The 1,003,024-nt window shown below is 46.5% G+C and overlaps 2 protein-coding genes, 3 long non-coding RNA genes and 1 pseudogene across 12 annotated transcripts in view; 5 read left to right on the top strand and 1 right to left on the bottom strand.

Annotated features, from left to right (window-relative positions):
* Positions 1-11,048: 11,048 nt before the first annotated feature.
* LOC141146450 (U2 spliceosomal RNA) lies at positions 11,049-11,198 on the bottom strand (annotated as a pseudogene).
* Positions 11,199-68,928: 57,730 nt separating this feature from the next.
* LOC141145678 (uncharacterized) lies at positions 68,929-772,091 on the top strand. The gene is made up of 34 exons (XM_073632527.1): positions 68,929-69,129; positions 73,429-73,527; positions 364,546-364,611; positions 372,996-373,112; positions 387,709-387,771; positions 677,590-677,706; positions 680,811-680,870; positions 690,371-690,487; positions 698,411-698,473; positions 700,081-700,197; positions 700,949-701,008; positions 704,176-704,289; positions 705,041-705,106; positions 714,375-714,491; positions 718,987-719,046; positions 721,669-721,785; positions 722,537-722,596; positions 726,259-726,375; positions 727,130-727,189; positions 729,876-729,992; positions 730,744-730,803; positions 733,470-733,586; positions 734,341-734,400; positions 737,038-737,154; positions 737,905-737,964; positions 741,590-741,706; positions 742,458-742,520; positions 746,663-746,779; positions 747,533-747,595; positions 752,487-752,603; positions 753,350-753,412; positions 768,416-768,532; positions 768,828-768,894; positions 771,926-772,091. Exons 1-33 carry the CDS (start codon positions 69,019-69,021, stop codon positions 768,888-768,890), a joined length of 2,952 nt encoding a protein of 983 aa, XP_073488628.1. The 5' UTR covers positions 68,929-69,018; the 3' UTR covers positions 768,891-768,894; positions 771,926-772,091.
* LOC141146198 (uncharacterized) lies at positions 391,526-418,646 on the top strand. The gene is made up of 5 exons (XR_012244759.1): positions 391,526-391,587; positions 401,396-401,512; positions 402,801-402,867; positions 411,425-411,672; positions 418,481-418,646. It is a non-coding gene; the product is annotated as an uncharacterized lncRNA (long non-coding RNA).
* A 77,741-nt stretch (positions 772,092-849,832) lies between the features above and the next one.
* On the top strand, positions 849,833-869,859 carry LOC141146199 (uncharacterized). The gene is made up of 4 exons (XR_012244760.1): positions 849,833-850,063; positions 866,438-866,548; positions 866,695-866,762; positions 869,036-869,859. It is a non-coding gene; the product is annotated as an uncharacterized lncRNA (long non-coding RNA).
* A 17,582-nt stretch (positions 869,860-887,441) lies between these two features.
* LOC141145680 (uncharacterized) lies at positions 887,442-953,175 on the top strand. Its single transcript, XR_012244586.1, has 4 exons — positions 887,442-887,653; positions 935,917-936,027; positions 936,140-936,205; positions 951,843-953,175. It is a non-coding gene; the product is annotated as an uncharacterized lncRNA (long non-coding RNA).
* A 13,947-nt stretch (positions 953,176-967,122) lies between these two features.
* The window catches only part of LOC141145681 (uncharacterized), a gene marked incomplete in the record, with an annotated part of 80,908 nt that continues 45,006 nt past the window's right edge, over positions 967,123-1,003,024 (top strand). Inside the window, 6 exon segments of one of the 8 annotated variants that reach the window (XM_073632536.1) lie at positions 967,123-967,348; positions 975,637-975,753; positions 984,829-984,903; positions 986,156-986,200; positions 992,655-992,729; positions 994,284-994,337. In XM_073632536.1, the coding sequence (XP_073488637.1) occupies positions 967,250-967,348; positions 975,637-975,753; positions 984,829-984,903; positions 986,156-986,200; positions 992,655-992,729; positions 994,284-994,337 (465 nt within the window). 8 annotated transcript variants of the gene reach the window in all.

Below are 1,003,024 nucleotides of genomic sequence, written 5' to 3' on the forward strand. Positions count from 1 at the left end.
CAAAAAAAAGTTTTACAAATGGCTGTTTTTTCGGGAGCAGTGATTTTAATAATGCTTAAAGTGAAAAAATAAAAGTGTAATATTCCTTTAAATTTCATACCTGGGGGGTGTCTATAGTATGCCTGTAAAGGGGCGCATGTTTCCCGTGTTTAGAACAGTCTGACAGCAAAATTACATTTCAAAGGAAAATAAGTCATTTAAAACTACTCGTGGCTGTTAATGAATTGCCGGTCCGACAATACACATAACAGTTCATTGATAAAAACAGCATGGGAATTCCCCACAGGGGAACCCCGAACCAAAATTTAAAAAAAAATGGCGTGGGGTCCCCCTCAAAATCTATACCACACCCTTCAGGTCTGGTATGGATTTTAAGGGGAACCCCGCGCCAAAATAAAAAAAAAAAATGGCGTGGGGTCCCCCTAAAAATCCATACCAGACCCTTATCCGAGCACGCAACCTGGAAGGCCGCAGGAAAAGAGGGGGGACGAGAGAGCGCCCCCTCCTCCTGAACCGTACCAGGCCACATGCCCTCAACATTGGGAGGGTGCTTTGGGGTAGGCCCCCAAAAAACCCTGTCCCCATGTTGATGGGGACAAGGGCCTCATCCCCACAACCCTTGCCCGGTGGTTGTGGGGGTCTGCGGGCAGGGGGCTTATCGGAATCTGGAAGCCCCCTTTAACAAGGGGAACCCAAGATCCCGGCCCTCCCCCCTGTGTGAAATGGTAAGCCTACCATTTCACAAAAAAACTGTCAAAAATGTTAAAAATGACAAGAGACAGTTTTTGACAATTCCTTTATTTAAATGCTTCTTCTTTCTTCTATCTTCTATCTTCCTTCAGTTTCTTCCTCCATCTTCTTCTTCTGGTTCTTCTGGTTCTTCCTCCGGTGTTCTCCTCTGGCATCTTCCTCTGTGGCATCTTCTTCCCTTCTTCTCCTCGGGCCGCTCCACATCCATGATGGCATGGAGGGAGGCTCCCGCTGTGTGACGCTTCTCCTCTTCTGACGGTTCTTAAATAACGGGGGACGGGGCCACCCGGTGACCCTGCCCCCCTCTGACGCAGGGGGATTTGACGAGGACTTCCCTGTGGCATTCCCCGTGATGTCAGAGGGGGCGGGGTCACCCGTTATGTAACCCCGCCCCCTCTGACATCACAGGGCATGCCACAGGGAAGTCCCCGTCAAGTCCCCGTGTGAGTCAGAGGGGGCGGGGTCACTGAGTGGCCCCACCCCCCGTTATTTAAGAACCGTCAGAAGAGGAGAAGCGTCACACAGCGGAAGCCTCCCTCCATGCCATCATGGATGCGGAGCGGCCCGAGGAGAAGAAGGGAAGAAGACGCCGCAGAGGAAGATGCCGGACGAGAACACCAGAGGAAGAACCAGAAGAACCAGAAGAAGAAGAAGATGGAGGAAGAAACCGAAGGAAGATAGAACCGGGCAAGGGTTGTGGGGATGAGGCCCTTGTCCCCATCAACATGGGGACAAGGTGTTTTGGGGGGCTACCCCAAAGCACCCTCCCAATGTTGAGGGCATGTGGCCTGGTACGGTTCAGGAGGGGGGCACTCTCTTGTCCCCCCCTCTTTTCCTGCGACCTGCCAGGTTGCGTGCTCGGATAAGGGTCTGGTATGGATTTTTGGGGGGACCCCACGCCATTTAAAAAAAAAAAATTTTGGCGCGGGGTTCCCCTTAAAACCCATACTAGACCTGAAGGGTGTGGTATAGATTTTGAATGGGACCCACGCCATTTATTTTTTTTAATTTTGGCCGGGGTTCCCCTTAATATCCATACCAGACCTGAAGGGCCTGGTATGGAATTTAGGGGGACCCCCCCACGTCATTTTTAAAAAAAATTTTGGTTCGGGGTTCCCCTTGGGGAATTCCCATGCCGTTTTTATCAATGTACTTTTATGTGTATTGTCGGACCGGCAATTCATTAATAGCCGCGAGTAGTTTTAAATGACTTTTTTTCCTTTGAAATGTCATTTTGCTGTCAGTCTGTTCTAAACACGGGAAACATGCGCCCCTTTACAGGCATACTATAGACACCCCCCAGGTAAGAAATTTAAATTAATATTACACTTTTATTGTTTAATTGTAAGCATTATTAAAATCACTGCTCCCGAAAAAACGGCTGTTTTTAAAACTTTTTTTTGCATTGATCCATGTCCCCTGGGGCAGGACCCAGGTCCCCAAACACTTTTTATGACAATAACTTGCATATAAGCCTTTAAAATTAGCACTTTTGATTTCTCCCATAGACTTTTAAAGGGTGTTCTGCGGCTTTCGAATTTGCAGTGAAGACCCCAAATTGTTCGCTGTTTGGCAAACTGGCGAACAGCCGATGTTCGACTCGAACTTGAAGCTCATCCCTATTGCCAAGTATGAGGCAGCTGCTTTGGGCCCCACAACATTCATGGGGCCCTGGGAAGCTGTCACTTTTGCCCTGCCTTAAAGACGGCCTTGGCCACTACCATGTTTCACGGTGGGGATAGTGTGTTCAGGGTGATGTGCAGTGTTACTTTTCCACCACACATAGCGTTTTGCTTTTAGGCCAAAAAGTTGAATTTTGTTCTCATCTGACCAGATCACCTTCTTCCACATGTTTGCTGTGTCCTCCACATGGCTTCTCACAAACTACAAACAGGACTTCTTATGACTTTCTTTCACCAATGTCTTTCTTCTTGTCACTCTTCCATAAAGGGCAGATTTGTGGAGAACACGACTAATAGTTGTCCTGTGGACAGATTCTTCCACCTGAGCTGTGGATCTCTGCAGCTCCTCCAGAGTTACCATGGACCTCTTGGCTCTTCTCTGATGAATGCTCTCCTTGCCCGGCCGGTCAGTTTAGGTGGACGGCCATGTCTTGGTAGGTTTGCAGTTGTGCCATACTCTTTCCATTTTCCGATGATGGATTGAACAGAGCTCCGTGAGATGATCAAAGCTTGGGAGATTTTTTTTATAACCTAACCCTGCTTTATACTTCTCCACAACTTTATCCCTGACCTGTCTGGTGTGTTCCTTGGCCTTCATGATGCTGTTTCTTCACTAAGGTTCTCTAAAAAACCTCTGAAGGCTTCACAGAACAGCTGTATTTATACTGAGATTAAATGACACACAGGTGGACTCTATTTACTAATTAGGTGACTTCTGAAAGCAATTGGATCCACTAGATTTTAGTTAGGGGTATCAGAGTAAAGTGGGCTGAATACAAATGCCCCCCCCCACACACTTTCACATATTTATTTGTAACATTTATCATTTTCCTCCCACTTCACAATTATGTGACACTTTGTGTTGGTCTATCACATAAAATCCCAATAAAATACATTTAGGTTTTTGGTTGTAACATGACAAAATGTGGGGAATTTCAAGGGGTATGAATACTTTTTCAAGACACTGTTTTTTGTCTTCATTTTAGGCTGCAAAGCAACAAAATGTAATTACTTTAAAGGGAGCTGATTCTTTTCTATAGCCACTGTAAATCCGGGCTAGACAAATGGAACATTATTGTTATTGGTACAATGTGATGATAGACGGGGGATTTCGGGCAATGCTTCCAAATACGGTAACTATTACTTCATTCTGGTGGATTGCAACATCACGGCCAAAACATTTCACAATGTATCTGCCTTGGGCTACAACTTTCTTACAATATGGAAACATCTCACTATCCAATTGGTTTACCAGCAAAGAAATGTTATAACATGTTTGCTTCAGATTTGAATGTCCTGATAAGTCTTGAGAGTTGATGGTTACCTATGACGGGAACAGGAGTCTCTACATTCTCCTCTATGATGGATCTCTGGAAAAAAACTTTTCAACGTTAGACTGATACAAGGGGGGGCCGGGGAGTCATTGGGGGATTATTTTCTGCTAATGTGCAATATTTGTGACATTACTTGTAGAGTTTTGTCTTTTCTCAATGTGAAGGTAGACGTGGTGTATCTAGATAAAGGAAGGCCCGTAGACGTGGTGTATCTGGATTTTACAAAATCATTTGACACAGTTCCCCATAAATGTTTACTGTACAAAATAAGGTGCGTTGGCATGGACCATAGGGTGAGTACATGGATTGAAAACTGGCTACAAGGGCGAGTTCAGAGGGTGGTGATAAATGGGGAGTACTCGGAATGGTCAGGGGTGGGTAGTGGGGTTCCCCAGGGTTCTGTGCTGGGACCAATCCTATTTAATTTGTTCATAAACGATCTGGAGGATGGGATAAACAGTTCAATCTCTGTATTTGCAGACTATACTAAGCTAAGCAGGGCAATAACTTCTCCGCAGGATGTGGAAATCTTGCAAAAAGACCTGAACAAATTAATGGGGGAGGGGCGACTACATGGCAAATGAGGTTCAATGTGGAAAATGTAAAATAATGCATATGGGTGGTAAAAATCTGAATGCAATAGACTGGGGGGAGAACCTCTTGGGGGATCTAGGATGGAAAAGGACCTGGGGGTCCTAGTAGATGCAATGCCAAGCTGCTGCTAACAAAGCAAACAGAATATTGGCATTAAAAAGGGGATCAACTCCAGAGATAAAACGATAATTCTCCCGCTCTACAAGACTCTGGTCCGGCCGCACCTGGAGTATGCTGTCCAGTTCTGGGCACCAGTCCTCAGGAAGGATGTACTGGAAATGGAGCGAGTACAAAGAAGGGCAACAAAGCTAATAAAGGGTCTGGAGGATCTTAGTTATGAGGAAAGGTTGTGAGCTCTGAACTTATTCTCTCTGGAGAAGAGACGCTTGAGAGGGGATATGATTTCAATATACAAATACCGGACTGGTGACCCCACAATATATAAATACCGGACTGGTGACCCCACAATATATAAATACCGGACTGGTGACCCCACAATATATAAATACCGGACTGGTGACCCCACAATATATAAATACCGGACTGGTGACCCCACAATATATAAATACCGGACTGGTGACCCCACAATATATAAATACCGGACTGGTGACCCCACAATATATAAATACCGGACTGGTGACCCCACAATATATAAATACCGGACTGGTGACCCCACAATATATAAATACCGGACTGGTGACCCCACAATATATAAATACCGGACTGGTGACCCCACAATAGGGATAAAACTTTTTCGCAGAAGAGAGTTTACCAAGACTCGTGGCCACTCATTAAAATTAGAAGAAAAGAGGTTTAACCTTAAACTACGTAGAGGGTTCTTTACTGTTATGCCCTGTACACACAGTCAGATTTTCCGATGGAAAAAGTGCGATCGGATTGTGTTGTCAGAAATTCCGATCGTGTGTGGGCTCCATCTGACTTTTTCCGTCGGAATTTCCGACACACAAAGTTTGAGAGCAGGATATAAAATTCTCCGACAACAAAATCCGATCGTTTAAATTCCAACCGTGTGTACACAAATCCGACGCACAAAGTGCCACGCATGCTCAGAATAAATTAAGAGACGAAAGCTATTGGCTACTGCCCCGTTTATAGTCCCGACGTACGTGTTTAACGTCACCGCGTTCAGAACGATCGGATTTTCCGACAACTTTGTGCGACCGTGTGTATGCAAGACAAGTTTGGCCCAAAATCTGTTGGAAAAATCTGATGGATTTTGTTGTCGGAATGTCCGATCGTGTGTACAGGGCATAAGAGCGGCAAGGATGTGGAATTCCCTTCCACAGGCGGTGGTCTCAGCGGGGAGCATTGATAGCTTCAAGAAACTATTATATAATCACCTGAATGACCGCAACATACAGGGATATATAATGTAATACTGACACATAATCACACACAGAGGTTGGACTTGATGGACGTGTGTCTTTTTTCAACCTCACCTACTATGTAACTATGTAACTATGTAACTATGAGATTTATTTGCCTCTATTTATGTTTTGCATATAACAATTAATTTTTTCATATTTCCATCTTCTTAGGAATTATTATTAGGAAGTAATTCTGCATCAGAAGCAAAGATGATGATGTGGCATTCCGGGAACAGAAATCAAGAATCAAGAAGAAAACAATGACTTGTTCAGTTCAGATTAATAATCACCTCCCCAACATTGCCCTTATCTGTCCCCTGTTCAGGGTCTATTTCTGATTATTTATTGATTATTGACAGCCCCTCCCCCACACTCCAGCACTATTATATCCAGCTGTGATATCTGCAATGTAAGGGGGGGCTGTGATATGGGGGGGGGGGGTAGCTGTGATGTGAAGGGTGACTGTGATGTAAGGGGGTCGGGGTGCTGTGAAAAAAGTGGGGACTGAGGATACTGATGTAAAAGGGTGGGGACCATGATGAGGGGCTGTGATCTGAAGATGGGGCTGAGGATAATGCTATAAAGGGGGGCTGTGATGTAAATAGGGGGAATGAGGACTGATGTAAAAGGGAGGGGGGCTGTGATGTGAAGTGGAATGTGATGTAAGAAGAGAGGGCTGTGATGTATGGGGGGGGGGCTGTGATGTGAAGTGGAATGTGATGTAAGAAGGAAGGGCTGTGATATGGGGGGGGTAGCTGTGATGTGAAAGGTGACTGTGATGTAAGGGGGTCAAGGGACTGTGAAATAAGTGGGACTGAGGATACTGATGTAAGTGGGGTGGCTGTGATGTAAATGAGGGGGACTGTGACACAGGTGTGGACAGAGGACACTGATGTAAAAAGGGGTGGGGACCAGGATGTAAAGGGGGGGGGCTGTAATCTGAAGACAGGGCTGAGGATAATGCTGTAAAAGGGGGCTGTGATGTAAATAGGGGGAATGAGAACTGATGTAAAAGGGAGGAGGGCTGTTATGTGGGGGGGGGGGGAGCTGTGATGTGAAAGGTGACTGTGATGTAAGGGGGTCAAGGGACTGTGAAATAGGTGGGGACAGAGGATACTGATGTAAGTGGGGTGGCTGTGATGTAAATGAGGGGGGCTGTGACACAGGTGTGGACAGGGGACACTGATGTAAAAAGGGGTGGGGACCAGAATGTAAAGGGGGGGGCTGTAATCTTAAGACAAGGCTGAGGATAATGCTGTAAAGGGGGGCTGTGATGTAAATAGGGGGAATGAGAACTAATGTAAAAGGGAGGAGGGCTGTGATGTACAGGGGGGGCTGTGATGTGAAGGGGAATGTGATGTAAGAAGGGAGGGCTGTTATGTGGATGGGGAAGCTGTGATGTGAAGGGTGACTATGGTGTAAGGGGGTTGGGGGACTGTGAGATAAGTGGGGACTGAGGACACTGATGTAAAAGGGAGGGGGGGGCTGTGGTGTAAGGGGGGGCTGTGGTGTAAGGGGGGGCTTTGATGTAAGGGGAATGTGATGTGAAGGGTCACTGTGATGTAAGGGGTCAGGGGACGATGACATAAGTGGGAACAGAGGACATTGATGTAAAAGGGATAGGGACCATTATTTAAAGGGGTAGCTGTGATGTGAAGGGTGACTGTGATGTAAGGGGGTCGGGTGCTGTGAAAAAAGTGGGGACTGAGGATACTGATGTAAAAGGGGGGGGGACCATGATGTAAAGAGGGGCTGTGATCTGAAGATGGGGCTGAGGATAGTGCTATAAAGGGGGGATGTGATGTAAATAGGGGGAATGAGGACTGATGTAAAAGGGAGGGGGGCTGTGATGTGAAGGTGAATGTGATGTAAGAAGGGAGGGCTGTGATATGGGGGGGGGGGTAGCTGTGATGTGAAGGGTGACTGTGATGTAAGGGGGTCAAGGGACTGTGAAATAAGTGGGGACTGAGGATACTGATGTAAGTGGGGTGGCTGTGATGTAAAGTAGGGGGACTGTGACACAGGTGTGGACAGAGGACACTGATGTAAAAAGGGGTGGGGACCAGGATGTAAAGGGGGGGCTGTAATCTGAAGACAGGGCTGAGGATAATGCTGTAAAGGGGGGCTGTGATGTAAATAGGGGGAATGAGAACTGATGTAAAAGGGAGGAGGGCTGTGATGTACAGGGGGGCTGTGATGTACAGGGGAATGATATGTAAGAAGGGAGGGCTGTTATGTGGGGGGGGGGAGCTGTAATGTGAAGGGTGACTATGGTGTAAGGGGGTTGGGGGACTGTGAGATAAGTGGGGACTGAGGACACTGATGTAAAAGGGAGAGGGGGCTGTGGTGTAAGGGGGGCTGTGATGTAAGGGGAATGTGATGTGAAGGGTGATGTAAGGGGTCAGGGGACGATGACATAAGTGGGAACAGAGGACATTGATGTAAAAGGGATAGGGACCATGATGTAAGGGGGGGGGACTGTGATCTGAAGATGGGGAATAGGATGAACCTTGGAGTCGAATTCTGAACAGAGGACACTGTCTAGTAAGGGTGAACTTCCTCAGTATAGGTCTCTGTGACAGACATAAACAGGACAGGGGCTTTTGGAGAGGGGAGAGCCTCCTACCCACTGATTATGGCCCATGGAGAGAGCAGATCATTCTATAATGATGGACAACGTGATGAACGTTGAGAACGAGGCTTCGATTACTTCTCCAAATAAGCACAATAAAGCTTCCCTTCTGGAGTGGATGGAAAAGTGTAATATTATGTCTTGTACAGGGTAATGGTCAGAGGGAATATGGTGGCCGTCCTGCATACTGGCTTGGAGAGGCTCCTTCTCTTGGGACAGAAATATTTATCAATTATGTAGCGCCCTTGAGTTTAGTCAGGGAGCTCCTCACCAAATTCCTTGTCAGGAGTAGCTACTGTAGTTAATTAATAGGGATCCATTGACTTCTCCCTGTTTGGCCTGGTTGTACTTTCCTCTTCTACCACCAGGTGGCCGGGCACTATTGTTTCTGTCTGTCAGCTAGTGTTGTGTCCACTCCACCTTCTTACCAAACTATTTAATTAAGATCACTGTTAGTTGTTAATTGGATGGGTGTTTGAAGATTGCATTGTCATGCTAATATCCTCAAGAAGTAATGTCCTCCTGTGGGGTACAAATTATGTGTCTGACGTTTAATAAAGAGTCATTCCTTCGGTTCTTATCCCAACATCTTGTCTTTGTATGATGCTTGGGGGTAAAAGGGCTGGTATTACCTCTCGGTATGCTGGAACGGACAGGAGGCACTATTTGTCGGAGGCACCTAATCGGGGTGCCAAGCGGTTCAATCACAGCCTCTAGGGTAAAAAGGATGTGAACATACAGCTCAGGGGGATCCAGCACTGCAAACAGCCCAGAGCCAGCAAGACAGGAACAGTCACTCACTAGAACCATCAGGGTCCCGGTGCAAGAAAACATGAAGGGCCCCCCTAACCCCCGGCCTGGGCCTTTCCCTCCAGGCCTGAGGCCCCTCCCACTGATCCTGGGGCCCTTTACCCCCGTCGCAGGGCCCTTTATTATGGTCCATACATATGTTCTGCAGCGAGCCCCCTTCCTGCCGTCTTGGGGCACCGCCCCCCATGGTGGCAGAACACTAGGACCCAGATGCAAGTCCAACCTTTGCAACACTGGTAGTTCCGCCACTGGTGTCAGTATTTTTTTTATTGTTTTTGTTATTTTATTTTTTACAATTCTAATACATTTTTTTTTCAATGTTATTTTTTCTTATTTTTATATATATTTTTTTAGGTGCCCCGTTGGGGGGGTTAGGTGAGATATCAGGGGTCTAAACAGGCCTCTGATGTTCCATCAGATTCTAATTTTTTTTTTCTTTTTTTAGCCCATGGCACGTGAAACACACTCAAACTTCACCCGGTGCCAAAAAAATGTGCACACACATAAAGAGTGAAACACAAAAACGTGCAATGGGTGTACGCAAGCCCTCTAAAATCAGAGGGCCTTGCCTTGATCCCCCGGGGTGTGAGGCTCCAGACGGGGACTGGGGTACTTTACGCTTGGTCCATCTGGCCGAAACCAGACGGACCCATTTCTCTGGAGGGTCTGCCGAAACAGACCCACCCATGTGGGTGAGGCCCCCCCAAAGGGCGACCCCATGAGGGCGAACCAAGCCAGAAGGCCATGTCCACCCCCATCCAAGACTTTCAGGGCAGGCCCGAGGACCTACACCCTACCAGTCACACGTGCAAAAAACGTGACACACAAGGGTTAAATAAAAGAAAGGGGGGGGACGGAAGTAGCGAGGAGAGGAGAGTGAAACGTGGCCGTTGTGTAATACAATGGCCAGGAATAAAAAATTCCTCCGGTCCCAGCCAAAAGGCCTGGCCCAGGAGACAGGTAAGCAAAAAGCCTGTGGTATGGTGCACTGACCGTGGTGCCACAAATCAAAGTGACCCTCACTCACAGTGATTCTATGGCACCCCTGGACTGGCACTCCAGGGGCACATACACCATAGGCTTTCTTTCCAACCCTGGCCCACAGCCAGACCGGCGCAGCCCCCACCCCAACCAGGAAGGCCTGGAGTACTGAGAGCTTAAGGAGAGCCTCTGACCCCAAGGCTCAACCACCGCTCCCGTCACTCCTACCTAATTACATTCGGAAAAATACTAACCGCCCCCCCTGGTGGGAAAGGGGGACCAGTGTTCTCTCCCGAAAAACTGACCGGAGCAAGGACTGCACCAATCTAGGGCAGACGGCCAGGGACCTGACCAAAAGGATTCTTAGTAAAATTTCTCAGCAGAATCGCCAGGCACCAAAAAAGATAAAAAATGGAACTAATAGTGAAAGTACCGTTTTAAAAGGATTCATTCCACATACAAATGGGTACTTACAAAATATCTGATTAAAACAGGCATGTAAAATGGGGCTGTAGATGTGTCAGGACGCTGCTCACGGCGTGCGTTCCACAGACCAGGACGTGCTTTCCACGAAGCAGGAAATGACGTCAACGCGTTTCGCCCTCCCACAGGGCGTCATCAAAGACTATTAGTTACATTTTTTATCTTTTTTGCTGCCTGGCGATTCTGCTGTGAAATTTGACTAAGAATCCTTTCGATCAGATGTGTACATCACCACTCCTGAACTTCTCTGGATACCATCATTAAGCCTGAAGCGACCCCCAGGGACCCGACCGTTCGGCCAGACCCGATGCAGCACACATCTTCACCAGGAGCACCCTTCCAGGCGGCTCAGACTCGACCATCGATTGGCCCCCACTATCTGTCGGGTGGCCTGATTTAGTCCCTGCTGAAACCGCCCTTCCAGGTGCAAATTACACCATCAGATTTGCACCGCTCTCCCCGTTGGGAGTAGCACAGCGCCTCCTCTGGTAGCTGATAAGAACAGATACTACACTTGATCTTAACCAAAAGGCAGAGAAGTGACGCCGCTTCTAATTTTGACTGTCCTCTCATCCTGGACCACAAACCTTCCTCTCTGTGCTCCATGTTTTCTCCTGCACCATTGGCATGGTTATATCTTCTTAATCCTCTCCATACAATTATCAGAAATTTGTGCTTAAAGTAGAACTACAGGCAACACTTTTTCTTTTTTCATTTTGGATAGAGTAAGGGAGGGTTATAGCCCTTGTCAGTTTATTTTTTACCATCCCTGTCCCATTGCAGAGATTTCCCTTCACTTCCTGCCCCATAGCCAAACAGGAAGTGAGAGGAAATCTATGCAAAATAAGGGAATCCATTGCCCCCCAACCCCCCCCCCCCCCCCAGGTCCTCAGAACTAGTGTCCCCACGCTAAAATGTCAGGGTCTTAAACAGCAAGGGGTGTGGCCTTCACAGGAAGGTGGGTCATATTTAAATTAGGACGTGCACGAGTTTAGTCAGGCCTAGGGCAGCAGCAAACCTGAATACAGTACTGAGTGGAGGCACGCCTCTCACTGCAGTGTCAAAAAAGGGACAATATTTTTAAAAGACTAATGAAAAAACATTTTAGTTGGTCTACCTGACCGTGGTTTGGTTTCACCAGAACCCCTCATTTTCCACTTCTTGATTAGAGTTTGAACACTGCTGATTGGTATTCTCAATTCCTTGGATATCTTTTTATATCCCTTTCCTGTTTTATACAGTTCAACTACCTTTTCCCTGCAGATCCTTTGACAATTCTTTTTACTTTCCCCAAGACTCAGATTCCAGAAACATCAGTGCAGCACTGGATGGAAGATGTAAGGGTCTGTCCAGAAACTCATTGACCTTTTATACACACACACTAATTACAAGCAAACAGATCACAGGTGAGGATGGTTACCTTTAATAGCCAATGAAACCCCCTTTGTGTCACCTTGTGTGCATGTTATCAGGCCAAAATCACCGGGGTATGTAAACTTTTGATCAGGGTCATTTAGGTAGTTTCTGTTGCCATTATGATATGATATAGGTGATTGATAATAAAGCCAAACACTAACCATGAGTGAAAGAAATGTTTTCGTGTTATCATTCATATTCTCTAAAAAAAATAGCCAAGAAATCCTAAGTTCTGCCGGGGTATGTAAACTTATGAGCACAACTGTATATAATAATTATTTGTATATTACTTATGGTAATTAACCCCTTGCCACCTGGGCCAATTCTGACACTTCTCTCCTACATGTAAAAATGTAATTATTTTTTTGCTAGAAAATTACTCAGAACCCCCAAACATATATATATTGTTTTAGCAGACACCCTGGGGAATAAAATGGTGGTATTTGCAACTTTCTATGTTACATGGTATTTGCGCAGCAATTTTTCAATTGTAGCGATAGTTGGGGGGTATTAATGCTAGGAGTGGAATTTTTTTTGGGGTGGTGGTGGTGGTGGTGGGGGGGGATTTGTGCTAGTAGGGACGATTAGGAGGTATTTATGCTAGGAGGGGAAATTTTTTTTGGGGGGGGGGTGGATTTGTGCTAGTAGGGACGATTGGGGGGTATTAATGCTAGGAGTGGAAATTTTTTTCGGGGGGGGGGGGGATTTGTGCTAGTAGGGATGATTAGGGGCTATTTATGCTAGGAGGGGAAATATTTGGGGGGGGGGTAGAATTTGTGCTAAGTGGGGAGGGGGATTGGGGGGGGGAGAATTAGTGCTGGGAGGGGGGGATTCATAGTGGGGGGGGGATTTGTCCTTGCAGGGGAAATTTGAGGGGTAGAAGATTTGTGCTCAGAGGGGGGATTTTTTTTATTGGGGGGGAGATTTGTGCTAGGTGGGGGGATTGGGGGAGGAAATTGTGCTGGGGGGGAGAATTAGTGCTGGGGGGGGTTCATAGTGGGGGGGAGAGAATTTGTCCTTGCAGGTGAAAATTGATGGGTAGAATATTTGTGCTCAGAGGGGGGATTTTTTTTATTGGGGGGGGAGATTTGTGCTAGGTGGGGGGATTGGGGGAGGAATTTGTGGTAGGGGGGATTGGGGGGGGGGAGAATTAGTGCTTGGAGGGGGGGGATTCATAGTGGGGGGGAGAATTTGTCCTTGCAGGGGAAATTTGAGGGGTAGCAGATTTGTACTCGGAGGGGTGATTTTTTCTTGGGGGGGAGATTTGTGCGGGGGGGGATTTGGAGAGAGAGGATTTGAGCTTGGAGGGGATGTTTGGGGGCAGATTCGTACTGGGGGAAGGGGAATTTATGCTCAAGTGCTTGATTTTTTTTTTGGGGGGGGGGATTTTTTTTTTGCTGACATCTGCTCAAACATCTGGAAGGGGGGGGTTTGGTATGCTTGCCGTGGGCTGTAGATAACCATATCCTGGCACATTGCCTACATCTAGAGGACCAGACTAGTAGCGTGCCACATATAGAAATTCCTGGAATAAATACATCATTAAATAACACAGAAGATGATGATGTTACAGTAAAATGGGGAAGGGTCTTGACTCATCTGTAGGTTTAGATCTGGCAGCCGGCCAGCCCTGGAAAGCGGGGAGGAGGGGGAGGGGAAAAGTGGTATATAAGAAGTTCTATGAGCACTGAGAGGTATACGGACGGTGGGGGTCACACATTGGACGTCTTTCTGTCTTGTTGCTGTAGTGAGGATCGGGGTGAGGATCAGTTATGAGGACTCTGCTGATCTTGGGGGTTCTCGTTGTCTGCGTTCTGCTGGTGACCCCATCTAATGGTTATCGGACGGGGTCTGTAAAGGATGGAGGAGAGGTGAGTTCCTGGGGGGGGGGTTGTATGATGTGGGGGCTCCAGGAACATTCCATCCACATCATAAGACCTTCTATAGACACAACTCGAGCAATGTTCTGCAGATCTATAGTGAGGACAATGTATCAATACATATCTGTCATGTATATATAATAATTACCATGTTATGTGTATGTGTGATTGCCGCATGTAATTGCCGTAATCTGTCTAATATGTGTATTTCCTTTGATCATCAGCTCCATCTAGTGGCCAAATGGGGATATTTTCCTGATTGAGGCGTTTCAGGAAAAATGCTGCATTTTGGCCACTAGAGGGAGCTGACTTATGATATTGTTTTCCAGCAGATCCTCCGGTGTGCGGTCATTGACTGACTCTGGTGGGTGTAAGCCGTCTTCTCCAGGCATTTAAAGCTGACTGTATGACCCATACATCCGCACTAATCGAGTGCGTCCCGTGTGTCTAGACTGCAGTGTTATGTACCCCTCCCCCCCCCATGTACAGTGCAGTCAGTTCTAAACATTCGGTGGTGAGCGCTCTGATTCCAGTACTCGGGTCACTCGCACTCCGGCTCCTCCATTCAGTAAACATCTTGAATTATTTTCAGCAAAGGCAAGGCATTCTGTGATTGGAGGAGGGGAGATTGTGATGTTCATCCACCCCCTCCTCCAATCGCAGGATTTGTATTCGTTGAAAGTAATACAGGATGCTTACTGAATGGAGGATCCGGAGTGCGAGTGACCCACTGTGATCCGAGTATTCTCACCGGAATCAGAATAGTCAGCACAGGACTGGAGAACCAGACGGCTCCAGATCCGGGCTTTAGGTACTCGGTACCCCTGGGGTATTATTTACATGAAGTTGGGGGTAAGTTGTAACTTCCATAAAAATTGAGTGTAAGGTTTCTTCCTCTGGAGGCGTTCAATGATGTTGGGAGATTGAAGGGTTCATTGTGAATGGAAGAGGGGGGGGCTTTTTTTGGATATAAAGTTGACAAGATGACAGTGCAGGAAGTCGCTCCTGAGGAAGACGTATTCTGGAGGAATGTGTTGGGGGGGAGGGGGCAGTTCGTCATGACGTCATATCCGGCTGGCAATGATGGTGAACCAGCTCACGATGTCTGGAGGTCAGGTGATCGTCCTGTATATATCATTGCAGCAGATTTGATGAGGTTTAATGTTGATAAATGTAAAGTTCTACACTTGGGGGCTAAGAATTTGCATCATAAATACTAAGGGTAGTACAACTGGGGAAATCTATAGTGGAGAAGGATCTGGGGGGATCCGTAGTGGCGAAGGATCTGGGGGGATCCGTAGTGGAGAAGGATCTGGGGGGATCCGTAGTGGAGAAGGATCTGGGGGGATCCATAGTGGAGAAGGATCTGGGGGATCCGTAGTGGAGAAGGATCTGGGGGGATCCGTAGTGGAGAAGGATCTGGGGGGATCCGTAGTGGAGAAGGATCTGGGGGGATCCGTAGTGGAGAAGGATCTGGGGGAATTCATAGTGGAGAAGGATCTGGGGGGATCCATAGTGGAGAAGGATCTGGGGGGATCCATAGTGGAGAAGGATCTGGGGGGATCTGTAGTAGAGAAGGATCTGGGGGGATCTGTAGTAGAGAAGGACCTGGGGGGATCCGTAGTGGAGAAGGATCTGGGGGGATCCGTAGTGGAGAAGGATCTGGGGGGATTCGTAGTGGAGAAGGATCTGGGGGGATCCGTAGTGGAGAAGGATCTGGGGGATCCGTAGTGGAGAAGGATCTGGGGGGATCTGTATTGGAGAAGGATCTGGGGGGATCCATAGTGGAGAAGGATCTGTGGGGATCCATAGTGGAGAAGGATCTGGGGGGATCTGTAGTAGAGAAGGATCTGGGGGGATCCGTAGTGGAGAAGGATCTGGGGGGATCCGTAGTGGAGAAGGATCTGGGGGGATCCATAGTGGAGAAGGATCTGGGGGGATCTGTAGTGGAGAAGGATCTGGGGGGATCCATAGTGGAGAAGGATCTGGGGGGATTCATAGTGGAGAAGGTTCTGGGGGATCCGTAATGGAGAAGGATCTGGGGGATCTGTATTGGAGAAGGATCTGGGGGGATCCATAGTGGAGAAGGATCTGGGGGGATCCGTAGTGGAGAAGGATCTGGGGGGATCCGTAGTGGAGAAAGATCTGGGGGGATCTGTAGTAGAGAAGGATCTGGGGGGATCCGTAGTGGAGAAGGATCTGGGGGGATCCGTAGTGGAGAAGGATCTGGGGGGATCCATAGTGGAGAAGGATCTGGGGGGATCTGTAGTAGAGAAGGATCTGGGGGGATCCGTAGTGGTGAAGGATCTGGGGGATCCATAGTGGAGAAGGATCTGGGGGGCTCTGTAGTAGAGAAGGATCTGGGGGGATCCGTAGTGGAGAAGGATCTGGGGATCCCTAGTGGAGAAAGATCTGGGGGGATCCATAGTGGAGAAGGATCTGGGGGGGATCCGTAGTGGAGAAGGATCTGGGGATCCGTAGTGGAGAAAGATCTGGGGGGATCCATAGTGGAGAAGGATCTGGGGGGATCCGTAGTGGTGAAGGATCTGGGGGGATCCGTAGTGGAGAAGGATCTGGGGAGATCCATAGTGGAGAAGGATCTGGGGGGATCTGTAGTAGAGAAGGATATGGGGGGTCCGTAGTGGAGAAGGATCTGGGGGGATCCATAGTGGAGAAGGATCTAGGGGGATCTGTAGTAGAGAAGGATCTGGGGGGATCCGTAGTGGAGAAGGATCTGGGGGGACCCGTAGTGGAGAAGGATCTGGGGAGATCCATAGTGGAGAAGGATCTGGGGGGATCTGTAGTAGAGAAGGATATGGGGGGTCCGTAGTGGAGAAGGATCTGGGGGGATCCGTACTGGAGAAGGATCTGGGGGTTTTGGTAGATCATAAGCTCAATAATAACATGCAATGCCAAGCTGCAGTTTCCAAAGTGAGCAAAGTCTGGAATATGCAGTTCAGTTTTGGGCTCCAGTTCTCAAAAAGGATATCGGGGACCTGGAGAAAGTGCAGAGAAGGGCAACCAAACTGATAAGAGGTATGGAGGAGCTCAGCTATGAGGAAAGATTAGAGGAACTGAATTTATTCTCTCATGAGAAGAGGAGATTAAGGGGGATATGATGTCCATGTATAAATACATAAGGGGGAGATATGATCTCCATGTATAAATACATAAGTGGTCCATATAGTGAACTTGGTGTTGAGTTATTCTCTTTAAGGTCATCACAACTGTGGGTATAGAATTGTGTATATGGGATTGTATTTTTTTTTTTTTTTGGGCTGAACTTGATGGACTTGTGTCTTTTTTCAACCTATGTAACTATTTACTGTGTAACTGTTTTGGTGAGAAGGTATAATGGATCAGCCAAGGGTGGGTGGAGGCACCACATCCCAAATTATTTAGAAAAGGTAAAGATTGGAGTGAGGGGACTTTTAAGGTGCCTGAAACAATAAAAAAGCGATATCATATATAGTGAATGTAACAAATTTTTATTTAATACATTTATTTAAAAGATATAACAATCTTTGATTAAAAATTGATTGTTCAGACCAAAACAATAATCATTGAGATATACAGTGCCTTGCAAAAGTATTCACCCCCCTTGGCATTTTTTGTGTTTTTGTTGCCTCACAACGTGGAATTAACGTGGATTGTTTGAGGATTTGCATCATTTAATTTACAGAACACGCCCACAACTTTGAAGATGTTTTTTTTTTTTATTGTGAACAAACAACAAATAGGACAAAATAACAGAAAAAGTCGATGTGCATAACTATTCACCCCCCTAAAGTCAATACTTTGTAGAGTCACCTTTTGTGGCTATCACAGCTCCAAGTCACTTTGGATACGTCTCTATGACTTGCCACATCTTACCACGGGGATTTTTGCCCCATTCCTCCTTGCAAAATGGCTCCATCTCCTTCAAGTTGGATGGTTTGCGCTTGTGAACAGCAATCTTTAAGTCTGACCACAGATTTTCTATTGGATTGAGGTCTGGGCTTTGACTAGGCCATTCCAATACATTTACATGTTTACCCTTAAACCACTCAAGTGTTGCTTTAGCAGTGTGTTTGGGGTCATTGTCCTGCTGGAAGGTGAACCTCCGTCCTAGCCTCAAATCACACACAGAGTGCTACAGGTTTTGCTAAAGAATATCCCTGTATTTAGCACCATCCATCTTTCCCTCAACTCTGACCAGTTTCCCAGTCCTGACTGCTGAAAAACATCCCCACGGCATGATGCTGCCACCACCATGTTTCACAGTGGGGATGGTGTTCTTTGGGTGATGTGATGTGTTGAGTTTGCGCCAGACATAGCGTTTTCTTTGATGGCCAAAAAGTTCAGTTTTAGTCTCCTCAGACCAGAGCACCTTCCTCCATACATTTTGGGAGTCTCCCACATGCCTTTTCCCAAACTCAAAACGTTCTATTTTGTTTTTTGGTGAAAGTAATGTCTTTCTTCTGGCCACTCTGCCATAAAGCCCAACTCTATGGAGCGTACGGCTTATTGTGGTCCTATGTACAGATACTCCAGTCTCTGCTGTGGAACTCTGCAGCTCCTCCAGGGTTACCTTAGGTCTCTGTGCTCCTCTCTGATTAATGCCCTCCTTGCCCGCTCCGTGAGTTTTGGTGTGCGGCCGTCTCTTGGCAGGTTTTCTGTTGTGCCATGTTCTTTACATTTGGTTATGATAGATTTGATGGGGCTCCTAGGGATCATCAAAGATTTGGAGATTGTTTTATAACCTAACCCTGACTTGTACTTCTCAACAACATTGTCCCTTACTTGTTTGGAGAGTTCCTTGGTCTTCATGGCAGTGTTTGGTTAGTGGTGCCTCTTGCTTAGATGTTGCCGCCTCTGGGGCCTTTCACAAAGGTGTGTCTATGTAATGACTGATCATGTGACACTTAGATTGCACACAGGTGGACATCACTTCACTAATTATGTGACTTCTGAAGGTAATTGGTGGCACCAAAGAATTTATCGGTGGCGGCAAAGGGGACCCCCCTCCCTCCCACTGCACTCCGGTCGTCTCCGTCGCTTGTTGGAGCCGTCGGTAGCGGTGGAGCCGAACGGTTCCCCTACCCTCACTGTCTGGATGCCGACTGAGGGAAAGATGGCCCCCGCTCGGCTCCATAGAATTGGAGCGTGGAAGTCACATCAAACGTCTCTTACACCCAATGCTTTTAAAGGGGATTTTTTTTTTCAAATGACATTTAATAAATATATATTTTTTATTGTATTTTAGTGTAAATATGAGATGTGAGGTCTTTTTGACCCCCCAGATCTCACATTAAAGAGGACCTGTCATGCTTTTTTTCTATTACAAGGAATGTTTACATTCCTTGTAATAGGAATAAAAGTGACCCCATTTTTTTTTTTTTAAAGACAGTGTAAAAAAAAAAAAAAGTAAAATAAATAAGAAAATAGAAATAAAAAATGAAAGCCCACCGTCCCGCCGAGCTCGCACGCAGAAGCGCCCGCATATGAAAACGGTGTTCAAACCACACATGCGAGGTATCGCCGCGATCGTTAGAGCGAGAGCAACAATTCTAGCCCTAGACCTCCTTTGTAACTCAAAATTGGTAACCTGCAGACATTTTTAAACATCACCTATGGAGATTATTAAGGGTAAAAGTTTGTCGCCATTCCACGAGCGGGCGCAATTTTGAAGCATGACATGTTAGGTATCAATTTACTCGGGGGAAACATTATCTTTCACAATAAAAATTGGACTAACTTTACTGTTGTCTTAGTTTTTAGGTAAAAAAAAAAAAAAACGTGTATTTTTTCCAAAAGCTAATGCACTTGTAAGACCGCTGTGCGAACACGATGTGACAGAAAGTATTGCAACAACCGCCATTTTATTCCCTAGGGCGTTAGAAAAAATATATACAGTATATAATGTTTGGGGGTTCTAAGTGATTTTTCTAGCAAAAAAAAAAAAGATTTTAACTGGTAAACACAGAATCTGAAAAATAGACCCGGTCCTTAAGTGGTTACACAAAAAAAGAGAAAAGAAAAATAAAATTGCACAAGATCGACTGAAAATGTTCCTACCCCCGAAACTAATTTCAGGTCAGTAGGCAAACACATCCGGGTCAGAGGAATGCCGATTTTAGGGATATCGGTGTGTCATAGGAGAACCAAGCTATAAAGATCTATGGAATGTCAAAATATATCCTATAATGTATACATCTATAGCTATCTGTGAGAAAAACAAAGTGAACCCCAATACTGACTTCTGCCTATGTAATAACGGTCATTACCTATTGTGTGTAAAAGGCTTAAAGCGGAGTTCCACCCACATCTTTGTTTTTTATTACAAATAGTACTCTTGCAAAATGCATATCGATCAAATATAACTCATGTCATTAGCGCTGCCTTTAGAAGATAATTATCGTAAAAAATACCTTTGATTTTCCATTTTTTGTGGATTCTCATCTTACTTTGTGGGCAGGAGAAGCCCACAAGCAGATTCTTCCAGGATCCGTCGCTGCTGTATTCCCAGCATGCACTGCCCGTTCTCGCACATGCGCAGTAATAGCACAGAAATTATACAGGCTGCCATCACAACGGGCGGCCGAAGTGCCCACCCCCTTGTTTTGGCAACCTAGCCCCCCCGGTGCTGCCCACTGACTCCTGGGAAATCATGACATACATCTCCCAGGAGCAGTAGTGCGCAGAGGAGCCGAGGGAAGTGACATCAGGAGCCGCGGGGAGGAAGGGGAAGATTAGAAGGGACCACATAACAACAGGGATTAAAAAGGTAAGTAAAAAAAAAAAAATTCTCCAAAAGTCATTTGTTATGTTATTTGCTGCACGTTTATGTAAAATAGTTTTTTTTTTTGGGTGGAACTCCGCTTTAATTCAAAAGTTAGGAAGCTGCAATTTCTTTTATCAACCACTGGAGGGAGCCAAAGAGAAAGCTGAGAATACAACAAAAGGGGAAAAAGATCTATAATAAAACTTCAGTACATCACAATATACAATATAATAAAACTTCAATACACCACAATATACAATATAATAAAACTTCAGTACATCACAATATACAATATAATAAAACTTCAATACATCACAATCAGAAACTGGGCTATCCAACATCTTTTGATCTGAGAACTGTAGTGGGGACTTTTAATGGCAACTATAACCCCCCTCCCCCTCTCTTTTCTCTCTCCCTATCCATTTCCTCTATCCTCTCCCTCCCTTTTACCCTCCCCTTCTTTATTTATCCCCTCTCCCCCTATTCCCTTCTTTTCCCTCTTCCACTTTTCCTCTTCCTTCCCCGTCCTTCTCTATCTTCCTTCACTCCCCCTACCCCTTCCCTCTTTTCCTCCCCTCCCCCTTCTATATTTTTATAGATGCATTATCAATACAATATTTTATCAGATGTCATCTTATGATATAGCTAATTTTGCAATTTTGTATCTCTAGGATATTCTTAGTATTTATATGCTGTTTGTGCTGTTCTGAAAGGCCCTGACGAAGCGGGGTTTCACTGCGAAACGCGTAGGCCACATTCCTGACATCCTATAGCAGGACTCGCACAACCTGGATTAACAAAACAGTAAACTGTACTCTCTTCCGGATTGTAACATGTTTTAAAACATTTCCATCCAAGGATGGTAAATAAAGTATCTTTACTTTTCTTTTTAAAAATCGTGTTATAAATCATTATTTACACTCCTCTGAGACGCATGTAAAGTCCCACTCCATGTTTTTTTTCAAATTTTATAATCACAGCTAGTGTTACTCACTGCGTCTCCGGCTTCGTGGTGTCTCGCAGCAGTGACACCTGTGCCGAAATCAGGAGATGGGGTCTCTTCCAGCCCCTCCCCCACTTCACCTCACCAGTCAGCTGACCTCTAGTCTCTGCCCCCCCGCCGTGAACTGAGTTGGCGGCTGGCGGCTGCGAAGAGGCTGAGTGGGCGGTCGCGGGCTCCAGGAACGGCCCAGCTCAGGAGTTGGGACATCACTACATATCCGCCCTGCTGGTTCATTCCATGGTCAGTCTTACCTTTTACCGCTTGTTTATACCTTTTAAAGCCGGAGGCTCTAATTGGCTTCAAAAAAGGGTGGGCTCGGGGAGCAGAGCGCTGCACTCCAAGCCCACACATAATCTGAAAATGGCGAAACATGTTGAGCATAAAGTGTTTTTAAAATCTTCAGGACCTATGAACACCCTATCAATGCATGCCATACCCTAGTGGAGGCTTCCTTGACTTGGTTATCAATACCCTACAGAAAGTATACTAGTGGCATCCATCTTTTGGGTTGATCAATGGGTCCTTTCTTGTATTTTCTAACTAATTTGTATCACTCAATGTGCATTTGTATATAATATATGTGAACTATTAAAATTATATAGTTATAATATTTTCTATGTGCCGTTAAAAGTCCATTTTTTTTCTCTATCCTTCAAATTATTCTGTAGAAGAAGTCGATTGATTCTGGAGATCTGACAGTCCCAGCAAGACCCAGCGAAATCCCCTTAAAGAGGAACAAGAGACGAAGCATCCCGTGCTGCCGAGTGACAAGAAGGCCCCCTTGCAGGGTAAGGGAATGGAGGTGACACTTTGGGCTCTATTTATAAAAGAATCTCCAGAACTATTCGTCCAGCACTACTCCATGTACATTCGTTCTGTACGAGGGATCCAGCGGGTGGGAGGAAGGGGAAAAATCAAATGTTCTTCAGGTGTTTTCTCTTTGGGACTAATTTTTTTATGAATATAAATTACATAAATCAGCGGGCGCCGCCTCTCACTAATAGATTATGAATAGTCAGCTCTGATAACAATGTATTACTAGTAGATGAGCCACAGAAGTGCTGGAAATAATAATCCCATAGACTAGTGAGGATGATGATGATGATAAACATCATTACCATTCTATGGGTATATTACCATCATCATCACCAGTCTAAGGGATTATTATTACCATCATCATCACCAGTCTAAGGGATTATTATTACCATCATCATCACCAGTCTAAGGGATTATTATTACCATCATCATCACCAGTCTATGGGATTATCACCATCATCATCACCAGTCTATGGGATTATCACCATCATCATCACCAGTCTATGTAATTATCACCATCATCATCACCAGTCTATGGGATTATCACCATCATCATCACCAGTCTATGTAATTATCACCATCATCATCACCAGTCTATGGGATTATCACCATCATCATCACCAGTCTATGGGATTGATTGGCAATGATGAAAATAATCCCATAGACTGGTGATGATGATGGTGATAATAAACCCTTATGCCCTGTACACACCATAGGATTTTCCGTAGGAAAATGTGTGATAGGACCTTGTTGTCAGAAATTCTGACCGTGTGTACACAAATCCGACGCAGTGCCAAGCATGCTCAGAATAAATTAGGAGACGAAAGCTATTGGCTACTGCCCCGTTTATAGTCCCGACGTACATGTTTTACGTCACCACGTTCAGAACGATCGGATTTTCCGACAACTTTGTGTGACCGTGTGTATGCAAGACAAGTTTAAGCCAACATTAATCGGAAAAAATCCATGGATTTTGTTGTCGGAATGTCCGATCGTGTGTACAGGGCATTAGACTGGTGATGATGATGATCCTATAGACTGGTGATGGTGATAATGATGATCCCATAGACTGGTGATGATGATGATGATCCCATAGACTGGTGATGATGATGATGATCCCATAGACTGGTGATGATGATGATCCCATAGACTGGTGATGATGATGGTGATAATAATCCCTTAGACTGGTGATGATGATGATGATGATACTATAGACTGGTGATGATGATGATCCCATAGACTGGTGATGATGATCCCATAGACTGGTGATGATGATCCCATAGACTGGTGATGATGATGATCCCATAGACTGGTGATGATGATGATCCCATAGACTGGTGATGATGATCCCATAGACTGGTGATGATAACGATGATGATAATCCCATAGACTGGTGATGATCCCATAGACTGGTGATGATGATGATCCCATAGACTGGTGATGATGATGATGATGATCCCATAGACTGGTGATGATGATGATGATCCTATAGACTGGTGATAAAGATAATAATCCCTTAGACTGGTGATGGTGGCTGCTGTCTTTGGTGTGAACATTGGTTGGTTCAGACAGAACTTTGCTTGTCCAGGCATTCACTCTTACCCTTTTGGCGGGACCCGAATGTGTACTGTGTATGACGGCTTCCTTCCTGTCAATGCTGTTGAAGGAAGCCTGAGGAGGTAGCAGAGTCTCTCTATGAGCAACCACAGTGATCCCAAGGTACATCTCCTGTCAGATCGGCTCTGTACACAGTGTCTGAGGATGGCTCGATTCACAGACATTGATGGGACCCGACTGTCTGAGGGCTATTTCTGAAGTCATATTTATACACGGCACTCCAGAAATAGACATCCACCACCCCAACCTTTTATTTTTACTATGGCGGTAGTAAGGTTGTTAAAAACTATCGACCAGAAGAGAAATGACCAGATTTTGCCCCATTTTCTCAACAAGTGGTTAACTCAGAACGAATGTACACGAGATTTTGCTGGACGAATATCTGTACACATTTTCTATAAATAGACCCGTCATGTCTGTGGGGTCGTCTGTCGCCATCTTCTGACGTCGCTTTACTAATTCCGGTCATCTCTTCCCTCTCCACAGCCCTGTCCAAATTCAAATTCACCTATCTGTACCCCTAGCCGATCCCCGCCGATGATCAGGTAATTGGGGTTCTATGTGTTATTCCCGGGGGGGATATCAGGAAATTCTGCCTCCTCCCCCTCAGAGTGATATTTCATTAAATTCTTTATACATCCCTATCTACTACTTCCTGTACAACACTGAGGGGGGGTGGGGGTGTGACCCCTGGCAGGAGATTTCCCTTCACTTCCTTTCCCAGATCCACAACAGGAAGTCACAGGATGCCGGAAATATGCAGTTGGTGTAGGACATGCTATCCGTAAGCTGAAAAAATTAAGTTTAGAAAAATAAATGAATAACCCCACATCAGAAAATAACTTCACATCAGAGCCCTCCTGATCAGGGTCCCAATGTTCTTATATCAGAGTCCTCATCAGAGTCCCTCCTATATAAGGGTCCCCCTCATAGAGTACCGTCTTACATCAGGGACCCCATCTGAGTCCTCCTTACATCAGTAAGCCCCCTGAGTTCCACCCCCTAAATCCAGGCCCTCATCAGAGTCCCCCCTCACATCAGGTTCCTTGTCAGAGTCCCCCCTCACATCAGGGTCCCCATCAGAGTCCCCTTTACATGAGGGTCCTCGTCAGAGTCCCCCTTACATCAGGGTCCCCATCATAGTTCCCCTTACATCAGGGTCCCCATCATAGTTCCCCTTACATCAGGGTCCCCATCAAAGTCCCCCATACATCATGGTCTCCATTAGAGTCCCCCTTACATAAGATTTCCCATCAGAATCCCCCCTTACATCAGGGTCCCCATCAAAGCCCCCCTCTTACATCAGGGTCCCCCTTACATCAGAGTCCTCATCAGAGTCCCCCTTACATCAGGGTCCCCATCAGAGCCACCCCTTACATCAGGGCCCCCATCAGAGTCCCCCTTACATCAGGGTCCCCATCAGAGTCCTCCCTTACATCAGGGTCCCCATAAGAGCTCCCCCTTTGCATCAAGGTCCTCATCAAAGCCCCCCTTACATCAGGGTTCCCATCAGAGTCCCCCCTTACATCAGGTTTCCCATCAGAGTCCCCCCTTACATAAGGTTTCCCATCAGAGTCCCCCCTTATATCAGGGTCACCATTAGAGCCCTCCTTGCATCAAGGTCCTTATTAGAGTCCCCCTTACATCAGGGTCCCCTTCAGAGCCCCTCTTACAATAAGGTCCCCATCAGAGTCCCCCTTATATGCCAGGGTCCCTGGCAGAGTGCTCATTTACATAAGGTTCCTCATCAGAGTCCCCCTTACATCAGAGTCCCCCATCACATCAGGGTCCCCATCAGCTGTACATTGCATACACTGGGCTTCCTTTGGCCACACATCCCCCGAGGAGTCTATTTATAAATCATGAATGTCAGAAACATTCCGACAAGTTGAACAAAACGTCACCGTAAATGTAAGAAATGAATGTCGGTATCACCAGTGCCATCTAGTGGTCAAAATGTGGCTTTGTTTTCTCACTCATTTTTGGTGAGAAACTCCCAAAGGGAAATCACGTCTAAAGGGATGCAGACCCTGCCACTTTCCTCATTAGAGCCCTGCAGGTGCAGCAGCTGATTGATAATAAATCACTCCCATTCACATTCACTCTGTACATGGACACAAACAGCTATTTCTTCAAAGTAACAAAAAGTCAGAATCTGCAACAAAGTTTATTACAATCTCTGCAATGTACAGAGATCACCCAGAGGGGGAGTGGTTTGTTTCCTCAACAAAAGTGGAGTTACTCTTTAAAAATGTGAAGTGTGTGCTGATGTGCAACATCTGTACATGCACAGCAACCTGAGACCCGGGACCTCCATACCTGTGGTGCCTTCGTGCTTAGATGTGCCGCATGTCTCCACGGGGTCCTGAAGCCCTGTGGCACATCTACGCATGCATGGAAAGCACCAGGAGCCCGAAGTCATTCTCTCATAGGCACAAAAAAAGTCAGAAACACTTCAGAAAAAACTTTTTTTGACTAGTTGCAGACGTTGGGTGTGCTACACACGTCCAAAAAATGTCATCATTGTACACAGGACATATGTAGCACACCCAGTCTCTCTGCTCTGCTGCTGGGTCCCCTCCCAGTACAGTGCATCCGGAAAATATTCACAGCGCTTTACTTTTTCCACATTTTATTATGTTACAGCATTGTTCCAAAAAGGATTAAATTCATTATTTTCCTCAAAAATTCTACAAACAATCCCCCATAATGACAACATGAAAGAAGTTTGTTTGAAATCTTTGCAAATTTATTAAAAATATAGAATGAAAAAATCCCATGTACATAGGTATCACAGGCTCCTCCCATGTACATAAATATCACAGGCTCCTCCCATGTACATAAGTATCACAGGCTCCTCCCATGTACATAAGTATCACAGGCTCCTCCCATGTACATAAGTATCACAGGCTCCTCCTATGTACATAAGTATCACAGGCTCCTCCCATGTACATAAGTATCACAGGCTCCTCCCATGTACATAAGTATCACAGCCTTTGCATGACACTCAAAATTGAGCTCAAGTGCCTCCTGTTTCCACTGATCATCCTAGATAGGTTACTACAACTTGATTGGAGTCCACCTGTGATAAATTCAGTTGATTGGACATAATTTGGAAAGGCACACTTTTGTCTACATAAAGGTCCCACAGTTAACAGTGCATGTCAGAGCACAAACCAAGCCATCAAGTTCAAGGAATTGTCTGTAGACCTCCCAGACAGGATTGTATGGAGGCACAGATCTGGGGAAGGGTACAGAAACATTTCTGCAGTATTGAAGGTCCCAATGAGCACAGTGGTCTCCATCATCTGTAAATGGAAGAAGTTTGGAACCACCAGGACTCTTCCTAGAGCGGGCTGCCTGGCCAAACTGAACAATTGGAGGAGAAGGGCCTTAGTCAGGGAGGTGACCAAGAACCCCATGGTCACTCTGACAGAGCTCCAGCATTTCTCTGTGGAGAGAGGAGAACCTTCCAGAAGAACAACCATCTCTGCAGCACTCCACCAATCAGGCATGTACGGTAGAGTGGCCGGACGGAAGTCACTCCTCAGTAAAAGACACATGACAGCCTGCCTGGAGTTTGCCAAAAGGCACCTGAAGGACTTTCAGACCATGAGAGACAAAATTCTCTGGTCTGATGAAACAAAGATTGAACTCTTTGGCCTGAATGGCAAGTGTCATGTCTGGAGGAAACCAGGCACAGCCCATCACCTGGCCAATACCATCCCTACAGTGAAGCATGGTGGTTGCAGCATCATGCTGCGGGGATGTTTTTCAGCGGCAGGAACTGGGAGACTAGTCAGGATTGAGGGAAAGATGAATGCAGCAATGTACAGAGACATCCTTGATGAAAACCTGCTTCGGAGCGCTCTGGATCTCAGACTGGGCCGAAGATTCATCTTCCAACAGGACAACGACCCTAAGCACACAGCCAAGATAACAAAGGAGTGGCTATGGGACAACTCTGTCAATGTCCTTGAGTGGCCCAGCCAGAGCCCAGACTTGAACCCGATTGAAATTCTCTGGAGAGATATGAAAATCTCTGTGCACCGACGCTCCCATCCAATCTGATGGAGCTTGAGAGGTCCTGCAAAGAAGAATGGGAGAAACTGCCCAAAAAAATAGGTGTGTCAAGCTTTGTTTTGCTTGCTTCTATCTAGCAAGGTTACTTTGTAGTATAAGCAAGGAAGCTGAGACCTCTGCAGTGTGTAAATGTGCTTTTACTATTCAAAGATGCTGTACATACAAAACTATTACGATATTAGGAATACAATACAAGACTGACAGATATCTATAACAAGCAAAATGCCAAGCATATAAACAGCCTATGGTCTATAACAGTAGAAATACACTTAAAAGTTACTTAACTCAGGTTACTGTATGTTCATGATCTCCATTGACAACAATTCTCCTGGAGATCAGGCATCTTCTTGCATGATGAGTGGTTTCTGGTGTTAAAGCATGATGAAGTGGGCTGGTGTTTAAGGCATCATAAGTCCTTTTATATGTCAGCTTGTTACAAACTCCGTTACTTTAACAACCGAAAAACCTACATCTCGGTAGCTTCAGTTTGAAAGGCACTCTCTTACCTGTTTACTGTAGCTATAGAGACAATAGACTGTTCTCAAACCGCCAGCGGAATACAACAATGATATCTACATTCCTCTTGTATCCAACAACATTTGTTTGAGAAAGCCTGTCTCTGTGACACCAGAATGCTATGAGTCTTATAGAAAAATTATATTTTATATCAAACGCAACACATTCCGCCCTTGATTTTTCTCTCAGACTACACACAGAAAATCTCTTCATTACTAAACTCATTCTAAACATCCATTTTCCTTGAACGCAACCCCTCCCATATTTTTGTCACTGAGAAAGTGTTTCAATCTTTGGCTAAAAGTTCATTAGAAAGTCCATTCTAAAGTTCTTTAGAAACAAGTCCAGGCTTGTAGTACATCAAAGGCCTTGCTCTCCACAGCTCTTGCGGTCTTCCATTATTCTGTCCATTGTGTAATCACTTTTCTCTGGTCTTCCTATGGATCAAATCGGAGACAGCCTGTGGAGTGGAAAACAAAGCGGATTATCTGTTCCTTCTAATAATACATAAACAGTAGATCCCGACCCTTCAGTTACAATCTCTCCTCTAAATGGCTTCTTGTCTGGATATCTGACCAATACTTTGCCAACTGCCATGAATTTAATCCATTTTGGAATAAGGCCGTAACATGACAAAATGTGGAAAAAGTGAAGCGCTGTGAATACTTTCCGGATGCACTATACACAGCAATTGTCAGCTGTGTTTAATCAAAGCCGCATTACTGTATACTCAGAGAAGGTGTGGCGGGGGTAGCTGTCAAAGAAGCCGTCTGACTCTGTGTTTATAAACAACACAGCGCCAGATGCCATTATACAAAAATACAATGTTGCATATTGTTACTTTTGTATCTTTTTGTTCATTCATCTGCCAATCAAAGGGATGAACTTAGATCTGCAAAGGATGTCAGTCAAAGCAACCTGACAAGTTTTTTTTTAAATATATATAAAAACTGTTCCTCTCTTTAACCCCTTATAAACCCTTACTCGAATCAGCCCTAATTAACTCCTTAGTCTCCTTCTCTCCTCAACTATTATTTCCAGTTGATTTTGTTGTTTGTTTCTATTTTATTAACATTTAAACTTTTTTTGTTTTGGTTTGTTAATATTTTTACACCTTTCCCATTTAAAAAAGTGCAAAATTGAAAAATAAATTTTATTTCATTTGTAAATAATTTTGCAGTGCTTTGTACCAGAATCCTAACTTTAGTGACATTTTAAACTGGACAAATTACAGAATGAAACTCATGCACTTTATCTGCAGAAACACTATTTGTTTTTAAACAAACATTGCTAAAACAAAAAAAAACAAAAAAAGATGTGTTTTGTTTAGTTTTGTTCCATTTTATTGTGTAAGTATTACGGAAAAAAACCCAAACAAACAAAAAAAACCCATAATTGTCGCAAGGCAAAAATCACAAAAAGAAAGCCTTGTTTGTCCCTGAAAAAAAATATGTATTTCCTTGTTATCTTTAGTAATGAAATAGATTTTGAAATAGATTTTGCTGATCGATCAGGTCCATAGCAGAAATGTAAAAAATGTCTCTGCTTCATAGGGGGCGAACAAAGGGGTTAAAAATAATTGTGTAGGAAGAAGGGGGAGGAGCCAGGTACAAATAACGTCTCCTATAGGGTGAAGGACCGCTGTAGGTAAACCTTCTTCTTTCAGAGAAAAAAATGGAGGGACTTTTTGGACTTTGTAGGCACAGTAACACCAATTTTCTTATAAAAATAGTTTATTGAAAAAACATAATTATACATTAATTATTAAAAAACCACAATGTTGAAGTACAACAAATATTTCATATGATCGTTGCTATACAGAACCACCTCTACATACATCAAACCTCGGATATATAAGGATAACTTATCCAAAAAATGAGTAGATATCCAAGGACGTGGCTGGACAGCAATTCATCAACAGGTAGCTTCATATCAAAAAATGCTCTACATGTTCCTGTGTCTAGACGCTTCTTCAGGAGCAGAATCAATTGTGGCTAACAAATTGGATAAAATTAATGTGAATTAATATACAGTAGTTAATAATAATGCATGAATGTGAAAATATACAAGTGATATGAATGGTTCAAGAGCCTCAAAACGCCCAACAGGGGGCGATGAAAAGACACCACGGGGGCGTGCAAAATATAATATTATCGTATGAATGGGGAAGTAAGAGAAAGAGGTTATCATAGGTAAAGATCCAATTGGAAAATGAACATACGTGTATCTGAAGAAGGGAGAGGAAGGGGGGGGAAGAGTGAGGGAAGGGGGGAGGGGAAAACATAGAATACTTACTATGCCTTGATTTTCACAGTCAGCTTAAAAGGAGGGGGTAAACATTGCTGTCCAGCCCCGTCCTTGGATATCTACTCATTTTTTGGATAAGTTATCCTTATATATCCGTGGTTTGATGTATGTAGAGGTGGTTCTGTATAGCAACGATCATATGAAATATTTGTTGTACTTCAACATTGTGGTTTTTTAATAATGAATGTATAATTATGTTTTTTCAATAAACTATTTTTATAAGAAAATTGGTGTTACTGTGCCTACAAAGTCCAAAAAGTCCCTCCATTTTTTTCTCTGAATTATCATTTTTAGGACGTGGCACATTTATATTTTTCATGTATCCACAGTACCACTCTGTGTTATGATACATTTTCTTGAGAATGATTCAATTGGGTGGAAGCACCCGGGCCTGTGGTCCCCCAACTGTTTGGGCTGACCACTAGTGGTTTAGACTATTTATTAGACGTTTACTAGTTACAGGTTTTGACTTATTAATAGTTGCTCGCTTTCTTTGGAATTTCTCATTATCATGGACTTTGTGGGCACAGCTTGGGCTGGCTATATGTCAGAAATTCAGACCAACTGTAATGTAGACACAGAACAAGAGATTGGGATCAACCAGTATATGGAAAAAATGAAACGCCTACTTAAGAAAAAATCCAATCTATACTGGCACATAGAATTCCTTAATAAATACATCCGAGAAAACATAAGCCCTTTGGGTCTTAGGATACAGATATATCCTTCTTTCCAAATTATCAGCCCCGAGTTTAAAGTAGCATGGGAAAATACACTTACTACCTGTAGTACAAATCTGATGAAAATCCTTGTCACCCAATACCAATCAGAACTTGTAACATTGGATCAGGAGATTGTAACATTACAGTCCTCTAATGAGAATATTAAAACCCATGCCCTGTACACAAAACGTTGGCAAGATATCAAGGATTTCGTTACAAAGATTACTAGAGACATCGTTTGTAAAAAGCAAAATAAACTGTCAAAAGATAGGTTGGCCTTCATGGAAGGCTTTGCCTATCATTGGCAGGTACCCTCTCAGAATAAAGGGTCTAGGACAAGACATCGTACATCTAAAAACCATGGAAATGTTCCTTATACTACTGATGATGATACAGAATCTGACTCCTCTTTGTTTCCTTCACAGCCTGTTTCCAGAAAAAAAAGTCAGCCAGGTCATCTCACTCATCAAGGAGCGCGTAAGCGGGATCTTGCAGGTGGGTCTTTTACACCTTATTTCAAGAAACGCCCCCCTTCTGACAACACTTTTCCTCACTCTAGATCCTTTCACGATAACTCTCAATCACATGACATCGAAGGCCACCCACCAGGCAAATACCTGGGTGCCACAACCCTACAGGCAATTCAGCTACTTAACCCACAATCACAGACACCCATCTTGCCCTCCAATGGGACACCCACACTTATGGCTAGAGACACTGGCAGACCCAACACACAGGGGGCCTCTGCCATCGATCCCTCACAACCACCAGTGTTACATCCTTCTGGTATTAATACACCTGTCACACAACTACAAACATTCACACGCCAAAGCACGTTAGATTCACATGTTTCTCAAGTTAGAATTCCTTCATCAAATTTTCAGATATCAGCCCACACACCACTCCCCACTTAAACTCGAATTTGGATATCATTAATCTGACTCCTTACTCTTTCACGGTTCATGAATTGGAGGTTCTCCGTCTTGGTCTAAGTTTTTGCCCATCCATGGCGATCGATAAATACGAAGCATTAAAAGATTTATATTTATTTTCACGTAATCTTACATACAAGTTTTTGTTCGACAGTGACCGTTGTCGATCTATACAAGACAAACAAATCTCTGAATAAGTTAAAAATTACACAATGGAGGAGTTTAGAGCCCTCGAGATCTAATTATACTATTGGATGAAAACGATCATTCCGACCAAACTGACCATTCGGCGGCCTCCACTTCCTGCCAAGCCAAGGCTGCACCTGCAGCGACTTTCAAATGTAAGTCTCAACGTTTCCCAGACCTTACGACCCACCCCAACATTTGGGCCTTCCTGATGGGGACAGTCAATGATCTTAAACATATGCAGATTACTCCTAAGTCTAATAATCTTACTCCGGCACAGATACGGGCCATTTCACAGTTGCATCCTGACCTTGAAATCAAACCTGCCGATAAGGGCGGGAATATTGTTCTGATCACTAAGACCAACTATGAAACTATGGTCATGGACATACTCTGCAACCAAGAATGGTATGTACAAATTAATGCCACTCAAATGGATCAATACAAAAGGGAGTTTCTGTCGATCATTGGCTCTGCCCACCAGGGGGGTCTTATTGATCAAGACCTTTTCTGAATGTTCGCCATCCAAGACTGTCCACATTCCACATTGTACTCCCGAAAGTACACAAACACTCTACCAAACCCTCAGGGAGACCTATAGTGTCCGGTATTGGCTCCCTCACGGAAAATGCCAGCCGCCTGGTTGATTCTATACTTATGCCACACGTGCTATCACTGCCATCCTATATTAGGGATACGTCAGACCTGCTCAAACATATTGAGGGAATGGTCGTGCCTCCTGATGCCCTGCTCGTGACTTTAGATGTCAAGGCTCTTTACTTGAGCATCCCTCACGAGCGGGGCATCAGGACAGCACGTACCTTCCTCCGAGAACAAACTCATCATTGTTGGGAATACTGTGAATTCATACTGGATCTTTTACAATTTATACTTACACACAACTGTCTTATCTTCAAAGAGTCCCACTTCCTCCAGGTGCAGGGTGTGGCTATGGGCACATCCTGTGCGCCCACATACGCCAACCTATACCTGGGGGGGTGGCAACGCAGCATCTTCTCCGGCGACACTTTGTCACAATACATGAGCCAGGCGCTATGCTGGCTGCGTTATATTGATGACATATATCCTTCATTGCTCTTGCAGTGATCCCTCAGAATCCAGGAGGTGGAAATTGGGACAAGCAAATACTCCAAAGAGAGACACTTTGGATAGAGCGGTTGAATGCTATCCATGCTCCCGGAATAAATGAAGCCCAATCATATAAACGGTTTTCACATTCATGCATTATTATTAACTACTGTGTATTCATTCACATTAATTTTATCCAATTTGTTAGCCACAATTGATTCTGCTCCTGAAGAAGCATCTAGACACGCGGAACATGTAGAGCATTTTTTGATATGAAGCTACCTGTTGATGAATTGCTGTCCAGCCACGTCCTTGGATATCTACTCATTTTTTGGATAAGTTATCCTTATATATCCGAGGTTTGATGTATGTAGAGGTGGTTCTGTATAGCAACGATCATATGAAATATTTGTTGTACTTCAACGTTGTGGTTTTTTTTTAATAATTAATGTATAATTATGTTTTTTCAATAAACTATTTTTATAAGAAAATTGGCGTTACTGTGCCTACAAAGTCCAAAAAGTCCCTCCATTTTTTTTCTCTGAATTATCATTTTTAGGACGTGGCACGTTTATATTTTTCATGTATCCACAGTACCACTCTGTGTTAAGATACATTTTCTTGAGAAACCTTCTTCTTTCTTTCCTACCAGGGGTTGAAGCCGTGACTCCGCCTTCTCCAGGCCGCTACCATCCTCTGATTGGCTCTTCATAGATCTGCAAAGCTCTTCAGGGGCCAATATCCGGAAATGACGTGTTTACTAAAAATGTATTATTTTTTTACATAATAAAGTTTTTTTTTTTTTTATCTGATGAATACCGATCGACATTCATTGTGTCCTTTCTATCTGTGTGAGACAAAAGTGCAGCGCTATAGCTATATACAGTACCCAGAGGGAATGGGGTAACAAGAAAATACACAATAGATAGATAGTGTAAAAATAAAATGAACTGTGCTGGTGAATTATTAATGAAACAATAAAATCAGCGCATAATAAATCTGATGGTTATGATACCAAAGAATAAAAAACACAAAAAACAGTATATTAGCAAATTGCTTTGTGAATGACTTGAATGCGCACACTCTTAATACAAAGTCCATCGAACACGGAATGTCCTAATAAAATCTTCCACGTGCAGGTCAAAAAATCATAGTAGTGATGCTGCCATGTTATTCAAACACCCGGGATTGTGCTTCAACCACCAGGGGAGAGAGATAGGTACTCTTACCAGAGGACGTGGACAAACACGCCAGCGGCGGGGAGTCAAACAGGCATGTAAGGATGTCCAAGATCTCCGATGGTAGCACAATGCAGGCACGCGATCACAGCAGAGGAGTGGGCAGGCAAGCCGGGAGGCAACCACAATTTCCTGATCTAAGGTGGTGCCTGTGAAGATTTTTTTCTCCAGCCGTGGATCAAAGTAATCAAAGAAAACAAAAGGAAGGCTTCCACATGGTGTCGATCAAAAATGTCATATGGGTTTATTGATAAAAAATTTACAAACATCGTTTAAGATGTACGCTGATAAAAAGTGATCACGAATAAATTCATAAGGTTTGGCGCAATACGCATGGCTCAGCAGACAGAGACCCGACGCGTTTCGTCCTACGGGACTTCAACTGGGGTACGTCCTTTCCATCTGCCCGGAGTTCAGGATGTTATGTGACACAAATGTGAAATGTTTCCATGCTGATTGTACAAAGAAAAGGAAATAATAGCACAAGGGATACAATGGAGCGAAGGTGATTACATATCATCACATGAAGAATAGATAATGGAGGCATCTCCCGCTATTGTGCAGGTTGAACAATCATCCACCAAGATATGGGGGTCTATTTATAAAAGAATTCTCTGTGCCAGTACCTTAGACACAAATAATTCCTGTAATTTGCTCCATCTAGTGGTCATAATGTGATATTTTCCTGATTGGGGTATTTCAGTAAAATACAGCAATATGGCCACTAGATGGGGCTGACGATCACAGAAAATAAATGTAGAACTTGGTTTAGGTTAATAACTGAGATGTCAGTGTTTTTTCTTAGGAGTGATAAAAATGCTTGTAGGGTGAGATAAATCTTGTTAAAATATCACTTTCTGTATTAGGGGGTCTATTTATAAAGAATTTGACATGCAAACATCTCAGCATTCGCACAGCTGTCATAAACCATCCCCATAATGTATCTAATATGTGTATTTCCTATGATTGTTAGCTCCATCTAGTGGCCATAATGAGGTATTTTCCTGACTGTAGAATTTTAGGAAAATACTGCAACATGGTCACTAGATGGAGCTGCTGATCAAAGGAAATAAATGTATCAGGCACAATACCTTTTATAATTTGTTTTTATAAACAGACCCCTCAGTCTTTCTGTGTCTTTATAGTGCTTTATAATGTAGGAAGAAGAGAAAGAAATCATTGACCTGGAACGGACGTGATTGGTAAAATCGCTCTGACTTTCCTGTTGCTGGCCACTAACACAGAAGATAATAAAGCAGGGGCGCCCAACCGCTGGCCCACGGCGCCCTCTGATGTGGCTTGCCACCTCCTGCTCTGGGATGGCGGGTCGGCAAGCCCAGATCGTGGGTTCCCGACCTCATTTCCCAGAGCATCAGTGTGAGGAATGGAGCCGGAACTAGAGGAAGCAGAGCCGATGCTTCCTGTATATACCAAATGTGACAGGAGCATCGGCTCTGCTCTCTACTGCAGCCGCGTGCTTCCTCCAGTGGTGGCTCCTGTCACACTGATGCTTGGGATGGCTGGTCGGGAACCAGCTAGCAATACCCACCAACAGCACCCGCCAGCAGCATCAACCACCAGTATCCGACAGCAGTACCAGCCAGCAGTACCCACCCGCAGTACCAAACAGCAGTACCCACCAGCAGTACCCCAGCTAGCAGTACCCACCAGCAGTACCCCCCAGTAGTACCCGCCAGCAGTACCCACCAGCAGTACCCACCAGCAGTACCCCCCAGTAGTACCCGCCAGCAGTACCCACCAGCAGTACCAGCCAGCAATACCCACCAGCAGTACACACCAGCAGTACCCGCCTGTAATACTAGCCAGCAGTACCCACCAGCAGCACCAACAAGCAGTACCCACCAGCAGTACCAACAAGCAGTACCAGCCAAACAGTACCCACCAGCAGTACCCGCCAGCTGTACCCACCAGCAGTACACACCAGCAGTACCAGCCAGCAGTACCAACCAGCAGTACCCACCAGCAGTATCAACTGCAGTATCCAGCAGCAGTACTCCAGCCAGCAGTACCCCCCAGCAGTACCAGCCAGTAGTACACACCGGCAGTACCTGCCTGTAGTACCAGCCAGCAGTAACCACCAGCAGTACCAACAAGCAGTACCAGCCAACAGTACCCACCAGCAGTACCCACCAGCAGTACCTGCCAGCAGTACCAGCCAGCAGTACCCACCAGCAGAACCCACCAGCAGTACCAGCCAGCAGTACCTACCAGCAGTACTCACCAGCAGAACCCACCAGCAGTACCAGCCAGCAGTACCCACCAGCAGTACCCACCAGCAGAACCCACCAGCAGTAACAGCCAGCAGTACCCACCAGCAGTACCCACCAGCAGAACCCACCAGCAGAACCCACCAGCAGTACCAGCCAGCAGTACCCACCAGCAGTACCCACCAGCAGAACCCACCAGCAGAACCCACCAGCAGTACCAGCCAGCAGTACCCACCAGCAGTACTCACCAGCAGAACCCACCAGCAGTACCAGCCCTGGAGGACAGCCAGCAGCCATACCCACCTAAGGGACAGCAGCAGCCAGCGATAGCTGCAGGAATCCTGAGGAAGAAGTGAAGATTGAGGTCAGTTGAGGTGCAGGTACCGCAATGCATCAGTGTGAAAGCAGCCTTAGGCCCCTCTCACACAAGCGGTCCGATCGGGTCCACCTGTCTGATTTTCAGGCGGACCCAATCAGACCCCCCCCCATTCACCTGTATAGAACGGCAGATGTAAACGGACACGTGTCCTTTTACACCCGCCTATCTCCAATGTGATTGACTTAAAAAACTGAAGTTGATCCATCCCCTTCTGTCTGGGCGGATCGGAGGGCCCATAGAGTAGAGTGGGCTGTGTCTGTGTCTGCTCTGCATATGCAAAGTGGGCACAGACCTGTCACCCGCCCGCTCCGCTCATTGTGGCCCGCAACCAGTAACCAAGTCGCTAAAGTGGTCCTCACTCTTCAAAAGGTTGGGCACCCCTGTAATAAAGCCAGAGGATCAGAAACAAGTATCCGTAGATTAGACTTTGGTTTGGAGGAATGAGGGAGATGTCGGCCTCTTCTTAGGGGTGAGGGAAATCTTTGTAGGGTGACGTAACAAGTCAGGGAGGTTTGCCAATAGCTGAGATTTAGGGTGATCTGTAGAAGTGTGTGACTGAAGATGGAGTTTAACCATTTCCCAACCGCGCTGTAGCCAAAAGACGGCTACATTGTGGTCATCCAGTTCTGGGAGAGCGTCCATGGACGTCCTTCCAGAACCACGCCCCCCACGCTCCCCCTGTGGCGTGTTTCTGGCGCAGTCTGTGATTGTGGTAAAGGGCTAATCACAGCTGATCACATGTAAACCGACTTGCTGATTATCGGCATTTCTTTCCTCATTCGTTGTTACAGCGCGAGGAGAGGAGAGCCGGTAACTGGCAAGTGTGACAAGGGACATCTACACTGATCATCAGTGCAGACCCAACAGTTCCCATCAGTGCCACCTATCAGTGTCCATCAGTGCCACCTATCAGTGTACATCAGTGCTTCCTCATCAGTGATGCCTATTAGTGCCCACCAGTGCTGCCTAACCGTGCTGCCAATCAGTGTCCATCAGTGCCACCTATCAGTGCCCAACAGTGCATCCTCATCAGTGCCGTCTATCAGTGCTGCCAATCAGTGTCCATCAGTGCCACCTTCAGTGCCGCCTATCAGTGCCCATCAGTGCCTCCTCATCAGTGCTGCCTATCAGTGCCCATCAATGCCTCCTATCAGTGCCCATCAGTGCTGCCTTCAGTGCTGCCTATCAGTGTCCATCAGTGCCTCCTCATCAGTGCTGCCTATCAGTGCCCATCAATGCCTCCTATCAGTGCCCATCAGTGCCGCCTTCAGTGCTGCCTATCAGTGTCCATCAGTGCCATCTATCAGCAGGGCTGCTGATAGAACCACGGGGGCCCCGTACAGTCTACCCGACAGGGCCCCCCCTCCTCCGAAATTATCAAATTCCTTTTTTACTATAATTCATGCTTTGCAGCCGTGCCAGAAATGATTCCCCCGTTGAACAAGAACTATTCAAGTGAATAGCAGCATGGAGACAATATCTGCACTCCCACAGGGAAGGGGGCGTAGATACTAGAACCGATCCTTCCGCAGTGCAGCCAGAGGAAGAAAGGAAAAGTAGAAGCCAGGAGCACTGCACAAGAGTCACAAGTGTCAGCAATAAGGCAGTGCTGCTAAGGCCCCGGTAGGTGCCCAGGCCCCCCTTTTGAACTAATGAGGCCTGGGCCCAGTACAGGAGGGCTGGTTGTTGTACTGCCTTATCAGCGGCCCTGTCTATCAGTGCCCATTAGTGCCTCCTTATCAGCGATCATGGGCGTCCGCACCATAGGGCAAGGGGGGTCATTTGCCCCCCCCTGGAATCTGTGTGTTGAAATCCCTGTCTTGCAACGGCCGCCGCGGCCGCCTCCGCGGCAGCCGTGGTGTTTTTTCTCAAAGCCTGGCTGCTGCTGGGGCTGTCTTTTCCGACTACATGCACCTGCTGTGCCGTGTGTGACCGTCCCTCCCTCCTCACCCCTGGCCGAGCAACAGATTGGCTCTGCCGCTCAAGCCTCTGCGCTCGCCGCTCTGCTTATTGTCACAGTGATGGCACACTGGCAGCGTTTCATGGCACAGTGGCTGCGTTTGATGGCACAGTGGCAGCGTTTGATGGTACAGTGGCTGCGTTTGATGGCACAGTGGCTGCGTTTGATGGCACAGTGGCAGCGTTTGATGGTACAGTGGCTGCGTTTGATGGTACAGTGGCTGCGTTTGATGGCACAGTGGCTGCGTTTGATGGCACAGTGGCAGCGTTTGATGGTACAGTGGCTGCGTTTGATGGCACAGTGGCAGCGTTTGATGGCACAGTGGCAGCGTTTGATGGCACAGTGGCAGCGTTTGATGGCACAGTGGCTGCGTTTGATGGTACAGTGGCTGCGTTTGATGGCACAGTGGCTGCGTTTGATGGCACAGTGGCAGCGTTTGATGGTACAGTGGCTGCGTTTGATGGCACAGTGGCAGTGTTTGATGGCACAGTGGCAGCGTTTGATGGTACAGTGGCTGCGTTTGATGGCACAGTGGCAGTGTTTGATGGCACAGTGGCAGCGTTTGATGGCACAGTGGCAGCGTTTGATGGCACAGTGGCTGCGTTTGATGGCACAGTGGCTGCGTTTGATGACACAGTGGCAGCGTTTGATGGTACAGTGGCTGCATTTGATGGGCACAGTGGCTGCGTTTGATGGCACAGTGGCTGCGTTTGATGGCACAGTGGCTGCGTTTGATGGTACAGTGGCTGCGTTTGATGGGCACAGTGGCTGCGTTTGATGGCACAGTGGCTGCGTTTGATGGCACAGTGGCTGTGTTTGATGGCACAGTGGCTGCGTTTGATGGCACAGTGGCTGCGTTTGATGGCACAGTGGCTGTGTTTGATGGCACAGTGGCAGCGTTTGATGGTACAGTGGCTGCGTTTGATGGCACAGTGGCTGCGTTTGATGGCACAGTGGCTGCGTTTGATGTCATAGTGGCAGCGTTTCATGGCACAGTGGCAGCGTTTGGCACAGTGGCAGCGTTTGGCACACTGGCAGCGTTTGACACAGTGGCAGCGTTTGATGGGCACAGTGGCAGCGTTTGATGGCCACAGTGGCTGCAATTGATGATTTTTTTTCAACATTTTTTGCGCCCCCCCAAAAACTTTGAGCACCAGCCGCCACTGCCATAACAGATGTTTTGCAATATAAAAAGATGTACATTCTCTAGGCTTGAAAGATATATGTGTTATATAAAAGATCATTCAGCTCCACATTGTATTGGAAGTTGCTCAGGCCAGGCGTACCAGTCCATATAAATATAGCCTAGAGAATGTACATCTTTTTATGTTGCAAATTTGCAATGTATAGCAATACATGACGATCTGTTATGACCATATTTTGATCATGATGAAAACAGCCTTTACTTGAAATTTTTTTGTGGTTTTTAAAAAGTCTTGTTATTGTTATTACAGCCCATTCTACAGGTTTCCTCCACAAGACTGAAAATGTCCACCTGTCCAACGGGTTTCTCCATGGGTGGCTCCACCACGCCATCTATGTCACGGTCTCTCTCGCCCTCCCGCCTCTATCCTCCTCCACCACTGCCATCAGTGAACAGCGGAGACCGGGAGGAAGCACAGCTCAGGACGGAGGGCGGGAAGAGGAGCTGGCGAAACAAACTTTTTATGTTAAACCGCTGGTGATTGGTTGCTAGCACACAGGGTGGTTCTAAGCAACCAATCACCAGCTTGCTAATATGAAAAGTCACTCTGCCAGCTCCCGCCCTCTGTCCATAACTGTGCTGCCTCCCAGTCTCTGCTGTGGAAACAGGTAGGGGGGAGGTTACTGCTATAGGGTAAAGGAGGGACAGAAGACACCACTGTGTGTGTGTGGGGGGGGAGGTGATGTGAACGGGGCAGAGGACACTGTTATGGGCAGGGTCACCCCCCTAGCAGTGTCCTGTAGCATCCTTCATATCACCCCCCCCCCCCCGATCCCTGCATTCTTGAGCGCAACCCACTCCTAAACTCTGCATTCTGAGCATATCACACCCCTAAACCCTGCATTCTGAGTGCAACGCACTCCTGATCCCTGCATTCTATAAGCAATTCACTCCTGATCCCTGCATTCTGAGCACAATGCAGACTGATTCCTGCATTCTGAGCGCAATGCACTCCTGATCCCTGCATTCTGAGCGCAATGCAGTCCTGATTCCTGCAATCTGAGCGCAATGCAGTCCTGATTCCTGCATTCTGAGCACAACGCACTCCTGATCCCTGCATTCTGAGCACAATGCACTCCTGATCCCTGCATTCTGAGCACAATGCAGTCCTGATTCCTGCATTCTGAGCACAACGCACTCCTGATCCCTGCATTCTGAGCACAATGCACTCCTGATCCCTGCATTCTGAGCGCAATGCACTCCTGATCCCTGCATTCTGAGCACAACGCACTCCTGATCCCTGCATTCTGAGCACAATGCACTCCTGATCCCTGCAATCTGAGCGCAATGCACTCCTGATCCCTGCAATCTGAGCGCAATGCACTCCTGATCCCTGCATTCTGAGCGCAATGCACTCCTGATCCCTGCATTCTGAGCGCAATGCACTCCTGATCCCTGCATTCTGAGCGCAATGCACTCCTGATCCCTGCATTCTGAGCGCAATGCAGTCCTGATTCCTGCATTCTGAGCGCAACGCACTCCTGATCCCTGCATTCTGAGCACAATGCACTCCTGATCCCTGCATTCTGAGCGCAATGCACTCCTGATCCCTGCATTCTATACGCAATTCACTCCTGATCCCTGCATTCTGAGCACAATGCAGACTGATTCCTGCATTCTGAGCGCAATGCAGTTCTGATCCCTGCATTCTGAGCGCAATGCAGTCCTGATCCCTGCATTCTGAGCGCAATGCACTCCTGATCCCTGCATTCTGAGCGCAATGCACTCCTGATCCCTGCATTCTGAGCGCAATGCAGTCCTGATTCCTGCATTCTGAGCGCAACGCACTCCTGATCCCTGCATTCTATACGCAATGCACTCCTGATCCCTGCATTCTGAGCACAATGCAGTCCTGATTCCTGCATTCTGAGCGCAATGCACTCCTGATCCCTGCATTCTGAGCGCAATGCAGTCCTGATTCCTGCATTCTGAGCACAACGCACTCCTGATCCCTGCATTCTGAGCACAATGCACTCCTGATCCCTGCATTCTGAGCGCAATGCACTCCTGATCCCTGCATTCTGAGCACAACGCACTCCTGATCCCTGCATTCTGAGCACAATGCACTCCTGATCCCTGCATTCTGAGCGCAATGCACTCCTGATCCCTGCAATCTGAGCGCAATGCACTCCTGATCCCTGCATTCTGAGCGCAATGCACTCCTGATCCCTGCATTCTGAGCGCAATGCACTCCTGATCCCTGCATTCTGAGTGCAATGCACTCCTGATCCCTGCATTCTGAGCGCAATGCAGTCCTGATTCCTGCATTCTGAGCGCAACGCACTCCTGATCCCTGCATTCTGAGCACAATGCACTCCTGATCCCTGCATTCTGAGCGCAATGCACTCCTGATCCCTGCATTCTATACGCAATTCACTCCTGATCCCTGCATTCTGAGCGCAATGCAGTCCTGATTCCTGCATTCTGAGCGCAACGCACTCCTGATCCCTGCATTCTGAGCACAATGCACTCCTGATCCCTGCATTCTGAGCGCAATGCACTCCTGATCCCTGCATTCTATACGCAATTCACTCCTGATCCCTGCATTCTGAGCACAATGCAGACTGATTCCTGCATTCTGAGCGCAATGCAGTTCTGATCCCTGCATTCTGAGCGCAATGCAGTCCTGATCCCTGCATTCTGAGCGCAATGCACTCCTGATCCCTGCATTCTGAGCGCAATGCACTCCTGATCCCTGCATTCTGAGCGCAATGCAGTCCTGATTCCTGCATTCTGAGCGCAACGCACTCCTGATCCCTGCATTCTATACGCAATGCACTCCTGATCCCTGCATTCTGAGCACAATGCAGTCCTGATTCCTGCATTCTGAGCGCAATGCACTCCTGATCCCTGCATTCTGAGCGCAATGCAGTCCTGATTCCTGCATTCTGAGCACAACGCACTCCTGATCCCTGCATTCTGAGCACAATGCACTCCTGATCCCTGCATTCTGAGCGCAATGCACTCCTGATCCCTGCATTCTGAGCACAACGCACTCCTGATCCCTGCATTCTGAGCACAATGCACTCCTGATCCCTGCATTCTGAGCGCAATGCACTCCTGATCCCTGCAATCTGAGCGCAATGCACTCCTGATCCCTGCATTCTGAGCGCAATGCACTCCTGATCCCTGCATTCTGAGCGCAATGCACTCCTGATCCCTGCATTCTGAGTGCAATGCACTCCTGATCCCTGCATTCTGAGCGCAATGCAGTCCTGATTCCTGCATTCTGAGCGCAACGCACTCCTGATCCCTGCATTCTGAGCACAATGCACTCCTGATCCCTGCATTCTGAGCGCAATGCACTCCTGATCCCTGCATTCTATACGCAATTCACTCCTGATCCCTGCATTCTGAGCACAATGCAGACTGATTCTTGCATTCTGAGCGCAATGCAGTCCTGATCCCTGCATTCTGAGCGCAATGCAGTCCTGATTCCTGCAATCTGTGCACAATGCACTCCTGATCCCTGCATTCTGAGCGCAATGCAGTCCTGATCCCTGCATTCTGAGCGCAATGCACTCCTGATCCCTGCATTCTGAGCGCAATGCACTCCTGATCCCTGCATTCTGAGCGCAATGCAGTCCTGATTCCTGCATTCTGAGCGCAACGCACTCCTGATCCCTGCATTCTATACGCAATGCACTCCTGATCCCTGCATTCTGAGCACAATGCAGTCCTGATTCCTGCAATCTGTGCACAATGCACTCCTGATCCCTGCATTCTGAGCGCAATGCAGTCCTGATCCCTGCATTCTGAGCGCAATGCACTCCTGATCCCTGCATTCTGAGCGCAATGCAGTCCTGGTTCCTGCATTCTGAGCGCAATGCACTCCTGATCCCTGCATTCTGAGCGCAATGCAGTCCTGATCCCTGCATTCTATACGCAATTCACTCCTGATCCCTGCATTCTATAGGCAATTCACTTCTGATCCCTGCATTCTATACGCAATTCACTCCTGATCCCTGCATTCTGAGCACAATGCAGACTGATTCCTGCATTCTGAGCACAATGTACTCCTGATCCCTGCATTCTGAGCGCAATGCACTCCTGATTCCTGCATTCTGAGCGCAATTCACTCCTGATCCCTGCATTCTGAGTTTATATCTTGTGCTGTGGGTTTATATCTTGTGCTGTGGGTTTATATCTTGTGCTGTGGTTTTATAGCTGGTGGTGCTGTTTTTCTAGTGCTCTGGATCTTTATCTTGTGCAGTGAATCTATATCTGGTGCTGTGGGGTTATTTCAAGTGCTGTGGATCTGGTGCCGTGGGGTTATATCTATAGTGCTGGTGCTGTGGCAAGTCTTTTGGGTGCAATCTAGTGATGTAGCCAGGTGATAAGTAGAGCACTTAATGATCCCCATTTCTTTTTAGAAATGGATATCCGCAAATTTTTTTCAAAACGCAAATTGGATGATGTAGAATCTGATAAGGGAGCAACACAAGAATCTAGACATGGCGAACAAGAGGCAGAATGAAGTACAAGCAGTTCTGCAGGTCCAGTTCCAGCTACAACAGAATGTAGCCATGTTGATGCTCTTGTTGATGCTCCTGTAAATGACATTGGATTTTATTTTAATTCATCCACAAAACTAACGGATGACCTTAAATACAATCTGCTAATAAATACATATAATCCACCAGAAAATTATGACTTCAAGAAAGATTCAACCGGACCACGCTTTTTCCGTCAGGTGTGGATTAATCAATATTCACCTTGGCTTAGCTACTCTCCACAACTGAAAGGTGCGATTTGCAAGTATTGTACAGTTTTTCCACAGCCAGTTCATCGTGGGATACAAAGAGCATTCATAACTAGGCCTTTCACGAAATATAAAGATTTCCATGAAGGTGCACGGAACCATGTTTCAACGTTTTGGCATAAAAATGCACAAGTGGATGCAACAAATTTTTTGGAGATCAGGAAGAAACCTGAAACAAGTATTGTTTGTCAAATAGACAGCGCTGTGAAAAGGCAAGTTGAAGAAAATCGGAAAAAGTTATTTCCAATTTTGTCTACTATCTTATTTTGTGGAACACATGACATTGCTTTACGTGGGAAACAAAGTACAACTGGAAACGTGCAAAGTCTGTACCAATTTCGCATTGAAGCAGGAGATGTGATCCTAAAGAACCATCTTGAAAATGCACCAGTTAATGCACGTTGTACATCAGTTCGTGTTGAAAATGAATTGATTAGATTATGTGAAGAAACGTTACGAGAAGATCTGGTATCCTTAGTCAACATGTCAAATGGGTTTTCAATAATTGCTGATGAAAGTGCTGACATTTCTGGAAAAGAACAGATGTCACTTGGAGTACGTTTTGTAGACACAAGCAGCACCGTAGCTGTCATCAGAGACGAATTCCTTGGATTTGCATCCTTAAAAGAAATGGATGCCATCTCAATTGCAAATATGATTATAGAAACATGTTCTAAATTTGGATTAAACTTAGAAAAACTCTATGGCCAAGGATATGATGGATGCTCTACAATGGCAGGAAAAGAAGGTGGCATTCAAGCCATAATAAAGAGAAAATATCCTAAAGCTGCTTTTGCTCACTGTGCTGCACATAAACTCAATTTGGTTGTTAATGACCTGAATGCTGTTCCTGATATACGGAATTCTATTGGCACAGTGAAAGCCATCATTAAGTTTTTCCGTGAGAGTCCAAAAAGAAGATCTCTTATTCCTAATGTGCCATTGCTGAGTGAAACAAGGTGGACAGCCAAATATAAAAGCATTCGAATTTTTAGCTCAAACTTTGAAGATATTTTTAATCAATTAAGCTTACTGGTCACTACAGCATCAGGGAAAACACGTCAGGATGCATATGAATTGCAATGTTCTTCAAGCACAGCGAGCTTCCTCTTTTGCTTGACCATCATTTCAAATTACTCATCAAGATTGGAATCAGTAAGCCAGGCTCTCCAAGCTGTTCAGCTTGATATTCTCAACGTGTGTAATCACGTGCAAGACCTTCTGACTGTGTTCCGCGATCACAGAGAAAATGCAGAAGAACAATTTAAGGAAATTTTTTCAAATGTTCAAACAATGGCAGAAAAATTGAACATCGAACTTTGTGTTCCCAGAGAGTGTGGCAGGCAAGTATTTCGTTCTAATTTTGGTTCCTCTTCTGTGGAAGAATACTATCGCCAGTCTATCTATGTGCCATGCATGGACTCAATCATTGCATCATTAGAAAGCCGGTTTGGCAATGAAAACAAGAAAAATTTCAGTCTGTTCTCACTTTACCCAAAACAAATGGCAAAAATGACACTTGAGCAATACAAATGCCATATTGCAGACGTCAAAGAAATTTACGGCATTGAAAACCTGGAAGCCGAAGCAGTCACATGGTTTGAGATCTGGTCAACGAAGGATTTAGGATTTGCTAAACCACACAGATTTTTTTCCGTCAGTCCAGCAAGCAATTCTCATTGCTCTCACATTACCAGTGACCACTTGTACAGTGGGAAGGTCTTTCAGCACAATGAGAAGGGTGAAAACCTGGCTGAGATCGACAATGGCAGATGATCGCTTATCTGGTTTGTGCATGATGAGCATACATAGAGCAAAAATTGCTGAAAACAAACAACAGTTGATTGACAAAGTAATTGATAAATTTGCACAGGACCACAGATGTTTACAGTTTCTTTTTCGAGATCACTAACCAGTGAACAAAAATTCTACAAAAAAAAAAATACTCTTTGAAAAATGTGATTGTTAAATTTAAGCAAGAGTGCAGATGTTTGCAGTTAAAGTTTATATGTTTTATTTTCCAATTTGGATGATAACAGTTATTTATTTCTAAATATATATATATGTGTGTATATATTTAAGTTAATACATTCCAAAATAAATACATTTATCATATATTTTATTTGTACTTTGTTAACACCAAATGCAGATTCTACATGTGTTTTCTTTTTATAACTCACTTGTAGTGCCTTGATCATGTGTGTATGAATAATTTGGTGCATTTAATAGTGTAAATATAAAAATTATGCCCCCCCCTGAAAAAAGTTCTGCGGACGCCCATGTCAGCGATGCCTATTAGTGACCATCAGTGCTGCCTTCAGTGCTGCCTATCAGTGCCCATCAGTGCCCCCTATCAGTTCCCATCAGTGCCTCCTCATCAGTGCCCCCTATCAGTGCCTCCTCATCAGTGATGCCTATCAGTGCCTATACGTGCCGCCTATCAGTGCCTCCTCATCAGTGCTGCCTATCAGTGCCCATCAGTGCCCCCTATCAGTGCCCATCAGTGCCTCCTCATCAGTGCCCCCTATCAGTGCCTCCTCATCAGTGATGCCTATCAGTGCCTATACGTGCCACCTATCAGTGCCTCCTCATCAGTGCTGCCTATCAGTGCCCATCAGTGCCCCCTATCAGTGCCCATCAGTGCCTCCTCATCAGTGCCCCCTATCAGTGCCTCCTCATCAGTGATGCCTATCAGTGCCTATCCGTGCCGCCTATCAGTGCCTCCTCACAGAGGCGGCTCTCTAATTAGGCAAATTAGGCGGTCGCCTAAGGCCTCACACTCACAGGGGCCTCGTGGCCGCCTAATTTGCCTGTTCTCAATCACTGAAGTTGACGCCGGCGGCTCCGCCTACCCCCACTGGGACTCTCTGGCTTAGGAGCTGACAGACAAATCAGATACTGCCCGCAGCCTGAGGAATAGCGGCCTCATCACGGAGCGTCCCAGTCCGTGGGGCCTCATGTGTAAGTTTTGCCTAAGGCCTCACAAAGCCTAGAGCCGCCTCTGCCTCCTCATCAGTGCTGCCTATCAGTGCCCATCAGTGCCCCCTATCAGTGCCCATCAGTGCCTCCTCATCAGTGCCCCCTATCAGTGCCTCCTCATCAGTGATGTCTATCAGTGCCTATCCGTGCCGCCTATCAGTGCCTCCTCATCAGTGCCCCCTATCAGTGCCCATCAGTGCCCCCTATCAGTGCCCATCAGTGCCTCCTCATCAGTGCCCCCTATCAGTGCCTCCTCATCAGTGATGCCTATCAGTGCCTATCCGTGCCGCCTATCAGTGCCTCCTCATCAGTGCTGCCTATCAGTGGCCATCAGTGCCACAAATAAGTGCCCATTAGTGCTGCCTCATCAGTTCCTCTCATTGCAGCCTATCAGTACTCATCAGTGAAGGAGAAAAATTACTTATTTGCAAAATGTTATTACAGAAACTAAGAAAACTTTTTTTTTTTCAAAATGTTTGGTCTTTTCTTTTTGGTTTGTTGAAAAATTGCAACATATTATAATTAGTGCTGTTTGTATGTCTGCACTTATTGCATGCTGCTATTTTTACCATTAAGCGCAGACATAATTTTTTGAACTTTGACATTTTATTGTTTAAAAAAATAAATAAATAAAGAACCCCAGTGGTAATTAAATACCACCAAAGCTCTATTTGTGTGAAAACAATGATAAAAACATCACATGGGTACAGTGTTGTATGACCGCGCAATTGTCATTCAAAGTGTGACAGCGCTGAAAGCTGAAAATTGGCCTGGGCAGGGGGGGGGGGTTGAAGCTAATTTAATGGAATTAAAGATGCCGTATTCTCTTAATAAATAATGGACATAAGTCAGAGCGATTTCACCAATCATGTCTGTTCCAGGTCAATGATTTCTTTCTCTTCTTCCTTTACTATGAAACCAGTCCAAAAGAAGTCCCCAAAACGGTTATATGGAGCCGGGTCGTTATGGCCGAGCGGTGATTGGTCTTGTTGGAATCGGACTGACGCCCTGATGTCGAAAGTCCTATCCTTGACCCGTCCATCAGAACCATTCATGGCCCATGTCACTCTATTCACTTTGACCCACAGAACCGTCCTCCGGGCTGGGAAGGGAACGTCCCCCTCAGGGTTGATTGGCCAAGGGCTAAAGTCCCGCCCACATATCATAAATTATGGATCTGAGAGATGGACGGTGTGAGTCTGGTGAATGGCGGGCGTTCTGACACAGGAGAAACCTCGGTAAAAGTTTATTTCTGTTTTTTAACCCCTTTTATTTTCATAGCTAATATTTTTTTATTTTATGTAATTCTTTTTCTTTGTACATATTTTATGCATTGCCCACTTTTGGGATATTACATTATAAAATTAATAAGTGTCGCCTGTGTATTAAACTAGGACTCATATAATTAGAGAGATTGTTGCACTGTAGTGTATACAATTGTACTGTGTGTTGGCCGATTGCATGCAGATTGTGGACTAGCAGATCTACCAGATGGGAGATCTGAGTGTCTGTGGTTGCCCAGCAGGCCAATCAGCGGACAAACTTCAAGGTGATGGCAAGTTACCCTGAGTCATGTGTCTGGTGTGGGGGTGTACGTGTGGATAGTGGGAAGCGGTTTGACCCACTTTTGAGAGGTGGTCTTAAATGAAAGACCACCTCTTCACCGCTCGCTCGTTTTTGGCTAGTTAAAACATTTTTCTTTCTTCTAACTTACGTTTTTATGAAGTACAGCCTGTAGTTCTGGTCCGCGGCGCAGGACATCATATCCTCTTCTTTGGCGAGCCCCCCGGTGTCTTCTGGGACCTGTGTGTGTCCCAGAAGACAGCCGGCCATTCAAAAAGTGCTGCACGACTCACGCATGCGCAGTAGGAAACGGGCAGTGAAGCCGCAAGGCTCCACTGCCTGTTTCCCTTAATTAGAATGGCGGCGCCTGCACCTGATCCGATGGACGGATCGGCCCCGGGGGGCCGACATCGCGGGCTCCCTGAACGGGTAAGTTTCCATATTAAAAGTCAGCAGCTACAGTGTTTGTATCTGCTGACTTTTAAAAAAAAACTAATTTGCGAGTGGAACACCGCTTTAAGCTGCACAGGGGGTTCTTGACTGTCAGGGAGGTAAGTATGTGGAACTCCCTTCCACAATCGGTGGTGCCAGCAGGAACTATTGATAGTTTTAAAAGACTCTTGGACGTGCATGTTAGCGAACACAATATACAGGGATATAGGAAATGATCATCAACATGAACACACACACCAATTACACAGGTTGGACTCAGGGGCGTAAGTAAAGGGGTAGCAGAGGTCGCAATTGTGACCCGGCCCCATACTCCGGGGAGCCCGTGCGGCCCCCATTCACCTGGATAGGAGGGGTGGCATGTGGGGAAACCGATCTCCTCCATTTTCCTCCTGCAGCCGCTAAAAGCCTGCTCCTCCTCCTGTCCCTCCCGCAGGCATTCAGCAGCTGCAGGAGGAAAATGGAGGGGATCGGTTTGCCCACATGCCGCACCTCCTATACAACTCCTGCTGCCAGGCCTGTGTGATGAGTCCACCAGCTAATTGTGCCCGTGCCCCAGGACTCCAACACCACCTCTTAGAGATTGGTGACTCCACCCCCCTGTCACTGAGCCCGCCCCACCTTCCTGTTCCTGAGCCATACACTGGTCAGTGGAAGAGGAAAAGAGGACCTGTCACGGGGGAAGGGGATCCAGAGAAGGGTTAACTACAAATCCCAGAAGAGGGGGGAGGGGCAGAAGAGCCCATGAGGGGCAAGGAAGTATTCATTCCTCTTTCCCTATCCCACTGAGCAGCGTATGGCTCAGGAACAGAAGAATGGGGCAGGCTCAGTGACGGGGGGTAGGGTTACCGATCTGGAATGCCCTCCCCCATGACAAAAAGAAATATATATTATGACCCCCCACAATCTATGACTGAACCTGGGGGGTATTAATACTCCATAATACTCTGTATATGACTCCTCCATATTACAATAGAGTATTATTTGGAACCAGTGTAAATGTAATGGTTGCAATTGTGACCCAGCCCTATGCTCCAGGGGACCCATGTGGTTCCCCTGTACACCTGGATAGGAGGGTGGCATATAGAAGAACTGATGCCCTCCATTTTTCTCCTGCAGCTGCTGAAAGCCCACTTCTCCTCCTCTCCCTCCCACAGACATTCAGCAGCTGCAGGAGGTAAATGGACGGCATAAGCTCCTCTTTTTGCCATCCCCACCACCCCCCCCTTTCCAGGTCTAGCTACCCCTGAGTTCCTGTGTGCTTTCCTGCATTTTGTTGCAGATGAGACCTTTGCTCTGGGGGGAACATCTGATGAAGCCATTTCCTATGAGGAACCTCACCCCAGGGCTGAGAATATTCAATTAGAGGCTCTCTCGTGCCAGAAGGGTGGTCGAAAATGCCTTGGGCATCCTATCGAGTCGTTTCAATCTGTTTTTGACTCCAATCAACCTAGCACTCTACAAGATCAACCATGTGGTACTGTGCTGCAGTATTTTACATCATTTTTTTAAGGAGGAATGCTGCCAGCTACCTTGCCTCACTGCCAAGTGACGTGGACCCTGCAGTGGCAGGCCCAGCTAAAGAGGCTGCAGCTCGTCCGTCTGTGGGCATGCTGACACCTACTGAAAATGCCCGTGTTGGATTGCCCTCACAATTTGCCTGCGATTTACAGCAGAAATACATGGAATATTTTGTGGGTAGAGGGGCAGTGGGTTGGCAGCAAATTGTAGCTGATCATGTCTAATTTTTTTGAGATCACAAATGGGCTTTATTTTGACCACTTGCTACAATAGTGCAGATGTACCTTATTTGCTACATGAGGTGACAATATGTTCTTCAGCTAAATATTATGGTGTGCTGTGGGTCTGCTACACACACGCAATGTTTTTGTTCTTAACCACTTCAATACCAGGCACTTAGACACCTTCCCGCCCAGGCCAATTTTCAGCTTTCAGCGCTGTCGCAATTTGAATGACAATTGCGCGGTCATGCTACACTGTACCTAAACAAATTTTTTATCATTTTGTTCCCACAAATAGAGCTTTCTTTTGGTGGTATTTGATCACCTCTGCGGTTTTTATTTTTTGCGCAACAAATAAAAAAAGACCGAAAATTTTGAAAAAAAACAAGTTTTTCTTTGTTTCTGTTAAAACTTTTTGTAAATAAGTACGTTTTCTTCTTCATTGACAGGCACTGATATGGCTAACTGACGGGCACTGATACGGCGGCACTGATGGGCACCGATGAGGTGGCACCAATGAGGTGACACTGATGAGGTGGCACTGACGGGCACTGATGATGGGCACTGATAGGCGGCACTGATGGGCACTGATAGGTGGCACTGATGGGCACTGATAGGTGGCACTGGTATGCGGCACTGATGGGCACTCATAGGTGGCATGGATGGGCACTTATAGGCGGCACTGATGGGCACTCATAGGTGGCATTGATGGGCACTCGTAGGTGGCATTGATGGTTACTTATGGGTGGCACTGATAGTTGGCACAGATGGGCACGGATGGGCACTGATAGATGGGCACTGATGGGCACAGATGGGCACTGACAGGTGGCATGAATAGACACTGATGGGTGGCACTGATGGCACTGCTTGTTTGCAGTGATGCCCCTAAGGGTGGCATTGCTGGGCATCACTGCAACATAATGGTGCCAATCAGTGCCCATTTGTGGGCACTGATTGGCACAGATTTGGCACACTGGGCACATGTGAATGGCCATGGGGTACATACCTGGCCTTCCACATGTTGCCCCTTCCTTGGTGGTCCTAGTGGCGATCCCTGGTGGTCCAGTGTGGTGATCTGCGGGGGGGCTGCGCTGATAAACAATCAGCGCAGACCCCCCCTGCCAGGAGAGCCGCCGATCGGCTCTCCTCTACTCGCGTCTGTCAGACGCGATTGAGGAAGAGCCGATCAACGGCTCTTCCTATTGACATTGTGATCAGCCATGATTGGACACGGCTGATCACGTGGTAAAGAGCCTCCGCCGGAGGCTCTTTACCAAGATCGGTGGAGCGGCGTGTCAGACTGACACACCGCTCCACTGATCGCCGCGATGCGCGCCCCCGGGGGCGCGCTGCGGCATGTTATCCTGCTGGACGTCATATGACGCCCAGTCAGGATAACAGAACCACTTCCCGGACGTCAATCCAACATAGGGCGGGCAGGAAGTGGTTAATGGATCTAATGCATGAAGTTCTAAAACATTATGCCTTTTCAACAACTTTAATTTTTTTGAGGCCTAAAAATTGCAGGAGTTGGCCACATTTAAGAGCCCATTGTCACTGTAACTACAACAACTTACCAAATACACTGGTATTGAAATAATAAGCCACACATTGTTTAGTACAAAACATTTTACTCAAAGCACATTCACATGTGCGTTTTAAGGTTTTAAAATAAACCAACATCTTGGTGTATAACATGTATGTTTTGCATTATTTCTCCTTTTTTGTGTCTAAACAGGCACAAAACATTAGATACACATCCCAAACTCAGGAACTTACAAAGTTCGAGTCTGGTAAAGTGAAGGCCAAATGAGACATTAGTATCCCAGGACTGTGTGGATGTTGCCTTCCTCAGATGGGATGATATCACCCCTCTAAAAGCCAAAATTTGAAGCCACGTACACGTAGAGGCATGATATTTAAATGTCCCTTATGATCCCATGCCGAAAATGTGTGTACTTACAAACATCTTTTTTTCTAAACCCACAAAACACACAGTGTGTCAACATGTGCTATCTCCCATCATGGGGTATCAATGGATGTGTTTCAGGGGGTGCAACCACTTGCTCTTAGCTGCTTTAGTTATTAGGAAGGGGTTGCACCCCCAAAACGCGTCCATTGATACCCAGTGATGGTAGATAGCACATGTTGACACATTGTGTGTTTTGGGGCTTTAGCAAACTAGATGTATGGAAATACACACATTTTAGGCATGGGATCTTGAGGGAAATAAGAATGTTAAGGCCCAATTTGGGGACACCTTCAAATTCGGGGTTTTATATTCTTAAAAACAACAGAAACATTACAATTCACATTAGTTAGGGCAGTGTTTCCCAACTCTCCTCCTCAAGATGCAAATCCAGGTCATGTTTTCCATATTTGTAGAATTTGGCACAGGTGATGTTGTCATTTTCACTGTTACTAATTCGCACCGTCGTTTTAAGACTGAGGAAAATACAGAAAACAGGACCTGGTGGTGCAACTAGAGGAGTGGAATGGAGAAACACTGAGTTCTGCCCCAAAACTTTCACATTTCAAAGTCAGAGAAACATGGTAAATATTAATGGGGCAAATAGGAGCCAACAAGTGGAACAATAAACTTCAGACCAGGCAAGAGGAAATTAAAATTTGGCAAGCATGTCCACAAAATATCTGATTCTTCGCTGTAAAGCACTGGCAGCCTCCTTGATTTGCTCCAGATCCTTCAAACAATGCAACATATCTGCACTCATTCCGCCAATAGTGCATCGCGGAAGATCATGATCTAGTGAGAAGAGTAAAAAGTATTAAGGGAACGATGGTCAAGTGGCTGAGGCCCTACATAGTGAGTTATGGTCAAGTTACTGGTCAAATTCAGGAAATACTTGCCTACCCAGTCTATTGTTGCTTGCAACCTGATTGCCCTTCAGACACCTACACTACTAGGAATGTACACACTGCAACTACTCTGTAATCTTGGCCCTGGTGCCTGGGTCTCCAAAACTCGGGTACCTAGCAACACTGCCAGCTATTTTCACCTCTTCCTTATCCATGCTAATGTTAAGGCACTACATACTTTGCTAATGTGTGGAGTGGGTGTTTGGTTTGGACATCTAAACACTCGACATGTATACACATTTGAAACAAGATTCCAAGAACCTTCCTCTTCTGGGTCGCTTTGGCCCTCACTGTGACTCGCGTCAGGGGATTTGACGTCCACAATGGCAATGTCTGTGCTGGGTCCAGGAGTCAGATCCCATGGCTCCAAACAAACATCCTGGGTGAGCTGACCACACTCACTTTCCTCTAAAAAGAAACAATACACCATTCATTAAGCCACCCCAAGTCCCATCTGTTTCTAGCATCCATTTTGCTACATTAGTTGACCAACCTTGCACTTGGTCTGATGTCAATGTTTGCTCCTGACTAGTGGACTCCACCATGCTGCACCCTGGTTCTTTTCTGTGAAAAATGCATAGAAATGGGAAGGTGATGTCATTTTACAGAGGGCAAACACTTGACAAGTGCCAACATTGAAAAAGTCCAGCAGTTGCCCCCCACCCCTCTTGTCTCCTATGGCATAAGGGATATATGATGATCATCCTAGCAGGTGTGACTCTGTGTGACTGTGAGCCCCGGGGCCTCTCCTCTACCCATGTCTACACTGGCAAGGCTGCAATAATGGGCACTGATGAGCCAGGCAGCAACCAGAAAGTGTTCTTTACCCCTTAAGTTCTGCTCTAAGCTCATGGCCTTTGGCCCACCTAAACACACCCCTGTCAGTGGCTAAAGGAGAGTGTTTTAAGTTGTCACTTATGTTTTTTGGGGGAAAGATGGCCTTGTTGCCTCCCCTGTTGGGGCCTGAGAGAGGGTAGCCTCCCTTCGTCCCTTGTGGTGGCTTGGCTGGAGCCTCCTTTTTTGGTGCCTCCCTGTTGAAAGAAGAGAAAAAAATTTGTTCCAAATGTAGCGGTACCCCTGTAAGGGCTGCTGATTTGGTTATAGCAATCCGCCAATCACCCCACTGCCATACTCCCCACAACCCATTAAAGCGGGAAAAAAGTCATTTTTAGGTTTTCTGTTGTATTTATTTGCAGAATTGAACTTGGATGGGGAAAGGATAACATGAGATGCCCTTCTCTTTTGATGCATTGCATGTGATAAATAGTTCTTTAGTGGCCGTGGCCTTGTAAGAACACTAGATATACTCCTTTCTTCCCATTCTCTTTGGGTTTTAATTACTCTTCTTCTATGCAATTCCTTACTGCAATAACATACTAATGTCCTTTTTCTTTCCCCTACAATTGGACAATAAAGAGTCACTCTGAATAACTCTCTAAATGTAGACCTTGATGGGATTGTCCCTGAAAATCAAAAGGCCAGAAACTGTACCCGCTTCTTCCTAATGTTCCAGAGAGTTAAACACCCATGATGACCTGACATATGACCGTGAACGGACTATTGCTTTAAATCAGTTCTGGACGATTAATGCCGTGTTCCCCGGCCACAGCATTCTACACTGCTCTGAGCAGTTTCTCTTCTTCTGTTACACTGACCTTCTCCTCCAGAACAGTTCTGTGTCCCCAGTCACGGTATGCTGCTCTACCTCCTCTGCTTGACTGCTATATCCTCGGCTTGATCCTCTTTACATCCAAGTCCTGTGTTCCCCGGTCACAGTAGCTTGATGCTTCCTTAGAGATTTATTTTATTTATTTATTTATTTCAAGTACTTATATAGCGCTGTCAATTTACGCAGCACTTTACATATACATTGTACATTCACATCAGTCCCTACACCCTCAAGGAGCTTACAATCTAAGGTCCCTAACTCACATTCATACATACTAGGGACAATTTTAAACAGGATCCAATTAACCTACCAGCATGTCTTTGGAGTGTGGGAGGAAACTGGAGTACCCGGAGGAAACCCACGCAGACACAGGGAGAACATGCAAACTCCAGGCAGGTAGTGCCGTGGTTGGGATTCGAACCAGCGACCCTTCTTACTGCTAGGTGAGAGTGCTACCCACTACACCACTGTGCCGCCCGATGAAGATCCTTATCTTTAGTTCCTTTCCAGATGGTTCCTCCATCTCTCCTCTGCGCATGGCGCATTCCCGCATGGGGATGCCCAGAACAGCACCTACTACTCCATGCTGTCTTTCCTGGAACTCCCAACTCCCCCCTGGAAGCTTGCGACCCCAGCTTATATGAGAGGCCTGCCCCCTGCCAATGCAAGTTAATTATTGGTCAGGGCTCCTCACATGAGCTGCCTGCCACTCAGGTCTCAAGTCCAACCTCTCTTCCAGAACAATACCTCTGAAAGCAGGGGAGGCATCTCTGAGTCAGAGTGTAGGTGGCCACACCTCCCACTACACTAATCACTGCCACTCCCAAATCACAACAACCAGGCCCAGCCTAAAGCACGGGCCTGGCTAAATTTACCTTCACTTAGGTTCTGCACTAGAAAAACACTACTCTAGCACCTACCCTTAGGTAGAGGGTGCTACACAAAAATAAAGAAATGTCCAAAAACATGACCAAATAAGAATGTTCATATCTGCTTCATATTTACCTTCATCTTTATAATACCAAGTCATACAAAGATTTTAGAAAACCTTATATATTATTCTCTAGAGCTGCTTGGAGAAAGAACATATACAGATGGGTATTATATTGGTTATATACAAATATTGCTTAATTTTATTGCCTACTTTTTTTTATGATCTGATGTATGTACTCCACCTGGTCTTGTTCACGGTGTTTAGATCAGACCATCGTTTTCTGATTTGGTTCTTTGATCGTTCCAGCGAAAATTCGCAATGCAAAACAGCGATGACCTTCTCCAAAATGAGGTCCTTTCGGCTGTTGGGCCTTTCGTAATTGTGCAGCTTGCACTCGTAATCATGCTTCTCTAGGATGTGCACCATCTCCGCCATCTCACCCTTGCTCATTGGGATTGCTTTGTGCCTCCTATGAGCTCCACCACCGCGGGGCTGCCTGGAATCTGTCGAATCCACCATGTTGTCCCTCCCGAACGTTCCACTGTGTGTGTCGCATACAGAAGAGAGAAAGTCACGTCCCAGTGTCATGATGCGCTAAGAGCGGAGTTTCACACATGCGCAGTGTATATAAAGCCAGAATCCACGGTCGATGGAATGGCCGTAGGAATGATCTTGGAGTGGAGGACGAACAATCGCCAACGCAAGAAAGGAGCCATAAAAGGGACAATTGGAAATTGGGGCATAGGTGGTTAGTGGCCTATACTGCTTAGATTGAGGCCTATGAGTTAAGCCAGACATTATGGTTTGTCTTGTGTTCTGTCTTGCAGGCATCATATAATTTATCATGACAGATAAATTTACTGCCCCTGATTTTCTACCCCAAACCATTGACCTGTATCGGGAGCTGCCCTGTCTCTGGAAGGTCAAGAGTAGAGACTACTCCAATAAAATATTGAGGAAGGCAGCTTTGGAGAAACTGCTCGAGTTGGTGAAGCCTGGTCAAGTTCAGACATCAACTATGTGAAGACATAAATTTCAAAGCTGAGGAGTACTTTTAAAAGGGAGCTGAGCAAGGTAATGGACTCAGAGAGATCTGAAGCAGCAGCGGATGACCTATATGTCCCCAGGCTGCGGTATTACAACAGCCTGCAGTTTTTGACTGACCAGACTGAACCCAGGCTATCGCTGTCTACACTCTCTTCGACATCTGCTGAGGCCACAGCTCCTGAGTTCCACACAGGTCCTGCTGCACAGGATGAAGATGTGGAGGAGCCCAGCTTGACCCAGGTATAGCATTGTTGAACATATTTGTATCCAAAAATACAATGATGATAACTACGTTATTGTTAAAATATTTCTGCCTTAAAGTGGTTTCCATATCAATGGACAGTAGTGACCAAAAATGATTTGAACAAGAATGAAAAATGCTGGGGTCAGAATGATAGCCTTTTCTATTTCTCCACATTCAATTTGCAACAGTGAGTAGATCAAAATTGTGTGTGATTGATGACCAAACCCTAAAAAAGATTATAATTATGTCCCATTTTCATACACAGGAAAGTGTCAGTCTGGAGGAGACAGCGGCCAGCAGCTGGAAGGAGTCGCAGATCTCTCCCCTACGCCCTCCTGCTAAAAGGGCCAGGAAGAGCAGGAATCTGGAGGAGGCCACAGCTGCCTTCCTCAGCCAGGCCACTACTGCCATCCGTACAGACCCAGATGAGGCTTTGCCATGGTGGCCAATACATTAAGGCAGATGTCCGTTGAGCAAAGGAGCAGGTGTGAAGAACTCATCCTGCAGCTCCTCAACAAGGGGGTGAGGGGCCAAATTTCAGAAAACACACACACCTGTGTGATTTTGTGGCCCCACATCCACCACCTCCACAGCCAACCCACCCACCACAGCCACATGGCGGTCAGTGGCAATACCAGCCACAAGACCCCCAACAAGCCCACTGGTCTGGGGATATTCACCCCTTCCCCACTTACTAATTTCTTTTTTTTTTCAATAATGATTTAATTTGATATATTTTCTATATTTTTGGATACATAGAATGCATAGGCGTGCGCAAGGGGTGTGCCAGGTGTGCCTGGGCACACCCTAATCCTGGGGTTGGCAACCCGTCAATCGCAGGCAAGTGACAGGTCAACCGTGATCCTTCCTTGCCAACCCCCAGAACCTGCACAGAAGAGCCGGCGGGGGTGGAATTTAGTGGAACTGATCTGTATTTTCCTTCTGCAACAGCTGAAAGTAGGCTTCTCCTCCTCTCCCTCTCTATGGCATTCAGCTGCCACAGCAGGAAAATACAAGGGATCGGTACCAATATATGCCACCCCTCCTGTCCCTGTTCCTCTTCTTTCTGCTGCCCCATTGTTTCAGGATGGAGAGTGGGGAAAAGGCCAGTAAATATGTCACAAACGCATATGTGTTGGAGCTTTGAGGTGCAAACCCTAATGCAACAGGCTGCGCACACCTATGATAGAATACACCTTTTGGTTAAGTTCTATTGGCAGATAACATGTCTAATTTTTTTGTTTTCTTTTTTTAATGCACGATAAAATAATTGTGTAGAATAATACTTGGCTATGTGTTTTACGTCAAATGACAGTTTGGGAGTCGGCCGTTACATTTAAAAAAAAATACAATGTAAAATTAACAAGGGACACCAACATAGTTGTATGTTGGATCTTAAACATTCTGGGATAATGGTGTTGTGGTTTTTGGTTACCCAAAAAAAACAAAAAAACAAACAAACATAATAATACTATTCTTGATATCACTAGAAAAAAAAAGCCTTTCAAAATACATTTGCAATAACTCCATCAGTATCACCAGCAAAGCAGCTTCATTATTATCCCATTAAAGGAGAAGAGAATTGTGCGCTGCATTTCCAGATTTCACAATTTGTCACGTCACAAATGTTAATTCTCCATTACGAACGCGAGTTTACAAGACCGACCGCTTCCGGCTCGTTCCTTGCTTTCCGAACATGCGTGTTTGTACTTTGGAGTTTTGTGTGACGGACTTGTGTACTGACAAAACGAAAATTAGACAACAGACCGTTGTCCTCCGAAAATTTACTAGCCTGCCATCCAATCTGACAGAGCTTGAGATATTTTACAAAGAAGAATGGGCAGAAATGTCCTCTCTAGATGTGCAAAGCTGGTAGAGACATCCCCAAAAAGACTTGTAGAGAAAGGGGGTTCTACAAAGTATTGACTCCGGGGGGGCGCCATACAAATGCCCCCCCCCCCACACTTTTCACATATTTATTTGTATCGTTTATCATTTTCCTTCCACTTCACAATTATGTGACACTCTGTGTTGGTCCATCACATAAAATCCCAATAAAATACATTTACGTTTTTGGTTGTAACATGACGAAATGTGGGAAATTTCAAGGGGTATGAATACTTTTTCAAGGCACTGTGCGGGGGATTTCGGGCAATGCTTCCAAATGACTATTGCTCTATTCTGTGGGTTGGAACATCCACAACAAAGACATTTCACATTCTGTCTGCTTTGGGTTACAATTTTATTATCTCACCGTCCAATAGGATTACAACATATATACAACATATATACAGTATATATATTTTTTAATTAAATAATTTTTTATTAAAATGTTTTGTTAAAAAAACAACAATAAAGGAGTCTTCACATATTCATATAGTTACACATAATAAGCATTGTAGTTATAACATAATTGACATTCAGTATTAAAAGAATTGAAGAGTTAAGACATAATACAGAATCTGCTAGCAAAGCGTTTGCTGCTCACATAAGACATTGGATCTGTACATATTGGTACGTTTAGCATGGAATGTACATAAAACACAAAACTTTTTGTTCCCCAAAAAAAGAAAAAACAAAATCAGCGAGAACAAGAAAATATCACATACACCATTTAATACTACAGTGAGAAAAACAAACAATAAGCCTTGGTATGACAAGCAGGGCCGGCGCTAGCCTATACTGCACCCTAGGCAAGACCAGCTAATTGCACCCAACCCCCCCACAGAGAGAGGGGGTAGAGAAAGGGCTTAGATAGGGCTGAGAAAGAGGGGGGCTGAGAGGGGAGTTGAGAGAGGAGGTTTGAGAGAGAGAGGGGGGCTGAGAGACAGAGAGAGGGGAGAGCTGAGAGATGGAGGGGAGAAGGGGCTGAGAGAGAGAGAGGAGAGGGAGGGCTTGGAGAGGGAGGGGGGTTGAGAGAGGGAGGCTGAGAGAGAAGGGGGGTTGAGAGAGTGGGGGGTGAGAGAGAAGAAAGGGCTGAGAGAGAATGGTGGGCTGAGAGAGTGAGGAGGGCTGAGAGAATAGGGAGGGCCGAAAAAGAAGGGAGGGCTGAGGGGGGGGCTGAAAGAGGGGGTTTGAGAGAGAGGGGGCTGAGAGGGAGGGGGGCTGAGAGAGGGGGGCCTGAGAGAGATGGGGGCTGAGAGAGAGAGGGTGGGCTGAGAGAGAGGGGGGTGTGGTTGAGAGAGAGTGGAGGGCTGAGAGGGAAGGAGGGCTGAGAGAGAAGTGGGGCTTAGAGGGGGAGGGCTTAGAGGGGGAGGGCTGAGAGAATAGAGAGGGCTGAGAGGGGGGCAGAGACAGAAGGGAAGGGGATGAGAGAGAGGGGGTGAGAGTGGAGGGTCTGAGAGAGAGGGGGCTTAGAGAGAGGGGGGCTGAGAGATAAGGGAGGAGGGCTTAGAGAGAGGGGAGGGCTAAGGGGGGGCTGAGAGAGAGGGGCTGAGAAAGAGGGGGCTGAGAGAGGGGGGCTGAGAGAGAAGGGTGGGCTGAGAGAGAAGGGTGGGCTGAGAGAGAAGGGTTGGCTGAGAGAGAAGTGGAGGCTTAGAGAAAAGTGGAGGCTTAGAGAGGCGGGCTGAGAGAATAGGGAGGGCTGAGAGGGGGGCTGAGGGGAGGTGGCTGAGAGAGAAGGGAGGGCTGAGAGAGGAGGGAGGGGGGCTGAGAGAGAGGGGGGCTGAGGGGGTGGGTCTGAGAGAGGGGGCCTGAGAGAGGGGGGCTGAAAGAGAGGGGGATTGAGAGGGGGAAGGGGGGAGTTGGGGGGATGAGAAAGACCCCTAGCCCTGTTCCTGCTGTCCCTCCTCTGTCCCAGTCTCTGTCTGCAGATCTGCCGGCAAGGTGTGTGTATGATGAAGGACGGTACCTTCCATACCATGATGCCAGTCTCCTGCTGCAATCCATCCAATTCCAGCAGCTCCCGCAGCAGCCTACGCCTCCCGCCTGTCCTCTGTGACAGCTCTGTGCCCCCAGTGAGCCTGTCCTCTGGCTGCGCTCCTCCCATTGGAACACAGAGAGGAAGTTGGAGCAGTCCGTGCACTGGAAACGCGGGGTATGCTGCGCCCGCTGCTTCTTGCCTCCTGGGGGGGGAGGGGCAGGGTCAGGGGGGTGAGGTCAAGGAAGAGGCAAAGGAAGAGGAAATTGTGGGGGGCATTTGTATTCAGGCCCCTTTACTCTGATACCCCTAACTAAAATCTAGTGGAACCGATTGCCTTCAGAAGTCACCTAATTAGTAAATAGAGTCCACCTGTGTGTCATTTAATCTCCATATAAATACAGCTGTCCAGTGAGGCCCTCAGAGGTTTGTTAGAGAACCTTAGTGAACAAACAGCATCATGAAGGCCAAGGAACACACCAGACAGGTCAGGGATGAAGTTGAGGAAAAGTATAAAGCAGGGTTAGGTTATAAAAAAATCTCCCAAGCTTTGAACATCTCACGGAGTTCTGTTCAATCCATCATCGGAAAATGGAAAATGGAAAAGAGTATGGCACAACCGCAAGCCTACCAAGACATGGCCGTCCACCTAAACTGACCGGCAAGGAGAACATTCATCAGAGAAGAGCCAAGAGGTCCATGGTAACTCTGGAGGAGCTGCAGAGATCTACAGCTCAGGTGGGAGAATCTGTCCACAGGACAACTATTAGTCGTGTTCTCCACAAATCTGCCCTTTATGGAAGAGTGACAAGAAGAAAGACATTGGTGAAAGAAAGTCATAAGAAGTCCTGTTTGTAGTTTGTGAGAAGCCATGTGGAGGACACAGCAAACATGTGGAAGAAGGTGATCTGGTCAGATGAGACCAAAATTCAACTTTTTGGCCTAAAAGCAAAACGCTATGTGTGGGGAAAACTAACACTGCACATCACCCTGAACACACCATCCCCACCGTGAAACATGGTGGTGGCAGCATCATGTGGTGGGGATGGTTTTCTTCAGCAGGGACAGGGAAGCTGGTCAGAGTTGATGGGAAGATGGATGGAGACAAATACAGGACAATCTTAGAAGAAAACCTGTTAGAGTCTGCAAAAGACTTGAGACTGGGGCGGAGGTTCACCTTCCAGCAGGACAACGACCCAAAACATCCAGCCAGAGCTACAATGGAATGGTTTAGATCAAAGCAACCTAAATCCAATTGAGAATCTGCGGCTTGAAAATTGCTGTTCACAGACACTCTCTATCCAATCTGAAAGAGCTTGAGATATTTTGCAAAGAAGAATGGGCAGAAATGTCCCTCTCTAGATGTGCAAAGCTGGTAGAGACATCCCCAAAAAGACTTGCAGCTGTAATTGCAGAGAAAGGGGGTTCTACAAAGTATTGACTCCGGGGGGCGCTATACAAATGCACTCAGGGTGAGATTTAATGAAGAAAGTTTTTGTCCTGTTTTATACACATAGTTGGGTGGGTGACTATATAAGTCTTCCATAGTAGTGAATTCCTCGGTATACATTGTAACATTTCTCAACCTTCCTGAACTCTTCCTGTATTCTGATTTCATTTCTCAGTTCCCTCCGCCTCCATCATGTCTCAGCTCCCCCGTCTCCATCATGTCTCAGCTCCCCCCACCTCCATCATGTCTCAGCTCCCCCCGCCTCCATCATGTCTCAGCTCCCCCCGCCTCCATCATGTCTCAGCTCCCCCCGCATCCATCATGTCTCAGCTCCCCCCGCCTCCATCATGTCTCAGCTCCCCCCGCATCCATCATGTCTCAGCTCCCCCCACCTCCATCATGTCTCAGCTCCCCCCGCCTCCATCATGTCTCAGCTCCCCCCGCCTCCATCATGTCTCAGCTCCCCCCGCCTCCATCATGTCTCAGCTCCCCCCGCATCCATCATATCTCAGCTCCCCCCACCTCCATCATGTCTCAGCTCCCCCCGCCTCCATCATGTCTCAGCTCCCCCCGCCTCCATCATGTCTCAGCTCCCCCCGCATCCATCATGTCTCAGTTCCCCCCGCCTCCATCATGTCTCAGCTCCCCCCGCCTCCATCATGTCTCAGCTCCCCCCGCATCCATCATGTCTCAGCTCCCCCCTGCCTCCATCATGTCTCAGCTCCCCCCCGCATCCATCATGTCTCCGCTCCCCCCTGTCTCCATCATGTCTCAGCTCCCCCGCCTCCATCATGTCTCAGCTCCCCCCCGCCTCCATCATGTCTCAGCTCCCTCCGCATCCATCATGTCTCAGTTCCCCCTGCCTCCATCATGTCTCAGCTCCCCCCGCCTCCATCATGTCTCAGCTCCCCCCGCATCCATCACGTCTTAGCTCCCCCCGCCTCCATCATGTCTCTGCTCCCCCGCCTCCATCATGTCTCTGCTCCCCCACCTCCATCATGTCTCAGCTCCCCCTGCCTCCATCATGTCTCTGCTCCCCCGCCTCCATCATGTCTCAGCTCCCCCCGCCTCCATCATGTCTGAGCTCCCCCCCGCCTCCATCATGTCTCAGCTCCCCCCACATCCATCAATTCTCAGCTCCCCCCGCATGTTTAAGCTCCCCCCGCCTTCATCATGTCTCAGCTCCCTCTGCCCTATCATGTCTCAGCTCCCCCTGCCTCATTCATGTCTCAGCTCCCCGCATGTGTTAGAATGGCCCAGTCAAAGTCCAGACCTAAATCCTGTGATAGACTCATCTGAGACAGAGGCTTTTGGAGGGGACTGAAGGCTAGCCTTTTGCCTACTAACTATGGGCCCTGGCATCAGAGTTCCCATGGCTGGTGCAGATCGTCCTTTCAGCATACTCCAGGACTGTCTGTGGATGAATACCTGGAGCTCAGGCAGCAGATTTGGGTAGGACTCTGGATTGGAGCCTTCCAGGTCGCTGGTATACCACAGGGCAAGTGCTTTCCAACCCCAGAGCAACGGGCCAGTGACCAATGGGCGTTGCGGATGGCATTCCTGGGAGTAGAAGCTTAACTACATCAGCTTGTCGCTGGAGAGAGGGGCCGACTGCCACAGCTCCCTGGAACTCTGCAGTTGTTGCCGGTGCTGGGTAGAGGTTGGTAGCATGCTGTCCTGTTGCCGGCACTTCTGCTGGGGACTCCACATCATCTGCTCCGGCAGGAGCAGATGGGGCGGGAGGCCGGCTTCATCCACTCCCAGACTGTGGATCTGCTGCTGGGGAGGAAGGATGACCTCCGTCTTTCCCAAACTGTGTAGCTGATATTAGGGAGGTGAGCCGGCTGCTTCCTCTTCTATTCCCTCATCTGGTGGCTGGGATAACAGTTCTCTGTCACTGTCTCCCAGGTGCATGGATCCTGGCTGTGGAGTGAAGACAATTTCCTCCACTCTGTCTGACTGTTGGGAAGGGAGGATGACAACCTCCTCTCCCTTCTCCCCCTGGATCCCGATCTGCTGCTGGGAAGTGACCATCTCCTTCTCACCCTGGACCTCCGGAACTGCCGCGGGTGTGGGGCAGAGATCTTAGACCCTCTGTCCGGTTGCCAGCGCTTCAGCTGGAGAAGTTTCTTGTAACTCCACAGATGCTGCTGGCAGGAAATCCCATGTCTCTGTCAGTGTTGTGGCAGAAAGGTTGACTGCCTCTTCTCTCAGGAAGGCTGAATCTGTTGTTGGTGCTGGGCAGAGCTCAGTGATGTTTGGCCCTGATGCCATCTCTTCTGCTGAAGGCTCACCAGGTTGTTCTTCCTCAGTGGAAAAAATCTATTAAATACCAAGTCTCTGGAACTGGTGTCTGGGGATAGAGGTTCACCATCTCCTATCCGTAGAACGAAGAAGATGTTACCGGTGCTGGGCAGAGGTTAGCAGAGCTCTGCCTTGTTGTTAGCTTTGGGGACAGTCATCTCCGGAATTTCCGCAGCCGATTCTGGGGCATGCTGCTTAACGTGTTCTAGCAGTTTACTGTATGCCCTTTCAAGACGCTGTTCTTTCCTTAGCAAATATTCCAGATCAGATTTAAGCTCTGAGACCCCTACAAGACTGAGCATTGCCTCTCTGTATTCTTGCAGGTCCTCAAGGGTAGGTTCCCCTTCATCGCCAAACAAAACGATCTGTAAGGCTCTCCCACAGAAGTCCAGGGCCGCCAAAGTCATATCCCCCTGGAGAGCATTGTGTTGTCTCCCCTAAATATTCCTGCTCTGTGTGCCATTGCAGAGCCCGATAACAATTGTCCAGCTCTATCTCCTGCTGGATCAGCCCGTCCAACTCAGCCACTCGTTGCTCCTGGGGCCGCTCTCCCAGGCATGCCATCCGCAATGCCCGTTGGTCACTGGCCCGTTGCTCTAGGGTTGGAAAGCACTTGCCCTGTTGTATACCAGCGACCTGGAGGGCTCCAATCCAGAGTCCTACCCGAATCTGCTGTCTGAGCTCCAGGTATTCATCCACAGACACAGTGCTGGAAAATGCTAAAAGGACAATCTGCAGCAGCCCCCGGAACTGCCAGGTCCATATCTCCTCTGGGATGGCTGAAGTCTGCTATCCTGATCTTGGATCCTGGGGGAGGTTTGGATGTCCCAGACTTCAGGAAGCATCCCACTGCTTGTCACCAAATGTGACGAAATCTGAACACCCTGACTGGGTATCTCTGCCAAGAAGCTTCTTCCCAATGCTCTGGAACACGAGTTACCCTAAGAACTAGACAACACCGGTTTTGGAGTAAACCAGAATAAGAACTGTTTAATTTGAAATCTCACACAAATATATACACCAGAATGACACCCCCCCTCCTGATCATATTACCCTAACAATACAACTGTAACCAGAAACATAATTAACTGGTCATTCAGACCAGCCTAAGTGCCTAGACTATTCGGCTTCAAGCTCACAACTTACAATACATATTATTACAAGTATAAACACATCCCCCAATAGTTTGCTAGGAAACAAAGGTATGTTAATGAGCACAATTACCAGTGAGTGAAAGACCCTTCAGACTAGTAGACAACAGGAGACCCAGGGCTTTCCAGATCTCATTAATCAGCACTCCTTTCACATACATTTGTCTACCGAGTCCCATTATGGCCTTTTTAATTATGTCCTTTTGCATTACATAACAGAACATCTTCCTAAATGCTTGTAGGTAGCTCCCTCAAATGCCAGGGCCCATACTTGGAAGGCAGGAGGTTAGCATTCAGTCCCCTCCAAAAGCCTCTGTCCTGGGTAAGTCTATCACATAATTGAGAATCTGTGGCAAGACTTGAAAATTGCTGGTCACAGACGCTCGCCATCCAATCTGACAGAGCTTGAGATATTTTGCAAAGAAGAATGGGCAAAAATGTCCCTCTCTAGATGTGCAAAGCTGGTAGAGACATCCCGAAAAAGACTTGTAGCTGTAATTGCAGAGAAAGGGGGTTCTACAAAGTATTGCCCCCCACACTTTTCACATATTTATTTGTATCATTTATCATTTTCCATCCACTTCAAAATTATGTGCCACTTTGTGTTGGTCTATCACATAAAATCCTAATAATATACATTCATGTTTTTGGTTGTAACATGACAAACTGTGGGAAATTACAAAGGGTATGAATACTTTTTCAAGGCACTGTAACTAGGAGGATGCTACATAGAGAGATACCTGGAAAAATACATTTATAGAAAATAATTAAATATCATCAGTAAAAAAACAGAAGAAGAAGATGTGGAAGTAGAATAGGGAAGGGTGTGTTGCCTCATCTGAAGGTTTGGATCCGTAGTCGGCCAGTCCCAAGAAGGAGGGGGGGGGGTGGTATATAAGAACTGCTATCAGAAGTGTGAGGTATACAGAAGGTGGGGGTCAAAGATTGTACTACGTCTTCCTGTCTTGTTGCTGTATCGGGGTGAGGGTCCATTATGAGGACTCTGCTTATCTTGGGGGGTCTCATTGTCTGTGTGCTGCTGGTGACCCCATCTAATGGTGATCGGAATGCAAAGCCTGGAAAGAAGCAGCAGAATGGAGGAGAGGTGAGTTCCCGGGGGGTAGGGGTTGTATGGTGTGAGGGCTTGAGGGCTCCACACATCCAAGAACATTCCGGCCACATCATAAGACCTTCTGTAGACAAAACTGTACAACCAGAAATGTCCATATATATCAATTCCTAGTTATCACCGAGCAATGTTCTGCAGATCTCTAAGGAGGACAATACATATCTGTCATGTACACTGCTCAAAATAATTAAAGGAGCACTTTGAAAACACATCAGATCCCAATAGGGAAAATTCTCATGATGGATATCTATACTGGTATGGACTGGGTAATGTGTTAGGATCTATACTGGTATGGACTGGGTAATGTATTAGGATCTATACTGGTATGGACTGGGTAATGTGTTAGGATCTATACTGGTATGGACTGGGTAATGTGTTAGGATCTATACTGGTATGGATGGGTAATGTGTTAGGATCTATACTGGTATGGATTGGGTAATGTGTTAGCATCTATACTGGTATGGACTGGGTAATGCCTTGGGATCTATACTGATATGGACTGGATAATGTATTAGGATCTATACTGGTATGGACTGGGTAATGCGTTGGGATCTATACTGGTATGGACTTGATAATGTATTAGGATCTATACTGGTATGGACTGGGTAATGCGTTGGGATCTATACTGGTATGGACTGGGTAATGCATTGGGATCTATACTGGTATGGACTGGGTAATGTGTTAGGATCTATACTGGTATGGATTGGGTAATGTGTTAGCATCTATACTGGTATGGACTGGGTAATGCGTTGGGATCTATACTGGTATGGACTGGATAATGTATTAGGATCTATACTGGTATGGACTGGGTAATGTGTTAGGATCTATACTGGTATGGACTGGGTAATGTGTTAGGATCTATACTGGTATGGATGGGTAATGTGTTAGGATCTATACTGGTATGGATTGGGTAATGTGTTAGCATCTCTACTGGTATGGACTGGGTAATGCGGTGGGATCTATACTGATATGGACTGGATAATGTATTAGGATCTATACTGGTATGGACTGGGTAATGCGTTGGGATCTATACTGGTATGGACTTGATAATGTATTAGGATCTATACTGGTATGGACTGGGTAATGCATTGGGATCTATACTGGTATGGACTGGGTAATGTGTTAGGATCTATACTGGTATGGACTGGGTAATGTGTTAGCATCTATACTGGTATGGACTGGGTAATGCGTTGGGATCTATACTGGTATGGACTGGATAATGTATTAGGATCTATACTGGTATGGACTGGGTAATGCATTGGGATCTGTACTGGTATGGACTGGGTAATGTGTTAGGATCTATACTGGTATGGATTGGGTAATGTGTTAGCATCTATACTGGTATGGACTGGATAATGTATTAGGATCTATACTGGTATGGACTGGGTAATGTGTTAGGAATGGAAACATGTCACATCGCTTTATGGAAATGAAAACTATCACCCTACAGAGGGCTGAATTCAAAGACAACCCGAAAGTCAAAGTGAAAAAATGATGCAGCAGGCGATTCCGGTATGCTAAAATTTCATTGCAGCAACTCAACATTGTCCCCAGTAGTTTGTGTGGCCCCCACATACTTGTATGCATGCCTGACAACGTCGGGGCATGCTTCTAATGAGATGGTGTCCTGGGTTATTTACTCCCAGATCTGGACCAGGGCACCACTGAGCTCCTGAACAGACTGAGGTACAACCTGGTGACATCGGATAGACCGACACATAATGTCCCAGAGGTGTTCTATTGGATTTAGGTCAGGCGAGCGTGGGGGCCATTCAATTATATCAATTCCTTCATCCTCCAGGAACTGGCTGCTAACTCTCGCCACACGAGGCCGGGCATTGTTGTGCACCAGAAAGAACCCAGGACCTACTGCACAATTGTAGGGTCTGAAAAGAGGTCCAAGGATTTCATCCCGATACCTAATGACAGCCAGGGTGCCATTGTCCAGCCTGTAGAGGTCTGTGTGTCCCTTCATGGATATGCATCCAGACTATCACTGACCCACCACCAAACCGGTCATGCTGAACGATGTTACAGGCAGCATAACGTTCTCCACGGCTTGTCCAGACCCTTTCCTGTCTGTCACATGTGCTCAGGGTGAACCTGCTCCGATCTGTGAAAAGCACAGGGGGCCAGTGGCAGACTTGCCAATTCTGGTGTTCAATTACGAATGCCAACCGAGCTCCCAGGGCCCACTAGAGGACGTCGGGCCCTCAGGCCACCCTCATGAAGTCTGTTTCTGGTTGTTTGGTCAGGGACATTCACACCAGTGGCCTGCTGGAGGTCATTTTGTAGGGCTCTGGCAGTGCTCATCCTGTCCCTCCTTGCACAAAGGAGCAGATACCGGTCCTGTGGATGGGTTCAACGACCTTCTACGGCCATGTCCAGCTCTCCTAGAGTAACTGCCTGTCTCTTGGAATCTCCTCCATGCTTTGGAGACTGTTCTGGGAGACACAGCAAACCTTCTGACAATGCCAGGTATTGATGTGCCATCCTGGAGGAGCTGGACTGCCTGTGCAACCTCACGCTCCCAGTAGTGACACCAACCTCTATATGGTCCAGGTATGGCCTCACGCTCCCAGTAGTGACACCAACCTCTATAGGGTCCAGGTATGGCCTCACGCTCCCAGTAGTGACACCAACCTCTATATGGTCCAGGTATGGCCTCACGCTCCCAGTAGTGACACCAACCTCTATATGGTCCAGGTATGGCCTCACGCTCCCAGTAGTGATACCAATGTCTATAGGGTCAAGGTATGGCCTCACACACCCAGTAGTGACACCAACCTCTATATGGTCCAGGTATGGCCTCACGCTCCCAGTAGTGACACCAACCTCTATAAGGTCCAGGTATGGCCTCACGCTCCCAGTAGTGATACCAATGTCTATAGGGTCAAGGTATGGCCTCACGCTCCCAGTAGTGACACCAACCTCTATAGGGTCCAGGTATGGCCTCACGCTCCCAGTAGTGACACCAACCTCTATAGGGTCCAGGTATGGCCTCACGCTCCCAGTAGTGACACCAATCTCTATAGGGTCCAGGTTTGGCCTCACGCTCCCAATAGTGACACTGACCCTAGGCACATGCAAAACTAGTGAAAAACAGTCAGAAAAGCAGGGAAAGAAATGTCAGTGGCTTCCACCTGTAAAACCATTCCTGTTTTGGAGGTTGTCTCATTGTTGCCCACCTGTTGTTAATCAGTTTCAGCTGCTTTGGTGTTAATGAAATTAACAACCCCCTCTGCTACTTACCTGACCAGATTAATATCCCAGAAGTTTCACTGACTTGATGCTATACTCTGATTAAAAAGTGTTCCTTTCATTTTTTTGAGAAGTGTATATATAATAATTACCATGTTGCATGTTTGTGTTATTGTCTCAAGCATTCGCACCGCCATCGCACATAATTGCTGCAATCTGTCTAATATGTGTATTTTTCTATGATCGTCAGCTCCCTCTAGTGGCCAAAATGGGGTATTTTCCTGATTGAGGCATTTTAAGAAAAAACACTGCATTCTGGTCACTAGAGGGAGCTGACTTATGATGTTGTTTTCCATCAGATCCTCCTGTGTGCCGTCATTGACTGACTCTGGTGGGTGTAAGCCGTCTTCTCCAGGTGTTTAAAGCTGATCGTTTGACCCATTTACTGTTAAATTACATCCACATTAATTGAGTGCGTCCCGTGTGTCTAGACTGCGGCATTATGACGACGTCATATCCAGCTGGCAATGTCGGTAAACTGTCTCCCAATGTCCGGAGGTCAGGTCAGATCGTCTTGTATATATGATTGCAGCAGATTCCAATTGTTACAATTTTATTGTATCCTTTGTGATGTCTTTGATGGATCGGATACTTTTTACACTTCTTTAGATTGATAATAATGGGAGCGCCGGGCTGATTGGTTGCTCCAGATTTTGGCTTCTCTGGTCTTAGTAAATTCCCCTCAATGTGTCCATTGCGCCCCCTGGAGGCGGGTAGAGGAGCCAAACTGGAGGCGGGTACATGGGCCATACTGGAGGCGGGGTCTTGGCATACCGGCCATTACTCCCTATGACTCTGAGCCCTCCCGTCCTGTCATCAGACCTGCCCATGTGTGTGCGGTGATCTCCGTGCCACGCAGGTGACAGGGACATCATTGGATATAAGATAATGATATATCTATGGAGGGGGGGAGGGGATGGAGGGTTCGTTATGGTGATTCCTATTGTAGAAGAAAAGCCGGTCCTGCCCGGTCCTTGTTATCACCAAATGATAAATCTGTGTTTTATTCTGTAGAAGTTGATGGATTCCAGAAATCTGAAAGTCCCAGCAGGACCCAGAGAGGGGAACGTGAAACTCCGGTGCTGCGAATGGCCAATAATTGAGGATTGCATGGTACGTTAATGGAGGTGACACTTTGGGGTCTATTTATAAAAGAATCTCCAGAACTATTCGTCCAGCACTACTCCATGTACATTCGTTCTGTACGAGGGATCCAGCGGGTGGGAGGATGGGGAAAAATCGAATGTTCTTCAGGTGTTGTCTCTTTGGGACGCATAGTTTTCTGAATATAAATGATATAATTCAGCGGGCGCCGCCTCTCACCTGTAGATGTAATGAGCACGAATAGATTATCAATAGTCAGCGCTGATAACAGTGTGATAATATGACCGTAGATGGATCGAAATTCAAGAGAGACTGGATACATTTTGATCCATCTATGGCCGGCTTTACTGGATTACAAGTAGAGTAACAGTCACAGAATAATAATCCCATAGACTGGTGATGATGATGATGATCCCATAGACTGGTGATGATGATGATCCCATAGACTGGTGATGATGATGATGATCCCATAGACTGGTGATGATGATGATGATGATCCCATAGACTGGTGATGATGATGAAGATCCCATAGACTGGTGATGATGATGATCACATAGACTGGTGATGATGATGATGATCCCATAGACTGGTGATGATGGTGATGATGATCCCATAGACTGGTGATGATGATGATGATCCCATAGACTGGTGATGATGATGATAATCCCATAGACTGGTGATGATCCCATAGACTGGTGATGATGATGATGATCCCATAGACTGGTGATGATGATGATGATCCCATAGACTGGTTATGATGATGATGATCCCATAGACTGGTGATGATGATGATGATCCCATAGACTGGTGATGATGATGAAGATCCCATAGACTGGTGATGATGATGATCACATAGACTGGTGATGATGATGATCACATAGACTGGTGATGATGATGATGATCCGATAGACTGGTGATGATGATGATGATCCCATAGACTGGTGATGATGATGATGATCCCATAGACTGGTGATGATGATGATGATCCCATAGACTGGTGATGATGATGATGATCCCATAGACTGGTTATGATGATGATGATCCCATAGACTGGTGATGATGATGATGATCCCATAGACTGGTGATGATGATGAAGATCCCATAGACTGGTGATTATGATGAAGATCCCATAGACTGGTGATGATGATGATCACATAGACTGGTGATGATGATGATGATCCGATAGACTGGTGATGATGATGATGATCCCATAGACTGGTGATGATGATGATGATCCCATAGACTGGTGATGATGATGATGATCCCATAGACTGGTGATGATGATGATGATCCCATAGACTGGTGATGATAATGATGAAGATCCCATAGACTGGTGATGATGATGATAATGATGAAGATCCCATAGACTGGTAATGATGATGATAATGATGATGATCCCATAGACTGGTGATGATGATGATAATCCCATAGACTGGTGATGATGGTGATCCCATAGACTGGTGATGATGATGATGATCCCATAGACTGGTGATGATGGTGATCCCATAGACTGGTGATGATGATGATGATCCCATAGACTGGTGATGATGATGAAGATCCCACAGACTGGTGATGATGATGAAGATCCCATAGACTGGTGATGATGATGGTGATCCCATAGACTGGTGATGATGATGAAGATCTCATAGACTGGTGATGATGATGATCCCCTACCTTACATCAGGGTCACCAGAGAGAGGGCAGGCAGTGAGAGATGATGTCATCTCTCTGCTCTCTCGCCCGCCCAGCTCTCCCGTGCTGCCTGCCCACCGCACTTGTGTCCCGGCTGCAGAGAGGCCATGGCCATCTCTCAGAGACTCGGGGCTATAGCCCCAAAAGCCACCCCCTAGCAACGCCACTGGGCAGTACAGCGGTGCTCAAATTAATGGCCGTGTGAGCCGCGCAGCCATTACTTTGACAGGCTGTCAATGAAACCAGCCCAGTGAGCCATCGGCCCACCTGGAAAGTCCCGGATGTCCCGATGGCGAGTACATGCTTGACCATAGGTGGATTGAAACTTGTCCGATGATGATGATCCCATAGACTGGTGATGATGATGATGATCCTATAGGATTATCAGCATCATCTTTATTATCATCATCAGTCTATGGGATTATTGTCATCATCATCATCAATCCATCAACATTTGGTTAATTCTCACAGAGCGAATGTACATGAAGTTTCTCAGGACGAATATCTGTACACATTTTCTATAAATAGACCCGTCATGTCTGTGGGGTCGTCTGCCGCCATCTTCTGACAGATCCGTCACTTTACTAATACCGATCATCTCTTCCCTCTCCACAGAACTGTCCAGGAATGGGTTCAATGTCCCGGCCTTCAATGAACGACGTTAAAAAGGTATTCAGGATTGTATGTGTTATTCCCGGGGTGGGGGGGACATCAGGAAATTCTGCCCCCTCCCCCTCAGAGTGATATTTCATTGTCTAGTAGACTGACCCCTTTATACATCCCTACCTACTACTTCCTGTACAACACTGAGGGGAGTGTGACCCCTGGCAAGAGATTTCCCTTCACTTCCTGTCCCAGATCCGCAACAGGAAGTCACAGGATGTCCAAATCGTGTATTTACCAAAAATTACCAGCCGGAAAATATTCAGTTTTATAAATGAATGAATAAACCGCACCAGGAAATAACTTCACAACAGAGCCCCCCTTATCAGGGTCCCAATGTTCTCTTTATATCAGAGTTCCTCTTACACCAGTACCCCCCCCAAAGCCCCCCTTACATCAGGGTCCCTATCATGTAGTAATTACACTATGAGGAGTGTAGTAATTACACTATGAGGAGGTGTAGTAATTACACTATGAGGAGGTGTAGTAATTACACTATGAGGAGGTGTAGTAATTACACTATGAGGAGGTGTAGTAATTACACTATTAGGGGGTGGAGTAATTACACTATGAGGAGGTATAGTAATTACACTATGAGGAGGTGTAATAATTACACTATGAGTGGTGTAGTAATTACACTATGAGGAGGTGTAGTAATTACACTATGAGGAGGTGTAGTAATTACACTATGAGAGGATGGAGTAATTACACTATGAGGAGGTGTAGTAATTATTCTATGAGAAGGTGTAGTAATTACACTATGAGGAGGTGCAGTAATTACACTATGAGGGGTGTAGTAATTACACTATGAGGGGTGTAGTAATTACACTATGAGGAGGTGTAGTAATTACACTATTAGGGGGTGGAGTAATTACACCATGAGGAGGTGTAGTAATTACACTATGAGGAGGTGCAGTGATTACACTATGAGGAGGTGTAGTAATTACACTATGAGGGGTGTAGTAATTACACTATGAGGAGGTGTAGTAATCATACTATGAGGAGGTGTATTAATTACACTATGATGGGTGTAGTAATTACACTATGAGGAGGTGTAGTAATTACACTATGAGGAGGTGTAGTAATTACACTATGAGGAGGTGTAGTAATTACACTATGAGGAGGTGTAGTAATTATACTACGAGGGGGTGTAGTAATTACACTATGAGGGGTGTAGTAATTGCACTGTGAGGAGGTGTAGTAATTAAACTATGAGGAGGTGTAGTAATTACACTATGAGGAGGTGCAGTAATTACACTATGAGGAGGTGCAGTAATTACACTATGAGGAGGTGTAGTAATTACACTATGAGGGGTGTAGTAATTACACTATGAGGAGGTGTAGTAATTACACTATGAGGAGGTGTAGTAATTACACTATGAAGAGGTGTAGTAATTACACTATGAGGAGGTGTAGTAATTACACTATGAGGAGGTGTAGTAATCATACTATGAGGAGGTGTAGTAATTACACTATGAGGAGGTGTAGTAATTACACTATGAGGAGGTGTAGTAATTACACTATGAGGAGGTGTAGTAATTAGTAATTACACTATGAGGAGGTGTAGTAATTAGTAATTACACTATGAGGAGGTGTAGTAATTAGTAATTACACTATAAGGAGGTGTAGTAATTACACTATGAGGAGGTGTAGTAATTACACTATGAGGAGGTGTAGTAATTACACTATGAGGAGGTGTAGTAATTACACTATGAGGGGTGTAGTAATTACACAATGAGGAGGTGTAGTAATTACACTATGAGGAGGTGTAGTAATTACACAATGAGGAGGTGTAGTAATTACACTATGAGGGGTGTAGTAATTACACTATGAGGAGGTGTAGTAATTACACTATGAGGAGGTGTAGTAATTACACTATGAGGAGGTGTAGTAATTACACTATGAGGAGGTGTAGTAATTACACTATGAGGAGGTGTAGTAATTACACTATGAGGAGGTATAGTAATTACACTATGAGGAGGTGTAGTAATTACACTATGAGGAGGTATAGTAATTACACTATGAGGAGGTGTAGTAATTACACTATGAGGAGGTGTAGTAATTACACTATGAGGAGGTGTAGTAATTACACTATGAGGAGGTGTAGTAATTACACTATGAGGAGGTGTAGTAATTACTCTATGAGGAGGTGTAGTAATTACACTATGAGGAGGTATAGTAATTACACTATGAGGAGGTGTAGTAATTACACTATGAGGAGGTGTAGTAATTACACTATGAGGAGGTGTAGTAATTAGTAATTACACTATGAGGAGGTGTAGTAATTAGTAATTACACTATGAGGAGGTGTAGTAATTACACTATGAGGAGGTGTAGTAATTACACTATGAGGGGTGTAGTAATTACACTATGAGGAGGTGTAGTAATTACACTATGAGGAGGTGTAGTAATTACACTATGAGGGGTGTAGTAATTACACTATGAGGAGGTGTAGTAATTACACTATGAGGAGGTGTAGTAATTACACTATGAGGAGGTGTAGTAATTACACTATGAGGAGGTGTAGTAATTACACTATGAGGAGGTGTAGTAATTACACTATGAGGAGGTGTAGTAATCATACTATGAGGAGGTGTAGTAATTACACTATGAGGAGGTGTAGTAATTACACTATGAGGAGGTGTAGTAATTACACTATGAGGAGGTGTAGTAATTACACTATGAGGAGGTGTAGTGATTACAGTATGAGGAGGTGTAGTAATTACACTATGAGGAGGTGTAGTAATTACACTATGAGGAGGTGTAGTAATTACACTATTAGGGGGTGGAGTAATTACACTATGAGGAGGTGTAGTAATTACACTATGAGGAGGTGTAGTAATTACACTATGAGGAGGTGTAGTAATTATACTATGAGGAGGTGTAGTAATTACACTATGAGGAGGTGTAGTAATTACACTATGAGGAGGTGTAGTAATCATACTATGAGGAGGTGTAGTAATTACACTATGAGGAGGTGTAGTAATTACACTATGAGGAGGTGTAGTACATACACTATGAGGAGGTGTAGTAATTACACTATGAGGAGGTGTAGTAATCATACTATGAGGAGGTGTAGTAATTACACTATGAGGGGTGTAGTAATTATACTATGAGGAGGTGTAGTAATTACACTATGAGGAGGTGTAGTAATTACACTATGAGGGGTGTAGTAATTATACTATGAGGAGGTGTAGTAATTACACTATGAGGAGGTGTAGTAATTACACTATGAGGAGGTGTAGTAATTACACTATGAGGAGGTGTAGTAATTACACTATGAGGGGTGTAGTAATTATACTATGAGGAGGTGTAGTAATTACACTATGAGGAGGTGTAGTAATTACACTATGAGGGGTGTAGTAATTATACTATGAGGAGGTGTAGTAATTACACTATGAGGGAGGTGTAGTAATTACACTATGAGGGAGGTGTAGTAATTACACTATGAGGAGGTGTAGTAATTACACTATGAGGAGGTGTAGTAATTACACTATGAGGAGGAAGCGCGGCCTCTTTGTAATGCTACAATCCAGGCACGGGGTGTGAGTACAGGCCATTCCCATATAGCATTAGGCAGCCCATTCATTGGTCGGTCAAAGCGTGAAGACGTAGGCGTGGTGCGGTGTGGCGCGGTGCAATGCCGGAGAAATCCGTGTGTTGCGATGAGGAATGACGGAGGCACAGCGTACTATAGGTGTACATTAATGTCAATGCACCACAATGGACACTGGATGGCACCACCCAGCAGAGCTTTTCTGATGTCTCCACCAGGGAGGATCTCACAGGGAAATTCCATGAATAAAATCCATATAGAAATCACATTGTTGGTGAAATGAATGATCCGGTGACGGGGTCTCTTTAGGGAACAGCACGATTTCCATGGACAGCCTCAGCGACACTTCACCTCTCACTTCCTGTTGTGTCTCCAGGACAGGAAGTGAAGTGAAATCTCCCCAATCACCTGATAGCGGTTCTCCGCTCCCTACTCCATCCCAAACTAAAAGACACACCCTTTGGCCACACATCCCCCCCCCCCCCGAGGGGGCTATTTATAAAACGAGAAGGTCAGAAACAATCTTAGAAGTTGAATGAAATGTCCCCGTAATTTTTGTAAGAGATGAATGCCGGTATCATCAGCTCCACCTAGTGGCCAAAATGTGGCTTTGCTTTCTCATTGAGGCATTTCAGAAAGCTAAGCTGCATTGTGGCCACTAGATGGAGCTGATGGACACATGCATTCCTAGTTATAGAGTTAGTCTGGTTGAATTCCTTCCTGATTCCTCAACAATTGGATTTTCCCTGGATCAACTTTACAATAAATGTTAATATCCAGTTATATTCTGTACATTGAGGACAGGATCCAGGCCTTTCTGTCCAGGCCGATCTCTTGAGCTGGCCGGAAACACATATGGAGGTCAGTGGGCGAACCGTCCATAGGGGGCGCCTCCACCCCAAAGCTGGTCACTCAAAAAAAGTTCCTGCAAGTTCACTGTGTACGGGCGCCGGACGCAGCGCACTATGGGCAGCATGACGTCTATGCAATCACGTGATTGCAGGCGACGCGTTTCATTGGCCTGGATTTGGGAGACCTTGTGGCGTACAGCAATGCGCCACAACACTCCCATCCTTCAGCCATTGTCCTTGTTGTGGGGTTTTCTATTGGCACTGCCGTAAGACATGGGCGGTGCTTTCCCCCCGAGGCGCGTCATCACTTCCTGTTTCCTCTGGACCAGTGTCCGCAATGTAGACGAGAGTGTAGACACAGGAGGATCCACAGCCCAGTAAGTGCTGGACCTCCCACGATGGGAGGGGTCTTGTTATCAGTGCTGCGAGCCCAGCGCTGGGGGGGATGGGGTGGATCTGAGTCTGTGGTGCTGTCCATCCTGTGAGCCCTGCCCCGGGGGTGGGGTGCTGTCGGTGAGGGGAGGCCGCCTGGTTACCATTTGGTGATTACTTCCTAATCAGTTTAATGGTGACAGACTTAAAGTTTTGTATTGATAAGGGCTCCTATGGACACAATTCCCAGGCCACCCACCTGTGGCACCTCCCTTTTACACACATATCATGAGGGTTCGTGCATCTGGGCTCTACTGAACCATTGCTTTTTTTTTTGCAGTGATTTTAAAGCTTTGAAGGACTGTCTGCATGTCTAGCCTGGAGATGCAAGTGTCAAAAGGTACTCTTTTCCCCACATTGCATGCTGACCTATATACCCTATCTGTAATGCGATCTATATACCCTATCTGTAATGCGATCTATATACCCTATCTGTAATGCGATCTATATACCCTATCTGTAATGCGATCTATATACCCTATCTGTAATGCGATCTATATACCCTATCTGTAATGTGATCTATATACCCTATCTGTAATGTGATCTATATACCCTATCTGTAAGACTGACCTATATACCCTATCTGTAATGTGACCTATATACCCTATCTGTAATGCTGAGCTATATACCCTGATCTGTGAGGCTGAGCTATATACCCTGATCTGTGATGCTGAGCTATATACCCTGATCTGTGATGTTGAGCTGTATACTCTGTCCTGTGATGTTGAGCTGTTTACTCTGTCCTGTGATGCTGGGGCTGTATACTCTCTCCTGTGATTCTGAGCTGTATAATATGACCTGTGATGCTGAGCTGTATACTCTGTCCTGTGATGCTGAGCTGTATACTCTGTCCTGTGATGCTGGGGCTGTATACTCTGTCATGTGATGCTGAGCTGTATACTCTGTCCTGTGATGCTGAGCTGTATACTCTGTCATGTGATGCTGAGCTGTATACTCTGTCCTGTGATGCTGAGCTGTATACTCTGTCCTGTGATGCTGGGGCTGTATACTCTGTCCTGTGATGCTGAGCTGTATACTCTGTCCTGTGATGTTGAGCTGTATACTCTGTCCTGTGATGCTGAGCTGTATACTCTGTCCTGTGATGCTGGGGCTGTATACTTTGTCCTGTGATGCTGAGCTGTATACTCTGTCCTGTGATGCTGAGCTGTATACTCTGTCATGTGATGCTGAGCTGTATATTCTGTCCTGTGATGCTGAGCTGTATACTCTGTCCTGTGATGTTGAGCTGTATACTCTGTCCTGTGATGCTGGGGCTGTATACTCTCTCCTGTGATTCTGAGCTGTATAATATGACCTGTGATGCTGAGCTGTATACTCTGTCCTGTGATGCTGAGCTGTATACTCTGTCCTGTGATGCTGGGGCTGTATACTCTGTCATGTGATGCTGAGCTGTATACTCTGTCCTGTGATGCTGAGCTGTATACTCTGTCATGTGATGCTGAGCTGTATACTCTGTCCTGTGATGCTGAGCTGTATACTCTGTCCTGTGATGCTGGGGCTGTATACTCTGTCCTGTGATGCTGAGCTGTATACTCTGTCCTGTGATGTTGAGCTGTATACTCTGTCCTGTGATGCTGAGCTGTATACTCTGTCCTGTGATGCTGGGGCTGTATACTTTGTCCTGTGATGCTGAGCTGTATACTCTGTCCTGTGATGCTGAGCTGTATACTCTGTCATGTGATGCTGAGCTGTATATTCTGTCCTGTGATGCTGAGCTGTATACTCTGTCCTGTGATGCTGAGCTGTATACTTTGTCCTGTGATGCTGAGCTGTATACTCCTGACACTATGAGTGGAAGCAAGTGGAATACAGGGGACGGAGCGGGTGGATATGGGGTGTGGCTTAGAAGTGGGAGGGGTCAAAACGTCACCAGCCGCCACTGCTGGAGAGAATCTCTTCCACATTTTTACATCTCTTACTGTGAAGAAACCTTTTTATATTTGTAAATGAAATGTCTTTTTCCTTTATATGTAAAGAGCGCCCCCTTGTCCTCTGTGATGACCTTAAAGTTAATATCTCAACACCAAGTTTACTATATTGAACACTTATGTATTTATACATGGAGATCATATCCCCCCTTATGTATTTATACATGGAGATCATATCCCCCTTATGTATTTATACATGGAGATCATATCCCCCTTATGTATTTATACATGGAGATCATATCCCCCTTATGTATTTATACATGGAGATCATATCCCACTTATGTATTATACATGGTGATCATATCCCCCTTATGTATTTATACATGGAGATCATATCCCCCCCTTATGTATTTATACATGGAGATCATATCCCCCCTTATGTATTTATACATGGAGATCATATCCCCCCTTATGTATTTATACATGGAGATCATATCCCCCCCTTATGTATTTATACATGGAGATCATATCCCCCTTATGTATTATACATGGTGATCATATCCCCCCTTATGTATTTATACATGGAGATTATATCCCCCTTATGTATTTATACATGGAGATCATATCCCCCCTTATATATTTATACATGGAGATCATATCCCCCTTATGTATTTATACATGGAGATCATATTCCCCCTTATGTATTTATACATGGAGATCATATCCCCCCTTATGTATTATACATGGTGATCATATCTCCCTTATGTATTTATACATGGTGATCATATCCCCCCTTATATATTTATACATGGAGATCATATCCCCCTTATGTATTTATACATGGAGATCATATCCCCCTTATGTATTTATACATGGAGATCATATCCCCCCTTATGTATTTATACATGGAGATCATATCCCCCTTATGTATTTATACATGGAGATCATATCCCCCCTTATGTATTTATACATGGAGATCATATCCCCCTTATGTATTTATACATGGAGATCATATCCCCCCTTATGTATTTATACATGGAGATCATATCCCCCCCTTTTGTATTTATACATGGAGATCATATCCCCCCTTATATATTTATACATTATGTATTTAAACAACCCTACACCATAATCTCCCCAGCACCAAATGATTTGGACTCTGTGCAGGCCAGTCAAGTTCCTCCACCCCAAACTCACTCATCCGTGTCTTTATGAACCTTGCTTTGTGCACTGGTCCAAACCATTTGGTAGAGGGGGGGTTATGGTGTGGGGGGAGGGAAGGGGGATTATGGTGTGGGGGGAGGGAAGGGGAATTATGGTGGGGGGTTGTTTTTCAGGGGTTGGGCTTGGCCCCTTAGGTCCAGTGAAGGGAACTCTTAAGGCGTCAGCATATCAAGACATTTTGGACAATTTCATGCTCCCAAGGTCCATAAAGACATGGATGAGCGAGTTTGGGGTGGAGGAACTTGACTGGCCTGCACAGAGTCCTGACCTCAACCTGACAGAACAACTTTGGGATGAATTAGAGCAGAGACTGCGAGCCAGGCCTTCTCATCCAACATCAATGCCTGACCTCACAAATGCTCTTCTGGAAGGATGGTCAAACATTCCCATAGACACCCTCCTAAACCTTGTGGACGGCCTTCATAGAAGAGTTGAAGCTGTTATAGCTGCAAAGGGCGGAGCCAACTCAATATTGAACCCTACGGACTAGTGCCACGTACACACGATCGGACATTGATCGGACATTCCGACAACAAAATCCATGGATTTTTTCCGACGGATGTTGGCTCAAACTTGTCTTGCATACACACGGTCGCACAAAGTTGTCGGAAAATCCGATCGTTCTAAATGCGGTGACGTAAATCACGTACGTCGGGGACTATAAACGGGGCAGTAGCCAATTGCTTTCATCTCCTAATTTATTCTGAGTATGCGTGGCACTTTGTGCGTCGGATTTGTGCACACACGATCGGAATTTAAACGATCGGATTTTGTTGTCGGAAAATTTTATATCCTGCTCTCAAACTTTGTGTGTCGGAAATTCCGACGGAAGAAGCCTGATGGAGCCCACACACGATTGGAAATTTCCGACAACACAATCCGATCGCACTTTTTCCGTCGGAAAATCCGACCGTGTGTACGCGGCATAAGACCGGGATGTCATTAAAGTTCATGTGCGTGTAAAGGCAGGCGTCCCAATACTTTTGACAATATAGTGTATGTATTTCCTTGTTATGTTTAGTAATGAAATAGATTTTGCTGATCAATCAGGTCTATAGCAGAAATGTAAAAAATGTCTCTGCTCCATAGGGGGGTAAACGGGGGTGAGAGGGGGAGGGGTTTAATATATTTGTGGGAAGGGGAGGAGTCAGGTCCAAATAACTTCTCCTATTGGGTGAAGGTCCGCTGTAGGTAACCTTCTTCTTCCTTTCCTACCAGGACTTGAAGCCGTGACTCCGCCCTCTCCAGGGCGCTACCATCCTCTGATTGGCTCTTAATAGATCAGCAAAGCTCTTCAGGGACCGACATCCGGAAATGACGAGTTGGCGGTTTACTAACATTTCTTTTTTTCCATAATAAAATTTGTATCTGATGAATACAGATCGGCGTTCTTTGTGTCCTTTCTATCTGCCCGGAGTTCAGGATGTTATTTAATATAAATGTGAAATGTTTCCATTCTGATTATACAAAGAAAAGGAAATAATAGCACAAGGGACAGAATGGAATGAAGGTGATCAGACATCATCACATGAAGAATACATAAATCCACAGGGGGGGGCATCTCCCGCTATTCTGCAGGTTGAATAATCATCCACTGAGATATGAGGGTCTATTTATAAAAATAAAATTCTCAAGCGTTGGCACAGCTTTCACAATTAGCTCCCTGTAATTTGCTCCATCTAGTGGCCACGATGCGGTATTATCCTGATTGGGGTATTTCAGTAAAATGCCGCAATATGGCCACTAGATGGAGCTGACAGAGAATAAATGTAGACTTTGGTTTGGGGCAGGGGTCTCCAAACTTTCCAAACAAAGGGCCAGTTTACTGTCCTTCAGGCTGGGGGGGGGGGGGGGGGGCAGACTAACTGACACCAGTGGGACTAGAAAATACCCCAGTGTCAGTGGGAGCAAACAATGCCTCGGATTTGTTGGTCAGTGGGAGTAAAATTGTTAATTGGGCCCCATCATTAGTGCCAGTGGGAGGAATAGTTCCCTGTCATTGGTGTCAATGGAGAGAATCTTGCCCTATGGTTGGTGACAGTGGGAGGAATAATGTTCCATCATTTATATCAGTGAAAAGAATAATATCCCATCATTGGGAGGAATTGGGAGGAATTGCACCCCATTGTTGGGTGTCAGTGGAGGGAATAGAGCCCCAAGCGCCGGATAAATGCAAATAAGGGCCGCATCCGGCCCTCGGGCCACAGTTTGGAGACCACTGGTTTAGGGGAATTGAGACGTCGGCTTTTTTTTTCTTAGGAGTGATGAAAATGCTTGTAGGGTGAGATAAATCTCGTTATAATATCACATTCTGTATTAGGGATCTATTTATAAAGAATTTGCCATCTCAGCATTCACACAGACTTTATAAACAATCCCCATAATGGGTCCAATACGGGTATTTCCTATGATTGTCAGCTCCATCTAGTGGCCATAATGAGGTATTTTTCTGGGGAACAAAAAGAAAAAGGATACTTACTAAGTATCCCTAGGTCAGACTTTAAAGGCATAAGAAACAATAGCGCAGTATGAAAAAAATAACAATGTTTATTGAGAAAATACAATACATGAATAGAGCATTAAAGAGTTAAAAATCATATATAATGATACTGTTAGGTACCTGGTAGGAGAGCCTGACTGTAGGAGAAGACCTCTCATACAAGGCTGGTTCAGGAGCCACTGAAGTGGGGACAGTGGTCTCCTGAGCGCAGTGGGGTAGGAGTGCCTGTTGGAGTATAGTCTCTGATGTAGAGGCAGAGATCCCTCCTGGGATGGCAGGACTGCAGGTGAGTGGAGACTGGAACAGCAGCAGACTTGACACACTGGAGGTGAGGGATCACAGGAGCTGAAGCTGAAGGTGCAACAGCAAGTAGAGCGGCAGGCACAAGCAGAGTCAGACAGTCCGGGTAGGCAGGTAACTGGCACAGGTAATCACAGCAGGCAAAGGCAGAGTCGGTGAACAGGCAGAGGTTGGCAACGGTAGCAGATACAAACAGCAGAGTGGTCAGGCAGGCCGGGTCGGGATTGGAGCAGGTCGGATGGTCAAACAAGCCGGGTCAAATCAGGTAGCAGACAATTAGATACAGGTTCAAGCAGAATCACAGAGCTGAGACGAAGCAGCGATGTTCCCATGGAACAGGGGAACTTTTATGTGCTAAATGGCGCCAAACTGGCGCTAACGCGAACGTGCGCGCGTCTGTCAGCCTCCGGATGCCGAACAACCTCTTTTTCTCAGGATGAGCAGAAAAATAGGCGCGTACTAAACGCCTAGCATGCACATTACTGTCCGGTTCCCACGAGTTACTTTCTGGGCCGTAGCCTTTCCACTTGATTAAGAATTGGTTTTGCCCTTGCCTTCTTCTACAATCAAGGATAGCCTCAACCTCAAATTCCTCGCTGCCATTAATTACAACAGGTTCAGGAGGTCTTGTCCCCCTAGCAGGAAAGGGATCAGGTACAGCAGGTTTGAGCAGAGATACATGGAATACCGGATGAATTTTAAATGAATCAGGTAAAGTCAGTTCATAAGATACTTCATTGATTTTCCTTCTAACTGGAAAGGGTCCCATGAATCTAGGTGCCAACTTCTTAGAAGGACATGCTAATTTGATATTAACGGTAGAAAGCCATACCTGGTCGCCAATTTGTAGGTTCAGCTCCCTCCTTCTTTTCCGGTCGAAGATTCTCTTACCATCTGCCTGAGCCTTGGACACTGTTTCCTGCAACAACCGGCTGTTGTGACTGAGGAACTCCACTGTACTTTGTACTGCTGGAACCGAAGACTCTGAAAGGAAATCAGGTAGAAAGGTTAGGTGAAAGCCATAATTGGCGAAAAAAGGAGATTGACCGGTGGCAGAGTGTTTGGCATTATTGTAGGCAAATTCTGCTAGGGGTAGTAGAGATACCCAATCATCTTGTGTAAACGATGTGAAACATCTGATGTATTGTTCCAGGGTCTGATTAGTCCTTTCTGTCTGACCGTTCGTTTGAGGATGATAGGCCGAGGACAAGGCCAATTCAATCTTTAGGGTTTCACACAGGGATCTCCAAAAACGTGAGGTGAATTGAACCCCTCTATCAGAAACTATGTTTACAGGTACTCCATGAAGTCTGATGATCTCCTTGACAAATATGCGAACAGTTTCGGTGGCAGACGGGGTTCCCCTTAAAGGTAGAAAATGAGCCATTTTGGTTAGACGGTCCACTACTACAAAGATGGCTGAGCATCCTTCAGAACATGGAAGCTCCACAATAAAATCCATAGAAATCATTTTCCATGGTCTGTCGGGTACAGGCAACGGCTTCAATAGGCCCCAAGCTCGATTCCTGGATGACTTATTCTGAATGCAGATGGGACAGGAACTGACATACTTTTCACAAAAGTCTTTCAGATTGGGCCACCAGAATGTACGCTGCACTAGTTCCAGGGTCTTGCGAACTCCAAAGTGGCCCGCCAATGGATGATCGTGGAGAAGTGTCAAAACCCTGACCCGAACATCTTCAGGAACGAAAATTTGGCTTCCCTTCCAGAACAGACCATCTCTACTTACTAAAGAAATCCCAGTAGGCCTGGCTGACTCAGAGGATGCTTCCTTAATCTGGGAGAGTAAATCTGTTTGTAGAAGTAAGAAACTGTTTGCGGGTAAGATGGTGTCAGGAGTAGATAAGTCCTTAGGATTGTCGTGCATACGTGATAATGCATCCGGTTTAATATTTTTTGAGCCTGGACGGAAAGTGATATGGAAGGAGAAACGTGAGAAAAACAGAGCCCAGCGGGCTTGTCGAGGCTTCAGCCGTTTGGCAGATCGTAAGTATTCCAGGTTCTTATGGTCAGTATAAATTAGTACTGGATGCATAGCCCCCTCCAACAGGTACCTCCACTCTTCCAGTGCAGTCTTAATGGCGAGAAGCTCTCGGTCACCAACGTCATAATTCCTCTCCGCAGGGGAGAGTTTACGGGAGAAGAACCCTACAGGATGCATTATCTCTTTGCTACCTTTACGTTGTGAAAGAATCGCACCTACCGCAATCTCGGAGGCATCAACCTCTAAAATAAACGGTAGAGATGGTTCAGGGTGACTGAGGATAGGTGCTGAAGTAAACAATCTTTTGAGATTTTCGAAGGCGTTTTGGGCAAGTTGGTTCCAGGAAAAACGGGTATTCTGTTTGGTTAACTGCGTGATGGGTGCAATTATGGCTGAGAACCCCCTGATGAACTTTCTGTAGAAGTTCGCAAACCCCACAAACCGTTGAATTCCCTTCTTGTCCAAGGGTACCGGCCAGTCCAGAACAGCGGAAACCTTTTGTGGGTCCATCTTGATGCCTGTTGCAGAGATTATTAACCCCAGAAATTGAATGCTCTGTTGTTCGAACTCACATTTCTCCGCTTTCGCGTACAGACTGTGTAAGACGACCCAACACCCTGCGGACATGTTCTTGATGCAACTCACGGGATTCTGAAAAAATCAAGATATCGTCCAAGTATGCGATTACAAACACATCTAGAAAGTCCCTGAGGACATTGTTAATCGGGTGTTGAAAGGTCGCAGGGGCATTGCAGAGTCCAAAGGGCATGACCAGGTATTCATAATGCCCGAATCGGGTTCGGAATGCTGTCTTCCACTCGTGCCCAGCCCGGATACGGATCAAATTATATGCCCCTCTCAGGTCAAGTTTAGTGAAAATTACGGCAGTCCTTAATTTTTGGAAAAGTTCAGGTATCAAGGGTAGAGGATACCGATTTTTGACCGTGATTTTGTTTAGTTCACGATAGTCTATACACGGACGGAGAGACTTGTCCTTCTTGGTGACGAAAAATATCCCAGCACCAGCTGGAAAGGTAGAGTGGCGTATAAAACCCTTGGCCAGGTTCTCATCTATATATGTCTTTAGTACTTCCTGTTCTTTCTCTGATAATGGAAAAATGCGTCCGAATGGAATTTCGGATCCTGGCAGCAATTCAATGGGGCAATCGTAGGGGAGATGAGGTGGAAGAGAGTCTGCCCCCTTTTTACTGAAAACATCAATGAATTCATGATACTGTTTAGGTATGACCTGACAGAGTTTCTGGTCGGTGTCCAAACAAAGTAGGGTGGATGAGGAATCCGAATCTTTCTTAAAACAGTGTTCATGACAGTAAGAAGATGAGAATTTCACTTCTCCAGATGTCCAATGAATGTATGGATTGTGGGCCTGCAGCCAAGGAATGCCCAGGATGATGGGAAACATAGGAGAGGAGATGGCATCAAGAACCAGCAGTTCCTTGTGTTGGGAGGAAGTAGAAGCAGGCAGAGGCAAGGTTTCCTAGGTTACTTGTCCCGATCTGATGCGGGATCCATCAGCTAGAAATACAGCGAGTCCATGGGTCTTGTTTCGTAATGGGATGTTATGCTGGCTGAATCAATAAAGCAACTGCATGCTCTGGAATCAATGATGGTGTTGATCGTTATCGTCCCTTCTTGCAGCTGCAAAGACAGAGGAAGGGCAATGTGGGTAGAATTCGCAGACAGAGCAGAGAGACTGGTATACATGGAAGACGGGCACTTACTTCTTTTGACTGGACAGTTCAGGACATAGTGCCCAGTCCCACCGCAGTAGAGGCACAGATTGAGTTGCCGGCGTCGGGCCCGTTCTTCAGGCGATAAGGCAGGTCGCATCAGTCCTAATTGCATAGGTTCTGCAGAGTCAGGCGTGGCATTAGCTGGATTTGAACTGGATGGGGGTACATAGTGTGTTGCCGGAAGTGGTGCTCTGGCTGTCATCCAAATCGGGCGGGATTGTAAAGCAGATCGTTCAGATCGACGTTCCCGGATACGTCGGTCGATTTGAATAGTCAAGTTAATCAAAGCCTCAAGAGTATCTGGTACACCCACTCGGGCAAGTTCGTCCTTTAATCCTTCAGATAGACCCAAGCGGAACTGGTGACGCAGGGCCGCATCATTCCACTGAGTGTCCGCACTCCAACGTCTAAAGTCCATGATATAGTCCTCCGCAGATCTGCGGCCTTGCTGGAGCATGAACAGAGCTGATTCAGCTGTAGCAGTCTGTTGAGGGTCTTCGTATATTTGCGCCATGGCTTCAAAGAAAGAAGATAAGGACTGGGTTAGTGCTGAGTCCCCCTCAAGTAGACGATGAGCCCAGGTCTGAGGTTCCCCTTGTAGGAGGGAGATCACGAACCCCAACTTAGTGGCCTCCAGTGAGAAAGTTCGGGGCTGTAATGTGAAGAAGAGCTTGCAGGCGTTGCGAAAGGCCCGGAACTTGGTCCGGTCTCCAGAGAATCTATCAGGAGTGGGAACCTTTGGTTCAGGTGGAAGCATTACAACGGAAGGACCAGGAGCCATCTGTGCCGGTGTTGCGGCTGAGGAGGAGGCCAGGGGGTTAGGTCCTGCAAGGTTCTGGATTTGTCCCTCCAATCTGTTGTAGTTATCCTGGAGGGATTGTACGGCTTGAGTGAGGGCCGCAAGGTGGGTGCATATTTCTTTCAATGGAGAGGTATCTCCTGCAGGCTCAGTCATGGCTGCTTCGTACTGTTAGGTACCTGGTAGGAGAGCCTGACTGTAGGAGAAGACCTCTCATACAAGGCTGGTTCAGGAGCCACTGAAGTGGGGACAGTGGTCTCCTGAGCGCAGTAGGGTAGGAGTGCCTGTTGAAGTATAGGCTCTGATGTAGAGGCAGAGATCCCTCCTGGGATGGCAGGACTGCAGGTGAGTGGAGACTGGAACAGCAGCAGACTTGACACACTGGAGGTGAGGGATCACAGGAGCTGAAGCTGAAGGTGCAACAGCAAGTAGAGCGGCAGGCACAAGCAGAGTCAGACAGTCCGGGTCAGCAGGTAACTGGCACAGGTAATCACAGCAGGCAAAGGCAGAGTCGGTGAACAGGCAGAGGTTGGCAACGGTAGCAGATACACACAGCAGAGTGGTCAGGCAGGCCGGGTCGGGATTGGAGCAGGTCGGATGGTCAAACAAGCCGGGTCAAATAAGGTAGCAGACAATCAGATACAGGTTCAAGCAGAATCACAGAGCTGAGAGGAAGCAGCGATGTTCCCATGGAACAGGGGAACTTTTATGTGCTAAATGGCGCCAAACCGGCGCTAACGCGCACGCGCAAACGCGTGCACGCACCCGCGCCGCGCACCCGCGCGCGCCCGAGCACCGCGCTGATGCACAGCAACAGTAGCAGCTTGATGCCATGTCTGAACAGGGGCGCGCCGGCGCATAGGCGCATGCAAGCGCCCCGGTCTGGTGCTGGTAGATCCCTGACAGATACAAAGTATACAGTGCAGCCCTTGTGCGTCAACGCGTTTCACCGGTAGGCTTCTTCAGGACACATTCAAGGTTTCAAAGATAGCAGAAAAGAGAACGGATCTCACTGTCCGGAACAGAACATACTCATTTAAAAAAAAAAAAAAAAAAAAAAAAACAGGAAATTTTAACAATCATGACATACATATTAAAATGCACCCCATCTGTCCAAAAAGGGAAATCAAGAAAATCACTGTATACTTTGTATCATTATATATGATTTTTAACCCTTTAATGCTCTATTCATGTATTGTATTTTCTCAATAAACAAATAAAAGTCCGACCTAGGGATTCTTAGTAAGTATCCTTTTTCTTTTTGTTCCCCTCTAATTTACGGATGTGGCTATGTGAGTGCCTTCTTTCATATTATGGGGTATTTTTCTGAGGGAAATTTTCAGGGAAAATACTGCAACATGGTCACTAGGTGGAGCTGCTGCTCATAAAGGAGGTCTGGAGGCTCCCAAATGTTTACCGATTTATGTCAGAGATCAGAGGAATCGATTTTCTCTCTCATGAAAGCTAAAATATTAGTTGCAGAAAATGAAAATCATTCGTACACATTTTGGGGTTCATGTAAAACTGTATTTGTAGTGTATGTAGAATCCAAAAGAAATCCCCCAAACCGGTTATATGGATCCGGATCGTGATGGCCGAGCGGTGATTGGTCTGGTTGGAATCGGACTGACGCCCTGATGTTGAAAATCCTCGTCCCGTCGCATCAGAACCATTCATGGTCCATGGAACTCTATTCACCTTACCGTCCTCCGGGCTGGGAAGGGAACGCCCCCTCGGGGTTGATTGGCCAAGGGCTAAAGTCCCGCCCACATTCCATAAATTGAGGATCTGAGAGATGGACGGTGTGATTCTGGTGAATGGCGGACGTTCTGACACAGGAGAAACCTCGGTAAAAGTTTATTTCTGTTTTTTTTTTTTTTTTTTTTAATCCCGTTATTTTTATAGCTAATATCCAACAGTGTACATAGTTTTTGTGCTTTTTTAAAAATTTTTTTTACATTTTTTGTAATTCTTTTCTTTGTACACATTCTATGCACTGCCCACTTCTTGGGATATTAAATTATAAAAGTAATAAGTGTCTTCTATGTAATACTGTAAGATAGGACTCACATCCCTAGAGAGATTGTTGCACTGTAGTGTATACAATTGTACTGTTGTGTTACATAGTTACATAGTTAGTCAGGTTGAAAAAAGACACAAGTCCATCCAGTTCAACCTTAAAAACAATAAATAATAAAATAAAAAAGTATCGCACAATCCAATATACCCGATTTTATACCCTCAGTTGATCCAGAGGAAGGCAAAAAAACCCCAGCAGAGCATGATCCAATGTGCTACAGCAGGGGAAAAAATTCCTTCCTGGTCCCCCAAGAGGCAATCAGATTTTCCCTGGATCAACTTTACCTATAAATGTCAGTACCCAGTTATATTGTATATATTGTATATTATATATATGTGTTGGCAGATTGCATGCAGATTGTGGACTAGCAGATCTACCAGGTCTTAGTGTGTGTGGTTGCCCAGCAGGCCAGTCAGGTGGTGACAGGATACCATCAGTCGTGTGTCTGGTGTGCCGGGACAGTGGGAAGAGCGATTAACCCCTTCAATACTGGGCACTCTCACCCCCTTCCTGCTCAGACCAATTATCAGCTGTCAGTGCTGATATGACAATTGCGCGGTCATGTGACACCGTACACAAACTACTTTTTCTTTTTACCATTTTTTTGAGACAGATAAAACTTTTCTTTTGGTGGTATTTAATCACCACCGGGGTTTTTTTTTTAAATTGTTTGCTAAACAAATAAAAAAAGACAAACAAATAAAAAAAAGACTGAAAATTAAAAAAAAAAAAAAAAAGTATTTCTTTGTTTATCTTATAAAATAAGTAAATAAGTAATTTTTCTCCTTCACTTAAGGTCCTTTCACACTGGGGCAGCGTCGGCGGTAAAGCGCCGCTATTGTTAGCGGCGCTTTACCGTCGTATTCAGCCGCTAGCAAGGCGGTTTTACCCCCGCTAGCGGGCGAGAAAGGGTTAAATACCACCGCAAAGCGCCTCTGCAGAGGCGCTTTGCCGGCGGTATAGCCGCGCTGTCCCATTGATTGCAATGGGCAGGAGCGGGGAAGGAGCGGTGTATACACTCCGCTCCTTCCCTGCCCTGAAGATGCTGCTAGCAGGACTTTTTTTCCCGTCCTGCCAGCGCACCGCTCCAGTGTGAAAGCCCTCGGGACTTTCACACTGGAGAGACAGCATCGGCTGTTTCGGGACGGTTTGCAGGCTACCGCCCCAGTGTGAAAGGGGCCTAATGAGGAGGCACTGATATGCAGGACTGATGGGCACTATTGGGCACCCTTTATGGGCACTGATTGGAATCACTGGTGGGCATTGCTGAGGGGGCTGTACTGATTATCAGTGCAGATCCCCCTTTCAGGAGAGACACTGATTGGCTCTCCTCTACTCATACCCTGTCAGTGTGAATAAAGGAATGCCAATAACCTGCACTTCCTAGTTATGCTGTGATTGGACACAGCTGATCACATGGTAGAGTGCCTTTATCAAAGGCTCTATACCGTGATCAGCGATGCAGGGTATTGGGGCGACACAACGCACTACCGATCACCACGCTGCATACCCCGGGGGTGGGGGGTGGGGCGCGCACAAGCGGCTCGTTCTGAAGCACGTCACGGGATGTCCACTCAGAACGGGAGAGCCACCGCCCGGCCATCATTTTGCTATAGGCCGGGCGGGATGTGGTTAAAGTGATTGTAAGGGTTCATTTTTCTTTCTTAAATAACAAACACGTCATACTTACCTCCACTGTGCAGCTCGTCTTGCACAGAGTGGCCCCCGAACTTTAACTTCTGGGGTCCCCCGGCAGCTCACGTGGCTCCTCCCCACATCAGATAACCCCCTTAGGAGAAGATCTCTCCTGGGGGGGGGTTACCTTGCGGGCGCACTCCCGATTCCAGCATGTGGCGTCCATAGCCACCGAATATATGACTCGGCCCCGCCCCCCCCCGGCGCCCTCGTCATTGGATTTGATTGACAGCAGCGGGAGCCAATGGCTGCGCTGCTATCAATCTATCCAATCAAGAACCGAGAACCCCGGGCAGAGGGACTGCGCGTCCCCGACAGGTGAAGTTCCAGGGCTCAGGGAAGTAAAACAAGGGGGGGGGGGGGCTGGTCACAGCATGGTGTGTTTTCATCTTAATGCATAGGATGCACAGGGGTTGTACAATCCCTTTAACTCCGGGATTCTAATATAAGAAAAACAAGGGAGGTAAATTATAATTGTTATTAATCAATACAATGTCTCTACCACCGTTAGGTGTTCAGTCCTCCAACCAAAATGCATATAAAGAAAAGAATTTGCACCCCGAGGGGGTAAAGCTCCCAACCAGGGCAATGAAGCTTTTAATTGGACACAAAGAGAGAGAGAACGTAGGGCGGGACTTTGAGTGAGGCACACAGAAGCAACTGATATGGGACAAGAGACAAATTTAATTGTAAAAAAATAATGCATTTCCACATGGTATTACACAAGGTCAGTATAAATACTTAGTAGTGTATCATAATAAGCGGTCCAACATGGACTCATATGCGAGTATGTAAATATAGCTGAAACGGCACAATAACATATAACATATAATGTACAAGGATACCAATGTTACAGAGTCGAATTGGAAAAATTCTGTGAGCCACAATGATCTTATGCCTTGCTTGTGCTACCTCCAGCTGCATGCGCTAATCACGCTTCATATAACGTGCATAGGATACATTTACAAGTTATGCGCTGCGCTTGGGTGACCCCAAAAACAAAATTAATAATAACCAACTCTGTGCTTACTAGTGCGATAATATTAAATACAAATAATATGAATGTTGAATAAATAAACAAGGTGTGAAAAAACAAGTGCTTGTTACACCATAAATTAGTGCTTAATAGTGCTTGTTACACCATACATAGTGTCTTAATCAACATAAAAAAAAAATGCTTAGTGCTCAATATAAAGTATCCTGCTTTTTTTAAAAGAAAAAAATAATAAATAATGAAAAAAAGTTCTCTTTGGCACTCTAAATAGTGCGTGCAAATAATGTCTAGCATGTCCAGCAACAATGCGTGCAGGTGGTGTTCAGCTGTGACAACAATCCAGCATCATGCCGAAGATATCCTGAGTGCTGCAAAACATGCTCCTGTGCTCCTTCGTGACCCCCTTAAGCTAATGTGCTCACCTCAGAGCGTGTGACTCTACCCTGAGTCCAAATACGCTTTGGAGCCACCCCTGGGCTCAGTCTCAGTGTCTGCTGCACTCCTCCAGCTGGAAACAATGTGGCTCCATACATATAAATGAAAAGGAAACTATATAGTGTAATATAGTCAAAATACTTTTATTAAAAGAAAACGCTCCCCACACCGGGGTACTCACATGGCACTGGTGAGTCAGTGCACCATACTATAACGGCTTTCTATGCAAAATCACTGGATGTTTGGTGCGGTATGCTGTGCTGGGACAGCGCTGGTGTAAAGTCCGTGTCAGTCTCTCCATCCTGGCCCCTCCCCTACGCGTCTTCGACACAGGGATCACGTGTCATCATGATCGTGTGTACGAGGCTTTTACTCCATAATGAACGCAGCTCTGACACTTGCAGGCCCCCCCCAAAGTCTAAATAATGAGGGGCTCGCTCACAGCTGTGGACTACAAAGCATGTAGGTACTGAGTTCTACAGAGTTCTCTGATAATGAACCAAACGATAACTCTTCAGCATGCCAAAAAATTCAAGACAGAACTCCCACAGAGGTATATTCCTTCCAAAAAAATGGAAATGTTAACAAATTGAATGGAAGAGCTGGGAGCCGTATGAAGTCGGTGCTCATGGACGGAGGCGTGATGGAAAGTTTTACTCCAGAGGCACAGGCAGGGTGAAAGTTCAGGGGAGAAATTACCCTTCAGGTGCAGACTGACTTTTCCAGTGCAAACAGGGGGTCTGCGAATAGTCCTTCACTGAATGGTAGAGGTAAGGGGAGGATCAGAGACCCCCGCAGATAAGGAATTCCCACAAGGCTCCTCCCACTCGTAGATGCTGACTGCGCTGTTCCTAGCTGGCTAGTTAGACCCCCCATACACACTATTGGATTTTCTGCAGATTTTTGTCTTCAAATTTACCAAAACCATGTAGTGTGAGGGCCTGCCTGATTGCATACAAATTTAACCACTTGCCTACTGGACACTCACGCCCCCTCCTTGCCCAGGCCATTTTTCAGCTTTCAGCGCTGTCGCACTTTGAATGACAATTGCGTGGTCATGCTACACTGTAACCAAACTAATTTTTTATCATTTTCTTCACACAAATAGAGCTTTCTTTTGGTGGTATTTAATCACTGCTGGGTTTTTTACTTTTTACCAAAAAAAAAAAAAAAAAATTCGAAAAAAAAAATTTTTTTACTTAGTTTCTGTCAGTAAATTTTGTAACCAAGTAATTTTTCTCCTTCACTGATGTGCGCTGATGAGGCAGCACTGATGGCCACTGATAGGCTGAACTGGTGGGCATTGATGAGGTGGCACTTATGGGCACTGATTAGGTGGCACTGATGAGGAGGCACTAATATGCCGCACTTATGGGCACTGATAGGTGGCACTGTTAGGTGGCACTGATGGGCACTGATAGGCAGCACGGATAGGTGGTACTGATGGGCATTGAGGGGTGGCACTGATGGGCAACACTGATGGGCATTGATCAATAGCAGTGATGGGTATTGATGGGCAGCACTGGTAGGTGGCACTGATAGCCAGCACTGACTGGCATCACTAATGGGCACTGATTGGTGGCACTTGTGGGCAGTGGTGGGCACTGATTGCTGGCATTGGTGGGCAATGGTGGGCACTGATTGGTGACACTGTTGGCACTATATTGTAATCAGGGCACTTAAAAAACGTAGTAATGATTATTCCCCTCCTCTCAGGAGAAAGTGATGACTAATATTTAATAAACTTAAATATAAAGACCCCAATAAACATTAATATGGGCATGTTATTTCATCTACTGATAAACTCCTGGTAATGGATATGAAACTCAGACCTAAGAAAGTGATGGTGAATCTATAGCCTTGGATTTAGTTTTCTAAGAAAACCTGGCAATTCAATTCTGTGTTTAGCCCTTGCGGTATTAAAGCTCCAAGTTTAAAAATCCACCACTTCTCTTTCTTAAGGGGGACTTTATTAAAGTCCCCTCTTGTAGGGGGTAATTTCAAAGCATATATACCTCTGATTTTCATACCTTCATAACTTCCTTTTTGGAATGTGTTTTGCTAAGGGTTCTTCTGATTCTTTATCCTCCATCTCTCTCATATGCTCACCAATCCTCATACACAGCTGTCTTTTGTTTTCCAATATAACATTTATTGCAGGGACAGGTGAGCATATAAATGACCCTGGTGGTGGAACAATTTATTAGGTCTGTTAATTTTGTATTGCTTTTTGTTTTTTGAGTCCATGAAAGAGGCCGTCCGGTCCACAAATGGACAAATTTGGCATTTGCCACAAGAAAACAAAATGATCCCTTTGGATCTAGGGTAACTAGACAGCCAATCATCTGAGGGAGACTTTACAAATTCCCAAATTCACCCAGATTACATGCTCTACGGGGCATCAATTTTGGGGCATTGCCCACAAATTTAGCTATTTTGGGATTATTTCCCAACGTTTTTGGAGTACCCCCCCCCCTCCCCGTACATTGTCCCACCAGTGCACTAAACTGGGTTATTAGAGGAACCTGATCTTTGGTCTCTTCCCTGACAATTTTTTGGTCCTTTTTTGAGTAGAGAAGTTCATGTCTATTACGGGCAGCAATTTTCTCTCTAGCCCTACGTAATTGTCTATGAGAATATCCACGTTCACAGAACCTGGTGTATAGTTCTCTTCCTTCCTGTCTATAGTCCTGCTTTTTAGAACAGTTTCTTTTAACACATAGGAACTGTCCAATGGGAATGCCATTTTTTTAGCCGTTCTGGATGATGACTGTCAGCACGGAGAAGGGTGTTGGCAGCTGTCACTTTACAATAGATACTTGTAACTAAAGTTTGATTTTCTATAGAGATCATCAGATCCAAGAAGGGGATCTGTTTCTGATCAAATGAATAGGTAAGTCGTATGTTATGATTGTTACATTTTAAACCTTAGAGCCAGGTGTGAACATGGCCCAGGTACAAAATTAATGTATAGACATCGGTCTCCTCCCACAGACCCAGATGTAGGCACGCGTAGGCAGGGGCCCATGGAGCCCCCATCGAGGTGCCTCTTATTTGATGTACAAAGAGATATTCACATTCACGTTTAGTTAGTAAGCCTACTTCCTGTGCCCATTTAAGTTTTTCATTGAGTTTCACTACCAGTGTAGGGAATGGGTTATTTTCAATTCGTACATATTTTGGTCTCTAAGCTGTCTTCTGACTTCTCCCTCATAGTCATTTTCATTAAGAAGGACCGGATTGCCCCCTTTGTCGCTTCTCTTTATTATTAAATTCTCTGCTTCCCTGAGTTCATTAAGGGCCTGTCGCTCATCTCTAGTCAGGTTGCCCTTTTTATTTTTTGACCATTCAATGCTTTTGAAATCCTTCTGGACCATGTCAAGAAAGAGGCTTAGCCATTTGTTTTTAGGAAACTGAGGCATTTTAGTGGACTTGATTTTCTAATCGGCTTTTCTCTTAGAGGGGTTATCCCCCCCCCCCCTCATTCTCCTCTAGCAAGGATATAAGGATATTAAGTGCTATTTCATTATCTTCGTCAGGTTGGGACGTATGAGTTAGGGAGTTTTCCTTATGACTATATAGTGTTTTGAAAAAGACCTTACGCAGGAATAGAACCACATCTTTATATACCATTAATTCATCCATGCTATCTGTAGGAGAGAAGGACATACCCTTCCTTAGTAATTGTATATGTCTAATCTCCAAGGGAATGCTGGAGAGGTTAATAACCTTCTGATCTTCCCCAGTAGACATCACTTCATCTACTTCTTTTGATTCTGTGCTCTTGTCCTTCTGTCTGTGGTCCCTCTGACTTTCCATTTCCCTTTTCCACTTTTTAGCATCCCTATAGACAGGAAGGAAGAGAACTATACACCAGGTTCCCGTGAACGTGGATATTCTCATAGACAGTTACGTAGGGCTAAACAGAAAATTGCTGCCCATTATAGACATGAACTTCTCTACTCAAAAAAGGACCAAAAAATTGTCAGGGAAGAGACCAGTGATCATGTTCTTCTAATCACCCAGTTTGGTGCACTGGTGGGACAATGTACGGGGGATACTCCAAAAACATTGGGGAATCCTTCAGAATAATCCCAAAATAGCTAAATTTGTGGGCAATGCACCAAAAATGGTGGCCCGTAGAGCACGTAATCTGGGTGATATCTTAATACACTCAGAATTTGTAAATTCTCCTTCAGATGATTGGCTGTCTAGTTATCCTAGATCCAAATGGATGTTTTCTTGTGGCAAATGCCAAATTTGTCCATTTGTGGACTGGACGGCCTCTTTCATGGACTCAGAAAAGCAATACAAAATTAAAGACCTAATAGATTGTTCCACCACCAGGGTCATTCATATTCTCACCTGTCCCTGCAATAAATTTTATATTAGAAAAACCAAGAGACAGCTGCATATGAGGATTGGTGAGCATATGAGAGATGAAGGATAAAGAATCAGAAGAACCCTTAGCAAAAAAGTACATAAAGGAAGTTATGAAGGTATGAAAATCAAAGGTATATATACTTTGAAATTACCCCCTACAAGAGGGGACTTTAATAAAGTCCTCCTTAAGAAAGAGAAGTGGTGGATTTTTAAACTTGGAGCTTTAATACCGCAAGGGTTGAACACAAAATTGAATTGCCAGGTTTTCTTAGAAAACTAAATCCAAGGCTATAGATTCACCATCACTTTCTTAGGTCTGAGTTTCATATCCTTTACTGGGAGTTTATCAGTAGATGAAATAACATGCCCATATTAATGTTTATTAGGATCTTTATATTTAAGTTTTATAAATATTAGTCATCACTTTCTTCTGAGGGGAGGGGAAGGGAATAATCATTACTATGTTTTTTAAATCTATGTCACTTTAAAAAAAAGTGAAGGCGGTCCTGTACATAAGAGGGTCCCCTACTTAAGGATACGATGGAACAGAACATGCTATCCTGACGAAGCTACGCTAGTACGTAGTGAAACTAGTTGAGGTCACAGACACGTCATGGACATTCTGTGCACCAAGCCCCACATGAAGGAGCATCGAGCACCGAGCAGATTTCCAAACCATGTTTTGCGTTCCGCACTGCAGTATACATGCACCAGAGGGCGCTGCATCTGTTTGCTTCAGCTGACTGAACATATGTCAAGTTTCACACGAGGCACAAACCTCTAACTCTCCAGCTAGGAACAGCATTTCAACGCAGTCAGCATCTACAAGTGGGAGGAGCCCTGTGGGAATTCCTTATCTGCAGAAGTCTCTGATCCTCCCCTTACCTCTACCATTCAGTGAAGGACTCTTCATAGACTCCCTGTTTTCCCTGGAAAAGTCAGTCTGCACCTGAAGGGTAATTTCTCACCTGAACTTTCACCCTGCCTGTGCCTCTGGAGTAAAACTTTCCATCCTGCATAGTCACGCCTCCGTCCATGAGCACCGACTTCATATGGCTCCCAGCTCTTCCATTCAATTTGTTGACATTTCCATTTTTGGAAGGAGTATACCTCTGTGGGAGTTCTGTCTTGAATTTTTTGGCATGCTGAAGATTTATCATTTGGTTCATTATCAGAGAACTCTGAAGAACCCAGTACCTACATGCTTTGTAGTCAACAGTAGAGATGAGCCGAACACCCCCTGGTTCGGTTTGCACCAGAACACACCGAACAGGCAAAAAATTTGGCAGAACACACAAACACCGTTAAAGTCTATGGGACACGGACAGGAATAATCAAAAGTGCTCATTTTAAAGGCTTATATGCAAGTTATTGTCATAAAAAGTGTTTGGGGACCTGGGTCCTGCCCCAGGGGACATGGATCAATACAATTTTTTTTTTTTTTAAACGGCCGTTTTTATAGGAGCAGTGATTTTTTTAAATGCCTAAATGGAAACAATAAAAATGAAATATTCCTTTAAATATCGTGCCTGGGGAGTGTCTATAGTATGTCTGTAAAGTGGTGCATTTTTCCCATGTTTAGAACAGTACCACAGCAAAATGACATTGCTAAAGGAAAAATTGTCATTGAAAACTGATCACGGCTGTAATGACTTGTCGGGTCTCGGCAATATAGATTAAAATCATTGAAATAAAGAGCATGGGATCCCCCCCAGTCCATTACCAGGCGCTTTGGGTCTGCTATGAATATTAAGGGGAAAAAAAAATGGCATAGGGGTCCCCCTCAAAGTCCATACCAGACCTTCGGGTCTGGTATGGATTTTAAGGGGAACCCTGTGCCAACATTAAAAACAAATGGCGTAGGGGTTCCCCTCAAAATCCATACCAGACCCTTATCTGGGCATGCAACCTGACAGGCCACAGGAAAAAAGGGGGAATGAGAGAGACCCCCCTCTCCTGAACCGTACCAGGCCACATGACCTTAACATGGGGAGGGTGCTTTGGGGTAGCCCCCCAAAGCACCTTGTCCCCATGTTGATGGGGACAAGGACCTCATCCCCACAACCCTTGCCCAGGGTTGTGGGGGTATGCAGGTGGGGGGCTTATCAGAATCTGGATGCCCCCTTTAACAAGGGGACCCCCAGATCCCGCCCCCTGTGTGAATTGGTAATGGGGTATGATGTATCCCTATCATTTCACAAAAAAAGTGTCAAAATGGTACAAAAGACAATAGCCGGTTTTTGACAATTCCTTTATTAATAATGTTTTCTTCTTTCCCCGCTTCTTCCTGCATCTTCTTCTGGTCTTCCTTCAGTTTTCTCCTTCTTCCTCCATCTTCTCCTTCCCCCGCTTCTTCCTCCATTTTCCTCTGCTTCTTCTTTTGGTCTTCTCCATCTTCCTCTGACTTCTTCTTCCCCGCTTCATCCTCCGGACGATCCGCCTCAATGGGAGGCTCCTGCTGTGTGATGCTTCTGTGCTTGTGACAGTTCTTATATAACTGAGGGCGGAGTCAACAAGTGACCCCTGCCCCCTCTGATGCCACGGGGTCTTCCCTATGGCTTTCCCATGGCATCAGAGGGGGCAGGGTCACCCGTTTAAGTAAATGGGTGATCCCGTGTTGTTTTAAGTAAAGCCAACTCAAATTTTTTCAGTTTATAGACCATAGTGTTTTAAGTTAGGAATACATACCTTAACTTGTCTGAAACTATCGTTTTAGGTAAAGCCAACTCAAATTTTTCCAAATGGTTTATAGACCATAGGTTTAAGTAAAGCCAACTCAATTCTTCCAGTTTATAGACCAAAGGTTTAGGTAAAGCCAACTCAATTTTTCCAGTTTATAGGCCATAGGTTTAGGTAAAGCCAACTCAATTTTTCAGATTTATAGACCATAGGTTTAAGTAAAGCCAACTACATTTTTCCAGTTTATAGACCATAGGTTCAAGTAAAGAAAACTCAATTTTTCCAGTTTATAGACCATAGGTTTAGGTAAAGCCAACTCAATTTTTCCAGTTTATAGACCATAGGTTTAGGTAAAGCCAACTCAATTTTTCCAGTTTATAGACCATAGGTTTAAGTAAAGCCAAGTACATTTTTACGGTTTATAGACCATAGGTTCAAGTAAAGCCAACTCAATTTTTCCAGTTTATAGACCATAGGTTTAGGTAAAACAACCTAATTTTTCCAGTTTCTAGTTTAAGTTAGGAACACATACATTAAGTTATTTATTTCAGGAAGGGATTAGCCAAACACCCCCGGTTCAGTTCGCATCAAGAACATGCAACAGGCAAAAAATTTGTTCGAACACACGAACACCGTTAAAGTCTATGGGACACCAACATAAATAATCAAAAGTGCTAATTTTAAAGGCTTATATGCAATTTATTGTCATAAAAAGTGTTTGGGGACCCGGGTCCTGCCCCAGGGGACATGGATCAATGCAAAAAAAAGTTTTAAAAACAACCATTTTTTCAGGAGCAGTGATTTTAATAATGCTTAAAATGAAACAATAAAAGTGTAATATTCCTTTAAATTTCGTGCCTGGGGGGTGTCTATAGTATGCCTGTAACGGGGCGCATGTTTCCCGTGTTTAGAACAGTCTGACAGCAAAATGACATTTCAAAGGAAAAAAAGTCATTTAAAACTACTCGCGGCTATTAATGAATTGTCGGTCCGGCAATACGCATAAGAGTTCATTGATAAAAATGGCATGGGATTTTCCCACAGGGGAACCCCGAACCAAAATTTAAAAAAAAAAATGCGTGTTGGTCCCCCTAAATTTCATACCAGGCCCTTCAGGTCTGGTATGGATTTTAAGGGGAACCCCGCGCCAAAATTATAAAAAATGGTTTTGGGGCCCCCCTCAAAATCCATACCAGACCCTTATCCAAGCATGCAACCTGGCAGGCCGCAGGAAAAGAGGGGGGGCGAGAGAGTGCCCCCCCTCCTGAACCATACCAGGCCACATGCCCTCAACATTGGGAGGGTGCTTTGAGGTAGCCCCCCAAAGCACCTTGTCCCCATGTTGATTGGGAGAAGGGCCTCATCCCCACAACCCTTGCCCGGTGGTTGTGGGGGTCTGCAGGCGGGGGGCTTATCGGAATCTGGAAGCCCCCTTTAACAAGGGGACACCCGGTGACCCCGCCCTCCTCTGATGCATGGGGAATTCACAGGACTTCCCTGCGTCTTTCCCCGTGTTGTCAGAGGGGGGGGTCACCCAGTTACGTAAAGTAATCAAAAAGTTTTCATACCTTCAAAATTGAAATATCGTGCATAAAAACATATAGGCGGGGCAGATTGCAGGTGGTAATCTGTCCAAGGCGTATGGAATGGCCCCACACCAACCCATGGAAAAGTCACACAGACTTAATGTGAGACAGAGGGAAAGGGAGCGCAGACGTACCTGCGACACAGACAGTGTGGTTGAATGGAGATGGTTGTGTGTTCAATTGAAAAATAAAAAATGTATCTCTGTATATCCCATGTTTATGGCTTACCTATAAGTGGTCTTAGATGGTAAATAACATTCAAATAACAGCAAGTAAATAAAAAAAAACCAAAGCAACAGTGTAAAAATAAATAAATAATTAATAATAAAAAATAAAGTTTCCTCCCCCCATGCTCAAATTAAACAACAGAAGAAGATGTGTTGGTAGAATAGGGAAGGATGTGTTGCCTCATCTGTAGGTTTGGATCCGTCGGCCAGTCCCAGGAAGAGGGGAGGGGGAGGGGAAAGGTGGTATATAAGAACTGCTCTCAGCACTGAGAGGTATACGGACGGTGGGGGTCACTCATTGGACGTCTTTCTGTCTTGTTGCTGTAGTGAGGATCGGGGTGAGGATCAGTTATGAGGACTCTGTTGATCTTGGGGGTTCTCATCGTCTGCGTTCTGCTGGTGACCTCATCTAATGGCGATCGAACAGAGTTTGGAAAGGATGGAGGAGGGGAGGTGAGTTGGGGGGGGGGGGTTGTACGGTGTGATGGCTGCACACATCAAGGAACATTCCGTCCACATCATAAGACCTTCTATAGACACAACTAGAAATGTCCATATACATTCTATTGTCAAAAGTATTGGGACACCTGCCTTTACATGCACATGAACTTTAACGACATCCCAGTTTTAGTCCGGAGGGTTCAATATTGGGTTGCCCCGCCCTTTGCAGCTATAACAGCTTCAACTCTTCTGGAAAGGCCGTCCACAAGGTTTAGGGGTGTGTCTATGGGAATGTTTGACCATTCTGTCCATAAAGACATGGATGAGCGAGTTTGGGGTGGAGGAACTTGCCTGGCCTGCACAGAGCCCTGACCTCAACCCGATAGAACACCTTTGGGACAAATTAAGGCAGAGACTGCGAGCCAGGCCTTCTCGTCCAACATCAGTGCCTGACCTCACAAATGCTCTTCTGGAAGAATGGTCAAACATTCCCATAGACACACTCCTAAACCTTGTGGACGGCCTTCCCAGAAGAGGTGAAGCTGTTATAGCCGCAAAGGGCGGAGCCAACTCAATATTGAACCCTCCGGACTAAGACTGGGATGCCATTAAAACTCGTGTGTGTAAAGGAAGGGTCCCAATACTTTTGGTAATCACGGTTATATCATTTCCCTGACAACAATAACAATGTTACGTGTTTGTGTGAACGCCTCAAGCATTCGCACTGCCATCGCACATAATCTGTCTAATATGTGTATTTCCTATCACTGTCAGCTCCATCTAGCGGCCAAAATGGGATATTTTCCTAATTGAGACATTTTAAGGAAAATACTCTATTATGTCCACTAGAGGGAGCTGACTTATGATGTTCTTTCCAGCAGATCCTCCTGTGTGCCGTCACTGACTGACTCTGGTGGGTGTAAGCCGTCTTCTCCAGGCGTTTAAAGCTGATTGTATGACCCATACATCTGTACTAATTGAGTGCGTCCCGTGAGTAGAGACCGCAGTGTTATGTACCCCTCCCCCCCCGTACAGTGCAGTCAGTTGTAAACGTCCAGTGCTGAGCTTTCTGAGACTCGCTGGGTCACTCGCCCTCCAGCTCGTCCGTTCAGTAAACATCTTGACTTATTTTCAGCGAAGGCAAAGCGTTCTGTGATTGGAGGAGGGGAGATTGCGATGTTCAGCCACCCCTCCTCCAATCACAGGGAGCCTTGGATTTGTTGAAAATAATGCAAGATGGTTACTGAATGGAGGAGCCGGAGTGCGAGTGACCCCTTGTGATCATCGGAATCAGAACATCCGGCACCGGACTGGACGACCGTACGTATCCAGAAGCTTTTGGTGCTCGGTACCCCCCCCAAAGGTATTATTTACATGAAGTTGGGGGTAACTTGCAATTGTCATACACATTGAATGTAAGCTTTCTTCCTCTGGAGGTGTTTGATAATGTTGGGAGATTGAAGGGTTAATTGTGAATGGAAGGGGGAGGGGGCACAGACATCGTTTTGTGTATATGATTACAGCAGATTCTGATTGTTACAATTTTCACTTTCAATCATTTTTTATTATGTTTTTTTATAAGTAAGAACAAAGTATACATTAGCATTAGATCCTTCTGTTATACAGGAATTTAAAACATAGAATATTTTACACCCATAAATTGACTAGGTTTGGAATTATTTAAACCGTTAGACATTGATTGTTATGTCTGAAGTGAGGACCCTCTCGCCCCGACACCCCTACTGGGATGAAACGGCATAGCTCCCAACTGTCCTGGATTTCGAGGGACTGTCCCGGATTTTGAGGGACTGTCCCGGATTTGGAGCAACGTCCCTCTGTCCCCCTTTCCTCCTCATTTCTCTCTCATTTTGGTCTGATCCATATAGTTGTATATAAAATGCATTTTTTATTCATCAAAAACTGTTTCTCAGTGCTAAACCTTTCATCCAATTTCTAAATTGCTGCTTCTGTAAATGCCAAAAGACAGAAGAAACGAATAGTAGTGGTAAAAAAAAAAGTACTTGTGGGTTTAACCATTTATTTTTTTGTTCAATTCTCCTTTAAGAGGGCGTGACAGGGGGTGTGTCCTATGCCTACATCATTTTGCTAATAGGTGTCCCTCATTCCCATCTCAAAAAGTTGGGAGGTGTGTCAAACGGTGTCATGGGCTGTGAGGACAACTACCGCTCCACAGAACAGTTCTGGCCATCAATGTTTACAGATTATGGTTGAGGATAGGGTTGCCACCTGGCCAGGATTCGACCGGACGGTCCGGGTTTTCAACCATGTGTCCGGGTTTCAGACTGAATGAAACCCGAACACATTTATTCACACCGAACTGTGGCTAACTGTCCCGGGCAGAAGGAGCTCTACTACCCCCCCACCCCCTCCACAGAGTCAGGCGATCTGTTGATTCGCCACACAGAGCACTAATCAGAAATGGACAGATCCTCTGGCCCCCTCCTCCTAAAGAGGGAGGGAATATCTCCATCCACCTAATTTGCGTGGATAGAGGAATTAGTTTTTTTTCCATTCAGTCCACAAATCATATGTATTGGAAGAGTTATTGTGCTGAGGTTTATACATGTCTGTGAGAGTCTTACTTGTGGCACAGCATTCTAAGCATATTTTATGTGTAGAAGAATGTTCGGGATTGGCTTGTGGATAAGGTGGCAACCCTAGTTGAGGAGTATAATCCAATCTGAAACATATACGGGTGATTGCTGGTGATATAAAAAAAAATAAAGATTGAGGTGTCGGGAGGACGCTGCTTGCACACACCCTGCGGCGCGTGGGCAGCATGCTCTGTGATCGCAACTTTGGACTCAGCTGATCACAGAAGAGGGTAAAGGGCCAATCACAGCGGCCCTTTACTACGTGATCAGCTCTCAGCCAATGACAGCTGATTACGTAAATAAAACAGAAGCCAGTTATCATTTTTTTTTCTCCTCAATCAGCTTGAGGAGAACAGAAGAAAGCCGGTAATCAGCTTGTGTTACAGGGACATCGGTTCCAAACTGTGCCCACCTTTGCTGCTAATCAGTGCCCGCTAGTGCCATCTCATCACTGCCCACCAGTGTCATCTCATCCCTCCCCACCAGTGCCATCTCATAACTGCCCACCAATGCTGCTAATCAGTGCCCACCAGTGCCATCTCATCAGTGCCCACCAGTGCCATCTCATTACTGCCCAGCAGTGCCATCTCATCACTGCCCACCAATGCTGCTAATCAGTGCCCACCAGTGCCATCTCATTAGTGCCCACCAGTTCCATCTCATCAGTGCCCCCCCAGTGCTGCTAATCAGTCCCCACCAGTGCCTTATCAGTGTCACCTATCAGCGCCATCTATCAGTGCCCATCAGTGCCATCCATCAGTGACCATCAGTGCCTCCTCATCAGTGCCCACCAGTACCACTTTGATGGCCACAGTGCGGACCTGCATTCCCGGGAGGCCGTCATATGACGGCCTCCCCTGTGCACGCTCCCTGCGCGCGCCCTATAGGGCGCGCGCCCGGCGCGCTGTGATCACCGAGTCACTGAGACTCGGCTGATCACCGATCTAAGTAAGGGGCCGGTCCTGGCCCCTTACCATGTGATCAGCTGTCAGCCAATGACAGCTGATCACATGATGTAAACAAAAGATCGGTAACAGCGTGAGTAGAAAAAAAGGCCGATCACTGGCTAGGATGTGAGGGACATGGGTCCCCAAGTGGAAGAGGCACATCTGCCTCATCAGTGCCAACTATAAGTGCCACCTAACACTGCCCACAGTGCCACCTAATAGTGCCCACAGTGCCACCTAACAGTGTCCACAGTGCCACCTAACAGTGCCCACAGTGCCACCTAACAGTGCCAACAAGTGTCACCTATCAATGCCCACCTGTAGTGCCAATCAGTGCCACCCGGCAGTGCTGCCCATCACTGCCACCCATCAGTGCCCATCACTGCCACCCATCAGTGCCCATCACTGCCGCCTATCAGTGCCCATCACTGCCGCCTATCAGTGCCCATCACTGCCGCCTCATAAGCGTACATCAATAAAGGAGAAAAATTACCCGTTTAAAATTTTTTATAACAAAATATAAAAAAATAAAAATTAAAAAAAAAAAAAAATTCAGTTTTTTACATTTTTTTAACAAAAAGTAAAAACTGCAGAGGTGATCAAATACCACCAAAAGAAAGCTCTATTTGTGGTGAAAAAATGGTAAAAATTTCATTTGGGTACAGTGTTGCATGACCGCGTAATTGTCATTCAAAGTGCGTCAGCGCTGAAAGCTGAAAATTGGTCTGGATAGGAAGGGGGTTCAAGTGCCTGGTAAGCAAGTGGTTAAATACCAACAGAAATTTCTATCTGTTTCGAAAATGATAAAAATTCTACAGTGTGTTGCATGACCGTGCAATTGTCCTTCAAAGAATGAGAGCGCTGAAAGCTGATATTTGGCCTGGGCAGGAGGGGGAAGTGCCCGGTAATCAATGGGTTAACCTTTGAGTGCCGATTCATGCTGGTGCGGTGCGGGATTCACTACGGTTCCTGTGCGTTTCCCGAACCACATCACAATCACACTCCGTTCAAGCGAATGGGTGGCTATGTTCACTTAACAACACCCCCCCAACAAATAAAAAAAGCGGTTCGCAAAAACGCAGTGCGATTGGCTCAATCGGATTACATGAGTGTGAACACCCGTGCGATCTGATTCCAGTGCTGAAAAAAAAAGTGCCTGCACCTTTGCCGCGGGTGCGCTGTGATTCGAGCCGTACAAAAGGAATGGGCTCAAATCGCACTGAAAAGAATCGCATGTGATTTGAACAGGAATGAGATGCGATTCATGTCTGGATCACATGTGGTTCCCCACACCGCAATAGTGAAAGTGAAAGCTAGAAGCTGATTGGTTGTCATTGACTTGGACAATTTGTTGATAGGCAACTCCTATCCTCATATTGATTAGTGGTTCCAAATTAATAATAACTACTGCAGTAGGGAACAGATAGAAAAGATACGCTCCGCATCTTTCCAAATAACTGTTCTGTTTTATTATGACGCAATTGAAGGTTTTTATACACATGATTACGTAGTTATCACATTAATATTACAATTGTACGTTTATGGTAACAAGGGGCGTAACATAGGCAGGATAATTCTAATCAGGACTCAAAAGAATGTAAACATTTACTGAAAACATTATTAGCTGGAGGGAAAAGAGTGTCTGGCAGACATAAATGATCACCTTTTCCAAAGTCCTGTTTCATAAGAAGTTGCCCCTTGCGGACCACTTGTTCTTCTCGTTCTGGGGTCCTTAAAGTTGAATTATTAATCCCAGCTATACTGGGCCAGAACCAGGGTGGAATCTGTGAGTTGCACAGACCCATCAAGTGTCCGGGGCTGTAAATGCAGCATCCTTAGTCACCTGGTCTGCTTCCATGTGTGAAAGTTAATATGGCTACCTCAGCAAGAACCTGGAGGGCTGAAAATAGCCAATCAAATTAACTTGGCATGCTTGATTGGTTTACCTGCCGAAGTAAAAACAAACTTCTGGCCCTTCAAATGGAACCAAAAGCTCTCTATATCTCGACTATCTATATAAATATACACTCTTTTTATAGCTCACAGGCTCTGCTAAAACATGGAGCTCTGCTTCTTGAGCTGGGGAAAAAGGATCCAATGACTCTGAATACATATATCCTCCTGGGTGATAAACTGCATACTCAGTATAAAACCGGGAATAACTCTACAAAAAATGATATATCTGGGTCTTCAGGGAGTCTGTCCTGCACGGGGCTCACAGCAGCTGATTCCTACATCATCATTGTAACTCATGTGTCTTCCTTTGTCTCCAGCCTCCTCCAATAGAGGCAATAAGATGGCTGGATTCAATGTACGCATTTTTCATTGTTAGATTTGCTCATAAACAAACTCATATTTTAAACCTTTCATTAGATAAACATTTAGTTAGCTGTATATTTGCTGCACAGAATGTCGGACCATTAAAAATTAAATGTTAGACCAAAACAATATCTAACTTTGTCTAATAGCACCTTTGCATAAAAGCTGCAGCTCTGATATATCGGGGTGAACCCTTCATTACTGGGTCCAGCTTCCATAAATATATTACAATGGCTTGTTTTCTATCATGATGTTTGTGTAAGAACTCCAGTTTCATGTTTCAAAAAGACAACTTCTTCCTGGCAATATTATAATAAATGATAACAATACCCTGCGGTCATGGAGAGATGCCCATAAATCCAAAATATTCTTCTGCTTATACCACGGCACTTACAAGGAAAAGGGGCACATCATTTCACAATCCACACATTCTGCTTTGGATTTCAAAAATAAAAATAAATAAAAACAAAAAGGACCAACAATCTGTATGATGGACCAGAAAAACTGGCTGCAGGTGGCATCTATCCTAACAGGGTGTGTGGACTTGATGTGATGGGTCTATAACTCTCACATCATGGACCGCACATCAAGTTATTATCAGACCTTTAGATTTCATTTTTGTAGAAGAACTTCTTATGTATCCCATCCATCTTGGCTTTGTTAAATATTATGGCAGCTTTATTCCAAATAACAACCTCATCTTAATCTTTTTTCTCTCAATAAGGGCTTATTGAATAAATGTAAAATTACAAAATTGTTATCTTAATCTAAACTAATCTCATTTTACGAATTTCCCCAATAACCTGAATTTCTTTTCCAACCAAAGGTTGTCTAAACCAGTTTCAATATATCTATATTATTAATAAAATTGTTAAACTCATATTAGAAATGAATACTCATTATTACTTAATTTTACTTAATTCCCCTTTTTTAAATGTTTCCACTATCAAAGGATATTCAATTTGTGTAATACTCAGTTAAATGTAACCTTCATTTTACCATGTCTGGAAAACAGATTCAAAAAATAATTGTGATCACATTGTTTACCATTAGATGCACATTTTGTTATAAATGTTTTGTCTAAAAAACTGGAAATTGGCATGGTGTCCTTCCAGCTTATCACTGACCTCTCATCTCAGCCACATTCTTTCATGAGAGCACAAAGGAGGGGGTCACATCTACGTACATGACACACACAAGAGATAGAACTAAAGGTCCCAGCATTCACACACACACACCAATATCTCTCTTAAATCACTTACATTTTTCCCATTTGTACACAACACATGCATATCCTTCCCTCACTTTCTTTTAACTCTTTAATATTTCCCTGCCTAAATTTTGCTTTCCTTATTTTGTTCAGATATCCTTTATATCTAGCTTCTATGATCAGACGGGCAGCCACAGTGCTCATCCCATCTTCCCTCTCTGACAACATATAAAGTATTCTGTTTTACCTCTCATTTCTCTGTTTCTGACTTTACTAGTTGTAGTGCCTGATCCCAAATTCATCCCACAACTTAACATGAATAATGTCCCTTTCTGTCTAGTGTTAATGTCACCCTTGATCCATCCTGCTCACATAGCTGTTTCTCTAGCCTTTTACTCTGCATGATTCTTAGTCCCTGTGGACTTTGGTAACCCAGTTACCCATTGTGGATCCCTGTCCACTTTAACCATTAATCTAGGGGCTCAGTATAGGCGGAACCGCACCTTCGGCTCATATATATCGCTCCTCTTCGCTGGGCATTTTTGAGGGTCTCTTACCCTTCATTCCCTTACTTAATTCAATGCCCATAATGACTGGCCAGTCTTCTCTCTTCTCTATGTGTGCCTATACCCTCTTGCCTCTAGACTACTTTATCTAGCAGATGTACTACATATACCTGTGAACAGCACTATTCTTCCCTTTCTTATCTATAACACTCAGATGGACAATAGACAGTGACAACATAACATATAACCACCAATCAATACAGTTCTTTTAAGGGGAGTAAAATAGGTACCCTTTGTCCCGAAAATGGCTTACCGATCAAGGAAGTCTGATAACTCAAATGTAAGCAAAAGGCTTACCTCAGCCGGCTGATTATCAGAAATTCCCGGATCGTCTCAAGCTCCTCGTTTTGGATACTCAGGGTCACCTGTAAAGCCCCTCCTAAGCAAAGCTCGCCACGTGACTTGGACAATTTGTTGATAGGCAACTCCTATCCTTATATTGATTAGTGGTTCCAAATTAATAATAACTACTGCAGTAGGGAACAGACACAAAAGATACGCTCAGCATCTTTCCAAATTACTGTTCTGCTTTATTATGACCCAATTGAAGGTTTTTATACACATGATTACGTAGGTATCACATTAATATTACAATTGCACGTTTATGGTAAGAAGGGGCGTAACATAGGCAGGCTAATTCTAATCAGGACTCGAAAGAATGCAAACATGTAATGAAAACATTATTAGTGCTGTGTGCACTTACAAATTTCCATTACATCATGCACAGCTGCTCTAGATTTTGACTTCTCCACTCTTAGTAAATTCCCCTCAATGTGTCCATTGCGCCCCCAGGAGGCGGGTACAGGAGCTAAACTGGAGGCGGGGTCTTGGTATCTTGGCCATTACTCCCTATGACTCTGAGCCCTCCCGTCCTGTCATCAGACCCGCCCATATGTGTGCGGTGATCACCGTGCCGCGCAGGTGACAGGGACATCATTGGATATAAGATAACGATATATCTGTGGAGGGGGGAGGGGAAGGAGATTCCCATTGTAGAAGAAAAGCCAGTCTTGTCCGGTCCTTGTCATCACCAAATGATAAATCTGTGTTTTATTCTGTAGAAAAAGTCGATGGATTCCGGAGATCTGACAGTCCCAGCAGAACCCAGCGAGAGCCTCGTAAGGAGGAACGTGAAACAACTCCCGTGCTGCCGAGGGCGGAGAAGGGACTCTTGCAGGGTACGGGAATAGAGGTGACACTTTGGGGTCTATTTATAAAAGAATCTCCAGAACTATTCATCTAGCACTACTCCATGTACATTCGTAGCAGCAGGCGCCGCCTCTCACCTGCAGATTAAATGAGTGATAATAGATTATGAATAGTCAGCGCTGATAACAGTGTGATAAGATGACCATAGATGGATCGGCATTCAGCAAGGACAAGTTACGATCCATCTATGGCCATTCCTATACAAGGGGAGTCAATCTAGTTATCAGATCCTCCCAAATGGGACTGCTGGTAGATTCTCCCTCCATCAATGATTGTAGCCAATTGGCTGCAGCGCAGATCGGAGGAGCCCCGTTGTCAGCCCGCTGATCAAAAAGAACCCAATCCATCTATGGCCAGCTTTACCAGATTCCAAGTAGACAGATGAGCCACAGAATAATAATCTCATAGGCTATTGATGATGACAATGACGACCCCATAGGCTAGTGATGATGACGAACCCATAGACTGGTGAGGAGAAGATGCTGATGATGATGACGACCCCGTAGACTGGTGAAGAGAAGATGATGATGATGATGACCCTATCGACTGGTGAGGAGAAGATGATGATGATGACGACCCGATAGACTGGTGAGGAGAAGATGATGATGATGATGACGACCCGATAGACTGGTGAGGAGAAGATGATGATGATGACGACCCGATAGACTGGTGAGGAGAAGATGATGATGTGATGATGAAGACCCCATAGTCTGGTGAGCAGAAGATGATGATGATGATGACGACCCCATAGACTGGTGAGGAGAAGATGATGACGATGACGATGATGATCCCATAGACTGGTGAGATGATGACCCCATAGACTGGTGAGATGATTATGATGGATGATGATGATGATCCCATAGACTGGTGATGATGATGGTCCCATTGATTGATGATGATGATAATCCCATAGACTGATGACGATGTAGCACCCTGTAGTTTAGGCAGGGAGCTCCTCACAAATTTACTCGCCAGGAGTAGCTATCTTGGTCGATTGATAGAGATCTATTGATTTCTCCCTAAGCTTGACCTTGTTGTACTTTTCTCTTCTATCACTAGGTGGCTGGGTACTTGGTGGTACTAGATACGAGAAGGGCAACCCAAGGTCAGATTATGGGTATATGTGGTATCTCAGCCAATGAGCACGGTTTTCTTGAATCCCTTGGCCTACTGGGAGAACCATTATATTCGAGTGAGGTCAGGTGATTAGTGTTCTGTGTCACCTGGATGGCTGTCTGGGTGTATGTGTGTCGTACGCTCCGGGCTGCTAGGCTGGAGATTGGGCCTATCCAGGGCACATCTGGCTGCTAGGCTGTCTGAGGGCCTATCCAGAAGCAAAAGAGCAGCGCAGGGTTGGGATTGTGGCTTGCAGTCCAACCAAAAGTGACGGTTCTGCCGGCCAGAGAACCTGTCGTGGTTGGAGGTAGAAGGGAAGCTGTCGCCACTAAGGGACCATCCACCTTATTACCAGGGACCACAGTGAGTAACTGAAGCAAGTCCCGGAACCACATTCTCACCGAGAGGGCACAGTGGAGAATCGGAAACTTCAGGCGGTGATCAAGTCAGGGACCCAACCAGCAGAGGTGACGCTTGCAGAGCAGCCTTGTGTGTAAAGCCAGGGACCGAGCCCCTAGTAGGGGTAAAGCTTGAGAGGTATCTGGAGTGCCAAGCTAGGGACCCAGCAGGGAATGATGCTTGAAGAAGATACCACCAGGGATTTAGAGTCAGTGAATCAGAACCTCTAACGAGAGACCGGGAACTAAAAGAGGCAGTCGTAGTGAAGCTGAAAAGACTGTTACGTTTGATTTAGGAACTGTTAAAGACTGTTGCCATAGGAGACAGCATTCCTGCAAGTGCAGATGTGGCTTCTTGCTGGAGGCCTTTCCCTGCACGGCTGTCCTTCTATTGACGTCTCGGAGTTTGCCAATTGAATTTGCAACTACCTAAGGGTGTCGTGGCCCTAACTCTCTTTGCCCCCAAAATACAAAAAAGGACTGTTGAAAGAAATAAAACCTCTTTTACACACAAGAAGTGTCTGGCGCCCATTGACTTTCACCATCTTTGCACCCACTATGCCTCACAACCCACCACATATTGAAGGATTGAAGGATGTCAGCTATCTTTGGCCTTGGAGGTCCGCATTAGACTGGATAAGACCAGAGACCTTCCTACAATGATAATCCCATAGACTGGTAATGATGATGATGATCCCATAGACTGGTGATGATGATGATGATCCCATAGACTGGTGATGATGATGATGATCCCATAGACTGGTGATGATGATGATGATGATGATCCCATAGACTGGTGATGATGATGATGATCCCATAGACTGGTGATGATGATGATGATGATGATCCCATAGACTGGTGATGGTGATCCTTTATGATTGTCATCATCATCAATCCATCAACAGTTGGTTAATTCTCCCAGAACGAATGTACATGAAGTTTCTCAGGACGAATATCTGTACACATTTTCTATAAATAGACCCGTCATGTCTGTGGGGTCGTCTGCCGCCATCTTCTGACAGATCCGTCACTTTACTAATACCGATCATCTCTTCCCTCTCCACAGCGCTGTACAGGAGGGGGTAGTCCAATTGTCAGGACTTCATCCAATGATGTCACCGCCCCTTATCAGGTATTCGGTGTTCTATGTGTTATTCCCGGGGGAGACATCAGGAAATTCTGCCCCTCCCCCTCAGAGTGATATTTCATTGTCTAGTAAACTGACCCCTTTATACATCCCTACCTACTACTTCCTGTACAACACTGAGGGGGGGGGGTGACCCCTGGCAAGAGATTTCCCTTCACTTCCTGTCCCATATCCAAAACAGGAAGTCACAGGATGCCAGGAATATGCGGTTGTCGTAGAACACGCCCTCCAAACCGTTCAGTGATGTCCAAATCGTGTATTTACCAAAAATTACCAGCCGGAAAATATTCAGTTTTATAAATGAATGAATAAACCGCACCAGGAAATAACTTCACATCAGAGCCCCCCTTATCAAGGTCCCAATGTTCTCCTTATATCAGAGTCCCTCATATAAGGGTCCCCCTCATAAAGTCCCTTCTTAAGTAACCCCCCCTACATCCAGGTCCCCATCAGAGTCCCCCTCTTGCATCAGGGTCCCCATCAGAGTCCCCCCCTTGCATCAGGTTCCCCTCAGAGTCCCCCCTTTGCATCAGGATCCCCATCAGAGTCCCCTCTTTCATCAGGGTCCCTGGCAGAGTCGCCCCTTACATCAGAGTCCCTCCTTACATCAGGGGCCCCCATCAGAGTCCCCCCTTACCTCAGGGTCCCCATCAGAGTTCCCCCTTACCTCAGGGTCCCCATTAGAGTCCCCCCTTACCTCAGGGTCCCCATCAGAGTCCCCCCTTACCTCAGGGTCCCCATCAAAGTCCCCCCTTACCTCAGGGTCCCCATCAGAGTTCCCCCTTACCTCAGGGTCCCCATTAGAGTCCCCCCTTACCTCAGGGTCCCCATCAGAGTCCCCCCTTACCTCAGGGTCCCCATCAGAGTCCCCTCTTACCTCAGAGTCCCCCTTACATCATGGTCCCCATCAGAGTCCCCCCTTACATCATGGTCCCTATCAGAGCCCCCCCTTACCTCAGAGTCCCCATCAGAGTCCCCCCTTACCTCAGAGTCCCCCCTTACATCATGGTCCCCATCAGAGTCCCCCCTTACATTATGGTCCCTATCAGAGTCCCCCCTTACATCAGGGTACCCATCAGAATCCCCCCATATAAGGGTCCCCCTAATAGAGTCCCTTCTTTATTAACCCCCGAGTCTCCCCCTACATCCAGGCCCCCATAAGACCCCCCTTATATCCAGTCCCCCCTTACATCAGGGTCCCCATCAGAGTCCCCCCTTACATCAGGGTCCCCATCAGAGTCCCCCCTTACATCAGAGTCCCCCCTCACTTTAGGGTCCCCATCAGAGTCCCCCCTTACATCAGGGTCCCCATCAGAGTCCCCCTTTACATCAGAGTCTCCCCTCACTTTGGGTTCCCCATCAGAGTCCCCCATTACATCAGGGTCCCCATCAGAGTCCCCCCTCACTTTGGGGTCCCCATCAGAGTCCCCCCTTACATCTGGGTCCCCATCAGATGCCGTGTTAAATCAAAGCTGCATTACTGTATATTTAGAGAAGGTGTCAGCAGCTCTAGTTGATAAAAAGGCAATAAACAACACAGCTCCAGACTCCATTATACAAAGATACAATGTTACATATATTATTACTTTGTATCTTTCTGTTCATTCATCTGCAGATCAAAGGGATGAACTTAGATCTGCAAAGGATGTCGGTTAAAGCAAGTTTATTATTTTTTTATTTTTTACTCTTTTCAAATATTATTTTCTTGCTGATATTTTTAGTTATTTTTTCCTGTTTTATTAACTGTTCATTTTCAAACCTCTTTGCTTTGTTTTTGTTTTTTTCGTTAATATTTTTACATATTTTGCATTTAAGCCTAGGTTCACACTGGGAACCGCATGTGAATCGGGCAGGAAACGCACCGCATTCCTGTGCAAATCAAATGCGATTCTGTGCGGTGATGGCTCAAATTGCACCGCATCCACATCAAAAAGGTGCAGTCACCCTTTTTTCTTTAGCCACACGGGAATCGGATGGCGTGGGTGTTTATACCCATGTGATTCGTTTCATACAAACGCACTGTGCTTGTGACCTGCTTTTGGGGTGTTGTTAACTTTTAATTGAACATAGTGTGATGCGGTGCAGGAAAAGCACGGGGGGGGGGGGTTGCTGCATTTCCCACATCAATGTGAACCTGGGCTAAAAAAAGCACATTTTAAAAAAAGAAACATTTTATTTCATTTATAAATATCTTGCGATACTTTGTACCAGAATCCTAATTTTAACGTCATTTTAAACGGGACAAATTACAGAATAAAATTCACACATTTATTGTTTAGTAACAATATTTATTTTATAATAACGCTGCTCAAAAAAAAGAAAGTGTGTTTTGTTTAGTGTTGTTGCGTTTTATTGTGTAACTAAAAAAAAATTGTAATAATAATATATAAAGGGGTGAGAGGGGGAGGGGTTAAATATAATTGTGTAGGAGCAAAGGGGAGGAGCCAGGTCCAAATAACTTCTCCTATTGGGTGAAGGTCCGCTGTAGGTAACCTTCTTCTTCCTTTTCTACCAGGAGTTGAAGCCGTGACTCCGCCCTCTCCAGGGCGCTACCATCCTCTGATTGGCTCTTCATAGATCAGCGAAGCTCTTCAGGGACCGACTTCCGGAAATGACGAGTTGGCTGTTTACTAACATTTCTTTTATTACATAATAAAATTTGTATCTGATGAATACAGATCGGTGTTCATTGTGTCTTTGCTATCTGCCCGGAGTTCAGGATGTTATTGGAAATAAATGTTTCCATGCTGATTGTACAGAGAAAAGGAAATAATAGGGATACAATGGAATGAAGGTGATCAGATATCATCACATGAAGAATACATAAATCCACAGGGGGGGGGGGATCTCCCACTATTGTGCAGGTTAAACAATCATCTGTCAAGATACAGTATCTCACAAAAGTAAGTACACCCCTCACATTTTTGTAAATATCACCAGTCGAAGTAGGCGGGGAGAACGAGTTCGAAGTGGAGTCCATTTTGAATTGCAGAAAGAGGGGCAGGCAACTTCAGTACCTAATCCATTGGAAAGGATACCCTCCTGAGGATAATTCTTGGGAGCCCGCTAGGAACCTGCATGCCCCACGGTTAATTCCAGCCTTCCCCCGGGAACATCCAGAACTGATGACCAGTTTGGGCGTCCAGTGTCCGCCCCTAGGGGGAGCACTGTCAGAGAAGGACTTTTTCTACCCTTGCTCGCCATGCTCCTGCGCGCATGCGCGGCAGATTGGCGCTCCGGCGCACACACGTGCGCGGCCCGATGGTGCGGCGCGTGCACAACAGTTCCCGTGTGCGCACAGTGACCCGCGAGTGTGCACGGTAGCACACGCCAGGGTGCACGCTATGGCGGGGCTATTTCAGACGGCTCTGGCACCCGGACGGGTTGCTGGTTTGTCGTCAGCTTCCTGTTTGTGCCTGTTTCCAGTTTGCCATACCTGACTACCTGCTGTGACCCGGACTGTTCCTGACTACGCAGCTGCTCTCCTTGATCTGACCCTCAGCTTGCTTAATGGACTTTGCTTGATCTGCCCACCAGTGTTTGACCCTCGGCCTGCCTAACGGACTTTGCTTGATCTGCCCACCAGTGTTTGACCCTCGGCCTGCCTAACGGACTTGCTTACCTGCCTTACCTGGATTTGACCTCTGGCCTGTTTCACGGACTTGTTTACTTCCTCTGGTACCTGATTCCTCTGTCCTGCACCAGACCCTCAGCCAGTTCGTGAATCTCAGCTAATCCTCCATACAGCTCTCCAGTCTTTCCAAGGAACTCATCCCTGCTGGTGGCCTGAGCCTCCACGTGCCACCTGTTCCCTGTATCACCTTCGGGGGACGGGGTGTGCGTGGTCGCAAGGGCGAGCCGCTCTCGGCATCTCGGCCTCGATAAGTACTACCCGTGACACCGTTTTATATTTTGTTATAAAATTTTGCAAACAGGTAATTTTTCTCCTTCATTGATGTATGCTGATGAGGCTGCACTGAAGGGTACTGATAGGCTGCATTGATGGACACTGATAAGGCGACACTGATGGGCCCTTATAGGTGGCACTGGTGGGCACTGATGAGGTGGCACTGGTGGGCACTGATGAGGTGGCACTGGTGGGCACTGATAAGTGGCACTGATGTGCACTGAGAGGTGGCACTGATGAGCACTGATGGGTGGCACTGAAGGGCGGCACTGAAGGGCATTGATAGGTGGCACTGAAGGGCATTAATAGGTGGTACTGATAGCTGGAACTGATGGGCACTGATAGGTGGCAGTGATGGGCACTGATGGGTGGCAGCGATGGGCAGTGATGGGCATTGGTAGGTGACACTGATAGCAGCACTGCTAGGTGGCACTGATGAGGCATTGATTGGCACCACTGGTGGGCATTGATAGGTAGCACTCGTGGGCATTGATAGGTGGCACTGATATACACTGGTGGGCACTGATTTGTTGGCATTGATATGCACTGTGGGCACTGGCAGGCGGCACTGGTGGGCACTACATCACTTCCGGGTAATCGAGAGGGTGGAACGCAGCTGGAGCACATCGGGCCGCTGCTGTCCCCTATCTCGGAGGTTTACCCCTACATTTGTCTATGGACTGCTTATCATCAGATACTGTAGCTGGCTGTTAGACACACATGCTGTTTGGACTTTCTGTATGCTGGTTTTATTTTTTTTTAATATCTTTTATTAAACGGACGAATTTATATTTTACTACACTATGGGAGCTAATCTCTTTCTTACATGAGGAATATATCTATGGTTATATCCATCTCCTCTATGACCAAAGGGACGCTTCTGGGACCCATATAGCAGATACCTGGCTGAACCTGCATAAACAGAGAGCAACTATATGTGCATTACCCCCATAGGGGTGACCGGATCCGGTGAGTGGGGACCCTTGTGGGGGAGCACACAAGTCACCCGGGGATATTACAAGCACTCAAGTCACCTGTTTATGGTTTCTGCTATACCTATGTGTACAGCCTGAATACTACCTGTTGATATATATATATTTTTCACTTATTTATACAGACTTACACATGCTTTTTTCTAGTGGCGTTCTGTTTTTGGCTTTTTTGCCACATTTTTTGCACTTTACGCTCACTGTTTTTTGAAAATCTGTCACACTTCAAATTCTTTTGGTTTCTATAATATATATCTTTCTGCGTGTTGAAAGTAACATTATTGCATTTTTTCACTTGTAAGATTGGTATGATTGTACATATGCACGCTTTGGTACCTTTTGTAACTGGCGGACACTCTCATCTACACATGTATTTATTTTAAGGTGATATTTCATGTTTATTTATATTTTAAGTTGATATCTCACGTTTATGTATATACATTTAGTAATTAGGAATCACTAGGTCACATCTCGGACAACCCCATTAAGGAGTTACTGTGTAAAAGTATCTCACCGACATGTTACTCTAAAGGGTGTATGCCATTTGTAATTAGACATCTGTACACACGCTCAAAAAACACCCCCATTGTTGGGTGTCAGTAGAAAGAATAGAGCCCCAAGGGCCGGATAAATGCAAATGAGGGCCGCATCTGGCCCTCGGGCCACAGTTTGAAGACCACTGGGGAATAAGTTTAGGGGAATAAGTGAGACGTCGGCTTTTTTTCTTAGGAGTGATAAAAATGCTTGTAGGGTGAGATAAATCTCGTTATAATATCACATTCTGTATTAGGGATCTATTTATAAAGAATTTGCCATCTCAGCATTCACACAGACTTTATAAACAATCCCCATAATGGGCCCAATATGGGTATTTCCTATGGTTGTCAGCTCCATCTAGGTCTGTTAATTTTGTATTGCTTTTTGTTTTCTGAGTACATGAAAGAGGCCATCCGGTCCACAAATTTGGCATTTGCCGAAAGAAAACAAAAAACATCCCTTTGGATCTAGGGTAACTAGACAGCCAATCATCTGAGGGAGACTTTACAAATTCCGAATGTAATCACCCAGATTCCGTGCTCTACGGGGCATCAATTTTGGGGCATTGCCAACAAATTTAGCTATTTTGGACTTATTCCCCAATGTTTTTGGAGTACCACCCCCCGTACATTGTCCCACCAGTGCACTAAACTGGGTGATTAGAGGAACCTGATCTTTGGTCTCTTCCCTGACAATTTTTTGGTCCTATTTTGAGTAGAGAAGTTCATGTCTATTACGGGCAGCAATTTTCTGTTTAGCCCTACGTAATTGTCTATGAGAATATCCACGTTCACGGAACCTGGTGTATAGTTCTCTTCCTTCCTGTCTATAGTCCTGCTTTTTAGAACAGTTTCTTTTAACACGTAGGAACTGTCCAATGGGAATGCCATTTTTTTAGCCATTCAGGATGATGACTGTCGGCACGGAGAAGGGTGTTGGCAGCTGTCACTTTACAATAGATACGTGTAACTAAAGTGTGATTTTCTATAGAGATCATCAGATCCAAGAAGGGGATCTGTTTCTGATCAAATGAATAGGTAAGTCGTATGTTATGATTGTTACATTTTAAACCTTAAATAAACTAATGTAACATCCCTTCTCCATAGTAGCAGGACATCATCAATGTACCTGAGTCAGGTGTGAACATGGCCCAGGTACAAAGGCAATGTATAGACATCGATCTCCTCCCACAGACCCAGATGTAGGCACGCGTAGGCAGGGGCCCATGGAGCCCCCATTGAGGTGCCTCTTATTTGTTGGAAGTAGCGACTAGCAAATTGAAAAAAGGTTATTTTCAAGTGCAAAGGATACAAGGTCCACAATGAATTCATTCTGTGGGCCCACCTCAGAGAAGTGACAATCCAGGAGGGACTCTATTGCCTGTATGCCTATTATGTGTGGGATTAGACGTGTATAATGATTACACGTCTATCCCCACTAGCCACATATCCTCATCTACAATGATCATGTTCCTCTAAACACCCAGTTTGGTGCACTGGTGGGACAATGTATGGGGGATACTCCAAAAACATTGGGGAATCCTACAGAATAATCCCAAAATAGCTAAATTTGTGGGCAATACCCCAAAAATGGTGGCCCGTAGAGCACGTAATCTGGGTGATATCTTAATACACTCGGAATTTGTAAATTCTCCCTCAGATGATTGGCTGTCTAGTTATCCTAGATCCAAAGGGATGTTTTCTTGTGGCAAATGCCAAATTTGTCCATTTGTGGACCGGACGGCCTCTTTCATGGACTCAGAAAAGCAATACAAAATTAAAGACCTAATAGATTGTTCCACCAGGGTCATTTATATGCTCACCTGTCCCTGCAATAAATTTTATATTAGAAAAAACAAGAGACAGCTGCGTGTGAGGGTTGGTGAGCATTTGAGAGATGAAGGCTCAAGAATCAGAAGAACCCTTAGCAAAAAAGTACATAAAGGAAGTTATGAAGGTATGAAAATCAAAGGCATATATGCTTTGAAATGACCCCCTAGAAGAGGGAACTTTAATAAAGTCCCCCTTAAGAAAGAGAAGTGGTGAATTTTTAAACTTGGAGCTTTAATACCGCAAGGGTTGAACACAGAATTGAATTGCCAGGTTTTCTTAGAAAAGTAAATCCAAGGCTATAAATTCACCATCACTTTCTTAGGTCTGAGTTTCATATCCTTTACCGGGAGTCTATCAGTAGATGAAATAACATGCCCATATCAATGTTTATTAGGATCTTGTTTAAACGAGTAGTTTTAAATGACTTTTTTCCTTTGAAATGTCATTTTGCTGTCAGACTGTTCTAAACACGGGAAACATGCGCCCCTTTACAGGCATACTATAGACACCCCCCAGGTACGAAATTTAAAGGAATATTACACTTTTATTATTTCACTTTAAGCATTATTAAAATCACTGCTCCCGGAAAAACGTCCGTTTTTAAAACTTTTTTTTGCATTGATCCATGTCCCCTGGGGCAGGACCCAGGTCCCCAAACACTTTTTATGACAATAACTTGCATATAAGCCTTTAAAATTAGCACTTTTGATTATTCATGTTCGTGTCTCATAGACTTTAAGGGTGTTTGCGTGTTTGATCAAATTTTTTACCTGTTCGCATGTTCTGGTGCGAACCGAACAGGGGGGTGTTCGGCTCATCCCTACTGCCTTTTAAGAGCTTTCAATCTAAGATCCCTAACTCACATTCATACATACACATACTAGGGCAAATTTCCCTACCAGCAAGTCTCAGTGTGGGAGAAAACCTACGCAGGCACAGTGTAGAACATGCAAACTGCAGGCAGGTAGTGTTGCGTTTGGGATTCGAACAAGCGACCCTTTTGCTGCTAGGCGAAAGTGCTAACCACTTCACCACTGTGCTGCCCTATTATGTAGTTTTAAGTGATATTACCTTGTAACTTACTCAATTTTTTTTTAAGTTGGTAAAACTTATTTTCCAAACGTATTTGATATATGTTTGAAGGTTTTTATATAAAAATAATACAATAATATGTTTTTTAAAAACAGGAATAGTCTCATGAAACAGGCTTTCAAAACAAATTAACTTCATTTATTATTTATAAGGTGTTACAAATGTAATATTATTAAAGCAGCTTCAAATGTAAATGTAAACATTTAAAAAAGATTGGAAAAAAATGCCTCTTTCTCAGCTAACAAATCAAACTGAAACACACACATGTATATATCTGTAAAGAACACAGAATACAGAATGTATTAACTTTTTTTTTAAACCTTTTAGGAAAGTAATTTGCACTTTAACCACCTCAGCCCCAGAAGGATTTGCCCTCTTAAAACAGAGTTCCACCCAAAAATGGAACTTCCACTCATTTGTTTACTCCCCCCCTCTGGTGCCAAAATTGTCACCTTTCGGGGGGGGGGGGGGGGCAGGATACCTGTCTTTGACAAGTATCCTGTTCCCACTTCCGGGAGCCAGAGCCGTGATATTGACGTCACCCCGGAAGGCTCCGTCCTCCTCCCCCTGTCGCTGGGCCAGTAGGAGAGAGGAACGGAGCCTCGCGCATGCGCAGCAGGGTTCCCGACGTGAAGCTGTAAGGCTACACTGCAGGGTTCCCTTACCCACAATGGCGGCGACAGCCCCTGACAGCTGATGGAAACATCAGCTGCGGTGCCGACATCGCTGGACTCCAGGACAGGTAGGTGTCCTATTATTAAAAGCCAGCAGCTGCAGTGTGTGTGCAGTGTGTGTGCAGTGTGTGTGCAGTGTGTGTGCAGTATGTGTACAGTGTGTGTGCAGTGTGTGTGCAGTATGTGTACAGTGTGTGTGCAGTATGTGTACAGTGTGTGTGCAGTGTGTGTACAGTGTGTGTGCAGTGTGTGTACAGTATGTGTACAGTGTGTGTGCAGTATGTGTACAGTGTGTGTGCAGTGTGTGTGCAGTATGTGTACAGTGTGTGTGCAGTGTGTGTGCAGTATGTGTACAGTGTGTGTGCAGTATGTGTACAGTGTGTGTACAGTGTGTGTACAGTATGTGTACAGTGTGTGTGCAGTGTGTGTGCAGTATGTGTACAGTATGTGTGCAGTATGTGTACAGTGTGTGTGCAGTATGTGTACAGTGTGTGTACAGTGGGTGTGCAGTATGTGTACAGTGTGTGTGCAGTGTGTGTACAGTGTGTGTGCAGTATGTGTACAGTGTGTGTGCGCAGTGTGTGTGCAGTATGTGTACAGTGTGTGTGCAGTATGTGTACAGTGTGTGTACAGTGTGTGCACAGTGTGTGTGCAGTATGTGTACAGTGTGTGTGCAGTATGTGTACAGTATGTGTGCAGTATGTGTACAGTGTGTGTGCAGTATGTGTACAGTGTGTGTGCAGTGTGTGTGCAGTGTGTGTACAGTGTGTGTGCAGTGTGTGTGCAGTATGTGTACAGTGTGTGTGCTCAGTGTGTGTGCAGTATGTGTACAGTGTGTGTACAGTGTGTGTGCAGTATGTGTACAGTGTGTGTGCAGTATGTGTACAGTGTGTGTGCAGTATGTGTACAGTGTGTGTACAGTGTGTGTGCAGTATGTGTACAGTGTGTGTGCAGTATGTGTACAGTATGTGTGCAGTATGTGTACAGTGTGTGTGCAGTATGTGTACAGTGTGTGTGCAGTGTGTGTGTGCAGTATGTGTGCAGTGTGTGTGCAGTATGTGTACAGTGTGTGTACAGTATGTGTGCAGTATGTGTACAGTGTGTGTGCAGTATGTGTGCAGTGTGTGTGTAGTATGTGTGTAGTATGTGTACAGTATGTGTGCAGTATGTGTGCAGTATGTGTGCAGTGTGTGTGCAGTGTGTGTGCAGTGTGTGTGCAGTATGTGTGCAGTGTGTGTGCAGTATGTGTGCAGTATGTGTACAGTATGTGTGCAGTATGTGTACAGTGTGTGTGCAGTATGTGTACAGTGTGTGTGCAGTATGTGTACAGTGTGTGTGCAGTGTGTGTGCAGTATGTGTACAGTGTGTGTGCAGTATGTGTACAGTGTGTGTACAGTGTGTGTACAGTATGTGTACAGTGTGTGTACAGTGTGTGTGCAGTATGTGTACAGTATGTGTGCAGTATGTGTACAGTGTGTGTGCAGTATGTGTACAGTGTGTGTGCAGTGGGTGTGCAGTATGTGTACAGTGTGTGTGCAGTATGTGTACAGTGTGTGTGCAGTATGTGTACAGTGTGTGTACAGTGTGTGTGCAGTATGTGTACAGTGTGTGTGCGCAGTGTGTGTGCAGTATGTGTACAGTGTGTGTGCAGTATGTGTACAGTGTGTGTACAGTGTGTGCACAGTGTGTGTGCAGTATGTGTACAGTGTGTGTGTGCAGTATGTGTACAGTATGTGTGCAGTATGTGTACAGTGTGTGTGCAGTATGTGTACAGTGTGTGTGCAGTGTGTGTGCAGTGTGTGTACAGTGTGTGTGCAGTGTGTGTGCAGTATGTGTACAGTGTGTGTGCGCAGTGTGTGTGCAGTATGTGTACAGTGTGTGTACAGTGTGTGTGCAGTATGTGTACAGTGTGTGTGCAGTATGTGTACAGTGTGTGTACAGTGTGTGTGCAGTATGTGTACAGTGTGTGTGCAGTATGTGTACAGTATGTGTGCAGTATGTGTACAGTGTGTGTGCAGTATGTGTACAGTGTGTGTGCAGTGTGTGTGCAGTGTGTGTGCAGTATGTGTACAGTGTGTGTGCGCAGTGTGTGTGCAGTATGTGTACAGTGTGTGTACAGTGTGTGTGCAGTATGTGTACAGTGTGTGTGCAGTATGTGTACAGTGTGTGTACAGTGTGTGTGCAGTATGTGTACAGTGTGTGTGCAGTATGTGTACAGTATGTGTGCAGTATGTGTACAGTGTGTGTGCAGTATGTGTACAGTGTGTGTGCAGTGTGTGTGTGCAGTATGTGTGCAGTGTGTGTGCAGTATGTGTACAGTGTGTGTACAGTATGTGTGCAGTATGTGTGCAGTGTGTGTGTAGTATGTGTGTAGTATGTGTACAGCATGTGTGCAGTATGTGTGCAGTATGTGTGCAGTGTGTGTGCAGTGTGTGTGCAGTGTGTGTACAGTATGTGTGCAGTGTGTGTGCAGTGTGTGTGCAGTATGTGTGCAGTATGTGTACAGTATGTGTGCAGTATGTGTACAGTGTGTGTGCAGTATGTGTACAGTGTGTGTGCAGTATGTGTACAGTGTGTGTGCAGTATGTGTACAGTGTGTGTGCAGTGTGTGTGCAGTGTGTGTACAGTGTGTGTGCAGTGTGTGTGCAGTATGTGTACAGTGTGTGTGCAGTATGTGTGCAGTATGTGTGCAGTATGTGTACAGTGTGTGTGCAGTATGTGTACAGTGTGTGTGCAGTATGTGTACAGTGTGTGTACAGTGTGTGTGCAGTATGTGTACAGTGTGTGTGCAGTATGTGTACAGTGTGTGTGCAGTGTGTGTGTGCAGTATGTGTGCAGTGTGTGTGCAGTATGTGTACAGTGTGTGTGCAGTATGTGTACAGTGTGTGTGCAGTATGTGTGCAGTGTGTGTGCAGTATGTGTGCAGTGTGTGTGCAGTATGTGTACAGTATGTGTGCAGTATGTGTGCAGTATGTGTGCAGTGTGTGTGCAGTGTGTGTGCAGTATGTGTGCAGTGTGTGTGCAGTGTGTGTACAGTATGTGTGCAGTGTGTGTGCAGTATGTGTGCAGTATGTGTGCAGTATGTGTGCAGTGTGTGTGCAGTGTGTGTACAGTATGTGTGCAGTGTGTGTGCAGTGTGTGTGCAGTATGTGTGCAGTGTGTGTGCAGTGTGTGTACAGTATGTGTGCAGTGTGTGTGCAGTGTGTGTGCAGTATGTGTGCAGTATGTGTGCAGTGTGTGTGCAGTATGTGTACAGTATGTGTGCAGTATGTGTGCAGTGTGTGTGCAGTGTGTGTGCAGTATGTGTGCAGTGTGTGTGCAGTATGTGTGCAGTGTGTGTGCAGTGTGTGTACAGTATGTGTGCAGTGTGTGTGCAGTGTGTGTACAGTGTGTGTGCAGTATGTGTGCAGTGTGTGTGCAGTGTGTGTACAGTATGTGTGCAGTGTGTGTGCAGTGTGTGTGCAGTGTGTGTGCAGTGTGTGTACAGTATGTGTGCAGTGTGTGTGCAGTGTGTGTGCAGTGTGTGTGCAGTGTGTGTGCAGTGTGTGTACAGTATGTGTGCAGTGTGTGTGCAGTGTGTGTGCAGTGTGTGTGCAGTGTGTGTACAGTATGTGTGCAGTGTGTGTGCAGTATGTGTGCAGTGTGTGTGCAGTGTGTGTACAGTATGTGTGCAGTGTGTGTGCAGTGTGTGTGCAGTATGTGTGCAGTGTGTGTGCAGTGTGTGTACAGTATGTGTGCAGTGTGTGTGCAGTGTGTGTGCAGTGTGTGTGCAGTGTGTGTACAGTATGTGTGCAGTGTGTGTGCAGTGTGTGTACAGTATGTGTGCAGTATGTGTGCGGTGTGTGTGCAGTGTGTGTGCAGTGTGTGTACAGTGTGTGTGCAGTATGTGTACAGTGTGTGTGCAGTGTGTGTGCAGTGTGTGTACAGTGTGTGTGCAGTGTGTGTGCAGTATGTGTACTGTGTGTGTGCGCAGTGTGTGTGCAGTATGTGTACAGTGTGTGTACAGTGTGTGTGCAGTATGTGTACAGTGTGTGTGCAGTATGTGTACAGTGTGTGTGCAGTATGTGTACAGTGTGTGTACAGTGTGTGTGCAGTATGTGTACAGTGTGTGTGCAGTATGTGTACAGTATGTGTGCAGTATGTGTACAGTGTGTGTGCAGTATGTGTACAGTGTGTGTGCAGTGTGTGTGTGCAGTATGTGTGCAGTGTGTGTGCAGTATGTGTACAGTGTGTGTACAGTATGTGTGCAGTATGTGTACAGTGTGTGTGCAGTATGTGTGCAGTGTGTGTGTAGTATGTGTGTAGTATGTGTACAGTATGTGTGCAGTATGTGTGCAGTATGTGTGCAGTGTGTGTGCAGTGTGTGTGCAGTGTGTGTGCAGTATGTGTGCAGTGTGTGTGCAGTATGTGTGCAGTATGTGTACAGTATGTGTGCAGTATGTGTACAGTGTGTGTGCAGTATGTGTACAGTGTGTGTGCAGTATGTGTACAGTGTGTGTGCAGTGTGTGTGCAGTATGTGTACAGTGTGTGTGCAGTATGTGTACAGTGTGTGTACAGTGTGTGTACAGTATGTGTACAGTGTGTGTACAGTGTGTGTGCAGTATGTGTACAGTATGTGTGCAGTATGTGTACAGTGTGTGTGCAGTATGTGTACAGTGTGTGTGCAGTGGGTGTGCAGTATGTGTACAGTGTGTGTGCAGTATGTGTACAGTGTGTGTGCAGTATGTGTACAGTGTGTGTACAGTGTGTGTGCAGTATGTGTACAGTGTGTGTGCGCAGTGTGTGTGCAGTATGTGTACAGTGTGTGTGCAGTATGTGTACAGTGTGTGTACAGTGTGTGCACAGTGTGTGTGCAGTATGTGTACAGTGTGTGTGCAGTATGTGTACAGTATGTGTGCAGTATGTGTACAGTGTGTGTGCAGTATGTGTACAGTGTGTGTGCAGTGTGTGTGCAGTGTGTGTACAGTGTGTGTGCAGTGTGTGTGCAGTATGTGTACAGTGTGTGTGCGCAGTGTGTGTGCAGTATGTGTACAGTGTGTGTACAGTGTGTGTGCAGTATGTGTACAGTGTGTGTGCAGTATGTGTACAGTGTGTGTACAGTGTGTGTGCAGTATGTGTACAGTGTGTGTGCAGTATGTGTACAGTATGTGTGCAGTATGTGTACAGTGTGTGTGCAGTATGTGTACAGTGTGTGTGCAGTGTGTGTGCAGTGTGTGTGCAGTATGTGTACAGTGTGTGTGCGCAGTGTGTGTGCAGTATGTGTACAGTGTGTGTACAGTGTGTGTACAGTGTGTGTACAGTATGTGTACAGTGTGTGTACAGTGTGTGTGCAGTATGTGTACAGTATGTGTGCAGTATGTGTACAGTGTGTGTGCAGTATGTGTACAGTGTGTGTGCAGTGGGTGTGCAGTATGTGTACAGTGTGTGTGCAGTATGTGTACAGTGTGTGTGCAGTATGTGTACAGTGTGTGTACAGTGTGTGTGCAGTATGTGTACAGTGTGTGTGCGCAGTGTGTGTGCAGTATGTGTACAGTGTGTGTGCAGTATGTGTACAGTGTGTGTACAGTGTGTGCACAGTGTGTGTGCAGTATGTGTACAGTGTGTGTGCAGTATGTGTACAGTATGTGTGCAGTATGTGTACAGTGTGTGTGCAGTATGTGTACAGTGTGTGTGCAGTGTGTGTGCAGTGTGTGTACAGTGTGTGTGCAGTGTGTGTGCAGTATGTGTACAGTGTGTGTGCGCAGTGTGTGTGCAGTATGTGTACAGTGTGTGTACAGTGTGTGTGCAGTATGTGTACAGTGTGTGTGCAGTATGTGTACAGTGTGTGTACAGTGTGTGTGCAGTATGTGTACAGTGTGTGTGCAGTATGTGTACAGTATGTGTGCAGTATGTGTACAGTGTGTGTGCAGTATGTGTACAGTGTGTGTGCAGTGTGTGTGCAGTGTGTGTGCAGTATGTGTACAGTGTGTGTGCGCAGTGTGTGTGCAGTATGTGTACAGTGTGTGTACAGTGTGTGTGCAGTATGTGTACAGTGTGTGTGCAGTATGTGTACAGTGTGTGTACAGTGTGTGTGCAGTATGTGTACAGTGTGTGTGCAGTATGTGTACAGTATGTGTGCAGTATGTGTACAGTGTGTGTGCAGTATGTGTACAGTGTGTGTGCAGTGTGTGTGTGCAGTATGTGTGCAGTGTGTGTGCAGTATGTGTACAGTGTGTGTACAGTATGTGTGCAGTATGTGTACAGTGTGTGTGCAGTATGTGTGCAGTGTGTGTGTAGTATGTGTGTAGTATGTGTACAGCATGTGTGCAGTATGTGTGCAGTATGTGTGCAGTGTGTGTGCAGTGTGTGTGCAGTGTGTGTACAGTATGTGTGCAGTGTGTGTGCAGTGTGTGTGCAGTATGTGTGCAGTATGTGTACAGTATGTGTGCAGTATGTGTACAGTGTGTGTGCAGTATGTGTACAGTGTGTGTGCAGTATGTGTACAGTGTGTGTGCAGTATGTGTACAGTGTGTGTGCAGTGTGTGTGCAGTGTGTGTACAGTGTGTGTGCAGTGTGTGTGCAGTATGTGTACAGTGTGTGTGCAGTATGTGTGCAGTATGTGTGCAGTATGTGTACAGTGTGTGTGCAGTATGTGTACAGTGTGTGTGCAGTATGTGTACAGTGTGTGTACAGTGTGTGTGCAGTATGTGTACAGTGTGTGTGCAGTATGTGTACAGTGTGTGTGCAGTGTGTGTGTGCAGTATGTGTGCAGTGTGTGTGCAGTATGTGTACAGTGTGTGTACAGTGTGTGTACAGTATGTGTGCAGTATGTGTACAGTGTGTGTGCAGTATGTGTGCAGTGTGTGTGCAGTATGTGTGCAGTGTGTGTGCAGTATGTGTGCAGTATGTGTGCAGTATGTGTGCAGTATGTGTGCAGTGTGTGTGCAGTGTGTGTGCAGTATGTGTGCAGTGTGTGTGCAGTGTGTGTACAGTATGTGTGCAGTGTGTGTGCAGTATGTGTGCAGTATGTGTGCAGTATGTGTGCAGTGTGTGTGCAGTGTGTGTACAGTATGTGTGCAGTGTGTGTGCAGTGTGTGTGCAGTATGTGTGCAGTGTGTGTGCAGTGTGTGTACAGTATGTGTGCAGTGTGTGTGCAGTGTGTGTGCAGTATGTGTGCAGTATGTGTGCAGTGTGTGTGCAGTATGTGTACAGTATGTGTGCAGTATGTGTGCAGTGTGTGTGCAGTGTGTGTGCAGTATGTGTGCAGTGTGTGTGCAGTATGTGTGCAGTGTGTGTGCAGTGTGTGTACAGTATGTGTGCAGTGTGTGTGCAGTGTGTGTACAGTGTGTGTGCAGTATGTGTGCAGTGTGTGTGCAGTGTGTGTACAGTATGTGTGCAGTGTGTGTGCAGTGTGTGTGCAGTGTGTGTGCAGTGTGTGTACAGTATGTGTGCAGTGTGTGTGCAGTGTGTGTGCAGTGTGTGTGCAGTGTGTGTGCAGTGTGTGTACAGTATGTGTGCAGTGTGTGTGCAGTGTGTGTGCAGTGTGTGTGCAGTGTGTGTACAGTATGTGTGCAGTGTGTGTGCAGTATGTGTGCAGTGTGTGTGCAGTGTGTGTACAGTATGTGTGCAGTGTGTGTGCAGTGTGTGTGCAGTATGTGTGCAGTGTGTGTGCAGTGTGTGTACAGTATGTGTGCAGTGTGTGTGCAGTGTGTGTGCAGTGTGTGTACAGTATGTGTGCAGTGTGTGTGCAGTGTGTGTACAGTATGTGTGCAGTATGTGTGCGGTGTGTGTGCAGTGTGTGTGCAGTGTGTGTACAGTATGTGTGTAGTATGTGTGCAGTATGTGTACAGTGTGTGTGCAGCTGCTGGCTTTTAATTTTTGCAGTGGTGGGCGGACCTCCTCTTTAATGACCAGGCCATTTTTTTGGTGATATGGCGCTGCATCGCTTTAACTGACAATTGCGCGGTTCGTGCGGCGCTGTACCCAAACAAACTTGATGTCCTTTCTCAACCACAAATAGAACTTTCTTTTGGTGGTATTTGATCACCTCTGCGGTTTTTATTTTTTGCACTATAAACAAAAAACCAATACAAAAAAAATATAAAAAATCAAATATATTCATCAGTTTAGGCTGATCTATATTCTTCTACATATTTTTGGTAACAAAAAAAAATTGCAATAGGTGTATATTGATTGGTTTGCGCAAAACGTATCGCTTCTACAAACTATGGGATAGATTTAGGGACTTTTATTTATTTTTTTATTGTTTTTACTGGTAATGGCGGCGACCGATTGGCCACCGATCAGTGCCCATCAGTGCCAGCTATCAGTACCACCTATTAATGCCCTTCAGTGCCACCTATCAATGCCCTTCAGTGCCGCCCTTCAGTGCCGCCCATCAGTACCCATCAGTGCCACCCATCAGTGCCACCTCATCAGTGCCCACCAGTGCCACCTATAAGTGCCCATCAGTCCTGCCTTATCAGTGCCCATCAATGCAGCCTATCAGTGTCTATCAGTGACGCCTCATCAGCATACATCAATGAAGGAGAAAAATTACCTGTTTGCAAAATTTTATAACAAATTATAAAACTGTTTATAAAACCTCCCTAGTAAGAACCCAATGTTGGCTTTTCCCCAGACAATGGCTGAGATGCGAGGTAATAATACACCAGAACGACACCAGTCACAAGTATATGGACAGTCTATAATGAATATTTGCCTAAAATACTAAAAGGAATTATTACATTTTGGTTTTATGGATAGAACAATTGTTTATTGAAAATCACACCATCTATGCTGATATCTAACGGAACCCATTGTCTAAACTCGAGGAATTGTTTGTACAGCTAAACCCTTATCTAAATCTTCACTGAGCCTGTCCAAGGTTCATTTCAAAAACTTTAGGAAAACATGATAAATCCTGTCTATTCAGTGGTATTTTAAATACATGTGATAAGTAATTCAAATGCTATATTAGATTCCAGGTCATAGATGCAATTATGATTTTAGTATCCACTGACCCAATGAGTACTCTGTCATAAGGTAGAAATATGATATTTTGATATAGACCAGATTAAGAATTGTGTTAAGATACCCATAATTGTTATAAAAGACATATAAATCGTGATTACATCTACAAGAACATACCCCTATAGCATGTGTTGTTCCAAGATAAATAGGTCTTCATAGGATGTGTAGGAGTTACGCAGTTATCCATATAGACATTCATTTTATGTGATATTGATTAATCAAAATTATACTGAGTATATTGTATATTGTGCCGGCTGCCGGAGTCCCTGAATAATATAGATATATATACATCAGCCCCATATACAGGCAGATACCCATTTTGAAAGAGAACATATTTTTTTTACAAATAGTTCAGAACACATTTTTCTGCCCTCAGACACACCTAGTGGTTGAAGGTGATATTACCTGAGCTCATTAAGTAAATCATTAGATTTTTTCCAACCAATGGACAATAAGCCAAACCTTCTGGGCTGAGCTTATTATAATTGTATGAGTTTATTTTCCCAGATGGTATAAAGTATGTGAGGGCCATAGAGAGAGGTCCGCAGACCCACACGCCGGATACACTCCCTAGACGAACAAGAAGCCTGTTGATATTTGACCACTCCCCATCTTACCGGACTTTGCTACTGGAACTAAACAAACGTACTTATAATTTGTCGGATATCTTCCCCTTTTCCTGTGGTAAGATACAGACCATACGGATATTTATTAACATTTTCCTCTCTAAATTGTAGGGATTGTATTTTACAGTTTATGTTTTAACCTTATGTACAGTGTGTAGGGTAGTTTTATAATTAATCATTTTCCCACATTAATTGTCTAGGCTGTGTGTGTTGAAGCCGTGCCTGGGGGAATTTAGGTATAGACCTGTATTACAACAATTTAGGCTACTGTGGTCCCAGGGAAAGTATTTATCGCCCCATTAAATCTAGTATCTCTGTTGGATTAATATTTCTTTCAAATTGACAATATCTACCTGATGACTCCGCGAGACATACTTTGTATTCCTTCCGGCCGGAGAAATTCAGGGGACTGTTTCCCCGAGCGACAGAGGATATTGTGTTTTTGAATGTATTTTTTTATAAATAGACCCTCATACAGTATCTCACAAAAGTGAGTACACCCCTCACATGTTTGTAAATTGTTTATTGTATCTTTTCATGTGACAACACTGAAGAAATGGCGCCTCATGGCAAAGAACTTTCTGAGGATTTGAAAAAAAGAATTGTTGCTCTACATAAAGATGGCCTAGGCTATATGAAGATTGCCAAGACCTTGAAACTGAGCTGCAGCACGGTGGCCAAGACCATACAGCGGTATAACAGGACAGGTTCCCCTCAGAACAGGCCTCGCCATGGTCGGCCAAAGAAGTTGAGGTCACGTGCTCAGCGTCATATCCAGAGGTCGTCTTTGGGAAATAGATGTATGAGTGCTGCCAGCATTGCTGCAGAGGTTGTAGGGGTGGGGGGTCAGCCAGTCAGTGCTCAGACCATACGCCGCACACTGCATCAAATTGGTCTGCATGGCTGTCGTCCCAGAAGGAAGCCTCTTCTAAAGATGATGTACAAGAAAGCCTGCAAACAGTTTGCTGAAGACAAGCAGACTAAGGACATGGATTACTGGAACCATGTCCTGTGGTCTGATGAGACCAAGATAAACGTATTTGGTTCAGATGGTGACAAGCGTGTGTGGCGGCAACCAGGTGAGGAGGACAAAGACAAGTGTGTCTTGTCTACAGTCAGGCATGGTGGTGGGAGTGTCATGGTCTGGGGCTGCATGAGTGCTGCCGGCACTGGGGGGCTACAGATCATTGAGGGAACCATGAATGCCAACATGTACTGTGACATACTGAAGCAGAGCATGATCCCCTCCCTTCAGAGACTGGACCGCAGGGCAGTATTCCAACATGATAACCACCCCAAACACACCTCCAAGACCACCACTGCCTTGCTAAAGAAGCTGAGGGTAAAGGTGATGGACTGGCCAATCATGTCTCCAGACCTAAACCCTATTGATCATCTGTGGGACATCCTCAAACGGAAGGTGGAGGAGCGCAAGGTCTCTAACATCCACCAGCTCTGTGATGTCATCATGGGGGAGGGGAAGAGGACTCCAGTGACAACCTGTGAAGCTCTGGTGACCTCCATGCCCAAGAGGGTTAAGGCAGTGCTGGAAAATAATGGTGGCCACACAAAATATTGACACTTTGGGCCCAATTTGGACATTTTCACTTAGGGGTGTACTGACTTTTGTTGCCAGCGGTTTAGACATTAATGGCTGTGTGTTGAGTTATTTTGAGAGGACAGTAAATTTACACTGTTATACAAGCTGTACACTCACTACTTTACATTGTAGACAAGTGTCATTTCTTCAGTGTTGTCACATGAAAAGATAGAAGAAAACATTTACACAAATGTGACTGAGGGGTGTACTTACTTTTGTGAGATACTGTATCTTGACAGATGATTGTTCAACCTGCACAATAGCGGGAGATGCCCCCCCTGTGGATTTATGTATTCTTCATGTGATGATATGTGGTCACCTTCATTCCATTGTATCCCTATTATTTCCTTTTCTCTGTACAATCAGAATGGAAACATTTCACATTTGTGTCAAATAACATTCTGAACTCCGGGCAGATAGAAAAGACACAATGAACACCGATCTGTATTCATCAGATACAAATTTTATTATGTAATAAAAGAAATGTTAGTAAATCGCCAACTCGTCATTTCCAGATGTCGGTCCCTGAAGAGCTTTGCAGATCTATGAAGAGCCAATCAGAGGATGGTAGCGCCCTGGAGAGGGCGGAGTCACGGCTTCAACTCCTGGTAGAAAAGGAAGAAGAAGGTTACCTACAGCGGACCTTCACCCAATAGGAGAAGATATTTGGACCTGACTCCTCCCCTTTCCTCCTGCACAATTATATTTAACCCCTCCCCCTCTCACACCTATATATATTATTATTACAATTATTTCTTTTTCGCAATCCATACACAATAAAACGCAACAAAACTAAACAAAACACACTTTCTTTTTTTGAGCAGCGTTATTATAAAATAAATATTGTCACTAAACAATAAATGTGTGAATTTTATTCTGTAATTTGTCCCATTTAAAATGACACTAAAGTTAGGATTCTGGTACAAAGTATCGCAAGATATTTATAAATGAAATAAAATGTTTCTTTTTTTAAATGTGCTTTTTTAGCCCAGGTTCACGTTGATGCGGGAAATGCAGCAACCCCCCCCCCCCCCGTGCTTTTCCTGCACCGCATCACACTATGTTCAATTAAACATTAACAACACCCCAAAAGCAGGTCACAAGCACAGTGCGTTTGTATGAAACGAATCACATGGGTATAAACACCCACGCGATCCGATTCAGGTGTGGCTAAAGAAAAAAGGGTGACTGCACCTTTTTGATGCGGATGCGGCACAATTTGAGCCATCACCACACAGAATCGCATTTGATTTGCACAGGAATGCGGTGCGTTTCCTGGCCGATTCACATGCAGTTCCCAGTGTGAACCTAGGCTTAAATGCAAAATGTGTAAAAATATTAACAAAAAAATAAAAACAAGCCAAACAAGTTTGAAAATGAACAGTTAATAAAACAGAAAAAAAAAATAAAAAAATCAGCAGGAAAATAATAGTATAATTTATTGAAATAATAGTTGAATTATCGGGTCGATCAACCATTTCTTCGGGCAGCCAAACGACCACAATGCACTTTTGCCACCACACAGTGCATTGAAAGCCCTGATTGGCTGAAGCAATGAAAGCTTCGCCCAATCAGGGCACAGAGCACTGTCAGAGCCATGATTGGACGATGTCATGATGACTGCATCCAATCATTGCTCTTACACCCACCCCACGCTATGAAAGTATTCTTTCCACAGCCGCCATTTGTAGTGTGATAGCGGCATGGAGAGAGATAGAACAGGGCTCTGTTCAATGCTATTAGACAGTTATGCCCCGTACACACGGTCGGATTTTCCAACGGAAAATGTGTGATAGGACCTTGTTGTCGGAAATTCCGACCGTGTGTCGGCTCCATCACACATTTTCTATCGGAATTTCCGTCACACAAAATTTGAGAGCTGGTTCTCAAATTTTCCGACCACAAAATCTGTTGTTGGAAATTCCGATCGTGTGTGCACAATTCCGACGCACAAAGTGCCACGCAGGCTCGGAATCAAGCAGAAGAGCCGCACCGGCTATTGAACTTCCTTTTTCTCGGCTCGCCGTACGTGTTTTATGTCACCGCGTTCTTGACGTTCGGAATTTCCATCCAACACTGTGTGACCGCGTGTATGCAAGACAAGTTTGAGCCAACACCCGTGGGAAAAAAAACATGGATTTTGTTTGTCGGAAAATCCTATCGTGTGTACGAGGCATTAGTGTGGTATACTGTGCTATTCTCATTCTATCGTCAGTGTAGAATATTAGTTTTAAGTGGAAAAAAAGTTGCGCTACTACCCTGTTTCCCTGAAAATAAGACCTAGCGTGATTGTCGGTGATGGCTGCAATATAAGCCCTACCCCCCAAATAAGCCCTAGTTAAAGTCCTTGTAGGTCTTATTTTCAGGGTAGGGCTTATTTGGGGGGTAGGGCTTATATTGCAGCCATCACCGACAATCACGCTAGGTCTTATTTTCGGGGAAACAGGGTAGTGCATCTGTGAGACAGTAGATCAGCAGCCAGCATCAACAGTGTAGTGAACTGTGTAATAACCAGAAAACATGATAAAAATGCAGCGCTAATGTGATGTACACAATCCCCAGAGTGGCCCCCAGGTGTAAGTATAAGACCAATGGCCGTACATGAATGTGAAGCCAATGTCTAATGAGTATTACCCTGTTTCCCCCAAAATAAGACCTAGCGTGATTGCCGGTGATGGCTGCAATATAAGCCCTACCCCCCCAAATAAGCCCTACCCTGTTTCCCAGAAAACAAGCCCTACCCTTAAAATAAGACCTACAAGGCTTATTTGGGGGGGTAGGGCTTATATTGCAGCCATCACCGACAATCACGCTAGGTCTTATTTTCGGGGAAACAGGGTAGGCATGTGCAATTCGTTTCGTTCCGAATTCGTTTTTTTAACGAAATTCGACAAATTCGTTAATTCGGGAATATCCGAATTAACGAAAACCCGTTTAACAAATTTTTTCCGAATATTCGTAAATTCGATAAAATTGGACATTTGTAAATTCGGGCATTCGTAGTAAATTAGTGAATTCGAAAATTCGGAAATCTGAAATAATAGTTAACTAATAATAACTTAACTATTAGTAATTACTAGTAACTTTTAAATTATAGGTATTGTAATTTCCTTTCAAATTTGGCTGTTAGTGAACGTAACACATACAAATTTATCCGAAGTTATGAACGATCCGAAAAAACGGAATGGAACGTAATGAATTAATAATAATAAATAACAATAATAATAATAACAACGTTTTATTATTATTATTTATTATTAATTTGTTCCGTTCCACTTGTTTAGATGCAGCATTCGTTTTGGATAATTCGTAACTTCGGATAAATTCGCATTTCTTACGTTCACTGACAGTCAAATTTGAAAGGAAATTACAATACCTGTCATTTAATAGTTAGTTACTATTTCAGATTTTTGAATTTTCGGGTTTTTGGATTTTCAAACTTCGAATTTACAAATTTCCGAATTTTCTAATTTACAAATGTACGATTTTACAAATTTCCGAATTTTCTAATTTACAAATGTACGATTTTACGAATTTACGAATGTACGAATTTACAAATGTACAAATGTAAAAATGTACGAATGTACGAATTTACGAATGTACGAATTTACGAATGTACAAATGTAAAAATGTACGAATGTACGAATTTACGAATGTACGAATTTACGAATGTACAAATGTAAAAATGTACGAATGTACGAATGAACGAATGTTTGAATTTACGAATGTACGAATTTACGGATGAACGAATTTACGAACCGCGATCATAACGAATGACCCGAAAAACGAAAAAAATAATAAACGAATGAAACGAAAACGAAAATGAACGAATTTTTTGGCTGTGCACATGTCTAAGTGAGTATAACATAAAATAAATCACAAAATCAGTGTAGAGTGAATGGCAAAAAGAAAATGGATACCAAATAAAAAACCTATAAAGTATTTGTGAACAAAAAAACCAACAAAACGTCCGTGAAAAGCTATAGTTTCAACTGTAAAGCTCCTCTATAGAATGTGATATAGTCCCATGTAAGGGAAATATTAAAGTGATGTGCTTTCCACAGATGATGGGTGAAAATGCATAGGCTTCTCCATATGTCATTCGCAGATATGCTTGTAAAATAAAGGAAGATTAGGTACGCTTACCAAAAAAAGATGGACACACGTGCCATACGGCGGTGGGTCATACAGGTGTTTAGACCATTCAATCCAGCAGGTCTTTACTGGAGGACACGAATGATGTGATGGTGTACTTCAATGGTCACAACCAAGGTAATGAAGGGTAGAAGATACACACCAGGAATTCCAATAGACTGACGTGCCGAGATTCCCAATCATTCGCCAGCTGGATGAAATGTATGGTATTTCCAAGGACATCAGATCAACGTGTTAGGTCATGAGGATGGAAAAAAAAAAAAGGAAAGCCTCCACATAGTGCATGAATCCGGATAAAAGAAAAAATGTATAAAAAAAATACCAAAGTACAAACACCAGCAAAGGTGGGTACAGAAAGTGATCACATAAAAAAGAAAAAATGCGTGGCGTCAGATGCACAATAGGCTAGCAACCCGACATGTTTCGGACCATAGTCCTTCTACTGGGGCATTTTATCCGGATTCATGCGCTATGTGGAGGCTTTCCTTTTTTTTTCCCCCCATCCTCATGACCTAACACGTTGATCTGATGTCCTTGGAAATACCATACATCTCATCCAGCTGGCGAATGATTGGGAATCTAGGCACGTCAGTCTAATATTTTATTAGGTTATTTTAGCTCCTATTTGCTTTATATGTTTACATACTTAATGCTTTGACTGTATATTAGCATATTGCATATTCATGCTTTATGTAATTATTTTGCCCATTTCTCTGTTTTCCTTTTGTTTGTTTTTTTGCATTTCGTTTCTTTTATGTAAACCTGCCGGCTGTTATTCCACTTCTCTCCACTAGATGGCCTGCGATCCTGAGCCCCCCGCCGCCTCTGCTTTTGCACAGACACCCGGCGGCTAAGCTCCACTCGCGCAGCGGGGGGCTCATGACGGACTTGTTTCTGTCTTCGCCCCACCATTGGCTGCGCGAGGATGAGCGTGTTCATGTTCTCGCCGTCGTCTCCTTGAAGATCGGCGAGTCCTTACCCGCCGGTGAGGAGCCGACGCGTGACATCATCACGCCCATTTTGGGTGTGTCTATGCCGCGCGCCCCCACGTCAGAGGGACGCCTTGACTTTCGCCATTAGGCTGCGCTTACACGCATCTGCACTGGCGGAGGTGCTTGCCTTCTTTCCTATTGGCTAATTCCCTTATTAAACAGGTATTTTAATGCTCACACCCGAACGGCCTGTGTCAGTTCACTGGCTGCTATCGGGATGTCAGCAGTACACTCAAAACGTCCAGTCTAAGGTCTTTGATAAGCCATGATAGACATGACTGCTTGCCCTGAATGCTTTTTGTACTTCCCTCCACTTTCCTCCTTACTTTATGAGGATTTTTTGAATTTTTTGGTACAACTTTTCCCTACAGTGGCAATTGTTTTCGCTGTTGGGTGGACTGGGTGTCTCTTGTGAATGTGCCCCTGCAGACCGGCCCATGGACACATAGACACTGACATATGTGGACCTTTGCAGCCAGCAAGTACTTTCCCTGTTTGTTTTTACCCTTCCCCAATGAGTCTGATTAATGTATGTAAGTACTACTTATTTGGCATTTCTCTACATTTGTCTGTTGGTATAGGAATATAAATAGCCACCCCATATATCCTCTACCACCACTGCGCCAAAAAATAAAATATAATAAAAATGTGTGTAATAAAGAGCTGCCACTTCAGTAAAAAATGTGAAATGTCAAAAATCAAACCTATACCCTGTTTCCCCGAAAATAAGACCTAGCGTGAGTGTCGGTGATGGCTGCAATATAAGCCCTACCCCCCAAATAAGCCCTAGTTAAAGTCATTGTAGGTCTTATTTTCAGGGTAGGGCTTATTTTCGGGGAAACAGGGTAGGGCTTATATTGCAGCCATCACCGACACTCACGCTAGGTCTTATTTTCGGGGAAACAGGGTAACAATAAATGAAAAATAGGAAGAAATAGTGGCGCTGATGAATGTGATAGATAACCATGAATAAAAAATACTAAAACAATGATTCTGTAATTATAAATAATAAATATCACCCTGTGACAAGTGAAAAAAAATGTCTATATAATGATATAGTCCATAAATATGAGATGGCAAAACAAATAAGAAAGAGACTTCAGTCTTCTTAAACTCTTAATCTTCCACCACACCAACGTGCTTGTGACACCTCTCCCTCTGAAAAATGTACTCACCAGCTTGTATTGCCTCCCACTCTCGTGTTTGGCAAAAATAGTAGTTGAACCACACCAGGGTTACAAACGACCATCCATAATAATCCGTGACTCAAATCAGAATAGCTCCATATGTGAAAAATAAATGAACAAAGTGCTCCACATAGCGTGATAACGTTTCAACCAGTTTAATAAAATCACACCAAAAACACTTCAATGTTTACACTCACGTTTCAAACGAAAAAAGTAAGCCTCAAATTTATATCCACAGCAAGCAAACAAACGATGGCTTAGCGGTGCACTGCAGTCATGACAGACCTGAAGTGTGTGCTTGTGATGTGTCTCTCACCCCACTCCTAAGGTCCTGCTATCCAGTGTCAGTGTATAGTTGCTCAGCATGTTTAGTCGGGGATTCCATCCCATGAGGAACTCTTAGTGACGAAACATGTCGGGGGCATCGCTCCAAGGCAATCTATCGTACTGACGTGAGACGTCGCTTGCTGTAACCCAGGTGTGGTTCAACTACTATTTTTGCCAAACACGAGAGTGAGAGGCAATACAAGCTGGTGAGTACGTTTTTCAGAGGGAGAGGTGTCACAGGCACGTTGGTGTGGTGGAAGATTAAGAGTTTAAGAAGACCGAAATCTCTTTCTTATTTGTTTTGCCATCTCATATTTATGGACTCTATCATTATATAGACATTTTTTTCACTTGTCACTGGGTGATATTTATTATTTATAATTACAGAATCATTGTTTTAGTATTTTTTATTCACGGTTATCTATCACATTCATCAGTGCCACTATTTCTTCCTATTTTTCATTTATTGTTATAGGTTTGATTTTTGACATTTCTCTACATTTGTATGACAGACTTTTCCTTGATGTTTTTGTTATGTCATTATGTTATCACATAAATATATATATGTTTCAGATAAAAGAACATCTTTACCCAATTGTGTAAACTACCCTGAAGAAGGACTATACATGCCCGATTATGGTTTTTCCGAAACATGTCGGGATGCACATGATAGTTACCAACCCCTAACTGCAACCAACTCTTATTGGAGAGGCTTATTCGGATTGCTAGCTTTGGGTGATATCTATTGTATGTTCTAAACATTCTATATCAACTCATTTTGATCATTGTCTTCAACTAGTGAACTGTATTTTGCCTTTTAAAATTCTTACTTTTTGTATACCAATAAAGTTGACATTTTGTGCCTTTTATACATATATCCACTCTCCACACTTTTTTCCTGCCCTGTAAAGTCCAAAGGGGCGTCTCCTATATGCACTTTGTTGCAAATATTCTTTCTATAGTTCTGTGCATTACTGCAAGTTTAATGCCGTATAGTTCTGTGCATTACTGCAAGTTTAACACTGTATATTTCATTGTCTTACTACAAGTTTAACGATGTATATTTCATTGTGTTACTGCAAGTTTAATGCCGTATATTTTATTGTGTTACTGCAAGTTTAACGGCGTATATTTTACTGTGTTACTGCAAGTTTAATGCTGTATATTTCATTGTGTTACTGCAAGTTTAACAATGTATATTTCATTGTGTTACTGCAAGTTTAATGCCGTATATTTTATTGTGTTACTGCAAGTTTAACGCCGTATATTTTACTGTGTTACTGCAAGTGTAACTCCGTATATTTCATTGTGTTACTGCAAGTTTAAGGCTGTATATTTCATTGTGTTACTGCAAGTTTAACGCCATATATTTCATTGTGTTACTGCAAGTTTAACGCCGTATATTTCATTGTGTTACTGCAAGTTTAACAATGTATATTTCATTGTGTTACTGCAAGTTTAATGCCGTATATTTTATTGTGTTACTGCAAGTTTAACGCCGTATATTTTACTGTGTTACTGCAACTGTAACTCCGTATAATTGACTGTATTACTGCAAGTTTAAGGCTGTGTATTTCATTGTGTTACTGTAAGTTTAACGCCGTATATTTCATTGTGTTACTGCAAATTTAACGCTGTATATTTCATTGTGTTACTGCAAGTTTAACGCCGTATATTTCATTGTGTTACTGCAAGTTTAAGGCTGTATATTTCATTGTGTTACTGCAAGTTTAACTCCATATAATACTGTGCGTTACTGCAAGTTTAAAGTTGTATATTTCATTGGGTTACTGCAAGTTTAACGCTGTATATTTTACTGTGTTACTGCAAGTGTAACTCCGTATATTTCATTGTGTTACTGCAAGTTTAAGACTGTATATTTCATTGTGTTACTGCAAGTTTTTTTTTTTAACAGAAAATTTTTTATTGAACAAATCAGCATTACAATACAAATTGAGTTAGTGCATTCAGTACAAAAATAATAAGGACAATAAGATCTACCATCATCCGGTAGCCACTATTCATCAAACATTCCAGCTGTGCAGATGTGAGAAGTAACACCCAACAGCATAGCTTAATGCATTATAGTATTATAAAATCTTAGGTAACATTATGTAAGTAATCAGTATTCGATTAAACCTTGGTGGGGGGGGTCGGGAAGGAGTGGGGGGGGAAAGGGGAGAGGGGAGGGGACGGAAGGGGATGAGGGGGGGGACCAGGACAGAAGGAGAATAAACATGGGATCGAAAATGTCCTCCAATGTGTTTCGCGTCATAATTAAGAGGTAGGGGGTTCAGGGTCCCCGGAAGCATCTACCCAAGAGGACCAGATTTTATCAAATTTCCCTGGGCATTGCCTACTTTCATATATCATTCTGTATAGAGGGAGTACCAAGTTAACCGACCTTTTCCACGAGGCTAGAGTAGGAGGCTCTACCAGTTTCCATCTGAGTAAAATTTCACGTCTAGCATAATATAATGAGAAGGTAAGACACAATTTACTATACCTATCTCCCTCAACATCTTCCAAATGGCTGAGTAATAATATTTGAGGATCAACCGGTATATTTAAACCCATGACATTGCCCAGTGTGGAGGCCACTTAAGTCCAGAAGGGTCGGAGTTTGGGACAGGACCAGACCATATGCCAGAAGGTGCCCACCTCCTGCCTGAATCTTTGGCAGTTGGGATCTCTTTGATGGTAAATGCGCGCCAATCTCTGTGGGGTGAAATACGCTCTGTGTAGGAACTTAAATTGTACTAATCTATCTTTTGCAGCGATCATGGAAGGAATGTAGGAAATCAAACACTCCTTCCACTCTTCCTCGTCCAAAGAAGGAATATCCATCCTCCACTTTTCCCAGGTTTTAGTCAATTTGGTGTCATACTCTACTGTAAGGTATAGATATAGTGTTGAGAGAGGTTTCCCCATCACACTGGAAATCAGGACCCGTTCAATGGAGTCAGGTTCCAAAGTGAGGGGGGCAGGGAACCGGGCTTCAAAGGCGTGCTTCAGCTGCCAGTACCTGAATTGAAGGACGGGATAGCAAACGACTGCCTCAGAGCCTGAAAAGTCATAAGCCTACCATCCTGAACTATATGTTTTAAGGTAAGGATTCCCTTCTTTGCCCATAGAGAGGGGTCCGGTATACTATAAAAGTGAGGAAGCACAGGGTTACCCCAAAGGGGCATGTGTGGTGAAATGTGATTAGGTTTTACGTATTTCTTCCTAGCCTCATGCCATACCCTCACGGTGGTTCGCATCAGAGTTGTCATGGACGAACTGGCCCTAAGTCCACGAAACGGGAAGCGGCAGGGCAGCGAAGGATCCCAGAATGGCTGCTTCCAGAGTGACCACTGGGTTCTGTGCGGGCTGGGAGAACCACCACCGAATCGTGACCAGGACCGCCGCCCAATAATAAATTTGAAAATTCAGCAGTGCCAGTCCACCCCCCTGAAAGTGGGAGATAGAGCATCTGTTTGGCCACCCTGGGCGGCCTCCCCGCCCAGACAAAGTGTATCAGCAGACTCTCCAACCTCCGGAAAAAAGCCTTGGGGATGTGAATGGGGGTGTTGCAGAAGAAATATAGATATTTGGGAAGGTAAATCATTTTTAGCAGATTGACTCTGCCGACGGGGGTCAATGGAAGGGAATGCCATGCAGCACACCTAGCCGATAGATGTGTCATGAGTGGTCGCAGATTGTTTTCCAGATAGTCCTGGACTTTACCACTAATTTTAATCCCTAGGTATTTGAAGTCATCTACCCATTTGAGCTACGGATGTGGCACCCTAGGGGTCCCAATTGATGCGAATCCCCGAGTACCTGCCGAATCGATTAATTAGTTCCAGTGCAGTCTGTAAAGAGGACGACGCGTCCGCTAAAAAAAGCAGAGCATCGTCCGCATACAGCGATATCTTTTCCTCGATTGGACCTACCTGGAGACCCCTTACACCAGGATCTGCCCTCAGCAATATAGCCAGGGGCTCCATTGCCAGAGCAAATAAGCCCGGGGAGAGGGGACAACCCTGTCTCGTGCCCCGAGATAATTGGAACTTCCCTGATAGGCAGCTGTTGGTACAAATTCTAGCTGAAGGACTACGGTATAGCATGCAGAGTCAGTTTGTGAAACCCGGGCCAAACCCAAATCGTGAGAGCACCTCCCATAGGTAGCCCCACTCGACGGAGTCAAAAGCCTTCTTCGCGTCGAGTGAGGCCACCGCTCCTTTAGTCTTCCCGTCTGCCCTGTCTATGTGTGTATGAAGGCGTCTGATATTGATGTCAGCGCCTCTTCCGGGCATGAAGCCTGTTTGGTCCCTGTGGATCAGGGCAGTAATGACCAAATTAAGCCTATTGGCCAAAACTTTTGCCAGTACTTTTGCATCCACATTTAGAAGGGATATGGGGCGATATGAGGAGCATAATGTGGGATCTTTCCCTGGCTTGGGGATCACCACTATAATCGCGTCACTCATTGTGTCTGGGAGTTTCTCGAGGCGCGTCGATGCAGAGAAGAGGCCCTGAAGTTTATCAACTAGTTCTATAGCATATTGTTTGTAAAACTCCACAGGGATGCCATCGGGTCCCGGAGTTTTCCCTGCTTGCATTGATTTAAGTGCCTGGATTATCTCTAAGGACGTAATTGGGGAGTCGAGTTTGTCACGATACAATACCGTAAGAATTGGGATATCGATGTCATCTAGATATGCTACCAAATCCTCCCTTTCATAGTCTACCCTGGATGTGTAGAGGGATTCATAAAATTCCGCAAAACAACGATTGATCCCCTCTGGTGTGTGGGTCAGCTGTCCCGAGGAGTCCCTGATTTGTGAGATGCTCATCCCTCCCGCCTGCTCTCTAGAGAGCCAGGCCAACAGACGGCCTGACCGCTTTCCCTGCTCAAAGATCCGTTGGGATTGAGCCAGCATTTTCTTCTGGGTAAGAGAGGTACGGAGACGAATAACCTCCTTCGTCATAAGTTGTAACTGTGAATAGTGTATAGGGTCTCGAGTACGAACAAAAAGAACCTCAGCACTACTCGCCTCTCTCTCAGCCTTTATCAAGTCTGCCTTACGCTCCCTGCGAACTCTGGCAATGATGGTCTGGTAATGTCCCCTCGTCGTGGCCTTAAAGGCATCCCACACAACTGTGGGTTCAGCTGAGCCTACGTTAACTGCCCAAAAGTCAATCAACTCAGTTCTGAATTGGGAGTCCACAGCAGTGTCTGAAATCCAGAATCTAGAGAGCCTCCATATCTTGTCTACTGAGCCCAGGGAGAGGTCCAATAACAACAGCAAGGGTGGGTGATCGGAGATTCCCCTAGGCAATATTTGTATGTCTGTGATGCGTGGGAGGACCGGGCTCCCAGCAAAGACTAAGTATATACGGGAAAAGGTTCTATGAGAGGCCGAATGGCATGTAAACGCCCTGGCCTGGGGGTGTCTCCACCTCCAAACATCTGTCAGGCCATAGGTATCTGCCCACTCAGCCAACCCATGGCAATGATGTCCCGCAGTCGTCAATCTGTCAAGAACCGGGTCAGGGACCAAATTAAAGTCACCCAGTATGATATTATTGTCAGATGCAAAGTCGGCCATTTTGCTGGTGATCTGATTGAGCACCAACAAGGAAGCCGGCGGGGGCAAATACAAGCCCACAATGGTCCACGTTAGAGAGTATATTTTAGCATGAATAATAACATACCATCCATCAGGGTCCATGGCCAAATCCAAGAGCCGGAAAGGAAGGGATTTCAGTATCAGGATAGTAACACCCCTGGAGAAACTGGAGTGTGTGGAGTGGTAGTGGTAGTTCAACCATGTTTTTTTAAGGGTCAGAACCCTACTTCCAATTAGGTGCATTTCTTGGAGCACACATATATGTGGGTTATAAGCTTTAATGAATTGGAACACCAGGGAGCGCTTAACCGGGGAGTTCAATCCTTTGGTGTTCCAGGAAATGATATTAAGGGAGGACATGGTTACTAGAGATGATAAGAAGATTAGGATCAGTATAGGTCATGGCTCCTGAATTGGACCCCCGAACCCAAAATGGACACATCTGGAAACAATGCAATGCTGATAAATCAATTATTTTAGTGCAAATATAGAACAAAAACAAAACCAAACTAAAAACAAACAAAGGAGTCCAATATCTACAGTAAATTGAGTTAGCCCCGTAAGGGGAACTTACCCCAACCCCCCAAACTGAGGCGGGTTTTCCAACCCAAACCGATTCAGCTCCCCGGCTGCAACAGGGGGTCAGTGGAAGAGGAGAGCCTTAGCCCCCGAGATTCCTACGGGGGGGGGGGCAAGCAGCAGTTCAAGCAGCTTTCCAAGTGTAAGATCTCCGTTGTTGTAATATAACAGGCTGTGAGGATGTAAGAGTCAACCAGAGAAAAGTAAACCATGTTGCATCCCCACAGTAAAGTCGATCCAGCAAAAGGAGGACACATAGCATGAACCCCAGTGCTCCGTGAAAGGGAGCAAGTAAGAGCAAAGGAATTTCATATCTCAACTGTCTACTGCCCATATCCTCCGGCAGGGGCACAAACTTAGATGTTTCTAGTAGGGATAATTAGCTACCCCATCAAGTCCGCACACACCATGGGTTTAAACTGGGCATAACAAGTGCAACAGAACTAGGCATCTATGGGGTAATTCTTGTGGAAACTCAGACCTGAGTCACCGTGAATAAGCAATGAAAGGAGGTCAAGCGCCACATACCGGTTAGTCGATCAACGGATCTGTGGTAACGAGTCCAGCCAGGCCTCATTTGGTGTACTAAAGAATCAAGTTGTCTCGCCGTCTTGGACTCTCAGGCGAGCAAGAAAGAGTACACTGTAGCGAATGCTGCGTGATTTCAATGCCGCCTTGACTTGATCGAAAGATTTCCTGAGCTTCTGGGTCTCCACCGAGTAGTCAGGGAAGATCATCAACTTAGCATTTTGGTATCTGAGGTCCCCAACATTTCTGGAGGCGCGGAGGATTTCGTCTCTGTCTCTGAAGTTGAGGAGACGGAGAATTAAGGTGCGGGGAGGGGATCCAGGAGGCCCTGGCCTTGGCGGGATGCGGTGTGCCCTCTCAACCATGTATTGGGGGGACCAACGGGCCTCGGGTAGAAGGTCACGCAACATACCCTCTATAAAGGAGGTAGGATTGTTCCCCTCCGCCCCCTCTGGTAAACCAATAATACGGAGGTTGTTGCGCCGATTTCTGTTCTCCGCGTCTTCGGCTCTGTATTCTAGGGCCTTTGCTTTGGTTTGAAGTGTGCGGAGAGCTACTCCATGCTCCGCCATAGTGTCTTCAGTGGTGCTCAGTCTTTGCTCCGACTCAGTGACTCGCGACCTAAGTTTGTCTATATCTTGGCGGATTAGTCCCATATCCAACTGAACAGCCTCTATTTTTGTTATGAGCGTTAATTGGCAAGTGGCGATGGCCGCCATTACGTCCGCCAGCCAGGGGGGTCAGACTCCATGAGGCTCATCCGTGAGGCTTTATGGGCGCTGCGGGTGGAATGAGCCGCTGGACAGGGGTAGGTGGGTGTCTGAGGGGAATCCGACTGTGGCGGAAAAGTCAGTTTTTTGCCCCATTTACTATACTTTGCGCTAGAGTTCCTGCGCCTTATTCAGCTGTCCGGGGTCTTTCTCTGTGCAATAATCAGTAGGTATCTGTGGGAGCCTAACAGGGGGGACAGGGATAGTCAAACGGCGCAGTGTAGCATGTATCCCTCCAGACAGATCCCCCACCTGCGGCCCACTGATCACAAGAGCTGTCTCTAGGCTTCCAGGGGTCTACAGGGGTTTACAGTCCGTCCCCAACCTGTCTCACTCAGGGTGTCTGGGGTGGGGGAAGCCTCAAGCCCTCCCAGGAGGCACTCACACGTCCTCTCAGGCCACCCTGTTCCAGGGCTAGGGCTCGATCCCAACTCCAGGCCGGTCCAGACTCCGCAGGCCGTCAGGAAAGGCCGCGGCTGCGGCCTAGTATCTCGCAGGAGTAGAGACTGGTCCGGGATCGGCCTGTATCCCAGCTAGGCCTAATTTTCTGACCTCCGTCCGCGGCCTGTGGCGATCTGGGAGTCCCGGTCTGTAGGGCCGATCTCGCCAAGGGTCCTCCGGCTCGCGGCCGGGGCCGTCAGGAAAGGCCGCGGCTGCGGCCTAGTCACCCGAGGTAGGCCAAGGAATGCCGATCGCGGCCCGGGGGTGAAATCTTCGCCTCGCCGCAGCAGTCGGGAGATCTCCGCAGCCCCCTGAGCAGCCTGGTATTGTTTCCAGGGATTTTTATTGATGATGGATCCGGATTTTGGATTTAGAAAAGTGGAGCTCTCAGAAAAAGCTGCCGCTCACAGCGCCATCTTGGCCACGCCTGTTACTGCAAGTTTAATGCCGTATATTTCATTGTGTTACTGCAAGTTTAACGCCGTATATTTCCTGGTGTTACTGCAAGTTTAACGCTGTATATTTCATTGTGTTACTGCAAGTTTAACTCCATATAATTATGAGGGTTACTGCAAGTTTAACGCCGTATATTATATTGCGTTACTGCACGTTTAACCACTTCAGCCCCGGAAGATTTTACCCCCTTCCTGACCTGAGCACTTTTTACAATTCGGCACTGCGTCACTCTAAATGACAATTGAGCGGTCATGCAACACTGTACCTGAGCAAAATTTACGTCCCTTTTCCCCCACATATAGAGCTTTCTTTTGGTGGTATTTGATCACCTCTGCGGTTTTTATTTTTTGCGCATCGGTTCCCCCAGCCCTCTGGCGGCTCTTAAAGGGGAAGATGTACCCGTACGTTTTTTCGCCCAGCGGTGCCATACTGCCGCAGTATATACACGTGAGCCGGTCGGAAACCGGTTAATGCCATATAGTTCTGTGCGTTACTGCAACTTTAACGCTGTATAGTTCTGTGTGTTACTGCATGTTTGACACAGTATATTGCAGTATATTATGGTATATCAGTGGAGTGTGTCTGTGTCATGAATACTCAAATTAAAGTGCACCAAGCACCACTTTCCATTGATTAAAGTGCATCCACGTACACATTTACACATCTTTATTACATTTTGTTAATAAGCACCCCCCACTCCCCCCATCATGTGTGGGAGGACAGCAAGGAGGGGCAGATGTTCCCATGGTGCTGTGAGGGGGCCAGCAGCGTATGTGTCCACAGGCAAAGGTGGACGTGGTGGTCAGTCCTCAGGCAGGGCATCATTTTCTCTGTTTAGGGATGTTGCCCGTGCAATCCAGCCACAGCATGCAGAGGAGGTGGCGGACTGGCTTACTATGCCGTCCTCATCCTCTGCATCCTTTGTCACCCAAGCAGAGACTAGTGCATAGTCACCTGCAGCTGCCAGAGTGGCAAAACCTGCCACCTTGTCCACAGCTCATCCTGCCATAGCCCCAGCATCAGGCAAAGAGGAGTCAGCTGAGTTATTTGAACACAGCATCAGCCACTTGCTCCTTGACGATGCACAGCCATTACTTGATTCAGATGTTGGTTTTGACTCTGAGATTGAGGAAGACAGGAACATGAGTCTAGAGAGAGGGGAGAACATTGATACACAAATTGACAATCATGTTCCCAAAGCCAAGTTTTGTCAAGTTGTCTCCAGTGGTAATGAGGATGGAGGAGATGATGATGATGAGGTCACTGACTAGAAATTGGTGCTGGATAGAGCAGAGAAGGAAACTGAGGGTGAGGCACAACCCCAACAAGGCAGCCATCATGAAAGAGTAGGGAGCAGCCACCCTACTCCATCACATAGTGGAGCTGTTATCTCCCTGGCCCACTTCTCACGGCTCAGCTGTCTGGGCCTTTTTTAGTACATGTGCAGCCAATTGCACTGTTGCTATTTGCAAACTTTGTGTCAAGTGCATTAAGTGTGGCAAAAACCCAAACCATTTGGGTACCACATGCTTGACAAGGCATTTAACCTCCCACTAGTCAGCCCATTGGCAAGAGCACCTAAAAGCCCCACAAAAGGGGTACAAATCTGTCCCTTCTCCTTACTCACCTCAGTCTGCCCCTGCTATACCTCATGACCTCTCAGAAGACTCCACTGACAGGGATGATGGCAGGGTATGCCAGGTCCTTGCAGCACATCTGCCAGCAGCACATCACCAGCTGTACACTATAGCCAGCAAATTTCTCTGCCCCATCTGCTGCAGCAGAAAAAAAAAATACAGTCCCTGCCATCCACATGCCCAGTGTCTAAATGCAAGCTTGTCAAAGCTGCTGACTCTACAACTTCTGCCTTTCCACCTGATGGATTCTGCCCCTCTATGAATTTGCAGAATGTGCTGTACCACAATGGCAGGTTCCCAGTCGCTATTTCTTTTCATGTAAAGCCATTCCATCTCTCTACCATCACGTGGAAGGCAATGTTGTAACATTGTTGGGCAAGGCAGTCAACAGCAAAGTCCACGTTACTGCTGACACGTGGTCCAGCAAGCATGGGCAGGGACAATATATTTTGTTCACAGCACACTGGGTAACTCTGCTTGCAACTCGGAAGGATGCAGGACAGGGCTCAGTGCTGCAGCTTGTTGTGCCCCCATGTCTCCATACAGTTGGTGATGATGCTAGAATCGTCAGCTCTACCCCCTCCTCATCCATGCCCTCCTCTGCTAAATTATACTATGAACCTCAAGTACCCCCTAAGCGCCGTTCAAAGGGATATTCAATGAGTCAGGCTAAAAGGTGCCATGCAGTGCCTCAGCTGGTGTGTCTAAGGGACAGGAACCACACCAGAGCAGAGATTCTTGTAGCTCTGCAGGGACAGGCCCAGAGGTGGTTCATGCCATGTCAGCTGGAGCCAGGAATGGTGGTGTGTGATAACGGCACAAACCTCCGGTCTGCCCTTAGACAGGGAAAGTTGACACATGTGCCATGCCTCAATTTGGTGGTGCAGCATTTTCTAAATAGGTACCCAGGGTTGGAAGATCTGCTAAAGCAGGCCAGAAGAGTGTGTAGCCATTTTAAGCAGTCATACACAGCCAGTGCTCAGTTGGCTGAAATTTAGTGGGAATTCCACCTGCCAGTAAACTGCCTGATTTGTGACATGCCCACCAGGTGAAACTCATGTTTGGCAATGCTGCAGTGGCTGCACATGCAGCAGAGGGCCATCAATAAGTACCTGTGTGAGTATGGCAAAATGACAGGCTCAGGTCGGCTCAGCTTTTTTTCCCCGCGCCAATGGATGCTCATAAAAGATGCATGCACTGTACTGTCACCATTTGAGGAGGCCACAAGGATGGTGAACTATGACAATGCATGCATCAGTGACACAATCCCTGTTGTGCTCCTGCGGGAGCAGACTCTGCGTGGCATTATGGACATGGCACTCGAGGCAGAGCAGCAGGAGGAAAAGGAGGACTTCCTTTCCTCTTAAGGCCAACTTTATCCAGACACCATTGTTCCTATGCCACAGAACACACAAGAGGAGAGAGAGAAGGAGGAGGAAGGGGAGGATTCTGGTAGTTTCAGAGGCATTGAAGCAGAGGAAGACATACATCAAACAGTAAGAGATGGTTTTCCATCCGCAGAACCTTTGGGAGTAGTACGTGGCTGGGAGGAGGCAGTTCCAGATACTATAATCCTCAGTGACCCCTAGGAGCCTGCTTCTCATGCCTCTGCAAATTTGTGGTGCATGGGCTCCCTCTTGCTTCAAAGCCCGCGGAAGGACCCAAGAATATAAGAATATGTGGCATAAAGGAAAAGTATCACTATTGGTTGGCAACCCTCCTTGACCACTGTTATGAGGGGAAAGTCTCAGAACTCATCCCGTCCCCACAGAGAGTGCAGAAGATGAAATCTCAAGGACACCTTAAAGAGAAGTTTATAAAATGTTTTTCTCGACAATGGTAGGTTACAGTGTCATGGAAAACATCATTTTGAGACTTCTGTTGGTCAAGAAAGGAGTGGTGGAAAAGGCAGCCGCCTAAGTGATGCATTTCAGATTTTTTTTTAGTCCTCGCAGCCCAGGGCTGTCAGCTTCCACATCCCATCGGCAGTGTCTGCATCACTTGGTGGATGATTATCTAGGGGTAAAAATAGAGATGGAAATCTTTCCAGTCGACGATCCACTGGGTTACTGGGTCATGGGAATAGACCACTGGCCAGAACTTGCCCAGTATGTTATTGAGCTGCTGGGCTGCCCTGCATACAGCATGCTTTCCGAATGGGCATTCAGTGCTGCTGGAGGTTTTGTTACTGATCATAGAATGAGTCTGTCCACAGACTCCATGGACCGTCTGACTTTTATCAAAATGAATCAGTCCTGGATTACCAGCAGCTCTAAAGCCCCTGATGCCAATGTCACCGATTAAGTGTTTTTGAGATGTGGAATCTCTGCAAGACTTCTAGGCTGCCTAGTGTTGTGGGTGTTGATTTCATCTGGAAGAATGTTTTTGGTGTAGGTTTCATGGGCACAATGAACACCCAAAGACCTATTTTTCCACACCTGTTTGACAGGTGCATATCATTGCAATTTTTGACAGCAAGGCCAATTCTTGCTTTCATCAAGAGTACCTCTCTATAGGGTTACAGTGTGAAGGCGCCACCGACACCCAAAGAGTAATTTTTTTGCACCCGTTACAGAAGGAGAAATTCAAAGTCTGTGGTAGAGACACCACTTTACACCACTTTTACAGGTGGACTAAGGGGACACCCCCAGGCACTATATTGAAAGGAATTTTTCATTTTTATGCTTTCTCTTTAAGCATCAATAAATCACTCCTCATTTAAAAATGAAACTTTTTACAAACTTTTTTTTCATTGATACATGTCCTCCAGGGCAATACCCGGACCCCCATAACCATTGTATGCCCAATTACTTGCATATAAGCCTTCAAAATGGGCACTTTTGATTTTTCACGATCGGGTCCCATAGACTCCAATGGGGGTTCCTTATTCGGATCCGAACTTTTCCCGATGTTCAAAAGTTCTGGTGCGAACCGAACATGGGGGGGGGGCGTTCCTTACAGGGGATATAAGCTGCTCGGGCTGGCCAGCTGACCATTTCACATGGACCATTCACACAAGTAGAGATTCCAGGCATGCCTATGGCCACAGAACCACACACAAGGTAATTGGGTTTGACTCACACTCACTACAACATTTCTTTGGGTTCATTTTAGTTTTAGATCACTCAGTCCACCACTACATGGTGGTTTTGCTTTCGGTTCTATCTTTTACGGGTACATGTATACATAATATCCCTGGCTGTAGTTTTTTTTTGGCTAACATACTTCATATCACTACAGCAATCACCACCATTCATCTCTTCACTCACAGGCATAGGCTTATCCTATTAATACATTTATTTCACATGGTTTCATCTCCATACCCTTGCAGAGCAGTGCGAACTGTTAAGCATACACCAGATTCACATGGTGGTGATCTGGTTACCTGGTCTTCACCTGGCTGCTGTTTCTGGTCTTCACCTGGCTGCTGTCTCTGGTCTCCACCTGGCTGCTGTCTCTGGTCTTCACCCGGCTGCTGTCTTTGGTCTTCACCCGGCTGCTGTCTCTGGTCTTCACCTGGCTGCTGTCTTTGGTCTTCACCCGGCTGCTGTCTCTGGTCTTCACCCGACTGCTGTCTTTGGTCTTCACCTGGCTGCTGTCTTTGGTCTTCACCCGGCTGCTGTCTCTGGTCTTCACCCGACTGCTGTCTTTGGTCTTCACCCGGCTGCTGTCTCTGGTCTTCACCCGACTGCTGTCTTTGGTCTTCACCCGGCTGCTGTCTTTGGTCTTCACCCGGCTGCTGTCTCTGGTCTTCACCTGGCTGCTGTCTCTGGTCTTCACCCGGCTGCTGTCTTTGGTCTTCACCCGGCTGCTGTCTCTGGTCTTCACCTAGCTGCTGTCTTTGGTCTTCACCCGGCTGCTGTCTCTGGTCTTCACCCGACTGCTGTCTTTGGTCTTCACCCGGCTGCTGTCTCTGGTCTTCACCCGACTGCTGTCTCTGGTCTCCACCCGGCTGCTGTCTCTGGTCTCCACCCGGCTGCTGTCTCTGGTCTTCTCCTGGCTGCTGTCTCTGGTCTGGATGGGACTCCTCGCCTCAGCCTCGGGGGGAGATCATCATCCCTGTCCCACGTCTTCCCTTGGACATAGGTTGGTCATCACCATTGGGCCGCATTGTAAGTTACACACCTTTTTATTTTGAGAGATTGTTCTCCGCCTAAAGGATATCCCATATTTATAGATATTACAGATTTAATTTCAGAGCATTTTACTCCTGATGATTGGCCTGAGCCATGAAAAGTGCATCGAGTACACATCGATCTGATGCCCAGACAAGCTTGGCTCACCATGAGCAATCGATCATGTTCATTGTTTTTTTTATGAATGGACGAGTGTTTTTATGTTACTGTAATGCTACTTATGCTGTATGTTATTTTGTATAATAACTATATATTCATACAAGTGTATCATAGTACATTGTGTCCTCTATCACAGACTGACACTCTCTACAACGTGATTTGTTATTAATAAATCATTTTATGAAGATTTGAATAAGATATCCATTCAGTGACCGGCCTCACACAAAGTCAGGTCACATTACTACACCTCCTCATAGTGTAATTACTACACCTCCTCATAGTGTAATTACTACACCTCCCTCATAGTGTAATTACTACACCTCCTCATAGTGTAATTATTACACCTCCTCATAGTGTAATTACTACACCTCCTCATAGTGTAATTACTACACCCCCTCATAGTGTAATTACTGCACCTCCTCATAGTGTAATTATTACACCTCCTCATAGTGTAATTACTACACCTCCTCATAGTGCAATTACTACACCTCCTCATAGTGTAATTACTACACCTCCTCATAGTGTAATTACTACACCTCCTCATAGTGTAATTACTACACCTCTTCATAGTGTAATTACTACACCTCCTCATAGTGTAATTACTACACCCCCTCGTAGTATAATTACTACACCTCCTCATAGTGTAATTACTACACCTCCTCATAGTGTAATTACTACACCCCTCATAGTGTAATTACTACACCTCTTCATAGTGTAATTACTACACCCCTCATAGTGTAATTACTACACCTCTTCATAGTGTAATTACTACACCCCTCATAGTGTAATTACTACACCTCCTCATAGTGTAATTACTACACCTCCTCATAGTGTAATTACTACACCTCTTCATAGTGTAATTACTACACCTCCTCATAGTGTAATTACTACACCCCCTCGTAGTATAATTACTACACCTCCTCATAGTGTAATTACTACACCTCCTCATAGTGTAATTACTACACCCCTCATAGTGTAATTACTACACCTCTTCATAGTGTAATTACTACACCCCTCATAGTGTAATTACTACACCTCTTCATAGTGTAATTACTACACCCCTCATAGTGTAATTACTACACCTCCTCATAGTGTAATTACTACACCTCCTCATAGTGTAATTACTACACCTCCTCATAGTGTAATTACTACACCCCTCATAGTGTAATTACTACACCCCCTCATAGTGTAATTACTACACCTCCTCATAGTGTAATTACTACACTCCTCATAGTGTAATTACTACACCTCTTCATAGTGTAATTACTACACCTCCTCATAGTGTAATTACTACACCTCTTCATAGTGTAATTACTACACCCCTCATAGTGTAATTACTACACCTCCTCATAGTGTAATTACTACACTCCTCATAGTGTAATTACTACACCTCCTCATAGAGTAATTACTACACCTCCTCATAGTGTAATTACTACACCTCCTCATAGTGTAATTACTACACCTCCTCATAGTGTAATTACTACACCTCCTCATAGTGTAATTACTACACCTCTTCATAGTGTAATTACTACACCCCTCATAGTGTAATTACTACACCTCCTCATAGTGTAATTACTACACTCCTCATAGTGTAATTACTACACCTCCTCATAGAGTAATTACTACACCTCCTCATAGAGTAATTACTACACCTCCTCATAGTGTAATTACTACACCTCCTCATAGTGTAATTACTACACCCCCTCATAGTGTAATTACTATACCTCCTCATAGTGTAATTACTACACCTCCTCATAGTGTAATTACTATACCTCCTCATAGTGTAATTACTACACCTCCTCATAGTGTAATTACTATACCTCCTCATAGTGTAATTACTACACCTCCTCATAGTGTAATTACTACACCTCCTCATAGTGTAATTACTATACCTCCTCATAGTGTAATTACTACACTCCTCATAGTGTAATTACTACACCTCCTCATAGTGTAATTACTACACCTCCTCATAGTGTAATTACTACACCTCCTCATAGTGTAATTACTACACCTCCTCATAGTGTAATTACTATACCTCCTCATAGTGTAATTACTATACCTCCTCATAGTGTAATTACTACACTCCTCATAGTGTAATTACTACACCTCCTCATAGTGTAATTACTACACCTCCTCATAGTGTAATTACTACACCTCCTCATAGTGTAATTACTACACCCCCTCATAGAGTAATTACTATACCTCCTCATAGTGTAATTACTACACCCCCTCATAGTGTAATTACTACACCTCCTCATAGTGTAATTACTACACCTCCTCATAGTGTAATTACTACACCTCCCTCATAGTGTAATTACTCCACCGCCTCATAGTGTAATTACTAATTACTACACCCCCTCATAGTGTAATTACTACACCTCCTCATAGTGTAATTACTACACCTCCTCATAGTGTAATTACTACACCTCCTCATAGTGTAATTACTACACATCCCTCATAGTGTAATTACTACACCCCTCATAGTGTAATTACTACACCTCCTCATAGTGTAATTACTACACCTCCTCAAAGTGTAATTACTACACCTCCTCATAGTGTAATTACTACACCTCCTCATAGTTTAATTACTACACCTCCTCATAGTGTAATTACTACACCTCCCTCATAGTGTAATTACTACACCTCCTCATAGTGTAATTACTACACCTCCTCAAAGTGTAATTACTACACCTCCTCATAGTGTAATTACTACACCTCCTCATAGTTTAATTACTACACCTCCTCATAGTGTAATTACTACACCTCCCTCATAGTGTAATTACTACACTCCTCATAGTGTAATTACTACACCTCCTCATAGTGTAATTACTACACCTCCTCATAGTGTAATTACTACACCTCCTCATAGTGTAATTACTACACCCCCCTCCATAGTGTAATTACTACACCTCCTCATAGTATGATTACTACACCTCCTCATAGTGTAATTACTACACCTCCTCATAGTGTAATTACTACACCCCCTCATAGTGTAATTACTACACCTCCTCATAGTATGATTACTACACCTCCTCATAGTGTAATTACTACACCTGCTCATAGTGTAATTACTACACCTCCCTCATAGTGTAATTACTACACCCCTCATAGTGTAATTACTACACCTCCTCATAGTGTAATTACTACACCTCCTCAAAGTGTAATTACTACACCTCCTCATAGTGTAATTACTACACCTCCTCATAGTGTAATTACTACACCTCCCTCATAGTGTAATTACTACACCTCCTCATAGTGTAATTACTACACCTCCCTCATAGTGTAATTACTACACCTCCTCATAGTGTAATTACTACACCTCCTCATAGTGTAATTACTACACCTCCCTCATAGTGTAATTACTACACCCCTCATAGTGTAATTACTACACCTCCTCATAGTGTAATTACTACACCTCCTCATAGTGTAATTACTACACCTCCTCATAGTGTAATTACTACACCTCCCTCATAGTGTAATTACTACACCTCCTCATAGTGTAATTACTACACCTCCCTCATAGTGTAATTACTACACCTCCTCATAGTGTAATTACTACACCTCCTCATAGTGTAATTACTACACCTCCCTCATAGTGTAATTACTACACCCCTCATAGTGTAATTACTACACCTCCTCATAGTGTAATTACTACACCTCCTCATAGTGTAATTACTACACTTTCTCATAGTGTAATTACTACACCCCTCATAGTGTAATTACTCCACCGCCTCATAGTGTAATTACTAATTACTACACCCCCTCATAGTGTAATTACTACACCTCCTCATAGTGTAATTACTACACCTCCTCATAGTGTAATTACTACACCTCCTCATAGTGTAATTACTACACCTCCCTCATAGTGTAATTACTACACCCCTCATAGTGTAATTACTACACCTCCTCATAGTGTAATTACTACACCTCCTCAAAGTGTAATTACTACACCTCCTCATAGTGTAATTACTACACCTCCTCATAGTGTAATTACTACACCTCCCTCATAGTGTAATTACTACACCCCTCATAGTGTAATTATTACACCTCCTCATAGTGTAATTACTACACCTCCTCATAGTGTAATTACTACACCTCCTCATAGTGTAATTACTACACCCCCCTCCATAGTGTAATTACTACACCTCCTCATAGTGTAATTACTACACCTCCTCATAGTGTAATTACTGCACCTCCTCATAGTATGATTACTACACCCCCTCATAGTGTAATTACTACACCTCCTCATAGTATGATTACTACACCTCCTCATAGTGTAATTACTACACCTCCTCATAGTGTAATTACTACACCCCCTCATAGTGTAATTACTACACCTCCTCATAGTATGATTACTACACCTCCTCATAGTGTAATTACTACACCTCCTCATAGTGTAATTACTACACCTCTCTCATAGTGTAATTACTACACCCCTCATAGTGTAATTACTACACCTCCTCATAGTGTAATTACTACACCTCCTCAAAGTGTAATTACTACACCTCCTCATAGTGTAATTACTACACCTCCTCATAGTGTAATTACTACACCTCCCTCATAGTGTAATTACTACACCTCCTCATAGTGTAATTACTACACCTCCCTCATAGTGTAATTACTACACCTCCTCATAGTGTAATTACTACACCTCCTCATAGTGTAATTACTACACCTCCCTCATAGTGTAATTACTACACCCCTCATAGTGTAATTACTACACCTCCTCATAGTGTAATTACTACACCTCCTCATAGTGTAATTACTACACCTTCTCATAGTGTAATTACTACACCCCTCATAGTGTAATTACTCCACCGCCTCATAGTGTAATTACTAATTACTACACCCCCTCATAGTGTAATTACTACACCTCCTCATAGTGTAATTACTACACCTCCTCATAGTGTAATTACTACACCTCCTCATAGTGTAATTACTACACCTCCCTCATAGTGTAATTACTACACCCCTCATAGTGTAATTACTACACCTCCTCATAGTGTAATTACTACACCTCCTCAAAGTGTAATTACTACACCTCCTCATAGTGTAATTACTACACCTCCTCATAGTGTAATTACTACACCTCCCTCATAGTGTAATTACTACACCCCTCATAGTGTAATTACTACACCTCCTCATAGTGTAATTACTACACCTCCTCATAGTGTAATTACTACACCTCCTCATAGTGTAATTACTACACCCCCCTCCATAGTGTAATTACTACACCTCCTCATAGTGTAATTACTACACCTCCTCATAGTGTAATTACTGCACCTCCTCATAGTATGATTACTACACCCCCTCATAGTGTAATTACTACACCTCCTCATAGTGATATTACTACACCTCCTCATAGTGTAATTACTACACCTCCTCATAGTGTAATTACTACACCCCCTCATAGTGTAATTACTACACCTCCTCATAGTATGATTACTACACCTCCTCATAGTGTAATTACTACACCTCCTCATAGTGTAATTACTACACCTCTCTCATAGTGTAATTACTACACCCCTCATAGTGTAATTACTACACCTCCTCATAGTGTAATTACTACACCTCCTCAAAGTGTAATTACTACACCTCCTCATAGTGTAATTACTACACCTCCTCATAGTGTAATTACTACACCTCCCTCATAGTGTAATTACTACACCCCCTCATAGTGTAATTACTACACCTCCTCATAGTATGATTACTACACCTCCTCATAGTGTAATTACTACACCTCCTCATAGTGTAATTACTACACCTCCTCATAGTGTAATTACTACACCTCCTCATAGTGTAATTACTACACCTCCTCATAGTGTAATTACTACACCTCCTCATAGTATGATTACTACACCTCCTCATAGTGTAATTACTACACCTCCTCAAAGTGTAATTACTACACCTCTGTAATTACTACACCTCCTCATAGTGTAATTACTACACCTCCCTCATAGTGTAATTACTACACCCCCTCATAGTGTAATTATTACACCTCCTCATAGTGTAATTACTACACCTCCTCATAGTGTAATTACTACACCTCCTCATAGTGTAATTACTACACCCCCCTCCATAGTGTAATTACTACACCTCCTCATAGTGTAATTACTACACCTCCTCATAGTGTAATTACTGCACCTCCTCATAGTATGATTACTACACCCCCTCATAGTGTAATTACTACACCTCCTCATAGTATGATTACTACACCTCCTCATAGTGTAATTACTACACCTCCTCATAGTGTAATTACTACACCCCCTCATAGTGTAATTACTACACCTCCTCATAGTATGATTACTACACCTCCTCATAGTGTAATTACTACACCTCCTCATAGTGTAATTACTACACCTCTCTCATAGTGTAATTACTACACCCCTCATAGTGTAATTACTACACCTCCTCATAGTGTAATTACTACACCTCCTCAAAGTGTAATTACTACACCTCCTCATAGTGTAATTACTACACCTCCTCATAGTGTAATTACTACACCTCCCTCATAGTGTAATTACTACACCTCCTCATAGTGTAATTACTACACCTCCCTCATAGTGTAATTACTACACCTCCTCATAGTGTAATTACTACACCTCCTCATAGTGTAATTACTACACCTCCCTCATAGTGTAATTACTACACCCCTCATAGTGTAATTACTACACCTCCTCATAGTGTAATTACTACACCTCCTCATAGTGTAATTACTACACTTTCTCATAGTGTAATTACTACACCCCTCATAGTGTAATTACTCCACCGCCTCATAGTGTAATTACTAATTACTACACCCCCTCATAGTGTAATTACTACACCTCCTCATAGTGTAATTACTACACCTCCTCATAGTGTAATTACTACACCTCCTCATAGTGTAATTACTACACCTCCCTCATAGTGTAATTACTACACCCCTCATAGTGTAATTACTACACCTCCTCATAGTGTAATTACTACACCTCCTCAAAGTGTAATTACTACACCTCCTCATAGTGTAATTACTACACCTCCTCATAGTGTAATTACTACACCTCCCTCATAGTGTAATTACTACACCCCTCATAGTGTAATTACTACACCTCCTCATAGTGTAATTACTACACCTCCTCATAGTGTAATTACTACACCTCCTCATAGTGTAATTACTACACCCCCCTCCATAGTGTAATTACTACACCTCCTCATAGTGTAATTACTACACCTCCTCATAGTGTAATTACTGCACCTCCTCATAGTATGATTACTACACCCCCTCATAGTGTAATTACTACACCTCCTCATAGTATGATTACTACACCTCCTCATAGTGTAATTACTACACCTCCTCATAGTGTAATTACTACACCCCCTCATAGTGTAATTACTACACCTCCTCATAGTATGATTACTACACCTCCTCATAGTGTAATTACTACACCTCCTCATAGTGTAATTACTACACCTCTCTCATAGTGTAATTACTACACCCCTCATAGTGTAATTACTACACCTCCTCATAGTGTAATTACTACACCTCCTCAAAGTGTAATTACTACACCTCCTCATAGTGTAATTACTACACCTCCTCATAGTGTAATTACTACACCTCCCTCATAGTGTAATTACTACACCCCCTCATAGTGTAATTACTACACCTCCTCATAGTATGATTACTACACCTCCTCATAGTGTAATTACTACACCTCCTCATAGTGTAATTACTACACCTCCTCATAGTGTAATTACTACACCTCCCTCATAGTGTAATTACTACACCTCCTCATAGTGTAATTACTACACCTCCTCATAGTATGATTACTACACCTCCTCATAGTGTAATTACTACACCTCCTCATAGTGTAATTACTACACCTCCTCATAGTGTAATTACTACACCTCCTCATAGTGTAATTACTACACCTCCTCATAGTGTAATTACTACACCCCCCTCCATAGTGTAATTACTACACCTCCTCATAGTGTAATTACTACACCTCCTCATAGTGTAATTACTACACCTCCTCATAGTGTAATTACTACACCCCCTCATAGTGTAATTACTGCACCTCCTCATAGTGTAATTACTTCACCCCCTAATAGTGTAATTACTCCACCCCTAATAGTGTAATTACTATACCCCCTCATAGTGTAATTACTACACCTCCCATAGTGTAATTACTACACCTCCTCATAGTGTAATTACTAATTACTACACCCCCTCATAGTGTAATTACTACACCTCCTCATAGTGTAATTACTCCACCTCCTCATAGTGTAATTACTACACCTCCTCATAGTGTAATTACTACACCTCCTCATAGTGTAATTACTACACCCCCATAGTGTAATTACTACACCTCCTCATAGTGTAATTACTACACCTCCTCATAGTGTAATTACTACACCTCCTCATAGTGTAATTACTATACCTCCTCATAGTGTAATTACTACACCTCCTCATAGTGTAATTACTACACCCCCTCATAGTGTAATTACTACACCTCCTCATAGTGTAATTACTACACCCCCTCGTAGTATAATTACTACACCTCCTCATAGTGTAATTACTATACCTCCTCATAGTGTAATTACTACACCTCCTCATAGTGTAATTACTACAGCCCTCATAGTGTAATTACTCCACCGCCTCATAGTGTAATTACTACACCTCCTCATAGTGTAATTACTACACCTCCTCATAGTGTAATTACTACACCCCCCTCCATAGTGTAATTACTACACCTCCTCATAGTGTAATTACTACAGCCCTCATAGTGTAATTACTACACCTCCTCATAGTGTAATTACTACACCTCCTCATAGTGTAATTACTACACCCCCCTCCATAGTGTAATTACTACACCTCCTCATAGTGTAATTACTACACCTCCTCATAGTGTAATTACTACACCTCCTCATAGTGTAATTACTACACCTCCTCATAGTGTAATTACTACACCCCCCCATAGTGTAATTACTACACCTCCTCATAGTGTAATTACTGCACCTCCTCATAGTGTAATTACTGCACCTCCTCATAGTGTAATTACTACACCTCCTAATAGTGTAATTACTCCACCCCTAATAGTGTAATTACTATACCCCCTCATAGTGTAATTACTCCACCCCCTAATAGTGTAATTACTACACCTCCTCATAGTGTAATTACTACACCTCCTAATAGTGTAATTACTACACCTCCTAATAGTGTAATTACTCCACCCCTAATAGTGTAATTACTACACCCCCCCATAGTGTAATTACTACACCTCCTCATAGTGTAATTACTACACCTCCTCATAGTGTAATTACTACACCTCCTCATAGTGTAATTACTACACCTCCTCATAGTGTAATTACTACACCTCCTCATAGTGTAATTACTACACCCCCCCATAGTGTAATTACTACACCTCCTCATAGTGCAATTACTGCACCTCCTCATAGTGTAATTACTGCACCTCCTCATAGTGTAATTACTACACCTCCTAATAGTGTAATTACTCCACCCCTAATAGTGTAATTACTACACCTCCTCATAGTGTAATTACTACACCTCCTCATAGTGTAATTACTACACCTCCTCATAGTGTAATTACTATACCTCCTCATAGTGTAATTACTACACCTCCTCATAGTGTAATTACTACACCCCCTCATAGTGTAATTACTACACCTCCTCATAGTGTAATTACTACACCCCTCATAGTGTAATTACTACACCTCCCTCATAGTGTAATTACTACACCTCCTCATAGTGTAATTACTACACCCCCTCATAGTGTAATTACTACACCTCCTCATAGTGCAATTACTGCACCTCCTCATAGTGTAATTACTGCACCTCCTCATAGTGTAATTACTACACCTCCTAATAGTGTAATTACTCCACCCCTAATAGTGTAATTACTCCACCCCTAATAGTGTAATTACTACACCTCCTCATAGTGTAATTACTACACCCCCCTCCATAGTGTAATTACTACACCTCCTCATAGTGTAATTACTCCACCTCCTCATAGTGTAAATACTACACCTCTTAATAGTGTAATTACTACACCTCCTCATAGTGTAAATACTACACCTCTTAATAGTGTAAGGGGAGACTCTGCCAGGGACCCTGATGTAAGGGGGGACTCTGATGGAGACCCAGATGTAAGGGGGGCTCTGATTTAAGGGGGGACCTTGATGTAAGGGGGGACTCTGATGGGGACACTGATGTAAGGAGGGACTCTGGGACCCTGATGGGGGGCCTGGGTGTAGGGGGGGCTCTTATGGGGGCCTGGATGTAGAGAGAGACTCGGGGGGTTACTAAAGAAGGGACGCTATTAGGGGGACCCTTCTATTGGGGGATTCTGATGGGGACCTGGATGTAGGGGGGGTTACTGAAGAAGGGACTTTATGAGGGGGACCCTTATATGGGGGATTCTGATATAAGGAGAACATTGGGACCTTGATAAGGGGGGCTCTGATGTGAAGTTATTTCCTGGTGCGGTTTATTCATTCATTTATAAAACTGAATATTTTCCGGATGGTAATTTTTGGTAAATACACGATTTGGACATCACTGAGCGGTTTGGAGGGCGTGTTCTATGACAACCGCATATTCCCGGCATCCTGTGACTTCCTGTTGTGGATCTGGGACAGGAAGTGAAGGGAAATCTCTTGCCAGGGGTCACCCCCCCCCTCAGTGTTGTACAGGAAGTAGTAGGTAGGGATGTATAAAGGGGTCAGTCTACTAGTCAATGAAATATCACTCTAAGGGGGAGGGGGCAGAATTTCCTGATGTCCCCCCCAGAATAACACATAGAACCCCCAATTACCTGATAAATGGCGGTGACGTCATCGGGAGGATGCCGGGAAATTGGACCACCCCCTCCTGTACAGCGCTGTGGAGAGGGAAGAGATGATCGGTATTAGTAAAGTGACGGATCTGTCAGAAGATGGCGGCAGACGACCCCACAGACATGACGGGTCTATTTATAGAAAATGTGTACAGATATTCGTCCTGAGAAACTTCATGTACATTCGTTCTGGGAGAATTAACCAAATGTTGTGGGAATGATGATGATGACAATCCTATAGGATCATCATCACCAGTCTATGGGATCATCATCACCAGTCTATGGGGTCATCTTCATCAGTCTATGGGGTCATCCCCATCATCATCATCGTCATCTTCACCAGTCTATGGGGTCATCTTCATCAGTCTATGGGGTCATCACCATCATCATCACCAGTCTATGGGATCATCTTCACCAGTCTATGGGGTCATCTTCACCAGTCTATGGGGTCATCACCATCACCTATCAATGGGATTATTATTCTGTGGCTCATCTATCTACTTGGAATCTGGTAAAGCTGGCCATAGATGGATTGTGTTTTTTTGATCAGCGGGCTGACAACGGGACTCCTCCACTACCAGAATACACCGATCAGTGCTGCAGCCAACTGGCTACAATCGTTGATGGAGAGAGAATCTACCAGCAGCCCGTTTGGGAGGAGCTGATAACTAGATTGATCCCCTTGTATAGGAATGGCCTTAGATGGATCGTAACTTGTCCTTGCTGAATGACGATCCATCTATGGTCATCTTATCACACTGTTATCAGCGCTGACTATTCATAATCTATTAGAGTTCATTACATCTGCAGGTGAGAGGCGGCGCCCGCTGATTTATGTCATTTATATTCAGAAACATATTCGTCCCAAAGAGGAAACACCTGAAGAACATTCGATGTATATCCCCCCCCCATCCTCCCACCGGCTGGATCCCTCATACAGAACGAATGTACATGGAGTAGTGCTGGACGAATAGTTCTGGAGATTCTTTTATAAATAGACCCCAAAGTGTCACCTCCATTCCCGTACCCTGCAAGGTTCCCTTCTCAGCCTTCGGCAACACGGGAGTTTCACCTTCCTCTCACTGAGTTCTGCTGGGACTTCCAGATCTCCGGAATCCATCAACTTCTTCTACAGAATAAAACACAGATTTACAGTGCCTTGCAAAAGTATTCACCCCCCTTGGCTTTTTACCTATTTTGTTACAGCCTTTAGTTCCATTTTTTTTTAATCTGAATTATATGTGATGATCAGAACAAAATAGTCTAATAAGTTGGGGAAGTAAAATTAGAAAAATATATACATAAAACTATTTTTCAGAAATAAAAAATGAATAATTGGCATGTGTGTATGTATTCACCCCCTTTGTTATGAAGCCCATAAAAAGCTCTGGTGCCACCAATTACCTTCAGAAGTCACATAATTAGTGAAATGATGTCCACCTGTGTGCAATCTAAGTGTCACATGACCTGTCATTACATAGACACACCTTTGTGAAAGGCCCCAGAGGCGGTAACACCTAAGTAAGAGGCACCACTAACCAAACACTGCCATGAAGACCAAGGAACTCTCCAAACAAGTAAGGGACAATGTTGGGGTTAGGTTATAAAAAAAATCCAAATCTTTGATGATCCCTAGGAGCCCCATCAAATCTATCATAACCAAATGGAAAGAACATGGCACAACAGAAAACCTGCCAAGAGACGGCCGCACACCAAAACTCACAGAGCGGGCAAGGAGGGCATTAATCAGAGAGGAGCACAGAGACCTAAGGTAACCCTGGAGGAGCTGCAGAGTTCCACAGCAGAGACTGGAGTATCTGTACATAGGACCACAATAAGCCATACGCTCCATAGAGTTGGGCTTTATGGCAGAGTGGCCAGAAGAAAGACATTACTTTCAGTAAAAAAAACAAAATGGCACGTTTTGAGTTTGGGAAAAGGCATGTGGGAGACTCCCAAAATGTATGGAGGAAGGTGCTCTGGTCTGATGAGAATAAAATTTAACTTTTTGGCCATCAAAGAAAACGCTATGTCTGGGGCAAACCCAACACATCACATCACCCTGAACACCATCCCCACTGTGAAACATGGTGGTGGCAGCATCATGCTGTGGGGATGGTTTTCAGCAGTCAGGACTGGGAAACTGGTCAGAGTTGAGGGAAAGATGGATGGTGCTAAATACAGGGATATTCTTGAGTAAAACGTGTAGCACTCTGTGTGTGATTTGAGGCTAGGACGGAGGTTCACCTTCCAGCAGGACAATGACCCCAAACACACTGCTAAAGCAACACTTGAGTGGTTTAAGGGGAAACATGGAAATGTGTTGGAATGGCCGAGTCAAAGCCCAGACCTCAATCCAATAGAAAATCTGTGGTCAGACTTAAAGATTGCTGTTCACAAGTGCAAACCATCCAACTTGAAGGAGCTGGAGCAGTTTTGCAAGGAGGAATGGGCAAAATCCCAGTGGTAAGATGTGGCAAGTCATAGAGACTCATCCAAAGCGACTTGTAGCTGTGATAGCCACTAGGCATGTGCATTTCGTTTCGTTCCGAATCGAAATTCGGACGAATTTTTCATTATTCGGAAATTCGGATGCATCCGAATTTCCGAATGACAAAAGTAAAGAATTTAAACTAATCCGAAAAAAAACGAACGAATTCGAATCGAATTCGAAAACATATTCGAATCGAATTCGAAAACATAATCAAATTAAAAAAAAATAGAAAACGTTTTTCTAAAAAAAACAATAAGGTAGAATATAAAATAATAAAGCAATAGAATATGTAAAATAATAGAAAAGAAAAGCATAAAAAAACATATATATATATATATATATATATATATATATATATATATATATATGTTTTTTTATGCTTTTCTTTTCTATTATTTTATATTCTATAATAGTATTTTCAATTCAAATTCAAATTCATTCTATACGAAATTCGAATTTCGAAACATGGCTTCTGAAGTTTGAATTTCGTATAGAATGAATTCGAATTTGAATAGAAAAGATTAGAACAGAAAATAATAGAAAAGTATAGACTAGAAAAACAATAGAACAGAATAGAAGAAAATATAATATATATATTATATTTTCTTCTATTCTGTTCTATTGTTTTTCTAGTCTATTCTTTTCTATTATTTTCTATTCTATTCTAATCTTTTACATTCAAATTTGATTTCGGTCTATATGAAATTCGAATTTTGGAAGATGTTATATATATATATATATATATATATATATATATATATATATAATTTTCTATTCTGTTTCATTGTTTTTCTATGCTATTCTTTTCTATTCTATTCTAAACTTTTCTATTCGAATTTGAATTCATTCTATACGAAATTCGAATTTCGGAAGATGGCTTCTGAAAGTGGAATTTCGTATAGAATGAATTCGAATTTGAATAGAAAAGATTAGAATAGAAAATAATAGACTAGACAAACAATAGAACAGAACAGAATAAAATATAATATATATAATTTATTCTATTCTGTTCTATTGTTTTTCTAGTTTTCTCTCTTCTACTCTATTCTAATCTTTTCTATTCGAATTCATATTATAAGAAATTCAAATTTCGGAAGATGGTTTTATATATATATATATATATATATATATATATATATATATATATATATATATATATATATGTGTATATGTATAATATATATATATGTATATATATATATTATACATATATATATATATATATATATATATATATATATATATATATATATATATATATATATATATATATATATATATATATAAAACCATCTTCCGAAATTTGAATTTCTTATAAAATGAATTCGAATTTGAATAGAAAAGATTAGAACAGAGTAGAAGAGAAAAGACTAGAAAAACAATAGAACAGAATACAAAAAATTATATATATTATATTTTATTCTGTTCTATTGTTTGTCTAGTCTATTATTTTCTATTCTAATCTTTTCTATTCAAATTTGAATTCATTCTATACGAAATTCCACTTTCAGAAGCCATCTTCCGAAATTCGAATTTCGTATAGAATGAATTCAAATTCGAATAGAAAAGTTTAGCATAGAATAGAAAAGAATAGCATAGAAAAACAATGAAACAGAATAGAACATTTTATATATATATATATATATATATATATATATATATATATATATATATATATATATATATATATATATATAAAACATCTTCCAAAATTCGAATTTCATATAGACCGAAATCAAATTTGAATATAAAAGATTAGAATAGAATAGAAAATAATAGAAAAGAATAGACTAGAAAAACAATAGAACAGAATAGAAGAAAATATAATATATAATATATATATATATTATATTTTCTTCTATTCTGTTGTATTGTTTTTCTAGTCTATTCTTTTCTATTATTTTCTGTTCTAATTCGAATTCATTCTATAAGAAATTCAAACTTCAGAAGCCATGTTCCGAAATTCGAATTTCGTATAGAATGAATTTGAATTGAAAAGACTATTATAGAATATAAAATAATAGAAAAGAAAAGCATAAAAAAACAATAGAAGAGAATAATACAAAAAAATTACCGTATTTATCGGCGTATAACACGCACTGGCGTATAACACGCACCCCAAGTTTAGGAGGGAATTTTAAGGAAAAAAAAACTTTTAGGAGGGAAGTTTAAAGGAAAAAAACTTACATTTAAATGCCCATCATTGCAGCCTTCTCAGTGCAGCCATGTCAGTGCAGCCTTGTCAGTGCAGCCTTGTCAGTGCAGCCTTGTCAGTGCAGCCTTCCCAGTGTCCATTGCAGCCTTATCCCAGTGCAGCCTTGCCCCAGTGCAGCCTTGCCCCAGTGCAGCCTTGCAGCTCGCAGTTTGAAAATCCTGTGATCCCCTGCGATCCTGAGCTTCAAAATCGCCGACCGCGATTTGAAAATGGTGCCGCCGGCGCCAAAATACACAGAGCCGGTCCTCGGCTCTTCTCGGCGGCTCTCGTTCACTTTCGGCTCCACTCGTAGTCCCGCCCGGGATGGGCGTGACTGTGAGCGGAGCTATCCGAACCTAGCCGAGTACACTCGGCTAGGTTCGGGCGGCACTCGAGTGAAGCCGAAAGTGGCCGAGAAGAGCCGAGGACCGGCTCTGTGTATTTCGGCGCCATTTTCAAATCGCGGTCGGCGATTTTGAAGATCTGTCAGCTCAGGATCGCAAGGGATCGGCGTATAACACGCACCCATGATTTTCCCCTGATAAATACGGTATATATATATTTATATATATATTTTTTATTTTTATTTTTTTTCTATGCTGGTCTATTGTTTTTCTATTCTTTTCTATTCTTTTCTATTTTATTCTAATCTTTTCTATTTGAATGCGAAATCATTCTATACGAAATTTGAATTTCCGAAAATGGTTATACAGAAACAGAATGAAATAGAATGAAATCGAATTCTAATAGAAAAGACTAGAACAGAAAAACAATAGAACAGAAAAAAAAAAAAAAAAAATATATATATATATATATATATACACACACATCTTCCGAAATTGGAATTTGGTACAGAATGAATTCAAATAGAAAAGATTAGAATAGAACAGAAAATAATATAAAAGAATAGCATAGAAAAACAATAGAACAGAATAGAAAAAAATATAAAATATTCTATTCTAATCTTTTCTATTCAAATTCATTCTGTACCAAATTCCAATTTCGGAAGATGGTTTTATTTATTTTTATATATATATAAAATATTTCTTTCTATTCTGTTCTATTGTTTTTCTATTCTATTCTTTTCTATTAGAATTTGATTTCATTCTATTTCTATATAACTATTTTCTGAAATTCGAATTTTGTATAGAATGAATTTGAATTCAAATAGAAAAGATCAGAATATAATAGAAAATAATAGAAAAACAATAGAACAGAATAGAAAAAATATTTTATATATATATATATATATATATATATATATATATATATATATATATAAAACCATCTTCCAAAATTCGAATTTTGTATAAAATTAATTTGAATAGAAAAGATTAAAATAGAGTAGAAAGAATAGACTAGAAAAACAATAGAACGGAATAGAATAAGATATAATATATATATTATATTTTATTCTGTTCTGTTCTATTGTTTTTCTAGTCTATTCTTTTCTATTCAAATTCAAATTCATTCTATACGAAATTCGAATTTCAGAAGCCATCTTCCGAAATTCGAATTTCGTATAGAATGAATTCAAATTCGAATAGAAATGTTTAGAATAGAATAAAAAAGAATAGCATAGAAAAACAATGAAACAGAATAGAAAAAAATATATATATTATATTTTATTCTCTTCTGTTCTATTGTTTTTCTAGTCTATTCTATTTCTATTCTAATCTTTTCTATTCAAATTCGAATTCATTCTATATGAAATTCTAATTTTAGAAGCCATCTTCCGAAATTCGAATTTCGCATAGAATTAATTCAAATTTGAATAGAAAAGTTTAGAATAGAATAGAAAAGAATAGCATAGAAAAACAATGGAACAGAATAGAAAAAAAATATAATATATATATTTAACCATCTTCCAAAATTGGAATTTGGTACAGAATGAATTCGAATTCAAATAGAAAAGCTTAGAATACAATATATTATATTTTTTTCTATTCTGATCTATTGTTTTTCTATGCTATTCTTTTATACTTTCTATTCTATCCTAATCTTTTCTATTGGAATTCGATTTCATTCTATACGAATTTCAAATTTCGCAAAATGGTTATATATAGTTTACTTTTTCAAATTCAGTTATTGTTTTTTTCGAATTTTATAGTTTTTTTCGAATGTGGTAGAAATTTTTCGAATTTGACAGTTTTTTTCGAATGTGGTAGAATTTTTTTCGAATTTGATAGTTTTTTTCGAATGTGGTAGAATTTTTTCGAATTTGACAGTTTTTTTCGAATGTGTTAGAATTTTTTTCGAATTTGATAGTTTTTTTCGAACACGGTCGAATTTTTTCGAATGCGGTCGAATTTTTTCGAATGCGGTCGAATTTTTTCGAATTCGAATACGAAACGAAACGAATTCCGAAAACGAATGTAATGAATGCAACGAATTTAACTAAACGAATTAAGTTAAATAACGAAACGAAACTAAACTAAACGAATTTTTTCATCCTGCACATGTCTAAAAAAAGGTGGCTCTACAAAGTATTGTCTTTAGGGGGGTGAATAGTTATGCACATTGACTTTTTCTGTTATTTGTCCTATTTGTTGTTTGCTTCACAATAAAAAAAAAAAAAAAAAATCTTCAAAGTTGTGGGCGTGTTCTGTAAATTAAATGATGCAAATCCTCAAACAATCCATGTTAATTCCAGGTTGTGAGGCAACAAAACACGAAAAATGCCAAGGGGGGGGGTGAATACTTTTGCAAGGCACTGCATCATTTGGTGATGACAAGGACCTTGCAGGACCGGCTTTTCTTCTACAATGGGAATCTCCTTCCCCTCCACAGATATATCATTATCTTTTATCCTTGTTCCTGTCACCTGCGCGGCACGGTGATCACCGCACACACATAGGCGGGTCTGATGACAGGACGGGAGGGCTCAGAGTCATAGGGAGTAATGGCCAAGATACCAAGACCCCACCTCCAGTTTAGCTCCTGTACCCGCCTCCAGGGGGCGCAATGGACACAGCTTCTAGCTTTCACTTTCACTATTGCGGTGTGATCCAGACATGAATCGCACCTCATTCCTGTTCAAATCACATGCGATTCTTTGCAGTGAGATTTGAGCCCATTCCTTTTGTACAGCTCAAATCGCAGCGTAGCTGCGGCAAAGGTGCAGGCACTTTTTTTTTTTTGCACTGGAATCAGGTCGCACAGGTGTTCACAATCATGCAATCCGATTCAGCCAATCGCACTGCGTTTTTGCGAACCGTTTTTTTTTTGGGTGTCGTTAAGTGAACATAGCCACACATTCACTTGAACAGAGTGTGATTGTGATGTGGTGCGGGAAACGCACAGGAACCGCTGCGAATCCCGCACGACACAAGCGTGAATCGGCACTCAAAGCTTAACCCATTGATTACCGGGCACTTCCCCCACCCCCCTTCCTGCCCAGGCCAATTTTCAGCTTTCAGCGCTCTCTCTTTGACAATTGCGCAGTCATGCAACACTGAACCTAAACTACATTTTAAACATTTTTTTGAGACAGAGATTTCTGTTGGTATTTAATCACTGCTGGGTTTTTATTTTTTGCTAAAAAAACAAAAAAAGACCAAAAATTTTGGAAAAAAATAAAACATTTTCATAGTTTGTTATAAAAGTTTGCAAACAGGTAATTTTTCTCCTTCACTGATGTGCGCTGATTGGCAGCAGTGATGGGCACCGATGAGGAGGCACTGATAGATGGCACTGGTGGACACTGATGAGGCGGCACTGATAGGTGGCACTGATGGGAACTGGTAGATGGCACTGAGGCGGTGCTGGTGGGCACTGATGAGGCACAGATGGTCACTGATAGATGGCACTGATGGGCACTGGCAGGCAACACTGACAGGTGACACTGGGCACTGATTAGCAGCACTGGTGGGCAGTGATGAGGTGGCACTGGTGGGCGCTGATGAAGAGGCACTGATAGGTGGCACTGATGGGAACTGGTAGATGGCACTGAGGCAGTGCTGGTGGGCACTGATTAGGCATTAATGGCACTGAGGTGGTACTGGTGGGCACTGATGAGGCACAGATGGTCACTGATAGATGGCACTGATGGGCACTGGCAGGCAACACTGATAGGTGACACTGGGCACTGATTAGCAGCACTGGTAGGCAGTGATGAGGTGGCACTGATTAGCAGCACTGGTGGGCAGTGATGAGGTGGCACTGGTGGGCACTGATTAGCAGCACTGGGGGGCACTGAGGTGGCACTGATTAGCAGCACTGGTGGACAGTGATGAGATGACACTGGTGGGCAGTGATGAGGTGGCACAAGTGGGCACTGATTGGCAGCACTGGGGGCACTGATTGGCAGTACTGGTGGGCAGTGATGAGGTGGCACTGATTGGCAGCACTGGTGGGCAGTGATGAGGTGACACTGGTGGGCAGTGATGAGGTAGCACTGGGGGGCACTGATTAGTAGCACTGGGTGGCACTGATTACCAGCACTGGTGGGCAGTGATGAGGTGGCACTGGTGGGCAGTGATGAGGTGGCACTGGGGGGCACTGATTAGCAGCACTGGGGGCACTGATTAGCAGCACTGGGGGGCACTGATTAGCAGCACTGGGGGGCACTGATGAGGTGGCACTGGTGGGCACTGATTAGCAGCATTGGTGGGCACTGATTGGTGGGCACTGATGAGGTGGCATTGGTGGGCACTGAGGTGGCACTGCTGGGCACTGATTAGCAGCACTTGCTGATACTGATGAGATGGCACTGGTGGGCACTGATGTGGTGGCACTGGTGGGCACCGATTAGCAGCACTGGTGGGCACTGATTAGCAGCACCTGTGGGCACTGATAGGTGGCACTGGTGGGCACTGATAGGTGGCACCATTGGGCACTGAAGTGGCACTGGTGGGCAGCGATTAGCAGCACTGGTGGGCACTGATTAGGTAGCACTGATTAGCAGCACTGGTGGGCAGTGATGGGGCACTGGTGGGCAGTGATTAGCAGCACTGGTGGGCACTGATGAGATGGCACTGGTGGGAACTGAGGTGGCACTGGTGGGCACTGATTAGCAGCACTGGTGGGCACTGATGAGGTTGCACTGATGAGGTGGCACAGGTGGGCACTGATTAGCAGCACTGATGAGGTGGCACTGATTAGCAGCACTGGTGGGCAGTGATGAGGTGGCACTGGTGGGCACTGATTAGCAGCACTGGGGGGCACTGAGGTGGCACTGATTAGCAGCACTGGTGGGCAGTGATAAGATGACACTGGTGGGCAGTGATGAGGTGGCACAAGTGGGCACTGATTGGCAGCACTGGGGGCACTGATTGGCAGTACTGGTGGGCAGTGATGAGGTGGCACCGGTGGGCAGTGATGAGGTGGCACTGATTGGCAGCACTGGTGAGCAGTGATGAGGTGGCACTGGTGGGCAGTGATGAGGTAGCACTGGGGGCACTGATTAGTAGCACTGGGTGGCACTTATTACCAGCACTGGTGGGCAGTGATGAGGTGGCACTGGTGGGCAGTGATGAGGTGGCACTGGGGGGCACTGATTAGCAGCACTGGGGGCACTGATTAGCAGCACTGGGGGACACTGATTAGCAGCACTGGGGGGCACTAATGAGGTGGCACTGGTGGGCACTGATTAGCAGCATTGGTGGGCACTGATTGGTGGGCACTGATGAGGTGGCACTGGTGGGCACTGAGGTGGCACTGGTGGGCACTGATTAGCAGCACTTGCTGATACTGATGAGATGGCACTGGTGGGCACTGATGTGGTGGCACTGGTGGGCACCGATTAGCAGCACTGGTGGGCATTGATTAGCAGCACCTGTGGGCACTGATAGGTGGCACTGGTGGGCACTGATAGGTGGCACCATTGGGCACTGAAGTGGCACTGGTGGGCAGCGATTAGCAGCACTGGTGGGCACTGATTAGGTAGCACTGATTAGCAGCACTGGTGGGCAGTGATGGGGCACTGGTGGGCAGTGATTAGCAGCACTGGTGGGCACTGATGAGATGGCACTGGTGGGCTCTGAGGTGGCACTGGTGGGCACTGATTAGCAGCACTGGTGGGCACTGATGAGGTGGCACTGATGAGGTGGCACAGGTGGGCACTGATTAGCAGCACTGATGAGGTGGCACTGATTAGCAGCACTGGTGGGCAGTGATGATGTGGCACTGGTGGGCACTGATTAGCAGTACTGGTGGGCACTGAGGTGGCACTGATTAGCAGCACTGGTGGGCAGTGATGAGATGGCACTGGTGGGCAGTGATGTGGTGGCACTGGTGGGCACTGAATGGGAGCACTGGGGGGCACTGATTGGGAGCACTGGGGGGCACTGATTGGCAGCATTGGGGGGCAGTGATGAGGAGGCACTGATAGATGGCACTGGTGGACACAGATGAGGCGGCACTGGTGGGCACTGATGAAGAGGCACAGATGGTCACTGATAGATGGCACTGATGGGCACTGGCAGGCAACACTGATAGGTGACACTGGGCACTGATTAGCAGCACTGGTAGGCAGTGATGAGGTGGCACTGATTAGAAGCCCTGGTGGGCAGTGATGAGGTGGCACTGGTGGGCACTGATTAGCAGCACTGGGGGGCACTGAGGTGGCACTGATTAGCAGCACCAGTGGGCAGTGATGAGATGACACTGGTGGGCAGTGATGAGGTGGCACAAGTGGGCACTGATTGGCAGCACTGGGGGGCACTGATTGGCAGCACTGGGGGCACTGATTGTCAGCACTGGTGGGCAGTGATGAGGTGGCACTGGTGGGCAGTGATGAGGTGGCACTGATTGGCAGCACTGGTGGGCAGTGATGAGGTGGCACTGGTGGGCAGTGATGAGGTAGCACTGGGGGGCACTGATTAGTAGCACTGGGTGGCACTGATTACCAGCACTGGTGGGCAGTGATGAGGTGGCACTGGTGGGCAGTGATGAGGTGGCACTGGGGGGCACTGATTAGCAGCACTGGGGGGCACTGATTAGCAGCACTGGGGGGCACTGATGAGGTGGCACTGGTGGGCACTGATTAGCAGCATTGGTGGGCACTGATTAGCAGCATTGGTGGGCACTGATTGGTGGGCACTGATGAGGTGTCACTGGTGGGCACTGAGGTGGCACTGGTGGGCACTGATTAGCAGCACTTGCTGATACTGATGAGATGGCATTGGTGGGCACTGATGTGGTGGCACTGGTGGGCACTGATTAGCAGCACTGGTGGGCACTGATTAGCAGAACCCGTGGGCACTGATAGGTGGCACTGGTGGGCACAGATAGGTGGCACCGTTGGACACTGAAGTGGCACTGATGGGCAGTGATTAGCAGCACTGGTGGGCACTGATTAGGTAGCACTGATTAGCAGCACTGGTGGGCAGTGTTTAGCAACACTGGTGGGCACTGATGAGATGGCACTGGTGGGCACTGATGAGGTGGCACTGGTGGGCACTGAGGTGGCACTGGTGGGCACTGATTAGCAGCACTGGTGGGCACTGATGAGGTGGCACAGGTGGGCACTGATTAGCAGCACTGATGAGGTGGCACTGATTAGCAGCACTGGTGGGCAGTGATGAGGTGGCACTGGTGGGCACTGATTAGCAGTACTGGTGGGCACTGAGGTGGCACTGATTAGCAGCACTGGTGGGCAGTGATGAGATGGCACTGGTGGGCAGTGATGAGGTGGCACTGGTGGGCACTGATTGGGAGCACTGGGGGGCACTGATTGGGAGCACTGGGGGGCATTGATTGGCAGCATTGGGGGGCAGTGATGAGGTGGCACTGGGGGCACTGATTGGCAGCACTGGGGGCACTGATTGGCAGCACTGGGGGGCACTGATTGGCAGCACCGGTGGGCAGAGATGAGGTGGCATTGGTGGGCAGTGATGAGGTGGCACTGGGGGGCACTGATTGGCAGCACTGGGGGCACTGATTAGCAGCACTGGTGGGCAGTGATAAGGTGGCACTGCTGGATAGTAATGAGGTGGCATTGGGGGGCACTGATGAGGTGGCACTGGTGGGTACTGATGAGGTGGCACTGGTGGGCAGTGATAAGGTGGCACTCGTGGGCACTGATTAGCAGCATTGGTGGGCACTGATTGGTGGGCACTGGCGGGTGCTGATGAGGTGGCACTAGTGGGCAGTGATAAGGTGGCACTGGTGGGCTGATTAGCAGCATTGGTGGGCACTGATGAGGTGGTACTGGTGGGCACTGATTAGCAGCACTTGTGGGTACTGATGAGATGGCACTGGTGCAAACTGATGAGGTGGCACTGGAGGACACTGATTAGCAGCACTGGTGGGCACTGATTAACAGCACCCTTGGGCACTGATAGGTGGCACTGGTGGGCACTGACAGGTGGCAGTGTTGGGCACTGAAGTGGCTCTGGTGGGCAGTGATTAGCAGCACTGATGGGCACTGATTAGGTAGCACTGATTAGCAGCACTGGTGGGCAGTGATGGGGCACTTGTGGGCAGTGATTAGCAGCACTGGTGGGCACTGATGAGGTGGCACTGGTGGGCACTGATTAGCAGCACTGGTGGGCACTGATGAGGTGGCGCTGATGAGGTGGCACAGGTGGGCACTGATTAGCAGCACTAATGAGTGGCACTGATTAGCAGCACTGATGAGGTGGCACTGATGTGGCACTAGTGGGCACTGAGCTGGCACTAGTGGGCACTGATGTGGCACTAGTGGGGACTGATTAGCGGCACTGGTGGGCACTGATTAGCAGCACTGGTGGGCACTGATTAGCAGCACTGGTGGGCACAGATTGGGGCTGATCACAGAACAGGGTAAAGGGCCAATCACAGCGGCCCTTTACCACGTGATCAGCTGTCAGCCAATCACAGCTGATTATGGAAGTAAACAGAAGCTAGTGTTACAGGGACATCGGTCCCAATATGTGCCCACCAGTGCTGCTAATCAGTGCCCACCAGTGCTGCTAATCAGTGCCACCTCAGTGCCCACCAGTGCCGCATCATTGCCACCTCATCAGTGCTGCTAATCAGTGCCCACCTGTGCCACCTCATCAGTGCCACCTCATCAGTGCCACCTCATCAGTGCCCACCTGTGCCACCTCATCAGTGCCCACTGAGATCACAGAGCATGCCGTTCATGTGCCGCAGGGGGTGTGCAAGCAGCGCGATCACGGGAGGACATCAATGGACGTCCTCCCGGCACTGGAAGCTGGTGATGTAGCCGTATTTCGGCCATAGCTCAGGTGGAGAGCGGTTAACCGAACAAGCAGAAGCCAGAAGCTGATTGGTTACTAAGCAGAGCGGCTCCAGATTCTGTGTGCTCCGGTCTTAGTAAATCCCCCATTGTTGATCTTTAGGTTTTGGTGCACAGCTGGCAGTGTACAGCCCGGCGCTCCCATTCTTCTCTATTCACTTCCTGACCACGCCTTTTCTGAACGAAGTTTCATTTAGTATTTTTTGCTAGAAAATGACTTGGAACCACCTGACTTTTCACCTTTATCTTTCACTTTCTTCCCTGCTCTCCCCCTCCCCCTTCTTCTTCCATCTCTTCTTTATCTAATTTTCCTCAATCTTTATTGTTTTTATATCACGAGCAATCACCCGTATATGTTTCAGATTGGATTATACTCCTCAACTAGGGTTGCCACCTTATCCGCAAGCCAATCCCGAACATTCTTCTACCCATAAAATATGCTTAGAATGCTGTGCCACAAGTAAGACTCTCACAGACATGTATAAACCTCAGCACAATAAATCTTCCAATACATATGATTTGTGGGCTGAATGAAAAAAAAACAGATTCCTCTATCCACACAAATTAGGTGGATGGAGATATTCCCTCCCTCTTTAGGAGGAGGGGGCCAGAGGATCTGTCCATTTCTGATTAGTGCTCTGTGTGGCGAATCAACAGATCGCCTGACTCTGTGGAGGAGGTGGGGGGGTAGTAGAGTTCCTTCTGTCCGGGACAATTAGTTGTGAAATAAATGTACCCGGGTTTCATGCAGTCTGAAACCCGGACACATGGTTGAAAACCCGGACTGTCCGGTCGAATCCTGGCCAGGTGGCAACCCTATCCTCAACCATAATCTGTAAACATTGACGGTCAGAACTGTTCTGTGGAGCGGTAGTTGTCCTCGCAGCCCATGACACCGTTTGACACACCTCCCAACTTTTTGAGATGGGAATGAGGGACACCTATTAGCAAAAGTATGTAGGCATAGGACACACCCCCTGCCACGCCCTCTTAAAGGAGAATTGAACAAAAAAAAGAATGGTTAAACCCATAAGTTTTTAACCACTACTATTCCTTTCTTCTGTCTTTTGGCATTTACAGATGCAACAATTTAGAAATTGGATGAAAGGTTTAGCACTGGGAAACGGTTTTTGATGGATAAAAAGTGCATTTTATATACAACTATATGAATCAGACCTAAATGAGGAGGAAAGAGGGACAGAGGGACATTGCTCAAAATCCGGGACAGTCCCTCGAAATCCGGGACAGGTGGGAGCTATGCCATTTCATCCCAGTAGGGGTGTCGGGGCGAGAGGGTCCTCACTTCAAACATAACAATCAATGTCTAATGGTTTAAATAATCCAAACACAGTCAATCTATGGGTGTAAAATATTCTGTTTTAAATTCCTGTATAACAGAAGGATCTAATGCTTATGTATACTTTGTTCTTACTCATGAAAAAAACATAATAAAAAAATGATTGAGCCCGGGTTCACACCTATGCGAATTAGAGGTGCGTTTCCGCACCTCTAATTCGCATAGCAGGAGAATGTGACTGGCTCCCTATGGAGCCGGTTCACATATCTCCGGGGCGGCTGCGGTGTGCACTGCACAAAAACGCTGTGCGTCTTTGGCTGCATTTCAGGGCCGAATTCAGGCATAGAATCGGCCCTGATTCGTCCCTGAAACGGTGAACAGGGACGCACAGCGCTCCTGTGCGGTGCGCAGCGTATTATGGTGTGAACCCGGGCTCAAAGTGAAAATTGTAACAATCAGAATCTGCTGTAATCATACACACAAGACGATCACCTGACCTCCGGACATCAGGAGCCGACATTCCCAGCTGGATATGACATCATCACAATATATATAAAACCATCTTCCGAAATTTGAATTTCTTATAAAATGAATTCGAATTTGAATAGAAAAGATTAGAACAGAGTAGAAGAGAAAAGACTAGAAAAACAATAGAACAGAATACAAAAAATTATATATATTATATTTTATTCTGTTCTATTGTTTGTCTAGTCTATTATTTTCTATTCTAATCTTTTCTATTCAAATTTGAATTCATTCTATACGAAATTCCACTTTCAGAAGCCATCTTCCGAAATTCGAATTTCGTATAGAATGAATTCAAATTCGAATAGAAAAGTTTAGCATAGAATAGAAAAGAATAGCATAGAAAAACAATGAAACAGAATAGAACATTTTATATATATATATATATATATATATATATATATATATATATATATATATATATATATAAAACATCTTCCAAAATTCGAATTTCATATAGACCGAAATCAAATTTGAATATAAAAGATTAGAATAGAATAGAAAATAATAGAAAAGAATAGACTAGAAAAACAATAGAACAGAATAGAAGAAAATATAATATATAATATATATATATATTATATTTTCTTCTATTCTGTTGTATTGTTTTTCTAGTCTATTCTTTTCTATTATTTTCTGTTCTAATTCGAATTCATTCTATAAGAAATTCAAACTTCAGAAGCCATGTTCCGAAATTCGAATTTCGTATAGAATGAATTTGAATTGAAAAGACTATTATAGAATATAAAATAATAGAAAAGAAAAGCATAAAAAAACAATAGAAGAGAATAATACAAAAAAATTACCGTATTTATCGGCGTATAACACGCACTGGCGTATAACACGCACCCCAAGTTTAGGAGGGAATTTTAAGGAAAAAAAAACTTTTAGGAGGGAAGTTTAAAGGAAAAAAACTTACATTTAAATGCCCATCATTGCAGCCTTCTCAGTGCAGCCATGTCAGTGCAGCCTTGTCAGTGCAGCCTTGTCAGTGCAGCCTTGTCAGTGCAGCCCTCCCAGTGTCCATTGCAGCCTTATCCCAGTGCAGCCTTGCCCCAGTGCAGCCTTGCCCCAGTGCAGCCTTGCAGCTCGCAGTTTGAAAATCCTGTGATCCCCTGCGATCCTGAGCTTCAAAATCGCCGACCGCGATTTGAAAATGGTGCCGCCGGCGCCAAAATACACAGAGCCGGTCCTCGGCTCTTCTCGGCGGCTCTCGTTCACTTTCGGCTCCACTCGTAGTCCCGCCCGGGATGGGCGTGACTGTGAGCGGAGCTATCCGAACCTAGCCGAGTACACTCGGCTAGGTTCGGGCGGCACTCGAGTGAAGCCGAAAGTGGCCGAGAAGAGCCGAGGACCGGCTCTGTGTATTTCGGCGCCATTTTCAAATCGCGGTCGGCGATTTTGAAGATCTGTCAGCTCAGGATCGCAAGGGATCGGCGTATAACACGCACCCATGATTTTCCCCTGATAAATACGGTATATATATATTTATATATATATTTTTTATTTTTATTTTTTTTCTATGCTGGTCTATTGTTTTTCTATTCTTTTCTATTCTTTTCTATTTTATTCTAATCTTTTCTATTTGAATGCGAAATCATTCTATACGAAATTTGAATTTCCGAAAATGGTTATACAGAAACAGAATGAAATAGAATGAAATCGAATTCTAATAGAAAAGACTAGAACAGAAAAACAATAGAACAGAAAAAAAAAAAAAAAAAATATATATATATATATATATATATACACACACATCTTCCGAAATTGGAATTTGGTACAGAATGAATTCAAATAGAAAAGATTAGAATAGAACAGAAAATAATATAAAAGAATAGCATAGAAAAACAATAGAACAGAATAGAAAAAAATATAAAATATTCTATTCTAATCTTTTCTATTCAAATTCATTCTGTACCAAATTCCAATTTCGGAAGATGGTTTTATTTATTTTTATATATATATAAAATATTTCTTTCTATTCTGTTCTATTGTTTTTCTATTCTATTCTTTTCTATTAGAATTTGATTTCATTCTATTTCTATATAACTATTTTCTGAAATTCGAATTTTGTATAGAATGAATTTGAATTCAAATAGAAAAGATCAGAATATAATAGAAAATAATAGAAAAACAATAGAACAGAATAGAAAAAATATTTTATATATATATATATATATATATATATATATATATATATATATATAAAACCATCTTCCAAAATTCGAATTTTGTATAAAATTAATTTGAATAGAAAAGATTAAAATAGAGTAGAAAGAATAGACTAGAAAAACAATAGAACGGAATAGAATAAGATATAATATATATATTATATTTTATTCTGTTCTGTTCTATTGTTTTTCTAGTCTATTCTTTTCTATTCAAATTCAAATTCATTCTATACGAAATTCGAATTTCAGAAGCCATCTTCCGAAATTCGAATTTCGTATAGAATGAATTCAAATTCGAATAGAAATGTTTAGAATAGAATAAAAAAGAATAGCATAGAAAAACAATGAAACAGAATAGAAAAAAATATATATATTATATTTTATTCTCTTCTGTTCTATTGTTTTTCTAGTCTATTCTATTTCTATTCTAATCTTTTCTATTCAAATTCGAATTCATTCTATATGAAATTCTAATTTTAGAAGCCATCTTCCGAAATTCGAATTTCGCATAGAATTAATTCAAATTTGAATAGAAAAGTTTAGAATAGAATAGAAAAGAATAGCATAGAAAAACAATGGAACAGAATAGAAAAAAAATATAATATATATATTTAACCATCTTCCAAAATTGGAATTTGGTACAGAATGAATTCGAATTCAAATAGAAAAGCTTAGAATACAATATATTATATTTTTTTCTATTCTGATCTATTGTTTTTCTATGCTATTCTTTTATACTTTCTATTCTATCCTAATCTTTTCTATTGGAATTCGATTTCATTCTATACGAATTTCAAATTTCGCAAAATGGTTATATATAGTTTACTTTTTCAAATTCAGTTATTGTTTTTTTCGAATTTTATAGTTTTTTTCGAATGTGGTAGAAATTTTTCGAATTTGACAGTTTTTTTCGAATGTGGTAGAATTTTTTTCGAATTTGATAGTTTTTTTCGAATGTGGTAGAATTTTTTCGAATTTGACAGTTTTTTTCGAATGTGTTAGAATTTTTTTCGAATTTGATAGTTTTTTTCGAACACGGTCGAATTTTTTCGAATGCGGTCGAATTTTTTCGAATGCGGTCGAATTTTTTCGAATTCGAATACGAAACTAAACGAATTCCAAAAACGAATGTAATGAATGCAACGAATTTAACTAAACGAATTAAGTTAAATAACGAAACGAAACTAAACTAAACGAATTTTTTCATCCTGCACATGTCTAAAAAAAGGTGGCTCTACAAAGTATTGTCTTTAGGGGGGTGAATAGTTATGCACATTGACTTTTTCTGTTATTTGTCCTATTTGTTGTTTGCTTCACAATAAAAAAAAAAAAAAAAAATCTTCAAAGTTGTGGGCGTGTTCTGTAAATTAAATGATGCAAATCCTCAAACAATCCATGTTAATTCCAGGTTGTGAGGCAACAAAACACGAAAAATGCCAAGGGGGGGGGTGAATACTTTTGCAAGGCACTGCATCATTTGGTGATGACAAGGACCGGGCAGGACCGGCTTTTCTTCTACAATGGGAATCTCCTTCCCCTCCACAGATATATCATTATCTTTTATCCTTGTTCCTGTCACCTGCGCGGCACGGTGATCACCGCACACACATAGGCGGGTCTGATGACAGGACGGGAGGGCTCAGAGTCATAGGGAGTAATGGCCAAGATACCAAGACCCCACCTCCAGTTTAGCTCCTGTACCCGCCTCCAGGGGGCGCAATGGACACAGCTTCTAGCTTTCACTTTCACTATTGCGGTGTGATCCAGACATGAATCGCACCTCATTCCTGTTCAAATCACATGCGATTCTTTGCAGTGAGATTTGAGCCCATTCCTTTTGTACAGCTCAAATCGCAGCGTAGCTGCGGCAAAGGTGCAGGCACTTTTTTTTTTTTGCACTGGAATCAGGTCGCACAGGTGTTCACAATCATGCAATCCGATTCAGCCAATCGCACTGCGTTTTTGCGAACCGTTTTTTTTTTTGGGTGTCGTTAAGTGAACATAGCCACACATTCACTTGAACAGAGTGTGATTGTGATGTGGTGCGGGAAACGCACAGGAACCGCTGCGAATCCCGCACGACACAAGCGTGAATCGGCACTCAAAGCTTAACCCATTGATTACCGGGCACTTCCCCCACCCCCCTTCCTGCCCAGGCCAATTTTCAGCTTTCAGCGCTCTCTCTTTGACAATTGCGCAGTCATGCAACACTGAACCTAAACTACATTTTAAACATTTTTTTGAGACAGAGATTTCTGTTGGTATTTAATCACTGCTGGGTTTTTATTTTTTGCTAAAAAAACAAAAAAAGACCAAAAATTTTGGAAAAAAATAAAACATTTTCATAGTTTGTTATAAAAGTTTGCAAACAGGTAATTTTTCTCCTTCACTGATGTGCGCTGATTGGCAGCAGTGATGGGCACCGATGAGGAGGCACTGATAGATGGCACTGGTGGACACTGATGAGGCGGCACTGATAGGTGGCACTGATGGGAACTGGTAGATGGCACTGAGGCGGTGCTGGTGGGCACTGATGAGGCACAGATGGTCACTGATAGATGGCACTGATGGGCACTGGCAGGCAACACTGACAGGTGACACTGGGCACTGATTAGCAGCACTGGTGGGCAGTGATGAGGTGGCACTGGTGGGCGCTGATGAAGAGGCACTGATAGGTGGCACTGATGGGAACTGGTAGATGGCACTGAGGCAGTGCTGGTGGGCACTGATTAGGCATTAATGGCACTGAGGTGGTACTGGTGGGCACTGATGAGGCACAGATGGTCACTGATAGATGGCACTGATGGGCACTGGCAGGCAACACTGATAGGTGACACTGGGCACTGATTAGCAGCACTGGTAGGCAGTGATGAGGTGGCACTGATTAGCAGCACTGGTGGGCAGTGATGAGGTGGCACTGGTGGGCACTGATTAGCAGCACTGGGGGGCACTGAGGTGGCACTGATTAGCAGCACTGGTGGACAGTGATGAGATGACACTGGTGGGCAGTGATGAGGTGGCACAAGTGGGCACTGATTGGCAGCACTGGGGGCACTGATTGGCAGTACTGGTGGGCAGTGATGAGGTGGCACTGATTGGCAGCACTGGTGGGCAGTGATGAGGTGACACTGGTGGGCAGTGATGAGGTAGCACTGGGGGGCACTGATTAGTAGCACTGGGTGGCACTGATTACCAGCACTGGTGGGCAGTGATGAGGTGGCACTGGTGGGCAGTGATGAGGTGGCACTGGGGGGCACTGATTAGCAGCACTGGGGGCACTGATTAGCAGCACTGGGGGGCACTGATTAGCAGCACTGGGGGGCACTGATGAGGTGGCACTGGTGGGCACTGATTAGCAGCATTGGTGGGCACTGATTGGTGGGCACTGATGAGGTGGCATTGGTGGGCACTGAGGTGGCACTGCTGGGCACTGATTAGCAGCACTTGCTGATACTGATGAGATGGCACTGGTGGGCACTGATGTGGTGGCACTGGTGGGCACCGATTAGCAGCACTGGTGGGCACTGATTAGCAGCACCTGTGGGCACTGATAGGTGGCACTGGTGGGCACTGATAGGTGGCACCATTGGGCACTGAAGTGGCACTGGTGGGCAGCGATTAGCAGCACTGGTGGGCACTGATTAGGTAGCACTGATTAGCAGCACTGGTGGGCAGTGATGGGGCACTGGTGGGCAGTGATTAGCAGCACTGGTGGGCACTGATGAGATGGCACTGGTGGGAACTGAGGTGGCACTGGTGGGCACTGATTAGCAGCACTGGTGGGCACTGATGAGGTTGCACTGATGAGGTGGCACAGGTGGGCACTGATTAGCAGCACTGATGAGGTGGCACTGATTAGCAGCACTGGTGGGCAGTGATGAGGTGGCACTGGTGGGCACTGATTAGCAGCACTGGGGGGCACTGAGGTGGCACTGATTAGCAGCACTGGTGGGCAGTGATAAGATGACACTGGTGGGCAGTGATGAGGTGGCACAAGTGGGCACTGATTGGCAGCACTGGGGGCACTGATTGGCAGTACTGGTGGGCAGTGATGAGGTGGCACCGGTGGGCAGTGATGAGGTGGCACTGATTGGCAGCACTGGTGAGCAGTGATGAGGTGGCACTGGTGGGCAGTGATGAGGTAGCACTGGGGGCACTGATTAGTAGCACTGGGTGGCACTTATTACCAGCACTGGTGGGCAGTGATGAGGTGGCACTGGTGGGCAGTGATGAGGTGGCACTGGGGGGCACTGATTAGCAGCACTGGGGGCACTGATTAGCAGCACTGGGGGACACTGATTAGCAGCACTGGGGGGCACTAATGAGGTGGCACTGGTGGGCACTGATTAGCAGCATTGGTGGGCACTGATTGGTGGGCACTGATGAGGTGGCACTGGTGGGCACTGAGGTGGCACTGGTGGGCACTGATTAGCAGCACTTGCTGATACTGATGAGATGGCACTGGTGGGCACTGATGTGGTGGCACTGGTGGGCACCGATTAGCAGCACTGGTGGGCATTGATTAGCAGCACCTGTGGGCACTGATAGGTGGCACTGGTGGGCACTGATAGGTGGCACCATTGGGCACTGAAGTGGCACTGGTGGGCAGCGATTAGCAGCACTGGTGGGCACTGATTAGGTAGCACTGATTAGCAGCACTGGTGGGCAGTGATGGGGCACTGGTGGGCAGTGATTAGCAGCACTGGTGGGCACTGATGAGATGGCACTGGTGGGCTCTGAGGTGGCACTGGTGGGCACTGATTAGCAGCACTGGTGGGCACTGATGAGGTGGCACTGATGAGGTGGCACAGGTGGGCACTGATTAGCAGCACTGATGAGGTGGCACTGATTAGCAGCACTGGTGGGCAGTGATGATGTGGCACTGGTGGGCACTGATTAGCAGTACTGGTGGGCACTGAGGTGGCACTGATTAGCAGCACTGGTGGGCAGTGATGAGATGGCACTGGTGGGCAGTGATGTGGTGGCACTGGTGGGCACTGAATGGGAGCACTGGGGGGCACTGATTGGGAGCACTGGGGGGCACTGATTGGCAGCATTGGGGGGCAGTGATGAGGAGGCACTGATAGATGGCACTGGTGGACACAGATGAGGCGGCACTGGTGGGCACTGATGAAGAGGCACTGATAGGTGGCACTGATGGGAACTGGTAGATGGCACTGAGGCGGTGCTGGTGGGCACTGATGAGGCACAGATGGTCACTGATAGATGGCACTGATGGGCACTGGCAGGCAACACTGATAGGTGACACTGGGCACTGATTAGCAGCACTGGTAGGCAGTGATGAGGTGGCACTGATTAGAAGCCCTGGTGGGCAGTGATGAGGTGGCACTGGTGGGCACTGATTAGCAGCACTGGGGGGCACTGAGGTGGCACTGATTAGCAGCACCAGTGGGCAGTGATGAGATGACACTGGTGGGCAGTGATGAGGTGGCACAAGTGGGCACTGATTGGCAGCACTGGGGGGCACTGATTGGCAGCACTGGGGGGCACTGATTGTCAGCACTGGTGGGCAGTGATGAGGTGGCACTGGTGGGCAGTGATGAGGTGGCACTGATTGGCAGCACTGGTGGGCAGTGATGAGGTGGCACTGGTGGGCAGTGATGAGGTAGCACTGGGGGGCACTGATTAGTAGCACTGGGTGGCACTGATTACCAGCACTGGTGGGCAGTGATGAGGTGGCACTGGTGGGCAGTGATGAGGTGGCACTGGGGGGCACTGATTAGCAGCACTGGGGGGCACTGATTAGCAGCACTGGGGGGCACTGATGAGGTGGCACTGGTGGGCACTGATTAGCAGCATTGGTGGGCACTGATTAGCAGCATTGGTGGGCACTGATTGGTGGGCACTGATGAGGTGTCACTGGTGGGCACTGAGGTGGCACTGGTGGGCACTGATTAGCAGCACTTGCTGATACTGATGAGATGGCATTGGTGGGCACTGATGTGGTGGCACTGGTGGGCACTGATTAGCAGCACTGGTGGGCACTGATTAGCAGAACCCGTGGGCACTGATAGGTGGCACTGGTGGGCACAGATAGGTGGCACCGTTGGACACTGAAGTGGCACTGATGGGCAGTGATTAGCAGCACTGGTGGGCACTGATTAGGTAGCACTGATTAGCAGCACTGGTGGGCAGTGTTTAGCAACACTGGTGGGCACTGATGAGATGGCACTGGTGGGCACTGATGAGGTGGCACTGGTGGGCACTGAGGTGGCACTGGTGGGCACTGATTAGCAGCACTGGTGGGCACTGATGAGGTGGCACAGGTGGGCACTGATTAGCAGCACTGATGAGGTGGCACTGATTAGCAGCACTGGTGGGCAGTGATGAGGTGGCACTGGTGGGCACTGATTAGCAGTACTGGTGGGCACTGAGGTGGCACTGATTAGCAGCACTGGTGGGCAGTGATGAGATGGCACTGGTGGGCAGTGATGAGGTGGCACTGGTGGGCACTGATTGGGAGCACTGGGGGGCACTGATTGGGAGCACTGGGGGGCATTGATTGGCAGCATTGGGGGGCAGTGATGAGGTGGCACTGGGGGCACTGATTGGCAGCACTGGGGGCACTGATTGGCAGCACTGGGGGGCACTGATTGGCAGCACCGGTGGGCAGAGATGAGGTGGCATTGGTGGGCAGTGATGAGGTGGCACTGGGGGGCACTGATTGGCAGCACTGGGGGCACTGATTAGCAGCACTGGTGGGCAGTGATAAGGTGGCACTGCTGGATAGTAATGAGGTGGCATTGGGGGGCACTGATGAGGTGGCACTGGTGGGTACTGATGAGGTGGCACTGGTGGGCAGTGATAAGGTGGCACTCGTGGGCACTGATTAGCAGCATTGGTGGGCACTGATTGGTGGGCACTGGCGGGTGCTGATGAGGTGGCACTAGTGGGCAGTGATAAGGTGGCACTGGTGGGCTGATTAGCAGCATTGGTGGGCACTGATGAGGTGGTACTGGTGGGCACTGATTAGCAGCACTTGTGGGTACTGATGAGATGGCACTGGTGCAAACTGATGAGGTGGCACTGGAGGACACTGATTAGCAGCACTGGTGGGCACTGATTAACAGCACCCTTGGGCACTGATAGGTGGCACTGGTGGGCACTGACAGGTGGCAGTGTTGGGCACTGAAGTGGCTCTGGTGGGCAGTGATTAGCAGCACTGATGGGCACTGATTAGGTAGCACTGATTAGCAGCACTGGTGGGCAGTGATGGGGCACTTGTGGGCAGTGATTAGCAGCACTGGTGGGCACTGATGAGGTGGCACTGGTGGGCACTGATTAGCAGCACTGGTGGGCACTGATGAGGTGGCGCTGATGAGGTGGCACAGGTGGGCACTGATTAGCAGCACTAATGAGTGGCACTGATTAGCAGCACTGATGAGGTGGCACTGATGTGGCACTAGTGGGCACTGAGCTGGCACTAGTGGGCACTGATGTGGCACTAGTGGGGACTGATTAGCGGCACTGGTGGGCACTGATTAGCAGCACTGGTGGGCACTGATTAGCAGCACTGGTGGGCACAGATTGGGGCTGATCACAGAACAGGGTAAAGGGCCAATCACAGCGGCCCTTTACCACGTGATCAGCTGTCAGCCAATCACAGCTGATTATGGAAGTAAACAGAAGCTAGTGTTACAGGGACATCGGTCCCAATATGTGCCCACCAGTGCTGCTAATCAGTGCCCACCAGTGCTGCTAATCAGTGCCACCTCAGTGCCCACCAGTGCCGCATCATTGCCACCTCATCAGTGCTGCTAATCAGTGCCCACCTGTGCCACCTCATCAGTGCCACCTCATCAGTGCCACCTCATCAGTGCCCACCTGTGCCACCTCATCAGTGCCCACTGAGATCACAGAGCATGCCGTTCATGTGCCGCAGGGGGTGTGCAAGCAGCGCGATCACGGGAGGACATCAATGGACGTCCTCCCGGCACTGGAAGCTGGTGATGTAGCCGTATTTCGGCCATAGCTCAGGTGGAGAGCGGTTAACCGAACAAGCAGAAGCCAGAAGCTGATTGGTTACTAAGCAGAGCGGCTCCAGATTCTGTGTGCTCCGGTCTTAGTAAATCCCCCATTGTTGATCTTTAGGTTTTGGTGCACAGCTGGCAGTGTACAGCCCGGCGCTCCCATTCTTCTCTATTCACTTCCTGACCACGCCTTTTCTGAACGAAGTTTCATTTAGTATTTTTTGCTAGAAAATGACTTGGAACCACCTGACTTTTCACCTTTATCTTTCACTTTCTTCCCTGCTCTCCCCCTCCCCCTTCTTCTTCCATCTCTTCTTTATCTAATTTTCCTCAATCTTTATTGTTTTTATATCACGAGCAATCACCCGTATATGTTTCAGATTGGATTATACTCCTCAACTAGGGTTGCCACCTTATCCGCAAGCCAATCCCGAACATTCTTCTACCCATAAAATATGCTTAGAATGCTGTGCCACAAGTAAGACTCTCACAGACATGTATAAACCTCAGCACAATAAATCTTCCAATACATATGATTTGTGGGCTGAATGAAAAAAAAACAGATTCCTCTATCCACACAAATTAGGTGGATGGAGATATTCCCTCCCTCTTTAGGAGGAGGGGGCCAGAGGATCTGTCCATTTCTGATTAGTGCTCTGTGTGGCGAATCAACAGATCGCCTGACTCTGTGGAGGAGGTGGGGGGGTAGTAGAGTTCCTTCTGTCCGGGACAATTAGTTGTGAAATAAATGTACCCGGGTTTCATGCAGTCTGAAACCCGGACACATGGTTGAAAACCCGGACTGTCCGGTCGAATCCTGGCCAGGTGGCAACCCTATCCTCAACCATAATCTGTAAACATTGACGGTCAGAACTGTTCTGTGGAGCGGTAGTTGTCCTCGCAGCCCATGACACCGTTTGACACACCTCCCAACTTTTTGAGATGGGAATGAGGGACACCTATTAGCAAAAGTATGTAGGCATAGGACACACCCCCTGCCACGCCCTCTTAAAGGAGAATTGAACAAAAAAAAGAATGGTTAAACCCATAAGTTTTTAACCACTACTATTCCTTTCTTCTGTCTTTTGGCATTTACAGATGCAACAATTTAGAAATTGGATGAAAGGTTTAGCACTGGGAAACGGTTTTTGATGGATAAAAAGTGCATTTTATATACAACTATATGAATCAGACCTAAATGAGGAGGAAAGAGGGACAGAGGGACATTGCTCAAAATCCGGGACAGTCCCTCGAAATCCGGGACAGGTGGGAGCTATGCCATTTCATCCCAGTAGGGGTGTCGGGGCGAGAGGGTCCTCACTTCAAACATAACAATCAATGTCTAATGGTTTAAATAATCCAAACACAGTCAATCTATGGGTGTAAAATATTCTGTTTTAAATTCCTGTATAACAGAAGGATCTAATGCTTATGTATACTTTGTTCTTACTCATGAAAAAAACATAATAAAAAAATGATTGAGCCCGGGTTCACACCTATGCGAATTAGAGGTGCGTTTCCGCACCTCTAATTCGCATAGCAGGAGAATGTGACTGGCTCCCTATGGAGCCGGTTCACATATCTCCGGGGCGGCTGCGGTGTGCACTGCACAAAAACGCTGTGCGTCTTTGGCTGCATTTCAGGGCCGAATTCAGGCATAGAATCGGCCCTGATTCGTCCCTGAAACGGTGAACGGGGACGCACAGCGCTCCTGTGCGGTGCGCAGCGTATTATGGTGTGAACCCGGGCTCAAAGTGAAAATTGTAACAATCAGAATCTGCTGTAATCATACACACAAGACGATCACCTGACCTCCGGACATCAGGAGCCGACATTCCCAGCTGGATATGACATCATCACAAACCACCCCTCCCCCCCCCCAACTTTTTTCCCCCAGAATACGACTTCCTCTGGAACGTCTGTGCCCCCTCCCCCTTCCATTCACAATTAACCCTTCAGAGGAAGAAACCTTACATTCAATGTGTATGACAATTACAACTTCATGTAAATAATACCCTTGGGGGGGGGGGTACCGAGCACCAAAAGGTTCTGGATACGTACGGTCATCCAGTCCGGTGCCGGACGTTCTGATTCCGATGATCACAAGGGGTCACTCGCACTCCGGCCCCTCCATTCAGTAACCATCTTGCGTTATTTTCAACAAATTCAAGGCTCCCTGTGATTGGAGGAGGGGTGGCTGAACATCGCAATCTCCCCTCCTCCAACCACAGAACGCCTTGCCTTCACTGAAAATAATACAAGATGTTTACTGAACGGACGAGCTGGAGGGCGAGTGACCCAGCGAGTCTCAGAACGTTCAGCACCGGACGTTTACAACTGACTGCACTGTACGGGGGGGGGGGAGGGGTACATAACACTGCAGTCTTGACACACGGGACGCCCTCAATCAGTGCAGCTGTATCGGTCATACAATCAGCTTTAAATGCCTGGAGAAGAAGGATTACACCCACCAGAGTCAGTCAATGACCACACACTGGAAGATCTGCTGGAAAAACAACATCATAAGTCAGCTCCCTCTAGTGGCCATAATGCAGAATTTTTCTTAAAATGCCTCAACTAGGAAAATATCCCATTTTGGCCGCTAGATGGAGCTGACAATGATAGGAAATACACATATTAGACAGATTATGTGCGATGGCAGTGCGAATGCTTGAGGCGTTCACACAAACACGTAACATTGTTTGTCAGTGAATTGATATACACTACATTACTAAAAGTATTGGGACGCCTGCCTTTACACACACATGAATTTTAATGACATCCCAGTCTTGGTCTGTAGGGTTCAATATTGAGTTGGCTCTGCCCTTTGCAGCTATAACAGCTTCAACTCTTCTGGGAAGGGAGTCCACAAGGTTTAGGAGGGTATCTATGGGAATGTTGACCATTCTTCCAGAAGAGCATCTGTGAGGCCAGGCGCTGATGTTGGACGAGAAGGCCTGGCTGGCAGTCTCTGCCTTAATTTGTCCCAAAGGTGTTCTATCGGGTTGAGGTCAGGACTCTGTGCAGGCCAGGCAAGTTCCTCCACCCCAAACTCACTCATCTATGTCTTTATGGACAGAATTGTCAAACATTTCCACAGACACACCCTAAACCTTGTGGACGGCCTTCCCAGAAGAGTTGAACCCTACGGAGTAAGACTGGAATGTCATTAAAGTTCATGTGTGTGTGTAAAGGCAGGCGTCCCAATACTTTTGGCAATATGTATATGGACATTTCTAGTTGTGTCTATAGAAGGTCTTATGATGTGGACGGAATGTTCCTGGAGCCATCACACCATACAACCCCCCCAGGAACTCACCTTTCCTCTTCCATCCTTTCCAGTCCCCTTCCGATCACCATTAGATGGGGTCACCAGCAGCACGCAGAGGACGAGAGCCCCCAAGATCAGCAAAGTCCTCATAACTGATCCTCACCCCGATCCTCACTACAGCAACAAGACAGAAAGACGTCCAATGAGTGACCCCCACTGTCCGTATACCTCTCAGTGCTGAGAGCAGTTCTTATATACCACCTTTCCCCTCCCCCTCCCCTCTTCCTGGCACTGGCCGGCCATGGGATCCAAACCTACAGATGAGGCAACACATCCTTCCCTATTCTACTAACACATCTTCTTCTGTTGTTTAATTTGAGCATGGGGGGAGGAAACTTTATTTTTTATTATTAATTATTTATTTATTTTTACACTATTGCTTTGGTTTTTTTTATTTACTTGCTGTTATTTGAATGTTATTTACCATCTAAGACCACTTATGGGTAAGCCATAAACATGGGATATACAGAGATACATTTTTTATTTTTCAATTGAACGCACAACCATCTCCATTCAACCACACTGTCTGTGTTGCAGGTACGTCTGCGCTCCCTTTCCCTCTGTCTCACATTAAGTCTGTGTGACTTTTCCATGGGTTGGTGTGGGGCCATTCCATACACCTTGGACAGATTACCACCTGCAAACTGCCCCACCTATATGTTTTTAATCGACTCTGGTTATGCACGATATTTCAATTTTGAAGGTATGAAAACTTTTTCATCAAACAATGGCTAAATCAATTGGAGGATGTGTCCATATATGTACACTTCTTCACTTAGAATGCCATAACCCTTGAAATGTTTTGTGATATTAGATGTCTTCATCCCCCTGAGGAAGATCAGAACAATATACAATCGAAACGCGTTTGGGGCTCTTCTGTGAGCAATAGCATTTAGTGTTAAACTCTTTTTTGCTATTTGCAATATTGACATCTCATGTCTGGATACCATACACAGCAGAGCTCATGTAGTTTTTAATTCATGTGTTTTTTTTTCATATATTTGTAGGTAATAAAGACCTTTTTTTGATATATTCTATTCAGTCCAATTTTTTTTCTAGCTGCCTATAGGCCCTTGGGAGCAATTTTTCAAATGAATAATATAATATGATATAGTATAATACAAATGTAAAGAATAGGATAAAATATAATAGAAAATACATTATAAAGAATAGGATATAATATAATAATATAATAGGATTGGAAGAATATAATATGATATATGATGATGATATAATATAATATAATATCATATTATCATAATATAATATCATATAATAGAAAGCATAGAATATAATAGGATAAGAATAATAGGACATATTCTAATATAATATAATAAAAAAAAATAATAAGAAGAATATGATATAATATAATAAGCATGGGATATAATAGGATAATAATAATAATAATCATCATAGAAGATACTATAATATATTAGAAAGCATAGGAAATAATCGGATAGGAAGAATAAAATATAATATAGTAGGATGGGGAGAAAGAATATAGGATATCTGATATTATTATTTTTTTTTCTGCTTATCTTTTACTATTTTTATATGTAAACTCTTCTTTGTTTTTGTACTATCACATGAAAAACAATTTATTTTTGAATACCTTTTTATTAGTAGGTAACTCTCTCCTATTATTTTTATTATCAATGGAACAAGTTATGGGATACAATTTTGCATTTTTCTTACTACAATAACTTAAGTTGCTTTAAAATGATCACAGTTCAAAGTAGAAAAAAAAAGCTTTTCCTGACAGACTCCATGGCGGCATACGTGTGGGTTAACCCCGCCTCCAGTCCGCCCCTATAGGACCCCTCTCCCATAAATCTTTGCTCCAAGCCAGCAGCCGTGTTCTCCTTTTTTCGTCCTCCTCCTAAGGACCGGTTTGGTTATTCATCTACCTGAAGTTTTTTTTCTCTCTCCGCAAACGGAGAAGACCGGCCAATGGCGGGCGCTGGGAAGACAGGTCCTGATACTCCGATAAGCCTTGGCTGTTAGCATGGTATGGGAATGGGCAAGCGAAGGAGGCACTGGAAGAGCTAAAGCCTGGCCATTGGCAGGCGAGCAGCTCAATGGCCGATAGCCCAGCTGTTAGTGGGTGGCCCTATCTGCCCCAGGCCCGGTGTGATCAACCTACCTGGCCCGGTCTGATTGTGGAAGCAGGATTGGGTGGGTTTAACCCTTTCCTTTCCTTGCTGACCTGGGTACTCTTTCTGGGTTCTTTAACCAGTTCCTTTCTATCCTATTTTGCTTTTGTGAGTCTTTCTAGGTCAGGTTGACAATACACGGCACAAGATGATAAAGACATCATTAGGTCACACTATTTTTCTTCAGATGTATTTGTCATAGGTCACCATCAAGGTCCAGCCTTCATAGCAGAAGCTCTGAATCCTACTCTACGCACCCACCGCTATGTCAGCTCATCCTAGGAGGGAGCCTGCTGGGGATGCTGGACTCCGGTCCCAGAGGGTAAGTCTCTGTGTGAGCCATGCTATACCCAGGCGGTGGTGTTTTCCAGCAAATGGAATCCCTAGTGAGGCACGTGGTACAAGAATCCCTTAAAGAGTGGGATACAAGCCACACACAAAGTCCAAAAGCCACTGTGGCGTGTTCTCCCACTAGGATGACCAGGAAGAACTGGAACTGTCCCAACCAAGGTAGAGCCTCCTGCAAAGCAAGAGGAAGTTCTGTAGGCACCTTTGGACTCCATTTCCAGTAGTGCGGCTTGTCATGCGACTTTGGACACATGGGGTCTCATGGCGGATCACAGCCCATTGAGTTCAATAGCACCCGTTCCAGTCTATGCAACTTAAAGTTTGTTGGAAGGCAAAATGATTTAATATCATATTTCTGGAGTTTATGGTTGATACAACCAAGCCTTTGCTTTTATGGGGGCCGTCTGGAATATCTGAAAGAAGAGATCAGGCCTCCATCAAGGCTGAACAATGCTTGGCTGTGGACTGTTGTTTTATAAAGCAATCTTCAAAGAGAGCCATGGCTGCCAAGATGAATGATTGATGAATGTGCTGCTACAGAAGATCAAAGGACCAAAAGGCATTAAACATATATAGACATGATACACGGACAATGCTGCCCCTAGAGGCCATTACAGCAGCATGGACAGTAATATAATATATTGAGGAGGACTGCCCCATAAGTACTTTGATTTGTCAAAAGTCTAGATGGGATGGCAGTGGGGTTGGGTCTGGACGGTGTATGACTGAAGTATAAAGAACTGAGTCAGAGATCTTCCTCTCTCTCTACCCTTTTTGCTCTTGGCTTGTGCCTGAACCGCATGGCTCTCGCCACCATTTTGAGCCTCATGGCTATCTCTCTTTTGCCATCTGATGAAACAAAATCTCAAGGAAAGCATGATGATAAGTATCTTTAATATTCTTGTATTATATGCTCTGGTGTTATATGCTTTGTAATATCTTTCTTTAGTATTTTCATGTTAACGTTTTCCTATTTTCTTGGGAAATAAATTAGACTTTGTTTTATTAAGCCGTGTGCTTGGTTTCATAGCTAACCTTGTATTATTGTGATATCAACAGTAACATGTGATCAGAGTTTTAATAGACTAGCTAACTATAGGAATAGACAAGTTAATATATATGTGCAATAAATAGAGGGAATCCGTAACCACCCTTGAATAATATTTATTACTTCAGAGTTGCAGTGACTTTGAGGGGTTCCTGCGCTACTTTGATGTGACTTTTGATGCAACTTTGATCCAGAGACTGTAAAGTAGGGATGAGCTTCGTGTTCGAGTCGAACCCATATTCGACTCGAACATTGGCTGTTCGGTCGTTCGCCGAATTCCGAACGTTATGAGCCATTCACGCCAAACTTGTGTGGCGCGTCACGGCCCATAATTCACTGCGGCATCGCAGTGCATTGCTGGCTGATGATTGGCCAAGCATGCACTATGACCGCATGCTTGGCCAATCACAGCGCCGTCGGTAGAGAGAGCTGTAATTGGCCAAAGCCAGGGTGGCTTTGGCCAATTATGGCTCAGGGGGTTTAGAACACGCCCCACACTATATAAGGCCGCCTGCACGGTGGCCCTGTGTAGTGTGTGTTCCAGTGTTGAAAGAGAGATAGATAGACAGAGAGACAGTGTCATTTCATTTGAGTTAGATAGATTAGGCAGGACAATCAGTGAGTTAGCTGCACTCACAGTGTATTGTGTATATAGATGCATCCCAGGTGTTGCATATATATATATATATATATATATATATATATATATATATACTGTATTCAGTTTAGCTAGATCTGTTCCTGTTATCTTCTTACTGACAGGCTGGCTTGTCTTGTTACAGCTACCTGAAGAAAATTGCTGGTGTTCTTTTGGCAGAGGGGGTGCCCAAGAAGGACAGCAATCTGGCAATCATGTTCCTCCTGCTGCAGCATACTGCCAGGTTTGCTCCAGTGATGAGGAGGGAGGGGATGATGAGGTCACTGATTCAACGTGGGTGCCTGATAGGAGAGAGGAGGAGGAGGCGGCACATCACCAACGAGGCAGGAGGCAGGATGCCCTCCAGGGGCCAGCCTAAGGGCAGCACACTGACTGCATCACACCCCAAAGCTCCGCATGTGCAGGGCGCTGCAGTCTCTGCGCGTTATTCAAAAAGTTCTTTGGTGTGGGCCTTTTTTGAGACGAGTGCATGAGATCGCACCGCTGCTATTTGCAACATATGTCTCAAGCGTATCTCGCGTGGCCAAAACATCTCCCGCTTGGGTACCACATGCTTGACCAGACATATGTTGACCTGCCATGCAGTTCGTTGGCAAGTGTATCTAAAAGACCCACACCAAAGAACAAAGAGGACATCTCCTTGCTCCTCATCAGCTGAGATCTCCAACCCCACTAGACCTTCAGTCCTCTCTGAGACTTGCACTGAGAGGAATGAAGGTGTAGAATTAGGTGTGTCACAGCCAAGTACTTGTGGGCAATCTGCTTTTGGTACACTGACGTCAGATTGTACCAGGCAAATTTCCCTGCCCCAGCTGCTGCACCGCCGAAAGAAGTTTGCTCCCAGCCATCCACATGCCCAGCGGTTCAATGCTAGCTTGGCAAAATTGCTAGCACTTCAACTGCTGCCTTTTCAGTTGGTAGACTCTGCCCCCTTCTGTGAGTTTGTGGAATGTGCGGTTCCTCAGTGGCAGGTACCCAAACGCCACTTTTTCTCACGGAAGACGATTCCGGCTCTCTACCGGCATGTGGAAGGCAATGTCCATGCCTCGCAGGACAAGGCGGTCAGCGGTAAGGTGCATATTACCGCTGACTCATGGTCCAGCAGGCATGGACAGGGATGTTACCTAAGTTTCACGGCGCATTGGGTGACTCTGCTGGCAGCTGGGAAGGATGCAGGACAAGGTGCAGTAGTGTTGGAGGTTGTTCCGCCACCACGCCTCCAAAATGCCACTACTAATGATTGTGACACACCTCTCTCCTCCCCTTCTTCTTCCTCCATGGCCTCTTCCTCTGCTTTTTCCTCGGAACCAGCGATGCTCCGTAGCCGTTCAAGGGGCTACGCAAGTACGCAGGCCAAAAGATGCCATGCGGTGCTTGAGCTGGTGTGCTTGGGGGACAGGAGCCACACTGGGGCAGAGGTTCTGTCAGCTCTGCAGGGGCAGGTTCAGAGGTGGTTGACGCCTCGCCAACTTAAGGCAGGAATGGTGGTTTGCAACAATGGCACCAACCTCCTCTCTGCCCTCCGACAGGGACAAATGACCCATGTGCCCTGTTTGGCTCACGTCCTTAACTTGGTGGTGCAGCGGTTCTTGGGCAGGTATCCGGGCTTACAGGATGTCCTGAGGCAGGCCAGGAAAGTCTGTGTGCATTTCCGCCGGTCATATAATGCCAGTGCTCGGCTGGCGGACCTCCAAAAGGAGTTTAACCTGCCCAAGAACCGCCTAATCTGTGACATGCCCACCAGGTGGAACTCAACATTGGCCATGCTGCAGTGGCTGCACACGCAGCAGAGGGCCATCAATGAGTACCTGTGTGACTATGGCACCAGGACAGGGTCAGGGGAGCTTGTTTTTTTTCCCCACGCCAGTGGGCCATGATCAGGGATGCATGCACTGTCCTGTCACCATTTGAGGAGGCCACGAGGATGGTGAGCAGTGACAGTGCATGCATCAGTGACACTGTCCCCCTTGTCCACCTGTTGGAGCACACGCTGCGTGGAATAATGGACAGGGCACTTGAGAACAGAGGCAGGAAGAGGAGTACTTCCTTAGCTCTCAAGGCCCCCTTTATCCAGACAGTGTTCCTGCGTGCGGACCATGTCGTCCTTAGTGACCCAGAGGACTCCGGACCGGATGCCTCAGCAAACCTACGCTGCATGGCCTCCCTGATCCAGAAAAGCCTGCGTAAGGATCCTCGTATTCGTGGTATCAAGGAGAAGGACCAATATTGGCTGGCAACCCTCCTTGATCCACGTTACAAGGGTAAGGTTGCGGACCTTATCTTGCCATCACAGAGGGAGCAGAGGATGAAACATCTTCGGGAGGCCTTGCAGAAAGGTCTGTGCAACGCGTTCCCAGAGACTGGGAGGTTACAAACTCCTGTTTCTGGACAACGTGTTGCTGAGGCTTCGGTCAGTCAAAGAAGGAGCGGTGGAGAAGGTGGCCGTCTGACTGATGCGTTCAGACAATTTTTTGGTCCGCAGCCCCAAGGTATGATCGGTTCCAGCAACCATCGCCAGCGTCTGTTTTACATGGTGCAGGAATACCTAGGGGCAAGATCAGACTTGGACACCTTTCCCACCGAAAATCCTCTGGGTTACTGGGTCTTGAGGATGGATCACTGGCCAGAGCTTGCACAGTATGCAATTGAGCTAATGGCCTGTCCTGCATCCAGCGTTCTTTCAGAACGCACATTCAGTGCTGCTGGAGGCTTTGTAACCGATCACAGGATGCGTCTGTCCACCGACTGGGTCGATCGACTGACCTTCATAAAAATGAATCAGTCTTGGATCACCACCAGCTACCAAGCACCTGATGCTGATGTAACCGAATAATTTTTTTGAAATCTCAGATCCCTTCAAAGACTGCCTATGCTGATGCTGAGTGACTATCCCTGAGTAATTATCCTCTTCCTCCTCAATCATCACGCTGATAGCTTGTAAGAACATTTTTGGTTCTGGGCGCCACCACCAGTGCCTAAGGCCTCATTTTTCAGCCCCTGTTTAACAGGAGCGTGTAATTACAATTTTTGATGCAATACTTTGCAGCAGGGCTCGTTTCTGCGTTCCAACTAGAGTATCTGTGAGGGGTTGCAGTGTTGTGGCACCAGCACCAGTGCCTAAGGCCCAATTTTTCAGCCCCTGTTTAACAGGGGCGTGTAATTACAATTTTTGATGCAATACTTTGCAGCAGGGCTCGTTTCTGCATTCCAACTAGAGTATCTGCGAGGGGTTGCAGTGTTGTGGCACCAGCACCAGTGCCTAAGGCCTAATTTTTCAGCCCCTGTTTAACAGGAACGTGTAATTACAATTTTTGATGCAATACTTTGCAGCAGGGCTCGCTTCTGCGTTCCAACTAGAGTATCTGTGAGGGGTTGCAGTGTTGTGGCACCAGCACCAGTGCCTAAGGCCCAATTTTTCAGCCCCTGTTTAACAGGGGCGTGTAATTACAATTTTTGATACAATACTTTGCAGCAGGGCTCGTTCCTGCGTTCCAACTAGAGTGTCTGTGAGGACTTACAGTGTTGTGGCACCAGCACCACCACCACCACCAAAGGCCCAATTTTTCCGTTTTTCTGTTTTCTTGTTCAACAGGGGCATGTAATTACAATTCTTGATCTAATATTTCACAGCAGGGCCCTGTGAGGGCTTACAGTATTGTGGCCACAACAACACCTAAGGCCCCAGTTTCTGCTAAGTATATAGGGCAGGCCCCTACTTTCAAACATCTAACTTACAAACGACTCCTACTTGCAAACGGAAGGAGACAACAGGAAGTGAGATGGAATCTACCCCTAGGAAGGGAAATTCTCTCCTGTAAGAGTTAATATGGGAAAAACATTTCTCCTTTCCACTGATACTTTCCAATCCTTGCTCCAAAAAAAACCCCAAATTTTCAAAAAACATTTGTCATTGGGACAGAAACTGAGGTGAAATCTTCTGAAGAGGAGCACAGACAGCAAAACAAATGTCACAGGGGTGATAACCCTTCCCTATGTTTTCCAAAAAGCTTAAAATAGTTTTTTTGGCTGGAGCTAAACACGTTAAAAATGTACCAGTTCAAAATTACAAACAGATTCTACTTAACAACAAACCTACAGTCCCTGTCTTGTTTGCACCGCCTGTATACTGCTGTTCAGAGTATATAGGGCCTGGTGGCCCCACACCTTTCCTTATTTTAATTTGGGTGCGGGGTTTCCCTTAATATCCATACAAGACCCAAAAGGCCTGGTAATGGACTGGGGGGTACCCATGCTGTTTGTCTCACTGATTTTCATCCATATTGCCAGGACCCGACATTACATTAAAGCCACAAGTAGTTTTAAATGACTTTTTTCCTTTAAAAATGACATTTGGTGCAGGGACTGTTCTAAGCACGGGAAACACGCGTCACTTTACAGGCATACTATAGACACCCCCCAGGTACGATATTTAAAGGAATATTTCACTTTTTTTTAACTTTAAGCATTATTAAAATCACTGCTCCCGAAAAAACGGCCGTTTTTAAAAGTTTTTTTTGCATTGATACATGTCCCCTGGGGCAGGACCCGGGTCCCCAAACCCTTTTTAGGACAATACCATGCAAATTAGCCTTTAAAATGAGCACTTTTGATTTCAAACATTCGAGTCCCATAGATGTCAATGGAGTTCTAACGTTCGTGCAAATTTTCGGTCCGTTCGCAGGTTCTGGTGCGAACCGGGGGGGTGTTCGGCTCATCCCTAGTCATAAGGTAGAAATATGATATTTTGATATAGAACAGATTAAGAATTGTCTTAAGATACCCATCATTGTTATAAAAGACATATAAATCGTGATTACATCTACAAGAACATACCCCTATAGCATGTGTTGTTCCAAGATAAATAGGTCTTCATAGGATGTGCAGGAGGTACACAGTTATCCATATAGACATTCATTTTATGTGATATTGATTAATCAAAATTATACTGAGTGTATTGTATATTGTGCCGGCTGCCGGAGTCCCTGAATAATATACATATATATACATCAGCCCCAATATACAGGCAGATACACATTTTGAAAGAGAACATATTTTTTTTACAAATAGTTCAGAACACATTTTTCTGCCCTCAGACACACCTAGTGGTTGAAGGTGATATTACCTGAGCTCACCAAGTAAATCATTAGATTTTTTCCAACCAATGGACAATAAGCCAAACCTTCTGAGCTGAGCTTATTATAATTGTATGAGCTTATTTTCCCAGATGGTATAAAGTATGTGAGGGCCATAGGGAGAGGTCCACAGACCCACACGCCGGATACACTCTCTAGACGAACAAGAAGCCTGTTGATATTTGACCACTCCCCATCTTACTGTACTTTGCTACTGGAACTAAACGAACGTACTTATAATTTGTCGGATATCTTCCCCTTTTCCTGTGGTAAGATACAGACCATACGGATATTTATTAACCTTTTCCTCTCAAAATTGTAGAGATTGTATTTTACAGTTTATGTTTTAACCTTATGTACAGTGTATAGGGTAGTTTTATAATTAACCATTTTCCCACATTAATTGTCTAGGCTGTGTGTGTTGAAGCCGTGCCTGGGGGAATTTAGGTATAGACCTGTATTACAACAATTTAGGCTACTGTGGTCCCAGGGAAAGTATTTATCACCCCATTAAATCTAGTATCTCTGTTGGATTAATATTTCTTTCAAATTGACAATATCTACCTGATGACTCCGCGAGACATACTTTGTATTCCTTCCGGCCGGAGAAATTCAGGGGACTGTTTCCCCGAGCGACAGAGGATATTGTGTTTTTGAATGTATTTTTTTATAAATAGACCCTCATCCAGTATCTCATAAAAGTGAGTACACCCCTCACATGTTTGTAAATATTTTATTGTATCTTTTCATGTGACAACACTGAAGAAATGGCACCTCATGGCAAAGAACTCTCTGAGGATCTGAAGAAAAGATTTGTTGCTCTACATAAAGATGGCCTAGGCTATAAGAAGATTGCCAAGACCCTGAAACTGAGCTGCAGCACGGTGGCTCAACCACGACCCCCCAAAACCCTTCCCCCCACACACACCCTCCAAATCACATCAAATAGTGGGTGTGGTCATATTTCACAAACAGTAGGAGGGTCTTAAAGGGGCATTAAATATCAGGATTGCATTACATATAGAGTGCAGAGTTCATGGGGGTTACACACAGAGTGCAGAGCTGTCACTTGTAAACACAGAAACCGGACTTCTTTGTTTACAAGTGATTGTGGTGAGCAGGCACCAAAGGGTCTGAGCCAGAGTTCCCCCTGAAAAAAAAAGCCCTGGTGAGGGGTGTACTTACTTTTGTGAGATACTGTATCTTGACAGATGATTGTTCAACCTGCACAATAGTGGGAGGTGCCCCCCCTGTGGATTTATGTATTCTTCATGTGATGATATCTGATCACCTTCATTCCATTGTATCCCTATTATTTCCTTTTCTCTGTACAATCAGAATGGAAACATTTCACATTTGTGTCAAATAACATTCTGAACTCCGGGCAGATAGAAAAGACACAATGAACACCGATCTGTATTCATCAGATACAAATTTTATTATGGAATAAAAGAAATTTTGGTAAATCGCAGACTCATCATTTCCGGATTTCGTTCCCTGAAGAGCTTCGCAGATCTATGAAGAGCCAATCAGAGGATGGTAGCGCCCTGGAGAGGGCGGGGTCACGGCTTTAACTCCTGGTAGAAATAGAAGAAGAAGGTTACCTACAGCGGACCGTCACCCAATAGGAGAAGTTATTTGCACCTGACTCCTCCCTTTTCCGCCTACACAATTATATTTAACCCCTCCCCCTCTCACACCTATATATATTATTATTACAATTCTTTTTCGCAATCCGTACACAATAAAACGCAACAAAACTAAACAAAACACACTTTCTTTTTTTTTGAGCAGCGTTATTATAAAATAAATATTGTTACTAAACAATAAATGTGTGAATTTTATTCTGTAATTTGTCCCGTTTAAAATGACACTAAAATTAGAATTCTGGTACAAAGTATCGCAAGATATTTATACATTGAATAAAATGTTTCTTTTTTTAAATGTTGTGCTTTTTTAGCCCAGGTTCACGTTGATGTGTTGCGGGAAATGCAGCGAAACCCCCCCCCCGCCTTTCCTGCACCGCATCACACTATGTTCGATTAAACGTTAACAACACCCCAAAAGCAGGTCACAAGCACAGTGCGTTTGTATGAAACGAATCACATGGGTATAAACACCCACGCGATCCGATTCCGGTGTGGCTAAAGAAAAAAGGGTGACTGCAACTTTTTGATGCAGATGCGGCGCAATTTGAGCCATCACCGCACAGAATCGCATTTGATTTGCACAGGAATGCGGTGCGTTTCCTGCCCGATTCACATGCGGTTCCCAGTGTGAACCTAGGCTTAAATGCAAAATGTGTAAACATATTAACAAAAAAACAAAAACAAAGCAAAGAGGTTTGAAAATGAACAGTTAATAAAACAGGAAAAAAAAATAAAAATCAGCAGCAAAATAATAGTTGAAAAGAGTAAAAAAAAAATAAAAAAAATAAAAAACTTGCTTTAACTAACATCCTTTGGAGATCTAAGTTCATGTCTTTGATCTGCAGAATGAACAGAAAGATACAAAAGTAACAATATGTAACATTGTATCTTTGTGTAATGGAGTCTGGAGCTGTTTATAAACAGAGTCGGACGCCTTTTTTATCAGCTAGAGCTGCTGACACCTTCTCTGAGTATACAGTAATGCGGCTTTGATTAAATACAGCCAACAAACACTGAAGCGGTCCCAGCAGCAGGAAAAAGAGACTGGACATGCTACATATGTCCTGTGTACAATGATGACATTTTTTGGGACATGTGTAGCACGTCCAAAGTCTGTAACTAGTTAAAAAAAAAATTTTCGTAAGTGTTTCTGACTTTCTGTGTCTAGGAGAGAATGACCTTGTGCTCCTGGTGCCTTCCATGCAAGCGCAGATGTGCCACAGGGCTTTAGGACCCGGCAGAGACATGCGGCACATTTACGGACACAGACAGGTATGGAGGTCCCGGGTCTCAGTTTTTTTGAAATTTGGATGTATCCGAATTTCCGAATTACAATAGTAACAAAATCTAAGCGAATCCGAAATAATGAAACAAAATTTCGGACAAAATTTGAATTCCAATAGTTCTCTAATCAAAATTTGAATAGTTTTCTAGTCGAATTCAAATTCGAATCCTTTTTTGAATTTAATTTAAATTTCTGAAGAAAATAAAATAGAATAGAAAATAAAGGAATAGAATAGAAAATAAAGGAATAGAATATAATTAGAGTAAAACAGAACAGAATAGAAAACAAAAGAATAGAAAAAATAGAATAGATAATAAAAGGGATAAAATAGAAAATAAAAGAGTAGAGTAAAATAGAATAGAAAATAAAAGAATAGAATAGAAAAAAATAGAAAGAATATAACCATCTTCTGAAATTTGAATTTCACATCAATTAAATTTAAATTTGGATACAATAGAAAAAATAAAATAGAAAAGAACAGAACAGAAAAAAATAGAATAGAAATGAAAAAAGAATAGAATAGAATAAAATAGAAGGAATAGATTAGAATAGGAAATAAAATAATAGAATAGAAAAAATAGAATAGCATAAAAAATAAAAAAAGAATAGAATAGAAAGACTATAACAATATAACCATTTTCCAAAATGCAAATAATTTTGAACAGGATAGGAAAGAATAGAATATAATCGAAAAAAAAGAATAGAAAATAAAAAAGGATAGAAAAAAACCAATAGAATAGAATGGAGTAGAAAGAATATAACCATCTTCCAAAATTTAAATTTTGAATGGAATTTGATTCGACTTTTTTAAAAATACGGTCGAATTATACGGTCGAATTATACGGTCGAATTGTGTTAAATTCGACCAAGTTCAGAAAATTTGAATTGTTTTGAACTCGAATAAAATATAACAAGTTCCAAAAATGAATTAAACAAATTTAACTAAACAAATTTATGTAAATAACGAATTGAAAACGAAACAAATGTTTTCGTTCTGCACATGGCTGCTGCTGCAGGGATTGTAACAAACTTTGCTGCAGATTCTGACCTTTTGTTACTCTGAAGAAATAGCTGTTTGCTTCTCTGTATCCATATCCAGAGTGAATGTGAATGTGAGTGACTTTATAATTATCAATCAGTTGCTGTACCTGCAGGGCTCTAATGAGGAAAGTGGCAGGGTCTGCATCCCTTTAGATGTGATTACCTATTGGGAGTTTCTCACCAAAAATGACATTTGTGTTGCAGGAGATGCCCAAAATATGACTTGTGTCTTAGTCTTCTGGGAGAAAACGAACGTCGCCCCTGGGACTTTAAATGAGATGTTCATGGTGATCAAAGGATAAACAAGTGTGGAAGTCAAAATGGTTTATTGAGAATAACAACATCATATAATCGCAGACATGAGCATGGGTAGACAAATTCATAAAAACAGCAACATTGCAATTGTGGTCCCAAAAACATAGCCATAATAAAATAGTAATAGTAATACATGTGATACAGATATGCATGGTACATCTCTAACCCGACGCGTTTCGCGAGCTTTCCTCGCTTCATCAGGGGCTGATGTGCATATCTGCTGTCTGTAAAAAACAGGTAAAGTATATATTAGAGTATTGGTTATGATTGGGCAAACGCAAGGAGCCTGAACCCATCATACCCATACTTACTTGTCAGACAAGGCTTCAGAGACTGAACCCAGGTGGGGGTCGGGCAGAAGGCATCTCCCCTGGGAGCTGAAGAGATGGAGAACCCAGCAAAAAAGACCGAGGCCAGACATGGGGGTCAGCATGGCAATGTCGGAAGAGAAAGAAAGCATGAACCCACGGTACTCCCATGTATCTTGCAGGGCATACTCACTGTATGGGATATATAAATATGAGATATGTATAAGATGGATGTCTAAAGAGTATGGAGTAATATGCATCATTGCACAAGGTACAAGAGTGTCCAACAAAAGGATTCTAAAGTGGTTGCATAAAGCGTATAAGGTGTATATTGAATGCAAAATATGCAACAGTACCCTGCAGAGTATTGGGGAGAAAGGCGAGTATGGAGAGAGGGTGTGAAAATGGGAAAAAAAAAAACAAAAAAAAAAAAAAACACCCTCTCTCCATACTCGCCTTTCTCCCCAATACTCTGCAGGGTACTGTTGCATATTTTGCATTCAGTATACACCTTATACGCTTTATGCAACCACTTTAGAATCCTTTTGTTGGACACTCTTGTACCTTGTGCAATGATGCATATTACTCCATACTCTTTAGACATCCATCTTATACATATCTCATATTTATATATCCCATACAGTGAGTATGCCCTGCAAGATACATGGGAGTACTGTGGGTTCATGCTTTCTTTCTCTTCCGACATTGCCATGCTGTGTCTGGCCTCGGTCTTTTTTGCTGGGTTCTCCATCTCTTCAGCTCCCGGGGGAGATGCCTTCTGCCTGACCCCCACCTGGGTTCAGTCTCTGAAGCCTTGTCTGACAAGTAAGTATGGGTATGATGGGTTCAGGCTCCTTGCGTTTGCCCAATCATAACCGATACTCTAATATATACTTTACCTGTTTTTTACAGACAGCAGATATGCACATCAGCCCCTGATGAAGCGAGGAAAGCTCGCGAAACGCGTCGGGTTAGAGATGTACCATGCATATCTGTATCACATGTATTACTATTACTATTTTATTATGGCTATGTTTTTGGGACCACAATTGCAATGTTGCTGTTTTTATGAATTTGTCTACCCATGCTCATGTCTGCGATTATATGATGTTGTTATTCTCAATAAACCATTTTGACTTCCACACTTGTTTATCCTTTGATCACCATGAACATCTCATTTAAAGTCCCAGGGGCGACGTTCGTTTTCTCTGTTATTTAGGGATGGAGGTGTTTCATGTTAGGGGCCAGCTCTCAGACTTTTGTTAAAATAGTCTTCTGGGAGAATCAGTGAGCCAATCACACAAGCAGGAAGTGATGTTTCTGGGGGGCGTTCTGTATACCATCTGTGTACAGTGCGCCCCCAGGCGGCCATATTGCATTTTACAGAAAATTACAGCGGCTGCAGATTGAGAAGGAAAGGGAATTTTTAATAACATTCAATTACAGTATTACTTGTGTCACTATTGTATATGTTATATTAAGGATCAGCGAACGGTTCGGCCCGGCCATTGTACGTGTAGTAACCGTTTAACACAGTATATTTTATTGTGTTACTGCAAGTGTAATACACTATAGTTCTGTGCATTACTGCAAGTTTAACGCCATAAAGTTCTGTGCGTTACTGCAAGCTTAATGCCGTATAGTTCTCTGCTTTGCTGCAAGTTTAACACTGTATAGTTCTGTGCATTACTGCAAGTTTAACGCTGTATAGTTCTGTGCATTACTGCAAGTTTAACGCCATATAGTTTTGTGCATTACTGCAAGTTTAACGCCATATAGTTCTGTGCATTACTGCAAGTTTAACGCCATATAGTTCTGTGCATTACTGCAAGTTTAATGCTGTATAGTTCTGTGCATTACTGCAAGTTTAACGTCGTATAGTTCTGTGCATTACTGCAAGTTTAACGCCATATAGTTCTGTGCATTACTGCAAGTTTAATGCTGTATAGTTCTGTGCATTACTGCAAGTTTAACGCCATATAGTTCTGTGCATTACTGCAATTTTAATACCATATAGTTCTGTGCGTTACTGCAAGTTTAATACCATATAGTTCTGTGCATTCCTACAAGTTTAACACTGTAAAGTTCTGTGCATTACTGCAAGTTTAACGCTGTACATTTAATTGTATTACTGCACGTTTAACCACTTCAGCCCCAGATGATTTTACCCCCTTCCTGACCAGAGCACTTTTTACAATTTGGCACTGCGTCGCTTTAACTGACAAATGCACGGTCATGCAACGAAATTTGCGTCCCCTTTCCCCCACAAATAGAGCTTTCTTTTGGTGGTATTTGATTACCTCTGTGGTTTTTATTTTTTGTGCATCGGGTCCCCCAGCCCTCTGGCGGTTTTTAAAGGGGAAGACGTACCCGTATGGGGTTTCGCCCAGCGATGCCATACTGCCGCAGTGTATACACGTGAGCCGGTTAATGCCATATAGCTCTGTGCGTTACTGCAACTTTAACACTGTAGAGTTCTGTGTGTTACTGCATGTTTGACACAGTATATTGCAGTATATTATGGTGTATCAGTGGAGTGTGTCTGTGTCGTGAATACTCAAATTAAAGTGCACCAAACATCACTTTCCATTGATTAAAGTGCATCCACGTACACATTTACACATCTTTATTACATTTTGTTAATAAGCACCCCCCACTCCCCCCATCATGTCTGGACAGCAAGGAGGGGCAGATGTTCCCATGGCGCTGTGAGGGGGCCAGCAGCATATGTGTCCACAGGAAAAGGTGGACGTGGTCAGTTCTTCAGGCAGGGCATCATTTCCTCTGTTTAGTGATGTTGCAATCCAGTCACAGCATGCAGAGGAGGTGGCGGACTGGCCTACTAAACCTTCCTCATCCTCCTCATCCTTCGTCACCCAAGCAGAGACAAGTGCGCAGTCCTCTGCAGCTGCCAGAGTGGAAAAACCTGCCACCTTGTCCACAGCTATTCCTGCCATAGCCCCAGCATCAGCCACGGAGGAGTCAACTGAGTTATTTGAACACAGCATCAGCCACTTGCTCCTTGACAATGCCCAGCCATTACTGGATTCAGATGTTGGTTCTGACTCTGAGGTTGAGGAAGGCAGGAACATGAGCTTAGAGAGAGGGGAGAACACTGGTACACAGATTGGCATTCATGTTCCCAAAGCCACCGTGTTTTGTCAAGTTGTCTCCAGTGGTAATGAGGATGGAGGAGATGATGATGATGAGGTCACTGACTCGAAATGGGTGCCGAATAGAGCATAGGAGGAAAGTGAGGGTGAGGCACAACCCCAACAAGGCAGCCATCATGGAAGAGTAGGGAGCAGCCACCCTATTCCATCACATTGTGGAGCTGTTATCTCCCGGGCCCACTTCTCACAGCTCAGCTGTCTGGGCCTTTTTTAGTACATGTGCAGCCAATCGCACTGTTGCTATTTACCCTACATTGTGGCCTCATCATACACACTGCCTCCCCAAGCCATTGCTTACAAAATAAAGAAAGCTTGCTAGAAAAATGTCATTTTTTGGGCTTTATAAATGCAATTATTGCTGCAGCACCTTCTATACACAGTATAGATGCGCCACTTTACACGTAAACTAAGGGGACCCCCCCCCCAGGCACTACATTAAAAGGAATTTTTCATTTTTATGCTTTCACTTTAAAAATCTAAAAATCACTGCTCATTTAAAAATGACAGGACAGGACATGGACCGTCATAACCATTTTATGCTCAATTACTTGCATATAAGCCCTCAAAATGGGCACTTTTGATTTTTCATGCTCGGGTCCCATAGGCTTCAATGGGGGTTCCTTATTCGGATCCGAACTTTTCCCGATGTTCAAAAGTTCTGGTGCGAACCGAACATGGGGCCGTTCCTTACGGGGGATATAAGCTGCTCGGGCTGGCCAGCTGTCCATTTCACATGCACCATTCACACAAGTAGAGATTCCAGGCATGCCTATGGCCGCAGAACCACACACAAGGTAATTGGGTTTGATTCACACTCACTACATGAATGAATGAATGAATGAATGAATGATTTGTATAGCGCTGCAATTGCGAACTGAATCACCTCAAGGCGCTAGATCCATCCTGTGTTGTCAAGCTTCTTAGAAGAGGTAGGTCTTGAGTTTCTTTCTAAAGGCCTGATGGTTTTCTTCCATGCGAATGTGAGTAGGTAGAGCGTTTCATAGCAGTGGTCCTTGGACTGCGAATCTTCGTTCTCCCTTTGTTTTGTAGCGGGTTTTTGGAATAAGGAGGAGGTTATGGTTATAAGATCGAAGACTGCGATTGGGTGTGTAGCGTTTTATTTTCTCGCATAGGTATTGAGAAGCGTTTCCGTATATGCATTTGTGGGTGAGGCAGAGGGTCTTGAAACTGATACGATTCTTTATGGTTAGCCAATGTAGGCTCCTCAGGGAAGGGGAGATGGATTCCCAGGGTTTTTCTCCTGTTAACAGTCTTGCCGCCGTGTTTTGGATGAGTTGTAAGCACGCAAGCTGATATTGGGGTAGTCCTATGTAGAGGGAGTTTGCGTAATCGAGTCGGGAATTGATGATTGTTCCAACTACTGCTGCTTTGTCCTCTTCTGGGACGAAGGGGATGAGTCTATGTAGCAGGCGGAGGAGATGGTGAGATCCGCTGACTACTGATCCTATTTGTGCATCCATTGACATTTCTGAGTCAAAAATGACTCCGAGACTCTTGGCTTTGGTGCTTGAAGAGATGGTCTGTCCAAAGATGGTGGGAGGTGTCCATGGGGTCTTAGTTTTGGAATTTGGGTTTGCGTGTAGGAGAAGAAGCTCTGTTTTTGATCCGTTGAGTTTGAGAGAGCTAGTAGTCATCCAGTCGTCAATCAAAGTGAGGCATTTTTCTAGTTGCTGAAGGTGGTCTTTTTCTCCGGTGATGCAAAGGTAGAGTTGGGTATCATCAGCGTATGAGTGGAAGCAGAGCCGGGGTCGGGCAGCCGGCTGCCTCGTCAGGGGTGGACTACAACATTTCTTTGGGTTCATTTTAGTTTTACATCACTCAGTCCACCATTACATGGTGGTTTTGCTTTCGGTTCTCTCTTTTGCGGGTACATGTACACATAATTTCCCTGGCTGTATTTTTTTAGCTAACACACTTCATATCACTACAACAATCACCACCATTCATCTCTTCACTCACAGGCATAGGCTCATCCTATTAATTAATACATTTATTTCACATGGGTTCATCTCTATACCCTTGCCGAGCAGTGTGGACTGTTAAGCACACACACCAGATTCACATGGTGGTGATCTGGTCACCTGGTCTTCACCTGGCTGCTGTCTCTGGTCTCTACCCGGCTGCTGTCTCTGGTCTCCACCCGGCTGCTGTCTTTGGTCTCTACCCGGCTGCTGTCTCTGGTCTCTACCCGGCTGCTGTCTCTGGTCTTCACCCGGCTGCTGTCTCTGGTCTCCACCCGGCTGCTGTCTCTGGTCTCCACCCGGCTGCTGTCTCTGGTCTCCACCCGGCTGCTGTCTCTGGTCTCCACCCGGCTGCTGTCTCCGGTCTCCACCCGGCTGCTGTCTCCGGTCTCCACCCGGCTGCTGTCTCCGGTCTCCACCCGGCTGCTGTCTCTGGTCTCCACCCGGCTGCTGTCTCTGGTCTCCACCCGGCTGCTGTCTCTGGTCTCCACCCGGCTGCTGTCTCTGGTCTCCACCCGGCTGCTGTCTCTGGTCTCCACCCGGCTGCTGTCTCTGGTCTGGATGGGATTCCTCACCTCAGCCCTGGGGGAGATCATCATCCCTGTCCCACGTCTTCCCTTGGACACAGGTTGGTCATCACCATTGGGCCGCATTAGCAAGTTGCACACCTTTATTTTGAGAGATTGTTCTCCACCTAAAGGATATCCCATATTTATAGATATTACTGATTTAATTTCAGAGAATTTTACTCCTGATGATTGGTCTGAGCCATGAAATGTGCGTCGAGTACACATCGATCTGATGCCCAGACAAGCTTGGCTCACCATGAGCAATCGATCATGTTCATTGGATTTTCATGAATGGACGAGTGTTTTTATGTTACTGTAATTCTACTTATGTTGTATGTTATTTTGTATAATAACTATATATTCATACAAGTGTATCATACTACACCTCCTCATAGTGTAAGGGGAGACTTTGCTGGGGACCCTGATTTAAGGGGGGACTCTAATGTAAGGGGGAACCTTGATGTAAGGGGGGACCCTGATGTAAAAGGGGACTCTGATGGCGACCATTATGTCAGAGAGGACTCTGATGGGGACCCTGATGTAAAAGGGGACTCTGATGGAGACCCTGATGTAAGGGGGACTCTGATTTAAGGGGGGCCTTGATGTAAGGGGGGACTCTGATAGGGACACTGATGTAAGGAGGGACCCTGATGTAAAAGGGGACTCTGATGGAGACCCTAAATTGGGGGGGGACTCTGATGTAAGGGAGGACTCTGATGGGGACCCTTAAGTGAGGGGAGACACTGATGGGGACTCTGTAAGGGGGGACCCTGACAGGGACCCTGAAGGGGGGGGCCTGGATGTAGGGGGAGACTCGGGGGGGTTACTAAAGGAGGGACGCTATTAGGGGGACCCTTATATTGGGGGATTCTGATGGGGACCCTGATGCAAGGGGGACTCTGATGGGGACCCTGATGCAAGGGGGACAAAATATTTTACAGCGCACACATACAAGAATGACATTTCCTGCAGGGCTAGTTAAAAACACCTGAACACCTGTAGGGTGAGCCCCCAAAATATGTTCTTGTATATTGGAATAGACCCTGACCAGGTCTTTTGGGCTGGAGCACCCCTCCCCCTCCTCATTACCTCTTATTTAGTGGCCCCCAGTATATAGGATGTATCCCCTTCAGTTCTCCCACATAGAGGAGTTCAGCTCCCATGGTTGAGACAAAGGATCTTCCTTTCTATTACTAGGGTAGGACCCACTAATTCGGGGTACTTTGTCCCAGTAAGTGGGCTTAGCACTATATGACCATATAGTGTGACCAAACCCCCCCCCCCCCCCGTATTTTTTGAATATGTTCAGGTGTTTTTAACTAGCCCTGCAGGAAATGTCATTCTTGTATGTGTGCGCTGTAATCTGTTTTGTACTGTTTGTAGGTCTTATAGCAGCACCATCTTGAATTTAAACGCATTGTATGGTGTGCCCCCCAAATATGTTCTTGTATGATGCAAGGGGGGACTCTGATGGGGACCATGATGTAGGGGGGTTACTGAAGAAGGGACTCTATGAGGGGGACCCTTATATGGGGGATTCTGATGAGGACTCTGATATAAGGAGAACATTGGGACCCTGATAAGAGGGGCTCTGATGTGAAGTTATTTCCTGGTGCGGTTTATTCATTCATTTATAAAACTGAATATTTTCCGGATGGTAATTTTTGGTAAATACACGATTTGGACATCACTGAACAGTTTGGAGGGCGTGTTCTACGACAACCGCATATTCCCGGCATCCTGTGACTTCCTGTTGTGGATCTGGGACAGGAAGTGAAGGGAAATCTCCTGCCAGGGGTCACACCCCCCTCAGTGTTGTACAGGAAGTAGTAGGTAGGGATGTATAAAGGGGTCAGTCTAATAGACAATGAAATATCACTCTGAGGGGGAGGGGGCAGAATTTCCTGATGTCCCCCCCGGGAATAACACATAGAACCCCCGATTACCTGATAAATTGCGGTGAAGAAACGCGAAAATTGGACCCTCTCCTCCTGTACAGCGCTGTGGAGAGAGAAGAGATGATCGGTATTAGTAAAGTGACGGATCTGTCAGAAGATGGCGGCAGACGACCCCACAGACACGACGGGTCTATTTATAGAAAATGTGTACAGATATTCGTCCTGAGAAACTTCATGTACATTCGTTCTGGGAGAATTAACCAACTGTTGTGGGAATGATGATGATGACAATCCTATAGGATCATCATCACCAGTCTATGGGATCATCATCATTACCAGTCTATGGGATTATCATTGTAGGAAGGTCTCTGGTCTTGTCCAGTCTAATGAGGACCTCCAAGGCCAACGATAGCTGACATCCTTCAATATGTGGTGGGTTGTGAGGCATAGTGGGTGCAAAGATGGTGAAAGTCATTGGGCGCCAGACACTTCTTGGATGTAAAAGAGGTTTTATTTCTTTTAACAGTCGTTTTTGTATTTTTGGGGGAAAGAGGGTTAGGGCCACGACACCCTTAGGTAGTTGCCAATTCAATTGGCAGACTCTGAGACTTCAATAGAAGGACAGCCGTGCAGGGAAAGGCCTCCAGCAAGACACCACATCTGCACGTGCAGGAATGCTGTCTCCTATGGCAACAGTCTTTAACAATTCCTAACTCAAACGTAACAGTCTTTTCAGCTTCACAAAAACTGCCTCTTGTAGTTCTTCAACACTGAGCTCCCGGTCTCTCGCTAGACCTTCTGATTCACTGACTGAATCCCTGGAGCTCCTCAAATCTTTGCGGTGATATCTCCCTCAACCGTCACCCCCACTTCTCTGCTGGGTCCCTAGATTGGCACTCCAGATACTTCTCAAGCTTTACCCCTGCTAACCGGCTCGGTCCCTGGCAAGCGTCACCTCCGCTGGTTGGGTCCCTGACTTGATCACTGCCTGAAGTTTCCCGATTCTCCACCATACCCGTTCAGTGAGAATGTGGTTCCGGTACTTGCTTACTCACTGTGGTCCCTGGTAAAGGTGGTTGGTCCCTTAGTGGGGACAGCTTCCCCTCTACCTCCGACCACGACAGGTTCTCCGGGAGGCCGGCAGAACTGTCACTTTCAGTTGGACTGCAAACCACAATCCCAACCCTGCGCCGCCCTCTTACTTCTGGATAGGCCCTCACACAGCCTGGCAGCCAGATGCCCCCAGGATAGGCCCAATCTCTGGCCTAGCAGCCCGGGGCGTATGACACACGTCCACCCAGACAGCCGTCCAGGTGACACAGAACACTAATCACCTGACCTCACCCGAATATAATGGTTCTCCCAGCACGCCAAGGGATTCAAGAAAACCCCTGCCTTTTGGCTGAGATACCCATATGCTGACCTTGGGTTGCCCTTCTCGTATCTAGTACCACCAAGTACCCGGCCACCTAGTGGTAGAAGAGAAAAGTACAACAAGGTCAAACTTGCGGAGAAATCAATGGATCTCTATCAATCGACCAAGATAGCTACTCCTAGCAAGTAAGTTTGTGAGGAGCTCCCTGCCTAAACCTATGGGATTATTATCATCATCACCACCAATCAATGGGACCATCATCACCACCAGTCTGGTGGTGGTGGTGGTGGTGATGATGATAATCCCATAATCTATGGGATCATCATCACCAGTCTATGGCATAATCATCACCAGTCTATGGGATCATCATCATCGTCATCATCTTCACCAGTCTATGAAATCATCATCATCGTCATCATCTTCACCAGTCTATGGGGTCATCACCATCATCATCATTACCAGTCTATGGGTTCATCATCACCAGTCTATGGGGTCATCATCATCATCACCAGTCTTTCAGGTCATCATCATCATCGCCAGTCTATGGGGTCATCATCATCATCACCAGTCTTTCAGGTAATCATCATTATCGCCAGTCTATGGGGTCATCATCATCATCATCGCTAGTCTATGGGATCATCGTCGTCGTTATCGTCAATCATCATCATCATCAGTCTATGAGGTCATCACCATCATCATCATCATCAGTCTATGGGGTCATCACCATCATCATCATCATCATCATCATCAGTCTATGGGGTCATCACCATCATCATCATCATCATCATCATCAGTCTATGGCAGGGATAAGCAATTAGCGGACCTCCAGCTGTTGCAAAACTACAAGTCCCATCATTCCTCTGCCTCTGGGTGACATGGCTTGTGGCTGTCAGAGTCTTGCTATGCCTCATGGGACTTGTAGTTCTGCAACAGCTGGAGGTCCGCTAATTGCAAATCCCTGCTCTATGGGGTCATCACCATCATCAATCAATGGGATTATTATTCTGCAGCTCATCTATCTACTAGAATCTGGTAAAGCTGGCCATAGATGGATTGTGTTTTTTTGATCAGCGGGCTGACAACGGGGCTCCTCCACTACCAGAATACACCGATCAGTGCTGCAGCCAATTGGCTACAATCGTTGATGGAGAGAGAATCTACCAGCAGTCCTGTTTGGGAGGAGCTGATAACTAGATTGATCCCCTTGTATAGGAATGGCCATAGATGGATCGTAACTTGTCCTTGCTGAATGCCGATCCATCTATGGTCATCTTATCACACTGTTATCAGCGCTGACTATTCATAATCTATTAGCGCTCATTCCATTTGCAGGTGAGAGGCGGCGCCCGCTGATTTATGTCATTTATATTCAGAAAAATATTCATCCCAAAGAGGAAACACCTGAAGAACATTCAGTGTATATCTCCCCCCCATCCTCCCACCGGCTGGATCCCTCGTACAGAACGAATGTACATGGAGTAGTGCTGGACGAATAGTTCTGGAGATTCTTTTATAAATAGACCCCAAAGTGTCACCTCCATTCCCGTACCTTGCAAGGTTCCCTTCTACGCCCTCGGCAACACGGGAGTTTCACCTTCCTCTCGCTGAGTTCTGCTGGGACTTCCAGATCTCTGGAATCCTTCAACTTCTTCTACAGAATAAAACACAGATTTATCATTCGGTGATGACAAGTGTCACGAATTACCACGCCCACGGCGACTAACTAACCGCGACGTGCGTTCCGTGACCGGGGTATATGAGGAATTAAGGCAATAAGGGGGAACTTATACTGTGCATGTAAGACTGGCTGTGGCACTTTCACAGCCTACACTACCTTTGGCCACCACTAGAGGGAGACTCCACTCCAATCCAGCTAGCTGACCACACACAGACAGATACGAATATTACATACAATCTGGTGCACTCTAAGGGTTGGGGAGCAGTCTAGCAATTACTATACACTTCTAGGGTTCCTCCAGCTATCCTGCCAGCTTGAAGCCCTGTGTTAATCACTCCTCCCACTGTCTCCACACCAGACACACAATAAACGATAGCCTGCCACCACCCAACAGTTTGTCCGCAGACTGGTCTGCTGAGCCACCACACACACAGATCTCTGTCTGGCAGATCTGTTAGCTCACAATCCGCATGCAATCTGCCAACACGCAGTGCAATTGCATACCGATTGGCACCTAACTTAGACCGAGTACTCAGGCACTAAAATACAACAACCTCTCCAGAGATATGAGTCCGGGCTTAGTACACAGAAGTCACTTATTAATTGTATCATTTAATATCCCGAAAGTGGGCAGTGCATAGAAGATATACAAGGAAAAAGGATTTACCAAAAAAGATACAGAAAATGCAGAAAGACACAGAAATTGGCAATTTGCTATGAAAATAAAAAGGGATAAAAACTGAAATAAACTTTACCGAAGTCTATCTTTTAGTAGAAGCATACTGGAACATGTGGGAACTCCCCAGTTTGGAACTGGCTTAGTGGAAGAACGACGTCCATATCTCAGGCTACCCAATTTATTGGAATATGGATGTGGGCTGGACTTTAGCCCTTGGCCAATCAACCCCCGGGGGGTGTTCCTGTCTCAGCCCAAAGAACGTTTGTGTTCTGAAATGACCAGAGTGGAATTGGCCCAGAACGGCGCTGATTGCTGGGTCATGGATAGGATTTCCGATACCAGCGCATCAGTCCGATCGCAACAGTACCAATCACTGCCTGCCTGCCGCAATCAGGCGCCATATAACGGTTTTGTTTGGTTCTCCAGGATTCCACACCTGCTAAACATACAGAGTTACATGTAACCCATCACGTGTACGATCACAAGGAATTATTTTCATCTCTCTGACATTAATATTTTAGCTTTTGTGAGACATTAAATAGGTTCCTTAGATCTCTTGATATTAATCAAAGCTTGCAGACTGTCCGGAGCCTTGTGAATGCCCCCTGCAGATCCGTGTAGCCAAAATGACCAGCAGTTTTCTTTGAAGCCTCAGGAAGGTGGCAATCTGTTTACTCTAATGGGAACTTTTATTGGCATCTTAGGTGTCACTTCGATCCTAGAAAAAACTATCTCTGTCCTTTTCAAATGCTAATGAAAGAACATATGTGCATGACTGACATAGAATACTAGATTTTTAATAACCCAGAATAAAACTACATCTACAATTACACGACTTCAGATCTGGGCCGATCCTGGCCGGGGTGCACGGGGTGCAGTGCACCCAGGCGCCACAGAGGTGGGGGCGCTGTCACTGAAGCGCCAGAGAGCTCCCCTCCCTCCTCCTCTCCTTATCCGTAGGCGGCTCTCCCCGTCGGTCACCACCACTGCCGCCACTGTGCCCACCATCCCCCCTCCCTCCTCCTGTCAGAGGAGGAGAGCGAGACAGCCGGAGACCGGAGCGGCTGTCTCTGTGTTCAGAGAGAGACCAGCCGCGGCCGCACAGTGACGTCATGGGGGGGGCGGCCTGAGCCCAACGTGTTCCACTTCTCTTGTGTGTCACTCCGAGTCCCGCCTGCTGCCCAAGCCTGAGCTCTGCACACCGTCCTCTCCTCTCCAGCTGCCGTCCGGGTGTTTTTAATTAGCCTAATGGAGGGGGGGTCTGTACTAATGTGGGGGGGTGGTTTGTCATGGGGGGGTCTGTACTAATGTAGGGGGGTGGTTTGTCCTGGGGGGGTCTGTACTAATGTAGGGGGTTTGGTTTGTCCTGGGGGGTCTGTACTAATGTAGGGGGGGTGATTTGCCCTGGGGGGTCTGTACTAATGTAGAGGAGGTGGTTTGTCCTGGGAGGTCTATACTAATGTGGAGGGGGGTGATTTGCCCTGGGGGGTTTGTACTAATGTAGAGGAGGTGGTTTGTCCTGGGGGGTCTATACTAATGTAGGGGGGGTGATTTGTCCTGGGAGGTCTGTACTAATGTGGGGGGTGGTTTGTCCTGGGGGGGGGTCTATACTAATGTAGGGGGGATGATTTGTCCGGGGGGATCTGTACTAATGTAGGGGGATGATTTGTCCTGGGGGTCTGTACTAATATAGGGGGGGGGTGGTTTGTCCTGGGGGTCTGTACTAATGTAGGGGGGTCATTTGTCCTGGGGGGTCTAAACTAATGTAGAGGGGGTGATTTGTCCAGGGGGGGTCTAAACTAATGTAGGGGCGGGGGTGATTTGCCCTGGGGGTCTGTACTAATGTAGGGGGGTGGTTTGTCCTGGGGAGTCTGTACTAATGTAGGGGGGGTGGTTTGTTCTGGGGGGTCTGTACTAATGTAGGGGGGTGGTTTGTCCTGGGGGTCTGTACTAATGTAGGGGGGGTGGTTTGTCCTGGAGGGTCTGTACTAATGTAGGGGGGTGGTTTGTCCGGGGGGGTCTAAACTAAAGTGGGGGGGTGATTTGTCCTGGGGGGTCTGTACTAATGTAGAGGAGGTGGTTTGTCCTGGGAGGTCTATACTAATGTAGGGGGGGTGATTTGCCCTAGGGGGGTCTGTACTAATGTAGGGGGGTGGTTTGTCCTGGGGGGTCTAAACTAATGTAGGGGGGTGATTTGTCCTGGGGGTCTGTACTAATGTAGAGGAGGTGGTTTGTCCTGGGGGGGTCTATACTAATGTAGGGGGGGTGATTTGTCCTGGGGGTCTGTACTAATGTAGGGGGGTGGTTTTTCTGGGGGGGTCTGTACTAATGGAAGGGGACAGGTGGTTTGTCGCGGGGGTCTGTACTAATGGAAGGGGGTGCTTTGTCTTGAGGGGGTCTGTACTAATGGAAGGGGGCAGGTGGTTTGTCCTTGGGGGGTCTGTACTAATGGAGGGGGGGTGGTTTGTTCTGGGGGGTCTGTACTAATGTAGGGGGGTGGTTTGTTCTGGGGTGGTCTGTACTAATGGAGGGGGTGGTTTGTCCTGAGGGGGGTCTGTACTAATGTAGGGGGGGTTTGTCCTGGGGGGGTCTGTACTAATGGAGGGGGTGGTTTGTTCTGGGGGGTTCTGTACTAATGGAGGGGGTGGCTTGTCCTGAGGGGGGGCTGTAATAAAGGAGGGGGGGTGGTTTGTCCTGAGGGGGGTCTGTACTAATGGAGGGGGGTGGTTTGTCCTGAGGGGGGTCTATTCTGATAAAGGGGGGTGTTTTGTCCTGGGGGGTCTATACTGAGGGAGGTGTTTATACTTAGTGGGGGGTCTGCACTGACGGAGGGGGGTCTATACTTAGTGGAGGGGGGTCTGTACTGAGGGTTGACTATAGCTGGTGGAAGGGGTGATACCATGCTTTACCGCACCGGGTGACACCAACCCTAGTGACGTCACTGCAGCCACGGGCTCTTGTTTCCCCTCTCCCTCTCCTCCTCGTGCACGCTGCTGTACTAGTGAGCGGCTTATTGCAATTCATGGTTAATTCTTTCTCCAGTGATTGTGCACACACTTGCACACCTGACACCACTCAGTGTTTGGGATTATCCGACCTGGGTAGGCTCGCTGATGATTTGACATTCACAGTGAGGCTTGGTTTAGTGAGGCACCAATCAGCGCTTGGGACTTTTCAATTTTTTGTGCAAGTCTGCCGATGGAGTGGAACTCAAAGCGAGGCTTGGTCAGGCTCTTAGTACTATAAGGGGAGGTGACGAGATGCGCCGCCCGTGCCCCTGGATGATGTGACTCTATCACGAAACGCCGCGTAGGGCAGATCGACGTGTTCTCGTCACCTCCCATTGCTGCTGTTGTTTCCAGTAGGACGGGCTGTCTGTGAGCTTCCGCCCGACGCTCCAGACTACACTACATGCCTACTATTGTCTACTAACATGTGAGTTTAACCTTTACTTATCCAATAAAGTCAATGAATTTACACTATGTGGAGCCTTTTTTTTCCTTCTATGACTGTATCTGCAATGCTGTGGGCTGATGTCTGAGTACCTGTCAGTGTGAACATCTTTAGCCTGACCCTGCAATCTTTGATGTCCCGTCTCGGTATAAGGTCTCTGATCCATTGGTCGTGGTTCGAAGCAGTATCAACAAACAGCTTTCTCTGATCCTCTGTGATGGGGAATCATGAGTTTCTGGTAAGCGGCCAGTCTGATTTCACGGTGGTGGAGCAAGCACGCTTTTCTCTTCTCACAGCAAGAATTTATGTTTTTTGGAACTTTTTTAAGATACTTTCATATCACTTGGGTGATTTATTTTTTATACATGGACTTTTTATTATCACTTTGAACATTTTATTTTTGGATTGATTATTCATTTGACATGTGTTTTGTATAGTATGTATACACTAAAGGGGAACTCTTCACTTAGTTCTAAATATTTGGTTTGGTGATGATGTGTATGATCACCAATCTGTTTTAGCGCGATTCACTGTAACACAGAAACTGCAGCCCACACAGCATGCTCAGCTGAATGGGAGAGAGAGAGCAAGGAACCCGGGAAAGCTTTCAGGAAAGTACACCCAGGACTCCAGAGGGAGAGGACAGTGCTGAGGGAACAACATCAGAGAGAGAACCCTGCTGACCTGTGCCACATGAGGGAAAGCCACACAGCCTGGTGCCATCCCTGGTGGAGAAAGGAATGGAGTCATTGCCAGAATATAGATCTGGGCTGTACCCAGCGGAGTCACCACGGGCAATTCAGAGTGAGCTGACTCCTGATCAGAAGAACCGTTGTTGCTGTATCGCTGGGTCAGGTGAGAAGGCCGATCGGCCATTATTTACTAACGTCCATAGAAACTGCAGTCTCTGACCATCTCTTGTAACATGTCTGCAGTCTCTGACCATCTCTTGTTTCATGTCTGTAGTCTCCGACCATGTCTTGTATCATATCTGTAGTCTCTGACCATCTTCTGTACTCTGTCTGCAGTCTCTGACCATCTACTGTAGTAAGTCTGCAGTCTCTGACCGTCTTCTGTAGTATGTCTGCAGTCTCTGACCATCTCTTGTAACATGTCTCCAGTCTGACCATCTCTTGTATCATGTCTGCAGTCTCTGACCATCTCTTGTATCATGTCTGCAGTCTCTGATCATCTCCTGTACTATGTCTGCAGTCTCTGATCATCTCCTGTACTATGTCTGCAGTCTCTGATCATCTCCTGTACTATGTCTGCAGTCTCTGATCATCTCCTGTACTATGTCTGCAGTCTCTGACCATCTCATGTACTATGTCTGCAGTCTCTGACCATCTCATGTACTATGTCTGCAGTCTCTGACCATCTCATGTACTATGTCTGCAGTCTCTGACCATCTCATGTACTATGTCTGCAGTCTCTGATCATCTCCTGTACTATGTCTGCAGTCTCTGATCATCTCCTGTACTATGTCTGCAGTCTCTGATCATCTCCTGTACTATGTCTGCAGTCTCTGACCATCTCATGTATTATGTCTGCAGTCTCTGATCATCTCCTGTACTATGTCTGCAGTCTCTGATCATCTCCTGTACTATGTCTGCAGTCTCTGATCATCTACTGTACCATGTCTGCAGTCTCTGATCATCTCCTGTACTATGTCTGCAGTCTCTGATCATCTCCTGTACTATGTCTGCAGTCTCTGATCATCTCCTGTACTATGTCTGCAGTCTCTTACCATCTCCTGTAGTATGTCTGCAGTCTCTGACCATCTCATGTATTATGTCTGCAGTCTCTGATCATCTCCTGTATTATGTCTGCAGTCTCTGACCATCTCATGTACCATGTCTGCAGTCTCTGATCATCTCCTGTACTATGTCTGCAGTCTCTGATCATCTCCTGTACTATGTCTGCAGTCTCTGATCATCTCCTGTACTATGTCTGCAGTATGTCTGGGGGCTCTTTCTAACAGATTCTCTAACAGAAGCCCTCTCTGTGTGCATCATTAGTGTACGCTCTTCCTGTATTTTCTTTATTGTTAAAAGATCATGGGAGGATCCTAGGGTAACGAAGAGTTACATAGTTACATAGTAGGTGAGGTTGAAAAAAGACACAAGTCCATCAAGTCCAACCTATGTGTGTGATTATATGTCAGTATTACATTACATATCCCTGTATATTGCGGTCATTCAGGTGATTATCTAATAGTTTCTTGAAGCTATCAATGCTCCCCGCTGAGACCACCGCCTGTGGAAGGGAATTCCACATCCTTGCCGCTCTTACAGTAAAGAACCCTCTACGTAGTTTAAGGTTAAACCTCTTTTCTTCTAATTGTAATGAGTGGCCACGAGTCTTATTAAACTCTCTTCTGCGAAAAAGTTTTATCCCTATTGTGGGGTCACCAGTACAGTATTTGTAAATTGAAATCATATCCCCTCTCAAGCGTCTCTTCTCGAGAGAGAATAAGTTCAGTGCTCGCAACCTTTCCTCATAACTAAGATCCTCCAGACCCTTTATTAGCTTTGTTGCCCTTCTTTGTACTCGCTCCATTTCCAGTACGTCCCTCCTGAGGACTGGTGCCCAGAACTGGACAGCATACTCCAGGTGCGGCCGGACCAGAGTCTTGTAGAGCGGGAGAATTATCGTTTTATCTCTGCAGTTGATCCCCCTTTTAATGCATGCCAATATTCTGTTTGCTTTATTAGCAGCAGCTTGGCATTGCATGCCGTTGCTGAGCCTATCATCTACTAGGACCCCCAAGTCCTTTTCCATCCTAGATTCCCCCAGAGGTTCTCCCCCCAGTCTATAGATTGCATTCATATTTTTGACACCCAAATGCATTATTTTACATTTTTCTACATTGAACCTCATTTGCCATGTAGTCGCCCACCCCATTAATTTGTTCAGGTCTTTTTGCAAGGTTTCCACATCCTGCGGAGAAGTTATTGCCCTGCTTAGCTTAGTATCGTCTGCAAATACAGAGATGGAACTGTTTATCCCATCCTCCAGGTCATTTATGAACAAATTGAATAGGATTGGTCCCAGCACAGAACCCTGGGGGACCCCACTACCCACCCCTGACCATTCTGAGTACTCCCCATTTATCACCACCCTCTGAACACGCCCTTGTAGCCAGTTTTCAATCCATGTACTCACCCTATGGTCCATGCCAACGGACCTTATTTTGTACAGTAAACGTTTATGGGGAACTGTGTCAAATGCTTTTGCAAAATCCAGATACACCACGTCTACGGGCCTTCCTTTATCTAGATGGCAACTCACCTCCTCATAGAAGGTTAATAGATTGGTTTGGCAAGAACGATTCTTCATAAATCCATGCTGATTACTGCTAATGATATCATTCTTATTACTAAAATCTTGTATATAGTCCCTTATCATCCCCTCCAAGAGTTTACATACTATCGATGTTAGGCTAACTGGTCTGTAATTCCCAGGGATGTTTTTTGGGCCCTTTTTAAATATTGGTGCTACATTGGCTTTTCTCCAATCAGCTGGTACCATTCCAGTCAATAGACTGTCTGTAAAAATTAGGAACAACGGTCTGGCAATCACCTGACTGAGTTCCCTAAGTACCCTCGGATGCAAGCCATCTGGTCCCGGTGATTTATTAATGTTAAGTTTCTCAAGTCTAATTTTAATTCCTTCCTCTGTTAACCATGTAGGTGCTTCCTGTGTTGTGTCATGAGGATAAACACTGCAGTTTTGGTTACTGAAGCCCCCCGATTCACTCGTGAAGACTGAGGAGAAGAATAAATTCAATACCTCTGCCATCTCCCCATCCTTTGTAACCAGATGTCCTTCCTCATTCTTTATGGGGCTAATATGGTCTGTCACCCTTTTTTACTGTTTACATACTTAAAGAATTTCTTGGGATTTTTTTTGCTCTCCTCCGCTATGTGTCTTTCATGTTCTATCTTAGCCATCCTAATTGCACCCTTACATTTCTTATTGCATTCTTTATAAATTCTGAATGCTGTGGATGATCCCTCAACCTTGTATTTTTTGAAGGCCTTCTCCTTTGCTTTTATATGCATTTTTACATTGGAGTTAAGCCATCCAGGATGTTTGTTCGCTCTTTTAAATTTATTACCCAATGGGATACATTGGCTAATGCCCTTATTTAATATGCTCTTAAAGCAAACCCATCTCTCCTCCATATTCTTTGTTCCTAATATTTTATCCCAATTTATGCCTTTTAGCAAGGTTTGTAGTTTAGGGAAGTTGGCTCTTTTGAAATTCAGTGTCTTTGTGTTCCCTTCATGTCTCCTATTTGTGTGATTTATACTGAAACTAATTGACCTGTGATCGCTGTTACCTAAATTGCCCCGTATTTCCACATCTGTTATCAGGTCTGTATTGTTGGTAATCAGTAGATCTAGTAATGTTTTATTTCTAGTTGGTGCGTCTACCATCTGACCCATAAAATTGTCCTGCAAGACATTAAGGAACTGGCGAGCCTTAAATGAATGCGCGGTTCCCTCCGCCCAGTCTATGTCTGGATAATTAAAATCCCCCATTATGATAACACTTCCCATCCTTGCTGCTAATCCAATTTGTGATAGGAGATCCGTCTCCACTTCCTCCCTCAGGTTAGGGGGCCTATAGCATACTCCCAGTATTATTTTCCCCTTAGCTTCATCCCTTTGGAGCTCTACCCATAAAGATTCCACCTCCTCCCTAGCCCCCTCAGTGATGTCATCTCTCACATTCACTTGTACATTATTCTTGATATATAGGCATACCCCTCCCCCTTTTTTACCCTCTCTATCCTTGCGGTATAGGGTATACCCTTGAATGTTTGCCAGCCAATCATGAGAGCTGTTGAACCAGGTCTCTGAAATTCCCACAAAATCCAAATCCTCCTTGTACAACAGTATCTCTAGTTCACCCATCTTGTCCGCCAGGCTCCTGGCATTGGTGAACATGCCACATAGTTTAGACCGGTCGCATATTGTCCTCGTATTGGGTGTTTCAAGATTGCAACTTGGACTTGCTACTATACTCACCTTGTGTTTTTGTGCTTTGGTTAACCTACCACTAATGCCCCCAATACTACCCTCTGGAATATCTTCCGCGCTGGCTATCACTGTCTCTGGACCCTCCCCCCCATCGCCTAGTTTAAAAACCCCTCTAACTTTTTGGCCATCTTCATTCCCAGCAGATCTGCACCCTCCTCATTTAGGTGCAGTCCGTCCCTTCTATAGTACCGGTTACCGACTGAGAAGTCGGCCCAGTCCTCCAGGAACCCAAACCCCTCCTTACTACACCAGCTCTTCAGCCACTTGTTTACTTCCCTAATCTCCCTCTGCCTCTCTGGTGTGGCTCGATGTACCGGTAGTATTCCTGAGAACACTACCTTGGAGGTCCTTTTCCTCAATTTAGCTCCTAAGTCCCTAAAATCGTTCTTTAGGACACTCCATCTGCCTCTGACTTTGTCATTGGTGCCAACGTGCACCATGACAGCTGGGTCTTCCCCAGCCCCTCCCAGTAATCTGTCCACAAGATCCGTGATGTGCCGAACCCGAGCGCCCGGTAGACAACATACTGTTCGGCGCTTCAGGTCTTGGTTACAGATTGCCCTCTCTGTCCTTCTAAGAATTGAGTCCCCTACCACCAGAATCTGTCTTTCCTTTCCCTTTGCTGCCCCCCCCACTCTCACTGGAGGAGTTCTTCCCCCGGCAGCTAGGAGAGTCCCTCATCTCCAGCAGTGCTGGTCCCTGACTGGTTTCACCAATGTCACTCAATGGAGCGTACTTATTGGGATGCTCCAGTCCTGGATCGGCCTCCCTGGCACTTCCCCCTCTACCCCTCCTGACTGTCACCCATCTACTCTTTGCTAGTGCCTGCACCTCTTTGTCTCCACCCGAACATCTCTGTGTTTGAGTCGTTGCCATAGAAACATTTGTAAAGGGGAGGAGTTGGTAAGATGACCACGCCCACATGGGGGCGCCAGAAATATTTTTGCACCCAGGCGTCTGTGACCCTAGGATCGGCCCTGTACAGATCACACCACATCTAGTTAAGGCGAAACTATCCTACGCTTACATTTTCGTCACAACAAGAACCGGCTTTTCTTCTACAATGGGAATCTCCTTCCCCTCCCCCCTCCACAGATATATCATTATCTTGTATCCAATGATGTCCCTGTCACCTATGCGGCACGGTGATCACCGCACACACATGGGCGGGTCTGATGACAGGACGGGAGGGCTCGGAGTCATAGGGAGTAATGGCCAAGATACTAAGACCCCGCCTCCAGTTTAGCTCCTCTACCCGCCTCCAGGGGGCGCAATGGACACATTGAGGGGAATTTACTAAGACCGGAGAAGCCAAAATCTGGAACAGCTGTGCACGGCAACCAATCAGCTTCTAGCTTTCACTTTCACTATTGCGGTGTGGGGAACCACATGTGATCCAGACATGAATCGCACCTCATTCCTGTTCAAATCACATGCGATTCTTTGCAGTGAGATTTGAGCCCATTCCTTTTGTACGGCTCGAATCGCAGCGCACCCGCGGCAAAGGTACAGGCACCTTTTTTTTTTTTTTTCGCACTGGAATCAGATGGCACAGGTGTTCACACTCATGTAATCCGATTCAGCCAATCGCACTGCGTTTTTGCGAACCGTCTTTTTTTTTTGGGTGTCGTTAAGTGAACATAGCCACCCATTCACTTGAACAGAGTGTGATTGTGATGTGGTGCGGGAAACGCACAGGAACCGCTGCGAATCCCACATGACACAAGCGTGAATCGGCACTCAAAGCTTAACCCATTGATTACCGGGCACTTCCCCCACCCCCCTTCCTGCCCAGGCCAATTTTCAGCTTTCAGCGCTCTCTCTCTTTGACAATTGCGCGGTCATGCAACACTGAACCCAAACTACATTTTTAGCATTTTTTGAGACAGAGATTTCTGTTGGTATTTAATCACTGCTGGGTTTTTATTTTTTGCTAAACAAACAAAAAAAACGAAAATTTTGGAAAAAAATAAAACATTTTCATAGTTTGTTATAAGTTTGCAAACAGGTAATTTTTCTACTTCACTGATGTGCGCTGATTGGCAGCAGTGATGGGCACCGATGAGGAGGCACTGATAGATGGCACTGGTGGACACTGATGAGGCGGCACTGGTGGGCAGTGATAGGTGGCACTGATGGACACTGGTAGATGGCACTGAGTCGGTGCTGGTGGGCACTGATGAGGCGGTGCTGGTGGGCACTGATGAGGAGGCACTGATGGTCACTCATACATTACACTGATGGGCACTGATAGATGGCACTGATAGGCACTGGCAGGGAGTAATGATAGGTAACACTGGGCACTGATTAGCAGCACTGGTGGGCCGTGATGAGGTGGCACTGGTGGGTAGTGATGAGGTGGCACTGGTGGGCACTGATTAGCAGCACTGGTGGGCACTGATTAGTAGCACTGATGGGCACTGAGGTGGCACTGATTTTCAGCACTGGTGGGCAGTGATGAGGTGGCACTCGTGGGCAGTGATGAGGTGGCACTGATTGGCAGCACTGGGGGGCACTGATTGGCAGCACTGGTGGGCAGTGATGAGGTGGCACTGATTAGCAGTACTGGTGGGCAGTGATGAGGTGGCACTGGTGGGCACTGATTAGTAGCACTGATGGGCACTGAGGTGGCACTGATTATCAGCACTGGTGGGCAGTGATGAGGTGGCACTGATTGGCAGCACTGGGGGGCACTGATTGGCAGCACTGGTGGTCAGTAATGAGGTGGCATTGATTAGCAGTACTGGTGGGCAGTGATGAGGTGGCACTGGGGGGGGCACTGAGTAGCAGCACTGGGAGCACTGATTAGCAGCACTAGTGGGTACTGATGAGGTGGCACTGGTGGGCACTGATGAGGTCGCACTGGTGGGCACTGATTAGCAGCATTGGTGGGCACTGATGAGGTGGCACTGGTGGGCACTAAGGTGGCACCGGTGGGCACTGAGGTGGCACTGGTGGGCACTGAATAGCAGCACTGTTGGGCACTGATTAGCAGCACTAGTGGGTACTGATGAGGTGGCACTGGTGGGCAGTGATGAGGTGGCACTGGTGGGCACTGATTAGCAGCATTGGTGGGCACTGATGAGGTGGCACTGTTGGGCACTGAATAGCAGCACTGGTGGGCACAGATTGGGACCGATGTCCCTGTAACACAAGCTGGTTACCGGCTTTCTTCTGTTCTCCTCAAGCTGATCAAGGAGAGGAGAAAAAAATCCGATAACCGGCTTCTGTTTACTTCTGTAATCAGCTGTCATTGCCTGACAGCTGATCACGTGGTAAAGGGCCGCTGTGATTGGCCCTTTACCCTGTTCTGTGAGTCCAAAGCTGAGATCACAGAACATGCCGCCCACGTGCCGCAGGGGGTGTGCAAGCAGCGTGATCATGGGAGGACGTCAATGGACGCCCTCCCGGCACTGGAAGCTGGTGATGTCACCGTAGGTGGAGAGCGGTTAACTGAACAAGCAGAAGCCAGAAGCTGATTGGTTACTAAGCAGAGCGGCTCCAGATTCTGTGTGCTCCGGTCTTAGTAAATCCCCCATTGATGATCTTTAGGTTTTGGTGCACAGCTGGCAGTGTACCGCCCGGCGCTCCCATCCTCCTCTATTCACTTCCTGACCACGCCTTTTCTGAACGAAGTTTCATTTAGTATTTTTTGCTAGAAAATGACTTGGAACCACCTGACTTTTCACCCTTATCTTTCACTTTCTTCCCTACTCTCCCCCTCCCCCCTTCTTCTTCCATCTCTTCTTTATCTAATTTTCCTCAATCTTTATTGTTTTTATATCACGAGCAATCACCCGTATATGTTTCAGATTGGATTATACTCCTCAACTAGGGTTACCACCTTATCTGCAAGCCAATCCCGAACATTCTTCTACACATAAAATACGCTTAGAATGTTGTGCCACAAGTAAGGCTGCGTACACACGGGCGGACTTTCTGGTGGCCTTTCAATGGACTTTTTAATGAACGGACTTGCCTACACACAATCCACCAAAGTCCGATGGATACATGATGACGTACACCGGACTAAAATAAGGAAGTTGATAGCCAGTAGCCAATAGCTGCCCTAGCGTCATTTTTTGTCCATCGGACCAGCATACAGACGAGCGGATTTCTGGGTCCGGCGAAGTTACGACATAAAGATTTGAAGCAAGTTCCAAATCTAAAGTCCGTCAGATTTTCGACTGGAAAAGTCCGCTGAAGGTCCGGTGAAGCCCACACACACGATCGGATTGTCCGCTGGACTTGGTCCGTCGGACCAGTCCGGTCGAAAAGTCCGCTCGTGTGTACGCTGCATAAGACTCTCACAGACATGTATAAACCTCAGCACAATAACTCTTCCAATACATATGATTTGTGGACTGAATGGAAAAAAAAAAAAACAGATTCCTCTATCCACACAAATTAGGTGGATGGAGATATTCCCTCCCTCTTTAGGAGGAGGGGGCCAGAGGATCTGTCCATTTTCTGTGTGGTGAATCAACAGATCGCCCGACTCTGTGGAGGGGGTGGGGGGGTAGTAGAGCTCCTTCTACCCGGGACAGTTAGCCACAGTTCAGCGTGAATAAAATGTACCTGGGTTTCATTTAGTCTGAAACCCGGACACATGGTTGAAAACCCGGACTGTCCGGTCGAATCCTGGCCAGGTGGCAACCCTATCCTCAACCATAATCTGTAAACATTGACGGTCAGAACTGTTCTGTGGAGCGGTAGTTGGCCTCGCAGCCCATGACACCGTTTGACACACCCCCCAACTTTTTGAGATGGGAAGGAAGGACACCTATTAGCAAAAGTATGGAGGCATAGGACACACACCCTGCCACGCCCTCTTAAAGGAGAATTGAACAAAAAAAAGAATGGTTAAACCCACAAGTTCTTTTTTTTTTTTTTTTACCGTTACTATTCCTTTCTTCTGTCTTTTGGCATTTACAGATACAGGTTTAGCACTGGGAAATGGTTTTTGATGGATAAAAAAATGCATTTTATATACAACTATATGGATCAGACCAAAATGAGGAGGAAAGGGGGACAGAGGGACGTTGCTCCAAATCCGGGACAGTCCCTCGAAATCCGGGACAGTCCCTCGAAATCCGGGAGAGTTCCTCGAAATCCGGGACAGTTCCTCGAAATCCGGGACAGTTGGGAGCTATGCCATTTCATCCCAGTAGGGGTGTCGGGGCGAGAGGGTCCTCACTTCAAACATAACAATCAATGTCTAACGGTTTAAATAATCCGAACCTAGTCAATCTATGGGTGTAAAATATTCTATGTTTTAAATTCCTGTATAACAGAAGGATCTAATGCTTATGTATACTTTGTTCTTACTCATAAAAAAAACGTAATAAAAAACGATTGAAAGTGAAAATTGTAACAATCAGAATCTGCTGTAATCAAATACACAAGACGATCACCTGACCTCCGGACATCAGGAGCCGACATTCCCAGCTGGATATGACATCATCACAAACCACCCCTCCCCCCCAACATTTTTCCTCCAGAATACGACTTCCTCTGGAGCGGTGTCTGTGCCCCCTCCCCCTTCCATTCACAATTAACCCTTCAGAGGAAGAAACCTTACATTCAATGTGTATGACAATTACAACTTCATGTAAATAATACCCTTGGGGGGGGTACCGAGCACCAAAAGCTTCTGGATACGTACGGTCGTCCAGTCCGGTGCCGGACGTTCTGATTCCGATGATCACAACGGGTCACTCGCACTCCGGCTCCTCCATTCAGTAACCATCTTGCGTTATTTTCAACAAATTCAAGGCTCCCTGTGATTGGAGGAGGGGTGGCTGAACATCGCAATCTCCCCTCCTCCAATCACAGAACGCTTTGCCTTCACTGAAAATAAGCCAAGATGTTTACTGAACGGACGAGCTGGAGGGCGAGTGACCCAGCGAGTCTCAGAAAGCTCAGCACCGGACGTTTAAAACTGACTGCACTGTACGGGGGGGGGGGTTTACATAACACTGCAGTCTAGACACACGGGACACACTCAATTAGTGCAGATGTATGGGTCAATCAGCTTTAAACACCTGGAGAAGACGGATTACACCCATCAGAGTCAGTCAATGACGGCACACAGGAGGATCTGCTGGAAAAACAATATCATAAGTCAGCTCCCTCTAGTGGCCAGAATGCAGTATTTTTCTTAAAATGCCTCAACTAGGAAAATATCCCATTTTGGCCACTAGATGGAGCTGACAATGATAGGAAATACACATATTAGACAGATTATGTGCGATGGCAGTGCGAATGCTTGAGGCGTTCACACAAACACGTAACATTGTTTTTGTTGTCAGTGAATTGATATACACTACATTACTAAAAGTATTGGGACGCCTGCCTTTACACACACATGAATTTTAATGACATCCCAGTCTTAGTCCATAGGGTTCAATATTGAGTTGGCTCCGCCCTTTACAGCTATAACAGCTTTAACTCTTCTGGGAAGGCCGTCCACAAGGTTTAGGAGGGTGTCTATGGGAATGTTTGACCATTCTTCCAGAAGAGCATTTGTGAGGTCAGGCACTGATGTTGGACGAGAAGGCCTGGCTCGCTGTCTCCGCCCTAATTCGTCCCAAAGGTGTTCTATCGGGTTGAGGTTAGGACTCTGTGCAGGCCAGTCAAGTTCCTTCACCCCAAACTCGCTCATCCATGTCTTTATGGACAGAATGGTCAAACATTCCCACAGACACATTCCTAAACCTTGTGGACGGCCTTCCCAGAAGAGTTGAAGCTGTTATAGCCTCAAAGGGCGGAGCCAACTCAATATTGAACCCTACGGACTAAGACTGGGATGTCATTAAAGTTTATGTGCGTGTAAAGGCAGGCGTCCCAATACTTTTGTTAATAGAATGTATATGGACATTTCTAGTTGTGTCTATAGAAGGTCTTATGATGTGGATGGAATGTTCCTGGATGTGTGGAGCCATCACACCGTACAAACCCCCCCCCCCCGGGAACTCACCTTTCCTCTTCCATCCTTTCCAGTCCCCTTCCGATCACCATTAGATGGGGTCACCAGCAGCACGCAGATGATGAGAACCCCGAAGATCAGCAAAGTCCTCATAACTGACCCTCCCCCCAATCCTCACTACAGCAACAAGACAGAAAGACGTCCAATGAGTGACCCCCACCGTCCGTATACCTCTCAGTGCTGAGAGCAGTTCTTATATACCACCTTTCCCCTCCCCCTCCCCTCTTCCCGGTACTGGCCGGCCATGGGATCCAAACCTACAGATGAGGCAACACATCCTTCCCTATTCTACTAACACATCTTCTTCTGTTTCTTTTTTTTGTAATCTAGCATGGGGGGAGGAAACTTTATTTTTTATTATTAATTATTTATTTTTACACTGTTGCTTTATTTTTTTTTATTTACTTGCTGTTATTTGAATGTTATTTACCATCTAAGACCACTTATGGGTAAGCCATAAACATGGGATATACGGAGATATATTTTTTATTTTTCAATTGAACACACAACCATCTCCATTCAACCACGCTGTCAGTGTCGCAGGTGCGTCTGCGCTCCCTTTCCCTCTGTCTCACATTTAGTCTGTGTGACTTTTCCATGGGTTGGTGTGGGGCCATTCCATACACCTTGGACAGATTACCACCTGCAAACTGCCCCGCCTATATGTTTTTAATCGACTCTGGTTATGCACGATATTTCAATTTTGAAGGTATGAAAACTTTTTGATCAAACAATGGCTAAATCAATTGGAGGATGTGTCCATATATGTACACTTCTTCACTTAGAATGCCATAACCCTTGAAATGTTTTGTGATATTAGATGTCTTCATCCCCCTGAGGAAGATCAGAACAATATACAATCGAAACGCGTTTGGGGCTCTTCTTTGGGCAATAGCATTTAGTGTTAAACCCTTTTTTGCTATTTGCAATATTGACATCTCGTGTAGTTTTTATTTCATGTGTTTTTTTTCATATATTTGTACGTAATAAAGAACTTTTTTTGATATATTCTATTCAGTCCAATTTTTTTTCTAGCTGTCTATAGGCCCTTGGGAGCAATTTTTCAAATTAATAATATAATATAATATGATATAGTATAATACAAATGTAAAGAATAGGATATAATATAATAGAAAAGACATTATAAAGAATAGGATATAATATAATAGAAAAGACATTATAAAGAATAGGATATAATATAATAGAAAATATAATATAAAGAATAGGATATAATATGATAATATAATAGGATTGGAAGAATATAATATGATATCATATAATATCATATTATCATAATATAATATCATATAATAGAAAGCATAGAATATAATAGGATAAGAATAATAGAACATATTCTAATATAAAATAATAAAAAAATAATAATAAGAATATGATATAATATAATAAGCATAGGATATAATAGGATAAGAATAATAATAATCATAGAAAATACTATAATATATTAGAAAGCATAGGAAATAATCGGATAGGAAGAATAAAATATAATATAGTAGGATGGGGAGAAAGAATATAGGATATCTGATATTATTTTTTTTTCTGCTTATCTTTTACTATTTTTATATGTAAACTTTTCTTTGTTTTTGTACTATCACATGAAAAACACACAATTTTTTTAAAAAAACCTTTTTATTAGTAGATAACTCTCCTATTATTTTTATTATCAATGGAAGAAGTTATGGGATACAATTTTGCATTTTTCTTACTACAATAACTTAAAGTGGAGTTCCACCCACTTTTACAACTCTTCAGCATCCCTCGCTATACTGTGCACTGTAAACGAATTGGATATTTTTAAAAAAAAATTTCTCAGCACTTACTGTATGTCTGCTGTATTCATTTTTCACTTCCTCCTCCCTGGCCGCGGCCCATCGCATCATTTCCTGTTTGCAATGCCTTCTGGGAAGGGGTGGCAACTTCCTCTGACACTGCCGTTGCTATGGAAACCTGACCTGAAACCTATTACACTGCTTGTGCTGAGCATGTGCAAGATCTGCAAGGATGAGATCCAGGAAGAAATACAGTCTGGCTTCAGATGCCCACACTTAAGATGGCCACGGCCTGCTGTAAGTTTATAAAATAACAAACTACTGCTATAAACTAACAAAACAGACCTTAGTTTACAGGCTAACTTTACTAGAATACATTAAGCTTGTGTATTATAGGGGTATTTTTATTTAAAAAGTATAATTTCGGCCGGAACACCACTTTAAGTTGCTTTAAAGTGATCACAGTTCAAAGTAGAAAAAAAAAGCTTTTCCTGACAGACTCCATGGTGGCATATGTGTGGGTCTGCCCCTATAGGACCCCTCTCCCATAAATCTTTGCTCCAAGTCAGCGGCCGTGTTCTCCTTTTTTCTTCCTCCTCCTAAGGACAGGTTTGGTTATTCGTCAACCTGAAGTTTTTTTTCTCTCTCCGCGATCAAGACCGGCCAGTGGCGGGCGCTGGGAAGACAGGTTGTGATACTCCGATAAGCCTTGGCTGTTAGCATGGTATGGAGTGGGCAAGCGAAGGAGGCGCTGGAAGAACTAAAGCCTGGCCATTGGCAGGCGAGCTGCTCAATGGCCGATAGCCCAGCTGTTAGTGGGTGGCCCTATCTGCCCCAAGCCCGGTGTGATCAACCTACCTGGCCCGGTCTGATCGTGGAAGCAGGATTGGGTGGGTTTAACACTTTCCTTTCCTTGCTGACCTGGGTACTCTTTCTGGGTTCTTTGACCATTTCCTTTCTATCCTATTTTGCTTTTGTGAGTCTTTCTAGGTCAGGTTGACAATACACGGCACAAGATGATAAAGACATCATTAGGTCACAACATTTTTCTTCAGATGTATTTGTCATAGGTCACCATCAAGGTCCAGCCTTCATACCGGAAACTCTGAATCCTCCTCTACGCACCCACCGCTATGTCAGCTCCTCCTAGGAGGGAGCTTGCTGGGGATGTGGGACTCTGGTCCCAGAGGGTAAATCTCTGTGTGAGCCATGCTATGCCCAGGCGGTGGTGTTTTCCAGCAAATGGAATCCCTAGTGAGGCACGTGGTACAAGAATCCCTTTAAAGAGTGGGATACAAGCCACACACGAAGTCCAACAGCCACTGTGGCGTGTTCTCCCACTAGGATGACCAGGAAGAACTGGAACTGTCCCAACCAAGGTAGCGTCTCCTGCAAAGCAAGAGGAAGTTCTGTAAGCACCTTTGGGCTCCGTTTCAACTAGTGCGGCTTGTCATGCGACTTTGGACACATGGGGTCACATGGCAGATTACAGCCCATTGAGTTCAATGGCACCCATTCCAATCTATGCAACTTAAAGTTTGTTGGAAGCCAACATGATTTAATATCATATTTCTGGAGTTTCTTTATGGTTGATACAACCAAGCCTTTGCTTTTATGGGGGCCGTCTGGAATATCTGAAAGAAGAAATCAGGCCTCCATCAAGGCTGAACAATGCTTGGCTCTGGACTGTTGTTTTATAAAGCAATCTTCAAAGAGAGCCATGGCTGCCAAGATGATTGATGAATGTCCTGCTACAGAAGATCAAAGGACCAAAAGACATTGAAGATATATAGACATGATACATGGACAATGCTGCCCCTAGAGACCAATGCAGCAGGACAAACAGTAATATAATATATTGAGGAGGACTTCCCTATAAGTACTGTGATTTGTCAAAAGTCTAGATGGGATGGCAATGGGATTGGGTCTGGATGGTGTATGATTGAAGTATAAAGAACTGAACGAGTCAGAGATCTACCTCTCTCTCTACCCTTTTTGCTCTTGGCTTGTGCCTGAACCGCATGGCTCTCTCCACCATTTTGAGCCTCATGGCTATCTCTCTTTTGCCATCTGAGCCCAGTTGACGAAACAAAATCTCGAGGAAAGTATTGTGATAAGTATCTTTGATATTCTTGTATTATATGTTCTGGTGTTATATGCTTTGTAATATCTTTCTTTAGTATTTTCATGTTAGCGTTTTCTTATTTTCTTGGGAAATAAATTAGACTTTGTTTTATTAAGCCGTGTGCTTGGTTTCATAGCTAACCTTGTATTATTGTGATATCAACAGTAACATGTGATCAGAGTTTTAATAGACTAGCTAACTATAGGAATAGACAAGTTAATATATATGTGCAATAAATAGAGGGAACCCGTAACCACCCTTGAATAATATTTATTACTTCAAAGTTGCAGCAACTTTGAGGGGTTCCTGCACTACTTTGATGTGACTTTTGATGCCACTTTGATCCAGAGACTGTAAAGTTAGATTGGGGCTGCATTCGGAGTCGGATCGGGGTCGCACTCTGAATCGCACGACTTGGAGACAGCCGTAGAGAGAGTGTTCTAAATTCTCATTCCTAACAGAACTAGGGGACATCCTTTTGGATAAGTGGAACAAGGTCATGAAACATCCCTCCCTTTTGAGAAAGATGGCCAAGCTCTATCGATTCAGAGATAAGGATGTGAAGCATCTAAAGGCTGCCTCTCTAAATGGCTGAGGCCTTGATGAGGCGAGCAAGCATGTCGCTCTACCTTGGAAGATGCAGTGTATAGCCCGAAAGTCGGCCTGGGCTCTTGTGGTCATATCGAAAAGGATGAAAATGTGGATGGAGAATGTGGATGCAGTATTCAGGAGTGTTTTCAGAAACTCTGTAGTTCAGGAGTCGGAGCTGGTGTCAGTTTCCATGATAAGGCTCCAAATTACATCAGCCGCATAGTGGCACCGGTGATGCTCTCGTCAGTTATGGCAAAGAAGTGCTATGGCTGGGGCCTGGGCTTGCTGTTCCTGCCTCTAATAGGTGTAGTGTAGCATTCCCTTTTAGGGAGCTATTACTTTTGGCAAGCTGGATAGCACTGGGACAAGGGCCACAGTTGCAAGTTGATGTCCTACCTCAGGACCAGCTCTGGCTAGGCCAGAAAAGGACAGTCTAGAGAACAAAGTTCAGAGTGTACGAAGGTCGCACATTTTTACAGACCAAGACAGGATTTTAGGAATAGCTGGTGAGGGGACCTAATATCCCCTCAGATGCATGTTAAAAGCTTGAACTTGGAATCCAAGAAGCTACTAAGTTGGGCTTCAGACTATTGGAACGTCAAAGTGGTTATTTCGGGACATGAATGGTCCATCAGAAGTCCTCCATCTTCTCTGATTCATGTCCATGTATTTTGCCTGACATTGAGGTAAAGAAAGCATATACTCATGCTTTACGTAACTCACTGGTGTTGCAAAGTGCTGCTGTGCCAGTCTCTGAAGGCAAGAGATTTCAGCGCAGGTGCTCACCCCTCTTATGGTCATGAAGAGGAACAGCTTGCGGAGGCTGGGTTTAGACCTTGCACACCTGAGACAATTTTCAGCAAAGAGACGTTCAAGGTGCAAACATACTGATCCTGATTAATAGTGGGTCCAGCCAGGTGACTGTCTTGCTTCCAATAGACTTAAGATGCTTACCTTCATGTGCCCATTGTAGAAGACTTCCCCAAGTTCCTTCAGTTTCACTGTAGGTCAAGACCATCTCCAGCTCCAGCCATTCGGCCTTTCAACATCACCCTGTGTATTATCAAAACAAGAAGCATACACCTGCCTATTTACATGGATGTCCTTGTCCTACTGTCCCAAGACAGGGGCCAGCTGGAGCCCAGAGCTCAGGTCTTTTCTATGCTCCTCAAATTCGTCTGGCTGCTAAATCTGGCAGGGAGGCCATTCTGCCCTCACTTGACTTCCTGCCCAGCAAACGACCACCCTGGATTGCTTCCGAGTTAACCGACGGCTCTGGTAAGCTCAGCGGGGAGGCACCTCTCCTTCCCCCTAAAAACATGATTCTGCGGTGAATACGTTTGTGGGACCACTTTTATCTTGTGGAGAATCGCCCACAGTAAATAACGATACTGGGGTTATGGAAGCTGGCTGTTGTCATAACACCGGTATTTACCGTCAAAATAATAACGTATATTTACTGTGGGCGGTCAGCACGTGGCTAGACACAGAAAAAGTCAGAAACACATAAAAAAACATTTTTTAACTAGTTGCAGACTTTGGGCGTGCTACACATGTCCAAAAGAAGTCATCATTGTACACAGGACATGTGTAGCACGTCCAGTCTCTCTGCCCTGTTTCTGGACCCCCCCCCCAGTATACAGCAATTGTTGGCTGTGTTTAATCATGACTATAATTATAATTACTGTATACTCAGAAGGTTTATAGACAACACAGCTCCAGACTCCATTATACAAAGTTACATATTGTTACTTTTGTATCTTTCTGTTCATTCATCTGCAGCCAGATTAAAGGGATGAACTTAGATCAGCAAATTATGTCAGAGCAACCTGACACATTTTTTTTTTTTTTTTAATAAAATGTTCCTCTGTTTAACCCCTTATTAACCCTTTATTTACTATAGTCATCCTTAATTAACTCCTTAGTCTTCTTTTCCCTTCGACTGTTATTTTTTTTAACTTTTTTGTTTTTGTGTGTTAATAGTTTTACACATTTCCCATTTTTAAAAAGTGCCAAATTGAGGAAGAAAACAACATTTTATTTAATTTGTAAATAACTTGGCAATGCTTTGTACCAGAATCCTAATTTTAGACTCCTTTTAAAAGGGACAAATTACAGAATAAAATGCGCACATTTTATCTGCGGTAACTCTATTTCTTTTTAAACTAACACTGCTCAAAAAAAAAAAAAAAAAAAAAAGAGATGTGTTTTGTTTAGTTTTGTTCCTTTTTAAGAATTGCAAAAAAAAAACACAAAAAAACCCAGAATTGTTGCAAGACAATATTATGAAATGAAAGTCTTGTTTGTCACAAAAAAAAATATACAGGATATTACCAAAAGTATTGGTACACCTGCCTTTACACGCACATGAACGACAGTGATAGGAAATACACATATTAGACAGATTATGTGCGATGGCAGTGCGAATGCTTGAGGCGTTCACACAAACACGTAACATTGTTTTTGTTGCCAGTGAATTGATATACACTATATTACTAAAAGTATTGGGACGCCTGCCTTTACACACACATGAACTGTAATGACCTCCCAGTCTTAGTCCGTAGGATTCAATATTGAGTTGGCTCCACCCTTTGCAGCTATAACAGCTTCACCTCTTCTGGGAAGGTCGTCCACAAGGTTTAGGAGGGTGTCTATGGGAATGTTTGACCATTCTTCCAGAAGAGCATTTGTGAGGTCAGGCACTGATGTTGGACGAGAAGGCCTGGATCGCAGTCTCCACTCTAATTCATCCCAAAGGTGTTCTATCGGGTTGAGGCCAGGACTCGGTGCAGGCCAGTCAAGTTCCCCCACCCCAAACTTGCTTATCCATGTCTTTATGGACCTTGCTTTGTGCACTGGTCCAAATCATTTGGTGGTGGGGGGATTATGGTGTGGGGGTTCAGGGGTTGGGCTTGGTGGAGAGGGCGGAGTCACAGCTTCAACTCCTGGCAGGAAAGGAAGAAGAAGGTTACCTACAGCAGACCTTAACCCAATAGGAGAAGTTATTTGGACCTAACTCCCCCGACTTCCTTCTACACAGTTAAATTTTACCCCTTCCCCTCTCACACCTGTTCACCCCTATTTTTACATTTCTGCTATGGACCTGATTGATCAGCAAAATCTATTTCATTACTAAAGATCACAAGGTCATTCAAAAACTATATTGGCAAAAGTGATGTTGGACGAGAAGGCCTATCTCTAATTCATCCCAAAGGTGTTTAATCGGGTTGAGGTCAGGACTCTGTGCAGGCCAGTCAAGTTTCTCCACCCCAAACTCACTCATCCACTTCTTTATGGACCTTGCTTTGTGCATTGGTGCGCAGTCATGTCGGAACAGGAAGAGGCCGTCCCCAAACTGTTCCCACAAAGTTGGGAACATGAAATTGTCCAAAATGTCTTGGTATGCTGACGTCTTAAGAGTTCCCTTCACTGGAACTAAGGGGCCAACCCAACCCCTGAAAAACAACCCCCACCCCATAATCCCACCTCCCCCCCACCCCATAATCCCCCTCCACCAAATGATTTGGATCAGTGCAGGAAGGAAGGCCCGTAGAGGTGGTGTATCTGGATTTTGCAAAAGCATTTGACACAGTTCCCCATAAACGTTTACTGTACAAAATAAGGTCCGTTGGCATGGACCATAGGGTGAGTACATGGATTGAAAACTGGCTACAAGGGGGAGTTCAGAGGGTGGTGATAAATGGGGAGTACTCAGAATGGTCAGGGGTGGGTAGTGGGGTCCCCCAGGGTTCTGTGCTGGGAACAATCCTATTTAATTTGTTTATAAATGACCTGGAGGATGGGATAAACAGTTCAATCTCTGTATTTGCAGACGATACTGTAACGAGCCCCTTGCTCGCTCGGTTCCACTCTCCCGACACTCCTCTGCAGCTATTGAATCAGATTGCAACGTCTGATGGTTCGGTCATCCGATGCTCCGGGGCTAGAACTACAGCTATGTGCCATTCTAGTCCAGTTGTGATAGCTCAGAACAAACACCAGGCAGGCTGTATGTAAGTTCAAACAGGAATCTACTTTATTGCAAAATACAGGCTTTTATTCACTTAAAGTGGAGGTGCAGACCTCCTGCTCATATTACTCTAACAATACAGCTGTAACCTAATTAACTTAAATAACCTAATTAACATGAGCTAATTAACTAATCCCTTTAGACAGCCTAGGTGACTCAGACATGACCTTTAGGCCAGACTGGCCGTCTTGTAGTTCAGAAAATCCAATCAACATTATCACAATCAACATAGACTCTTCTTCACACAATAGCAGAGTTAATTAACACAAACAACAATGGGGATCTAATGACTCTTAGATCCCATACTATAGACTTATTTACAATACAAATTTTAGCAGACAACAGACAGACAGGTGCTGGAATTTACATCAGCATCTCCTAACAGTATCTGTCCCAGCATTATGAATCAGCCACTATTCCAATATGGCAAATCCAGGGTCCCCAGAGTCTGTGTGTCCTGGGGGACCAGGACCCGAATCCACAGTAATACCACCTCAAGGTTCCCCAGGCATACAGCTCACAAAGTGCACCGTTCCCCAAAATGCAAGGGCCCCCGATCGATCGGCAAGAGGCTAGCATACAGTCCCCTCCAAAAGTCTCTCTCCCGGCTAGGTCTGTCACAGATACTAAGCTAAGCAGGGCAATAACTTCTCCGCAGGATGTGGAAACCTTGCAAAAAGACCTGAACAAATGAATGGGGTGGGCAACTACATGGAAAATGAGGTTCAATGTAGAAAAATGTAAAATAATGCATTTGGGTGGCAAAATCTGAATGCAATCTATAGACTGGGGGGAGAACCTCTGGGGGGATCTAGGATGGAAAAGGACCTGGGAGTCCTAGTAGATGATAGGCTCAGCAATGGCATGCAATGCCAAGCTGCTGCTAACAAAGCAAACAGAATATTGGCATTAAAAAGGGGATCAACTCCAGAGATAAAACGATAATTCTCCCGCTCTACAAGACTCTGGTCCGGCCGCACCTGGAGTATGCTGTCCAGTTCTGGGCACCAGTCCTCAGGAAGGATGTACTAGAAATGGAGTGAGTACAAAGAAGGGCAACAAAGCTAATAAAGGGTCTGGAGGATATTAGTTATGAGGAAAGGTTGTGAGCTCTGAACTTATTCTCTCTGGAGAAGAGACGCTTGAGAGGGGATATAATTTCATTATACAAATACCAAACTGGTGACCCCACAATATATAAATACCGGACTGGTGACCCCACAATTTACAAATACTGTACTGGTGACCCCACAATAGGGAGAAAACTTTTTCGCAGAAGAGAGTTGAACAAGACTCGTGGCCACTCATTAAAATTAGAAGAAAAGAGGTGTGATCAGGTGTGATCAATTTTTTATGATTTGCACCACAGCTTGTAGACTCTCTAACTTTCACAAAGACCAAATAATATTCACTAATTTGGGTAATTCTTACCAAAGATATGTAGCAGTATAAATTGTGGCCAAAATTTATGAAGAAAATTACTAATTTGCAAAATTTTATCACAGAAACTAAGAAAAATGTGTTTTTTTTTTCAAAATTTTCGGTCTTTTTACATTTAGAGCGCAAAAAATAAAAAACCCAGAGGTGATCAAATACCACCAAAAGAAAGCTCTATTTGTATGAAAAAAAGGACAAAAAATTCATTTGGGTACAGTGCTACATGACTGAGTAATTGTCATTCAAAGTGTGAGAGCACTGAAAGCTGAAAATTGGTCTGGGCAGGAAGGGGGTTTAAGTGCCCGGCTGTCAAATGGTTAAAGCAGCTTCAAATGTAAATGTAAACATTTAAAAAAATTAGAAAAAAATGCCTCTTTCTCAGCTAACAAATCAAACTGAAACACACAAATGTATATACCATATATATGTAAAGAACACAGAATGTATTAACTTTTTTAAAACCTTTTTAGGGAAGTAATTTGCACTTTAAACACCTCCAGCCCCAGAAGGATTTGCGCTCTTAAAGTTCCACCCAAAAATGGAACTTCCACTCATTTGTTTACTCCCCCCCTCTGGTGTCAAATTTGTCACCTTTCGGGGGGGGGGGGGAGGATACCTGTCTATGACAGGTGTCCTGTTCCCACTCCCGGGAGCCAGTGTACAGTATGTGTACAGTATGTGTGTAGTATGTGTGTAGTATGTGTACAGTGTGTGTGTAGTATGTGTGTAGTATGTGTGAAGTATGTGTGCAGTATGTGTGCAGTATGTGTGCAGTATGTTTACAGTATGTGTGTAGTATGTGTACAGTATGTGTGTAGTATGTGTGTAGTGTGACAGACCTAGCCGGGAGAGAGACTTTTGGGGGGGACTGTATGCTAGCCTCTTGCTGATCGATCGTGGGCCCTGGCATTTGGGGGAACGGTGCTTTTTGTGAGCTGTATGCCTGGGGACCCTTGAGGTGTTATTACTGTGGATTCGGGTCCTGGTCCCCCAGGACACACAGACTCTGGGGACCCTGGATTTGCCATATTAGGAATAGTGGCTGATTCATAATGCTGGGACAGATACTGTTAGGAGATGCTGATGTAAACTCCAACACCTGTCTGTCTGTTGTCTGCTAAAATGTGTATTGTAAATACGTCTCTAGTATGGGATCTAAGAGTCATTAGATCACCATTATTGTTTGTGTTTAATTAACTCTGCTATTGTGATAATGTTGATTGGATTTTCTGAACTACAAGACGGCCAGTCTGGCCTAAAGGTCATGTCTGAGTCATCTAGGCTGTCTAAAGGAATTAGTTAATTAGCTCATGTTAATTAGGTTAATTAGGTTACAGCTGTATTGTTAGAGTAATATGAGCAGGAGGTATGCACCTCCACTTTTAGTGTATAAAAGAGCCTGTATTTTTCAATAAAAGAGATTCCTGTTTGAATTTACATACAGCCTGCCTGGTGTTTGTTCTGAGCTATCACAACTGGATTAGAACGGCACATAGCTGTAGTTCTAATCCCGGAGCATCGGATGACTGAATAATCAGATGTTCCGATCTGCAATCTGATTCTATAGCTGCAGAGGAGTGTCGGGAGAGTGGAACCGAGCGAGCAAGGGGCTCGTTAAATTGGTTGGCAGCCGTGGGATTTGCTCTCCAGTTACTGGGACACTCCAAACCAGCCTGCAGGAGAGCCACGCTGAAAGACTTACTTGAAAGCCGTGGAGGGAATGGTGGGATCGTGCTTCCTTGCCGTGAACACATCCAAACTATCACCTGGATCCAAGGTCCAGATAGCAGGAGAGGAGAGGTACAGATACCAGTCACCATGGATGAGGAATTCAGAAGGAGGTTCCGAGAGAAGGAGATACAGCACAGAGGACCAGTATCAGAGCAGGTTCTGCTAGGATGGTTTGATTCTATTCGCTGCAAACTCTGGAAGGAAGCGCTAGCCCGTGAGCAGCGAAACCAGGGAAAAGTTCTCCCCTCCATCCATGTAAGGTACTGGTCGCAGTATGAAGTACGATTGCTGTTATTGGGGGAACAGCCGAACTAGGAGTGGACAGTCTAGTTAAGCAGGCTGATCCGGGCTGAAATGCAGTTGGACGAGAGCTACAGAGCCCTCCAGTGGTATATAGCCCAAGTGTGCCCGTGGACAGCGGATGATAGCTCCACGGAAGGCTTTGACTACGATAGCCTGTGATTGTTGTACTGGAGGCTGTCCAGGGGCCCTGATTTTGGGAGTGATCGAGAGTGGCGTTTGGAGGAAATAATGGAGTACAGAGAGCGAAGACTGAATGTCTCGGAAGTGCACTGGGCACAGGAAGATTTGGAGTTTCTGGCCGTTCAGGAATGGGAGCTCGAGATGGCTTACAGACAGCTGCTAGACTCTGCTCAGCAGCAGGGTGGGGCTCCCTTTGCCTGGGACTATCAGGAAATACCAGTTGACAACTCTGAAATCCTGGCTGAAGAGTTGACAATGTGGCAGAGTAACAGTGTGCTTTGCCAACCTGCACCCGCAGCTGTGGAGGCGGAGGTCTTATGGCGGATGCAGCAAGTGCTGACTGACCTTGATGAACCTGTTTCTGCATTGGATGATCTTGGATGGAGGAATGTGCCTGTCCAGCACCATGCCAGAGAATCTGCAGTGGAAAATCTGAAGATTGCCGTCCCCAAACCTGAAGTGCTGACAACAGGGCAGAGCTCTGCTAACCTCTGCCCAGCACTGATGGCATCTTCTGGGTTCCACGGAGAGGAGATGGTGAACCTTTATCCCCAGACACCAGTTGCAGAGACAGGGGATTTGATAGACTTTTCTGCTGAGGAAGAACAACTTGGTGAGCCTCCAGCAGAAGAAGAGCTGTTATTAGGGCCAAACTTCACTGTGCTCTGCCCAGCACCAACAGAAGTATCTGTGTTACAAGGAACTTCCCCAGCTGAAGTGCTGGCAACCGGACAGAGGGTCCAAGATCTCTGCCCTACACCTGCGGCGGTTCCGGAGGCTCAGGGTGAGAAGGAGGTGGTCACTTCCCAGCAGCAGATCAGGATACAGGGGAAGAAGGGAGAGGAGGTCTTCATCGTCCCTCCCCAACAGTTGGCCAGGGTGGAGGAAATGGTCTTTCCTCCCCAGCAAAGATCCGTGCACCTGGGAGACAGTACCAGAGACATATCATCCCAACATCCAGATGAGGGAATGGAAATGGAAGCAGCCGGCTCACCTCCCCAATGGCAGCTACACAGTTTGGGAGTGGAGGAAGCCAGCCTCCTGCCCCAACGGTTAGCTGGAGCGGAGGATGCGGAGTCCCCACCAGAAGTGCTGGCAACAGGGCAGAGTGCTACCAACCTCTGGCCAGCACCGGCAACAACTACCGAGTTCCAGGGAGGCGGGGCAGTCGGCCTCCCTCCCCAACAGTTAGCCGGAGCAGATGGTGTGGGGTTTCCAGCAGAAGGGCTGGCAACAGGGGATGGATTTCCCTAACAGAGGATGGATTTCCTGTGAAGGTGAATGGGACTTCAGTCTCCACCTGTATACCCCAGGGATGCGGGGCAGTCGGCCCAGATCCCCAACAGCATGACGGAGTGAGCCCAGACACCCTGTCTTCTCTCCAGCGGCAGAAAGGACTCCAGGGAGAAGGACCAGTCCAGGCCTCTCCCCAGCGGCAGATATGTTCTCTGAGAGAGGCAGAGGTTGGCTGGGTGAGTAATGCTTTGTTTGGAACAATTTGTTTGGGGTACTGTGTGGGTACAGGCATTAGAGGACTGGAGCTACTTACTAACTTCGGAGTCAACCCGTCTGGGTTCTCCTCCTGTGTTAGTTTCCAGCCAAAAGGGGAGAAATGTGACAGACCTAGCCGGGAGAGAGACTTTTGGAGGGGACTGTATGCTAGCCTCTTTCCGATCAATCGTGGGCCCTGGCATTTGGGGGAACGGTGCTCTTTGTGAGCTGTGTGCCTAGGGACCCTTGAGGTGGTACTACTGTGGATTCGGGTCCTGGTCCCCCAGGACACACAGACTCTGGGGACCCTGGATTTGCCATATTAGAAATAGTGGCTGATTCATAATGCTGGGACAAATACTGTTGGGAGATGCTGATGTAAATCCCAGCACCTGTCTGTCTGTTGCCTGCTAGAATGTGTATTGTAAATAAGTCTCTAGTATGGGATCTAAGAGTCATTAGATCCCCATTGTTTGTGTTAATTAACTCTGCTATTGTGATAATGTTGATTGTGTTTTCTGAGCTACAAGATGGCCAGTCTGGCCTAAAGGTCATGTCTGAGTCATCTAGGCTGTCTAAAGGGATTAGTTAATTAGCTCATGTTAATTAGGTTAATTAGGTTACAGGTGTATTGTTAGAGTAATATGAGCTGTAAGTATGCACCTCCACTTTTAGTGTATAAAAGAGCCTGTATTTTCCAATAAATGAGATTCCTGTTTGAACTTACATACAGCCTGCCTGGTGTTTGTTCTGAGCTATCACAACTGGGTTAGAACGGCACATAGCTGTAGTTCTAATCCCGGAGCATCGGATGACCGAACCATCAGATGGTGCGATCTGCAATCTGATTCTATAGCTGCAGAGGAGTGTCGGGAGAGTGGAACCGAGCGAGCAAGGGGCTTGTTACATGTAGTATTTGTGTAGTATGTGTGCAGTATGTGTGTAGTATGTGTGTACAGTGTGTGTGTGTGTGTAGTGTGTGTAGTATGTGTGTACAGTATGTGTGTAGAATGTGTGTACAGTATGTGTGTAGTATGTATACAGTATGTGTACAGTATGTGTACAGTATGTGTGTAGTATGTGTGTAGTATGTGTGTAGTATGTGTGTAGTATTAGTGTAGTATGTGTGTAGTATGTGTGTAGTATATGTACAGTATGTGTGTAGTATGTGTGCAGTATGTGTGCAGTATGTGTGTAGTATGTGTGTAGTATGTGTACAGTATGTGTGTAGTATGTGTACAGTATGTGTACAGTATGTGTGTAGTATGTGTGTAGTATGTGTAGTATGTGTGTAATATGTGTACAGTATGTGTGTAGTGTGTGTGTAGTGTGTGTGCAGTGTGTGTGCAGTATGTGCAGCTGCTGGCTTTTAATTTTTGCAGCGATGGGCGGACCTCCTCTTTAATGACCAGGCCATTTTTTTGCGATATGGCGCTGCGTCGCTTTAGCTGACAATTGCGCGGTTCGTGCGATGTTGTACCCGAACAAACTTGATGTCCTTTCTTAACCACAAATAGAGCTTTCTTTTGGTGGTATTTGATCATCTCTGCGGTTTTTATTTTTTTCGCTATAAACGACAATTTTGAAAAAAAAAAACACAATATTTTGTACTTTTTGCTATAATAAAAATACCACATTTTTAAATTAAAAAACAAATTTTTTCCTCAGTTTCGGCCGATATGTATTTTTCTACATATTTTTGGTAAAAAAAATTGCAATAAGCGTATATTGATTGGTTTGCGCAAAACGTATCGCGTCTACAAACTATGGGATAGATTTAGGGACTTTTATTTATTCTTTTATTGTTTTTACTGGTAATGGCGGCGATCTGCAATTTTTAGCGGGACTGCGACATTGCTACAGATAAATCTGACCCCAAATGACACTTTTTGGGGACCAGTGACATTAATACATTGATCAGTGCAATAAAAATGCACTGATCAATGTATAAATGACACTGGCAGGGAAGGGGTCAACACTAGGGGGCGATCAATTGGTTAAGTGGGTGCGTTCTAACTGTAGTGGGGGATGGGCTGCCAGGGACATTACAGAGATCATTGTTCCCGGTCACTGAAGATCTCTGACATGTCGTGGCAGAACGGGGAATCACTTTGTTTACATAGACAGATCCCTGTTCTGCCTCTGTATACCGCCATCGTGGGTCGCCGGCGGACATTGAGTATATATGATATATATATAAAAAAAATACACTGTACATTATATATAAAATTACCTGTTTGCAAAATGTTATAACAAAATATAAAACTGTTTATAAAACCTCCCTAGTAAGAACCCAATGTTGACTCAGCTTTTCCCCAGACAATGGCTGAGATGCGAGGTAATGATACACCAGATCGACACCAGTCACAAGTATATGGACAGTCTATAATGAATATGTGCCTAAAATACTAAAAGGAATTATTACATTTTGGTTATACGGATAGAACAATTGTTTTTTGAAAAATCACACCATCTATGCTGATATCTAACGGAACCCATTGTCTAAACTCGAGGAATTGTTTGTACAGCTAAACCCTTATCTAAATCTTCATTGAGCCTGTCCAAGGTTCATTTCAAAAACTTTAGGAAAACATGATAAATCCTGTCTATTCAGTGGTATTTTAAATACATGTGATTATAAGTAATTCAAATGCTATATTAGATTCCAGGACATAGATGCAACTATGATTTTAGTATCCACTGACCCAATGAGTACTCTGTCATAAGGTAGAAATATGATATTTTGATATAGAACAGATTAAGAATTGTGTTAAGATACCCATCATTGTTATAAAAGACATATAAATCGTGATTACATCTACAAGAACATATCCCTATAGCATGTGTTGTTCCAAGATAAATAGGTCTTCATAGGATGTGCAGGAGTTACACAGTTATCCATATAGACATTCATTTTATGTGATATTGATTAATCAAAATTAAACTCAGTATATTGTATATTGTGCCAGCTGCCGGAGTCCCTGAATAATATACATATATATACATCAGCCCCAATATACAGGCAGATACACATTTTGAAAGAGAACATATTTTTTTACAAATAGTTCAGAACACATTTTTCTGCCCTCAGACACACCTAGTGGTTGAAGGTGATATTACCTGAGCTCACCAAGTAAATCATTAGATTTTTTCCAACCAATGGACAATAAGCCAAACCTTCTGGGCTGAGCTTATTATAATTGTATGAGCTTATTTTCCCAGATGGTATAAAGTATGTGAGGGCCATAGAGAGAGGTCCACAGACCCACTCGCCGGATACACTCCCTAGACGAACAAGAAGCCTGTTGATATTTGACCACTCCCCATCTTACTGGACTTTGCTACTGGAACTAATCGAACGTACTTATAATTTGTCGGATATCTTCCCCTTTTCCTGTGGTAAGATACAGACCATACGGATATTTATTAACCTTTTCCTCTCAAAATTGTAGGGATTGTATTTTACAGTTTCTTTTTAACCTTATGTACAGTCTGTAGGATACTTTTATAATTAACCATTTTCCCACATTAATTGTCTAGGCTGTGTGTGTTGAAGCCGTGCCTGGGGGAATTTAGGTATAGACCTGTATTACAACAATTTAGGCTACTGTGGTCCCAGGGAAAGTATTTATCGCCCCATTAAATCTAGTATCTCTGTTGGATTAATATTTCTTTCAAATTGACAATATCTATCTGATAACTCCGCGAGACATACTTTGTATTCCTTCCAGCCGGAGAAATTCAGGGGACTGTTTCCCCGAGTGACAGAGGATATTGTGTTTTTGAATTAATTTTTTTATAAATAGACCCTCATACAGTATCTCACAAAAGTGAGTACACCCCTCACATGTTTGTAAATATTTATTGTATCTTTTCATGTGACAACACTGAAGAAATGGCACCTCTTAGCAAAGAACTCTCTGAGGATTTGAAAGAAAGATTTGTTGCTCTACATAAAGATGGCCTAGGCTATATGAAGATTGCCAAGACCCTGAAACTGATCTGCAGCACGGTGGCCAAGACCATACAGCGGTATAACAGGACAGGTTCCCCTCAGAACAGGCCTCGCCATGGTCCACCAAAGAAGTTGAGGTCACGTGCTCAGCGTCATATCCAGAGGTTGTCTTTGGGAAATAGACGTATGAGTGCTGCCAGCATTGCTGCAGAGGTTGTAGGGGTGGGGGGTCAGCCTGTCAGTGCTCAGACCATACGCCACACACTGCATCAAATTGGTCTGCATGGCTGTCATCACAGAAGGAAGCCTCTTCTAAAGATGATGTACAAGAAAGACCGCAAACAGTTTGCTGAAGACAAGCAGACTAAGGAGATGGATTACTGGAACCATGTCCTGTGGTCTGATGAGACCAAGATAAACTTATTTGGCTCAGATGGTGACAAGCGTGTGTGGCGGCAACCAGGTGAGGAGGACAAAGACAAGTGTGTCTTGTCTACAGTCAAGCATGGTGGTGGGGGTGTCATGGTCTGGGGCTGCATGAGTGCTGCCGGCACTAGGGGGCTACAGATCATTGAGGGAACCATGAATGCCAACATGTACTGTGACATACTGAAGCAGAGCATGATCCCCTCCCTTCAGAGACTGGACCGCAGGGCAGTATTCCAACATGATAACCACCCCAAACACACCTCCAAGACCACCACTGCCTTGCTAAAGAAGCTGAGGGTAAAGGTGATGGACTGGCCAAGCATGTCTCCAGACCTAAACCCTATTGATCATCTGTGGGACATCCTCAAACGGAAGGTGGAGGAGTGCAAGGTCTCTAACATCCACCAGCTCCGTGATGTCATCATGGAGGAGGGGAAGAGGACCCCAGCGGTGACCTGTGAAGCTCTGGTGACCTCCATGTCCAAGAGGGTTAAGACAGTGCTGGAAAATAATGGTGGCCACACAAAATATTGACACTTTGGGCCCAATTTGGAGATTTTCACTTAGGGGTGTACTGACTTTTGTTGCCAGTGCTTTAGACATTAATGGCTGTGTGTTGAGTTATTTTGAGGGGACAGCAAATTTACACTGTTATACAAGCTGTACACTCACTACTTTACATTGTAGACAAGTGTCATTTCTTCAGTGTTGTCACATGAAAAGAGAGAATAAAATATTTACACAAATGTGACTGAGGGGTGTACTTACTTTTGTGAGATACTGTATCTTGACAGATGATTGTTCAACCTGCACAATAGTGAGAGATGCCCCCCCTGTGGATTTATGTATTCTTCATATGATGATATCTGATCACCTTCATTCCATTGTATCCCTATTATTTCCTTTTCTCTGTACAATCAGAATGGAAACATTTCACATTTGTGTCAAATAACATTCTGAACTCCGGGCAGATAGAAAAGACACAATGAACGCCGATCTGTATTCATCAGATACAAATTTTATTATGTAATAAAAGAAATGTTAGTAAATCGCCAACTCGTCATTTCCGGAAGTCGTTCCCTGAAGAGCTTTGCAGATCTATGAAGAGCCAATCAGAGGATGGTAGCACCCTGGAGAGGGCGGAGTCACAGCTTCAACTCCTGGTAGAAAAGGAAGAAGAAGGTTACCTACAGCGGACCTTCGCCCAATAGGAGAAGATATTTGGACCTGGCTCCTCCTCTTTGCTCCTGCACAATTATATTTAACTCCTCCCCCTCTCACCCCTTTATATATTATTATTACAATTATTTATTTTTCGCAATCCATACACAATAAAACGCAACAAAACTAAACAAAACACACTTTCTTTTTTTTGAGCAGCGTTATTATAAAATAAATATTGTTACTAAACAATAAATGTGTGAATTTTATTCTGTAATTTGTCCCATTTAAAATGACACTAAAGTTAGGATTCTGGTACAAAGTATCGCAAGATATTTATAAATGAAATAAAATGTTTCTTTTTTTTAAATGTTGTGCTTTTTTAGCCCAGGTTCACGTTGATGTGGGAAATGCAGCAACCCCCCCCCCCCCTCCCCCGTGCTTTTCCTGCACCGCATCACACTATGTTCAATTAAAAGTTACCAACACCCCAAAAGCAGGTCACAAGCACAGTGCGTTTGTATGAAACGAATCACATGGGTATAAACACCCACGCGATCCGATTCAGGTGTGGCTAAAGAAAAAAGGGTGACTGCACCTTTTTGATGTGGATGCGGCGCAATTTGAGCCATCACCGCACAGAATCGCATTTGATTTGCACAGGAATGCGGTGCGTTTCCTGGCCGATTCACATGCGGTTCCCAGTGTGAACCTAGGCTTAAATGCAAAATGTGTAAAAATATTAACAAAAAAACAAAACAAAGCAAAGAGGTTTGAAAATGAACAGTTAATAAAACAGGAAAAAATAATAAAAATCAGCATGAAAATAATGATTGAAAAGAGTAAAAAAAAAAAATAAATAAAAAACTTGCTATAACCGACAGAGATCTAAGATTTAGATTGGAGATCTAAGTTCATGTCTTTGATCTGCAGATGAATGAACAGAAAGATACAAAAGTAACAATATGTAACATTGTATCTTTGTATAATGGAGTCTGGAGCTGTTTATAAACAGAGAGTCAGATGCCTTTTTTATCAGCTAGAGCTGCTGACACCTTCTCTGAGTCTCTTTGATTAAATACAGCCAACAAACACTGAAGCGGTCCCAGCAGCAGGAAAAAGAGACTGGACATGCTACATATGTCCTGTGTACAATGATAACATTTTTTTGGGGCATGTGTAGCACGTCCAAAGTCTGTAAATAGTTAAAAAAAAATTTTTTGTAAGTGTTTCTGACTTTTTGTGTCTAGGAGAGAATGACCTTGTGCTCCTGGTGCCTTCCATGCAAGCGCAGATGTGCCACAGGGCTTTAGGACCCGGCAGAGACATGCGGCACATTTACGGACACAGACAGGTATGGAGGTCCCGGGTCTCAGTTTTTTGGAAATTTGGATGTATCCGAATTTCCGAATTACAATAGTAACGAAATTTAAGTGAATCCGAAATAACGAAACAAAATTTCGGACAAAATTTGAATTCCAATAGTTCTCTAATCCAATCTGAATAGTTTTCTAGTCAAATTCAAATTCGAATCCTTTTTCAAATTTAATTTAAATTTCTGAAGAAAATAAAATAGAATAGAAAATAAAGGAACAGAATAGAAAATTAAAGAAAAGATTAAATAGAAAATAAAGGATTAGAATAGAAAATAAAAGAATAGAATACAATAAGAGTAAAACAGAACAGAATAGAAAAAAAAAAGAATAGAAAAAATAGAATAGATAATAAAGGGATAAAATAGAAAATAAAAGAGTAGAGTAAAATAGAATAGAAAATAAAAGAATAAAATGGAATAAAATAGTAAGAATATAACCATCTTCTGAAATTTGAATTTCACATAAAATAAATTTAAATGTGGATACAATAGAAAAAATAAAATAGAAAAGAATAGAATAGAAAAAAAAATAGAATTGAAATGAAAAAAGAATAGAATAGAAAAAAATAGAAGGAATAGATTAAAATAGGAAATAAAATAATAGAATAGAAAAAATAGAATAGCATAATCAATAAAAAAAGAATAGAATAGAAAGACTATAACAATATAACCGTTTTCCAAAATTCAAATAAATTTGAACAGGATAGGAAAGAATAGAATATAATCGAAAAAAAAGAATAGAAAATAAAAAAGGATAGAAAAAAAACAATAGAATAGAATGGAGTAGAAAGAATATAACCATCTTCCAAAATTTAAATTTTGATTCAAATTTTTAAAAAATATGGTCGAATTGCGTTAAATTCGACCATATTCAGAAAATCTGAATTGTTTCGAACTCGAATAAATGTAACAAATTCCAAAAATGAATTAAACAAATTTAACTAAACAAATTTATGTAAATAATGAATCGAAAACCAAACAAATGTTTTTGTTCTGCACATGGCTGCTGCTGCAGGATTGTAACAAACCTTGCAGATTCCGACCTTTTGTTACTCTGAAGAAATAGCTGTTTGCTTCTGTGTATCCATATCCAGAGTGAATGTGAATGTGAGTGACTTTATAATTATCAATCAGTCGTTGCACCTGCAGGGTCTGCATCCCTTTAGATGTGATTACCTATTGGGAGTTTCTCACTAAAAATGACATTTGTGTTGCAGGAGATGCCCAAAATCTGACTTGTGTCTTAGTCTTCTGGGAGAATCAGTGAGCCAATCACACAAGCAGGAAGTGATGTTTCTGGGGGACGTTCTGTATACCATCTGTGTACAGTGCGCCCCCAGGCGGCCATATTGCATTTTACAGAAAATTACAGCGGCTGCAGATTGAGAAGGAAAGGGAATTTTTAATAACATTTAATTACAATATTACTTGTGTCACTATTGTATATGTTATATTAAGGATGGGCGAACAGTTTGGCCCGGCCATTGTAAGTGTAGTAACCGTTTAACACAGTATATTTTATTGTGTTACTGCAAGTGTAATACACTATAGTTCTGTGCATTACTGCAAGTTTAACGCTGTATAGTTCTGTGCATTACTGAAAGTTTAATGCCGTATAATTCTGTGCGTTGCTGCAAGTTTAATGCCATATAGTTCTGTGCATTACTGCAAGTTTAACGCCATATAGTTCTGTGCATTACTGCAAGTTTAACGCTGTATAGTTCTGTGCATTACTGAAAGTTTAATACCGTATAATTCTGTGCGTTGCTGCAAGTTTAATGCCATATAGTTCTGTGCATTACTGCAAGTTTAACGCCATATAGTTCTGTGCATTACTGCAAGTTTAACGCCATATAGTTCTGTGCATTACTGCAAATTTAACGCTGAAGAGTTCTGTGTATTACTGCAAGTTTAATACCATATAGTTCTGTGCATTACTGCAAGTTTAACGCTGAAGAGTTCTGTGTATTACTGCAAGTTTAACGCTGTATAGTTCTGTGCATTACTGCAAGTTTAACGCTGAAGAGTTCTGTGCATTACTGCAAGTTTAACGCCATATAGTTCTGTGCATTACTGCAAGTTTAACGCCATATAGTTCTGTGCATTACTGCAAGTTTAATGCTGTATAGTTCTGTGCATTACTGCAAGTTTAATGCCGTATAGTTCTGTGCATTACTGCAAGTTTAATGCCGTATAGTTCTGCGCATTACTGCAAGTTTAATGCCGTATAGTTCTGTGCATTACTGCAAGCTTAACGTCATATAGTTCTGTGCATTACTGCAAGTTTAACGCTGTATAGTTCTGTGCATTACTGCAAGTTTAACGCTGTACATTTCATTGCATTACTGCAAGTTTAACCACTTCAGCCCCAGAAGATTTTACCCCCTTCCTGACCAGAGCACTTTTTACAATTTGGCGCTCCGTCGCTTTACCTGACAAATGCACGGTCATGCAACAAAATTTGCGTCCCTTTTCCCCCACAAATAGAGCTTTCTTTTGGTGGTAGTTGATCACCTCTGTGGTTTTTATTTTTTGCGCATCGGGTCCCCCAGCCCTCTGACGGCTCTTAAAGGGGAAGACGTACCCGTATGGGGTTTCGCCCAGCGATGCCATACTGCCGCAGTGTATACACGTGAGCCGGTTAATGCCATATAGCTCTGTGCGTTACTGCAACTTTAGCACTGTAGAGTTCTGTGCGTTACTGCATGTTTGACACAGTATATTGCAGTATATTATGGTGTATCAGTGGAGTGTGTCTGTGTCGTGAATACTCAAATTAAACCAAACATCACTTTCCATTGATTAAAGTGCATCCATGTACACATTTACACATCTTTATTACATTTTGTTAATAAGCACCCCCCACTGCCCCCATCATGTCTTGACAGCAAGGAGAGGCAGACGTTCCCATGGCGCTGTGAGGGGGCCAGCAGCATATGTGTCCACAGGCAAAGGTGGACGTGGTCAGTTCTTCAGGCAGGGCATCATTTCCTCTGTTTAGTGATGTTGCAATCCAGTCACAGCATGCAGAGGAGGTGGCGGACTGGCCTACTAAACCTTCCTCATCCTCCCCATCCTCGTTTCCCAAGCAGAGACAAGTGCGCAGTCCCCTGCAGCTGCCAGAGTGGAAAAACCTGCCACCTTGTCCACAGCTATTCCTGCCATATCACCAGCATCAGCCATGGAGGAGTCAGCTGAGTTATTTGAACACAGCATCAGCCACTTGCTCCTTAAAAATGCCCAGCCATTACTGGATTCAGATGTTGATTCTGACTCTGAGGTTGAGGAAGGCAGGAACATGAGCTTAGAGAGAGGGGAGAACACTGGTGCACAGATTGGCATTCATGTTCTTAAAGCCGCTGTGTTTTGTCAAGTTGTCTCCAGTGGTAATGAGGATGGAGGAGATGATGATAATGAGGTCACTGACTTGAAATGGGTGCCGGATAGAGCATAGGAGGAAAGTGAGGGTGAGGCACAACCCCAACAAGGCAGCCATCATGGAAGAGTAGGGAGCAGCCACCCTATTCCATCACATTGTGGAGCTGTTATTTCCCGGGCCCACTTCTCACAGCTCAGCTGTCTGGGCCTTTTTTAGTACATGTGCAGCCAATCGCACTGTTGCTATTTACCCTACATTGTGGCCTCATCATACGCACTGCCTCCCCAAGCCATTGCTTACAAAATAAAGAAAGCTTGCTAGAAAAATGTCATTTTTTGGGCTTTATGAATGCAATTATTGCTGCAGCACCTATACACAGTACAGATGCGCCACGTAAACTAAGGGGACCCCCCAGGCACTACATTGAAAGGAATTTTTCATTTAGAATGCTTTCACTTTAAAAATCAAGAAATCGCTGCTCATTTAAAAATGACATTTTTTATAAACTTTTTTTATTGATACATGTCCCCCCCAGGACAGGACATGGACCCTCATAACCATTGTATGCCCAATTATTTGCATATAAGCTCTCAAAATGGGCACTTTTGATTTTTCACGCTCGGGTCCCATAGACTTCAATGGGGTTCCTTATTCAGATCCAAACTTTTCCTGATGTTCAAAAGTTCTGGTGCGAACCGAACATGGGGCCATTCCTTACAGGGGATATAAGCTGCTCGGGCTGGCCAGCTGACCATTTCACATGGACCATTCACACAAGTAGAGATTCCAGGCATGCCTATGGCCACAGAACCACACACAAGGTAATTGGGTTTGACTCACACTCACTACAACATTTCTTTGGGTTCATTTTAGTTTTACATCACTCAGTCCACCATTACATGGTGGTTTTGCTTTTGATTCTGTCTTTTGCGGGTACATATATACATAATTCTGTAGTTTTTTTAGCTAACACACTTCATATCACTACAACAATCACCACCATTCATCTCTTCACTCACAGGCATAGGCTCATCCTATTAATTAATACATTTATTTCACATGGGTTCATCTCCATACCCTTGCAGAGCAGTGTGGACTGATACACCAGATTCACATGGTGGTGATCTGGTCACCTGGTCTTCACCTGGCTGCTGTCTCTGGACTTCACCTGGCTGCTGTCTCTGGTCTTCACCCGGCTTCTGTCTCTGGTCTTCACCCGGCTGTTGTCTCTGGTCTCCACCCGGCTGCTGTCTCCGGTCTCCACTCGGCTGCTGTCTCTGGTCTTCACCCGGCTGCTGTCTCTGGTCTCCACCCGGCTGCTGTCTCTGGTCTTCACTCGGCTGCTGTCTCCGATCTCCACCCGGCTGCTGTCTCTGGTCTCCACATGGCTGCTGTCTCTGGTCTTCACCCGGCTGCTGTCTCTGGTCTCCACCCGGCTGCTGTCTCTGGTCTCCACCCGGCTGCTGTCTCTGGTCTTCACCCAGCTGCTGTTTCCGATCTCCACCCGGCTGCTGTCTCCGGTCTCCACCCGGCTGCTGTCTCTGGTCTCCACCCGGCTGCTGTCTCTGGTCTCCACCCGGCTGCTGTCTCTGGTCTTCACCCGGCTGCTGTCTCTGGTCTCTACCCAGCTGCTGTCTCTGGTCTTCACCCAACTGCTGTCTCTGGTCTCCACCCGGCTGCTGTCTCCAATCTCCACCCGGCTGCTGTCTCCGGTCTCCACCCGGCTGCTGTCTCCAGTCTCCACACGGCTGCTGTCTCTGGTCTTCACCCGACTGCTGTCTCTGGTCTTTACCCGGCTGCTATCTCCGGTCTCCACCCGGCTTCTGTCTCCGGTCTTCACCTGGCTGCTGTCTCCAGTCTCCACCCGGCTGCTGTCTCCGGTCTCCACCCGGCTGCTGTCTCCGATCTTCACCCGGCTGCTGTCTCCGGTCTTCACCTGGCTGCTGTCTCCGGTCTCCACCCGGCTGCTGTCTCCGGTCTCCACCCGGCTGCTGTCTCCGGTCTTCACCCGGCTGCTGTCTCCGGTCTCCACCCGGCTGCTGTCTCCAGTCTTCACCCGGCTGTTGTCTCCGGTCTTCACCCGGCTGCTGTCTACGTTCTCCACCCGGCTGCTGTCTCCGGTCTTCACCCGGCTGCTGTCTCTGGTCTCCACCCGGCTGCTGTCTCCGATCTCCATCCGGCTGCTGTCTCCGGTCTCCACCCGGCTGCTGTCTCCGGTCTCCACCCGGCTGCTGTCTCTGGTCTTCACCCGACTGCTGTCTCTGGTCTTTACCCGGCTGCTATCTCCGGTCTCCACCCGGCTTCTGTCTCCGGTCTCCACCCGGCTGCTGTCTCCGTTCTCCACCCGGCTGCTGTCTCCGGTCTTCACCCGGCTGCTGTCTCCGGTCTCCATCCGGCTGCTGTCTCCGGTCTTTACCCGGCTGCTGTCTCCGGTCTCCACCCGGCTGCTGTCTCCGGTCTTCACCCGGCTGCTGTCTCCGGTCTTCACCCGGCTGCTGTCTCTGGTCTCCACCCGGCTGCTGTCTCCGGTCTCCACCTGGCTGCTGTCTCCGGTCTTCACCTGGCTGCTGTCTGCGGTCTTCACCCGGCTGCTGTCTCCGGTCTCCACCCGGCTGCTGTCTCCCCGTGTCCACCCGGCTGCTGTCTCCCCGTGTCCACCCGGCTGCTGTCTCTGGTCTCCACCCGGCTGCTGTCTCCGGTCTCCACCCGGCTGCTGTCTCCGGTCTTCACCTGGCTGCTGTCTCCGGTGTCCACCCGGCTGCTGTCTCCGGTCTCCACCCAGCTTCTGTCTCCGGTCTTCACCCGGCTGCTGTCTCTGGTCTCCACCCGGCTGCTGTCTCCGGTCTCCACCCGGCTGCTGTCTCCCCGTGTCCACCCGGCTGCTGTCTCTGGTCTTTACCCGGCTGCTATCTCCGGTCTCCACCCGGCTTCTGTCTCCGGTCTTCACCTGGCTGCTGTCTCCAGTCTCCACCCGGCTGCTGTCTCCGGTCTCCACCCGGCTGCTGTCTCCGGTCTTCACCCGGCTGCTGTCTCCGGTCTTCACCCGGCTGCTGTCTCTGGTCTCCACCTGGCTGCTGTCTCCGGTCTTCACCCGGCTGCTGTCTCCGGTCTTTACCCGGCTGCTGTCTCCGGTCTCCACCCGGCTGCTGTCTCCGGTGTCCACCCGGCTGCTGTCTCCGGTCTCCACCCAGCTTCTGTCTCCGGTCTTCACCCGGCTGCTGTCTCCGGTCTTCACCCGGCTGCTGTCTCCAGTCTCCACCCGGCTGCTGTCTCCGGTCTCCACCCGGCTGCTGTCTCCGGTCTTCACCCGGCTGCTGTCTCCGGTCTTCACCCGGCTGCTGTCTCTGGTCTCCACCTGGCTGCTGTCTCCGGTCTTCACCCGGCTGCTGTCTCCGGTCTTTACCCGGCTGCTGTCTCCGGTCTCCACCCGGCTGCTGTCTCCGGTGTCCACCCGGCTGCTGTCTCCGGTCTCCACCCAGCTTCTGTCTCCGGTCTTCACCCGGCTGCTGTCTCCGGTCTTCACCCGGCTGCTGTCTCCAGTCTCCACCCGGCTGCTGTCTCAGGTCTTCACCCGGCTGCTGTCTCCGGTCTCCACCCGCCTTCTGTCTCCGGTCTTCACCCAGCTGCTGTCTCTGGTCTCCACCAGGCTTCTGTCTCCGGTCTTCACCCAGCTGCTGTCTCCGGTCTTCACCCGGCTGCTATCTCCGGTCTCCACCCGGCTGCTGTCTCCAGTCTCCACCCGGCTGCTGTCTCCAGTCTCCACCTGGCTGCTGTCTCCGGTCTCCACCCGGCTGCTGTCTCCGGTCTCCACCCGGCTGCTGTCTCCGGTGTCCACCTGGCTGCTGTCTCCGGTCTCCACCCGGCTGCTGTCTCCGGTGTCCACCCGGCTGCTGTCTCTGGTCTTCACCCGGCTGCTGTCTCCGGTCTCCACCTGGCTGCTATCTCCGGTCTTCACCCGGCTGCTGTCTCCGGTCTCCACCCGGCTGCTGTCTCCGGTCTTCACCCGGCTGCTGTCTCCGGTCTCCACCCGCCTTCTGTCTCCGGTCTTCACCCAGCTGCTGTCTCTGGTCTCCACCAGGCTTCTGTCTCTGGTCTTCACCCAGCTGCTGTCTCCGGTCTTCACCCGGCTGCTATCTCCGGTCTCCACCCGGCTGCTGTCTCCAGTCTCCACCCGGCTGCTGTCTCCAGTCTCCACCTGGCTGCTGTCTCCGGTCTCCACCCGGCTGCTGTCTCCGGTGTCCACCCGGCTGCTGTCTCCGGTCTCCACCTGGCTGCTGTCTCCGGTCTCCACCCGGCTGCTGTCTCCGGTGTCCACCTGGCTGCTGTCTCCGGTCTCCACCCGGCTGCTGTCTCCGGTGTCCACCCGGCTGCTGTCACTGGTCTTCACCCGGCTGCTGTCTCCGGTCTCCACCTGGCTGCTATCTCCGGTCTTCACCCGGCTGCTGTCTCCGGTCTTCACCCGGCTGCTGTCTCTGGTCTCCACCCGGCTGCTGTCTCCGGTCTTCACCCGGCTGCTGTCTCCGGTCTCCACTCGGCTTCTGTCTCCGGTCTTCACCCGGCTGCTGTCTCTGGTCTCCACCCAGCTGCTGTCTCCGGTCTCCACCCGGCTTCTGTCTCCGGTCTTCACCCAGTTGCTGTCTCTGGTCTCCACCCGGCTGCTGTCTCTGGTCTCAATCCGGCTGCTGTCTCTGGTCTGGATGGGATTCCTCACCTCAGCCCTGGGAGAGATCATCATCCCTGTCCCACGTCTTCCCTTGGACACAGGTTGGTCATCACCATTGGGCCGCATTAGCAAGTTGCACACCTTTATTTTGAAAGATTGTTTTTCGCTTAAAGGATATCCCATATTTATAGATATTACAGATTTAATTTCAGAGAATTTTACTCCTGATGATTGGCCTGAGCCATGAAAAGTGCGTCGAGTACACATCGATCTGATGCCCAGACAAGCTTGGCTCACCATGAGCAATTGATCATGTTCATTGGATTTTCATGAATGGACGAGTGTTTTTATGTTACTGTAATGCTACTTATGTAGTATGTTATTTTGTATAATAACTATATATTCATACAAGTGTATCATAGTACATTGTGTCCTCTATCACAGACTGACACTCTCTACAACGTGATTTGTTATTAATAAATCATTTTATGAATGAATTGAATAAGATATCCATTCAGTTACCGGCCTCACACAAAGTCAGGTCACATTACTACACCTCCTCATAGTGTAATTACTACACCTCCTCATAGTGTAATTACTACACCTCCTCATAGTGTAATTACTACACCTCCTCATAGTGTAATTACTGCACCTCCTCATAGTGTAATTACTACACCTCCTCATAGTGTAATTACTGCACCTCCTCATAGTGTAATTACTACACCTCCTCATAGTATAATTACTACACCCCCCTCAATGTGTAATTACTACACCTCCTCATAGTGTAATTACTACACCTCCTCATAGTGTAATTACTACACCCCCTCATAGTGTAATTACTACACCTCCTCATAGTGTAATTACTACACCTCCTCATAGTGTAATTACTACACCCCCTCATAGTGTAATTACTACACCTCCTCATAGTGTAAGGGGAGACTCTGCCAGGGACCTTGATGTAGTGGGGGACTCTGATTTAAGGGGGAACCTTGATGTAAGGGGGGACCCTGATGTAAAAGGGGACTCTGAGGCGACCATTATGTCAGAGAGGATTCTGATGGGGACCCTGATGTAAGGGGGACTCTGATTTAAGGGGGGCCTTGATGTAAGGGGGGACTCTGATAGGGACACTGATGTAAGGAGGGACCCTGATGTAAAAGGGGACACTGATGGAGACCCTGATGTAAGGGGGGACTCTGATGGAGACCCTAAAGTGAGGGGGGACTCTGATGGGGATCCTGATGTAAGGGGGGACTCTGATGGGGACCCTAAAGTGAGGGGGGACACTGACAGGGACCCTGATGGGGGGGCCTGGATGTAGGGGGGGCTCTTATGGGGGTCTGGATGTAGGGGGAGACTCAGGGTACTAAAGAAGGGACACTATTAGGGGGACAGGTATAAGTATGGGTTATTCCCGTGCTATCAGGTATGGAAGCGGCTAAAAATGGAGCAGCTGCATGCACCGATAAAGATAAACACCTGACCTTTTAGGCAAATCTATAAATGTGTGGTGCTGCGCCAATCCTATATGCATGAACCAATATACCTTTAGTGATGCGCGTTGCTTGCGTAAATTAAATAGTGTATAAAAAAGTGTACGATAATGATACTGATAGGACTAATAGGGTGGCTAACACAGTGGTACTTATAATATAGATAGCAACTATAATCTTGACATGAATATGGATACAGTATACAAGGTGATAAAAATATTGCTGAAGTGAAAAACATATACTGGAACGTAAATGGTAGTGATAATAAAAGTTGCTAGAGACATCGGTAACTATTATTGATCCTAAATAAAGTGCATACCAATTAAAATTGTGTGCATCCACAACTTTGGAATATTAATGTGTATAGTGCAAAACAAAAGGTGCAACGTGACAGACTTTTTAAACAGTGGGGTAGTGATTGACTACTTTTTCATAAAGTGCATAGTGTGCAAATAATCTTCAAATAAATAATATATAAGTGTCCCAAATCTTGGAGAATAAAAAAACCATATAAAAAAGAAACCATAAAAACATATAAGAAAAAACTTTTACAAGAAAAAAAGTCTGTTGAATTAAAAAAATGTGTGACAGCAACGTCCTAGCATGCACACGTTGCAATTAGAGTGCTAAAGTGTATCACATCCAGTGCTTCTTCGTGTGCAGACACTCAGGTGGGTAATGGCCCCTTACCTTGAGGTAATAGGGCAAAAGCATGTAATCAGGAGAGCTTTTTATGGGATCCGCCTATCGGCTCCAGCACGTCCCTCACCAGCCTACGTCCTAGGATGGAGTTCACTCAGATGTGGCACAGGGGGGATGTAAAAGATAATAGGCAGGAAGAAAGCCAATAGTGTAATCCCGTTTGGTAGATTAAACCTCTTTTTATTGAAAAATATAGGTACTCACATTAAAATAAATAAAACAGCAAATTCAGTCCGACGAGCGGCGAGCTCGTATGCCTCTGTAGTGTATGCAGCCTGTCTCGTCTCTACGCGTGACGTCACACCACACGTGACTTCATCAGGGGATCTGTTTTATTTATTTTAATGTGAGTACCTATATTTTTCAATAAAAAGAGGTTTAATCTACCAAACGGGATTACACTATTGGTATATGGTTTTTTTATTCTCCAAGATTTGGGACACTTATATATTATTTATTTGAAGATTATTTGCACACTATGCACTTTATGAAAAAGTAGTCAATCACTACCCCACTGTTTAAAAAGTCTGTCACGTTGCACCTTTTGTTTTGCACTATACACATTAATATTCCAAAGTTGTGGATGCACACAATTTTAATTGGTATGCACTTTATTTAGGATCAATAATAGTTACCGATGTCTCTAGCAACTTTTATTATCACTACCATTTACGTTCCAGTATATGTTTTTCACTTCAGCAATATTTTTATCACCTTGTATACTGTATCCATATTCATGTCAAGATTATAGTTGCTATCTATATTATAAGTACCACTGTGTTAGCCACCCTATTAGTCCTATCAGTATCATTATCGTACACTTTTTTATACACTATTTAATTTACGCAAGCAACGCGCATCACTAAAGGTATATTGGTTCATGCATATAGGATTGGCGCAGCACCACTCATTTATAGACTATTAGGGGGACCCTTATATTGGGGGATTCTGATGGGGACCCTGATGTAAGGGGGGACTCTGATGGGGACCCTGATGTAGGGGGGTTACTGAAGAAGGGACTCTATGAAGGGGACCCTTATATGGGGGACTCTGATGAGGACTCTGATATAAGGAGAACATTGGGACCCTGAATAGGGGGTAATCCGGCTGGTAATTTTTGGTAAATACACGATTTGGACATCACTGAGTGGTTTGGAGGGCGTGTCCTATGACAACCGCATATTCCCGGCATCCTGTGACTTCCTGTTGTGGATCTGGGACAGGAAGTGAAGGGAAAACTCCTGCCAGGGGTCACCCCCCCCCTCAGTGTTGTACAGGAAGTAGTAGGTAGGGATGTATAAAGGGCTCAGTTTACTAGACAATGAAATATCACTCTGAGGGGGAGGGGCATAATTTCCTGATGTCCCCCCCGGGAATAACACATAGAACCCCCGATTACCTCATAATTGGCGGTGATGTTATGGGATGGAGGCCCGAAAAATGAATTCCCTCCTGTACAGACCTGTGGAGAGGGAAGAGATGATCGGTATTAGTAAAGTGACGGATCTGTCAGAAGATGTCGGCAGACGACCCCACAGACATGACGGGTCTATTTATAGAAAATGTGTACAGATATTCGTCCTGAGAAACTTCATGTACATTCGTTCTGGGACAATTAACCAACTGTTGTGGGAATGATGATGATGACAATCCTATAGGATCATCATCACCAGTCTATAGGATCATCATCATCACCAGTCTATGGGATCGTCATCATCACCAGTCTATAGGATCATCATCATCACCAGTCTATAGGATCATCATCACCAGTCTATGGGATCATCATCATCATCATCACCAGTCTATAGAATCATCATCATCACCAGTCTATGGGATTATCATTGTAGGAAGGTCTCTGGTCTTGTCCAGTCTAATGAGGACCTCCAAGGCCAAAGATAGCTGACATCCTTCAATATGTGGTGGGTTGTGAGGCATAGTGGGTGCAAAGATGGTGAAAGTCATTGGGCACCAGACACTTCTTGGATGTAAAAGAGGTTTTATTTCTTTTAACAGTCGTTTTTAGGGGAAAGAGGGTTAGGGCCAGGACACCCTTAGGTAGTTGCAAATTCAATTGGCAGACTCCGAGACTTCAATAGAAGGACAGCCGTGTAGGGAAAGGCCTCCAGCAAAACACCACATCTGCACTTGCAGGAATGCTGTCTCCTATGGCAACAGTCTTTAACAGTTCCTAACTCTAACGTAACAGTCTTTTCAGCTTCACTACAACTGCCTCTTGTAGTTCTTCAACACTGAGCTCCCGGTCTCTCGCTAGACCTTCTGATTCACTGACTCTGAATCCCTGGAGCTCCTCAAATCTTTGTGGTGGTATCTCCCTCAAGCGTCACCCCCACTTCTCTGCTGGGTCCCTAGCTTGGCACTCCAGATACTTCTCAAGCTTTACCCCTGCTAACTGGCTTGGTCCCTGGCTTGATTCACAAGGCTGCTCTGCAAGCGTTACCTCCGCTGGTTGGGTCCCTGACTTGATCACCGCCTGAAGTTTCCCGATTCTCCACTGTGCCCATTCAGTGAGAATGTGGCTCCGGTACTTGCTTCAGTTACTCACTGTGGTCCCTGGTAAAGGTGGTTGGTCCCTTAGTGGGGACAGCTTCCCCTCTACCTCCGACCACTGACAGGTTCTCCGGCCAGCAGAATTGTCACTTTCAGTTGGACTGCAAGCCGCAATTCCAACCCTACATTGCTCTCTTGCTTCTGGATAGGCCCTCACACAGCCTGGCAGCCAGATGCCCCTGGGATAGGCCCAATCTCTGGCCTAACAGCCCGGGGCATATAACACGTCCACCAAGACAGCAATCCAGGTGACACAGAACACCGATCACCTGACCTCACCGGAATATATAGGTTCTCCCAGCAATCCAAGGGATTCAAGAAAACCCCTACCCATTGGCTGAGATACCCCATATACCCATAACCTGACCTTGGGTTGCCCTTCTTGTAAGGTCAAACTTGGGGAAAAATCAATGGATCTCTATCAATTAACCAAGATAGCTACTCCTGGCGAGTAAATTTGTGAGGAGCTCCCTGCCTAAACCTATAGGATCATCATTCATCATTCATCATCATCACCAGTCTGGAGGTGTGTGGTGATGATGATTATAATCCCATAGACTGGTGATGATGATGGTCCAGTTGATTGGTGGTGATGATGATTATAATCCCATAATCTATGGGATCATCATCACCAGTCTATGGAATAATCATCATCATCACTAGTCTATGGAATCATCATCATCATCATCTTCACCAGTCTATGGGATCATCTTCACCAGTCTATGGGGTCATCACCATCATCATCACCAGTCTATGGGATCATCTTCACCAGTCTATGGGGTCATCACCATCATCATCATCATCATCACCAGTCTATGGGATCATCTTCACCAGTCTATGGGGTCATCACCATCATCATCATCACCAGTCTATGGGATCATCTTCACCAGTCTATGAGGTCATCACCATCATCGCCAGTCTATGGGATCATCTTCACCGGTCTATGGGGTCATCACCATCATCATCATCATCATTATCTTCACCAGTCTATGGGTCATTACCATCATCATCATCACCAGTCTATGGGTTCATCTTCACTAGTCTATGGGGTCATCACCATCATCATCATCATCACCAGTCTATGGGATCATCTTCACCAGTCTATGGGGTCATCACCATCACCTATCAATGGGATTATTATTCTGTGGCTCATCTATCTACTTGGAATCTGGTAAAGCTGGCCATAGATGGATTGTGTTTTTTTTTTTTTGGATCAGCGGGCTGACAACGGGACTCCTCCACTACCAGAATACACCGATCAGCACTGCAGCCAACTGGCTACAATCGTTGATGGAGAGAGAATCTACCAGCAGTCCTGTTTGGGAGGAGCTGATAACTAGATTGATCCCCTTGTATAGGAATGGCCATGGATGGATCGTAACTTGTCCTTGCTGAATGCCGATCCATCTATGGTCATCTTATCACACTGTTATCAGCGCTGACTATTCATAATCTATTAGAGTTCATTACATCTGCAGGTGAGAGGCGGCGCCCGCTGATTTATGTCATTTATATTCAGAAAAATATTCGTCCCAAAGAGGAAACACCTGAAGAACGATATATATATATATATATATATATTTTTTTTTTTTTAATTTTCCCCATCCTCACACCCGCTGGATCCCTCGTACAGAACGAATGTACATGGAGTAGTGCTGGACGAATAGTTCTGGAGATTATTTTATAAATAGACCCCAAAGTGTCACCTCCATTCCCGTACCTTGCAAGAGTCTCTTCTTGGCCACCGGCAGCACGGGAGTTTCACATTCCTCTCGCTGAGTTCTGCTGGGACTTCCAGATCTCCGGAATCCATCAACTTCTTCTACAGAATAAAACACAGATTTACAGTGCCTTGCAAAAGTATTCACCCCCTTGGCTTTTTACATATTTTGTTACATTACAGCCTTTAGTTAGTTTTAGTTTAATGTTTTTTTAATCTGAATTATATGTGATGATCAGAACAAAATAGTCTAATAAGTTGGTGAAGTAAAAATAAGAAAAATATATACATAAAACTTTTTCAGAAATAAAAAATGAATATGGCATGTGCGTATGTATTCACCCCCTTTGTTATGAAGCCCATAAAAAGCTCTGGTGCCACCAATTACCTTCAGAAGTCACATAATTAGTGAAATGATGTCCACCTGTGTGCAATCTAAGTGTCACATGATCTGTCATTACATAGACACACCTTTGTGAAAGGCCCCAGAGGCTGCAACACCTAAGCAAGAGGCACCACTAACCAAACACTGCCATGAAGACCAAGGAACTCTCCAGACAAGTAAGGGACAATGTTGTTGAGAAGTACAAGTCAGGGTTAGGTTATAAAAAAATATCCAAATCTTTGATGATCCCTAGGAGCACCATCAAATCTATCCTAACCAAATGGAAAGAACATGGCACAACAGCAAACCTGCCAAGAGACGGCCGCACACCAAAACTCCCGGAGCGGGCAAGGAGGGCATTAATCAGAGAGGAGCACAGAGACCTAAGGTAACCCTGGAGGAGCTGCAGAGTTCCACAGCAGAGACTGGAGTATCTGTACATAGGACCACAATAAGACGTACGCTCCATAGAGTGGCCAGAAGAAAGACATTACTTTCAGCAAAAAACAAAATGGCACATTTTGAGTTTGGGAAAAGGCATGTGGGAGACTCCCAAAATGTATGGAGGAAGGTGCACTGGTCTGAAGAGACTAAAATTCAACTTTTTGGCCCTCAAAGAAAACGCTATGTCTGGTGCAAACCCAACACATCACATCACCCAAAGAACACCATCCCCACTGTGAAACATGGTGGTGGCAGCATCATGCTGTGGGGATGTTTTTCAGCAGTCGGGACTGGGAAACTGGTCAGAGTTGAGAGAAAGATGGATGGTGATAAATACAGGGATATTCTTGAGAAAAACCTGTAGCACTCTGTGTGTGATTTGAGGCTAGGACGGAGGTTCACCTTCCAGCAATGACCCCAAACACACTGCTAAAGCAACACTTGAGAGGTTTAAGGGGAAACATATAAATGTGTTGGGATGGTCTAGTCAAAGCCCAGACCTCAATCCAATAGAAAATCTGTGGTCAGACTTAAAGATTGCTGTTCACAAGCGCAAACCATCCAACTTGAAGGAGCTGGAGCAGTTTTGCCAGGAGGAATGGGCAAAAATCCCAGTGGTAAGATGTGGCAAGTCATAGAGACTTATCCAAAGCGACTTGTAGCTGTGATAGCCGCAAAATGTGGCTCTACAAAGTATTGACTTTAGGGGGGTGAATAGTTATGCACATTGACTTTTTCTGTTATTGTGTCCCATTTGTTGTTTGCTTCACAATAAGAAAAAAAACTTCTTCAGAGTTGTGGGCATGTTCTGTAAATGAAATGATGCAAATCCTCAAACAATCCACGTTAATTCCAGGTTGTGAGGCAACAAAAGACGAAAAATGCCAAAGGGGGGTGAATACTTTTGCAAGGCACTGTATCATTTGGTGATGACAAGGACCGGGCAGGACCGGCTTTTCTACAATGGGAATCTCCTTCCCCTCCACAGATATATCATTATCTTTTATCCTTGTTCCTGTCACCTGCGCGGCACGGTGATCACCGCACACACATGGGCGGGTCTGATGACAGGACGGGAGGGCTCGGGGTCATAGGGAGTAATGGCCAAGATACCAAGACCCCGCCTCCAGTTTAACTCCTGTACTCGCCTCCAGGGGGCGCAATGGACACAGCTTCTAGCTTTCACTTTCACTATTGCGGTGTGATCCAGACATGAATCGCACCTCATTCCTGTTCAAATCACATGCGATTCTTTGCAGTGAGATTTGAGCCCATTCCTTTTGTGCAGCTCAAATCGCAGCGCACCCGTGGCAAAGGTGCAGGCACCTTTTTTTTTTGCACTGGAATCAGGTCGCACAGGTGTTCACAATCATGCAATCCGATTCAGCCAATCACACTGCGTTTTTGCGAACCGTCTTTTTTTTTTGGGTGTCATTAAGTGAACATAGTCACCCGTTCGCTTGAACAGAGTGTGATTGTGATGTGGTGCGGGAAATGCACAGGAACCGCTGCGAATCCCGCACGACACAAGCGTGAATCAGCACTCAAAGCTTAACCCATTGATTACCGGGCACTTCCCCCACCCCCCTTCCTGCCCAGGCCAATTTTCAGCTTTCAGCGCTCTCTCTCTGACAATTGCGCGGTCATGCAACACTGAACCCAAACTACATTTTTAGCATTTTTTGAGACAGAGATTTCTGTTGGTATTTAATCACTGCTGGGTTTTTTATTTTTTGCTAAACAAACAAAAAAAACGAGAATTTTGGAAAAAAATAAAACATTTTCATAGTTTGTTATAAAAGTTTGCAAACAGGTAATTTTTCTCCTTCACTGATGTGCGCTGATTGGCAGCAGTGATGGGCACCGATGAGGAGGCACTGATAGATGGCACTGGTGGACACTGATGAGGCGGCACTGGTGGGCACTGATAGGTGGCACTAATGGGCACTGGTAGATGGCACTGAGGCGGCACTGATGGCACTGAGGCGGTACTGGTGGGCACTGATGAGGCACTGATGGTCTCTGATAGATGACACTGATGGGCACTGATAGATGGCACTGATGGGCACAAGCAGGCAACACTGATAGGTGACCCTGGGCCCTGATTAGCAGCACTGGTGGGCAGTGATGAGGTGGCACTGGTGGGCACTGATTAGCAGCACTGGTGGGCACTGAGGTGGCACTGATTAGCCAAACTGGTGGGCAGTGATGAGATGGCACTGGTGAGAAGTGATGAGGTGGCACTGATGGGCACTGATTGGCAGCACTAGGGGGCACTGATTGGCAGCACTGGGGGGCACTGATTGGCAGCAGTGGTGGGCAGTGGTGAGGTGGCACTGGTGGGCAGTGATGAGGTGGCACTGGGGGGCACTGATTGGCAGCACTAGGGGGCACTGATTGGCAGCACTGGGGGGCACTGATTGGCAGCACTGGTGGGCAGTGATGAGGTGGCACTGGTGGGCAGTGATGAGGTGGCACTGGGGGGCACTGATTGGCAGCACTGGTGGGCAGTGATGAGGTGGCACTGGTGGCCAGTGATGAGGTGGCACTGGGGGGCACTGATTAGCAGCACTGGTGGGCACTGAGGTGGCACTGATTAGCAGCACTGGTGGGCAGTGATGAGATGGCACTGGTGGGCAGTGATGAGGTGGCACTGGTGGGCACTGATTGGCAGCACTGGGGGGCACTGATTGGCAGCACTGGGGGGCACTGATTGGCAGCACTGGTGGGCAGTGATGAGGTGGCACTGGTGGGCAGTGATGAGGTGGCACTGGGGGGCACTGATTGGCAGCACTGGGGGGGCACTGATTGGCAGCACTGGTGGGCAGTGATGAGGTGGCACTGGTGGGCAGTGATGGGGTGGCACTGGGGGGCACTGATTGGCAGCACTGGGGAGCACTGATTGGCAGCACTGGTGGGCAGTGATGAGGTGGCACTGGTGGGCAGTGATGAGGTGGCACTGGTGGCCAGTGATGAGGTGGCACTGGGGGGCACGGCACTGATTAGCAGCACTGGGGGGGCACTGATGAGGTGGCACTGGTGGGTACTGATTAGGTGCCACTGGTGGGCAGTGATAAGTTGGCACTGGTGGGCACTGATTAGCAGCATTGGTGGGCACTGATGAGGCGGCACTGGTGGGCACTAAAGTGGAACTGGTGGGCACTGATTAGCAGCACTTGTGGGTACTGATGAGATGGTACTGGTGGGCACTGATGAGATAGCACTGGTGGACACTGATTAGCAGCACTGGTGGGCACTGATTAGCAGCACCCATGGGCACTGATAAGTGGCACTGGTGGGCACTGATAGGTGGCACTGTTGGGCACTGAAGTGGCACTGGTGGGCAGTCACTAGATAGCACTGATTAGCAGCACTGGTGGGCAGTGATTAGGAGCACTGGCGGGCACTGATGAGGTGGCACTGGTGGGCATTGAGGTGGCACTGGTGGGCACTGATTAGCAGCACTGGTGGGCACTGATGAGGTGGCACTGATGAGGTGGCACAGGTGTGCATTGATTAGCAGCACTGATGAGGTGGCACCGATGTGGCACTAGTGGGGACTGATTAGCAGCACTGGTGGGCAGTGATGAGGTGGCACTGGTGGGCAGTGATGGGGTGGCACTGGTGGGCAGTGATGGGGTGGCACTGGGGGGCACTGATTGGCAGCACTGGTGGGCAGTGATGAGGTGGCACTGGTGGCCAGTGATGAGGTGGCACTGGGGGGCACTGATTAGCAGCACTGGGGGGCACTGATGAGGTGGCACTGGTGGGTACTGATTAGGTGCCACTGGTGGGCAGTGATAAGTTGGCACTGGTGGGCACTGATTAGCAGCATTGGTGGGCACTGATGAGGTGGCACTGGTGGGCACTAAAGTGGAACTGGTGGGCACTGATTAGCAGCACTTGTGGGTACTGATGAGATGGTACTGGTGGGCACTGATGAGATAGCACTGGTGGACACTGATTAGCAGCACCCATGGGCACTGATAAGTGGCACTGGTGGGCACTGATAGGTGGCACTGTTGGGCACTGAAGTGGCACTGGTGGGCAGTCATTAGATAGCACTGATTAGCAGCACTGGTGGGCACTGATGAGGTGGCACTGATGAGGTGGCACAGGTGTGCATTGATTAGCAGCACTGATGAGGTGGCACCGATGTGGCACTAGTGGGGACTGATTAGCAGCACTGGTGGGCACAGATTGGGGCTGATCACAGCGGTTGTGGTTAACCGAACAAGCAGAAGCCAGAAGCTGATTGGTAACTAAGCAGAGCGGCTCCAGATTCTGTGTGCTCCGGTCTTAGTAAATCTCCCATTGATGATCTTTAGGTTTTGGTGCACAGCTGGCAGTGTACCGCCCGGCGCTCCCATCCTCCTCTATTCACTTCCTGACCACGCCTTTTCTGAACGAAGTTTCATGCCGTTATGCCGTTTGATCCCAGTAGGGGTGTCGGGGCGAGAGGGTCCTCACTTCAAACATAACAATCAATGTCTAACGGTTTAAATAATCCGAACCTAGTCAATCTATGGGTGTAAAATATTCTGTTTTAAATTCCTGTATAACAGAAGGATCTAATGCTTATGTATACTTTGTTCTTACTCATAAAAAAAACGTAATAAAAAACGATTGAAAGTGAAAATTGTAACAATCAGAATCTGCTGTAATCAAATACACAAGACGATCACCTGACCTCCGGACATCGGGAGCCGACATTCCCAGCTGGATATGACATCATCACAAACCACCCCTCCCCCCCCCAACATTTTTCCCCCAGAATACGACTTCCTCTGGAACATCTGTGCCCCCTCCCCCTTCCATTCACAATTAACCCTTCAGAGGAAGAAACCTTACATTCAATGTGTATGACAATTACAACTTACCCCCAACTTCATGTAAATAATACCCTTGGGGGGGGGGGTACCGAGCACCAAAAGGTTCTGGATACGTACGGTCGTCCAGTCCGGTGCCGGACGTTCTGATTCCGATGATTACAACGGGTCACTCGCACTCCGGCTCCTCCATTCAGTAACCATCTTGCGTTATTTTCAACAAATTCAAGGCTCCCTGTGATTGGAGGAGGGGTGGCTGAACATCGCAATCTCCCCTCCTCCAATCACAGAACGCCTTGCCTTCACTGAAAATAATACAAGATGTTTACTGAACGGATGAGCTGGAGTGCGAGTGACCCAGCGAAACTCAGAAAGCTCAGCACCGGACGTTTACAACTGACTGCACTGTACGGGGGGGGGGGGAGGGGTACATAACACTGCGGTCTCTACTCACGGGACGCCCTCAATTAGTGCAGATGTATGGGTCATACAATCAGCTTTAAACGCCTGGAGAAGACGGATTACACCCACCAGAGTCAGTCAGTGACGGCACACAGGAGGATCTGCTGGAAGACAATATCATAAGTCAGCTCCCTCTAGTGGCCATAATGCAGAATTTTTCTTAAAATGTCTCAATTAGGAAAATATCCCATTTTGGCCGCTAGATGGAGCTGACAATGATAGGAAATACACATATTAGACAGATTATGTGCGATGGCAGTGCGAATGCTTGAGGCGTTCACACAAACACGTAACATTGTTATTGTTGTTGTTGTCAGGGAATTGATATACACTATATTACCAAAAGTACTGGGACACCTGCCTTTACACACACATGAACTTTAATGACATCCCAGTCTTAGTCCGGAGGGTTCAATATTGAGTTGGCTCCGCCCTTTGCAGCTATAACAGCTTCAACTCTTCTGGGAAGGCCGTCCACAAGGTTTAGGAGGGTGTCTACGGGAATGTTGACCATTCTTCCAGAAGAGCATCTATGAGGCCAGGCACTGATGTTGGATGAGAAGGCCTGGCTGGCAGTCTCTGCCTTAATTTGTCCCAAAGGTGTTCTATCGGGTTGAGGTCAGGACTCTGTGCAGACCAGGCAAGTTCCTCCACCCCAAACTCACTCATCCATGTCTTTATGGACAGAATGGTCAAACATTTCCACAGACACACTCCTAAACCTTGTGGACGGCCTTCCCAGAAGAGTTGAACCCTACGGAGTAAGACTGGGATGTCATTAAAGTTCAAGTGTGTGTAAAGGCAGGCGTCCCAATACTTTTGGCAATATGTATATGGACATTTCTAGTTGTGTCTATAGAAGGTCTTATGATGTGGACGGAATGTTCCTGGATGTGTGGAGCCATCACACCGTACAAACCCCCCCCCCCCCGGGAACTTACCTTTCCTCTTCCATCCTTTCCAGTCCCCTTCCGATCACCATTAGATGGGGTCACCAGCAGCACGCAGACGATGAGAACCCCCAAGATCAGCAGAGTCCTCATAACTGATCCTCACTACAGCAACAAGACAGAAAGACGTCCAATGAGTGACCCCCACCGTCCGTATACCTCTCAGTACTGAGAGCAGTTCTTATATACCACCTTTCCCCTCCCCCTCCCCTCTTCCCGGTACTGGCCGACTACGGATCCAAACCTACAGATGAGGCAACACATCCTTCCCTATTCTACTAACACATCTTCTTCTGTTTTTTTTTGTAATCTAGCATGGGGGGAGGAAACTTTATTTTTTATTATTAATAATTTATTTTTACACTGTTGCTTTATTTTTTTTTATTTACTTGCTGTTATTTGAATGTTATTTACCATCTAAGACCACTTATGGGTAAGCCATAAACATGGGATATACAGAGATACATTTTTTATTTTTCAATTGAACACATAACCATCTCCATTCAACCACACTGTCTGTGTCGCAGGTGCGTCTGCGCTCCCTTTCCCTCTGTCTCACATTAAGTCTGTGTGACTTTTCCATGGGTTGGTGTGGGGCCATTCCATACACCTTGGACAGATTACCACCTGCAAACTGCCCCGCCTATATGTTTTTAATCGACTCTGGTTATGCACGATATTTCAATTTTGAAGGTATGAAAACTTTTTGATCAAACAATGGCTAAATCAATTGGAGGATGTGTCCATATATGTACACTTCTTCACTTAGAATGCCATAACCCTTGAAATGTTTTGTGATATTAGATGTCTTCATCCCCCTGAGGAAGATCAGAACAATATACAATCGAAACGCGTTTGGGGCTCTTCTGTGAGCAATAGCATTTAGTGTTAAACCCTTTTTTGCTATTTGCAATATTGACATCTCGTGTTTGGATATCGTGCATAGCAGAGCTCATGTAGTTTTTAATTCATGTGTTTTTTTTCATATATTTGTACGTAATAAAGAACTTTTTTTGATATATTCTATTCAGCCCAATTTTTTTTTCTAGCTACCTATAGGCCCTTGGGAGCAATTTTTCAAATTAATAATATAATATGATATAGTATAATACAAATGTAAAGAATAGGATATAATATAATAGAAAAGACATTATAAAGAATAGGATATAATATAATAGAAAATATAATATAAAGAATAGGATATAATATGATAATATAATAGGATTGGAAGAATATAATATGATATCATATAATAGAACGCATAGAATATAATAGGATGGGGCGTGGCCTAACTCCGGACCAGAATGGATGCCTAATCCACTCTCTCCTGCACATAGGAGCAGCTAAAAACGAGCACAGGAGACACTAAAACAATCCCAAGCATGGGAAAGGGAGACCGGAGCTCCACAACAACCCGTGAACCCTCGGATCCAAATCAGATGTCCCAAAACATCATCCCCGCAATGTTCCGGTCATCACAGGGAGAAGGCCTCAAAGCCGCGGTCTCGCCTAAACCTCCAGGCCCGCTCGGCGGCCCCGGCCTCGCGGTGGACGGCGCGATCAGCGCTCAAGGCCCCACACCACAGGCTGCATCACAGCTCTCATCTCCCCTACCCCATAACCCACCAGCCTCACAAACTCTATGCCTGGCAGATCTGCAAGCAGTAGCCCTGGACATTAAAGCCACACTGTCTGCAGCCATCACAGACCTAAAGACAGAGATGCAGGGCATTGCAGCAAGGATGGGATCGGTGGAACAGGCCACAACACGCCATGCAGAGGCCATAAAACAGGTACAAAAATCTTCTGACATACACCAGAATCATATAATTGAAATCCACCGCAATTTAGAAGACCTCGATAATAGAGGAAGAAGGCATAATATAAGAATTAGGGGGGTCCCAGAAGCAGCAGACCAAAACCCTGTAGAACAAACAGCTACAACCATATTCAATGATTTACTTGACAGACCTCCTGACTCCCCCATTGACTTTGAAAGAATTCACAGAGCCCTCAGACCGAGAGGAAGGGATACTGATCCCCCCAGGGACATAATATGTTGCTTGGTAAACTTCCCTCTGAAAGAAGCCATACTAAAAAAGGCGAGAGAGAAAAACAGAGTGCTGTTTAATGGGAACGAGATAAAACTATACCAAGACCTATCCAACATCACATTACAGCAACGCAGGGCTCTGCGTCCCATTCTCGAACAATTACGTACCAGAGGTATACCATACAGGTGGAAGTTTCCTTTCTGTCTCTCAGCCACCTGGAGAGGTCACACAACTCTATTGCGCACACCAGAGGACTTGCAATCCTTTTGCGAAACACTAAATATCCCCCCGACTGAAGCTCCAGATTGGTATAATTCATTCATGCTGAATGATACGTGGATCGAAGTAACAAACAACTACACTCGTAGAGCTCAGAGAAATAGAGATAGACGCCGCAGATCACCTTCATCTCACCAAAACAGAAGAGGAGCGAACCAAGGAAGTCCTGGCCTCTCCCCTCCTAGACGCCGAGATCGCATGGATAGACCAGATCAAATGGACACCTGAAAATCAAGCTTCCACAATGAACACAGATGACAACCTACGTACGCCTATCTTCAATCAACTAACAGTCATCTATTCATCCTCATCTCTTTCGGTTGGAACAGTTCCAAACCATCCAACAAGAAATTAACAAACCACAGAGAGAAAATCTTCAGCGTAAAAGCTAACTGACTTCTTATTTTTACCCCCCCCCCCCCCCCCCCCACATCCCATGTTTGCATTTTTTTCTTTTTTTTCCTTTTCTCTTTTCCATTTTTTTTTCTTTTTTATAGCAACGGTGTTACACCAGATCTGAAACAAATCAATGCACCCAAGTCAAAAGGAATATATGCAGATTTCCTGGTCAGAAATATCAACATAAGGGTATGCTAGATGTGTCTGAACTAAAGAATATATGATTGTAAGTACGATTTTCTGAGCACATTTATCCTGTTACCCAGAGATACTTCAGGTTTTGACTAGGCCTTATACTTCGCTTACTACCGACCATTAGTCAGACCTGATTATCCAGGATCTACGTTTTTTTTTAGTGCATATACATATTTGTCACACTCGTACTTTAAAATAACAGAACGAGCAAAAGTTATTGTGGTTATGAATATCTTAGATTCATTTAGGTTAACAATGGTTCAAGAACGTTCTGAGTTCCTTAACAAAGGCTGAATCATAATCAACACATGTTACGGTTAATACAGAGGTTGTTTATATTTTTAAAATAGGAAATAGGCATGATGGTGGACTACTCTGGATTAACTTTAAATTAATCTACAGAAGGTAACTTTCCTTCACAAAAATTGCAAAAATCCTGCTTAAAACAACTGACTAGGAGGAAATTAACACTGTTAAATATCACTCCTAATAACAGTCGAATTTTGGACTATAAGCGATCTTTTCTAAAAAAAAAAAAAAAAAAAAAAGAAGGTAAAATGAAAAGAAACACTTAACACAAGTCATCTCGTACACCATAATGCCCTATACCTATATTACTTATCTTTGAAGAAGCATTTTTGAAGCAAGGGTTCTTCTCTTTCTATATACAAGTTTGTTTGTTACACTTATAGCATAAGAGAATATGTTAAAAAATGGTACTACTCAACTCACACGAAAAAATACCATAGGCGATACAGAACAAACCCCTTAAATACAAGAAGTTCTAAATTCCTATGACAAGGACTCCCCCTAGTGGCGATCAAGTATAATTACCAGAGTTATTTTATTTTGTGTGCACCTATTAATCCCAATACAATATAAAGTGCATGATGTGTTTATATATAATAGGGTAAGACATATCCACATCTGTGTACACAGATATTCAACTGCTCCCAAATTTCAACTCACACATAAATTGCATTTATTCTCCCACAATTTCCTATGCTCATAATGCTCGGCATATATCCTGTAATATATGATCGAAACAATTAGTTAGCTGCTCCAAAGTGCTAAAAGTCCTAGTACACAAAGTAAGGAAAAAAGAGAAGAGAACATTAATAGTTGAATAAAAATCCAGCTGTTCCTACTTAGACCCCGCTCCCACACAAGGAGTGAAATATTTTTCGCTCTTTGAACCTACCGGACCTTTCTAATAGGGTAGACCAGCAGGTCTAAACCTACCTCCGGAACACTTCTCCATCCTCTCCTTGAGGAAGGAAAACCTCTTCCCTCATCCCCCCCCCCCCCTTTTTTTCTCTCTCTTTTTTTTTTTTTTTTTTTTACTTCTCTCCCCCTCTACTCCCCTAGAAACCTAGGGAAAGTTTTGCAGACATAAAACAAGACATACAAATCAAGCAAAATTCTATATACTCCTAGGTCCAACTACTCTTTATTTTGGATACAGGAATATATTCAAAATGCCTATCCACAAACCGCAGACCATATCAACATCAATCAAGCTAATTTCAGTAAATGCTAAAGGGCTTAACATCCCTGAAAAGAGAACCAAATTCATCAATGAATTTCATAAACTCAAAGCAAATATCATTTGCATACAAGAAACTCACTTTAAAGCTAATAAAGTTCCCAAAATGCATGACAAAAGATTTCCAACGGCATTTCATGCCACCAATCCTGAAGGAAAATCCAAAGGAGTCTCAATTTTGATCTCCAAACAGACTCCCATTCAGATTCATGACACAATGATTGACCCAGGGGGAAGATACATATTCTTAAAAGGAAAGTTGGGACCTCATCCCATCACAATAGCTAACATTTACACCCCCAACTCAAAACAGGTAACCTTCTTTCGTAAAATAAAGGACTTATTAACAAACTTCGCAGCAGGTATAATCATCTTAGGGGGAGACTTCAATACCCCATTAAATCCGCTCATAGATACCTCGAATGGTACATCGAGCCTACCTTATAAAGCACTGAAACAAATCAAACTCCAACTACAGGAGCTAATGCTACATGACACCTGGAGAACCCTAAACCCTCAAACTAAAGACTTTACCTATTTCTCTACACTCCATCAAAAATACTCCAGAATCGATTACTTTTTTATCTCACAACCAGACCTTGACTTACTGACAGACTCAACAATTGAAACCATGACTTTATCTGACCATCACCCGATTACCATAACATTAACTTTCCCAGAAAAAAACTACCATAACTAAAACATGGAGACTCAACACCACTGTATTGAAGGATCCTATAGATGTAATTCATTTCAATGATAAACTAAATGAATACTTTGCACTAAATGAAAATGACGAGACATCTTTGATTACTCAGTGGGAAGCACACAAATGTGTCATGAGAGGCGAATTTATAAATAAATTAGCCAAACTAAAGAAGGAAAAACAATCCAAAATTAGATCGTTACTAGACCAAATTCATAAATTAGAAACAACCCATAAAAGAACTGTGGCACTCTCTACATTTGAAGACTTAAATAAAGCAAGAACTCTACTATCAGAAGAGTTGAGCATGAAAACTAAAAGACAATATATCTAAAGACACAAGATATATTACGAGCAAGGCAACAAGAGTGGAAGGTTGCTTGCAAAAGCAGTCCAAAACAAGAAAGTTGCTTCGACAATTCACCAAATAAGAGACAAACAAGGTACACCACACTCTTCGAATGAGGAGACTGCCAAACAGTTCGAATTATACTACCAATCCCTCTATAACATTCCATCAAATCCCAAATGCCCACAAAATTCAGACAAAAGAACAAAGCTTATTCAAGAGTTCCTAGAGAAATATTGCCCACCCCAAATATCAAAAAACACAGCGCAAGACCTAGAGTCACCCATAACTGGCCTAGAATTTGATAAAGCCTTAAAAGATATGAAAATAGGCAAAGCACCAGGTCCGGACGGACTACCCCTTCAATATTACAAAACATTTACAAACATACTAAAACCAAGATTTTTGAAAACCTTTCAATCACTGCACTCTGAACAACACCCCCCTAAGCAACTACTGGAAGCACATATAACGGTTATACCAAAAGAAGGCAAGGATACAACCCAGGTTACTAATTATAGACCAATATCCCTAATTAATGTCGATATCAAGATATATGCCAAAATACTAGCAAACAGACTCCTACCCTTACTATCTTCCCTCATTTCCTTAGACCAAGTAGGCTTTATACCGGGAAGAGAAGGTCGAGCAATAAACATAAATCACTGGTTATCAACCCAAAAAAAACAAGGATTCTTCCTCTCCCTTGATGCTGAAAAGGCGTTTGACAGAGTGGCCTGGGACTTCATTGATGCAACGTTAAAACATATAGGAATCCTGCCCCAAATGAGATCTTATATCAAAGTACTATACTCAAATCCAACAGCAAGAGTTCGAGTCAATGGCCACCTGTCAAACGCCTTCAACCTTCGCAATGGCACAAGACAGGGATGTCCCCTTTCACCTCTATTATTTGTCCTCACATTAGAACCACTATTAAATAAAATTAGATCCAACCCAGACATCAAGGGTATAGAGATTCACAAACACACATATAAGGTTGCAGCCTTTTCTGACGACATGCTCCTATTCCTCTCAGAACCCCATATCTCTTTACCCAACGTCATTCAAGATTTAGAATATTTCCAACTACTTTCAAACCTAAAAATTAACCACTCAAAATCTAGCGCCCTAAACATTACACTACCCCCAAACTCAGTAGAATTATGTAAGAAAAACTTTCCCTTCTCGTGGGCCAATCAAAGTATAACATATCTTGGAACTGAAATTCCTACAAATTTAAATGATCTTTTCAAACTAAATTACTTACCCATTCTAAAAGATACACAGGATGACCTAAAAAAATGGAATTCCCTCAATATATCTTGGTTCGGTAGAGCTTCCCTGGTCAAGATGACAATTTTACCTAGATTTCTATACGTGATGCAAACAATTCCCATTAGGCTCCCATCTGCTTTCTTTAACTCCTTCCGCAAAGCATGCTCTACTTTTATCTGGAGGAGCAAACCTCCCAGAATTAAATTTACGAGACTAAACCTCCCCAAAAATAAAGGGGGGATAGCTCTACCGGACCTCCAAAAATACCACCAGGCTGCTCTTCTGACAAGAATAGTAGACTGGAACATTCACGATAAAGTTAAAGACTGGGTGACTCTTGAACAAACAATCTTCTCACACCAAATAAACTCCTTTCCGTGGATCTGCCCAAAATACCACTCAAAAAACATTAAAGCTCACCCCCTTATCGGTCCCACACTAGAAATATTTAGTAACACCTATAAAAAAAACAACCCTTTTCCTTGGATGAGTCCTCTAACACCATTAAGAAATAATCCAGATTTTCTCCCAGGTACAGAAAAAAACTTTCTTTCTAAATCATGGCCACACAAAGAAATCCTAGTCAAACACTTCTTTAAAAATGGTAAACTTTTATCAAGAGACGAAATTAATAAAGACAGTGACCCTCCACAGATCTCTCATTGGAATTACCTACAAATTAGACATTACTTGACTAGCAACGAGATAACCCAACACTGGACCAGACCTCTTACGACACTAGAAGAACTTTGCACAAAATCAACCCCACAGAGACACATCATCTCTATCCTATACAACTCACTTTTTATGAGCAATTCTGAATTCTCCAACTCGTCATGTCAAGCCTGGGAACAAGATCTTAACCTAAATCTGACAGAGGAAAATTGGGAAAGGATCTTTATGTATGCACATAAAGGTTCCCTTAATGTTGCCACTCAAGAGTGTGGCTATAAAATCATCACTAGGTGGTATAGAACCCCCACCCTATTGCACAAATTCTCTCCTCAGTCAACCGACAGATGTTGGAGATGCAAAAATGAGGAGGGCTCGATGATCCACATCTGGTGGACTTGCCCGCTTATCCAAAATTTTTGGAACATGGTTCACGAAACCGTCAAGTCAATCACTTCAGAAAACTTAAACTTCAACCCAGCACAATACCTCCTACACTACAACTCATTACCTAAAAGACAATACCTAAAATCTTTAACCATGTTTATGATAAATGCTGCAAGACACTGTATCCCCTGCCATTGGCGCTCAAATTCTATTCCTTCAAAAAAAGAATGGTTTTGCAGAATAAACAATATAGAAAGAATAGAAGAACTCATAAGCATATCTCAGGAGAAAATAACTTATTTTGCTTCAACATGGTACAAATGGATAGAATTCAAAAACTCTCAGGAATACAAAGCAATCAATATTTAATTAAAAAACTACATTTAATAAAAAAGGCTCATAAGAAGGTTCAAAAATAGAACGAAATTAATATGTCTTTTTTAACAACTACCATCTCCTACCCCCCCCCCCCTTTTTCTTTTCTTTTTTTTTTTTTTCTCTCCCCTCCCTTCCCTCTCTCACCCCCAAATCATAACTCGAGTTACTTAATACTTACTACTATATTTCAAGATTTCCTTGATAATACTTGAAAATATAATTAGCATAAAAAGAAAAATGTTTATTTTTGTAACTATATACAACCATATTGTATTCATACACTATCCGTAACTGTATTAAAACCCATTGTCATATGTACCACTTTTATGCAGATGTACTACTACAATGCTGTAATGTCATTACTTGTTCAATCAATAAAAACCTTTGTGAAACAAAAAAAAAAAGAATATAATAGGATAAGAATAATAGAACATATTCTAATATAATATAATAAAAAAATAATAATAAGAATATGATATAATATAATAAGCATAGGATATAATAGGATAATAATAATAATAATCATAGAAAATACTATAATATATTAGAAAGCATAGGAAATAATCGGATAGGAAGAATAAAATATAATATAGTAGGATGGGGAGAAAGAATATAGGATATCTGATATTATTTTTTTTCTGCTTATCTTTTACTATTTTTATATGTAAACTTTTCTTTGTTTTTGTACTATCACATGAAAAACACACAATTTTTTAAAAATACCTTTTTATTAGTAGATAACTCTCCTATTATTTTTATTATCAATGGAAGAAGTTATGGGATACAATTTTGCATTTTTCTTACTACAATAACTTAAAGTGGAGTTCCACCCACTTTTACAACTCTTCAGCATCCCTCACTAAACTGTGCACTGTAAACGAATTGGATATTTAAAAAAAAAAATTTTCTCAGCACTTACTGTATGTCTGCTGTATTCATTTTTCACTTCCTCCTCCCTGGCCGCGGCCCATCGCATCATTTCCTGTTTGCAATGCCTTCTGGGAAGGGGCGGCAACTTCCTCTGACACTGCCGTTGCTATGGAAACCTGACCTGAAACCTATTACACTGCTTGTGCTGCACTGAGCATGTGTGAGATCTGCAAGGATGAGATCCAGGAAGAAATACAGTCTGGCTTCAGATGCCCACACTTAAGATGGCCACGGCCTGCTGTAAGTTTATAAAATAACAAACTACTGCTATAAACTAACAAAACAGACCTTAGTTTACAGACTAACTTTACTAGAATACATTAAGCTTGTGTATTATAGGGGTATTTTTATTTAAAAAGTATAATTTCGTCCGGAACACCACTTTAAGTTGCTTAAATGATCACAGTTCAAAGTAGAAAAAAAAAGCTTTTCCTGACAGACCCCATGGCGGCATACGTGTGGGTTAACCTCACCTCCAGTCCGCCCCTATAGGACCCCTCTCCCATAAATCTTTGCTCCAAGCCAGCGGCCATGTTCTCCTTTTTTCGTCCTCCTCCTAAGGACCGGTTTGGTTATTCGTCAACCTGAAGTTTTTTTTCTCTCTCCGCGATCAAGACCGTCCGGCGGCGGGCGCTGGGAAGACAGGTAGTGATACTCCGATAAGCCTTGGCTGTTAGCATGGTATGGGAGTGGGCAAGCCAAGGAGGCGCTGGAAGAACTAAAGCCTGGCCACTGGCAGGCGAGCAGCTCAATGGCCGATAGCCCAGCTGTTAGTGGGTGGCCCTATCTGCCCCAAGCCCGGTGTGATCAACCTACCTGGCCCGGTCTGATCGTGGAAGCAGGATTGGGTGGGTTTAACCCTTTACTTTCCTTGCTGACCTGGGTACTGTTAAGTGCAATTTTCAACTGAATTGCCTCTAGTTTATATTGCTTTGCCAAATTTAGCTCTCAAAGAAGTAAGACACAGAAGCAGGAGTTTCTGTATATCAGTTCCGAGCCTTAAAGGTCCCGTACTGTCTGAACTGAACTGCTTTATTGGAGCCTTTTATAGGGCTGATTACAGAAACACATACCGTATTTATCGGCGTATAACACGCACTTTTTTCCCCTTAAAATCAGGGGAAAATCGCGGGTGCGTGTTATACGCTGATCCCCTGCGATCCTGACCTGTCAGAATTAAAAAATCGCTGACCGCGATTTGAAAATGGCGCCGCCGGCGCCGAAATACACAGTGCCGGTCCTCGGCTCTTCTCGGCGGCTTTCGGTTTCACTCGAGCGCCGCCCGAACCTAGCCGAGTATACTCGGCTAGTTTCGGATAGCTCCGCTCACCGTCCGAGTGGAACCGAAAGTAAACGAGAGCCGCCGAGAAGAGCCGAGGACTGGCTCTGTGTATTTCGGCGCCGGTGGCGCCATTTTCAAATCGCGGTCGGCGATTTTGAAGCTCACAGGCTTCAGCAAGGCTGGACTGGGGCAAGGCTGGACTGGGGCAAGGCTGGACTGGACACTGGGGAAGGCTGCACTGACATGGCTGCACTGACATGGCTGCACTAGCAAGGCTGCACTGACATGGCTGCACTAGCAAGGCTGCACTGACATGGCTGCACTGACATGGCTGCACTAGCAAGGCTGCACTGACATGGCTGCACTGGCAAGGCTGCACTGGCAAGGCTGCACTGACATGGCTGCACTGACAAGGCTGTACTGACAAGGCTGCACTGGGCAAGGCTGGACTGGGGCAAGGCTGCACTGAGAAGGCTGCAATGATGGGCATTTAAATGTAAGTTTTTTTCCCTTCAACTTCCTTCCTAAAAGTTTTTTTTCCTTAAAATTCCCTCCTAAATTGAGGTGCGTGTTATATGCCGATAAATACGGTATTTCAGCAAATTTCCATATAAGGTAACAAGCAGTATATTTCAACATACATCACGCTGGACTTACATCTGGAAAACCTTAAGCTAGTCTTGCAACATATGCTGACACGTACACATAATGTAGAGAAATGAAAAACAACTTAAGTAGAACTCTAACCCATTATTTGCAACCTTATCAATTTCCCCCTTTGACATCATCCCCTCCACGATTCTGGGTCCTTGCAAACAAGTGAACAGCCGATACTTCAAAGAGTGCTATCCCTGACCGCGGGTTGTCAGAGGAGGATAAGTCTTCTCTATTTACCCTCATCCCTCAAATCCATACCTGCATCTTATAAGCAAAGAGAATAGAAAAGGGGTGATGTCAAGTTACCCTTTTTGTCATTAGAGTTCCTAATACCTTTCTCTTTCCATTCTGTCTGTTCGTGCCTTAATCTTCCTATATAAGCAACAGTTTATCACAGTAAGCAGTAAAAAAGCTAAAATTAAAATAAGTATCGGATTGAGCATCCAATTAAGAATTGCCGTAGCAGTGGGTGACCATCCAGCAAATACATCATACCAATGATGTGTTGTTTCATCTCTTATTTGTGAGGATAAATGTATTAATTTCCCTTTATCTATAACCGCAGATATTAGATTATTTTGAAGGGTATGTTCTTGTGTCTCTATGTGTTTTCTAAGTATTTCAGACTCATTTAAGATTTGCTGTAAGGGCTCTAATGATATTATAAAAGGAGTAGTATCAGTAAGATTATCTACCGTCCATTCTAGATTAAATATTCTATGTGCATCTGGTTCAAAAAGGAAAGTGTCATTTTGCCATTTAAGCATTTTAACATTCTTTACGCATCCTGAAAAAGGGGCCGTTTTATTTAAACTTTCCATAGTTTCCTGATCATTTGTGACTAAACAAATATGTTGTGGTCCTATCTCCATAAATCTGTTTCCTACACCTACTGGTAATCTCTGAAACTTACATATGTCAGATTGATGTTTCAATAAGCAAGGTTCATAGACTGGAGAACTTCTTCCACAGACTATTCCCTTATTAGTTTTAGCACATAGACTTAGATCATGAGTCATGTTTTGTGTATCTACATAGTGTCCATAAATCTCAGGGTACCAAAATTCAGGTAGATCCTTCCTATCAGGAGTGGCATCACTATTAACTTACACATTACCTGGACCTCCTCCACTTTGTATACATCAAACCTTCCAGCACACCATCTTTCCTCACATTCAACTTCTTTTCCTGGTACTTCAAACCATGTACTTTCTAAATTTAAACCCTTGAAATAGTTCATCCAAGTGCGATAATTCCCTAATCGTAGCTCATCTCGAGCTCTATTAATTTGAATGTGATAAGATAGTGTAGAAAAAGCACATTGAGTAATGTTTATGAACTCCTGATTTGCTTTCCACAACTCCAGACTGGCTAGTGCTGTGTGATTAACCATAATATTGAGATATTTAGTTAATTGTACCTGGCTAATTTGTGTTTCGAATGTTGTAGGTAACCATTTGCTTGTGATTTAGCTTTTATCCACACTACTGGTGATTCCATATTCTGCATCATGTAAAAAGGACCCTCCTGTCCTGACACCGTGAAATTTCCCACCGTATACCATTCGTAGTAAGGATATTGTGTTATACTCTTATCCTGATTTACCCATCTAAGATCAGTACTATGTTCATGAACTGTTACATTGATACCGGGAGTCCATGTATAAACAAACATTTGAAAACATTCAAGCACTATTATCATAGTTAGAAGGATCTTCATTCTGTTTCTCTCGGTTCAAGACTCTTTTTGCAGTGTGATGCGTGGATCCAGGCTGCTTTTCCTTCCAATTTCACTGAAGTGGCTGTGGTCAAAAGCACTTGATAAGGACCTTCAAATCTAGGTTCCAATGTCTTTCTGGTGTGTTTCTTAACATATACATAATCTCCTGGTAGCAGTGTATGTGTACCTGCTATTGAATTAGGGTCTGGAAGAGAAGAATACACACTTTTGTGGATCTTAGTTAGACATTGTTGTAATTGTATTACATATGCAGTCAAACTATCACATTGCAATTGCATACTCTGTGGAAAGTATAGACCTAATCTAGGTGCATTCCCAAAAAGTATTTCATATGGGGATAATCCTGTTTTCCCTGTTGGAGTGTATCTTATGGAGAACAAAGCCAAAGGCAGGCATTCTGGCCATGGCTTGTTTAACTCTTGCATGGCTTTTTGTATTTTCAACTTTATTGTCCCATTTACTCTTTCCACTGACCCTGAACTCTGTGGATGATAAGGGGTGTGGAAACTTTGTTGAACCCCTAACATGGTCATCACATTCTGCATGATTTCTCCTGTAAAGTGTGTCCCCCTATCTGATTCTATGGTTTCAGGAAGACCAAACCTAGGTATTAACTCAGTGATCAGTTTCTTGGCTGTGGCTTTTGCTGTAGCTGATTTTACTGGATAGCTTTCGGGCCAACCTGAGAATAAATCGATACACACGAGGACAAATTCAAAGGGGCCGCTCTTGGGCATTTGTATGTAGTCAATTTGCAGTCTCTGGAAGGGGTATTGGTCCCGGACCTGGTGTTTTCATGGGGTTTTTACTCTCTGTCCTGGGTTATTCAGGAGACAGATTTGGCAGACTGCACAGTAGTTTTTCGCAGTACTACTGAATCCAGGGGCGAGCCATCCTTGGTTCACAATCCTATACATGGAATTGGAACTGACGTGTGTGGGTAGGTGAACTGCCGCTGCCATTTCTGGGTACAGAGAGGCAGGCAGGCATATTTTGCCTCCTTCCCTCCATACATTGTCAAGGTCTGGTGCTGCTCCCATCCTGACCCACTTATCTTTCTCGCTCTCCCCTGCTTGCTCCTGTAATTTACTCAGCTGCTGCCATGTTGGTTCTGGGATACTCACCTCTACCGCTGCTAAGGTCTCAGGGCTTCCTTCCCCTAGAGCTGCCTGTTTTGCAGTCAAATCTGCAAATGCATTTCCTTTTGCCTCAATTGTTTTTGCGCTCGTGTGTGCCGCTATCTTCATAATGGCCACTCGTTTAACCTTTTGAAGATTGTTCAGGACTCTCTTAATCCCTTCTCCATGTTTTACAGGTGTACCTGCTGCTGTCAGATAACCTCTAGCCCTCCATATGTGGCCATAATCGTGTGCTACACCATAAGCGTAGGCAGAGTCAGTGTAAATATTCCCTTCTCGTCCTTTTAAGTATTCTAGGGCTTGTTCTAAAGCTTTTAATTCTGCTTCCTGTGCTGACATATGGGCTGGTAAGGGCTGTGCTTCAATCACCTGTGTATCAGTCACTACAGCATACCCTGTGTGATATTTACCCTTGTCATCAGCAAACCTGCTGCCATCTATGTACAACGTGTGCTCAGTGTTTAAGATTGGTGTATCTGTAACATGTGGAAATCCCATTGTCTCCTGTTCCATGAGCTGAAAACAATCGTACTCATCTATCTCTTTAAACAGAAGGGTGTCAGTTTCCTCATCTCCTTCCTTATTAGCACTATTATTCCCCCTTGCCAAATCTGGTGACTGAAGAGGCAAAAAGGTGGCCAAATTTAAGGTTGTACAGCGCTGAAAAGTGACATTTGGAGGTAAAAGTAAAGTACACTGTAACCTTAATTGCCTAGCCATTGAAATGTGTTTGGGCTGAACTTGAGACAAGATTGCATGTATGTCATGTGTGGTGTGCACTACATAAGCATATACGGTACAATTTTCAAACAATCGTATAATGGCTGCATCAAAGCGCTAGCGTGTGGTATCCATTGTCTACAATATGACACAATACCTAAAAACATACGCAATTGTTTGAAATTCCGTGGGGGTAACATTCCCTTTATCACTTGAACCCTCTCCTCAGTGAGATGTCTTGTACCCTGTGATATACAATGTCCCAAAAAGATAACTTTTTTCTGACACACTTGCAACTTTTTCTTATTAACCTTGCAACCTTTTTTTGTCAAAAATCGCAACAAATTAAGGGTGGTGTGCAAGCTTTCAGTCTTTCACTTATCTGTGGAATTAATCCTTCCATAAACTGTCTATTGAAGGCTCGGATCGTGACTGGCAGAGCCAAATCCAATCCCTCATCTGCCATCATACTTTCCATAGATAAGTAAAATTCTGATACAGTCTGTCCTGGCATTTGTTTCATGGGTGATATTGACCCCCTCTCCTGTTGTTTTGCCTGACAGAAAGCTTCTAATCTAGCAATAAAAGGGACCCTTGAGTCTATGTGTCTGACGTGTCCTGTCTCCAGATTGCCATCCCCCTCAGCTCGGTCTGCAGGTCGGTCATAAACTGGTTAAACAGGGTCAGAGTAATTTTATGTCTGCATAAATCCTCCCCATCCTGCCAGGTTGCTTCATGTGTATTCATTAACTGTGTCACAAATCTACAGAAAGCAGCTGGCTTTGCTACCGGGTCTGGGGCGCTCTGTATTAATGCCATAAGGGTGTCTGCTGACCATGGTGCCCAAGTCCTTATTTGCATCCTACGAGTAATAGTAGGTGGGGCGTGTGGATGGGCTGCTTGTCCAAATTCTGCATTATTTACCTGTACAATGCGTGTATCAGTGCGTACGGGGGCTACAGTTTCTGAATGAGGTTTTTGTGCTCCACAAACCTGACAAACCCATCCTCTCCCCTCAAGTACAGGATATAACCCTGGCTTATGCGAATTTTGCTCTATGTCAGTGTATGGGGGTGGGATGGTTGAACTAAGATTATTTAAAATTTCAACATTTTTTGTTCTTCTGTCTTTCATATCCCAACCATCACAATCTGGATTATATTTCCACCCCTCTTCTTTCGCTCTATTTGAGACCTTAATTAAGCATTGAACCTGACGCATCCATTGCTTCTCTAACACCTCTCCTTTTCTGTCCCTTTTTATTTCACTCCATACATCCGGGTCTAAACCTGCTGCTCCTTTCACCTTAAATTTACGAAGGACATCCTTTAAGTCCTATGCTTCATCTTTCCCATAGATGTTCTTAATTATCTGTGGCACCGTATAATGCGCCACAATTCCCTGACGGGGCTTCGTATTCTGCTGGCCCATTCTGACAGTCCGTGCCTAGGTAGCGTGTGGGACACTTGGTGTACAGTACAAAGCACTAAAAAAGCTACACTAGTTCCTCGTTGCCTTCCTCCTAGGGTGCCAGAATACTAAAAACCTCTCCGGATGAGATTTCTGAAATCGAATTACTTTATATGCTAGCCAACTGACAAATATTATGACCAGACTGACAGCTACAACATATACAAGCATTCCTTTAAGTGACCAGGTATCCGACTAGATCTCCGGGCTTATGGAGACCTTATTCCCCCCTGTATCTGGGATCCCTCTCATACACTCTTATCCCTGCTTTATGGAGCAGACAGGGCTTATACTCTCAACCCGTCTATGGTTTATGAATTAAATTGAATATCAAACTTAAGCGTCAGACCCCCCGGAAGGCGCATTCTGTTGCTCATTGGGATGATATTCTTTCAATTCATACCAACCTTGGCAAGGCTCATTCACTTTCTAAACAAGACAGACAGACAACAAACAACAAATAATTCCAGAAATATAAACCAAAATATGCAGTAATTCTAGACTCACCACTACAGAGGCTGGTGTTTTAAAACCAGGAGAACCGTAACTGACAGAACGGATAGGCACAAATCAGGGGAGCACAGAATATAAGAAAAATAAAGCTTTTTCTTACCTGGCCAGGTTTTCAATCTGTGGTTCCCGGAATGCCTGTCCTTTTGTTCCGTCAGTACTCATTCATCCACCTCTTGTAGTATCATCGGTAAGTCTCTGTTCGGGCGCCAGAAATGTTAAGTGCAATTTTCAACTGAATTGCCTCTAGTTTATATTGCTTTGCCAAATTTAGCTCTCAAAGAAGTAAGACACAGAATCAGGAGTATCTGTATATCAGTTCCGAGCCTTAAAGGTCCCGTACTGTCTGAACTGAACTGCTTTATTGGAGCCTTTTATAGGGCTGATTACAGAAACACATATTTCAGCAAATTTCCATATAAGGTAACAAGCAGTATATTTCAACATACATCACGCTGGACTTACATCTGGAAAACCTTAAGCTAGTCTTGCAACATATGCTGACACGTACACATGATGCAGAGAAATAAAAAACAACTTAAGTAGAACTCTAACCCATTATTTCCAACCTTATCAGTACTCTTTCTGGGTTCTTTGACCATTTCCTTTCTATCCCATTTTGCTTTTGTGAGTCTTTCTAGGTCAGGTTGACAATATACGGCACGAGATGATAAAGACATCATTAGGTCACAACATTTTTCTTCAGATGTATTTGTCATAGGTCACCATCAAGGTCCAGCCTTCATAGCGGAAGCTCTGAATCCTCCTTCACGCACCCACCACTATGTCAGCTCCTCCTAGGATGGAGCCCGCTGGGGATGCGGGACTCCGGTCCCAGAGGGTAAGTCTCTGTGTGAGCCATGCTATGCCCAGGCGGTGGTGTTTTCCAGCAAATGGAATCCCTAGTGAGGCACGTGGTACAAGAATCCCTTTAAAGAGTGGGATACAAGCCACACACGAAGTCCAACAGCCACTGTGGCGTGTTCTCCCACCAGGATGACCAGGAAGAACTGGAACTGTCCCAACCAAGGTAGAGTCTCCTGCAAAGCAAGAGGAAGTTCTGTAAGCACCTTTGGGCTCCGTTTCCACTAGTGCGGCTTGTCATGCGACTTTGGACACATAGGGTCACATGGCGGATCACAGCCCATTGAGTTCAATGGCACCCATTCCAATCTATGCAACTTAAAGTTTGTTGGAAGCCAACGTGATTTAATATCATATTTCTGGAGTTTCTTTATGGTTGATACAACCAAGCCTTTGCTTTTATGGGGGCCGTCTGAAATATCTGAAAGAAGAGATCAGGCCTCCATCAAGGCTGAACAATGCTTGGCTCTGGACTGTTGTTTTATAAAGCAATCTTCAAAAAGAGCCATGGCTGCCAAGATGATTGATGAATGTCCTGCTACAGAAGATCAAAGGACCAAAAGGCATTGAAGATATATAGACATGATACATGGACAATGCTGCCCCTAGAGGCCAATGCAGCAGAACGGACAGTAATATAATATATTGAGGAGGACTGCCCTATAAGTACTGTGATTTGTCAAAAGTCTAGATGGGATGGCAATGGGATTGGGTCTGGATGGTGTATGATTGAAGTATAAAGAACTGAACGAGTCAGAGATCTTCCTCTCTCTCTCTACCCTTTTTGCTCTTGGCTTGTGCCTGAACCGCATGGCTCTCTCCACCATTTTGAGCCTCATGGCTATCTCTCTTTTGCCATCTGAGCCCAGCTGACGAAACAAAATCTCGAGGAAAGCATTGTGATAAGTATCTTTGATATTCTTGTATTATATGTTCTGGTGTTATATGCTTTGTAATATCTTTCTTTAGTATTTTCATGTTAGCGTTTTCCTATTATCTTGGGAAATAAATACGATTTTGTTTTATTAAGCAGTGTGCTTGTTTTCATAGCTAACCTTGTATTATAGTGATATCAACAGTAACATGTGATCAGAGTTTTAATAGACTAGCTAACTATAGGAATAGACAAGTTAATATATATGTGCAATAAATAGAGGGAATCCGTAACCACCCTTGAATAATATTTATTACTTCAGAGTTGCAGCGACTTTGAGGGGTTCCTGCACTACTTTGATGTGACTTTTGATGCCACTTTGATCCAGAGACTGTAAAGTTAGATTGGGGCTGCACTCGGAGTCGGATTGGGGTCGCACTCTGAATCGCACGACTTGGAGACAGCCGTAGAGTGTTCTAAATTCTCATTCTTAACAGAACTAGGGGACATCCTTTTGGATAAGTGGAACAAGGTCATGAAACATTCCTCCCTTCTGAGAAAGATGGCCAAGCTCTATCGATTCAGAGATAAGGATGTGAAGCATCTAAAGGCTGCCTCTCTAAATGGCTGAGGCCTTGATGAGGCGAGCAAGCATGTCGCTCTACCTTGGAAGATGCAGCTTATAGCCCCAAAGTCGGCCTGGGCTCTTGTGGCCATATCGAAAAGGATGAAAATGTGGATGGAGAATGTGGACGCAGTATTCAGGAGTGTTTGCAGAAACTCTGTAGTTCAGGAGTCAGAGCTGGTGTCAGTTTCCATGATAAGGCTCCAAATTACATCACCCGCATAGTGGCACTGGTGATGCTTTCTTTAGTTATGGCAAAGGAGTGCTATGGCTGGGGCCTGGGCTTGCTGTTCCTGCCTCTAATAGGTGTAGTGCAGCATTCCCTTTTAGGGAGCTATTACTTTTGGCAAGCTGGATAGCACTGGGACAAGGGCCACAGTTGGCAAGTTGAGGTCCTACCTCAGGACTAGCTCTGGCTAGGCCAGAAGAGGACAGTCTAGAGAACAAAGTTCAGAGAGTATGAAGGTCACACATTTTTACAGACCAAGTCAGGATTTTAGGAATAGCTGGTGAGGGGACCTAATATCCCCTCAGATGTATGCTAAAAGCTTGAACTTGGAATCCAAGAAGCTACTAAGTTGGGCTTCAGACTATTGGAACGTCATAGTGGTTATTTCGGGACATGAATGGTCCATCAGAAGTCCTCTATCTTCTCTGATTCATGTCCATGGATTTTGCCTGACATTGAGGTAAAGAAAGCATATACTCATGCTTTACGTAAGTCGCTGGTGTTGCAAAGTGCTGCTGTGCCAGTCTCTGAAGGCAAGAGATTTCAGGGCAGGTGCTCACCCCTCTTATGGTCATGAAGAGGAACAGCTTGTGGAGGCTGGATTTAGACCTTGCACACCTGAGACAATTTTCAGCAAAGGAGAAGTTCAAGGTGGCAACATACTGATCCTGATTAATAGCGGGTCCAGCCAGGTGACTGGCTTGCTTCCAATAGACTTAAGATGCTTACCTTCAAGTTCCTTCAGTTCACTGTAAGTCAAGACCATCTCCAGCTCCAGCCATTCGGCCTTTCAACATCACCCTGTATATTATCAAAACAAGAAGCATACGCCTGCCTATTTACGTGGATGTCCTTGTCCCTCTGTCCCAAGACAGAAGCCAGCTGGAGCCCAGAGCTCAGGTCTTTTCTATGCTCCTCAAATTCGGCTGGCTGCTAAATCTGGCAGGGAGGCCATTCTGCCCTCACTTGACTTCCTGCCCAGCAAACGACCACCCTGGATTGCTTCCGAGTTAACCGACGGCTCTGGTAAGCTTAGGGGTGGAGGCACCTCTCCTTCCCCCTAAAAACATGATTCTGCGGCGAATACGTTTGCGGGACCACTTTTATCTTGTGGAGAATCGCCCACAGTAAATAACAATAGCAGGGTTATGGAAGATGGCTGCTGTCATAACACCGGTATTTACCGTCAAAATAATAACGTATATTTACTGTGGGCGGTCGGCACGTGGCTAGACACAGAAAAAGTCAGAAACACATAAAAAACATTTTTTAACTAGTTGCAGACTTTGGGCATGCTACACATGTCCAAAAGAAGTCATCATTGTACACAGGACAGGTGTAGCACGTCCAGTCTCTCTGCCCTGTTTCTGGACCCCCCTCAGTATACAGAAATTGTTGGCTGTGTTTAATCACTACTGGAATTATAATTACTGTATACTCAGAAGGTTTATAGACAACACAGCTCCAGACTCCATTATACAAAGTTACATATTATTACTTTTGTATCTTTCTGTTCATTCATCTGCAGATTAAAGGGATGAACTTAGATCAGCAAATTATGTCAGAGCAACCTGACACATTTTTTTTTTTATAAAATGTTCCTCTGTTTAACCCCTTCTTAACCCTTTATTTACTCTAGTCAGCCTTAATGAACTCCTTTGTCTTCTTTTCCCTTCAACTGTTATTTCCCTGCTGATTTTGTTGTTTGTTTTTATTTTGTTAACTATTCATTTTTTAACTTTTTTGTTTTTGTGTGTTAATAGTTTTACACATTTCCCATTTTTAAAAAGTGCAAAATTGAGGAAGAAAAAAACAACATTTTATTTAATTTGTAAATAATTTGGCAATGCTTTGTACCAGATTCCTAATTTTAGACTCATTTTAAACGGGACAAATTACAGAATAAAATGCGCACATTTTATCCGCGGTAACTCTATTTCTTTTTAAACTAACACTGCTCAAAAAAAAAAAAAAAAAGAGATGTGTTTTGTTTAGTTTTGTTCCTTTTGAAGAATTGCAAAAAAAAAAAAAAAAAACCCAGAATTGTTGCAAGACAATATTATGAAATGAAAGTCTTGTTTGTCACAAAAAAAAAATATACAGGATATTACCAAAAGTATTGGGACGCCTGCCTTTACACGCACATGAACGACAGTGATAGGAAATACACATATTAGACAGATTATGTGCGATGGCAGTGCGAATGCTTGAGGCGTTCACACAAACACGTAACATTGTTTTTGTTGTCAGTGAATTGATATACACTACATTACTAAAAGTATTGGGACGCCTGCCTTTACACACACATGAATTTTAATGACATCCCAGTCTTAGTCCGGAGGGTTCAATATTGAGTTGGCTCCGCCCTTTGCAGCTATAACAGCTTCACCTCTTCTGGAAAGGCCGTCCACAAGGTTTAGGAGGGTGTCTATGGGAATGTTTGGGAGAAGGCCTGGCTCGCTCTAATTCATCCCAAAAGGTGTTCTATCGGGTTGAGGCCAGGACTCGGTGCAGGCCAGTCAAGTTCCTCCACCCCAAACTCACTCATCCATGTCTTTATGGACCTTGCTTTGTGCACTGCATTGCATTCTCACTGCATTGGTGAAGACAGGCATCACTGATGGGCACTGACAGGCATCACTGATAGATGGCACTGATAGGCATCACTGTTGGGAATCACTGGGCATCACTGGTGGGCATCACTGGGGGGCATGCATGGAAAGCACCAGGAGCACAAAGTCATTCTCTCCTAGTCACTTGCTGACTCAGCCTTTTCTGTTTTAGTTTACATAGTTACATAGTTACATAGTAGGTGAGGTTAAAAAAAGACACAAGTCCATCAAGTCCAACCTATGTGTGTGATTATGTGTCAGTATTACATTGTATATCCCTGTATGTTGCTGTCATTCAGGTGATTATCTAATAGTTTCTTGAAGCTATCAATGCTCCCCGCTGAGACCACCGCCTGTGGAAGGGAATTCCACATCCTTGCCGCTCTTACAGTAAAGAACCCTCTACGTAGTTTAAGGTTAAACCTCTTTTCTTCTAATTGTAATGAGTGGCCACGAGTCTTATTAAACTCTCTTCTGCGAAAAAGTTTTATCCCTATTGTGGGGTCACCAGTACAGTATTTATATATTGTGGGTCACCAGTACAGTATTTAATCATATCCCCTCTCAAGCGTCTCTTCTCCAGAGAGAATAAGTTCAGTGCTCGCAACCTTTCCTCATAACTAAGATCCTCCAGACCCTTTATTAGCTTTGTTGCCCTTCTTTGTACTCGCTCCATTTCCAGTACATCCTTCCTGAGGACTGGTGCCCAGAACTGGACAGCATACTCCAGGTGCGGCCGGACCAGAGTCTTGTAGAGCGGGAGAATTATCGTTTTATCTCTGGAGTTGATCCCCTTTTTAATGCCAATATTCTGTTTGCTTTGTTAGCAGCAACTTGGCATTGCATGCCATTGCTGAGCCTATCATCCACTAGGACCCCCAGGTCCCTTTCCATCCTAGATCCCCCCAGAGGTTCTCCCCCCAGTCTATAGATTGCATTCAGATTTTTGCCACCCAAATACATTATTTTACATTTTTCTACATTGAACCTCATTTGGCATGTAGTCGCCCACCCCATTCATTTGTTCAGGTCTTTTTGCAAGATTTCCACATCCTGCGGAGAAGTTATTGCCCTGCTTAGCTTAGTATCGTCTGCAAATACAGAGATTGAACTGTTTATCCCATCCTCCAGGTCATTTATAAACAAATGAAATAGGATTGGTCCCAGCACAGAACCCTGGGGGACCCCACTACCCACCCCTGACCATTCTGAGTACTCCCCATTTATCACCACCCTCTGAACTCGCCCTTGTAGCCAGTTTTCAACCCATGTACTCACCCTATGGTCCATGCCAACGGACCTTATTTTGTACAGTAAACGTTTATGGGGAACTGTGTCAAATGCTTTTGCAAAATCCAGATACACCACGTCTACGGGCCTTCCTTTATCTAGATGGCAACTCACCTCCTCATAGAAGGTTAGTAGATTGGTTTGGCAAGAACGATTCTTCATGAATCCATGCTTATTACTGCTAATGATATCGTTCTTATTACTAAAATCTTGTATATAGTCCCTTCTCATCCCCTCCAAGAGTTTACATACTATTGATGTTAGGCTAACTGGTCTGTAATTCCCAGGGATGTATTTTGGGCCCTTTTTAAATATTGGTGCTACATTGGCTTTTCTCCAATCAGCTGGTACCATTCCAGTCAATAGACTGTCTGTAAAAATTAGGAACAACGGTCTGGCAATCACCTGACTGAGTTCCCTAAGTACCCTCGGATGCAAGCTATCTGGTCCCGGTGATTTATTTTATTTTATTTTTAGTTTAAATATGTATTTTTTTGCTAGAAAATTACTTAGAACCCCCAAACATTATATATATATATATATATATATATATATATATATATATATATATTTATTTTTTATTTTTTATTTTTTTATAAGCAGAGACCTTAGAGAATAAAATGGCGGTTGATGCAATATTTTATGTCACACTGTATTGGCGCAGTGGGCTTTCAAACGCAATTTTTTGAAAAAAAAAAATACACTTTAATGAATAAAAAGAAAAAAACAGACCACAATAGTTACCCTATTTTTTTTTTTAATAATGTGAAAGATGATGTTACGCCAAGTAAATTGATACCGAACATGTCTTGCTTTAAAATTGCGCCCTCTCATAGAATTGCGACAAACTACGGTACTTAACCACTTGCTGACCACCCGCTGGCAGGTTCTACTGCGGCAAGATGGCTCGGCTGTGCAAATCGCCGTAGGTGTATGTCAGTTCGTGCATGTGAGATAGCGGAAACGCGCGCGGGTCCGGCAGACTCGATGTCCACCAGCGACCTGTGATCACGGTATACAGAGGCAGAATGGAAATCTGCCTATGTAAACAAGACGGATCCCTGTTCAGACAGGGGACATCTCAGAGATCTTCTGTTCCCAGTGATTGGGAACATCGATCTCTGTCAGGTCCCAGGCAGCCCATCCCCCCTACAGTTAGAACACCCCCAGGGAACACAGTTAACCCCTTGATAACCCCCTAGTGTTGTTAACCCTTTCCCTGCATTTTTATAGCACTGATCAATGTAATAATGTCACTGGTCCCCGAAAAGTGTCATTTGGGGTAGATTTGTCCACCGCAATGTCGCAGTCCTGCTAAAAATCGCAGATCGCTGCCATTACCATAAATTACCCAATAACTTTTGCGTAAATCAAAAAATATACACCTATTGTGATTTTTTTAATGAAAAATATGTAGAAGAATATATATCGGCCTAAACTGATGAATAAATTTGTTTTTTTATATATATATATTTTTGGATCTGTATTATAACAGAATGTAAAAAAAGCTCTATTTGTGGGAAAAAAAAGGACATCAATTTTGTTTGGGTACAGCATCGCACGACCGTGCAATTGTCAGTTAAAGGGATGCAGTGCTGTATCGCAAAAAATGCTCTGGTCATTAGGGGCTAAAACCTTCCAGGGCTAAAGTGGGTAAAAATCTCCATAGGCGTCGCTTACATTTTTTTTAATAGGTTACCAGTTTAGAGCTACAGAGGAGGTCTAGTGCTAGAATTATTGCTCTCGCTCTAACATTCGCGGTGACACCTCACAGGTAGGGTTTGAACACCTATTACATATGCAGGTGCCACTTATATGCATATGCGTTTGCTTCAGCATGCAAGCACAGTGGGGCGGGGCGCTTTACATTTTTGTTTTCTTATTTATTTTACTTTTTACTTTTTATCTTTAACACTGTCCCTTTATTTATTTTGATTTATTTTTTTTATCACTTCTATTCCTATTACAAGGAATGTAAACATCTCTTGTAATAGAAATAAGGGATGACAGGTCCTCTTTATGGGAAGACCTTGTAATACAAATAAGGGGTGACAGGTCCTCTTTATGGGGAGATCATGTAATAGAAATAATAGATGATAGGTCCTCTTTATGGGGAGATCATGTAATAGAAATAAGGGGTGACAGGTCCTCTTTATGGAAAGATCATGTAATAGAAATAAGGGGTGACAGGTCCACTTTATGGAGAGATCATGTAATAGAAATAAGGGGTGACAGGTCCTCTTTATGGAGAGATCATGTAATAGAAATAAGGGGTGACGGGTCCTCTTTATGGAGATATCATGTAATAGAAATAAGGGGTGACAGGTCCTCTTTATTGGGAGATCATGTAATAGAAATAAGGGGTGACGGGTCCTCTTTATGGAGATATCATGTAATAGAAATAAGGGGTGACAGGTCCTCTTTATAGAGAGATCATGTAATAGAAATAAGGGGTGACAGGTCCTCTTTATGGGGAGATCATGTAATAGAAATAAGGGGTGACAGGTCCTCTTTATGGGGAGATCATGTAATAGAAATAATAGATGATAGGTCCTCTTTATGGAGAGATCATGTAATAGAAATAAGGGGTGACAGGTCCTCTTTATGGGGAGAACCTGTAATAGAAATAAGGGGTGAAAGGTCCTCTTTATGGGGAGATCATGTAATAGAAATAAGGGGTGACAGGTTCTCTTTATGGAGAGATCATGTAATAGAAATAAGGGGTGACAGGTCCTCTTTATGGAGAGATCATGTAATAGAAATAAGGCGTGACAGGTCCTCTTTATGGAGAGATCATGTAATAGAAATAAGAGATGACAGGTCCTCTTTATGGAGAGATCATGTAATAAAAATAAGGGATGACAGGTCCTCTTTATGGGGAGATCATGTAATAGAAATAAGGGGTGACGGGTCCTCTTTATGAAGAGATCATGTAATAGAAATAAGGGATGACAGCTCCTCTTTATGGAGAGATCATGTAATAGAAATAAGGGGTGACAGGTCCTCTTTATGGGGAGATCATGTAATAGAAATAAGGGGTGACAGGTCCTCTTTATGGAGAGATCTTGTAATAGCAATAAGGGGTGACAGGTCTTCTTTATGGGGAGATCATGTAATAGAAATAAGAGATGACAGGTCCTCTTTATGGGGAGATCATGTAATAGAAATAAGGGGTGACGGGTCCTCTTTATGGGGAGATCATGTAATAGAAATAAGGGGTGACAGGTCCTCTTTATGGAGAGATCTTGTAATAGCAATAAGGGGTGACAGGTCTTCTTTATGGGGAGATCATGTAATAGAAATAAGAGATGACAGGTCCTCTTTATGGGGAGATCATGTAATAGAAATAAGAGATGACAGGTCCTCTTTATGGGGAGATCATGTAATAGAAATAAGAGATGACAGGTCCTCTTTATGGAGATCATGTAATACAAATAATAGATGACAGGTCCTCTTTATGGAGAGATCATGTAATAGAAATAAGGGGTGACGGGTCCTCTTTATGGAGAGATCATGTAATAGAAATAAGGGGTGACAGGTCCTCCTTATTGGGAGATCTTGTAATAGAAATAAGGGGTGACAGGTCCTCTTTATGGAGAGATCATGTAATAGAAATAAGGGGTGACAGGTCCTCCTTATTGGGAGATCTTGTAATAGAAATAAGGGGTGACAGGTCCTCTTTATGGAGAGATCATGTAATAGAAATAAGAGATGACAGGTCCTCTTTATGGAGAGATCTCATGTAATAGAAATAAGGGGTGACAGGTCCTCTTTATGGGGAGATCTTGTAATAGAAATAAGGGGTGACAGGTCCTCTTTATGGGGAGTTCTTGTAATAGAAATAAGGGGTGACAGGTCCTCTTCATGGGGAGATCATGTAATAGAAATAAGGGGTGACAGGTCCTCTTCATGGGGAGATCATGTAATAGAAATAAGGGGTGACAGGTCCTCTTTATGGAGAGATCAGGTAATATAAATAAGGGGTGACAGGTCCTCTTTATGGGGAGATCATGTAATAGAAATAAGGGGTGACAGGTCCTCTTTATGGAGAGATCAGGTAATATAAATAAGGGGTGACAGGTCCTCTTTATGGAGAGATCTTGTAATAGAAATAAGGGGTGACAGGTCCGCTTTATGGGGAGATCATGTAATAGAAATAAGGGGTGACAGGTCCTCTTTATGGAGAAAAATATCAGATAGTGCAGCGCTAAAATCCAAATAAAACATAAAGAAACATAAATTCAGTCCATAAAGGAGATAAAATGTCTTCAAGTGCGAGCGAACACCCGTAAGAAGAGAAGTGGTTCAGGCAGCCCTCCACCAAAGGATAAGATGGCCTCTCACCTGGGGGAATGGACCCTTTAAATTACAGAGGGTCAGAAATCGCCTTTGAATTGTGATCACACGATGCAGCATCCGTCAGGGTGCAGGTAAAACACACTCCAATGGGACCATAGGGCTCCGGAACCAAACACCGCCTTATGTTGGCATCTGTGAGAAGCCCCTGGACACACAGAAGCTTTATCAGTTTGTTCTTTTAGTTTGGTGGGAGGGGTTCTATCTCTGACTCGTACCGAGCGAGGTTCTTTGAAAGGCAAATCAGACACCTGTCTAGAAGGGGGTCCACCTCTTTATGGAGAGATCATGTAATAGAAATAAGGGATGATAGGTCCTCTTTATGGAGAGATCATGTAATAGAAATAAGGGGTGACAGGTCCTCTTTATGGAGAGATCTTGTAATAGAAATAAGGGGTGACAGGTCCTCTTTATGGGGAGATCATGTAATAGAAATAAGGGGTGACAGGTCCTCTTTATGGGGAGATCATGTAATAGAAATAAGGGGTGACAGGTCCTCTTTATGGGGATATCATGTAATAGAAATAAGGGGTGACAGGTCCTCTTTATGGAGAGATCATGTAATAGAAATAAGGGGTGACAGGTCCTCTTTATGGGGAGATCATGTAATAGAAATAAGGGGTGACAGGTCCTCTTTATGGGGAGATCATGTAATAGAAATAAGGGGTGACAGGTCCTCTTTATGGGGAGATCATGTAATAGAAATAAGGGGTGACAGGTCCTCTTTATGGGGATATCATGTAATAGAAATAAGGGGTGACAGGTCCTCTTTATGGAGAGATCATGTAATAGAAATAAGGGGTGACAGGTCCTCTTTATGGGGAGATCATGTAATAGAAATAAGGGGTGACAGGTCCTCTTTATGGGGAGATCATGTAAAAGAAATAAGGGGTGACAGGTCCTCTTTATGGGGAGATCTGGGGTCAAAAAGGCTTGAAAATAAAAAATCACATATTTATGCTCGAGAACCGGAAGTGACTTCAGAGGTCACTCCGGCCCTCCAAAGGCATAGAGCCGAGTGGGGGCCATCCTGCCCTCACCTGTCTTCCTGTCCAGCAAACAACCACACCGGATAGCTTCCGGGTTTACCGTCGGCTCCAGTAAGCTCAGAAATGACCGGGAAGCAGCGTGACTTCTCCTTCAACCTAAAACAGTTATTCTGCATTTGCGGGAGCACTTTTATCTTGTAGAGAATCGCCCACAGTAAATAACGATAGCGGGATTATGGAAGCTGGCTGTTGTCATAACACCGCTATTCACCATCAAAATAATGACGTATATTTGCAGTGGGCGGTCGGCACGTGGCTAGACACAGAAAAAGTCAGAAACGCATAAAAAAAACCATTTTTTTAACTAGTTGCAGACTTTGGGCGTGCTACACATGTCCAAAAGAAGTCATCATTGTACATAGGACAGGTGTAGCACGTCCAGTCTCTCTGCCTTGTTTCTGGACCCCCCCCCCCTCCAGTATACAGCAATTGTTGGCTGTGTTTAATCACTACTAGAATTATGTATACTCAGAAGGTGTCTGCAGCTCTACTTGTCAAAAAACAAATCCATCCTACTCTCTGTTTATAGACAACACAGCTCCAGACTCCGTTATACAAAGATACAAAGTTACATATTATTACTTTTGTATCTTTCTGTTTATTCATCTGCAATCTGACAATTTTATATTTATTTGTATAAAATGTTTCTCTGTTTAACCCCTATTAACCCTTTATTTACTCTAGTCAGTCTTAATTAACTCCTTTGTCTTCTTTTCTCCAACTATTTATTCCCCTGCTGATTTTGTTCACTATTAATTTTTTAACTTTTTTTTTTTCTTTCTTTTTACACATTTCCCATTTTTAAAAAGTGCAAAATTGAGTAAGAAAAAAACATTTTATTTAATTTGTACATAACTTAGCAGTACTTTGTACCAGAATCCTAATTTTAATGTCATTTTAAAAGGGACAGATTACAGAATAAAAATGCGCACATTTTATCTGTGGTATCTCTATTTGTTTTTAAAAAATAAAGGACGTGTTTTGTTTAGTTTTGTTCCTTTTTATTGTGTAAGAATTGCAAAAAAAAAACAAAAAAAAAAAACTGAATTGTTGCAAGACAATATTATGAAATGAAAGTCTTGTTTGTCACTAAAAAACAATAAACAAAATATTACCAAAAGTATTGGGAAACCTCCCTTTACACGCACATAGTTACAAAGTTACTTAGTAGGTGAGGTCGAAAAAAGACACAAGTCCATCAAGTCCAACCTATGTGTGTGATTATATGTCAGTATTACATTATATATCCCTGTATGTTGCGGTCATTCAGGTGATTATCTAATAGTTTCTTGAAGCTATCAATGCTCCCCGCTGAGACCACCGCCTGTGGAAGGGAATTCCACATCCTTGCCACTCTTACAGGAAAGAACCCTCTACGTAGTTTAAGGTTAAACCTCTTTTCTTCTAATTGTAATGAGTGGCCACGAGTCTTATTAAACTCTCTTCTGCGAAAAAGTTTTATCCCTATTGTGGGGTCACCAGTCCGGTATTTGTATATTGTGGGGTCACCAGTCCGGTATTTATACAATGAAATCATATCCCCCCTCAAGCATCTCTTCTCCAGAGAGAATAAGTTCAGAGCTCACAACCTTTCCTCATAACTAAGATCCTCCAGACCCTTTATTAGCTTTGTTGCCCTTCTTTGTACTCGCTCCATTTCCAGTATATCCTTCCTGAGGACTGGTGCCCAGAACTGGACAGCATACTCCAGGTGCGGCCGGACCAGAGTCTTGTAGAGCGGGAGAATTATCGTTTTATCCAGGGCCGTCTTTTATATTAATTGGAACCTGTGCAAAAATTTTCTTGGGCCCCCCTCATGCAATTTCACTCTCCACCTGCTCTGAGACATACAATAAATAGCACATACACTTAAAATCAGTTACTGTATCACATCAGGCAGCAATTGCAATTGGTTGCCAGCAGTTACAATGTATCATTACCGCTCACTGACTGGTTGCTAGAGGTCACAGCACATATTACGGCTCACTGATTAGTTGCTAGAGGTTACAGCAAATGATTTCTGCATGTTAATTGGTTGCTAGCGATTACTGTACAGTAATACTGCTCACTGATTGGTTGCTAGAGGTTACAGCACATCATCTCCTCACTGCAGGGGAGCATGATATACATATGAATGCCACCTTTATTTACATATCAATGCCGTAGCCCGCAGCTATTTACTTTATAATGCCGCCGCTATGTACTTATGAATGCCGGTTATTTACATGTAAACACAGGGTCTGCAGGTGAGTCATCTGTACACAACAATAGAGCAGAGCTGGGCAGCATTAGTAACAGAACTTCACACTGAGATATCGGAACACAGCACGGGACTAAAACTTCAAGGAACAAGGGAATTTAAACTGGGATAGTTGGCAAGTATGAGGCAGCTGCTTTGGGCACCACAACAATGACAGGGCCCAGGGCAGCTGCCCCTTTTGCCCTGCCTTAAAGACAGCCCTGGTTTTATCTCTGGAGTTGATCCCCTTTTTAATGCCAATATTCTGTTTGCTTTGTTAGCAGCAGCTTGGAATTGCATGTCATTGCTGAGCCTATCATCTACTAGGACCCCCAGGTCCTTTTCCATCCTAGATTCCCCCAGAGGTTCTCCCCCCAGTCTATAGATTGCATTCATATTTTTACCACCCAAATGCATTATTTTACATTTTTCTACATTGAACCTCATTTGCCATGTAGTTGCCCACCCCATTCATTAATACCCACATGAACTTTAATGACATCCCAGTCTTAGTCCGTAGGGTTCAATATTGAGTTGGCCCACCCTTTGCAGCTATAACAGCTTCAACTCTTCTGGGAAAGGCTGTCCACAAGGTTTAGGAGTGTGTCTTCTAGAAGCACATTTGTGAGGTCAGGCACTGATGTTGGACAAGAAGGCCTGGCTTGCAGTCTCCACTCTAATTCATCCCAAAGGTGTTCTATCGGCTTGAAGTCAGGACTCTGTGCAGGCCAGTCAAGTTCCTCCACCCCAAACTCACTCATCCATGTCTTTATGGACCTTGCTTTGTGGACTGGTCCAAATCATTTGATGGAGGGGGGATTATGGTGTGGGAGGGAGGGGGGATTATGGTGTGGGGGGGAGGGGGGGATTATGGAGGGGGGTTGTTTTTCAGGGGCTGGGCTTGGCCCCTTAGTTCCAGTGAAGGGAACTCTTAAGGCGTCAGCATACCAAGACATTTTGGACAGTTTCATGCTCCCAACTTTGTGGGAACAGTTTGGGGATGGCCCCTTCCTGTTCCAACATGACTGCACATCAGTGCACAAATCAAGGTCTGAGGCCACACGGAACGAGTTTTGCATCCACACCCGGTGGTGACGGGAAAGTGAGGAAATCAGACTTTGTCGGAGTCGCTTACTGGAAAGGCGTGGTACCGGTAAAAAACTACAAACTATAATTACCTGCCACACAATTGAAGGGGACTTTCAGGAATTGTCTTCTCTGCCGCTTTTCACTTTTCACATTTCAGAAATCGCAATATTGAGATAATGATTTGCCCCACATTGCAGCCTCACCGCGCTCTACATTGCAGCCTTTACTGTGCCCCAAATTGCAGCCTCACTGTGCCCCCATTGCAGCCTTACATTGCAGCCTTACATTGCCCCCATTGCAGCCTTACAGTGCCCCCATTGCAGCCTTACATTGCCCCTATTGCAGCCTCACTGTGCCCCCATTGCAGCCTTACAGTGCCCCCATTGCAGCCTTACAGTGCCCCCATTGCAGCCTTACAGTGCCCCTATTGCAGCCTTACATTGTCCTCATTGCAGCCTTACAGTGCCCCCATTGCAGCCTTACAGTGCCCCCATTGCAGCCTTACATTGCCCCCATTGCAGCCTTACATTGCCCCCATTGCAGCCTTGCCAGGGTGGAGGAAGTGAGAGGGGTGGCCGGATCATGACTGGAGTTAGAGGAGAGCCGCGGGATCACCGAACAGTAAAACACGCTGTAACAGCTTACATTGAAAGTGTCTCTGCTCACTTTCACACAGCCCCGTCTCCTTCTAACCCCGCGCCTGTAATAGACAGAATGCATCCCAGCATTGGACCCGCGTTCTGTCTATTACAGGCGCGGGGGTTAGGAGGAGGCGGGGCTGTGTGAAAGTGAGCAGAGCAGAGACAGTTTCAATGTAAGCTGTTACAGCGTGTTTTACCGTTCGGTGATCCTGCGGCTCTCCTCTAACTCCATGCACTCTTTCACCGGGAGAACGGCTCCCGGTCAACCCCGCCCGCCGGCGGTGCTCGTCTCCCCACTCCCAGGCAGCCCAGCTCCTCGCCAGCCCTCATTTTCCACTCGCAAATTGCAAGTAGGCAAGTGGAAAATTTGAGGGCTGGCCTAGCCCATCTTCATGTAGAGCAACAATTCTTTTTTTCCAGATCCTCAGTAGACACGTGCGCCGTCAATAAATTTGTTTCATTTCGTTCTGTTCCGTATTAGAATTAATTCGTATTTCGTAATTCGTGTCCGAAATTCTATTTAAATCAGTACGTAATACGAATTTTCGTCAGGTTCGTTAACTTTTCGTAACATTTACGAATGTTCGTTATGATGAATTTATCATTATGAGGGGCTTCCACCATCCCTGTGCTGTTCTGACTTCCTGGGTTCTTAACTTTTAGGTTCGTTAACTTTTCGTAACAATTACGAATGTTCGTTAGGAATTTGGATCCGAAATTCGTAAACGAAATTTCGTATTTCGTACAAAATTCGGAAGCATAGCAATTCAAATTTTGGATCCTCCCAAATGTACAAACTTATGGAAATTCGTACGAATTTTCGATTCGTATGTAACTAATCGCACATGTCTAATCCTCAGAGAGTTCTTTGCCATGAGGCGCCATGTTGGACTTCCAGTGACCAGTATGAGAGAGTGAGAGCGATAACACCAAATTTAACACACCTGCTCCCCATTCACACCTGAGACCTTGTAACACTAATGAGTCACATGACACCGGGGAGGGAAAATGGCTAATTGGGCCCAATTTGGACATTTTCTCTTAGGGGTGTACTGACTTTTGTTCCCAGCGGTTTAGACATTAATGGCTGTGTGTTGAGTTATTTTGAGGGGACAGCAAATTTACACTGTTATACAAGCTGTACACTCACTACTTTACATTGTAGACAAGTGTCATTTCTTCAGTGTTGTCTCATGAAAAGATAGAAGAAAAGTTTTACAAACATATGACTGAGGGGTGTACTTACTTTTGTGAGATACTGTATATCTGACAATTGATCACACCTGGTGTACTGACGGCCAATGTTATTTCTTAGGACCCTAAAATGGCAGGACAGTACAAGTACCCCCCAAATGACCCCTTTTAGTAGAATTGACTACTCAAGGTATTTAGTAAGAGGCATGGTGAACTTATTGCAGTTGTATTTTTTCCCCATAGTTCTTTGGAAAATGAAGGAATTAAATAAAATGTGTATTTTGTTTTCACAAACTTGTCATTTTAACAAGTAATTTCTCACACACAGCATAGGCACACGTGCAATTAAACCCCCAAACACATCTTCTACCCCTCCCGAATAAGGGGACACCAAATGTGTGGGACTTTATGACAGCCTAGATGCATAGAGGGGTCCAAAATCCCAGGAGCACTTTTGGGCTTTCAAGGAGCATAAATTACACATCTAATTTCCTGACTATCTGTCATGTTTTTGGAGGCCCTGGAACACCAGGACAATAAAAACACACCCACAAAATGACCCAATTTTGGAAAGCAAACACTCAATGTTTTTTTCTTTGAGGCATAATGAGTCTTTTGAACATGTCATTTTTTTGCCACAAGTTTTTGGAAAATGTGGAAAGAAATTTTTTTTTTACACAAAGTCGTGACTTTATAAGATATTTCTAACACACGGCATGTATATACCAAGAATTACACCTCAAAATACATTCTGCTACTCCTCCTGAGTATGGCGATACCACATGTGTGAGATTTTTTCACAACTTGACCACATACAGAGGACCAAAATGCATGAGCACCTTAGGGTATAAATGACATATCTAATTTGCTGACTGCCTATCACATTTTTGGAGGCCATAGAGCACCAGAACAGTGGAAACACAAACAAAAGTATTTTCTTTGAGGCATAATGAGTCTTTTGAACATGACATTTTTTTGCCACAAGTTTTTTTGAAAAACTGGGGAAAGAAAATAAGAACATATTTTTTTTTTACACAAGTTTGCCAATTTATAAGACATTTCTAATAAACAGCACGAAAATACCAAGAATAACACCCCAAAATATATTTTGCTATTCATCATGACTGAGTATGGCAATCCACGGGTTCGAACTCTGAATCCGAAACAGACAGTGAGAGCTCCCTTCTGCTCTTATCTGTCATGCTGAAGATTTGCTTGTGTAAAAAGAAACATTTGGACATGGCTGGCTCTGGTGACACCATACTACTGTGATGTGACACTGGGGCAGATGTGGCTGATCAGGACACTGAGGAGGCTGCACTGGTGTGGCTGATCAGGACACTGAGGAAGCTGCACTGGTGTGGCTGATTAGGACACTGAGGGTGCTGCACTGGTGTGGCTGATTAGGACACTGAGGAGGCTGCACTGGCGTGGCTGATTAGGACATAGAGGAGGCTGCACTGGCGTGACTGATTAGGACACTGAGGAGGCTGCACTGGTGGGGCTGATTAGGACACTGAGGAGGCTGCACTGGTGGGGCTGATTAGGACACTGAGGAGGCTGCACTGGCATGGCTGATTAGGACACTGAGGAGGCTGCACTAGCATGGATGATTAGGACACTGAGGAGGCTGCACTGGCGTGGATGATTAGGACACTGAGGAGGCTGCACTGGCGTGGCTGATTAGGGCACTGAGGAGGCTGCACTGGCGTGGCTGATTAGGACACTGAGAAGGCTGCACTGGCGTGGCTGATTAGGACACTGAGGAGACTGCATTGGCGTGGCTGATCAGGACACTGAGGAGGCTGCATTGGCGTGGCTGATCAGGACACTGAGGAGGCTGCATTGGCGTGGCTGATTAGGACACTGAGGAGGCTGCACTGGTGTGGCTGATTAGGACACTGAGGAGGCTGCACTGGCGTGACTGATCAGAACACTGAGGAGGCTGCACTGGCATGGATGATTAGGACACTGAGGAGGCTGCACTGGTGGGGCTGATTAGGACACTGAGGAGGCTGCACTGGCATGGCTGATTAGGACACTGAGGAGGCTGCACTGGCATGGCTGATTAGGACACTGAGGAGGCTGCACTGGCGTGGATGATTAGGACACTGAGGAGGCTGCACTGGCGTGGCTGATTAGAACACTGAGGAGACTGCACTGGTGTGGCTGATTAGGACACTGAGGAGACTGCATTGGCGTGGCTGATCAGGACACTGAGGAGGCTGCATTGGCGTGGATGATTAGGACACTGAGGAGGCTGCACTGGCGTGGCTGATTAGGACACTGAGGAGGCTGCACTGGCGTGACTGATCAGAACGCTGAGTAGACTGCACTGGCGTGGCTGATTAGGACACAGAGGAGGCTGCACTGGCGTGACTGATCAGAACGCTGAGTAGACTGCACTGGCATGGCTGATTAGGACACAGAGGAGGCTGCACTGGCATAGCTGATTAGGACACCGAGGAGGCTGCACTGGCTTGACTGATCAGAGCACTGAGGAGACTGCACTGGTGTGGCTGATTAGGACATTGAGGAGACTGCACTGGTGTGGCTGATTAGGACACCGAGGAGGCTGCACTGGCGTGGCTAATTAGGACACTGAGGAGGCTGCACTGGCGTGACTGATCAGAACACTGAGGAGGCTGCACTGGCGTGGATGATTAGGACACTGAGGAGGCTGCACTGGTGTGGCTGATTAGGACACTGAGGAGGCTGCACTGGCGTGGCTTATTAGGACACTGAGGAGGCTGCACTGGCATGGCTTATTAGGACACAGAGGAGGCTGCACTGGCGTGGCTGATCAGTAGACTGTGGAGGCTGCACTGGCGCAGCTGATTTGGACACTGAGGTGGCTACACTGGCGTGGCTGATTAGGACACTGAGGAGGCTGCACTGGCGTGGCTGATTAGGACACCGAGGAGGCTGCACTGGCAAGACTGATCAGAACACTGAGGGGGCTGCACTGGCGTGTCTGCAATGGCATGATCGACACACTCAAGGGAACATAAATCATGATCAAAGTATCAATGAAGCTTGTGACTTCTGTCCAAAAGGCCTGGATCCTGGGACAGGACTATAACATAGGGTTGAAGTTGGGATCTGCTCTACCACACTTCCAACGGTTGGAGGAAGAATTTTGGTAAATCTTGGATAGTCTTTGGGGTGATAAATTATCCCTGTGAATCAATTTAAATTGTATCAAACGATCTCTGATGGAGATAAGTTGTAGAAAAGGGTATTCCCAGGTGTCTTCCCAATCTTCCCAATCTTCCCAATCCAGATCAGGGATCTCGCTCTGCCACTTGGAGAACAAATCCTCCAGACCAAAGTGGACTGAGGGTAATAAAGCTTTGTGAACGGTGGAGGTGGGCTTTACCAGAGGGATATCCCATAGTGCGGATTCTAGGTTGGACCGAAGGAGAAGCACTGGGATAGATCCAAACTGAGTAACAAAGGCGTAGCGAATTTGAAGATATCTAAAGAATTGGCGATTATTAAGCCCAAGTTTCTTCCTAAAGGAATCAACGCGTAGAAGGGAACCACCAGCACAGATATGTTCCAGTTTTTTGATACCTCTAGCAGTCCAGAAAATAATTTCATATTCTCAGTAAAAAAAACTGAAGAAGAAGACATTGTGAAAGTAGAATAGGGAAGGATGTTGGCTCATCTGTAGGTTTGGATCCTGCAGCCGGCCAGTCCCAGTAATGAAGGGGGGTAGGTGGTATATAATAACTGCTCACAGCACTGAGAGGTATACGGACGGTGGGGGTCACACATTGGATGTCCTTCTGTCTTGTTGCTGTAGTGAGGATCGGGTTGCGGTGCAGTTATGAGGACTCTGCTGATCTTGGGGGGTCTCGTTGTCTGTGTGCTGCTGGTGGACGGAGGAGGAGAGGTGAGTTCCTGGGGGGGTTGTATGATGTGGGGGCTCCAGGAACATTCCGTCCACATCATAAGACCTTCTATAGACACAACTAGAAATGTCCATATATATCAATTCATAGTTATTACCGAGCAATGTTCTGCAGATCTATGAGGACAATGTGTCAATATGTATCTGTCGTGTCTATATGATAACAGTTACAATGTTACGTGTATATGTGATTGCCCCAAGCATTCACACTGCTGTCGCAAACGATTGCTGTACTCTGTCTAATGTGTGTATTTCTTATGATCATCAGCTGAGGCGTTTCAGGAAAATACTGCATTATGGCCACTAGAGGGAGCTGATTTATGATGTTGTTTTCCAGCAGATCTTCCAGTGTGTGGTCATTGACGGACTCTTGTGGGTGTAAGCCGTCTTCTCCAGGCATTTAAAGCTGATTTCTTTTACCCATCCACTGTTAAAGAGGAGTTCCCATTAAAAAAAAAAAAAACATTAAAAGTCAGCAGCTACAAATACTGCAGACTTTTAATTGGACACTTACCTGTCCCAGGGTCCAGCGATGCGGGGGGATCGAAGCCCCGCTCGTCTCCCCCTCCGTTCGGCGGCGACGGCATTGCAATTGTGGGCGCCGGGCTGTGGCTTCACAGCCAGGCACCCACTGCGCATGCACGAGCGGCGCCACGCGCCGTGATTGGCCACTCAGTCATCTGGGACCTGTAATGGGTCCCAGATGATTGACAAGAGGGAGGGAGCATAGCTGAGCCCTTCCTGTGCCGAGGGGAAGTGATGTCACCAGCCCAGGCACTGAAAGAGGCAGACTACGAGGGACTCCCTAGCAACAGGCATTTAGAGGTGAGAAAAAAAATTTCCAATTTTTTTTTTTTTTTCAGGCCCATTCAAGTATTTTTTTTTTTTGGGGTGGAACACCACTTTAAATTACAACCGAACTAATGTAATAGACTGCAGTGTTATGTACACCCCCCCCCCCCCCAGTACAGTGCAGTCAGGTGAAAGCACTCAGACCGCAGCGGGTCACTCGCGCTCCAGCTAATCCATTCAGTGAACATCTTAATTTCAGTGAAGCCGAGGCGTTCTGTGATTGGAGGAGGGGAGAATGTAATGTGATTCCACCCCCTCCTCCAACCACGGAGCGCATTGCAATGGAGAAGAGGGTGTGCGAGTGACCCGTTGTGATCTGAGCATTCTCACCGGCGCTCGGCACCGGACTGGACTACCGCACGGATCCAGAAGCTTTAGGTACTCGGTACCCCCGGGGTATTATTTACATGAAGTTGGGGGTAAGTTGCAATTGCCTTACAAATTGATTGTAAGATTTCTTCCTCTGGCGGTATTTGATGAAGTTCGTTGTGAATGGAAATTGGAAGGAAAATGATACAAATAAATATGTGAAAAGTGTGGGGGAGGGGCATTTGTATAGCGCCCCCCGGAGTCAATACTTTGTAGAACCCCCTTTCTCTACAAGTCTTTTTGGGGATGTCTCTACCAGCTTTGCACATCTAGAGAGGGACATTTTTAATACATTTTAAACTACCTATTATAATATATTTACTTACATTTCATTTACTGTAAAATAACTGAAATCTGGTTTGCTGCTTTGGGTAACCTAGACTACTTCTACTACTATACCCAGACTATAGACCAGGGATATGCAATCAGCGGACCTCCATCTGTTGCAGAACTACAAGTCCCATGAGACATAGCAAGACTCTGACAGCCACAAGCATGACACCCAGAGGCAGAGGCATGATGGGACTTGTAGTTTTGCATCAGCTGGAGGTCCGCTAATTGCATTTCCCTGCTATAGACATTCAATTATTTACATAGTCTTAACAAGTAGCCAAAGTGCTTTAAATATTGGATGGAGAGCGTCTGTGAACAGCAATTTTCAAGTCTTGCCACAGATTCTCAATGTGATTTAGGTCTGGACTGTGACTGGGTCATTCTAACACATGAATATGCTTTGATCTAAACCATTCCATTGTAGCTCTGGCTGGATGTTTCGGGTCGTTGTCCTGCTGGAAGGTGAACCTCCGCCCCAGTCTCAAGTCTTTTGTAGACTCTAACAGGTTTTTTTTCTAAGATTGCCCTGTATTTGGCTCCCTGCTGAAGAAAAGCATCCCCACCACATGATACTGCCACCACCATGTTTCACAGTGTGGATGGTGTGTTCAGGGTGATGTGCAGTGTTAGTTTCCCCCACACATAGAGTTTTGCTTTTAGGCCATAAAGTTGAATTTTGGTCTCATCTGACCAGATCACCTTCTTCCACATGTTTGCTGTGTCCTCCACATGGCTTCTCACAAACTACAAACAGGACTTCTTATGACTTTCTTTCACCAATGTCTTTCTTCTTGTCACTCTTCCATAAAGGGCAGATTTGTGGAGAACACGACTAATAGTTGTCCTGTGGACAGATTCTCCCACCTGAGCTGTGGATCTCTGCAGCTCCTCCAGAGTTACCATGGACCTCTTGGCTCTTCTCTGATGAATGCTCTCCTTGCCCGGCCGGTCAGTTTAGGTGGACAGCCATGTCTTGGTAGGTTTGCAGTTGTGCCATACTCTTTCCATTTTCCGATGATGGATTGAACAGAGCTCCATGAGATGATCAAAGCTTGGGAGATTTTATTATAACCTAACCCTGCTTTATACTTCTCCACAACTTTATCCCTGACCTGTCTGGTGTGTTCCTTGGCCTTCATGATGCTGTTCGTTCACTAAGGTTCTCTAACAAACCTCTGAGGGCTTCACAGAACAGCTGTATTTATACTGAGAATAAATGACACACAGGTGGACTCTATTTACTAATTAGGTGACTTCTGAAGGCAAATTTCAAGGGTTATGAATACTTTTTCAAAGCACTGTTTACGATTGCAGCAATTTTACATTTTTATTGTATTATTTGTGAAGTAGTTTGATGGATTGGATAGATTTTACTCTTCTTTAGATAGAGGAGGATGGGAGCGCCGGGCTGTACACTGCCAGCTGTGCATCAAAACCTAAAGACCAGCAATGGGGGGAGGGGATTTACTAAAACTGGAGCACACAGAATCTGGAACCGCTGTGTATAGTAACCAATCAGCTTCGTGCTTCAGCTTTTTCGGTTAAGCTTTGAAAATGAAAGCTAGAAGCTGATTGGTTGCTTCAGATTTTGGCTGCTCCAGTCTTAGTAGATTCCCCTCATTATATCCATTGCGCTCCGCAGTAGCAGCTGGTGCTCAAAATGTATTTTTTTGGGGGGGAGGGGGGGGGGGGGGCGCAAACAAACTGAAAAAAATCTGAAAAAAAAACAATCAATTGCAGCCTCACTGTGCCCATCAAATGCAGCCACTGTGCCCATCAAACACTGTGCCCATCAAACTGTGCCCATCAAACGCAGCCACTGTAACGATCAAATAGTGCCACTGTGACCCCCCGCCCACTCGCTGGCTCGGTGATGGCGGTGAGCGGTGGGACCTTGCAGAGGCTCCTAAGTCCTCCGTACGTCTCCTCCCGATAGGCGTCCAATCGTAACGCCTGTCGTTTCAGCCAATCAAGTGACGGGTACCAGACCCGAGCCTCCTGATTGACTGAGGGGGGTTCAGTGTTAGAAAAGTGAATGAATATTCGCTTTCCTAACACACCTGGGTGGGCTCCGAGCGCAATGCTTTGCACTCACAGGTCACATTTTTTGAAGCCTATTAGAGCCTATGGCTCTAATCAAGTGCTTCAAAAATACAACTCCGCCGCTGTAATTCAGGTGCCAGTGTCCGAAAAGGGTCCGGAGGCCTGAATAGGGGGTGGCTACAGCGGCCATGGATATTCATAGTACACAGGGGAGGATGGGCGGAGAGAGGGGGCGGTGCCCGTGTGCCCTTAATGGATGCACCACCATTGGCACCCCACCAGAGGCAGATATTTGGGCCAGACTGGAGGCGGGGTCTTGACATACCGGCCATTACACCCTGTGACCCCAAGCCCTCCCGTCCTGTCATCAGACCCGCCCATGTGTGTGTGGTGATCACCGTGCCGCGCAGGTGACAGGAACATCATTGGAAATAAGATAATGATGTATATCTACAGAGGGGATGGAGGGTTCCTTATGGTCATTCCCATTGTAGAAGAAAAGCCGGTCCTGCCCGGTCCATATCATCACCGAATGATAAATCTGTGTTTCATCCTGCAGAAGTCGATGGATTCCGGGGATCTGACAGTCCCAGCAAGACTCAGCAGGAGCCTAAATGTGGACACCGCAAAACTCCCGTGCTGCCGAGTGCCAAAAAAGCCGCCTTGCAAGGTAAGGGAATGGAGGTGACACTTTGGGGTCTATTTATAAAAGAATCTCCAGAACTATTCGTCCAGCACTACTCCATGTACATTCGTTCTGTACGAGGGATCCAGCGGGTGCTCAAATGTTCTTCAGGTGTTTTCTCTTTGGAATGAATGTTCTTATGACCATAGACTGGTGGTGATGATGAAGATCCCATAGACTGGTGATGATGATCCCATAGACTGGTGATGATGATCCCATAGACTGGTGATGATGATGACGATCCCATAGACTGGTAATGATAACGATGATGATGATGATCCCATAGACTGGTGATGATGATGATCCCATAGACTGTGATGATGATGATCCCATAGACTGGTAATGATAATGATGATGATGATGATCCCATAGACTGGTAATGATGATGATCCCATAGACCGTGATGATGATGATCCCATAGACCGTGATGATGAAGATCCCATAGACTGTGATGATGATGATCCCATAGACTGGTGATGATGATGATGATCCCATAGACTGGTGATGATAACGACGATGATAATCCCATAGACTGATGATGATGATGATACCATAGACTGGTGATGATAACGATGATGATAATCCCATAGACTGGTGATGATGATCCCATAGACTGGTGATGATAACGATGATGATAATCCCATAGACTGGTGATGATCCCATAGACTGGTGATGATGATGATGATCCCATAGACTGGTGATGATGATTATGATGATCCCATAGACTGGTGATGATGATGATGATGATCCCATAGACTGGTGATGATAACGATGATAATAATCCCATAGACTGGTGATGATAACGATGATGATGATGATCCCATAGACTGGTGATGATGATGATCCCATAGACTGGTAATGATAACGATGATGATGATGATCCCATAGACTGGTGATGATGATGATCCCATAGACTGGTGATGATGATGATCCCATAGACTGGTAATGATAACGATGATGATGATGATCCCATAGACTGGTGATGATGATGATCCCATAGACTGGTGATGATGATGATCCCATAGACTGTGATGATGATGATCCCATAGACTGGTAATGATAACGATGATGATGATGATCCCATAGACTGGTGATGATGATGATCCCATAGACCGTGATGATGATGATCCCATAGACCGTGATGATGATGATCCCATAGACCGTGATGATGAAGATCCCATAGACTGTGATGATGATGATCCCATAGACTGGTGATGATGATGATGATCCCATAGACTGGTGATGATAACGACAATGATAATCCCATAGACTGATGATGATGATGATACCATAGACTGGTGATGATGATGATGATCCCATAGACTGGTGATGATAACGATGATGATAATCCCATAGACTGGTGATGATGATCCCATAGACTGGTGATGATAACGATGATGATAATCCCATAGACTGGTGATGATCCCATAGACTGGTTATGATGATGATCCCATAGACTGGTGATGATGATGGTGATGATCCCATAGACTGGTGATGCTGATGATGATCCCATAGACTGGTGATGATGATGATAATCCCATAGACTGGTGATGATGATGATGATCCCATAGACTGGTGATGATGATGATGATCCCATAGACTGGTGATGATGATAATGGTCCCATAGACTGGTGATGATAACGATGATAATAATCCCATAGACTGGTGATGATGATGATGGTCCCATAGAATGTCTGGGATCATGTCTGTGGGGTCATCTGCCGCCATGACACATCGGTCACTATACTAATACCGATCATCTCTTTACTCTCCTCAGTCCTGTCTGGGTTCAAATGCAGCAGATCGGAACAAGAAGCAAAGTTAATTTTCACAGGGCCTTATCCAATGATGTCACCGCCGATGATGAGGTAATCGAGGTTCTATGTGTTATTCCCGGGGGGGACATCAGGAAATTCAGTGAAGAAACACTTTGTGATGATCCAGAAGCAGCAGAAAGAGCGAGAACTCTGGAGCTCCTCCCACTTTTATTCCATAAAGTATTTTGTGGACGGAGGAATCTGTTCCTTTCTTTTTTTAATCAGCCGGCTGGCCGATCAAAAAAAACACGACCGATCTTTGGCCATCTTTATTGGATTACAATTAGATAGATGAGCCACAGGATAATAATCCCATAGACTGGTGATGGTGATAATAATCATATAGAATCATCATCATCAATCCATCAACATTTGGTTAATTCTCCCAGAACGAATGTACATGAAGTTTCTCAGGACGAATATCTGTACACATTTTCTATAAATAGACCCGTCATGTCTGTGGGGTCGTCTGCCGCCATCTTCTGACAGATCCGTCACTTTACTAATACCGATCATCTCTTCCCTCTCCACAGAACTGTCCAGGAGGGAATTCAGGAACGAAAGCAGTCAATGACATCACTGCCGATGATCAGGTAATCGGGGGTTCTATGTGTTATTCCCGGGGGGACATCAGGAAATTCTGCCCCCTCCCCCTCAGAGTGATATTTCATTGTCTAGTAGACTGACCCCTTTATACATCCCTACCTACTACTTCCTGTACAACACTGAGGGGGGTGTGACCCGTGGCAGGAGATTTCCCTTCACTTCCTGTCCCATATCCACAACAGGAAGTCACAGGATGCCGGGAATATGCGGTTGTCGTAGGACACGCCCTCCAAACCATTCAGTGACGGGGCCACATTGTGTTTTTAACAATATTTGCATGGCCGAAAAAAATTAAGTTTTATATAAGAATGAAGTAGTTCAAAGAAATAAATTTAGGTTATAAGATATCAGAGTCTCCCCCTACATCCAGGCCCCCATCAGACTCCCCCGTTACATCCAGGCCCCCATCAGACTCCCCCGTTACATCCAGGCCCCCATCAGACTCCCCCGTTACATCCAGGCCCCCATCAGACTCCACCGTTACATCCAGGTCCCCATCAGACTCCACCGTTACATCCAGGCCCCCATCAGACTCCACCGTTACATCCAGGCATCCATCAGGCTCCACTGGTTCATCCAGGCCCCCATCAGACTCCCCCGTTACATCCAGGCCCCCATCAGACTCCACCGTTACATCCAGGCATCCATCAGGCTCCACTGGTTCATCCAGGCCCCCATCAGACTCCCCCGTTACATCCAGGCCCCCATCAGACTCCACCGTTACATCCAGGCCCCCATCAGACTCCACCGTTACATCCAGGCATCCATCAGGCTCCACTGGTTCATCCAGGCCCCCATCAGACTCCCCCGTTACATCCAGGCCCCCATCAGACTCCACCGTTACATCCAGGCATCCATCAGGCTCCACTGGTTCATCCAGGCCCCCATCAGACTCCCCCGTTACATCCAGGCCCCCATCAGACTCCACCGTTACATCCAGGCCCCCATCAGACTCCTCCGTTACATCCAGGCCCCCATCAGACTCCACCGTTACATCCAGGCCCCCATCAGACTCCACCGTTACATCCAGGCATCCATCAGGCTCCACTGGTTCATCCAGGCCCCCATCAGACTCCCCCGTTACATCCAGGCCCCCATCAGACTCCTCCGTTACATCCAGGCCCCCATCAGACTCCTCCGTTACATCCAGGCCCCCATCAGGCTCCACCGTTACATCCAGGCCCCCATCAGACTCCACCGTTACATCCAGGCCCCCATCAGACTCCACCGTTACATCCAGGCCCCCATCAGACTCCTCTGTTACATCCAGGCCCCCATCAGGCTCCACCGTTACATCCAGGCCCCCATCAGACTCCCCTGTTACATCCAGGCCCACATCAGATTCCCCCCCTTACATCCAGGCCCCCATCAGACTCCCCTGTTACATCCAGGCCCCCATCAGACTCCCCTGTTACATCCAGGCCCCCATCAGACTCCCCCGTTACATCCAGGCCCCCATCAGACTCCTCCGTTACATCCAGGCACCCATCAGACTCCCCTGTTACATCCAGGCCCCCATCAGACTCCTCCGTTACATCCAGGCCCCCATCAGACTCCTCCGTTACATCCAGGCCCCCATCAGACTCCCCTGTTACATCCACGCCCCCATCAGACTCCCCTGTTACATCCAGGCCCCCATCAGACTCCCCTGTTACATCCAGGCCCCCATCAGACTCCCCCGTTACATTCAGTCCCCTATCAGACTCCCCTGTTACATTTGGGTCCCCATCAGACTCCTCCGTTAAATCCAGGCCCCATCAGACTCCCCTGTTACATCCAGGCCCATCAGCACCCAAACACTTTCCTCTGAGTTGGGAATCTCTCTTGTCATTTTGTATCTCTTTCATATTATTATTGTACATTGAGATGACGAAAAAGCAACTCCATTCACCCTAATGCTGGCCCCGCCCCCCTCTCTGACGCCGCCATCTATAAATATCTGAGGCGTGTGCAGACGTGTCACAAGGGCTTCAGGACCCGGCAGAAATCTCCACCACATCGGCATATTCACAGCAACCTGAGACCCGGGACTTCCATACCTGCGATGTCGTTGTGCATGCGCGGGGGGCACCCCCACATGTGTGCAGATGATGATGTGGGATCCTCCGCTCAAAGAGGGGCTTAAACCAGAGTGCTTGTGCCAGCTATGAGTAAGCACTTGGTGTAAGAAACGCGTCAGCTATTTTTGTACCACCCCACAGTCGTGTTTTGTGTACCCCATGATCCTGTATTTTGAATAAAAAGATGGATTTATCCATTCCGGTGTGCGGCTGTCCAGGTCTTCTTGTTCTCTTCTATGTGTGCAGATGAGCCGCATGTCTCTGCCGGTCCCGAAGGCCCGTGGCACATCTGCGCATGCACGGAACGCAGAAGGAGCAGAAGTCAGAAATATTTAGGAAAAAATATTTTTTTAATATAATTGTGGGAGGGGGAGGAGCCAGGTGCAAATAACTTCTCCTATTGGGCGAAGGTCAGCTGTAGGTAACTTTCTTCTTCCTTTCCTATCAGAAGTTAAAGCCGTGACTCCGCCCTCTCCAGGACGCTATGATCCTCTGATTGGCTCCTCATAGATCTGCAAAGCTCTTCAGGGACCGACATCCGAAAATGACGAGTTGGCTTATAACGCTTTACTAACATTTCTTTTATTACATAATAAAATTTGTATCTGATGAACACAGATCGGCGTTCTTTGTGTCCTTTCTATCTGCCTGGAGTTCAGAATGTTATTGGAAATAAATGTGAAATGTTTCCATGCTGATTATACAACGAAAAGGAAATAATAGCATAAGGGACAGAATGGAATGAAGGTGATCACATATCATCACATGAAAAATACATAAATCCACAGGGGAGGGGGCATCTCCCGCTATTCTGCAGGTTGAATAATCATCTATCGAGATATGAGGGTCTATTCATTAAAGAATTCTCTGTGCTAACGTCTCAAGCATTGGCACAGATGTCACGAATAGTTCCCTGTATTTTGCTCCATCTAGTGGTCATGAGGCGGTATTTTCCTGATTGGGGTATTTTAAGGAAAATACCACAATATGGCCACTAGATGGAGCTGACGATCACAGAAAATAAATGTAGACTTAGATTTAGGGGAATAACTGAGATGTCATCCTTTAAGGAGTGATAAAAGTACTTGTAAGATGAGATAAATCTTGTTAAATTATCACATTCTGTATTAGGAGTCAAATAATATGCCATGCAAACCTCTCTGCATTCACACAGCTGTCATAAACAATTCCCATAATGTGTCTAATATGTGTATTTCTTAAAATTGTCAGCCCCATCTAGTGGTCATAATGTAGTAATTTCCTGACTGCCTGACTGGGGTATTTCAGGAAAATATCGCAACATGGTCACTAGATGGAGCTACTGCTCATAGGAAATAAACGTATTAGGTACATTATATATTGACCCCATTGTCTGTATGTGCCCTTAAGTACCACCGAGGGAAAAGGAATGGTCTGGATACTGCCTCTTTATATGACGCACCTCCATCCCTAATTACATATAGTACAACAAGCTTAGCCCGCGGGACTTTAAATGAGGTAATCATAGAGGTCATAACAAGTAAATCAAAATCTAAAAACATCATCATAAACGAGCATGAGCATAAAAGCAACATGAAGCATATAGCTTACAACCCTAAACATGTTCAGTACAATGCTGGAAATACAAAATGTACATATATATCTATAAACTTGACGCGTTTCGCGAGCTCTGCTTGCTTCCTCAGGAGTTGATGCATGTGCAAGGTATCCATAAAATAAATATCAGTAAGTTATAGCATTCAATGATGGTTATGGTTGGAGAAGAAGTAGGAGGCCTGTATAGGGGACCCCCCATTCTTACATTGTGGTCGATTGGTCCCAACTAGGACTGATCGCCAATGATGACAATGAAGAATGCTCCAACCGGGAGCTGAAGGAGCGTGACCCACAGCAGCCAACCGGAGGCCAGGTGGAGGGCGGACATGGCGAAGAAATAGGGTGAAAAAGAATGTGTCCCTTGATGTGCCCCATTGGCCATATATGTCATGACAACTGTAACAGAAATATATATGTATCTAAGTCCATTGACAGCAACCACAATAATAATCTGCTAGTGTAGACATTTAGGAAGTATCAATGTTATGTAACGAGGTCCACCAAGGGTTATATTGTGTAGGAAGAAGAGAAGGAGATCATTGGCTTGGAGTGGACGTGATTGGTGAAATCGCTCTGACTGTCCTGTTGTAGGCCAATAACACAGAAGATAATAAAGCCAGAGGATCAGAAACAAATATCCTTAGAGTAGACTTTGGTTTAGTGCAGGGGGTCTCCAAACTTTCTGAGAAAAGGGTCAGTTCGCTGTCTTTCAGACTTTGAGAGGGCCGGACTATGGCCAGTGTGAGTAGAGAATGCCCGGCCTCAATGTGAGTAAAGAATACCCCATCATTGGGATTAGTGGGAGCAAAATTGCCCCATTGTTGATATTAGGGGAAAAAATAGGGCCCCATCAACGGCATCAGTGGGAGGAATAGTTTCCCATCATTGGTATCAGTGGGAGGAATAGTGCCCCATCATTGGTATCAGTGAGAGGAATAGTGTCCCTTCATTGGTATCAGTGGGAGAAATAGTGCCCCTTCATTGGTGTCATTGGGAGGTATAGGACCCCATCATTAGTGTCAGCAGAAGGAATAGTTTCCCATCCTTGGTATCAGGGCAAGGAATAGTGCCCCTTCATTGGTGTCATTGGGAGGTATAGGACCCCATTATTAGTGTCAGCGGAAGGAATAGTTTCCCATCCTTGGTTTTAGGGCAAGGAATAGTGCCTCATTATTGGTGTCAATAGGGAGAATAGGGCCCTGCAGTTGGTGTCAGTGGGATTAATAGTGCCCCATTGTTGGTGTAGAAGGAATAGTGCCCCATTGTTGGTGTAGAAGGGATTGTGCCCCATTGTTGGTGTAGAAGGAATAGTGCCCTATTGTTGGTTTAAAATGAATAGTGCCCCATTGTTGGTTTAAAATGAATAGTGCCTTGTATCAGTGGGGGAATAGTGTCTCAAGGGCCTGATAAAGGTAAACAAAGGGCCACTTCCGGCCCCCGGGCTGCAGTTTGGAGACCCTTGGTTTAGAGGAATGAGTGAGATGTCAGCCTTTTCTTAGGAGTGAATACAATCTTTGTAGGGTGAGACAACATAACAGCCTCTGATGATGTCAGCCTGTGACAAAACGCGTAGGGACGGACTTGTGACATCAGGATGCCGTGACCATCCTGTTGGTTTGCATTTATCTGTTGTACATGTGAGTGTGTTACCTTCTTATTAAAAGCATTTTCCGGGATCTTAATCTACTACATTATAGTAGTTCATTCATTTATACTTTTATGAGTTGTTATCCTTTATTCCCTGGATATATGCATCCAGGGAGGCCCGAGGGTGTGTGCTGAGAGTGCCCTCCCAGCACACAGACCGAGCTGTCACCAACAGCTCTCAGTCATGGCTTCTAATTGTCCAATCACAGAGGCCACAATATTGAGACCAGCTCCCAGGAATTAAATCCCACCTAAAAGGGGTGTGAAGGGGTTAACATTTGTTCTAGGGTGGAAGGATAACACAGTATAATGATCAGCTTCCATCAGAGATTTTTGTCGATCCCAACAGATATCAGAGCAGATGGAATCCATCCATCTGCATTGTATATAAGATTTGTGCCTCCGCCGTGACTGGGGTCCCCTATTCAGTCCCAGCCAGGACACCATCTGCATTGAGTTTGCTTGTTCTTCCTGGGCTAGCATGGTTTTCCTCAGGGTACTCAGTTTTCCTCCCACACTCTGGTGATATAAATGGCTCCTGGCTAAACTGCCCCTATAGTACATGAGATAGAGTCCGTAGATTGCAAGCTCCTTGGGGGCAGGGACCAATGTGACTGTACATTATGTGGAGCGCTGTGCAAATTGTCAGTTCTATAGAAATTTCTGGAATAATTCTGTAGAGCTACTCCCGTAGGGGCAGCAGAATTACTGTCCAGGTCTTCCCCACAGGCTTCGCCCCTCAGCCAGGCACACAGGCTCATTCCCACATTTCTTCAATAACCAGTCTAGGGGATGTTGTTTTTGTGATTTTGATTTTTTGGGGAACTTGGATGGGATTGAGGGTAGTTGTGGGATACCCCAAAAAACAAGAACTATGTACAACTGAGGACTTCAGGGCAAGCTGTATTGAAGTCCGGTCTGAAGGTCTACTGTAAACAAACAGTAGACCTCAGCTTAGTAGCAGTAGTTAGAGCCACCAGAGCAGATTCCCTTTAAGTAGGAGGTTAGGTGGACAAAGCTCTTCAGGACACGCCAGTGTCCCCTTTAAATAGACCCATGGCTGACTATGAAGTACCAGAGGGGTAGCAAAAGCACAAAGGTCCCCAAGATTTCTCAAGTGTCGGTACTCAAAAGGTCCAAGGACAGCTGGTAGCCTCCATCCAACTTCCAAGCGAAACCTTCCCGTAATACCAGACTAGATCTTCAGCAGACAGCCCCCTCCTCAGTCAGCTCCCTTTAACTCCCGGGTCTCAGCATTCAAGCCCTTCAGGTCGCCCACCTGAGGCATCACCAACAGCTGCTTCCACCTGGGAGGGCAGCGTGCCTCCCAGGCTGGACTAATCAACTCTGGGAAAAGACCCCAAGCTCAGTGTGCTCACTGAATGTATTCAGTCTCCCAGCATGTCATCAGAGCCTGCCTCTCTGAGCTAGGCCAGGGCTGTATCAGTATTCTTGCTGCCATCTGCATAGCTCCACACCTATCACCCAGAATCTTCTCAAGTTCTCCAGATGCAGAGGGAGCTACTAGACCAGGCTAGCAGCAGCTGAACCCACTGAGCAGACCTGACTAGAAGATTGCAGCTTCACTGAAAGACTTGTTTTTTTTCGACCTCACTGACTATGTAACTGAATACAGTGAGCAGAATATGCTTTTACCTGCCAAACCAATAAAGCCACACTGACTACAGTGTGCGGCAACTAAATTTACCTATCAACTATAATGCCCTGAAAAAAGTTTTCATACCCCTGATATTTTCCACAGCTGTATTTATACTGAGATTAAATGACACACAGGTGGACTCTTTTTACTAATTAGGAGACTTCTGAAGGCAATTGGTTCCCCTAGATTTTAGTTAGGGGTATCAGAGTAAAGGGGGCACCATACAAAGGCCCCACCCTTCACTTTTCACATATTTATTTGTATCATTTATCATTTTCCTTCCACTTCACAATTATGTGACACTTTGTGTTGGTCTATCACATAAAATCCCAATAAAATACATTTACGTTTTTGGCTGTAACATGACAAAATGTGCAACATTTCAGGGGGGTATGAATACTTTTTCTAGGCGCGGTACATCTAACTTATCTAATTCCCAGCACCTGCCTAGGAGGGTGCTACCATACATTTATAGATAATAATCATTTATCATCAGTAAAACACAAAAGATGATGTGACAGTAAAATAGGGAACTCATCTGTAGGTTTGGATTCCACAGCCAGCAAGTCCCAGCAAGATGGGAGGGGAGGGGAAAGGTGGTATATAAGAACTGCTCTCAGCACTGTGAAGTATACAGAAGGTGGAGGTCACACATTGGATGACGTCTTTCTGTCTTGTTCTAGTAGTGAGGGTACGGTGCAGTTATGAGGACTCTCTTGATCTTGGGGGGCCTCGCGGTCTGCGTGCTGCTGGTGACCCCATCTAATGGTGACCAGACGGAGTACCAGTATGGAGGAGAGGTGAGTTCCCGGGGTGGGGGGAGTTGTATGATGTGGGGGCTCCAGGAACATTCCGTCCACATCATCAGACCTTCTATAGACGCAACTAGAAATGTCCATATATATCAATTTATAGTTATTACCGAGCAATGTTCTGCAGATCTATGAGGACAATGTGTCAATACGTATCTGTCATAGTTACATAGCTCCCAACTGTCCCTGATTTGGAGGGACTGTCCCTGATTTGGAGGGATTGTCCCTGATTTGGAACAATGTCCCTCTGTCCCTGATTTGGAACAATGTCCCTCTGTCTCTGATTTGGAACAATGTCCCTCTGTCCCTGATTTGGAACAATGTCCCTCTGTCCCTATTCCCCCCACATTTGTCCCTCATGTTGGTCTGATCCATATAGTTGTATATTAAACGCACTTTTTATCTTTCAAAAAGTGTTTCCCAATGCTAAACCTTTCATCCAATTTCTAAATTGCTGCATTTGTACATTTTAAAAGACAATATAAAGGAATATTAGTGGTAAAAAAAGCCCTTCTGGATTTAATTAACCTTTTTTTTTGGTTAATTCTCCTTTAAGGGGGTGTGGCAGGGGGCGTGTCCTAGGCCTACATACGATTGTTAGTAGGTGTCCCTCATTCCCATCTCAAAATGTTGGGAGGTGTGTAGTTAGTCAGGTTAACAAAAGACGTAAGTCCATCCAGTTTAACCATAAGTAAGGAAAACAAATGATACAATCCTATACCTACAGATGACCCAGAGGAAGGCAACCCCCCCCAGCAAAGCACGATCCAATTTGCTCCAGCAGGGGGAAAAAAATTCCTTCCTGATCCTCCAATCAGATATTCCCTGGATCAACTTTACCTACCTGGGCTTTTTTTTCTCAGAAAAAAGGTGGAGGAACTCACCCCCCCTCCCCTAGGTCCCACCCATAGGCGTGCGCACAGGGTGTGCTGGGTGTGCCTAGGCAAACCCGAATTCGGAGGATCAATCTCCATTTTCCTCCTGCAACAGCTAAAATTCAGCTTCTGCTCCTCCCCCTCCCGTCAGGATTCAGCTGCCACAGGAGGAAGATGTATGGGGATTGGTAACGATAATTGCTGCCCCCGCCGCCCCTCCTGTCCCTGTTCCTCTTGTTTCTTCTGCCCGGCCCCATGTGTGCGCCCCTGGTTCCCCATCCCCCCACAGCTCTGCTGGCCTCCCCTTCTCTCCTCTTCTGCCAGCTGCTGTGAGGGACCGTTTTAGGATGGAGAGTGAGGAAGGGGACAGTAAATACGTTATTGTTGGCCCCTTCCTTTTCTGAACGAACACAGTGAGTGATCAGTACCAACCATTCACTGTGTTCATTCATAACTGAAGCATAGTAAACTGTGGTGTTGTTGTGTGAATGAACAGGAAGCCGCTCAGCACATATTTCATTGTCAGATATCTTTGTTTGTTTACATCATGTCCTTTGTATCCCTATGTACAGATTGCTTTATATTGAATTTGAGCTCTTGTTCCCTGAGGAAGCCAATGCCTTGGCGAAACATGTAGGAAACCGAGCCTTCATCTTCATGGCCATCTCCATCTGGCCCACTCTACTTTATTTGGGTCGCACGCAATATATAAGTCTGTATAGGTGTCAACCATTTTAGTGTTCTTTCTATGCATGTAACAATATCAAATAAAATTTTGTAATTTTGTCATTTTAAATCTTCTTTTCCTTCTTACACTATATTACCCTAGCACCGCTATAATCCCCTGTCCCTTCATATACTAATCCCCTATATTCAGCAAAGAGACTTTCCCCATATCCAGCAAAGAGACATCCCCCATATCCAGCAAAGAGACATCCTCCATATCCAGCTATAGACATCTCCCATATCCAGCAAACAGACATCCCCCATATCCAGCAAAGAGACATCCCTCATATCCAGCAGAGACATCCCCCATATCCAGCAAAGAGACATCCCCCATATCCAGCAAAGAGACATTCCCCATATCAAGCAAAGAGACATTCCCCATATCCAGCAAAGAGACATCCCCCATATCCAGCAAAGAGACATCCCCCATATCCAGCAGAGACATCCCCAATATCCAGCAAAGAGACATCCCCCATATCCAGCAAAGAGACATCCCCCATATCCAGCAAAGAGACATCCCCCATATCCAGCAAACAGACATTCCCCATATCCAGCAGAGACATCCCCCATATCCAGCAGAGATATCCCCCATATCCAGCAAAGAGACATCCCCCATATCCAGTGATGAGACATCCCCCATATCCAGTGATGAGACATCCCCCATATCCAGCAAAGAGACATCCCCCATATTGAGCAGAGACATCCCCCATACCCAGCAAAGCGATATCCCCCATACCTAGCAGAAACATCCCCCATATCCAGCAAAGAGACATTTCCCATATCCAGCGATGAGACATCCTCCATATCCAGGTTTAGACATCTCCCATATCCAGCAAACAGACATCCCCCATATCCAGCAAGAGACACCCCCCATATCCAGCAAAGATACTTCCCCCATATTCAGCAAAGAGACATCCCCCATACCCAGCAAAGAGATATCCCCCATACACAGCAGAGACATCCCCAATATCCAGCAAAGAGACATCCCCCATATCCAGCTATAGACATCTCCCATATCCAGCAAACAGACATCCCCCATATCCAGCAAAGAGATGTTCCCCATATCCAGCAAAGAGACATTCCCCATATCCAGCAATGAGACATCCCCCATATCCAGCAGAGACACCCCCCATATCCAGCAATGAGAGTGTCACCCCCCATATCCAGCAAAGAGACCCCCCCATATCCAGCAAAGAGACATTCCCCATACCCAGCAAATAGATATCCCCCATATCCAGCAAAGAGACATCCCCCATATCCAGCAAAGAGACATTCCCCATATCCAGCGATGAGACATCCTCCATATCCAGCTATAGACATCCCCCATTTCCAGCAAAGAGAAATCCCACATATCCAGCAAAGAGACATCCCCCATATCCAGCGATGAGACATCCTCCATATCCAGCTATAGACATCCCCCATATCCAGCAAAGAGACATCCCTCATATCCAGCAAAGAGACATCCCCCATATCCAGCAAAGAGACATTCCCCATACCCAGCAAAGAGATATCCCCCATATCCAGCAAAGGGACATTCCCCATATCCAGCAAAGAGACATCCCCCATATCCAGCAAAGAGACATTTCCAATATCCAGCGATGAGACATCCTCCATATCCAGCAAGAGAAATACCCCATATCCAGCAAAGAGACATCCCCCATATTCAGCAAAGAGACATCCCCCATACCCAGCAAAGAGATATCCCCCATACACAGCAGAGACCTCCCCAATATCCAGCAAACTGACATCCCCATATCCAGCAAAGAGACAACCCCCATATCCAGCGATGAGACATCCCGATATCCAGCGATGAGACATCCCCCATATACAGCAAAGAAACATTCCCCATATCCAGCAAAGAGACTTGCCCCATATCCAGCAAAGAGATATCCCCTATATCCAGCAAAGAGACATTCCCCCATATGAAGCAGAGACATCCACTATATCCAGCAGAGAGACATCCCCCATATCCAGCAAGAGACATGCCCCATATCCTGCAGAGACATCCTCTATATCCAACAAAGAGACATCCCCCATATCCAGCAAAGAGACATCCCCCATATCCAGCAAAGAGACATCCCCCATATCCAGCAAGAGACATCCCCAATGTCCAGCAAAGAGACATCCCCCATATCCAGCAAAGAGACATCCCCCATATCCAGCAAAGAGACATCCCCCATATCCAGCAAGAGACATCCCCAATGTCCAGCAAAGAGACATCCCCAATGTCCAGCAAAGAGACATCCCCCATATCCAGCAAAGAGATATCCCCCATATCCAGCAAAGAGACATCCCCCATATCCAGTGATGAGACATCCCCCATATCCAGTGATGAGACATCCCCCATATCCAGCAAAGAGACATCCCCCATATTCAGCAGAGACATCCCCCATACCCAGCAAAGCGATATCCCCCATACCTAGCAGAAACATCCCCCATATCCAGCAAAGAGACATTTCCCATATCCAGCGATGAGACATCCTCCATATCCAGCTTTAGACATCTCCCATATCCAGCAAACAGACATCCCCCATATCCAGCAAGAGACACCCCCCATATCCAGCAAAGATACTTCCCCCATATTCAGCAAAGAGACATCCCCCATACCCAGCAAAGAGATATCCCCCATACACAGCAGAGACATCCCCAATATCCAGCAAAGAGACATCCCCCATATCCAGCTATAGACATCTCCCATATCCAGCAAACAGACATCCCCCATATCCAGCAAAGAGATGTTCCCCATATCCAGCAAAGAGACATTCCCCATATCCAGCAATGAGACATCCCCCATATCCAGCAGAGACACCCCCCATATCCAGCAATGAGACATCCCCCATATCCAGCAAAGAGACCCCCCCATATCCAGCAAAGAGACATTCCCTCATATCCAACGATGAGACATCCTCCATATCCAGCTATAGACATCCCCCATATCCACCAAAGAGACATTCCCCATACCCAGCAAATAGATATCCCCCATATCCAGCAAAGAGACATCCCCCATATCCAGCAAAGAGACATTCCCCATATCCAGCGATGAGACATCCCCCATATCCAGCTATAGACATCCCCCATTTCCAGCAAAGAGAAATCCCACATATCCAGCAAAGAGACATCCCCCATATCCAGTGATGAGACATCCTCCATATCCAGCTATAGACATCCCCCATATCCAGCAAAGAGACATCCCCCATATCCAGCAAAGAGACATTCCCCATACCCAGCAAAGAGATATCCCCCATATCCAGCAAAGAGACATTCCCCATATCCAGCAAAGAGACATCCCCCATATCCAGCAAAGAAACATTTCCAATATCCAGCGATGAGACATCCTCCATATCCAGCAAGAGAAATACCCCATATCCAGCAAAGAGACATCCCCCATATTCAGCAAAGAGACATCCCCCATACCCAGCAAAGAGATATCCCCCATACACAGCAGAGACCTCCCCAATATCCAGCAAACTGACATCCCCCATATCCAGCAAAGAGACAACCCCCATATCCAGCGATGAGACATCCCGATATCCAGCGATGAGACATCCCCCATATACAGCAAAGAAACATTCCCCATATCCAGCAAAGAGACTTGCCCCATATCCAGCAAAGAGATATCCCCTATATCCAGCAAAGAGACATTCCCCTATATGAAGCAGAGACATCCACTATATCCAGCAGAGAGACATCCCCCATATCCAGCAAGAGACATGCCCCATATCCTGCAGAGACATCCTCTATATCCAACAAAGAGACATCCCCCATATCCAGCAAAGAGACATCCCCCATATCCAGCAAAGAGACATCCCCCATATCCAGCAAGAGACATCCCCAATGTCCAGCAAAGAGACATCCCCCATATCCAGCAAAGAGACATCCCCCATATCCAGCAAAGAGACATCCCCCATATCCAGCAAGAGACATCCCCAATGTCCAGCAAAGAGACATCCCCCATATCCAGCAAAGAGACATCCCCCATATCCAGCAAGAGACATCCCCCATATCCAGCAAAGAGACATTTCCCATATCCAGCAAAGAGACAACCCCATATCCAGCAAAGAGACATCCCCCATATCCAGCAAGAGACATCCCCCATATCCAGCAGAAACATCCCCCATATCCAGCAAAGAGACATCCCCCATATCCAGCAAGAGGCATCCCCCATATCCAGCAAAGAGACATTTCCAATATCCAGCGATTAGACATCCCCCATATCCAGCAAGAGAAATCCCCCATATCCAGCAAAGAGACATCCCCCATATTCAGCAAAGAGACATCCCCCATACCCAGCAAGGAGATATCCCCCATACACAGCAGAGACATCCCCGATATCCAGCAAACTGACATCCCCCATATCCAGCAAAGAGACACCCCCCATATCCAGCGATGAGACATCCCCGATATCCAGCGATGAGACATCCCCCATATACAGCAAAGAGACATTCCCCATATCCAGCAAAGAGACATCCCCCATATCCAGCAAAGAGACATCCCCCATATCCAGCAAAGAGACATTCCCCCATATGAAGCAGAGACATCCACTATATCCAGCAGAGAGACATCCCCCATATCCAGCAAGAGACATCTCCCATATCCAGCAGAGACATCCCCCATATCCAGCAAAGAGACATCCCCCATATCCAGCAAGAGACATCCCCCATATCCAACAAAGAGACATTTCCCATATCCAGCAAAGAGACATCCCCATATCCAGCAAAGAGACATCCCCCATATCCAGCAAGAGACAACCCCCATATCCAGCAAAGAGACATCCCCCATATCCAGCAGAAACATCCCCCATATCCAGCAAAGAGATATCCCCCATATCCAGCAAGAGGCATCCCCATATCCAGCAAAGAGACATTCCCCATATCCAGCAAAGAGACATCCCCCATATCCAGCAAAGAGACATTTCCAATATATCCAGCGATGAGACATCCCCCATATCCAGCAAGAGAAATCCCCCATATCCAGCAAAGAGACATCCCCCATATTCAGCAAAGAGACATCCCCCATACCCAGCAAGGAGATATCCCCCATACACAGCAGAGACATCCCCGATATCCAGCAAACTGACATCCCCCATATCCAGCAAAGAGACACCCCCCATATCCAGCGATGAGACATCCCCGATATCCAGCGATGAGACATCCCCCATATACAGCAAAGAGACATTCCCCATATCCAGCAAAGAGACATCCCCCATATCCAGCAAAGAGACATCCCCCATATCCAGCAAAGAGACATTCCCCCATATGAAGCAGAGACATCCACTATATCCAGCAGAGAGACATCCCCCATATCCAGCAAGAGACATCTCCCATATCCAGCAGAGACATCCCCCATATCCAGCAAAGAGACATCCCCCATATCCAGCAAGAGACATCCCCCATATCCAACAAAGAGACATTTCCCATATCCAGCAAAGAGACATCCCCATATCCAGCAAAGAGACATCCCCCATATCCAGCAAGAGACAACCCCCATATCCAGCAAAGAGACATCCCCCATATCCAGCAGAAACATCCCCCATATCCAGCAAAGAGATATCCCCCATATCCAGCAAGAGGCATCCCCATATCCAGCAAAGAGACATTCCCCATATCCAGCAAAGAGACATCCCCCATATCCAGCAAAGAGACATTTCCAATATATCCAGCGATGAGACATCCCCCATATCCAGCAAGAGAAATCCCCCATATCCAGCAAAGAGACATCCCCCATATTCAGCAAAGAGACATCCCCCATACCCAGCAAGGAGATATCCCCCATACACAGCAGAGACATCCCCGATATCCAGCAAACTGACATCCCCCATATCCAGCAAAGAGACACCCCCCATATCCAGCGATGAGACATCCCCGATATCCAGCGATGAGACATCCCCCATATACAGCAAAGAGACATTCCCCATATCCAGCAAAGAGACATCCCCCATATCCAGCAAAGAGACATCCCCCATATCCAGCAAAGAGACATTCCCCCATATGAAGCAGAGACATCCACTATATCCAGCAAGAGACATGCCCCATATCCAGCAGAGACATCCTCCATATCCAACAAAGAGACATCCCCCATATCCAGCAAAGAGACATCCCCCATATCCAGGTATTTTATGTGCTCCGCTGTATTGTAACAGTGTTAAATGGTGCGAGTGGTAACACAGGGAGCGCGCAGGCACAGTAATGTGACTTCCGCTCGGATCAATAGCGGAGGGTATAAAAGAATGATTGCTGTGCCATGTAGCCAATCCCATGATTAAGTCTTTATGACGAAACATGTCAGGGCGTGGCTACACGGCAATCGAACGCTTGTGACGTAGGACGCTGTGACATGGAGCGCCATACGAGGAAGTGCGGAAGTGGGTCCTATCAACACCAGGGATCGGGTGAGACGGGTATTCTTGAGAGCGCAGTACCTGGGTCCGCCGCGACCACCATACACAGGTTTTACTGATTGGAGTTTTATGCTGTGACAGCTTGCTGTGCTGTGCTATTTTGGGCTTGCAGTGAATTTTAAAGATGTGAGTTTAATGGTGGAGGAGTGTGTTATTTTAATAAATATCATTACCTTATTGCACTATTGGATTATTTTCTTTTTTCATGCGGAGAGAGCTCTTTGGCATCACACTCTGGATATGTAAAGGTGTACCATTGGAGATCATTCATTTCCCCTTGCTGTGTGGGATAAAAGCTTGATGGCCCTGACACGAGAGTGTGGGCAAAAGGAGCTGGTGAGTTTATTTACCTAAGGGGAGTGGATTCACAGTCACAGAGGTGCGGTGGAAGATTTATTTTAAGTGAAGATCTGCACTGTATCACGTCACGGAACAACAATTTTTTGGACTTTTTGTGGACACTTCTTTATATTTGTGGACTTATTCACATTGGTTTACACATATATATATATTTTAATTATACATTTAATTTTTGGTGTGCACAGATATGTTATTCACATAATTGGTTTTGCGCACTTTATTTGTGGATTTTTGATCATATTATTTGATGCACAATAATAGGAAGGAGTGATGATATAATTATATCACTGGTTGATTGTTTGTTTTATCACTCTTTATTATATTTCACTTTATGATTAGGGTTTACTTTAGCGCTGCTATTTTGAGTTCACTTGGGGCGAGAGTGTGGTGAATCAATTTTTTTCATTTATCCCCCATATCCAGCAGAAACATCCCCTATATCCAGCAAAGAGACATCCCCCATATCCAGCAAGAGGCATCCCCATATCCAGCAAAGAGACATTCCCCATATCCAGCAAAGAGACATCCCCCATATCCAGCAAAGAGACATTTCCAATATCCAGCGATGAGACATCCCCCATATCCAGTAAGAGAAATCCCCCATATCCAGCAAAGAGACATCCCCCATATTCAGCAAAGAGACATCCCCCATACCCAGCAAAGAGATATCCCCCATACACAGCAGAGACATCCCCAATATCCAGCAAACTGACATCCCCCATATCCAGCAAAGAGACATTACCCATATCCAGCAAAGAGACATCCCCCATATCCAGCAAAGAGACATCCCCCATATCCAGCAAAGAGAGATTCCCCCATATGAAGCAGAGACATCCACTATATCCAGCAAGAGACATGCCCCATATCCAGCAAGAGACATCCCCCATATCCAGCAAGAGACATGCCCCATATCCAGCAGAGACATCCTCCATATCCAACAAAGAGACATCCCTCATATCCAGCAAAGAGACATCCCCCATATCCAGCAAAGAGACATCCCCCATATCCAGCAAGAGACATCCCCAATGTCCAACAAAGAGACATCCCCCATATCCAGCAAAGAGACATCCCCCATATCCAGCAGAGACATCCCCCATATCCAGAAAAAGAGCAATCCCCCAAATCCAGCAAGAGACACCCCCCATATCCAGCAAAGAGACATCCCCCATATCCAGCAAGAGGCATCCCCATATCCAGCAAGAGACATGCCCCATATCCAGCAAAGAGACATCCCCCATTTTCAGCAAAGAGACATCCCCAATATCCAGCAAAGATACATCCCCATATACAGCAAAGAGACATTCCCCATATCCAGCAAAGAGACATCCCCCACATCCAGCAAAGAGACATCCCCCATATCCAGCAAAGAGACATCCCCCATATCCAGCAAGAGACATGCCCCATATCCAGCAGAGACATCCTCCATATCCAACAAAGAGACATCCCCCATATCCAGCAGAGACATCCTCCATATCCAACAAAGAGACATCCCCCATATCCAGCAGAGACATCCTCCATATCCAACAAAGAGACATCCCCCATATCCAGCAAGAGATATCCCCCATATCCAGCAAAGAGACATCCCCCATATCCAGCAAGAGACATCCCCAATGTCCAGCAAAGAGACATCCCCCATATCCAGCAAAGAGACATCCCCCATATCCAGCAGAGACATCCCCCATATCCAGAAAAAGAGCAATCCCCCAAATCCGGCAAGAGACATCCCCCATATCCAGCAAAGAGACATCCCCCATACCCAGCAAAGAGACATCCCCCATATCCAGCAAGAGGCATCCCCATATCCAGCAAAGAGACATTCCCCATATCCAGCAAAGAGACATCCCCCATATCCAGCAAAGAGACATTTCCAATATCCAGCGATGAGACATCCCCCATATCCAGCAAGAGAAATCCCCCATATCCAGCCAAGAGACATCCCCCATATTCAGCAAAGAGACACCCCCCATACCCAGCAAAGAGATATCCCCCATACACAGCAGAGACATCCCCAATATCCAGCAAACTGACATCCCCCATATCCAGCAAAGAGACATTCCCCATATCCAGCAAAGAGACATCCCCCATATCCAGCAAAGAGACATCCCCCATATCCAGCAAAGAGACATTCCCCCATATGAAGCAGAGACATCCACTATATCCAGCAAGAGACATGCCCCATATCCAGCAAGAGACATGCCCCATATCCAGCAGAGACATCCTCCATATCCAACAAAGAGACATCCCTCATATCCAGCAAAGAGACATCCCCCATATCCAGCAAAGAGACATCCCCCATATCCAGCAAGAGACATCCCCAATGTCCAACAAAGAGACATCCCCCATATCCAGCAAAGAGACATCCCCCATATCCAGCAGAGACATCCCCCATATCCAGAAAAAGAGCAATCCCCCAAATCCAGCAAGAGACACCCCCCATATCCAGCAAAGAGACATCCCCCATATCCAGCAAGAGGCATCCACATATCCAGCAAGAGACATCCCCCATATCCAGCAAAGAGACATCCCCCATTTTCAGCAAAGAGACATCCCCAATATCCAGCAAAGATACATCCCCATATACAGCAAAGAGACATTCCCCATATCCAGCAAAGAGACATCCCCCACATCCAGCAAAGAGACATCCCCCATATCCAGCAAAGAGACATCCCCCATATCCAGCAAGAGACATGCCCCATATCCAGCAGAGACATCCTCCATATCCAACAAAGAGACATCCCCCATATCCAGCAGAGACATCCTCCATATCCAACAAAGAGACATCCCCCATATCCAGCAAGAGATATCCCCCATATCCAGCAAAGAGACATCCCCCATATCCAGCAAGAGACATCCCCAATGTCCAGCAAAGAGACATCCCCCATATCCAGCAAAGAGACATCCCCCATATCCAGCAGAGACATCCCCCATATCCAGAAAAAGAGCAATCCCCCAAATCCAGCAAGAGACATCCTTCATATCCAGCAAAGAGACATCCCCCATACCCAGCAAAGAGACATCCCCCATATCCAGCAAGAGGCATCCCCATATCCAGCAAAGAGACATTCCCCATATCCAGCAAAGAGACATCCCCCATATCCAGCAAAGAGACATTTCCAATATCCAGCGATGAGACATCCCCCATATCCAGCAAGAGAAATCCCCCATATCCAGCAAAGAGACATCCCCCATATTCAGCAAAGAGACATCCCCCATACCCAGCAAAGAGATATCCCCCATACACAGCAGAGACATCCCCAATATCCAGCAAACTGACATCCCCCATATCCAGCAAAGAGACATTCCCCATATCCAGCAAAGAGACATCCCCCATATCCTGCAAAGAGACATCCTCCATATCCAGCAAAGAGACATTCCCCCATATGAAGCAGAGACATCCACTATATCCAGCAAGAGACATGCCCCATATCCAGCAAGAGACATCCCCCATATCCAGCAAGAGACATGCCCCATATCCAGCAGAGACATCCTCCATATCCAACAAAGAGACATCCCTCATATCCAGCAAAGAGACATCCCCCATATCCAGCAAAGAGACATCCCCCATATCCAGCAAGAGACATCCCCAATGTCCAACAAAGAGACATCCCCCATATCCAGCAAAGAGACATCCCCCATATCCAGCAGAGACATCCCCCATATCCAGAAAAAGAGCAATCCCCCAAATCCAGCAAGAGACACCCCCCATATCCAGCAAAGAGACATCCCCCATATCCAGCAAGAGGCATCCCCATATCCAGCAAGAGACATCCCCCATATCCAGCAAAGAGACATCCCCCATTTTCAGCAAAGAGACATCCCCAATATCCAGCAAAGATACATCCCCATATACAGCAAAGAGACATTCCCCATATCCAGCAAAGAGACATCCCCCATATCCAGCAATGAGACATCCCCCATATCCAGCAAAGAGACATCCCCCATATCCAGCAAGAGACATGCCCCATATCCAGCAGAGACATCCTCCATATCCAACAAAGAGACATCCCCCATATCCAGCAGAGACATCCTCCATATCCAACAAAGAGGCATCCCCCATATCCAGCAAGAGATATCCCCCATATCCAGCAAAGAGACATCCCCCATATCCAGCAAGAGACATCCCCAATGTCCAGCAAAGAGACATCCCCCATATCCAGCAAAGAGACATCCCCCATATCCAGCAGAGACATCCCCCATATCCAGAAAAAGAGCAATCCCCCAAATCCAGCAAGAGACATCCTCCATATCCAGCAAAGAGACATCCCCCATACCCAGCAAAGAGACATCCCCCATATCCAGCAAGGAGAAATTCCCCATATCCAGCAAAGATACATTCCCCATATTCAGCAAAGAGACATCCCCCATATTCAGCAAAGAGACATCCCTGATATCCACCAAGAGACATCCCCCATATCCAGCAGAGACATCCCCCATAACCAGCAAAAAGACATCCCCCATATGCAGCAAAGAGACATTCCCCATATACAGCAAAGAGACATCCCCCATATCCAGCAAAAGACACCCCCCATATCCAGCAAAGAGCAATCCCCCATATCCAGCAAGGAGACATCCCCCATATCCAGCAAAAGACACCCCCATATCCAGCAAAGAGCAATCCCCCATATCCAGCAAGGAGACATCCCCCATATTCAGCAAGAGACATCCCCCACATCCAGCAAAGAAACATCCCCCATATCCAGCAAAAGACACCCCCCATATCCAGCAAAGAGCAATCCCCCATATCCAGCAAGGAGACATCCCCCATATCCAGCAAGAGACATTCCCATATCCAGCAAAGAGACATCCCCCATATCCAGCAAAGAGACATCCCCCATATCTGGCAAAGAGACAGCCCCCATATCCAGCAAAGAGACATCCCCAATCTCCAGCAAGAGACATCCCCCATATCCAGCAAGAGACATCCCCCATATCCAGCAAAGAGACATCCCCCATATCCAGCAAAGAGACATCCCCTATATCCAGCAAGAGACATCCCCAATGTCCAGCAAAGAGACATCCCCCATATCAACCAAAGAGACATCCCCCATATCCAGCAGAGACATCCCCCATATCCAGAAAAAGAGCAATTCCCCAAATCCAGCAAGAGACATCCCCCATATCCAGCAAAGAGACATCCCCCATATGGAGCAAAGAGACATCCCCCATATCCAGCAAGAGGCATCCCCATATCCAGCAAGAGACATCCCCCATATCCAGCAAAGAGACATCCCCCATATTCAGCAAAGAGACATCCCCAATATCCAGCAAAGAGACATCCCCCATATACAGCAAAGAGACATTCCCCATATCCAGCAAAGAGACATCCCCCATATCCAGCAAAGAGACATTCCCCATATCCAGCAAAGAGACATCCACCATATCCAGCAAAGAGACATTTCCAATATCAAGCGATGAGACATCCCCCATATCCAGCAAGAGAAATCCCCCATATCCAGCAAAGAGATATCCCCCATACCCAGCAAAGAGATATCCCCCATACACAGCAGAGACATCCCCAATATCCAGCAAACTGACATCCCCCATATCCAGCAAAGAGACACCCCCATATCCAGCGATGAGACATCCCCAATATCCAGCGATGAGACATCCCCCATATACAGCAAAGAGAAATTCCCCATATCCAGCAAAGAGACATCCCCCATATCCAGCAAAGAGACATCCCCCATATCCAGCAAAGAGACATTCCCCCATATGAAGCAGAGACATCCACTATATCCAGCAGAGAGACATCCCCCATATCCAGCAAAGAGACATGCCCCATATCCAGAAGAGACATCCTCCATATCCAACAAAGAGATATCCCCCATATCAAGCAAAGAGACATCCTCCATATCCAGCAAAGAGACATCCCCCATATCCAGCAAGAGACATCTCCAATGTCCAGCAAAGAGACATCCCCCATATCCAGCAAAGAGACATCCCCCATATCCAGCAAAGAGACATCCCCCATATCCAGCAAGAGACATCCCCAATATCCAGCAAAGAGACATTTCCCATATCCAGCAAAGAGACATCCCCATATGCAGCAAAGAGACATCCCCCATATCCAGCAAAGAGACATCCCCCATATCCAGCAGAAATATCCCCCATATCCAGCAAAGAGACATCCCCCAAATCTAGCAAGAGGCATCCCCATATCCAGCAAAGAGACATCCCCCATATCCAGCAAGAGAAATCCCCCATATCCAGCAAAGAGACATCCCCCATATTCAGCAAAGAGACATCCCATATACGCAGCAAAGAGATATCCCCCATACACAGCAGAGACACCCCCAAAATCCAGCAAAGAGACATCCCCCGTACCCAGCAAAGAGACAACCCCCGTACCCAGCAAAGAGACAACCCCCATATCCAGCGATGAGACATCCCCCATATATAGCAAAGAGACATTCCCCATATCCAGCAAAGAGACATCCCCCATATCCAGCAAAGAGACATCCCCCATATCCAGCAAAGAGACATTCCCCATATGAAGCAGAGACATCCACTATATCCAGCAGAGAGACATCCCACATATCCAGCAAGAGACATGCCCCATATCCAGCAGAGACATCCTCCATATCAAACAAAGAGACATCCCCCATATCCAGCAAAGAGACATCCCCCATATCCAGCAAAGAGACATCCCCCATATCCAGCAAAGAGACATCCCCCATATCCAGCAGAGACATCCCCCATATCCTGAAAAAGAGCAATCCCCCAAATCCAGCAAGAGACATCCCCCATATCCAGCAAAGAGACATCCCCCATATCCAGCAAGAGACATCCACCATATCCAGCAAAGAGACATTTCCCATATCCAGCAAAGAGACATCCCCCATATCCAGCAAAGAGACATCCCCCATATCCAGCAAGAGACATCCCCCATATCCAAAGAGACATCCCCCGTATCCAGCAGAGACATCCCCCATATCCAGCAAAGAGACATTTTCCCATATCCAGCAAAGAGACATCCCCCATATCCAGCAAAGAGACATCCCCCATATCCAGCAAGAGACATCCATCATATCCAGCAAAGAGACATCCCCCGTATCCAGCAGAAACATCCCCCGTATCCAGCAAAGAGACATGCCCCATATCCAGCAAGAGGCATCCCCATATCCAGCAAGAGGCATCCCCATATCCAGCAAGAGACATCCCCTCATATCCAGCAAAGAGACATCCCCCATATTCAGCAAAGAGACATCCCCCATATCCAGCAAGAGACATCCCCCATATCCAGCAAAGAGACATCCCCCATATCCAGCAAAGAGACATCCCCAATATCCAGCAAAGATACATCCCCCATATCCAGCAAAGAGACATCCCCCATATCCAGCAAAGAGACATCCCCCATATCCAGCAAAGAGACATTCCCCCATATCCAGCAGAGAAATCCACTATATCCAGCAGAGAGACATCCCCCATATCCAGCAAGAGACATTCCCCATATCCAGTAAAGAGACATCCTCCATATCCAACAAAGAGACGTCCCCCATATCCAGGAAGAGACATCCCCCATATCCAGTGAAGAGACATCCCCCATATCCAGCAAGAGACATCCCCAATGTCCAGCAAAGAGACATCCCCCATATCCAGCAAAGAGACATCCCCATATCCAGCAGAGACATCCCCCATATCCAGAAAAAGAGCAATCCCCCAAATCCAGCAAGAGACATCCCCCATATCCACCAAGAGACATCCCCCATATCCAGCAGAGACATCCCCCATAACCAGCAAAGAGACATCCCCCATATCCAGCAAAGAGACATTCCCCATATCCAGCAAAGAGACATCCTCCATATCCAGCAAAAGACACCCCCCATATCCAGCAAAGAGCAATCCCCCATATCCAGCAAGGAGACATCCCCCATATCCAGCAAGAGACATTCCCATATCCAGCAAAGATATATCCCCCATATCTAGCAAAGAGACAGCCCCCATATCCAGCAAAAAGACTTCTCCCATATCCAGCAAGAGACATCCCCCATATCCAGCCAGAGACATCCTCCATATCCAGCAAAGAGACATCCCCCATATCCAGCAAAGAGACATCCCCAATGTCCATCAAAGAGACATCCCCCATATCCAGCAAAGAGACATCCCCCATATCCAGAAAAATAGCAATCCCCCAAATCCAGCAAGAGACATCCCCCATATCCAGAAAAGAGACATCCCCCATATCCAGCAAAGAGACATCCCCGATATCCAGCAAAGAGACATCCCCCATATCCAGCAACGATACATTCCCCATATCCAGCAACGATACATTCCCCATATTCAGCAAAGAGACATCCCCCATATTCAGCAAAGAGACATCCGTGATATCCAGCAAGAGACATCCCCCATATCTGGCAAAGAAACATTCCACATATCCAGCAAAGAGACATCCCCCATATACAGCAAAAGACATACCCCACATCCCGCAAAGAAACATCCCCCATATCCAGCAAAGAGACATCCCCCATATCCAGCAAGGAGACATCCCCCATATCCAGCAACGATACATTCCCCATATTCAGCAAACAGACATCCCCCATATTCAGCAAAGAGACATCCCTGATATCCAGCAAGAGACATCCCAAATATCTAGCAAAGAAACATCCCTCATATCCAGCAAAGAGACATCCCCCATCTACAGCAAAAGACATACCACACATCATGCAAAGAAACATCCCCCATATCCAGCAAAGAGACATCCCCCATATCCAGCAAGAGACATCCCCCATATCCAGCAAGGAGACATCCCCATATCCAGCAAAGAGACATTCCCCCATATGAAGCAGAGACATCCACTATATCCAGCAGAGAGACATCCCCCATATCCAGCAAGAGACATGCCCCATATCCAGCAGAGACATCCTCCATATCCAGCAAGAGACATCCCCCATATCTGGAAAAGAAAAATCCCACATATCCAGCAAAGAGACATCCCCCATATCCAGCAAGGAGACATCCCCCATATCCAGCAAAGAGACATCCCTGATATCCAGCAAGAGACATCCCCCATATTCAGCAAAGAGACATCCCTGATATCCAGCAAGAGACATCCCCCATATCTGGCAAAGAAACATCCCTCATATCCAGCAAAGAGACATCCCCCATCTACAGCAAAAGACATACCCCACATCCCGCAAAGAAACATCCCCCATATCCAGCAAAGAGACATCCCCCATATCCAGCAGGAGACATCCCCCATATACAGCAAAGAGACATCTCCCATATCCAGCAAAGAGACATCCCCCATATCCAGCAAAGAGACATCCCCCATATGCAGCAAAGAGACATTCCCCCATATGAAGCAGAGACATCCACTATATCCAGCAGAGAGACATCCTCCATATCCAACAAAGAGACATCCCCCATATCCAGCAAAGAGACATCCCCCATATCCAGCAAAGAGACATCCCCCATATCCAGCAAGAGACATCCCCAATGTCCAGCAAAGAGACATCCCCCATATCCAGCAAAGAGACATCCCCCATATCCAGCAGAGACATCCCCCATATCCAGAAAAAGAGCAATCCCCCAAATCCAGCAAGAGACATCCCCCATATCCAGCAAAGATACATCCTCCATATCCAGCAAGAGACATCCCCCATATCCCGCAAAGAGACATTTCCCATATCCAGCAAAGAGACATCCCCCATATCCAGCAAAGAGACATCCCCCATATCCAGCAAGAGACATCCCCCATATCCAGCAAAGAGACATCCCCCATATCCAGCAAAGAGACATCCCCCATATCCAGCAGAAACATCCCCCATATCCAGCAAAGAGACATCCCCCATATCCAGCAAGAGGCATCCCCCATATCCAGCAAAGAGACATCCCCCATATCCAGCAGAAACATCCCCCATATCCAGCAAAGAGACATTCCCCATATCCAGCAAGATACATCCCCCATATACAGCAAAGAGACATTCCCCATATACAGCAAAGAGACATCCCCCATATCCAGCAAAGAGACATTCCCCATATCCAGCAAAGAGACATTCCCCATATCCAGCAAAGAGACATTTCCAATATCCAGCGATGAGACATCCCCATATCCAGCAAGAGAAATCCCCCATATCCAGAAAAGAGACATCCCCCATATTCAGCAAAGAGACATCCCCCATACCCAGCAAAGAGATATCCCCCATACACAGCAGAGACATCCCCAATATCCAGCAAACTGACATCCCCCATATCCAGCAAAGAGACACCCCCCATATCCAGCGATGAGACATCCCCGATATCCAGCGATGAGACATTCCCCCATATGAAGCAGAGACATCCACTATATCCTGCAGAGAGACATCCCCCATATCCAGCAAAGAGACATCCCCCATATCCAGCAAAGAGACATCCCCCATATCCAGCAAAGAGACATCCCCCATATCCAGCAGAGACATCCCCCATATCCAGCAGAAACATCCCCCATATCCAGCAAAGAGACATCCCCCAAATCTAGCAAGAGGCATCCCCATATCCAGCAAAGAGACATTCCCCATATCCAGCAAAGAGACATCCCCCATATCCAGCAAAGAGACATTTCCAATATCCAGCAAAGAGACATCCCCCATATTCAGCAAGAGACATCCCCCACATCCAGAAAAGAAACATCCCCCATATCCAGCAAAAGACACCCCCCATATCCAGCAAAGAGCAATCCCCCATATCTGGCAAAGAGACATCCCCCATATCTAGCAAAGAGACAGCCCCCATATCCAGCAAAGAGACATTTCCAATATCCAGCAAAGAGACATCCCCCATATCCAGCAAAGAGACATTTCCAATATCCAGCAAAGAGACATTCCCCATATCCAGCAAAGAGACATCCACTATATCCAGCAAAAAACACCCCCCATATCCAGCAAAGAGCAATCCCCCATATCCAGCAAACAGACATCCCCCATATTCAGCAAGAGACATCCCCCACATCCAGAAAAGAAACACCCCCATATCCAGCAAAAGACACCCCCCATATCCAGCAAAGAGCAATCCCCCATATCTGGCAAAGAGACATCCCCCATATGCAGCAAGAGACATTCCCATATCCAGCAAAGAGACATCCCCCATATCTAGCAAAGAGACAGCCCCCATATCCAGCAAAGAGACAGCCCCCATATCCAGCAAGAGACATCCCCCATATCCAGCAAGAGACATCCCCCATATCCAGCAAAGAGACATCCCCCATATCCAGCAAAGAGACATCCCCCATATCCAGCAAGAGATATCCCCAATGTCCAGCAAAGAGACATCCCCCATATCAAGCAAAGAGACATCCCCATATCCAGCAGAGACATCCCCCATATTCAGAAAAAGAGCAATCTCCCAAATCCAGCAAGAGACATCCCCCATATCCAGCAAAGAGACATCCCCATATCCAGCAAGGAGACATCCCCCATATCCAGCAAAGATACATTCCCCATTTAAATAAAATTTAAATTGACTTTTGGTTGCAAGCCCATACAACAAAAAAATTTAAAAAAACAAAACAGTGTGGGGGTCCCCCTTCCCAGTCCATGCCAGGCCCTTTTGGTTTGGTATGGATTTTAAGGAGAACCCTCATGCCAAAATAAAAAAAAAATGGTGTGGGGCCCCCCTAAAATCCATACCAGACAATTATCCGAGCATGCAGGTCAGGAAAGGGAGGGGACGAGCGAGCGCACCTCCCCCCCTCCTGAACCATACTAAGGCTACTTTCACACGGAAGCGCCGCTAAAAGAGCGCTAAAGTGCCGGTCGTTTTTGCGCTGCTTTAGTGGCATTTTAGCAGCGCTTTTTGGGTGCTAGCTGGCCTTTTTTTTTAGGTCCCGTGATAACGAGATCTTAGAAAAAGAACAAGGACCTGTTTTGCGGCGCTTTCAAATCCCTTTTAAGGCGCTTTCAACAATTTCAATGGGCAGGGTCGTTTTGGGAGCTTTATTTATAGCGCTCCCAAGCTGCCCCAAAGATGCTGCTTGCAGGACTTCTCCTAACGTCCCACAAGCGCACCGCCCCAGTGTGAAAGCACACATTGAAGTTACATAGTAGGTGAGGTTGAAAAAAGACACAAGTCCATCAAGTCCAACCTATGTGTGTGATTATGTGTCAGTATTACATTGTATATCCCTGTATGTTGTGGTCGTTCAGGTGTTTATCTAATAGTTTCTTGACGCTATTGATGCTCCCCGCTGAGACCACCGCCTGTGGAAGGGAATTCCACATCCTTGCCGCTCTTACAGTAAACTTGGAAAGGAACAAGAGAAAAGGGCCTCTGAGTGCAGGTATTTGTTTAATGACAACAATAAGTTATCCAAACTTACAGCTTAATAAGGAGAAAACCGGCTACATAAGGGGACGGCTCCAGGATTAGCCCCGGCGTCCATGACATGGATACGGTGATGAGGATCAGAAGAGACGGCTTCGGTCCCCCGTAGGAGAGAGCAGACCGCTGTGCTGGATGGAAGTTCCGTGATCCAAGATGAGGGCGCTCCTGGGCGTGTGACGTCACTGGAGTGAAGAGAACCACAACGCGTTTTCCGAGCATGCGCGAAGTACCCACTGGGCATGCGTACTCCTTTATCAAGTGTAGGGCAGACAGGGAAGACAACTGACTTATATAGCTCCGCATAGAAGGAAGAAAAACACTACAGCTGATGGGGTAAACACAATTAACTGGAACGGAGTATTGAGAATTATGTTTGAAAAACAAAAACAGAAACGAAAACAAAAAACAAAGAGCAAAAAGCCCGCTAACAAGGAAGGAGGGGGGAAGGGGGGGGCCCGAACTAATGATGAATATTAAAGAAAAATAAAAATGAAAAATGATGTATATATATATATATATATATATGTATAAAAAATATATATGAAAAAATAATGATAATAAAAAATAATAATAAGAAATAATAATAACAACTAATGAAAAATGGTAAAGAAAATTATAAAAGGAAACAGTAATGTGGGGAGTATAATTACAATCAAAATTATATATATATGTATATATAATGAGAGAAATCCCATATGTATAATAATAATAATGATGTTGTTTTTGCTGAAGGAAAACCAAAAATGATAATAATAACTAATATATATATATATATATATATATATATATATATATATATATATACACATACATATTAATATTTGAGAGATGGGACTGTGATATCTCACTACTTGGAGATGCAATCTTATTGCTGTGTAGATAAGTCAAGTAACAGTGACTACTATCAGGAGATGGATAGTGGATGGATAGGGATAAAAAAATTGTTAGTTATTAAAAATATATATGTCATTTAAGGGTACGTTGCTGCTAAGTTGGTAAAAAACTGGAGGTAATAGAAACTCCTAGTGACCATTGTATATACTGGGGATGATAAATAAAAATGTATATACACTGAACGAAATACACCATACATCTATGCATATAAAATACAAATAATTCTATAGGGATATATATCTCTAAAGAAAAAATAAAAAATAATAATATGTCAGAAATACATGAAGAATAAATGTATGAAAAAAGAATACAATATATAAAAAAACGCATATATAAGCAAAATAGAACCATACTATAATGGGAAAAAGAAAAAAAAAAATGTTTGGATGGTTAAATGATAGTATTGACTTCTATTTCTTCGTTTAACCCATTGGGCGCAAGAGTATCAAGGGTGTATATTAGGGATGAGCCGAACACCCCCCTGTTCGGTTCGCACCAGAACATGTGAACAGGAAAAAAGTTCGTTCGAACACGCGAACACCGTTAAAGTCTATGGGACACGAACATGAATAATCAAAAGTTCTAATTTTAAAGGCTAATATGCAAGTTATTGTCATAAAAAGTGTTTGGGGACCTGGGTCCTGCCCCAGGGGACATGGATCAATGCAAAAAAAAGTTTTAAAAACGGCCGTTTTTTCAGGAGCAGTGATTTTAATAATGCTTAAAGTCAAACAATAAAAGTGTAATATCCCTTTAAATTTCGTACCTGGGGGGTGTCTATAGTATGCCTGTAAAGGGGCGCATGTTTCCTGTGTTTAGAACAGTCTGATAGCAAAATGACATTTTGAAGGAAAAAACTCATTTAAAACTACCCGCGGCTATTGCATTGCCGACAATACACATAGAAGTTCATTGATAAAAACGGCATGGGAATTCCCCAAAGGGGAACCCCGAACCAAAATTTAAAAAAAAAAATGACGTGGGAGTCCCCCTAAATTCCATATCAGGCCCTTCAGGTCTGGTATGGATATTAAGGGGAACCCCGGCCAAAATTTAAAAAAAAAAATGACGTGGGGTTCCCCCTAAATTCCATACCAGACCCTTCAGGTCTGGTATGGATTTTAAGGGGAACCCCGCGCCAAAAAAAAAAAAAAAAAAAACGGCGTGGGGTCCCCCCAAAAATCCATACCAGACCCTTATCCGAGCACGCAACCTGGCAGGCCGCAGGAAAAGAGGGGGGGACGAGAGTGCGGCCCCCCCCTCCTGAACCGTACCAGGCCACATGCCCTCAACATTGGGAGGGTGCTTTGGGGTAGCCCCCCAAAACACCTTGTCCCCATGTTGATGAGGACAAGGGCCTCATCCCCACAACCCTGGCCGGTGGTTGTGGGGGGTCTGCGGGCGGGGGGCTTATCGGAATCTGGAAGCCCCCTTTAACAAGGTGACCCCCAGATCCCGGCCCCCCCCCTGTGTGAAATGGTAAGGGGGTACATAAGTACCCCTACCATTTCACGAAAAAAGTGTCAAAAATGTTAAAAATGACAAGAGACAGTTTTTGACAATTCCTTTATTTAAATGCTTCTTCTTTCTTCTATCTTCCTTCATCTTCTGGTTCTTCTGGTTCTTCTGGCTCTTCTGGTTCTTCCTCCGGCGTTCTCGTCCAGCATCTCCTCCGCGGCGTCTTCTATCTTCTTCTCCTCGGGCCGCTCCGCACCCATGGCATGGGGGGGAGGCTCCCGCTCTTCTCTTCTTCTTTTCTTCTCTTCTTCTCTTCTTCATTTTCTTCTTACTTTTCTACAGACTTTCGAATGAACGGACTTGCCTACACACGATCGACCAAAGACCGACAGATTTGTACGTGATGACGTACACCGGACTAAAATAAGGAAGTTGATAGCCAGTAGCCAATAGCTGCCCTAGCGTCGGTTTTTGTCCGTCGGACTAGCATACAGACGAGCGGATTTTTCGACCGGACTCGAGTACGTCGGAAAGATTTGAAACATGTTTTATTTCTAGGTCCATGGGACTTTTGGGATAAAAAGTCAGCTGGAGCCCACACACGATCGAATTGTCCGACGGAGTCCAGTCCTCAGGACAAAGTCTGCCGGAAAGTCCGCTCGGGTGTACGCGGCATTAGCCGTCTTCTCCAGGTGTTTAAAGCTGATAATTTGACTCATCCATTATTAAAATACAACCACACTAAGCGAGTGTGTCCCGTGTGTCCAGACGGCGGTGTTATGTGCAACTCACCCCCGTACAGTGCAGCAAGTTCTAAAAATCTGATGCCGGTGAGGGCACTCAGACCACGGCCGATCACTCGCATTTCAGCTCCTCCATTCAGTAAACATCTTAGATTATTTTCAGCAAAGGCAAGGCATTCTGTGATTGGAGTAGGGGAGATTGTGTTGTGCATCCACAGGGTGCCTTGCATGAAGTTGGGGGTAATTTGCAATTGCCATACAAATTGATTGAAAGGTTTCTTGCACTGGAGCTATTCGATGATGTTGGGAGATTGAAGGATTAATTGTGAATGGAGGGGGGAAGCTTTTTTTTGGGGGGCTATAAAGTTGCCCAGATGGCAGCACAGACATCGCTCCTGTGGAAGTCATATTCAAATTCAATGTGTTGAGTGGGGACGGTTTGTGATGTGATGCGACGGGGTTGCAGGAAAGAAGTTTGCTCCGTCTATGGCCGGCCTTACTCTCCTAACTTGTCGTCATTAGTTATGGGACGAACACCCCCCACCCCCGGTTCGGTTCCCACCAGAACTCCCAAATGGGGAAAAAGTTCAGCCCGAGCCGCAAACCAAATTAAAGTCTATGGGACCTGAACATGAAAAATCAAAAGTCCCCATTTTGAAGGTTATATGTAAGTAATTGGCCATAAAAGGTGCCCGGGTACTGCCCTGGGGGACAAGTATCAATGCAAACATTTTTTTTAAAACTATTGTTTTTTCAGGAGCAGTGATTTTAATAAATAATACAGTAAAACAATGAAAATTAAAAATTCCTTTATCTATAGTGCCTGGGGAGTCCCCTTAGTCTGTCTGTAAAGTTGCACATCTCCGCCATGTATAGAACCTGCTGCAGCAAAACTGACATTTCTAAAGAAAAACTAAAATTACATTTAAATTGACTCGTGGTTGCAAGCCAATACAAAACAAAAGTGTGGGGTACCCCTTCCTAGTCCATGCCAGGCCCTTTTGGTCTGGTATGGATTTTAAGGGGAACCCCATGCCAAAATTAAAAAGAAATGGTGTGAGGCCCCCATAAAATCCATACCAGACCCTTATCTGAGCATGCAGGTCAGGAAAGGGAAGGGACAAGCGAGCGCCCCTCCCCTCATCCTGAACCATACTAAGGCTACTTTCACACTGAAGTGCCACTAAAACGCCGGTTGAAAAATGCCTCGGTGTGAAAGGGGTCTAAGACTGGAGCAGAGAGAATCTGGTGCCGCTCTGCATAGTAACCAATCAGCCTCTAGCTTCAGCTTGTTCAGTTTAGCTTTAAAAATGAAAGCTAGAAGTTGATTGGTTGTTCCGGATTTTAGCTTCTCAAGACTTAGTAGATTTCCCATAATGTGTCCATTGCGCCCCCTGGAGGCGGGTACAACAGCCATACTGGAGGCGGGGTCTTCGCATACTGATCATTACTTCCTATGACCCCGAGCCCTCCCGTCCTGTCATCAGACCCGCCCATGTGTGTGCGGTGATCTCTGTGCCACGCAGGTGACAGGGACATCATTCTGCATAAAATAACGATCGACTATATGTATCCCTGGAGGGGGGAGGGGATGGAGGTTTTGCTCTGTAATAAAATGCAGTTTTGATTTAAAAGTGTTGATTCCCATTGTAGAAGAAAAGCCGGTCCTGCCCGGTCCTTGTCATCACCGAATGATAAATCTGTGTTTTATTCTGTAGAAGTCGATGGATTCCGGAGATCTGACAGTCCCAGCAGAACCCAGCGAGAGCCTCATAATGGAGACCACCACAAAACTCCCATGCTGCCGGTGGCCAAGAAGGGACCCTTGCATGGTACGGGAATGGAGGTGACACTTTGGGGTCTATTTATAAAAGAATCTCCAGAACTATTCGTCCAGCACTACTCCATGTACATTCGTTCTGTACGAGGGATCCAGCGGGTGGGGGGATGGGGAAAAATCGAACGTTCTTCAGGTGTTTTCTCTTTGGAACGAATGTTCTTATGATTATTAATAACATAAATCAGCGGGCGCCGCCTCTCCCCTGCAGATGGAATGAGCGCTAATAGATTATTAAATGTATATAAAAGTATTATGCATGAAATAAAAGTACGGAGAATTCAGGGAAGAAACTGAACGTTCTTTTTCTGGAGAAGAAACACTTTGTGATGATCCAGAAGCAGCAGAAAGAGCGAGAACTCTGGAGCTCCGCCCACTTTTATTCCATAAAGTATTTTGTGGACGGAGGAATCAGTTCCTTTCTTTTTTTTTAATCAGCCGGCTGGCCGATCAAAAAAAACACGACCGATCTTTGGCCATCTTTATTGGATTACAATTAGATAGATGAGCCACAGGATAATAATCCCATAGACTGGTGATGGTGATAATAATCATATGGAATCATCATCATCAATCCATCAACATTTGGTTAATTCTCCCAGAACGAATGTACATGAAGTTTCTCAGGACGAATATCTGTACACATTTTCTATAATGAGACCCGTCATGTCTGTGGGGTCGTCTGCCGCCATCTTCTGACAGATCCGTCACTTTACTAATACCGATCATCTCTTCCCTCTCCACAGAAATGTACAGGAATGGGTGATCCATTTGTCAGGCCTCCATCCCATGACATCACCGCCGATGATGAGGTAATCAGGGGTTCTATGTGTTATTCCCGGGGGGACATCAGGAAATTCTGCCCCCTCCCCCTCAGAGTGATATTTCATTGTCTAGTAGACTGACCCCTTTATACATCCCTACCTACTACTTCCTGTACAACACTGAGGGGGGTGTGACCCCTGGCATGAGATTTCCCTTCACTTCCTGTCCCATATTGTAATATTGTTTTCTTGCACAGAGCTCAAAATTTCAAGTCCTGAGCTACTAGCCAGACCTCAAGGGTTACTTGCCACCAGTTGCTCCGCCCAACCCCTACCCTGCCCCGCCCCTAATCCTGCCCTTAAACTGGCCCCTAAACCCACCCTCACAAAATGACACTTAAATGTTTTATGCAGAGCTAAGTTATAAAAATATTAACAACTTTATCTGTGTCCGCCAATGCAGCCTGTGCCCGCCAATGATGCAGCCTGTGCCCGCCAATGATGGAGCCTGTGCCCGCCAATGCAGCCTGTGCCCGCCAATGATGCAGCCTGTGCCCACCAATGCAGCCTGTGCCCGCCAATGATGCAGCCTGTGCCCGCCAATGATGGAGCCTGTGCCCGCCAATGCAGCCTGTGCCCGCCAATGATGCAGCCTGTGCCCGCCAATGATGGAGCCTGTGCCCGTCAATGCAGCCTGTGCCCGCCAATGATGCAGCCTGTGCCCACCAATGAAGCCTGTGCCCGCCAATGATGCAGCCTGTGCCCACCAATGCAACCTGTGCCCACCATGCAGCCTGTGTCCCATGCAGTTTGTGCCCACCATGCAGCCTGTGTCCCATGCAGTTTGTGCCCACCATGCAGCCAACCTGTGGAGGGGAAGAGAGGAGAGCCGCCCGCTGGATGATCAGAGCAGGGAACATCACTGCTTTCATTTCAATAGCTGTGTGTTCCCCCGCTGTGCGCTGTCCAATAAGCCCCTCCCCTTGTCCAGGGAACTTTGATACATGTCACCCGTCCTAGGATTGGACGGGTGATCTGTCTATCATAGTCCCGGAAAAAGAGGAGGGGCTTATGTGACAACACACAGCTATTGAAATGAAAGCTGTGATGTTCCCTGCTCTGATCATCTAGCTGACGGCTCTCCTCTATTTCCCTTTGTGATCGGCGGTGCTCGCCCCCCCCCCCACTCCCAGGCAGCGCTTCTGCCAGCCCTCAAAATCCACTCGCCAAATGCGAGCGGGCGAGTGGAATTTTTGAGGGCTGTTCTACCTGATCCTTTTGTGTTCGGTCATTTACTGACTCTTGTGGGTGTTAGCCGTCTTCTCCAGATGTTTAAAGCTGATAATTTGACCCATCCATTGTTAAAATACAACCACACCAAGCGAGTGTGTCCCGTGTGTCCAGACGGCGGTGTTATGTGCAACTCACCCCCCGTACAGTGCAGCAAGTTCTAAACATCTGATGCCGGTGAGGGCACTCAGACCACGGCGGATCACTCGCACTCCAGCTCCTCCATTCAGTAAACATCTTAGATTATTCCCAGCAAAGGCAAGGCATTCTGTGATTGGAGTAGGGGAGATTGTGTTGTGTATCCACCCCCTCCTCCAATCACAGGGTGCCTTGCATGAAGTTGGGGGTAAGTTGCAATTGCCATACAAATTGATTGTAAGGTTTCTTCCACTGGAGGTATTCAATGATGTTGGGAGATTGAAGGATTAATTGTGAATGGAAGGGGGAGGCTTATTCTTTTGGCGCTATAAAGTTGCCAAGATGGCAGCACAGACATCGCACCCGAGGAAGTCATATTCAAATGTGTTGAGTGGGGACAGTTTGTGATGTGATGCGACAGGGTTGCAGGAAGGAAATTCGCTCCGTCTATGGCTGGCCTTACTCTCCTAACTTGTCGTCATTAGTGATGGGCCGAACAGCCCCTCCCCCGGTTCAGTTCCCACCAGAACTCCCAAATGGGGAAAAAGTTTAGCCCGAGCCGCAAACCCTATTAAAGTCTATGGGACCTGAACATGAAAAATCAAAAGTCCCCATTTTGAAGGTTATATGCAAGTAATTGGCCATAAAAGGGGGATAGGTGCCCGGGTACTGCCCTGGGGGACATGTATCAATGCAATCATTTTTTTTTTTTAAACAATTGTTTTTTCAGGAGCAGTGATTTTAATAAATCATACAGTAAAAAAATGAAAATGAAAAATTCCTTTATCTATAGTGCCTGGGGAGTCCCTTTAGTCTGCCTGTAAAGTGGCACATCTCTACCATGTATAGAACCTGCTGCAGCAAAACTGACATTTCTAAAGAAAAATAAAATTTAAACTGACTCGTGGTTGCAAGCCAATCCAAAAAACAACAAACAAAAAAACAGTGTGCCAATCCATGCCAGGCCCTTTTGGTCTGGTATGGATTTTAAGGGGAACCCTCATGCCAAGATAAAAAAAATGGTGTGGGGCCCCCCTAAAATCCATACCAGACAATTATCCGAGCATGCAGGTCAGGAAAGGGAGGGGACAAGTGAGCGCCCCTCCCCCCCTCCTGAACCAAACTAACGCTACTTTCACACTGAAGTGCCGCTAAAACAGCGATAAAGCGCCGGTCGTATTTACGTTGCTTTAGCTGAGTTTTAACAGCGCTTTTTGGGCGCTAGTGGGCCGTGTTTTTTTATGTCACGTGACAATGGGACCTAAAAAAAAAACGAACAAAGACCCGTTTTGCGGCACTTTCAAATTGCTTTTAAGGTGCTTTGGAAGTGCTGCCCATTCATTTAAATGAGCAGGGGCGTTTTGGGAGTGCTATTTATAGCGCTCCCAAGCTGCCCCAAAGATGCTGCTTACAGGACTTCTCCTAACATCCCGCACCGCCCCAGTGTGAAAGCACACATTGAAGTGAATGGGGAGGCAGTTTTCAGGCGCTTTACAGGCGCTATTTTTAGCGCTAAAACGTTTGAAAGACGCCTTCAGTGTGAAAGGGGTCTTAGACTGGAGCACACTGAATCTGGAGCCGCTCTGCATATTAACCAATCAGCCTCTAGCTTCAGCCTGTTCAGTTTAGCTTTAAAAATGAAAGCTAGAAGTTGATTGGTTGTTCCGGATTTTGGCTGCTCCACTCTTAGTAGATTTCCCTCAATGTGTCCATTGCGCCCCCTGGAGGCGGGTACATGGGCCATACTGGAGGCGGGGTCTTGGCATACTGGTCATTACTTACTATGACTACGAGCCCTCCCGTCCTGTCATCAGACCTGCCCATGTGTGTGCGGTGATCTCTGTGTCGCACAGGTGACAGGAACATCATTGGATATAAGATAACGATCCACTATATGTATCCCTGGAGGGGGGAGGGGATGGAGGTTTTGCTCTGTAATAAAATGCAGTTTTGCTTTAAAAGTGTTGATTCCCATTGTAGAAGAAAAGCCGGTCCTGCCCGGTCCTTGTCATCACTGAATGATAAATCTGTGTTTTATTCTGTAGAAGTCGATGGATTCCGGAGATCTGACAGTCCCAGCAGAACCCAGCGAGAGGAACGTGAAACCAATCCTGTGCTGCGAATGGCCAATAATTGAGGATTGCAAGGTAAGGGAATGGAGGTGACACTTTGGGGTCTATTTATAAAAGAATCTCCAGAACTATTCATCCAGCACTACTCCATGTACATTCGTTCTGTACGAGGGATCCAGCGGGTGGGAGGATGGGGAAAAATCGAATGTTCTTCAGGTGTTTTCTCTTTGGGACGAATGTTCTTATGATTATTAATAATATAAATCAGTGGGCGCCGCCTCTCCCCTGCAGCTGGAATGAGCGCTAATAGATTATGAAATGTATATAAAAGTATTATGCATGAAATAAAAGTACGGAGAATTCAGTGAAGAAACTGAACGTTCTTTTTCTGGAGAAGAAACACTTTGTGATGATCCAGAAGCAGCAGAAAGAGCGAGAACTCTGGAGCTCCGCCCACTTTTATTCCATAAAGTATTTTGTGGACGGAGGAATCTGTTCCTTTCGTTTTTTAATCAGCCGGCTGGCCGATCAAAAAAACCTGACCGATCTTTGGCCATCTTTATTGGATTACAATTTTAAAGATGAGCAACAGGATAATAATCCCATAGACTGGTGATGGTGATAATAATCATATGGAATCATCATCATCAATCCGGCTTACGCGTTTCGAAGGGCACATCCCTTCTTCATCAGAGCTCAGCAGTCGGGCTGCTGAGCTCTGATGAAGAAGGGATGTGCCCTTCGAAACGCGTAAGCCGGTAGTGAGGCCTGTATGTTCATCTAAGACCTTTGGAAGGCTTCGCTCATCACTACAACCGCGTGCTGCTAGTTGCTGCTCGAGGTTTACACCTGGTTTTACAAACTACTTGTGAGTTATTTCTTTTATCATTTTTATTCAATAAATTTTACAAAAGATAATGCACATGGCCGGTGCGCCCCTCTCTCTTTTTATTTCGAATATCTGTACACATTTTCTATAAATAGACCCGTCATGTCTGTGGGGTCGTCTGCCGCCATCTTCTGACTGATCCGTCACTTTACTAATACCGATCATCTCTTCCCTCTCCACAGCTCTGTCAAGGAATGGGTGATCCATTTGTCAGGCCTCCATCCCATAACATCACCGCCGATGATGAGGTAATTGGGGTTCTATGTGTTATTCCCGGGGGGGACATCAGGAAATTCTGCCCCCTCCCCCTCAGAGTGATATTTCATTCTTTAGTAGACTGACCCCTTTATACATCCCTACCTACTACTTCCTGTACAACACTGAGGGGGGGGTGACCCCTGGCATGAGATTTCCCTTCACTTCCTGTCCCATATCCACAACAGGAAGTCACAGGATGCCGGGAATATGCGATTGTCATAGGACACGCCCTCCAAACCGTTCAGTGATGTCCAAATCGTGTATTTATGAAAAATTACCAGCCGGAAAAAATGCAGTTTTATAAATGAATCAAAACAATGAAATGAATAAACAACTTCAAGAAATAAAACTTTAGAAGCCTCCATCACACCAAAGTCCTCATCAGAGCCCCCCCTTACATCAGGGTCCCCATAAGAGTAAATTCTTTACATCAGGGCCCCCATCAGAGTCCCTCCTTACATCAGGGTCCTAGTCTAGTCTAGTCTAGTCTAGTTTGGCAACAAAGAATAAAAGGGTTAATCAGAAGAAGAATGGTCGAGATCCAAGTCAGGGTCAGTTCCAATCTGGCAGCTGAGTACAAAAGGGGCAAAGAAGTAGAATGGTCAAGGTACAAATCCGAGGTCAATGGCAAGCTGCAATCAAGAGTAGTCAAATAGGTTTCCAGGTCACAACAAGTTCAGACAGATCACACACTAGCACAGGAACAAGGGGGAACTGAAGATAATCCAGCAATTTGGCAGTGTCTGGGCTGGGCTTATATAGGGAATCATAGGAATAAAATGAGCCATTTTTGTACGGCGGTCCACAACAACAAATATGGATGTAAACCCATCAGAGGGTGGTAGCTCCACTATGTAATCCATGCTGATCTGTTCCCAGGGTCTAGAGGGAACAGACAGGGGGCGTAGGAGACCCAATGATTCATTATTTTCAGTTTTGCTGTGATTGTATACGGGGCAGGAATTGACAAAAGTGTGGCAGTCTGCCTTGAGGGTAGGCCACCAAAAGGTTTGCAAAGCAGATTGGTGGTTTTGGTCACCCCGAAATGCCCTGCTAAATTGTTGTCATGGCAGAGTTTGAGCACAGGAACTCTCAGTTGAAGGGGCACAAACACAGCATGGTCATGGAAGAAACGTCCGTCCTTTTCTTGCAGATGTTCTCCTGAGGGCAGTTGGTCTAGAGTGGAGGCCAGTTTAATCCTGAACAAGAGGTTATCCGCAAGTAGGAAGAAATTATAGGCAGGGAGTATAGCGTCTGTCGTTATTATTATTATTATTATTATACAGTATTTATATAGCGCCAACAGTTTACGTAGCGCTTTACAACTTGAGGGTAGACAGTACAAATACAATACAATTTGATACAGTAGGAATCAGAGGGCCCTGCTCCTTAGAGCTTACAATCTAAGAGGGAAGGTCAAGAGATACAAGAGGTAATAACTGTGGGTGATGTGCTGATTGAGAAGATAAATGTACAGTTGTTAGGTGGGGGCCAGATAGGCTTCTCTGAAGAGATGAGTTTTCAGGGATCGTCTGAAAGTGGATAAAGTAGGAGAAAATCGGACGGATTGGGGTAGAGCATTCCAGAGGATGGGGGAGGCTCTGGAGAAGTCCTGAAGGCGAGCATGGGATGAGGTGACAAGGGAGTTTGAGAGCAGGAGGTCTTGGGAGGAGCGAAGAGAACGATTAGGTTGGTATTTTGTGACTAGGTTAGAGATGTAGCTAGGGGCCAGGTTGTGGATGGCTTTGTAGGTTATAGTTAGTATCTTGAATTTAATTCGGTGACTGAGTGGCAGCCAATGGAGGGATTGGCAGAGGGGTGTAGCAGACGCTGAGCGGTTTGTGTGGTGGATGAGCCTGGCCGCAGCGTTCATGATGGACTGAAGTGGGGATAGCCTATTTAGAGGTAAACCAATGAGGAGGGAGTTGCAGTAGTCAAGGCGGGAGATGACCAAGGAGTGGATTAGAAGCTTTGTGGTGTCATTGGTTAGGAAGGGGCGTATCTTGGAGATGTTGCGAAGACAGAGGCGGCAAGCTATGGATAGTGATAGAATGTGGGGTCGAAAGGTTAGTTCAGAGTCCAGGATTACACCTAGGACCTTGGCGTGGGGAGATGGGTTGATAGTTGAGCCGTTGATCTTGACAGGGAGATCAGGGGAAGTGGCACCTGAGGGAGGAAATATCATGAGCTCGGTTTTGGATAGGTTGAGTTTGAGAAAGTGATGTGACATCCAGGCTGATATGTCTGCTAGTAAGTTGGTAATGCGTGAGGAGACAGATGGAGAGAGCTGGGGGGTGGAGAGATAGATTTGGGTGTCATCAGCGTAGAGATGATATTTAAAGCCGTGGGAGGCAATCAACTGACCCAAGGAGGTGGTGTAGATTGAGAAAAGGAGAGGTCCGAGAACAGAACCTTGGGGGACCCCAACGGAAAAAGGAAGAGGAGATGAGGAAGTAGAGTTGTAAGTGGCACTGAAGGAGCGGTGGGATAGGTAGGATGAGAACCAGCGAAGAGTACAGTCACGGAGACCAAAGGAGTGGAGTTTTTTGAGGAGGAGGGGGTGGTCCACTGTGTCAAAGGCAGCAGAGAGATCCAGGAGAAGTAGTACAGAATAGTGTCCATTGGCTTTAGCCATTAGTAGGTCATTTGAGAGTTTAAGGAGAGCAGTTTCCGTGGAGTGTTGAGGGCGAAAACCGGACTGAAGGGGATCAAGAAGTTTATTCATGGTCAGATGGTCACTTAATCGGTTGTAGACCAGTCTTTCAAGAAGTTTGGAGGAGAAGGAGAGTAAGGAGATGGGACGTAAGTTGTTGAGATTGGTGGGATCCAGTGAGGGCTTTTTTAGTATGGGGGTGACTAGCGCATGTTTTAGAGAGTTTGGGAAGATGCCACAAGAGAGGGAGAGGTTGAAAATGTGAGTTAGAGAGCGTAGAATCGAGTCAGAGGGTGAGCGTAGCATTTGCGAGGGAACAGGATCCAGGGGGCAAGTGGTTAGATGAGTGCTAGATAAAAGTTTAGCAACCTCAGTAGTAGTAGCAGGGTTGAATGAGGGAAGTAATGATTGTATCTGTGGACATGGGGTGTTGCATGGGGGAGGTTTTTGCGCATTGGCGATCTCCTCATGAATTGTATCAATCTTAGTTTTGAAGTGATTGGCAATCTCCTCTGCAGTGAGTGAGTTGGTGGGTGGAGGCAGTGGAGGACAGAGTAGAGTGTTGAAGGTAGAGAAGAGTTGACGTGGACTGGATGAGAAGGTGTTAATGAGTGTGATAAAGTAGGTCTGTTTGGCAGTGTGAAGGCAGGAGTAGTATTTTAGGAGGGCAGATTTATATTGTGTGAAGTCTTCCTGGGTCTTAGTCTTATGCCACAGGCGCTCAAGAGCACGGCTACGTTTTCTGAGACTTCTGGTGTCATCTGTTTGCCAGGGTTGTAGCAGTCGGGGCCTAATTCTGCGTGTAGTGAGGGGGGCCAGCTTGTCTAGGGAGGAAGACAGTGAGCTGTTGTAGATGAAAGTAGCTTGGTTGGGGCAGGACAGGGGGGAGATTTTGTCATAGAGGTGATCAGTATCAGAGTAGAGAAGAGAAGGGTTGAGATGGCGAAGGTTTCTGCGTGTAACTGTTAGGCGGTTGGATGGAGAAGAGGTGGAAGACAAGGAGAGAGCAAAACTAATAAGGTGGTGATCAGAGAGTGGGAGTGGATTGTTGGAAAGGTTGCACGGAGTGCACAGATAGGAGAAGGCAAGGTCAAGGGTGTTGCCGTTGGAGTGGGTAGGAGCCTGTATCCATTGCTTCAGGTCAAGCGATGAGTTTAGATTAAGAAGTTTAGAAGTAATAGTAGTGTTAGTGTTGACAGGGATGTTGAAGTCCCCAAGAATAATTGTGGGGATTTCAGAAGAGAGAAAGTAGGGTAGCCAGGCAGAGAAGTCATCAAGAAAGGCTGATACCGGTCCAGGGGGCCGGTAGATGACAGCAATTCTTAGCGAAATAGGAGAGAAAAGACGAATGCAGTGTGCCTCAAAAGAGGAGAGTGTCAGAGAGGGAGGTGGGTGAAGAACCTGATAGGTGCTGCATGGGGCTAGAAGGATTCCCACTCCACCTCCCTTCCGTCCACTTGGTCTGGGGGAGTGAGTCCAGAGAAGGCCCCCATGGGAGAGGGAAGCAGGAGAAATAGTATCCGATTCATGAAGCCAGGTTTCAGTAATGGCAAGTAGGTTAAAGGAATTTGTGATGAAGAGGTCGTGGAGGGTGGTGAGTTTGTTGCAGACAGAACGTGCATTCCACAGGGCACAGGAAAAGGGGGGGCTGGTTTTGGAAAGAGGAATAGAGACCAAGTTCTGTGGGTTGCGGCTCCTGCCAGAGGGTGTAGGGGGATGGGAGCGTTGGGCAAAGACAGATGATGGTGGCCCAGGGTTTGGGGATATGTCACTAGAGATTAGGATAAGCAGGAGGGTGAGGGAGGTAATGTGGGACTGTGATTTATGTGAAGGGGCATGTCTCAGAGTACTGGAGGTTTTATCAGTGTATGGATGTAGAATGAGCGAGAGTTGGTAAGAGCAGTAGTAGGGGGAAGACAGAAGGCAGGGTGATATGTATAAGCAGGCGGGTGGAGAGGGGGGGTGAAGGTAAGAGAGTTTGAGGAGAGAGGAGAGGAGTGTCAGAAGCAGTGGTAGAGAGTGCATGTTACAGAGTGGAAGGAGAGCTTAATAGAGAGACAGGGTCACCTGCAGTCTGTTAGCAGCTTTCCAGTGCAGATTGCTGTATTCGTTTGCTTCGTGCAATCGCTGAAGTGCAGAGAATGAAGTGCATATCACTTGTAGAAAGAATCACTTAGAGAAAGAAGCCTTAAAGATAGAAGCCATTGCAATGTGCTCCCCCGAGCAATGAGATGTGTCGTTGGCGAGTTATCTGATGTTGGATACGTGTGGGATAAAGCATCAGGTTTACAATTCTTGGATCCCGGATGGTACATGATATGCATTTGAAATCAGGTGAGGGAGAGAGCCCTTCTGGCTTGTCTAGGTCTCAGATGTTTAGCTGTACGGAAGAATTCCAAATTCCTATGATCAGTGTAGATAAGTACAGGGTGCGAGGCTCCTTCCAATAGATATCGCCATTCTTCCGGGGCCAGTTTAATAGCAAGGAGTTCCCAGTCCCCTACATAATAGTTCCTTTCAGCTGGAGACAACTTCCTGGAAAAAAAGGCAACAGGATGCAACATGGCTGTGGTTTCATGGCGCTGAGAAAGGACTTCCCCAACCGCAATCTCTGAAGCATCGACCTCCAACACGTAAGGCAGGGCTGGGTCGTGATGACGAAGGACAGGGGCAGAGGTGAATTCCTTCTTGAGTTTGACGAAAAGCTGTTTGTGCTGAGGGGGACCAGAGAAAGCAACTGTTTTGCTTGGTAAGTTGTGTGATAGGTGAAATTATGGACGAGAAGCCTTTGATGAATCTTCTATAAAAATTGGCAAATCCCACGAATCTCTGGACGCTCTTACGGTCCGAGGGTACTGGCCATTCAAGAACTGCAGTTACCTTCTGGGGGTCCATGCCAGAAGTCAAAATAATGAGGCCAAGGAATTGTATGGTATCTTTCTCAAACTCACATTTTTCAAGCTTGGTGTAGAATTTATGGGCTCGGAGGCGAAAAAGGACTTTTCACATGTGGATGTGATGTGCCTCGAGGGAAGGTGAAAAAACAAGGATGTCATCTAAGTACACTATCATGAAAAGGTCAAGAAAATCCCGAAAGATGTCGTTCACCAAGTGTTGGAAAGTTGCTGGGGCGTTACACAGCCCAAATGGCATGACCAGATACTCAAAATGGCCAAACCTAGTACAAAAGGCCGTTTTCCATTCATCGCCCTCTCTTATCCATATTAAATTGTGGGACCCCTGTAGGTCCAATTTAGAGAAGACCTTGGCGGTACGGAACCTCTGAACGAGCTCAGGGACTAGAGGCAACAGGTATCGATTCTAGAAGAAGAGTCCAGCGCCAGTAGGAGAGGAAGAGGGCCGGATGAACCCTTTCCTAAGATTGTCATCAATGTATTTTCGGAGGACTTCTAATTCAGGCTGAGAGTGGGAAGATCCTCCCAAATGGTGTTGCAGAAACAGGAAGAAGCTCAATGGGGCAATCATACGGCCAGTGAGGCGGTAGGGATTCAGCCCCCTTCTTGTCAAAGACGTCCAGGAAGTCTCTGTAAACCTGGGGGAGAAGAGTGTTGTCATCTGTGGAAAGAGGATGAACCATCAAACAGGCTCATTGTGGGAAACAGTGGTGTAAGCAATAGGGTGAGCGAAAATATAAGGAATATTCTGTCACGCGGGCCACGTACCTGAGATGAGACCGAAGTAGTGGGGAGGCCTCCCTTGCACCTCAGGTCCTTGAAGCCTTTGGAGATTGAGACAGAGACTTAGTGGACACCGAGTGGCACGGGTGACAGGGGTGTGGAGCACTGTGCAAGCCTTAGTCCGAGATCCGAACCGAGGTCAAATCCAGTTTGGCAACGAAGTATAAAAGGGTTAATCAGGAGAAGAATGGTCGAGATCCAAGCCGGGGTCGGTTCCAATCTGGCAGCTAAGTACAAAAGGGGCAAAGAAGTAGAATGGTTAAGGTACAAAGCTGAGGTCAATGGCAAGCAGCAATCAAGAGTAGTCAAATAGGTTTCAAGGACACAACAAGTTCAGACAGATCACACACTAGCACAGGAACAAGGGGGGCTGAGGATAATCCAGCAATTTGCAGGGTCTGGGCTGGGCTTATATAGGGAAGTTTGAGGTCACTTCCTGTGCACCTCCTGGGCATTTTGCCGCCTTTTTCCATCAGGTTGAGGTCACTTCCTGTGCGCCTCCTTGGCATTTTCCTGCCTTTTTCCATCAGGTTGAGGTCACTTCCTGTGCACCTCCTGGGAATCTTCCTGCCTTTTTCCATCAGGTCTTCTTCGCAGGTGCTTGTTGGCGCATTGAGACGTCTTTGGGGCATGCTTAGTTGGCACGGATTTCCTCTTGTGGCCATGCGCCATTGGTGCATGCGTAGTAAGCCCTGGACTCTTACAGTCCCGATCAGAGTCCCCCCTCCCCTTACATCGGGGTCCCCATCAGAGTCCCACCTTACATTAGGGTCCTGATCAGAGTCCCCCCCTGGAGCAGACAGAATCTGGAGCCGCTCTGCATAGTGTTGTGGAAATTTTTATTCATGTATGCTGTCAGATGTCCCCCGGTGTCAGTTTTCCTGTAACACGTGCATGCGAGCGAATTCACCCATACAGACGTTGGTGGAAGACCATTGGCTGCGGAAACCATCCCGTGGACACAACAGATCTGTTTGCTCTTTTAGTGATGTTCATGTATGCCTCACCAAGAAACTGGCCACCTCATGGCGATCGCATTAACGCTCCTAGCAAGCAGATCTGCGTACATGGGAACCATAGCATAACCATACAAAATGATGGCCCACTGAGCCATGATAGAGTACAGCTCGGGTCGATGGTAGCAGTGGGAATGTGCACACGATCGTGTTCAGAGCCATGTAAGTAGCGTTCAAATTGTGAGACACAAAGTGTCTCACAATAAGCTGACCGCATGGCTCTGCACACGACCGTCTGCACACGTCACTGCTGGAATTCTATTTGAATACATACATGTGTGTGATTGGTTCTTTTGAAATAATACAAGTGTCTGATTGGCTGATTCTGAAGCCACCACCTTCTTTTGTTATTCATGTTTATAGTAGAAATAAAAGCAGTAGAGCATTCTATGGAGGATTCTGCTAAGCTCAACGTGATACCAGCGTCTGTCTATGTTACTTGGAGATATACAAGCGGGCTTTCCCGGCATTATACAAGAGAGCTATGATTGTGCTTATTAGCGCACAGAATTCTTAGCTTATAGGAGAAGCTTTATTTAATCCCCAACAATAGTAGCCAATCAGCCTTTAGCTTCAGCTTGTTCAGTTTAGCTTTAAAAATGAAAGCTAGAAGTTGATTGGTTGTTCTGGATTTTGGCTTCTCCACTCTTAGTAGATTTCCCTCAATGTGACCATTGTGCCCCCTGGAGGCGGGTACATGAGCCATACTGGAGGAGGGGTCTTGGCATACTGGTCATTACTCCCTATAACCCCCAGCCCTCCCGTCCTGTCATCAGACCCGCCCATGTGTGTGCGGTGATCTCTGTGCTGAGCAGGTGACAGGGACATCATTGGATACAAGATAACGATCGACTATATGTATCCCTGGAGGGGGGAGGGGAAGGAGGTCTTGCTCTGTAATAAAATGCAGCTTTCCTTAACAAGTGTTGTTTCCCATTGTAGAAGAAGAGCCGGTCCTGCCCGGTCCTTGTCATCACCGAATGATAAATCTGTGTTTTATTCTGTAGAAGAAGTCGATGGATTCCGGAGATCTGACAGTCCCAGCAGAACCCAGCGAGAGCCTCGTAATGGAGACCACCTCAAAACTCCCATGCTGCCGATGGCCAATAATTACGGATTGCATGGTACGGGAATGGAGGTGACACTTTGGGGTCTATTTATAAAAGAATCTCCAGAACTATTCATCCAGCACTACTCCATGTACATTTGTTCTGTACGAGGGATCCAGCGGGTGGGGGGATGGGGAAAAATCAAATGTTCTTCAGGTGTTTTCTCTTTGGGACGAATGTTCTAATGATTATTAATAACATAAATCAGCGGGCGCCGCCTCTCACCTGCAGATGGAATGAGCGCTAATAGATTATGAAATGTATATAAAAGTATTATGCATGAAATAAAAGTACAGAGAATTCAGTGAAGAAACTGAACGTTCTTTTTCTGGAGAAGAAACACTTTGTGATGATCCAGAAGCAGCAGAAAGAGCGAGAACTCTGGAGCTCCGCCCACTTTTATTCCATAAAGTATTTTGTGAACGGAGGAATCTGTTTCTTTCTTTTTTTAAATAGCCGGCTGGCCGATCAAAAAAAACACGACCGATCTTTGGCCATCTTTATTGGATTACAATTTGATAGATGAGCCACAGGATAATAATCACATAGACTGGTGATGGTGATAATAATCATATGGAATCATCATCATCAATCCATCAACATTTGGTTAATTCTCCCAGAACGAATGTACATGAAGTTTCTCAGGACGAATATCTGTACACATTTTCTATAAATAGACCCGTCATGTCTGTGGGGTCGTCTGCCGCCATCTTCTGACTGATCCGTCACTTTACTAATACCGATCATCTCTTCCCTCTCCACAGAACTGTCCAGGAACAGCTCCAATTAACCCGCTTCCATCCCATAACATCACCGTCGATGATGAGGTAATCGGGGGTTCTATGTGTTATTCCTGGGGGGGACATCAGGAAATTCTGCCCCCTCCCCCTCAGAGTGATATTTCATTGTCTAGTAGACTGACCCCTTTATACATCCCTACCTACTACTTCCTGTACATCACTGAGGGGGGTATGACCCCTGGCATGAGATTTCCCTTCACTTCCTGTCCCATATACACAACAGGAAGTCACAGGATGCCGGGAATGCGATTGTCATAGGACACGCAATCCAAACTGTTCAGTGATGTCCAAATCGCGTATTTACGAAAAATTACCAGCCGGAAAAAATGCAGTTTTATAAATGAATCAAAACAATGAAATGAATAAACAACTTCAAGAAATAAAACTTTGGAAGCCTCCATCACACCAGAGTCCTCATCAGAGTCCCTCCTTACATCAGGGTCCCCATCAGAGTCCCTCCTTTACATCAGGGTCCCCATCAGAGTCCCTCCTTACATCAGGGTCCCCATCAGAGTTCCTCCTTACATCAGGGTCCCTGTCACGCAGACCATGTACCTGAGATGAGACCGAAGTAGTGGGGAGGCCTCCCTTGCACCTCGGGTCCCTGAAGCCTCTGGAGATGGAGACAGAGACTTGGTGGACACTGAGTGGCAGGAGTGCCAGGGGTGCGGAGCACCGTGCAAGCCTTAGTCCGTCAAGTCAAGTCTAGTTTGGCAACGAAGAATAAAAGGGTTAATCAGAAGAAGAATGGTCGAGATCCAAGTCAGGGTCAGTTCCAATCTGGCAGCTGAGTACAAAAGGGGCAAAGAAGTAGAATGGTCAAGGTACAAATCCGAGGTCATTGGCAAGCTGCAATCAAGAGTAGTCAAATAGGTTTCCAGGTCACAACAAGTTCAGACAGATCACACACTAGCACAGGAACAAGGGGGAACTGAAGATAATCCAACAATTTGGCAGTGTCTGGGCTTGGCTTATATAGGGAAGTTTGAGCTCACTTCCTGTGCGCCTCCTGGACATTTTCCTGCCTTTTTTCATCAGGTTGAGGTCACTTCCTGTGCGCCTCCTGGGTATTTTCCTGCCTTTTTCCATCAGGTTGAGGTCACTTCCTGTGCGCCTCCTGGGCATTTTCCTGCCTTTTTCCATCAGGTTGAGGTCACTTCCTGTGCGCCTCCTGGGCATTTTCCTTCCTTTTTCCATCAGGTCTTTTGCGCAAGGTGTGGGTTGACGCACTGAGGCGTCTTTGGCGCATGCTCAGTTATCCTCTTGCGGCAATGCGCCATTGGTGCATGCATAGTAAGCCCTGGACTCTTACAGAGCCCCCCCCAAAGGAGTGGCCTCCGGACGCCTGTCCGGGATGAAGCTCGTTGAAAGAACCGCCAGAGAAGATCTGGAGCATGGATATGCAACTCAGGTTCCCAGAAATCTTCTGGGCTGTAACCCTTCCACTGTACCAGAAATTGGCGTCCGCAGCACCTTCTACGGCAGTCCAGGATGGCCTCCACCTCCTACTCCTCAATCCCTTTAAGCATAGAGGGAGGCGGAGGACGGGCCCCACGTTCCTCAAAGGGGTTCGGGGCCATGAGCTTCAGGAGGGAGACATGGAAGACAGGGTGGATCTGGTAAGTTTGAGTTTGTAGACAACAGGGTTGAATCGGGACAGGACAGGGAAGGGCCCAATGAACTTAGGGCCCAATTTCTTGGAGGGACAGGCCAACTTCAAATGCCTGGTAGACAGCCAAACCTTGTCTCCCGGTTGAAGATCAAGGTCCCCCTTGTGCCTTGGCCATGGTATCCTTTAGGGGCTCTAAGTTGTTGTGTAGAAACTCTACTCTGTTCCAGACAGCCGGGACCGAAGCGGAACCTGGACAAAGGTGAAGAAACAATGAAGGTACTGTTCAAGAGTTTGGTTCGTGCATTCCGTTTGTCCGTTGGTCTGAGGGTGGTAGGCCAAAGAGTAGTGGTTCTCGATGTCTAGAGCAAGACAGAGCTCCTTCCATAATGTAGAGGTGAATTGGACCCCACGATCCGATACAATATTGTTGGGGACCCCATGGAGGCGTATGATCTCCTTGATAAAAGCCTCAGCTGTTTCTGGGGAGGAAGGAGTGCCAATCATAGGAATAAAATGAGCCATTTTTGTACGGCGGTCCACAACAACAAATATGGATGTAAACCCATCAGAGGGTGGTAGCTCCACTATGTAATCCATGCTGATCTGTTCCCAGGGTCTAGAGGGAGCAGGCAGGGGGCATAGGAAACCCCATGATTTATTATTTTCAGTTTTGTTGTGATTGTATATGGGGCCGAAATTGACAAAAGTGTGGCAGTCTGCCTCTCGGGAAAGTGAAAAAACAAGGATGTCATCTAAGTACACTATCATGAAAAGGTCAAGAAAATCCCGAAAGATGTTGTTCACCAAGTGTTGGAAAGTTGCTTGGGCGTTACACAGCCCAAATGGCATGACCAGATACTCAAAATGGCCAAACCTAGTACAAAAGGCCGTTTTCCATTCATCGCCCTCTCTTATCTATATTAAATTGTGGGCCCCCCGTAGGTCCAATTTAGAGAAGACCTTGGCGGTGCGGAACCTCTGAACGAGCTCAGGGACTAGAGGCAACAGGTATCGATTCTTGATTGTGATACTGTTCTTTTCTCTATAGTCGATACATGGTCTTAAAGAATGGTCCTTGTTTTCCAGAAAGAAGAGTCCAGTGCCAGCAGGAGAGGTAGAGGGCCGGATGAACCCTTCCCTAAGATTGTCATCAATGTATTTTCGGAGGAAATCTAATTCAGGCTCAGAGAGTGGGAAGATCCTCCCAAATGGTATTGCAGAACCAGGAAGAAGCTCAATGGGGCAATCATACGGCCAGTGAGGCGGTAGGGATTCAGCCCCCTTCTTGTCGAAGACGTCCAGGAAGTCTCTGTAAACCTGGGGGAGAAGATTGTTGTCATCTGTGGAAAGGGGATGAACTGTCAAACAGGCTCGTTGTGGGAAACAGTGGTGTAAGCAATAGGGTGAGCGAAAAGACAAAACTTCAGTGGACCAATCAATCTGTGGCTGGTGCTGTCGAAGCCACGGTAACCCCAAAATAACCGGAAAAATGGGGGAAGAAATCATGTCCAGCTGAAGATCTTGCCAATGGTCTGCTTTGGTGGTGGCCAATATGAGGGTGGTCTCATGGGTTATTGGACCCGAGGTTGATGTGGAGCCTCTGCCAGATGAACGGTAAATGGCTGGGGCCTCTTGCATAGTGGGATTCCATACTTTTTGGAGAAATGGATGTCAATAAAGCAGCTGCAAGCCCCAGAGCCAATAATGGCTGCTACTCGGATTATCGGTACCGGTATCTGTAAAAAGAGGCAGAGAGTGAGATGCGAGGATTTAACAACGTACGGCGAAACAAATGTGGGTTCGATCCACTTACTTGGCCTAATGGGACATCCCTGAAGAAAGTGTCCTCTACAATACAGGCATAGATTGTTCAGGCGACGGCGTTGTCGCTCTTCGGGTGTGAGGGGTGCACGAACTAAGCCAAGTTGCCTCGATTCTGCGTCATGAATTGGGGTTGATACGTGGGTCTCAGGGTGGTCTCTGGTGTGGAGCCATGGGTACTCGTGGGAGCATCCATGTGGGACGGGCCATACCGGATCGTTCCCTGCGACATTCTCTGAGTCTACGATCAAGCTGGATAGCCAACTGAATTGTGGGTTCCAATGTATCCTCTGAAGAGAAGGTCCTAGGCTGTAAGGTAAAGTAAAGCCGACAGGAGTTCCTGAACTTGTGGTGAACCCTTGAAAAGCTTTCTGACAAAGGAACCCATGGTTCAGGAGCTGTAGTAGAGATGGGCTGCTCCATAGCTATAACAGGTGGTTCTGCAGGGCTCAGAACTGAGGTATTGGCCATTGCAGTCAGCCGACCTTCCAGTTAAAAGTACCACTCTTGTATGGACGTCAGGGCCTGAGACACAGAGGCAACTTGTTGGCACAGGGCCTCGAAGGCGGAAGCACTCCCCTCAGTCTCAGACATGGCTTGAATATTCTGTCACGTGGGCCACGTACCTGAGATGAGACCGAAGTAGTGGGGAGGCCTCCCTTGCACCTCAGGTCCTTGAAGCCTCTGGAGATCGAGACAGAGACTTGGTGGACACCGAGTGGCACGGGTGCCAGGGGTGCAGAGCACTGTGCAAGCCTTAGTCTGTGTCACGGGCATGGCCAGAGCGGAGGCTGTTGGAGAGGACTGTGTGCAAGCCTGTTGCCCACCGATTATGGGCCCTAGCATTTGAGGTGAATGAGAAATCCAGTCTGAACTGTATTAATCGGACTCAGTCATGTATATATTGTATGGGGACTCCTTACTGTATATTTGTGTCCCTGAAGAGGGAGGGGGGATTCCTCCAGCAGCCCCCTGCTGATAAGACTGATTCATTCTGCTGGGACACATCCTGTGAGGAGATGCTGGTGTTATCAACATGTGTTTATGTTAATTGAGAGAGCTGATCACATTAGCCACCAGCCCTGGCTAATAGACGAATGGTCTAGGCTGAGGAGGGGGGAGATTGTTGTTTGTATTGTTAATTGTATTAATGTGTGAAGCTCGGTGCCCACAAGACTGTCATCTGGTCTGGGTACATTTTGTAGTAAATTAGGTCATGTTAATTAGGTTAGCTTTGAGTCATCCCTGCTGTATAAAGGTCTGTGAGATCTCAAAATAAAGACAGTTCTGATGTACTCCAAGACTGGTGTTGTCTAGTTCTTGGGGTTCCTATGGCCAGATCCATTGGACTCGTGTTCCAGAACTTAGGAAGCGGTATATGACGGAAGCACTCAAGCGGAGTGTGGGACGTTCCGTGACATTGGTGGCAAGCAGCGGGAAAGCTTCCTGAAGTCTGAAGTCTGGGACATCCAAACCTCCAACTGGATCCAAGATCAGCATAGCAGACTTCAGTCACCCCAGCGGAGATATGGACCTGGCATCAGAATTCCCGGGGCTGCTGCGGATCATCCTTTCAACGTACACCAGGACTGTGTCTGAGGATGAATACCTGGAGCTCAGGCAGCTGATTCGGGTGGAGCTCTGGATTGCAGCCCTCCGTCTCGCTGGTATAAAACAGGGCAAGTGCTTTCCAACCCAAGAGCAACGGGCCAGTGACCAACGGGCATTGCGGATGGCATTCCTGGGAGAGCAGCCCCAGGAGCAATGGGTGACTGAGTTGGACAGGTTGGTCCAGCAGGAGATAGAGCTGGACAATCGATATCGGGCTCTGCAATGGCACGCAGAGGAGGGATATTTAGGGGAGACAACAGAATGCTCTCCGGAGGGATATGACTTTGGCGGCCCTGGATTGCTGTGGGAGAACCTTACAGATCTTTTTATGTTTGGCGATGAAGGGGAACCTGACCTTGAGGACATGAGAGACTCTAGAGAGTCTATGCTCGGTCTTGCAGGGGTCTCAGAGCTCAAACCTGATCTGGACCATTTGCTAAGGAAGGAGCAGCATCTGGAAAGGGCATACAGGAAACTGCTAGAACAAGTTCAGCAGCATGCCAGAGAATCGGCAGTGGAAAATCCGGAGATTGCCGTCCCCAAACCTGAAGTGCTGACAACAGGGCAGAGCTCTGCTAACCTCTGTCCAGAAATGATAACATCTTCTGGGTTCCATGGACAGGAGATGGTGAACCCCTATTCCCCGACATCAGTTGCAGAGACATGGGATTTGATAGACTTTTCTGCTGAGGAAGAACAACCTGATGAGCCTCCAGCAGAAGAGCTGCTATCAGGGCCAAAGTTCACTGTGTTCTGCCCAGCACCAACAGTGGCTTCGGCCTTCCTGAGAGAAGAGGTAGTCGGCCTTTCTCCCACAACACTGACAGGGACATGTGATTTTCTGCCAGCAGCATCTATGGAGTTAAAACAAACTTCTCCAGCTGAAGATCTGGTAACTGAACAGAGGGTCCAAGACCTCTGTCCCACACTTTTACCACTTCCAGAGACTGGGGATTTAATAGACATTTCTGTAGAGGAGGAACCACCTAGCAAACCCCCAGCAGAAGTGCTGGCAACCGGACAGAGGGTCCAAGACCTCTGCCCCACACCTGCAGCAATTGTGGAGGCTCAGGGTGAGAAGATGGCAATCACTTCCCAGCAGCAGATACAGGGGGAGAAGGGAGAGGAGGTGTGTGTTGTCCCTCCCCAACAGTTGGCCAGGGTGGAGGAAGTGGGCTTTCCTCCCCAGCAAAGATCCGTGTACCTGGGAGACAGTACCATCGACATGTCGTCCCAGCAGCCAGATGAGGGAATGGAAAAGGAAGCAGCCGGCTCACCTCCCCAATGGCAGCTACACAGTTTGGGAGTGGAGGAAGCCAGCTGCCTGCCCCAACAGTTAGCCGGAGCAGAGGATGTGGAGTCCCCAGCAGAAGTGCTGGCAACAGGGCAGAGTGCTACCAACCTCTGCCCAGCACCGGCAACAACTACAGAGTTCCAGGGAGGCGGGGCAGTCGGCCTCCCTCTCCAACAGTTAGCCGGAACAGATGGTGTGGGGTTTCCAGCAGAAGGGCTGGCAACAGGGCTGAGGACTGCTGGACTCTGCCCTCAACTAACAGAGCATGGATTTCCTGTGAAGGTGGATGGGACTTCAGTCTCCACCTGTATACCCCAGGGATGCTGGGCAGTGGGCCCAGATCCCCAACAGCATGACAGAGTGAGCCCAGTCACCCTGTCTTCTCTCCAGCGGCAGATATGTTCTCTGAGAGAGGCAGAGGATGGCTGGGTGAGTAATGCACTGTTTGGGATGATTTGTTTGGGGTACTGTGTGGGTACAGGCAGTAGAGGACTGGAGCTGTTTACTAACTTCGGAGTCAACCCGTCTGGGGTCTCCTCCTGTGTTAGTCTCCTGCCGAAAGGGGAGAAATGTCACGGGCATGGCCAGAGCGGAGGCTGTTGGAGAGGACTGTGTGCAAGCCTGTTGCCCACCGATTATGGGCCCTAGCATTTGAGGTGAATGAGAAATCCAGTCTGAACTGTATTAATCGGACTCAGTCATGTATATATTGTATGGGGACTCCTTACTGTATATTTGTGTCCCTGAAGAGGGAGGGGGGATTCCTCCAGCAGCCCCCTGCTGATAAGACTGATTCATTCTGCTGGGACACATCCTGTGAGGAGATGCTGGTGTTATCAACATGTGTTTATGTTAATTGAGAGAGCTGATCACATTAGCCACCAGCCCTGGCTAATAGACGAATGGTCTAGGCTGAGGAGGGGGGAGATTGTTGTTTGTATTGTTAATTGTATTAATGTGTGAAGCTCGGTGCCCACAAGACTGTCATCTGGTCTGGGTACATTTTGTAGTAAATTAGGTCATGTTAATTAGGTTAGCTTTGAGTCATCCCTGCTGTATAAAGGTCTGTGAGATCTCAAAATAAAGACAGTTCTGATGTACTCCAAGACTGGTGTTGTCTAGTTCTTGGGGTTCCTATGGCCAGATCCATTGGACTCGTGTTCCAGAACTTAGGAAGCGGTATATGACGGAAGCACTCAAGCGGAGTGTGGGACGTTCCGTGACAGTCCGAGATCCGAGCTGAGGTCAAATCCAGTTTGGCAACGAAGTATAAAAGGGTTAATCGGAAGAAGAATGGTCGAGATCCAAGCCGGGGTCGGTTCCAATCTGGCAGCTAAGTACAAAAGGGACAAAGAAGTAGAATGGTTAAGGTACAAAAGCTGAGGTCAATGGCAAGCAGCAATCAAGAGTAGTCAAATAGATTTCAAGGACACAACAAGTTCAGACAGATCACACACTAGCACAGGAACAAGGGGGGGCTGAAGATAATCCAGCAATTTGCAGTGTCTGGGCTGGGCTTATATAGGGAAGTTTGAGGTCACTTCCTGGGCGCCTCCTGGGCATTTTCCTGCCTTTTTCCATCAGGTTGAAGTCACTTCCTGTGCGCCTCCTGGGCATTTTCCTGCCTTTTTCCATCAGGTTGAGATCACTTCCTGTGCGCCTCCTGGGCATTTTCCTGTCTTTTTCCATCAGGTTGAGATCACTTCCTGTGCGCCTCCTGGGCATTTTCCTGCCTTTTTCCATCAGGTCTTCTTCGCAGGTGCTTGTTGGCGCACTGAGGCGTCTTTGGGGCATGCTTAGTAAGTCCTGGACTCTTACAGTCCCGATCAGAGTCCCCCCTCCCCTTACATCAGGGTCCCCATCAGAGTCCCACCTTATATTAGGGTCCCAATCAGAGTCCCCCCTGGAACAGACAGAATCTGGAGCCGCTCTGCATAGTGTTGTGGAATTTTTTTATTCATGTATGTTGTCAGATGTCCCCCAGTGTCAGTTTTCCTGTAACACGTGCATGCGAGCGTATTCACCCATACAGACGTTGGTGGAAGACCATTGGCTGCGGAAACCATCCCATGGACACAACAGATCTGTTTGCTCTTTTAGTGATGTTCATGTATGCCTCACCAAGAGACTGGCCACCTCATGGCGATCGCATTAACACTCCTAGCAAGCAGATCTGCATACATGGGAACCATAGCATAAGCATACAAAATGATGGCCCACTGAGCCATGGTAGAGAACGGCTCGGGTCGATGGTAGCGGTGGGAATGTGCACACGATCGTGTTCAGAGCCATGTAAGTAGTTTTCAAATTGTGAGACACAAAGTGTCTCACAATAAGCTGACCGCATGGCTCTGCACACGACCGTCTGCACACGTCACTGCTGGAATTCTATTTAATTACAAACACGTGTGTGATTGGTTCTTTTGAAAGAATACAAGTGTCTGATTGGCTGATTCTGAAGCCACCACCTTCTTTTGTTATTCATGTTTATAGTAGAAATAAAAGCAGTAGAGCATTCTATGGAGGATTCTGCTAAGCTCAACGTGATACCAGCGTCTGTTTGTGTTACTTGGAGATATACAAGCGCGCTTTCCCGGCATTATACAAGAGAGCTATGATTGTGCTTATTAGCGCACAGAATTCTTAGCTTATAGGGGAAGCTTTATTTAATCCCCAACAATAGTAGCCAATCAGCCTTTAGCTTCAGCTTGTTCAGTTTAGCTTTAAAATGAAAGCTAGAAGTTGATTGGTTGTTCTGGATTTTGGCTTCTCCACTCTTAGTAGATTTCCCTCAATGTGTTCATTGCGCCCCCTGGAGGCGGGTACAGGAGCCATACTGAAGGAGGGGTCTTAGCATACTGGTCATTACTCCCTATGACCCCCAGCCCTCCCGTCCTGTCATCAGACCCGCCCATGTGTGTGCGGTGATCACCGCGCCGCACAGGTGACAGGAACATCATTGGATACAAGATAACGATCGACTATATGTATTCCTGGAGGGGGGAGGGGATGGAGGTTTTGCTCTGTAATAAAATGCAGCTTTCCTTAACAAGTGTTGTTTCCCATTGTAGAAGAAAAGCCGGTCCTGCCCGTTCCTTGTCATCACCGAATGATAAATCTGTGTTTTATTCTGTAGAAGAAGTCGATGGATTCCGGAGATCTGACAGTCCCAGCAGAACCCAGCGAGAGCCTCATAATGGAGACCACCTCACTCCGGTGCTGCCGATGGCCATTAATAATGCCTTGCAAGGTACGGGAATGGAGGTGACACTTTGGGGTCTATTTATAAAAGAATCTCCAGAACTATTCGTCCAGCACTACTCCATGTACATTCGTTCTGTACGAGGGATCCAGCGGGTGGGAGGATGGGGAAAAATCGAACGTTCTTCAGGTGTTTTCTCTTTGGAACGAATATTCTTATGATTATTAATAACATAAATCAGCGGGCGCCGCCTCTTGCCTGCAGATGGAATGAGCGCTAATAGATTATGAAATGTATATAAAAGTATTATGCATGAAATAAAAGTACGGAGAATTCAGTGAAGAAACTGAACGTTCTTTTTCTGGAGAAGAAACACTTTGTGATGATCCAGAATCAGCAGAAAGAGCGAGAACTCTGGAGCTCCGCCCACTTTTATTCCATAAAGTATTTTGTGGACGGAGGAATCTGTTCCTTTCTTTTTATTTAATCAGCCGGCTGGCCGATCAAAAAAAACACGACCGATCTTTGGCCATCTTTATTGGATTACAATTTGATAGATGAGCCACAGGATAATAATCCCATAGACTGGTGATGGTGATAATAATCATATGGAATCATCATCATCATCAATCCATCAACATTTGGTTAATTCTCCCAGAACGAATGTACATGAAGTTTCTCAGGACGAATATCTGTACACATTTTCTATAAATAGACCCGTCATGTCTGTGGGGTCGTCTGCCGCCATCTTCTGACAGATCCGTCACTTTACTAATACCGATCATCTCTTCCCTCTCCACAGAAATGTCCAGGAATGGGTTCAGGAACAGAATCAGTCAATAACATCACCACCGATGATGAGGTAATCGGGGGTTCTATGTGTTATTTCCGGGGGGGTGACATCAGGAAATTCTGCCCCCTCCCCCTCAGAGTGATATTTCATTGTCTAGTAGACTGACCCCTTTATACATCCCTACCTACTACTTCCTGTACAACACTGAGGGGGGTGTGACCCCTGGCAGGAGATTTCCCTTCACTTCCTGTCCCATATTGTAATATTGTTTTCTTGCACAGGGCTCAAAATTTCAAGTCCTGAGCTACTAGCCAGACCTCAAGGGTTACTTGCCACCAGTTGCTCCGCCCAACCCCTACCCTGCCCCGCCCCGCCCCTAATCCCACCCTTAAACTGGCCCCTAAACCCGCCCTCACAAAATGACACTTAAATGTTTTATGCAGAGCTAAGTTATAAAAATATTAACAACTTTATCTGTGTCCGCCAATGCAGCTTGTCCAGGGAACTTTGACACATGTCACCAGTCCTAGGATTGGACGGGTGATCTGTCTATCATAGTCCTGGAAAAAGAGGAGGGGCTTATGTGACGGCGCACGGCGGGGGAACACACAGCTATTGAAATGAAAGCTGTGATGTTCCCTGCTCTGATCATCTAGCTGACGGCTCTCCTCTATTTCCCTTTGTGATCGGCGGAGCTCGCCCCCCCCCCGCTCCCAGGCAGCCCTTCTCACCAGCCCTCAAAATCCACTCGCAAAATGCGAGCGGGCGAGTGGAATTTTTGAGGGCTGTTCTACCTGATCCTTTTGTGTTCGGTCATTTACTGACTCTTGTGGGTGTTAGCCGTCTTCTCCAGGTGTTTAAAGCTGATAATTTGACCCATCCATTGTTAAAATACAACCACACTAAGCGAGTGTGTCCCGTGTGTCCAGACGGCGGTGTTATGTGCAACTCACCCCCCGTACAGTGCAGCAAGTTCTAAACATCTGATGATGGTGAGAGCACTCAGACCACGGCCGATCACTCGCACTCCAGCTCCTCCATTCAGTAAACATCTTAGATTATTTCCAGCAAGGGCAAGGCGTTCTGTGATTGGAGTAGGGGAGATTGTGTTGTGTATCCACCCCCTCCTCCAATCACAGGGTGCCTAGCATGAAGTTGGTGGTAAGTTGCAATTGCCATACAAATTGATTGTAAGGTTTCTTCCACTGGAGGTATTCGATGATGTTGGGAGATTGAAGGATTAATTGTGAATGGAAGGGGGAGACATTTTTTTGGGGTGATATAAAGTTGCCCAGATGGCAGCATAGACATCTCTCCTGAGGAAGTCATATTCAAATTCAATGTGCTGAGTGGGGAGGGTTGGTGATGTGATGCGACGGGGTTGCAGGAAAGAAATTTGCTCCGTCTATGGCCGGCCTTACTCTCCCAACTTGTCGTCATTAGTGATGAAGAAGTAGAATGGTCAAGGTACAAATCCGAGGTCAATGGCAAGCAGCAATTAATCCAGCAATTTGGCAGTGTCTGGGCTGGGCTTATATAGGGAAGTTTGAGGTCACTTCCTGTGCATCTCCTGGGCATTTTCCTGCCTTTTTCCATCAGGTTGAGGTCACTTCCTGTGCGCCTCCTGGGCATTTTCCCGCCTTTTTCCATCAGGTTGAGGTCACTTCCTGTGCGCCTCCTGGGCATTTTCCCGCCTTTTTCCATCAGGTTGAGGTCACTTCCTGTGCGCCTCCTGGGCATTTTCCTGCCTTTTTCCATCAGGTCTTCTGCGCAGGTGCGATTGGCGCACTGAGGCGTCTTTGGCGCATGCTCAGTTGGCACGGATTTCCTCTTGTGGCCATGCACCATTGGTGCATGCGTAGTAAGCCCTGGACTCTTACAGTCCCGATCAGAGTCCCCCCTCCCCTTACATCGGGGTCCCGATCAGAGTCCCCCCTCCCCTTACATCAGGGTCAGCATCAGAGTCCCACCTTACATTATGGTCCCGATCAGAGTCCCCCCCTGGAGCAGACAGAATCTGGAGCCGCTCTGCATAGTGTTGTGGAAATTTTTATTCATGTATGCTGTCAGATGTCCCCCGGTGTCAGTTTTCCTGTAATACGTTCATGTGAGGGTATTCGCACATAGACGTTGGTGGAAGACCATTGGCTGCGGAAACCATCCCGTGGACACAACAGATCTGTTTGCTCTTTTAGTGATGTTCATGTATGCCTCACCAAGAGATTGGCCACCTCATGGCGATCGCATTAGCGCTCCTAGCAAGCAGATCTGCGTACATGGGAACCATAGCATAATTATACAAAAATGATGGCCCACTGAGCCATGATAGAGTACGGCTCGGGTCGATGGTAGCGGTGGGAATGTGCACACGATCGTGTTCAGAGCCATGTAAGTAGTGTTCAAATTGTGAGACACAAAGGTGACAGGGACATCATTCTATATAAAATAACGATCGACTATATGTATCCCTGGAGGGGGGAGGGGATGGAGGTCTTGCTCTGTAATAAAATGCGGTTTTGCTTTACAAGTGTTGTTTCCCATTGTAGAAGAAAAGCTGGTCCTGCCCGGTCCTTGTCATCACCGAATGATAAATCTGTGTTTTATTCTGTAGAAGAAGTCGATGGATTCCGGAGATCTGACAGTCCCAGCAAAACCCAGCGAGAGCCTCATAATGGAGACCACCACAAAACTCCCGTGCTGCCAATGGCCAATAATGGGGCCTTGCAAGGTACGGGAATGGAGGTGACACTTTGGGGTCTATTTATAAAATAATCTCCAGAACTATTCGTCCAGCACTACTCCATGTACATTCGTTCTGTACGAGGGATCCAGCGGGTGGGAGGATGGGGAAAAATCGAACGTTCTTCAGGTGTTTTCTCTTTGGAACGAATGTTCTTATGATTATTAATAACATAAATCAGTGGGCGCCGCCTCTCACCTGCAGATGGAATGAGTGCTAATAGATTATGAAATGTATATAAAAGTATTATGCATGAAATAAAAGTACGGAGAATTCAGTGAAGAAACTGAACGTTCTTTTTCTGGAGAAGAAACACTTTGTGATGATCCAGAAGCAGCAGAAAGAGCGAGAACTCTGGAGCTCCGCCCACTTTTATTCCATAAAGTATTTTGTGGACGGAGGAATCTGTTCCTTTCTTTTTTTTAATTAGCCGGCTGGCCGATCAAAAAAAACACGACCGATGTTTGGCCATTTTTATTGGATTACAATTACATAGATGAGCCACAGGATAATAATCACATAGACTGGTGATGGTGATAATAATCATATGGAATCATCATCATCAATCCATCAACAGTTGGTTAATTCTCCCAGAACGAATGTACATGAAGTTTCTCAGGACGAATATCTGTACACATTTTCTATAACTAGACCCGTCATGTCTGTGGGGTCGTCTGCCGCCATCTTCTGACTGATCCGTCACTTTACTAATACCGATCATCTCTTCCCTCTCCACAGAACTGTCCAAGAATGGATCCAATTTCCCGGCTTCCATCCCATGACATCACCGCCGATGATGAGGTAATCGGGGGTTCTATGTGTTATTCCTGAGGGGGACATCAAGAAATTCTGCCCTTCCCCCTCAGAGGGGGCAGGAATACTCTCCTAACTTGTCGTCATTAGTGATGGCTGAACACCCCCCCAGTTCGGTTCCCACCAGAACTCCCAAACAGGGAATAAGATCAGCCCGAGCCGCAAACCCTATTAAAGTCTATGGGACCTGAACATGAAAAATCAAAAGTCCCCATTTTGAAGGTTATATGTAAGTAATTGGCCATAAAAGGGAGATAGGTGCCTGGGTACTGCCCTGGGGGACATATATCTGTAGCACCCTCTACCTAAAGGTAGGTGCTAGAGTAGTATTTTTCTAGCTGCAGGGCCCAAGTGCAGGCAAATTTAACCAGGCCTATACTTTAGGCTGGGCCTGGTTGTTGTGATTTGGGACTGGGAGTGATCAGTGTAGTGGGGGGTTGTCGCCACCTGTACTTTGGCTCAGAGATGCCTTCTCTGCTTTCAGATGGATTATTCTGGAAGGGAAGTTGGACTTGAGACCTGAGTGGCAGGCAGCTCATGTGAGGAGCCCTGACCAATCATTAACTTGCATTGGCAGGGGGCAGGCCTCTCATATAAGCTGACGCCACATGCTTCCAGAGAGGAGCTCTGCGGAGCAGAAAGACAGCATGGAGTGTTGAGGTGCTGTTCCATGCGTCCCCACGTGGGGAAGCGGTGGATACGGAGGAGGGATGGAGGAACCGCTGGGATGGAGCTAAAGATAAGGATCTTCATCTTTAAGGAGGCATCAGGCTGCTGTGACCGGGGAACACAGGACTTTGATGTAAAGAAGATTAAGCAAAGGAAATAGCAGTCAAGCGGAGGAGAGTGGAGCAGCATTCTGTGACCAGGGACACAGAACTGTTCTGGAGGAGAAGGTCAGTGTAACAGAAGAAGAGAAACTTGTCAGAGCAGTGTAGAATGCTGTGGCCGGGGAACACAGCATTGTTAGTGATGGACTGGCTGGAATCAGTAGTCTGTTTATTGCCATGTGTCAGGTCATCGGGGGGGGAGATGCCGTGTCATCTCTGGCCTGGTTTGCACATTGGTAATGCCTTCCAAAGACTGGGTGAATGTTAGATTTATGGAGGCTGGAGGGAGCAGCTGTGTGCAGCTCTGGCTCTTTGATTCATGAAGACAACATCATTCTAGTCTACAAGTAGGAAATGGTTCTTCTTGTTCCATTGGAAGTGAAGCGTGTAACTCAGTCAGTAAAGGATTTACACAAAGAAAAGCAGAAACAGTCAGTAAAGCAGTTAATCCACAGAAATACAAAGATACAAGGCCAAGGCCACAAGTAATTTCAAGAATGTGCTGTATCATGGGCATCTCATATTTCCCTTTTCCCCATCCAAGTTGTAACCCACAATAAAAGCAACAAAATTGAGAAAATTGACTGTTCATTGTCTTTAAAATGTTGAATGGGGGGGTTGGCAGCAGTGTGAGTGGCGGATGCTAGTAAGGAAAACAGCAGCCCTTACGAGGATACCGCTACATATCAATGCAAACATTTTTTTTAAAAACAATTGTTTTTTCAGGAGCAGTGATTTTAATGAATAATACAGTATACAATAAAAATGAAAAATTCCTTTATCTATAGTGCCTGGGGAGTCCCCTTAGTGTGCCTGTAAAGTGACACATTTCTACCATGTATAGAACCTGCTGCAGCAAAACTGACATTTCTAAAGAAAAATTAAATAAAATTTAAATTGACTCGTGGTTGCAAGCCAATACAAAAACCCCCATAAAAAAAACAGTGGGGGGGTTCCCCTTCCCAGTCCATGCCAGGCCCTGTTGGTCTGGTATGGATTTTAAGGGGAACTCCCATGCCAAAATTTAAAAAAAAATGGTGTGGGGCACCCTTAAAATCCATACCAGCCCCCTATCCGAGCATGCAGGTCAGGAAAGGGAGGGGACAAACGAACGCCCCTCCCCCACTCCTGAACCATACTAAGGCTACTTTCACACTGAAGTGCCACTAGAACAGCGCTAAAGCGTCGGTCGTTTTTGCGGTGCTTTAGCCGCATTTTAGCAGCGCTTTTTGAGTGCTAGCGGGCCGTTTTTTTTTAGGTCGCGTGACAACGGGACCTTAAAAAATGAACAAACAAGGACCTGTTTTGCGGCGCTTTTAAATCCCTTTTAAGGCGCCTTCAACGATTTCAATGGACAGGGGCATTTTGGGAGTGCTATTTATAGCGCTCCCAAGCTGCCCCAAAGATGCTGCTTGCAGGACTTTTCCTAACATCCTGCAAGCGCACCGCACCAGTGTGAAAGCACACATTGAAGTGAATGGGGAGGCAGTTTTCAGGGTCTATTTCTATTGCTAAAACGATTGAAAAATGCCTTCAGTGTGAAAGGGGTCTTATACTGGAGCATACAGAATCTGGAGCCGCTCTGCATAGTAACTAATCAGCCTCTAGCTTCAGTTTGTTCAGTTTAGCTTTAAAAATGAAAGCTAGAAGTTGATTGGTTGTTCTGGATTCTGGCTGCTCCACTCTTAGTAGATTTCCCTCAATGTGTCCATTGCGCCCCTGGAGGTGGGTACATGGGCCATACTGGAGGCGGGGTCTTGGCATACTGGTTATTACTCCTTATGACCCCGAGCCCTCCCATCCTGTCATCAGTCCCGCCCATGTGTGTGCGGTGATCTCTGTGCCGCGCAGGTGACAGGAACATCATTCTATATAAAATAACGATCGACTATATGTATCCCTGGAGGGGGGAGGGGAAGGAGGTTTTGCTCTGTAATAAAATGCAGTTTTCCTTAACAAGTGTTGTTTCCCATTGTAGAAGAAAAGCCGGTCCTGCCCGGTCCTTGTCATCACCGAATGATAAATCTGTGTTTTATTCTGTAGAAGAAGTCGATGGATTCCGGAGATCTGACAGTCCCAGCAGAACCCAGCGAGAGCCTCATAATGGAGACCACCACAAAACTCCCATGCTGCCGGTGGCCAAGAAGGGACCCTTGCAAGGTACAAGAATGGAGGTGACACTTTGGGGTCTATTTATAAAAGAATCTCCAGAACTATTCGTCCAGCACTACTCCATGTACATTCGTTCTGTACGAGGGATCCAGCGGGTTGGAGGATGGGGAAAAATCGAACGTTCTTCAGGTGTTTACTCTTTGGAACGAATATTCTTATGATTATTAATAATATAAATCAGCGGGCGCCGCCTCTCCCCTGCAGATGGAATGAGCGCTAATAGATTATTAAATGTATATAAAAGTATTATGCATGAAATAAAAGTACGGAGAATTCAGTGAAGAAACTGAACGTTCTTTTTCTGGAGAAGAAACACTTTGTGATGATCCAGAAGCAGCAGAAAGAGCGAGAACTCTGGAGCTCCACCCACTTTTATTCCATAAAGTATTTTGTGGACGGAGGAATCTGTTCCTTTCTTTTTTTTTAATCAGCCGGCTGGCCGATCAAAAAAAACACGACCGATCTTTGGCCATCTTTATTGGATTACAATTTGATAGATGAGCCACAGGATAATAATCCCATAGACTGGTGATGGTGATAATAATCATATGGAATCATCATCATCATCAATCCATCAACATTTGGTTAATTCTCCCAGAACGAATGTACATGAAGTTTCTCAGGACGAATATCTGTACACATTTTCTATAAATAGACCCGTCATGTCTGTGGGGTCGTCTGCCGCCATCTTCTGACAGATCCGTCACTTTACTAATACCGATCATCTCTTCCCTCTCCACAGAACTGTACAGGAATGGGTTCAGGATTAGAATCAGCCGATGACATCACCGCTGATGATGAGGTAATCGGGGGTTCTATGTGTTATTCCCGGGGGGGACATCAGGAAATTTTCACCCCTCCCCCTCAGAGTGATATTTCATTGTCTAGTAGACTGACCCCTTTATAGTAGACTGACCTACTACATCCCTACTTACTACTTCCTACAGTGTTGTTCCGTACAACACTGAGGGGGGTATGACCCCTGGCAGGAGATTTACCTTCACTTCCTGTCCCAGATCCACAACAGGAAGTCACAGGATGCCGGGAATATGCGGTTGTCGTAGGACACGCCCTCCAAACCGTTCAGTGACGTCCATAGGTGTGCGCAGCCTAATGCATTAGGGTGTGCACCCTTAAGCTCAAACGTACATGCATGTGTATGTATCTACATATATACGACCCCGGCACATTGATCTCCCTGCTGGCACAGTGAAAGAGAAAAGGATAAACACTTCTCTTATGGCAGAGCCGGTAAGAGGGAGATCTTTCCCATGTTCCTGTTGCTACACAGAACAATAACAGTAATGCGCATGGGGGGATTAGGGTGTGCCTGGGCACACCCGGCACACCCTGTGCGCACGTCTATGGAGACGTCCAAACCGTGTATTTACCAAAAATTACCAGCCGGAAAAAATGCAGTTTTATAAATGAATCAAAACAATGAAATAAATAAATAACTTCAAGTAATAACATTGTAGAAGCCTCCATCACACCAGAGTCCTCATCAGAGTCCCTCCTTACATCAGGGCTCCCCCCTGGAGCAGACAGAATCTGGAGCCGCTCTGCATAGTAACCAATCAGCCTTTAGCTTCAGTTTGTTCCGTTTAGCTTTAAAAATGAAAGCTAGAAGTTGATTGGTTGTTCTAGATTTTGGCTTCTCCACTCCTAGTAGATTCCCCTCTGTGTGTTCATTGGGCCCCCTGGAGGCGGGTACATGGGCCATACTGGAGGCGGGTACATGGGCCATACTGGAGGCGGGGTCTTGGCATACTGATCATTACTTCCTATGACCCCGAGCCCTCCCGTTCTGTCATCAGACCCGCCCATGTGTGTGCGGTGATCTCTGTGCCACGCAGGTGACAGGAACATCATTCTATATAAAATAATGATCGACTATATGTATCCCTGGAGTGGGGAGGGGATGGAGGTTTTGCTCTGTAATAAAATGCAGTTTTGCTTTAAAAGTGTGACATGGGAATTTATAGATCGGCAACTTTTATCCTCATAGTGATTAGTGGTTCCAAATTAATAATAAATACCGCAGTAGGGAACAGACACAAAAGATACACTCAGCATCTTTCCAAATAACTGTTCTCCTTTATTATGATACAATTGAAGGTTTTTATACACATGATTATGTAGGTATCACATTAATATTACAATTGTACATTTATGGTAACAAGGGGCGTAACATAGGCAGGCTAATTCCAATCAGGACTCAAAAGAATGTAAACATTTACTGAAAACATTAGTGCTGTATACAAAATAGAATACAATTATATACAGAACTTACAAATTTACTTTACAGTCTCCTCTCTTTTGATCAATATTTTGATCACTAACCATACCTGCTATCACCTTTACCTGGAACCTCCACACACTTAGGTGAAGGTAGTCCTGGCCAAAGAGGCAAAAACTCCATTGTGGAGAAAATAATAGCTGAGCAACTTTTTTTCATTGTGAAAAACAAATAATTGATAAGACATATGGCCTGAATGTGCCAGAATGCTAGCTGAATTGTGGGCATGCTGACTTATCAGCATAACACAGACAATTCTACATAAAATGGAAGACGTACAAAAGACAAATATGACTGAGGAGACCATTGGATAGTGTCCGCCCTGTAGTGCGCAGTCGCTGAGGAGACCATTGGATAGTGTCCGCCCTGTAGTGCGCAGTCGCTGAGGAGACCATCGGATAGTGTCCGACCTGTAGTGCGCAGGCGCTGAGGAGGCCATTGGATAGTGTCCGCCCTGTAGTGCGCAGGCGCTGAGGAGACCATCGTATAGTGCCCGCCCTGAAGTGCGCAGGCGCTGAGGAGACCATTGGATAGTGTCCGCCCTGTAGTGCGCAGGCGCTGAGGAGACCATCGGATAGTGTCCGCCCTGTAGTGCGCAGGCGCTGAGGAGACCATCGGATAGTGTCCGCCCTGTAGTGCGCAGGCACTGAGGAGACCATCGGATAGTGTCCACCCTGTAGTGCGCAGGCGCTGAGGAGACCATCGGATAGTGTCCGCCCTGTAGTGCGCAGGCGCTGAGGAGACCATCGGATAGAGTCCGCCCTGTAGTGCGCAGGCGCTGAGGAGACCATCGGATAGTGTCCGCCCTGTAGTGCGCAGGCGCTGAGGAGACCATCGGATAGAGTCCGCCCTGTAGTGCGCAGGCGCTGAGGAGACCATCGTATAGTGCCCGCCCTGTAGTGCGCAGGCGCTGAGGAGACCATTGGATAGTGTCCGCCCTGTGGTGCGCAGGTGCTAAGGGGACCATCGGATAGTGTCCGCCCTGTAGTGCGCAGGCGCTGAGGAGACCATCGGATAGTGTCCGCCCTGTAGTGCGCAGGCGCTGAGGAGACCATCGGATAGTGTCCGCCCTGTAGTGCGCAGGCGCTGAGGAGACCATCGGATAGTGTCCACCCTGTAGTGCGCAGGCGCTGAGGAGCCCAATCCGTTAGTGTCCGCCCTGTGGTGCGCAGGCGCTGAGGAGACCATCGGATAGTGTCCGCCCTGTAGTGCGCAGGCGCTGAGGAGACCATCGAATAGTGTCTGCCCTGTAGTGCGCAGGCGCTGAGGAGACCATCGGATAGTGTCCGCCCTGTAGTGCGCAGGCGCTGAGGAGACCATTGTATAGTTTCTTCACTGTAGTGCGCAGGCGCTGAGGAGACTCCGAAAATCTCCGAACATCAACATCTGGCCATGAACTCTATACGGCGCATGCACACTTAATACTACATTCTGTCACACGCTCCCGCACGCTTCCGATGCTCATACAACTTACAAGGAGCAGTGTGCCTACAAATCTACCTCCTCGAGCATCGGGAGCGTGTGACAAAATGTACTATTCATTGCGCAGGTGCCGTGTATACCTCACGATCAGCTGTTCTTCTTCGGACACTTTCGGCGTCTCCCTTGTTCTCCGTACTGGGCAAGCGCTGCGCCTGCGCAGTACGGGGTGGACATACTATCCGATGGGGGGGGGCACTTCTCGTCAGAACACCGGCCCAAGACATGGTGCTGCCTGGAACCAAGAATGAAATGCTGCCCCCTCCAAAAAAAAATCACGGCCACCAAAAGGTCCCCACATTCATTATTTTATATCATGATAACTAAAATTAAATTAAATCTTTGAGGCGCTGTATTACACCGCTCCTAAAGCGCCCCTGCCCATTGAAATCAATGGGCAGCGCCTCCGAACCTTTTTTGGCCGCTAGCGGGGGTTAAAAGCGACCAAAAAGCGCTGCAAAAATGACGGTAAAGCGCCGCAAAGCCTCAGTGTGAAAGCAGCCTTACTGACAACCTGATCTATCTTGCACAGAGAGGGAGTGGAAGCACAGCAGTAATTAACCTCTTATGCGCCCGTTCCCAATAAAATTCACCACTATTGTACCACTATTGCATCTTGATTAGAAGCCATCAAAATCATACAAATCATTTTATAGTTTGTATGTAAAAAGCATGTTTCTTTTGTAAATCTGCATGATCATTTACAAACAGTACAGAAGAAAAGGCCTCATCAAAGTGTTTCCAGAGAAAACATGGGTACAATAGAAAGACCAGTCACATTCAATCCAGCTCGAGTCCCTTATAAAAAAAAATCTTATAGAGAAATCACTTGAAGTTGTTCTACCAACGAACCCAACTCACCTTGTTTTTCAGATAGGCAGAGAGGCTGCCCCGGCTCAGCTTACACCCTCGGGCACCGCCGCACAGGCAGCTCTCCTCAGAACCTTCCTTCCCTCACGCTGGATATGGAAGATGGAAGAGGTGGGTGGAGCAATTGATTGGCGCAGAGGCTGAGCGCTGTGAGTGCTGGGGCGGCCGGGGCCTCTGACGTCACTGGTTGCTAGGTGCCGGGCGGCAGGCGATTCTAACAACCAGTGCAGGAGACAGCGCACAGTGCACAGCCGACCAGTATCTGCTCCTGAGAGTCTTGCTGACTGATCCGGGATTCCTGGTGGTAACTGCCGGCCTGGCTGCCGCCCCCTGTTAAATGCCGCCTGGAGCCATGGTCCCATGGTAGGGCCGGCCCTGTATATCCCTTACAATTACATAGTTTCCAACATTGTAAAACAAATTATAGGGACACTTTTTTGGCTGTAGGCCAAATGCGGAGTGCGCAGTGCGCCGTGCCAAAAGAGGGGCGTGGTTTACGTGAAATAGTGGACGTTGCTTATATAGGTGTGGTTCAATTGGGGGTGTGGTTAGAGTCTGAGATGAATGAGAGATGGAGAAAGAAAGGGGAAAAGAGGGAGGGAGGGAGAGAGAAAGAAGGAGAGAAGGAGAGAGAAGGAAGGAAAGAGGGATGGAGGGACAGCAGGCCCAGATCCTACACCACAATAGAAATGCGTATTCCAGAGTTTACCAAAATCAGCAGATAAAGATACTCCAAACATCTGGTGTTAGCGCTTCAATCATCCCAGCACCATGGTTGTTGTGGTGTCAGGATGATTGAAGCTAATTACTATTAATACATTGTAATATAGAATGAAATCATTCAACTCACCATAATTCAGAATCAGTGGGACCCCTGAGCGTGTCACCTACCACCAGATGCCATCAGGTGCCCCCAGCAGAGTCTGTCCTTACATCAGGTGCCCCCAGCAGAGTCTGTCCTTACATTAGGTGCCCCCAACAGAGTCTGTCCTTACATCAGGTGTCCCCAGCGGAGCCCCTCCTTACATCAGGTGTCCCCAGCGGAGCCCCTCCTTACATCAGATGTCCCCAGCGGTGCCCCTCCTTACATCCGATGTCCCCAGCGGAGCCCCCCTTACATCATATGTCACCAGAGGTGCCCCCCCTTTACATCAGGTGTCCCCAGCGTTGCCCCCTCTTACATCAGATGTCCCCAGCAGTGCCCCCACTTACATCAGGTATCCCCAGCGGTGCCCCTCCTTGCATCAGATGTCCCCAGCGGTGCCCCTCCTTACATCAGATGTCCCCAGCGGTGCCCCTCCTTACATCAGATGTCCCCAGCGGTGCCCCTCCTTACATCATATGTCCCCAGCGGTGCCCCCCTTTACATCAGGTGTCCCCAGTGGTACCCCCCCTTACATCAGATGTCCCCAGCGGAGCCCTCCCTTACATCAGGTGTCCCAGGCGGTGCCCCTCCTTACATCAGATGTCCCCAGCAGTGCCCCCTTACATCAGATGTCCCCAGCGGTGCCCCTCCTTACATCAGATTTCCCCAGCGGTGCCCCCCTTACATCAGGTGTCCCCAGCGGTGCACCTCCTTACATCAGATTTCCCCAGCGGTGCCCCTCCTTACATCAGATGTCCCCAGCGGTGCCCCCCTTACATTAGGTGTCCCCAGCGGTGCCCCTCCTTACATCAGATTTCCCCAGCGGTGCCCCTCCTTACATCAGATGTCCCCAGCAGTGCCCCTCCTTACATCATATGTCCCCAGGGGAGCCCCCCCTGTTACATCAGGTGTCCCTGTGCCATAAAACGCAGCCACTGTGCCCATCAATTGCCGCCACTGTACCATCAAACGCAGCCACTGTGCCCATCAAACGCAGCCACTGTGCCCATCAAATGCTCACACTGTGCCATCAAATGCTGCCACTGTGCCATCAAATGCAGCTACTGTGACCATCTTATGCAGCCACTGTGCCCATCTTATGCAGCCACTATGCCCCATAAAATGCAGCCACTGTGCAGCATCGAATGCAGCCACTGTGCCCATCATATGAAGCCTCGCTGTGCCCCATCATATGCAGCCTCACTGTGCCCCATCATATGCAGCCTCACTGTGTCCCATCATATGCAGCCTCACTGTGCCCCATCATATGCAGCCTCACTGTGTCCCATCATATGAAGCCTCATTGTGCCCCATCATATGCAGCCTCACTATGCCCCATCATATGTAGCCTCACTGTGCCCCATCATATGCAGCCTCACTGTGCCCCATCATATGAAGCCTCACTGTGCCCCATCATATGCAGCCTCACTGTGCCCCATCATATGCAGCCTCACTGTGTCCCATCATATGAAGCCTCGCTGTGCCCCATCATATGCAGCCTCACTGTGTCCCATCATATGCAGCCTCACTTTGTCCCATCATATGCAGCCTCACTGTGCCCCATCATATGAAGCCTCGCTGTGCCCCATCATATGAAGCCTCGCTGTGCCCCATCATATGCAGCCTCACTGTGTCCCATCATATGAAGCCTCGCTGTGCCCCATCATATGCAACCTCACTGTGCCCCATCATATGCAGCCTCACTGTGTCCCATAATATGCAGCCTCACTGTGCCCCATCATATGAAGCCTCGCTGTGCCCCATCATATGCAGCCTCACTGTGCCCCATCATATGCAGCCTCGCTGTGCCCCATCATATGCAGCCTCACTGTGCCCCATCATACGCAGCCTCACTATGTCTCATCATATGCAGCCTCACTGTGACCCATCATATGCAGCCTCACTGTGACCCATCATATGCAGCCTCACTGTGTCCCATCATATGCAGCCTCACTGCGCCTCATTAAATGCAGCCTCACTTACTTACCTTACAGGCAGCTCCACTCGGGCCGTGCGCTCCATGGAGCTGCCGACGTCACTTCCGGTTTCCCTCTGGAACAGGGTAACCGGAAGTAACCTCCTAACCTGAATAACAAAGCTCCCGCTCGTAGTAATACTACGGGCGGAAGCTGCTCGTCACTTTAGAATGCACCGCAAAGCAGGTCAAAAGCCTGCAAATGAAGCGCCTCGTCTGCAATCTCGTGATTGCATTGACATGGAGCTTCCCATAGTGCACTGTGTCCGGCGCCCAAACACAGTGCACTCAAAGAACTTTTTTTCTTTTTTTTTAAGGAGCTTTTTTTTTTTGTGACTGCTGGGCGGGGGGCGGCACCCGTGCGCCCCCTATGGACGGGCCACCACTGCTCTGAATACAGAGTATCCTTCTGGGTGATAAACTGCATACTCAGTATGGGTATTGCAATCATCAGTATAAAACCGGAAATCAAATCTACAAAAAATGTAATATCTGGGTCTTCAGGGAGTCTGTCCTGCACTGGGGTCACAGCAGCTGATTCCTACGTCGTCAATGTAACACTTGTGGTTTTCCTTTGTCTCCAGCCTCCTCCAATAGAGGCATTAAGGTGGCTGGATTCAAATTGTACGCATTTTTCATTGTTAGATTTGTACATAAACAAACAAAACAAATTCATATTTTGAATCTTTCATTAGACAAACATTTTGTTAGCTGTGTACCGTATATACTCGAGTATAAGTCGACCCGAATATAAGCCGAGGCACCTATTTTACCACAAAAAACTGGGAAAACTTATTGACTCCAGTATAAGACGAGGGTGAGAAATGCGCAGCTACTGTAAGTGGAAAAGAGGGTCAACAATGCCCATTTTCAGCCTCACTGTGCCCATTTGCAGCCATAGGTCCCCCGAACTTCAAACTTGGTAGTTAAGGGTCCCTAGATGCCCCCCTAGCTGCAGCCAAAATTTGGGGTCTCTGGACCCAAAGGGTCCCGAAATGACATTGCTGCAGATGGACACAGTTGACCGAACTTGGGGCCCCGTATCTCGGAGCCACTTGGTGCTAAGAACCCCAAATTTGGTGTGCAAACCCAGCACTACAACATATCCAAAGCTGGGGCTCCTAGCACCAAGTGGCTCCAAGATACGGGGCCCCAAATTCCATTCGGAAAATGTCAAGCACTTTTCTGCAGCAGAGAATGACATTTTCCGAACCGACTTTGGGGCCCCATATCTTGGAGCCACTTGATGCTAGGAACCCCAGCTTTGGATATGTTGTAGTGATAGTTCCACTGGGTTTTCACACCAAATCTTGGGTTTCTAGCACCAAGTGGCCCCGAGATACAGGGCCCCAAATTTGGTTCGGAAAATGTCATTCTCTGCTGCAGAAAAGTATTTGACACGAGTATAAGCCGAGGGGGGGCATTTTCAGCCCAAAAAAATGTGCTGAAAAACTCGGCTTATACTCGAGTATATACAGTATTTGCTGCGCAGAATGTGGGACCATTAAAAATTAAATATTTGACCAAAATAATGTCTGTAACTTTGTCTAATAGCACCTTTGCATAAAGCTACAGCTCTGATATACCTCTGAACCCTCCATTACTGGGTCCAGCTTCCATAAATATATTACAATGGCTTGTTTTCTATCACGCTGTTTGTGTAAGAACTCCAGTTTCATGTTTCAAAAAGACAACTTTTTCCTGGCAATATTATAACTTTCCCGTTGCTAGCTCTGTCGTTAGTTTCTCGTCTCATTTTTCATTGCTTGCTCTGTTGTTAGTTTTAGCGAGATAACACAAGTCCTTAGTTTCCATCTGACATTATTTTCCTGATGTCATAACATAATAAATGATAACAATACCCTGCGGTCATGCAGAGATGTCCAATAAACCCAAAGTATTCTTCTGCTTATATCATGGCACTCATATAAAAGGGGCACATCATTTCACAATCCACACATTCTGCTTTGGATTTCAAAATTAAAAATAAATAAAAACAAAAGGACCAACAATCTGAATATGACAGAACAGAAAGCTCTTCGCCAGATCAAAAACTATACAACAATTTATCCTAACAGGGTATGCGGACTTGATGTGATGGGTCTGTTATATTTCAGTTTTATTTATTATTACTCTCACATCCTGGACCGCACATCAAGTTATTATCAGACCTTTAGATTTCATTTTTTGTAGAAAAACATCTTTTGTATCCCATCCATCTTGGCTTTGTTAATTATTATGGCAGCTTTATTCAAAATAACAACCTCATCTTAATCTTTTTTTTTCTCTCAATAAGGGTTTATTGTATAAATGTAAAATTACAAAATTGTTATCTTAATCTAAACTAATCCCATTTTACAAATTTCCTCAATAACCTGGATTTCAATTCCAACCAAAGGTTGTCTAAACCAGTTACAATATATCTATATTATTAATACATTTGTTAAACTCATATCAGAAATTAATACTCAAGTGATAATCTCACTATCACACCCTAATTCTAATATATATATCCACAGATATATTTCCTTAAAGGAGGACATTTTACTTGATTTCCCTTTTTTTAAATGCACTGTTTCCACTATCAAAGGATATTCAATTTGTGTAATAAACGGTTAAATGTAACCTTCATTTTACCATGTTTGGAAAACAGATTCATAAATAATTGTAATCACATTGTTTATCATTAGATTAATTAACCCGGCACCTTTTTGTTATAAATATTTTGTCTAAAAAACAGAAATTGTCATGGTGCCCTTCCAGCTTATCACTGACCTCTCATCCCAGCCACATTCTTTCATGAGAGCGCAAAGGAGGGGGTCACATCTGCGTACATGACACACACAAGAGATAGAACTAAAGGTCCCAGCATTCACACACATACACAAATATCTCTCTAAAATTGCTTACATTTTTCCCATTTGTACACAACACATGCATATCATTCTCTCACTTTCTCTTAACTATCTTTAATATTTCCCTGCTTTAAATCCCTGCAGAATATAATTATATACAGAACTTACACATTTCCTTTACAAGTGTTGATTCCCATTGTAGAAGAAAAGCCGGTCCTGCCCGGTCCTTGTCATCACCGAATGATAAATCTGTGTTTTATTCTGTAGAAGAACTCAATGGACTCCAGAGATTCGACAGTCCCAGCAAGACCCAGCGAGAGCCCCATAATGGAAATCCCCGTAGGACTCCAGTGCTGCCAATGGCCATTAAGGCCCCCTTGCAAGGTTCGGGAATGGAGGTGATACTTTGGGGTCTATTTATAGAATAATCTCCATAACTATTCGTCCAGCACTACTCCATGTACATTCGTTCTGTACGAGGGATCCAGCGGGTGGGGGGATGGGGAAAAAATCGAATGTTTTTCAGGTGTTTTCTCTTTGGGACGAATGTTCTTATGATTATTAATAACATAAATCAGCGGGCGCCGCCTCTCACCTGCAGATGGAATGAGCGCTAATAGATTATGAAATGTATATAAAAGTATTATGCATGAAATAAAAGTACGGAGAATTCAGTGAAGAAACTGAACGTGTTTTTTCTGGAGAAGAAACACTTTGTGATGATCCAGAAGCAGCAGAAAGAGCGAGAACTCTGGAGCTCCGCCCACTTTTATTCCATAAAGTATTTTTGTGGACGGAGGAATCTGTTCCTTTCTTTTTTTTTATCAACCAGCTGGCCGATCCAAAAAAACACGACCGATCTTTGGCCATCTTTATTAGATTACAATTAGATAGATGAGCCACAGGATAATAATCCCATAGACTGGTGATGGTGATGGTGATCCCATAGACTGGTGATGATGAATCCATAGACTGGTGATGATAATGATGATCCCATAGACTGGTGATGATAATGATGATCCCATAGACTGGTGATGATGAATCCATAGACTGGTGATGATGATCCCATAGACTGGTGATGATGATCCCATAGACTGGTGATGATGATCCCATAGACTGGTGATGATGAATCCATAGACTGGTGATGAGGATTATGATCCCATAGACTGGTGATGATGATGATGATCCCATAGACTGGTGATGGTGATGGTGATCCCATAGACTGGTGATGATGCTGATAATCCCATAGACTGGTGATGATGCTGATAATCCCATAGACTGGTGATGATGCTGATAATCCCATAGACTGGTGATGATAGTCCCATAGACTGGTGGTGATGATGATGATCCCAAAGACTGGTGGTGATGGTGATGATGATGATGCTGATAATCCCATAGACTGGTGATGATGATTGTGATCCCATAGACTGGTGGTGATGATGATGATAATCCCATAGACTGGTGATGGTGATAATAATCATATGGAATTATCATCATCAATCCATCAACAGTTGGTTAATTCTCCCAGAACGAATGTACATGCCGTTTCTCAGGACGAATATCTGTACACATTTTCTATAAATAGACCCGTCATGTCTGTGGGGTCGTCTGCCGCCATCTTCTGACTGATCCGTCACTTTACTAATACCGATCATCTCTTCCCTCTCCACAGCTCTGTCCAGGAATGGGTACAGATATTTGGAACCTGCATGAGAGATCACATTACCGCCGATGATGAGGTAATCGGGGGTTTTATGTGTTATTCCGGGGGGGGGCATCAGGAAATTCTGCCCCCCCCCCCCTCAGAGTGATATTTCATTGTCTAGTAGACTGACCCCTTTATACATCCCTACCTACTACTTCCTGTACAACACTGAGGGGGGTGTGACCCCTGGCAGGAGATTTCCCTTCACTTCCTGTCCCAGATCCACAACAGGAAGTCACAGGATGCCGAGAATATGCGGTTGTCATAAGACACGCCCTCCAAACTGTTCAGTGATGTCCAAATCGTGTATTTACCAAAAATTACCATCCAGAAAAAAATAAGTTTTATAGGTGAATAAAAAAATGTAAAAAATGAAATGAATGAATAAACCACTTCAAATAATAACATTGTTGAAGCCTCCCATCACACCAGAGTCCTCAACAGAATCCACCCCTACATCAAAGACTCCATCAGAGTCCCCCTTACATCAGGGTCCCCATCATATAAGTGCCCCCCCATATCAAAGCCCACATCAGAGTCCACCTTACATCAGAGTCCCCAAGAGCCCCCCTTACATACGAATCCTCATCAGAGTCCCCCTACATCAGGGTCCGCGTCAGAGTCCTCCCTTACATCAGAGTTTCCATCAGAGTCCCCCCTTACTTCAGGGGCCCCTCATTTAATGTCCCCGTTACATCATAGTGCCAGTCAGAGTCCTCCCCTACATCTGAGCCTGTATCAGACTCCCCCGTTACATCAGAGTCCCAGCCAGAATCCTCCCTTACATCAGAGTCTCCCCTTACAGAAATCTTCTACATCTGTCACCGATCGGACAATCGATTCTTTATTTTGTTTTTTGTTTTTTTCACTATATTTTTGTTCCTTCTCAATCCCTCTTATCCCCTCCCACCCCCCCCTCCCCTATGTCTGGTCTACTCCTTTTTTGTATTGTTTGTTATCTTGGCTCTATATCTGTTGTTTCTTTCATCCTATCTAAGTATATTTCCAAGGTTTTATATTTTTTCCAGCATTCCCATTTACTATCTTCCTGAATTTCTCCTCTTTCCCTGCTCCTCAACAGATCCATTTTGTAGTAGTGGTCTATTTTTTCGAACCATTCTCTGATGTCCGGTTTTCCCCTTTTTAACCAATTTTTTGGTATCAGGCCCTTGGCGGCATTCAGGAGACTCGGAACTATTGATCTCATATATTGTTTCTTTGTTTTATTATAGACGTGAAAGAGACAGGTCCATATATTTTGTTCTACTTTTTCACCGGTTATTTCCCTTATGTTTTTTAATATTTCCTTCCAGTAAACAACTATTGTTGGACATTCCCACCATAGGTGTGTCATTGTTGCTTTTTGGCCACATTTTCTCCAGTGTGTTTTTTCTTGCTGATATTTTTGTATTCTTATGCCGCGTACACACGGTCGGACTTTTCGTCTACAAAAGTCCAACGGACGCTGACGGACTAAAGCTGGCTGGTAATCCGATCGTGTGTGGGCTTCTCCGGACTTTCAACGGACTTTTTTAGCCTCAAATCCGACGGACTTTAGATTTGAAACATGCTTCAAATCTTTACGTCGTAAGTACGACGGACCCCGAAATCCGCTCGTCTGTGTGCTAGTCCGACGGACAAAAACCCATGCTAGGGCAGCTATTGGCTACTGGCTATGAACTTCCTTATTTTAGTCCGGTGTACGTCATCACGTACGAATCCGTCGGACTTTTGTGTGGTCGTGTGTAGGCAAGTCCGTTCGTAAGAAAGTCTGCCGCAAGTCCGCCGAAGGTACGTCGGAAGTCTGTCGGACAGGCTGTCGGACTTTTGTAGACGAAAAGTCCGACCGTGTGTACGCGGCATTACAGGTGTCAAATACCACCTTGTTACTAGTTTGTAGTTCATTTCAATAGTCTTCATGTCCCAGGCGTTATTATATCCCATTTCTATTATTTTTTCCACTTTTTGGTTATCTAGGTTTAAGTTCATTTCTTTTTCCCATTGTTTTATATACTCTGGTCTTTCCTGTGCGTCCAGATCTGCTAATATGCCATATATTTTTGATGTTCCGTTTTTCAATGATGTTTTATTATCACATAGCTTTTCCAATGTACTTAATTTCTTTTCATCTCTAAGTGGGTGTGGTACTGTGCTTACTAAATGTCTTAGTTGACAATAATTCCATTCATTCACCTTCCATCCATTAGTTTCTTCTATTTCCTTTCGTGTTCTAATCCTACCATTTATGGTGATGTCTTTCAATTGTGGATTTTTTATTCCTTGGGCTCCAAATATTTCCTTTTTTTGGGATACAAAAATTCGATCCAGTAAGTGCTATTAACGGTGAGTTGTATCTCCATTTGTTCTTCAAGTGTATAGTGTCCCAAGTTTTGAATACATTTTTTGTTATTTTGTGAGTGTCTGTGTCTAATATTCTAAACTTTCGTGGGATCCAAATATTCTTGTGCAATATAGTTCCGCTTATTGTGTTTTCCATTTCCACCCATTTTTTTTTCACTCTTCTCGTTTGTCCACTCCATCATTCGTGTTAGAACTATTGCTTTGTAGTACCTACTTATATCTGGGGTGGCTAGACCTCCGTGCTCCCTTTTCCTTGTGATCAGCGTGTATTTAATTCTTGTTTTTTTGTTAAGCCATATATATTTTAACAAAATTGTTTTTATTATCTTGAAAAAACCCTGTGGAATCATTACTGGCAGCATCTGGATTCTATAAATTATTTTTGGAAGAATCGTCATTTTGAACATATTTACTCTTCCTATCCATGAGAGTGGTTGTATTCTTAGTTTTTTCGTTTCTTCTTTAACCTCGTTGATCAGTGGAATAAAATTTGCCTGATAGATCTTTTCAACTCTTGGGGTTATTTTGATTCCAATATATTTTAATTCTTTTACCCAAGTAAATGGGAATTCTTTTTTTAAGAACTGAACTTCCTTTTCCGCTAGTCCTATATTTAATACCTCTGTTTTTATTGGATTGATTTTGAAATTTGACAGTTCCCCATAATTTTTTATTTCTTTCAGTATATTTGGAAGTGACACTTTTGGATTGGATACATACATCAAAATATCATCCGCGTATGCCGCGATCTTGTGTTCTTTTCCACCTAATCTCGCTCCTTTCACCTCTTGATTGTTGCGGAGTGTTGCTAATAGTGGTTCCAGTGCCAGTACGTATAGTAGTGGAGAAAGCGGGCAACCCTGCCGTGTTCCGTTCTGCATCTTGATTAGTGGAGAAAGTCTGCCGTTTACCTTTATCATTGCTGTCGGGCTATTATATAGATTTGTTATCCACTTCATCATTTTTGTCCCTAATCCCAGGTGCCGCAACGTATCCATCATGAAACCCCAGTCTACCCTGTCGAATGCTTTTTCTGCATCTAATGATAGGAATAGAACTGGGGTTTGTTTTGCACCTTCTTATGTAGCATCAATATTGATTTTAGACTGTTGTCCCTCCCCTCTCTCCCCGGGACAAATTGATCCAGAGTGGGATTAGCTTTTTTATTCTGGTGGCCAAAATTTTAGAGTAAAGCTTTGTGTCTACATTTAATAATGTGATCGGCCTGTAGCTTGAACAATTAGTTTTGTCTTTCCCTTCCTTGGGTAAAATTGTAATGTGGGCTAGCAATGTTTCACTTCTTATTTCTTCTCCTTCCCCTATGGAATTCATATATTCTAGTAATTTAGGGATCAGCTGTTCCTGGAATTTTTATAGTATTTAACCGTGAACCCGTCTGGTCCTGGGCTTTTTCCTACAGGAGTTTCTTTTATTGCCTGATTTATCTCTTCTTGCGTTATATTTTTTTCCAGTTCTTTTAATTGGTCTATTTTTATTCTTGGTAAATTTGCATTTTTTAAGTAGTCCTGTATCTTCTTTGTTCTAGTATCCGTTTCTTTCCAAGTTTCCTGTTTTTTTTATTGCATATAAAGAGCTGTAATATTTTTGGAATGCCTCCGCAATTTCTGTAGTTTTGTTTACCACTTCTCCTTTTTCATTTTTTATCTTCTCAATATAGTTTATAGACTTCTTTTTTTTTACCAAATTTGCAAGATATTTTCCTGGTTTATTACCCCATTTAAATTTTTCTTGTACCACTCTGTTGTACTCCCTCCTTTCTTCTTGTTCCATCCAGTCCTTTAGTTGTTCTCTCTTTTGAGATAGTAAGCGGTATGTTTCGTTGTTTACTTGATTTTTATGTTTTTGTTCTAATTCATATATTTCCTTTATAATTTGTTGCATGTTTTTTCTTCTTTCTTGTTTTTTTCTTGCCCCAATAGCTATTAATTTGCCCCTGATGACAGATTTATGAGCTTCCCAGATTGTTGCTTTCGGTATTCCTGGTGTATCATTTTCCTTAAAGTATCTTTGAATTTCTTCTGATATGGTTTTTTCCGTCTCTCTATCTTCAATTAAATTTTCGTTGATTCTCCATGGACCACTTTTAAAGGCTTCTCCTTGAATTTTCATTCTCAGCATTACTGGACTGTGATCCGAAGCTATTATTATACCTACCGTATATACTCGAGTATAAGTCGAATTTTTCAGCACTTTTTTTGTGCTGAAAGTGTCCCCCCTCGACTTATACTCGAGTCAAGCACTTTTCTGCAGGAAAAAAATTTCATTTTCCGAACCGATTTTTGGGGCCCCTTATCTCAGAACCACTTAGTGCTAGGAACCCCAAATTTGGTGTGCAAACCTAGTGGCACTGGTACCATAACATATCCAAAGATGGAGTTCTTAGCACCAAGTGGCCCAGAGATACGGGGCCCCAAATCTGGTTCGGAAAATGTCATTCTCTGCTATAGAAAAGTGCTTGACATTTTCTGAACCGATATTTGGGGCCCTGTATCTCGGGGCCACTTGGTGCTAGAAACCTCAGCTTTGGATATTTTATGGTGCTAGTTCCACTGGGTTTGCACACCAAATTTGGGGTTCTTAGCACTAAGTGGCCCCAAGATACGGGGCCCCAAATTTGGTCAACTGTGTCCATCTGCAGCAATGTCATTTTGGGACCCTTTGGGTTCAGAGACCCCAAATTTTGGCTGCAGCTAGGGGGGCATCTAGGAACCCTTAACTACCGAGTTTGAAGTTCAGGGGACCTATGGCTGCAAATGGGCACAGTGAGGCATGCAAATGGGCACAGTGAGGCTGCAAATGGGCATTGTTGACCCTCTTTTCCACTTACAGTAGCTGTGCATTTCTCACCCTCGTCTTATACTCGGGTCAATAAGTTTTTCCCATTTTTTTGTGGTAAATTAGGGCCTCGACTTATACTCGGAACGACTTATACTCGAGTATATACGGTATTTTTATTTCTTCTATTTCTTCCAAATTTCTATGTTCCACCATAATATAGTCCAACCTGGAATAACTTCTATGTACTGCTGAGTAATAGGTGTAGTCTTTTGTGCTAGGGTGTTGAATTCTCCAAGGGTCGATTAATTGCTGTTCGTATAATTTTCTTTTTAGTTTCTTTAATTGTCTCGCTTCTTTGTCCCTTGCTGTGGAGGTGCTATCCATTTTATAGTCCATACTAAAATTGAAGTCTCCAGCCAGTATTAATTTGCCTTGTTTGAATTCCGTTAGTATTTTTATTATATCTATCAGATATTTTTTGGGGTTCTTATTGGGGCAGTAGACGTTGGCAAGTGTATATTTTACTCCCTGTATGGTGCCTATAATAAAAAGGAAGCGTCCCTCCGGGTCCGTTTTTCTTCTATCTATTATGAAGCGTACATTTTTCCCTATTCCGATGGCTACTCCTTTGGCCCTTCTTATTGGTGAATCTCCTTGATAGCATGTTGGTATATTTCTAGAGTAGATTTTGATATTTGAGCTTTGGGTTATGTGTGTCTCCTGTAGGAAAATTATTTCTGCTTTACTTTTATCTAATTCTCGGAGGATAATATTTCTCTTCCCGGGGGAATTTAACCCTCGGACATTATAGGAAAACATTTTTATACTATTTGTATTTTCCATTATTTTACCTTTCTCCATGCCTTTCTCTTCTACCGCTTCTCCTCCTTCCCCACTCGTCCCCCAGGCGCCCCCCCGGTCCGTTTAAAGGACCAGGAGGGGGGGACATCCGGCCGACGAGCGGGGCCTCCCCAGCCCTGTTTCAAGGTAATTGATCCAGCGAAATAGCACGTGTAGACCAGACCTCTCCCTCCCCTACCTCCCCTCCCCCCTATCCCCACTCCCCCCCCCCCCCTCCCCTCCACCCTGGTTAGGGTGATTTGACCCTATGGTCTCTAGAGCTGAGAGCAATTTGTTTTATGGGGCACAGCTCTGCTCTACTTGGTCTGAGGTGGAAATCTGTTAGTAGCCCTGAATCCCCTTCCCCTTTTCTCAGATAGGGAGACCCCCTGACCCCGCCGTGAGACCCTATCTCCCCCTCCTGCCTCTAATTTATTTTATTGTTTATTATCTTCTTTTTCTATTTTTCTTTTCGTTCCCCCTTCTTCATAGCCCGCCCCTCCCCTCCATAATCCCCACCCCGCAACTTAATAGCGATACCTCTTGTCTTTTGTAATTTTTTCGCTCTACTGTTTGAATGCTTCTTTCATTCAGGGCTCCACTTCTTGTGTTCTATTTCTAGAGCTTAATTGCCATTGAAGGTCATCGCGTAATACTGTTTGTTCTTGTCTATTTACATTCCTGCCCATATCTGGAAGTGGTATTTCTAATTTATTACAAAAGTCCGGAATCTCTTCTATAAATCTCAATCTAGCACTTCTTCCATTTTTTTTCGCTATTAAGCATGCTGGAAAGCCCCAATTATATTGAATTTCCCGCTCCTGGAGAATACTCAATAGAGGTCTTAACGTCCGTCTTCTTTTTAACGTTTCTTGGGACAGGTCTTGGAATATTTGTAGTCTAGCTTCTGCATATTCGATTGGTGATTTTCTCTTCAGGTTTATCCAAATCTGATTCTTTTCTTCCCATCTTTCAAAGCGGACTATTATGTCTCTTGGTGTTTCCATTGGAAGCCCTTGGGGTCTTCTTAATCGGTATGCTCTCTCTATTTTTATTTCGTTGGATTCCTCCTTTCCCAAAATATAATTAAAGAGATTACTCATTTTTCCTATTAGATTTTCTGCCTGTCCTATTTCCGGAAGACCGCGGATTCTTAGGTTTCTCCTTCTTTCTCTGTTTTCCTGGTCTTCTATTTTGTAGGATTGTTCCTGTTGCTCCCTTTTTAATATCTTTATTTCCCCTTTCAGCTCTTTTATCATTTTTAAGTGCGTATCTGCTTTGGTCTCCACTTCTTCCACTCTTGATAGGATATGCCCCATGTCTTTGTGTAGTGTTAACATCTCTGCTTTTAGGGAGTTTTCTAGGGCCGCAAACATTTTTTCCATATCATATTTTGTTGGTAGCTGCAACTCATGCTGGCCTTCCTCCCTTCCTCTTTCTTCACCCTCCGTTTCTAGTTCCATTCTAGACTCTGAGAGATGGCTAGTTTCTACTACACTTTTATTCTGGCCCTTTTTTTCCTTATTATCCTTCTCTTTTTTATCTGTCTGTCTGCTCTTTGTGCCCGATTGCCTTTCTCCTTCCCCATTTCCTTGCAGGATATATCTGTTCATAGGGCCAGGGCTTGGGCTTGGGCCTAAGCTAACCCTGGGCGATTTGGCGATTGCTCACGCACTTCTTGTTATTTTTCCTCTCATAGCAGCAGTTAACATGGAAAACCCCCAGAAACCACTTTCCAATATATTATGTTGAGGTGTTATCCCAGGGGGGAGACCGGCCAGCTTATTTTAGCCCACTATCTCTGTTCTCAGGTCTTCACCCTAAGACCACCCTATTGCAGGAAACACAAGAAAAGAACCTACAAAAAAAAAAACCCAAATGTCTCCGCCCCTTGAGGTGAGCCTCAGTACTCAATGGAAAGTCTCTCTCTTAATACAAAATGTTATATGATTTGCTAAGGGAAGAAAGTTTTTCCCCTTTCTTTACCTTTCCCTTCTCTTTAGAAAAAAAAAAATAGAGAAAAGTCCACAACCCTCAATGGCGATCCCCTCCTCCAATTCGCAATACCACACAGTGAGATTCAATAGCATATCCTAAGACATGTAACGTAAGAACAACAAAATTTTGCATGGGTGGAGGACAAATAAACAATTTCCTAGTGTCCTGTAATATTTTCTTTCCTTCTCACTCTTTACCAGAAGTAGAAATTCTAATTTATTGCAAAAAAAAAAAACAAAAACAAAAAAAAAACAAGAAAAAGAGAAAAAAGAAAAATTCGCTTTTCACCTTTCTCCTTCCTAACTCCTCTTCCTGGTGTCTCCTTTAAGCACTCTTTCTTGGTTTATTTTTAATTAATTATTCATTAATTATTTTTACACATTTCTTTCTCTCTTTCTTTTCCCCTTTACCTTCTGCTCACACTTCCCAGCTTGCCTCTCATTTAAGCTTTCTTTCCCTTGTTGTATGCAAAGTCAAAGTCAGTTGAAATCAAAATAGATACTTATCTCACTGACAGTCCAGGGGATCTTGAGAGGCTATGGGATTGTTTAGTAACACTCAAGGAACTCCGTCTTCTGGTGCTTGTCCCTTAGATCTCCACTGCTTCCCCCGCTCCAGTCGGGTGCTCCCGCGTCCACTCGGATACAGTCGGCACCCCCTCGACTCTCGGGTACTTCCGCCGTCTCTCTCTCCTCTCCACACTACCCAAATCGGCTCCGTAGCACCGGCCGCTGGCAGCGTCTCTGACTGACTACCTCCGAAGGAGCACCGCCGGCTTCAATCACCACCACCTGGACACGGAGTTACCGTCTCTCCCTCTCTCTCTCTCCGGCTCTCTCAGGTAAGCGGCAGCAGCTGATTGTATCCTCCGGAAGCAAAAAAAGAAGGGGCAACCATGGATATAGGAAAAGACAAACCCGCAGACACTGTAGGGGGGGTGGGCAAGGGGAACTGATCGCTCATTCGTCTGCCTGTCTTTCATCTCAGCAGCGGGGGGGAGAACTTAGAAGCCTCACGGCGTGCAGCACAGCGCCATTAGCAGACTCCTCCCTCCAGCTTCCTGCTGATCCGATTCTTTATTTTGTGTAATAAATTGATACGTAACCCATCAGCATCCAAACACTTTCCTCTGAGTTGTGACTCTCTCTTGTCATTTTGTATCTCTTTCATATTATTATTAGGGATGAGCCGAACACCCCCCGGTTCGGTTCGCACCAGAACCTGCGAACGGACCGAAAGTTCGCACGAACGTTAGAACCCCATTGACGTCTATGGGACTCGAACGTTCGAAATCAAAAGTGCTCATTTTAAAGGCTAATTTGCATGGTATTGTCCTAAAAAGGTTTTGGGGACCCGGGTCCTACCCCAGGGGACATGTACCAATGCAAAAAAAACTTTTAAAAACGGCCGTTTTTTCGGGAGCAGTGATTTTAATGATGCTTAAAGTAAAAAAAAAAAAGTGAAATATTCCTTTAAATATCGTACCTGGGGTGTGTCTATAGTATGCCTGTAAAGTGGCGTGTGTTTCCCATGTTTAGAACAGTCCCTGCACCAAATGTCATTTTTAAAGGAAAAAATCTCATTTAAAACTGCTTGCGGGTTTAATGTCATGTCGGGTCATGGCAATATGGATGAAAATTAGTGAGACAAACGGCATGGGTACCCCCCAGTCCATTACCAGGCCCTTTGGGTCTTGTATGGATATTAAGGGGAACCCCGCACCCAAATTAAAATAAGGAAAGGCCCTATATACTCTGAACAGCAGTATACAGGCGGTGCAAACAAGACAGGGACTGTAGGTTTGTTGTTAAGTAGAATCTCTTTGTAATTTTGAACATTTTTAAAGCGTTTAGCTCCAGCCAAAAAATCTTTTTTAAGCTTTTTGGAAAACATAGGGAAGGGTTATCACCCCTGTGACATTTGTTTTGCTGTCTTTCCTCCTCTTCAGAAGATTTCACCTCACTTTTTGTCCCAATGAAAAATGTTTTTTGAAAATTTGGGTTTTTTGTGGAACAAGGATTGGAAAGCATCAGTGGAAAGGAGAAATTGTTTTCCCATATTAACTCTTACAGGAGAGAATTTCCCTTCCTAGGGGTAGATTTCATCTCACTTCCTGTTGTCTCCTTCCGTTTGCAAGTAGGAGTCGTTTGTAAGTTAGATGTTTGAAAGTAGGGTCCTGCCCTATATACTCAGCAGAAATTTGGGCCTTAGGTGTTGCTGTGGCCACAACACTGTAAGCCCTCACAGGGCCCTGCTGTGAAATATTAGATCAAGAATTGTAATTACATGCCCCTGTTGAACAGGAGCTGAAAAATTAGGCCTTAGGCACTGGTGCTGGTGCCACAACACTGCAACCCCTTACAGACACTCTAGTTGGAACGCAGGAACGAGCCCTGCTGCAAAGTATTGCATCAAAAATTGTAATTACACGCCCCTGTTAGACAGGGGCAGAAAAATTGGGCCTTAGGCACTGGTGCTGGTGCCACAACACTGCAACCCCTCACAGACACTCTAGTTGGAACACAGGAACGAGCCCTGCTGCAAAGTATTGCATCAAAAATTGTAATTACACGCCCCTGTTAGACAGGGGCAGAAAAATTGGGCCTTAGGCACTGGTGCTGGTGCCACAACACTGCAACCCCTCACAGACACTCTAGTTGGAACGCAGGAACGAGCCCTGCTGCAAAGTATTGCATCAAAAATTGTAATTACACGCCCCTGTTAGACAGGGGCAGAAAAATTGGGCCTTAGGCACTGGTGCTGGTGCCACAACACTGCAACCCCTCACAGACACTCTAGTTGGAACGCAGGAACGAGCCCTGCTGCAAAGTATTGCATCAAAAATTGTAATTACACGCCCCTGTTAGACAGGGGCAGAAAAATTGGGCCTTAGGCACTGGTGCTGGTGCCACAACACTGCAACCCCTCACAGACACTCTAGTTGGAATGCAGGAACGAGCCCTGCTGCAAAGTATTACATCAAAAATTGTAATTAACACGCCCCTGTTAAACAGGGGCTGAAAAATTGTGCCTTAGGCACTGGTGGTGGCGCCCAGAACCAAAAATGTTCTTACAAGCTATCAGCGTGATGATTGAGGAGGAAGAGGATAATTACTCAGGGATAGTCACTCAGCATCAGCATAGGCAGTCTTTGAAGGGATCTGAGATTTCAAAAAAAATTATTCGGTTACATCAGCATCAGGTGCTTGGTAGCTGGTGGTGATCCAAGACTCATTCATTTTTATGAAGGTCAGCCGATCGACCGAGTCGGTGGACAGACGCACCCTGTGATCGGTTACCACGCCTCCAGCAGCACTGAATGTGCGTTCCGAAAGAACGCTGGATGCAGGACAGGCCAGTAGCTCAATTGCATACTGTGCAAGCTCTGGCCAGTGATCCATCCTCAAGACCCAGTAACCCAGAGGATTTTCGGTGGGAAAGGTGTCCAAGTCTGATCCTGCCCCTAGGTATTCCTGCACCATGTAAAACAGACGCTGGCGATGGTTGCTGGAACTGATCATACCTTGGGGCTGCGGACCAAAAAATTGTCTGAACGCATCGGTCAGACGGCCACCTTCTCCACCGCTCCTTCTTTGACTGACCGAAGCCTCAGCAACACGTTGTCCAGAAACAGGAGTTTGTAACCTCCCAGTCTCTGGGAACGCATTGCACAGACCTTTCTGCAAGGCCTCCCGAAGATGTTTCATCCTCTGCTCCCTCTGCGATGGCAAGATAAGGTCCGCAACCTTACCCTTGTAACGTGGATCAAGGAGGGTTGCCAGCCAGTATTGGTCCTTCTCCTTGATACCACGAATACGAGGATCCTTACGCAGGCTTTGCAGGATCAGGGAGGCCATGCAGCGTAGGTTTGCTGAGGCATTCGGTCCGGAGTCCTCTGGGTCACTAAGGACGACAACGTCCGCAGCCACCTCCTCCCAGCCACGTACAAGTCCATGTGTTTCTTGGGACTGATCCCTTAAAGACTGCTGCTGATGCTGAGTGCCAGGCTCCACCTCCATTCTGACACAATCTTCCTCCTCCTCCTCCTCCTCCTCCTCCTCGTCCTCTTCCTGTGTGATCGGCGGGCACGCAGGAACACTGTCTGGATAAAGGGGGCCTTGAGAGCTAAGGAAGTCCTCCTCTTCCTGCCTCTGTTCTGCCTCAAGTGCCCTGTCCATTATTCCACGCAGCGTGTGCTCCAACAGGTGGACAAGGGGGACAGTGTCACTGATGCATGCACTGTCACTGCTCACCATCCTCGTGGCCTCCTCAAATGGTGACAGGACAGTGCATGCATCCCTGATCATGGCCCACTGGCGTGGGGAAAAAAAACCAAGCTCCCCTGACCCTGTCCTGGTGCCATAGTCACACAGGTACTCATTGATGGCCCTCTGCTGCGTGTGCAGCCGCTGCAGCATGGCCAACGTTGAGTTCCACCTGGTGGGCATGTCACAGATTAGGCGGTTCTTGGGCAGGTTAAACTCCTTTTGGAGGTCCGTCAGCCGAGCACTGGCATTATATGACCGGCGGAAATGCACACAGACTTTCCTGGCCTGCCTCAGGACATCCTGTAAGCCCGGGTACCTGCCCAAGAACCGCTGCACCACCAAGTTAAGGACGTGAGCCAAACAGGGCACATGGGTCATTTGTCCCTGTCGAAGGGCAGAGAGGAGGTTGGTGCCATTGTCGCAAACCACCATTCCTGCCTTAAGTTGGCATGGCGTCAACCACCTCTGAACCTGCCCCTGCAGAGCTGACAGAACCTCTGCCCCAGTGTGGCTCCTGTCCCCCAAGCACACCAGCTCAAGCACCGCATGGCATCTTTTGGCCTGCGTACTTGCGTAGCCCCTTGAACGACTACGGAGCACCGCTGGTTCCGAGGAAGAGGCCATGGAGGAAGAAGAAGAGGAGGGGGTGGAGGAGAGAGGTGTGTCACAATCATTAGCATTTTGGAGGCGTGGTGGCGGAACAACCTCCAACACTACTGCACCTTGTCCTGCATCCTTCCCAGCTGCCAGCAGAGTCACCCAATGTGCCGTGAAACTTAGGTAACGTCCCTGTCCATGCCTGCTGGACCATGAGTCAGCGGTAATATGCACCTTACCGCTGACCGCCCTGTCCAACGAGGCATGGACATTGCCTTCCACATGCCGGTAGAGAGCCGGAATCGCCTTCCGTGAGAAAAAGTGGCGTTTGGGTACCTGCCACTGAGGAACCGCACATTCCACAAACTCACGGAAGGGGGCAGAGTCTACCAACTGAAAAGGCAGCAGTTGAAGTGCTAGCAATTTTTCCAAGCTAGCATTCAACCGCTGGGCATGTGGATGGCTGGGAGCAAACTTCTTTCGGCGGTGCAGCAGCTGGGGCAGGGAAATTTGCCTGGTACAATCTGACGTCGGTGTACCAAAAGCAGATTGCCCACAAGTACTTGGCTGTGACACACCTAATTCTACACCTTCATTCCTCTCACTGCAGGTCTCAGAGAGGACTGGAGGTCTAGTGGGGTTGGAAATCTCAGCTGATGAGGAGCAAGGAGAGATCCTCTTTGTTCTTTGGTGTGGGTCTTTTAGATACGCTTGCCAACGAACTGCATGGCAGGTCAACATATGTCTGGTCAAGCATGTGGTACCCAAGCGGGAGATGTTTTGGCCACGTGAGATACGCTTGAGACATATGTTGCAAATAGCAGCGGTGCGATCTGATGCACTCGTCTCAAAAAAGGCCCACACCAAAGAACTTTTTGAATAACGCACAGAGACTGCAGCGCCCTGCACATGTGGAGCTTTGGGGTGTGATGCAGTCAATGTGCTGCCCTTAGGCTGGCCCCTGGAGGGCATCCTGCCTCGTTGGTGATGTGCCGCCGCCTCCTCCTCCTCCTCCTCCTCCTCCTCTCTCCTATCAGGCACCCACGTTGAGTCAGTGACCTCATCATCCCCTCCCTCCTCATCACTGGAGCAAACCTGGCAGTATGCTGCAGCAGGGGGAGCATGACTGCCAGATTGCTGTCCTTCTTGGGCACCCCCTCTGTCCGTGCTCATGTTACTGCCTTCATCGAGCTCAGTATCATCATCAGAGCCTTCCAAACGCTGGGCATCCTCCTGGAGCATGTACCCAACACTGTGGTCAAACAGTTCGAGGGAATCCTCATGAGGACATGGTGGAGCTAGGGAAGGAGTCACTGATGACATTGAGCTGAGGGAAGAGGCCGCTGCTTTGCCAGACAAAGCACCCTGGGCATGGGTGAGAGAGGATGAGGAGGATGAGGACGGCTTGGTCATCCACTCGACCAAGTCTTCCGCATGTTGCGGCTCAACACGGCCAGCTGCCGAAAAAAAGGCCCAGCGTGTCCCATGGCCACGTGCTGATGAGGATGCACCGTCTCCACGACCAGCACTAGACACAGAGCCTGCTTGCCCTCTCTTATTGGCTTGTGACTGTCTGCCTCTCCTTCTTGGCCTTCCAGACATACTAATGGCCTGTAGCTGCACTAAGCTGGGATAGAACACCAGTAATTTTCTTCAGGTAGCTTTATATACTGTAACCAGACAAGCCTGCCTGTCAGTAGGAAGATAACAGGAACGGATCTAGCTGAACACTGTGAGCAGGACGCACTGTACTAAATGTAAATAGTCTAGCTGCCTGACCGTGGTACTAATAGGATCAAATAGAACACCAGTAATTTTCTTCAGGTAGCTTTATATACTGTAACCAGACAAGCCTGCCTGTCAGTAGGAAGATAACAGGAACGGATCTAGCTGAACACTGTGAGCAGGACGCACTGTACTAAATGTAAATAGTCTAGCTGCCTGACCGTGGTACTAATAGGATCAAATAGAACACCAGTAATTTTCTTCAGGTAGCTTTATATACTGTAACCAGACAAGCCTGCCTGTCAGTAGGAAGATAACAGGAACGGATCTAGCTGAACACTGTGAGCAGGACGCACTGCACTAAATGTAAATAGTCTAGAAGATAACAGGAACGGATCTAGCTAAACTGAATACAGTGTATATATATATATGCAACACCTGGGATGCATATATATACACAATACACTGTAAGTGCAGCTAACTGACTGTTCTGCCTAATCTATCTAACTCAAATCAAATGACACTGTCTGTCTCTCTCTCTCTCTCAATGAACGCCGGAACACACACTACACAGGGCCGCCGTGCAGGCGGCCTTATATAGTGTGGGGCGTGTACTAAATCCCCTGAGCCATAATTGGCCAAAGCCTCCTTGGCTTTGGCCAATTATGGCTCTCTGTTCAGGCGGCGCTGTGATTGGCCAATCATCAGCAAGCAATGCACTGCCATGCCGCAGTGAATTATGGGCCGTGACGCGCCACACGAATTTGGCGCGAACGGCCCATATCGTTCGCAATTCGGCGAACGGGTGAACAGCCGATGTTCGAGTCGAACATGGGTTCGACTCGAACACGAAGCTCATCCCTAATTATTATTTTACAATGAGATGACGAAAAAGGAACTTCAGTCACCGTAATGCTGGCCCCGCCCCCCTCTCTGATGTCACCATCTTTAAATATTCTTTTAATATAATTGTGGGAGGGGGAGGAGCCAGGTGCGAATAACTCCTCCTATTGGGTGGAGGTCCGTTGTAGGTATCTTTCGTTTTCTTTCTCCTGCCAGGAGCTGAAGCCATGACTCCGCCCTCTCCAGGCCGCTGCCATCCTCTGATTGGCTCTTCAGAAATCTGCAAAGCTCTTCAGGGACCGACATCCGGAAATGAGTTGGCTTTTAACGCTTTACTAATATTTATTTTATTACGTAATAAAATTTGTATCTGATGAACACAGATCAGCGTTCATTGTGTCCTTTCTATCAGTAGTGGAATATTTATAAGCTTCTCTTTATAAGCAAATAATTGCGTGCGCTAATGAGCACAATCAAAGCTCTCTTGTATAATGCCGGGAAAGCGCACTTGTATATCTCCAAGTAACACAGACAGACGCTGGTATCACGTTAAGCTTAGAAGAATCCTCCCTGGCATGATCTGCTCTCTTTATTTATAGTGTAAAACATGAATAACAAAAGGAAGGTGGTGGCTTCGGAATCAGCCAATCAGACACTTGTATTCCTTCAAAAAAACCAATCACACACATGTATATATTCAAATAGAATTCCAGTAGTGATGTGTGCAGACGGTCATGTGCAGAGCCATGCGGCCAGCTTCCTGTTGAGACACAAAGTGTCTCACAATTTGAACACAACTTACATGGCTCTGAACCCGATCGTCTGCACATTCCCACCGCTACCAATGACGCGAGCCGTGCTCTATCATGGCTCAGTGGGCCATCATTTTTGTATGGTTATGCTATGGTTCCCATGTACGCAGATCTGCTTGCAAGGAGCTTTAATGCAATCGCCATGAGGTGGCCAGTCTCTTGGTGAGGCATAAACAAACATCCCTGATAGGGCGAACAGATCTGCCGCGTCCACGGGAAGGTTTCCGCAATAAACGGTCTTCCACAGACGTCTGTATGTGCGAATACACTCACATGAACGTATTACAGGAAAACTGACACCGGGGGACATCTGACAACTAGGGATGAGCCCGATGTTCGAGTCTAACGTAAGTTGGACTCAAACATCAGGTGTTCACCTGTTCACCGAATAGCGAACAATTTGGGGTGTTCGCGGCAAATTCGAAAGCCGCGGAACACCCTTTAAAAGTCTATGGGAGAAATCAAAAGTGCTAATTTTAAAGGCTTATATGAATGGTATTGTCATAAAAAGTGTTTGGGGACCTGGGTCCTGCCCCAGGGGACATGTATCAATGCAAAAAAGTTTTAAAAATGGCCGTGAGCAGTGATTTTAATAATGCTTGACGTGAAACAATAAAAGTGAAATATTCCTTTAAATTTCGTACCTGGGGGGTGTCTATAGTATGCCTGTAAAGTAGCGCGTGTTTCCCATGTTTAGAACAGTCTGAGAGCAAAATGACATTTCAAAGGAAAAAAAGTCATTTAAAAGTACTATAATGAATTGTCGGTCCCGGCAATACAGATAAAAGAAGTCACTGAAATTTAAAAAAAAATTGCGTTGGGGACCCCCAAATTTCATACCAGGCCCTTCAGGTCTGGTATGGATATTAAGGGGAACCACGTGCCAAAATTAAATAAAAAAAAAAAAATAATGGCGTGGGGGTCCCCCTCAAAATCCATACCAGGCTAACCCAAAGCACCCTCCCAATGTTGAGGGCATGTGGCCTGGTACAGTTCAGGGGGGGCGCTCTCTCATTCCCCCCTCTTTTCTTGCGGCCTGCCAGGTTACGTGCTCGGATAAGGGTCTGGTATGGATTTTTGGGGGGACCCCACACCATAATCAGGTCTGGAATGGATTTTGAGGGGGACCCCCCACATAATTTTTTTTTTAAAACGGCCGTTTTTGAAACTTTTTTTGCATTGATACATGTCCCCTGGGGCAGGACCCCAAACACATTTTATGACAATAACCTGCATATAAGCCTTTAAAATTAGCACTTTTGATTATTCATGTTCGAGTCCCATAGACTTTAACGGTGTTCGCGTGTTCGAACAAATTTTTTGCCTGTTCGTATGTTCTGCTGCGGGGGTGTTCGGCTCATCCCTACTGACAACATACATTAATACAAATTTCCACAACAGCTCCTCCTCTTTGTCATATGCTCCCATGTTTTCCTCGATAAATCTTGATCTTCTTCTTACAACTGGAAATGAATCAGTCCTTACAGTCCATGAGTCCATAAAAATAAAACACGGCTTTTCTTGTAGACTCTGTTCTTCAGGAGGGATGACTTAGAGGAGGACATGAAGACCGGTCAGTATGGGATCCTCTGCATCTTGTACATGGGTTGGGCCTCGAGGAGTCTCATCTCAGCGAGGAAGATGTTTACTCGTCCAATCAGGCAACAGTAGCACCTCATCACAGCATATAGAAGGGATAGAAACAAAAACAACATGAGTATATATACCCCTACTTCCTTCAACCATGATCTGCTGAAAAATAAAAAAATCCTCAAAGATTCTCAGACCTTTAAAAGGATTACAACCTTCACTAGCTATAGCTCTGGCTTTGCCTTGAAGGGATCTAACCTTATCCATATGGGCCTGAACTTTGTCACTAGTTTCCCCGATCCAGGTATAACAATCTTTTCCTATTAATTCACAGAAACCCCCTTTGGATGCCAAAAGATAATTATGGGCCATCTTTTAATAGAAGGGTCTTGATCTGCCGTTGTTTCAGTGGGATCTTCCTTGCAGCTTCATCAGTTTCATTGAACAACCCATCCACACTGGATGAGAAATTGTTCAATCGTTTCATAAGCTCAAGCCCCCATCCTGTACGAGCAGGAAACCATGCCCAAACCTGGTCGGATTGGTGAACAATTCCCTTCCTGCCATTTTTACCTTCTCTTGCGCCATCAGATCCTCACAATCGGCCGCGACATAAGATGCTGGGACGAGTTTCACCAGGACACATGAACCTCTTGCATTAGGGAGAGTTACCTTATAAGCTGTAGACCCGCATAAGTAGCAAACTAAAGTTAAAGCACACTTGTGGGCTACCTAGTTGTCCCGATACCCAAACTGGCAAGAACCAGAGCTATTGTTAAAACTATAACTAATTTTACCCTCTAGGAATGTATCGTTAAGTTCTATGGACAAGTGCCTGGAGTTTTTTCTAGTTTTTCAAAATTCCTCATACCAATCTGAACATTATATATAGCATGTACCGTTGTCATCTCTGGGTACTAAAGTTCAGTGGAGATTCAGAGTAGACCCAGCAATTGGTCCTGTTCTCTTTCTTAGCTAGTTGGAGAATACACTAAGCTAAAAACATAAATAAACAAAGATACTCCTCATCCTTTGGTGTAGTTGAGCAGCTTCTTGCAGTGGCTGGCGTGGATCCAGTTGTCTCCTCCATCAAGCTTCTTTACAATGACCCAGTCACCTCGTTGGAAAGAATATAAATCGGTTCTTGTGTCAGGGTCCAGGAGGGACTCATGAACCCTGTGGTGGACCTTTTGAAGTTCATGTTACAGTGACTGCACCTACCCCATCAGCTGAGAATGTAGGCGACAGCTACTGAGGAAAGTACAACCCTGTTTTTGGTTGACCTCCAAACAAACCTCATATGGCGACAACCCAGACATGTGGGAACTCAATGACTGTGGTCACTGCATAACCTGTGTGTGGCTTACCATCTGGGGTGTAATACCTGGAACCATTGACAAAAAGGTTCTTAGCACCTGGGATGCGAGTCTCCTTCATCAGACTGCTGGTTGCTGATTCAAACTCCATCAAAGAAAGACAGTTGAGCAACATGTTGTCCTACTAGGTCACAAACTTGGTTAGAATTAGAGAGGTTCATTCTTACCATTAACACCCCCCCCCCGTTTTCTTCCTCATTACAAACCGGAGGAAGAGATGGCATCCCGGTATGCTAGAATCTACTCCTCACGTTTCTGCTAACACAATTGCGCACCGGAATTCCGACCATTATATAAGACCCATCCGCTCTCACGATACACAGCCCTATAAACGTGTTCGTCAGACAACTACAAAGCACCATGAGATCCTTCACTATTCAAAACAATATTATGGCTTCTTTCTACCTGTATCTAGATGTTACGACAATAATGGGGATGTCTCCCGTTTATTCTCTATCCAAAACTATATTACAGTATAAAACTCCGCAAAAAAAAACTGGAATTAAATTTAAAAACCAAAGTGATTTCCATCATCCTTTCAAACACAAGTCCCTTTGTCCACATGCTTGTTTCAAAGGACACCAAGCCCCTCCCACCAACTTCCTGTTGCATACATCACATCCTGCAAAGAACTTCCTGTTCTCTGGTCAGCTCTAAAAACCTATTCAACTGGTTTATTTTACATATCAATGGACAGGAAGGGGGAGGGGAAGTCTGGCTTCCCTGAACTTCATATTATGTCTATCCAGATACTAAAAAATAGTTATGGCAACACATACCACCTCTGGACTTTATAACGTAATATAGCAAATTTCAACATCTCTAAAAGCCTTTTGTCCAGGAAAGGGTGAAATAAACCCCCATATTGCAAATGGGAGGAAATCCCCCTCGACTCCCGTGTCCCCTCGGTAGTCAAACCACAAGTTTTGAGATCGAAATACCGCACAACAATGCAACAAAAGCCAAAAGCTGAAACTTCTGCAAAAAGATGACTCAAACTCACTAAACGCTGAAACCTGGCCCAAAAGCAGAGCAATTCCACCCAGAACCAAAACTCAGCAGAAACGAAATGGCAGTTTCAACAAATGAAAATCAGACCACGACAACATGGTGGATGAAATCCAGACTACAATGAAATGGCCGACGACATTCGAACCACGACAACATGGTGGATGAAATACGGACTACAACAAAATGGCCGACGACAATCAGACCACGACAAAATTGTGGATGAAATCCAGACTATAACAAAATGGTTGACGACAATCAGACCACGACAAAATGATGGCTGTATCCGGACTACCGCAAAATGGCCAATGACAATCGGACCACGACAAAATGGTGGATGAAATCCAGAAAACAACAAAGTGGTGGCATTAACAATTGAAAAAAAGTCGCTGATCCCACCAAAACCAGCACAAACCGAGATTTCTTCACTAGAAAAACTAAATTTCTCCCCACAAAAACTGACCACACAATTGAGACACCAAATTAACACTTAACCATAGACAAACACTTTAGGCTACATCAACTAGGGCACATAGGAAGACTAAAACACAGGTTATCCAACCAAACAACACATCCAAAAATGCCAAAGTTACATAAAACACGAAATAACATGCCTTAAACAGACAGTGTGGATGGAAAGTATTCAGACCCCTTAAATTTTTCACTCTTTGTTATATTGCAGCCATTTGCTAAAATCATTTCAGTTCATTTTTTCCTCATTAATGTACACGCAGCACCCCATATTGTACACGCAGCGCCCCATATTGTACACGCAGCGCCCCATATTGTACACACAGCTCCCCATATTGTACACACAGCACCTCATATTGTACACACAGCCCCCCATATTGTACACACAGCACCTCATATTGTACACACAGCCCCCCATATTGTACACACAGCCCCCCATATTGTACACACCACACCTCATATTGTACACACAGCCCCCCATATTGTACACACAGCCCCCCATATTGTACACACAGCCCCCCATATTGTACACACATCACCCCATATTGTACACACAGCACCCCATATTGTACACACAGCCCCCCATATTGTACACACAGCCCCCCATATTGTACACACAGCACCCCATATTGTACACACAGCCCCCCATATTGTACACGCAGCGCCCCATATTGTACACACAGCTCCCCATATTGTACACACAGCCCCCCATATTGTACACGCAGCGCCCCATATTGTACACACAGCACCCCATATTGTACACACAGCACCCCATTTTGTACACACAGCCCCCCATATTGTACACACAGCACCTCATATTGTGCACACAGCACCCCATATTGTACACACAGCACCCCATATTGTACACACAGCACCTCATATTGTGCACACAGCACCCCATGTTGTACACACAGCACCCCATATTGTACACACAGCACCCCATATTGTACACACAGCACCCCATATTGTACACACAGCCCCCCATATTGTACACACAGCACCTCATATTGTGCACACAGCACCCCATGTTGTACACACAGCACCCCATATTGTACACACAGCACCCCATATTGACAGAAAAACACAGAATTGCAGATTTATTAAAAAAGAAAAACTGAAATATCACATGGTCCTAAGTATTCAGACCCTTTGCTCAGTATTTAGTAGAAGCCCCTTTTGATATAATACAGCCATGAGTCTTTTTGGGAAAGATACAACAAGTTTTTCACACCTGGATTTGGGGATCCTCTGCCATTCCTCCTTGCAGATCCTCTCCAGTTCTGTCAGGGGGGATGGTAAACGTTGGTGGACGGCCATTTTTAGGTCTCTCCAGAGATGCTCAATTGGGTTTAAGTCAGGGCTCTGGCTGGGCCATTCAAGAACAGTCACAGAGTTGTGAAGTCACTCCTTCATTATTTTAGCTGTGTGCTTAGGGTCATTGTCTTGTTGGACGGTAAACCTTCGGCCCAGTCTGAGGTCCTGAGCACTCTGGAGAAGGTTTTCGTCCAGGATATCCCTGTACTTGGCTGCATTAATCTTTCCCTCGATTGCAACCAGTCGTCCTGTTCCTGCAGCTGAAAAACACCCCATGGCATGATGCTGCCACCACCATGCTTCACTGTTGGGACTGTATTGGACAGGTGATGAGCAGTGCCTGGTTTTCTCCACACATAACGCTTAGAATTAAGGCCAAAAAGTTCTATCTTGGTCTCATCAGACCAGAGAATCTTATTTCTCACCATCTTGGAGTCATCTTCAGATGTTTTTTTAGTAAACTACATGCGGCTTTCATGTGTCTTGCACTGAGGAGAGGCTTCCGTCGGGCCACTCTGCCATAAAGCCCCGACTGGTGGAGGGCTGCAGTGATGGTTGACTTTCTACAACTTTCTCCCATCTCCCGACTGCATCTCTGGAGCTCAGCCACAGTGATCTTTGGGTTCTTCTTTACCTCTCTCACCAAGGCTCTTCTCCCCCGATAGCTCAGTTTGGCCGGACGGCCAGCTCTAGGAAGGGTTCTGGTCGTCCCAAACGTCTTCCATTTAAGGATGATGGAGGCCACTGTGCTCTTAGGAACCTTAAGTGCAGCAGAAATGTTTTTGTAACCTTGGCCAGATCTGTGCCTTGCCACAATTCTGTCTCTGAGCTCTTCAGGCAGTTCCTTTTACCTCATGATTCTCATTTGCTCTGACGTGCTTTCCTAATCAAGTCCAATCAGTATAATCAAACACAGCTGGACTCAAATGAAGGTGTAAAACCATCTCAAGAATGATCAGAAGAAATGGACAGCACCTGAGTTGTGCTCGGAGTCAATCTGTGGATAGTGTAGGAAAGGAACAAAAAGCAACATAGAACATAGACCTGAGTTATGCCTGGGTCAAGTGGTCAGTATGCCTGAAAGGGGGCATACCCAAGTATGAATTGAATTAAAATGAAAAAGAAAAAGGGAATGGGTGGGTGGGACATAAGATCCTACGACCACAGGAAGGAGAAGAAGGAGGGCGGGCTTTATGCAGCCTGACTCCTCCTACAATTACAGGCTGACCTGCGGTCAGCCTTACACTTGTACTCGGAGTCAATCTGTGGATCGTGTAGGAAAGGAACAAAAAGCAACATAGAACATAGACCTGAGTTATGCCTGGGTCAAGTGGTCAGTATGCCTGAAAGGGGGCAAAAATGACCAGTAGGATGAATATGATACCAAATTATTACCCACTGAAAATGCGTATGATCTACTAAATTAACAAACGCTTGTGGTATCTCAAAAAATGGCTCTGGGTCAAGCCCAGAGAAACAAGACGACCTCCACCAGCCCAATACGGGCTGGGATCCCTGGCACAAATATGCAGAACCTGCTCCTATCTCTTATGACCCAAAAAGCCAGGTATAGGCCTGCCTTGAGCACCGAGCTGGTACCCAACACAAAGGAGACCATGAGAATGTGATAGATACGACATGGAAAATATGACCCATGATGAGAAGTCTGCTGATCACAGCAGGAGGGCTACTCAACAGGAACCCTGAGGATGGCTTAATAGAATGCACAGCAAATAAAGAAAGATCTGTCGGGGTCTACCAACAACATGAAATGCTGAGTCCAAACCAGATACGCCCCGACAATGCCGAGCCGATATGAGTTAAAAGAGGCAAAAACCGAACCAAGTAGGAAGGCTACTGAAACTGGCCTAGAGACTGAGAAAATTCGGAATCCACTGAAGCCCCTGAGCCCGCAAAGGCTGCTGGAGCTACCAAGGCTGACTTACCAATACTTCCATGCTTCTGCCAACCCTAGCCAAATGTAGCTAGGAAATAAAAGGTCGAGTGCATTACGACAGGGAAGAACCGCAGTCCCCTGGGTAACCTACTCCGCGTAAGTGACACGCCACTGGGACAGCAACATGAACTACGAGAAAAACGTGAGCATACTGAGAACCTGCGCCAGGAATGTAATCTGCGTGAAGGAACGTGAGCAGCCTAAGCACCGAGGCTGCAAGAACCCGCAACTACATGAGAAACACCGGTAGCACGAGAACGTGAATTGATGAACAGCGTGAGAAACATGAGAACGAAAGTAACCTTGGGAAAAACATGAGAAACCTGGAAAACAAGAGAAACATAAAAATGTGAGTTTATCATAGAAACAAATTGCAAGAGACATGTAAATTGCATGAGAAACGAAATTGCATGAGAAACGTAATTGCATGAGAAACGTAAATTGCATGAGAAACGTAAAATTACATGAGAAACGTAAGTTTGTACGAAATACATAAACAGCGTAAGAACAGATGAGGAGACTTGCCACCGAACAAGCCAATTAAAAACGAACACCTCAATCTGTCAACCCATAGACGTGATGGGTAATTTGCAGTGGTAGAACATGAACAACCCAGCTGTTTGAAAGCAACCAGATAACATTACAGACAACCAGCCCAAGACCTAACACCTGTTAGGTGCAATTCTCAACTAAATTGCCTCTAGTTTATATTGCTTTGCCAAATTTAGCTCTTAAAGAAGCAAGACACAGAATCAGGAGTATCTGTATATCAGTTCTGAGCATAAAAGGTCCCGTGCTGAACTGAACTGTTGCTGCCCTTCTTTATTGAAGCATTTATAGGGCTGGTTACACAAACATATGTTTCAGCAAAATTTCCATATAAGGTAACAAGCAGTATATTTCAACATATAAGGTAACAAGCAGTATATTTCAACATATAAGGTAACAAGCAGTATATTTCAACATATAAGGTAACAAGCAGTATATTTCAACATATAAGGTAACAAGCAGTATATTTCAACATACATCATGCTGGACACTCATCTAGGCGAAAACCTCAAGCTACGTTTTGCAACATATGCTGACACGTACACATAATGCAAAGAAATGACAAACAACTTAAGTAGAACTCTAATCCATTATTTCCAACCTTATCAATTTCCCCCTTTGACATCATCCCCTCCACGATTCTGGGTCCTTGCAAACAAGTGAACAGCCGATACTTCAAAGAGTGCTATCCCTGACCGCGGGTTGTCAGAGGAGGATAAGTCTTCTTTATTTACCCTCATCCCTCAAATCCATACCTGCATCTTATAAGCAAAGAGAATAGAAAAGGGGTGATGTCAAGTTACCCTTTTTGTCATTAGAGTTCCTAATACCTTTCTCTTTCTATTCTGTCTGTTCGTGCCTTAATCTTCCTATATAAGCAACAGTTTATCACGGTAAGCAGTACAAAAGCTAAAATTAAAATAAGTATCGGATTGAGCATCCAATTAAAAATTGCCGTAGCAGTGGGTGACCATCCAGCAAATACATCATACCAATGATGTGTTGTTTCATCTCTTATTTGTGAGGATAAATGTATTAATTTCCCTTTATCTATAACCGCAGATATTAGATTATTTTGAAGGGTATGTTCTTGTGTCTCTATGTGTTTTCTAAGTATTTCGGACTCATTTAAGATTTGCCGTAAGAGCTCTAATGATATTATAAAAGGAGTAGTATCAGTAAGATTATCTACCGTCCATTCTAGATTAAATATTCTATGTGCATCTGGTTCAAAAAGGAAAGTGTCATTTTGCCATTTAAGCATTTTAACATTCTTTACGCATCCTGAAAAAGGGGCCGTTTTATTTAAACTTTCCATAGTTTCCTGATCATTTGTGACTAAACAAATATGTTGTGGTCCTATCTCCATAAATCTGTTTCCTACACCTACTGGTAATCTCTGAAACTTACATATGTTAGATTGATGTTTCAATAAGCAAGGTTCATAGACTGGAGAACTTCTTCCACAGACTATTCCCTTATTAGTTTTAGCACATAGACTTAGATCATGAGTCATGTTTTGTGTATCTACATAGTGTCCATAAATCTCAGGGTACCAAAATTCAGGTAGATCCTTTCCTATCAGGAGTGGCATCACTATTAACTTACACATTACCTGGACCTCCTCCACTTTGTATACATCAAACCTTCCAGCACACCATCTTTCCTCACATTCAACTTCTTTTCCTGGTACTTCAAACCATGTACTTTCTAAATTTAAACCCTTGAAATAGTTCATCCAAGTGCGATAATTCCCTAATCGTAGCTCATCTCGAGCTCTATTAATTTGAATGTGATAAGATAGTGTAGAAAAAGCACATTGAGTAATGTTTATGAACTCCTGATTTGCTTTCCACAACTCCAGACTGGCTAGTGCTGTGTGATTAACCATAATATTGAGATATTTAGTTAATTGTAACTGTCTAATTTGTGTTTCGAATGTTGTAGGTAACCATTTGCTTGTGATTATTAAACTATCAGTTATGTGACTTCCTGCACGTTTCCACTTATTTTGTATCATTTCCATCTGTATCCCATTCATTATTCCCATTCCAGTTCCTGCAGCTCCCAGAACTGTATCATACCATTCTCGGTGATACCTACATTCTGGTAGCTGGGGAAAAGTTACATTAAATTTGATTTTTGTTTTCTGTTGTGATACCGAAACATTTATGCAAGATCTAGGAATAGGAGTTAATACAGAGGATTCGAAGATGGTGGGTAGAGCGTCCTCTATCTTTATATTGAAACCATAATGTTGCCATTGTATATATCCTCCTGTTGTGTTTTCCCATTTCCTTACTGGTACAAAATACCATGCTGTACAAATATAGGTTGCAGATTGATTGGTACTAAGAGGACCTATTAGATTGAATTGCCCACTTCCCCTTGCTGGTCTAGGACCTTTTCCTTTCTGTGATGTCTCGTATTCTTTTGAATTCGGAGTTCTAAGTAACTGTAGTAATTTGTCTTTTACTTCTCTCCATGTTTCAGATGGACCTAACTTATGACATTTATGCGGTGTGTTATTAAAGGGCCATGTTAAATTGTCCCTCCAATGGAAAGTTATGTTTACTTGTGCTTGTGATTTAGCTTTTATCCACACTACTGGTGATTCCATATTCTGCATCATGTAAAAAGGACCCTCCTGTCCTGACACCGTGAAATTTCCTACCGTATACCATTCGTAGTAAGGATATTGTGTTATACTCTTATCCTGATTTACCCATCTAAGATCAGTACTATTTTCATGAACTGTTACATTGATACCGGGAGTCCATGTATAAACAAACATTTGAAAACATTCAAGCACTATTATCATAGTTAGAAGGATCTTCATTCTGCTTCTCTCGGTTCAAGACTCTTTTTGCAGTGTGATGCGTGGATCCAGGCTGCTTTTCCTTCCAATTTCACTGAAGTGGCTGTGGTCAAAAGCACTTGATAAGGACCTTCAAATCTAGGTTCCAATGTCTTTCTGGTGTGTTTCTTAACCACTTCAGCCCCGGAAGGATTTACCCCCTTCCTGACCAGAGCACTTTTTACAATTTGGCACTGCGTCGCTTTAACTGCTAATTGCGCGGTCATGCAATGCTGTAACCAAACGAAATTTGCGTCCTTTTCTTCCCACAAATAGAGCTTTCTTTTGATGGTATTTGATCACCTCTGCCGTTTTTATTTTTTGCGCTATACACGGAAAAAGACCGAAAATTTTGAAAAAAAATGATATTTTCTACTTTTTGTTCTAAAAAAAATCCAATAAACTCAATTTTAGTCATACATTTAGGCCAAAATGTATTTGGCCACATGTCTTTGGTAAAAAAAATGTCAATAAGTGTATATTTATTGGTTTGCGCAAAAGTTATAGCGCCTACAAACTAGGGTACATTTTCTGGAATTTACACAGTCTTTAATTTATGACTGCCTATGTCATTTCTTGAGGTGCTAAAATGACAGGGCAGTACAAAACCCCCACAAATGACCCCATTTTGGAAAGTAGACACCCCAAGGAAATTGCTGAGAGGCATGTTGAGCCCATTGAATATTCATTTTTTTTGTCCCAAGTGATTGAATAATGAAAAAAAAAAAAAAAAAAAAACAAAATTACAAAAAGTTGTCACTAAATGATATATTGCTCACACAGGCCATGGGCATATGTGGAATTGCACCCCAAAATACATTTAGCTGCTTCTCCTGAGTATGGGGATACCACATGTGTGGGACTTTTTGGGAGCCTAGCCGCATACGGGGCCCCGAAAACCAATCACTGCCTTCAGGATTTCTAAGGGCGTACATTTTTGATTTTACTCCTCACTACCTATCACAGTTTTGAAGGCCATAAAATGCCCAGATGGCACAAACCCCCCCCAAATGACCCCATTTTGGAAAGTAGACACCCCAAGCTATTTGCTGAGAGGCATGTTGAGTCCATGGAATATTTTATATTTTGACACAAGTTGCGGGAAAGTGACAATTTATTTTTTTTTTTTTTTTTTTTTTGCACAAAGTTGTCACTAAATGATATATTGCTCACACAGGTCATGGGCATATGTGGAATTGCACCCCAAAATACATTTAGCTGCTTCTCCTGAGTATGGGGATACCACATGTGTGGGACTTTTTGGGAGCCTAGCCGCGTACGGGACCCCGAAAACCAATCACCGCCTTCAGGATTTCTAAGGGTGTACATTTTTGATTTCACTCTTCACTGCCTATCACAGTTTCGGAGGCCATGGAATGCCCAGGTGGCACAAAACCCCCCCAAATGACCCCATTTTGGAAAGTAGACACCCCAAGCTATTTGCTGAGAGGCATGGTGAGTATTTTGCAGCTCTCATTTGTTTTTGAAAATGAAGAAAGACAAAAAAAAAAATTTTTTTTTTCTTTTTTTAATTTTCAAAACTTTGTGACAAAAAGTGAGGTCTGCAAAATACTCACTATACCTCTCAGCAAATAGCTTGGGGTGTCTACTTTCCAAAATGGGGTCATTTGGGGGGGGGTTTGTGCCACCTGGGCATTCCATGGCCTCCGAGACTGTGATAGGCAGTGAAGAGTGAAATCAAAAATTTACGCCCTTAGAAAGCCTGAAGGCGGTGCTTGGTTTTCGGGGTCCCATACGTGGCTAGGCTCCCAAAAAGTCTCACACATGTGGTATCCCCGTACTCAGGAGAAGCAACAGAATGTATTTTGGGGTGTAATTTCACATATTCCCATGGCATGTTTGAGCAATATATCATTTAGTGACAACTTTGTGCAAAAAAAAAAAAAAATAATAATAATTTGTCTCTTTCCCGCAACTTGTGTCACAATATAAAATATTCCATGGACTCGACATGCCTCTCAGCAAATAGCTTGGGGTGTCTACTTTCCAAAATGGGGTCATTTGGGGGGGTTTGAACTGTCCTGGCATTTTATGCACAACATTTAGAAGCTTATGTCACACATCACCCACTCTTCTAACCACTTGAAGACAAAGCCCTTTCTGACACTTTTTGATTACATGAAAAAATTATTTTTTTTTGCAAGAAAATTACTTTGAACCCCCACACATTATATATTTTTTTAAAGCAAATGCCCTACAGATTAAAATGGTGGGTGTTTAATTTTTTTTTTTCACACAGTATTTGCGCAGCGATTTTTCAAACGCATTTTTTGGGGAAAAAACACACTTTTTTACATTTTAATGCACTAAAACACACTATATTGCCCAAATGTTTGATGAAATAAAAAAGATGATCTTAGGCCGAGTACATGGATACCAAACATGACATGCTTTACAACTGTGCACAAACGTGCAGTGACAACAAAATAAATACATTTTTAAAAGCCTTTAAAAGCCTTTACAGGTTACCACTTTAGATTTACAGAGGAGGTCTACTGCTAAAATTACTGCCCTCGATCTGACCGTCGCGGTGATACCTCACATGCATGGTGCAATTGCTGTTTACATTTGACGCCAGACCGACGCTTGCGTTCGCCTTAGCGCAAGAGCAGGGGGGACAGGGGTGCTTTTTTTTTTTTTTTTTTTTTTTCTTTATTATTTTTTTGCTTTTTTATCTTATTTTAAAACTGTTCCTTTCATTTTTTTTTTTTTTTAATCATTTTTATTGTTATCTCAGGGAATGTAAATATCCCCTATGATAGCAATAGGTAGTGACAGGTACTCTTTTTTGAAAAAATTGGGGTCTATTAGACCCTAGATTTCTCCTCTGCCCTCAAAGCATCTGACCACACCAAGATCGGTGTGATAAAATGCTTCCCCAATTTCCCAATGGCGCTATTTACATCCGGCGAAATCTAAGTCATAAAATGCTCGTAGCTTCCGGTTTCTTAGGCCATAGAGATGTTTGGAGCCACTCTGGTCTCTGATCAGGTCTATGGTCAGCTGGCTGAATCACCGGCTGCATTCTCAGGTTCCCTGTTGAGACAGGAGAGCCAGAGAAAAACACGGAAGACGGTGGGGGGGGGGGGGCATTCTCTCCCACTGCTTGTAAAAGCAGTCTAGAGGCTAATTAGCCGCTAGGATTGCTTCTACATGAAAGCCGACCGCTGGCTGAAAAGAATGATACCAAGATGATACCTAAACCTGCAAGCATCATTCTGGTATAACCACTCAAAGTCGTGAATGCTGTACTCAGACAAAAATATGGTTAACAATAAAGCACAGTAAACGGTAAAGTATAAAAAATTGCAGACCTGAAAAGCAAACATGATAAAACATAATAACAATAAAACATTGCAGAATAGAATACAGTAAAAAAGAGCAGAACAATAGAGAGAATAGAGAGAGAGAGAATAGAGAGAGAACAATAAAACGACAACTATTATTTTTTATTTTATATTTTTGTTTGTGTTTTTTTTTTTTTTTTTTTTCACTTTTTTTGTAACTGTAACTTTTATAACTGTAACCGGTTCCAGGTTCGGGTCTCTCAAAATGCGATGGCATCTTGGGAGACCCTGTGAAAGTGTGTCCTAGTCTGTGCAATGCTGTACCCTACGCTAATACTCAGCTAGTGAATGGTAGCGTTCAAAACATTCACCAATGCAAAGACCAGGATTGTCAGGACAGGAGGGACAATAATAGCGGGTGTCACGCCTATATCCGCGCTTGCTGCAGACACAACATCTTTTTTGGGGGGGTTCGCTGGGTAGGGGTACTCGGGAGGACATAAAAATGCCTCTCATGCAGCCGACTGCATTTGGTTGGGGATGTGAATGGGGGAAGTACGGGCGCTGCAGAAGCGGTAGGTTCCCAATTAGGATTGGCGAATGCAGCAGGAAGGGCACTATGGGCACGACGGGCCTGTGTTTGTCTTTTTGGTGGCAGCGGGACACTACTTGTGCTTGCCACCTCACCAGCTTGAACTGCACTTATGGGACTCGCCACGTCACCAAGTGTTACTGCAGTGCTGGTTTGACTACGACCGGGGTGTACTAGGCCGCTGGCGCTTGCCAGTTCACCAAAACGCTACCAAAAAAACTGTTAACGATCGCAGGGATCAGGCCTGACTCTGCGAACGCTGCAGTTATGCATTTAGTGTTTTGTAAGTGACAGTGATCGATCGATACTGCACTTGGGTGGGCTGGGCTGGGCCGGGCGGAGGGGCAAAACGCAGGTGCTAGCAGGTATCTGGGCTGATCCCGCTAACACTGCGTTTTTGGGAACCCTAAACTGCTGGGGACGCCAGTATAGATCTGATCGGATCAGATATTGATCAGTTCAGATACTATACCACTAAGGGAGGTGTACAGTGCGTGCGTGGGTGTTAGCGCTACTGGCACTAACCTGACGCTGCCTGGGGCTGGTGCTTGCCAGTTCACCAAAACGCTACAAAAAAAACTGTTAGCGATCGCAGGGATCAGGCCTGACTCTGCGAACGCTGCAGTTATGCGTTTAGTGTTTTGTAAGTGACAGTGATCGATCGATACTGCACTTGGGTGGGCTGGGCTGGGCCGGGCGGAGGGGTAAAACGCAGTTGCTAGCAGGTATCTGGGCTGATCCCGCTAACACTGCGTTTGTGGGAACCCTAAACTGCTGGGGACGCTAGTATAGATCTGATCGGATCAGATATTGATGCGTTCAGATACTATACCACTAAGGGAGGTGTACGGTGCGTGGGTGTTAGCGGTACTGGCACTAACCTGACGCTGCCTGGGGCTGGTGCTTGCCATTTCACCAAAATGCTACCAAAAAAACTGTTAGCGATCGCAGGGATCAGGCCTGACTCAGCGAACGCTGCAGTTATGCGTTTAGTGTTTTGTAAGTGACAGTGATCGATCGATACTGCACTTGGGTGGGCTGGGCCGAGCTGGGCGGAGGGGCAAAACGCAGGTGCTAGCAGGTATCTGGGCTGATCCCGCTAACACTGTGTTTTTGGGAACCCTAAACTGCTGGGGACGCTAGTATAGATCTGATCGGATCAGATATTGATGCGATCAGATACTATACCACTAAGGGAGGCGTATGCTGCGTGCGTGGGTGTTAGCGGTACTGGCGCTAATCTGACCCTGCCTGGGGCGACGCATATCACCGCCGGGCGATCAGGGGGCTAAATCTTTATTCGGTAATAAACGGCGGGTTCCCTGACACTATAAAAAATAAACAAACTAACCAGCGTCACCCGTAACGGTTATACAGTGATCAGTGGTGAAAGGGTTAACTAGGGGGCAATCAAGGGGTTAAAACATTTATTCGGTAGTATATGGGGGTCCCTGTCGCTATAAAACTCTGACGGCGAACCTAAATATTTACGTCCCTAACTAGCATCACCAGCGACACTAATACAGCGATCAGAAAAATGATCGCTTAGCGACACTGGTGACAGGGGGTGATCAAGGGGTTAAAACTTTATTAGGGGGGGTTAGGGGGGTACCCTAGACCTACAGGGGGCCTAACACTCACTGCCCTGACACTGTAACTGTCACAAACTGACACCAATACAGTAATCAGAAAAAAAAAAAAAACTGCTGGTGTCAGTTTGTGACAGGGGGGGGGGGGTGATTGGGGGGGGATCGGGGGGCGATCGGGGGGGGGATCGGGGTGTTTAGTGTGCCTGGCATGTTCTACTGTGTGTGTAGTGTTGGTGCACTTACATTGCAGTCTTCTCTCCTCGGCCCGGAACGGAAAATACCGAGCCGAGGAGAGATGACATCATTTCCTCTGCCTCTGTGTACAATACAGAGGCAGGGAAATGATCCCATTGGCTGAGAGCGATCGCGAGGGGGGGGCCACGAATGGATGGCCTCCCCCTCACCTCCGATCGCCGGGGGAGATTTGCCGACCGCCGCAGGCACCGGGGGGGGGTCCGATCGGACCCCCCACCCGCGGGCAGGCAAGGACGTACATATACGTCCTTTTGCCTGCCCGTGCCGCTCTGTCGACGTATATAGTCGTGCGGCGGTCGGCAAGTGGTTAACATATACATAATCTCCTGGTAGCAGTGTATGTGTACCTGCTATTGAGTTAGGGTCTAGAAGAGAAGAATACACACTTTTGTGGATCTTAGTTAGACGTTGTTGTAATTGTATCACATATGCAGTCAAACTATCACATTGCAATTGCATACTCTGTGGAAAGTATAAACCTAATCTAGGTGCATTCCCAAAAAGTATTTCATATGGGGACAATCCTGTTTTCCCTGTTGGAGTGTATCTTATGGAGAACAAAGCCAAAGGCAGGCATTCTGGCCATGGCTTGTTTAACTCTTGCATGGCTTTTTGTATTTTCAACTTTATTGTCCCATTTACTCTTTCCACTGACCCTGAACTCTGTGGGTGGTAAGGGGTGTGGAAACTTTGTTGAACCCCTAACATGGTCATCACATTCTGCATGATTTCTCCTGTAAAGTGTGTCCCCCTATCTGATTCTATGGTTTCAGGAAGACCAAACCTAGGTATTAACTCAGTGATCAGTTTCTTGGCTGTGGCTTTTGCTGTAGCTGATTTTACTGGATAGCTTTCGGGCCAACCTGAGAATAAATCGATACACACGAGGACAAATTCAAAGGGGCCACTCTTAGGCATTTGTATGTAGTCAATTTGCAGTCTCTGGAAGGGGTATTGGTCCCGGACCTGGTGTTTTCGTGGGGTTTTTACTCTCTGTCCTGGGTTATTCAGGAGACAGATTTGGCAGACTGCACAGTAGTTTTTCGCAGTACTACTGAATCCAGGGGCGAGCCATCCTTGGTTCACAATCCTATACATGGAATTGGAACTGACGTGTGTGGGTAGGTGAACTGCCGCTGCCATTGCTGGATACAGAGAGGCAGGTAGGCATACTTTGCCTCCTTCCCTCCATACATTGTCATGGTCTGGTGCTGCTCCCATCCTGACCCACTTATCTTTCTCGCTCTCCCCTGCTTGCTCCTGCCATGTTGGTTCTGGGATACTCACCTCTACCGCTGCTAAGGTCTCAGGGCTTCCTTCCCCTAGAGCTGCCTGTTTTGCAGTCAAATCTGCAAATGCATTTCCTTTTGCCTCAATTGTTTTTGCTTTCATGTGTGCCGCTATCTTCATAATGGCCACTCGTTTAACCTTTTGAAGATTGTTCAGGACTCTCTTAATCCCTTCTCCATGTTTTACAGGTGTACCTGCTGCTGTCAGATAACCTCTAGCCCTCCATATGTGGCCATAATCGTGCGCTACACCATAAGCGTAGGCAGAGTCAGTATAAATATTCCCTTCTCGTCCTTTTAAGTATTCTAGGGCTTGTTCTAAAGCTTTTAATTCTGCTTCCTGTGCTGACATATGGGCTGGTAAGGGCTGTGCTTCAATCACCTGTATCAGTCACTACAGCATACCCTGTGTGATATTTACCCTTGTCATCAGCAAACCTGCTGCCATCTATGTACAACGTGTGCTCAGTGTTTAAGATTGGTGTATCTGTAACATGTGGAAATCCCATTGTCTCCTGTTCCATGAGCTGAAAACAATCGTACTCATCTATCTCTTTAAACAGAAGGGTGTCAGTTTCCTCATCTCCTTCCTTATTAGCACTATTATTCCCCCTTGCCAAATCTGGTGACTGAAGAGGCAAAAAGGTGGCCAAATTTAAGGTTGTACAGCGCTGAAAAGTGACATTTGGAGGTAAAAGTAAAGTACACTGTAACCTTAATTGCCTAGCCATTGAAATGTGTTTGGGCTGAACTTGAGACAAGATTGCATGTATGTCATGTGTGGTGTGCACTACATAAGCATATACGGTACAATTTTCAAACAATCGTATAATGGCTGCATCAAAGCGCTAGTGTGTGGTATCCATTGTCTACAATATGACACAATACCTAAAAACATACGCAATTGTTTGAAATTCCGCGGGGGTAACATTCCCTTTATCACTTGAACCCTCTCCTCAGTGAGATGTCTTGTACCCTGTGATATACAATGTCCCAAAAAGATAACTTTTTTCTGACACACTTGCAACTTTTTCTTATTAACCTTGCAACCTTTTTTTGCCAAAAATCGCAACAAATTAAGGGTGGTGTGCAGGCTTTCAGTCTTTCACTTATCTGTGGAATTAATCCTTCCATAAACTGTCTATTGAAGGCTCGGATCGTGACTGGCAGAGCCAAATCCAATCCCTCATCTGCCATCATACTTTCCATAGATAAGTAAAATTCTGATACAGTCTGTCCTGGCATTTGTTTTATGGGTGATATTGACCCCCTCTCCTGTTGTTTTGCCTGACAGAAAGCTCCTAATCTAGCAATAAAAGGGGCCCTTGAGTCTATGTGTCTGACGTGTCCTGTCTCCAGATTGCCATCCCCCTCAGCTCGGTCTGCAGGTCGGTCATAAACTGGTTAAACAGGGTCAGAGTCATTTTATGTCTGCATAAATCCTCCCCATCCTGCCAGGTTGCTTCATGTGTATTCATTAACTGTGTCACAAATCTACAGAAAGCAGCTGGCTTTGCTACCGGGTCTGAGGCGCTCTGTATTAATGCCATAAGGGTGTCTGCTGACCATGGTGCCCAAGTCCTTATTTGCATCCTACGAGTAATAGTAGGTGGGGCGTGTGGATGGGCTGCTTGTCCAAATTCTGGATTATTTACCTGTACAATGCGTGTATCAGTGCGTACGGGGGCTACAGTTTCTGAATGAGGTTTTTGTGCTCCACAAACCTGACAAACCCATCCTCTCCCCTCAAGTACAGGATATAACCCTGGCTTATGCGAATTTTGCTCTATGTCAGTGTATGGGGGTGGGATGGTTGAACTAAGATTATTTAAAATTTCAACATTTTTTGTTCTTCTGTCTTTCATATCCCAACCATCACAATCTGGATTATATTTCCACCCCTCTTCTTTCGCTCTATTTGAGACCTTAATTAAGCATTGAACCTGACGCATCCATTGCTTCTCTAACACCTCTCCTTGTCTGTCCCTTTTTATTTCACTCCATACATCCAGGTCTAAACCCGCTGCTCCTTTCACCTTAAATTTACGAAGGACATCCTTTAAGTCCTATGCTTCATCTTTCCCATAGATGTTCTTAATTATCTGTGGCACCGTATAATGCGCCACAATTCCCTGACGGGGTTTCGTGTTCTGCTGGCCCATTCTGACAGTCCGTGCCTAGGTAGCGTGTGGGACACTTAGTGTACAGTACAAAGCACTAAAAAAGCTACACTAGTTCCTCATTGCCTTCCTCCTAGGGTGCCATAATACTAAAAACCTCTCCGGATGAGATTTCTGAAATCGAATTACTTTATATGCTAGCCAACTGACAAATATTATGACCAGACTGACAGCTACAACATATACAAGCATTCCTTTAAGTGACCAGGTATCCGACTAGATCTCCGGGCTTATGGAGACCTTATTCCCCCCCGTATCTGGGATCCCTCTCATACACTCTTACCCCTGCTTTATGGAGCAGACAGGGCTTATACTCTCAACCCGTCTATGGTTTATGAATTAAATTGAATATCAAACTTAAGCGTCAGACCCCCCGGAAGGCGCATTCCGTTGCTCATTGGGATGATATTCTTTCAATTCATACCAACCTTGGCAAGGCTCATTCACTTTCTCAACAAGACAGACAGACAACAAACAACAAATAATTCCAGAAATATAAACCAAAATATGCAGTAATTCTAGACTCACCACTACAGAGGCTGGTGTTTTAAAACCAGGAGAACCGTAACTGACAGAACGGATAGGCACAAATCAGGGGAGCACAGAATATAAGAAAAATAAAGCTTTTTCTTACCTGGCCAGGTTTTCAATCTGTGGTTCCCGGAATGCCTGTCCTTTTGTTCCGTCAGTACTCATTCATCCACCTCTTGTAGTATCATCGGTAAGTCTCTGTTCGGGCGCCAGAAATGTTAAGTGCAATTTTCAACTGAATTGCCTCTAGTTTATATTGCTTTGCCAAATTTAGCTCTCAAAGAAGTAAGACACAGAATCAGGAGTATCTGTATATCAGTTCCGAGCCTTAAAGGTCCCGTACTGTCTGAACTGAACTGCTTTATTGGAGCCTTTTATAGGGCTGATTACAGAAACACATATTTCAGCAAATTTCCATATAAGGTAACAAGCAGTATATTTCAACATACATCACGCTGGATTTACATCTGGAAAACCTTAAGCTAGTCTTGCAACATATGCTGACACGTACACATAATGCAGAGAAATGAAAAACAACTTAAGTAGAACTCTAACCCATTATTTCCAACCTTATCAGTACTCTTTCTGGGTTCTTTGACCATTTCCTTTCTATCCCATTTTGCTTTTGTGAGTCTTTCTAGGTCAGGTTGACAATACACGGCACGAGATGATAAAGACCTCATTAGGTCACAACATTTTTCTTCAGATGTATTTGTCATAGGTCAACATCAAGGTCCAGCCTTCATAGCGGAAGCTCTGAATCCTCCTCTACGCACCCACCGCTATGTCAGCTCCTCCTAGGATGGAGCCCGCTGGGAAAGCGGGACTCCGGTCCCAGAGGGTAAGTCTCTGTGTGAGCCATGCTATGCCCAGGCGGTGGTGTTTTCCAGCAAATGGAATCCCTAGTGAGGCACGTGGTACAAGAATCCCTTTAAAGAGTGGGATACAAGCCACACACGAAGTCCAACAGCCACTGTGGTGTGTTCTCCCACCAGGATGACCAGGAAGAACTGGAACTGTCCCAACCAAGGTAGAGTCTCCTGCAAAGCAAGAGGAAGTTCTGTAAGCACCTTTGGGCTCCGTTTCCACTAGTGCGGCTTGTCATGCGACTTTGGACACATAGGGTCACATGGCGGATCACAGCCCATTGAGTTCAATGGCACCCATTCCAATCTATGCAACTTAAAGTTTGTTGGAAGCCAACATGATTTAATATCATATTTCTGGAATTTCTTTATGGTTGATACAACCAAGCCTTTGCTTTTATGGGGGCCGTCTGAAATATCTGAAAGAAGAGATCAGGCCTCCATCAAGGCTGAACAATGCTTGGCTCTGGACTGTTGTTTTATAAAGCAATCTTCAAAGAGAGCCATGGCTGCCAAGATGATTGATGAATGTCCTGCTACAGAAGATCAAAGGACCAAAAGGCATTGAAGATATATAGACATGTTACATGGACAATGCTGCCCCTAGAGGCCAATGCAGCAGGACGGACAGTAATATAATATATTGAGGAGGACTGCCCTATAAGTACTGTGATTTGTCAAAAGTCTAGATGGGATGGCAATGCGATTGGGTCTTGATGGTGTATGATTGAAGTATAAAGAACTGAACGAGTCAGAGATCTTCCTCTCTCTCTCAACCCTTTTTGCTCTTGGCTTGTGCCTGAACCGCATGGCTCTCTCCACCATTTTGAGCCTCATGGCTATCTCTCTTTTGCCATCTGAGCCCAGCTGACGAAACAAAATCTCGAGGAAAGCATTGTGATAAGTATCTTTGATATTCTTGTATTATATGTTCTGGTGTTATATGCTTTGTAATATCCTTCTTTAGTATTTTCATGTTAGCGTTTTCCTATTTTCTTGGGAAATAAATTAGACTTTGTTTTATTAAGCAGTGTGCTTGGTTTCATAGCTAACCTTGTATTATTGTGATATCAACAGTAACATGTGATCAGAGTTTTAATAGACTAGCTAACTATAGGAATAGACAAGTTAATATATATGTGCAATAAACAGAGGGAATCCGTAACCACCCTTGAATAATATTTATTACTTCAGAGTTGCAGCGACTTTGAGGGGTTCCTGCGCTACTTTGATGTGACTTTTGATGCCACTTTGATCTAGAGACTGTAAAGTTAGATTGGGGTCGCACTCTGAATCGCACGACTTGGAGACAGCCGTAGAGAGAGTGTTCTAAATTCTCATTCTTAAAAGAACTAGGGGACATCCTTTTGGATAAGTGGAACAAGGTCATGAAACATCCCTCCCTTCTGAGAAAGATGGCCAAGCTATATCGATTCAGAGATAAGGATGTGAAGCATCTAAAGGCTGCCTCTCTAAATGGCTGAGGCCTTGATGAGGCGAGCAAGCATGTCGCTCTACCTTGGAAGATGCAGCGTATAGCCCGAAAGTCGGCCTGGGCTCTTGTGGCCATATCGAAAAGGATGAAAATGTGGATGGAGAATGTGGATGCAGTATTCAGGAGTGTTTTCAGAAACTCTGTAGTTCAGGAGTCGGAGCTGGTGTCAGTTTCCATGATAAGGCTCCAATTTACATCACCCGCATAGTGGCACTGGTGATGCTCTCGTCAGTTATGGCAAAGGAGTGCTATGGCTGGGGCCTGGGCTTGCTGTTCCTGCCTCTAATAGGTGTAGTGTAGCATTCCCTTTTAGGGAGCTATTACTTTTGGTAAGCTGGATAGCACTGGGACAAGGGCCACAGTTGGCAAGTTGAGGTCCTACCTCAGGACCAGCTCTGGCTAGGCCAGAAGAGGACAGTCTAGAGAACAAAGTTCAGAGCGTACGAAGGTCGCACATTTTTACAGACCAAGTCAGGATTTTAGGAATAGCTGGTGAGGGGACCTAATATCCCCTCAGATGTATGCTAAAAGCTTGAACTTGAACTTGGAATCCAAGAAGCTACTAAGTTGGGCTTCAGACTATTGGAATGTCAAAGTGGTTATTTCGGGACATGCATGGTCCATCAGAAGTCCTCCATCTTCTCTGATTCATGTCCATGGATTTTGCCTGACATTGAGGTAAAGAAAGCATATACTCATGCTTTACGTAAGTCACTGGTGTTGCAAAGTGCTGCTGTGCCAGTCTCTGAAGGCAAGAGATTTCAGGGCAGGTGCTCACCCCTCTTATGGTCATGAAGAGGAACAGCTTGCGGAGGCTGGATTTAGACCTTGCACACCTGAGACAATTTTCAGCAAAGGAGAAGTTCAAGGTGGAAACATACTGATCCTGATTAATAGCGGGTCCAGCCAGGTGACTGGCTTGCTTCCAATAGACTTAAGATGCTTACCTTCATGTGCCCATTGTAGAAGACTTCCCCAAGTTCCTTCAGTTTCACTGTAGGTCAAGACCATCTCCAGCTCCAGCCATTCGGCCTTTCAACATCACCCTGTGTATTATCAAAACAAGAAGCATACTCCTGCCTATTTACGTGGATGTCCTTGTCCTACTGTCCCAAGACAGGGGCCAGCTGGAGCCCAGAGCTCAGGTTTTTTCTATGCTCCTCAAATTCGGCTGGCTGCTGAATCTGGCAGGGAGGCCATTCTGCCCTCACTTGACTTCCTGCCCAGCAGACGACCACCCTGGATTGCTTCCGAGTTAACCGACGGCTCTGGTAAGCTCAGGGGGGGAGGCACCTCTCCTTCCCCCTAAAAACATGATTCTGCGGCGAATAAGTTTGCGGGACCACTTTTATCTTGTGGAGAATAGCCCACAGTAAATAACGATACCGGGGTTATGGAAGCTGGCTGTTGTCATAACACCGGTATTTACCGTCAAAATAATAACATATATTTACTATGGGCGGTCGGCACGTGGCTAGACACAGAAAAAGTCAGAAACACATAAAAAAACATTTTTTAACTAGTTGCAGACTTTGGGCGTGCTACACATGTCCAAAAGAAGTCATCATTGTACATAGGACATGTGTAGCACGTCCAGTCTCTCTGCCCTGTTCCTGGACCCCCCCCCTCCAGTATACAGCAATTGTTGGCTGTGTTTAATCACTACTATAATTATAATTACTGTATACTCAGAAGTAGGGATGAGCCGAACACCCCCCGGTTCGGTTCGCACCAGAACCCGCGAACGGACCGAAAGTTCGCACGAACGTTAGAACCCCATTGACGTCTATGGGACTCGAACGTTCGAAATCAAAAGTGCTCATTTTAAAGGCTAATTTGCATGGTATTGTCCTAAAAAGGGTTTGGGGACCCGGGTCCTACCCCAGGGGACATGTATCAATGCAAAAAAAACTTTTAAAAACGGCCGTTTTTTCGGGAGCAGTGATTTTAATGATGCTTAAAGTAAAAAAAAAAAAGTGAAATATTCCTTTAAATATCGTACCTGGGGGGTGTCTATAGTATGCCTGTAAAGTGACGCGTGTTTCCCATGTTTAGAACAGTCCCTGCACCAAATGTCATTTTTAAAGGAAAAAATCTCATTTAAAACTGCTTGCGGGTTTAATGTCATGTCGGGTCATGGCAATATGGATGAAAATCAGTGAGACAAACGGCATGGGTACCCCCCAGTCCATTACCAGGCCCTTTGGGTCTTGTATGGATATTAAGGGGAACCCCGCACCCAAATTAAAATAAGGAAAGGTGTGGGGCCACCAGGCCCTATATACTCTGAACAGCAGTATACAGGCGGTGCAAACAAGACAGGGACTGTAGGTTTGTTGTTAAGTAGAATCTGTTTGTAATTTTGAACATTTTTAACGTGTTTAGCTCCAGCCAAAAAATCTTTTCTAAGCTTTTTGGAAAACATAGGGAAGGGTTATCACCCCTGTGACATTTGTTTTGCTGTCTTTCCTCCTCTTCAGAAGATTTCACCTCACTTTTTTGTCCCAATGAAAAATGTTTTTTGAAAATTTGGGTTTTTTTGTGGAACAAGGATTGGAAAGCATCAGTGGAAAGGAGAACTTGTTTTCCCATATTAACTCTTACAGGAGAGAATTTCCCTTCCTAGGGGTAGATTTCATCTCACTTCCTGTTGTCTCCTTCCGTTTACAAGTAGGAGTCGTTTGTAAGTTAGATGTTTGAAAGTAGGGTCCTGCCCTATATACTCAGCAGAAATTTGGGCCTTAGGTGTTGCTGTGGCCACAACACTGTAAGCCCTCACAGGGCCCTGCTGTGAAATATTAGATCAAGAATTGTAATTACATGCCCCTGTTGAACAGGAGCTGAAAAATTAGGCCTTAGGCACTGGTGCTGGTGCCACAACACTGCAACCCCTCACAGACACTCTAGTTGGAACGCAGGAACGAGCCCTGCTGCAAATTATTGCTTCAAAAATTGTAATTACACGCCCCTGTTAGACAGGGGCAGAAAAATTGGGCCTTAGGCACTGGTGCTGGTGCCACAACACTGCAACCCCTCACAGACACTCTAGTTGGAACGCAGGAACGAGCCCTGCTGCAAAGTATTGCATCAAAAATTGTAATTACACGCCCCTGTTAGACAGGGGCAGAAAAATTGGGCCCTAGGCACTGGTGCTGGTGCCACAACACTGCAACCCCTCACAGACACTCTAGTTGGAATGCAGGAACGAGCCCTGCTGCAAAGTATTACATCAAAAATTGTAATTACACGCCCCTGTTAAACAGGGGCTGAAAAATTGTGCCTTAGGCACTGGTGGTGGCGCCCAGAACCAAAAATGTTCTTACAAGCTATCAGCGTGATGATTGAGGAGGAAGAGGATAATTACTCAGGGATAGTCACTCAGCATCAGCATAGGCAGTCTTTGAAGGGATCTGAGATTTCAAAAAAAATTATTCGGTTACATCAGCATCAGGTGCTTGGTAGCTGGTGGTGATCCAAGACTCATTCATTTTTATGAAGGTCAGCCGATCGACCGAGTCGGTGGACAGACGCACCCTGTGATCGGTTACCACGCCTCCAGCAGCACTGAATGTGCGTTCCGAAAGAACGCTGGATGCAGGACAGGCCAGTAGCTCAATTGCATACTGTGCAAGCTCTGGCCAGTGATCCATCCTCAAGACCCAGTAACCCAGAGGATTTTCGGTGGGAAAGGTGTCCAAGTCTGATCTTGCCCCTAGGTATTCCTGCACCATGTAAAACAGACGCTGGCGATGGTTGCTGGAACCGATCATACCTTGGGGCTGCGGACCAAAAAATTGTCTGAACGCATCGGTCAGACGGCCACCTTCTCCACCGCTCCTTCTTTGACTGACCGAAGCCTCAGCAACACGTTGTCCAGAAACAGGAGTTTGTAACCTCCCAGTCTCTGGGAACGCGTTGCACAGACCTTTCTGCAAGGCCTCCCGAAGATGTTTCATCCTCTGCTCCCTCTGCGATGGCAAGATAAGGTCCGCAACCTTACCCTTGTAACGTGGATCAAGGAGGGTTGCCAGCCAGTATTGGTCCTTCTCCTTGATACCACGAATACGAGGATCCTTACGCAGGCTTTGCAGGATCAGGGAGGCCATGCAGCGTAGGTTTGCTGAGGCATTCGGTCCGGAGTCCTCTGGGTCACTAAGAACGACATGGTCCGCAGCCACCTCCTCCCAGCCACGTACAAGTCCATGTGTTTCTTGGGACTGATCCCTTAAAGACTGCTGCTGATGCTGAGTGCCAGGCTCCACCTCCATACTGACACAATCTTCCTCCTCCTCCTCTTCCTCCTCGTCCTCTTCCTGTGTGATCGGCGGGCACGCAGGAACACTGTCTGGATAAAGGGGGCCTTGAGAGCTAAGGAAGTCCTCCTCTTCCTGCCTCTGTTCTGCCTCAAGTGCCCTGTCCATTATTCCACGCAGCGTGTGCTCCAACAGGTGGACAAGGGGGACAGTGTCACTGATGCATGCACTGTCACTGCTCACCATCCTCGTGGCCTCCTCGAATGGTGACAGGACAGTGCATGCATCCCTGATCATGGCCCACTGGCGTGGGGAAAAAAAACCAAGCTCCCCTGACCCTGTCCTGGTGCCATAGTCGCACAGGTACTCATTGATGGCCCTCTGCTGCGTGTGCAGCCGCTGCAGCATGGCCAACGTTGAGTTCCACCTGGTGGGCATGTCACAGATTAGGCGGTTCTTGGGCAGGTTAAACTCCTTTTGGAGGTCCGTCAGCCGAGCACTGGCATTATATGACCGGCGGAAATGCACACAGACTTTCCTGGCCTGCCTCAGGACATCCTGTAAGCCCGGGTACCTGCCCAAGAACCGCTGCACCACCAAGTTAAGGACGTGAGCCAAACAGGGCACATGGGTCATTTGTCCCTGTCGGAGGGCAGAGAGGAGGTTGGTGCCATTGTCGCAAACCACCATTCCTGCCTTAAGTTGGCGTGGCGTCAACCACCTCTGAACCTGCCCCTGCAGAGCTGACAGAACCTCTGCCCCAGTGTGGCTCCTGTCCCCCAAGCACACCAGCTCAAGCACCGCATGGCATCTTTTGGCCTGCGTACTTGCGTAGCCCCTTGAACGCCTACGGAGCACCGCTGGTTCCGAGGAAGAGGCCATGGAGGAAGAAGAAGAGGAGGGGGTGGAGGAGAGAGGTGTGTCACAATCAGCATTTTGGAGGCGTGGTGGCGGAACAACCTCCAACACTACTGCACCTTGTCCTGCATCCTTCCCAGCTGCCAGCAGAGTCACCCAATGCGCCGTGAAACTTAGGTAACGTCCCTGTCCATGCCTGCTGGACCATGAGTCAGCGGTAATATGCACCTTACCGCTGACCGCCCTGTCCAGCGAGGCATGGACATTGCCTTCCACATGCCGGTAGAGAGCCGGAATCGCCTTCCGTGAGAAAAAGTGGCGTTTGGGTACCTGCCACTGAGGAACCGCACATTCCACAAACTCACGGAAGGGGGCAGAGTCTACCAACTGAAAAGGCAGCAGTTGAAGTGCTAGCAATTTTGCCAAGCTAGCATTCAACCGCTGGGCATGTGGATGGCTGGGAGCAAACTTCTTTCGGCGGTGCAGCAGCTGGGGCAGGGAAATTTGCCTGGTACAATCTGACGTCGGTGTACCAAAAGCAGATTGCCCACAAGTACTTGGCTGTGACACACCTAATTCTACACCTTCATTCCTCTCACTGCAGGTCTCAGAGAGGACTGAAGGTCTAGTGGGGTTGGAAATCTCAGCTGATGAGGAGCAAGGAGAGATCCTCTTTGTTCTTTGGTGTGGGTCTTTTAGATACGCTTGCCAACGAACTGCATGGCAGGTCAACATATGTCTGGTCAAGCATGTGGTACCCAAGCGGGAGATATTTTGGCCACGCGAGATACGCTTGAGACATATGTTGCAAATAGCAGCGGTGCGATCTGATGCACTCGTCTCAAAAAAGGCCCACACCAAAGAACTTTTTGAATAACGCGCAGAGACTGCAGCGCCCTGCACATGTGGAGCTTTGGGGTGTGATGCAGTCAATGTGCTGCCCTTAGGCTGGCCCCTGGAGGGCATCCTGCCTCGTTGGTGATGTGCTGCCGCCTCCTCCTCCTCCTCCTCCTCCTCCTCTCTCCTATCAGGCACCCACGTTGAGTCAGTGACCTCATCATCCCCTCCCTCCTCATCACTGGAGCAAACCTGGCAGTATGCTGCAGCAGGGGGAGCATGACTGCCAGATTGCTGTCCTTCTTGGGCACCCCCTCTGTCCGCGCTCATGTTACTGCCTTCATCGAGCTCAGTATCGTCATCAGAGCCTTCCAAACGCTGGGCATCCTCCTGGAGCATGTACCCAACACTGTGGTCAAACAGTTCGAGGGAATCCTCATGAGGACATGGTGGAGCTAGGGAAGGAGTCACTGATGACAGTGAGCTGAGGGAAGAGGCCGCTGCTTTGCCAGACAAAGCACCCTGGGCATGGGTGAGAGAGGATGAGGAGGATGAGGACGGCTTGGTCATCCACTCGACCAAGTCTTCCGCATGTTGCGGCTCAACATGGCCAGCTGCCGAAAAAAAGGCCAAGCGTGTCCCATGGCCACGTGCTGATGAGGATGCACCGTCTCCACGACCAGCACTAGACACAGAGCCTGCTTGCCCTCTCTTATTGGCTTGTGACTGTCTGCCTCTCCTTCTTGGCCTTCCAGACATACTAATGGCCTGTAGCTGCACTAAGCTGGGATAGAACACCTGTAATTTTCTTCAAGTAGCTTTATATACTGTAACCAGACAAGCCTGCCTGTCAGTAGGAAGATAACAGGAACGGATCTAGCTGAACACTGTGAGCAGGACGCACTGTACTAAATGTAAATAGTCTAGCTGCCTGACCGTGGTACTAATAGGATCAAATAGAACACCTGTAATTTTCTTCAGGTAGCTTTATATACTGTAACCAGACAAGCCTGCCTGTCAGTAGGAAGATAACAGGAACGGATCTAGCTGTACACTGTGAGCAGGACGCACTGTACTAAATGTAAATAGTCTAGCTGCCTGACCGTGGTACTAATAGGATCAAATAGAACACCTGTAATTTTCTTCAGGTAGCTTTATATACTGTAACCAGACAAGCCTGCCTGTCAGTAGGAAGATAACAGGAACGGATCTAGCTGTACACTGTGAGCAGGACGCACTGTACTAAATGTAAATAGTCTAGCTGCCTGACCGTGGTACTAATAGGATCAAATAGAACACCTGTAATTTTCTTCAGGTAGCTTTATATACTGTAACCAGACAAGCCTGCCTGTCAGTAGGAAGATAACAGGAACGGATCTAGCTGTACACTGTGAGCAGGACGCACTGTACTAAATGTAAATAGTCTAGCTGCCTGACCGTGGTACTAATAGGATCAAATAGAACACCTGTAATTTTCTTCAGGTAGCTTTATATACTGTAACCAGACAAGCCTGCCTGTCAGTAGGAAGATAACAGGAACGGATCTAGCTGAACACTGTGAGCAGGACGCACTGTACTAAATGTAAATAGTCTAGCTGCCTGACCGTGGTACTAATAGGATCAAATAGAACACCTGTAATTTTCTTCAGGTAGCTTTATATACTGTAACCAGACAAGCCTGCCGGTCAGTAGGAATTTAACAGGAACGGATCTAGCTGAACACTGTGAGCAGGACGCACTGCACTAAATGTAAATAGCAGGAACGGATCTAGCTGAACACTGTGAGCAGGACGCACTGCACTAAATGTAAATAGTCTAGAAGATAACAGGAACGGATCTAGCTGAACACTGTGAGCAGGACGCACTGCACTAAATGTAAATAGTCTAGAAGATAACAGGAACGGATCTAGCTGAACACTGTGAGCAGGACGCACTGCACTAAATGTAAATAGCAGGAACGGCTCTAGCTGAACACTGTGCGCAGGACGCACTGCACTAAATGTAAATAGCAGGAACGGATCTAGCTGAACACTGTGAGCAGGACGCACTGCACTAAATGTAAATAGCAGGAACGGATCTAGCTGAACACTGTGAGCAGGACGCACTGCACTAAATGTAAATAGCAGGAACGGATCTAGCTGAACACTGTGAGCAGGACGCACTGCACTAAATGTAAATAGCAGGAACGGATCTAGCTGAACACTGTGAGCAGGACGCACTGCACTAAATGTAAATTGCAGGAACGGATCTAGCTGAACACTGTGAGCAGGACGCACTGCACTAAATGTAAATAGTCTAGAAGATAACAGGAACGGATCTAGCTGAACACTGTGAGCAGGACGCACTGCACTAAATGTAAATAGCAGGAACGGATCTAGCTGAACACTGTGAGCAGGACGCACTGCACTAAATGTAAATAGCAGGAACGGATCTAGCTGAACACTGTGAGCAGGACGCACTGCACTAAATGTAAATAGCAGGAACGGATCTAGCTGAACACTGTGAGCAGGACGCACTGCACTAAATGTAAATAGTCTAGAAGATAACAGGAACGGATCTAGCTGAACACTGTGAGCAGGACGCACTGCACTAAATGTAAATAGCAGGAACGGATCTAGCTGAACACTGTGAGCAGGACGCACTGCATTAAATGTAAATAGTCTAGATAGAAGATAACAGGAACGGATCTAGCTAAACTGAATACAGTGTATATATATATATGCAACACCTGGGATGCATATATATACACAATACACTGTAAGTGCAGCTAACTGACTGACTGTTCTGCCTAATCTATCTAACTCAAATCAAATGACACTGTCTCTCTCTCTCTCTATCTCTCAGCACACCGGAACACACACTACACAGGGCCGCCGTGCAGGCGGCCTTATATAGTGTGGGGTGTGTACTAAATCCCCTGAGCCATAATTGGCCAAAGCCACCCTGGCTTTGGCCAATTACAGCTCTCTCTACTGACGGCGCTGTGATTGGCCAAGCATGCGGGTCATAGTGCATGCTTGGCCAATCATCAGCCAGCAATGCACTGCGATGCCGCAGTGAATTATGGGCCGTGACGCGCCACACGAATTTAGCGCGAACGGCCCATAACGTTCGCAATTCGGCGAACGATCGAACAGCCGATGTTCGAGTCGAACATGGGTTCGACTCGAACACGAAGCTCATCCCTACTCAGAAGGTTTATAGACAACACAGCTCCAGACTCCATTATACAAAGTTACATATTATTACTTTTGTATCTTTCTGTTCATTCATCTGCAGATTAAAGGGATGAACTTAGATCAGCAAATTATGTCAGAGCAACCTGACACATTTTTTTTTTTATAAAATGTTCCTCTGTTTAACCCCTTATTAACCCTTTATTTACTATAGTCAGCCTTAATTAACTCCTTAGTTTTCTTTTCCCTTCAACTGTTATTTTTTTAAACTTTTTTGTTTTTGTGTGTTAATACGTAGTTTGACACATTTCCCATTTTTAAAAAGTGCCAAATTGAGGAAGAAAAAAAACAACATTTTATTTAATTTGTAAATAACTTGGCAATGCTTTGTACCAGATTCCTAATTTTAGACTCCTTTTAAAAGGGACAAATGACAGAATAAAATGCGCACATTTTATCTGCGGTAACTCTATTTCTTTTTAAACTAACACTGCTCAAAAAAAAAAAGAGATGTGTTTTGTTTAGTTTTGTTCCTTTTTAAGAATTGCAAAAAAAAAAAAAAACAGAATTGTTGCAAGACAATATTATGAAATGAAAGTCTTGTTTGTCACAAAAAAAAAATATACAGGATATTACCAAAAGTATTGGGACGCCTGCCTTTACACGCACATGAACGACAGTGATAGGAAATACACATATTAGACAGATTATGTGCGATGGCAGTGCGAATGCTTGAGGCGTTCACACAAACATGTAACATTGTTTTTGTTGTCAGTGAATTGATATACACTACATTACTAAAAGTATTGGGACGCCTGCCTTTACACACACATGACCTTTAATGACATCCTAGTCTTAGCAGTGATGTATTTAGGTTTTGTGCTGTCCTAGGCCTGACTGAACTCGTGCACCCCCTAATTTAAATATGACCCACCCCCCCCTGTCGAGGCCACACCCCTTCCTGTTTAAGACCCACCCTAAAATCTGTAAACCACACCCCCTCCTCCGCCGCAACATTCGGAAAGCGCAGCGCGCTTCGCACATGTGCATTAGGGAATGGGAAATAATGGTGGCAGCAGTGCTCAAGAGCCAATCCACAAATTGGCTGGGGTGTCGACATCGCTGGACCCTGGGACAGGTAAGTGTCCTAATATTGAAAGTCAGCAGCTACTGTATTTGTAGCTGCTGACTTTGGGCCCTTTCACATAGGCTGTCTGATCAGGTCAGTCTGTCACTTTTTCAGGCGGACCTGATCGGACGCTTTATTCACTCCTATGGAGAGGTGACATGTCTGCTGACACCCGCTGCTACCTGATCCGATCCTGTCTGCAAAATCCAGACGGATGGAGACCTGATTTTCCATCCGTCTGGCGGATCGGATGAAAATGGACAGGCGCATCCGTTTTCATCGGATCTCCCCATACAGGACAGCGGGGCTCTGACAGGTCGGTCCCTGCACAGTGAGCGGAGACGGACCTGTCATCTGCCTGCTCAGCGGGGATCAACAGAGTGATCACCCGCTGAGCAAAGCTGAGTCCATCGGGAGGACCACCTGTGTGAAAGAGACCTTTTAATTTTATCACAGTGGGTGGGGGGGGGGGTGCGGAACTCCTCTTTAATTAGTTTGCATTGATTTCAGCATGCATGGGGCACTTTGCACATGCTGAAATCAATGCAAACTCATTAAACCGTCCACATTCAGTGAAAGTTCATGCACTGCAAAGTTTGCAGTACATGAACTTTCACTGAATGTGGACGGTTTAATGAGTTTGTAGCATGGATCACTTTGCAATATCATGATCTGTATATTTACAGATTGAGCACTAAGTGATTGGCTGCTTGGCACATGCACATTACAATAGTAATATAAATTTATTGAAATAGATGTGAACAAAATGCTTTAGGAAATAGTGGAAATAATGAGGATTAAACGTATCAAGTGAGTGAGAATCAACCATCCAGTCTATAGGCAGCTGCTAAAAAATTCAGATGAGATCCAAGCAAAAATATAGCAGAAATGAGCACTGCTCATTTCTGCTATAGCATAGCAATAGAAATTAGATTCACCTGCTGTCCTGGCCGCTGCCTGGGGTTCCCCTCATGCTCCTCTCTCTCTACTCCTCCTCCGGCTCCTATCATCACAGACACACCCGGGCCGAGAAGAAGATACAGCCAGGAAACGAAAGCTGCATGGAGGAGGGTAGGCGGAGCATTAGGCTCCGCCTCCGCCAGTCAGATGGAAAGCAGCCAGTCACCGGCCGCTTATGGGGACGCTAGTCACTCCACCCCCCTTGGACAAGCACGCCCACACGACTGCTGCCCATATTAGTGCTGCACTACATCAAGACGGGAGGGGGGAGGCAGTCACGGGGGGAGGCCACGGGAGCCGGGACTCGGTGGGACAGGTCAGGGGAGCTTTTTCTTGTGGGGGGGGGGCGGCTTTACTGCCGCCCCCCGCAAAGTGCCGCCCTAGGCCTGGGCCTTGTCGGCCTAGGCCAAAAGACAGCACTGAGTCTTAGTCCGGAGGGTTCAATATTGAGTTGGCTCCGCCCTTTGCAGCTATAACAACTTCACCTCTTCTGGGAAGGCCGTCCACAAGGTTTAGGAGGGTGTCTATGGGAATGTTTGACCATTCTTCCAGAAGAGCATTTGTGAGGTCAGGCACTGATGTTGGATGAGAAGGCCTGGCTCGCTCTAATTCATCCCAAAAGGTGTTCTATCGGGTTAAGTCAGGACTCGGTGCAGGCCAGCCAAGTTCCTCCACCCCAAACTCACTCATCCATGTCTTTATGGACCTTGCTTTGTGCACTGGTCCAAATCATTTGGTGGAGGGGGGATTATGGTGTGGGGGTTCAGGGGTTGGGCTTGGTGGAGAGGGCAGAGTCACAGCTTCAACTCCTGGCAGGAAAGGAAGAAGAAGGTTACCTACAGCAGACGTTAACCCAATAGGAGAAGTTATTTGGACCTAACTCCCCCGACTTCCTTCTACACAGTTATATTTTACCCCTTCCCCTCTCACACCTGTTCACCCCTATTTTTACATTTCTGCAATGGACCTGATTGATAAGCAAAATCTATTTCACTACTAAAGATTACAAGGTCATTCATACACTATATTGGCAAAAGTGATGTTGGACGAGAAGGCCTGGCTCGCAGTCTCCGCTCTAGTTCATCCCAAAGGTGTTTAATCGGGTTGAGGTCAGGACTCTGTGCAGGCCAGTCAAGTTTCTCCACCCCAGACTCACTCATCCATGTCTTTATGGACCTTGCTTTGTACACTGGTGCTCAGTCATGTTGGAACAGGAAGTTGGGAACATGAAATTGTCCAAAATGTCTTGGTATGCTGACGCCTTAAGAGTTCCCTTCACTGGAACTATGGGGGTCAACCAACCCCTGAAAAACAACCCCCCCATCAAAATCCCCCCTCCACCAAATGATTTGGACCAGTGCAGGACAGTCAGGTTCCTCCACCCCAAACTCACTCATCCATATCTTTATGGACCTTGCTTTGTGCACTGCATTGCATTCTCACTGCATTGGTGAAGACAGGCATCACTGATGGGCACTGACAGGCATGACTGATGGGCATCACTGTTGGGCATCACTGGGCATCACTGTTGGGCATGCATGGAAAGCACCAGGAGCACAAAGTCATTCTCTCCTAGCCACTTGCTGACTTGGCCTTTTCTGTTTTAGTTTAAATATGTATTTTTTTGCTAGAAAATTACTTAGAACCCCCAAACATTATATATATATATTTTATTTTTTAAATTTTTTTATAAGCAGAGACCTTAGAGAATAAAATGGCGGTTGTTGCAATATTTTATGTCACGCTGTATTGGTGCAGTGGGCTTTCAATTGCAATTTTTTGAAAAAAAAAAATACACTTTAATGACTAAAAAGAAAAAAAAGAGACCAAAATAGTTACCCTTTTTTTTTTTTAAATGTGAAAGATGATGTTACGCTTAGTAAATTGATACCCAACATGTCACTCTTTAAAATTGCGCCCTCTCATAGAATTGCGACAAACTACGGTACTTAACCACTTGCAGACCACCCGCTGGCAGGTTATACTGCGGCAAGGTGGCTCGGCTGCGCAAATCGCTGAAGGTGTACGTCAGTTCGTGCATGTGAGGTAGCGGAAGCGAGCGGGTTCGGGGGACTCGATGTCCACCAGCGACCTGTGATCGCGGTATACAGAGGCAGAACGGGGATCTTACTATGTAAACAAGGCGGATCCCCATTCTGACAGGGGACATCTCAGAGATCTTCTGTTCCCAGTGATTGGGAACAGCGATCTCTGTCAGGTCCCAGGCAGCCCATCCCCCCTACAGTTAGAACACCACCAGGGAACACAGTTAACCCCTTGATAACCCCCTAGTGTTGTTAACCCTTTCCCTGCATTTTTATAGCACTGATCAATGTAATAATGTCACTGGTCCCCAAAAAGTGTCATTTGGGGTAGATTTGTCCACCGCAATGTCGCAGTCCTGCTAAAAATCGCAGATCGCTTCCATTACCATAAATTACCCAATAAATCAAACAATATACGCCTATTGTGATTTTTTTAATGAAAAATATGTAGAAGAATATATATCGGCCTAAACTGATGAATAAATTTGTTTTTATATATATATATATTTTTGGATCTGTATTATAACAGAATGTAAAAAAAGCTCTATTTGTGGTAAAAAAATGGACATCAATTTTGTTTGGGTACAGCGTCGCACGACCGCGCAATTATCAGTTAAAGGGACGCAGTGCTGTATCGCAAAAAATGCTCTGGTCATTAAGGGGCTAAAACCTTCCGGGGTTAAAGTGGTTAAAAATCTCCATAGGTGATGCTTACATTTTTTTTTAATAGGTTACCAGTTTAGAGCTACAGAGGAGGTCTAGTGCTCGAATTATTGCTCTCGCTCTAACATTCGCGGTGACACCTCACAGGTGGGGTTTGAACACCTATTACATATGCAGGTGCCACTTATATGCATATGCATTTGCTTCAGCATGCAAGCACAGTGGGACGGGGTGCTTTACATTTTTGTTTTCTTATTTATTTTACTTTTTACTTTTTATCTTTAACACTGTCCCTTTATTTATTTTGATTTTTTTATCACTTTTATTCCTATTACAAGGAATGTAAACATCACTTGTAATAGAAATAAGGGGTGTCAGGTCCTCTTTATGGGGAGATCATGTAATAGAAATAAGAGATGACAGGTCCTCTTTATGGGGAGATCATGTAATAGAAATAAGGGGTGACAGGTCCTCTTTATGGAGATCTCATGTAATAGAAATAAGAGATGACAGGTCCTCTTTATGGGGAGATCATGTAATAGAAATAAGGGGTGACAGGTCCTCTTTATGGAGAGATCATGTAATAGAAATAAGGGGTGACAGGTCCTCTTTATGGAGATCTCATGTAATAGAAATAAGAGATGACAGGTCCTCTTTATGGAGATCTCATGTAATAGAAATAAGAGATGACAGGTCCTCTTTATGGGGAGATCATGTAATAGAAATAAGGGGTGACAGGTCCTCTTTATGGAGAGATCATGTAATAGAAATATGGGGTGACAGGTCCTCTTTATGGAGATCTCATGTAATAGAAATAAGAGATGACAGGTCCTCTTTATGGAGATCATGTAATAGAAATAAGAGATGACAGGTCCTCTTTATGGAGATCTCATGTAATAGAAATAAGAGATGACAGGTCCTCTTTATGGAGAGATCTCATGTAATAGAAATAAGAGATGACAGGTCCTCTTTATGGAGAGATCTCATGTAATAGAAATAAGAGATGACAGGTCCTCTTTATGGAGAGATCATGTAATAGAAATAAGAGATGACAGGTCCTCTTTATGGGGAGATCTTGTAATAGAAATAAGAGATGACAGGTCCTCTTTATGGGGATCTCATGTAATAGAAATAAGAGATGACAGGTCCTCTTTATGGAGATCTCATGTAATAGAAATAAGAGATGACAGGTCCTCTTTATGGAGATCTCATGTAATAGAAATAAGAGATGACAGGTCCTCTTTATGGAGATCTCATGTAATAGAAATAAGAGATGACAGGTCCTCTTTATGGAGAGATCATGTAATAGAAATAAGGGGTGACAGGTCCTCTTTATGGGGAGATCATGTAATAGAAATAAGGGGTGACAGGTCCTCTTTATGGAGAGATCATGTAATAGAAATAAGGGGTGACAGGTCCTCTTTATGGGGAGATCTCATGTAATAGAAATAAGAGATGACAGGTCCTCTTTATGGGGAGATCATGTAATAGAAATAAGAGATGACAGGTCCTCTTTATGGGGAGATCTCATGTAATAGAAATAAGAGATGACAGGTCCTCTTTATGGAGAGATCTCATGTAATAGAAATAAGAGATGACAGGTCCTCTTTATGGGGAGATCATGTAATAGAAATAAGAGATGACAGGTCCTCTTTATGGAGATCTCATGTAATAGAAATAAGAGATGACAGGTCCTCTTTATGGAGAGATCATGTAATAGAAATAAGAGATGACAGGTCCTCTTTATGGAGATCTCATGTAATAGAAATAAGGGGTGACAGGTCCTCTTTATGGAGATCTCATGTAATAGAAATAAGAGATGACAGGTCCTCTTTATGGAGAGATCATGTAATAGAAATAAGGGGTGACAGGTCCTCTTTATGGAGAGATCATGTAATAGAAATAAGGGGTGACAGGTCCTCTTTATGGAGATCTCATGTAATAGAAATAAGAGATGACAGGTCCTCTTTATGGAGATCTCATGTAATAGAAATAAGAGATGACAGGTCCTCTTTATGGGGAGATCATGTAATAGAAATAAGGGGTGACAGGTCCTCTTTATGGAGAGATCATGTAATAGAAATATGGGGTGACAGGTCCTCTTTATGGAGATCTCATGTAATAGAAATAAGAGATGACAGGTCCTCTTTATGGAGATCTCATGTAATAGAAATAAGAGATGACAGGTCCTCTTTATGGAGATCTCATGTAATAGAAATAAGAGATGACAGGTCCTCTTTATGGAGATCTCATGTAATAGAAATAAGAGATGACAGGTCCTCTTTATGGAGATCATGTAATAGAAATAAGAGATGACAGGTCCTCTTTATGGAGATCTCATGTAATAGAAATAAGAGATGACAGGTCCTCTTTATGGAGAGATCTCATGTAATAGAAATAAGAGATGACAGGTCCTCTTTATGGAGAGATCATGTAATAGAAATAAGAGATGACAGGTCCTCTTTATGGAGAGATCTCATGTAATAGAAATAAGAGATGACAGGTCCTCTTTATGGAGAGATCTCATGTAATAGAAATAAGAGATGACAGGTCCTCTTTATGGAGAGATCATGTAATAGAAATAAGAGATGACAGGTCCTCTTTATGGGGAGATCTTGTAATAGAAATAAGAGATGACAGGTCCTCTTTATGGGGATCTCATGTAATAGAAATAAGAGATGACAGGTCCTCTTTATGGAGATCTCATGTAATAGAAATAAGGGGTGACAGGTCCTCTTTATGGAGATCTCATGTAATAGAAATAAGAGATGACAGGTCCTCTTTATGGAGAGATCATGTAATAGAAATAAGGGGTGACAGGTCCTCTTTATGGAGAGATCATGTAATAGAAATAAGGGGTGACAGGTCCTCTTTATGGGGAGATCTCATGTAATAGAAATAAGAGATGACAGGTCCTCTTTATGGAGAGATCATGTAATAGAAATAAGGGGTGACAGGTCCTCTTTATGGGGAGATCATGTAATAGAAATAAGGGGTGACAGGTCCTCTTTATGGAGAGATCATGTAATAGAAATAAGGGGTGACAGGTCCTCTTTATGGGGAGATCTCATGTAATAGAAATAAGGGGTGACAGGTCCTCTTTATGGGGAGATCTCATGTAATAGAAATAAGGGGTGACAGGTCCTCTTTATGGGGACATCTCATGTAATAGAAATAAGAGATGACAGGTCCTCTTTATGGAGATCTCATGTAATAGAAATAAGAGATGACAGGTCCTCTTTATGGGGAGATCATGTAATAGAAATAAGAGATGACAGGTCCTCTTTATGGAGATCTCATGTAATAGAAATAAGAGATGACAGGTCCTCTTTATGGAGAGATCATGTAATAGAAATAAGAGATGACAGGTCCTCTTTATTGAGATCTCATGTAATAGAAATAAGAGATGACAGGTCCTCTTTATGGAGATCTCATGTAATAGAAATAAGAGATGACAGGTCCTCTTTATGGAGAGATCATGTAATAGAAATAAGGGGTGACAGGTCCTCTTTATGGGGAGATCATGTAATAGAAATAAGGGGTGACAGGTCCTCTTTATGGAGATCTCATGTAATAGAAATAAGAGATGACAGGTCCTCTTTATGGAGATCTCATGTAATAGAAATAAGGGGTGACAGGTCCTCTTTATGGAGATCTCATGTAATAGAAATAAGAGATGACAGGTCCTCTTTATGGAGAGATCATGTAATAGAAATAAGAGATGACAGGTCCTCTTTATGGAGAGATCATGTAATAGAAATAAGAGATGACAGGTCCTCTTTATGGGGAGATCATGTAATAGAAATAAGAGATGACAGGTCCTCTTTATGGAGAGATCATGTAATAGAAATAAGAGATGACAGGTCCTCTTTATGGAGAGATCTCATGTAATAGAAATAAGGGGTGACAGGTCCTCTTTATGGAGAGATCTCATGTAATAGAAATAAGGGGTGACAGGTCCTCTTTATGGAGAGATCTCATGTAATAGAAATAAGGGGTGACAGGTCCTCTTTATGGAGAGATCTCATGTAATAGAAATAAGGGGTGACAGGTCCTCTTTATGGGGAGATCTCATGTAATAGAAATAAGAGATGACAGGTCCTCTTTATGGAGAGATCATGTAATAGAAATAAGAGATGACAGGTCCTCTTTATGGGGAGATCTCATGTAATAGAAATAAGAGATGACAGGTCCTCTTTATGGGGAGATCATGTAATAGAAATAAGAGATGACAGGTCCTCTTTATGGAGAGATCATGTAATAGAAATAAGAGATGACAGGTCCTCTTTATGGAGAGATCTCATGTAATAGAAATAAGGGGTGACAGGTCCTCTTTATGGAGAGATCTCATGTAATAGAAATAAGAGATGACAGGTCCTCTTTATGGGGAGATCTCATGTAATAGAAATAAGAGATGACAGGTCCTCTTTATGGAGATCCCATGTAATAGAAATAAGAGATGACAGGTCCTCTTTATGGGGAGATCATGTAATAGAAATAAGGGGTGACGGGTCCTCTTTATGGAGAGATCATGTAATAGAAATAAGGGGTGACAGGTCCTCTTTATGGGGAGATCATATAATAGAAATAAGAGATGACAGGTCCTCTTTATGGAGAGATCATGTAATAGAAATAAGGGGTGACAGGTCCTCTTTATGGGGAGATCATGTAATAGAAATAAGGGGTGACAGGTCCTCTTTATGGAGATCTCATGTAATAGAAATAAGAGATGACAGGTCCTCTTTATGGAGATCTCATGTAATAGAAATAAGAGATGACAGGTCCTCTTTATGGGGAGATCATGTAATAGAAATAAGGGGTGACAGGTCCTCTTTATGGAGAGATCATGTAATAGAAATAAGGGATGACAGGTCCTCTTTATGGGGAGATCATGTAATAGAAATAAGGGGAGACAGGTCCTCTTTATGGGGAGATCATGTAATAGAAATAAGAGATGACAGGTCCTCTTTATGGAGAGATCATGTAATAGAAATAAGAGATGACAGGTCCTCTTTATGGAGAGATCATGTAATAGAAATAAGAGATGACAGGTCCTCTTTATGGAGATCTCATGTAATAGAAATAAGAGATGACAGGTCCTCTTTATGGAGATCTCATGTAATAGAAATAAGAGATGACAGGTCCTCTTTATGGAGAGATCATGTAATAGAAATAAGAGATGACAGGTCCTCTTTATGGAGAGATCTCATGTAATAGAAATAAGGGGTGACAGGTCCTCTTTATGGAGATCATGTAATAGAAATAAGAGATGACAGGTCCTCTTTATGGGGAGATCATGTAATAGAAATAAGAGATGACAGGTCCTCTTTATGGAGATCTCATGTAATAGAAATAAGAGATGACAGGTCCTCTTTATGGGGAGATCATGTAATAGAAATAAGAGATGACAGGTCCTCTTTATGGAGATCTCATGTAATACAAATAAGAGATGACAGGTCCTCTTTATGGAGATCTCATGTAATAGAAATAAGAGATGACAGGTCCTCTTTATGGAGAGATCATGTAATAGAAATAAGAGATGACAGGTCCTCTTTATGGAGATCTCATGTAATAGAAATAAGAGATGACAGGTCCTCTTTATGGAGATCTCATGTAATAGAAATAAGAGATGACAGGTCCTCTTTATGGAGAGATCATGTAATAGAAATAAGGGGTGACGGGTCCTCTTTATGGGGAGATCATGTAATAGAAATAAGGGGTGACAGGTCCTCTTTATGGGGAGATCTCATGTAATAGAAATAAGAGATGACAGGTCCTCTTTATGGGGAGATCTCATGTAATAGAAATAAGAGATGACAGGTCCTCTTTATGGAGATCTCATGTAATAGAAATAAGAGATGACAGGTCCTCTTTATGGAGATCTCATGTAATAGAAATAAGGGGTGACAGGTCCTCTTTATGGGGAGATCATGTAATAGAAATAAGGGGTGACAGGTCCTCTTTATGGAGATCTCATGTAATAGAAATAAGAGATGACAGGTCCTCTTTATGGAGATCTCATGTAATAGAAATAAGGGGTGACAGGTCCTCTTTATGGAGATCTCATGTAATAGAAATAAGAGATGACAGGTCCTCTTTATGGAGAGATCTCATGTAATAGAAATAAGGGGTGACAGGTCCTCTTTATGGAGATCTCATGTAATAGAAATAAGAGATGACAGGTCCTCTTTATGGAGAGATCATGTAATAGAAATAAGAGATGACAGGTCCTCTTTATGGAGATCTCATGTAATAGAAATAAGAGATGACAGGTCCTCTTTATGGAGAGATCATGTAATAGAAATAAGAGATGACAGGTCCTCTTTATGGAGATCTCATGTAATAGAAATAAGAGATGACAGGTCCTCTTTATGGAGATCTCATGTAATAGAAATAAGAGATGACAGGTCCTCTTTATGGAGAGATCATGTAATAGAAATAAGGGGTGACGGGTCCTCTTTATGGGGAGATCATGTAATAGAAATAAGGGGTGACAGGTCCTCTTTATGGAGATCTCATGTAATAGAAATAAGAGATGACAGGTCCTCTTTATGGGGAGATCTCATGTAATAGAAATAAGAGATGACAGGTCCTCTTTATGGAGATCTCATGTAATAGAAATAAGAGATGACAGGTCCTCTTTATGGAGATCTCATGTAATAGAAATAAGGGGTGACAGGTCCTCTTTATGGGGAGATCATGTAATAGAAATAAGGGGTGACAGGTCCTCTTTATGGAGATCTCATGTAATAGAAATAAGAGATGACAGGTCCTCTTTATGGAGATCTCATGTAATAGAAATAAGAGATGACAGGTCCTCTTTATGGAGATCTCATGTAATAGAAATAAGAGATGACAGGTCCTCTTTATGGAGATCTCATGTAATAGAAATAAGAGATGACAGGTCCTCTTTATGGAGATCTCATGTAATAGAAATAAGAGATGACAGGTCCTCTTTATGGAGATCTCATGTAATAGAAATAAGAGATGACAGGTCCTCTTTATGGGGAGATCATGTAATAGAAATAAGAGATGACAGGTCCTCTTTATGGAGATCTCATGTAATAGAAATAAGAGATGACAGGTCCTCTTTATGGGGAGATCATGTAATAGAAATAAGAGATGACAGGTCCTCTTTATGGGGAGATCATGTAATAGAAATAAGAGATGACAGGTCCTCTTTATGGGGAGATCTGGGGTCAAAAAGGCTTAAAAATAAAAAATCACATATTTATGCTCGAGAACCGGAAGTGACTTCAGAGGTCACTCCGGTCCTCCAAATGCATAGAGCCGAGTGGGGGTCATCCCGCCCTCACCTGACTTCCTGTCCAGCAAACGACCACACTGGATAGCTGCCAGGTTTACCGACAGCTCCAGTAATCTCGGAAATGACCGGGAAGCAGCGTGACTTCTCCTTCAACCTAAAACAGTTATTCTGCATTTGCGGGAGCACTTTTATCTTGTAGAGAATCGCCCACAGTAAGACCCCTTTCACACTGGGGCGGTTTGCAGGCGTTATTGCGCTAAAAATAGCGCCTGCAAACCGCCCCTAAACAGCTTCCGCTGTTTGTTCAGTGTGAAAGCCCGAACTTAGCAGTACTTTGTACCAGAATCCTAATTTCAATGTCATTTTAAAAGGGACAGATTACAGAATAAAAATGCGCACATTTTATCTGCGGTGTCTCTATTTGTTTTTAAAATATAAAGGACGTGTTTTGTTTAGTTTTGTTCCTTTTTATTGTGTAAGAATTGCAAAAAAAAAACAAAAAAAAAAACTGAATTGTTGCAAGACAATATTATGAAATGAAAGTCTTGTTTGTCACTAAAAAACAATAAACAAAATATTACCAAAAGTATTGGGAAACCTCCCTTTACACGCACATAGTTACATAGTAGGTGAGGCCGAAAAAAGACACAAGTCCATCAAGTCCAACCTATGTGTGTGATTATGTGTCAGTATTACATTGTATATCCCTGTATATTGCGGTCATTCAGGTGATTATCTAATAGTTTCTTGAAGCTATCAATGCTCCCCGCTGAGACCACCGCCTGTGGAAGGGAATTCCACATCCTTGCCGCTCTTACAGTAAAGAACCCTCTACGTAGTTTAAGGTTAAACCTCTTTTCTTCTAATTGTAATGAGTGGCCACGAGTCTTGGTAAACTCTCTTCTGCGAAAAAGTTTTATCCCTATTGTGGGGTCACCAGTCCGGTATTTATATATTGTGGGGTCACCAGTCCGGTATTTATATATTGTGGGGTCACCAGTCCGGTATTTGTATATTGTGGGGTCACCAGTCCGGTATTTGTATATTGTGGGGTCACCAGTCCGGTATTTGTATATTGAAATCATATCCCCCCTCAAGCATCTCTTCTCCAGAGAGAATAAGTTCAGAGCTCACAACCTTTCCTCATAACTAAGATCCTCCAGACCCTTTATTAGCTTTGTTGCCCTTCTTTGTACTCGCTCCATTTCCAGTACATCCCTCCTGAGGACTGGTGCCCAGAACTGGACAGCATACTCCAGGTGCGGCCGGACCAGAGTCTTGTAGAGTGGGAGAATTATCGTTTTATCCAGGGACGTCTTTTATATTGATTGGAACCTGTGCAAAAATTTTCTTGGGCCTCCCTCCCCCCTCATGCAATTTCACTCTCCACCTGCTCTGAGACATACAATAAATAGCAGCTAGACTTAAAATCAGTTACTGTATCACATCAGGCAGCAATTGCAATTGGTTGCCAGCAGTTACAATGTATCATTACCGCTTACTGACTGGTTGCTAGAGGTTACAGCACATATTACAGCTCACTGATTAGTTGCTAGAGGTTACAGCAAATGATTTCTGCTTGTTAATTGGTTGCTAGAGATTACTGTACAGTAATACTGCTCACTGATTGGTAGCTAGAGGTTACAGCACATCATCTCCTCACTGCAGGGGAGCATGATATACATATGAATGCCGCCTTTATTTACATATCAATGCCGCAGCCCGCAGCTATTTACTTAGTAATGCCGCCGCTATGTACATATGAATGCCGGTTATTTACATGTAAACACAGGGTCTGCAGGTGAGTCATCTGTACACAACAATAGGGCAGAGCTGGGCAGCATTAGTAGCAGCACTTCACACTGAGATATCAGGACACAGCACAGGACTAAAACTTCAAGGGACAAGGGAATTTAAACTGGGATAGTTGGCAAGTATGAGGCAGCTGCTTTGGGCCCCACAACAATGACAGGGCCCAGGGCAGCTGCCCCTTTTGCCCTGCCTTAAAGATAGCCCTGGTTTTATCTCTGGAGTTGATCCCCTTTTTAATGCCAATATTCTGTTTGCTTTATTAGCAGCAGCTTGGCATTGCATGTCATTGCTGAGCCTCTCATCTACTAGGACCCCCAGGTCCTTTTCCATCCTAGATCCCCCCAGAGGTTCTCCCCCCAGTCTATAGATTACATTCATATTTTTGCCACCCAAATGCATTATTTTAAATTTTTCTACATTGCACCTCATTTGCCATGTATTTGCCCACCCCATTAATTAATACCCACATGAACTTTAATAGCGTCCCAGTCTTAGTCCGTAGGGTTCAACATTGAGTTGGCCCACCCTTTGCAGCTATAAAAGCTTCAACTCTTCTGGGAAAGGCTGTCCACAAGCTTTAGGAGGGTGTCTTCTAGAAGCACTTTTGTGAGGTCAGGCACTGATGTTGGACGAGAAGGCCCGGCTTGCAGTCTCCACTCTAATTCATCCCAAAGGTGTTCTATCGGGTTGAAGTCAGGACTCTGTGCAGGCCAGTCAAGTTCCTCCACCCCAAACTCACTCATCCATGTCTTTATGGACCTTGCTTTGTGGACTGGTCCAAATCATTTGGTGGAGGGGGGATTATGGTGTGGGGGGAGGGGGGATTATGGTGGGGGGTTGTTTTTCATGGGTTGGGCTTGGCCCTTTAGTTCCAGTGAAGGGAACTCCTAAGGCGTCAGCATATCAAGACATTTTGGACAGTTTCATGCTCCCAACTTTATGGGAACAGTTTGGGGATGGCCCCTTCCTGTTCCAACATGACTGCACATCAGTGCACAAATCAAGGTCTGAGGCCACACGGAACGAGTTTTGCATCCACACCCGGTGGTGACGGGAAAGTGAGGAAATCAGACTTTGCCGGAGTCGCTTACTGGAAAGGCGTGGTACCGGTAAAAAACTACAAACTATAATTACCTGTCACACAATTCATGGGGACTTTCGGGAATTGTCTTCTCTGCCGCTTTTCACATTTCAGAAATCGCAATATTGAGATTTCTTTTTATAGACACATTGACCAATCATCATCCCTATGGATGGATCTCATATCCTAGTCATGTCCATCCTCAGACTGTACAATAGATCACATTACAATCATGGAAGCTGCTCTATTATTGTATGTGTCAGTATAGACGGGTCATGGTGGGAGATCAGAGGTCACAGATTTAACATTTCTCTGTCTAAACCAAACCCCGGACTTACTGTGTATATATATATATATATATATTCAAAAGTATTGGGACACCTGCCTTTACACGCACATGAACTTTAATGGCCTCCAAGTCTTAGTCCGTTGGGTTCAATATTGAGTTGGCTCCGCCCTTTGCAGCTATAACAGCTTCAGCTCTTCTATGAAGGCCGTCCACAAGGTTTAGTTGTGTGTCTATGGGAATGTTTGACCATTCTTCCAGAAGAGCATTTGTGACGTCAGGCACTGACCTCACAACCTCTGGATATGACGCTGAGCACGTGACCTCAACTTCTTTGGTGGACCATGGCGAGGCCTGTTCTGAGTGGAACCTGTCCTGTTATACCGCTGTATGGTCTTGGCCACCGTGCTGCAGCTCAGTTTCAGGGTCTTGGCAATCTTCTTATAGTCTAGGCCAGGGCTCAAAATTTCAAGTCCTGAGCTACTAGCCACATCTCAAGGGTTACTCGCCACCAGTTTGCCCCACCCAACCCTTACACTGCCCCGCCCCTAATAACGCCATCATAAATTATCTCATGAAATGACACTTAATTGTTTTATGCAGAATTAAATTACAAAAATACATTTTAACAACAACTTTATCAGTTCCCCTCAGCACAGCCTCACCAGTGCCCATCAATGTAGCGTGACCTGTGCCCATCATTGCAGCCTCACCGTGCCCCCCATTGCAGCCTCATCGTGCCCCCCATTGCAGCCTCACCGTGCCCCCCATTGCAGCCTCACCGTGCCCCACATTGCAGCCTCATTGTGCCCCACATTGCAGCCTCACCGTGCCCTACATTGCAGCCTCACCGTGCCCCACATTGCAGCCTTACAGTGCCCCCATTGCAGCCTCACTGTGCCCCCATTGCAGCCTTACAGTGCCCCCATTGCAGCCTTACAGTGCCCACATTGCAGCCTCACCGTGCCCCAAATTGCAGCCTCACTGTGCCCTCATTGCAGCCTTACAGTGCCCCCATTGCAGCCTTACAGTGCCCCCATTGCAGCCTTACATTGCAGCCTTACGTTGCCCCCATTGCAGCCTTACGTTGCCCCCATTGCAGCCTTACAGTGCCTCCATTGCAGCCTCACTGTGCCCGCATTGCAGCCTTAGAGTGCCCCCATTGCAGGCTTACAGTGCCCCCATTGCAGGCTTACAGTGCCCCCATTGCAGCCTTACAGTGCCCCCATTGCAGCCTCACCATGCCCCAAATTGCAGCCTCACTGTGCACCCATTGCAGCCTTACAGTGCCCCCATTGCAGCCTTACAGTGCCTCCATTGCAGCCTCACTGTGCCCGCATTGCAGCCTTAGAGTGCCCCCATTGCAGGCTTACAGTGCCCCCATTGCAGGCTTACAGTGCCCCCATTGCAGCCTTACAGTGCCCCCATTGCAGCCTCACCATGCCCCAAATTGCAGCCTCACTGTGCACCCATTGCAGCCTTACAGTGCCCCCATTGCAGCCTTACGTTGCCCCATTGCAGCCTTACGTTGCCCCCATTGCAGCCTTACAGTGCCTCCATTGCAGCCTCACTGTGCCCCCATTGCAGCCTTAGAGTGCCCCCATTGTAGCCTTACAGTGCCCCCATTGCAGCCTTACAGTGCTCCTATTGCAGCCTTACAGTGCCCCCATTGCAGCCTTACGTTGCCCCCATTGCAGCCTTACGTTGCCCCCATTGCAGCCTTACAGTGCCTCCATTGCAGCCTCACTGTGTCCCCATTGCAGCCTTAGAGTGCCCCCATTGCAGCCTTACAGTGCCCCCATTGCAGCCTTACAGTGCCCCCATTGCAGCCTTACAGTGCCCCCATTGCAGCCTTACGTTGCCCCCATTGCAGCCTTACAGTGCCTCCATTGCAACCTCACTGTGTCCCCATTGCAGCCTTAGAGTGCCCCCATTGCAGCCTTACAGCGCCCCCATTGCAGCCTTACAGTGCCCCCATTGCAGCCTTACAGTGCACCCATTGCAGCCTCACTGTACCCCCATTGCAGCCTTACATTGCCCCCATTACAGCCTTACATTGCCCCCATTGCAGCCTTACAGTGCCCCCATTGCAGCCTTACAGTGCCCCCATTGCAGCCTTACAGTGCCCCCATTGCAGCCTTACAGTGCCCCCATTGCAGCCTTGCCAGGGTGGAGGAAGTGAGAGGGGTGGCCGGATCATGACTGGAGTTAGAGGAGAGCCGCGGGATCACCGAACAGTAAAACACTCTGTAACAGCTTACATTGAAAGTGTCTCTGCTCTGCTCACTTTCACACAGCCCCGTCTCCTTCTAACCCCGCGCCTGTAATAGACAGAATCCATCCCAGCATTGGACCTGCGTTCTGTCTATTACAGGTGCGGGGTTAGGAGGAGGCGGGGCTGTGTGAAAGTGAGCAGAGCAGAGACAGTTTCAATGTAAGCTGTTACGGCGTGTTTTACCGTTCGGTGATCCCGCGGCTCTCCTCTAACTCCATGCACTCTTCCACCGGGAGAACGGCTCCCGGTCAACCCCGTCCACCGGCGGTGCTCGCCCCCCCACTCCCAGGCAGCCCAGCTCCTCGCCAGCCCTCATTTTCCACTCGCAAAATGCAAGTAGGCGAGTGGAAAATTTGAGGGCTGGCCTAGCCCATCTTCATGTAGAGCAACAATTCTTTTTTTCCAGATCCTCAGTAGACATGTGCACCGTCAATAAATTTGTTTCATTTCGTTCTGTTCCGTATTAGAATTAATTCGTATTTCGTAATTCGTGTCTGAAATTCAATTTAAATTAGTATGTAATACGAATTTTTGTAACAATTACGAATGTTCGTTATGATGAATTTATCATTATGAGGGGCTCCCACCATCTCTGTGCTGTTCTGACTTCCTGGGTTTTTAACTTTTAGGTTCGTTAACTTTTCGTAACAATTACGAATGTTCGTTAGGAATTTGGATCCGAAATTCATAAACGAAATTTTGTATTTCGTACAAAATTCGGAAGCATAGCAATTCGCATTTCGGATCCTCCCGAATGTACGAACTTACAGAAATTCGTACGAATTTTCGATTCGTACGAAACTAATCGCACATGTCTAATCCTCACAGAGTTCTTTGAAATGAGGTGCCATGTTGAACTTCCAGTGACCAGTATGAGAGAGTGAGAGTGATAACACCAAATTTAACACACCTGCTCCCCATTCACATCTGAGACCTTGTAACACTAACGAGTCACATGACACTGGGGAGGGAAAATGGCTAATTGGGCCCAATTTGGACATTTTTACTTAGGGGTGTACTCACTTTTGTTGCCAGCGGTTTAGACATTAATGGCTGTGTGTTGACTTTTTTTGAGGGGACAGCAAATTTACAATGTTATACAAGCTATACACTCACTACTTTACATTGTAGCAAAGCGTCATTTCTTCAGTGTTGTCACATGAAAAGATAGAAGAAAAGTTTTACAAACATGTGACTGAGGGGTGTACTTACTTTTGTGAGATACTGTATATCTGACAATTGATCACACCCGGTGTACTGACGGCCAATGTTATTTCTTAGGACCCTAAAATGGCAGGACAGTACAAGTACCCCCCAAATGACCCCTTTTAGTAGAATTGACTACTCAAGGTATTTAGTAAGAGGCATGGTGAACTTTTTGCAGTTGTATTTTTTCCCCATAGTTCTTTGGAAAATGAAGGAATTAAATAAAATGTGTATTTTGTTTTCACAAACTTGTCATTTTAACAAGTTATTTCTCACACACGGCATAGGCACACGTGCAATTACACCCCCAAACACATCTTCTACCCCTCCCGAATAAGGGGACACCAAATGTGTGGGACTTTATGACAGCCTAGATGCATAGAGGGGTCCAAAATCCCAGGAGCACCTTTGGGCTTTCAAGGAGCATAAATTACACATCTAATTTCCTATCTGTCATGTTTTTAGAGGCCCTGGAACACCAGGACAATAAAAACACACCCACAAAATGACCCCATTTTGGAAAGCAAACACTCCATGTTTTTTTCTTTGAGGCATAATGAGTCTTTTGAACATGTCATTTTTTTGCCACAAGTTTTTGGAAAATGTGGAAAGAAAATTTTTTTTTTACACAAAGTCGTGACTTTATAAGATATTTCTAACACACGGCATGTATATACCAAGAATTACACCTCAAAATACATTCTGCTACTCCTCCTGAGTATGGCGATACCACATGTGTGAGATTTTTTCACAATTTGGCCACATACAGAGGACCAAAATGTATGAGCACCTTAGGGCATAAATGACATATCTAATTTTCTGACTGCCTATCACATTTTTGGAGGCCCTAGAGCACCAGAACAGTGGAAACACCCACAAAAGTATTTTCTATGAGGCATAATGAGTCTTTTGAACATGACATTTTTTTGCCACAAGTTTTTTTGAAAAACTGGGCAAAGAAAATGAAAACATATTTTTTTTTTACACAAGTTTGCCAATTTATAAGACATTTCTAATAAACAGCATGTACATACCAAGAATGACACCCCAAAATATATTTTGCTATTACTCACGACTGAGTATGGCAATCCACGGTTTCGAACTCCGAATCCGATACAGACAGTGGGAGCTCCCTGCTGCTCTCATCTGTCATGCTGAAGATTCGCTTCTGTAAAAAGAAAAATTTGGACATGGCTGGCTCTGGTGACATCATACTACTGTGATGTGACACTGGGGCAGATGTGGCTGATCAGGGCAATGAGGAGGCTGCACTGGCGTGGCTGATTAGGACACCGAGGAGGCTGCACTGGTGTGGCTGATTAGGACACTGAGGAGGCTGCACTGGCGTGGCTGATTAGGACACTGTGGAGGCTGCACTGGCGTGGCTGATTAGGACACTGAGGAGGCTGTACTGGCGTGGCTGATTAGGACACTGAGGAGGCTGCACTGGCGTGGCTGTTTAGGAATCTGAGGGGGCTGCACTGGCGTGGCTGATTAGTACACTGAGGAGGCTGTACTGGCGTGGCTGATTAGGACACTGAGGAGGCTGTACTGGCGTGGCTGATTAGGACACTGAGGAGGCTGTACTGGCGTGGCTGAGTAGGACACTGTGAAGGCTGCACTGGCGTGGCTCATTAGGACACTGAGGAGGCTGTACTGGCGTGGCTGATTAGGACACTGAGGAGGCTGCACTGGCGTGGCTGATTAGGACACTGAGGAGGCTGCACTGGCGTGGCTGACCAGATCACTGAGGAGGCTGCACTGGTGTGGCTGATTAGGACACTGAGGAGACTGCACTGGCGTGGCTGATCAGGACACTGAGGAGGCTGCACTGGCATGGCTGATCAGACACTGCGGAGGCTGCATTGGCATGGCTGATTAGGACACTGAGGGGGCTGCACTGGCGTGGCTGATTAGGACAGTGAGGAGGCTGTACTGGCGTGGCTGATTAAGACACTGAGGAGGCTGTACTGGCATGGCTCATTAGGACACTGAGGAGGCTGCACTGGCGTGGCTGATTAGGACACTGAGGAGGCTGCACTGGCGTGGCTGATTAGGACACTGAGGAGGCTGCACTGGTGTGGCTGATCAGGACACTGAGGAGACTGCACTGGCGTGGCTGATTAGGACACCGAGGAGGCTGCACTGGCGTGGCTGACTAAGACACTGAGGAGGCTGCACTGGCGTGGCTGATTAGGACACTGAGGAGGCTGCACTGGCGTGACTGATCAGGACACCGAGGAGGCTGCACTGGCGTGGCTGATTAGGACACTGAGGAGGCTGCACTAGCATGACTGATCAGGACACCGAGGAGGCTGCACTGGCGTGGCTGATTAGGACACCGAGGAGGCTGCACTGGCGTGGCTGATTAGGACACTGAGGAGGCTGCACTGGCGTGACTGATTAGGATACTGAGGAGGCTGCACTGGCGTGGCTGATTAGGACACTGAGGAGGCTGCACTGGCGTGGCTGATTAGGACACTGAGGAGGCTGCACTGGCGTGGCTGATTAGAACACTGAGAAGGCTGCACTGGCATGGCTGATCAGGACACTAAGGAGGCTGCACTGGTGTGGCTGATTAGGACACTGTGGAGGCTGCACTGGCGTGACTGATCAGGACACTGAGGAGGCTGCACTGGCGTGACTGATCAGAACACTGAAGAGGCTGCACTGGCGTGACTGATTAGGACACTGAGGAGGCTGCACTGGCGTGGCTGATTAGGACACTGTGGAGGCTGCACTGGCGTGACTGATCAGAACACTGAGGAGACTGCACTGGTGTGGCTGATTAGGACACTGAGGGGGCTGCACTGGCGTGGCTGATTAGGACACTGAGGAGTCTGCACTGGCGTGGCTGATTAAGACACTGAGGAGGCTACACTGGTGTGGCTGATTAGGACACTGAGGAGGCTGCACTGGCGTGGCTGATTAGGACACTGAGGAGGCTGCACTGGCATGGCTGATTAGGACACTGAGAAGGCTGCACTGGCGTGGCTGATTAGGGCACTGAGGAGGCTGCACTGGCGTGGCTCATTAGGACACTGAGGAGGCTGCACTGGCATGGCTGATCAGGACACTGAGGAGGCTGCACTGGCATGGCTGATTAGGACACTGAGGAGTCTGCACTGGCGTGGCTGATTAAGACACTGAGGAGGCTACACTGGCGTGGCTGATTAGGACACTGAGGAGGCTGCACTGGCGTGGCTGATTAGGACACTGAGGAGGCTGCACTGGCATGGCTGATTAGGACACTGAGAAGGCTGCACTGGCGTGGCTGATTAGGGCACTGAGGAGGCTGCACTGGCGTGGCTCATTAGGACACTGAGGAGGCTGCACTGGCATGGCTGATCAGGACACTGAGGAGGCTGCACTGGCATGGCTGATTAGGACACTGAGGAGGCTACACTGGCGTGGCTGATTGGGACACTGAGGAGGCTGCACTGGTGTGACTGATTAGGACACTGAGGAGGCTGCACTGGCGTGGCTGATTAGGACACTGAGGAGGCTGCACCGGCCCGGCTGCAATTACATGATCGACACACTCAAGGGAACATAAATCATGATCAAAGTATCAATGAAGCTTGTGACTTCCGTCCAAAAGGCCTGGATCCTGGGACAGGACCATAACATAGGGTTGAAGTCGGGGATCTTCTCTACCACACCAAGAGTTGAAAGAGGAATTTTGGTAAATCTTGGATAGTCTTTGGGGTGATAAATTATCCCTGTGAATCAATTTAAATTGTGTCAACCGATCTCTGATGGAGATAAGTTGTAGAAAAGGGTATTCCCAGGTGTCTTCCCAATCTTCCCAACCTTCTGAATCCAGATCAGGGATCTCGCTCTGCCACTTGGAGAACAAATCCTCCAGACCAAAGTGGACTGAGGGTAATAAAGCTTTGTGAACAGTGGAGGTGGGTTTTAGCAGAGGGATATCCCATGGTGCGGATTCTAGGTTGGACCGAAGGAGAAGCACTGGGATAGATCCAAACTGAGTAACAAAGGCGTGGCGAATTTGAAGATATCTAAAGGATTGGCGATTATTAAGCCCAAGTTTCTTCTTAAAGGAATCAACGGGTAGAAGGGAACCACCAGCACAGATATGTTCCAGTTTTTTGATACCTCTAGCAGTCCAGAAAATAATTTCATATTCTCAGTAAAAAAAACTGAAGAAGAAGAAGATGTGAAAGTAGAATAGGGAAGGATGTTGCCTCATCTGTAGGTTTGGATCCTGCAGCTGGCCAGTCCCAGTAAGGAAGGGGGGGTGGTATATAATAACTGCTCACAGCACTGAGAGGTGTACGGACGGTGGGGGTCACACATTGGATGTCCTTCTGTCTTGTTGCTGTAGTGAGGATCGGGTTGCGGTGCAGTTATGAGGACTCTGCTGATCTTGGGGGGTCTCGTTGTCTGTGTGCTGCTGGTGGACGGAGGAGGAGAGGTGAGTTCCTGGGGGGGAGGTTGTATGGTGTGATGGCTCCACACATCCAGGAACATTCCGTCCACATCATAAGACCTTCTATAGACACAACTAGAAATGTCCATATATATCAATTCATAGTTATTACCGAGCAATGTTCTGCAGATCTATGAGGACAATGTGTCAATATGTATCCGTCGTGTCTATATGATAACAGATACAATGTTACGTATATATGTGATTGCCCCAAGCATTCGCACTGCCGTTGCAAACAACTGCTGTACTCTGTCTAATGTGTGTATTTCTGACTATCTGTCATGTTTTTGGAGGCCCTGGAACACCAAGACAATAAAAACACACCCACAAAATGACCCCATTTTGGAAAGCAAACCCTCCATGTTTTTTTCTTTGAGGCATAACGAGTCTTTTGAACATGTCATTTTTTTGCCACAAGTTTTTGGAAAAAGTGGAAAGACAATAATTTTTTTTTACACAAAGTCGTGACTTTATAAGATATTTCTAACACACAGCATGTATATACCAAGAATTACACCTCAAAATACATTCTGCTACTCCTCCTGAGTATGGCGATACCACATGTGTGAGATTTTTTCACTGCCTGGCCACATACAGAGGACCAAAATGTATGAGCACCTTAGGGCATAAATGACATATCTAATTTGCTGACTGCCTATCACATTTTTGGAGGCCCTAGAGCACCAGAACAGTGGAAACACCCACAAAAGTATTTTCTATGAGGCATAATGAGTCTTTTGAACATGACATTTTTTTTGCCACAAGTTTTTTTGAAAAAATGTGGAAAGAAAATTAAAACATTTTTTTTTTTTACTCAAGTTTGCCAATTTATAAGACATTTCTAACAAACAGCTTGTACATACCAAGAATGACACCCCAAAATATATTTTGCTATTCCTCATGACTGAGTATGGCAATCCACGGGTTCGAACTCTGAATCCGAAACAGACAGTAAGAGCTCCCTGCTGCTCTCATCCGTCATGCTGAAGATTCGCTTGTTTAAAAAGAAACATTTGGACATGGCTGGCTTTGGTGACACCATACTACTGTGATGTGACACTGGGGCAGATGTGGCTGATCAGGGCAATGAGGAGGCTGCACTGGCATGACTGATCAGGACACAGAGGAGACTGCACTGGCGTGGCTGATCAGGACACTGAGGAGGCTGCATTGGCATGGCTGATTAGGACACCGAGGAGGCTGCACTGGCATGGCTGATTAGGACACCGAGGAGGCTGCACTGGCATGGCTGATTAGGACACTGAGGAGGCTGCACTGGCGTGACTGATCAGAACACTGAGGAAGCTGCACTGGTGTGGCTGATTAGGACACCGAGGAGGCTGCACTGGCATGGCTGATTAGGACACTGAGGAGGCTGCACTGGCGTGACTGATCAGAACACTAAAGAGGCTGCACTGGCGTGGCTGATCAGGACACCAAGGAGACTGCACTGGAGTGGCTGATCAGGACACTGAGGAGGCTGCACTGGCGTGACTGATCAGGACACCGAGGAGACTGCACTGGTGTGGCTGATCAGGACACTGAGGAGGCTGCACTGGCGTGACTGATCAGGACACCGAGGAGACTGCACTGGCGTGGCTGATCAGGACACTGAGGAGGCTGCACTGGCGTGACTGATCAGGACACTGTGGAGGCTGCATTGGCATGGCTGATTAGGACACCGAGGAGGCTGCACTGGCATGGCTGATTAGGACACCGAGGAGGCTGCACTGGCGTGGCTGATCAGGACACCAAGGAGACTGCACTGGAGTGGCTGATCAGGACACTGAGGAGGCTGCACTGGGGTGACTGATCAGGACACCGAGGAGACTGCACTGGCGTGGCTGATCAGGACACTGAGGAGGCTGCACTGTCATGACTGATCAAGACACCAAGGAGGCTGCACTGGCGTGGCTGATCAGGACACTGAGGAGGCTGCACTGGCGTGACTGATCAGGACACCGAGGAGACTGCACTGGCGTGGCTGATCAGGACACTGAGGAGGCTGCACTGGCGTGACTGATCAGGACACTGTGGAGGCTGCACTGGCGTGACTGATCAGGACACCGAGGAGACTGCATTGGCATGGCTGATCAGGACACTGAGGAGGCTGCACTGGTGTGGCTGATCAGGACACTGAGGAGGCTGCACTGGCGTGGCTGATCAGGACACTGAGGAGGCTGCACTGGCAAGACTGATCAGTACACCATGGAGGCTGCACCGGCCCGGCTGCAATGGCATGATTGACACTCTCAAGGGAACATAAATCATGATCAAAGTATCAATGAAGCTTGTGACTTCCGTCCAAAAGGCCTGGATCCTGGGACAGGACCATAACATAGGGTTGAAGTCGGGGATCTGCTCTACCACACTTCCAACAGTTGAAAGAGGAATTTGGGTAAATCTTGGATAGTCTTTGGGGTGATAAATTATCCCTGTGAATTAATTTAAATTGTGTCAACCGATCTCTGATGGAGATAAGTTGTAGAAAAGGGTATTCCCAGGTGTCTTCCCAATCTTCCCAATCTTCCCAATCCAGATCAGGGATCTCGCTCTGCCACTTGGAGAACAAATCCTCCAGACCAAAGTGGACTGAGGGTAATAAAGCTTTGTGAACGGTGGAGGTGGGTTTTACCAGAGGGATATCCCATAGTGCGGATTCTAGGTTGGACCGAAGGAGAAGCACTGGGATAGATCCAAACTGAGTAACAAAGGCGTGGCGAATTTGAAGATATCTAAAGAATTGGCGATTATTAAGCCCAAGTTTCTTCTTAAAGGAATCAACGGGTAGAAGGGAACCACCAGCACAGATATGTTCCAGGTTTTTGATACCTCTAGCAGTCCAGAAAATAATTTCATATTCTCAGTAAAAAAAACTGAAGAAGAAGAAGATGTGAAAGTAGAATAGGGAAGGATGTTGCCTCATCTGTAGGTTTGGATCCTGCAGCCGGCCAGTCCCAGTAATGAAGGGGGGAGGTGGTATATAATAACTGCTCTCAGCACTGAGAGGTATACGGACGGTGGGGGTCACACATTGGATGTCCTTCTGTCTTGTTGCTGTAGTGAGGATCGGGTTGCGGTGCAGTTATGAGGACTCTGCTGATCTTGGGGGGTCTCGTTGTCTGTGTGCTGCTGGTGGACGGAGGAGGAGAGGTGAGTTCCTGGGGGGGTTGTATGGTGTGATGGCTCCACACATCCAGGAACATTCCGTCCACATCATAAGACCTTCTATAGACACAACTAGAAATGTCCATATATATCAATTCCTAGTTATTACCGAGCAATGTTCTGCAGATCTATGAGGACAATGTGTCAATATGTATCTGTCGTGTCTATATGATAACAGATACAATGTTACGTGTATATGTGATTGCCCCAAGCATTCACACTGCCGTCAATTGCTGTACTCTGTCTAATGTGTGTATTTCTTATGATCATCAGCTGAGGCGTTTCAGGAAAATACTGCATTATGGCCACTAGAGGGAGCTGATTTATGATGTTGTTTTCCAGCAGATCTTCCAGTGTGTGGTCATTGACGGACTCTTGTGGGTGTAAGCTGTCTTCTCCAGGCATTTAAAGCTGATTCTTTTACCCATCCACTGTTAAAGAGGAGTTCCCATTAAAAAAAAAAAAAAAAAACATTAAAAGTCAGCAGCTACAAATACTGCAGCTGCTGACTTTTAATTGGACACTTACCTGTCCCAAGGTCCAGCGATGCGGGGGATCGAAGCCCCGCTCGTCTCCCCCTCCGTTCGGCTGCGCCGGCATTGCAACTGTGGGCGCCGGGCTGTGGCTTCACAGCCGGGCGCCCACTGCGCATGCGCGAGCGGCGCCGCACGCCGTGATTGGCCGCTCAGTCATCTGGGACCTGTAATGGGTCCCAGATGATTGACAAGAGGGAGGGAGCAGAGCGGAGCCCTTCCTGTGCCGAGGGGGAAGTGATGTCACCAGCCCAGGCAAAGGAAGAGGCAGACTACAAAGGAACCCCTAGCAACAGGCATTTAGAGGTGAGTAAAAAAAAAAATTTCAAATTTTTTTTTTTTTTTTTTTTTTTTCAGGCACATTCAAGTATTTTTTTTTTGGGTGGAACACCACTTTAAATTACAACCGCACTGATGTAATAGACTGCAGTGTTATGTACAACCCCCCCCCCCCCCAGTACAGTGCAGTCAGGTGAAAGCAAGACCGCAGCGGGTCACTCGCGCTCCAGCTAATCCATTCAGTGAACATCTTAATTTCAGTGAAGGCAAGGCGTTCTGTGATTGGAGGAGGGGAGAATGTAATGTGATTCCACCCCCTCCTCCAACCACGGAGCGCATTGCATTCACTGAAAATAATGCAAGATGCTTACTGAATGGAGAAGCTGGAGTGCGAGTGACCCGTTGTGATCTGAGCATTCTCACCGGCGCTCGGCACCGGACTGGATGACCGCACGGATCCAGAAGCTTTAGGTACTCGGTACCCCCGGGGTATCATTTACATGAAGTTGGGGGTAAGTTGCAATTGCCTTACAAATTGATTGTAAGATTTCTTCCTCTGGCGGTATTTGATGATGTTCGTTGTGAATGGAAGGAAAATGATACAAATAAATCTGTGAAAAGTGTGGGGGGGGCATTTGTATGGCGCCCCCCGGAGTCAATACTTTGTAGAACCCCCTTTCTCTACAAGTCTTTTTGGGGATGTCTCTACCAGCTTTGCACATCTAGAGAGGACATTTCTGCCCATTCTTCTTTGTAAAATATCTCAAGCTCTGTCAGATTGGATGGAGAGCGTCTGTGAACAGCAATTTTCAAGTCTTGCCACAGATTCTCAATGTGATTTAGGTCTGGACTGTGACTGGGCCATTCTAACACATGAATATGCTTTGATCTAAACCATTCCATTGTAGCTCTGGCTGGATGTTTCGGGTCGTTGTCCTGCTGGAAGGTGAACCTCCCCCCAGTCTCAAGTCTTTTGTAGACTCTAACAGGTTTTCTTCTAAGATTGTCCTGTATTTGTCTCCATCCATCTTCCCATCAACTCTGACCAGCTTCCCTGTCCCTGCTGAAGAATAGCATCCCCACCACATGAAGCTGCCACCACCATGTTTCACGGTGGGGATGGTGTGTTCAGGGTGATGTGCAGTGTTAGTTTTCCCCACACATAGTGTTTTACTTTTAGGCCATAAAGTTGAATTTTGTTCTCATCTGACCAGATCACCTTCTTCCACATGTTTGCTGTGTCCTCCACATGGCTTCTCACAAACTACAAACAGGACTTCTTATGACTTTCTTTCACCAATGTCTTTCTTCTTGTCACTCTTCCATAAAGGGCAGATTTGTGGAGAACACGACTAATAGTTGTCCTGTGGACAGATTCTCCCACCTGAGCTGTGGATCTCTGCAGCTCCTCCAGAGTTACCATGGACCTCTTGGCTCTTCTCTGATGAATGCTCTCCTTGCCCGGCCGGTCAGTTTAGGTGGACGGCCATGTCTTGGTAGGTTTGCAGTTGTGCCATACTCTTTCCATTTTCCGATGATGGATTGAACAGAGCTCCGTGAGATGTTCAAAGCTTGGGAGATCTTTTTATAACCTAACCCTGCTTTATACTTCTCCACAACTTTATCCCTGACCTGTCTGGTGTGTTCCTTGGCCTTCATGATGCTGTTTGTTCTCTAAGGTTCTCTAACACACCTCTGAGGGCTTCACAGAACAGCTGTATTTATACTGAGATTAAATGACACACAGGTGGACTCTATTTACTAATTAGGTGACTTCTGAAGGCAATTGGTTCCTCTAGATTTTAGTTAGGGGTATCAGAGTAAAGGGGGCTGAATACAAATGCCCCCCCCCCACACTTTTCACATATTTATTTGTATCATTTATCATTTTCCTTCCACTTCACAATTATGTGACACTTTGTGTTGATCTATCACATAAATTCCCAATAAAATACATTTACATTTTTGGTTGTAACATGACAAAATGTGGAAAATTTCAAGGGGTGTGAATACTTTTTCAAAGCACTGTTTACGATTGCAGCAATTTTACAGTTTTATTGTATTATTTGTGAAGTAGTTTGATGGATTGGATAGTTTTTACTCTTCTTTAGATAGAGAAGGATGGGAGCGCCGGGCTGTACACTGCCAGCTGTGCATCAAAACCTAAAGATCAGCAATGGGGGGAGGGGATTTACTAAAACTGGAGCACACAGAATCTGGAGCCGCTGTGTATAGTAACCAATCAGCTTCGTGCGTCAGCTTTTTCGGTTAAGCTTTGAAAATGAAAGCTAGAAGCTGGTTGCTTCAGATTTTGGCTGCTCCAGTCTTAGTAGATTCCCCTCATTATATCCATTGCGCCCCGCAGTGGCGGCTGGTGCTCAAAATTTTTTTGGGGGGGGCGCAAACAAACTGAAAAAATCTGAAAAAAAACGTTCAATTGCAGCCTCACTGTGCCCATCAAACGCAGCCACTGTGCCCATCAAACGCAGCCACTGTGCCCATCAAACGCAGCCACTGTGCCCATCAAACACTGCCACTGTGCCCATCAAACTGTGCCCATCAAACGCAACTACTGTGCCCATCAAACTGTGCCCATCAAATGTAGCCACTGTGTCCACCAAACGCAGCCACTGTGCCATCAAACTGTGCCCATCAAACTCTGCCGCTGTGCCATCAAACTGTGCCCATCAAACTGTGCCCATCAAACGCGGCCACTGTGCCCATCAAACTCTGCCCATCAAACGCAGCCACTGTGCCCATCAAACTGTGCCCATCAAACACTGCCACTGTGCCCATCAAACGCAGCCACTGTGCCATCAAACTGTGTCCATCAAATGCAGCTACTGTGTCCACCAAACGCAGCCACTGTGCCATCAAACTGTGCCAATCAAACACTGTGCCATCAAACTGTGCCCATCAAACACTGTGCACATCAAACTGTGCCCATCAAACACTGTGCCATCAAACTGTGCCCTTAATGGATGCACCGCCTCTGGCGCCCCGCCAGAAGCAGATATTTGGGCCAGACTGGAGGTGGGGTCTTGTCATACCGACCATTACACCCTGTGACCCCCGAGCCCCCCCGTCCTGTCATCAGACCCACCCATGTGTGTGCAGTGATCACAGTGCTGCGCAGGTGACAGGGACATCATTGGATATAAGATAATGATATATCTATGGAGGGGAGGAGGGGTGGAGGGTTCGTTATGGTGATTCCTATTGTAGAAGAAAAGCCGGTCCTGCCCGGTCCATATCATCACCGAATGATAAATCTGTGTTTCATCCTGCAGAAGGCGATGGATTCCGGGGATCTGACAGTCCCAGCAAGACTCAGCAGGAGCCTAAAAGAGGACGACGCAAAACTCCCGTGCTGCCGAGTGCCAAAAAAGCCGCCTTGCAAGGTACGGGAATGGAGGTGACACTTTGGGGTCTATTTATAAAAGAATCTCCAGAACTATTCATCCAGCACTACTCCATGTACATTCGTTCTGTACGAGGGATCCAGCGGGTGTTCGAATGTTCTTCAGGTGTTTTCTCTTTGGAATGAATGTTCTTATGACCATAGACTGGTGGTGATGATGATGATGATCCCATAGTCTGGTGGTGATGATCCCATAGACTGGTGATGATGATCGCATAGACTGGTAATGATGATGATCCCATAGACTGGTGATAATGATGGTGATCCCATAGACTGAGATGATGATCCCATAGACTGGTAATGATAACGATGATGATAATGATCCCATAGACTGGTGATGATGAAGATCCCATAGACTGTGATGATGAAGATCCCATAGACTGTGATGATGAAGATCCCATAGACTGTGATGATGATGATCCCATAGACTGTGATGATGATGATCCCATAGACTGGTAATGATAACGATGATGATGATGATCCCATAGACTGGTGATGATGATGATCCCATAGACTGTGATGATGAAGATCCCATAGACTGTGATGATGATGTTCTCATAGACTGGTTATAATGATGATCCCAGAGACTGGTGATGATGATGATCCCATAGACTGGTGATGATGATGATCCCATAGACTGTGATGATGAAGATCCCATAGACTGGTTATAATGATGATCCCAGAGACTGGTGATGATGTTGATGATCCCATAGACTGGTGATGATGATGGTGATCCCATAGACTGGTGATGATGATGATCCCATAGACTGGTGATGATGATGATCCCATAGACTGTGATGATGAAGATCCCATAGACTGTGATGATGAAGATCCCATAGACTGTGATGATGAAGATCCCATAGACTGTGATGATGATGATCCCAAAGACTGGTGATGATGATGATGGTCCCATAGACTGGTGATGATGATGGTGATCCCATAGACTGGTGATGATGATGATCCCATAGACTGTGATGATGATGGTCCCATAGACTGGTGATGATGATAATGGTCCCATAGACTGGTGATGATAACGATGATGATAATCCCATAGACTGGTGATGATGATGGTGATCCCATAGAATGTCTGGGATCATGTCTGTGGGGTCATCTGCCGCCATGACACATCGGTCACTATACTAATACCGATCATCTCTTTACTCTCCTCAGCACTGTCCGGGTTCAAATGCAGCAGATCGGAACAAGAAGCAAGATTAATTTTCACAGCGCCTTATCCAATGATGTCACCGCCGATGATGAGGTAATCGAGGTTCTATGTGTTATTCCCGGGGGGGACATCAGGAAATTCAGTGAAGAAACTGAACGTTCTTTTTCTGGAGAAGAAACACTTTGTGATGATCCAGAAGCAGCAAAAAGAGCGAGAACTCTGGAGCTCCGCCCACTTTTATTCAATTCAATTCAGTATTTTGTGGACGGAGGAATCTGTTCCTTTCTTTTTTTAAAGTGGAGTTCCACCCAAAAGTGGAACTTCCACTCATCGGATTCCTCCCCCCCTCCGGTGTCACAGTTGGCACCTTTCAGGGGGGAGGGGGGGTGCAGATACCTGTATATTACAGGTATCTGTACCCACTTCCGGCATAGATAGCCGCAGAATCTGCGGTTATTTACGCCACTTCCTGCTCCCTCCCCGCTGTCTGCTGGGAAACACACGGGTCCCAGAGACAGCAGGGACCATCCGTATTGCGCTGCGCGACTCGGGCATGCGCAGTAGGGAACCGGGAAGTGAAGCCGCACGGCTTCACTTCCTGATTCCCTTACCGAAGATGGAGGCGGCAGCACCCGAGGACCGAGAGACGGTTTGGCCTCGGGTGCCGACATCGCGGGCGCCCTGGACAGGTAAGTGTCCATGTTTTAAAAGTCAGCAGCTGCAGTATTTGTAGCTGCTGACTTTTAAAAAAAATTTTTTCGGCGGAGCTCCGCTTTAATCAGCCAGCTGGCCGATCAAAAAAAACACGACCGATCTTTGGCCATCTTTATTGGATTACAATTAGATAGATGAGCCACAGGATAATAATCCCATAGACTGGTGATGGTGATAATAATCATATGGAATTATCATCATCAATCCATCAACAGTTGGTTAATTCTCCCAGAACGAATGTACATGAAGTTTCTCAGGACGAATATCTGTACACATTTTCTATAAATAGACCCGTCATGTCTGTGGGGTCGTCTGCCGCCATCTTCTGACAGATCCGACACTTTACTAATACACTTTTCATCTCTTCCCTCTACACAGCGCTGTACAGGAGGGGGTGCAGGAATAAGTTCAGTCGATTACATATACCGCCGATGATCAGGTAATCAGGGGTTCTATGTGCTATGTGTTATTCCCGGGGGACATCAGGAAATTCTGCCCCCCCCCCCTCAGAGTGATATTTCATTGTCTAGTAAACTGACCCCTTTATACATCCCTACCTACTACTTCCTGTACAACACTGAGGGGGGTGTGACCCCTGGCAGGAGATTTCCCTTCACTTCCTGTCCCAGATCCACAACAGGAAGTCAAAGGATGCCGGGAATATGCGGTTGTCGTAGGACACGCCCTCCAAACCGTTCAGTGACAAGGCCACATTGTGTTTTTAACAATATTTGCATGGCCGAAAAAAATTCAGTTTTATAAATGAATGAAGTAGTTCAAAGAAATAACTTCAGGTTATAAGATATCAGAGTCTCCGCCTATATCCAGGCCCCCATCAGACTCCCCCGTTACATCCAGGACCCCATCAGACTGCTCCGTTACATCCGGGCCCCCATCAGACTCCCCCGTTACATCCAGTCCCCCATCAGACTTCTCCGTTGCATCCAGGCCCCCATCAGACTCCTCCGTTACATCCAGGCCCCCATCAGACTCCCCCGTTACATTCAGGCCTCCATCAGACTCCCCCGTTACATCCAGGGCCCCATCAGACTCCCCAGTTACATTTAGTTCCCCATCAGACTCCCCCGTTATATCCAGGCCCCATCAGACTCCCCCGTTACATCCAGGCCCCCATCAGACTCCTCCGTTACATCCAGGCCCCCATCAGACTCCTCCGTTACATCCAGGTCCCCATCAGACTCCCCTGTTACATCCAGGCCCCCATCAGACTCCTCAGTTACATCCAGGCCTCCATCAGACTCCTCCGTTACATCCAGGCCCCCATCAGACTCCCCTGTTATATCCAAGCCCCCATCAGACTCCTCCATTACATCCAGGCCCCCATCAGACTCCTCCATTACATCCAGGCCCCCATCAGACTCCCCCGTTACATCCAGGCCCCCATCAGACTCCCCCGTTACATCCAGTCCCCCATCAGACTCCTCCGTTGCATCCAGGCCCCTATCAGACTCCTCCGTTGCATCCAGGCCCCCATCAGACTCCCCCGTTACATTCAGGCCTCCATCAGACTCCCCTGTTACATCCAGGCCCCCATCAGACTCCTCAGTTACATCCAGGCCTCCATCAGACTCCTCCGTTACATCCAGGCCCCCATCAGACTCCCCTGTTATATCCAGGCCCCCATCAGACTCCTCCATTACATCCAGGCCCCCATCAGACTCCTCCTTTACATCCAGGCCCCCATCAGACTCCCCCGTTACATCCAGGCCCCATCAGACTCCCCCGTTACATCCAGGCCCCCATCAGACTCCTCCATTACATGCAGGCCCCCATCAGACTCCCCCGTTACATCCAGGCCCCCATCAGACTCCCCCGTTACATCCAGGCCCCCATCAGACTCCCCCGTTATATCCAGGCCCCCATCAGACTCCTCCGTTACATCCAGGCCCCCATCAGACTCCTCCGTTACATCCAGGCCCCCATCAGACTCCCCGTTACATCCAGGCCCCCATCAGACTCCTCCGTTACAACCAGGCCCCCATCAGACTCCCCTGTTACATCTAGGCCCCCCATCAGACTCTTCCGTTACATCCAGGCCCTATCAGACTCCCCCCCGTTACATCCAGGCCCCTATCAGACTCCTCCATTAGATCCAGGCCCCCATCAGACACCCCCGTTACATCCAGGCCCCCATCAGACTCCACCGTTACATCCAGGCCCCCATCAGACTCTACTGTTACATCCAGGACCCCATCAGACTCCCCCGTTACATCCAGGCCCCCATCAGACTCCTCCATTGCATCCAGGCCCCCATCAGACTCCCCCGTTATATCCAGGCCCCCATCAGACTCCTCTGTTACATCCAGGCCCCCATCAGACTCCTCCGTTACATCCAGGCCCCCATCAGACTCCTCCGTTACATCCAGGCCCCCATCAGACTCCCCCGTTACATCCAGGCCCCCATCAGACTCCTCCGTTAAATCCAGGCCCCCATCAGACTCCCCTGTTACATCCAGGCCCCCCATCAGACTCTTCTGTTACATCCAGGCCCTATCAGACTCCCCCGTTACATCCAGGCCCCTATCAGACTCCTCCATTACATCCAGGCCCCCATCAGACACCCTCGTTACATCCAGGCCCCCATCAGACTCCACTGTTACATCCAGGACCCCATCAGACTCCCCCGTTACATCCAGGCCCCCATCAGACTCCCCCGTTACATCCAGGCCCCCATCAAACTCCTCCATTACATCCAGGCCTCTATCAGGCTTCCCTGTTACATCCAGGTCCCCATCAGACTCCCCCGTTACATCCAGGCCCCCATCAAACTCCTCCATTAGATCCAGGCCCCCATCAGACTCCCCTGTTAAATCCAGGCCCCCATCAGACTCCACCGTTACATCCAGGCCCCCATCAGACTCCCCCATTACATCCAGGCCCCCATCAGACTCCACCGTTACATCCAGGCCCCCATCAGACTCCACCGTTACATCCAGGCCCCCATCCGACTCCCCCTGTTACATCCAGGTCCCCATCAGACTCCTCCGTTACATCCAGGCCCCCATCAGACTCCTCTGTTACATCCAGGCTCCCATCAGACTCCCCCGTTACATCCAGGCCCCCATCAGACTCCACCGTTACATCCAGGTCCCCATCAGACTCCTCCGTTACATCCAGGTCCCCATCAGACTCCCCCGTTACATCCAGGCCCCCATCAGACTCCCCCGTTACATCCAGGCCCCCATCAAACTCCCCCATTACATCCAGGCCCCCATCAGACTCCTTCGTTACATCCAGGTCCCCATCAGACTCCCCCATTACATCCAGGCCCCCATCAAACTCCCCCGTTACATCCAGGCCCCCATCAGACTTCTCCATTACATCCAAGCCCCCATCAAAGGCCCCCATCAGACTTCCCCATTACATCCAGGCCCCCATCAGACTCCACCGTTACATCCAGGCCCCCATCAGACTCCACTGTTACATCCAGGACCCCATCAGACTCCCCCGTTACATCCAGGCCCCCATCAGACTCCCCCGTTACAACCAGGCCCCCATCAGACTCCTCCATTACATCCATGCCCCCATCAGACTCCCCCATTACATCCAGGCCCCCATCAGACTCCACCGTTACATCCAGGGCCCCATCAGACTCCCCCGTTACATTTAGTCCCCCATCAGACTCCCCCGTTATATCCAGGCCCCATCAGACTCCCCCGTTACATCCAGGCCCCCATCAGACTCCTCCGTTACATCCAGGCCCCATCAGACTCCTTCGTTACATCCAGGTCCCAATCAGACTCCTCCGTTACATCCAGGTCCCCATCAGACTCCTCCGTTACATCCAGGCCCCCATCAGACTCCCCCATTACATCCAGGCCCCCATCAGACTCCCCCGTTACATCCAGGCCCCCATCAGACTCCTCCGTTACATCCAGGTCCCCATCAGACTCCTCCGTTACATCCATGTCCCCATCAGACTCCCTAGTTACATCCAGGCCCCCATTAGACTCCCCTATTACATCCAGGCCCCCATCAGACTCCCCTGTTACATCCAGGCCCCCATCAGACTCCTCCGTTACATCCAGGCCCCCATCAGACTCCCCCGTTACATCCGGCCCCCATTAGACTCCTCCGTTACATCCAGGCCCCCATCAGACTCCTCCGTTACATCCAGGCCCCTATCAGACTCCCCTTTACATCCAGTACCCCATCAGACTCCCCCGTTATATCCAGGCCCCCATCAGACTCCCCTGTTACATCCAGGCCCCCATCAGACTCCACCATTACATCCAGGCCCCCATCATACTCCTCCATTACATCCAGGTCCCCATCAGACTCCACTGTTACATCCAGGACCCCATCAGACTCCCCCGTTACATCCAGGCCCCCATCAGACTCCCCCGTTACAACCAGGCCCCCATCAGACTCCTCCATTACATCCAGGCCCCCATCAGACTCCCCCGTTACATCCAGGCCCCCATCAGACTCCCCCGTTACATCCAGGCCCCCATCAGACTCCACCGTTACATCCAGGGCCCCATCAGACTCCCGCGTTACATCCAGGTCCCCATCAGACTCCTCCGTTACATCCAGGTCCCCATCAGACTCCTCCGTTACATCCATGTCCCCATCAGACTCCTCTGTTACATCCAGGCCCCCATCAGACTCCCTAGTTACATCCAGGCCCCCATTAGACTCCCCTATTACATCCAGGCCCCCATCAGACTCCCCTGTTACATCCAGGCCCCCATCAGACTCCCCTGTTACATCCAGGTCCCCATCAGACTCCTCCGTTACATCCAGGCCCCCATCAGACTCCTCCATTACATCCAGGCCCCCATCAAACTCCCCCGTCACATCCAGGCCCCCATCAGACTCCTCCATTACATCCAGGCCCCCATCAAACTCCCCTGTTACATCCAGGCCCCCATCAGACTCCTCCGTTACATCCAGGCCTCCATCAGACTCCCCTGTTACATCCAGGCCCCCATCAGACTCCCCTGTTACATCCAGGCCCCTATTAGACTCCTCTGTTACATCCAGGCCCCCATCAGACTCCCCTGTTACATCCAGGCCCCCATCAGACTCCCCCATTACATCCAGGCCCCCATTAGACTCCTCTGTTACATCCAGGCCCCCATCAGACTCCTCTGTTACATGCAGGCCCCCATCAGACTCCCCTGCTACATCCAGGTCCCCATCAGAGTCCCCTGTTACATCTGGGTCCCCATTACAGAAGTCTTCTACATATCACACAATCAGACAATCGATTCTTTATTTTGTGTAATAAATTGATACGTAACCCATCAGCACCCAAACACTTTCCTCTGAGTTGGGACTCTCTCTTGTCGTTTTGTATCTCTTTCATATTATTATTGTACATTGAGATGACGAAAAAGGAACTCCATTCACCGTAATGCTGGCCCCGCCCCCCTCTCTGACGCCGCCATCTTTAAATATCTGAGGCGTGTGAAGACGTGTCACAAGGGCTTCAGGACCCGGCAGACATCCAGGCCCCCATCAGACTCCCCCGTTACATCCAGGCCCCCATCAGACTCCTCAATTACATCCAGGCCCCCATAAGACTCCCCTGTTACATCCAGGCCCCCATCAGACTCCCCCGTTACATCCGGGTCCCCATCAGACTCCCCCATTACATCCAGGCCCCCATCAAACTCCCCCCGTTACATCCAGGCCCCCATCAGACTTCTCCATTACATCCAAGCCCCCATCAAAGGCCCCCATCAGACTTCCCCGTTACATCCGGGCCCCCATCAGACTCCACTGTCACATCCAGGACCCCATCAGACTCCCCCGTTACATCCAGGCCCCCATCAGACTCCCCCGTTACATCCAGGCCCCCATCAGACTCCCCCGTTACATCCAGGCCCCCATCAGACTCCTCCATTACATCCAGGCCCCCATAAGACTCCCCCGTTACATCCAGGCCCCCATCAGACTCCCCCGTTACATCCAGGGCCCCATCAGACTCCCCCGTTACATTTAGTCCCCCATCAGACTCCCCCGTTATATCCAGGCCTACATCAGACTCCTCCGTTACATCCAGGCCCCCATCAGACTCCCCTATTACATCCAGGCCCCCATCAGACTCCCCTGTTACATCCAGGCCCCCATCAAACTCCTCCGTTACATCCAGGCCCCCATCAGACTCCCCCGTTACATCCGGGCCCCCATCAGACTCCCCCGTTACATCTGGCCCCCATCAGACTCCCCTGTTACATCCAGGCCCCCATCAGACTCCCCTTTACATCCAGTCCCCCATCATACTCCCCCGTTATATCCAGGCCCCCAGCAGACTTCCCTGTTACATCCAGGCCCCCATCAGACTTCACCGTTACATCCAGGCCTCCATCAGACTCCTCCGTTACATCCAGGCCCCCATCAGACTCCCCCTTTACATCCAGTCCCCCATCATACTACCCCATTATATCCAGGCCCCCATCAGACTCCCCTGTTACATCCAGGCCCCCATCAGACTCCACCGTTACATCCAGTTCCCCATCAGACTCCTCCTTTACATCCAGGTCCCCATCAGACTCCCCCGTTACATCCAGGCCCCCAGCAGACTCCCCTGTTACATCCAAGCCCCCAGCAGACTCCCCTGTTACATCCAGGCCCCCATCAGACTCCCCCGTTACATCCAGGCCCCCATCAGACTCCCCCATTACATCCAGGCCCCCATCAAACTCCCCCGTTACATCCAGGCCCCCATCAGACTCCACTGTTACATCCAGGACCCCATCAAACTCCCCCGTTACATCCAGGCCCCCATCAGACTCCCCCGTTACATCCAGGCCCCCATCAGACTCCCCCGTTACATCCAGGCCCCATCAGACTCCTCAATTACATCCAGGCCCCCATCAGACTCCCCCGTTACATCCAGGCCCCCATAAGGCTCCCCCGTTACATCCAGGCCCCCATCAGACTCCCCCGTTACATCCAGGCCCCCATAAGGCTCCCCCGTTACATCCAGGCCCCCATCAGACTCCCCCGTTACATCCAGGTCCCCATCAGACTCCCCCATTACATCCAGGCCCCCATCAGACTCCCCCGTTACATCCAGGCCCCCATAAGGCTCCCCCGTTACATCCAGGCCCCCATCAGACTCCCCCGTTACATCCAGGCCCCCATAAGGCTCCCCCGTTACATCCAGGCCCCCATCAGACTCCCCCGTTACATCCAGGTCCCCATCAGACTCCCCCATTACATCCAGGCCCCCATCAGACTTCTCCATTACATCCAGGCCCCCATCAAAGGCCCCCATCAGACTTCCCCGTTACATCCAGGCCCCCATCAGACTCCATCGTTACATCCAGGCCCCCATCAGACTCCACCGTTACATCCAGGCCCCCATCAGACTCCACCGTTACATCCAGGCCCCCATCAGACTCCACCGTTACATCCAGGCCCCCATCAGACTCCACCGTTACATCCGGCCCCCATCAGACTCCACCGTTACATCCAGGACCCCATCAGACTCCACCGTTACATCCAGGCCCCCATCAGACTCCACCGTTACATCCAGGACCCCATCAGACTCCACCGTTACATCCAGGCCCCCATCAGACTCCACCGTTACATCCAGGCCCCCATCAGACTCCTCCGTTACATCCAGGCCCCCATCAGACTCCCCTGTTACATCCAGGCCCCCATCAGACTCCTCCGTTACATCCAGGCCCCCATCAGACTCCACCGTTACATCCAGGCCCCCATCAGACTCCACCGTTACATCCAGGACCCCATCAGACTCCACCGTTACATCCAGGACCCCATCAGACTCCTCCGTTACATCCAGGCCCCCATCAGACTCCACCGTTACATCCAGGCCCCCATCAGACTCCACCGTTACATCCAGGCTCCCATCAGACTCCTCCGTTACAACCAGGCCCCCATCAGACTCCACCGTTACATCCAGGCCCCCATCAGACTCCACCGTTACATCCAGGCCCCCATCAGACTCCACCGTTACATCCAGGCTCCCATCAGACTCCTCCGTTACAACCAGGCCCCCATCAGACTCCACCGTTACATCCAGGCCCCCATCAGACTCCTCCGTTACATCCAGGCCCCCATCAGACTCCACCGTTACATCCAGGCCCCCATCAGACTCCACCGTTACATCCAGGCTCCCATCAGACTCCACCGTTACATCCAGGCTCCCATCAGACTCCTCCGCTACAGCGACTCTCTCTTGTCATTTTGTATCTCTTTCATATTATTATTGTACATTGAGATGACGAAAAAGGAACTCCATTCACCGTAATGCTGGCCCCCCCCCCCCGCTCTGATGCCGCCATCTTTAAATATCTGAGGCGTGTGCAGACGTGTCACAAGGGCTTCAGGACCCGGCAGAGATCTCCACCACATCGGCACATTCACAGCAACCTGAGACCCGGGACCTCCATACCTGCAATGCCGTTGTGCATGCGCGGGGGGCACCCCCACATGTGTGCAGATGATGATGTGGGATCCTCCGCTCAAAGAGGGGCTTAAACCAGAGTGCTTGTGCCAGCTATGAGTAAGCACTTGGTGTAAGAAACGCGTCAGCTATTTTTGTACCACCCCACAGTCGTGTTTTGTGTACCCCATGATCCTGTATTTTGAATAAAAAGACGGATTTATCCATTCCGGTGTGCGGCTGTCCAGGTCTTCTTGTTCTCTTCTATGTGTGCAGATGAGCCGCATGTCTCTGCCGGTCCCGAAGGCCCGTGGCACATCTGCGCATGCACGGAACGCAGAAGGAGCAGAAGTCAGAAATATTTAGGAAAAAATATTTTTTTAATATAATTGTGGGAGGGGCAGGAGCCAGGTGGAAATAACTTCTCCTATTGGGCGAAGGTCCGCTGTAGGTAACTTTCTTCTTCCTTTCCTATCAGAAGTTGAAGCCGTGACTCCGCCCTCTCCAGGACGCTATGATCCTCTGATTGGCTCCTCATAGATCTGCAAAGCTCTTCAGGGACCGACATCCGGAAATGACGAGTTGGCTTATAACGCTTTACTAACATTTCTTTTATTACATAATAAAATTTGTATCTGATGAACACAAATCGGCGTTCTTTGTGTCCTTTCTATCTGCCCGGAGTTCAGAATGTTATTTAATATAAATGTGAAATGTTTCCATGCTGATTATACAACGAAAAGGAAATAATAGCATAAGGGACAGAATGGAATGAAGGTGATCACATATCATCACATGAAAAATACATAAATCCACAGGGGAGGGGGCATCTCCCGCTATTCTGCAGGTTGAATAATCATCTATCGAGATATGAGGGTCTATTCATTAAAGAATTCTCTGTGCTAACGTCTCAAGCATTGGCACAGCTGTCACGAATTGTTCCCTGTAATTTGCTCCATCTAGTGGTCATGAGGCGGTATTTTCCTGATTGGGGTATTTTAAGGAAAATACCACAATATGGCCACTAGATGGAGCTGACGATCACAGAAAATAAATGTAGACTTAGATTTAGGGGAATAACTGAGATGTCATCCTTTAAGGAGTGATAAAAGTACTTGTAGGATGAGATAAATCTTGTTAAATTATCACATTCTGTATTAGGAGTCAAATAATATGCCATGCAAACCTCTCTGCATTCACACAGCTGTCATAAACAATTCCCATAATGTGTCTAATATGTGTATTTCTTAAAATTGTCAGCCCCATCTAGTGGTCATAATGTGGTAATTTCCTGACTGCCTGACTGGGGTATTTCAGGAAAATATCGCAACATGGTCACTAGATGGAGCTACTGCTCATAGGAAATAAACGTATTAGGTACATTATATATTGACCCCATTGTCTGTATGTGCCCTTAAGTACCACCGAGGGAAAAGGAATGGTCTGGATACTGCCTCTTTATATGACGCACCTCCATCCCTAATTACATATAGTACAACAAGTTTAGCCCGCGGGACTTTAAATGAGGTAATCATAGAGGTCATAACAAGTAAATCAAAATCTAAAAACATCATCATAAACGAGCATGAGCATAAAAGCAACATGAAGCATATAGCTTACAACCCTAAACATGTTCAGTACAATGCTGGAAATACAAAATATACGTATACATCTGTAAACTTGACGCGTTTCGCAAGCTCTGCTTGCTTCCTCAGGAGTTGATGCATGTGCAAGGTATCCATAAAATAAATATCAGTAAGTTATAGCATTCAATGATGGTTATGGTTGGAGAAGAAGTAGGAGGCCTGTATAGGGGACCCCCCATTCTTACATTGTGGTCGATTGGTCCCAACTAGGACTGATCACCAATGATGACAATGAAGAATGCTCCAACCGGGAGCTGAAGGAGCGTGACCCACAGCAGCCAACCGGAGGCCAGGTGGAGGGCGGACATGGCGAAGAAATAGGGTGAAAAAGAATGTGTCCCTTGATGTGCCCCATTGGCCATATATGTCATGACAACTGTAACAGAAATATATATGTATCTAAGTCCATTGACAGCAACCACAATAATAATCTGCTAGTGTAGACATTTAGGAAGTATCAATGTTATGTAACGAGGTCCACCAGGGGTTATATTGTGTAGGAAGAAGAGAAGGAGATCATTGGCTTGGAGTGGACGTGATTGGTGAAATCGCTCTGACTGTCCTGTTGTAGGCCAATAACACAGAAGATAATAAAGCCAGAGGATCAGAAACAAATATCCTTAGAGTAGACTTTGGTTTAGTGCAGGGGGTCTCCAAACTTTCTGAGAAAAGGGTCAGTTCGCTGTCTTTCAGACTTTGAGAGGGCCGGACTATGGCCAGTGTGAGTAGAGAATGCCCGGCCTCAATGTGAGTAAAGAATACCCCATCATTGGGATTAGTGGGAGCAAAATTGCCCCATTGTTGATATTAGGGGAAAAAATAGGGCCCCATCAACGGCATCAGTGGGAGGAATAGTTTCCCATCATTGGTATCAGTGGGAGGAATAGTGCCCCATCATTGGTATCAGTGAGAGGAATAGTGTCCCTTCATTGGTATCAGTGGGAGAAATAGTGCCCCTTCATTGGTGTCATTGGGAGGTATAGGACCCCATCATTAGTGTCAGCAGAAGGAATAGTTTCCCATCCTTGGTATCAGGGCAAGGAATAGTGCCTCATTATTGGTGTCAATAGGGAGAATAGGGCCCTGCAGTTGGTGTCAGTGGGATTAATAGTGCCCCATTGTTGGTGTAGAAGGAATAGTGCCCCATTGTTGGTGTAGAAGGGATTGTGCCCCATTGTTGGTGTAGAAGGAATAGTGCCCTATTGTTGGTTTAAAATGAATAGTGCCCCATTGTTGGTTTAAAATGAATAGTGCCTTGTATCAGTGGGGGGAATAGTGTCTCAAGGGCCTGATAAAGGTAAACAAAGGGCCACTTCCGGCCCCCGGGCTGCAGTTTGGAGACCCTTGGTTTAGAGGAATGAGTGAGATGTCAGCCTTTTCTTAGGAGTGAATACAATCTTTGTAGGGTGAGACAACATAACAGCCTCTGATGATGTCAGCCTGTGACAAAACGCGTAGGGACGGACTTGTGACATCAGGATGCCGTGACCATCCTGTTGGTTTGCATTTATCTGTTGTACATGTGAGTGTGTTACCTTCTTATTAAAAGCATTTTCCGGGATCTTAATCTACTACATTATAGTAGTTCATTAATTTATACTTTTATGAGTTGTTATCCTTTAAGCCCTGGATATATGCATCCAGGGAGGCCCGAGGGTGTGTGCTGAGAGTGCCCTCCCAGCACACAGACCGAGCTGTCACCAACAGCTCTCAGTCATGGCTTCTAATTGTCCAATCACAGAGGCCACAATATTGAGACCAGCTCCCAGGAATTAAATCCCACCTAAAAGGGGTGTGAAGGGGTTAACATTTGTTCTAGGGTGGAAGGATAACACAGTATAATGATCAGCTTCCATCAGAGATTTTTGTCGATCCCAACAGATATCAGAGCAGATGGAATCCATCCATCTGCATTGTATATAAGATTTGTGCCTCCGCCGTGACTGGGGTCCCCTATTCAGTCCCAGCCAGGACACCATCTGCATTGAGTTTGCTTGTTCTTCCTGGGCTAGCATGGTTTTCCTCAGGGTACTCAGTTTTCCTCCCACACTCTGGTGATATAAATGGCTCCTGGCTAAACTGCCCCTATAGTACATGAGATAGAGTCCGTAGATTGCAAGCTCCTTGGGGGCAGGGACCAATGTGACTGTACATTATGTGGAGCGCTGTGCAAATTGTCAGTTCTATAGAAATTTCTGGAATAATTCTGTAGAGCTACTCCCGTAGGGGCAGCAGGATTACTGTCCAGGTCTTCCCCACAGGCTTCGCCCCTCAGCCAGGCACACAGGCTCATTCCCACATTTCTTCAATAACCAGTCTAGGGGATGTTGTTTTTGTGATTTTGATTTTTTGGGGAACTTGGATGGGATTGAGGGTAGTTGTGGGATACCCCAAAAAACAAGAACTATGTACAACTGAGGACTTCAGGGCAAGCTGTATTGAAGTCCGGTCTGAAGGTCTACTGTAAACAAACAGTAGACCTCAGCTTAGTAGCAGTAGTTAGAGCCACCAGAGCAGATTCCCTTTAAGTAGGAGGTTAGGTGGACAAAGCTCTTCAGGACACGCCAGTGTCCCCTTTAAATAGACCCATGGCTGACTATGAAGTACCAGAGGGGTAGCAAAAGCACAAAGGTCCCCAAGATTTCTCAAGTGTCGGTACTCAAAAGGTCCAAGGACAGCTGGTAGCCTCCATCCAACTTCCAAGCGAAACCTTCCCGTAATACCAGACTAGTCAGCTCCCTTTAACTCCCGGGTCTCAGCATTCAAGCCCTTCAGGTCGCCCACCTGAGGCATCACCAACAGCTGCTTCCACCTGGGAGGGCAGCGTGCCTCCCAGGCTGGACTAATCAACTCTGGGAAAAGACCCCAAGCTCAGTGTGCTCACTGAATGTATTCAGTCTCCCAGCATGTCATCAGAGCCTGCCTCTCTGAGCTAGGCCAGGGCTGTATCAGTATTCTTGCTGCCATCTGCATAGCTCCACACCTATCACCCAGAATCTTTTCAAGTTCTCCAGATGCAGAGGGAGCTACTAGACCAGGCTAGCAGCAGCTGAACCCACTGAGCAGACCTGACTAGAAGATTGCAGCTTCACTGAAAGACTTGTTTTTTTTCGACCTCACTGACTATGTAACTGAATACAGTGAGCAGAATATGCTTTTACCTGCCAAACCAATAAAGCCACACTGACTACAGTGTGCGGCAACTAAATTTACCTATCAACTATAATGCCCTGAAAAAAGTTTTCATACCCCTGATATTTTCCACAGCTGTATTTATACTGAGATTAAATGACACACAGGTGGACTCTTTTTACTAATTAGGAGACTTCTGAAGGCAATTGGTTCCCCTAGATTTTAGTTAGGGGTATCAGAGTAAAGGGGGCACCATACAAAGGCCCCACCCTTCACTTTTCACATATTTATTTGTATCATTTATCATTTTCCTTCCACTTCACAATTATGTGACACTTTGTGTTGGTCTATCACATAAAATCCCAATAAAATACATTTACGTTTTTGGCTGTAACATGACAAAATGTGCAACATTTCAGGGGGGTATGAATACTTTTTCTAGGCGCGGTACATCTAACTTATCTAATTCCCAGCACCTGCCTAGGAGGGTGCTACCATACATTTATAGATAATAATCATTTATCATCAGTAAAACACAAAAGATGATGTGACAGTAAAATAGGGAACTCATCTGTAGGTTTGGATTCCACAGCCAGCAAGTCCCAGCAAGATGGGAGGGGAGGGGAAAGGTGGTATATAAGAACTGCTCTCAGCACTGTGAAGTATACGGAAGGTGGAGGTCACACATTGGATGACGTCTTTCTGTCTTGTTCTAGTAGTGAGGGTACGGTGCAGTTATGAGGACTCTGTTGATCTTGGGGGGCCTTGCGGTCTGCGTGCTGCTGGTGACCCCATCTAATGGTGACCAGACGGAGTACCAGTATGGAGGAGAGGTGAGTTCCCGGGGTGGGGGGAGTTGTATGATGTGGGGGCTCCAGGAACATTCCATCCACATCATCAGACCTTCTATAGACGTAACTAGAAATGTCCATATATATCAATTTATAGTTATTACCGAGCAATGTTCTGCAGATCTATAATGAGGACAATGTATCAATACGTATCTGTCATAGTTACATAGCTCCCAACTGTCCCTGATTTGGAGGGACTGTCCCTGATTTGGAGGGATTGTCCCTGATTTGGAACAATGTCCCTCTGTCCCTGATTTGGAACAATGTCCCTCTGTCTCTGATTTGGAACAATGTCCCTCTGTCCCTGATTTGGAACAATGTCCCTCTGTCCCTATTCCCCCCACATTTGTCCCTCATGTTGGTCTGATCCATATAGTTGTATATTAAACGCACTTTTTATCTTTCAAAAAGTGTTTCCCAATGCTAAACCTTTCATCCAATTTCTAAATTGCTGCATTTGTACATTTTAAAAGACAATATAAAGGAATATTAGTGGTAAAAAAAGCCCTTCTGGATTTAATTAACCTTTTTTTTTTGGTTAATTCTCCTTTAAGGGGGTGTGGCAGGGGGCGTGTCCTAGGCCTACATACGATTGTTAGTAGGTGTCCCTCATTCCCATCTCAAAATGTTGGGAGGTGTGTAGTTAGTCAGGTTAACAAAAGACGTAAGTCCATCCAGTTTAACCATAAGTAAGGAAAACAAATGATACAATCCTATACCTACAGATGACCCAGAGGAAGGCAAACCCCCCCCCCCCAGCAAAGCACGATCCAATTTGCTCCAGCAGGGGGAAAAAAATTCCTTCCTGATCCTCCAATCAAATATTCCCTGGATCAACTTTACCTACCTGGGCTTTTTTTTCTCAGAAAAAAGGTGGAGGAACTCACCCCCCCTCCCCTAGGTCCCACCCATAGGCGTGCACACAGGGTGTGCTGGGTGTGCCTAAGCAAACCCGAATTCTGAGGATCAATCTCCATTTTCCTCCTGCAACAGCTAAAATTCAGCTTCTGCTCCTCCCCCTCCCGTCAGGATTCAGCTGCCACAGGAGGAAGATGTATGGGGATTGGTAACGATAATTGCTGCCCCCGCCGCCCCTCCTGTCCCTGTTCCTCTTGTTTCTTCTGCCCGGCCCCATGTGTGCGCCCCTGGTTCCCCATCCCCCCACAGCTCTGCTGGCCTCCCCTTCTCTCCTCTTCTGCCAGCTGCTGTGAGGGACCGTTTTAGGATGGAGAGTGAGGAAGGGGACAGTAAATACGTTATTGTTGGCCCCTTCCTTTTCTGAACGAACACAGTGAGTGATCAGTACCAACCATTCACTGTGTTCATTCATAACTGAAGCATAGTAAACTGTGGTGTTGTTGTGTGAATGAACAGGAAGCCGCTCAGCACAGAGCACCATTCATTCCCTGTCTAGTGCAGCATGTGTGTTTGAGCTTTGGGGTGCACACCTATGGTCACACCTGTCTCCGCCCCCTAGTATTGCCCCTAGGACCACCCCTTTTCTCCACCCCTACACGCCTCCTACCACTGCCCCCTTTATGTAACAGGGAACCAAATATAATTTGGGGATATACATAATTTGTATGGAATTTGTTACTAAAAAGCAATGCAGTATAATGTACGAAACAATAGAAATATTCAGTTATTAGAGGCACTTCCACACATCCCCATATCCAGCAAAGAGACATCCCTCATATCCAGCAGAGACATCCCCCATATCCAGCAAACAGACATCCCCCATATCCAGCAAAGAGACATCCCCCATATCCAGCAGAGACATCCCCCATATCCAGCAAACAGACATCCCCCATATCCAGCAAACAGACATCCCCCATATCCAGCAAAGAGACATCCCTCATATCCAGCAGAGCCATCCCCCATATCCAGCAAACAGACATCCCCCATATCCAGCAAAGGAACAACCTCCATATCCAGCTATAGACATCCCCCATATCCAGCAAAGAGACATTCCCCATATCAAGCAAAGAGACTTTCCCCATATCCAGCAAAGAGACATCCCCCATATCCAGCAAGGAGACATCCCCCATATCCAGCAGAGACATCCCCAATATCCAGCAAAGGGACATCCCCCATATCCAGCAAAGAGACATCCCCCATATCCAGCAAACAGACATCCCCATTATCTAGCAAAGAGACATCCCCAATATCCAGCAGAGACATCCCCTATATTCAAAATATGGTTGTGGCTAGGTGGTTCAATTGGATACAGCACCTCATCCCAAAGTAATTAGGTAACTAGTATATCAAGGGACAGGGGATTATAGCGGTGCTAGGGTAATATAGTGTAAGAAGGAAAAGAAGATTTAAAATGACAAAATTACAAAATTTTATTTGATATTGTTACATGCATAGAAAGAACACTAAAATGGTTGACACCTATACAGACTTATATATTGCGTGCGACCCAAATAAAGTAGAGTGGGCCAGATGGAGATGGCCATGAAGATGAAGGCTCGGTTTCCTACATGTTTCGCCAAGGCATTGGCTTCCTCAGGGAACAAGAGCTCAAATTCAATATAAAGCAATCTGTACATAGGGATACAAAGGACATGATGTAAACAAACAAAGATATCTGACAATGAAATATTTTGTACATAACTAGATATTGGAGTGTTGTGGCTGGACATAATATCTAGTTATTGTACATAATATCTAGTTATGTACAAAATATTTCATTGTCAGATATCTTTGTTTGTTTACATCATGTCCTTTGTATCCCTATGTACAGATTGCTTTATATTAAATTTGAGCTCTTGTTCCCTGAGGAAGCCAATGCCTTGGCGAAACATGTAGGAAACCGAGCCTTCATCTTCATGGCCATCTCCATCTGGCCCACTCTACTTTATTTGGGTCGCACGCAATATATAAGTCTGTATAGGTGTCAACCATTTTAGTGTTCTTTCTATGCATGTAACAATATCAAATAAAATTTTGTAATTTTGTCATTTTAAATCTTCTTTTCCTTCTTACACTATATTACCCTAGCACCGCTATAATCCCCTGTCCCTTCATATACTAATCCCCTATATTCAGCAAAGAGACTTTCCCCATATCCAGCAAAGAGACATCCCCCATATCCAGCAAAGAGACATCCTCCATATCCAGCTATAGACATCTCCCATATCCAGCAAACAGACATCCCCCATATCCAGCAAAGAGACATCCCTCATATCCAGCAGAGACATCCCCCATATCCAGCAAAGAGACATCCCCCATATCCAGCAAAGAGACATTCCCCATATCAAGCAAAGAGACATTCTCCATATCCAGCAAAGAGACATCCCCCATATCCAGCAAAGAGACATCCCCCATATCCAGCAGAGACATCCCCAATATCCAGCAAAGAGACATCCCCCATATCCAGCAAAGAGACATCCCCCATATCCAGCAAAGAGACATCCCCCATATCCAGCAAACAGACATTCCCCATATCCAGCAGAGACATCCCCCATATCCAGCAGAGATATCCCCCATATCCAGCAAAGAGACATCCCCCATATCCAGTGATGAGACATCCCCCATATCCAGTGATGAGACATCCCCCATATCCAGCAAAGAGACATCCCCCATATTCAGCAGAGACATTCCCCATACCCAGCAAAGCGATATCCCCCATACCTAGCAGAAACATCCCCCATATCCAGCAAAGAGACATTTCCCATATCCAGCGATGAGACATCCTCCATATCCAGCTTTAGACATCTCCCATATCCAGCAAACAGACATCCCCCATATCCAGCAAGAGACACCCCCCATATCCAGCAAAGATACTTCCCCCATATTCAGCAAAGAGACATCCCCCATACCCAGCAAAGAGATATCCCCCATACACAGCAGAGACATCCCCAATATCCAGCAAAGAGACATCCCCCATATCCAGCTATAGACATCTCCCATATCCAGCAAACAGACATCCCCCATATCCAGCAAAGAGATGTTCCCCATATCCAGCAAAGAGACATTCCCCATATCCAGCAATGAGACATCCCCCATATCCAGCAGAGACACCCCCCATATCCAGCAATGAAAGTGTCACCCCCCATATCCAGCAAAGAGACCCCCCATATCCAGCAAAGAGACATTCCCTCATATCCAACGATGAGACATCCTCCATATCCAGCTATAGACATCCCCCATATCCACCAAAGAGACATTCCCCATACCCAGCAAATAGATATCCCCCATATCCAGCAAAGAGACATCCCCCATATCCAGCAAAGAGACATTCCCCATATCCAGCGATGAGACATCCTCCATATCCAGCTATAGACATCCCCCATTTCCAGCAAAGAGAAATCCCACATATCCAGCAAAGAGACATCCCCCATATCCAGCGATGAGACATCCTCCATATCCAGCTATAGACATCCCCCATATCCAGCAAAGAGACATCCCTCATATCCAGCAAAGAGACATCCCCCATATCCAGCAAAGAGACATTCCCCATACCCAGCAAAGAGACATCCCAAATATCCAGCAAAGAGACATTTCCAATATCCAGCGATGAGACATCCTCCATATCCAGCAAGAGAAATACCCCATATCCAGCAAAGAGACATCCCTCATATCCAGCAAAGAGATATCCCCCATATCCAGCAAAGAGACATTCCCCATATCCAGCAAAGAGACATCCCAAATATCCAGCAAAGAGACATTTCCAATATCCAGCGATGAGACATCCTCCATATCCAGCAAGAGAAATACCCCATATCCAGCAAAGAGACATCCCCCATATTCAGCAAAGAGACATCCCCCATACCCAGCAAAGAGATATCCCCCATACACAGCAGAGACCTCCCCAATATCCAGCAAACTGACATCCCCCATATCCAGCAAAGAGACAACCCCCATATCCAGCGATGAGACATCCCGATATCCAGCGATGAGACATCCCCCATATACAGCAAAGAAACATTCCCCATATCCAGCAAAGAGACTTGCCCCATATCCAGCAAAGAGATATCCCCTATATCCAGCAAAGAGACATTCCCCCATATGAAGCAGAGACATCCACTATATCCAGCAGAGAGACATCCCCCATATCCAGCAAGAGACATGCCCCATATCCTGCAGAGACATCCTCTATATCCAACAAAGAGACATCCCCCATATCCAGCAAAGAGACATCCCCCATATCCAGCAAAGAGACATCCCCCATATCCAGCAAGAGACATCCCCAATGTCCAGCAAAGAGACATCCCCCATATCCAGCAAAGAGACATCCCCCATATCCAGCAAAGAGACATCCCCCATATCCAGCAAGAGACATCCCCAATGTCCAGCAAAGAGACATCCCCAATGTCCAGCAAAGAGACATCCCCCATATCCAGCAAAGAGATATCCCCCATATCCAGCAAAGAGACATCCCCCATATCCAGTGATGAGACATCCCCCATATCCAGTGATGAGACATCCCCCATATCCAGCAAAGAGACATCCCCCATATTCAGCAGAGACATCCCCCATACCCAGCAAAGCGATATCCCCCATACCTAGCAGAAACATCCCCCATATCCAGCAAAGAGACATTTCCCATATCCAGCGATGAGACATCCTCCATATCCAGCTTTAGACATCTCCCATATCCAGCAAACAGACATCCCCCATATCCAGCAAGAGACACCCCCCATATCCAGCAAAGATACTTCCCCCATATTCAGCAAAGAGACATCCCCCATACCCAGCAAAGAGATATCCCCCATACACAGCAGAGACATCCCCAATATCCAGCAAAGAGACATCCCCCATATCCAGCTATAGACATCTCCCATATCCAGCAAACAGACATCCCCCATATCCAGCAAAGAGATGTTCCCCATATCCAGCAAAGAGACATTCCCCATATCCAGCAATGAGACATCCCCCATATCCAGCAGAGACACCCCCCATATCCAGCAATGAGACATCCCCCATATCCAGCAAAGAGACCCCCCCATATCCAGCAAAGAGACATTCCCTCATATCCAACGATGAGACATCCTCCATATCCAGCTATAGACATCCCCCATATCCACCAAAGAGACATTCCCCATACCCAGCAAATAGATATCCCCCATATCCAGCAAAGAGACATCCCCCATATCCAGCAAAGAGACATTCCCCATATCCAGCGATGAGACATCCCCCATATCCAGCTATAGACATCCCCCATTTCCAGCAAAGAGAAATCCCACATATCCAGCAAAGAGACATCCCCCATATCCAGCGATGAGACATCCTCCATATCCAGCTATAGACATCCCCCATATCCAGCAAAGAGACATCCCCCATATCCAGCAAAGAGACATTCCCCATACCCAGCAAAGAGATATCCCCCATATCCAGCAAAGAGACATTCCCCATATCCAGCAAAGAGACATCCCCCATATCCAGCAAAGAGACATTTCCAATATCCAGCGATGAGACATCCTCCATATCCAGCAAGAGAAATACCCCATATCCAGCAAAGAGACATCCCCCATATTCAGCAAAGAGACATCCCCCATACCCAGCAAAGAGATATCCCCCATACACAGCAGAGACCTCCCCAATATCCAGCAAACTGACATCCCCCATATCCAGCAAAGAGACAACCCCCATATCCAGCGATGAGACATCCCGATATCCAGCGATGAGACATCCCCCATATACAGCAAAGAAACATTCCCCATATCCAGCAAAGAGACTTGCCCCATATCCAGCAAAGAGATATCCCCTATATCCAGCAAAGAGACATTCCCCCATATGAAGCAGAGACATCCACTATATCCAGCAGAGAGACATCCCCCATATCCAGCAAGAGACATGCCCCATATCCTGCAGAGACATCCTCTATATCCAACAAAGAGACATCCCCCATATCCAGCAAAGAGACATCCCCCATATCCAGCAAAGAGACATCCCCCATATCCAGCAAGAGACATCCCCAATGTCCAGCAAAGAGACATCCCCCATATCCAGCAAAGAGACATCCCCCATATCCAGCAAAGAGACATCCCCCATATCCAGCAAGAGACATCCCCAATGTCCAGCAAAGAGACATCCCCCATATCCAGCAAAGAGACATCCCCCATATCCAGCAAGAGACATCCCCCATATCCAGCAAAGAGACATTTCCCATATCCAGCAAAGAGACATCCCCATATCCAGCAAAGAGACATCCCCCATATCCAGCAAGAGACATCCCCCATATCCAGCAGAAACATCCCCCATATCCAGCAAAGAGACATCCCCCATATCCAGCAAGAGGCATCCCCCATATCCAGCAAAGAGACATTTCCAATATCCAGCGATTAGACATCCCCCATATCCAGCAAGAGAAATCCCCCATATCCAGCAAAGAGACATCCCCCATATTCAGCAAAGAGACATCCCCCATACCCAGCAAGGAGATATCCCCCATACACAGCAGAGACATCCCCGATATCCAGCAAACTGACATCCCCCATATCCAGCAAAGAGACACCCCCCATATCCAGCGATGAGACATCCCCGATATCCAGCGATGAGACATCCCCCATATACAGCAAAGAGACATTCCCCATATCCAGCAAAGAGACATCCCCCATATCCAGCAAAGAGACATCCCCCATATCCAGCAAAGAGACATTCCCCCATATGAAGCAGAGACATCCACTATATCCAGCAGAGAGACATCCCCCATATCCAGCAAGAGACATCTCCCATATCCAGCAGAGACATCCCCCATATCCAGCAAAGAGACATCCCCCATATCCAGCAAGAGACATCCCCCATATCCAACAAAGAGACATTTCCCATATCCAGCAAAGAGACATCCCCATATCCAGCAAAGAGACATCCCCCATATCCAGCAAGAGACAACCCCCATATCCAGCAAAGAGACATCCCCCATATCCAGCAAAGAGACATCCCCCATACCCAGCAAAGAGATATCCCCCATATCCAGCAAGAGGCATCCCCATATCCAGCAAAGAGACATTCCCCATATCCAGCAAAGAGACATCCCCCATATCCAGCAAAGAGACATTTCCAATATATCCAGCGATGAGACATCCCCCATATCCAGCAAGAGAAATCCCCCATATCCAGCAAAGAGACATCCCCCATATTCAGCAAAGAGACATCCCCCATACCCAGCAAGGAGATATCCCCCATACACAGCAGAGACATCCCCGATATCCAGCAAACTGACATCCCCCATATCCAGCAAAGAGACACCCCCCATATCCAGCGATGAGACATCCCCGATATCCAGCGATGAGACATCCCCCATATACAGCAAAGAGACATTCCCCATATCCAGCAAAGAGACATCCCCCATATCCAGCAAAGAGACATCCCCCATATCCAGCAAAGAGACATTCCCCCATATGAAGCAGAGACATCCACTATATCCAGCAAGAGACATGCCCCATATCCAGCAGAGACATCCTCCATATCCAACAAAGAGACATCCCCCATATCCAGCAAAGAGACATCCCCCATATCCAGGTATTTTATGTGCTCCGCTGTATTGTAACAGTGTTAAATGGTGCGAGCGGTAACACAGGGAGCGCGCAGGCACAGTAATGTGACTTCCGCTCGGATCAATAGCGGAGGGTATAAAAGAATGATTGCTGTGCCATGTAGCCAATCCCATGATTAAGTCTTTATGACGAAACATGTCAGGGCGTGGCTACACGGAAATCGAACGCTTGTGACGTAGGACGCTGTGACATGGAGCGCCATACGAGGAAGTGCGGAAGTGGGTCCTATCAACACCAGGGATCGGGTGAGACGGGTATTCTTGAGAGCGCAGTACCTGGGTCCGCCGCGACCACCATACACAGGTTTTACTGATTGGAGTTTTATGCTGTGACAGCTTGCTGTGCTGTGCTATTTTGGGCTTGCAGTGAATTTTAAAGATGTGAGTTTAATGGTGGAGGAGTGTGTTATTTTAATAAATATCATTACCTTATTGCACTATTGGATTATTTTCTTTTTTCATGCGGAGAGAGCTCTTTGGCATCACACTCTGGATATGTAAAGGTGTACCATTGGAGATCATTCATTTCCCCTTGCTGTGTGGGATAAAAGCTTGATGGCCCTGACACGAGAGTGTGGGCAAAAGGAGCTGGTGAGTTTATTTACCTAAGGGGAGTGGATTCACAGTCACAGAGGTGCGGTGGAAGATTTATTTTAAGTGAAGATCTGCACTGTATCACGTCACGGAATAACAATTTTTTGGACTTTTTGTGGACACTTCTTTATATTTGTGGACTTATTCACATTGGTTTACACATATATATATATTTTAATTATACATTTAATTTTTGGTGTGCACAGATATGTTATTCACATAATTGGTTTTGCGCACTTTATTTGTGGATTTTTGATCATATTATTTGATGCACAATAATAGGAAGGAGTGATGATATAATTATATCACTGGTTGATTGTTTGTTTTATCACTCTTTATTATATTTCACTTTATGATTAGGGTTTACTTTAGCGCTGCTATTTTGAGTTCACTTGGGGCGAGAGTGTGGTGAATCAATTTTTTTCATTTATCCCCCATATCCAGCAGAAACATCCCCTATATCCAGCAAAGAGACATCCCCCATATCCAGCAAGAGGCATCCCCATATCCAGCAAAGAGACATTCCCCATATCCAGCAAAGAGACATCCCCCATATCCAGCAAAGAGACATTTCCAATATCCAGCGATGAGACATCCCCCATATCCAGCAAGAGAAATCCCCCATATCCAGCAAAGAGACATCCCCCATATTCAGCAAAGAGACATCCCCCATACCCAGCAAAGAGATATCCCCCATACACAGCAGAGACATCCCCAATATCCAGCAAACTGACATCCCCCATATCCAGCAAAGAGACATTCCCCATATCCAGCAAAGAGACATCCCCCATATCCAGCAAAGAGACATCCCCCATATCCAGCAAAGAGACATTCCCCCATATGAAGCAGAGACATCCACTATATCCAGAAAGAGACATGCCCCATATCCAGCAAGAGACATCCCCCATATCCAGCAAGAGACATGCCCCATATCCAGCAGAGACATCCTCCATATCCAACAAAGAGACATCCCTCATATCCAGCAAAGAGACATCCCCCATATCCAGCAAAGAGACATCCCCCATATCCAGCAAGAGACATCCCCAATGTCCAACAAAGAGACATCCCCCATATCCAGCAAAGAGACATCCCCCATATCCAGCAGAGACATCCCCCATATCCAGAAAAAGAGCAATCCCCCAAATCCAGCAAGAGACACCCCCCATATCCAGCAAAGAGACATCCCCCATATCCAGCAAGAGGCATCCCCATATCCAGCAAGAGACATGCCCCATATCCAGCAAAGAGACATCCCCCATTTTCAGCAAAGAGACATCCCCAATATCCAGCAAAGATACATCCCCATATACAGCAAAGAGACATTCCCCATATCCAGCAAAGAGACATCCCCCACATCCAGCAAAGAGACATCCCCCATATCCAGCAAAGAGACATCCCCCATATCCAGCAAGAGACATGCCCCATATCCAGCAGAGACATCCTCCATATCCAACAAAGAGACATCCCCCATATCCAGCAGAGACATCCTCCATATCCAACAAAGAGACATCCCCCATATCCAGCAAGAGATATCCCCCATATCCAGCAAAGAGACATCCCCCATATCCAGCAAGAGACATCCCCAATGTCCAGCAAAGAGACATCCCCCATATCCAGCAAAGAGACATCCCCCATATCCAGCAGAGACATCCCCCATATCCAGAAAAAGAGCAATCCCCCAAATCCGGCAAGAGACATCCCCCATATCCAGCAAAGAGACATCCCCCATACCCAGCAAAGAGACATCCCCCATATCCAGCAAGAGGCATCCCCATATCCAGCAAAGAGACATTCCCCATATCCAGCAAAGAGACATCCCCCTTATCCAGCAAAGAGACATTTCCAATATCCAGCGATGAGACATCCCCCATATCCAGCAAGAGAAATCCCCCATATCCAGCAAAGAGACATCCCCCATATTCAGCAAAGAGACACCCCCCATACCCAGCAAAGAGATATCCCCCATACACAGCAGAGACATCCCCAATATCCAGCAAACTGACATCCCCCATATCCAGCAAAGAGACATTCCCCATATCCAGCAAAGAGACATCCCCCATATCCAGCAAAGAGACATCCCCCATATCCAGCAAAGAGACATTCCCCCATATGAAGCAGAGACATCCACTATATCCAGCAAGAGACATGCCCCATATCCAGCAAGAGACATGCCCCATATCCAGCAGAGACATCCTCCATATCCAACAAAGAGACATCCCTCATATCCAGCAAAGAGACATCCCCCATATCCAGCAAAGAGACATCCCCCATATCCAGCAAGAGACATCCCCAATGTCCAACAAAGAGACATCCCCCATATCCAGCAAAGAGACATCCCCCATATCCAGCAGAGACACCCCCCATATCCAGCAAAGAGACATCCCCCATATCCAGCAAGAGGCATCCCCATATCCAGCAAGAGACATCCCCCATATCCAGCAAAGAGACATCCCCCATTTTCAGCAAAGAGACATCCCCAATATCCAGCAAAGATACATCCCCATATACAGCAAAGAGACATTCCCCATATCCAGCAAAGAGACATCCCCCACATCCAGCAAAGAGACATCCCCCATATCCAGCAAAGAGACATCCCCCATATCCAGCAAGAGACATGCCCCATATCCAGCAGAGACATCCTCCATATCCAACAAAGAGACATCCCCCATATCCAGCAGAGACATCCTCCATATCCAACAAAGAGACATCCCCCATATCCAGCAAGAGATATCCCCCATATCCAGCAAAGAGACATCCCCCATATCCAGCAAGAGACATCCCCAATGTCCAGCAAAGAGATATCCCCCATATCCAGCAGAGACATCCCCCATATCCAGAAAAAGAGCAATCCCCCAAATCCAGCAAGAGACATCCTTCATATCCAGCAAAGAGACATCCCCCATACCCAGCAAAGAGACATCCCCCATATCCAGCAAGAGGCATCCCCATATCCAGCAAAGAGACATTCCCCATATCCAGCAAAGAGACATCCCCCATATCCAGCAAAGAGACATTTCCAATATCCAGCGATGAGACATCCCCCATATCCAGCAAGAGAAATCCCCCATATCCAGCAAAGAGACATCCCCCATATTCAGCAAAGAGACATCCCCCATACCCAGCAAAGAGATATCCCCCATACACAGCAGAGACATCCCCAATATCCAGCAAACTGACATCCCCCATATCCAGCAAAGAGACATTCCCCATATCCAGCAAAGAGACATCCCCCATATCCAGCAAAGAGACATCCTCCATATCCAGCAAAGAGACATTCCCCCATATGAAGCAGAGACATCCACTATATCCAGCAAGAGACATGCCCCATATCCAGCAAGAGACATCCCCCATATCCAGCAAGAGACATGCCCCATATCCAGCAGAGACATCCTCCATATCCAACAAAGAGACATCCCTCATATCCAGCAAAGAGACATCCCCCATATCCAGCAAGAGACATCCCCAATGTCCAACAAAGAGACATCCCCCATATCCAGCAAAGAGACATCCCCCATATCCAGCAGAGACATCCCCCATATCCAGAAAAAGAGCAATCCCCCAAATCCAGCAAGAGACACCCCCCATATCCAGCAAAGAGACATCCCCCATATCCAGCAAGAGGCATCCCCATATCCAGCAAGAGACATCCCCCATATCCAGCAAAGAGACATCCCCCATTTTCAGCAAAGAGACATCCCCAATATCCAGCAAAGAGACATTCCCCATATACAGCAAATAGACATTCCCCATATCCAGCAAAGAGACATCCCCCATATCCAGCAAAGAGACATCCCCCATATCCAGCAAAGAGACATCCCCCATATCCAGCAAGAGACATGCCCCATATCCAGCAAAGAGACATCCTCCATATCCAACAAAGAGACATCCCCCATATCCAGCAGAGACATCCTCCATATCCAACAAAGAGACATCCCCCATATCCAGCAAGAGATATCCCCCATATCCAGCAAAGAGACATCCCCCATATCCAGCAAGAGACATCCCCAATGTCCAGCAAAGAGACATCCCCCATATCCAGCAAAGAGACATCCCCCATATCCAGCAGAGACATCCCCCATATCCAGAAAAAGAGCAATCCCCCAAATCCAGCAAGAGACATCCCCCATATCCAGCAAAGAGACATCCCCCATACCCAGCAAAGAGACATCCCCCATATCCAGCAAGGAGAAATTCCCCATATCCAGCAAAGATACATTCCCCATATTCAGCAAAGAGACATCCCCCATATTCAGCAAAGAGACATCCCTGATATCCACCAAGAGACATCCCCCATATCCAGCAGAGACATCCCCCATAACCAGCAAAAAGACATCCCCCATATGCAGCAAAGAGACATTCCCCATATACAGCAAAGAGACATCCCCCATATCCAGTAAAAGACACCCCCCATATCCAGCAAAGAGCAATCCCCCATATCCAGCAAGGAGACATCCCCCATATCCAGCAAAAGACACCCCCCATATCCAGCAAAGAGCAATCCCCCATATCCAGCAAGGAGACATCCCCCATATTCAGCAAGAGACATCCCCCACATCCAGCAAAGAAACATCCCCCATATCCAGCAAAAGACACCCCCCATATCCAGCAAAGAGCAATCCCCCATATCCAGCAAGGAGACATCCCCCATATCCAGCAAGAGACATTCCCATATCCAGCAAAGAGACATCCCTCATATCCAGCAAAGAGACATCCCCCATATCTGGCAAAGAGACAGCCCCCATATCCAGCAAAGAGACATCCCCAATCTCCAGCAAGAGACATCCCCCATATCCAGCAAGAGACATCCCCCATATCCAGCAAAGAGACATCCCCCATATCCAGCAAAGAGACATCCCCTATATCCAGCAAGAGACATCCCCAATGTCCAGCAAAGAGACATTCCCCATATCAACCAAAGAGACATCCCCCATATCCAGCAGAGACATCCCCCATATCCAGAAAAAGAGCAATTCCCCAAATCCAGCAATAGACATCCCCCATATCCAGCAAAGAGACATCCCCCATATGGAGCAAAGAGACATCCCCCATATCCAGCAAGAGGCATCCCCATATCCAGCAAGAGACATCCCCCATATCCAGCAAAGAGACATCCCCCATATTCAGCAAAGAGACATCCCCAATATCCAGCAAAGAGACATCCCCCATATACAGCAAAGAGACATTCCCCATATCCAGCAGAGACACCCCCCATATCCAGCAAAGAGACATCCCCCATATCCAGCAAGAGGCATCCCCATATCCAGCAAGAGACATCCCCCATATCCAGCAAAGAGACATCCCCCATTTTCAGCAAAGAGACATCCCCAATATCCAGCAAAGATACATCCCCATATACAGCAAAGAGACATTCCCCATATCCAGCAAAGAGACATCCCCCACATCCAGCAAAGAGACATCCCCCATATCCAGCAAAGAGACATCCCCCATATCCAGCAAGAGACATGCCCCATATCCAGCAGAGACATCCTCCATATCCAACAAAGAGACATCCCCCATATCCAGCAGAGACATCCTCCATATCCAACAAAGAGACATCCCCCATATCCAGCAAGAGATATCCCCCATATCCAGCAAAGAGACATCCCCCATATCCAGCAAGAGACATCCCCAATGTCCAGCAAAGAGATATCCCCCATATCCAGCAGAGACATCCCCCATATCCAGAAAAAGAGCAATCCCCCAAATCCAGCAAGAGACATCCTTCATATCCAGCAAAGAGACATCCCCCATACCCAGCAAAGAGACATCCCCCATATCCAGCAAGAGGCATCCCCATATCCAGCAAAGAGACATTCCCCATATCCAGCAAAGAGACATCCCCCATATCCAGCAAAGAGACATTTCCAATATCCAGCGATGAGACATCCCCCATATCCAGCAAGAGAAATCCCCCATATCCAGCAAAGAGACATCCCCCATATTCAGCAAAGAGACATCCCCCATACCCAGCAAAGAGATATCCCCCATACACAGCAGAGACATCCCCAATATCCAGCAAACTGACATCCCCCATATCCAGCAAAGAGACATTCCCCATATCCAGCAAAGAGACATCCCCCATATCCAGCAAAGAGACATCCTCCATATCCAGCAAAGAGACATTCCCCCATATGAAGCAGAGACATCCACTATATCCAGCAAGAGACATGCCCCATATCCAGCAAGAGACATCCCCCATATCCAGCAAGAGACATGCCCCATATCCAGCAGAGACATCCTCCATATCCAACAAAGAGACATCCCTCATATCCAGCAAAGAGACATCCCCCATATCCAGCAAGAGACATCCCCAATGTCCAACAAAGAGACATCCCCCATATCCAGCAAAGAGACATCCCCCATATCCAGCAGAGACATCCCCCATATCCAGAAAAAGAGCAATCCCCCAAATCCAGCAAGAGACACCCCCCATATCCAGCAAAGAGACATCCCCCATATCCAGCAAGAGGCATCCCCATATCCAGCAAGAGACATCCCCCATATCCAGCAAAGAGACATCCCCCATTTTCAGCAAAGAGACATCCCCAATATCCAGCAAAGAGACATTCCCCATATACAGCAAATAGACATTCCCCATATCCAGCAAAGAGACATCCCCCATATCCAGCAAAGAGACATCCCCCATATCCAGCAAAGAGACATCCCCCATATCCAGCAAGAGACATGCCCCATATCCAGCAAAGAGACATCCTCCATATCCAACAAAGAGACATCCCCCATATCCAGCAGAGACATCCTCCATATCCAACAAAGAGACATCCCCCATATCCAGCAAGAGATATCCCCCATATCCAGCAAAGAGACATCCCCCATATCCAGCAAGAGACATCCCCAATGTCCAGCAAAGAGACATCCCCCATATCCAGCAAAGAGACATCCCCCATATCCAGCAGAGACATCCCCCATATCCAGAAAAAGAGCAATCCCCCAAATCCAGCAAGAGACATCCCCCATATCCAGCAAAGAGACATCCCCCATACCCAGCAAAGAGACATCCCCCATATCCAGCAAGGAGAAATTCCCCATATCCAGCAAAGATACATTCCCCATATTCAGCAAAGAGACATCCCCCATATTCAGCAAAGAGACATCCCTGATATCCACCAAGAGACATCCCCCATATCCAGCAGAGACATCCCCCATAACCAGCAAAAAGACATCCCCCATATGCAGCAAAGAGACATTCCCCATATACAGCAAAGAGACATCCCCCATATCCAGTAAAAGACACCCCCCATATCCAGCAAAGAGCAATCCCCCATATCCAGCAAGGAGACATCCCCCATATCCAGCAAAAGACACCCCCCATATCCAGCAAAGAGCAATCCCCCATATCCAGCAAGGAGACATCCCCCATATTCAGCAAGAGACATCCCCCACATCCAGCAAAGAAACATCCCCCATATCCAGCAAAAGACACCCCCCATATCCAGCAAAGAGCAATCCCCCATATCCAGCAAGGAGACATCCCCCATATCCAGCAAGAGACATTCCCATATCCAGCAAAGAGACATCCCTCATATCCAGCAAAGAGACATCCCCCATATCTGGCAAAGAGACAGCCCCCATATCCAGCAAAGAGACATCCCCAATCTCCAGCAAGAGACATCCCCCATATCCAGCAAGAGACATCCCCCATATCCAGCAAAGAGACATCCCCCATATCCAGCAAAGAGACATCCCCTATATCCAGCAAGAGACATCCCCAATGTCCAGCAAAGAGACATCCCCCATATCAACCAAAGAGACATCCCCCATATCCAGCAGAGACATCCCCCATATCCAGAAAAAGAGCAATTCCCCAAATCCAGCAATAGACATCCCCCATATCCAGCAAAGAGACATCCCCCATATGGAGCAAAGAGACATCCCCCATATCCAGCAAGAGGCATCCCCATATCCAGCAAGAGACATCCCCCATATCCAGCAAAGAGACATCCCCCATATTCAGCAAAGAGACATCCCCAATATCCAGCAAAGAGACATCCCCCATATACAGCAAAGAGACATTCCCCATATCCAGCAAAGAGACATCCCCCATATCCAGCAAAGAGACATTCCCCATATCCAGCAAAGAGACATCCACCATATCCAGCAAAGAGACATTTCCAATATCAAGCGATGAGACATCCCCCATATCCAGCAAGAGAAATCCCCCATATCCAGCAAAGAGATATCCCCCATACCCAGCAAAGAGATATCCCCCATACACAGCAGAGACATCCCCAATATCCAGCAAACTGACATCCCCCATATCCAGCAAAGAGACACCCCCATATCCAGTGATGAGACATCCCCAATATCCAGCGATGAGACATCCCCCATATACAGCAAAGAGAAATTCCCCATATCCAGCAAAGAGACATCCCCCATATCCAGCAAAGAGACATCCCCCATATCCAGCAAAGAGACATTCCCCCATATGAAGCAGAGACATCCACTATATCCAGCAGAGAGACATCCCCCATATCCAGCAAAGAGACATGCCCCATATCCAGAAGAGACATCCTCCATATCCAACAAAGAGATATCCCCCATATCAAGCAAAGAGACATCCTCCATATCCAGCAAAGAGACATCCCCCATATCCAGCAAGAGACATCCCCAATGTCCAGCAAAGAGACATCCCCCATATCCAGCAAAGAGACATCCCCCATATCCAGCAAAGAGACATCCCCCATATCCAGCAAGAGACATCCCCAATATCCAGCAAAGAGACATTTCCCATATCCAGCAAAGAGACAGCCCCCATATGCAGCAAAGAGACATCCCCCATATCCAGCAAAGAGACATCCCCCATATCCAGCAGAAACATCCCCCATATCCAGCAAAGAGACATCCCCCAAATCTAGCAAGAGGCATCCCCATATCCAGCAAAGAGACATTCCCCATATCCAGCAAGGAGACATCCCCCATATCCAGCAAATAGACATTTCCAATATCCAGCAATGAGACATCCCCCATATCCAGCAAGAGAAATCCCCCATATCCAGCAAAGAGACATCCCCCATATTCAGCAAAGAGACATCCCACATACGCAGCAAAGAGATATCCCCCATACACAGCAGAGACACCCCCAAAATCCAGCAAAGAGACATCCCCCGTACCCAGCAAAGAGACAACCCCCGTACCCAGCAAAGAGACAACCCCCATATCCAGCGATGAGACATCCCCCATATACAGCAAAGAGACATTCCCCATATCCAGCAAAGAGACATCCCCCATATCCAGCAAAGAGACATTCCCCATATGAAGCAGAGACATCCACTATATCCAGCAGAGAGACATCCCACATATCCAGCAAGAGACATGCCCCATATCCAGCAGAGACATCCTCCATATCAAACAAAGAGACATCCCCCATATCCAGCAAAGAGACATCCCCCATATCCAGCAAAGAGACATCCCCCATATCCAGCAAAGAGACATCCCCCATATCCAGCAGAGACATCCCCCATATCCTGAAAAAGAGCAATCCCCCAAATCCAGCAAGAGACATCCCCCATATCCAGCAAAGAGACATCCCCCATATCCAGCAAGAGACATCCACCATATCCAGCAAAGAGACATTTCCCATATCCAGCAAAGAGACATCCCCCATATCCAGCAAAGAGACATCCCCCATATCCAGCAAGAGACATCCCCCATATCCAAAGAGACATCCCCCGTATCCAGCAGAGACATCCCCCATATCCAGCAAAGAGACATTTTCCCATATCCAGCAAAGAGACATCCCCCATATCCAGCAAAGAGACATCCCCCATATCCAGCAAGAGACATCCATCATATCCAGCAAAGAGACATCCCCCGTATCCAGCAGAAACATCCCCCGTATCCAGCAAAGAGACATGCCCCATATCCAGCAAGAGGCATCCCCATATCCAGCAAGAGGCATCCCCATATCCAGCAAGAGACATCCCCCATATCCAGCAAAGAGACATCCCCCATATTCAGCAAAGAGACATCCCCAATATCCAGCAAAGAGACATCCCCAATATCCAGCAAAGATACATCCCCCATATCCAGCAAAGAGACATCCCCCATATCCAGCAAAGAGACATCCCCCATATCCAGCAAAGAGACATTCCCCCATATCCAGCAGAGAAATCCACTATATCCAGCAGAGAGACATCCCCCATATCCAGCAAGAGACATTCCCCATATCCAGTAAAGAGACATCCTCCATATCCAACAAAGAGACGTCCCCCATATCCAGGAAGAGACATCCCCCATATCCAGTGAAGAGACATCCCCCATATCCAGCAAGAGACATCCCCAATGTCCAGCAAAGAGACATCCCCCATATCCAGCAAAGAGACATCCCCATATCCAGCAGAGACATCCCCCATATCCAGAAAAAGAGCAATCCCCCAAATCCAGCAAGAGACATCCCCCATATCCACCAAGAGACATCCCCCATATCCAGCAGAGACATCCCCCATAACCAGCAAAGAGACATCCCCCATATCCAGCAAAGAGCAATCCCCCATATCCAGCAAGGAGACATCCCCCATATCCAGCAAGAGACATTCCCATATCCAGCAAAGATATATCCCCCATATCTAGCAAAGAGACAGCCCCCATATCCAGCAAAAAGACTTCTCCCATATCCAGCAAGAGACATCCCCCATATCCAGCAAGAGACATCCTCCATATCCAGCAAAGAGACATCCCCCATATCCAGCAAAGAGACATCCCCCATATCCAGCAAGAGACATCCCCAATGTCCATCAAAGAGACATCCCCCATATCCAGCAAAGAGACATCCCCCATATCCAGAAAAATAGCAATCCCCCAAATCCAGCAAGAGACATCCCCCATATCCAGAAAAGAGACATCCCCCATATCCAGCAAAGAGACATCCCCGATATCCAGCAAAGAGACATCCCCCATATCCAGCAACGATACATTCCCCATATCCAGCAACGATACATTCCCCATATTCAGCAAAGAGACATCCCCCATATTCAGCAAAGAGACATCCGTGATATCCAGCAAGAGACATCCCCCATATCTGGCAAAGAAACATTCCACATATCCAGCAAAGAGACATCCCCCATATACAGCAAAAGACATACCCCACATCCCGCAAAGAAACATCCCCCATATCCAGCAAAGAGACATCCCCCATATCCAGCAAGGAGACATCCCCCATATCCAGCAACGATACATTCCCCATATTCAGCAAACAGACATCCCCCATATTCAGCAAAGAGACATCCCTGATATCCAGCAAGAGACATCCCAAATATCTAGCAAAGAAACATCCCTCATATCCAGCAAAGAGACATCCCCCATCTACAGCAAAAGACATACCCCACATCATGCAAAGAAACATCCCCCATATCCAGCAAAGAGACATCCCCCATATCCAGCAAGAGACATCCCCCATATCCAGCAAGGAGACATCCCTATATCCAGCAAAGAGACATTCCCCCATATGAAGCAGAGACATCCACTATATCCAGCAGAGAGACATCCCCCATATCCAGCAAGAGACATGCCCCATATCCAGCAGAGACATCCTCCATATCCAGCAAGAGACATCCCCCATATCTGGAAAAGAAAAATCCCACATATCCAGCAAAGAGACATCCCCCATATCCAGCAAGGAGACATCCCCCATATCCAGCAAAGAGACATCCCTGATATCCAGCAAGAGACATCCCCCATATTCAGCAAAGAGACATCCCTGATATCCAGCAAGAGACATCCCCCATATCTGGCAAAGAAACATCCCTCATATCCAGCAAAGAGACATCCCCCATCTACAGCAAAAGACATACCCCACATCCCGCAAAGAAACATCCCCCATATCCAGCAAAGAGACATCCCCCATATCCAGCAGGAGACATCCCCCATATACAGCAAAGAGACATCTCCCATATCCAGCAAAGAGACATCCCCCATATCCAGCAAAGAGACATCCCCCATATGCAGCAAAGAGACATTCCCCCATATGAAGCAGAGACATCCACTATATCCAGCAGAGAGACATCCCCCATATCCAGCAAAGAGACATCCCCCATATCCAGCAGAGACATCCCCCATATCCAGAAAAAGAGCAATCCCCCAAATCCAGCAAGAGACATCCCCCATATCCAGCAAAGATACATCCTCCATATCCAGCAAGAGACATCCCCCATATCCCGCAAAGAGACATTTCCCATATCCAGCAAAGAGACATCCCCCATATCCAGCAAAGAGACATCCCCCATATCCAGCAAGAGACATCCCCCATATCCAGCAAAGAGACATCCCCCATATCCAGCAAAGAGACATCCCCCATATCCAGCAGAAACATCCCCCATATCCAGCAAAGAGACATCCCCCATATCCAGCAAGAGGCATCCCCATATCCAGCAAGATACATCCCCCATATACAGCAAAGAGACATTCCCCATATACAGCAAAGAGACATCCCCCATATCCAGCAAAGAGACATTCCCCATATCCAGCAAAGAGACATTCCCCATATCCAGCAAAGAGACATTTCCAATATCCAGCGATGAGACATCCCCATATCCAGCAAGAGAAATCCCCCATATCCAGCAAAGAGACATCCCCCATATTCAGCAAAGAGACATCCCCCATACCCAGCAAAGAGATATCCCCCATACACAGCAGAGACATCCCCAATATCCAGCAAACTGACATCCCCCATATCCAGCAAAGAGACACCCCCCATATCCAGCGATGAGACATCCCCGATATCCAGCGATGAGACATTCCCCCATATGAAGCAGAGACATCCACTATATCCTGCAGAGAGACATCCCCCATATCCAGCAAAGAGACATCCCCCATATCCAGCAAAGAGACATCCCCCATATCCAGCAAAGAGACATCCCCCATATCCAGCAGAGACATCCCCCATATCCAGCAAAGAGACATCCCCCATATCCAGCAAAGAGACATTTCCAATATCCAGCAAAGAGACATCCCCCATATCCAGCAAAGAGACATTTCCAATATCCAGCAAAGAGACATTCCCCATATCCAGCAAAGAGACATCCACTATATCCAGCAAAAAACACCCCCCATATCCAGCAAAGAGCAATCCCCCATATCCAGCAAGGAGACATCCCCCATATTCAGCAAGAGACATCCCCCACATCCAGAAAAGAAACATCCCCCATATCCAGCAAAAGACACCCCCCATATCCAGCAAAGAGCAATCCCCCATATCTGGCAAAGAGACAACCCCCATATGCAGCAAAGAGACATCCCCCATATCTAGCAAAGAGACATCCCCCATATCTAGCAAAGAGACAGCCCCCATATCCAGCAAAGAGACAGCCCCCATATCCAGCAAGAGACATCCCCCATATCCAGCAAAGAGACATCCCCCATATCCAGCAAAGAGACATCCCCCATATCCAGCAAGAGACATCCCCAATGTCCAGCAAAGAGACATCCCCCATATCAAGCAAAGAGACATCCCCATATCCAGCAGAGACATCCCCCATATTCAGAAAAAGAGCAATCTCCCAAATCCAGCAAGAGACATCCCCCATATCCAGCAAAGAGACATCCCCATATCCAGCAAGGAGACATCCCCCATATCCAGCAAAGATACATTCCCCATTTAAATAAAATTTAAATTGACTTTTGGTTGCAAGCCCATACAACAAAAAAATTTAAAAAAACAAAACAGTGTGGGGGTCCCCCTTCCCAGTCCATGCCAGGCCCTTTTGGTTTGGTGTGGATTTTAAGGAGAACCCTCATGCCAAAATAAAAAAAAAATGGTGTGGGGCCCCCCTAAAATCCATACCAGACAATTATCCGAGCATGCAGGTCAGGAAAGGGAGGGGACGAGCGAGCGCACCTCCCCCCCTCCTGAACCATACTAAGGCTACTTTCACACGGAAGCGCCGCTAAAAGAGCGCTAAAGTGCCGGTCGTTTTTGCGCTGCTTTAGTGGCATTTTAGCAGCGCTTTTTGGGTGCTAGCGGGCCTTTTTTTTTAGGTCCCGTGATAACGAGATCTTAGAAAAAGAACAAGGACCTGTTTTGCGGCGCTTTCAAATCCCTTTTAAGGCGCTTTCAACAATTTCAATGGGCAGGGTCGTTTTGGGAGCTTTATTTATAGCGCTCCCAAGCTGCCCCAAAGATGCTGCTTGCAGGACTTCTCCTAACGTCCCACAAGCGCACCGCCCCAGTGTGAAAGCACACATTGAAGTTACATAGTAGGTGAGGTTGAAAAAAGACACAAGTCCATCAAGTCCAACCTATGTGTGTGATTATGTGTCAGTATTACATTGTATATCCCTGTATATTGTGGTCGTTCAGGTGTTTATCTAATAGTTTCTTGACGCTATTGATGCTCCCCGCTGAGACCACCGCCTGTGGAAGGGAATTCCACATCCTTGCCGCTCTTACAGTAAACTTGGAAAGGAACAAGAGAAAAGGGCCTCTGAGTGCAGGTATTTGTTTAATGACAACAATAAGTTATCCAAACTTACAGCTTAATAAGGAGAAAACCGGCTACATAAGGGGACGGCTCCAGGATTAGCCCCGGCGTCCATGACATGGATACGGTGATGAGGATCAGAAGAGACGGCTTCGGTCCCCCGTAGGAGAGAGCAGACCGCTGTGCTGGATGGAAGTTCCGTGATCCAAGATGAGGGCGCTCCTGGGCGTGTGACGTCACTGGAGTGAAGAGAACCACAACGCGTTTTCCGAGCATGCGCGAAGTACCCACTGGGCATGCGCGCTCCTTTATCAAGTGTAGGGCAGACAGGGAAGACAACTGACTTATATAGCTCCGCATAGAAGGAAGAAAAACACTACAGCTGATGGGGTAAACACAATTAACTGGAACGGAGTATTGAGAATTATGTTTGAAAAACAAAAACAGAAACGAAAACAAAAAACAAAGAGCAAAAAGCCCGCTAACAAGGAAGGAGGGGGGAAGGGGGGGGGCCGAACTAATGATGAATATTAAAGAAAAATAAAAATGAAAAATGATGTATATATATATATATATATATATATATATATATGTATAAAAAATATATATGAAAAAATAATGATAATAAAAAATAATAATAAGAAATAATAATAACAACTAATGAAAAATGGTAAAGAAAATTATAAAAGGAAACAGTAATGTGGGGAGTATAATTACAATCAAAATTATATATATATGTATATATAATGAGAGAAATCCCATATGTATAATAATAATAATGATGTTGTTTTTGCTGAAGGAAAACCAAAAATGATAATAATAACTAATATATATATATATATATATATATATATATATATATATATATATATATATATATATATTAATATTTGAGAGATGGGACTGTGATATCTCACTACTTGGAGATGCAATCTTATTGTTGTGTAGATAAGTCAAGTAACAGTGACTACTATCAGGAGATGGATAGTGGATGGATAGGGATAAAAAAATTGTTAGTTATTAAAAATATATATGTCATTTAAGGGTACGTTGCTGCTAAGTTGGTAAATAACTGGAGGTAATAGAAACTCCTAGTGACCATTGTATATACTGGGGATGATAAATAAAAATGTATATACACTGAACGAAATACACCATACATCTATGCATATAAAATACAAATAATTCTATAGGGATATATATCTCTAAAGAAAAAATAAAAAATAATAATATGTCAGAAATACATGAAGAATAAATGTATGAAAAAAGAATACAATATATAAAAAAACGCATATATAAGCAAAATAGAACCATACTATAATGGGAAAAAGAAAAAAAAAAATGTTTGGATGGTTAAATGATAGTATTGACTTCTATTTCTTCGTTTAACCCATTGGGCGCAAGAGTATCAAGGGTGTATATTAGGGATGAGCCGAACACCCCCCTGTTCGGTTCGCACCAGAACATGTGAACAGGAAAAAAGTTCGTTCGAACACGCGAACACCGTTAAAGTCTATGGGACACGAACATGAATAATCAAAAGTTCTAATTTTAAAGGCTAATATGCAAGTTATTGTCATAAAAAGTGTTTGGGGACCTGGGTCCTGCCCCAGGGGACATGGATCAATGCAAAAAAAAGTTTTAAAAACGGCCGTTTTTTCAGGAGCAGTGATTTTAATAATGCTTAAAGTCAAACAATAAAAGTGTAATATCCCTTTAAATTTCGTACCTGGGGGGTGTCTATAGTATGCCTGTAAAGGGGCGCATGTTTCCTGTGTTTAGAACAGTCTGATAGCAAAATGACATTTTGAAGGAAAAAACTCATTTAAAACTACCCGCGGCTATTGCATTGCCGACAATACACATAGAAGTTCATTGATAAAAACGGCATGGGAATTCCCCAAAGGGGAACCCCGAACCAAAATTTAAAAAAAAAAATGACGTGGGAGTCCCCCTAAATTCCATATCAGGCCCTTCAGGTCTGGTATGGATATTAAGGGGAACCCCGGCCAAAATTAAAAAAAAAAAATGACGTGGGGTTCCCCCTAAATTCCATACCAGACCCTTCAGGTCTGGTATGGATTTTAAGGGGAACCCCGCGCCAAAAAAAAAAAAAAAAAAACGGCGTGGGGTCCCCCCAAAAATCCATACCAGACCCTTATCCGAGCACGCAACCTGGCAGGCCGCAGGAAAAGAGGGGGGGACGAGAGTGCGGCCCCCCCCTCCTGAACCGTACCAGGCCACATGCCCTCAACATTGGGAGGGTGCTTTGGGGTAGCCCCCCAAAACACCTTGTCCCCATGTTGATGAGGACAAGGGCCTCATCCCCACAACCCTGGCCGGTGGTTGTGGGGGGTCTGCGGGCGGGGGGCTTATCGGAATCTGGAAGCCCCCTTTAACAAGGTGACCCCCAGATCCCGGCCCCCCCCCCTGTGTGAAATGGTAAGGGGCCTACCATTTCACGAAAAAAGTGTCAAAAATGTTAAAAATGACAAGAGACAGTTTTTGACAATTCCTTTATTTAAATGCTTCTTCTTTCTTCTATCTTCCTTCATCTTCTGGTTCTTCTGGTTCTTCTGGCTCTTCTGGTTCTTCCTCCGGCGTTCTCGTCCAGCATCTCCTCCGCGGCGTCTTCTATCTTCTTCTCCTCGGGCCGCTCCGCACCCATGGCATGGGGGGGAGGCTCCCGCTCTTCTCTTCTTCTTTTCTTCTCTTCTTCTCTTCTTCATTTTCTTCTTACTTTTCTACAGACTTTCGAATGAACGGACTTGCCTACACACGATCGACCAAAGACCGACAGATTTGTACGTGATGACGTACACCGGACTAAAATAAGGAAGTTGATAGCCAGTAGCCAATAGCTGCCCTAGCGTCGGTTTTTGTCCGTCGGACTAGCATACAGACGAGCGGATTTTTCGACCGGACTCGAGTACGTCGGAAAGATTTGAAACATGTTTTATTTCTAGGTCCATGGGACTTTTGGGATAAAAAGTCAGCTGGAGCCCACACACGATCGAATTGTCCGACGGAGTCCAGTCCTCAGGACAAAGTCTGCCGGAAAGTCCGCTCGGGTGTACGCGGCATTAGCCGTCTTCTCCAGGTGTTTAAAGCTGATAATTTGACTCATCCATTATTAAAATACAACCACACTAAGCGAGTGTGTCCCGTGTGTCCAGACGGTGGTGTTATGTGCAACTCACCCCCGTACAGTGCAGCAAGTTCTAAAAATCTGATGCCGGTGAGGGCACTCAGACCACGGCCGATCACTCGCATTTCAGCTCCTCCATTCAGTAAACATCTTAGATTATTTTCAGCAAAGGCAAGGCATTCTGTGATTGGAGTAGGGGAGATTGTGTTGTGCATCCACCCCCTCCTCCAATCACAGGGTGCCTTGCATGAAGTTGGGGGTAATTTGCAATTGCCATACAAATTGATTGAAAGGTTTCTTGCACTGGAGGTATTCGATGATGTTGGGAGATTGAAGGATTAATTGTGAATGGAGGGGGGAAGCTTTTTTTGGGGGGGCTATAAAGTTGCCCAGATGGCAGCACAGACATCGCTCCTGTGGAAGTCATATTCAAATTCAATGTGTTGAGTGGGGACGGTTTGTGATGTGATGCGACGGGGTTGCAGGAAAGAAGTTTGCTCCGTCTATGGCTGGCCTTACTCTCCTAACTTGTCGTCATTAGTTATGGGACGAACACCCCCCACCCCCGGTTCGGTTCCCACCAGAACTCCCAAATGGGGAAAAAGTTCAGCCCGAGCCGCAAACCAAATTAAAGTCTATGGGACCTGAACATGAAAAATCAAAAGTCCCCATTTTGAAGGTTATATGTAAGTAATTGGCCATAAAAGGTGCCCGGGTACTGCCCTGGGGGACAAGTATCAATGCAAACATTTTTTTTAAAACTATTGTTTTTTCAGGAGCAGTGATTTTAATAAATAATACAGTAAAACAATGAAAATTAAAAATTCCTTTATCTATAGTGCCTGGGGAGTCCCCTTAGTCTGTCTGTAAAGTTGCACATCTCCGCCATGTATAGAACCTGCTGCAGCAAAACTGACATTTCTAAAGAAAAACTAAAATTACATTTAAATTGACTCGTGGTTGCAAGCCAATACAAAACAAAAGTGTGGGGGTACCCCTTCCTAGTCCATGCCAGGCCCTTTTGGTCTGGTATGGATTTTAAGGGGAACCCCATGCCAAAATTAAAAAGAAATGGTGTGAGGCCCCCATAAAATCCATACCAGACCCTTATCTGAGCATGCAGGTCAGGAAAGGGAAGGGACAAGCGAGCGCCCCTCCCCTCATCCTGAACCATACTAAGGCTACTTTCACACTGAAGTGCCACTAAAACGCCGGTTGAAAAATGCCTCGGTGTGAAAGGGGTCTTAGACTGGAGCAGAGAGAATCTGGTGCCGCTCTGCATAGTAACCAATCAGCCTCTAGCTTCAGCTTGTTCAGTTTAGCTTTAAAAATGAAAGCTAGAAGTTGATTGGTTGTTCCGGATTTTGGCTTCTCAAGACTTAGTAGATTTCCCTCAATGTGTCCATTGCGCCCCCTGGAGGCGGGTACAACAGCCATACTGGAGGCGGGTTCTTCTTATACTGATCATTACTTCCTATGACCCCGAGCCCTCCCGTCCTGTCATCAGACCCGCCCATGTGTGTGCGGTGATCTCTGTGCCACGCAGGTGACAGGGACATCATTCTGCATAAAATAACGATCGACTATATGTATCCCTGGAGGGGGGGGGAGGGGATGGAGGTTTTGCTCTGTAATAAAATGCAGTTTTGATTTAAAAGTGTTGATTCCCATTGTAGAAGAAAAGCCGGTCCTGCCCGGTCCTTGTCATCACCGAATGATAAATCTGTGTTTTATTCTGTAGAAGTCGATGGATTCCGGAGATCTGACAGTCCCAGCAGAACCCAGCGAGAGCCTCATAATGGAGACCACCACAAAACTCCCATGCTGCCGGTGGCCAAGAAGGGACCCTTGCATGGTACGGGAATGGAGGTGACACTTTGGGGTCTATTTATAAAAGAATCTCCAGAACTATTCGTCCAGCACTTCTCCATGTACATTCGTTCTGTACGAGGGATCCAGCGGGTGGGAGGATGAGGAAAAATCGAACGTTCTTCAGGTGTTTTCTCTTTGGGACGAATGTTCTTATGATTATTAATAACATAAATCAGCGGGCGCCGCCTCTCGCCTGCAGATGGAATGAGCGCTAATAGATTATGAAATGTATATAAAAGTATTATGCATGAAATAAAAGTACGGAGAATTCAGGGAAGAAACTGAACGTTCTTTTTCTGGAGAAGAAACACTTTGTGATGATCCAGAAGCAGCAGAAAGAGCGAGAACTCTGGAGCTCCGCCCACTTTTATTCCATAAAGTATTTTGTGGACGGAGGAATCAGTTCCTTTCTTTTTTTTTAATCAGCCGGCTGGCCGATCAAAAAAAACACGACCGATCTTTGGCCATCTTTATTGGATTACAATTAGATAGATGAGCCACAAGATAATAATCCCATAGACTGGTGATGGTGATAATAATCATATGGAATCATCATCATCAATCCATCAACATTTGGTTAATTCTCCCAGAACGAATGTACATGAAGTTTCTCAGGACGAATATCTGTACACATTTTCTATAATGAGACCCGTCATGTCTGTGGGGTCGTCTGCCGCCATCTTCTGACAGATCCGTCACTTTACTAATACCGATCATCTCTTCCCTCTCCACAGAAATGTACAGGAATGGGTGATCCATTTGTCAGGCCTCCATCCCATGACATCACCGCCGATGATGAGGTAATCGGGGGTTCTATGTGTTATTCCCGGGGGGACATCAGGAAATTCTGCCCCCTCCCCCTCAGAGTGATATTTCATTGTCTAGTAGACTGACCCCTTTATACATCCCTACCTACTACTTCCTGTACAACACTGAGGGGGGGGTGACCCCTGGCAGGAGATTTCCCTTCACTTCCTGTCCCATATTGTAATATTGTTTTCTTGCACAGAGCTCAAAATTTCAAGTCCTGAGCTACTAGCCAGACCTCAAGGGTTACTTGCCACCAGTTGCTCCGCCCAACCCCTACCCTGCCCCGCCCCTAATCCCACCCTTAAACTGGCCCCTAAACCCACCCTCACAAAATGACACTTAAATGTTTTATGCAGAGCTAAGTTATAAAAATATTAACAACTTTATCTGTGTCCGCCAATGCAGCCTGTGCCCGCCAATGATGCAGCCTGTGCCCGCCAATGATGGAGCCTGTGCCCGCCAATGCAGCCTGTGCCCGCTAATGATGCAGCCTGTGCCCACCAATGCAGCCTGTGCCCGCCAATGATGCAGCCTGTGCCCGCCAATGATGGAGCCTGTGCCCGCCAATGCAGCCTGTGCCCGCCAATGATGCAGCCTGTGCCCGCCAATGATGGAGCCTGTGCCCGCCAATGCAGCCTGTGCCCGCCAATGATGCAGCCTGTGCCCACCAATGAAGCCTGTGCCCGCCAATGATGCAGCCTGTGCCCACCAATGCAACCTGTGCCCACCATGCAGCCTGTGTCCCATGCAGTTTGTGCCCACCATGCAGCCAACCTGTGGAGGGGAAGAGAGGAGAGCCACCGGCTGGATGATCAGAGCAGGGAACATCACTGCTTTCATTTCAATAGCTGTGTGTTCCCCCGCTGTGCGCTGTCCAATAAGCCCCTCCCCTTGTCCAGGGAACTTTGATACATGTCACCCGTCCTAGGATTGGACGGGTGATCTGTCTATCATAGTCCCGGAAAAAGAGGAGGGGCTTATGTGACAACACACAGCTATTGAAATGAAAGCTGTGATGTTCCCTGCTCTGATCATCCAGCCGGCGGCTCTCCTCTATTTCCCTTTGTGATCGGCGGTGCTCGCCCCCCCCCCACTCCCAGGCAGCGCTTCTGCCAGCCCTCAAAATCCACTCGCCAAATGCGAGCGGGCGAGTGGAATTTTTGAGGGCTGTTCTACCTGATCCTTTTGTGTTCGGTCATTTACTGACTCTTGTGGGTGTTAGCCGTCTTCTCGAGGTGTTTAAAGCTGATAATTTGACTCATCCATTGTTAAAATACAACCACACCAAGCGAGTGTGTCCCGTGTGTCCAGACGGCGGTGTTATGTGCAACTCACCCCCCGTACAGTGCAGCAAGTTCTAAACATCTGATGCCGGTGAGGGCACTCAGACCACGGCGGACCACTCGCACTCCAGCTCCTCCATTCAGTAAACATCTTAGATTATTCCCAGCAAAGGCAAGGCATTCTGTGATTGGAGTAGGGGAGATTGTGTTGTGTATCCACCCCCTCCTCCAATCACAGGGTGCCTTGCATGAAGTTGGGGGTAAGTTGCAATTGCCATACAAATTGATTGTAAGGTTTCTTCCACTGGAGGTATTCAATGATGTTGGGAGATTGAAGGATTAATTGTGAATGGAAGGGGGAGGCTTATTCTTTTGGCGCTATAAAGTTGCCAAGATGGCAGCACAGACATCGCACCCGAGGAAGTCATATTCAAATGTGTTGAGTGGGGACAGTTTGTGATGTGATGCGACAGGGTTGCAGGAAGGAAATTCGCTCCGTCTATGGCTGGCCTTACTCTCCTAACTTGTCGTCATTAGTGATGGGCCGAACAGCCCCTCCCCCGGTTCAGTTCCCACCAGAACTCCCAAATGGGGAAAAAGTTTAGCCCGAGCCGCAAACCCTATTAAAGTCTATGGGACCTGAACATGAAAAATCAAAAGTCCCCATTTTGAAGGTTATATGTAAGTAATTGGCCATAAAAGGGGGATGGGTGCCCGGGTACTGCCCTGGGGGACATGTATCAATGCAATCATTTTTTTTTTTAAAACAATTGTTTTTTCAGGAGCAGTGATTTTAATAAATCATACAGTAAAAAAATGAAAATGAAAAATTCCTTTATCTATAGTGCCTGGGGAGTCCCTTTAGTCTGCCTGTAAAGTGGCACATCTCTACCATGTATAGAACCTGCTGCAGCAAAACTGACATTTCTAAAGAAAAATAAAATTTAAACTGACTCGTGGTTGCAAGCCAATACAAAAAACAACAAACAAAAAAACAGTGTGCCAATCCATGCCAGGCCCTTTTGGTCTGGTATGGATTTTAAGGGGAACCCTCATGCCAAGATAAAAAAAATGGTGTGGGGCCCCCCTAAAATCCATACCAGACAATTATCCGAGCATGCAGGTCAGGAAAGGGAGGGGACAAGTGAGCGCCCCTCCCCCCCTCCTGAACCAAACTAACGCTACTTTCACACTGAAGTGCCGCTAAAACAGCGATAAAGCGCCGGTCGTATTTACGTTGCTTTAGCTGAGTTTTAACAGCGCTTTTTGGGCGCTAGTGGGCCGTGTTTTTTTATGTCACGTGACAATGGGACCTAAAAAAAAAACGAACAAAGACCCGTTTTGCGGCACTTTCAAATTGCTTTTAAGGTGCTTTGGAAGTGCTGCCCATTCATTTAAATGAGCAGGGGCGTTTTGGGAGTGCTATTTATAGCGCTCCCAAGCTGCCCCAAAGATGCTGCTTACAGGACTTCTCCTAACATCCCGCACCGCCCCAGTGTGAAAGCACACATTGAAGTGAATGGGGAGGCAGTTTTCAGGCGCTTTACAGGCGCTATTTTTAGCGCTAAAACGTTTGAAAGACGCCTTCAGTGTGAAAGGGGTCTTAGACTGGAGCACACTGAATCTGGAGCCGCTCTGCATAGTAACCAATCAGCCTCTAGCTTCAGTTTGTTCCGTATAGCTTTTAAAAATGAAAGCTAGAAGTTGATTGGTTGTTCCGGATTTTGGCTGCTCCACTCTTAGTAGATTTCCCTCAATGTGTCCATTGCGCCCCCTGGAGGCGGGTACATGGGCCATACTGGAGGCGGGGTCTTGGCATACTGGTCATTACTTACTATGACTACGAGCCCTCCCGTCCTGTCATCAGACCTGCCCATGTGTGTGCGGTGATCTCTGTGTCGCACAGGTGACAGGAACATCATTGGATATAAGATAACGATCCACTATATGTATCCCTGGAGGGGGGAGGGGATGGAGGTTTTGCTCTGTAATAAAATGCAGTTTTGCTTTAAAAGTGTTGATTCCCATTGTAGAAGAAAAGCCGGTCCTGCCCGGTCCTTGTCATCACTGAATGATAAATCTGTGTTTTATTCTGTAGAAGTCGATGGATTCCGGAGATCTGACAGTACCAGCAGAACCCAGCGAGAGGAACGTGAAACCAATCCTGTGCTGCGAATGGCCAATAATTGAGGATTGCAAGGTAAGGGAATGGAGGTGACACTTTGGGGTCTATTTATAAAAGAATCTCCAGAACTATTCATCCAGCACTACTCCATGTACATTCGTTCTGTACGAGGGATCCAGCGGGTGGGGGGATGGGGAAAAATCGAATGTTCTTCAGGTGTTTTCTCTTTGGGACGAATGTTCTTATGATTATTAATAATATAAATCAGCGGGCGCCGCCTCTCCCCTGCAGCTGGAATGAACGCTAATAGATTATGAAATGTATATAAAAGTATTATGCATGAAATAAAAGTACGGAGAATTCAGTGAAGAAACTGAACGTTCTTTTTCTGGAGAAGAAACACTTTGTGATGATCCAGAAGCAGCAGAAAGAGCGAGAACTCTGGAGCTCCGCCCACTTTTATTCCATAAAGTATTTTGTGGACGGAGGAATCTGTTCCTTTCGTTTTTTAATCAGCCGGCTGGCCGATCAAAAAAACCTGACCGATCTTTGGCCATCTTTATTGGATTACAATTTTAAAGATGAGCAACAGGATAATAATCCCATAGACTGGTGATGGTGATAATAATCATATGGAATCATCATCATCAATCCGGCTTACGCGTTTCGAAGGGCACATCCCTTCTTCATCAGAGCTCAGCAGTCGGGCTGCTGAGCTCTGATGAAGAAGGGATGTGCCCTTCGAAACGCGTAAGCCGGTAGTGAGGCCTGTATGTTCATCTAAGACCTTTGGAAGGCTTCGCTCATCACTACAACCGCGTGCTGCTAGTTGCTGCTCGAGGTTTACGGCACCTGGTTTTACAAACTGCTTGTGAGTTATTTCTTTTATCATTTTTATTCAATAAATTTTACAAAAGATAATGCACATGGCCGGTGCGCCCCTCTCTCTTTTTATTTCGAATATCTGTACACATTTTCTATAAATAGACCCGTCATGTCTGTGGGGTCGTCTGCCGCCATCTTCTGACTGATCCGTCACTTTACTAATACCGATCATCTCTTCTCTCTCCACAGCTCTGTCAAGGAATGGGTGATCCATTTGTCAGGCCTCCATCCCATAACATCACCGCCGATGATGAGGTAATTGGGGTTCTATGTGTTATTCCCGGGGGGGACATCAGGAAATTCTGCCCCCTCCCCCTCAGAGTGATATTTCATTCTTTAGTAGACTGACCCCTTTATACATCCCTACCTACTACTTCCTGTACAACACTGAGGGGGGGGTGACCCCTGGCATGAGATTTCCCTTCACTTCCTGTCCCATATAAACAACAGGAAGTCACAGGATGCCGGGAATATGCGATTGTCATAGGACACGCCCTCCAAACCGTTCAGTGATGTCCAAATAGTGTATTAATGAAAAATTACCAGCCGGAAAAAATGCAGTTTTATAAATGAATCAAAACAATGAAATGAATAAACAACTTCAAGAAATAAAACTTTAGAAGCCTCCATCACACCAAAGTCCTCATCAGAGCCCCCCCTTACATCAGGGTCCCCATAAGAGTAAATTCTTTACATCAGGGCCCCCATCAGAGTCCCCCCCTTACATCAGGGTCCTAGTCTAGTCTAGTCTAGTCTAGTTTGGCAACAAAGAATAAAAGGGTTAATCAGAAGAAGAATGGTCGAGATCCAAGTCAGGGTCAGTTCCAATCTGGCAGCTGAGTACAAAAGGGGCAAAGAAGTAGAATGGTCAAGGTACAAATCCGAGGTCAATGGCAAGCTGCAATCAAGAGTAGTCAAATAGGTTTCCAGGTCACAACAAGTTCAGACAGATCACACACTAGCACAGGAACAAGGGGGAACTGAAGATAATCCAGCAATTTGGCAGTGTCTGGGCTGGGCTTATATAGGGAATCATAGGAATAAAATGAGCCATTTTTGTACGGCGGTCCACAACAACAAATATGGATGTAAACCCATCAGAGGGTGGTAGCTCCACTATGTAATCCATGCTGATCTGTTCCCAGGGTCTAGAGGGAACAGACAGGGGGCGTAGGAGACCCAATGATTCATTATTTTCAGTTTTGCTGTGATTGTATACGGGGCAGGAATTGACAAAAGCGTGGCAGTCTGCCCTGAGGGTAGGCCACCAAAAGGTTTGCAAAGCAGATTGGTGGTTTTGGTCACCCCGAAATGCCCTGCTAAATTGTTGTCATGGCAGAGTTTGAGCACAGGAACTCTCAGTTGAAGGGGCACAAACACAGCATGGTCATGGAAGAAACGTCCGTCCTTTTCTTGCAGATGTTCTCCTGAGAAGGTCAAGAGATACAAGAGGTAATAACTGTGGGTGATGTGCTGATTGAGAAGATAAATGTACAGTTGTTAGGTGGGGGCCAGATAGGCTTCTCTGAAGAGATGAGTTTTCAGGGATCGTCTGAAAGTGGATAAAGTAGGAGAAAATCGGACGGATTGGGGTAGAGCATTCCAGAGGATGGGGGAGGCTCTGGAGAAGTCCTGAAGGCGAGCATGGGATGAGGTGACAAGGGAGTTTGAGAGCAGGAGGTCTTGGGAGGAGCGAAGAGAACGATTAGGTTGGTATTTTGTGACTAGGTTAGAGATGTAGCTAGGGGCCAGGTTGTGGATGGCTTTGTAGGTTATAGTTAGTATCTTGAATTTAATTCGGTGACTGAGTGGCAGCCAATGGAGGGATTGGCAGAGGGGTGTAGCAGACGCTGAGCGGTTTGTGTGGTGGATGAGCCTGGCTGCAGCGTTCATGATGGACTGAAGTGGGGATAGCCTATTTAGAGGTAAACCAATGAGGAGGGAGTTGCAGTAGTCAAGGCGGGAGATGACCAAGGAGTGGATTAGAAGCTTTGTGGTGTCATTGGTTAGGAAGGGGCGTATCTTGGAGATGTTGCGAAGACAGAGGCGGCAAGCTATAGATAGTGATAGAATGTGGGGTCGAAAGGTTAGTTCAGAGTCCAGGATTACACCTAGGACCTTGGCGTGGGGAGATGGGTTGATAGTTGAGCCGTTGATCTTGACAGGGAGATCAGGGGAAGTGGCACCTGAGGGAGGAAATATCATGAGCTCGGTTTTGGATAGGTTGAGTTTGAGAAAGTGATGTGACATCCAGGCTGATATGTCTGCTAGTAAGTTGGTAATGCGTGAGGAGACAGATGGAGAGAGCTGGGGGGTGGAGAGATAGATTTGGGTGTCATCAGCGTAGAGATGATATTTAAAGCCGTGGGAGGCAATCAACTGACCCAAGGAGGTGGTGTAGATTGAGAAAAGGAGAGGTCCGAGAACAGAACCTTGGGGGACCCCAACGGAAAAAGGAAGAGGAGATGAGGAAGTAGAGTTGTAAGTGGCACTGAAGGAGCGGTGGGATAGGTAGGATGAGAACCAGCGAAGAGTACAGTCACGGAGACCAAAGGAGTAGAGTTTTTTGAGGAGGAGGGGGTGGTCCACTGTGTCAAAGGCAGCAGAGAGATCCAGGAGAAGTAGTACAGAATAGTGTCCATTGGCTTTAGCCATTAGTAGGTCATTTGAGAGTTTAAGGAGAGCAGTTTCCGTGGAGTGTTGAGGGCGAAAACCGGACTGAAGGGGATCAAGAAGTTTATTCATGGTCAGATGGTTGCTTAGTCGGTTGTAGACCAGTCTTTCAAGAAGTTTGGAGGAGAAGGAGAGTAAGGAGATGGGACGTAAGTTGTTGAGATTGGTGGGATCCAGTGAGGGCTTTTTTAGTATGGGGGTGACTAGCGCATGTTTTAGAGAGTTTGGGAAGATGCCACAAGAGAGGGAGAGGTTGAAAATGTGAGTTAGAGAGCGTAGAATCGAGTCAGAGGGTGAGCGTAGCATTTGCGAGGGAACAGGATCCAGGGGGCAAGTGGTTAGATGAGTGCTAGATAAAAGTTTAGCAACCTCAGTAGTAGTAGCAGGGTTGAATGAGGGAAGTAATGATTGTATCTGTGGACATGGGGTGTTGCATGGGGGAGGTTTTTGCGCATTGGCGATCTCCTCATGAATTGTATCAATCTTAGTTTTGAAGTGATTGGCAATCTCCTCTGCAGTGAGTGAGTTGGTGGGTGGAGGCAGTGGAGGACAGAGTAGAGTGTTGAAGGTAGAGAAGAGTTGACGTGGACTGGATGAGAAGGTGTTAATGAGTGTGATAAAGTAGGTCTGTTTGGCAGTGTGAAGGCAGGAGTAGTATTTTAGGAGGGCAGATTTATATTGTGTGAAGTCTTCCTGGGTCTTAGTCTTATGCCACAGGCGCTCAAGAGCGCGGCTACGTTTTCTGAGACTTCTGGTGTCATCTGTTTGCCAGGGTTGTAGCAGTCGGGGCCTAATTCTGCGTGTAGTGAGGGGGGCCAGCTTGTCTAGGGAGGAAGACAGTGAGCTGTTGTAGATGAAAGTAGCTAGGTTGGGGCAGGACAGGGGGGAGATTTTGTCATAGAGGTGATCAGTATCAGAGTAGAGAAGAGAAGGGTTGAGGTGGCGAAGGTTTCTGCGTGTAACTGTTAGGCGGTTGGAGGGAGAAGAGGTGGAAGACAAGGAGAGAGCAAAACTAATAAGGTGGTGATCAGAGAGTGGGAGTGGATTGTTGGAAAGGTTGCACGGAGTGCACAGATAGGAGAAGGCAAGGTCAAGGGTGTTGCCGTTGGAGTGGGTAGGAGCCTGTATCCATTGCTTCAGGTCAAGCGATGAGTTTAGATTAAGAAGTTTAGAAGTAATAGTAGTGTTAGTGTTGACAGGGATGTTGAAGTCCCCAAGAATAATTGTGGGGATTTCAGAAGAGAGAAAGTAGGGTAGCCAGGCAGAGAAGTCATCAAGAAAGGCTGATACCGGTCCAGGGGGCCGGTAGATGACAGCAATTCTTAGAGAAATAGGAGAGAAAAGACGAATGCAGTGTGCCTCAAAAGAGGAGAGTGTCAGAGAGGGAGGTGGGTGAAGAACCTGATAGGTGCTGCATGGGGCTAGAAGGATTCCCACTCCACCTCCCTTCCGTCCACTTGGTCTGGGGGAGTGAGTCCAGAGAAGGCCCCCATGGGAGAGGGAAGCAGGAGAAATAGTATTGTGAAGGAATGTGATGTAAATAATAATAATAGTAATCTGAAAATGTCTATTTTCTTATGTGTATACATATTTTTCTCCTTACTCATTATATAAGTATACAGATTTGCTCTGTTCCTATATTTTCTCAAGATGGCGATTACCCCCTACCTCCCACACATCAAAAGAATGCGGAACTGGAGATAAGACCAGAGAGAGCCAAACCTCGTTATGAAAATTATCCATCTTCTTTTCTATCTTAACCAATGAGATGTACCTATTAGACTGACATAGCAATGACGTATTTGTGTGTATAAAACATTAACACCGCCTTGAATAAATTAGAAGTGTAACAGTAACGAAACTGAGCGTGTCTCAGTGTGTTTACTTTTATATGCATGCATATCAACACTTTTCAAATTAGAGACAGCAGCAGATAACCTTGAGCTCGATTGGAGCTCTTAATCATTTCCATAACAGATGGTGCCGAAACCCGGGACCTCAGGCTACGGTCGAAGTTATACCGCGACAAGCATTCGGGCGTTAATTGAAAGATAACAGAGGGGGTCTTGCGCAGCCCTAACAGTACCGGTGAGTTGATTGATATTCTTACCACTGTACGACTCTCTTATCTTTCGGTTGACGGCTGGATTCTGTCGGTATGCTGAGACTGTCTTAGAGGCAGGTATTTCCTCGCCTGAGGTTGTTTAACGAACCTGCTGATGGGTTTCTGCTGACTGTATTTGTTCACTGTCTGCCATTCTTTGGGCTACGAAACTCAGCAGTCTAAAAGTGCTACATGCGTGAATGTATGTTCTCATCTCCAGACGAGCTGTCGGCCTCTGGAGTGAGATAGTTTCCCTTGTGGCAGTCGTTTATAGACGGGTGTACTCTAGGTTCAAGGAACCTTTGAGGGTTATCTCAGCTGCGGGCTTTGCAGTCTGAAAGCGTTACAGAGGACTCACCCCAAGAAGAGTTGTCGGCCTCTTGGTGTAGAGCTGTAGAAAAACGTCTATAAACGGGTTTATTTTTTTTGCAGGGTGGTCTGCCCTTGCGATTATCTTAGCCTGCTGAAATTTTGCAGTTCGAAGAGTGGCAGGTGTAATGTCCTGTCGTGATTGTATTTGTGGTTTATTGTTTGATATACACGAGAGGGGGAGGGGGGCTGCCCGGGGGATCTGTTGGGTTGCGGGCCGTTGCTCCTCACTACCCCTGACGTGTTTGTTCTTGTTCTGAGATTAACCGTACATTACAGGGTTATAACAAACAGTAGCAACTTGGAGCGCAGTATGAGCCCCCACCGAAGGAATTTGCTGATAAGAACGCTGAGAAAAATATTAACTCCTTGGTTGTATGTATTCCCCTCTCAAGCCGTTAGCCGAGAAACAGAAAGTGATATTGTAATGAAAGTGATATTGTAAAGAAGGAGAGAAGAAGATGTTGAAATAGTTAACAAAGTTGAAAGAAGTGACGAAAGTTATGTTGCAGAAGAAACAGGGAGAAAAATCCTGTGTGATAAAGAAAATTGGATAAAGGAAGTTAAGAAAGATGGCGATTGTATTATGTATGTATAGCTGATGATATGTTGGAACTTTAAACAAAGGAGGGGAGGGACAGCACTGCCCTCCGTCTAACAACCACTCCTTTCTCACCACCCAAGCACAACCCACTGTGACAACTCAGCCCGGCGGCCATCTTAGTGCACCCATGCCTTCACTTTCTACCCAGTCCAGTGCACTTCCTGCCGGCGGCCATCTTGGTACACCCAGTAAGCTTAAACAGCCTGTACCCAGCCCTCCCTGTTTTAGACCAAGATGGTTCATACCACACACCTGTCTTCCCCAATACGGGAGCATCACATTCCCAGGCTGGATATGTTAATGATGAAGAAGCATCTGAGTGGGAAGCCCGACAGCAGGCAGCAAGGCCACCCACTGATTTAACCCCCAATCCGGCTCCAGACTCTCAGTTCCGAGAGGATCTCAAACACATGCTGGCAACCGTAAAGAACAGTGCCTCTTGTCAGCCCTCGCCCCAACAACAGTCTCGGTTACCAGAAGGGGCACCAGTGATGTATGTCGCTTTTACTCTATCACAAGCAGCGGCCTTAGTGACAAGTCTGCCTGACCCAGAGAAGCAGCCAATTCCCTTCTACCACAGGATAGTGCAAATACAAGAAACTTACTCAGCTGCCTGGAGAGACTTGATCAGCCTATGCCAAATCAAAGCAGGATATGTCTTTTGGCCAGTCATGCAGATGGCCTTCAATGATGCCTGCCTGACAAGTGCCACTTCCTACACCTCAGGCGTGGAGTTCTGTGCACAACTCCACGACTGGGCAAAGGAGAAGTTGACGGATCAGAAGACCACAATCCAAGATATTACCCAAGATAAAGGGTAGTGTGTGAAGAAGTATCATGCTAGACTCATAAAGGCACACACACACACATGTTATCAACTGCTTTTGTTTCAGGGCTCAGAGAGGATATCAGAAAAGGCCTGATGGTGGCCCGCCCTGAATACCATTCAATGAAAATGTCTGATTTATTGTTGGTGGCCAGAGGTATAGAAAATCAAAAAGGTAAAAAACCAACGCCCCTCATGGTAACCCATGACGAAGATCCCACCTACACTCGTCCACCACCACTGCCCAATACCAGGGAAAGGATCACCTGTTACAACTGTGGGAAACGGGGCCACATAAAGAAAGAATGCAGAGCCCCAAGATGTCCCAGACGAGGCAGGGAACCCTATGCAGGGCAACGGGGACATGAACCACCACCACCACGCCCCAACTCTCACTAGGAAATGGGCAAACCCGTGTCACCCCTTATGGCAGTGTCCTCAAGTGGAACCGGGGGACCCTTAGCAAAAGTCACGTTACCCATACAAGGAAAACCTACCACCTTTCTACGGGTACAGCCAGAAGCGTGTTGAGGGCTGTGGACCTGCCTGATAATTCTTTCCTTTCCACTATTGATGTTTCCTGCGTAGGAATGGATGGGGTGCCCCGCTCCAGTCCACTTCCTGATTTGCTTGCCAAATTTGTGGTGTCCTCTACATGTCCCTTGAATCTACTAGGAGCTGATGTGTTGTCCAGACTACAGGCCTCAATCAGGACACGCCTGAAGGGGGGGTGAAGTTACATACTCCCCTATTTTTAGAAGACTCATCTGCTTTGTGTTCTCAGCCTCTCCTGATGACACTTAATGAAGCAAAAACTTCAGGTTCAATACTGCAGGAAGTACTTGACAGAATCCCTGCGTGCCTATGGTCCACAGGACCGGAAGACAACGGTCACTTAAAAGGTGCCACCAGTTTCAGTCAAGCTAAAAGAGGGCGCTTCATTGCCCCGGAAACCACAATAACCCCAAGAAGAGAATCCTAAAAAGAGAACCAGGTACCTACTGTGGATGCCTTTGACTGCAAAGTACCTCACAGAGGTGGACCTTACAAACGTTTTCTTCAGTGTCCACCCTCACCCCTCCTGCTGGTACCTTTTCGCATTCATCCACGGAAAGAAACGGCAACATACCTAAACCGTTGTGCCACAAGGGGCACAGAACTTTCCAAGCCAGTTTGCAAAAGCTATGGCTATCATCCTTGACACATGACAAGAGGAACACCCGGAAGTGATTCTCTTCCAACATGTTGATGACCTTCTCCTTTGTGTAGCTGACTTACCCCCTGTTGAAGTCACCTCAGAAAGCCTGTTGTGCTATCTTGCCAACCAGGGCTGCAGAGCCTCAAAGCCCAAATTGCAGTGGTGCTCAACACCTGTCATTTTCCTTGGACTAATTTCCTAGTGCAGAGCATGGATTCCAGAAGCCTTCCTACTGATGCTCTGCAATCAGACCCTTCCAGATGTCTCCTGAAGAAATATCTAAAGTTTGAAACCCTTGAGTGCGCCACCCCCGGCGCTAGGGCTCCCAGCCTACGACAAAACGCTCAAGCTCTTTGTATCCGAACGTCTGGGACATGCTGCAGGTGTACTCACCCAATCACACGGCATCAGCCTACGCCCCATAGGATATTATTCCTGTCGGCTGGATGCGGTAGCAAGAGGAGGCCTATTGTGTCTGTGAGCTGGATTTGCTACACAAGCCTTGCTTGACAAAACTTTGAACTTGGTCCTCGGACACTGCCTCGTTCTGCTTGTTCCCCATGACGTTGTTGCCATATTCAACCAAGATCCAGCCGAAACACTTGTCCACTACCAGACACTTGAGACTCCTGTGTTCCCTCCTACTAGACAGCATTACTCTATTAAGTTGTCAAACACTGAACCCTACCACCCTTCTTCCACTTCTCGAGGGGGGAAAGGAGGAGGAGGAGTAGAGTCTTGACTTGTTACCCCCGTGACCGCACAGGACACGCGGTCACCACTGAAAACACTGTTCTACAAGCTGAAGCCTTAACACCGGTGATGTCTACACAGGAGGCAGAGCTATAAGCACTTACTACAGCACGTAAATGGGCAGAGGGAAAAAGAGCCAACATTCATGAACTCAAGATATGCTTTCAGCATTGCCCATGATTATGGTGTTATCTAGGACAGAGGATTCCTGATGGCTGCAGGAACACCTGTGAAAAATTGATTGATGCCTTGCTTCTCCCAACCCAAGTGACTATTCTGAGTAAAAGCACACGACAAAATGAACTCAAAAGAAGCTTAAGGCAATCATCGAGCCAATACAGCTGCCAAACAGACAGCTGGTGGTCCGCGGGAAGTGGACAGCAGGGTGGTAGAAGAAGACCACCCCGTGCTTACCTTACAGACTTTCCCAGTGGACAGAGTTTATCTAAAAGAACTACAGGAAACAACAAGTCCGGATAAGAAGGAAAGCTGGAAATGGAGAAAAGGAGCAACTCTCAGAAATGGACTATTCGAGTGCAACAAGAAGCCTTGTCTACTCAGGAGTATGTACCCAGCCGTGGTGCAATGGGCACATGGACTTTATGAACTCTCTTATCAACAAGTGTTGCACTAAGAGTTACTCCACTGACCGACAGCTTCTGCAGATCATGCATTATCTGCACCAAATGTAACCCAGGATGCACAGAAGAAGCACCTGGCAAAAGCCCTATACCCCATTCCAGAGGATGCAAATTGATCATTCTCAAGTGCCAAGAAGTGGCAGATTCGAATACGCCCTAGTGGAAGTGGTCATGACTGTCAGGACCACAGCTAAGAAACTACTGAGTGAGATAGTATGTAGATTTGGGGTCCCAGAGGTGATATTGAGAGATCAGGGACCAGCCTTAACAACAACCCTTACTAAAGAGATTTGGGCAGCACTGGGGGTTCAGTTGGCACTACACATCCCATACCACCCTCAAAGTAGCGGGAAGGTAGAAAGGATGAATGGGACACTAAAAACAGGATGTTAAAGATGGCCCAATAGACTAACATGAGTTGGCCCATTGCCCTGTTCAGTGTCAGACACACCCCCAGGGGAAACATGCCCTATCCCCTTATGAAATTTTGTTTGGTTCAGCTCCCAGACTTGGTTGTTACTTTCCACAACAGTTACAGTCTGATGTGTTGACTAATTATGTAACCACATTATCATGAGAATTAACCTGAATGCATGTCCAGGTGTTTTCTTCCATTCCAGATCCTGAATTAGATACAGGAACACACCAACTACTGTCTGGAGATCCTTGAGCCAAGTTATGATGGTCCATTTCAAGTTTTGCTGACCACAGCTACCTCAGTCAAGTTGGCCAGGAAGAACACCTGAATGCACGCTTATCACTGCAGGAGAGCGTGTTTTCGGGTGCTGCATATCCTTTTTCTGTTTGATCTAGGGGGGAGGGGCCCAGGAGGTGGCCATCACAAAAATGATAACATAATTACGTTTTGGTGTAACTCTTCAGGTACACATGTGACCACCTTTACCTTAGATTACTGTGACATAGTACCTTGTCCGTTTGACCCTTCATGGTGATGCCATTGGTACAGTGATATCCCTGACGGTAAGGACATATATGTATGCCACACAGACAGTTACTGGGGACAGAGTTGTGGTTTCTGTGGGGGCCAGTGGGTTGGAACACAGGGCCAGACTGGGCGACCACAGAGTGCATTAGACAAAAAAGATGAAAATAGAAAGCCCCCATATCCTAACCAAAGATACCCCTGATACATACACTGACCCAGCACACAGTCAGAGGAGGAAGCGAGCAGCTCTCTCCGGAAGCTTTGATTCTCATGTATACATACATGTCATAGGGGTTACAAGGGGGGTCCCTGATGAGTTTAAAGCCAGGGATCAGGTAAAAGCTGGTTTTGAGTCTTTGATCCCCATAACAACTGTCAGCAAGAATGTAGATTGAATTAACTACATGTCATGGTTATGCAATAGAGTTTGTCGATCAGCATACCTGTCTCCATGTGTTCATCTCTAGAGACCAGCTGACCCTCACCTGACTGCTTTTGTAACCTCCCCTCTAAGCATGACCCCACCCCAGGCCCTATCAGGGAACCCTATATTAACCTGTGCACTGCAAGCCAGCAGTGCTGATCAACCACTGTGTGTTAGCCTATGTGTGTACTTGCTATGTTTCCTACATCTGATTTCTGTTACCGACTTTGGCCTGTTCCCGGCCATCCCTGTCTACCTGCGACCCTGATGTTCCAGCCAGCTCCCTCCTTCCTCTGCTCCTGTAGTCTACCGTGAGCGTGAGCTGTGAGACCCTGGGGGCCGCGACCTGGAGCCAGACTGCAGCGCAGTCCATCCTCACCACTAGAGGCTCTGGTGAACACCTGCTGGCTCTTAGACTCCGCGCCCTGGGGAATCTATGCTCTAGCTCCCAGTGGGATCTGTGTCAGTGATCCAGTAGACCTGCTTCCTGAACCTCCCAAGGTACAATCCGCAGCAGTCAGTGCTAGGGTCCACTACCTTGCGGTGCACTCCTGATCCCAACGGTGTGCATCTGTCACCCAGCCTCTAGGTGACCTGACACTACACATATTATAACCAACAGAGATTTGTAAATTACACTAAAAAATGCCCTCCAGGGAATTGCTGACCAGTTAGCCCCCACTTCCTACATGACATTCCAGGACCGGATGGCCTTAGACATGGTGCTAGCTGGGAAAGGAGGTGTTTTGTAAAATCATAGGAAAAAACGGGAACCTGTTGTACATACATTCCTGATAATACTGGCCCAAATGGTAAGGTTACTTTAGCTATAAAGAAATTAGAAGATCTGTCACTAGAGTTGAAGAAGAACTCAGGTATCACAGACCCATGGGACCAATATTTTAGCTGGATGAGTGGGTGGCAGAAGGTGCTCGCCCAGATACGGGTAACGGTATTAATAATCCTGGTCCTTTTAGCCCTGATTGTATGCTGTATTCTACCTTTTGTAAAAAAGTTAATGAGCAAGGCTGTAGACAATAGCACACCTACATTTCTCCACCAAGAAGAAGAGGACCTCCTTATGATGGAAGATGACAAACCCTTCACTCCTCTACAGTCACTCCCTGTCCATAATCTCACAATCCTATAGGGTTATAGGGATAGATAGCGCCTGACTGCACCTCTCCAGCTGTATCGAGGAGGGAAGTGAACAGTTGCTGCCCAATTCTATATACAGCCTAAAAGAGTTGCTGAGGAGAAGGGCCAGGCCAAAAAGTAGGACCTTTAGTATTAGGGACAGAAAAGAGAAAATAGTCATTTTAGGGGGGATTGTGAAGGAATGTGATGTAAATAATAATAATAGTAATCTGAAAATGTCTATTTTCTTATGTGTATACATATTTTTCTCCTTACTCATTATATAAGTATACAGATTTGCTCTGTTCCTATATTTTCTCAAGATGGCGATTACCCCCTACCTCCCACACATCAAAAGAATGCGGAACTGGAGATAAGACCAGAGAGAGCCAAACCTCGTTATGAAAATTATCCATCTTCTTTTCTATCTTAACCAATGAGATGTACCTATTAGACTAACATAGCAATGACGTATTTGTGTGTATAAAACATTAACACCGCCTTGAATAAATTAGAAGTGTAACAGTAACGAAACTGAGCGTGTCTCAGTGTGTTTACTTTTATATGCATGCATATCAACACTTTTCAAATTAGAGACAGCAGCAGATAACCTTGAGCTCGATTGGAGCTCTTAATCATTTCCATAACAGTATCCGATTCATGAAGCCAGGTTTCAGTAATGGCAAGTAGGTTAAAGGAATTTGTGATGAAGAGGTCGTGGAGGGCGGTGAGTTTGTTGCAGACAGAACGTGCATTCCACAGGGCACAGGAAAAGGGGGGGCTGGTTTTGGAAAGAGGAATAGAGACCAAGTTCTGTGGGTTGCGGCTCCTGCCAGAGGGTGTAGGGGGATGGGAGCGTTGGGCAAAGACAGATGATGGTGGCCCAGGGTTTGGGGATATGTCACCAGAGATTAGGATAAGCAGGAGGGTGAGGGAGGTAATGTGGGACTGTGATTTATGTGAAGGGGCATGTCTCAGAGTACTGGAGGTTTTATCAGTGTATGGATGTAGAATGAGCGAGAGTTGGTAAGAGCAGTAGTAGGGGGAAGACAGAAGGCAGGGTGATATGTATAAGCAGGCGGGTGGAGAGGGGGGGTGAAGGTAAGAGAGTTTGAGGAGAGAGGAGAGGAGTGTCAGAAGCAGTGGTAGAGAGTGCATGTTACAGAGTGGAAGGAGAGCTTAATAGAGAGACAGGGTCACCTGCAGTCTGTTAGCAGCTTTCCAGTGCAGATTGCTGTATTCGTTTGCTTCGTGCAATCGCTGAAGTGCAGAGAATGAAGTGCATATCACTTGTAGAAAGAATCACTTAGAGAAAGAAGCCTTAAAGATAGAAGCCATTGCAATGTGCTCCCCCGAGCAATGAGATGTGTCGTTGGCGAGTTATCTGATGTTGGATACGTGTGGGATAAAGCATCAGGTTTACAATTCTTGGATCCCGGATGGTACATGATATGCATTTGAAATCAGGTGAGGGAGAGAGCCCTTCTGGCTTGTCTAGGTCTCAGATGTTTAGCTGTACGGAAGAATTCCAAATTCCTATGATCAGTGTAGATAAGTACAGGGTGCGAGGCTCCTTCCAATAGATATCGGCCAGTTTAATAGCAAGGAGTTCCCGGTCCCCTACATAATAGTTCCTTTCAGCTGGGGACAACTTCCTGGAAAAAAAGGCAACAGGATGCAACATGGCTGTGGTTTCATGGCGCTGAGAAAGGATTTCCCCAACCGCAATCTCTGAAGCATCGACCTCCAACACGTAAGGCAGGGCTGGGTCGTGATGACGAAGGACAGGGGCAGAGGTGAATTCCTTCTTGAGTTTGACGAAAAGCTGTTTGTGCTGAGGGGGACCAGAGAAAGCAACTGTTTTGCTTGGTAAGTTGTGTGATAGGTGAAATTATGGACGAGAAGCCTTTGATGAATCTGCTATAAAAATTGGCGAATCCCACGAATCTCTGGACACTCTTACGGTCTGAGGGTACTGGCCATTCAAGAACTGCAGTTACCTTCTGGGGGTCCATGCCAGAAGTCAAAATAATGAGGCCAAGGAATTGTATGGTATCTTTCTCAAACTCACATTTTTCAAGCTTGGTGTAGAATTTATGGGCTCGGAGGCGAAAAAGGACTTTTCACATGTGGATGTGATGTGCCTCGAGGGAAGGTGAAAAAACAAGGATGTCATCTAAGTACACTATCATGAAAAGGTCAAGAAAATCCCGAAAGATGTCGTTCACCAAGTGTTGGAAAGTTGCTGGGGCGTTACACAGCCCAAATGGCATGACCAGATACTCAAAATGGCCAAACCTAGTACAAAGGGCCGTTTTCCATTCATCGCCCTCTCTTATCCATATTAAATTGTGGGACCCCTGTAGGTCCAATTTAGAGAAGACCTTGGCGGTACGGAACCTCTGAACGAGCTCAGGGACTAGAGGCAACAGGTATCGATTCTAGAAGAAGAGTCCAGCGCCAGTAGGAGAGGAAGAGGGCCGGATGAACCCTTTCCTAAGATTGTCATCAATGTATTTTCGGAGGACTTCTAATTCAGGCTGAGAGTGGGAAGATCCTCCCAAATGGTGTTGCAGAACCAGGAAGAAGCTCAATGGGGCAATCATACGGCCAGTGAGGCGGTAGGGATTCAGCCCCCTTCTTGTCAAAGACGTCCAGGAAGTCTCTGTAAACCTGGGGGAGAAGAGTGTTGTCATCTGTGGAAAGAGGATGAACCATCAAACAGGCTCATTGTGGGAAACAGTGGTGTAAGCAATAGGGTGAGCGAAAATATAAGGAATATTCTGTCACGCGGGCCACGTACCTGAGATGAGACCGAAGTAGTGGAGAGGCCTCCCTTGCACCTCAGGTCCTTGAAGCCTTTGGAGATTGAGACAGAGACTTAGTGGACACCGAGTGGCACGGGTGACAGGGGTGTGGAGCACTGTGCAAGCCTTAGTCCGAGATCCGAACCGAGGTCAAATCCAGTTTGGCAACGAAGTATAAAAGGGTTAATCAGAAGAAGAATGGTCGAGATCCAAGCCGGGGTCGGTTCCAATCTGGCAGCTAAGTACAAAAGGGGCAAAGAAGTAGAATGGTTAAGGTACAAAGCTGAGGTCAATGGCAAGCAGCAATCAAGAGTAGTCAAATAGGTTTCAAGGACACAACAAGTTCAGACAGATCACACACTAGCACAGGAACAAGGGGGGCTGAGGATAATCCAGCAATTTGCAGTGTCTGGGCTGGGCTTATATAGGGAAGTTTGAGGTCACTTCCTGTGCACCTCCTGGGCATTTTGCCGCCTTTTTCCATCAGGTTGAGGTCACTTCCTGTGCGCCTCCTTGGCATTTTCCTGCCTTTTTCCATCAGGTTGAGGTCACTTCCTGTGCACCTCCTGGGAATCTTCCTGCCTTTTTCCATCAGGTCTTCTTCGCAGGTGCTTGTTGGCGCATTGAGACGTCTTTGGGGCATGCTTAGTTGGCACGGATTTCCTCTTGTGGCCATGCGCCATTGGTGCATGCGTAGTAAGCCCTGGACTCTTACAGTCCCGATCAGAGTCCCCCCTCCCCTTACATCGGGGTCCCCATCAGAGTCCCACCTTACATTAGGGTCCTGATCAGAGTCCCCCCCTGGAGCAGACAGAATCTGGAGCCGCTCTGCATAGTGTTGTGGAAATTTTTATTCATGTATGCTGTCAGATGTCCCCCGGTGTCAGTTTTCCTGTAACACGTGCATGCGAGCGAATTCACCCATACAGACGTTGGTGGAAGACCATTGGCTGCGGAAACCATCCCGTGGACACAACAGATCTGTTTGCTCTTTTAGTGATGTTCATGTATGCCTCACCAAGAAACTGGCCACCTCATGGCGATCGCATTAACGCTCCTAGCAAGCAGATCTGCGTACATGGGAACCATAGCATAACCATACAAAATGATGGCCCACTGAGCCATGATAGAGTACGGCTCGGGTCGATGGTAGCAGTGGGAATGTGCACACGATCGTGTTCAGAGCCATGTAAGTAGTGTTCAAATTGTGAGACACAAAGTGTCTCACAATAAGCTGACCGCATGGCTCTGCACACGACCGTCTGCACACGTCACTGCTGGAATTCTATTTGAATACATACATGTGTGTGATTGGTTCTTTTGAAATAATACAAGTGTCTGATTGGCTGATTCTGAAGCCACCACCTTCTTTTGTTATTCATGTTTATAGTAGAAATAAAAGCAGTAGAGCATTCTATGGAGGATTCTGCTAAGCTCAACGTGATACCAGCGTCTGTCTATGTTACTTGGAGATATACAAGCGCGCTTTCCCGGCATTATACAAGAGAGCCATGATTGTGCTTATTAGCGCACAGAATTCTTAGCTTATAGGAGAAGCTTTATTTAATACCCAACAATAGTAGCCAATCAGCCTTTAGCTTCAGCTTGTTCAGTTTAGCTTTAAAAATGAAAGTTAGAAGTTGATTGGTTGTTCTGGATTTTGGCTTCTCCACTCTTAGTAGATTTCCCTCAATGTGACCATTGTGCCCCCTGGAGGCGGGTACATGAGCCATACTGGAGGAGGGGTCTTGGCATACTGGTCATTACTCCCTATAACCCCCAGCCCTCCCGTCCTGTCATCAGACCCGCCCATGTGTGTGCGGTGATCTCTGTGCTGAGCAGGTGGCAGGGACATCATTGGATACAAGATAAAGATCGACTATATGTATTCCTGGAGGGGGGAGGGGAAGGAGGTCTTGCTCTGTAATAAAATGCAGCTTTCCTTAACAAGTGTTGTTTCCCATTGTAGAAGAAAAGCCGGTCCTGCCCGGTCCTTGTCATCACCGAATGATAAATCTGTGTTTTATTCTGTAGAAGAAGTCGATGGATTCCGGAGATCTGACAGTCCCAGCAGAACCCAGCGAGAGCCTCGTAATGGAGACCACCTCAAAACTCCCGTGCTGCCGATGGCCAATAATTACGGATTGCATGGTACGTTAATGGAGGTGACACTTTGGGGTCTATTTATAAAAGAATCTCCAGAACTATTCATCCAGCACTACTCCATGTACATTCGTTCTGTACGAGGGATCCAGCGGGTGGGAGGATGGGGAAAAATCGAATGTTCTTCAGGTGTTTTCTCTTTGGGACGAATGTTCTAATGATTATTAATAACATAAATCAGCGGGCGCCGCCTCTCCCCTGCAGATGGAATGAGCGCTAATAGATTATGAAATGTATATAAAAGTATTATGCATGAAATAAAAGTACGGAGAATTCAGTGAAGAAACTGAACGTTCTTTTTCTGGAGAAGAAACACTTTGTGATGATCCAGAAGCAGCAGAAAGAGCGAGAACTCTGGAGCTCCGCCCACTTTTATTCCATAAAGTATTTTATGGACGGAGGAATCTGTTTCTTTCTTTTTTTAAATAGCCGGCTGGCCGATCAAAAAAAACACGACCGATCTTTGGCCATCTTTATTGGATTACAATTTGATAGATGAGCCACAGGATAATAATCACATAGACTGGTGATGGTGATAATAATCATATGGAATCATCATCATCAATCCATCAACATTTGGTTAATTCTCCCAGAACGAATGTACATGAAGTTTCTCAGGACGAATATCTGTACACATTTTCTATAAATAGACCCGTCATGTCTGTGGGGTCGTCTGCCGCCATCTTCTGACTGATCCGTCACTTTACTAATACCGATCATCTCTTCCCTCTCCACAGAACTGTCCAGGAACAGCTCCAATTAACCCGCTTCCATCCCATAACATCACCGTCGATGATGAGGTAATCGGGGGTTCTATGTGTTATTCCTGGGGGGGACATCAGGAAATTCTGCCCCCTCCCCCTCAGAGTGATATTTCATTGTCTAGTAGACTGACCCCTTTATACATCCCTACCTACTACTTCCTGTACATCACTGAGGGGGGTGTGACCCCTGGCATGAGATTTCCCTTCACTTCCTGTCCCATATACACAACAGGAAGTCACAGGATGCCGGGAATGCGATTGTCATAGGACACGCAATCCAAACTGTTCAGTGATGTCCAAATCGCGTATTTACGAAAAATTACCAGCCGGAAAAAATGCAGTTTTATAAATGAATCAAAACAATGAAATGAATAAACAACTTCAAGAAATAAAACTTTGGAAGCCTCCATCACACCAGAGTCCTCATCAGAGTCCCTCCTTACATCAGGGTCCCCATCAGAGTCCCTCCTTTACATCAGGGTCCCCATCAGAGTCCCTCCTTACATCAGGGTCCCCATCAGAGTTCCTCCTTACATCAGGGTCCCTGTCACGCAGACCATGTACCTGAGATGAGACCGAAGTAGTGGGGAGGCCTCCCTTGCACCTCGGGTCCCTGAAGAATCTGGAGATGGAGACAGAGACTTGGTGGACACTGAGTGGCAGGAGTGCCAGGGGTGCGGAGCACCGTGCAAGCCTTAGTCCGTCAAGTCAAGTCTAGTTTGGCAACGAAGAATAAAAGGGTTAATCAGAAGAAGAATGGTCGAGATCCAAGTCAGGGTCAGTTCCAATCTGGCAGCTGAGTACAAAAGGGGCAAAGAAGTAGAATGGTCAAGGTACAAATCCGAGGTCATTGGCAAGCTGCAATGAACTTAGGGCCCAATTTCTTGGAGGGACAGGCCAACTTCAAATGCCTGGTAGACAGCCAAACCTTGTCTCCCGGTTGAAGATCAAGGTCCCCCTTGTGCCTTGGCCATGGTATCCTTTAGGAGCTCTAAGTTGTTGTGTAGAAACTCTACTCTGTTCCAGACAGCCGGGACCGAAGCGGAACCTGGACAAAGGTGAAGAAACAACGAAGGTACTGTTCAAGAGTTTGGTTCGTGCATTCCGTTTGTCCGTTGGTCTGAGGGTGGTAGGCCAAAGAGTAGTGGTTCTCGATGTCTAGAGCAAGACAGAGCTCCTTCCATAATGTAGAGGTGAATTGGACCCCACGATCCGATACAATATTGTTGGGGACCCCATGGAGGCGTATGATCTCCTTGATAAAAGCCTGAGCTGTTTCTGGGGAGGAAGGAGTGCCAATCATAGGAATAAAATGAGCCATTTTTGTACGGCGGTCCACAACAACAAATATGGATGTAAACCCATCAGAGGGTGGTAGCTCCACTATGTAATCCATGCTGATCTGTTCCCAGGGTCTAGAGGGAGCAGGCAGGGGGCATAGGAAACCGCATGATTTATTATTTTCAGTTTTGTTGTGATTGTATATGGGGCCGAAATTGACAAAAGTGTGGCAGTTTGCCTCTCGGGAAAGTGAAAAAACAAGGATGTCATCTAAGTACACTATCATGAAAAGGTCAAGAAAATCCCGAAAGATGTTGTTCACCAAGTGTTGGAAAGTTGCTTGGGCGTTACACAGCCCAAATGGCATGACCAGATACTCAAAATGGCCAAACCTAGTACAAAAGGCCGTTTTCCATTCATCGCCCTCTCTTATCTATATTAAATTGTGGGCCCCCCGTAGGTCCAATTTAGAGAAGACCTTGGCGGTGCGGAACCTCTGAACGAGCTCAGGGACTAGAGGCAACAGGTATCGATTCTTGATTGTGATACTGTTCTTTTCTCTATAGTCGATACATGGTCTTAAAGAATGGTCCTTGTTTTCCAGAAAGAAGAGTCCAGTGCCAGCAGGAGAGGTAGAGGGCCGGATGAACCCTTCCCTAAGATTGTCATCAATGTATTTTCGGAAAGAAATCTAATTCAGGCTCAGAGAGTGGGAAGATCCTCCCAAATGGTATTGCAGAACCAGGAAGAAGCTCAATGGGGCAATCATACGGCCAGTGAGGCGGTAGGGATTCAGCCCCCTTCTTGTCGAAGACGTCCAGGAAGTCTCTGTAAACCTGGGGGAGAAGATTGTTGTCATCTGTGGAAAGGGGATGAACTGTCAAACAGGCTCGTTGTGGGAAACAGTGGTGTAAGCAATAGGGTGAGCGAAAAGACAAAACTTCAGTGGACCAATCAATCTGTGGCTGGTGCTGTCGAAGCCACGGTAACCCCAAAATAACCGGAAAAATGGGGGAAGAAATCATGTCCAGCTGAAGATCTTGCCAATGGTCTGCTTTGGTGGTGGCCAATATGAGGGTGGTCTCATGGGTTATTGGACCCGAGGTTGATGTGGAGCCTCTGCCAGATGAACGGTAAATGGCTGGGGCTTCTTGCATAGTGGGATTCCATACTTTTTGGAGAAATGGATGTCAATAAAGCAGCTGCAAGCCCCAGAGCCAATAATGGCTGCTACTCGGATTATCGGTACCGATATCTGTAAAAAGAGGCAGAGAGTGAGATGCGAGGATTTAACAACGTACGGCGAAACAAATGTGGGTTCGATCCACTTACTTGGCCTAATGGGACATCCCTGAAGAAAGTGTCCTCTACAATACAGGCATAGATTGTTCAGGCGACGGCGTTGTCGCTCTTCGGGTGTCAGGGGTGCACGAACTAAGCCAAGTTGCCTCGATTCTGCGTCATGAATTGGGGTTGATACGTGGGTCTCAGGGTGGTCTCTGGTGTGGAGCCATGGGTACTCGTGGGAGCATCCATGTGGGACGGGCCATACCGGATCATTCCCTGCGACATTCTCTGAGTCTACGATCAAGCTGGATAGCCAACTGAATTGTGGGTTCCAATGTATCCTCTGAAGAGAAGGTCCTAGGCTGTAAGGTAAAGTAAAGCCGACAGGAGTTCCTGAACTTGTGGTGAACCCTTGAAAAGCTTTCTGGCAAAGGAACCCATGGTTCAGGAGCTGTAGTAGAGATGGGCTGCTCCATAGCTATAACAGGTGGTTCTGCAGGGCTCAGAACTGAGGTATTGGCCATTGCAGTCAGCCGACCTTCCAGTTAAAAGTACCACTCTTGTATGGACGTCAGGGCCTGAGACACAGAGGCAACTTGTTGGCACAGGGCCTCGAAGGCGGAAGCACTCCCCTCAGTCTCAGACATGGCTGGAATATTCTGTCACGTGGGCCACGTACCTGAGATGAGACCGAAGTAGTGGGGAGACCTCCCTTGCACCTCAGGTCCTTGAAGCCTCTGGAGATCGAGACAGAGACTTGGTGGACACCGAGTGGCACGGGTGCCAGGGGTGCAGAGCACTGTGCAAGCCTTAGTCCGTGTCACGGGCATGGCCAGAGCGGAGGCTGTTGGAGAGGACTGTGTGCAAGCCTGTTGCCCACCGATTATGGGCCCTAGCATTTGAGGTGAATGAGAAATCCAGTCTGAACTGTATTAATCGGACTCAGTCATGTATATATTGTATGGGGACTCCTTACTGTATATTTGTGTCCCTGAAGAGGGAGGGGGGATTCCTCCAGCAGCCCCCTGCTGATAAGACTGATTCATTCTGCTGGGACACATCCTGTGAGGAGATGCTGGTGTTATCAACATGTGTTTATGTTAATTGAGAGAGCTGATCACATTAGCCACCAGCCCTGGCTAATAGACGAATGGTCTAGGCTGAGGAGGGGGGAGATTGTTGTTTGTATTGTTAATTGTATTAATGTGTGAAGCTCGGTGCCCACAAGACTGTCATCTGGTCTGGGTACATTTTGTAGTAAATTAGGTCATGTTAATTAGGTTAGCTTTGAGTCATCCCTGCTGTATAAAGGTCTGTGAGATCTCAAAATAAAGACAGTTCTGATGTACTCCAAGACTGGTGTTGTCTAGTTCTTGGGGTTCCTATGGCCAGATCCATTGGACTCGTGTTCCAGAACTTAGGAAGCGGTATATGACGGAAGCACTCAAGCGGAGTGTGGGACGTTCCGTGACATTGGTGGCAAGCAGCGGGAAAGCTTCCTGAAGTCTGAAGTCTGGGACATCCAAACCTCCAACTGGATCCAAGATCAGCATAGCAGACTTCAGTCACCCCAGCGGAGATATGGACCTGGCATCAGAATTCCCGGGGCTGCTGCGGATCATCCTTTCAACGTACACCAGGACTGTGTCTGAGGATGAATACCTGGAGCTCAGGCAGCTGATTCGGGTGGAGCTCTGGATTGCAGCCCTCCGTCTCGCTGGTATAAAACAGGGCAAGTGCTTTCCAACCCAAGAGCAACGGGCCAGTGACCAACGGGCATTGCGGATGGCATTCCTGGGAGAGCAGCCCCAGGAGCAATGGGTGACTGAGTTGGACAGGTTGGTCCAGCAGGAGATAGAGCTGGACAATCGATATCGGGCTCTGCAATGGCACGCAGAGGAGGGATATTTAGGGGAGACAACAGAATGCTCTCCGGAGGGATATGACTTTGGCGGCCCTGGATTGCTGTGGGAGAACCTTACAGATCTTTTTATGTTTGGCGATGAAGGGGAACCTGACCTTGAGGACATGAGAGACTATAGAGAGTCTATGCTCGGTCTTGCAGGGGTCTCAGAGCTCAAACCTGATCTGGACCATTTGCTAAGGAAGGAGCAGCATCTGGAAAGGGCATACAGGAAACTGCTAGAACAAGTTCAGCAGCATGCCAGAGAATCGGCAGTGGAAAATCCGGAGATTGCTGTCCCCAAACCTGAAGTGCTGACAACAGGGCAGAGCTCTGCTAACCTCTGTCCAGAAATGATAACATCTTCTGGGTTCCATGGACAGGAGATGGTGAACCCCTATTCCCCGACATCAGTTGCAGAGACATGGGATTTGATAGACTTTTCTGCTGAGGAAGAACAACCTGATGAGCCTCCAGCAGAAGAGCTGCTATCAGGGCCAAAGTTCACTGTGTTCTGCCCAGCACCAACAGTGGCTTCGGCCTTCCTGAGAGAAGAGGTAGTCGGCCTTTCTCCCACAACACTGACAGGGACATGTGATTTTCTGCCAGCAGCATCTATGGAGTTAAAACAAACTTCTCCAGCTGAAGATCTGGTAACTGAACAGAGGGTCCAAGACCTCTGTCCCACACTTTTACCACTTCCAGAGACTGGGGATTTAATAGACATTTCTGTAGAGGAGGAACCACCTAGCAAACCCCCAGCAGAAGTGCTGGCAACCGGACAGAGGGTCCAAGACCTCTGCCCCACACCTGCAGCAATTGTGGAGGCTCAGGGTGAGAAGATGGCAATCACTTCCCAGCAGCAGATACAGGGGGAGAAGGGAGAGGAGGTGTGTGTTGTCCCTCCCCAACAGTTGGCCAGGGTGGAGGAAGTGGGCTTTCCTCCCCAGCAAAGATCCGTGTACCTGGGAGACAGTACCATCGACATGTCGTCCCAGCAGCCAGATGAGGGAATGGAAAAGGAAGCAGCCGGCTCACCTCCCCAATGGCAGCTACACAGTTTGGGAGTGGAGGAAGCCAGCTGCCTGCCCCAACAGTTAGCCGGAGCAGAGGATGCGGAGTCCCCAGCAGAAGTGCTGGCAACAGGGCAGAGTGCTACCAACCTCTGCCCAGCACCGGCAACAACTACAGAGTTCCAGGGAGGCGGGGCAGTCGGCCTCCCTCTCCAACAGTTAGCCGGAACAGATGGTGTGGGGTTTCCAGCAGAAGGGCTGGCAACAGGGCCGAGGACTGCTGGACTCTGCCCTCAACTAACAGAGGATGGATTTCCTGTGAAGGTGGATGGAACTTCAGTCTCCACCTGTATACCCCAGGGATGCTGGGCAGTGGGCCCAGATCCCCAACAGCATGACAGAGTGAGCCCAGTCACCCTGTCTTCTCTCCAGCGGCAGATATGTTCTCTGAGAGAGGCAGAGGATGGCTGGGTGAGTAATGCACTGTTTGGGATAATTTGTTTGGGGTACTGTGTGGGTACAGGCAGTAGAGGACTGGAGCTGTTTACTAACTTCGGAGTCAACCCGTCTGGGGTCTCCTCCTGTGTTAGTCTCCTGCCGAAAGGGGAGAAATGTCACGGGCATGGCCAGAGCGGAGGCTGTTGGAGAGGACTGTGTGCAAGCCTGTTGCCCACCGATTATGGGCCCTAGCATTTGAGGTGAATGAGAAATCCAGTCTGAACTGTATTAATCGGACTCAGTCATGTATATATTGTATGGGGACTCCTTACTGTATATTTGTGTCCCTGAAGAGGGAGGGGGGATTCCTCCAGCAGCCCCCTGCTGATAAGACTGATTCATTCTGCTGGGACACATCCTGTGAGGAGATGCTGGTGTTATCAACATGTGTTTATGTTAATTGAGAGAGCTGATCACATTAGCCACCAGCCCTGGCTAATAGACGAATGGTCTAGGCTGAGGAGGGGGGAGATTGTTGTTTGTATTGTTAATTGTATTAATGTGTGAAGCTCGGTGCCCACAAGACTGTCATCTGGTCTGGGTACATTTTGTAGTAAATTAGGTCATGTTAATTAGGTTAGCTTTGAGTCATCCCTGCTGTATAAAGGTCTGTGAGATCTCAAAATAAAGACAGTTCTGATGTACTCCAAGACTGGTGTTGTCTAGTTCTTGGGGTTCCTATGGCCAGATCCATTGGACTCGTGTTCCAGAACTTAGGAAGCGGTATATGACGGAAGCACTCAAGCGGAGTGTGGGACGTTCCGTGACAGTCCGAGATCCGAGCTGAGGTCAAATCCAGTTTGGCAACGAAGTATAAAAGGGTTAATCGGAAGAAGAATGGTCGAGATCCAAGCCGGGGTCGGTTCCAATCTGGCAGCTAAGTACAAAAGGGACAAAGAAGTAGAATGGTTAAGGTACAAAAGCTGAGGTCAATGGCAAGCAGCAATCAAGAGTAGTCAAATAGATTTCAAGGACACAACAAGTTCAGACAGATCACACACTAGCACAGGAACAAGGGGGGACTGAAGATAATCCAGCAATTTGCAGTGTCTGGGCTGGGCTTATATAGGGAAGTTTGAGGTCACTTCCTGGGCGCCTCCTGGGCATTTTCCTGCCTTTTTCCATCAGGTTGAGGTCACTTCCTGTGCGCCTCCTGGGCATTTTCCTGCCTTTTTCCATCAGGTTGAGATCACTTCCTGTGCGCCTCCTGGGCATTTTCCTGCCTTTTTCCATCAGGTCTTCTTCGCAGGTGCTTGTTGGCGCACTGAGGCGTCTTTGGGGCATGCTTAGTTGGCACGGATTTCCTCTTGTGGCCATGCGCCATTGGTGCATGCGTAGTAAGTCCTGGACTCTTACAGTCCCGATCAGAGTCCCCCCTCCCCTTACATCAGGGTCCCCATCAGAGTCCCACCTTATATTAGGGTCCCAATCAGAGTCCCCCCTGGAACAGACAGAATCTGGAGCCGCTCTGCATAGTGTTGTGGAATTTTTTTATTCATGTATGTTGTCAGATGTCCCCCGGTGTCAGTTTTCCTGTAACACATGCATGCGAGCGTATTCACCCATACAGACGTTGGTGGAAGACCATTGGCTGTGGAAACCATCCCATGGACACAACAGATCTGTTTGCTCTTTTAGTGATGTTCATGTATGCCTCACCAAGAGACTGGCCACCTCATGGCGATCGCATTAACACTCCTAGCAAGCAGATCTGCATACATGGGAACCATAGCATAAGCATACAAAATGATGGCCCACTGAGCCATGGTAGAGAACGGCTCGGGTCGATGGTAGCGGTGGGAATGTGCACACGATCGTGTTCAGAGCCATGTAAGTAGTTTTCAAATTGTGAGACACAAAGTGTCTCACAATAAGCTGACCGCATGGCTCTGCACACGACCGTCTGCACAAGTCACTGCAGGAATTCTATTTGAATACATACATGTGTGTGATTGGTTCTTTTGAAAGAATACAAGTGTCTGATTGGCTGATTCTGAAGCCACCACCTTCTTTTGTTATTCATGTTTATAGTAGAAATAAAAGCAGTAGAGCATTCTATGGAGGATTCTGCTAAGCTCAACGTGATACCAGCGTCTGTCTGTGTTACTTGGAGATATACAAGCGCGCTTTCCCGGCATTATACAAGAGAGCCATGATTGTGCTTATTAGCGCACAGAATTCTTAGCTTATAGGGGAAGCTTTATTTAATCCCCAACAATAGTAGCCAATCAGCCTTTAGCTTCAGCTTGTTCAGTTTAGCTTTAAAATGAAAGCTAGAAGTTGATTGGTTGTTCTGGATTTTGGCTTCTCCACTCTTAGTAGATTTCCCTCAATGTGTTCATTGCGCCCCCTGGAGGCGGGTACAGGAGCCATACTGAAGGAGGGGTCTTAGCATACTGGTCATTACTCCCTATGACCCCCAGCCCTCCCGTCCTGTCATCAGACCCGCCCATGTGTGTGCGGTGATCTCTGTGCTGGGCAGGTGACAGGGACATCATTGGATACAAGATAACAATCGACTATATGTATCCCTGGAGGGGGGAGGGGATGGAGGTTTTGCTCTGTAATAAAATGCAGCTTTCCTTAACAAGTGTTGTTTCCCATTGTAGAAGAAAAGCCGGTCCTGCCCGGTCCTTGTCATCACCGAATGATAAATCTGTGTTTTATTCTGTAGAAGTCGATGGATTCCGGAGATCTGACAGTCCCAGCAGAACCCAGCGAGATCCTCATAATGGAGACCACCTCACTCCGGTGCTGCCGATGGCCATTAATGAAGCCTTGCAAGGTACGGGAATGGAGGCGACACTTTGGGGTCTATTTATAAAAGAATCTCCAGAACTATTCGTCCAGCACTACTCCATGTACATTCGTTCTGTACGAGGGATCCAGCGGGTGGGAGGATGGGGAAAAATCGAACGTTCTTCAGGTGTTTTCTCTTTGGAACGAATATTCTTATGATTATTAATAACATAAATCAGCGGGCGCCGCCTCTCGCCTGCAGATGGAATGAGCGCTAATAGATTATGAAATGTATATAAAAGTATTATGCATGAAATAAAAGTACGGAGAATTCAGTGAAGAAACTGAACGTTCTTTTTCTGGAGAAGAAACACTTTGTGATGATCCGGAAGCAGCAGAAAGAGCGAGAACTCTGGAGCTCCGCCCACTTTTATTCCATAAAGTATTTTGTGGACGGAGGAATCTGTTCCTTTGTTTTTATTTAATTAGCCGGCTGGCCGATCAAAAAAAACACGACCGATCTTTGGCCATCTTTATTGGATTACAATTTGATAGATGAGCCACAGGATAATAATCCCATAGACTGGTGATGGTGATAATAATCATATGGAATCATCATCATCAATCCATCAACATTTGGTTAATTCTCCCAGAACGAATGTACATGAAGTTTCTCAGGACGAATATCTGTACACATTTTCTATAATGAGACCCGTCATGTCTGTGGGGTCGTCTGCCGCCATCTTCTGACAGATCCGTCACTTTACTAATACCGATCATCTCTTCCCTCTCCACAGAAATGTCCAGGAATGGGTTCAGGAACAGAATCAGTCAATAACATCACCACCGATGATGAGGTAATCGGGGGTTCTATGTGTTATTCCCGGGGGGGTGACATCAGGAAATTCTGCCCCCTCCCCCTCAGAGTGATATTTCATTGTCTAGTAGACTGACCCCTTTATACATCCCTACCTACTACTTCCTGTACAACACTGAGGGGGGGGGGGTGTGACCCCTGACAGGAGATTTCCCTTCACTTCCTGTCCCATATTGTAATATTGTTTTCTTGCACAGAGCTCAAAATTTCAAGTCCTGAGCTACTAGCCAGACCTCAAGGGTTACTTGCCACCAGTTGCTCCGCCCAACCCCTACCCTGCCCCGCCCGCCCCTAATCCCGCCCTTAAACTGGCCCCTAAACCCGCCCTCACAAAATGACACTTAAATGTTTTATGCAGAGCTAAGTTATAAAAATATTAACAACTTTATCTGTGTCCGCCAATGCAGCTTGTCCAGGGAACTTTGACACATGTCACCCGTCCTAGGATTGGACGGGTGATCTGTCTATCATAGTCCTGGAAAAAGAGGAGGGGCTTATGTGACGGCGCACAGCGGGGGAACACACAGCTATTGAAATGAAAGCTGTGATGTTCCCTGCTCTGATCATCTAGCTGACGGCTCTCCTCTATTTCCCTTTGTGATCGGCGGTGCTCGCCACCCCCCCGCTCCCAGGCAGCCCTTCTCACCAGCCCTCAAAATCCACTCGCAAAATGCGAGCGGGCGAGTGGAATTTTTGAGGGCTGTTCTACCTGATCCTTTTGTGTGCGGTCATTTACTGACTCTTGTGGGTGTTAGCCGTCTTCTTCAGGTGTTTTAAGCTGTTAATTTGACCCATCCATTGTTAAAATACAACCACACTAAGCGAGTGTGTCCCGTGTGTCCAGACGGCGGTTTTATGTGCAACTCACCCCCCGTACAGTGCAGCAAGTTCTAAACATCTGATGCCTGTGAGAGCACTCAGACCACGGCCGATCACTCGCACTCCAGCTCCTCCATTCAGTAAACATCTTAGATTATTTCCAGCAAGGGCAAGGCGTTCTGTGATTGGAGTATGGGAGATTGTGTTGTGTATCCACCCCCTCCTCCAATCACAGGGTGCCTTGCATGAAGTTGGGGGTAAGTTGCAATTGTCATACAAATTGATTGTAAGGTTTCTTCCACTGGAGATATTCGATGATGTTGGGAAATTGAAGGATTAATTGTGAATGGAAGGGGGAGACATTTTTTTGGGGTGATATAAAGTTGCCCAGATGGCAGCACAGACATCTCTCCTGAGGAAGTCATATTCAAATTCAATGTGCTGAGTGGGGAGGGTTGGTGATGTGATGCGACGGGGTTGCAGGAAAGAAATTTGCTCCGTCTATGGCCGGCCTTACTCTCCCAACTTGTCGTCATTAGTGATGAAGAAGTAGAATGGTCAAGGTACAAATCCGAGGTCAATGGCAAGCAGCAATTAATCCAGCAATTTGGCAGTGTCTGGGCTGGGCTTATATAGGGAAGTTTGAGGTCACTTCCTGTGCATCTCCTGGGCATTTTCCTGCCTTTTTCCATCAGGTTGAGGTCACTTCCTGTGCGCCTCCTGGGCATTTTCCCGCCTTTTTCCATCAGGTTGAGGTCACTTCCTGTGCGCCTCCTGGGCATTTTCCTGCCTTTTTCCATCAGGTCTTCTGCGCAGGTGCGATTGGCGCACTGAGGCGTCTTTGGCGCATGCTCAGTTGGCACGGATTTCCTCTTGTGGCCATGCACCATTGGTGCATGCGTAGTAAGCCCTGGACTCTTACAGTCCCGATCAGAGTCCCCCCTCCCCTTACATCGGGGTCCCGATCAGAGTCCCCCCTCCCCTTACATCAGGGTCAGCATCAGAGTCCCACCTTACTTTATGGTCCCGATCAGAGTCCCCCCCTGGAGCAGACAGAATCTGGAGCCGCTCTGCATAGTGTTGTGGAAATTTTTATTCATGTATGCTGTCAGATGTCCCCCGGTGTCAGTTTTCCTGTAATACGTTCATGTGAGGGTATTCGCACATAGACGTTGGTGGAAGACCATTGGCTGCGGAAACCATCCCGTGGACACAACAGATCTGTTTGCTCTTTTAGTGATGTTCATGTATGCCTCACCAAGAGATTGGCCACCTCATGGCGATCGCATTAGCGCTCCTAGCAAGCAGATCTGCGTACATGGGAACCATAGCATAATTATACAAAAATGATGGCCCACTGAGCCATGATAGAGTACGGCTCGGGTCGATGGTAGCGGTGGGAATGTGCACACGATCGTGTTCAGAGCCATGTAAGTAGTGTTCAAATTGTGAGACACAAAGGTGACAGGGACATCATTCTATATAAAATAACGATCGACTATATGTATCCCTGGAGGGGGGAGGGGATGGAGGTCTTGCTCTGTAATAAAATGCGGTTTTGCTTTACAAGTGTTGTTTCCCATTGTAGAAGAAAAGCTGGTCCTGCCCGGTCCTTGTCATCACCGAATGATAAATCTGTGTTTTATTCTGTAGAAGTCGATGGATTCCGGAGATCTGACAGTCCCAGCAAAACCCAGCGAGAGCCTCATAATGGAGACCACCACAAAACTCCCGTGCTGCCAATGGCCAATAATGGGGCCTTGCAAGGTACGGGAATGGAGGTGACACTTTGGGGTCTATTTATAAAATAATCTCCAGAACTATTCGTCCAGCACTACTCCATGTACATTTGTTCTGTACGAGGGATCCAGCGGGTGGGAGGATGGGGAAAAATCGAACGTTCTTCAGGTGTTTTCTCTTTGGAACGAATGTTCTTATGATTATTAATAACATAAATCAGTGGGCGCCACCTCTCACCTGCAGATGGAATGAACGCTAATAGATTATGAAATGTATATAAAAGTATTATGCATGAAATAAAAGAGAATTCAGTGAAGAAACTGAACGTTCTTTTTCTGGAGAAGAAACACTTTGTGATGATCCAGAAGCAGCAGAAAGAGCGAGAACTCTGGAGCTCCGCCCACTTTTATTCCATAAAGTATTTTGTGGACGGAGGAATCTGTTCCTTTCTTTTTTTTAATTAGCCGGCTGGCCGATCAAAAAAAACACGACCGATGTTTGGCCATTTTTATTGGATTACAATTACATAGATGAGCCACAGGATAATAATCACATAGACTGGTGATGGTGATAATAATCATATGGAATCATCATCATCAATCCATCAACAGTTGGTTAATTCTCCCAGAACGAATGTACATGAAGTTTCTCAGGACGAATATCTGTACACATTTTCTATAACTAGACCCGTCATGTCTGTGGGGTCGTCTGCCGCCATCTTCTGACAGATCCGTCACTTTACTAATACCGATCATCTCTTCCCTCTCCACAGAACTGTCCAAGAATGGATCCAATTTCCCGGCTTCCCATGACATCACCGCCGATGATGAGGTAATCGGGGGTTCTATGTGTTATTCCTGAGGGGGACATCAAGAAATTCTGCCCTTCCCCCTCAGAGGGGGCAGGAATACTCTCCTAACTTGTCGTCATTAGTGATGGCTGAACACCCCCCCAGTTCGGTTCCCACCAGAACTCCCAAACAGGGAATAAGATCAGCCCGAGCCGCAAACCCTATTAAAGTCTATGGGGACATAAAAAGAGAAAAGGGCGCACCAGCCATGTGCATTATCTTTTGTAAAACATTTATTAAATAAAATGATAAAGGAAATTACTCACAAGCAGTAAAAAATCATGTGCCATAAACCTTGGACATCAACTTGCAACAAGTGGTATAGATGATGAACAAAACCTTCCAAAGGTGTTTCCGAGGAATATATACACTGCCCGCTTACGCGTTTCGAAGGGCTCATCCCTTCTTCATCAGAGCTCAGCAGTGATCACTGCTGAGCTCTGATGAAGAAGGGATGAGCCCTTCGAAACGCGTAAGCGGGCAGTGTATATATTCCTCGGAAACACCTTTGGAAGGTTTTGTTCATCATCTATACCACTTGTTGCAAGTTGATGTCCAAGGTTTATGGCACATGATTTTTTACTGCTTGTGAGTAATTTCCTTTATCATTTTATTTAATAAATGTTTTACAAAAGATAATGCACATGGCTGGTGCGCCCTTTTCTCTTTTTATGTCTTTGTTTGCTAGGATTCCCCATCCTTGAGGGCAGCAAGGCCAGTGTGTTCCTTCTATATTGGGTCGACCACTTGTGCGCAGGAGTCATTTTCTGTTTTTATAAAGTCTATGGGACCTGAACATGAAAAATCAAAAGTCCCCATTTTGAAGGTTATATGTAAGTAATTGGCCATAAAAGGGAGATAGGTGCCTGGGTACTGCCCTGGGGGACATATATCTGTAGCACCCTCTACCTAAAGGTAGGTGCTAGAGTAGTATTTTTCTAGCTGCAGGGCCCAAGTGCAGGCAAATTTAACCAGGCCTATACTTTAGGCTGGGCCTGGTTGTTGTGATTTGGGACTGGGAGTGATCAGTGTAGTGGGGGGTTGTCGCCACCTGTACTTTGGCTCAGAGATGCCTTCTCTGCTTTCAGATGGATTATTCTGGAAGGGAAGTTGGACTTGAGACCTGAGTGGCAGGCAGCTCATGTGAGGAGCCCTGACCAATCATTAACTTGCATTGGCAGGGGGCAGGCCTCTCATATAAGCTGACGCCACATGCTTCCAGAGAGGAGCTCTGCGGAGCAGAAAGACAGCATGGAGTGTTGAGGTGCTGTTCCATGCGTCCCCACGTGGGGAAGCGGTGGATACGGAGGAGGGATGGAGGAACCGCTGGGATGGAGCTAAAGATAAGGATCTTCATCTTTAAGGAGGCATCAGGCTGCTGTGACCGGGGAACACAGGACTTTGATGTAAAGAAGATTAAGCAAAGGAAATAGCAGTCAAGCGGAGGAGAGTGGAGCAGCATTCTGTGACCAGGGACACAGAACTGTTCTGGAGGAGAAGGTCAGTGTAACAGAAGAAGAGAAACTTGTCAGAGCAGTGTAGAATGCTGTGGCCGGGGAACACAGCATTGTTAGTGATGGACTGGCTGGAATCAGTAGTCTGTTTATTGCCATGTGTCAGGTTATCGGGGGGGAGATGCCGTGTCATCTCTGGCCTGGTTAGCACATTGGTAATGCCTTCCAAAGATTGGGTGACTGTTAGATTTATGGAGGCTGGAGGGAGCAGCTGTGTGCAGCTCTGGCTCTTTGATTCATGAAGACAACATCATTCTAGTCTACAAGTAGGAAATGGTTCTTCTTGTTCCATTGGAAGTGAAGCGAGTAACTCAGTCAGTAAAGGATTTACACAAAGAAAAGCAGAAACAGTCAGTAAAGCAGTTAATCCACAGAAATACAAAGATACAAGGCCAAGGCCACAAGTAATTTCAAGAATGTGCTGTATCATGGGCATCTCATATTTCCCTTTTCCCCATCCAAGTTGTAACCCACAATAAAAGCAACAAAATTGAGAAAATTGACTGTTCATTGTCTTTAAAATGTTGAATGGGGGGTTGGCAGCAGTGTGAGTGGCGGATGCTAGTAAGGAAAACAGCAGCCCTTACGAGGATACCGCTACATATCAATGCAAACATTTTTTTTAAAAACAATTGTTTTTTCAGGAGCAGTGATTTTAATGAATAATACAGTATACAATAAAAATGAAAAATTCCTTTATCTATAGTGCCTGGGGAGTCCCCTTAGTGTGCCTGTAAAGTGACACATTTCTACCATGTATAGAACCTGCTGCAGCAAAACTGACATTTCTAAAGAAAAATTAAATAAAATTTAAATTGACTCGTGGTTGCAAGCCAATACAAAAACCCCCATAAAAAAAACAGTGGGGGGTTCCCCTTCCCAGTCCATGCCAGGCCCTGTTGGTCTGGTATGGATTTTAAGGGGAACTCCCATGCCAAAATTTAAAAAAAAATGGTGTGGGGCACCCTTAAAATCCATACCAGCCCCCTATCCGAGCATGCAGGTCAGGAAAGGGAGGGGACAAACGAACGCCCCTCCCCCACTCCTGAACCATACTAAGGCTACTTTCACACTGAAGTGCCACTAGAACAGCGCTAAAGCGTCGGTCGTTTTTGCGGTGCTTTTGCCGCATTTTAGCAGCGCTTTTTGAGTGCTAGCGGGCCGTTTTATTTTAGGTCGCGTGACAACGGGACCTTAAAAAATGAACAAACAAGGACCTGTTTTGCGGCGCTTTTAAATCCCTTTTAAGGCGCCTTCAACGATTTCAATGGACAGGGGCATTTTGGGAGTGCTATTTATAGCGCTCCCAAGCTGCCCCAAAGATGCTGCTTGCAGGACTTTTCCTAACATCCCGCAAGCGCACCGCACCAGTGTGAAAGCACACATTGAAGTGAATGGGGAGGCAGTTTTCAGGGTCTATTTCTATTGCTAAAACGATTGAAAAATGCCTTCAGTGTGAAAGGGGTCTTATACTGGAGCATACAGAATCTGGAGCCGCTCTGCATAGTAACTAATCAGCCTCTAGCTTCAGTTTGTTCAGTTTAGCTTTAAAAATGAAAGCTAGAAGTTGATTGGTTGTTCTGGATTCTGGCTGCACCACTCTTAGTAGATTTCCCTCAATGTGTCCATTGCGCCCCTGGAGGTGGGTACATGGGCCATGCTGGAGGCGGGGTCTTGGCATACTGGTTATTACTCCTTATGACCCCGAGCCCTCCCATCCTGTCATCAGTCCCGCCCATGTGTGTGCGGTGATCTCTGTGCCGCGCAGGTGACAGGAACATCATTCTATATAAAATAACGATCGACTATATGTATCCCTGGAGGGGGGAGGGGAAGGAGGTTTTGCTCTGTAATAAAATGCAGTTTTCCTTAACAAATGTTGTTTCCCATTGTAGAAGAAAAGCCGGTCCTGCCCGGTCCTTGTCATCACCGAATGATAAATCTGTGTTTTATTCTGTAGAAGAAGTCGATGGATTCCGGAGATCTGACAGTCCCAGCAGAACCCAGCGAGAGCCTCATAATGGAGACCACCACAAAACTCCCGTGCTGCCGGTGGCCATTAAGGCCCCCTTGCAAGGTACGGGAATGGAGGTGACACTTTGGGGTCTATTTATAAAAGAATCTCCAGAACTATTCGTCCAGCACTACTCCATGTACATTCGTTCTGTACGAGGGATCCAGCGGGTTGAAGGATGGGGAAAAATCGAACGTTCTTCAGGTGTTTTCTCTTTGGGACGAATATTCTTATGATTATTAATAATATAAATCAGCGGGCGCCGCCTCTCCCCTGCAGATGGAATGAGCGCTAATAGATTATTAAATGTATATAAAAGTATTATGCATGAAATAAAAGTACGGAGAATTCAGTGAAGAAACTGAACGTTCTTTTTCTGGAGAAGAAACACTTTGTGATGATCCAGAAGCAGCAGAAAGAGCGAGAACTCTGGAGCTCCGCCCACTTTTATTCCATAAAGTATTTTGTGGACGGAGGAATCTGTTCCTTTCTTTTTTTTTAATCAGCCGGCTGGCCGATCAAAAAAAACACGACCGATCTTTGGCCATCTTTATTGGATTACAATTTGATAGATGAGCCACAGGATAATAATCCCATAGACTGGTGATGGTGATAATAATCATATGGAATCATCATCATCATCAATCCATCAACATTTGGTTAATTCTCCCAGAACGAATGTACATGAAATTTCTCAGGACGAATATCTGTACACATTTTCTATAAATAGACCCGTCATGTCTGTGGAGTCGTCTGCCGCCATCTTCTGACAGATCCATCACTTTACTAATACCGATCATCTCTTCCCTCTCCACAGAACTGTACAGGAGGGGGTTCAGGATTAGAATCAGCCGATGACATCACCGCTGATGATGAGGTAATCGGGGGTTCTATGTGTTATTCCCGGGGGGGACATCAGGAAATTTTCACCCCTCCCCCTCAGAGTGATATTTCATTGTCTAGTAGACTGACCCCTTTATAGTAGACTGACCTACTACATCCCTACTTACTACTTCCTACAGTGTTGTTCCGTACAACACTGAGGGGGGTATGACCCCTGACAGGAGATTTACCTTCACTTCCTGTCCCAGATCCACAACAGGAAGTCACAGGATGCCGGGAATATGCGGTTGTCGTAGGACACGCCCTCCAAACCGTTCAGTGACGTCCATAGGTGTGCGCAGCCTAATGCATTAGGGTGTGCACCCTTAAGCTCAAACGTACATGCATGTGTATGTATCTACATATATACGACCCCGGCACATTGATCTCCCTGCTGGCACAGTGAAAGAGAAAAGGATAAACACTTCTCTTATGGCAGAGCCGGTAAGAGGGAGATCTTTCCCATGTTCCTGTTGCTACACAGAACAATAACAGTAATGCGCATGGGGGGATTAGGGTGTGCCTGGGCACACCCGGCACACCCTGTGCGCACGTCTATGGAGACGTCCAAACCGTGTATTTACCAAAAATTACCAGCCGGAAAAAATGCAGTTTTATAAATGAATCAAAACAATGAAATAAATAAATAACTTCAAGTAATAACATTGTAGAAGCCTCCATCACACCAGAGTCCTCATCAGAGTCCCTCCTTACATCAGGGCTCCCCCCTGGAGCAGACAGAATCTGGAGCCGCTCTGCATAGTAACCAATCAGCCTTTAGCTTCAGTTTGTTCCGTTTAGCTTTAAAAATGAAAGCTAGAAGTTGATTGGTTGTTCTAGATTTTGGCTTCTCCACTCCTAGTAGATTCCCCTCTGTGTGTTCATTGGGCCCCCTGGAGGTGGGTACATGGGCCATACTGGAGGCGGGGTCTTGGCATACTGATCATTACTTCCTATGACCCCGAGCCCTCCCGTTCTGTCATCAGACCCACCCATGTGTGTGCGGTGATCTCTGTGCCACGCAGGTGACAGGAACATCATTCTATATAAAATAATGATCGACTATATGTATCCCTGGAGTGGGGAGGGGATGGAGGTCTTGCTCTGTAATAAAATGCAGTTTTGCTTTAAAAGTGTGACATGGGAATTTATAGATCGGCAACTTTTATCCTCATAGTGATTAGTGGTTCCAAATTAATAATAAATACCGCAGTAGGGAACAGACACAAAAGATACACTCAGCATCTTTCCAAATAACTGTTCTCCTTTATTATGATACAATTGAAGGTTTTTATACACATGATTATGTAGGTATCACATTAATATTACAATTGTACATTTATGGTAACAAGGGGCGTAACATAGGCAGGCTAATTCCAATCAGGACTCAAAAGAATGTAAACATTTACTGAAAACATTAGTGCTGTATACAAAATAGAATACAATTATATACAGAACTTACAAATTTACTTTACAGTCTCCTCTCTTTTGATCAATATTTTGATCACTAACCATACCTGCTATCACCTTTACCTGGAACCTCCACACACTTAGGTGAAGGTAGTCCTGGCCAAAGAGGCAAAAACTCCATTGTGGAGAAAATAATAGCTGAGCAACTTTTTTTCATTGTGAAAAACAAATAATTGATAAGACATATGGCCTGAATGTGCCAGAATGGCCTTCTAGCTGAATTGTGGGCATGCTGACTTATCAGCATAACACAGACAATTCTAAATAAAATGGAAGACGTACAAAAGACAAATATGACTGAGGAGACCATTGGATAGTGTCCGCCCTGTAGTGCGCAGTCGCTGAGGAGACCATTGGATAGTGTCCGCCCTGTAGTGCGCAGTCGCTGAGGAGACCATCGGATAGTGTCCGACCTGTAGTGCGCAGGCGCTGAGGAGGCCATTGGATAGTGTCCGCCCTGTAGTGCGCAGGCGCTGAGGAGACCATCGTATAGTGCCCGCCCTGAAGTGCGCAGGCGCTGAGGAGACCATTGGATAGTGTCCGCCCTGTGGTGCGCAGGTGCTAAGGGGACCATCGGATAGTGTCCGCCCTGTAGTGCGCAGGCGCTGAGGAGACCATCGGATAGTGTCCGCCCTGTAGTGCGCAGGCACTGAGGAGACCATCGGATAGTGTCCGCCCTGTAGTGCGCAGGCGCTGAGGAGACCATCGGATAGAGTCCGCCCTGTAGTGCGCAGGCGCTGAGGAGACCATCGGATAGTGTCCGCCCTGTAGTGCGCAGGCGCTGAGGAGACCATCGGATAGAGTCCGCCCTGTAGTGCGCAGGCGCTGAGGAGACCATCGTATAGTGCCCGCCCTGTAGTGCGCAGGCGCTGAGGAGACCATTGGATAGTGTCCGCCCTGTAGTGCGCAGGCGCTGAGGAGACCATCGGATAGTGTCCGCCCTGTAGTGCGCAGGCGCTGAGGAGACCATCGGATAGTGTCCGCCCTGTAGTGCGCAGGCGCTGAGGAGACCATTGGATAGTGTCCGCCCTGTAGTGCGCAGGCGCTGAGGAGACCATCGGATAGTGTCCACCCTGTAGTGCGCAGGCGCTGAGGAGACCATCGGGTAGTGTCCGCCCTGTAGTGTGCAGGCGCTGAGGAGACCATCATATAGTTTCCGCCCTGTAGTGCGCAGGCGCTGAGGAGACCATCGGATAGTGTCCACCCTGTAGTGCGCAGGCGCTGAGGAGCCCAATCCGTTAGTGTCCGCCCTGTGGTGCGCAGGCGCTGAGGAGACCATCGGATAGTGTCCGCCCTGTGGTGCGCAGGCGCTGAGGAGACCATCGAATAGTGTCTGCCCTGTAGTGCGCAGGCGCTGAGGAGACCATCGGATAGTGTCCGCCCTGTGGTGCGCAGGCGCTGAGGAGACCATCGAATAGTGTCTGCCCTGTAGTGCGCAGGCGCTGAGGAGACCATCGGATAGTGTCCGCCCTGTAGTGCACAGGCGCTGAGGAGACCATCGGATAGTGTCCGCCCTGTAGTGCGCAGGCGCTGAGGAGACCATCGGATAGTGTCCGCCCTGTGGTGCACAGGCGCTGAGGAGACCATCGGATAGTGTCCGCCCTGTAGTGCGCAGGCGCTGAGGAGACCATTGTATAGTTTCTGCACTGTAGTGCGCAGGCGCTGAGGAGACTCCGAAAATCTCCGAACATCAACATCTGGCCATGAACTCTATACGGCGCATGCACACTTAATACTACATTCTGTCACACGCTCCCGCACGCTTCCGATGCTCATACAACTTACAAGGAGCAGTGTGCCTACAAATCTACCTCCTCGAGCATCGGGAGCGTGTGACAAAATGTACTATTCATTGCGCAGGTGCCGTGTATACCTCACGATCAGCTGTTCTTCTTCGGACACTTTCGGCGTCTCCCTTGTTCTCCGTACTGAGCAAGCGCTGCGCCTGCGCAGTACGGGGTGGACATACTATCCGATGGGGGGGGCACTTCTCGTCAGAACACCGGCCCAAGACATGGTGCTGCCTGGAACCAAGAATGAAATGCTGCCCCCTCCAAAAAAAAATCACGGCCACCAAAAGGTCCCCACATTCATTATTTTATATCATGATAACTAAAATTAAATTAAATCTTTGAGGCGCTGTATTACACCGCTCCTAAAGCGCCCCTGCCCATTGAAATCAATGGGCAGCGCCTCCGAACCTTTTTTGGCCGCTAGCGGGGGTTAAAAGCGACCAAAAAGCGCTGCAAAAATGACGGTAAAGCGCCGCAACGCCTCAGTGTGAAAGCAGCCTTACTGACAACATGATCTATCCTGCACAGAGAGGGAGTGGAAGCACAGCAGTAATTAACCTCTTATGCGCCCGTTCCCAATAAAATTCTCCACTATTGTACCACTATTGCATCTTGATTAGAAGCCATCAAAATCATACAAATCATTTTATAGTTTGTATGTAAAAAGCATGTTTCTTTTGTAAATCTGCATGATCATTTACAAACAGTACAGAAGAAAAGGCCTCATCAAAGTGTTTCCAGAGAAAACATGGGTACAATAGAAAGACCAGTCACATTCAATCCAGCTCGAGTCCCTTATAAAAAAAAATCTTATAGAGAAATCACTTGAAGTTGTTCTACCAACGAACCCAACTCACCTTGTTTTTCAGATAGGCAGAGAGGCTGCCCCGGCTCAGCTTACACCCTCGGGCACCGCCGCACAGGCAGCTCTCCTCAGAACCTTCCTTCCCTCACGCTGGATATGGAAGATGGAAGAGGTGGGTGGAGCAATTGATTGGCGCAGAGGCTGAGCGCTGTGAGTGCTGGGGCGGCCGGGGCCTCTGACGTCACTGGTTGCTAGGCGCCGGGCGGCAGGCGATTCTAACAACCAGTGCAGGAGACGGCGCACAGTGCACAGCCGACCAGTATCTGCTCCTGAGAGTCTTGCTGACTGATCCGGGATTCCTGGTGGTAACTGCCGGCCTGGCTGCCGCCCCCTGTTAAATGCCGCCTGGAGCCATGGTCCCATGGTAGGGCCGGCCCTGTATATCCCTTACAATTACATAGTTTCCAACATTGTAAAACAAATTATAGGGACACTTTTTTGGCTGTAGGCCAAATGCGGAGTGCGCAGTGCGCCGTGCCAAAAGAGGGGCGTGGTTTACGTGAAATAGTGGACGTTGCTTATATAGGTGTGGTTCAATTGGGGGTGTGGTTAGAGTCTGAGATGAATGAGAGATGGAGAAAGAAAGGGGAAAAGAGGGAGGGAGGGAGAGAGAAAGAAGGAGAGAAGGAGAGAGAAGGAAGGAAAGAGGGATGGAGGGACAGCAGGCCCAGATCCTACACCACAATAGAAATGCGTATTCCAGAGTTTACCAAAATCAGCAGATAAAGATACTCCAAACATCTGGTGTTAGCGCTTCAATCATCCCAGCACCATGGTTGTTGTGGTGTCAGGATGATTGAAGCTAATTACTATTAATACATTGTAATATAGAATGAAATCATTCAACTCACCATAATTCAGAATCAGTGGGACCCCTGAGCGTGTCACCTACCACCAGATGCCATCAGGTGCCCCCAGCAGAGTCTGTCCTTACATCAGGTGCCCCCAGCAGAGTCTGTCCTTACATTAGGTGCCCCCAACAGAGTCTGTCCTTACATCAGGTGTCCCCAGCGGAGCCCCTCCTTACATCAGGTGTCCCCAGCGGAGCCCCTCCTTACATCAGATGTCCCCAGCGGTGCCCCTCCTTACATCCGATGTCCCCAGCGGAGCCCCCCTTACATCATATGTCACCAGCGGTGCCCCCCCTTTACATCAGGTGTCCCCAGCGTTGCCCCCTCTTACATCAGATGTCCCCAGCAGTGCCCCCACTTACATCAGGTATCCCCAGCGGTGCCCCTCCTTGCATCAGATGTCCCCAGCGGTGCCCCTCCTTACATCAGATGTCCCCAGCGGTGCCCCTCCTTACATCAGATGTCCCCAGCGGTGCCCCTCCTTACATCATATGTCCCCAGCGGTGCCCCCCTTTACATCAGGTGTCCCCAGTGGTACCCCCGCTTACATCAGATGTCCCCAGCGGAGCCCTCCCTTACATCAGGTGTCCCAGGCGGTGCCCCTCCTTACATCAGATGTCCCCAGCAGTGCCCCCTTACATCAGATGTCCCCAGCGGTGCCCCTCCTTACATCAGATTTCCCCAGCGGTGCCCCCCTTACATCAGGTGTCCCCAGCGGTGCACCTCCTTACATCAGATTTCCCCAGCGGTGCCCCTCCTTACATCAGATGTCCCCAGCGGTGCCCCCCTTACATTAGGTGTCCCCAGCGGTGCCCCTCCTTACATCAGATTTCCCCAGCGGTGCCCCTCCTTACATCAGATGTCCCCAGCAGTGCCCCTCCTTACATCATATGTCCCCAGGGGAGCCCCCCCGTTACATCAGGTGTCCCTGTGCCATAAAACGCAGCCACTGTGCCCATCAATTGCCGCCACTGTACCATCAAACGCAGCCACTGTGCCCATCAAACGCAGCCACTGTGCCCATCAAATGCTCACACTGTGCCATCAAATGCTGCCACTGTGCCATCAAATGCAGCTACTGTGACCATCTTATGCAGCCACTGTGCCCATCTTATGCAGCCACTATGCCCCATAAAATGCAGCCACTGTGCAGCATCGAATGCAGCCACTGTGCCCATCATATGAAGCCTCGCTGTGCCCCATCATATGCAGCCTCACTGTGCCCCATCATATGCAGCCTCACTGTGTCCCATCATATGCAGCCTCACTGTGCCCCATCATATGCAGCCTCACTGTGTCCCATCATATGAAGCCTCACTGTGCCCCATCATATGCAGCCTCACTATGCCCCATCATATGTAGCCTCACTGTGCCCCATCATATGCAGCCTCACTGTGCCCCATCATATGAAGCCTCACTGTGCCCCATCATATGCAGCCTCACTGTGCCCCATCATATGCAGCCTCACTGTGTCCCATCATATGAAGCCTCGCTGTGCCCCATCATATGCAGCCTCACTGTGCCCCATCATATGCAGCCTCACTTTGTCCCATCATATGCAGCCTCACTGTGCCCCATCATATGAAGCCTCGCTGTGCCCCATCATAAGAAGCCTCGCTGTGCCCCATCATATGCAGCCTCACTGTGTCCCATCATATGAAGCCTCGCTGTGCCCCATCATATGCAACCTCACTGTGCCCCATCATATGCAGCCTCACTGTGTCCCATAATATGCAGCCTCACTGTGCCCCATCATATGAAGCCTCGCTGTGCCCCATCATATGCAGCCTCACTGTGCCCCATCATATGCAGCCTCGCTGTGCCCCATTATATGCAGCCTCACTGTGCCCCATCATACGCAGCCTCACTATGTCTCATCATATGCAGCCTCACTGTGACCCATCATATGCAGCCTCACTGTGACCCATCATATGCAGCCTCACTGTGTCCCATCATATGCAGCCTCACTGCGCCTCATTAAATGCAGCCTCACTTACTTACCTTACAGGCAGCTCCACTCGGGCCGTGCGCTCCATGGAGCTGCCGACGTCACTTCCGGTTTCCCTCTGGAACAGGGTAACCGGAAGTAACCTCCTAACCTGAATAACAAAGCTCCCGCTCGTAGTAATACTACGGGCGGAAGCTGCTCGTCACTTTAGAATGCACCGCAAAGCAGGTCAAAAGCCTGCAAATGAAGCGCCTCGTCTGCAATCTCGTGATTGCATTGACATGGAGCTTCCCATAGTGCACTGTGTCCGGCGCCCAAACACAGTGCACTCAAAGAACTTTTTTTCTTTTTTTTTAAGGAGCTTTTTTTTTTTGTGACTGCTGGGTGGGGGGCGGCGCCCGTGCGCCCCCTATGGACGGGCCACCACTGCTCTGAATACAGAGTATCCTTCTGGGTGATAAACTGCATACTCAGTATGGGTATTGCAATCATCAGTATAAAACCGGAAATCAAATCTACAAAAAATGTAATATCTGGGTCTTCAGGGAGTCTGTCCTGCACTGGGGTCACAGCAGCTGATTCCTACGTCGTCAATGTAACACTTGTGGTTTTCCTTTGTCTCCAGCCTCCTCCAATAGAGGCATTAAGGTGGCTGGATTCAAATTGTACGCATTTTTCATTGTTAGATTGGTACATAAACAAACAAAACAAATTCATATTTTGAATCTTTCATTAGACAAACATTTTGTTAGCTGTGTACCGTATATACTCGAGTATAAGTCGACCCGAATATAAGCCGAGGCACCTATTTTACCACAAAAAACTGGGAAAACTTATTGACTCGAGTATAAGACGAGGGTGAGAAATGCGCAGCTACTGTAAGTGGAAAAGAGGGTCAACAATGCCCATTTTCAGCCTCACTGTGCCCATTTGCAGCCATAGGTCCCCCGAACTTCAAACTTGGTAGTTAAGGGTCCCTAGATGCCCCCCTAGCTGCAGCCAAAATTTGGGGTCTCTGGACCCAAAGGGTCCCGAAATGACATTGCTGCAGATGGACACAGTTGACCGAACTTGGGGCCCCGTATCTCGGAGCCACTTGGTGCTAAGAACCCCAAATTTGGTGTGCAAACCCAGCACTACAACATATCCAAAGCTGGGGCTCCTAGCACCAAGTGGCTCCAAGATACGGGGCCCCAAATTCCATTCGGAAAATGTCAAGCACTTTTCTGCAGCAGAGAATGACATTTTCCGAACCGACTTTGGGGCCCCATATCTTGGAGCCACTTGATGCTAGGAACCCCAGCTTTGGATATGTTGTAGTGATAGTTCCACTGGGTTTTCACACCAAATCTTGGGTTTCTAGCACCAAGTGGCCCCGAGATACAGGGCCCCAAATTTGGTTCGGAAAATGTCATTCTCTGCTGCAGAAAAGTATTTGACACGAGTATAAGCCGAGGGGGGGCATTTTCAGCCCAAAAAAATGTGCTGAAAAACTCGGCTTATACTCGAGTATATACAGTATTTGCTGCGCAGAATGTGGGACCATTAAAAATTAAATATTTGACCAAAATAATGTCTGTAACTTTGTCTAATAGCACCTTTGCATAAAGCTACAGCTCTGATATACCTCTGAACCCTCCATTACTGGGTCCAGCTTCCATAAATATATTACAATGGCTTGTTTTCTATCACGCTGTTTGTGTAAGAACTCCAGTTTCATGTTTCAAAAAGACAACTTTTTCCTGGCAATATTATAACTTTCCCGTTGCTAGCTCTGTCGTTAGTTTCTCGTCTCATTTTTCATTGCTTGCTCTGTTGTTAGTTTTAGCGAGATAACACAAGTCCTTAGTTTCCATCTGACATTATTTTCCTGATGTCATAACATAATAAATGATAACAATACCCTGCGGTCATGCAGAGATGTCCAATAAACCCAAAGTATTCTTCTGCTTATATCATGGCACTCATATAAAAGGGGCACATCATTTCACAATCCACACATTCTGCTTTGGATTTCAAAATTAAAAATAAATAAAAACAAAAGGACCAACAATCTGAATATGACAGAACAGAAAGCTCTTCGCCAGATCAAAAACTATACAACAATTTATCCTAACAGGGTATGCGGACTTGATGTGATGGGTCTGTTATATTTCAGTTTTATTTATTATTACTCTCACATCCTGGACCGCACATCAAGTTATTATCAGACCTTTAGATTTCATTTTTTGTAGAAAAACATCTTTTGTATCCCATCCATCTTGGCTTTGTTAATTATTATGGCAGCTTTATTCAAAATAACAACCTCATCTTAATCTTTTTTTTTCTCTCAATAAGGGTTTATTGTATAAATGTAAAATTACAAAATTGTTATCTTAATCTAAACTAATCCCATTTTACAAATTTCCTCAATAACCTGGATTTCATTTCCAACCAAAGGTTGTCTAAACCAGTTACAATATATCTATATTATTAATACATTTGTTAAACTCATATCAGAAATTAATACTCAAGTGATAATCTCACTATCACACCCTAATTCTAATATATATATCCACAGATATATTTCCTTAAAGGAGGACATTTTACTTGATTTCCCTTTTTTAAATGCACTGTTTCCACTATCAAAGGATATTCAATTTGTGTAATAAACGGTTAAATGTAACCTTCATTTTACCATGTTTGGAAAACAGATTCATAAATAATTGTAATCACATTGTTTATCATTAGATTAATTAACCCGGCACCTTTTTGTTATAAATATTTTGTCTAAAAAACAGAAATTGTCATGGTGCCCTTCCAGCTTATCACTGACCTCTCATCCCAGCCACATTCTTTCATGAGAGCGCAAAGGAGGGGGTCAGATCTGCGTACATGACACACACAAGAGATAGAACTAAAGGTCCCAGCATTCACACACATACACAAATATCTCTCTAAAATTGCTTACATTTTTCCCATTTGTATACAACACATGCATATCATTCTCTCACTTTCTCTTAACTATCTTTAATATTTCCCTGCTTTAAATCCCTGCAGAATATAATTATATACAGAACTTATACATTTCCTTTACAAGTGTTGATTCCCATTGTAGAAGAAAAGCCGGTCCTGCCCGGTCCTTGTCATCACCGAATGATAAATCTGTGTTTTATTCTGTAGAAGAACTCAATGGACTCCAGAGATTCGACAGTCCCAGCAAGACCCAGCGAGAGCCCCATAATGGAAATCCCCGTAGGACTCCAGTGCTGCCAATGGCCATTAAGGCCCCCTTGCAAGGTTCGGGAATGGAGGTGATACTTTGGGGTCTATTTATAGAATAATCTCCATAACTATTCGTCCAGCACTACTTCATGTACATTCGTTCTGTACGAGGGATCCAGCGGGTGGGAGGATGGGGAAAAATCGAATGTTTTTCAGGTGTTTTCTCTTTGGGACGAATGTTCTTATGATTATTAATAACATAAATCAGCGGGCGCCGCCTCTCCCCTGCAGATGGAATGAGCGCTAATAGATTATGAAATGTATATAAAAGTATTATGCATGAAATAAAAGTACGGAGAATTCAGTGAAGAAACTGAACGTGTTTTTTCTGGAGAAGAAACACTTTGTGATGATCCAGAAGCAGCAGAAAGAGCGAGAACTCTGGAGCTCCACCCACTTTTATTCCATAAAGTATTTTTGTGGACGGAGGAATCTGTTCCTTTCTTTTTTTTTATCAACCAGCTGGCCGATCCAAAAAAACACGACCGATCTTTGGCCATCTTTATTAGATTACAATTAGATAGATGAGCCACAGGATAATAATCCCATAGACTGGTGATGGTGATCCCATAGACTGGTGATGATGAATCCATAGACTGGTGATGATAATGATGATCCCATAGACTGGTGATGATAATGATGATCCCATAGACTGGTGATGATGAATCCATAGACTGGTGATGATGATCCCATAGACTGGTGATGATGATCCCATAGACTGGTGATGATGAATCCATAGACTGGTGATGAGGATGATCCCATAGACTGGTGATGATAATGATGATCCCATAGACTGGTGATGGTGATGGTGATCCCATAGACTGGTAATGATGCTGATAATCCCATAGACTGGTGATGATGCTGATAATCCCATAGACTGGTGATGATAGTCCCATAGACTGGTGGTGATGATGATGATCCCAAAGACTGGTGGTGATGGTGATGATGATGATGCTGATAATCCCATAGACTGGTGATGATGATTGTGATCCCATAGACTGGTGGTGATGATGATGATAATCCCATAGACTGGTGATGGTGATAATAATCATATGGAATTATCATCATCAATCCATCAACAGTTGGTTAATTCTCCCAGAACGAATGTACATGCCGTTTCTCAGGACGAATATCTGTACACATTTTCTATAAATAGACCCGTCATGTCTGTGGGGTCGTCTGCTGCCATCTTCTGACAGATCCGTCACTTTACTAATACCGATCATCTCTTCCCTCTCCACAGCTCTGTCCAGGAATGGGTACAGATATTTGGAACCTGCATGAGAGATCACATTACCGCCGATGATGAGGTAATCGGGGGTTTTATGTGTTATTCCGGGGGGGGGGCATCAGGAAATTCTGCCCCCCCCCTCAGAGTGATATTTCATTGTCTAGTAGACTGACCCCTTTATACATCCCTACCTACTACTTCCTGTACAACACTGAGGGGGTGTGACCCCTGGCAGGAGATTTCCCTTCACTTCCTGTCCCAGATCCACAACTGGAAGTCACAGGATGCCGAGAATATGCGGTTGTCATAAGACACGCCCTCCAAACTGTTCAGTGATGTCCAAATCGTGTATTTACCAAAAATTACCAGCCAGAAAAAAATAAGTTTTATAGGTGAATAAAAAAATGTAAAAAATGAAATGAATGAATAAACCACTTCAAATAATAACATTGTTGAAGCCTCCCATCACACCAGAGTCCTCAACAGAATCCACCCCTACATCAAAGACTCCATCAGAGTCCCCCTTACATCAGGGTTCCCATCATGTAAGTGCCCCCCCATATCAAAGCCCACATCAGAGTCCACCTTACATCAGAGTCCCCAAGAGCCCCCCTTACATACGAATCCTCATCAGAGTCCCCCTACATCAGGGTCCGCGTCAGAGTCCTCCCTTACATCAGAGTTTCCATCAGAGTCCCCCCTTACTTCAGGGGCCCCTCATTTAATGTCCCCGTTACATCATAGTGCCAGTCAGAGTCCTCCCCTACATCTGAGCCTGTATCAGACTCCCCCGTTACATCAGAGTCCCAGCCAGAATCCTCCCTTACATCAGAGTCTCCCCTTACAGAAATCTTCTACATCTGTCACCGATCGGACAATCGATTCTTTATTTTGTTTTTTGTTTTTTTCACTATATTTTTGTTCCTTCTCAATCCCTCTTATCCCCTCCCACCCCCCCTCCCCTATGTCTGGTCTACTCCTTTTTTGTATTGTTTGTTATCTTGGCTCTATATCTGTTGTTTCTTTCATCCTATCTAAGTATATTTCCAAGGTTTTATATTTTTTCCAGCATTCCCATTTACTATCTTCCTGAATTTCTCCTCTTTCCCTGCTCCTCAACAGATCCATTTTGTAGTAGTGGTCTATTTTTTTGAACCATTCTCTGATGTCCGGTTTTCCCCTTTTTAACCAATTTTTTGGTATCAGGCCCTTGGCGGCATTCAGGAGACTCGGAACTATTGATCTCATATATTGTTTCTTTGTTTTATTATAGACGTGAAAGAGACAGGTCCATATATTTTGTTCTACTTTTTCACCGGTTATTTCCCTTATGTTTTTTAATATTTCCTTCCAGTAAACAACTATTGTTGGACATTCCCACCATAGGTGTGTCATTGTTGCTTTTTGGCCACATTTTCTCCAGTGTGTTTTTTCTTGCTGATATTTTTGTATTCTTACAGGTGTCAAATACCACCTTGTTACTAGTTTGTAGTTCATTTCAATAGTCTTCATGTCCCAGGCGTTATTATATCCCATTTCTATTATTTTTTCCACTTTTTGGTTATCTAGGTTTAAGTTCATTTCTTTTTCCCATTGTTTTATATACTCTGGTCTTTCCTGTGCGTCCAGATCTGCTAATATGCCATATATTTTTGATGTTCCGTTTTTCAATGATGTTTTATTATCACATAGCTTTTCCAATGTACTTAATTTCTTTTCATCTCTAAGTGGGTGTGGTACTGTGCTTACTAAATGTCTTAGTTGACAATAATTCCATTCATTCACCTTCCATCCATTAGTTTCTTCTATTTCCTTTCGTGTTCTAATCCTACCATTTATGGTGATGTCTTTCAATTGTGGATTTTTTATTCCTTGGGCTCCAAATATTTCCTTTTTTTGGGATACAAAAATTCGATCCAGTAAGTGCTATTAACGGTGAGTTGTATCTCCATTTGTTCTTCAAGTGTATAGTGTCCCAAGTTTTGAATACATTTTTTGTTATTTTGTGAGTGTCTGTGTCTAATATTCTAAACTTTCGTGGGATCCAAATATTCTTGTGCAATATAGTTCCGCTTATTGTGTTTTCCATTTCCACCCATTTTTTTTTCACTCTCCTCGTTTGTCCACTCCATCATTCGTGTTAGAACTATTGCTTTGTAGTACCTACTTATATCTGGGGTGGCTAGACCTCCGTGCTCCCTTTTCCTTGTGATCAGCGTGTATTTAATTCTTGTTTTTTTGTTAAGCCATATATATTTTAACAAAATTGTTTTTTTTATCTTGAAAAAACCCTGTGGAATCATTACTGGCAGCATCTGGATTCTATAAATTATTTTTGGAAGAATCGTCATTTTGAACATATTTACTCTTCCTATCCATGAGAGTGGTTGTATTCTTAGTTTTTTCGTTTCTTCTTTAACCTCGTTGATCAGTGGAATAAAATTTGCCTGATAGATCTTTTCAACTCTTGGGGTTATTTTGATTCCAATATATTTTAATTCTTTTACCCAAGTAAATGGGAATTCTTTTTTTAAGAACTGAACTTCCTTTTCCGCTAGTCCTATATTTAATATCTCTGTTTTTATTGGATTGATTTTGAAATTTGACAGTTCCCCATAATTTTTTATTTCTTTCAGTATATTTGGAAGTGACACTTTTGGATTGGATACATACATCAAAATATCATCCGCGTATGCCGCGATCTTGTGTTCTTTTCCACCTAATCTCGCTCCTTTCACCTCTTGATTGTTGCGGAGTGTTGCTAATAGTGGTTCCAGTGCCAGTACGTATAGTAGTGGAGAAAGCGGGCAACCCTGCCGTGTTCCGTTCTGCATCTTGATTAGTGGAGAAAGTCTGCCGTTTACCTTTATCATTGCTGTCGGGCTATTATATAGATTTGTTATCCACTTCATCATTTTTGTCCCTAATCCCAGGTGCCGCAACGTATCCATCATGAAACCCCAGTCTACCCTGTCGAATGCTTTTTCTGCATCTAATGATAGGAATAGAACTGGGGTTTGTTTTGCACCTTCTTATGTAGCATCAATATTGATTTTAGACTGTTGTCCCTCCCCTCTCTCCCCGGGACAAATCCAGTCTGGTCCGGGTTGATCCAGAGTGGGATTAGCTTTTTTATTCTGGTGGCCAAAATTTTAGAGTAAAGCTTTGTGTCTACATTTAATAATGTGATCGGCCTGTAGCTTGAACAATTAGTTTTGTCTTTCCCTTCCTTGGGTAAAATTGTAATGTGGGCTAGCAATGTTTCACTTCTTATTTCTTCTCCTTCCGCTATGGAATTCATATATTCTAGTAATTTAGGGATCAGCTGTTCCTGGAATTTTTTATAGTATTTAACCGTGAACCCGTCTGGTCCTGGGCTTTTTCCTACAGGAGTTTCTTTTATTGCCTGATTTATCTCTTCTTGCGTTATATTTTTTTCCAGTTCTTTTAATTGGTCTATTTTTATTCTTGGTAAATTTGCATTTTTTAAGTAGTCCTGTATCTTCTTTGTTCTAGTATCCGTTTCTTTCCGAGTTTCCTGTTTTTTTTATTGCATATAAAGAGCTGTAATATTTTTGGAATGCCTCCGCAATTTCTGTAGTTTTGTTTACCACTTCTCCTTTTTCATTTTTTATCTTCTCAATATAGTTTATAGACTTCTTTTTTTTTACCAAATTTGCAAGATATTTTCCTGGTTTATTACCCCATTTAAATTTTTCTTGTACCACTCTGTTGTACTCCCTCCTTTCTTCTTGTTCCATCCAGTCCTTTAGTTGTTCTCTCTTTTGAGATAGTAAGCGGTATGTTTCGTTGTTTACTTGATTTTTATGTTTTTGTTCTAATTCATATATTTCCTTTATAATTTGTTGCATGTTTTTTCTTCTTTCTTGTTTTTTTCTTGCCCCAATAGCTATTAATTTGCCCCTGATGACAGATTTATGAGCTTCCCAGATTGTTGCTTTCGGTATTCCTGGTGTATCATTTTCCTTAAAGTATCTTTGAATTTCTTCTGATATGGTTTTTTCCGTCTCTCTATCTTCAATTAAATTTTCGTTGATTCTCCATGGACCACTTTTAAAGGCTTCTCCTTGAATTTTCATTCTCAGCATTACTGGACTGTGATCCAAAGCTATTATTATACCTACCGTATATACTCGAGTATAAGTCGAATTTTTCAGCACTTTTTTTGTGCTGAAAGTGCCCCCCCTCGACTTATACTCGAGTCAAGCACTTTTCTGCAGGAAAAAAATTTCATTTTCCGAACTGATTTTGGGGCCCTGTATCTCAGGGCCACTTAGTGCTAGGAACCCCAAATATGGTGTGCAAACCCAGTGGAACTGATACCACAACATATCCAAAGATGGAGTTCCTAGCGCCAAGTGGCCCAGAGATACGGGGCCCCAAATCTGGTTCGGAAAATGTCATTCTCTGCTATAGAAAAGTGCTTGACATTTTCTGAACCGATATTTGGGGCCCTGTATCTCGGGGCCACTTGGCGCTAGAAACCCCAGCTTTGGATATTTTATGGTGCTAGTTCCACTGGGTTTGCACACCAAATTTGGGGTTCTTAGCACTAAGTGGCCCCAAGATACGGGGCCCCAAATTCGGTCAACTGTGTCCATCTGCAGCAATGTCATTTTGGGACCCTTTGGGTTCAGAGACCCCAAATTTTGGCTGCAGCTAGGGGGGCATCTAGGAACCCTTAACTACCGAGTTTGAAGTTCAGGGGACCTATGGCTGCAAATGGGCACAGTGAGGCATGCAAATGGGCACAGTGAGGCTGCAAATGGGCATTGTTGACCCTCTTTTCCACTTACAGTAGCTGTGCATTTCTCTCCCTCGTCTTATACTCGGGTCAATAAGTTTTTCCCATTTTTTTGTGGTAAATTAGGGCCTCGACTTATACTCGGAACGACTTATACTCGAGTATATACGGTATTTTTATTTCTTCTATTTCTTCCAAATTTCTATGTTCCACCATAATATAGTCCAACCTGGAATAACTTCTATGTACTGCTGAGTAATAGGTGTAGTCTTTTGTGCTAGGGTGTTGAATTCTCCAAGGGTCGATTAATTGCTGTTCGTATAATTTTCTTTTTAGTTTCTTTAATTGTCTCGCTTCTTTGTCCCTTGCTGTGGAGGTGCTATCCATTTTATAGTCCATACTAAAATTGAAGTCTCCAGCCAGTATTAATTTGCCTTGTTTGAATTCCGTTAGTATTTTTATTATATCTATCAGATATTTTTTGGGGTTCTTATTGGGGCAGTAGACGTTGGCAAGTGTATATTTTACTCCCTGTATGGTGCCTATAATAAAAAGGAAGCGTCCCTCCGGGTCCGTTTTTCTTCTATCTATTATGAAGCATACATTTTTCCCTATTCCGATGGCTACTCCTTTGGCCCTTCTTATTGGTGAATCTCCTTGATAGCATGTTGGTATATTTCTAGAGTAGATTTTGATATTTGAGCTTTGGGTTATGTGTGTCTCCTGTAGGAAAATTATTTCTGCTTTACTTTTATCTAATTCTCGGAGGATAATATTTCTCTTCCCGGGGGAATTTAACCCTCGGACATTATAGGAAAACATTTTTATACTATTTGTATTTTCCATTATTTTACCTTTCTCCATGCCTTTCTATTCTACCGCTTCTCCTCCTTCCCCACTCGTCCCCCAGGCGCCCCCCCGGTCCGTTTAAAGGACCAGGAGGGGGGGACATCCGGCCGACGAGCGGGGCCTCCCCAGCCCTGTTTCAAGGTAATTGATCCAGCGAAATAGCACGTGTAGACCAGACCTCTCCCTCCCCTACCTCCCCTCCCCCCTATCCCCACTCCCCCCCCTCCCCTCCACCCTGGTTAGGGTGATTTGACCCTATGGTCTCTAGAGCTGAGAGCAATTTGTTTTATGGGGCACAGCTCTGCTCTACTTGGTCTGAGGTGGAAATCTGTTAGTAGCCCTGAATCCCCTTCCCCTTTTCTCAGATAGGGAGACCCCCTGACCCCGCCGTGAGACCCTATCTCCCCCTCCTGCCTCTAATTTATTTTATTGTTTATTATCTTCTTTTTCTATTTTTCTTTTCGTTCCCCCTTCTTCATAGCCCGCCCCTCCCCTCCATAATCCCCACCCCGCAACTTAATAGCGATACCTCTTGTCTTTTGTAATTTTTTCGCTCTACTGTTTGAATGCTTCTTTCATTCAGGGCTCCACTTCTTGTGTTCTATTTCTAGAGCTTAATTGCCATTGAAGGTCATCGCGTAATACTGTTTGTTCTTGTCTATTTACATTCCTGCCCATATCTGGAAGTGGTATTTCTAATTTATTACAAAAGTCCGGAATCTCTTCTATAAATCTCAATCTAGCACTTCTTCCATTTTTTTTCGCTATTAAGCATGCTGGAAAGCCCCAATTATATTGAATTTCCCACTCCTGGAGAATACTCAATAGAGGTCTTAACGTCCGTCTTCTTTTTAACGTTTCTTGGGACAGGTCTTGGAATATTTGTAGTCTAGCTTCTGCATATTCGATTGGTGATTTTCTCTTCAGGTTTATCCAAATCTGATTCTTTTCTTCCCATCTTTCAAAGCGGACTATTATGTCTCTTGGTGTTTCCATTGGAAGCCCTTGGGGTCTTCTTAATCGGTATGCTCTCTCTATTTTTATTTCGTTGGATTCCTCCTTTCCCAAAATATGATTAAAGAGATTACTCATTTTTCCTATTAGATTTTCTGCCTGTCCTATTTCCGGAAGACCGCGGATTCTTAGGTTTCTCCTTCTTTCTCTGTTTTCCTGGTCTTCTATTTTGTAGGATTGTTCCTGTTGCTCCCTTTTTAATATCTTTATTTCCCCTTTCAGCTCTTTTATCATTTTTAAGTGCGTATCTGCTTTGGTCTCCACTTCTTCCACTCTTGATAGGATATGCCCCATGTCTTTGTGTAGTGTTAACATCTCTGCTTTTAGGGAGTTTTCTAGGGCCGCAAACATTTTTTCCATATCATATTTTGTTGGTAGCTGCAACTCATGCTGGCCTTCCTCCCTTCCTCTTTCTTCACCCTCCGTTTCTAGTTCCATTCTAGACTCTGAGAGATGGCTAGTTTCTACTACACTTTTATTCTGGCCCTTTTTTTCCTTATTATCCTTCTCTTTTTTATCTGTCTGTCTGCTCTTTGTGCCCGATTGCCTTTCTCCTTCCCCATTTCCTTGCAGGATATATCTGTTCATAGGGCCAGGGCTTGGGCTTGGGCCTAAGCTAACCCTGGGCGATTTGGCGATTGCTCACGCACTTCTTGTTATTTTTCCTCTCATAGCAGCAGTTAACATGGAAAACCCCCAGAAACCACTTTCCAATATATTATGTTGAGGTGTTATCCCAGGGGGGAGACCGGCCAGCTTATTTTAGCCCACTATCTCTGTTCTCAGGTCTTCACCCTAAGACCACCCTATTGCAGGAAACACAAGAAAAGAACCTACAAAAAAAAAAACCCAAATGTCTCCGCCCCTTGAGGTGAGCCTCAGTACTCAATGGAAAGTCTCTCTCTTAATACAAAATGTTATATGATTTGCTAAGGGAAGAAAGTTTTTCCCCTTTCTTTACCTTTCCCTTCTCTTTAGAAAAAAAAAAATAGAGAAAAGTCCACAACCCTCAATGGCGATCCCCTCCTCCAATTCGCAATACCACACAGTGAGATTCAATAGCATATCCTAAGACATGTAACGTAAGAACAACAAAATTTTGCATGGGTGGAGGACAAATAAACAATTTCCTAGTGTCCTGTAATATTTTCTTTCCTTCTCACTCTTTACCAGAAGTAGAAATTCTAATTTATTGCAAAAAAAAAAACAAAAACAAAAAAAAAACAAGAAAAAGAGAAAAAAGAAAAATTCGCTTTTCACCTTTCTCCTTCCTAACTCCTCTTCCTGGTGTCTCCTTTAAGCACTCTTTCTTGGTTTATTTTTAATTAATTATTCATTAATTATTTTTACACATTTCTTTCTCTCTTTCTTTTCCCCTTTACCTTCTACTCACACTTCCCAGCTTGCCTCTCATTTAAGCTTTCTTTCCCTTGTTGTATGCAAAGTCAAAGTCAGTTGAAATCAAAATAGATACTTATCTCACTGACAGTCCAGGGGATCTTGAGAGGCTATGGGATTGTTTAGTAACACTCAAGGAACTCCGTCTTCTGGTGCTTGTCCCTTAGATCTCCACTGCTTCCCCCGCTCCAGTCGGGTGCTCCCGCGTCCACTCGGATACAGTCGGCACCCCCTCGACTCTCGGGTACTTCCGCCGTCTCTCTCTCCTCTCCACACTACCCAAATCGGCTCCGTAGCACCGGCCGCTGGCAGCGTCTCTGACTGACTACCTCCGAAGGAGCACCGCCGGCTTCAATCACCACCACCTGGACACGGAGTTACCGTCTCTCCCTCTCTCTCTCTCCGGCTCTCTCAGGTAAGCGGCAGCAGCTGATTGTATCCTCCGGAAGCAAAAAAAGAAGGGGCAACCATGGATATAGGAAAAGACAAACCCGCAGACACTGTAGGGGGGGTGGGCAAGGGGAACTGATCGCTCATTCGTCTGCCTGTCTTTCATCTCAGCAGCGGGGGGGAGAACTTAGAAGCCTCACGGCGTGCAGCACAGCGCCATTAGCAGACTCCTCCCTCCAGCTTCCTGCTGATCCGATTCTTTATTTTGTGTAATAAATTGATACGTAACCCATCAGCATCCAAACACTTTCCTCTGAGTTGTGACTCTCTCTTGTCATTTTGTATCTCTTTCATATTATTATTAGGGATGAGCCAAACACCCCCCGGTTCGGTTCGCACCAGAACCTGCGAACGGACCGAAAGTTCGCACGAACGTTAGAACCCCATTGACGTCTATGGGACTCGAACGTTCGAAATCAAAAGTGCTCATTTTAAAGGCTAATTTGCATGGTATTGTCCTAAAAAGGTTTTGGGGACCCGGGTCCTACCCCAGGGGACATGTACCAATGCAAAAAAAACTTTTAAAAACGGACGTTTTTTCGGGAGCAGTGATTTTAATGATGCTTAAAGTAAAAAAAAAAAAGTGAAATATTCCTTTAAATATCGTACCTGGGGTGTGTCTATAGTATGCCTGTAAAGTGACGCGTGTTTCCCGTGTTTAGAACAGTCCCTGCACAAAATGTCATTTTTAAAGAAAAAATCTCATTTAAAACTGCTTGCGGGTTTAATGTCATGTCGGGTCATGGCAATATGGATGAAAATTAGTGAGACAAACGGCATGGGTACCCCCCAGTCCATTACCAGGCCCTTTGGGTCTTGTATGGATATTAAGGGGAACCCCGCACCCAAATTAAAATAAGGAAAGGCCCTATATACTCTGAACAGCAGTATACAGGCGGTGCAAACAAGACAGGGACTGTAGGTTTGTTGTTAAGTAGAATCTGTTTGTAATTTTGAACATTTTTAAAGCGTTTAGCTCCAGCCAAAAAATCTTTTTTAAGCTTTTTGGAAAACATAGGGAAGGGTTATCACCCCTGTGACATTTGTTTTGCTGTCTTTCCTCCTCTTCAGAAGATTTCACCTCACTTTTTGTCCCAATGAAAAATGTTTTTTGAAAATTTGGGTTTTTTGTGGAACAAGGATTGGAAAGCATCAGTGGAAAGGAGAAATTGTTTTCCCATATTAACTCTTACAGGAGAGAATTTCCCTTCCTAGGGGTAGATTTCATCTCACTTCCTGTTGTCTCCTTCCGTTTGCAAGTAGGAGTGGTTTGTAAGTTAGATGTTTGAAAGTAGGGTCCTGCCCTATATACTCAGCAGAAATTTGGGCCTTAGGTGTTGCTGTGGCCACAACACTGTAAGCCCTCACAGGGCCCTGCTGTGAAATATTAGATCAAGAATTGTAATTACATGCCCCTGTTGAACAGGAGCTGAAAAATTAGGCCTTAGGCACTGGTGCTGGTGCCACAACACTGCAACCCCTTACAGACACTCTAGTTGGAACGCAGGAACGAGCCCTGCTGCAAAGTATTGCATCAAAAATTGTAATTACACGCCCCTGTTAGACAGGGGCAGAAAAATTGGGCCTTAGGCACTGGTGCTGGTGCCACAACACTGCAACCCCTCACAGACACTCTAGTTGTAACACAGGAACGAGCCCTGCTGCAAAGTATTGCATCAAAAATTGTAATTACACGCCCCTGTTAGACAGGGGCAGAAAAATTGGGCCTTAGGCACTGGTGCTGGTGCCACAACACTGCAACCCCTCACAGACACTCTAGTTGGAACGCAGGAACGAGCCCTGCTGCAAAGTATTGCATCAAAAATTGTAATTACACGCCCCTGTTAGACAGGGGCAGAAAAATTGGGCCTTAGGCACTGGTGCTGGTGCCACAACACTGCAACCCCTCACAGACACTCTAGTTGGAACGCAGGAACAAGCCCTGCTGCAAAGTATTGCATCAAAAATTGTAATTACACGCCCCTGTTAGACAGGGGCAGAAAAATTGGGCCTTAGGCACTGGTGCTGGTGCCACAACACTGCAACCCCTCACAGACACTCTAGTTGGAATGCAGGAACGAGCCCTGCTGCAAAGTATTACATCAAAAATTGTAATTAACACGCCCCTGTTAAACAGGGGCTGAAAAATTGTGCCTTAGGCACTGGTGGTGGCGCCCAGAACCAAAAATGTTCTTACAAGCTATCAGCGTGATGATTGAGGAGGAAGAGGATAATTACTCAGGGATAGTCACTCAGCATCAGCATAGGCAGTCTTTGAAGGGATCTGAGATTTCAAAAAAAATTATTCGGTTACATCAGCATCAGGTGCTTGGTAGCTGGTGGTGATCCAAGACTCATTCATTTTTATGAAGGTCAGCCGATCGACCGAGTCGGTGGACAGACGCACCCTGTGATCGGTTACCAAGCCTCCAGCAGCACTGAATGTGCGTTCCGAAAGAACGCTGGATGAAGGACAGGCCAGTAGCTCAATTGCATACTGTGCAAGCTCTGGCCAGTGATCCATCCTCAAGACCCAGTAACCCAGAGGATTTTCGGTGGGAAAGGTGTCCAAGTCTGATCCTGCCCCTAGGTATTCCTGCACCATGTAAAACAGACGCTGGCGATGGTTGCTGGAACTGATCATACCTTGGGGCTGCGGACCAAAAAATTGTCTGAACGCATCGGTCAGACGGCCACCTTCTCCACCGCTCCTTCTTTGACTGACCGAAGCCTCAGCAACACGTTGTCCAGAAACAGGAGTTTGTAACCTCCCAGTCTCTGGGAACGCATTGCACAGACCTTTCTGCAAGGCCTCCCGAAGATGTTTCATCCTCTGCTCCCTCTGCGATGGCAAGATAAGGTCCGCAACCTTACCCTTGTAACGTGGATCAAGGAGGGTTGCCAGCCAGTATTGGTCCTTCTCCTTGATACCACGAATACGAGGATCCTTACGCAGGCTTTGCAGGATCAGGGAGGCCATGCAGCGTAGGTTTGCTGAGGCATTCGGTCCGGAGTCCTCTGGGTCACTAAGGACGACAACGTCCGCAGCCACCTCCTCCCAGCCACGTACAAGTCCATGTGTTTCTTGGGACTGATCCCTTAAAGACTGCTGCTGATGCTGAGTGCCAGGCTCCACCTCCATTCTGACACAATCTTCCTCCTCCTCCTCCTCCTCCTCGTCCTCTTCCTGTGTGATCGGCGGGCACGCAGGAACACTGTCTGGATAAAGGGGGCCTTGAGAGCTAAGGAAGTCCTCCTCTTCCTGCCTCTGTTCTGCCTCAAGTGCCCTGTCCATTATTCCACGCAGCGTGTGCTCCAACAGGTGGACAAGGGGGACAGTGTCACTGATGCATGCACTGTCACTGCTCACCATCCTCGTGGCCTCCTCAAATGGTGACAGGACAGTGCATGCATCCCTGATCATGGCCCACTGGCGTGGGGAAAAAAAACCAAGCTCCCCTGACCCTGTCCTGGTGCCATAGTCGCACAGGTACTCATTGATGGCCCTCTGCTGCGTGTGCAGCCGCTGCAGCATGGCCAACGTTGAGTTCCACCTGGTGGGCATGTCACAGATTAGGCGGTTCTTGGGCAGGTTAAACTCCTTTTGGAGGTCCGTCAGCCGAGCACTGGCATTATATGACCGGCGGAAATGCACACAGACTTTCCTGGCCTGCCTCAGGACATCCTGTAAGCCCGGGTACCTGCCCAAGAACCGCTGCACCACCAAGTTAAGGACGTGAGCCAAACAGGGCACATGGGTCATTTGTCCCTGTCGAAGGGCAGAGAGGAGGTTGGTGCCATTGTCGCAAACCACCATTCCTGCCTTAAGTTGGCGTGGCGTCAACCACCTCTGAACCTGCCCCTGCAGAGCTGACAGAACCTCTGCCCCAGTGTGGCTCCTGTCCCCCAAGCACACCAGCTCAAGCACCGCATGGCATCTTTTGGCCTGCGTACTTGCGTAGCCCCTTGAACGACTACGGAGCACCGCTGGTTCCGAGGAAGAGGCCATGGAGGAAGAAGAAGAGGAGGGGGTGGAGGAGAGAGGTGTGTCACAATCATTAGCATTTTGGAGGCGTGGTGGCGGAACAACCTCCAACACTACTGCACCTTGTCCTGCATCCTTCCCAGCTGCCAGCAGAGTCACCCAATGTGCCGTGAAACTTAGGTAACGTCCCTGTCCATGCCTGCTGGACCATGAGTCAGCGGTAATATGCACCTTACCGCTGACCGCCCTGTCCAACGAGGCATGGACATTGCCTTCCACATGCCGGTAGAGAGCCGGAATCGCCTTCCGTGAGAAAAAGTGGCGTTTGGGTACCTGCCACTGAGGAACCGCACATTCCACAAACTCACGGAAGGGGGCAGAGTCTACCAACTGAAAAGGCAGCAGTTGAAGTGCTAGCAATTTTTCCAAGCTCGCATTCAACCGCTGGGCATGTGGATGGCTGGGAGCAAACTTCTTTCGGCGGTGCAGCAGCTGGGGCAGGGAAATTTGCCTGGTACAATCTGACGTCGGTGTACCAAAAGCAGATTGCCCACAAGTACTTGGCTGTGACACACCTAATTCTACACCTTCATTCCTCTCACTGCAGGTCTCAGAGAGGACTGGAGGTCTAGTGGGGTTGGAAATCTCAGCTGATGAGGAGCAAGGAGAGATCCTCTTTGTTCTTTGGTGTGGGTCTTTTAGATACGCTTGCCAACGAACTGCATGGCAGGTCAACATATGTCTGGTCAAGCATGTGGTACCCAAGCGGGAGATGTTTTGGCCACGTGAGATACGCTTGAGACATATGTTGCAAATAGCAGCGGTGCGATCTGATGCACTCGTCTCAAAAAAGGCCCACACCAAAGAACTTTTTGAATAACGCACAGAGACTGCAGCGCCCTGCACATGTGGAGCTTTGGGGTGTGATGCAGTCAATGTGCTGCCCTTAGGCTGGCCCCTGGAGGGCATCCTGCCTCGTTGGTGATGTGCCGCCGCCTCCTCCTCCTCCTCCTCCTCCTCCTCTCTCCTATCAGGCACCCACGTTGAGTCAGTGACCTCATCATCCCCTCCCTCCTCATCACTGGAGCAAACCTGGCAGTATGCTGCAGCAGGGGGAGCATGACTGCCAGATTGCTGTCCTTCTTGGGCACCCCCTCTGTCCGTGCTCATGTTACTGCCTTCATCGAGCTCAGTATCATCATCAGAGCCTTCCAAACGCTGGGCATCCTCCTGGAGCATGTACCCAACACTGTGGTCAAACAGTTCGAGGGAATCCTCATGAGGACATGGTGGAGCTAGGGAAGGAGTCACTGATGACATTGAGCTGAGGGAAGAGGCCGCTGCTTTGCCAGACAAAGCACCCTGGGCATGGGTGAGAGAGGATGAGGAGGATGAGGACGGCTTGGTCATCCACTCGACCAAGTCTTCCGCATGTTGCGGCTCAACACGGCCAGCTGCCGAAAAAAAGGCCCAGCGTGTCCCATGGCCACGTGCTGATGAGGATGCACCGTCTCCACGACCAGCACTAGACACAGAGCCTGCTTGCCCTCTCTTATTGGCTTGTGACTGTCTGCCTCTCCTTCTTGGCCTTCCAGACATACTAATGGCCTGTAGCTGCACTAAGCTGGGATAGAACACCAGTAATTTTCTTCAGGTAGCTTTATATACTGTAACCAGACAAGCCTGCCTGTCAGTAGGAAGATAACAGGAACGGATCTAGCTGAACACTGTGAGCAGGACGCACTGTACTAAATGTAAATAGTCTAGCTGCCTGACCGTGGTACTAATAGGATCAAATAGAACACCAGTAATTTTCTTCAGGTAGCTTTATATACTGTAACCAGACAAGCCTGCCTGTCAGTAGGAAGATAACAGGAACGGATCTAGCTGAACACTGTGAGCAGGACGCACTGTACCAAATGTAAATAGTCTAGCTGCCTGACCGTGGTACTAATAGGATCAAATAGAACACCAGTAATTTTCTTCAGGTAGCTTTATATACTGTAACCAGACAAGCCTGCCTGTCAGTAGGAAGATAACAGGAACGGATCTAGCTGAACACTGTGAGCAGGACGCACTGCACTAAATGTAAATAGTCTAGAAGATAACAGGAACGGATCTAGCTAAACTGAATACAGTGTATATATATATATGCAACACCTGGGATGCATATATATACACAATACACTGTAAGTGCAGCTAACTGACTGACTGTTCTGCCTAATCTATCTAACTCAAATCAAATGACACTGTCTGTCTCTCTCTCTCTCTCAATGAACGCCGGAACACACACTACACAGGGCCGCCGTGCAGGCGGCCTTATATAGTGTGGGGCGTGTACTAAATCCCCTGAGCCATAATTGGCCAAAGCCTCCTTGGCTTTGGCCAATTATGGCTCTCTGTTCAGGCGGCGCTGTGATTGGCCAATCATCAGCAAGCAATGCACTGCCATGCCGCAGTGAATTATGGGCCGTGACGCGCCACACGAATTTGGCGCGAACGGCCCATATCGTTCGCAATTCGGCGAACGGGTGAACAGCCGATGTTCGAGTCGAACATGGGTTCGACTCGAACACGAAGCTCATCCCTAATTATTATTTTACAATGAGATGACGAAAAAGGAACTTCAGTCACCGTAATGCTGGCCCCGCCCCCCTCTCTGATGTCACCATCTTTAAATATTCTTTTAATATAATTGTGGGAGGGGGAGGAGCCAGGTGCGAATAACTCCTCCTATTGGGTGGAGGTCCGTTGTAGGTAACTTTCGTTTTTTTTCTTTTCCTGCCAGGAGCTGAAGCCATGACTCCGCCCTCTCCAGGCCGCTGCCATCCTCTGATTGGCTCTTCAGAAATCTGCAAAGCTCTTCAGGGACCGACATCCGGAAATGAGTTGGCTTTTAACGCTTTACTAATATTTATTTTATTACGTAATAAAATTTGTATCTGATGAACACAGATCAGCGTTCATTGTGTCCTTTCTATCAGTAGTGGAATATTTATAAGCTTCTCTTTATAAGCAAATAATTGCGTGCGCTAATGAGCACAATCAAAGCTCTCTTGTATAATGCCGGGAAAGCGCACTTGTATATCTCCAAGTAACACAGACAGACGCTGGTATCACGTTAAGCTTAGAAGAATCCTCCCTAGCATGATCTGCTCTCTTTATTTATAGTGTAAAACATGAATAACAAAAGGAAGGTGGTGGCTTCGGAATCAGCCAATCAGACACTTGTATTCCTTCAAAAAAACCAATCACACACATGTATATATTCAAATAGAATTCCAGTAGTGATGTGTGCAGACGGTCATGTGCAGAGCCATGCGGCCAGCTTCCTGTTGAGACACAAAGTGTCTCACAATTTGAACACTACTTACATGGCTCTGAACATGATTGTGTGCACATTCCCACCGCTACCAATGACGCGAGCCGTGCTCTATCATGGCTCAGTGGGCCATCATTTTTGTATGGTTATGCTATGGTTCCCATGTACGCAGATCTGCTTGCTAGGAGCTTTAATGCAATCGCCATGAGGTGGCCAGTCTCTTGGTGAGGCATAAACAAACATCCCTGATAGGGCGAACAGATCTGCCGCGTCCACGGGAAGGTTTCCGCAATAAACGGTCTTCCACAGACGTCTGTATGTGCGAATACACTCACATGAACGTATTACAGGAAAACTGACACCGGGGGGACATCTGACAACTAGGGATGAGCCCGATGTTCGAGTCTAACGTAAGTTGGACTCAAACATCAGGTGTTCACCTGTTCACCGAATAGCGAACAATTTGGGGTGTTCGCGGCAAATTCGAAAGCCGTGGAACACCCTTTAAAAGTCTATGGGAGAAATCAAAAGTGCTAATTTTAAAGGCTTATATGAATGGTATTGTCATAAAAAGTGTTTGGGGACCTGGGTCCTGCCCCAGGGGACATGTATCAATGCAAAAAAGTTTTAAAAATGGCCGTGAGCAGTGATTTTAATAATGCTTGACGTGAAACAATAAAAGTGAAATATTCCTTTAAATTTCGTACCTGGGGGGTGTCTATAGTATGCCTGTAAAGTAGCGCGTGTTTCCCATGTTTAGAACAGTCTGAGAGCAAAATGACATTTCAAAGGAAAAAAAGTCATTTAAAAGTACTATAATGAATTGTCGGTCCCGGCAATACAGATAAAAGAAGTCACTGAAATTTTAAAAAAAATTGCGTTGGGGACCCCCAAATTTCATACCAGGCCCTTCAGGTCTGGTATGGATATTAAGGGGAACCACGTGCCAAAATTAAATAAAAAAAAAAAAAATAATGGCGTGGGGGTCCCCCTCAAAATCCATACCAGGCTAACCCAAAGCACCCTCCCAATGTTGAGGGCATGTGGCCTGGTACAGTTCAGGGGGGGCGCTCTCTCATTCCCCCCTCTTTTCTTGCGGCCTGCCAGGTTACGTGCTCGGATAAGGGTCTGGTATGGATTTTTGGGGGGACCCCACACCATAATCAGGTCTGGAATGGATTTTGAGGGGGACCCCCCCACATAATTTTTTTTTTAAAACGGCCGTTTTTGAAACTTTTTTTGCATTGATACATGTCCCCTGGGGCAGGACCCCAAACACATTTTATGACAATAACCTGCATATAAGCCTTTAAAATTAGCACTTTTGATTATTCATGTTCGAGTCCCATAGACTTTAACGGTGTTCGCGTGTTCGAACAAATTTTTTGCCTGTTCGTATGTTCTGCTGCGGGGGTGTTCGGCTCATCCCTACTGACAACATACATTAATACAAATTTCCACAACAGCTCCTCCTCTTTGTCATATGCTCCCATGTTTTCCTCGATAAATCTTGATCTTCTTCTTACAACTGGAAATGAATCAGTCCTTACAGTCCATGAGTCCATAAAAATAAAACACGGCTTTTCTTGTAGACTCTGTTCTTCAGGAGGGATGACTTAGAGGAGGACATGAAGACCGGTCAGTATGGGATCCTCTGCATCTTGTACATGGGTTGGGCCTCGAGGAGTCTCATCTCAGCGAGGAAGATGTTTACTCGTCCAATCAGGCAACAGTAGCACCTCATCACAGCATATAGAAGGGATAGAAACAAAAACAACATGAGTATATATACCCCTACTTCCTTCAACCATGATCTGCTGAAAAATAAAAAAATCCTCAAAGATTCTCAGACCTTTAAAAGGATTACAACCTTCACTAGCTATAGCTCTGGCTTTGCCTTGAAGGGATCTAACCTTATCCATATGGGCCTGAACTTTGTCACTAGTTTCCCCGATCCAGGTATAACAATCTTTTCCTATTAATTCACAGAAACCCCCTTTGGATGCCAAAAGATAATTATGGGCCATCTTTTAATAGAAGGGTCTTGATCTGCCGTTGTTTCAGTGGGATCTTCCTTGCAGCTTCATCAGTTTCATTGAACAACCCATCCACACTGGATGAGAAATTGTTCAATCGTTTCATAAGCTCAAGCCCCCATCCTGTACGAGCAGGAAACCATGCCCAAACCTGGTCGGATTGGTGAACAATTCCCTTCCTGCCATTTTTACCTTCTCTTGCGCCATCAGATCCTCACAATCGGCCGCGACATAAGATGCTGGGACGAGTTTCACCAGGACACATGAACCTCTTGCATTAGGGAGAGTTACCTTATAAGCTGTAGACCCGCATAAGTAGCAAACTAAAGTTAAAGCACACTTGTGGGCTACCTAGTTGTCCCGATACCCAAACTGGCAAGAACCAGAGCTATTGTTAAAACTATAACTAATTTTACCCTCTAGGAATGTATCGTTAAGTTCTATGGACAAGTGCCTGGAGTTTTTTCTAGTTTTTCAAAATTCCTCATACCAATCTGAACATTATATATAGCATGTACCGTTGTCATCTCTGGGTACTAAAGTTCAGTGGAGATTCAGAGTAGACCCAGCAATTGGTCCTGTTCTCTTTCTTAGCTAGTTGGAGAATACACTAAGCTAAAAACATAAATAAACAAAGATACTCCTCATCCTTTGGTGTAGTTGAGCAGCTTCTTGCAGTGGCTGGCGTGGATCCAGTTGTCTCCTCCATCAAGCTTCTTTACAATGACCCAGTCACCTCGTTGGAAAGAATATAAATCGGTTCTTGTGTCAGGGTCCAGGAGGGACTCATGAACCCTGTGGTGGACCTTTTGAAGTTCATGTTACAGTGACTGCACCTACCCCATCAGCTGAGAATGTAGGCGACAGCTACTGAGGAAAGTACAACCCTGTTTTTGGTTGACCTCCAAACAAACCTCATATGGCGACAACCCAGACATGTGGGAACTCAATGACTGTGGTCACTGCATAACCTGTGTGTGGCTTACCATCTGGGGTGTAATACCTGGAACCATTGACAAAAAGGTTCTTAGCACCTGGGATGCGAGTCTCCTTCATCAGACTGCTGGTTGCTGATTCAAACTCCATCAAAGAAAGACAGTTGAGCAACATGTTGTCCTACTAGGTCACAAACTTGGTTAGAATTAGAGAGGTTCATTCTTACCATTAACACCCCCCCCCCGTTTTCTTCCTCATTACAAACCGGAGGAAGAGATGGCATCCCGGTATGCTAGAATCTACTCCTCACGTTTCTGCTAACACAATTGCGCACCGGAATTCCGACCATTATATAAGACCCATCCGCTCTCACGATACACAGCCCTATAAACGTGTTCGTCAGACAACTACAAAGCACCATGAGATCCTTCACTATTCAAAACAATATTATGGCTTCTTTCTACCTGTATCTAGATGTTACGACAATAATGGGGATGTCTCCCGTTTATTCTCTATCCAAAACTATATTACAGTATAAAACTCCGCAAAAAAAAACTGGAATTAAATTTAAAAACCAAAGTGATTTCCATCATCCTTTCAAACACAAGTCCCTTTGTCCACATGCTTGTTTCAAAGGACACCAAGCCCCTCCCACCAACTTCCTGTTGCATACATCACATCCTGCAAAGAACTTCCTGTTCTCTGGTCAGCTCTAAAAACCTATTCAACTGGTTTATTTTACATATCAATGGACAGGAAGGGGGAGGGGAAGTCTGGCTTCCCTGAACTTCATATTATGTCTATCCAGATACTAAAAAATAGTTATGGCAACACATACCACCTCTGGACTTTATAACGTAATATAGCAAATTTCAACATCTCTAAAAGCCTTTTGTCCAGGAAAGGGTGAAATAAACCCCCATATTGCAAATGGGAGGAAATCCCCCTCGACTCCCGTGTCCCCTCGGTAGTCAAACCACAAGTTTTGAGATCGAAATACCGCACAACAATGCAACAAAAGCCAAAAGCTGAAACTTCTGCAAAAAGATGACTCAACCTCACTAAACGCTGAAACCTGGCCCAAAAGCAGAGCAATTCCACCCAGAACCAAAACTCAGCAGAAACGAAATGGCAGTTTCAACAAATGAAAATCAGACCACGACAACATGGTGGATGAAATCCAGACTACAATGAAATGGCCGACGACATTCGAACCACGACAACATGGTGGATGAAATACGGACTACAACAAAATGGCCGACGACAATCGGACCACGACAAAATTGTGGATGAAATCCAGACTATAACAAAATGGTTGACGACAATCAGACCACGACAAAATGATGGCTGTATCCGGACTACCGCAAAATGGCCAATAACAATCGGACCACGACAAAATGGTGGATGAAATCCAGACAACAACAAAGTGGTGGCATTAACAATTGAAAAAAAGTCGCTGATCCCACCAAAACCAGCACAAACCGAGATTTCTTCACTAGAAAAACTAAATTTCTCCCCACAAAAACTGACCACACAATTGAGACACCAAATTAACACTTAACCATAGACAAACACTTTAGGCTACATCAACTAGGGCACATAGGAAGACTAAAACACAGGTTATCCAACCAAACAACACATCCAAAAATGCCAAAGTTACATAAAACACGAAATAACATGCCTTAAACAGACAGTGGGGATGGAAAGTATTCAGACCCCTTAAATTTTTCACTCTTTGTTATATTGCAGCCATTTGCTAAAATCATTTAAGTTCATTTTTTCCTCATTAATGTACACACAGCCCCCCATATTGTACACACAGCACCCCATATTGTACACGCAGCGCCCCATATTGTACACGCAGCGCCCCATATTGTACACACAGCTCCCCATATTGTACACACAGCACCCCATATTGTACACACAGCGCCCCATATTGTACACACAGCACCCCATATTGTACACACAGCACCTCATATTGTACACACAGCACCCCATATTGTACACACAGCACCCCATATTGTACACACAGCCCCCCATATTGTACACACAGCACCTCATATTGTGCACACAGCACCCCATATTGTACACACAGCACCCCATATTGTACACACAGCACCTCATATTGTGCACACAGCACCCCATGTTGTACACACAGCACCCCATATTGTACACACAGCCCCCCATATTGTACACACAGCACCCCATATTGTACACACAGCACCCCATATTGACAGAAAAACACAGAATTGCAGATTTATTAAAAAAGAAAAACTGAAATATCACATGGTCCTAAGTATTCAGACCCTTTGCTCAGTATTTAGTAGAAGCCCCTTTTGATCTAATACAGCCATGAGTCTTTTTGGGAAAGATGCAACAAGTTTTGGATCCTCTGCCATTCCTCCTTGCAGATCCTCTCCAGTTCTGTCAGGGGGGATGGTAAACGTTGGTGGACGGCCATTTTTAGGTCTCTCCAGAGATGCTCAATTGGGTTTAAGTCAGGGCTCTGGCTGGGCCATTCAAGAACAGTCACAGAGTTGTGAAGTCACTCCTTCATTATTTTAGCTGTGTGCTTAGGGTCATTGTCTTGTTGGACGGTAAACCTTCGGCCCAGTCTGAGGTCCTGAGCACTCTGGAGAAGGTTTTCGTCCAGGATATCCCTGTACTTGGCTGCATTAATCTTTCCCTCGATTGCAACCAGTCGTCCTGTCCCTGCAGCTGAAAAACACCCCATGGCATGATGCTGCCACCACCATGCTTCACTGTTGGGACTGTATTGGATAGGTGATGAGCAGTGCCTGGTTTTCTCCACACATAACGCTTAGAATTAAGGCCAAAAAGTTCTATCTTGGTCTCATCAGACCAGAGAATCTTATTTCTCACCATCTTGGAGTCATCTTCAGATGTTTTTTTAGTAAACTCCATGTGGCTTTCATGTGTCTTGCACTGAGGAGAGGCTTCCGTCGGGCCACTCTGCCATAAAGCCCCGACTGGTGGAGGGCTGCAGTGATGGTTGACTTTCTACAACTTTCTCCCATCTCCCGACTGTATCTCTGGAGCTCAGCCACAGTGATCTTTGGGTTCTTCTTTACCTCTCTCACCAAGGCTCTTCTCCCCCGATAGCTCAGTTTGGCCGGACGGCCAGCTCTAGGAAGGGTTCTGGTCGTCCCAAACGTCTTCCATTTAAGGATGATGGAGGCCACTGTGCTCTTAGGAACCTTAAGTGCAGCAGAAATGTTTTTGTAACCTTGGCCAGATCTGTGCCTTGCCACAATTCTGTCTCTGAGCTCTTCAGGCAGTTCCTTTGACCTCATGATTCTCATTTGCTCTGACATGCTTTCCTAATCAAGTCCAATCAGTATAATCAAACACAGCTGGACTCAAATGAAGGTGTAAAACCATCTCAAGGATGATCAGAAGAAATGGACAGCACCTGAGTTGTGCTCGGAGTCAATCTGTGGATAGTGTAGGAAAGGAACAAAAAGCAACATAGAACATAGACCTGAGTTATGCCTGGGTCAAGTGGTCAGTATGCCTGAAAGGGGGCATACCCAAGTATGAATTGAATTAAAATGAAAAAGAAAAAGGGAATGGGTGGGTGGGACATAAGATCCTACGACCACAGGAAGGAGAAGAAGGAGGGCGGGCTTTATGCAGCCTGACTCCTCCTACAATTACAGGCTGACCTGCGGTCAGCCTTACACTTGTACTCGGAGTCAATCTGTGGATCGTGTAGGAAAGGAACAAAAAGCAACATAGAACATAGACCTGAGTTATGCCTGGGTCAAGTGGTCAGTATGCCTGAAAGGGGGCAAAAATGACCAGTAGGATGAATATGATACCAAATTATTACCCACTGAAAATGCGTATGATCTACTAAATTAACAAACGCTTGTGGTATCTCAAAAAATGGCTCTGGGTCAAGCCCAGAGAAACAAGACGACCTCCACCAGCCCAATACGGGCTGGGATCCCTGGCACAAATATGCAGAACCTGCTCCTATCTCTTATGACCCAAAAAGCCAGGTATAGGCCTGCCTTGAGCACCGAGCTGGTACCCAACACAAAGGAGACCATGAGAATGTGATAGATACGACATGGAAAATATGACCCATGATGAGAAGTCTGCTGATCACAGCAGGAGGGCTACTCAACAGGAACCCTGAGGATGGCTTAATAGAATGCACAGCAAATAAAGAAAGATCTGTCGGGGTCTACCAACAACATGAAATGCTGAGTCCAAACCAGATACGCCCCGACAATGCCGAGCCGATATGAGTTAAAAGAGGCAAAAACCGAACCAAGTAGGAAGGCTACTGAAACTGGCCTAGAGACTGAGAAAATTCGGAATCCACTGAAGCCCCTGAGCCCGCAAAGGCTGCTGGAGCTACCAAGGCTGACTTACCAATACTTCCATGCTTCTGCCAACCCTAGCCAAATGTAGCTAGGAAATAAAAGGTCGAGTGCATTACGACAGGGAAGAACCGCAGTCCCCTGGGTAACCTACTCCGCGTAAGTGACACGCCACTGGGACAGCAACATGAACTACGAGAAAAACGTGAGCATACTGAGAACCTGCGCCAGGAATGTAATCTGCGTGAAGGAACGTGAGCAGCCTAAGCACCGAGGCTGCAAGAACCCGCAACTACATGAGAAACACCGGTAGCACGAGAACGTGAATTGATGAACAGCGTGAGAAACATGAGAACGAAAGTAACCTTGGGAAAAACATGAGAAACCTGGAAAACAAGAGAAACATAAAAATGTGAGTTTATCATAGAAACAAATTGCAAGAGACATGTAAATTGCATGAGAAACGAAATTGCATGAGAAACGTAATTGCATGAGAAACGTAAATTGCATGAGAAACGTAAAATTACATGAGAAACGTAAGTTTGTACGAAATACATAAACAGCGTAAGAACAGATGAGGAGACTTGCCACCGAACAAGCCAATTAAAAACGAACACCTCAATCTGTCAACCCATAGACGTGATGGGTAATTTGCAGTGGTAGAACATGAACAACCCAGCTGTTTGAAAGCAACCAGATAACATTACAGACAACCAGCCCAAGACCTAACACCTGTTAGGTGCAATTCTCAACTAAATTGCCTCTAGTTTATATTGCTTTGCCAAATTTAGCTCTTAAAGAAGCAAGACACAGAATCAGGAGTATCTGTATATCAGTTCCGAGCATAAAAGGTCCCGTGCTGAACTGAACTGTTGCTGCCCTTCTTTATTGAAGCATTTATAGGGCTGGTTACACAAACATATGTTTCAGCAAAATTTCCATATAAGGTAACAAGCAGTATATTTCAACATATAAGGTAACAAGCAGTATATTTCAACATATAAGGTAACAAGCAGTATATTTCAACATACATCATGCTGGACACTCATCTAGGCGAAAACCTCAAGCTACGTTTTGCAACATATGCTGACACGTACACATAATGCAAAGAAATGACAAACAACTTAAGTAGAACTCTAATCCATTATTTCCAACCTTATCAATTTCCCCCTTTGACATCATCCCCTCCACGATTCTGGGTCCTTGCAAACAAGTGAACAGCCGATACTTCAAAGAGTACTATCCCTGACCGCGGGTTGTCAGAGGAGGATAAGTCTTCTCTATTTACCCTCATCCCTCAAATCCATACCTGCATCTTATAAGCAAAGAGAATAGAAAAGGGGTGATGTCAAGTTACCCTTTTTGTCATTAGAGTTCCTAATACCTTTCTCTTTCTATTCTGTCTGTTCGTGCCTTAATCTTCCTATATAAGCAACAGTTTATCACGGTAAGCAGTACAAAAGCTAAAATTAAAATAAGTATCGGATTGAGCATCCAATTAAGAATTGCCGTAGCAGTGGGTGACCATCCAGCAAATACATCATACCAATGATGTGTTGTTTCATCTCTTATTTGTGAGGATAAATGTATTAATTTCCCTTTATCTATAACCGCAGATATTAGATTATTTTGAAGGGTATGTTCTTGTGTCTCTATGTGTTTTCTAAGTATTTCGGACTCATTTAAGATTTGCCGTAAGAGCTCTAATGATATTATAAAAGGTGTAGTATCAGTAAGATTATCTACCGTCCATTCTAGATTAAATATTCTATGTGCATCTGGTTCAAAAAGGAAAGTGTCATTTTGCCATTTAAGCATTTTAACATTCTTTACGCATCCTGAAAAAGGGGCCGTTTTATTTAAACTTTCCATAGTTTCCTGATCATTTGTGACTAAACAAATATGTTGTGGTCCTATCTCCATAAATCTGTTTCCTACACCTACTGGTAATCTCTGAAACTTACATATGTTAGATTGATGTTTCAATAAGCAAGGTTCATAGACTGGAGAACTTCTTCCACATACTATTCCCTTATTAGTTTTAGCACATAGACTTAGATCATGAGTCATGTTTTGTGTATCTACATAGTGTCCATAAATCTCAGGGTACCAAAATTCAGGTAGATCCTTTCCTATCAGGAGTGGCATCACTATTAACTTACACATTACCTGGACCTCCTCCACTTTGTATACATCAAACCTTCCAGCACACCATCTTTCCTCACATTCAACTTCTTTTCCTGGTACTTCAAACCATGTACTTTCTAAATTTAAACCCTTGAAATAGTTCATCCAAGTGCGATAATTCCCTAATCGTAGCTCATCTCGAGCTCTATTAATTTGAATGTGATAAGATAGTGTAGAAAAAGCACATTGAGTAATGTTTATGAACTCCTGATTTGCTTTCCACAACTCCAGACTGGCTAGTGCTGTGTGATTAACCATAATATTGAGATATTTAGTTAATTGTAACTGTCTAATTTGTGTTTCGAATGTTGTAGGTAACCATTTGCTTGTGATTATTAAACTATCAGTTATGTGACTTCCTGCACGGTTCCACTTATTTTGTATCATTTCCATCTGTATCCCATTCATTATTCCCATTCCGGTTCCTGCAGCTCCCAGAACTGTATCATACCATTCTCGGCGATACCTACATTCTGGTAGCTGGGGAAAAGTTACATTAAATTTGATTTTTGTTTTCTGTTGTGATACCGAAACATTTATGCAAGATCTAGGAATAGGAGTTAATACAGAGGATTCGAAGATGGTGGGTAGAGCGTCTTCTATCTTTATATTGAAACCATAATGTTGCCATTGTATATATCCTCCTGTTGTGTTTTCCCATTTCCTTACTGGTACAAAATACCATGCTGTACAAATATAGGTTGCAGATTGATTGGTACTAAGAGGACCTATTAGATTGAATTGCCCACTTCCCCTTGCTGGTCTAGGACCTTTTCCTTTCTGTGATGTCTCGTATTCTTTTGAATTCGGAGTTCTAAGTAACTGTAGTAATTTGTCTTTTACTTCTCTCCATGTTTCAGATGGACCTAACTTATGACATTTATGTGGTGTGTTATTAAAGGGCCATGTTAAATTGTCCCTCCAATGGAAAGTTATGTTTACTTGTGCTTGTGATTTAGCTTTTATCCACACTACTGGTGATTCCATATTCTGCATCATGTAAAAAGGACCCTCCTGTCCTGACACCGTGAAATTTCCTACCGTATACCATTCGTAGTAAGGATATTGTGTTATACTCTTATCCTGATTTACCCATCTAAGATCAGTACTATTTTCATGAACTGTTACATTGATACCGGGAGTCCATGTATAAACAAACATTTGAAAACATTCAAGCACTATTATCATAGTTAGAAGGATCTTCATTCTGTTTCTCTCGGTTCAAGACTCTTTTTGCAGTGTGATGCGTGGATCCAGGCTGCTTTTCCTTCCAATTTCACTGAAGTGGCTGTGGTCAAAAGCACTTGATAAGGACCTTCAAATCTAGGTTCCAATGTCTTTCTGGTGTGTTTCTTAACATATACATAATCTCCTGGTAGCAGTGTATGTGTACCTGCTATTGAGTTAGGGTCTGGAAGAGAAGAATACACACTTTTGTGGATCTTAGTTAGACGTTGTTGTAATTGTATTACATATGCAGTCAAACTATCACATTGCAATTGCATACTCTGTGGAAAGTATAAACCTAATCTAGGTGCATTCCCAAAAAGTATTTCATATGGGGACAATCCTGTTTTCCCTGTTGGAGTGTATCTTATGGAGGACAAAGCCAAAGGCAGGCATTCTGGCCATGGCTTGTTTAACTCTTGCATGGCTTTTTGTATTTTCAACTTTATTGTCCCATTTACTCTTTTCACTGACCCTGAACTCTGTGGGTGGTAAGGGGTGTGGAAACTTTGTTGAACCCCTAACATGGTCATCACATTCTGCATGATTTCTCCTGTAAAGTGTGTCCCCCTATCTGATTCTATGGTTTCAGGAAGACCAAACCTAGGTATTAACTCAGTGATCAGTTTCTTGGCTGTGGCTTTTGCTGTAGCTGATTTTACTGGATAGCTTTCGGGCCAACCTTAGAATAAATCGATACACACGAGGACAAATTCAAAGGGGCCACTCTTAGGCATTTGTATGTAGTCAATTTGCAGTCTCTGGAAGGGGTATTGGTCCCGGACCTGGTGTTTTCGTGGGGTTTTTACTCTCTGTCCTGGGTTATTCAGGAGACAGATTTGGCAGGCTGCACAGTAGTTTTTCACAGTACTACTGAATCCAGGGGCGAGCCATCCTTGGTTCACAATCCTATAAATGGAATTGGAACTGACGTGTGTGGGTAGATGAACTGCCGCTGCCATTGCTGGATACAGAGAGGCAGGTAGGCATACTTTGCCTCCTTCCCTCCATACATTGTCAAGGTCTGGTGCTGCTCCCATCCTGACCCACTTATCTTTCTCGCTCTCCCCTGCTTGCTCCTGCCATGTTGGTTCTGGGATACTCACCTCTACCGCTGCTAAGGTCTCAGGGCTTCCTTCCCCTAGAGCTGCCTGTTTTGCAGTCAAATCTGCAAATGCATTTCCTTTTGCCTCAATTGTTTTTGCTCTCGTGTGTGCCGCTATCTTCATAATGGCCACTCGTTTAACCTTTTGAAGATTGTTCAGGACTCTCTTAATCCCTTCTCCATGTTTTACAGGTGTACCTGCTGCTGTCAGATAACCTCTAGCCCTCCATATGTGGCCATAATCGTGCGCTACACCATAAGCGTAGGCAGAGTCAGTATAAATATTCCCTTCTCGTCCTTTTAAGTATTCTAGGGCTTGTTCTAAAGCTTTTAATTCTGCTTCCTGTGCTGACATATGGGCTGGTAAGGGCTGTGCTTCAATCACCTGTATCAGTCACTACAGCATACCCTGTGTGATATTTACCCTTGTCATCAGCAAACCTGCTGCCATCTATGTACAACGTGTGCTCAGTGTTTAAGATTGGTGTATCTGTAACATGTGGAAATCCCATTGTCTCCTGTTCCATGAGCTGAAAACAATCGTACTCATCTATCTCTTTAAACAGAAGGGTGTCAGTTTCCTCATCTCCTTCCTTATTAGCACTATTATTCCCCCTTGCCAAATCTGGTGACTGAAGAGGCAAAAAGGTGGCCAAATTTAAGGTTGTACAGCGCTGAAAAGTGACATTTGGAGGTAAAAGTAAAGTACACTGTAACCTTAATTGCCTAGCCATTGAAATGTGTTTGGGCTGAACTTGAGACAAGATTGCATGTATGTCATGTGTGGTGTGCACTACATAAGCATATACGGTACAATTTTCAAACAATCGTATAATGGCTGCATCAAAGCGCTAGTGTGTGGTATCCATTGTCTACAATATGACACAATACCTAAAAACATACGCAATTGTTTGAAATTCCGTGGGGGTAACATTCCCTTTATCACTTGAACCCTCTCCTCAGTGAGATGTCTCGTACGCTGTGATATACAATGTCCCAAAAAGATAACTTTTTTCTGACACACTTGCAACTTTTTCTTATTAACCTTGCAACCTTTTTTTGCCAAAAATCGCAACAAATTAAGGGTGGTGTGCAGGCTTTCAGTCTTTCACTTATCTGTGGAATTAATCCTTCCATAAACTGTCTATTGAAGGCTCGGATCGTGACTGGCAGAGCCAAATCCAATCCCTCATCTGCCATCATACTTTCCATAGATAAGTAAAATTCTGATATAGTCTGTCCTGGCATTTGTTTTATGGGTGATATTGACCCCCTCTCCTGTTGTTTTGCCTGACAGAAAGCTCCTAATCTAGCAATAAAAGGGGCCCTTGAGTCTATGTGTCTGACGTGTCCTGTCTCCAGATTGCCATCCCCCTCAGCTCGGTCTGCAGGTCGGTCATAAACTGGTTAAACAGGGTCAGAGTCATTTTATGTCTGCATAAATCCTCCCCATCCTGCCAGGTTGCTTCATGTGTATTCATTAACTATGTCACAAATCTACAGAAAGCAGCTGGCTTTGCTACCGGGTCTGAGGCGCTCTGTATTAATGCCATAAGGGTGTCTGCTGACCATGGTGCCCAAGTCCTTATTTGCATCCTACGAGTAATAGTAGGTGGGGCGTGTGGATGGGCTGCTTGTCCAAATTCTGGATTATTTACCTGTACAATGCGTGTATCAGTGCGTACGGGGGCTACAGTTTCTGAATGAGGTTTTTGTGCTCCACAAACCTGACAAACCCATCCTCTCCCCTCAAGTACAGGATATAACCCTGGCTTATGCGAATTTTGCTCTATGTCAGTGTATGGGGGTGGGATGGTTGAACTAAGATTATTTAAAATTTCAACATTTTTTGTTCTTCTGTCTTTCATATCCCAACCATCACAATCTGGATTATATTTCCACCCCTCTTCTTTCGCTCTATTTGAGACCTTAATTAAGCATTGAACCTGACGCATCCATTGCTTCTCTAACACCTCTCCTTGTCTGTCCCTTTTTATTTCACTCCATACATCCAGGTCTAAACCCGCTGCTCCTTTCACCTTAAATTTACGAAGGACATCCTTTAAGTCCTATGCTTCATCTTTCCCATAGATGTTCTTAATTATCTGTGGCACCGTATAATGCGCCACAATTCCCTGACGGGGTTTCGTGTTCTGCTGGCCCATTCTGACAGTCCGTGCCTAGGTAGCGTGTGGGACACTTAGTGTACAGTACAAAGCACTAAAAAAGCTACACTAGTTCCTCATTGCCTTCCTCCTAGGGTGCCATAATACTAAAAACCTCTCCGGATGAGATTTCTGAAATCGAATTACTTTATATGCTAGCCAACTGACAAATATTATGACCAGACTGACAGCTACAACATATACAAGCATTCCTTTAAGTGACCAGGTATCCGACTAGATCTCCGGGCTTATGGAGACCTTATTCCCCCCCGTATCTGGGATCCCTCTCATACACTCTTACCCCTGCTTTATGGAGCAGACAGGGCTTATACTCTCAACCCGTCTATGGTTTATGAATTAAATTGAATATCAAACTTAAGCGTCAGACCCCCCGGAAGGCGCATTCCGTTGCTCATTGGGATGATATTCTTTCAATTCATACCAACCTTGGCAAGGCTCATTCACTTTCTCAACAAGACAGACAGACAACAAACAACAAATAATTCCAGAAATATAAACCAAAATATGCAGTAATTCTAGACTCACCACTACAGAGGCTGGTGTTTTAAAACCAGGAGAACCGTAACTGACAGAACGGATAGGCACAAATCAGGGGAGCACAGAATATAAGAAAAATAAAGCTTTTTCTTACCTGGCCAGGTTTTCAATCTGTGGTTCCCGGAATGCCTGTCCTTTTGTTCCGTCAGTACTCATTCATCCACCTCTTGTAGTATCATCGGTAAGTCTCTGTTCGGGCGCCAGAAATGTTAAGTGCAATTTTCAACTGAATTGCCTCTAGTTTATATTGCTTTGCCAAATTTAGCTCTCAAAGAAGTAAGACACAGAATCAGGAGTATCTGTATATCAGTTCCGAGCCTTAAAGGTCCCGTACTGTCTGAACTGAACTGCTTTATTGGAGCCTTTTATAGGGCTGATTACAGAAACACATATTTCAGCAAATTTCCATATAAGGTAACAAGCAGTATATTTCAACATACATCACGCTGGATTTACATCTGGAAAACCTTAAGCTAGTCTTGCAACATATGCTGACACGTACACATAATGCAGAGAAATGAAAAACAACTTAAGTAGAACTCTAACCCATTATTTCCAACCTTATCAGTACTCTTTCTGGGTTCTTTGACCATTTCCTTTCTATCCCATTTTGCTTTTGTGAGTCTTTCTAGGTCAGGTTGACAATACACGGCACGAGATGATAAAGACCTCATTAGGTCACAACATTTTTCTTCAGATGTATTTGTCATAGGTCAACATCAAGGTCCAGCCTTCATAGCGGAAGCTCTGAATCCTCCTCTACGCACCCACCGCTATGTCAGCTCCTCCTAGGATGGAGCCCGCTGGGAAAGCGGGACTCCGGTCCCAGAGGGTAAGTCTCTGTGTGAGCCATGCTATGCCCAGGCGGTGGTGTTTTCCAGCAAATGGAATCCCTAGTGAGGCACGTGGTACAAGAATCCCTTTAAAGAGTGGGATACAAGCCACACACGAAGTCCAACAGCCACTGTGGTGTGTTCTCCCACCAGGATGACCAGGAAGAACTGGAACTGTCCCAACCAAGGTAGAGTCTCCTGCAAAGCAAGAGGAAGTTCTGTAAGCACCTTTGGGCTCCGTTTCCACTAGTGCGGCTTGTCATGCGACTTTGGACACATGGGGTCACATGGCGGATCACAGCCCATTGAGTTCAATGGCACCCATTCCAATCTATGCAACTTAAAGTTTGTTGGAAGCCAACATGATTTAATATCATATTTCTGGAATTTCTTTATGGTTGATACAACCAAGCCTTTGCTTTTATGGGGGCCGTCTGAAATATCTGAAAGAAGAGATCAGGCCTCCATCAAGGCTGAACAATGCTTGGCTCTGGACTGTTGTTTTATAAAGCAATCTTCAAAGAGAGCCATGGCTGCCAAGATGATTGATGAATGTCCTGCTACAGAAGATCAAAGGACCAAAAGGCATTGAAGATATATAGACATGTTACATGGACAATGCTGCCCCTAGAGGCCAATGCAGCAGGACGGACAGTAATATAATATATTGAGGAGGACTGCCCTATAAGTACTGTGATTTGTCAAAAGTCTAGATGGGATGGCAATGCGATTGGGTCTTGATGGTGTATGATTGAAGTATAAAGAACTGAACGAGTCAGAGATCTTCCTCTCTCTCTCAACCCTTTTTGCTCTTGGCTTGTGCCTGAACCGCATGGCTCTCTCCACCATTTTGAGCCTCATGGCTATCTCTCTTTTGCCATCTGAGCCCAGCTGATGAAACAAAATCTCGAGGAAAGCATTGTGATAAGTATCTTTGATATTCTTGTATTATATGTTCTGGTGTTATATGCTTTGTAATATCCTTCTTTAGTATTTTCATGTTAGCGTTTTCCTATTTTCTTGGGAAATAAATTAGACTTTGTTTTATTAAGCAGTGTGCTTGGTTTCATAGCTAACCTTGTATTATTGTGATATCAACAGTAACATGTGATCAGAGTTTTAATAGACTAGCTAACTATAGGAATAGACAAGTTAATATATATGTGCAATAAACAGAGGGAATCCGTAACCACCCTTGAATAATATTTATTACTTCAGAGTTGCAGCGACTTTGAGGGGTTCCTGCGCTACTTTGATGTGACTTTTGATGCCACTTTGATCTAGAGACTGTAAAGTTAGATTGGGGTCGCACTCTGAATCGCACGACTTGGAGACAGCCGTAGAGAGAGTGTTCTAAATTCTCATTCTTAAAAGAACTAGGGGACATCCTTTTGGATAAGTGGAACAAGGTCATGAAACATCCCTCCCTTCTGAGAAAGATGGCCAAGCTATATCGATTCAGAGATAAGGATGTGAAGCATCTAAAGGCTGCCTCTCTAAATGGCTGAGGCCTTGATGAGGCGAGCAAGCATGTCGCTCTACCTTGGAAGATGCAGCGTATAGCCCGAAAGTCGGCCTGGGCTCTTGTGGCCATATCGAAAAGGATGAAAATGTGGATGGAGAATGTGGATGCAGTATTCAGGAGTGTTTTCAGAAACTCTGTAGTTCAGGAGTCGGAGCTGGTGTCAGTTTCCATGATAAGGCTCCAATTTACATCACCCGCATAGTGGCACTGGTGATGCTCTCGTCAGTTATGGCAAAGGAGTGCTATGGCTGGGGCCTGGGCTTGCTGTTCCTGCCTCTAATAGGTGTAGTGTAGCATTCCCTTTTAGGGAGCTATTACTTTTGGTAAGCTGGATAGCACTGGGACAAGGGCCACAGTTGGCAAGTTGAGGTCCTACCTCAGGACCAGCTCTGGCTAGGCCAGAAGAGGACAGTCTAGAGAACAAAGTTCAGAGCGTACGAAGGTCGCACATTTTTACAGACCAAGTCAGGATTTTAGGAATAGCTGGTGAGGGGACCTAATATCCCCTCAGATGTATGCTAAAAGCTTGAACTTGAACTTGGAATCCAAGAAGCTACTAAGTTGGGCTTCAGACTATTGGAATGTCAAAGTGGTTATTTCGGGACATGCATGGTCCATCAGAAGTCCTCCATCTTCTCTGATTCATGTCCTTGGATTTTGCCTGACATTGAGGTAAAGAAAGCATATACTCATGCTTTACGTAAGTCGCTGGTGTTGCAAAGTGCTGCTGTGCCAGTCTCTGAAGGCAAGAGATTTCAGGGCAGGTGCTCACCCCTCTTATGGTCATGAAGAGGAACAGCTTGCGGAGGCTGGATTTAGACCTTGCACACCTGAGACAATTTTCAGCAAAGGAGAAGTTCAAGGTGGAAACATACTGATCCTGATTAATAGCGGGTCCAGCCAGGTGACTGGCTTGCTTCCAATAGACTTAAGATGCTTACCTTCATGTGCCCATTGTAGAAGACTTCCCCAAGTTCCTTCAGTTCACTGTAGGTCAAGACCATCTCCAGCTCCAGCCATTCGGCCTTTCAACATCACCCTGTGTATTATCAAAACAAGAAGCATACTCCTGCCTATTTACGTGGATGTCCTTGTCCTACTGTCCCAAGACAGGGGCCAGCTGGAGCCCAGAGCTCAGGTTTTTTCTATGCTCCTCAAATTCGGCTGGCTGCTGAATCTGGCAGGGAGGCCATTCTGCCCTCACTTGACTTCCTGCCCAGCAGACGACCACCCTGGATTGCTTCCGAGTTAACCGACGGCTCTGGTAAGCTCAGGGGGGGAGGCACCTCTCCTTCCCCCTAAAAACATGATTCTGCGGCGAATAAGTTTGCGGGACCACTTTTATCTTGTGGAGAATCGCCCACAGTAAATAACGATACCGGGGTTATGGAAGCTGGCTGTTGTCATAACACCGGTATTTACCGTCAAAATAATAACATATATTTACTATGGGCGGTCGGCACGTGGCTAGACACAGAAAAAGTCAGAAACACATAAAAAAACATTTTTTAACTAGTTGCAGACTTTGGGCGTGCTACACATGTCCAAAAGAAGTCATCATTGTACACAGGACATGTGTAGCACGTCCAGTCTCTCTGCCCTGTTCCTGGACCCCCCCCCTCCAGTATACAGCAATTGTTGGCTGTGTTTAATCACTACTATAATTATAATTACTGTATACTCAGAAGGTTTATAGACAACACAGCTCCAGACTCCATTATACAAAGTTACATATTATTACTTTTGTATCTTTCTGTTCATTCATCTGCAGATTAAAGGGATGAACTTAGATCAGCAAATTATGTCAGAGCAACCTGACACTTTTTTTTTTTTAATAAAATGTTCCTCTGTTTAACCCCTTATTAACCCTTTATTTACTATAGTCAGCCTTAATTAACTCCTTAGTTTTCTTTTCCCTTCAACTGTTATTTTTTTAAACTTTTTTGTTTTTGTGTGTTAATAGTTTTACACATTTCCCATTTTTAAAAAGTGCAAAATTGAGGACGAAAAAAACAACATTTTATTTAATTTGTAAATAACTTGGCAATGCTTTGTACCAGATTCCTAATTTTAGACTCCTTTTAAACAGGACAAATTACAGAACAAAATGCGCACATTTTATCTGCGGTAACTCTATTTCTTTTTAAACTAACACTGCTCAAAAAAAAAAAAAAAAAAAAGAGATGTGTTTTGTTTAGTTTTGTTCCTTTTTAAGAATTGCAAAAAAAAAAACAAAAAAAAAACAGAATTGTTGCAAGACAATATTATGAAATGAAAGTCTTGTTTGTCACAAAAAAAAAAAAAATATACAGGATATTACCAAAAGTATTGGTACACCTGCCTTTACACGCACATGAACGACAGTGATAGGAAATACACATATTAGACAGATTATGTGCGATGGCAGTGCGAATGCTTGAGGCGTTCACACAAACACGTAACATTGTTTTTGTTGTCAGTGAATTGATATACACTACATTACTAAAAGTATTGGGACGCCTGCCTTTACACGCACATGACCTTTAATGACATCCCAGTCTTAGCCCGTAGGGTTCAATATTGAGTTGGCTCCGCCCTTTACAGCTATAACAGCTTCACCTCTTCTGGGAAGGCCGTCCACAAGGTTTAGGAGGGTGTCTATGGGAATGTTTGACCATTCTTCCAGAAGAGCATTTGTGAGGTCAGGCACTGATGTTGGATGAGAAGGCCTGGCTCGCTCTAATTCATCCCAAAAGGTGTTCTATCGGGTTAAGTCAGGACTCGGTGCAGGCCAGCCAAGTTCCTCCACCCCAAACTCCCTCATCCATGTCTTTATGGACCTTGCTTTGTGCACTGGTCCAAATCATTTGGTGGTGGGGGGATTATGGTGTGGGGGTTCAGGGGTTGGGCTTGGTGGAGAGGGCGGAGTCACAGCTTCAACTCCTGGCAGGAAAGGAAGAAGAAGGTTACCTACAGCAGACGTTAACCCAATAGGAGAAGTTATTTGGACCTGACTCCCCCCACTTCCTTCTACACAGTTATATTTTACCCCTTCCCCTCTCACACCTGTTCACCCCTATTTTTACATTTCTGCAATGGACCTGATTGATCAGCAAAATCTATTTCACTACTAAAGATCACAAGGTCATTCATACACTATATTGGCAAAAGTGATGTTGGACGAGAAGGCCTGGCTCGCAGTCTCCGCTCTAGTTCATCCCAAAGGTGTTTAATCGGGTTGAGGTCAGGACTCTGTGCAGGCCAGTCAAGTTTCTCCACCCCAGACTCACTCATCCATGTCTTTATGGACCTTGCTTTGTACACTGGTGCGCAGTCATGTTGGAACAGGAAGTTGGGAACATGAAATTGTCCAAAATGTCTTGGTATGCTGACGCCTTAAGAGTTCCCTTCACTGGAACTAAGGGGCCAAACTCAACCCCTGAAAAACAACCCCCCATCAAAATCCCCCCTCCACCAAATGATTTGGACCAGTGCAGGACAGTCAGGTTCCTCCACCCCAAACTCACTCATCCATATCTTTATGGACCTTGCTTTGTGCACTGCATTGCATTCTCACTGCATTGGTGAAGACAGGCATCACTGATGGGCACTGACAGGCATGACTGATGGGCATCACTGTTGGGCATCACTGGGCATCACTGTTGGGAATGCATGGAAAGCACCAGGAGCACAAAGTCATTCTCTCCTAGCCACTTGCTGACTCGGCCTTTTCTGTTTTAGTTTAAATATGTATTTTTTTGCTAGAAAATTACTTAGAACCCCCAAACATTATATATATATTTTATTTTTTAAATTTTTTTATAAGCAGAGACCTTAGAGAATAAAATGGCGGTTGTTGCAATATTTTATGTCACGCTGTATTGGCGCAGTGGGCTTTCAATTGCAATTTTTTGAAAAAAAAAAATACACTTTAATGACTAAAAAGAAAAAAAAGAGACCAAAATAGTTACCCTTTTTTTTTTTAAATGTGAAAGATGATGTTACGCTGAGTAAATTGATACCCAACATGTCACTCTTTAAAATTGCGCCCTCTCATAGAATTGCGACAAACTACGGTACTTAACCACTTGCAGACCACCCGCTGGCAGGTTATACTGCGGCAAGGTGGCTCGGCTGCGCAAATCGCTGAAGGTGTACGTCAGTTCGTGCATGTGAGGTAGCGGAAGCGAGCGGGTCCGGCGGACTCGATGTCCACCAGCGACCTGTGATCGCGGTATACAGAGGCAGAACGGGGATCTTACTATGTAAACAAGGCGGATCCCCGTTCTGACAGGGGACATCTCAGAGATCTTCTGTTCCCAGTGATTGGGAACAGCGATCTCTGTCAGGTCCCAGGCAGCCCATCCCCCCTACAGTTAGAACACCCCCAGGGAACACAGTTAACCCCTTGATAACCCCCTAGTGTTGTTAACCCTTTCCCTGCATTTTTATAGCACTGATCAATGTAATAATGTCACTGGTCCCCAAAAAGTGTCATTTGGGGTAGATTTGTCCACCGCAATGTCGCAGTCCTGCTAAAAATCGCAGATCGCTGCCATTACCATAAATTACCCAATAACTTTTGCGTAAATCAAACAATATACACCTATTGTGATTTTTTTAATGAAAAATATGTAGAAGAATATATATCGGTCTAAACTGATGAATAAATTTGTTTTTATATATATATATTTTTGGATCTGTATTATAACAGAATGTAAAAAAAGCTCTATTTGTGGTAAAAAAATGGACATCAATTTTGTTTGGGTACAGTGTCGCACGACTGCGCAATTATCAGTTAAAGGGATGCAGTGTTGTATCGCAAAAAATGCTCTGGTCATTAAGGGGCTAAAACCTTCCGGGGTTAAAGTGGTTAAAAATCTCCATAGGCGTCGCTTACATTTTTTTTAATAGGTTACCAGTTTAGAGCTACAGAGGAGGTCTAGTGCTCGAATTATTGCTCTCGCTCTAACATTCGCGGTGACACCTCACAGGTGGCGTTTGAACACCTATTACATATGCAGGTGCCACTTATATGCATATGCGTTTGCTTCAGCATGCAAGCACAGTGGGACGGGGTGCTTTACATTTTTGTTTTCTTATTTATTTTACTTTTTACTTTTTATCTTTAACACTGTCCCTTTATTTATTTTGATTTTTTTATCACTTTTATTCCTATTACAAGGAATGTAAACATCACTTGTAATAGAAATAAGGGGTGACAGGTCCTCTTTATGGGGAGATCATGTAATAGAAATAAGGGGTGTCAGGTCCTCTTTATGGGGAGATCATGTAATAGAAATAAGGGATGACAGGTCCTCTTTATGGAGAGATCTCATGTAATAGAAATAAGAGATGACAGGTCCTCTTTATGGAGAGATCATGTAATAGAAATAAGGGGTGACAGGTCCTCTTTATGGAGAGATCATGTAATAGAAATAAGAGATGACAGGTCCTCTTTATGGAGATCTCATGTAATAGAAATAAGAGATGACAGGTCCTCTTTATGGAGAGATCTCATGTAATAGAAATAAGAGATGGCAGGTCCTCTTTATGGAGAGATCTCATGTAATAGAAATAAGAGATGACAGGTCCTCTTTATGGAGAGATCATGTAATAGAAATAAGGGGTGACAGGTCCTCTTTATGGAGAGATCTCATGTAATAGAAATAAGAGATGACAGGTCCTCTTTATGGAGAGATCTCATGTAATAGAAATAAGAGATGGCAGGTCCTCTTTATGGAGATCTCATGTAATAGAAATAAGGGGTGACAGGTCCTCTTTATGGAGAGATCATGTAATAGAAATAAGAGATGACAGGTCCTCTTTATGGAGATCTCATGTAATAGAAATAAGAGATGGCAGGTCCTCTTTATGGAGATCTCATGTAATAGAAATAAGGGGTGACAGGTCCTCTTTATGGAGAGATCATGTAATAGAAATAAGAGATGACAGGTCCTCTTTATGGAGATCTCATGTAATAGAAATAAGAGATGACAGGTCCTCTTTATGGGGAGATCATGTAATAGAAATAAGAGATGACAGGTCCTCTTTATGGAGAGATCATGTAATAGAAATAAGGGGTGACAGGTCCTCTTTATGGAGAGATCATGTAATAGAAATAAGGGGTGACAGGTCCTCTTTATGGGGAGATCATGTAATAGAAATAAGGGGTGACAGGTCCTCTTTATGGAGATCTCATGTAATAGAAATAAGGGGTGACAGGTCCTCTTTATGGAGAGATCTCATGTAATAGAAATAAGGGGTGACAGGTCCTCTTTATGGAGAGATCATGTAATATAAATAAGAGATGACAGGTCCTCTTTATGGAGAGATCTCATGTAATAGAAATAAGAGATGACAGGTCCTCTTTATGGGGAGATCATGTAATAGAAATAAGGGGTGACAGGTCCTCTTTATGGAGATCTCATGTAATAGAAATAAGGGGTGACAGGTCCTCTTTATGGGGGGATCATGTAATAGAAATAAGGGGTGACAGGTCCTCTTTATGGAGAGATCTCATGTAATAGAAATAAGAGATGACAGGTCCTCTTTATGGGGAGATCATGTAATAGAAATAAGGGGTGACAGGTCCTCTTTATGGAGATCATGTAATAGAAATAAGAGATGACAGGTCCTCTTTATGGGGAGATCATGTAATAGAAATAAGAGATGACAGGTCCTCTTTATGGGGAGATCATGTAATAGAAATAAGGGGTGACAGGTCCTCTTTATGGGGAGATCATGTAATAGAAATAAGAGATGACAGGTCCTCTTTATGGAGAGATCATGTAATAGAAATAAGGGGTGACAGGTCCTCTTTATGGGGAGATCATGTAATAGAAATAAGAGATGACAGGTCCTCTTTATGGAGATCTCATGTAATAGAAATAAGAGATGACAGGTCCTCTTTATGGAGATCTCATGTAATAGAAATAAGAGATGACAGGTCCTCTTTATGGAGAGATCTCATGTAATAGAAATAAGAGGTGACAGGTCCTCTTTATGGAGATCTCATGTAATAGAAATAAGAGATGACAGGTCCTCTTTATGGGGAGATCATGTAATAGAAATAAGAGATGACAGGTCCTCTTTATGGGGAGATCATGTAATAGAAATAAGGGGTGACAGGTCCTCTTTATGGGGAGATCATGTAATAGAAATAAGGGGTGACAGGTCCTCTTTATGGAGAGATCATGTAATAGAAATAAGGGGTGACAGGTCCTCTTTATGGGGAGATCTGGGGTCAAAAAGGCTTAAAAATAAAAAATCACATATTTATGCTCGAGAACCGGAAGTGACTTCAGAGGTCACTCCGGTCCTCCAAATGCATAGAACCGAGTGGGGGTCATCCCGCCCTCACCTGACTTCCTGTCCAGCAAACGACCACACTGGATAGCTGCCAGGTTTACCGACAGCTCCAGTAATCTCGGAAATGACCGGGAAGCAGCGTGACTTCTCCTTCAACCTAAAACAGTTATTCTGCATTTGCGGGAGCACTTTTATCTTGTAGAGAATCGCCCACAGTAAGACCCCTTTCACACTGGGGCGGTTTGCAGGCGTTATTGCGCTAAAAATAGCGCCTGCAAACCGCCCCTAAACAGCCTCCGCTGTTTGTTCAGTGTGAAAGCCCGAGGGCTTTGACACTGAAGCGGTGCGCTGGCAGGACGGTAAAAAAAGTCCTGCGAGCCGCATCTTTGGAGCGGTGAAGGAGCGGTGTACTCCTGCCCAATGAAATCAATGGGACAGCGCGGCTATACCGCGGTAATACCATGGCTATAGCCGCGCTGTACGAGGGGTTTTAACCCTTTTAACCCTTTTTCGTCCGCCAGCGGGGGGGTTAAAAATAGCGCTGTTTTACCGCTGACGCCCCCTACCGCCCCAGTGTGAAAGGGGCCTAAATAATGATACTGGGGTTATGGAAGCTGGCTGTTGTCCTAACACCGCTATTCACCATCAAATTAATAACGTATATTTACTGTGGGCGGTCGGCACGTGGCTAGACACAGAAAAAGTCAGAAACGCATTTAAAACATTTTTTTAAATAGTTGCAAACTTTGGGCGTGCTACGCATGTCCAAAAGAAGTCATCATTGTACACAGGACAGGTGTAGCACGTCCAGTCTCTCTGCCCTGTTTCTGGACCCCCCCTCCCCCCAGTATACAGCAATTGTTGGCTGTGTTTAATCACTACTAGAATTATAATTACTGTATACTCAGAAGATGTCTGCAGCTCTACTTGTCAAAAAAAAAAAAATCCATCCTACTCTCTGTTTATAGACAACACAGCTCCAGACTCCATTATACAAAGATACAAAGTTACATATTATTACTTTTGTATCTTTCTGTTCATTCATCTGCAGATTAAGGCTCGGTTCACACAGGGACGACTTGTCAGGCGACCTAGTCGCCTGACAAGTCGCCTCCCGTTCTGTGCTATGGAACCGTTCTAAGGGGAGCAACGCAAGTCGCTCCAACTTAGAAAAAGGTTCCTGTACGACTTCGGGGGCGACTTGCATAGACTTCTATACAGAAGTCGTTTTGCAAGTCGCCCGGGCAGTCGTGTCGGTGAGGCGACCTGCAAGTCGTGCCGCCTCTGGTGTGAACCGAGGCTTAAGGGATGAACTTAGATCTCCAAAGGATGTCTGTTAAAGCAATCTGAAAATTTTATATTTATTTGTATAAAATGTTTCTCTGTTTAACCCCTTATTAACCCTTCATTTACTCTAGACAGCCCTAATTAACTCCTTTGTCTTCTTTTCTCCAACTATTTATTCCCCTGCTGATTTTGTTAACTATTAATTTTTTAACTTTTTTTTTTTCTTTTTACACATTTCCCATTTTTAAAAAGTGCAAAATTGAGTAAGATAAAAACAACATTTTATTTAATTTGTACATAACTTAGCAGTACTTTGTACCAGAATCCTAATTTCAATGTCATTTTAAAAGGGACAGATTACAGAATAAAAATGCGCACATTTTATCTGTGGTGTCTCTATTTGTTTTTAAACTAACACTGCTCAAAAAATAAAAAATAAAGGACATGTTTTGTTTAGTTTTGTTCCTTTTTATTGTGTAAGACTTGCAAAAAAAAAAAAAAACAAAAAAAATAAAACTGAATTGTTTCAAGACAATATTATGAAATGAAAGTCTTGTTTGTCACTAAAAAACAATATACAAAATATTACCAAAAGTATTGGGAAACCTCCCTTTACACGCACATAGTTACATAGTTACATAGTAGGTGAGGCCGAAAAAAGACACAAGTCCATCAAGTCCAACCTATGTGTGTGATTATGTGTCAGTATTACATTGTATATCCCTGTATGTTGCGGTCATTCAGGTGATTATCTAATCGTTTTTTTAAACCATCAATGCTCCCCGCTGAGACCACCGCCTGTGGAAGGGAATTCCACATCCTTGCCACTCTTACAGTAAAGAACCCTCTACGTAGTTTAAGGTTAAACCTCTTTTCTTCTAATTTTAATGAGTGGCCACGTGTCTTATTAAACTCTCTTCTGCGAAAAAGTTTTCTCCCTATTGTGGGGTCACCAGTCCGGTATTTATATATTATGGGGTCACCAGTCCGGTATTTATATATTGTGGGGTCACTAGTCCGGTATTTATATATTGTGGGGTCACCAGTCCGGTATTTATATATTGTGGGCTCACCAGTCCGGTATTTATATATTGTGGGGTCACCAGTCCGGTATTTATATATTGTGGGGTCACCAGTCTGGTATTTATATATTGTGGGGTCACCAGTCCGGTATTTATATATTGTGGGGTCACCAGTCCGGTATTTATATATTGTGGGGTCACCAGTCTGGTATTTATATATTGTGGGGTCACCAGTCCGGTATTTATATATTGTGGGGTCACCAGTCTGGTATTTGTATATTGTGGGGTCACTAGTCCGGTATTTCTATATTGTGGGGTCACCAGTCCGGTATTTATATATTGTGGGGTCACCAGTCTGGTATTTGTATATTGTGGGGTCACCAGTCCGGTATTTCTATATTGTGGGGTCACCAGTCCGGTATTTATATATTGTGGGGTCACCAGTCCGGTATTTGTATATTATGGGGTCACCAGTCCGGTATTTCTCTATTGTGGGGTCACCAGTCCGGTATTTCTCTATTGTGGGGTCACCAGTCCGGTATTTATATATTGTGGGGTCACCAGTCCGGTATTTGTATATTGTGGGGTCACCAGTCCGGTATTTATATATTGTGGGGTCACCAGTTCGGTATTTATATATTGTGGGGTCACCAGTCTGGTATTTGTATATTGTGGGGTCACCAGTCCGGTATTTGTATATTGTGGGGTCACCAGTCCGGTATTTATATATTGAAATCATATCCCCTCTCAAGCGTCTCTTCTCCAGAGAGAATAAGTTCAGAGCTCACAACCTTTCCTCATAACTAAGATCCTCCAGACCCTTTATTAGCTTTGTTGCCCTTCTTTGTACTCGCTCCATTTCCAGTACATCCTTCCTGAGGACTGGTGCCCAGAACTGGACAGCATACTCCAGGTGCGGCCGGACCAGAGTCTTGTAGAGTGGGAGAATTATCGTTTTATCCAGGGACGTCTTTTATATTGATTGGAACCTGTGCAAAAATTTTCTTGGGCCCCCCTCCCCCCTCATGCAATTTCACTCTCCACCTGCTCTGAGACATACAATAAATAGCAGCTAGACTTAAAATCAGTTACTGTATCACATCAGGCAGCAATTGCAATTGGTTGCCAGCAGTTACAATGTATCATTACCGCTTACTGACTGGTTGCTAGAGGTTACAGCACATATTACGGCTCACTGATTAGTTGCTAGAGGTTACAGCAAATGATTTCTGCTTGTTAATTGGTTGCTAGAGATTACTGTACAGTAATACTGCTCACTGATTGGTAGCTAGAGGTTACAGCACATCATCTCCTCACTGCAGGGGAGCATGATATACATATGAATGCCGCCTTTATTTACATATCAATGCCGCAGCCCGCAGCTATTTACTTAGTAATGCCGCCGCTATGTACATATGAATGCCGGTTATTTCCATGTGAACACAGGGACTACAGGTGAGTCATCTGTACACAACAATAGGGCAGAGCTGGGCAGCATTAGTAACAGAACTTCACACTGAGATATCAGGACACAGCACGGGACTAAAACTTCAAGGGACAAGGGAATTTAAACTGGGATAGTTGGCAAGTATGAGGCAGCTGCTTTGGGCCCCACAACAATGACAGGGCCCAGGGCAGCTGCCCCTTTTGCCCTGCCTTAAAGATAGCCCTGGTTTTATCTCTGGAGTTGATCCCCTTTTTAATGCCAATATTCTGTTTGCTTTATTAGCAGCAGCTTGGCATTGCATGTCATTACTGAGCCTATCATCTACTAGGACCCCCAGGTCCTTTTCCATCCTAAATTCCCCCAGAGGTTCTCCCCCCAGTCTATAGATTGCATTCATATTTTTGCCACCCAAATGCATTATTTTAAATTTTTCTACATTGCACCTCATTTGCCATGTATTTGCCCACCCCATTAATTAATACCCACATGAACTTTAATAGCGTCCCAGTCTTAGTCCGTAGGGTTCAACATTGAGTTGGCCCACCCTTTGCAGCTATAACAGCTTCAACTCTTCTGGGAAAGGCTGTCCACAAGCTTTAGGAGTGTGTCTTCTAGAAGCACTTTTGTGAGGTCAGGCACTGATGTTGGACGAGAAGGCCCGGCTTGCAGTCTCCACTCTAATTCATCCCAAAGGTGTTCTATCGGGTTGAAGTCAGGACTCTGTGCAGGCCAGTCAAGTTCCTCCACCCCAAACTCACTCATCCATGTCTTTATGGACCTTGCTTTGTGGACTGGTCCAAATCATTTGGTGGAGGGGGGATTATGGTGTGGGGGGAGGGGGGATTATGGTGTGGGGGGGAGGGGGGGATTATGGTGGGGGGTTGTTTTTCAGGGGTTGGGCTTGGCCCTTTAGTTCCAGTGAAGGGAACTCTTAAGGCGTCAGCATACCAAGACATTTTGGACAGTTTCATGCTCCCAACTTTATGGGAACAGTTTGGGGACGGTCCCTTCCTGTTCCAACATGACTGCACACCAGTGCACAAAGCAAGGTCTGAGGCCACACGGAACGAGTTTTGCATCCACACCCGGTGGTGACGGGAAAGTGAGGAAATCAGACTTTGCCGGAGTCGCTTACTGGAAAGGCGTGGTACCGGTAAAAAACTACAAACTATAATTACCTGTCACACAATTCATGGGGACTTTCAGGAATTGTCTTCTCTGCCGCTTTTCACATTTCAGAAATCGCAATATTGAGATTTCTTTTTATAGACACATTGACCAATCATCATCCCTATGGATGGATCTCATATCCTAGTCATGTCCATCCTCAGACTGTACAATAGATCACATTACAATCATGGAAGCTGCTCTATTATTGTATGTGTCAGTATAGACGGGTCATGGTGGGAGATCAGAGGTCACAGATTTAACATTTCTCTGTCTAAACCAAACCCCGGACTTACTGTGTATATATATATATATATATATATATATATATTCAAAAGTATTGGGACACCTGCCTTTACTCACACATGAACTTTAATGGCCTCCAAGTCTTAGTCCGTTGGGTTCAATATTGAGTTGGCTCCGCCCTTTGCAGCTATAACAGCTTCAACTCTTCTATGAAGGCCGTCCACAAGGTTTAGTTGTGTGTCTATGGGAATGTTTGACCATTCTTCCAGAAGAGCATTTGTGACGTCAGGCACTGACCTCACAACCTCTGGATATGACGCTGAGCACGTGACCTCAACTTCTTTGGTGGACCATGGCGAGGCCTGTTCTGAGTGGAACCTGTCCTGTTATACCGCTGTATGGTCTTGGCCACCGTGCTGCAGCTCAGTTTCAGGGTCTTGGCAATCTTCTTATAGTCTAGGCCAGGGCTCAAAATTTCAAGTCCTGAGCTACTAGCCACATCTCAAGGGTTACTCGCCACCAGTTTGCCCCACCCAACCCTTACACTGCCCCGCCCCTAATAACGCCATCATAAATTATCTCATGAAATGACACTTAATTGTTTTATGCAGAATTAAGTTACAAAAATACATTTTAACAACAACTTTATCAGTTCCCCTCAGCACAGCCTCACCAGTGCCCATCAATGTAGCGTGACCTGTGCCCATCATTGCAGCCTCACCGTGCCCCCCATTGCAGCCTCATCGTGCCCCACATTGCAGCCTCATTGTGCCCCACATTGCAGCCTCACCGTGCCCTACATTGCAGCCTCGCCATGCCCCACATTGCAGCCTCACCGTGCCCTACATTGCAGCCTCACCGTGCCCCACATTGCAGCCTTACAGTGCCCCCATTGCAGCCTCACTGTGCCCCCATTGCAGCCTCACTGTGCCCCCATTGCAGCCTTACAGTGCCCCCATTGCAGCCTTACAGTGCCCACATTGCAGCCTCACCGTGCCCCAAATTGCAGCCTCACTGTGCCCCCATTGCAGCCTTACAGTGCCCCCATTGCAGCCTTACAGTGCCCCCATTGCAGCCTTACATTGCAGCCTTACGTTGCCCCCATTGCAGCCTTACGTTGCCCCCATTGCAGCCTTACAGTGCCTCCATTGCAGCCTCACTGTGCCCCCATTGCAGCCTTAGAGTGCCCCCATTGCAGGCTTACAGTGCCCCCATTGCAGGCTTACAGTGCCCCCATTGCAGCCTTACAGTGCCCCCATTGCAGCCTTACAGTGCCCCCATTGCAGCCTCACCATGCCCCAAATTGCAGCCTCACTGTGCCCCCATTGCAGCCTTACAGTGCCCCCATTGCAGCCTTACGTTGCCCCATTGCAGCCTTACGTTGCCCCCATTGCAGCCTCACTGTGCCCCCATTGCAGCCTTAGAGTGCCCCCATTGCAGCCTTACAGTGCCCCCATTGCAGCCTTACAGTGCCCCCATTGCAGCCTTACAGTGCCCCTATTGCAGCCTTACAGTGCCCCCATTGCAGCCTTACGTTGCCCCCATTGCAGCCTTACGTTGCCCCCATTGCAGCCTTACGTTGCCCCCATTGCAGCCTTACGTTGCCCCCATTGCAGCCTTACAGTGCCCCCATTGCAGCCTTAGAGTGCCCCCATTGCAGCCTTAGAGTGCCCCCATTGCAGCCTTAGAGTGCCCCCATTGCAGCCTTAGAGTGCCCCCATTGCAGCCTTAGAGTGCCCCCATTGCAGCCTTAGAGTGCCCCCATTGCAGCCTTACGTTGCCCCCATTGCAGCCTTACAGTGCCTCCATTGCAGCCTCACTGTGTCCCCATTGCAGCCTTAGAGTGCCCCCATTGCAGCCTTACAGCGCCCCCATTGCAGCCTTACAGTGCCCCCATTGCAGCCTTACAGTGCACCCATTGCAGCCTCACTGTACCCCCATTGCAGCCTTACATTGCCCCCATTACAGCCTTACATTGCCCCCATTGCAGCCTTACAGTGCCCCTATTGCAGCCTTACAGTGCCCCTATTGCAGCCTTACATTGCCCCCATTGCAGCCTTACAGTGCCCCCATTGCAGCCTTACAGTGCCCCCATTACAGCCTTACAGTGCCCCTATTGCAGCCTTACATTGCCCCCATTGCAGCCTTACAGTGCCCCCATTGCAGCCTTACAGTGCCCCCATTGCAGCCTTACATTGCCCCCATTGCAGCCTTGCCAGGGTGGAGGAAGTGAGAGGGGTGGCCGGATCATGACTGGAGTTAGAGGAGAGCCGCGGGATCACCGAACAGTAAAACACGCTGTAACAGCTTACATTGAAAGTGTCTCTGCTTTGTTCACTTTCACACAGCCCCGTCTCCTTCTAACCCCGCGCCTGTAATAGACAGAATCCATCCCAGCATTGGACCTGCGTTCTGTCTATTACAGGTGCGGGGTTAGGAGGAGGCGGGGCTGTGTGAAAGTGAGCAGAGCAGAGACAGTTTCAATGTAAGCTGTTACGGTGTGTTTTACCGTTCGGTGATCCCGCGGCTCTCCTCTAACTCCATGCACTCTTCCACCGGGAGAACGGTCAACCCCGTCCACCGACGGTGCTCGCCCCCCCACTCCCAGGCAGCCCAGCTCCTCGCCAGCCCTCATTTTCCACTCGTAAAATGCAAGTAGGCGAGTGGAAAATTTGAGGGCTGGCCTAGCCCATCTTCATGTAGAGCAACAATTCTTTTTTTCCAGATCCTCAGTAGACATGTGCACCGTCAATAAATTTGTTTCATTTCGTTCTGTTCCGTATTTCGTAATTCGTGTCTGAAATTCAATTTAAATTGGTATGTAATACGAATTTTTGTAACAATTACGAATGTTCGTTATGATGAATTTATTATTATGAGGGGCTCCCACCATCTCTGTGCTGTGCTGACTTCCTGGGTTTTTAACTTTTAGGTTCGTTAACTTTTCGTAACAATTACGAATGTTCGTTAGGAATTTGGATCCGAAATTCATAAACGAAATTTCGTATTTCGTACAAAATTCGGAAGCATAGCAATTCGCATTTCGGATCCTCCCGAATGTACGAACTTACGGAAATTCGTACGAATTTTCGATTCGTACGAAACTAATCGCACATGTCTAATCCTCACAGAGTTCTTTGCCATGAGGTGCCATGTTGAACTTCCAGTGACCAGTATGAGAGAGTGAGAGTGATAACACCAAATTTAACACACCTGCTCCCCATTCACATCTGAGACCTTGTAACACTAACGAGTCACATGACACTGGGGAGGGAAAATGGCTAATTGGGCCCAATTTGGACATTTTTACTTAGGGGTGTACTCACTTTTGTTGCCAGCGGTTTAGACATTAATGGCTGTGTGTTGACTTTTTTTGAGGGGACAGCAAATTTACACTGTTATACAAGCTGTACACTCACTACTTTACATTGTAGCAAAGCGTCATTTCTTCAGTGTTGTCACATGAAAAGATAGAAGAAAAGTTTTACAAACATGTGACTGAGGGGTGTACTTACTTTTGTGAGATACTGATATCTGACAATTGATCACACCCGGTGTACTGACGGCCAATGTTATTTCTTAGGACCCTAAAATGGCAGGACAGTACAAGTACCCCCCAAATGACCCCTTTTAGTAGAATTGATTACTCAAGGTATTTAGTAAGAGGCATGGTGAACTTTTTGCAGTTGTATTTTTTCCCCATAGTTCTTTGGAAAATGAAGGAATTAAATAAAATGTGTATTTTGTTTTCACAAACTTGTCATTTTAACAAGTTATTTCTCACACACGGCATAGGCACACGTGCAATTACACCCCCAAACACATCTTCTAACCCTCCCGAATAAGGGGACACCAAATGTGTGGGACTTTATGACAGCCTAGATGCATAGAGGGGTCCAAAATCCCAGGAGCACCTTTGGGCTTTCAAGGAGCATAAATTACACATCTAATTTCCTATCTGTCATGTTTTTAGAGGCCCTGGAACACCAGGACAATAAAAACACACCCACAAAATGACCCAATTTTGGAAAGCAAACACTCCATGTTTTTTTCTTTGAGGCATAATGAGTCTTTTGAACATGTCATTTTTTTGCCACAAGTTTTTGGAAAATGTGGAAAGAAAATTTTTTTTTTTACACAAAGTCGTGACTTTATAAGATATTTCTAACACACGGCATGTATATACCAAGAATTACACCTCAAAATACATTCTGCTACTCCTCCTGAGTATGGCGATACCACATGTGTGAGATTTTTTCACAATTTGGCCACATACAGAGGACCAAAATGTATGAGCACCTTAGGGCATAAATGACATATCTAATTTTCTGACTGCCTATCACATTTTTGGAGGCCCTAGAGCACCAGAACAGTGGAAACACCCACAAAAGTATTTTCTATGAGGCATAATGAGTCTTTTGAACATGACATTTTTTTGCCACAAGTTTTTTTGAAAAACTGGGCAAAGAAAATGAAAACATATTTTTTTTTACACAAGTTTGCCAATTTATAAGACATTTCTAATAAACAGCATGTACATACCAAGAATGACACCCCAAAATATATTTTGCTATTACTCACGACTGAGTATGGCAATCCACGGTTTCGAACTCCGAATCCGATACAGACAGTGAGAGCTCCCTGCTGCTCTCATCTGTCATGCTGAAGATTCGCTTCTGTAAAAAGAAAAATTTGGACATGGCTGGCTCTGGTGACATCATACTACTGTGATGTGACACTGGGGCAGATGTGGCTGATCAGGGCAATGAGGAGGCTGCACTGGCGTGGCTGATTAGGACACCGAGGAGGCTGCACTGGTGTGGCTGATTAGGACACTGAGGAGGCTGCACTGGCGTGGCTGATTAGGACACTGTGGGGGCTGCACTGGCGTGGCTGATTAGGACACTGAGGCGGCTGTACTGGCGTGGCTGATTAGGACACTGAGGAGGCTGCACTGGCGTGGCTGATTAGGAATCTGAGGGGGCTGCACTGGCGTGGCTGATTAGGACACTGAGGAGGCTGTACTGGCGTGGCTGATTAGGACACTGAGGAGGCTGTACTGGCGTGGCTGATTAGGACACTGAGGAGGCTGTACTGGCGTGGCTGATTAGGACACTGTGAAGGCTGCACTGGCGTGGCTCATTAGGACACTGAGGAGGCTGTACTGGCGTGGCTGATCAGGACACTGCGGAGGCTGCATTGGCATGGCTGATTAGGACACTGAGGGGGCTGCACTGGCGTGGCTGATTAGGACACTGAGGAGGCTGCACTGGCGTGGCTGATTAGGACACTGAGGAGGCTGCACTGGCGTGGCTGATTAGGACACTGAGGAGGCTGCACTGGCGTGGCTGATTAGGACACTGAGGAGGCTGCACTGGCGTGGCTGATTAGGACACTGAGGAGGCTGCACTGGCGTGGCTGATTAGGACACTGAGGAGGCTACACCGGCGTGGCTGACCAGATCACTGAGGAGGCTGCACTGGTGTGGCTGATTAGGACACTGAGGAGACTGCACTGGCGTGGCTGATCAGGACACTGAGGAGGCTGCACTGGCATGGCTGATCAGACACTGCGGAGGCTGCATTGGCATGGCTGATTAGGACACTGAGGGGGCTGCACTGGCGTGGCTGATTAGGACAGTGAGGAGGCTGTACTGGCGAGGCTGATTAAGACACTGAGGAGGCTGTACTGGCATGGCTCATTAGGACACTGAGGAGGCTGCACTGGCGTGGCTGATTAGGACACTGAGGAGGCTGCACTGGCGTGGCTGATTAGGACACTGAGGAGGCTGCACTGGTGTGGCTGATCAGGACACTGAGGAGACTGCACTGGCATGGCTGATTAGGACACCGAGGAGGCTGCACTGGCGTGGCTGACTAGGACACTGAGGAGGCTGCACTGGCTTGGCTGATTAGGACACTGAGGAGGCTGCACTGGCGTGACTGATCAGGACACCGAGGAGGCTGCACTGGCATGGCTGATTAGGACACTGAGGAGGCTGCACTAGCGTGACTGATCAGGACACTGAGGAGGCTGCACTGGCGTGGCTGATTAGGACACCGAGGAGGCTGCACTGGCATGGCTGATTAGGACACTGAGGAGGCTGCACTGGCGTGACTGATTAGGACACTGAGGAGGCTGCACTGGCGTGGCTGATTAGGACACTGAGGAGGCTGCACTGGCGTGGCTGATTAGGACACTGAGGAGGCTGCACTGGCGTGGCTGATTAGAACACTGAGAAGGCTGCACTGGCATGGCTGATCAGGACACTAAGGAGGCTGCACTGGTGTGGCTGATTAGGACACTGTGGAGGCTGCACTGGCGTGACTGATCAGGACACTGAGGAGGCTGCACTGGCGTGACTGATCAGAACACTGAAGAGGCTGCACTGGCGTGACTGATTAGGACACTGAGGAGGCTGCACTGGCGTGGCTGATTAGGACACTGTGGAGGCTGCACTGGCGTGACTGATCAGAACACTGAGGAGACTGCACTGGTGTGGCTGATTAGGACACTGAGGGGGCTGCACTGGCGTGGCTGATTAGGACACTGAGGAGTCTGCACTGGCGTGGCTGATTAAGACACTGAGGAGGCTACACTGGCGTGGCTGATTAGGACACTGAGGAGGCTGCACTGGCGTGGCTGATTAGGACACTGAGGAGGCTGCACTGGCATGGCTGATTAGGACACTGAGGAGGCTGCACTGGCGTGGCTGATTAGGGCACTGAGGAGGCTGCACTGGCGTGGCTCATTAGGACACTGAGGAGGCTGCACTGGCATGGCTGATCAGGACACTGAGGAGGCTGCACTGGCATGGCTGATTAGGACACTGAGGAGGCTACACTGGCGTGGCTGATTGGGACACTGAGGAGGCTGCACTGGTGTGACTGATTAGGACACTAAGGAGGCTGCACTGGCGTGGCTGATTAGGACACTGAGGAGGCTGCACCGGCCCGGCTGCAATTGCATGATCGACACACTCAAGGGAACATAAATCATGATCAAAGTATCAATGAAGCTTGTGACTTCCGTCCAAAAGGCCTGGATCCTGGGACAGGACCATAACATAGGGTTGAAGTCGGGGATCTGCTCTACCACACCAAGAGTTGAAAGAGGAATTTGGGTAAATCTTGGATAGTCTTTGGGGTGATAAATTATCCCTGTGAATCAATTTAAATTGTATCAACCGATCTCTGATGGAGATAAGTTGTAGAAAAGGGTACTCCCAGGTGTCTTCCCAATCTTCCCAACCTTCTGAATCCAGATCAGGGATCTCGCTCTGCCACTTGGAGAACAAATCCTCCAGACCAAAGTGGACTGAGGGTAATAAAGCTTTGTGAACGGTGGAGGTGGGTTTTACCAGAGGGATATCCCATGGTGCGGATTCTAGGTTGGACTGAAGGAGAAGCACTGGGATAGATCCAAACTGAGTAACAAAGGCGTGGCGAATTTGAAGATATCTAAAGAATTGGCGATTATTAAGCCCAAGTTTCTTCTTAAAGGAATCAACGGGTAGAAGGGAACCACCAGCACAGATATGTTCCAGTTTTTTGATACCTCTAGCAGTCCAGAAAATAATTTCATATTCTCAGTAAAAAAAACTGAAGAAGAAGAAGATGTGAAAGTAGAATAGGGAAGGATGTTGCCTCATCTGTAGGTTTGGATCCTGCAGCCGGCCAGTCCCAGTAAGGAAGGGGGGGGTGGTATATAATAACTGCTCACAGCACTGAGAGGTATACGGACGGTGGGGGTCACACATTGGATGTCCTTCTGTCTTGTTGCTGTAGTGAGGATCGGGTTGCGGTGCAGTTATGAGGACTCTGCTGATCTTGGGGGGTCTCGTTGTCTGTGTGCTGCTGGTGGACGGAGGAGGAGAGGTGAGTTCCTGGGGGGGTGGTTGTATGGTGTGAGGGCTCCACACATCCAGGAACATTCCGTCCACATCATAAGACCTTCTATAGACACAACTAGAAATGTCCATATATATCAATTCATAGTTATTACCGAGCAATGTTCTGCAGATCTATGAGGACAATGTGTCAATATGTATCCGTCGTGTCTATATGATAACAGATACAATGTTATGTGTATATGTGATTGCCCCAAGCATTCACACTGCCGTTGCAAACAACTGCTGTACTCTGTCTAATGTGTGTATTTCTGACTATCTGTCATGTTTTTGGAGGCCCTGGAACACCAGGACAATAAAAACACACCCACAAAATTACCCCATTTTGGAAAGCAAACCCTCCATGTTTTTTTCTTTGAGGCATAATGAGTCTTTTGAACATGTCATTTTTTTGCCACAAGTTTTTGGAAAAAGTGGAAAGACAATTAAAACTTAATTTTTTTTTTACACAAAGTCGTGACTTTATAAGATATTTCTAACACACAGCATGTATATACCAAGAATTACACCTCAAAATACATTCTGCTACTCCTCCTGAGTATGGCGATACCACATGTGTGAGATTTTTTCACTGCCTGGCCACATACAGAGGACCAAAATGCATGAGCACCTTAGGGCATAAATGACAGCTAATTTGCTGACTGCCTATCACATTTTTGGAGGCCCTAGAGCATCAGAACAGTGGAAACACCCACAAAAGTATTTTCTATGAGGCATAATGAGTCTTTTGAACATGACATTTTTTTTGCCACAAGTTTTTTTGAAAAAATGTGGAAAGAAAATTAAAACATTTTTTTTTTTTACTCAAGTTTGCCAATTTATAAGACATTTCTAACAAACAGCTTGTACATACCAAGAATGACACCCCAAAATATATTTTGCTATTCCTCATGACTGAGTATGGAAATCCACGGGTTCGAATTCTGAATCCGAAACAGACAGTGAGAGCTCCCTGCTGCTCTCATCTGTCATGCTGAAGATTCGCTTGTTTAAAAAGAAACATTTGGACATGGCTGGCTTTGGTGACACCATACTACTGTGATGTGACACTGGGGCAGATGTGGCTGATCAGGGCAATGAGGAGGCTGCACTGGCGTGGCTGATCAGGACACTGAGGAGGCTGCATTGGCATGGCTGATTAGGACACCGAGGAGGCTGCACTGGCATGGCTGATTAGGACACCGAGGAGGCTGCACTGGCGTGACTGATCAGAACACTAAAGAGGCTGCACTGGCATGGCTGATTAGGACACTGAGGGGGCTGCACTGGCGTGGCTGATTAGGACACTGAGGAGGCTGCACTGGCGTGGCTGATTAGAACACTGAGAAGGCTGCACTGGCATGGCTGATCAGGACACTAAGGAGGCTGCACTGGTGTGGCTAATTAGGACACTGTGGAGGCTGCACTGGCGTGACTGATCAGAACACTGAAGAGGCTGCACTGGCGTGACTGATTAGGACACTGAGGAGGCTGCACTGGCGTGGCTGATTAGGACACTGTGGAGGCTGCACTGGCGTGACTGATCAGAACACTGAGGAGACTGCACTGGTGTGGTTGATTAGGACACTGAGGAGGCTGCACTGGTGTGGCTGATTAGGACACTGAGGAGGCTGCACTGGCGTGGCTGATTAGGACACTGTGGAGGCTGCACTGGCATGGCTGATCAGGACACTAAGGAGGCTGCACTGGTGTGGCTGATTAGGACACTGTGGAGGCTGCACTGGCGTGACTGATCAGAACACTGAAGAGGCTGCACTGGCGTGACTGATTAGGACACTGAGGAGGCTGCACTGGCGTGGCTGATTAGGACACTGTGGAGGCTGCACTGGCGTGACTGATCAGAACACTGAGGAGACTGCACTGGTGTGGCTGATTAGGACACTGAGGAGACTGCACTGGTGTGGCTGATTAGGACACTGAGGAGGCTGCACTGGCATGGCTGATTAGGACACTGTGGAGGCTGCACTGGCGTGGCTGATTAGGACACTGAGGAGGCTGTACTGGCGTGGCTGATTAGGACACTGAGGAGGCTGCACTGGCGTGGCTGTTTAGGAATCTGAGGGGACTACACTGGCGTGGCTGATTAGGACACTGAGGAGGCTGTACTGGCGTGGCTGATTAGGACACTGAGGAGGCTGTACTGGCGTGGCTGATTAGGACACTGAGGAGGCTGTACTGGCGTGGCTGATTAGGACACTGTGAAGGCTGCACTGGCGTGGCTCATTAGGACACTGAGGAGGCTGTACTGGCGTGGCTGATCAGGACACTGCGGAGGCTGCATTGGCATGGCTGATTAGGACACTGAGGGGGCTGCACTGGCGTGGCTGATTAGGACACTGAGGAGGCTGTACTGGCGTGGCTGATTAGGACACTGAGGAGGCTGCACTGGCGTGGCTGATTAGGACACTGAGGAGGCTGCACTGGCGTGGCTGATTAGGACACTGAGGAGGCTGCACTGGCGTGGCTGATTAGGACACTGAGGAGGCTGCACTGGCGTGGCTGACCAGATCACTGAGGAGGCTGCACTGGTGTGGCTGATTAGGACACTGAGGAGACTGCACTGGCGTGGCTGATCAGGACACTGAGGAGGCTGCACTGGCATGGCTGATCAGACACTGCGGAGGCTGCATTGGCATGGCTGATTAGGACACTGAGGGGGCTGCACTGGCGCGGCTGATTAGGACAGTGAGGAGGCTGTACTGGCGTGGCTGATTAAGACACTGAGGAGGCTGTACTGGCATGGCTCATTAGGACACTGAGGAGGCTGCACTGGCGTGGCTGATTAGGACACTGAGGAGGCTGCACTGGCGTGGCTGATTAGGACACTGAGGAGGCTGCACTGGTGTGGCTGATCAGGACACTGAGGAGACTGCACTGGCGTGGCTGATTAGGACACCGAGGAGGCTGCACTGGCGTGGCTGACTAGGACACTGAGGAGGCTGCACTGGCGTGGCTGATTAGGACACTGAGGAGGCTGCACTGGCATGACTGATCAGGACACCGAGGAGGCTGCACTGGCGTGGCTGATTAGGACACTGAGGAGGCTGCACTAGCATGACTGATCAGGACACCAAGGAGGCTGCACTGGCGTGGCTGATTAGGACACCGAGGAGGCTGCACTGGCGTGGCTGATTAGGACACTGAGGAGGCTGCACTGGCGTGACTGATTAGGACACTGAGGAGGCTGCACTGGCGTGGCTGATTAGGACACTGAGGAGGCTGCACTGGCGTGGCTGATTAGGACACTGAGGAGGCTGCACTGGCGTGGCTGATTAGAACACTGAGAAGGCTGCACTGGCATGGCTGATCAGGACACTAAGGAGGCTGCACTGGTGTGGCTGATTAGGACACTGTGGAGGCTGCACTGGCGTGACTGATCAGAACACTGAAGAGGCTGCACTGGCGTGACTGATTAGGACACTGAGGAGGCTGCACTGGCGTGGCTGATTAGGACACTGTGGAGGCTGCACTGGCGTGACTGATCAGAACACTGAGGAGACTGCACTGGTGTGGCTGATTAGGACACTGAGGGGGCTGCACTGGCGTGACTGATCAGAACACTGAGGAGACTGCACTGGTGTGGCTGATTAGGACACTGAGGGGGCTGCACTGGTGTGGCTGATTAGGACACTGAGGAGTCTGCACTGGCGTGGCTGATTAAGACACTGAGGAGGCTACACTGGCGTGGCTGATTAGGACACTGAGGAGGCTGCACTGGCGTGGCTGATTAGGACACTGAGGAGGCTGCACTGGCATGGCTGATTAGGACACTGAGAAGGCTGCACTGGCGTGGCTGATTAGGGCACTGAGGAGGCTGCACTGGCGTGGCTCATTAGGACACTGAGGAGGCTGCACTGGCATGGCTGATCAGGACACTGAGGAGGCTGCACTGGCATGGCTGATTAGGACACTGAGGAGGCTACACTGGCGTGGCTGATTGGGACACTGAGGAGGCTGCACTGGTGTGACTGATTAGGACACTGAGGAGGCTGCACTGGCGTGGCTGATTAGGACACTGAGGAGGCTGCACCGGCCCGGCTGCAATTGCATGATCGACACACTCAAGGGAACTTAAATCATGATCAAAGTATCAATGAAGCTTGTGACTTCCGTCCAAAAGGCCTGGATCCTGGGACAGGACCATAACATAGGGTTGAAGTCGGGGATCTGCTCTACCACACCAAGAGTTGAAAGAGGAATTTGGGTAAATCTTGGATAGTCTTTGGGGTGATAAATTATCCCTGTGAATCAATTTAAATTGTGTCAACCGATCTCTGATGGAGATAAGTTGTAGAAAAGGGTATTCCCAGGTGTCTTCCCAATCTTCCCAACCTTCTGAATCCAGATCAGGGATCTCGCTCTGCCACTTGGAGAACAAATCCTCCAGACCAAAGTGGACTGAGGGTAATAAAGCTTTGTGAACGGTGGAGGTGGGTTTTACCAGAGGGATATCCCATGGTGCAGATTCTAGGTTGGACCGAAGGAGAAGCACTGGGATAGATCCAAACTGAGTAACAAAGGCGTGGCGAATTTGAAGATATCTAAAGAATTGGCGATTATTAAGCCCAAGTTTCTTCTTAAAGGAATCAACGGGTAGAAGGGAACCACCAGCACAGATATGTTCCAGTTTTTTGATACCTCTAGCAGTCCAGAAAATAATTTCATATTCTCAGTAAAAAAAACTGAAGAAGAAGAAGATGTGAAAGTAGAATAGGGAAGGATGTTGCCTCATCTGTAGGTTTGGATCCTGCAGCCGGCCAGTCCCAGTAAGGAAGGGGGGGTGGTATATAATAACTGCTCACAGCACTGAGAGGTATACGGACGGTGGGGGTCACACATTGGATGTCCTTCTGTCTTGTTGCTGTAGTGAGGATCGGGTTGCGGTGCAGTTATGAGGACTCTGCTGATCTTGGGGGGTCTCGTTGTCTGTGTGCTGCTGGTGGACGGAGGAGGAGAGGTGAGTTCCTGGGGGGGTGGTTGTATGGTGTGAGGGCTCCACACATCCAGGAACATTCCGTCCACATCATAAGACCTTCTATAGACACAACTAGAAATGTCCATATATATCAATTCATAGTTATTACCGAGCAATGTTCTGCAGATCTATGAGGACAATGTGTCAATATGTATCCGTCGTGTCTATATGATAACAGATACAATGTTATGTGTATATGTGATTGCCCCAAGCATTCACACTGCCGTTGCAAACAACTGCTGTACTCTGTCTAATGTGTGTATTTCTGACTATCTGTCATGTTTTTGGAGGCCCTGGAACACCAAGACAATAAAAACACACCCACAAAATGACCCCATTTTGGAAAGCAAACCCTCCATGTTTTTTTCTTTGAGGCATAACGAGTCTTTTGAACATGTCATTTTTTTGCCACAAGTTTTTGGAAAAAGTGGAAAGACAATTAAAACTTAATTTTTTTTTACACAAAGTCGTGACTTTATAAGATATTTCTAACACACAGCATGTATATACCAAGAATTACACCTCAAAATACATTCTGCTACTCCTCCTGAGTATGGCGATACCACATGTGTGAGATTTTTTCACTGCCTGGCCACATACAGAGGACCAAAATGCATGAGCACCTTAGGGCATAAATGACATCTAATTTGCTGACTGCCTATCACATTTTTGGAGGCCCTAGAGCACCAGAACAGTGGAAACACCCACAAAAGTATTTTCTATGAGGCATAATGAGTCTTTTGAACATGACATTTTTTTTGCCACAAGTTTTTTTGAAAAAATGTGGAAAGAAAATTAAAACATTTTTTTTTTTTTACTCAAGTTTGCCAATTTATAAGACATTTCTAACAAACAGCTTGTACATACCAAGAATGACACCCCAAAATATATTTTGCTATTTCTCATGACTGAGTATGGAAATCCACGGGTTCGAATTCTGAATCCGAAACAGACAGTGAGAGCTCCCTGCTGCTCTCATCTGTCATGCTGAAGATTCGCTTGTTTAAAAAAAAAAATTTGGACATGGCTGGCTTTGGTGACACCATACTACTGTGATGTGACACTGGGGCAGATGTGGCTGATCAGGGCAATGAGGAGGCTGCACTGGCATGACTGATCAGGACACCGAGGAGACTGCACTGGCGTGGCTGATTAGGACACTGAGGAGGCTGCATTGGCATGGCTGATCAGGACACCGAGGAGACTGCACTGGCGTGGCTGATTAGAACACTGAGGAGGCTGCATTGGCATGGCTGATTAGGACACCGAGGAGGCTGCACTGGCATGGCTGATTAGGACACCGAGGAGGCTGCACTGGTGTGACTGATCAGAACACTAAAGAGGCTGCACTGGCGTGGCTGATCAGAACACTAAAGAGGCTGCACTGGCGTGGCTGATCAGGACACCGAGGAGACTGCACTGGAGTGGCTGATCAGGACACTGAGGAGGCTGCACTGGTGTGACTGATCAGGACACCGAGGAGACTGCACTGGCGTGGCTGATCAGGACACTGAGGAGGCTGCACTGGCATGACTGATCAAGACACCGAGGAGGCTGCACTGGCATTGCTGATCAGGACACTGAGGAGGCTGCACTGGCGTGACTGATCAGGACACCGAGGAGACTGCACTGGCGTGGCTGATCAGGACACTGAGGAGGCTGCACTGGCGTGACTGATCAGGACACTGTGGAGGCTGCACTGGCGTGACTGATCAGCACACTGTGGAGGCTGCACTGGCGTGGCTGATTAGGGCACTGAGGAGGCTGCACTGTCGTGGCTCATTAGGACACTGAGGAGGCTGCACTGGCGTGGCTGACCAGGACACTGAGGAGGCTGCACTGGCGTGGCTGACCAGGACACTGAGGAGGCTGCACTGGCGTGGCTGATCAGGACACTGAGGAGGCTGCACTTGCTTGGCTGATTAGGACACCGAGGAGGCTGCACTGGTGTGACTGATCAGAACACTAAAGAGGCTGCACTGGCGTGGCTGATCAGAACACTAAAGAGGCTGCACTGGCGTGGCTGATCAGGACACCGAGGAGACTGCACTGGAGTGGCTGATCAGGACACTGAGGAGGCTGCACTGGCGTGACTGATCAGGACACCGAGGAGACTGCACTGGCGTGGCTGATCAGGACACTGAGGAGGCTGCACTGGCGTGACTGATCAGGACACCGAGGAGACTGCACTGGCGTGGCTGATCAGGACACCGAGGAGACTGCACTGGAGTGGCTGATCAGGACACCGAGGAGACTGCACTGGCGTGGCTGATCAGGACACTGAGGAGGCTGCACTGGCGTGACTGATCAAGACACCGAGGAGGCTGCACTGGCGTTGCTGATCAGAACACTGAGGAGGCTGCACTGGCGTGACTGATCAGGACACAGAGGAGACTGCACTGGCGTGGCTGATCAGGACACTGAGGAGGCTGCACTGGCGTGACTGATCAGGACACTGTGGAGGCTGCACTGGCGTGACTGATCAGCACACTGTGGAGGCTGCACTGGCGTGACTGATCAGGACACCGAGGAGACTGCATTGGCATGGCTGATTAGGACACTGAGGAGGCTGCACTGGCGTGACTGATCAGAACACTAAAGAGGCTGCACTGGCGTGGCTGATCAGGACACTGAGGAGGCTGCACTGGCGTGGCTGATCAGGACACTGAGGAGGCTGCACTGGCGTGGCTGATTAGGGCACTGAGGAGGCTGCACTGGCGTGGCTCATTAGGACACTGAGGAGGCTGCACTGGCGTGGCTGACCAGGACACTGAGGAGGCTGCACTGGCGTGGCTGACCAGGACACTGAGGAGGCTGCACTGGCGTGGCTGATCAGGACACTGAGGAGGCTGCACTGGCGTGGCTGATTAGGACACCGAGGAGGCTGCACTGGTGTGACTGATCAGAACACTAAAGAGGCTGCACTGGCATGGCTGATCAGAACACTAAAGAGGCTGCACTGGCGTGGCTGATCAGGACACCGAGGAGACTGCACTGGAGTGGCTGATCAGGACACTGAGGAGGCTGCACTGGCGTGACTGATCAGGACACCGAGGAGACTGCACTGGCGTGGCTAATCAGGACACTGAGGAGGCTGCACTGGCGTGACTGATCAAGACACCGAGGAGGCTGCACTGGCGTTGCTGATCAGGACACTGAGGAGGCTGCACTGGCGTGACTGATCAGGACACTGTGGAGGCTGCACTGGCGTGACTGATCATCACACTGTGGAGGCTGCACTGGCGTGACTGATCAGGACACCGAGGAGACTGCATTGGCGTGGCTGATCAGGACACTGAGGAGGCTGCACTGGCGTGACTGATCAGGACACTGAGGAGGCTGCACTGGCGTGACTGATCAGGACACTGTGGAGGCTGCACTGGCGTGACTGATCAGCACACTGTGGAGGCTGCACTGGCGTGACTGATCAGGACACCGAGGAGATTGCACTGGCGTGGCTGATCAGGACACTGAGGAGGCTGCACTGGCGTGACTGATCAGGACACTGTGGAGGCTGCACTGGCGTGACTGATCAGCACACTGTGGAGGCTGCACTGGCGTGACTGATCAGGACACCGAGGAGACTGCATTGGCATGGCTGATTAGGACACTGAGGAGGCTGCACTGGCGTGACTGATCAGAACACTAAAGAGGCTGCACTGGTGTGGCTGATCAGGACACTGAGGAGGCTGCACTGGCGTGGCTGATCAGGACACTGAGGAGGCTGCACTGGCGTGGCTGATTAGGGCACTGAGGAGGCTGCACTTGCGTGGCTCATTAGGACACTGAGGAGGCTGCACTGGCGTGGCTGACCAGGACACTGAGGAGGCTGCACTGGCGTGGCTGACCAGGACAGTGAGGAGGCTGCACTGGCGTGGCTGACTAGGACACTGAGGAGGCTGCACTGGCGTGGCTGACCAGGACACTGAGGAGGCTGCACTGGCGTGGCTGATCAGGACACTGAGGAGGCTGCACTGGCGTGGCTGATCAGGACACTGAGGAGGCTGCACTGGCGTGGCTGATCAGAACACTAAAGAGGCTGCACTGGCGTGGCTGATCAGGACACTGAGGAGGCTGCACTGGCGTGGCTGATCAGGACACTGAGGAGGCTGCACTGGCAAGACTGATCAGAACACTAAAGAGGCTGCACTGGCGTGGCTGATCAGGACACTGAGGAGGCTGCACTGGCGTGGCTGATCAGGACACTGAGGAGGCTGCACTGGCAAGACTGATCAGAACACTAAAGAGGCTGCACTGGCGTGGCTGATCAGGACACTGAGGAGGCTGCACTGGCAAGACTGATCAGTACACCTTGGAGGCTGCACCGGCCCGGCTGCAATGGCATGATTGACACTCTCAAGGGAACATAAATCATGATCAAAGTATCAATGAAGCTTGTGACTTCCGTCCAAAAGGCCTGGATCCTGGGACAGGACCATAACATAGGGTTGAAGTCGGGGATCTGCTCTACCACACTTCCAACAGTTGAAAGAGGAATTTGGGTAAATCTTGGATAGTCTTTGGGGTGATAAATTATCCCTGTGAATCAATTTAAATTGTGTCAACCGATCTCTGATGGAGATAAGTTGTAGAAAAGGGTACTCCCAGGTGTCTTCCCAATCTTCCCAACCTTCTGAATCCAGATCAGGGATCTCGCTCTGCCACTTGGAGAACAAATCCTCCAGACCAAAGTGGACTGAGGGTAATAAAGCTTTGTGAACGGTGGAGGTGGGTTTTACCAGAGGGATATCCCATAGTGCGGATTCTAGGTTGGACCGAAGGAGAAGCACTGGGATAGATCCAAACTGAGTAACAAAGGCGTGGTGAATTTGAAGATATCTAAAGAATTGGCGATTATTAAGCCCAAGTTTCTTCTTAAAGGAATCAACGGGTAGAAGGGAACCACCAGCACAGATATGTTCCAGTTTTTTGATACCTCTAGCAGTCCAGAAAATAATTTCATATTCTCAGTAAAAAAAACTGAAGAAGAAGAAGATGTGAAAGTAGAATAGGGAAGGATGTTGCCTCATCTGTAGGTTTGGATCCTGCAGCCGGCCAGTCCCAGTAAGGAAGGGGAGGTGGTATATAATAACTGCTCTCAGTACTGAGAGGTATACGGACGGTGGGGGTCACACATTGGATGTCCTTCTGTCTTGTTGCTGTAGTGAGGATCGGGTTGCGGTGCAGTTATGAGGACTCTGCTGATCTTGGGGGGTCTCGTTGTCTGTGTGCTGCTGGTGGACGGAGGAGGAGAGGTGAGTTCCTGGGGGGGGGGGTTGTATGGTGTGAGGGCTCCAGGAACATTCTGTCCACATCATAAGACCTTCTATAGACACAACTAGAAATGTCCATATATATCAATTCATAGTTATTACCGAGCAATGTTCTGCAGATCTATGAGGACAATGTGTCAATATGTATCCGTCGTGTCTATATGATAACAGATACAATGTTATGTGTATATGTGATTGCCCCAAGCATTCGCACTGCTGTCAATTGCTGTACTCTGTCTAATGTGTGTATTTCTTATGATCATCAGCTGAGGCGTTTCAGGAAAATACTGCATTATGGCCACTAGAGGGAGCTAATTTATGATGTTGTTTTCCAGCAGATCTTCCAGTGTGTGGTCATTGACGGACTCTTGTGGGTGTAAGCCGTCTTCTCCAGGCATTTAAAGCTGATTCTTTGACCCATCCACTGTTAAAGAGGAGTTCCCATTAAAAAAAAAAAAAAAAAACATTAAAAGTCAGCAGCTACAAATACTGCAGCTGCTGACTTTTAATTGGACACTTACCTGTCCCAAGGTCCAGCGATGCGGGGGATCGAAGCCCCGCTCGTCTCCCCCTCCGTTCGGCTGCGCCGGCATTGCAACTGTGGGCGCCGGGCTGTGGCTTCACAGCCGGGCACCCACTGCGCATGCGCGAGCGGCGCCGCACGCCGTGATTGGCCGCTCAGTCATCTGGGACCTGTAATGGGTCCCAGATGATTGACAGGAGGGAGGGAGCAGAGCGGAGCCCTTCCTGTGCCGAGGGGGAAGTGATGTCACCAGCCCAGGCAAAGGAAGAGGCAGACTACAAAGGAACCCCTAGCAACAGGCATTTAGAGGTGAGTAAAAAAAAAAATTTCAAATTTTTTTTTTTTTTTTTTTCAGGCACATTCAAGTATTTTTTTTTTGGGTGGAACACCACTTTAAATTACAACCGCACTGATGTAATAGACTGCAGTGTTATGTACAACCCCCCCCCCCCCCCCCCAGTACAGTGCAGTCAGGTGAAAGCAAGACCGCAGCGGGTCACTCGCGCTCCAGCTAATCCATTCAGTGAACATCTTAATTTCAGTGAAGGCAAGGCGTTCTGTGATTGGAGGAGGGGAGAATGTAATGTGATTCCACCCCCTCCTCCAACCACGGAGCGCATTGCATTCACTGAAAATAATGCAAGATGCTTACTGAATGGAGAAGCTGGAGTGCGAGTGACCCGTTGTGATCTGAGCATTCTCACCAGCGCTCGGCACCGGACTGGATGACCGCACGGATCCAGAAGCTTTAGGTACTCGGTACCCCCGGGGTATCATTTACATGAAGTTGGGGGTAAGTTGCAATTGCCTTACAAATTGATTGTAAGATTTCTTCCTCTGGCGGTATTTGATGATGTTCGTTGTGAATGGAAGGAAAATGATACAAATAAATATGTGAAAAGCGTGGGGGAGGGGGGGCATTTGTATGGCGCCCCCCGGAGTCAATACTTTGTAGAACCCCCTTTCTCTACAAGTCTTTTTGGGGGTGTCTCTACCAGCTTTGCACATCTAGAGAGGACATTTCTGCCCATTCTTCTTTGTAAAATATCTCAAGCTCTGTCAGATTGGATGGAGAGCGTCTGTGACCAGCAATTTTCAAGTCTTGCCACAGATTCTCAATGTGATTTAGGTCTGGACTGTGACTGGGCCATTCTAACACATGAATATGCTTTGATCTAAACCATTCCATTGTAGCTCTGGCTGGATGTTTCGGGTCGTTGTCCTGCTGGAAGGTGAACCTCCCCCCCAGTCTCAAGTCTTTTGTAGACTCTAACAGGTTTTCTTCTAAGATTGTCCTGTATTTGGCTCCATCCATCTTCCCATCAACTCTGACCAGCTTCCCTGTCCCTGCTGAAGAAAAGCATCCCCACCACATGAAGCTGCCACCACCATGTTTCACGGTGGGGATGGTGTGTTCAGGGTGATGTGCAGTGTTAGTTTTCCCCACACATAGCGTTTTACTTTTAGGCCATAAAGTAGAATTTTGGTCTCCTCTGACCAGAGCACCTTCTTCCACATGTTTGCTGTGTCCTCCACATGGCTTCTCACAAACTACAAACAGGACTTCTTATGACTTTCTTTCACCAATGTCTTTCTTCTTGTCACTCTTCCATAAAGGGCAGATTTGTGGAGAACACGACTAATAGTTGTCCTGTGGACAGATTCTCCCACCTGAGCTGTGGATCTCTGCAGCTCCTCCAGAGTTACCATGGACCTCTTGGCTCTTCTCTGATGAATGTTCTCCTTGCCCGGCCGGTCAGTTTAGGTGGACGGCCATGTCTTGGTAGGTTTGCAGTTGTACCATACTCTTTCCATTTTCCGATGATGGATTGAACAGAGCTCCGTGAGATGTTCAAAGCTTGGGAGATTTTTATTATAACCTAACCCTGCTTTATACTTCTCCACAACTTTATCCCTGACCTGTCTGGTGTGTTCCTTGGCCTTCATGATGCTGTTTGTTCTCTAAGGTTCTCTAACACACCTCTGAGGGCTTCACAGAACAGCTGTATTTATACTGAGATTAAATGGCACACTGGTGGACTCTATTTACTAATTAGGTGACTTCTGAAGGCAATTGGTTCCTCTAGATTTTAGTTAGGGGTATCAGAGTAAAGGGGGCTGAATACAAATGCCCCCCCCACACTTTTCACATATTTATTTGTATCATTTATCATTTTCCTTCCACTTCACAATTATGTGACACTTTGTGTTGGTCTATCACATAAATTCCCAATAAAATACATTTACATTTTTGGTTGTAACATGACAAAATGTGGAAAATTTCAAGGGGTGTGAATACTTTTTCAAAGCACTGTTTACGATTGCAGCAATTTTACAGTTTTATTGTATTATTTGTGAAGTAGTTTGATGGATTGGATAGTTTTTACTCTTCTTTAGATAGAGAAGGATGGGAGCGCCGGGCTGTACACTGCCAGCTGTGCATCAAAACCTAAAGATCAGCAATGGGGGGAGGGGATTTACTAAAACTGGAGCACACAGAATCTGGAGCCGCTGTGTATAGTAACCAATCAGCTTCGTGCGTCAGCTTTTTCGGTTAAGCTTTGAAAATGAAAGCTAGAAGCTGATTGGTTGCTTCAGATTTTGGCTGCTCCAGTCTTAGTAGATTCCCCTCATTATATCCATTGCGCCCCGCAGTGGCGGCTGGTGCTCAAAATTTTTTTGGGGGGGGCGCAAACAAACTGAAAAAATCTGAAAAAAAACGTTCAATTGCAGCCTCACTGTGCCCATCAAACGCAGCCACTGTGCCCATCAAACGCAGCCACTGTGCCCATCAAACACTGCCACTGTGCCCATCAAACTGTGCCCATCAAACGCAACCACTGTGCCCATCAAACTGTGCCCATCAAATGTAGCCACTGTGTCCACCAAACGCAGCCACTGTGCCATCAAACTGTGCCCATCAAACTCTGCCGCTGTGCCATCAAACTGTGCCCATCAAACTGTGCCCATCAAACTCTGCCGCTGTGCCATCAAACTGTGCCCATCAAACTGTGCCCATCAAACGCGGCCACTGTGCCCATCAAACTCTGCCCATCAAACGCAGCCACTGTGCCCATCAAACTGTGCCCATCAAACACTGCCACTGTGCCCATCAAACGCAGCCACTGTGCCATCAAACTGTGTCCATCAAATGCAGCTACTGTGTCCACCAAAAGCAGCCACTGTGCCATCAAACTGTGCCAATCAAACACTGTGCCATCAAACTGTGCCCATCAAACACTGTGCACATCAAACTGTGCCCATCAAACACTGTGCACATCAAACTGTGCCCATCAAACACTGTGCCATCAAACTGTGCCCTTAATGGATGCACCGCCTCTGGCGCCCCGCCAGAAGCAGATATTTGGGCCAGACTGGAGGTGGGGTCTTGTCATACCGACCATTACACCCTGTGACCCCCGAGCCCCCCCGTCCTGTCTTAAGACCCACCCATGTGTGTGCGGTGATCACAGTGCTGCGCAGGTGACAGGGACATCATTGGATATAAGATAATGATATATCTATGGAGGGGAGGAGGGGTGGAGGGTTCGTTATGGTGATTCCTATTGTAGAAGAAAAGCCGGTCCTGCCCGGTCCATATCATCACCGAATGATAAATCTGTGTTTCATCCTGCAGAAGTCGATGGATTCCGGGGATCTGACAGTCCCAGCAAGACTCAGCAGGAGCCTAAAAGAGGACGACGCAAAACTCCCGTGCTGCCGAGTGCCAAAAAAGCCGCCTTGCAAGGTAAGGGAATGGAGGTGACACTTTGGGGTCTATTTATAAAAGAATCTCCAGAACTATTCGTCCAGCACTACTCCATGTACATTCGTTCTGTACGAGAGATCCAGCGGGTGTTCGAATGTTCTTCAGGTGTTTTCTCTTTGGAATGAATGTTCTTATGACCATAGACTGGTGGTGATGATGATGATGATCCCATAGGCTGGTGATGATGGTGATCCCATAGACTGGTGGTGGTGATGATGATGATCCCATAGTCTGGTGATGATGATCCCATAGACTGGTGATAATGATGGTGATCCCATAGACTGAGATGATGATCCCATAGACTGGTAATGATAACGATGATGATAATGATCCCATAGACTGGTGATGATGAAGATCCCATAGACTGTAATGATGAAGATCCCATAGACTGTGATGGTGATGATCCCATAGACTGTGATGATGAAGATCCCATAGACTGTGATGATGAAGATCCCATAGACTGGTGATGATGATGATCCCATAGACTGGTGATGATGATGATCCCATAGACTGTGATGATGATGTTCTCATAGACTGGTTATAATGATGATCCCAGAGACTGGTGATAATGATGGTGATCCCATAGACTGAGATGATGATCCCATAGACTGGTAATGATGATGATCCCATAGACTTTGATGATGATGATCCCATAGACTGGTTATAATGATGATCCCAAAGACTGGTGATGATGTTGATGATCCCATAGACTGGTGATGATGATGATCCCATAGACTGGTGATGATGATGGATCCCATAGACTGTGATGATGAAGATCACATAGACTGTGATGATGAAGATCCCATAGACTGTGATGATGAAGATCCCATAGACTGGTGATGATGATGATCCCAAAGACTGGTGATGATGATGATGGTCCCATAGACTGGTGATGATGATGGTGATCCCATAGACTGGTGATGATGATGATCCCATAGACTGTGATGATGATGATCCCATAGACTGGTGATGATGATAATGGTCCCATAGACTGGTGATGATAACGATGATGATAATCCCATAGACTGTGATGATGATGATCCCAAAGACTGGTGATGATGATGATGGTCCCATAGACTGGTGATGATGATGGTGATCCCATAGACTGGTGATGATGATGATCCCATAGACTGTGATGATGATGATCCCATAGACTGGTGATGATGATAATGGTCCCATAGACTGGTGATGATAACGATGATGATAATCCCATAGACTGGTGATGATGATGGTGATCCCATAGAATGTCTGGGATCATGTCTGTGGGGTCATCTGCCGCCATGACACATCGGTCACTATACTAATACCGATCATCTCTTTACTCTCCTCAGCACTGTCCGGGTTCAAATGCAGCAGATCGGAACAAGAAGCAAGATTAATTTTCACAGGGCCTTATCTAATGATGTCACAGCCGATGATGAGGTAATCGAGGTTCTATGTGTTATTCCCGGGGGGGACATCAGGAAATTCAGTGAAGAAACTGAACGTTCTTTTTCTGGAGAAGAAACACTTTGTGATGATCCAGAAGCAGCAGAAAGAGCGAGAACTCTGGAGCTCCACCCACTTTTATTCAATTCAATTCAGTATTTTGTGGACGGAGGAATCTGTTCCTTTCTTTTTTTAAAGTGGAGTTCCACCCAAAAGTGGAACTTCCACTCATCGGATTCCTCCCCCCCTCCGGTGTCACAGTTGGCACCTTTCAGGGGGGAGGGGGGGTGCAGATACCTGTATATTACAGGTATCTGTACCCACTTCCGGCATAGATAGCCGCAGAATCTGCGGTTATTTACGCCACTTCCTGCTCCCTCCCCGCTGTCTGCTGGGAAACACACGGGTCCCAGAGACAGCAGGGACCATCCGTATTGCGCTGCGCGACTCGGGCATGCGCAGTAGGGAACCGGGAAGTGAAGCCGCACGGCTTCACTTCCTGATTCCCTTACCGAAGATGGAGGCGGCAGCACCCGAGGACCCAGAGACGGTTTGGCCTCGGGTGCCGACATCGCGGGCGCCCTGGACAGGTAAGTGTCCATGTTTTAAAAGTCAGCAGCTGCAGTATTTGTAGCTGCTGACTTTTAAAAAAAATTTTTTCGGCGGAGCTCCGCTTTAATCAGCCAGCTGGCCGATCAAAAAAAACACGACCGATCTTTGGCCATCTTTATTGGATTACAATTAGATAGATGAGCCACAGGATAATAATCCCATAGACTGGTGATGGTGATAATAATCATATGGAATTATCATCATCAATCCATCAACATTTGGTTAATTCTCTCAGAACGAATGTACATGAAGTTTCTCAGGACGAATATCTGTACACATTTTCTATAAATAGACCCGTCATGTCTGTGGGGTCGTCTGCCGCCATCTTCTGACAGATCCGACACTTTACTAATACACTTTTCATCTCTTCCCTCTCCACAGCGCTGTACAGGAGGGGGTGCAGGAATAAGTTCAGTCGATTACATATACCGCCGATGATCAGGTAATCAGGGGTTCTATGTGCTATGTGTTATTCCCGGGGGACATCAGGAAATTCTGCCCCCTCCCCCTCAGAGTGATATTTCATTGTCTAGTAAACTGACCCCTTTATACATCCCTACCTACTACTTCCTGTACAACACTGAGGGGGGTGTGACCCCTGGCAGGAGATTTCCCTTCACTTCCTGTCCCAGATCCACAACAGGAAGTCAAAGGATGCCGGGAATATGCGGTTGTCGTAGGACACGCCCTCCAAACCGTTCAGTGACAAGGCCACATTGTGTTTTTAACAATATTTGCATGGCCGAAAAAAATTCAGTTTTATAAATGAATGAAGTAGTTCAAAGAAATAACTTCAGGTTATAAGATATCAGAGTCTCCGCCTATATCCAGGCCCCCATCAGACTCCCCCGTTACATCCAGGACCCCATCAGACTGCTCCGTTACATCCGGGCCCCCATCAGACTCCCCCGTTACATCCAGTCCCCCATCAGACTTCTCCGTTGCATCCAGGCCCCCATCAGACTCCTCCGTTACATCCAGGCCCCCATCAGACTCCCCCGTTACATTCAGGCCTCCATCAGACTCCCCCGTTACATCCAGGGCCCCATCAGACTCCCCAGTTACATTTAGTTCCCCATCAGACTCCCCCGTTATATCCAGGCCCCATCAGACTCCCCCGTTACATCCAGGCCCCCATCAGACTCCTCCGTTACATCCAGGCCCCCATCAGACTCCTCCGTTACATCCAGGTCCCCATCAGACTCCCCTGTTACATCCAGGCCCCCATCAGACTCCTCAGTTACATCCAGGCCTCCATCAGACTCCTCCGTTACATCCAGGCCCCCATCAGACTCCCCTGTTATATCCAAGCCCCCATCAGACTCCTCCATTACATCCAGGCCCCCATCAGACTCCTCCATTACATCCAGGCCCCCATCAGACTCCCCCGTTACATCCAGGCCCCCATCAGACTCCCCCGTTACATCCAGTCCCCCATCAGACTCCTCCGTTGCATCCAGGCCCCCATCAGACTCCTCCGTTGCATCCAGGCCCCCATCAGACTCCCCCGTTACATTCAGGCCTCCATCAGACTCCCCTGTTACATCCAGGCCCCCATCAGACTCCTCAGTTACATCCAGGCCTCCATCAGACTCCTCCGTTACATCCAGGCCCCCATCAGACTCCCCTGTTATATCCAGGCCCCCATCAGACTCCTCCATTACATCCAGGCCCCCATCAGACTCCTCCATTACATCCAGGCCCCCATCAGACTCCCCCGTTACATCCAGGCCCCATCAGACTCCCCCGTTACATCCAGGCCCCCATCAGACTCCTCCATTACATGCAGGCCCCCATCAGACTCCCCCGTTACATCCAGGCCCCCATCAGACTCCCCCGTTACATCCAGGCCCCCATCAGACTCCCCCGTTATATCCAGGCCCCCATCAGACTCCTCCGTTACATCCAGGCCCCCATCAGACTCCTCCGTTACATCCAGGCCCCCATCAGACTCCCCGTTACATCCAGGCCCCCATCAGACTCCTCCGTTACAACCAGGCCCCCATCAGACTCCCCTGTTACATCTAGGCCCCCCATCAGACTCTTCCGTTACATCCAGGCCCTATCAGACTCCCCCCCGTTACATCCAGGCCCCTATCAGACTCCTCCATTAGATCCAGGCCCCCATCAGACACCCCCGTTACATCCAGGCCCCCATCAGACTCTACTGTTACATCCAGGACCCCATCAGACTCCCCCGTTACATCCAGGCCCCCATCAGACTCCTCCATTACATCCAGGCCCCCATCAGACTCCCCCGTTATATCCAGGCCCCCATCAGACTCCTCTGTTACATCCAGGCCCCCATCAGACTCCTCCGTTACATCCAGGCCCCCATCAGACTCCTCCGTTACATCCAGGCCCCCATCAGACTCCCCCGTTACATCCAGGCCCCATCAGACTCCCCCGTTACATCCAGGCCCCCATCAGACTCCTCCATTACATGCAGGCCCCCATCAGACTCCCCCGTTACATCCAGGCCCCCATCAGACTCCCCCGTTACATCCAGGCCCCCATCAGACTCCCCCGTTATATCCAGGCCCCCATCAGACTCCTCCGTTACATCCAGGCCCCCATCAGACTCCTCCGTTACATCCAGGCCCCCATCAGACTCCCCGTTACATCCAGGCCCCCATCAGACTCCTCCGTTACAACCAGGCCCCCATCAGACTCCCCTGTTACATCTAGGCCCCCCATCAGACTCTTCCGTTACATCCAGGCCCTATCAGACTCCCCCCCGTTACATCCAGGCCCCTATCAGACTCCTCCATTAGATCCAGGCCCCCATCAGACACCCCCGTTACATCCAGGCCCCCATCAGACTCTACTGTTACATCCAGGACCCCATCAGACTCCCCCGTTACATCCAGGCCCCCATCAGACTCCTCCATTACATCCAGGCCCCCATCAGACTCCCCCGTTATATCCAGGCCCCCATCAGACTCCTCTGTTACATCCAGGCCCCCATCAGACTCCTCCGTTACATCCAGGCCCCCATCAGACTCCTCCGTTACATCCAGGCCCCCATCAGACTCCCCCGTTACATCCAGGCCCCCATCAGACTCCTCCGTTAAATCCAGGCCCCCATCAGACTCCCCTGTTACATCCAGGCCCCCCATCAGACTCTTCTGTTACATCCAGGCCCTATCAGACTCCCCCGTTACATCCAGGCCCCTATCAGACTCCTCCATTACATCCAGGCCCCCATCAGACACCCTCGTTACATCCAGGCCCCCATCAGACTCCACTGTTACATCCAGGACCCCATCAGACTCCCCCGTTACATCCAGGCCCCCATCAGACTCCCCCGTTACATCCAGGCCCCCATCAAACTCCTCCATTACATCCAGGCCTCTATCAGGCTTCCCTGTTACATCCAGGTCCCCATCAGACTCCCCCGTTACATCCAGGCCCCCATCAAACTCCTCCATTAGATCCAGGCCCCCATCAGACTCCCCTGTTAAATCCAGGCCCCCATCAGACTCCACCGTTACATCCAGGCCCCCATCAGACTCCCCCATTACATCCAGGCCCCCATCAGACTCCACCGTTACATCCAGGCCCCCATCAGACTCCACCGTTACATCCAGGCCCCCATCCGACTCCCCCTGTTACATCCAGGTCCCCATCAGACTCCTCCGTTACATCCAGGCCCCCATCAGACTCCTCTGTTACATCCAGGCCCCCATCAGACTCCCCCGTTACATCCAGGCCCCCATCAGACTCCACCGTTACATCCAGACCCCCATCAGACTCCTCCGTTACATCCAGGTCCCCATCAGACTCCCCCGTTACATCCAGGCCCCCATCAGACTCCCCCGTTACATCCAGGCCCCCATCAAACTCCCCCATTACATCCAGGCCCCCATCAGACTCCTTCGTTACATCCAGGTCCCCATCAGACTCCCCCATTACATCCAGGCCCCCATCAAACTCCCCCGTTACATCCAGGCCCCCATCAGACTTCTCCATTACATCCAAGCCCCCATCAAAGGCCCCCATCAGACTTCCCCATTACATCCAGGCCCCCATCAGACTCCACCGTTACATCCAGGCCCCCATCAGACTCCACTGTTACATCCAGGACCCCATCAGACTCCCCCGTTACATCCAGGCCCCCATCAGACTCCCCCGTTACAACCAGGCCCCCATCAGACTCCTCCATTACATCCATGCCCCCATCAGACTCCCCCGTTACATCCAGGCCCCCATCAGACTCCACCGTTACATCCAGGGCCCCATCAGACTCCCCCGTTACATTTAGTCCCCCATCAGACTCCCCCGTTATATCCAGGCCCCATCAGACTCCCCCGTTACATCCAGGCCCCCATCAGACTCCTCCGTTACATCCAGGCCCCATCAGACTCCTTCGTTACATCCAGGTCCCAATCAGACTCCTCCGTTACATCCAGGTCCCCATCAGACTCCTCCGTTACATCCAGGCCCCCATCAGACTCCCCCATTACATCCAGGCCCCCATCAGACTCCCCCGTTACATCCAGGCCCCCATCAGACTCCTCCGTTACATCCAGGTCCCCATCAGACTCCTCCGTTACATCCATGTCCCCATCAGACTCCTCTGTTACATCCAGGCCCCCATCAGACTCCCTAGTTACATCCAGGCCCCCATTAGACTCCCCTATTACATCCAGGCCCCCATCAGACTCCCCTGTTACATCCAGGCCCCCATCAGACTCCTCCGTTACATCCAGGCCCCCATCAGACTCCCCCGTTACATCCGGCCCCCATTAGACTCCTCCGTTACATCCAGGCCCCCATCAGACTCCTCCGTTACATCCAGGCCCCTATCAGACTCCCCTTTACATCCAGTACCCCATCAGACTCCCCCGTTATATCCAGGCCCCCATCAGACTCCCCTGTTACATCCAGGCCCCCATCAGACTCCACCATTACATCCAGGCCCCCATCATACTCCTCCATTACATCCAGGTCCCCATCAGACTCCACTGTTACATCCAGGACCCCATCAGACTCCCCCGTTACATCCAGGCCCCCATCAGACTCCCCCGTTACAACCAGGCCCCCATCAGACTCCTCCATTACATCCAGGCCCCCATCAGACTCCCCCGTTACATCCAGGCCCCCATCAGACTCCTCTGTTACATCCAGGCCCCCATCAGACTCCTCCGTTACATCCAGGCCCCCATCAGACTCCTCCATTACATCCAGGCCCCCATCAAACTCCCCCGTCACATCCAGGCCCCCATCAGACTCCTCCATTACATCCAGGCCCCCATCAAACTCCCCTGTTACATCCAGGCCCCCATCAGACTCCTCCGTTACATCCAGGCCTCCATCAGACTCCCCTGTTACATCCAGGCCCCCATCAGACTCCCCTGTTACATCCAGGCCCCTATTAGACTCCTCTGTTACATCCAGGCCCCCATCAGACTCCCCTGTTACATCCAGGCCCCCATCAGACTCCCCCATTACATCCAGGCCCCCATTAGACTCCTCTGTTACATCCAGGCCCCCATCAGACTCCTCTGTTACATGCAGGCCCCCATCAGACTCCCCTGCTACATCCAGGTCCCCATCAGAGTCCCCTGTTACATCTGGGTCCCCATTACAGAAGTCTTCTACATATCACACAATCAGACAATCGATTCTTTATTTTGTGTAATAAATTGATACGTAACCCATCAGCACCCAAACACTTTCCTCTGAGTTGGGACTCTCTCTTGTCGTTTTGTATCTCTTTCATATTATTATTGTACATTGAGATGACGAAAAAGGAACTCCATTCACCGTAATGCTGGCCCCGCCCCCCTCTCTGACGCCGCCATCTTTAAATATCTGAGGCGTGTGAAGACGTGTCACAAGGGCTTCAGGACCCGGCAGACATCCAGGCCCCCATCAGACTCCCCCGTTACATCCAGGCCCCCATCAGACTCCTCAATTACATCCAGGCCCCCATAAGACTCCCCTGTTACATCCAGGCCCCCATCAGACTCCCCCGTTCCATCCGGGTCCCCATCAGACTCCCCCATTACATCCAGGCCCCCATCAAACTCCCCCCGTTACATCCAGGCCCCCATCAGACTTCTCCATTACATCCAAGCCCCCATCAAAGGCCCCCATCAGACTTCCCCGTTACATCCGGGCCCCCATCAGACTCCACCGTTACATCCAGGCCCCCATCAGACTCCACTGTCACATCCAGGACCCCATCAGACTCCCCCGTTACATCCAGGCCCCCATCAGACTCCCCCGTTACATCCAGGCCCCCATCAGACTCCTCCATTACATCCAGGCCCCCATAAGACTCCCCCGTTACATCCAGGCCCCCATCAGACTCCCCCGTTACATCCAGGGCCCCATCAGACTCCCCCGTTACATTTAGTCCCCCATCAGACTCCCCCGTTATATCCAGGCCTACATCAGACTCCTCCGTTACATCCAGGCCCCCATCAGACTCCCCTATTACATCCAGGCCCCCATCAGACTCCCCTGTTACATCCAGGCCCCCATCAGACTCCTCCGTTACATCCAGGCCCCCATCAGACTCCCCCGTTACATCCGGGCCCCCATCAGACTCCCCCGTTACATCTGGCCCCCATCAGACTCCCCTGTTACATCCAGGCCCCCATCAGACTCCCCTTTACATCCAGTCCCCCATCATACTCCCCCGTTATATCCAGGCCCCCAACAGACTTCCCTGTTACATCCAGGCCCCCATCAGACTTCACCGTTACATCCAGGCCTCCATCAGACTCCTCCGTTACATCCAGGCCCCCATCAGACTCCCCCTTTACATCCAGTCCCCCATCATACTACCCCATTATATCCAGGCCCCCATCAGACTCCCCTGTTACATCCAGGCCCCCATCAGACTCCACCGTTACATCCAGTTCCCCATCAGACTCCTCCTTTACATCCAGGTCCCCATCAGACTCCCCCGTTACATCCAGGCCCCCAGCAGACTCCCCTGTTACATCCAAGCCCCCAGCAGACTCCCCTGTTACATCCAGGCCCCCATCAGACTCCCCCGTTACATCCAGGCCCCCATCAGACTCCCCCGTTACATCCAGGTCCCCATCAGACTCCCCCATTACATCCAGGCCCCCATCAAACTCCCCCGTTACATCCAGGCCCCCATCAGACTCCACTGTTACATCCAGGACCCCATCAAACTCCCCCGTTACATCCAGGCCCCCATCAGACTCCCCCGTTACATCCAGGCCCCCATCAGACTCCCCCGTTACATCCAGGCCCCATCAGACTCCTCAATTACATCCAGGCCCCCATCAGACTCCCCCGTTACATCCAGGCCCCCATAAGGCTCCCCCGTTACATCCAGGCCCCCATCAGACTCCCCCGTTACATCCAGGCCCCCATAAGGCTCCCCCGTTACATCCAGGCCCCCATCAGACTCCCCCGTTACATCCAGGTCCCCATCAGACTCCCCCATTACATCCAGGCCCCCATCAGACTCCCCCGTTACATCCAGGCCCCCATAAGGCTCCCCCGTTACATCCAGGCCCCCATCAGACTCCCCCGTTACATCCAGGCCCCCATAAGGCTCCCCCGTTACATCCAGGCCCCCATCAGACTCCCCCGTTACATCCAGGTCCCCATCAGACTCCCCCATTACATCCAGGCCCCCATCAGACTTCTCCATTACATCCAGGCCCCCATCAAAGGCCCCCATCAGACTTCCCCGTTACATCCAGGCCCCCATCAGACTCCATCGTTACATCCAGGCCCCCATCAGACTCCACCGTTACATCCAGGCCCCCATCAGACTCCACCGTTACATCCAGGCCCCCATCAGACTCCACCGTTACATCCAGGCCCCCATCAGACTCCACCGTTACATCCGGCCCCCATCAGACTCCACCGTTACATCCAGGACCCCATCAGACTCCACCGTTACATCCAGGCCCCCATCAGACTCCACCGTTACATCCAGGACCCCATCAGACTCCACCGTTACATCCAGGCCCCCATCAGACTCCACCGTTACATCCAGGCCCCCATCAGACTCCTCCGTTACATCCAGGCCCCCATCAGTCTCCACCGTTACATCCAGGACCCCATCAGACTCCACCGTTACATCCAGGCCCCCATCAGACTCCTCCGTTACATCCAGGTCCCCATCAGACTCCACCGTTACATCCAGGCCCCCATCAGACTCCCCTGTTACATCCAGGCCCCCATCAGACTCCTCCGTTACATCCAGGCCCCCATCAGACTCCACCGTTACATCCAGGACCCCATCAGACTCCACCGTTACATCCAGGACCCCATCAGACTCCACCGTTACATCCAGGCCCCCATCAGACTCCCCTGTTACATCCAGGCCCCCATCAGACTCCTCCGTTACATCCAGGCCCCCATCAGACTCCACCGTTACATCCAGGACCCCATCAGACTCCACCGTTACATCCAGGACCCCATCAGACTCCTCCGTTACATCCAGGCCCCCATCAGACTCCACCGTTACATCCAGGCCCCCATCAGACTCCACCGTTACATCCAGGCCCCCATCAGACTCCTCCGCTACAGCGACTCTCTCTTGTCATTTTGTATCTCTTTCATATTATTATTGTACATTGAGATGATGAAAAAGGAACTGCATTCACCCTAATGCTGGCCCCACCCCCCGCTCTGATGCCGCCATCTTTAAATATCTGAGGCGTGTGCAGACGTGTCACAAGGGCTTCAGGACCCGGCAGAGATCTCCACCACATCGGCACATTCACAGCAACCTGAGACCCGGGACCTCCATACCTGCAATGCCGTTGTGCATGCGCGGGGGGCACCCCCACATGTGTGCAGATGATGATGATGTGGGATCCTCCGCTCAAAGAGGGGCTTAAACCAGAGTGCTTGTGCCAGCTATGAGTAAGCACTTGGTGTGTTTTTGTACCACCCCACAGTCGTGTTTTGTGTACCCCATGGTCCTGTATTTTGAATAAAAAGACGGATTTATCCATTCCGGTGTGCGGCTGTCCAGGTCTTCTTGTTCTCTTCTATGTGTGCAGATGAGCCGCATGTCTCTGCCGGTCCCGAAGGCCCGTGGCACATCTGCGCATGCACGGAACGCAGAAGGAGCAGAAGTCAGAAATATTTAGGAAAAAATATTTTTTTTAATATAATTGTGGGAGGGGGAGGAGCCAGGTGCAAATAACTTCTCCTATTGGTCCGCTGTAGGTAACTTTCTTCTTCCTTTCCTATCAGGAGTTGAAGCCATGACTCCGCCCTCTCCAGGATGCTATGATGCTCTGATTGGCTCCTCATAGATCTGCAAAGCTCTTCAGGGACCGACATCCGGAAATGACGAGTTGGCTTATAACGCTTTACTAACATTTCTTCTATTACATAATAAAATTTGTATCTGATGAACACAGATCGGCGTTCTTTGTGTCCTTTCTATCTGCCCGGAGTTCAGAATGTTATTGGAAATAAATGTGAAATGTTTCCATGCTGATTATAAAACGAAAAGGAAATAATAGCACAAGGGACAGAATGGAATGAAGGTGATCAGACATCATCACATGAAAAATACATAAATCCACAGGGGAGGGGGCATCTCCCGCTATTGTGCAGGTTGAATAATCATCTATCGAGATATGAGGGTCTATTCATTAAAGAATTCTCTGTGCCAACGTCTCAAGCATTGGCACAGATGTCACGAATAGTTCCCTGTATTTTGCTCCATCTAGTGGCCATGAGGCGGTATTTTCCTGATTGGGGTATTTTTAGGAAAATACCACAATATGGCCACTAGATGGAGCTGACGATCACAGAAAATAAATGAAGACTTAGATTTAGGGGAATAAATGAGATGTCATCCTTTAAGGAGTGATAAAAATGCTTGTAGGATGAGATAAATCTTGTTAAATTATCACATTCTGTATGCGGAGTCAAATAATATGCCATGCAAACCTCTCTGCATTCACACAGCTGTCATAAACAATTCCTATAATGTGTCTAATATGTGTATTTCTTAAAATTGTCAGCCCCATCTAGTGGTCATAATGTGGGAATTTCCTGACTGGGGTATTTCAGGAAAATATCGCAACATGGGCACTAGATGGAGCTACTGCTCATAGGAAATAAACGTATTAGGTACATTATATATAGACCCCATTGTCTGTATGTGCCCTTAAGTACCACCGAGGAAAAGGAACGGTCTGGATACTGACTCTTTATATGACGCACCTCCATCCCTAAATACATATAGTACAACAAGTTTAGCTCGCGGAAATTTAAATGAGGTAATCATAGAGGTCATAACAAGTAAATCGAAATCTAAAAACATCATCATAAACGAGCATGAGCATAAAAACAACATGAAGCATATAGCTTACAACCCTAAACATGTTCAGTACAATGCTGGAAATACAAAATATACGTATACATCTGTAAACTTGACGCGTTTCGCAAGCTCTGCTTGCTTCCTCAGGAGTTGATGCATGTGCAAGGTATCCATTAAATAAATATCAGTAAGTTATAGCATTCAATGATGGTTATGGTTGGAAAAGAAGCAGGGGGCCTGTATAGGGGACCCCCCATACTTACATTGTGGTCGATTGGTCCCAACTAAGACTGATCGCCAATGATGACAACGAAGAATGCTCCAACCGGGAGCTGAAGCAGCGTGACCCGCAGCAGCCAACCGGAGGCCAGGTGGAGGGAGGACATGGCGAAGAAATAGGGTGAAAAAGAAATGTGTCCCTTGATGTGCCCCATTGGCCATTTATGTCATGACAACTGTAACAGAAATATATATGTATCTAAGTCCATTGACAGCAACCACAATAATAATCTGCTAGTGTAGACATTTAGGAAGTATCAATGTTATGTAACGAGGTCCACCAAGGGTTATATTGTGTAGGAAGAAGAGAAGGAGATCATTGGCTTGGAATGGACGTGACTGGTGAAATCGCTCTGACTGTCCTGTTGTAGGCCAATAACACAGAAGATAATAAAGCCAGAGGATCAGAAACAAATATCCTTAGAGTAGACTTTGGTTTAGTGCAGGGGGTTTCCAAACTTTCTGAGAAAAGGGTCAGTTTGCTGTCATTCAGACATTGAGAGGGCCGGACTATGGCCAGTGTGAGTAGAGAATGCCCGGCATCAATGTGGGTAAAGAATGCCCCATCATTGGGATTAGTGGGAGCAAAATTGCCCCATTCTTGGTATTAGGGGAAGAAATAGGGCCCCATCATCGGCATCAGTGGGAGGAATAGTTTCCCATCATTGGTATCAGTGGGAGGAATAGTGCCCCATCATTGGTATCAGTGAAAGGAATAGTGGCCCTTCATTGGTATCAGTGGGAGGAATAGTGCCCCTTCATTGGTGTCATTGGGAGGTATAGGACCCCATTATTAGTGTCAGCGGAAGGAATAGTTTCCCATCCTTGGTATCAGGGCAAGGAATAGTGCCTCATTATTGGTGTCAATAGGGAGAATAGGGCCCTGCAGTTGGTGTCAGTGGGATGAATAGTGCCCCATTGTTGGTGTAGAAGGAATAGTGCCCCATTGTTGGTGTAGAAGGGATTGTGCCCCATTGTTGGTGTAGAAGGAATAGTGCCCCATTGTTGGTTTAAAATGAATAGTGCCTTGTATCAGTGGGGGGAATAGTGTCTCAAGGGCCTGATAAAGGTAAACAAAGGGCCACTTCCGGCCCCCGGGCTGCAGTTTGGAGACCCTTGGTTTAGAGGAATGAGTGAGATGTCAGCCTTTTCTTAGGAGTGAATACAATCTTTGTAGGGTGAGATAACATAACAGCCCCTGATGATGTCAGCCTGTGACAAAACGCGTAGGGACAGACTTGTGACATCAGGATGCCGTGACCATCCTGTTGGTTTGCATTTATCTGTTGTACATGTGAGTGTGTTACCTTCTTATTAAAAGCATTTTCCGGGATCTTAATCTACTACATTATAGTAGTTCATTCATTTATACTTTTATGAGTTGTTATCCTTTAAGCCCTGGATATATGCATCCAGGGAGGCCCGAGGGTGTGTGCTGAGAGTGCCCTCCCAGCACACAGACCGAGCTGTCACTAACAGCTCTCAGTCATGGCTTCTAATTGTCCAATCACAGAGGCCACAATATTGAGGCCAGCTCCCAGGAATTAAATCCCACCTAAAAGGGGTGTGAAGGGGTTAACATTTGTTCTAGGGTGGAAGGATAACACAGTATAATGATCAGCTTCCATCAGAGATTTTTGTCGATCCCAACAGATGTTAGAGCAGATGGAATCCATCCATCTGCATTGTATATAAGATTTGTGGCTCCGCCGTGACTGGGGTCCCCTATTCAGTCCCAGCCAGGACACCATCTGCATTGAGTTTGCTTGTTCTTCCTGGGCTAGCATGGTTTTCCTCAGGGTACTCAGTTTTCCTCCCACACTCTGGTGATATAATTGGCTCCTGACTAAACTGCCCCTACAGTACATGAGATAGAGTCCCTAGATTGCAAGCTCCTTGGGGACAGGGACCAATGTGACTGTACATTATGTGGAGTGCTGTGCAAATTGTCAGTTCTATAGAAATTTCTGGAATAATTCTGTAGAGCTACTCCCATAGGGGCAGCAGAATTACTGTCCAGGTCTTCCCCACAGGCTTCGCCCCTCAGCCAGGCACACAGGCTCATTCCCACATTTCTTCAATAACCAGTCTAGGGGATGTTGTTTTTGTGATTTTGATTTTTTGGAGAACTTGGATGGGATTGAGGGTAGTTGTGGGATACCCCAAAAAACAAGAACTATGTACAACTAAGGACTTCAGGGCAAGCTGTATTGAAGTCCGGTCTGAAGGTCTACTGTAAACAAACAGTAGACCTCAGCTTAGTAGCAGTAGTTAGAGCCACCAGAGCAGATTCCCTTTAAGTAGGAGGTTAGGTGGACAAAGCTCTTCAGGACACCTGCCAGTGTCCCCTTTAAATAGACCCATGGCTGACTATGAAGTACCAGAGGGGTAGCAAAAGCACAAAGGTCCCCAAAATTTCTCAAGTGTCGGTACTCACAAGGTCCAAGGACAGCTGGTAGCCTCCATCCAACTTCCAAGCGAAACCTTCCCATAATACCAGACTAGATCTTCAGCAGACAGCCTCCTCCTCAGTCAGCTCCCTTTAACTCCTGGGTCTCAGCAATGAAGCCCTTCAGGTCGCCCACCTGAGGCATCACCAACAGCTGCTTCCACCTGGGAGGGCAGCGTGCCTCCCAGGCTGGACTAATCAACTCTAGGAAAAGACCCCAAGCTCAGTTTGCTCACTGAATGTATTCAGTCTCCCAGCATGTCATCAGAGCCTGTCTCTCTGAGCTAGGCCAGGGCTGTATCAGTATTCATGCTGCCATCTGCATAGCTCCACACCTATCACCCAGAATCTTCTCAAGTTCCCCAGATGCAGAGGGAGCTACTAGACCAGGCTAGCAGCAGCTGAACCCACTGAGCAGACCTGACTAGAAGATTGCAGCTTCACTGAAAGACTTGTTTTTTTTCGACCTCACCTACTATGTAACTGAATACAGTGAGCAGAATATGCTTTTACCTGCCAAACCAATAAAGCCACACTGACTACAGTGTGCGGCAACTAAATTTACCTATCAACTATAATGCTTTGAAAAAAGTTTTCATACCCCTGATATTTTCCACAGCTGTATTTATACTGAGATTCAATGACACACAGGTGGACTCTTTTTACTAATTACCGTATTTATCGGCGTATAACACGCACTTTTTTCCCCTTAAAATCAGAGGAAAATCGCGGTTGCGTGTTATACGCCGATCCCCTGCGATCCTGAGCTGCCAGATCTTCAAAATCGCCGACCGCGATTTGAAAATGGCGCCACCGGCGCCGAAATACACAGAGCCAGTCCTCGGCTCTTCTCGGCCACTTTCGGCTTCACTCGAGCGCCGCCTGAACCTAGCCGAGTGTACTCGGCTAGGTTCGGAAAGCTCCGCTCACAGTCACGCCCATCCCGGGCGGGACTACGAGTGGAGCTGAAAGTGAACGAGAGCCGCCGGGAAGAGCCGAGGACCGGCTTTGTGTATTTCGGTGCCGGCGGCGCCATTTTCAAATCGCGGTCAGCGATTTTGAAGCCCAGGATGGCAGGGGATCACAGGATCGAAGGCTGCACTGACAAGGCTGCACTGGGGCAAGGCTGCACTGGGGAAGGCTGCACTGGGGAAGGCTGCACTAAAAAGGCTGCACTGGGGAAGGCTGCACTGACAAGGCTGCACTGACAAGGCTGCACTGACAAGTCTGCACTGACAAGGCTGCACTGACAAGGCTGCACTGGGGAAGGCTGCACTGACAAGGCTGCACTGGCAAGGCTGCACTGGGGAAGGCTGCACTGACAAGGCTGCACTGGGGAAGGCTGCACTGACAAGGCTGCACTGGGGAAGGCTGCACTGACAAGGCTGCACTGGGGAAGGCTGCACTGGGGAAGGCTGCACTGACAAGGCTGCACTGACAAGGCTGCACTGGGGAAGGCTGCACTGACAAGGCTGCACTGGGGAAGGCTGCACTGACAAGGCTGCACTGGGGAAGGCTGCACTGACAAGGCTGCACTGGGGAAGGCTGCACTGACAAGGCTGCACTGACAAGGCTGCACTGACAAGTCTGCACTGACAAGGCTGCACTGACAAGGCTGCACTGGGGAAGGCTGCACTGGGGAAGGCTGCACTGACAAGGCTGCACTGGGGAAGGCTGCACTGACAATGCTGCACTGACAAGTCTGCACTGACAAGGCTGCACTGACAAGGCTGCACTGGGGAAGGCTGCACTGACAAGGCTGCACTGGCAAGGCTGCACTGACAAGGCTGCACTGGGGAAGGCTGCACTGACAAGGCTGCACTGGGGAAGGCTGCACTGGGGAAGGCTGCACTGACAAGGCTGCACTGGGGAAGGCTGCACTGACAAGGCTGCACTGGCAAGGCTGCACTGGGGAAGGCTGCACTGACAAGGCTGCACTGACAAGGCTGCACTGACATGGCTGCACTGACAAGGCTGCACTGGGGAAGGCTGCACTGGGGAAGGCTGCACTGATGGGCATTTAAATGTAAGTTTTTTTCCCTTCAACTTCCCTCCTAAAAGTTTTTTTTTCCTTAAAATTCCCTCCTGAACTTGGGGTGCGTGTTATACGCCGATAAATACGGTAGGTAACTTCTGAAGGCAATTGGTTCCCCTAGATTTTAGTTAGGGGTATCAGAGTAAAGGGGGATGACTACAAATGCCCCCCCCCCCACACTTTTCACATATTTATTTGTATAATTTCTCATTTTCCTTCCACTTCACAATTATGTGACACTTTGTGTTGGTCTATCACATAAAATCCCAATAAAATACATTTATGTTTTTGGCTGTAACATGACAAAATGTGCGACATTTCAGGGGGTATGAATACTTTTTCAAGGCGCGGTACATCTAACTTATCTACTTCCCAGCACCTACCTAGGAGGGTGCTACAATACATTTATAGATAATAATCATTTATCATCAGTAAAACACAAAAGATGATGTGACAGTAGAATAGGGAAGGGTTCTGACTCATCTGTAGGTTTGGATCCCACAGCCGGCAAGTCCCAGCAAGATGGGAGGGGAGGGGAAAGGTGGTATATAAGAACTGCTCTCAGCACTGTGAAGTATACGGAAGGTGGAGGTCACACATTGGACGACGTCTTTCTGTCTTGTTCTAGTAGTGAGGGTACGGTGCAGTTATGAGGACTCTCTTGATCTTGGGGGGCCTCGCGGTCTGCGTGCTGCTGGTGACCCCATCTAATGGTGACCAGACGGAGTACCAGTATGGAGGAGAGGTGAGTTCCCGGGGTGGGGGGAGTTGTATGATGTGGGGGCTCCAGGAACATTCCATCCACATCATCAGACCTTCTATAGACGCAACTAGAAATGTCCATATATATTAATTTATAGTTATTACCGAGCAATGTTCTGCAGATCTATAATGAGGACAATGTATCAATACGTATCTGTCATAGTTACATAGCTCCCAACTGTCCCTGATTTGGAGGGACTGTCCCTGATTTGGAGGGACTGTCCCTGATTTGGAACAATGTCCCTCTGTCCCGGATTTGGAACAATGTCCCTCTGTCCCTATTCCCCCCACATTTGTCCCTCATGTTGGTCTGATCTATATAGTTGTATATTAAACGCACTTTTTATCTTTCAAAAAGTGTTTCCCAATGCTAAACCTTTCATCCAATTTCTAAATTGCTGCATTTGTACATTTTAAAAGCCAATATAAAGGAATATTAGTGGTAAAAAAAGCCCTTCTGGATTTAATTAACCTTTTTTTTTTTTTTGGTTAATTCGCCTTTAAGGGGGTGTGGCAGGGGGCGTGTCCTATGCCTACATACGTTTGTTAGTAGGTGTCCCTCATTCCCATCTCAAAATGTTGGGAGGTGTGTAGTTAGTCAGGTTAACAAAAGACGTAAGTCCATCCAGTTTAACCATAAGTAAGGAAAACAAATGATACAATCCTATACCTACAGATGACCCAGAGGAAGGCAACCCCCCCCCCCCCCCCCAGCAAAGCACGATCCAATTTGCTCCAGCAGGGGGAAAAAAATTCCTTCCTGATCCTCCAATCAGATATTCCCTGGATCAACTTTACCTACCTGGGCTTTTTTTTCTCAGAAAAAAGGTGGAGGAACTCACCCCCCCTCCCCTAGGTCCCACCCATAGGCGTGCGCACAGGGTGTGCTGGGTGTGCCTAGGCACACCCTAATTCGGAGGATCAATCTCCATATTCCTCCTGCAACAGCCAAAATTCAGCTTCTGCTCCTCCCCCTCCCGTCAGGATTCAGCTGCCACAGGAGGAAGATGTATGGGGATTGGTAACGATAATTGCTGCCCCCGCCGCCCCTCCTGTCCCTGTTCCTCTTGTTTCTTCTGCCCGGCCCCATGTGTGCGCCCCTGGTTCCCCATCCCCCCACAGCTCTGCTGGCCTCCCCTTCTCTCCTCTTCTGCCAGCTGCTGTGAGGGATCGTTTTAGGATGGAGAGTGAGGAAGGGGACAGTAAATACGTTATTGTTGGCCCCTTCCTTTTCTGAATGAATACAGTGAGTGATCAGTACCAACAATTCACTGTGTTCATTCATAACTGAAGCATAGTAAACTGTGGTGTTGTGTGAATGAACAGGAAGCCGCTCAGCACAGAGCACCATTCATTCCCTGTCTAGGGCAGCATGTGTGTTTGAGCTTTGGGGTGCACACCTATGGTCACACCTGTCTCCGCCCCCTAGTATTGCCCCTAGGACCATCCCTTGTCTCCACCCCTACACGCCTCCTACCACTGCCCCCTTTATATAACAGGGAACCAAATATAATTTGGGGATATACATAATTTGTACGGAATTTGTTACTAAAAAGCAATGCAGTAAAATGTACAAAACAATAGAAATATTCAGCTATCAGAGGCACTTTCACACATCCCATATATCCAGCAGAGGCATCCCCAATATCCAGCAAAGAGACATCCCCCATATCCAGCAAAGAGACATCCCCCATATCCAGCAAAAAGACATCCCCCATATCCAGCAAAGAGACATCCCCCATATCCAGCAAAGAGACATCCCCCATATCCAGCAAAGAGACATCCTCAATATCCAGCAGAGCCATCCCCCATATCCAGGAGAGACATCCCCCATATCCAGCAAAGAGACATTCCCCATACCCAGCAGAGACATCCTCCATATCCAGCAAGAGACATTCCCCATATCCAGCAAAGAGACATCCCCCATATCCAGCAAAGAGACATCCTCCATATCCAGCTATAGACATCCCCCATATCCAGCAAACAGACACCCCCCATATCCAGCAAGAGACATCCCCCATATCTAGCAAAGAGACATCCCCCATATCCAGCAAACAGACATCCCCCATATCCAGCAAGAAACATCCCCCATATCCAGCAAACAGACACCCCAATATCCAGCAAAGAGACATTCCCCATACCCAGCAAAGAGACATCCCCCATATCCAGCAGAGAGACATCCCCCATATCCAGCAAAGAGACATCCCCCATATCCAGCAAGAGACATCCCCCATATCCAGCAAAGAGACATTCCCCATATCTAGCGATGAGACATCCCCCATATCCAGCAAAGAGACATCCCCCATATTCAGCAAAGAGACATCCCCCCATACCCAGCAAAGAGATATCCCCCATACCCAGCAGAAACATCCCCCATATCCAGTGATGAGACATCCCCCATATCCAGCAAAGAGACATTCCCCATATCCAGCGATGAGACATCCCCCATATCCAGCAAAGAGACATCCCCCATACCCAGCAAAGAGATATCCCCCATACACAGCAGAGACATCCCCAATATCCAGCAAAGAGATATCCCCCATATCCAGCTATAGACATCTCCCATATCCAGCAAACAGACATTCCCCATATTCAGCAAAGAGACATCCCCCATATTCAGCAAAAAGACATCCCTGATATACAGCAAGAGACATCCCCATATCCAGCAGAGACATCCCTCATATTAAGCAAAGAGACATCCCCCATATCCAGCAAAGAGACATCCCTCATATCCAGCAGAGACATCCCTCATATCCAGCAAAGAGACATCCCCCATATCCAGCAAAGAGACAGCCCCCATATCCAGCAAAGAGACATCCCCCATATCCAGCAAGAGACATCCCCCATATCCAGCAAGAGACATCTTCCATATCCAGCAAAGAGACATCCCCCATATCCAGCAAAGAGACATCCCCATATCCAGCAAGAGACATCCCCCATATCCAGCAAGGAGACATTCCCCATATCTAGCGATGAGAAATCCCCCATATCCAGCAAAGAGACATCCCCCATATTCAGCAAAGAGACATCCCCCCATACCCAGCAAAGAGATATCCCCCATATCCAGCAAAGAGACTTCCCCCATATCCAGCAAAGAGACATTCCCCATATCCAGCGACGAGACATCCCCCATATCCAGCAAAGAGACATCCCCCATATCCAGCAAAGAGACATCCCCCATACCCAGCAAAGAGATATCCCCCATACACAGCAGAGACATCCCCAATATCCAGCAAAGAGACATCCCCCATATCCAGCTATAGACATCTCCCATATCCAGCAAACAGACATCCCCCATATCCAGCGATAAGACATCCTCCATATCCAGCTATAGACATCCCCCACATCCAGCAAAGAGACATCCCCCATATCCAGCAAAGAGACATTCCCCATATCCAGCGATGAGACATCCTCCATATCCAGCAAAGAGACATTCCCCATATCCAGCGATGAGACATCCTCCATATCCAGCTATAGACATCCCCCATATCCAGCAAAGAGATATCCCCCATATCCAGCAAAGAGACATTCCCCATATCCAGCGATGAGACATCCCCCACATCCAGCAAAGAGACATCCCCCATATCCAGCAGAGACATCCACTATAACCAGCAGAGTGACATCCCCCATATCCAGCAGAGATATCCACTATATCCAGCAGAGAGACATCCCCCATATCCAGCAAGAGACATGCCCCATATCCAGCAGAGACATCCTCCATATCCAACAAACAGACATCCCCCATATCCAGCAAAAGACATCCCCCATATCCAGCAAAGCGACATCCCCCATATCCAGCAAGAGACATCCCCAATGTCCAGCAAAGAGACATCCCCCATATCCAGCAAAGAGACATCCCTCATATCCAGCAGAGACATCCCCCATATCCAGCAAAGAGACATCCCCCATATCCAGCAAAGAGACATCCCCCATATCCAGCAAGGAGACATCCTCCATATCCAGCAAAGATACATTCCCCATATTCAGCAAAGAGACACCCCTGATATCCAGCAAGAGACATCCCCCATATCCGGCAGAGACATCCCCCATATCCGGCAAAAAGACATCCCCCATATCCAGCAAAGAGACATTCCCCATATCCAGCAAAGAGACATCCCCCATATCCCGCAAGAGACATCCCCCACATCCAGCAAAGAGACATCCCCCATATCCAGCAAGGAGACATCCCCCATATCCAGCAAAGATACATTCCCCATATTCAGCAAAGAGACATCCCCCATATTCAGCAAAGAGACATCCCTGATATCCAGCAAGAGACATTCCCCATATCCAGCAGAGACATCCCTCATATCCAGCAAAGAGACATCCCCCATATCCAGCAAAAGACAGCCCCCATATCCAGCAGAGACATCCCTAATATCCAGCAAAGAGACATCCCCCATATCCAGCAAAGAGACAGCCCCCATATCCAGCAAAGAGACATCCCCCATATCCAGCAAGAGACATCCCCCATATCCAGCAAGAGACATCCCCCATATCCAGCAAGAGACATCTTCCATATCCAGCAAAGAGACATCCCCAATGTCCAGCAAAGTGACATCCCCCATATCCAGCAAAGAGACATCCCCCATATCCAGCAGAGACATCCCCCATATCCAGAAAAAGAGCAATTCCCCAAATCCAGCAAAGAGACATCCCCCATATCCAGCAAAGAGACATCCCCCATATCCAGCAAGGAGACATCCCCCATATCCAGCAAAAATACATTCCCCATATTCAGCAAAGAGACATCCCCCATATTCAGCAAAGAGACATCCCTGATATCCAGCAAGAGACATCCCCCATATCCAGCAAAGAGACATCCCCCATATCCAGCAAGAGACATCCCCCATATCCAGCAAAGAGACATCCCCCATATCCAGCAAGAGACATCCCCAATGTCCAGCAAAGAGACATCCCCCATATCCAGCAAAGAGACATCCCCCATATCCAGCAGAGACATCCCCCATATCCAGAAAAAGAGCAATCCCCCAAATCCAGCAAGAGACATCCCCCATGTCCAGCAAAGATACATTCCCCATATTCAGCAAAGAGACATCCCCCATATTCAGCAAAGAGACATCCCTGATATCCAGCAAGAGACATCCCCCATATCCAGCAGAGACATCCCCCATATCTGTCAAGAGACATCCCCCATATCCAGCAGAGACATCCCCCATATCTGGCAAAGAGACATCCCCCATATCTAGCAAAGCGACATCCCCCATATCCAGCAAAGAGACATTCCCCATATCCAGTAAAGAGACATCCCCCACATCCAGCAAAGAGACATCCCCCATATCCAGCAAGGAGACCTCCCCCATATCCAGCAAAGATACATTCCCCATATTCAGCAAAGAGACATCCCCCATATTCAGCAAAGAGACATCCCTGATATCCAGCGAGAGACATTCCCCATATCCAGCAGAGACATCCCTCATATCCAGCAAAGAGACATCCCCCATATCCAGCAAAGAGACATCCTCAATATCCAGCAGAGACATCCCTAATATCCAGCAAAGAGACATCCCCCATATCCAGCAAAGAGACAGCCCCCATATCCAGCAAAGAGACATCCCCCATATCCAGCAAGAGACATCCCCCATATCCAGCAAGAGACATCTTCCATATCCAGCAAAGAGACATCCCCCATATCCAGCAAGAGACATCCCCAATGTCCAGCAAAGTGACATCCCCCATATCCAGCAGAGACATCCCCCATATCCAGAAAAAGAGCAATTCCCCAAATCCAGCAAAGAGACATCCCCCATATCCAGCAAAGAGACATCCCCCATATCCAGCAAAGAGACATCCCCATATTCAGCAAAGAGACATCCCCCATATCCAGCAAGAGACATCCCCCATATCCAGCAGAGACATCCCCCATATCCAGCAAAGATACATTCCCCATATTCAGCAAAGAGACATCCCCCATATTCAGCAAAGAGACATCCCTGATATCCAGCGAGAGACATTCCCCATATCCAGCAGAGACATCCCTCATATCCAGCAAAGAGACATCCCCCATATCCAGCAAAGAGACATCCTCAATATCCAGCAGAGACATCCCTAATATCCAGCAAAGAGACATCCCCCATATCCAGCAAAGAGACAGCCCCCATATCCAGCAAAGAGACATCCCCCATATCCAGCAAGAGACATCCCCCATATCCAGCAAGAGACATCTTCCATATCCAGCAAAGAGACATCCCCCATATCCAGCAAGAGACATCCCCAATGTCCAGCAAAGTGACATCCCCCATATCCAGCAGAGACATCCCCCATATCCAGAAAAAGAGCAATTCCCCAAATCCAGCAAAGAGACATCCCCCATATCCAGCAAAGAGACATCCCCCATATCCAGCAAAGAGACATCCCCATATTCAGCAAAGAGACATCCCCCATATCCAGCAAGAGACATCCCCCATATCCAGCAGAGACATCCCCCATATCCGGCAAAAAGACATCCCCCATATCCAGCAAAGAGACATTCCCCATATCCAGCAAAGAGACATCCCCCATATCCAGCAAAAGACATCCCCCACATCCAGCAAAGAGATATCCCCCATATCCAGCAAAGAGACATTCCCCATATCCAGCAAAGAGACATTCCCCATATCCAGCGATGAGACATCCCCCACATCCAGCAAAGAGACATCCCCCATATCCAGCAGAGACATCCACTATAACCAGCAGAGTGACATCCCCCATATCCAGCAGAGATATCCACTATATCCAGCAGAGAGACATCCCCCATATCCAGCAAGAGACATGCCCCATATCCAGCAGAGACATCCTCCATATCCAACAAACAGACATCCCCCATATCCAGCAAAAGACATCCCCCATATCCAGCAAAGCGACATCCCCCATATCCAGCAAGAGACATCCCCAATGTCCAGCAAAGAGACATCCCCCATATCCAGCAAAGAGACATCCCTCATATCCAGCAGAGACATCCCCCATATCCAGCAAAGAGACATCCCCCATATCTAGCAAAGAGACATCCCCCATATCCAGCAAGGAGACATCCTCCATATCCAGCAAAGATACATTCCCCATATTCAGCAAAGAGACACCCCTGATATCCAGCAAGAGACATCCCCCATATCCAGCAGAGACATCCCCCATATCCGGCAAAAAGACATCCCCCATATCCAGCAAAGAGACATTCCCCATATCCAGCAAAGAGACATCCCCCATATCCCGCAAGAGACAAACCCCACATCCAGCAAAGAGACATCCCCCATATCCAGCAAGGAGACATCCCCCATATCCAGCAAAGATACATTCCCCATATTCAGCAAAGAGACATCCCCCATATTCAGCAAAGAGACATCCCTGATATCCAGCAAGAGACATTCCCCATATCCAGCAGAGACATCCCTCATATCCAGCAAAGAGACATCCCCCATATCCAGCAAAAGACAGCCCCCATATCCAGCAGAGACATCCCTAATATCCAGCAAAGAGACATCCCCCATATCCAGCAAAGAGACAGCCCCCATATCCAGCAAAGAGACATCCCCCATATCCAGCAAGAGACATCCCCCATATCCAGTGTCACGGAACGCCCCACACTCCGCTTGAGTGCTTCCGTCATATACCGCTTCCTAAGTTCTGGAACACGAGTCCAATGGATCTGGCTATAGGAACCCCAAGAACTAGACAACACCAGTCTTGGAGTACATCAGAACTGCCTTTATTTTGAGATCTCACAGACCTTTATACAGCAGGGATGACTCAAAGCTAACCTAATTAACATGACCTAATTTACTACAAAATGTACCCAGACCAGATGACAGTCTTGTGGGCACCGAGCTTCACACATTAATACAATTAACAATACAAACAACAATCTCCCCCCTCCTCAGCCTAGACCATTCGTCTATTAGCCAGGGCTGGTGGCTAATGTGATCAGCTCTCTCAATTAACATAAACACATGTTGATAACACCAGCATCTCCTCACAGGATGTGTCCCAGCAGAATGAATCAGTCTTATCAGCAGGGGGCTGCTGGAGGAATCCCCCCTCCCTCTTCAGGGACACAAATATACAGTAAGGAGTCCCCATACAATATATACATGACTGAGTCCGATTAATACAGTTCAGACTGGATTTCTCATTCACCTCAAATGCTAGGGCCCATAATCGGTGGGCAACAGGCTTGCACACAGTCCTCTCCAACAGCCTCCGCTCTGGCCATGCCCGTGACATTTCTCCCCTTTCGGCAGGAGACTAACACAGGAGGAGACCCCAGACGGGTTGACTCCGAAGTTAGTCCACAGCTCCAGTCCTCTACTGCCTGTACCCACACAGTACCCCAAACAAATCATCCCAAACAGTGCATTACTCACCCAGCCATCCTCTGCCTCTCTCAGAGAACATATCTGCCGCTGGGGAGAGGCCCGGACTGGCCCTTCTCCCTGGAATCCTTTCTGCCGCTGGAGAGAAGACAGGGGGACTGGGCTCACTCCATCCTGCTGTTGGGGATCTGGGCCGACTGCCCAGCATCCCTGGGGTATACAGGTGGGGACTGAAGCCCCATCAACCGACACCAGATCAAGCTGCAGTTGTGAGGTGATGACTGCATTCTCTCCTTGGATCCTGATCTGCAGCTCGCGATAGACTGCCACCTCCTCACCTTGGGCCTCCACAATTGCTGCAGGTGTGGGGCAGAGGTCTTGGACCCTCTGTCCGGTTGCCAGCACTTCTGCTGGGGGTTTGCCAGGTGGTTCCTCCTCTACAGAAACATCTATTAAATCCCCAGTCTCTGGAATTGGTAAAAGTGTGGGACAGAGGTCTTGGACCCTCTGTTCAGTTACCAGATCTTCAGCTGGAGAAGTTTGTTTTAACTTCATAGATGCTGCTGGCAGAAAATCACATGTCCCTGTCACTGTTGTGGGAGAAAGGCTGACTACCTCTTCTCTCAGGAAGGCTGAAGCCACTGTTGGTGCTGGGCAGAACACAGTGAACTTTGGCCCTGATAGCAGCTCTTCTGCTGGAGGCTCATCAGGTTGTTCTTCCTCAGCAGAAAAGTCTATTAAATCCTCTACCTCTATAACTGGTGTCTGTGAATAGAGGTTCACCATCTCCTGTCCGTGGAACTCAGAAGATGCCATCAGTGCTGAGCAGAGCGCAATGAAGTTTGGCCCTAATCCCAACTCTTCTGCTGGGGGCTCACCCGATGGTTCTTCCTCAGCAGAAAAGTCTATCAAATCCCCTGTCTCTGCAACTGGTGTCTGGGGATGGAGGTTCACCATCTCCTGTCCATGGAACCCAGAAGATGTTATCAGTGCTGGGCAGAGGTTAGCAGAGCTCTGCCCTGTTGTCAGCACTTCAGTTTTGGGGATGGCAATCTCCAGATTTTCCACTGCAGATTCTCTGGCATGCTGCTGGACAGGCACATTCCTCCATCCAAGATCATCCCATGCAGAAACAGGATCATCAAGGTCAGTCAGCACTTGCTGCATCCGCCATAAGACCTCCGCCTCCATAGCTGTGGGGGCAGGTTGGCAAAGCACACTATCGCTCTGCCACATTGCCGACTCTTCAGCCAGGATTTCAGGGTTGTCAGCTGGTATTTCCTGATAGTCCCAGGCAAAGGGAGCCCAGCCCTGGCACTGAGCAATGTCTAGCAGCCGTCTGTAGGCGATCTCTAGCTCCCATTCCTGAATGGCCAGAAACTCCAAATCTTCCTGTGCCCAGTGCACTTCCGAAATGTTCAGTAGCCCTTCTCTGAAATCCATGATTTCATCCACCCGCCGCTCCAAATCACTCCCAAAGTTAGGGTCCCCTGTCAGCTTCACAAACAACAGTCCCAAGCCACCGTAGCTTAAGCCTTCCGTTGGGCTGTCATCCGCTATCCAGGGACATGCTTGAGATACATGCCACCGGAGGGCTCTGTAGCTCTCATCCAGCTTCATCTCTGCCCAGACCAGCCTGCTTAATTCAGCTGTCTGCTTCTTGTGTGGTTTTTCTCCCAAAAACCGCACCCGCAGTCCGTACTGCGACCAGTACCTTTCCTCGATGGAGGGGAGAACTTTTCCCTGGTGTCGCTGCTCACGGGCTAGCGCTTCCTTCCAGAGTTTGCAGCGAATAGAATCACACCATCCCAGCAGGACCTGCTCCGATACTGGTCCTCTGTGCTGTATCTGCATCTCTCGCAACCTCCTTCTGAATTCCTCATCCATGGCGGCTGGTATCTGTACCTCTCCTCTTCTGCTATCTGGACCTTGGATCCAGATGGAAGTTTGGATGTCCCAGACTTCAGGAAGCTTTCCCGCTGCTTGCCACCAATGTCACGGAACGCCCCACACTCCGCTTGAGTGCTTCCGTCATATACCGCTTCCTAAGTTCTGGAACACGAGTCCAATGGATCTGGCTATAGGAACCCCAAGAACTAGACAACACCAGTCTTGGAGTACATCAGAACTGCCTTTATTTTGAGATCTCACAGACCTTTATACAGCAGGGATGACTCAAAGCTAACCTAATTAACATGACCTAATTTACTACAAAATGTACCCAGACCAGATGACAGTCTTGTGGGCACCGAGCTTCACACATTAATACAATTAACAATACAAACAACAATCTCCCCCCTCCTCAGCCTAGACCATTCGTCTATTAGCCAGGGCTGGTGGCTAATGTGATCAGCTCTCTCAATTAACATAAACACATGTTGATAACACCAGCATCTCCTCACAGGATGTGTCCCAGCAGAATGAATCAGTCTTATCAGCAGGGGGCTGCTGGAGGAATCCCCCCTCCCTCTTCAGGGACACAAATATACAGTAAGGAGTCCCCATACAATATATACATGACTGAGTCCGATTAATACAGTTCAGACTGGATTTCTCATTCACCTCAAATGCTAGGGCCCATAATCGGTGGGCAACAGGCTTGCACACAGTCCTCTCCAACAGCCTCCGCTCTGGCCATGCCCGTGACATCCAGCAAGAGACATCTTCCATATCCAGCAAAGAGACATCCCCAATGTCCAGCAAAGTGACATCCCCCATATCCAGCAAAGAGACATCCCCCATATCCAGCAGAGACATCCCCCATATCCAGAAAAAGAGCAATTCCCCAAATCCAGCAAAGAGACATCCCCCATATCCAGCAAAGAGACATCCCCCATATCCAGCAAGGAGACATCCCCCATATCCAGCAAAGATACATTCCCCATATTCAGCAAAGAGACATCCCCCATATTCAGCAAAGAGACATCCCTGATATCCAGCAAGAGACATCCCCCATATCCAGCAAAGAGACATCCCCCATATCCAGCAAGAGACATCCCCCATATCCAGCAAAGAGACATCCCCCATATCCAGCAAGAGACATCCCCAATGTCCAGCAAAGAGACATCCCCCATATCCAGCAAAGAGACATCCCCCATATCCAGCAGAGACATCCCCCATATCCAAAAAAAGAGCAATCCCCCAAATCCAGCAAGAGACATCCCCCATGTCCAGCAAAGATACATTCCCCATATTCAGCAAAGAGACATCCCCCATATTCAGCAAAGAGACATCCCTGATATCCAGCAAGAGACATCCCCCATATCCAGCAGAGACATCCCCCATATCTGTCAAGAGACATCCCCCATATCCAGCAGAGACATCCCCCATATTTGGCAAAGAGACATCCCCCATATCTAGCAAAGTGACATCCCCCATATCCAGCAAAGAGACATTCCCCATATCCAGCAAAGAGACATCCCCCATATCCAGCAAGAGACATCCCCCACATCCAGCAAAGAGACATCCCCCATATCCAGCAAGGAGACCTCCCCCATATCCAGCAAAGATACATTCCCCATATTCAGCAAAGAGACATCCCCCATATTCAGCAAAGAGACATCCCTGATATCCAGCGAGAGACATTCCCCATATCCAGCAGAGACATTCCTCATATCCAGCAAAGAGACATCCCCCATATCCAGCAAAGAGACATCCTCAATATCCAGCAGAGACATCCCTAATATCCAGCAAAGAGACATCCCCCATATCCAGCAAAGAGACAGCCCCCATATCCAGCAAAGAGACATCCCCCATATCCAGCAAGAGACATCCCCCATATCCAGCAAGAGACATCTTCCATATCCAGCAAAGAGACATCCTCCATATCCAGCAAGAGACATCCCCAATGTCCAGCAAAGTGACATCCCCCATATCCAGCAGAGACATCCCCCATATCCAGAAAAAGAGCAATTCCCCAAATCCAGCAAAGAGACATCCCCCATATCCAGCAAAGAGACATCCCCCATATCCAGCAAAGAGACATCCCCATATTCAGCAAAGAGACATCCCCCATATCCAGCAAGAGACATCCCCCATATCCAGCAGAGACATCCCCCATATCCGGCAAAAAGACATCCCCCATATCCAGCAAAGAGACATTCCCCATATCCAGCAAAGAGACATCCCCCATATCCAGCAAAAGACATCCCCCACATCCAGCAAAGAGACATCCCCCATATCCAGCAAGGAGACCTCCCCCATATCCAGCAAAGATACATTCCCCATATTCAGCAAAGAGACATCCCCCATATTCAGCAAAGAGACATCCCTGATATCCAGCGAGAGACATTCCCCATATCCAGCAGAGACATCCCTCATATCCAGCAAAGAGACATCCCCCCATATCCAGCAAAGAGACAGCCCCCATATCCAGCAGAGACATCCCTAATATCCAGCAAAGAGACATCCCCCATACCCAGCAAAGAGACAGCCCCCATATCCAGCAAAGAGACATCCCCCATATCCAGCAAGAGACATCCCCCATATCCAGCAAGAGACATCTTCCAAATCCAGCAAAGAGACATACCCCATATCCAGCAAGAGACACCCCCAATGTCCAGCAAAGAGACATCCCCCATATCCAGCAAAGAGACATCCCCCATATCCAGCAGAGACATCCCCTATATCCAGAAAAAGAGCAATCCCCCAAATCCAGCAAGAGACATCCCCCATATCCAGCAAAGATACATTCCCCATATTCAGCAAAGAGACATCCCCCATATTCAGCAAAAAGACATCACTGATATCCAGCAAGAGACATCCCCCATATCCAGTAGAGACATCCCCCATATCTGGCAAGAGACATCCCCCATATCCAGCAGAGACATCCCCCATATCTGGCAAAGAGACATCCCCCATATCCAGCAAAGAGACATTCCCCATATCCAGCAAAGAGACATCCCCCATATCCAGCAAAGAGACATCCCTCATATCCAGCAAAGAGACATCCCCCATATCCAGCAAAGAGACATCCCCCATATCCAGCAAGAGACATCCCCCATATCCAGCAAGAGACATCCCCCACATCCCCCCTTATATATTTATACATGGTGATCATATCCCCCTTTATGTATTTATACATGGAGATCATATCCCCCCTTATGTATTTATACATGGAGATCATATCCCCCTTATGTATTTATACATGGAGATCATATCCCCCCTTATGTATTTATACATGGAGATCATATCCCCCTTATGTATTTATACATGGAGATCATATCCCCCCTTATATATTTATACATGGAGATCATATCCCCCCTTATATATTTATACATGGAGATCATATCCCCCTTATGTATTTATACATGGAGATCATATCCCCCCTTATATATTTATACATGGAGATCATATCCCCCCTTATGTATTTATACATGGAGATCATATCCCCCTTATGTATTTATACATGGAGATCATATCCCCCCTTATGTATTTATACATGGAGATCATATCCCCCCTTATGTATTTATACACGGAGATCATATCCCCCCTTATGTATTTATACATGGAGATCATATCCCCCTTATGTATTTATACATGGAGATCATATCCCCCTTATGTATTTATACATGGAGATCATATCCCCCCTTATGTATTTATACATGGAGATCATATCCCCCCTTATGTATTTATACATGGAGATCATATCCCCTCTCATGAGATTCCCCTCAATGTGTCCATTGCACCCCCCGGAGGCGGGTACATGGGCCATACTGGAGGCGGGGTCTTGGCATACTGATCATTACTTCCTATGACCCCGAGCCCTCCCGTCCTGTCATCAGACCCGCCCATGTGTGTGCGGTGGTCTCTGTGCCGCGCAGGTGACAGGGACATCCTTCTATATAAAATAACGATCGACTATATGTATCCCTGGAGGGGGGGGAGGGGATGGAGGTTTTGCTCTGTAATAAAATGCAGTTTTGATTTAAAAGTGTTGATTCCCATTGTAGAAGAAAAGCCGGTCCTGCCCGGTCCTTGTCATCACCGAATGATAAATCTGTGTTTTATTCTGTAGAAGAAGTCGATGGATTCTGGAGATCTGACAGTCCCAGCAGAACCCAGCGAGATCCCCATAATGGAGACCACCACAAAACTCCCGTGCTGCCGATGGCCATTAAGGCCCCCTTGCAAGGTACGGGAATGGAGGTGACACTTTGGGGTCTATTTATAAAAGAATCTCCAGAACTATTCGTCCAGCACTACTCCATGTACATTCGTTCTGTAGGAGGGATCCAGCGGGTGGGAGGATGGGGAAAAATCGAACGTTCTTCAGGTGTTTTCTCTTTGGGACTAATGTTCTTATGATTATTAATAGCATAAATCAGCGGGCGCCGCCTCTCACCTGCAGATGGATTGAGCGCTAATAGATTATGAAATGTATATAAAAGTATTATGCATAAAATAAAAGTACGGAGAATTCAGTGAAGAAACTGAACGTTCTTTTTCTGCAGAAGAAACACTTTGTGATGATCCAGAAGCAGCAGAAAGAGCGAGAACTCTGGAGCTCCGCCCACTTTTATTCCATAAAGTATTTTATGGACGGAGGAATCTGTTCCTTTCTTTTTTTTAATCAGCCGGCTGGCCGATCAAAAAAAACACGACCGATCTTTGGCCATCTTTATTGGATTACAATTAGATAGATGAGCCACAGGATAATAATAGACTGGTGATGGTGATAATAATCATATGGAATCATCATCATCAATCTATGAAATCATCATCACCAGTCTATGGGACTATCATCAGGGACCCCAAAGCACCTTCTCCCCATGCTGATGGGGACAAAGGCCTCGTCCCCACAACCCTGGCCATTGGTTGTCGGAGTCTGCGGGCGGGGGTCTTATCGGAATCTGGAAGCCCCCTTCAACAAGGGTCCACCCAGATCCCGCCCCCCTATGTGAATCTGGTACATGGTACCCCTACCTATTCACCAAAAAAAGTGTCAAAAAGTAAAAACCACATATAAAACATTTTTTGACAATTCCTTTATTAAAAAAAAAAAAAGGTGTCCCGCGATGTCCACCCATCTTCAATCACGGCGCCTGCGGACCAAAAAAAAAAAAAGGAAAATACCCCACCTCCATGGGAGGGCTCCCGCGGAATGCTGTCTTTTCGCTGTGACAGCCGTTATATAGACAAGGGCGGGTCCACACGCTGACGTAACTGGATTTTTCTTTTTTTTCTATTTTTCGGGTCCGTCGGGCGCCAGGATTGAAGATGGATGGACATCGCGGGACACATTTTTTTTCTTTTTTAATAAAGGAATTGTCCAAAACTGTGTATTGTGGTATTTACTTTTTGGCACTTTTTTTGGTGAATGGGTAGGGGTACAATGTACCCGATACCCATTCACATAGGGTTGGCCAGGACTGGGGACCCCTTTGTTAAAGGGGGCTTCCAGATTCCGATAAGCCCCTGCCCGCAGACCCCCACAACCACCGGGCAAGGGTTGTGGGGATAGGGCCCTTGTCCACATCAACATGGGATCCAAAACACCCTCCCCATGTTGAGGGCAAGCGGCCTGGTATGGTTCAGGAGGGGTTCAGGAGGGGGGGTGCTCGCTTGCTCCCCCCTATCCTGGTCTGCCAGGTTGCTAACTCGGAAAAGGGTCTGGTATGGATTTTGGGGGAGGGGACACAATGCAAATTACATTTTTTTATTTGGTGTGGAGTTCCCCTTAAGATCTATGCCAGACCCAAAGGGCCTGGTATGGACTGGGGGGGGGCACTGCACGCCATTTTTTTCTTAATTCTGTCATAGGGTTCCCCTTCACCACTTCAATACACTGTATTATATACTGTACACTGATTGCACTGTATATATAGTCTACACTGAATGCAGAGTATATATACACTATACTATTTATACTATATATATATATATATATATATATATATATATATATATATACTGATGATCCCATAGACTGGTGATAATGATGATGATGATCCCATAGACTGGTGATGATGGTGATCCCATAGACTGGTGATGATGATGGTGATCCCATAGACTGGTGATGATGATGATCCCATAGACTGATGATGATGATGGTGATCCCATAGACTGGTGATGACGATGGTGATCCCATAGACTGGTGATGATGATGATCCCATAGACTGGTGATGATGATGATCCCATAGACTGGTGATAATGATGATGATCCCATAGACTGGTGATGATGATCCCATAGACTGGTGATGATGATGATGATCCCAAAGACTGGTGATGATGATCCCATAGACTGGTGATGATGATCCCAAAGACTGGTGATGATGATCCCAAAGAATGGTGATGATGATCCCATAGACTGGTGATAATGATGATGATGATCCCATAGACTGGTGATGATGATGGTGATCCCATAGACTGGTGATGATGGTGATGATCCCATAGACTGGTGATAATGATGATGATCCCATAGACTGGTGATGATGATGATGATCCCAAAGACTGGTGATGATGATCCCATAGACTGGTGATGATGATCCCAAAGACTGGTGATGATGATCCCAAAGAATGGTGATGATGATCCCATAGACTGGTGATAATGATGATGATGATCCCATAGACTGGTGATGATGATGGTGATCCCATAGACTGGTGATGATGATGATCCCATAGACTGGTGATAATGATGATGATCCCATAGACTGGTGATGATGATGATGATCCCAAAGACTGGTGATGATGATCCCATAGACTGGTGATGATGATGATGATCCCATAGACTGGTGATGATGCTTGCTAGGTATGAGCTCGGTCTTTGGTGTGAACATTGGTTGGGTCAGACAGAACTTTGCTTGTCCAGGCATTCATCTGAACCCTTTTGTTGGGACCCAAACGTCATGTATTCCACCATTACTATACTGTGTATGACGGCTTCCTTCCTGTCAGTGATGGAGAAGGAAGCCGGAGGAGGTAGAAGAGTCTCTCCATGACCAACCTCAGTGATCCTAAGGTACTCTTCTGTCAGATTGGCTCTGTACACAATGTCTGAGGACTGCTCAATTCACAGGCATTGATGGGAGACCCGAGGGGCTGAAAAATTACCCGATTTGCCCCATTCTCACAACAGTTGGTTGACTCGCCCAGAACGAATGTACATGCCGTTTCTCTGGATGAATATCTGTACACATTAATTATAATTAGACCCGTCATGTCTGTGGGGTCGTCTGCCGCCATGTTCTGACAGATCCGTCACTTTACTAATACCGATCATCTCTTCCCTCTCCACAGAAATGTACAGGAGGAGGTTCAGGAACAGAATCAGTCAATGACATCCCCGCCGATGATGAGGTAATCGGGGGTTCTATGTGTTATTCCCGGGGGGGACATCAAGAAATTCTGCTCCCTCCCCCTCAGAGTGATATTTCATTGTCTAGTACACTGACCCCTTTATATATCCCTACCTATTACTTCCTGTACAACACTGAGGGAGGTGTGACCCCTGGCAGGAGATTTCCCTTCACTTCCTGTCCCATATTGTAATATTATTTTCTAGCTGATCTATTTGTGTGCGGTCATTTACTGACTCTTGTGGGTGTTAGCCGTCTTCTCCAGGTGTTTAAAGCTGATAATTTAACTCATCCATTGTTAAAATACAACCACACTAAGCGAGTGTGTCCCGTGTGTCCAGACGGCGGTGTTATGTGCAACTCACCCCCCGTACAGTGCAGCAAGTTCTAAACATCTGATGCCGGTGAGAGCACTCAGACCACGGCCGATCACTCGCACTCCAGCTCCTCCATTCAGTAAACATCTTAGATTATTTCCAGTAAAGGCAAGGCGTTCTGTGATTGGAGTAGGGGAGATTGTGTTGTGCATCCACCCCCTCCTCCAATCCCCGGGTGCCTTGCATGAAGTTGGGGGTAAGTTGCAATTGCCATAAAAATTGATTGTAAGGTTTTTTCCACTGGAGGTATTCGATGATGTTGGGAGATTGAAGGATTCATTGTGAATGGAAGGGGGAGGCTTTTTTGTTTGGGGCCATAAAGTTGCCCAGATGGCAGCACAGACATCACTCCTGAGGAAGTCATATTCAAATTCAATGTGTTGAGTGGGGAGGGTTTTTGATGTGATGCAATGGGGTTGCAGGAAAGAAGCTTTCTCCGTCTACGGCTGGCCTTACTCTCCTAATCTGTCGTCATTAGTGATGGGCCGAACAACCCCCTCCCCGGTTCGGTTCCCACCAGAACTCCCAAATGGGGAAAAAGTTTAGCCTGAGCAGCAAACCCTATTAAAGTCTATGGGACCTGAACATGAAAAAATCAAAAGTCCCCATTTTGAAGGTTATTTGCAAGTAATTGGCCATAGAAGGTGCCCGGGTACTGGCCTGGGGGACAAGTATCAAAGCAAACATTTTTTTTTAAAAACTATTGTTTTTTCAGGAGCAGTGATTTTAATAAATAATACAGTAAAAAATGAAAATGAAAAATTCCTTTATCTATAGTGCCCGGGGAGTCCCCTTAGTCTGCCTGTAAAGTGGCACATCTCTACCATGTATAGAACCTGCTGCAGCAAAACTGACATTTCTAAAGAAAAATAAAATTTAAATTGACTTTTGGTTGCAAGCCCATACAAAAAAAAACAAAAAAAAAACAAACAGTGTGGGGGTCCCCCTTCCCAGTCCATGCCAGGCCCTTTTGGTTTGGTATGGATTTTAAGGGGAACCCTAATGCCAAAATAAAAAAAAAAAAAATGGTGTGGGGCCCCCCTAAAATCCACACCAGACAATTATCCGAGCATGCAGGTCAGGAAAGGGAGGGGACGAGCGAGTGCACCTCCCCCCCTCCTGAACCATACTAAGGCTACTTTCACACGGAAGCGCCACTAAAACAGCACTAAAGTGCCGGTCGTTTTTGCGCTGCTTTAGTGGCATTTTAGCAGCGCTTTTTGGGTGCTAGCGGGCCTTTTTTTTTTAGGTCCCGTGATAACGAGATCTTAAAAAAAGAACAAGGACCTGTTTTGCGGCGCTTTCACATCCCTTTTAAGGCGCTTTCAACCATTTCAATGGGCAGGGTCGTTTTGGGAGCTTTATTTATAGTGCTCCCAAGTTGCCCTAAAGATGCTGCTTGCAGGACTTCTCCTAACGTCCCACAAGCGCACCGCTCCAGTGTGAAAGCACACATTGAAGTTACATAGTAGGTGAGGTTGAAAAAAGACACAAGTCCATCAAGTCCAACCTATGTGTGTGATTATGTGTCAGTATTACATTGTATATCCCTGTATGTTGTGGTCGTTCAGGTGATTATCTAATAGTTTCTTGAAGCTATTGATGCCCCCCACTGAGACCACCGCCTGTGGAAGGGAATTCCACATCCTTACCGCTCTTACAGTAAACATGGAAAGGAACAAAGAAAAGCGCCTCTGAGTGCAGGTATTTGTTTAATGACAACAATAAGTTATCCAAACTTACAGCTTAATAAGGAGAAAACCGGCTACATAAGGGGAACGGCTCCAGGATTAGCCCCGGCGTCCATGCCATGGATACGGTGATGAGGATCAGAAGAGACGGCTTCGGTCCCCCGTAGGAGAGAGTAGACTGCTGTGCTGGATGGAAGTTCCGTGATCCAAGACGAGGGCGCTCGTGGGCGTGTGGCATCACTGGAGTGAAGAGAACCACAACGCGTTTTCCGAGCATGTGCGAAGTACCCACTGGGCATGCATGCGCACTCCTTTATCAAGTGTAGGGCAGACAGGGAAGACAACTGACTTATATAGCTCCGCATAGAAGGAAGAAAAACACTACAGCTCATGGGTTAAACACAATTAACTGGAACGGAGTATTGAGAATTATGTTTGAAAAACAAAAACAGAAACGAAAACAAAAAACAAAGAGCAAAAAGCCCGCTAACAAGGAAGGGGGGGGGCCCGAACTAATATGAATATTAAAGAAAAATAAAAATGAAAAATGATGTATATATATATATATATATATATATATATATATATGAAAAAATAATAATAATAAAAAATGATAATAAAAAATAATAAGAAGAAATAATAATAACAACTAATGAAAAATGGTAAAGAAAATTATAAAAGGAAACAGTAATGTGGGGAGTATAATTACAATCAAAATTATATATATATGTATATATAATGAGAAAAACCCCATATATATTATAATAATAATGATGTTGTTTTTGCTGAAGGAAAACCAAAAATGATAATAATAACTAATATATATATATATATATATATATATATATATATATATATATATATATATATATATATATATATATATATATATATATAAAATCAAAAATATATAATATAATAATAAAGAATTAAAATTCAAGGCTCAAATGGGTTATATTAATATTTGAGAGATGGGACTGTGATATCTCACTACTTGGAGATACAATCTTATTGTTGTGTAGATAAGTCAAGTAACAGTGACTACTATCAGGAGATGGATAGTGGATGGATAGGGATAAAAAATTGTTAGTTATTAAAAATATATATGTCATTTAAGGGTACGTTGCTGCTAAGTTGGTAAAAAACTGGAGGTAATAGAAACTCCTAGTGACCATTGTATATACTGGGGATGATAAATAAAAATGTATATACACTGAACGAAATACACCATACATCTATGCATATAAAATACAAATAATTCTATAGGGATATATATCTCTAAAGAAAAAATAAAAAATAATAATATGTCAGAAATACATGAAGAATAAATGCATGAAAAAAGAATACAATATATAAAAAAAACGCATATATAAGCAAAAAAGAACCATACTATAATGGGAAAAAGAAAAAAAATGGTTGGATGGTTAAGAGCCCTTGCACACTGGGGCGGTTTGCAGGCGCTATTGCGCTAATAATAGCGCTTGCAAACCGCCCCGAAAGTGCCGCTACTTTCATTCCAGTGTGCAAGCCCCGAGGGCTTGCACACTGGAGCGATGCGCTGGCAGGACGGTAAAAAAAGTCCTGCTAGCAGCATCTTCGGAGCGGTGAAGGAGCGGTGTGTATACCGCTCCTTTACCGCTCCTGCCCATTGAAATCAATGGGACGGCGCGGCTATACCGCCGGCAAAGCGCCTCTGCAGAGGTGCTTTGCGGTGGTATTTAACCCTTTCTCGACCGCTAACGGGGGGTAAAACCGCCCCGCTAGCGGCCGCACACCGACGGTAAAACGCCGCTAATAATAGCGGCGTTTTACCGCCGACGCCGCCCCCCACCCCAGTGTGCAAGGGCTCTAAATGATAGTATTGACTTCTATTTCTTTGTTTAACCCATTGGGCGCAAGAGTATCGAGGGTGTATATCCAAAAAGTCTCGCATTCGCATAACTTGGAGAACCGTTCAGCTTCAGACAAGTTACGGGGTATCGACTCTAGGACCCACACCTGTAAGCCAGCAGTTGATTGATTGTGATGCTCCAAAAAATGGCGAGGAACGCTATGTTCATTGCAACCTTTCTCGATAAATCTGCGATGTTTGCCAAAACATTGTCGCAATGGGCGAATAGTGCGGCCGACATATAATGATTTGCATGGGCATGTCAGACAGTAAACTACATATTCAGTAGAGCAATTGTAAAATCCCTCCAACTGGTATGTCTTATCTTTATGTTGAAAGCTACGTTGGCCATGTCTCACGAAAGCGCAGGTTTTAGACAGTGATTTATTGCACCTATACATGCCAGTGAGAGCGATCAGAACCAGGGAGTTATTGGGTTTGGTGCATTTTGGTTTGCTGGGTGCTATCTTATTTTTTAATGTTGGGGCCCTTCTATATGTAACCTTCGGTTTATTGGTGAGGCTATTATTAAGGAAGGGGTCCTGTTTTAGGATGTTCCAATGTTTATGGAGAATATGCTCCATTTTCTTATATTTGCCATGGTATCTGGTGATAAAACGCACAGTATCATTTTCCAGCTGTTTTTTGATCTTAGGTTTTTTACCAGAAAGAAAAGTGGTGTAGGCCTGGTCTACTAAATTGTCCGAATATCCCTTGTCTAAAAATTTATTTCTGAGGTGCACACTTTGAGAGATGTAATCAGAATCTCTGGTGCAGTTTTGTCTTAGTCTACAAAACTGACCTTTAGGGATATTATTAACCCACTGCGGGTGATGGCAGCTATCAAAATGTAAATAGGAGTTCCCCGCAGTGGGTTTGGTGTAGTTCCGTGAACAGATATGAGTATTGTCATGAAAAAGCTCAAGGTCTAAAAAGGAAAGGCTGTCTACATTGTGTACAGATGTGAAAGAAAGACCTAGATCATTATTGTTGCAATGTGAGACAAAACCATCAATTGAGGAGGAAGGGCCATTCCAAATGACGATGATGTCATCTATGTAAGGACCGTAAAATACTAAGTGTTTGGCAAAGGGATTATTATTCCAAATAAAGCGATCTTCCCACAACCCCATGGTTAGATTCGCATAGGATGGGGCAAAATTGGTGCCCATGGCAGTGCCATGGGTTTGCAGAAAAAATTCCTCCTCAAAATGAAAATAATTGTGTGTTAGGCAATAGGTGGTGGCTTCCGATATGAATACAGACTGCTTAGCATTTAGCAAAGGGTCCAGCGACAGAAAATGTTGAACTGCCAATAGACCTATGTGATGGGGTATAGACGTATACAAAGAGATAGTAGTCACTGTTACTTGACTTATCTACACATCAATAAGATTGCATCTCCAAGTAGTGAGATATCACAGTCCCATCTCTCAAATATTAATATAATCCATTTGAGCCTTGAATTTTAATTCTTTATTATTATATTATATATTTTTGATTTTATATATATATATATATATATATATATATATATATATATATATATATATATATATATATATATATATATATATATTAGTTATTATTATCATTTTTGGTTTTCCTTCAGCAAAAACAACATCATTATTATTATTATATATATGGGGTTTTTCTCATTATATATACACATATATATATCATTTTGATTGTAATTATACTCCCCACATTACTGTTTCCTTTTATAATTTTCTTTACTATTTTTCATTAGTTGTTATTATTATTTCTTATTATTATTTTTTATTATTATTATTTTTTCATATATATATATATATATATATATATATATATATATATATATATATATATATATATATACATAATTTTTCATTTGTATTTTTCTTTAATATTCATCATTAGTTCGGCCCCCCCCTCCCCCCTCCTTCCTTGTTAGCGGGCTTTTTGCTCTTTGTTTTTTGTTTTCGTTTCTGTTTTTGTTTTTCAAACATAATTCTCAATACTCCGTTCCAGTTAATTGTGTTTACCCCATCAGCTGTAGTGTTTTTCTTCCTTCTATGCGGAGCTATATAAGTCAGTTGTCTTTCCTGTCTGCCCTAGACTTGATAAAGGAGTGCGCATGCCCAGTGGGTACTTCGCGCATGCTCGGAAACGTGTTGTGGTTTCTTTTCACTCCAGTGACGTCACACGCCCACGAGCGCCCTCGTCTTGGATCACGGAACTTCCATCCAGCACAGCGGTCTGCTCTCTCCTACGGGGGACCGAAGCCGTCTCTTCTGATCCTCATCACCGTATCCATGTCATGGACGCCGGGGCTAATCCTGGAGCCGTTCCCCTTATGTAGCTGGTTTTCTCCTTATTAAGCTGTAAGTTTGGATAACTTATTGTTGTCATTAAATAAATACCTGCACTCAGAGGTGCTTTTCTCTTGTTCCTTTTCATGTTTACTAGAGAGCTGACTTCGCTCACTCGGAAAGTTTGCCCTCACCGCTGGTCCACATATAGAGACATTTTCAGTTGCTTTTATCTACTCCTTCTGCACAAGTTTATTGCAATTGACTGGCTGTTGCCATGGACCATTGATTACATAATCCTGCAGTTATAGCATTAATCTTATATATTTATTATCTAATAGTGTATTTTCTATTTTATCCTGAGCGCTCGCACATATTTTTATATGCTCTTACAGTAAAGAACCCTCTACGTAGTTTAAGGTTAAACCTCTTTTCTTCTAATTTTAATGAGTGGCCACGAGTCTTGTTAAAACTCTCTTCTGCGAAAAAGTTTCCTCCCTATTGTGGGGTCACCAGTCCGGTATTTGTAAATTGAAATCATATCCCCTCTCAAGCGTCTCTTCTCCAGAGAGAATAAGTTCAGAGCTCACAACCTTTCCTCATAACTAAGATCCTCCAGACCCTTTATTAGCTTTGTTGCCCTTCTTTGTACTCGCTCCATTTCCAGTACATCCTTCCTGAGGACTGGTGCCCAGAACTGGACAGCATACTCCAGGTGCGGCCGGACCAGAGTCTTGTAGAGCGAGAGAATTATCGTTTTATCTCTGGAGTTGATCCCCTTTTAATGCCAATATTCTGTTTGCTTTGTTAGCAGCAGCTTGGCATTGCATGTCATTGCTGAGCCTATCATCTACTAGGACCCCCATTCCTTTTCCATCCTAGATCCCCCCAGAGGTTCTCCCCCCAGTCTATAGATTGCATTCAGATTTTTGCCACCCAAATGCATTATTTTACATTTTTCTACATTGAACCTCATTTGCCATGTAGTTGCCCCTCCCCCATTCAATTGTTCAGGTCTTTTTGCAAGGTTTCCACATCCTGCGGAGAAGTTATTGCCCTGCTTAGCTTAGTATTGTCCGCAAATACAGAGATTGAACTGTTTAACCCATCCTCCAGATCGTTTATAAACAAATTAAATAGGATTGGTCCCAGCACAGAACCCTGGGGAACCCCACTACCCACCCCTGACCATTCCCAGTACTCCCCATTTATCACCACCCTCTGAACTCGCCCTTTTAGCCAGTTTTCAATCCATGTACTCACCCTATGGTCCATGCCAATGGACCTTATCTTGTACAGTAAACGTTTATGGGGAACTGTGTCAAATGCTTTTGCAAAATCCAGATACACCACGTCTACGGGCCTTCCTTTATCTAGATGGCAACTCACCTCCTCATAGAAGGTTAATAGATTGATTTGGCAAGAACGATTCTTCATGAATCCATGCTGATTACTGCTAATGATATCGTTCTTATTACTAAAATCTTGTATATAGTCCCTTATCATCACCTCCAAGATTTTACATACTATTGATGTTAGGCTAACTGGTCTGTAATTCCCAGGAATGTATTTTGGGACCTTTTTAAATATTGGTGCTACATTGGCTTTTTTCCAATCAGTTGGTACCATTCCAGTCAGTAGACTGTCTATAAAAATTAGGAACAATGGTCTGGCAATCACTTGACTGAGTTCCCTAAGTACCCTCGGATGCAAGCCATCTGGTCCCGGTGATTTATTAATGTTAAGTTTCTCAAGTCTAATTTTAATTCTGTCCTCTGTTAACCATGGAGGTGCTTCCTGTGTTGTGTCATGAGGATAAACACTGCAGTTTTGGTTACTGAAGCCCCCCGATTCCCTCGTGAAGACTGAGGAGAAGAATAAATTCAATACCTTCGCCATCTCCCCATCCTTTGTAACCAATGTCCTTCCTCATTCTTTATGGGGCCAGTATGGTCTGTCCTCCTTTTTTTACTGTTTACATACTTAAAGAATTTCTTGGGATTTTTTTTGCTCTCCTCCGCTATGTGTCTTTCATGTTCTATCTTAGCCATCCTAATTGCACCCTTACATTTCTTGTTGCATTCTTTATAAAGTCTGAATGCTGATGATGATCCCTCAACCTTGTATTTTTTGAAGGCCTTCTCCTTTGCTTTTATATGCATTTTTACATTGGAGTTAAGCCATCCAGGACTATTGTTCGCTCTTTTAAATTTATTACCCAATGGGATAAAGGGAAGTGAATGGGGAGGCGGTTTTCAGGCGCTTTACAGGCGCTATTTCTAGTGCTAAAACGCTAGAAAAACGCCTTCAGTGTGAAAGGGGTCTTAGACTGGAGCACACAGAATCTGGAGCCGCTCTGCATAGTAACCAATCAGCCTCTAGCTTCAGCTTGTTCAGTTTAGCTTTAAAAATGAAAGCTAGAAGTTGATTGGTTGTTCTGGATTTTGGCTGCTCCTCTGTTATGCCCCGTACACACGGTCGGACTTTGTTTGGACATTCCGACAACAAAATCCCAGGATTTTTTCCGATGGATGTTGGCTCAAACTTGTCTTGCATACACACGGTCACACAAAGTTGTCGGAAAATCCGATCGCTCTAAACGCGGTGACGTAAAACACGTACGTCGGGACTATAAACGGGGCAGTGGCCAATAGCTTTCATCTCTTTATTTATTCTGAGCATGCATGGCACTTTGTCCGTCGGATTTGTGTACACACAATCAGAATTTCCGACAATGGATTTTGTTGTCGGAAAATTTTATATCCTGCTCTCAAACTTTGTGGGTCGGAAAATCCGATGGAAAATGTGTGATGGAGCCTACACATGGTCGGAATTTCCGACAACAAGGTCCTATCACACATTTTCAGTTGGAAAATCCGACCGTGTGTACGGGGCATTAGTAGATTTCCCTCAATGTGTCCATTGCGCCCCCTGGAGGCGGGTACATGGGCCATACTGGAGGCGGGGTCTTGGCATACTGATCATTACTCCCTATGACCCCGAGCCCTCCCGTCCTGTCATTAGACCCACCCATGTGTGTGCGGTCTGTGCCGCACAGGTGACAGGAACATCATTCTGCATAAAATAACGATCGACTATATGTATCCCTGGAGGGGGGGAGGGGATGGAGGTTTTGCTCTGTAATAGAATGGAGTTTTGCTTAACAAGTGTTGATTCCCATTGTAGAAGAAAAGCCGGTCCTGCCCGGTCCTTGTCATCACCGAATGATAAATCTGTGTTTTATTCTGTAGAAGAAGTCGATGGATTCCAAGGATCTGACTATCCCAGCAGGACCCATCGAGAACCTCATAATGGAGATCACCTCAAAACTCCCGTGCTGCCGATGGCCAATAATGGGGCCTTGCAAGGTACGGGAATGGAGGTGACACTTTGGGGTCTATTTATAAAAGAATCTCCAGAACTATTCGTCCAGCACTACTCCATGTACATTCGTTCTGTACGAGGGATCCAGCGGGTGGGAGGATGGGGAAAAAATCGAATGTTCTTCAAGTGTCTTCTCTTTGGGACGAATGTTCTTATGATTATTAATAACATAAATCAGCGGGCGCCGCCTCTCACCTGCAGATGGAATGAGCGCTAATAGATTATGAAATGTATATAAAAGTATTATGCATGACATAAAAGTACGGAGAATTCAGGGAAGAAACTGAACGTTCTTTTTCTGGAGAAGAAACACTTTGTGATGATCCAGAAGCAGCAGAAAGAGCGAGAACTCTGGAGCTCCGCCCACTTTTATTCGATAAAGTATTTTGTGGACGGAGGAATCTGTTCCTTTCTTATTTTTTAATTAGCTGGTTGGCCAATCAAAAAAACACGACCGATCTTTGGCCATCTTTTTTTTTCAAATATAAATTTTATTGTTTTCAGAGAACAAAACAAAACACAAAAAAAAAGAAAAAAATACAAAGACAAAGAATAAGACCCACCCAAAAAGACAAGGCAAAACACAAATAAATAAGAGGATGGAAGCGACATATACTGCCGTATAGTGTCAGCCTTAACAACTGGTATTCACAGTTAGTGAGATGCGACAATAGTAACCTTAATATCTGTACCAGCTATAATCAAAATGGAATCGACGTCTTCCATACTTTCCATCTACAAAATAAAACGGTGTACTGGACAGTAGGTCTCACCACGTCTTTGTGGTTGTATATCTGTTTCTACTGCCCATTCCCTGAGTGACAAAAGAACATATAACCATATATGAGAGATATGTTGAGGGAGAGGCAAGGCGAGCTAAAGCATGGTGATTAGAAAAGAAAAAGAAAATGAAAAGAGTGTAGAAGTTCCAGTGAGGTAGGAGAGAAAAAGGAAAGGGGAAAAAGGGAGTCAGAGAAGGAAATGAGGGGAAGAGTTAGGGAGAGGGGAAGGGGGAGGGAGTTTTGGGCCCGGGCGACAGGACACGCCATCCTCAGATCTGTGGAGTTTTATTATTCATGTGGCAAGTAGCGCCATCCCTTCATCAGAGGATATAAACATCATCCAGAGCCTCCATGTCTTGGAATGTTGTTCTTGTTTGTTATGTGCCGTCAGGACTAAGTCCTCCAACCTCCTGATCTCCTCCACTCTGCGTAGCCATAACCCAACAGTCGGCGGTGTGCCTTTCTTCCACATAAGTGGGATGCAATATTTAGCCGCATCCAGTAGGTGTCTAATTATGGATCTTTTGTATCTCCGTGCGGGCATTGAGGTGGCATGGAGTAGCATGAAAGCTGGGTCATCGCTTATCACGTGATCTGTAAATTTTTGGGCGATCGTCCGGACTGTTGTCCAGAAATGCTGAAGCAGAGGGCAAGACCAGAAAATGTGGAGGAGCGTCCCAGTGTCTGTCTGACATCTCCAACATCTGTCTGTAGTGTTAGGGAAGTACGTATGTAGCCTTTGAGGCGTGTAGTACCATCTGGTCAGGATCTTATAATTGAGTTCTTGTATTTTTGTGCAGATGGATGTTTTTAGGGAAAATCTGATAATCGTTTGAATTTGCGTGTTACTAAATTTGCATTGTAAATCTGTTTCCCATTGCTGTATAAATGCTAGGTCGGGTTGTTCAATAGGGGAATTGAGTAATTCATATGTTTTAGATAGTACCCGAGACAATGTTCCCTCGTCTGCACAGTACTCTTCAAAGGTCGTCAAGTCTCGGTTAAATTGTGCTGGGTTAGGGATCGAGTGTAAGAAATGGTGTATTCTAATTGCTTTCCAGAACGGCAGTTGGAATTGTCCCTCCACATCAGTAAGGTTTGAGATGGAGGGCCATTGGTTTTCAATCAAAAAATGTGATGCTCGGTCCCTGCCGGACGCTGTAAGTGTCTTGTACTCTGATTGTTCTAAACCAGGGAGGAAAGAAGGGTTTCCCAATATCGGGTAAAGAGGAGAGTCTCTAGAGGAGATGGAGGTAGTAGAGAGGATAGATGCGCCTATTCTAAGGGTTGTGCCTATTACCAGGTGTGACTTCAATTCTGTTGGGAGCTGGTCAAAGCACCACACCGCTCCTTTCAAGGGAATTGCGGACTGAGCCTGTTCCAATTGTGTCCAGAGCTTGTTTTGACCATGTCTGTTCCAGTCTATTATTCTACCTAGGTGAACTGCCCGGTAGTAGTTCCGCAGGTCTGGAAGAGCTAGTCCACCAAATTGTTTGGGTAATGTCAGATAACTCCTGCGCAGCCTAGGTTTTGAATTCGCCCAGACAAATTTAATAAAAAGGGAGTGTATTTGCTTAAAATATTGGGGTGGAATCTTGATCGGCAGTGCCTGAAATAAATATAAAAATTTCGGTAGTATAGACATTTTTAGGAGATTGCACCTGCCGAACCAGGAGTGTAGGCCCTTGTTCCACCCTTCCAGAAGTACGCGAGTTTTAGTTAGTAGTGGTGGGAAGTTGAGTCTGAAGGTGTGCTTTAGGTCATTAGGGATCTGGGTTCCTAGATATCTGAGGGAAGCGTCGGACCATTTAAATCTAAACTGTGATTTTAGAGAGCCTAATCTAGGCGGTGTGATATTAATCCCCATTGCCTCTGATTTATCGAAATTGATTTTTAGGTTGGATAAACTTCCATATCTATCAAATTCCCTGAGTAGATTTGGTATGGACACTACCGGGTTGGTTAGGGAAAACATCAGATCATCAGCGTATGCTGAGATCTTGTATTGGGAGTCCCCCACTGTCACGCCCGAAATATCCGGGTTAGCTCGTATAGTGCATAGAAAGGGTTCCAGGGCCAGGGCAAACAGGAGGGGAGAGAGCGGGCAACCCTGTCTGGTACCATTCGATATAGGGAATGAGTCTGATAGTATTCCGTTGGCTTTGACCTGGGCGGTGGGGTTGGAATATAGACTGAGGATCCATTGTAGCATCTTACGCCCCAGGCCGAACTTTTTGAGAACTGAAGACATAAAAATCCAACCAACCCGATCAAACGCCTTCTCCGCGTCTGTACTAAGGAAGACGCATGGGGTTTTAGTAGTCGAGACTATATGAATGAGATTAAGCACCTTAGTAGTGTTGTCCCTCGCCTCTCGGCCAGGGACAAACCCCACTTGATCTGCATGTACTAATTCCGGTATGTGTTGGGTTAGTCTATTGGCCAGGATCTTCGCAAAGAGTTTGAGATCTACGTTCAACAGGGATATAGGTCTATAACTTCCACATGCCGACGCATCTTTACCTTCTTTCGGTATCAGGGAGATGTGTGCCCTCAGGGTGTCTCTGGGTAAGGGGGTTCCCTCTCCCAGGCAGTTAAACATCCGAACTATATGAGGAGCCAGGAGCGGCAGGAGGGTTTGGTAGTATTGTAGGGTGAACCCATCAGGGCCCGGAGCTTTGCCGGGTTTCATCCCACCTACCGCTCGCTGTAATTCCTCCACGGTAATGGGGTTTTCCAAGTCTGTACTTGTTGTCGTCGAGATGTGGGGTATTTGAGCTGTCGATATGTAATCATCTATCGTCGCGTTGTTCGGGGGTCGTACTGGGAGGTTGTATAGGGATGAGTAGTAGTCCCTGAATTCCTTCGCTATCTGGGTTGGTGTGGTCTTTTTCTGTCCCGATGGAGCTGTGATATGGGGGATATATGTGGTTAATTTATGACTTCTAACTGCTTTGGCTAGTAGTTTCCCGCACTTATTCCCTGATTCGTAGGAGAATTTTCTACATACTTGTAGTGCCGCTTTGGCTCTATAGTGTAGTAGGTCTACTGCCTGCTTTCTGAGGGAGAGTAGTTCTGCTTCTAATGAGGAAACTGGGGTTTGTTTGTGTTGTGTTTCAATTACATGGATTTTACGAAGGAGTAGAAGTAGTTGTTGCTCCCTTTCTCTTTTAATGCGAGCGCCATGCTTAATTAATACCCCCCTTATCACAGTTTTGTGGGCCTCCCATAAGATACCAGGGTCACAGTCTTCAGTGTCATTAGTTTGAAAGTAGCATTTCAACTCATTTGTGACGTCCTTCATTACTTCTGGTGTCTGGAGTAAGCTTTCATTTAGTCTCCAAAATTTGGATCTAATGTTCAGAGTGGATGTCAGGCTATAACGCAGAGTTATAGGCGCATGATCCGACCATGTAATATTGCCTATTTCCACATAGTGGACAGCTTCTAGTTGGCTGTGTGGGACAAAGAAATAATCTATTCTCGAATACACTTTATGCGGGGACGAGTAAAAAGTGTAGTCTCTGTCGCCTGAGTGGTGTAATCTCCAGATGTCCAATAGTTGGGCACCGTGAAGATCTCGTATTATGCGTTTGTGTGTGCTCTTGCGTATGGATGAGGCGCCCGAGGAAGTGTCTACCGTAGGGACTAGGGGTATGTTAAGGTCACCCCCCAGGATCAGTTGACCCTCTCTGAATTCTGCCAGTAACGTCAGTATACGGTGCAGGAAGGTATCCTGTCGGTCATTAGGGGCGTATATGTTGACCAACGTGACCTTCTTGTCTCCTATCCAGCTCTTAATGAATACATAGCGGCCTTCAGTGTCCACCAAAGTGTCACTACATGTCCAGGGCACCACTCCCGATAGTAGTATGGATACTCCCTTAGATTTGGCTGCTACATTAGTGGCATGATAGCAATGTGGGAAGTACCGATTTTTAAGGCATGGTGGGTTACCGGTCTTAAAGTGCGTTTCCTGAAGGAACGCTATGTCTGCATGCGCTCTTTTAAGGTCATGTAGTAGCATGCGTCTCTTTTCTGGTACATTTAAACCCTTTGTGTTCAGTGAGAGAATGGTAATGGTGTCCATTGCCGCCCGGGTCCAGGGGTGTTAGTAAAGAGAGTGGGTTGAAGAGAGGGGGAGGGGGGGAGTTAAAGGGGAGAGGAGTAAATAGATGTCAGTAAGGGTTGGATAGAGGGTAGGATAGAAGAGAGAAAGAAAAAGAGAGAAAGAGAGAGAAAGGAAAGATAGAAGAGATGAGTATGTAACCGTCCAAAAAGACAGATAACTGACAGTTGAATCTGACTGTCGTATACCTAAATGCAAATAAACTTATTTGCTAGGAAGCATGTCCCTGTTAACTCCAGGGAGATGCTCCGTCCTAATTGGGAAGAGGTAAGAGCTGACCGAGAGGGAGTCTCCCGATCCACTCCACGCCCCCCAGCTTGATAACGTAGATTAATGATTAACTCTGTAACAACTTAAATGCTTATAATGAGAGGAAAAAACCAAACCCCCCCCCCCTCCCCCAAAAGGGGGACAAAAGAAACATACTAAGAGATCCATTTGGACCCAGGTAATTACTTATCCCCCGTCCGTTTGTGCTATAACAAACCCGGAAATTAACAGTAGGGACCACAGCCGTGCTCCCCCTCCCCCCCCCACCTCCGGACGACTCCCTCCCCCTCACCCCCTCCCCCGCAAATCCCCTAGGGTCCCCCGGTTATATTGATGGCATTACGGGCATGGCTTATTCCAGCCAATACTGTTCAAATCTTAGCTTTCAGCAGTGGGTATTCTCTAGACTATACAACCGCAGTAGCTTCAGTATATCACAGCATAATCCCACAGGTCGGTTCACCCCACATATCTTCAGCTCCCAGTGTTAGATAAGCACATATAGTAGCTAACTGTGAAGTTCCTTTAATCTAGTCCGCTGGGTTGAGCACCTATTCCTTGTGTCCTCAGCATGGCAGGAGAAGCTGAAACATTTGGTGTCCCCAGATTATGTTCCAAGGTCTCCTGAGTGACTACCAGGGTGTCTCCTTAGCCTTTCTGTATAAAAAAAGTGTGTTCAAGTCCTGTGACAGTAGGCTTTGGTTGGAGATAGTTTGGATGGGGCGAGGGGATGGAAGACCACTCAAAGGAGATGTGTAAGCTCTCCCCTAGCACGCACAGCGAGTATGGGGAGATGGCCTCCCCCCTCACTGCACGCTGCCCCTCCCCCCGGAATTCTCCACAGATCGCTTCAATAGCATGAGTACCCGTACGGGCAGAGATGCAGAGGGCACTCCGATACATCTCCGCCTATGTGAAGATTCCACACAGCGGGTTCCCCCTTTCTCTCTCCCCGCCAGTTGTTAATGCTTCCCCATGGCTGGTGACAACGAACACCACAGTCAGGGGGGGGGACGGGGGCCATTCAAACCGTGAGGGGGATTCCCAGGAGGTAACGATGATTTATCATCCTGTTAAAGAGTGACCATCCGGGGGGGGGGGGGGGGTGCTCACAATATCTATCAAAACACAAACAGGGGAAGTGGAACATCAGGGGGGAAGCTGGTCTTTGGTATCTCAACGCAATACAGGTACCGCTCAGTCCTCTCTTGGTGCTTCTGCAGGGTTGGGACGAGATCTGCGCTGGCTCCTCTGTGGTCTGGGTAATCTGGCTCTTCTTATGCCCAACATTCCGGAACGGGGATTGGAGCGCTGTAGCAGCTGCAGCCAGTCAGGTGTTTCGATGGGTTCTATGTCCATGAAGGAGAATAGAGCAGGGAGATCTGCAGGGGTCCGGAGAGTAAAAGAGTGTTGGGCTTTCTTGAATGTGACCGAAATAGGGAAGCCCCATCGGTATGTGAGACCGCTGTGCCTGGCAGCCTCCAGTACTGGTTTCAACAGGGCCCTCCGCTGTAGTGTTGCTCTAGATAAGTCCGGCATGATACGCACAGCCGCGCCGTCGAATTCCAGTTCTCCTTTCTCCCATGCTGTACGGAGTATTAGCTCCTTGTGTGAGTACTGGTGGATTCGACAGATGACATCCCTGAGTGCTCTGTGAATTCGATCGAAGGACAGGTTAGGAGGGAATGAGGTTCCTGTCAGATCTCTGAAGATGGCGAGGGCAGATGCTGCCAGGTCTTCCGATCCAGTGGCTTCCGGCAGGCCCCTCAGGCGTAGATTGTTGCGCCTGCTGCGGTCCTCGATTTCTTCCATATGAAGTTGTTGAGTGAGAATAGTCTCAGCCTGGGATGTTTGTGCTGCCTCTACCGCCGATATCCGCCGTTCCATTGCCGTCACTGAGGCTTCTCCAGTCTCCACTCGCTCCGATAGTGATCGCACTTCTTGTCTCACTACAGCTATCTCCTTACGGTGAGTTGCTTCCATTCTGCTGACTATAGCTTCTATGTCTGAACGGGTTGGGAGAGCCTGTAGCAGGGCTCTCAACTCAGCGTCAGCTTGTAGGATCAGTGGCGTGGGAGATTGCTGTGACTGTGCTGCGGTTCCCAGTCGGAACACCTCCGGGATGTTACAGTCCACATCCAGACTATCTGGTCCCGATAGAGAGGTAGAGGGGGCCCGCGGCCGTTCAGCAGAAGGACCAGGCCTCGTGGCGTCCGCCATCTTGGTGATCGGGGAGGCTCCCTGGTTGTTTAAAAGGTACTGCTGTATATCAGTATTCCTGTGCGGTTTGGGGGATTCCCTCTTCCTCTGCTTTCCTCTCCGCTTCCCAGCGGAGTACATGCCAGGTGTACCGAGAAGGTATATGCTGAATAAAAGCTGGTTAAGGACGGGTCGGACCGGGAGCTCCTCAAGCACACGTCTTCACTCGGCCATGTCCAGACCACACTCTTTGGCCATCTTTATTGGATTACAATTAGATAGATGAGCCACAGGATAATAATCCCATAGACTGGTGATGGTGATAATAATCATATGGAATCATCATCATCATCAATCCATCAACAGTTGGTTAATTCTCCCAGAACGAATGTACATGAAGTTTCTCAGGACGAATATCTGTACACATTTTCTATAATGAGACCCGTCATGTCTGTGGGGTCGTCTGCCGCCATCTTCTGACTGATCCGTCACTTTACTAATACCGATCATCTCTTCCCTCTCCACAGCTCTGTCCAAGAATGGATCCAATTTCCAGGCTTCCATCCCATAACATCACCGCCGATGATGAGGTAATCGGGGGTTCTATGTGTTATTCCTGGGGGGGACATCAGGAAATTCTGCCCCCTCCCCCTCAGAGGGGGCAGAAATACTCTCCTAACTTGTCATCATTAGTGATGGCCGAACACCCCCCCAGTTCGGTTCCCACCAGAACTCCCAAACAGGGAATAAGATCAGCTAGAGCTGCAAACCCTATTAAAGTCTATGGGACCTGAACATGAAAAATCAAAAGTCCCCATTTTGAAGGTTATATGTAAGTAATTGGCCATAAAAGGGCCAATTAGCCATCTTCTAGAGGTGTTTAAAGCTGATAATTTGACCCATCTATTGTTAAAATACAACCACACTAAGCGAGTGTGTTCCGTGTGTCCAGACGGCGGTGTTATGTGCAACTCACCCCCCGTACAGTGCAGCAAGTTCTAAACATCTGAGAGCACTCAGACCACGGCCGATCACTCGCACTCCAGCTCCTCCATTCAGTAAACATCTTGGATTATTTTCAGCAAAGGCAAGGCGTTCTGTGATTGGAGTAGGGGAGATTGTGTTGTGCATCCACCCCCTCCTCCAATCCCATCGCTCCCGATGAAGTAATATTCAAATTCAATGTGTTGAGTGGGGACAGTTTGTGATGTGATGGGACGAGGTTGCAGGAAAGAAGTTTGCTCTGTCTATGTATAGAACCTGCTGCAGCAAAACTGACATTTCTAAAGAAAAACAAAATTACATATAAATTGACTCGTGGTTGCAAGCCAATACAAAAAAAAACAAACAGTGTGGAGGTCCCCCTTCCCAGTCCATGCCAGGCCCTTTTGGTCTTGAATGGATTTTAAGGGGAACCCTCATGCCAAAAAAAAAAAAAATGGTGTGGGGCCCCCCTAAAATCCATACCAGACCCTTATCCGAGCATGCAGGTCAGGAAAGGGAGGGGACAAGTGAGCGCGGCTCCCCCACTCCTGAACCATACTAAGGCTACTTTCACACTGAAGCGCCGCTAAAACACTGCTAAAGCGCCGGTCGTATTTGCCGTGCTCTTTTAGCAACATTTTACCAGCGCTTTTTGGGCGCCAGCGTGCCTTTTTTTTTAGGTCCCATGACAACGGGACCTTAAAAACACAAACAAAGACCCGTTTTGTGGTGCTTTCAAATTGCTATTAAGGCGTTTTGTAACCAATCAGCCTCTAGCTTCAGCTTGTTCAGTTTAGCTTTAAAACTAAAAGCTAGAATTTGATTGGTTGTTCTGGATTTTGGCTTCTCCACTCTTAGTAGATTCCCCTCAATGTGTCCATTGCGCCCCCTGAAGGCGGGTACATGGGCCATACTGGAGGCGGGGTCTTGGCATACCGGCTATTACTTCCTATGACCCCGAGCCCTCCCGTCCTGTCATCAGACCCGCCCATGTGTGTGCGGTGATCTCTGTGCCACGCAGGTGACAGGGACATCATTCTATATAACATAACAATCGACTATATGTATCCCTGGAGGGGGGAGGGGAAGGAGGTTTTGCTCTGTAATAAAATGCAGTTTTGCTCTAAAAGTGTTGATTCCCATTGTAGAAGAAAAGCCGGTCCTGCCCGGTCCTTGTCATCACCGAATGATAAATCTGTGTTTTATTCTGTAGAAGAAGTCGATGGATTCCGGAGATCTGACAGTCCCAGCAGAACCCAGCGAGAGCCTCATAATGGAGACCACCTCAAAACTCCCGTGCTGCGAATGGCCAAAAATTTGGGATTGCAAGGTAAGGGAATGGAGGTGACACTTTGGGGTCTATTTATAAAAGAATCTCCAGAACTATTCGTCCAGCACTACTCCATGTACATTCGTTCTGTACGAGGGATCCAGCGGGTGGGAGGATGGGGAAAAATCGAATGTTCTTCAGGTGTTTTCTCTTTGGGACGAATGTTCTTATGATTATTAATAACATAAATCAGCGGGCGCCGCCTCTCACCTGCAGATGGAATGAGTGCTAATAGATTATGAAATGTATATAAAAGTATTATGCATGAAATAAAAGTACGGAGAATTCAGTGAAGAAACTGAACGTTCTTTTTCTGGAGAAGAAACACTTTGTGATGATCCAGAAGCAGCAGAAAGAGCGAGAACTCTGGAGCTCCGCCCACTTTTATTCCATAAAGTATTTTGTGGACGGAGGAATCTGTTCCTTTCTTTTTATTTAATCAGCCGGCTGGCCGATCAAAAAAAACACGACCGATCTTTGGCCATCTTTATTGGATTACAATTTGATAGATGAGCCACAGGATAATAATCCCATAGACTGGTGATGGTGATAATAATCATATGGAATCATCATCATCAATCCATCAACAGTTGGTTAATTCTCCCAGAACGAATGTACATGAAGTTTCTCAGGACGAATATCTGTACACATTTTCTATAATTAGACCCGTCATGTCTGTGGGGTCGTCTGCCGCCATCTTCTGACAGATCCGTCACTTTACTAATACCGATCATCTCTTCCCTCTCCACAGAACTGTCCAGGAGGAAGTTCAGGAAAGGAATCAGTCAATAACATCACCGCTGATGATGAGGTAATCAGGGGTTCTATGTGTTATTCCCAGGGGGGACATCAGGAAATTCTGCCCCTCCCCCTCAAAGTGATATTTCATTGTCTAGTAGACTGACCCCTTTATACATCCCTACCTACTACTTCCTGTATAACACTGGGGGGGGGGGGGGTGACCCCTGGCAGGAGATTTCCCTTCACTTCCTGTCCCATATTGTAATATTGTTTTCTTGCACAGGGCTCAAAATTTCAAGTCCTGAGCTACTAGCCAGACCTCAAGGGTTACTTGCCACCAGTTGCTCCGCCCAACCCCTACCCTGCCCCGCCCCTAATCCCGCCCTTAAACTGGCCCCTAAACCCGCCCTCACAAAATGACACTTAAATGTTTTATGCAGAGCTAAGTTATAAAAATATTAACCAACTTTATCTGTGTCCGCCAATGCAGCCTGTGCCCACCAATGCAGCCTGTGCCCATCAATGCAGCCTGTGCCCATCAATGCAGCCTGTGCCCACCATGCAGCCTGTGCCCACCATGCAGCCTACCTGTAGAGAGGAAGAGAGGAGAGCCGCCGGCTGGATGATCAGAGCAGGGAACATCACTGCTTTGATTTCAATAGCTGTGTGTTCCCCCGCCGTGCGCCATCACATAAGCCCCTCCCCTTGTCCAGGGAACTTTGATACATGTCAGCCGTCCTAGGATTGGACGGGTGATCTGTCTATCATAGTCCCGGAAAAAGAGGAGGGGCTTATGTGACAACTCACAGCGGGGGAACACACAGCTATTGAAATGAAAGCCGTGATGTTCCCTGCTCTGATCATCTATTTCCCTTTGTGATCGTCGGTGCTCGCCCCCCCCCCCACTCCCAGGCAGCCCTTCTCGCCAGCCCTCAAAATCCACTCGCAAAATGCAAGCGGGCGAGTGGAATTTTTGAGGGCTGTTCTACCTGATCCTTTTGTGTGCGGTCATTTACTGACTCTTGTGGGTGTTATGCCGTGTACACACGGGCGGACTTTCCGATGGACTTTCGAACGAACGGACTTGCCTACACACGATGGACCAAAATCCGACAGATTTGTATGTGATGATATACGAAGGGACTAAAATAAGGAAGTTGATAGCCAGTAGCCAATAGCTGCCCTAGCGTCGGTTTTTGTCCGTCGGACTAGCATACAGACGAGCGGATTTTTCGACCGGACTCGAGTCCGTCGGAAAGATTTGAAACCTGTTTTATTTCTAGGTCCTTCGGACTTTAGGGAAAAAAAGTCAGCTGGAGCCCACACACGATCGAATTGTCCGACGGAGTCCAGTCCGCCGGACAAAGTCTGCCGGAAAGTCCGCTCGTGTGTACGCGGCATTAGCCGTTTTCTCCAGGTGTTTAAAGCTGATAATTTGACTCATCCATTGTTAAAATACAACCACACTAAGCGAGTGTGTCCCGTGTGTCCAGACGGCGGTGTTATGTGCAACTCACCCCCCGTACAGTGCAGCAAGTTCTAAACATCTGATGCCGGTGAGAGCACTCAGACCACGGCCGATCACTCGCACTCCAGCTCCTCCATTCAGTAAACATCTTAGATTATTTCCAGCAAAGGCAAGGCGTTCTGTGACTGGAGTAGAGGAGATTGTGTTGTGCATCCACCCCCTCCTCCAATCACAGGGTGCCTTGCATGATATTGGGGGTAAGTTGCAATTACCATACAAATTGATTGAAAGGTTTCTTCCACTGGAGGTATTCGATGATGTTGGGAGATTGAAGGATTAATTGTGAATGGAAGGGGGAGGCTTTTTTTTGGGGGGGCTATAAAGTTGCCCAGATGGCAGCACAGACATCTCTCCTGAGGAAGTCATATTCAAATTGAATGTGCTGAGTGGGGAGGGTTTGTGATGTGATGCGACGGGGTTGCAGGAAAGAAGTTTGCTCCATCTACGGCTGGCCTTTCTCTCCTAACTTGTCGTCATTAGTGATGGGCCGAACAACCCCCCCCCCCCCCCCCCCGGTTTGGTTCCCACCAGAACTCCCAAATGGGGAAAAAGTTCAGCCCGAGCCGCAAACCCTATTAAAGTCTATGGGACCTGACCATGAAAAATCAAAAGTCCCCATTTTGAAGGTTATATGTAAGTATTGGCCATAAAAGGTGCCCGGGTACTGCCCTGGGGGACATGTATCAATGCAAACATTTTTTTAAAAACAATTGTTCTTTCAAGAGCAGTGATTTTAATAAATAATACAGTAAAACAATGAAAATTAAAAATTCCTTTATCTATAGTGCCTGGGGAGTCCCCTTAGTCTGCCTGTAAAGTGGAACATCTCTACCATGTATAGAACCTGCTGCAGCAAAACTGACATTTCTAAAGAAAAATAAAATTACATTTAAATTGACTCGTGGTTGCAAGCCAATCCAACAAAAAAATAAAAAAAAAACAAAAAAACAGTGTGGGGGTCCCCCTTCCCAGTCCATGCCAGGCCCTTTTGGTCTTGTATGGATTTTAAGGGGAACCCTAATGCCAAGATAATAAAAAAAAATGGTGTAGGGCCCCCCTAAAATCCATACCAGACCCTTATCCGAGCATGCAGGTCAGGAAAGGGAAGGGACAAGTGAGCGCCCCTCCCCTCATCCTGAACCATACTAAGGCTACTTTCACAGTGAAGTGCCACTAAAACGCTGGTTGAAAAATGCCTTCAGTGTGAAAGGGGTCTTAGACTGGAGCAGACAGAATCTGGAGTCGCTCTGCATAGTAACCAATCAGCCTCTAGCTTCAGCTTGTTCAGTTTAGCTTTAACAATGAAAGCTAGAAGTTGATTGGTTGTTCCAGATTTTGGCTGCTCCACTCTTAGTAGATTTCCCTCAATGTGTCCATTGCGCCCCCTGGAGGTGGGTACATGAGCCATGCTGGAGGCGGGGTCTTGTCATACTGATCATTACTTCCTATGACCCCAATCCCTCCCATCCTGTCATCAGACCCGTCCATGTGTGTGCGGTGATCTCTGTGCCACGCAGGTGGCAGGGAAATCATTCTATATAAAATAACGATCGACTATATGTATCCCTGGAGGGGGGAGGGGATGGAGGTTTTGCTCTGTAATAAAATGCAGTTTTGATTTAAAAGTGTTGATTCCCATTGTAGAAGAAAAGCCGGTCCTGCCCGGTCCTTGTCATCACCGAATGATAAATTTGTGTTTTATTCTGTAGAAGTCGATGGATTCCGGAGATCTGACAGTCCCAGCAGAACCCAGCGAGATCCGCATAATGGAGACCACCACAAAACTCCCGTGCTGCCGGTGGCCAAGAAGGGACCCTTGCAAGGTAAGGGAATGGAGGTGACACTTTGGGGTCTATTTATAAAAGAATCTCCAGAACTATTCGTCCAGCACTACTCCATGTACATTCGTTCTGTACGAGGGATCCAGCGGGTGGGGGGATGGGGAAAAATCGAATGTTCTTCAGGTGTTTTCTCTTTGGGACGAATGTTCTTATGATTATTAATAACATAAATCAGCGGGCGCCGCCTCTCACCTGCAGATGGAATGAGCGCTAATAGATTATGAAATGTATATAAAAGTATTATGCATGAAATAAAAGTACGGAGAATTCAGGGAAGAAACTGAACGTTCTTTTTCTGGAGAAGAAACACTTTGTGATGATCCAGAAGCAGCAGAAAGAGCGAGAACTCTGGAGCTCCGCCCACTTTAATTCCATAAAGTATTTTGTGGACGGAGGAATCTGTTCCTTTCTTTTTATTTAATCAGACGGCTGGCCGATCAAAAAAAACACGACCGATCTTTGGCCATCTTTATTGGATTACAATTTGATAGATGAGCCACAGGATAATAATCCCATAGACTGGTGATGGTGATAATAATCATATGGAATCATCATCATCAATCCATCAACATTTGGTTAATTCTCCCAGAACGAATGTACATGAAGTTTTTCAGGACGAATATCTGTACACATTTTCTATAATTAGACCCGTCATGTCTGTGGGGTCGTCTGCCGCCATCTTCTGACTGATCCGTCACTTTACTAATACCGATCATCTCTTCCCTCTCCACAGAACTGTACAGGAGGGGGTGGTCCATTTGTCAGGCCTCCATCCCATAACATCACCGCCGATGATGAGGTAATCGGGGGTTCTATGTGTTATTCCCGGGGGGGGATATCAGGAAATTCTGCCCCTCCCCCTCAAAGTGATATTTCATTGTCTAGTAGACTGGCCCCTTTATACATCCCTACCTACTACTTCCTGTACAACACTGAGGGGGGGTGGTGTGACCCCTGGCAGGAGATTCACCTTCACTTCCTGTCCCATATCCACAACAGGAAGTCACAGGATGACGAGAATATGCGATTGTCATAGAACACGCCCTCCAAACCGTTCAGTGATGTCCAAATCGTGTATTTACCAAAAATTGCCAGCCGGAAAAAATGCAGTTTTATAAATGAATCAAAACAATAAAATGAATAAACAACTTCAAGAAATAAAACTTTAGAAGCCTCCATCACACCAGAGTCCTCATCAGAGTCCCTCCTTACATCAGGGCCCCCATCAGAGTCAATTCTTTACATCAGGGCCCCCATCAGAGTCCCCCCTTTACATCAGGGTCCCGGTCACGCAGGCCACATACCTGAGATGAGACCGAAGTAGTGGGGAGGCCTCCCTAAGTACAAAAGGGGCAAAGAAGTAGAATGGTCAAGGTACAAATCCGAGGTCAATGGCAAGCTGCAAACAAGAGTAGTCAAATAGGTTTCCAGGTCACAACAGGGCCAGACAGATCACACACTAGCACAGGAACAAGGGGGAACTGAGGATAACCCAGCAATTTGGCAGTGTCTGGGCTGGGCTTATATAGGGAAGTTTGAGGTCACTTCCTGTGCGCCTCCTGGGCATTTTCCTGCCTTTTTCTATCAGGTTGAGGTCACTTCCTGTGCGCCTCCTGGGCATTTTCCTTCCTTTTTCCATCAGGTCTTTTGCGCAAGGTGTGGGTTGACGCACTGAGGCGTCTTTGGCGCATGCTCAGTTATCCTCTTGTGGCAATGCACCATTGGCGCATGCATAGTAAGCCCTGGACCCTTACAGAGCCCCCCCCCGAAGGAGCGGCCTCCGGACGCCTGTCCGGGATGAAGCTCGTTGAAAGAACCGCCAGAGAAGATCTGGAGCATGGATATGCAACTTGGGTTCCCAGAAATTATCTTCTGGGCTGTAACCCCTCCACTGTACCAGAAATTGGCATCCGCAGCCCCTTCTACGGCAGTCCAGATGGCCTCCACCTCCTACTCCTCAATCCCTTTAAGCATAGAGGGAGGCGGAGGACGGGCCCCACGTTCCTCAAAGGGGTTCGGGGCCACGGGCTTCAGGAGGGAGGCATGGAAGACAGGGTGGATCTGGTAAGTTCGAGTTTGTAGACAACAGGGTTGAATCGGGACAGGACAGAGAAGGGCCCAATGAACTTAGGGTCCAATTTCTTGGAGGGACAGGCCAACTTCAAATGCCTGGTAGACAGCCAAACCTTGTCTCCCGGTTGAAGAGCAAGGTCCCCCCTGCTGCCTTCGACCATAGATGGTAATCCAGCTGTGCCTTGGCCATGGTATCCTCTAAGCTCTAAGTTGTTGTGTAGAAACTCTACTCTGTTCCAGACAGCCGGGACCGAAGCGGAACCTGGACAAAGGTGAAGAAACAACGAAGGTACTCTTAAAGAGTTTGGTTCGTGCATTCCATTGGTCTGAGGGTGGCAGGCCGAAGAGTAGTGGTTCTCGATGTCTAGAGCAAGACAGAGCTCCTTCCAGAATTTAGAGGTGAATTGGATCCCACAATGCGATACAATATTGCTGGGGACCCCATGGAGGCGTATGATCTCCTTGATAAAAGCCTGAGCTGTTTCTGGGGAAGAAGGAGTGCCAATCATAGGAATAAAATGAGCCATTTTTGTACGGCGATCCACAACAACAAATATGGATGTAAACCCATCAGAGGGTGGTAGCTCCACTATGTAATCCATGCTGATCTGTTCCCAGGGTCTAGAGGGAACAGGCAGGGGGCGTAGGAGACCCCATGATTTATTATTTTCAGTTTTGCTGTGATTGTATATGGGGCAGGAATTGACAAAAGTGTGGCAGTCTGCCCTGAGGGTAGGCCACCAAAAGGTTTGCAAAGCAGATTGGTGGTTTTGGTCACCCCGAAATGTCCTGCTAACTTGTTGTCATGGCAGAGTTTGAGCACAGGAACTCTCAGTTGAAGGGGCACAAACACAGCATGGTCATGGAAGAAACGTCCGTCCTTTTCTTGCAGATGTTCTAATGAGGGCAGTTGGTCTAGAGTGGAGGCCAGTTTAATCCTGGACAAGAGGTTATCCGTAAGTAGGAAGAAATTATAGGCAGGGAGTATAGCGTCTATCGTTGGCGAGTTATCTGATGTTGGATACGTGCGGGATAAAGCATCAGGTTTACAATTCTTGGATCCCGGACGGTACATGAGATGCATTTGAAATCAGGTGAGGAAGAGAGCCCTTCTGGCTTGTCTAGGTCTGAGACGTTTAGCTGTACGGAGGTTATATGACATAAAGGGGGTTGTGACCTGTCCATACCAATATTATGAACGCTGACATGTCTCCATCCCAATTAGCAATGCCAAAAAAGAGAGAGAACGAAAAGCGGGACTTTAACGAGACATGTCAACGCATAAATATCAATTAATTGGCCAGGCGCATATAGAGTTGGCCTGTATCCAATGTAAATATATATTCCGGACATCAATAATATATAACCAAAGGGACAATGGGCATAATCACAAAGGATTTACAACAATTATTCGTGTAAAACATCATTTAATACATCATTAGACATAAGGAAAATTAATAAAAAGTCAATCAATCAATGAATATGGTAGATATAAAAAATATACAGTTACAGTACAAGTGGTTGTTAGATTGTAGGCATCCTTAAGTTGTTAACTCTACGCGTTTCTTGGCTTACAACCAATCATCAGGAGTTCAGATGCATAATAACTAAAAAATAATAAAGCAGCCATTAATCTAATGATTGACACAAACATGTCGAAAAAACAAAAACTACAATAGTACTCACAAGTTGATGGGTAACTGATAAAATGGGAGGGTAAACCGGCCTGCAGAGTCTCACCCGGGGTTGAGGCAAGGACCAGCCCCCCAGAAGTATATCCCAAAAGGAGGAGGCCGCCATCTGGACCAGGACATCCCACACACACCCATGGCCCAACGAGAAAGGAGGAACCTGACAAGCGCATGTGGAGTACTGTGGGGGAAGAAAGGAAATGTGAGTGGGGGTCAGGGTGAAGTGAGAAAACCATCCAAAAATGAACAGATGAGAGTGAATGGGGAGTGTGGTAAGGAGCATAAGACAAGGGGGGGGGAAGTGAAGTGAAAGTGTTTTAAAGGGAGATATAAGTGTAGAAAGTGTAAAAGCATGGATGGCTGGGGAGAGTGAAGGAGATTACCTGTGAGGTGCAAGTGTAGCGTGAGCCGGTCATCCCTACACAGGTTGAGGCAGCATGTGGAGTGGGCTAGCCAGAGGCCGCCGCCATATACCCCAGGCAGGGGGCGTGTCCCCGCCAGCGTCATGAAGGGACGTCAATGTGGCGCACAGGGAGGAGGGAAGAGTCCACTCACGATCAGAGTGATCGGGGCGGAGTCCACTCCTCCTGTCGCCATGACTCCCGGTGGAGTGGAACACTGACGCCCGTAGTGCGGCATCATATGACGCCGCACACTGGGCGCAAATACATAACGCCGATGTGTCGAGGTCAAGGCCCGCCCCCACCATGGTATGGGGCGGGTAAGGGGCCGCAAACTGGGCACATCGCAACCCCAGGGATGAGACAAAACCAGACCACAGACCAACCTCCCACTACCAAATTGAACAGTGAGTAGTAAAGAGACACATAATGGAGTAGTCCAAGTAAAGGGATGGAAAAGTATGCTCTGAATTAAATCAGAATCAAAATATGCATAAAGTAGTCAGCAAGTGTCTAGCTGATGAAAAAGGAAAAAACAAGATAAAGATGTGGAAAGCTATGATAAACTAGAAAGATTCATAACAAAGATAATACACTGGGTTCTGAAGTATGGCTGGTCAGGTCAGGGGAAATGGGTGTTTGCCACCCTGTATTTGGTTATATGACATAAAGGGGGTTGTGACCTGTTCATACCAATATTATGAACGCTGACATGTCTCATCCCAATTAGCAATGCCAAAAAAGAGAGAGAACGAAAAGCAGGACTATAACGAGACATGTCAACGCATAAATATCAATTAATTGGCCAGGCGCATATAGAGTTGGCCTGTATAATGTAAATATATATTCCGGACATCAATAATATATAACCAAAGGGACAATGGGCGTAATCACAAAGGATTTACAACATGTATTCGTGTAAAACATCATTTAATACATCATTAGACATAAGGAAAATTAATAAAAAGTCAATCAATCAATGAATATGGTAGTTATAAAAAATATACAGTTACAGTACAAGTGGTTGTTAGATTGTAGGCATCCTTAAGTTGTTAACTCTACGTGTTTCTTGGCTTACAACCAATCATCAGGAGTTCAGATGCATAATAACTAAAAAATAATAAAGCAGCCATTAATCTAATGATTGACACAAACGTGTCGAAAAAACAAAAACTATGGGGCAGGAATTTATGTAAGCATGGCAGTCTGCCTTGAGGGTAGGCCACCAAAAGGTTTGCAAAGCAGATTGGTGGTTTTGGTCACCCCAAAATGCCCTACTAACTTGTTGTCATGGCAGACTTTGAGCACAGGAACTCTCAGTTGAAGGGGCACAAACACAGCATGGTCATGGAAGAAACGTCCGTCCTTTTCTTGCAGAAGTTCTCCTGAGGGCAGTTGGTCTAGAGTGGAGGCCAGTTTAATCCTGCACAAGAGGTTATCCGTAAGTAGGAAGAAATTATAGGCAGGGAGTATAGCGTCTATCGTTGGCGAGTTATCTGATGTTGGATACGTGCGGGATAAAGCATCAGGTTTACAATTCTTGAATCCCGGACGGTACATGATATGCATTTGAAATCAGGTGAGGAAGAGAGCCCTTCTGGCTTGTCTAGGTCTGAGACGTTTAGGTGTACGGAGGTATTCCAAATTCCTATGATCAGTGTAGATAAGTATAGGGTGCGAGGCTCCTTCCAATAGATATCGCCATTCTTCCGGGGCCAGTTCAATAGCAAGGAGTTCCCGGTCCCCTACATCATAGTTCCTTTCAGCTGGGGACAACTTCCTGGAAAAAAAGGCAATAGGATGCAACATGGCTGTGGTTTCATGGCGCTGAGAAAGGACTGCCCCAACCGCAATCTCTGAAGCATCGACCTCCAACACGTAAGGCAGGGCTGGGTCATGATGGCGAAGGACCGGGGCAGAGGTGAATTGCTTCTTGAGTTTGTCGAAAAGCCGTTTGTGCTGAGGGGGACCAGAGAAAACAACTGTTTTGCTTGGTAAGTTGTGTGATAGGTGAAATTATGGACGAGAAGCCTTTGATGAATCTTCTATAAAAATTGGCGAATCCCACGAACCTCTGGATGCTCTTACGGTCCGAGGGTACTGGCCATTCAAGAACTGCAGTTACCTTCTGGGGGACCATGCCAGAAGTCAAAATAATGAGGCCAAGAAATTGTATGGTATCTTTCTCAAACTCACATTTTTCAAGCTTGGTGTAGAATTTATGGGCTCGGAGGCAAAAAAGGACTTTTCGCATGTGGATGTGATGTGCCTCGAGGGAAGGTGAAAAAACAAGGATGTCATCTAAGTACACTATCATGAAAAGGTCAAGAAAATCCTGAAAGATGTCGTTCACCAAGTGTTGGAAAGTTGCTGGGGCGTTACACAGCCCAAATGGCATGACCAGATACTCAAAATGGCCAAACCAAACAAAAGGCCATTTTCCATTCATCGCCCTCTCTTATCCATTTTAAATTGTGGGACCCCTGTAGGTCCAATTTAGAGAAGACCTTGGCAGTGCGGAACCTCTGAACGAGCTCAGGGACTAGAGGCAACAGGTATAGATTCTTGATTGTGATACTGTTCTATTCTCTATAGTCGATACATGGTCTTAAAGAATGGTCCTTGTTTTCCTGAAAGAAGAGTCCAGCGCCAGCAGGAGAGGTAGAGGGCCGGATGAACCCTTCCCTAAGATTGTCATCAATGCATTTTCGGAGGACTTCTAATTCAGGCTCAGAGAGTGGGAAGATCCTCCCAAATGGTATTGCAGAACCAATAAGAAGCTCAATGGGGCAATCATATGGCCAGTGAGGCGGTAGGGATTCAGCCCCCTTCTTGTCGAAGACGTCCAGGAAGTCTCTGTAAACCTGGGGGAGAAGAGTGTTGTCATCTGTGGAAAGAGGATGAACCGTCAAACAGGCTCGTTGTGGGAAACAGTTGTGTAAGCAATAGGGTGAGCGAAAAGACAAAACTTCAGTGGACCAATCAATCTGTGGCTGGTGCTGTCGAAGCCACGGTAACCCCAAAATAACTGGAAAAATGGGGGAAGAAATCACGTCCAGCCGAAGATATTCCCAATGGTCTGCTTCGGTGGTGGCCAATATGAGGGTGGTCTCATGGGTTATTGGACCCGAGGTTGATGTGGAGCCATCTGCCAGATGAACGGTAAATGGCTGGGGCTTCTTGCATAGTGGGATTCCATACTTTTTGGACAAATGGATGTCAATAAAGCAGCTGCAAGCCCCAGAGCCAATAATGGCTGCTACTCGGATTATCCTTACCAGTATCTGCAAAAAGAGGCTGAGAGTGAGATGCGAGGATTTAACAATGTACGGCGAAACAGATGTAGGTTCGATCCATTTACTTGGCCTAATGGGACATCCCTGAAGAAAGTGACCCGCTCCTCTACAATACAGGCATAGATTGTTCAGGCGACGGTGTTGTCGCTCTTCGGGTGTGAGGGGTGCATTAACTAAGCCGAGTTGCATCGATTCTGCGTCATGAATTGGGGTTGATACGTGGGTCTCAGGGTGGTCTCTGGTGTGGAGCCATGGGTACTCGTGGGAGCATCCATGTGGGACGGGCCATACCGGATCGTTCCCTGCGACATTCTCTGAGTCTACGATCAAGCTGGATAGCCAACTGGATTGTAGGTTCCAATGTATCCTCTGAAGAGAAGGTCCTAGGCTGTAAGGTAAAGTAAAGCTGACAGGAGTTCCTGAACTTGTGGTGAACCCTTGAAAAGCTTTCCGGCAAAGGAACCCATTGTTCAGGAGCTGGAGTAGAGATGGGCTGCTCCATAGCTATAACAGGTGGTTCTGCAGGGCTCAGAACTGAGGTATTGGCCATTGCAGTCAGCCGACCTTCCAGTTAAAAGTACCATTCTTGTATGGACGTCAGGGCCTGAGACACAGAGGCAACTTGTTGGCACAGGGCCTCGAAGGCGGAAGCACTCCCCTCAGTCTCAGACATGGCTGGAATATTCTGTCACGTGGGCCACAAACCTGAGATGAGACCGAAGTAGTGGGGAGGCCTCCCTTGCACCTCAGGTCCTTGAAGCCTCTGAAGATCGAGACAGAGACTTGGTGGACACCGAGTGGCACGGGTGCCAGGGGTGCAGAGCACTGTGCAAGCCTTAGTCTGAGATCCGAGCTGAGGTCAAATCCAGTTTGGCAACGAAGTATAAAAGGGTTAATCAGAAGAAGAATTGTCGAGATCCAAGCCGGGGTCGGTTCCAATCTGGCAGCTAAGTACAAAAGGGGCAAAGAAGTAGAATGGTTAAGGTACAAAGCTGAGGACAATGGCAAGCAGCAATCAAGAGTAGTCAAATAGATTTCAAGGACACAACAAGTTCAGACAGATCACACACTAGCACAGGAACAAGGGGGGCTGAGGATAATCCAGCAATTTGCAGTGTCTGGGCTGGGCTTATATAGGGAAGTTTGAGGTCACTTCCTGGGCGCCTCCTGGGCATTTTTCTGCCTTTTTCCATCAGGTATTCTCAGGTGCTTGTTGGCGCACTGAGGCGTCTTTGGGGCATGCTTAGTTGGCACGGATTTCCTCTTGTGGCCATGCGCCATTGGTGCATGCGTAGTAAGCCCTGGACTCTTACAGTCCCGATCAGAGTCCCCCCTCCCCTTACATCAGGGTCCCCATCAGAGTCCCACCTTATATTAGGGTCCCGATCAGAGTCCCCCCTGGAGCAGACAGAATCTGGAGCCGCTCTGCATAGTGTTGTGGAAATTTTTATTCATGTATGTTGTCAGATGTCCCCCAGTGTCAGTTTTCCTGTAACACGTGCATGCGAGCGTATTCACCCATACAGACGTTGATGGAAGACCATTGGCTGCGGAAACCATCCCATGGACACAACAGATCTGTTTGCTCTTTTAGTGATGTTCATGTATGCCTCACCAAGAGACTGGCCACCTCATGGCGATTGCATTAACGCTCCTAGCAAGCAGATCTGCGTACATGGGAACCATAGCATAATTATACAAAATGATGGCCCAATGAGCCATGATAGAGTACGGCTCAGGTTGATGGTAGCGGTGGGAATGTGCACACGATCGTGTTCAGAGCCATGTAAGTAGTGTTCAAATTGTGAGACCGCATGGCTCTGCACACGACCGTCTGCACACGTCACTGCTGGAATTCTATTTAATTACATACATGTGTGTGATTGGTTCTTTTGAAAGAATACAAGTGTCTGATTGGCTGTTTCTGAAGCCACCACCTTCTTTTGTTATTCATGTTTATAGTAGAAATAAAAGCAGTAGAGCATTCTATGGAGGATTCTGCTAAGCTCAACATGATACCAGCGTCTGTTTGTGTTACTTGGAGATATACAAGCGCGCTTTCCCGGCATTATACAAGAGAGCTATGATTGTGCTTATTAGCGCACAGAATTCTTAGCTTATAGGGGAAGCTTTATTTAATCCCCAACAATAGTAGCCAATCAGCCTTTAGCTTCAGCTTGTTCAGTTTAGCTTTAAAAATGAAACCTAGAAGTTGATTGGTTGTTCTGGATTTTGGCTTCTCCACTCTTAGTAGATTTCCCTCAATGTGTTCATTGCGCCCCCTGGAGGCGGGTACAGGAGCCATACTGGAGGAGGAGTCTTAGCATACTGGTCATTACTCCCTATGACCCCCAGCCCTCCCGTCCTGTCATCAGACCCGCCCATGTGTGTGCGGTGATCTCTGTGCTGGGCAGGTGACAGGGACATCATTGGATACAAGATAACAATCGACTATATGTATCCCTGGAGGGGGGAGGGGATGGAGGTTTTGCTCTGTAATAAAATGCAGCTTTCCTTAACAAGTGTTGTTTCCCATTGTAGAAGAAAAGCCGGTCCTGCCCGGTCCTTGTCATCACCGAATGATAAATCTGTGTTTTATTCTGTAGAAGAAGTCGATGGATTCTGGAGATCTGACAGTCCCAGCAGAAGCCAGCGAGAGCCTCGTAATGGAGACCACCACACAACTCCCGTGCTGCCGGTGGCCATTAAGGAAGCCTTGCAAGGTACGGGAATGGAGGTGACTCTGGAGCTCCGCCCACTTTTATTCCATAAAGTATTTTGTGGACGGAGGAATCTGTTCCTTTCTTTTTATTTTTATCAACTGGCTGGCCGATAAAAAAAAACACGACCGATCTTTGGCCATCTTTATTGGATTACAATTAGATAGATGAGCCACAGGATAATAATCCCATAGACTGGTGATGGTGATAATAATCATATGGAATCATCATCATCAATCCATCAACAGTTGGTTAATTCTCCCAGAACGAATGTACATGAAGTTTCTCAGGACGAATATCTGTACACATTTTCTATAAATAGACCCGTCATGTCTGTGGGGTCGTCTGCCGCCATCTTCTGATAGATCCGTCACTTTACTAATACCGATCATCTCTTCCCTCTCCACAGAAATGTACAGGAATGGGTTCAGGAACAGAATCAGTCAATAACATCACCGCCGATGATGAGGTAATCGGGGGTTCTATGTGTTATTCCCGGGGGTGACATCAGGAAATTCTGCCCCCTCCCCCTCAGAGTGATATTTCATTGTCTAGTAGACTGACCCCTTTATACATTCCTACCTATTACTTCCTGTACAACACTGAGGGGGGGTGTGTGACCCCTGGCAGGAGATTTCCCTTCACTTCCTGTCCCATATTGTAATATTGTTTTCTTGCACAGGGCTCAAAATTTCAAGTCCTGAGCTACTAGCCAGACGTCAAGGGTTACTTGCCACCAGTTGCTCCGCCCAACCCCTACCCTGCCCCGCCCCTAATCCCGCCCTTAAACTGGCCCCTAAACCCGCCCTCACAAAATGACACTTAAATGTTTTATGCAGAGCTAAGTTATAAAAATATTAACAACTTTATCTGTGTCCGCCAATGCAGCCTGTGCCCGCCAATGATGCAGCCTGTGCCCACCAATGCAACCTGTGCCCACCATGCAGACTGTGTGCAATGCAGCCTGTATCCCATGCAGTTTGTGCCCACCATGCAGCCAACCTGTGGAGGGGAAGAGAGGAGAGCCGCCGGCTGGATGATCAGAGCAGGGAACATCACTGCTTTCATTTCAATAGCTGTGTGTTCCCCCGCCGTGCGCCGTCACATAAGCCCCTCCCCTTGTCCGGGAAACTTTGATACATGTCACCCGTCCTAGGATTGGACGGGTGATCTGTCTATCATAGTCCTGGAAAAAGAGGAGGGGCTTATGTGACGGCGCACAGCGGGGGAACAAATAGCTATTGAAATGAAAGCTGTGATGTTCCCTGCGCTGATCATCCAGCCGGCGGCTCTCCTCTATTTCCCTTTGTGATCGGCGGTGCTCGCCCCCCCCGCTCCCAGGCAGCCCTTCTCGCCAGCCCTCAAAATCCACTCGCAAAATGCGAGCGGGCGAGTGGAATTTTTGAGGGCTGTTCTACCTGATCCTTTTGTGTGCGGTCATTTACTGACTCTTGTGGGTGTTAGCCGTCTTCTCCAGGTGTTTTAAGCTGATAATTTGACTCATCCATTGTTAAAATACAACCACACTAAGCGAGTGTGTCCCGTGTGTCCAGACGGCGGTGTTATGTGCAACTCACCCCCCGTACAGTGCAGCAAGTTCTAAACATTTGATGCGGGTGAGAGCACTCAGACCACGGCGGATCACTCGCACTCCAGCTCCTCCATTCAGTAAACATCTTAGATTATTTCCAGCAAAGGCAAGGCTTTCTGTGATTGGAGTAGGGGAGATTGTGTTGTGCATCCACCCCCTCCTCCAATCACAGGGTGCCTTGCATGAAGTTGGGGGTAAGTTGCAATTGCCATACAAATTGATTGTAAGGTTTCTTCCACTGGAAGTATTCGATGATGTTGGGAGATTGAAGGATTAATTGTGAATGGAAGGGGGAGGCATTTTTTTTGGGGGGCCATAAAGTTGCCCAGATGGCAGCACAGACATCTCTCCCGAGGAAGTCATATTCAAATTCAATGTGCTGAGTGGGGAGGGTTGGTGATGTGATGCGACGGGGTTGCAGGAAAGAAGTTTGCTCCATCTATGGCTGGCCTTTCTCTCCTAACTTGTCGTCATTAGTGATGGGCCGAACAACCCCCCCCCCCCCCCGGTTTGGTTCCCACCAGAACTCCCAAATGGGGAAAAAGTTTAGCCTGAGCCGCAAACCCAATAAAGTCTATGGGACCTGAACATGAAAAAATCAAAAGTCCCCATTTTGAAAGTTATATGCAAGTAATTGGCCATAAAAGGGGGATGGGTGCCCGGGTACTGCCCTGGGGGACATGTATCAATGCAATCATTTTTTTTTTTAAACAATTGTTTTTTCAGGAGCAGTGATTTTAATAAATCATACAGTAAAAAAATGAAAATGAAAAATTTCTTTATCTATAGTGCCTGGGGAGTCCCCTTAGTCTGCCTGTAAAGTGGCACATCTCTACCATGTATAGAACCTGCTGCAGCAAAACTGACATTTCTAAAGACAAATAAAATTTAAACTGACTCGTGGTTGCAAGCCAATCCAAAAAACAAAAAACAAAAAAAACAGTGTGCCAATCCATGCCAGGCCCTTTTGGTCTGGTATGGATTTTAAGGGGAACCCTCATGCCAAGATAAAAAAAATGGTGTGGGGCCCCCCTAAAATCCATACCAGACAATTATCCGAGCATGCAGGTCAGGAAAGGGAGGGGACAAGTGAGCGCCCCCCCCCCCTCCTGAACCAAATTAAGGCTACTTTCACACTGAAGTGCCGCTAAAACAGCGCTAAAGTGCCGGTTGTATTTGTGTTGCTTTAGCTGAGTTTTAACAGCGCTTTTTGGGCGCTAGTGGGCCGTGTTTTTTTATGTCACGTGACAATGGGACCTTAAAAAAAAACGAACAAAGACCCGTTTTGCGGCACTTTCAAATTGCTTTTAAGGTGCTTTGGAAGTGCTGCCCATTCATTCAAATGGGCAGGGGCGTTTTGGGAGCGCTATTTATAGCGCTCCCAAGATACCCCAAAGATGCTGCTTACAGGACTTCTCCTAACATCCCGCAAGCGCACCGCCCCAGTGTGAAAGCACACTTCGAAGTGAATGGGGAGGCAGTTTTCAGGCGCTTTACAGGCGCTATTTTTAGCGCTAAAACGCTTGAAAGACGCCTTCAGTGTGAAAGGGGTCTTAGACTGGAGCACACAGCATCTGGAGCCGCTCTGCATATTAACCAATCAGCCTCTAGCTTCAGCTTGTTCAGTTTAGCTTTAAAAATGAAAGCTAGAAGTTGATTGGTTGTTCCGGATTTTGGCTGCTCCACTCTTAGTAGATTTCCCGCAATGTGTCCATTGGGCCCCCTGGAGGCGGGTACATGGGCCATACTGGAGGCGGGGTCTTGGCATACTGGTCATTACTTACTATGACTATGAGCCCTCCCATCCTGTCATCAGACCCGCCCATGTGTGTGCGGTGATCTCTGTGCTATGCAGGTGACAGGGACATCATTCTATATAAAATAACGATCGACTATTTGTATCCCTGGAGGGGGGGAGGGGATGGAGGTTTTGCTCTGTAATAAAATGCAGTTTTGCTTTAAAAGTGTTGATTCCCATTGTAGAATAAAAGCCGGTCCTGCCCGGTCCTTGTCATCACCGAATGATAAATCTGTGTTTTATTCTGTAGAAGAAGTCGATGGATTCCGGAGATCTGACAGTCCCAGCAGAAGCCAGCGAGAGGAACGTGAAACCAATCCGGTGCTGCGAATGGCCAATAATTGAGGATTGCAAGGTACGGGAATGGAGGTGACACTTTGGGGTCTATTTATAAAAGAATCTCCAGAACTATTCGTCCAGCACTACTCCATGTACATTCGTTCTGTACGAGGGATCCAGCGGGTGGGGGGATGGGGAAAAATCGAATGTTCTTCAGGTGTTTTCTCTTTGGGACGAATGTTCTTATGATTATTAATAATATAAATCAGCGGGCGCCGCCTCTCCCCTGCAGATGGAATGAGCGCTAATAGATTATGAAATGTATATAAAAGTATTATGCATGAAATAAAAGTACGGAGAATTCAGTGAAGAAACTGAACGTGTTTTTTCTGGAGAAGAAACATTTTGTGATGATCCAGAAGCAGCAGAAAGAGCGAGAACTCTGGAGCTCCGCCCACTTTTATTCCATAAAGTATTTTGTGGACGGAGGAATCTGTTCCTTTCTTTTTATTTAATCAGCCGGCTGGCCGATCAAAAAAAACACGACCGATCTTTGGCCATCTTTATTGGATTACAATTTGATAGATGAGCCACAGGATAATAATCCCATAGACTGGTGATGGTGATAATAATCATATGGAATCATCATCATCATCAATCCATCAACATTTGGTTAATTCTCCCAGAACGAATGTACATGAAGTTTCTCAGGACGAATATCTGTACACATTTTCTATAAATAGACCCGTCATGTCTGTGGGGTCGTCTGCCGCCATCTTCTGACAGATCCGTCACTTTACTAATACCGATCATCTCTTCCCTCTCCACAGAAATGTCCAGGAATGGGTTCAGGAACAAAATCAGACAATGACACCACTGCCGATGATGAGGTAATCGGGGGTTCTATGTGTTATTCCCGGGGGGGACATCATGGCCCCTAATCCCGCCCTCACAAAATTAGGCTTTACAATCACTTTAAAGCCTCTCTACTAAGTAAGCTTTAAATGGTGCCTTCCCTCTGCCTTTGCTAATGCTGCAAATTATAATTTTAAAAAACTGTGCAAATACCTATTTTTTTTTATTTGAATCTGTTTTATGCAGAGCTAAGTTATAAAAATATTAACAACTTTATCTGTGCCCGCCAATGATGCAGCCTGTGCCCACCAATGCAGCCTGTGCCCACCAATGCAGCCTGTGCCCATCAATGCAGCCTGTATCCCATGCAGTTTGTGCCCACCATGCAGCCTACCTGTGGAGGGGAAGAGAGGAGAGCCGCCGGCTGGATGATCAGAGCAGGGAACATCACTGCTTTCATTTCAATAGCTGTGTGTTCCCCCGCCGTGCGCCGTCACATAAGCCCCTCCCCTTGTCCAGGGAACTTTGATACATGTCACCAGTCCTAGGATTGGACGGGTGATCTGTCTATCATAGTCCCAGAAAAAGAGGAGGGGCTTATGTGACAGCGCACAGCGGGGGAACACACAGCTATTGAAATGAAAGCTGTGATGTTCCCTGCTCTGATCATCCAGCCGGTGGCTCTCCTCTCTTTCCCTTTGTGATCGGCGGTGCTCGCCCCCCCGCTCCCAGGCAGCTCTTCTCGCCAGCCCTCAAAATCCACTCCCAAAATGTGAGCGGGCGAGTGGAATTTTTGAGGGCTGTTCTACCTGATCCTTTTGTGTGCGGTGTTTTCCTGACTCTTGTGGGTGTTAGCCGTCTTCTCGAGGTGTTTAAAGCTGATAATTTGACTCATCCATTGTTAAAATACAACCACACTAAGCGAGTGTGTCCCGTGTGTCCAGACGGCGGTGTTATGTGCAACTCACCCCCCATACAGTGCAGCAAGTTCTAAACATCTGATGCCGGTGAGAGCACTCAGACCACGGCCGATCACTCGCACTCCAGCTCCTCCATTCAGTAAACATCTTAGATTATTTCCAGTAAAGGCAAGGCGTTCTGTGTTTGGAGTAGGGGAGATTGTGTTGTGCATCCACCCCCTCCTCCAATCACAGGGTGCCTAGCATGAAGTTGGGGGTAAGTTGCAATTGCCATACAAATTGATTGAAAGGTTTCTTCCACTGGAGGTATTCGATGATGTTGGGAGATTGAAGGATTAATTGTGAATGGAGGGGGGAGGCTTTTTTTGGGGGGGCTATAAAGTTGCTCAGATGGCAGCACAGACATCGCTCCCGAGGAAGTCATATTCAAATTCAATGTGTTGAGTGGGGAGGGTTGGTGATGTGATGCGACGGGGTTGCAGGAAAGAAGTTTGCTCCGTCTATGGCCGGCCTTACTCTCCTAACTTGTCGTCATTAGTGATGGGCCGAACACCCCTCACCCCTGGTTTGGTTCCCACCAGAACTCCCAAATGGGGAAAAAGTTCAGCCCGAGCCGCAAACCCTATTAAAGTCTATGAGACCTGAACATGAAAAATCAAAAGTCCCTATTTTGAAGGTTATATGTAAGTAATTGGCCATAAAAGGGGCCCGGGTACTGCCCTGGGGGACATGTATCAATGCAAACATTTTTTTAAAAACAATTGTTTTTTCAAGAGCAGTGATTTTAATAAATAATACAGTAAAACAATGAAAATTAAAAATTCCTTCATCTATAGTGCCTGGGGAGTCCCCTTAGTCTGCCTGTAATGTGGCACATCTCTACCATGTATAGAACCTGCTGCAGCAAAACTGACATTTCTAAAGAAAAATAAAATTACATTTAAATTGACTCGTGGTTGCAAGCCAATACAAAAAAAAAGTGTGGGCATTCCCCTTCCCAGTCCATGCCAGGCCCTTTTGGTCTGGTATGGATTTTAAGGGGAACCCCATGCCAAAATTAAAAAGAAATGGTGTGATGCCCCCATAAAATCCATACCAGACCCTTATCTGAGCATGCAGGTCAGGAAAGGGAAGGGACAAGCGAGCGCCCCTCCCCTCATCCTGAACCATACTAAGGCTGCTTTCACACTGAAGTGCCACTAAAACGCCGGTTGAAAAATGCCTCGGTGTGAAAGGGGTCTTAGACTGGAGCAGAGAGAATCTGGAGCCGCTCTGCATAGTAACCAATCAGCCTCTAGCTTCAGCTTGACAGTTTAGCTTTAAAAATGAAAGCTAGAAGTTGATTGGTTGTTCTGGATTTTGGCTGCTCAAGTCTTAGTAGATTTCCCTCAATGTGTCCATTGCGCCCCCTGGAGGTGGGTACATGAGCCATGCTGGAGGCGGGGTCTTGGCATACTGATCATTACTTCCTATGACCCCGAGCCCTCCCGTCCTGTCATCAGACCCGCCCATGTGTGTGCGGTGATCTCTGTGCTGCGCAGGTGACAGGAACATCATTCTGCATAAAATAACGATCGACTATATGTATCCCTGGAGGGGGGGGGGGGGGATGGAGGTTTTGCTCCTGTAATAAAATGCAGTTTTGCTCTAAAAGTGTTGATTCCCATTGTAGAAGAAAAGCCGGTCCTGCCCGTTCCTTGTCATCACCAAATGATAAATCTGTGTTTTATTCTGTAGAAGAAGTCGATGGATTCCGGAGATCTGACAGTCCCAGCAGAACCCAGCGAGATCCTCGTAATGGAGACCACCACAAAACTCCCGTGCTGCCGGTGGTCATTAATGAAGCCTTGCAAGGTACGGGAATGGAGGTGACACTTTGGGGTCTATTTATAAAATAATCTCCAGAACTATTCGTCCAGCACTACTCCATGTACATTCGTTCTGTACGAGGGATCCAGCGGGTGGGAGGATGGGGAAAATCGAATGTTCTTCAGGTGTTTTCTCTTTGGAACGAATATTCTTATGATTATTAATAACATAAATCAGCGGGCGCCGCCTCTCCCCTGCAGATGGAATGAGCGCTAATAGATTATGAAATGTATATAAAAGTATTATGCATGAAATAAAAGTACGGAGAATTCAGTGAAGAAACTGAACGTTCTTTTTTCTGGTTAAGAAACACTTTGTGATGATCCAGAAGCAGCAGAAAGAGCGAGAACTCTGGAGCTCCGCCCACTTTTATTCCATAAAGTATTTTGTAGACGGAGGAATCTGTTCCTTTCTTTTTATTTAATCAGCCGGCTGACCGATCAAAAAAAACACGACCGATCTTTGGCCATCTTTATTGGATTACAATTTGATAGATGAGCCACAGGATAATAATCCCATAGACTGGTGATGGTGATAATAATCATATGGAATTATCATCATCAATCCATCAACAGTTGGTTAATTCTCCCAGAACGAATGTACATGAAGTTTCTCAGGACGAATATCTGTACACATTTTCTATAAATAGACCCGTCATGTCTGTGGGGTCGTCTGCCGCCATCTTCTGACAGATCCGTCACTTTACTAATACCGATCATCTCTTCCCTCTCCACAGAAATGTCCAGGAATGGGTTCAGGAACAAAATCAGACAATGACACCACTGCCGATGATGAGGTAATCGGGGGTTCTATGTGTTATTCCCGGGGGGGACATCATGGCCCCTAATCCCGCCCTCACAAAATTAGGCTTTACAATCACTTTAAAGCCTCTCTACTAAGTAAGCTTTAAATGGTGCCTTCCCTCTGCCTTTGCTAATGCTGCAAATTATAATTTAAAAAAACTGTGCAAATACCTATTTTTTTTTATTTGAATCTGTTTTATGCAGAGCTAAGTTATAAAAATATTAACAACTTTATCTGTGCCCATCAATGCAGCCTGTGCCCATCAATGCAGCCTGTGCCCATCAATGCAGCCTGTGCCCATCAATGCAGCCTGTATCCCATGCAGTTTGTGCCCACCATGCAGCCTACCTGTGGAGGGGAAGAGAGGAGAGCCGCCGGCTGGATGATCAGAGCAGGGAACATCACAGCTTTCATTTCAATAGCTGTGTGTTCCCCCGCCGTGCGCCGTCACATAAGCCCCTCCCCTTGTCCAGGGAACTTTGATACATGTCACCAGTCCTAGGATTGGACGGGTGATCTGTCTATCATAGTCCCGGAAAAAGAGGAGGGGCTTATGTGACAGCGCACAGCGGGGGGAACACACAGCTATTGAAATGAAAGCTGTGATGTTCCCTGCTCTGATCATCCAGCCGGTGGCTCTCCTCTCTTTCCCTTTGTGATCGGCGGTGCTCGCCTACCCCCCCCGCTCCCAGGCAGCCCTTCTCGCCAGCCCTCAAAATCCACTCCCAAAATGTGAGCGGGCGAGTGGAATTTTTGAGGGCTGTTCTAGCTGATCCTTTTGTGTGCGGTAGACATGTGCACAGCCAAAAAAATTCGTTCATTTTCGTTTTCGTTTCATTAGTTTATTATTTTTTTCGTTTTTCGGGTCATTCGTTATGATTGCGATTCGTAAATTCGTTCATTCGTAAATTCGTAAATGCGTTCATTCGTACATTCGAACATTCGTAATTCGAACATTCGTTCATTCGTACATTCGAACATTCGTAATTCGAACATTCGTAATTCGAACATTCGTTCATTCGTACATTTTTACATTTGTACATTCGTAAATTCGTACATTCGTAAAATCGTACATTTGTAAATTCGGAAATTTGTAAATTCGAAGTTTGAAAAACCAAAAACCCCGAAAATTCAAAAATCTGAAATAGTAACTAACTATTAAATTATAGGTATTGTAATTTCCTTTCAAACTTGACTGTCAGTGAACGTAACAAATACAAATTTATCCAAAGTTACGAATTATCCAAAATTAAGGCTGCATTTAAACAAATGGAACGGAACAAATTAATAATAAATAATAATAATAAAACATTGTTATTATTATTATTGTTATTTATTATTATTAATTCATTACGTTCCATTCCGTTTTTTCGGATCATTCATAACTTCGGATAAATTTGTATGTGTTACGTTCACTAACAGCCAAATTTAAAAGGAAATTACAATACCTATAAATTCAAAGTTACTAGTAATTACTAATAGTTAAGTTATTATTAGTTAACTATTATTTCAGATTTCCGAATTTTCGAATTCACTAATTTACTAATGTACGAATGCACGAATGTACGAATGTAAATTGCGAATGTTCGAATGTACGAATGTAAATTGCGAATGTACGAATGTTCGAATGTAGGAATGTACGAATGTTCGAATGCCCGAATTTACGAATGTCCAATTTTATCGAATTTACGAATATTCGGAAAAAATTCGTTAAACGGGTTTTCGTTAATTCGGATATTCCCGAATTAACGAATTTGTCGAAATTCGTTAAAAAACGAATTCGTAACGAAACGAATTGCACATGCCTAGTGTGCGGTGTTTTCCTGACTCTTGTGGGTGTTAGCCGTCTTCTCCAGGTGTTTAAAGCTGATAATTTGACTCATCCATTGTTAAAATACAACCACACTAAGCGAGTGTGTCCCGTGTGTCCAGACGGCGGTGTTATGTGCAACTCACCCCCCGTACAGTGCAGCAAGTTCTAAACATCTGATGCCGGTGAGAGCACTCAGACCACGGCCGATCACTCGCACTCCAGCTCCTCCATTCAGTAAACATCTTAGATTATTTCCAGCAAAGGCAAGGCGTTCTGTGTTTGGAGTAGGGGAGATTGTGTTGTGCATCCACCCCCTCCTCCAATCACAGGGTGCCTTGCATGAAGTTGGGGGTAAGTTGCAATTGCCATACAAATTGATTGAAAGGTTTCTTCCACTGGAGGTATTCGATGATGCTGGGAGATTGAAGGAATAATTGTGAATGGAGGGGGGAGGCTTTTTTTTGGGGGGCTATAAAGTTGCTCAGATGGCAGCACAGACATCTCTCCTGAGGAAGTCATATTCAAATTCAATGTGTTGAGTGGGGACGGTTTGTGATGTGATGCGACGGGTTTGCAGGAAAGAAGTTTGCTCCATCTATGACCGGCCTTACTCTCCTAACTTGTCGTCATTAGTGATGGCCAAACACCCCGTCCCCCCCCCGGTTCGGTTCCCACCAGAACTCCCAAATGGGGAAAAAGTTTAGCCTGAGCCGCAAACAAAATTAAAGTCTATGGGACCTGAACATGAGAAATCAAAAGTCCCCATTTTGAAGGTTATATGTAAGTAACTGGCCATAAAAGGGGGATAGGTGCCTGGGTACTGCCCAGGGGGACATGTATCAATGCAAAATTTTTTTTAAAACTAATGTTTTTTCAGGAGCAGTGATTTTAATAAATAATACAGTAAAACAATGAAAATTAAAAATTCCTTTATCTATAGTGCCTGGGGAGTCCCCTTAGTCTGTCTGTAAAGTGGCACATCACTACCATGTATAGAACCTGCTGCCGCAAAACTGACATTTCTAAAGAAAAACTAAAATTACATTTAAATTGACTCGTGGTTGCAAGCCAATACAAAACAAAAGTGTGGGGTACCCCTTCCTAGTCCATGCCAGGCCCTTTTGGTCTGGTATGGATTTTAAGGGGAACCCCATGCCAAAATTAAAAAGAAATGGTGTGAGGCCCCCATAAAATCCATACCAGACCCTTATCTGAGCATGCAGGTCAGGAAAGGGAAGGGACAAGCGAGCGCCCCTCCCCTCATCTTGAACCATACTAAGGCTACTTTCACAGTGAAGTGCCACTAAAACGCCGGTTGAAAAATGCCTTCAGTGTGAAAGGGGTCTTAGACTGGAGCAGAGAGAATCTGGTGCCGCTCTGCATATTAACCAATCAGCCTCTAGCTTCAGCTTGTTCAGTTTAGCTTTAAAAATGAAAGCTAGAAGTTGATTGGTTGTTCCGGATTTTGGCTTCTCAAGTCTTAGTAGATTTCCCTCAATGTGTCCATTGCGCCCCCTGGAGGAGGGCACAACAGCCATACTGGAGGCGGGGTCTTGGCATACTGATCATTACTTCCTATGACTCCGAGCCCTCCCGTCCTGTCATCAGACCCGCCCATGTGTGTGCGGTGATCTCTGTGCTATGCAGGTGACAGGGACATCATTCTGCATAAAATAACGATCGACTATATGTATCCCTGGAGGGGGGGAGGGGAAGGAGGTTTTGCTCCTGTAATAAAATGCAGTTTTGCTTTAAAAGTGTTGATTCCCATTGTAGAAGAAAAGCCGGTCCTGCCCGGTCCTTGTCATCACCGAATGATAAATCTGTGTTTTATTCTGTAGAAGAAGTCGATGGATTCTGGAGATCTGACAGTCCCAGCAGAACCCAGCGAGAGCCTCATAATGGAGACCACCTCAAAACTCCCGTGCTGCCGATGGCCAATAATTACGGATTGCATGGTAAGGGAATGGAGGTGACACTTTGGGGTCTATTTATAAAAGAATCTCCAGAACTATTCGTCCAGCACTACTCCATGTACATTCGTTCTGTACGCGGGATCCAGCGGGTGGGAGGATGGGGAAAAATCGAACGTTCTTCAGGTGTTTTCTCTTTGGAACGAATATTCTTATGATTATTAATAACATAAATCAGCGGGCGCCACCTCTCACCTGCAGATGGAATGAGCGCTAACAGATTATGAAATGTATATAAAAGTATTATGCATGAAATAAAAGTACAGAGAATTCAGTGAAGAAACTGAACGTTCTTTTTCTGGAGAAGAAACACTTTGTGATGATCCAGAATCAGCAGAAAGAGCGAGAACTCTGGAGCTCCGCCCACTTTTATTCCATAAAGTATTTTGTGGACGGAGGAATCAGTTCCTTTCTTTTTATTTAATCAGCCGGCTGGCCGATCAAAAAAAACACGACCGATCTTTGGCTATCTTTATTGGATTACAATTTGATAGATGAGCCACAGGATAATAATCCCATAGACTGGTGATGGTGATAATAATCATATGGAATCATCATCATCATCAATCCATCAACATTTGGTTAATTCTCCCAGAACGAATGTACATGAAGTTTCTCAGGACGAATATCTGTACACATTTTCTATAAATAGACCCGTCGTGTCTGTGGGGTCGTCTGCCGCCATCTTCTGACTGATCCGTCACTTTACTAATACCGATCATCTCTTCCCTCTCCACAGAAATGTCCAGGAATGGGTTCAGGAACAAAATCAGACAATGACACCACTGCCGATGATGAGGTAATCGGGGGTTCTATGTGTTATTCCCGGGGGGGACATCATGGCCCCTAATCCCGCCCTCACAAAATTAGGCTTTACAATCACTTTAAAGCCTCTCTACTAAGTAAGCTTTAAATGGTGCCTTCCCTCTGCCTTTGCTAATGCTGCAAATTATAATTTAAAAAAACTGTGCAAATACCTATTTTTTTTTATTTGAATCTGTTTTATGCAGAGCTAAGTTATAAAAATATTAACAACTTTATCTGTGTCCGCCAATGAAGCCTGTGCCCATCAATGCAGCCTGTGCCCATCAATGCAGCCTGTGCCCATCAATGCAGCCTGTGCCCATCAATGCAGCCTGTGTCCATCAATGCAGCCTGTGCCCATCAATGCAGCCTGTATCCCATGCAGTTTGTGCCCACCATGCAGCCTACCTGTGGAGGGGAAGAGAGGAGAGCCGCCGGCTGAACGATCAGAGCAGGGAACATCACTGCTTTCATTTCAATAGCTGTGTGTTCCCCCGCCGTGCGCCGTCACATAAGCCCCTCCCCTTGTCCAGGGAACTTTGATACATGTCACCAGTCCTAGGATTGGACGGGTGATCTGTCTATCATAGTCCCAGAAAAAGAGGAGGGGCTTATGTGACAGCGCACAGCGGGGGGAACACACAGCTATTGAAATGAAAGCTGTGATGTTCCCTGCTCTGATCATCCAGCCGGCGGCTCTCCTCTATTTCCCTTTGTGATCGGAGGTGCTCGCCCCCCCGCTCCCAGGCAGCCCTTCTCGCCAGCCCTCAAAATCCACTCCCAAAATGTGAGCGGGCGAGTGGAATTTTTGAGGGCTGTTCTACCTGATCCTTTTGTGAGCGGTGTTTTCCTGACTCTTGTGGGTGTTAGCCGTCTTCTCCAGGTGTTTAAAGCTGATAATTTGACTAATCCATTGTTAAAATACAACCACACTAAGCGAGTGTGTCCCGTGTGTCCAGACGGCGGTGTTATGTGCAACTCACCCCCCGTACAGTGCAGCAAGTTCTAAACATCTGATGCCGGTGAGAGCACTCAGACCACGGCGGATCACTCGCACTCCAGCTTCTCCATTCAGTAAACATCTTAGATTATTTCCAGCAAAGGCAAGGCGTTCTGTGTTTGGAGTAGGGGAGATTGTGTTGTGCATCCACCCCCTCCTCCAATCACAGGGTGCCTTGCATGAAGTTGGGGGTAAGTTGCAATTGCCATACAAATTGATTGAAAGGTTTCTTCCACTGGAGGTATTCGATGATGTTGGGAGATTGAAGGATTAATTGTGAATGGAGGGGGGAGGCTTTTTTTTGGGGGGCTATAAAGTTGCTCAGATGGCAGCACAGACATCTCTCCCGAGGAAGTCATATTCAAATTCAATGTGTTGAGTGGGGACGGTTTGTGATGTGATGCGACGGGTTTGCAGGAAAGAAGTTTGCTCCATCTATGACCGGCCTTACTCTCCTAACTTGTCGTCATTAGTGATGGCCAAACACCCCGTCCCCCCCCCCGGTTCGGTTCCCACCAGAACTCCCAAATGGGGAAAAAGTTTAGCCTGAGCCGCAAACAAAATTAAAGTCTATGGGACCTGAACATGAGAAATCAAAAGTCCCCATTTTGAAGGTTATATGTAAGTAACTGGCCATAAAAGGGGGATAGGTGCCCAGGTACTGCCCAGGGGGACATGTATCAATGCAAAATTTTTTTTAAAACTAATGTTTTTTCAGGAGCAGTGATTTTAATAAATAATACAGTAAAACAATGAAAATTAAAAATTCCTTTATCTATAGTGCCTGGGGAGTCCCCTTAGTCTGTCTGTAAAGTGGCACATCTCTACCATGTATAGAACCTGCTGCAGCAAAACTGACATTTCTAAAGAAAAACTAAAATTACATTTAAATTGACTCGTGGTTGCAAGCCAATACAAAACAAAAGTGTGGGGTACCCCTTCCTAGTCCATGCCAGGCCCTTTTGGTCTGGTATGGATTTTAAGGGGAACCCCATGCCATAATTAAAAAGAAATGGTGTGAGGCCCCCATAAAATCCATACCAGACCCTTATCTGAGCATGCAGGTCAGGAAAGGGAAGGGACAAGCGAGCGCCCCTCCCCTCATCTTGAACCATACTAAGGCTACTTTCACACTGAAGTGCCACTAAAACGCCGGTTGAAAAATGCCTTCAGTGTGAAAGGGGTCTTAGACTGGAGCAGAGAGAATCTGGTGCCGCTCTGCATATTAACCAATCAGCCTCTAGCTTCAGCTTGTTCAGTTTAGCTTTAAAAATGAAAGCTAGAAGTTGATTGGTTGTTCCGGATTTTGGCTTCTCAAGTCTTAGTAGATTTCCCTCAATGTGTCCATTGCGCCCCCTGGAGGCGGGCACAACAGCCATACTGGAGGCGGGGTCTTGGCATACTGATCATTACTTCCTATGACCCCGAGCCCTCCCGTCCTGTCATCAGACCCGCCCATGTGTGTGCGGTGATCTCTGTGCCGCGCAGGTGACAGGGACATCATTCTGCATAAAATAACGATCGACTATTTGTATCCCTGGAGGGGGGAGGGGAAGGAGGTTTTGCTCCTGTAATAAAATGCAGTTTTGCTTTAAAAGTGTTGATTCCCATTGTAGAAGAAAAGCCGGTCCTGCCTGGTCCTTGTCATCACCGAATGATAAATCTGTGTTTTATTCTGTAGAAGAAGTCGATGGATTCCGGAGATCTGACAGTCCCAGCAGAACCCAGCGAGAGCCTCATAATGGAGACCACCTCAAAACTCCCGTGCTGCCGATGGCCAATAATTACGGATTGCAAGGTACGGGAATGGAGGTGACACTTTGGGGTCTATTTATAAAAGAATCTCCAGAACTATTCGTCCAGCACTACTCCATGTACATTCGTTCTGTACGAGGGATCCAGCGGGTGGGAGGATGGGGAAAAATCGAACGTTCTTCAGGTGTTTTCTCTTTGGAACGAATATTCTTATGATTATTAATAACATAAATCAGCGGGCGCCACCTCTCACCTGCAGATGGAATGAGCGCTAACAGATTATGAAATGTATATAAAAGTATTATGCATGAAATAAAAGTACAGAGAATTCAGTGAAGAAACTGAACGTTCTTTTTCTGGAGAAGAAACACTTTGTGATGATCCAGAATCAGCAGAAAGAGCGAGAACTCTGGAGCTCCGCCCACTTTTATTCCATAAAGTATTTTGTGGACGGAGGAATCAGTTCCTTTCTTTTTATTTAATCAGCCGGCTGGCCGATCAAAAAAAACACGACCGATCTTTGGCTATCTTTATTGGATTACAATTTGATAGATGAGCCACAGGATAATAATCCCATAGACTGGTGATGGTGATAATAATCATATGGAATCATCATCATCAATCCATCAACAGTTGGTTAATTCTCCCAGAACGAATGTACATGAAGTTTCTCAGGACGAATATCTGTACACATTTTCTATAAATAGACCCGTCATGTCTGTGGGGTCGTCTGCCGCCATCTTCTGACTGATCCGTCACTTTACTAATACCGATCATCTCTTCCCTCTCCACAGAAATGTCCAGGAATGGGTTCAGGAACAAAATCAGACAATGACACCACTGCCGATGATGAGGTAATCGGGGGTTCTATGTGTTATTCCCGGGGGGGACATCATGGCCCCTAATCCCGCCCTCACAAAATTAGGCTTTACAATCACTTTAAAGCCTCTCTACTAAGTAAGCTTTAAATGGTGCCTTCCCTCTGCCTTTGCTAATGCTGCAAATTATAATTTAAAAAAACTGTGCAAATACCTATTTTTTTTTATTTGAATCTGTTTTATGCAGAGCTAAGTTATAAAAATATTAACAACTTTATCTGTGTCCGCCAATGAAGCCTGTGCCCATCAATGCAGCCTGTGCCCATCAATGCAGCCTGTGCCCATCAATGCAGCCTGTGCCCATCAATGCAGCCTGTGCCCATCATGCAGCCTGTATCCCATGCAGTTTGTGCCCACCATGCAGCCTACCTGTGGAGGGGAAGAGAGGAGAGCCGCCGGCTGAACGATCAGAGCAGGGAACATCACTGCTTTCATTTCAATAGCTGTGTGTTCCCCCGCCGTGCGCCGTCACATAAGCCCCTCCCCTTGTCCAGGGAACTTTGATACATGTCACCAGTCCTAGGATTGGACGGGTGATCTGTCTATCATAGTCCCAGAAAAAGAGGAGGGGCTTATGTGACAGCGCACAGCGGGGGGAACACACAGCTATTGAAATGAAAGCTGTGATGTTCCCTGCTCTGATCATCCAGCCGGCGGCTCTCCTCTATTTCCCTTTGTGATCGGCGGTGCTCGCCCCCCCGCTCCCAGGCAGCCCTTCTCGCCAGCCCTCAAAATCCACTCCCAAAATGTGAGCGGGCGAGTGGAATTTTTGAGGGCTGTTCTACCTGATCCTTTTGTGTGCGGTGTTTTCCTGACTCTTGTGGGTGTTAGCCGTCTTCTCCAGGTGTTTAAAGCTGATAATTTGACTAATCCATTGTTAAAATACAACCACACTAAGCGAGTGTGTCCCGTGTGTCCAGACGGCGGTGTTATGTGCAACTCACCCCCCGTACAGTGCAGCAAGTTCTAAACATCTGATGCCGGTGAGAGCACTCAGACCACGGCGGATCACTCGCACTCCAGCTTCTCCATTCAGTAAACATCTTAGATTATTTCCAGCAAAGGCAAGGCGTTCTGTGTTTGGAGTAGGGGAGATTGTGTTGTGCATCCACCCCCTCCTCCAATCACAGGGTGCCTTGCATGAAGTTGGGGGTAAGTTGCAATTGCCATACAAATTGATTGAAAGGTTTCTTCCACTGGAGGTATTCGATGATGTTGGGAGATTGAAGGATTAATTGTGAATGGAGGGGGGAGGCTTTTTTTTGGGGGGCTATAAAGTTGCTCAGATGGCAGCACAGACATCTCTCCCGAGGAAGTCATATTCAAATTCAATGTGTTGAGTGGGGACGGTTTGTGATGTGATGCGACGGGTTTGCAGGAAAGAAGTTTGCTCCATCTATGACCGGCCTTACTCTCCTAACTTGTCGTCATTAGTGATGGCCAAACACCCCGTCCCCCCCCCCGGTTCGGTTCCCACCAGAACTCCCAAATGGGGAAAAAGTTTAGCCTGAGCCGCAAACAAAATTAAAGTCTATGGGACCTGAACATGAGAAATCAAAAGTCCCCATTTTGAAGGTTATATGTAAGTAACTGGCCATAAAAGGGGGATAGGTGCCCAGGTACTGCCCAGGGGGACATGTATCAATGCAAAATTTTTTTTAAAACTAATGTTTTTTCAGGAGCAGTGATTTTAATAAATAATACAGTAAAACAATGAAAATTAAAAATTCCTTTATCTATAGTGCCTGGGGAGTCCCCTTAGTCTGTCTGTAAAGTGGCACATCTCTACCATGTATAGAACCTGCTGCAGCAAAACTGACATTTCTAAAGAAAAACTAAAATTACATTTAAATTGACTCGTGGTTGCAAGCCAATACAAAACAAAAGTGTGGGGTACCCCTTCCTAGTCCATGCCAGGCCCTTTTGGTCTGGTATGGATTTTAAGGGGAACCCCATGCCATAATTAAAAAGAAATGGTGTGAGGCCCCCATAAAATCCATACCAGACCCTTATCTGAGCATGCAGGTCAGGAAAGGGAAGGGACAAGCGAGCGCCCCTCCCCTCATCTTGAACCATACTAAGGCTACTTTCACACTGAAGTGCCACTAAAACGCCGGTTGAAAAATGCCTTCAGTGTGAAAGGGGTCTTAGACTGGAGCAGAGAGAATCTGGTGCCGCTCTGCATATTAACCAATCAGCCTCTAGCTTCAGCTTGTTCAGTTTAGCTTTAAAAATGAAAGCTAGAAGTTGATTGGTTGTTCCGGATTTTGGCTTCTCAAGTCTTAGTAGATTTCCCTCAATGTGTCCATTGCGCCCCCTGGAGGCGGGTACATGAGCCATACTGGAGGCGGGGTCTTGGCATACTGATCATTACTTCCTATGACCCCGAGCCCTCCCGTCCTGTCATCAGACCCGCCCATGTGTGTGCGGTGATCTCTGTGCCGCGCAGGTGACAGGGACATCATTCTGCATAAAATAACGATCGACTATTTGTATCCCTGGAGGGGGGAGGGGAAGGAGGTTTTGCTCCTGTAATAAAATGCAGTTTTGCTTTAAAAGTGTTGATTCCCATTGTAGAAGAAAAGCCGGTCCTGCCTGGTCCTTGTCATCACCGAATGATAAATCTGTGTTTTATTCTGTAGAAGAAGTCGATGGATTCTGGAGATCTGACAGTCCCAGCAGAACCCAGCGAGAGCCTCATAATGGAGACCACCTCAAAACTCCCGTGCTGCCGATGGCCAATAATTACGGATTGCAAGGTACGGGAATGGAGGTGACACTTTGGGGTCTATTTATAAAAGAATCTCCAGAACTATTCGTCCAGCACTACTCCATGTACATTCGTTCTGTACGAGGGATCCAGCGGGTGGGAGGATGGGGAAAAATCGAACGTTCTTCAGGTGTTTTCTCTTTGGAACGAATATTCTTATGATTATTAATAACATAAATCAGCGGGCGCCGCCTCTCGCCTGCAGATGGAATGAGCGCTAATAGATTATGAAATGTATATAAAAGTATTATGCATGAAATAAAAGTACGGAGAATTCAGTGAAGAAACTGAACGTTCTTTTTCTGGAGAAGAAACACTTTGTGATGATCCAGAAGCAGCAGAAAGAGCGAGAACTCTGGGGCTCCGCCCACTTTTATTCCATAAAGTATTTTGTGGATGGAGGAATCTGTTCCTTTCTTTTTATTTAATCAGCCGGCTGGCCGATCAAAAAAAACACGACCGATCTTTGGCCATCTTTATTGGATTACAATTTGATAGATGAGCCACAGGATAATAATCCCATAGACTGGTGATGGTGATAATAATCATATGGAATCATCATCATCATCAATCCATCAACATTTGGTTAATTCTCCCAGAACGAATGTACATGAAGTTTCTCAGGACGAATATCTGTACACATTTTCTATAAATAGACCCGTCATGTCTGTGGGGTCGTCTGCCGCCATCTTCTGACAGATCCGTCACTTTACTAATACCGATCATCTCTTCCCTCTCCACAGAAATGTCCAGGAATGGGTTCAGGAACAAAATCAGACAATGACACCACTGCCGATGATGAGGTAATCGGGGGTTCTATGTGTTATTCCCGGGGGGGACATCATGGCCCCTAATCCCGCCCTCACAAAATTAGGCTTTACAATCACTTTAAAGCCTCTCTACTAAGTAAGCTTTAAATGGTGCCTTCCCTCTGCCTTTGCTAATGCTGCAAATTATAATTTAAAAAAACTGTGCAAATACCTATTTTTTTTATTTGAATCTGTTTTATGCAGAGCTAAGTTATAAAAATATTAACAACTTTATCTGTGTCCGCCAATGAAGCCTGTGCCCATCAATGCAGCCTGTGCCCATCAATGCAGCCTGTGCCCATCAATGCAGCCTGTGCCCATCAATGCAGCCTGTATCCCATGCAGTTTGTGCCCACCATGCAGCCTACCTGTGGAGGGGAAGAGAGGAGAGCCGCCGGCTGAACGATCAGAGCAGGGAACATCACTGCTTTCATTTCAATAGCTGTGTGTTCCCCCGCCGTGCGCCGTCACATAAGCCCCTCCCCTTGTCCAGGGAACTTTGATACATGTCACCAGTCCTAGGATTGGACGGGTGATCTGTCTATCATAGTCCCAGAAAAAGAGGAGGGGCTTATGTGACAGCGCACAGCGGGGGAACACACAGCTATTGAAATGAAAGCTGTGATGTTCCCTGCTCTGATCATCCAGCCGGTGGCTCTCCTCTCTTTCCCTTTGTGATCGGCGGTGCTCGCCCCCCCCGCTCCCAGGCAGCTCTTCTCGCCAGCCCTCAAAATCCACTCCCAAAATGTGAGCGGGCGAGTGGAATTTTTGAGGGCTGTTCTACCTGATCCTTTTGTGTGCGGTGTTTTCCTGACTCTTGTGGGTGTTAGCCGTCTTCTCGAGGTGTTTAAAGCTGATAATTTGACTCATCCATTGTTAAAATACAACCACACTAAGCGAGTGTGTCCCGTGTGTCCAGACGGCGGTGTTATGTGCAACTCACCCCCCGTACAGTGCAGCAAGTTCTAAACATCTGATGCCGGTGAGAGCACTCAGACCACGGCCGATCACTCGCACTCCAGCTTCTCCATTCAGTAAACATCTTAGATTATTTCCAGCAAAGGCAAGGCGTTCTGTGTTTGGAGTAGGGGAGATTGTGTTGTGCATCCACCCCCTCCTCCAATCACAGGGTGCCTAGCATGAAGTTGGGGGTAAGTTGCAATTGCCATACAAATTGATTGAAAGGTTTCTTCCACTGGAGGTATTCGATGATGTTGGGAGATTGAAGGATTAATTGTGAATGGAGGGGGGAGGCTTTTTTTGGGGGGGCTATAAAGTTGCCCAGATGGCAGCACAGACATCGCTCCCGAGGAAGTCATATTCAAATTCAATGTGTTGAGTGGGGAGGGTTGGTGATGTGATGCGACGGGGTTGCAGGAAAGAAGTTTGCTCCGTCTATGGCCGGCCTTACTCTCCTAACTTGTCGTCATTAGTGATGGGCCGAACACCCCTCACCCCTGGTTTGGTTCCCACCAGAACTCCCAAATGGGGAAAAAGTTCAGCCCGAGCCCAAACCCTATTAAAGTCTATGAGACCTGAACATGAAAAATCAAAAGTCCCTATTTTGAAGGTTATATGTAAGTAATTGGCCATAAAAGGGGCCCGGGTACTGCCCTGGGGGACATGTATCAATGCAAACATTTTTTTAAAAACAATTGTTTTATCAAGAGCAGTGATTTTAATAAATAATACAGTAAAACAATGAAAATTAAAAATTCCTTCATCTATAGTGCCTGGGGAGTCCCCTTAGTCTGCCTGTAATGTGGCACATCTCTACCATGTATAGAACCTGCTGCAGCAAAACTGACATTTCTAAAGAAAAATAAAATTACATTTAAATTGACTCGTGGTTGCAAGCCAATACAAAAAAAAAGTGTGGGCATTCCCCTTCCCAGTCCATGCCAGGCCCTTTTGGTCTGGTATGGATTTTAAGGGGAACCCCATGCCAAAATTAAAAAGAAATGGTGTGATGCCCCCATAAAATCCATACCAGACCCTTATCTGAGCATGCAGGTCAGGAAAGGGAAGGGACAAGCGAGCGCCCCTCCCCTCATCCTGAACCATACTAAGGCTGCTTTCACACTGAAGTGCCACTAAAACGCCGGTTGAAAAATGCCTTCAGTGTGAAAGGGGTCTTAGACTGGAGCAGAGAGAATCTGGAGCCGCTCTGCATAGTAACCAATCAGCCTCTAGCTTCAGCTTGACAGTTTAGCTTTAAAAATGAAAGCTAGAAGTTGATTGGTTGTTCTGGATTTTGGCTGCTCAAGTCTTAGTAGATTTCCCTCAATGTGTCCATTGCGCCCCCTGGAGGTGGGTACATGAGCCATGCTGGAGGCGGGGTCTTGGCATATTGATCATTACTTCCTATGACCCCGAGCCCTCCCGTCCTGTCATCAGACCCGCCCATGTGTGTGCGGTGATCTCTGTGCCGCGCAGGTGACAGGAACATCATTCTGCATTAAATAACGATCGACTATATGTATCCCTGGAGGGGGGGGGAGGGGATGGAGGTTTTGCTCTGTAATAAAATGCAGTTTTGCTCTAAAAGTGTTGATTCCCATTGTAGAAGAAAAGCCGGTCCTGCCCGTTCCTTGTCATCACCAAATGATAAATCTGTGTTTTATTCTGTAGAAGAAGTCGATGGATTCCGGAGATCTGACAGTCCCAGCAGAACCCAGCGAGATCCTCGTAATGGAGACCACCACAAAACTCCCGTGCTGCCGGTGGTCATTAATGAAGCCTTGCAAGGTACGGGAATGGAGGTGACACTTTGGGGTCTATTTATAAAAGAATCTCCAGAACTATTCGTCCAGCACTACTCCATGTACATTCGTTCTGTACGAGGGATCCAGCGGGTGGGGGGATGGGGAAAATCGAATGTTCTTCAGGTGTTTTCTCTTTGGAACGAATATTCTTATGATTATTAATAACATAAATCAGCGGGCGCCGCCTCTCCCTTGCAGATGGAATGAGCGCTAATAGATTATGAAATGTATATAAAAGTATTATGCATGAAATAAAAGTACGGAGAATTCAGTGAAGAAACTGAACGTTCTTTTTCTGGAGAAGAAACACTTTGTGATGATCCAGAATCAGCAGAAAGAGCGAGAACTCTGGAGCTCCGCCCACTTTTATTCCATAAAGTATTTTGTGGACGGAGGAATCTGTTCCTTTCTTTTTATTTAATCAGACGGCTGGCCGATCAAAAAAAACACGACCGATCTTTGGCTATCTTTATTGGATTACAATTTGATAGATGAGCCACAGGATAATAATCCCATAGACTGGTGATGGTGATAATAATCATATGGAATCATCATCATCAATCCATCAACAGTTGGTTAATTCTCCCAGAACGAATGTACATGAAGTTTCTCAGGACGAATATCTGTACACATTTTCTATAAATAGACCCGTCATGTCTGTGGGGTCGTCTGCCGCCATCTTCTGACTGATCCGTCACTTTACTAATACCGATCATCTCTTCCCTCTCCACAGAAATGTCCAGGAATGGGTTCAGGAACAAAATCAGACAATGACACCACTGCCGATGATGAGGTAATCGGGGGTTCTATGTGTTATTCCCGGGGGGGACATCATGGCCCCTAATCCCGCCCTCACAAAATTAGGCTTTACAATCACTTTAAAGCCTCTCTACTAAGTAAGCTTTAAATGGTGCCTTCCCTCTGCCTTTGCTAATGCTGCAAATTATAATTTAAAAAAACTGTGCAAATACCTATTTTTTTTTATTTGAATCTGTTTTATGCAGAGCTAAGTTATAAAAATATTAACAACTTTATCTGTGCCCATCAATGCAGCCTGTGCCCATCAATGCAGCCTGTGCCCATCAATGCAGCCTGTATCCCATGCAGTTTGTGCCCACCATGCAGCCTACCTGTGGAGGGGAAGAGAGGAGAGCCGCCGGCTGGATGATCAGAGCAGGGAACATCACAGCTTTCATTTCAATAGCTGTGTGTTCCCCCGCTGTGCGCCGTCACATAAGCCCCTCCCCTTGTCCAGGGAACTTTGATACATGTCACCAGTCCTAGGATTGGACGGGTGATCTGTCTATCATAGTCCCGGAAAAAGAGGAGGGGCTTATGTGACAGCGCACAGCGGGGGGAACACACAGCTATTGAAATGAAAGCTGTGATGTTCCCTGCTCTGATCATCCAGCCGGTGGCTCTCCTCTCTTTCCCTTTGTGATCGGCGGAGCTCGCCTACCCCCCCCGCTCCCAGGCAGCCCTTCTCGCCAGCCCTCAAAATCCACTCCCAAAATGCGAGCGGGCGAGTGGAATTTTTGAGGGCTGTTCTAGCTGATCCTTTTGTGTGCGGTAGACATGTGCACAGCCAAAAAAATTCGTTCATTTTCGTTTTCGTTTCATTAGTTTATTATTTTTTTCGTTTTTCGGGTCATTCGTTATGATTGCGATTCGTAAATTCGTTCATTCGTAAATTCGTAAATGCGTTCATTCGTACATTCGAACATTCGTAATTCGAACATTCGTTCATTCGTACATTCGAACATTCGTAATTCGAACATTCGTAATTCGAACATTCGTTCATTCGTACATTTTTACATTCGTACATTCGTAAAATCGTACATTTGTAAATTCGGAAATTTGTAAATTCGAAGTTTGAAAAACCAAAAACCCCGAAAATTCAAAAATCTGAAATAGTAACTAACTATTAAATTATAGGTATTGTAATTTCCTTTCAAACTTGACTGTCAGTGAACGTAACAAATACAAATTTATCCAAAGTTACGAATTATCCAAAATTAAGGCTGCATTTAAACAAATGGAACGGAACAAATTAATAATAAATAATAATAATAAAACATTGTTATTATTATTATTGTTATTTATTATTATTAATTCATTACGTTCCATTCCGTTTTTTCGGATCATTCATAACTTCGGATAAATTTGTATGTGTTACGTTCACTAACAGCCAAATTTAAAAGGAAATTACAATACCTATAAATTCAAAGTTACTAGTAATTACTAATAGTTAAGTTATTATTAGTTAACTATTATTTCAGATTTCCGAATTTTCGAATTCACTAATTTACTAATGTACGAATGCACGAATGTACGAATGTAAATTGCGAATGTTCAAATGTACGAATGTAAATTGCGAATGTACGAATGTTCGAATGTAGGAATGTACGAATGTTCGAATGCCCGAATTTACGAATGTCCAATTTTATCGAATTTACGAATATTCGGAAAAAATTCGTTAAACGGGTTTTCGTTAATTCGGATATTCCCGAATTAACGAATTTGTCGAAATTCGTTAAAAAACGAATTCGTAACGAAACGAATTGCACATGCCTAGTGTGCGGTGTTTTCCTGACTCTTGTGGGTGTTAGCCGTCTTCTCCAGGTGTTTAAAGCTGATAATTTGACTCATCCATTGTTAAAATACAACCACACTAAGCGAGTGTGTCCCGCGTGTCCAGACGGCGGTGTTATGTGCAACTCACCCCCCCGTACAGTGCAGCAAGTTCTAAACATCTGATGCCGGTGAGAGCACTCAGACCACGGCCGATCACTCGCACTCCAGCTCCTCCATTCAGTAAACATCTTAGATTATTTCCAGCAAAGGCAAGGCGTTCTGTGTTTGGAGTAGGGGAGATTGTGTTGTGCATCCACCCCCTCCTCCAATCACAGGGTGCCTTGCATGAAGTTGGGGGTAAGTTGCAATTGCCATACAAATTGATTGAAAGGTTTCTTCCACTGGAGGTATTCGATGATGCTGGGAGATTGAAGGATTAATTGTGAATGGAGGGGGGAGGCTTTTTTTTGGGGGGCTATAAAGTTGCTCAGATGGCAGCACAGACATCGCTCCCGAGGAAGTCATATTCAAATTCAATGTGTTGAGTGGGGACGGTTTGTGATGTGATGCGACGGGTTTGCAGGAAAGAAGTTTGCTCCATCTATGACCGGCCTTACTCTCCTAACTTGTCGTCATTAGTGATGGCCAAACACCCCGTCCCCCCTGGTTCGGTTCCCACCAGAACTCCCAAATGGGGAAAAAGTTTAGCCTGAGCCGCAAACAAAATTAAAGTCTATGGGACCTGAACATGAGAAATTAAAAGTCCCCATTTTGAAGGTTATATGTAAGTAACTGGCCATAAAAGGGGGATAGGTGCCTGGGTACTGCCCAGGGGGACATGTATCAATGCAAAATTTTTTTTAAAACTAATGTTTTTTCAGGAGCAGTGATTTTAATAAATAATACAGTAAAACAATGAAAATTAAAAATTCCTTTATCTATAGTGCCTGGGGAGTCCCCTTAGTCTGTCTGTAAAGTGGCACATCACTACCATGTATAGAACCTGCTGCAGCAAAACTGACATTTCTAAAGAAAAACTAAAATTACATTTAAATTGACTCGTGGTTGCAAGCCAATACAAAACAAAAGTGTGGGGTACCCCTTCCTAGTCCATGCCAGGCCCTTTTGGTCTGGTATGGATTTTAAGGGGAACCCCATGCCAAAATTAAAATGAAATGGTGTGAGGCCCCCCATAAAATCCATACCAGACCCTTATCTGAGCATGCAGGTCAGGAAAGGGAAGGGACAAGCGAGCGCCCCTCCCCTCATCTTGAACCATACTAAGGCTACTTTCACAGTGAAGTGCCACTAAAACGCCGGTTGAAAAATGCCTCGGTGTGAAAGGGGTCTTAGACTGGAGCAGAGAGAATCTGGTGCCGCTCTGCATAGTAACCAATCAGCCTCTAGCTTCAGCTTGTTCAGTTTAGCTTTAAAAATGAAAGCTAGAAGTTGATTGGTTGTTCCGGATTTTGGCTTCTCAAGTCTTAGTAGATTTCCCTCAATGTGTCCATTGCGCCCCCTGGAGGAGGGCACAACAGCCATACTGGAGGCGGGGTCTTGGCATATTGATCATTACTTCCTATGACCCCGAGCCCTCCCGTCCTGTCATCAGACCCGCCCATGTGTGTGCGGTGATCTCTGTGCCGCGCAGGTGACAGGGACATCATTCTGCATAAAATAACGATCGACTGTTTGTATCCCTGGAGGGGGGGAGGGGAAGGAGGTTTTGCTCTGTAATAAAATGCAGTTTTGCTTTAAAAGTGTTGATTCCCATTGTAGAAGAAAAGCCGGTCCTGCCCGGTCCTTGTCATCACCGAATGATAAATCTGTGTTTTATTCTGTAGAAGAAGTCGATGGATTACGGAAATCTGACAGTCCCAGCAGAACCCAGTGAGATCCGCATAATGGAGACCACCACAAAACTCCCGTGCTGCCGATGGCCAATAATTACGGATTGCAAGGTAAGGGAATGGAGGTGACACTTTGGGGTCTATTTATAAAAGAATCTCCAGAACTATTCGTCCAGCACTACTCCATGTACATTCGTTCTGTACGAGGGATCCAGCGGGTGGGGGGATGGGGAAAAATCGAATGTTCTTCAGGTGTTTTCTCTTTGGAACGAATATTCTTATGATTATTAATAACATAAATCAGCGGGCGCCACCTCTCCCCTGCAGATGGAATGAGTGCTAATAGATTATGAAATGTATATAAAAGTATTATGCATGAAATAAATGTACAGAGAATTCAGGGAAGAAACTGAACGTTCTTTTTCTGGAGAAGAAACACTTTGTGATGATCCAGAAGCAGCAGAAAGAGCGAGAACTCTGGAGCTCCGCCCACTTTTATTCCATAAAGCATTTTGTGGACGGAGGAATCTGTTCCTTTCTTTTTATTTAATCAGCCGGCTGGCCGATCAAAAAAAACACGACCGATCTTTGGCCATCTTTATTGGATTACAATTTGATAGATGAGCCACAGGATAATAATCCCATAGACTGGTGATGGTGATAATAATCATATGGAATCATCATCATCAATCCATCAACATTTGGTTAATTCTCCCAGAACGAATGTACATGAAGTTTCTCAGGACGAATATCTGTACACATTTTCTATAAATAGACCCGTCATGTCTGTGGGGTCGTCTGCCGCCATCTTCTGACTGATCCGTCACTTTACTAATACCGATCATCTCTTCCCTCTCCACAGAACTGTCCAAGAATGGATCCAATTTCCCAGCTTCCATCCCATGACATCACCACCGATGATGAGGTAATCGGGGGTTCTATGTGTTATTCCCGGGGGGGACATCAGGAAATTCTGCCCCCTCCCCCTCAAAGTGATATTTCATTGTCTAGTAGACTGACCCCTTTATACATCCCTACCTACTACTTCCTGTACAACACTGAGGGGGGCATGACCCCTGGCAGGAGATTTCCCTTCACTTCCTGTCCCATATTGTAATATTGTTTTCTTGCACAGGGCTCAAAATTTCAAGTCCTGAGCTACTAGCCAGACCTCAAGGGTTACTTGCCACCAGTTGCTCCGCCCAACCCCTACCCTGCCCCGCCCCTAATCCCACCCTTAAACTGGCCCCTAAGCCCGCCCTCACAAAATGACACTTAAATGTTTTATGCAGAGCTAAGTTATAAAAATATTAACAACTTTATCTGTGTCCGCCAATGCAGCCTGTGCCCACCAATGATGCAGCCTGTGCCCGCCAATGATGCAGCCTGTGCCCGCCAATGATGCAGCCTGTGCCCGCCAATGATGCAGCCTGTGCCCACCAATGCAACCTGTGCCCACCATGCCGCCTGTGTTCAATGCAACCTGTTCCCACCAATGCAACCCTTTGCCCACCATGCAGCCTGTGTGCAATGCAGCCTGTGCCCATCATGCAGCCTGTGTCCAATGCAGCCTGTGCCCACCATGCAGCCTGTGTCCAATGCAGCCTGTGCCTACCATGCAGCCTGTGCCCACCATGCAGACTGTGTGCAATGCAGCCTGTGCCCCATGCAGTTTGTGCCCACCATGCAGCCAACCTGTGGAGGGAAATAGAGGAGAGCCGCCGGCTGGATGATCAGAGCAGGGAACATCACTGCTTTCATTTCAATAGCTGTGTGTTCCCCCGCCGTGCGCCGTCACATAAGCCCCTCCCCTTGTCCAGGGAACTTTGATACATGTCACCAGTCCTAGGATTGGACGGGTGATCTGTCTATCATAGTCCCGGAAAAAGAGGAGGTGCTTATGTGACAGCGCACGGCGGGGGAACACACAGCTATTGAAATGAAAGCTGTGATGTTCCCTGCTCTGATCATCCAGCCGGCGGCTCTCCTCTATTTCCCTTTGTGATCGGCGGTGCTCGCCCCCCCCCCGCTCCCAGGCAGCCCTTCTCGCCAGCCCTCAAAATCCACTCGCAAAATGCGAGCGGGCGAGTGGAATTTTTGAGGGCTGGTCAAGCAGATCGTTTTGTGTGCGGTCATTTACTGACTCTTGTGGGTGTTAGCCGTCTTCTGCAGGTGTTTTAAGCTGATAATTTGACTCATCCATTGTTAAAATACAACCACACTAAGCGAGTGTGTCCCGTGTGTCCAGACGGCGGTTTTATGTGCAACTCACCCCCCGTACAGTGCAGCAAGTTCTAAACATCTGAGGGCACTCAGACCACGGCCGATCACTCGCACTCCAGCTCCTCCATTCAGTAAACATCTTAGATTATTTCCAGCAAAGGCAAGGCGTTCTGTGATTGGAGTAGGGGAGATTGTGTTGTGTATCCACCCCCTCCTCCAATCACAGGGTGCCTTGCATGAAGTTGGGGGTAAGTTGCAATTGTCATACAAATTGATTGTAAGGTTTCTTCCACTGGAGGTATTCGATGATGTTGGGAGATTGAAGGATTCATTGTGAATGGAAGGGGGAGGCTTTTTTGTTTGGGGCCATAAAGTTGCCCAGATGGCAGCACAGACATCGCACCCGAGGAAGTCATATTCAAATGTGTTGAGTGGGGACAGTTTATGATGTGATGCGACGGGGTTGCAGGAAGGAAATTCGCTCCGTCTATGGCTGGCCTTACTCTCCTAACTTGTCGTCATTAGTGATGGGCCGAACAGCCCCCCCCCCCCAGTTCAGTTCCCACCAGAACTCCCAAACAGGGAATAAAATCAGCCCGAGCCGCAAACCCTATTAAAGTCTATGGGACCTGAACATGAAAAATCAAAAGTCCCCATTTTGAAAGTTATATGCAAGTAATTGGCCATAAAAGGGGCATAGGTGCCCGGGTACTGCCCTGGGGGACATGTATCAATGCAAACTTTTTTTAACAAACTATTGTTTTTTCAGGAGCAGTGATTTTAATAAATAATACAGTAAAACGATGAAAATTAAAAATTCCTTTATCTATAGTGCCTGGGGAGTCCCCTTAGTCTGCCTGTAAAGTAGCACATCTCTACCATGTATAGAACCTGCTGCAGCAAAACTGACATTTCTAAAGAAAAAGAAAAATTACATTTAAATTGACTCGTGGTTGCAAGCCAATCCAACAAAAAAAAAAAAGTGTGGGGGTCCCCCTTCCCAGTCCATGCCAGGCCCTTTTGGTCTTGTATGGATTTTAAGGGGAACCCTCATGCCAAGATAATAAAAAAAATGGTGTGGGGCCCCCCTAAAATCCATACCAGACCCTTATCCGAGCAAAAAGGGAGGGGACGAGCAAGCGCACCTCCCCCCCTCCTGAACCATACTAAGGCTACTTTCACACTGAAGCACTGCTAAAACAGCGCTAAAGCGCCGGTCGTTTTTGCAGTGCTTTAGCAACATTTTAGCAGCTCTTTTTGGGCGCTAGCGGTTCTTTTTTTTTTTTTAGGTTCCGTGACAACGGGACCTTAAAAAAGAAAAACAAACAAAGACCCGTTTTGTGGTGCTTTCACATCGCTATTAAGGCGTTTTGGAAGCGCTGCCCATTAATTTCAATGGGCAGGGGCATTTTGGAAGTGCTATTTATAGCGCTCCCAAGCTGCCCCAAAGATGCTGCTTGCAGGACTTCTCCTAACATCCCGCAAGCGCACCGCCCCAGTGTGAAAGCACACATTGAAGTGAATGGGGAGGCAGTTTTCAGGCACTTTACAGGCGCTATTTCTAGCGCTAAAACGCTTGAAAGACGCCTTCAGTGTGAAAGGGGTCTTAGACTGGAGCACACTGAATCTGGAGCCGCTCTGCATAGTAACCAATCAGCCTCTATCTTCAGCTTGTTCAGTTTAGCTTTAAAAATGAAAGTTGATTGGTTGTTCTGGATTCTGGCTGCTCCACTCTTATTAGATTTCCTTCAATGTGTCCATTGCGCCCCCTGGAGGCGGGTACATGGGCCATACTGGAGGTGGGGTCTTGGCATACTGATCATTACTTCCTATGACCCCGAGCCCTCCCGTCCTGTCATCAGACCCGTCCATGTGTGTGCGGTGACCTCTGTGCCACGCAGGTGACAGGAACATCATTGGATATAAGATAACGATCGACTATATGTATCCCTGGAGGGGGGGAGGGGATGGAGGTTTTGCTCTGTAATAAAATGCAGTTTTGCTTTAAAAGTGTTGATTCCCATTGTAGAAGAAAAGCCAGTCCTGCCCGGTCCTTGTTAGGGGTGCAACGGATCGTCACTGATCCGTGATCCTTATGGGTCAACCTCCGCGGATCGGCACACCCGCGATCCGCGGAGCGCTCGGCGGCCTCAGCCATAGGAAAGGCCGCGGCTTCAGCCTAGCTCCGGAGCGGCGGCCGTCTTGGCACACCCGGCGGCGGCCGCTGTATCGTCAGGAAGTGACGTTTGGTCGCCGCCATCTTGCTACACCCCACACTCCCTTGCACAGTACTGTAATGATAGAGTGAGAAGGGGCAAGCGGACATCTTGTTACACCCACCGGAGTTTTAGATTTAAAAGCTATTTTCCACACATAACGGAGCTTATATGCATAATTACAGTATTTGTAGATCGGACGGACTGTTTAGATGTTAAATTTTTAAAGCAGCAACAAACCTGCTGACCTTACATGGTTGCTAATATGACAGAACACCTCTGATTTTCAGACTTAATATTAAATGTGAGAATCACAGGTGTTCTGTCACATTAGCAACCATGTAAGGTCAGTAGGTTTGCTGCTTTTAAAATTTAACATCTAAACAGTCTGTCCAATCTACAAATACTGTAATTTATGCATATAAGCTCCGTTTTGTGTGGAAAATAGCTTTTAAATCTAAAACTCCGGTGGGTGTAACAAGATTTGTCTTTTTTTTTTTTTGCTGATCCGAAAATGATCCGATCCGTGATTCTGATCCGAGGATCGATCCGATCCATGACTTTTTTGATCCATTGCACCCCTAGTCCTTGTCATCACCGAATGATAAATCTGTGTTTTATTCTGTAGAAGAAGTCGATGGATTCCGGAGATCTGACAGTCCCAGCAAAACCCAGCGAGATCCTCGTAATGGAGACCACCTCAAAACTCCCGTGCTGCGAATGGCCAATAATTGAGGATTGCATGGTACGTTAATGGAGGTGACACTTTGGGGTCTATTTATAAAAGAATCTCCAGAACTATTCGTCCAGCACTACTCCATGTACATTCGTTCTGTACGAGGGATCCAGCGGGTGGGGGGATGAGGAAAAATCGAATGTTCTTCAGGTGTTTTCTCTTTGGGATGAATGTTCTTATGATTATTAATAACATAAATCAGCGGGCGCCGCCTCTCACCTGCAGATGGAATGAGCGCTAATAGATTATGAAATGTATATAAAAGTATTATGCATGAAATAAAAGTCCGGAGAATTCAGGGAAGAAACTGAACGTTCTTTTTCTGGAGAAGAAACACTTTGTAATGATCCAGAATCAGCAGAAAGAGCGAGAACTCTGGAGCTCCGCCCACTTTTATTCCATAAAGTATTTTTGTGGACGGAGGAATCTGTTCCTTTCTTTTTTTAATCAGCCAGCTGACCGATCAAAAAAAACACGACCGATCTTTGGCCATCTTTATTGGATTACAATTAGATAGATGAGCCACAGGATAATAATCCCATAGACTGGTGATGGTGATAATAATCATATGGAATCATCATCATCATCAATCCATCAACAGTTGGGTAATTCTCCCAGAACGAATGTACATGAAGTTTCTCAGGACGAATATCTGTACACATTTTCTATAAATAGACCCGTCATGTCTGTGGGGTCGTCTGCCGCCATCTTCTGACGGATCCGTCACTTTACTAATACCGATCATCTCTTCCCTCTCCACAGAACTGTCCAGGAAAAGGTCCAATGTCCCGGCTTCCATCCAATAAGATCATTGCCGATGATGAGGTAATCGGGGGTTCTATGTGTTATTCCCGGGGGGGACATCAGGAAATTCTGCCCCCTCCCCCTCAGAGTGATATTTCATTGTCTAGTAGACTGACCCCTTTATACATCCCTACCTACTACTTCCTGTACAACACTGAGGGGGTGTGACCCCTGGCAGGAGATTTCCCTTCACTTCCTGTCCCATATCCACAACAGGAAGTCACAGGATGCCGGGAATATGCGATTGTCATAGGACACGCCCTCCAAACCGTTCGGCGATGTCCAAATCGTGTATTTACCAAAAATTACCAGCCGGAAAAAATGCAGTTTTATAAATGAATCAAAACAATGAAATGAATAAACAACTTCAAGAAATAAAACTTTAGAAGCCTCCATCACACCAGAGTCCTCATCAGAGACCCTCCTTACATCAGGGCCCCCATCAGAGTCAATTCTTTACATCAGGGTCCCCATCAGAGTCCCTCCTTACATCAGGGTCCCTGTCACGCAGACCATGTACCTGAGATGAGACCGAAGTAGTGGGGAGGCCTCCCTTGCACCTCAGGTCCTTGAATCCTCTGGAGATGGAGACAGAGACTTGGTGGACACTGAGTGGCAGGAGTGCCAGGGGTGCGGAGCACTGTGCAAGCCTTAGTCCGAGATCCGAGCTGAGGTCAAGTCCAGTTTGGCAACGAAGAATAAAAGGGTTAATCAGAATGGTCGAGATCCAAGTCAGGGTCAGTTCCAATCTGGCAGCTGAGTACAAAAGGGGCAAAGAAGTAGAATGGTCAAGGTACAAATCCGAGGTCAATGGCAAGCTGCAATCAAGAGTAGTCAAACAGGTTTCCAGGTCACAACAAGTTCAGACAGATCACACACTAGCACAGGAACAAGGGGGAACTGAAGATAATCCAGCAATTTGCAGTGTCTGGGCTGGGCTTATATAGGGAAGTTTGAGGTCACTTCCTTTGCGCCTCCTAGGGCATTTTCCTGCCTTTTTCCATCAGGTCTTTTGCGCAGGTGCGGGTTGGCGCACTCGGGTGTCTTTGGCGCATGCTCAGTTGGCACGGATTTCCTCTTGCGGCAACACGCCATTGGTGCATGCGTAGTAAGCCCTGGACTCTTTCAGAGCCCCCCCGAAGGGCCAGCCTCCGGACGCCCGTCCGGGATGAAGCTTGTTGAAAAAAACACCGGAGAAAATCTGGAGCATGGATATGCAACTCGGGTTCCCAGGAATTCTCTTCTAGAGATCTCCAAGATGGCCTCCACCTCGTACTCCTCAATCCCTTTAATCATAGAGTGAGGCGGAGGACAGGCCCCACGTTCCTGTGGTTTGGGGCCATGGGCTTCAGGAGGGAGGCATGGAAGACAGGGTCGATCTGGTAAGTTGAGGGCAGTTTGAGTTTGTAGACAACAGGGTTGAATCAGGACAGGACAGGGAAGGGCCCAATGAACTTAGGGCCCAATTTCTTGGAGGGACAGGTCAACTTCAAATGCCTGGTAGGCAGCCAAACCTTGTATCCCCGTTGAAGATCCAGGTCCCCGCGCCGCCTTCGACCATAGATGGTCTTGTAATCCAGCTGTGCCTTGGCCATGGTATCCTTTAGGAGCTCTAAGTTGTCGTGTAGAAACTCTACTCTGTTCCAGACAGCCGGGACCGAAGCGGAAGCGGGTAGGACAGGAGAAAAAGAAGGGTGATACCCCAGGTTGGCGTAGAATGGTGATTGCTTAGTGGTAGAATGTTTTGCGTTGTTGTCTTGGACAAAGGTGGAGAAACAACAAAGGTACTTTTCAAGAGTTTGGTTCGTGCGTTCCGTTTGTCCATTGGTCTGAGGGTGGTAGGCCAAAGAGTAGTGGTTCTCGATGTCTAGAGCAAGACAGAGCTCCTTCCAGAATTTAGAAGTGAATTGGACCCCATGATCCGATACACTATTGCTGGGGACCCCATAGAGGTGTAGGATCTCCTTGATAAAAGCCTGAGCTGTTTCTGGGGTAGGAGTGCCAATCATAGGAATAAAATGAGCCATTTTTGTAAGGCGGTCCACAACAAAAAATATGGATGTAAACCCATCAGAGGGTGGTAGCTCCACTATGTAATCTATGCTGATCTGTTCCCAGGGTCTGCAGGGAACAGGCAGGGGGCGTAGGAGACCCCATGATTTATTATTTTCCGTTTTGCTGTGATTGTATACGGGGCAGGAATTGACGTAAGTGTGGCAGTCTGCCTTGAGGGTAGGCCATCAAAAGGTTCGCAAAAGCAGATCGGTGGTTTTGGTCACCCCGAAATGCCCTGCTAACTTGTTGTCATGGCAGAGTTTGAGCACAGGAACTCTCAGTTGAAGGGGCACAAAAACAGCATGGTCATGGAAGAAAAGTCCGTCCTTTTCTTGCAGATGTTCTCCTGAGGGCAGCTGGTCTAGAGTGGAGGCCAGTTTAATCCTGGGCAAGAGGTCATTCGTAAGTAGGAAGAAATTATAGGCAGGGAGTATAGCGTCTGTCGTTGGCGAGTTATCTGATGTTGGATACGTGTGGGATAGAGCATCAGGTTTACAATTCTTGGATCCCGGACGGTACATGATATGCATTTGAAATCGGGTGAAGAAGAGAGCCCATCTGGCTAGTCTAGGTCTGAGACGTTTAGCTGTACGGAGGCATTCCAAATTCCTATGATTAGTGTAGATAAGTATAGGGTGCGAGGTTCCCTCCAATAGATATCGCCATTCTTCCGGGGCCAGTTTAATAGCAAGGAGTTCCGGGTCCCCTACATCATAGTTCCTTTCAGCTGGGGACAACTTCCAGGAAACGAAGGCAACAGGATGCAACATGGCTGTGGTTTTGTGGCGCTGATTAAGGACTGCCCCAACCACGATCTCTGAAGCATCGACCTCCAACACGTAAGGCAGGGCAGGGTCGTGATGACGAAGGACGGGGGCAGAGGTTAATTGCTTCTTGTGTTTGTTGAAAGCCATTTGTTCTGAGGGGGGCCATAGAAAACAATGTGTTTTGACCGAAGTAGTGGGGAGGCCTCCTTTGCACCTCGGGTCTTTAAAGCTTCTGGAGATGGAGACAAAGACTTGGTGGACACCGAGTGGCACGGGTGCCAGGGGTGCGGAGCACTGTGCAAGCCTTAGTCCAAGTTCTGAGCCGAGGTCAAATCCAGTTTGGCAACGAAGTATAAAAGGGTGAATCAGAAGAAGAATGGTTGAGATCCAAGCCGAGGTCGGTTCCAATCTGGCAGCTGAGTACAAAAGTGGCAAAGAAGTAGAATGGTTAAGGTACAAATCCGAGGTCAATGACAAGGAGCAATCAAGAGTAGTCAAATAGGTTTCCAGGTCACAACAAGTTCAGACAGATCACACACTAGCACAGGAACAAGGGGGACTGAAGATAATCCAGCAATTTGGCAGTGTCTGGGCTGGGCTTATATAAGGAAGTTTGAGGTCACTTCCTGTGCGCCTCCTGGGCATTTTCCCGCCTTTTTCCATCAGGTTGAGGTCACTTCCTATGCGCCTCCGAGGCATTTTCCTGCCTTTTTCCAACAGGTCTTCTTCGCAGGCGCGGGTTGGCGCACTGAGGTGTCTTTGGGGCATGCTTAGTTGGCACGGATTTCCTCTTTTGGCAACGCGCCATTGGTGCATGCGTAGTAAGCCCTGGACTCTTACAGTCCCAAACAGAGTCCCCCCTCCCCTTACATTAGGGTCCCGATCAGAGTCCCCCCCTGGAGCAGACAGAATCTGGAGCCGCTCTGCATAGTGTTGTGGAAATTTTTATTCATGTATGTTGTCAGATGTCCCCCGGTGTCAGTTTTCCTGTAACACGTGCATGCGAGCGTATTCACCCATACAGACATTGGTGGAAGACCATTGGCTGCGGAAACCTTCCCGTGGACACAACAGATCTGTTTGCTCTTTTAGTGATGTTCATGTATGCCTCCCCAAGAGACTGGCCACCTCATGGCGATTGCATTAACGCTCCTAGCAAGCAGATCTGCGTACATGGGAACCATAGCATAATTATACAAAATTATGGCCCACTGAGCCATGATAGAGTACGGCTCGGGTCGATGGTAGCAGTGGGAATGTGCACACGATCGTGTTCAGAGCCATGTAAGTAGTGTTCCAATTACCACACGACCGTCTGCACACGTCACTGCTGGAATTCTATTTGAATATATACATGTGTGTGATTGGTTCTTTTGAAAGAATACAAGTGTCTGATTGGCTGTTTCTGAAGCCACCACCTTCTTTTGTTATTCATGTTTATAGTATAAATTAAAGCAGTAGAGCATTCTATGGAGGATTCTGCTAAGCTCAACGTGATACCAGCATCTGTTTGTGTTACTTGGAAATATACAAGCGCGCTTTCCCGGCATTATACAAGAGAGCTATGATTTTGCTTATTAGCGCACAGAATTATTAGCTTATAGGGGAAGCTTTATTTAATCCACAACAATAGTAGCCAATCAGCCTTTAGCTTGAGCTTGTTCAGTTTAGCTTTAAAAATAAAAGCTAGAAGTTGATTGGTCGTTCTGGATTTTGGATGCTCCACACATAGTAGATTTCCCTCAATGTGTTCATTGCGCCCCCTGGAGGTGAGTACATGAGCCATACTGGAGGCGGGGTCTTGGCATACTGGTCATTACTTCTTATAACCCCGAGCCCTCCCGTCCTGTCATTAGACCCGCCCATGTGTGTGTGTGGTGATCACCGTTCCGCGCAGGTGACAGGGACATCATTGGATATAAGATAACGATCGACTATATGTATCCCTGGAGGGGGGGAGGAGATGGAGGTTTTGCTCTGTAATAAAATGCAGATTTACTTTAAAAGTGTTGACTCCCATTGTAGAAGAAAAGCCGATTCTGCCCGTTCCTTGTCATCACCGAATGATAAATCTGTGTTTTATTCTGTAGAAGAAGTCGATGGATTCCGGAGATCTGACAGTCCCAGCAGGACCCATCGAGAACCTCATAATGGAGATCACCTCAAAACTCCCGTGCTGCCATTGGCCAATAATGGGGCCTTGCAAGGTAAGGGAATGGAGGTGACACTTTGGGGTCTATTTATAAAAGAATCTCCAGAACTATTCGTCCAGCACTACTCCATGTACATTCGTTCTGTACGCGGGATCCAGCGGGTGGGAGGATGGGGAAAAATCGAACGTTCTTCAGGTGTTTTCTCTTTGGGATGAATTTTCTTATGATTATTAATAACAAAAATCAGCGGGCGCCGCCTCTCCCCTGCAGATGGAATGAGCGCTAACAGATTATGAAATGTATATAAAAGTATTATGCATGAAATAAAAGTACGGAGAATTCAGTGAAGAAACTGAACGTTCTTTTTCTGGAGAAGAAACACTTTGTGATGATCCAGAAGCAGCAGAAAGAGCGAGAACTCTGGAGCTCCGCCCACTTTTATTCCATAAAGTATTTTTTGGACGGAGGAATCTGTTCCTTTCTTTTTTTTAATTAGTTGGTTCAAAAAAAACACGACCGATTTTTGGCCATCTTTATTGGATTACAATTTGATAGATGAGCCACAGGATAATAATCCCATAGACTGGTGATGGTGATAATAATCATATGGAATCATCATCATCATCAATCCATCAACAGTTGGTTAATTCTCCCAGAACGAATGTACATGAAGTTTCTCAGGACGAATATCTGTACACATTTTCTATAAATAGACCCGTCATGTCTGTGGGGTCGTCTGCCGCCATCTTCTGACTGATCCGTCACTTTACTAATACCGATCATCTCTTCCCTCTCCACAGCTCTGTCCAAGAATGGATCCAATTTCCCGGCTTCCATCCCATGACATCACCGCCGATGATGAGGTAATCGGGGGTTCTATGTGCTATTCCTGGGGGGGACATCAGGAAATTCTGCCCCCTCCCCCTCAGAGGGGGCAGAAATACTCTCCTAACTTGTCGTCATTAGTGATGGCTGAACACCCCCCCAGTTCGGTTCCCACCAGAACTCCCAAACAAGGAATAAGATCAGCCCGAGCCGCAAACCCTATCAAAGTCTATGGGACCTGAACATGAGAAATCAAAAGTCCCCATTTTGAAGGTTATATGTAAGTAATTGGCCATAAAAGGGGGAAAGGTGCCCGGGTACTGCCCTGGGGGACATATATCTGTAGCACCCTCTACCTAAAGGTAGGTGCTAGAGTAGTATTTTTCTAGCTGCAGGGCCCAAGTGCAGGCAAATTTAACCAGGCCTATACTTTAGGCTGGGCCTGGTTGTTGTGATTTGGGACTGGGAGTGATCAGTGTAGTGGGGGGTTGTCGCCACCTGTACTTTGGCTTAGAGATGCCTTCTCTGCTTTCAGATAGATTGTTCGGGAAGGGAAGTTGGACCTGAGACCTGAGTGGCAAGCAGCTCATGTGAGGAGCCCTGACCAATCATTAACTTGCATTGGCAGGGGGCAGGCCTCTCATATAAGCTGACGCCACATGCTTCCAGAGAGGAGCTCTGTGGAGCAGAAAGACAGCATGGAGTGTTGAGGTGCTGTTCCGCGCGTCCCCACGTGGGGAAGCGGTGGACACGGAGGAGGGATGGAGGAACCGCTGGGATGGAGCTAAAGATAAGGATCTTCATCTTTGAGGAGGCATCAGGCTGCTGTGACCGGGGAACACAGGACTTTGATGTAAAGAGGATCAAGCAGAGGAAGTAGCAGTCAAGCGGAGGAGAGTGGAGCAGCATTCTGTGACCGGGGACACAGAACTGTTCTGGAGGAGAAGGTCAGTGTAACAGAAGAAGAGAAACTTGTCAGAGCAGTGTAGAATGCTGTGGCCGGGGAACACAGCATTGTTAGTGATGGACTGGCTGGAATCAGTAGTCCGTTTATTGCCATGTGTCAGGTCATCGGGGGGGAGATGCCGTGTTGTCTCTGGCCTGGTTTGCACATTGGTAATGCCTTCCAAAGACTGGGTGACTGTTCGATTTATGGAGGCTGGAGGGAGCAGCTGTGTGCAGCTCTGTCTCTTTGATTCATGAAGACAACATCATTCTAGTCTACAAGTAGGAAATGGTTCTTCTTGTTCCATTGGAAGTGAAGCGTGTAACTCAGTCAGTAAACGATTAGCACAAAGAAAAGAAGAAACAGTCAGTAAAGAAGTTAATCCACAGAAATACAAAGATACAAGGCCAAGGCCACAAGTAATTTCAAGAATGTGCTGTATCATGGGCATCTCATATTTCCCTTTTCCCCATCCAAGTTGTAACCCGCAATAAAAGCAACAAAACTGAGAAAATTGACTGTTCATTGTCTTTAAAATGGTGAATGGGGGGTTGGCAGCAGTGTGATTGGCGGATGCTAGTAAGCAAAACAGTAGCCCTTACGGGGATACTGCTACATATCAACGCAAAACTTTTTTTTTAAAAACAATTGTTTTTTCAGGAGCAGTGATTTTAATGAATAATACAGTATACAATAAAAATGAAAAATTCCTTTATCTATAGTGCCTGGGGAGTCCCCTTAGTCTGCCTGTAAAGTGGAACATTTCTACCATGTATAGAACCTGCTGCAGCAAAACTGACATTTCTAAAGAAAAATTAAATAAAATTTAAATTGACTCGTGGTTGCAAGCCAATACAAAAACCCCCATAAAAAAAACAGTGTGGGGGTCCCCCTTCCCAGTCCATGCCAGGCCCTGTTAGTCTGGTATGGATTTTAAGGGGAACTCCCATGCCAAAATTTTAAAAAAAATGGTGTGGGGCACCCTTAAAATCCATACCAGCCCCCTATCCGAGCATGCAGGTCAGGAAAGGGAGGGGACAAACGAACGCCCCTCCCCCACTCCTGAACCATACTAAGGCTACTTTCACACTGAAGTGCCACTAGAACAGCGCTAAAGCGTCGGTCGTTTTTGCGGTGCTTTAGCGGCATTTTAGCAGCGCTTTTTGAGCGCTAGCGGGCCGTCTTTTTTTTAGGTCGCGTGACAACGGGACCTTAAAAAATGAACAAACAAGGACCTGTTTTGCGGCGCTTTTAAATCCCTTTTAAGGCGCCTTCAACGATTTCAATGGGCAGGGGCATTTTGGGAGTGCTATTTATAGCGCTCCCAAGCTGCCCCAAAGATGCTGCTTGCAGGACTTTTCCTAACATCCCGCAAGTGCACCGCCCCAGTGTGAAAGCACACAATGAAGTGAATGGGGAGGCAGTTTTCAGGGTCTATTTCTATTGCTAAAACGATTGAAAAATGCCTCGGTGTGAAAGGGGTCTTAGACTGGAGCACACAGAATCTGGAGCCGCTCTGCATAGTAACCAATCAGCCTCTAGCTTCAGTTTGTTCAGTTTAGCTTTAAAAATGAAAGCTAGAAGTTGATTGGTTGTTCCGGATTCTGGCTGCTCCACTCTTAGTAGATTTTCCTCAATGTGTCCATTGCACCCCCTGTCTTGGCATACTGATCATTACTTCCTATGACCCCCAGCCCTCCCATCCTGTCATCAGACCCGCCCATGTGTGTGCGGTGATCTCTGTGCCGCACAGGTGACAGGGACATCATTCTATATAAGATAACAATCGACTATATGTATCCCTGGAGGGGGGGAGGGGATGGAGGTTTTGCTCTGTAATAAAATGCAGTTTTCCTTAACAAGTGTTGTTTCCCATTGTAGAAGAAAAGCCGGTCCTGCCCGGTCCTTGTCATCACCGAATGATAAATCTGTGTTTTATTCTGTAGAAGAAGTCGATGGATTCCGGAGATCTGACAGTCCCAGCAGAACCCAGCGAGAGCCTCGTAATGGAGACCACCACAAAACTCCCGTGCTGCCGATGGCCAATAATTACGGATTGCAAGGTAAGGGAATGGAGGTGACACTTTGGGGTCTATTTATAAAAGAATCTCCAGAACTATTCGTCCAGCACTACTCCATGTACATTCGTTCTGTACGAGGGATCCAGCGGGTGGGGGGATGGGGAAAAATCAAATGTTCTTCAGGTGTTTTCTCTTTGGGATGAATGTTCTTATGATTATTAATAACATAAATCAGCGGGCGCCGCCTCTCCCCTGCAGATGGAATGAGCGCTAATAGATTATGAAATGTATATAAAAGTATTATGCATGAAATAAAAGTACAGAGAATTCAGGGAAGAAACTGAACGTTCTTTTTCTGGAGAAGAAACACTTTGTGATGATCCAGAAGCAGCAGAAAGAGCGAGAACTCTGGAGCTCCGCCCACTTTTATTCCATAAAGTATTTTGTGGACGGAGGAATCTGTTCCTTTCTTTTTTTAATCAGCCGGCTGGCCGATCTAAAAAAAACAAGACCGATCTTTGGCCATCTTTATTGGATTACAATTTGATAGATGAGCCACAGGATAATAATAGACTGGTGATGGTGATAATAATCATATGGAATCATCATCATCATCAATCCATCAACAGTTGGTTAATTCTCCCAGAACGAATGTACATGAAGTTTCTCAGGACGAATATCTGTACACATTTTCTATAAATAGACCCGTCCTGTCTGTGGGGTCGTCTGCCGCCATCTTCTGATAGATCCGTCACTTTACTAATACTGATCATCTCTTCCCTCTCCACAGAAATGTTATGGAATGGGTTCCGGAATAGAATCAGCTGATGACATCACCGCCGATGATGAGGTAATCGGGGGTTCTATGTGTTATTCCCAGGGGGACATCAGGAAATTTTCACCCCTCCCCCTCAGAGTGATATTTCATTGTCTAGTAGACTGACCCCTTTATAGTAGACTGACCTACTACATCCCTACTTACTACTTCCTACTACTTCCTACAGTGTTGTTCCGTACAACACTAAGGGGGGGTGTGATCCCTGGCAGGATATTTCCCTTCACTTCCTGTCCCAGATCCACAACAGGAAGTCACAGGATGCCGGGAATATGTGGTTGTCGTAGGACACGCCCTCCAAACCGTTCAGTGACGCTGACGTCCAAATCGTGTATTTACCAAAAATTACCAGCCGGAAAAAATGCAGTTTTATAAATGAATCAAAACAATGAAATAAATAAAAAACTTCAAGTAATAAAATTGTAGAAGCCTCCATCACACCAGAGTCCTCAACAGAGTCCCTCCTTACATCAGAGTCCCCCCCCGGAGCAGACAGAATCTGGAGCCGCTCTGCATAGTAACCAATCAGCCTCTAGCTTCAATTTGTTCCGTATAGCTTTTAAAAATGAAAGCTTGAAGTTGATTGGTTGTTCCAGATTTTGGCTTCTCCACTCTTAGTAGATTCCCCTCTGTGTGCCCATTGCGCCCCCTGGAGGCGGGTACATGGGCCATACTGGAGGCGGGGTCTTGGCATACTGATCATTACTTCCTATGACCCCGAGCCCTCCCGTCCTGTCATCAGACCCGCCCATGTGTGTGCGGTGATCTCTGTGCCGCGCAGGTGACAGGGACATCATTCTATATAAAATAACGATCGACTATTTGTATCCCTGGAGGGGGGGAGGGGATGGAGGTCTTGCTCTGTAATAAAATGCAGTTTTGCTTTAAAAGTGTCACATGGGAATTTATAGATCTGAAACTCCTATCCTCATATTGATTAGTTGGTTACAAATTAATAATAAATACTGCAGTAGGGAACAGACACAAAAGATACACTCAGCATCTTTCCAAATAACTGTTCTGCTTTATTATGATGCAATTGAAGGTTTTTATACACATGATTACGTAGGTATCACATTAATATTACAATTGTACGTTTATGGTAACAAGGGGCGTAACATAGGCAGGCTAAATCTAATCAGGACTGGAAAGAATGTAAACATGTAATGAAAACATTGATAGTGTTGTATACAAAATAGAATACAATTATATACAGAACTTACAAATTTACTTTACAGTCTCCTCTCTTTTGATCAATATTTTGATCACTAACCATACCTGCTATCACCTTTAATCTGGAACCTCCAAACACTTAGGTGAAGGTAGTCCTGGCCAAAGAGGCAAAAACTCCATTGTGGAGAAAATAATAGCTGAGCTGCTTTTTTCATTACAAAATGACTTTTCATTGTGAAAAACAAATGATTGATAAGACATATTTACAGAGTACTGGCTGTACACTCCTGTGGGCGGAATGGCCTTCTAGCTGAATTGTTGGCATGCTGACTTATCAGCATAACACAGACAATTCTACATAAAATGGAAGACGTACAAAAGACAAAATATGACTTCAACATGGCTGAACTACTTCAAATCACATTATATATAAGTATATACTGTATATCCCCAGTGCCGGTGTCATATCGAAAATGTAGTGCGCAGGCGCTGAAGAGACCATCGGATAGTGTCCGCCCTGTAGTGCACAGGCGCTGAGGAGACCATCGGATAGTGTCCGCCCTGTAGTGCGCAGGCGCTGAGGAGACCATCGGATAGTGTCCGCCCTGTAGTGCGCAGGCGCTGAGGAGACCATCGGATAGTGTCCGCCCTGTAGTGCGCAGGCGCTGAGGAGACCATCGGATAGTGTCCGCCCTGTAGTGCGCAGGCGCTGAGGAGACCATCGGATAGTGTCCGCCCTGTAGTGCGCAGGCGCTGAGGAGACCATCGGATAGTGTCCGCCCTGTAGTGCGCAGGCGCTGAGGAGACCATCGGATAGTGTCCGCCCTGTAGTGCGCAGGCGCTGAGGAGACCATCGGATAGTGTCCGCCCTGTAGTGCGCAGGCGCTGGGAAGACCATCGGATAGTGTCCGCCCTGTAGTGCGCAGGCGCTGAGGAGACCATCGGATAGTGTCCGCCCTGTAGTGCGCAGGCGCTGAGGAGACCATCGGATAGTGTCCGCCCTGTAGTGCGCAGGCGCTGGGAAGACCATCGGATAGTGTCCGCCCTGTAGTGCGCAGGCGCTGAGGAGACCATCGGATAGTGTCCGCCCTGTAGTGCGCAGGCGCTGAGACCATCGGATAGTGTCCGCCCTGTAGTGCGCAGGCGCTGAGACCATCGGATAGTGTCCGCCCTGTAGTGCGCAGGCGCTGAGGAGACCATCGGATAGTGTCCGCCCTGTAGTGCGCAGGCGCTGAGGAGACCATCGGATAGTGTCCGCCCTGTAGTGCGCAGGCGCTGAGGAGACCATCGGATAGTGTCCGCCCTGTAGTGCGCAGGCACTGAGGAGACCATCGGATAGTGTCCACCCTGTAGTGCGCAGGCGCTGAGGAGACCATCGGATAGTGTCCGCCCTGTAGAGCGCAGGCGCTGAGGAGACCATCGGATAGTGTCCGCCCTGTAGTGCGCAGGCGCTGAGGAGACCATCGGATAGTGTCCGCCCTGTAGTATGCAGGCACTGGGGAGACCATCAGATAGTGTCCTCCCTGTAGTGCGCAGGCGCTGAGGAGACTATCATATACTTCCACCTAGCCCTGTAGTGCGCAGGCGCTGAGGAGACCATCGGATAGTGTCCGCCCTGTAGTGCGCAGGCGCTGAGGAGACCATCGGATAGTGTCCGCCCTGTAGTGCGCAGGCGCTGAGGAGACCATCGGATAGTGTCCGCCCTGTAGTGTGCAGGCACTGAGGAGACCATCGGATAGTGTCCGCCCTGTAGTGCGCAGGCACTGAGGAGACCATCGGATAGTGTCCGCCCTGTAGTGCGCAGGCGCTGAGGAGACCATCGGATAGTGTCCGCCCTGTAGAGCGCAGGCGCTGAGGAGACCATCGGATAGTGTCCGCCCTGTAGTGCGCAGGCGCTGAGGAGACCATCGGATAGTGTCCGCCCTGTAGTGCGCAGGCGCTGAGGAGACCATCGGATAGTGTCCGCCCTGTAGTGCGCAGGCACTGAGGAGACCATCGGATAGTGTCCTCCCTGTAGTGCGCAGGCGCTGAGGAGACCATCGGATAGTGTCCGCCCTGTAGTGCGCAGGCGCTGAGGAGACCATCGGATAGTGTCCGCCCTGTAGTGTGCAGGCGCTGAGGAGACCATCGGATAGTGTCCGCCCTGTAGTGTGCAGGCGCTGAGGAGACCATCGGATAGTGTCCGCCCTGTAGTGCGCAGGCACTGAGGAGACCATCGGATAGTGTCCGCCCTGTAGTGCGCAGGCGCTGAGGAGACCATCGGATAGTGTCCGCCCTGTAGTGTGCAGGCGCTGAGGAGACCATCGGATAGTGTCCGCCCTGTAGTGCGCAGGCGCTGAGGAGACCATCGGATAGTGTCCGCCCTGTAGTGCGCAGGCGCTAAGGAGACCATCGGATAGTGTCCGCCCTGTAGTGCGCAGGCACTGAGGAGACCATCGGATAGTGTCCGCCCTGTAGTGCGCAGGCGCTGAGGAGACTCTGAAAATCTCCGAACATAAACAGCTGGCCATGAACTCTATACAGCGCATGCGCACTTAATACCACATTTTGTCACACGCTCCCGATGCTCATACAACTTACAAGGGGGGGAGTGTGGCTACAGGATGCACACAGCTGGGGCGGACAAATCCACCCCCTCGAGCATCGGGAGCGTGTGACAAAATGTACTATTCATTGCGCAGGCGTCTTGTATACCTGGCGATCAGCTGTTCTTCTTCGGACACTATCGGCATCTCCTTTGTTCTCCGTACTGCACAAGCGCTGTGCCTGTGCAGTATGGGGCGGACACACTATCCGATGGGGGGGGGCACTTCTCGTCAGAACACCGGCCCAAGTCATAGTGCTGCCTGAGACCAAGAATGAAATGCTGCCGCCCCCCCCCCCCCAAAAAAAAATATCACGCATATCAAAAGGCCCCCACATTCGTTATTTTATATCATGATAACTAAAATTAAATTAAATCTTTGAGGCGCTGTAGGAGTGCCCCTGCCCATTGAAATCAATGGGCAGCGCCTCCGAAATTTTTTCGGCCGCTAGTGGGGGTTAAAAGCGCTGCAAAAACGACGGTAAAGTGCCGCAACGCCTCAGTGTGAAAGCAGCCTTACTGACAACCTGAATCTATCTTGCGCAGACAGGGAGTGGAAGCACAGCAGTAATTAACCTCTTATGTGCCCGTTCCCAATAAAATTCACCACGCTTGTACCACTATTGCATCTTGATTAGAAGCCATCAAAATCATACAAATCATTTTATAGTTTGTATGTAAAAAGCATGTTTCTTTTGTAAATCTGCATGATTATTTACAAACAGTACAGAAGAAAAGGCCTCATCAAAGTGTTTCCAGGGAAAACATGGGTACAATAAAAAGATTAGTCACATTCAATCCAGCTCGAGTCCCTTATAAAAAAAAAATCTTAGAGAGAAATCACTTGAAGTTTTCTACCAACCAACCCAACTCACCTTGTTTCTCAAATAGGCAGAGAGGCTGCCCTGGCTCAGCTCACACCCTGTCTCGGGCACAGGCAGCTCTCCTCAGAACCTTCCTTCCCTCACGCTGGAGATGGAAGATGGAATAGGTGGGAGGAGCAATTGATTGGCGCGGAGGCTGAGAGCTGTGAGTGCAGGGACGGCCGCGGCCTCTGACGTCACTGGTTGCTAGGCGCCGGGCGGCAGGCGATTCTAACAACCGGTGCAGGAGACAGCGCACAGTGCACAGCCAACCAGCTTCCGCTCCGCTCCTGAGAGTCTTGCTGACTGATCCGGGATTCCCGGCGGTAACTTCCTGCTGGCCTGGCTGCCGCCCCCTGTTAAATCCTGCCTGGAGCCATGGTCCCATTGGGTCCGATGGTAGGGCCGGCCCTGTATATCCCTTACAATAACATAGTTGCCAACATTGTAAACAAATTTATAGGGACACTTTTTTTGGTTGTAGGCGGAGTCTTCTTATAATTAGGGGTTGGGGCATGCATTTGTAGGCGTGACATAGTAAAAAAAGAAAACACGGGGCGCCAAAAAATGGGCGTGGTTACGTGAAATTGTGGGTGTGGCTTATATGGGCGTGGTTCAAATGGGGGTGTGGTTAGAGTCTGAGATGAATGAGAGATGAGAAAGAAAGGGGAAAAGAGGGAGAGAGAGAGAACGAAGGAAAGAAGGAAGGAAGGAGAGAGAAGGAAAAAAAGAGGGATGGAGGGACAGCAGGCCCAGATCCTACACCACAATAGAAATGTGTATTCCAGAGTTTAACAAAATCACCAGATAAAGATACTCCAAACACCTGGTGTTAGCGCTTCAATCATCCCAGCACCATGGTTGTGGTGTTAGGATGATTGAAGCACATTATTACTATTATTACATTGTAATATAGAATGAAATTATTCAACTCACCATAATCCAGAATCAGTGGGACCCCTGAGCGTGTCACCTGCCACATCACCTGCCACCAGATACCATCAGGTGCCCCCAGCAGAGTCACTCCTTGCATCAGGTGCCGCCAGAGAGTCTGTCCTTACTTCAGGTGCCCCCAGCAGAGTCCCTCCTTACATCAGGTGTCCCCAGCGGAGCCCCTCCTTACATCAGATGTCCCCAGCGGAGCCCCTCCTTACATCAGATGTCCCCAGCGGAGCCCCTCCTTACATCAGATGTCCCCAGCGGAGCCCCTCCTTACATCAGATGTCCCCAGCGGAGCCCCTCCTTACATCAGATGTCCCCAGCAGTGCCCCTCCTTACATCAGGTGTCCCCAGCGAAGCCCCCCTTACATCAGATGTCCCCAGCGGTGCCCCTCCTTACATCAGATGTCCTCAGCAGAGCCCCCTTACATCAGATGTCCCCAGCGGAGCCCCCCTTACATCAGATGTCCCCAGCGGAGCCCCCCTTACATCAGATGTCCCCAGCGGAGCCCCCCTTACATTAGATGTCCCCAGCAGTGCCCCCCTTACATCAGGTGTCCCCAACGGTGCCCCTCCTTACATCAGATGTCCCCAGCGGTGCCCCTCCTTACATCAGATGTCCCCAGCGGTGCCCCTCCTTATGTCAGATGTCCCCAGGGGAGCCCCCCTGTTACATCAGGTGTCCCCAGCGGTGCCCCTCCTTACATCAAATCTCCCCAGCGGAGTCCCCTTACATCAGATGTCCCCAGCGGTGCCCCTCCTTACATCAGATGTCCCTAGCGGTGCCCCTCCTTACATCAGATGTCCCCAGTGGTGCCCCTCCTTACATCAGATGTCCTAGTAGCTGTATCTCCGCCACAATTACAGAAAAGAGGCCAAGGGGGAACAAAATAGAGACGGAGCCAGCAGCATGGTTACAATAGAACCACCCCCCGCCCCTTTCCATAACAGACCGGCAGCGGGGCGGAGCGGGGTGCGGGTGGGGCGGCACCGCAGCAGCTCTATTTCTATTGTAGCCACCCAGCTGTGTTCTACTTCTTCTGGTCTTTTTAGCGGGGGGCAAGCGGCGGCGAAAAATCTGGAAAAAAATTATTTCTAGGGACATTTCCCGGGAAACAATAAAATTGGGAAAAGAGTCTAAATCCCGGAAATGTCCTGAGAAATTCAGGACAGTTGGTAAGTATGCAATTAAAGTATTTGAATAAATAGTACCCTAGACTGTGATTCCAAGAGGGAAACAAATCAAACAAAGATTTCTTTAATTTAGTCATTTTTGCAGTTGCCCCCTGTGGACCACTTGTTGTTCTCGTTCTGGGGTCCTTAAAGTTGAATTATTAATCCCAGCTATACTGGGCCAGAACCAGGGTGGAATCTGTGAATTGCACAGACCCAGCAAGTGTCTGGGGCTGTAATGCAGCATCCTAATGCCGCATACACACGGGCGGACTTTTCGACCAGACTGGTCCGACGGACATTTCTACGGACTTTTGATGGACTTTCCGATGGACTTGCCTACACACGATCACACCAAAGTCAGACAGATTTGTACTTGAGGACGTACGACCGGACTAAAATAAGGAAGTTTATAGCCAGTAGCCAATAGCTGCCCTAGCGTCGGTTTTTGTCCGTCGGACTAGCATACAGACGAGCGGACTTTTTGACCGGACTTGAGTCCATCGGAAAGATTTGAAACATGTTTTAATTCTAGGTCCATCGGACTTTTGAGGAAAGAAAGTCAGCTGGAGCCCACACACGGTCGAATTGTCCGACGGAGTCCGGTCCGCCGGACCTAGTCCGTAGAAAAGTCTGCTCATGTGTACGCGGCATTAGTCACCTGGTCTTCTTCCATGTGTGAATTTTAATGTTAATATGGCTACCTCAGCAAGAACCTGGAAGGCTGAAAACAGCCAATCAAATTAACTTGGCATGCTCGATTGGTTTACCTGCCGAAGTAAAAACAAACTTCTGGCCCTTCAAATGGAACCAAAAGCTCTCTATATCTCAACTATCTATATAAATATATACTCTTTGTATATCTCACATGCTTTGCTAAAACATGGAGCTCTGCTTCTTGACCTGGGGAAAAAGGATCCAATGACTCTGAATCAGTGGATTTTTAGGGGGGCACAAACAAACTGAAAAATTCTGAAAAAATAAACCCCATCAATTGCAGCCTCACTGTACCATCAAACGCAGCCTCACTGTACCATCAAACGCAGCCACTGTGCCCATCAAACGCAGCCACTGTGCCCATCAAACGCAGCCACTGTGCCCATCAAATGCAGCCACTGTGCCCATCAAATGCTCACACTGTGCCATCTTATGCAGCCACTGTGCCCATCTTATGCAGCCACTGTGCCCATCTTATGCAGCCACTGTGCCCATCATATGCAGCCTCGCTGTGCCCCATCATATGCAGTCTCACTGTGCCCCATCTTATGCAGCCTCACTGTGTCCCATCATATGCAGCCTCACTGTGCCCCATCATATGCAGCCTCACTGCGTCTCATTAAGTGCAGCCTCTCTGTGTCCCATTATATGCAGCCTCACTGTGTCCCATCATATGCAGCCTCACTGTGCCACATCATATGCAGCCTCACTGTGTCCCATCATATGCAGCCTCACTACGTTTCATTAAATGCAGCCTCACTGTGCCCCATTATATGCAGCCTCACTGTGTCCCATCATATGCAGCCTCACTGCATCCCATTAAATGCAGCCTCACTTACTTACCTTACAGGCAGCTCCACTCGGGCCATGTGCTCCACGGAGCTGCCGACATCACTTCCGGTTTCCCTCTGGAACAGGGTAACCAGAAGTAACCTCCTAACCTGAATAACAAAGCGCCCGCCCATAGTAATACTACGGGCGGAAGCTGCTCGTCACTTTGGAATGCACCGCAAAGCAGGTCAAAAGCCTGAAAATGAAGCGCCTCATCTGCAATCTCGTGATTGCATTGACATGGAGCTTCCCATAGTGCACTGTGTCCGACGCCCAAACACAGTGCACTCAAAGAACTTTTTTTCTTTTTTTTTTTTAAGGAGCCTTTTTTTTGTGACTGCTCGGTGGGGGGCGGCGCCCGTGCGCCCCCTATGGATGGGCCGCCACTGCTCTGAATACAGAGTATCCTTCTGGGTGATAAACTGCATACTCAGTATGGGTATTGCAATCCTCAGTATAAAACCGGAAATCAAATCTACAAAAAATTTAATATCTGGGTCTTCAGGGAGTGTGTCCTGCACTGGGCTCACAGCAGCTGATTCCTACGTCGTCAATGTAACACTTGTGGTTTTCCTTTGTCTCCAGCCTCCTCCAATAGAGGCATTAAGGTGGCTGGATTCAAATTGTACGCATTTTTCATTGTTAGATTTGTACATAAACAAACAAAACAAATTCATATTTTGAATCTTTCATTAGACAAACATTTCGTTAGCTGTGTACCGTATATACTCGAGTATAAGTCGACCCGAATATAAGCCAAGGCACCTATTTTACCACAAAAAACTGGGAAAACTTATTGACTCGAGTATAAGACGAGGGTGAGAAATGCGCAGCTACTGTAAGTGGAAAAGAGGGTCAACAATGCCCATTTGCAGCCATAGGTCCCCCGAACTTCAAACTCGGTAGTTAAGGGTCCCTAGATGCCCCCCTAGCTGCAGCCAAAATTTGGGGTCTCTGGACCCAAAGGGTCCCGAAATGACATTGCTGCAGATGGACACAGTTGACCGAACTTGGGGCCCCGTATCTCAGGGCCACTTGGTGCTGGGAACCCCAGATTTGGTGCCACTTGGTGCTAGGAACCCCAGCTTCGGATATGTTGTAGTGCTAGTTCCACTGGGTTTGCACACCAAATCTGGGGTTTCTAGCACCAAGTGGCCCCGAGATACAGGGCCCCAAATTTGGTTTGGAAAATGTCATTCTCTGCTGCAGAAAAGTATTTGACTCGAGTATAAGCCGAGGGGGGCATTTTCAGCCCAAAAAAATGGGCTGAAAAACTCGGCTTATACTCAAGTATATACAGTATTTGCTGCGCAGAATGTGGGACCATTAAAAATTAAATATTTGACCAAAATAATGTCTGTAACTTTGTCTAATAGCACCTTTGCATAAAGCTACAGCTCTGATATACCTCCGAACCCTTCATTACTGGGTCCAGCTTCCATAAATATATTACAATGGCTTGTTTTCTATCATGCTGTTTGTGTAAGAACTCCAGTTTCATGTTTCAAAAAGACAACTTTTTCCTGGCAATATTATAAGTTTCCCGTTGCTAGCTCTGTCGTTAGTTTCTCGTCTCATTTCTCATTGCTTGCTCTGTTGTTAGTTTTAGCGAGATAACACAAGTCCTTAGTTTCCATCTGACATTATTTTCCTGATGTCATAACATAATAAATGATAACAATACCCTGCGGTCATGCAGAGATGTCCAATAAATCCAAAGTATTCTTCTGCTTATATCATGGCACTCATATAAAAGGGGCACATCATTTCACAATCCACACATTCTGCTTTGGATTTCAAAAATAAAAATAAATAAAAACAAATGGACCAACAATCTGTATATGACAGAACAGAAAGCTCTCCGCCAGATCAAAAACTATAAAACAACTGGCTGCAGGTGGGATCTATCCTAACAGGGTATGTGGACTTGATGTGATGGGTTTGTTATATTTAAATTTTATTTATTATTACTCTCACATCATGGACCGCACATCAAGTTATTATCAGACCTTTAGATTTCATTTTTGTAGAAAAACTTCTTTTGTATCCCATCCATCTTGGCTTTGTTAATTATTATGGCAGCTGTATTCCAAGTAACAACCTCATCTTAATCTTTTTTTTTTCTCTCAATAAGGGCTTATTGTATAAATGTAAAATTACAAAATTGTTATCTTAATCTAAACTAATCCATTTTACAAATTTCCTCAATAACCTGGATTTCAATTCCAACCAAAGGTTGTCTAAACCAGTTACAATATATCTATATTATTAATAAAATTGTTAAACTCATCTCAGAAACTAATACTCAAGTGATAATCTCAATATCACACCCTAATTCTAATATATATATCCACAGATATATTTCCTTAAAGGAGGACATTTTACTCGATTTCCCTTTTTTTAAATGCACTGTTTCCACTATCAAAGGATATTCAATTTGTGTAATAAACGGTTAAATGTAACCTTCTTTTTACCATGTTTGGAAAACAGATTCAAAAATAATTGTAATCACATTGTTTATCATTAGATTAATTAAACTGGCACCTTTTTGTTATAAATGTTTTGTCTAAAAAACAGAAAGTGGCATGGTGTCCTTCCAGCTTATCACTGACCTCTCATCCCAGCCACATTCTTTCATGAGAGCACAAAGGAGGGGGTCACATCTGCGTACATGACACACACAAGGGATAGAACTAAAGGTCCCAGCATTCACACACATACACAAATATCTCTCTAAAATTACTTACATTTTTCCCATTTGTACACAAGTCATGCATATCATTCTCTCACTTTCTTTTAACTCTCTTTAATATTTCCCTGCTTTAAATCCCTGCAGAATACAATTATATACAGAACTTACACATTTCCTTTACAAGTGTTGATTCCCATTGTAGAAGAAAAGCTGGTCCTGCCCGGTCCTTGTCATCACCGAATGATAAATCTGTGTTTTATTCTGTAGAAGAACTCAATGGATTCCAGAGATTCGACAGTCCCAGCAAGACCCAGCGAGAGCCCCATAATGGAAATCCCCGTAGGACTCCAGTGCTGCCAATGGCCATTAAAGCCCCCTTGCAAGGTAAGGGAATGGAGGTGACACTTTGGGGTCTATTTATAAAAGAATCTCCAGAACTATTCGTCCAGCACTACTCCATGTACATTCGTTCTGTACTAGGGATCCAGCGGGTGGGAGGATGGGGAAAAGATCGAACGTTCTTCAGTTGTTTTCTCTTTGGGACAAATGTTCTTATGATTATTAATAATATAAATCATATAAGTAATATGTCTGTGAGGTCGTCTGCCGCCATCTTCTGACAGATCTTCTGACAGATCCGTCACTTTACTAATACCGATCATCTCTTCCCTCTCCACAGCTCTGTCCAGGAATGGGTACAGATATTTGGAACCTGGTTGAGAGATCACATCACCACCGATGATCAGGTAAATGAGGTTCTATGTGTTATTCCGGGGGGGACATCAGGAAATTCTGCCCCCTCCCCCTCAGAGTGATATTTCATTGTCTAGTAGACTGACCCCTTTATATATCCCTACCTACTACTTCCTGTACAACACTGAGGGGGGTGTGACCCCTGGCAGGAGATTTCCCTTCACTTCCTGTCCCAGATCCACAACAGGAAGTCACAGGATGCCGGGAATATGCGGTTGTCATAAGACACGCCCTCCAAACCTTTCAGTGACGTCCAAATCGTGTATTTACCAAAAATTACCAGCCGGAAAAAAAATACGTTTTATAGGTGAATACAAAAATTTTTAAAAATCAAACGAATGAATAAACCACTTCAAATAATAACATTGTTGAAGCCTCCCATCACACCAGAGTCCTCAACAGAATCCACCCCTACATCAATGACCCCATCAGAGTCCCCCTTACATCAGGGCCCCCCCCCCATATCAAAGCCCACATCAGAGTCCCCCTTACATACGAATCCCCATCAGAGTCACCTACATCGGGGTCCGCGTCAGAGTCCTCCCTTACATCAGAGTTTCCATCGGAGTCCCCCCTTACTCCAGGGTCCCCTCATTTAATGTCCCCGTTACATCATAATGCCTGTCAGAGTCCTCCCCTACATCTGAGCCTGTATCAGACTCCCCCGTTACATCAGAGTCCCAGCCAGAATCCTCCCTGAGGCTGGGTTCACACTGGTGCGACACGACAGCCGTCCTACTTTGGATCCAACTTTGCCCTGCGACATGAAGCCGGCATGTGTCTGACTTTCAATGAACGGGGATCCGACTTGGATCCCCGCCAATGCCCGGCACTGTGTTTGGTATGAATCTTTAGGGGGAAATCCGCGCCAAATTTTAAATAAAAAACCAGCATGGGTTCTCCCTCCAAGAGCATACCAGGCCCTTGGGTCTGGTATGGACCTTAAGGGGAACACCCTACGCCAAAAAAACGGTGTGGGGGTGCCCCCAAATCCATACCAGACCCTTATCCATGCACACAGCCCGGCCGGACAGGAATGGGGGTGGGGACGAGCGAGCGCCCCCCCTCCTGAACCGTACCAGGCCGCATGCCCTCAACATGGGGGGGGTTGGTGCCTTGGGGGAAGGGGGCGCACTGCGGGCCCCCCCCACCCCAAAGCACCTTGTCCCCATGTTGATGAGGACAAGGGCCTCTTCCCGACAACCCTGGCCGTTGGTTGTCGGGGTCTGCGGGCGGAGGGCTTATGGAATTAATAAGGGGGCCCCCAGATCCCGGCCCCCCACCCTATGTGAATGAGTATGGGGTACATGGTACCCCTACCCATTCACCTAGGGAAAAGTGTTAATAAAAAAAAAAGTACACAGGTTTTAAGATTAATTTATTAGGCAGCTCCGGGATCTTCTTCCGACTTCGGGGGGGTCTTCTTCCGACTTCTCCCGGTGTTCCGCCTCTTCTCCCGGGCCCCTCTGCTAACTTCTTCCAGCTCTTTTTGAAGCAGGGGGCCCAGTCTGCTGCCGCTGTCTTGTCGCCGCTGTCTCGCCCCTTCTTCTCTTCATCTCTTCTTCCGATGTTGACACGACGCCCTCTCCAGCTGGAATGCTGTGTGCGAGCTGCGGAGCCATTTATATAGGCGGTGACCCCGCCCCCTTGTGACGTCATGGTCCCAGCATGCGCAGGGACTCTGGGGTCACAAGGGGGCGTGAGAGAGCTGGAGAGAGCGTCGTGTCAACATCGGAAGAAGAGATGAAGAGAAGAAGCGGCGAGACAGCGGTGACAAGACAGCGGCAGCAGACCGGGCCCCCCGCTCGCAAAAGAGCTGGAAGAAGATAGCGGAGGGGCCCGGGAGAAGAGGCGGAACACCGAGAGAAGTCGGAAGAAGACCCTCCAAAGTCGGAAGAAGATCCCGGAGCTGCCTAATAAATTAATCTTAAAACCTGTGTACTTTTATTGACACTTTTCCCTAGGTGAATGGGTAGGGGTACCATGTACCCCATACTCATTCACATAGGGTGGGGGGCCGGGATCTGGGGGCCCCCTTATTAAAGGGGGCTCCCAGATTCCGATAAGCCCTCCGCCCGCAGACCCCGACAACCAATGGCCAAGGTTGTCGGGAAGAGGCCCTTGTCCTAATCAACATGGGGACAAGGTGCTTTGGGGTGGGGGGCCTGCAGTGCGCCCCCCCTCCCCAAGGCACCAACCCCCCCATGTTGAGAGCATGCGACCTGGTATGGTTCAGGAGGGGGGGCGCTCGCTCGTCCCCACCCCCATTCCTGTCCGCCCGGGCTGCGTGCTTGGATAAGGGTCTGGTATTGATTTGGGGGGGACCCCCACGCCATTTTTTCGGCGTAGGGGGTTCCCCTTAAGGTCCATACCAGACCCAAGGGCCTGGTATGCTCTTGGAGGGGGAACCCATGCTGGTTTTTTATTTAAAACTTGGCGCATAGTTCCCTCTCGAGACGGCGATCCGACTTTGATCCGACTTCAAAGATAGTCAATAGGCTGAAGTAGGATCAAAGTCGGACCAAAGTAGTACAGGGAGCATTTCTGAAGTCGGAACGACTTGTGTCGGACCAGTTAGGACGGCTCCCATAGGGAAACATTAAATTTCACACGTCATGCGACATGAGCTCCCAATGTCGGAGCGTTTGTCGGACCAGTGTGAACCCAGCCTCACATCAGAGTCTCCCCTTACAAAAGTCTTCTACATCTGTCACCAATCAGGCAATCGATTCTTTATTTTGTGTAATAAATTGATATGTAACCCATCAGCACCCAAACACTTTCCTCTGAGTTAGGACTCTCTCTTGTCATTTTGTATCTCTTTCATATTATTATTTTACAATGAGATGACGAAAAAGCAACTTCAGTCACCGTAATACTGGCCCCGCCCCCCTTTCTGATGCCGCCATCTTTAAATATTCTTTTAAAATAATTGTGGGAGGGGGAGGAGCCAGGTGTGAATAACTCCTCCTATTGGGTGGAGGTCTGTTGTAGGTAACTTTCGTTTTTTTCTTTTCCTGCCAGGAGCTGAAGCCGTGACTCCGCCCTCTCCAGGCCGCTGCCATCCTCTGAGTGGCTCTTCAAAAATCTGCAAAGCTCTTCAGGGACCGACATCCGGAAATGAGTTGGCTTATAACGCTTTACTAATATTTATTTTATTACGTAATAAAATTTGTATCTGATGAACACAGATCAGCGTTCATTGTGTCCTTTCTATCAGTAGTGGAATATTTATAAGCTTCTCTTTATAAGCAAATAATTCTGTGCGCTAATAAGCACAATCATAGCTCTCTTGTATAATGCCGGGAAAGCGCGCTTGTATATCTCCAAGTAACACAGACAGACGCTGGTATCACTTCAAGCTCAGCAGAATCCTCCCATGCTCTCTTTATTTATAGTGTAAAACATGAATAACAAAAGGAAGGTGGTGGCTTTAGAATCAGCCAATCAGACACTTGGATTACCTCAAAAGAACCAATCACACACATGTATATATTCAAACAGAATTCCAGTAGTGACGTGTGCAGACAGTTGTGTGCAGAGCCATGCGGCCAGCTTCCTGTTGAGACACAGTGTCTCACAATTTGAACACAACTTACATGGCTCTGAACCCGATCGTCTGCACATTCCCACCGCTACCAATGACCCGAGCCGTACTCTATCATGGCTCAGTGGAGCATCATTTTTGTATGGTTATGCTATGGTTCCCATGTACGCAGATCTGCTTGCTAGGAGCGTTAATGCAATTGCCATGAGGTGGCCAGTCTCTTGGTGAGGCATAAACAAACATCCCTGAAAGGGCGAACAGATCTGCCGCGTCCACGGGAAGGTTTCCGCAATCAACAGTCTTCCACAGACGTCTGTATGTGCGAATACACTCACATGAACGTATTACAGGAAAACTGACACCGGAGGACATCTGACAACTAGGGATGAGCCCGATGTTCGAGTCAAACGTAAGTTGGACTCAAACATCAGGTGTTCACCTGTTCACCGAATAGCGAACAATTTGGGGTGTTCGCGGCAAATTCGAAAGCCACGGAACACCCTTTAAAAGTCTATCGGAGAAATCAAAAGTGATAATTTTAAAGGCTTATATGAATGGTATTGTCATAAAAAGTGTTTGGGGACCTGGGTCCTGCCCCAGGGGACATGTATCAATGCAAAAAAAGTTTTAAAAATGGCCGTGAGCAGTGATTTTAATAATGCTTGACGCGAAACAATAAAAGTGAAATATTCCTTTAAATTTCGTACCTGGGGGTGTCTATAGTATGCCTGTAAAGTAGCGCATGTTTCCCATGTTTAGAACAGTCTGTGAGCAAAATAACATTTCAAAGGAAAAAAAAGTCATTTAAAAGTACTATAATGAATTGTCGGTCCCAGCAATACAGATAAAAGAAGTCACTGAAATTTTTAAAAAAATTGCGTTGGGGACCCCCAAATTTCATACCAGGCCCTTCATGTCTGGTATGGATATTAAGGGGAACCACGTGCCAAAATTAAATAAAAAAAAAAAAAAATAATGGCGTGGGGGTTCCCCTCAAAATCCATACCAGGCTAACCCAAAGCACCCTCCCAATGTTGAGGGCATGTGGCCTGATTTTAAAGGGAACCCTGTGCCAAAATTTAAAAAAAATGGCGTTGGGGCCCCCCTCAAAAATCCATACCAGGCTAACCCAAAGCACCCTCCCAATGTTGAGGGCATGTGGCCTGGTACAGTTCAGGGGGGGGCGCTCTCTCATTACCCCCTCTTTTCCTGCGGCCTGCCAGGTTACGTGCTCGGATAAGGGTCTGGAATGGATTTTTGGGGGGACCCCACACCATTTTTTTAAAAAATCTTGCCATGGGGTTCCCCTTAAAATCAGGTCTGGAATGGATTTTGAGGAGGACCCCCACATCATTTTTTTTTTAAAACGGCCGTTTTTGAAACTCTTTTTGCATTGATACATGTCCCCTGGGGCAGGACCCCAAACACTTTTTATGACAATAACCTGCATATAAGCCTTTAAAATTAGCACTTTTGATTATTCATGTTTGTGTCCCATAGACTTTAACGGTGTTCGCTTGTTCGAACAAATTTTTTGCCTATTCGTATGTTCTGCTGCGAACCGGGGGTGTTCGGCTCATCCCTACTGACAACATACATTAATACAAATTTCCACAACAGCTCCTCCTCTTTGTCATATGCTCCCATGTTTTCCTCGATGAATCTTGATCTTCTTCTTACACCTGGAAATGAATCAGTCCTTACAGTCCATAAAAATAAAACACGGCTTTTCTTGTAGACTCTGTTCTTCAGGAGGGATGACTTAGAGGAGGACATGAAGACCTGTCAGTATGGGATCCTCTGCGTCTTGTATGTGGGTTGGGCTTCGGGGCGTCTCATCTCAGCGAGGAAGATGTGGTCATCTGCTCAGGCTCTGTTTACTCGTCCAATCAGGCAACAGTAGCACCTCATCACAGCATATAGAAGGAATAGAAACAAAAACAACATGAGTATATATACCCTTACTTCCTTCAACCATGATCTGCTGAAAAATAAAAAAATCCTCAAAGATTCCCAGACCCTTAAAAGGATTCCAACCTTTACTAGCTATAGCTCTGGCTTTGCCTTGCAGGGATCTAACCTTATCTATATGGGCCTGAACTTTGTCACTAGTTTCCCCGATCCAGGTATAACAATCTTTTCCTATTAATTCACAGAAACCCCCCTTGGATGCCAAAAGATAATCATGGGCCATCTTTTAATAGAAGGGTCTTCATCTGCCGTTGTTCCAGTGGGATCTTCCTTGCAGCTTCATCAGTTTCATTGAACAACCCATCCACACTGGATGAGAAATTGTTCAATCGTTTCATAAGCTCAAGCCCCCACCCTGTACAAGCAGGAAACCATGCCCAAACCTGGTCGGGTTGGTGGACAATTCCCTTCATGCCATTTTTACTTTCTCTTGCACCATCAGATCCTCACAATCGGCCACGACATAAGATGCTGGGACGAGTTTCACCAGGACACATGAACCTCTTGCATTAGGGAGAGTTACCTTATAAGCTGTAGACCCGCATAAGTAGCATACTAAAGTTAAAGCACACTTGTGGGCTACCTAGTTGTCCCGATACCCAAACTGGCAAGAACCAGAGCTATTGTTAAAACTATAACTAATTTTACCCTCTAGGAATGTATCGTTAAGTTCTATGGACAAGTGTCTGGAGTTTTTTTCTAGTTTTTCAAAATTCCTCATACCAATCTGAACATTATATATAGCATGTACCGCTGTCATTGCTGGGTACTAAAGTTCGGTGGAGATTCAGAGTAGACCCAGCAATTGGTCCTGTTCTCTTTCTTAGCTAGTTGGAGAATACACTAAGCTAAAAACATAAATAAACAAAGATACTCCTCATCCTTTAGTGTAGTTGAGCAGCTTCTTGCAGTGGCTGGCGTGGATCCAGTTGTCTCCTCCATCAAGCTTCTTTACAATGACCCAGTCACCTGGTTGGAAAGAATATAAATCGGTTCTTCTGTCAGGGTCCAGGAGGGACTCATGAACCCTGTGGTCAGTGTTGCCAACCCCCCCCCCCAAGTGAAATTTACTGGCAAGTTGCCTAAAAATTACAAACACCAATTTTTTACTGGCACTTCAAAAAAGTACCTAAAATGGCTGTTTTCGGTGCTAAACTGTGCAACTTTTAGTATTTAAACTATAAACATGTAGCTAGTTCTATTAGCAATGTGTTTAAGTTAAACAAAAGTCAAAAACCGAATTTATCTATTTACATGAAGGTCATGTTAATATAACATAGCCACCACAGAGTTCCCCATTACAGTGCAAGGGAGAACTCTGTGAACCTTCATGTAAAGGACAATGCCACAGATCATGATCTAAGGGGGAACTCTGATGTAAGGGGGGGGGCTCTGCGCTCCCCTTTACATCAGAATTCCTACTTACATCAGGGTCTGCAGCATTGTCCTTTACATCAGGGTCCGCAGAGTTCTCCCTTGCACTATAAGAGGAAATCCTGCAGACTCAGAAGGGGAACATTGGGAACTCTAATGAGAGGGGGGGGGGACTCTGGTGACCAGAGATTACCTTCCGCAGAGTGAATACACTAAGGTAAGGGGGGGTTACTGATACAAGAGTTCACCTTTATTTCAGTGCCCCCTTACATTATTATGTTCATTCCCCCCCCTTACATCAGTGCCCCTTCCTCAGACTGACCTCTCAGGTGCACCGTGCAGGGCAGCAGGGCTCAGTCAGGCAACTCCAGCTTGGCGGCTCTGGTTTTATCCGATAGTCTCCGCTACACAGTCCACACATGTCTGACTTCTCTCGTGATCCCCAATCTAGCAGCACTCCCACTCTTGACTCCTCTCCAGGCTCCCCCTCAGAGACTGCAGACATGATAAAAGATGAAATTATCAGAGACTGCAGATATGAAACAGGAGATGATCAGAGACTGCAGACATAATACAGGAGATGGTCAGAGACTGCAGACATAATACAGGAGATGGTCAGAGACTGCAGACATAGTACAGGAGATGATCAGAGACTGCAGATATGAAACAGGAGATGATCAGAGACTGCAGACATAATACAGGAGATGGTCAGAGACTGCAGACATAATACAGGAGATGATCAGAGACTGCAGACATAGTACAGGAGATGGTCAGAGACTGCAGACATAGTACAGGAGATGATCAGAGACTGCAGACATAATACAGGAGATGATCAGAGACTGCAGACATAATACAGGAGATGGTCAGAGACTGCAGACATAGTACAGGAGATGATCAGAGACTGCAGACATAATACAGGAGATGGTCAGAGACTGCAGACATAGTACAGGAGATGGTCAGAGACTGCAGACATAGTACAAGATATGGTCAGAGACTGCAGACATAATACAGGAGATGATCAGAGACTGCAGACATAGTACAGGAGATGATCAGAGACTGCAGACATAATACAGGAGATGGTCAGAGACTGCAGACATAATACAGGAGATGGTCAGAGACTGCAGACATAGTACAGGAGATGATCAGAGACTGCAGACATAGTACAAGAGATGGTCAGACACTGCAGACATATTACAGGAGATGGCCAGGGACTGCAGACATAATACAGGAGATGATCAGAGACTGCAGACATAATACAGGAGATGGTCAGAGACTGCAGACATAGTACAGGAGATGATCAGAGACTGCAGACATAGTACAAGAGATGGTCAGACACTGCAGACATAATACAGGAGATGATCAGAGACTGCAGACATAGTACAAGAGATGGTCAGAGACTGCAGACATAGTACAGGAGATGGTCAGAGACTGCAGACATAATACAGGAGATGGTCAGAGACTGCAGACATGATACAGGAGATGATCAGAGACTGCAGACATGATACAGGAGATGGTCAGAGACTGCAGACATGATACAGGAGATGATCAGAGACTGCAGACATGATACAAGAGATGGTCAGAGACTGCAGACATAGTACAAGAGATGGTCAGAGACTGCAGACATGGTACAGGAGATGGTCAGAGACTGCAGACATGGTACAGGAGATGGTCAGAGACTGCAGACATAGTACAGGAGATGGTCAGAGACTGCAGACATAGTACAGGAGATGGTCAGAGACTGCAGACATAATACAGGAGATGGTCAGAGACTGCAGACATAATACAGGAGATGGTCAGAGACTGCAGACATAATACAGGAGATGGTCAGAGACTGCAGACATAGTACAGGAGATGGTCAGAGACTGCAGACATAGTACAGGAGATGATCAGAGACTGCAGACATAATACAGGAGATGGTCAGAGACTGCAGACTTAGTACAGGAGATGATCAGAGACTGCAGACATAATACAGGAGATGGTCAGAGACTGCAGACTTAGTACAGGAGATGATCAGAGACTGCAGACATAATACAGGAGATGGTCAGAGACTGCAGACATAGTACAGGAGATGATCAGAGACTGCAGATATGAAACAGGAGATGATCAGAGACTGCAGACATAATACAGGAGATGGTCAGAGACTGCAGACATAATACAGGAGATGATCAGAGACTGCAGACATAGTACAGGAGATGGTCAGAGACTGCAGACATAGTACAGGAGATGATCAGAGACTGCAGACATAATACAGGAGATGGTCAGAGACTGCAGACATAATACAGGAGATGATCAGAGACTGCAGACATAGTACAGGAGATGATCAGAGACTGCAGACATAATACAGGAGATGGTCAGAGACTGCAGACATAGTACAGGAGATGATCAGAGACTGCAGACATAATACAGGAGATGGTCAGAGACTGCAGACATAGTACAGGAGATGATCAGAGACTGCAGACATAATACAGGAGATGGTCAGAGACTGCAGACATAGTACAGGAGATGGTCAGAGACTGCAGACATAGTACAAGAGATGGTCAGAGACTGCAGACATAATACAGGAGATGATCAGAGACTGCAGACATAATACAGGAGATGGTCAGAGACTGCAGACATAGTACAGGAGATGATCAGAGACTGCAGACATAGTACAAGAGATGGTCAGACACTGCAGACATATTACAGGAGATGGTCAGAGACTGCAGACATAATACAGGAGATGATCAGAGACTGCAGACATAATACAGGAGATGGTCAGAGACTGCAGACATAGTACAGGAGATGATCAGAGACTGCAGACATAGTACAAGAGATGGTCAGAGACTGCAGACATAGTACAGGAGATGGTCAGAGACTGCAGACATAATACAGGAGATGGTCAGAGACTGCAGACATGATACAGGAGATGATCAGAGACTGCAGACATGATACAGGAGATGGTCAGAGACTGCAGACATGATACAGGAGATGATCAGAGACTGCAGACATGATACAAGAGATGGTCAGAGACTGCAGACATAGTACAAGAGATGGTCAGAGACTGCAGACATGGTACAGGAGATGGTCAGAGACTGCAGACATGGTACAGGAGATGGTCAGAGACTGCAGACATAGTACAGGAGATGGTCAGAGACTGCAGACATAGTACAAGAGATGGTCAGAGACTGCAGACATAATACAGGAGATGGTCAGAGACTGCAGACATAATACAGGAGATGGTCAGAGACTGCAGACATAGTACAGGAGATGGTCAGAGACTGCAGACATAGTACAGGAGATGATCAGAGACTGCAGACATAATACAGGAGATGGTCAGAGACTGCAGACATATTACAGGAGATGGTCAGAGACTGCAGACATAATACAGGAGATGGTCAGAGACTGCAGACATAGTACAGGAGATGGTCAGAGACTGCAGACATAGTACAGGAGATGGTCAGAGACTGCAGACATGGTACAGGAGATGGTCAGAGACTGCAGACATAGTACAAGAGATTGTCAGAGACTGCAGGCATAGTACAGGAGATGGTCAGAGACTGCAGACATGGTACAGGAGATGGTCAGAGACTGCAGACATAGTACAGGAAATGGTCAGAGACTGCAGACATAGTACAGGAGATGGTCAGAGACTGCAGACATAGTACAGGAGATGGTCAGAGACTGCAGACATAGTACAGGAGATGGTCAGAGACTGCAGACATAATACAGGAGATGGTCAGAGACTGCAGACATAGTACAGGAAATGGTCAGAGACTGCAGACATAGTACAGGAGATGGTCAGAGACTGCAGACATAGTACAGGAGATGGTCAGAGACTGCAGACATAATACAGGAGATGGTCAGAGACTGCAGACATAATACAGGAGATGATCAGAGACTGCAGACATAATACAGGAGATGATCAGAGACTGCAGACATAGTACAGGAGATGATCGGAGACTGCAGACCTAATACAGGAGATGATCAGAGACTGCGGACATGGTACAGGAGATGATCAGAGACTGCAGACATAATACAGGAGATGGTCAGAGACTGCAGACATATTACAGGAGATGGTCAGAGACTGCAGACATAATACAGGAGATGGTCAGAGACTGCAGACATAGTACAGGAGATGGTCAGAGACTGCAGACATAGTACAGGAGATGATCAGAGACTGCAGACATAATACAGGAGATGGTCAGAGACTGCAGACATATTACAGGAGATGGTCAGAGACTGCAGACATAATACAGGAGATGGTCAGAGACTGCAGACATAGTACAGGAGATGGTCAGAGACTGCAGACATAGTACAGGAGATGGTCAGAGACTGCAGACATAGTACAAGAGATGGTCAGAGACTGCAGACATAGTACAGGAGATGGTCAGAGACTGCAGACATGGTACAGGAGATGGTCAGAGACTGCAGACATAGTACAGGAAATGGTCAGAGACTGCAGACATAGTACAGGAGATGGTCAGAGACTGCAGACATAGTACAGGAGATGGTCAGAGACTGCAGACATAATACAGGAGATGGTCAGAGACTGCAGACATAATACAGGAGATGATCAGAGACTGCAGACATAGTACAGGAGATGATCGGAGACTGCAGACATAATACAGGAGATGATCAGAGACTGCAGACATAATACAGGAGATGGTCAGAGACTGCGGACATAGTACAGGAAATGGTCAGAGACTGCAGACATAGTACAGGAGATGGTCAGAGACTGCAGACATAGTACAGGAAATGGTCAGAGACTGCAGACATAGTACAGGAGATGGTCAGAGACTGCAGACATAGTACAGGAGATGGTCAGAGACTGCAGACATAATACAGGAGATGGTCAGAGACTGCAGACATAATACAGGAGATGATCAGAGACTGCAGACATAGTACAGGAGATGATCGGAGACTGCAGACATAATACAGGAGATGATCAGAGACTGCAGACATAATACAGGAGATGATCAGAGACTGCAGACATGATACAGGAGATGATCAGAGACTGCGGACATGGTACAGGAGATGGTCATGTGGACAGTCCCCAGGTGCCCCAGCCAGGAACCAAACTTACTAGCAATACTAACTGCAGCAAGCGTGCATCTTCCACTGAGTGGACTGTGGAGGGAGCACAGCACTCACTGGTCAGGGGCAACCACTAAGGGGCTTTGTCTGAGCCCGCCCTGAGCCTCTGCACAACAATGATGAATGATAACATCACATCAGCACCACTGACTGAATTCAGAAATGCTTGATCTTTGGGTCCCACTCCTGCAAGTTGCAGCCCCACACACACACCACAATTATTAATTTTAGAATCTCCCTGCAGCAGGGGCCAGGCCCAAGGCAGCAATGCATGTATTAACACAATACATCATTAATTGCTGCGCACCACAGGTCCACCTGAGACTCCCCCCCCACAACACATGAATCATTCATAATGAGCCATCAATCATCAGCCTGGGAATTTCCGAATCCGACCTCTGGTCCTGCCGCAGCCTACCCATCTAAGACTGACTGACTCACTCTGTCACTGGGTGAACTGGAGACTGGGCCTGAGACTCCTGCCGTGCGGGCACTGGGCTGGCCTGTCTGCCTGTCTCTCATAGTCATCATCAGAGAGAGAGAGACACCATCTGTCCGACTAGTCTGCCAAGCGAGAGGCTCCAGTCCACTAACTCCCGTGTCCCTGACTCGTCCTTTATAGCTTGGCTGGTAAGTTTGGAACTGCAGCTGCTTACTGCTACACTCACCACCAGGCAGAAACTGTTGACACACAGGGCAGGTTGTGAGGTCACGGTGTGCTGTGTGTGGGGTCCAGTGTGTGCACTCCATAGTCCACCGCTGCATCTCCATTTCCACTCCACACGAGGCTCAGGCTGGCCGCTGGCTCCTCCGTCCACCCACTCGGCTCCTGCCTGTTTATAGGCTGGCGGGAAAATAGGCTGACATCATTGGCTGCACTGCGTCAGGTGGGCTGAGCAGAGGCTGCAGGAGTCAGACTAGGCGACTCAGAATTGGATTTTCTCGGGTATTTTCGGATTTGCGCATGCGCAGCTCTGACCCGATCCAATCACCGCCATTTTTACGGGCACTTTTCCCGTACTACGGGCTTTCACGGGCGCCGGAAAGATGCCTTCTTACGGGCTGCCCATAAATCTACGGGCGGTTGGCAACACTGCCTGTGGTGGACCTTTTGAAGTTCATGTTACAGTGACTGCACCTACCCAATCAGCTGAGAATGTAGGCGACAGCTACTGAGGAAAGTACAACCCTGTTTTTGGTTGACCTCCAAACAAACCTCATATGGCGACAACCCAGACATGTGGGAACTCAATGACTGTGGTCACTGCATAACCTGTGTGTGGCTTACCATCTGGGGTGTAATACCTGGAACCATTGACAAAAAGGTTCTTAGCACCTGGGATGGGAGTCTCCTTCCACTTAAACATACAGTGGGGACGGAAAGTATTCAGACGCCTTAAATTTTTCACTCTTTGTTATATTGCAGCCATTTGCTAAAATCATTTAGGTTCATTTTTTTCCTCATTAATGTACACACAGCCCCCCATATTGTACACACATCGCCCCCCATATTGTACACACAGCACCCCATATTGTACACACAGCCCCCCATATTGTACACACAGCACCCCATATTGTACACACAGCACCCCATATTGTACACACATCACCCCATATTGTACACACAGCCCCCCATATTGTACACACAGCCCCCCATATTGTACACACATCACCCCATATTGTACACACAGCTCCCCCATAATGTACTCACAGCACCCCATATTGTACACACAGCACCCCATATTGTACACACAGCACCCCATATTGTACACACAGCCCCCCATATTGTACACACATCACCCCATATTGTACACACAGCTCCCCCATATTGTACACACAGCACCCCATATTGTACACACAGCACCCCATATTGTACACACAGCCCCCCCATATTGTACACACAGCACCCCATATTGTACACACAGCACCCCATATTGTACACACAGCACCCCCATATTGTACACACAGCCCCCCATATTGTACACACAGCACCCCATATTGTACACACAGCACCCCCATATTGTACACACAGCCCCCCATATTGTACACACAGCACCCCATATTGTACACACAACACCTCATATTGTACACACAGCACCCCATATTGTACACACAACACCCCATATTGTACACACAACCCCCCATATTGTACACACAGCACTCCATATTGTACACACAGCACCCCATATTGTACACACAGCACTCCATATTGTACACACAGCACCCCATATTGTACACACAGCACTCCATATTGTACACACAGCCCCCCATATTGTACACACAGCCCTCCATATTGTACACACTGCACCCCCTATTATACACACAACACCCCATATTGTACACACAGCACTCCATATTGTACACACAGCCCCCCATATTGTACACACAGCACCTCATATTGTACACACAGCACCCCATATTGTACACACAGCCCCCCATATTGTACACACAACACCCCATATTATACACACAACACCCCATATTGTACACACAGCACTCCATATTGTACACACAGCCCCCCATATTGTACACACAGCACCTCATATTGTACACACAGCACCCCATATTGTACACACAGCCCCCCATATTGTACACACAGCACCCCATATTGTACACACAGCCCCCCATATTGTACACACAACCCCCCATATTGTACACACAGCCCTCCATATTGTACACACAGCACCTCATATTGTACACACAGCCCTCCATATTGTACACACTGCACCCCATATTGTACACACAGCCCCCCATATTGTACACACAGCCCCCCATATTGTACACACAGCACCCCATATTGTACACACAGCACCCAATATTGTACACACAGCCCTCCATATTGTACACACTGCACCCCATATTGTACACACAGCACCCCATATTGTACACACAGCACCCCATATTGTACACACAGCACCCCATATTGTACACACAGCCCCCCATATTGTACACACAGCACCCCATATTGTACACACAGCCCTCCATATTGTACACACTGCACCCCATATTGTACACACAGCCCCCCATATTGTACACACAACACCCCATATTGTACACACAACCCCCCATATTGTACACACAGCACTCCATATTGTACACACAGCACCCCATAGTGTCCACACAGCCCCCCATATTGTACACACAGCACTCCATATTGTACACACAGCACCCCATAGTGTACACACAACCCCCCATATTGTACACACAGCACTCCATATTGTACACACAGCACCCCATAGTGTACACACAGCTCCCCATATTGTACACACAGCACCCCATATTGTACACACATCACCCCATATTGTACACACAGCCCCCCATATTGTACACACAGCACCCCATATTGTACACACAGCTCCCCATATTGTACACACAGCACCCCATATTGTACACACAGCACCCCATATTGTACACACAGCTCCCCATATTGTACACACAGCACCCCATATTGTACACACAGCCCCCCATATTGTACACACAGCACCCCATATTGTACACACAGCTCCCCATATTGTACACACAGCCCCCCATATTGTACACACAGCACCCCATATTGTACACACAGCACCCCATATTGTACACACAGCCCCCCATATTGTACACACAGCACCCCATATTGTACACACAACACCTCATATTGTACACACAGCCCCCATATTGTACACACAGCCCCCCATATTGTACACACAGCACCTCATATTGTACACACAGCACCCCATATTGTACACACAGCTCCCCATATTGTACACACAGCACCTCATATTGTACACACAGCCCCCCATATTGTACACACAGCACCCCATATTGTACACACAGCTCCCCATATTGTACACACAGCTCCCCATATTGTACACACAGCCCCCCATATTGTACACACAACACTCCATATTGTATACACAGCACCCCATATTGTACACACAACACCCCATATTGTACACACAGCCCCCCATATTGTACACACAGCACCCCATATTGTACACACAACACCCCATATTGTACACACAGCCCCCCATATTGTACACACAGCACCCCATATTGTACACACAGCACCCCATATTGTACACACAACCCCCCATATTGTACACACAGCACTCCATATTGTACACACAGCACTCCATATTGTACACACAGCCCCCCATATTGTACACACAGCACTCCATATTGTACACACAGCACCCCATAGTGTACACACAACCCCCCATATTGTACACACAGCACTCCATATTGTACACACAGCACCCCATAGTGTACACACAGCTCCCCATATTGTACACACAGTCCCCCATATTGTACACACAGCACCTCATATTGTACACACAGCCCCCCATATTGTACACACAGCACCCCATATTATACACACAGCACCCCATATTGTACACACAGCACCCCATATTGTACACACAGCTCCCCATATTGTACACACAGCTCCCCATATTGTACACACAGTCCCCCATATTGTACACACAGCACCTCATATTGTACACACAGCCCCACATATTGTACACACAGCACCCCATATTGTACACACAGCTCCCCATATTGTACACACAGCTCCCCATATTGTACACACAGCACCCCATATTGTACACACAGCCCCCCATATTGTACACACAACACTCCATATTGTATACACAGCACCCCATATTGTACACACAGCACCCCATATTGTACACACAGCACCTCATATTGTACACACAGCACCTCATATTGTACACACAGCCCCCCATATTGTACACACAGCACCCCATATTGTACACACAGCCCCCCATATTGTACACACAGCCCTCCATATTGTACACACAGCCCTCCATATTGTACACACTGCCCCTCATATTGTACACACAGCACCCCATATTGTACACACAGCACCCCATGTTGTACACACAGCACCCCATATTGTACACACAGCACTCCATATTGTACACACTGCCCCTCATATTGTACACACAGCACCCCATATTGTACACACAGCACCCCATATTGTACACACAGCACCCCATATTGTACACACAACCCCCCATATTGTACACACAGCACCTCATATTGTACACACAGCACCCCATAGTGTACACACAGCCCCCCATATTGTACACACAGCACTCCATATTGTACACACAGCACCCCATATTGTACACACAGCACCTCATATTGTACACACAGCACCCCATATTGTACACACAGCACCTCATATTGTACACACAGCACCCCATAGTGTACACACAACCCCCCATATTGTACACACAGCACTCCATATTGTACACACAGCACCCCATAGTGTACACACAACCCCCCATATTGTACACACAGCACTCCATATTGTACACCCAGCACCCCATATTGTACACACAGCACCCCATATTGTACACACAGCACCCCATACTGTACACACAGTTCCCCATATTGTACACACAGCACCCCATATTGTACACACAGCACCCCATATTGTACACACAGCACCCCATACTGTACACACAGTTCCCCATATTGTACACACAGCCCCCCATATTGTACACACAGCACCCCATACTGTACACACAGTTCCCCATATTGTACACACAGCCCCCCATATTGTACACACAGCACCTCATATTGTACACACAGCCCCCCATATTGTACACACAGCACCCCATATTATACACACAGCACCCCATATTGTACACACAGCACCCCATATTGTACACACAGCACCTCATATTGTACACACAGCCCCCCATATTGTACACACAGCACCCCATATTGTACACACAGCTCCCCATATTGTACACACAGCCCCCCATATTGTACACACAACACTCCATATTGTATACACAGCACCCCATATTGTACACACAGCCCCCCATATTGTACACACAGCACCCCATATTATACACACAGCCCCCCATATTGTACACACAGCCCCCCATATTGTACACACAGCACCCCATATTGTACACACAGTCCCCCATATTGTACACACAGCACCTCATATTGTACACACAGCCCCCCATATTGTACACACAGCACCCCATATTATACACACAGCACCCCATATTGTACACACAGCACCCCATATTGTACACACAGCACCTCATATTGTACACACAGCCCCACATATTGTACACACAGCACCCCATATTGTACACACAGCTCCCCATATTGTACACACAGCACCTCATATTGTACACACAGCCCCCCATATTGTACACACAGCACCCCATATTATACACACAGCCCCCCATATTGTACACACAGCCCCCCATATTGTACACACAGCACCCCATATTGTACACACAGTCCCCCATATTGTACACACAGCACCCCATATTGTACACACAGCACCCCATATTGTACACACAGCACCCCATATTGTACACACAGCCCCCCATATTGTACACACAGCCCCCCATATTGTACACACAACACTCCATATTGTATACACAGCACCCCATATTGTACACACAGCACCCCATATTGTACACACAGCACCTCATATTGTACACACAGCCCCCCATATTGTACACACAGCACCCCATATTGTACACACAGCCCCCCATATTGTACACACAGCCCTCCATATTGTACACACTGCCCCTCATATTGTACACACAGCACCCCATATTGTACACACAGCACCCCATATTGTACACACAGCACTCCATATTGTACACACTGCCCCTCATATTGTACACACAGCACCCCATATTGTACACACAGCACCCCATATTGTACACACAACCCCCCATATTGTACACACAGCACCTCATATTGTACACACAGCACCCCATAGTGTACACACAGCCCCCCATATTGTACACACAGCACTCCATATTGTACACACAGCACCCCATATTGTACACACAGCCCCCCATATTGTACACACAGCCCCCCATATTGTACACACAACACTCCATATTGTATACACAGCACCCCATATTGTACACACAGCACCCCATATTGTACACACAGCACCTCATATTGTACACACAGCCCCCCATATTGTACACACAGCACCCCATATTGTACACACAGCCCCCCATATTGTACACACAGCCCTCCATATTGTACACACTGCCCCTCATATTGTACACACAGCACCCCATATTGTACACACAGCACCCCATATTGTACACACAGCACTCCATATTGTACACACTGCCCCTCATATTGTACACACAGCACCCCATATTGTACACACAGCACCCCATATTGTACACACAACCCCCCATATTGTACACACAGCACCTCATATTGTACACACAGCACCCCATAGTGTACACACAGCCCCCCATATTGTACACACAGCACCTCATATTGTACACAAAGCACCCCATATTGTACACACAGCACCTCATATTGTACACACAGCACCCCATAGTGTACACACAACCCCCCATATTGTACACACAGCACTCCATATTGTACACACAGCACCCCATAGTGTACACACAACCCCCCATATTGTACACACAGCACTCCATATTGTACACACAGCACCCCATATTGTACACACAGCACCTCATATTGTACACACAGCACCCCATAGTGTACACACAACCCCCCATATTGTACACACAGCACTCCATATTGTACACACAGCACCCCATAGTGTACACACAGCTCCCCATATTGTACACACAGCACCCCATATTGTACACACATCACCCCATATTGTACACACAGCCCCCCATATTGTACACACAGCACCCCATATTGTACACACAGTTCCCCATATTGTACACACAGCCCCCCATATTGTACACACAGCACCTCATATTGTACACACAGCCCCCCATATTGTACACACAGCACCCCATATTATGCACACAGCACCCCATATTGTACACACAGCCCCCCATATTGTACACACAGCCCCCCATATTGTACACACAGCACCTCATATTGTACACACAGCCCCCCATATTGTACACACAGCACCCCATATTGTACACACAGCTCCCCATATTGTACACACAGCACCCCATATTGTACACACAACACTCCATATTGTATACACAGCACCCCATATTGTACACACAGCCCCCCATATTGTACACACAGCACCCCATATTATACACACAGCCCCCCATATTGTACACACAGCCCCCCATATTGTACACACAGCACCCCATATTGTACACACAACACCCCATATTGTACACACAGCCCCCCATATTGTACACACAGCACCTCATATTGTACACACAACACCTCATATTGTACACACAGCCCCCCATATTGTACACACAGCACCCCATATTGTACACACAGCCCCCCATATTGTACACACAGCCCCCCGTATTGTACACACAGCACCCCATATTGTACACACAGCTCCCCATATTGTACACACAACACCCCATATTGTACACACAGCCCCCCATATTGTACACACAGCACCTCATATTGTACACACAGCTCCCCATATTGTACACACAACACCCCATATTGTACACACAGCCCCCCATATTGTACACACAGCACCTCATATTGTACACACAGCACCTCATATTGTACACACAGCCCCCCATATTGTACACACAGCACCTCATATTGTACACACAGCCCCCCATATTGTACACACAGCCCCCCATATTGTACACACAGCACCCCATATTGTACACACAGCACTCCATATTGTACACAGAGCACCCCATATTGTACACACAGCCCCCCATATTGTACACACATCACCCCATATTGTACACACAGCACCTCATATTGTACACACAGCACCCCATATTGTACACACAGCACTCCATATTGTACACACAGCCCCCCATATTGTACACACAGCACCCCATATTGTACACACAGCCCCCCATATTGTACACACAGCCCCCCATATTGTACACACAGCACCCCATATTGTACACACAGCACTCCATATTGTACACACAGCCCCCCATATTGTACACACAGCTCCCCATATTGTACACACAGCACTCCATATTGTACACACAGCACCCCATATTGACAGAAAAACACAGAATTGTTGACATTTTTGCAGATTTATTAAAAAAGAAAATGAAATATCACATGGTCCTAAGTATTCAGACCCTTTGCTCAGTATTTAGTAGAAGCCCCTTTTGATGAGTCCTTTTTGGGAAAGATACAAGTTTTTCACACCTGGATTTGGGGATCCTCTGCCATTCCTTCTTTCAGATCCTCTCCAGTTCTGTCAGGGGGGATGGTAAACGTTGGTGGACGGACATTTTTAGGTCTCTCCAGAGATGCTCAATTGGGTTTAAGTCAGGGCTCTGGCTGGGCCATTCAAGAACAGTCACTGGGTTGTTGTGAAGCCACTCCTTCGTTATTTTAGCTGTGTGCTTAGGGTCATTGTCTTGTTGGAAGGTAAACCTTCGGCCCAGTCTGAGGTCCTGAGCACTCTGGAGAAGGTTTTCGTCCAGGATATCCCTGTACTTGGCCGCATTCATCTTTCCCTCGATTGCAACCAATCGTCCTGTCCCTGCAGCTGGAAAACACCCCCACAGCATGATGCTCCCACCACCATGCTTCACTGTTGGGACTGTATTGGACAGGTGATGAGCAGTGCCTGGTTTTCTCCACACATACCGCTTAGAATTAAGGCCAAAAAGTTCTATCTTGGTCCCATCAGACCAGAGAATCTTATTTCTCACCATCTTGGAGTCCTTCAGGTTTTTTTTCAGCAAACTCCATGCGGCTTTCATGTGTCTTGCACTGAGGAGAGGCTTCCGTCGGGCCACTCTGCCATAAAGCCCCGACTGGTGGAGGGCTGCAGTGATGGTTGACTTTCTACAACTTTCTCCCATCTCCCAACTGCATCTCTGGAGCTCAGCCACAGTGATCTTTGGATTCTTCTTTACCTCTCTCACCAAGGCTCTTCTCCCCCAATAGCTCAGTTTGGCCGGACGGCCAGCTCTAGGAAGGGTTCTGGTCGTCCCAAACGTCTTCCATTTAAGGATTATGGAGGCCACTGTGCTCTTAGGAACCTTAAGTGCAGCAGAAATTTTTTTGTAACCTTGGCCAGATCTGTGCCTTGCCACAATTCTGTCTCTGAGCTCTTCAGGCAGTTCCTTTGACCTCATGATTCTCATTTGCTCTGACATGCACTGTGAGCTGTAAGGTCTTTTATAGACAGGTGTGTGGCTTTCCTAATCAAGTCCAATCAGTATAATCAAACACAGCTGGATTCAAATGAAGGTGTAGAACCATCTCAAGGATGATCAGAAGAAATGGACAGCACCTGAGTTATATATATGAGTGTCACAGCAAAGGGTCTGAATACTTAGGACCATGTGATATTTCAGTTTTTCTTTTTTAATAAATCTGCAAAAATGTCAACAATTCTGTGTTTCTCTGTCAATATGGGGTGCTGTGTGTACACTATGGGGTGCTGTGTGTACAATATGAGGTGCTGTGTGTACAATATGGAGGGCTGTGTGTATAATATGGGGTGCTGTGTGTACAATATGGGGTGCTGTGTGTACAATATGGGGTGCTGTGTGTACAATATGGGGTGCTGTGTGTACAATATGGGGGGCTGTGTGTACAATATGGGGTGCTGTGTGTACAATATGGAGTGCTGTGTGTACAATATGGGGGGCTGTGTGTACAATATGGGGGGCTGTGTGTACAATATGGGGTGCTGTGTGTACAATATGGAGTGCTGTGTGTACAATATGGGGGGCTGTGTGTACAATATGGAGGGCTGTGTGTATAATATGGGGTGCTGTGTGTACAATATGGGGTGCTGTGTGTACAATATGGGGTGCTGTGTGTACAATATGGGGTGCTGTGTGTACAATATGGGGGGCTGTGTGTACAATATGGGGTGCTGTGTGTACAATATGGAGTGCTGTGTGTACAATATGGGGGGCTGTGTGTACAATATGGGGTGCTGTGTGTACAATATGGAGTGCTGTGTGTACAATATGGGGGGCTGTGTGTACAATATGGGGGGCTGTGTGTACAATATGGGGGGGCTGTGTGTACAATATGGGGTGCTGTGTGTACAATATGGGGTGCTGTGTGTACAATATGGGGTGCTGTGTGTATAATATGGGGTGGTGTGTGTACAATATGGGGAGCTGTGTGTACAATATGGAGTGCTGTGTGTACAATATGGGGTGCTGTGTGTACAATATGGAGTGCTGTGTGTACAATATGAGGTGCTGTGTGTACAATATGGGGTGCTGTGTGTACAATATGGGGGGGCTGTGTGTACAATATGGGGGGCTGTGTGTACAATATGGGGTGATGTGTGTACAATATGGGGTGATGTGTGTACAATATGGGGAGCTGTGTGTACAATATGGGGTGCTGTGTGTATAATATGGGGGGCTGTGTGTACAATATGGGGGGCTGTGTGTACAATATGGGGTGCTGTGTGTACAATAGGAGGTGCTGTGTGTACAATATGAGGTGCTGTGTGTACAATATGGGGGGCTGTGTGTACAATATGAGGTGCTGTGTGTACAATATGGAGTGCTGTGTGTACAATATGGGGTGCTGTGTGTACAATATGGGGGGGCTGTGTGTACAATATGGGGGGCTGTGTGTACAATATGGGGTGATGTGTGTACAATATGGGGTGATGTGTGTACAATATGGGGAGCTGTGTGTACAATATGGAGGGCTGTGTGTACAATATGGGGTGCTGTGTGTACAATATGGGGTGCTGTGTGTACAATATGGGGGTGCTGTGTGTACAATATGGGGTGCTGTGTGTACAATATGGGGTGCTGTGTGTACAATATGGGGGTGCTGTGTGTACAATATGGGGTGCTGTGTGTACAATATGGGGTGCTGTGTGTACAATATGGGGGTGCTGTGTGTACAATATGGGGTGATGTGTGTACAATATGGGGGTGCTGTGTGTACAATATGGGGTGCTGTGTGTAGAATATGGGGTGCTGTGTGTACAATATGGGGGTGCTGTGTGTACAATATGGGGTGCTGTGTGTAGAATATGGGGTGCTGTGTGTACAATATGGGGGTGCTGTGTGTACAATATGGGGGGCTGTGTGTACAATATGGGGTGCTGTGTGTACAATATGGGGGGCTGTGTGTACAATATGGGGAGCTGTGTGTACAATATGGGGTGCTGTGTGTACAATATGAGTGCTGTGTGTACAATATGGGGTGCTGTGTGTACAATATGGGGTGCTGTGTGTACAATATGGGGAGCTGTGTGTAGAATATGGGGTGATGTGTGTACAATATGGGGGTGCTGTGTGTACAATATGGGGTGCTGTGTGTAGAATATGGGGTGCTGTGTGTACAATATGGGGTGCTGTGTGTACAATATGGGGAGCTGTGTGTACAATATGGGGTGATGTGTGTACAATATGGGGTGATGTGTGTACAATATGGAGTGCTGTGTGTACAATATGAGGTGATGTGTGTACAATAATGAGGGAAAAAATGAACTTAAATGATTTTAGCAAATGGCTGCAATATAACAAAGAGTGAAAAATGTAAGGGGGTCTGAATACCGTATTTATCGGCGTATAACACGCACTTTTTTCCCCTTAAAATCAGGGGAAAGTCGCAGGTGTGTGTTATACGCCGATCCCGAGCTGTCAAAACTTCAAATTCGCCGACCGCGCTGAAATACACAGAGCCGGTCCTCGGCTCTTTCCGGCGGCTCTCGTTCACCTTCGGCTCCACTCGTAGTCCCGAGCGGAGCTATCCGAACCTACTCGGCTAGGTTCGGATAGCTCCGCTCGGGACTATGAGTGGAGCCGAAAGTGAACGAGAGCCGCCGGAAAGAGCTGAGGACCGGCTCTGTGTATTTCGGCGGCGCCATTTTCAAATCGCGGTCGGCGATTTTGAAGCCCAATATGGCAGGGACAGGGGATCGACGGCTGCAATGGGGCAAGGCTGCACTGGGGAAGGCTGCACTAGGGAAGGCTGCATTGACAAGGCTGCACTGACAAGGCTGCACTGACATGGCTGCACTGACAAAGCTGCACTGACATGGCTGCACTGACATGGCTGCACTGGGGCAAGGCTGCACTGAGAAGGCTGCAATGATGGGCATTTAAATGTAAGTTTTTTTTCCCTTCAACTTCCCTCCTAAAAGTTTTTTTTTTCCAACAAATTCAAAGCCCACAAACCATCAGTGGGTGTAAAATATTATTACATGTATGGGGACATGTGTCTTGGGTCAGTTAAACAATCTACACATCTGATGCAATCTACTTGTTGGTCCCATACATAGATAATAATCACAATTCATACATTTCTACACAAACATATTACACAACATACACTTACTTATCAGCCTGCTCAGTCATACACAGCATACACTTTAGGTTTGTATTAAATGGGACCTATAGAGCATTTATATATAGGTGCTCCCCCAATTAATAGACCTACTTACAATGACAAAAATATAACCTGCAATTAAAGTCCGGCCATTATACAGAAAGAGACAAAAAAACATAAGGTTCTTTTGCCTAGCAGAACTTACCCCATACAGCGGACAGAGAATCAAGATCCCCAACACAGAACAGCAAAAATGTTCAAAAACTTAGTATGGATGTCCTACCATAGGCCGGCCTTTGCTGGTCTGTAGGGATGAGCCGAACACCCCCCTGTTCGGTTTGCACCAGAACATGCGAACAGGAAAAAAATTCGTTCGAACACGCGAACACCGTTAAAGTCTATGGGACACGAACATGAATAATCAAAAGTACTAATTTTAAAGGCTTATATGCAAGTTATTGTCATAAAAAGTGTTTGGGGACCCGGGTCCTGCCCCAGGGGACATGGATCAATGCAAAAAAAAGTTTTAAAAACGGCCGTTTTTTCAGGAGCAGTGATTTTAATAATGCTTAAAGTCAAACAATAAAAGTGTAATATCCCTTTAAATTTCATACCTGGGGGGTGTCTATAGTATGCCTGTAAAGGGGCGCATGTTTCCTGTGTTTAGAACAGTCTGACAGCAAAATGACATTTTGAAGGAAAAAACTCATTTAAAACTACCCGCGGCTATTGCATTGCCGACAATACACATAGAAGTTCATTGATAAAAACGGCATGGGAATTCCCCACAGGGCAACCCCGAACCAAAATTAAAAAAAAAAAATGATGTGGGAGTCCCCCTAAATTCCATACCAGGCCCTTCAGGTCTGGTATAGATTTTAAGGGGAACCCCGCGCCAAAAAAAAAAAAAAAAACGGCGTGGGGTCCCCCTAAGTATCCATACCAGACCCTTATCCGAGCACGCAACCTGGCAGGCGGCAGGAAAAGAGGGGGGGACGAGAGTGCGGCCCCCCCCCTCCTGAACCGTACCAGGCCACATGCCCTCAACATTGGGAGGGTGCTTTGGGGTAGCCCCCCAAAACACCTTGTCCCCATGTTGATGAAGACAAGGGCCTCATCCCCACAACCCTGGCCGGTGGTTGTGGGGGTCTGCGGGCAGGGGGCTTATCGGAATCTGGAAGCCCCCTTTAACAAGGGGACCCCCAGATCCCGGCCCCCCCCCTGTGTGAAATGGTAAGGGGGTACTTACCCCTACCATTTCACTAAAAAACTGTCAAAAATGTTAAAAATGACAAGAGACAGTTTTTGACAATTCCTTTATTTAAATGCTTCTTCTTTCTTCCTTCATCTTCTTCTTCTTCTGGTTCTTCTGGCTCTTCTGGTTCTTCCTCCGGCGTTCTCGTCCAGCATCTTCTCCGCGGCGTCTTCTATCTTCTTCTCCTCGGGCCGCTCCGCACCCATGGCATGGGGGGGGAGGCTCCCGCTCTTCTCTTCATCTTCTTCTCTTCTTCATCTTCTTCTTCATCTTCTTCTTCTTCTTCTCTTCTTCCTTCTTCTGTTCTTCATGTCTTCTCCGGGCCGCTCCGCAGCCATGCTGTGGCATGGAGGGAGGCTCCCGCTGTGTGACGGCGTCTCTTCGTCTGACGGTTCTTAAATAACGGGGGGCGGGGCCACCCGGTGACCCCGCCCCCCTCTGACGCACGGTGACATGACGGGACTTCCCTGTGGCATTCCCCGTGACGTCACAGGGAAGTCCCTCAAGTCACCGTGCGTCAGAGGGGGGCGGGGTCACCGGATGGCCCCGCCCCCGTTATTTAAGAACCGTCAGACGAAGAGACGCCGTCACACAGCGGGAGCCTCCCTCCATGCCAGCATGGCTGCGGAGCGGCCCGGAGAAGACATGAAGAACAGAAGAAGGAAGAAGAGAAGAAGAAGAAGAAGATGAAGAAGAAGATGAAGAAGAGAAGAAGATGAAGAGAAGAGCGGGAGCCTCCCCCCCCATGCCATGGGTGCGGAGCGGCCCGAGGAGAAGAAGATAGAAGACGCCGTGGAGAAGATGCTGGACGAGAACGCCGGAGGAAGAACCAGAAGAGCCAGAAGAACCAGAAGAAGAAGAAGATGAAGGAAGAAAGAAGAAGCATTTAAATAAAGGAATTGTCAAAAACTGTCTCTTGTCATTTTTAACATTTTTGACAGTTTTTTAGTGAAATGGTAGGGGTAAGTACCCCCTTACCATTTCACACAGGGGGGGGGCCGGGATCTGGGGGTCCCCTTGTTAAAGGGGGCTTCCAGATTCCGATAAGCCCCCCGCCCGCAGACCCCCACAACCACCGGCCAGGGTTGTGGGGATGAGGCCCTTGTCTTCATCAACATGGGGACAAGGTGTTTTGGGGGGCTACCCCAAAGCACCCTCCCAATGTTGAGGGCATGTGGCCTGGTACGGTTCAGGGGGGGGGGGGGCCGCACTCTCGTCCCCCCCTCTTTTCCTGCGGCCTGCCAGGTTGCGTGCTCGGATAAGGGTCTGGTATGGAATTTAGGGGGAACCCCACGTCAATTTTTTTTTTTAATTTTGGCTGGGGTTCCCCTTAATATCCATACCAGACCTGAAGGGCCTTGTATGGAATTTAGGGGGACCCCCACATCATTTTTTTTTTTTTATTTTGGTTCGGGGTTGCCCTGTGGGGAATTCCCATGCCGTTTTTATCAATGAACTTCTATGTGTATTGTCGGCAATGCAATAGCCGCGGGTAGTTTTAAATGAGTTTTTTCCTTCCAAATGTCATTTTGCTGTCAGACTGTTCTAAACACAGGAAACATGCGCCCCTTTACAGGCATACTATAGACACCCCCCAGGTACGAAATTTAAAGGGATATTACACTTTTATTGTTTGACTTTAAGCATTAATAAAATCACTGTTCCTGAAAAAACGTCCGTTTTTAAAACTTTTTTTTGCATTGATCCATGTCCCCTGGGGCAGGACCCAGGTCCCCAAACACTTTTTATGACAATAACTTGCATATAAGCCTTTAAAATTAGCACTTTTGATTTCTCCCATAGACTTTTAAAGGGTGTTCCGCGGCATTCGAATTTACCGCGAACACCCCAAATTGTTCGCTGTTCGGTGAACTTGCGAACAGCCAATGTTCGAGTAGAACATGAGTTCGAGTCGAACTCGAAGCTCATCCCTGCTGGTCTGGTTCTAGATCCTTTTCCCCCCTCGAGGTCCGCTGGATAAGAAAGTTCTGTGGGCTCTGAAATTCCTGGCCCGCCAACTCTAGTGGAATATTTATAAACTTTCCTTTATAAGCAGATAATTTTGAGCGCTAATAAGCACAATCATAGCTCTCTTGTATAATGCCGGGAAAGCGCGCTTGTATATCTCCAAGTAACACAGACAGACGCTGGTATCACGTTGAGCTTAGCAAAATCTCCCAAACAGGATCTGCTCTCTTTATTTATAGTGTAAAACATGAATAACAAAAGGAAGGTGGTGGCTTCAGAATCAGCCATTCAGACACTTGTATTCTTTCAAAAGAACCAATCACACACATGTATATATTCAAATAGAATTCCAGTAGTGATGTGTGCAGACGGTCGTGTGCAGAGCCAAGCGGCCAGTGTTCTGACTCGACTACAAGGCAATAACTTTATCTTAAGCTTCACATAGAGCTTACATGACCTGGTGATCTATTTATCCCTTGCATCAATTCAGACAGCTTAACTCAATGGATAACTCACTGTATGGAAAGACAGACGATGAATCCTCTCAAATGTTCCATTTATTGATGGGTATCCATAGGTAGAAAAACGTTGCAGTTGTAAGCCACATGTAAAGATGTTACAGCAATGAGGTATACTGTGCACAATGAATCAGAGAGAGGAAGGGGAGGAGAATATACAGAACTACGGTGAGAGAAAGAGTTCAGATAGACAGAGGGAACAAATCTTAAAGACACAGAGCATAATAAATCATATAGTGTAACACGACACTCCCCGTCTGAAATCTTTAGATTTCATAACCATAACAATTATATATATATTCAATAAGTCCAATACTATTAAATGTCCTGGAACCTGTAATGAAAAACATGCAACAAGCAAGTATAAACAATAAGTCCAACAGGATTGAAGAACATGTAGTCCAAAGTATGACGTCTTCAAAGAATTCCAAAGTTCAAGGTAGAACCTGTAGATAGCAGCAATGTACTCCCCGCCGTGCCAACAGCATGGCTAGTCCTTGCATAAGTCACTCACCTGGCAAAAGGAGTACTAACTCAGTAATTGGTCGAGTGAAGGTTCGTGTGGATCCTCCCTTGGTTACCTTGACTTCTACCGTCCGGACCTTGTTATCGTCACTGGGCATAACCTTGGTAATAAGACCCATAGGCCACTCATTCCGACAAACTTCCTTGTCTTTTAGAAGGATGAGATCTCCAACCTTAAGATTAGGCTTAGATGTTTGCCATTTGTTACGACCTTGAAGGTGATGAAGATACTCCTTCCTCCAGCGATGCCAAAACACATTGGTGAGATGCTGCACCTGCTTCCATTGACGCCTGTAGATATCCTTGGGTTTAATCTCACTTGAAGATATTACAGCAGTCCCAATCTTTTGAGTAAGGAGCGAAGCTGGAGTAAGGATCACTGGAGCATCAGGATCTGAAGATACCGGCACTAAAGGTCTTGCGTTCACTATAGCACACACTTCAGCGAGAAAGGTAGACAAAGTATCATGGGTGAGTGGTAAAGACTTGTGAGTCTGCAACATGGAGTCAACAGGGGGTGAGTATGACTCCTCACACAAAAAGCTTGGAGGTGACAGCCATAAGCTGTCCTGAAGAACATCAGATGACACGGCTCTGGTCCCACAGTCAGCTGGATTGAGTTCAGTGGGAACGTAATGCCATTGACTTGGTAGGGAGAATCTCTTAATACGTTCAACCCTGTTGCTGACATACACATGAAACTGTTTTGTTTGGTTGTATATGTAACCAAGTACTACCTTACTGTCTGTATAGAAGGTGAAAGAATCAATTCTAGTGTCCATTTCACTTCGTATGACTTCGGCAATTTCTACTGCTAGCACGGCTGCACAAAGTTCAAGTCTTGGTATGGTATGTGCAGGTTTGGAAGTGAGTTTTGCCTTGCCTAGAACAAAACTACAGTGTGATTCCCCATTCATTTCAGAAGTTTTCAAACAGGCTACAGTAGCAATAGCTTCAACTGATGCATCAGAGAAAATATGAATTTCCCTCCGGTAAACAGTTGAAATAGAACCTGGAACATAGCAACGGGAAATCTGAAGTTTTTCTAGTGACTTCAAAGAATGTCTTCACCTTTCCCACTTGTGTTGATTCTCACTAGGTAAGGGAGTATCCCAGTCTATGTTCTCAGTAGATAACTGTCTTAGCAGAATCTTACCTTGAATGGTAACTGGAGCAAGGAAACCGAGTGGGTCATAGATGCTATTTACCACCGACAGGACGCCTCTCTTAGTGAAGGGTTTGTCACAAGTTGACACTTGGAAGGTGAACGTGTTTTGTTTGACGTTCCACAACAAACCCAGACTTCGCTGTACAGGAGGTACATCTGTACCCAAATCAAGGTTTTTTAGACTGGTGGCATAGTCCTCAGAGTGAAAGGCATTCATAAGTTCCTGGCTGTTGGATATAATCTTGTGCAGTCTAAGGTTTGCTGTAGCCAGCATCTCCTTTGTTCTGGTGAGGAGATCAATCGCTTCTTTAGCGGTTGGAAACGACTTGAGTGCGTCGTCAACGTAGAAGTTTTTTTCAACAAACTGACGAGCATCAGATCCATATTCTTCTTCTCCAGTCTGAGCTGTTCTCCTTAGCCCATAAGTTGCCACTGCAGGAGAAGGACTGTTACCAAAGACATGTACCTTCATTCGAAAGTCTATAACTTCCTTGTGGATGTCATTGTCTTTGTGCCATAGAAACCTGAGGTAGTTTCTGTTGTCTTCTCTGACAATGAAGCAGTGAAACATCTGTTGAATGTCTGCCATAACTGCTACAGGTTCTTGTCTGAAGTGAATCAAGACTCCTATTAGACTGTTGTTCAAGTTAGGCCCTGTAAGGAGCATGTTGTTGAGAGAAACACCTTCATGCTGAGCACTGGAATCAAAGACAACTCTGATTTGGTCTGGTTTACGTGGGTGATACACGCCAAAGGATGGAAGGTACCAGCATTCTTCTCCCTCCTTTAGTGGGGGTGCAGGCTCTGCATGATCTCTGTCAAATATATTTTGCATAAAGTCCACAAAGTGTCTTTGCATCTCTGGTTTCCTGCTTAAGTTGCGTTTTAAGGAGGAGAATCTACTGATGGCCTGTTGCAAGTTGTTGGGCAGTCTCTCTCTTGGGAAACGAAAAGGTAGGGGTGCTACCCAGATTTTGGCGTCGTCTTGAAAGAACTCATTGTCCATTACCTTGATGAATTCTTTGCCTTACGTTGAAGGAGCCAGTATGTCATCTTGACTGGTTGTATTAAACACTGTAGAGCCAAAGTCGTCATCGTGGCACGAGAAAGGGCTTGTGTTACCTGAGATACCATGTTGCCATCCATGGCTGGCTATCTTCTCTTTCACCCAGTAGTGATGTGGGCATGGCTCAAAGTAAGTGTTTCGGCCATTTGGCAGAACATTTGTCTTGAATGACGAAATGTTGGTAGGTCTCTTCATTTTGCCTATACAGACGTTGCCTATGATGACCCACCCTAGATCCATGCGCTGAGCAAATGGGGCATCTGGGGGTCCACTGACTTGTCTGTGTACCTTGTGAATTCTTAGAATGTCTCTTCCTAACAGAAGAAGGATCTGAGCATCTTTGTCAAGCGGCGGTATCTCATTTGCTATTACCTTCAGGTGAGGGTGATGGAAAGCAGCAGCTGGAGTAGGGATTTCTTCCCTGTTAGCAGGTATCTGATTGCACTCGACAAGTGTAGGTAGGGGTAATTGCAAGTTAACTTTGAAAGAAGATACCATGAGTCCATGAGCCCTTCTTCCAGAAACCTCTGTAGTTCCACTACAGGTACCCAAGGTGTAAGGATGAGCTTCGCCTTTTATTTCAAATAGATTAAACAGTTCTGATTTTGCAAGCGATCTATTGCTCTGATCGTCTAAGATAGCATAGGCTTTTAGAGTCTTTTCTGTTTGGTCCTTGTGGTATATGTTCACCAAGCATATTTTAGCACAGGACTTATCGCAGCAGTCTTCTCCACAAACTTCAGTGCAGGAAGAAGAAATTATAGTAGAAGTAGGCACTTGGTCTGTATTCTACCTGTCATGCGTTAACCTGGGAGGAGAGTTAGCAGGTTGTGCAGAGCTGGGCTCAAGCGGATGTAGGGCTTGCACATGCTCTTCGGAGCCACACTCTATGCACTTGATGGATACATTACAGTCCCTTGCAAAATGTTCGGTAGAAGCACAGCACCTGAAACATACCCTAAATGTCTTTAAAAGCTCCTTACGCTCTTCAAGAGGCTTTTTCCTGAAGCCGATACATTTTTTGAGGGGGTGTGGCTTCTTGTGAATGGGACACTCTCTGTTAGGGTTTTCAATCTTCCTACTCTGTCTGTCCGTGGCCACCACTGTGGTAGGAGTGGGAAGGATGTCAGTCTTTTTCACGGATACTGGGGCTCCACGGCTTCTATAGTTGCCCTGAAGACTGGTACTCTTAGGAAATGGTGAGAAGAGACTGTACTCACTGTAGGAAAAACTTGGATCATTCTTGGTCTCTGCGATTTTCCTGATGAAGTTGCAGAAGAAAGAGAATGGAGGGAAGGAAGCCTTGTTCTCTTTTTTGTATGATGATCCTAGTGCAGACCATTTCTCTTGTACACCATACGGGAGCTTGGAGACGATTGGGTTTACCCCTCTTGCAGTGTCAAGGTAACTGAGTCCGGGTAGTTTTGGGTCTGCCTTGGCTAGCTGAAGCTCAAGGAGAAGGTCGCTCAGTCTCTGGAACTCCTTGTTGTCCTTACCAGATATCTTTGGGAAAGTTTCCAGGCGCATGAACAAGGCATTTTCTATAGCTTCTGGACTGCCATAACTTTGCTCTAGTCGCTCCCATGCAGCTATGAGGCCTGCTGTAGGATTGTCCATGAAAACTGATCTTAATGGCTTAACACATGCGGCAGATAGAGGACCAAGCCATCTAATCAGCAGATCCAATTCTTGAGCCGCTGTAATGCCAAGATCGCTGATTGCAGTTCTGAAAGCACATTTCTGTAGTTCTCAGGTTGGTCATCAAAACTTGTAAGACCAGTCTTTGTGAGCTCTCTGCGAAGTATGTACCTCACAAACTCTGCTGCCTCTCTGCTTTTATGTGAGATGCTGTTGACTGAATGGTGCTGATTGCACTAACTTTGACATTATTGCTAAAGGACAAAGGTAAATATGGTGCAGCAGATGCGTTCAGGTGAGTTGCTTGCTTGAAGTCGGTTGTTCCAATGGTACATTGACTCAATGCTGTACCGATGACAGGAAATTGATGACTTGCTTGCAGCTTGCTCTGATGCTCTGTGACATAAGAGGGAAGGTTAGGTAGGCAGGCAGGAAATGCATTGGAGTGATTTTGCATGCAGGAAGTTGCTGGAACCTCTTTAACTTGGAGCTGTGAAGGAGTTTCTAAGTTGCCAGGAGCATTGGAGACAATGGAGTGTATACTGCAGTCAGGGCCGTCTTTAATATTGATTGGACCCTGGGCAAACTTTTTCTTGGGTCCCCCCTCCCCATACAATTTCTCTCTCCACCTGCTCTGAGACATACAATAAATAGCAGCTAGACTTAAAATCAGTTTACTGTATCAGATCAGACAGCGGTTGCGATTGGTTGCCAGAGGTTACAGTGTATCATTACCGCTTACTGACTGGTTCCTAGAGGTTACAGCACACATTACATGTCACTGATTAGTTGCTAGATGTTACAGCACATGATTTCTGCTTGGTTGCTTGGTTGATTGGTTGCTAGAGATTACTGTACAGTAATACTGCTCACTGATTGATTGCTAGAGGTTACAGCACATCATCTCCTCATTGCAGGGGGGATTGTTATACATATGAATGCCGCCTTTATTTACATATCTATGCCGCTGCATGCAGATATTTACATATGAATGCTGCCGATATTTACATATGAATGCTGCCGATATTTACATATGATTGCCGGTTATTTACATGTAAACACAGGGTCTGCAGGTGAGTCATCTGTACACAACAATAGGGCAGAGCTGGGCAGCATTAGTAGCAGCACTTCACACTGAGATATCAGGACACAGCACGGAACTAAAACTTCAAGGGACAAGGGAATTTAAACTGGGATAGTTGGCAAGTATGAGGCAGATGCTTTGGGCCCCACAACAATGACAGGGCCCAGGGCAACTGCCCCTTTTGCCCTGCCTTAAAGACGGCCCTGACTGCAGTGGCTTAGGACATAGTCTTTAGTGCGTTTGAGGGGATCTTCCATATCTGCTATGTTTAGGTTGAAGCTGTCTTTCTCACTTGCCCCTTCGTCTGCACTGATAGCTTGCTCTATAACCCTTAGCCTTGCCATAGCTGCGTCATGTTTACACTGTTCATTTAAGATTTCTATAGTTGCTCTTTGATGTGTAGTCTGAAGCACTGACTCCGTTTCCAACTCTGCTCTCTTTTCTGCATATGCGACCTGCACCTTGCTGGCTTCCGCTTCAGCGCGGGCACTAATAAGTCGCTCACTGAGTGTAGAGTATCTTGAACTATGACTTCTAGAAGACCTTTTAGACTGTCTGGTGGAAACAGATCTGTGAGATGCAGTGTCCTGTAGCAGCTCTATCTTTGCTTCTGCCTTTAATTTGGTTTGCTGGATAAAACTGTCTCTTTCCAGATTAAGAGCCTTGAAATTCTTTAATTCCTCGAGTGAAAGTTCTGTGTTCATATTTTGTAAGACATTAATGAACTTGTCACTGGTAAGCTGATAGAGCTCATAAGAGATAGAGAGGTGTTTAATGGCGCCCTCTAGTGTCAGTAATTCACGTTCAACAGACACTGTATTTGATTCAAAGGCAATCTTGTCCCAAAATAGCTTCAAGCTATTAAACAATTCAGTTCTTAAGGCTTCATAATTCTCCATCACTTTCCAGGTGGTTTTGACTGAGCGTTTGGGTAAGTCAGTTGGCTCAGTGTCTTGTGTTGGAGTGGCTGTGTGTTCACATTGAGAGCTGTGGTAACTCATGGCTGACACAGGCAGAGAATGTCTCAGTGATAAGCAGGCAGGATCTGTGTGCTGTAATATGACATCCTGCAGCCTGGTCTCAGGTTATGAAGATTCCATGTGCTGCTGTCTCAATCTTTTTTGCAATGAGGGCAGTAAATCTTCTCTGTAACAGTGCTGTATGCAGAAATCTTGTAATAAGGCTGTGGAACTCCGTTTTTCTACTGTTTTGACTCAACTACAAGGCAATAACTTTATCTTCAGCTTCACATAGAGCTTACATGACCTGGTGATCTATTTATCCCTTGCATCAATTCAGACAGCTTAACTCAATGGATAACTCACTGTATGGAAAGACAGACGATGAATCCTCTCGAATGTTCCGTTTAATGATGGGTATCCATAGGTAGAAAAACGTTGCAGTTGTAAGCCACATGTAAAGATGTTACAGCAATGAGGTATACTGAGCACAATGAATCAGAGAGAGGAAGGGGAGGAGAATATACAGAACTACGGTGAGAGAAAGAGTTCAGATAGACAGAGAGAACAAATCTTAAAGACACAGAGCATAATAAATCATATAGTGTAACACAACAGCCAGCTTCCTGTTGGCAGGCGGCTCTCCTCTCCTCTCCTCTCCTGTGTCATGGCTCTGGCTGCCTGGAGTGCCTGCTGTCTACTACTCTACTGTGATGGGCGCGCCGCACACTACGGCTGAGCTGCAGGAGGAGGTCACGTCACCTGAAGTATGGTCAGGTAGGCCAGTGCGTGTCAGTGTATGTCCGGTGGGTCAGTGTATGTCAGGTAGGTCAGTGTATGTCAGGTAGGTCAGTGCACGTCAGGTAGGTCAGTGCACGTCAGGTAGGTCAATGCGCGTCAGGTAGGTCAGTGCATGTCAGGTAGGTCAGTGTGCGTCAGGTAGGTCAGTGCATGTCAGGTAGGTCAATGCGCGTCAGGTAGGTCAGTGCATGTCAGGTAGGTCAGTGTGCGTCAGGTAGGTCAGTGCATGTCAGGTAGGTCAGTGTGCGTCAGGTAGGTCAGTGTGCGTCAGGTAGGTCAGTGTGCGTCAGGTAGGTCAGTGCATGTCAGGTAGGTCAGTGTGCGTCAGGTAGGTCAGTGCATGTCAGGTAGGTCAGTGTGCGTCAGGTAGGTCAGTGTGCGTCAGGTAGGTCAGTGCATGTCAGGTAGGTCAGTGTGCGTCAGGTAGGTCAGTGTGCGTCAGGTAGGTCAGTGCATGTCAGGTAGGTCAGTGTGCGTCAGGTAGGTCAGTGCATTTCAGGTAGGTCAGTGCAATTCCGGTAGTTCAGTGTGCGTCAGGTAGGTCAGTGCATTTCATGTAGGTCAGTGCAATTCAGGTAGGTCAGTGCATTTCAGGTAGGTCAGTGCACGTCAGATAGGTCAGTGCATGTCAGGTAGGTCAGTGCACGTCAGATAGGTCAGTGCATGTCAGGTAGGTCAGTGCGCTTCAGGTAGGTCAGTGCATGTCAGGTAGGTCAGTGCGCGTCAGATAGGTCAGTGCACGTCAGGTAGGTCAGTGCGCGTCAGATAGGTCAGTGCATGTCAGGTAGGTCAGTGCGCGTCAGATAGGTCAGTGCATGTCAGGTAGGTCAGTGCGCATCAGGTAGGTCAGTGCATGTCAGGTAGGTCAGTGCGCATCAGGTAGGTCAGTGCATGTCAGGTAGGTCAGTGCGCACATCACTGACCACCCCCATTTGGGAACACACATCACTGACCCCCACCATAGGGGACACACATCACTGACCACCACCATAGGGGTCACACATCACTGACCCCCACCATAGGGGTCACACATCACTGACCTCCACCATAGGGGACACACATCACTGACCTCCACCATAGGGGACACACATCACTGACCCCCACCATAGGGGACACACATCACTGACCACCACCATAGGGGACACACATCACTGACCCCCACCATAGGGGTCACACATCACTGGCCACCACCATAGGGACACACATCACTGACCCCCACCATAGGGGTCACACATCACTGGCCACCACCATAGGGACACACATCACTGACCCCCACCATAGGGGACACACATCACTGACCTCCACCATAGGGGACACACATCACTGACCCCCACCATAGGGGACACACATCACTGACCCCCACCATAGGGGACACACATCACTGCCCCCCACCATAGGGGTCACACATCACTGGCCACCACCATAGGGAACACACATCACTTACCCCCACCATAGGGGACACACATCACTGACCACCACCATAGGGACACACATCACTGACCTCCACCATAGGGGACACACATCACTGACCACCACCATAGGGACACACATCACTGACCTCCACCATAGGGGACACACATCACTGACCACCACCATAGGGGACACACATCACTGACCACCACCATAGGGGTCACACATCACTGGCCACCACCATAGGGACACACATCACTGACCCCCACCATAGGGGTCACACATCACTGGCCACCACCATAGGGAACACACATCACTGACCCCCACCATAGGGGACACACATCACTGACCACCACCATAGGGAACACACATCACTGACCTCCACCATAGGGGACACACATCACTGCCCCCCACCATAGGGAACACACATCACTGACCCCCACCATAGGGGACACACATCACTGACCACCACCATAGGGGACACACATCACTGACCCCCACCATAGGGGACACACATCACTGACCACCACCATAGGGGACACACATCACTGACCCCCACCATAGGGGACACACATCACTGACCCCCACCATAGGGGACACACATCACTGACCCCCACCATAGGGGACACACATCACTGACCACCACCATAGGGGACACACATCACTGACCCCCACCATAGGGGACACACATCACTGACCACCACCATAGGGGACACACATCACTGACCCCCACCATAGGGGACACACATCACTGACCCCCACCATAGGGGACACACATCACTGACCCCCACCATAGGGGACACACATCACTGACCCCCACCATAGGGGACACACATCACTGACTCCCACCATAGGGAACACACATCACTGACCTCCAGCATAAAATGACACTCCGAGTCCTGACCACTTATATCTGCAAGCTGTTCTGTGCATTACATAGTCCTGACCACGGCACTCTGACCCCTGCACTCTGACCCCTGCACTCTGACCCCAGCACTCTGACCCCAGCACTCTGACCCCGGCACTCTTTATGTCACAACCTAAACAAATTTTTGGGTATTTGTGTCCTGATATGTTGAGGCCTTACGTAATGTGAAGGTCATTATTTCAGGTTTTTATTCCAAATTTCATTTTTGTCCTTTATATAGTAAAAAATAAAAAACCCCAATAGCAATTAAATACCACCAAAAGTAAACTCTATCTGTCTCAATAATAGATATAAAATACATTTGGGTATAATGTTGGATGACAGAGTCATTGTCAGTCCCACTATCACAGCACTGAAAACTAAAAAAATGTCTTGGACAGGAAGGGGGTGGCATTGCTAGGGGGGGCAGGGGGAGGGGCTGCACACTGTGTGTCCTCTCCAGCTGCCACTCGGGCGGTCTGTGTTCCTGAGCCCCGAGCTTGTACAGTAAAGGGGGGGGTCGGTCCTGTTTTCCGCCACCCGAGCCAAGGTGTTGTGATGGGTAGGTTGAGCTGCTCAGAGTTGGTGGGATAAGAGGAGTGTTTGTGTCCAACTCCGGCACCCTGTTCTGGTGGGGGGGGGGTACTGCTGTGTCCGCCACTCATGTATAGTAGCTGAGCCACCCTAAGCTTGTCTGTTAATGGGGGGTGGTGTGGTTGGGGTGTCCGGGCAGCCCAGGTGTAGATAGACAGTGACCCACACCCACATCAGATCCGTCCAGCAAGCAGAAAGTCACCCTCCACAGCGCCCACAGTCCAGCAAGCAGCTCACCTTGTTGTCGGCAGGTCACGGCATCTTGCCATCCTCCCTGCGGCCTTCAGATCCCGTCCAGCAAGCAACAACACTGTGTCAGCAGGTCAGTTCCAAAATCCAAATCAAATCATCAATGCCAAGGATGTCAATGTCTGCTGTCCCCAGGGCAGTGTTTACCGCACCAGGTGACACCAACCCTAGTGACACCTCTGCAGGAAGGGGGTGTATACAGGGTGGTACTTAAGTGGCTAAGAGTACTCAAGTGTGATATAATGCTCCTCCTCCCCCGTTGCATGTTCTGCCATTTATAGCTGGTGCCACCATACAGATAGGGAGCTCACGTGTCACGGATTGTCCCTGATTTCTGATTTTTGTCCCGTGTCCCGGGCACCTTCATTCCGGGACAATACAGTGTCCCGAAATGAAAAAAAAACCACACCGCCAGAGTCAGACCAGTCCACCGACTCTACCGCCACCCTTATAAACACTACACACTACACAGTCTCACACATGACACATCAAAGGCTGGTTGCTAGGCTAGGGCCTCCCCGCGTCTAGTAACCAGTGACGTTGGCTGAGACCCGAGGGCTGACACGTGGGCAATCCGTGTGGGCAGTGCACCCGCACCCTACGGATAAGAGCAGCGCGCGCGCCTCAGAGAGAGAGAGCAGCCAGCACAGAGTGACACCACTCCAGTGACCAGACAGAGCCACAGTCACTTACTGCTGGTAAGGATGATCCAGCCTGTGCCCAGTCAGACTACTCCCGCTGCCCGCAGCCGCTCTCCCCTGCTCTGCAGCACATTGCCATTTGCCAGCAACGCACGGAGAAGTAACAGTTCAACTTCTCTCCTGAGCAGCCTGAGCCTCTTCCGAGTCCTCCTCCAGGCTCCCGCCCACAAGGTCCGCAAGTCGCCTGCAGTGCCAGACATTGACAAACTTCCAGGACAGGCTAGTGTACTGTGTTACACTCACACTTTGTTACAGTGAGCATGCTCCCCCTCCGTTCTGCTGCTGTCCCTCTCCAGTTTTCCTCCGTGTCCCCCTCTGTTCTGCTGTCCCCCTCCGTTCTTCCTCTGTATCCCCCTCCATTCTTCCTCTGTGTCCCCCTCCGTTCTTCCTCTGTGTCCCCCTCCGTTCTTCCTCTGTATCCCCCTCCGTTCTTCCTCTGTGTCCCCCTCCGTTCTTCCTCCGTGTCCCCCTCCGTTCTGCTGCTGTCCCCCTTCGCTCTTCCTCCGTGTCCCCCTCCGTTCTGCTGCTGTCCCCCTCTGCTCTTCCTCCATGTCCCCCTCCGTTCTGCTGCTGTTCCCCTCCGTTCTTCCTCTGTATCCCCCTCTGTTCTTCCTCTGTGTCCCCCTCCGTTCTTCCTCTGTGTCCCCCTCCGTTCTTCCTCTGTGTCCCCCTCCGTTCTTCCTCTGTGTCCCCCTCCGTTCTTCCTCTGTATCCCCCTCCGTTCTTCCTCTGTGTCCCCCTCCGTTCTTCCTCTGTGTCCCCCTCCATTCTTCCTCTGTGTCCCCCTCCGTTCTTCCTCTGTGTCCCCCTCCGTTCTTCCTCTGTGTCCCCCTCCGTTCTTCCTCCGTGTCCCCCTCCGTTCTTCCTCCGTGTCCCCCTCCGTTCTTCCTCCGTGTCCCCCTCCGTTCTTCCTCTGTGTCCCCCTCCGTTCTTCCTCTGTGTCCCCCTCCGTTCTTCCTCTGTGTCCCCCTCCGTTCTTCCTCTGTGTCCCCCTCCGTTCTTCCTCTGTGTCCCCCTTCGCTCTTCCTCTGTATCCCCCTCCGTTCTTCCTCTGTGTCGCCCTCCGTTCTTCCTCTGTATCCCCCTCCGTTCTTCCTCTGTGTCCCCCTCCGTTCTTCCTCTGTATCCCCCTCCGTTCTTCCTCTGTGTCCCCCTCCGTTCTTCCTCTGTATCCCCCTCCGTTCTTCCTCTGTGTCCCCCTCCGTTCTTCCTCTGTATCCCCCTCCGTTCTTCCTCTGTGTCCCCCTCCGTTCTTCCTCTGTATCCCCCTCCGTTCTTCCTCTGTGTCCCCCTCCGTTCTTCCTCTATATCCCCATCTGTTCTTCCTCTGTGTCCCCCTCCGTTCTTCCTCCGTGTCCCCCTCTGTTCTGCTGCTGTCCCCCTCCGCTCTTCCTCCGTGTCCCCCTCCGTTCTGCTGCTGTCCCCCTCCGCTCTTCCTCCGTGTCCCCCTCCGTTCTGCTGCTGTTCCCCTCCATTCTTCCTCTGTGTCCCCCTCCATTCTGCTGCTGTCCCCCTCCGTTCTTCCTCCGTGTCCCCTTCTGTTCTTCCTCTGTGTCCCCCTCCGTTCTGCTGCTGTCCCCCTCCGTTCTTCCTCTGTGTCCCCCTCCGTTCTTCCTCTGTGTCTCCCTCCGTTCTGCTGCTGTCCCCCTCTGTTCTTCCTCTGTGTCCCCCTCCGTTCTTCCTCCGTGTCCCCCTCCGTTCTTCCTCTGTGTCCCCCTCCGTTCTGCTGCTGTCCCCCTCCGTTCTGCTGCTGTCCCCCTCTGTTCTTCCTCTGTGTCCCCCTCCGTTCCTGCTCCGTGTCCCCCTCCGTTCTTCCTCTGTGTCCCCCTCCATTCTTCCTCCGTGTCCCCCTCCGTTCTGCTGCTGTTCCCCTCCGTTCTTCCTCCGTGTCCCCCTCCGTTCTGCTGCTGTCCCCCTCCATTCTTCCTCTGTGTCCCCCTCCATTCTGCTGCTGTCCCCCTCCGTTCTTCCTCTGTGTCCCCCTCCGTTCTGCTGCTGTCCCTCTGTTCTGCTGCTGTCCCCCTTCGTTATGCTGCTGTCCCCCTCCATTCTTTCACCGTGTCCCCCTCCGTTCTGCTGTCCATACCACCTGTCTAAACTGGTTACCACTGTTTGCTTTTTTTCCCCAAAAATTGGCAAAAAAAGTATCAAAAACCATCTTTTTTGGGCAGGGGTGGGGGGTGGGGGGGTTGTGTCCCTGAATGGCAGTTTGGAAATGTGGTCACCCTACATAAAGAGGTTTAAAAAAGGGGGCGCCATCCCCCGAACTGTGTTGCCCAACAACACAACACACTCAGAAATGGACCCTGCCGTTTTCCCAATGGAGTCACTGCTCAGAAATGGGGAATGCCGCTGTTTACCAGCCAAGAGAAGGTCCTCTTCTGAATATGCCCAGAGGATGGGTCTTCCCTCACACACAACCCCAACGCTGACCATGAAGGGGAGAAGTAGGAACATCACCCTGAGCGGTATACCGTGTGCCATTACAAGTCCAAAGGGACTGTAGAGGACCCCTTTGCAGTACGGAGAGTTTGATGATGAAAACCAAGCCTTGTCCTGCTCCCCCCACAAGACGTTCCACCAATCATCAGCTTTGGGTGGAGAATTTTTGGTGGCCGTTCCATTTCCATTGGGTCATTGTGATCAGGACCTCAATAAAGCAATATTTCATCTCTTCTATTGTGAGTGTAATATTGACTTTATGATTTTGAGTATACTGTGTGTTATATAATATATGAGGTCGCTGCGCCCTTTTCATGTTTGTTATAACAATGACTGGTTTTGTCTTGGCAATTCGGACCCGCAAGACCTCATATTGCCATCTGTATGAATTTTCAATCTGAAATATTATAATACACTATATTGCCAAAAGTATTGTGACGCCTGCTTTACACACACATGAACTTTAATGACATCCCAGTCATCCTTAGTCCGGAGGGTTCAATGTTGAGTTGGCTCCGCCCTTTGCAGCTATAACAGCTTCAACTCTTCTGGGAAGGCCGTCCACAAGGTTTAGGAGGGTGTCTATGGGAGTGTTTGACCATTCTTCCATTTGTGAGGTCAGGCACTGATGTTGGATGAGAAGGCCTGGCTCACAGTCTGCGCTCCAATTTATCCTAAAGGTGTTCTATTGGGTTGAGGTCAGAAGTCTGTGCAGGCCAGTCAAGTTCCTTCACCCCAAACTCGCTCATCCACGTCTTTATGGACCTTGCTTTGTGCACTGGTGCGCAGTCATGTTGGAACAGGAAGGGGCCGTCCCCAAACTCCTCCCACAAAGTTGGGAGCATGAAATTGTCCAGAATGTCTTGGTATGCTGACGCCTTAAGAGTTCCCTTCACTGGAACTTCCCTCTACCATATGCCTGGCAGCAGGGAGAAATCCAGCCAGAATCTGTGTGTTGAGTTTACCAACACACAGACCTCTGTGCTGTGATTGGCCACAGCCGATCAGCAGGTACACTGCCAAAAAATGATTAGCTGAAACCTGATGACAAACTCGTGCTGCGTAAGACCACAGCACAGATCAGCAGGGGGCGTGCGTGCCTCTAAACCAGAAAGTTCACTGGTGTGTCACGGGTGTGTCACGGTGCGTCACAGTGCCTGGGGGAGCCGCCCACCAGCAGTAAATGTACTGCTGGCGGTCAGCAAGTGGTTAAATAGGCTGACAGAGCTTCTGATTAATGGAATCCACCCGAAGCAGAAATCCTCCACAGTCCGTTTCCTTCACAGCTCCAAAAAGACCCCACATGGATGGATAGAAATGGACTCACAAACCACTGGCCATTGGCTGCTCTCTTCCTAGCCGTCTCACAAAGCTCAGCAGGGCTTATAGTGATCTCCTACCAGCTCAGCTCACAGCAAGTAGGCTCCGCCACTACATGTTTCGTCCTGCACGGTCTTTGTCAAGAGGATATATTTGAGGTGTGAGCTCTGTATTTGTGGAGGATAAATCATTTTCACTTTTTTAAACATATTGATATCTTAGATCACAGCTATTGGTGCCTCTCCATGCCAGCACAAGGTCATCTGGAGCCCAGGATGAACATGCCCAATTGCCCCCCCCCCCCACCTCCCAGTACAAATCCACCCACCTACTGAAATCCCCCCTCCCAGTACAATTTTTTGCCCCCCGTCTTTCTCCCCATATTCCCTCATCAAAAATCCTCCCAAGAATAATTCCCCCCTCCTAGCACAAATCCTCAACCCCTCAAATTTCTCTGAGCACAAATCTCCCCCCCCCCCACTCTCCAAATACCCCCAGCACAAATTTCCCTCCCCAATCCCCCACCCTAGCACAAATCCCCCCAATTAAAGCATTCCCCTCCTGGCACAAACCCTCCAAATCCCAAATCCCCCCACCTAGCACAAGCCCTCTTTTTCCACCCCCCCCTCAACACAAATCTCCTCAAATCATCACTCCCCAAATTCCCCTCCTAGAACAATTCTAACCCCCTGCCACCCCCAAATCCCCCTTCCAACATAAATCTTCCCCCAATCTCCTTGTGGTGCCCCCCCACCTCACATGATACCCCAGTGGGGTATCATGTGGTGGGCTTGGTGGGCTTTTCTTCTGGATGGGCAGCAAACAATCAGCACTATCCCCCCCCAGGTGGCACGCCACTAATGCACCCTTCCTGCACCAGGGGTGGCCATGGGGCTGGCGGCACTGTCAGCCAGCACCTCCCCGGAGGTCCGGCATGTACTATGCAGCGGGCTGTGTCCTCCTCTCCTCTCCTGCTGTGTCCTCCTCTCCTGCTGTGTCCTCCTCTCCTGCTGTGTCCTCCTCTCCTCTCCTGCTGTATCCTCCTCTCCTGCTGTGTCCTCCTCTCCTCTCCTGCTGTGTCCTCCTCTCCTGCTGTGTCCTCCTCTCCTCTCCTGCTGTATCCTCCTCTCCTGCTGTGTCCTCCTCTCCTCTCCTGCTGTGTCCTCCTCTCCTCTCCTGCTGTGTCCTCCTCTCTTCCTGTGTCCTCCTCTCTGCTGTGTCCTCCTCTCCTCTCCTGCTGTGTCCTACTCTCCTCTCCTGCTGTGTCCTTCTCTCTTCCTGTGTCCTCCTCTCCTGCTGTGTCCTCCTCTCCTCTCCTGCTGTATCCTCCTCTCCTGCTGTGTCCTCCTCTCTTCCTGTGCCCTCCTCTCCTCCTGTGTCCTCCTCTCCTCCTGTGTCCTCCTCTCCTGTTGTGTCCTCCTCTCCTCTCCTGCTGTGTCCTCCTCTCCTGCTGTGTCTTCCTTTCCTCCTGTGTCCTCCTCTCCTCTCCTGCCTTGTCCTCCTCTCCTGCTGTGTCCTCCTCTCCTCTCCTCTTGTGTCCTCCTCTCCACCTGTGTCCTCCTCTCCTCTCCTCCTGTGTCCTCCCCTCCTGCTGTGTCCTCCTCTCCTCTCCTCTTGTGTCCTCCTCTCCTCTCCTCTTGTGTCCTCCTCTCCACCTGTGTCCTCCTCTCATCTCCTGCTGTGTCCTCCTCTCATCTCCTGCTGTGTCCTCCTCTCATCTCCTCTTGTGTCCTCCTCTCCACCTGTGTCCTCCTCTCATCTTCTGCTGTATCCTCCTCTCATCTCCTGCTGTGTCCTCCTCTCATCTCCTGCTGTGTCCTCCTCTCCTCCTGTGTCCTCCTCTCCTCCTGTGTCCTCCTCTCCTGCTGTGTCCTCCTCTCCTCTTGTGTCCTCCTCTCCACCTGTGTCCTCCTCTCATCTCCTGCTGTGTCCTCCTCTCCTCTCCTCTTGTGTCCTCCTCTCCACCTGTGTCCTCCTCTCATCTCCTGCTGTGTCCTCCTCTCCTCTCCTCTTGTGTCCTCCTCTCCACCTGTGTCCTCCTCTCATCTCCTGCTGTGTCCTCCTCTCCTCTCTTGCTGTGTCCTCCTCTCCTCTCTTGCTGTGTCCTCCTCTCCTCTCTTGCTGTGTCCTCCTCTCCTCTCTTGCTGTGTCCTCCTCTCCTCTCTTGCTGTGTCCTCCTCTCCTCTCTTGCTGTGTCCTCCACTGTAGTGTGAAAAGAGCAAAAATTCATTGGCTATGGCCACACAATTGGGTGGGATCAGGGGGGGGGGCGCAGAGAGTGCACCCTATTTTGAAGCCTATTAGAGCCCCCCGCCCCATCCCTTCCATAGGAATTCATGTGCCCGGCGTCCTGAAAGGGGCCGGGCATATGGATAGGGGGGTGGCGGAGGTGTTAGGGGGGCCCAGCTCAGCCGCCCCTCCTGCCCACCCCTTGCCCCGGTCCTGGTGCCACTTCACCTCTCACCTGGAACATCCATCAATTTCTGCCTCTACCATCCCCCACTGCACCATTGTGATAAATAAATGTATTCTTCACAATGCGGTAATAATTCTTATCAGTGACAAATGTCCATAGAATTCAAAAACAAAAGTCAAGGTAAAAATAGGGGAGGATTTGGAAAATGGGCGGGTGAGGGGGAGGGGAAGGTGGTATATAAGAACTGCATTCAGTACTGAGAGGTATACGGACGGTGGGGGTCACTCATTGGACGTCTTTCTGTCTTGTTGCTGTAGTGAGGATCGGGGGGAGGGTCAGTTATGAGGACTTTGCTGATATTGGGGGGTCTCATCGTCTGCGTGCTGCTGGTGACCCCATCTAATGGTGATCGGAAGGGGACTGGAAAGTATGAAGGAGGGGAGGTGAGTTCCCAGGACAGAGTACAGGGGGGTGTGGGGGGAGGGGCTGTATGTATCAATATGTATCTATTAGGACTGTTACTGATTAAAATTTTTCGTGTTCGATGAATCGATTTTTTTTTAAATCGATTAATCGAATAATTTCGAATAATTATAACGCACATACAGATCCAACTACGTTTAGCTGATCTCCTTGCATTGCAACTCTGCATTAGTCAGTGGTAAACGTCAATCAGAAGGAAGCGCTGCCGTCATTTCAAATTTTCATCTTGAAGAGTCCATATCGGCTCTCAGAAACAGTTTACTAATAGACAGAAAATTGAACAATTGTTCCAAATATGGATATTTTTGTTCAATTTTCTAATAGTGTGTACATTGGTGACATGCCTGTGGTCATGTGATCAGGGTGATGAGAGGTGATCAGGGTGATGACAGGTGATCAGGGGTAATGATAGGTGATCAGGGGTGATGACAGGTGATCAGGGGTAATGATAGGTGATCAGGGGTAATGATAGGTGATCAGGGGTGATGACAGGTGATCAGGGGTGATGACAGGTGATCAGGGTGATGACAGGTGATCAGGGTGATGACAGGTGATCAGGGTGATGACAGGTGATCAGGGGTGATGACAGGTGATCAGGGTGATGACAGGTGATCAGGGGTGATGACAGGTGATCAGGGTGATGACAGGTGATCAGGGGTGATGACAGGTAATCAGGGGTGATGACAGGTGATCAGGGGTGATGACAGGTGATCAGGGGTGATGACAGGTGATCAGGGGTGATGACAGGTGATCAGGGGTGATGACAGGTAATCAGGGGTGATGACAGGTAATCAGGGGTGATGACAGGTAATCAGGGTGATGACAGGTAATCAGGGGTGATGACAGGTGATCAGGGGTGATGACAGGTGATCAGGGTGATGACAGGTGATCAGGGGTGATGACAGGTAATCAGGGGTAATGATAGGTGATCAGGGGTAATGATAGGTGATCAGGGGTGATGACAGGTAATCAGGGGTGATGACAGGTAATCAGGGGTGATGACAGGTAATCAGGGGTGATGACAGGTGATCAGAGTGATGACAGGTAATCAGGGGTGATGACAGGTGATCAGGGGTGATGACAGGTAATCAGGGGTGATGACAGGTGATCAGGGTGATGACAGGTGATCAGGGTGATGACAGGTAATCAGGGGTGATGACAGGTGATCAGGGTGATGACAGGTAATCAGGGGTGATGACAGGTGATCAGGGTGATGACAGGTAATCAGGGGTGATGACAGGTAATCAGGGGTGATGACAGGTGATCAGGGGTGATGACAGGTGATCAGGGGTGATGACAGGTGATCAGGGTGATGACAGGTAATCAGGGGTGATGACAGGTGATCAGGGGTGATGACAGGTGATCAGGGGTGATGACAGGTGATCAGGGGTGATGACAGGTGATCAGGGTGATGACAGGTGATCAGGGGTGATGACAGGTAATCAGGGGTGATGACAGGTGATCAGGGGTGATGACAGGTGATCAGGGGTGATGACAGGTGATCAGGGTGATGACAGGTGATCAGGGGTGATGACAGGTGATCAGAGTGATGACAGGTGATCAGGGGTAATGACAGGTAATCAGGGGTGATGACAGGTGATCAGGGGTGATGACAGGTGATCAGGGGTGATGACAGGTAATCAGGGGTGATGACAGGTGATCAGGGGTGATGACAGGTGATCAGAGTGATGACAGGTAATCAGGGGTGATGACAGGTAATCAGGGGTGATGACAGGTGATCAGGGTGATGACAGGTGATCAGGGTGATGACAGATAATCAGGGGTGATGACAGGTAATCAGGGGTGATGACAGGTGATCAGGGGTGATGACAGGTAATCAGGGGTGATGACAGGTGATCAGGGGTGATGACAGGTGATCAGGGGTGATGACAGGTGATCAGGGTGATGACAGGTGATCAGGGTGATGACAGATAATCAGGGGTGATGACAGGTAATCAGGGGTGATGACAGGTAATCAGGGGTGATGACAGGTAATCAGGGGTGATGACAGGTGATATGGGGTGATGACAGGTGATCAGGGTGATGACAGGTGATCAGGGGTGATGACAGGTAATCAGGGGTAATGACAGGTGATCAGGGGTGATGACAGGTGATCAGGGGTGATGACAGGTAATCAGGGGTGATGACAGGTGATCAGGGGTGATGACAGGTGATCAGGGTGATGACAGGTGATCAGGGGTGATGACAGATCAGGGTGATGACAGGTAATCAGGGGTGATGACAGGTAATCAGGGGTGATGACAGGTAATCAGGGGTGATGACAGGTGATCAGGGGTAATGACAGGTAATCAGGGGTGATGACAGGTGATCGGGGTGATGACAGGTAATCAGGGGTGATGACAGATAATCAGGGGTGATGACAGGTGATCAGGGGTGATGACAGGTAATCAGGGGTGATGACAGGTAATCAGGGGTGATGACAGGTGATCAGGGGTGATGACAGGTGATCAGGGGTGATGACAGGTGATCAGGGGTGATGACAGGTAATCAGGGGTGATGACAGGTAATCAGGGGTGATGACAGGTGATCAGGGGTGATGACAGGTGATCAGGGGTGATGACAGGTGATCAGGGGTGATGACAGATAATCAGGGGTGATGACAGGTAATCAGGGGTGATGACAGGTAATCAGGGGTGATGACAGGTGATCAGGGGTGATGACAGGTGATCAGGGGTAATGACAGGTAATCAGGGGTAATGACAGGTGATCAGGGGTGATGACAGGTGATCAGGGGTGATGACAGGTAATCAGGGGTGATGACAGGTAATCAGGGGTGATGACAGGTGATCAGGGTGATGACAGGTGATCAGAGTGATGACAGGTAATCAGGGGTGATGACAGGTGATCAGAGTGATGACAGGTGATCAGGGGTGATGACAGGTGATCAGGGGTGATGACAGGTGATCAGGGGTGATGACAGGTGATCAGGGGTGATGACAGGTAATCAGGGGTGATGACAGATGATCAGGGGTGATGACAGATGATCAGGGGTGATGACAGGTAATCAGGGGTGATGACAGATGATCAGGGGTGATGACAGGTGATCAGGGGTGATGACAGGTAATCAGGGGTGATGACAGATGATCAGGGGTGATGACAGGTAATCAGGGGTGATGATAGGTGATCAGGGTGATGACAGGTGATCAGAGTGATGACAGGTAATCAGGGGTGATGACAGGTGATCAGAGTGATGACAGGTGATCAGGGGTGATGACAGGTGATCAGGGGTGATGACAGGTGATATGGGGTGATGACAGGTGATCAGGGGTGATGATAGGTGATCAGAGTGATGACAGGTAATCAGGGGTGATGACAGGTGATCAGGGGTGATGACAGGTGATCAGGGGTGATGACAGGTGATTAGAGGTGATGACAGGTGATCAGGGGTGATGACAGGTGATCAGGGGTGATGACAGGTGATCAGAGTGATGACAGGTGATCAGGGGTGATGACAGGTGATCAGGGTGATGACAGATAATCAGGGGTGATGACAGGTGATCAGAGTGATGACAGGTGATCAGGGGTGATGACAGGTAATCAGGGGTGATGACAGGTGATCAGGGGTGATGACAGGTGATCAGAGTGATGACAGGTAATCAGGGGTGATGACAGGTGATCAGAGTGATGACAGGTGATCAGGGTGATGACAGGTGATCAGGGGTGATGACAGGTGATCAGGGGTGATGACAGGTAATCAGGGGTGATGACAGGTGATCAGGGGTGATGACAGGTGATCAGAGTGATGACAGGTGATCAGGGGTGATGACAGGTGATCAGAGTGATGACAGGTGATCTGGGGTGATGACAGGTGATTGGGGTGATGACAGGTGATCAGGGTGATGACAGGTGATCAGGGGTGATGACAGGTGATCAGAGTGATGACAGGTGATCAGAGTGATGACAGGTGATTGGGGTGATGACAGGTGATCAGAGTGATGACAGGTGATCAGGGTGATGACAGGTGATCAGGGTGATGACAGGTGATATGGGGTGATGACAGGTGATCAGGGGTGATGACAGGTGATCAGGGTGATGACAGGTGATCAGGGGTGATGACAGGTGATCAGGGTGATGACAGGTGATCAGGGTGATGACAGGTGATCAGGGTGATGGCAGGTGAATGACCTTGACCTGGACCATGGACTCCACACTCTCCATAGCAGCCCTGAGCCCCAGTGCCGCGGCCGCCCCCACTTCAGCGATGAGGTTGTGCCCACAGGCGTGGCCCAGCTCGGGCAGGGCGTCATACTCACACAGGAATGCCACATGCAGGCAGGCGGAGGGCCCGGAAAGCCGGGTCCAGCTGGTAATGTTCCTGTACCTGCCAGGATCTGCTGGAGAAAAAGCGGGTGAGGGTCCGGGGGGCGCTTTGCTCCTTCTAGGCCAGCTCGGGCTCCCTCCATATATCCTGGCTCAGCTGGTACAGGTGCTCAGACTCCTTCTCTATGGTGTCGCCTGCCCGCTGCTCGCACTTCTCCAACATGTAGATGGTGTCCGCCGTACACCCATGTCACACACCACACTCCGCCAACTTCAACTATGACACCCGCCACATCTCTCTACCAGGATCAGAAATAGCGCCCGCGGGAATCTGCCCCGAGGGACGCTGGGAGGTGCAGACGGGGGCACCTGGGGAAGGGGGGAGGAGTCTGGTGACATCACCGGATCTCCAACGGAACTCCCTGAAGACCCGGAAGCCGGCGGAGAGGTGAGTACCGATCAAAAGAATTAACAATTAATCGAGGAATTAATCATTAATTTCCGCAGCCCTAGTATCTCTCATGTATATATAATAATTACAATGTTACAGGTTTGTATAATATAATGATTCTAAAAATCGGAGCCGGGCGGTGGCAGTCAGTGTGTGACGGAGAGACGGCGGATGATGGGAGTGATGCTTCTCCTTCTGAAATATTTCCTTCTGAGGAACTCCATTGAATTCAATCTAAACAAAAGATAAGGTTTATGTATTAAAAATATTAAACCCGTTACAAATAATCGCCAGTTATAATACTCTATGTATTTAGAAACATGTGCAGAGCTTTGTTTAGCGATGAAATTGGTCCTTGTTTTTTTACAATGACTTTAAAATGCAAAATTCTATACAATATTCACTAAATCCCCCCTCCCCCCTACTGTATGTATTATACATGGAGATCATATCCCCCCTTATGTATTTATACATGGAGATCATATCCCCCCCCTTATGTATTTATACATGGAGATCATATCCCCCCTTATGTATTTATACATGGAGATCATATCCCCCCCCCTTATGTATTTATACATGGAGATCATATCCCCCTTATGTATTTATACATGGAGATCATATCCCCCCTTATGTAATTATACATGGTGATCATATCCCCCTTATGTATTTATACATGGTGATCATATCTCCCCTTATGTATTATACATGGAGATCATATCCCCCTTATGTATTTACACATGGAGATCATATCCCCCCTTATGTATTTATACATGGAGATCATATCCCCCCTTATGTATTTATACCTGGAGATCATATCCCCCCTTATGTATTTATACATGGAGATCATATCCCCCCTTATGTATTTATACATGGAGATCATATCACCTCTTATGTATTTATACATGGAGATCATATCCCCCCCTTATGTATTTATACATGGTGATCATATCCCCCCTTATGTATTTATACATGGAGATCATATCCCCCCTTATGTATTTATACATGGAGATCATATCCCCCCTTATGTATTTATACATGGAGATCGTATCCCCCCCTTATGTATTTATACATGGAGATCATATCCCCCCTTATGTATTTATACATGGAGATCATATCACCTCTTATGTATTTATACATGGAGATCATATCCCCCCTTATGTATTTATACATGGAGATCATATCCCCCCTTATGTATTTATACATGGAGATCATATCACCTCTTATGTATTTATACATGGAGATCGTATCCCCCCCTTATGTATTTATACATGGAGATCATATCCCCCCTTATGTATTATACATGGAGATCATATCCCCCCCTTATGTATTTATACATGGAGATCATATCCCCCCTTATATATTTATACATGGAGATCATATCCCCCCCTTATGTATTATACATGGAGATCATATCCCCCCTTATATATTTATACATGGAGATCGTATCCCCCCCTTATGTATTTATACATGGAGATCATATCCCCCCTTATGTATTATACATGGAGATCATATCCCCCCCTTATGCATTTATACATGGAGATCATATCCCCCCTTATATATTTATACATGGAGATCATATCCCCCCCTTATGTATTATACATGGAGATCATATCCCCCCTTATGTATTATACATGGAGATCATATCCTCCCTTATGTATTTATACATGGAGATCATATCCCCCCTTATATATTTATACATGGAGATCATATCCCCCCCTTATGTATTATACATGGAGATCATATCCCCCCTTATATATTTATACATGGAGATCGTATCCCCCCCTTATGTATTTATACATGGAGATCATATCCCCCCTTATGTATTATACATGGAGATCATATCCCCCCCTTATGCATTTATACATGGAGATCATATCCCCCCTTATATATTTATACATGGAGATCATATCCCCCCCTTATGTATTATACATGGAGATCATATCCCCCCTTATGTATTTATACATGGAGATCATATCCCCCCTTATGTATTTATACATGGAGATCATATCCCCCCTTATGTATTTATACATGGAGATCATATCCCCCCTTATGTATTTATACATGGAGATCATATCCCCCCTTATGTATTTATACATGGAGATCATATCCCCCTTATGTATTTATACATGGAGATCATATCCCCCCTTATGTATTTATACATGGAGATCATATCCCCCCTTATGTATTTATACATGGAGATCGTATCCCCCCTTATGTATTTATACATGGAGATCATATCCCCCCTTATGTATTATACATGGAGATCATATCCCCCCCTTATGTATTTATACATGGAGATCATATCCCCCCTTATATATTTATACATGGAGATCATATCCCCCCCTTATGTATTATACATGGAGATCATATCCCCCCTTATATATTTATACATGGAGATCGTATCCCCCCCTTATGTATTTATACATGGAGATCATATCCCCCCTTATGTATTTATACATGGAGATCATATCCCCCCTTATGTATTTATACATGGAGATCATATCCCCCCCCTTATGTATTTATACATGGAGATCATATCCCCCTTATGTATTTATACATGGAGATCATATCCCCCCTTATGTATTTATACATGGAGATCATATCCCCCTTATGTATTTATACATGGAGATCATATCCCCCCTTATGTATTTATACATGGAGATCATATCCCCCCCCTTATGTATTTATACATGGAGATCATATCCCCCCTTATGTATTTATACATGGAGATCATATCCCCCCCCTTATGTATTTATACATGGTGATCATATCTCCCCTTATGTAATTATACATGGTGATCATATCCCCCTTATGTATTTATACATGGTGATCATATCTCCCCTTATGTATTATACATGGAGATCATATCCCCCTTATGTATTTACACATGGAGATCATATCCCCCCTTATGTATTTATACATGGAGATCATATCCCCCCTTATGTATTTATACCTGGAGATCATATCCCCCCTTATGTATTTATACATGGAGATCATATCCCCCCTTATGTATTTATACATGGAGATCATATCACCTCTTATGTATTTATACATGGAGATCATATCCCCCCCTTATGTATTTATACATGGTGATCATATCCCCCCTTATGTATTTATACATGGAGATCATATCCCCCCTTATGTATTTATACATGGAGATCATATCCCCCCTTATGTATTTATACATGGAGATCGTATCCCCCCCTTATGTATTTATACATGGAGATCATATCCCCCCTTATGTATTTATACATGGAGATCATATCACCTCTTATGTATTTATACATGGAGATCATATCCCCCCTTATGTATTTATACATGGAGATCATATCCCCCCTTATGTATTTATACATGGAGATCGTATCCCCCCCTTATGTATTTATACATGGAGATCATATCCCCCCTTATGTATTATACATGGAGATCATATCCTCCCCTTATGTATTTATACATGGAGATCATATCCCCCCTTATATATTTATACATGGAGATCATATCCCCCCCTTATGTATTATACATGGAGATCATATCCCCCCTTATATATTTATACATGGAGATCGTATCCCCCCCTTATGTATTTATACATGGAGATCATATCCCCCCTTATGTATTATACATGGAGATCATATCCCCCCCTTATGCATTTATACATGGAGATCATATCCCCCCTTATATATTTATACATGGAGATCATATCCCCCCCTTATGTATTATACATGGAGATCATATCCCCCCTTATGTATTTATACATGGAGATCATATCCCCCCTTATGTATTTATACATGGAGATCATATCCCCCCTTATGTATTTATACATGGAGATCATATCCCCCCTTATGTATTTATACATGGAGATCATATCCCCCCTTATGTATTTATAACTGGAGATCATATCCCCCTTATGTATTTATACATGGAGATCATATCCCCCCTTATGTATTTATACATGGAGATCATATCCCCCCTTATGTATTTATACATGGAGATCGTATCCCCCCTTATGTATTTATACATGGAGATCATATCCCCCCTTATGTATTATACATGGAGATCATATCCCCCCCTTATGTATTTATACATGGAGATCATATCCCCCCTTATATATTTATACATGGAGATCATATCCCCCCCTTATGTATTATACATGGAGATCATATCCCCCCTTATATATTTATACATGGAGATCGTATCCCCCCCTTATGTATTTATACATGGAGATCATATCCCCCCTTATGTATTATACATGGAGATCATATCCCCCCCTTATGCATTTATACATGGAGATCATATCCCCCCTTATATATTTATACATGGAGATCATATCCCCCCCTTATGTATTATACATGGAGATCATATCCCCCCTTATGTATTTATACATGGAGATCATATCCCCCCTTATGTATTTATACATGGAGATCATATCCCCCCTTATGTATTTATACATGGAGATCATATCCCCCCTTATGTATTTATACATGGAGATCATATCCCCCCTTATGTATTTATACATGGAGATCATATCCCCCCTTATGTATTTATACCTGGAGATCATATCCCCCCTTATGTATTTATACATGGAGATCATATCCCCCCTTATGTATTTATACATGGAGATCATATCACCTCTTATGTATTTATACATGGAGATCATATCCCCCTTATGTATTTATACATGGAGATCGTATCCCCCCCTTATGTATTTATACATGGAGATCATATCCCCCCTTATATATTTATACATGGAGATCATATCCCCCTTATGTATTTATACATGGAGATCATATCCCCCCTTATGTATTTATACATGGAGATCATATCCCCCCTTATGTATTTATACATGGAGATCGTATCCCCCCCTTATGTATTTATACATGGAGATCATATCCCCCCTTATGTATTATACATGGAGATCATATCCCCCCCTTATGTATTTATACATGGAGATCATATCCCCCCTTATATATTTATACATGGAGATCATATCCCCCCCTTATGTATTATACATGGAGATCATATCCCCCCTTATATATTTATACATGGAGATCGTATCCCCCCCTTATGTATTTATACATGGAGATCATACCCCCCCTTATGTATTATACATGGAGATCATATCCCCCCCTTATGTATTTATACATGGAGATCATATCCCCCCTTATATATTTATACATGGAGATCATATCCCCCCCTTATGTATTATACATGGAGATCATATCCCCCCTTATATATTTATACATGGAGATCATATCCCCCCCTTATGTATTATACATGGAGATCATATCCCCCCTTATGTATTTATACATGGAGATCGTATCCCCCCCTTATGTATTTATACATGGAGATCATATCCCCCCTTATGTATTATACATGGAGATCATATCCCCCCCTTATGTATTTATACATGGAGATCATATCCCCCCTTATATATTTATACATGGAGATCATATCCCCCCCCTTATGTATTATACATGGAGATCATATCCCCCCTTATATATTTATACATGGAGATCATATCACCTCTTATGTATTTATACATGGAGATCATATCCCCCCCTTATGTATTTATACATGGAGATCATATCCCCCTTATGTATTTATACATAGAGATCATATCCCCCCTATGTATTTATACATGGAGATCATATCCCCCTTATGTATTTATACATGGAGATCATATCCCCCCTTATGTATTTATACATGGAGATCATATCCCCCCCTTATGTATTTATACATGGAGATCATATCCCCCCCTTATGTATTTATACATGGAGATCATATCCCCCCCTTATATATTTATACATGGAGATCATATCCCCCTTATATATTTATACATGGAGATCATATCCCCCCCTTATGTATTTATACATGGAGATCATATCCCCCCTTATGTATTTATACATGGAGATCATATCCCCCCTTATATATTTATACATGGAGATCATATCCCCCCCTTATATATTTATACATGGAGATCATATCCCCCCTTATGTATTTATACATGGAGATCATATCCCCCCTTATGTATTTATACATGGTGATCATATCCCCCCCTTATATATTTATACATGGAGATCATATCCCCCCTTATGTATTTATACATGGAGATCATATCCCCCTTATGTATTTATACATGGAGATCATATCCCCCCTTATGTATTTATACATGGAGATCATATCCCCCTTATGTATTTATACATGGTGATCATATTGTGCTGAGATTTATGTGTGTCTGTGGCTCAGTATTGAAGCACATTATGTGGCTGTGAGGACTCTGGCATATGTGTGCAGTGTATAAAGCAAAAAGTTTATGCTTCTATTTAACCGTGACCTCCTAAGTCCCTCCCACTGCTAGAGCAATGTAGCCACGCCCACAATTTTCCACAGCATTTCACTTCTCTGGGTGTCCAAGGGTCACCCCAATTTTTCCCCATCCTAGCAACGCCCTTGGTTACCTCAAAACAACTGTGTGAATGGACCCTAACCCTTTCCTGGCTTCGTCCAAAGCTAAAAGTCTAAACATAAATATAACGGCGAGGTGCCATTTTACTTCAGAGATCCCCATTGTCTCCCCCCCCCATCACTCTGACCTATACAGTCCTGTCCTCAATCTGTGGTGGTAATCACTGTGCCGGGGAGTCCAGGTAGGAAACAAAACCATAATTTGAACTAAATTATTATAAGGAAGGGTCTTCAAAAAGTTTTCGCACTTTTATATATATAATAGAGTTAAAAAAAGTGTGGGAAAGTTTTGAAGAACCCTCGTATATTATATATACTGTATATGGCTGTGGAAGCTGTAGGGGGAGGGGGGTGTTGGAAGAGCAAATACATTTTTTATATAAAACTGGAGTTGTGATTAGGGATGGGCGAACGGTTCGGCCCGAGCACAAGTTCAGGCCCAACTCTGGTTGTTCGGATATTTGGGCGAACAGCGAACAATATGTGGTGTTCGGGGCAAATTCGAAAGCCAATAAATTGTCGGGTCTCAGCAATATAGATAAAACTCATAAAAAAAATAGCATGGGATCCCCCCAGTCCATTACCAGGCCCTTTGGGTCTGGTATGAATATTAAGGGGAACCCCGAACCAAAATTTAAAAAAAATTGCGTGGGGGTCCCCCTAAAATCCATACCAGGCCCCTCAGGTCTGATATGGAAATTAAGGGGAACCCTGCACCAAATGTAAAAAAAAATGGCGTAGGGGTCCCCCCAAAATCCATACCATACCCCTATCCGAGCACGCAACCTGGCAGGCCACAAGAAAAGAGGGGGGGGGGCTAGAGAGCATCCCCCCTCCTGAACTGTACCAGGCCACATGCCCTCAACATGGGGAGGGTGCTTTGGGGTAGCCCCCAAAGCACATTGTCCCCATGTTGATGGGGACAAGGGCCTCATCCCCACAACCCTTGCCCGGTTTGCTGTGGTACTGTTCTAAAGACAGGAAAAATGCACCACATTACAGGCATACTATAGACACCCCCCAGGCACGATATTTAAAGGAATATTTCATTTTTTTTGTTTCACTTTAAGCATTATTAAAATCACTGCTCCCGAAAAAAATGGCTGTCTTAAAAAAATTTTTTTGCATTGATGCATGTCCCCTGGGTTCCCAAACACTTTTTATGACAATAACTTGCTTATAAGCCTTTAAAATGAGCACTTTGATTTTTCATGTTCGTGTCCCATAGACTTTAGCGGTGTTTGTGTGTTCTGCCGAATTTTTTGCCTGTTCGGTGTGTTCTGTTGAGAACCGAACCAGAGGGTGTTCGGCCCATCCCTAGTCGTGATTCCCATGGTAAATTGTGCTGGTTATGTATCATCACCGGGAAATAATTCTGTGTTCGATTCTGTAGAAGTCGGGGGAATCTGGATACCGAAATCTGGCACTACGAAGACTCGCTAAGAGGGAAAGCCGTATCAATTCTTGTTGTCCATGCTGGGGCGTAGGGCCAAAGGGCTGCAAGGTATGGTATAGGAGCTTACACTTTATTTGTGACTTCTGACAGGTCAACTTAGTCATCCAAATCATCTATAAACCCGATCTCTTCTCTCTCCTCAGCCCTGCGTTTCCAGTTGTCATTGAATAACAGCCCATCAGCCATGAAGACATCACATATCAATAGGTAATCCAGATATCACAAATATATTCTTATTCCCAGGAAATCAGGAAATTTTACGAAACAGGCTCTCCACCTCACAATGCTCCATATTTTGGTGGATACCAGACTGTTAAACCCCCTAACAGCAGATAAACGCTTCTTTGTCTGATTGGTGAACCTCGGCTTGTCCAAGAGCTCTCACTTTGAGATACTTTTTGCATATATTACCAGCTGATTTTACAAGGATATTTCCAGTCCTGGCACATTCTGCCTGAATTCCCGGTTTTAGCCGGCTCTTCTATTCCCTCATAACACTGCCTGTGCCAGTGCTGGGCCAAGTGGTAGGCATTATTTGTGGCCACCTTGGGCATTTCAGTAAGCACAAAAATGGCAGGACCTTTGTGCACCCCCATAACGGCTCATGGGGCCGGCACACTTTGTCCTTTTTGCCCTGAGTGCTAAAGGACCTTGGAATTGGTCCACACCCTGCACCATGCAGCTCTCTCCACTACTGTCTTCCCATTACCTGTGGATGATTTTCCGCAGTTCATCAAAGAACTGTCACTTGGAGAAACATATTGAGCACTGAGGTCCTCCATGATACATCATGGGTCCCTCAGGTAGCACAGCCAACTAGCCTGTTGAACCCCTGCCGGTCTCCTAGTGGCTGCCAGCTACTATATCTCCAATCTTCCAGTCTGCAGCTACCTACCAGCACTGTGCAGCCTTGGTGCAACCGGTTGAGATGCTCAGAGTTCTCTGCAAAGAGAAGCTACATTTACCAACCAGAGAGATGGAGCTGGGAAAGCTCTTGGGACTGGAGCCCAGAGGACCACAAGAAGAGCCAATGCAATGAACCTGCCTTGTTCAGTGCTCCTCTATGACTGCCTTTATGGCTGCTACTGTAGGGTGGGCCATAGATTTGACCCATTGTAATTCCCTCTTAGGCCACTAGATGCCCCCATAGTCACAAGTCAGAGGGGGCTCAGAAACAATTACGGTAAATGCCAACCTTCTCCTGAAAGATGGGGGGGGGGCACCATGGGAAGTCCACCTTAGATATAGTGTTGACGAGAAGATGCTAGAAAGATTTGTAACTGACAAAGTGTTCCCGAGTTTTCTCTTACAGATAGACCAAACTGGAAGAACATGAAGGCAACATATTGTTTGTATCTGTGAAAGAGAACAGTTCATGTACATCCTTTCCATGTATATAGGGCAATAAATGTAATGTTCTGTTATTTCCCGGGCTTGTTGAATTTTTTCATTGATTTAAAATGGAAAACTAACAGAATTTGGCCAATAGATGGTATTAAGAATCTTAGGAAATTGCTGAGATACTTACTACATTTGGCCACTAGATGGCTCTACGTTTAATAGGAAATTCCTGTGGTACTTAGCACAAACTAGTGGCCAAATGCGGTATTGTACTTTTTAAATGGATGAAAAACATTCATCCAGCAGAGGAAAAAGCCTAATAACATTTGTTTTTTGCCTCACTCTCACAGAACAAAAGTACCTTACATCAGGGTCCCCATCAGAGCCCCCCTTATATCAGGGTCCCCATCAGACTCTTCCTTACATCAGGGTCCCCATCATAGCCCCCCTTACATTAGGATCCCTATCAGACTTCTCCTTACATCAGGGTCCTCATCATTTCCATATTAAATCAGGAGCCCCATCAGAGCCCCCGTTAAACCAGGGTCCCAATCAGAGCCCCCCTTACATAAGGATCTCCATCAGACTCCTCCTTACATCAGGGGCCCCATCAGAGCCCCCCTTACATAAGAATCTCCATCAGAGTCCCTCCTTACATCAAGGTCCCTATTAGTCCCCCATTAAATCAGGATCCCCATCAGAGTCTATCCTTACGTCAGTGTCCCCATCAGAATTCCTATTACAATCAGAGTCCCATCAATGACCCCCTTATATCAGAGTCCCACTTATATCATCAGACTGCCCCCTGGGAAACCCGTGCTGGAGACTGAGGGGGAGGGGGGGTTGTGGATGTTGCGGAGAAATTGAGACCATGTGATGACCTGGAGACCCGTGTGAACAGACACAGCCAGTCTTGCAGTGGGCTGTAGGTTAGAGACCCTTGGTCTATTGTCCATTGAGACCGACCACCGAATGTGACCCCTGGAGGGGCTGTTTGTATTTTTGAATTAAATTCTCCTAAACTGAATATCTCTGGGACTCTCCGGGTAAAAATGTCCCTGAACCGCACAAAACATCCTCACATATCACCGGTTCAATAATAGGTGTAAGAACCTGAACGTAACCAGACATCAGCACCTCGCAGAGTACAGCAGGGCTGGAGTGTGGGAGGAAGAAGCAGCACAAGGAGCCAATCCGTTCTTGTGCTCACAGGAAGCATCAGTGGCGGCCGGTGATAAAAAAAAAATTGGGGGGGAGGGGGGGGCAGCAGCCTGAGATACTCTGCTAGAGAACATCTCAGAGTTTGCGGTAGACCTAATTGGCTCCATCATGGTGGCCTGACATAAAGTATTCCTGGTGACTCTCTCTATGACATTTTGTATCTCCCAATCAGTTCCATTGTACAAGGGGATGATACAAAGTAACCTTCTTCTTTCCTTCCTACCAGTGTCGTCACTCATCAGGTACGATCGCTATTGACCGACCACTACATGGACATCTCAGGATACTTTATATAAAAGGTCCTTCACCCCTCACACCGGCCCTCCCCTCCCATGGGCCAGACACATTTCCTCATCGATCGACCTGAATATTCCGCAATCATTTTCTCATTACTTACTGTATAGTACTGGAGTAAGACATCGATTGTTCTTCCTTTTGGCAACATTGTCTTGTAGAATTATTTTCAGTTCTATGTAAATTACAGTTAAAATTATTTTAAATAGTTTTTGTTTCCCCGGTGAAGTTTCTGGTACAAAAGCACGGGGGCGGAGTTATGTACAAATAAAAAAAAATTAAAAAGGCAATTAAAAAATTGTGTGTTTTTTATGTAATCCCACAAATACAAATCAAGAAAAGCTGAAAATATTTTACACATGAGTAGTAAAAGATAAGCAGAAAATAAACCAGACATCTTATCCTATTCTTCCTATTATTATTATTATTATTATTATTATTATTATTATTATATTTTTTTGCAATTTCTTTTTTTTTTAAGAAATATGAGATATTACGATTCAAGAAAACATATAAGTGGTATTTTCGACAAACAATAGTAATATATGTAACATTATAATAAACACAACATGACTTGTGAGTACACAAGGAACAATGAAGTAATATAATTACATAAATAAACACAAATGGACGGGGCCATGTATTGTAAGATCTTGGAGGAGAACCTTCTCCCCTCATCCAGAACACTGAAGATGGGTCATGGATGGGTCTTCTAGCATGACAATGACCCAAAACATACCGCCAAGACAACAAAGGAGGGGCTCAAGAAGAAGCACATTAAGGTCATGGAGTGGCCTATCCAGTCTCCAGACCTTAATCCTATAGAAAATTTATGGAGGAGCTGAAACTTTGAGTTGCCAAGAGACCTTAAGGATTTAGAGAAGATCTGTAAAGAAGAGTGGAGCAAAATCCCTCCTGAGATGTGTGCAAACCTGATCACCACCTACAAGAAACGTCTGACCTCTGTGATCACCAACAAGGGTTTCTCCACCAACTACTAAGTCATGTTTTGCTTGGGGATCAAATACTTATTTTACTCAACTCCATTTATAACATTTGTATTGTGTGTTTTTTCTGGATTTTTGGTTGATATTCTGTCTCTATCATATAAAATACACCTCTGATAAAAATTATAGACCCTTCATTTCTTTGTAAGTGGGCAAAACTTACACAATCTGCAGGGAAGGAAATCATTATTTTCCCCCCCACTGTAAATGTCTAATGATGTAAACCTATTTTTTCGTTAAGGGCTCCCCGAATAGTTGGGGGAAAAGTTGGTCAGGATTTGGATGTAATCTTCAGATCGGGAGAAGTCCTTCCAGTTGGACCTTATATCATGAAATTTAATGAATGTACCTTTTATGAAACTAGTAAGATTTCCCATAAGTTCTATATCATGAACTCGACTGAACCATTGTCTTATCGTGGGGGGTGAAGAGGATTTCCAAAGACCCGGGACGCCGGATCGGGCTGTGGTAACCAAATGAATAATGATCTAATTTTTTTATTTTTTTGAGAGGAATGTTATTAAGGTGTAAAAGAAAAAAAAACTGGGATCTTCGGATGATCAGTAAACCTTTGAGTAATGATATGAACTTATGTCCAAAAATCATGAAGGCATGGACAAGTCCAACCTATGACATGTGCAATTAGTTTTGTTCCGAATTAGTATTTCGACGAAACTCGACAAATTCGTTATTTCGGAAATATTTGAATTAACGAAAAGCCAGTTTAGCAAATTTTTCTGAAAATGTGTCAATTAGAAAAATTCGGAAATTCAAAAATCCAAAAATTCGAAAATCCAAAGATCCGAAAATCCGAAAATAAGAATGAAAATCCGAAAACTCAAAAGAACAAAAATAACTATTACTAACTATTAAATGATAGGTATTGGAATTTTCTTTCAAATTTGGCTGTTAGTGATTGTAAGGAATACGAATTTATCCAAAGTTACGAATTATCCGAAATAACGAATGCCGCATCTAAATGAAATGAAAGTAATTAATTAATAATAATTATTAATAATAATAAAAAAAACCTTTTTATTACTATTAATTATTATTAATTTGTTACGTTCCATTTATTTAGATGCGGCATTCGTTATTTCGGATAATTCGTAACTTTGGATAAATTCGTATTCGTTACGGTCACTAATGAATGCCGCATCTAAATTAATTGAAAGTAATGAATTAATAATAATTAATAATAAAAAGGTTTTTTATTATTATTATTATTATTAATTATTATTAATTCATTACTTTCATTTCATTTAGATGAATGCCGCATCTAAATTAATTGAAAGTAATGAATTAATAATAATTAATAATAAAAAGGTTTTTTTATTATTATTATTATTATTATTATTAATTATTATTAATTCATTACTTTCATTTCATTTAGATGCGGCATTCATTAGTGACCGTAACGAATACGAATTTTTTCAAAGTTACAAATTGTCCAAAATGACAAATAAATGGAACGTAACAAATTAATAATAATTAATAATAATAAAAAGGTTTATTATTATTATTATTATTAATAACCCCTTCAATACCAGGCACTTAGACACTTTCCTGCCCAGACCAATTTTCAGCTTTCAGCGCTGTCGCAGTTTGAATGACAATTGCGCGGTCATGCTACACTGTACCCAAACAAATATTTTATCATTTTGTTCCCACAAATAGAGCTTTCTTTTGGTGGTATTTGATCACCTCTGCGGTTTTTATTTTTTGCGCAACAAATAAAAAAAGACCGAAAATTTCGAAAAAAAACCAAGTTTTCCTTTGTTTCTGTTAAAATTTTTTGTAAATAAGTACGTTTTCTTTTTCAATGACGGGCACTGATATGGCTGCACTGATGGGCACCGATGAGGTGGCACCAATGAGGTGGCACTGATGAGGTGGCACTGACGGGCACTGATGATGGGCATTGATAGGCGGCACTGATGGGCACTGATAGGTGGCACTGATGGGCACTGATAGGTGGCATTGGTATGCGGCACTGATGGGCACTCATAGGTGGCACCGATGGGCACTCATAGGTGGCACTAATGGGCACTCGTAGGTGGCATTGATTGGTACATATGGGTGGCACTGATGGGTATTTATGGGTGGCACTGATAGGTGGCACTGATGGGCACAGATGGGCACTGACAGGTGGCACTGATGGGCAATGACAGGTGGCACTGAACACACTGATTGGTGGCACTGAAAAAACATATTGGGGGCATTGCTGGGCAGATCTGGAACATAATGGTGCCAATCAGTGCCCATTTGTGGGCACTGATTGGCATAGATTGTGCACACTGGGCACATGTGGATGGCCATGGGGTACATACCTGCCCATCCACATGTTTCCCCCTCCCTGGTGGTCCTAGTGGCAATCCCTGGTGGTCCAGTGTGGTGATCTGAGGGGGGGCTGCGCTGATAAACAATCAGCGCAGACCCCCCTGTCAGGAGATCAGCCGATCGGCCCTCCTCTACTCGATCAACGGCTCTTCCTATTGACAGCGTGATCAGCCGTGATTGGACACGGCTGATCACGTGGTAAAGAGCCTTCGCCGGAGGCACTTTACCAAGATCGGTGGAGCGGTGTGTCAGACTGACACACCGCTCCACCGATCGCTGTGATGCGTGCCCCCACGGGCGCGCGGCGGCATGTTATCCTGCTGGACGTCATATGACACCCAGTCAGGATAACAGAACCACTGCCCGGCCATCATCTGCTATGGGCCGGGCGGGAAGTGGTTAATTATTATTATTAATTTGTTACATTCCATTTATTTAGATGCGGCATCCGTTATTTCGGATAATTTGTATTTGTTACGTTCATAAACAGCCAAATTTAAAATTTCAATACCTATCATTTAATAGTTATAATTAGTTGGTTAGTTATTATTTACAGATTATCTCATTTTCGGATTTTCAAATTTAAAAAATTTTAAAATTTACGAATGTACGAATACCGCATCTAAACGAATGGAACATAACGACTCCAAATTTTTCCGAAGTTACTAATTTATTCGAAATAACGAATTTCAATCATAATGAATGACCCAGAAAAAAAAAAAAGAAACGAATGAAATAAAAAAACGAAACAAACACATTTTTTGGCAGTGCACGTCTACAGAAAACATGACATAAATCCGCCTGAGGATTGTCACATCGCCAACAGGAATCCGAAATAAGAGGATAAATTAAGTGTAATAATTTCGGGGTACGATACCGGCGAGAAAGTCATTTATATCCAGATTCCGGGTAACGATCACTTATAGAGGAACGAGGTGATAATAAGAATTATTTTAGAAACATCTTGAGGCCTAAACGTAATATTCAGATCTTGTTCCCATTTATTTATAAATCCTGGAACTTGTTGTATTCCATCCGAAAGTTAAGGCCCGTACACACGATCGCACTTTCCGACGGGAAATGTGTGATGTCATTCTGTTGGCAGTGTGTACGCTCCATCGGACATTTGTTATCGGATTTTCCGCGGACAAATGTTGGATGGCAGGTTCTCAAATTTTCCGCCAACAAATGTCTGTTGTCGGATTTTCCGAGCGTGTGTACACAAGTCCGTCGGACAAAAGTCCAAAGTACAAACACGCATGCTCGGAAGCAAGGAACGAGCCGGAAGCGGTCGGTCTTGTAAACCGGCGTTCGTAATGGAGAATTAACATTTGTGACGTGGCAAATTCTGAAAACTGGAAACGTAGCGCACAATTCTCTTCTCCTTTAATGGGATAATAATGAAGCTGCTTTGCTGGTGATACTGATGGAGTTTTTGCAAACACATTTTCAAAGGCTTTTTTTTCTTCTAGTGATATCAAGAATAATATTATTATGTTTTTTTTTTGGGCAACCAAAAACCACAACACCATTATTATCCTGTAGTTTTTAATATCAAAGATACAACTATGTTGGTTTCCCTTGTCAATGTTACATTGTATTTTATAAAATGTAACTGTCTACTCCCAAACTGTCATTTGAAGTAAAACACAAAGCCAAATATTATTCTCCACAATTATTTTATCGTGCATTAAAAAAAGAAAACAAATAAAATTAGACATGAAATCTGCCAATAGAACTTCACCAAAAAGTGCATTCTATGCATCCAAAAATATAGAAAATATACCAAATCAAATCATTATTATTCAACCAAAAAATAATGTCAAAGCAATAACTCCAAGGCCAATAATAAATAACACGTTATCTCCTCCGATTCCGCAACGTGGCTGGTTGACGAACGGCCGTTCAGAAACTAAATGAAAAACGCGAAAATAAACGTGTGAATCAACACTCACCAAACTTCTACTGACACAAAATTAGCAGAAGGAGCCCAAAGGGTGGCGCTAAAGAGCTGAAAACCCAGGTAGTACGTCACTACGTTCGTAATTGTTGGCCAATAATTGTGTGGCTGTGCAAGACAAGTTTGGGCCAACGCCCTTCGGACAAAAGTCCACGGTTTTATTGGACAACAATCCGATCGTGTGTACAAGGCATAAGAGTTTATATGAGAGCAAAAGGGCAAACCCTTTTCAAACGTTGTAAGTGAAGCAGAAATGTGTTGGCAGGTGGTAAGGTAGACAGAAAGTTTGAGATATGAAGGATTTGTAATGGCAGTGGCGGCTGGTGAAGTTTTAGGATTGGGGGGGCGCCAGACCCCGCCCTTCCTTTTTGACCCCTCCCACTTGGTGAAAATGGGTGTGGTTTCACCAAAATAGTGGGCGTGGCTCTAAGGTGGTGTGGTTAGCGTCTGAGATGAACGAGGGATGGAGGGAGAGGGAGGGAGGGACAGCAGGCCCAGATCCTACACAACAACTCCACATCAGGTGCCCCCAGTGGAGTCCCTCTTTACATCAGGTGCCCCCAGTGGAGTTCCTTTTCTTACATCAGGTGCCCCCAGCAGAGTCCCTCCTTACATCAGGTGCCCCCAGCGGAGTCTGTCCTTACATCAGGTGCCCCCAGCGGAGTCTGTCCTTACATCAGGTGCCCCCAGCAGAGTCCCTCCTTACATCAGGTGCCCCCAGCGGAGTCTGTCCTTACATCAGGTGCCCCCAGCGGAGTCTGTCCTTACATCAGGTGCCCCCAGCAGAGTCCCTCCTTACATCAGGTGCCCCCAGCGGAGTCTGTCCTTACATCAGGTGCCCCCAGCGGAGTCTGTCCTTACATCAGGTGCCCCCAGCGGAGTCCCTCCTTACATGCAGCCTGTGTCCCATGAAATACAGCTTCACTATGTCCCATCAAATGCAGCCTGTGTCACATCAAATGCAGCCTGTGTCGTATAAAATGCAGCCTGTGTCCCATTAAATGCAGCCTGTGTTATATCAAACCCCCCTTCTCCGCGGGAGCACAGCGGTACTTACCTTGCTGTGTTGTCCTCTCCTGCTGTGTCTCCTTCCACTGGCAGTAGCGATGGAGGAGTCTTCTCCTCATACTTCCGGTTTTCTCTCTCGGGCGCAATGGGAGAGAGAAAACAGGAAGTGACTTCTAACTCAGATGTCAATCAAACCGCCCGGCCGTAGTAATAGATACCACGAGCGCCAGGCGGAAGCTACTCGGTGCATCGGACAGCACGGCAAGGCGGGACAAAAGCCGGCAAATAAAGCGCCGCGTCTGCAATCTCGTAATTGCATAGACGTGGCGCTTCCCATATATACACACACACACACATTACATTGTCAAAAGTATTGGGACACCTGCCTTTACACACACAGGGTTCAGTATTGAGTTGGCCCACCCTTTACAGCTATAACAGCTTTACCTCTTCTGGGAAGGCCGTCCACAAGGTTTAGGAGTGTGTCTATGGGAATGTTTGACCATTCTTCCAGAAGCGCATTTGTGAGGTCAGGCACTGATGTTGGACGAGAAGGCCTGGCTCGCAGTCTCCTCTCTAATTTATCCCAAAGGTGTTCTATCGGGTTGAGGTCAGGACTCTGTGCAGGCCAGTCAAGTTCCTCCACCCCAAACTCACTCATCCATGTGTTTATGGACCTTGCTTTGTGCACTGGTGGGCAGTCATGTTGGAAGAGGAAGGGGCCGTCCCCAAACTGTTCCCACAAAGTTGGGAGCATGAAATTGTCCATAATGTCTTGGTATGCTGACCCCTTAAGAGTTCCCTTCACTGGAACTAAGGGGCCAAACCCAACCCCTGAAAAACAACCGCACCCTTTGCAGCTATAACAGCTTCACCTCTTCTGGGAAGGCCGTCCACAAGGTTTAGGAGGGTGTCTATGGGAAGGTTTGACCATTCTTCCAGAAACGCATTTGTGAGGTCAGGCACTGATGTTAGACGAGAAGGCTCGCAGTCTCCGCTCGAATTCATCACAAAGGTGTTCTTTTGGGCTGAGGTCAGGACTCTGTGCAGGCCAGTCAAGTTCCTCCGCCCCAGACTCGCTCATCCATGTCTTTATGGACCTTGCTTTGTGGTCTAGTCCAAATCATTTGGTGGAGGGGGGATTATGGTGTGAAATTGTTTTTCCAGGAGTTGGGCTTGGCTCCTCAGGGGTGGGGTTTGGCCCCTTAGTTCCAGTGAAGGGAACTCTTAAGGCGTCAGCATACCAAGACATTTTGGACAATTTCATGCTGTCAACTTTGTGGGGACAGTTTGGGGATGACCCCTTCCTGTTCCCAACATGACTGCCCACCAGTGCACAAAGCAAGGTCCATAAAGAAATGGACTTAGCAAGGGTGGTGGAAAATTAACTTTAAGTGCAAAAATTCACATTATAATAGTAACTAAAACATATAAAATGAAGTGTAACAATCTAAAAAATAAAAATTCCAAAGTGTTATAATGCTGGGAACCTCCCAACTGAAAAATTGTTGCATTTGAAGTTACTTTGTATTACAATTATCTGTAGAGGGGTTTCCACCATCCCTGATAAGTTTCATTTGTTATCTCTTGTTTTCAGTGTGATGTGTATTATATGTGACGTTACGTATCATAGAGATCGGTATTGTGATAATATTGAAGTTTATTGAGATTTTCATACATTAGAGGGTTCCACCATTATTGATCAGTAAGTTAGCGCTGCACTTTTTTTTTTTCCTGATGTGGGAACACATAACAGTGCTTAGCGGCCTTTTACTGATGCTTTTTTGTTTTCCCTCCAGTAGTTTATTGTAAATAGCAGTGTGGTGATCACCTATTATACTAAAGATCGGCATGTGCTATTAATAAACATCAACGGATTTCAGTTGTGCCCCACCAAGCCCCCCCCATGGACAATGTACCTGGCTGCTGAGTTCATCTCCCCATCCACTGATTGGCAGCACTGATGGGCACTGATAGGTGGCACTGGTTGGCACTGATAGGCTGCACTGATTGGCAGCGTTGGTGGGCACTAATTGGCAGCACTGATGGGGACTGATAGGTGGCACTGACTGGCAGCACTGATAGGCAGTACTGCTGGGCTCTGACTGGCAGCATTGATTGACACTGTTTGGCACTGATTGGCAGCATTGATTGGCACTGATAGGCAGCACTGATGGACACCAATGGGCAGCACTGATAGGCACTAATAAGCAGCACTGATAGGCAGCACTGATGGACACCAATGGGCAGCAATGATAGGCAGCACTAATGGACACTAATGGGCAGCACTGATTGGCACTGATAGCTGTTTGGTCCCGCCCACCCCCGACATCACTGCTGAGTTTTGACAGCTGATCTCTCTCTAGTTGCAAGCAGTTACATTACCCGACAGTTTCATACACTGAGCTGCTCTGCCAAGCCTCATGGTCGGCTGCATGTGAAACTGTTTCACAGAGAGTGCGGGCTACACACTCCTTGTATGCATTTCAAAGCAGATCTCAGAAGACAGAACGGGTGATTAGGGTGTGCCCAGGCACAGCCGGCACACCCCATGCCCACGCCTATGGTTCTGACACTTTCTGCTAGACAGTATAATACCAAGGTAGCTTAGAATAGAGTTCTGCACCACTAGACTGGAATTACCTCATAAATCAGCAAAGTCAGCAATAAAAAGTGTATATAAACATCAACTGCAGTGTGAATAATAATACTATAACTAGTCTAGAGGGCACTCTAGGAGAATAGCTGGATATGGTGCAATGTCCCCTGAGAGGTACCTTTTGGCATGAGCAATAGGTGAAGGTCTCTGTCTAGCAGCTGTAAAAGGACAGTCTTAAGTCCTAACTCTTCAGCCGGCTAGCATTGGGGCCCAGTTGTGCAATTGGTGCACATGAGAATAGTCTGGTTACATACAGCGATTAGTCCCCTCTCTGCTTTGCACCCGGGTGACCCTGCCTGCACTAAGCACTCTGGATCCTGCTGCAGCCATGAAGGTGCACACTGGACAGCAATGTGTTCTCTCTGATCTCCCTCAGGGAAAGAAGAAGCTGTGTCCTCTACAGCCTCAGAAAATGCAGCTCCCCTCCTCCCAGCAATATCCCCTCTGGGAAATGCAGTTCAAAAGCTCTTGATTACAGTAGAGCAGGGGTCTCAAACTGGCGTCCCTCCAGCCTCCCACGAGGCCTTGCAAGGCTGACAGTTACAAGCATGACTCCCTCGGGCAAAGTAATGAGGGGACTTGTAGTTCTGCAGCAGCTGGAAGGCCACCAGTTTTAGACCCCTGCAGTAGATTCTCCTCTAGACTACAGTTTCCACTTCAGACGTTCCTGTACATGTGTCTTCCTGAGGAGGGGGACCTTGCAGGCGCTGCAGGATTTCAATCCATGGTGGCGTATTGTATTACCAAGGGTTTGTTTGGTGACTGTGGTCCCAACTACCTTGAGACCATTCACAAGCTCCTCCCGTGTAGTTCTGGGCGGATCCCTCACTTTTCTTATGACCATCCTCACCCCATGAGGCGAAACCCTGTTTGGAGCTCCAGACTGAGGGCAATTGATGGTTATTTTGTATTTCTTCCAATCGCTCCTACAGAGTTGTCTCCTTCTCACCAAGCTTCTTGCTGATGGTCTTGTAGCCCATTCCAGCCTTGTGTAGGTCACCAATCTTGTCCCCGACGTCCTCTGACAGCTCTTTGGTCTTGCCCATGATGGTGAGGTTTGAAAGGGAGTCCCGGAGCAAAAGTAGAAAATACATAGGCGGAGGGACGGCATGACGGAGGCAGGACAGCAGGACAGACAGGGGTAAGCTTGGTGGCGCTCCTTTAAGAAAAGGGAGGCGATTTAGAGACGGGAGGAGACTGGGGGAAGTTAGTGCTAGGAAGAAGCAGGAAGTGACGTCAGTTTAGTGCAGAGAGCGAGGAGATTCCCACCCGCCCTCCCTATGTTTGGTCATTATGTCAGTTGGGCTGTCAGGACAGCCCGGCAGTGGTGGGTCTTTGGAGGAAGAGAAGAAGGCTGGTATACAAGGTGGTTGGGATCCATCTGTGGTATGGGGTTCCTGGGTACCTTCCGGTTAATGAGGGGTTTAAGACGATTGTTATTTTCCCCCACTATATAGTGAGGATAGGAATTATCGCCAGTTGATTTAAAATGTGTTTTTCTGATAATCTGTTTCCATAGATTATTGTCCCATCTATGTGGGGGATGCTCCTCATTTTCATCCAGACCCAGGAGCAGGAGAAATCGTTTCCCTGTACGGCCTGTTAGGCCGGGTTCACACTGGCGTGACTTCAGATGTGACATGAGTTGCACAGAATCTCATGACAATGGAAATCACATGACTTCCTATGGTGCCCGTTCACATTAACACTGCACAGTGAGCACAGCGCAAAGGGGTCTAGTACTACTTTGGTGTGGTTGCGGTGGGATTTTGGCTCCATAGACTTCAATGCAAACGCACCAACAATGCATGTACATGAATTTTTGGTGCATTTTTAGCCGGTTGTTAAGGAGCCGGCGCCCGCAGGCATCCTAACAACCAATGACTCATTCCTGCCATTATCTGGGGACTTCGGGGGATTCAGCTCCCACTGGCTTCATTGGGTTCAGATTCAGCACCCTTTTTACTCATGTTCACCAAACCTTGCTTAAACTGAACCCAGGGACAAAAAATAGGCATTTTAGAGTGAGCACCCCGCAACTGGTGGGAGAGGGGAGGGGGGAACCCGGCAGAGGGGGGGGGCAAGGGGGGCCGGAGAACATGGGTGGGCCAGAGAGCAAAGTGGGGTCGGAAAGCACAAGGGGGTCAGAGAACACTGGGGGGTCAGAAAGCACTGGGGGGCACCTGACGAGCATGGGGGGGGGGATCCTGAGAGCAGTGAGAGATACGGAGTGCACTGGGGGGGCGACAAGCAAGGGGGGGCAGCATAAAGAAGCTGGATAGGAGGAGCGGTGGGGGCAGCTGCATGTAGAAGAAACAATCTCTCAATTTTTGTCCTGCAGCCTCTGAATGCCTGCGGGAGGGAAAGGAGAAGAAGCCGGCTTTCAGAGGCTGCAGGAGGAAAATTTAGAGATTGATTATTCTATATGCAGCTGCCCCCACCGCTCCTCCTATCCATGCACACGGGGAACCACACTCATTTTCTCTGAGGTGGGTTTCTCATCCAGCTCCCCCCTATCATGGTCATAGGTCAGCTGACCTGTAGTTTCCACCCCCCCCCCCCCCCCGGCCCCGGCGGCTGAACTTAACTGGCAGCCGGTCAGCTGCAGAGATGCTGGGTGAGTGTTGTGGGCTCAAGGAGCAGCCTAGCTGTCTTGGGCCCCACAAGGACAAGTGACCCGGCTACCCCAGGCCGACTGGGCAAGTGCCGATGTGCCATATGGCCAGTCCTGGCCTGCAGGTACAATTGGCTCATCACTGCTTCCCAGTGAGGTTGCTGCTCACCAATAAGGGTTTTCACCAGCCCAGAGCTGGTCCTCTTTTTGCATACAAATCAAACGCCGGCTATGAAGGGGACAAGTAAAAACATCACCGGCCATTATATCCAGGGCTTTTTTTCAGCAGGAATGCGAGGAAACACATTTCCAGCATTTCTAGCAAGGGGTGCTGGGGTGTGCTGAAGGGTCTCTTGATGCTGGCTGCAAGAGGATCTATTGGTTCTGGGGGGTCTCCTGTTGATGGGAATCATCTTTTGTTGCTGTGAAATTTGTTGTGGGGGGTTTTATGTTGCTGGGGGGATTTATTGTTGCTGGCGGGGGTCTATTGTTGCTGGCGGGGGCCTTTTGTTGCTGGTGGGGGTCTATTGTTGCTGGCGGGGGTCTATTGTTGCTGGTGGGATCTACTGTTGAAGGAGAGATCTATTGTTCCTGGCTGCTGGGAGATCTATTGTTGCTGACAGAAGGCCTATTGTTGCTGGAGAGGTTGTTGTATGGGGGGGGTATATTGTTGTTGGGGAGATTTATTGTTGCTGACAAGGGTCTACTGTTGCCAGCAACAATAGCAACACAAAATAATACCTGGTTCTGTATTCTCTAAAATGGCTGGTACTAGGAGGTGGGGGGTGGAACAAAGGGGCGATGCTTTGAGGTGAGTAGGGGGTGGAACAAGGTGATGGTGCTTAAAGCTGAGTAGAGGATGGAGCAAAGGGATGATGCTTGGAGGTGGGTAGGGGTGGATCAAAGGGATGTTCTTGAAGGTGGGTAAACGGTGGATCAAAGGGATGGTTCTTGAAGATGGGTAGGGAGTGGATCAAGGGGGCTGTGGTTGGAGGTGGGTAGAGGGTGGAACAAAGTGATGGTCTTTGGAGGTGGGTAGGGGTGGAACAAAGGGATGGTCCTTGGAGGTGGGTAGGGGGTGGATCAAGGGGGCTGTGCTTGGAGGTGGGTAGGGGGTGGAACAAAGGGGCTGTGCTTGGAGGTGGGTAGAGGGTGGAACAAAGTGATGGTCTTTGGAGGTGGGTAGGGGTGGAACAAAGGGATGGTCCTTGGAGGTGGGTAAACGGTGGATCAAAGGGATGGTGCTTGGAGGTGGGTAGGGGGTGGAACAAAGGGATGGTGCTTGGAGGTGGGTAGGGGGTGGAACAAAGGGGCTGTGCTTGGAGGTGGGTAGGGGGTGGAACAAAGGGGTGGTCCTTGGAGGTGGGTAAATGGTGGATCTAAGGGATGGTTCTTGAAGATGGGTAGGGGGTGGATCAAAGGGTCGGTGCTTGGAGGTGGGTAGGGGTTGGAACAAAGGGATGGTCCTTGGAGGTGGGTAGGGGGTGGATCAAAGGGATGGTCCTTGGAGGTGGGTAGGGGGTGGATCAAGGGGGCTGTGCTTGAAGGTGCATGGGTATTGGAATAAAGGGATAGTGCTTGGAGGTGGGTAGGGGGTGGAACCAAGGGAAGATACTTGGAGATGAGTAGGGGGCAGAGACAAGGGGTGACTTAGAAGAGGGGAGGCCCTGGTTTTACCAGAGATCATTTGTTCTCATTCCTCCTCACAATGTAGACGATCCCCGTGCAGTAAGGAGAGTTTGATCGTGACAACCAAGACTTGTCCACACTCCGAGCTGATGATCAGTTTTGGGTGGAGAATTTTTGGGGCCGCTCCATTTCCAGTCTGTGGCGGGTCAATGTGACCAGGACCTCAAGGCTGTTGTAGGACAATATTTCATCTCTTCTATTGTGAGTGTAATATCTGATTTGAGTAATTGCGTGTTGTATAATACACGAGGTCGCTGCGCCCTTTTTGTGTTTGTTATTACGATGACTGTCTCCATTCGGAGCAGTAACACCTTGTATTCCCATTTGTATGAATTTTCAATACTTATAAAGGAAGGTATGAAATCAAGGGAAAGAGGTAAAATAAGGGATAAAAAAAGGGGAGAAAAAAATAAATAGAAAAGGGGGGGGGGGCACAGATGGTTTGCATCACCAATGATGACAAATATAAGTTTGATCTTTTCAGTATAGCATTTGTAGCACAAACCCATCACCCCGATTAGGTACATTAGATGACAATACAATATACACTATATCACCAAAAGTATTGGGACACCTGTCTTTACACGCACATGAACTGTAATGACATCCCAGTCTTAGTCCGGAGGGTTCAATATTGATTTGGCTCCGCCCTTTACAGCTATAACAGCTTCACCTCTTCTGGGAAGGCCGTCCACAAGGTTTAGGAGGGTGTCCATGGGAATGTTTGACCATTCTTCCAGAAGAGCATTTGTGAGGTCAGGCACTGATGTTGGATGAGAAGGCCTGGCTCACAGTCTCCGCTCTAAATTCATCCCAAAGGTGTTCTATCGGGTTGAGGTCAGGACTCTGTGCAGGCCAGTCAAGTTCCTCCACCCCAAACTCGCTCATCCATGTCTTTATGGACCTTGCTTTGTGCACTGGTGGGCAGTCATGTTGGGAACAGGAAGGGGCCGTCCCCAAACTCCTCCCACAAAGTTGGGAGCATAAAATTGTCCAAAATGTCTTGGTATGCTGACGCCTTAAGAGTTCCTTTCACTGGAACTAAGGGGCCAAACCCAACCCCTGAAAAACAACCCCCACACCATAATCCCTCCTCCCCCCACACCATAATCCCCCCTCCACCTAATGATTTGGACCAGTGCACAAAGCAAGGTCCATAAAGACATGGATGAGTGAGTTTGGGCTGGAGGAACTTGTCTGGCCTGCACAGAGTCCTGACCTCAACCCGATAGAACACCTTTGGGATAAATTAGAGCGGAGACTGCGAGCCAGGCCTTCTCGTCCAAGATCAGTGCCTGACCTCACAAATGTGCTTCTGGAAGAATGGTCAAACATTCCCATAGACACCCTCCTAAACCTTGTGGACGGCCTTCCCAGAAGAGGTGAAGCTGTTATAGCTGCAAAGGGCGGAGCCAACTCAATATTGAACCCTCCGGACTAAGACTGGGATGCCATTAAAGTTCGTCTGCGTGTAAAGGCAGGCGTCCCAATACTTTTGCCAATATAGTGTATGTGTCTTTGGTTAAAAAAAAGTGAGTGAGTTGCATTTTTGTGGACAGTAGTTTAGTTTTGATCGCAATCGAGATACTGATCGGTACAGAAAATATACTAGTAATACTTACATCACCAATTACACACACCGTGATTGGTCCTCCTTTACAACTCTTCTTGTCCCCCCCTTTCAGATAAAGTGGAGGTACCCCGTTCAGTTGGACGAATCGGTTTTCTACATTGGTTGATTATCCAGTAGTCTCAGATCCATCTTTTATCATATGATACATAGTAATACATCTAAAATTAATATTCACGCGCTTGCAAAAAAAAAAAAAAAAATCTGTAAACCTTAGTGACAAAAAAACAAGTAAAACAAATACAATAAAAAGTCAAACGGACAGCGGCGTCTCTAAATCACCAATCCGAGGAGGAGGGGGAGGAGGTGTAACAAGCTCCGTCCAATCATAAGAAGTGCGCTGCCCCCTTGTGCTAGATTAATAAATCACATAAAAGACACAATAAAAGTGCATCAAACATGAAAAACTCGTCCTGAATTGTCTGTGCAAATAAAGTCCATAGAAGTGTTACAGTGTTTGTACAATCTCTATGGACTTTATTTGCACATCCATGTCAATTTAGGACGAGTTTATCACGTTTAACCGCTTCTGGACCGCCCGGCGTACATACACTGCGCCAAATCTCGTACCTGGGCCTGATTTCGCTCTTCCGGGGTCTGGGGCGCACCCGACCAGCTCCGGCAGTGATTGGTCACAGCGGCAGCCAATCAGCCGATCGTTCCCGAGGCAGACAGAACGGCGGTCGGCCTATGTGAACCATTCAGATCTCCGTTCTGTGAGAGGGGAAGACGGAGGTCTTGTGTTTCTGCTAAGCAGGAACGCGGATCGCTCCCTTCTTATGCCGCGTACACGCGATCGGACTTCTCGTCGAAAAAAGATATGGCGGCTTTTCTGACGGGATTCCGCTCAAGCTTGCCTTGCATGCACACGGGTCACACAAAAGGTCGCTGAACTTTCAACCGTCAAGAACACGGTGACGTACAACACTACGACGAGCCGAGAAAATGAAGTTCAATGCTTCCGAGCATGCGTTGAATTGTTGCCGAGCATGCGGAGAAATTTTGCGCGTCGGAATTTGTACAGGCGATCGCATTTTCGGATAGGAGCTTTTACCAACCGAAAAATTGAGAACCTGCTCTCAATCTTTTTTGCTGGCTGGAATTCGGCCAGCAAAAGTCCGATGGAGCGTACTACACACGGTCGCATTTTCCGACCAAAAGCTCACACCGGTCTTTTGCTGGCCGAATTTCCGATCGTGTGTATGCGGCATTACAGTAAAAGCACCTCCCCCCACACAGTTAGCAAGCACTCCCTGGGGACACATTGAGCCCTTTGATTGCCCCTTGATGTTAACCCCCTTCCCTGCCAGTGTCATTAGTACAGTGACAGTGCATATTTTTAGCACCGATCACTGTATTAGTGTCACTGGTCCCCAAAAAGTGTCACTTAGTGGCTGATTTGTCCGCCCTGTCCATGCCCAGCACAGCCGCCCCTCCTGCCCACCCCCCCTGTCCATGCCCAGCACAGCCGCCCCTCCTGCCCACCCCCCCTGTCCATGCCCAGCACAGCCGCCCCTCCTGCCCACCCCCCCTGTCCATGCCCAGCACAGCCGCCCCTCCTGCCCACCCCCTCCCCCGTCCATGCCCAGCACAGCCGCCCCTCCTGCCCACCCCCCCCCTGTCCATGCCCAGCACAGCCGCCCCTCCTGCCCACCCCCCCCCTGTCCATGCCCAGCACAGCCGCCCCATCTGCCCACCCCCCCTGTCCATGCCCAGCACAGCCACCCCTCCTGCCCACCTCCCCGTCCATGCCCAGCACAGCCGCCCCTCCTGCCCACCCCCCCCTGTCCATGCCCAGCACAGCCACCCCTCCTGCCCACCCCCTCGTCCATGCCCAGCACAGCCGCCCCTCCTGCCCACCCCCCCCTGTCCATGCCCAGCACAGCCGCCCCTCCTGCCCACCCCCTCCCCCGTCCATGCCCAGCACAGCCGCCCCTCCTGCCCACCCCCCCTGTCCATGCCCAGCACAGCCGCCCCATCTGCCCACCCCCCCTGTCCATGCCCAGCACAGCCACCCCTCCTGCCCACCTCCCCCGTCCATGCCCAGCACAGCCGCCCCTCCTGCCCACCCCCCCCCTGTCCATGCCCAGCACAGCCACCCCTCCTGCCCACCCCCCCGTCCATGCCCAGCACAGCCAAACCCTCCTGCCCACCCCCCCCGTCCATGCCCAGCACAGCCGCCCCTCCTGCCCACCCCCTCCCCCGTCCATGCCCAGCACAGCCGCCCCTCCTGCCCACCCCCTCCCCCGTCCATGCCCAGCACAGCCGCCCCTCCTGCCCACCCCCCCCCTGTCCATGCCCAGCACAGCCGCCCCTCCTGCCCACCCCCCCGTCCATGCCCAGCACAGCCGCCCCTCCTGCACACCCCCCCCGTCCATGCCCAGCACAGCCACCCCTCCTGCCCACCCCCCCGTCCATGCCCAGCACAGCCGCCCCTCCTGCCCACCCCCCCCTGTCCATGCCCAGCACAGCCGCCCCTCCTGCCCACCCCCTCCCCCGTCCATGCCCAGCACAGCCGCCCCTCCTGCCCACCCCCCCTGTCCATGCCCAGCACAGCCGCCCCATCTGCCCACCCCCCCTGTCCATGCCCAGCACAGCCACCCCTCCTGCCCACCCCCCCCGTCCATGCCCAGCACAGCCGCCCCTCCTGCCCACCCCCCCCCTGTCCATGCCCAGCACAGCCACCCCTCCTGCCCACCCCCCCGTCCATGCCCAGCACAGCCAAACCCTCCTGCCCACCCCCCCCGTCCATGCCCAGCACAGCCGCCCCTCCTGCCCACCCCCTCCCCCGTCCATGCCCAGCACAGCCGCCCCTCCTGCCCACCCCCTCCCCCGTCCATGCCCAGCACAGCCGCCTCTCCTGCCCACCCCCCCCTGTCCATGCCCAGCACAGCCGCCCCTCCTGCCCACCCCCCCCGTCCATGCCCAGCACAGCCGCCCCTCCTGCACACCCCCCCCGTCCATGCCCAGCACAGCCGCCCCTCCTGCCCACCCCCTCCCCCGTCCATGCCCAGCACAGCCGCCCCTCCTGCCCACCCCCCCCTGTCCATGCCCAGCACAGCCGCCCCTCCTGCCCACCCCCCCGTCCATGCCCAGCACAGCCGCCCATCCTGCCCACCCCCTCCCCCGTCCATGCCCAGCACAGCCGCCCCTCCTGCCCACCCCCCCCTGTCCATGCCCAGCACAGCCGCCCCTCCTGCCCACCCACCCCCTGTCCATGCCCAGCACAGCCGCCCCTCCTGCCCACCCACCCCCTGTCCATGCCCAGCACAGCCGCCCCTCCTGCCCACCCCTTGCCCCGGTCCTGGTGCCACTTCACCTCTCACCTGGAGCTGTAATAAAAGTTACACTATAACCCCCCCCCCCCGGGTCCGGCGGTCAGAGCTCCGCTTTTTCAAAGCTCTTTGCCCTGCACCCCCTCCCCCCCCACCCATATAATCTAGTAGAAGCTCCACTGAGATCCATATTCCTCCATTGTATCCGGTATTCCTCTTCACAGACATTGTCGGGGGTCCCGAAACCCGGAGACCCGGGCAAGCCGTACCTGACTACATTCCCGAGAGGGGGGATGGGCCCAGGGAGCGTACATCGGGGGGTTTGATAAATCGGATCTTCATCTGTTACTTTATATAATCCAATAAAATAAAAGAACTCCTAATCATCCATCAATTTCTGCCTCTACCATCCCCCCCCCATCCCCCACTGCACCATTGTGATAAATAAATGTATTCTTCACAATGCGGTAATAATTCTTATCAGTGACAAATGTCCATAGAATTAAAAGACAAAAGTCAAGGTAGAATAGGGGAGGAAAATGGGCGGGGGAGGGGGAGGGGGAAGGTGGTATATAAGAACTGCTCTCAGTACTGAGAGGTATACGGACGGTGGGGGTCACTCATTGGACGTCTTTCTGACTTGTTGCTGTAGTGAGGATCGGGGGGAGGGTCAGTTATGAGGACTCTGCTGATCTTGGGGGTTCTCATCGTCTGCGTTCTGCTGGTGACCCCATCTAATGGTGATCGGAAGGGGACTGGAAAGTATGGAGGAGGAGAGGTGAGTTCCCAGGACAGAGTACAGGGGGGAGGGGCTGTATGTATCAATATCTATCTATCATGTATATATAATGATTACAATGTTACAGGTTTGTATAATATAATGATTCTAAAAATCGGAGCCGGGCGGTGGCAGTCAGTGTGTGACGGAGAGACGGCGGATGATAGGAGTGATGATTCTCCTTCTGAGGAACTCCATTGAATTCAATCTAAACAAAAAAAAGGTTTATTTATTGAAAATATTAAACCCGTTACAAATATTAGTCATCATATCCCCCCTTATGTATTTATACATGGAGATCATATCCCCCCTTATATATTTATACATGGAGATCATATCCCCCCCTTATGTATTTATACATGGAGATCATATCCCCCCTTATGTATTTATACATGGAGATCATATCCCCCCTTATATATTTATACATGGAGATCATATCCCCCCCTTATGTATTTATACATGGAGATCATATCCCCCCTTATGTATTTATACATGGAGATCATATCCCCCCTTATATATTTATACATGGAGATCATATCCCCCCTTATATATTTATACATGGAGATCATATCCCCCCTTATATATTTATACATGGAGATCATATCCCCCCCTTATGTATTTATACATGGAGATCATATCCCCCCTTATGTATTTATACATGGAGATCATATCCCCCCTTATATATTTATACATGGAGATCATATCCCCCCCTTATGTATTTATACATGGAGATCATATCCCCCCTTATGTATTTATACATGGAGATCATATCCCCCCTTATATATTTATACATGGAGATCATATCCCCCCTTATATATTTATACATGGAGATCATATCCCCCCTTATGTATTTATACATGGAGATCATATCCCCCCTTATGTATTTATACATGGAGATCATATCCCCCTTATGTATTTATACATGGAGATCATATCCCCCCTTATGTATTTATACATGGTGATCATATCCCCCTTCTGTATTTATACATGGAGATCATATCCCCCCTTATGTATTTATACATGGAGATCATATCCCCCCTTGTGTATTTATACATGGAGATCATATCCCCCCTTATGTATTTATACATGGAGATCATATCCCCCCTTATGTATTTATACATGGTGATCATATCCCCCCTTATGTATTTATACATGGAGATCATATCCCCCCTTATGTATTTATACATGGAGATCATATCCCCCCCTTATGTATTTATACATGGAGATTATATCCCCCCTTATATATTTATACATGGAGATCATATCCCCCCTTATGTATTTTTACATGGAGATCATATCCCCCTTATGTATTTATACATGGAGATCATATCCCCCCTTATGTATTTATACATTGAGATCATATCCCCCCTTATGTATTTATACATGGAGATCATATCCCCCCTTATGTATTTATACATGGAGATCATATCCCCCCCCCCTTATGTATTTATACATGGAGATCATATCCCCCCTTATGTATTTATACATGGAGATCATATCCCCCCTTATATATTTATACATGGTGATCATATCCCCCCTTATGTATTTATACATGGAGATCATATCCCCCCTTATGTATTTATACATGGAGATCATATCCCCCCCTTATGTATTTATACATGGAGATTATATCCCCCCTTATATATTTATACATGGAGATCATATCCCCCCTTATGTATTTTTACATGGAGATCATATCCCCCTTATGTATTTATACATGGAGATCATATCCCCCCTTATGTATTTATACATTGAGATCATATCCCCCCTTATGTATTTATACATGGAGATCATATCCCCCCTTATGTATTTATACATGGAGATCATATCCCCCCCCCCTTATGTATTTATACATGGAGATCATATCCCCCCTTATGTATTTATACATGGAGATCATATCCCCCCTTATATATTTATACATGGTGATCATATCCCCCCTTATGTATTTATACATGGAGATCATATCCCCCCCCTTATGTATTTATACATGGAGATCATATCCCCCCTTATGTATTTATACATGGAGATCATATCCCCCCTTATATATTTATACATGGTGATCATATCCCCCCTTATGTATTTATACATGGAGATCATATCCCCCCTTATGTATTTATACATGGAGATCATATCCCCCCTTATATATTTATACATGGTGATCATATCCCCCTTATGTATTTATACATGGAGATCATATCCCCCCTTATGTATTTATACATGGATATCATATCCCCCCTTATATATTTATACATGGTGATCATATCCCCCTTATGTATTTATACATGGAGATCATATCCCCCCTTATGTATTTATACATGGAGATCATATCCCCCCTTATATATTTATACATGGAGATCATATCCCCCCTTATGTATTTATACATGGAGATTATATCCCCCCTTATGTATTTATACATGGAGATCATATCCCCCCTTATGTATTTATACATGGAGATCATATCCCCCCTTATGTATTATACATGGAGATCATATCCCCCTTATGTATTTATACATGGAGATCATATCCCCCCTTATGTATTTATACATGGAGATCATATCCCCCCCTTATGTATTTATACATGGAGATCATATCTCCCTTATGTATTTATACATGGAGATCATATCCCCCTTATGTATTATACATGGAGATCATATCCCCCCCTTATGTATTTATACATGGAGATTATATCCCCCCTTATATATTTATACATGGAGATCATATCCCCCCTTATGTATTTTTACATGGAGATCATATCCCCCTTATGTATTTATACATGGAGATCATATCCCCCCTTATGTATTTATACATTGAGATCATATCCCCCCTTATGTATTTATACATGGAGATCATATCCCCCCTTATGTATTTATACATGGAGATCATATCCCCCCCCCCTTATGTATTTATACATGGAGATCATATCCCCCCTTATGTATTTATACATGGAGATCATATCCCCCCTTATATATTTATACATGGTGATCATATCCCCCCTTATGTATTTATACATGGAGATCATATCCCCCCCCTTATGTATTTATACATGGAGATCATATCCCCCCTTATATATTTATACATGGTGATCATATCCCCCCTTATGTATTTATACATGGAGATCATATCCCCCCTTATATATTTATACATGGTGATCATATCCCCCCTTATGTATTTATACATGGAGATCATATCCCCCCTTATGTATTTATACATGGAGATCATATCCCCCTTATATATTTATACATGGTGATCATATCCCCCTTATGTATTTATACATGGAGATCATATCCCCCCTTATGTATTTATACATGGATATCATATCCCCCCTTATATATTTATACATGGTGATCATATCCCCCTTATGTATTTATACATGGAGATCATATCCCCCCTTATGTATTTATACATGGAGATCATATCCCCCCTTATATATTTATACATGGAGATCATATCCCCCCTTATGTATTTATACATGGAGATTATATCCCCCCTTATGTATTTATACATGGAGATCATATCCCCCCCTTATGTATTTATACATGGAGATCATATCCCCCCTTATGTATTATACATGGAGATCATATCCCCCTTATGTATTTATACATGGAGATCATATCCCCCCTTATGTATTTATACATGGAGATCATATCCCCCTTATGTATTTATACATGGAGATCATATCCCCCCCTTATGTATTTATACATGGAGATCATATCCCCCTTATGTATTTATACATGGAGATCATATCCCCCTTATGTATTTATACATGGTGATCATATCCCCCCTTATGTATTTATACATGGAGATCATATCCCCCCTTATGTATTATACATGGAGATCATATCCCCCTTATGTATTTATACATGGAGATCATATCCCTCTTATGTATTATACATGGAGATCATATCCCCCTTATGTATTTATACATGGAGATCATATCCCCCCTTATATATTTATACATGGAGATCATATCCCCCCTTATGTATTTATACATGGAGATTATATCCCCCCTTATGTATTTATACATGGAGATCATATCCCCCCCTTATGTATTTATACATGGAGATCATATCCCCCCTTATGTATTATACATGGAGATCATATCCCCCTTATGTATTTATACATGGAGATCATATCCCCCCTTATGTATTTATACATGGAGATCATATCCCCCTTATGTATTTATACATGGAGATCATATCCCCCCTTATGTATTTATACATGGAGATCATATCCCCCTTATGTATTTATACATGGAGATCATATCCCCCCTTATGTATTTATACATGGAGATCATATCCCCCTTATGTATTTATACATGGAGATCATATCCCTCTTATGTATTATACATGGAGATCATATCCCCCTTATGTATTTATACATGGAGATCATATCCCCCCTTATGTATTTATACATGGAGATTATATCCCCCCTTATGTATTTTTACATGGAGATCATATCCCCCCTTATGTATTTATACATGGAGATCATATCCCCCTTATGTATTTATACATGGAGATCATATCCCCCTTATGTATTTTTACATGGAGATCATATCCCCCCTTATATATTTATACATGGAGATCATATCCCCCCTTATATATTTATACATGGAGATCATATCCCCCCTTATGTATTTATACATGGTGATCATATCTCCCCTTATGTATTTATACATGGAGATCATATCCCCCCTTATGTATTTATACATGGTGATCATATCCCCCCTTATGTATTTATACATGGAGATCATATCCCCCCTTATGTATTTATACATGGAGATCATATGCCCCTTATGTATTTATACATGGAGATCATATCCCCCCTTATGTATTTATACATGGTGATCATATCTCCCCTTATGTATTTATACATGGAGATCATATCCCCCTTATGTATTTATACATGGAGATCATATCCCCCCTTATGTATTTATACATGGAGATCATATCCCCCCTTATATATTTATACATGGAGATCATATCCCCCCCCTTATGTATTTATACATGGAGATCATATCCCCCCTTATGTATTTATACATGGAGATCATATCCCCCCTTATATATTTATACATGGTGATCATATCCCCCTTATGTATTTATACATGGAGATCATATCCCCCCTTATGTATTTATACATGGAGATCATATCCCCCCTTATATATTTATACATGGTGATCATATCCCCCTTATGTATTTATACATGGAGATCATATCCCCCCTTATGTATTTATACATGGAGATCATATCCCCCCTTATATATTTATACATGGAGATCATATCCCCCCTTATGTATTTATACATGGAGATTATATCCCCCCTTATGTATTTATACATGGAGATCATATCCCCCCTTATGTATTTATACATGGAGATCATATCCCCCCTTATGTATTATACATGGAGATCATATCCCCCTTATGTATTTATACATGGAGATCATATCCCCCCTTATGTATTTATACATGGAGATCATATCCCCCCTTATGTATTTATACATGGAGATTATATCCCCCCTTATGTATTTATACATGGAGATCATATCCCCCCTTATGTATTTATACATGGAGATCATATCCCCCCTTATGTATTATACATGGAGATCATATCCCCCTTATGTATTTATACATGGAGATCATATCCCCCTTATGTATTTATACATGGAGATCATATCCCTCTTATGTATTATACATGGAGATCATATCCCCCTTATGTATTTATACATGGAGATCATATCCCTCTTATGTATTTATACATGGAGATCATATCCCCCCTTATGTATTTATACATGGAGATCATATCCCCCTTATGTATTTATACATGGAGATCATATCCCCCTTATGTATTTATACATGGAGATCATATCCCCCCTTATGTATTTATACATGGAGATTATACCCCCCTTATGTATTTATACATGGAGATCATATCCCCCCTTATATATTTATACATGGAGATCATATCCCCCCTTATGTATTTATACATGGTGATCATATCTCCCCTTATGTATTTATACATGGAGATCATATCCCCCCTTATGTATTTATACATGGAGATCATATCCCCCTTATGTATTTATACATGGAGATCATATCCCCCCTTATATATTTATACATGGAGATCATATCCCCCCTTATGTATTTATACATGGTGATCATATCTCCCCTTATGTATTTTTACATGGAGATCATATCCCCCCTTATGTATTTATACATGGAGATCATATCCCCCCTTATGTATTTATACATGGAGATCATATCCCCCCTTATGTATTTATACATGGTGATCATATCTCCCCTTATGTATTTATACATGGAGATCATATCCCCCTTATGTATTTATACATGGAGATCATATCCCCCCTTATGTATTTATACATGGAGATCATATCCCCCCTTATGTATTTATACATGGAGATCATATCCCCCCTTATGTATTTATACATGGAGATCATATCCCCCTTATATATTTATACATGGAGATCATATCCCCCCTTATGTATTTATACATGGTGATCATATCTCCCCTTATGTATTTATACATGGAGATCATATCCCCCTTATGTATTTATACATGGAGATCATATCCCCCCTTATGTATTTATACATGGTGATCATATCTCCCCTTATGTATTTATACATGGAGATCATATCCCCCTTATGTATTTATACATGGAGATCATATCCCCCCTTATGTATTTATACATGGAGATCATATCCCCCCTTATGTATTTATACATGGAGATCATATCCCCCTTATGTATTTATACATGGAGATCATATCCCCCCTTATGTATTTATACATGGAGATCATATCCCCCCTTATGTATTTATACATGGAGATCATATCCCCCCCCCTTATGTATTTATACATGGAGATTATATCCCCCCTTATGTATTTATACATGGAGATCATATCCCCCTTATGTATTTATACATGGAGATTATATCCCCCTTATGTATTTTTACATGGAGATCATATCCCCCTTATGTATTTATACATGGAGATCATATCCCCCTTATGTATTATACATGGAGATCATATCCTCCCTTATGTATTTATACATGGAGATCATATCCCCCTTATGTATTATACATGGAGATCATATCCCCCCTTATGTATTATACATGGAGATCATATCCTCCCTTATGTATTATACATGGAGATCATATCCCCCCTTATGTATTTATACATGGAGATCATATCCCCCCTTATGTATTTATACATGGAGATCATATCCTCCCTTATGTATTATACATGGAGATCATATCCCCCTTATGTATTATACATGGAGATCATATCCCCCTTATGTATTATACATGGAGATCATATCCTCCCTTATGTATTTATACATGGAGATCATATCCCCCTTATGTATTATACATGGAGATCATATCCCCCCTTATGTATTATACATGGAGATCATATCCTCCCTTATGTATTATACATGGAGATCATATCCCCCCTTATGTATTTATACATGGAGATCATATCCCCCTTATGTATTATACATGGAGATCATATCCCCCCTTATGTATTATACATGGAGATCATATCCCCCTTATGTATTATACATGGAGATCATATCCTCCCTTATGTATTATACATGGAGATCATATCCCCCCTTATGTATTTATACATGGAGATCATATCCCCCCTTATGTATTTATACATGGAGATCATATCCCCCCTTATGTATTTATACATGGAGATCATATCCCCCTTATGTATTATACATGGAGATCATATCCCCCCTTATGTATTTATACATGGTGATCATATCCCTCCTTATGTATTTATACATGGAGATCATATCCCCCTTATGTATTATACATGGAGATCATATCCTCCCTTATGTATTATACATGGAGATCATATCCTCCCCTGTTGCATTCTGGGAGTTGTAGTCCGCACTGAAGCTCTCGGTGTTGAGAGCCGCGCAGAGGAAACTACAACTCCCAGAGTCTTAGAGACAGGGCACGCCAGGGAGGCAGGGCGCATGACTGGCTCAGGAGCATCACCCCCCCCCCCCCCGAGGAGGCTGTGGCATGCAAGGACCTGCTGAGCTAAGCTGAGCTTCCAGGTGAGAGACCCTGACACCCCCAGCTGACCCCCTCATCCCATCTCCCCCCCATACACCCCATTTACCCTGCCCCAGTGATCAGCCTGCATTGATGGGCACTGGTGAGGTTGCATTGGATGGGCATTGATGGGCACTGATCAGGCTACATTAATGGGCACTAGTGAGGCTGCATTGGATGGGCATTGATCAGGCTGCATTGATTGGCACTTTTGAGGCTGAATTGCTGAACACTGGTGAGGCTGAATTGATGGGCGCTGGTGAGGCTGCATTGATGGGCACTGGTGAGGCTGCATTGATGAGCACTAATCAGGCTACATTGATGGGTACTAAACAGCCTGCATTGATGGGAACTGGTGAGGCTGCATTGGATGGGCATTGATCAGGCTGCACTGATGGGCACTGATCAGGCTGCATTGATGGGCACTGGTGAGGTTGTATTGGATGGGCACTGATCAGGCTGCATTGATTGGCACTGTTGAGGCTACATTGATGGGCACTGGTGAGGCTGCATTGATGGGCACTAATCAGGCTACATTGATGGCACTGATGAGGCTGCACTGATGGCTACTGGTAAGGCTGCATTGATGGGCACTGGTGAGGTTGCATTGGTGGGCAGTGATCAGGCTGCATTGATGGGCACTGATCGGGCTGAGCTGTTGGGCACTGATCGGGCTGAGCTGTTGGGCACTGGTGAGGCTGCATTGATGGGCACTGATCAGGCTGCACTGATGAGGCTGAGCTGTTGGGCACTGATCAGGCTGCATTGATGGGCACTAATAAGGCTGCATTGAAAAAACAGGTAGGTATGGATGATTAGCTGATTCGGTGGTTCAATGGGCCACTTACCTGGACTTGCCCCCCCAGGCCTAAGGCCAGCCCTCCCCCGGTTACACTATATAACACCCAATGATGACAAAGTCCAAATGTGAGTAAATCCACAACATAACAGGCGTGTTCATCAGTCCATGAAAGATAAATCCAGATACTGTCCACACCACGCCATGTGTCACGCGTGTCACCGCTCCCCCATAAGATGTTCACTCACCAGCGGTATTTGCCCCACACTCTCATGCTTGGCAATAAGGCATTGTACCCCTCAGGGATATTAGTGGTCCACAGCCTATCCTCCACTCTCATGGATGAATGAGTAGCTCCCGTGTATAAAGAACATAAAAGGAGACTCCAATAGTACAAAGACATCTGATAAGTTTATTAGAAATAGAATAAAAACAGCCCACAGGTAATGCACTCACATGTAGTCAAGCTGTAGTAAGCATATGGTAGAGAACTAAGAAGCCAACCATAACATGACCGGGGCGGGCCCAGGGCATAACCTCCGTGTCTCACCCGACCACTGCTGCCATCCTAGCGAGACGTCACTTCTGGTGCTACGTTAAGCTTTGTGCTCTTAACTCCTTCTCTTAAACGAGCACATCTTGCTGTACTGTAAGCCTATCTGCGCAAACCTCTGTTGGCCTTTCTTTTTGGTACTGCTGCAGCATGACCCTCACTAATTAGGTGCTAATTAGCCCACTGCTGTCTGGACCTCTTGGCAAGAGGGAAGAGACCCCGAGGTCAAGACAGCAGTAGCACCAGAAGTGACGTCTCGCTAGGACGGCAGCAGTGGTCGGGTGAGACACGGAGGTTATGCCCTGGGCCCGCCCCGGTCATGTTATGTTGGCTTCTTAGTTCTCTACCATATGCTTACTACAGCTTGACTACATGTGAGTGCATTACATGTACAAGTGGCTGAAGAGCTGGTGTAGTAAGGAGGGGTTTGGGTTCCTGGAGGACTGGGCCGACTTCTCAGTCGGTAACCGGTACTATAGAAGGGACGGACTGCACCTAAATAAGGAGGGTGCAGATCTGCTGGGAATGAAGATGGCCAAAAAGTTAGAGGGGTTTTCAAACTAGGCGATGGGGGGGAGGGTCCAGAGACAGTGATAGCCAGCGCGGAAGATATTCCAGAGGGTAGTATTGGGGGCATTAGTGGTAAGTTAACCAAAGCACAAAAACACAAGGTGAGTATAGTAGCAAGTCCTAGTTGCAATCTTGAAACACCCAATACGAGGACAATATGCGACCGGTCTAAACTATGTGGCATGTTCACCAATGCCAGGAGCCTGGCGGACAAGATGGGTGAACTAGAGATACTGTTGTACGAGGAGGATTTGGATTTTGTGGGAATTTCAGAGACCTGGTTCAACAGCTCTCATGATTGGCTGGCAAACATTCAAGGGTATACCCTATACCGCAAGGATAGAGAGGGTAAAAAGGGGGAGGGGTATGCCTGTATATCAAGAATAATGTACAAGTGAATGTGAGAGATGACATCACTGAGGGGGCTAGAGAGGAGGTGGAATCCTTATGGGTAGAGCTCCAAAGGGATAAAGCTAAGGGGAAAATAATACTGGGAGTATGCTATAGGCCCCCTAACCTGAGGGAGGAAGTGGAGACGGATCTCCTATCACAAATTGGATTAGCAGCAAGGATGGGAAGTGTTATCATAATGGGGGATTTTAATTATCCAGACATAGACTGGGCGGAGGGAACCGCGCATTCATTTAAGGCTCGCCAGTTCCTTAATGTCTTGCAGGACAATTTTATGGGTCAGATGGTAGACGCACCAACTAGAAATAAAACATTACTAGATCTACTGATTACCAACAATACAGACCTGATCACAGATGTGGAAATACGGGGCAATTTAGGTAACAGCGATCACAGGTCAATTAGTTTCAGTATAAATCACACAAATAGGAGACATGAAGGGAACACAAAGACACTGAATTTCAAAAGAGCCAACTTCCCTAAACTACAAACCTTGCTAAAAGGCATAAATTGGGATAAAATATTAGGAACAAAGAATACGGAGGAGAGATGGGTTTGCTTTAAGAGCATATTAAATAAGGGCATTAGCCAATGTATCCCATTGGGTAATAAATTTAAAAGAGCGAACAAACATCCTGGATGGCTTAACTCCAATGTAAAAATGCATATAAAAGCAAAGGAGAAGGCCTTCAAAAAATACAAGGTTGAGGGATCATCCACAGCATTCAGACTTTATAAAGAATGCAACAAGAAATGTAAGGGTGCAATTAGGATGGCTAAGATAGAACATGAAAGACACATAGCGGAGGAGAGCAAAAAAAATCCCAAAAAATTCTTTAAGTATGTAAACAGTAAAAAAGGAGGACAGACCATATTGGCCCCATAAAGAATGAGGAAGGACATCTGGTTACAAAGGATGGGGAGATGGCAGAGGTATTGAATTTATTCTTCTCCTCAGTCTTCACGAGTGAATCGGGGGGCTTCAGTAACCAAAACTGCAGTGTTTATCCTCATGACACAACACAGGAAGCACCTACATGGTTAACAGAGGACGGAATTAAAATTACACTTGAGAAACTTAACATTAATAAATCACCGGGACCAGATGGCTTGCATCCGAGGGTACTTAGGGAACTCAGTCAGGTGATTGCCAGACCGTTGTTCCTAATTTTTACAGACAGTCTATTGACTGGAATGGTTCCAGCTGATTGGAGAAAAGCCAATGTAGCACCAATATTTAAAAAGGGCCCAAAAAACATCCCTGGGAATTACAGACCAGTTAGCCTAACATCAATAGTATGTAAACTCTTGGAGGGGATGATAAGGGACTATATACAAGATTTTAGTAATAAGAACGATATCATTAGCAGTAATCAGCATGGATTCATGAAGAATCGTTCTTGCCAAACCAATCTATTAACCTTCTATGAGGAGGTGAGTTGCCATCTAGATAAAGGAAGGCCCGTAGACGTGGTGTATCTGGATTTTGCAAAAGCATTTGACACAGTTCCCCATAAACGTTTACTGTACAAAATAAGGTGCGTTGGCATGGACCATAGGGTGAGTACATGGATTGAAAACTGGCTACAAGGGCATGTTCAGAGGGTGGTGATAAATGGGGAGTACTCAGAATGGTCAGGGGTGGGTAGTGGGGTTCCCCAGGGTTCTGTGCTGGGACCAATCCTATTTAATTTGTTCATAAATGATCTGGAGGATGGGATAAACAGTTCAATCTCTGTATTTGCAGACGATACTAAGCTAAGCAGGGCAATAACTTCTCCGCAGGATGTGGAAATCTTGCAAAAAGACCTGAACAAATTAATGGGAGGGGCGACTACATGGCAAATGAGGTTCAATGTAGAAAAATGTAAAATAATGCATTTGGGTGGCAAAAATATGAATGCAATCTATACACTGGGGGGAGAACCTCTGGGGGGAATCTAGGATGGAAAAGGACCTGGGGGTCCTAGTAGATGATAGGCTCAGCAATGACATGCAATGCCAAGCTGCTGCTAACAAAGCAAACAGAATATTGGCATTAAAAGGGGGATCAACTGCAGAGATAAAACGATAATTCTCCCGCTCTACAAGACTCTGGTCCGGCCGCACCTGGAGTATGCTGTCCAGTTCTGGGCACCAGTCCTCAGGAGGGATGTACTGGAAATGGAGCGAGTACAAAGAAGGGCAACAAAGCTAATAAAGGGTCTGGAGGATCTTAGTTATGAGGAAAGGTTGTGAGCACTGAACTTATTCTCTCTGGAGAAGAGACGCTTGAGAGGGGATATGATTTCAATTTACAAATACCGGACTGGTGACCCCACAATATACAAATACCGGACTGGTGACCCCACAATATATAAATACCGGACTGGTGACCCCACAATATACAAATACCATACTGGTGACCTCACAATAGGGATAAAACTTTTTCGCAGAAGAGAGTTTAATAAGACTCGTGGCCACTCATTACAATTAGAAGAAAAGAGGTTTAACCTTAAACTACGTAGAGGGTTCTTTACTGTAAGAGCGGCAAGGATGTGGAATTCCCTTCCACAGGCGGTGGTCTCAGCGGGGAGCATTGATAGCTTCAAGAAACTATTAGATAATCACCTGAATGACCGCAATATACAGGGATATGTAATGTAATACTGACACATAATCACACACATAGGTTGGACTTGATGGACTTGTGTCTTTTTTCAACCTCACCTACTATGTAACTATGTAACTATGTAACCTGTGGCCTGTTTTTATTCTATTACAAATAAACTTATCAGATGTCTTTGCACTATTGGAGTCTCCTTTTATGTTCTTTATACACGGGAACTACTCATTCATCCATGAGAGTGGAGGATAGGCTGTGGACCACTAATATCCCTGAGGGGTACAATGCCTTATTGCCAAGCATGAGAGTGTGGGGCAAATACCGCTGGTGAGTGAACATCTTATGGGGGAGCGGTGACACGCGTGACACATGGCGTGGTGTGGACAGTATCTGGATTTACTTTCATGGACTGATGAATACGCCTGTTATGTTGTGGATTTATTCACATTTGGGGCTTTTGTATCACTATTTGCACTTTGTCATCATTGGGCGTTATATAGTGTAACCAGGGGAGGACTGGCAGCCTTAAGCCCAGGGGGCAAGTCCAGGTAAGTGGCCCATTGAACCACCGAATCAGCTAATCATCCATACCTACTTGTTTTTTCAATGTAGCCTCATCAGTGCCCACCAATGCAGCCTCACCAGTGCCCATCAATGCAGCCTCACCAGTGCCCATCAATGCAGCCTCACCAGTGGCCATCAATCAGGGCCGATCCCAGACGGGGTGCACGGGGTGCAGTGCACCTGGGCACCAGAGAGGTGTGGGCGCTGAAGCGCCAGAGTGCTCCCCTCCCTCCTCCTCCTCCTCCTCCTCTCTGTGTCCAGAGGCGGCTCCCTCCGCAGGTCACAGCCGCCGCTGTAGTTTTCGAGGCTCAAGCGGCAGCGCATCCCCCCCCTCCTCCTGTCAGAGAAGGAGATCGGAGCGGCTGGTCTCTGTGTGGGGAGAGACCAGCCGCACAGTAACATCGCTGGGGGGGGGTGGTCGGTGCCTGACACATGTTCCCCTCCTCTGTCTTTCACTCCCGTCCAAGCCTGTCTCCATCTGCTCTCCACCCGGGCGGCGCGGCTGCACACTGTCCTCTCCTCTCCAGCTGCCGCCCGGGTGTTTTTATGTACGCTAATGGAGGCGGGGTCTCTACTAATAGAGGGGGGTCTGTCCTAAGGGGATCTGTACTAATGGAGGGGGGGTTTCCTGGGGGGGTGTGTACTAATGGAGAGGAGGGGGGCGGTTTGTCCTGGGGGGTCTGTACTAATGGAGGGGGGTTGTCCTGGGGGTCTGTACTAATGGAGGGGGGTTGTCCTGGGGGGGTCTGTATTAATGGAGGGGGGCTTTGTCCTGAGGGGTCTGTACTAATGGAGGGGGGTTTGTCTTGGGGGGTCTGTACTAATGGAGGGGGGGTTGTCTTGGGGGGGTCTGTACTAATAGAGGGGGGTTTGTCCTGGGGGGTCTGTACTAATGGAGGGGGGGGCTTTGTCCTGGGGGGGTCTGTACTAATAGAGGGGGGTTTGTCCTGGGGGGTCTGTACTAATGGAGGGGGGTTGTCCTGGGGGGGTCTGTACTAATGGAGGGGGGTCTGTCCTAAGGGGGTCTGTACTAATGGAGGGGGGTTGTCCTGGGGGGGTCTGTACTAATGGAGGGGGGGTTTCCTGGGGGGTCTGTACTAATGGAGGGGAGGTTGTCCTAGGGGGGTCTGTACTAATGGAGGGGGGTTGTCCTGGGGGGGTCTGTACTAATGGAGAGTGGGGCGGTTTGTCCTGTGGAGTCTGTACTAATGGAGGGGGGTTTGTCCTACAGTCTCCGACCTTCTCCTATATTATGTCTGCAGTCTCTGATCATCTCCTGTATTATGTCTGCAGTCTCTGATCATCTCCTGTACTATGTCTGCAGTCTCTGATCATCTCCTGTATTATGTCTGCAGTCTCTGATCATCTCCTGTACTATGTCTGCAGTCTCTGATCATCTCCTGTATTATGTCTGCAGTCTCTGATCATCTCCTGTATTATGCCTGCAGTCTCTGATCATCTCCTGTATTATGTCTGCAGTCTCTGATCATCTCCTATATTATGTCTGCAGTCTCTGATCATCTCCTGTATTATGTCTGCAGTCTCTGATCATCTCCTGTACTATGTCTGCAGTCTCTGATCATCTCCTGTATTATGTCTGCAGTCTCTGATCATCTCCTGTATCATGTCTGCAGTCTCTGACCATCTCCTGTACTATGTCTGCAGTCTCTGATCATCTCCTGTACTATGTGTGCAGTCTCTGATCATCTCCTGTACTATGTCTGCAGTCTCTGACCATCTCCTGTACTATGTGTGCAGTCTCTGATCATCTCCTGTACTATGTCTGCAGTCTCTGATCATCTCCTGTACTATGTCTGCAGTCTCTGATCATCTCCTGTATTATGTCTGCAGTCTCTGATCATCTCCTGTACTATGTGTGCAGTCTCTGATCATCTCCTGTACTATGTCTGCAGTCTCTGACCATCTCCTGTACTATGTGTGCAGTCTCTGATCATCTCCTGTACTATGTCTGCAGTCTCTGATCATCTCCTGTACTATGTCTGCAGTCTCTGATCATCTCCTGTATTATGTCTGCAGTCTCTGATCATCTCCTGTATTATGTCTGCCATCTTTGACCGTATTATGTCTAGGGGCTCTTTCTAACAGACAGCCCTCTGTGTGTGCATCAGAGAGACCCCCCTCCAGGTCTCATTAGTGTACACTCTTCCTGTTTGTTGTTAAAAGATCATGGGAGGATCCCAAGGTAAGGAAGACTTCTAAGAGGAGCATCTCTGTGTTTGTGTCGTTGCCATAGAAACATTTGTAAAGGGGAGGAGTTGGTAAGATGACCACGCCCCTTTTGTGGGGGCGCCAGAAATATTTCTGCACCCAGGCGTCTGTGACCCTAGGATCGGCCCTGCCATCAATGCAGCCTCCCCAGTGGCCATCAGTGCGGATGTTGTGGATTTATTCACATTTGGGACTTTTGTATCACTATTTGCACTTTGTCATCACCGGGTGTTATTTATCGTTACTATTTACCTTTCTTTCTTTGGTAAAATGTATTGCTTTTATACTAATCATTTAAAGTGGCAGCTTAAATAGAATCAACATCCGCATATACACAATTTTGACGCAGAGGTAGGATCAATTGTTTGATGAGGGTGTCTTGAAATCCTGTGGTATTTTATATATATATATATATATATACTGTATATGGCTGTGGAAGCTGTAGGGGGAGGGGGTGTTGGAGGAGCAAATTAATTTTTGATAATAAAGTGGAGTTGTGATTCCCATGGTAAATTGTGCTGGTTATGTATCATCACCGGGAAATAATTCTGTGTTTGATTCTGTAGAAGTCGGGGGAATCTGGATACCGAGGTCTGGCACTACGAAGACTCGCTAAGAGGGACACCTTCAACCAACATTGTTGTGCATGCCGGGGGCGAAAGTCAAAGGGCTGCAGGGTACGGTACAAGAGCTTACACTTTATTTGTGTCTTATATCTGCAGAGTCTGAAGGCCAACTTCTGACAGGTCAACGTACTCATCCAAACCGTCTCTAAACCCGATCTCTTCTCTCTCCTCTTCTCTCTCCTCTTCTCTCTCCTCAGGTCTGCAAGCAAAAATGTGCTGTAACAAAAGCCCCTCCGCCATGAAGACATCACATATCAATCAATAGGTAACCCAGATATCACTAATATATTGTTATTCCCAGTGTAAGATTAGACAAAACCAGATGAACATGAAGGCAATATATTCTTTGTATCTGCAAAGGAGAACAGTTCATGTACACCCCTTCCATGTGAATGAGGCAAAAAATAATTGTTATTTGGCTTGTTCCCGGGCTGGTTGAATGTTTTTCATTGATTTAAAATGGAAAAATAACAGCATTTGACCACTAGATGGTACTAAACATCTTAGGAAATTGCTAAGATACTTACTACATTTGACCACTAGATGGCTCTACGTTTAATAGGAAATTTCTGTGATACTTAGCGCCATCTAGTGGCCAAATGCGGTATTATACTTTTTAAATGAATGGCATCCAGCAGAGGAAAAAAAACAAATAACATTTGTTTTTGCCTCAATCTCACAGAACAAATGTACCTTACATCAGGGTCCCCATCAGAGCCCCCCTTACATCAGAGCTCCCCTTACATCAGGGTCCCCATCAGAGCCCCCCTTACAGTAGAGTGCCCATCAGAGCACCCCTTACATGAGGATCACCATAAGACTCCTCCTTACATCAGGGTGCCCATCAGATTCCCCCCTTACATTAGGGTCCCCATTAGAGCTCCTCATCAGACTCCTCCTTACATCAGAGTCCGACTCCTCAATTATTGCCCCATTACATCAGGGGCCCCATCATTGCTGTCTTTTCATCAGGGCCCCCTCTTACAACAGGGTCCCCATCAGGGTCCCCCCTTACATCAGAGTCCCCCCTTACGTCAGGGTCCCCATCAGAGTCCCATTACAATCAGGGCCCCCATCAGAGTTCCCCTCATGTTAGAGTCTCCCTTACATCAGACTCCCTATCAGAGTCCCCCGTATGTCCTAGTCTTTACACCAGGGTTCCCATCAGTGTCCTCCCTTACATCAGTGTCCCCATCAGACTCCTCCTTACATAAGGATCCCCATCAGACTCCTCCTTACATCAGGTTCCCCAATCAATCCCCCATTTTATCAGGGGCCCCATCATAGCCTCCCTTTCATCAAGGGTCCCCGTCAGATTCCTCCCTTACATCAGCATCCCCATCAGACTCCTCCTTACATAAGGATCCCCATCTGACTCCTCCTGACATCAGGGTCCCCATCAGAGTCCTCCCCCACATTAGGGTCCCCATCAGAGCCCCCCTTACATAAGGATCCCCATCAGACTCTTTCTTACATCAGGGCCCCCATCAGTCCCCCATTACACCAGGGGCCCCATCACAACTCCCATTACATCAGTGTCCCCATCAGAGTCCCACCTACTTTAGACTCCCATCAATGACCCCCTGATATCAGAGTCCCACTTATATCATCAGACTGCCCCATGGGAAACCCATGATGGAGACTGGGGGGGAGGGGGGGGTTGTGGATGTTGGGAAGAAATTGAGACCATGTGATGACCTGAAGACCCGTGTGAGCAGGCACAGCCAGTCTTGCAGTGAGCTGTAGGTTAGAGACCCTTGGTCTATTGTCCATTGAGACCGACCACCGAATGTGACCCCTGGAGGGGCTGTTTGTATTTTTGAATGAAGTGCCCCTAAACTGAATATCTCTGGGACTCTCCGGGTAAATGTCCCTGATCCGCACAAAACATCCTCACATATCACCGGTCCAATAATAGGTGTAAGAACCCGAACATAACCAGACATCAGCACCTCGCAGAGTACAGCAGGGCTGGAGGACATAAGAGGGATGAGAGCTCTGGAATGAGTCCAGTAGAAATGGTATTATTTATGATAAGAGGTCACAAAGCCAACACAATTCAGGGGCTCAAAGATCCCCCTTCATCAGGGCTTTATATACAGATGTATAGATTCATTTTGCGTAATTTGGTCATTTGTAGTCTGACATGCAGGTGGGAACAGAACCAGAACCTATAGAATGGGGATCTCACTGCTGTAGCCACCAAAAATGTATACAAAAAGTGGGTGACTCCGCCCACCAAACTCCACCTATGTCAGTATTGGTTGGACCGACACTTCGAAGGGTTCACCGTCAGATTTAGCGACACCACTCTCGGCATGGAGGACTTTTGTTTTCCCCGATCCGGTCTCAGCTTCAGATACGCTGCTGGAGAACATCTCAGGGTTTTCCTAATTGGCCCCATCGTGGTGGCCCGACATACAGTATGGAGCTCAGTATTCCTGGTGACTCTCTCTATGACATTTTGTATCTCCTAATCAGTTCCATTGTATACGGGGATGACACAAAGTAACCTTCTTCTTGTTTCCTTCCCACCAGGTGTTCATGTCGTCACTCATCACTACAATCCCACCTATTGCTATTGACCGACCGCTACATGGACATCTTGGGATTGCTACATGGACATCTTGGGATCGCTACATGGACATCTCGGAATGGCTACATGGACATCTCGGAATGGCTACATGGACATCTCGGGATGGCTACATGGAAATCTCAGGATGGCTACATGGACATCTCGGGATGGCTACATGGACATCTCGGGATGGCTACATGGACATCTCAAGGTCCTTCACCCCTCACACCGGCCCTCCCCTCCCATGGGCCAGAGTCATTACACAATCTATCCACCTGAATATTCCGCAATCATTTTGTCTTTATTTATGGTGTCAAAATAACTTATCAATCATTATTCTTGTGGCAACACCGCCTGGTAGAAGTATTTTAATTTCTATGCAATCTATGGGTAAAATTATTTTTTAAAAAAGCTTTTTTCTACAGCCGATATTTCGGGTATAATGCATGGAGGGGAGTTTATTACAAATTTAAAAAAAAAAAAGAATAAATAAAAAATAAACAGTTTTTATGTGACACTACAAAAACAAAGAGAAAAAATCTGAAAATATTTTTTTTTTTTTTATAAATGGTAAAAGAAAAGAAGACAATAAATCAGAAATCCTATACCTTATATTATATCCTATTCATGCTATTCTATTCTATTGTGATATATCCTATTCTTCCCAGGGCCTTTTTTTCTCAGAGAATAGGTGTCAGGTACTACTCCCCCATTGCAAGTCACCCCTTGTCTCTGCCCCCTACCCACCTCCGAGCATTGTCCCTTGATTCTACCCCCCCCCCCCCCCCCCTCCCAGTACCACCCTTTTTAGAGAATACAGAATCAGGAATCATTGTCATTTATAGGAATGTGTTAATGATAACAAGAAAAGAAGTACAATAGATCTCCTGCAACCAGCAACTATAGTCCCTCCCCCAACAACAAAACATCCCCCACCAGCTACAACAGATCCCTCCAGCAACACCAGAGCCCCTGCAACAATATAGCCCCACAGAAACAATAGATCTCCCAGCAGCCTTCATCTGTAGGCTCCTCCCTCAACAGTATATCCCTCCCAGCAATAACCCCCCCCCCCAACAACATAAGACCCAACAGCAACAATAGACCCCCCCAACATTAATAGATCTCCTAGCAATCTGCATCAATATCTCCTCCCCCAACAACAGAGCCCCCCAGCAACAATAGAAGCTCCAGCACACCCCAGCACTCCTTGCCATTACATACATTTAGTGCTGGAGGTGTCGGCAAGCTTTGAACATCTCACGGAGCTCTGTTCAATCCATCATCGGAAAATGGAAAGAGTATGGCACAACTGCAAACCTACCAAGACATGGCCGTCCACCTAAACTGACCGGCCGGGCAAGGAGAGCTTTCATCAGAGAAGAGCCAAGAGGTCCATGGTAACTCTGGAGGAGCTGCAGAGATCCACAGCTCAGGTGGGAGAATCTGTCCACAGGACAACTATTAGTCGTGTTCTCCACAAATCTGCCCTTTATGGAAGAGTGACAAGAAGAAAGACATTGGTGAAAGAAAGTCATAAGAAGTCCTGTTTGTAGTTTGTGAGAAGCCATGTGGAGGACACAGCAAACATGTGGAAGAAGGTGCTCTGGTCAGAGGAGAACAAAATTCAACTTTATGGCCTAAAAGTAAAACGCTATGTGTGGGGGAAAACTAACACTGCACATCACCCTGAACACACCATACCCACCGTGAAACATGGTGGTGGCAGCATCATGTGGTGGGGATGGTTTTCTTCAGCAGGGACAGAGAAGCTGGTCAGAGTTGATGGGAAGATGGATGGAGACAAATACAGGACAATCTTAGAAGAAAACCTGTCAGAGTCTACAAAAGACTTGAGACTGGGGCGGAGGTTCACCTTCCAGCAGGACAACGACCCAAAACATCCAGCCAGAGCTACAATGGAATGGTTTAGATCAAAGCATATTCATGTGTTAGAATGGTCCAGTCACAGTCCAGACCTAAATCACATTGAGAATCTGTGGCATGACTTGAAAATTGCTGTTCACAGACGCTCTCCATCCAATCTGACAGAGCTTGAGATATTTTACAAAGAAGAATGGGCAGAAATGTCCCTCTCTAGATGTGCAAAGCTGGTAGAGACATCCCCAAAAAGACTTGTAGAGAAAGGGGGTTCTACAAAGTATTGACTCCGGGGGGCGCCATACAAATGCCCCTCCCCCCACACTTTTCACATATTTATTTGTATCATTTATCATTTTCCTTCCACTTCACAATTATGTGACACTTTGTGTTGGTCTATCACATAAAATCCCAATAAAATACATTTACGTTTTTGGTTGTAACATGAGAAAATGTGGGAAATTTCAAGGGGTATGAATACTTTTTCAAGGCTCTGTACCTTAACCTTGGCTGTGAACTAGCACCAGAAAAGACGGTTTAGTGGTAAAGGAACTCAATGTATCGGTACGGGTTTAGAACAAATGATGGATTGAACATAAGTGAAGACACAGAAGGTCGGTTCAGACACAGTCCACTGGACAGTATAACTAATATGCCAAGATAGCGTAGAGTAGAGTTCTGTAGCACTAGACTGGAAGTAACTCATCAATCTACAAAGTCAGCAATAAACAGCACATATAAGCAATGTGAATAATAATACTATAACTAGTCATTGGTGCAATGTCCCCTGAGAAGTACCTCTTAGCATAAGCAATAGGTAAAGGTCTCTGTGTAGCAGCTGTAAAGGGGCCTTGTTTAGTCACATCTTTTTTAGCTGGCTAGCATTGGGGCCCACTTGTACTGTTGGTGCACATGAGAATAGTCCAGTCAAGCCTGCAGACAGCAATAAACCTACTAGATAGCTGTATGGTAAGTTCCCGAATGGCTCAGTCTAATAGGAAATCTCCACAGCAGCAGCTCACCAGTCCCAGTGATATTGCAGCTCACCGTCTGGTCACACAATGATTAGTCCACTGTCTGCCCTGCACCCAGGTGACAACTCTGCACTCAGAGCCGAGGAAAGCTTCCTCTAGGCTCCTTCTCAGCTCTGATGCTGTCATACACAACAGGAGGAATTATGTCCCCCTACACTGAGCCACATGGATGTGAATGGGGCTGAATGCCATGACTCGTCTGGGACTCCAGCCTGGCTTTGTGGGATGCTGGGGTTTCGTTGAAATCCCGGGACAGTCCTGTGGAATCCAGGACAGTTGGGAGGTATGTTTTTCCGAAGCTGTCATAAAATGTATACACAAGAGGGTGGGGATGTGGTGACATCACTGACCACATGTGGACATTGCCATACTTGGTCATTGATGTCACCACCACCCCGCCCCTTTGCTTGGTACATGGTATCCTTAGTGTCAGGGCTGGGCTCAGTCCTTCCTTCTCAGAGCTGGCCGCTCAGCTGTCAGATAATTGCCAGCTCTCATCTCTCTCCACAGTTACTCAGCTGTTGATGATATCCTGCTTGTCAGTCCTGTCTACATAAGCCGTTCAGCCCAGAGGAGCTCTGCCTTCGCCTTGGTCAACATCACAGAGCCTATCTCCTGCGATCCAGTTCAAGACTTGCTTCGCTGACGTCCCTTCTGGCTCCAGATCCTGCTTGCTGTTCCACTACATTGATCGCTGACTTCTGGCTTGGCTGACTATCCGTTCCGGTTACTGAACTTTGGCTATGTTTTGACTTCGTTTGTTCACTTTACTTTTATTATTAAACAAGTGTGATTTAACTGTACTGTAATTTACTTTTTGTATCACTCGACCCACCCTTCTAGATTGTAAGCTCTCAGGATCAGGGCCCTCTGATTCCTCCTCTATTAAATTGTATTGTAACCGCGCTGTCTGCCCTCATGTTGTAAAGAGCTGCACAAACTGTTGGCACTATATAAATCCTGTATAATAATAATAATGAAAGTGAATAGAGTCGAATGAAGTCATTGGCTGCACCCCATGTCACCCCTAACAACCCTTACTCAGCAGTGCCTGCACCCGCTATCACCCCTAGCAACCCTCAACTCAGCAGTGCCTGCACCCGCTGTCATCCCTAGCATCCCTTAACTCAGCAGTGCCTGCACCCACTGTCACCCCTAACAACCCTCAACTTAGCAGTGCCTGCACCCGCTGTCACCCCTAGCAACCCTCATCTCAGCAGTGCCTGCACCCGCTGCCATCCCTAGCAACCCTCAAATCAGCAGTGCCTGCACCCGCTGTCATCCCTAGCAACCCTCAACTCAGCAGTGCCTGCACCCGCTGTCACCCCTAGCAACCCTCAACTCAGCAGTACCTGCACCCGCTGTCATCCCTAGCAACCCTTAACTCAGCAGTGCCTGCACCCGCTGTCACCCCTAACAACCCTCAACTCAGCAGTGCCTGCACCCGCTGTCACCCCTAGCAACCCTCATCTCAGCAGTGCCTGCACCCGCTGCCATCCCTAGCAACCCTCAAATCAGCAGTGCCTGCACCCGCTGTCATCCCTAGCAACCCTCAACTCAGCAGTGCCTGCACCCGCTGTCACCCCTAGCAACCCTCAACTCAGCAGTGCCTCCACCCGTTGTCATCCCTAGCAACCCTCAACTCAGCAGTGCCTGCACCCGCTGTCACCTTTAACAACCCTCAACTCAGCAGTGCCTGCACCTGCTGTCACCCCTAGCAACCCTCAACTCAGCAGTGCCTACACCCGCTGTCACCCCTAGCAACCCTCAACTCAGCAGTGCCTGCACCCACTGCCATCCCCAGCAACCCTCAACTCAGCAGTGCCTGCACCCGCTGCCATCCCTAGCAACCCTCAACTAAGCAGTGCCTGCACCCGCTGCCATCCCTAGCAACCCTCAACTCAGCAGTGCCTGCACCCGCTGCCATCCCTAGCAACCCTCAACTCAGCAGTGCCTGCACCCGCTGTCACCCCTAGCAACCCTCAACTCAGCAGTGCCTGCACCCGCTGTCACCCCTAGCAACCCTCAACTCAGCAGTGCCTGCACCCACTGTCACCCCTAGCAACCCTCAACCCAGCAGTGCCTGCACCCACTGCCATCCCTAGCAACCCTCAACTCAGCAGTGCCTGCACCCGCTGTCACCCCTAGCAACCCTCAACTCAGCAGTGCCTGCACCCACTGTCACCCCTAGCAACCCTCAACTCAGCAGTGCCTGCACCCGCTGTCATCCCTAGCAACCCTCAACTCAGCAGTGCCTGCACCCGCTGTCATCCCTAGCAACCCTCAACTCAGCAGAGCCTGCACCCGCTGTCACCCCTAGCAACCCTCAACTCAGCAGTGCCTGCACCCGCTGTCATCCCTAGCAACCCTCAACTCAGCAGTGCCTGCACCCGCTGTCATCCCTAGCAACCCTCAACTCAGCAGTGCCTGCACCCGCTGTCATCCCTAGCAACACTCAACTCAGCAGTGCCTGCACCCGCTGTCACCCCTAGCAACCCTCAACTCAGCAGTGCCTGCACCCGCTGTCACCCCTAGCAACCCTCAACTCAGTAGTGCCTGCACCCGCTGTCATCTCTAGCAACCCTCAACTCAGCAGTGCTTGCACCCGCTGTCACCCCTAGCAACCCTCAACTCAGCAGTGCCTGCACCCGCTGTCATCCCTAGCAACCCTGAACTCAGCAGAGCCTGCACCCGCTGTCACCCCTAGCAACCCTCAACTCAGCAGTGCCTGCACCCGCTGTCATCCCTAGCAACCCTGAACTCAGCAGAGCCTGCACCCGCTGTCATCCCTAGCAACCCTCAACCCAGCAGTGCCTGCACCCGCTGCCATCCCTAGCAACCCTCAACTCAGTAGTGCCTGCACCCGCTGTCATACCTAGCAACCTTCAACTCAGCAGTGCCTGCACCCGCTGTCACCCCTAGCAACCTTCAACTCAGCAGTGCCTGCACCCGCTGTCATCCCTAGCAACCCTCAACTCAGCAGAGCCTGCACCCGCTGTCATCCCTAGCAACCCTCAACTCAGTAGTGCCTGCACCCGCTGCCATCCCTAGCAACCCTCAACTCAGCAGAGCCTGCACCCGCTGTCATCCCTAGCAACCTTCAACTCAGCAGTGCCTGCACCCGCTGTCATCCCTAGCAACCCTCAACTCAGCAGAGCCTGCACCCGCTGTCATCCCTAGCAACCCTCAACTCAGTAGTGCCTGCACCCGCTGCCATCCCTAGCAACCCTCAACTCAGCAGTGCCTGCACCCGCTGTCATCCCTAGCAACCCTCAACTCAGCAGAGCCTGCACCCGCTGTCACCCCTAGCAACCCTCAACTCAGTAGTGCCTGCACCCGCTGTCACCCCTAGCAACCCTCAACAGTGGGAAGCTGTCATGTATAATAGTGGAAGTCATCCTGCTACTATACATGGCATTCGGCTCCCACCAAATGGGTAAATGTTCAGGTGTTTGTCCAGACAGAACCTTAAAGTGGAGTTCCACCCATTTCTGTGTTTATTAAAAGTCAGCCGCTACAAAAAGCATACCTTCTGACTCCTAATAAACTGACACTCACCCATCACACGGTCCAGCGATGCAGCCGCCCGAAGCCTCACTTCTCTCCTCTCCGCGGATCCGTCAGTGCCAGTGTGGGCTGTGACAGCTTGCGGCTCCACAGACGGGTGCGGACTGCGCATGCGCGAGTCGCGCTGCACATTCTGAATGGCCGGGGAAATCTTCTGGGAGCTGTGACATGTCCCAGAAAATTGCTGGGAGGGAGGGAGGGGGGGGACAAAACCCAACCCAAAAAAATGGCATGCCAAATGTGTCATGTCAGGGGGTCAGGAGTGCTTAAAGCGGAAGTTCCACTTTTGGGTGGAACTCCCCTTTAAGGCGAACTTTCAGTTAAAAATTTGCTTCTATAGGTCCTGTCTCCCCCCGGGCCCTTCTGGGTTGTATGATGATGTCAGTGTGTCTCCGCCCACTCAGTGCATTCACCGCAGTTGACTTCTTCAGGAGTGGGGTACACACTCACTTCTTCCTTCTCGCTAATACAAGACCATAGCAGTATAATATCGCAGTACCCTAATTTGTCCACTAGATGTCATGTTACACTAAAACAATTCCAGCAATATCCTAAAAAAAAAACCCAAATGATTATTTATTGATATTATACGGGATTTATATATCACCAACAGTTTGCACAGTGCTTTACAACATACAGCTACCATACAATTCAATACAGGAGGAATCAGAGGCAGAGGCGGCTCTCTAATTAGGCAAATTAGGCGGTCGCCTAAGGCCTCGCACTCACAGGGGCCTCGCGGCCTCCTAATTTGCCTGTTCTCAATCACTGAAGTTGACGCCGGCGGCTCCACCTACCCCCACTGGGACTCTGTGGCTTAGGAGCTGATGGACAAATCAGATACTGCCCGCAGCCTGAGGAATAGCGGCCTCATCATGGAGCGTCCCAGTCCGTGGGGCCTCATGTGTAAGTTTTGCCTAAGGCCTCACAAAGCCTAGAGCCGCCTCTGATCAGAGGGCCCTGATCCTGAGAACTTACAATCTAAAAGGGAGGGTCGAGTGATACAAAATTCAACTTAAAGTTCCACATTTAATGTCCTTTTAAATAGTTTATTTGGGTCAGTTCTTATTGAGGGGACATTAAATGTGGAAATGAGGCTTTAATGTCACAATACATATACAAGACTATTACATCCTCTATATCTTTTTGAAGGTACACATACAGCAGGGGTCGGCAACCCGCGGCCCACCACTGCTAACTGTCCGGCCTGCAGACATGTTCACCGCTGTCCTCTTCATTGGACAGCGGCTATCGGCTGGTATCACAGGGCTGGATGGGGACGGGAACCACTGGAGTTAACTTTTTACATTAAACAGCAGGTGATTGGTTGCTAGGTGATCCTAGCAACCAATCACCAGCCTGTTATTGTAAAAAGTTAACTTCGGCCGTTCCCAGACATTATAGAGACAGAGGACACTATGGGGGCAGAGGATACTATGGGGGCAGAGGATACTATGGAGACAAAGGGCACTATGGGGGCAGAGGACAGTATGGGGACAGAGGACACTATGAGGACAGAGGACACTATGGGGGCAGAGGACACTATGGGGGCAGAGGACACTATGGGGGCAGAGGACACTATGGGGGCAGAGGACACTATGAGGACAGAGGACACTATGGGGACAGAGGACACTATGAGGACAGAGGACACTATGGGGACAGAGGACACTATGGGGACAGAGGACACTATGGGGGCAGAGGACACTATGAGGACAGAGGACACTATGGGGGCAGAGGACACTATGGGGACAGAGGACACTATGGGGGCAGAGGACACTATGAGGACAGAGGACACTGTGGGGGCAGAGGACACTATGGGGGCAGAGGACACTATGGAGACAAAGGACACTATGGGGGCAGAGGACAGTATGGGGACAGAGGACACTATGGGGGCAGAGGACACTATGGGGGCAGAGGATACTATGGAGACAAAGGACACTATGGGGGCAGAGGACAGTATGGGGACAGAGGACACTATGGGGGCAGAGGACACTATAGGGACAGAGGACACTATGGGGGCAGAGGACACTATGAGGACAAAGGACACTATTGGGGCAGAGGACACTATGAGGACAGAGGACACTATGAGGACAGAGGACACTATGGGGACAGAGGACACTATGAGAACAGAGGACACTATGGGGGCAGAGGACAGTATGAGGACAGAGGACACTATGATGACAGAGGACACTATGGGGGCAGAGGACACTATGGGGACAGAGGACACTATGGGGACAGAGGACACTATGGGGACAGAGGACACTATGAGGACAGAGGACACTATGAGGACAGAGGCACTATGGGGGCAGAGGACACTATGGGGGCAGAGGACACTATGAGGACAGAGGACACTATGGGGACAGAGGACACTATGGGGGCAGAGGACACTATGAGGACAGAGGACACTATGGGGGCAGAGGACACTATGAGGACAGAGGACACTATGGGGGCAGAGGACACTATGAGGACAGAGGACACTATGGGGGCAGAGGGCACTATGGGGACAGGGGAGACTATAAGGACAGAGGACAGAGAACACTATGGGAACAGAGGACACTATGAGGACAGAGGACACTATGGGGGCAGAGGACACTATGGGGGCAGAGGACACTATGGGGACAGAGGACACTATGGGGGCAGAGGACACTATGAGAACAGAGGACACTATGAGAACAGAGGACACTATGAGGACAGAGGACACTATGGGAACAGAGGACACTATGAGGACAGAGGACACCATGGGGACAGAGGACACTATGAGGACAGAGGACACTATTGGGGCAGAGGACACTATAGGGACAGAGGACACTATGAGGGCAGAGGACACTATAAGGACAAAGAACACTATGGGGCAGAGGGCACTATGAGGACAGAGGACACTATGGGGACAGAGGACACTATGGGGACAGAAAACACTATGGGAACAGAGGGCACTATGAGGACAGAGGATACTATGGGAACAGAGGACACTATGAGGACAGAGGACACTATGGAGACAAAGGACACTATGGGGGCAGAGGACAGTATGGGGACAGAGGACACTATGGGGGCAGAGGACACTATGGGGGCAGAGGATACTATGGAGACAAAGGACACTATGGGGGCAGAGGACAGTATGGGGACAGAGGACACTATGGGGGCAGAGGACACTATGGGGGCAGAGGACACTATAGGGACAGAGGACACTATGGGGGCAGAGGACACTATGAGGACAAAGGACACTATTGGGGCAGAGGACACTATGAGGACAGAGGACACTATGGGGGCAGAGGACACTATGAGGACAGAGGACACTATGGGGGCAGAGGGCACTATGGGGACAGGGGAGACTATAAGGACAGAGGACAGAGAACACTATGGGAACAGAGGACACTATGAGGACAGAGGACACTATGAGGACAGAGGACACTATGGGGACAGAGGACACTATGGGGGCAGAGGACACTATGAGAACAGAGGACACTATGGGGGCAGAGGACAGTATGAGGACAGAGGACACTATGAGGACAGAGGACACTATGGGGGCAGAGGACACTATGGGGACAGAGGACACTATGGGGACAGAGGACACTATGGGGTCAGAGGACACTATGAGGACAGAGGACACTATGAGGACAGAGGCACTATGGGGGCAGAGGACACTATGGGGGCAGAGGACACTATGAGGACAGAGGACACTATGGGGACAGAGGACACTATGGGGGCAGAGGACACTATGAGGACAGAGGACACTATGGGGGCAGAGGACACTATGAGGACAGAGGACACTATGGGGGCAGAGGACACTATGAGGACAGAGGACACTATGGGGGCAGAGGGCACTATGGGGACAGGGGAGACTATAAGGACAGAGGACAGAGAACACTATGGGAACAGAGGACACTATGAGGACAGAGGACACTATGGGGGCAGAGGACACTATGGGGGCAGAGGACACTATGGGGACAGAGGACACTATGGGGGCAGAGGACACTATGAGAACAGAGGACACTATGAGAACAGAGGACACTATGAGGACAGAGGACACTATGGGAACAGAGGACACTATGAGGACAGAGGACACTATTGGGGCAGAGGACACTATAGGGACAGAGGACACTATGAGTGCAGAGGACACTATAAGGACAGAGAACACTATGGGGCAGAGGGCACTATGAGGACAGAGGACACTATGGGGACAGAGGACACTATGGGGACAGAAAACACTATGGGAACAGAGGGCACTATGAGGACAGAGGATACTATGGGAACAGAGGACACTATGAGGACAGAGGACACTATGGGGGCAGAGGACACTATGGGGGCAGAGGACACTATGGGGACAGAGGACACTATGGGGACAGAGGACACTATGGGGTCAGAGGACACTATGAGGACAGAGGACACTATGAGGACAGAGGCACTATGGGGGCAGAGGACACTATGGGGGCAGAGGACACTATGAGGACAGAGGACACTATGGGGACAGAGGACACTATGGGGGCAGAGGACACTATGAGGACAGAGGACACTATGGGGGCAGAGGACACTATGAGGACAGAGGACACTATGGGGGCAGAGGACACTATGAGGACAGAGGACACTATGGGGGCAGAGGGCACTATGGGGACAGGGGAGACTATAAGGACAGAGGACAGAGAACACTATGGGAACAGAGGACACTATGAGGACAGAGGACACTATGGGGGCAGAGGACACTATGGGGGCAGAGGACACTATGGGGACAGAGGACACTATGGGGGCAGAGGACACTATGAGAACAGAGGACACTATGAGAACAGAGGACACTATGAGGACAGAGGACACTATGGGAACAGAGGACACTATGAGGACAGAGGACACTATTGGGGCAGAGGACACTATAGGGACAGAGGACACTATGAGTGCAGAGGACACTATAAGGACAGAGAACACTATGGGGCAGAGGGCACTATGAGGACAGAGGACACTATGGGGACAGAGGACACTATGGGGACAGAAAACACTATGGGAACAGAGGGCACTATGAGGACAGAGGATACTATGGGAACAGAGGACACTATGAGGACAGAGGACACTATGGGGGCAGAGGACACTATGAGGACAGAGGACACTATAGGGACAGAGGACACTATGAGGACAGAGGACACTATTGGGGCAGAGGACACTATGAGGACAAAGGACACTATGGGGGCAGAGGACACTATGAGGACAAAGGACACTATGGGGGCAGAGGACACTATGAGGACAGATGACACTATGGGGGCAGAGGACACTATGAGGACAGATGACACTATAGGGACAGAGGACACTATGAGGACAGAGGACACTATGAGGACAGATGACACTATGAGGACAGAGGACACTATTGGGGCAGAGGACACTATGGACAGAGGACACTATGAGGACAGAGGACACTATGGGGGCAGAGGGCACTATGGGGACAGAGGAGACTATAAGGACAGAGGACAGAGAACACTATGGGAACAGAGGACACTATGAGGACAGAGGACACTATGGGGGCAGAGGACACTATGGGGGCAGAGGACACTATGAGGACAGAGGACACTATGGGAACAGAGGACACTATGAGGACAGAGGACACTATAGGGACAGAGGACACTATGAGGACAGAGAACACTATGGGGGCAGAGGGCACTATGAGGACAGAGGACACTATGGGGGCAGAGGACACCATGGGGACAGAGGACACTATGAGGACAGAGGACACTATTGGGGCAGAGGACAATATGAGGACAGAGGACACTATGAGGACAGAGGACACTATTGGGGCAGAGGACACTATGGGGACAGAGAGGTATCAGCAGAGAGGGGTGGAGGACACTGAATGGAGGTCAGTGGAGGGATTGGCAGAGAGGGGTGGAGGACACTGAATGGAGGTCAGTGGAGGGATTGGCAGAGAGGCGTGGAGGACACTGAATGGAGGTTAGTGGAGATATCAGCAGAGAGGGGTGGAGGACACTGAATGGAGGTCAGTGGAGGGATTGGCAGAGAGGCGTGGAGGACACTGAATGGAGGTTAGTGGAGATATCAGCAGAGAGGGGTGGAGGACACTGAATGGAGGTCAGTGGAGGGATTGGCAGAGAGGCGTGGAGGACACTGAATGGAGGTTAGTGGAGATATCAGCAGAGAGGGGTGGAAGACACTGAATGGAGGTCAGTGAAGGGATTAGTAGAGAGGGATGGAGGACACTGAATGGAGGTCAGTGGAGGGATTGGCAGAGAGGGGTGGAGGACACTGAATGGAGGTCAGTGGAGGGATTGGCAAAGAGGCGTGGAGGACACTGAATGGAGGTTAGTGGAGATATCAGCAGAGAGGGGTGGAGGACACTGAATGGAGGTTAGTGGAGATATCAGCAGAGAGGGGTGGAGGACACTGAATGGAGGTCAGTGGAGGGATTGGCAGAGAGGCGTGGAGGACACTGAATGGAGGTTAGTGGAGATATCAGCAGAGAGGGGTGGAGGACACTGAATGGAGGTCAGTGGAGGGATTGGCAGAGAGGCGTGGAGGACACTGAATGGAGGTTAGTGGAGATATCAGCAGAGAGGGGTGGAGGACACTGAATGGAGGTCAGTGGAGGGATTGGCAGAGAGGCGTGGAGGACACTGAATGGAGGTTAGTGGAGATATCAGCAGGGAGGGGTGGAAGACACTGAATGGAGGTCAGTGAAGGGATTAGTAGAGAGGGATGGAGGACACTGAATGGAGGTCAGTGGAGGGATTGGCAGAGAGGGGTGGAGGACACTGAATGGAGGTCAGTGGAGGGATTGGCAAAGAGGCGTGGAGGACACTGAATGGAGGTTAGTGGAGATATCAGCAGAGAGGGGTGGAGGACACTGAATGGAGGTTAGTGGAGATATCAGCAGAGAGGGGTGGAGGACACTGAATGGAGGTCAGTGGAGGGATTGGCAGAGAGGCGTGGAGGACACTGAATGGAGGTTAGTGGAGATATCAGCAGAGAGGGGTGGAGGACACTGAATGGAGGTCAGTGGAGGGATTGGCAGAGAGGCGTGGAGGACACTGAATGGAGGTTAGTGGAGATATCAGCAGAGAGGGGTGGAAGACACTGAATGGAGGTCAGTGGAGGGATTAGTAGAGAGGGATGGAGGACACTGAATGGAGGTCAGTGGAGGGATTGGCAGAGAGGGGTGGAGGACACTGAATGGAGGTCAATGGAGATATCAGCAGAGAGGGGTGGAGGACACTGAATGAAGGTCAGTGGAGAGATTGGTAAAGGGGGGTGGAGGAAAACTAAATGGCGGTCAGTGGAGATATCAGCAGAGAGGGGTGGAGGACACCTGGAAAGGTAGAGACCATGTATGATAAAGAGGATCCATTAGTGGCATTTCCCAGTGTTGGAATCTTCAGTGATGAGCCCCAGGTCCTGATGCCCTTCTACATAACAGCCGTAACAAGCGGCATTCCTGTACTTCTCCTGGGTCTGGCCCTCCGATCTTTTCCCTTCTTCTCTTATGGGCTCTGTGCCCCTCTGCTCGAGGGCTCTCAGCTACCACCCTAGCTCTGGATGACTGTCCCTCTTTAATATGACAGGATCAATGGGTCAGAACCAAGATAGCCCACCAAAACCAAAGAGCCGGGAAAGGAAATAACCCTTACCCTCCCCCGTCCGGGGCAACACCTAACTAGCGTAATATCAACCTGCTTACACACGCATTATTTGTTGTTTCTACCCATAGTACGGCCAAGAAATAAAAGGGTGCACTTTCCTTTATTTATGTCCTACCTAAACATACTGACATTTTATCTGTAGGTTCTGGACATACTGGGGAAGGGAGTTCCAGAAGATAGGAGAGGCTCTGGACAGATTGGGGTAAGAAGTTCCAGAAGATAGGAGAGCCTCTGGACAGATCGGGGTAGGGAGTTCTAGAGGACGGGAGAGGCTCTAGACAGATTAGGGTAGAGAAATCCAGAGGATGGGAGAGGCTCTGGACAGATTGGGGTATGGAGTTCTAGAGGACAGGAGAGGCTCTAGACAGATTATGGTAGAGGATTCCAGAGGATGGCAGAGGTTCTGGACATACTGGGGAAGGGAGTTTCAGAAAATAGGAGAGGCTCTGGACAGATTGGGGTAGAGAGTTACAGAGGATGAGAGAGGCTCTGGACAGATTAGGGTAGAGAATTCCAGAGGATGGAAGGAGTCCTGAAGACCATGGGAGGATGTGTTGAGGAAGCTAGAGAGCAGGTGGGCCTGTGAGGACCAAAGAGAGTGATTTGGTTGGTATTTTGAGACAAGGTTAGTGTCGTAGTTCTGGATGGCTTTGTAAGTTGTTGTTAGTATTCTGAATTTTATTTGTGGGTGAGTGGAAGCCAAAGGAGGAATTGGCAGAGAGGGGTGGAGGACACTGACCAGTTGGTAGGGTAGATGAGTCTGGCTGCAGCATTCATTGCTTGGTGCAGTAAAATTGGCATTTTAAGCACTTTTGGTAAATGAGCATAGCAGGAAGGTTTTATTTTGACATTTTGGGAATTTTCTATGGGGAAGAATTACATTTGATACAATTAACAAACTATTGATGTCCAGGGGGCCCGGCTACAACTTTAATGTTCCTGCAGTAGATACCAAAGATATGAGATTGGTGACAGCTCTGCACTCATCTGTCATATAGCTAGGTCCTTTTTCTAGGCCATGGGTGTCTAATGGAGATATTACAGTACAGACAAATCAAATGAGATTTTTTGTCTCTGCCTATGGCAATCCGTATTAATGTCATTTAAAGGCATAGGGGGGTCAAGGCTGCTATCTTGCCTACAGCCACATCCTGCCTAATCAATCTCTGCTGTGGAGGTCTGCAAACACTGTAATTAATCACTGCAGATGCACACTAAACCCCTCAATTCTCCTTCTCCTTCTCTTCCACCTTTTTAGTCTTCTTCTTCTTCTCTTCCTCCTTTTTAATCTTCTTCTTCTTCTCCTTCTCTTCCTCCTTTTTAGTCTTCTTCTCCTTCTCCTTCTCTTCCACCTTTTTAGTCTTCTTGTTCTCCTTCTCTTCCTCCTTTTTAATCTTCTTCTTCTTCTCTTCCTCCTTTTTAATCTTCTTCTTCTTCTCCTTCTCTTCCTCCTTTTTAGTCTTCTTCTCCTTCTCTTCCTCCTTTTTAGTCTTCTTCTCCTTCTCCTTCTCTTCCACCTTTTTAGTCTTCTTCTTCTTCTCCTTCTCTTCCTCCTTTTTAATCTTCTTCTTCTTCTTCTCCTTCTCTTCCACCTTTTTAGTCTTCTTCTTCTTCTCCTTCTCTTCCTCCTTTTTAGTATTCTTCTCCTTCTCTTCCTCCTTTTTAGTCTTCTTCTTCTTCCTGTAAGTATGGTGGTTCTGTGGTGGACATGGACTCCTCTGTAGTAGATTGATTTCTCCTGCTGGACACACACAACCCATTTTCCCCTCCATCCTATTCACCTGAGGCTCAGGATTCTCTTGCTGAGACCCAGAAGACCGATTTTCTTCTCTCTCCAACTCCACACTGTCTTTAGGTCTATGACTTCACTTTTGGCAATTGGTGTCTGGTAGTATACTGGAACAGCACCCAGAGCCCAAATTTCAGATGCCGAAGTGTCTAGGTTTATTTGGGAACAGGATATGTTGAATCCTGAGGTGAGTCTCCAGCCCATTGTACAGGAGTCCATTGATCAACTGTACAGATCAGATGACTGATCTACACACTGACCCGGTTTTGATGGAACAATTGTTTTACAGTCTTTGCCGGTTTTACTTTAAACATCAAATGTTACTGACCTTTATCAAAGTAAAAAATCCACTTTTCCTCCATTAGTATTCCATCTACTTTGTATACAATCTACTAAAAAAATGTTGGGAGTTGCTTCCCTCTAGTGTCTGGATTTGTTAATAACTGTTGTTTGGTAGTTATTACAGAGCCAGTTGGTTATAGACTGGTACTTCTTTTCTCTGAACATTGGCTCAGAAATTCTAACTTATAAAGGGGAACTTACAGGAAGTAAATATGGAATTGGACCACATGGCCATCCATGCAGGAGCTGCTGCTGCTGTATTCCATCCAGGCCAGAAGCAGAGACTCTTAGGCAAGGGTTCCTGTGTTCTAATAGTTTCACTGTTGCAGCTTCTGTGTTTGAAGTCTGGTGGCAGAAATTATCTCTGTCCTATTGTTATTATCTCACATGTCAGATTACTAGTTCTGTGCTACTGTATGTGTGTAGTGGTCACCTTGCAGTTTATTATTATGTAAACCTCTTTAATAGAATAGAGTTTATATTCAGCTATTGTTACCATAGAAACCAGCTGTCCCTTCTGGTCTGGGACACTCTAACCAGCATTAGCTTAGTAAGCAGCATAGATGAGAGCCAGGTGAGGCATCTGACAACCCCTAGATAGTTAGAGGTCCAGTTTGGGGGGTACTCAGTCTGCATGTGGGGGTACCTCTTCCCGTGTACTTGCTCATAAATGCCTGGCACCAGGCCAGGCCACGTTCATGTGAAAATCAACATTATGGTGGTACCCCGGCTTAGAGATGAGCCGTACACTGTGTGCAGCAGGAAAATGTAGTCTCTCTCCGTAAAAGTGTTGTCCTGTGTTACTACACACTTTCCCTGTTGTATATTGCATTTAGGAGGGACGTGCTAAACCCGTGCCCTCTCCACCAGTCAGTGTATCTCTGTTACCTCACTCCAAGTGACAGAATGGGGTCCTGCCGTGCACCCGGTGCGGACCTCATGCATGCTCAAAATGAACTCCTCCTCTCTCCTGTACCATGCGGCCAGCTACACGTGGTCTCCATACTGCAAGTTACCTTTGGAGAAACTGACTGCTCGGGACCTCGACCCCCTTGCTACTGGAGGACCTGTCACCTTCATCAGGTGCTAAGCTTCATGACTGGCTGCTATACACTTACCACCAGATCCTGGTTATCCATGGCAAATGGTCCTCCAACTCTCCTGCCGAGTTGTGACCTTGCTTCATAGCCTATGTTTGCTTTACAGGCTCTGTTCTTCTAATACACCACGTGCCACCAGGCACCCCTTTGAATACCAGTGCAAGAACTTTACTTGAAACGTTTAAGCACATTACAGCGGTTAATTGCAACTCAGTTCATTTCCTATCTAACTATCCTGTGGCTGCCCGGGCATACCTGAGAGGCAAGAGTCCCAAAACTGGTTGTGTCCAAAATTGTTGAATCCCTTGGAGTGGCAGATGAAGGTTACATTCTTCCCAGTGACACGGACCCTCTAGCTCCCACGTGGTCCTGCTCAGAACAAGAGCCCCAAGCCCAGCTTGCTCCCCTGTATATATATCAACTGGGAAACAAGGCTGGACCCAAAAAGCCCAGAAATCTGGTGGCAAAATTCTTAACTCTTCCCTGGCCTGGGCAGCTTAAGCTCACTTGCAGTAACAGTATGTTCCTCTAGTAGGCACCTGTCCACATAGTTACATTGCAAATTAGGAGCTGCTAGGGACTGAGAAGCAGAGCAGATAGGTTGATGTTGAGTCCAAATGTCATATCACAGACTTAGTCAGTAAGAAGCTTCTTCTCAGGCCGGTTGCATGCCAATTGGAGGATTTCCAAATCACCACTGACCCATAATTCAACTCTTTAGGACCAGAATGGACATTGCACCTGTGATCATCCCCCAGGGGCCCCTGCAACCGGACTTTGCAGCAAATTTCATCTGGAATTGATTGTATAAAGCCCCACAACCTTCCCCAAAGGATTCCTACACAAACAAGCTCCTAAACATCCCTTATGTCCCGCTTCTACCATTCCCATCGCTCTACCATCAGGAGGAAAAATAAATTTGTCACATTACATAACAAAGCCTAATCCGCAACAAATTCCAATATAATAAATGTAGAATGTGGGAAGATTCCAGAGGGAGAGGGGGAGGGATAGAAAGAAACTGCTATGAGCACTGTGAAGGGAAGGGCCAGTCCCAGGAAGAGGGGAAGGGTGGGGGTCACACATTGTACAACGTCTTTCTGTCTTGTTGCTGTAGTGAGGATCGAGCTGAGGTTCAGTTATGAGGACTCTACTGATCTTGGGGGTTCTCGTCGTCTGCGTGCTGCTGGTGACCCCATCTAATGGTGACCAGATGGAACCCCAGGATGGAGGAGAAGAGGTGAGCTCCAAGGGGGGATTGTACAGTGTGAGGGTTTTACACGTTCAGGAACATTCCATCCACAGCATAAGACTTTCTATGGACATGGCTGTACAACCAGAAATGTCCATATATATCAATTAATAGTTATTACCGAGCAATGTTCTGCAGATGTATAGCAAGGACAATGTATAAATACTTATCTGCCTTGTATATATAATAATTACAATGCTCTGCAGATCTCAGTACAGGAATAATGAGGACAATGTAGCAATATGTATCTGTCATGTATATAAAATAATAACAATGTTATTTGTTTCTGTGAATGCCTGAAGCCGCCACCAATAATGATTGTAGTCTGTCTAATATGTGTGTTTCCTTTGATCATCAGCTCCATCTAATGGTCAAAATTCGGTATCTTCCTGATTGAGGCATTTCAGGAAAACACTGCATTATGACCATTAGAGGGAGCTAACTTGATGTTGTTTTCTGGTACAATGTTTTTTTATTGAAATATGAGAAAGGGAAAAACCCAGATAACTAATTCCCACGCAGGGGATATGTACAAAAACATAGGAGAAAGGTTTACATGAAAGTACATAATGAACATTTTTTGAGTGTATTTTATCAACTGACATTGACCTGTCAGCCAGGGCCGGCGGTCAGTGCGCTATGCCCAAGCCATGAGGCCCAGGGGCTGAGGCAGACAAGTGTGAGCGGAGTTGTCCGCAAAACAGGGTAGGGGGAGACAAACAAACATGAGAAGAGAGGAAAAAAAGAAGGGAAAAAAAAAAAGGGAAAGAACACATATACAACAACAGGTGGGGGGGGGAGGGATATAAGAGTAGAACAGAGCGGCGGGCGAGAGGCCCAGAAAGAGAGGGAATGGGAGGGGGAAAAAGGGGTCCCCCAGGCTGGAGGCTAGTTCAAGTTGAATTTACACACCTAGACTAGTCGGATTTAGGTTGGGGAGTGTGTAGGACCACCACGGGGCCCATACATTAAGAAATTTTGCATGGGAGTCGTGGAGGACGCTGGACATTTTCTCGTGGATCATGAGGGTCGTCAAGGAATTCTTCACCTCTGCGAATGAGACAGATGGGTTTTTTCCAAGCCCTCGCTATTGTTCGTTTGGCAGCAATAAATAAGTATGTAGCTAGTTTTTGTTGATGAGAGAAGAGGCCCGGGAGCGGGCAATGGAGTCATGCAAATTTGGGGTCTTTGCAGAAGGGATATTGTTTTCTAGCAGATGCTCTCGTGTGTAGTAATTTTTCTGAGTTTCTACATACAAATGATGTGATGTCTCTGGCACCGTCTATGGAAATCCTACTGTCTCCTGTCATTGAAAGGATTGCCGGATTTTAAAATGTCACATAAAAATTTAGGACCCTCTCCATGCTGTATGGTAGTTTTAAATACATTTTTGCCTAAATCCCTTGCCTAATAGCCTTAGAAATTACAAGAATGGATTATCAATATTCACCCCAATGACTTCAATAGGGTCCCGAATTAACATTTGCAATTTATGATGACTTCAATGAACAGCCCGCCACTTATGCTCGTCCCTCATTGTAAGATTGCTGTACATTTTGCATAATCATGGATGGTTGTTTATGCTGTTGAGTAGTGTGGAAGCACAGGTGCTCTTTAACCTGTTCCTGCGCAAACCCAGGGTTAGTGACCTTGTTTTCATAGTGTACCATAGGCATGGGGAACCCCCCCCCCCCCAAGGAAAACTATCCTTCTTTCCCTTGTCCTGTGGGGCAACTCACCCTTGCTTAACCAGTACCTGTTGACACAGTCCTCTGCACACTTGCTTCAGGCCTTACACCAATGGATCTCACTCTGTTCCTTGGGCGCAAGTTTAATTTTTAGGAGACATCCCCATATACTGTAAAAACTAGGAGAAGCCTGCTAGGAGATGTCCCCATATACAGAGACTAGGAGAAGCTTTCTAGAAGACATCCCTATGTAAAGACTAGGGGAAGCCCCCTAGGAGACATCTCCATATGAAGACTAGGACAAACCTCCCAGGAAACATCCCCATATGAAGACTAGGAGACAGGGCCGGACTGGGGATAAAAACCAGACCTGGAAAAAATGTCATACCAGCCCCATAGCATTATTATACCAGCCCAACATCATAACCATCATAACGTCATTTCCTTGTTCATGAAAGGGAAAACCATGCATTATAAAGCACATTTGAAGAGTGTAATATATATATATATATATATATATATATATATATATATATATATATAGCAGATATAAAAGCACATATATATATATATATGTGCTTTTATATCTGCCATATATACACACACACACATATATATATGTATATATGTATATATATATATATAATACAAGGGGCACCCCAGGAACGTGGGGGGGGGACTCTGGTTTCCAGAGACCACCTTCCACAGAAAGAATGGGGGGGTTACTGATATAAGGGGGAAACCTTTATATCAGTGCCCCCTTATATTATTGTATTCACTCCCCCCTCAGACTTGCCTGGCGGCGCTGTCACTGACCTCCTCTCAGGTGCACTGTGCAGGGCTCAGTTAGATGGCTCCAGGTTGGTGACTCTGGCTTTATCCTATAGTCTCCTCTCCACAGTCCACACACGTTTTACTTCTCCCGTGACCCCCATCCTGGCGGCACTCCCACTCTTGACTCCTGTCCAGACTCCCCCTCAGAGACTGCAGACATGATATAAGACAAGAGATGGTCAGAGGTTGCGAACATGGTACAAGAGATGGTCAGAGACTGAGGACAGGATACAAGAGATGGCTAGAGACTGAGGACACGATACAAAAATAGGCTAGAGACTGAGGACACGATACAAAAATAGGCTAGAGACTGAGGACATGATACAAAAATAGGCTAGAGACTGAGGACATGATACAAAAATAGGCTAGAGACTGAGGACATGATACAAAAATAGGCTAGAGACTGAGGACATGATACAAAAATAGGCTAGAGACTGAGGACATGATACAAGAGATGGCTAGAAACTGAGGACATGATACAAGAGATGGTTAGAGACTAAGGACAGGATACAAGAGAAGGTCAGAGACTGAGGACAAGATACAAGAGATGGCTAGATACTGAGGACAGGATACAAGAGATAGTCAGAGGTTGTAAGCATGATACAGTAGTTGTCAGAGGCTGCGGTATTGTACAGGAGATGGTTAGAGATTGAGGACATCATACTAAAGATGGTCAGAGACTGCAGACATAGTACAAGAGATGGCCAGAGACTGCAGACATAGTACAAGAGATGGCCAGAGACTTCAGACATGGTACAAGAAATGGCCAGAGACTGCAGACATAGTACAAGAGATGGCCAGAGACTGCAGACATAGTACAAGAGATGGCCAGAGACTTCAGACATGGTACAAGAAATGGCCAGAGACTGCAGACATGGTACAAGAGATCAATGCAGCCTCATCAGTGCCCATCAAATGCAGCTCTACAGTGCCCGTGAATGCAGCCTCACTGTGCCCACCAATTGCAGCCTCTTTTTGCCCACCACTGCAGCCTCTCTGTGCCCAATTGCAGCCTCCCTGTGCCCACCAATTGCAGCCTCTCTGTGCCCACCACTGCAGCCTCTCTGTGCCCACCACTGCAGCCTCTTCACGCCACCCAATTGCAGCCTCGTGTGCCCACCATTGCAGCCTCTGTGCCCACCGATTGCAGCCTCTGTGTGCCAGCCATTGCAGCCTCTGTGTTCCCACCATTGCAGCCTCTGTGTGCCAGCCATTGCAGCCTCTGTGTGCCCGCCATTGCAGCCTCTGTGTGCCAGCCATTGCAGCCTCTGTGTTCCCGCCATTGCAGCCTCTGTGTGTCAGCCATTGCAGCCTCTCTGTGCCAGCCATTGCAGCCTCTGTGTTCCCGCCATTGCAGCCTCTGTGTGCCCACCATTACAGCTTCTGTGTGCCAGCCATTGCAACCTCTGTGTGCCCGCCATTGCAGCCTCTGTGTGCCCGCCATTGCAGCCTCTGTGTGCCAGCCATTGCAGCCTCTGTGTTCCCACCATTGCAGCCTTTGTGTGCCAGCCATTGCAGCCTCTGTGTTCCCGCCATTGCAGACTCTGTGTGCCAGCCATTGAAGCCTCTGTGTGCCAACCATTACAGCTTCTGTGTGCCCTCCATTGCAGCCTCTTTGTGCCCGCCATTGCAGCCTCTGTGTGCCAGCCATTGCAGCCTCTGTGTGCCCACCATTGCAGTCTCTGTGCCTACCAATTGCAGCCTCACCATTTCCTGGATCACACACAGCAGCTGATGTATGGCACGGAGCTGGGTCTGTGTGTGTAAGGCCGGCTCGTGTGATAGGCGGAACACTGATTCAATCAGTGTTACATCTAGAAGACTATCACACGAGCCGGTCTAGGGGGGCGGGACCTTGTTACAGCGCCGCCTTACACACACAGACCCAGCTCCTTGCCATACAAGAGCAGGAGCCAGAGGACAGAGGGAGGGAGGGGAGCACTGCAGCCGCCGCTCAATTCGGCCCCAGGACGGCCGGCCTACCGGAAAATTTCCCGGTATCCTGGTAGGCCAGTCCGGCCCTGCTAGGAGATACCTCCTAGGAGATATCCCCAAATAGAGACTAGGATAAGTTGTCTAGGAGACATCCCCATATAGAGATTAGGAGTAGCCTCCTAGCAGTCATCCCTATATAGGGACTAGGCGAAGCCTCCTAGGAGACGTTCCTAAATAGAGACTAAAAAAAGCCTCCTAGGAGACATTCCCATATAGCGACTTAGAGAAGCCTCCTAGGAGACATCCCCATATAGACACTAGGAGAAGCCTCCTAGGAGACATCTCCATATGGAGACTAGGAGAAACCTCCCAGGAAACATCCCCCTATAGAGACTAGGAGAAGCCTCCTAGGAGATATCCCCAAATAGAGACTAGGATAAGTTGTCTAGGAGACATCCCCATATAGAGATTAGGAGAAGCCTCCTAGGAGACATTCCAATATAGAGGAGAGGAGTAGACTCCTAGCAGACATGCCTATATAGGGACTAGGAGAAGCCTCCTAAGAGACGTTCCTATATAGAGACTAAGAAAAGCCTCCTAGGAGACATTCTCATTTAGTGACTTAGAGAAGCCTCCTAGGAGACGTCTCCATATAGAGACTAGGAGAAGCCTACTAGGAGACATGCCCATACAGTATAGAGACTAGCAGAAGCCTCTACGGAGACATCTCTACATAGAGATGTAGATTCCTTCCACATGGAACGGAGTCCGCTCCAATCAGCAGTGTAATTGGACTCCATTGTCTGTTTACATCTGTTCACTGACAGTGAAAATGAAATGGGAAGTGGACGTAGGCCCACTAGATAAAGACCAGTGGGAGGAGGCCCTACAGGCAGCGACTATTTGCTCCTTAAATGTGACTCAACGGCTGACACAGCTATACACTCTCCTGAGAGTCTACTACACACCTCATAGGCTGCATAATATGCACTAGATGCAAGCGGGATCATGGGAACCTGATACGTATGCTAGGGTGCTGCCCCAAACTGCATGTGTATTGGAGGGGGGTGATTGATACCCTGAACTGATAATGCTACATTGGAAGTCTGAATCCCCTCCCACGGTCAAAGAATGGATTGCTACGGTGGGAAATACAATGAGAATGGAAAAAGTTATTTACCAGCTTTGGGAGGGCACCAGAAAATTTGAGAAGCTATGGGGCCCGTGGTTGGAGACGCCGAGGCTCGCCCCGGAGGATCTGATCATTGACAAACTTCTGGGATTGAATGTGGGATAATGTAGACACCTTGATGAATAGCAGATGGAATATGGGTGGGAGGCAAAGTCACTTACACTTCTGTTGCACAGTGAGGTGGGCTACGGACTTAAGCTGTGTGTTCTATGAAGATGACGGCTGCGATGAATATGTAATGTTCCCAATGGATATTGGACTGTATATATGGTGAATAAGGACTACTATTGATCTTTGGACTGTTTGTACTCAAACTAAAATAGTTTTTTTGGATAAAAAAAAAAGAAACAGAACACTTAGATTTCTAAGATTTCAGGCACTACTTCCAAATAACTATTGCTTCATTCTTTAGATGGATTGCAACATTAGCAGCAAAGAAATTTCACAACGTGTCTGCTTTGGGATGCAATTTTACTTTTACTTTTGGATTACAACAATGATTCTCAACCAGGTTGCCATTTGGGATACCCCCCACAAGACCCAGTTTTCTCTAAATCGGCATGATGAGTTGTCTTGGTTCAGATGGGCCTGCTGCAAGCACCATAAGAACAAATGACTCTCTAGGGCTTGGATGCACGGTGTCATTAGCTGCTATGGTGACAGCAGTTGGCTCATTTGCACCATGGCAACATATGACTTTGCTTTGTGATGCGGTTTGCATGATAGGGGCTCTGATGTGATGGGGGGAATCTGTGGTGATGGGGAGGGAGCTCCAATGGGATGGGGGGATTCATGTATAGGTTGCCTCTGATGTGATGGGGGGCTGTCATGCATAGGGGGACCTCTGATGTAATGGGAGGACCTCTGATGTGATGGAGGGACCTCTGATGTGATAGGGGGACTCTCATGTGATGGAGGAGACCTCTGATGTAATGGAGAGGACCTCTGATGTAATGGAGAGGACCTCTGATGTGATGGAGGGGACCTCTGATGTGATGGAGAGGACCTCTGATGTGATGGAGGGGACCTCTGATGTGATGGAGGGGACCTCTGATGTGATGGGACGACCACTGATGTGATGGAGGGGACCTCTGATGTGATGGGAGGACCTCTGATGTGATGGAGGGGACATCTGATGTGATGGGAGGACCTCTGATGTGATGGAGGGGACATCTGATGTGATGGAGAGGACCTCTGATGTGATGGGAGGACCTCTGATGTGATGGAGGGGACCTCTGATGTGATGGAGAAGACCTCTGATGTGATGGAGAAGACCTCTGATGTAATGGAGGGGACTTCTGATGTAATGGGAGGACCTCTGATGTGATAGAGAGGACTTCTGATATGATGGAGGGGACCTTTGATGTAATAGGGGGACTCTCATGTGATGGAGGGGACCTCTGATGTAATGGAGGGGACCTCTGATGTGATGGAGGGGACCTCTGATGTGATGGAGAGGACCTCTGATGTGATGGAGGGGACCTCTGATGTGATGGAGGGGACCTCTGATGTCATGGGAGGACCTCTGATGTGATGGAGGGGACCTCTGATGTGATGGAGAGACCTCTGATGTGATGGAGAGACCTCTGATGTGATGGAGGGGACCTCTGATGTGATGGGAGGACCTCTGATGTGATGGAGGGGACCTCTGATGTGATGGAGAGGACCTCTGATGTGATGGAGGGGACCTCTGATGTGATGGAGGGGACCTCTTATGTAATGGGAGGACCTCTGATGTGATGGAAGGGACCTCTGATGTGACGGAGAGACCTCTGATGTGATGGAGGGGACCTCTGATGTGATGGGAGGACCTCTGATGTGATGGAGGGGACCTCTGATGTGACGGAGAGACCTCTGATGTGATGGAGGGGACCTCTGATGTGATGGGAGGACCTCTGATGTGATGGAGGGGACCTCTGATGTAATGGAGGGGACCTCTGATGTGACGGAGAGACCTCTGATGTGATGGAGGGGACCTCTGATGTGATGGGAGGACCTCTGATGTGATGGAGGGGACCTCTGATGTGATGGAGAGGACCTCTGATGTGATGGAGGTGACCTCTGATGTGATGGAGGGGACCTCTGATGTGATGGGAGGACCTCTGATGTGATGGAGGGGACCTCTGATGTGATGGAGAGACCTCTGATGTGATGGAGAGACCTCTGATGTGATGGAGGGGACCACTGATCTGATGGGAGGACCTCTGATGTGATGGAGGGAACCCCTGATGTGATGGAGAGGACCTCTGATGTGATGGAGGGGACCTCTGATGTGATGGAGTGGACCTCTGATGTAATGGGAGTACATCTGATGTGATGGAGGGGACCTCTGATGTAATAGAGGGGACCCCTGATGTGACGGAGAGGACCTCTGATGTGAAGGAGGGGACCTCTGATGTGATGGAGGGGACCTCTGATGTGATGGAGAGGACCTCTGATGTAATGGAGGGGACCTCTGATGTAATGGCAGGACCTCTGATGTGATAGGAGGACCTCTGATGTGATGGAGAGGACCTTTGATGTGATGGAGGGGACCTCTGATGTGATGGAGGGGACCTCTGATGTGATGGAGAGGATCTCTGATGTAATGGAGGGGACCTCTGATGTAATGGGAGGACCTCTGATGTAATAGAGAGGATCTTTGATGTGATGGAGGGGACCTCTGATGAGATGGAGGGGACCTCTGATGTGACGGGGGACTCTGATGTGATGGAGGGGACCTCTGATGTGATGGAGGGGACTCTGACATGATGGGAGGACCTCTGATGTAACGGGAGGACCTCTGATGTAATGGAGGGGACCTCTGATGTGATGGAGAGGACCTCCGATGTGTTGGAGGGGACCTCTGATTTGATGGGGGGGACCTATGATGTAATGGGAGGACCTCTGATGTGACGGGGGACTCTGATGTGATAGGGGGACTCTGATGTGATGGAGGAGACCTCTGATGTTATGGGGGACCTCTGATGTAATGGGAGGACCTCTGATGTGATGGAGGGGACCTCTAATGTGATGGAGAGGACCTCTGATGTGTTGGAGGGGACCTCTGATTTGATGGAGGGGACCTCTGACGTAATGAGAGGACCTCTGATGTGATTGGAGGACCTCTGATGTGATAGGGGGACTCTGATGTGATGGGAGGACCTCTGATGTGACGGGGACTCTGATGTGATGGGAGGACCTCTAATGTAATGGAGGGGACCTCTTATGTGATGGAGAGGACCTCTGATGTGATGAAGGGACCTCTGATTTGATGGAGGGGACCTCTGATGTAATGGGAGGACCTCCGGTGTGATGGAGGGGACCTCTGATGTGACGGGGGACTCTGGTATGATGGGAGGACCTCTGATGTGATAGGAGGACTCTGATGTGATGGGGGGACCTCTGATGTGATATGGGGACTCTGATGTGATGGGGGGACCTCTGATGTGATAGGGGACTCTGATGTGATGGGAGGACCTCTGATGTGATGGGAGGACCTCTGATGTGATAGAGGACTCTGATGTGATGGGAGGACCTCTGATGTAATGGGAGGACCTCTGATGTCATGAAGGGGACCTCTGATGTGATGGAGAGGACCTCTGGTGTGATGGGAGGACCTCTGATGTGATGGAGGGACCTCTGATGTGATGGAGAGACTTCTGATGTGATGGAGAGGACCTCTGATGTGATGGAGGGGACCTCTGATGTAATGGGAGGACCTCTGATGTGATAGAGAGGACCTCTGATGTGATGGAGGGAACCTCTGATGTGATGGAGGGGACCTCTGATGTGACGGGGGACTCTGATGTGATGGAGGGGACCTCTGATGTGATGGAGGGACCTCCGATGTAACAGGTGGACCTCTGATGTAATGGAGGGGACCTCTGATGTGATGGAGAGGACCTCTGATGTGATGAAGGGGACCTCTGATTTGATGGAGGGGACCTCTGATGTAATGGGAGGACCTCTGGTGTGATGGAGGGGACCTCTGATGTGACGGGGGACTCTGATATGATGGGAGGACCTCTAATGTGATAGGGGGACTCTGATGTGATGTGGGACCTATGATGTGATAGGGGGACTCTGATGTGATGGGGGGGCCTCTGATGTGATAGGGGACTCTGATGTGATAAGAGGACCTCTGATGTGATGGGAGGACCTCTGAGGTGATAGAGGACTCTGATGTAATGGGAGGACCTGTGATGTGATAGGGGGACTCTGATGTGATGGGGGGACCTCTGATGTGATAGGGGGACTCTGATGTGATGGGGGACCTCTGATGTGATGCAGAGGACCTCTGATGTGTTGGAGGGGGCCTCTGATTTGATGGAGGGGACCTCTGATGTAATGGGAGGACCTCTGATGTGACGGGGGACTCTGATGTGATAGGGGGACTCTGATGTGATGGGAGGACCTCTGATGTGATGGGAGGACCTCTGATGTAATGGAGGGGACCTCTGATATGATGGAGAGGACCTCTGATGTGATGGAGGGGACCTCTGATGTGATGGAGGGGACCTCTGATTTGATGTATTGGACCTCTGATGTAATGGGAGGACCTCTGATGTGATGGGAGGACCTCTGATGTGATGGGGGGACCTCCGATGTGATGGGAGGACCTCTGATGTGATGGAGGGGACCTCTGATGTGATGAAGGGGACCACTGATGTGATGGGAGGACCTCTGATGTGATGGAGGGGACCTCTGATGTGATGGAGGGGACCTCTGATGTAATGGGAGGACCTCTGATGTGATGGAGGGGACCTCTGATGTAATGGGAGGACCTCTGATGTGATGGAGAGGACCTCTGATGTGATGGAGGGAACCTCTGATGTGATGGAGGGGACCTCTGATGTAATGGGAGGACCTCTGATGTGATGGAGGGGACCTCTGATGTGATGGAGAGGACCTCTGATGTGATGGAGGGGACCTCTGATGTGATGGAGGGGACCTCTGATGTGATGTGAGGACCTCTGATGTGATGGAGGGGACCTCTGATGTGATGGAGGGGACCTCTGATGTAATGGGAGGACCTCTGATGTGATGAAGGGGACCTCTGATGTAATGGGAGGACCTCTGATGTGATGGAGGGGACCTCTGATGTGATGGAGAGGACCTCTGATGTGATGAAGGGGACCTCTGATTTGATGGAGGGGACCTCTGATGTAATGGGAGGACCTCTGGTGTGATGGAGGGGACCTCTGATGTGACGGGGGACTCTGATATGATGGGAGGACCTCTAATGTGATAGGGGGACTCTGATGTGATGGGGGACCTATGATGTGATAGGGGGACTCTGATGTGATGGGGGGGCCTCTGATGTGATAGGGGACTCTGATGTGATAAGAGGACCTCTGATGTGATGGGAGGACCTCTGAGGTGATAGAGGACTCTGATGTAATGGGAGGACCTGTGATGTGATAGGGGGACTCTGATGTGATGGGGGGACCTCTGATGTGATAGGGGGACTCTGATGTGATGGGGGACCTCTGATGTGATGCAGAGGACCTCTGATGTGTTGGAGGGGGCCTCTGATTTGATGGAGGGGACCTCTGATGTAATGGGAGGACCTCTGATGTGACGGGGGACTCTGATGTGATAGGGGGACTCTGATGTGATGGGAGGACCTCTGATGTGATGGGAGGACCTCTGATGTAATGGAGGGGACCTCTGATATGATGGAGAGGACCTCTGATGTGATGGAGGGGACCTCTGATGTGATGGAGGGGACCTCTGATTTGATGTAGGGGACCTCTGATGTAATGGGAGGACCTCTGATGTGATGGGAGGACCTCTGATGTGATGGAGGGGACCTCTGATGTGATGAAGGGGACCTCTGATGTGATGGGAGGACCTCCGATGTGATGGGAGGACCTCTGATGTGATGGAGGGGACCTCTGATGTGATGAAGGGGACCTCTGATGTGATGGGAGGACCTCTGATGTGATGGAGGGGACCTCTGATGTGATGGAGGGGACCTCTGATGTGATGAAGGGGACCTCTGATGTGATGGGAGGACCTCTGATGTGATGGAGGGGACCTCTGATGTGATGGAGGGGACCTCTGATGTAATGGGAGGACCTCTGATGTGATGGAGGGGACCTCTGATGTAATGGGAGGACCTCTGATGTGATGGAGAGGACCTCTGATGTGATGGAGGGAACCTCTGATGTGATGGAGGGGACCTCTGATGTAATGGGAGGACCTCTGATGTGATGGAGGGGACCTCTGATGTGATGGAGAGGACCTCTGATGTGATGGAGGGGACCTCTGATGTGATGGAGGGGACCTCTGATGTGATGTGAGGACCTCTGATGTGATGGAGGGGACCTCTGATGTGATGGAGGGGACCTCTGATGTAATGGGAGGACCTCTGATGTGATGAAGGGGACCTCTGATGTAATGGGAGGACCTCTGATGTGATGGAGAGGACATCTGATGTGATGGAGGGAACCTCTGATGTGATGGAGGGGACCTCTGATGTAATGGGAGGACCTCTGATGTGATGGAGGGGACCTCTGATGTTTTGGAGAGACCTCTGATGTGATGGAGAGACCTCTGATGTGATGGAGGGGACCTCTGATGTGATGGGAGGACCTCTGATGTGATGGAGGGGACCTCTGATGTAATGGAGAGGACCTCTGATGTGATGGAGGGGACCTCTGATTTGATGGAGGGGACCTCTGATGTAATGGGAGGACCTCTGGTGTGATGGAGGGGACCTCTGATGTGACGGGGGACTCTGATATGATGGGAGGACCTCTGATGTGATAGGTGGACTCTGATGTGATGGGAGGACCTCTGATGTGATAGGGGGACTCTGATGTGATGGGGGGACCTCTGATGTGATAGGGGACTCTGATGTGATGGGAGGACCTCTGATGTGATGGGAGGACCTCTGATGTGATAGAGGACTCTGATGTGATGGGAGGACCTCTGATGTGATAGGGGGACCTCTGATGTGATGGAGGGGACCTCTGATGTGATGGGAGGACCTCTGATGTGATGGAGGGGACCTCTGATGTTTTGGAGAGACCTCTGATGTGATGGAGGGGACCTCTGATGTGATGGAGAGGACCTCTGATGTGATGGAGAGACCTCTGATGTGATGGAGGGGACCTCTGATGTGATGGAGAGGACCTCTGATGTGATGGAGAGACCTCTGATGTGATGGAGGGGACCTCTGATGTGATGGGAGGACCTCTGATGTGATGGAGGGGACCTCTGATGTAATGGAGAGGACCTCTGATGTGATGGAGGGGACCTCTGATTTGATGGAGGGGACCTCTGATGTAATGGGAGGACCTCTGGTGTGATGGAGGGGACCTCTGATGTGACGGGGGACTCTGATATGATGGGAGGACCTCTGATGTGATAGGGGGACTCTGATGTGATGGGAGGACCTCTGATGTGATAGGGGGACTCTGATGTGATGGGGGGACCTCTGATGTGATAGGGGACTCTGATGTGATGGGAGGACCTCTGATGTGATGGGAGGACCTCTGATGTGATAGAGGACTCTGATGTGATGGGAGCACCTCTGATGTGATAGGGGGACTCTGATGTAATGGGGGGACCTCTGATGTGATGCAGAGGACCTCTGATGTGTTGGAGGGGACCTCTGATTTGATGGAGGGGACCTCTGATATAATGGGAGGTCCTCTGATGTGACGGGGGACTCTGATGTGATAGGGGGACTCTGATGTGATGGGAGGACCTCTGATGTGATGGGAGGACCTCTGATGTAATGGAGGGGACCTCTGATATGATGGAGAGGACCTCTGATGTGATGGAGGGGACTCTGATTTGATGAAGGGGACCTCTGATGTGATGGGAGGACCTCTGATGTGATGGAGGGGACCTCCGATGTGATGGGAGGACCTCTGATGTGATGGAGGGGACCTCTGATGTAATGGAGGGGACCTCTGATGTGACGGAGAGGACCTCTGATGTGATGGAGGGGACCTCTGATGTGATGGAGAGGACCTCTGATGTGATGGAGGGGACCTCTGATGTGATGGAGGGGACCTCTGATGTGATGTGAGGACCTCTGATGTGATGGAGGGGACCTCTGATGTGATGGAGAGACCTCTGATGTGATTGAGAGACCTCTGATGTGATGGAGGGGACCTCTGATGTGATGGAGGGGACCTCTGATGTGATGGGAGGACCTCTGATGTGATAGGGGAACTCTGATGTGATGAATGGGACCTCTGAAGTGATGGAGGGACCTCTGATGTGATAGGGGAACTCTGATGTGATGAATGGGACCTCTGAAGTGATGGAGGGACCTCTGATGTGATGGAGGGGACCTCCGATGTGATGGGAGGACCTCTGATGTGATGGAGGGGACCTCTGATGTGATGGAGGGGACCTCCGATGTGATGGGAGGACCTCTGATGTGATGGGAGGACCTCTGATGTGATGGAGGGGACCTCTGATGTGATGGGAGGACCTCTGATGTGATGGAGGGGACCTCTGATGTGATGGAGAGGACCTCTGATGTGATGAAGGGGACCTCTGATGTGATGGAGGGGACCTCTGATGTAATGGGAGGACCTCTGATGTGATGGAGGGGACCTCTGATGTAATGGAGGGGACCTCTAATGTGACGGAGAGGACCTCTGATGTGATGGAGACCTCTGATGTGATGGAGGGGACCTCTGATGTGATGGGAGGACCTCTGATGTGATGGAGGGGACCTCTGATGTAATGGAGAGGACCTCTGATGTGATGGAGGGGACCTCTGATTTGATGGAGGGGACCTCTGATGTAATGGGAGGACCTCTGGTGTGATGGAGGGGACCTCTGATGTGACGGGGGACTCTGATATGATGGAAGGACCTCTGATGTGATAGGGGGACTCTGATGTGATGGAGGGGACCTCTGATGTAATGGAGAGGACCTCTGATGTGATGGAGGGGACCTCTGATTTGATGGAGGGGACCTCTGATGTGATGGGAGGACCTCTGATGTGATGGAGGGGACCTCTGATGTAATGGAGAGGACCTCTGATGTGATGGAGGGGACCTCTGATTTGATGGAGGGGACCTCTGATGTAATGGGAGGACCTCTGGTGTGATGGAGGGGACCTCTGATGTGACGGGGGACTCTGATATGATGGAAGGACCTCTGATGTGATAGGGGGGCTCTGATGTGATGGGAGGACCTCTGATGTGATGGAGGGGACCTCTGATGTGATGTGAGGACCGCTGATGTGATGGAGGGGACCTCTGATGTGATGGAGAGACCTCTGATGTGATTGAGAGACCTCTGATGTGATGGAGGGGACCTCTGATGTGATGGAGGGGACCTCTGATGTGATGGAGAGGACCTCTGATGTGATGGAGGGGACCTTTGATGTGATGGAGGGGACCTCTGATGTAATGGGAGGACCTCTGATGTAATGGGAGGACCTCTGATGTGATGGAGGGAACCTCTGATGTGACAGAGAGGACCTCTGATGTGATGGAGGGGACCTCTGATGTGATGGAGGGGATGTCTGATGTGATGGAGAGGACCTCTTATGTAATGGAGGGGACCTCTGATGTAATGGGAGGACCTCTGATGTGATAGGAAGACCTCTGATGTAATGGAGGGGACCTCTGATGTGATGGAGAGGACCTCTGATATGATGGAGGGGACCTCTGATGTGATGGAGGGGACCTCTGATGTGATGGAGAGGACCTCTGATGTAATGGAGGGGACCTCTGATGTAATGGGAGGACCTCTGATGTGAGGAGGGGACCTCTGATATGATGGAGGGGACCTCTGATGTGACGGGGACTCTGATGTGATGGAGGGGACCTCTGATGTGATGGAGGGGACTCTGATGTGATGGGAGGACCTCTGATGTAATGGGAGGACCTCTGATGTAATGGAGGGGACCTCTGATGTGATGGAGAGGACCTCTGATGTGTTGGAGGGGACCTCTGATTTGATGGAGGGGACCTCTGATGTAATGGGAGGACCTCTGATGTGACGGGGGACTCAGATGTGATAGGGGGACTCTGATGTGATGGGAGGACCTCTGATGTGATGGGAGGACCTCTGATGTAATGGAGGGGACCTCTGATATGATGGAGAGGACCTCTGATGTGACGGAGAGGACCTCTGATGTAATGGAGGGGACCTCTGATGTGATGGGGGACCTCTGATGTGATGGGGGACTCTGATGTGATGGAGGTGACCTCTAATGTGATGGAGAGGACCTCTGATGTTTTGGAGGGGACCTCTGATTTGATGGAGGGGACCTCTGATGTAATAGGAGGACCTCTGATGTGATGGAGGGGACCTCTGATGTGATTGAAGGACCTCTGATGTGACGGGGGACTCTGATGTGATGGGAGGACCTCTGATGTAATAGAGGGGACCTCTGATGTAATGGAGGGGACCTCTGATGTGATGGAGGGGACCTCTGATGTGATGAAGGGGACCTTTGATGTGATGGAGGACCTCTGATGTGATGGAGAGGACCTCTGATGTGATGGGAGGACTTCTGATGTGATGGAGGAGACCTCTGATGTGATGGGGGGACCTCTGATGTGATGGGGGGACCTCTGATGTGATGGGGGGACCTCTGATGTGATGGAGAGACCTCTGATGTGATGGAGGGACCTCTGATGTGATAGGGGGACTCTGATGTGATGGGGGACCTCTGATGTGATGGAGGGACCTCTGATGTGATGGAGAGGACCTCTAATGTGATGGGGGGACCTCTGATGTGATGGAGGGACCTCTGATGTGATAGGGGGACTCTGATGTGATGAATGGGACCTCTGATGTGATGGAGGGGACCTCCGATGTGATGGGAGGACCTCTGATGTGATGGAGGGGACCTCCGATGTGATGGGAGGACCTCTGTTGTGATGGAGGGGACCTCTGATGTGATGGAGGGGACCTCTGATGTGATGGGCGGACCTCTGATGTGATGGAGGGGACCTCTGATGTGATGGAGAGGACCACTGATGTGATGGAGGGGACCTCTGATGTGATGGAGGGGACCTCTGATGTAATGGGAGGACCTCTGATGTGATGGAGGGGACCTCTGATGTAATGGAGGGGACCTCTGATGTGACGGAGAGGACCTCTGATGTGATGGAGGGGACCTCTGATGTGATGGAGAGGACCTCTGATGTGATGGAGGCGACCTCTGATGTGATGGAGGGGACCTCTGATGTGATGTGAGGACCTCTGATGTGATGGAGGGGACCTCTGATGTGATGGAGAGACCTCTGATGTGATTGAGAGACCTCTGATGTGATGGAGGGGACCTCTGATGTGATGGAGGGGACCTCTGATGTGATGGAGAGGACCTCTGATGTGATGGAGAGGACCTCTGATGTGATGGAGGGGACCTCTGATGAGATGGAGGGGACGTCTGATGTGATGGAGAGGACCTCTGATGTAATGGAGGGGACCTCTGATGTAATGGGAGGACCTCTGATGTGATAGGAAGACCTCTGATGTAATGGAGGGGACCTCTGATGTGATGGAGAGGACCTCTGATATGATGGAGGGGACCTCTGATGTGATGGAGGGGACCTCTGATGTGATGGAGGGGACCTCTGATGTGATGGAGAGGACCTCTGATGTGATGGAGAGGACCTCTGATATGATGGAGGGGACCTCTGATGTGATGGAGGGGACCTCTGATGTGATGGAGAGGACCTCTGATGTAATGGAGGGGACCTCTGATGTAATGGGAGGACCTCTGATGTGATAGAGAGGACCTCTGATGTGATGGAGGGGACCTCTGATGTGATGGAGGAGACCTCTGATGTGACGGGGACTCTGATGTGATGGAGGGGACCTCTGATGTGATGGAGGGGACTCTGATGTGATGGGAGGACCTCTGATGTAACGGGAGGACCTCTGATGTAATGGAGGGGACCTCTGATGTGATGGAGAGGACCTCTGATGTGTTGGAGGGGACCTCTGATTTGATGGAGGGGACCTCTGATGTAATGGGAGGACCTCTGATGTGACGGGGGACTCAGATGTGATAGGGGGACTCTGATGTGATGGGAGGACCTCTGATGTGATGGGAGGACCTCTGATGTAATGGAGGGGACCTCTGATATGATGGAGAGGACCTCTGATTTGATGGAGGGGACCTCTGATGTGATGGGAGGACTTCTGATTTGAGGGAGGGGACCTCTGATGTGATGGGAGGACCTCTGATGTGACGGAGAGGACCTCTGATGTGATGGAGGGGACCTCTGATGTGATGGAGGGGACCTCCGATGTGATGGGAGGACCTCTGATGTGATGGAGGGGATCTCCGATGTGATGGGAGGACCTCTGTTGTGATGGAGGGGACCTCTGATGTGATGGAGGGGACCTCTGATGTGATGGGAGGACCTCTGATGTGATGGAGGGGACCTCTGATGTGATGGAGAGGACCACTGATGTGATGGAGGGGACCTCTGATGTGATGGAGGGGACCTCTGATGTAATGGGAGGACCTCTGATGTGATGGAGGGGACCTCTGATGTAATGGAGGGGACCTCTGATGTGACGGAGAGGACCTCTGATGTGATGGAGGGGACCTCTGATGTGATGGAGAGGACCTCTGATGTGATGGAGGCGACCTCTGATGTGATGGAGGGGACCTCTGATGTGATGTGAGGACCTCTGATGTGATGGAGGGGACCTCTGATGTGATGGAGAGACCTCTGATGTGATTGAGAGACCTCTGATGTGATGGAGGGGACCTCTGATGTGATGGAGGGGACCTCTGATGTGATGGAGAGGACCTCTGATGTGATGGAGGGGACCTTTGATGTGATGGAGGGGACCTCTGATGTAATGGGAGGACCTCTGATGTGATGGAGGGGACCTCTGATGTGATGGAGGGGACCTCTGATGTGATGGAGAGGACCTCTGATGTGATGGAGGGGACCTCTGATGTGATGGAGGGGACGTCTGATGTGATGGAGAGGACCTCTGATGTAATGGAGGGGACCTCTGATGTAATGGGAGGACCTCTGATGTGATAGGAAGACCTCTGATGTAATGGAGGGGACCTCTGATGTGATGGAGAGGACCTCTGATATGATGGAGGGGACCTCTGATGTGATGGAGGGGACCTCTGATGTGATGGAGAGGACCTCTGATGTAATGGAGGGGACCTCTGATGTAATGGGAGGACCTCTGATGTGATAGAGAGGACCTCTGATGTGATGGAGGGGACCTCTGATGTGATGGAGGAGACCTCTGATGTGACGGGGACTCTGATGTGATGGAGGGGACCTCTGATGTGATGGAGGGGACTTTGATGTGATGGGAGGACCTCTGATGTAACGGGAGGACCTCTGATGTAATGGAGGGGACCTCTGATGTGATGGAGAGGACCTCTGATGTGTTGGAGGGGACCTCTGATGTAATGGGAGGACCTCTGATGTGACGGGGGACTCAGATGTGATAGGGGGACTCTGATGTGATGGGAGGACCTCTGATGTGATGGGAGGACCTCTGATGTAATGGAGGGGACCTCTGATATGATGGAGAGGACCTCTGATGTGATGGAGGGGACCTCTGATTTGATGGAGGGGACCTCTGATGTGATGGGAGGACTTCTGATTTGATGGAGGGGACCTCTGATGTGATGGGAGGACCTCTGATGTGACGGAGAGGACCTCTGATGTGATGGAGGGGACCTCTGATGTGATGGAGGAGACCTCTGATGTGACGGGGACTCTGATGTGATGGAGGGGACCTCTGATGTGATGGAGGGGACTCTGATGTGATGGGAGGACCTCTGATGTAACGGGAGGACCTCTGATGTAATGGAGGGGACCTCTGATGTGATGGAGAGGACCTCTGATGTGTTGGAGGGGACCTCTGATTTGATGGAGGGGACCTCTGATGTAATGGGAGGACCTCTGATGTGACGGGGGACTCAGATGTGATAGGGGGACTCTGATGTGATGGGAGGACCTCTGATATGATGGGAGGACCTCTGATATAATGGAGGGGACCTCTGATATGATGGAGAGGACCTCTGATGTGATGGAGGGAAGCCCTGATGTGATGGAGAGGACCTCTGATGTGATGGAGGGGACCTCTGATGTGATGGAGTGGACCTCTGATGTAATGGGAGTACATCTGATGTGATGGAGGGGACCTCTGATGTAATAGAGGGGACCTCTGATGTGACGGAGAGGACCTCTGATGTGATGGAGGGGACCTCTGATGTGATGGAGGGGACCTCTGATGTGATGGAGAGGACCTCTGATGTAATGGAGGGGACCTCTGATGTAATGGCAGGACCTCTGATGTGATGGGAGGACCTCTGATGTGATGGAGAGGACCTTTGATGTGATGGAGGGGACCTCTGATGTGATGGAGGGGACCTCTGATGTGATGGAGAGGATCTCTGATGTAATGGAGGGGACCTCTGATGTAATGGGAGGACCTCTGATGTAATAGAGAGGATCTTTGATGTGATGGAGGGGACCTCTGATGAGATGGAGGGGACCTCTGATGTGACGGGGGACTCTGATGTGATGGAGGGGACCTCTGATGTGATGGAGGGGACTCTGACATGATGGGAGGACCTCTGATGTAACGGGAGGACCTCTGATGTAATGGAGGGGACCTCTGATGTGATGGAGAGGACCTCCGATGTGTTGGAGGGGACCTCTGATTTGATGGGGGGGACCTATGATGTAATGGGAGGACCTCTGATGTGACGGGGGACTCTGATGTGATAGGGGGACTCTGATGTGATGGAGGAGACCTCTGATGTTATGGGGGACCTCTGATGTAATGGGAGGACCTCTGATGTGATGGAGGGGACCTCTAATGTGATGGAGAGGACCTCTGATGTGTTGGAGGGGACCTCTGATTTGATGGAGGGGACCTCTGACGTAATGAGAGGACCTCTGATGTGATTGGAGGACCTCTGATGTGATAGGGGGACTCTGATGTGATGGGAGGACCTCTGATGTGACGGGGACTCTGATGTGATGGGAGGACCTCTAATGTAATGGAGGGGACCTCTTATGTGATGGAGAGGACCTCTGATGTGATGAAGGGACCTCTGATTTGATGGAGGGGACCTCTGATGTAATGGGAGGACCTCCGGTGTGATGGAGGGGACCTCTGATGTGACGGGGGACTCTGGTATGATGGGAGGACCTCTGATGTGATAGGAGGACTCTGATGTTATGGGGGGACCTCTGATGTGATATGGGGACTCTGATGTGATGGGGGGACCTCTGATGTGATAGGGGACTCTGATGTGATGGGAGGACCTCTGATGTGATGGGAGGACCTCTGATGTGATAGAGGACTCTGATGTGATGGGAGGACCTCTGATGTAATGGGAGGACCTCTGATGTGATGAAGGGGACCTCTGATGTGATGGAGAGGACCTCTGGTGTGATGGGAGGACCTCTGATGTGATGGAGGGACCTCTGATGTGATGGAGAGACTTCTGATGTAATGAGGGGACCTCTGATGTGATAGGGGGACCTCTGATGTGATGGAGGGGACCTCTGATGTGATGGAGAGGACCTCTGATGTGATGGAGGGGACCTCTGATGTAATGGGAGGACCTCTGATGTGATAGAGAAGACCTCTGATGTGATGGAGGGAACCTCTGATGTGATGGAGGGGACCTCTGATGTGACGGGGGACTCTGATGTGATGGAGGGGACCTCTGATGTGATGGAGGGACCTCCGATGTAACAGGTGGACCTCTGATGTAATGGAGGGGACCTCTGATGTGATGGAGAGGACCTCTGATGTGATGAAGGGGACCTCTGATTTGATGGAGGGGACCTCTGATGTAATGGGAGGACCTCTGGTGTGATGGAGGGGACCTCTGATGTGACGGGGGACTCTGATATGATGGGAGGACCTCTAATGTGATAGGGGGACTCTGATGTGATGGGGGACCTATGATGTGATAGGGGGACTCTGATGTGATGGGGGGGCCTCTGATGTGATAGGGGACTCTGATGTGATAAGAGGACCTCTGATGTGATGGGAGGACCTCTGAGGTGATAGAGGACTCTGATGTAATGGGAGGACCTCTGATGTGATAGGGGGACTCTGATGTGATGAGGGGACCTCTGATGTGATAGGGGGACTCTGATATGATGGGGGACCTCTGATGTGATGCAGAGGACCTCTGATGTGTTGGAGGGGGCCTCTGATTTGATGGAGGGGACCTCTGATGTAATGGGAGGACCTCTGATGTGACGGGGGACTCTGATGTGATAGGGGGATTCTGATGTGATGGGAGGACCTCTGATGTGATGGGAGGACCTCTGATGTAATGGAGGGGACCTCTGATATGATGGAGAGGACCTCTGATGTGATGGAGGGGACCTCTGATGTGATGGAGGGGACCTCTGATTTGATGTAGGGGACCTCTGATGTAATGGGAGGACCTCTGATGTGATGGGAGGACCTCTGATGTGATGGGGGGACCTCCGATGTGATGGGAGGACCTCTGATGTGATGGAGGGGACCTCTGATGTGATGAAGGGGACCTCTGATGTGATGGGAGGACCTCTGATGTGATGGAGGGGACCTCTGATGTGATGGGGGGACCTCCGATGTGATGGGAGGACCTCTGATGTGATGGAGGGGACCTCTGATGTGATGAAGGGGACCTCTGATGTGATGGGAGGACCTCTGATGTGATGGAGGGGACCTCTGATGTGATGGAGGGGACCTCTGATGTAATGGGAGGACCTCTGATGTGATGGAGGGGACCTCTGATGTAATGGGAGGACCTCTGATGTGATGGAGAGGACCTCTGATGTGATGGAGGGAACCTCTGATGTGATGGAGGGGACCTCTGATGTAATGGGAGGACCTCTGATGTGATGGAGGGGACCTCTGATGTGATGGAGAGGACCTCTGATGTGATGGAGGGGACCTCTGATGTGATGGAGGGGACCTCTGATGTGATGTGAGGACCTCTGATGTGATGGAGGGGACCTCTGATGTGATGGAGGGGACCTCTGATGTAATGGGAGGACCTCTGATGTGATGAAGGGGACCTCTGATGTAATGGGAGGACCTCTGATGTGATGGAGAGGACCTCTGATGTGATGGAGGGAACCTCTGATGTGATGGAGGGGACCTCTGATGTAATGGGAGGACCTCTGATGTGATGGAGGGGACCTCTGATGTTTTGGAGAGACCTCTGATGTGATGGAGAGACCTCTGATGTGATGGAGGGGACCTCTGATGTGATGGGAGGACCTCTGATGTGATGGAGGGGACCTCTGATGTAATGGAGAGGACCTCTGATGTGATGGAGGGGACCTCTGATTTGATGGAGGGGACCTCTGATGTAATGGGAGGACCTCTGGTGTGATGGAGGGGACCTCTGATGTGACGGGGGACTCTGATATGATGGGAGGACCTCTGATGTGATAGGTGGACTCTGATGTGATGGGAGGACCTCTGATGTGATAGGGGGACTCTGATGTGATGGGGGGACCTCTGATGTGATAGGGGACTCTGATGTGATGGGAGGACCTCTGATGTGATGGGAGGACCTCTGATGTGATAGAGGACTCTGATGTGATGGGAGGACCTCTGATGTGATAGGGGGACCTCTGATGTGATGGAGGGGACCTCTGATGTGATGGGAGGACCTCTGATGTGATGGAGGGGACCTCTGATGTTTTGGAGAGACCTCTGATGTGATGGAGGGGACCTCTGATGTGATGGAGAGGACCTCTGATGTGATGGAGAGACCTCTGATGTGATGGAGGGGACCTCTGATGTGATGGAGAGGACCTCTGATGTGATGGAGAGACCTCTGATGTGATGGAGGGGACCTCTGATGTGATGGGAGGACCTCTGATGTGATGGAGGGGACCTCTGATGTAATGGAGAGGACCTCTGATGTGATGGAGGGGACCTCTGATTTGATGGAGGGGACCTCTGATGTAATGGGAGGACCTCTGGTGTGATGGAGGGGACCTCTGATGTGACGGGGGACTCTGATATGATGGGAGGACCTCTGATGTGATAGGGGGACTCTGATGTGATGGGAGGACCTCTGATGTGATGAAGGGGACCTTTGATGTGATGGGAGGACCTCTGATGTGATAGGAGGACTCTGATGTGATGGGGGGACCTCTGATGTGATAGGGGGACTCTGATGTGATGGGGGGACCTCTGATGTGATAGGAGGACTCTGATGTGATGGGGGGACCTCTGATGTGATAGGGGGACTCTGATGTGATGGGGGGGACCTCTGATGTGATAGGGGACTCTGATGTGATGGGAGGACCTCTGATGTGATGGGAGGACCTCTGATGTGATAGAGGACTCTGATGTGATGGGAGCACCTCTGATGTGATAGGGGGACTCTGATGTAATGGGGGGACCTCTGATGTGATGCAGAGGACCTCTGATGTGTTGGAGGGGACCTCTGATTTGATGGAGGGGACCTCTGATATAATGGGAGGTCCTCTGATGTGACGGGGGACTCTGATGTGATAGGGGGACTCTGATGTGATGGGAGGACCTCTGATGTGATGGGAGGACCTCTGATGTAATGGAGGGGACCTCTGATATGATGGAGAGGACCTCTGATGTGATGGAGGGGACTCTGATTTGATGAAGGGGACCTCTGATGTGATGGGAGGACCTCTGATGTGATGGAGGGGACCTCCGATGTGATGGGAGGACCTCTGATGTGATGGAGGGGACCTCTGATGTAATGGAGGGGACCTCTGATGTGACGGAGAGGACCTCTGATGTGATGGAGTGGACCTCTGATGTGATGGAGAGGACCTCTGATGTGATGGAGGGGACCTCTGATGTGATGGAGGGGACCTCTGATGTGATGTGAGGACCTCTGATGTGATGGAGGGGACCTCTGATGTGATGGAGAGACCTCTGATGTGATTGAGAGACCTCTGATGTGATGGAGGGGACCTCTGATGTGATGGAGGGGACCTCTGATGTGATGGGAGGACCTCTGATGTGATAGGGGAACTCTGATGTGATGAATGGGACCTCTGAAGTGATGGAGGGACCTCTGATGTGATAGGGGAACTCTGATGTGATGAATGGGACCTCTGAAGTGATGGAGGGACCTCTGATGTGATGGAGGGGACCTCCGATGTGATAGGAGGACCTCTGATGTGATGGAGGGGACCTCTGATGTGATAGGGGAACTCTGATGTGATGAATGGGACCTCTGAAGTGATGGAGGGACCTCTGATGTGATGGAGGGGACCTCCGATGTGATGGGAGGACCTCTGATGTGATGGAGGGGACCTCTGATGTGATGGAGGGGACCTCCGATGTGATGGGAGGACCTCTGATGTGATGGGAGGACCTCTGATGTGATGGAGGGGACCTCTGATGTGATGGGAGGACCTCTGATGTGATGGAGGGGACCTCTGATGTGATGGAGAGGACCTCTGATGTGATGAAGGGGACCTCTGATGTGATGGAGGGGACCTCTGATGTAATGGGAGGACCTCTGATGTGATGGAGGGGACCTCTGATGTAATGGAGGGGACCTCTAATGTGACGGAGAGGACCTCTGATGTGATGGAGAGACCTCTGATGTGATGGAGGGGACCTCTGATGTGACGGGGGACTCTGATATGATGGAAGGACCTCTGATGTGATAGGGGGACTCTGATGTGATGGAGGGGACCTCTGATGTAATGGAGAGGACCTCTGATGTGATGGAGGGGACCTCTGATTTGATGGAGGGGACCTCTGATGTGATGGGAGGACCTCTGATGTGATGGAGGGGACCTCTGATGTTATGGAGAGGACCTCTGATGTGATGGAGGGGACCTCTGATTTGATGGAGGGGACCTCTGATGTAATGGGAGGACCTCTGGTGTGATGGAGGGGACCTCTGATGTGACAGGGGACTCTGATATGATGGAAGGACCTCTGATGTGATAGGGGGGCTCTGATGTGATGGGAGGACCTCTGATGTGTTGGAGGGGACCTCTGATGTGATGTGAGGACCTCTGATGTGATGGAGGGGACCTCTGATGTGATGGAGAGACCTCTGATGTGATTGAAAGACCTCTGATGTGATGGAGGGGACCTCTGATGTGATGGAGGGGACCTCTGATGTGATGGAGAGGACCTCTGATGTGATGGAGGGGACCTTTGATGTGATGGAGGGGACCTCTGATGTAATGGGAGGACCTCTGATGTAATGGGAGGACCTCTGATGTGATGGAGGGAACCTCTGATGTGACAGAGAGGACCTCTGATGTGATGGAGGGGACCTCTGATGTGATGGAGGGGATGTCTGATGTGATGGAGAGGACCTCTTATGTAATGGAGGGGACCTCTGATGTAATGGGAGGACCTCTGATGTGATAGGAAGACCTCTGATGTAATGGAGGGGACCTCTGATGTGATGGAGAGGACCTCTGATATGATGGAGGGGACCTCTGATGTGATGGAGAGGACCTCTGATGTAATGGAGGGGACCTCTGATGTAATGGGAGGACCTCTGATGTGAGGAGGGGACCTCTGATATGATCGAGGGGACCTCTGATGTGACGGGGACTCTGATGTGATGGAGGGGACCTCTGATGTGATGGAGGGGACTCTGATGTGATGGGAGGACCTCTGATGTAATGGGAGGACCTCTGATGTAATGGAGGGGACCTCTGATGTGATGGAGAGGACCTCTGATGTGTTGGAGGGGACCTCTGATTTGATGGAGGGGACCTCTGATGTAATGGGAGGACCTCTGATGTGACGGGGGACTCAGATGTGATAGGGGGACACTGATGTGATGGGAGGACCTCTGATGTGATGGGAGGACCTCTGATGTAATGGAGGGGACCTCTGATATGATGGAGAGGACCTCTGATGTGACGGAGAGGACCTCTGATGTAATGGAGGGGACCTCTGATGTGATGGGGGACCTCTGATGTGATGGGGGACTCTGATGTGATGGAGGTGACCTCTAATGTGATGGAGAGGACCTCTGATGTTTTGGAGGGGACCTCTGATTTGATGGAGGGGACCTCTGATGTAATAGGAGGACCTCTGATGTGATGGAGGGGACCTCTGATGTGATTGAAGGACCTCTGATGTGACGGGGGACTCTGATGTGATGGGAGGACCTCTGATGTAATAGAGGGGACCTCTGATGTAATGGAGGGGACCTCTGATGTGATGGAGAGGACCTCTGATGTGATGAAGGGGACCTTTGATGTGATGGAGGACCTCTGATGTGATGGAGAGGACCTCTGATGTGATGGGAGGACTTCTGATGTGATGGAGGAGACCTCTGATGTGATGGGGGGACCTCTGATGTGATGGGGGGACCTCTGATGTGATGGAGAGACCTCTGATGTGATGGAGGGACCTCTGATGTGATAGGGGGACTCTGATGTGATGGGGGACCTCTGATGTGATGGAGGGACCTCTGATGTGATGGAGAGGACCTCTAATGTGATGGGGGGACCTCTGATGTGATGGAGGGACCTCTGATGTGATAGGGGGACTCTGATGTGATGAATGGGACCTCTGAAGTGATGGAGGGACCTCTGATGTGATGGAGGGGACCTCCGATGTGATGGGAGGACCTCTGATGTGATGGAGGGGACCTCCGATGTGATGGGAGGACCTCTGTTGTGATGGAGGGGACCTCTGATGTGATGGAGGGGACCTCTGATGTGATGGGAGGACCTCTGATGTGATGGAGGGGACCTCTGATGTGATGGAGAGGACCACTGATGTGATGGAGGGGACCTCTGATGTGATGGAGGGGACCTCTGATGTAATGGGAGGACCTCTGATGTGATGGAGGGGACCTCTGATGTAATGGAGGGGACCTCTGATGTGACGGAGAGGACCTCTGATGTGATGGAGGGGACCTCTGATGTGATGGAGAGGACCTCTGATGTGATGGAGGCGACCTCTGATGTGATGGAGGGGACCTCTGATGTGATGTGAGGACCTCTGATGTGATGGAGGGGACCTCTGATGTGATGGAGAGACCTCTGATGTGATTGAGAGACCTCTGATGTGATGGAGGGGACCTCTGATGTGATGGAGGGGACCTCTGATGTGATGGAGAGGACCTCTGATGTGATGGAGGGGACCTTTGATGTGATGGAGGGGACCTCTGATGTAATGGGAGGACCTCTGATGTGATGGAGGGGACCTCTGATGTGATGGAGAGGACCTCTGATGTGATGGAGGGGACCTCTGATGTGATGGAGGGGACGTCTGATGTGATGGAGAGGACCTCTGATGTAATGGAGGGGACCTCTGATGTAATGGGAGGACCTCTGATGTGATAGGAAGACCTCTGATGTAATGGAGGGGACCTCTGATGTGATGGAGAGGACCTCTGATATGATGGAGGGGACCTCTGATGTGATGGAGGGGACCTCTGATGTGATGGAGAGGACCTCTGATGTAATGGAGGGGACCTCTGATGTAATGGGAGGACCTCTGATGTGATAGAGAGGACCTCTGATGTGATGGAGGGGACCTCTGATGTGATGGAGGAGACCTCTGATGTGACGGGGACTCTGATGTGATGGAGGGGACCTCTGATGTGATGGAGGGGACTCTGATGTGATGGGAGGACCTCTGATGTAACGGGAGGACCTCTGATGTAATGGAGGGGACCTCTGATGTGATGGAGAGGACCTCTGATGTGTTGGAGGGGACCTCTGATTTGATGGAGGGGACCTCTGATGTAATGGGAGGACCTCTGATGTGACGGGGGACTCAGATGTGATAGGGGGACTCTGATGTGATGGGAGGACCTCTGATGTGATGGGAGGACCTCTGATGTAATGGAGGGGACCTCTGATATGATGGAGAGGACCTCTGATTTGATGGAGGGGACCTCTGATGTGATGGGAGGACTTCTGATTTGATGGAGGGGACCTCTGATGTGATGGGAGGACCTCTGATGTGACGGAGAGGACCTCTGATGTGATGGAGGGGACCTCTGATGTGATGGGGGACCTCTGATGTGATGGAGGGACCTCTGATGTGATGGAGAGGACCTCTAATGTGATGGGGGGACCTCTGATGTGATGGAGGGACCTCTGATGTGATAGGGGGACTCTGATGTGATGAATGGGACCTCTGAAGTGATGGAGGGACCTCTGATGTGATGGAGGGGACCTCCGATGTGATGGGAGGACCTCTGATGTGATGGAGGGGACCTCCGATGTGATGGGAGGACCTCTGTTGTGATGGAGGGGACCTCTGATGTGATGGAGGGGACCTCTGATGTGATGGGAGGACCTCTGATGTGATGGAGGGGACCTCTGATGTGATGGAGGGGACCTCTGATGTGATGGAGAGGACCACTGATGTGATGGAGGGGACCTCTGATGTGATGGAGGGGACCTCTGATGTAATGGGAGGACCTCTGATGTGATGGAGGGGACCTCTGATGTAATGGAGGGGACCTCTGATGTGACGGAGAGGACCTCTGATGTGATGGAGGGGACCTCTGATGTGATGGAGAGGACCTCTGATGTGATGGAGGTGACCTCTGATGTGATGGAGGGGACCTCTGATGTGATGTGAGGACCTCTGATGTGATGGAGGGGACCTCTGATGTGATGGAGAGACCTCTGATGTGATTGAGAGACCTCTGATGTGATGGAGGGGACCTCTGATGTGATGGAGGGGACCTCTGATGTGATGGAGAGGACCTCTGATGTGATGGAGGGGACCTTTGATGTGATGGAGGGGACCTCTGATGTAATGGGAGGACCTCTGATGTGATGGAGGGGACCTCTGATGTGATGGAGAGGACCTCTGATGTGATGGAGGGGACCTCTGATGTGATGGAGGGGACGTCTGATGTGATGGAGAGGACCTCTGATGTAATGGAGGGGACCTCTGATGTAATGGGAGGACCTCTGATGTGATAGGAAGACCTCTGATGTAATGGAGGGGACCTCTGATGTGATGGAGAGGACCTCTGATATGATGGAGGGGACCTCTGATGTGATGGAGGGGACCTCTGATGTGATGGAGAGGACCTCTGATGTAATGGAGGGGACCTCTGATGTAATGGGAGGACCTCTGATGTGATAGAGAGGACCTCTGATGTGATGGAGGGGACCTCTGATGTGATGGAGGAGACCTCTGATGTGACGGGGACTCTGATGTGATGGAGGGGACCTCTGATGTGATGGAGGGGACCTCTGATGTAATGGGAGGACCTCTGATGTGACGGGGGACTCAGATGTGATAGGGGGACTCTGATGTGATGGGAGGACCTCTGATGTGATGGGAGGACCTCTGATGTAATGGAGGGGACCTCTGATTTGATGGAGGGGACCTCTGATGTGATGGGAGGACTTCTGATTTGATGGAGGGGACCTCTGATGTGATGGGAGGACCTCTGATGTGACGGAGAGGACCTCTGATGTGATGGAGGGGACCTCTGATGTGATGGAGGAGACCTCTGATGTGACTGGGACTCTGATGTGATGGAGGGGACCTCTGATGTGATGGAGGGGACTCTGATGTGATGGGAGGACCTCTGATGTAACGGGAGGACCTCTGATGTAATGGAGGGGACCTCTGATGTGATGGAGAGGACCTCTGATGTGTTGGAGGGGACCTCTGATTTGATGGAGGGGACCTCTGATGTAATGGGAGGACCTCTGATGTGACGGGGGACTCAGATGTGATAGGGGGACTCTGATGTGATGGGAGGACCTCTGATGTGATGGGAGGACCTCTGATATAATGGAGGGGACCTCTGATATGATGGAGAGGACCTCTGATGTGATGGAGGGGACCTCTGATTTGATGGAGGGGACCTCTGATGTGATGGGAGGATTTCTGATTTGATGGAGGGGACCTCTGATGTGATGGGAGGACCTCTGATGTGACGGAGAGGACCTCTGATGTGATGGAGGGGACCTCTGATGTGATGGAGGGGACCTCTGATGTGATGGGAGGACCTCTGATGTGATGGGAGGACCTCTGATGTGATGGGGGACCTCTGATGTGATGGGAGGACCTCTGATGTGATGGGGGACCTCTGATGTGATGGAGAGGACCTCTGATTTGATGGAGGGGACCTCTTATGTAATGGGAGGACCTCTGATGTGATGGAGGGGACCTCTGATGTGATGGAGGTGACCTCTAATGTGATGGAGAGGACCTCTGATGTGTTGGAGGGGACCTCTGATTTGATGGAGAGGACCTCTGATGTAATAGGAGGACCTCTGATGTGATGGAGGGGACCTCTGATGTGATTGGAGGACCTCTGATGTGACGGGGGACTCTGATGTGATGGGAGGACCTCTGATGTAATAGAGGGGGCCTCTGATGTAATGGAGGCGACCTCTGATGTGATGGAGAGGACCTCTGATGTGATGGAGAGGACCTCTGATGTAATGGGAGGACCTCTGATGTAATGGGAGGACCTCTGATGTGATGGGAGGACCTCTGATGTGATGGAGGGGACCTCTGATGTAATGGAGAGGACCTCTGATGTGATGGAGGGGACCTCTGATTTGATGGAGGGGACCTCTGATGTAATGGGAGGACCTCTGGTGTGACGGGGGGCTCTGATATGATGGGAGGACCTCTGATGTGATAGGTGGACTCTGATGTGATGGGAGGACCTCTGATGTGATAGGGGGACTCTGATGTGATGGGGGGACCTCTGATGTGATAGGGGACTCTGATGTGATGGGAGGACCTCTGATGTGATGGGAGGACCTCTGATGTGATAGAGGACTCTGATGTGATGGGAGGACCTCTGATGTGATAGGGGGACCTCTGATGTGATGGAGGGGACCTCTGATGTGATGGGAGGACCTCTGATGTGATGGAGGGGACCTCTGATGTTTTGGAGAGACCTCTGATGTGATGGAGGGGACCTCTGATGTGATGGAGAGGACCTCTGATGTGATGGAGAGACCTCTGATGTGATGGAGGGGACCTCTGATGTGATGGAGAGGACCTCTGATGTGATGGAGAGACCTCTGATGTGATGGAGGGGACCTCTGATGTGATGGGAGGACCTCTGATGTGATGGAGGGGACCTCTGATGTAATGGAGAGGACCTCTGATGTGATGGAGGGGACCTCTGATTTGATGGAGGGGACCTCTGATGTAATGGGAGGACCTCTGGTGTGATGGAGGGGACCTCTGATGTGACGGGGGACTCTGATATGATGGGAGGACCTCTGATGTGATAGGGGGACTCTGATGTGATGGGAGGACCTCTGATGTGATGAAGGGGACCTTTGATGTGATGGGAGGACCTCTGATGTGATAGGAGGACTCTGATGTGATGGGGGGACCTCTGATGTGATAGGGGGACTCTGATGTGATGGGGGGACCTCTGATGTGATAGGAGGACTCTGATGTGATGGGGGGACCTCTGATGTGATAGGGGGACTCTGATGTGATGGGGGGACCTCTGATGTGATAGGGGACTCTGATGTGATGGGGGGACCTCTGATGTGATGGGAGGACCTCTGATGTGATAGAGGACTCTGATGTGATGGGAGCACCTCTGATGTGATAGGGGGACTCTGATGTAATGGGGGGACCTCTGATGTGATGCAGAGGACCTCTGATGTGTTGGAGGGGACCTCTGATTTGATGGAGGGGACCTCTGATATAATGGGAGGTCCTCTGATGTGACGGGGGACTCTGATGTGATAGGGGGACTCTGATGTGATGGGAGGACCTCTGATGTGATGGGAGGACCTCTGATGTAATGGAGGGGACCTCTGATATGATGGAGAGGACCTCTGATGTGATGGAGGGGACTCTGATTTGATGAAGGGGACCTCTGATGTGATGGGAGGACCTCTGATGTGATGGAGGGGACCTCCGATGTGATGGGAGGACCTCTGATGTGATGGAGGGGACCTCTGATGTAATGGAGGGGACCTCTGATGTGACGGAGAGGACCTCTGATGTGATGGAGTGGACCTCTGATGTGATGGAGAGGACCTCTGATGTGATGGAGGGGACCTCTGATGTGATGGAGGGGACCTCTGATGTGATGTGAGGACCTCTGATGTGATGGAGGGGACCTCTGATGTGATGGAGAGACCTCTGATGTGATTGAGAGACCTCTGATGTGATGGAGGGGACCTCTGATGTGATGGAGGGGACCTCTGATGTGATGGGAGGACCTCTGATGTGATAGGGGAACTCTGATGTGATGAATGGGACCTCTGAAGTGATGGAGGGACCTCTGATGTGATAGGGGAACTCTGATGTGATGAATGGGACCTCTGAAGTGATGGAGGGACCTCTGATGTGATGGAGGGGACCTCCGATGTGATAGGAGGACCTCTGATGTGATGGAGGGGACCTCTGATGTGATAGGGGAACTCTGATGTGATGAATGGGACCTCTGAAGTGATGGAGGGACCTCTGATGTGATGGAGGGGACCTCCGATGTGATGGGAGGACCTCTGATGTGATGGAGGGGACCTCTGATGTGATGGAGGGGACCTCCGATGTGATGGGAGGACCTCTGATGTGATGGGAGGACCTCTGATGTGATGGAGGGGACCTCTGATGTGATGGGAGGACCTCTGATGTGATGGAGGGGACCTCTGATGTGATGGAGAGGACCTCTGATGTGATGAAGGGGACCTCTGATGTGATGGAGGGGACCTCTGATGTAATGGGAGGACCTCTGATGTGATGGAGGGGACCTCTGATGTAATGGAGGGGACCTCTAATGTGACGGAGAGGACCTCTGATGTGATGGAGAGACCTCTGATGTGATGGAGGGGACCTCTGATGTGACGGGGGACTCTGATATGATGGAAGGACCTCTGATGTGATAGGGGGACTCTGATGTGATGGAGGGGACCTCTGATGTAATGGAGAGGACCTCTGATGTGATGGAGGGGACCTCTGATTTGATGGAGGGGACCTCTGATGTGATGGGAGGACCTCTGATGTGATGGAGGGGACCTCTGATGTTATGGAGAGGACCTCTGATGTGATGGAGGGGACCTCTGATTTGATGGAGGGGACCTCTGATGTAATGGGAGGACCTCTGGTGTGATGGAGGGGACCTCTGATGTGACGGGGGACTCTGATATGATGGAAGGACCTCTGATGTGATAGGGGGGCTCTGATGTGATGGGAGGACCTCTGATGTGTTGGAGGGGACCTCTGATGTGATGTGAGGACCTCTGATGTGATGGAGGGGACCTCTGATGTGATGGAGAGACCTCTGATGTGATTGAAAGACCTCTGATGTGATGGAGGGGACCTCTGATGTGATGGAGGGGACCTCTGATGTGATGGAGAGGACCTCTGATGTGATGGAGGGGACCTTTGATGTGATGGAGGGGACCTCTGATGTAATGGGAGGACCTCTGATGTAATGGGAGGACCTCTGATGTGATGGAGGGAACCTCTGATGTGACAGAGAGGACCTCTGATGTGATGGAGGGGACCTCTGATGTGATGGAGGGGATGTCTGATGTGATGGAGAGGACCTCTTATGTAATGGAGGGGACCTCTGATGTAATGGGAGGACCTCTGATGTGATAGGAAGACCTCTGATGTAATGGAGGGGACCTCTGATGTGATGGAGAGGACCTCTGATATGATGGAGGGGACCTCTGATGTGATGGAGAGGACCTCTGATGTAATGGAGGGGACCTCTGATGTAATGGGAGGACCTCTGATGTGAGGAGGGGACCTCTGATATGATCGAGGGGACCTCTGATGTGACGGGGACTCTGATGTGATGGAGGGGACCTCTGATGTGATGGAGGGGACTCTGATGTGATGGGAGGACCTCTGATGTAATGGGAGGACCTCTGATGTAATGGAGGGGACCTCTGATGTGATGGAGAGGACCTCTGATGTGTTGGAGGGGACCTCTGATTTGATGGAGGGGACCTCTGATGTAATGGGAGGACCTCTGATGTGACGGGGGACTCAGATGTGATAGGGGGACACTGATGTGATGGGAGGACCTCTGATGTGATGGGAGGACCTCTGATGTAATGGAGGGGACCTCTGATATGATGGAGAGGACCTCTGATGTGACGGAGAGGACCTCTGATGTAATGGAGGGGACCTCTGATGTGATGGGGGACCTCTGATGTGATGGGGGACTCTGATGTGATGGAGGTGACCTCTAATGTGATGGAGAGGACCTCTGATGTTTTGGAGGGGACCTCTGATTTGATGGAGGGGACCTCTGATGTAATAGGAGGACCTCTGATGTGATGGAGGGGACCTCTGATGTGATTGAAGGACCTCTGATGTGACGGGGGACTCTGATGTGATGGGAGGACCTCTGATGTAATAGAGGGAACCTCTGATGTAATGGAGGGGACCTCTGATGTGATGGAGAGGACCTCTGATGTGATGAAGGGGACCTTTGATGTGATGGAGGACCTCTGATGTGATGGGAGGACTTCTGATGTGATGGAGGAGACCTCTGATGTGATGGGGGGACCTCTGATGTGATGGGGGGACCTCTGATGTGATGGAGAGACCTCTGATGTGATGGAGGGACCTCTGATGTGATAGGGGGACTCTGATGTGATGGGGGACCTCTGATGTGATGGAGGGACCTCTGATGTGATGGAGAGGACCTCTAATGTGATGGGGGGACCTCTGATGTGATGGAGGGACCTCTGATGTGATAGGGGGACTCTGATGTGATGAATGGGACCTCTGAAGTGATGGAGGGACCTCTGATGTGATGGAGGGGACCTCCGATGTGATGGGAGGACCTCTGATGTGATGGAGGGGACCTCCGATGTGATGGGAGGACCTCTGTTGTGATGGAGGGGACCTCTGATGTGATGGAGGGGACCTCTGATGTGATGGGAGGACCTCTGATGTGATGGAGGGGACCTCTGATGTGATGGAGAGGACCACTGATGTGATGGAGGGGACCTCTGATGTGATGGAGGGGACCTCTGATGTAATGGGAGGACCTCTGATGTGATGGAGGGGACCTCTGATGTAATGGAGGGGACCTCTGATGTGACGGAGAGGACCTCTGATGTGATGGAGGGGACCTCTGATGTGATGGAGAGGACCTCTGATGTGATGGAGGCGACCTCTGATGTGATGGAGGGGACCTCTGATGTGATGTGAGGACCTCTGATGTGATGGAGGGGACCTCTGATGTGATGGAGAGACCTCTGATGTGATTGAGAGACCTCTGATGTGATGGAGGGGACCTCTGATGTGATGGAGGGGACCTCTGATGTGATGGAGAGGACCTCTGATGTGATGGAGGGGACCTTTGATGTGATGGAGGGGACCTCTGATGTAATGGGAGGACCTCTGATGTGATGGAGGGGACCTCTGATGTGATGGAGAGGACCTCTGATGTGATGGAGGGGACCTCTGATGTGATGGAGGGGACGTCTGATGTGATGGAGAGGACCTCTGATGTAATGGAGGGGACCTCTGATGTAATGGGAGGACCTCTGATGTGATAGGAAGACCTCTGATGTAATGGAGGGGACCTCTGATGTGATGGAGAGGACCTCTGATATGATGGAGGGGACCTCTGATGTGATGGAGGGGACCTCTGATGTGATGGAGAGGACCTCTGATGTAATGGAGGGGACCTCTGATGTAATGGGAGGACCTCTGATGTGATAGAGAGGACCTCTGATGTGATGGAGGGGACCTCTGATGTGATGGAGGAGACCTCTGATGTGACGGGGACTCTGATGTGATGGAGGGGACCTCTGATGTGATGGAGGGGACTCTGATGTGATGGGAGGACCTCTGATGTAACGGGAGGACCTCTGATGTAATGGAGGGGACCTCTGATGTGATGGAGAGGACCTCTGATGTGTTGGAGGGGACCTCTGATTTGATGGAGGGGACCTCTGATGTAATGGGAGGACCTCTGATGTGACGGGGGACTCAGATGTGATAGGGGGACTCTGATGTGATGGGAGGACCTCTGATGTGATGGGAGGACCTCTGATGTAATGGAGGGGACCTCTGATATGATGGAGAGGACCTCTGATTTGATGGAGGGGACCTCTGATGTGATGGGAGGACTTCTGATTTGATGGAGGGGACCTCTGATGTGATGGGAGGACCTCTGATGTGACGGAGAGGACCTCTGATGTGATGGAGGGGACCTCTGATGTGATGGGGGACCTCTGATGTGATGGAGGGACCTCTGATGTGATGGAGAGGACCTCTAATGTGATGGGGGGACCTCTGATGTGATGGAGGGACCTCTGATGTGATAGGGGGACTCTGATGTGATGAATGGGACCTCTGAAGTGATGGAGGGACCTCTGATGTGATGGAGGGGACCTCTGATGTGATGGGAGGACCTCTGATGTGATGGAGGGGACCTCCGATGTGATGGGAGGACCTCTGTTGTGATGGAGGGGACCTCTGATGTGATGGAGGGGACCTCTGATGTGATGGGAGGACCTCTGATGTGATGGAGGGGACCTCTGATGTGATGGAGGGGACCTCTGATGTGATGGAGAGGACCACTGATGTGATGGAGGGGACCTCTGATGTGATGGAGGGGACCTCTGATGTAATGGGAGGACCTCTGATGTGATGGAGGGGACCTCTGATGTAATGGAGGGGACCTCTGATGTGACGGAGAGGACCTCTGATGTGATGGAGGGGACCTCTGATGTGATGGAGAGGACCTCTGATGTGATGGAGGTGACCTCTGATGTGATGGAGGGGACCTCTGATGTGATGTGAGGACCTCTGATGTGATGGAGGGGACCTCTGATGTGATGGAGAGACCTCTGATGTGATTGAGAGACCTCTGATGTGATGGAGGGGACCTCTGATGTGATGGAGGGGACCTCTGATGTGATGGAGAGGACCTCTGATGTGATGGAGGGGACCTTTGATGTGATGGAGGGGACCTCTGATGTAATGGGAGGACCTCTGATGTGATGGAGGGGACCTCTGATGTGATGGAGAGGACCTCTGATGTGATGGAGGGGACCTCTGATGTGATGGAGGGGACGTCTGATGTGATGGAGAGGACCTCTGATGTAATGGAGGGGACCTCTGATGTAATGGGAGGACCTCTGATGTGATAGGAAGACCTCTGATGTAATGGAGGGGACCTCTGATGTGATGGAGAGGACCTCTGATATGATGGAGGGGACCTCTGATGTGATGGAGGGGACCTCTGATGTGATGGAGAGGACCTCTGATGTAATGGAGGGGACCTCTGATGTAATGGGAGGACCTCTGATGTGATAGAGAGGACCTCTGATGTGATGGAGGGGACCTCTGATGTGATGGAGGAGACCTCTGATGTGACGGGGACTCTGATGTGATGGAGGGGACCTCTGATGTGATGGAGGGGACCTCTGATGTAATGGGAGGACCTCTGATGTGACGGGGGACTCAGATGTGATAGGGGGACTCTGATGTGATGGGAGGACCTCTGATGTGATGGGAGGACCTCTGATGTAATGGAGGGGACCTCTGATTTGATGGAGGGGACCTCTGATGTGATGGGAGGACTTCTGATTTGATGGAGGGGACCTCTGATGTGATGGGAGGACCTCTGATGTGACGGAGAGGACCTCTGATGTGATGGAGGGGACCTCTGATGTGATGAAGGAGACCTCTGATGTGACTGGGACTCTGATGTGATGGAGGGGACCTCTGATGTGATGGAGGGGACTCTGATGTGATGGGAGGACCTCTGATGTAACGGGAGGACCTCTGATGTAATGGAGGGGACCTTTGATGTGATGGAGAGGACCTCTGATGTGTTGGAGGGGACCTCTGATTTGATGGAGGGGACCTCTGATGTAATGGGAGGACCTCTGATGTGACGGGGGACTCAGATGTGATAGGGGGACTCTGATGTGATGGGAGGACCTCTGATGTGATGGGAGGACCTCTGATATAATGGAGGGGACCTCTGATATGATGGAGAGGACCTCTGATGTGATGGAGGGGACCTCTGATTTGATGGAGGGGACCTCTGATGTGATGGGAGGATTTCTGATTTGATGGAGGGGACCTCTGATGTGATGGGAGGACCTCTGATGTGACGGAGAGGACCTCTGATGTGATGGAGGGGACCTCTGATGTGATGGAGGGGACCTCTGATGTGATGGGAGGACCTCTGATGTGATGGGAGGACCTCTGATGTGATGGGGGACCTCTGATGTGATGGGAGGACCTCTGATGTGATGGGGGACCTCTGATGTGATGGAGAGGACCTCTGATTTGATGGAGGGGACCTCTTATGTAATGGGAGGACCTCTGATGTGATGGAGGGGACCTCTGATGTGATGGAGGTGACCTCTAATGTGATGGAGAGGACCTCTGATGTGTTGGAGGGGACCTCTGATTTGATGGAGAGGACCTCTGATGTAATAGGAGGACCTCTGATGTGATGGAGGGGACCTCTGATGTGATTGGAGGACCTCTGATGTGACGGGGGACTCTGATGTGATGGGAGGACCTCTGATGTAATAGAGGGGGCCTCTGATGTAATGGAGGCGACCTCTGATGTGATGGAGAGGACCTCTGATGTGATGGAGAGGACCTCTGATGTAATGGGAGGACCTCTGATGTAATGGGAGGACCTCTGATGTGATGGGAGGACCTCTGATGTGATGGAGGGGACCTCTGATGTAATGGAGAGGACCTCTGATGTGATGGAGGGGACCTCTGATTTGATGGAGGGGACCTCTGATGTAATGGGAGGACCTCTGGTGTGACGGGGGACTCTGATATGATGGGAGGACCTCTGATGTGATAGGTGGACTCTGATGTGATGGGAGGACCTCTGATGTGATAGGGGGACTCTGATGTGATGGGGGGACCTCTGATGTGATAGGGGACTCTGATGTGATGGGAGGACCTCTGATGTGATGGGAGGACCTCTGATGTGATAGAGGACTCTGATGTGATGGGAGGACCTCTGATGTGATAGGGGGACCTCTGATGTGATGGAGGGGACCTCTGATGTGATGGGAGGACCTCTGATGTGATGGAGGGGACCTCTGATGTTTTGGAGAGACCTCTGATGTGATGGAGGGGACCTCTGATGTGATGGAGAGGACCTCTGATGTGATGGAGAGACCTCTGATGTGATGGAGGGGACCTCTGATGTGATGGAGAGGACCTCTGATGTGATGGAGAGACCTCTGATGTGATGGAGGGGACCTCTGATGTGATGGGAGGACCTCTGATGTGATGGAGGGGACCTCTGATGTAATGGAGAGGACCTCTGATGTGATGGAGGGGACCTCTGATTTGATGGAGGGGACCTCTGATGTAATGGGAGGACCTCTGGTGTGATGGAGGGGACCTCTGATGTGACGGGGGACTCTGATATGATGGGAGGACCTCTGATGTGATAGGGGGACTCTGATGTGATGGGAGGACCTCTGATGTGATGAAGGGGACCTTTGATGTGATGGGAGGACCTCTGATGTGATAGGAGGACTCTGATGTGATGGGGGGACCTCTGATGTGATAGGGGGACTCTGATGTGATGGGGGGACCTCTGATGTGATAGGAGGACTCTGATGTGATGGGGGGACCTCTGATGTGATAGGGGGACTCTGATGTGATGGGGGGACCTCTGATGTGATAGGGGACTCTGATGTGATGGGAGGACCTCTGATGTGATGGGAGGACCTCTGATGTGATAGAGGACTCTGATGTGATGGGAGCACCTCTGATGTGATAGGGGGACTCTGATGTAATGGGGGGACCTCTGATGTGATGCAGAGGACCTCTGATGTGTTGGAGGGGACCTCTGATTTGATGGAGGGGACCTCTGATATAATGGGAGGTCCTCTGATGTGACGGGGGACTCTGATGTGATAGGGGGACTCTGATGTGATGGGAGGACCTCTGATGTGATGGGAGGACCTCTGATGTAATGGAGGGGACCTCTGATATGATGGAGAGGACCTCTGATGTGATGGAGGGGACTCTGATTTGATGAAGGGGACCTCTGATGTGATGGGAGGACCTCTGATGTGATGGAGGGGACCTCCGATGTGATGGGAGGACCTCTGATGTGATGGAGGGGACCTCTGATGTAATGGAGGGGACCTCTGATGTGACGGAGAGGACCTCTGATGTGATGGAGTGGACCTCTGATGTGATGGAGAGGACCTCTGATGTGATGGAGGGGACCTCTGATGTGATGGAGGGGACCTCTGATGTGATGGAGGGGACCTCTGATGTGATGTGAGGACCTCTGATGTGATGGAGGGGACCTCTGATGTGATGGAGAGACCTCTGATGTGATTGAGAGACCTCTGATGTGATGGAGGGGACCTCTGATGTGATGGAGGGGACCTCTGATGTGATGGGAGGACCTCTGATGTGATAGGGGAACTCTGATGTGATGAATGGGACCTCTGAAGTGATGGAGGGACCTCTGATGTGATAGGGGAACTCTGATGTGATGAATGGGACCTCTGAAGTGATGGAGGGACCTCTGATGTGATGGAGGGGACCTCCGATGTGATAGGAGGACCTCTGATGTGATGGAGGGGACCTCTGATGTGATAGGGGAACTCTGATGTGATGAATGGGACCTCTGAAGTGATGGAGGGACCTCTGATGTGATGGAGGGGACCTCCGATGTGATGGGAGGACCTCTGATGTGATGGAGGGGACCTCTGATGTGATGGAGGGGACCTCCGATGTGATGGGAGGACCTCTGATGTGATGGGAGGACCTCTGATGTGATGGAGGGGACCTCTGATGTGATGGGAGGACCTCTGATGTGATGGAGTGGACCTCTGATGTGATGGAGAGGACCTCTGATGTGATGAAGGGGACCTCTGATGTGATGGAGGGGACCTCTGATGTAATGGGAGGACCTCTGATGTGATGGAGGGGACCTCTGATGTAATGGAGGGGACCTCTAATGTGACGGAGAGGACCTCTGATGTGATGGAGAGACCTCTGATGTGATGGAGGGGACCTCTGATGTGACGGGGGACTCTGATATGATGGAAGGACCTCTGATGTGATAGGGGGACTCTGATGTGATGGAGGGGACCTCTGATGTAATGGAGAGGACCTCTGATGTGATGGAGGGGACCTCTGATTTGATGGAGGGGACCTCTGATGTGATGGGAGGACCTCTGATGTGATGGAGGGGACCTCTGATGTTATGGAGAGGACCTCTGATGTGATGGAGGGGACCTCTGATTTGATGGAGGGGACCTCTGATGTAATGGGAGGACCTCTGGTGTGATGGAGGGGACCTCTGATGTGACGGGGGACTCTGATATGATGGAAGGACCTCTGATGTGATAGGGGGGCTCTGATGTGATGGGAGGACCTCTGATGTGTTGGAGGGGACCTCTGATGTGATGTGAGGACCTCTGATGTGATGGAGGGGACCTCTGATGTGATGGAGAGACCTCTGATGTGATTGAAAGACCTCTGATGTGATGGAGGGGACCTCTGATGTGATGGAGGGGACCTCTGATGTGATGGAGAGGACCTCTGATGTGATGGAGGGGACCTTTGATGTGATGGAGGGGACCTCTGATGTAATGGGAGGACCTCTGATGTAATGGGAGGACCTCTGATGTGATGGAGGGAACCTCTGATGTGACAGAGAGGACCTCTGATGTGATGGAGGGGACCTCTGATGTGATGGAGGGGATGTCTGATGTGATGGAGAGGACCTCTTATGTAATGGAGGGGACCTCTGATGTAATGGGAGGACCTCTGATGTGATAGGAAGACCTCTGATGTAATGGAGGGGACCTCTGATGTGATGGAGAGGACCTCTGATATGATGGAGGGGACCTCTGATGTGATGGAGGGGACCTCTGATGTGATGGAGAGGACCTCTGATGTAATGGAGGGGACCTCTGATGTAATGGGAGGACCTCTGATGTGAGGAGGGGACCTCTGATATGATCGAGGGGACCTCTGATGTGACGGGGACTCTGATGTGATGGAGGGGACCTCTGATGTGATGGAGGGGACTCTGATGTGATGGGAGGACCTCTGATGTAATGGGAGGACCTCTGATGTAATGGAGGGGACCTCTGATGTGATGGAGAGGACCTCTGATGTGTTGGAGGGGACCTCTGATTTGATGGAGGGGACCTCTGATGTAATGGGAGGACCTCTGATGTGACGGGGGACTCAGATGTGATAGGGGGACACTGATGTGATGGGAGGACCTCTGATGTGATGGGAGGACCTCTGATGTAATGGAGGGGACCTCTGATATGATGGAGAGGACCTCTGATGTGACGGAGAGGACCTCTGATGTAATGGAGGGGACCTCTGATGTGATGGGGGACCTCTGATGTGATGGGGGACTCTGATGTGATGGAGGTGACCTCTAATGTGATGGAGAGGACCTCTGATGTTTTGGAGGGGACCTCTGATTTGATGGAGGGGACCTCTGATGTAATAGGAGGACCTCTGATGTGATGGAGGGGACCTCTGATGTGATTGAAGGACCTCTGATGTGACGGGGGACTCTGATGTGATGGGAGGACCTCTGATGTAATAGAGGGGACCTCTGATGTAATGGAGGGGACCTCTGATGTGATGGAGAGGACCTCTGATGTGATGAAGGGGACCTTTGATGTGATGGAGGACCTCTGATGTGATGGAGAGGACCTCTGATGTGATGGGAGGACTTCTGATGTGATGGAGGAGACCTCTGATGTGATGGGGGGACCTCTGATGTGATGGGGGGACCTCTGATGTGATGGAGAGACCTCTGATGTGATGGAGGGACCTCTGATGTGATAGGGGGACTCTGATGTGATGGGGGACCTCTGATGTGATGGAGGGACCTCTGATGTGATGGAGAGGACCTCTAATGTGATGGGGGGACCTCTGATGTGATGGAGGGACCTCTGATGTGATAGGGGGACTCTGATGTGATGAATGGGACCTCTGAAGTGATGGAGGGACCTCTGATGTGATGGAGGGGACCTCCGATGTGATGGGAGGACCTCTGATGTGATGGAGGGGACCTCCGATGTGATGGGAGGACCTCTGTTGTGATGGAGGGGACCTCTGATGTGATGGAGGGGACCTCTGATGTGATGGGAGGACCTCTGATGTGATGGAGGGGACCTCTGATGTGATGGAGAGGACCACTGATGTGATGGAGGGGACCTCTGATGTGATGGAGGGGACCTCTGATGTAATGGGAGGACCTCTGATGTGATGGAGGGGACCTCTGATGTAATGGAGGGGACCTCTGATGTGACGGAGAGGACCTCTGATGTGATGGAGGGGACCTCTGATGTGATGGAGAGGACCTCTGATGTGATGGAGGCGACCTCTGATGTGATGGAGGGGACCTCTGATGTGATGTGAGGACCTCTGATGTGATGGAGGGGACCTCTGATGTGATGGAGAGACCTCTGATGTGATTGAGAGACCTCTGATGTGATGGAGGGGACCTCTGATGTGATGGAGGGGACCTCTGATGTGATGGAGAGGACCTCTGATGTGATGGAGGGGACCTTTGATGTGATGGAGGGGACCTCTGATGTAATGGGAGGACCTCTGATGTGATGGAGGGGACCTCTGATGTGATGGAGAGGACCTCTGATGTGATGGAGGGGACCTCTGATGTGATGGAGGGGACGTCTGATGTGATGGAGAGGACCTCTGATGTAATGGAGGGGACCTCTGATGTAATGGGAGGACCTCTGATGTGATAGGAAGACCTCTGATGTAATGGAGGGGACCTCTGATGTGATGGAGAGGACCTCTGATATGATGGAGGGGACCTCTGATGTGATGGAGGGGACCTCTGATGTGATGGAGAGGACCTCTGATGTAATGGAGGGGACCTCTGATGTAATGGGAGGACCTCTGATGTGATAGAGAGGACCTCTGATGTGATGGAGGGGACCTCTGATGTGATGGAGGAGACCTCTGATGTGACGGGGACTCTGATGTGATGGAGGGGACCTCTGATGTGATGGAGGGGACTCTGATGTGATGGGAGGACCTCTGATGTAACGGGAGGACCTCTGATGTAATGGAGGGGACCTCTGATGTGATGGAGAGGACCTCTGATGTGTTGGAGGGGACCTCTGATTTGATGGAGGGGACCTCTGATGTAATGGGAGGACCTCTGATGTGACGGGGGACTCAGATGTGATAGGGGGACTCTGATGTGATGGGAGGACCTCTGATGTGATGGGAGGACCTCTGATGTAATGGAGGGGACCTCTGATATGATGGAGAGGACCTCTGATTTGATGGAGGGGACCTCTGATGTGATGGGAGGACTTCTGATTTGATGGAGGGGACCTCTGATGTGATGGGAGGACCTCTGATGTGACGGAGAGGACCTCTGATGTGATGGAGGGGACCTCTGATGTGATGGGGGACCTCTGATGTGATGGAGGGACCTCTGATGTGATGGAGAGGACCTCTAATGTGATGGGGGGACCTCTGATGTGATGGAGGGACCTCTGATGTGATAGGGGGACTCTGATGTGATGAATGGGACCTCTGAAGTGATGGAGGGACCTCTGATGTGATGGAGGGGACCTCCGATGTGATGGGAGGACCTCTGATGTGATGGAGGGGACCTCCGATGTGATGGGAGGACCTCTGTTGTGATGGAGGGGACCTCTGATGTGATGGAGGGGACCTCTGATGTGATGGGAGGACCTCTGATGTGATGGAGGGGACCTCTGATGTGATGGAGGGGACCTCTGATGTGATGGAGAGGACCACTGATGTGATGGAGGGGACCTCTGATGTGATGGAGGGGACCTCTGATGTAATGGGAGGACCTCTGATGTGATGGAGGGGACCTCTGATGTAATGGAGGGGACCTCTGATGTGACGGAGAGGACCTCTGATGTGATGGAGGGGACCTCTGATGTGATGGAGAGGACCTCTGATGTGATGGAGGTGACCTCTGATGTGATGGAGGGGACCTCTGATGTGATGTGAGGACCTCTGATGTGATGGAGGGGACCTCTGATGTGATGGAGAGACCTCTGATGTGATTGAGAGACCTCTGATGTGATGGAGGGGACCTCTGATGTGATGGAGGGGACCTCTGATGTGATGGAGAGGACCTCTGATGTGATGGAGGGGACCTTTGATGTGATGGAGGGGACCTCTGATGTAATGGGAGGACCTCTGATGTGATGGAGGGGACCTCTGATGTGATGGAGAGGACCTCTGATGTGATGGAGGGGACCTCTGATGTGATGGAGGGGACGTCTGATGTGATGGAGAGGACCTCTGATGTAATGGAGGGGACCTCTGATGTAATGGGAGGACCTCTGATGTGATAGGAAGACCTCTGATGTAATGGAGGGGACCTCTGATGTGATGGAGAGGACCTCTGATATGATGGAGGGGACCTCTGATGTGATGGAGGGGACCTCTGATGTGATGGAGAGGACCTCTGATGTAATGGAGGGGACCTCTGATGTAATGGGAGGACCTCTGATGTGATAGAGAGGACCTCTGATGTGATGGAGGGGACCTCTGATGTGATGGAGGAGACCTCTGATGTGACGGGGACTCTGATGTGATGGAGGGGACCTCTGATGTGATGGAGGGGACCTCTGATGTAATGGGAGGACCTCTGATGTGACGGGGGACTCAGATGTGATAGGGGGACTCTGATGTGATGGGAGGACCTCTGATGTGATGGGAGGACCTCTGATGTAATGGAGGGGACCTCTGATTTGATGGAGGGGACCTCTGATGTGATGGGAGGACTTCTGATTTGATGGAGGGGACCTCTGATGTGATGGGAGGACCTCTGATGTGACGGAGAGGACCTCTGATGTGATGGAGGGGACCTCTGATGTGATGGAGGAGACCTCTGATGTGACTGGGACTCTGATGTGATGGAGGGGACCTCTGATGTGATGGAGGGGACTCTGATGTGATGGGAGGACCTCTGATGTAACGGGAGGACCTCTGATGTAATGGAGGGGACCTCTGATGTGATGGAGAGGACCTCTGATGTGTTGGAGGGGACCTCTGATTTGATGGAGGGGACCTCTGATGTAATGGGAGGACCTCTGATGTGACGGGGGACTCAGATGTGATAGGGGGACTCTGATGTGATGGGAGGACCTCTGATGTGATGGGAGGACCTCTGATATAATGGAGGGGACCTCTGATATGATGGAGAGGACCTCTGATGTGATGGAGGGGACCTCTGATTTGATGGAGGGGACCTCTGATGTGATGGGAGGACTTCTGATTTGATGGAGGGGACCTCTGATGTGATGGGAGGACCTCTGATGTGACGGAGAGGACCTCTGATGTGATGGAGGGGACCTCTGATGTGATGGAGGGGACCTCTGATGTGATGGGAGGACCTCTGATGTGATGGGAGGACCTCTGATGTGATGGGGGACCTCTGATGTGATGGGAGGACCTCTGATGTGATGGGGGACCTCTGATGTGATGGAGAGGACCTCTGATTTGATGGAGGGGACCTCTTATGTAATGGGAGGACCTCTGATGTGATGGAGGGGACCTCTGATGTGATGGAGGTGACCTCTAATGTGATGGAGAGGACCTCTGATGTGTTGGAGGGGACCTCTGATTTGATGGAGAGGACCTCTGATGTAATAGGAGGACCTCTGATGTGATAGAGGGGACCTCTGATGTGATTGGAGGACCTCTGATGTGACGGGGGACTCTGATGTGATGGGAGGACCTCTGATGTAATAGAGGGGGCCTCTGATGTAATGGAGGCGACCTCTGATGTGATGGAGAGGACCTCTGATGTGATGGAGAGGACCTCTGATGTGATGGGAGGACCTCTGATGTAATGGGAGGACCTCTGATGTGATGGAGAGGACCTCTGATGTGATGGAGGGGACCTCTGATGTGATGGAGGGACCTCTGATGTGATGGAGAGGACCTCTGATGTGATGAAGGGGACCTTTGATGTGATGGAGGGGACCTCTGATGTGATGGAGGGACCTCTGATGTGATAGGGGGACTCTGATGTGATGGAGGGACCTCTGATGTGATAGGGGGACTCTGATGTGATGGAGGGACCTCTGATGTGATGGGGGACTCTGATGTGATGGAGGGACTCTGATGTGATGGAGGGACTCTGATGTGATGTAGGGACCTCTGATGTGATAGGGGGACTCTGATGTGATGTAGGGACCTCTGATGTGATGTAGGGACCTCTGATGTGAAAGGGGGTCTCTGTTATGATTGTCAATAACAAAAAAAGAGGAAGTTAAATTCACAGAAAAGCGACAAAGAATCAGCAAGAAAACGATTACTCTTTATACTCTAATCTATGAAAGCTTGATATATTTTTGTAGTTCCGTGTGACCCCCTTAGCTGTTCACTGCCCCTTTAAAGTGCCACCCAGAGGAAAAATTGTCTTCAAACTCCCCCTGCTGATGGGAGCTGGTAGTGCATTGAGGTCTAACTTGTCCGTTTGCTCCCGCTGTACGGGTAGCTCCTGGTGACGTCACGCCTTAGTTCTTGACTACACATACATATCATATTTTATTGATATATTTATTGTCCTGGAAGCTTTAAGGGGCGGAGTTTTAGAAAAGCAAATTCTTTTTTTTTTTTTTTTTGCATAAAAGTGGAGTTCGATCTCCATTGTACAAGAACTCCGGATCCCTCTCGTTACGTCTCATCCCTGGGAAATATATTTGTGTTTGATTTTGTAGATGAAGATGATGGATGCTGGACACCAAGATCTGACCGTCCGATCCAATAGATGGAAGCAATCCAAACCACGCTGCTGTCCATGCCGTGGCAAAAAACCAAAGGGATGCACGGTACGGTATAAGAGCTTACACTTTATTTCTGGGCTGTCTATCTGCAGTGTCTGAAGGCCATCTACTCACACATCCAACCCTTCAATAAACTCCATCCCTTCTCTCTCCCCAGCATTGCCCGGGATCGTGTGGATTAGCCGCAGCCTTTCCAAACACGGAGTCCCGCACACATGAATAGGTAATCTGAATGTCTCTAATATATCATTATTTCCTGGAAATCGGGGGGGTGGGGGTTTACTTAAAGGGCTCTTCGCCTCAAAATGGCGATTCTGTATGAACGAGGCCTACAATAATCACACACATAGGTTGGACTTGATGGACTTGTGTCTTTTTTCAACTTCACCTACTATGTAACTATGTAACTATGTAGCAAGCTCTTTCTTTTGGGTTCATTTCTGCATATAATAGTCACTGAAGGACCCGGCCTTTTCTGATACTTCTTATTTACGAGTAAAATCTGTATTTTTTTGCTAAAAAATTACTTACAACCCCCAAACATTATAGATTTTTTTTTTTTTAGCAGAAACCCTAGAGAGTAACATGGCGACTTTTGCCATTTTTTATGTCACGCGGTATTGGCGCAGCGGTTTTTCAAACACAATTTTTGGGAAAAGATACATTTTAATGAATTTTAATGAAAAAAAAAAAACACAATATATAGCCCAATTTTTGGGGGTAAAATATAAAAGATAATTTTTACGGTGAGTAAATCGATACCTAACATGGATAAAAGGAAAAAGTGCAATAAAAAGCCACGTCCGTAAATATTAGGGGAAAAAGAAGGGGGGGGGGATTACTACCAAGGTATTACCCAAACAGGATGGACTTTGAAAGCCAGGAAACAATGGAGAGGAAGAACAGTATAAACAGTCAATTTTATTGAAAAAATATAAACTACAAACATTAACGTTAAAAAAAAGGTTAAAAAATCGTAGCATATATGCATCTGTGTTCACCTTGTGCGTCTACACGTTTCACCGTTAGGCTTCTTCAGGACACGGCCAGGGTTCAAAGACGAAACAGATAAGAGGACAAATTTCTCTATCTTTATCTGGATTGTAGCATTGTATATACCCACGATACGGGTGAAGGATGAATTATGAAAATTTAAATGAATATCAGATATTCTTGCAAATTCTTAAACAGGGGCAAGTAGTTCCAAATATACACGTGCAGTGCGGTCTCCCAGGCGCACGCTTCCCATATGACGATCTACATATTCAATGGGCTACCTCTGGCTGCATATGGCTGGATCCTATTAAGGATCTGTTTTCCCCCCATGTATTACTGGATGGTTTGTGGCCCTACGGGTTCCCTGTATATTTGGAACTACTTGCCCCTGTTTAAGAATTTGCAAGAATATCTGATATTCATTTAAATTTTCATAATTCATCGTTCACCCGTATCGTGGGTGTATACAATATTACAATCCAGGTAAGGTTTGAGAAATTTGTTCTCTTATCTGTTTCATCTTTGAACCCTGGCCGTGTCCTGAAAAAGCCTTACGGCGAAACGCGTAGACACACAAGGGTTCACTGCACTATATACACAGATGCATATATGCTACGATTTTTTAACCTTTTTTTGATGTTAATGTTTGTAGTTTATATTTTTTCAATAAAATTGACTGTTTATACTGTTCTTCCTCTCCATTGTTTCCTGGCCTTCAAAGTCCGTCCTGTTTGGGTATTACCTTGGTAGTAATCCCCCCCCTTCTTTTTCCCTCGATACCTAACATGTCAAGCTGTAATATTGCGCACACTCAATGTCCGCCGGTGGCCCGCGATCGTCGCATGGAGAGGCAGAACGGTGAGATGCCTATGTATAGAAGGAATTTCCCTGTTCTGCCTAGCAACATGACAGGGATCTACTACTCCCAGCGATCTCTGTAATGTTTTAGTGAGCCCCATCCCCCCCTACAGTTAGAACACACTGAGGGAACACACTTAACTCCTTGATCGCCCCCTAGTGTTTAACCCCTCCACTGCCAGTGTAATTTACACAGTAATCAGGGCATTTTTATAGCACTGATCGCTGCATAAATGCCAATGGTCCCAAAATAGTGTCAAAAGTGTCCGATCTGTTCGCCGCAATGTCGCAGTTAAAAATATTTTAACATTTGCATTAGTGTCTGCAATTCTACCTCTATCTATATTTGTTTGGTGTCTCCTTTTATCCAGAGTGCTGAGATGTGGAAGGATAACCTCTACAGCGAAAGAGAATCCGCTCGCAATACTATACTACTTATGTAGTGTTACACTGACCCATCCAGCTTCCTCTATCTATTTTTATACATTTAAACACAGACTAGATTTGGCTCTCTAAGGCTCTGACGAAGAGGAAAACCCTTGAAACGCGTTAGACAACCATTCAAGTATCCCTTCTGTGAATAACATCGCATATCAATATATTAAATGTCTAACATCGCTTTTATTCATATGTACGAATACGTAGTATTTCTTTGTATATACCCATTTTGTTTATAATAAACTCCTTTTTTTAACTATATATGCAACAGGCCACGCGCCTTTCTTTTCCTTCTTCTTTTCCTTCACAATACTTCGGACTTCTCCTAGTTGGCATGGGCAGCGGGGCTTGCATGATCTCTTCACACATACACCATTAAGAAATACTACCACCCCTACCAAGGCCCTCTGCACCAGCGCAAGAGAATATCTTTTCTGCCTATACTTTTACACCAACCACCAATGTTAGGGGGGATTTACACTGAAAACCAATGTGATGGGGGATTTTTTATTAATAACAAATAAGGGGGGATTTCTACACTGGCCACCACTGTAAAGATGGATCTACACTCACCACTAGGGATGAGCCGAACACCCCCCGGTTCGGTTCGCACCAGAACCTGCGAACGGACCGAAAGTTTGCGCGAACTTTAGAACCCCATTGACGTCTATGGGACTCGAACGTTCAAAATCAAAAGTGCTCATTTTAAAGGCTAATTTGCATGGTATTGTCCTAAAAAGGGTTTGGGGACCCGGGTCCTACCCCAGGGGACATGTATCAATGCAAAAAAAAGTTTTAAAAACGGCCGTTTTTTCAGGAGCAGTGATTTTAATGATGCTTAAAGTGAAACGATAAAAGTGAAATATTCCTTTAAATATTGTACCTGGGGGGTGTCTATAGTATGCCTGTAAAGTGACGCGTGTTTCCCATGTTTAGAACAGTCCCTGCACCAAATGTCATTTCTAAAGGAAAAAATCTCATTTAAAACTGCTTGCGGGTTTAATGTCATGTCGGGTCATGGCAATATGGATGAAAATCAGTGAGACAAACGGCATGGGTACCCCCCAGTCCATTACCAGGCCCTTTGGGTCTTGTATGGATATTAAGGGGAACCCCGCACCCAAATTAAAATAAGGAAAGGTGTGGGGCCACCAGGCCCTATATACTCTGAACAGCAGTATACAGGCGGTGCAAACAAGACAGGGACTGTAGGTTTGTTGTTAAGTAGAATCTGTTTGTAATTTTGAACAGGTACATTTTTAACCACTTGCCGCCCGCCATATTGCAAAATGACGGCGGCAAAGTGGTTTCAATATCCTGACCGGATGTCATATGAAGTGATCAGGATATAAAGCCGCTGCGCACCCCCGTGGGTGCGCATCGCAGCGATCGTTGTTGCGGTGTGTCAGTCTGACACCCCGCAACACTGATCTAGGTAAAGAGTCTCTGACGGAGACTCTTTACCACGTGATCAGCCGTGTCCAATCATGGATGATCACGATGTAAATAGGAAGAGCCGGTGATCGGCTTTTCCTCACTTGCGTCTGACAGACGTGAGTAGAGGAGAGCCAATCGGCTGCTCTCCTGACAGGGGGGGGTCTGTGCTGATTGTTTATCAGCACAGCCCCCCCTCAGATCCCACCCAGGACCACCAGGATGGCCACCACACTGGACCACCAGGTATGCCCCCTAGACCCCCAGGGAAATACTAATCTGTGCCCAGGCAACTGCCAATCAATGCCCACTCCAATGCCTACCACTGCCAGTGCCATCAGGGAGGTCTATCAGTGCCTCATATCAGTGCCGCCTATCAGTGCCCATCAGTACCCACCAGTGCCACCCATGAGTGTCCATCAGTGCCACCTATCAATGCCCATCAGTGCTGCATATTAGTGCCACCCATCAGTGCCACCTACCAGTGCCCATCAGTGCCGCATATCAGTGCCCATCATCAGTGCCCGCTCATTGGTGCCACCTCATCGGTGCCGCCTTATCAGTGCCTGTCAGTGAAAGGGAAAACGTAATTTATTTACAAAATTTTTTAACAGAAACAAAAGCAAAACTTTTATTTCTTTCAAAATTTTCGGTCTTTTTATATTTGTTTAGCAAAAAATAAAAACAGCAGAGGTGATCAAATCCCACCAAAAGAAAGCTCTATTTGTGCAAACAAAATGATAAAAATTTAGTTTGGGTACAGTGTAGCATGACCGCGCAATTGTAATTCCTGGCCTGCCTCAGGACATCCTGTAAGCCCGGGTACCGGCCCAAGAACCACTGCACCACCAAGTTAAGGACGTGAGCCAAACAGGGCACATGGGTCATTTGTCCCTGTCGGAGGGCAGAGAGGAGGTTGGTGCCATTGTCGCAAACCACCATTCCTGCCTTAAGTTGGCGAGGCGTCAACCACCTCTGAACCTGCCCCTGCAGAGCTGACAGAACCTCTGCCCCAGTGTGGCTCCTGTCCCCCAAGCACACCAGCTCAAGCACCGCATGGCATCTTTTGGCCTGCGTACTTGCGTAGCCCCTTGAACGGCTACGGAGCACCGCTGGTTCCGAGGAAGAGGCCATGGAGGAAGAAGAAGAGGAGGGGGTGGAGGAGAGAGGTGTGTCACAATCATTAGCATTTTGAAGGCGTGGTGGCAGAACAACCTTCAACACTACTGCACCTTGTCCTGCATCCTTCTCAGCTGCCAGCAGAGTCACTCAATGTGCCGTGAAACTTAGGTAACGTCCCTGTCCATGCCTGCTGGACCATGAGTCAGCGGTAATATGCACCTTACTGCTGACCGCCCTGTCCAGCGAGGCATGGACATTGCCTTCCACATGCCGGTAGAGAGCCGGAATGTGGAAAAAATTGGCGTTTGGGAACCTGCCACTGAGGAACTGCACATTCCACAAACTCAGGGAAGGGGGCAGAGTCTACCAACTGAAAAGACAGCAGTTGAAGTGCTAGCAATTTAGCCAAGCTAGCATTCAACAGCTGGGCATGTGGATGGCTGGGAGCAAACTTCTTTCTGCAGTGCAGCAGCTGGGGCAGGGAAATTTGCCTGGTACAATCTGACGTCAGTGTACCGATAGCAGATTGCCCACAAGTACTTGGCTGTGACACACCTAATTCTACACCTTCATTCCTCTCAGTGCAGGTCTCAGAGAGGACTGAAGGTATAGTGGGGTTGGAGATCTCAGCTGATGAGGAGCAAGGAGAGGTCCTCTTTGTTCTTTGGTGTGGGTCTTTTAGATACACTTGCCAACGAACTGCATGGCAGGTCAACATATGTCTGGTCAAGCATGTGGTGCCCAAGTGGGAGATGTTTTGGCCACGCGAGATACGCTTGAGACATATGTTGCAAATAGCAGCGATGCGATCTGATGCACTCGTCTCAAAAAGGCCCACACCAAAGAACTTTTGGAATAACGCGCAGAGACTGCAACGCCCTGCACATGTGGAGCTTTGGGGTGTGATGCAGTCAATGTGCTGCCCTTAGGCTGGCCCCTGGAGGGCATCCTGCCTCGTTGGTGATGTCCTGCCTCCTCCTCCTCTCTCCTATCAGGCACCCACGTTGAGTCAGTGACCTCATCATCCCCTCCCTCCTCATCACTGGAGCAAACCTGGCAGTATGCTGCAGCTGGGGGAGCATGACTGCCAAATTGCTGTCCTTCTTGGGCACCCCTCTCTCTGGGCTCACGTTACTGCCTTCCTCTAGCTGGGTACCATCATCGGAGCCTTCCAAACGCTGGGCATCCTCCTGGAGCATGTACCCAACACTGTGGTCAAACAGTTCGGGGGACTCCTCGGGAGGACATGGTGGGGCTAGGGAAGGAGTCACTGATGACATTGAGCCGAGGGAACAGGCCGCTGCTTTGCCAGACAAAATACCCTAAGCATGGGTGAGAGAGGATGAGGAGGATGAGGACGGCTTGGTCATCCACTCAACCAAGTCTTCTGCATGTTGCGGCTCAACACGGCCAACAGACGAAAAAAAGGCCAAGCGTGTCCCACGGCCACGTGCTGATGAGGATGCACCGTCTCCACGACCAGCACTGTTGCCTCTAGACACAGAGCCTGCTTGCCCTCTTTTATTGGCTTGTGACTGTCTGCCTCTCCTTGTTGGCCTTCCAGACATACTAATGGCCTGCAGTGAGATGTAGCTGCACAAAGCTGGGATGTATATATATACTGATACTGCAGCTAGCAGAATCAACTGCCTGCCTGTAGTATTATTAGTATGAGAACACCAGCAATTGTCTTCAGGTAGCTTTAGGTGCACACTGTGCAGAGGACACACTACACTAACTGTAAATACTGTAAAAACACCTGCCTGCCTGTCAGTATATTAGGAAGAGAATAACAGGAACGAATCTAGCTAAAATGAAAACAGTGTATATATATATATATTTATGGTCGGAGCCCTATGTCCGATATGGACATAGATAACACTTATAGTAAAGATAAGACTTACCATCGGAAATAGACCTGGAAGTGTGGACTTACCATATGAAATGGACCTGAAAGTGTGCCTTGGTCTAATGGCCGGTATGCCAAAATAAGGGGGCAAAAACATTCAGGTAGGGGTATGATATATTATTGGTTTTCAGGTATTCATTGAGCCAATTTGGAGAATGCCTGTGCCATCTCTACTTGAGGATTGGGTATATACCGGGCGAAGCAGGCTGATTTCCATCTGCCTAGTTTTTTGATGATGTGGTCTGGAACCCCCTGGTGGGTTGCTGCGGAGGCTGCTCCGATGCGGAAGGAGTGTCCGGAGTACTGACTGGGGTTAAGGTGAAGATTGCGGAGAAGTATCCTTATGTGTTTTACAAACTGACAAGCGTTTAAGGGTTTAACTGGGAATGGTAGAAGAGGACTGGTGTCCGATTGTTCAGGCAGGAGTGAGAGGAGACGTTTAAGTACGGTGACTGGACACCAGCTGTTATTGGTTCTGTAGAGGTGAATGTCCACTCCAGAGCCTGTTTGCTGGGTTTTAGAAACCTCGAGGTGAAGGATGAAATGGTCTTGGTGGCGAAGCAAGTACCGTCTGCATAAAACTTGGTCTGTGGGGTGGTTATAGGTGAATTCGCCAGGTCGCAAGAACCCGTAGTAAGCCAACTATATGGCTGCTTGTAGGACCGTGCTGGGCAGCAGACCGAATGGCGAAGTAGCCAGAATAGTCGACATATCCCTGAAGATGGGCCCCGTAATGGGTAAGCGCTTAGTACTGATCACTGGTTGTTGTTTCTGGATGCCCCTTAGGATGGCTCGTATAGCGTGTGATGAGAACAGTGAAGATTTTGTGGGGTCTTCCAGGGTCACGAAATGTTGTATGCCGGCTAGGTATAGCCGAATGGTATTGTAAGATAAGCCAGCTGAGTGTGGCAGTATGAAATGAAGGCCAGTACCTGTTTGACATCTATTGGTCCTTTACGGTAGGATGTGAGAAATTTATTGAACGCCTTCCAAGCTGTCTGGTAGGCTTTGAGTGTGTTATGAGAGAGTGAGGGATTGATGAGCTGCGTTGCTCCTTGTAATGTTGAACTAGTCCAGGGTCAGTTGTGACCAGGCAGGGATAGGGGCCGACAATGGATCGGCTCCGGGAACCTGTTTGAAAAAGGAGGTGTAGTTAAAACGTGACAGTGCGTCAGCAGCTAAATTGTATCTGCCTGGAATAATGCACAGTGTATGTTAAACTGATGCTGTAAGGACAGTTGTACCAATCTGCGCAGGAAGGACATGACTGCTAGGGAATTGGACCTGCCTTTGTTGATGATGTCTGCCGTGGCATGATTGTCGGTGGTGAAGATTACTGTTTGCCCTGTCCAATGGTGACCCCAGAGTTGTGCAGCTGCCCCTATGGGGTAGAGTTCGAAGAGGGAAGATGTTTGAATAAAGCCGGGTATCAACAGTATCTGTTGAGGCCAGGGTCCTGAAAACCAATGATGGCCAAAAATTGCCGCGAAACCTGTGGTGGCTGCAGCGTCTGTCACCCCTGGGGTGACAGGGCTGAAACCATGGGTATAATTAGGGATATACCATTCCGGGAGGACAGGAATTCGTCCCTCATCGATAGGTCCGCTATTGCTGCGGAGTCTAGATTTAAGATCTGAACGGGGTCTTGTGTTTCTGGCAGGAATCTCAGCAGGCGTGACACGAAGGTGCGGCCTTGTGGAATAATTCGCATGGCGAAATTCAGCATTCCCAGGAGAGATTGCAACTACTTCTTGGTACACCCCTTGGTGTGGGTGAATTTGTGAAGGACCGCCTTAATGCGGGTTAGTTTGTCGAGGGGGAGACTGGCTTGCATAGCGCAGGTGTCTAAGTTGACCCCGAGAAAGGTGATGTTATGTGCTGGGCCTTCTACTTTGTGCTCGGCGATGGGAAGATTGAGTTTTCCAAATATCGCTCTGAGTTTGACGAGGTCTCCCGGGGGCTTGCTGGGAGGTTCTATTAGTAGGAAGTCGTCCAGGTAATGGATGACTTTTTGTCACTGAGCCTTGTGTAACTGTATCCAAGCAAGAGACTGAGCGAATGTGTCGAAGAGCCAAGGGCTACTCTTCGAACCGAACGTCAGTTTTGTGGCCAAATAATATGCCTCCTTCCATTTGATGCCATGCCAGCACCAAAGGGATGGGTGGATAGGCAGGAGCTTAAAGGCATCCGAGATGTCGGCTTTGGAAAGCCAGGCACCTGTACCTGTTTTGATGACTGCTTGTATCGGCATGTCTACGGAGGAATATTTTAGGGAGAATTCTTCGGAGGGAATCAGGGAATTGAGACTGGGGATGTGGGAAGAATGCGGCGCAGACAGGTCGTACACCAAACGTAATGTATTTGTGAATTTGCCCTTGACAAGCCCCAATAGGGCTGACTCTCCAAGTGCTGAAAGGGGGCTGAGTGAAAGGCCTATAACGTACTCTCGGTCTAGTTCTGTTTGTAAGAGCCGATCTATGGTTTGTTCGTCGATGGCTGCTGAACGAAGATTCCCACATTCGTACGTACTGTGGGGTAGTGAAATGAGGCCAGTGTGAAAGCCTACTGTGAAGCCCTGAATAAGGTAGGTGGCCAGAGAGGGGGTGGGATGTGAGGTGAGGTAGAGTCTTAGCCATAAGACGTTGATCCGGCTTAGTCATGCCCTCTTCTGTTGTTTGACTTCGCACAAGTTCCTTGGGTGCGCTCTTTGGCATAAGGTGCAGATGTGGAGTAGGCGGCACTGACTGATGTTGCAGGACCCGCAATTGTAATTATTGCAGATGGCTGCCCCTCCCACGGTTCGGAGTGGGCGTCCGAATTTGTCCACCTGAGGCGTTTGTTCAGGGGCCGACTGACCCTGAAGTGCACCGGAGGTAGAGGGAAATTTCGAAAGGACGTTTGATAGTCGCATTGGCGCACCAGGTGGCAGTGTGGATGGAGGTCTGGCAAATCGCACCTAGGGGTGAGCGTAAGCCGGCAAAATGGCGGCAGAAGAGCTCTGTGCCCATGAGACTCCAATTTGTTGTTGTTTGGAACTGTGTGAGTCTGGCTGCAGCCTTTGCGGAAAAGGAACGGTGGTAATCGTAAAAGGAAATCCTCCATACTTGTAGCCCAAGTCTACTACCGTATGGAGGTACAATCCAGCTCTTCCCTTCTGCTGGGGGCGGCGGAGCATGGGACGTCTCTCAGCATGCCGAAGGGCAAGGTGAATTCTGGGACAGATAACTTGCGGTTCAGTCTGGGGTCTTTGGTTTTAAGGACCACCGATAGCCGCGGTCGGTCGAGCCTCCAGGAGTGCCACCCTGGTTTGTATGTCTGAGACCGAGGTAGACAGGGACGACACCATCGTGTGAAGTTGTGCGATGGCCGAAGATATTGACTGAAGGGATGCCTGTTGGGTACTGGGTCCTGCTGCTGGTGGGGGAAAAAGGAGCTTGAACAGCTCGCCTTTCCTCGCTGCGGCGGGGAAGGGCACACCTCTGCGTCTTAGCTCCGCCGTCAGTTTGGGGATAGTCCATCCCCTGAGGGACTGCACGCTGCCGCTCTCTGAGACCGGGGAAGGTGACAGAGGGGCCGTGAAGTCTTCGCTGCCGGCCTGTGACACGATTGATCTGATGAGAATATCCTGTCTTTGAGCTCGTATTTTTTGGTTGACTGTAACCTATTGGGGGTGACATGAATTTCAAGTTTTTCCTTTGATTCTCTAAGTCGTACTTACCCAACTTATTTCTTGCCATTTTTTTTTTTTTTGGTGATAATTCGTGAAGGGTTTGCTGACTTCCTTGAAGCAATGACTTGTATGGTACTTGCAATCTTGTGACAATGAAATGATTTTGAAATGTTTGCCTTGATAATGAAATGAGTGAACTCCATGACAGAGGTCCGGCTCAGTCGTGTCGTGATTGAGCCGACCGAAAATCGGGCTCTGGAGCATGTACTGAAATGAGGCAATTGAAAAACAGTGGTGCACACCGGGACGAATCGGTGCCTGATTGATGCATCTGGATTCGAATCGGAGCGCAGTGTGAACGAAATGAGAGAAATGTATTTACCTTAACCGAGGCTCGCATTGGTTGTGCCGCATTTTGCGACTAGCAACTAACCGAGTTCTGGTATAGGTATGGATACGGTCGAATCAACTGCAGCATTCCGTGACGAATCGGTGCATGTCGGATGCGACTGTTTTCGAAACGGTGATGCGCTGTGGGAGTGAAATGGTAGCAATTCCCATGACAGAGATGCGGATCAGTCGCCCGATATCTGCGACTAGCTGTGATCCGGACTCTGGAGCATGTTTCTGAAATGAGGCCGAGCCCTGGGGCACGCCGTAACGAATCGGTGCATGGAGGATGCGACTGGATTCGAAGCGGAGCGCGGTAAGTGCAGGTGTAACATATTGTTTTGTCATGACAGAGGAGCGAATCGGTCGTGCTGCTGTAGCGACTGACTACGAATCGGACTCTGGAGCATGTACTGAAATGTGGCAAATACCTGGGGCACGCCGAGACGAATCGGTGCATTTCCATGCGACTAAATTCGTATCGGAGTGTGCTACGTGGCAATGAAATGATAACCATGACAGAGGTACGAATCGGTGAGTCGATATATATATATATTTTTTTTTTTTTTTTTTTATCGACTGCTTATGAGCTTATGACGTGACTCTGGAGCATGTACTGAAATGAGGCCGTAACTACTGGGGCACACCGGAGCGAATCGGTGCATCTTTTAGGTGCGACTGGATTCGAATCGGAGCGCGGTATGTGACTGAAATGAGAAATGATTTTGAAATGGTTTGAAATGATAGAAATGTATCTAGAAATGTTCAGAAATGAGAAATGATTGGTATCAAACTGACGTGGTTCGATAAGATTGTGAACTGCGAATCGCTATGGCTGTCTGCTGACTCATGTTTTTAGCAGTTTAGACATGCCTGAAATGAAGCGACGCACGCGTCGCGGTGGTTTCCTTAAATAACACGAAATGGTTACATAACGATAGTGCGAGTGATATACATTGCGGTAACGTACGTAAAAGTTGCGGGAGCTTCGTAAGTTTGATATCACGGTTTAGTGACATGATATCTAACAATGCGTAAAAAACAAAAGTCCGACGGGACCCTACCTGCGACAGCCAAGCCAGACGCGTGGTACGAACGATACGAATCGGTAAACACTGACACTCGAGCACGAAAATAGCAATGCGGGAACTTCGCGAGACAACAACTTGCGGACGTTGGTATTCGAATAGTCGGCCTAGTGACGTAACGTATCGCGCACAGGAAACCGACAAGCACCACAGGTGAGCGGGCTACTTAAATACCCCCCGGGCTCCTCCCATAAATTCAGGCCACCATACTGGCCTTCCTACATAAATATATATATATATACAACACCTAGGATGTATATATATACACAATACACTGTAAGTGCAGCTAACTCACTGCCTGCCTACTCTATCTAACTTAAATCAAATGACACTGTCTCTCTCTCTCTCTCTCTCTCTATCTCTCTCCGCTGCAACACACTACACAAGGCCGCCACGCAGGTGGCCTTATATAGTGTGGGGCGTGTACTAAACCCCCTGAGCCATAATTGGCCAAAGCCAGTTACGGCTCTCTGTACAGATGGCGCTGTGATTGGCCAAAGCATGCCATTCATAGTGCATGCTTGGCCAATCATCAGCCAGCAATGCTCTGCGATGCCGCAGTGAATTATGGGCCGTGACGCGCCACTCGAATTTGGCGCGAATGGCAATTCGACGAACAACCGAACAGGCGATGTTCGAGTCGAACCCACTCGAACCCACTCGAAGCTCATCCCTACTCACCACCAATTTAAAGGGGGCTTCTACAATGACCACCAATGTAAGGGAGGATTTGAAACTGACCACAAATGCAAGTTTGAATTTTTTTTTACAGATTACTAATATAAAGAGGAGTTTCTACACTGACCACTAATGTAACAAGGGATTTACAGTGATCACTCCACTAATGTAATAGGAGCATTCACAGTAACCACCAATGTAAGGAGGGATTTACACTGACCACCAATGTAAGGGGGACCTTCACACTGGCCACTAGTGTGAATGAGAGGATTGTACACCAAGCCCCAATGTAATGTGAAGATTTACACTGACCACCAATGTAAATGAGATATTTAGCCTGCGTTCACATTTGTGTGTGGGGAATACATGCAAAATCGCTTTCCTGACACCATAGAAATGTGTTGCCCTTTAGCAGATACACAGAAGTGGCATTAATTATTAATGACATCATCACCCATCCACCAAAATTGAATGTTATTTTAAAAAAGGGTTCCACCTCCAATTTGCTTATTCTTGCAGAACAGGCTTAATGACCACAGTTGTAGGCAAAACTTTTCAGCATGCCCCCTTTACCTCCCCAGTGGGCAGCATTCAGCAGAAGTGATGGTGGATATGATCTCAGGAGGGCATGATATACATATGAATGCCACCTCTATTTACATATCAATGTAGCCAGTCCACGGCTATTTACATATCAATGCCGGTTATTTCCATGTAAACACAGGGTCTACAGGTGAGTCATCTGTACACGGCAATAGGGTAGAGCTGGGCAGCATTAGTAACAGAACTTCACACTGAGATATCGGAACACAGAACGGGACTAAAACCTCAAGGGACGAGGGAATTTAAACCGGGATAATTGGCAAGTATGAGGCAGCTGCTTTGGGCCCTACAACAATGATGGGGCCCTGGGCAGCTACAGTACCCCTTTTGCCCTGCCTTAAAGATGGCCTTGACTGTGCACATTATGAGAGGTTCCCACCATCCCTGTGCTGAGTTCCCGGGTCTGTACACCCGCTGTGCCCATTATGAGGGGTTCTCACCATCCCTGTGCTGAGTTCCCGGGTCTGTACACCCGCTGTGCCCATTATGAGGGGTTCCCACCATCCCTGTGCTGAGTTCCCGGGTCTGTACACCCGCTGTGCCCATTATGAGGGGTTCCCACCATCCCTGTGCTGAGTTCCCGGGTCTGTACACCCGCTGTGCCCATTATGAGGGGTTCCCACCATCCCTGTGCTGAGTTCCCGGGTCTGTACACCTGCTGTGCCCATTATGAGGGGTTCTCACCATCCCTGTGCTGAGTTCCCGGGTCTGTACACCCGCTGTGCCCATTATGAGGGGTTCTCAACATCCCTGTGCTGAGTTCCCGGGTCTGTACACCCGCTGTGCCCATTATGAGGAGTTCTCACCATCCCTGTGCTGAGTTCTCGGGTCTGTACACCCGCTGTGCCCATTATGAGGAGTTCTCACCATCCCTGTGCTGAGTTCCCGGGTCTGTACACCCGCTGTGCCCATTATGAGGGGTTCCCACCATCCCTGTGCTGAGTTCCCGGGTCTGTACACCCGCTGTGCCCATTATGAGGGGTTCTCACCATCCCTGTGCTGAGTTCTCGGGTCTGTACACCCGCTGTGCCCATTATGAGGGGTTCTCACCATCCCTGTGCTGAGTTCCCGGGTCTGTACACCCGCTGTGCCCATTATGAGAGGTTCTCACCATCCCTGTGCTGAGTTCCCGGGTCTGTACACCCGCTGTGCCCATTATGAGGGGTTCCCACCATCCCTGTGCTGAGTTCCCGGGTCTGTACACCCGCTGTGCCCATTATGAGGGGTTCTCACCATCCCTGTGCTGAGTTCCCGGGTCTGTACACCCGCTGTGCCCATTATGAGAGGTTCCCACCATCCCTGTGCTGAGTTCCCGGGTCTGTACACCCGCTGTGCCCATTATGAGAGGTTCCCACCATCCCTGTGCTGAGTTCCCGGGTCTGTACACCCGCTGTGCCCATTATGAGGGGTTCTCACCATCCCTGTGCTGAGTTCCCGGGTCTGTACACCCGCTGTGCCCATTATGAGGGGTTCCCACCATCCCTGTGCTGAGTTCCCGGGTCTGTACACCCGCTGTGCCCATTATGAGGGGTTCCCACCATCCCTGTGCTGAGTTCCCGGGTCTGTACACCCGCTGTGCCCATTATGAGGGGTTCCCACCATCCCTGTGCTGAGTTCCCGGGTCTGTACACCCGCTGTGCCCATTATGAGGGGTTCTCACCATCCCTGTGCTGAGTTCTCGGGTCTGTACACCCGCTGTGCCCATTATGAGGGGTTCTCACCATCCCTGTGCTGAGTTCCCGGGTCTGTACACCCGCTGTGCCCATTATGAGGGGTTCCCACCATCCCTGTGCTGAGTTCCCGGGTCTGTACACCCGCTGTGCCCATTATGAGGGGTTCCCACCATCCCTGTGCTGAGTTCCCGTGTCTGTACACCCGCTGTGCCCATTATGAGGGGTTCTCACCATCCCTGTGCTGAGTTCTCGGGTCTGTACACCCGCTGTGCCCATTATGAGGGGTTCTCACCATCCCTGTGCTGAGTTCCCATGTCTGTACACCCGCTGTGCCCATTATGAGGGGTTCTCACCATCCCTGTGCTGAGTTCTCGGGTCTGTACACCCGCTGTGCCCATTATGAGGGGTTCCCACCATCCCTGTGCTGAGTTCCCAGGTCTGTACACCCGCTGTGCCCATTATGAGGAGTTCTCACCATCCCTGTGCTGAGTTCCCGGGTCTGTACACCCGCTGTGCCCATTATGAGAGGTTCTCACCATCCCTGTGCTGAGTTCTCGGGTCTGTACACCCGCTGTGCCCATTATGAGAGGTTCCCACCAATCCTACTTGATTATTTCATCTCTTTTATGGAGTAAGTAACAGGATAAACTGGAACACCCCGAGGTGGCTGATAACACCTGAATCTAGATACATCCTAAAACCAGAATGGGCTCCGAGATTCAACCAGAGTCTGCCAGTCATTTATAAATACAAAAAACAAGAAGTAGAAACCCTGATTGACCCGACTCTTGGTACAGATGAGTGTTGTGTCCCCCCCGATCCCCCCACTGCTAGGGAACATCTCAGGGTTGTCCTAATGGGCACCATCATGGTGGCCTGACATACAGTATGGAGCTCAGTATTCCTGGTGACTCTCTCTATGACATTTTGTATCTCCTAATCAGTTCTATTGTACACGGGGATGACACAAAGTAACCTTCTTCTTGTTTCCTTCCTACCAGGTGTTCATGTCGTCACTCATCACTCAGCAGTTATGATCTCACCTGCGAGCAAAAAGAATTCTGGTTGGCCACATGCCCAGTAAAATCACTTTTATTTCAGCAAGTCCATAAAAACATATCCAAGAACAGAAATAATAGAAATAGAGGGAACAGCAGCACCGACGCGTTTCACGCTCCCTTAACGCTTAGTCATAGCTAAACCCTACGATCTCACCTATCGCTATGGATGTATCACCTGCTACACGGATGTTTATATAAAAGTCCCTTCACCTGCATCCCCCCCCCCCCCATGTACCAGAGACGTTCGTACATTTCATCTATCAACCTGATACCTTGTTGTTACTTATGGTGTCGAAATAATTAAAATACGGTCATGTGAAAAGGTAAGTACAAGTGGTAAGCATTCGATCTTTATTCAATCAGCGCCCGCTGATAAAAGGGGATTCATCTGAAGGAGAACAGCAGAAAAAATGTGCCTTTTAAATAATTTATTCAACAAAAATATATGTGACGGTCAGCTGAGGGAAAGTAAGTACACCCCCTCCGCCCAATCCTCCAGTGTATCTAATGGAGTGCAGATCGCGTGCTCTATTAGCATCTTCCCCGGCCATACCGGCTGGAGAAGGTGACACCAGGAGAGTGCCATGTACAGTATATACTGACGGTGTCATTAGGGCTGTGGATGGTGTCAGTAGTTTTTATTTTTATTATTTAATTTTTTATTATTTTGTACAATTTTATATTTTTTTATTATCTTTTTACAATTTTTTTATGAACCCCATTAGGAGGCTTTGCTGAAATATTAGAGCTTTAAACAGGGGGAATCTCATTTACACAGGTTGATTAGGGTGTGCCCTGGCACACCTGGCATACTAATGCCCTCGCCTATGACCTTCAGGATCATTAGCAGGAAGGGAGGATCAATGAATGGATGTTTGCTGATTTCTCTCCCCTCTACCCAACCAATGGGCATGTGGAGCCCGGGATACATGGCGGGGGGGCGGCACATATGGGGGTGTGTGGAAGGGATCCAGCTGTACAGACACTGGATCGCTTCCATCTGTCAGATATACACACAGTGTGTAAACCCCGCCCCCAACCCCCCTCCCCACTGCCACTGCCATGCTATGTACATTGAAGGCATTAAAGGGTTCCATAAGACACGTTCCACCTACATACCCCATAATGAGGATCTACTCGTTGGCCCCCCATCTGATTTACAGCATTTGAAATGTAGGAATGCAGGGCCGGGACAAAGGGTGGGCAGGAGGGTCGGCTGCCCTGGGCACTGTGGTAGCATAAGAGATGGGGGGGCACTGCATGGAAATTGGGGGAGGGGGAATTTGTGTTGGGAGGGGGAATTTAGGGGGGGTGGAAGGGGGTATGAATTGTTCTGGGGGGGGGATTGGTGCTAGTAGGGATGATTGGGGGGCATTTGTGCTAGTAGGGATGATTGGGGGGGATTTGTGGTAGGAGGGATGATTGGGGGGGATTGGTGCTAGTAGGGATGATTGGGGGGCATTTGTGCTAGTAGGGATGATTGGGGGGATTTGTGCTAGGAGGGATGATTGGGGGGGATTTGTGCTAGTAGGGATGATTGGGGGGCATTTGTGCTAGTAGGGATGATTGGGGGGGATTTGTGCTAGTAGGGATGATTGGGGGGCATTTGTGCTAGTAGGGATGATTGGGGGGGATTTGTGCTAGTAGGGATGATTGGGGGGCATTTGTGTTAGTAGGGATGATTGGGGGGATTTGCGCTAGTAGGGATGATTGGGGGGCATTTGTGCTAGTAGGGATGATTGGGGGGGATTTGTGCTAGTAGGGATGATTGGGGGGCATTTGTGCTAGTAGGGATGATTGGGGGGGATTTGTGCTAGTAGGGATGATTGGGGGGGATTTGTGCTGGTAGGGATGATTGGGGGGGGGATTTGTGCTAGTAGGGATGATTGGGGGGGATTTCTGGTAGGAGGGATGATTGGGGGGGATTTGTGGTAGGAGGGATGATTGGGGGGGATTTGTGCTAGGAGGGATGATTGGGGGGGATTTGTGCTAGTAGGGATGATTGGGGGGGATTTGTGCTAGGAGGGATGATTGGGGGGGATTTGTGCTAGTAGGGATGATTGGGGGGGATTTGTGCTAGTAGGGATGATTGGGGGGGATTTGTGGTAGGAGGGATGATTGGGGGGGATTTGTGCTAGGAGGGATGATTGGGGGGGATTTGTGCTAGTAGGGATGATTGGGGGGGATTTGTGCTAGGAGGGATGATTGGGGGGATTTGTGCTAGTAGGGATGATTGGGGGGGATTTATGCTAGTAGGGATGATTGGGGGGGATTTATGCTAGGAGGGGGGATTTGGAGTGGGGGGAGATGAGAAATTTGAGGGGCAGAGGATTTGTGCTTGGAGGAGTGATTTTTTTTTTGGGGGGGGGGGGATTTGTGCAGGGGGGGTTGTGGAGAGAGAAGATTTGAACTGGGATGGGGTGGAAGATTTGTGCTGGGGGGTGGTAGTTTTCGGGAGGACTTGGAATTTACGCTGGTATGCATGCAGAACAGTGCTCATTTTTTTGGGGGGGGGGGGGGTTTGTGCTGGGTGGGGGGATATCATGGGGGGTGGATTTGGGAGGAGGGGGGAATTTATGCTTAGGAGGTACGCATGCAGAAAAGTGTTCTTTATTTTTTTGGGGGGGGATTTGCTGATACATGATGCTCATTCCTCTTGGGGGGGGGGGGGGCAGTGTGGCATGTTTGCCCTGGGCTCTAGTTGACCTTGTCCCAGCATTGTTAGGGGTGTACTTACTTTTTCTATGTAACAAATCTGCATTATCACTGATTTGGATCCAGAGAATGAATACATTGTGTCGGTTCTGTGTGTCACCTGCTCAGGTAGATCACCTTCATCTGGAGGCGTGGCTTCCATCGTGACCTCATGTTTGTCTCTTCAAATACGACTTCCATCAATGTCACTGACTTTTTCACATGACGGTATTTTCGGCAACATTGTCCTGCAGAAATATTATTTGGTAAAAAAAAGTATCAAAAATGTAACAAAATGTTTTTTTCTAGCGTGTGAAAAAAAAAAATTCTATCATTTGTCCCATTTTAAATAAAACTAACATAAAGTTTCTGGTATCGGGGGGGGCTATTTACAAATAAACGCATGAATAATAAACTGTGTATTCTTTTAATGTAATGCTACAAAAAAAAAAAAAAAAGTTACATAAGAATGGTAAAAAAAATAAAAATAAAGCTGAAGATTAATCTTTTATTTTTGCCTGTCTTGGTTTCTTTCTCGTCAACATTCTGACACAATTTTTAAATAAAACGTTTCCATTTTCCTAGTATACAGTTGTGCGGAAACGTTTGGCGTGGATATTGAAACTCTGACTGATCATGACAAAAATTACATTTTCAGATAGTGAAGATATAAAGCCATTTATTATCACAGAGTTGTTTGGCTCCTTTTTAAATTCCTAATGATAACAGAAATCCCCCCATTTCCCACATCTGTGGCTTTTTTACATTGCAATTTGTTATCTCTCACATGGATGCACTGAGCAGGCTAGATACTGAGCAGAAAAGAACAGTCAAAAGACCTGCGTAACAAGGTAATGGAACTTTATCAAGTTGGAAAAGGATATAAAAAGATAGCCAAAGCCTTGAATATGCCATTCAGTACTGTTCAATCATTAATTAAGAAGTGGAAAATTCAGCGATCTCTTGATTCCAAGCCAAGGTAGACCAAGAAAGATTGCAGCCACACCTGCCAAAAGAATTGTTGGGGGATACAAAGAAAACCCCCCCACAGGTAAACCTCAGGAGAAATACTCTGGAAAAGGATGGCGTGGTTGTTTTCAAGGAGCACAATAAGACGAACAAAAATGAGCCACATGGTGAGTTACCAGAAAGAAGCCATTACGGCGCCAATGCCACAAGAAAAGCCCGGTTACAATATGGCCGACAACACCTTGACACGCCTCACCGGGCTTTTTGGTGACATATAGATTTGGGGGGGAATGCCGTACATTAATATTCCATAAGGTTCCATCTGCATCATCCTGAACATATATAGAGAAAACAAAATCCCCCAAATGGCCCTGACAAAAAGTTGCACCCCCCTTGGAATGTTTGGCCTTGGTACAGACACAAGGTGACACACACAGGTTACAATGACAATGTAAGGTTCATTTCCCACATCTGTGGCTTTTTACATTGCAATTAGTGTCTGTGTATAAATAGTCAATGAGTTTGTTAGCTCTCACATCGATGCACTGAGCAGGCTAGATACTGAGCATGGGAGAGCAAAAAAGAACTGTCAAAAGACCTGCGTAACAGGGTAATGGTACTTTTTAAAGATGGAAAAGGATATAAAAAGAAATCCAAAGCCCTGAATATGCCAGTCACCGGGCTTTTTAGTGACATATAGATTGGGGTGGAATGCCGTACATTAATATTCTATAAGGTTAAAACAAAATCAGTAGATGGTGCTGCGCTCTAAGTGATGACGCAAATAATGTGCAAACAATATAAAGTGCTGAGTCCTTAAATATATACAATATGAGTAATAAGATGAGTAAACAATGTAACGTGCCACATGCTTCTGGACAGTGAAATACTCAGGGCTAAAATTCATATAAACATGATGGAATCCAAAAATGTAAACAAAAAAAGAAAAATGCTAAAAGACAGCGCCAAAAGATAAAGGTACCAAGTAATAGTCCCAGAAGTTGATTGTCCTTATTTAATAATAGAAGACGCTGAATTAACAAGTGTTGGAATTCGTCTGATATTATGTGCAAATACAGCAATGTAAACGGTGACTTTTCTTCAGTGTAATAACACCGCAATGTGAAATGGCCTCTCACCTTACTGCTGTAAGGAAACAGCCTGTATATGAAGCAAATAAAGATCCAAGGTCCTGCCGCGGATCCCACTAATGGCTTCCTATGAACGGCGTAGCGTGGAGCTCATCTAAACAGCCTTATGTCCTGATCAATGGTTTAAGATGGTGTATGTGCGTCTCTCAGACGTAAAATAGATAACGTGGAAAGTTCTCCCAGTACATGTATACATGGAGAAAGAAGGGGGGTCCCAGATAGTGTAGCATGTAATAATATGGGTGTTTATTTATTACATCAAACTGCGGTACTCACATTTAAAAACAAGGTACATGCTAATCACCACGAGCGGCGAGCTCGCACACTGACGTCACTTCCAGTGCCTGTCTGTTCCGACGCGTAGCGTCACGACCACGTGACTTCATCAGGGGATAAAGGCAAGCGATGGATGTGTCTTTAAATAGCCTTAGTGTGTAATTCAATGTGCGGCCATTTTGTGGTAGTCTAATGTTAACCACTTCCCGCCCGGCCTATAGTAAAATGATGGCTGGGAGGTGGTTCTGTTATCCTGACGTCTTCAGGATAACTGCCGGTGCGCGCCAGTGGGGAGCACAGCGCGGCGATCGGTGGTGCGGCATGTCAGTCTGACACGCCGCTACAGAATATTCTGAAGGGATTTGATAAACATAGTGTCTCCAAACATTTTGCTGTCACAACAAGGACCCCACCCACTTGAGATTTTGGGGGATTGAACCATACAATGGCGAGGTAGCCTCAAAGTGAGGACCCTCAGCCAACTGGAATCCAAATGGATTTTTATACTGGATAAGTTTGCACCTCGGGTGTTAAATATTGAGTTTGATCCTAATTGCTTTATCAATGATTTTTAACATGGGGAACCCCGAACCCCAACCCTCCCCCTCCCTCTTATTTCCATTCACCTTGACGGTACCCCCTCCTCTCTTTTATTATATTCTCTATTGATTACATTCCCTTTATGCATGTCGTTTTCTTTACATTTCTACTTGCTGTATTTATTATTCAGCTTAGTCTGATCTGCTTTTACCCACTTCCGATATGTCTCCTTCTAGTAATCCTAACATATATATTTGTATTTGCTCCTCATTTATGCAATATGTTGCTGTCATTACTTCCGGTGTCCCCGTATATTCCTTTGCCGGGCATTTAATATTCTTCATATATCTAGAGGGATACATTACATACACACCTTTTTCTAGTCGCTATATGCTGAATTTTTTATTTTAGTGGTCTGTGTTCACAGATCGTTTATTTATATTTTATAATGAATTTGGTTTTAGATTCGGTATTACTTGACATCCCTGGCTAGCTGCTTGGCCTATCACTTGTCTAATGTCCATTCGTATGTTGCAAGAACGGTAGACTACAAGAGTTGTGCCGTACGATTAGGTTGTAAGAAATATCCACAGGAAAATGGCCGTGTCACCATTCATTTAACAATAGACTACAAGAAAATGGCCGCTTATGATTAGACTGTAACAAACACCAACAGGAAAATGCCACACTATTTAAAGCGGAGTTCCACCCAAAAATGGAACTTCCGCTTTTCGGAATCCTCCCCCCCCTCCGGTGTCACATTTGGCACCTTTCAGGGGGAGGGGGGAGCAGATACCTGTATAATCCAGGTATTTGCTCCCACTTCCAGCCATAGATAGCCGCGGTATCTGCGGATATCTATGCTATATCCGGCCCCTCCCCCCCCGCTGTCTTTTGGGAGACACACAGGTCCCAGAAGACAGCAGGGGCCAGCGCCTCTCGCACATGCGCAGTAGGGAACCAGGCTGTGAAGCCGCAAGGCTTCACTTCCTCATTCCCTTACAGAAGATGGTGGCGCCTCCATCTGGGAGCCTTGGGGACGGATCGGCTTCGGGTGCAGACATCGCGGGCTCCCTGGACAGGTAAGTGTCCTTATTTTAAAAGTCAGCAGCTGCAGGATTTGTAGCTGCTGACTTAAAAAATAAAAAATCGGTGGACCTCCGCTTTAACATTAGACTACCAGAAAATGGCCGCTCATTGAATTACATACTAAGGCTATTTAACCACTTCCCGCCCGGCCTATAGCAAAATGAGGGCCAGGTGGTTCAGTTATCCTGACTGGGCATCATATGATGTCCAGCAGGATAACAGCCGCCGCACGTTCGTGGGGGCGAGCATCGCGGCGATGGGTGGTGCGGTGTGTCAGTCCGGCGGAGACTCTTTACCACGTGATCAGCCGTGTCCAATCATGGATGATCACAATGTAAACAGGAAGAGCCGTTGATCGACTTTTCCTCATTTGCATCTGACAGACGTGAGTAGAGGAGGGCCGATCGGCAGCTCTCCTGACAGGGGGGGTCTGTGCTGATTGTTTATCAGTGCAGCCCCCCCCTCGGATGCCCACACTGGACCACCAGGGAAGCCCCCAACATGTGGATGGCCAGGTACACCCCCATGGCCATCCACATATACAAAAATATGCCAAATATATGCCAATCAGTGCCCACAAATGGGCACTGACTGGCAACATTATGCAGCAGATCAGACAAGTGATGCCCAGCAATGCCACCCATCAGTGTCATCAGTGCCACCCATCAGTGTCCATCAGTGCCCATTTATGCCCATCAGTGCCAACCTATCAGTGACCATCAGTGCTCATCCGTGCAACCCATCAGTGCCACCCATAAGTACCCATCAGTGCCACCCTTAAGTACCCATCAGAGCCGCCTATGAGTGCCCATCAGTGCCGTCTATGAGTGCCCATCAGTGCTGCATACCAGTGCCACCTATCAGTGCCCATCAGTGCCACCTATCAGTGCCCATCAGTGCTGCATACCAGTGCCACCTATCAGTGCCCATCAGTGCTGCTTATCAGTGCCCATCATCAGTGCCCATCAGTACCACCTCATCAGTAACACCTCATTGATGCCACCTCATTGGTGCCCATCAATGCCGCCTTATCAGTGCCCATCAGTGCCACCTCATTAGTGCCACCTCATTGATGCCACCACATTGGTGCCCATCGGTGCCACCTTATCAATGCCCATCAGTGCCTATCATCAGTGCCACCTCATTGATGCCACCTCATCGGTGCCCATTGGTGCCGCCTTATCAGTTCCCGTCAGTGCCGCCATATCAGTGCCCGTCACTGAAGGAGAAAACATACTTATTCACAAATTTTTTAACAGAAACGAAGAAAAACTTAATTTTTTTCAAAATTTTCAGTCTTTTTTTATTTGTTGCACAAAAAATAAAAATCGCAGAGGTGATCAAATCCCACCAAAAGAAAGCTCTATTTGTGGGAACAAAATGATAAAAAAATTATGTTTGGGTACAGTGATGGATGACCGCGTAATTGTCATTCAAATTGCAACAGCGCTAAAAGCTGAAAATTGGCCTGGGCGGGAAGGTGTCTAAGTGCCCCCGGTATTGAAGGGGTTAAAGACACTTCCATCGCCTAAGAAAAAGAAAACTCCCCCAAGCTCTACCGCTGTATAATGTAGTCGGTGTGCAGAGTAGCGAGGGGCGAATGGTTTGGCCCATCCCTAGTGCAGAGTGGTCGGTGCTCTGACTTCACAGAGATTCCATAACGTGTACAGACTGGAAACTCCACAGCTTCTCCATAGAAAATGTTATTTGTTGTGTAAGAGGTTCTCTCAAAGACGTACACAAAGTCCTATTTTTATTTTGGAAAAAAAAAAAACTCCTCTTAAGAGTCCTCAGTCCTGATGCAAGCAGTGGGTGGGCTCTTGGGCAGGAGCAGGGCCATCTTAAGAACATTATAGGCCCCCCGGGCAGTACAGTGCACTGGGAACCTGTCTACACAATGACGCACCAGAATAAAACTGCTAATTATCAATAAGGATATATTTATTGGAACTTCCAACAAAATCAGTTTAAACATTAACACAACGTTTGGACAATATAACACGAGCTTGAAAAGCAAGAAATTACAGATTGAAATGAGACAGAACAAAAGCTTTAATTATCTATTAAATTTGCGATACCTCTTTGTAGAGAATTCCTTTATAATTGGCTTGGCAATGGTTTTTAGGATGTCATTTGATGGGCACAGTGGCTGCGTTTAATGGCACAGTGGCAGCTTTGATGGGAACAGTGGCAGCATTTGATGGGCACAGTGGCAGCGTTTGATGGGCACAGTGGCAGCATTTGATGGGCACAGTGGCTGCATTTGATGGGCACAGTGGCTGCATTTGATGGGCACAGTGGCTGCATTTGATGGGCACAGTGGCAGCTTTTGATGGGCACAGTGGCAGCTTTTGATGGGCACAATTGCTGTGTTTGATGGGCACAGTGGCAGCTTTGATGGGCAGTGGGCACAGTGTCTGTGTTTGATGGGCACAGTGGCAGCTTTTGATGGGCACAGTGGCTGCATTTGATGGGCACAGTGGCAGCTTTTGATGGGCACAGTGGCTGCATTTGATGGGAACAGTGGCTGCATTTGATGGGCACAGTGGCAGCTTTTGATGGGCACAGTGGCTGTGTTTGATGGGCACAGTGGTGGCAGGTTTGATGGGCAGTGGGCACAGTGGCTGTGTTTGATGCGCACAGTGGCAGCCTTTGATGGGCACAGTGGCTGTGTTTGATGGGCACAGTGGTGTCAGCTTTGATGGGCAGTGGGCACAGTGGCTGTGTTTGATGGGCACAGTGGCAGCCTTTGATGGGCACAGTGGCTGTGTTTCATGGGTGCAGTGGCAGCTTTTGATGGGCACAATTGCTGTGTTTGATGGGCACAGTGGCAGCTTTGATGGGCAGTGGGCACAGTGTCTGTGTTTGATGGGCACAGTGGCAGCTTTTGATGGGCACAGTGGCTGCATTTGATGGGCACAGTGGCAGCTTTTGATGGGCACAGTGGCTGCATTTGATGGGAACAGTGGCTGCATTTGATGGGCACAGTGGCAGCTTTTGATGGGCACAGTGGCTGTGTTTGATGGGCACAGTGGTGGCAGGTTTGATGGGCAGTGGGCACAGTGGCTGTGTTTGATGGGCACAGTGGCAGCCTTTGATGGGCACAGTGGCTGTGTTTGATGGGCACAGTGGTGTCAGCTTTGATGGGCAGTGGGCACAGTGGCTGTGTTTGATGGGCACAGTGGCAGCCTTTGATGGGCACAGTAGCTGTGTTTCATGGGTGCAGTGGCAGCTTTTGATGGGCACAATTGCTGTGTTTGTTGGGCACAGTGGCAGCTTTGATGGGCAGTGGGCACAGTGTCTGTGTTTGATGGGCATAGTGGCAGCTTTTGATGGGCACAGTGGCTGCATTTGATGGGCACAGTGGCAGCTTTTGATGGGCACAGTGGCTGCATTTGATGGGAACAGTGGCTGCATTTGATGGGCACAGTGGCAGCTTTTGATGGGCACAGTGGCTGTGTTTGATGGGCACAGTGGTGGCAGGTTTGATGGGCAGTGGGCACAGTGGCTGTGTTTGATGCGCACAGTGGCAGCCTTTGATGGGCACAGTGGCTGTGTTTGATGGGCACAGTGGTGTCAGCTTTGATGGGCAGTGGGCACAGTGGCTGTGTTTGATGGGCACAGTGGCAGCCTTTGATAGGCACAGTGGCTGTGTTTGATGGGCACAGTGGCAGCCTTTGATGGGCACAGTGACTGTGTTTCATGGGTGCAGTGGCAGCTTTTGATGGGCACAACTTCACTTGAACTTAAGTCTGACTTAGACAGTTAGACTTACTTGAGTGGTCTTCAGAAACCGAAAGTTTTGCTCCGGTCCCTCTGAGCCACGCCGTCTGAAGAACATGGCAGAGGTGGGCGGAGCTTGTTCACTAGCCGCGTCACGCTATGAATGCTGGGGCGGCCTCTGACTGACGTCACTGGTTGCTAGCTGGTTGCCGGGCGGCCGGCGATTCTAGCAAGTGAGCAACCAGTGCAGTTAGTCAAAATTTCAAGTTTTCTGAAGCAGATTGTAGCGCTGAGGATCAGCCCTGGGTGGGGCCCTCCAGGCAAGTGGGGCCCCCGGGCAACTGCCCAGTGCGCCCAATCGAAAAAACGGCCCTGGGGAGGAGTTATGCAAATAAAAAATATCTTTGATGGGTGAGTGTCAGTCTGGAGGAGTTGCATCTTACAAAGTGGTTTATCGGGGTACGGATAAAGCTATCAGCCAGAACCCCGGTACTTTCTTTTTTTTGAACCGGGGGTCTCTAATTTGGGTGTCTTTCCAGAAGGGTTTTGTTTTAAAGTGATTGTAAAGCTTCGATTATTTCAAAAAAACAAACAAACATGTCATACTAACCTCCACTGTGCAGCTCGTTTTGTACAGAGTGGCCCCAATCATCGTCTTCTGGGGTCCCTCGGCAGCTCTCGTGGCTCCTCCCCATATCAGATAACCCCCTAGGAGAAGCGCTGTCCTGGAGGGGTTACCTTGCGGCGCGCTCCCGAGTCCAGCATTCGCTGTCCATAGCCGCAGAATGTATGACTCTGCCCCGCCCCCCCCCGGCGCCCGCATCAGTGGATTTGATTGACAGCAGTAGGAGCCAATGGCTGCGCTGCTATCAATCTATCCAATCAAGAGCCATGAACCCCGGGCAGAGGGACAGTGTGTCCCCGACAGGTGAAGTTCCAGGGCTCAGGTAAGTAAAACGGTGGCGGGGGGCCAGTCACTGCCAGGTGTTTTTCACCTTAATGCATAGGATGAAAGGTGAAAAAACAGGAGGGTTTACATCCCAAGGACTTCTTCCCAGAGGGGTCTTGTGTTAAGGGTCTTTCCCCTGGGTGTCTTTCCAGAGGGATCTTGTATTGAGGGGTGTTGTGTTAAGGGTCTCTCCCTCAGGTGTCTTTTAAGAGGGGTTTTGTGTTGAGGGGTCTCTCCCCTGGGTGTCTTTCCAGAGTGGTCTTATATTGAAGGGTCTCTCCCCTGGGTGTCTTTCCAGAGTGGTCTTATATTGAAGGGTCTCTCCCCTGGGTGTCTTTCCAGAGTGGTCTTGTATTGAAGGGTCTCTCCCCTGGGTGTCTTTCCAGAGTGGTCTTATATTGAAGGGTCTCTCCCCTGGGTGTCTTTCCAGAGTGGTCTTATATTGAAGGGTCTCTCCCCTGGGTGTCTTTCCAGAGTGGTCTTATATTGAAGGGTCTCTCCCCTGGGTGTCTTTCCAGAGTGGTCTTATATTGAAGGGTCTCTCCCCTGGGTGTCTTTCCAGAGTGGTCTTATATTGAAGGGTCTCTCCCCTGGGTGTCTTTCCAGAGTGGTCTTATATTGAAGGGTCTCTCCCCTGGGTGTCTTTCCAGAGTGGTCTTATATTGAAGGGTCTCTCCCCTGGGTGTCTTTCCAGAGTGGTCTTATATTGAAGGGTCTCTCCCCTGGGTGTCTTTCCAGAGTGGTCTTATATTGAAGGGTCTCTTCCCTGGGTGTCTTTCCAGAGTGGTCTTATATTGAAGGGTCTCTCCCCTGGGTGTCTTTCCAGAGTGGTCTTATATTGAAGGGTCTCTCCCCTGGGTGTCTTTCCAGAGTGGTCTTATATTGAAGGGTCTCTCCCCTGGGTGTCTTTCCAGAGTGGTCTTATATTGAAGGGTCTCTCCCCTGGGTGTCTTTCCAGAGTGGTCTTATATTGAAGGGTCTCTCCCCTGGGTGTCTTTCCAGAGTGGTCTTATATTGAAGGGTCTCTTCCCTGGGTGTCTTTCCAGAGTGGTCTTATATTGAAGGGTCTCTTCCCTGGGTGTCTTTCCAGAGTGGTCTTATATTAAAGGGTCTCTCCCCTGGGTGTCTTTCCAGAGTGGTCTTATATTGAAGGGTCTCTTCCCTGGGTGTCTTTCCAGAGTGGTCTTATATTGAAGGGTCTCTCCCCTGGGTGTCTGTCCAGAGTGGTCTTGTATTGAAGGGTCTCTCCCTGGGCATCTTTCAAGAGCGGCTTTGTGTTGAGGGGTCTCTCCCCTGGATGTCTTTCCAGAGGGGGTCTTATACTGAGGGGAGTCTCCCCTGGACATCTTCCCAGAAGGGTTTTGTGTAGCGGGGTCTCCCCCTGAGGGAAATTTCACCAGAATGTGCTGAAATGATTGAGGATCCAAACGTTGCTTCAGTCTTGATCCACCAGTTTGTCACTTTGTCGAAGCGATGATTGACTGAGGAAGAGATCCACACGTGAACCTTCTCAGCTCTCCTGCCCTAGGAGGACATGGTCAGGATAATATTATTAAGAGTTGAGACTACTAAGGAGCTGCATTCCACTACCATCCAGCATATACCATGAACGCTACAATTGCCATATGATAGGGAAATCCCAGAACTTAGGGATTTCCAATAACATTTTGACTGCTGAACCAAATTCAAAAAGATGTATTAAAAAATTTAAGACTATAGTTTTAGCCATAGGCAGGGAGAACAATACAGTAAGTACATGGTGACATTCAATATAATTGTTCTGAGTAGCTAGGGAAAGCAATACAATTTATATGTTTTACTAAAAGGGTGGGAACTAGCTAGCTAAAGTGTCTTTGAAGTCAAATCTTGATTGAAATGCAAAATACTTGTTTACATAGTTGTCAATTCCAAGGCTCGTTGACTGACCAGGTCTTCAAAAGCCGAGTTAGTGTTCTTTGCAAATCAAGGTGTAAATATAGCCTTTGAACACAATCAAGACAATTGTTACACAACATGACTTCTAACAGAATATACAACCAATATACATATATATATATACATATAAATATATATACCAAATCAAAAACACATGTTTAGATAATCATGACTAAATGTTTGATAAATAAATGGCTATTCCATTTATTCAATCACCATAGAACCTTCATATGAACACCCAATAGAGAACATCTGTTTCCTGCTGAATTCCGGGAGCTTTGTTTTGTGACATCTACCATCAGCTATGCTTTTCCATAAATCCTCTGCAGCACAACAATGCCAGAACTCTCCCTTCAGGGGCTGCTCACAGAGTGACTGGAAGGGGGGAGGGAGAGAAGAGACACATTTAAAATTTTTACCCCAGGCTTGTTTTGCACATTCTCCATCCAACGACTCCTTTGGACACTCCCTTTCCTACCCCCCCCCCCCTCCCTCCCCCCATGGGTATGCTTGAATATAGGCATCATTTTGGGCAGATATTATTGTCTACATCCAACTGCACTCCTTGGGCCCTTGTCCTTGTCACCCCTTGTCGTCAAGGGAGAAAATAAATCCAAATTTCGAGTTGTCACCATAACAGAAATAGAGGGGAAAATCTTCCAATGGCAACTGTCTAAAGCCCGGTACACACTATCAGAAAAAACTGAGGAGCTTGAGAGGAGGCTTAAGAGAGGACTTCCCTTGATTTTTGAAGGATCTCCTGTCACTTGCTGTTGTGCACATAACCTTTAAATACCCCTCTCCCCACCAATATCCCCCCAAATTCTACACGTAAGCCTGGTACACAATATCGGCAGGCAATGGCTGGTTCAACAGAAACTGGCCAACATTCGGTCAACAACCAGCTGCTGTCTGGCAAGCAACTGCCACCTGCCGCCTACCCAGCCAGTGTCTGCTGCTCTTGCCACCATCTGCTGTTCCAGCCATCCAGCTCAACTCTGGAAGATCATACAGGCACTCATACCTCGCCGTGCTCTCGCGGCCAGTGTCGCAACATCAGTGGTCCCTGAGCCGAGGCTGTACAAGAGGCCTCACTCTACACATCAGGCTCTGCCACAAGGTACGTGACACCTACAGTATGTCTCCACAAGAATTTAATCTGGTTCACTTGGCCCTTCAGAGACCACCATTTAAACCTAATATGTACATTCGTTTGACCTCACTTGCAAGGTGGGCTTCCTCCTCTGAGTATAGACTCTTGTGTATCCCATGTATGTATATTGTGGATGAACTCACTACCTCTGCCGGAATCTGTTCCAAGCATCAACTACTCGTTTGGTAAAATACTTTCTAAGGTTAGAGTTGAACTTTCCTCCTGCTAGTTTGAGGTCATATCCCCTTGTTCTTCATCTTCATACTTAAAAATACTGCCCTCCTGAACCTTATTCATGCCCTTCATTTTGCAGGTTTCAGTCATGTCCATCCTTTCCCTTCTTTCCTCCAGACTGTACATGTTACCTTCCTGAAGTCTCTCCAGATTTGATCTCTCAAACCTCTCACTATGTTTGCTGCCCGTCTCCGGACTCGTTCTATCTTATTGATATCTTACTGTAAGTTCTCCAGAACTTCCATAGCTGTTTGGAGGACCCCGTCTTCATACCATACAGATCCCACCATAGAAACAGTCCATAGGGATAAATCCATATTTCCTCCATCAGTTATCCAACCACTTTGTATCTCATAATATAAACAAATTCCTAAACATCCATCAATTTCCGCCTCCACCATTCCCATCGCTCTACCATTGCGATAACAATTCAACTTCTCACAATGCGAAAACAAATACCAATAATATGAATAGGGGAGGATTTAGGAAGGGGTCGGGGGAGGGGACAGGGATGTTTCTGAACTTCTATGAGCACTGTGCAGCAGATCCCAGGAAGAGGGGAGGGTTTAGGTCTCACATTGTACAACATCATTCTGTCTTGTTCCAGTAGTGGGGACTGAGCTGAGGGTCAGTTATGAGGACTCTACTGATCTTGGGGGGTCTCATTGTCTGCGTGCTGCTGGTGACCCCATCTAATGGTGATCGGACAGAGTCCCAGGATGGAGGAGGAGAGGTGAGTTCTCAGGAACATTCCATCCACATCATAAGACCTTCTATAGACACAGCTGTGCAACCAGAAATGTCCAAAGATATCAATTCCTAGTTATCACCGAGCAAAGTTCTGCAGATCTATAGTGAGGACAATGTATCAATATGTATCTATATCTGTCATGTATATATAATAATTACAATGTTCTTCAGATCTCTAGAGAAGATAGCAAAGAAATAGTCGTCACAATGTATCACCATTATAATAGCTTTCCGTTCCTTTTTCCATTATAGTATCTTTCTATCTATTTTCTTTCTTTCTTTCTTTCTATCTATCTTTTTCTTTTCTTTCTTTCATCGTTATAATATCTTTCTTTCTATAGCTACTCTTTCTTTCTTTCTTTCTTTCTTTCTTTCTTTCTTTCTTTCTTTCTTTCTTTCTTTCCTCTCTCTCTCTCTTTTCTTTCTTTCTTTCTTTCTTTCTTTCTTTCTTTCTTTCTTTCTTTCTTTCTTTCTTTCTTTCTTTCTTTCTTTCTTTCTTTCTTTTCTTTCTTTCTTTCTTTCTTTCTTTCTTTTCTTTCTTTCTTTCTTCCTCTCTCTTTCTTTCTTTCTTTCTTTCTTTCTTTCTTTCTTTCTTTCTTTCTTTCTTTCTTTCTTTCTTTCTTTCTTTCTTTCTTTCTTTCTTTCTTTCTTTCTCAATATAAAGGGCAGACAGTACAGTTACAATCCATTACAGGAGGATTAGGAGGACCATACTCTCCTAATTAGAATGAATGTGTTGGGGACACACAATAGCTCTCCCCTCCCCCACTGTTAGGCTTTTCAGGATTTTACATTCCAAACTGATAGTCAAATACCTGAACCTTAGTTACCCCCATCAGTCACATATACCACCTATAATACCCTCTATACGGGGTGATTTATATTGTTATGTCTGCACAGTACAAGATCTCCGGGGACAGGTCCCAACACGTTATCATTCCTTTCCTAAGAAAGAAACTATTCATATATTTATTTTACTCTTTATTATGCAGCAACCCTGACATATCTGTGGTTCTAACATGTTCTGTAATGCTGCACAGAGAACACCGAGCCAGTCACATCAGTCTCTGCACCAGAGGAGCTTACACTCTAATGTCCCCTCCCCCACAGTCACATCAGTCTCTGTACCAGAGGAGCTTACACTCTAATGTCCCCTCCCCCCACAGTCACATCAGTCTCTGTACAGAGGAGCTTACACTCTAATGTCCCCTCCCCTACAGTCACATCAGTCTCTATACAGAGGAGCTTACACTCTAATGTCCCCTCCCCCCACAGTCACATCAGTCTCTGTACAGAGGAGCTTACACTCTAATGTCCCCTCCCCCACAGTCACATCAGTCTCTGTACCAGAGGAGCTTACACTCTAATGTCCCCTCCCCCACAGTCACATCAGTCTCTGTACCAGAGGAGCTTACACTCTAATGTCCCCTCCCCCCACAGTCACATCAGTCTCTATACAGAGGAGCTTACACTCTAATGTCCCCTCCCGCACAGTCACATCAGTCTCTATACAGAGGAGCTTACACTCTAATGTCCCCTCCCCCACAATCACATCAGTCTCTGCACCAGAGGAGCTTACACTCTAATGTCCCCTCCCCCACAGTCACATCAGTCTCTGTACAGAGGAGCTTACACTCTAATGTCCCCTCCCCCACAGTCACATCAGTCTCTGTACAGAGGAGCTTACACTCTAATGTCCCCTCCCCCACACATCAGTCTCTGTACAGAGGAGCTTACACTCTAATGTCCCCTCCCCCACAGTCACATCAGTCTCTATACAGAGGAGCTTACACTCTAATGTCCCCTTCCCCACAGTCACATCAGTCTCTGCACCAGAGGAGCTTACACTCTAATGTCCCCTCCCCCACAGTCACATCCGTCTCTGCACCAGAGGAGCTTACACTCTAATGTCCCCTCCCCCTCCCAGGCACACACTATTATTATTATACATTTATATAGCTCTGACATATACCGCAGTGCTGTACAGAGATCACTGAGCCAATCACATCAATCTCTGTACCAGAGGAGCTTACACTCTAATGTCCCCTCCCCCTCCCAGGCACACACTATTATTATTATACATTTATATAGCTCTGACATATACCGCAGTGCTGTAGTAAATTGAGTTTTTTGTCCATAATATCAGCCTGACAAACAAATAATAAATAAATAAAATACCATAAAATAACACCTCACCACAGCACAACACACTGAGGAAGAGGCTGCATGTAGATCAGTGGTTCTCAACTCCAGTCCTCAGGACCCATTAACAGGCCAGGTTTGCAAGATAACTGAAATACATCACAGGTGACATAATGTGCTGCTCAGTGATTGCCGTATTCTAGTCTGCATCTCCCCAAGGTAATACTTAAAATCTGGCCTGTTAGTGGGTCCTGAGGACAGGGGTTGAGACCCACTGATGTAGACCATCATCTGGAAATATTCTCAGTAATATCATTGGTTGTGTAGGAGGCCCAAATATGTTTCCAGGTGTCATTTATGGTAGTTGAAGGTCATGTTGGAGTTTTCTTCTGTCCGAAGGACCTAATACAATTGAATCGTTTCTATTATGGCTCCCATTGGCTGGCCACACAACTTCCTAGTCTCACCGCCATCAACACCAAAATCTCCCCCTGCACTTCCCACCAGTATGACCTCCCAACCCTGCCCGGTGAGGACATCAACTCCCGAAGCCCTCCACTTGGTCTGAATTTGAAGCAGAATGATACTCCCCATACACCCCTGTGTCACACCTTGTCCCTGATTACAGCCTGGACCACTAGAACCCATAACCACATATTCCCTACTGGAATCTCTAAAGCTAGCCAGTGCAGTGGAAATTGGCACTTCTAGGTTTCAACCAGGGTGCCTCCACCACAGCCAATCAGGAGACTGCTTTCCCAATTAGCACCTCCTAAAATTAGGAAGGGAGGCATGCCTCTGGATTTGGGCAACATGTGTCTATGCCTTGGTTTAAACCCGTGCTGTCAGAGTCTAACCTGTATCATTGTGCCCCCCCCAGTGTTATCCCTGCCTGTACATAGTTACATAGATAGTAAGGTTGAATAAAGACACCAGTCCATCCAGTTCAACCTGAGTGAGTGTGGGTGCATGTCTACAATCATCCCTATTTTTATTTAAGGTACCCATATGGTGCCGCCAATTCACGCAGCACTCTGCACATACGTCGTACACCCACATCAATCCCTACTCTCAAGGTGCCCACAATCCAAGGTCCCAAACTCACATTCATATACTAACTAGGGCCAATTTTGAACAGAAGCCAATTAACCTACCAGCATGTCTTTGGAGTGTAGCTTCAGTCTCATCCATGTTTCCTGAGCCCAAGTGTTCTCCAGAGTTTGTGGGCCTCCTCCTTGCCTGCCTCCAGCCTCGGTGTGTTCCTCTGTGCCTCCTGAGCTGTCAGTGCCTGTAAGTGACTCCTAAAATTTCTGGATGAACCCTCTGCACAGGGCTATATACCCTTTCTAACAAACTTTCCTTTACATACTTTGCAATACATGTTTAAGCCGGCCAACTGCATCAAAGTAATCCCTCTCTGTCCAGTCCCTACTCTGCTCTGCAAAATGCAAACACCCCACTGGATATAATTCCAATATGGGGCAGATAGATACAAACTGGAGGAGAACTACAAGGTTCAGCACTGGCCACTGACCTGTAAGGCAATAGGAGTAAGACATACCTTTGCTCAAATCCCAATGGCTTCTACATGTATATAATCCATCATTGGGATTTGAGCACAGGTATGTCTTACTTCTATTGCCTTGCAGGTCAGTGGCCAGTGCTGAACCTTGTAGTTCTCCTCCAATTTGTATCTATCTGCCCCATATTGGCATTATATCCAGTGGGGTGTTTGCATATTGCTGAGTAGGGACTGGCCAGAGAGGGATTACTTTGATGCAGTTGGATGGCTTAAACATGTATTGCAATGTTTGTGAACTAAAAACCCCCGTTCTTTTGCAAACGTTGCTAGAGTGGGGTGTATAGCCGTGTGCAGAGGGTTCATCCAGAATTTAGTGTTAACATGTGGTCACACCCCCTTTTAGCACCTGATTATGTACATTATATACATGTAGAAGTTATTGGGATTGGAACACAAGTATATCTTACTTCTATTGCAAGTGACTCCCAGTGGTCCCAACTAGTGACTTAATTGCACCCCTGTATCTCCCATATCTCCAGGGTACCCCAGAGATTTCTGTGTCATCTAGTGACTCCGGTGCACCCCAGTTCATTCTATGTCATCTAGTGACTGCAGTATGCCCTGTGCACCCCATGTCTCTAGGTGCCCCATATTGGCATTATATCCAGTGGAGCGTTTTGCATATTGCAGAGCAGAGTAGGGACTGGCCAGAGAGGGATTACTGACCAGAGCATACATGGTCATCCAGTGCACTCCAGTTCACCCTGTGACCTCATTGTGCCCCAGATTAACCTCTGTCATCCTGTAAGGGGGCTTCTGATTGGCTGTTTGCACCAATTCACCCAAGCTCTTGACCCGCTTCTTCTTGGATAGGACAACAACCCACTTAGCTTTCCCACTTAGCCTCCGCGATATTGTGCTCAACTCCTTGCCATAGGCCTCCCCTGGCCACTAGCCTTTTTATTCATAAGAAAGGAATGTCCATACAAGTAATAGGTTATCTGCACTTTACTGATTTAGTGGACAGACTGTAGCAGCCAACTGTGAAAGCAGCACATTGCACATCAATGATAAGCCATCTGCCCTCACTCTCTCTCTCTCCTCTCTTTCTCTCAAGGTCATTGGCACTCACTCAGAGGGCTCTGACTTGCCCATTAGGCTTTATGCGTCCAGATCACGACTCTCTTCCAGAGACAGGACTGCTGTAGCTGCACCTCTAGGTTCTGTACTCTTCTCCCAAATGTCACTAGAAGTCCCAGGGGCAATGGTACGCCCACCAGAGAACATTGACCTGGCCTAAAAGGCTTTTTCACATCCCACTAGCAGTCCACCTAGACCACGTTTCGTGAGACGGGATGACTACAGCTGGCTGTTTTGGGTATTGGACTATCTCACCCGGAGACTTCTGCCCTGTGCAGAACCAGCTCTGACTACATCTACATACATGTAGGGTGTCTGACTCCCATGCATGGGACCCCCGTCTGCCTAAGACCCCCCCCCCGGCCTTTATATGGGCACTGACTACACTCATGACATCACTACAGGAATTCTATCAGGACTTGGATCACCTTCTGGTGGCACTGTGGCTCTGGGTGAAGAGTTGTAGTTCCGATGTTCACCAGCGGGTGTAATCAGTCTTAGTACTTTTTTTATGATTACTGTTTGTGGTCCGTTTAAAATCCCAACTTGAGAAACTTGTTTTTTACTATATGTACTAAGGATGTGGTCCGCAAACAGTACAGCCAACTAGCTGTGGCAAACTCTTTTTCTATTGTAATCAGTCTTCACCTGGTGCTGGCTGCTGGGAGGGTATTTAGCACCTCCTCTACTAGTGCCTCATCAGTGTTTTACTTTGCTGTCAGATACTGTCCGCCAATTATCCTGAGCCGAGATCCCGATCTTGCTCCTGCCCTCCATCTTGTACCCCCTTCCCATCTCTTCCTTGCATCTCCAGTTTACCCTGATTATTGGTGTCCCCCATTTTTGTACATATTGTAATCAGTTAGGTTGCTAGTTAGACATTTTGGTTATTGGGTTATAGTATCATTATATCTATATGTTTGCTGTGCTTCCTGTTTGCTGGTGCTTGGATGGATGTCTTATGTTTTACTATTAATAAATTCACTCACCAGCCACTTTATTAGGTCCCCCTTGCTAGTAGCGGGTTGGACCCTCTTTATTAGGTCCCCCTTGCTAGTAGTGGGTTGGACCCTCTTTATTAGATCCCCCTTGCTAGTAACAGGTTGGACCCCCTTTATTAGGCCCCCCTTGCTAGTAGCGGGTTGGACCCTCTTTATTAGGTCCCCCTTGCTAGTAGCGGGTTGGACCCTCTTTATTAGATCCCCCTTGCTAGTAACAGGTTGGACCCCCTTTATTAGGCCCCCCTTGCTAGTAGCGGGTTGGACCCTCTTTATTAGGTCCCCCTTGCTAGTAGTGGGTTGGACCCCCTTTATTAGATCCCCTTGCTAGTAACGGGTTGGACCCTCTTTATTAGATCCCCTTGCTAGTAACGGGTTGGACCCCCTTTATTAGGCCCCCCTTGCTAGTAGCGGGTTGGACCCCCTTTATTAGGTCCCCCTTTCTAGTAACGGGTTGGACCCTCTTTATTAGGTCCCCCTTGCTAGTAGCGGGTTGGACCCTCTTTATTAGATCCCCCTTGCTAGTAACAGGTTGGACCCCCTTTATTAGGCCCCCCTTGCTAGTAGTGGGTTGGACCCCCTTTATTAGGTCCCCCTTTCTAGTAACGGGTTGGACCCCCTTTATTGGGTCCACCTTGCTAGTAGCGGGTTGGACCCCCTTTTTTAGGTCCCCCTTGCTAGTTGCGGGTTGGACCCCCATTATTAGGTCCCCCTTGCTAGTACTGGGTTGGACCCCCTTTATTAGGTCCCCCTTGCTAGTAGCAGGTTGGACCCCCTTTGGCCTTAATTTTTCGTGGCATAGATACAAATGTGTTGGAAACATTCCTCAGAGATTTTGCTCCATAGTGACATGATAACATCACACAGTTGTGGCAGATTTGTTTTTCGGCTGCACATCCATGATGCCAATCTCCCGTTACACCACATCCCAAAGGTGCTCTATTGGATGAGATGTGGTGAATGTGGAGGGCATTGGAGTACAGTGACCTTATTGTCCAGTGGTGAGATGATTGGAGCTTTGTGACATGGTGCATTATCCTGCTGGAAGGAGCCATCAGAAGACAAATTAGGCGGCCGCGAGGCCCCTGGGAGTGCGGGGCCTAAGGCGACCGCCTAATTTGCCTAATTAGAGAGCCGCCTCTGCACATGTGCCATTCATTCCGCTGCAAATCGAAATTCGGACAACATTTTTGTTATTCAGAGATTCAGATGTATCCAAATTTCTGAATCGCAATAGTAACGAATTTCAACCAATTTAAAATAGATTATAACGAAACAAAATAACTTAATGAAATAACAAATTGTCTGAATTCAAATTTGAAGATGGATTTGAACCTAATAATGAATTTGAATTTAAATTGGAAACACATTGCAATAAATACGGTAAGGTATAAAAGTGAAAAAAGATGATGATTGGTGCCCGGGGGGAAGATCTTTTTCAGGAAGCTTGGTGCCCTGGGGGTGGATCATTCTCAGGAGGCTCGGTGCCTGTGGGGTAGATCTTTGTCAAGTGGCTTGATGAATTGAGGGTAGACCTTTTCTTGGAGGCTTGGTGCCCTGGGAGAAGATCTTTTTCAGGAAGCTTGGTGCCTTTGGGGTGGAAATTTGTCGAGGCGGCTTGATGACTTGATGTCTTTTGTTATATGAATGCGGTTTGTGGAGATAAAAACTGATTTATACAAGAGATTATGTTGTACACGGTCTCACACAGGCAAAAACAAGTGCTGTTTTTCCATGAAACATCACAGAAGATAAGGTAAGAGCCTAATCAAAGCCAGTGAGAAAGGCAATACAGAGAAAAATCTATCACCAGGACATCAAACGTCCTCTGGAGGCTTGGTGCCTTTGGGGTAGAAATTTGTCAGGTGACTTGATGACTTGAGGGTAGATCTTCTCTTGGAGGTTTGGTTCCCTGGTGGTAGATCATTATAAGAAGGCTTGGTGCCTTTGGGGTAGACTTTTGTCAAATGGCTCGATGACTTGTGGGTAGATCTTTTTTTGGGAGAGTTGGTACCTTCTACCCCCAAGGTACCAAGCCTCCCAAAAAAAAGATCTACCCACAAGTCATCAAGCCATTTGACAAAGGTCTACCCCAAAGACACCAGACCTTCTGCTAATGATCTACCCTCAGGGAACCAAACCTCCAAGGGAAGATCTACCCTCAAGTCATCAAGCCACCTGACAAATTTCTACCCCAAAGGCACCAAGCCTTTGATTTGATGCCCTGGTGATAGATTTGTCTCTGTATTGCCTTTCATTAGGCTCTTACCTTATCTTTTGTGATGCTTCATGGTAACTCAGCAATTGTTTTTGCTTTTGTGAGACTGTCTACAACATAATCACTTGTATAAAATTGTTTTTATGTCCAGAAACCGCATCTATATAACAGAAGACGTCTCCTCAGTAGATGGTTCTTATTGGATTAGCACAAATATTGAACTCATGACAGGATCTGATTGTCTTTTTCAGAAAGGAGCCTCTGATCTGAGAGAGTTTGTTGGTGAAAATGAAGATGGAAAACCTAACGGGATTGTTGCGGGTTCTTCCTCAGCCATCGATCAGCGGGCCCAGCTGCGGTCCAGGAGAGTAAGTGATGGTTCATTTTCTGTATAGTCTTTAAAAACTGTTTTACAAGATAAATCAAAGCAGCTAAAGAAAAACTTCCCATCATGCAGAAAAATATCACCTTGCCCAAATTATTTAGCACCCTCCTGACTTTTGTGGCTCTCTCAGATCTCCAAGTCAATGCAGCCAAATCCAAGACCCTAAATTTAAATCTTAACCCTTGTGTTCTTCATCACCTGGTCCACCTCCCTGCCATATTTGGGTATTAATCTCACAGCGTCCTTTGTCATGCTATACAAGGCTAATTACCCCCCCCCACACACACACACACACACACCCATGCCCCTTGTATACCTTTGGTTTGGTAGGACTTATTCCCCAAAAATTACTTCATTACCTAAACTTCTTTAAGGGGCCTCCCAATTCTAATCCCTAGTTGTACAAAGGAAAATTTGGATATGTATTTGACACCACAGGCCGAAGCTAGGGGCTGCAGTATTATATAACTGCAGACTGTCAGGTACTGAGATTTAAGCAGTACTATACTGCAGCCCAAATCGCACCACTGGCAAGATTGCATAACGAATTACCTCTCTGGACCCACCTTACCATAATTGAATGCACTACATCCCATAACTTAATATGTCTACCTCCCAAGCAAGACCCCCAATAAATAATCCCACTGTGCAATATTCCTTAAGACAATAGGATCTGAGATTTGTTCTAGCAATTTCATTTCACCTTATCTCCCTCGCTTAGGAATCCTACATAATCTCCTTTTCCTTCCCGCATACGAGAACCCCACAAGCCTTGGGTGGCAACTAAAAGGTGATAAATACGTATATCAGGGCTCGGCAAAACCCAGGTGCAAGAAATCAAGTCCTTGCCCCCTTTTGACCCTCCCCCAATTGGGAGGCGAGCCGGGGACAGCGGCTATCCCGATTGAGCAGAAATATGGGGACGACAGTGTCCCCCGTCTCTGCCCAATGGCCGAGAGTGGACAGCCCAAGTTGGGGCTCGAGAGCTGGCTGAACTCTACTCCCCAGGTGACAGGGGACATCCCAGGGGCCCCAGCAACAGCAGCAGAGGAGGGGGGACACGTTGTGGGAGGAATGTATGAGAAGGGTGGTGGGGGGGGCTCCTAATTTTTTTAGCTGCCTCCTTAACTCAAAGCTAATTTGTCAAGCCCTGGTGTATATGATAACCTATCAACTGATGGTATAAAATCCCTTCAATATCTTAGAGGGCATTGGAAATCGCCGCACACAGAAATGTTTTGTGGCATGCAAAAAATACATTACATTACCAGCCATATAAAGCAATGCACAGATCGCCCAATACGCTTAATGTCGTTTGAAAATCGCTGCTTAACAGATCCCCATTCCAGGGGTCTTGTTTCTGCCCTGTTTATGACCCTCACTTATTGCACAGGCCCATCAAAGCTCCATTATATGGACAAATGGGAGAGGAAATTTGGGGAATTCCTAGACCATGTCAACTGGAATATGACATGGACCACCGTAGCGAAATCCTCACCTAATTTCCTGGCACAAGAAAATTCCTATAAAGTGTATCTCTCAGGAACATGACACCAGATCGTTCTGAGATGTCTCTTCAGCCTGCTATTAAGGCCGTTGGGAAAACGTCTCTCTTCTGCATATCTGGTGGCCCTGTCCTAAGGCCATTCGATTTTGGAACCAAGTATACAACATGATGATTAGGTCAGCGATGAACTGCCACCTGACACGGAACCCTTGCAGTACTTCGCTACATAGACAAGTTTAAGACCTTTCCAAGCATGACAGAAAACGAGTCTGGTTCATGTTTCTTACCACCAAGCAAATGGTAGCTAAAGCTTGGAGACCACCAACTATCAGAGGTGAAACAGAGAGTGATGGGCATCATAGTACATGGGGAGCTTACTGCAATACTTGATGGGCATCATAGTACATGGGAAGCTTACTGCAATACTTGATGGGCATCATAGTACATGGGAAGCTTACTGCAATACTTGAAGGGCATCATGGTACATGGGAAGCTTACTGCAATACTTGATGGGCATCATAGTACATGGGAAGCTTACTGCAATACTTGAAGGGCGTCATAGTACATGGGAAGCTTACTGCAATACTTGAAGGGCATCATAGTACATGGGAAGCTTACTGCAATACTTGAAGGGCATCATGGTACATGAGAAATTGGGCCCTCAACTGGGCTTCCGGGAGCCTCCTTGTTCTCACCCTCTCCCCATCAAATAAACCCCCTTCCCTAGTTTATTCCCCTCCCTAATCCCTTCTCATTATCTTCTTTTCTCTTCCTCTCTCTCTTTCCTCTACTCCCCACCTCTCCCCTTCAATGTCTCTTCTCCTCCCGAGCTCGGAGCTTCTCCCAATCCAACCCCCTCCCAGCTACCTGTTGTGCATCTCCACAATATAGAGACAATTTCTACTCATCTAATCTCCACTGCAAAGATTTCCAACACAATGCATCCCCTCATCATCAGACAGAACAATCTGTTATCCTCTAAACTCGCTCCCTTCATTAACAGTTCAACAGCTCTGATTCTATGGCATTAATCCACCCCTCCCCCCCCCCCATCCCCCCGGCCTTTTCTTTTTTTTTGTATTTTTTTGTTGTTGTTACTGTACTGTTTTCTTTTTTTGATGCTCGTGGTGTTGAGCTTGTTGCTCGGCATTCCCAACATCATTCTGTATAACTACATTGCTAAAAATCTTCAGCTTTGTACACCTACCAGAAATTTAATAAAACCTAAACATTTTGTAAAAGAATGTTTATAAACAATGTTACTTTGTATCTCTCTATCTCTCATCTGAGCAATAGGGATAAAACTTTTTCGCAGAAGAGAGTTTAATAAGACTCGTGGCCACTCATTACAATTAGAAGAAAAGAGGTTTAACCTTAAACTACGTAGAGGGTTCTTTACTGTAAGAGCGGCAAGGATGTGGAATTCCCTTCCACAGGCGGTGGTCTCAGCGGGGAGCATTGATAGCTTCAAGAAACTATTAGATAATCACCTGAATGACCGCAATATACAGGGATATGTAATGTAATACTGACACATAATCACACACATAGGTTGGACTTGATGGACTTGTGTCTTTTTTCAACCTCACCTACTATGTGACTATGTAACTATGAGCAATGTTTATAAACAATGTTACTTTGTATCTCTCTATCTCCTGTCTGATCAATGTTTATAAACAATGTTACTTTGTATCTCTTTATCTCCCGTCTGATCAATGTTTATAAACAATGTTACTTTGTATCTCTTTATCTCCTGTCTGAGCAATGTTTATAAACAATGTTACTTTGTATCTCTTTATTTCCTATCTGAGCAATGTTTATAAACAATGTTACTTTGTATCTCTCTATCTTACCGTTGGATCAATTGGCCTGGGCAGGAAGGGGGTGAAAGTGTCCAGTATTGAAGGGGTTAAAACTCATAACAACAGATATTTATAGTCCAGGGGGGGTGAAGCCGTATTGGTCAGTGGTTAGTAGCAAATTCGTTTTTATATCATGAGAAAAAATGTAAACTGTCTGATCAATGGATATATTATAAAAATGTAATTTAACCCCTTGCCGACCGCCTAACGCAGATATACTGCGGCAGAATGGCACGGGCAGGCAGAATCACATACCCGTACGTGATCTGCCTCCCGCGGGCGGGGGGTCCAACCGCCCCCCCCCCCCGTGCCAGCGGCGGTCGGCATTTGTCTGGGAGCGTTCCGTGATGAGGGGGAGGCCATCCGATCGTGGCCCCCCCCTCGCGATCGCTCCCAGCCAATGACAATCATCCCCTGCCTCTGTATAGTACACACAGGCAGAGGATGTGATGTCATCTCTCCTCGGCTCGGCGGTTTCCGTTCCGAGAGAAGACATGTGAGTGCACAACACACACACACACACAGTAGAACATGCCAGGCACACTTTACACCCCCTCCCCCCCCCAATCACCCCCCCCATGTCACACTGACACCAAGCAGTATTTTTTTTTTTTTCTGATTACTGCATGGTGTCAGTTTGTGACAGTTAGAAGTGTTAGGGCAGTTAGTATTACCCCCCTTTAGGTCTAGGATACCCCCCTAACCCCCCCTAATAAAGTTTTAACCCCTTGATCACCCCCTGTCACCAGTGTCACTAAGCGATCATTTTTCTGATCGCTGTATTAGTGTCGCTGGTGACGCTAGTTAGGGACCTAAATATTTAGGTTCGCCGTCAGCGTTTTATAGCGACAGGGACCCCCATATACTATCTAATAAATGTTTTAACCCCTTGATTGCCCCCTAGTTAACCCTTTCACCACTGATCACCGTATAACCGTTACGGGTGACGCTGGTTAGTTCGTTTATTTTTTATAGTGTCAGGGCACCCGCCGTTTATTACCGAATAAAGGTTTAGCCCCCTGATCGCCCGGCGGTGATATGCGTCGCCCCAGGCAGCGTCAGATTAGCGCCAGTACCGCTAACACCCACGCACGCAGCATACGCCTCCCTTAGTGGTATAGTATCTGTACAGATCAATATCTGATCCGATCAGATCTATACTGGCGTCCCCAACAGTTTAGGGTTCCCAAAAATGCAGTGTTAGTGGGATCAGCCCAGATACCCGCTAGCACCTGCGTTTTGCCCCTCCGCCCGGCCCAGCCCAGCCCACCCAAGTGCAGTATCGATCGATCACTGTCACTTACAAAACACTAAACACATAACTGCAGCGTTCGCAGAGTCAGGCCTGATCCCTGCGATCGCTAACAGTTTTCTTGGTAGCGTTTTGGTGAACTGGCAAGCACCAGCCCCAGGCAGCGTCAGGTTAGCGCCAGTACCGCTAACACCCACGCACGCAGCGTACACCTCCCTTAGTGGTATAGTATCTGTACAGATCAATATCTGATCCGATCAGATCTATACTAGCGTCCCCAGCAGTTTAGGGTTCCCAAAAACGCAGTGTTAGCGGGATCAGCCCAGATACCTGCTAGCACCTGCGTTTTGCCCCTCCGCCCGGCCCAGCCCAGCCCACCCAAGTGCAGTATCGATCGATCACTGACACTTACAAAACACTAAACGCATAACTGCAGCGTTTGCAGAGTCAGGCCTGATCCCTGCGATCGCTAACAGTTTTTTTGGTAGCGTTTTGGTGAACTGGCAAGCGCCAGCGGCCTAGTACACCCCGGTAGTAGTCAAACCAGCACTGCGGTAACACTTGGTGACGTGGCGAGTCCCATAAGTGCAGTTCAAGCTGGTGAGGTGGCAAGCACAAGTAGTGTCCCGCTGCCACCAAGAAGACAAACACAGGCCCGTCGTGCCCATAGTGCCCTTCCTGCTGCATTCGCCAATCCGAATTGGGAACCCACCACTTCTGCAGCGCCCGTACTTCCCCCATTCACATCCCCAACCAAATGCAGTCGGCTGCATGAGAGGCATTTTCTTTATGTCCTCCCGAGTACCCCTACCCAACGAACCCCCCAAAAAAAGATGTTGTGTCTGCAGCAAGCACGGATATAGGCGTGACACCCGCTATTATTGTCCCTCCTGTCCTGACAATCCTGGTCTTTGCATTGGTGAATGTTTTGAACGCTACCATTCACTAGTTGAGTATTAGCGTAGGGTACAGCATTCCACAGACTAGGCACACTTTCACAGGGTCTCCCAAGATGCCATCGCATTCTGAGAGACCCGAACCTGGAACCGGTTACAGTTATAAAAGTTAGTTACAAAAAAAAGTGTAAAAAAAAAAATATATATAAAATAAAAAAAATAATAGTTGTCGTTTCATTGTTCTCTCTCTCTCTATTCTCTCTCTCTATTGTTCTGCTCTTTTTTACTGTATTCTATTCTGCAATGTTTTATTGTTATTATGTTTTATCATGTTTGCTTTTCAGTTATGCAATTTTTTATACTTTACCGTTTACTGTGGTTTATTGTTAACCATTTTTTTGTCTTCAGGTACGCCATTCACGACTTTGAGTGGTTATACCAGAATGATGCCTGCAGGTTTAGGTATCATCTTGGTATCATTCTTTTCAGCCAGCGGTCGGCTTTCATGTAAAAACAATCCTAGTGGCTAATTAGCCTCTAGACTGCTTTTATAAGCAGTGGGAGGGAATGCCCCCCCCCACCGTCTTCCGTGTTTTTCTCTGGCTCTCCTGTCTCAACAGGGAACCTGAGAATGCAGCCGGTGATTCAGCCAGCTGACCATAGAGGTGATCAGAGACCAGAGTGGCTCCAAACATCTCTATGGCCTAAGAAACCGGAAGCTACGAGCATTTCATGACTTCGATTTCGCCGGATGTAAATAGCGCCATTGGGAAATTGGGGAAGCATTTTATCACACCGATCTTGGTGTCGTCAGATGCTTTGAGGGCAGAGGAGAGATCTAGGGTCTAATAGACCCCAATTTTTTCAAAAAAGAGTACCTGTCACTACCTATTGCTATCATAGGGGATATTTACATTCCCCGAGATAACAATAAAAATGATTTAAAAAAAAAAAAATGAAAGGAACAGTTTAAAAATAAGATAAAAAAGCAAAAAAATAATAAAGAGAAAAAAAAAAAAAAAAAGCACCCCTGTCCCCCCCTGCTCTCGCGCTAAGGCGAACGGGCGAACGCAAGCGTCGGTCTGGCGTCAAATGTAAACAGCAATTGCCCCATGCATGTGAGGTATCACCGTGAAGGTCAGATCGAGGGCATTATTTTAGCAGTAGACCTCCTCTGTAAATCTAAAGTGGTAACCTCTACAGACTTTTAAAGGCTTTTAAAAATGTATTTAGTTTGTCGCCACTGCACGTTTCTGCGCAATTTTAAAGCATGTCATGTTTGGTATCCATGTACTCGGCCTAAGATCATCTTTTTTATTTCATCAAACATTTGGGCAATATAGTGTGTTTTAGTGCATTAAAATTTAAAAAAGTGTGTTTTTTCTCCAAAAAATGCGTTTGAAAAATCGCTGCGCAAATACTGTGTGAAAAAAAAAATGAAACACCCACCATTTTAATCTGTAGGGCATTTGCGTTAAAAAAATATATAATGTTTGGGGGTTCAAAGTAATTTTCTTGCAAAAAAAAATAATTTTTTCATGTAAACAAAAAGTGTCAGAAAGGGCTTTGTCTTCAAGTGGTTAGAAGAGTGGGTGATGTGTGACATAAGCTTCTAAATGTTGTGCATAAAATGCCAGGACAGTTCAAACCCCCCCAAATGACCCCATTTTGGAAAGTAGACACCCCAAGCTATTTGCTGAGAGGCATGTCGAGTCCATGGAATATTTTATATTGTGACACAAGTTGCGGGAAAGAGACAATTTTTTTTTTTTTGCACAAAGTTGTCACTAAATGATATATTGCTCAAACATGCCATGGGAATATGTGAAATTACACCCCAAAATACATTCTGCTGCTTCTCCTGAGTATGGGGATACCACATGTGTGAGACCTTTTGGGAGCCTAGCCGCGCACAGGACCCCGAAAACCAAGCACCGCCTTCAGGCTTTCTAAGGGTGTAAATTTTTGATTTCTCTCTTCACTGCCTATCACAGTTTCGGAGGCCATGGAATGCCCAGGTGGCACAAACCCCCCCCAAATGACCCCATTTTGGAAAGTAGACACCCCAAGCTATTTGCTGAGAGGTATAGTGAGTATTTTGCAGACCTCACTTTTTGTCACAAAGTTTTATTTTCAAAAACAAATGAGAGCTGCAAAATACTCACCATGCCTCTCAGCAAATAGCTTGGGGTGTCTACTTTCCAAAATGGGGTCATTTGGGGGGTTTTGTGCCACCTGGGCATTCCATGGCCTCCGAAACTGTGATAGGCAGTGAAGAGTGAAATCAAAAATGTACGCCCTTAGAATGCCTGAAGGCGGTGCTTGGTTTTCGGGATCCCGTACGCGGCTAGGCTCCCAAAAAGTCCCACACATGTGGTATCCCCGTACTCAGGAGAAGCAGCAGAATGTATTTTGGGGTGCAATTCCACATATGCCCATGGCCTGTGTGAGCAATATATCATTTAGTGACAACTTTGTGCAAAAAAAAAATAAATTTGTCACGTTCCCGCAACTTGTGTCAAAATATAAAACATGCCATGGACTCGACATGCCTCTCAGCAAATAGCTTGGGGTGTCTACTTTCCAAAATGGGGTCATTTGGGGGGGTTTTATGCCATCTGGGCATTTTATGGCCTTCAAAACTGTGATAGGTAGTGAGGAGTAAAATCAAAAATGTACGCCCTTAGAAATCCTGAAGGCGGTGATTGGTTTTCGGGGCCCCGTACGCGGCTAGGCTCCCAAAAAGTCCCACACATGTGGTATCCCCATACTCAGGAGAAGCAGCTAAATGTATTTTGGGGTGTAATTCCACATATGCCCATGGCCTGTGTGAGCAATATATCATTTAGTGACAACTTTTTGTAATTTTTTTTTTTTTTGTCATTATTCAATCACTTGGAACCAAAAAAATAAATATTCAATGGGTTCAACATGCCTCTCAGCAATTTCCTTGGGGTGTCTACTTTCCAAAATGGGGTCATTTGTGGGGGTTTTGTACTGCCCTGCCATTTTAGCACCTCAAGAAACGACATAGGCAGTCATAAACTAAAAGCTGTGTAAATTCCAGAAAATGTACCCTAGTTTGTAGGCGCTATAACTTTTGCGCAAACCAATAAATATACACTTATTGACATTTTTTTTACCAAAGACATGTGGCCGAATACATTTTGGCCTAAATGTATGACTAAAATTGAGTTTATTGGATTTTTTTTAGAACAAAAAGTAGAAAATATCATTTTTTTTCAAAATTTTCGGTCTTTTTCCGTGTATAGCGCAAAAAATAAAAACAGCAGAGGTGATCAAATACCATCAAAAGAAAGCTCTATTTGTGGGAAGAAAAGGACGCAAATTTCGTTTGGTTACAGCATTGCATGACCGCACAATTAGCAGTTAAAGCGACGCAGTGCCAAATTGTAAAAAGTGCTCTGGTCAGGAAGGGGGTAAATCCTTCCGGGGCTGAAGTGGTTAAATGAATTAAAATAAGTATTAATTGAGAAGTGCTGTGTGCGTCCGGCCTCACCCCCTCCTTCCCTTCATGCAGCAGGAACCGTCATCACTGAGAAATCCTCCGAAATGGAAGAAGTGTCTCGGATGTAACTCACCGTTAAGTAATGAAGTAGGTGACAATGTTATATATACAGAACAATGGCGGTAATACGGGGGGGGGGTGATTTCAGGCACTGGGGGATCCCAGGTATTATGATAAAGGGGGGTTCACAATACCACCTTGTAGGACAGGTGGATGTCTGTATGAAAAGTGTATCAGCGAGTGTTATATGTATCTGAATATTGGCAACCTGGAAAAAAAAATATATCCTGTTTGATACTAAATCAATCATTGGAGGAAAAAAAAATCTCTTTTTTGTTATGACTATAAAATCTATTTATAAAACATTTGATGTGTAAATTTCTCATCATTCGCACAGCCATGAAGAATGACCCCCATAATGTGCTGAATATATATATTTATTTCCTGTGGTCGTCAGCTCCATCTAGTGGCCATAATGTGGCATTTTTCTTAGATACCTCAATCAGGAAAATACGGCATCATGGCCACTAGATGGAGCCGACTGTCATAGGCAATAAACACATTAGACACATTACAGGAATTATTCATTATTCATACACTCCCACAGAGATTCTTTTATATATATATATATATATATATATATATATATATATATATATATATATATATACACGAACCCCCTATGTGTGCCTTTTAGGGCTATTTAAATATTGACGTAGGGGTGGCTTAGAGGCGCTCACTGGTCTTGCAGAGGAGGACGATCAAATATTGACATACATTGCAGGATTAAAGGGTTACTAAACCCTCGTTTGAAAAAAAAAACACAAACAAACAAGCGTCATACTTACCTCCTCTGCGCAGTTGGTTTTGCACAGAGTGGCCCCGGCCCTCTTTTTCTGGGGTCCCTCAGCGGCGCTCCTCCTCTTCTTGAGTGCCCCATCAGCAGGGACAGAGTTCTCCAATCAGCAATCAGCTCTCCAATCAGCAGGGACAGAGCTCTCCAATCAGCAATCAGCTTTCCAATCAGCAGGAGTAGAGTTCTCCAATCAGCAATCGGCTCTCCAATCAGCAGGGACAGAGTTCTCCAATCAGCAATCAGCTCTCCAATCAGCAGGGACAGAGCTCTCCAATCAGCAATCAGCTTTCCAATCAGCAGGAGTAGAGTTCTCCAATCAGCAATCGGCTCTCCAATCAGCTCTCCAATGAGCAATCAGCTCTCCAATCAGCAGGGCTAGCGCTCTCCAATCAGCATGCTCCCTATATACTGTATATGTAATTGTTAGATTCCAATGAAAGGTTGAGGTTGTGTCATTACATAATTCTGTTCTTGTCTTTGCAGGATCCAATCAGACTGCCTAAACGTTCACGCCGCCAGGAGAAAAAGGTGATAATTATGGATTTGAACGTATTTTTGGGGCTCCAGGTGGTCCTCTGCTGTAGTTGGGGGAGGAGGAAGGTGACGGGTTCCCTACCTGAGAGGAGACACCTCAGAAAAGAGTCCCTTGTGTGCCCCTCTGATCAGGGCATCTTAAGAGCATTATAGGCCCCCGGGCAGTACAGTGCACTGGGAACCTGTCTACACAATCACACACCAGAATAAAAATGCAAATTATCAATAAGGATATATTTATTGGAACTTCCAACAAAATCAGTGTTTAAACATTAACACAACGTTTGGACAATATAACACGAGTTTGATGGGCACAGTGGTGGCAGCTTTTGATGGGCACAGTGGCTGTGTTTGATGGGCACAGTGGCAGCTTTGATGGGCACAGTGGCAGTGTTTGATGGGCACAGTGGCTGCGTTTGATGGGCACAGTGGCTGTGTTTGATGGGCACAGTGGCTGTGTTTGATGGGCACAGTGGCAGCTTTGATGGGCACAGTGGCAGCATTTGATGGGCACAGTGGCTGTGTTTGATGGGCACAGTGGCAGCGTTTGATGGGCACAGTGGCAGCGTTTGATGGGCACAGTGGCAGCATTTGATGGGCACAGTGGCTGTGTTTGATGGGCACAGTGGCTGTGTTTGATGGGCACAGTGGCAGCATTTGATGGGCACAGTGGCTGTGTTTGATGGGCACAGTGGCTGTGTTTGATGGGCACAGTGGCAGCTTTGATGGGCACAGTGGCTGCGTTTGATGGGCACAGTGGCAGCATTTGATGGGCACAGTGGCTGTGTTTGATGGGCACAGTGGCTGTGTTTGATGGGCACAGTGGCAGCTTTGATGGGCACAGTGGCAGCATTTGATGGGCACAGTGGCTGTGTTTGATGGGCACAGTGGCAGCGTTTGATGGGCACAGTGGCAGCGTTTGATGGGCACAGTGGCAGCTTTTGATGGACACAGTAGCTATTTGATGGGCATAGTGGCGATATTTGATGGGCACAGTGACAGCTTTTGATGGGCACAGTGGCAGCGTTTGATGGGCACAGTGGCTGCGTTTGATGGGCACAGTGGCAGCTTTTGATAGACACAGTGGCAGCTTTTTATGGGCACAATGGCTGTTTGATGGGCACAGTGGCAGCTTTGATGGGCACAGTAGCTGTTTGATGGGCATAGTGGCTGTGTTTGATAGGCACAGTGGCAGCTTTTGATGGGCACAGTGGCAGCTTTTGATGGGCACAGTGGTAGCGTTTGATAGGCACAGTGGCTGCGTTTGATGGGCACAGTGGCAGCTTTTGATGGACACAGTGGCAGCTTTTTATGGGCACAGTGGCTGCGTTTGATGGGCATAGTGGCAGCTTTTGATGGGCACAGTGACAGCTTTTGATGAGCACAGTGGCAGCGTTTGATGGGCACAGTGGCTGCGTTTGATGGGCACAGTGGCAGCTTTTTATGGGCACAATGGCTGTTTGATGGGCACAGTGGCAGCTTTTGATGGGCACAGTGGCAGCTTTTGATGGACACAGTGGCTGTTTGATGGGCACAGTGGCAGCTTTGATGGGCACAGTGGTTGTGTTTGATGGGCACAGTGGCAGCTTTTGATGGGCACAGTGGCAGCGTTTGATGGGCACAGTGGCAGCGTTTGATGGGCACAGTGGCAGCTTTTGATGGACACAGTGGCTGTTTGATGGGCACAGTGGCAGCTTTGATGGGCACAGTGGTTGTGTTTGATGAGCACAGTGGCAGCGTTTGATGGGCACAGTGGCTGCGTTTGATGGGCACAGTGGCAGCTTTTTATGGGCACAATGGCTGTTTGTTGGGGACTGTGGCAGCTTTTGATGGACACAGTGGCAGCTTTTTATGGGCACAATGGCTGTTTGATGGGCACAGTGGCAGCGTTTGATGGGCACAGTGGCTGCTTTTGATGGGCACAGTGGCAGCTTTTTATGGGCACAATGGCTGTTTGATGGGCACAGTGGCTGCGTTTGATGGGCACAGTGGCAGCTTTTTATGGGCACAATGGCTGTTTGATGGGCACAGTGGCAGCTTTTGATGGACACAGTGGCAGCTTTTTATGGGCACAATGGCTGTTTGATGGGCACAGTGGCAGCTTTTGATGGGCACAGTGGCAGCTTTTGATGGACACAGTGGCTGTTTGATGGGCACAGTGGCAGCTTTGATGGGCACAGTGGTTGTGTTTGATGGGCACAGTGTCAGCTTTTGATGGGCACAGTGTCAGCTTTTGATGGGCACAGTGGCTGCGTTTGATGGGCACAGTGTCAGCTTTTGATGGGCACAGTGGCAGCTTTGATGGGCACAGTGGCTGCGTTTGATGGGCACAGTGGCAGCTTTTGATGGACACAGTGGCTGTTTGATGGGCACAGTGGCAGCTTTGATGGGCACAGTGGCAGCTTTTGATGGGCACAGTGGCAGCATTTGAGGGGCACAGTGGCAGCATTTGAGGGGCACAGACAGCAGCTGTGTTTGATGCACAACTTGAACTTACTTAAGTGTTAGACTTACTTGAGGCCGCCGGCCTGGTGCAGTACAGTGTGTCACTCACAGCAGAGCAAGGCAGGGCCAGCTATCAAGGGTTGTCTTTCCGCTCCGCTCCCTCTCCACACTGCATGAAGAACATGGCAGAGGTGGGCGGAGCTTGTTCACTAGCCGATGGGGCGGCCGCGGCATGCTATGAATGCTGGGGCGGCCGTGGCCTCTGACTGACGTCACTGGTTGCTAGCTAGACGCCGGGTGGCTGGCGATTCTAGCAAGTGAGCAACCAGTGCAGTCAGTCAACTTAAGCAGCAGATTGCAGCGCTGAGGGTCGGCCCTGGATGGGGCCCTCTAGGCAAGTGGGGCCCCTGGGCAACTGCCCAGCGTGCCCAGTGAAAAAAAAAGGCCCTGCCTCTGATACTGGTTTCAATTTATGACTAAAGCCTCCACATCCCCAACTTTAAAGCTAAGCCGCACTCAGCTGCAGGCCAACCCTCAACTATCTCTGACATAAGACCGACCCAACACCTCCCCCCTCCCCCACCACCCTACCTGGACCCTTCACAATGAACTCAGAAGTCCTTGAAGGATATATAAAACCAAAACTTGTTGTTGTTTAGTTTTGCATGGAGTAAGAAAGAAGGGTTAGAACCCCTGTCAGGCCAGTATTGCTCTTAATGAAATTATAGAATAATATCTTATTACGTTGATATAAAATACCCTGTTTCCCCGAAAATAAGACCTAGCGTGATTGTCGGTGATGGCTGCAATATAAGCCCTACCCCCCCAAATAAGCCCTAGTTAAAGTCCTCGTAGGTCTTATTTTCAGGGTAGGGCTTATTTTCTGGGAAACAGGGTAGGGCTTATTTGGGGGGTAGGGCTTATATTGCAGGCATCACCGACAATCACGCTAGGTCTTATTTTCAGGGAAACAAGTATGTGAATTATTAACCCTGATGAAGGGAGGGGCAGATCCCGAAGCGTGTCACCTCTCCAGGAACCTTCCACAAACAATGGAACTCTGTAAACAAAGCCACAGTAAAGACACAGACACCGCCTCTCCCATTCCTTTTGTATGATGTCTGTGTCCCTGTGAGGGAGGACTCACCTCCTCTATTGATCACTATTGCAGATAGTGAGGGGGAAATCTGAAATGATGAGCTGTCGATTGAACAGGAATAGAGGGGAAATCTTCCACTGGGGACACCAGTTGTGGGAGGATTTTCCTCACTTCTGAGGGATGTTTCCTCACTTCCTGTTATGTGTACAGGACAGGAAGTGGAGGAAAATCTCCCTAATAAGTCACAGATGGTAAAAACCCTTCTCTAGTCTATCAATCTCCCCCCCAAAAAACAATTAAACGTTTGGCTTTTGATATTGTTTGACAATTATCTCCCATTTAATCTAACCCTGGCACATTTTCCTCCCCCCATAACCTTTAAATGTGACCTGAACCCTAACCCCCCCCCCTATATCCTAACTTTAACTCTCCAACTCCTGAGTCTAACAGTGACCAAACCTGGATCCTAATCACCAACACTCACAGGTGTGCCCCCCCCAAAGCTCAAACACATACGCATGTGTATATATACTGACGATGTCAGTAGAGCAGTGGGCGGAGTCAGTATTTTCTTATTTTTATTTTTTATTATTTTTTTACAATTTTGTTTTTTATAATTTAAAAAAAAAAAAAATAGGAGCCCTGTTAGGGGGATTTGGTGAAATATTAGGGGTCTAAAGAGGGGGTAATCTGCACCACACTGGGCAATTAGGCCCACCTAATCACGTCTTCTTCAGGGGACGTGATGACGAAACGCGCTGAAGTGCGTGACCACACGGCTCTCCTGTCAACAAGTCTCAGTGCGCGTCTACCCGGGTTCCATCGCAGCCAATACCATCTAGGAGGCGGGGAGAGTGACACACGCTGTGCCGTACAGACGTTTTATCCGTATGCTGTTTTATCTTGTGTTTCTTGTAAGCATATATTATCATTTGTGCGGGTGTCTTCCAAATAAAAAACTGTATTATGCTAAATCCATTATAGGGATTAGGGATCAGTGACACCTGGTGCTATTGAGACTTTTTTTCATCATATAGGGGTGTTGGGCAATATATTTATTATTAATTGTTTGTTAGATGTTTGAGATCATCACATATATTTTTTTAAAATATTTTTTATATTTTTGTTTCATTGAGTTTCCTCAATTTGATATTAGTTGGATGGTATCAATAATTAGGACCACTTTGGCGCGTTCCCCTTCACTTCTCATGAAAACGTATAATAACTAGGGATGCACCGACACCATTTTACGAGTACCGATACTTTCTTTTTTTATACTTGCCGATACCGATTACCGATACCGATTACCGATACCTACCGGCAACTGTGTTGTCTTCACTTCAGCCGTCAGCAATGGTACAAAGCATTGAAAAGTTATTTACAAATTAAATAAATAGATTTTTTTTTTTCATTTTGTGCTTTTTCAATGTGAAATGTGTAAATATATGTTAATATATATAATAATATATATATATATGTGAAAATATTCACTAACAAAGCAAACAAAAAAAAGGTTTAATTGTTTATCGTTTATAAAATAGACGTGAACGAAAAAAAAAAGAAAAAAAAGCAGGAAAATAATAATTAAATGGAGGAGAATAGGGAGTTAAAGGGGTTGTAAAGTCTCGTGCATCCTATGCATTAAGGTGAAAAAACACCTGGCAGTCACCGCCCCCCCCCCCCCAGCCCCCCCGTTTTACTTACCTGAGCCCCGAATTTCTGTCGGCGTGTCCCCGCCCTCCCTCTCTCTACGGGTTCCTGGCTCTTGATTGGACAGATTGATAGCAGCGCAGTCATTGGTTCCCGCTGCTGTCAATCAAATCCAATGACGCTGGTTCCGGGGAGGGGGGGGGCGAGTCCTGCATTCGGCCTCTATGGACGCTGATTGCTGGATTTAGGAGCGTGCCTGCAAGGTAACCCCCTTGGGAGAGCGCTTCTCCAAGGGGGGTTATCTGATGTGGGGAGGAGCCACGAGAGCTGCTGGGGGACCCCAGAAGAGGAGGATCGGGGGCCACTCTGTGCAAAACGAGCCGCACAGTGGAGGTGAGTATAACATGTTTGTTATTTTAAAAATTTAAAAATGATCCTTTAGTATCACTTACATTAAGGCTGATTAGAGTAAATTAAGTGTTAATAAGGGGTTAAACAGAGGAACATTTGTTCATCCCTTTGATCTGCAGATGAAGAAACAGAAAGATACAAAAAGAAACAATGTTTCTTTTTATTTTAGTGGCTGAGCAATGTTGTTAATAACATAGTTACATAGTTACATAGTAGGTGAGGTTGAAAAAAGACACAAGTCCATCAAGTCCAACCTATGTGTGTGATTATATGTCAGTATTACATTGTATATCTCGGTATGTTGCGGTCATTCAGGTGATTATCTAATAGTTTCTTGAAGCTATCAATGCTCCCCGCTGAGACCACCGCCTGTGGAAGGGAATTCCACATCCTTGCCGCTCTTACAGTAAAGAACCCTCTACATAGTTTAAGGTGAACGTTGCTGGCTTCTTTTTTTTTTGACAGCTCTAATTATCGGACTTCTTTAACACTTCAGCTGTCAACAGGGGAGACCCGCCGACAGCTCACAGAGCTGAGTCTGAAAGTATCGGGTTCAGGTATTGGTCCATTTGCTCGAGTTCTGATACTTGTGCAAATACTCGGTATCGGTGCAACCCCAATAATAACTGATATTTGTAGCGCCGGGGGGTGAAGCCGTATTGGTCAGTGGTTGGTAGCAAATTCATTTTTAGATCATGAGAAAAAAAAAATCAGACTGTCTGATCAATGGATATATTTGTACTTTCTTTTTTAATTTTTTTTTAAATTTAAATGAATTAAAATAAGTATTAATTGATTAGTGCTGTGTGCGTCCGGCCTCACCCCCTCCTTCCCTTCTTGTAGCAGGAACCGTCATCACCGAGCAATCCTCCGAAATGGAAGAAGTGTCCCGGATGTTACTCATCGTTAATTGTCAAAGTAGGTGACAATGTTATATATACAGAACAATGGCGGTAATACGGGGGGGGGGGGGTGATTTCAGGCACTGGGGGATCCCAGGCATTATAATAAAGGGGGGTTCACAATACCACCTTGTAGGACAGGTGGATGTCTGCATGAAAAGTGTATCAGCGAGTGTTATATGTGTCTGAATATTGGCAAACTGGAAAAAAAATATATCCTGTTGTTTGATACTAAATCAATCATTAGAGGAAAAAAAAATCTCTTTTTTGTTATGACTATAAGATCTATTTATAAAACATTTGATGTGTAAATTTCTCATCATTCGCACAGCCATGAAGAATGACCCCCATTAATGTGCTGAATATATATATTTATTTCCTGTGGTCATCAGCTCCATCTAGTGGCGATAATGTGGCATTTTTCTTAGATACCTCAATCAGGAAAATACGGCATCATGGCCACTAGATGGAGCCGACTGTCATAGGGAATAAACACATTGGACACATTACAGGAATTATTCATTATTCATACACTCACACAGAGATTTTTATTTTTTTATATACACGGACCCCCTATGTGTGCCTTTTTAGGGCTATTTAAATATTGACGTATAAATCCAAAACTGGCTTAGAGGCGCTCGCGGGTCTTGCAGAGGAGGAAGATCGAATATTGACATATATTGCCGGATTAAACAACCTAAATAGATTTAATGTTCAACATGTTAAATTAACCGAATACATTCCAGGTTTTAGTTTGTCCTCTTTACAAACCAGCCACAGCCTTCTATGAGAAGCCTGTTACCCTCCCAGCATGCTGTAGAGGAGGAGCTTTGCTCTCTGTGTGGAAGCAGTGGTCTCTCTGCAGAGGTCTGACACGCCCCCTGCTGAGTTAGGCTAGAGCCCTCCAATCAGCAACTGGCTCTTCAATCAGCGGGGCTAGAGATCTCCAATCAGCAAGTGGCTCTCCATTCAGCTGAGCTAGAACTCTCCAATCAGCAAATGGTTCTCCAATCAGCCAGGCAGGGATAGAGGTCTCCAAACAGCAACTGGCTTTCCAATCAGCAGGAGTAGAGCTTGCCAATCAGCAATCAGCTCTCCAATCAGTAAGCTGCTCTCCAATCAACAATCAGCTTTCCAATCAGCAGGGCTAGATCTCTCCAATCAGCAATCTGCTCTCCAATCAGCAAACAGCTCTCCAAATGGCAGGGATAGAGTTCTCCAATCAGCAATCTGCTCTCCAATCAGCAGTGGTAAAGCTGTCCAATCAGCAAGCGGCTCTCCAATCAACAATCGACCCATTCAGCAGGAGTAGAGCTCGCCAATCAGCATTCAGCTCTCCAATGAGCAATCAGCTCTCCAATCAGCTATCCAATCAGCAATCAGCTCTCCAATCAGCTATCCAATCAGCAATCAGCTCTCCAATCAGCTATCAAATCAGCAATCAGCTTTCCAATCAGCAGGGCTAGCGCTCTCCAATCAGCATGCTCCCTATATACTGTATATGTAATTGTTAGATTCCAATGAAAGGTTGAGGTCGTGTCATTACATAATTCTCTTCTTGTCTTTGCAGGATCCAGAAATCAGACTCGATGTGCTCAAACGTTCACGTCGTCAGGAGAAAAAGGTGATTATTATGGATTTCAACGTATTTTTGGGGCTCCAGGTGGTCCTCTGCTGTAGTTGGTGGAGGAGGAAGGTGACGGGTTCCCTACCTAAGAGGAGACACCACAAAATTCCTCAGAAAAGAGTCCCTTGTGTGCCCCTCTGATACTGGTTTCACTTTATGACTAAAGCCTCCACATCCCCAACTTTAAAGCTAAGCCGCACTCAGCTGCAGACCAACCCTCAACTATCTCTGACATAAGACCGACCCAACACCTCCCCCCTCCCCCACCACCCTACCTGGACCCTTCACAATGAACTCAGAAGTCCTTGAAGGATATATAAAACCAAAACTTGTTTTGTTTAGTTTTGCATGGAGTAAGAAAGAAGGGTTAGAACCCCTGTCAGGCCAGTATTGCTCCTAATGAAATTATATAATAATATCTTATTACGTTGATATAAAATATGTGAATTATTAGCCCTGATGAAGGGAGGGGCAGATCCTGAAGCGTGTCACCTCTCCGGGAACCTTCCACAAACAATGGAACTCTATAAACAAAGCCGCAGTAAAGACACAGACACCGCCTCTCCCATTCCCTTTGTATGATGTCTGTGTCCCTGTGAGGGAGGACTCACCTCCTTTATTGATCACTATAGTGAGGGGGGAAATCTGAAATGATGAGTTGTCAATTGAACAGAAATAGAGGGAAATCTTCCACTGGGGGCACCAGTTGTGGGAGGATTTTCCTCACTTCTGAGGGATGTTCTCTCACTTCCTGTTATGTGTACAGGACAGGAAGTGGAGGAAAATCTCCCTAATAAGTCATAGATGGTAAAAACCCTTCTCTAGTATATCACCCCCCCCCCCCCCCCAAAACAATTAAACATTTGGCTTTTGATATTGTTTGACAATTATCTCCCATTTAATCTAACCCTGGCACATTTTTCTCCCCCGATAACCTTTAAATGTGACCTGAACCTGAAATCTTCCTAATAAGTCACAGATGGCAAAAACCCTTCTCTAGTCTATCACACATGGGGACAGCAGATATACCAGTTTTGGGTTGTATGGGATATGATGAATGTTGTGAAGATGTTTGTTTGGGTTGCAAAGGATGAGGTGAATGTGTTTTCTATGTCTCAAGGATGGGAGGGGATATCAGATGTACCAGTTTTGGGTTTTAGAGGATAAGATTAATGTGGTGGCAATGTCTCAAGGATGCTGAGACAGCAGATGTACCACTTTGGGGTTGTAGAGGAAGAGATGAATGTGGTGGTATTCTTGCGGATGGTGGGGAAGCAGATGTACCAGTTTGGGTTGTAGAGGGTGACATGAATGTGGTGGTGGGGTCTTGAGGAATTGGCGGGGGGCAGCAGATGTACCAGTTTGGGTTTTACAGGATGAGATGAACGTGGTGGCAAGGTCTTGGGGATGCAGAGACAGCCAATGTACCACTCTGGGGTGCATCTATGACTGAGATGAATGTGGTGATGAGGTCTCAAGGATGGGGGGGACAGAATATATCCCAGTTTGGATTTTAGGAGATGAGATGAATGTGGTGGCAAGGTCTCAGGAAAGGGGGGACAGCAGATGTACCAGTTTAGGTTGTAAAGGATGAGATGAATGCGGTGATGAGGTCTTGGGGATGAAAAAACAGCAGATATACCATTTTTGCTTGTAGAGGATGAGATGAATTTGTTGTCAATATCTCAAGCATGGGAGGGGACAGCAGATGTACCAGTTGGGGTTGTAGAGAATGAGATGAATATGGTGGCAATGTCTCGTGGATGGGAGGGGACAACAGATGTACCAGTTTTGGTTGTAGAGGATGAAATGAATATGGGGATGAGGTCTCAAGGATGGGAAGCACAGCAGATGTACCAGTTTGGGTTTTACAGAATGAGATGAATGTGGTGGCGAAGATTAAGGGATGGGGAAGACAGCAGATATACCAGTTTGGGTTATAAAGGATGAGATGAATGTGGTGTTGATGTCTCGAGGATTGGAGGGGACAGCAGATGTAACAGGTTGGGTTTTACAGAATGAGATGAATGTGGTGGTGAGGATTCAGGGATAGGGAAGACAAGCAGATGTACCATTTTTGGGTTGTAGAGGAAGAGATGAATGTGGTGTTTATGTCTCGAGGATGGGAGGGGAGAGCAGATTTACCAGTTTGGGTTGTAGAGGAGGAGATGAATATGGTGGTGAGCAGGGGCGTAGATAAGGGGGGGGTCAGGGGTGTTCAAACACCCAGAGAATCCTGGCAATATGTCCAGACAGTGTCCCTGCTGTTTAGCCTCAGCATCAGCACAGTAGAAGCAATCAGAGTTTCGGAGTGCAGCAGCCAGCCCCCCTTCTATTGTGCCCCATCTCCTCAGTTTAATAAGGGGTCCCCCTTAAAAGAATGAATATACTGTGAGGTCTCAGATGATGCCAATTGGCAGTGCATGGTTGAGGGAACTCCTAGACTCCTCCTCGAGGCATCAAATGACACAGCCGAATGGAGACTGGGAATGCAGAAGTTTTCCTACTTCTGTGCCGTGCTGAATCTGAGGTCTGGTAAGTGGGGAGGCGTCAATTTTCTGTTTTTGGAAGGAGGAAGTGAGATTTAAAACTGGGGGAGTTTCTTTTGGTGGGGGGGTTAAGGAAAGGGGGGGGGTTCTTTTGGATAAGGGGGGGAGTTTCTTGTAGAGAAGTTTACAGGGGGTGGTTATTGGCAGGGAATTGCTTCTGGGAGGGAGTTTGATTGGATGAAAGGAGATTTTCTTCATAATTATGAATCTTTGCTGGGGGAGAGGGTGTTGACTGAGGGAGATATTTTTGCTTTGCGGGGTCGGTTTAGAGACTGGGGGTTTAATTTTGGGGGGGATATTTTACAGTGGAATCTTTGCTTGGGGAGGAAGGATTCTTAGGAGGGAGATGGGGATTTTTTTTCCTTTAAAAGAGATGTTTTTTAAAAATTATACTTTCCCAGGTGGATGGAGCATCGATCCAATGTTGCATCTGTCCCCAGCTGCTTCTAAGACCAACAACAGAGCGATCAAAGACCGCTGATCACTCAGTTCTCCACCTTCAGTGAGCAAAGAGAGGTGATTGTCAGTCCCTGGCTCTGCGCCCCCCCCCCCCCCAAGCTCATTGGAATGCCAGGCTGTGGAAGGGGCAGGAGCGGTTGGTTCAGGGTCTCTGCGGCTCACTGAAAGGCTGAGCAAGCTGCTGGTCCAGGCATCTGGGTGAATCCTATATATATATTCACTGTACCTACAGATAAGCGTTATTATAGGCTTACTTGTAGGTACAAGCTCAAAAGCTGGGTTTACTACAGTTTAAAGCGGAGTTCCCACTGTTACTTTTTTTTTTTAATATCCATATATTTTGTTTATAATGGATATTTAAAGCACTCACCTTTGTGTTACTAATCGGCGCTCGATTGCCGATTTTAGAGAGGAATATATCCTATATTCCTGTTTTGTACAAGTTTCCATAGTGCTTTTGGGCACGTGAAGCCCACAAGCACTATCTTACAGGCTCTGGTGCAGCTGAGCGACCAGCATGCACCGCCCGTTCTCGCGCATGCGCCGTATGCATGCGCAGCGACGTACACTTCTGACATCGCCATCACAACGGGCGTCGTCGTCGGAAGTGCCCAGTGATGGCAACGAAGCCCTCGGCGCTGCCCGGAGACTCCTGGGAAATGATGACAGACATCTCCCGGGAGCACTAGCGAGCGCGGGCGCCGAGGGAAGTGACGTCAGGCGCCAGGGAGAGGAAGAGGCAGATTACGAGGGACCCCCTAGCAACAGACCAGAAAAGGTGAGTAATTTTTTTTTTCCCCCAAAGGTTGTTATTTAGATTTAATGCTGCTGAATAAATGTAAAAAAAAAAATTATGGCTGGAACTCCGCTTTAAGACTGAATAAAAGCCAACCATATTGTGCAGGTGCAAAGGGCACCATCCTGTGGTAGGCAGTGCACAATCTTTTTAATTTTTTTTCATCTCTTAAAACATTTGATAACATTTTTTAGGACACATTTTTTTAAGGTTTAAATAAATCGCTGAATTTACTGCCCGCCACAATATGTTGCCCCTTGCACCTGCTCAACTTGCACAGTAAGGTTAGCTAAAATCCAGTCTTGGGTGTCATTCATACATCCTACATGACCATGGTGCAGCAAGTGTACTGCAATTACCTGCACCCGGGATCTCAGATCTTCTAATGTCTGCTCAGCCTGCACACCTGAGTGATGGGCTGAAAAGAGCCGAGGCTGTCTGCTGCTGTAAACATGTATCCACCCAGGGGCGGACTCACAACTCATGGGACCCCTGGGCAATAGGATATTATGGGGCCCCCGGGCAATAGGAGAAGATTATGGGGCCCCCGGGCAATAGGATATTATGGGGCCCCCAGGCAATAGATTATGGGGCCACACAGTATACACACACACACACATACAGTATACACACACAGACACACAATATACACACACAGAATACACATACACACACTGAAAAGGTACTGGAGAGGCGGGGCAGCTATAATCTTGGGATTTAAAAAAAACCCACAGATTTATACATACTGTCGCTGGTTTTATTGAGGCTGGCGACCCTGATGGGGCCCCTTAGTGGCATGGGGCCCTCGGGCAGTGCCTGAATGGTCAGACCTGTATCCACCTGTATCTGCACATCCAGTGGTGACCTGCAGGTAAGGATACATTTTTGCCCTTGGAAAAAATCTCTCTGCATCCAGGGTCAGAAATTTGCCCTGAACAGCCGGTGACCACTGTGACCCACGGATTAGTGTGTCGCTTAGGCTCAATCGATGTGGGGAGTAATGTAGAGGATAACAAATGTGCTGCAGGAGTGCCGGCGAGGGATGGAGCTCATCCCAGCTCCTGCAGTCACTGAAGGGAAGAGGGAAAAAAATCCCTGGTGCCACACGATGTTCTATGGTAATGTAGTAGTGATGGGAGAGACCTCAGCCCGGGTTCCCACCAGGCCACACCCCAACATGTTTTTTCAGCCACCAGCTGACAAAAATTGGAACATCTGGGATCCTGGCTGTAGGTATTCATGGTATATTTGCCATGGCCATTTAGAACATATGAATGAGATCCAAAGCCTGGTTCACATGGTAAGTTTTTTTTAGTTCAACCCAACGGGCTGAAGGAAAAAAAAACTAGGGAGCATAGGAGGAGCTCGCTGTACTAATGAGTACACTACCGCACCACAACTGTGTGCCTTGTGTTCTCTTCAGTAGAATGGGGATCATTGTTGCTGCGCTGCATTGCAAGGTCTCATGGCCCCGTTCTGCTGTCACATGTTTTTACCGTACCTCCCCCAACATAAAAGTGTAAATGATACCTTTAAGTTTGAAAGACCTGAACCTCCCCCAGGAAAAAAAAAATTATCTACGGCCCTGGTGGTGAGGTCTCAAGGACGGGGAGGGCAGCAGATATCCCAGTGAGATGTGAGATGAATGTGGTGGCAAGGTCTCGAGAATTGGGGGGCAGCAGATGTGCCCGTTTGGGTTGTAGAGGATGGGATGAATGTGACGGCAAGGTGTCGAGGATGGGGGGGGCAGCAGATGTACCCGTTTGGGTTGTAGAGGATGAGATGAATGTGGTGCCAAGCAGAGGCGGCTCTTTAATTAGGCAAATTAGGCGGTCGCCTAAGGCCTCGCACTCTCAGGGGCCTCGCGGCCGCCTAATTTGCCTGATGGAGGAAGGGGAGAGCCCAGCATCGGGAAGAATGATGGCACTGCCTGCCAATCTCCTCATGCCAGGACTCTGCACTAATATCAGCTGGACTACCTCTCCCTCTCATCTTTATCCCGGGCTGCACAGAGGGAAAACTGGGTTAAGTCACTGCCCCTCGAGCCACTGTAATGCCAGTAATAAGATCTGCACCAGCGATGATGGGAGGAAACCATCTCATTGGTTGGTCCAATGAACTGCAGGATGCCGTTTTGACTGGTAGATGAAGCCCGCCCTCACATGTGTTGTGATTTCACCCAGAGGCAATGCAAAGGCTGCCAGTAGTGAAGGCGATCTGATGAACATGGGGAACGGGTGAGTCCGTTTTATTGCACCCTGACACATGTCCGCTCTGCCCACCTCCCTGCCCCGTATGCAAACAAAATGTGCCCGGACCGACTTCTGGAGACTGCACACACCCGGATACATCACAGGTTATCCCGAATCAGACACAGGAGCTCTATCTCTCCTCTCCCCTCTCTCTGCCCTTCCCCCTCTCTCTCCTCCCCTCCCCCTCTCTCCCCCCCTCTCGCTCCTCTCCCCCTCTCTCTCTCTCTCTCTCTCTCTCCTATCCCCCTCTCTCTCTCTCTCTCTCCTATCCCCCTCTCTCTCTCCTCTCCCCCCTCTCTCTCTCCCCTCCCCCTCTCTCTCCCCCCTCTCTCTCCTCTCCCTCTCTCTCTCTCTCTCTCTCCTATCCCCCCCTCTCTCTCTCTCTCTCCTATCCCCCTCTCTCTCTCTCCTCTCCCCACTCTCTCTCTCTCCTCTCCCCCCTCTCTCCTCTCCCCCTCTCTCTCCTCTCCCCCCCTCTCCTCTCCCCCTCTCTCTCTCCTCTCCTCTCTCTCTCTCTCCCCTCCCCCTCTCTCTCCCCCCTCTCTCTCCTCTCCCCCTCTCTCTCTCCTCTCCCCCTCTCTCTCTCCTCTCCCCCCTCTCCTCTCCCCTCTCTCTCCTCTCCCCCCCTCTCTCTACTCTCCCCTTCTCTCTCTCTCTCTCCCCTCCCCCTCTCTCTCCCCCCTCTCTCTCCTCTCCCCCTCTCTCTCTCCTCTCCCCCTCTCTCTCTCCTCTCCCCCCCTCTCTCTCTTTCCTATCCCCCTTTCACACCTTTCTCCCCTCTCTCTCCCCCTCTCTTTATCCCCCTTTCCCACTCCTCTCTGTACCACCCCTCTCTTCTCTCTCCCTTTTTTTCCCCTCCTCTCACCCCCCTCTCTCTCTCTCCCTCACAGCCCTCTCTCACTCCTCTCTTTCCCCGTCTCTCTACTTCTCTCTGTCTCCCCCTCTTTCCACCCTCTCACCCCCCCTCTCTCTCTCTACCTCCTCTCTCCCCCTCTCTCCCTCCCAGCCCACCTTTTCCAGCCCCCCTCTCTCCCTTCTCTCTCTACCCCTTTCTCTCTACCCTTCTCTCCCCTCCTCCCCCCTCTCTCTCCCTCATACCCCTCTCTTCCCATACCCCTCTCTCTCTCCTCTCTCCCACCCTTCTCTCTCACCCTTCTCTCTCCCCCCTCTCTATTTTCCCCTCTCTCCCACCTCTTTCTCTCTCCTCTTCCCCTCTCTTCTCTTTCTCTCTCCTCTCCCCCTCTGTTTCTCTCTCCTATCCCCCTCTCTTTCTCCCTCCTCTCCCCCTCTCTTTCTCCCTCCTCTCACCCTCTCTTTCTCCCTCCTCTCCCCCCTCTCTTTCTCCCTCCTCTCCCCCTCTCTTTCTCTCTCCTCTCCCCCTCTCTTTCTCTCTCCTCTCCCCCTCTCTTTCTCCCTCCTCTCCCCCCTCTCTTTCTCCCTCCTCTCCCCCCCTCTCTTTCTCTCTCCTCTCCCCCTCTCTTTCTCTCTCCTCTCCCCCTCTCTTTCTCCCTCCTCTCCCCCCTCTCTTTCTCTCTCCTCTCCACCCTCTCTTTCTCTCTCCTCTCTTTCTCCTCCTTCTCTCTCCTCCCTCTCTCTCTCTCTCCAGCCAGTTGCCAGTCAGCCCCAGCACTGGGATCATAGGATGCGTGTAGAGGCTGCACATGAGAGATTATCCTAGTCTCCATCCTCTGAAGTGCCTCCTGATGTGTGCCCCTAAAACACATGATTAGCTCATGTTAAATAAATCATTTCCGTATTCAGGTTTACTGTCATGGTCATAGTCATTGACCATAGTCATAACCATTGGTTGTGTCCACAGTAGGCATGGGGCATAGACTTCATTAGGAAAATAGATGATGGATCTATGGCCAAGGAAAAGTGAAATGTAGGCATAACAGAGCTTCTAGTAGTGATGACTCTATCTGAGTAAGTGATGATCTCTATATGAGGATATTGTCATGCATGCTAACTGGCTGATATGATCATGGCATGCTGAACTGGCCATGAGTGAATTGTCATCAGTTCATTGGACACTACAGTGAAATGAAACTATTTTCCCATTATGGGCATGAGGGGCCTCAAGTCTAAGTTTTGCCTAAGGCCTCACAAAGCCTAGAGCCGCCTCTGAAGGTCTTGAGGATTGGGGGGCAGCAGATGTGCCATTTGGGTTGTAGAGGATGAGATTGGAGGCTAGAGGTGGGCAAGGTCTCAAGGATTTGGGGTGGCAGCAGATGTGCCCGTTTGGGTTGTAGAGGATGAGATGAATGTGGTGGCAAAGTCAAGAGGATTGGGGGGGCAGCAGATGTGCCCGTTTGGGTTGTAGAGGATGAGATGAATGTGGAGATGAGGTCTCAAGGACGGGAGGGGACAGCAGATGTGCCGTTTGGGTTGTAGAGGATGAGATGAATGTGGAGGGACGGGAGGGGACAGCAGATGTGCCGTTTGGGTTGTAGAGGATGAGATGAATGTGGAGGGACGGGAGGGGACAGCAGATGCTGGGAGTGGAACCATTCCAGGATTACATAGAACTTTCCACATTTTGAAGGAATTATTATGGAATTTGGTGGGTGAGCACAGTTGGTGACAATTAGCTTGATGCCTTTGTTTTATAACACAAAGCATTGGACA

This window comes from Aquarana catesbeiana, linkage group LG05, assembly GCF_042186555.1.
Source record: "Aquarana catesbeiana isolate 2022-GZ linkage group LG05, ASM4218655v1, whole genome shotgun sequence".
Classification (NCBI taxonomy): Eukaryota; Metazoa; Chordata; class Amphibia; order Anura; family Ranidae; genus Aquarana; species Aquarana catesbeiana.

What these genes read in the sequence shown, in the direction of transcription:
- LOC141145678 (XM_073632527.1), top strand. Translation starts at nt 69,019, where the DNA reads ATGAGGACTCTGCTTATCTTGGGGGGTCTCATTGTCTGTGTGCTGCTG. An exon ending in ACACCACTGCCGATGATGAG is followed by an intron (nt 734,401 to 737,037) that starts GTAATCGGGGGT and finishes TTTATTCTGTAG; the next exon opens with AAGAAGTCGATGGATTCCGG. An exon ending in CAATAATTACGGATTGCAAG is followed by an intron (nt 741,707 to 742,457) that starts GTAAGGGAATGG and finishes CCCTCTCCACAG; the next exon opens with AACTGTCCAAGAATGGATCC.